Genomic DNA, 1,153,433 nt, shown 5'->3' with positions numbered 1-1,153,433 from the left:
TGTATCTAGTTTATGTAGTCGTGATTGGGAACCTATGATAAGTAGCTCTGTTTTATCTTCGTATAGGCACAGGCCATGGGTAGCCATCAAAGCCTGGATCTGGAGATAGATAGCGTTTAATATTTTTGAGTCTTTGTCGTAACAGCCAGTGAGGGTGATGAGGACTTGGGTGTCATCAGCGTAGTTGGTGTAGGTGACACCCAAGCCATTGAGATGGTCGAATAGAAGCCTCGTGAAAATATTATATAAGGTGGGAGGGACGCAGGAGTACTGAGGGACTCCGCAGGAAATTGGTACTGGATCAGCAGATGAGGTGGGAGAGAAGACCCTCATGGTCCTGTTGGCTAGAAAGGATTGAATCCAGGTAGCAGTGTTAGTAGAGAAAGCGGTTGCTGTGGTCAAATGTTTGGTAAGGATCTGGTGGTCAACCAGATCAAAAGAGGCTGAAAGGTCAAGCAGCAGTAGGATGGCAATGTGCAAAGGTATCCATAGTTCCACCACCTGCTTTGCAAGTGGATCGGGTAGTTTCTACAATACTTGTTGTCCTTCATGAACTAGCAAATGATACAGTACAGCCTTTTTTCTGTCAAGGATGTATGTTAGACCATATACATATACAAGAGCGCCCTGTGGCCTACGGGCATGTTGGCACTATATAAAAACCCATTTGAATAGAAAAGAACAGATAATACATGATATACCCTACTTTGCAAGCTTTCCATTCTACTGCTTGGTGAAAATGATGTGGGCACAGGATCTGGATACTGTGCATTTATGTTCAGGGTGGAAAATTGTCCAGTCCTGTCTAATTACATTTGTTATTTGCACACGGATTAGGTCTTTCAGTTACTTTTCTGTTAGTTATTATATGGCGCTTCTTGTATTTCCAGCTTCTTGAATCGTCCAACATAGGAAAGAAAATGTGTTTGAAATGTTAGTGTATTACAATGCGCATTCAGTGTGGCATGCCAAAGATCTAGCAAGGTCTCTGATATTCATTTAGATCATGAGCTATGTGCTCTGTGAGGGTGTTATAGTCTGTTGATATACAGAACTCCACTACTGTTTGTTGTAATGTGTGAGTGTCATAGTCAGCTGCTGGCCAACCAAGGGTGCCATTACAAGATGACGTGCGGCATGCTATGGAGCACAAGCACTAATTTGCTTGTTGAGCAAAAGTTGATGTCACCAGTTCAAGCCTCTTACTCAGCGCTGCTGTTACCTGCGTTCATGCTGTAGGGACAATCAGAATGCCACGGACGAAGGATCAGTATGAAGAGCAGCATCGGTTAGAGGTATATACCAGCAAATTCGCTCTACAGCATAGTGTTCTGGTGCAAATGGGTGGATTACTTACCAGTAATTTTCAGTAGTCTTAGTCCAACTCTTCTTCGTCACTGCACTTACTTGTGAGGTTGTCCATCTCTCCTCAGGAACTTCGCTTATATTTCTTTTTTTGCTTTTTCCCACCCCTGTGTAAAGCTTTAACCTCCCCCTGAACTGAAAGACCCCAGTTAAACATAACCAAGTCATTGCACCATTCAGCCATGTCGGGAGGGAGAGGTGGGATGTAAGTACTGTGACGATGAAGAGTCAGACTAGGCATAATGAAGATTACCGATAAGTAATCCTGTTGTTGGTAGTCTTGTTCAGAGATGAATTTCCATAGCATTTCGGTGCTGGACTGCCCATGTGGGCGGGACAAAGACTGATATGCAAATGGATATTTCCCATCTGTGAAAGGGCGTGTGCTGCAAACTCATTTCAGAACAGGTTATCATGCCATGTTCTTTCTGGAGAGGGGCACCTGCTACCTTTTTTGAAATATTTGCAAGGAACTTGGGGTTGGTTACCCTGAGTTACCTGGGGGCAACCAGACGTGGACTCCCTGGTCACTTTGCTCAGAGAGGCACAGCTTCACTTCACTGATGAGGCCCAACAAGGCTAAAACACGTGTATTGGGTTGCTGTTGGTACTCTTGTTCAGAGAGGAATTGCCAAAGCATTTCGGTGCTGGACTGCCCATGTGGGCGGGACAAAGACTGATATGCAAATGAATATTTCCCATCTGTGAAAGGTACAGTGAGCAAAAAGCGTGTGCTGCAAACTCTCATTTCAGAACAGGTTATCACGCCATGTTCTTTCTGGAGAGGCGCGCCTGCTACCTTTTTTGAAAACCTCCACATCCCTTATTCTCGTCCCACTGCTTACTTGTGAGGTTCACCAACATGATTTACAGAATGAGATCAAACAAACAGTGTACTGACGCCATGCGCACCCCAACACCATTTTATTGACAACATATTCGTTCCAGAACCTTGAGTTCAGAGAATACCTGCACTCAGGACCCTGTTCCAAAAGCACCCACCCCCTGCTTGTGTAAGTTTAAGCGATAGTGATTTAGGCAAGTATTTTGATTGGGCTACATGGCAGGCCTGCAAAAATCCTGAATGGACATAACCTGTGCCTCTGCACAGGCAGGAAGCAGCCATTGCTCTAGTGGACTTTCCTTGGACTCTAAGCAGAGAATCTTTACCTGAAGACTGGTATGCAATTGAGATAGCTCCTCTGAGCCATCAGCTGACTGTGGGGACTGTCGCCTTATACCCAGGCCACCCTGCTAAATGTTGCAAAGAAACGATCAGACTTTCATAAGGCTTGCAATGGCTCCAAATTGATCTGCACTGCCCTCCTAACATCCAGGTGTCCCCAACCCAATTCTTCCAACGAAGAAGCACCGGGAAAAAAAGATGGAAGAATGACCTCCTGAGAAATGTGAAACCTAGAAAACACCATAGTAGGAGATCCTTCTTTTGAATCACCAAATAGGCCAAGGGGTGTAGGTTAACGCACACATTTCTCCCAGCCTCCTTACCTTAGCTATGGCCATCAAATACACTGTCTTTAGGGATTGGAGTGTTATATGGATTTACTCCAACGCCTCAATGGAAGCCTACTGTAGAGACTTTAATACTGGGGGATGATCCCATTGAAGTAACCCTGAAGCGATCACTGGTCTAGTGAGGGAACAAGTTCTCAAGACATATCCACAATGGTATAGTTTGAAGAGCCCATTCCCTCTCACTCCCAATATGCTCTTATTGCTGCCCACTGGGCTATTTAAGGTAGAGACAGCAAGACCCAAATCAAAACCTTCCAGTAGGAATTGCAGGATGATATGGCCCATGCTATGGGCTGATAGAAATCCTTTCTTAGTACACCAACTCTGAAAAATACCCCAATGCAACTTACATGCATTTAAGGTTGGGGACCTCTTGTGCTTCTGAATCAATTCAGCTGGTCTCTGGGACAACCCCTGCTGCTGCAACCTCTACCACTCAATTTCCAAGCCCCCAAGCAAAAATACTCCTGCCCTCAGCCCAAAGGACAGGCCCTGGATATCTCAGAAAGAAAGCTGGTGCTACTGCGGTATCCAGCAGAAGAGGACAACAACCCCTACAGGACCAAAAGGGAACTACTAAGATAACAACCGTTTCCGATTGCCTGATTTTCATTAGCACCTTTGGGATAAGAGGAAGTGGAGGGAACACTTTCAGTAGGTCCTTTGGCCAAGGAATCGCAAGTGCATCTATCCCCCATGCTCCTTGGCAAGTAAAGCGTGCACAACACTTGGTCGTTTTCACATTCTGGGGCGAGGCAAAATGGTCAAGGTTGGGGATTCCCAACTTCCTCCATATGCTGAGGACCACCACCCCTTCAAGCTCCTACTCTGCTGACAGAAAGCCTGTCTGCCAATGATGCAAACTGTCTTGTGGAACAGAAGGTTCTCCTCTGCCCAATACCCCAAAGTATTTGCTAGAAGACCAGAGATCTGGAACCCCATTCCCTGCTGAGGTATGATAGAGCTGTGGTATTGTTGATCTGGAGCAATACTGCTATCCTCGCAAATTCAGAGAGAAGGCCCAGAGGTCTTGATGAGCAGCTGCCAGTTTCCCTCAATTGGAGGAATGAGATGACTCCCAAACCGACCATTCTTCCTGGTGAGATTGATTTCCTACCACCACTTCACAGCCTAAGCTGGTACCTGTGGCAAGAATGGTCCGTAAAGGCAGATTTAATGGAAAACCTCTTCCTGTGCCGCTGAAGCCACCATGGTAGATTCAATATCAAGGACGAGGACACATGGAGTCTTGCCTTGAAATTCTGGCACTCATCCTTCCACAATTCATGAAGATACCATAATAAGAGTATCATATGAATGTGAAACCAGAGGGCTAGAAACACATCCACGGCCATGTACCCCTGCACCCAAAGAAATTCCCTTCCTGACCTGTGGGAGGAGGCCAGGAGTGCCTGTAGTTCTTCCTGCAACCTCGTTTCCCTGACTTCTGGAAGCAAACCCTCCCCATCTGTGTCCACAACCAAGCCCCAATCAATTGGAGATCTTGTGAGGAGTCAACAAAGACTTGTCCCAGTTGATAAGGAAGCCTGTTTTCTCCAAGATCCTACAGGTCTGGTGAACATTATGGATCATGATGAAGACTTCATGAGCAATCTAGGTTGTGGAATACCTGAATTTCTTTCAAATCTAGATATGACGCTACTGGAGCCATGACATTAGTGAAGACCCTGGGTGTGGACTTCAGTCTGAATAGTGGTGCTTTGAAATGAAAGTGTTTTCTTTTCCCACTGAGACTCTTGGGTTTTGCTGATGTCTCTGCCAGAAGGAGTACACCCCTCTCTCCCTTGGGGACAAGTAGCTCTTCTCTTGATTTTGTTCCTGGGCAAAGAGGTCTAAATGATCCCTGAGGGGCAACAGATCGAGTAGACATCTATCTGGAATCCCCATCTTGTAATGTGTTTTACCCATGTATCCTCGGACAGCTGGAGTCACTCTTGCCAGAACAATCTCATGTGACCCCCACAACCCCCCACTGGCCTGTCTTCAAGACTTTTGTGGTGAAGGGGAATATCTATTTCCCATCTTGATCTCTCTCCTCAGGGATATCTGCCAGTGCTATAACCTGATGCCTGGGGTCTCCCGCCTCCTTTGGCCGATGAAAGGATCTGGTGTCTGGAGTCTGCCTTTTTCCTACGCTTCCATGCATGCGCAGCCTTAAATTATGAGGGTACCTTGTTCTACAAAGAATCCCCAAATAACACATGGTCCTCAAAGGATCTTCTGCTACAAGTCAGTGTGCCAGTCTGTTATGTGCAAGTGACTCCAGCCTGTAATGGTTGAGCCCATAGCCACTGCTGAGGCATTAAACCCCATTGTAAACTAGATCTGAGAGGAATCCCACCTATGTCCTAACAGACTGAAGGACTGGTGCCAGATCCATCCTTCATGTAGTGTCTTGGTTACAGACCTGAGGCTTCCCTGTGCACTTTCGACCATATAATTTGAATAAGTGTCTGCCCAGAAGGGCCAGATGTGCATCTTCATAAACTTTCTTGAATGTGCCATCCACATTTTGGTCCATAGCATTTCTAATGGCTTCCTTGCAGGCCACTGATGCCTGTAATGTGTGACCCTCCCATTGTATATTACCCCTTTAAGGGGTTGTTTCCCTCCCACGTGCATTGCCCCTTTAAGATGGGCCATGACCATGTGCAAGCTAATGAAAGGAGCCCCTTCAGGCACGTGCAGCAGAACGGCTGCAGACTCCAACTATGGAACTCCTGTGTCTGTCTCTTATTTTGGGCCCGCAGGCCTACATCGTGTGATCACGGTCCTGCGGCCCTGGCCTGCAGGTCCCACGCCGTGTGACGACAGCCTTGCAGGTCCCTGCTGGTCTAGGCCCCCCAGACAAGCCTGGTGCCCTGGGTCCAGCCCAGGCACCCACCATCCAGGATGTTCCATGAATCCACGGTCCCCACAGCCACCCAGGGCCCTTTCTGTTAGGGAGAATTCTCATAAATGTGCTGATTTCCCTTACCTTTTGAGACCCAAAGCAACGTTGCTGGATTTTTAGGACTTTAATTTTTACCTGAAAAGAGTGTGAGCTTTTTTCCCACTCTTTCGTGTATTTTGATGTGTGTTTTACTTTTGTGTTCTTTGGATATGGAGTTTTAGCCAAATCCATAGGCATCATCTTTTCTTGTGTGTCACACAACACCCTCAGTGCAGTGGCACAGGGATGTCTTTCAGACTTCCCAAGGTTTAAATACCTTCTCTGGGACTGACTATTGTCTCCCAATGAATGTAAAGTTAAATTGACTTTGCTAGTCTCTTTGAATTGCTATACCCAGCACACACTGCCTTACAACAGAGTGCTGGAGGGAATACCTAGTATTGCCTATGCCTAGAAAACTCATGTAGCAATCATATGCTACCCTTTCCTCTCAGAATGGCTGGTGGCAGTGGTATTACCATGATTTTCCCGACCGTGACCCGTTTAAACGCTCCGGTACGGAACCGGCCCCCTTTCAGGGCTGATTACGAGGTTCCCTTTGCGGGACCCGGATCAGACGTCTGGTAAAACCAGACATCTTTTCCGGGTCCCGCGAGAGGATGAGGGAGGTAACAACGGGACACTTGTAATGTACCCGTTGTTACCTCCATCGCCATTCCCATTAAGCCCTATGGGGGCTCAAATGGGAATGTGGAATGGTTCCTGCAAGGAGGAATTACCGGGTCTTCCTAAATCGGAATGACCCAGTTATTCCTCATTGCAGGAACCCGGTAATGGAGACCGGTTTGGAGGCAGCCATGGAGCCAATAGCTCCATGGCTACCTCCAAACTCGTAAGGAGGCCCTTTGTCTCACCGTGTCAAACCAGGTTTGGTCCCTTTGTTTGTGAGCCTTTGGCGGGCTTCAGGACTGAAGTCTGCCCTTGGCGTCTGAGTGTTTGGGGTGAGCAGAAAGTGAGGGGGGTGCCCAAAACACCCTGTGCTTAGTCTCCTAGGAGACCCAAATGCACTCTGGCCTGATTGGCTGGCTGACTGTCTGGCAAGGACAGCCATCCTGCTGGGTGAGTGACAGCTAGGCTGGAATGAATGGGAGCAAACTGTTTAAAAGCAGGTCTCTGGGACATGGAAGGCAAGTCGACCACTGGAACGAAAGAACCGAAGACGAGCTGAAGGAAGATGACTCCTACAACTCCTGGACCGTTGGTTTGCCTGGTGAAGCCCTTCGGCAGGTCCGAATTGCCTGAAACTCCCTCGACAGAGAAGCCCCTTCAAGGACTACTTCTTCCCTTGAGATGGTGGGAACATTTTCTTCAGAGTGCTGTTGAAAACCGGATAGCCAGTGAGAAGGATACCAGCTTGTGGACTTTAGGGCACTCATAACTTAGACCGATGTTTTGCCAAAGCTTGTGGATCCGTCCCCGTGCAGTGCAGGAACCTCCCAACATCCTCCCTCTTGTCCCCACGACTGAGGCCCAGGAACACCGAGATCTGCAGGAACTGCCAGGAACAACTGCCTCAGCTACAGCTTTTATTCATTAACAAGGTACTGTGCAAACGCGGTTGAGAACTCCTCTCTGCCGCGGTGAAAGTTTGTGAAACTTTCCCAACTTTGGAGTCTTGTTCGCTCCTAATCCGACCTATAACTCTTTTTCGTGCAAACTACTTCTAAGAACATTGGCAAAGAATTAACCGTTTACTACCAGAACTGTGTTATCCTATCCAAGACACTGGTCCATTGACTTTGGCCCAGGCCTATGGAATTGAACTGCCTCTTGTAGTGAATTGAAACTATTTGCCCTGTCTAAGAAAGTATTTGTGTTTGATTCTTATAACGTATGTCTTTTACTCCCATTTATAGTTACTGAAGTGTCATTTTGATCTCACCTCTGTAGTGGAGTGTATTATAGTGTGATATTGAGCTGCTTATTACTAGTGGAATGTTTCTAAGTGACTGTGTAAATAAATGTATAGTGTTTTACCAAGAAACCTTGAGTAAGTGTTTGTTTGAACTACTGTGATTGCAAGTCCTTTGTGTAACATCTTGTACTGCTCACATCACTCTTGTGATAAGCCTGGCTGCTTAGCCCTGCTAGCACAAAACTGTGTAGTACAGACTTATACCAAAGGTGAGATTGGGCTTACACCTGTAGTCTTAATTGTGTGTAGTGTTCCCAAAGAGTACTGCATGTCATTTTGCCTAACACTGCCCTGCAACAAGAAGTAAGTCCGGGTGACCCCGGCATCACGGCATGGTGCTGGGTCCCCCAGCACCAATGAGGCTAGCCGCGTGACCGCGGCCGGCCCCACAACATTGGCGACAAGTGAGGAGAGCTCTGTGATGCCTCCGCTCCATCCCTGTCCCTACGTGTGCCTTGTGTTCCCTCTCTGTGGGAGGCAAGAGGAAGGAGAGTGGAGGAGCGGCAGGCCACCGTGTGGGAAGTGAGGGATACACAAGCATGACTTTGCCCCGTCCGTGCTCCTCTTTAGAGAGGGTGCTTGTGCGGCCGGGATCAAAGCATGCTTGCAAATCCCCTCCCGGCGGCATTCCGCTGCAAGAAAGAGAACTGTACGCCCCTAAGAAATAATGATACTGCCCACCACGGCATTCCGCTGCAAGAAAAATAATTTTGCGCCCCCCAGGGGAGAAGTAATGAGCGGCCGCTGCCGCGAGGAATAAGCCTGGAAGTGTTTTTCTGCTGGAGAGTGGCATGCGGGTGACACGGATGGATGACAAGTGTGACAAGACAGGCAATACAGTAATGACAGTTGTAGGAATGAGGAGACTGACGACCAGGATGTGAGGTGGAAAAAACTTTGGCCACAAGCTTTATTTTAGTACCAGCCATGGTGCAAAAGAAAAACCAGCCATAACATCACATAAGGATAACAATGCTATATTTTGGAGACAGAGGGAACAGGTGAGCGGGGGGCCCTAATCCCAATTAGGGGCCCGCTCGAGGCTGATCCCCGCCGCCATTCAAATGAAAGCTTGTGACAATTGTTTGGCCCCAGCGTGTGAGCTGTGACATGTTCATAATTGCTTGTCTTTGGAGCAGGTTCATCCTGCTTTCTCTTGTCCTTTCCAAGTGAGGTGGGGAGGTGTGCGCTTGTGTGCCTTTCATTGCTGTCCAATCTGACCAGGTTTAGCACTTGCGCCCTCTCTTGCTCACAGGGTGATTTTCGCTGAAGTTATGGCTCTTGATCCGTATTTTTTGATAAAACAAAACCCCGCATTGTGAAGCCTTTCACTTGATTCTCCGCGGGATGTGTTCTTGGAGCCATTTTGATTTATTTGGTCATGTGTTTTGCACTTTTCCATGGATGGAGGCGTTTTAGCCTCTTGGTCCACTCTTTGGAGATGAATTTGGCACTTTCTCCACACATGATCCACTTGTTTTTGAGGCCCCCACGCTCCGTTTGCGGGCTAGTTGTTTCCTCAGGGGTGGGTTCTAGGAGCCTTACTAGGGTCTTCCCTGCTCCTGATCCACTTGTGCTACGAGACCCCTCAGCGCTTAAAGCTGCTTTTTTTTACAGCCGGGGTGGGTTCAAAGAGCCTTACTAGGTTTTTACCCTGCTCCCGATCCACTTGCGTTGTGAGACCCCCTCAGCGCTTAAGGCTGCCTGTTTTTACAGCTGGAATGGGTTCAAAAAGAGAGCCTTACTAGAATTTCCCTGCTCCCGATCCACTTGTGTTGTGAAACCCCTTCAGTACTTGTATTGTACTATTTCGCTACTGGGGTGGGTTCTAAGGGCTTAGCTGGGAACTTCCCCTGCCCACGATCCACTTGTGTACCCCAGTGCGCTTATCTTGCATAAAAAATGCGAGGGGGTGGGTTCCGGAGCCTTACTAGGAACTTACCCTGCTCCTGATCCACTTGTGGTGAGACCCCCCCTTCTGCATGCATGGAGGTGGATACTTGAGGCTTACTAGTACATGTTTCTGCTCAAGTTCCTCTCTCCTTTTCAGTTTTGTAATACCCCTAGAGCTCCCACCTGTATTGATGTTCTCTGGTGGATTCTGAGCGCCTGGGTCTTCTAGGAAAATACAGTTATAGAAGATTAACTAATAGACAAAAGACCCCCCGGTATTTTAAAAAAGGCCCCTCTTGGAGTTGAATTTTTATGTTTATTTTTAAAATGAGGCGTTTTAGCCTCCCTTAATGATATGCTTGTGTTCCATCTTCTACCTGACCCTCGCTATAGCTTTTCCTTACAGTTATTTGCAGGGTGGGAGGGATGGTTTTTTTAGACCTGCAGCCGTCCTGCTGCTGTTCGTGGCTGACGGGGGAGGAAGCATGAGAAGGGCCACCTTGCCCCCGCCAGATAAAGGCAAAATTCGGCCTGGGGGCAAGGCGGCCCTTTCTTTGAACTTCAAAAGGCCCCCGCTCAGCATCTGCAGGATGGGAAGGGGGGCCTTTGAAGTATGGAGGGCAAGGTGACGGGGGCAGCGACTACCGGTTGTCACCTGCCCCTCTCACCTCACCCTCCTGTCTTGGAGACGCGCTGTCTGGGTTCCCATTGTTAAGGGACCCAGCAGCCCGACCCCACCATGTGCATGCTAAGTGGGGCAGCGCCAAAAAGGCGCTGCCCCACCGGACTTCGCACAAATCCCCACCTCCCAGCTTACGGCCCCGGGCCTCCCATCCGGGTGGGCCCGGGTGTATAAGCCTGGAAGTGTTTTTGTGCTGGGGAGTGGCATGCGGGTGACACGGATGGATGACAAGTGTGACAAGACAGGCAATACAGTAATGGCAGTTGTAGGAATGAGGAGACTGACGACCAGGATGTGAGGTGGAAAAAACTTTGGCCACAAGCTTTATTTTAGTACCAGCCATGGTGCAAAAGAAAAACCAGCCATAACATCACATAAGGATAACAATACTATATTTTGGGGACAGAGGGAACAGGTGAGCGGGGGGCCCTAATCCCAATTAGGGGCCCGCTCGAGGCTGATCCCCGCCGCCACCCTGAGGGGATGCTGACCGGCGTCTCCCAGGTCCCCCCAAAATAAGAGATTGTGAATTAAGTACAGCCTCTGGCTGCTAGGGTCCAGAAAATATTCCTGGTGAAGGTGTCCATACCTTCAATGGACAGGTGAACCCCGTCACTGCAGAACATGGCCTGGTTGTGTACCGAGATCCCATGTTTAATAAATTTGAGGCCTGAGAAAAGGCAGAAATTGGCCACAGCTTTGTTCAGTTTGCGCCTAGAAATCTCCATGGCTTTGTTGCACTCTGTCCCATGCCAATGTTGGCGAGGGATGATTTCTGACATCATCACTTCTGTTCGAAGTCTTAGCATGTGTGCCAGGGATCTGAGGGAGGTGCAGATTTCAGCCAGGAGAAGCTTCCTGCCCAGCTGAGGCAAGTCATTGCCCCCGAGGTGTATGATGAGAAAATCGGGGGGAGGTGAGCAGGCCCCCAGTAGGCCAGCCAATTTGTCGTGTAGGTCTACCCAGCGCATGCCCGGCTTGCCCCACCAGTAGGTGATGGTGTCCTGGAAATGCATGCCGTCCTGGGTTTCCTCCAGCCATCTGCTGGCTCTGGTAATGAAAGAGTGGCCCACGATCCACGCCGTCTGGGACGGGGGGTAGTCTGTGGTTAGAGGAAAATGGGGGGGGGAGACGGAGGATACTATTAGATCAAGTCTTTTCTGATGTATCTTTTGTAAGCCCCCGATTTCCAACCCCCAATCCCTTTTATGGCTTTCTCTTGCAGCCCCCCCATCCAGGCTGAAGTGGCTGCTCCTATCCTGAAAGAGTGGGATCCAAACTCAGTAGGATTCCATCCTATAGCTATTATAGTCTTCTTGAGGACAGACCTCACCTGGAATCTACTGAGGGCAGACCCATTTTTGTGTGTGAATAATTGCCCCCCCCCGACTGGGGCACTTGTTCATGAATGCCCTGGTGGTGCAAATGGGGCAATATTCTGTTTCCTCAATGCAGTACAGGTTGATGATCCTCCCTTTTCCTAACTGATCAGTTTTGGACCTACACAGCTTCACAGCCATGGAATCCTTCCCCAGGTGGATGTCGCCTATATCCAGCCCTTCCTCTGATCCTGTGTTTTTGGAGGCTATCTCGCTGATCCTGAACGCCCCAAAGTAGTTTAGTGTGAAGGCAGCTCTAAATAGTGAGGTCTCGTAGGCATTGTTGCATACTGCAAGGGAGGGTGTCTAGCAGAATTTTTAATTTAGCAAAATTGAGGGGGCGCCTGGTGTCTGTCTTGACCCCTTCCATTTTGGACCAACCCTTGAGTGCATATCTGGTTAGTGCGCCGTGGGTGGGGTCGGTTGCCCCCGCTAATCTAGTGTAATATGAAACTGCTGCCAGATGGGATGAAGCCCATGCCTTCTTTTTGCTTTGTTTGAAAGCCCACTCCATAAAGTCATTGACATGGCACTCCTGTATATCCCTGATGTTGGTGACTTTTGTGATCCTTCCAAAATCAGTCAAGCACTTATTGTACATTTTGGCAGTTTTCTGTGCCAGTGCCTTTTTGGCCAGTTCCCCTAAGACACCTTTAGGCTCACCTGTAGGAGTGTGGTGCCGGGAAAGGCAACCCCTTTTGTCCGGGCCCGGGGGTGAGGGTAGAGCTGGGCGCGGGCATCTCAGGGAAGAGCTGTGACCGGCTGGCTGGCAGGGGCTGCCTTGGGTGTGTCCATGATGGCCCAAACCTCTTCTAGAACTGCTGTCCTCCTGGCTTCTGCCTGTGGGTTTAGTGCCTTGAAAGTGGAGAACTGAAAACGGGACAGAGCGTCAGCGGCCTTATGATCTTTGCCTGCAATGTGCCGCCCAATTATTACAATGTTATTTTCCAGGGTGACTTTCGTCATTTCTCTCAACACTTTTAGCACCAGAGGGCAGGAGGCAGCACCCTTGTTTAAAATGTGTACAACCGCCATGTTGTCTGACCATGTGACCAGTTCTGTGTTGGCCAACAAGTCCCCCCATAGGTAGAGTGCCAGCCATATGGGGAATATCTCTAGCAATGTGATGTTCCTGGTCCAGCCCCTCTGCTGCCAGCAGGGCGGCCAGCGGCCGGCGCACCACTTGTTACCAAAACATACCCCAAAGCCTCTGCTGCCAGCCGCATCCGTGAACAGGGACCTTTTGTCTGCCCCATTCATGGGTTTGCGCCATATCACTTGGCCATTGAAGTTGTTAAGAAATGCTTCCCACATGGCCAGGTCTTGTGTTATCTCCTTGCCCAATCTGATGTGGTGGTGTGGCTTTGTAACCCCCCTCATTTTTAGTTCCAGGCTCCTGTGAAAAACCCGGCCTTGGGGCATGATTCTGGTGGCAAAGTTCAGCTTCCCAGCAAGGGACTGTATTTCACGCAGCGTTGCCTTGTCCCTGCCTGTCATCTGCCTTATTGTCTGAAGAAGGTCCTCTATTTTGTCCCTGGGCAGGCGGCACTACCCCATGGAAGAGTCAACCTCTATTCCTAGAAATGACAGGGTGGTGGTGGGTCCTAAAGTTTTCTCGGTTGCCAGAGGAACCCCTAATTCCTGCATGGTTTCACTGAATGTTTTTAGGGATGAGCTGCATAGGAGAGACCCTGCTGGGCCAGTGAAGAAGAAATCATCCAAATAGTGTACCGTTCTGGCTCTGGGCATGGCCTGTTGGAACGCCCACTGTAAGAAAGAACTGAACTGTTCAAAATAGGCACACGCGATGGCGCAGCCCATGGGAAGGCATTTGTCAAAATAGAATTTATTGTCAAAATGGAAACACAGCCACTGGTAGGTGCTCTTGTGCACGGGCAGCAGCCTGAAAGCTGACTTAATGTCCGCTTTTGCCATGAGTGCGGGTCTACCTGACACTTTTACTAGGTCGACAGCATCTTGCACGCAGCTGTAAGAGACAGCGGCCTCCGTGGCAGGGATGCAGTCATTGAAAGAGCTACCGGGTGGGTGTGATAAATGATGGATCATCCTGAACTCCCCGGGCTCTTTTTTGGGCACAATGCCCAGGGGGGAGCATAAAAATTCAGTGAAGGGGGGGGGTGCTGGAAGGGGCCCTCAATCCTCCCTAGTTGTAGCTCTTTATCAATTGTTTTGCTTATTATGGTAGCTAGGGATGAGGCAGATTGTAGGTTCTTGGGTATGGTGGGAGATCCCTGGCCCTTGAATGGGATCCGGAAGCCATCTTTGAAACCCTGAGCCAGGGATGCTCTAGCTGCTGGGTCAGGGTAGTTCTCTAACATTTTTAGCACTTGGTCAATTTTTATTGGTGAGGCCCCTAATCTATAGCTAGTGCATGTTTTTGCCCTCAGTGACTTTTGGGCTGGGCCTGGAAGGAGAGGCTTTTGTGCAATTGCTGCTGCTGTGGCCACCACTGCATGTGCTGCATTGGTGCTTGTATCTGCACTCGGTGCCCTTGTTACATGACCCTCTGTTGAAGTACCAGCAGGACCCCGGAGTGCTTCCTTTGGCCCCCCCGTTGCTGCGGTTGCCAGACTGCCCCTGATTATGCCCTGTTTTTTGCCCCCCTGGGGGCGTTCTTCGAAAGGGGGGTTTGTTTTTGTTAGTATTTATACTGTCATGTTGAGGCCTGCGCTGGTTATGTTGCCTGTTTCTACCCCTTCTATTATACTGATGCTCATAGTCCTTGCTGCTTTGGGCGCTCTTAGCTGAGTTTTCTTTTAATACATGAAAAAGATACAATTTAGGGTCTTCCTCCTCCCAGCCCAGGTCAGGGAATCTCTGCATCTCCTTCCTGAACTCTCTATCATAGTTCAGCCAAGACTCCCCCCCCAAAGGTATTGTGAATCTCCAAAATTCTGTGGTGGTAGGCAATCAGTGCAGTGCCCTCTTCTGGGAATTTTTCTAGAATTATTGTGGATAGTATTTGAAAAGAGGCCTCCCAGTTCTGAATATTCTTCTCCAGTGTGGGCCTCTTTGCTCTCTCTTTTTCTTCCTCTTTCTTATCCCTTTTTGAAATGCCAAAACCTAATTCTTCATATTCCAATAGGCAGAAAATGTCAATAAATTGCTTTTTACAGATCTTTCTCTTAATTTTCCGCTCAATGTGCCATGCAATGGTCTTTTTTAGGCTTCTATTTACACTTTTGCCGGCAGTGCGCCTCTCATATTTAGTCATATGAGGGGTTGGAGACGGTACATCATTGCTAGGCCCAACCCATGCTTTAAGGTGGCCCTGGTCATCCTCGCCCCCAGATTCCGTCTCTGTGTCTGTGCTGTCACTCTCGCTGCTGGAGCTGCTCGAGTCATCCCTGTGCCTCCTCTTTTTCCCAGCACCCACACCCTTATGCCATTTTAAAAATTGTTCAAGCATAGGCCCCAAATCATTGCTTTTCACAGTACCCGATTTTGCTTTCCTTTTGGTGCCTGGGTGGGTGTCTGAAGAGGCGGGCATGCTGCGGACGTCAAGGCGCTGCTTCTTCCTAGCTGGTTGCTCCCTTTCTGCTGGCTCCTCATCGCCGTCGACCTCCTCTTTCAGGGCGCCTGCCTCATCCTCGTTGAGGCCGGTGGATGCGAGCTCTGCCATTCTTTCCTGCACCACGTCCATGCCATGGACGGCTTCCGCTGCTTTGGCCCATTCCAGGAGTAATGTTTCTTTCAGAGATAAGGCATTGGCCATCTCTTGCCTGTTTGGGTCTCTGCGTGCTGGTTCGTAATGGGTTGTCTTTGTGTTTCCCAACTTGCTGTGTGGGTCAGGGTCCTCTTCCCCCCCCCTCTTGTAGTTCCCAGGTAAAGTAAAATGCTGGGGCTCTGTGTTTGCCTCCTTCCAATGCAGGTCTGCCGAAATGTGTGCCTGGGAATTCCGGCTGTCCCCTGTCCAGCTGTTAAAGCCGGTGCTCTGTGTATTCCTGCTTCCCAGGCTGAAGACACAGAAAAGCACGGCCGCCGCAAATTCTGCTCTGCTCCTTAGCTGCACTTTGCTTGTGACCTTTGACTCGGTCAGGTTTGGAATGCTGTGGCCTGTCAGTGTCAGCCCACAGCCCCCCGCTGTATCCCCCCAGAAAGTATTTTTAATGTATCTTCGCCGTCGTGACACGATGTCAGATTAGGACAGGTCTCATACAGCAATTGTCCAGCTGTACCTTGTCCTATGTATGAGCAGCGTTGATTCCTCGCAAAACACTGCCAGCAGCCCTCCCAGTTGAACCAATCACCTGGCTGTAGCTGGGCTCTTCCCTTGAAGCAATTCGCATGAGTGCAACAGTGTAGCGCAGCGTTGGTTTCTTTACAAAATTCCACTTCGATGGGAGTTGCAGGAGGGGCTGGGGAGCCTGCAGCCTTCTCTCCTAAGAAAGCACAGCAGCAGTGTGCCTCTCTGTCTTGTTGAAGCCTGCGGGGCTGGGGAGGCCCACTCACCGACGGGTCTTCACTGCTAGAAATATGTCAATGTCCGCTTTTTCTGCGCAGCCAGGAAAAAATTGTCAGCTGGACCCAGCAAACGGTGCTCCTTCTTGTCCTGGTGCTCTGGGCAGACCTGCAGCCGTCCTGCTGCTGTTCGTGGCTGACGGGGAGGAAGCATGAGAAGGGCCACCTTGCCCCCGCCAGATAAAGGCAAAATTCGGCCTGGGGGCAAGGCAGCCCTTTCTTTGAACTTCAAAAGGCCCCCGCTCAGCATCCGCAGGATGGGAAGGGGGGCCTTTGAAGTATGGAGGGCAAGGTGACAGGGGGCAGCGACTACCGGTTGTCACCTGCCTCTCTCACCTCACCCTCCTGTCTTGGAGACGTGCTGTCTGGGTTCCCATTGTTAAGGGACCCAGCAGCCCGACCCCACCATGTGCATGCTAAGTGGGGCAGCGCCAAACAGGCGCTGCCCCACCGGACTTTGCACAAATCCCCCACCTCCCATCTTACGGCCCCAGGCCTCCCATCCGGGTGGGCCCGGGTGTATGAGGGACCTCCTGCCAGGGAGAGAGTGTCGTGCAGCCCCACCCCCGTGGCATTTTGCCGCAAGCAGAAGAGTCAAGCTGCCTCCCCCCACGGGGGAAGGCATGGAGCGGCCGCTGCCGCAAAAAAAAAGGAGAGTGGTGCTGCCCACCCGGAGAAAGAAGGGGCAGCCGATGCATGGAGGAGCTCTGCCTGTGATCCTCCCTGGCCGCAGCCCTCTGCAACGAGGGTGCTTGTGCGGCCAGGGAGGGAGTCAGCCTGCAACCCCCTGTGGCATCATCCGCTGTAGGGGGTGTGGAAAATGGTGCGGCAGCAGCCGCAAAGTAGTTAACCCCCACTGGGGAGGAGAGTCAAGACAGGCGAGGATCCAGCATGCAGGGTCGCCAAGAGAAGAGCAGGTGATCAATAGGTCGCGTCCAACATCATCTGCCGACAATATATGTCAGCTGTGCCCGGCGGTGAAGATAAAGAAATGCTCCGTCGGGAGCGTTGCTACAGTGCTCCAATAGGAGCAGATGGAAGACCCGCTGGGGCTCCCACTGTGAACCCGGCTCGGCGGTGAAACTAAGGAAGTGCTACGGTGCTCCAGAGAGAGCAGTGAAAAAGAAATGCATCCTCCCTGCTGTATCAGAAGCAAGTCAAGCAGAAGGCCCTCTGAAAAGCCTGAGCTGCGTGGCGGTGATAAAAGAAAAAAAGCATGTTCCATGCCGGGGCTGTTATAAAGGGAGCAGATGGCCCTAGCCCGGGCTGGAAAAGAATATACCCTAATGCCATATCATATCATATATCATAGCTCCAGGTTGGAGCAATGAAAATAAAGAGGGAGCCCCGAACAGCAAACCACTGGGCACCACTGGCAGTGTGCGTGCATGAGCCCGGTGGGAGCAGAGTAAAGAGGAAATTGAAGCGATCCATGCAGGTGCTCCCCACAGGTCCCCAGGAAGGGAGCATAAACCCCGGGAGACTTCTGAGGACTGACAATTTTACTGGGGCCAAAGGCAGGGAAGAAGAAAATTCTCCAAGACAGCACAGGCAAAGAATGTGCTCCTGAGTAAAGCTGTCAGTCCTTGGCGCGAACGGCAGTAAAACTGACAATTTTGCTCCATGTCGCCATGCGAGTGGCCCAATACTTGGCCATGGAGTCAACCTGCCTACCCAGTAAGCACACTGGAGCACCACAGTCAGTCTGTCTGCCCTGTAGGCGGACCCAACACTGAGCCACTACAGACGTGCAGCTGGCCCTACAAGTGTCCCTGTCTGCCATCAATAACACCCTGACTGCCTGTCAGTAATGTCACCCTGCAGAACATGCTACCGAAGGACCAGGCCAACGTGGGCTTGGGGGAGATACCTGCAGGCCCCCTGGGTTCAGCCAACAACTTGTGTCCGACCAAACCATCTTGTGCGCCCTCCTGCACCCCTGGAGGAAAGAGACACTCTTGACTGGGGGAACATCGCCGAGGAAGGGGGTGAGTTATGTCCTGTCACCCCGTGCCCTGTCAACATTATGTGGAGCAGCCTGTATGCCCTGTGATCTGCATCTCACTGCCCTGCCCATAACATCAAGGGACTATGCCGATGTGGCCCCTGGTACCCGACAGGTGCGGCTTTGCCGGCTGTTGAACTGTACCATCAATGGACCTGGACCCGGGGAAGTGACTCCTGAACGTACACGAATGGGAAGTGAACTGGTCTCCTGCAATCATTCAATTGCTTAAAGAGGACTCAGTAAACGTGTGTTGTTTGAAGCTGTGAACCTGCATAGCAGCTACATGCTTAAAGTAGTCTCAGTAAAGAACAATAATGTGAAGCTGTGATCCCACAGTTACTAGGTGTGCATATAGGGCCAGCCGGCAACCATACACCGTCCTTTTTCTTGCAGCCCTCGCCTGCAGGCCTCATGCAGTGTGACCATGGCCCTGCAGGTCCTTGCTGGTCTGGGCCCCCCCAGACCAGCCTGGTGCCCTGGGTCCAGCCAAGGCACCCACCATCCAGGATGCTCCATGCCCCCATGGTGCTCCAGCACCCAGGCTGTCCCCCAAAGCCACCAATGGCCCTGCCCTGCAACACGAAGTAAGTCCGGGTGACCTCAGCATCACAGTATGGTGCTGGGCCCACCCAGCACCAATGAGGCCGGCCGCGTAACCGCCGCCGGCCCCACAACAATGCCTACCAAACATGGGACATTGATAGAACAGTGAGGCAACACACACAGGACGAAAACGGGGACAAGGGGCGATCAAAACGATCCAACAAAAAAACACAAACGACAAAAAACATTGATTAAAGTAAAAGTGAAACATATTTCAATGACTTTCATTCTCAATGTTAAAAATTTAAGAAAAGGGGATGTTATTAGGGGGGACGCATCGGAAATGCTTTTCAATTATGACCTGCAGGAAGTGGACTGCAACAATGAAGAGAAAATAGCACCCAAAGAGTAATCAAAAAATGAAAACAAAAAGAAGGGAAGAAAGGTTGGCAGATGGAATAAGCATTGGTGTAGAAGAGAGGAACAGGTCTGAAAATAGGTAAGAGTACATTTTTGAATAATATTGATATGTGTAGATTTCCGAACAGGACTATACAATTGGAAAACCAAGCTGGGGTAGAGTTAGTCATATGCCAGGTGGGTCTGGCTCAGCAATGTATCTTTCTGACGGCTTTTAAATGGCAATTGGGCTTGGGGGTAATGTTTCATGGTGGGATTTAATTAAATATAGGTACCCCTGAAAACATGATTAAGATGGTGAAGTATCAGTAAACATATTCGGCGAGTTTGACTCTCATTTCATGCTTCTGGTTCAAATACATTGGTGAAGTTAATAATAATAATAATAAATAATAATAATAATTTAGCATATATATAGCGCTACGAACCCTCAGGTATCTGAGCGCTGCTTATTACCCACGGTGTGTGGTTGAAATAGATTACCTTAAAATATACCTGACGGTATATTGAAAAGGCTAATAAGACTTTCATCCTTCTCAGGGCGATAAAAAGCATCACAAAAGTGGGTAACACTAAATCAGGGTAGAACAGTTGTCCAACTGCAAGTCCAGTCTCTGTGGGCGATGAACTCTTAAGAGTGCCACCCACTTCACCCGAGATCAGGGGAGTTGCTAGGTCTGGAAAAGACCCGGGGCTAAGCTGATGTCGGAACTGTTGGGACTGGGGGCTAGCTAGTCTTTTGGCTGTAGCTCCTGAGATTCTACCCGGGGCTACAACCGAAAGATCAGGGGCTATAGCCCCCTAACCCCCCCCTAGCAACGCCCCTGCCCGAGATCCTATCTTGCCGTGCCTTGCGGGGGTGGGGAGCCATTACATTTACCATCCCCCTGCCCCACGTGTAAATCCTAAATCTAGAACTCTTTTCCGGATGTACCAAGGCCACTGAGCTTAAGTCTGTGCAAACGTATTGAACGCTTGCATGAAAAAGCAAACAGAACATTTGCCAACCAGATATATCAGGACGTGCTACTGAATGAATGGTGCTAAGCCTTTATGTCAATACCATAGCATATCATGAAATGACTCTGCCACTCGTTGGATTGTCTCGTTAGGAAGAAGCAGCTGAGACGAAAGAGGTACAAAGAGATAGGAGTATGGGGTGGACCACCCTGTAGACTCCACCTCCTAACAATCGGGCATTGGCAATGCCAACAGTTTGGGCTTTTTTGTAGGCACGGGAAACATACTTGCCTGGCACAGACGTAGTGGTATTGACTGGCAATTGATGGTAGCAGGTGCAACATGGTGAGAGTACCTGGGCATCTAACAGCAGTGCCCAGAAAAGGCTTAATACTAATACACAAGCCAGAACTGTTGGCTTTGCGAAGTCCTGTTTTTAACAGGACTTCAGCAAAGGACACACACAGTGCTGATAAAAAGAGTGGCTGAAAGCAGCCCTAGTTAAGACATTTTTATTACACAAGTAGCTGCGGGTTTAAAACTCCAATTAAGCCATTAACTCCCAGAAGACTGCTTTGAGAAAACATTGGCAGGCACTTCGAGCACAAAGTTTGAGGTAAAGCTTTATTAAAGTGAGCTCAAAGAGTTCCCAGGATGAGTTATTTTAGGCAGGGAGGAGCAGGAACTGGGTGGAAAATGGCCATATGGATTAGCATGGCCATGGGAAGTGAATGGGTGTGCAAAGAGGCAAGACACACATACAAGCTGTGTGTCCCTCACATGCAATTCCTCCCTATGTTTACTCCAATGCAATAGTTTGGGCGTATAGCTAATAGCCCAAACTAAACTAAAAACTACAGGCAAAAGAAGCCATTCTCTCAACCTAAAAACACTTATTTGGATTTCGGTCAAATGAAAAATTATGTTTTACAACATCAATTGCTTGAAAAAAATGACAGACCCCATTCCATCTTTAATTAATTTTAGAACAGATTTGAAAACATACTCCCCCCCCCAAAAAAAGGTCGAACTAAATCATCCCCGTTTTGAATGTTCCAAATGTTCGATTTTACAAGGCTTTACAAGTTTTTAACACGTCGATTTTGGGACGTTTTTCTTTTTAATCTTAGCATTGTGCAGAGCTCCTTTAATCATGCTTTGATAGGGTTCGTGCTTTACATTTTTTTTTAAATGAATACAGGTTTACAGCAATAGCACTCATTAGGTTTAATGTAGAGGCATCTCTCATAGTAGAACACACTACTCGAAAAATTGTATTCAACCACAACTTGAAAATAATACAAGATCACTTCTAGGACAAACTGTACACAGCACCGAAGTCATTCACATTGCATCCTATCAATGCACCCAAATAAGCATTTGTGCGACTAAAAGCCTTTTAAAAATCAAAATCGATGAGAACAGAACAGCAATATGGACTGCCAATTTAATTATGAAACGTTCAATGAGCACTGTGCACAGAAGCAGGAAGTAGATTTATGGAACTAGTGAGGAAGAAAGACTATTTTCAGCGCTTACCGCATTTTCACCGTTGCTATTTTGAATATAGGGACATTCAATCACTGTGGTGTTTTCACTGTAGCCGTTTTGATGATTTTTAAATGACCACAAGGCTGTCAGACCTATACTGCCCTGATGATTCCTGATAAGGGTGAAACTGGGTATGTATTTTCCCTGACAGCCTTGCAAAATGTTTTTCTTGGGTTGATTAAGCTATGTATAAAGTAGCACTGCCCTCTTACTCTTAGTCAAGGACAATTTACTTGAGAAAAGGTTTTCATTTAGGCTCATTTGCATACCCACAATGCCTTTCTGTTGTGGTTCAGAACTGGAGGTGAACTTCCAGCAATGGCTACTAAGTGCTTCTAAGTCGAACATGGCTCAAATGGACTTCCCTACTTTCACATTTCAGGTGAAAGGTTTTTTTCAAATCTTTTTGAAACCATCATAACTTTCTTGGAGTTGTGTGTGTGTATATGTGTTGTATGTAGAGGATTGGTGGGTGGCAGGGTGAGGGGTTATGTAACACCACATATTTTTTAAAAAAAACAGCTGTAGTGAAAATACCATGGTGAAAATGCCCACATTTAAAACAGCTGCAGTTAAAACATGTGAAACCAGTGCTGGTCAAAGGGCTGGCTCTTGCTGGTTCGGGATCCGGCTTCAGATGTCTTTTCAGATCTCGAACCCAGGCTGCCTCAGCCCTTTCAAGGCTTTACTGAGACTTGGATATCTAATCTGCTCTGTACTCCTTTGCCCAGCCATCATTTGTGCATTTGCAGTCAATATTTGCCTAGCCTGTTTCTTTTCTTCTGACCTGAAAGGATCACCACGGGAATCGATGGGCCATAACTTTCACTGGGGTAGGGGCCAGCACTGTTAAAAACAGGCTTTGTAAATGCTGGGCAAAGTATTGTTTTCCAAGTGTGCATCTTAGATTTTCATAGAAAAAAAACTAATTTCCAAAAACGAAAATGCAGCTTAACCTTGCATTCACTAGTTTTCTTTGAAATGTGTCTTTTTTTGTCAGACTACCACACAAATAACCTGTAATGTTTGTGCCCCTTCCTTTGTGCTTTATCTCACAATATAGTTATAAAGATGTCATACGCTGGTCAAACTGCTTACTCAGAAATAAATGCTTCTGTTGTGCTGACAGCAGTTATGACAAAGTAACTCACCGTAGTGGCTACCTTATTCCTAGTCCTCTTTCCTCCATACTTTTGGGACATTCCATCCATTGGGACATGACCAGAGCACTTTTTAGGCAACCTAAAATAAAGTTATTGTGCTTGTTTTATTTTTATCCGGACCCACCGCATGTGACCGTAGCCCCACCTTCCTGAACTCCGCCCTGCGCATCGCCCTTCAGTCCTTTTTTATCGCCAGGTCACGGACCATTTAATGAAACAGAAGATACTTATTAGAGGGGACAGCGATCGGGCATACGGAGGAAAGTGGTCTATGGACTAGGAGTAAGGTAGTCACTACAGTGAGTAGCTTTGTAATACTCCTACATCCCGTCCCCTTTCCTCCATACTTGTAGGAGATTCCCAAGCACTGACCAAAGAAAAACGGGAGTATGGAAATGTCCCTTTTTGGAACAAGTTCTTAAGAACTGTCGAGTCGAACCGGGCATCAGCCCGGGAGCTCAGGTCAAGACAATGATATCTGCAAAAAGCTGAAGGGGAAGCCCACGTAGCCGCCTTGGCTATGGAACCCCAAGGAACATATTTCTGGAAGGCAACAGCAGCCGCTTTGCCAGGGACCAAATGTGGATGAATGCCCTTTGGGAGATGAAGGCCTTGAAATGTGTAGGCCTCGGAGATACATGAAGCTATCCAATGTGAGATGGAGGCTTTCGAAGCAGGTTTCAATTTTGGGTCACCAAATGTAACAAAGAATTTTGAAGAACTTCTAAGTTTGCTTGTTCTGTCGAGGTAAAACTTCAGAGCTCATCTGACGTCTGGGTTTTGTAAAATCCTCTCTGCATCAGAGATTGGGATCAGAAAGAAAACCGGTAAGGATATTGACTGTTTTAAGTGGAAATAAGAGACAATTTTAGGAAGGAAAAGGACGAGTGCGAAGCACAACCTTATCCTTGTGGAATGTTAGGAACGGATGTTGGACAGAGAGAGCTTGATGCTCACTTATTCTTCTCACAGATGTTACCGCAATCAAGAAGGCCACTTTCCAAGAAAGGTACTTGAGCTTGGTAGTGGCCATAGGTTCAAGTGGCTTGTGGCCATAGGTTCAAGTGGCTTATGACACAAAGCGATGAGAACCACATTCAGATCCCATTTTGGATGAGGAGGCCTAAGCGAAAGAAAGAGAAGAAAACCTGTGAAATGTCTCATGATGACTGGGTTTGCCAGTGAAAAAGAGCAACTGTCTGTAGACAGATAAGCCGCAATGGCGGAAATGTATGTCATGCATGATAAGACATGGCTGCCTGAGGCTGCAAGGTCTGATAAAAAAGACAAGACACAGTCAAAAGAAGCTTGTCGGGGATCAATAGACATCAGTGACAAAAAAGAAGCCATTTGCTCTTGTACTCAGCCCTCGTAGAAGGCTTATGTACCACCTGAATTATGGTCATGTTATCCTCTGAAAGGTTAAACTGTGCTAAGGACCGGAACTCAGGTAACAGGCCGCCAAGCTGAAGGATTGTGGGGAGGGGTGCCACAAATGGTGATTGCTCTGGTGAAGGTGGTCGAGGATCTGCGGCAACCTGATCGGGTTGCACACCGACAGGTGCTGCAGCTAGGAAAACCAGAACCTAGCTACCCACCAAGGAGCACTGAAAACGAGAGTGTAGTTGGAAGCGCTCCTGAGTTTCCAGAGTGATCGATGAATCAGCCGTAAAGGCAGGAAAGTGTAGGCCTTCATGTTGTCCCAAGGGATCTCGAGAGCGTCCCCCATGGGAAACACTCTGGGACCGTCTCTGGAAGCATAAAGTGGAATTTTCCAGTTCGTTGAAGTTGCAAAGAGGTCCACCGCTTGAGAACCCCATTGCTGGAAGTGTCTGGTAAGGACTTGGCTGTTCATCTCCCACTCATAACTTGCAGCAGATTGGCGGCTCAGGGATTCTGCCACAACATTGAGATGACCCAGAATGTGCACTGCCTGAAGCTAGACATTGTGCTGGATCCCCCAATTCCAAATTGGGATAGCTAAATCCACTAGAGGAGGGGACCTAGTGCCCCCCTGCTTGTTGGTGTAGAACATCGCTAAAGAGTTAACTGTACAAATTCACACCACACTGTTGATAATAGAGGGCTGAAAAGCTTTCAGCGCTAGAAAGACTGCCAGAAGCTCTAGGTAATTGAAATGGGAGCGTCTGCCCTAGGGCGTCCATAGATCATACACCTCGAGGTGACGTAGGGTCGCGCCCCACCCTAAAAGGGAGGAGTCTGCTGTAACCGTGACTTGTGGGCAGGGCTCTTGGAAGGAGGTTCCCACCAAAAGGTTGCTGGCGGTGACCACCATTGAGAATCTGCTGTCATGGAGGATGGAACCAGAATCATTTTGGAGTCCAGGTCTATAGCTTGAGACCAGCTGTTCCGAAGAGCAAGCTGAGTGCACCACATTTTCAGTCTTGCAAGAGGTAGAGCTAACAAGCCATACAGCCCAGGAGTCTCTGGAACCACCAGGCTGACATGTGGGAAGACTGCAGGAAAATCTGGCAAGTGGTTGATAGTTCTGCTATTCTGTCTTCCATCAGGAACGCTCTGTGCACTTACAGTATCCCAATGGAAACCTAGAAAAACCGTGTCTTGAACAACCGTCATAGATGATTTCCGCCAGTTCACGGACAGCCTCAGTTGGAACAGGAGCTGGAGGAGTGACTGAAGATTGGCCATTGCAGTGCGTGGGCAAGGACTGCACAGAAGCCAATCGTCCAAATATGGATAAACATGAATTCCCTGCAGCCTGAGGAATGCTGCGATGACCGCCATCATCTTCCTAAAGACACGTGGTGCCGAGCTGTGACCAACCAGTAGCATTCGATACTGGAAGTGTTCCAGTCCCATGGAAAAACACAGGTATATTCGATGTGGGCTTCAGATCAGGATGTGCATGTAAGCGTCCTGAAGATCTACCACACTGAGTCAATCACCCTTCCAGAGAGAGGACCTTGTCTGGCTGGACGTAATCATCTTAAATTTCTCTTGGGTTAGGAAGAGATTGAAGGTCGAGGATAGTGTGCAGGCCAGCCTGGTTTCATTTAGGCACTGAAAACAGATGGGAGTAATAGCCCTCCCCTTGCTCCCACAAGGGAACAGGCTCCACTGCTCTGTTGCTGTACCTCGGCTCTGAGGGAGGGCGACCCAGTCTGCTGAAGAGGAGGGTAAGAGGGTGGGGTCTGAGGGAGGGGCCAGCAGAAGCCCACTCATGCGACAGAGAACACCCATAAGTCTTCTCTGATGGTCTGCCACGTCTCCAGATGAGATGATATTCGTCCTCTCACCAGAGTCTCGTGTGCCCGTTGGAAAACATCATTTAGCTGGTTTATCGGTGGGGAGACCACCTGTTGCTGAAGAGGAGGCTGTTGACAGAGAAAAACCGCCCACTTTGCTTTTGCTGTTTGCGGTGAGGCCCACCAGAGGGCACGTCTGCCCTGCATGCACAACGATCCTGGAACCATCTGAAACCTGATAAGGACCTTGTTTGGGTCCCCAACCTCGGAGTATAGGTTGCTTTAGCTGGGGCTTTGGCAAGGACAGAGAAAGATTTAACCGTATGTGTTCTTGCCTTTGTTTTTATGAGTTCCTCATCAGTGGAGGAGTGAAACAGTTCTTTACCTTCGAAGGGAAGATAAAGTACTTTGTCCTGAACCTCTTTTGAGAACTTCTTAGCATGCAGCCACGCTTGGCGGGAGATGTCTACTCCAACCATAAAGCCCAGAGCGGAAGTGTCGACATGATGGGCCTCCAGCAGGTCTTGAGCCAACACTTTGTCATCAGATAAGCCGTCTTTAAAATCGTCAAACATGTCAGGAGGAATACAGTCCTGAAACTCAGCAAGCTCGTTCCACGGCTTGGGATTTGCGGCTGATGGGATGACTTCAGTATTTGCCTGTCACAGCTGGAGATCCGAATTGAAAAATACTTTTTCACAGTGGCATCAAGAAGCTTGTCCTCCTTGGAAAGGACTTGAGAAGCTGCCGTAGAGGATGCAGAGGACGGCTAAGACTGGAGCGTAGCTGCTGCCACAACCATTGATGAGGAGTGGACATGCAGTCAAGGGTATGTCTTCAGATACGTTTACCTTGTAGTAAGCATCCATTTCCCTGTTCAGATGCTGTCCGGAAAAAGGTTTTTCCCAGACCCTCCGGGCTTCAGCTAGCACATCCATTTGAAGGTACATACATGTGTGCTCCTGTGTGGAAAGAGTAAAGGCTCCTAAAAGTACACCACCTTGTGGAGCCAGAGGCTTGGGTATAGAAATGTCTAGCAACACCATGATATCCACAACCCAGTCATGAAAAGCTCTGACAGAGTGGGGCGGGCCCTAGCTATCCTGGTCCGCTTGATCTTCATCCAATGCTGCGAGAACTGAAACTTGATCCGCAGCACATGGCACCTCAGACCCTGTGGGCAGACTTGACTTCGCAATGGGAGTCTTCGTTATAGCTGAAAATTGAGGCAGTGGTGCTAGTGGAGGAGAGGGCCCCATTGGAAGAGGAGGGGGCGACACTACCAGGACCTGCTAAGGAGTAGTCGGAGCAGGTTGTGGCTCGAGAGGCTTAGGATACATTTCTATGAAAAGTATGCCTTCATCAGGTCAGAGTACATAAGGGGCTGGTATTTGCCAAAAAACGCATCCTCAGAGGAAGGTGTAAGCACTGGAGTGGGTAGAGGCTGCTCTGATGGGGCATACCCCCAGGATTGCAAAGAGGCAGCCTGCCAGGATGGCCCTCCACCAGCTGGATCCACATAAACTAAAGGAGCAGACATAGGAGGCAGCGAGACTGTGTGGCAGCTGAAAACGAGCATGGCAATCCATTGGAGGGCGGAACAGATTCCTATTGTCCACATTGCGTGGAAAAGGCTGCTCTGCCCAAATCATGCCCCTCAGCATCAGCCTTTGAGAATGTTGGTGCGAGAGAGGTATTCAAAATGGCCACCTCAGACTGCATGGGTTGGGCTGCCATTTTGTTCCTGCCTGAGGTGAACTGCATCCCAGGTGCCAGTGAGGCCTTCGCCACCACAGGGGATTCAGATGACTTCTTTTCCATTTTAACCCGGTAACAGGGAACCTTGGCAGAGCCGGTGCTAGCAGATCTAGAGTACTTTTGAGAGCCCTTTGATTCTGCTGAATAATTAGCCCTTGTTGAGGGAACCTCAGCAGGGCCGGTACTGGAAGACTTAAGGCATTTGCCTTCCTTCTTTGTCCCCTCAGTAGTATCGGTTCGACCACAGGATTGTGTGTGGGAAGGCTTAGGGTCACCTGTTATGACTTGATGGTCGTGAAGATTATGGGGCCTCTGTCCACAAGTTCCACTCAGAAAGATACAAATAACTTCCTGACCGATCCTTGAGGCCACAGGTTTTTTGAGTGCCGAAGAACGCCCGGAACCAGGAACACCGATGATCCCTCGACCGCTGTAAAGCAAGCAATGGGTCAGTACAATGGGAAAACAATACACTGAAATGGCGAGATCACAAATATCAAGGGGCTTACCAAGGTGGGGTATGGGAAGAGCACAGAAGAAAATGGAGGTGTTCCGTGTGGTTGCAGAATATAGCAAGCTGTAGCGAGTAGGCGTAGATAGTTGTTGAGTTTGGCACTGCACAACCTGAATGGAAAGGGTAATCCGAAAACGGTCCGTTAAGAGTTCCAAGGTCAAAAGCCAGCCACGTTCGTCAAAACCAGGGGTAATCCAAAGGAGTCCAAAACACACTTCAAAAGGTCCTGAAACAGTAAAACAGTATCCGAGAGCTTGACAGAGGAATCCAAGAAGAACAGTCCGTAGTCCAGAATCGAGATGTGGAGACAGGAAGACGCCGAACAGTGTCTGATTGGGTCAGCTGTGAAGCACTGAATGAGCGTTCCCTCTCCAGTTTTGAAGGGGCCTAGGAGTGTCACATGACCCCATCACGTGACTGATGAAATAGCATGTTTCTGTGTCACATGACCCAAGATTTCAAAGACGCTGCCGGGTCTTCCTGGAGGCGTGATGAAGCAAAGAAAAAGGCTGGCGTCTCCGTCGACTATCTCCAAGACGCCAGGGCAGCTGCCAATGTCGCAATACGTGAGAATGACCATAACGCATTGGATACCCTCGTGTGTTCTTGTTGCATAACCGCTGCCGTGCTACTTGAGGGAGTGAGGACCTGAGGTTAGACGTGGAAGGCAAATCAGGACCCGAGAGGGAGGGCTTAGTGGCTGCATGGGTATTCGTGTGTGTAAGATGACCAGTGGATGGTGTAACAGAGCCCCCCCCCCCAAAGGCCCACAACCCCGTGGGCAAGCAGGAAAATCTCGATGAAACTGGGCCACCAAACGAGGGGCATGCACATCCCGGGCAGGAACCCAAGAGCGCTCCTCAGGACCGTAACCCAACCAATCCACGAGGTACTGGAGTTGACCCTTGAAGAGACGAGATCCCAGAATACCCCCAACTTCATAAACATCGGGGTCATCCAGTGACACAGGGGCAGGACGAGGGACCAGACGCGTAGGCATGGCTTCAGGAGGGAAGTATGAAAAACTGGATGGATCTTCCAAGCTAAAGGAAGAGATAGGCGGTAAGCCACCGGACTCAGGACACCAGACACCCGAAAAGGACCAACAAACTTAGGAAGAAATTTGCGACAGCCAGGCAAGTGTAGATAACGGGACGACAACCAAACTCGGTCCCCCACACAGTAAATAGGAGCAGCAACCAGTTTCCTATTGGCTGAAGCTTTCATGGCCAACTGAGCCTCCTATAGATGGGCAAGAGTCTGGGCATGAACTGTGGCTAAATCGCGAACACAAGATGAGGAAGCAGGAGCACAAGAAGATGCATAATCAGGAATGGGCAGTGTACGGGGATGTTGGCCATAGAGGGAGTAGAACAGGGAAAAGCCAGTAGAGGAGTGCAAGGAATTGTTATGGGCGAACTCAGCGAGGTGTAGCAAGTGTACCCATGATTCCTGATGTTGTAGTGAAAGACAGCGTAAATATTGCTCCATGGCCTGATTTACCCTTTCTGTCTGGCCGTCAGTTTCTGGATGGTAAGCAGAGGAAAATCATGCATCAATACCCAATAATTTGGTGAGCGCACGCCAGAAACGGGATGTGAATTGTGAACCTCTGTCAGGAACCAAGACCGTAGGAAGCCCAAACAAACAAAAAATGGACTTAAAAAACAGGGTTGCTAATGTAGGTGCAGAGGGTATACCAGAACAAGGAATAAAGCGAGCCATTTTAGCATAGGCGTCTACTACAACCCACACTGTATCATAACCCTGCGAACGAGGGAGATCAGTCACAAAATCCATTGTAAGGGTATGCCAGGGTCTGGGAGGAATCGGCAAAGGCTGTAAAAGACCCAAGGGGCGACCCCTACGGGACTTTCACTGGGCACACGCTGAGCATGTGTTGACGTAGTTCTCAACGTCGCGCTGCATCGAAGGCCACCAGCACCAATGTTTAAGTAGATCCAGAGTACGATGTTGTCCTGGGTGGCCATGGATGGCAGCATCATGAGACCATTCCATAGCTATATTTCGAGTGTCACTAGTGGGTAAGAACAATCTGTTGTGAACAAAAGGCAGACCATCATGAAAAACGATATCCCAATCTGCTAACTGTTGTGGATGTTGGGAAACCCATGTGCGTATGGCTGACAACAGAGGAGGCAAAGGAGTGCATAAGCATACTACATGCCAGTGGTCAAGCACCGTTTCTGGGAAGACCGAAAGCGACACCCCTCCAGGAGAGTGGGATAGAGCATCTGCTTTACCATGAGACAGACCAGGGCGGTGTTTTACAACAAAGTCATAGGCTGCAAAGAATAAGTGCCAGCGCAACTGATGACTGTTGACGCATTTGAGGGATGCGAGATCTTGCAAATTCCTATGATCAGTGAAAACCGTGACTTGGTGTTTAGCCCCCATCAAATGGTGCCTCCATACCTGAAATGCGTCTTTAATTGCCAGGAGCTCCTTTACGGTAACTGTATAATGGGACTCAGTAGATGTAAACTTGCATGAATGGTATGCTACAGGGTGTAAATGACAGAGGTTGGACAGGGTTGTGACAATACCGCTCCCAAAGCAAAGGATGATGCGTCTGCCTCAACAACGAATGGCAACTCTGGATCCAGGTGTTGTAGGATCGGGGCTGAGGTAAACGCAGATTTCAAGGACTCAAAAGCGGCCTGATGTTCGGGGGTCCAAATAAATGGAGCACGTGGACCGGTCAATTTGGTTAACGGTGCCACTATAGTAGAAAAACTAGGGATAAATCGCCGATAAAAATTGGCAAAGCCCAGGAAAGACTGTAAAGACTTCAAGTTTACCGGGACTGGCCATTCCAAAACGGCTCGTACTTTAGACTGGTTCATAGTTAATCCACCTGGTGAAATGTGGAAACCCAGAAATTCTACTTCTTTGGTATGAAACTGGCACTTCTCAGGTTTGGCAAATAGCGCATTCTTGCGCAAACGAGATAGGACTTCTTGGACGTGAAGGATATGTTCGTCTAAAGAGGAGGAAAAGATCAGAATGTCGTCCAAATAGACCACCACATAAATGTCCAGAATGTCCCCAAAAACCTCATTCATAAATCGCTGGAAGGTGGCATGGGCGTTGCACAACCCGAAGGGCATTACCTGGTATTCAAATAAACCCTGTCGGGTGCAAAACGCCGTCTTCCACTCATCCCCTTTGCGGACATGTATCAAATTGTATGCACCCCGGAGATCTAATTTGGTGTACATGGAGGCGTGTGTTAATCTATCCAGGAGTGGAGAGCTGAGGTGTATGGGATATCTATCCTTGATAGTGATGGCGTTCAAACGTCTGTAGTCTACACAGGGGCGAAGATCCCCCTCTTTCTTTGGAACGAAGAAGATAGGACATGCAGCAGGTGATGAGGAGGGCCGAATATGACCCAAACTTAATGTCTCCTGCAAGTATTCTTTCAAGGCTTTATCCTCTACTAGTGATAAAGAATAGATTTGGCCCTTGGGGATCTGAGCCTTGGGAACCAGATCTATGGGGCAATCGTAGGGTCTGTGTGGAGGTAGACTCTCTGCGGTGCCCTTGTCAAAGACTGACAAAAACTCGTGATATACCGGTGGTATGTTGGAAAAAACAGCACCAACCATGTGCGAAGTGGAAGAAGAGTGGTGTTCCTCAGTCCCGGAAAGAGTCAGATGTGCTACTGCACCCAGCGCTGCAGCAGGTGTATCGATTACCTCCTCTCTCTCGATAAGACAAAAATGTTGGCAAACTTCAGATTCAAAACAAACCTGGTCAGTACCCCAATTGATTAGTGGATTATGTTTTTTTAACCAAGGGATACCAAGAATGATATCAAACTGAGGGGTGGTTATGAAGTCAAAGACGAGTATTTCCCTATGTGTTTCCTGGATGACTACTTCCATGGGAGCAGTCTGTTGTCGAATAGGCCCAGAAGCAAGGGAAGTCCCATCCACAGCCTGTACAGGCTCGGGAAACTCCTTGGTGACTAGTGGTAGGTTGAAAGCATAAGCCATTTGTATGTCAATAAAGCATCCAGTGGCCCCGGAATCAATGATAATCTGAACAGGATGCATTGTGTCAGGAGTAGGCTTTAATAAGGCATGGACTGCGACTGGTCTAATAGGCCCAAATGCCGGAGGAGAAAGAGGGGGACTGTGGAGAACTCGTCCTGGCCCCCATATTCAGGGATGAGCAGTCGGAAAACCCTGATTCTTTTGCTTTGGACAGCGTGGACAATTCTTGACGTAATGTCCATTAAGTCCGCAATAAAAGCAATCGTTGTTGGTTCTCCGCCTTTCCCATTCCGTCATAGTTATAGGGCTACGTATTCCACCTACTTGCATGGGTTCACTGGCTACATCAGGAGGAACCGATAACTGGGTACCTGAGAATCTGACTTCTGCCTTGCGCTCGGTGCGTCGAGCGTCTAACTGGAGTGTTAGATCAACCAGATCAGAGTACTGAGTCGGAAGCAACGGCACTACTGCCAAAGCATCCTTAATGGAGCCGTTTAGACCTCTGTAAAATACTACAGCTTTTTTGTTTTCAGGCCAGGATGTTTCTGCCGCTAACTGGTTAAATTGTGTTATGTATTCTATAAGGGTGCTTTTCCGCTGAGAGAGATCAAGTAATTCTAAATCTCTGGATTGAGCTTTGTATCTGGTGTCAAAAACCTTAGACATTTCAGTCACTAGTAAGTCAAAGTCATAAAGGGCTGGATGATCATTTTCAAGTAATGGGTTGGCCCATGTGGCGGCAACGCCAGACAAATCGGAAAGCAAAAACGCAGCCTTGGCAGGTGCATCAGGGAACACTGAAGGTTGACAAAGGAAATGTAATTTACATTGATTCAAAAATGTACGGAATTTCCTGGGGTTTCCTTGGAATCTCTCAGGGGGTGCTAAAGGAAAAGGAGTGGGAGCAATTACTGGTGTGATAATGGAAGGGGCGGCAGAAGGACCAGGGGTTGGAGGTGTGGCGTCCCCAAATTCGGAATCAGGAGGTAGGGTATGGCGAGCACTCTGAAGGGAGTCAAGGCGGTGGTGTAACGCTGTGTTGGCTGCGGCCATATCGGCCCTCAAGGTAGTAACTGCTTGCAATAGAGCAGCCACCGGGTCCCCAGCGATGCCTCCATAATCTGAACGACCTGTTGGCTTCACAGTCTGTTATGACTTGATGGTCGTGAAGATTATGGGGCCTCTGTCCACAAGTTCCACTCAGAAAGATACAAATAACTTCCTGAGCGATCCTTGAGGCCACAGGTTTTTTGAGTGCCAAAGAACGCCCGGAACCACGAACACCGGTGACCCCTCGACCGCTGTAAAGCAAGCAATGGGTCAGTACAATGGGAAAACAATACACTGAAATGGCGAGATCACAAATATCAAGGGGCCTACCAAGGTGGGGTCTGGGAAGAGCACAGAAGAAAATGGAGGTGTTCCGTGTGGTTGCAGAATGTAGCAAGCTGTAGCGAGTAGGCGTAGATAAATGTTGAGTTTGGCACTGCAAAACCTGAATGGAAAGGGTAATCCGAAAACAGTCCGTTAAGAGTTCCAAGGTCAAAAGCCAGCCAAGTTCGTCAAAACCAGGGGTAATCCAAAGGAATCCAAAACACAGTTCAAAAGGTCCTGAAACAGTAAAACAGTATCCGAGAGCTTGACAGAGGAATCCAAGAAGAACAGTTAGTAGTCCAGAATCGAGATATGGAGACAGGAAGACGCCGAACAGTGCCTGATTGCGTCAGCTGTGAAGCACTGAATGAGCGTTCCCTCTCCAGTTTTGAAGGGGCCTAGGAGTGTCACATGACCCCATCGCGTGACTGATGAAATAGCACGTTTCTGTGTCACATGACCCAAGATTTCAAAGACGCTGCCGGGTCTTCCTGGAGGCGTGATGAAGCAAAGAAAAAGGCCAGCGTCTCCATCGACTATCTCCAAGACGCCAGGGCAGCTGCCAATGTTGCAATACGTGAGAATGACCATAACGCATTCGATACCCTCGTGTGTTCTTGTTGCATAGCCGCTGCCGTGCTACTTGAGGGAGTGAGGACCTGAGGTTAGAAGCCGAAGGCAAATCAGGACCTGAGAGGGAGGACTTAGTGGCTCCACGGGTATTCGTGTGTTGAAGATGACCAGTGGATTGGGTAACATCACCCCCCTGTAGCCAGGGCGCTCGGAGGGGGGCCCTCGATCTTGCTGGTTTTAAATATAGCCCCTAGTTGGGGATCCTCTGGGGTAACCTCAGTGCCTTTAGCCCCTATACAGGGAACCTCGAGAGGAGTCTCTGTACATTTAGTTTCAGACGTGGAAACCTCAGGAACTACCCCGGTGAAAACAGGAGCAAGAAGTGCTGGGATTAACTTAAGCCCCCGGATGGGGAACCTCGAATGAAGATCCGGTCCTGACAGCCCCCTTACAGGGTACCTCAGAGCAAGCTTTGGAGGCCATGTTAGATCCCTTTCCAGACACCTCAGAGAAAGCCCTGTTGCCAGAGCCACTTGCGCCCCTCCCGGAACCAGAAGATCCCAGGAAGGAGTCCCCTGACCAGGGTGTCCTAAAAAGGAAAGAACTTTGGGGACGCTTCCTTTTTACTGCTGTAAATGAGGAGGAGGAATCTGCTGGAACACCTCCTCCCACCTGACAAGTCGACGCTGGAGTGCACAGACGGAGAGGGAGTCGCAGTAGAATAAAGAGTCCCACCAGTGTTCTGGGCCGAAGCACTATAGACAGAATGGAGATTCACCCTCGCGAAATGATGTTCACATGAAGAACTGGACACGAATCCCAGATGCTGCAGCGTAGATGGAAGAAAGACGACCGTGGAAAAAGAGCAGGAATATGAAGGTCATGGGAACAAAAAGAAAACATTCCCTAAGATGCAAGTGCGTCTGAACCCGACCATGTGGAGAAAAGGACTGGGGGGATGTGCGGGCAGATCTCAGGAAGGCGGGGCTATGGTCACATGCAGTGGCCCTGTGTAAAAATAAAAGAAGGACAACACATTTATTTTTGAAGCTTAAAAGTGCTCCAGTGCAGTGCCGATGGACGGAATGTCGAAAAAGTATGGAGGAATGGGGATGGGACACAGGAGTATTAAACTTTGGGTTAATGGGTGCCAACTTTTCATTTTCACTACAGGGGCGGAAATGCCCACACCTATGCCCTGAATATAAGCAAGCAACCAGCCCAACCCATCCCCTGGCCAAACGCATTTTCTAGCACTTGTATTTTTTTAATAAAGAATTGCAAAAAGTCATATGATTAACAACCAGTTTTTAATACATGACATCTCAGCAAGGGTCACTCAACCTGCTGAGCTACCCTTGTGGCCTTTGACTGTAGGGTGTGTCTACGGATCCCTTAATTTTCGGAAAATCACTGCATTACCAACAGTATTTTGGGTGCACCACTGCTATGACAGTGATTTAAAGTGGAATTGATGTACAGTATGGAGTTTGGAAAGAAACAGCATGAAAGAAAGTGCCCCATTTTTAGACAATTATTTTGAACCTTTACTTTGAGCGGAGTTCAACTGCCATTTTCGCCTCATCGCAAATCTGTCCCCTCGGTCCCCACCCCCTCCTCCAAAGTCCACTCCCGCCCCGGCCCTTGTGAGATCCCCCTTTCCATGTTTTCCATTTCCACCAATGTGTGAAAGCCTTTGCAGTAGAGAAGATGGTAGCATATGTGTATTATTGAAATTGGAAATCTTCATTGGCTACCTTTACTTAAAGTGTATTCTGTATATGCCACGCAGTGAATGGAACAGTATTTAAACACTGACATGAAAAAATCATTACAATAACTGATTGTGTTATGGTTGTATTAGCCTTTAATTATGAGTTGGGTTAAACAATCCCAGGAATCACAGACCCACGAATCAATAAGCCATTTATAAAATGCCATATTGTTCCATGTACTTGAAGCTTTTGTGAAATAAGTGAGTTTACCTAATCTTGTCATGGCCTGAAGAATTAACAATGCTATTGAAGTAAGCGCTATGTTTTCAACTAATTTGTAATAACTGACATGCATTATAATGGCATGCAATCTTTTACCTGTAATCCTTAGAAGACCTCTTAGAGGACAAAGTAGTGAGAAACCCGAAACAATGTCCATACCCATTTCCCACCTCATTGCCCGATTGTACCACATCCGATTCAATCACCTCGGTCCCTTTTCATCATAAGATCGTGTCCAAAGATTGGCATTGCTGGAGGAGAACCAGGGCATGAATTTATGTGTTGAATCCGAATTTTCTAACTTGCCACAGGAGCTATAATTGGCTTAATTCTAATTGGAAGACCTGGTCGTCTGACTGTGGCCCTTGTATGTAGCCCAGCACCCAGCTATAAAGGAACCTGCACAATTTTCCAAGTCAGCCACAGTCGTGAAAAACACAGACATCATTACTATGCAAGCCTCTCCTTAGTTCCATGGGTTCATCTGTATTCCAGTAAGGTTTTTTCACCTATGGACAAGCAAAGATTGCTTGCGATACCAAGGGGATTGTATGAAATTACAGAGGGCAAAAAGACTGAAGCCCAAAAGTCCAACCCTTATTTGTATCTATATATATATATATATATATATATATATATATATATATATATATATATATATATATATATATATATATATATATATGGGGGGGGTAAAGTTCATAAAAATGTATAGGGGTAAGGTGGGGGTGGTGTGGGGGGGGGGTCTCCTCCCACATATATATATGCGAACAAATGGGAAATAAAAAAAACTGACTTTTGGGTCTCAGACCTTTGGATCCAGTCATTTCACGTAGATCGGATTCCAAGCATGGACTTAGGCACAGACCTTATTCACCACATTTACCTGCTGCTAAATAAAGCATCCAGGCATATCTTTGCTTTCAAACCTAATGATTCATTACTTCTGCCTTCGACTCCCTTAGTTGACTCTATATAGAACACAGAATTATCCTCAAGATGCATTGTATCAAGCACAAAAACCTCTTTCATAGTGGTCCCATCTACCTTTCCCCTAAGCACTATCAGATAAATCCCCCCAGGAACCAGAAAGCAGCGTCCTTACAGTTGTTGGCCAAGGATAAATTCGGAAGAAACCAACAAAGTGGGGCATATACCTCAGCGGCAACGTTCTCGCCTTGGAAGCGAGACGAGGCAGGGATTCCTAGGTCCGCTCTTAGAAACCTCTGGGTATTAAGCGCGTTATAAATAACCTATCATATCATATCCTCACAGCCTTCCCTTCTAAGCGTGGGGAACAAACTCCTAATGAACTTAAGATCTCTGACCCCCTATAGGAGATTTCACACACAATTGTAATCTTACCTCCTCTGTCTTGTATTTGGACGAATGTAACCCTACCTCAATATATTAGGCTAAGAAGATCTGACGTCTGCTCTGCCACTGGTCCCCTCACATAGCATTTGTTTCCTCCACCGCGGTCTACCGACTCCCTTTGCAAAGCCTGGTTGCCACCCGTAAATCCGCCCTTTTTTTATGATAGAAGGTTTCACCCCCTATCCTGCAGCAGGTTGTAACCAGTATTTCCTTCTTTTTCTGAGCCTCACCTTGCGCTCTGAAACGGATTACAGCAATTTGGCCCATTACAAAACTTTAAAAGAATAAATAACTAAGCATTAATTACAACAACCCTCTGTATCAATCAATGCCTTCAACCCCTTTCTCAACACCTGTAATGTCTTTGAAATGCAATAACTCTTGTATCTGTGTTATTTGTTATTGTGACGTTACAGTCAACCTCTGCAGTCTTTAATAGGTGTTTGAAGGCCACTTCCTAGTTACGGCGAAAGGCGAAAAGGGAGGAGGAGCAGAAACAATTTTTACAGCCTGCTTAATTACATTATACTATGCACACCATAAAAGCAAGAGAACAGAAAAAAATCTTTTAAAGCACTTTTGTTGCAGCAATTGAGCCAGGGATGCGTATACAGCACAGAGGGTGGGGATCATTATGAGGTAGGAGGTAACCATGCCGCTATCAGCGGCATGGCTACCCCCTTACCGGGTACCGGGTCCAGGTTCCTTGAATGAGGAATTACCGGTCCATTCCGACCTTGGAGGGCCCGGTAATTCCTCATTCATGGAACCCATCCCCATTCCCATTTGAGCCCCCATAGGGCTTAATGGGAATGGGGAGGATGCTAACAACGGGCCTGTTAATAATGGGCCGTTATTAGCATGCTGGTCTGCAAAAATACAGACTCGTAATAGGGCGGTAAGGGGTTGACGGCTCCAGCACCTTTACCGGTGCTATTAACCCCTTACTGCCAAGGTCGTAATGACCTCCGGTGTTACAGACCCTGAAGGAAGCAATCACCAGCACAGAGGAAAGGTAGATACACCAATGTTGTACAAATGCAGGAGGGTCTGTTAAAATGTTGTGAAATCAGAAGTTGATACGTACCATGCACCACCTGACCATCAATAAAGTACTGTCCTGGTGTGCTATTTTTATAATTATTATAAAACTATATATTCAGCGCAGACCTAACTTCTGGAAGCAATGAATAGCTTTACAAGTCATAGGGGAACGGACATGGTGAGGGAAGCAGAGCTACAAGGGAGCAGGGAACTAACAAAAGGGGAGGGAAAGGGCAGACAATTTAACAGCAAGGAATCTACAAGCAACCAGGGGAGTATACAGGGGAGGAGCGGATCACCCTGGTGGGGAAAAGAGAGTGTGTTAACCTAGGCAATAGGGAGGAGCCAGTCATTGAAGAGGAGGCCCTGGAGCTCCTTTCTCAAATGTAGAAGCGATGGCGCGTGTCAGGGGTTGATTGGGAGAAGGTTCCAGAGTATGGTGGTGCAGATAGAGAAGGCCTGTCTTCTTGTTCCTTTCATTCTGATCCAACGGAGTATGTTTGCCAGTAGACGTTTTCCAGGAATGCACATGGCTCCTTGAGCTGATTTATAAAATGGCCAATTTCTGGCAAACAAATGCACTGCCAGGAGCAGCTAGGATATGAACATAGGACCATGACTGCCGTGATAATGTAATGCAGACGAGGAGGGCACATATGAGGCATACACAATGAGACCTGGGACATAAGTAGGTCAACATATAAGGAAAATAGTGAGGGAGTGTAAAGAAAGAAACAAGTAACAAAGGGAATCTTAAAAGTTGGACAATCATTGTGCACAAAAAACAGTCAACATTTACCTTGAATAGAGTCCGTAAAGTGCACACTACAATTGGAGTGTGAGTGATGTTTGATGGACGAAAAGTTGGGAGAACGAATACAATCATGAGTAGAGCTATAGTCTCAGAAAAAACGATGGTCAACAGTCCACATTTGTGCATTCTGGCAGTTGAAATAACAGAGGTACGGGCTTTGAAGTGCACAAGCAAAAATGGAGTGAGAATGACACTCTGTCCTCCTGGGAGGTGCTCCACTAAAAGCGAACTAAAGACCTGCTCTTAAGGCCAGCTGGCCATAATTTCTCAGCTTACAGGTATTCCTTTGATGAGAATTTGAACAGCAGTAGCTCTAACTGGTGAATGGCACACCACTGTGACAAACCAGCAAGCAAGGGAGCTGGGTTTTGGCTTCATTTGCCTCCAGGTTTTCATACCCAAAGGTTTGCTTGTATACAAGACAGCTTCAGAAAGAGCATCTTTACCGCACCATTTGCATGGGTGAAGATAGAAACAAGGTACATAAACAATTTGGGGCACACGTTGTGCTACTAAGAGTATAGCACAGCCCCTTCCCAGTGGGGGCTTTTTCACCATTAGAACCTTGGGATAACATCTGGGGTACCAAGTGACATTTCTAAAGGGGGTAGGGAAAGCTACGGAGAGCATGCTACCTGCTTTTCACCACAGAAGGTAACATTACAATTAAGATGACCACCATTGACATGGTGGGCAAGGATCCCAGCATGAGCAGCCTCTTAATTTCTATGGGGATGGTGTGAGAGGCGGACAGAGAGGATATCGCAGGGGAGGAGGAAATGGCAACGAAAGCGAATCAGTGAGGTTGTCAATAATTTTCGAGCAATTGTGTTAGGGATGGGGAGGTCACAAGCTAGTAGTGTGAGGGGTATGGAGAGAAGGCACACGCAGCCGACAGCTTGCTCAGAATGAAGCCCTATACCAATAGGTAAAGCCCTTCATCGGGCAACCAGAATGACAGCTTGCACCTCCTCCGCTCTAATGCAAGTTTTGCCATTTCGTAATGTCCTACATAGGAGGTGGGTTAATTACCCAGCTTTACGTCACTGAAGGTATCGAACTCAGAATTATGAAAGTATGAGTCATGTCCTCTAAGGGTTCACACTTGCAGAATCAACGCAGTGAGTGCTGGAGTCAACACGTTTTCTAATTGGCATATAAACCCGCATTTCCTGTGAGTTTTAGTGTATGCCTGGGCTATGTGTCACGTTGTTGGCGGACATGTTTGTTTACTTTCTCTTCACGTTGTCAGTTTACTCTGCGCGTGGTTTTGGCACGCAGAGTTTGCCAGAACAATAATGGCAGGCTCCACCAGCATGGAGAGCGGGGTCTGTCTCTGAGGTGATTTCACCACAGGTCGGGCTTGAACCCCCCTGCTGGCGGAGAACATTGGGGAGTTCCCGGGGGAGATAAGAGCCCGAGGGTATCAGCTGAGGGAGAGCCATGAGAGATCAGCAGAGAAGGGAGCTCTGGTACGCCACAGAGGGCATCTGGGCCCTCTGTCAAGGAACGGCTTTCAACGGTAGCCTGTCCGCCTGTCGAGGCCAGCACTTCTCTCTCCCCCACCTGGGGTCGAGAGAGTGAGCCAGAGGTCGTGAGCTGTAAGGAGCCAGTGGCGTGGGTTTCATCCTGCCCACCACCGCTCACGGGGTCGTTTCTCACGCAAAGTAGTATAAGTCAGGTAGGACGGGGAAAGAGTGGAAAAGGGACCCAGTGCCCTGCATGTGCTGGCAGACGGCTAACAGGTGGGCAGTTGAAGGACCGGGAGGAAGGTTATATTCACTGCGCCTGTCCCAGGGACGCTGGGAGGCTGTACTCTAACCGCAGCTGCGCAGAGTGTGGGGGTTCAAGTAACTCGCCTAGCAGAGTGCCGAGGTGGGTTTTGGCCAACTATGGAGACACGGTGGGTAAGGCCCAGGGGAAAGGCCCCTCTTATATTCTGGAGGCCTGTTTGGCCCATATTGTATGTTTGAAATCGATCGGTTTCTCGCTGATATATACACACTGGAGAGGGGCAAGGATTTAACCAGCCCTGAGCCTGGCACTTCGCCAGCTCTGTAGAGAATCTGACAATTCCCACTGGGACCTATTCCGAGGGGACTCGCCTAGCGCATTGCTGAGGCATATTACGGCCCGTTAGTCTGACTGGGTGACTGGTGTAATATTGTATAAGTGTTGTACGTCCCAGTGGTAGTCTGCAGCTACCTGTAGTGAGGGGACGCTGGTTATATCAAGAGGATTATTTATTTACCAAATGTGAATGTGCATGTCCTCAGGGGATCCCACTGAGATATATGATTATTTACCAAATGTGAATGCGCACGTTCTCAGGTGACCCCACTGATATATATGATTATTTATTTACCAAATGTGAATGCGCACGTCATCAGGTGACCCCACTGATATATATGATTATTTATTTACCAAATGTGAATGCACATATTCTCTAGTGACCCCACTGATATATATGATTATTTATTTACCAAATGTGAATGGGCATGTTCTCAGGTGATTCCACCAATATATATATGATTATTTACCAAATGTGAATGCTCATATTCTGAGGTGATTCCGCTGATATATATGATTATTTATTTACCAAATGTGAATGTGCATGTTCTTAGGTGATTCCATTGATGCATATGATTTTTAATTTACCAAATGTGAATGCACACATTCTTTAGTGACCCCACTGATATATATGATTATTTATTTACCAAATGTGAATGTGCACGGTCTCAGGTGACCCCACTTATATATATGATTATTTACCAAAGGTGAATTCACATGTTCTCAGGTGACCCCAATGGTTTATATGATTATTTATTTACAAAATGTGAATGCGCATGTTCTCAGATGACCCCAATGATATATGATTATTTATTTACCAAATGTTAATGCGCACATTTTCAGGGAACCCCAACGATATATGATCATTTATTTACCAAATGTGAATGTGCACGTTCTCAGGTGATTCCTCCAATATATATGATTACTTACCAAATGTGAATGCTCACGTTCTCAGGTGATTCCACTGATATAAATGATTATTTATTTACCAAATTTGAATGCGTATGTTCTTAGGTGATTCCACTGATGCATATGATTATTTATTTACGAAATGTGAATGCGCACGTTCTCTAGTGACCCTACTGATTCATTTAATCAGTTATTTACAAAATGTGAATGAACTTGTCCTCTGGGGCCCCCACAGGACCTACTTCAATATTACTTCATCTAAAGTGTAATTAATGCTATGGAAAGTGATGGAATGAGAACTGTTAAGTAGTGGGTCTTTCATGTACTAGCAGAGAGCGCCTCTTCTAAGAGCACTGTTTGTTATGGTTCATGTGTACCAAGGAATGGGATGACAGATTGAAATTATACAAACGAAAGTGGTTCATGCTTGTTATAAGAAGCAAGGATTTGTCTGTTTATTTAACCAGGGGCACGTGTAACACTCACCTGGTATCCACAGGGACGCCTCTGGACTTTCTGCACCTTCCCAGGACTTCGTTCTGCAGGAATCAGTTCTAGAAGATAGGAGGGGGGGGGTTTAGCGACCTCTACTTCTCTCCCGTGGCCCACCTCCCAACTTTCCCTTGCGGTCTCCCCTTGGGGCATTGCTCACCTTGATTTTTGTAATGCCGCACTCTCTGTCCTGCCGTACTAGGCAGGGGTGCGTCATTGTAGGCTTGATCCGCCGAGTTAATTCACTGGCATTTTCCTGGAGTCCAGACCGGCTGCGACTCAGTCTTTCAGGTAAGTCTTTTTAGTGTTTTTTGAAATAAGTCTATATTGATGAATGTCCAAGTAACCTTCTCTTGTCTTGCAGAGGCTGATGGAAATTGCTGAGGCCGACAACTAAGTTCAAGAAGGTAAGGATGCGCTAGATGCAGCGCTGAAAGCGTCCTTGCAAGTTGACTGACCTGTGCTTTGTTTCTTTACAGGTCTCGGAGAAGTCCTGGAAGCGACGATGTATTGGGATAGAACGCCAAAGGTGATGTTCGGAATGGCGGAGGCCTTCCAGGCGAGATGGTAAGTAGCTTCTAATTCTTGCCTCTTTCGTCGTGAAGATGTAGCTGGGGACCGATGGAAAAGTCCTCAAAGGTTCCTACTGATGGAAAAGCTGGAGCTGAGCAGGTAAGGATGGCGATGTGCTTCCAAGTTGGTTGCCTGAGCAGGCCAGGATACAGAGCAGGACCCGGTGAACATCAGGCTGCAACAGCAGAATAACACGAAGCGCGTGCCTCGGGTCGGGCGTGGTTTAAATACCCGGCAGGTATCCCAGGTGCCTTTGGGGCGGACCCCGCCCTGAAGCTAGCCTGCTCGTTGCAGTTCCCCAATAATCCTTGTGGGGGCAGCCATGTTCACCCATTGTCCAATGGAAACCATACTTGCAAAGTGAAGCTGGTGCCAACGGCGCCAGGATTGCGACCAAGGCACCCGCAACGGGTTACTGTGGGTCTTTCTGGCCTTGGGACAGTACTGAGGCGGGGGCCATGGTGCCCAAGACCCATAGTCTGGGTTCGAGATCGTGACAGCAAGGGTATAATTGGCAGTCATCTGGGCTGACCGAATCTAGGCCCTCATGCGGGTCCATCCATCATCCCCGTCAGGAATTGGGTATGGGGCAAGGGAAAACGCCTAAAATGTAGAACAGAGGTTGTGAACTACATTTCCCAGAAGCAGGTGGGCCACTGTGTAGTTCAGTGAGCATGCACGTGGAGCAGCTGAAATCAATTAGGTGTGTTCTTAACTGCCAGCCGCCCATGCTCTTGTGCAGATAATTGGGAATGTGCAGCACGGCCGGTCTCGGCGTTGGAGGTGAGCATAACTGAAGATGATTGAAACGCCGGAGGAATTATCCGTCTTGAGGAAATTGGGCCGCAGCGGTGAGCAAGGACAGCATGGAGGCAGCTTTGCTATGTTCTTCAGGGTCTGGGTGTGCTTGAAAGGCACCTGGACGCTCAGATAAGTGGCAGCATATTGTATTTCCTTGTGGAGAGATGTATCAGTGCGGAAACTAAATGTTTGTTCTCCGCATGAACAGAGCCGTACTAGGGAAGTAAAGCCAAGTGGACATGCATATTATGCGTTCCTTTGTTACTCACAGCACGCCAGCCCACTAAGGGACAAAACAAGTTTCCGAGGTGTATGATTAAGGTTACGGACATGTTTACATTTGGTTGTTACTGGTGTAAACGCCCACAAGGTTAAAGCACGCCAGTAGCACTAGTAGAGAACATTCAGAACACGTTTATATTGGGGTATTGCATGCCAGATAGGAATCACTCCTTTAGACACGTGTGAGGAACACTGCTAAATGTGATATCTGTTTGTTGCTTTCGCTAGCCCAATGGACCATGAGTCTTGTGTTTTTTCATCCAAAGGAAAACCCCCTTGTTTGTGCCATGTCACTTGCACGCCAAAAACATGTCTTGCATTGTTGATGTCATCAGTGCTATGTTTGTGATTATGTTAAATCATGTATTATGTTAGCTAACACTTGTTCTATGTGCATTTATGTTGTGTTTGGGTACATTAGGTACATGCTGAAGGTACACGTTAGCAGAAAGTCAGGAGTGATATAGGTAGAAGTTTCAAGCATTTACAGGTAGGCTACGAGTATAGGTTTTCAGGAGGAATTGCATGTTATGGATATGTATGTTATTTCTCCTCCATCTTTTCTTTATCCGTCGACCCCCTTTCTCTAACTCTGCCTTCCCCCCATTGGCTGCCAGGTTGCTACCTTTGTTTTCACTATCCAAGCGCCCGTGCCAACCACGGTGGGAGGGTCGAATCTGTTCTGCTTCTGTGGTTCGAGAGAGGGTGTTGACACCCCTTCCCTCCTTTCACGTTTTGACAGAATTATCCGCCCCTAATTCGGTGTAATTGAACCACCCAGGGAAAATGGAGTTGAGTCTTCCCTCTTTAGCGGAAGTGCTAAAGGCTTTGCAAGATATTCAAGTTGAATTAGCACATGCCAGACAGGAATCAGGTACCCTTAAGGATCAGTTGCAAAGTTTAGTAGCGCAAGGTACCCCTTTGTAGGGTACTGGGTCATCTACAAGTATCTCAGCAGGAATGCCTTCCATAGTGATTGTGCAGCCCCCTAGTAGTATGCCACTAGCGGCACTGGAAAGATTTGCGGGCGATCCTAAAAAATACATGATGTTTTTGACGCAGTGTAGATTGCACTTTCTGTGTAAACCCACTGCTTTTGAGACAATACAGGCAAGGACAGCATTAATAATTTCATACTTAACGGGGGACGCAGCAGCTTGGGCGATGCCTCTGGTGCAAAAAGATGACCCTTTATTATACAATTGGGATGGGTTTTTGACAGAATTTGGAAGATTGTTTGATCGTAGGGAAGTTTCTTTGGCACAGGAAAAATAATTGTTGGCATTAGGACAAGGAACACGGATTTGGTATCATATGTGACTCAGTTTAATAGATTGACCAGATGTAGCAGCTTTTGTGCGATTAGAGTAGAGGGAGCAGGAGTGGAGAAGGAGAGCCTATGCAGATTGGAGGCGTGAGAGCTCCATTATCGGCAGTAGTGAAAGAACAACGCAAGGCTAATAATTTATGTTTGTATTGCGGACAACTTGGACATTATATTTGGACATGCCCAAACACCCTGAAGAAGCGAGCAGAAGGGGACAGGAGCAAGGAGGTGGGAAAAGGATTGGGCCAGCCTTAGGAGGAACTCAGATGTCAGGCCCAGCTGAAGGAAGGTTCGCCAGTTGAGTAGCAAATATGGCAGGAAATAGGAATTCACATTTCTACATTATGGTGACACTATTCTTTACGTGCACCAAACAGATGGCGTCAGCCATGGTGGACTCAGGGGCCACTGGGAATTTCATTGATATCCGTTTGGCCAAGAGGTTGTGTCTGCCATTGAGAGACAAATCACGGTGGAAGGGCTGCAGTCGGTAGATGGGTCACCCTTAATTTCCGGTCCATTTGTCTGCATACTCCCCCAATTCAAATGAGGTGTGGGTCAGGTCATGTGGAGGACATTGTGTTTGATATGATCGCGGCACTGCAGTTTGGGCTCATTTTAGGCATGCCTTGGTTAGTACATCACAATCCCACGATTGATTGGGTAACTCAGGAAGTACTGTTTCAAAGATCAGAGTGTATGAGTCATATCGAGGAAGAAATGGGTCCTGCTTTGTTCCTGGCAGATCAGACACCAGAATCTCAAGTGGTTGGAGCTGTGGGGTCAAGTATTCCAGAACAATATGGTGATTTTGCTAGTGTGTTTGACAGGGAGGAGCATACAATCGAGTGTGTTTGACAGGGGGGAGCATACAATCGATGCCTCCTCATCGATCGTATGATTGTGTGATTGAATTGGAACCTGGGTTAAATTACCTTGTAGCAGGATATATGCGCTCACTGAAAAGGAAAATCAACATTTACAAGAGTATGTGGATGATATGTTGGAAAAAGGTTTCATTAGACATTCCACTTCCCCAGTTTCGTCGCCCTTATTTTTTGTCCCAAAGAAGGAAGAAACGCTCAGAACTTGTATAGACTATCGGGCTTTGAACAAGGCGACAATGAAGAATAGGTATCCCTTGCCTTTAATTTCAGTATTATTGGATCAAGTAAAGTTTTCAGTATTATTGGATCAAGTGAAGACAGCAGTGGTGTATACTAAATTGGATCATTTGATTCGAGAAAAGGAAGGGGATGAATAGAAAACTGCTTTTAGGACTAAATTTGGATTATTTGAATATTTAGTTATGCCTTTTGGATTGTGTAACGGTCCTGCAGAGTTTCAGTATTTTATGCAGGAAGTGTTGAGTGAATTTTTGGATGCGTTTGTCATCGTATACATCGAGGACATCCTGATTTATTCTTCATTAGAAGATCAACATCTAGGGCATGTTAGAGCGGTCCTGCGAATGTTGTGAGATTATAAATTGTATGTGAAGTTGGAAAAATGTGCATTTCATACCAGTCAGGTGGAGTTTCTTGGGTTCATTTTGACTCCTACTGGTATAGTAATGGACAAGAAGAAAGTACAGACAGTCACTGAATGGCCAGCGCCCCAATGTATCAACGACATTCAGGGCGTCATTACGAGCATGGAGGAAATGAAAAAAGGAAGACGGAATGGTATTATCGGCATCGTTAACCGGTCCAGGCCCTTACGAGCTGACAACCCGGCAATACCGCCACCACCCATACCGTGCCCCTTCTCATCGGCATGCGCGTGTACACGCGCTGCTTCATGGCGGAAATACTGGGATGCCGCTAAAAGGAGGACATCACAAGTTACGCGGGCATGCACTTACCAGCATTCCAAAGGCGGTAATTAGGGCCTACACGACGGCAGCAATACAAGCATCGTGGACCACCCGTAAACAGCAACCTGCAGTGTAGGCAACTGCCACAGGTGCACACAATCACCATAGGTGGAGTCAATGGAGCCTATCCCAGTACAAAAGGAGTACACCCACACACCACAACCCTTCCTACACCAAAATGATCCCACTAGCTGTTGCAATCATGGGGCTGGAGGACATGCCTGTACTGCTACAACAGTAACAACAACAACAACTACTACAACAACAGGCAGCACAGAGTAGACGCAGGAGGAGAAGGAGGGTGAGACAGGCCCAGCAAGTCCCACCAGTGCAGCCAGTGGTACCACGTAGGCAGCTACCAATCCTTCGCATCAGAGCCAGTCTATTCAATCTAATCCATGAGCAGATCCACCCTGTACCCGTTGGACCGGGACACCATCACCACCATAGTGGACATGATACACAACAACATTGTCAGCCTGATAGAAATCTGCACCTCCATCCCCCCCTCTACTAAAGGTGGTGTCTGTGCTCCACTTCCTGGCCACAGGCACCTACCAGCACACAGTGGGTCTGCTGCATGTCATATCACAACCACTCTTTTCTCGCATGCTGACCCAGGTGCTTGATGCCCTCCTGAAGCAAACAAGCATCCACATTTCCCTACCACGGACTGGCCAGGAGCTCGCTGACACCAAATTAGGCTTCCGTGCACTGGCAGGCATGCCCAATTGCATCGGTGCCCTCGACTGCACCCATGTAGAATTGGTGGCCCTTCATGCCAATGAGGCGGTGTATCGCAATCAATACCACTCCATCAATGTGCAGATGGTATGTGACTCCAGCAAGAGCATCACACATTGTTGTGCCCGATATCCCGGATCTCCACATGATGCCATGGTGCTGCGTAACTCCACGCTACACCGCTACATGGTGCGACATGCTGGACGACATACCTGGCTGCTCGGTAAGTTGCCTGACTGGGCCATGGCAGTGCATTGGGGTTGTGAGTTGGGGGTGATGCATACTCCACCTGGGTGAGATTGGGGGGGGGGGAGAGGCATACTTCACCTGGCTGACGTAGGGGTGATGCATACTCCACCTGGCTGAGATCGGGGGGGATGCATACTCCACCTGGGTGAGATTGGGGGGATGCATACTCCACCTGGGTGAGATTGTGGGGGGGGGGGGTGCATACTCCACCTGGGTGAGATTGGGGGGATGCATACTCCACCTGGGTGAGAATGGGCGGTGAATGGACAGTGTACTTACAGCTATACACTGTTCGCCTGAATTTCCCAACCTGAACATGACACATCAATGCCATACATAACACCAATGCTGCACAGCGATGATAACATGCCAGACGCATTAGCAGGCCACCATGTGCATCTTAATACCAAATTGCTGCAGCCATGGCAGTGATTCCTAAAGGTGTCAGGTAACATTTTGACTCACACATACCTCATTGTGCTCCCATGCAGGTGATGGTGGCTATCCCTTGAATCCATGGCTACACACCCCTGTACGTAACCCGCAGAACAGGCACAAAGTGGAGTACAATCGGGTTCATACCCGTACCCGTGTTGTCATTGAGCAGACCTTTGGCCTGTTGAAGGCAGGGTTCCGCTGCCTCAGCAGGTCTGGTGGAGCACTTTATGGGCCTGTGAAGGTGGCAAAGATCACCATGGTGTATGTCATACTGCACAACATGTGCATCTGGAGAAACGTACCACTGCCACCTGACATTGACCTGCACGCACCAGGTGAGGATGATGATGGAGGAGAAGCAGCACCCCTGCCAGTTTGTGATGCACAAGATGGCCGTGCTGTGTGCCAATCACTGATTGCCGATTATTTCTGAATCACAGGGACGTTGATGTTTGTGTGTTAGTACTGCACTGGGCACTGGGATCGTGTGGACATGGACACAGGGTGTGTGGGGAGTTGGGAACTGTGCGCTGTCATGAATTAATTAAACACACACGAAATGAACAATGACCAGTCATGAAATGAATTTGCACACAACGGGTGTATTAGAAAAAATAACAATAGAGTGCATCATCCCTCCAACTCTCACAGGCCCCTCCCACTCCCAAAAATCCTGACACCCCATACCCCCACAAACACCCCTAACACCTCCCAATGAACATCTGCAACACCCCCCAATAAACACCCCCAAATACCACCAACCCTACCTCCCCCCTCAACCATTGTCATCCCACACAAGATGTGGGTGGACCGGCTATTTCCAGCCTCTTTTCGAGTCTGGGGGCGGCATGTCGGTGTGCCTTGTGCTGCGCCTCACCACCTGCACAGGGCTTGAGGGAGTTGAGCTGGCAGGTGTGGATGACGGGGTGGAGGTGGTTGGACGTGGCACTGCCGGTGCAGGTTGTTGCTGTTGAAAATGGTCCAGCACCCTGCTAAGGACCTGTGTCACCGCCCCTAGACTGTCACGGAGGAGTATTGCGCTCGTGTTGATGGCATTTACGGTAGCCGCATTTGCCTCCCTCATTTCTCGGCGTGTTTGCTCACCCTCGGCCACATATTGGCAGACCAGTACAATCATGGAGTCCTGACGGACCTCTACCCTGGTCAGGCGTGCCTCCATGTCAGTGGGGGATGTGGAGGTGGATGGTGCTGTGGCTGGGTGGACTATTACAGGGCTGCCCTCTGAGGTGCTGGATATATGCAGACTCCTCAGTATTTCCGCTGGTACCTGCATGGGGCATGCAGGTGTGCCCTGTGTGGAGTGGCAGGGGGTGGTCTGGGGGCTTGGTGTATGTGGACATTCCACATGGATGGTGTCATCACTGTCCTGGTATTCCTCCACTTGCACATCCTGGTCACTGAGGGGGCTGTGGCTGCTGCCTCACCTACCGAACTGGTGGCAGCGGACTGGGTACCGTCAGCCTCTCCCTCTGCAAATGTTCCCGACACTGTGTTTGCAGTCTTGTTGGCTGCTGTGATCTCCTGCTCAGCCAGCCTGCACTGGTGCCCTAGGTTGCACTCTGGCCCGCCGTGCTTCCCCGAAGGTGGAAGGCCCAGTGCCCTCTGGTCTGGCCCTGTGTGTAGATACCCTTGGGGCAGGGTCCTGCCCTTCACTTCCTGCATCAGTGCCTGTAGGGGAACAAGAGATGCAGGGCATCAGTGATGGTGTTACATGCAAGATGCATGACTTGGTGCTGTACAGTATTTCATTTCTCATGCATTGCATTCTTATAGGTGTGTCGCACAGGGTACCGTAAAGGGGGGGCATATTGGCATAGGCCGTGGCCTCTCCATTCAGTATTGATGGGTACCAGGTGGCATACCGTTGTATTGCGGTTTGTGTGATTTCTGACATGCGAATGGTCCCTGTGTGTTGGGTGTCTGTTGGTAATGGGATTGGCACACATCATGCCTTTCATTGTGCCAGGGTTTGGGCCTCCATCTGCACATGGATCTGTATATGTGTGTATAATGGGCCATGCATTGGCTTGGCTCACTTTCACATCTGTTGTACTATGTCATGGTTTGGCCTACTGGTGTTTGCGGGGTCACTCGCCTCCATCTCCCGATGTCACTGCAGCCGTCTCCATTTCACCAAAGCCCTCTATGTACTCCATATGCATGGTGGTGCTGCAGGTCTCTTCCCAGCGCATCAACTTTACTAGTGAGTGGGCACCCCCGCCTGTGTGCGATTAGATGCCAGGATATTACGGACCCAGAGACATAGGCCATCCCATCGCTTTTTACAGTCTTTGACCGTGCTGGGGGTGGTGCCAACTGCCGTCACCTTATGCGCGACCTCCTCCCATATTTCTTTTTTTCTTAGTTGGACTTTCCTTTTAAGGTTGTTTGCGAACACCTCATCTGCATGGGCTGCTAGAGTATCAGCCAGCATGTTGAGCTCCTTGTCGGAGAAGCGCTTCTTGTGCAGGCAGGGGGAAATCTTGCGGGTAGCCTTGGACATGCTGGATGGTATGGCCCTGCTCTCTACTCTGTAGCACTGCTGGATTGGGAGGATTGCAATGGATTGTGTTTTTGAAGATGGCCGCCGACGCATTTCCCTTTCCGACGCCATGATGTTACTTCCGGGTCCGGTATTATGAGCCCGGTGTTTGCATGGTGGTATTACCGGGTCGTTATTAAGGGTTTGCTCCTTGGCGCAGGCGGTATCGGCATGTTCTGTGATGGCACTTTCGGGGGGTTGGAAGGCCTTTACCGGCATGGCGGTGCGGCCATTACCGGCATGGGGGTTTGTGCGTGCTCGCGCACTCGTAATCTGCCGCTATTAGCGGCGTCAAGGGTGCACGGACACGCTATTACCACCATGCCGGTAATGACTCTGTTTTTACCTCCATGCTCGTAATGAGTCCCACTGTCTTTTTTGGGATTTACTAACTTTTATAGGCGATTTATTTCAAACTTTTCACAAATTGTTACCCCAATAACTAAGTTGTTAAGGAAATCAACTAGCTTTTGGTGGAATCAAGAAGCAGACAGGGCCTTTCAAGATTTGAAAGAAGCTTTCACATCAGCTCAGCCCCGGTATTGAGACATCCAGATCCTGTAAAACCTTTTCAACTAGAGACAGATGCATCAAATGTCACAGTAGGGGCTGTATTGTCCCAAAAAGATGAAGAGGGTGTTTGGCACCAAATAGCTTTCTATTCTCGTAAACTCACCAGTTGTGAACAAAACTACTCTATTACAGATAAAAGGCCTCATTACATGGAAGGCGGTAATGGTTAACGGCCACCGTTAATGGTAACGGTGACCGTTAACCATTACCGCCTTACTACGAGGTCCCTTAGCGGGTTGGTGCTTTAACGCCTGCTTTTTGCAGGCGTTAAAAACCATCCCGCTAAGGGACCTCGGAGCTAATTACGGCACCGCAAAATAGCGGTGCCGTAATTAGCGCCTTCCCCATTCCCATAGAGCCCTATGGGGCAGAAATGGGAATGGGGAAGGGCAATGGCGGAAGGGGGATTTACCGCCCCACCAACCTTGGAATGGGGCGGTAAATCCCCTTTCCACCAAGGCGGTGCCGGTATTTTACCGGCATGAGCCATGGCGCTAATAGCGCCATGGCTCACCGCCTTCCGTGTAATGAGGCCCAAAGAGTTGTTGGCCATTAAAGCGGCTTTCTTGGAATTGAGGGATTACTTGTTGGGGGCCAAACATCAGGTGATGGTAGTTACTGATCATAAGAACCTTCAGTACTTTAAAACAGCACATACGCTGAGCCTGAGGCAGTTACGTAGGTCTCAGTACTTTAATGAGTTTGACTTCTTGGTGACCTTTAAACCAGAAAAGTGAAATGGGAAAGTGCACACTTTGTCTAGACAGCAAAATTTAAAAAACACAGTTACAGAAGTGAAAACCATCATTCCAGGCGAGAAGGTGGTAGGAGCAGTTACTAAAAGACTGTTGAAACAGGTGAAGCAAGAGAGGAAGAAACGAGGGAGGTCAAAATGGGGGTGGAAGACCCCTTACAAACCTTTTTTGAGGGTCTTCCTTACTATGCAGGAAAGTTATATTTGCCTACTCAAGATTGTCATAACTCACCATTGGCTGGCCATTCTGGAAGTAAAAAGACACAAGACATGTTGGAGAGATATTTTTGGTGGCCCAGTTTGAGACAGGATACTATTAAATACATTCAGAGATGTGAAACCTGTGTACGCAGTAAGACTGACCATACATATGGTCTGGACTCATATTTCAATCGGCTTTATTACCGATTTGCCTCCTGATAAAGAGTATGACACTTTTTGGGTAGTGGTGGACTACTTGTCCAAACAAGCTCATTTTGTGCCTTGCTAGGAGTTCCAGGAGCGGGGAAATTGGCAGAATTATTTCTGCAACATGTGGTCAGATTACATGGTTTGCCTCGAAGCATTGTATCAGATGGAGGTCCCCAATTTACGTCTAAGTTTTTGCACGCCTTCTGTCAGATGTTAGGAATCAATTGCGTTCTATCTTCAAGCTATCACCCACAGTCTAATGGACAAACGGAGCATGAAAATCAGACTTTGGAACAGTATTTGGTTGCTACTTGACTGATGGCGTGGACTCATGGGTTCAAGCGTTGTGGTTAGCAGAATTTCTGTATAACAATACATAGCATGCCTCATTGGGTATGGCACCTAACGTATGCTTATATGGGCAGGTGAAAAATATGTTACCTGAGCAGTTACCTGAGATGGAAAAGATTCCTGTTCTTCAAGAGAGAAAACAGTTGCTTCTGACCATCAGACAGAAGGCACGAGCCAATCTAGAACAGGCCAAAGAGAATTACAAGAGACACGCGGACAACAAAAGGCATAAAGCCCCCCATTATAAGATGGGGGACAAAATATGATTATCCACACACAATTTGCCTTTCTTAGGACCATGTAAATTTGCCCCCAAGTTTATTGGACCATATGAAATTGCAAAATGTGTGTCTTCACTGGCTGTCAAATTACGACTACCTCCAACTTTAAAGATACATCCGGTATTCCATGTGTCTTTGCTTAAACCGGACACCAGCAATCGCCAAGGAAGGTCAGACGAAATATGAGGTGAAAAGTATTCTGGATTCAAGGCGGAGGAAGCAGGTGTTGTGGTATCTGATTCAATGAGCTGGTAATGGTCTTTAAGACTGTTCTTGGGAACCAGCCAGTTCTGTTCATGCACCTCGGTTGGTGAAACAATTTCATTTGCGCCATCCTGATAAAGCTAGTCCTGGGAGAGGAGGTACTGTCAGGAATTGGGTATGGGGCAAGAGAAGGCACCTAAAATGTAGAAAATAGGTTGTGAACTGCATTTCCCAGAAGCAGGTGGGCCACTGTGTAGTTCAGTGAGCGCACACGTGGAGGAGCTGAAATCAATTAGGTGTGTTCTTACCCACCGGCCACCTGTGCTCTGGTGCGGATAATTAAGAATGTGCAGCACTGGCTGTCACGGCGTTGGAGGTGAGCATAACTGAACACGATTGGAACACCGGAGGAATCATCCGTCTTGAGGAAATCTGGCCGCGGCGGTAAGCAAGGACAGCCCGGCGGCAGCTTTGCTATGTTCATCAGGGTCTGGGTGTGCTTGAGAGGCACCCGGACGCTCAGATAAGTGGCAGCCTATTGTATTTCCTTGTGGAGAGATGTATCAGTGAGGAAACTAAATGTTTGTTGTCCGAATGACCTGAGCCGTAATAAGGAAGTAAAGACAAGTGATCCTCCATATTATGCGTTTCTTTGTTACTCACAGCACGCCAGCCCACTAAGGGACAAAAAAAGTTTCTGAGGTGCATCATTAAGGTTATAGACATGTTTATATTTGGTTGTTACTGGTGCAAACGCCCACGAGGTTACAGCACGCCAGTAGCACTAGTAGAGAACATTCAGAACACGTTCATTGGGGTATTACATGTCGGATAGGAGTCACTTCTTTAGACACGTGTGAGGAGCACTGCTAAATGTGATATCTGTTTGTTGCTTGTGTTTTTTCATCCAAAGGGAAACCCCCTTGGTTGTGCCATGTCGCTTGCATGCCAAAAACATGTCTTGCATTGTTGATGTCATCAGTGCTATGTTTGTGATTATGTTACATCATGTATTACGTTAGCTAACACTTGTTCTATGTGTATTTATGTTGTGTTTGGGTACATTAGGTACATGCTGAAGGTACACATGTTAGCAGAAAGTCAGGAGTAATGGAGGTAGGAGTATCAAACATTTACAGGTAGGCTGGGAGTATAGGTTTTCTGGAGGAATTGCTTGTTATGGATATGTATGTTATTTCTGCTCCATCTTTCCTTTCTCCGTCCACCCCCTTTCCCTAACTCTGTCTTCTCCCCATTGGCTGCCACGTGGCTACCTATGTTTCCACTCTCCAGGCATCAGTGCCAACCACGGTGGGAGTGTCGAATCTGTTCTGCTTCAGTGGTTCAGGAGAGGGGGTTGACACCCCTTCCCTCCCTTCACGTTTTGACAATCCCCTTGTGTTTTTCATTATTTGCACATGTGTGCAGTAAGGTGTAGTCCTGTGCTCAGATCTCCTACAGGTTGTGGTTCATTCATTTGACAGAAAAAAGGGGAGAAACAACTTAAACTTTTCAAGGCACTGCTGAGATCCCAAGGGGGCTTTAGCACAGAGGTACTTTGATCAAAATCTTAGTGATTATTTACAGGTAGTCAAAAATGGTGCATGAATATGTGTTACAATGGATACGAGCTGAAGGGCTTAGCCCCGAGACCTGTTTCGATAGGTGAGGTCCCGTTACACATTATGACAGATGAAGTATTAGCCATGAGTGGTCCTCTAGAACCCATCACTGGTAAAGTGAAAAGTGTGGGCTGCATACCTGGGCCAGATAGCAAATGTTATATGCTATGTTATGGTGGAGTTAGTTTATCTTACAGGTAAAACCTTGCCCAAGGAAATCCAAGGCAGGGAACCTGTGGTTATGGAGTATGGGCCGACCTAGCTCAACTTATGCTACATGACTGGGAAGTGTCAGATCAAAAAAGAGGAGAGGAGTGAGAGGTATTGTGAGGACCGGCACTACAGACGGTACAGTCCCTGCACACATTGAGTCCTGATCTGACTTCCCTACAAGAGATGGGCGCACTGGAAGGAGCGTTTGGCACTACCAAGCCTAGGGAAGATCTGATGAGGAGGTTCCATGCTACTTCTCTTAAGCTGCTGGAGAACTTATCTAAGTTTTTGGTGAGGATTGAACAAATTTTGCGCATGGCGCAACATAGTGTATAGACTTCCCAATTGAACTGGTGTTGGTTGAAGCAGCTATTTAGGGGAGCTAAAGACGCTGCCATACCCATCCTCCAACTGAGACTGCATGAAAAACTGGATACATCTCCCTCCTATGAAGATCTCTTAAGGTCAATAAGAGCTCTGGAAGAAGAAACCGGCGACGTCAATGTTCAGAGTCACCCTGCAAGATCCCTGCACCGACCATGTAATTACTCAGCAGAAACAGAATGAGGAGCTGCAGCAACTGGTAAGGAAGCTTCAGACCCAGCTGCTACCCAGGGAAAATCAGAATGAAACAGCGAGGCAGAGACTTTTTTCCCTCATCATGTGAAAGAGTACACCAGATATGTAGACGAGCCCAAGAGCCTCGAGAATATTTCACCAATCATCTGCACATTTACCACCATGGAGATTTTGCCTTCAATGGGGTGACGACAGCCACTCAACTCGTCGGTGTGACCAAGACCAAGACTATGCCCGAGTAGCTGCTCGATTTACTGAACTGAAACCCACTCCAGCCCGATCATTGCTGGGAAATGCACAGGAGGTTGTAGTGGAGGAGCAGTTAGAACCTCGAACACAGGAGTAAGCTCCACTGCCAATAACTCCTGCATATCCAAAAGGACACAAAATCCTGACTTACTATCTATCAAGTACCGAATTAAGGCTCAGGAAGGTCCCACAGCTGACCATCTCCGTCTACCATGAGCTCTGTAACTCTAAGAAGATGTCACCAGCGACTCGCAACAGACTACAAACTCGTGCCCAGTCTCCAAAAGGCATTCCTGCGGGCCTAATTGGACCCCAGTTGAACTTGAGGGGTGAAGGACTACTGAGCTACTGGACAGTGGTTCACAGGTCACCATTGTCTATGAGCCTTATTAATGCCAACATATATCACATCTGCCCTTAGAATCACTGGAGGGGCTAAATCCGATGGGGGTCAGAGATGCAGCCTGCTGATATCTGGGGTACAACTGCGTGAAGATCCACCTAGATCAGCTGTATTCAAATTGAACTGTGGGGAGCGAACCCCCAGGGGTGCGCGGGTGCATCCCTGGGGCGCCCTGAGAGCTCAGCATGAAATATAAAAAATACAATTATTATTTAATTTTTTTTAGATTGGAATAAATTGGCAGCGGTGGCTCACATGGTCTGGCTGTTGCTACCGTACCGCCATAGTAAGAGTTGTGCTCACGGGTGCCTGACAGCCCATTAGGTCTGACCTGGCAGGCCGCGCGGCACCCACGAGCACAGCTCGTCGGATGCACCGGCACTGTTATTAACGGTGCCGGTGCATCCAAGCTCCCCATTCCCATTGAGCCCTATGGGGCTCAATGGGAATGGGGATCTACCGGTACCAGCACCTGCGAAAGGGCAATTATGAGGTCCGCCTAACTCGGCATGACCCAGTAATTGCCCATTCGCGGGTACCGGACCCGGATGCAACTCCGGCGGCACAGCTATCGCCAGGGTTGTAATGAGGCCCACTGTTTCACTAGTACCCAAGGGGGTGCTTTGTGTTAAAATGTAAGTACATTGTGATATATTCAACAACAATGGTCAAAATTACTAACTGCATAGTTAAGTAACTCAAACTGGTCCACATTGGCCAAAATGGTGGCCCATTTTGACTGGCCCACACTAGCATTTTACATTTTTGGTGCAGACATTGCCCTATAGGCCAGTCCGAGCCTGGCAGCTCATCCATAATGGCGAGGGGGCGCCCACCGAGTGGCCCCTCACCCATTGTGGAGGAGCTAAGGAGCCAGCCCAGTGAAAAAGTGAGCACTCCCTCAGCTTCTTTTTCCAGGTGATGGAGTGCTCCTGGGCTGGCTGAACTGTCAAAGGGAAACATTGTTTCCCTTTGACAGTTCAGTTTAGTTCCCCAGCCACACATGCTCACTGAGCAATGCAAGTGCTGGGGCATTTTGCTTTGCCAGCATTGCATAGCTCATTGGAAATGCTGGCTGGGGCACTGCATGTCTGTATGTCGAAGGGGGAGCTCCTGCGCCTCCTCGCACATACGGACAGAGCAGCCTGGAGCAGGGCGTTTCAGCACCCACACGCAGGCCAATGCAGAAGGTATGTTTATGGTCATTGTTTTTATTTAAACAGGTGTCTGGATGCGTGTATGCTTATGTTATGAGTGAGTGTATGTGATGGATGCTTGTGTGAATGATAAAGTGATTGCTGTATGAATCTGCAGCGCCTTGCATACACACATAATCATGTTGATTGTGTTAGGCCCAGTGGGGCCCAGGGGACATGGATAGTATCTTTTTACTGGATATCTATCATAGATGTCCAGTAAAAAATGTCATGCCTGCCCCCTGGGCCCCCCATTACCAACTGCAAACTGTTTGTCAATTTACCCATTTTTTTGCTAAAAATATGCTCTACAATGCAACATTTTAACCCATTATTTAAAAGAATTCACAGGGGAAACCCCCCCGAACCACCCTTTATTGGTTCAGACTCCCTCACTATGCTCGGTCGCTATGGCATTTTTTGGGGAAATAGGTATGCCCCTAAACTTTAAAAAATCACCGCCGCCACTGGCCCTCAGACTGTGTTGGGAACGGGATGGGGGGAACCCAGAGACAATGGTGGGAGCACAATGAGCGGGAACCATGGGATAGTGGTGGGAGCAGAGTGGGGAGAGCCCAGGGTGTGTGATGGGGTGGGGAGAGACCAGGGACTGGGTAGAAGTGGGATGAGGGAGCTCAGTGACTGTGATGGGTGCAGGTGACGGCGCGCAATACATACTGTACATTTGGCATTTCTGGGGGGTCCCGACCTGCCCAAAATTTGCTCAAGGGGGCCCGGTCAAAAATGTTTGAAGACCACTGACCTAGACCAAGAGGTGGCTGGAGTAAGCACCACTTTGACCGCCCTGGCATGAGTGTGCACCACCAAGAACCAGTATCCAGAGGTACCCCTGGTCATGGACACCAACTCTGCCCTGTTTAGTACTCTAGCCAGGATGTGTATGGAGATGGCTGGTCTGTAGTTCACACATTCTTTGAGGATGCACCCAACTTGCCAACAGCCCTACCTTCAGAAAAGCATGGAGAAGGTGGCGCAACCCGACGGGCACGTGGGAGACGTGACCACCACTAACCACAGTCAACTTGACATACTGCCTGGTCAGACAATCATGGTGCCATGCCAGGTACATCTCAAAGTTCAAAACTGTTACAGGAGATTACTGATGGAGGCTCCTGAAGGTGAATAACTGCCTGGAGGCCCGATGGTCCAACACAGGCTGATCAGTGATACCAGCCCAGGAGTGACCCATATTAGAGTCCCTATCACTAATGTCACTGATAAAACTGTGCATCTACCCGGAGGCCTGTCAATCGCACAGTTTCATATTGATGACTTGGTGGCACAGACGGCTGGAACCTGAAGCTCATATCCTCCCTTGGATGTGGGAACGATATACTTTTGGGACTCTCCATTGTCGGAACATGAAAAAAATTATCTACAAGACCAACTGGCCCTGAGGGCAGATGTATTTTCAACCAGCGACTGGGATTTGGGTGAAGCCAAGGGAGGGAAGCATTGCATCCGCCTGAACGATACCACCCCCTTTAGAAAAAGGTTGCGAAGGCTGGCACCTGCGGAAGTGGAGGATGTCTGGTGTCATCTTGAAGAATTGCTGCATGTAGGTATAATCCAGGAGTCGAGAAGCCCTTATGCCTCCCCCATAGTGGTGGCGCAAAAGAAGAACCAGGATGTGCTGCTGTGCATCGACTACCGGTGGCTAAACAGCAGAACCGTACCAGACTAATATACCACTCCCCGAGTGGATGAGGCCCTTGACTATCTGGTTGGGAAACAGTGGTTTTCTGTATTTGATCTCTGAAGTGGGTACTACCAGATCCTCATGTTACCTGAGGATAAGGAGAAGACGGCTTTCAACTGCCCATTAGGTTTCTACCAGTTTACTCGAATGCCACAGGGGATATCCGGAGCACTAGTCACATTTCAATACTTGATGGAATGAACGGTCGGGAACATGAACCTACTTGAGGTGCTGGTTTACCTAGACAATGTGATCGTGTTTGGAAGGACCCTGGAAGAACATCACCAAAGGTTACTGATGGTTTTGGATCGTCTCCAGTAGCAGGGACTGAAAGTATCCCTAGAAAAATGGCAGTTTTGCTGCACCAGTGTGAAGCATATTGGCCATGTGGTGTCTGCTGAAGGAGTGAGGGTGGACCCCGTCAAGATGGAAGCACTTGAAAATTGGCCCCGCCATCAGAACCTGCGAGAAATTAGAGGTTTCCTGGGATTCTGCAATTATTACCGAAGGTTCGTGCCAGGTTTCGCCAACATAGCTAGACCGCTCACAGACTTGACCAAGGGTTATCCAGCAGCACGAAGACAGGGGCTAGCAAGAAAAATCAGTCCAATCCCTGGTATCATCCTAAAGAGAACTTTGGCCTGCGATGGAGTGAGAAGTGTGAACAAGCCTTTACCCAGTTAAAAAAAACTCTTACCGAAGTGCCTGTACTGGCGTACACTGATCCCCACCTGCCCTACATCCTACATGTGGATGTCAGCTCTGATGGGCTGAGCACTGTACTCTTATCAAGAGCAACAGGGAACTGTCCAAGCTGTGGCGTTCGCCAACCGGTGGCTGAATCCCTCTGAATCGAACTACCCTGCACACAAGCTAGAGTTTTTGGTCCAGTGTGTGAAAAACTGCATGACTACCTTTACGGAACCACGTTCACAGTGAAAACAGACAACAATCCACTAACATACATCTTCAAGTCCGCCAAGTTGGACGCTACCATGGATCGATGGCAGCTTTGCCCATGTACAACTTCCAGTTGGAATATCGCCCTGGAGTCAACAACATAGAGGCGGATGCATTGTCCTGAAGAACCCCTACTGATGACAGCTCCGAGTCCATCCCTATCGAGATGGCGTCTGTGGCCGCAGTGAAAGCCATCGTCCAAAAAGGAACTTGTCAGACTGCGGAACCAGAATGTTTTAACTGCCTAGGAGGGACCAAAAAGGGGATTCCTATGAGCTATTGTGATGTAACCAGTCTAACGGCCCCAGAACTGCTGCACTTGAACCATTTGGAACTACGAGAAGTGCTGCAAAGCAAAGAGAACGGCGCTAGTGGGCCTCCGGAAAGCAGAAACATGCCCAATCACCAGATCTATTGCAAAGAATGGAAATCACTAGTGACGAAAGAAGGAGTACTGTACAAGGAGAGTCAAATCCAGGGGTGCCTTATACACCGGCTTGTGTTGCAATGCTCACTACGTCCATTGGCCCTGCGCGCTCTGCATAACCAGCATGGACACCTGCGAAGCGAACGGACATTGGAGTTGCTACAAAATCAATTTTACTGGCCTCACCTAGGCCCAGAAGTAGAAGAGTATTGCCATACATGTGCCAGATGCATCGCCTGAAAACCCTCAGTCATCCAGCGCAGCACTTCAACATCTGCAGAGCTCTGGATTCATGGACTTAGTTTGTGTGGTTTCCTGAGCCTTGAAACGGACCACAGAGGAATTCAGAACATCTTGGTAGTGACAGATCACTTCACTCGATATGCCCAAGCATATCCCACCAGAGATCAGAAGGCGATTATCATAGCAAAAGTACTCAGAGACAAATTCTTTGTGCATTACAGCTGGCCTGCTCGCCTACATTCCGATCAAGGAAGAGACTTTGAATCCAAACTCATCAAAGAACTCATGCAGTTGATTGGGGTAAAGAAAACCAGCCAAAACCTTACCACCCACAAGGGGATGCCCAAGCTGAACGTTTCAATTGTACATTGTTGGGTATGCTGGGGACACTGAGTGCCAAAGAGAAACTGAAGTGGAGCCAACATGTGTCCACTCTAGTTCATGCCTACAACTGAACCAGGAATAACAGCACCGGATTCACTCTGTATCAGCTAATGTTTGGCAGGGATTCCCGGCTACCCATAGACCTGTGTTTTGGGGTCTCCTCTGATGGGACAGGGGTAGACAATTACAGCATGTATGTGAGGGACCTTCAAGACCAATTGTCCCAAGCCTTCCAACTAGAGCAAGCCACTGCTGAAAAGAATGCGCAGCAGAACAAGAAGAGATAGGATGATACGGTCTGGTTCCACAATCTGCAACCTGGGGATAGGGTGCTCATCAGGAGTTTAGGGAAGAGAGGTCGAAACAAGCTGGGAGACCGCTGGGAATCGCAGCTCTATCTGATTGAGCAACAGCTGACAGGGTTACCCAGTGTTCAGACTGACACTGGAAGGCCCCCCGAGGGATGTGAAGACCCAGCACCGGAATCATCTCCTGCCCATAGGGGATGATGTAGAAATGGATCTGACTATGGCTGAAGTTCCTTTTTCCCCCAGTAAGAGGAGCACCAGAAGTCTTCCACCGGAGTCGGTCCACGGGGAAATCTCACAACCTGCAGGACCAAGTACTGTACCATCTGTAGCCTCCAAGTCAAGAGAGAAGAGAAATACAGAGGATCGAGATCCTCCAACCACTAAAGTAGCACAAAGGCCCTCTGACATTTTGTCTGATCCAGAGGATGAGGAGGGGGATGAAAGTGATGAAGGCTTAGCCATAAGCTACTGATATAGAAGGGAAAACCCAACTCCAGGTCCCGCAGAACAGTGTGGGACCCAAAGAGAGGTATCAGGGTTTGGAGGTTCCGCCACGTTCTTCACAACCCAAGAGGAAAACATGCCAAGACCAGACGCTGTGACTAGAGACGGACCGCCTGCATCCATAGACCCTCAAGAAACAGCGCATGAAGATCATTCAGAGGTCATTAATGAGCTACTGCGATCTCAACGAGAGGTCAGGCCAGTCAGAATATTGAGGGGACTGCCTGTTCACACGATTACATGTACAGATGTGTATAATAATGAACCAATGGATTGTTCTAAACAATGGTGAACTATGCCATTGTTATAGAATGAAAACTTTCATATTGTATTGTAAGCACTTCGGGAGCAGAGAAACCGTTAAGGACAAGGGTTTTTGAAGAAGGGGGTGAGTGCAATACTGCATTTCCTGTGGGTTTGTGGGTTTTAGTGTGTGCCTGGGCTATGTGTCATGTTGCTGGCAGGCATATTTGTTTACTTTCTCTTTGCGTTGTCCGTTTACTTTGCGCGTGGTTTTGGCACGCAGAGTTTGTCAGAACAATAATGTTAGGCTCCACCAACAGGAGCAGCGGGGTCTGTCTGTGAGGTGATTTCACCTCAGATCGGGCGCGAGTCCCCCTGCTGGTGGAGACCAGTGGATAGTTCCTCGGGGAGATAAGAGCCCGAGGGGATCGGCAGAGGGGGAGCGGCGAGAGAGACGAGCAGAGAAGGGGGCTCTGTTACACCCACGGAGGGCATCCTTACCCTCTGTTGTGTTAGGAACGGCCTCCACCAGTAGGCCGTCCACCGTCAAGGCCAGCACTACTCTCTCCCCCACCCCGAGTCTAGAGAGTGAGCCGGAGGTCGTGAGCTGTAAGGAGCACGTGGCATGGGTTTCATACTGCACGCCACCGCTCACGAGAGGGAGCGATAAATGGGTCTGTTCTCACGCTAAGTAGCATCAGTCAGGTAGGATGGGGAAAGAGTGGAAAGGGGACCCAGTGCCCTGTGTGTGCTGGCAGATGGCTGACACATGGGCAGTTGAAGGACCGGGTGGAAGGTTATATTCACCGTGCCTGTACCGGGGACGCTGGCAGGCTGTACTCTAACAGCAGCTCTGAGGAGTGTGGGAGTTCAAGTAACTCGCCTAGCGGAGTGCCGAGGTGGGTTTTGGCCAACTATGGAGACACGGTGGGGAAAGGTCCATCTTATATTCTGGACTCCTGTTTGGCCCATACTGTATGTTTGGAATCGATCCGTTTCTCGCTGATATATCCACACTGGAGAGGGGCAAGAATGCGCACGTCCTCAGGTGATCCCACTGAGATATAAGATTATTTATTTACCAAATGTAAATGCACACGTCTTCGGGGGATCCCACTGAGATATATGATTATTTACTTACCAAGTGCGAACGCGCACGTCCTCAGGTGACCCCACTACGATATATGATTATTTATTTGCCAAATGTGAATGCGCACAGTCTTTGATGACCAAAATGATATATATGATTATATATTTAGCAAATGTGAATGCGCACTTTCTCAGGTGACCCCAATTATATATATGATTATTTTATCAAGCGTCAATGCGCACGTCCTTAGGTGATCCCACTGAGTTATATGATTATTTACCAAATGTGAATGCGCACGTCCTCAGGTGATCCCACTGAGATATATGTTTATTTACCAAATGTGAATGCGCACGTTCTCAAGTGACCCCACTGAGATATATGATTATTTATTTACCAAATGTGAATGCACACGTTCTCTAGTGACCCTACTGATTCATTTAATGAGTTATTTACAAAATGTGAATGGACTTGTCCTCCCAGGCCCCCACAGGACCTATTTCAATATTACTTCAACTAAAGTGTAATTAATGCTAGGAAAAAGTGATGGAAAAAGATCTATGAAGTAGTGGGTCTTTCATGTACTAGCAGAGAGCGCCTCTGCTAGGAGCACTGTATGTTATGGTTCATGTGTACCAAGGAATGGGTTCACAGATTGAAATTATATAAACGAAAGTGGTTCACGCTTGTTATAAGAAGCAAGGCTTTGTCTGTTTATTTAACTAGGGGCATGGGTATAATTGTCAGTCATCTGGGATGACCGAAGCTAAGCCCTCATGAGGGTCCATCCATCATCCCCCTGGGTTTTCATTATTTGCACATGTGTGCAGTAAGGTGTTGTACTACTCTGCTCAGATCTCCTACAGGTTGCGGTTCACTCATTCTACAGAAAAAAGGGGAGAAACACCTTACCGGCATATCAAACAGTGAACTATCGTCAAACGCTTTCAGCGTGAGCAAGATCACATGATACTATCAGGGGTCAAATAGGATTGGATCTGAATGCAAGATATGAAGAATGCCTTTACGCTGAGTCTTGAGCTGAATACTGTCAACACTGGCTGCTTCAAAAGATGCTCAGCATAACTGAGTAGGGGAAACATATTTGCACCAAATCCAGTAAGGGAAGGTGCAAAACACAACATTGATACCATCCTTACTGAATTGTTGGTAAGTTGTAAACTGTGTTGAGGGGCGTGGCTTGGAAGCCATGTGAAAAGACGTGCCTGTACGGGAGCTCCCGCTGATCCGTACATAATCCGACTGATACCGCGCAAGGACCGCTGCGATTTGGCGAAGATTGTGAAGACTGTGTACATGAAGTTCGGCTGCACGCGAGGATACATTTTTACACGGGTTCGTATTGCGCACATGTACTTAGGAGCCGAGTGAAGCACTGGTGGCGAGACCTCGACGGACGACAAAATGGCCGCCGCCGCTTGACGAGGGGACAAAGGAGCGGTGGATCGGGACCACAGCATATGTGCGCCCTCTCGGCGGTACGAAGGGGGCAGCGCGACTCTGCCCATCTGGGGGGAGCGCCGGACAACAGCGGTGCCTGAGATTGTTGGGCGAGCTGGGACTCTCAACTGAGTTGTGGTGTATGGGCATAGTGCCTCCCTGCCTTGGACCGGAGCGTCAATGCGCACGTCCTGTCAGGACGCTCCTGACTGGAGATATGTCGAACAAGCTTCTGAGGGCGAAGAATAAACAGCCCACGCTCGACGAATACGCCAAGACGCCGCCCGGCCCGGAAGGAGCCAGGAGCAAGGATAAGGCTCAGACCAAGGAGATGGCCGCCGGTGGTGCGAACCAGGAGGTCCTCGCTGCGATCGCGGACCTGAAGGCGACATGGGAGACCAAGCTCCAACTTGCTGTGGCCGAATTGAAAACTGCGATGGAACTACAGGTTGGGGCGGTGCAGGAGGACGTGAACCTCCTGAGGCAGGATGTGCGAGCCCTGGCTGAGCGCACGGAAACTTTGGAAAAGGAGATGGGCCCTACTGTGGCGGACTGCACCGCACATAAGCGTGATATCCATGCCCTGGTGCAGCGGGTGGGCAACTTGGAAAGTAGGGCTGAAGAGGCGGAAGGACGTGCCCGGAGAAACAACGTTCGCATCGTGGGCCTGCCGGAGGGGGCTGAAGGCCAGAATCCCACGGAGTTTATTGAGAACTTGCTGCTGCAGGAGATCACTGGGGGAGCCCTGTCGCAGGGGTTTGCGGTGGAGAGGGCGCACAGGGCCTTGATCAGGAGACCACCGCCGGGGAACCCGCCTAGGCCTGTGATCGCCAAGATCCTCAATTATCGGGATCGGGAAAGGATCCTCGAACACTTTCCTAAGGGGGGCACCATACGGCAAGGAGAGGCGACCATTACTGCTTACCCCGATTACACCTTGCAAGTGCAGCGCAGTCGCATGAACTTTGGGGCGGTTAAGAGGCGATTGCGGGCAGCTGGGTACAAGTATATGTTGCTCTACCCGGCCAGACTGAAGGTTTTCTTCAAGACTAAGATGCTGTTCTTTGACACTCCGGAGGAGGCCATGGAATGGCTCGATGCACAAAACTGTCCTCAGGAGCCAGATGAGCGGACGGCGGGTGGAACGGGAAGAGATAAGTGACGCTGCGGGCCCGGTTGGGCTATGAACATTAGGACTGGAATATAGTCTGTGTGACTTTGTTATGGAAGTGTATGCGTTAGGACTTTGGAACATGGTCCGTGTGCGCGGATACGGAAGTGTGGGAGGGGAGCCTCCAGGGGCTGTTCTTTGTACCCCAGTTTGAGTTTAGGTTAGTCACTGTGTGTGGGGTGACACCCTGTCGGGTTCTCTACTTGGGTTCCAGAGAGAACCGAACACGGGGATGCCTGAGATCCAGGGATGGAGCTGGGCAGTTGGTTGGGTTAGGGGGGTGGGGTGGGTCAGTTTTTATATGAGCCTGGGAGAGAAACTGGAAATGGGGGTCTTTGAGGTGGGGGGGGGGGCGAGTAGACCTGGAAGGGAGGAGGGAGCTACTGATAAATCATGGGGGACCTTAGGATACTAACGTGGAACGTTAGAGGGCTTAACAGCTACCTTAAGCGTAACAAGGTCATGTTGTACCTAAAAAGGCAAAAGATAGATGTCGCCTTGTTACAGGAGACGCATCTGACACGGGATAAACTGGAACTGGTGGGAGGAAGTGGAGAGGGACAGTAGTTGGATCTACATATTCTGCCTATGCTAGAGGTGTGCTGGTTTGGGTTGCACCACATGTCCCGTTTAAGCTACTTGGGGAGGTTGTGGAGTCTGATGGGAGGCTGGTCATGGTAAGGGGGCTTGTGGAAAATAAAGTAGTGTGTATTATAAATACTTATGCTCCCAACCGTGACACGGCGACATACTTTAGGACACTGATCACTAGACTTGGTGAAGGGATGGGGGGTCCGGTAATTTGGGGTGGGGACTTTAATTGTGTACTAAACCCCAAGGAGGACAGGTCGGATGACAGGGTGGTCAGGCCCAGCCCGGCGGCTAGGGTACTGCAGGCGCTGCTGGTAGACCTTGGCCTGGCAGACGTGTGGAGGACGAGACACCCTGGCGTGAGGCAATATTCGCATTACTCGGCCCCGCACCAGCTACACACAAGGCTGGATTACTTTTTCGCCACTCCGGACGTTGTCGCGGAGTGTGACCAGATAGACTACAGGGCGAGAGTCCTTTCGGACCACTCGCCCCTGGTCATGCGATGGCAGCTTTGTCCCCCACGTGCGCGAATTCCAACATGGCGCCTTAAGGCGGAAGCGCTCAGGGATCCAGTCTTCAGAGAGGACATGAGGGAGGAGATAGTTGCTTACTTTGAGGCGAATACAGGTAGTGTCAAGTCGGCTGGTACTTTGTGGGAGGCCTTTAAGGTTGTAATGAGGGGGGTTGCCATTGCGAAATCCAAGGGATTAATGGGAGGAGTCCTGGCTGATCTGCGTAAATCCGAGATTGAGTTGGAGAAAGAGCTGGGGGAGGGTGGGATGGATACGGAGGAGGTCACTAATCTGCAGCAGAGGTGCGCAGAACACTGGGACAGGCTCTGTAATCTGAATTACAGGAAGTACATTGAGAGGTTGCATGTGGGGGGGGACAAGACGGGCAGGCTTCTTGCTTGGCTGTACAAGAGCGAGACCCCAAGATCCCCGATCCGATCAGTTATCACTGAAAAGGGCGTGGAGGAGGACACCCAGGAAGGGGTGAATGGGGCATTCGTGGAATATTATCAAGCATTATATGAGGATCGAGAAGGGGGAAGCCGGGAGGAGATAGAGGTAGTACTTGAAGACATAGGCCTGCCCAAGATAAGTGACGAAGAGCGAGAGGAGATGGATGCTCCGATCACTCTGGAGGAGCTGCAGGAGATTGTGCGGCAGCTACCCACTTGCAAGGCCCCAGGAGCGGATGGGTTCCCCAGTGAATTTTATTAAGTGTATGGAGAGGAGGTGCTCCCGCCCATGCTGGAGATGCTTAATGAAGCGTTCGAGGTGGGGCGGCTGCCGGAATCGCTCAGGGAGGCGATTATAGTACCGCTCCCCAAACCCAATAAACCGGGACATGATTGTGGCTCCTACCGGCCCCTGTCGATGCTGAACCAGGACAGCAAGATCCTAACAGCTGTCCTGGCGGCCAGAATGCGGAGGGTGATAGGCAAGCTGATCCATCCTGACCAGACGGGCTATGTCCCGAATCGGAATATTACTCGGAATCATAGACGCCTTCACAGGGTGGTTGAATGGGGGTGCAATGAGGACAGCGAAATGGCGATAGTGGCGTTGGACGCGGTTAAAGCGTTCGACTCTGTGCGATGGCCGTGGCTGCTGGCGGCTTTGGGGCGGTTTGGACTGGGACCAGGCTACATGAGGTGGGCCGAGCTATTATATAGTGCGCCTCTGGCTAGGGTCCGTACGGGCGCAGTGGTGTCAGAGAGCTGGCAGTTAGGTAGGGGCACTAGGCAGGGGTGTCCTTGGTCCCCAATGTTGTACATACTGGCCCTCAAGCCCTTAGCGATTTACCTCCGGCAGCAGTATGATCCGGTGGGCATAGAGGTGGGAGGGGAGTGCCATCTTATATCCCTGTATGCAGACGATATGCTGTTATACCTGAAACATCCGGAAGAGAATTTGCAGTTTATCTTGGAGGTACTGGAGAGGTACGCCTGGTTGTCCGGCATAGCGGTCAACCCTCAGAAATCCGCACTATTCCCGCTAGGCAGTTATGTGGGGATACCGGTGGAGAGGTTGCCAGTGCTGCGGATCCCGTGGGCGACGAGCTCCTTCCGGTACCTGGGCATTGACGTGTATCACACGACCGAGGAAGAACACAGGCATAATACTGAGCTAGCTGTGGGAAAGATTGAGAAGTGCATGAGGTTCTGGGAAAGATTGCCTTTAGCGATGATGGGTCGTGGAGCTATGCTTAAAATGGTGGTGCTGCCCAGGCTCCTGCATTACTTTAATAACATCCCGTATATGATACCTAGGAAGTTTTTTGCTAGGTTACATAGTGTATGTAGGAATTTCCTATGGCACGGCACGCGCAACAGGGTCGCATTGTGGAAATTGCAGAACTCTTATGAGAAAGGTGGCGCGAAGCTGCCGAACTTTGAGGCCTATTATATGGTGGCGCAACTGCAATATGTGGCCAGGTGGCTCTCGGATGAAGAGACCTCCGAACACAGGCTGCTAGGGAGAGACTGTTCCCCCTTCTATCTGCGGGAGGTGATCTGGGTGACCGGTTCATGGATGAGAGAGCGTCCTAAGATGCTAGCCCTTGGCAGGAACATATGGCAGCGCGCCTGTCGGATGATGGGTGACCCCTTGCCGTGTATGCCGCAGTTACCTCTGGTCGCCCTGGCGAAGGAAGACGGGCAGCTGAGAGCTATTCTCCGGACATACTGGGAGTCAGTGGGGTTGATCACTATGTGCGACATCTGGCAGGATGGGACCCTGATGGAGTTTGATGAACTGGAGGCAGGGTCGGGGCTACACAGGGGTCAATATGTAACATATCATAGGGTGGTCCGGGAGGTCCGGAGCACGTGGCCCGAAACTACCTTGGCCGATGAACCGGATGCCACGCTGGAAATAATGTATGACGCATCAGAGGGTGGGCACGAGGTCTCTAGGTTGTACGAGATGTTGATGACAAAGGTTGGGAAGGATTTGGGGCACCTGAGACTGGAATGGGAAGCGGAGATGGGGGCCTCGATGTCGGATGGGATGTGGGAGCGCGCCCTGGGGTACCACAAAAAGGTATCGAGGAACGCCAGGTTTAAGCAGATACAGCTCTATATTACGCACAGGGCATATATGACCCCCCTTAGAATTTCCAAATTTCTGGATAATGGGCGCCAGGCGTGCCCCAAGTGTAACGAAGAGAATGCGGACATGATACACATGTTCTGGGCGTGCCCAGTGATTGCAACCTACTGGGGTGAAGTGGCGCGGAGGCTGGCAGGGAGGGGTATCACACTTAAGGTGGATTCGGCTTGGGCCTGTCTGCTGGGAGGGTATCCCAGGGCGCGTAAGCTTCGACATGTTGAGAAACTTAAAGATCTGGCCTATGTGCTTGCCAAACGTAGGATAGCCATGGGTGGAAGAAATGTCATAAGCCGCGAGTGGAGGTCTGGTGGCGAGATCTCCAAAAATGGGCTGATGCCGAAACGACAGTGTGGCAGGGTGGCAGAGGAAGAGGAAGAAACAGGCTCTCTCACGGCATGGAAGTTATTGTTAGCTGAGCTGTTTGGTGCGGGGTCGGCCTCGGCTGGACTTGAGAGCGATGAGGCCCCACCGCATGGAACGGACACTGATGGCGGACACTCTACAGGCTCATAGGGGGGAGGGATGGGGACTGCAGTGCCTTATTTTTTGTTCGTTTGGTTTTGTTGTTTGAGGTGTTTTATTTATGTTTCGTTGTAATGTTGTTTGGTTGAGATAAAATAAAAATATATTTAAAAAAAAAAAAAAAGTTGTAAACTGTGTTCATGGTCATGCCACAATTGCAGATGATAACATCCAGGTCACATCTGCTTAACTACTAAAAACCGTTCAAGAGATTGTCTCATTGCAGAAAGAACGGTATGCAGACCTTTGGTGGTAAGTGGGAATTATGACTGTATGCTGTGAGAAACTGGAAGGTGTCTCACCCGCTAGTCCTCAGGGATCTGTCATCCAGGTGGCCAGGACACGGCCATCCCTTTTGGATCCAGTTCCTGGGGATGGACCAGTGAGGGAGGATCACCTGGATGAGGGGTCTTGGGGGAGTGGGAATGGGACACTGGATGGTGAGACGCGGTATCCCCTTCCTTATAACACCTTTACCCTATCCTCCCAAGGATATTTAGGAACTCAGAACACTTTCTCATGAACAGGCTGCTACAAGAGAAAACAGACTAACACCAGAGCTGTATACTTGACGTGCCCCAATACAATGGTCAGGCAAGGTCAGGCAATTACTGACAATCACACACACAACTGACTTCCATTAAGCTTCCCCACATGATAAAAGGGGGAGCACGAGAGCACACTCTGAGCAAGGCAAAGCATATGAGGAAACAGCTGTTCCAAGATGGCAGTTTAACAAGAGGAGAAAGACAGCGAAACAGAAGCGGATTGCAAGGAGGGAAGTTCCCTTGACCTTTTCGACAAGAAACCGTTGCTTTCAAGAGCCCTCATGATTGGAAAGTGTAAGACCAGGGAAACAGGCTGAAGAATCCTGCATTGTGTATCAGAGATACCCGGGGCCCTCCCGTGTCAAGAATCAAGGCAGGAAGAATTACCTGCTGTGGTACTTTCCTTGGCTCCAAGAAATAAGCACCGTCAGTGAAATCAACACAGCCCGTGAGTTGGGGAGACTGATAGAAGACCAGTATGTGTTGAAGCCAAGGTTGCACGTATGTATATTTGTATTCAGTTATTTATATAGCGCTCCTTCCCCATTTGTATGGCCTCACTGCACTTTGTATTTGGAACGCCCTCGGTGACCGTAGTCAATGTGTTGGAGGTTCTAAGAGTTTTAGATTAGAAGATGCATGTGTGCATTTTCACCGGACTAGGGTTTAGGTGGCTGGCTAGGCACGACTAAGCAGCCCAAAAATGTCAGGCATGTGGGAGGATGCTGTTGGTGGTTTGCGATAGAGGGCTATTGTTCAGAGAGTCGATGTGTGGCCAGCTATACAGAGTTCCTTTTGGTTGGTAGTCTCTGTATGCTAGTGGCAGAGGAGTTGAGGTATGTCAGGTGTTTCAGTCTGGATGGCTATATGCGATGCTAGACCACAAGAGCATAGCCATAGCAGCATTCTACAGTGCATGGATGCTTGGCTGTGCCTGCGGCCTGGGTCCACAGAGGTGGTGTGAGACAAAACGTACCAATGGCTTTGTAATTTTTCAACTGGAGCGGTCTTTGTCCAGTGAAGCAGCGAGGATGGCGTGGTCTCATTATTTGTGGTTTCTCTGGTGCGAGGGTCTGGGTGGTGAGGGCGGGTGAGTGTGTTGCGGTATGCCACAGCGAAGGCTGCTGGCTTCCCTGGTGTATGTGATTAGGTAAGGAATGTTGTTGTGCATCAGGTGAGCCACAGCAAATGCTGCCGGCCTCTGTGTTGTAGTTGGTTTGAGGGAGAGTTGGGTTCGGCAGTGTGGTTTCGAGGGGGGATGATTCGGGGAGTTAGTAAGGTAAGGGATGTTGTTGTGCGTGGGCTGACAGTGTGTCAGGTGAGCGGCTGCGAATGCTGCCAGCCTCTGTTTTGTAATTGGTCTAGGAGAATTTTGGGTTCGGCAGTGTGGTTTCAGGGGGATGGGTTCATGGGGATATTAAGGGAAGAGCCAGGATTTTAGGGCCTTTCTGAATTTCAGGTGATTCAGTGTTGTGAATGTGTAGGTGTAGGTAGTTCCAGATGATTGGCACTTGGACCGAGAAAGAGGATCCACCCAGCCTGGAGGTGTTGTGAGGTGGGACCACTAGGTGAAATGCTGTGCGGGATCTGAGATTTGTTGAGGGCTGGTAGGGAATGATTTTGTCCCAAAGGAATTCCGGTCCGGTGTTGTGGATGGCGTGGTGGGTGATGCAAATAGCTTTGAAAGTAGTGCGTTGACCAATCTGGAGCCAATGGAGGACTTTTAGTGTAGGGCTGATGTGTTCTCTGGCTGGTATGTTAATGAGCAGGTGTGCTGCCGTGTTTTGGATTCTTTGGAGTTTTTTTAGTTGAGATTCCGGAGCTCCTAGGTAGAGGCAGTTTGTGTAATCTAGGTCAGACAGGATGATGGAGTTGATGGCAGAAAAGCAGTGTTTTAGGTGAGGTAAGGGAAGATATGCCTGCAAATCCATAGATGGAAGAAAGAGGTTTTAGATATGGTAGTGGTGTGTTGGTTAAGGGATAGGTCTGAGTCCAGTGTGCTTCCTAGGTTTTTTACCACGTCGGAGATTGCTGGTGCTTATCCTAGGGGTCGAGGCCACGGAATTGTTTGGGGGAGGAGGGCTGTTTTTCCACAAACTAAGATTTCAGTTTTTCCAGGGTTGAGAATGAGGTGGTTGGTCATCCAGTGGTCAATATCCTAGAGGCATGATGACTGGTTCGGACTGCCAGAAGTTTGAGATTTGTGGATTTTGAGGATGATCTGGGTGACGTCTGCGTAGTTGTAGCAGGTAAGATTGTATGAGTGGATGATTGCAGGCAGGTGGTTTAGGTAGAAGTTGAAAATTAGGGGGGATAGGGATGCTCCTTGGGGGACACCTTTCTTTACTGGTCGTGATGTGGTTGTGAAATGGTGCAGGTGCATGATTTGTGATCGATTGGAGATGAAAGAGGAGATCCATGAGAGGGCTGCGTTTCTGATTCCTAGTGTTTGAAGCCTCTCTAGTAGGATGGTGTGATCAATTGTGTCGAAGGCTGCGGAGAGGTCCAGCGGGATGAGTACAGCGCAGCCTTCTGCGTCGGCTGTTCTTTTTAGGTCTTCCGAGATGTAGACGAGGGAAGTTCCCCTGAGTGGCCTGAAGCCTGACTGTGCAGGGTCTAAGAGGTTGTTGGCTTTGGCAAAATGGCCAAGCTGTTTGTAAGCCGCGCGGTAAATGAGTTTGGCGATGAAATGTGTTTTGGAGATAGTTCTGCGGTAGGAGTGGGTCGAGTGTCAGTTTTTTGAGGATGGTTTTGATGTAGGATGTTTTTAGGGCTTTCGGGAAAGATCCTGATGTGGGTGAGTTGTTGAGGATTGTGCGTGCAACACTACCTGTGCAGTACAAGGCTAGGATGGTTTTGAGGACTGAGGATGGGCATGGGTCCTCAGGAGAGCCTGAAGGGTGGCTATCTGCTACGAGCGAGAGACATTCTTGGTGTGTGATTGGCGAGAAAGAGTTGAGGATTTGTATCAGGTGGGGTTGAAGGTAGGTCGTTGGGTGGCGGGGGTAATTGTATTAATTTAGTGGTGACGGTGGAGTGGCTGTCATTGGCAGCATTGTGGAAATGCAGTGCTGAAGTGTCACTTAGGGCATGGGAGATTGGTGGGGGCTAGCTCGAGCATGCAGGGGATTTGAATTTGGCTATGATTCTATGTAGTTCCTTGCTTGGGTTTCGAGCATTTAGGATTCTGTTCCCATAGAATGCGTTCTTGCTTTGTATGTGCTGGTCGTTGTCGCTAGGGCAGTTTTGTTCTGGGCTGAAGGGTCGGCACTCCAGGTCCGTTCCAGATGGTGCTTGAGAATTTTGAGCGATTTGAGATTTGCGGTGAACCACTTGGATGTTGGTCCTGATCTCTCAGAGGTCTGTTTTGTTGGAATGGGGGGGTGCAAGGGTGTTTGTAAGCCAACGGTTGAAGGACTCGATCGCTGGTGGACCTTACTGGAGGTCAAGCGTATGAAGCGAGTTGAGGAGTGAGTGTGCTAGATCTGGGGTGATTACGACTTTGTTTTAAAGACACATGGTAAGCGGGGTGGTTGGCTGAGGTCCTATGTGGTCTTGAACGCCAGCCGCTGTTCTCAGCGGTATGGTAAAATAAATTGCTGAGGGATCAGTCCATGGTAGGGGGTGGGGGAGCGGGGTCGATATATAGTTGTGGTGCAGAAAATCGCATCTAGGGAGTGATCTCTCAAGTTGGTGGGTGTGGAGATGTAATGCGTCAGGCTGAGTAATTCTAGAATGTCTGTGAGGATCAGGTCATAGGGTTTGAGGGTGAGTCGAAATAGCCTAAGATGGTAAGTGTTGAATATATGATGAGGTCAGTGGCCAGTGCTTCACCAAGTGTGTCTGCAATGTTTTTGTTGTAGCCAGAGGTTCTATAGATGAATAGGAAACTGTGGGAGGTGGAGGGTGAGAGTTTCACTTTTACCACGAGAGATTCGTAGTCAGTGGTGTTGGTTGTGGTGTCCTTGATTATTAGCTGGAGTTGGTGTTTGTGCAGTATCGCGAGCTCCCCTCCCCTTTGTGATCTGTTTCGGACAATGGAGGTTGTGGCCAGGTGGGAAGGTCTTGTGTGCGATTGGCTCGTAGTCGTCTGAAAACCAGGTCTCAGTAATGAAATGGATGTCTGGGTTTTCATCTATGATGTCAGAGATGGGAAATTTATTTTTGGAAAGTGACCTGGCATTGATGGGGGTGCAGGATAATTGGTGGGTTGCCTTTGTGGGTGCTGGGCGGGTAGGATTATAGGGGATAGCAGGGGCCGAAGTGTGGGCGGGCAATGGGAAGAAAGGGGCATGGTGAGGGGTGGTGGTGGAGTGTGTAGAAATTGAGACATTGGGGGTGGGAGAAGGGAGCAAAAGGGCTAGGACTGGGTTGGGTGCTGGTGGGGAGGTGTGGGTCCTATTGAGTGGTGGCAGTGTGTGTGAGCTGGGTTGGAGGAAATGTGACGCAAGCAGGGGCATAGGGTGCCCTTGGTCTCAGCCTTTCATTGACTTTTGTATGGACCTAGGGGTGTGGGTGAGAGTGGAAGGGGCTGTGGAGCTTGGGGTTTTGGCAAGAGCTGCTCTTGCTGTGCTAAAGCTGGGGAAGTGCAAATTGGAGGTGCCGTGTTGTTTGGGGATCGTATGAATACGTGGTGTGTGTGAGTGGTTGGTGGCGGGGTTGGTGCATGTTGGTTGTATTATGTGGCTCGCTGATGCGTCCGGTATGTTCCGGGGAGCAATGTTCTCTGCTCCCTCTCTCCATCTTGACGATCTTAATTACGGAGAACGGGATCTACGGTGGGGGGATAGCGGGTCGCGCTGAGATGGATTTGTCTGGCGAGGAGGAGGAATAAAAGAGGTGTGGGGGTTTCAAGTTGAGGGAGTTGTGGGATGTATTGACCCACTCTGCTATGTAATGCAGCATCACCCTGCCAATTATGGGGAAAGAAACAGCAACAATGGCAGCAAAACCCTTGTGCGTGCCAAAAACCATCTGCTTCAGCACACAAAAAGGGGGATGCACAACATGCCACCCATGGTACATGTGCGGTGGAATAGAGCACAACCTGCAGAAATGTGCCAAAGGACTGCATGACCAGCAAACAGAGTGCAGAGAGAAAAGCAGCACTTTGCAAGCAAAACCCCAACATGTGCCTATAAATGACATTTAATTTGTTGCCAAAAAAATTCGAAAATGCCCATAACACAACACTTTTCAACATTCACAATCTTGCCTGGTGTTAAAATTCATGTATCAATTGAAACATTGTGAACATACAAAGTCCCAATGTGAAAAGCAAAACATTCTTCAGACAAACTGGATTGTCTGAAAACTGACAGCATAGGCCAAAATCTGGGTGCAGTACCTGGGGCTACCTGAATGGCAGCTGTCAGAGGAGTACTGAGGAAACTTTAAAAGGACCTAAAACTAAAAAGTCTGATGGCCTCCCTGAAACAAACACCAGACGTTTGTGGGAACTCTTGAAATTGAGTACAAAGGCTGAAAATGCAATGATAGTGGATGTTCCAGAAGCAGCATGGATAGAGTATTTCTCAACTCTCTACGAAGAACGAATAACAGTAATAAAGAAAACTCAACAACATTTGCCAAAGCAATGGAACATTAGATACGATATTGAAGACATTACCAACATAATAAAAAAACTAAATACATCAAGGGCACCGGGGCCAGATGGCCTGTCGAACGCAACATTAAAACAAAATCCAGAAGTTTGGGCACAATTCTGTGGTAAAATTATAGATCTGATTAACCGCACGAAAAAGGTCCCAGAGTCCTGGAAAATAGCAACACTAATCCCAATATACAAACAGGGATCATCAAAAGAACCAAAGAATTATCGACCACTGGCACTCCTGGATCCAATAGGGAACATTTTTGCTAACTTGATACTGACAAGATTAAACATTTGGGCAAAACAAGCAAAACATCAAGCGGTGCGCCAAACAGGATTTGTGCGCAATGTCGGAACAAACGTGAATCTCAGGATTCTAAATCTGATGAAACAAGAAGCAGAAAGAACAAAAACAAATACAATAGTAGCGTATGTCGACTAGAACCTTGCCTATGATAAAATCAATAGAGACCTGCTGTGGAAGAAACTAGAACAATGGAGATGCCCTAGTGACATCCTAGAACCTATTAAACTTTTGTATTCCAACACAAAAATACAAGTAAGAATGACAGCGGATGGAATAATAACAAAACAAACACCTGGCATGGTCTAAAGCAAGGGTGTCCGCTAGCAGCCACACTGTTCAGTTTGTTTACGTCGGATTTTGAAGAGGCTATAAATACACCAACCATCAACCCACCAAAATTAAATGCGACTGCAGTACCTTGTTTGATCTATGCAGACGATATCATTTTATTAGCAAAAACACTGTGCAGATTACAAAAAGCTCTTAACAAAACCTATGAATACATGGAACAAAATGAACTGACAAACACTAAGAAAACAAGAATCATGTACCTAACAAAGAAGAATTCAAATGGGAAAAAAACATTCCAATATTACCTCCAGGAAGAGAAACTGATCCAGGTTACAACTTATAAATATCTAGGGATATGGATCAACCAATCTCTGACAGAAGCACCATGGGCAGAACATCTAAAAGCAAAAACTAGAATATTAGCCAGACAAGGCCTGTCAATACATAAGAAATTCGGAAAATTTTCGCTTAAACCAGCGGTAACCTTTTATAAAGAAAAAGTGACAGCGATCCTTGCATACGGTGCAGAAACTATGATTAACCATGATAGAACCATATGGATGAAATTGGAAGCGATTTATTGGAGAAAAGTACTAAGTCTACCCCAGATCATGCCTATGATACGGATACGCTATGAATTGGGCCTCCAATCATTACAATCAATAATCGAATGGAAAATAATAGACTTCTACAGAAAAATGAACAGTGAAGAAAAGATACCGGCATTGGAAATCCTAAGAACTTCAAAAGTACACGTAAACAATGTTACATTGGACAAAAGGAAAGAAGCAGCCATGTGTATATGTAACAAAAAAGGAATCACACTGGAGACATTGACGAAAATGCCTCAAATCGCAAAAAAGAAGCTGAGTAGAACCGATTGGATTGAAACTCAAGTACAGAAAGATCAATATAAAATGACACTCAAATGCGAGGGAGAAGAAAGAGCACTTAACCAACTTCCAAATTACTTAAAATTATATCCGGATCGGAGAATTAGAGACATGTTCCTAAGATTCAGACTGGACCTACTGCCAACAAGAGAAGTACAGGGGAAATGGAGCCAATATAAAAGTGCAAATAGCGACTGCAGATTCTGCCAAACAAGAGGAAAAACCGAAACGCTCTATCACGTAATTATGGAATGCGAGGCACTAAATCAAAAGGGACTGCTCTTTAGCGCCAAATACTCGAGTGCCACAGTAAAAATGGAAAAAGAAGAAAGATGGAGTCACATCTTAATAGGAAATAATAGAAAGATGGTCACAACCATAGTTCACTTCTGGGAAAACATTACGCTGGACAATAGTAACAGTAATGAAGAAGGATAAAAGATAAATGATGTCTGCTGTTTGTTTGTGAAATTTTTTAAAAGGAGAATAATGTAAACTAAATGTGAATGATAAATGTAAGGTTTAAGATGTAAACCAAATGCATTTTAATAAGAAAAAAAAATAAAGTCTGCTGGATTAGCAAACATAAAAAGGATTGTTGCCAAAAAGGAATACAGATTTTAGTTGTGTTTTTCCCACAGATTTTAAGGCCAAGAAAGAAATGTATTTATGTTTGGTGTAACAAAATTGTTTTTTGCTGGGTTTAAGAAGTTAATTAGCCTGGCTGAAACTGAACTGCAAGAACTGGAAAAGCAGGTTTTCCTCCCAGAAGGAGGGCCTTCCTCTCAGCAGAAACTCACTGGGAGTTGTTAATGCCGGGTTAGAACAGAATATTGTCTACAGAAAGCGAAGAAACAATGACAAAGCTGCAGCCCAGGAAACTGGAAGTGTGAAGAGGGTTGTAAATGGCCTCTTGAAGGAACCAGCAAGGAGGGGGGATGCCCTGGACTGCAGGGAGACAAAAAGGGGCAGACCATCTGTTGCCAAACATGAACAAAGAACAATTTTTAAAAGACTCATAACCTGCTATTCACAATGGTGACAAATATAAAAAGGAAAGTGTTGTTAATTTAATTTCTGGCTGCACGTGTGAAGAGGCGGTAGAACTGTGTGACATGTTCTGGACAGGAATGGCAATATATGTGGCTTTAAGGAAAATGTATTACTGTTAGAATTGTGAAAATGTACACACATATCCCTATGTTAAACACGCATATTTGTGGAAATTTGCATACAATTTGGAAATTGTGTTCATGGCGAAAAGGGCAAAATTCTGTAGATAGTTGAGACAAGATCCCATCGCTGCAGGGTTTTGAGGAATAGCTGCTACGTAAAATATGGCATCTTTGTGCGTGATTTGTATAAAGGTGACCAATGTAGAAAGGTACATTTAGTATCAAATCCGATTTTGAGAACATTGCCTAAAGGGAGGTCTCTGAGGGTTGTAAAGCAAATCATAAAATGTGACATCATCTGGTCTTGATCCAATCACTCAAATTACAAGGCAGAGATGAAGTGTGGTCCTATCCCTGCTCACAGGGGCAAGCTTAGCTAAGCTGGCCCACACCCCCCTTTGTGATGTCATCCTATAGCATAAATAGAGACAGCTGAAAACACATAGGGACTCACTGATCCAGCCACTTTCCTGATTCCGGTGAAGCACTCTGATCCAGCATTCTACATCCAGCTTTAAATATTCTTCCAGATCCAGATGTCAAATCTCTTGCCAGCAATAGAGACTATTGATTTCCAGCAAGCCCCAAATCCTCAAATGTATTCTCTCCACTCAGTAAAGTGCTGTGTGGTGTGAGAAGGCCTTTTAAACCAGTATCTTGAAATCCTCTGGCTTGCCACCACTAGGCTTGCCTGAGGAACTCGCCATCCAGCTGATTCAAATATCCACAGACTAGGAGGGCAGATCCTGTGCAAATCGTGCAACCGGCATAGCTGATCCAGTACCGTGCCTGGAGGTGCTGTCTTTCCTAGACCAGGCCCAATCCTATGACCAGAACTGAAGGTCCATTTAAAAAAAACTTATCCTGTGAGTATTAATAGGAAGAACTGTGGCCCATGGTATATTTGCATTGTTTTATCCCCATTTAAAACCCGTCCTATCTTTCATTCAGAACCAGTAATGTTAGGAGTATCTTTGCATTGTCTTATCCCTATCTCAAACCCATCCTATCTTTCCTTCAGAACCAGTTTTGTTAGAACCATCTTTGCGTTGACCCTTTTCTCATCTGAAGAAGTCGAGTTTCCTTAGCAGGCGGGTCACCCTAATCAAGTGACTGTAAGATCCCTGTGTGGTATTCGCTTTTTCATAGTCATCCTCTAGTGTAAACAAACCCATTTGTCATTTTCAAAAGTGCATTTCTGTTTCCCATTCTCGCACCTATCTCGCAAAAACGACCTTCACTAAAACCTCTGTAACTCCCTCGGTTTTTGTGATGGAAACACAATTTCAACTCCTACTTGTACCTAACATCCATAGCTATCCAAAGAACCCCATAAATTTCAAAACAGTGCGATTCTCCCGTTATCGCGAATATCGCGCAATGAAAAGTTCGTTTGGGTGTGTGCCGGATTGAAATATCTTACAGATTTGAGACTCCTGTATAGTGGGAGAGGGGCCTAGATTTAACAGTACAGTAGGGTTCACACTATAAAAGGCAGAAATGGCCTAGGTTTAAGAGTACAGTGGGTTTCACTGTATAATAGGCACAAATGGCCTAGGTTTCATAGTGCAGTAGGTTTCCCAATATAATAGGCAGTGATGGAGATACCCCTAGATTTTAGAGTCCTGTATAGTGGGAGAGAGGCCTAGGTTTCGCAATACAGTAGGTTTCACAATATAATAGGCAGAAATGGCAGAGGTTTCACAGTGCAGTGGGTTTCAACAGTAAATAGGCAGAGATGGAGGACACACCCAGATTTGAGAGCGCTTTAAAGTGGAAGAGAGGCCTAGGTTTCACAATGCATTTTGGATACCAGAGAAAACACACCTAGATTTGTGGGTCCTGTATAGTGGGAGAGAGGCCTGGGTTTCACAATGCAGTTTGGGTACAGGAGAAACAGGTAGATTTGATAGTCCTGTATAGTGGGAGAGAGGCCTAGGTTTCACAATACAGTAGGGTTCACTATACAATAGGCAGAGATGGAGGCTACACCTAGATTTGAGAGTCCTGTATAGGGGAAGAGAGGCCTAGGTTTCGCAATGCACTTTGGGTACAGGAGAAAACACACCTAGATTTGAGAGTCATGTATAGTGGGAGAGAGGCCTAGGTTTTGTATAATATCTTTGTAATTTCTAAGTTGTAAATTGTTCATACCTTATCCGTTGATGCTGGTTGACGGCAGTCTGTTCCTCGTGTGTCATGTAAGGGTACTGCGGCCGGCTGCTACTGCTGGTTCGTGGGTCAGGTTGTGCCTTTGCAGTCACCTCATTGTTGGCTGTTGTGCGGGGTGGGGGGTTCTTGGAGTATGATACTCCGCACGGGGACTCATATGGGGGAACTGCTGATTCTTCTCTAGAGCTCATTGCGTTGAGCTAAAACTAGGTGAAGGGGCGCTGAGCGCTTGTTTCGCTGTTATGTGCCACTGAAAGAGGGGGTGGTTGTAGGTAGTATGGGCTTGGTATATGTTAGTGGCTGACCCCTGACCTCCCCTGCTGACACCTGCAGACACTATCTGGAGCCGCTACTGTGGGAGCCGCCCTTTGCCTTGGGCCCTTAGCCGCAGGGCTTTGCGGGCAGAGGGCTGCCCTGGGAAGGTGGGTTAAGAGCGGTGATCAACCAATCAGGATAAGCGGCGGGAGGGAGGAGGAAACCAGGTCCGGTCCGGAAGGGGAGAAGGAGGGAGCTATAAATTGTGCACAGAGAGCGCTTTTTACTAACTATTAGCCCACAAAAACTGGCTAAATAACAAAATCAGGGCCTCAGAGCAGGATGCTTACCTCGAGGAGGAAAGGACAGCAGCAGAGTGCCAGGGCTGCGATTGTGTGGTAGCCTAGGGCCTTGCACAACAATGTTCGCTCCAGGAGCCAATCAGGATAGGGGGCAGGAGGGAGGAGAAAACAAGGGCCGGGTCCAGAAGGGGAGAGGGAGGGAGCAATAAACCACATGCAGACAACGTCTTTTACTAACTATTAGCCCACAACAACTGGCTAAATGAGAAAATCAGGGCCTTGGAGCAGGGGTCTTACCTGGAGGAGGAAAGGACAGCAGGAGAGTGCCGGGGCTGCGATCGTGTGGGGGACTAGGCCTTGCACAACAATGTTCGCTTCAGGAGCCAATCAGGATGGGGGGGGCGTGAGGGAGGAGGAAACAAGGAAACAAAGAGCGCTTTTTACTAACTATTAGCCCACAAAAACTGGCTAAATAACAAAATCAGGGCCTCAGAGCAGGAGGCTTACCTCAAGGGGGAAAGGATAGCAGCAGAGTGCCGAGGCTGCGATCTTGTGGTGGCCTAGGGCCTTGCACAACAATGTTTGCGTCAGGAACCAATTAGGATAGGGGGGCAGGACATACGAGGAAACAAGGGCTGGGTCCGGAAGGGGAGAGGGAGCAATAAACCACATGCAGACAGCGCTTTTTACTAACTATTAGCCCAAAACAACTGGCTAAATGAGAAAATCAGGGCCTCGGAGCAGGATGCTTACCTGGAGGAGGAAAGGACAGCAGGAGAGTGCCGGGGCTGCAATCGTGTGGGGGACTAGGGCCTTGCACAACAATGTGCGCTCCAGGAGCCAATCAGGATGGGGGGGGAGGGAGGGAGGAGGAAACAAGGTCTGGAAGGGGAGAAGGAGGGAGCAATAAACCACGTGCAGAGAGCGCTTTTTACTAACTATTAGCCCACCAAAAATGGCTAAACGACAAAATCATGGCCTCTGAGCAGGATGCTTACCTCGAGGAGGAAAGGACAGCAGCAGAGTTCCCGGGCTGCGATCGTGTGGTCGCCTAGGGCCTTGCACAACAACGTTCGCTCCAGGAACCAATCAGGATAGTGGGGCATGAGGGGGAGGAAACAAAGGCCAGGTCCGGGAGGGGAGAAGGAGGGAGCAATAAACCAAGCACAGAGAGCGCTTTTAACTATTAGCCCACAAAAGCTGGCTAAATAACAAAATCAGGACCACAGAGAAGGGGGCTTACCTCGAAGAGGAAACTAACATTGTTTGAAATACCTGTGATAAAAGACGCAAGTGAAGTTGAACTGCTGATGAGTGGTTGAACTTTGAAACTAAGATACAATATCTTTGACAGAGTGGTCCGGCACCAATGGGTGCTCAATCAAAGGTCTCTGCAAGGTATCCAGCTGAAAAGTGAAATTGTTGTAGAGAATTGTGAATCGAAGTGGTCCTGCAACGGGTCAAACAAAAGCCTGCGCACAATCGAAAGTCTTCAATGTTGATACAGTAAAGAACATTTGTGGCAAAGTTGATCATGTTGGTGCAAGCCCGACAGAGGGAGATCAATTGAAAGCTGTTAAGTGGGTCTCAACCCGACGGAGGGGGATCCAGGGTGAAGCGAATATTGCCCGAGAAGGTTTTGTGTTGAAGTGGATCTGAGCCCGGCAGAGGGGACCGGGATGAAAAGAAAATCACCCGAGAATTTGTACGTGTGAAATCCTAAGAAGGTCGGTCTGAGAAAGGAACTTTGTTGTTTGTCTTGTTGCATCAAGGCCTCTGAAAAAGAGACTTTGAATGGCAAAGAGATTTTGGCACAGAAGGCCATGATGTTGAAGTTATGAACTGCACCCTCGTCCTAGAGAAAAAAGAGACTGTGCTAAGTTCAAATGTGCCTCCTTGTCCCGTGCTGAAAACGTGGGGAAGGGAAGCCAACGGCTTGAATATCGCTGACATACCATTTCTTTAACAATTTTCTTTTGGATAACATTGTTTCCCACACTAATTGTATTTAAAAGTAAGGATTGGCAATAGGTTTATTAGTATAGCCCCTTTTATTTTGACAAGACATCACTAGGACTGTGTTATTATTTGATGGTTGTAGCTTGCTCCCATCTTTAAATTTAGGTTTAGACAGGAGTTTTTTTAAACCCAATTGAAGTTCAATAAACACGCTTGAACTGTGATCACTTGTGTCTGTCTTACTGTTTGATGCCATGCCGTCCTTACAATGGGTGTTACCACCTATTACAGCACATGAGTACCACCCTTCAGGGAAAAATCAATACTATTAGGTTATCAACAGTGGTGAAATTGTCACCACTAATAAGAGCATCGTCTTCAATTATAACTCGGTTTTCATCAGTAACAAATGGTACAAAAATACATGCTGCCAGAAAACAGTGGAAATTACCAAAAGAGAAAACATCAGCCCTGGTTGTTCATCATTGATGGTCAACAAACGTGCAAGGAACAGAATATATTGCTGCTTTTTGAAAGTATGGTAACGAAAGCCTGAGGTGATCACAGCAGTCGTGCGCACTGCAATATCTCTTACTGCTAATTGTATTTACACATGGAACCTGGCAGTATTCAGCTGCATTTTGAATGAGGCGGTGCACTAAATGGAGGCATGAATGTGAGGTGTAACGCCATTATACATCCATTTAATGCAGCACCTCATTCTGGTGCACTGAGGAAATGGAGGAGAGGCACAGAGTGGAGATCTCCTCTGTTTTGTGAGTACGCCTTGCACACATGCATGAGATTTCCATGCAGGCATACAACAAATCGATTCCGCCTCAGTTTTGCACCTGGTCAAGACCGTAAGGATTCCACATAGATTCATTAGTAAACACTGCCTGCAAATCATGTGCTGCAGCGTTTATTCTTTCATGAGACTGTGTGGAAAATTGAAAGCGTAAACGCGAGCTTGTCTCGCTTTTACTCTCTCCGTCTCCACTCCGCCTGGTGGAGATTTTAAATTGCATGCAGGGGACATCACAGCATGTAAGCGCTAACATTGGTTGTCCCCTATACACAATTCACAATTGTTTTCAAATGACCCTGATTGTGTTTATATGCTAAATGTTTCATATAAGTAGAAGGAAATCATGTTATGCTATGTTAATAATCGTTCATACTGCACCAAATCACCACCCATGTACTCTCAAAGTGCCACGTCTAGTCTGGATGTGGCATATTGTACTCCTCCCTGGGGTACCCAGACTGTCGCCTGCATATGATGATGTAGTGGGGGTAAGAGGGTACAGATAAAACAAACAAGCTGTTCAAACCGAGGTGGAGTATGTTAAAGGTGTTAAAGGAAGAAGGACTATATTTGTGAGGGCTTGGGTGCAGTTGATCCAGCCCAAGTATATCATAGATCAGGGTTGCAGAAATCGGGGGGCGGGAGGGTAAATTCTAATTTGTCAGAAAGTGGAGGGAATTTTTATGTAAGAGTAGTTTCAGAGATTCAGAGAAATAAATGGGTTCTAGGTAGAGTGTGGTGGAGTGATGTACTTGATGTTTGCTCAAGTACACCCTGGAAACATAACAGCTTTTTGTGACCGAGAGTATGTTTCATTTTCCCCACAAAACGAACTCCAGAATAGTAACTCTGGGCCTGCCAAGCCTAGTAGCTAATGTGGACAGAGAGAAGGGGCGAGTAAAGAGAGAGGAAGGAGAGAGAAAAGAGAGAAGAGCCCTTCCACCTACTCTCTAGAACAATGTTCGGGAGGTTTTTGTGAATCTCTTTGGTGAGGGGGTGAAACGGACAAACCAGCTGTGTATGCACAGAGTGTAAGTCACTCCAATTCTCGATGGTAACGGGACCAAGCAGTCCGGCTTAATTCTTAGGAGGGGCGAGAACTGGTATCAACACTGTGGATATATAGAAAAACAGTAAAGCAGCTAAGCAAGACCCAACACACTCCTAAAGCCAGCCGAAAAAGATAGGTACAGGGAGGTCTAATACTAACCACTTTGTAAGGGTCACTAGTAATGAACATTAGCCAGTTAGCAAACAATAGCTCACAGAATAAATACAGGAATATATTAAAATACCAGCTAATAGACAGGGTCCTTTGTAGATCCCTCGCTGTATGTAACCTCGAGAACCAGTACAAAACAGACACATTTGTGCACAATGCTATCTACTTCAAGATGTTTATTGGCAGTAGACTGCTGCGATTTATCACATCAAGTTGCAGAGAAAATCACAGGTCTATCTGGAAAATATGAGGATTGCTCTACAAATTCCAGGATCTCAAGGGGACAAATGGACAATGACTGTTTACATGGCACTGTTAAGGAATTCTAACACTTCCAAAAATATGTTCTTAAGATTAACTGTAACAAACCCACTAAGTCTCTTGTGGTTTTGGTAAAAGGCAGCTCTGTATTACTTACAATCCAAAGATGCAGAGGCAGCAACAACCAACCAGAGAGGAGTCAAAGAAACCCCCCAGAAGAGCTGAGGCTCCAGATCCCACTACCAGTGGCCCAGAGAAGGGGGGCTGCAAAGGGGGACTACAGGTGGTAGACCGTTGGTTGCAGTCAGGGGTGGATATAAGACATTCTGAGATGTTTTCCAGCGCCCATGGATAACAGGGCCAGTGTTGTGTCCTCATCCATGTTAATGACCCTGTTTGAATGGGAGCTAAGTCCCATTTCTATTGTTGTTCTTTTGTTGTGGGCCGCGCCCCACGGTAGGCAGGAAGAGGCGGGGTCACCACCTCAGGCGCCAGTTTCGCGCCGATGATTAAAGAGATAAGAAGCTACTTGGCCGGCTCCCGTGTATTATTGTATCTGCGTCATTTGATCTGTTGTATTGATTTATTACTGCATGCGACTCCTGTCGGGACACATCAATGGCGACGAGGATCTTCAACTGAGTTATCACGCTCATCCGAACCCACTAGACCGTGCTACAGCGAGGTGCGAGGGCCGCATCCGCAACCACTGCACGGTGAACTTCAAGGACTTCAGCCACAGAGAAAATGCTCATTGCTATGCAAATGCTGCCAGAGAAACCGCTCCCCATAGACGACACAGGCCGCGCTGATCTCCAAGGAGAGGCCTACTCAGACAACATCGCGACACAGCCACCCACACGTGGTTACAACCATGTCGGAAGATACCACAGACAGCGGTACTCAAAGCCCCCAGACCAGCTCCACCCCAAGGCCCACCAGCAACAAAGAGGAAGGTACCTCCGAATCACTTCAATTGCAAGCCGTGCCACACTTCAACATGTCTGACACGAACAGCCTGGCTCCCAGATGGGCCAGATGGCTAAAAGAACTACAGATCTACATCGAGGAACATAGTCTAAGAGCCATCCTGCTGCATTCATTGGGCCCTACGGTACGTGACATAGTATTTGAAATGCCTGACTCTAGCACTGACTCCTTCCAAGGCATCATCGACTCATTGAATACATATTTCGCACCGTTAAGAAATGTCGACTATGAGAGACACATATTTCATACGACCATACAAGATAAAAGTGAAAGCATGGATAATTTTGTCATGAGATTGAGGAAAAGAGCCAAATACTGCGACTTTGACAGATACTCTACAGAGGAGGCCCTCAAATCGCAAGCCATTGCTGGGTGCGGATCCCCCGAATTTCGCAAGAAACTATTGCAGAAAAGGAGGACACTGGAAGAAATCCTACAAACAGCAAGGGCTGATGCTGCATTAATGCTACAAACTGAATCGTTAGGAAACATCACCATCACGCAAACAGCCAATGCAGACCAAGTATGTCCCATTCGCACTCAAGCCGACTCATCAGAACAAAAGAAATGCTACAGATGCGGTTTTCGATTTCCCCACACAGGACCATGTCCTGCAATAGGTCACCAATTCGACAAATGTGGGGGTCAGAACCATTTTCAGTCGGTGTGCAAAAATATAAAATTGTATCAGAGTGCTGAGCCTCACAGAGTCCTGGAGACAAGATGGCAGAAGGCCAAGGCGAGAAAGCCCACGCAAACACACAAGCCAGCCGTCTGCGACCAGCAGGAGGCGCTCACCCAGCTCGTCAAGGGAGCACGTGCCATCCACCCGGTGGCGCGAAGAAAGAAGGGACAAATCCAGCCATCGCAAAAGTAGACATCACTCTCAGCACCGCCAGCCAAGACAAAGGATCAGGTACCTGGAGGAATCGCCGCAAGAAAGGAGAACCGCCAGGTCATCATCTTCCAGTGGAGAGAGGAAACATGCATATGTCCATGCCATAGGAAACAACACGGCTGCTGAATATAGTCCAACACTGCTGCTGCAACTCAATGGACAAAATTTAGAATTCTTAATCGATACGGGGGCCACTGTGAATGTCATAAGCAACATAGTATACAAGACCCATGAACAGTGACAAAAGGCAGGGGTTTTGGCAGAAACAACACAGGGAGCAGGGGTGCAGAGGAGAGTTTAGGAATAGTGCCTAGTTAGTTCATGGTTCGAATCTCCAGCCAACATGAGAAGAGTCACAGGTGAAGTTGAAGTCCAGAAAACTTAATCCCAACAAAGAAGACCTCACTGAAGATGCCCCAAAAGGGGGGAGGACACTGCTGCATCAATGGAAGTGATGGAGTACTGAAGAGACTCAGACCATGGGTCCGAGGCAACTCAGGAGAGCAGAACGGGTCAGTCAAGACAGCAGGAACCATCCCTTGATGGCTAGCAGCTGCAGGAGGTAATTTAAACATCCAAGGAAAGAGCAAAGAATAGGCGAAGAAACAGCAATTCATCCAGAGTGCAGCCATAGCAGCAACACAGAGACACCTACCTTAAGTCCAGCAAAAGCTACAAGGAGCAGAAGTCTTCTAGAAGAACAGCAGCAAAGCAGGCATGGAGCTGCAAGCATATAACATCTGAGGGAAGTAAAAGGCTGTTTTAAAGGCCTACCCAAATCTGCCTGTGGTACGCAGCAGAAGGATGGCGGGTGTACCTACCACAGCAATCCCTGGCTCAGCAGTCCTTGACTTTTTCATCATCAATCAAATTTTCATCCCTCTAAAAGGACAGGCATAATCTCTACTGGTCTGAATGTCGCCTTCCCTGAGTGAACATGTGGGCAGATAACCCCAGGTTTAGCCTAGCCATAAAATACAGGATTGATGTGGGGGCCCAGTTTATCTGTAAGATGTATGTCCCTACAGAAGCAGAGGTAGTGCTGGGTATAGATGAGATGGAAAGGGGAGAGGATGGGTCAGGTCTTTGGGGGGAGGGCTAGGCCTCCCAATGGTCATTTAGAACCACTATGCTCGCTGGGGAAGCCACAGCCAGGAAAACACGTTTCATCTGCAGAAACTCTCAATCGTATACTACAGGAAGAGTTTGTGCAACACCCGACACAAGGTCCTAGCTAAACAGGCCTCATTTAATAATGATATGTGTAAAGACGCCGGTGGGGTGTGTCTCTACTTCTGCTCTCTATATGGTAGAGTAGAGGCACAGAGGACCCCAGCCGAGATTCTCTATTATTGGTACGTGGTCGAGCAATCAAGGCCTAGCTTCTCAGGAGGTGATGCGGGCTGGTTCTTAAGTACAGTGTAGTCCCCAAGCACCCACAAAGGAATGTCCACACACTGTATCGGTTACAACACAGTCTTTATATAATTAATATTCAAGGTGTATATACAATATCACACTTTGTACTCCGCAAAATCAGAAATGGTAAATATATACATTTCTAATGTAGTACTACTAACGTTATCCGATCTCAATAAAGTGCATACGGTCAGAATGACACACAGATCAAAATAAAGAGGAAACAAGCAGTAGAGAGAGGAAGGAAAGCCAGATGGTTGAGCAATTGGCAGAATACTGGCCCCGTCTACCTAGACACAGTTCTGTGTGGCGATCCCGCACCTGTGCAACCTTTAGAAGAAAGATACAAGCCCAGTCCATATATTGCTCACACTAGACCTTCCAATAGTTCTGCAACCCCAAAGTACCTTGGCGTTGTAGCGTTCCTAGTCGGGGAATCGATGGCCCTTCTGGAGTGCCCTCCTTTTAAGGCAGGAGTCACGGGTCGTCAAACGTCCGACAGAGAACAGGTTGAGCTACGACGGTGAAGTGGCCGCGTCGTTCCTAGCGGTGCTCGTTGACGGGGAAACGTAAACGTACTGCAAGGAAGAGGCGTGCGGGGCACCTCGGTGTCTATAGTTCTAGACCGCAAAGAGTTTGAAGAACTGTGGCCCAGCAAGGGCGTCGAGTCGTCGGCGTCTCTGTGGTCTTTTGGGTGGCGGGAAACCCACCGGCGGATGCTCCTCGGCGCGTCGACGGCAGGCCTTCTCCAGCAGGATACAGCGGCGATGATGCAGACGAGAGCATCCTTGCATCAATGAAGTTCTTAGGCAAACGGGAGCACGGCGGCTCCGGTCGTCGACAGTGGCGGACAACAGTCCGGGTGCTTCTCTTTGGAGTTCCGCATCAGTCCCGTATCGGGTCGGCAGCCTGTCGAAGATCTGTCTACCAGGGAGCTTTGGCAAAGGTCGCCTTACCAGGTCCTCTCTGGGTCAGTCCTTGGAGACACAGCAGCTTTCAGATTGTGAAGGAGAGCAACAGCAATTCTTCTCTTCGAGCAGGGCTTCAAGGTCAAGCGTCAGTTTCACTCCAGTTACTCTTCGTAGATTGGACTTCAGCTCTGAACACTTCCGAACATGATCCCTAGCAGTGGGAGGTCCCAGATATACTGTTGATCTCCCATTCATACCACTGGGTCACACTGAAGCATCCAATCACTCTGAAGGGCATTCATGCAGGCAGGCAACCAATCAGGAGCATAGTGCATCAGGCCATTCACTTCTCTCCAGACACTCACAACAAGTTATGTGTATTGGGGCAAGTACCGAGCCATTCAACACTTCATACTGCATTCAAACCGGTTTCGGGCAGGACTGTCTCAGTCATTGTGTCAACCACCAGATACTTTTTACCTTTTCGCGGAATGACAGCACCGGCTCATCCGTGGCGTTCAGGTGAAGGACAGCACACTGACTGGCTCCCTTCTGGAATCGATACAGGTTGCCATGGCGCTTGTTTACACGCCGGCGCGTCTCGTGTCAGCTGACACCTTGCAGGCGTAAGGAACGCGCACCTAAACCACCCCCCACCCCTGTACTTTAAAGCACCGCTACTCGTACAGCTCTCTGCTGCTAATTGTAGCGTTACTCTCCTTGCGGTTACGTTCCGTATTCCCTTTTGACATCCAGTCAGTGCTCTATTTTGATCTTCTGGTTCCCGACGCTTGGCTATTCTATTTGGACTGCATTTGGATACTCCTTTGGTTTTGGTTACGCCCGCTCCTTTACTGACCCGGACTCCTTCACAGACTGCCTGCCTTTTTCCTCAGTGACTTCCTGGTTCTACGGCCCACTAAGATAAAACCCTCTCTGCTGGATTCCACCGTTAGCCTTTACTTTTGAACTTGGTTGCTACATCCTTTGGGACTTCAACATTCTACAGTGAACTACTCACCAAGTGCATATTGACGCTTTCCGGTACATGCACCAACCCGTCACTAGTGCGACCCTCGTGCCGCCCGGTTTACTCTCCTGTACTAACCTTCCTTTTTTAATTTTATCCCTTTGTTGTTTCCCTCCATTTGGACTTCATTCTTGCCAGTTCTCCCTTCAGGTCTGTGCTTGAATTACTTACCCATTTATTTCTGGGGTGCTCTGGTTTATTACATTGACGTAGAGGGTAATAGTTTTTTTTCTTTTATAGGTCAATCCTATAGCAGATTCCACTCATCAAACCCCGCCTAGGTACTCCTTAGTACTATTGTTTTCTTGCATTCCTTCATACCTTGGCTCCTCTAACCATCTTTGTATTCCTTTGCAGCATTGGTTGGCGGTGTGTGTTCTCCCCGCTCTTTTAGTCGATTGGCAATTCTGCCTGTTCAGGTTGAAACAGCAGAGAGGCACATCGGAGAAGCGAGCCCCTCCTTGAGGAAGCCTGAATTTTAGAATTCAGGGGGTGCCGGGTTATTAGAGGCTGTCTTGTGAATATCTGTGGAAACTACTGTCTCCATGGTCACCTATCTACAGGCAGTGATCGATTACCGGAGCGGTGAGTAACAATACTAGACACCCACAACATAGAATGCGTATTCGTCACACACTCCATTCACCCAGGTCCCACCCACAGGCATACCCACAACATACAGTCGATGGGAAGGCTCCAGTCAGTCTGGTCAGCCCTTCCCCACACTACCATATATGGAACTTCCACCCAACAGCCAGTCAGGGGGAAGGCACAGAGTCAGGGCTTCCCGGGACTTCGGGAAAATCAAGGTAACAGGCGATGGAAGGCAAGAGGCCATGGGGGCCATTTTGTCTCCATCAGGAATCTACCGATTCCAATGACAGGGCCTGGGCATCCCAAAATGGAGGACGCTCAGGGCACCAGTCATTTCACCACGGAGCTGCCACCAGCCCGTACCCTGCTCTGTGGGCCACACACAGGTGCCCAAAAACATACACTAGGGGCACAGGGTTGCACCCCTACCCATGGGTGCCATAAGGGTATCCCATGGGTCTGTTCACCAAACCAAGAGAGAGGGCTGCACCACCAGGAGTCCCACATGAACTCCTGCGTAGAAAACACGACAGAACACGATAAAAAGCAGTAAAGTTCAAGGATACGGAGGCCCTGTCCCTCCGATGCATTTCCAGCAGCAGAATATGTCACAGGAAGAGGAGCTCAGACGACAGTGTGTTACTCTCCAGAATGAAGAGGCCTACTCTACCACCTTAACAACAAAGTTCAAGAAACGGGCTACGCTTGCTACCAAATGCTGGTGTCAGTGAAATACAGGATGGCGATCCTAGAACCAGCACACTCCCAACTCTAAGTATGGTAGCAAAGACTCAGGTCCATATGGAGAGGAAGGATAGCTCAGGGGCAACATGTTCATCTTGGAAACAAGACAACGGAGCGCAACACAGTTTCAAATCCCTAGCTCATGCTTAGAAACCACTTGCTGGTATTAAGAGCATTAGAAAAAGAACAGTTATAATAATATGCTTAGCCGTTTCATCTGGCACACTATGAGATCAAGCAGCATTGCTTATGTTACCCCCTGTGTTAGAAGACTTCCTGAGCAGAGGTTAGCTTTGTTTCGATTAGTTTGGAATTATTTCGACAACTGTCAAAAGCATAATGATGTATTATCCTGGTCTCAAAGGTAAGTATTCAGGATGCAGGCAGCACTTCAGACCAGGTAGGTACAAAAGGAACCCTGCTTTATTATGTCTTAGTTACAGATGCAGATCAGATGTAGGAGAGAGGTAACAAGCATCCTTCTAGTTCCTCTATCTCTCAGTCTCACAACCGTCACCTAAGGAACCCTAAGCAGACACCTACCTAGTTGCATTACACCATTCCAATACCTTCCATGCAGCCTCACAGCTCACTAACATACACAGATCACTACACATAACATCAAGCATAAACAACTCAGTGCATTGCATCCGTATTTATCAAAATAATATCATCAAATACATACATATCCATATATCAGAAGCAAAAATAAATGTACTGTACACATTGATTACATATATGGAGCATATGTAAAGTGTTTCAAAGCAACATATGTCAAGCAAATAACAATTATCACAAAACGTTTTTGAAAATGTTTATTGTTCTTGGTCAAGCACATGTGAACATGCTCAAACAGCATATTTACAATTGCAGTACATAACAACCTGCAGTGAAATAGAGCGGAGGATAGGGTATAATTGCCCTTATTCCTCTGCCATGATTTAGAAATCTTTCATGAATATCAATATATGCTGGTAATAAGAACAGGAAATGTTGAATAGATTCCGGGCGTTGTCTGCGTGTTCGTTAGTGATTGGTTTAATCAGGATTAGGTTGTAGGTAAAATGTCCAGTCTCAATTTTACCAAGAGACTTCTAATAAATTGGCAATGATCAAGATCAAGTTACTACTCAAAATAAGATTTTTTGAGAGACAAGTAGCTAAGTAACTACTTTGTGAGCCATTATAGAATCATTTTTCATGATGCCATGCAAAGTATTTTTCTTTGAACAATGAACTGGATCTCTTGTTTATGCTCTTCAAGTTATCCCACATCCCTGTCTCTCCAATTTCATACAAACTAGCCTTTACTGAACTAAGGAATATGAGATTACGAAGGTCAGAAAGTGCACTACTACAGGCTAGTAGGTTTCTTCATTGTACAATTTAAGCCAATATAGGACTGGCATTAACGCAATAAGCAGTTTTATTGGAGCCCAACCAGGCTCGTAGTGTACAGGAACATTTGGGGCAGAGAGGGGAAGTCCTAGTAATTGCTTAAAACAATATTTTCATTCATTGTCAGCAATTTGCAATTGGAATAACCCCAAATGTATGTGCCATAAGTGCATGCTTGTGTAGCTTTATCTTTATAAACTGATAAACCTGGGTTGATCAGTCTGCCCCCTTTTCACTTGAAAATCTCAATATTGCTCCAGCATTTTTTGTAAAGATTTGATTAGATTTTACACATTGGTTATGCCAAGTACTGTTACTATTGAGTCTCATGGTAATCAAAGAATGATATTTCATCAATTAGAAAGTCATTGATAAATACGTTGAAACGCTTACTTTGCTTCTTGTCCGCGCAACAGACCATAGAATTAGTCTTAATGTAATTGAGAATAAGGCTTTTATAATTGCATAAATCTGTAAAAAAATTGTTAATTGTTTATTAAGGCCCATTTTAGTTTATGAAACTAGAATTGCATCATCCATGAACAATAAGACGCCCAGAGGCTATTCGTTAAAAAAGCAAGCATCAGCCATCATGTTTAATATATCTATAGCAATGTAATTGATACACAAATTGATAGAACACACCCCTGCATTAAAACTTTTTAAATTGGAAAATCTTGTGTTTTTCCAGCCCATTATCCATGTCCGACCTTTGCCATGCTTTCTGTATGAAGAAGCATTAAAGCCTTTAACACATCAGAGGATAAACCAAGTTTAGCCAAAGAGCGCTACAGGCCGCTCCGATGGACTGAATCAAATGCTGATTTTAGGACAATAAGCAGAAATAAAGACTGATCTTTTTTAAAATGACAAAGTTAAAAATTTGAAGAAATGATCTAAATATCTGATATAATGTACCCACCTTTTTCTGAATACCAGGCTAGATAGTGGAAATGGTTTAATTAGTCCCCATCCATTCCTCCAGATGGTTAAGAGGACTTTCCGGGGGATTTCTTCTACTGTGTTCAGAAAGGTGATGGGGCAATAATTAGCAGATCTTGCCTTCTGCCTTTATTTTATAAAAGTGAATAATATCCACATGTTTCCATGAAGACAATATTTTATTAATAGCAACTATTACATTAAATAGTTCCATTAAATATGGAGTGCAAATAATAATAATGTAATTCGTGTCCTTCCCCAATTAGCGAATCAATACGGCCAATTTGACTTCAGTTAATGTAAATGTTAGGGACATTCTACCACTTTATTTTTCTGGGGAAGTAGGCACTTTCTTAAAATTCTCTCTATCTTCATGATACAAATTGGCAAAATATTTGTACCAGACAGAATCATGGATACAGCCTTGTATGGGGTGTAAGTTCCATTTATCCCTCTATTTACTAGTTCCCAGAATCCTTATGGGTCATTGTTCATAAATGTTAACTTTAGCTTTTCCCCAATTTGTGGCAGCATGGATCCTTTTTAGTTTGGGCTATTAGATGGCACTGTGATGCCACCTATAAGGCTGAAACTATTGCATTAGCGTACAGATATTGAGAAATCGCATACAAGGAGGAACACTAAGCTTGTATGCGTTGTTTGGTTGTTGGCACACCTATTGATTTCCCATGGCCTTGCTAATCCCTATGGCTATTCCGACCCAGTGCCTGCCCCCTCGCTGCCCAAAACACCTCCTCATGTGAACTCTTAGTCAAGCCTTACTCTCAAACTTTGCACTTGTAGTGCCTGCCATTGTTTTTTTCAAAGCAATGTTCTCCAAGTTAATGACTTAATTGGAGTTGTAAACCTGCTACTTTTGCAATAAAATGTCTTAACCAAATCTGCCTTCAGCCACTCCACTTATAAGCACTATGCATGTCCTTCACTGAAGTCTTGTTAAAAACAAGTATTGGCAAATCCAACCGTTCTGGCTTGTTTATAAGTATTAGGCATTTGCCAGGCACTGTTATTAGATTTCCAGGTAATCACACCATTTGCATCTATTACCATCAATAGCCTGTTAATACTCCTACAGCAGTGCCTGGTAAATGCCTACATAAACGCCCAAACTTGCCAATGCTTATTTATTTTCTTAATTATGAGATCTTTGTATTCGTCTCATACCATTTGTAACTCATTATTATCCCTCTTATCAGGTACCATAACCAGTCCCTTTACAGGGTAATTCATAGAAATTCGCACAAAAGTGGCGCACGCGGCTGGCGCACAGTGTCCCCGTGCGATACACTGCGCCAGCCGTGTGCGATAAAATCCTTTTCATCGCACAGCGTATTCATGGATTTTAGCCTCCAAAACCAGCTGTGGCGCAGAGTGGCGCAGCGACCCTGCAGCAGCGCCAGTTACGCCCCCAAGAACGCCCTCGCGCAAGGAAAAGCCTTAAAAATTCCCAAATCATCGCAAACCCTGGACCAGTTCACAGGGCTGCCAAACAGCAAACGGCAAGCGGGGAACATGTATTTCAGTGGTTCTCGGGAAGTTTCACACGCGATTGTTCTGGGTATGTGTACATCAGGGGTGCGCGGGAAGTAACACACGCGATTCCATCAGGGCACGTGTATTCCAGGGGTGCGCGGGAAGTGTCATATGCAAAAACAGCAGGGTACGTGCATTTCAGGGGTGCGCGAGAAGTATCACATGCGATTCCATCAGGGTATGTGTATTTCAGGGGTGCGCAGGAAGTATCACACGCGATTCCATCAGGGTACGTGTATTCCAGGGGTGCGCGGGAAGTATCACACGCAAAAGCAGCAGGGTACGTGTATTTCAGGGGTGCGCGGGACGTATCACACGCGATTCCATCAGGGTACGTGTATTCCAGGGGTGTGGGGGGAGCACTACACGTGAATTGCCCGTGTGGGTCCTCCCAGGTGTTCCCTCTACACCCTCCACGGCCCCTGAAGGCGGCCCACACCACAGGGGACTACCCTGCACATATCCCGCAGGCAGCCCATGCCCATGCCCCCCAGCCAACCCACATGTCACCTTGCACTACTGCCCACCAGCGCATGTCCCCCTGCACCCCCACCCCCCAGCAGCCAGGGGCACCCTCCACCAGGCCCCCCACTCATGTCCAACTCATGTCTCCCAGCACCCCCACCCCCCAGCAGTGCAGGGCACCCTCCACCAGGCCCCCACTCATGTCCCCCTGCACCCCCACCCACCAGCAGCCAGGGGCACCCTCCACCAGGCCCCCACTTATGTCGCCCTGCACCCCCACCCCCCAGCAGCCAGGGGCACCCTCCACCAGGCCCCCACTCATGTCCAACTCATGTCTCCCAGCACCCCCACTCCCCAGCAGTGCAGGGCACCCTCCACCAGGCCCCCACTCATGTCCCCCTGCACCCCCACCCACCAGCAGCCAGGGGCACCCTCCACCAGGCCCCCACTCATGTCCAACTCATGTCTCCCAGCACCCCCACCCCCCAGCAGTGCAGGGCACCCTCCACCAGGCCCCCACTCATGTCCCCCTGCACCCCCACCCACCAGCAGCCAGGGGCACCCGCCACCAGGCCCCCACTTATGTCCAACTCATGTCTCCCAGCACCCCCAGCAGCCAGGGGCACCCTCCACCAGGCCCCCACTCATGTCGCCCTGCACCCCCACCCCCCAGCAGCCAGGGGCACCCTCCACCAGGCCCTCACTCATGTCCAACTCATGTCTCCCAGCACCCCCACCCCCCAGCAGTGCAGGGCACCCTCCACCAGGCCCCTACTCATGTCCCCCTGCACCCCCACCCCTCAGCATCCAGGGGCACCCTCCACCAGGCCCCCACTCATGTCCAACTCATGTCTCCCAGCACCCCCACCCCCCAGCAGTGCAGGGCACCCTCCACCAGGCCCCCACTCATGTCCCCCTGCACCCCCACCCCCCAGCATCCAGGGGCACCCTCCACCAGGCCCCCACTCATGTCCAACTCATGTCTCCCAGCACCCCCACCCCCCCAGCAGTGCAGGGCACCCTCCACCAGGCCCCCACTCATGTCCCCCTGCACCCCCACCCACCAGCAGCCAGGTGCACCCTCCACCAGGCCCCCACTCATGTCCCCCTGCACCCCCACCCACCAGCAGCCAGGTGCACCCTCCACCAGGCCCCCACTCATGTCCCCCTGCACCCCCACCCCCCAGCAGCCAGGGGCACCCTCCACCAGGCCCCCACTCATGTCCCCCTGCACCCCCACCCCCCAGCAGCCAGGGGCACCCTCCACCAGGCCCCCACTCATGTGCAACTCATGTCTCCCAGCATCCCCACCCCCAGCAGTGCAGGGCACCCTCCACCAGGCCCCCACTCATGTCCCCATGCACCCCCACCCACCAGCAGCCAGTGGCACCTTCCACCAGGCCCCCACTCATGTCCAACTCATGTCTCCCAGCACCCCCAACCCCCCAGCAGTGCAGGGCACCCTCCACCAGGCCCCCACTCATGTCCCCCTGCACCCCCAGCAGCCAGGGGCACCCTCCACCAGGCCCCCACTCATGTCCAACTCATGTCTCCCAGCACCCCCACCCTCCAGCAGTGCAGGGCACCCTCCAACAGGCCCCCACTCATGTCCCCCTGCACCCCCACCCCCCAGCATCCAGGGGCACCCTCCACCAGGCCCCACTCATGTCCAACTCATGTCTCCATGCACCCCCACCCCCAGCAGCCAGGGGCACCCTCCACCAGGCCCCCACTCAGGTCAAACTCATGTCTCCCAGCACCCCCACCCGCCAGCAGTGCAGGGCACCTGCCAGAAGGCCCCCACACATGTCTCCCAGCCAACACGTCATCACAATCCAGATCCCAGGCTCCTATGCCCACCCAAAACACACCCCACGCCACCTCAGTCCAAAAACCCAACCAAGCTTTACATACATTCAAAATTGAAATACCATTACATGATGGATAACAAATAAGCAGTATGCGCATGAGTACAAGTCCGTCAGACCCACACAATGGCAACACATGACTGTGAAAACCCACATTGTGGCAGGCATGAAACCAATGAGAGAAGTCCACACATTGAAGTAAGAAACAAAAATGTATTACAGTGTAAATGAAGTGAATGAAATCAAAAGAAACAATGGCAACAAAAATCAAAATGCAGCATGTCCACCAAAATAATAAATAATGAAAATGGGAATCCAAAATAACCGTAATGAAATTGTGTCCAAAGTCACCGTCCAACAAAGCAAATACAAAAGGGAAAGTAAAGTGAGAATCCATTGCTCCATGATGAAAAAATAATAAAAGATGAAGGCCACAAATCCACTGTCAAACTATGTACAAAGAGCAAATCCATGGTCCATGATCCCAACGATGTAAATGAAACCTACAATAAAACCCACCTAACTAATAACTATATACAAAAAAGTGGGGCATAGTCCAAGCGCCCCAAATAAAAAAAAATAAATAAAACCTAACACTAATTAACGATATACAATGGCAGCGGGCTAGTCCAACGGCTCACTTCTGGATGTTGCGGGCCAGGGCATCATCGAACTCCTGCTCAATGTCCCGGAGGCAGTCCTGTTCCATGGCCCCGAGGGTCCGCAGGGACGAAGACATGTTCTCCTCCAACTCCCTGCGGATTGCCTCGAGGCACTCGGCCCGCCTAGGGGCCCTCCGCATGGAGTTCTCTGCCCTGACCATCGTGAGCCGTGCCTCTTCTGCCCGTTGTCGCTCCCCATCTATGGCGTGGCCCAACCGCTGCCACACGGAAGACACTTCCCGTCCTGGGTCCTCCTGCCCTCCGGCCGATGCCTGCCCCTCCGATGTCGAAGGCCCCGAGCCATCGTGGCTCCCACCTACAGCCTCCTGCTGCTGATGCTGCTGTCCATGTGCCCTGTCCGATGGTGCCTGCACATCCTCCTCCAGCTGGGGTGCAGTTGTTGATGTGGCCACCCCTGCTGGACGTCCGACTCCCGACTGTGGCAGGGATCTGTTGTCCACCAGCCTGGCCGCACGGTCAGAGGCAGCTCCACAGGGAACCCAGGTGATACATGTGTGGGAAGACGGCATGGACGACGACTGGGGCATAGAGGGTTCCGTTGAGGAGAGGGTCGGAACAAGGTCCAGGAAACGGAGGAATCCGGCCATGGTGAGCTGTCCCAGTGGGTCAACACGGTCAACGAGCCATGCGAGAAGACGTGCAGTCTCATCATGGAAAGACTGCAGGTCAGCTCGCATGGCCCGTTGACGCAACGCCACCCCACCCTGGACAGGCTCAACCTGTTGCAGGATAGCCACATCTGCAGGGATGTGAAGGCCAGTTGGTGTAAGCCAATCCCCTCTCTGAGAACGGGTCTGGAGGTAGCCATCCCTGCTGGTGCAAGATGATGCAGTGACAGGAGCAGGGACAGGATTGCACACAGGCACCTCCGCGGCGGCCTGTGCTGCCACCTGTCCCTGGTCCTGCACTGCACCACTAGCACCAGTGGAATCCCCACCTCCAGACCCCACCTCTGTTGCTTGCACGGCCTCCTCCTCCACCAAACCCCCCACTAACCTGGATGACTCTGTGCCATCTTCCTCCGTTGGGCCCTGTGGGGTCCCAGCTGCCCCTTCTGCTGCCGAGGAGTCCAACTCCAACCTCCGTCTCCTGGACCTCCCCTCGGCAGCTGCGGCCTCGGACGTGGCACCGGGCTCCTCACTCCCGACGAGATCACAACCTGGGAGGGGAGCCGGGCCTTGCGTCTCCGGCTGGTGGTGCGACCCCTGCCGCTGTGCTCCACAGCACCTTCTCCGCCCTCTTCATCAGTTGACGCTGCAGACAGGGAGAAATAAAACACAGGCATCAGGGCACTGTATAATGGACTCAAACACATGACAGTTTTACATGAGTGGCATTGACAAACCTCAGACATGCCATCACAATCCCCAACCCACATGTCATTTCAACTTGCACACATGAGCTATACCACAGCCATATCGCAACAGCCAGCACCATCCATACACATACAACAGCATGAGCAGGCAAAGGTGAGCCAGACATCACATGCGACACAGGGAGTGCACTACACATGCACACACACCACCACACTTGCATGCATGTGTACACCTCCGCCAACTGTCGCAGTGTTCAGCTCAGCATCCATGTCACACCTGCCAATCATTCTTCCACATCCTTTGCCATGCAAGCCTACACACACAAGCACCATCCATGTGTCACACATGAGAGCCCTCGCATATGTCAGCCTCACAGCCCTGTACCCCCCCCCATATTTGGCCACATAAAACCACATGTGCAACCTGCACACTCCTGCCACACCACCACACGCACAGCTTACAATCAGTATGCATGTACACTTACCGCTCGACTCCAGACGGGTCTGCCTCTCAAGGACCTGGACATGGAGTGCTGGGGATATGCGTTCCAGGACCCTCATCTGATCTTCCGACAAGTGGCCCTGGCGCCCCTTAGCATCTGCTGCTTTCAGGAGGCGCCGGGCCTCCTTGAGGGTCCTGGACCTGAAGTCCTCCCAGCGCTTCTTCACATGATGGAATAGTCGGACTGCCATCCCCTCCGCGTTGATGGCAGTCACGATGTCCGTCCAGATCCGAGTCCGTCCTTCCTCGTCGGCGCATAACCTTCCAAAGAGGGCATCATACTGCCCCAGGACATGCTCCACCAGGACACCAACTTCGGTGGTAGTGAAGCTGGTGCCCCTCTGCCTCTCTGGCAGGGGTTTGCCACTGGTGCCAGATGTTGCAGTGCCCGACATGGCAACCCCAGAGGCAGGAGTGGGTGGGCAACTGGGTCCTGGGGCTGGGCTGTGGAGCGATGGTATCCCAGTCGGGAGTCTTCGGTTCCAGCAGGGGTGGTCACAGCAACAGCACCCCTGGCTGATGTGCAGGCAGCAAATGGCAGGACACGTGGGCAGCAGGCAGTCAGGCAGCAGCAGATGGCAGGTGGGAGCGTGCTCGGGGCTCTGGGGGGCAGTAATTCGGCTTTCTGGGCAGGCGCGTGGTCTTCCTTGTGCTTACGTGTGGCCAGCTTCATACGGAGTGATTTGGCACGTGAAAATCCAGCACGTCTGCGTGTAATTCGAGGAAAGGCCCTTAGCGCATAAGCGCGTCAGCACACGTACGTTAATTCATTGGCCCAAAGGCCCCCAGGCGCGTCTATGACGTCACGTGCATGGCCGTAGAGAATGGCGCGTGTAAAAAAAAATACACGTCCAAGTGTCAAAGCGTGTAATTGGTGGAAATGGCCTCAGCGCGTATGCGCGTCTGTGACGTGTGTATAAAAGGTACGTGTAGAACACCATTTCCGTGTACGTGCTTTTCGTGGAGAGCGAGTGGGTGAAATCTGTACTTCTTGTCGGTTCACACGCGATTTACTTCACAGCGTTTCAAGTTCGTACTCCCTGTTACCTCTGACAGCTTTTTCTCTTTTCCTCTTTTTCCTGGGCCTGTTTCCTCAAACAGCGTTCCCTTCTACTGTTGTCCTGTCTCCTCAGACAGCATACAATTCTTCTTTTGGCGGGGGTGTTGCCAACGCGCACACGCGTGTCTTTTTCACGCTTTTTTTCCTGGTAGACGGTGAGTCGCGCACGTATTTAACATCTGTGCTTGCCCCGTGTGTCGCGTACCCCTTCAGAGGTCATTCTAGGCTGCGTGTGACACGCATACGTTCATTCTTGTGTTTCTGGGTGCCACAGCGTAGTGCAGGTTTATTTTTCCACACATGTGGTCTAGGAGGGGTTGCGTGCACCTTACTTCCCTTTTTTGGGGTGCCTGTGCGTTGCGCGACCCGTCATCTTTCCCCAGGGGTGACATACAGCCTTGCTAGAGCACTAGGGTACGATTACCATCTGGTACCCAACCCCTTTGACCCCCAATTGCCCAGGACAATAGTTCACAGCGACTCCCATACGCACAATAACATCAGTGCCATGGCTGGGAGGCGAACAAGTCATAAGGTTGGCAAAGGTGGCCGAGCCCCAAGTGGTGGCCGTGGTGGATCCGGTAGGGGACGTGGCCGTGACTTGCAGGGTGCCCCTAGTCCCCCATGTGTGGAGGACCAGTCAGGGACACCCATGCCCCCCCCCCCTGGTTGAGGGTAACGTGGCTGACACCATCCATGCTCAGCCCTTGTTGGACCAGCCCACTGTGGCACCAGACCTGGCACAGGGTGACTCCATGGCTGACTTCCAGGTCAGCAGGTCTAGGCCACGTGTGCCGGTGCACGTAGGTGTTATCAGGCCACGTGGATCAGGGGCAGCTAGGTCATCTGCTGCCCCGCGTAGGCAGGCTGGGGAGGCTGCAGGGGCAGCTGCGGCTCCATCCACCCCACCTCTCACACACCCAGCCAGGACAGTGTTGGTCCTAGTCCATCCTGCTGACATTCCCCCTGACACCATCACACTTGAGCTAATGCCTGCACCAACTCCCATGCTGAGTGTGCAATCCCACACTCCTAGTACTGAGTCCACCGGGTCTCCTGCCCCTAGTGTCCAGAGCGGCATAGGACACTCAGGATCCCCACCACCTTCCAAGCAGAAGAGGAAGAGTGCTCGTCCAGTAGAGGCTGATGCCCCAGACACGGCTACACAGTCCGGCCCGTCAAGGAAGCCCAGCTTCAATGAGGCCGAACTGAATGCACTTCTAGAGTATGTGTCCGAACATTACAGCAAAATGGTGATTGTTGCAGGATCCAAGACCACACCTGCACAACGTCTGGCACACTGGCAGACCATCGCGGACATCATAAGCGCCCTTGGAATCGTGAGGCGCACAGCTACTGAATGCTACAAGCGCTGGAATGACCTGAAGCGCAGGGCAAAGAATAAGCTGGCCTCAAGTCATGCCGCTGTCTAGTGACTGGAGGTGGGTCTCCAGCAGAGGACATAGAACACACTCCACATGAGCATGTTGCTGGGACCTACGTCACAGAGGAACAGATCCAAGGCGTGGGAGAACTGGCAGATTACGAGGCATCGTACGGTGAGTGTACATGCATGTGTGTGTCATCCATGTGCATGGTGTGTGTGTGAGGGCTTCTGTTTGGGTGCCAGGTGAGGGTGTGTGTGCCTGAGTGGTTTGCGTCACCCATGTGCCTCATCCAATACATTCTGCGCACCAGCATTTGGGTATAGCAGTATCCCTTCTGCCAACAGTAGACATCTAGCCCAACACCACGCCAGTTGCCCTTGAAGTGTCATCTTGCCACAACATTGTTGCTTATTTTTCTCTGTTTATTCAGGCAGATTGTTTGCATTCCACCACTTTTACTAGGCATTTCTCAGTCCTATTGTCACATGTCTGACATGGCTATGGTACAGTGGACTGACTTTGTTTCCTGGATATGATTTGTTTAGACATGTCCCTGTGCTATAGGACCATTTTGGACTGGCAGCTCCAGGTTAAACGTTTGAACAATTTCAATAAAAAAAGCAATTTCATGAGCAAACTAGACTGAATGAACAATTGGTGCCCTCCTCTCCCTCTTCACTTTATGGCTAGGGTACATGCCATCTGTGTGATGGCATGTGTATTTGACCTGCCAATCACAGGCCAATGTGTGATGACACTGCTAGGCAGCATGCAGCAAATGTGTTCATCTTCCATCTTGGTGTCATCAATGTGTGCCATCTGCCTCCCCTTCATACGCAGTGACGGTGCATGCATGGGAGGGTTTTAGTCATGTGGGACATGTGTCAATCAAGTTCTGTTGCTGTAGCTTCTCAGCCCTAATTGTGTGCCATAGTGCTAATGCCTGTTTCCATTTCTTTTCTTTTATGTCTTTGCAGGGGATGACGCACTTGATACTGCTGGGGTTGTGGAGATGGTGCAGACCCAGGAGGGGTCTCAGCGCCGACCGACCACCAGTGAGGGACGTGGTGTGGTGATGGGTGAGAACCCACAACTGCTGCAGGTCTTGCTCTCAAGGGGTGTCTCTGGGTGCACCTCCCCCGAGCTGTATTCAGGTGTCGATTCGGATGATGAGACCTATGTGCCGTCGCAGGCAAGTGTTCCTGGGAGGGATTCTGTTCTGTCCGACCCACCTGCACCAGGGGTAGAATCCTCAATGGGAATGTCAGTGTTGGCAGGTACGCCTTTGGTGGTTACGGATGCAGGGTCACACTCCGCAACATCTGATCCTGTTCCTGGGCCAGCAGATCAGAGGGGGAATGCAGTCCTGCAGCCTCAGGCAGTGCCGGCACAGCAAGGCGCAGTTCGCCTTGCCACAGACAGGTGTGGTGCCCGCCGACGTGGTGGCCGTACGCCACCTGGCAATACCGCATGGGAGCAATCCATATACGGTATGGCAACCCAACAGGCAGCATCATCAGAGATGATGGCTCAGGCCATGGATAGGGTGGCCACTTCCATTGTCCCCCCAGAAAGGCTGATGGAGCGACTTCAGCAGGCAACAGACTCCATCTGCCAGTCACACAGGGAGGACATGTTGGCGTCCGACAGGGAAAGGCGGGCGGCACTGGCGACTCTGCGGGAAGCCATTTCCATAGAGTCCCAGGGCCACAGGGAAGCCCTGAGGGTGGAACTCCGTCACCTCAGGACGACTCTTGTTGAGCTTGAGGCTTCAACAAACACAAGGACAGAACAGCAGCTGGAGCGTCTCACAAGTACGCTCTCAGCTGAGATGCAGGCAACTCGTGAAGAGGTCCGGTCATCCCGTGAGTTATTGCATGGGGACCTCCGCACGATTATCCTCCAGAACCAGACCTTCTAGACCTGCATGCTTGCTGCCATGGAGGACCAGACTAGGGCTTTGCGTGGGCTGCCTCCCATAGTGCCACCACCTCCTGAGGCAGCTGCAGAGTCTGGGGAGAGCGACAGCAGTGATTCTCTCACAATAGGGTAGCCGTGCAGGCCATGAGCCCATGGAGGTGTTTTTTTTTTTCCGCAAGATCCACACACGTGGGTTTTGGTGTGCACCCTGTCCTCGGACCTCCTGGGTGGCCTCCCCCACCCCCCCGGGCCCATTAATGGCCATTTTTGATTTTGGTTTTTTTTTGTCGATTTTTTGGACAGTGTGTTGCCTTGTGTGGCTCCCATGGGCATACGCTGTATTGTGGCTGGGCACATGTAGGCTTGTCCTGAATTTGGGTCAGATGCTTGGGTTTGTGTGACACACACACCCCTCCTGCTTCCCGTTTCCATGGGCTTGCAAAGGGTGTGCCCAAGTGACATTGACGAACACGGTGACGTTGGAATCCCATTTGATGTGTGGGCAGTCTGTAGTCAATACTGTGTATACATTCCTAGTGCATATTGTTGTTGTATTGTACACTGCATGGTGTATTGATATGTGCCTCTGCATCCATCTCATCCTCCTAATTTGCAGGTCCATTTCTCATGTCTTCACAAGGCGGTCTACTTTGGAACTGGAGTCCATGTTGTAAGCAGTGCACCTACACTCTTGCGTGGCGCTAACACTGTATACTTGGAAGTGTCCGAAGTGCTGGCATTATCAGGTAGTGAGGCTACCAATTTTTTTAAGTCTGTACTGTCATGTTTATGGTAGGTTGGAGGTTGTGTAGGTGATTGGTATTCTTGGTAAGTATTTGGTAATGTGTGTTGTTGGTCCTGCATTACTGTGAACATTTCATGTGTGGTCAGTTTCCATTAGGGACACAGTAGTTGGTGACACTTGGGTCATGTTGTGGGGATTAATTGTTTGCTCTCACATTGCATGACATGCCATGGTGTGTTGTGTGGCGGTGCCGGGGAGGGGTTGGGTGTGCTCATGTAGTATTTTGCAAGTGGGTATTCATTTCTGCTGCATGGAAGTGTGTCTTTTGATGACACTGCATTGGTGGTGTTTGTTTAGGTAGGGATGCACACATTGTGACACTTCCACATGAACAATCTCAGGCTGCTATGGTTCTGACAGTTGACTGTCCCTTTGTTCGTCAGAATTGTCAGGTCGAGTCATCATTGCTTATCAGATGGTATGTGCCAGGGCTGTGTGCACTCCACATGGGTGTGATTTCTATGTGAAGTAATTAGCCACCAGCTGCGCACAGGCTGCCTTTCCCCTCCCATGCGCAGCGGGCGTGCATATGGTTGGGGATGTGGGGGCACCACCATATCCACAGCCAGGCCCCGGCGTGTTGCAACATTGTGCAGGACACATGCTGCCACTATGATCTTGCACACTACTGGGGGCGCATATAACAGCTGCCCGCCAGAACGGTCAAGGGAGCAAAAGCGTGACTTGAGCACTACGAATGTGCGCCGCACTATGCCCCGGGTTGCAATATGGTCTGTGTTGTATCTTACCTCGGGAGGCGTGATGGGGTTCCGAATTGGCGTCATCATGTGGGTGCTCAGAGGGTAGGCACTGTCCCCTGGTGAGGAGGTGATGGGTATCATTAGTGGGGTAGTGACATAACTGCATCTGACATGCATGCATGTGCAGTGGCATTCATACTCACCAAGCAGCCATGTATCGCCATGCCGCCCAGCTTCTAGGTCCCAGCTTAGGATAGACATTCAGTAAATGAAGCTGTCGTGGGTGGACCCTGGATAGTTGGCATATACTGAGGTGATGATTCCCTTGGCATTACATACTACCTGCACGTTGATGGAATGCCAGTGCTTGCGGTTCCTATAGATGTGCTAAGATGCCCTGGGGGGACGTAATGCCACATGGGTGCAGTCAATGGCACCTAGCACTTTGGGGAATTGTGCCACACCGTAGAAATCCAGGGCGGCAGCCTGCCTTTCTGCAGGTGTCCTGGGCAGGTATATGTGCCTGCGGGCTGATGGGCGTGCAGTGATGATGTTCAAGACCTGGTGTAGGCAGCGTGACTGCGTGGCCTGTGACACTCCACCCACTATGGCACTTGTCCGCTGAAATGATCCAGTGGCCAAGAAGTGCAGTACATTAAGGACCTTCTCCAGGGGGCTGAGTGCTTGGGAGCACAGGGTGGGTGATGTGGGGTCATCCTCGCACTCACTCACCAGGTCCAGTATTATGTGAGGTGGAAACCTGTACCTCCCATACACCTGGTCATCAGGCATCCCAAAAAGGCTGGTTCTGGGTGTGAAAATTCGGGCCCTCACTATCCTCCTCCTCCTCCTTTGGTAACCCACGGCCACTGCTGCTAGGAACGGTATATTCATCCTGGCGTCTGAGCTTGTTTGTTGTTTGCGCGCACTTTTATGCTGCGCGGGTCGACGTACGCCTGCTTCCTGCTGGCGTACGTGTTTCCGGATTAGCACATTTTTTTGTACGCATGCCTTAACCCCGTTCAATTCCATGGATACATGTTGTTGGCGAGCGTGTAAAACTTCCCACGCACCCCTGTAATTCACGTACCCAAGCAAATCGCGTGTGAGAATTCCCGCTCACCCCTGCAATACACATACCCAAGCAAATCGCGTGCGAGAATTCCCGCGCACCCCTGTAATACACGTACCCAAGCAAATCGCGTGTGAGAATTCCCGCGCACCCCTGCAATACACGTACCCAAGCAAATCGCGTGTCAGAATTCCCGCGCACCCCTGTAATACACGTACCCAAGCAAATCGTGTGTGAGAATTCCCGCGAACCCCTGCAATACACGTACCCAGGCCAATTGCGTGTACGCGCACTTTCATCCAATTACACGCAATGATACTCTGACGTGCAGTGTTTCCACGTATGCTCTGTCATCACGTGCTATGAGGGAAACACCCGCGCGCGTCACGTCACAGACGTGCTTACGCGCTGAGGGCCTTTGGTCCAATGGAATCGCGTATGCATGCTGACACGCTTACGCGCTAAGGCCCTTAGCTCGAATTTCACCTTGACGTGCAGGATTTTCACGTGCCAATTCACTCCGTATCAAGCTGGCCACGCGTAAGCACACGGAAGACCACGCTCCTGCCCAGAAGGCCGAATTACTGCTCCCCAGAGCCCCGAGCAGCCTCCCACGAGCCATCTGCTGCTGCCTGCCTGCCTGCTGCCACCGTGCCCTGCCATTTTGTGCCTGCACATCTGCCATCTGCAGGGGTCCAGTTGCTGTGTCCACACCTGCTGGAACAGAAGACTCCCGACTGGTATACCATCGCTCCACAGCCCAGCCCCAGGACCAAGTTGCCCACCCACTCCTGCCTCTGGGGTTGCCATGTCGGGCACTGCAACATCTGGCACCAGTGGCAACCCCCGGCCAGAGAGGCAGAAGGGCACCAGCTTCAGTGCCACCGAAGTTGGTGTCCTGGTGGAGCAATTCCTGGGGCAGTATGATGCCCTCTTCGGATCGTCACGCGCCAACAAGGAAGAACGGGACAGGATCTGGGACGACTTGGTGGTTGCCATCAACGCGGAGGGGGTGGCAACCCGCAACATCCAGAAAGTCAAGAAGCGCTGGGAGGACTTGAGGTCCAGGACCCTCTTGAAGGCCCGGCGCCTCATGGAGGGGGGCCGGGGCCGCATGAGTACCATCCAGCTGAGGGTCCTGGAACGTGTAGACCCAGCGCTCCACGCCCAGATCCTTGCGAGGCAGACCCATCTGGAGTTGAGCGGTAAGTGGGCAAGCATTGCTGTGTGAGACAGGGCATGTTGCAGTGTGCTGGTTGTCTGATGCACGCCTGTATGTGTGACATAGGCCATGTACCCATGTATGTGCGCAGGGACATCATGGTCATGCATGTGAGACCAGTAATGTGTGTACCACACGGTTGGTGCATGTGTTTAAATGCAACATGGGGAGCCCTATGCGGATTGGACACATGAGAGCATGCCAGTCTCTGTTCCTGGACATGGGTGGGGGTGAGGGATGGGTGCTGATGCCATGTACATGTATGGTATCCATGTCTGTGTGTCTGACCTGCGTGTCTGTGACTTGTGAATGCCATGGATGCATGACACATGTCTGTGACAATGTACAGATTCACAGATGCAGCCTAGTTATCATTGTATCCACTGTGTCTGGGGTGTACAAGGCCAGATGGATGAAATTACGTTGATGTGTGTGCATGTGATAGGCATGACCCATGATGCATGTGAGTTCCATAACAACATTGTATGTTTGGAGAGTCCCTTGGACATGTATGCAAATGTCCACAGCATGTGCCATGCCTGTTACTGCGTGTGTTTTGCCTGCACTGACCCATGTGTTGTGGAGGGACATGATGGAAGTGATCTTTGACAGTGCCACTCATCTGCTATTGCTTCCTGTCTAGGGGACCATTGTACAGTACCCTGATGCTTGTGTTCTATGTCTCCCTCTACACAGCGGCAAGTGAAGAAGAGGGCGGAGACGACGCTGTGGAGCAAAGCAGCGGGGATGCCCCCACGGCTGCAGCGGAAGGGGTGGGTGAGCCCCCACAGGGGCTTGCAACGGCGGAAGATGGTGTGGAGCCATCCAGATTGGTGGTTTCCACAGAGGAGGAGGAGGCCGCTACTGAGGCGCACATGGGGTCTGGTGGGGGCATCCCTGCTGGTGCAAGTGGTGCAGTCCAGGGGCAGGGGCAGGAGGCAGCACAGGTTGCCGTGGAGGGGCCTGTGCATGTCACTATCCCTGACACTGTGACTGCACCACCATGCACCAGCAGGGATGCCCCACCCCAGGCCCGTCCGCAGGTAGGGGGGGATGTCCATGTCATCTGACTCCCCTCCACCTGCGGACGAAGGGGCCCGTGGCCGTATGGAGAAAGTCCTGATTGGTGTCGCGTTGCGCATGGGTGTCATTCGTGATGACGTGCATGCTTCCCGGGAGGAGCTTGCACGTCATCACGAAGAGCACCGTGCCAACGTGGCCCAGTTGGGATCGGCCGTGGTCGGGGGTTTCATACATGTGTCGACCAATCTGGCAGCCCTCTCCTCCTCTGTGGAGACTATACGCCAGTCGTTCTCCATGCCGTCTTCCGGCCCAGATGCCACCAGGGCCCCCTGTGGACCTGCCCTGACCAACGCAGCCAGCTTGGAGGGATCCCATCCCTGCCACAGTCGGGAGTCGGAGGTCCAGCAGGGGTGGACACCACAGCAACTGGACCCCAGCCGATGGAGGATGTGCCGGCATCATTGGGCAGGGCACGTGCACAACGGTGTTGGTGGATTCCATCAGACTGGATGCCGTTGTGCTGGCAGAGGCAGTTGCGTCGGAGGCAGCAGCGGAGTCAACGTGGGAGGCATCATGGCTCGGGGCAATCTACATCGGAGGGACAGGCATCGGCCAGAGGGCAGGAGGACCCAGGACGGGAAGTGTCTTCCGTGTGGCAGCGGTTGGACCAGCAGATAGGTGCGGAGCGGCGGCAGGCGGAAGAGGCGCGGCTCACGATGGTCAGGGCGGAGAACTCCATGCGGGGGGCCCTGAGGCGGGCCGAGTGCCTCGAGGGAATCCGCAGGGAGTTGGAGGAGGACATGTCGGCGTCCCTGCGGACCCTCGGGGCCATGGAACAGGACCGCCTCCGGGACATCGAACAGGAGTTCGATGATGCCCTGGCCCGGGACACCACGGAGTGAGCCGCTGGACTAGCCCGCCGCCTTTGTACATAGTTAATTAGTGTTAGGTTTTATTTCTTTTTTTAATTTAGGGCGCTTGGACTATGCCCCACTTTTTTGTATATAGTTATTAGTTAGGTGGGTTTTATTGTAGGTTTCATTTACATCGTTGGGATCATGGACCATGGATTTGCTCTTTGTACATAGTTTGACAGTGGATTTGTGACCTTCATCTTTTATTATTTTTTTTACCATGGAGCAATGGATTTTCACTTTACTTTCCCTTTGGATTTGCTTTGTTGGACAGTGACTTTGGATACAATTTCTTTACGGTTATTTTGGAGTCCCATTTTCGTTCTTTATTATTTTTGTGGACATGCTGCTTTTTGATATTTGTTGCCATTATTGTTTGTTTATGATTCATTCACTTCATTTACACTGTAATACATTTTTGTTTCTTACTTCAATGTGTGGACTTCTCTCATTGGTTTCATGCCTGTCAGAATGTCGCTTTTCACAGTCATGTGTTGCCATTGTGTGGATCTGACGGACTTGTACTCATGCGCATACTGCTTATTTGATATCTATCATGTAATGGGTATTTCCATTTTGAATGGATGTAAAGCTTGGTTGGGTGTTTGGACTGGGGTGGCGTGGGGTGTGTTTTGGGTGGGCATAGGAGCCTGGGATCTGGATTGTGATGACGTGTTGGCTGGGGGACATGTGTGGGGGCCTGCTGGCAGGTGCCCCTGACTGCTGGGGTTTGGGGGTGGTGGGAGACATGTGTGGGGACCTGGTGGAAGGTGCCCCTGGATGCTGATGGGTGGGGGTGCAGGGGGACATGAGTGGGGGCCTGGTGGAGGGTGCCCCTGACTGCTGGGGGGTGGGGGTGCAGGGGGACATGAGTTGGACATGAGTGGGGGCCTGGTGGAGGCTGCCCCTGGATGCTGGGGGGTGGGGGTGCAGGGGGACATGAGTTTGACATGAGTGGGGGCCTGGTGGAGGGTGCCCCCGACTGCTGGGGGGGTGGGGGTGCAGGGAGACATGAGTGGGGGCCTGGTGGAGGCTGCCCCTGGCTGCTGGGGGGTGGGGGTGGTGGGAGACATGTGTGTGGGCCTGATGGCAGGTTCCACTGACTGCTGGGGGTGGGGGTGGTGGGAGACATGTGTGGGGGCCTGGTGGAGGGTGCCCCTGGCTGCTGGTGGGTGGGGTTACAAGAGGACATGAGTGGGGGCCTGGTGGAGGGTGCCCCTGGCTGCTGGGGGGTGGGGATGCAGGGGGACATGAGTGGGGGCCTGGTGGAGGGTGCCCCTGACTGATGGGGGGTGGGGGTGGTGGGAGACATGTGTGGGGGCCTGGTGGAGGGTGGCCCTGGATGCTGGGGCGTGGGGGTGCAGGGGGACATGAGTGGGAGCCTGGTGGAGGGTGCCCCTGACTGCTGGGGGGTGGGGGTGCAGGGGGACATGAGTGGGGGCCTGGTGGAGGGTGCCCCTGTGTTAGGGAGAATTCTCAGTTTAGGCTGAATTTCCTAACCTAGTGATTCCCACGGCAGCTTTGCTGGATTTCTGGAGTTTGTTTTTTCCATCCTGCCAAGATTGAGACACTTTCTCCCACTCTTGGACATGAATGTGTGTAATTCCTTTAAATGTCAATGGCCCTCATTACGACCCTGGCGGAAAGCGAAAAACGATGGCGGAAATGCAATACCGCCATCGAATAGCGCTCGGTGCGACTATGACCCGTCACCGTAAAGTACGATGCCATTAGCGACACCGTAGTGAACGCCAACGCTAACTGCACCAAGTACGCGCGCGCGCGCCATGCCAAACCGTAATTAGCACCATGGCGCAAGGGTACGCGAATTCCGACCCTAGCGGACATGTACCTAACGCCATCAAGCACGGCGGAAAGTACCATTCCGCCATGGTGAGAAGTACGGCATCGCGAATCAACCGTAAACGGCCCCACTGAGTGCCTGTACACCGCTCCCTGGCCACATAGTACAACTCCCCGTAGGTGCAACGAAGTCACAATGCAACCAGTGAAATGTACAAGTCACCCATGCATGCCAACGAACAAAAGAATCACAAGAGGGGCCAATGGGAGCTGCAGGGCACAGATGGCACGAATACAGAAGCTATACCAATGGACATGACCTCAGTCTCCCACCAAGAAACGCACGCAAACACAGGCAGCATAATTCCGATAATCACATCATTCCACCAATCCACCTGGCTGACCGGCATCTGTTACACAAAACCTACCCCCCGCCCCTGAGCATGACATCATCCAAACAGTCATATTGGCAGCCCTCACCCCTGACCTCACTGGGCTTCGTAGGCAAACGCGCCCAGCACAGTACCACGCAACTATACTCCGAAGCTGGAACCCAATGCAGATCTCCTCACAATACATCGCTCCCCAAATAGGAATATGCCACATCACTTGCAAAGAAGAACGCTACACGGCCCATATCAGAATAGAAATTTAATGCACAACAGATTCACCAAGCCCATACAGCCATTAGGCCATGAACTCCAAAACACATTTCACCATTGTGGGCTGCATCCGCAAGAAATGACCAGCTACTTCCTGTGTGACGCCCTGTTCCCTCATGGTACACAGGGGCTACATTCCGTACGAAAAGGCAACATGGAAGCGCCTAGAACCGCAGGGCCGTCCCAATAGGGAGGCACTAGTCCAGCTGAAAGGCCGAAATGTTGCTCCGAGCCACTAGTACTGCGTAAGGGCATGTGGCCCATTGGCGATCGTCCCATAAGATCGTAATGCTGCTCCACTGATTAACACGAAGCAGCAGGTGTCGGGAGTAAAACCCATCTGCAGGAGTGGCATACAGATGGCAGTGGCAAAAGGGGAGGAGATACCTGTCAACCAAAAGAAAAGAAAAAGAAAAGAATGGCCATCAGAACTACATTCGAACAACTCACTTCAATGATCACACTAGATCCACAGCCATATGCATGCTAGCCCACTCCAAAGGATCATCACCACCCCAAAACCACTTGCGACTCATAACTATCCATATCGAGGTGAAAACACCATCACAAACGAGTGTACCTGTGCATGCGTCTGTGAAAACAGAATCCATCAGATGGGATTGGTAACGTGCATGGACACAAGTGTCTGAAGGCGCGTCGAGACAGGGAGGGCTCAACAAGGCCAGATAGACGATGGTCCCACTATGGCAGCCCTGCATCACATAGCGCAGGGGAGGCGGACAGATTCCAAGAAGCCCTGTACATGGCAAACACCGTATCAAATCATCTGCCCATGCATCCATTCATCATTCCCTCATCCCGTAATGATAACGCCTGTTTCCATACTCACATAACATGTGAGAATTCCATTGAGTCTGTGCGTTATGCAGCCTGCAAAATCCACTGTGCCCCAGCCCGTAATTCCAGTGTTGTGAAGTAACATGTATTTGGGAACGTCCGGCCTCATCATCCACTTCGCTATTGCGCATCCCAAACTATTCATATCAATCATTGCATCCTCGCCATGGCCCCTGTCCCAAGGACACTGAACAATAGAACGTTATATTTGCAGTCAGACCTGTGGGCATCTCCTCGCCGCTAGCTGAAGACCAAAAGCGCCACCCTTCGAATTCCTCATTTGCAACATCACGTCGAAAAGGCATCTGTGGCCGCTTGAAATCACAAATTAATCCATCTAGTGCGGCTGTGTGTGAAAATGGCAACTGCCTTCACCCACAAATGGGACGCCCCGCCCGTCGGTGCAACTCGGTACAGTGATGCATGAGGGCCCACCGTTACTCGAGTACTACGTTCCACTGACCCTTCACAAGTCTGTTCGCGACTGCAAAGAATGCATGTGAAACAATGGGACCATAGCCGAATGAACATATCAACCAATGTTACACGGCCATCGGGTACTAATACATGATTGTAATAGCAAGATGCCATTCCTCGAATTGCAGCGTTGTGTGCGGGACGTGCTCGCCCAAAGGGGAGAGCAGCTTGCACAGGTGGAATGAATCACCACAGGTGGAGGCCATACAGCCTGAAAACACATAAATTGCACGCCCAGTCTCCTCCCACAACAACTCCGAAATGCTACCGGCCGGACTCGCGATGTTGGCCCTGGGGGACCTGATAGCACTGCAAGTACTCCAACTCCAAGAAGAAGACGAACACCAACTACAACCGGCCGCACGGAGGAGACGCAGGAGGAGGAGGAGGGCAAGGCATGGCCAGCAAGGGCTGCCAGCACAGCCACTACCACCACGCAGGCAGCCCGCAATCCCACGCCTCCGAGCACATCCGTTCAACCTCACTGATGAGCAGATCCACACCCTCTACCGTTTGGACCGGGACACCATAGCCGCCATTGTGGACATGACACAGACTGACCTTGTCAGCATGATAGATAGCCCAACCGCCATCCCACCCCTACTGAAGGTGGTGTCTGTACTCCACTTCCTGGCCACAGGCACCTACCAGCACACAGTCGGACAGTTGCATGGCATTTCTCAGCCACTGTTCTCACGGACACTATTGCAAGTGCTCGATGCCCTCCTGCAGCACGCAGACGACTACATCTCTCTACCACGCTCGGAGCAGGAAATTACCAACACAAAAGTGGGATTCCATGCACTTGCCGGCATACCGGGTTGCATTGGTGCCATCGACTGCACCCATGTGGAATTGGTCGTCCCACATGCCATGGAGGCCCAGTACCGCAACCGAAAACAATTTCATTCACTGAATGTACAAATGGTGTGTGACTCCAACAGGATCATTACACATTGTTGTGCCCGATTCCCTGGATCAACCCATGATTCTATGGTCTTGAGGAACTCTACAATACCACGCTACATGGAGCGACACGCAGGGAACAGATCCTGGCTACTCGGTGAGTCTCTTTTCATGCATGATGATGTGGGGTATGTGATGCGGCAATGACCTGGCAGGAAGGGGGGGGTGCGTACGTAGCAATGGCATTCCACATAATTCGTTTATCGTCCACATACAGGTGATGCCGGATATCCACTGAAGAGATGGCTCCTCACACCAGTCCGGAACCCACGGGACCAGCATGAGGAGGACTACAACCATGCCCACTCACGTACCCGTGTAGTCATTGAACAGGCATTCGGCCTACTGAAGACCCGTTTCCGGTGCCTCAGCAGGTCTGGCGGGGCACTCCTGTACCGCCATGAGAAGGTTGCAAAGATGGTGATGGCATGTGTCATGCTCCACAACATGTGCGTACGTAGAAATGTGCCCATGCCCCCTGACGCAGAACTGCAAGCACCTGAAGATGGTCATGATGAGGGTGGGGATGTGGCAGCACCTCAAGGAGTCTGCGAGGCACAGGAGGGCCGTGAAATTCGTCAGCATCTCATAGATGCATGCTTCTAGCACTCACGCCTGGTGGCTGATACATGGACACGGGACTCGTGGCACTGTGTGTGTCTGGTACATGCACAATATGGACTGTACGCCTATGATGGCCTAGTACACAAAGATCATTGTCCACACATCTCATTGTTTGATCGTGCATTGTTTATGGCATATGTGATATCATGTGGAACACCCTATCGACCCGCCACCCAAGTGAGCCCAACACACCCCCTCCACCCTCCTACCTCCCCCCCGAACACCAGTGTCCAAAGATGCTCATTGTCAGTGGGCAGTCGCTATTGCAAGCCCCCTCTGCGGGTATCAGGGGCACCCCTGCCTGTGTAGAGCAGGTTCCTCCCAGATCTACGTTGGGGGCTGCCCTGGACGGAACTTGCAACGGATGATGTCTCTGCCTGCTCACGTCCATGCATGTCCCTAAGGGTTTGTGAGAGCTCAGTGAGCACACGGCGCACTGCGGCAAGTTCGGCACATACGTCTTTGGACGTCGCATGCAGTTCCCCCCTCAGGCTCTCGGTGCTTCTCTCCATTTGGACTCTCAGGCTCTCGGTGCTACTCTCCATTTGGACTCTCAGGCTCTCGGTGCTACTCTCGATTTGTGCCCTAAGTGTCTCAGTTGATGTTTCTATGTCTGCCTTAGTGCCCCCACATCCATCGGCATGGTCCTTGAGGAGCGTGGCCAGTTGCTGCTGTTGCACGATTAACTGGTCGAGGGACTGTTGCCTCTGCTGGGCCATGGCCATTTGCGGTGGTGTCACAGAGGGGCTGTTCGCCTCATGTTGCCCTGCCACAGGGCTTGTGGGGGATGGCCAGTCGTCGTCTTGTGGGTGCCCCTGCGTGGTATCCTCATGGTGTACGGGATGGAACAGACAGGGGGATTGGGACAGGTCATGGATGGATCTGACTTCGACATCCCCGTCTTCTGTGTCGGAGCATGCTGCCATTAATGGGGTGTCACCTATGGTGCTGCTGCCACCAGAGGCAGTACCTTCTGTGGCATCCATTGGGGGGACCTGTGGTGGTGCTGTTGTGGGCATGCTGGCTGCTGGGGTGCCTGTTGATGTTCCCTCCTGTGTGCTGCCACTTGATATGTGCTGCTGCCGTGTCTTGATGCGTGCAGCTGAGGTGGAGGGTCTTTGGCCGTCGGTCTTGGCCCTCTTTGCAGGTGTGCTGGTAGGGGTGTCCTGGAGCTCGTCGTTTGGATCGGACCCTGTGGTGGAGTAAAGGAGGGCGAGCGTTATTAATGGGTCTGTGGGAATTGGAATGGCAATGTATCACATGCATTGGGGTGGTACCTGAGGGTGATTTGGGTCGGGCCTTGGAGGTGCTTTCATTTGTGTGTGGAGTGAGGGTGCAGTTGTTTGGCAGCCTGCAGTTAGGGTGTGCCTGCTGCACGTGTAGTGGGTGTTATTGGGGTTTTTAATTATTTATGTATTTATTGTGGTTTTAAAGTGCGCTATCAGGCCAATGTGTGTGGACGTTCTCCTGGCCATGTGTTTCTGTTGCACTATGTGGGCACGTGGTACTTCACATGATTGTACATTGTGGTTTTGGCATTGTTTTATTTGGGCCACCTACCTGATTCTCCGGATGTCTGCACTCCTTTCTCCATCCCTCCGACTCCCTCTATGCTCTCCATTCCAATGGTGGAGGCACAGATTTCTTCCCAGGGGGTCAGCTTGATGGGTGATTCCGACCCTCCCCCGGTGGCTGTGGCAATGTTGCGGTTGGCAGAAAGTATGCTACGGACGCGTATCCGCAGGTCGTCCCACCGCTTCCTGCATTGCTGTGGGGTGTGGTCCCCACCGCACTTACCCGCTGTGCCACCAGGGCCCATATGGCCTTCTTGTTCGCAAGTGCCGTCCTGGTCATTTGCGTGGAGAAGACGGCGGCGGCATTCTCCTGGAGGGTCTCTGTTAGCACGGTGAGTTCCTCACGGGAGAAGTGGACCTGCCGCTTGCGGTCGCACGCTTTCTTCGCTACTTTTCCCATTTTTCTTGGTTTCACTAGGGTGGATGACGGGTTGGGATGTGTCTCAGGGTGGTGTTTTTAGTGGTTGTGTGTATTTTGTGGTTTTATAGGTGTACGGGGTGTTGTTTCCCGTTCCGGGCCCATGTTTTTACTTCCGTTTCCGTATATTTACGGTCGCCGTACTTTACGGTTGGCGCTCACTGCGGTGTCCGCTATGATGGGTGGCGGTATTGCACCTAGGGCGCCGTACGGCGGCGGTGTGGGCCGTTTTGGGGTCATTTCCGCCATCGCGGACTTTGCACTTCCGCCATGGCGTGGTGCTCGTGCCCGATGGGTCGGAATGGGTCGCACTTTGCTCCATCGTGCAATGGCGGAAACGCTATTTACGCTGTGGCGGTCCGGTCAGTCACTTTCCGCCAGGGTCGTAATGAGGGCCAATGTGTTCTATGGGCTATGGGGTCTTTTACTCCATAGGGTCTCATATGTTTTTCTATGTGTGCTACACCGCACCCTCCGTGCAGTAGCACTGGGGCGTCCTAGCGGACCTCCACCATAGACTCCATGCAGGGACACTGGGGCCAGCATAACTGTGGTGGATAAATCGTTTTTTCAGGCTGAGGATGTTGCTAAGGCACCCAAACGCCTCACCAAGTTAGCTGGAGGGCCTGTGCAGATGCTTCCCCAATTACCAGTTCTCATCCAGTGTAATGACATGACTGTGAAGATACCTGTCAGCATACAGAGTGAGGAACCAGGACGCGCACTGTTGGGTAACGATTTGAAAACTCTCGGAGTTGTATCGCATACTCCCAGACCTCCTAGTAAACGGTTACAGGAGCTAACCAGACCTGCAAGAGAGAGGACCATGCGTGGTACTCTCCCAGAGATGATGAAGAAAGAAATCACTCCTGCTCCACTGGAATTGTCGGCAGCTGTCTCGAAGAAATCAGAAGCGAAAGGGAAACCTAAGACTTCTACCCCGAAACCAGCAGCCAGCATTTCAGTGCAGCCAACAAGGACTTCCCCGCGGTTGTCCAAAGTTACACCCGTAACTCCACCTCCAGCTGAGGCTGAGAGGGAGGTACAACCCTGTGTGGTAGAATTAGACTATGACAAAGAGCTAATGGAAGGACAGGAACTCATTGGAGATCTAAATCCTGTTGACCATCCTGAGCTGCAGTCTTTACTGGAAGAAGGTGGACCCAGCAGGGCAGACTTCAGTAAGGGACAGAGGGAATGTCAAACTCTGATTGGTCTTCGCCACCAGGCAGAAGCTCAGGCTGAAGGGCAAGAGCCTGGGAAATACAGGTTGCACTGGGAAGATGGCCTCTTCTACAGTGAACCGACCGAGTCTGAACCTGGAGACTACAAGCGGCTTGTAGTACCCCAAGAGAACAGACCACAGTTCTTGCAGTTAGCCCACGAGATTCCTCTGGCTGGTCACTTGAGTTTCAAGAAGACTAAGGAAAGGCTCTCTCTCTACTTCTATTGGCCAAAGATGGGGGCCGAAGTAGAAAAACACTGCAGGAGCTGCCACACCTGCCAGACCTCTGGTAAGGTTGGCTCCAAGAATGTGGCACCTTTAGTGCCTCTCCCAGTTGTGGGAGTCCCTTTTGAGAGAGTAGGGATTGACATTGTTGGTCCCCTTGATCCTCCAACCTCCTCAGGCAACAGGTTTATACTTGTTGTAGTAGACCATGCTACTAGGTATCCTGCGGCAATTCCTATGAGGACTGTTACAGCTCCGGCTGTGGCTAAGGCCCTCCTTGGTATTTTTACTAGGGTCGGGTTTCCTAAGGAAGTGACAGGGGTCAAACTTTATGTCCCACTACATGAAAGCCATGTGGAAAACCTGTGGAGTTACTTACAAGTTCTCAACAGCTTACCACCCACAAATCAATGGGTTGGTAGAACGGTTCAACCGAACCATGAAGATCATGATAGGTGCTTTAGAGGAACCCCTTAAACGTAAGTGGGACCTTCTACTGCCATGCCTTCTATTTGCTTATAGAGAAGTCCCTCAGGAGGGAGTAGGTTACTCTCCCTTCGAGCTTCTCTATGGTCATCCCGTCAAAGGTCCATTGGCCCTGATTAAGGAGGGGTTGGAGAGTGCTCCTTCCCCCAAGCCAGTCAGAGTGACTGACTACGTGATAGGTCTCCAGAGGAGAATGTCGCACATGATGACAGAAGCAAGCGATAACTTGAAAGCTGGACAAGCATTGGTCAAGCACTGGCACGATCAAAAGGCTAACATGGTTGAGTTCGCTCAAGACCAGCTCGTTCTCGTTATGATCCCAACAAGGCAGAGGGCCTTGCAAGACAAATGGATGGGACCCTTCAGAGTTGTGGGTAAACTCGGAGCGGTCAACCATCTGGTGGACTTGGGCAATCCCAAGGAGGCTCCGACAGTCTTCCACACCAACCGACTCAAAGCGTATGTCTCCCGACCTGATGTATGAGCGTTGCTTCTAGCATCCTCCGAGGAAGAAGAGAGTGAAGCTCTTCCGGATCTCCTCAGAGGCTTACCTTTAGACGAAAAAATTGAAGGAGTAAATCTCTCCTCCAATCTGACACCCAAGCAACAAGAAGAGTGCAAATCTATGTTGAATCAGTTTGCCTCTCTGTTCTCGCTTTCGCCAGGCTTGACCCCTTGGGGCCAGCATGACATACTCACTGGTGACTGTCTGCCAGTCACAAGCAGAGGATACCGAATGTCAGAACACGTACGAACCCACATCAAAGGTGAGGTCAGCAAAATGCTCGATCTCGGGGTAATAGAGCCCTCTACTAGTCCATGGTCTAGCCCAGTTGTGTTAGTACCAAAGGCTGGATCTAAAGAGCTTAGATTATGCGTGGATTATAGAGCTCTTAACGCAGTCACCACGACTGATGCCCACCCTTTGCCAAGAACAGATGAGTTGGTGGATAAACTTGGCGCCGCCAAGTTCCTCAGCACATTTGACTTGACGTCAGGCTATTGGCAAATAGCCCTGACAGACCATGCCAAGGAGAAAACTGCATTTTCTACCCCCGTTGTCTTATACCAGTTCAAGGTAATGCCTTTCGGATTGAAGAAAGCACCTGCTACGTTTCAACGGATGGTAAACCAGGTTCTGAATGGGATGGAGGACTTCTGCATGGCATACTTGGATGACACAGCAGTGTTCAGCAATTCCTGGGAAGAGCATGTAACCCACCTGAGAGATGTTTTGCAGGCTCTTGGACGAGCCAATCTGACCATAAAGGCGAGTAAATGCCAAATTGGACAGAGTAAGGTAGTCTATCTTGGACATGAGGTAGGAGGTGGAGAAATAAGGCCTTTGCTCAGTAAGATTGAAGCTGTGCAAAATTGGACAACACCTACTACTCAAACCCAAGTGAGAGCCTTCCTAGGCCTCACTGGGTATTACAGGAATTTCATAGAGAACTATGGGACCATAGCTTCTCCACTGAATGTCACCTCCTCGCCCAAGTTTCCTAAAAAGGTTAGATGGAACGAGGAGTGCAAGCAGGCTTTTGAAAACCTGAAAAAGGCTCTTTGCCAAACCCCAGTACTCAGAGCTCCTGATTACCGTCAACACTTCATTGTGCAGACAGATGCTTCAAATGTAGGAATAGGTGCCGTACTCAGTCAACTGGATGGGAAATGAAGGGAGCACCCCATTTGCTTCATCAGCCGCAAGCTGAAGGATCCTGAAACAAGGTGGGCAACAATCGAAAGAGTGCTTTGCTATCGTGTGGGCTCTGAAGAAGTTTAGGCCGTACTTGAATGGTTCTACTTTTGTCATTCAGACTGACCACCCACCCTTGAGATGGTTAATGCAAATGAAAGGGGAAAACCCGAAACTATTGAGATGGTCGATCTGCCTACAAGGGTTTGATTTCACCATTTAGCACAGGTCAGGGTGTCACCACCAAAATGCTGATGGTCTCTCTAGGATGTATGTCATCGACCAGAGTTATGAGATTCATCCAGGAGTGGATTAAATCCTCCTGTCCCTTGGTCTGGGGGGGCGAGTGTTAGGGAGAATTCTCCGTTTAGGCTGAATTTCCTAACCTAGTGAGTCCCCCAGCAGCTTTGCTGGATTTCTGGAGTTTGTTTTTTCCATCCTGCCAAGAGTGAGACTCTTTTTCTCCCACTTTTGGGCATGAATGTGTGTAATTCCTTTAAATGTCAATGTGTTCTATGGGCTATGGGGTCTTTTACTCCATAGGGTCTCATATGTTTTTCTATGTGTGCTACACCGCACCCTCCGTGCAGTAGCACTGGGGCGTCCTAGCGGACCTCCATCATAGACTCCATACCCGGGGACTGACCACTGTCTCCCCGGGCATGTAAAGTCACCATTGGCTTTACTATACCTAAATTTACTAACAGAACTAGTACAAACCATCCTATTGTGGACGTACTAGTAGGGGTAATTCGATTACTCCTGGGTCTGTTATTCGAGGGGGCACTGCCCCGTCCCCCCTCGTCGAGTTTTGGCTGGTGGCAGTGGAAACTACTTGTTATATTCGACCCCGAATATAACCCTATGGGATTCGTCCCATTGTTGGAGATTAATACCTTTTTCCCGTTAATCTCTAACATACCACCGGTTTGCTATCTTAAATAAGTATCGGATGGTATTTTCTGCCAGAACTCGGTTTTTAAAATGGCGTCTGTGTTCGTCTCTGTGACTCCTAAACCAAAGGTTGAGCCCTTTGTTCCACTTTTGGCGGGCTCTGTACAGAGACCCTCCAAAGTGGTGCCATTCTGTCTGGGTTACCACAGGGGTGTGGGAGGTGGTTTAGGCACCCTGGACTGAGTTGCCTTGCCAACTCCAGTCGCACTCTGGTGTGATTGGCCCCAGTGGTGAGCCTCCCCGCTCACCACTTAGCGTGTTTTGATTGACAGCTAGGCTGAATGAATGGGGGTTTTCTGCATAAAAGCAGGGCTTTTGGTACTGGATCTTCAGAAGTCGCCACAGGACCTAAGAATCCGACGAGGGTAAAGCTGAGCTGACCTGCAACGACGACACCTCTGGTGGAGCCCTGCTGAACCAACTCACCAATTCCCGACGACAGAGGAGATCTCCCTGCCGGAGAGTCTCTTCCCCTGACTGGTGGGAACTACCAGTCACCTTTGCTTTTTCTTCGCTTCAGGACGCAGTGGTCGAATTGCCCATGCAGAGCACCCCGGCAACTGGATAGCCACTACCCCTGTACCGCGACCAAAAGGTGGTACCTTGTGACGGAGCACTCCGCGGCTGGTCTCTTCCCTGGTGGTGCAACGATCTTCCACTTTTCTTCGACGACGAGATCATCTCTTCTCTTGGCAAAGACCCGACGTGCATCCACCACCAGGAACAAATGCCCCCGCCGGAGCTGTCTCTCCACAAACAAGGTAGCGTGTCCGCCTGGCTTCCCTTTCTGCCGGATAGAGTGAGGTGTCTTAATCCTCGCCTTTCCATTGGGTCGCCTCCAAGCGTTCTTTAACTTTCTGTTTTGAACTGGTCCAAACTTTCCATAACAATTTGCGATAAAGACTCGAAGCGCATTTCCACTGAGACACTTTTGGGACATATCGCCTTGCCTCTCTCCGAGTGGGCCTGGCCTCTGAACTTTGTGATCTACAGTAGACCCTGCCTTACTTGCCTTGCATTTGTCCGAAAAGTATTGGTATCGAGTTGATTTCATAACCTGCCTTATTTTTCTCTCCCGTCCTAACGAATATTAGAGTGCCATCTAGGTTAAAGCATACACCTCTGTCTGCAAATAAGTGATGCCGGTGAACCTAGACTTGTGAACTATTGTTAGGGGGATTGATCTTTTTCTTCGTATAAGTTATTGTGATTGAAGTTGTTTGCCATATTAGTGCCAGAGTGTTTTCCATAGATGTGTTGTTATAAATAAATACCTTTATATCTTTACACCGAAGCCTTGTTCCGTGTTTGCTTGTTCTACTGTGTAGATTGCCCTATATTGTATACTCCACATACTGCCTAACTCTTCTTGAGGGAAGTCTGACTGCTCAACTACAGCTACCAAGTGAATCTGTGTGGTACAGACTGCTACCAAGTGGGTTTACTGCCAAACACCTGTAGTCCTAAATCTTTTGCAGTGGTCCCAGGGGGAACTGCACAGGTTTCCACCTAACACCCTGGATGCTGGTGGCTGGGGGTGCAGGGGGACATGAGTGGGGGCCTGGTGGAGGGTGCCCCTGGATGCTGGTGGGTGGGGGTGCAGGGGGACATGAGTGGGGGCCTGGTGGAGGGTGCCCCTGACTGCTGGGGGGTGGGGGTGCAGGGGGACATGAGTTGGACATGAGTGGCGGCCTGGTGGAGGCTGCCCCAGATTGCTGGGGGTGGTGGGAGACATGTGTGGGCCTGCTGGCAGGTGCCCCTGACTGCTGGGGGGTGGGGGTGGTGGGAGACATGTGTGGGGGTCTGGTGGAGGGTGCCCCTGGATGCTGGTGGGTGGGGGTGCAGGGGGACATGAGCGGGGGCCTGATGGAGGGTGCCCCTGGCTGCTGGGGGGTGGGGGTGCAGGGAGACATGTGTGGGGGCCTGGTGGAGGGTGCCCCTGACTGCTGGGGGGTGGGGGTGGTGGGAGACATGTGTGGGGGCCTGGAGGAGGGTGCCCCTGGCTGCTGGTGGGTGGGGGTGCAGTTGGACATGAGTGGGGGCCTGGTGGAGGGTGTCCTGACTGCTGGGGGGTGGGGATGCAGGGGGACATGAGTGGGGCCCTGGTGGAGGGTGCCCCTGGCTGCTGGGGGGTAGGGGTGCAGGGGGGACATGAGTGGGGGCCTGGTGGAGGGTGCCCCTGACTGCTGGTGGGTGGGGGTGCTGGGAGACATGCGTTGGTGATCAGTAGTGCAAGGTGACATGTGGGTTGGCTGGGGGGCATGGCCATGGTGGATGGGCTGCCTGCGGGACATGTGCAGGGGTGCAGGGTAGTCCCCTGTGGTGTGGGCTGCCTGCAGGAGCCGTGGAGGGTGTAGAGGGAACACCTGGGAGGACCCACATGGTCAATTCACGTGTAGTACTACCCGGCACCCCCGAAATACACGTACCCTGCTGAAATAGCGTGTGGAACTTCCCGCGCACCCCGGAATACACGTACCCTGCAGGATTAGTGTGTGGAACTTCCCGCGCACCCCGGAATACATGTACCCTGCAGGATTAGTGTGTGGAACTTCACGCGCACCCCGGAATCCACGTACCCTGCTGAAATCGCGTGTGGAACTTCCCGCGCACCCTGGTATACACGTACCCTGCAGAATTAGCGTGTGGAACTTCCTGCGCACCCCGGAATACACGTACCCAGGCCAATCGCTTGTGGGACTTCCCGCGCATCCCGGAATACACGGACCCAGGCAATTTGCATGTGGGACTTCCCGCGCATCCCGGAATACACGGACCCAGGCAATTTGCGTGTGCAATTTCCCACGCACCCGGAATACACGTACCCAGCTAATCGCATGTGGGACTTCCCGCACACCCCGGAATACACGTACCCAGGCAAATCGCGTGTGGGACTTTCCGCGCACCCCAGAATACACATACCCAGGCAAATCGCGTGTGGGACTTTCCGCGCAGCACAGAATACACGCACACGCTATTTTTCACACAGCGGGTGTCCGTGTTTGTCGCATACACCTTTGCACGTCATTTGTCTTAGAGGGCCACGGTATGTGACATTCATCATAGCTGTATATAGGTGCTTTTTGTTGGCACACATTTATTTCAGGGGCAGGGACACTACCGCCTGCTTTCTTGTGGCGGACGTGTTTGGGCCTGTGCGCTAGTTTGACCGTGCGCTGGTTTGCCCTATTGGATTCCATGAATACGTGTTGTAGGCGAGCGTGTGGGCGTTTCGCGCACTTGCCTCCTGTACTTCCCCCGTGACGCCCACATTTTGACGAGTTGTTCCCCATTCCGAGTGTTACGCCCTGTGTTCCGCATACTTTTGTTGTGTGTGCCGCGCTATGTGCGATGTCGCTGTGGCCGTGGCGCACGCCGTTAGATATCCTGTGCGCCGGCGTGCGCCACGCACTTTTTCAGTGCACATCCGATATTTTTCTCGCGCACGGCCTTCCATGAATCGATGTGCGCTGGTTTCCCTGCGATTTTCGCACTTGCACTGCGATTTTTGCACTTTTACTGCGAATCGCACGTTTTGGCACCTCTGCGCGGGAATTTTCGGCGCACATTAATTCCATGAATCGACACCTTAGTCTTTGTTTGCATAACCTGCATTCTTTGTAATACCAAGCCTCCCTATGAGTTATACAATTATTTATGTCTACTTGCTGCTTCGAGAATCAATTATGTATAGCAGAAGCTATATTGGATAAAGAATCGAGCATTAGTTGAGCATTTACCCAATAATGTGAGTACTAGAAGGGAGTACCTTTCTGTCCCATGTTAAAATTTGACAGGTGGTCCTCCCTCCTACTTCCCCATTTCCCGTTTTAGTCCTGCCTCTTTGATATAAATGTGATTGACCCACCAAAAATGTTGATATCAAATTTATTGACCCCACAAAAAATGTATACAAATTTGATAAGAAACCCAATACATTTGATATTAATTTAATGAACCCCAAAAAAGCTTTTTAGCAAACCCCCACATGTTGTATATGCACTGTATATAAAATTGGATATATATTCTATATACACAGGATAAAGAGATGTCATGCCACCCAAGACGTTTGATGGTGTCGAAAAAAGTAACTGTATACAGGTGAGATCGCTTTACCAAGCAGTAACATCACACTTTGATATAAATGTAATATAAATGTTATATATAGTATAAATAGATGCCATGAGGTCATCCCATACCTTTGATGGCAGCCAAAAATAACCCTATAATTTTGAATTTGCTTTATACATAAAGTGCGTTTACCTTACCGTGCAGCTGACCGGTGTTTCAGTGTTTCAGATGCACCCCAAGCTGTTTTCCAGGGCCCCAGCGCTGTTCGACGTCTACCACCCTTCAGCAGACAGATATAATTACAAATGACGGATCTCATCTGTTGTGGCCGCACAAGAAGCGTTTGCTTCTGCCATGAAGATAGCAGAGGACTGGGGTGGCTGTGGGGCGGTAATGGGGGTTTGCAATGAGAAGCTAAGGGTCAGCTGTGTAAACAGAGGCCTAGCCCAGAGATAGTCAATTTGCAGCCTCTTATGGTATTATGAAGGACAGGAGGCCAGATATTTTATAATCTATGTTGGCATTTCTGCATTCTGCAAATGTCAGCAAAGAAAGCACTTGGGCATTGATGAGAAGCGTGTATTTTGCAGAGTTAGCTCTGCTGCATGAGGATGACAGGATTCCAGCCATTGCAATGCGTAAACACTGGCGAAAAGAAATGCATACAAGGGGTGCTTATCTATAGAAACACTGAAACACTGGTCAGCTGCACGGACAATCTACAACAGTCACTTTGATCCTCCCAGAAAAGTCCCCCTTCACCAGCCCTTTTCCACCCACATTGTGTTAATTTAAAGAAACATGCATTGGCAACGGCAATAGTTTGGACTTGTGTGTAGGGCTGGTGAAGAAACTTTGCGTATAAAGCAAACTCAAATGCATAGTTGGTGTTAAAATGCCAGTGCATTCCTGCAAGGGCATGCATTGACAAAGCCAATAATTTACGCTTTTCTGTAGGTATGGTGAAGACACTTTACATAGAAAGCAAATTGAAAATGATGGGGTCATTTTTTGCCACCATCAAAGGTTGAGGTGTCCTCATGGCTTCTATTTATTCTATATATAAAAATGTACATTGCATGTATATCGAAGTTTGATGTTACTGCTTGAAAAAACAACCTCAACTATATATGGTTATTTTTGTCCGCCATCAAACATCTGGGTGTCATGAGTCATCTATGTATACTATATATATATAATTTATATCCAATGTTGTATAAAATGTATACATATAAAATGTGGGGGTCCGATTACATTTTTTTGGGGATCATGAATTTGATATCAAAATCATAAGGGTTCTGATCAAATGTATATCAACGATTTTGGGTGTCAATAAATGCGATATCAAAGATTTTGGGGGTCAATCATATTTATATCAATGGGGCGGGACTAAGACTGGAAATGGGGTGCGATCCACCTGTCCGCCAACCCCCCTTCGACTACTCATGTGACAATGTAATGTCTATGATTGGCAGTAGTGTCTCATAATTTTAGCAATATGGCATCCAGGCCTTATTTGCTCCATCTCACTGACCTTCGATTATTTGGATACTGGAGTGCAATATCATTTGCTGATTGCAAAGAAGGAGAACTAAGCAGATTAGGAATATTCAAAACAGTACTTGTAGAGTCATTGGAAGCTGACACAATTGTGTCATCTTGCAATCAATATGTTACGTGTTTAAACAGCACATAACACAATTGTATCAGCTTGCAGGATGCATTTTGAGAATAAGAAAACATGGTGCTTAGTGGCAACGTTTACCTAAAGCACTAAAGAAGTCCTAACTGCTTTTTATCATTAGCTGCAATTTTTAGCTACTCATTTTGCAAAAACAGTTCATTTGATGACTGACCATTTGATTGCCATAGAAGATATTTTTATTTTAGCACAAATGAATAAGCAAATAATGTTTTAGATATAAAACATGACAGATGTACTAGAACATTGCTGCACGCCGGGTATAGTATCTTCCTCTTTTTCTAGGCAGCCTGCAAAGCGATTTCAAAATAGCTTTTAGCAATGAGGATATCAGCTGTTCTATATAACTGATGCAGACCAAGCTCGTTCAGAGCAACACCCTCAAGCCCACAAAAAAAAGGAAACATGAAATCTCAAACAAAGTAGGAGCAAGTTGCAAAGCAGAAGTTAGCAAAATACCACCATGTTCAAGCAATTAAAACAGCATAGCTTTTATCTTATCAACAGGATGATGATCCTCGATGTTGTTCAAGACTTTTTTTAATTTTTAATTTTATTTAAGCATTTAGCGCAAATTAATACAACTTTTTTTGCTTTATCATTACAATTACCAATTCCCACATAGCCAAATGTCTTAAAATGATCATAAATCCATTCATTGTCCATTACCATTTTACCAATTTGTCCATCTCTGTGTTTCTAATCTGGCGACATGGATTCCTGTGTTAGGTTTGGCTATGTGTTCCAATGACAGTTGTAACCAGTGTTCGGATACGTATCATTTTGCCCAGATAATCTTTCTTGCATCGCTTCTAGGAATAATCCTAGACCTCTTACTGTTCGATTATTGATGTCAACATATAGGGCTTCCCACCACAGGTCAGAGTCCAGATCGCAAGACGCTGGCAATACTGGCTGAAGTAGCTTTTCTCTCTCCGTTTTTAGATTATTGCAAAACATGAGTAGGTGTTGTAGCGATTCTTCATGTTTATTGCATATTTCAGCAAGTGTCATCCGGAGTCAATCCATATTTACTTAATATTTGTTTTGTTCTTAAAACATTTAACCTGAAGCGTAGAATTGCGTCTCTGTGTTTGGGATTCGGGCTCTTCTTCAAGTACTTAGGGAGAATTTTTGGAAAGTTATCCAGTTAGCTTGATAATGTGTGTGATTTAGAATTTCTTCGAGTGTTTTTAGTTTGTGTCCAATCTGCTGACAGCAATGCTGTTTTTGCTCTTTTAGGATTATTGCATAATACTTCGACTTTGGTGCATAGATTCTCCAAGATTTCATTACACTTATTCCTTCATACGTTAAGGGGCCAGAAAGTGGATATCCCATTTTGAGATTTCATTATTTTGTATTGCAATGGGCAGTCTATTAGTTCCACTTTTCTGTATGGTGTTAAGGTTTAAAAACAGAATGGGGTTTGGACTAGTAGACAAAAGGATGGAACAAACCTAAAACCATTATTAAACACAATTTCAATAAAACATTGTGGCTCATTCATTATAAATCATTCACATTCATACTCTCATCAACACACTACACTATCACAATTGTTTTTTCAAAAAATGGTGTATACACAAGGAACAGTCATATCTGTTGAATCTTCAAACATTCAAAATTAATAAGGAGAACTCCCCATCAATTTTATTAAGGACAAAAAGAAATTGGCTTTTTTGTTTCTTATGGCCATAATCATTCGCTCCGAGTCTTGTTGGTACAGTTGCGCTCTGTGGGCCTTCACCCAATTACGATATTTTGTTAGCACTCTCTTTGAATATTTTCTCATTTGTCATCAAGTCTTGCTTTCTCGCTATTCGTAAGTCTTTACGTAGCTGTTTTTTCTTTTCAGCTAGTACTTGGTCATAGTGATGTAATCTTTTTATTTGGGCTTTTGTGCTTTTAATATCCGTTACTCTAAATATGCTTAAACATGATTCATAGTTGGTTTCTACAGTGCTAGAGTCGATCCAGGTTCTATTGACGCTTCCAACTGTGGGACTGTTTTAGTAGAAAGGCGCGGTCTATTGAATCCAATATTTGTGCAGACTTTATGAGGTCAATTAATTTCTTTTTGAAATGTTGACCCTCCTTGTGAATCTACAGGTTAAGATCAGTTGACTGTGATCACTCTTTGATGTGGGCATGATTTCCAAAGTTGTTATTTTTTGGAATGTGACAGAATCTACAAAAAAGTATTCTAAGGTCCCACATGCATTGTGAGAAGACCATGTTGAAGACCCTGACAGATGGCCTTCTACGTTTCCATTTACCATGTTCAAGTCTCTTATATTTCTTTCATTCAACCATTTTTTATCTTGAGCTTCTTTTTTTTATTTTTATGTATGTTTCCTTTGCTAATATTTGCCTTGAGGCAATCTATGTTCAGGTCTCCACAGACAAATGTCCTTGGATTTTTAAACTCTGCTCCAAGATCGTCTATGTGAGTCATGACCAAGGTCAGGAAGCATTCACCATCCTTTGCTTTACTGATCCAGTAAAGGTTAAAGAAGATCTGTGTTGTTTTGGTATTCGCAAGTGATTGATCTTCCTGCATTATCACTATTTGAATAAGAGGGCAAGGGGTTATGGTTCGTATGATTTTCCCGGCCAAGGTATTTTTTATGAGAGTGAGTAAGCCGGCCGATGGTCTCCCTAAGGAACCCTTATATGCTTTGGTTAGATAACAAGCATATCCATCCAAAATGGGCGTTGTTTGTAGCCAACATTCTTGTATACTAGACGTGGGCGTTGTTTGGTCGATCTTCTCGAACAAGTGTTTGAAGCCTCTGGAGTTTCGAAGAGGCAATCCGAAAAGATCTTTGTTCAGGTGGGCCACAGGTCTAATGCTTATTCTCACTTGCTAGGATCGTTGGTAACCAATCCCAAGAGGCTAAATCATCTATTTTGGTCGCTATATTTGAGTACTTGATGGTTTTTGCCCCTTCATTTTCTTCTTGATTGCCTTTTACAATGAGCTTTGGACCCGGTAATATTGTTGGTGAAAATCTTACGGGTTTAGAATTCATTTCCTCTTCATAATGATCAACTTTTGAGTGTTTTGTCGGAGTCCTTTCAGTCAATATTCCTTTAAACGGAACTGTTTCTTTGCTTTTAATCGGTTTGAGGTCAGCCTAGTATCCTTAGATCTTCCGTAGATTAGATTTATTAGGATCATGATTGCCATGGTTGCAAGATGTATGCATATTAAGTCGGTTTGTGCTTTAATTGGGAAGGCAACTATTTTAATATCTTTGGGCTCTTCGACTCGGAGTTGGGGCACAGAATGTAATAGCCTCATCAGATTGGCACGGTTCAGGATTAGGCCGTCCTTGACCTTCAATATACGTTCGAGCATCAGTTTATGCAGTTCAGTTATTTGGTTATCTGAGTTATGATTTGTACGATTGTTTTTGTGAAGATCGTTCTCCAGTTTGTTTACTCGCTTTTTGTTAATTATACTGTCTGATAGTGATCGATCATCATATCCAGCACTTGATGTTGTTTGATGAATGTTTTCTGACTGTTTGCCAGCAGTTCTCTTCTGGTTTGTAGAGTCACAAATTGTGTGATATTTCGGCAGGGAGAGTTTGTCACTGTTGAATCCGTTGTCGGTTGTCTTTCGTTGTTTAGTCCATCTTTCTCTATGTCAATCGAACTTTCATCCTCATAAGCCGATAGATCCAATAGCGGATCTTGTCTTTGTCAATCGGCGGTCTCATATCCATCCCATTTTCTGTCGATCTATTTGCAAACTTTCTTAAGTCCATGCAAGGATTGTGTTCCAATTCTGCCTCTTGGATCTCTAGGTATTTGTTCTGGCACTAGAGTGTGTGCTCCAATTGTTTTCAAATTTCATATAAAGTTTTGTGCTTCAATGTTGGTAGTTGGTTTTACTACAGGTACATTTTTGGGCTTTTTAAGTTAAGGATAAGCTACTTTTTTCCTGGCACCCAAATATTTTTCGGTTCGCTCACCATTCGCTTGGCTCTGTTTCGTGGTGTCGAATAGGTGAAACACTTCTTGTGATGATTTATTGAATTGTTTATGTTCAGCACCACTTGCACTTGGGTTTTCTTTAGCGCGGCATGGTTTTAGCAGAGGCATGGGTTGATGTAGAATACTTATTCCTAAGGACGTCTGTATCTGTTCTTGTGTAGATTGCGGATGATGTGATGTATTGAGTTCTGATGTTATCTGAGCCTTTGTTTGAGATGGCAGGAGCATTTTTTTGTTTGTTACTTGATTTACATTATGGTTTAGATGACGGTAGCTCTATAGACATTTCATTAGATATCTTGTTTATGTTAGTGAGGTTCTCAGGCATTATATAGGAATACTTGGTACACAATGAACTATTCCTATTTGTGTTGAACTCTAGGTTGGCAAAGTTCACTATGTTGCTGAAGCCTCTCAAAAATGCTCTTTTATCCTCATGGTCATCCTCCATTAAGTCAATTAATATCTTGAACATGACGTTTTCTGACTCCTTTTCTCTGGCTCTTTCTTTTGTCGCCTCAATATATGATTCAATATATATTAATTTTGACTGCATGAGAGCTAATAAGGTGGCCTGGTCCTTGTAGTTTTCATAGAGTGCCTCGTAAAGTTTCAGGAAAGGAGCCAATGTTACAGTTAATGTGGATCCCACCTCTGATTGGAGATTTGCCAGTTGTTCTACTATTGCTTGCGTCTGATTCTCTGTTTGTGTTTGCGGTAAGCCTGCCGTTGTGCTAATTGACTAGGTCTTTTGCATGGCCTTTTTTGTTTTTGGCTTTCTCAGGCGGACACTCTTTGAGTAGCTGAACTTTCAGAGTCGTTACTATTGGAAGTAAATATCGATTCGGACGCGTTGGGTTCAGGTAAGTCTTCCATTGCGGCTTTTGTAGGTGGTTGGTCTTGATTGTGTTGTACCACATAACTAATTTTGACCTGTATTGAGTTTTGAGCCTGGTGACTTTGGGAGACACTGGTTCTCACTTTTTTTTGTGGAACCGTTTGCATATCAGATTTATTTAGTTCTACTTCTATGATCGCTAGCTTCTCCCTTCGTCTATAAGGCGTGGAGGTTTTAGATAGACCGTTTGAGCTCAGAGACAAATCTCAATCCTGAGTTCTTGAAGTGTTGTTTATACAGCAGGACTCTTGCTGTATTAACACTTCTTTGTGTTTGACTTGTGTCATCAGGATTTGATTTCCATTTTGAGGACCTTGAGCAACTGTCTCTGGTAGAAGTCCAGGGGTTGCATCAGTGGTTCCATTGTCATAACAGGCATCTACTGGTCTTGCTATGTGTGCTAAAGCGCAACGACCAGATGCTTGTAAGAGTTCAGTGTCAGTTACCTCCCGCCATGAGTCATGATCAGCCTGAACCAACATTGTAACCTTGTGATTTAGCTTGTGTTGATCTGTGATTGGAATGGAATGCTCCTTGGGCTTAAAATGCCATCTTATGTTTTTTAAGTCGGAAAGTGATTTCGTCCGAAGTTTTTGCCTGGACCCATGTGTTTTTAGCTGACACACTGTAGAGTCCTTCAACACAATGGGGGTCATTACAAGGTTGGAGGTAGCCATGGTGGTATTAGCGCCATGGGTACCCCCTTACCGCATACCGGGTCCAGGTTCCCTGAATGGGGAATTACCGGGCCATTCCAACCTTGGAGGACCCGGTATTTCCCCATTCAGGGAACCCATACCCATTCGAGCCCCCATAGGGCTCAATGGGAATGGGGACCATACAAACAACGGGCCTGTTGTTAGCATGCTGGTCCTTTAGCGGCTCCCACTAAGGGCGTCTGGTAAAACCAGCCGCCCTTAGCGGGACCCACTAAAGGATCTCGTAATGCGACAGTAAGGGGTTAACGGCACCGGCACCTTTACCGATGCCGTTAACCCCTTACCTCCAACCTCGTAATGACCCGCAATATCTTTTGTCAGCATTTTGTTTTTTGTCGATAATAGAACGTTTTTTGTGTTTGGACTTGAGTGCTACACCAGTGCTTTGTCCACTGGTTTTACAGGGCTCTGGTGCGGGCACAGTTATTTCACCTTTGGTTGTTGAGTCAGCGTAGCCCTGCATGTTGTGTCTTGATGTTTGACATACTGGCGAGGACACAGAGGGCGGGGCGGGTTGGTCAGGCATCTCTTCTATGACACTGCCCGAGAAGTAGCCCAAAGCATTTATGTATATTGGAGAGTCTACGCGGAGGGCCTGCACATACTTCGGATTCGGTACCCAACACCTGCAACCTAGAGTCCGACGCCTCAGCGGGAAGCTGGATGGGGGCAAAGACTCACCTCTCACAGTTGGGTCCACACCAACCTCGAATGCTCTTTCCTTCAGCTCCCTGCAATGCTCGCAGGCTGATGTCCGAGGGCACCCCGCCCTATAGAGCCACCAGCACAGACTCAGCATCCTGCGCACGCGCAAGCTCCTCCACGAGTGGCAAACAGAGGCTCTGAGCAAGGAAAGTTGAGGGGGGTGCGGGAAGATTTTTTCCGTTGGGATTATGTTTACATTGCTCACCTGTTACTCGACAGTCAGTTGGATCTGTTGTGTTGTCTGGCTCGTCAAACTCCATAACTTGCTTGGTTGTTTCGCAGGACATCAATTGCGAAATATGAAGCAGGTGGCATTGTTCAGCAGAGCATGGGTGACGCTGTTAATAATTAATCTCAGTGCACATGGCGGACAGCTTGGTGCGGCTCCAAGTTCTAAGGGCGGGGTGGATTATGGCCGGGTCCATCACGACCCTCACCAAACCCTCAGCCAACACTTCACGGATGCTCCGCATCCTAGTGTGGGCTTATGAGCAGTCCTCCTTCAATAGAGCTGGTGAAAAGACTCAGCACCAGCAACACCAGCAAGATAGAGCAGGGTCTGTCTCCAAGTTCAGCAGCCAACACTCAGCCAACACTCCGTGGCATGAAAGATTCACATGTTCGAGAAATGAAAGGTTCACATGGAGCCAATGTGGTGACGTCAGAAAGGCTACATTTTGGGAAGTCACTGGTTTTTACACATATATTGTTCTATGCACAAAATGAGAAGCAATCCGAGACCGGTTTACAGATGCATGCAGCATAAGGTGGCTAATAAAATGAGCAGAAAAAACCTGTCCATGATAAGGTGTTAACATTACAAGTTAAAATGCCTTTTTTGGTGCTACACAGAATTTGAAGGCTTTTTTTATAATGTTTAACATACAAGTACCCCGAGAATGGGGATAATGTGCACACTTTTTTATCTTGAGGAATTATATGAAGATGTATGCAATCTCAGTGCTTGTGGCGGCTTGCATAACACATGCTTGCACTTGTTTATATCTGTGAAAGAAATCTTAGCAAATTCTCTCCTCGCAGGCATTTTGATTTTGTTAAAAGCAGTCAACAATTGACGTGTTGGAAACCCCATATTACATGTTCTTTCCCGTCGACCTGACTGTTATCTGAGGCACATAAGAGTGTACTGCTCATGCGCTGATACTGTGCTGATGCACAGAATAGACAAAGACCGCAGGGTCTTCATGGTCATATCACAGCCACTTAAGAAGCTGGCAACTCGGGGTAAGTGAAGAGACTGCCAGGTGGGGCCGTGTGTATACACTCAGGTAAAGCCGTCCCAGAGCGTGGGTGCCGAAGGGCATCAGGCCTTCTTAGAGTTTCTCTTAAATCCCAAGCAAAGCCCCCTGCGGTGCACTAATGCCTCTTCTATTAGATGCAGAGTTCTGAAATGTGTATGTGTTTACTAGGCTTTGTAACACACTACGGGATCTCAAAGCATGAGGTAGCAAATGTAATACAGCATGTTAGCACTATATAAACACAAAATCAAATAATTCCATATTTTGGAAATAGTCTTTTCCTTTAAGTTATCATGTGTGATTATTTGCCCCGCCAGCTGCAGTGTTTTTAATATAAAGGGCCCACATGATTTCTTCAGTCAAAGCATAGCACCACTTGTTGAAAAGAAGGAACAATTTGCATGAGTGGTGAATGTAGTAAAGAAGTCATGCTGCCTTAGGTGCCTGGGCTGACCCTGCACTGAAGCTCTTCGTTCTCATTTTGCCAGTCTGGAAGGTGTGTGACTCTATGTGGAACCCATTCTGATATGTTATTTGGGACATACTACATGTGCAGTGCTATTATGTTATGCTGGGCTACATTATCATTGGTTTTCTTTGCTATGCCAGGACATGTTTTTGCTGCTATGTGGCAGTGGAAAGCTATCCACACTATCTTCGCTTTGCTTTGCCATGCTTCAAAATGCTACAATTCCTTAGGTTTGGTATACTTTGCCATGTTTTGTCATGCTAGGCTGTGCCAGATTAATGCTGCTGGGACATATTATGTCATGTGGACCTGTTGGGATCTAGGGGTCGGATTCTCAACTATTTGCCCTGAAGCAAAGCAGAGATGACCGTGAACATTTTCTGTTTTGCAACTGTTATCTTAATTCTGATTCACCAAGACTTCAACTGGAGCAAATATGGAGTGGTCTAGAGAATCACTGAGCTGCCCATGTGCACATGTGATTCACAAAGATTTGCTAAAGGGCATTTCATAGATGTTCCACACATCTGCAGATGTGCTCTAGTCGTATGCTTTGTGACTCAGGTGTATGGTAACAGGTGCAAATCAGAGATTCTCATAGATTTGCACTGGATCAAATTAGTGAAAACAATGTGGATCGTGGCATTCCCAAATGCAGGGAATGTGAACTTGAAATTGTGCTTTTGATGTACACATTACTTTTGCTTTGAGGTGGTTGTTCCGACCCTCCGATCCCCACACACAGCTTTTTTTTTCTTCTTTTTTAAAAAAAAAATATTAGCACGTAGGCTTATTACAGACCTTATACAAGAAAATATTTCATTTTACGCGTTTATTAAACACCATAAAATGAAATTCATTAAACACTATAAAATTACAAAAATACAGTCAATTTTATAACACATCTTTCAGTGCATCAATTTTTAACAGTTCATCCCTATTATTCAAATCAATTAATCACCACTTGGTCCAGGTGTTTAAATTAAACTACAATATTAATAAGAATTTAAGACACACCATTCAATTTAATCAGTTTTAAAAACGAAATCACTCTAATAACGAGGTGGGCTGCCCTCTTAGAATATAAACCCAAAAGACGTCAGAGTTGAAGGAAGCAACATCCTGTTCTTATACATTAAACAATTCTAACCTTCTCATTTGAAAATATGGGTATTTTACTATTAGATGCTTTAACGTTTCTAAATTTTCATCACAGAAGTAACATGCTGCAGACTCTGATATACCTCTGATATGTAAAATCTCTTTTGCATGAACAAGATTAAAAACATTCTTTAAAAACTGCGTAAAACGGAGACGCAGATGGCCGCTGAGTTGGGAGCACCGTGGGAGCTGCTCCTCCGACCCCATGGACCTTAATGAGGACAATTTAACAGCCTGCAGCCCTCCCCAGGCAAAAAGATGGTGCGATTCCCATCAGGATCAACAATAGAGCAGGGTGCAGTCATCTCCGCAAAGCCCAGCAGTGAAAATAAGGCAACGTGAGACCAGCGGAGCAGACAGCGTGTGACTGGTAGAGCGGACCTCCAAAGGAGTAGGCGAGCTCCCGAAGCGAGACTTGGAGGGCATACCCAAGACCGGGGAAGCCAAGAATACTGGGGATCAGCGGGGGAAAGACACACCAGTGCGGAATAGGAACCCGCTCCCCCCCCCATAGAGAGAAGTGAGGAGCAGGCATATTGCGGAGGAGGGGCCTCTCCCCCAGTGTAAGCAGAGAGCGTCACGGCTGGATCAGGGGGGCGCAGCCAGGAGGAGGCAGGGACAGCCACAGATGACACACCAGATTGAAGGAGCAGAGCAGATGGGGGCCATCAAAAGAAGCAGGCTCCGAGCCATACGAGGAGGGGGCCGGTGCCGGAGAGCTCTGAAGCCAAAGGGTCAGGAAGAGATCCGCATTGACAGAGTGCACAGGGTCGGGCCCAGGAGAACGGAGTCTGGAGCCGATCCAAGGGATGTGCAGTGGCAGAAAAGCTACTCAAGTAACGTACAATGGGTCCGAGATTCTCTTGTTCCAAGACCTTGCGCAGGTAACTCTGATCAAGAGTAGTTGGATGGCCCCAATAGTGGGGGCACTGAAGGACAAGGACATAAAATATAGGTGGACTTTCCCATTCGGATTGATCTTTGAGTGGCAGGGGCAACAGAGGAGGATAGAAACCCTCGAGGAATGAGCAAGATTACTGGCATCGTTGAAGAGGTACCGACCCCGAGTGGACACGGTACCTCGACAAAGTAGTAATGGTCATCGGCCAAAGGCAGGAAAGGAAGGAGGGGAGGATACAAACCTTAACTAAAAGGGCCAAAGACCTGAGGGAGCCAAGGGTATCGCATCATTGCATGAAGAGCGATAACAGGGGTTGGGGGAAGCAAACCTAACCTTTAAGTGAGATGCCTGGGGAGGGCATTTAAGATTTAAGATGGGAGCATGACGAGGTGTGGGCGGGTGAGGAAAAGGAGGGGGTACATCTTGGTAAGGTATGGTGGGGATTGGAAGGGGCTAAATTCTTGAGAGGGAGGTTCAAGGGAGGCTAGAGGCCGGTTGAGCCCCCCCCGGCATCAGGGGGGGGGAAGCTGGGGGTGGGGAATGGGGAGGGAAGGAAGGGGTTTGGATGGGGGAGGCCCTAAACATAGCACAATGGTGCAACCAGAGGGATGACAGAGAGTTAGAGGAGGCTTAAGATCATCTCCATAAATTTAAACGGCTTAAACTCCCCAATGAAGAGGGGAAAACTGGAGAGACACTTACACCGGGAAAAAAAAGACATTCTAACCCTTCAGGAGACGCACATCCAACTTCGGGACAGGGACTGGGTGCCTGTACGGGGATTTCATCAGATAAACCAAGGGACTGATAAAGCTAAAAGAGGGGTGTCTTGATAGGTCTCTGGAATAACCTAGATTTAGTATTTAGGGGATGGAGAAGGACCCCCTGGGGAGGTATATAGCATTGAACCTGAAGACACAGGGTGAAAGTTATACTATAGCCACGGTATATGCCCCGAACCAAGGCCATGACCACTACCGTCAGGGGACCGTGAATAGACTGGTGAAATTTGCAAAGGGCCTGATCATACTAACTGGGGACTTCCATATTGCGTGGTATCCACACAAGGATTGGAGCAACAGGACGTATGGTGCACAGGGGGGACCTTCAAAGGAGTTAGTGGCGAAAATGAAACGGCTTGTGGTGGTGGATGTATGGAGAGAGAGAGGGGGACACAAGGAAGGATACACCTTCTACATGTACGTGCATTTCTCCTTGTCTAGGATAGACTACGCATGGGCGTCACTGGCTTTGCTAGGCCAGGTTTCCGGGATGGACGTGGGTCCCATGCCACTCTCGGACCATGCACCTATATCACTGTTGATCAGGAGGAAAGGGGGACCCAGTTACTGAAAGATCGAAGTGTGGGGCAGGAAATAAGGAAGGGTATAAAAGAATATTTTGGGGACAACAAGGAGGGGGACACCTCACAACAGATAAGGTGGGACGCATTCAAGGCAACCATCAGGGGTAAGATCATAGCGGTAAAGACAAAGAGGGACAGGGAGATGCAACACACAGAGCATGAGTTACTAGAAAGGCTGAAACTGATAATGGCACGAATGAGGGAGGGAGCAAGCAGACAAGCCAAGAGAGAGCATAGAGCCGTGCAGGGGCAGCTCGAGATGATCCAGGAACGGGCAGTAGAGAGGTCCATACTGGCTCTTATACAGCGGTACTATGTCAAGGCAAACAGGGCAGGCAGGTTACTGGCGAGGATGTTGAAAAGGGAGGAAAAGGCTAAGACCATCCTTTGGATTCAGACAGAAGGAGGGTTGAGCACAACTACGGACAATATAATCAAGGAATTTGTGAAATTTTACTCTAAATTGTACACATCAGAAGGGCGGCAGCAGAGGCGCAGGAGGAGTACCTAGCAAACAGTTGTCCCCTCGCACAAATTACCACTCAGGAGAGGAGGGAACTTGAGCAGGAGATAAAGGCAAAGGAGGTGAGGAGGGCTATTATCTCTGTACCATGAGCAAATCCCCAGGCCCAGATGGTTTCCAACAGAATTTTATAAGACTTTTAAGGAGATTTTGATACCACACATGGTAGCCCTTTATTATGCAATTGGGAGTTCAGAAGCCATTACATCATCGATGGAGGAATCATAAGTAGTCTTGCTCCCTATGCAGGGCAAGGATCCCTCGGCATGCGGCTCCTATAGACCAATCGCCCTCCTCAATGTGGATGCCAAGATCTATACCAAAACTTTGGCAACCTGCCTAGAAGATATTGTTCCCAGGTTGATCTCCCCAGACCAATCTGGATTTAATAAAAGGGAGTCAGACAGGCAACAACACTAGGAGGGTTACCCACCTCATAGACAAAGCTAATAGGAAGCAATAATCGGCCTTGCCGATTGCCCTAGATGCCGAAAAGGCATTCGACAGGGTCGAATTACAATTTCTGTTGCTCATACTGCAGAAGATGTGGCTTGGGCAGGGCTTACATCTTTCTATACCCTTGGCTATCAATGGCCAGCTCTGTCATGCTATCAAGATTAAACGGCGCGCGAAACAGGAATGCCCGCTATCACACCTGCTTTACGCACTCCACTTGGAGCCACTATTAGATGCTTTCAGGGCACAAAGCAAGATAAAGGGGAATTACTTGTGGGGGTACAGAACACAAAGTAGCCGCTTTTGTGGATGACATGCACCTTATTATACAAAAACATGAAAGATCTCTTAGAGCCTTGGATGGGGAATTAAAGGAATTTGGGGCAGTTGCAGGCCTAAAAACGAACACCCATAAATCAGAAATATTAAACTTGACTACTCTGTTGAATGGGGACATGGTGGTTAGAAAGGACTATCTGTATGGATGGGTGCAAAAAGGTTTCAAGTACTTGGAGGCGTACCTCACCAAGACTGTGGATCCAATGGCAGAAGCCAATTACCCACCACTTCTGGAGAGCATTAGAAACAAATATATAGACTGGGGACCTCTTAATGCTACCTGGCTAGGCAGAATCAATGTGCTTAAAATGGTGGTGCTACCCCAGCTGCTACACCACTTTATGACCCTTCTGATCCAGGTCCCCTGGACCTTCTTTCTAGCCCTACAAAAATACACGCAGGGTTGTGTGGAACCAAAAGAAACCTAGAGTGGCAAGGCAAGTTATGATGATGCCCAGAAACAGGGGGGTACTGGGGCTACTTGACTTCAGGGTCCATCACTTGGCTGCACAGTGGAGGGTTTTGAGGGACTGGCTAATGGACGACTGGGGAAAATTGTGAAGGGCAATGGACTAAGAGGCAGCAGGGGGTAATCTAATGGAGGTCTTATGGAAACCGAAGATAGACAAGCCGGCAGCTATGCACAGGTGCAGCATAGTGGCAGGAGGGGGGGGGTGGCATGGGATGACCAGACAGTCTTCTCGGTAGGCCCAGCTCCAAAGATCCTGGAGTTCAGATTTCAAAGGGTCTTTGTTCAGAGTTAAATGCACTTTTATGAGGAACTTGACCTTAAGGGTCATATCTGTTGGCTGTGTTAGCAACAATTCACCATTCATTTCATTTCTAGCTTTGTATTTCTTTCTATTTTACTAAACTTAAAGACGGTGGCCTTGGTGAACCCAGCCCCAAACGGTTGGGTCACAGTTCCAGATATCCAGCAACTCAGTGTAGGAAAACAACAGCGTCCAGTTACCTGCATGGTCATAAAGGAATAACATCCGTCCACTGCAATGCAATTAGACCCAAATGAATAGTCTGCTGCTACTGCACTGTCATAAGTGAAGACTCTTCTACCAATCCCGGCACACGCCCCCAGTTTTGTCACAGTTTATTATGCGGTCAAACTCAACTCAGGGAGCGCACAATAAAGCACTGTTCATTCAAGTTCACTTTGGCGAGGCCTCCAACCCGTCTCGCACCCAAACCCAACAAATACCCTGTCTCACCAATGGACTAGGAACCAGGCTGGCGTGTTATATATAAGAATACATATATTATAATTATAATATAATTATATATATATATATATATATATATATATATATATATATATATATATAAGAATATATATGAATAAAGGTTTGACAAACCGACTAACATCAGCCACCAATGCTGTGGCAACACCCAATATCACAACCATGAGTCTATTCTTCAAAAAACACAGATGAAATATTGAAATATGCAATCACAACTTAGAACAGATTTAATGTTGATTTAACCAGTGAAAGAGGTTCACAATACAATACAAAATCCACAGAAATGACTTAATTTTAAACAATACTTTCCTCTCAGAATCCCCCACCCTCCAGGCCTCAATTTAATGTGACCTCTTTGATTGAAAGATATGGTGCAAGGAGTATGAGCACGATTGAAAAATCATGTTGCTGCCGATTCAAAAAGGCGCTGTTTGGAAAAGGAATTCAACGGAAAACACCATTTGGGCTTATTATTTAAAAGGCAAGGTTGGGAAAAGGGAACTTGAATATAAAAAGGCAGGACTTCATAACTTCGGGTCAGAGAAAAATGGGAACCAAAAAGGGAAATTTCATTTTTGTACACACAGACAGATGAGTTGCAATACTTGGTCATTCTGATTTAAAAGGAATGGGGAATTTCGTTTTTCAACACACATACAGATGAGAACAATAGTTTGTAATTCTGATTGAACATGAATGAAGAATTTTGTGTTTGCACCCTCCACCCTGACTTGAAAGGTGGTGTTTTGTGGATTACATCCTTTTGGGATTATGGACGCCCCCGACCCCTTTCTATGATATGATATTTTATTTATATTGCGCTCGTACACAAGTGTTTCAGAGCATGACCAGGCAAAGGGAGGGGAACAAGGGAGAACAAAAAAACAAAACAGCGATTTTACTAGGCCCAGTGACATTAAAAAAGCGCAAGTGGATGGAATGGGGAAAAGGTGGGAGGTGCTTCGAGGGGGTGGGGGGAAGTGGAAAGTGTGGAACAGCGGAGAGAACAGAATAAATACTAAATAAAAAAAATAAAGGCAATAAACCATTGTAGTGCAACCAGCAAGTGGCGGGTGATAGATTAGTCAGATAAAGTATATCTGATAAGTGCAGAAGAGAAGTGGGAGGGGGACTGTACGAGTACAGATACAGAACCCCAGTGCAAGGGGCGGCCAAGAGGCAGTGCAGGAGGGTGGCAGGGTGAGCAGGTACCTGGACCAGTGTGACATACTTCTTGACTTCCACATAGAAATAGTTTTCTATGTAGAAGTCAAGGATTTCAGAAACAGTCAACCAAGTCTTTAGGGGCTATAGCAGCTCCAACACACTGGGCATGAGCTATTGTTAGTTTCGAATTCTAACAACCCCCACCCCATGATTTTCTATATGGGAATACATTGATTTACTTTAATTAAATGTGCTAAGGGTCTACACAGTTTCCCCCCTCCCCAAGTTTTAATGGAAAAGATTAAGGCTGGCTGCTCCCAACACAATGCAATTTCAACAGAGGGTGGTTTTCTATTTTTGACATTTTATTTTATTTCAAGTGCATTAGTTAATTGAAACCATTTAGCAGCAAAGCCAGAATATTTACAGTACATAAATAAAAGGCACTAGAAATTATAAAAAATATTTGCATTACTTATTTATACAAACAGCAATATTATTAAGGACATCTTCAGTGATAAAATACATTTGCATTTAGGTTATCAACCAAGAAGCAACTAACCTATACCAGATCCAAAATATTTCGCAATCAAAAACTGCCTGATCTTCATCCAATGCGCTATTTCAAGTCATATTTAATACAGTATAATTTTAAATCTCCTTCCATGTCATAAATGCTGCAGATGTTATAACAATGGATTCTGCCCCATAGATGGTAGCCCCAAATTGATCCTGAATGATGTCATCAATATTTGTAACAACGGCCGAATATCCCTTTATATATCGCTGTAATAATACTGTGCAAGCTGTGAGGAAATGGCGACAGGTCTCTATGTGGTTATCACACATACGACATATATCAGTGTTAATTTCCATTTTATTCCATTTATTAGTATATTCCATAGTAGGGAGAATGTTGAAGTGTAAATAAAGCGTAAAATGTTTAAGTTCTGGCTAACTCAGTTTCACCACATAACCACATGGTTTATTGAAGTCAAAACTCTGATGAGAATATTCTCTTAGTATGAAGGGTATCTACATTACAGGACTTATCCCAGAGTTTAACCTTCTTTTCTATTTTACTTTCATAATTCGGATCATTCTCAAATATATTGCCATCCAAACCCAGGGTCCTAATAAATGTTGCACTATGTTTGTGCTCAGTTACACATTGATTAGTTTCGTGTTCATCAAGCTTAGCACCCAGGTGCTTCAACATAGTATTAGAATTCTGATTTTTGGCAACATTTTTGAGTATAGTAGTGCTCATTGAGAAAACCATGTGGACCTAAGGGAATTCTGACCAAACTCTAAACCGAGTACCTCAACAGGCACAGATTGCGGTATATTAATTACTGCAAGTAATATTTTTGACTCAATATAATTGAGCCATGTCATTTGAGCCTCAGAAAGAACAACCATGGCATACAGCATGCCCGGGATTATGGCTGTACGATATATTTCAAGTTGTCCTTGTATGTTATATAGCCCATTGTGAATGATATACTGTCTGGGCGCCAGCCATTTATTCCATATTTTGCTTAACATAATCACCATAATATCATCTTGAAGGGTTACTGGTCATTGGAAATCCTAGGTAAACATACCCATTAACATTTTTCAGTGCCTGACCATTGAGTTTCAATACCTCCATGATGTTACGAGTCTCATTATTACCAAGACACATCGTTTTAGTTTTGATTGTATTAATCACCATGTCATTTTTATTAGCATATGTCATCACTGCAGTCATAGAACGCTAGAGTCCAATCTCTGTTTGATCAAACAGGATGATATCATAAGCATAACTAACAACAATAATGGGAGACCGTTGATTTTAGGTGGAAAATTGTGCATTTTAAGGATCTCTAGTTTCATGTTCTCCATAGATAAGTCCACAACCTTTTTTAAGGCCCCGTTTGATATTAAGACTATATTCCGGAAACATTTACATGTATCATAATCGATGTAAGTGAATATAATTGTTGAATAAAGAACAACAGAGAATTATCAATATCGATGGCAGCCAGTTTTTTCCATAATTTGGTTCTTGAAACCAGGTCAAAGGCCTTACTAAAATTTATATAGCAGCTGTAAAGTTTCGTCTTAAGCTCTTGTTTCGTTTGAGCAATAAGATACTGCAGCACTGATATGCTTGTGATGGTATTCTATCCTTTCCTAAATCCCATCTGTAGGGGGCTCAGTAGATGGTTTTCATTGACTCACCCAGTTATTTTTTTCAGAATATTCGCCGCAAAGATATTTTGGCTACAATCATTCATTGCTAGTAGTTGGTAATTATTCGAGTTTAACCTATCCCCCTTTATAAAAACAGGGACCAGAACTGATCTAAACCAGCTAACCGATAAATACCCATACTCAAAATTTGTTTGACTAGGTTATTAAGAATCTTTGCCCATGGTTGAGGATCTGCCTTAAGTACCACATTCGGGATATCATCTGGGCCTGGGGCTCGAGAGCTCTTTAGTTTAGTTATGATACCAATCACGCTGTGCTCATCTATATCCAAATTCGTTATATTCAGGTCATTCTGAAATTGGGTGCAATTTTCATCTGTTTCTCTTTCTTCATAGTATGTGGTAGCAATACAATTAAATTAAAAGTCTGACTCCATTATTGGATTAATTGGTTATTCATATCTTGGATAGTTCTATTTGGCCAGATCAACATCAAACACGTATTGTTAACTTCAATAGCAATTTCCTGGTGCTTATTTAAAAATATATCTTAACAATGTATTTCTCAGTTCAGAATGGCATGATCACAAAGAGTATTAAACTCTGTCTTACTGGCTGTGCACTTCAAAGACAAATTCTGGGAAACTAGCGCATGATCTAAATGTGATGTATGTACACCATTAGTCCAGGTTACAACTTGTTGCCCCTTATCAATCATATGATAGGGCACATCCACCAAATATGTAGTTTTCATGAAGCTGGGCCAAGGAATATATAAGGCACTTCCATTATTAATAACATTACTTATACTATTGGTGTTAAAATTGCCTGCAATCATAATAAGCCCCTGGGAAGATTTTACATGCCATTTAAGGATCATGTCCTCAATCTCGGTTTGAATTACTTTTGTAAAATGACCTCCCGGTGGATCATAAACATTTATTATCAAAATGTGCATCTCCCTAGAGTCTTTAATACTCAATATAGCTGCCACAACATATGGGCAGAGGTTAGTATCTCGAAATTGATTTAAATCAAACTAAGTCTTGCCCCAATTGCCAATCCCCCACTGGCCCTCCCTGTAGCCGAGGGTAAAGCGGGCCTATGAATAACATGAAACACGTCAATACAAAAAGGATAAGTACATCAAGTCTCCTGAAAGACAAAACCATCCACCCTAAGAATGGATTCCACACCTCCATGATGGATCAGAAAAGATTGGTACCTTCTGGTATTACACGCCATTCTATTAATCTGATATTTTCTGGTCCACCATCAATGTAATCCCTGTTGGATACATTCCGGTGCCCATGTATAGGTATCTTCAAATTGATTGTGCTTATCTTCACCAATAAAAGAATAAAGAGCTTCCTTGGCCGGGTTTAAATCCATGGATGATGAACTCAACTTATAGCCTGACTGAAGAGGCCCCGTTTTTTAGCTTTATGGCATATGCTCAAAGCAAGACCCAATTCTGCAAGCTTTACAACGTTTGCTCTAAGTAAAGCCACTGCCAAGTATGAGGAAAGTTGAATCAGAGCCCAATTTGTCCAACTTCTGACTCTAGGTAATTCAATCCAAAGAATATCTGATGTGTTTATATTACTCACATCAATAGTAGTTTTAGAGTTTTTAATAAGTGAGCTTATTTAGAAATGGGTTATTTTCCTGTGGGTTTGTTTCCGCCAATATTATCCATCGACTTAATTCATTATGAGTCTTTGTAGGAGAGTACTTATTTACGTTCATTTCACTATTATGTTGCGATCACATACCTTGAGGCTTTTTTGGTGAACTACTCAATGTAGGTTCCTCAGCTTGATTACTACGACCTGATTTTTTTGACCAGTAACAGTAATCGGAGTTTAGGCAGCAGCAGGCAGATTTTGAATTTAACGAGCTAAACACATAATTTGACACATTATTAGGCTATGTTGTGGGCAGCCTACTATGATTGGAGGTGGGCTGTCCTTTAAGTAAGACTTGTCGAACTGTCCCGCCTGCCCAGGTTTTTTGTTATCATCTTCGCTTTTCCATCAATCTGACCTCCGATGTAAGGAGGCAGTAATGCTTTAGGTTCCGGTGTTCTAGGAATGGGCCCACTTTCATCCTGCCGAGAAGGAATGGCCAATTTTACTTTGTTTGCTTTGTGAATGTTGTTTTCTGGCTGTTGCCTTATTATTTAAGGCAGATGCAGTTGAAATACATTCTTCCTCGTACTCCCATTTTCCTAAGGTATATGCCTCCTCCAGCGTATTATTTTGCCTTAATTAATATCTGTTCCTTGGCAAGATTAGCTGTCAGGAGTGCTAGCGTATCTATTTTTGCCACCAAGCTATCAAAGCCATTCTTAGTGCAAACAGCGTTATTTGTCGGAGTACTTTCTTCTTTAGCGTTATCTTCCTCTCCATCAGAGGACGTTGAGATTGTAGTATAATACTTATCAGGTATGGAAGCGATTGTCGTTAAGATCCGGTGTGTATGATAAATTCAGATCCAATATGTTGACGCTATCGTCATTAGCCGGTAAGACTCTCTCTCCCCTTAAGGAAGCTCGCTGAAAACCAATAACCAGATTTAGTAATTAATTGTTATTGTCAGTTGTTGATGTAGGTTGATTCAATCATTTGTTCCTTACTTGATGGTACATTCCAAGGGGTTTTAGATTTCTCAAAGAAACTTGTAATGAGTGGTTGAGGCTTGCCACAAGTGTATGATGAATTCATGCCCTTAATATTGAGGACTGCGTTTTCCAACGCCTCAAATTTGTTCTTATGATTTTCCTTCTGTCGCATTTCCGCACTGAGCAAAGAGACTTTTTTCATTTTCAGATTAGAACACAATGAAGGCAGAAAATTTTGACTTGCAATCTATCTTACCTACGTGTCCAGTTCACCGTCTCACCCAAACAGGTTAGGGGATGGATGAGAAGAGGCTTGCCCCAACTCGTTCAGGCAATTAAATGTTTTGTCAAATCCTAATGACATAAAAAACACATCTATCTGTGGGTCTTGAAGGATAAACCCTAGAGTGTGCTGCGTGTTATACAGGTGAATCACATTCTCGTTTATTCTTTTTCCCTGTATAAACCCTTTGAAGGTTAAAAAGGGTATGAACCCAACTTCGAGTTTATACACATAGGATTGTTCAGAGTACCAACTCAATCTGGTCAATCCGAAGGGTTTCTCTAACAAGTGGTGCTATCTTTATTGTTTTACCTCTGGGCATAAATAATGAGCCCTTTGTCAGAGGTCTATCTGGCCTACTGGTTTCAGTGGCTCTTCCAATGCACCACCTTTTTCAGGGCCTCAGCACCCCTGTGGGTGCCGACACGAAAGAGAGAAGAGGCTCAGCTCCAGCTGATCTCTTCACCCCAGTTGCAGTTTCTGCCGTGCCAGAAACTAGTGGGTTCCTCTCCTGAATTGCAGGGGTAACGAATTCCCCCACAGGTACCTTACTCTGTACTAGGCGAAATCTGCAATTAAAAAAAAAAAATTCTAGATTTAAAGACCTGCCGTTGCATGTGTGAAAAGGTTAGGGTATACCGCCATGTCCAATACCCACTAATAGTCCCCAAGTTTGTTTTACAAGACACTCGCTCCCCCTGCCAGAGCACTGACGCGCATGCTGACTCGCTGTTTTACGGTTTATGTAGACAAAGGGAGGTAGTGGATTGTAGATTCACTGATTTACTCCAGACATGAAAAGTCAATCTGGTGAGCATTTGCAGAGCATAGAATGCCGGCAAACAGCGTGGCACAAATACCAAGGGGAATTTAAGCAGCATACGATTCCGCTCGGCACACAAGACACTCCCTGACACCCCAGAGCATGGACGCGGGTGGTTTTCTATGGGGAATACATTTGAGTGAGATTTAATAAATTGTGCTGCGCGCCTATTGAGTTTCACCCCTCCTTGACACACCAATGGAAAGGGATAAGGGCAGGTGACCCCCCACACAATTGATGGCTTTGGGATATATGCAAACACTGAAAAGAGCAGGGTAACTCTAGCCTCTGGACCAGAGCAATCGGTTAACCACCACTACACGTCAAAACCGGTCGAGAGATCGCAATAATGTATGTCATTATGGGGACTAGTTATGAATTCCTCTTCCCCATTGGTTCTTAGCATGTTTTTTGTGTCTTTTAGTACTTTGGATGTATGCCACGGTATGATGAGTTGTGTGTGTATGAATGCACCATGTATGTTGAGTATGAGTGATGAAGTTTTAGCCGAATTTCGGCATATTGTTGCTGCTGTTTTTCTATGTTAAAATGATCAGTGTATAATCATTTTTTGTGATTCATTCACTAGTTTTCAATTTCTGTATAACTTTATATACATTTTGATACATTTTTTCTAAATATACTTTGCTCTGGACATATCTTTTTTGTTTTTTGGGATATATACATACATGGGTGGCTTTGGTCAGGGAAAACAGCAGGACTCCTCTGAGGATATCACAGGTCTGGTCAAGGGCTCTCAGTCAAGGATTTCGTCCTGCTCCCAGACTTCTTCTGCTCCTCTGGTCCAGGTAGCTTATTTATTTCCCAGCTGTCTCCAATCCTAGGATAGAGGCCTCTCTGCTGGTTGTTCCTCACAAAAGTCCAGCAGCAGCTCTCTCCCAAAATAATTTACACAAAAAACAATTCTGCAAACCCAGCCTTTTATAGCATGGATGATATTGTAGTATCATAATTCCTGTGGTCAAGATTTGATAGTTTGCTCCATTAATCTCCCCCCAATAAACCCCCCTACCTGCTGAGGTGAGAGATATGTATAATGTAGGCTGAAGGTGAGAATAGATACCTCATTTCAAATTGACAAGAATTCCTGCATCTTTTGTTCTGAAAAATCTCATACTGTAATAACTCCCATGGTCTTTCAAATAACCCCATGATGAGATATAACTATGGGTTCTATATTTTACGGCGAATCCGGCCATACAAATTTTACTTTGGCACGCCCTTCCTGAGCAGAGTTATCGGTTTTTGTGGTTTTCTGCTGCACCAAAATAACTAAAATTGGAACGTTTTCCCCATTTTAACTTTATTTTCATGATTTACTTCTGTGCCAACTCTCCCATTGCTCGGGTGTATGAAAATGGCAAAAATCATACTTTCCCACATAACTTAAATTATGTACATCACAAAAATGTCATTTTTACAGGGTCACAATGGGCTTTTTCTCCCGTTTAATTTTTAATTTGAACCCGGGGTGGGCTCCATCGAACACACATGGCTCCTTTTATTAAGGAAAAACTGTATTCAATGTTTAATCAACGGACGGGCATAACATGGCCTCATTAGATTTTATTTCATTTCTCTTAAGACATGTGACCAGCCATATGGTTTATTTGTGTTCATCGTAACATGTCCTTCTGCTGGGCTTCAAAGGACTTGCTCTTTGCTTCATGTACAGTTTAATGGGAAGCTTGACCACAAGATTACTTCTGCAGCACCTGTTATCAGCAAATAATTGATAACCAGACAGTCTTCTTGGTCGGCCCAGGTCCAAAAAACTTGGAGTTCCAATTTTAACTGGTCATATGCACTTTCTAGTTTTGAGTTGTTTTCTATTTTACTGAACTTACAGGCTGGTGGCCTTGGTGAACCTGTAATGCAGAGGACATGGAAGCTGTGGCACCTGTGGAGAAGGCAGACCAGAGTGATACAGAATCTTCTACAAGCTGTAACATCGGTCCAGTCCTCACCCAACATGGCTGCCGTGGATATATAAATGCACCGCACCGTTGGAATGGTGCGTTGTATCCATCATTTTTACAACTCGCTGCCTTGTACTAGCCATCTAGTTTGTATTCCTCTTGCTGGTTGTCTGCCCTTTGTCTGACCTTCTAGCGTTTCCGTTTACCTTGTTTACTTTTATCCGCCTCTTGGAACTAATACCGGTACTTTGTTTGCAGTCTTTCGCACCACGCCTTCTCTCACGTGTGCACAATCCTATCTTCCTCCTGTCTTTGAGGCTTTCCTCATTCCAATTCGCCTCTTGTTTTCAGGGTGGTTGGCTTTTGACTGCCTTTCGGACTCTTCATTTATGTCCGCGCCTGTGCACATCTGTTTATTCACTCTGACGTTCACTCTGTTCTTACTGCCTTTAATTAAGGCTTCTGTATTCATAATCTTACTGACATATCTTACCTGGTCAGGGGCTCTTCCTCTGCCGGGCTTCTATACTGCTTACTCTATAGCTCTTCCTCCTTATCCACTCCTGCTTCGGCTCCCTCCTTACTCAGTTGCATCGGGGCTGAGGAGTTTATCGCTGAGCCGAAGTACTACCCTAAAGGGGGACTTTCCTTGCTTATTCATCAGTGCCACCGACCGGAGACAGTGGACTGTTACCCTCATTCCGGATCACTGAGGAGGGCATCCACCACCACCGAGCATACCCAAACTACTCTATACCAGGCTTTGAGAAGAGACTTTGTAAACAGCAGACCAGGGTTTTTTGGTGCTTCACACTTTTCCCAAGGCTCAGGGCTGGCTTCCCTGGGTTCCCTTTGGCATAGGTTTACATCTCAGCCAAGGTGGCTTCCGGGGGAGCTAGACCCTATTTGCACAACAAACAAAAAAGAGAAGAGAAGCAAGGAAAAGAAGACCAAGGAAGGCAAGAAGTTTGTTTGTTTAGTATTTATTATGCGCGCCAGACCCAAGGGTATAAGGGCGCAAGAGCATAAGAAAACGTACAGCTTGGTGCAAAAGTTCCAAATTACAGAGTGTCAGTATTGAGCAAAGATTAAACAGTACAACAATTTAAATCAACAATATGGAAATAACAGTTGTAAGCAAGATCACAAATATATACAATAAGAACAGATTTGTGCATTCATTTGTCGTTTGTCTCTATTAACTAACTGATCACATTTTGCCTGAATTTAGTGAACGATTGTTCCATTCTCAGCGAGGTGGGTAACTCGTTCCACAATTGGGCTGCTTTGACAGGGAAGCTTGAGCATCCAATAGTGGAGAGTTTGAATCAGGGTACCTGGAGGCGATTAGTATTTGCTAGTCTAGTTAGTCTGGAAGATGCTGTTCTAGAGAATCTGTCTGCTAGGTATTGTGGGGCTTTGTTATTTAGACTTTTGTATGTGAGGGAAGCAGTTTTAAGTCTAATTTGTGCTTCCTTCTTGTTTCAGAGATATGTTCTCTCTTAGGGATATTCGGTGCATCTCGACGAGCATTATTTTGCTGTATCTGTATTTTATTGATAGTGGATTTGGTCACTCCAATGTAAAGGGCATTGTAGTAATCTAGTTTGGAGATAATCAAGGCTCTGGCTAAGGTCATGCAACTGTTCGAGGATAGGAATTGTTCACCTGCTCTAATAAGTTTGCATGTGTAAGCTGTTGATGAGGCTAGAGCATTTACCTGTTTGGTGAATGATAGAGTAGAGTCTAAGTATAGATCTAGCGTTTTTACTTCCTTAGTTACTTGAATAAGGTTCTCATCGATGAAGAAGGAAGAGTATGTTGAGAAGGGGTGTAGCACCCAAGATGAAAAGCTCTGTTCTATCATCATTCAGGCAGAGACCATGGGTGTCATGACCACCGGGTTTCCCCGCACAAAACCTACTAAAATGTCTTGGCGAACTGCATATAGATCCTGGGCTCTGGGAAGGTAGAACCTTGGCTATGTAGTTTTGACACTTCCTTATCCTGCAAACATGGCCCCCGGTGAAATTCCTGGTATGGGGGTTGTGCAGTCTAGTTGTTGTCACGCCTTCGGTATTTAAGCCCCTCCCCCTTAGCGTTCCGCGCCTGTTTGTTTTCAGAGGACGCTTACCGCGGATCCTGTCAAGATTCTCCTCAGAACCCCGTTCTTTCATAGTTCCTGTTACCTGCTTCCGATATTCCTGGCATTCTTCCCTTGCCCCTTACGCTCCTTGGTTTTGGTGTTCGTTACACGTTTGGGGGCTAATTTTTCTAATTGAAGTAAGTTAGCGGCAACGCTCAGCTGTGCTCGCGCCTTCCACCAGTATCTTTTCTGGTATGTTTATTGTGGTGGATAGTGCGCATTGCGCTTGAACAGTTCCAGTCAGGTGTCGAGTGTCGGGGCTCCGGCACTCGAAGCTTGTGTGAGGAGTCCGTCACGAGTGACACGCAAACGCTTGCCTCAGGTTTTTCCTGTTTCCGTCACGAGTGACACGCAAGCGCTTCCCTCAGGTTTTATTGTCATTAGCGCTCATTTACCTCAGGGTCCTGTTTCTATCAGTCCAAGGGTTTGGGAGTCACTCCAGTTTGATAGGTGGTATTATACTGTGGCTATTTTGGTTCCTTCCCGTGCCCTTTTGCTTCCCTCCAATCACCCTTCCGCAGTACCTTCCTAATAGCCACCCCTTCCATCTTCAGGACAAGCGCCCCTGCGCAGAAGCAGGATGGATAGCCCACAATATACTAATCAAAGGTAAGAGTAGGAAGAGATTGAAAAGGAAGATAGATTGGGAGATTAGTTAGTGCAAGTTACCTTTGGGAAGGTTACATTTATTTATGTTCTTGTGTTTCCTCATAGATGTCTAGTCTATTGGAGCTTAAGGTTTTGAGGAATAAAACTAAAGGTTAGAACAACGCTCTCAGAGAAGAAAGTTACATTCTAAGAGTGGTGTCCCCGCAGAGTCAGGTAAGCGTTACAATGGGTGGCCATCCATGCCTGAACGATGCTGTAGATTCTGTTCACCATTGCTAGATCCTCACTGTAGTCCCCGGTAAGTGGCAGGAGGATCTGGGTATCATCTGCATAATTAGTGTAGGTGATACCCAGATGGTCCAAGTCATCAAACAAGGGTTTATTGAAGATATTATATAATGTTGGTGAAACACAAGAGCCCTGTGGCACTCCACAAGTGATGGGGATAGGGTCAGCAGCTGCAGAAGGTAAGAAGACCCTCATTGTACGGTCATTGAGAAATGATGAATCCACGCTATTGCCTCACCGGAGAAGTGGGCTGCTGAATCTAAGTGGTTGCATAAGATTTTATGATCCACTAGGTCGAACGCCGCACATAAGTCTAGTAGGAGAAGTAATTCAGGTTTTCCATTGTCTTAGTTATCTATTTGGGCTTTGAGATCAATAAGTGCGGTTTCGGTTCCATGTAAGGGACGGAAGCCGGATTGACGGAAGCCTAATAGCTGGTTAGATTCTAGGAAGTTCTGGATTTGGATGTATGCTACCTTATCCAGAATCTTCAGCAAGAACGGCACAGTTGTATTCGGTCTGTAATTGGTAGGTATAGCCGGGTCTAAAATTTGCTTTTTTGAGGAGTGGGAGTACCCATGATTCCTCTAGGTTGCTAGGAACAGTGCTAGTGGTGAAGGAGGCTTGATCAGCTTAGTGATAAATGGAGCTAGATCCCTAGCAGAATATTTAATCAATTGTAATGGGCATAGATCACCTTTGCAATTGCAAGGTTTGAGTCCAAGTATTACTTTCTCAACCTCACTTATGGAGACTTTAGAGAAGTGAAATTGGGTGTGAGGTTTGGTTATAGAAGGTGCTGTAGTTTTAGGCGGTTGCTAATGACTCTTTCTTTAATTCTATTTTCTTTTGGAGGTTTAGGACTTTGTTCTCTAGTGCATGCTGGATTTCAGAACACCATGTTTTGTGTTATGGGGTTTTAAAGTTCTCTGAGTATGGAGAACAGCTCTTTCAAGCTAGAGTTTTGTTGAGCGATTCTATTTTTATAAGTCTCTTGTTTAGCTAAGAGGATCTCTTTCTTATATTGAGATGAAATGTTGATTAGTTTCAGTTTGTTTTCTGGAGTAGGGTGGAGTTTCCAAGTATTTTCACATTTTCTTTTTTCTAGTCTGAAGGTTTTTATGTGAGGGGTGAACCAGTTATTTAGATGATTGTGAGGTTTACTGTTTCTGAGTTTTAAAGGGGCGATGTTATCAAGAGTTTTGTTCATAATTTTGTTGTATTCTTCAACTAAGAGGTTAAGATCTAAATTAGCAGGTAAAGCATTGAGGGTAGGCAGAATACACAGTATTAATTTGTCTACTGTCATATTTATTTTTATTTTCTGGTCATATTTTTTTAATTTCTGGTAAGTATAGGTGGCGCAAGAGTTTTTGTGGGATGGGAGTTTTAGTATCTAATGTAAAGGATATCAGGTGGTGGTCTGTTCAGATTTGGGGTGAAATAGTTAGGGTAGAGATGTTGCAGTTATGGTCGGCAACCCAATCTAGAATTCTTCCTTTGTTGTGAGTTGGCTCATTCACTCTTTGGGTGAAGCCCAGTTCTGTCAGAATGTTAGATGCTGCTGTGGCTTGCTGGTCATTGATGTCATTGAAACCAATATTAAGGTCGCCAAGCAGTAATGTTTGGATGTATCTTAGGTTTTCTGAAAGAATAGTGGATAGGTCTTCTATGAAAGTCATGATGGGACCAGGGGGTCTATATATCAAGTGAATGTTCAATGTTTGAGAGTTGGCTGTGGGAATTTTAATGGACATTATTTCACAGGATTCAGCAACAGGTGAAGGAGATAGTCTCATGCCGAGCTCAGTTTTGGCAAGAATGGCTAGGCCGCCACCTCGAGCTTCACATCTATCCACTCTGAGGATAGTGTAGTTGTTTGTAAGGGCTAAGGATAGTGCTGGGCCTGATGTCTAATGGAGCCAAGATTCAGTATTAGCTAAGAAATCGTAATCCTCAGTGGATATGACTTCAGATATTTCTATAGCGTGGGCGACTAGTGATCTGGCATTTATTAAGGCGCCTTTAAGTTTAGGTATGGATTTGGCTGTAGGAGGTGGGCCTGTTGGGTGGCTAATAGTTCTACCTCTTTTTACCTGTGGGTTATTATGGGTATTGTGATTATAGTAGTTAGATTTAGGTGTAGGTTCGGGGGCAATTTTTGTTCAGAAGGTATTGGTCTCATATCTGGTAAGAGGATCAAAAATTCTGGGTAGTCGTGCCCATAGTCTAACATTTCTAAGAGCTATGTGGCAAGGTGTAGTGTGGTATGGCACAATATGTTGATGGCTGACTGGTTTAGGAGGTGGTAGGTGGTTTTTGATGGTGTTTGTTATACCTCGTGAGGAGGACATTGTATAGAGTATCACTAATGTGAGTAAGGTGCAAAAGTGTACTAGGTTGGACACTATCAGGTGCATGATGTGTTGTACAGTGGGTCTGTGTCTAAGTGAGTGGTCTGAATGAACTAAATGTGTTGGAAAAACAGAGTGGCAGACCTCAGATGTGTTAACACCCTGTTAAATTAAGCAGTTACTTTAATTAAGGCTATGGGCACACCTAGGTTCAAATCATATAATGCAGCAGAGTCCACAGTTGTCTAAGCCGTTACCAGAATGATTATCTAATCTTAAATTGTGTGCATACTTGGGTTCAAATTTCAGTAGGTATAGCCAGATTCACAGATGTGTCTATTTGTAGCAGTCACAGGTATAACAGCAGCCCTGAGCAGCTTACTAGTCTAACTGTAGGCACATCTAGTTTCGAGTTTCAGTACATGCAGCAGGACCAGAGTTGTATCTACACATGACAATCGTAGTTATAAGGCGTGCCCTAGGCATTGAGCTTTTAACAAGCTGTAGGCATACCTAGATTTGAATTTTGGTGAATGTAGCAGGAAACACAGTCACAGACAAGTAACATCACTCTATATGCATGCGTCCGAGTGTACAGGCAGAATCAGAAATACTGTACAAGGCCTGCATTCAAGGTTAGTCAGGAGGGCCTGGTCCCCTATACAGTGAGCAAGCACCAAGGTTAGCATGTGGGTCAAATTAGGGTGCACTACACATCAGGCCCAGGGTTTCAACCTGATAAATAAAGGTATAATTGATGTAAGTGGCAATAATATTGACCGATTTCAAACTTAGGGCTACATAAGTATGTTGAAAGGCAACAATAGCTGGCAGTTTCAGTAATAGGCAGAATCAGCTCATAGATGTCAATACTTTTCTATACGGCCGGGTATAAAGTGGGTATATCTGACTATGATGCAGTGTTAAAAGCATACAATATCAAATGAGATACAAAGCACTGCGAAGCAGACGTAATCAAGATGCAGTGTTGAAAGCACACAATATCAAATGAGATACAAAGCGCTGCGAGGCAGCCGTAATCAAGATACAGTTTTGAAAGCACACAATATCAAATGAGATACAAAGCGCTGCGAGGCAGCCGTAATCAAGGTGCAGTGTTGAAAGCACACAATATCAAATGAGATACAAAGCGCTGCGAGGCAGCAGTAATCAAGATGCAGTGTTGAAAACAAACAGCATAAAAATGGGATGCAAAGCGGTGCACGGCAGTGATGAGGCAGTAAGTTGGTGCAAGAACATACAACACAATGCTACAATAGTGATCCAAAGAGTCAGATGTAATTATGAGAGCGCATATGCTCATGGATGACCTTGATGCTGGAAATGCATCGGAGGGACAGGGCCTCCGTATCACTGTCCTTCGGTCGTGTTTTCCGCGCAGGAGTGCATGGGGGACTCCTGGCGGTGCAGCTCTCTCCTTTGGTTTTGCTGAACAGACCCATGGGATACCCTTATGGCACCCATGGGTAGGGGTGCAACCCTGTGCCCATAGTGTATGTTTTTGGGCACCTATGGGTGGCCCACAGAGCAGAGTACAGGCTGGTGGCAGCTCCGTGCTGAATTGACTGGTGCCCTGTGCATCCTCCATTTTGGGATGCCAGGCCCTGTCTTTGGAATCAGTAGATTCCTGATGGAGACAAGATGGCCCACGTCCTGGGAAGCCCTGACTCTGTCCCTTACCCCTGACTGGCTATTGGGTGGAAGTTCCATATATGGTAATGTGGGGAAGTGCTGACCACACTGGCTGGAGCATTCCCAACGACCGTATGTTGTGGGTATGCCTGTGGGTGGGACCTGGGTAAATGGAGTGTGTGACGAATACGCATTCTATGTTGTGGGTGTCTAGTATCTGGTGTTTGACACAATCACTGAGACAGCCCTGCCCAAAGCCGGTATGAATGCAGTGTGGAGTGTTGAATGGCTGGGTATTTGTCCCAATACACATAACTTGTTGTGAGTGTCTGGAGAGAAGTGAATGGCCTGAATGCACTATGCACCTGATTGAATGCCTGCCTGCATGAATGCCCTTCTGACCGATTGGTTGCCCGAGTGTGACCCAGCAGAATGAATGGGAGATCAACTAGTATATCTGGGGGCCTCTCACTGCTAGAATTCATGTTCAGAAGCTGAAGAGTAACTGTAGTGAAACTGAAGCTTAACCTTGAAGCCCTGCTGGAAGAGAAGAATTGCTGTTGCTCTCCTTCACAATCTGAAAGCTGCTGTGTCCCCAAGAATTGACCCAGAGAGGACCTGGTAAGGCGCACTCTTCCCGAGCTACGAGGGACCATCGTGCACCAGCTGATCTTTGCCAAAGCTCCCTGGTAGACAGACCTACGACAGGCTGCCGACCGGAGACAGGGACTGCCGCGGAATCCCAAAAATAAGCGCCCGGACTGTTGTCCGCTACTGTCGATGACCGCCGTCGCCGACCGGAGCTGCCATGCTCCCGTTTGCCTAAGAACTTCATTTGAGCCAAGGACGCTCTCGTCTGCATCGCCGCCCGATTTATCCCGCTGGAGAAGGCCCGACCGTCGACGTGCCGAGGAGCATCCGCCGGTGGGTTTCCCGCCACCTAAAGACCACAGAGATGCTGACGACACCCTTCCGGGGCCACAGTTCTTCAACATCTCTTTGTGGTCTAGAACTACCGTCACTGAGGTGCCCCACACACCTCTTCCTTGCAGGACGCCAATGCTCCGTCGTCGAAGAGCACCACTGGAAACGAAGCTGCCACTTCACTGCTGTAATTCACCCTGCTCTCTGTCGGACGTTCGACGACCCGTGACTCCTGCCTTAAAGGGAGGGCACTCAAGAAGGGCCGTCGATACCCCGACGACGAACGCTACAATTCCAGGTACATTGGGGCTGTAGAACTATTGTAGAGGGAAATAAGACTCATAGAACAATACATGGACTGGGCTTGTGATACATCTTTGCTTTACAGGTTGCCCAGATGGGGGGGGGGGGGGGTTTCTCCACTCACAATTGTACCTAGGTGGCAGGGGGCAATATTCTGCCAATTGATCAACCATCTTGCTTATCTTCCTCTCTCTACTGCTGGTTTCCTCTTTATTGATGTGTGACATTTTGACAGTATAGTTGATGCACTTTAATGAGATCTGATAATATTTGTGGTACCACTGTAGAACTGTATATATTTACCATTGTTGATTTTGAGCACAAAGTGAGTTATTGTGATAGTGTACATAACCTTCAATATTAATTATATAAAGACTGTGTTTAAACCAATACACTGTGTAGCCATTCCTTTGTGGGTGATTGGGGACTACACTGTACATAAGAACCAGCCTGCATCACCTCCTGAGAAGCTAGGCCTTGATTGCTCGACCACGATACCAATAATAGAGAATCTTGGCTGGGGTCCTCTGTGCCTCTCCTCTACCATATAGAGAGCGGAAGTACAGACACCCCCCTCCAGTCTTTGCAGTGAGCAGCTAAATTGATCATAAATTGCAGCGTGGCGTGTGGCGGGAGGGCAGAGTGCTCTTTGGGCAGCAGCTACTGGAGCACATTAACGTGTATGAGTCATCTGGCGATGAGATGGGCACAGCAGGGGAATGTCGGAGCATTGAGCCAAAAAGGGCTTACCTAGTAGAGCGTGTCCAAACAGGTACGTGGATCCACCTGGATGAGGGACGAACAGGCAGCGATCCTAGCCCTGGGCTCGGTCAGCTCTGGACAGGCTCGGGACAGGAAGTGCCTTACGGTGTGCGCCTTCGGGGGTGGGCCAGCTTGTTGCCTGCCGGCACAGGATTGGCAGGATAAGGAGCTGGTAGCCAATCACACGTGGGGGCTGATCCTAGCTAAATCCTGGAGCTAGTTAGAACAATAAGGCAAAGCAGAAAGCACTAGTGGCCATCTTGGAGCGGCAAGGCGTTGTGGCTTTCAATGGTGGTCCGGTTCAAGATGATCATAATTCGGATAAAAGCAGGTCAAAGCTGCAATCCGACTCAGTGCCGGATATCAGGATACACACGTCGGATTTGTAGTGCATAAAAAATGGATCTGTGTCGAAATGCACGTTCAGTGCAAGACCGGCTGCAATATATTGGGCCGAGTGCCCATGGCCCTACCTTGCATCCGGATGATGCCCAGGTCCTCCTGGTGGCAAAGGGACTGCTCCAGCAGTCGAAGGAGCTCCTGCTCCTCCAGCAGAGAGGCAATGTAGGCAAAGACACGGAGAAAGAAACTATCCGAGACCGGAGACAGCTCATCAGAAGAAAGAGGTGATGAGGAGGCTCGGGAGGGTACCCCAGAGTACGATAGTCACAACTGAACCCAGCCCCCAATGGTCGGGGTCACAATTCCAGATATCCAACAGCTCAGTGGAGGAAAACAACAGCAGCCTCAGCAATAAACTCCTCAGCCCCGATGCAACTGAGTAAGGAGGGAGCCGAAGCAGGAGTCGGGTAAGGAGGAAGAGCTACAGAGAAAGCAGTATAGAAGTCCGGCAGAGGAAGAGCTCCTGACCAGGAAGGATATGTCAGTAAGATTATGAATACAGAAGCCTGAATTAAAGGCAGTAAGAACAGAGTGAACATCAGAGTGAATAAAAAGAAGTGCACAGACGCAGACATAAATCAAGAGTCAAAAAGGCAGTCAAAAGCCGACCGCCCTGAAAACAAGAGGCAAATCGGAATGAGGAAAGCCTCAGAGACGGGAGGAAGATAGAAGGATTGCGCACACGTGAGAGAAGGCGTGGTGCGAAAGACTGCAAAGTACCGGTATGAGTTCCGAGAGGCGGATACAAGTAAACCAGGTAAACGGAAAAACTAGAAGGACAGACAAAGGGCAGACTGGCAGACAACCGGCAAGAATAATACAAACTAGACTGCAAGCTGAGAACTGTAGTACAAGGCAGCGAGTCCAAAAGTGACAGATACAACGCACCATTCCAACAACGCACCATTCCAACGGAGCGGTGCATTTATATATCCGCGGCAGCCATGTTGGGTGAGGACTGGACCGATGTTACAGCTTGTAGCAGATTCCATATCGCTCTGGTCTGCCTTCTCCACCGGTGCCACAGCTTCCATGTCCTCAGCATTACCGGTTCACCAAGGCCACCTGCATGGTCCTAAAGGAATAACATTTCCCATCGGCACTGTATGTTTCCCATGTTGCATTTCAGAATACATTTAGGCCCGATGTTCATACATCCAGTCTTTCCTTTACATAATATTAACAGAAATGAGTTCACTCTATCCTCACAGACAGGCCATAGTTACATCAGGGATCAGTATTCAAACCTACACCAACGAAATAGGCCTTTCTTTTTCCATGCTGTCATTTTATATGAAACCAGGTCTCTTCCCTGCTGATGAATGTAATCTGTCCTTCACTTAATTTCTGGATTGCAAATGCATCGTTTCTCCTTTTGAGCTTCCAATTTCACCACTATTTCTTTTCAGCCCATGTGCATTGCTGCAGTTTTTTAATCTGTCCATGTGTAAGGTATTTCTTTAATATTAAAGTTGAAATTACATGAGTATCCCTTCGGTATTGTCCACACATAGTCAATAGTTAACATAGGAAACCAGTGTTCACTTCTACCACAAGTAGGCCTCTGCTTTTAAATTAGGTAATTTTAATGTAGAAAGGTGTTTTTATTTGTGATGAATACAAAGTGCTTGGCTTCACTTTAGATGTCTGGATCACAGTATTGTGCTGTGTTGAAGTCAATGTAACCTGCTGCTATCTGTCACTGTAAGTAACATTTAGCTGTTCATATTTTTTCAGCCACAAGTCTTTTTGCCATCCATTGGGCACATCAAGCAATTTTAAGTTTTGAGGCACATTTTCCTTCACTTGAGTGCCTGTTCATTTTGGTAAAGTTGAAAGAGGCCCATTTCTGTTCATGTCCTAGGCCTTAAATCAGAAAATGAAGTGTGCTGGGATTGGCCTGCATTTTCCAATGGGTAGCACCAGTCAGCTTCACTCTTAATTACTTGCCTGAGCTGGTCCTCTTATTTATGACATTTAGGGGATATATTTAACCCCACATGGCAGCCACTTCCCATGTTCCTGATATTTTTTAACTGCCTCCTTAGAGTCTAAAAAATGTTCTCTTCGCTTCCTATCTTTATTCGATTTCATAAAAGACACATTTCTTTCTGATGACAATCCCCCCCTTTTTCCCCATAGACCTTCCCACCTTTAAGTTTTTCAAATGGTCCACAAAGTCTTTGGTACATGGACGAAGAACGAAGCCCAGCGAGTCCAAACTGCCTGCTTCTTCCATCAATATGGAGTAAACTGCTCTAGATGTAAATATTTATCATCCCAGTGTCTATCCTCTCTTCATCAAAAAACCTAACTTTATCTAAATCACTTGAAGAGAGCAGACATAAGTTTGGTATTTCTGCAAAAAGAGCCAGGACGTTGGATTGATTCAAAATTAACCCTTGAGAGTATTCCGGACCAAAATTACTTTCCAGTGTTAGAAATGGTGATCGACCACCCAACCCTAAAGGGCCCTAACAAACAATACGCCACTTCCCTTGGAACACTCCCCACATCAACACCAACATTCCCCGACTCCCCACACCTACTCATTCCACACAGCTTTGTCTGCACTTCCATGTCCTCCCTTATTGCACACGTACCTAACCCGGTGCCATCTGTGTGCTTCCTTTTAAATTCTCCCTTCCCCATTGCTTTCATTTTACCAAATTGCATGTTTTGGTTTTAAGGGAGTTTTGCTCATTTTATGTTTTGATGTATCGGTTCATTTATTTATTACACCCTACATTTTGTTTTTTGAGGCATGATGCCGGTTTTATTATACTTTCCGGTTATGTTATCTTATGTCACATTATATTAGCTCATGTTTTCTTAGGTTGTTTCACACTAGAGTCGTGGTGAGCTTAACAAAGCCAATAAGTGCTTTGAGGCAGCAAGAAGATCACAGTTAGCACTACAGAACATTAAATCGATAACATGAGTGGTGCTCAGTTCATAGAAAGGGACATAATCCTTAAAGTAGACCTTCAATTGTAAACTTCTATTGGGCTGAGGCTGGGCACTTTTAAAGTTAATCTGCATAATCCAGTTGTGTCTACCCATCTGAGCCTGGGCTGCAGTTTCCTTGTCTTGTTAAAAGAGGGGGGCTCTTAAATCAAACCAGGGTAACCCCGGTTTAAAGAGCCTGTTTGACTTAAGAGCCCCATGTTGCCCCTAAAAGCGCCCAGTTTTAGCCGAACAGGAATCGTACCTACCACACCACTATACCCATCCCCATAAAGTTCCTAGATGGCCTCTGGGAATCCCGGGAAGCGTAGGCCAAGGCTTTGATCGCAGAGGAGCCACGGCTTAACAATCACCATCACTTAGAATTTCCTGTTTCTCTCACGTTAACCATCTATAAAGCCTGACTGTTTCTTGCTGTCTGTGGCTTCTGTGAGTAAGTAGAGGAGCATCTGCTCTCATGTACCACTGGGCATGGTTCCCACAAATTCAGACTCTCAATGACACCCTGATATTGTGAAAGGCTTAAAAGGCTGAGAGCATTGCACACAAAGGGTGTCAGAATGCCACTATGTACAAATGGACAGACATGTGCCCATCTCTCAGTACCTACCCCCTTTGTCGCACATCCACATTAACATTTCACAGAGCCTATCAAACACAGCCTGGATAGGAAGCTAAGAGTATATCTTCCTCCTGTAGACGGGTATGTTGCTGTGATTTAATAGCCGACTTCCAAGTAAATCACTACATTGTCTCACATCACCTAACACTGATGAACGTCTCTCATCCATCATGAAGTTGCAAATCAGGTATGACTCTTGGAGGATTCAGTTTTCCCCTCCTCCTCCCTGCCTCGTCCCTTTTAGTTTGGGCTATTAGCGCCATTAATAAGCCAGAACTGTTGAATTAGAGTGCAGATAAGGAAGGATAGCATATGGGGAGGTACACAAAGCTTGTAGGCTTTGTTTGGTTATTTGCCCACCCATTGACTGCCCATGGCCATGCTAATCCCTATGGCCATTCCCGCCCAGTACCTTTTCCTCCAAGCCCAAAACATCTACTCTTTGGAACTCTATGAGCCAGATTTACTCAAGCCTTACCATCAAACTTTGCACTTAATTGGAGTTGTAAACTTGTGTAATAAAAATGTCTTAACCAGCTCCGTCTTCAGCCACTCGATTTATAAGCACTATGCATGTCCTTCAGTGAAGTCCTGTTAAAAACAAGCATTGGAAAAGCCAACAGTTTTGGCTTGTTAATAGGTATTAGACATTTGCCAGGCACTGCTATTATGCGCCCAGGTACTTGCACCATTTTGCAGCTGCTACCATCAGTGGCCAGTTAATATCACTAGTCAGTGCCTGGCAAGTGCCTTTCCCATGCCTACACAAAAGCCCAAATGGTTGCCCTTGTCAATGCTTGTTGCGTTGCCAGCGCCCATCTTTACACAGCCAACTCACATTTGATGGCAAGTGGCCTGCCACCCCTAGGTTATCCTCCACGTGCAACGAGAGGGAGGTTTAAACATGTTCTCCACATTTCAAAGGGAAGCTTCATCAAAACGCTGGTTCTCGTAGCACAGAATCACTGTACTAGGAAATGGCTCAGCTTCACTGGAGGGTTCTAATGAACATTCATTTGATCCAGTAACCAAGGCTAAACATGCCCCCATACTCTCACAACCAGACACCCTCCCCTTCAACGCCCCTTTATCGTTCCATTTGTTTGTCAGTCTCATTTCTATCTACCACAGTGTGGATGGGCGCCGCATCAAAGCTTTATAACATAATGTATGCAACTTATTATTTTTTAAAGCTCAATAACTTCTTTTTTTTAAAGTATTGTTGATGGATACTTTTTGCTGATGTGCACCTCAGAGGCCGAGAGTAGAAACTAGAAAACCAGAACTAAGAAATAGGTGTGCGGTACAAGTGCATAAAAGGCATCTGCCATTTAAAACATAAAGCATCAATGTAAATCCCCCACAAAAACTGAGATGGAAATGTCTCAACTCTCGTGTGCACTCTTCAGTATGTCATTTCTACACTGATGGACACGCACTGCTGTCTCCCTGTTAGAAGTTTGCAGGCGGTTGCAAACATCTTGTTCGAGCATATAGCTCGATTGCACAGCACTATAGCCTTCCGCTTCCCTGGATATGATAACGGTGAATTTTCGTCAGTATATCTGTGCAACCAAGAACTCGAAATATCCTAACAATCATGTTTAAATTTGGCAGCAATAAGAAATAAAATAAATAAATAATGTTCGCGTAGACAGCCACGCAGCAATGGCGTGGCGCTTTTTCCCTTGGCATGTGACGGGCGCGCGCCGGCTTTCACCCTACTGCAGCCACTGTGCTTTTGGGACTCTGCACGTGTTGCCAGCCCACGGCTCTAAACCTTACAAAGCTTCACTGGGGCCCCCTGGCCCCACTAGTACTTTCCTCAAAAACGAAAGTCTTGGACACTAAACATTTGTATTTTCTGGCCAACGACAAACCTTTCGTGAATTTGTCTAAATAATCACCAGCATGGTTTACCCTTCTTTCAGCTCTTTGGCACAGGCAAGTTAATAGCATGCTTTGGGTGTAAATGAAGTTCAGGGTGGCTCATGTTATTCAACCTGAACGATAAAACAAGGGGATGTCGCTCATTGGAATTTACATTAGGAAACATATTCTCTACTACATATGCCCAGGCAGCTGCCTCGATACACTAACTAATTTTCCTATGCTCCACTGTCATTCTTCCAACTCCATAATATGTATTGGTCGACCAGAACTTCAGGCGTACAAAACTATGCACATTGAAACTACTTGTGCCCTTAAAACGTGTTCACAATTTTAGTGAAAGGGGGGTGGGGGGCCAAGGGGGACAAACATCATTTTGGAACGTACCGCACATAGCTTCGACTAGCCCCCCCCCCCCCCCCCCCCCCCCCCTCCTCCAGGCGAGGCAGCGTGCGCTGAGTGTGGAGAGAGGCGCCGGCACTTACCCAAGTTATGCGGGTACTCACTCCCTCGGCGCCTCACTCTGAGACAATCAACGGCATTCCTGACCAGCCGGTGCTGTAAGCTGTGCCCCCGCCTGGATACGAGACTTGGCCCCGCGAGGGAGGCAGGTGCCTCGGCGGCTCCACGTCCTCTCTCTTAGCGCTCTCAGCAGGGGAGGAGGGCCTGGGCGTGGCGTCCTCCCTTACGGGCCGCGGCGTACAAGAGCCACCCCAGTCCTCAGCAGCTTACTCTCATACACCACCGTGTTTTGCGAAACTGCTTCTTGTTGCAGATGCTGGGACGAACCCATGGGTAGCGTATATTTTCCTCCAATTTCGTGTGCTTGTACGCACATAGATAATTGAAATTATAAATAAGAATAAAACATTGATACAATTTCGCTTAAAAGATAGTGGAATCCACGCCGCATTAACATTCATGACAATAACGCCACTAAAACAATGCTGGTGGCAGCTGGATAAAAGCCGAGGATACGGCCACTGGCACGAGAGCGACAAGAACCAGTGCTTCCAAATATACGAAGGTGCTCGATAAACGCAACATCCGCGTGTACACCACAACAACTCGGTTTAACACTACACAAAGAACATTATCTATTCAAAATGAACACTCTGAGCACATTCTGGTGCGCATCAGACGGCTCAGTGTTATTTGCACTGAGGGGGGTCCGCAAGATGAGCGCTTTACGTCCATGGAAGGTCGCTATCCTTTCCCTCTAACAAAGATTTGTGGGTAATATTTGTGCCTCAGACACGTTTCCAAAAACATTTTGGCCAAGTGCGCCCTCCTGTATGTGAGTGGTCTGGCGACGATTCCCTGAGCCGTCCCGTTTTTTGTCGCAAAACATCAACAAAATACGGATGCCTAAGTAAGTAGTATTTTTTTAAGCCACTGTAATAAACTCTAAATAACGTCACCAACGAAGTCTTGTTTCTTGGAGAGCTTTCAGACCAATGCTCTGCACTGATGGTTCCCCATTGCAGGCCGCCCTAACGTGCGGAACTAGCAGGGATTCACCTGCTGGCTCTGGGCCAGGGACCCGGGAGCGGGCCTGGGAGGACACCACGCCCACATCCCCGTGGAGCCCGCAAGACACCTGCTTGCCTCCCTCACGTAGCAAAGTCTCGCAGCCGAGCGGACCCTACAGGACTGCTACGGATCTCTCAGGACGGCAGCGTGTCCCGGTGAAACGGTTATCCCGGTTGTGTGCCTAGGGCGAGACAGAGACCTGCTGCACAACCACGGTAAGTGCCAAAGACGCTTCACACGCCAGAGCACACGCCGCTTCAGCTGCACTACGCTACAGGTGGCCTCCAATGAGGAGCGGGAGCAGCTCTAATTAGGGTCCCTTGTGTTGACATTAAAAATCCGGCCCAACGTCACGTTAACGGAAGGTCATATTGGAGAGGCTATAGCCAGAACGGTAAACCAGCCCAGAATGTGAGTTAAAAAAAACTGGATAACGCACCCAAACGAAGGCTTATTGGGAGCTATTGGCGTGTTGCCCCAACGTGGGAAGTTCCCGTGTTGGGACAGCGCGCCACTGTATGCAAGTAATAGGTATGTTTTCTGCAAGCAGGCAGTGGGACCAGATCTCCACTTGTGCGATATGCCCCAAACGCTTTAACACAACACGGGTCAGCAGATACTTTTAGTAGGGTTAAAGTAGGAACACACATTACATGACAGGTGGGAAAAGGATAGTACAGCGTTGAGGCACGTCTGCAAAAATCACCCGATTAATATGTATCAGCAAGATATTTACAACAACCTGTTTTTATTGGAGATTGACCGAACAATTCAGTGCGGATACTCACGCAGTGTAACAACAATGAACACAAAGAAATAGTCATGTCGGTATTTTAGACAGTCCTCACATACTGATCTTTGGATCATGAAATGAACCAATTCTGGATTTGAATTTGAGAGGGATACAGAGTCGACTGGGACAAAAAATTGGCCTGGCACCCAAGAAAAAGTGGCCCACCCCCGCCTCAGAAAAGTGGCCTAGCCCTCTCCTCACGACCCTTGACCCCTGAAGACATCACTGCAACTGATGTAATTTGACCCCACCTGAAAGTGACATCTCGGGAAGCGATGAAACACGACCTTTCACCCCTTGACAAAACGGGAAATGCCATCAAATAGCATTGTCCCTAAGTACACTATGATTTCACCAATGTAATGTACATTTCATACAAGAATGGATCACCATATGTATCATTAATATCTGTGTGTATAGATCCATATTGTCAAATTACATTGAATACAAGCAGACGTCCAAAGTCAAATGATAATGTTATTGTATAGCACTTACGATTAAGCTCTTTTTTTTATAGAACACAATGCACACAATATCACCCAACCTCTGTTGGTACTATTTTATCGACCTCAGAAGGATGAAAGGCTGATATGGCTTTGCTGGGATTCGAACCTGCAACCTGCAGATCACACACATCGCAGCAGCTAATGCTCAACTCACTGAGCTATCATATCAACTATAGTAAAATGAGCAATTACGCTGTAGTGGATACCATTGAACTGCTAACTGAGATTTAACTGCAGGTCTGGTGCAAAGTTGGCCGCATGCTGTCGCAAAATGTGAATGATGCATGCATCCTAATTTATGATGCACACATCATGCATGCAAATCAATCATCAAAGCAAAGTAATATGTGTTACCTTGCTTTGATGAATTATTCCGCTGCAAGTGCTTTTTGTTTGTTTCAACAACAAACAAAACATTTTTTTTTTTTTCAAAACCGGCCCAGGCATCGGCAGAAACTGGCCCCCAAGGACTACACATGATTTCGGCCCAGCCAGGGGCCGAGTGGCAGATGGGCCAATCCGATGGAGGGAGAGAGAGGGGTTTAGGTAAAAAAAGGTTATCAGGCCGTGTCGTTGTGTTCACATATCTGAAAAGAAGCATGAGCCTTGTTATATCAAACTATTTTTAGTGGTTTGGCTGCAGAACTTTCCATTAGGCACTTTTCAGTATCGGAGAATGAGTTGTGGATGAGACGTCAGCCATTGATTTGGACTATTCCTGAAGTGTGCATGTGGAACAGGAGAAAAATGAGGCGGGGAGGTGGGGGGTGTTTGAGTGATATGTGTGATTCTGGGGTTAGCCTATGGGACAAGATGAAGGGACTAACCAAGATTGCGAAACAGGATGCTTTTACTGGGGTTTTCGTACTTCTGATGATTTAAACGTGTTTGACCAAGATTTGGGGTTTCTTAGGAAATAATCCAATGAGGACCAAGTTCTGTTGTGCCGAAATAGTGAGGTGGAATCTCTAGATGGAGGTCCCCATTATGAGTCCGGGCCCTAATCAGCGGTAATGGCGCTATCGCCGTGTTGAACTGCACAATTTCCGCCATATTTCAATATGGTGGGTGTGTGCACAAGTCAACAGCGGTAACTGTAATGATCGGAATTACAACTGAAAACTGAGGAAACAGCGGTATTTCCGCCAATAATCAGTGGTGTTATTGTTTTTCCACGTACAGGGGAAATACCAAACCTCGAGAGTGTCTCCAATTCCCTCCCTACCTCTCCCCACACCCCTAGCCCTCTCGAGGTTTGGTATTTCCCCTGCACATCGTTAGAGCCCTCTTTGCATTTAGGGCTATTGAACGCCCTCACCCGGAGCCTTTTTTGGCCAGTTTCTAACGTTACCCTCTGGTCCACTCCAATATGGCCGCCGTTCTCCTGCCATTCTCGGCACCCAGTTTTGGGATCACCGACATAGTAGTAGGACTCACGGGGTTGCCTTGACTACCTGTCAGCATTGGCCGCTTCGTGCAGTCACTAGTTTCTCTTTGATGTTCGTATACGGAAGACCTGCATTCCGTTCACCCCTCCGCATAGGGTAAGTCACTCGTCAGGCGCCCAGCTCCGCGCATCCCCCCACTTTACCAGGTCCTTATTTGAGGTAGCGCGCACTATGTAACGTTGTGCACACCATTTCTGTCCCCTCTTTATAGTACGGACCGCGGAGATTTGCTCCCGCTTACTAACCCATGGACGCATTTAGGTAAAGTTATTTGCATTTTTTTCTTAATACTAGTCACCGCGGTTTTGCACGTTGCGGGTCTTTTTGCACTCCTCGACCAACATTTTACCGCACACAGACCTAGGGAGCCTCACCACGGAAACGCCCCCACTCGGTTTCCCTATACCCCTCTAGCTTGGGTCATCTGTTTGTATGGGCGGCAGTGCATTTTAGACCCGCGCACCTACGGTCAACCACTTACGTTTCCTGGTCCTCTCGATATTTTGGCGTAACACACTGCTATCGGTTCCTCCACCTACTATGGTGTGCATCTACCTTTTTATACCCACCTGGGTGTCACACTCCCGTTATCTGCTGTAATGTTGTATGTGCTAGTGGGCTGTTTTTTGTATCATCAACCGTAGTGTCTTCTACATTTTCCATAGGGTTGCGATGGTTGCCTCCCTACACCTACTAATCTAAGTAGAGAGCCCCCACTGGCACCATTATAGGTAATTATACCGCTATTTTGTTGCCTAGTTCATTTTTTGGACCTTCCTAAGTACATAGTTATTCAGTAATTAATTCTTTGATGTCTGTTGTTGTTTTTATCCTTTACAGGTGCTATGAGGCTTTAACTAATTTGTGAACTACCCCATTTGTAAAATAGGCTATACTGTATAATACTTACCTCCTGATGAATGTTCCACACTTTGTCTTATGGAACAGAAACATGTCGAGACACATCTCTGGACTGTAAACAGGGATTATATTTCATGACACATTGATCCATATGTGGATGGGTACCACACTTTCTGCTTGACAAGTACCCACAGTGGTCGTATTTTTCTGGTAACATTTCTGTAAAATGGCCATATAAGCCTGTTACGTATTCCCTATTGTTGTTTTTGCACATTGGAAGTTATATATATATATTGCTTGGACCAATCTATTTAATTGGATGTTTTAAACTTGACAATCTCTTCGTTATTATTAAAATTTGACACTATTTTTTAACTATATCTGGTCCCTCCTATTGTTTTGCTAAGAGTGTTAATGCAATGCACCTCCAGTACATGGTTTTTAACTTTGTCTCCTTATACATTGACTATTATCCTCCCGGATATACACAAAGCATACACTGCTAATTTTTATTAGACAGTAGTATACCGGGTTTCCTCCCCTTGTAAGTAGTTATTGTTTTTCCACCAGTGCAATTACCATCAGCAGAATTTCCACTGATGGAATTTTCGCTGGTGGAAATTCATTAAAAGGAAGCACGGCGATTCAAGCAGAGTCTTTGGAGTGGCTGGTGGCTGGAGTACTGTGCAGTAATTTTTCTGTGTCTACACCTTATGGGCGTTGCTCTGCTTAAGAACTGACTCGCACCGCGGAACGGTCGCTGAGTCAAGCAGAGTCTTTGGAGTGGCTGGTGGCTGGAGTACTGTGCAGTAACTTTTCCGTGTCTACACCTTATGGGGTTTGCTCTTCTTAAGAACTGACTCGCACCGCTGAGCGGTCGCGGAGTGAAGCAGAGTCTTTGGAGTGGCTGGTGGCTGGAGTACTGTGCAGTAACCTTTTCGTGTCTACACCTTGTGGGCGTTGCTCTGCTTAAGAACTGACTTGCACCAAGGAGCGGTCGCAGAGTCAAGCAGAATCTTTGGAGTCTCTGGATACTCTGAGCTCAGAGCCTAATCGGCGGTTATGTCTGCCCCTCGAGTCCACACAAAACCGCACGGTCCCTCTCAACTGACATCTGCCCCTACTCCATTAGACGCATGCTCACGTGCGTCAAGAACTGGAAGAAGAATCACGGAGCTCCACTGAAATGGAGGAAAACGCCAAGAGTGTGCTGCGAGCGCTAGCCTGTGGACAGTGCAGACATTGCACTGCGTCATCGCCTTCACAGGCAATTCAAGTAAGTCAATCTCGGCCCTCGAGCGCACCTCCCTGCGGCTGTCACAGGTCGTCCCAATGTATTGCCCCTCCGCTAGTCTCTTACGACAAGATCAGTAAGCCTGTTAACTCTGACACAAACAGCACAGCTGAAGTGGCCTCTTTCCCTTTTGCCGCTTACTCTGATGCCTTAACTGTGATGTCCGTGGGCACACTTCTTGACAATGTTTCATGCGGTCCGGTGAACACACAGGAGTGCAATGCACTGCCCAAAAATGCTACAAATACTGAGACCTTATATGTAGATGCCTTGTCACGACCAGTCTCTAAATGTATAAGCCTGAATCGGTTTTTTGGTGGACACACTTTGGAAATAATAAACGAAGAGAAACGGACGCACCAAATTCCTAAACTACGAGTCCTTGCATGGCGTGCTGGCAATTTCACGAATGTTGTTAACTCCATAACTTACAAAAAAATAATGACGAGTTTGTGATCATCGACCATTCTGTCTCTGAGCATACCTCTCAGGTCTCACTGTCTACTACAGTCCAGGACCTTTCAGCGGCCGCAGTGCCGTAAAAATCTGACACTTCCGCGAAAGTCTGTTTTGAACATTGTGACAACTATTCTCCCTCACTAAAAACAAACTTGTCTCTCACTCGGAGCACACACCAAGGCATCATCATGCTCCATGCTGAGCTCGAAATTGACGATGTCTTTCATGTACCTCTGTCTGACGCCTCCTACCTTCCCAAGCTTTCTGAAAACGACGTGCTGTCTACTGGACGTTCACTCCAATTACAAATCAGCTCATGTCACAAATCTAACCGTGAAAGAAGAAATTCACTTGATATAGTGAACAAACTCCTACTCGATTTATCTCATTGTAACAAAATAAATAAAATGGACAAAAACAAAGAGGCTTGTCTCGACGCAGAAAAAGTGGCTAACGAAAAATCAACCAAAATTCTTAAAAGCTGCCACCTCTGAAACACTGTCCAAAACAAGATGGAAAAGCGGCCCAAATAAACAAAGATGAGTTGATTTAAGCCCACCCCCCCCAATTGTCCTGCTCACAACAACGCTTGGGAAAACAATACATTTTGAAGGACTTGCGCATACAAAAGAACAGCCCATCGGACCCAGGGATAACTCATCTAGCTCGACAACATCCACCTCACCTGACTCTTCAATTATGGAGCGTAAATACCCTAAAATCCAAAAAACCAAGTTCAGCACTCGTATAAAGAATGTCAAACGAACAGATGATCTAATTAAAAAGAAGATGTCTACTCTGGCAATAACAATCTCGCCATTCATCAAATTATATGAACAAATAAATGATAACATCAAAGATCTAACAACATTGGTGGTCTTGCTGAATTCCAAAGTGGTAAACCTTGAAAGTGATAATACACTATTTAAATACACTTACCACGAAATGAATGCCAGGATCGAAAGCTCGTTGATCAGTTTAATGGACCAGAAAAGAAATTGCAGTGTGGAAAAAAAACTTTGTCGAAGTGGCAAAGAAGCTTTAGCACTGCTTAAAATGAAAGAGCACCCAGTGGGAAACATAAACAAACAGACCAGCCAAAAGTCGTCATCATTGCAAAATTAGAAAGACATGATGTCACAAGACGTCCTGACAATATCAATTGAAAACGAGCACAACCCGGAATTCCAAAATCAAAACGATGACGCCCGGGTCATAAGGACAACAAGTTGTGCCGTGGCATCTACAATGCAAACATCAAATGCATTGGTTACAGACCCTAATGAGCACCATGACTGGTTTAAAAAAAACAAATGAAAAAACTGTTACAGGAAAGAATCAAAGAGGACCCAGCACTGTTACCAACTCAGACGGAACTGGGAGATTCGAATCAGACTGGACAAGTCTTAAATATATTGGATAGTTCGATTGTAGTACCGGACACAACTGAAGCTCTAACCATGCAATCTTCATTTTCTAGCGCTGTTCAAAGCTTCAAGGGGACCACAAGCCTTGCCTTACTTGACCACCAACCAACAAACACCTCAGGAAACTCAGTGGGATGTAACAAAGCCAACATTGATGTTAATGGCATGTGCTCTACCAAGGGCAAAAAAAGACTGAACATTTCTCCATCTTTGACAAAAATGCTTCATCTTCAAAGCAACTCGTGACAAAAAAATTAGAACAAAAAAAACCAAAGAATGTCATGATCATGATCACTGCTTCCAAGGAGCCAGGACCAGCCCAACGTCCTTGGAAGCAGGCCCCTAATCCTAAGCCTAGGCACCAGCCGGTCCCTACTGGGACCTTTTGGACCTTGTCCTGGCGCCAGTGGCACCAGGCTCATCAAAGCCATCGGTCCCGGCACTGGAAGCGCCGGGCTCATACTATATGTGAAGATGCTTGGGTGGACTTACCTGCAGCAGACCATGCTGCTTACTTACCAGCTATGTAGGAATCCTCTGTAAGCCGGAACTATTTTCTTACCTGGGTGGGGCAAGCTCCACGCCCTGGATACAACACTGGAACTCTTCTGGAACAGGAACTCTTTTCTTACCTAGGCGGGGCCGTGGAGGAAGACGCCTCATCACTCCTAGGCTATTTAAACCACACCCGATTGATGAAGCGTGCTTCGCGTTATTCTGCATCTGCAGCAGAACGCTCACCGAGTCTGTTCCAGCTTTTCTTCTTCCGATCCTGTACCTGCAAGAACAATACTTACCATTCCAGTATCCAGTCTTCAGCAGCGCCTGTAAAAGACAAGAAACAACAGGTTAGCACGACAACTTCACATGCAACTCATTCCTTACCTGGTCCATCGGCAGCGACCATTGCACCTCCGCCTGGAAACAAAAGCATAGTTATTACTCACCGCCAATCCGCGAATTCCGCATGTTTTCAACACTGCAACCCAGCATCTGAAAGACAAAAGAAGAGACATTAGACAGGTATTTACTTACGCCCATCGCGCTCTCCACAATAGAGCGCCTGCAACTACTCCGGCGTTTTCATCACCTCTTCAGCACGAACTCACAGCTGTGAAGGAAAGAGACAGTTAAAGCGCTTGCATATACTCACGCATTTCCAAGCGCTTCTTTCCAAGGCTCTGGCTCCAGCTTTGGCTCTCTGCATACCATCTTCTAACGCTAGAGCCCTGCAAAACAAATAGAACACAGCATTATTCCGAGCCCTGTTTAATACTTACGTGTCCACGCACCTAAAGACTATATGGACTAAAAGGTGTCCGGAAACTCACCGCCCGTGCTGTTAACGGCGGTTGCGATCCTCTGATGTTAAGAGGCCTACGTTTCACCCAGTGAAGGAACTGGCAACGGCACCCTGCACCAGGCGCAGATGGAGGGCCCAGCATTCACCTATATAAGGTGACCACGTTTACCTGGGGGCTCTACGGAGAAGCTAGACGAGAGAGAGAGAGAGAAGGACACTCAATTGCCCAGATCTTTAACCCCATATATTCTTTCATCTGCAGAAATCTCACCCTTCGAGTTCGACACACAGTGCGAAGAGGCTCAGCCCCAGAAGCCAATCGAGTCCTGCACATCACTTTTCGAGTCACAGACTCCTTCCTGCCTAGACCAGCGCCTCCGTGGGAATCAGGTGAGCGTTACAGAACGTGAAGCCCACCACAAAACTCCTACCCAGGCGCAATGGAAACCTCGGACACAGACCAACTGGCCAGATTGCTTGGGGAACTAAGAGCAGAGGTACATGCAGCTCGTCAGGAAACAAACTCTTTGAGAAGAGAGCTGATAATATCCAAGGAGCGAACGGAAGACCTCGCTAGGCAATTACTACAAACACAGGCAGGACAGACTCCTTTGCCCGCTCCAGGAGTAAGTTACCCTTCGGCATCCTCAAATCCAGTGCAAATCAATCTACCCGGTAATGTGCCTTTGACTCCACCCGAACGCTTTTCTGGTGATCCAAAGAAATGTGCAGTGTTTATCAACCAGTGCCGCCTACACTTCTTATGTCGCCCAGCTGCCTTTCCAACAGACCAGACCAAGGTGGCTTTCGTGCTTTCTTATCTCAGTGGCAGTGCCGCAGATTGGTCAATCCCTTTGGTCACTCAGGATGATCCGGTCCTTCACGATTTTCAGGCCTTTCAGTTCAGCATGGAGAAACTGTTCGCAAGACATGCCCAGGGGCAGGCCTTGGACAATGAACTCCTTTCGTTACGACAGGGTAATCAAGACCTCTTGACTTATATTGCCTCATTCAATAGACTTATAGTGGAAACTCAATGGCCCGAGAATAAAGGAATAACGCTTTTCTACAGAGGCCTGCGTGGAGAGCTCAAGGATGTGTTAGCTCAAATTGTGAATCCTCCACAAGAATGCTCAGACTATATTGACTTAGTTGTCCAATTAGACCACCGATTACAGAACAGGAAGGCTGATCGTTCCAAATTTGATACCCGAGTATTTTCTAAACCACAGACCTCTACTAGGGGAGCCGACACCGTGGAACCCATGCAACTAGGGGGCATGAAAGGACATTTAACTCAAAAGGAGAGGGAAAGAAGAAGACAGCTGCAATTATGCCTCTATTGCGGGAACTCGGGGCACTTTCTTCAAGACTGCCCAGTGAAGCCAGCTAAGAAGGCTGTAGGAGCCGCAGATACCTCTACCCAAAATTCTGAGCAGGGAAACAACCTAGCCCGACAAGTGTAGAGGTCCTCTTGCCGAGCGTTAAAATCTGTCCCGTGACCTCGCATTTCGTGGTGCCTATGGTCCTCATTAGCCCAGAACGTCCGGATCGTTTGCATGCAATTGAAGCTTACATCGACAGCGGAGCAATCGGTAATTATGTGGACCGTGAAATGGTATCAAGGATGAATCTACCTCTTGTCCCTAAGGCAGTAAAAGACGTCATTACTACAGTAGATGGCACGGAGATAGCCTCCGGACCAGTAACGCATGCCACCCAAGAAGTGACGTTAGTGAGCCAAGATGGACACCGGGAGAAAATCGTGTTCGATGTAATCAAGGCCCCTCAGTTCCAGATCATTCTGGGAATTCCTTGGTTAGAGAAGCACAATCCTCAGATCGATTGGCGAGTAAAGACAGTTCAGTTTCCAGAATGTTTTACCACTTGTTATCCTCGGCCTGATGTTTCACTGGCAGCGATCTCTTCCGAGGTTCCCAAATTACCTCCCGAATACCAGGAATTCCAAGACGTCTTTCGGAAGGACCAAGCTAACACCCTGCCTCCTCATAGGTCCTACGACTGTCAAATAGACCTGATACCCGGAACAACTCCTCCTTGTAGTAGGATTTGTGCCCTCACCGAGCCAGAGAATCTTCACCTCAGACAATATCTGGACCAATACCTCGCTAACGGGTTTATCCGTCCTTCAAAATCTCCAGCTTCCTCTGCTTTGTTCTTCGTTCCGAAAAAGGAAGGAGACCTTAGGACTTGCATAGATTACCGCGCCCTGAATCAAATCACTGTTAAAAACAGATACCCGTTACCTTTGATCCCTGAACTCCTGGACCAAGTCAAAGACGCATGTATTTATACAAAGTTGGATCTCAGAGGAGCCTACCACTTGGTACGAATAAAAGAGGGCGATGAATGGAAGACGGCATTCCGCACCAAGTATGGGCTGTTCGAATATCAAGTGATGCCCTTTGGACTTTGTAACGCTCCTGCCGCTTTTCAGTATTTTATGAACGATGTCCTTAGAGAACTCATAGATGTGTGTGTTGTTGTCTACATTGATGACATCCTCGTCTATTCATCATCTGAAGAGGAACACCAGAGACACGTCAAAGAGGTTCTCGAGAGATTGCGTCAACATAACCTTTTTGCTAAGCTTGAAAAATGCGTTTTCAACGTAACTGAAGTTGAGTTCCTGGGATTCATATTGTCACCTGACAGAGTCCATATGGATTCAAAGAAAGTCGATGCAATAATTAAGTGGCCATCACCAACCTCTGTAAAAGGAGTTCAAAGCATGTTAGGCTTCGCTAACTTTTACCGCAGATTCATTCCTGAATTCTCTCGGATAGTCCAGCCCATCACCGCTCTGTTAAAGAAGAACAAACGTTTTGAGTGGTCTACGGAAGCAGAACAAGCTTTCCAGGACTTAAAAGCTAAATTCATTTCTGCACCTGTTCTAAAACATCCTCGTCCAAAACTCCCCTACATCGTGGAAACGGATGCTTCTAGTCTTGCTATGGGGGGCAGTTTTATCACAAAGAGATCCGGTCACACACCAATTACATCCTGTAGCCTTTTGGTCCCGCAAATTCTCGGCTCCCGAGATCAACTATTCAATTACAGACAAGGAACTTTTAGCCATCAGATCGGCCTTTAAAGCCTGGCGGCATTATCTTTTGGGAGCCAGACACACAGTCACCGTAATGACTGATCACCGCAATTTACAATATCTGAAGACAGCCAAAGCTCAGTCTTCCAGACAGCTTCGCTGGGCTCTGTTTCTGGCTGAGTTTGACTTTATAATTACTTATCGACCAGGCAGTAAAAACAGAAAAGCAGATGCTCTCTCCCGAATGGGAGTAGATGAACATTTGACCAATCCAGAACCAATACCCATAATCCCGGAACAAAGGATTTTGGGCTTGGTCAGCGCTCAATCCTTTGAAGACATCAAGACTACAGTCAAATCACTCCTAAATCCGGCCGATTTGCAGGACTGGCAATTAAAAGGAAAAGAATTCTCAGTGGATCAAGACCTACCATATTTCCGAGGACGATTGTACTTGCCCTGTGAGAAAATACAAAAACAAGTAATCTCCTGTTATCACGACTCTCTAATGGAGGGTCACCCTGGCATTACCAAAACCATGGAAAAGATCAAAAGACATTTCTGGTGGCCATCATGGAAGAAGGATATTAGAAACTTTGTAATCTCCTGCGGTGTGTGTGCCCAGAATAAAAGTCAGAAGGAGAAACCAGCCGGCCTATTACGCCCATTAGACATCCCTCCCTGTCCATGGCATACCCTGTCCATGGATTTCATCACAGACTTACCTCCATGCTCAGGGTATAATACCATTCTAGTAGTCGTGGATTTATTCTCCAAGATGGCTCACTTCATTCCCCTGAAGGGCCTACCTTCAGCTTCAGTATTGGCCCGAGAATTCTTAGAAAACATCGTTCGGTTACACGGTTTTCCCTCGGTTTTGGTCTCCGATAGGGGAAGTCAATTCATCTCCCACTTTTGGCGAAGTTTCTGTCGTCTAGCCCAAATTGATGTAAGACTTTCAACCAGTCACCATCCCCAAACTGACGGACAAACCGAGAGGACAAATCAGACTTTAGAGCAATATCTACGTTGCATGCTCCAACAAACTGAAAACCCTTGGAAGGATATTCTTTGGATCGCTGAATACGCTTACAACAATTCGACTCATTCTGGAACCGGGAAGACTCCCTTCTTCCGATTATACGGACACCATCCTAGAACCTCTAACCTGGATCCTCCCCAAGAATTCGAAACACCTGCGGTGGATTACTTGCACTCGGAGATCACTCGTGCTTTTAAGGAAGCCACTGCCCATCTGCAAAGAGCTAAAGCTCAATTCAAGAAAGGAGCAGATCGACACCGTAAAGAAGCCCCTCACTATGCAGTAGGAGACCAGGTCTGGTTATCCACTAAGCACCTGCCTCTAAAAGGACCCCGCACCTTCATCCCAAGATACCTTGGACCCTATCTCATCTCTGCCATAGTTAATCCGGTGGCTGTCAAATTGGAATTACCTGCGCATATGAAAATACATCCAGTCTTTCATGTCTCCTTATTAAAACCAGTACAACCAGAAACCCGATTGACTAAACTCCCAGAACCTGTTTTGGTAGAAGGAGAACTTGAATTCGAAGTAAAGAACATCCTAGACTCCAAAATCGCCAAATCTAAATTATATTACCTGATTGATTGGAAAGGATACGGCCCCCAGGAAAGATCTTGGGAACCCTCAGAATATGTCCACGCACCTCGTCTGGTCAAGAAATTCCATCTGAATCACCCCGACAAGCCAAAACCCCCGGAGAAGACACGCTTAGGAGGGGCCTTGAGGGGGGGTACTGTCATGATCACTGCTTCCAAGGAGCCAGGACCAGCCCAACGTCCTTGGAAGCAGGCCCCTAATCCTAAGCCTAGGCACCAGCCGGTCCCTACTGGGACCTTTTGGACCTTGTCCTGGCGCCAGTGGCACCAGGCTCATCAAAGCCATCGGTCCCGGCAATGGAAGCGCCGGGCTCATACTATATGTGAAGATGCTTGGGTGGACTTACCTGCAGCAGACCATGCTGCTTACTTACCAGCTACGTAGGAATCCTCTGTAAGCCGGAACTATTTTCTTACCTGGGTGGGGCAAGCTCCACGCCCTGGATACAACACTGGAACTCTTCTGGAACAGGAACTCTTTTCTTACCTAGGCGGGGCCGTGGAGGAAGACGCCTCATCACTCCTAGGCTATTTAAACCACACCTGATTGATGAAGCGTGCTTCGCGTTATTCTGCATCTGCAGCAGAACGCTCACCGAGTCTGTTCCAGCTTTTCTTCTTCCGATCCTGTACCTGCAAGAACAATACTTACCATTCCAGTATCCAGTCTTCAGCAGTGCCTGTAAAAGACAAGAAACAACAGGTTAGCACGACAACTTCACATGCAACTCATTCCTTACCTGGTCCATCGGCAGCGACCATTGCACCTCCGCCTGGAAACAAAAGCATAGTTATTACTCACCGGCAATCCGCGAATTCCGGATGTTTTCAACACTGCAACCCAGCATCTGAAAGACAAAAGAAGAGACATTAGACAGGTATTTACTTACGCCCATCGCGCTCTCCACAATAGAGCGCCTGCAACTACTCCGGCGTTTTCATCGCCTCTTCAGCACGAACTCACAGCTGTGAAGGAAAGAGACAGTTAAAGCGCTTGCATATACTCACGCATTTCCAAGCGCTTCTTTCCAAGGCTCTGGCTCCAGCTTTGGCTCTCTGCATACCATCTTCTAACGCTAGAGCCCTGCAAAACAAATAGAACACAGCATTATTCCGAGCCCTGTTTAATACTTACGTGTCCACGCACCTAAAGACTATATGGACTAAAAGGTGTCTGGAAACTCACCGCCCGTGCTGTTAACGGCGGTTGCGATCCTCTGATGTTAAGAGGCCTACGTTTCACCCAGTGAAGGAACTGGCAACGGCACCCTGCACCAGACGCAGATGGAGGGCCCAGCATTCACCTATATAAGGTGAGCACGTTTACCTGGGGGCTCTACGGAGAAGCTAGACGAGAGAGAGAGAGAGAGAGAAGGACACTCAATTGCCCAGATCTTTAACCCCATATATTCTTTCATCTGCAGAAATCTCACCCTTCGAGTTCGACACACAGTGCGAAGAGGCTCAGCCCCAGAAGCCAATCGAGTCCTGCACATCACTTTTCGAGTCAGACTCCTTCCTGCCTAGACCAGCGCCTCCGTGGGAATCAGGTGAGCGTTACAAGAATCAGTGCGCAAAAAATCGTCGGATGTGCAAAAGCTTGAGTAAATTCTTGCACAACATAAAAACGGTTAATCTTACGGTAAACATGAATGGTGTTGCCACAACAGAAAAACTAGTCAAGGATGCAAAACAGTTGGAAATCTGCCAAACCGTAAAGACGGCTAACTGCAAAGACTCTACAATTGACTTGATGAATATGTCCACATATGATGACGACTGCTTAGAGACTCGGGAGAAATTGTCTTTGGCCGAGACGACAAAAGTTGATCTAATAAACAAAAACTTGCCACCATCATCTTTAGACACCCAAAAAACGAGTGACCAAACTACAAAAACATCTTTAACTGAGTCTGAGATCCAGAATAATATATCAACACTAAAAGGGACAGCAACGTATCTACTTAATAACCCAAAAGCTGTCTCCATGGAAAGAATTTGTACTCTGGTTCAACCGACGTTTGATGCATCCAATACAGGGGTCAAACGCAACCAAAGTCCTGTGACTCTGATTGAAAGATCGAACAAGCTTGACCAACGGCACAGACTCTTGCATGAAGACATCTTATTGGAAATTCCAGCAATTGTGACAGATGCACAGACAATTTCTCAACTCCACCAGAAAGATCCCTAACGGACCAATCAGACAACCATAAAGTTGTCTCTGTGGGGAGAACTTGCACTTCGATCCAACCAGTGTCTTTAGCTCTCAACACAATGGCAAAACCTAATCCTACTTTCATGACCTTGAATGAGAGATGTAACAAACTTGACCAACATTTTGGATGCATACAACAGGACGCTTTAAGTGCACATATCATCGTGGTCTTTCCTAACATGGAAACAAGATCAACGCCACCTTGCACTACTAGACCTAAAGTTAATTTCCATCACTACTCGCAAAAGCCTTCCTCAAAGCACAACGCTGAAGTCCACACGGCAGGAAGTGACGGTCAAAACCATGAGCTTGTATATCTAAAAAAAGACCCAAGAAAATCAGATCTCAAATCACAATCAGCTTACATACTGGGTCTGGAACGCCTTGTGAGCAGTGACAGTCTCATCTTAAATCTACACAACATGCTATGTTTACTCCATCACATTCCCAGCCTCAGAACGATTGTATCAGACGATTTGAAAATCGTGGAATTTATTGGAAAAAACGAAAATGACAAAGTTATAATGCATCTAAATTCCAAAATCGTATACAACATACTGCTTGAAGCCACCGCAGTGTTACTATCACTGGGCATTGACATGTTCGAGATCAGTGATAACATCATCGGCTTGACAGATGGAAAACAACACCCCCATATTGTAAAAAGGGACCAGAGCCAGAGTCCTAAACTAGTCACACAAACGAGTCTCAAGTTTTCAACAATCTTAACACCAACCAAGCCTTTAGTGACAACAAAAAAACGTTATTGGCTGGTAACTGAGCCCAAAATCCCTACAAATGGCTGGATTAATAAACAACAAATCAAAATAATGGTTGGATGTGACACAAGATCTAGAGTCATTGCTCAAGATGTAGATACAACTGTGTGCACTGAACAAAAGACGGAAGACTGGCACTGGCTTGCTGAAGCACTAACAGCGAAAAATCCCAAAAACACTGTATTATAATGCAGAAGACTCCATGAGGAGTCTTTGCTCAAGTTTGGAACGTGGGACACAAGAGGCTTCAAGCACTTATTTCAAAATAATTGGCTGGGTGAGATCGATATAATGTGCTTGCAGGAAACTTGACTTCTGGAGCGGCCCTTGTCAGATGAATATGAGATTGCCTTTAATCCAGCGATAAGCAACCCCAAGGGCAGACCCATGACCGGACTCCTAACGCTTGTATGGAAAACATCAGGTTTTCGAATCATCAAATAAACAAATGCATCTCCATATATACAAATGTCTGAGATTTTCAATCCGACCCAAGGATCAATTGATATAATTAATCTATATTGGCATCATGTTGCAGCAGGCTCAACATCTTTTATAGATCAAGTTTCCCTCCTGATTGATAAAGCTATGAAGAATCAACTAAAGCTGGACTCATTGTTTGTGGCGACCTGAACATCAACTGTTTCAATTCAAAGAAAACCACTCTCGACAAGCTTGCGGACAGCTGGTTTCTTGAAATGAACTTGAGAAACATCTATATGCCAAATGGAAACATCAAAGGTGACATACCAGCTCAACATAGCCAATGCTCAGTCCTGGACTACATCTTTGTGTCGGCTAACTTACACAGACAAGTTGATAATATGAAAGTCCTTGATGGACTGCGTAGTGACCATAAGATGCTAAAGATGACTATGAAAGTTGCAGCAACACCAAAGACCACCTCAGGGCATTGGAATGTCAATGTAGAATTGAACAGAGTGAGACTTCATCCCACTGATACTGAAACAAATTATATCGAAAGACAATTCCATGCACAACATACTGAAATCAAATACGGATCCTTGCTAACCCAATACACTGAGAGGAAACAGGGCCTAAAACATCATAAATTCACATAAAAACATGTACTCGATCTTGAAATCTGTAGACGAAAGAGACTGATGCGCCAAGACTTAAGGAAGCTCCATGCTGATGATCCAGTTGAATGTAAAACCAAAAAAAACCTTGTGAAACAAAGGTATAAAAACTGGATCAAATCGCATCATGAGATCATGCTTCAAAATGATTCAGAACTTATGATGGAAAAATAAAAAAAACTAAAATTCACGCGATTTCTGGAATTTAATTAACAACGAAAGTGGAACACAAGTCGCACTTCAGACCAATACAGTATCTGAGTCCAATTGGAATAAACACTACAGCACAATATACAGCAAAAAAGGTCACTTTCCAGAACCTGAAATGACCTTCAATTAAAAAAAAGCAACATTCTAGAAACCTAAAAAATGTGAGCTCCTCAAGGGCACTGGGGCCTGATGGTCTGACACACTATACCCTCAAATAAAACCCTGAAGAATGGTCTGAAATATGCTTCACCCTATTTGACAGGATCAACTCAAAACGTGGATCACCGACGTCATGGAAAAGTGCAGTGATAGTGCCCATATTCAAAAGGAAACAGGGCAAATACTCACGATTATAGACAAATAGCACTTTTGGACGTCCTTGGGAAGGTGTATGCAACTATGCTACAAAAGAAACGATTCAACTGGATCTCTGAGTCAAAACATATAGACCTAAAACAAACTGGTTTTGTGAAGGGAGTCAGATGTGGGCTAAATTTGTTAATCCTAAATCTCCTAAAAATGGAGGCCATAAGATCTAAGGGCAAAGTGTTCTTGGCACTGATTGACTTCTCTCATGTTTTCGATAGCATAAATAGAGAAATTCTATGGACCAAAATGAAGAACTGGAAATGTCCACCTGATTTGTTGGTGGCCATTAAAGAATTACCAGAACAAATGTTAAGATTTGCCTAGATCAAACTGGCACATTGTCAGCGGCGATCTCTACATTTTTTGGCGTCAAACAAGGGTGCCCTTTGGCATTGATCATCTTCAATATGTTCACATCTGACATCGACTTTACCATCGAAAACGTGTGCTCATTTCCACCCAAAATACACGGAAGCCACGTGAGTTGGCTGTTATACGCTGATGACCTTATATTTCTAGACACCACTCCGATTGATCTTCAAGGTAAGCTTGGTGATGTAGAAACATATGCCAAAGACAACGGCCTCTGCTTCAATAAGAACAAGTGCGAGATCTTGGTTTTACACAATGTAAGAAACAAAACCAAAGGGAAACAACTCAAATGGCAACTAGGAATGGAAACTTTGAACATTGTGACCAACACTAGATATCTGGGGATGCAGATCAGTGCTCACATTGACGACAGTCCCTCGGTAGAGAAAGCCAAAATCAAGTGTACACAGCTAGCATGCCAGGCTGTCATTATTGACAAAAAATACAGAAAATTTTCACTGAAACCAGTAATAAACTTCTACAACCAAAAAGCAATCCTGGCCCTAATATTTTGGTGCTGAATATGCGTTGGGGTGCTCACATGAACTGTGGACAACCTTGGAAAACATATTCTGGACAAATGTTTTGAAAATTCCAAAAGGGACAGCTACAGTGTGTATACAATATGAGTTGGTTCTTCTCTCTCTTAACGCACAAATTTGTTGGAACACCCTTGCATTATACCGTAAAATCATAATGCAAGACACGGCCCCTTAGTTTTCAATCCTATATCAACCAAGAAATGGCAATCCAGAATCTTTACTATCGCAGTGGTCAAAACGGTGTGACAGCATACTGAATGAATTGGATACAGATTGTTTAACCTTACAAAATAATCCGGACTCAGTCAAAAACAAACTGTGGAGGCTTGACTAGATCACAACTGAAGAACAGAGATCGAGTCAAAGGCTGATGAAGGACGTCCCATGTGAAGCCAGAAGGTTCAACGAATGTCCAAACTTTGTTGAGCGCTTTCCAACTCCCCACCACAGATCCACATTCTTGTGTTTCCGACTAAATGGATTCAAAACCAAGGAAAGACTGAATACTTGGAGAAAAATCATAATCAAGACCTAAGTTGTAGATTCTGTTTCCAACACGAAGAAACCTTGAAACATCTGGTTTTGTTTTGCAATGCCATTCAAGCTCAAAGAACAAAACAATTGGTGTCAATCATTGAAAGTCAACAAACTCTCAGCAGTGAGGAATGGTGGCAAATGATGTTCTATGGACAAAATAAAAAACTAATTAATGCTTTAATGTTTTTTTTAGAGGATTTAAGAGAGCTTTTGTTTGTTACAAGTAGTGGACTTGAATGATCAATATACTTGGAGGGAGTCACTCTATCTTAATGAAACAAAAACTAAAAGGGTGGGCTCTCAGTTTCCTTTCTCAAATTTTTAGTTTTTAGTTTTTGTTTTGAAACAGGAAAAAGCTCAAATGAATTCTCAAGAATGCATGGCAGAAGTCCTTAGGTGGAAACATCATATGTTGGCCATTGAGTGTACCTCTCTCTTTTTCTTTTCTCATTTGTTCTTCTTGTGTATGTAAATGTTTTAAAGGTTTAATCAAACCAAAGAAAAAAAGAAAAAAAAAAGAATGCACAGCGGCAGCCATTTTGGAAAATACAATGCATCCAAAATCTTAACATAGGAGTGTGATCCCCAGACAATTGGAAACATGTCAGGAGGAAAGGGGAAAGCCAGAGTGCCCAATATGAGGCTGAGGAAGCCCAAATTCACTGAGCTCAAATTCTCTGAGCAGGAGCTAACTGTATTTGCCGAGCAGGTGGTGACCCACTCAGAGGAATAATTTGGGGCCCAAAACCGCAAGACAGGCCAAGAGTGCAAAAATGTGATATGGTCAGAGATCAGGGACATGGTGGTGGCCATAGGCCATGTCCAGTATGACTTGCAGGATTTGAAGAACAGATTGAATGACCTGAAGGCCAGGGTACGGAGCCCAATATACATCCACTGTAGGAAGACGGCTGCCACTGGTGGTGACACTGTAGAACCACTGCAGCTCACCCCCTGGAAGGACATGGTTAGTGGAATCCTCCACATGGTCGGCATCGAGGGCATGGGCATGGCAGAGATTGGAGCCAGCACCCAGGGGGAATCTGCTGAGTACCTGAATAAATATGGTCCCATAGATGGACAACCATGAAGGCACAAACAAACACACAGACTGCCATGCATGCATGTTACATCAACCTCAGGAATGCATTCACCATCCATACGAGGCAGCAGGCTACAATGACACGAGTCAGTGAAGCCATGACAGCCTTTACATGACACCCAGGCAGGATGGGGAGGGGAAGACGTAGCCAAGTATCACCATTGCACTGCAAGGTAGAAAGAACAATGCACATCCACTGTGCACATTACAGCCACCTCTTGCCCAACACATGTCACCCATGCACAGGCAACACAGACATCATAGAATCATTCACAAAGCCTGGTCCTTCAATGAAAATCAGTGAATGTGTGTGTCAGACGCACGTTCCCATCAACTGCACTTCTCAACAAAGCCACACATTCAAAAATGTGTGTCCGACATCATGTCCGCATGACTCACACACAACTAAATGCACAACAATCAGCTGACTGCACTACATGAAACCAAGCATCAATGGTCACGACGCACATGTGAACATGACAACCTGTAGGTCAATCTGTCACATGATTGCATGTCCAAAGCAAGCAAGGCACTCCACACCTGGTACATGGTCGCCCAGATCCAATGTATGCTACTTCCACACTGCCAGACACATGATGCATCCCCTCCCCCCCGGAGGCCCAACACACTGTGATGCCATTGTACAATTGATAATGAATGTACCTCAGCACCAATGTACTAAATCACATTTCATTGTCTCTCAACAGACACTCAAGACACCCAGGAAACATCTGAGGTGGCCTGACCATCCACAACACCAGCATCAACCGTTGTCACAAAGCCAACAGGCGTAGACAGTTTGGGGAGCGGGAGCTTGCCACCAAAGAAAAGGCCCCATGGAAGCGTGCCATCTACGGCCATGCCCTCTGTTGAGAAGGACACGGCCACAAGGCCTCCACAGGGCATAATTGTGGAAGCAGCGCCACCAGCAACAGGGCCAAACACCACTACAGCTTGGGTAACTGTGGGCTCATACATGAGCCAGAGAGGGGACGACAGCCTACAATGTCAACAGGCCACTGAAACCACTGCATGCGTGCTGTCTGAGTCAGCTTCCCCCACACCAAGCCAGCCACATTCACCCGTTTGCCATTTCTCCCCTGAATCTCCCCTCTCTGCAGCCTCTTGCCACTGCAGTCACCTCCTTCCCATCAGTCATTCCGCCGTGTTCTACATTACGAACATGAGTCATGTCATGATGACCATGGACGTACACAATCACCACAACAAGTGCTGGGCGCCACACTGCAGGCCGACAGGGATCGGCTAGACAGAATAGAACAGAGGCAGGCTGAGATGCACTTAATGGCGCAGGAAAATTGGAACATTCCCAGGCAATGCAGTATTACATACAGGGGGCATCAAGACGGTTGTCTAAATCTGTAGATCGTCTGTTCAGGAGCATGGCGCACAGCAATGCCAGCCAGTGACCCGTGAGCCAGAGGCTGAGGGAACTGGCAGAACAGTTATCGTCCTCCCATAAAGCCATGGTCAGGGCCATTCACCTCACCATGGAACATCTCCTGGGAAGCGTGCAATGGAGTTTGCTGTCCGCTACCCCTATGGAGGGGTCTTTGGAAAGCACCCCACCCAGGCGCACCCAGCACCGTACATAACATTTTTACAAGTCTGCGGACAAAGGGTAAAGGAGGAAGCGCTTTTGAGTGATGGCGTTTGGGAAGGGATGTGGGGCAGGTGATGGTGTTGAGGCTGGTGTGTGGGGTGGGATTTGGTGTTGGGGCTGGTGTGTGCGGTGGGTAATGGTGTTGGGTGGGTGATGGTGTTGGGTCTGGGGGTTACTTGTTCTGATCCTTAAACACTGTTGAATCATAATTATTTGAATGGTTTTTATTCCATTGTGTTTATATATGTGCATTCAATGCATGTATTGAGTGCAAGTCAGAAGAAATTGTCCCTGAGGCGCTGGTGGACCATTCGTGCCCTGTATTCACCTGCAATGTATTCCTCATCTGAGCCTAGGGGGATTGGTTCTCATCAGGAGGCATTTCTATGTTCTTTCATATGCACAGGTTGTGCAACATTGCGTATATGACTACTATTTTGCACCGTTTCTCAGGGCTGTACATGAGGGTACCGCCTGTGTGGTGAAGGCACCTGAAGCTGTCTTTCAGCAATCCAAATGTGCGATCAGTGCATGACCTGGTTCTCCTCTGGGCCGCATTATAGGCAATCTACTGTGGTGGACCAGGGTTCCTTACAGGAGTCATCAGCCATGGTAACTGTGGATAGCCAGCATCACCTGCAAAACATGAATAGACTGTGTGGGACATGGCGGTGTGCTTGCCGGGGAACAGTTATTTAGTCCTGATGTGATTTTCCCCAATGTGTAAAACTCAGTACATTGGTAGGGTGCACCTTGTATGCATTGCAGTGGACGTTAATTGGCCTACATGGTACACTTGCAGTCATTCACAACGTGGGAGTCATCAGTCGACATGTATTTGTCAATGCGATGTCATCGCCAATGCACTTATCACCAATGTATTTATTTTATTTTACTTATTACATCTGGTAATACGCCCAAACCCGGGGGTATCACAGCGTAGTTTACAACAATACTTTAAAACTTATTGTTTGCAGAGAGAACATAGTAATACAGATACATAGTACATCATAAACAGTATGATGCTATAATCAAGACTACTTTAAACTTATTGGTTGCAGAGAAAACATGGCAATAAGCAGCACATAGTGAAAACCTAGCATTGTGATGCAATGGTTCAGGAACCCATAGCTTGGAGGCTAAGCCATGGTGCAATGTGCATGCAAGGTTCGGTTGGAAAGTCAGATGTCGCAGTAGGCCAAGTACAGACCATGGCCATTTTTTCATGGGTTTGCATTCTGCTGCCTTGCATGCCAGGATGTCCTGTGTCATCACGAGTTCAGTCTGTCTACTCGGGTGGGTCAGTCATGGTTCTTTGCCTGTTCTGTACATTTCTTTTGTGGCTTCTTTGAAATTGTAGTTTTGTCATATTGCTACTCATTACGTACCCCATGTGGTTGACAGTGATGACTGATTAGGGTTGACTACTGCTTACCCACAAGACAGGTAAGCTGTCCTCTGTGTGTGTCTGTGTGCGCTGGTAGGGTGCTTTTCTTCAGTATCATAGCATTGTGTGTGGCACCAGGTTACTGAGCGTAGCAGTGGCTGATTGTGAGGTCCGCATCAAATGTCATTTGTACATTCATGGAATGGTACTGTTTCCTGTACCGGTATGCTTGTTCCATTTCCTAGGGGGGCATCAATGCCACATGTGTGCAATTCAATGGCTCTATGATTTGGGGGAAATGGCCAATAGTGCAGAAATGTACCTTTGATGCATGCACCTGTGCCTGGGTGATGGGCATGGAGATGTGCTGATGGGCATGCCTCATGAGCACATGCAGGTCTTGATCTAGCACCTCTGAGAAGTAAGCCTGGACATCCCTTTCAGTGCCCCAATAGTGTGCAGGAATCCGCCCATGGCACAGAAGTGTAGGACTGATGCAAGCTTCAGCGGGAGGCTGGCAGTTCTGATTGCAATGGCAATCTGGAGATCACCCTGGATCAGGGTGAGCAGAATTATGATGGTGGGATGGTCCAGACAGTAAAGGGCACCTAATTGGCTGTCAGTCAGTATCCATGGAGATAGGCGACATGTGGTATGGGTGCCCTAAAAAGCACACATCTCCTGGGCCTTTGTGGTGCCTATCTCCTTTCCTGCTGTGGTCATGCATGTTATTGTAGCTGGATGTATAGTGATAGGTTGTGAATCCCATAATCGAAGTCTGCTTGTGGCTGCAGGTTGCTTGGATGTATGTTTGCGGAAGGTGTGTCCCTTTTCTGCTCCTCCTGAGTGGATCTGGTGCACCTGTGCCTTGATTTCAGTCACCTGACTGCATTTACCTCCATTTTCTTGGTGAAGGTAACTGCGCTGTGTTTTTGACAGAATTTCCTCCAATTTTTTTGAGGTAATTCTGCTGATGTTGTACTTGCAATTATGCAGAATATTTTTCTTTTAGCTAATTCTGCCAATTATTCGAGGAATTCCCGGTGGAGGCAATTTCGCCAGAGGTTATTCCACTGGTGGAATTAACATCAATTTTTTTGGAAGACAGAATTTGGCATTGTGATAAAGTTGGCGGTAATGGATTTACCACCAATTTTACCACTTACCGCCATACTTGTAATGAGGCCCAGAGATCTTTCCAGTTTATGCAAAATGCATAAGGCATACCACCATCCATTAAAAGATGGGGGTCCTTTTGCTCAGTTACATTGTAATTTAGTGACAAGAATATTGTCTAAAAGACTTATTGGGATTGGTTAAATCGATATAGCACAAAGTGCTCTGAGTCAGTGCAATTGGAGGCAACTTGTGACTATTTCATGAGTGGGCCGTGAGAGATTGCTGGAGAACTGCTGACGGGCACACCAGTGTTCTCAAGAAGAAGGGACAGTGGCAGCTCGTAGAATTTTTTTAATTGCAGGGGTGCAAATATTGCCCACAAATATGCAGGAGCATTCAAGTGCAGTGAGGGAGACAAGAACAATCAATGTTGTAGGCGGTCCTCCCCCAAGAACATTTGAAAAAAATGGGTTAAAATGGTGCATTTTACAGCACACTTTTTTGAAAATTTGATGAAAAGCCAAACAGTTTGCAGTTGGTTTTAGAGGGTAACTCATGAAAAAATGCAATAGTTGCAAGTCACCAACAGTGCAAAGGAGTCTTTCCCCAACAGAACTTCATGATGCCTTTGCCCACAATATATGCCAGTACAAAAACATTTTGACACATTACCATGCTGGCTGCAACAATTATCCATTATTCCCATGTAAGAACATACTCAAGTTTGCTTTGCGTACAATGGCAGTAATGATACTATAAGAAAACTTGTCCACACTGATACTGACAATATATGGGAGCAGCTCCATGCAAAAACTCTGGTATTCTTTACCATTAGATATGCCATGCCACAATATGAAATCATGTCTAAATTGGCAGCACCAAAAAGCCTGTCTAAATCTTCATGCTTGCTTCATCATAAATTCTCAGCAAAAAATGTTGTGCCACAGTATGAGATAGCTAGACTAGCTGCACCAAAATCCCAGTCCAGCCCTGTAATAACACTTAATGTTTGCTTCAAAGGTAGACTGGCTGCCCCAAAAATGCAGGTCAAGCCGCATAATAACACTTACCATGCTTGCTTTATCAAAAAATGCTCAATACAAAATGTCATGCCACAGTTAGAAATGGATAAACTGGCTGCAATAAAATGCCAGTCTAGGGCGTGGACAGAAGCGCCACCAATGTGGCTGCTCTGTTAATGGCCTCCGTGTGAAGCCTGCCGTTTTTTGAAGAAATAGTGCTTCCAGCCTGATGCCGTGGAGCTAAATACTGAAGGAGCATGCTGACAGTCTTTTGAGGCACGAGGCAACTTGGAAGCCAGAGCAAATGCTGATACCCGCATTGTTACGGAGACCCGCACCCGCTTCCAATATGGTGCTGTGGAGTTGGTTAATGAGCTAGCCGAGTGCACACAGGGTCGACCGCGAGTGAAACCAAGCAATGGCAGCAGAGCGAGATGCCCCAACGCACAATGCGGGTCTGAATCATCCCGCACACCCCCACCGCTCCTAAGCTGCATTTCGTGGTCCGACCGATGAGCCTGTAGGGAGCGTCGGCACACTACGCCGAGGAGACTCTCTCCTCTCTCCCGGGTGAAGATGTCAGAAGCTTGCAGCAAGCATGCAGCAAGCATGGGAAGCATGGGGCTGGGGTTGCCTGGACTCTGTTCCTGCTCTCCTCCTTTGTTTCAGACATTCCGGCACCTTTGATCTGGTATTGAGCTGGCACCAGAGCACCACAGCTATAAGGGAAGTCAATGGCGAAACACCAGGCGCCTGGCAACCCACGGATTCTCTCCGAACCCGGCATGGTCTCCCCAAGATATCCGGCTGAGGGAGGAGAGCATGCCCCAAGATGCGGAACACAGACGCTTGAAGTGAAGCGGAGGCTTGCAGTGAGAGACGCTCTGACAGAGCAACCAGACAATGGTGAAGGTAGGACTGGCTCCTTCCCCTACCCCTCCGGAATACCAATGCTAAACAATGCCACCCAAGCACCTTAAAGCAGAGGGGGCTCCCTGACCAGTACACCCCATCGCCCTTCCATCCTGTTTCAGCAGAGACAGGATAGCACTTTCCCACCCACGGGCGTCCACTAGCCCAGTCTCCTCGGGGGAGGGATGCACCTGGACGGTTCACCCATAAGTCTCCCACGCAAGCAGTGTCTACCACTGGGGTACCCCCAGTGAAGCACATTACAAGGAAGCAGCAGCCCACGGGTCCTCCCCCTCTCTGCTACATTCTACCAGGAGATGTGGACTGAGGATAAGGCTACCCTTCTCACAAGTGGGGCATCAGAGCAAACAATCCCCTCCACTGTGTCGAAGCACCCCAATGCCCAAGTCAGGACATTGCAACTATGCTACTCCCGGGGGATAAAGGGAAGAAGCCAGAACTGGTAAAGTCTCCTTCGCCATGGGATCCTCCATAACCCTTGGCAACTAGCCACAAAGGAGGACATCCAGCCCTTTATGTTAGACATTAAATTGGAGTTTCACAGTTGTATGGCGGAATTATCAACCAAGTTGGAACACACTGACCAATGGCTGGTGGAGGTAGAACAAAGAGTGGGAGACTTAGAGGACCAAACTTGTGACCATGCAGCGACGCTACTGGAAGTACCATAGAATACAGGGACAAAATCCTGGAATTTAATCCAGAATACAAGTAAAATAGGGCCCGTAGAAACAACCTGAAGATTAGAGGGGTGCCGTTATCATTCCAAGACTGTGATCTGACGGAGTAAATAGGCGACCGGCTTCAATTCTTTTGCCACACATCGAAAAACCCATGCTGCTATTGGACAGCATGCACAGGTTGACACCCGCAGGGGGCTGAGAACGGATTTCACCCCCGACATGATTACGCATGTCTATTCCTTATTAATAAAACAAGAGATTCTGGCAGAGGGATGCACCCAAAATGAGCTGATGTTCCAGGACTCTTCTCTACAGATCTTTCAAGACCTTGTGACAGCCAAAATTCAGAAGCGCAGAGCACTCCGTCCCCTGACTCTTTCTGCGGGACCCGAAGATCAGGTAAATCTGGCTATTCCCCACCTCGGTGCAGTTCACCTTTAAAGGAGTATCCCAATCTATTTCTTGCCTGGAAGACGTGGAAGGAATCTTCCATACCTCCTCCCCGGACAAGAGGGAGGGCTCTGCACCGGGTTCCCTCCGGGGTACCGAAGATCTACAACCAAAGCTATGACGCGCTGCCTGGTCGAAGATCCAAAAAGGCCGCAACACAGTAAAGCCACCCCCTCAACCATGATTTGGGAAGTTATCTGTACTTTAGTGTCACTCCAATATTCTTTCAGCATCTACAGTCAGAACTTCAGGCACCATGAAGCCTTTGTTGAAAATTGAGCTTATGACAGGCTTCACACGCTCCACACCTAACCTCAAGGAGGATGTCATCTAAATCCCCTTGGGTTATGTTGTCATTGGTTTTTTGGCAGTTCAAATTTCTGGAGTTCACTGTTGGGACACCACTTTTGTTGTTTTTGGTTTGCTTGGTTAGGATCTCGGTTGGACCAGGACAGCAAAATACATCTTAGTTCGGATGCCAGCTGTATCCCACTCACCCCCCTCCTTGTTGTGGAGGAGGATACCCTGGCGGTTCCACACCAAAAGCTAAACTTTGTCTCACTAAATGTGAAAGGCTTGAACTCTCCAATAAAGCGGAAATATATTTTTTAATGGATAAAAGACCTAGATCTGTAACTTTTCTACAAGAAACCCATCTTCTCCCTGAAGACTTTAACCGCCTCAGGACCAGAGACTTTCCGAAGCAATTTCTGGCTTTCGGGGTTTCAAAACAGGGGGAACAGCAATTCTGTTGACAAAGGGTACCCGGTTTGAGGAGCAGGATACGATTCGAGACCCAGGTGGACGTTATGTTGTTAAAGGTATGCTTATGGGTCAACTATACTCCCTAATTTCAATCTACGTCCCGAACGGAGGACAGGAGCCCTTTCTTACGGGGCTGGAATCATCCCTGCTCACCTTTCTAGAGGGCCATATTGTCATTGGGGGTGACTTTAATGGGGTCCATGACTGAATCAAGGGCACAACGCATGCCCCTCCTCCAAAGATTTTAAAATCGCCCTGAGTATCATCCACTTGTTCAAGTCTCTGGGAGTAGTAGACGCCTGGAGGGCCTTAAATCTGAAAGAAAGAATAGATCTGATGTTGGTGTCACCCCAGCTGATGCCATTCATAGGTAAAGTGTTATTTGCCCTAAAGGTTCTCTCAAACCATGCCCCGTCGTTCTTCAGGTTAGGGCTTGGGATCCAGCCCCCCACCCAGACTGCAATGTCATCTATACGATCCAATCTTAAACAACATGGCCTTGAGGGATGGAGTAGTGTAGGCTATACGAGATTATTTTAGGGAGAACCCCACAGAATTAACTTCCCCGGCCATGACATGGGACACCATGAAATAAGTAATTAGGGGGATCTTAATAGCAAACACAGCGGCCTACTATAAACAAAAAAATAGACCCGGACCCAACTTGAATCTGAAATTGCAGAGATTGATAACAAATATAATAAGGGCTGGCACGCCAAACTCCACGCTGCCCTCTGCATCACCCGAAACAAACTAGAGGCCCTTTATGCGGAAGAGACGGCCCAGTCTCGTATATCTACTAAACAGGGATAATACGCCAAGGGCAACAAGGCCAACCGGGTCTTAGCAAGTAAGTTGGCACAATTCAAAAAATGTAACTTTGTTATTGGCCTTAAAAACAAAAGGCGGGTAACCCAATATGGGGAATGGGACAAATTACAGTTAGCGACGTCCCACCTACTGGAGACGATGTCGACAGAAGTCGGAGCACCCTCGGTCCAGAGACAGTACATCAAGGGGACGGCCTTTCCGGGCGTACCCAGGGAAGAGATAGAGACGTTAGAAGCCCCAATCCGGCAGAAAGAGCTCTGAAGACTAGAGACTTGGGCCCTGATGGTTTTTCACCTGTTTTATAAGCTCTTCAGTAGCCAACTACTCTCTCCTCCAGCAGCCCTCTTTAATTCCTTCAGAGAAGTGGGTACCGTGACTCCCTCCATGCAAACTTCTACCATGATTCTATTACCTAAGCCAGGCAATGACCTGAAGGAGTGTGCCTCTTATAGGCCAATTTCATTGTTGAACATTGAGGCCAGCATCTACTAGAAGGTACTGGCCAACCACCTAGCCCCTCCCATCCCATCGCTGATTAATCCAGATCAAACAGGCTTTATTTTGGGAAGGAAAACAGGCGACAACATCACGCACTCCCTGAACCTTATAGAGACCTCCTCCAGCAACAAAAATAAAATGGCCCTGCTAGCGCTTGACGCAATGAAGGTGTTTGATATGGTTGACTGGTCCTTTATGCTCCAAACATTAGAGGCCTTTCGATCTGGTCCCCAGTTCAAAAGAATGATTGCGGCTAACTAATCCGTCCTGAATACAATATTGCAGGTTAACAAGGAGAAATCGGCCCCGGCCCCCCACTCCTGTGGAACACGGCAGGGATGCCCCCCTACCCCTTCTTGTTTGCCCTAATTATGGAACCGCTGGCGCAACAAATACGTAACAATATAGCAATACATGGGGTCACAATCCAAGATTCTCCCCACAAGGCGTCCCTGTATGTAGATGACGTATTACTTTCCATCACTGGCATCCCGCCTTCCCTCCAAGCAGCCCTCCAGGAACTCCAACTCTTTGGCCAAGTATCAGGTTTTGAAATACATTTTGGTAAATCGGTAGCACTAGGTGTAGGGATATCTCCACAGGATGTTGCAGTTTTCCAATCCCTCTGCCCAAACCACTGGGATACCAAATATATTGAGTACTTGGGCGTCGGTCCAGCTCACAGCCTCTCCAAAGGACCTCTATACAGCCAACTTTACCCCCCCCCCCTGATTAAACTGCTAGAAAAAGACCTAGAGCAATGGGCCGAGCAAGAGAGCTCACTGATGGGCCGCATTACATCAGCCAAAATGAACCTACTCCCTCGCCTTCTCTACCTCTGCTCATCGCTCCCGGTCAAAACCCCAACAGCAGTACTGGACCGCTTGCAATGTAAACTTCTTAATTTTATATGATGGGGTAAAAAGCTGAGGATCCCCAAGAAGGTGATGTTGGATGGGGCTCAGCTGGGGGCACTGAGGGTTCCCGACCTACGCAACTATTTGGAGGCGGCACATTTGACACACTTGCTGACATGGATGTCTGCCTCTCCCCGCCACCGAAATGGGTTGAGATTGAACAGTCCAAACTCTCCCGCCCCCTCCTTTTTCTACCCTTCATTCCTCACGGGTTGCGGAAACATTGCCAAAACACCCTCTCTTCAACGAGAGCCACTCTGAAGGCTTGGGCCCGCAATCACCAGTCTTTGGCAACCCAGCCTTCTCACCGGGAATGCACCCGGAATCCTTTGGGAATTGGCATGGAGGAAGCCTACGAACCTTAAGCCAGCTTTTCGTTGAGGGCCAGCCTCACTCATTTGGGGACTGCAAACAGACATTTCATTTGCAAGAATCAGACAGGTTCTCTTATGTACAGCTACGCCATTGGATTACACATCCAGAAATAAGGCCAAAATCTACCCGGACCCCGTACCCACTAGAACTGACAATGTTGTAGGGCCTAGATTCGGGGGAGGTCTCTAAACTGTTGAGGTCTGACCTCCTGGCCCCCCACCCAGACTACATGAACCGCTGGGAAGCAGACCTAGGTCATCGCCTGGAGGACCAGGAGTGGTCAGAAATTTGTTCCAGGGGGCACTCTTCCTCCAGATGCATGACCAACAATGAATGTGCCTTGAAGCTTCTATTTCGCTGGTACTGCCCTCCAGAACAGATTCACCACTTTCAGGCGGTGACCCCCCCCCTCCTGCTGGCGCAACTGTGGGGCCTGAGGCTCTTATTACCATACGTGGTGGGACTGCCCCTGATTCAAGCCTACTGGATATCCATTGTGGGAACTGTAGAAGCAATCAGGGCAGCAATCTTTTATTGTGTTCTAAGACTCTGCTGCTGGGGGCCCAATGTGAAGACATATATCCCAAATCGGGGGCGCAAGCAAAACTTCTGATCCATTTAGTATTGGCTGCCCGGATCACAGTTGTCCGGAGATGGAAATCGACTGAGGGCCCAAACTCTCCTCTTTGGTGGATTAACATGTGGGATATTCTGGTGGCGGAGAAGGTGTCCGCACCTAAGGAGGGGGGGACTCTAAATAGCGTCCCAAAGCTGGGGCCACAGAGGTGGGGTGGCCTACGTGGAGGCCATGGAGGAGGATTTGTACAACATCTAGGTTGTGGGGTTATATGCCCCATCTGATGAAGTGTAATACTCAGGACAACTATTGTAACTAGAATGCAATGGTCTGTAAAGCATGTCTGTTGTTACCCTTTCTGCTCTAACCATTCAATAAAAATAAAAGTCTAAAGAAAATCCCAGTCTAGCTGCATAGTAACACTTATCTTGCTTGCTTTATCATAGATGCCCGCAAATACTTCCAAGCTTCCCCGGAGGCCCCTAAGGGCCTTGCACGCACACATAATCACATTCTTTATGAATGTGCTTATGAGTGCATGCGAGGAAACTCGGGTGGGGGGCAGTGGACAGCCATGGCATTTGGTACTGGGCATAGATTTCCAGTAAAAACTGCTGTGTCTGCCCCATGGGTCCCCCAGTGCCTTCCAAGGACACACAATCACCTTGCCATTATGTGTGCATGTGAGGAGTTGGGGGACGCAGGGGGTGGGCATGACCTTTTTGACTGGCATCTATGGTAGAATATACCCCATTACACATACAAACATGCAGTTCACCAGCCAGCATCCCCAATGGGTTATGCAAAGCTATGAAAGCAAAGTGCCCCGGCCTTGCACGTCCAATGGACATGTGCACTGGGAAACAAAAACTGTCAAAGGGAGTGTCTGCATTCTGTGCCCAGGACTATTGCTGAAGTCCACTTGGTATCGGACTCCAGTCACTCCTCTGAAATGAATTTATCGTCGGATATTGATAGGAGGGGTGGTTTGTATGTGGACAGCCTAACAAAGCAAAATAACAATTCTAATATGGGGCATCAACAAGTACCTTCAGGCTCTCTGCAAGATTGACTGTGTTCATTGTTTTGACCATTTAATGAGAGAAACACCTTCTCTATGATTCTCTAATCCAGCTTCTGACTTGTTGACGTCTCTCTGTCTCTCCCCCAATCTACAGCTTGTTACGAATTTGGGTTTATATTCTATATCAGCATTGAATTTTTTCTTAAGTATGTTAGTAAGGCTAGTTGACAATACTAATTATGATTTAAAAGATCATAAAGCACATTTAAACACAAATTCAAAAATGTTGCCCTGGAAACCTTTGAAGAGGTTGATCCACATACCATTAGACCTCCCCACACTGCCCACTGATTCTGAGGATGTTATTAAAGAGCCAAGTATAATTAATCCAGATCTGGTAATCGTGAACGTAGGGCAGAGTTTTGAGAACAAACATGGGCGTCATAAGCACCTTCAGTTAAAAAGCACAAAAACATTTAACAATCTTAGTCTCAACTAAGAAAAGAGGCATACGAATATTACCATAGAGCCTTAATTTGAATAAGACAAGTATTATATTATATTGGAGCTTGATGACTCATCATATCCTACTATGTAATAAAAGGCCAGCTGTAGGTTTGTTCGAAGCCATCTTGCCGGCTTTTGCCTGTTATCACCAATAGAGGTACCTGTTGCCTTACGCATACAACAATAAGACTTAAAGTTCATCTTCCAGGCAAACAAAGTGTGTATCATGTTGTAAAGTGTCTTTTGCTCTTGAGTGGAATTCTACCTCGTAGGATTCCACTCTTTCTCTGATGTCATGTTTACTTCTGTTCAGAGGGGAGATTCCATTAAGGGCCGTTAGAAGCTGTAGTGAAGAAGTGCTGTGTAGGCTGACTACTGCTGGCTCAGGCTGGTTACCAATAAAGGATTTTCACTCACCTGCAGTGTATGCCTCCTTATTACACTGGCGACGAGAGTAACCAGCCTCTGACCCACGTTGCCTTTGCAGCCGCCAGCAGTTGCCTACATTCCTCTTTTCGCCCTTGGGAGAGTGCCTGCTCCAGAGGAGGAGTAGGGGCCGTGTGGAGGTGAGCACTCCCGCCGACGCTGTCCACGTCGAGTACCGCCCGGAATCAGCGGGGAGCAGCAGCATTCCCAGCCCCTGACAGTTCGTCTGTAGGATGCAGCGCCTGTTGTCCTGTGGAAGGGAGGCCCTCCGCGCATGTCGGCACAAGGACAGCCGATGTACTTCCAGCCTGTGCTCCCCAGCCAGGGTTGAGCGTTGTGCCTCCTCGGACTCCAGGTGAGAGGGGAAGGGATCCCTGTTTTCCGGCGCGAGCGGGGCTGGGGGCCAGAGCGAGCCCGTACCTGCCGCCCCGTTCCGTACCTGCCGCCCCGTTCCCTTAGTGGATATCGACGCTGGCTGGAGGAGGGCGGGACTAAACACAAGACGCCTCCCTTCTCCTTCCTGCCTTGGGGGCGTTCCCTCCAGCCGCTCAGAGAGAGAATTAACCCTGTGAGGGTCTTCCAAGTGTTTTGTGACTGTATCCTGGCAACATCTCTGTCTTTGCTCAGGCACGTATTGTACAGTGACACTCAAGCATTGGTTGCTCTGCCAGGCACACGAGGAGGTTGCACAGAGGATACTAATTGATTACAAAGTTGTGCAGTGCATATTGGTTCATTACAAGCCTGTCTGACTTCCCCTTCTTTACATGCAGCACAATAATGCACGTCAGCCACCTGCATTCTTGGCCAGTCCGGGGGAGCCGCCTATCGTGTGGGACTTGTGGGTGGACACCTTCAAAGTGTACCTCAGAGCCGTGGGTGTTGCCAAATTCACGGATGATGAGAAGGAGGGGGCATTGCTCAATTGCTTGGGAACTGAGGGCCTCAGGTTATTCAGGCACCTACCCGGCTCGCTTATGAGACGGCTTTGGGCAAGTTGGAAGCGCGGTTTGGCAAGAGAGCCAATGTTGTTCTTGAGAGGTACCATTTCTTCTCGAGGGCTCAAGGTTCCAGTGGGTCAGAGGCTGGTTACTCTCGTCGCCAGTGTAATAAGGAGGCATACACTGCAGGTGAGTGAAGATCCTTTATTGGTAACCAGCCTGAGCCAGTACTAGTCAGCCTACACAGCACCTCTTCACTACAGCTTCTAACGGCCCTTAATGGAATCTCCCCTCTGAACAGAAGTAAACATGACATCAGAGAAAGAGTGGAACCCTACGAGGTAGAATTCCACTCAAGAGCAAAAGACACTTTACAACGTCTTTTGCTCTTGAGTGGATTTCTACCTCGTAGGGTTCCACTCTTTCTCTGATGTCATGTTTACTTCTGTTCAGAGGGGAGATTCCATTAAGGGCCGTTAGAAGCTGTAATGAAGAGGTGCTGTGTAGGCTGACTACTGCTGGCTCAGGCTGGTTACCAATAAAGGATCTTCACTCACCTACAGTGTATGCCTCCTTATTACATATCACAAAAAAACTTTTACAGTATACTTCAAGTTGCATACACTAAGAAAATATATACATTTAAAAAAAACATATAAACAGAAATTCATTTGATTAAGCCCTATTTCTCTAACAAAAAATATATTACTTATGAATTATGTAATTATTCATTGTAAAATTCCTTTTATGTATTATTATATCAATAATATTCATCATGTACATTTTAAACTTTATTTGACTTCAATTTAGTATATTTTATGATCTCATGTCTACTTCAAATCATGGTACATGTGAATTGTTATACTGAAACATCCCTTAACATTATATATCTGAGTCCAAAACCCGAATGTGGATTCCAACACAATGAGGAGCAGATGCAGCATTTGTACTTTTTTGTACTTTCAACAGATTCTGTGAGATTTTGTTTGAGGTTTCTACCACTCCACGTAAAAGATGCACGAGCCTTTCCAATTTATTTTTACCATTAACATAAATTACGTTGAAATACACCACTTAAGATATTTACACTCTGAACATTCCTTCCTTTAAGAACATTAGCCCCTGTACACAGGCTTTTGCACAAGTTAGAAGATACATCCAGAGTCCACTCGCAAGCTGGGAAGGGCAAAAAAAAATCTGCAGAAAAAGGCAAAGAATACAAATATGCATATGAAGACGTCCAATTTTAGTGCTCCATACCGTGATGATATCCTTCCTTATTTAACCAAAACTGTTGTGAATCATCAAGAAGTAGATGATGCCTTAACAGGAACCACTGAAATGAGTACCATGGAGCTGAAGGTATATGGTGAGGAGTCCACTGAGGCTCATAATTCGACCCTGAATGACTTTGCACTCTCAACAATTGACCAGTTAAAGAACCATTCCACCAAATTGACAGCGCAAAGAGATCTGCAGTTACACCTGATAACAAGAACTAAATCTAGAGCTGTACCTAATTCATTGCAACTACAGAATAGTTTTTTGTCTGGAATTTGTGTTACATTCAGTGGAACCATTTGCCCTCAATCTTAATAATATTCTTTCATTATTGCACAATATTACATGACTCAGAACTATTAATTCCAGTGATATTGATTTAGTTAAATTTGTGGATGAAAATGACTGATTTGGTAGTAATTTACATAACTCCCAGCATAGTATATGGTATGTTGATGTATGAAGTGAATGTATTCTTATCTATGGAATATGATCTTGTCTCTCCTTCTGGAGAGCAGGTGGGAAACTCCTCCAGGAATGGTTTGTTCTATAGTGAGGATATTGCAGGAAGAGGGGCATTATTAGCAGATTGTATATTTAAATGCACAGTGTGAGTTTGTGGCTCCTTTTAAGAGAACAGTGCATTTTGCTGACAAATAATTTCATCGCAGTTGCAAAAGGTCGATTTGGTAATGGTTACACTCAGTTCTCCAATCACATAAGGAGAAGGCGGTACATGAGAAACAAAGTCCTTAGTTATCCCTCTATAAAATGTATATCTTGGAACACTCGTTGTTGTAGCCACTTATTAAGGAGTAACTCTATTTCCCTTGATCTTTCGTGAATTTCATATCCAGGTCTCAAAGGGTGGCCATATGGGGGTCTTATAACAGGCATACAAAATATTATGGAGCTCAAAGTAGTTGCTGTTATGATGGAATCTCTGGCTTCTTCGTGATAAAAACTGACCAGGGAATATGATGGGTATTTTTCATCAAGTGACATGTTGCTAACAGCTATATGCTCAAATCCAGTTGTGACAACCAATGGGGAACTCTTTGATAGCTTATTTAATATCTGACTGGTGTGAATGCCATAACTCAAATAATGTGTTGATTGTGGTGCACTGTAATTGTCTATGTAATTAAATGGATGCCATGTATACTAAGAGGAACTCTGAGTAGACAGACAACAATATGTACACTTCCTCCAGTGGTATTAATTGGTTCCATCTAATTGGACACTGGGTCCTCATGAAATTGAATGGCAGTGTTCGGGGTAATGTTCCCTCCTGTCCTAATTCGCGGTGGGGGGGACACCTCTTCTATAATTGATTATGTAGTCACATCACAATCTCTTTTCAATCAATGATTTTGGTTTTAGATTTTGGATACTATGGCGAGTTACCATTTAGCACTCACCAATATTTTTGATAATTCCGTAACTTCGCTACAATAATCACTGGGGCCATCTTCAGTCTTACTGAATAATGCAACTAATCAACTAATGTGGAGGACAAGTATTGTAAATAAGTTTTTAATTCTTAACTTTTATCATTGTACAATTTTATTTTTAGCGTCCAGACAATTGCCTTTTTCACTTACATTTTACTTTTTGACACACACTACGGCAATAGGCAATCCTGATAAGACTAAACATTATGATTATTAGAATTGTTTTTTTATAACGCACTTGATACCAAAGAGGTTTCTAAGCATGGACCCAGGACTCGAACCTGTGTTGCTCTGTATCATCTTGTTTCCAAGATGAGCGCGTTGCCAATGAGCTATACTACCCGTGCGTACCACTATTCGTCTTATTCACATTTTATATTGAAAATTCAGGGAAAGAAACATGGCACAACTTGTACGAGCTTGGGAAATGTACATCAACTTCTGGAAGATCTTAACAGAAGACTCTAAAAGCAATATAAAAACTGAGTGAAGGAATATTAATATATCTGGAACAAGGTTAGCAAATTGTTGCTCTCAATTGTAATGAAAACAAACTATATAACCTTTGGAGCATTATGAATGGAGATCATGTATCGCAAGTGCACCTTCACCTGCATGCTTTACCTGAAGTCAGTTGGAGGGAATTCTATGAGACCCTTTACACCCTGCACCCAAACAATAAATATCAACTGGTAGACTTGGGTGCAAAGACATGGAAGGTGGAATTTAATTAAGATTACATTGTGGTTTTGATTGGCTAAGACAAGAGATCTGGGGGCAGCAGGAGCAGATAGACTCTCAAACGTAACTCTGAAAGGTGACCATTTGATTCAGGCTAAAATCCTAGCTATGCTGTTTAGAAGGATCTTATTCTTCAGAGGAGACACACCTTTGATATGGGAAACATCTTATAAGGTGCCTTACTTTAAGAAGGGAGACAGAATAAAGCCCTCCATGTATCGTCCCATTTCACTCCTAATGTGAGTAGTAAAATCTTATCTTTCACCACATTGAGGCATTTGGAAAAGTGGGCTTCTTTAGGTGAGAGGATCAATAGGCACCAACCCAGGTTTCAAAAAAGTGGGTGGCTAGCTATCAAACTAGGTTATTACTAATTCTATTGCAAGTAAACACCTGGCAGAGGGGTACACCTCTATGCGTTGCTTTATTGCCCATTCAATGGCTGTGTGAGTAGAGGCTAACAGTGGTATGATCGTGATTGGGGTTCTTCCAAAATGTATTCAGACATTTTAATCCATCTTCAAACTAACAACTCTGTTCAGATTAGACTCGATAGCAGGGGTGAAACCCATTCATAAAATTCAGGGTTATTGACAATAAAACTGTGTCACAGGTAGGTATGACAACGTGACATTGACAGGCCGATTCATGGAATAATTAGCGCGGCGCAAGTGGGCAAAAACGTGCGAATCGCAGTGGAATAGCGAAAATCGCAGTGAACGTGCGAAAATCGCACGAAAAGCAGCGCACGTCGATTCATGGAAGGCCGTGCGCGAGAAAACCAGCGGATGTGCGAAAAAAAAGTGCGCGGCGCACGTTGGCGCACGTTGGCGCACAGGCCATCTAACAGCGTGCGCCAGGTCACAGCGAAAATCGCACAGGCCACAGCGAAATTCGCACATAGCGCGGCGCACGCAATAAAAGTAGGCGGAACACGGGCGTAACACTCGGAATGGGGAACAACTTGCCAAAACGTGGGCGTCACGGGGGAAGTACAGGGCACAAGTGCGCGGAACGCCCACACGCTCGCCTACAACACGTATTCATGGAATAGAATAGGGGAAAAAAGCGCACGCTCAAACCAGCGCACAGGCACAAACACGACCGCCACAAGAAAGGAGGCGGTAGCGTCTCTGCGGCTGTAAGAAATGTGCGCCAAAAGGTGCGCCAACAAATAGCACCTATATACTGCCATGATGAATGTCCCATACTGTGGCCCTCCAGGAAAAATGACGTGCAAAGGGGTACCCACAAACACGGACACCCGCTGACAAAAAATACGTGTGCATGTATACAGGGGTGCGCGGGAAGTGTCACACGCGATTTGCAGGGTACGTGCATCACAGGGGTTCGCGTGAAGTTATTCACACGATCGGGCCTGGGGGAGCGGGCTACGTGTATTACAGGGGTTCGCGTGAAGTTCCTCACGCGATCGGGCCTGGGGGAGCGGGCTACGTGTATTACAGGGGTTCGCGTGAAGTTCCTCACGCGATCGGGCCTGGGGGAGCGGGCTACGTGTATTACAGGGGTTCGCGTGAAGTTCCTCACGCGATCGGGCCTGGGGGAGCGGGCTACGTGTATTTCAGGGGTTCGCGTGAAGTTCCACACGCGATCGGGCCTGGGGGAGCGGGCTACGTGTATTACAGGGGTTCGCGTGAAGTTCCACACGCGATCGGGCCTGGGGGAGTGGGCTACGTGTATTACAGGGGTTCGCGTGAAGTTCCTCACGCGATCGGGCCTGGGGGAGCGTGCTACGTGTATTTCAGGGGTTCGCGTGAAGTTTCACACGCGAATAGCCTGGGCGCGTGAATTTGAGGGGTGCGCGGGAAGTTCCACACGCGATCGGGCCTGGGGGAGCGGGCTACGTGTATTACAGGGGTTCGCGTGAAGTTCCTCACGCGATCGGGCCTGGGGGAGCGGGCTACGTGTATTTCAGGGGTTCGCGTGAAGTTTCACACGCGAATAGCCTGGGCGCGTGAATTTGAGGGGTGCGCGGGAAGTTCCTCACGCGATCGGGCCTGGGGGAGCGGGCTACGTGTATTACAGGGGTTCGCGGGAAGTTCCACACGCGAATAGCCTGGGCGCGTGTATTACAGGGGTTCGCGGGAAGTTCCACACGCGAATAGCCTGGGCGCGTGTATTTCAGGGGTTCGCGGGAAGTTCCACACGCGAATAGCCTGGGCGCGTGTATTTCAGGGGTGCGCGGGAAGTTCCACACGCGAATAGGCTGGGCGCGTGTATTTCAGGGGTGCGCGGGAAGTTCCACACGCGAATAGGCTGGGCGCGTGTATTTCAGGGGTTCGCGGGAAGTTCCACACGCGAATAGCCTGGGCGCGTGAATTTGAGGGGTGCGCGGGAAGTTCCACACGCGAATAGCCTGGGCGCGTGTATTTCAGGGGTGCGCGGGGAGTTCCACACGCGAATAGCCTGGGCCCGTGTATTTCAGGGGTGCGCGGGAAGTTCCACACGCGAATAGCCTGGGCGCGTGTATTTCAGGGGTGCGCGGGAAGTTTTACACGCGATCGGGCCTGGGGGAGCGGGCTACGTGTATTACAGGGGTTCGCGTGAAGTTCCTCACGCGATCGGGCCTGGGGGAGCGGGCTACGTGTATTTCAGGGGTTCGCGTGAAGTTTCACACGCGAATAGCCTGGGCGAGTGAATTTGAGGGGTGCGCGGGAAGTTCCTCACGCGATCGGGCCTGGGGGAGCGGGCTACGTGTATTACAGGGGTTCGCGGGAAGTTCCACACGCGAATAGCCTGGGCGCGTGTATTACAGGGGTTCGCGGGAAGTTCCACACGCGAATAGCCTGGGCGCGTGTATTTCAGGGGTTCGCGGGAAGTTCCACACGCGAATAGCCTGGGCGCGTGTATTTCAGGGGTGCGCGGGAAGTTCCACACGCGAATAGGCTGGGCGCGTGTATTTCAGGGGTGCGCGGGAAGTTCCACACGCGAATAGGCTGGGCGCGTGTATTTCAGGGGTTCGCGGGAAGTTCCACACGCGAATAGCCTGGGCGCGTGAATTTGAGGGGTGCGCGGGAAGTTCCACACGCGAATAGCCTGGGCGCGTGTATTTCAGGGGTGCGCGGGGAGTTCCACACGCGAATAGCCTGGGCCCGTGTATTTCAGGGGTGCGCGGGAAGTTCCACACGCGAATAGCCTGGGCGCGTGTATTTCAGGGGTGCGCGGGAAGTTTTACACGCGATCGGGCCTGGGGGAGCGGGCTACGTGTATTACAGGGGTTCGCGTGAAGTTCCTCACGCGATCGGGCCTGGGGGAGCGGGCTACGTGTATTTCAGGGGTTCGCGTGAAGTTTCACACGCGAATAGCCTGGGCGCGTGAATTTGAGGGGTGCGCGGGAAGTTCCTCACGCGATCGGGCCTGGGGGAGCGGGCTACGTGTATTACAGGGGTTCGCGGGAAGTTCCACACGCGAATAGCCTGGGCGCGTGTATTACAGGGGTTCGCGGGAAGTTCCACACGCGAATAGCCTGGGCGCGTGTATTTCAGGGGTTCGCGGGAAGTTCCACACGCGAATAGCCTGGGCGCGTGTATTTCAGGGGTGCGCGGGAAGTTCCACACGCGAATAGGCTGGGCGCGTGTATTTCAGGGGTGCGCGGGAAGTTCCACACGCGAATAGGCTGGGCGCGTGTATTTCAGGGGTTCGCGGGAAGTTCCACACGCGAATAGCCTGGGCGCGTGAATTTGAGGGGTGCGCGGGAAGTTCCACACGCGAATAGCCTGGGCGCGTGTATTTCAGGGGTGCGCGGGGAGTTCCACACGCGAATAGCCTGGGCCGGTGTATTTCAGGGGTGCGCGGGAAGTTCCACACGCGAATAGCCTGGGCGCGTGTATTTCAGGGGTGCGCGGGAAGTTTTACACGCGAATAGCCTGGGCGCGTGTATTTCAGGGGTGCGCGGGAAGTTTTACACGCGAATAGCCTGGGCGCGTGTATTTCAGGGGTGCGCGGGAAGTTTTACACGCGAATAGCCTGGGCGCGTGTATTTCAGGGGTGCGCGGGAAGTTTTACACGCGATTTCTGCACGGTACGTGTATTTCAGGGGTGCCGGGGAGTCCCACATGTGATTTGACAGTGTGGGTCCTCCCAGGTGTACCCTGTACACCCTCCACGGCCCCTGCAGGCAGCCCACACCACAGGGGACTACCCTGCATCCCTGGTCATGTCCCGCAGGCAGCCCACCCAACATGGGCATGCCCCCCAGCAAAGGCACATGTCTCCTTGAACACCAACACATGTCCCCTTGCACCCCCACCCCCCAGCACTGTGGGGCACCTGCCAGTAGGCCCCCACCCATGTCCAACTCATGTCTCCCACCACCCCCACCCCCCAGCACTGTGGGGCACCTGCCAGTAGGCCCCCACCCATGTCCAACTCATGTCTCCCACCACCCCCACCCCCCAGCACTGTCGGGCACCTGCCAGCAGGCCCCCACCCATGTCCAACTCATGTCTCCCACCACCCCCACCCCCCAGCCACCAGGGTCACCCTCCAACAGGGCCCCACTCATGTCTCCCACCACCCCCACCCCCCAGCACTGTGGGGCACCTGCCAGTAGGCCCCCACCCATGTCCAACTCATGTCTCCCACCACCCCCACCCCCCAGCACTGTGGGGCACCTGCCAGCAGGCCCCCACCCATGTCCAACTCATGTCTCCCACCACCCCCAACCCCCAGCACTGTGGGGCACCTGCCAGTAGGCCCCCACCCATGTCCAACTCATGTCTCCCACCACCCCCACCCCCCAGCACTGTGGGGCACCTGCCAGCAGGCCCCCACCCATGTCCAACTCATGTCTCCCACCACCCCCACCCCCCAGCACTGTGGGGCACCTGCCAGCAGGCCCCCACCCATGTCCAACTCATGTCTCCCACCACCCCCACCCCCCAGCCACCAGGGTCACCCTCCACCAGGGCCCCACTCATGTCTCCCACCACCCCCACCCCCCAGCACTGTGGGGCACCTGCCAGCAGGCCCCCACCCATGTCCAACTCATGTCTCCCACCACCCCCACCCCCCAGCACTGTGGGGCACCTGCCAGCAGTCCCCCACCCATGTCCAACTCATGTCTCCCACCACCCCCACCCCCCAGCACTGTGGGGCACCTGCCAGCAGGCCCCCACCCATGTCCAACTCATGTCTCCCACCACCCCCACACCCCAGCAGTGCAGGGTCACCCTCCACCAGGCCCCCACTCATGTCTGTCACCACCCCCACCCCCCAGCCACCAGGGTCACCCTCCACCAGGCCCCCACTCATGTCCCCTATCACCCCCACCCCCCAGCCACCAGGGTCACCCTCCACCAGGCCCCCACTCATGTCTCCCATCACCCCCACACCCCAGCAGTGCAGGGTCACCCTCCACCAGGCCCCCACTCATGTCTCCCACCACCCCCACCCCCCAGCAGTGCAGGGTCACCCTCCACCAGGCCCCCACTCATGTCCCCCTGCACCCCCACCCCCCTGCCACCATGTGCAGCCCCCACCAGGTCCTCACAATCCCCAATCATGTGCGTAATGGTCATCCTCCACAGCCAAAAAGACCTACCAAGTAACCCATTCACCCACATGGAAATGGAAATCACATGTTACACCCCCAATGTACATGAAGCAAATGAACCCATGTCCGTCACACACATATTTTCAAATTGAATGGGAAAACACACAACATGACATGCATGAAACCAATGAGATGAAACCACACAGTGAACAATGGAAAAAAAAATGTATTGAAAAAAATACAAATGCCAAAGAAAGAAAACTAACTACAATGTAAATGTGAAAAAATAAGCTGCATGTCCGCATAAAAACACAAAACTAGAAAATCAAATCCAAAAAATTATGTCCAAAGTGAAATGTAAAAACTCTCCATGCAACAAAGAACTATGTACAAAAATAACAAGGGTCCATCATCACAACTGAACTAAGGAAACCTCCTAAAAAACCTACCTAAATATCAACTATATACAAAAAGTGGAGCAGTGTCCGTCGACTCCAAATAATAATAAGAACGAAAGGAAACCTAAAACTAAAGAACTATATACAAAGGCGGCGGGCAAGTCCAGCGGCTCACTCTGTGGTGTTCCGGGCCAGGGCATCATCGAACTCCTGTTCGATGTCCCGGAGGCGGTCCAGTTCCATGGCCCCGAGGGTCCGCAGGGACGACGCCGTGTCCTCCTCCAACCCCCTGCGGATTGCCTCGAGGCACTCGGCCCGCCTCAGGGCCCTCCGCATGGAGTTCTCCGCCCTGACCATTGTGAGCCGCGCCTCTTCCGCCCGCCGCCGCTCCGCACCTATGGCGTGGCCCAACCGCTGCCACACGGAAGACACTCTCTGTCCTGGGTCCTCCTGCCCTCCGGCCGATGCCTGCCCCTCCGATGTCGAAGGCCCCGAGCCTTCATGGCTCCCACCATCTTGCTGCTGCTGCTGCTCTGCCTCTGCCCGTGCACTGCCTCCTGCTGCCTGCACATCCTCCGCCGGCTGGGGTGCACCTGTTGATGTGGCCACCCCTGCTGGACGTCCGACTCCCGACTGTGGCAGGGATGCCTCCTCCACCAGCCTGGCCGCACTGTCAGAGGCAGCTCCACAGGGCACCCAGGTGACTGATGGGTGGGAAGATGGCACAGAGGACGACTGGCGCGTAGGGGGTCCAGTTGAGGAGGGGGTCGGAGCAAGCCCCATCAGACAGCGGAATCCGGCCTGGGTGACCTGTCCCAGCAGGCTGACGTGGTCAACGAGCCATTCGAGATGACGTGCAGTCTCTCCATGAAAAGACTGCAGGTCACCTCGCATGGCCCGTTGACGCAACGCCACGCCAGCCAGGACAGGCTCAACCCGGTCCTGGATGGCCACGTCCGCAGGCAGAGGAAGGCCAGTTGACGTCAGCTCATCCCCTGCCTGAAAACGGGTCTGGACGTAGGCATCCCTGCTGGTGCAAGATGATGCAGGGACAGGATCGGGGACAGGATTGCACACAGGCACCTCCGCGGCCGCCTGTGCTGCCTCCTGTCCCTGGTCCTGCACTGCACCACTAGCACCAGTGGGATCCCCACCTCCAGACCCTGTCTCTGGTGCTTGCGCGGCCCCCTCCTCCACCAAACCCCCCACCAACCTGGATGACTCTGTGCCATCTTCCCCTGTTGGGCCCTGTGGGGTCCCAGCTGCCCCTTCTGCTGCCGAGGAGTCCAACTGCAACCTCCGCCTCTTGGACCTCCCCCCGGCAGCTGCGGCCTGGGACGGGGCACCGGACTCCTCACTCCCCGACGAGATGACAACACGGGAGGGGAGCCGGGCCTTGCGTCTCCGGCTGGCGGTCGGATCCCCGCCGCTGTGCTCCACAGCACCTTCTCCGCCCTCTTCATCAGTTGACGCTGCAGACAGGGAGAAACAAAACACAGGCATCAGGGCACTGTACAATGGACACATACACGCATGACAGTTGCACATGAGTGGCATTGGCAAACCTCAGACATGTCATCACAATCCCCAACACACATGTCATTGCAACTGGCACACATGAGCCATACCACAGCCATATCGCAACTGCCACCACCATCCCTACACATACAACAGCATCAGCAGCCAAAGGGGAGCCATACATCACATGCAACACAGGAAGTGCACCACACATGTACACACACCACCACACTTGCATGCATGTCTACACCTCTGCCAAGTGTCGCACTGTTCAGACGGGCATCCATGTCACATCTGCCAATCAGGCTTCCACATACCGCTGTCACATGCATCCATGTAGCATCACTGTTGCACCTTTGACAAATACACACACATGCACATGTACACAGTGCTCATACATGCAGCCGAAAACAACATACATGCCTGACATCACGGACATGTCTACTTACATACACATTCATCCAAACATGTGTGCACGCACAACTGCATTTGCCATGCAAGCCCACACACACAAGCACCATCCATGTCTCACACATTACAGCCCTCGCATGTGTCAGCCCCACGGCCCTGTACACCCCCACCCATACTCCACCCCATACAAACAGATGTGCAACCGGCACAATGGGGAATGATCACCACACGCCCTGCTCACAACCAGGATGCATGTACACTCACCGCTCGACTCCAGACGGCTCTGCTTCTCTAGGACCTGGACGTGGAGCGCTGGGGATATGCGTTCCAGGACCCCCATCTGTTCTTCCGACAAGTGGCCCCGGCGCCCCTTGGCATCCGCTGCCTTCAAGAGGCGCCGGGCCTTGTTCAGGGTCCTGGACCTGAAGTCCTCCCAGCGCTTCCTGACATGTTGTAAGTCCCGGACTGCCACCCCCTCCGCGTTGATGGCAGTCACGATGTCTGTCCAGATCCGAGTCCGTCCTTCCTTGTCGGCGCGGGAACTTCCAAAGAGGGCATCATACTGCCCCAGGACTTGCTCCACCAGGACACCAACTTCGGTGGCACTGAAGCTGGTGCCCCTCTGCCTCTCTGGCCGGGGGTTGTCAGTGGTCACAGATGGTGTTAGCCCCGACATGACAACCCCAGAGGCAGGAGTGGGTGGGCAACTGGGTCCTGGGGCTGGGCTGTGGAGCGATGGAATTCCAGTCGGGAGTCTTCTGTTCCAGCAGGGGTGGTCACAGCAACAGCACCCCTGGCTGATGTGCAGGCAGCAAATGGCAGTGCACGTGGGCAGCAGGCAGTCAGGCAGCAGCAGATAGCAGGTGGGAGCGTGCTCGGGGCTCTGGGGGGCAGTAATTCGGCCTTCTGGGCAGGAGCGTGGTCTCCCGTGTGCTCACGCGTGGCCAGCTTGGTACGGAGTGAATTGGCACGTGAAAATCCTGCACGTCAGCGTGAAAACCGAGGAAAGGCCCTTAGCGCGTAAGCGCGTCAGCACGCATACGCGATTCCATTGGACCAAAGGCCCTTAGCGCGTAAGCGCGTCTGTGACGTGACCCGCACGGGTGTTTCCCACACAGCACGTGATGACAGAGCACACGTGGAAAGACTGCACGTCAGAGTCTCATCGCGTGTAATTGGACAAAAGTGCGTGTACACGCGATTGGCCTATGTACGTGTATATGAGGTGTGCGCGGACACTTACACACGCAAGTACGTCAGCGCACCTGTATCCCGGTGTACGGCCATTTCCACCAATCACACGCAATGAGACTCTGACGTGCAGTCTTTCCACGTGTGCTCTGTCATCACGTGCTGTGTGGGAAACACCCGTGCGGGTCACGTCACAGACGCGCTTACGCGCTGAGGGCCTTTGGTCCAATGGAATCGCGTATGCGTGCTGACGCGCTTACGCGCTAAGGGCCTTTCCTCGGTTTTCACGCTGACGTGCAGGATTTTCACGTGCCAATTCACTCCGTACCAAGCTGGCCACGCGTGAGCACACGGGAGACCACGCTCCTGCCCAGAAGGCCGAATTACTGCCCCCCAGAGCCCCGAGCACGCTCCCACCTGCTATCTGCTGCTGCCTGACTGCCTGCTGCCCACGTGCACTGCCATTTGCTGCCTGCACATCAGCCAGGGGTGCTGTTGCTGTGACCACCCCTGCTGGAACAGAAGACTCCCGACTGGAATTCCATCGCTCCACAGCCCAGCCCCAGGACCCAGTTGCCCACCCACTCCTGCCTCTGGGGTTGTCATGTCGGGGCTAACACCATCTGTGACCACTGACAACCCCCGGCCAGAGAGGCAGAGGGGCACCAGCTTCAGTGCCACCGAAGTTGGTGTCCTGGTGGAGCAAGTCCTGGGGCAGTATGATGCCCTCTTTGGAAGTTCCCGCGCCGACAAGGAAGGACGGACTCGGATCTGGACAGACATCGTGACTGCCATCAACGCGGAGGGGGTGGCAGTCCGGGACTTACAACATGTCAGGAAGCGCTGGGAGGACTTCAGGTCCAGGACCCTGAACAAGGCCCGGCGCCTCTTGAAGGCAGCGGATGCCAAGGGGCGCCGGGGCCACTTGTCGGAAGAACAGATGGGGGTCCTGGAACGCATATCCCCAGCGCTCCACGTCCAGGTCCTAGAGAACGAGAGCCGTCTGAGTCGAGCGGTGAGTGTACATGCATCCTGGTTGTGAGCAGGGCGTGTGGTGATCATTCCCCATTGTGCCGGTTGCACATCTGTTTGTATGGGGTGGAGTATGGGTGGGGGTGTACAGGTCCGTGGGGCTGACACATGCGAGGGCTGTAATGTGTGAGACATGGATGGTGCTTGTGTGTGTGGGCTTGCATGGCAAATGCAGTTGTGCGTGCACACATGTTTGGATGAATGTTTATGTAAGTAGACATGTCCGTGATGTCAGGCATGTATGTTGTTTTCGGCTGCATGTATGAGCACTGTGTACATGTGCATGTGTGTGTATTTGTCAAAGGTGCAACAGTGATGCTACATGGATGCATGTGACAGCGGTATGTGGAAGCCTGATTGGCAGATGTGACATGGATGCCCGTCTGAACAGTGCGACACTTGGCAGAGGTGTAGACATGCATGCAAGTGTGGTGGTGTGTGTACATGTGTGGTGCACTTCCTGTGTTGCATGTGATGTATGGCTCCCCTTTGGCTGCTGATGCTGTTGTATGTGTAGGGATGGTGGTGGCAGTTGCGATATGGCTGTGGTATGGCTCATGTGTGCCAGTTGCAATGACATGTGTGTTGGGGATTGTGATGACATGTCTGAGGTTTGCCAATGCCACTCATGTGCAACTGTCATGCGTGTATGTGTCCATTGTACAGTGCCCTGATGCCTGTGTTTTGTTTCTCCCTGTCTGCAGCGTCAACTGATGAAGAGGGCGGAGAAGGTGCTGTGGAGCACAGCGGCGGGGATCCGACCGCCAGCCGGAGACGCAAGGCCCGGCTCCCCTCCCGTGTTGTCATCTCGTCGGGGAGTGAGGAGTCCGGTGCCGCGTCCCAGGCCGCAGCTGCCGGGGGGAGGTCCAAGAGGCGGAGGTTGCAGTTGGACTCCTCGGCAGCAGAAGGGGCAGCTGGGACCCCACAGGGCCCAACAGGGGAAGATGGCACAGAGTCATCCAGGTTGGTGGGGGGTTTGGTGGAGGAGGGGGCCGCGCAAGCACCAGAGACGGGGTCTGGAGGTGGGGATCCCACTGGTGCTAGTGGTGCAGTCCAGGACCAGGGACAGGAGGCAGCACAGGCGGCCGCGGAGGTGCCTGTGTGCAATCCTGTCCCCGATCCTGTCCCTGCATCATCTTGCACCAGCAGGGATGCCTACGTCCAGACCCGTTTTCAGGCAGGGGATGAGCTGACGTCAACTGGCCTTCCTCTGCCTGCGGACGTGGCTATCCAGGTCCGGGTTGAGCCTGTCCTGGCTGGTGTGGCGTTGCGTCAACGGGCCATGCGAGGTGACCTGCAGTCTTTTCATGGAGAGACTGCACGTCATCTCGAATCGCTCGTTGACCACGTCAGCCTGCTGGGACAGGTCACCCAGACCGGATTCCTCCGTCTGATGGGGCTTGTTCCGACCCCCTCCTCAACTGGACCCCCTACGCGCCAGTCGTCCTCTGTGCCATCTTCCCACCCATCAGTCACCTGGGTGCCCTGTGGAGCTGCCTCTGACAGTGCGGCCAGGCTGGTGGAGGAGGCATCCCTGCCACAGTCGGGAGTCGGACGTCCAGCAGGGGTGGCCACATCAACAACTGCACCCCAGCCGGCGGAGGATGTGCAGGCAGCAGGAGGCAGTGCACGGGCAGAGGCAGAGCAGCAGCAGCAGCAAGATGGTGGGAGCCATGAAGGCTCGGGGCCTTCGACATCGGAGGGGCAGGCATCGGCCGGAGGGCAGGAGGACCCAGGACAGAGAGTGTCTTCCGTGTGGCAGCGGTTGGGCCACGCCATAGGTGCGGAGCGGCGGCGGGCGGAAGAGGCGCGGCTCACAATGGTCAGGGCGGAGAACTCCATGCGGAGGGCCCTGAGGCGGGCCGAGTGCCTCGAGGCAATCCGCAGGGGGTTGGAGGAGGACACGGCGTCGTCCCTGCGGACCCTCGGGGCCATGGAACTGGACCGCCTCCGGGACATCGAACAGGAGTTCGATGATGCCCTGGCCCGGAACACCACAGAGTGAGCCGCTGGACTTGCCCGCCGCCTTTGTATATAGTTCTTTAGTTTTAGGTTTCCTTTCGTTCTTATTATTATTTGGAGTCGACGGACACTGCTCCACTTTTTGTATATAGTTGATATTTAGGTAGGTTTTTTAGGAGGTTTCCTTAGTTCAGTTGTGATGATGGACCCTTGTTATTTTTGTACATAGTTCTTTGTTGCATGGAGAGTTTTTACATTTCACTTTGGACATAATTTTTTGGATTTGATTTTCTAGTTTTGTGTTTTTATGCGGACATGCAGCTTATTTTTTCACATTTACATTGTAGTTAGTTTTCTTTCTTTGGCATTTGTATTTTTTTCAATACATTTTTTTTTCCATTGTTCACTGTGTGGTTTCATCTCATTGGTTTCATGCATGTCATGTTGTGTGTTTTCCCATTCAATTTGAAAATATGTGTGTGACGGACATGGGTTCATTTGCTTCATGTACATTGGGGGTGTAACATGTGATTTCCATTTCCATGTGGGTGAATGGGTTACTTGGTAGGTCTTTTTGGCTGTGGAGGATGACCATTACGCACATGATTGGGGATTGTGAGGACCTGGTGGGGGCTGCACATGGTGGCAGGGGGGTGGGGGTGATAGGGGACATGAGTGGGGGCCTGGTGGAGGGTGCCCCTGCACTGCTGGGGGGTGGGGGTGGTGGGAGACATGAGTGGGGGCCTGGTGGAGGGTGCCCCTGGTGGCTGGGGGGTGGGGGTGGTGGGAGACATGAGTGGGGGCCTGGTGGAGGGTGCCCCTGCACTGCTGGGGGGTGGGGGTGGTGGGAGACATGAGTGGGGGCCTGGTGGAGGGTGCCCCTGGTGGCTGGGGGGTGGGGGTGGTGGGAGACATGAGTGGGGGCCTGGTGGAGGGTGCCCCTGGTGGCGGGGGGGTGGGGGTGATAGGGGACATGAGTGGGGGCCTGGTGGAGGCTGCCCCTGCACTGCTGGGGGGTGGGGGTGGTGGGAGACATGAGTTGGACATGGGTGTGGGCCTACTGGCAGGTGCCCCACAGTGCTGGGGGGTGGGGGTGGTGGGGGACATGAGTTGGACATGGGTGGGGGCCTGCTGGCAGGTGCCCCACAGTGCTGCGGGGTGGGGGTGGTGGGAGACATGAGTGGGGCCCTGGTGGAGGGTGACCCTGCACTGCTGGGGGGTGGGGGTGGTGGGAGACATGAGTGGGGCCCTGGTGGAGGGTGACCCTGGTGGCTGGGGGGTGGGGGTGGTGGGAGACATGAGTGGGGGCCTGGTGGAGGGTGCCCCTGCACTGCTGGGGGGTGGGGGTGGTGGGAGACATGAGTGGGGGCCTGGTGGAGGCTGCCCCTGCACTGCTGGGGGGTGGGGGTGGTGGGAGACATGAGTGGGGGCCTGGTGGAGGGTGCCCCTGGTGGCTGGGGGGTGGGGGTGGTGGGAGACATGAGTGGGGGCCTGGTGGAGGGTGCCCCTGCACTGCTGGGGGGTGGGGGTGGTGGGAGACATGAGTGGGGGCCTGGTGGAGGGTGCCCCTGGTGGCGGGGGGTGGGGGTGATAGGGGACATGAGTGGGGGCCTGGTGGAGGCTGCCCCTGCACTGCTGGGGGGTGGGGGTGGTGGGAGACATGAGTGGGGGCCTGGTGGAGGCTGCCCCTGCACTGCTGGGGGGTGGGGGTGGTGGGAGACATGAGTGGGGGCCTGGTGGAGGGTGCCCCTGGTGGCGGGGGGGTGGGGGTGATAGGGGACATGAGTGGGGGCCTGGTGGAGGCTGCCCCTGCACTGCTGGGGGGTGGGGGTGGTGGGAGACATGAGTGGGGGCCTGGTGGAGGCTGCCCCTGCACTGCTGGGGGGTGGGGGTGGTGGGAGACATGAGTGGGGGTCTGGTGGAGGCTGCCCCTGCACTGCTGGGGGGTGGGGGTGGTGGGAGACATGAGTGGGGGCCTGGTGGAGGGTGACCCTGGTGGCGGGGGGGTGGGGGTGATAGGGGACATGAGTGGGGGCCTGGTGGAGGCTGCCCCTGCACTGCTGGGGTGTGGGGGTGGTGGGAGACATGAGTTGGACATGGGTGGGGGCCTGCTGGCAGGTGCCCCACAGTGCTGGGGGGTGGGGGTGGTGGGAGACATGAGTGGGGGCCTGGTGGAGGGTGCCCCTGGTGGCGGGGGGGTGGGGGTGATAGGGGACATGAGTGGGGGCCTGGTGGAGGCTGCCCCTGCACTGCTGGGGGGTGGGGGTGGTGGGAGACATGAGTGGGGGCCTGGTGGAGGGTGCCCCTGCACTGCTGGGGGGTGGGGGTGGTGGGAGACATGAGTGGGGGCCTGGTGGAGGGTGACCCTGGTGGCGGGGGGGTGGGGGTGATAGGGGACATGAGTGGGGGCCTGGTGGAGGGTGCCCCTGCACTGCTGGGGGGTGGGGGTGGTGGGAGACATGAGTGGGGGCCTGGTGGAGGGTGCCCCTGGTGGCTGGGGGGTGGGGGTGGTGGGAGACATGAGTGGGGGCCTGGTGGAGGGTGCCCCTGCACTGCTGGGGGGTGGGGGTGGTGGGAGACATGAGTGGGGGCCTGGTGGAGGGTGCCCCTGGTGGCTGGGGGGTGGGGGTGGTGGGAGACATGAGTGGGGGCCTGGTGGAGGGTGCCCCTGCACTGCTGGGGGGTGGGGGTGGTGGGAGACATGAGTGGGGGCCTGGTGGAGGGTGACCCTGGTGGCTGGGGGGTGGGGGTGGTGGGAGACATGAGTGGGGGCCTGGTGGAGGGTGCCCCTGCACTGCTGGGGGGTGGGGGTGCAGGGGGACATGAGCAGGTGTGCAGGGTAGTCCCCTGTTTTGTGGGCTGCCTGCAGGGGCTGTGGAGGGTGTACAGGGAACACCTGTGAGGACCCACCCAGCCTAATTGCGTGTGATAATTCCCGCACACCCCTGTAATACACGTACCAAGCCAAATCGCGTGTGATAATTCCCACGCACCCCTGTAATACACGTACCTGGCCAAATCGCATGTGAAACTTCCCGCGTACCCCTGTAATACACGTACCCTGGCCAATCGCGTGTTAAACTTCCCGCGTACCCCTGTAATACACGTACCCTGGCTAATCGCGTGTATAACTTCACGCGTACCCCTGTAATACACGTACCCTGGCCAATCGCGTGTTAAACTTCCCGCGTACCCCTGTAATACATGTACCCTGGCCAATCGCGTGTTAAACTTCCCGCGTACCCCTGTAATACACGTACCCTGGCTAATCGCGTGTTAAACTTCCCGCGTACCCCTGTAATACACTTACACTGGCTAATCGCGTGTTAAACTTCCCGCGTACCCCTGTGATACACGTACCCTGGCCAATCGCGTGTTAAACTTCCCGCGTACCCCTGTAATACACGTACCCTGGCCAATCGCGTGTTAAACTTCCCGCGTACCCCTGTAATACACGTACCCTGGCCAATCGCGTGTTAGACTTCCCGCGTACCCCTGTAATACACGTACCCTGCCTAATCGCGTGTATGACTTCACGTGTACCCCTGTAATACACTTACCCTGGCTAATCGCGTGTTAAACTTCCCGCGTACCCCTGTAATACACGTACCCTGGCCAATCGCGTGTTAAACTTCCCGCGTACCCCTGTAATACACATACCCTGGCCAATCGCGTGTTAAACTTCCCGCGTACCCCTGTAATACACGTACCCTGGCTAATCGCGTGTATGACTTCACGTGTACCCCTGTAATACACTTACCCTGGCTAATCGCGTGTATGACTTCACGTGTACCCCTGATATGCACGTTACCCGCTTTGCGTTCCTTGTTTGGCTGCCCTGTAAACTGGTCCAGGGTTAGCGCAGCCCTTTGCGATGATTTAGCGATTTTGCTGGCTTTTCCTTGCGCGAGGGCGTTCTTGGGGGCGTTACTGGCGCTGCTGCAGGGTCGCTGCGATACTCTGCGCCACGGCTGGTTTGGGAGCATGAAATCCATGAATACGCTGTGCGCGGAAATCGGTTTTAGCGCACGTGCCTGGCGCAGTCAATCGCACGCGGACACTCTGCGCCAGCCGCTTGCGACACTTTTCTGCGAAATTCTATGAATTACCCTCTTATTCTTTGATTTGGGGAAAACATTTAAGAAATAACCCTAACACTTCTATAGGGTTATAACATGGGTTATTACATGTGAGAATGTAATTTAATGAAATTGTTATGCACATAGATATTTTTAGCATGGGACATATAAACCTCAAAATGTATGTGTTCATGGTAAAATGGTTTTAATTGCTATTCTCTGCTTTAATTGTTACCCCGTTTCATTGTATAAAGTCTTAGATTGCACAAAACACAATATAATGAAAGAAAACAATGTTAAAAAGACATTTTACTCTGAACTGTAATTATCTTACAAAGAGTGAATCGTGAAAACTGGCCCCATTTTAAATGGTCTCCAGCAGGGAGATTCTTGGTGCCTCTCTCAGCAAACAAGCATTGGCGATGCCAACAGTTTGGGCTTTTGTGTAGGCATGGGAAACACACTTGCCAGGCACAACCGTAGAGGTATTAACTGTCCATTGATGGTGGCAGGTGCAAGTATCTGGGCATTGAATAACAGCGCACGGCAAATAACTAATACTTATGCACAAGCCAAAACTGTTGGCTTTGCCAATGTTTGTTTTTAACAGGAATTCAGCAAAGGACACACATAGTGCTCCTAAATCCATTGGCTGAAGGCAGACCTGGTAAGACATTTTTATTACACCAGTAGTAGGTTTACAACTCCAATTAAGTCATTAACTCTCAGAGGACTGCTTTAAAAAAACAGTGTCAGGCACTTCAGTGCAACGTTTGATGGTACAATTTGAATGAAGTGAGAAATGGGCAGCCCTTAGGAGGGCACATAACCAAACAACACCTACAGGCTGTGTATCCTTCCTCATATGCCATTCCTACCTATCTGTACTCTAATGCAGTAGTTTCGGTTTAGCGACATTTAATAGTCTAAACTGAACATTATTCTAATATCTGTCATTCCCTATCTGGGCAGTGTGAATGGTGTGGCCATATGCTGGCTGTAAAAAAATAGCCAGCATAAAAAAGTGAGGGGGTGAAAGGAGAGGGGATGGGTGGAGAGAAGGAGCACCATCCTTCTTTGTGCTGTGATAGTGCTGACAGGCACAAATAAATGATCAGTTACTTTCAGTCCTGAACTATGAAACTATTCCACCCTCAAAGACTACAGACATAGATCCGGAAATTCATGCCGGTTATGCACTCTGCCTCACGCAGCAAAAATATGCAACATGACTACATGTGCCAAAATGCACCTAGAGAGAAGGATTACCTGCAGATGAAATGGTGAACTTTTCCGTTTTCATTCTTACCCATGAGGCCAACCACCTGGACTTCCACCAATTGTTCGAGTATAAGAGAGAGACCTATAGAATCCTGCAGCTCATCAGCAAGCGCAGGGAGAAACTAGGCTTATTTCCACACAGTGGTGCAGACATGTTCGCAAAACGGGCATACTATAGTGTTCCTGTCCAAAACATGTGGCCTCTGAGCACAGAAACCTCAGGGATTTTATAGGGTTTCACACAACGAGCTTTAGACAGAAAAGTCTGTATGATCTATGTTTTCGATTACATTTACAATAGTCTCCACCCTTGTATAATTCCACTCATCCTACCTACTGTCCCTAAAAGCTCCTTTCCATTATGCACATTAAAGCATGATCCGGCAACTGGTGCCCACGTGGCTCTCATTCCAGTTCTCATGTAGAGTAGACTGCCCTCAAAATGACATTGAGCCAGAAAGTGGGTGTAACTTCTGCCTGGACTGAGTCTCAAACAACAGCTACACGTCCTCAAGGGTTCCTGGGTCAACCAATTAGCTTTCTCATTGCACCACCTCACTAAATACGACTGTGGACACCACGTGATCTTGTATCACGACTGCAGCTTTGCTCTGCGCATGGCTCGTGTATGCCCACAGCATGCAGAAATAAAAAACTTTCAGCTTTTGACAGTTCCCCTCTTTTGTGCTTTTTTAGCAATCTCCACAAGTTATTTTACTTTTCCATCCCTTGTGTTCTCTCACTACTTGGTTGTTATTTTACCCCCTACTACTGACTATCCAAGTTTATTAGTGTGTTCTGGTGTTTGTTTTTTTGTTGCACATAATTAATTTCATATACCATTGCATTTCAAATACTCAATTCATCCTATACCATTTCAAGCAACAGTAGCATTCGTTCATTGCGGATGTGAAGAGAGTTCTTGCGATTGTTGCAGAGGCAGCACCAGAAACAGAATGAGAAAATGAAAACAATAATTTTAATAGCAATGGGCAGGATTATCCATCTGTAGGAATTAGTATTTCTAAGCCAATTTGTTATGTGGCATAGCATATCAAATGTAGTACAAAGAATGATCGCTTGGTGAGCCAATTCAAAGGCATTCTTTTCTTGATTGAATGAAGCTTCTAAATATAACATTTTCTTAAATTAAACCGTTTTTAATATCAGAAAGTAATCTGCTTTATGAACGATAGGGGATCAGAGAAGCCCAACCAAAGATTACTTATAATGTAAGTGAAAGTCATAGCTTACTTCAGACCAATACACTTCCAAGCTCTCAGTCATGATAATTAAATAACATTTCACATTAAATTCAAGCTTGTGTTTAGGGTGCACGTAGCTAACATTTAAAAGAAAAATTAGAGCCCCATTTCGGCATAATTACCTTGGCAGTTCCTTACAGGGAAAATAGAGATTCGATAAATCTAAAGTGAGAGGTGCCATAATAATGACTCAAATCACCTTTCTTCAGCTACCACAAAAAGGGTGCACTACAGGGGCACCCGACATATGGCATGGATTTTGCCACACACCAGGAACATTCCTATGAACTACGTAGATGAAGATGTATTTTCAAGGCCCAAAGATTGGGTGGAACCAACTCAAATTGACAGAAAAGTATGCTAATAGCCTTTTTTTCTAAAATAGAACTGTCTGCAGTCCTCTAAAATAGTGTCTTCCTGCACTGAAAGAATGTACTGAAAGCCAAAGGACTGGAACCAGTGTTTGTTATTTGGAAAATATTGACAAACTCATGAAGAGAGCCCAATTATATCACTACATGTCCAATTTGAAAATCACGCCAGCAAATATAGTCTCTTGCAATGTCATCAACAACATATGATGTATTCCATTTTTCCAACAACATTCAAAATTAATTTGGCTCTCGTTTCAAGAATATATGTCAGAAAAATATTGTGCTACACTTGTAAATGCAAACTAGAAGCTTATTGTAAATACAAAAAGTGTTAAAGTTACATGTAAATGACTACTGTTGAGGGACTTTTTGGTTGGCACCCTTTTCCGATTGTACTTCGCGACCTGATTAGGTATATAGTTCAGAAATCTGAATATCCTTAATTAGAGTGGCTGCGTATTGGCTTATGTCGCATGGGTGTGAGTATCTACGGAGACTAAGAGACTCTCCACTACGTTGTAGAATCACAAAGAGATATGATGAGCTTACACCTTCAATGTGCCAAAAATTATGTCCATATCATTAGTAAGAACTTAAGGATTTCTCTTAATAAAAGTCTTCAATAGTATTTTTGAGGTGTTCAAGATTCCACCAAGGGCTACAAAAGCACACAATAATGACTTTCTTGAACACCTCAAAAATACTATTGAAGACTCTTATTAAGAGAAATCCTTAAATTCTTACTAATGCTATGAATGTAATTTTTGGCGCATTGAAGGTGTGAGCTCATCACATCTCTTTGAAGGTTACATGCAATACTTCATACAGGGAATACAATATTGTTTAAATCTGCATGCCCACGTATGCTATTATGATATGGATTGCCAATGTTAGATTTCTGTTGATCTTTCTGTTAGCCTCGTCACAAGCTGAGCTCATGCTCAACCCAAACGGTGCAGTGCTGAGTAGGGATATCACCGAAACATTGATTTACATTTGCAGATAAACAGACTCATGCATCTTATACCCAAGAAACACATTAATAACCCTATAACAAAGACTGTTTGTTCAGAGCCTCAGAGTAAAACATGTATTGGAATGCCTCCCACTCGCATTAACCTATCTCAATGGAAATCATCTTAAGGCAACATGTATTTAACAATCCAAGCGGGCCTCAAGGTCAGTCCTTAAACTGGTACAATTGAAACTAAATTCACATGGTTGGAGCTCTGTTTTCTAAACTCCCATTCTTCAAAAGAAGGCTATGGGACTTAAGATCTGAACTCTGAATAAGCCTTCCAATAAAATTCTCCATCTGTAGTTTAGTAAATGTGTTGCAAACAAAATAATCCCCTCTCAGGTTAACAGGTTTATCATTAACTGAAAGCCATTCCTGGACACTAGCTTTCCTAATTCAAGTAAATAAAACGAATTTCAAGTTGGCACCAGAAAACACATTTAAAAAGTATCTTTGATATAACTCCACAACAATATGACATGGAATTAAAAATAAAGGTATTCTGTAAACACAAGGGCCTCCTCTACAAAGTGAGACCAAATTTGACAAACTACTATTTCTTAAAAATTGATAAAATCCTACATATGTATTAATAGGTAAGCCATATTTCATTGCATACATTTATGAGATACATCCCTGTGTGCATGAGGGTAATTTGAACCCAGAAATATACAATTAATGGATGTGTTCTGTTGCTACGATGAGATGGAAGATAATATGATTTTTAATTGTAGTGCATGCAGCCCTCTCCCAGCCACCTTTTTAGAAATATGGTCAACCTATGAAAATTAAGGAGTGTCTTCGCTTGGTGTGTCTGCCTGTTAACCCACCCAATGAAAAGACTTGACCAAACAAAAAGTGTGATGACAGAGTCCTAATATATAAATAGTAACACTAGAGAGAGGTTGGAGTTTGAAAGCTACCAAAAGGGGAACCCCTGTTCCAAATGGATGAATGTTGATCTTGGATAACATCTGGACATGTAAGGGACCGTGTCCATGAGGGAGCCTGAAACAGATTTACCCGAGGCAGACCTGCTTTCGAAGAGAGAGACCAGAAGGGGTCAGCTGACTTCAAATTCCCTGATGGAATTATGCAAACTTGAGGGTCTTTACTGGTTCTGTGCCTTAAATAAGTATCCAAAGGTGAGTATAACAATCTCCCAAATGAAATTAGATATACCCTCTTGAACCATATTTCTGGTAGCTCCCAGGAGTGGATGGACTGGGAGTTTCTTCCACTAGGGGAGCACATTCCAAATATAATGCTTGAACATGAAAAGTGGCAACTGCACATTGCTTTCTCACTGTATTCAAAACCAGGCCAGATTTGTTTTGCATGGGAATATATATGTCATGATGCCTGCCCCTCATGTCCCCAGCCCTCCAAGAAGTCAGGCTGGAGCCAGGCCACGATCACCTACATGGCCCTTAAGGGCCTCTCCATCCCTCCAAAGACCCACTTGGAGTCAGACTTGGTGCTTGTGGCACCAGACTCACTCACTCCCATAGGATAACATTGGGGATTGAACTTGTAGTGCATTGATGGGGACAAGATGGATTCCCCCACATATTTTGGTTCCCAGAACTGCATGTGCAGTCTAGTCTTTTGGGTGTGGTTCAGCCCAGAGACACCTGGGATACCCAGAGACTATTTAAGCCACGCCCAGGCTGAGAAACATGCTTTGTGTTTTCTGCACCTGCAGCGTGACTCTTGTTCGGATCGGTCTCCAGTAGGCCTGCATCTTTCTTCTGCGCTCAGCTCCTGCAAGAACAAGAACACTGTTAGAAACAGCCTTACCTTGAGGCACTTCTGCCCATCATTCATAGCTCCTTCTGTTCTGCGGGCATCTTCGGCGGTGTCATTCCCATCCCGGCACGCCGCTTCCTAAGGAAAAGGAAAAAGAACAGAAAAAAAGGCATTAGTAAGCATTCAGCAAATCTTCGCTTATTTTTTAAGACTGTTCAAGCTTCAAACTCTTACCTGAATCCCAGCCGCTCTGGGGGAACTCTGTCTGCGGAACATCAATCCATCTGCAAGAGGGAAAAGACACTCCAGGTTAGTGTGGAAACATCTAGAGGCGCCACATACCGCGCTTACTCACCACATTTCTTCTTCATAACCGGCATCCATGCTGAAAACGTCGCGGCATCTAAAAGTCACAGAAAAATAACTCCGTACAATACAAATACGAAAGGGTCGCATCGCGCATCGCGCTCTCACTCACCTTCAGCGCTACTCATCTCAGCAGCATGTCGCCATCCCCGGAAGCCGGCCATCATCTAAGGAAGGAAAGGAACGAAGTTAGAGATCTGTTCAAAAGACTCATTATACTTACCTGTCGGACTCTTACCAGTGAAGTAACTAGACAGCAACGAGCCCGCACCAATCAACGCGCCCCTGTGCTGAAAGCAGGACGGAGAGCACACTTTCCATGAAAACAAGGTGAGCTTTGGATCAAAGGGAAGGGTTGGACCCTGGAGAAGAAGGGGTTCAAGCACACAGAGACAATAGGGAGTTTAACTCTACCAATCCTGTGTTTCAGGCCCAGTATCCAGTTGAGTAGACTCCAGGGAAGGGTTCGAGGTCGTAAGAGGTCAGAACAGGCTGAGTGACGTCCCCGTGGACACCAGGTGAGCGTTACAATATAGCATTTCTGCGTTGATAAATGTAAATCTAAAGCCAATTAAATGAAACTTTGCATGTTTTCACAGGTGTAGCCTGACACCGTATTTGTGTGTAAGGTTGCATATTTCGATAACTCCATGATTGATTGATAATTTGTGACAAGTGAAAAACATATACTTTTAAAAAGACATATTTGGAGATAAAAGGACCTCAATGGTGCCACTTCCATCCCATAAAATTAATGGCAAAGTAAATTTATAGTAATTCTTCACTCTTAACATCTCACAGTAGAAGGGAGGACCCTGTACAAGTGGGAACCAATCTGTGAAGTAAAGTGGGAAGGCATTTATTCCGTAATTAGAAAAGTATAAAAACATATTCCAGTCTTGATTGGGTGAACCCCTTCACTGTGCATTCTGAATTGGTAGGGCAGTCTAAGACTAAGGCAACAGATGTTGTTGCCTTATCTGTTCTTAATGGAGGCGAATCCCCGGGTCACACCTTATACAGATACTGATCTGAGTGGACCATTTTGTAATCAAGATGGACAAGCAGAGTGGATAGAAATAACCAAGTACAAGATAGGCAGAGAAAGAAACCAAAGAGTAGAAAGTGTAGACAGAGGCTCTAGACAGAAGCTATAGAAGTACTGCTTAGAAGGAACATGTGAATTGTGAAATAGAGGACATCATGGATCAAGAATCAGAACATGTATCAGGGGCTCATGGAAAGTTACCACACATAATCATGGACACCTAGTGCTCTAGGAATACCATGAAACATTAAAGCATTAGTCATAGAAAAGGCTGCAGGTCACTGCCAACTTAGTGAATAAATGGCCAGGAAACTCAGTGCACTAGTCATAGACGAGACAGGAGGCCGCTACCAACTCGGCGAATACGTACCTTTTTTAAAAAAAAAAAAAAATTATTGGTATATTCATACACACAAACAAACAGAACTTCACAAACCAAACATGCAGTGCATATATCAACTGCTCAGTTGTACATTGCTTAATTCTGGTCACTGCTCCCGTTGTCCCACCCCCCGTTACAAGCCTATTCTCCCCCACACTCTGTTCCTTCAACACGTGGCAGGGTCTCCTCCTCCGTGGGTTCCGTCAGATCTTGTGTTGATCCAAACAATTCCACTATCAATGATTTCCAGGCCATCAGGGTTTCCGCCTCCTCCTCCCCCCCACATTGCTTGCCTCCTGCCATACCATGGTTTCTGCATCTGCCCATTCCTGCAACTCTTTCCACCACACCTCCACCCGTGGTCTATGACATGTCTTCCATCCCATGGCAATTCTCCTTTTTGCGAGCACATATGCTAGATCCTTTAGTTTACTCACATGCTTCAGTTTCTGTGATCTGGGGTACCCCCCCAACAGACAGGCCCATACTGTATCTATCACAATCCTAACTCCCTTCTCCACAAGTTTTTGTGCTACTTCATACCAGAAACGATTAATGACCGGGCATTACAAAAACATATGTACCATGCTGGCCTGCTCTTCGTCACATTTGGGACATGCTTGCCGTCCTGCATTTTCAAACTTAGATATCCTTTGGGGTGTCATGTATGCCCTATGTGTTATATACAGTTGTATCTGTTTTAGTCTCGCGTTCCTCGACACCTTCTTGTGGTACCCCAGGGCATGTTCCCACATGCCGTCCTCCATTGGGGCTCCTACTTCTGCTTCCCAGTCTAGTCTCAATTGTATTAATTCCTTACCAATCTTGGACATCATCATCTCATACAGTCTAGAGATCTTGTGCCCCCCTTCCGTTATATCATATATTGTATCCATGATAGCATCTGGTTCTTCTTCTAGTACCGTCTCGGGTCATGTTCTCTTAATTCTCTGCGCCATTCTATGATACGTGATATACTGGCCCGTGTGTAACGCTGTTTCCTCCCCCAGCACTTCGAAATCCACAATATTCCCCTCCCGCCAGATATCCCCGATCGTGACCAACCCAACCGTCTCCCAGTGGTTCCTGATTATCATCCTAAGCTGCATTTCTCCCCCTGTCAGTGCAACTAGTGGTACCTGCGGGGAACATGGGAATGGGCACCACATCTTCCATCCAAGTATCATCATCTTGGGGCGCCCTTTCATTTCCATCTTGGGCAGCCAGATCATCTCTTTTAAATAATATGGAGCACAGTCTTGTCCGAACAACCTGGGGGTCATTTCATCTGAGAGCCATTTGGTGATATACTGCAGTTGGCTCGCTACATAGTAAACCTCGTAATTAGGCAATTTTATCCCCCCTTTCTCATAAAAGTTCTGTAGCTTCCATAGTGCCACTCTATTTCACGTGCCATGCCACAAGAACTCTCTGCACATACTTTTCACTTTGGTGAAGAACCGTTTGGGTATTAGGTATGGTATATTCCCAAAAAAGTGCAGGATCCTAGGTAGGACCACCATTTTTAGCATTGCCCCCCACCCCATCATTGCTAGGGGCAGCTTCGCCCAGAATCTCATGCAATTCTCAATTTTTTGAATGGCTACCTCAGTGTTATGCCTGTGTTCCTCTTCCACTGTGTGATACACGTCTTTCCCAAGGTAGCGAAAAGTTTTAACTGCCCACAATATCTGTAACCCCGGTAAACTTCCCATTGGAGTCCCTTTATAGCCGCCTAGCGGGAAAATACTTGATTTTTGAGGATTCACCGCTATACCAGACAACCCCGCATATCTCTCCATCACTTCCAAGATGTACTGAAGATTCTCCTCCGGGTGCTGCAAATACAGCAGCAAATCATTCGCATACAAGGAGATCAAGTGTCGCTCCCCTCCCACAGCAATGCCCACAATATCATATTGTTGTCTAAGATATATTGCTAGAGGTTCCAGGGATAATATGTAGAGCATCGGGGACCATGGACATCCTTGTCTGGTGCCTCTACGGAGTTGCCATCTTTCTGATCTCACTGTCCCCGTTTTAACTCTGGCCAATGGTTATCTGTATAGCATCTTCGCCCACTGCATATATCCAGGTCCCATCCCATACCCCGCCAGGGCCGCCATCAGCCATGGCCACTTAACCGAGTCGAAGGCTTTGACTGCGTCTAAGGACACAATTGCCATTTCGCCCTCGTTACTGTTCCCAAACTCGATAACCCACCGGAGTCGTCTATGATTATTAGTTATATTTCTATTCGGGACATAACCTGTCGGGGTGTATTAGTTTATTAATAACTCTCTGCAGTCTGTTTGCCAAAACAGCTGTCAATATCTTGCTGTCTTGGTTGAGCATCGACAAAGGTCTGTAGGAACCACAGCTATGCCCAGGCTTGTTGGGCTTGGGAAGCGGTATTATGATCGCTTCTGTAAGTGACTCTGGCAGCCTTCCCACCTCAAACGCTTCATTTAACATTTCTAGCATTGGGGGGAGCACCTCTTCTTTATATCATTTATAAAAATCACTTGGGAATCCATCAGCCCCCAGAGTCTTACAAGTGGGCAGCTGCCTCACCGCCTCTTCTAGCTCTTCCAAAGTAATCAGTGCATCCAGCTCCTCTCTCTCCTCAACACTTATCTTAGGCAATCCTATGTCCTCCAAAGTTTCTGTTATCATCGCAAGATTTTCTCCCCCCTCATCCCCATACAGCGACCTATAATATTCTGCAAACTCTTGATTGACTCCCTCTTGGGTATTAGCTACACTTCCGTCTTCTCTCGTTATTGTCCTAATCGTGGGTCTTGGGGTTTCGCTCTTATATAACTATGCCAAAAGCCTTCCTCTCTTGTCCCCTCCTGCATGTTGTCTGTATTTTTTATAGTTGAGGTTACACAGTCTCTCCCAGTGCCCCGTGCATTTCTGCTGCAGTGTAAGTATCAGCTCTGTGTCTTCCTTCGTGTTACTTACTCTCTTCAGTGCCTTTTCCAGATCCCTTTCTGCTTCTTGTAGGTCAGCCAAGATCCCACCTTGCAGGCCTTTAGATTTTGCAATGGCTATTCCTCTCATCACAACCTTGAAAGCTTCCCATAATGTACCTGCAGAGTCCGCACTGCCAGTATTAGTCTCAAAATAGTTAATAATCTCTTCTCTCATATCCTCCCTAAAAAGGGGGTCCCTGAGTGCCTCCGCTCGGAGGCGCCATGTCGGGATCCTTGCTCTCGGGGGGCTGTATTGCCATCCGAGGACTAGGGGCGAGTGGTCTGAAAGGACCCTCGCTTTATATTCCGACAGTGCTATCTCTCTCAGTTCCTCCGATGTGGCAAAGACATAGTCCAGCCTCGTATGCAACTGCTGCAGGGCGGAATAGTGCGAATATTGCATTTCTTGGGGGTGTCTCATCCTCCATACATCTTCCATACCAAAATCATCTAATAGTGTCTGTAGCACTTTAGCAGCTGGGGCAGGTCTATCCATCTTCCCATCTGATCTATCCATCCTAGGATTTAGTACACAGTTAAAGTCTCCCCCCCCCAGATCACCGCACTCCCCATGCACATGCTGAGATTAGTGAACAGCGTTCTGAAATTTGCCGCTGTATTTTGATTCGGGGCGTATGTATTTATAATGCTTATCTCCCTATTCTCTACCAATCCCCTTATTATGACCATCCTTCCGTCCGTCTCCGCTGTTTCCCGCAGCAGTTGAAATGGGACATGCGGCGCAACCCAGATAAGTACTCCCCTAGCATAAGCAGAGTATGGCGAGCCCGCCACAACCCCTTTCCATTTCTTCACAATCATCTCCATCTTTTCCCTTGTCAGGTGAGTCTCCTGCAACAGTGCAATGTCTATTTTTTGTCTACGCAGGTATAGCATAACCTTGTTTCTTTTTAAACAGCTATTCAACCCCCTGACATTGCACTTAATTATTCTAAGGTCCCCCATGGCCTATTAGAGTTCCTCCTCCCCCCCTACCGGTGCAGTCCAAATCGCACTTCATCTCAATGCATATAGGCTCGTTCCCCAAATCAAACTTCCCTTAACTACAAACACCTCAAACACCCCTTTTCCCATCCCTCCAACCTCCCTTCCCTTCCCCAACTTTACTCCCCCAAACTGTCGCCCAGCTCCATCCCTGGATCTCAGGCACCCCCGCATCTAGCTCTTTCTGGTGATAGCCTGTACTCGAAGCTCAGCAGGGTGAGGTCGCCCTAATTGCTATCGTGCTACTACTATTACTTGGGGGTAAGGTGCCAGTATCCTGCCACTCCTTTGCTACAATTCAACCACGCAATGCTAACCAATTTACTCATGTATTCAATACTCTATATTCCAGTCTGTTACTTATCAACCCAATCAGGAATGTCACAACCTGGCTTCAGCACTATGCCTCCGCACCCATCTATCAGTGTCTTATCAAGTCTCTACTGGGATACCCCGCAATGTAATAGGCCAGTATACATATAATATCCCAATCACTTATCGTGCTCTTCTTGGGCTCGCTCTGCTTCTCGTTCCGGGCAGCCCTGCAGGTCCAGCCTTGTAGCTGCTTCTGTCAAAAAAGAACATTTTACCTTTGTGCAATATTTTCAATCTTGCATTATTGCATGGGGAGGGGCTCCAGTCTTCGGTTTTCTCATTAGGGCTCTGTGCGCTCGTTCTACTGTGAATCCCTGAGAGAGTTTGTCGGCTCCTATTTCTTGAAGGATCATGTTCTCCACATAATCCGTGGGATCCTGGCCTTCTTCTCCCTCCGGCAGGCCCACCACACGAATGTTATTCCGTCGTGCTCTTCCTTCGGCTTCCTCCGCACGGTTCTCCAGGTTAGTCACTTGTTGCTTAAGTATGTCGACCTCCTTTGCATTGTCGGCGCTGGTGTCTGTGTTAGTTTTAACCACACTCTCCAGGTTGCTTGTTGTATCAGATTGACCTCAATCCCCACTGCGTCAATTTTAGCTTCCACTGAGGTTCGCAGATCCACCATTGCTATCCCCATGAGTCTCTTAGCTCAGTTATGGCAGTCAGTATCTGGTGATTTTCAGTCACCGGGGAACTTTACGTGGGTACATTTGCTCCACTGTGCACCGATGCCGCTGGAGACTGCTGCGTTTTAGCAAACGCTTCCATCGTGGGCTGCTTGCTTTTGTCCTTGACCACACTCCCTGTCATCTTACGATCTTGATCTGGTTTCCAAGAATATTTTGCCTGTGGTGCAGCAGTTTAACCCTCTATCTCGCCGTACCACCAGTGAGTCACTTTAGGCCAGGGCTGTCATCTTCAGTGTGCACGTGTGAATTCATATGCATTGAGCATTGTCTCCAGGTGGGTGTTACACTTCAGGCTTCCCTGCGGGCCTCCTTGCAGAATACAACTTCCTTGCAGGCTCCTCTATGGTCCAGGTACAAGCTATCATGGCGTCTGTACAAACGTCGAAGCACTCCGGGTCACCTGACACGTCTTGTACGTAGAAGACGTACAGCAAGCCACGCCCCTCTTACGACTATAAAACCACTTTCTTCCAAGGGGCTTGTTGCTGCTAATTAGCGTTACCAGCTACACGCGGTTTCGTCCGTTTCCTCTTCGTGTCTCCCTACACGATTCCTCATCTGAACTCCTGGTTTTGACCTTTGCCTGACTTTTGGATTGCCTCGTCTCATCCTTTGTTCCTGTCGTGCCCGTCTGGTTCTTGGACTCGGAACGCTACTGGATCCGGCTCGTGTCTTGCGGTTCTTATTCCTGGTTGCCGCTCTGCACACCAAATTGCTATCTACTATCCGGATCATCTCAACGGCTACTCAACTATACTCGTGTACTCAGGTACATACTTGATTGACAATCCTCATCTTTGCTATTTGTTACCTCCACGACTAGTTTGGATATTTGTCTTCTGTTGGATTCTGGGACATTGAGTGACTTTCCTGTGAGATTGCTCTTACGTGCATATAAACGCTTTCCTGCACTGCACCAACCCGGCACTAGTGCGTCCCTCGTGCCGTTCAGGGTTACTTTCCTATACTAACTTCCCTGTTTGTTATTTTCTCCTGTCGTTGTCTTCAGAATCCTGGACTCCTCTTCCTCCATTTATCCTTAACTCAGGTCAGTTGTTATCAATTCTATAGCTATAGTTGGAACCGATACTGACTTAGATCATTTCCACTCATTTGTGTTATTCTTTGTAGATCATCCCGGGGAAACTCCATTCCAATATCTATCTAGGTAGTTGTCCAATTACTTCAACTGTTCTTATCACTTGCATAATCTCAACACTGTCTAATATCTTTGTATTCCTTTGCAGCATTGGTATTGGCGGTGTGTGTTCTCCCCGCTCTTTTATTCAATTGACACCTCTGTCTGTCCCAATTGAAACAGCAGAGAGGTACATTGTGGAAAAGAGCCCCTCTTTGAGGAAGCCTGAGTCTTGTACTCAGGGGAGCTGGGATGGAAGGCTGAATATTGAATCTTATACCACCAACATCTCCAAGGTCATTTCTTCTGCATCTTCGGCCTATTTCGGAGTGGTGAGTAACAGTGGGTTATGTCCACCCACGTATTGAGTTGGCACTCTACCGGTCCCTTTGTTCTTTGCACAGCACGATTTGCCACGTATTACTTGTTTTAAGTGACCTTGGCTTGCTTAATGATGCTCCGCGAGTGGTTGCAGCCGTGGGCTCAGGGGGCTATCAGTGTTCTCTCAAGGCTTCACCACCTCTTACCAGCTCCCTTAATGATGCTCCACGAGTGGTTGCAGCCGTGGGCTCAGGGGGATATCAGTGTTCTCTCGAGGCTTCACCACCCCTTACCAGCTCTGCACCCCGCTATTATTCGGCGCGGGAACCTCTCCGCCTTAGTCAGTTCAGCCCAGTATTGGTTGTATGCAGCTAGGGGCGCCTCTTTGTAATGCCCGCGTTGTTGTGCACACGCTTGCGTGATGGTAGCGCTTCACTTCAATTATTTTAGCTTTTAATATGCCTCTTGTGCAGGAAATATTTCCAGCATTCTGTGCAGCTCCTCTTTTCTGTTCGGTCTAACGCCCGATAAATTGCTTGACTTAGCAAGCCTCAATACAGCAGTTTTTCTCGCACGGGTGCCCCCATGTATTAATGGAGCGCCCGACGCGCATAAATGGAACCTTCGTTTTGTGTCGGCATTGCTCCCGGCAGCTGTTCTTTACACAGGCCATCCGCCGCACCTCCGCTGTTGTTATGCGCCCCCAGCGCCTTCAACATATCTTTACACACGGGTGGCAGGAAGCCGCTCGCACAATGATCCCGTGTAACTGAGGGGGCCGCGCAGGCTCCAGACGCCGTTCCCCACCATTCTCAATGTGCGGCTCCCGCACTCAAAACATGGGTCCGTCCGCTGCTCTGTGCCCGACGCGGTCGCACGTGACCTTGCTGCCAATCGCCACTCACAGTTCTGAAAGCAAAGGTCCACGCGACCTCCTGGATAGTCTCCGCATTTGCCTCACGCTCGGGTCTTATTCAGCTGATCTTGCCATCGCGGCCGCTCGTTCTTTGTTAACCGCCATCTTGAATACTTTGTTCCAGTGATGCCGAAAGCTTCGGTGTCAATTTCACCTCTCAGTTTTTATAGTGGTGGCAGAGCATCTGTTCACACGCTTGTGTTTCCATTCTTGGAATAGGCTGTTCATTTTAAATGCATGTTCTTACGGATCGATGTCGGATCCCTGGAGCAGCTCTTTCAGGCATGTACTATTACATGGCTAGTTAGCCACGCCCCCCCTAGCGAATACGTACTTAATGAGACTCAGTGCACTAATCACAGACAAGACAAGGAATCACTGTAAACTTGGTGAATAGGTGGTTCATGAAACTAAGTACACTAAAGAGCATTTACCTAAACTAGAGACAGAAGTTTATAGCACAGGGGCAACGTGCTGGTCTTGTAAGCAAGACCATGGAGAGCAACAGAGCTTCAAATCCAGGATCCGTGCTTGGAAACCAAAATCAGGTATGGTATTAGGTGCGTTGTAAAAACCCAATTAAATAATGCATGGACAGCTTGGCCAGAAACAAGGGGAGTCTGTGAGCCGGAAGGGCGGGGGTTGCTCAGCGCAAAACAAGGATTTGAAGAAAGTTAGAAAGTCAGCAAAAATATTGTCAGAAAAAGTATTCGCTTTAACAGCAAACAGGACAGAATATGCAAAGCAGCTACAGCAGACAGGATTCATTAGCCAAAAGCAAGATAGCATGGAAAGGTTAAAACACTGCAAAAAGCAGGAACTCCCAGTAAAAGCAGTTGATGGAACACTTGGTACTCGAGTCAGTTTATGAAAGCCCTCCCAGCCCACAGACCAACATGGTGGAGCTGATTGCAATCTGAGGCAGCTGTGTCCAATCAAGCCCATTCCAGGCTTCAGTAGCTTGCAGCACTGGATTGTAATGAAGGCCTCTCCAGCTCTTCATAGCCTCACCTGCAGAAGCTGACAAGAGGCGAATGTCATCAGAGTCTGTCCAGCTCATGGCAGTTTGTTTCAAGTGAATATATTTAATATGCACTCTGCTTCTTGGACATCTACCACATGCATCAGCTGGATTAACCCAAAAAAATTGGAATGGGACATAAATTAGTTTGGTCGAAAACTACAGCAGTAAAAAAGGTAAATGAATCCCACGGCTGTTTGCACAGCAGTGCTGGGTAACCAGCAAGTAGATTCCTGACAGTAAAAGGGTCAACCAATTGACCTTGGCAAATGGCACATTGAGAAAGTAACACTGGGAGATGAGTCGGAGTGTAAACATTGTTTGGGGATGGCGGATGCAGGGGGATCAGCAGTGACTCTGGCGAGCCAAACTTGGTTTTGGATGCGGATGCAGAGTTTCATCAGTGTGGGGCGCAGGTGGGTATGGTTAGGAGTGGGAGTTACAAAAAGTTAATTTTAATGACAAGATGGGTTTTGTCAAAGTTGAAAAAGGTATAGCGAGTTGGGGGAGGAGAGGGATAATATTAGGAGATAAAGGGAGAGAAGCAAGTTTGTTAAGAAAAGATAGTATTAATGATAACGCAAAAGTAGAAATCATTAATTCAAGTGTGGCTTGCCCGTTACAGAGAGAATTGCTGGGAACAAGGTGAAGACCTGGGCACAACGTGAAGAACTGGAAATTGGGGTTAGATTATATTACCTAAATGTGAGTGGACTATATTCCCCTGGGAACAGGACTCTATTATTTAATTAATTACAGAGAATGTATACAGAAATGGTACTCATTCAGGAGACACATTTACTTAAAGGTGATACATAATGTTTGTTAGCCAAAACCTAAACTACAATATGCACCACATAACACACAGAAAAGAGAGTGGGAGTGGCCATATTGATAAAAAAATAATGTAGGAATCTAGGATGTATGTTAGAAAAGTAACTCAAGCAGTAGAGGGCCAGTATGTTAGGGTGGTGGGCAAGTTGGACGTAAAACCGATTACAATAATGTTATTTTGTGCCCCCAAAGAGGGTCAAGAAGCATTTCGTAGTGAATGCCTAAGGACCGTAGAATGTCAAGCCAAATGAGAGGTGTTCATGGCAGGGGACGGCAAACTGGTGGAGAACCCAGAACTAGATAGATCCAACACAGCAATTCTTAAAGCAACATGATCAATGTCACCTGCTTTGAGGGCCAGGTTTAGGGACTTGGGCTTGCTTGATGGCTGGAGATACAAGCACATGTCACACAAGCTTATTCCTTACACTCAGCAGCCCAGGACACATACTCCTGAATAAACTTAATCTACCTATACTTGGGTATTCTCAAACACCCTAAAGAAGCCATGCTGAGGAGAGTTACATAGTCAGGCCTTGAACACGTATTGATAGATATGGAGTGGGAGATGAGGAGGAGGGGAACAGCATGGTAGCGATTCGAAAACTACGTACTGAGAGGCACGCTAGTGAATGATATCGTAGATTTCATTACATCTTTTTTTTAAACTAACACTGAGAAAGAAACTTTACTAGCGGTAATGTGGGACGCTATGAAGGTGGTCATTGGGGACAAATTAATTCAAAAATCCAAAGCAAGGCACAAACTCCAGAGGCGTATTAGTTAGGTAAATTCTATATATGATCTGTTTTTCTTTGCTTGAAATTATCAGGAGTGGGGACTGACGGTTCCCTGGTAGGGTCAGACGAAGAAAAACTGCAGGCCTTAGCCAACTTCTATACATCGGTTTACGATGCTAAAAAAAAAGATAGATCTTGGACTGCAAAAACAGTATCTACATGAAATGAGTCATTAAGAGGATCAAGGTTATTAAGAGTCCTCGTCCAGATGGGCTCCCATCACATTTTTATAAGTGTTTTGCAAACCATCTAATCCCAAAATTGACAGAACTGTCCATTTATTTCTGTGAATCAGGTATGATCACAAAGTTCATGGAAAACGCTGACATTACTTTTTTAACCAAATAAGGCAAGTATCCAACATTGTGTTCCTCATACCGCCAAATAGCTTAAGTAAACTAAAATGCCAAAATCTATATTAGAATCTTGGCTAATCGACTGCAAACTGTTTTGGGGGAGCTGGTGGCTCTGGATCAGGTGGGCTTTGTCCCTGGGAGAAGTGTGGGAGACAATACCAGAAGTATACTGCAGATGACTGATACAGTGGGAAAGTTTAAGATTGGCACACTGCTCCTCGCACTGGATGCTGACAAAGCTTCTACAAAGAGGATTGGAACTTCAAATGAGTGGCAGTGGAGTTTTCTTGGAGAGATTTCCCCACTGCAGAGGGTAACCCAGGTGTGCCCACTCAACCCTCTCCTGTTTGCACTAATTATGGAGGCTTTTACTGAGCAGATCAGGAAGGCGGGAAACAATGGGCTAGGCAGGAGCACAATATCTGCTTATTTGCAGATGATTTGCTGACCACACGGACTAAACTGGGAGAATCAATCCAGGGAGCACTTAAAGCCATAGAGAGTTTCTCGAACGTGTCAGATCAAAGTTAACATGACAACATCTGAATTGCTTAATCTCACACTTTGGGAATTACAAAAAAGAAATTTGGGCAAAAAATGGCAATTTTAAATGGGAAAACAGCTCTCTTAAATATGTGGGGATACACTTCACAAGCCAAATATCCAGAATACACTAAGCAAATTATCCACACCTGAGGGGCCAAATAATCCAGGATCCAAATTAGATGGAAAAGGGTAGCTACATAGTGGGGAAGTACAATACCAATAATAAAAATGAATATTCTCCCCCGCCTGCTCTATCCCTTCCAGACACCACCAATAAAGATGGGCAAGAATGTATTAATGACCTGACAAAAAGAAATCTTGCTTAAGCCTTGGGAGGATGCGTGGTTCTGACCTAGAGATGTGCTGTAATGCAGCCCAGTTTAGGATGTTGGCAGAGTGGATACTCCCTGCCTCAGATAAACCCTGGTTGCTTTTGGAGTAGGCTCTAGCCGGAACTCACATCTAGAAACAACCCTGGAAAAGGCAGGGAGCCAGGCCGAACAGCCTATATATTAATAGGGTTATGAAATCTACATTGGGAATCTGGGATGATCTGATGCTGGCAAGGGGCCCTATCTCGTTCCTTTCTCTCTATTTACCCTGATCTTGGGAAATACTGCATTCTACCTGGGTTTAGAGGAAGGGATACATGCAAAATGGAAAGAAGGAGAATGCCAAAAAATAGGAGGCATTTTTTAGAAGAGTGAAATAATAGGCTTTATGGCTGTGAGGAGACTTTTTGGGCTAGATGAGACAGACAAAATGCAGTTTTTACAATTTAAGCACTGTGTGGTGCAGTGGGAAATCAGAGCAGGGTGAAGAGAAATCCACCCACTTTGAAAAGGTATTGCAGCAAACCTCAGAATCAAAAGGCAGGCAGATGCAAAACAGCATGGAAGGGAGACCTGAATAGGGAAATCAATGAGGAAACATGAGAGGACATTTGGAGAGGGGTGCACCAGTTTCGCAAAAGTCCTGGATGTTCAATATAAGTTAATATGTATGTGGTATCAAACCCTGCACAAGTTACACCAGCAACAACCCAACCAGACAAGAATATGCTGTAGACAATTTGGGGGGAGTGGACCCTATATCACACCTGGTGGGAAGGTCCTCCACTCCAGGGATTCTGACTGGAAGTCAGATCAAGTATAGTTGAAGTGACACAATTTAGTATAGGACATGATCCAATTAAACGGCTGTTAGGCTGGGATGGGAACCCAGATCATATAGCTACTCAAACACACAGGAGATTAACATCCAAATTACTTGTGCCTCCAAGATGGTGCATCCCTACGTTTTGGAGGAAATCATGCCCCCACGAAAGTGGCGTGGTGGACGAGAGTATGGCAATTACTCATAAGGGAAAAGATCACAGGAAATAACACTATGCAGCCAAAGATTGGACAAAATTGATGTGTTCCAACTGATTAAGAGCACTAGTATGGTTTAATTTGAAGACTGAGCTACTCCTGATATTTGTTTTGGTAAACTGCACATTGCGATTGATATATGGGATCTCGGTTATAAAGGCGCCCACACAGTGCAATGGATCTGCATTTATGATTGAATCGCGATACACCCTTGACAGCGGTCAATATGCTGATGATCTTCTGTGTTCTGATTTAATTGAAATAAGCTGGTAGAAAATAAAGAAATGTTTCTGAAAACAGGATTTTCTGACACTGGTCGAACTTCGATCTTATATCAGAAGTATAACCAGGCTAATTTAGTGATCTTTTACAGGAGCAAATCTTTATGGCTTGTTGAAGTAAAATGTAATGATTGTGAGAAATCACTCCTGGCAATGGTATGGACATTGAAAAACTACGGTCCATTGATCCATGAGGAAAATATAATAGTAGAGAACTCCCATCAGCCTCTACAATATTTGCAGAGTGACTGAACTCCGACTGGGAATGTCTCTAACTCAATGATTACTTCCTGAATTATTTCAATGCAGGGTTAACCTGTAGAAATCTAATATCGTCAAAATAAAAAGTCAATGCAGCACATGCTTTTTGACATTGGAAAATTGCTTGTGTGTTATAAAGAACAAAACATTTCTTATTTGAACTCATGGCTGGCAAGAAATTCAGACATGATTTATTGGTTGCCCGCTGGAATAATGGCAACCATAAGGAGCGTACCAGAAAAAATGGCAATAAGAATTAATGTGCCACTAGAATGAAGAAATTTGACGAACAGCAGAACGTAGCCCATATAAATTGTGTCAGGAGTATAATTGAATCAGATTTGCTGCACCATACAGTTTAATTATCAGAAATCATGTGCCATTTCTTGCCATCAATATTACATTGCCTGGAGAACAGAGTAGTGACTACAATAACTCATAACCATCCCTACAGCTAAGAGGCGCCTACTCAACACGCTTACCCTCTAAAATAGGCAAATACTTCCAGAAAAGATATAGGGAGTAAAACCGTCTAACAAAAAATAAGAAACAATGGACACAGAATCCTTCACCTTGTGACCTGATGTTTTCAGATCAGTGGTACCAGCAGAGCAGTGGAACAGAAAGGATTTCTAATAATGTTACTGCTTGATTTGAAATGTGGAAAAACATCTCTTAATAAGCCTGAAATATTAGGTGGAAAGAGGTTTGGATTACAGTTAAAATATGTTTCCACTCAGCTAAAATGGATTCTCATTGGCAATGTAAATTACTCTTTACTCCCTGAAAAATAATTTTAATCCAAAAATTGTGTAGCAAAATCTTAACTGAGCCCTTCTTGTAAATGTCATATGAAGTAAAATGATAGGGAGCACAGTCTCTAGCCTATCAATGTTTTGTCCACCCTTCCTCAAACCAGCACCAAACAAAAATAAGCAAATAAGAGACACAATTAGGGCACCTCTTTACAAACAATCATATGTTTGCCTTCTTAGATAATAGCAGCACCGCTCAGAGATGCAGCTGGTATATGATTGCCTTCTCTTGTACCTAGGGGTCCTTCTTCTGCAACTGACTGTTAACGGTAAACGAGATGGAGGGGATGCTAGAGGTTCTAAACAGAGAACATCTGCAACATTTCCCACCCCAATATTGTTGTGTGAGATTATCCAAGTGCTTAGTGAAGCCATTCATTTATAGGAGAGAGTTACTATAGCATCAATTAAAATATGCGCCCAATAGACCTCTGAACCGTTGGAAAGTATGTATTCTGCCCGAAGACATAGATATCTGAATATAAGTTGCTCCAATGATGTGTGAGTAGCTTCAGGATGAGCAAATAACATTGCAGTGTCAATCTCCTCTTATAGGGTAATGTTAGCACTGCTAAAAAAGCAGAGACTGAACATGCAAATTGCCTGGGCAAAATCCTTGCAGGGCACATTAATTGGTTTGTAAAGTCACCATAGCATAGTAGGATTAATGTAAAATGGACTAGACCACATGAGAAGATGGTAACTTTGTGCACTGCAAATGCTCAGGGCAGCTGTGTAAGCGCACAAGCACACAGCTGTTAAGATGGATTTCTGAACTCTGACCTGGTGGGCAGAGGTTCAGAAAGCCAGCCTAGTTTTTTGGAACAGGGGAACCTCTGGACAAGCCAGACCAATCAAGGTAGCTATGGCAGGCCGTCAAGACTAAGTCTCCAGAGGGGTGAGGGTGACTGAAAGACCTCAATGAGCACACAGAGCAAGGACACTTACAAATTACGCCCAGACAGGTGTATATCAGAAATATAAGTACATTACAAGGCCTTTGTAACTCAGACCATAGCCAAAGAATCACAGCAATACTAAGTAAACCAATACAACAATATCAATACAATATATAAACAAGACCAATGGGGTCAAAAGGGTTATTTGCACGAAATATGTCCACAACATAGATGGGGAGAAAACAGGCAGTGCAGATAGTCTTTGCCCCTTCGACATTGACAACACACCTATCTAGGCGGCAGTCCAAACCCTGAGAAGAGAGGAGACTTGTGCTCAATAGTACATGCAATGCAAGTGCACACAGTTGTTCCAATGGGCAAAACACGGTCTCTTCAGGGGGTCTCTAGCAGCTCAGGAAGGTGCATGAGGTGATGAAGTATAAGTTCCCACTATTCAGGGACGACCTCCACTTGAAGGCAGAGGCAGTTCCACAGTGTGGGATGGAGTCACTAGTTCGCACTAGCAGTGGAAAGGAGAGGGACCCTCAGGGGCCACTTGGCGTAAAAAGGGGCCCTGGTGCTAGGGGTCACTGGTTAGTGTTGGAAGTACTCACCGGTCCCAGGCACACTTGGACCCAAACTTTTTCAGTTTAGTACACTTCGCTTGCAGGTTCGAACATGACAAAAAGGATGTCTCTGCGGCTTTCTGTTCCGAAGATACAGTGATGATTCCCAAACGGGACAGTGGCGATTCTTCCGCTCCGGGTGGATGAATCGACCCAGTTTCACTGCAGCAGGCTTCAGGAGCAAGAGGGTCACAAATGCAGCGTACCTGCAAAGTTTGTTGCCACGGCAGGGCAACACGGTAACTGTGTATGCTCCAGTCCGGGCGCACTCGTCTCACTTCAGACCTGGGAATGCCAAGTGAACGAAATTCGGATTGAGGGTGCTGCAGACACAAAGCTAGCAGTATACCAAGTTTAGAAGGCCTCCTCGAAACGGCGAGGGTGAAAGAGCAAAACAACTGGTTAAGCTGGTCAGCCCACTGGTTGGCCCAGGGACACTTCCGAGAAAGCTTACTTGCAGGGTTTGATGAATGTGCCGAGAATAGTTGGTTCCACTATTCTAATGGGTCGAAGCATCTTCGCAGACCTTCTAGGATGACCAGATGCAGAGAGGTCCCACGAGAGGACAGCGGGCTCAGGGTGCCAAACCTTCCAGCGGTTCCTCGACTTGGCTTCTTAGTTTCAGGATACTTGGATCCTATCCTTCGTTCAGTGAGAACTCCAGAGAACAACCTGGTATGGGTGTTTTCATCCTCTTCTTATCCAAAGTGCCCTTCATGCCAAAACAGAGAGGGCCCAATGGGAGATCTGCTCACAAACACACACTCCATACGTGACCAATCATGGATCACGGTGCTCCCAGTCATTCACAGCACTCCAGACTCTGTGGCAACCAGGATGTGTATTGGGGACAGACACCCCAGCACACATCCTGGAGGCACACACACAAGGCATGCAGAAGCCCGCGAAAGCTTGGCGTTTCATGGGAAATTGCATGTCCAAATAAGGATTGACCCATGTCGACTCGACCTGGGGAACGCAAAGGGGCAAGATGGACAAAGGGCAGGTCAAAGAACCTTGTGGCATGGCCATTTTGGAGCCAAGCCACCTATTCGTGCCCAACAAGTTTAACACGGTTAACATGGCAGGAAAGGGTTAAAAATAATGTGAAAAGATAGCTGCCACCAGCCCTGTCCATGACACATCTGCACATCTCACAAAAAGTCCATTGGGAGTATCTAGGGCCTTTGGGAAATGACTACAGAGCCAATTACACTGTAGTGGAAGGTGCATTGTGTACTTGTTACATGTTGCAGAAAAGTTGCAACATTGGAAAAGGACTAAGGGAAACAAAGTCTCCCAGTACTGACTGTTTTAAGGGCATGTCAGTTTCCCCATCAAAATTGAGCTAAAGCCCAGAGGAGTGCAACTGAAGGCTGTGCTTCTCTGGCAAAGTCGGTCTATGGTGTCTAAACAGCAGCAAAAAGTTTGGGGGTGAACACATTGAGGGAAAATTACATACAATTATGAAATCTTTCCTAAGAACAGTTTACAGGGAACTTAGGCCACTGTCTTGACCTCGCCCTAAATTCTTCCTTCTATGCTTCTTTGATTTTACCTTCTTTCAGACAGCATGTACTTCAGCTCGGCTAATCTGATTTCTGCTCCTGTTGAACAATTTGGAAAATTAAATGTCACTTGAAAGTTCGATATTGTCAGAACAAAATGCATCGAACCGAGTTTGATGTTTAACACTGTCCATTTTTCCAGACCAGTCTCATATACACATTTTAATACTGTGGTGTCTGTCGTTGTATTATGATTGTTTTTTTTATTTTCAGCCTAGTAGCATGATAGGGCAATGCTCGCTAAATGATAGTCCATCTGTTTGTTGTTTTAAATGGAAACCTGTACTGACAGTGAATGTCATCATCTCCCATATAATAGTGCTTCATTGGCATTTCAGTTTGGCTTTCTTACGTATCATTAAAAAAAAATCAGCCTTCTGGCATTTCGCTTTCATTAAAAAGCTCACAAATTCCTGGTGCCATCATCGCTTCATAGCGATAAAGGTATGCGGTAAAACAGCTCACCTCTAAAAAGCATTTCCTTGCTGATCGTCATAATGCCATCTCACAACTCTTCTGTGTAGACGTCTTGTATCTTGAAAACAGGCTTGGACTGGTTATAAGGCAATAGGGCAATGATTGAACCAAAAATGCAAAATGCTAGTGTAGGGCCGTTTTCTTTTTGGGGTCAAAGTGGGCCACTTTTTTGCCCATGTGGGCCAGTCTGATAAGTTACTTCCCCATGTGGCTAGTAGTTTTGACCAGTGCTACTGAATACATATTCTTTAAAATCCACAATTTGCATCACATTTTACCAAAAACCTCCTGCTTAAGTTCTGCGGAAGCAGTCCATCACATTGCCATTTGCAATGGTGGGTCACTTTTTAATTGGTGCCCGGGACCATTTTAGGCCCAAGTCCGACCCTGCTTGGAAATATACATATTTTGAGCAGTGTTAGTTTGTGTTCTGTGTCAGTCTAGGCACGTCTATTTCCTGAACCTTTCTTGGTGCTTTAGTAGTTTAGAAGGCTTTACTTCATATTTCTATATGTTTCTTCTTAACCAATTCTGAATGAAGTGCTACCTTCGCGGTCGCTTCACGTTCATAATCTGCTGGTACCCACTGCCGCAAAGTATCTGGCCATAAATTCACTCATTCAAACTAGGGATGAATCCCAGAAAATATCTAATATCACACTCTGAAGAAGCAGTCCCAAAATGTCCTCCCTGTCAAACCACAATGGAGCATTTTCACAACCATGAGCGATTTCAGATCTGATAAAACGGATACAAAAAGCAATGGGACGCTTCAGGTTGTTTACAGGTTGGAGAACAATTACTCCATCAGTGTTTGATTTGCCAATAACAAAACATAGTATAATCAGGGGTCACACCCAGCTCAGTGGGTACCATCTGCACTGCTACTGTGTAATTGTATCCAGATGCAGAACGTGGCAGGTCTTCGTTTTGTGCTGGTTGTTGTTGATGTTTTCTGAAAATGGATAGAGACGCCCACAACCTGAAGGTACTCAGGCTGTGATAATGGATCTGATACATCATCATATGCCTAGGTTTGGGGTGCCAGTGAGTGTCAATAGTGATAGAGGCAAACGCTTCACGTGGAAACAAGTACATGAGCTTTGAAAATGATTGGAAATATAGCAGAAGCTCATGTCACAAAATAATGCACTTCAGATTACATAACTGAAACCTTTGCTTGGCATCTTTGGGCCCCTTTCCTGCCAAAGTGGTTGTATGCATGCATCATATTAGGGTGAAGCAACCAACGAGTTGCCTACATAATATATCGTTTTAAAACCCTACAGAAACTTAATGTCACCTAGATCTTTCTTCAAGGCTTGGACTTTCTGTGTACCCGTGTACCCCTGAGGTAAAAGGTACCATGTAACATGATGTCCAAAATGAATAATAGCAAATAAATACCTTCTTAGTTGGTGTATCAGGAATGAAAAGAAACCTGGACATAGATTGACAACTGTGAAATAAGTGGGCGTAGGCAGTATACACAGCAGTATGGTCACTGGATGGCAGACCACTGGAAAGTATGGCAAAACTACTGCTCTTCAATCTTGCACAAATCTATAAAAATTACAGCCAAGTTTCTTTATGGGTAGGATTGGTGTATTACATTTACTTTTGGTTGGCACAAATATTACTTAATCTATTTATTGATTTTATTACTACCAATATTCTAGCCTTTGTCTCTGGTTTTAAATGGTATTGCGTTTTCTGGAAAACAGCTTTGTGTTATTTGAATATGCACTTGTTCTAAGTTATGAATTAGCCCTACTTTGTTTGCATGCTACCACCATAATTCTTGGGGCACCTTTGACAACAATTGTTCTTAATCTCCTTGCTTTGTTTCTTCCACATTTCCCTTTTTCTCTTCATGCTCTGTTTGCAAGATAGCTACCACTTAATTCCCATTATCATTTGGGATGTCTAAAAACACTCTGTCCGGAGTAATGTATATAGGGTATCCTAACTTGCGCAATAGGTCAAGCCCTAGTAGAATTGCTAGCCTCAATGAACTCAAAAGAAATGTTTGCCTATCTGAAATGGGTCCAATTAACACTGTGTACGGTCTAGTTACTGGTTGAATCACTAGATTGTTTGAGATTCCTGCACCTTGTACTGTTTATGAAGACATTCGAATGTTCACAAAATCCTTTTTTTAAATTGTTGCTCGGTTTGCCCCTCCACAGTTATACACTTTGTCAATTAATTTCAGAATCCACACATGATTCCACCTGATTAATGGGTATTAAAGCTTGCATGGTGATGTCAGTTTCCCTTTGACATTCCTAGCCATTGTTTTGCTGTTTCTTTGGTACATTAAAGGGTTTATCATTCTTGTTTGGAAAGGGAAGGGTAGAGGGAACAACTGCTCTTGTGGATGCTTGGAGCTAAGTCTTCTTTGGGTAGTTAAACATCTATTGTCCTTCCTACTTTCAATAGTTACGCAATCCGTTACTAGTCACAATTCCATTTACATTACTTTGAGAGTCAGTGGCACCACTGCCATGACCCCTCCCCATGGTTAAGAGATATACCTTCTTTGCCTTTTGTGGTAACATGGGCCAAGGAAAGACTATGCTCTTAAGAGTGATGTGAAAGGGAACCTGTAGTGACCCAAACAACACAGCATCACAGTCCAAAATAAATAGAAAGTCCAATCAATGTTCTATAAAATTATATATATACTTTAATCAAACACACCATCTGATGTAGAACCAATAGAACATATTGTACAAAAACCCACCCCAATGGAAGAACAGAGAAGATATGTCAGCTTGGAGAATGCAGCACTCTGAACATAGTTCAACAGGTATAAGGTAATTCACTAGCAACAAAAAGCATATCTTGGTTGAAAACAGGAGTGATCAGGACCTAACCAGTCTCTAGGATCCAAATGAAACGAGGTGGCAGTTCAGAGTCCACAGTACCTGGATTCAGTTTTTGGTGGGCTGACGCAGTGGACCGTAAATGCAAGGTGATCATGCTGAGTTTGGGAACATTGGATTGTGTGGGCCCAAGCAGCAAACCTGCATCAAGTGGAGGAGAAAGCGGGTGCTCTGTGTGGTAGAAGGTCGTCTCTGAAGGATGCAGGTCGGGATGGTCTCAGGAACACTTCATAGTTGGCCAGGCCGACTCAGGCTTTGGCTGCTGGGAGGGGTTGATGAGTGACACTGCAGCAATTTGAGTCAGAGGGTGAAAGTCATCGAAGTGGCGATCTTAGATATGTTGATATGCGATCGAGGAGGCTGCAGTTCAAGAGCTAGCTGTGTTGAGCCATAGTTGTAAACCCTGGTTAGATTCAGCATGTGAATTTCCAGTGATTTGGATCAAGTCCTGGCACTCAGCAGTTGCTTCGGGCCAACAGGTGACAAGCTTTGCTAGGACATGATGCAGTGTTGAGCTGGTTAAAAGAGCAAACAAGTTTGAAGTGGTGGAGGAGCACAGCAACCAGTGCTGCTGACTTCCCTCTTGTTCCATTTACAGTGACATGGAGTGACCAGTTTGGTGCTGTGGAGCAGGGAGCTTCAGCTTTTCTGATCCCCTGGTTGCTGTGAGATCCACTCAAGGGCACTCGAGGATAGGACAGTTCCCGTTCAGGGTCTTCTCTCCAAGTTTAGGAGCTTCCAGTGCAGAGGGGTAAGTCTTGATCCACTGCAGAGGTCACCCTCGCCTCAGACTATGGGCTTTGGAAAGAACAAACATCCAAAAAGAAGTCCAGTGAGTTCCTCAGAGCAAATCTGCAGCATTAAAGGATCTGAGAGAATCTAAAGAAGGGGTGGGAATTTTAAAGGCAAATGTCCTCAGATTATTGGACTAAAGCTAGCCGGATTTGGGTTGTTTGACTATGGTAGAATGATTCACAGCAGAATTGACTGTAGTCATTTTTGCTGCGAATACGTTTTTACCGTGGCCAAACACACCAAACCCATGTCCCCCCAATTCACCAGTACATCCACAAACCCTCCCACCCCCTAATGACCTTTTCTCCGTCCGCAGCCTCTCCCGTACCCTGTAGTGTCAGTTCCGTCCCTCTAATGCGGGTCGGATCCAACGCTGCAGGGTCCCTTTTTATTATTTTTTTTTTCAGTCCCCCCCTCCAATATTGAGGAAGTGGGGGACACCCCCAAAACCCACAAAATGCTGAACATGGGGAGCAGGGGACACTCCAGCAAAACCCTGCTCTCCGTGTTCGGTATTTTGAAAAATTGATCGAATGGTACTGGCCGAATTTGGTCAAACGTACCATTCGATCAGTTTTTATTTTTTATTATCAACTTGGCTAATTCAGCTAGCCTGCTTTAGTGACCCAATCCCTGCTATTGAACGGAGTGGACTTTGCCCTTCTGATGTCACACCCAAAGTGCTTTGCTTCAGAGGAAGTGGAGGGGACAGGAAATAGAAAGAGGGACAATGAGAAAGAATCAAGATGGTGGAAGTCTCCTTCCATTGACCACAGCCCTCCTGCCTATTATAATCCTGCCCCTTCACCTTCTGTTTGAAACCTGAGGGCGTCCTCACATCTACTTCCCTTGGATCCTCTAAACAGGTGGTCAGTGATGGACCATCGCTGTTGGATCGTGACCCTGGTGGCAGAGAAGCGAGGGAGGATCACCTGGGTGGAGGGTTCATGGGAAGGGGGAGTGAAATGTTCCCAGGTGAGACGCTGTATATCCCTCTTCAATGCGATGATGAAACCCTAGTCCCAGAAGCTTTTGTGGTATATTGTTACCCCATTCCCTCCGGTCAGAATAACATCAGGAGAAAAGAGAAGCCTCGAAGACCCAGAAGGAGGCTGAGAAAGGATAGGGTGCCCTTGGGGAAACATGGTATCCCCCTTTCCCTAGTGACAACCAACTAAGAGCAATGAAGACTATGCTCTTTTACCACTCTAGTACTGGGAAGAGGAAGATGCCTGCTAGGAGTAGTTTAGGTCAGGCATTTCCCTTTAATGGGAGTGAGGCAGGGCTGAATAATCATTCACACCTGTATCCTGTCAAGGGGCTGCAGGTGTATAAATTGACCCCAACCCAGTGGCATAGGGAATCAACAGTAGAAGGACCAGAAGGCCGGTGAATGCAGCAGAGGACCGTTCAGCATGGCATAGGAGTGGGGACTCCCTGGAGTGGACCAGGAAAGGTGAAGGGAGCCATGCTGGAAGGCTGCCCTGTTCCTTTCTATGTAAAGTGCTCATTCCCCTGTGGTGAAGGACCACCCCAGGAGTGTGTGAGGGGCAGAAATTGGAGCCCCGGCAATAGAGGAAGAAGGCCGTGTGATCTGCGCTTCAGCCCAAGCATCCTAAGCGACTGGTGAGTTTTTTGGGCTTGAGAAACCTGGTGCGCTAGTGTGAACTGAAGCATTTTATGAAATACATTGTATCGGAGTGGTCGCGTAAGGCAGAAGGCACGTTTTCGAAAATCGCCAAACAGTGAACAGTTCAATTGAAGTTGAAATGTTTTTTATGCTTGTTAAGTATACAACAAAGGGGAATACTTTGTATCCGAGTGGACATGTGTGGCAAGGAACACGCTCTCGAAAGTCTCTGAACACCGAACTATCCAATTAAAGCAAAACAAGCCGTTATATTTGTCTACCATTAAACAAAAGGGGATATCTTCCATCAGAGTAGTTGCAAGTGATGAGAAGCACGTTTACGAAGGTTTCCACACGTTGAATCACATATTTAAAGTGAAATTAACAATTATTGAACTCCATATAAAGGGAAAATAAACCTTGAGCCAGAGGTTTAATTATTGAACACCAAATTGAATTAAGACTTTGTTGCCAAACAGAACCCAAAAAACGTTGAAACCAAAAGGTGACAAGAAAAGGCAGAAAAAGGACACTGCAGCCTGATACATAGAGACTATTTCAACCTGTGGAAACACTACAAAATCATTTAGACAATTTCAACCTGTGAGTAAAACCACATAATAATTTGAAATGTGCAGTTAATAACAATATTAACCAAATTGTGGAAGATAAAAAGACATTTTGTGTTTCTTTTGGAATTGTGTTTTGGAACTTGGGGGAAGGGAACCCTGAGTCATGATTAGAAGCCTTTCATTTCAAGGTCATTTTTGTGTGATTTGGAACTTGGAGATGCAAATCCTGAGTCCTAACCTGGGGAAGGAAACCCCAAGACCTGAAGATATGTCTTTGCATTCTAATACTAAATAAGGGAATTTTGAGACTTTACTTTGTTGAACCGTTTTATACTTGGGGAAGGGAGCTGAAAGGAACCTGCGAGCTGGAAGAAGCGCAGGATTTTGTGTTGAACACTGTTTTCTGTTGGTTGCTGAAAATCCCTACATGTTCTAAAGCTATAGTTGTGAGGGCAAGCATAGGTTTTGGACACAGACAGATTCCCAAGTTGAACTCTTTGACTTAGACTCTCCTTAGTTTTATTTAGGCAGGGAAATCCCACCTTAGAATAGAGAAAGTTAGGTATTTTTCCATCCTGACATTTAAGTTAATAAAAGTTAATTCTTTGAAATTGGAATCTGTTGTCTGGGTCCTTCTTCATGATGCCATCACACTTCTCACTGAGCAAAAAGGCCTTTAGAGATGCCGCACTCTAGTGTGACCCTACTCCTTTTGAATGACTCCTTTTGAACATGCGTGCCCCTTTAAGGCCCGGCCCCAGGACAGCTGCCTGCAATGCAGCTGTCTTGGACGGAGGGTGTAACCTGCTCTCACAAAGAGATCAAAGAGGAGATCTGGCCCTCCAGGTTCCTGTCCTGCCATTTGGCAGGCTACACCCGGCTGACCAGAATACACATCACCTTCCACAGCAGCGCTGACTCACAGGATCAGACACATGTGCGATATCGATTGCAATGTGGCGGGCGTGATCATAAGTAGTACCATGCATTATGCCTAAATTCAGGCATAACCTTATTTCAGAGATTATCCTGCCACCATCATGGTATGCTTAGAATCATCATAGTTTTGGTACAGGGGTGCATGTCCTAAGTGCAGAACCTACACGGTAGAGACATTTCTGTCACTGCCACTGTCAGTCGGGCATCTGCGACCTCTGACCCTGCTCTGTGCCAAAAGTAGAGCAGGTGCTGTGGATCAGGATACGGATGCAGCAGGACAAAGATACATACAATGTTTTTGGTATGGAGCTTGCGAAAGGGGAATCTGATCAGATGGCAATTCCTCATAGTGTGGCATGCAGTTGTACAGTTCCTCTACTGTAAAACATACGTGTCTGGGTATGAGATGGGCTTATGGTGGTCACACACACTACATGCCCCTCCAGGGCTTGAGCTTGAGGTTGCGCTTGCAGCATTCAGGGGTTGCATTCTTTGGGAAATGTGGGTTTCCGCTTGTGCCGATTTGTTGCATCGTATGTGCTTGCATGATACTTTTGGGTATGATTTAAGAAGGCAAATACCACTTGTCACAAGGCCAATGACTGAGCCCTCTTAAAGTAGGCTTGCTTTTCTCCTATCACCTGTGGACTGTTGCCCATAAAAGAGGGGTTCTTCCACTCCTTCTTTGATTCACCTTTGGACCATCCACTCGAAAGGAAGAATTCACGTGAACCTCTTTTGGGAAAGTTGTCATTCCAAAGCTCTCTGCCAGTGAGGTGAAGATTGAGTGTCCAAGGCAGTGGCAAGCTCTTCCCCCTAACCATCTCGAGGGTGCATTGGGGTTAACCTACAGCAGTAGCAAGATGTGCATCTCTGCCAGCTACACCTATACCCAGGACCTCACTGAAGGTGAAGACCTGCTGCAGGTGTTTGACAGCCTCCTACTTGTTTGGGATCACAGAAAAAAGGACCTATATCTCCCTGAGCCCCTGAATTGGGACTCATAGCAACCCGAGAGTCAGAACAGCCAGGACCCATGCCTTTTTTGCAGGCAGTCAAGCCATCTTTTCTACCTGTTTGAAAAATTCAAACCAACAGGACCCTCAGGATCTGCCCTGGACACTCGCTTAATCTTTGAGCCGCTATGTCGCACATTCAAACAGTTTTATTGCGGTACCTCACCAGCTCACCGTGTCATTGCACAGCTTAAATTAGAGGTTCATCGGTGGAATTGCTGGGTTTGAACTGCTTTTTGAACTGCCAGCCCCTTTCTCGCTGATCCATATCGATGGTTGAACCGACCCAGGTGGCCTAATCGAACCGCGATCCTTGAGCCTTGAGGGCTGCATCTAATTCCCCAGCACAAACTGCGCATCCAATCATCAGCATCTTCTCCATCAAACTGACTGTCGAACTGACCCTGTGGGCCCCCATCTGCACTTCTTTGAATGCTGCTTCGAATGGCAGAAAACCTCAGCTCGACCCCAGCTCGACACCTGCTCCATGTCTGGAACAATGCGACTGCTGCATTCAAGCCTGCTTCAAACTACACACAAAGTACCAAGGTGCCTGGTTCAATGCTGTCGAACGCCAAGAACAGTCGAAAGGTATTTTTGAATACTAACTACCCCCTGACTGGTTAGGCCACTTTTAATCCCTTGCTCACTCAAGCATATCTTTTTAAGAACATTGTGGTATTTGTTTGCCTTGCACCCCTGTTTCCTTACCTAGGGTACTGCATCTTTCTTTCTTTGCATATTAGGGATTCTTTACACTTGGGCTTTTTTTGTAGTGTATTTTATTTCGTTATTTTTGCATATGGTGTGTTTATTAAACGTGTATATATATAGTTATAGAACTTGGCATTCCTTTTATTTTGGGCTGTTGTACTCTGTTGTTTGGATTGATCACATTTAGACCCCTCTTAAGAGTATAACCTGCCCCCAGCCTATGTTGCCACAAAAAGCAAAGGAGGTATATCTCTTAACTGTTCCGGTTTCGCCTTTATGATTGGTATCACTCTTATTTTGTAGAACTGCGAAAGCTGAGTAGGCAGTGTAGCCATTACTCATCCTAGTACTGCACGGCAGAAGTGCTTTCATCATACTTTCCTCATCCCAGTCCTCGTCTCTCATCTGTGTCTCTTATCCCAGTCTCTCATTCTTGTCCTAGTCACCCATCCTCCTCCCTGTCTCTTAGCCTACCCCTCATTCTAAACCTTCATCCTAGTCTTTCTTGGTCTTGTTCCCTCCATTATTCTAGTTCTAAACCATCATCATAGACCCTTGCTCTAGTCCTAATCTAATTTTCTAGCATTAGTCCATCATCCCAGTCCTTCATCCTAGTCCCTCACCCTACTCCTCAGTCTTGATTATTTTCCTTCTTCATACTCTCTTGTCTCTTGTCACTCGTCTTAATCCTAGTCTCTCATCCATGTCTCTTTTTCTAGACCCTCGCCCTGCTCCGAGCCTCTTGTCCTAGTCCCATCCTATTCCCTCGTTCCAGTTTTATTCCCTTGTCATAGTCCATCATCCGAGTCCTAATCTTGTTCTGCTCACTCTTCCTTGCGCCTTGTGCTAAGCTATTGCCTAAGAAAGAGGAGGCAGTTGTTAAATTTAGGAGAAAGGCAGAATGTTGGCACATCCTTAGGAAAATCGGATAGAATGGTATCACATAGTAGGTTTGGGGGCACCATCGAGTGCTTCTGGATACAGCCCTTGGTTTTTCAGTTCCAAAAGATTTGTGGAAATGCAAGCAAGCTTGTAGTAAGTTTTGCTTGCAATTTCATCCGCAGTGTTCCAACATTGGCGCCGAAACTTAGGCTATAGTTATTGGATACGTCCAGGAAAGGGTGTCTTGAAGATATTTTGGATGATCAGGAATATTTATTTTGGCTTGAGGTCTTATGTAATTATGTCAGGAATTATTTATTTGTGTGACAAATAAAGGTATGCTCTAGTTTGTCTAGGCCAGTTAGCAGTCTGCCTCATCTTAGTCCGGTTAGCATTTGTGCTTGGTGGCATCCAAACAGTTGCAATGTTTTGTGCTTGGAGAAGCGTGAGTAGAACCAGATGAATATGCAGGGTCTGGGATATGTGGTTAGGAAGAAAGTAACATTGCAGGTGATTGTGTGAACAGATTAGGTAGATGGGCCTTTTTGAAGAGCGTTTATCTGCCTGGTGAAAAGCTCAGAAAGATCTAAATGCATGGATTTTGGAGAATTCCCTCCAAGCTCAAATAATATTCGACCTCTACATGGAACCCATAGGAGTACTACTGGCTAATTAGAGCATCACCATCGCCCAACATACTGGTAAAATAGGCTCTACCCAAGTCAGTGAATACCTCAGCAAAATTTGAATGGTTGTTTATTACCTAAAACGGATCCTATCTGTGTCTCCTTTGAGGGATTCATGCCCTTATTCTCCATTGTGCAAAGTCAGTATGTTTCTACCGTGATTCTGAGGGGGGATATTTTGTGAAAAATGCAATTTGCATGCATGTGACCAGCAACGTTAGCGCTGATCCTCTGTGTGCAGTCACCTTATTTTCATTCTGTACTAGGGTTGCACTTTTTAACTATCCTGGATAATGTGGAAAGGGAGATGGGGTTATTGACGGTGAATGTCTCAGCAGAGATGATTGAGGTTTCTTGGTAATGGTGATTACTCAGCAAGAGATATTAGGCTTGTTGATGAGCGTACAGCTCTGTTTGGTGCTGGGGAATAACAAGAAAAGGGAGAATGGCGTTGCTGTCTAGAGTGTCCAACATTTTTGCTTAGAAGCGGCAGTTGTGTTTGCTGCCGGTTATGATGTTGTAAAGGACAGAAGAAAAGGCAATTAGGGAGGCAGAGAGATTTTAGACCTTGCACCTGGTTGTGTTGTATTTGCACGGTGTGGGGAAGGTGGATGAGGTTGCTTATACCTGGAGGCAAGTGAGATTGGGATGGGCCTGGTACAACAATAGTGTAAATGGCTCTTACCTCTATAGCCCACTCTCCAAAATCCTAAGGGGTACTTGGGGTGTGCAGTGCGTTGGATGGATCTTGAAAAATGTAAGTACTAAGAGTTAGTTGGGAAATTGCACTGAACAATCTGAGCATGGGTTGTGAGTGAGGCCCACAGCTACGATCAAGTGGTGCAGCAACAAGGTGCTTAATGTGCTGCATGCTTATGTCATGCTGCTGCCATATGTGGCTATAGGCTACCATGCTGCTCCGGCATTGTTTTGTGTCTTGTGGGCATGCTGCCTGCTCCCTCAGTTTGGGACAGGAAGTGCCTGCTGCTGGTGTGAATGGAAGTGCTGTATTTGTTGTTTGGGATTGTCACAATTAAATAGAATAGAGGAATTAATCTGCTTGGTCCCAGTGGATGTGTGCTTGGTGCGGAGACCAGTCTTTTTATCACTCACTTTTTGTTAGAGCTTGTCACACTGCAATCATGCAATGTCTGTTGGTATCTGAATTGACTTCAGTGTAATCCATTGTTCTTTTTTTCTTTGTTTTCTCTAGGAGGGTGATACTTTAAAGATGTCAGAGGTCCAGGAACATAGCACAATCCTAATGACCGAACCAACTAAAAATCGCTTTCGTATCAAGAAAGAGCCTTCTTCTAGCATAAAGAAAATGAGCGGCGGAAGCACCCTCAGCTTTCACAACATCTGCTACAAAGTGAAGCTGAAGACTGGCTTTATGTGCCGCCCACAAATTGTTGACAAGAACATTTTGGTGGATGTCAAGTACGTATGCCATGATTTTTTTATTAACTGAATTGCATATAGTTTTGGGAAGTAACAAAACATTGTAGGGTACAGGAATAAGCAAACTTCGAACAAGCAGTGGCAAAAAACCAATCATTTTGACTTTTGTATAGGAACCTTTTAAGCATTTGTTGGGTATTACCATTGTATCTCTACCTACTCGCATCTTTTGGCAGGCGTTGGCAATGTATGTCCGAGTACTTGCAGCATTATCAGGTTTGGCCTTCAAATGCCCAGGTAGACAAATCATTGGCATGAATTGTCAAGAAATGCCCAGGTACTAGCAACATTTTTTTGTGTGTGTGTGTGTGTCGGTGTGAGCATGACGTGTGTGTGCCTGAGTGTGAACCTTTGTGTGTGTCAAACGTTACCTTTGCGGTGCTGTTTCTGTTGGGTTGCATCAATATTTGTTTGGGATGCCAAGCAATATGTTTTGCTATATGCCTGCACTGAGCTACATTATGAATGTGATGCCCGCTTTTGAAGTGCTACACTCGGTTACATTTGGTATTCTACACTGTGTCATGTTGTGCTATGGCATGCAATGATTTAAGCTGAAGAAACATGTTGTGTAATGTCTTGTTCGGCTGGGATCAATGTGTTATTTTCCCAAAGCTAAATGCACGTTAACGAGAATGTATCTGAGTGCTACTGTACTCATTCACTCCTTCAGGAGAGGGGACAGGGGAGATGAGGGTGGTTTCTTTTTATAATAGCTGGTTAGGTCATGCTATATTATGTTGAGACTTCATTACAATGTTATGCTTTAAATGTCTAATTCCCAAGCGTCTTTGACGCTACCATGAGACTAGAAATCTAATCTGTTAGCTAGACCACACACCTCTGTTTTGACCTAACTTTCACCTATTAACCAGACACAGTAAATGCAGCGAGAAGGCTAGTCAAAGGCTGGATTAGGTAAATGATCTCCCATTAGCGGCCAGCCTCAGCCTAAGAGGATTCCTGCTTCATACATCATTATAACGAGGAGGACTCGGGAACCTCCAGGAAGGCGGGACTGGGCCGTCTGCTTCAAAGAAGCTGTGTTTGAAATCCCCGCCTCAATTTAATGAGCCCATATTTCATTCCAGCTTTCCCATCTATAAAACCTGTCTGTTTGTGGCCATTTGGCACTCCCGGGAGTGAATAGAGGGGCCTTGCATGCTGTGTTTTCCTGGGCATTGTTTTACATGCCTTGGCTCACCATGACACTGTGGAAGGCTCAGACGTCTAACCACGGCTAAGTCATAGAGAGGATTACTGTTCTCAAGCACTGTGCGCACAAGCCTAGGGTTGTGGTAACAAAGACATAAATAAAGGCGGAAACAAAAGTGAGGGGTTTTTGCTCGCTTATCAGGGTGCTGTTACAACATTGCCAAATTCAGATTTATGTATTACAATGCCTGACGAATGTTGTTGGGAGCCCTAGGAAAGTAAGAAGAAGGGCTTTGCCCGCCTGTGTTTTCTTGGCCATGGCTTCAACATGCCCCAGCTAACCATGCAGTGAGTAGATTCCAGATGAACCCCCAGCGCAGCGAACATCTCTTCTCCAGCTCTCTCTCCTTTCAGTGCAGCGCCCCATAGAATACAGTTGAGTCCCGCGATTAATTTGGTTAAATTGTACTCATAGCTCTTCCACCTTTTCCTTTCATTCCTTCCTGAGCAATTTACCTATCTCTCGCCCCAATCCCAGCTATCGACTTTGACTTTGCTCCTCCCTACCACTACTCAATTTTCTGTCATGCTTGCCCTTTGCTTCTCTGACTGACAAAAAGCGCTTTGAAGCCATGAACTATAGAAGTGGGCGCCATACAAATGTAAGATAACACAACATAACATAGACTCTCACCTGGGCTTTCAAAAGCATAGCATCCCCTCTAAAAGCCTCCAGGAGATGATGCAAAGCCTTTGTTTTTAACTCTGTTTTGGAAATGCCACTAATCATTCCAGGATTCTCAAAATAAGGAGCCACAGCAGGGTGATTTAATAAAAACTTTGTGTGATTACCAACCCACTTTCCCATCTGTTGAAATAATATTGTCATTCAGATGTTTGGTTAGAGTATCTTGTTGACCGTCCCATAAAGCCTTCTAAACTCAGTTCTTAAACAGATGCTGTCCATCATGTATATAGAGGCTATTTCTGTGCTCGTGGAATAGACTTGGGTTGAAGAGGGAACAATTAATACGTGTGACAAAAAATGATTCCACTTTCTGAAGACAGTCCCACTGTCTCACGGTAACTTCTCGTAGCACCAGATTGCACACCCGTAGCTGCCATGCTATAGTATCCTGGTAAATCTAAAAATGCCACTAACTGCTTATCGCATTTTAAGAGTTGCTTAACATTATGGTCATCCCAGTTTAATTTACTATTGAATCTTAGCCCTACATCAGGGGTCTGCAACCTTTGGCTCTTCAGAAGTTTTGAACGACAACTCCAATAATCCCTAAATAGAATAGTCAAAAGCCCGATATCTTGGGTATTGTGGTTTGAAACATCTGGTGAGCCAAATGTCGCCGGCCCCTGCCCTAGGTAGTCAAAAAAGGAGCTGCATGGAAGAGTCGGGGCCATCCAATGCAATCTGAGGTGTTTTAACTGAGATTCGGGGGGCAGATATCACATGACATTTGTCCAAGTTGACCTGACCTTTAAACATCTAGCCTTCATATTTGCAGAATAGCCTTCAACCCACACCTGTAGAAATCTCGGAATCCTTGCAAGAGAACAGCATCCTCAGCATAGTGCGTCATCAGCATAGTGGAGGGCTGGCAGTTTCGTGGCCCCGCAATGAGGAACGTCACTTTCCAAACATTCCAAGTTGGATAAAAGACAATTAACAGAGAGGTTAAATAGAATTGGAGCAAAAACACAGCCCTGACCTGTTAATGTTAATTTGCTTGCTTATTTCATCACTTGGGCCATACTGGACCCAAACCAATGAGTTGTTATGTAATGCCTACAACATGAGGGTTTGGGTACCCCATCACATCAAGGGTTCCCCAAAGAAGTCTCCTGTCTACACAGTCAAAAGCAGAACTAAGATCCAAAAAACCACATAGACAGGGGACTTCAAGATGACAGTATACTCAGCTAAAACCAAATATATGTTGAGACACTGGTGTATGGTCCCCTTTCCCATACGAAAAGCCAACGGGGTATCACAGAGAATACTATTGTCTTCAAACCATTCCTCCAAATGATTCAAAATTAGTCCTGAAAATAGCTTTGAGATTCCATTCAATAACATTAATGAACAATAGGACGATGGAGTAGGCTTGCTACCCTTTGGTACAATCAGCCCAATTTCCATCTGGTTGGAATATAAAAAGTGGAAATAAAAATTCCATTAAAAACCTGTACTAGGATAGGACACCATTATTCACTGTGGGAAGAGAATAAGTCAATAGAGACGCTGTCTAAAGTGGGAGCTTTACAGGATTTCTTCCTTCTCAAAATAACAAGCTCTTCCAGAGAAAACAGGAGAGAGACGTGCTCCCTCAGCCTCATAAGGGCATATACATCTCTCCTCAGAGAGAGTGTCTTTAGAGTTATATAAAACAACAAAGTGTTTGACTCAGACCTCCTCTGAGATATGGCTGCAAAGGAGAATTTGAACCCAGTATCCAACCCTACACTAATTCTGGACACAAAATTCCAAAAGGTTTTTGAATCAGACATACCAACAGACTCGCATAGGGAGTTCCAATGTTTGTTGGCAAGCTCCAACCTTCTAACGGACAGATCAATTTAGAATTTGTGGTGCCTATGCTGAATTTAGTCCAAGTCAACTGAAGGTCGCGTTAAAGCCACTAGAAGATTTTTTGTGTTCAACTTATAGTCAGCTGATAGCCAAGACCACAACCTCTGATAGTTCTGCTGCCATCTTGCAAGGTGTATCTAAAAAATATGCATACAAATCATAGAAAATTCCTCAAAAGCGGATAGACTTGTCGGGGTATCTGACTCAGGATTCGTACAAGTCAGCACTATTGATCATGTAGCAACCAACACCTTAGAAGGCAGTAAGCTTCTATTGCAGGGGTTCCAGCGAAGCAGTCTTCTGGAGCCCCTGACAATTCATGCTGAATATTCGAGAGAAGCCCCAATCATTGTGTAACGAGAAGCGTAGGTGAGTAGTAAAGGATTGTGGTCAATTTCAGGCCTCCATAATACTGCAAAACCAAGGATAGATTCACACCATCTTATTGAGGCTAACACATAATTAATGATACTTAGGGACTGACCATTAACAAAGGTATCATTTCCAGCTGTGCCAGAGCAGGAAGCCCATTAACCGCTCTGCACAGGACTCTTGCATAAACATCGTAGATAAACAGTGATCATGCAGTTGAGGCCTAGAGGGGGACAGGTCTACTAGAAGCCACATTATTATAATCCTGACCTATATCTCCAGCCTCAATTAGTCAGCCAATTGCATCCAAAGACTTAAGACACGAAAAACGATTCCTAAGTGGAAACATATATTAATGCAGTGATTCCTTGAATTCTTTATTAAGAGTGCTGTAACTTTTTATTTTAAAACAGCAGTTTGGTTAAGAGGTTTCCTTTATTTTGTTTAGGCCCACATTACCAATGTAAAACTATCCCCATAGATTTAAAGTACTACATATGTATAAATATGAAATGCACTGAAAAAGGTTTAATTAGTGTAGTTAAGTCAAACCGATTTAACGCAACAAAGCCTTGAATTCAGTGGATGTGGGAAGTCATGACCAGCTTAACATGAGCACATACATATTATAAGGAATTGGGAGTCACAGTGACATACAAAATGGCATTAATAGGGGACAGAGCATTATGGGGGACATCAACTGGTACGCGCCGAGTTAAGCTGGTCATGACTTCTCACAGCCACTGAATTTCGAGGGTTTTGTTGCGTTAAATCTGCTCAACTTAACTACACTTTAACTAAAGTTTTTTCAGTGAATTTCAAGGGTTTTGCGATACCATCGTTTTTTTACAGGTCACTAGCTACGGCCTTAGGCCACGACCTTTGGCTGTGTCCACTGAGCATATTTGTCTTTCTTTTAGACCCAGTAGGTGGCCACGGGATTTGGCTGCGGCCACTAGACATGTCTTCCAGGCAGGGACATCATTTCACCAAAATACCAGGAGTACCGACGTGGCATCACATGCCCTTTGACCTCTGATGACATCCCAGGAAGTGATGTCATTTGACCCACCCCGAAGTGACTTCACGGGAAGCAATGGAACACACCCTTTCACCCCTTGACAATACAGGAAGTGGCATCACATAACATTGTTCCTAAATGCACTACAAACATGTGGTTACGATATCATTATAATATGATGTACATTTCATACAAGAATGGATCACCATATGTATCATTATATGCATCATTAATATCAGTGTGAATAGGCCCATACTACCAAATTACTGTGAATGCAAGCAGACGTCCAAGGTCAAATAATAATGATGTGTTATTATATAGCACTTGCGTTTAAGCACTTTCTCTAGAACAAATATACATGCAATATCACCCAACCTGTGTTGGTACTCATTTATCGACCTCAGAGAATGCAAGGCTGAGTTGAGTTGTCTAAGAACTGACTAACCCCCTGAAACGTGCCTGAAATAAACCTTTAATGAGTCCAGCAATTATTGTATAGAATTTTTTTTTGTTCCTTATTTAGGGTCACTGCTCAAAGTGTTACACTGCTTTTTAGGAGGCCTGAACAAGAAAGAGAGCCACTCCAGAAACAGACATTGCGCTAGCCACAGCCCAGGGGCTTATGTTGAAGAAAAAAACCCTTTTTCTAATTTAACTTTTTTTAGGGGTGGCAAGAGAGAACACTGGGGTAGCAAGGGAGACCTCTGCAACCCCTGGTAACCCCTAAATGACGTCCCTGCTTTCAGCCCAATAGCCAGTGAGCGCTGACTTTGTCCGGGCCCACTGTATCTTTTGAAACGCTAGCTTTGTTTCCTGCTCACTAGCTGTGGCCTTCACCCATGACCATTGGCCCCGGCCTTCGGCCGAGGCCCCTTTACATGTTGCCCCAATAACTTTCTTCTGGACCCACTAGCCATGGTCTTTGGCCATGCCCACTGCCCACAGCCTTTGGCTGTGGCCACTATACATATTGCTCCATCGGTTTCGTTTGGGCACAGTAGCCATGGCCTTCGGCCATGGCCCCTTGACATGTTGCCCACTAGGTGCAATGTTCCCTCTACATGTTCCACCAATATTTTTCTTTTTGACTCACTAGGTGGCCACAGCCAACTATACATGTCTTTCGGGACCACAAGCCAGGACCTATCTTTTAAAACTACCTTTCTTTCGCGCTCACTAGCCATGGCTTTCGCCTATGACCACTGGCTCTGGCAGTTGCCCCTTTACATGTTGCCCCAATAGCTTTCTTCCAGCCCCACTAGCCATGGCCTTCGGTTATGCTCAGGGCCCACGTCCTTTGGCCAAGGTCACTCTACATATTGCTCCAATAGAGTTTCTCAGAAGGCCCACTAGCTATGGCCTTTGGCCATGACTAGTGGCCCTGCCCTTCCGTGGATGTGGCCACACCACTAGGTTTCTTTTGTAAACACTAGCCATGGCCTTTGGCCTTGACTAGTGGCCCAGGCCTTCGGCGGCCATGGCCACACCACTAGGTTTCTTTTGTAAACACTAGCCATGGTCTTTGGCCTTGACTAGTGGCCCAGGCCTTCGGCGGCCATGGCCACACCACTAGGTTTCTTTTGGTCACACTAGCCATGGCCTTTCACTGTGGCCACTTGCCATATTGCACCATTCGGTTCCTTAAAGTAACCCAGTAGCCATAACCTTCAGCCACACCCATTACCACCTACCTCACTGTAGCTGTAAAATTCACCTTTTCTTGTCTCAATCTCAATTCTTTTATGCACTTTAAAACAAATAGAAATTTTCCCCATAACTGCGGTTATCAATGTACTACAGTTAAATGCAGTTATCCGTAAAAGCACAAAAATAACCACAGTTATCCGTCAAAAGGGTGCAAAATCCCAAACTATTCCCTGCTCTCCCAGGCACTCACCAAGTGCCACTCTCCTCGTGACATGCTCACCCAAACACCTTAAGTTCTTTTTCCCTCCCTACCCCTCTCCCATTGCCCCAACACTTATCCTTTCGTATGACGCACTTTCACTCTCGTATGACGCACTTTCACTCCGATCTATTTTTCTATCATAACCGCAGTTATTTTTGTATTTATTTATTTATTGTGCTTTTAGTTATAACGTGAATTTTACACAGTTCTTATTAGTAGGCAACAGACATGAAAGTGGCAGTACTTCATCATGAGACAGATAGTCAATCAAAGGATAGAAGAATAAATAAATTTGCATTTCATTGGTTCTATTCACAGGGAGATTTTTACAAGATTCAATTCACTGTGCAATTTCAAAAGCTCTGCTGACAAGAAGATTTCCTTACCAGCCGATAGCCTGTGCCAAAAGTCTGAGCCACCCTGTTTGGTGCACAAATCTCGCGAAATCTTTTTCTCTTATTGGGAGTGTGGCTGTGCAGGTTATTAAGAGATGTCTAATATCTTCAACATACCCTTCGCCACATAGATCGCATTTACCTTATGATGTAATTCATGCCATATTCTCATGGTTTTGTTTGTTTTCACTAAATTTAAATGAAACTGTAGGATTTCAGCAGGCCTTTGGGGATTAGGAAATCCTCTTAAATATGGAAGTACATATTTACTGATTTTTCACAAACACTGAATTTTTTGGCAGTTTGGAGGTCGCAGAAAAAAGCACTAGTTGTAATCCAATCGGTTCTTAACAGAGAGTGCTTTACTTCGTGTGGATTTTCAATCCCAGTGTCACTTTTTACCTCACAACTCTGTGAGATTTGGTCAGCGTCTCTTTTTAAAAGGGATAAGAACTCACTCTTATGTAAGATTGTGTGGTCTCTTATGTTCTCATACAAGGAGTGTTTGGAAGGATCTAACATGGATCTATATATGAGTAGTATCTTCCAATCAAACTGTGATTGGAGAGAGTATAAACCCAATTTGTATCTGAGACGTGCTATGGGAAGGGACATGGGAAAACATAGAGTTTTGTTTCATATTCGACTTTCAGTGGCCAGTTCAATTTGCGTGTGCTTGGATTAAGTTCCATGTCGTACAATATTGCTGGAATCACCTTCCCTTTGTAGAACTTTAGCAGTGGTAACAACGAGAATCTGCATAAAGCTTTCAGTAGTTTTGTTGACTTATGTATTGAATGACTTTTAGCTCCAGATCATCAGTCAGATCTTTCAGCGACTGTGTTGTTCTAAGATTGAAGCCATTTTTACAACTGGCAAAGTGCAATCTTTCATACACCAATTCAGGACTTTTTTACCTTTTGATTGTTGGCCAAAAATCATTATGTTCTATTTAGTAGGATTCATTATTAACTTGTTTTTCGTCTGCATATTTTTCCATAGCCTTTAGGAGATGTTGTAATCCAACAGCTGTGTGATCTATCAAGGCAACGTCATCTTCAAATGCTAGAAAGTGCACTGGGTTTTTGCATATACTGGGGAATGCAAGCACGTGTGCTAGTAGAAAGTCTGCCAAGTCTGCCAGAAAGAGATTGAAAAGGTATGCAGCTACAATACACCCTTGCCTTACCTCATTTTCAGTAGTTATTTCAGGAGAAAGGTCTTCTCTGAGATTTAATCTTCCTAATTTGGCCCACAATGTGGCTCCATTCACCAAATTGAAGGCCTTTGTGAGGTCATTCAAAGCAATGTATGTGGGGTTTAGTTTGGTGAGTACACCAAGACCTTTTAAATTATAAAGGATTAAGCCATTTGGAGAGACATTTCTGAAATCCAGTCTGTTGCTTAGCAAGAATCCTTCTGCTCTCGGCCCATTTCACTAGATCTTTAAGCACTAGGCCTGAGAAAATGCTGCTATCCCAATCTAGGAGGGCTATAGGACAATAGTTACTGGGGTCCGTTCTGTCTCTATTTTTATAAATGGGTATGACGATAGCTCACCTCCAAGATTCAGGCAATGATTTGCTTTTGACAGTGGTTGAAGTGTACTAAAAGACGTATTGGAACTATGTTCCCTACTTGCCTGCCTCCGTTCTCCAACAAACATATCACCACGCCCCTGCTACGCACAACACAAACCCCCAAACACATGCACCTGCTGCTTAAGCAAATGTTCAGTGCAGTGCACTGAAAGTGAAAGTTTCAACTTCTTCCTACACTTTTATTTTAAAATGAAACCATTCTGGAATGGTTTCTTTTTAAAATAAAAATATAGGAACAGTAAAAGTGTATTAAAAAATGTAGAGGAGCACTGCTCCTGCCCACTTCGACCACTGGCTTTTGATGATGTTTACAAAGAGGCTGCATAAGATGTTGGACCAGGTTGGTGTGTCTGATTTTAAGATCATGTTCATTTGACCATTTGGACCGGCCGCTCTACATCTCGATTACTCTATTTCCACTTTAGATATAGCAAGGGCCCAGTTAATTTTTTTGCCTGCTAGCTGTTAGGGCGAGTATTGAAGCGTTAGGGGTCTCTCGAAAATACTCTACCCATGAGAGGCAAGATTGTTGCATCCCTTGAGAGGAAGTTTGGCTGTTAATTATCAGCCAAAAGGTTCTTGACTTTGTCGGTAAGAGGGCTTGGAGAAAATTTGACCATCACAAATATTTCGTGTTAATCTCTGCAGCGTCGGTATCTATTGCTTAGTTCTTTTTTCCCCCTTTCATGTTTTTTTTGTCAAAACCTTTTTTAATTGCTCGTAGATTTTTATTGAGCTGGTTTTTATATAGGTTTCCTCATCAAAGTAATGTAGATTGGGCTTAGGTTTTTACGTTTTTTATGCTTGAGGGCAATCTAAGCCCCAGAGGAATTTGACATAGCTACCGGGAGCACATAGATGTTTTATTACGACTTCATGACCAAGTTCTACTATGTGACTTAATTTAGAGTTTCGTTTTTTTCCCTTGCTTTGTGAGGGTTACTACTCGGTGCCCTTGATTAGATACTTGGCGACAGGTTTCGTTGCTGGCATAGGCACTATACCCAACATTATATCCTTACACATGCTCCAGGCTGACTATGCCGCCAGGAAACAAAATTTGTATTTAGCTTTTGTGGACTTCAGAGTCGCTTTTGACTCAATAGATCGTCTGCTTTTGTACAACAAATTAGTTGAATATCAGTGTCCATCATCCTTAGTTTCTCTAATTGTTTTGCTTCATACTAATACATCAATGCAAGTTAGATTGTCCATGGCGGGTGCCCTCACGTCAACATTTTACACTCACAGAGGCCTCAAACAGGGCTGCATTCTAGCTTTGATAATAATCAATTTATTCATCTACGATCTTGGAATAATCCTGAATAACATCCAGAGCGATGCTCCCTCTTTGGGCTCTCATAAAATTGCATATTTACTTTATGCTGACGATCGTGTTCTTATTTCAAAAACTCCAATAGGTTTACAAAAAATATTAAATGGTCTAGATATCTATGTAAAGTATAATCAACTCGTGATTAACACAACTAAAACTCAAAAACTTCTCTTTAAAGCGTACCAGACTGTGAAGATTAAACCTTTTAGTTGGAGTATAGACAACGTAGTGTTAGACAATGTTGAACAATATAAATATCTGGGCCTATTCATTTCAACATCTGTTCCCAGTCTTGACCACGAACTAAATCTACGTGGTAAACTTCGTTCCTTAATTTCACAAGCAAAAATCCTGTTGGGTAAGTTTGGCAAATTTTCAATAAAACCTGTTCTCATTTTTTATCAGCAAAAAGTTATTCCAATGCTTACTTATGGAGCAGAATCTTTACCTATGAAAAATGTATCATTATGGAACAACTTGGAGGCCTCTTTTTGGAAACAAGTATTACATCTTCCGAACAGAACCCCTCTTCCTCTAATTCGGTTTGAGCTGGGGTCTGTATCGATGTTTTCATATGTCATTTGGAAATGTTGTGCCTTCCTGCGAAAATGCTTGCTATCTTTTACTCAGCCAGATATCCTTGGTAACGTGGCATTTATTGTCTCAGCAATTCGCTTTTACTAAGAGCTGGTGTAATTTTACTTTAGACGCTATGGCGGACGCATCAGTAGATCTTGACACATTGCTAATTCACCAAAACCGTGCCTAAATCAAAATTTTGCAATATGATTGGTGTAGCAATCAATCTAATTGTTTGCGATATAAGGACTTTGATCGCAGAACATTCGGCCACAAGCCCGATAGGAGCACTGCGGATTATTTACTAAAATTTCCATCATCCACCTTCCGTAATAAACTACTTCGTTTTCGATTAAATCTTTGGCCTACTTTAGATGTTCTAGCTAGAAGGAAATTAATTACACAAGAAGAAAATATTTGTCGCTTCTGCAGGATATCAAACCAAAGAGAAAATTAGAGCACTGTTTTGTCCATTGCTCTTACCTTATTCCCTTACGAACACTTCTTTTTGGTAAATTCTTTGATGACTTGAATAACTTTCCTGTAGTTGACATCTGGCCTCGACTATTTTCCTCACCTAGTCTAGCCATAAAAATCACAATTGTCCATTTTTTGGACACGATTTTTCCTCAAACCTCTTGCTAAATTATAAAACACAGTTAGGTCATACTTTTAACTGTTTTGACTGTTGATGTTGATGCTTGTATTCTGGGTAAAATGAATTGCATTTTCATATACTAGTACTGAATTGAGCTGGAATGTTTTTATCTTTTGTAATTTGAAAGGTTGATTTTCTCAACCAACCAAATTAAATTAAAAAAATATATATATACTTGGCGACAATTAGGATACACATTATTAATAAAAGAACTGCCAACCATAAAACCGGCCTGCAGAGATTTGTGATCGCTATGTTTAATATATACAGCATTAAACTGTTTACAATAATGATACAGTTCTGTCAAAACTATGATATAATCGATGGTAGAAGTGGCCTTTCCATTTGGCCATTGGAAGGCAGGGACGAAATCGCTGCTCACCATTAAGGATTATCATTTTCCAGTCGTAGAACCAAGTGTCCCACAATTCTCTGTTAGTCTTGTTTGTGTTTGATTTTGCTGTTTGTTAACAGAAGGGGAACAGTATGCATTAAAGTCACCTCCTATTATAATGAGATCATCGTCAGAGGAGATGTATATTTCCGTCAAGATTGTCGAGAGACCATCAAGGAATGGCAGGATGCTCTTGTTCGACAGGATCCAGTAGATATTAATTAAGATCAAACCTCTTGGGATTTCTAATTACGCATCTAACAACAAGGATTCCTGGAATATCACAAATTATGCAATTAATGTCCTGTCCTTTGCTGTTTCAAATGGCTATTAGCAAGTCCACGGAAGGTCTACCTCCATTCGGACATGTGGCGAGTTTACTTATCGTTGTAAATCCATCCAGTTGGACATTATGCATAAGCCACGTTCCTTGAAAAAGAATCAGGTCTTCATCTTTAAAGATCATTTTACTTATTACATTGTTCCTATGGGATGATGGACCTCTTGTGTTCCAGTTTAAGATTGAAAAGTGTCTCTCTTTTTTTGTTTTCCCTACAGCAAGCCTTCATTGGCATTAAGCCTTTGAAGCACTTCAGACAGAATATCTGGGAGACAAGTCCATAGCTTTGATTTCTCGCTTGACAATGTGGCAACTGTTATGTGTGTTTTTGGCTGTTGCATCGCAAGGGCTTTTTTGAGACCGCTGATCATATCGGGGGTAGTTATCAAACACTTCGATGTTCACATTTCTTAAGTCGTCAGCACACATTAATAGTGCATTCCTTCCTTCATTTGAATTCAAGATGGGTTCCACTATGTAAGTGCAGTTTTCATGCGGGAAGGAGATCTGATCAATATCTTTGCTTGAAAATAGACTTTTTGTGTAAGCCAGTCTATCGGAACAATGTAGTGCTATGTGTCCTTTGGTCTTAAGTGATTGTCTTAACTATAGTTTTGGAGCACCAAATAGTTTGATGGATCCAAGCGAATGGGCCGAAATCAGTCTTGAGGGGCTTGTTGACTGTCTTAAGGCCGGGTTTACTGAAGTTGATACTACAGATACCGTTGGAATTTGGTGGGACTTTGATTTAGATTTTTCAGTGTTTGCGATTTCCTCAATGCCTGAACGATTTGTTTTACAGAAAATTGGCTCAAGGCGCAATGTTTTTTGCGGGACTGTGGGTTCGACCGACCATTCCCCTGTCTGGCAACCGGTACTAGTTTTTGATTTTGGTTCAGTTTGTTAAGATGTAATTGCTTTCATTTCTAGGCACTCTGAAGGTTCATGTCCTTTTTTCTTTTTTTTTCTGTTGATGATTATTTTTGATGGATTGTTCCTCAGCCTTTTCTTGGTTTTGAACTGGTGACTCCAGTGTGTTTTTAATTTTTGCTGTGTTTTCTGTTGAAGGGGTGGGGTAGTGGACAGGCCTGTTGTTATCGGATCTATGTGCTCCGATTTGGACCAGTTCTTGTTCATCTACTATTTGGGCCAATCTCATGAACTCCTCCAATGCTGAAGCAGAAAGCGGTGTAACATCCCAATAGAAAGGTTTGTTCATGTCTACAACTGCATCTTCATGTACACTATTGTTAGATTTCTTTAGGTCTGTTAGTATGCATTTGACGTCCTTCCACATATAATCATTGAGTTCTTTCAGAGAATTCCTTTTTTAAGTCATTGAGCATTATTGTATGCTCTTTGCTGATTGGGTGCAGCAAATCAAGTGGATCTTTTACTTCAGTGCTGAGGGCTGTACTTAAACCTACCAAGGAGGGCTCACAGCTACCTACCTCCTTGGATAGTTTCATTAGGATGCCCGGGTGCATGTGTACTTCCTTTTTCAGAGAGTCGAACACATTATCAAGAGAGTTCAGTACAAAACATAGCGCCCTTAAGGTGGTTTCTTGGGGAAGATCCATTGTTGTTTTACATTGTGGAAGGGTATTACTCTGCTGTGATAGAGATGGTCTCTCTCTTATATTTGTACTCCCGCTAGAGGGGCCAAACTGGATATTTCATGGGGTCATCCGGTTGTGAAGAGCTTGACCACCATCAATTTGATCATGATGCCCCATGTATGGATTTCTGTGTGCTGCCTGGGGCCTATCGTCAAATACATTTCTCGCATGGGAGCTTCTAGTATAGCTCCATCACCAGTGGGGCATTGTTGCATTATTTCAGTTGCATCAGAAAGATTACTCAGTGTGTCAAGACTCTGCGATAACTGTTTAGGTCTTGCCAGATTGTGTAGATTCTGAGTTTTTGACCAGGTGCCTAGATGCAGGAGAAAGTTTGAACAAGGCTGGACTGTCGTCAACTAGAGCACAATCTTCATCCAGGACTGTTGAAATTGTCGGATGTGGGGCAGCGATGTAGCTGGTAGAGAAAAGAGATTTGACATTCTGCGTTGATTGCTTTGAATCTCACCAGAGGGGTCAAATTTGGGTGCTCTTAAATTGTCTTAGATGAAGGCACATCTTAGGTTGTACATGATTTATAGTGGGGAGGGGCTTAATCGGAATGTTAAGTACTGATCTGCAAGAGAACCTATTGCCGGCAATTTTCTTCTCTTGTCACTTTTAATGCGGTCCCACTCAAGATTTTAAAATTCACACATGTGTAATTTATTTTATGTGTTATCAGGAAGACTTTAAAAATATATTCAGTGAGTCATTTGTCACTTACCCAATAGAAAGGGTTTTACGAGACTGCTCCAGTTCGAATTTAGCTTGAGTGCTGCGCTCGTCAGGAGTTGTGCCGCCAGACGTGCAAGCTAAGCCTAGTTCGCAGAGAGCCCTCGGCTCTCCGGCAAACACAGCCAACACACTCGCAGCACTCTGCTGCACTTTGCTTTAGCTGGTGAATTTATTGCATGGTCCACCTTTACAAAGGCAATCGAGGAAAGACTCCACTCAGGTCTATGTTCAGTAGGGAAAAGAGAGCCTCCTTGCAGCCACAGCCAACACACTCGCAGCACTCCAATGTGCTTCGCTTTAGCTGGGAAATGTATTGCAGGGTCTGCCGTTACAAAGGCAATCGAGGAAAGACTCCACTCAGGTCCGTATTCAGCAGGGAAAAGAGAGCCTCCTTGCAGCCACAGCCAACCTACCTGCAGCACTCCACTGCACTTCGCTTTAGCTGGTGAATTTATTGCAGGGTCCGCCGTTACAAAGGCAATCGGGAAAGACTCTACTACGGTCCATATTCAGCATGGAAAAGAGAGCCTCGTTGCAGCCACAGCCAACACATTTGCAGCCTCTCTTGATGGTGAAGCCGAGGCTTAATTGCTGGCTCCATGGTGGGCGCACGGGCAGTGGGCAAAAGTACAGTAGATCCGGAAAATCTTTAGTGACTGCGACCAAGGCGATCCTTAGGAACAATCTATACACAGTGCACGGGCCACAGACCCCTGCTCCAATAGGCTAAACTCGAGAAGGATTTTGAAAGGGCGCCTTCAGTGGTTTAGTGGTATTCCGAACAGATAACCACAGTTATGCAAAGATTTTCGAGCTCTCAACTTCGCCCCCCACCCCCTCCAAATTACCCATTTTCACATGGTCCTCTTTCCACCTCCCCACCTCTAGCCTAATGCCATTTCATCCTTTTTCCTCCTCTAATTGGCGTTTTTTCCAATTTTTGTTTTCGGCTAATCCCTTTATACCGGTCATAATCACGGTTATCTCTTGCATCGAGCAAAACAAAATGGCAGCTTTTTCATTTCTGAAAAGACTCGCTGATGCATTGTGGGACACATATATAGCTATCATTTTGGGAGAAGGACCCCGACTTCTCCGTTCAAATATTTTAACAAATACTGGACAGAATAACTCCAGACCCCTCCCGGAAATATTATTAGTCTCTCCCAGTCTCTGCTGCAAAGCTCCAAGACGGATATAAAGGTTTTAAGAAGCAGGGGCATCCTGATCTCTGTCAAATATTTTAAAAACAACTGGATGGATTTACCCCAAACCAGTCAAGGAAATTAAGTTAATGCTTTGTGCCCAAATTGTTCTTATTGGTTTATAGTGAAAAGACCGAAGAAAAAAAAGGTCAAACCAAAAAATCTTAACAAAAAAAAATTGAATTTTATTTCAATACGTTTTTTTTTTCGAAATGGGGGATTCACCCCCCAACCCCCTTTTTCCTTTTTTTTTATTTTACCCCTTTTTTTTACTTACCTGACCCCAAAAATACATATAAATAAATAAATAAAAAATGCGATTTTTTTTTTTTTTTTTTTTTTTTTCTTTTGAGATTTTTTTTTCTCAATATTTTTGTTATTCGATATTTTTTTTCGGCCTTTTGACTGACCACCGTTCTTATTTGGTCCAAATCTGCAAAGCGGTTTTCACACTACAGCTGTTCAAAAAAATAAATGCGATTTAATGTAGCAATGTCCTCACTATTTTCCCTGTAGCCGCTTCCTCCTATGTGACCAGGAGACGGCAGCCGCTACCTGAGCCTGACCCTGAGTACTGCTATATGAGGGAGTACCACCTGGGGGAAACTACACCTTGGAGAAATTATGGGACATGGTTAGAGGAAACCACATACACCCCCCCCCCCCTTTCAGGGATGTGCCCTGTATTCCCAGACCTAAATGACATATTGTCATATCCGTCCCCAACATTTTTGCAGATCCACTTTAGTTTCCCCCAAGATCCCAACAGGGAACCAGCACAAACTATTGAAATGAAAAAGAGATCAGGAGCAGTAAAGATTACTCCCAATATAGTTCAGTGTTCACTTCTTCAATATTCAAGAGGAAAATCCACAGCCACTGACATGAGCAAGAGACTAGGAGTTCAAAAGATTACTCCTAATGAAGTTCAGCAGTTACTTCCTCAATGTCATTCAAAAGGTGGGACCATGGCCACTGACACGAGGAAGAACAGAGCAGTAATGATGATTTCTAAGACTGAGTATCAAACGCAAGGAGGTAATTGAGCCGTTCAGTTTAAATACAAGCCAAACCCAGCTGACAGTGGTGAATGTAATGAAAGTTGAGATAAGGAGAAGGAACGGAGGAAGTTGCAGACCCTGCCTGCCGGTTGGGCACACAGCTGAAAACCATGCGGATGGAAGACGCGTGGTCACAGACAGCAAAGGGGTTGAACTGACTTCAGAGAGAAAAGAAGGAGTTGCCAGCGGTTTACCGTGAGGAAAGTAAACACTGCAGGCACCGCAAACTGAAGAAACAGGAACATTAGCAAGTTTGCAGTTTACTGGGCGAACACCAAGTCAATACAGCAAAGTAAAAAAAGGCTGAGCTCCGCCAAAGGCAACTGGTAAGCCCAAGGGAAGTAAAAGGGTTACCAGGATGCTGGCCCACCAATGCCGTTAATTAGAAACAAATTGAAAAGAAAGTAATGAAAGCGAGGGGAAGCTTTTGACTAATGTGGAAAGTACATACATATGTGCAAAACACATGGAAAGTCATTAATCAAATGAAAGTATTTGTTAAACAAACTGTAAGCAGATCAATAAAGTCCTACCTGTAAAAGCAGGTATTTGTGTAGAAAAGTCCTGGCAGGAGAGTGTACCAGGTGAAGATAAGTTAAGTGTGTGAAGTATTGTGTGAACCATTGAATATAAAGCAATATAAATTGCCTGTAAAGTAGTAGAAGAGGAAGTTAAAGAAAAATAATAACATAGTGAAGTGTGAAATGTGAACTGTGAACAAAGTGCTTAAAAGAAAGAAAAGGTCCTAGGGAAGAAAGGTACTTTAGGGACTGGAAGTAAAGAGAAACCTTGGGGAAGGGAACCACTTCCTCAACCAACATGAATGCTCTGAGAGCAGAGAGAAATCCTCTTGGAACCTTGGTGATTATTTTTGGAGCTGGTTGTTTTAGGCAAAGAATGTAGAGAGTGAAGTTCTTCCTAGAACTGTAAACTTTGTCTCTGAAGAAACCCTTTTTGCTGGATTTTGAACCGGCCGAAGTGGGCACTTAGTGATTTAAAATATGCAGTGGGCACATCCTAATGCCATGATCAGTGGTGCTGAAAAATATACAGTGGACACGGCCGAAGACCGTGGCCACTGGCAATGGCAAAACACCATGGTCAGGGGTGCTGAAAAATATAGAGTGAGCATGGCCAAAGTCCGGGTCACTGGCCATGGCCCAAGGCCATGGCTAGTGCTGTGTCACTGATTTAAAATATGCTACAGTACCTGAAGGCTACTATTGATTGTATATACGCAAGACCATGGCTAGTGGCCAGGGAATGATTTAAAAAATATAGTGGGCACGTCCGAAGGCCATGGTTAGTGATTTAAAATATGCAGTGTGTACAGCTGAAGTTAGTGACTTTAAGAAAAGTAATGGTAAAGCTATGACATAACAAGACCCTTCAAATTCATCAGTGATGTCATCTGTGATATCATCATTGTGGTCAAAATCTGTCCAACAGGGGCACAAAGTTAAGGTGGTTTTTGCTGAATTTCATGGGCATTGTTGTGTTAAATTTTCTTGTGTTACAATGCATTGCTCATCTTAACGTCCCTGCAACTAATGTTTTTCCCTGATATCAATATATATACAACGGACGTGCAATACCAAACTTTAAACATTCAAATAAATTAGGCAACTCATTACAGCATATTAAAATGTTGATCTCTGTTGCACAACATAGAGGTATGCCTATCAACACAGTCCATTCATTCATCCACACCAAAAAGCGTGGAAAATCTTACCATTTCACACAGAGGACAAGAGAAACATGAAGCCAAAGGATAGCAAAGAGTGTCTGTGGTTTGGTTTTAGAAGGGGCGAGGGGGATGGTGCAGAGGAGTACAGGGAGTGGGGGGAGATACTGGGGGCAGGGCAGGGCAGGTACCGTTCTTAAGCACTAGCTTTGAGACTGTGACTACAAAAGGCTGCTCTATTTGTCATAACAGATACATATATATGCCGTTCACTATTCTGTCACTACTGTGGGATGGTGTCACAGATTAGGGACAATGTGCATGAGCTTTTTCAGTTTGGTGAATAAGGGAAGGGCAATGCACACAGAGATTGCATTTTGTACAGTGCCCTGGATCCAGACATGCTGGCCTATTAGGCACTAAGTTGCACAAAGCATGATTATCACAATTTAGATACAAAACATATATATATATATATATATATATATATATATATATATATATATATATATACACACACACATACATAATGGAAGAATATGTAAAGTGCATTGAAGTATAAACACGCAGTATGACATTCTGGGAGGTAACTCATGTTAAGAACTTATACTAATACTGCCTCTAAGGTATTACTTCTTTAAAAAATTCTTCCACATTATGAAAAATAAAATGAAACATTTTAATTACTGGGAAAACATAGAAAGAAGGGAATCAAGGAACTGGCATGCCTATCACTGGTTAGGCGGAATAGAAACCTACAAAACATTGTCCAAAACATAGGAAGCAGCGCAGGCATGGACACCCCCAAAAAGTAATTGATTTAGAGAAACAGGTGATTTTGAGAGACCACATACGTTTTTTGGCCTATACCATGAATTGTAACATTTGGGAATGTAAATGTCTTACAAATGGCTGCTTATACAAGTTAAGGTTTTAGGCATGCAATCCAAGTATATACAGTGTTAGGGTGAGTGCCAAGGTGAAAAGATCAGACACACACGGAACATGAGTTTAAGCTTATTTTATTAGGGATAGGAACAAGGTGTGGGTAGAATAAATAAAATGGAGGATAAATAAATCTAAAAGCAACGCCCTTTGATCCTGTGGAGGCAAATAGGAATAAATATTCTAACTGAAGGGTAGTGAATATGTCCCAAAATGTTCTGTGGCTAAGTGAAATTGTAATCTGAGTAAAGGTTTATGAGTTCATCTAACTAAACGTCCTTGTAGGGCGCTTTGCTAAAGGTGCTGCATTTTAGGGATGTTGCTTCCCACTTCTTGTTGGACGCTGCATGGTCTAAATGTCCTCGTGTTAAAAAAAGTCTATACTCTGGGATTCACATCTAGGTAATATTCCGGGTTGGATGATGAGTGAATGGAGTGACTGCTGGGTGGGTGTCCTGCAGATTTGGCTAGGGCTTGAGCAACCTTCCCGCGTCCCCTCCTGAGGCTTGGTTTGAGGCTTGGGTAGCATTCTCCATTAATTGCATGCCATTCCCTTCTGTATATTATGGGCCGAATACCCTGGGCTGTTTAGTTGTTGAAGGGCCATGAGCTGATTCTGCCAGAATCCATTTCTGTGCCTGTCCACTTTCCTCAGTTGTTTTTGCCTGGTTGTTCTTGTGGTGGATTTAGGTCCATTCCACCTAGCTGGATACATGTAGGTTCCTAATTAAGAAACTGGGTGGGGCCGTAAGATTATAAATTGATGCTGCCAGCATCTAACCAGGTTTCCATCAGTTCACTGGGTCCTTCTGGCTGGGACTCCAATCCCATGTCCTCCTCCTATGGGAAGGACTGCTGGGTTGCAGCTTCCCATGGACCTCCATCAGGCATTTTAGCTGTGCCTGGAAAATGCAACCAATTCTCCCTGCCAATAGTGGTGGACAAATTACGAATCATCAAAGTTAGAAATCCTGGGCTGCTGTTAAGGCCCAGGCCAACAACTGCACTGATTTTCTGCTGGTGAATGGTGGGCCATGGTGGAGTCATTAAGCCATAGTGTGCTTCTGGAATTGCCACCTTCAGGCTCATACCCTGTGGGCTCTGTTCAAAGGTAGCACCTCCAAATTAAAAGGTGAAAAAAGTGGCTGGCCCTCGCATTTGTGTGTGCCAGTATCGGGTTCTGGGATCTGGATGTCACCGAAGTAAACCATATGACTGACAAGCTCGCTTGACCTTATTGCTGGTTCTCTTGGCTAACAGAGATCTTCTCTGACATTCCCGCCTTCCTTTGGACTCTTGTTTTTTTGAAGTGGATTTTTCAGGATGGTTTGAGTCCCAGAGCTCACTTACTATTTTGTGTGATTGGGTGGGATGGGCAGATCCAACTCGTGAGTTCAAACTCGGGCCTGTCACCCTAGATTTGTGTCCCCCAATCAAGGGTATGTGTCTGTGCATGGGATGGTCTGCGTATCTGGGCTTCTGATTCCGCAATGATACAATCTGTCAGGATGAGCTGCGAGGTTGAAAGAATAGATACACATAGAAAAAGGGGCTAAGCTTAATTTATTAAGTAAAACTAACAATATATGGGTATAATAGATAACATGGAGGCAGACCAATATGAACAAAACTCCCCTTTGATGCTGGGGAAGCAAGAAAATAATGAAAATCATTCAATTGAAGAGTAGTAATGACACATTCCAAAAGTTCTGTGCTTCAGTGAAATTATAATCTGACAACACATGTGTGAGTTTGTTTAACTATATGTCCTTCTAGTACCCTTCCCTGGAACACTATGTTCCTGAACCCTGCTTCTTGAGGTGATGCCACCCTGCCCCAACGTCCTTGTCTCAACAAAAGTCTGTACTCTGGACTTCACATCTGAGTAATATTCCTGGGTAGGCGCCAGAGGCCAGAGTGCAATAGGACAGGTGGGTGGCCTGAGATAGGAGGAGAGCCTTTGCTAACCTACTTTAGCCTCCCAGGTTTCTCCAGTGCTTCTTCGCCCCACCCTTCATTGTCTCAGTCTTTGGGGTCCTCTTCTTTCATTTCCTCCCTGATTCATCCCTTTGGACCATAACTGTCTTTATACCTGTCTTCATCCCTTTGAGCCCCTCCATTCTTGGTACCCTCATTTCCAGCCCTCTCATGTTTTGCTTTCTGCCTGGTGCTTTGCACTATGTCTTCCCATGCCTTCACCTCCTCCTTGTGGGTTCAGTATCTTGAGACTTTCCTTAACCAAAATGGCTCCACTCTGGATACTAGGCCTTTCCTCCATCCCTCCTTTGCCCCAGTAAAGGTTTCCCATCACTTTGTCACCACATTCACCTACTCCACCTCCTTGTGTACAACCTCATTTGGAACATTTGCCACTTCCCCAACTACACCATCATCCTTCCCAGCTCTGCCTCTACCTCCCGAAGGAAAGTGACATTATTATACAAAGACACTCAACAAGATCTAATTAATAGGTTATTACTGTCTATTTCTACATTTAGTAAAGGTAATATGATTAAAATATAATAATGCTTGACATCATAAACTAAATTAGCAACAAACATTAAATGAACTTTTTAAATTGTATTTAAATGTACACTTTTACAAAAAGGCAAAATAATATTTTAAGTTGTAGCTGTGAAAAATATTGACTTGCTGTACTTTACTAATATTAATATTTGTATGTATCTTTTTATTTTACAGCAAACACATTTCCGGAAAATTAGAACAAGGCATGCAAACTCCTAAAACGCGCATGCACCTTCAGCACAATAGAATCCTAAAACAAATAGAAAAACAAACGGTTCTGTCAGCAGCATTTCATCAAAAGACAATAATGTGCCTCAGTACGAATTTGGTGGTGTGGGAAAAAAGTAATTCCATTACCTCTATTTTTCCCACACTGCCAAATTACACGTTTTAGCAGAATTACCACCGGTGAAATTATGAGTGGTAATTCCGCTGATTTTTGGAGGAAAAGTGGAGGATGTACCTCCAGCATGATGCTGTAGGTGAATTGTCCACTTGTCCTCCCAAAACCTGGTAGAATGACCACTCATAATTCCACCAATGGTGATTCCGCCAAAAATTCCCCAATGGAATCCTATGGACTCCAGAAAATGAGGATTTACACCACCTACCACCACTTGTAATCCTGTGGTAAATCCACAGGACCAAGTGGTGGTAACTGTAAATCCACTTGGTGGTATCTCAGAGGATTTACCTCAGAAATATCTCCAAACCCCATAATGAGGCCCATGATTACTGTTCTAAAAGAAAATAAAACCAAACAAAGTAGGCCTTCTACTAGTAATAAGTCCAGAACAATGGCATGTACTTTTCCTTATGAAACAAAGACATACAACCTACACGGATATGTGATTTAGAGCAATGAGGCAAACCATACATAATGCACTAATTACAAGAAGTGAAAAATGCAAAGGAAGACGTCACCATATAAAACAAAATAATGTAAAATTTAAAAGAAATAGTTCAAATATACTATTGATGTGTCAAAAAATGTTCGTACCTTAGTGAAGGCCATCAGAGAGCAATTAAAAAGGAAGATTTAAAATAGAAAAGTTCATTTAAAATATGCAAGATATGGATTCATATATCCTCTACAGAGCGGTACGTTGCAGAAGAAACTTCACAATTAAAAATGGCATCCGTAATGTTTTTATTTTTAAAGGTAATGCTTTTGAAATATTAAAGTGAAAAATCCATGAAATCTTACAAGTACAAGGATATGAACAAAGTAGCACTGAAAATATACTGAAACATACGGAAGCCTTTCACAAACCAGTAAAAAACATTACAAATTCAACATATGCCACTTTATAAAAATGTACAATTATTGTCAAAAAGGATCAATGGAAATATGTGCAATAGATTCATGGCTCATACCCCAATACACTAAATTAAAGCGACATCAAATTTCCTGTTGTTCTGTATACCCGTGTAAAAATACTTCCACCATACTCAAATGTTGTCTATATATATATATATAAATACACAGTGGAAAACGGGACAGAGTTAAGATGATATGAATAACTGCAACAAAACACATAAAATTCGGTTTGAGAAGTGATGACCATCTTAGCAAAGAGTCCCCTTTTGGAGATGTCACTAATGATGTTATTTTTGATGTCATTGTTGATTTCTTCTGTGATCTCTTATATGTGCTTATGGGCTGAGCAACTGGGGAGGGGGCCTCAGAGATAGGCGGTTTGATCAGAGGTGCCAAGCACTGGTTTCTTGTTGTGTGTGGTGTTAAAAGTATGATAAAAGGAGGAGGGCATGGTACTTAAGCAAGTGGGATGTTTGTGTGAATGTTGAAAATTGAGTGCTGATTCAGGTAACTCTGTCCATACGCCAGTTATGAGCATACTTTGTGCACCGTTTCATTAAGACTAGCTAGAGAGAGCTTCCACTCTCATAACAATAACTCAACACTGAAAGAAGAAGACCTGCAGATTCTGCAGACTGTTGTTAATAATGCAGTTTTTCATTGGTCGTAGACATGCAGCGGTTATGTATCATACGTGTTGTTCAGCTGGTGCACTATTATATTGTAAGCATATGGCAGTCATTCTTGGTGCATCACTATTGTAGCAAATTCTTGTGGAAACAGCAGTGCTTCAATTAAAGATAGTTACCGAAGGATACCTGGGCTGCTCTGAGCCACCTTTAGGTCCTATCAGTGCAACATATGTTGTTGCACAGCTCGTTTAGTATTAATTACCCCTCTTTTTATGTGAAAATTGCCATCAAGCCTGATTGCCCAATTTGCACTGCTCTCCTGACAATGCACGTTTAAAACAAAAAATGTCATAGGCCATCTCTTTCCGCTAGCTGTCAATTTAGTGCGGCTGCAGGTAAGGGATATGCCCCCTTTTCCATCCACCGACCATGGTCCGTTCCCAAACTTGTTTTACTTTAATGAAGACAATCACCTGAACAGATATACCTGTGCAATGCTGCAGCAGAAGCCCATCACAAAGGAATTGAGGATGGTCAAGTAGTCAGACGATTTATGGCCGTGTTGCCTGAATCAACACTCACTTAACTCCTTTTGCACCAACATCCCACTAGCTTAAGTACCATGCAATCCTCTTTTTATTTGTCAGTATTGATTTAGCCATACAAGGCGCAAAGAAAAAACGATCCTGATGAGGGAGAAACTTCTTGGCCTGTGGAATTGGGGAGGACAGCTGCTTAGATTTTGTTGGGTCTGTTAGCAGCATTTGACACAGAATACAATGAGATTTTGATCCACAAACTGGAGAAATCTCAGCTGGAACAAGGGAGTAGCATTGAAGTGCTTTTGCTCATTTTTGTGTGAAAAAAGTCCAGATTGTTCAACTAAACACCTATATCTTACCTAGTGCCAGGTTCCCATCCCAGTGGAGTTCCACAAGTACCAGATGTCACGTACCAGGTGACGGGGGCCTCCCACATTGATAGCACAGACGGGGAGGCGTGCTGGCCACCGTCTTACCAATCTGGACTCCAGAGGCATGACTAGCCTACGGATTCAAAACAGCCAGTGAGTCGGAGAAAGCTGATAGCAAACCACTGTGTGTTGAGCCGAAGGTTGCAAGTGGCAGCAGTAGATGAACGCAAGTATCTGAACAACGAACTTGTGTGTGTTTGTACTTTATGTGAAAGCCCAGAGAAGGGCCAGTTGCAGAGTGGTCAGGTGCCACAGGAGTTCCCCGAAGAAGGACTCTCGCTGGCCTGTTTGTGTTGAAAAACTGCACGTACCAGAGAGCCCTTGGTAACGGAGACGTGAGATGTCAGAATGGTCCTACAAAGATCATATCAATCCTTTGTACAATCGAAAGTCTCCGACCCACGACAGAGAGAAAGCTAGGGGAAGGGAACCCTGCTTTCTGATAAGATTGTGAACTCTGGAAAATGGCAAGTGTGGACCCGTCCGAGGGATGCGAAATAAAGCTAGGGGAATGAAACCCATGCATTTGAATGTAAGAAAATCATGAACTGTGTTTAAAGGGTACATGAACTGTATAAAAGAGAGGCCGCAGTGAACCGGACGGAGGGAGGCCCAAGCTGACAGGTTGAGATACAGCAAAGTAAACTGTGAACCGTGTGTTAGAACGGCTATCTGAACCCGACGGAGGAATGCAAAGGGGAGAGCTGACAAGAGTGAATCCCGTTCTTTGATAAAGCAAGTTGTACTGTGTATTTGACAAGAGTGACAAATTGAAATGTGTATCTGAGAAGGAGGATCCAAGCCTGAACGAGGGAGATCCTAGGGGCGAAGAGCAATCGCCCAAATTGCAAGCTGCAGTTGAAAGGCCGTAGTAAACCTGACGGAAGGAAGCCCAAGTTGCAAGGAGATCCGAGCCCGGCGGGGGCAGATCCTAAGGGCGAAGAGCAATCGCCCAGGTGCAAAACCACCAAAGGAATTTATGTTTGTTTGTTTGTCGTGACTCAAGAACCCTTCTAAGGCAAGAGACTTTGTCAGGAAAGAGAGTTAGCCTCTGAAGGTTTTTGATATCGTTGAACTAGAACTGTGAAATTCGTGCTAACGAGGCTCAAGAGTGTGCTGTGCTCAGAGGTCCCGACTTGTCCTGTGCTTAAAACGTAGGGAAGGGAAACCCAGCCATAGCATCCTACTTATCATTTTGGGAACCCTTCTTTCTTTTCTGGTGAACATTATCCCACACTCTTTTTGTAACTTAGTAGTAAGGATTGGCCATGTTTATTTTTAGTATAGGCTGTTTTTATTTCACAAGACGCCACTAGGACTGCATTATTATTATTTGATGGTCATAGCGTGCTCCCATCTTAACTTTAGGTTTAGATTAGGCATTTTTATCACCCTTGCATACAGTTTAATAAACACCCTTGAACTGTGATCAATTGTGTGTGTCTTTACTGTTGCCATCATGAGTTCCTTACAGATGCCACGAAAATGACATCCAAGAGAGCGGCGCAAAAGGCTGGAATGCTATGCAGGCTTGCGATTCTGCCTGTGTTGCTGGACCTCCGATTGGCCAGTGGCTCTTACAAGGTGCTGATGTACAATAGAGTCATAATCGGAGGGCAAAGCACGATATTGAGTATAGGGCTTGATTTTCCACTAGGTCTATGATGTACATACTGGATGGAACTATTAATCGTTGCTTTGCTCTAGCATCTAGTTAACTTTGTGTAGTCAGTCGGTAAGAGGAAAGACAAAGCTAGAGATTAAGCAGTGCAGATAGCATTGTAGCAGGCAGAGAAATGGGCAAACGAGTTGGAAAATTGTATCTTGATGACATCTGTCACTTTCAGGCAAAAAGATCTTGGAATTTGGGATCAGCTCATGGATTGAGCACCAGGTGCACAGATGTATTTAAATCAGAAAGTCAGAGAATTAGATTTCCATTTGGCTTTGTGATAATGTACATTTTCAAAGGTTTTTTCTGATGTTTATCCAATACGATGCACCTTACACTACGCAACTAAATATAGTTTGCACTTTGAGATTTAGATACACTAGCGTAAAGTGAACTTTAGTGAAAAACATGTAGACAAGGAGACATTTTTAAAATAATTAGGCGTATAACAATTAGCATTTTTATGGATGGAATTGCAGGATGGTCTTTAATAAAAAAAAGGACCACGTACTGGTCCTTTCAAAACAGAATCTAGTTAGCTTAATAAAGGTACAATCCTGATTACTGCTGGTTTGCAATTATTTAAAAAACAAACACCTTCTCCTGGCTAAAACTACCACACAGGTCGTTGGCAATTTTAAGAGCGGAGGAGAAAGTTACTGCTGCGTTCTCTGTTGACCCCATTTAACTTTCTATTTACAAAGGAAGCAGGGTGGCAGGGATCCGTGAGCGCAAGAGAAAAAGGGAGGGTGAGTTGCATATTCTTTGGACAGGTTAATTTAAATTCGCCAGCTCTGCCAAACAAGTTTGAGTCATTATCAAATCTCCAGAATTACATTGCAAATTGTGATGTGGCTGCGTATTTTATGCCTTGAAATATCTATTCTCTGTTCTGTTCTCTTTGAAAGGGTCATACCTATACATTTGGTTGGTCGAAGCAAGGGGCTGAGGGAGTTCCTCCCATTTCCAACTCCAGGGGTGCATTTCAGTTGCTCTTCTCCTGCGAGCGCTTTCATGCCTCTTGCAATCTTCAGGGAGGCTGTCTGTTCAGGTGTTGCTGATTAATATCAATTATGGCCTCAGGGAATTCTGGTAGCTGTAGTCCGTGCTGGTAGCCAGGAACCAACTCCCCTCCAATAGAACAATATAAATCCCACAGTGCGGGGAGGGGGGAAACTAACCGTTTGACTCTCCTAAATGGGGCATGGGTCGAGAGAGAGAGAGAGAGAGAGAGAGAGAGAGAGAGAGAGAGAGAAAAAAAAAAAAAAAGGACTGCTGGACCATGGAGCAACTGGCACAGCAAACCAGCAGTCCAGACACTCTTCACGCCATGCACATGTGTATGAGAATTAATCCTACCTTCGATGAGCTAGAAGAGTGGTCAATTCCAGTGTTCTCCATGATACACACAGAGACAGTCAGCTATAATACCAACTGGGACACTGATTGTGGTTTTAGCGGTCCGTCATTTCTAATTGTTGGTGGATCCATGTATGAGAAGGGTTGGCGAGGCTTAATACCCCTGTATGTCTTTGCTTGCATGGAATACCTCCCCTGGGGAAAAGAAAGCCTGTGGTTGGCCCTGGGAACCAATTGAGGAAAGAAAAACAGGAGGGGGCCGGAAGAGGATAAAAGGGGCCACAGAAAACGGGGAGGTAGGGGTTGTTTGTGTAAGGCCAAGAAAGGAAAAGGAGGGCCAAAAGAGCAAGCAGAGAACAGACGGTGCAGGGAAGCATGGACAGGTGTTTACAAGGTATCACTTGGGTGTGAGTGTGGGGCAAATAGAAGGCACGTAGGGGATGAATGTCGGTGACTGATTTGGTGAATAAGGGAGTGAAAGGAGAGTGATAGAGAGTAGGTGTGGGTGGAGCATAAAGTAGTTGTAGTGGATAGTGGTAGTAGTAGGAGTGGAGAGTAATAGAAAGCAGACGAGAGTAGATGTAAGAAAGAGACATGGGAAGAGTGAGAGAGGGGGAGTCTAAGGAGAGTGGGGGGAAGAAAGAGAGGAAAGTAGAAGAGAGAGAAAGGAAGGAGATATCATCAAGTTGATCAGTACAAGAGCATGTCAGGACAAGACTAAGAGCCCTGAATGTTTGAAGGCACCTTGTTATGTCTTGTGTTTCCCTACCTTGGTCCTGCATGAATGCTTGCTTGATAGAATGTCTGGTGGAATGAGTGCCTGTGAAATGTTATGGTGTGAATGCCCCTAAAGATTCTGTGTATGTCAGTTGAAGAGAGCATGGCCCAGAGTAAGGGGGCTCATGGCTGGTCTCCCTCTATGTAACTTACCTGTACCTGTTATCCAGAACCTGTACCTTGAAGTTAAGTAAAGGTCTTAACTGCAGACTGGCTCCTGACTCCTCTGTCCCAGAGCAGATCTGATCAATGGCGACGAGGAATTTGACGAACCCATGAACAAGGCCTACATGAAGAAAAGAAGGGAATGTGAGAGTAAGAAGCAGACAGCACATAGCAGAGGTACAGTGCTGTACCCAGAGGAAGAGGAGACATCCACCACCTCCCCTGGCCCCCAAGGTGAGCTGACCCCTACGCAAAGCGTAGCAGTTGGGCCAGGACCAGAGAGGGGCAGCTGGGGGCTGGAGCGCAGTTGTTTAAGGCAGCCATTGGACCTGGGAGAGACAAGTTAACAGTGGCTGCGTCAGTAGCGAATACCAGGCTGGGAGAGACGCATGTTAAAGGGGGCCACTGGGCCTGGTAGAATGACTTATGGTGGCCTCAGAGCCTGGGAGAGACACCTGTTGGCGGCTTGAAGCCTGTGAGTGAACAAGACTGGCAGCTCTTACAGCCTTGTAGTGAATGGCTGTCCCAATAAAAAGCCTGGGAGAGAGTTTAAAAGGCAGCGGCTGCAAGTGCCTGGTAAAGACTAAAGGCGGCTGGGACAGAACGAAACCCCAGCCTGGGAGAGTACAGTGGCAGTTCGGAGAGCCTACAGGAGAGTAATCCTACTTAATTGGTGGCTTCTTTTAACGTGGGAGAGACTTTCAAGATACAGTGACAGGGACCTTGTTCAGTCACTTTTCCCGATCAAAGTGCATGCTATGTGTGCTCTAGCAGCTTCTTAACCTGAGCATGGAGAGCTATGGAAATGTGGACTGCTCACTGTGAGTCCCTTGTTGCAGCACTGATCAGCGGCATTGTGGGCGGGACTCGGAGCAGCTGAATGTCCGGACTTTGCGTCTGTTGGGGGCAGTGCTGGTGCCTCGTACGGTGTGGGGGATCCATTGAAATGATGATGTGGTGGGGCTATTGAGCCGTGGTGCACAGTGCATCACCAAGGACGTGTAGCGGTTGCAGCAAAAAAGGGACCTTGCTGTGTGAGTGTTCACAGCGCTCATGGTGCGCGAGGGCTGAAGTTGTGGAATTTCTCGGCCTGAGCCCTGTCAGCACATGGGAGAGCAGCCAATGGCACAGTCTGCACTGGGCGATTTTCGGTTTTGATTTCTCTTTCAGGGTGCGATGCAGGGTGGGCACTGCCGGTAGCCGTACATCTTCTTTTTTTTTAAACACAGCTAGGTGCTGACATAGGCCACTATTACATGGGCAGCAATCAGGTACTGTACACTGCCAGTTTGTTTTGTGTGAAGACTGTTGCAACTAGATATTATTTCTTTGGGTATTGATAGTTTCTGGCAATCTATTCTGTTGATCACCTTCCGTTTAGTCTGTCGTGTGAGGCCTGTCATGAATTTAGTGCAGTTGTGTTCTGTGAAGTTTGCCTGTCATTTGATGCCTTTCATGAATTTAGTGCAGATGTGTTCTGTGTGGATGGCAGCTTTAAGTATACCTGACGTGTGGTACATGTGAGTCGTGGTACAGTGTCCATGTGGGGCTGTGACTGGTGGCTAAGGTTGATTTTTGGCTTTGTAGACCTGATGGAGTAATATATAGGACGTGCCACTGTTATGACCTTTGGGTGATATTTGGAATGAAAGTATTTAATGTTGTCAGGAAATTTAAATGTAATGTATGTTTATCTAACTAAAACTTGCCTCTACAGTACCATCAATGTTTAAGGATTGGTTTAGATAATGGCAATGTACTCGGGACTATTTCTCTGCTTGCCATGCCTTAAATGGTTAAATCCGCAAAATCTAGTGTGTTGAGGACGTTAGTGTGGTATGTATTGTGTTGTAACCTGAGCCTGCTGGCTTAGCAACCCACTAGTTTTAGGGTGTGATGGCCCTAGGTTTATGCCTGCGTTGGTGGTGCAGTGTCTGCTAGGGAGCCTGACCCGGCCACGGGACGTCCGGGATGTTGGACACCCACACTTGGGGGATGGGGTTCCTGGCTGTGCCACTAGGAGTTGGACACTGGTACCTCCCGATCAATTTGTGCACTGTAGTGGGTGACGGTGCCCTGTGCTTAGCTCTTCTTTTTGGGTTTTGTAGTAGTGGAAGGGTGTGATGTGCTGTAGTGCATCTGGGTGGTTGGTGGTAAAGATGCCTGTGGGTTCTGGCTTGAGATTTGGTGGCAATGTTAAGGTTTTGTTGTTTTAGGGCTGGGTCCCTTGTTAGGGCGTCTGTGGTTGGGCCTGCAACAGACTTGGAGGGCATTGTAGAGTTGATTGGCTTCACTGTATGTCGTTGAAGGGACGAAGTAGGTGGGAGCCTGGCTCCGTGTTCTTCTGAATGGAGTAAGTGGAAAATTGCTTTGAGTTTTGAGTTGGTGTTGCTTTGGTTGCATTGCCCCGTGGTTTTCTCTCCAGCTTCGTTCCGTACCGTGTTCCTTGGTTTCTGTTCAGGAGAAAGATGTGTTATGTCTTGTGTTTCCCTGCCTTTCTCCTGTATGAATGCTTGCTTGATAGATTGTGTGGGGGAATGGATGCCCGTGTAAGGTTGTGCCCCTGGAGATTCTGTGTATGTCAGTTGAAGAGAACCTGACCCAGAGTATGGGGGCTGGTGGATGTTCTCCCTCTATGCAACTTACCTCTACCTGTTATCCTGTACCTTGAACTTAAGTAAAGGTCTTACCTGCAGACTGGCCCATGACTCTTCTCACCCAGAGCAGATCATATCACACCTCTTCTTGTACCGATTGTAGTGAAGGATCTAAGTTCAATTTACCTAGATTGTTTCCAGATGGAGACAGATGGAAAGAGTGTTTGCTCTTAGGCCGTCATGACCAGCTAGTCAGTGGCTAGACAGTAGGGGTTACCGATGTCTAGTGACTATCCGGGGGTGAGGGGAGCCTGGGCTAGATAGGTGGCTGCTAGGGGGAGATGAGAGAGAGGGATGGCTCTTAAATCCCTTCTCAAATCCTTCAATAGAAACCCTTGAACTATCTTTGAGAAATGGTCTGTTCTTGAGGCCATCTGTGACACTTGTCTCTTGCCCCAGTCATCCATATCCCCACATTTAATTATCTCACCTTTCCACTATGATTACTCTTCCAGCAAAGCGGCATATTCACATCTTACTTTAAGTTAACAGGAACCTAGTTAGTGGAGGATTGTGGGACAGACACCATAGAACCTTTCACTCTCTTCTGGTCCCACTTGGTATCAGACCTGCGTCCTTAACTTTGGTGTCTCATGGTATCTCCTGCAAGCTATCATTCCCTTTCCCTCAAAGGCTTTCAAGTTACTGCAGTTGCCAATCAATTCCATAATGGGTATTTGCCAGTTGCTCGAAGGCAGCATCTGTGGTTACGGATGGATTTAGCGGTTGAGTAGGGGGTTTGCCAAGACATTTTCATGTACATACAGTGCATGCATACAGTGCAACATTAATAATTGATAAGTTGTAGACTACAGAATTCTTCTGAATGGGTGTTTTCTTTCCAGTTACTTTATGAGCACTACAACATTAAAAGTAGAATATCGTTGAGGGGATTGGTTATGGCATGCTGGACTGTGGGACACATGGCATCTATTGCGCAAAAGACATGATGAACAGATGGCTCACATAGGTAGATTTAGGGACACAGCATATTGGAATAAGTATGCTGCTGCTACTCTGTGTTATCAAGCTACGGTATTTGCAGAATGTTCCTTCTCCCTGAATAAGATTTTGTTTTGTTATATGTTTTTATTTATTTCAAATACACAAGGTTCAACATTAACTCATCCCCAACTCACCCCATCCTCCATCCCAAAGGAAATCTCTGCACTCTGTTCCTGTACGGGAGTCTGTAATGTCGTGAAAATGTCCAAAATTCTTAATTTATGCGGACACCATTGTTCCATATAGTCCGACTGGAGATATTCCAATACCTCTCCCCATTCTTTCATGAAGGATCCATTTGTGCCCTGTATATTATGAGTTAGTCTTTCCATTGCCAATAATATCCACACCTTTTGTAGCCAGCCAAACACCAGTGGTGGGTTCCGTTATTTCCAATTCTGGGCTATTGTAGCCCATGCCGCTATCACTACACCCATAAAGCTTCTCCATTGTGATTTTGAGAATTTCTTTGCGATCGGGTCCTTTATCCCACATAACCATATCCACTCCCCAGAAGGTCAACGTGTGGAAACATCCCCTGCATTTGTGTCTTTACTTCAGCCCAGAATCCCTGAATCCCTTTACAGTCCCACCATATATGTCTTCAGTTGCCCTCCCCCTGATAGCCTCTCCAACACATCTTGGATGTGTGTGAGTACATTGTGTTTAATCTCACTGGGGTATAGTGCCATTGGGTCACAATCTTTACCCACATTTCCTGCATTTGGACTGACCGAGTCAGTTTAGGAATGGCATTCCAAAACTCCTCCCACTGTGCTTTACTGGTGGGTTCCCCCAGGGTACGTTCCCATTTCAGCATGTGACTCCACCTAATTTCCTCTTTTTGTACATTGATACACTTGTACATTGATAAAAACCAGTTTCTTGGACTCGGAGTTGTTCATTGTAAATTTCTCAAATGGTGTGAGGTCCCTAGTGTCCGCTTGTTCAATAGTTGGTGTCGCTAGCCAGTGCCTAAGCTGTTCATATTTGTATCTGTCCGACTCTTTAAGGTTCAGCAGTCTTTTACAGGCCTCGAACGATCTGATTTCACGATCTTGAAACATTTCTCCTATTTTAGTACACCCTGCTGCTTCCCATTTGCAGTACACTCCTTTCTCCAACCCCGGGGGAAATTCTGGATTCCCAAACATGGATGTGAACGGGGCTTGCTCATCTGTTAAGGGAACCTTCTGCTGGTGCTCATGCCAGGCTTCCAGTGGAGCCCTCCGAACTTCACTAATACGAAGATTTGGATGCCTGTATTGTTTCCCTTTCCACAGCGTCTCTACCAGGGGGGATCTCGCCACCTCCCTGTCCTGCTCCGCCCATATCTTTTGGTGACCCCCCACCCATCCATTACTTTAATACCCACAGTTGCGCCGCATTATAGTATCTATAAAAGTGTGGGTAAGACATTCCCCCTTCCTGGATTGGGGCTGATAGTACTGATCTAGTTACCTTCGGGGGTTTATTTTTCCAAATGAATGAGGATATTATTTTTGTGAGCGTTCTAAAAAGGACTTGAGGATCTTTATTGGGATAGCCTGAAAGTAATAGACCAGCTTCGGTAGAAACGTCATCTTTACCGAAGTGATTCGTCCCCACCATGAGATTGCAAATGGGTTCCACCGCTCTGTCCCTCTTTAATTTTACCAGCAGTTTTGAATAGTTGTCCCCCGTATTGGTCTGCCCTGCCCGTGAGTATTATAAGTATTTTATCCACACATCTGCTATCTTTATCTTTGGGGCTGTCGTTTTACGTGTTATTTCCCCTCTATCCCCTACCAGGATTAGTATTTCCGATTTGTTTCTATTCATTTTCAGCCCGAATATTGCCCCAAATTTGTCTAGCTCTTGTATTCCTTCGTGGAGGGTGCCTGCCGGATCCGTAAGGGCTACCAGCATATCATCCGCATAAACCTCTACCTTGTGCTGCATGCCTGCCATTTTTTTGTTTTTTTGTTCCAGCAGCTTTTTTTTTTATGAAAACATCCTTACAACACTTACATTAAAAAGTTACATTTTAAAAACAAAATAACAATTCAATATAAAAAGAATCAGTTCAAACATTTAAAACACCAATAAAATAATTAAAAAGAAATTCTAAATAAACAATTCTCTTTAACGCAAGTGATTGCAATTTACGTACACTAGGGACTTCGTCACGTCTCCACAACTCGCTACTAGTTTTTTTTTCAAATAGAAATTCAAGATGAGCAAAAGCGTCAAAGCGTGGGTCTGTTACACATGTCAATTCAATCTATGGCTTCATTCGTTCCAAAATCGCTGTCTATAAATATATTAAAAAAAAAAAAAGAAACAGCGCAGTTAACAGAGGTTGCCTATATCCCCACTAGGCACTTCCTCACCTCTCCACAACTAACTACCGTTTTTTCAAATAGACATTCAAGAAAAGCAGAGACGTCAAAACCTGGGTCTATTACGCAGTTCAGTTCGACCTATGGCTTCATTCGTTTCAAATTGCTGTCTAGAATTCTCAAAAAATGAAACAGCACAATTAGCAGAGATTGCCTATATCCCCACATGCATTGTGTCCATAGTGGTTCTAGGTTTCAGCCATCTGTAAGATTCACATAAACTCCCATATATTTTTGCCTGTAGTTATCAAAGAGGGCACAATCTAAGACAAGATGTTTTAAAGTTTTGCTTACATTAAGTTTGCAGAATCTGCAACCATCCTTGTTTAGTGTCTCGGTAGGGTTTTGCCAATGTATCATGCGGGCACTAGTTGCCAAGAGGTTGAATTTAAAATGCATGTACATTGATCTAACCATGTGGCAAGGACACAGCCTAATATATGAGAGACAGGGTTTTTGGTTATGGCGAAAGTTTGCGTATTCTGTGTATGCTGTATAATTCCCAATCATATCACAAGTAATTGCCCAATCATATTGGTACAGTTTTGTTTTTACAATTTGGGGCCGCCTAACCAAATCTTCTGTCTGCATGGCAATCAATCCCAAATTCTGTTGACACAATTGGGCGGCTAGATGCAAAGATTTTGGAGTGCCATTCGTTAACATAATGCCCAAATCCTCATATAGTGAATTTGGTATTGGATTTAACATTTTTGCATAGTTGGAAAATCTACGCCATAAGCATTTTGATGCAAGAGAAGAGAGCCCTAGTTCATGGATGATAATGGAATTGGGCAAATAGTTGGGTAACTGCAACACCTTTTTCCATATCTTGCCTTGAATTGTGTTCAAGACAGGGCCAATTGCTAGATTACACAGATCCAATCCATAAAGAATAATTGCTTCCACCTTGAGAAGGTAGAACTCAATAAGTGGGATTAGAAAGAATCTGCAAACCTTCAGATAAATAAACTTCATCTGTGCAATCAATGGGGTAATTTTAATTGAAATTGCTGACTGTCATTTCGCTATAGAGTCAGTATTTGTCAGATTATAACCTATGTAAAACAACCCCAACGACCTTGGGATCACGGTTCCCTTGTTATGCCATCGGTAATGAATGATCTTTCTTTGGTTTGTAAAGACAAGAATATTTGATTTTGCTAGATTTATCGTCAAGTTATGATTGTCACAAAATTCAGCAAAGTGCAGCAATTTATTTTGAAGGCCAAATGGTGACCGGTCAAACAGGATCAGATCATCCACAAAGGCTAACGTTAATACGGAGGAAGCCAAGTTTGACCGGAAAGGAATTACAATTAGGCCATAGCTTGTCAATATCAGACAGATACAAGTGAAATCATATGGCTGCTAAGTTGCATCCTTGTTTGACTCCTATAAAGGTAGGTATTGGATCTGTTAAAAGCCCAGATTGATCTATTCCTACCCTGTTATTTGTATTAGTATGCAAAAGGGCAATCATGGCAATAAGATGTGCTGGAATTTGAAGGGTTTGCATTTTCCTCCATAAAATGTCTCTAATAACGCTATCAAAAGCTGATGAAAGGTCTAAGAGGGCCATATAAATTGGCCCATTCTCCACAGACGAGATACCCGAAGTAAGTGGCATTCATTTGGGTGCCCATTCCTTTCCTGAATCCAGTCTGGAATCGTGAGAGGATGCGCTGAGCTGCAATAAATTCATTTAGTTCTCTAAGGATTAGTGCAGCGAATATCTTAGCGGACACATATATCAGCGCAATGGGTCTGAAATTCCTTGGATCATTAAGCAAACCCTTTTTATGCAAAGGGATCACAGTCACGGATAACCAAGAGAGTGGCAGAGTTTTTATTCAAAATAAATACTCAAATCGACGTTTCAGGCAGGCTGCCCATAACTTTGGGTCGGTCATCTTTTAATACACAAGGCGGAATTCCGTCTGGACCAGCTGCTTTGGAAAGTTTCAGGTTCTTAATTTCCATCTCGATATCCACCTCTCCACAAGGACAGCTGGATGGTATGTCTGTCACAAAGGAATTGGTTTGCCTGATCACAAATTTCCACAGCAAAGCGTATTTATTTTTTAAAAAATTCAACCCGGACCTCACCACTCACAGCAGATTGCAATGCAGGGGGGGTGGGGGGCTTTCATTGCCGGATCTTTTAAAATCGCCCAAACTTCCTGGGTGTCTTTTGATATTAAGTCAGTAATTATTTTTTTATTGTTTTTGAGATAGTTGCCAAATTTAAAAATTTTAATGTCGTTTTTGTACTTAGTCAAGATAGCCTTTTCACCACTGTATGTTCACTTATCTTCTTAGTGTTCCTTAACAATGTACGAATCACAATGTTTTTTTGGCATTTCCTTCTGGCAATTGCTGCAATGAATATCCCAGAAGAATCATTATGTTGTTCATGAAATTTCTGGGCTGCTAAAAGCTCAAGATGCTCACGGATCATGGTTTCATTCAACAGGTCACATGACCTACATTCCCAATCAGACATCATACTAGGGTTGATTTCTACGATGTCCCGATTAACCAGGAAATTCAATTTCCTACACAGACCTGTATTCCACCTAATGGATAAAGCATACCTATCAATTTCTGCTAATGACAGTGATTTTAGTAGTTTGTACACTGGATACATAATCTCAATGGAACACTCCAACCGACAATGATCACTTAAATACATTTTCGATACAGTGCACAAAGAAGCCGTATTGGCCAAGCTACTTGAGAATGCAATATAGTCAATAGTCGAAGATTTCGTTCCCCAAGACCATGTGACAATTGATTCATGAGGGTTGAATGGCACAATTTGCATATCCCACTCTTCAAAATACTTGACCCATAACTTTCCTCTCTCATACGAGGCAGTGGCATACACATGCTTTTTTATTTCATACCGAGGGCTACTTGCCATTAGAGTAGAATTAAAATCACCTCCTAAAATAATTTGCACATTTGGTGTTTCAACAACAACGTCCATCAACAGATTATGTAGTCTGGCGATTATACCTTCAATGTGTATAGTGTTAGGATTCCAGTATAAGGAAATGATTCATAAATGAGCACTGTCTAGAGAGCATGGAGCTACTTCGATAGAAAGCAACTCGGGTGTTGAGTACACATACCGTACTTTATTACAATAAACATTCTTCACAAAGATGGCAAGTCCACCCGAAGGTCGCCCAAGACTGTCCCTCATGGCATGGTTAAAGAAGGAGCAATAACCTTCAAAGTGAATATCCAACATTGACATTGTTTCTTGCACCAGAATTATTGCAGGAAAATTATTCTGCAGCAGCTTGCTGAACCATAAGAAAAGATTTTTAAACCCACAACAATTCCATGAGTTTACCACAAACACATTATTTTATAATTTTTCCTTTCTTGGTATGTCATTCATTATTGATTTCATCAAGGGTTCGAACCAGGCAAGGCTTGATACAATTTCTGCTACTGATTTCGATTGAACTATTATTTTTTCATTCAAGATTGCCAACTGAGAGTCCCTTGAATCAGGGTTCAAGTCTTGTGAAGGCACTGGCGCTTGATACTCAATTAACCTTGTAGCCTCTTCCATTGAGTAACAGGCCAAGAACTTATATCTTAGCGGCTCAAAGTCTTTCTGATATTTCCAAATTAGTGAGGCAATAATTGTGGTTTGAAATTTGCAAATCATACGAAAATTGGGCGAGTGAGGAAGTCTGATCCAGTCTATATCCTCAGATACCAGATTACGCAGGGCCCGTATCTGGTGAAAGACTTTAATCAAGGAAGCACGATTTAGATTGGGTTTATCTATCTTTGACAGATCAACCATCCACCCCCATTACCAGTTTCATCTCAGGTGGTATATCCTTACAAGGTGTCTCTGAAGCCACACTAGGACCATCAACGTCAATTCTATCAATTGTAACTGTAATGGGTTTTGATAGATCTGGGCCAGACGTATACGGCTTTGGGTTTAACACTGAAGCAGCATGAGGGAGCCCATTTACTTTGGCCACCGACACTTCTTGCATTAAGTTGTTAGATGAACCCACTTCCCTCGAACCCACCCCAGCCTCGTTAGAGCCATTACTATTTATGATGACTCCCTCAGAATTATTCACGATATTTGATGTGTGCTGAGATAACAATGTCATTTTCTTGTCCATTTTCTCAAAGAACCTTTGCAGATGTGTTTGGATTAGAAAGGGAGAGCTTTGGGAGTTCTTTATCCAGGTTATGCACCTCCTCTACCATATCATGTAACTGCAGATTAGGCAGGCTAATGGAAGGTAAAGATGATAAGCCTTCATTATGAGGACATTTATTGACCTCCAAATGTGATTGGCTTTCAGTATTCAATTGAGTAAGGTCAATAATCATTTCTTCTGCAGATCTTGAAGCGGGGTTTTTGAAAAACGAATTCAGGCCACTGACTTCCGGGATCTGTGGAAGATTTTTTTTGTGTGTTTTTGATGAGCGCACTAGTTTGATTATTAGCATTTTAAGTATTTGCATGTGCCTGCCTGTTCAGTGCTCTCGCATGGAGTTTTTTTAGCTTTACGAGACATAAAGAACGTAGATTGTTGCGTTCCACTCTGTTCTGACAAGTCTTCAAGGGGTGGTTGTGTGCCCATGTGGGAAGCCACATTTAGATCAATCGGATAGTGAGGGCCGTCGGACTGTCCGGCATGTCATTAATAGCTGGATTCTTTATCACAGGACTTCGAATCTGTTCGCCTCGCAATATCTTGGGTGGGAACAAATTGGCAGCCACCAGAATGTTTTCTAAAACCAGTATTCGTTAATGCCGAAGTTTGGCAATTTCTATATCATCCGGGGCAGAGTCTTGACTGTACTTGTCAACTATAAAGACTTCTTGCTGCTTAGATTTGGCACATGTTTTTTGTAGTGGGGACTCTGGCACACATAATGAATCAGTTTGGGTGGCTTGTTTCCGAGTGGAACATGCAGGAGACGAATGTTGATTTTGTACTTTTTGATTCCCATTAAGGAGTTGGTCCACCCAGAATGTGTGGCATTTTTCCTGGGCCATAAGGACCCCTTCAATTCTAGATAACCTATTTGAGATTTCAGAATTAGAAGAACTTAACGCATGAATGGCACCATGGGTATATTCATGACCTTTATCCAACAAGTTCAGAATCCTAGTCAATACCGTGAAATTTTGGAGTTCTTGTTGGTTAAGCTCTACTAACATATCCTCAAGTTGATATAGTGGGAGCGATGAGTTGGGCAGGCGCGGGTGGTCAGAAATACCTTTATGTTGATGTAAATCAAATCCTAAAACAGGAGAATGCGCGTATAGTATGTCTCTCGGGTTACCCACAAGCTCATGTGCCGGAGAACTAGTCTTTTGCTTTGTCCCCTTTGCTGCTAAACTCATATCTTTTTTTCCTTTTTCTTTTAGCTGGTTCAAGTTCGCCGCAATTGCCGAATGAAAGTGTACCTGTTCCCTAAACCCATGAGAGCTTGTGGCAGGTGTTGATGGGCTGTTAGAAAGACGGGCTCTATGTAGCTTGGCAAGACAACTGGGGCCACTAGGGAAGTGTCTGATGGAGGGAGGATAGAAGCGTCGCCAACGGCACCCAGTAGAGAGTTGTCATTAATTGGCACGTTGCAGATTGGATAAGAAGGGTATAAATGGCCATCATTAACATCAAGACTGTTATCCTTTAGAGTGTCTAAATGAGCACTATATGATTCCACAACCTGGTTATGAGACCTGGTAGTGCTAGAGGCCAAGACCATACCATGGATCACAGTGGTCGGACCAGGTGAGCCACTACTCCCTGCTACGTTCTTCACACACCTCCCCTTTTTTTGTCTGATTTACAGACTCCTCTGATATGTCCTCATCCGACACATTCCCTTCAGGCATAGTGTTTGAAGAGCTGTTTAGACAGCGTTTCCCGCTCCTTAGATTTGTAACCATTCTTTTAAGCAAATGTAAAAATTAAGAACCACTATGTGTTATTTCTTCCTTTTTTTTTGTATATAATTAGCCTTGTAAACTCACGTTAACTGAGCACACAAGCAATATCAATTAAGTTCACGTTAACTGAGCACACTAGGAATATCAATTTGAGCAGATCAATGCGCCGACAACAGCCCTCTAATTGTAGATTCTATATTCAGTCAGCAATCAGCTTTTCCAGCCTGGCAACAGTTTATCCAAACACCAAACAAGATTCTCAACCCCAAACAGTACCTGTGTGTGACCTGAAAACCGGCATACCCGCACACACCGCCAAGCCGAACAGCCAAAGAACCAAGCCACTTGTTTCCACTTGGTGCACTAGTGGAGGCTGTTTTGAGAGGCTGCAGGGCTCAGAGGGGGCGGGGCAAAGCTCGCAGGGGCGCAAGGAAACTGAAGAGGAAAAAAGAAGAAACAGAAACGAACGTAAGACACAGCATAAAGTCCAGTGTTGACTGTGTGCTGACTGTGACTGATATCAAGTACTGAGGTATCATGATCGAATATATTTACATGAAGTCCGTGACGAGTGAAAGTCTGTGTTTCTGCTGTTAGAGTAGATTGCAAGCTTCTTCTTACAGACGACGGTCACAGGAATGCAGCAGAAGTACAGCGAAGCATAAAGCCCAGCCAAATAGCCAAGCCACTTCTTTCCACTTGGTGCGCCTGCCATTTCTATTCCAGTAAGGACTGATGACTCCCTGATTGTGATTAGGAGTGGTTAAAGAAGATGGCATACAAAAGGGGGGATAGTGGCCATCCTTGTTTCGTGCCCCTTGTTATCTCCACTTTGCCCGTGACTTCCCCATTTATGGCTATTCCAAGGATGGAGTGTTGTAGTTAGCCCTAATCATGTCCACGTATTGTTTCCCAAACCCCATATATTGTAGCATTCTGAACAGCAGTGCCCATTCCACCTGGTCAAATTCCTTTTCGGCATCCAATGATGATAATATTGCTGGGGTGTGTGAGATGCCGGTCTTCTCTATCAGGTGTATCAATCTCCTCAAATTAACAGTTTGTCGGCCGTGGATAAAACCTGATTGATCTGCATTTATCAGCTTGGGGAGTTGCGGTGATAGTCTTGCTGCTAGGATCTTTGTATATAGCTTCGAGTCGAGATTGATAAGGGCAACTGGGCAGTAGGACCCCCAGTTAGACAGGTCCTTTACTGCTTTGTGAAAGACTAAATCCTTGGCTTCATTCATGGAAAGTGTCACGTTCCCCACCTCCTTAAAAGAGTTGAACAACTTTGTTAAGAAAGGGATCAAAATGTCTGCATGTTTCTTATAAAAAGTGGCCGTAAACCCATCTGGGCCCGGTGCTTTGTTTAACGGAAGTCCTCTTATTGCTTTCTTCACTTCCTCTTTCCTAATTTCCTGGTCGAAGACCTCTCTTTCCTCCTCCATTATTTGTGGTAAGGTAATGGCTTTTAAGTATGCTTCTTGGTCTACACTAACAGGTCTACCGGTTGCGTACAGCGATTGGTAGTAGCCTTTGAAGACTTCTCCTATGGTGCTAGTGTGCATTAGTGTCTCTCCCTGTGCATTGCGCACATTCTTAATCGAGAGCGCTAGCTGTTTTGCCCATATTTGTCTAGCTAAGTATTTATTAGCCTTATTGGCCTTTCTATAGTACCAGTGCCTTAGGTGGAGAAGGCTCCGATCTGCTTGTTTAGTGCAGAGCACCTTTAATTGTCCCTGCACATGTCTCAAACCCTTCTTCATGCTTATTTTGGGATTCCTCATGAGATCCCTTTGTAAGTCTGGTATCTTCTGTTCCAGTTCTTTTTCCCATAGGTATCTCTGTTTATCTTTTGATGCTTTCAGGGCTATCATATGGCCTCGCAAGACGGCTTTGAAGGCCTCCCAAACTGTTCCCAACGAGCTATCCCTGTGTCATTGTGGGCAATGTACTCTTCTATCTTTTCCTGTATCTTTTCCGGTATAGTGTCTCATAGGATGGGGTCTAAGATTATTTCTTGGGGCAGCTTCCATCTCCACAGCCCTCTATTCCTCCCTGGCATTGTTATTTCCATCCATAGGGGGGAGTGATCCAATAGCGTAATTGGGCCGATTTCCATCCCCAGTAACCCCGCTGATACCCAAAAATAGTCTATCCTTGACATTGTGTTATGAACATGGGAGAAGTGAGTGTATTCCCTTTGTTGCCCCTTGAGTTTCCGCCACACAGCACACAACGCCATGTAGTCCATCTTTTGGCAGAGACCTTTATAGGGCACGCCCTGTCCCTGGTGTCCTCCTGAGCTCCTATCTGTTGTTGGATGCCATGCCAGGTTCAGATCCCTTTCCAGAATTATCTCCCCATTTGCGAATTCCTCCAGTTTCCCCAGGGTCTGCAGCAAAAAAACGTCCTGCCCTGTATTGGGTGCGTAAATTGATGCTAAAGTGAAACTAGTCCCGTCACCTGAGGCGTTGGCGAATACATATCGCCCCTGTTTGTCGACTAGTGTCTTCTGGACCTGTGTATCCCGTTCATCTCAAAACGCAATCATTACCGCTGCCTTTTTGTCTGGGGCGTTGGACTGCAGTACCTGTTTCTAGCCCCTTAACCGCAGTTTGGTTTTGTCCTGGGATCTAATATGAGTCTCTTGCATTAGTATAATATTACCCCGTTCCCTTCTTAGCAGGTTCTCCACTTTCTTTCTTTTAACGTGGGTGTATAGGCCCCTCACATTAAACATGAGGATTTTCAGCTTCCCCATGTCCCTTTAGCTCCCTAATGTCCACCTCCATTCCTTGCTCTGGTTTTCCACCCCCTCCCCTCCTCTCTTTTCTCCCCCCCCAAACAGAAAACTCCCCCAACGACCCAACAACTGTCCCGAGGAGGGCCCAGGGACCTAAGGTTGCTAGTTCGCTTGGCCCGTCGCTCCTGGCCCTCTGATTACTCAGGTGTAACCTCACGGGGAGTCCTAAACCCCACATTTACCTCTGGTTTGCTGGATTCCGGCGGTGAGGCCCCTCGCCAGCCCACACTCCCAATTGACCTTTGATTTGCTCATGTCACCATTCCTCTCCGGTCCTGTTCTTGCTTCCGCCTCGCCTTGTTCATTATACCCTTCCCCGTGGATGCAGATGTCTGGTTGTGATCAGCGCTTCCCTCCCCCTGTTTGTTTTTTCTTGTGCTGCACTGTTTTCCATTCCCATGGCTTCTTACAAAAGTCCTCCCTTGACTGAAGACTCCCTTCACCTCTATCCTCTTCCTGGATGTCCATCACCTGTAGTCCTTCCTCGCATGATGTTACCATGCGTTGCTTATCCTCCCAGGAGAAGAGCAGCCCAAAAGGGAAAGTCCCTTTATAACTTATTTTCCTCGTCACCAATTCCTTCATCACCGGGGCCATAGTCCTCCTTTTCTGCAGAGTCACCAAGGCTAGGTCTTGATAAAGTTGGATTTCCACCCCGTTCATCCTAATGTGGTCCATCGCTCTTGCCTTCCTTAGTATCTGTTCTTTCTGAGGGTATGAAGCTAGGGCCACCAGAACATCTCTGGGGCGTTCCCCCGGCTCCCCTGTCCTCGTTGGGCCCACCCGATGAACCCTGTCAATTTTAATGTCCTCAGCCTCCTCCGCTGCCAGAATATCTCCGAAGACATCTTGAACTGCTGTCTTGAGGTCCTTATCTTCCACCGTTTCCGCCATGTTTAGCCTCACCAGGTGGTCTTGCGTTTCACTGTTTTGCTGAGCTTCCTCCTCCAAATTTTGTACAATTCTTTCCAGCGTGTCCGTTCTTTCTTCCGGTTTGGATTCGTCTGTCCGGAGCTCCTGGACTGCTTGCTTCACATCTTCTCTCAGAGATGTGATTGGTCTTGTACCGTGGTCATACATTTGTCCTGGAGTTCCCTAAACCACACCTGAATGTCATTTTTCGAGGCCAGCAGAGATTCCTGTGGTATCGGATTGTGCCCCTCGGCATTTCCTCCATGGTTTTTCCTCTTGTGTTGACTGGGTTATCCGAGGTCCACATTTCTATCAGGTTCGAGTCCTGTCTAGCGGATTGAGTTTGTGCCTGGGGAGGCCCCACTTTCCCTTTTGCATTTGACATTTTTTTGCGTCCAAGGAGGTCCTCCGGTCCTTACAGGTGGGTTTACGATCCTTTCCCGGTGTGGGCCCTTTATACTATGCTCCCCCTTCCATTCTCTTCCGTGTAGGGGGCGTCCACTTGCATTGGTATCCGCCAGACGCCTGCCTTGGCCTGGGTCTTCAATTGGTAATGTTCTCATGCACCTCTGCTTGGGCGAGTCGCTGGCTTCTTTGCGGTCACTGGCCTCCGGGTGGTGCTTCCTTGCTGTATGCAGGTTTCTTCTCTTATAGGCTCTGTGCCGCATTCCTCTCTGCTGGTCCTGGTTGTCCAATTGTGATGGGGGTGTGTTGCTTGGAAATGGCCCTGTCTCCTACCTCAATTAGCCTCCTTGTCCTTTTTGGGTCTGCAGCGTTACATGTAGAGACTATTCGCCCCTCACTCCGCCGGTGCCATGCAATTTGGGGGTCTACCAATGGCCCGAACTTCTTGATTCTCCTGTCCCCCATCTCACTTTCCTGCGGTGATCTGGCTGGGGGGGCTTTCTCTGGGGTGTCCTCTTTCACTACTTCTGCCCCTGGGCGTCTTCTGATTGTGGGGGGCACCTACATTGGGTGAGCTGGGCCCCCACCTTGGGCTGAGTTATTGCCCCTTTCTTTCCAGTATGGGTGGCGGTGGACGAGGGGGTGTTGTTAATTTTCTGCCTCACCAATGAATTATGCAATTGTGCTATCCCCGGTGCTCCCCCCCTCTCACCTTCCTTCCAGCTTCTCCTAGTGCGCCATTGGGAGGTCTCTCCTTCTCCACGGTGCCAGGCAGAGCTGCGTCTCCGGCCCCTCGTATGGGGCGCCCTCGTGGAGCTCCTGGTCTTGGCAGTGGGTGTCCACCTCGCAGATGGTGCTCTGCTTTTTTCCTCCTCCTGGCCTCTGAAGTGTCACTGAGCCCGGGGACCGGCGCACCCTGCTCCCGCAGTATCCAGCTCTGTCGTCTGTATCTCGTATAATTCCCACTACCATTGGGCTTGGGGGCGCAGGACGCCTGGGGGCGTCGGGCAGTAAGGAAGCGCCTATGTCCCTCGTGGGGCCCTTTCTAAGTGCCTTCTCGGGGTAGTCTCCCGCAGTGTGGAGAATACCAGCTGGTTGGGGGTACCCCTCCTGGGAGGCGGTCCCCCACGCCTTCTCCTCTGGCGGAGTCTCTCCTTTCCACTCTCGGAGGTGTCCACAGTGCACTCCTCTCTGGCCATCAATCCGCTACTCGCCCCCCCCACTGGATGTCTGTGGTTCTCGTTGGAGGGGGCTACAGCCACCCCCCGGCTCCTCGAGTCCTTCGAACCCGCTTGACTCCACGGGTTCGAGCCTCTAACCGGCGCTGGTCTGGTTTGCGTGCTGAGTGCCTCCCGTTTTGTCCTGGGTTGGCGTTTCTACACGGGTAGTGCGTTCGTCTTATACCGCCACCTCACCTCCCTGCTTCGATGGCGTCTCCGAGGGATACTGGTACCGGGAGATGTAAAGTTTGCTCGCCTATCTTCCCAAATCCTATTTTTTGTGCTTTATTTTCGTGACCCGGCGGTAGAGACACCTACTTATGTCTCCTCGCCGCGGCCGCTGTCTTGGAATCCCCCCCCGTGAATAAGATTTTGGCTAGTGATGACACTGGACATAAAGCCTCTAAGACCTATCTTTTCAATATGATTAAAGAAAATACTTTAGATTTCTAAAAATCTTTAATACACAATAATACACAATTTGTGTAAATTTCTTATACCTTATATGTTTCATTACACTGCCTGTTACATATATTTTGTTTTTCCAATTTAAATTCATGTAGGGTTAAAGCCCAGGAATACATGTCCCAATGAAGGCAGCTAAGTCTTTTAATAATGAAATGCCAGAGGATATGTTTAGCTCGCATTGACCTTTCAACATAATCCTCGGGTTTAGAATTTGCAATATAATCTGCAGGTTTAGCCCCCCAATGCAATATTAAGAATTAGACTTTCTAATACAATCTTTAGGATTGTCCCTATTTTGCTTGACAACTCTTTGTTAGTTATGTCTTTTTGACCTTCTAATAAAATGTTCCAGAATATTTGTGTGTACTTGCATTGTTTCACGCTTATTTTATTCACTTTAATTTTTTGTTATTTTTATATTTCTCATTGATTCTGTGTTTTAACGTTTTTTATAAGGATGTTTGATTAACCTTATCCTTCTTTGACAATATGTGTTTTGAACAACCTTTCTGCCTTCTTGTTTACATTTTTATACAGTGATCAATGAATTCTAAGGATGATTATCTTTTTATGAGTTACTTCTGCAATTTCATGTTTAATCTTGATTATATTCATTCAAATTTAGCATGGAATGTCTAGCTGCCATACATTATTTATTATACCATAGAACATTTCAGCCAAGATTTTCAGAGTTTGCAACATTTATTCATGTATTAACGGAGTTACCCTTTGTTGCCTGGGCTTTCATTCCCTCATAGGTACAGGTAACTATGCACAATTTGGTGAAACGGTGTGGAATTCTATAGAGAAGATACCCAAAGCTACAAACGCACAAGCCCACACCCAAGTTTGCAGTTTTGTTGAAATCTGGGTAAAGGGGCGGGGAGTCCAGATGTCATGAAGCCAGTAGTGTCCGGAGGGCCCTAACAGGTGACTGTGCAGAATCTGGTGCAGATTGGTGAAACAGTCTGGAATTGTATAGGGAACATACACAAACCCACACATTTTCACTTTTATGTATATATAGATGATGAAATGCTTTTTGGCACCAATCTACATGCAATTGTATTAGGCTCACCACATACACTCTTTTATAACAATTGCCCAACATGAATAATTCTTTATTTTTAGCATTCACAGAATGACACAACCTGCCTCAGTCATCATACACATATACTAGTACAGCTTTTTGGTCACTACATTAATCAGGGATCTGTCCACTTTGGCTTTCCAGATTCTTTGGACAACGGCCCTAGAAAGTCTAGAAGATAGTGAGAGATCATGGGAGTTGTAGTCTAAAACATCTGGAGAGTCACTGGTTGAGAACCCCAATGTGTAAGACTGGGACCTCATTACGAGTTTGGCGGTGTGGCCAAAAATAGTGGTAATTCAGTGGTAACAGAGTTACCTCTGCATTACCTCCACATTACCTCACTGCCAAATGGGTTTGGAGGTAAAACAGAGGAAAAACCTCCAGCAGAATGCTTGAGGTAATTCCTCTGCTTTACAGGCCTCAAAAATTGACAAATCAATGGAATTACTGCCAGTGGTAATTATGTGAATTCCCCATAGAGCTTTATGGACTACAAGAAATGTGGACTAACACTGCCTACCATCACTTGTAATTCATCAGTAATTCCGCCGGACCAGGTGGCAGTAACGGTAAATCCGTTTGGTGGTATCTCTGTGGATTTACTGCTGAGATGCCACCAAACTTGTAATGAGGTCACGTGTGTGCATTCTGTATATTGCATACATCAAGTACATTGCATCCCTGGTCTCAGTCCTGGCCTCCATTTTAGGATTCCTAAGGCTAGATCTGCAAAATACAAAGTTATGTACACATAATTACTACGAGCGAGGGAAAAGGTGGAGGAGTACAGAGCCTCCGAGTGCAGGCCAAGGCGGGCGTGAAGGGGGTCTGAGGCCTGGCTCTTGCCTGGTCTTTGCCGCCTCACCCCCCAGAGAACAATCAGACATAGGTCCAGGAGTGCCCAGTGCCAAGGGGTGGCGTTTTGTGCATCTCGGGAGCTGTCGAGCAAGCAGTGAGCTGGGTCCCACCCTCTGCTTTTCCTTCCTGTTGCTGCCGCTGGACCTCTGGAGAGGGGGCTTCCCCAGTCCTGGAGGGGAGCCCCCGATCCCGGTCTAGAGGGAGGAGCTGATGCCTGACCGCCCACCTAAGTGCTATCCCCCAGTCCAGGTTGAGGCGCAGCGCTGGGGGGTGCCTGGGGAACCATTCTACTTTGAGACAAAAGCTTGTCAGATGAGTCGGGGAAAGTCGGAGTCGCAAACCTGCTTTGCAGCCGGCTGGGGCTACCTAACCACCCACCTATAGGTTTGCGATCACAACATTCCCCTCTACATGAACCGACAAGAGGGAAATGGGACACCGTGGGTTACCAGGGTGGACAGGGGGGTCATTGGTAGAGGGGCAAACTACCTCCGATTTATGGACTCGCAGGCCACACTTGAGCAATTTCAATTAATCCCGTCCCCTGGGAGTGCTAGTGGGCCCTCAAAGAAAGCCACCAACACAATGTCAGAAGAGGAAAGATCAATCGAGCAGGATATGGCAGCTCTGCTGGAGGAAATAAGGGGCTTGCGCGCTGACATTGGCTGGATGGCCTGGATAAAAAGATGGACAGTATGGAACAAATACTCCGCGGGTTAGAGGCTAACCAGTCCTATTCTGAGATCTTGGAGACACAATTTAATATGTGGATTTCTGAACTGGAAAGGAGGAGGGAGGAAGCAGCACTGAGGATGTATGATTTTGAAAATTGCAAGTGGCGCTCTAATCTTAGTTTTTTGGCTTCCCTGAAAGGGAGGGTGAGTCTCAGGCAGACATTATCAGGGAAATCAACAAGGTCATAAAGAAACTGTTTAATGAGGACAACACCACAGACTTTCCCATTGATATGGTGCACCGTGCAGGTGGGGGATCACAGTTCCCGTGTTCAATACTGGCCAAATTTCACTATCACTCCAAAAAACAATAGAGAATCCTTGAGAGAGCTAGAAAGGAGGCTCCAGTGGAGTGGGGAGAGGTGTGGATTACCATCTTTCATGACTTTCATGCTGGCTAGAAAATGCCTCTGTGGCCCTCTCACTATATGGCTCGCCTTCAAGGGGGTACGGTACAGATGGGGCCTCCCCTTCTCTCTGGCATTTGAACTTGAGGGATCCGAATATAAACTTGTGACAGAGGACGATATCAGTAGAATTTCCAGTGAGTTGTGTGGAGAGGAAGAGGAGGGACACCCCAGTCGGACGACAGAGGGAGTGGATGGTGCAGCTGCGAGCAGCAGGGTTCCGAAGGACAGACGGCTCATCAGAGGACTACGCAAATTCAAGAAACTGAACACCCCCTCTCCTAAACGAACCTGACATACCTCTTAAGTGTTCTCACTTGTTGAAAGGCCTGGGGTTCTGGAACCCGCCCACTTTCCCTTTTGTTGGAGACATCAAATGTAGGTGGCCAATGACTAAAGTGGCTGCAGGACATAAGTAAGGGATTTTGCTGGCAAATAGGACGGTAACAGTCGCTGAAGCTAGGGCCATTGAGTCAGTCCATTGGGCTCCCGATATTTCTAAGAAAAAAAGGGTGACAATAGTGGTGGCAAGCAAATTGGGGCTGGTAAGAGAGAGGATTCTGAGGGACCAGGAAGCCTGCTTCATTTTTATTAAGGCCAGGATAAAGGGGGTAAGAATTATGGTGGGGTCGGTGTACTGTCCTAACGAGGGCCAGGTGGCCTGCTGGGAGTCGGTATAGGAAAACCCCAAGTTATTTGCCCAGGGTTCCTTAGTGATAGGAGGGGGTTTTAATATTGTCCTCAATCATGTGAAGGACTGGAGGAGAATGAAGTCACTGTGGGTCCCACAGTCCCAAATTACACAGTCCCGTCAGTTTCAGCAAATCATTGTGGAACTGGGGATGGTGGACTCGCTTGTCCAGGTAGGAGATGGGGATCCGCCATCACTTACTATTCCCAGGTGGACGATTCTTACTCAATAATAGATTATATTCTTTTGGACAACAGCCTGTTAGCCAAGGTTACTGAATCTACCACAGAGCCCATAGCATGATATAATATGATGTGGCATTTATAACGTACCTATGCACCAGTGTCTCAAGGCGTGACGAGGCAAGAGATGGGGAACAGAAGGAGGACAGTGAAAACGATCTTATTAGGCCAGGTGAAATTAAGATTGCGCAAGTGCAGGGGAGCGGAGAGGAGAGAAGTGCAGGCGGTGGCAGTGCTTGCTGTACAAGGGATCAAAACAAGGTAGAGAGTGAGATAGAGGAAAGGAGGGACCCAAGTTGGACCTGAGAGGGTCAATCAGAGGAAAGAGGTCAGCCAGGCCAGTGCCTGATCGGTGACACCCATGTTATCACAGAGGCAATTGAGGATGGCATGGCTGACCGTGTGAAAGGCAGAAGAGAGATCAAGTAAAATGACGACAGAGAGGAGATTAGAGTCAAGGTTAGAGTGCAGGTCCGATCATGACCTGGTGAGGGTGACAGTGGGGCACGGGGTGGAGGAGGATAACAAAGGTAGATGGATATGCAATGACTTTGCTCCTTAAAGATAAGGAAATCTCCCAGGGTTTATTGTGTAGGATTAAAGAATATTTCTGGTTCAATGACAATGGGTTAGTGAGCATTTCTGATGCTGTGGGAGGCCCTAAAACTAACAATCAGATTAGAAATGTTTAGGTTAGGGGCCCAGAGGAAGAGGGAACCAATGGAGAAGGAGAGGGACCTGACAAGTAAGTTTGAGGCGCTAAAACCAGTTGGTGTAAATGATACTTGGCTCTCCCCGGCACTGTCGAGGAAGCTTAACCGATACAAATCCCAGCTAAAAGCTCTGTTGTTATACCAAACCAAAAAGAAACTCCTGTTCCTGAAACAAAAATACATGGAAAAGGGGGAAGAGCAGATAAAATCCTAGCCTGGAAGCTGCGACAAAAAGGAAAGGCGAGAAGGGTGGTAGCCTTACATATGGAAAATGGAGGAATGGTTCACTGTGACAAATTCATAGCGGAAGAATTTAGAAAACGCACGAGTACCTATATACAGCAGGATATCTTGGAGCTGGGTCACATATTGACCACTTCCTAGAAGCCCTACCAAAGCCCTATCTAAAGACATGATAGATTACCTGAAAGCCCAAATAACCATAGAGGAGGTCACTGCGACCATAGAGAATATGAAAGCAGGCACGCCACCAGGTGATTATGGCTTCACAGTCCAGTTTTTATAAAACCTTCCGCCCTACCTTGGCCTCATTCATGGTAAACATGTTTCACAATGTAAAAAGAGATTTGGGTGGGTAAAGGCTTGAATGTGCGCTATGCTCACTGAACTTAATTGGGTGCACTGAGCTGCGTGACACGTGTCTTTGTACCAGGTTCCCACCAATTACCCGGTAAATAATTGGAAAAGATAAAAACTACACACAGAAACGCGCTCTGCCCTGAATTAGTATCCTGTAAAATGATAAATTGGATCCATAAAATTGATAGTAGTGGTTCTTTTTAATAGAATGTCTCCACACAGAGTCAGCCGACACGTGTTTCGACCATAGGTCATCCTCAAGGCTGACATAGCAAAGATACATACAACATATCAATTCATATTACGTGGAGTGTGAGATAAACATTGTACACATGTTGCTATGTTATGAGCATGAGAATCAAACATTAAAAGTAAAAATAAAACACATTTTCAAAATCGCATACCCAAAATTGGTTAGGTTGATTGAAGAGGAGGGACAGGTCAGAAGCAAATAAGAAATAAAAAACATAGGAAAATTGATTATACAATCTAATCTGCACAATCCCTGCAGTGATTGGTTCCACATGTTTAACAATGTGCTGGAGGGAGGCGACCTTCCTGTTTCCTTACTGGGGCGCTGATAGTGGTGATTCCTAAAGAAGGTAAAGATCCAGCCCTCCCTCCTATAGGGCAATATCTCTACTCAATACGGATGTGAAATATTTAGCCAAGCTGTTGGGAAGTAGGTTAGAGTGATTGATGCAGTTCTTGGTACATGGGGACCAGGTAGGATTTATAAAGAGACATCTGTTAATATTTGAAAACAATCAATTTAATGCACTATTCCCAGGTGGATGACCTATATGCCTGCCTGGTCTCCATTGACTCGTAAAAAGCATTTGACAGGGTGGAATGGGGGTACACTGGGAAGGTCCTTCAGAGAATGGGCTTTGGGAGTAATTTCTGATGATGGATAACTGCAATGTATAGTGACCCGATGGCTATGCAGTCGGTTAACGGGCCGATCTCGCCATCATTCCATCATCCAAAAGGTACTAGACAGGGGTGTCCGATATCTCCCCTGCTATACGCAGTGTCCGTGGAGCCCCTTGCAATAGCAATAAGAGAAAATCCAGAGTTTAAGGGGATCAAATTCGGGAAGGTGGAATTTAAACTGTCCTTTATTGCAGATGACATTTTGAGTTATTTAGTAGATGCCCCCTGCATGCTCCCCGTTGTGCTGGCGCAGATAGAAATCTTTGGCCATTTCTAGGGCCTTAAAATTAATGTGGCTAAACTGAGTGTGCTCCTGTCCCAAGGATTGTGAAACCCAAGACTATTAAAGGTATGAAAGTTGAACCCGAAAAAAATCACGTATTTGGGAATTGCCTTGTCTAGACAACTTCACTCCTTAGTAGATCTCAATTACGGACCCATGATAAAGATGATTTGAATGTACCTCGCTCGATGGGCCACCTTGCCAATCTTGTGGTACGGCAGAACGACCTTGGTCAAGATGAACATTCTGCCTCGGCTATCTTTGTTTGGTGGGGAAAGCGTCCTAGAGTCAAGAGAATAATGTTGACACGCCAAAGGGAAATGGGAGCATTTGGTTTCCCCTGCTTCTATTACTATTACAAGGCTTCCCAACTACGAGTATTTTTACTTTGGGAAATACTGTACATATCTGGAGGATATGTTTACACACCTGAAAAAAGTTAGGGACCTGCTGTGGTCTCTGATAAAGTGGATTACGGATGAAGTTACGGGCATCCAACCATGGGGGTGCTATGATAAGTATGGAAGAAAGGGGGCATTACGATAGACTCTACTAGTGGCCTTCCTCGCTGAGTTCTCTTTGTGGTGCCTCCCTTGACCTGGGAACTAAAGGATTTAGACACTTGCAGCTATGGTCAGACAGAGGTTTGGAGAGGGTGGGGCAACAGTTTGTGGAGGGTAGGGTCTTGGACTTTGGGGTGGTGACTGATATTCTGGGGAAGAAACAATAAGTGTCTTTGAATACATATGATTTAAGGGTATACTATTGGATGCTAGATGGCGTGATTAAATCTTGCACCCCCATCACTCCCTTCGAATCTACCTTGAATGGTGCTGGCACTAGGAAGGGGATACTCTCCACGTTATACAAGGTCATGGTATCGGCAGGCTTATCAGGTAGACAAGGTTTTAAAGCTTATTGGGATAGACAGGGATGGAGGCATCTGAAGACATATGGCAGAGGTAAAAAAATAGTCCATAGGCACCCCTCTGCGAGAACCAACACGGCCCATTGACCTATTCTTTGGTACGGCACCCACTCGAGAGTCTGCAGCCACACTTTAGCTCACTGTACCTTTCACAGATGGGAAATAACCATTTGCATATCAGTCTTTGTCCCACCCACATTGGCAGTCCAGCACGAAATGCTATGGCAATTCCCTTCTGAACAAGAGAACCAACAGCAACCCCATACACGTGTTTCAGCCTTGTTGGGCCTCATCAGTGAGATGGAGCTGTGCCTCTCTGAGCACAGTGAGCAAGGGGTCCACGTCTGGATGACCCAAGGAAACATAGAGTGACTAAACCTAAGTCCCTTCAACCATCATAAAATAGTCTGTAGGTGCCCCTCTGCGAGAACAAACACAACCCATTGACCTGTTCTTTGGGAAGGTACCCACTCGAGAGTCTGCAGCCACACTTTAGCTCACTCTACCTTTCACAGATGGGAAATATCCATGTGCATATATCAGTCTTCTATGGACGTCTCTTTACCTCAGCAATGGAGCATAATTTCAAGATGCGACATGGATGCCACCTGGACCCACTTAAGCTATCTAAAATGTCTGTGGGTGTGTCCCCTCATTGCCCAAGAGAGTGCGGTTTGGTGGGTTAATAGTCCATATGTGGTGGAAATGCCCAAAGGAAAGGCATACTTTCTTGGTCTGATGTTTATTGATTTGATTCGAGCATTTGTGTCCTTGAAAAAGGTAATAAAAATGTAAGTTAAAAAAAAAAACTTGGATTTGTCAAGATGTCCGTGTAAATCAATAGATCACTGTACTGTGTCAAAAACCTACTTCCGTCCCTCACACTTTTAAAGAGGTAGTGTCTCTTCTTGGTCCAGAATAATGTCTCCCTTCTTCTGGACAGCATATCACAGTTCCAGTTGTTAGGGGGCATCTTTACCTGAAGGTATGACTCCCTTTCCCAGGTCTCAATCCTTTTTCCAAAACACAAAACAAAGTTCTAAGTTGTAATGCCAAAAAACAATAAAGTTCTTGTTCAAACCTCAACATTCCTTATTGCCCATAGTTACTACTTCACTATTGGGTTCCTTGAAAATGCCTCTCTTTTCCAAGTGTCTGGCTCTCATTGTTTTCCCACACAAAGATAGGGGGAATGACTCTCTTCCCCTGTCCTGCCTTGGCTTTGTTCTCAACTCTCTGTCACAGAATTCCCCCTTTCTCACCTGGGAGCGATCCTTGCAGGATTTCTTGGGTGGTGTCTTCTTACGCACGGACCTGGTCTTGTATAAACCCGCGCGAGCCTCTTCTGACTCCAGCGTGCGATCAGAGTTCCGGGATTCAGATACTCCGTGATCCAGGAACGAAGAAGGTGCGCACACGACGCACGAGTCCACGAAACAAGGAAGATGGAAGAGGGGTATGGGAATGGAATTAGGCGGTCCAGGAACAAGGATAACAGAGTAGCAAACTACAGAGCACACGTCTAGTCGCTGCTTGCAATAGCATTGAGACACGCGGGGCCTATTTGTAAAATACGCTACGTCTGACGTAAAGACAGAGGAAGGCGTTCCACGTTAGACGGCCATGTTGGAAGTATCAAGGAGTGCAAGCCCTGTTGTGATAAGGACCATGAAGTCCAAAAGGGGCGCATTCTGTGGGTCATGACACTCTCTTGGTTTTTACTTTCACAGATCACACTACCAGGGGGAATGTCTCCCTTCCCCTGGCCTTTCTCTGGCTCTCGTTTACATTTCACAATATCAGGGGGAATGTCTCCCTTCTCCTGCCTGTTCCCAGACTCTCTGTCACGGTTCACAATACCAGGGGGAATGTCTCCCTTCTCCTGGCCTTTCTCAGACTCTCCTTTACCTTTCACAATACCAGGGGAATGTCTCCCTTTCCCTGGCATTTCTCAGGCTTAGCAAGGCAGTTGTTGTGGGTTCCAGATCGAAGTTTCCTTAGGGGCTCGTTCTGGGCCGACCTGGTTCACGTCCCTGCCAGGTACTGCCACGAAGATGATAAGCAATGAGGATTTTCTCCTTCTTAGGTTGCAGGTCCCAGACATGACTTTTTGCACTGTATCTCATTCCCTTTGTGCATGGTTCACTATCCTGCCAGGTATTATAATGATTCCAGGTTCTCTGCTTTCTTATTTCTGGTTCCCAGACCCTAGTAACAGGGTTTACTTTGTTCCCCTCTAAGACTCGGGCAGCCCCTGTACCTTCTGGGTTGCTGCCCAATCTTCTCTGCAACTCTCAAGCTCTTCTGATGTCACAGGCGGCTTTCTTCATCTCCTGCTTTTGCGGAGCTCGCAGCCGCTCCGCAGCATTTCTTCTTGGGTGACTGTGTGTCTCTCAGCGACCGCATGGTTTGGCAGCCCCTCTTGCCCGGACCCCTGTCCTTCTTGCTATCCGTTCTGCCCTTGCACAGCAGACTGTGTAGTTACACCTGAATTCTCCCTCTCACGACCCGGTCAGCAGCTCACTCTCAGTCAGCAGGGACGTCCTCCTTGCTTGCGGTACCTCCAGTGAGGGTCTGACTCCCATCTGTGTCCTTCTTTACTTTTCATCCATAATGGATGCTGGAATCTAGGCTGCTCTTTCCATTTCCTTGGAGGGTCCGGCATTCCTCTGTGCCTTCTCCTCGTCTCAGTGTCTCCATTGGTGGTGTTAGTCCAGTCAGCCCTACTCTTCCTCGTCTCAGTAGGTGTACAGCTCTTAGTCTTGCAGACGTACATGGAGGTGTGTAACATGGAGGGGAGGTGTAAGGGATGTGGGGATGTTGGATGAGGTTTGTCATGCCGCCTTTCCATTAGATGTCCCCCCCCATGAGATCCTGCTGCTACCCCAGAGGGATTATCGGGTAGTAGACTCACCGCCCTGGCATCATGGGAAGGGGCTCCTCGTCGTGGAGAATGTGGTGACATCTAAGGATTTGTCACAGGCATTATATTGTTTTTAAATGCCAATTAATTATACTATGTTTACCTGAAATGTTGTGATTGTCATATATATATATATGTGTGTGTATCTTTTATGGCAGTTTCTGTGGAAAGAAGGAACCTTTGATTGATTGACTGATTAATTCTGTACTTAAAAGCCAGGCAATATTGTGATGTGCCACTGTTGCTCTCGGTATTGAACAACTTATTGGCCATGGAAGTAGATAACTTCTACAGGATCAATGCCCAATCATGCAACTCCACTTCGATTACCCACAGCTTGGAAAGCAACTGCGTCCCCAAAAGAACAAATGGACCCTGAATTCCAAAGTGCACTGTAAAAGCCAAGTCAGCAAAGGTGTCACATGAGAAAATGGTGCTCAGGACAGAACTGAGAAAGAAATGTACTGTCCAGCCAGCAAACTATTTCACTTTCGTCGTTCACTTGCTACAATAAGTTCTGTGTGCATTCTTTGTTCATTATATAATGCCACTGTTTGTCAAACCATGCACCACTGACAATGCCAGTTGCATAGCCCCCTCTACCGCTCAATGCCACGAGGTCATTGTCATTCCCCTCTCTCTCTCTCTCTCTCTCTCTCTCTCTGTCTCTCTCTTTCTCCTGTGACTTACTACAATGTGCTATTTTATGGGGTAATGGCTACATTATTTTAACATTATATTATAAAAAAATGTTTCATCGCAGAAGCCCATAGAGCAGAAGCCCAAGAGTCTGAGCCCATCGTCTGCATCATTCTGCTTGGAGGCATTGCACATGATGCAGTCTGCATTCATTATGTTATGTTACTGGGATTTACACTAGGGATCTGCCAACCAACCCCTACTGTGGTGAAGTCTTTGTCATCTGTCTGTCTCTCACTCTCTATTGTATGGCCCTCCTTACGAGTGTTCCAGTCCGGTAAAAATGCCCTAAAATATGTCGGTAACATCGGATCCGGCATTTTTACCGGACCGACACACTCCGAGTTCGCTGTGAACTACTGGCCTGACCTGCCCGGAGTTCAGGCCCCTACTGGCAAGGAATTGCCCCTGGGGTAAAAGGACAAACCCATCCCATTCTGTTGACAGCACCCGTAATTTCACTGATAACACCGGGATATCGGGCACCAGTAATGTTAAGGTGAGTTTGCAGGTAACCTGCCAGTACTACCTGCGAGTTACCGGCAAACTCGTAATGAGTGTCTGTCTTTCTCTCCACACCTCCCTCTCTGTAATGTATGCCTCAATTTCTCTCTACTGCTACTTACTGCAGTGTGTTCTACTATGAGGTGATGTGCAAAAATAATATGATGTAGTATATTACACGTTATATGAACAGATGTCCATCCAAAAGCCATGCAGTTGTTCGACATTGAGTCTTCTGCACAGCACCATACACTGGGACCACCCCAGAAGCAGGATATTGTCTGCACCATTCTGCTTGGAGGAATTCCACATTACACACTCTGCTTTCATTATGTTGTGTTATGTTACTTGGATGTGTACCATGCGCCTTACTTTTTCTTTCTCTGCTTGGTGCACTCTTTGTCATCTCTCTCACTCTCCCTCTCTTTGGTGCACTCTGGCATCCTTCTTTCTTCACTTTCTTCGTACTGCATGAGTTTTTACCTCTCTTCCCTTCAGTCTACTGTATCTCTACCTGTCTTTCTCTATGGAAGGTGCACTGTTTGACAGCCCTCTCTATTCTCTCTCATCCCCCTCTCTTGTGCTCTTGACTGTGTGATTCTTTGTCTCCACCATTTTCTCTCTACTGCATCACTCTTCCTCTTTTTCTAAGTGTGGTAGACATTCTGTCTCTCTATCTCTCTCAATGCATTGCCCTCTTTGTATCCCCTTTCCCTACTGCATGCCTCTCTCTCTCCATCTCTCTGTTTCTCTCTCTCTCTCTCTCTCTCTCTCTCTCTCGCTCTCTCTCTCATTCCCTCCCTCTCTGTCTCTCTCCCCCTCTCCCTCAATGGCTATATGGCCCTCTCTATCTCTGTGTGGTATACAATTTGTCATGTATCTCTCTCTCCCTCTCAGTGCACTCTTTGTACTACTCTCTCTTTTCCTCTCTCTGTACTGTATGTCTATATGTCTCCATTTTTCTGCTTTACTACTGTATCTTTATCTATGCGTGTTTACCTTTCTTTTGTAACTTACTGCACAGTGTTCTGTAGTACAATATCATAATGCAATGTTTCTTAACATAAGCACCCAAAAAAGCCCTGCCGTACAACGAGTTGCTAGACTGCCCCATAGAGTGAAAGGGTGCAGCAATCCAGGGTGGTCCCAACCTTCGAGAGGGCCAAGAACTGCATAGGCAAACAGGGCCAGGACTATATGGCGCCCAAGGCAACAGGTGCCGCCTGATGTTCGGTGGATCTTTTTTACATGTCGGTTCACAGGAGGCTTTTGCAGTATGGCATCTGAAGAGTACACAATTTCAGAGACATGTTGGTAGTGCTAGAGGGGATTAAAACTCTCATCCTTGTGCTTCAATGTGTAGAGAAGATCAAGAGGGTGAAGATGGAGCACCCATGCTTCTACTCCCGCCTTTTTGGCGCCTGCCTCCCACCGTTGTACCCCCAGCTTATCATCCACCCCCACCCTTGTATGTAAGTGGGCTGTGTTAAGATGCATGAGTAAGGTGAGGTATAGTCGGAGAGTGGAGTAAGTTAGAGGGGGAATTGGTGTGAAGCAGAGTGGGTGGGGGTGGTTCAGTCGGTTTGTGGGGCGAGATAGGCTGCATGAAGGAGGTGATGTAGATTTGAGTGTTGAATGAGGTGATGTACAGTGGATGGGGTTGAATGGTGTGAGGTAGAGTTTGCAGCATTAGAGTGGGGTGGGATGAGGTCAGCAGTCTGGGGAAGAGTGAAGGTAGAGAGAGGAAGAAGATAGGTTGGAGTAGAGTGGGGAGTGGTAGAGTGGGAAGGTCGATAGTGGGATCGGGTACTGCGGTTGGAGTCAGAGTGGGTATGGATACTGTAGGGGAGGCATGGTATCACACGTATGACACTGACACAACGGGTAAAACCTTTATTGAAATTGTTGGGGTTGGAGAAACTCCTACTTTGCCATATAACTAAGACAGGAGTAGTCTCAACCATCAAATAATAAATAATGCAGTCCTAGTAGAGTCTGTCAAATCAAAATGGCCTATGCTAACAAAACCTAATGCCTGTGCTATTACTTGTACAAAAAAGTGTAAAAAGGAGAAATGTGTGCAAATTGAAAAACCAGTGGTCAAATGAATAAATGTGGTTGAACCAGCTCACCTCCACACGTTAGACCTCACGGAGTAAGGCTGTCCCTGTAGGCAGGGTGACACACTCTGGCTCAGCTTCTAACACAATAAACAGTTCCAACAACACAATTGCAAAGGTGAGAAATGTGATCCCGCCCAACTCCTTCCAAATGGTGGCTAAAAAACTGGGGCATCCATCGAAATACCTGTTAAAATTCCTATATAGACAGGTTAAGACCAACTTCCTCACAGTAAGATTGAATCTGCTGCCTATTGGGGAGATCTTGGCCAAACGAAAACAAGAGGGAACGGCGCATACATTGTGTGAAATAAGTGTGCTTCCCTCAGAACAAACACTGAGACATCTGCTAATAGAGTGTGAAGGAACCTGGGATCTGAGATTGACCTTTTTTTTTAGAAAGCATGTAAGAAATGAGGAGGGGTTAATATCTGAATCCTTTTGGAATAGAATTATATCTGGTCACAAAACAACTCTGATATTTACAGTTGTATTCCTTCTAAACGAATGCAGGTTTGTGAATTAAGGCTCTGCCTAAATACTCAAGTCCCTTCTTCCTAAATGTGACTGTTGATTCGGGAATTGAAAGATAGTATGATCAAATGTAGTAACTGAATATGTTAAGATAAAATGTGATAGTAATGAAATTGTATATTGTTAATGTTAGATGAATTATTGAGTATGAATTTGAAGTTGTTTTTTAGTTTTTGTAAAGGTTTGAATAAAACCATATGCAAATAAAATAAAAAAAATACAAAAATAAAAAATAAATGAACAGTTCTAACATGTGGATCAAGGCCCTTCTGACCTTCCACATTTAAGTCTCTTTTCTTTGACTTCAAAAATAATGTTTCATCAAAACAGTTCACAAAGGTCCCCCCCCCACTCGGGCTCAGACCTTGCACCACACTGTTCTCGTAGGTCCCCCTCTCCCGGGCACAGACCTCTCAAAACAAAGTTCAACACGAACAAGCGAGGGGGCTCCCTTCCCCAAGCTTATATCACTTCTGGTCTCCCTCTGTTGGGCTTGGACCCCTTTCGGATGCAATTCAATACAAACCTGCAAGGTGGCTCCCTTCCCCAAGCTTCCAAACTTATCTCACTTCGGGTCTCCCTCTGTCAGGCTCGGACCCCTTTCGGATGTCAAAGACTTTCAAATATGCATGTTTTTCTTCACAGACACAGCAGGACCACTTCGATTAAATGTCCACAGTTCAGCTTTCACTGTCCCTCTTCTTTGGAAGTTAACTTCTTTATTTCTCTTTTGCGGTATATACGCTTTATCTCTTTAAACAATTCACTTTTCATTGAGACTTTCGAGTGGGCTAATTCCTTTCACCAGACCACTCCGTTACTTAGTATCGCTGTCTTCGGAGCTGCCTTTTACTTCAAAGTCCATTCATAGGTTTGCCTTTCCTCGCGTTTCACTCACACACCTGCAGCCTCCACTTGCGATACAATGTTTCTATCTCACTTTTAACACACGCCGGTCTATCAGGTCGCTTTGCCAACTCACCGGCTGTGTGCATTTCTTCTTGGTTTTTACGATTCACAATTCACGAGTCAAGGTTAGTACCACAGGCTTGACCTCGCCTCCCCAACTCTGCCGTTCACCCGTGAGGGTCGCTGGCATCCTTGGAACACAATGCAATCTTCACTTGTGGGATCTGGCTTTCTTCACATGTCTTCAGTGGTCTGTCGGAGGCAATGACCTCCTGTAAGGAACTCTGGGGTTTTCCAATATGCGGCCCCTGTCCCTTGGTCCGTTGTTCTGCTCCAGTAGGTTTGCCTGTGTCCCGAAAGCCCTGCTTGTAATCGTGTTCTGCCTTGCACAGATTGTGTATTCGGGTGCTGCCTTTTATTTGTGTGAGGAGAGCTAATTGGTATCAGGTATATGCACTTAGCATTGAGTGGCTGACTTTGCTTGACCCGTTTAATGGGACCTGTCCAGTACAATGTCTGCAACTAAATGTTGTTACTCTGTTACCCTCTTCCTCGGCCATTGTTTGTATAAAAAGGGAGTGGGGTTGGGACCTCGGAGCATCCTAAAACATAGGATGGGTTGGATAAATAAAATAGGGGGGAATACCACTTCTCACCATCAGCAGCCTTACCCGCACTCCCCGAAGACCCCTCACCCAGATGATCCTACCATACTTGTCCACCCCCAGGAACTGGATCCGAAAACGATGGCCATGTCCTAGCCACCTGGATGACAAGTCACAAGGACTAGCAGGTGAGACACCCTTGGGTTTCTCACCGTACTGAATCCTGAATCAGATAAAACATGCAAAGCTGGATGGCATGAATTGACATCACATCTTGCTCTTCCATAGACCGACAGAATTATTTAATTTATGAATGTTTGTTGGTAAGGTTTAGTAACACAATTCTAAATAAGGCATGGTTATAATGCATACCATTGAACACCCCAGTGGCATTCAAAACCTATATCGCAAGGTATATGGGTTAATGGATTTGTCAGCAAGTAGAAAGAACAGTTTTTTTACATAAATAAAGCATATGTTTATTAGTTGAGACTGATTTGTGCCTACAGCTGTGCATGTGTTTGCCTCTTCTTTGGCTTTTTCAAGGCTGGTACAAAGTAAGAAACCTTTGTAGCGCCTACAGAACGCCACCAATTTTTGAAAGAAGGATCCTCAAACATTGTGTTGCAGCCAGGCTAACCAGCAAACTAAACTATCATAATCTAATAAATATTGAAGAACCGTGAAATCCAACAAATCTGAATTCACATGACAACTTAATGACTTGATTAGATGAGATCACCATTAGTAAATCAACACAGCTTATATTGCTCATTTTCTACAAGAAATTATGCAACAATAGCATAAGGATAATACCAATTATTTAGGTTTTGGCTATATTTTAGTGAATATCAATTCAGGATGTTGATATTTTCAATGTTTCTTATTTTGTACAAGATGCCAAAAGTAAACTACAGAAAAAGGGAATGTGAGCCTAAAGTTACTACATTTTCATAGAAAAATCTGTGAAACACAATGTATGTTGATTCGCCATGCTTCGAGAGTTCTATACAAAGTTGTTGCAACTACTTTCAGATATATCTGTATTACTAACCATAGGGTCCAAAAAATATATACTATATCTGGGTGCTGCTCGATAATTGCAGGATACTGGACATTATGTGTTGGTTATAATGCTAGAGTGTCATATGTGACGAATCGGGAGTATTCGTCACTTCTCTCCAAGGGGGAGCCACCCCCTTTGAGGTAGCGAGGTGAGCCTACTCCGCAAGACCATACCTAGGGGTCTGGGCAAGTGGGACCTCATGGGTGTGACTCCCACTGAGGGAACAAGGACTACCATTCCCACAGTGAACTCCCTATGCAGGACACTTCATCTGCATATATGGGACTGCCTTCCGTTAAAAACACTGTGTCGTCCTTCTGTTTGGCTATAGGCAATGTAGAATCCAGCAAGCCGTCTGAAGGAAAAGAGACTACCCCTTTAAGAAGAAAATCATATGAAAGTGGGACGAGTAGACCAGAAGAGAGGAGAGAGAATGGTACGGAGGGGAAATGCACCTGATGTCAGAACGCAAAGCAGAGTTGAACCGCAGTACCCATGGAACTGCGAGAAACAGAGAACACCAGCACAGGCTCGTTGAAGCAGGCAATGGCAAAGCTGTTATCAGGACGGAGTTCGAAGAACCGTCCAACGTGGTGGCGTGACCATGCATGTACCATGGTGGACCAGGCGCCCGTCTAACACGCCAAAACCTGGACAAAATGGAGTGTTGACAGCTCCCATCAGTTGCTGAACTTGGCCAGCTGCAGAGATAACGTGACTGCTATGGTGTGAAGTTTGAAAGGAAGAAGCGAGAAAGCAAACCAACTTACCCGAGCGAGCGCTCAGCCCCGCAAGGTCACCCATGACAAACAAAGGTACAGGGGTGAAATGCAGAAGCGGGAGAGTGCCGGGGCAAGATGTAATAAAGAGAAGGGACTATGATTGCCATAAGGACGATAACAGAACATTGAACCAGTGTAACCTGATATCTGAGGAACTATTCAAAAACCTGAAGAATAGGAAAGATTGTGAATCAAAGAAGGGCAACAAAAATATCATGGGCAAGAGAGAGAAGGCCACAAGATAATTCCACAATAGATAATTGTTGCTAAGTGGGAAGACCACTTAATGAGAAACTGTCGAAAGTGTTATGAGCTAAGAGTGCAGTGTGAACCAAGCAAGTTGAGAAAGAGTGCATTTAAGAGACGCCAAGAGTGGGGAACTCTCAACCCTGATAACACAAGGGAACAACATAAATTAAAAGGAAGGTGTCTAAGAGATAATCTCAAAGTGAACAATGATAAGAGTCATATTGTCAGGAAGATAGGATATTTGAACGGTTTGGAGGAGCTACAACAGCTCATGAATAAAACATAAGAAAAGTATCAGAAGAAATTACCATAAGGAACGGATTTTCTAAAAGAGACATTTGCATATTGAAGATTGGTGTAGAACAAGAAAACCCAGAGATAAAGTCTAAAACCAAATGGCCAAAGGGAGACAGCCAAAAGAAAATCCTTTTGGCCACTTTTAGTTGTTAGTGGTAGGTTCAGATAGATTTAGGTTTGGACTGAGGACATTTTGGGTTTGTACTTTTTTAATGACAGACGAGCACCTTTAGTTTAATTTAGTTAGGTAGGGATTTCCGATATAGCGAAAGGGTTAAATAGGCCCTTTTCCTTATTATTTAAATAAAAGAACATCGGAATGTCCACTAACTGTTCGCCTCCTTCTTCCGACCCACCACTCATAATATCAGGGTTTTGAAGAATATGTGAGTGTGATTCTAGTAACTAACGGTGGTTATCAAAATTCCATTTAATGAATCAATTCCACTTACTTTACACAACCACATTTAGATGGTGACTAATTTTAGCCTCTTGCCCTCCCAAACAGCCTTCCACGCATTTCGATACACTTCAAGGAGATCACCCTTCAAGCATAACTTTTACACAGTCCCTTTAAAAAATGTTCAGGCCATTCTCTTCACTCCATCCCAGGTTACTTAATTTATACAATGCCTGGACTGTGAAATCTTATGCTGACAATCCTTCAAATTATGTTGCCAGTATCAGTATATTTTCATTTAGCATAATCCCAACTATTAGCAGATACATGTGATAAATCAAAAACATAAATATCCATAAAATATTCCATTTCCCATTGGTATGATAATACATTGAAAACTATGCAAGTGACATCCCAAGAGTGATGAAATATTGCTGAATTTGGATTTATTAAATGGAATGCCCAGCATCAAAAAGCTACCTCAATTTACTGCTTACCTCTGGGCTGATGTACTCCGGCATTGCAATTCCAGAACAGCAGGTGCAAAAAAAAAGTAGTCCATCATATGGGGTAAACCGTATGAGGAGGGGAAACACAAGGAGCATGAAAGTCTGCAGTTTAATTGTTTCATTGTCAAGATTATTAATTTTAAACATGCTGTTTTAGTTTTTGAGTGGAATTTTCTAAGAACATTTTTTTTGTTCTTTTCTCTTTCGTACTTATTGACCTTATTGATCATAATTGTCAATGGAATCACAAACTACTTATCTGACATTGATTGATATGCTATTGTCATTTTAATTCTAATTGATAAATTGTATACTGTCTTATTTTTGATATTGTAAGGTTGATTAAATTCAACTGATTCAATAAAAAAATAATTTTGTTTTCATTAAGTACCTTGTTAAGTACAGCCATCAAGCCTTGGTCCCTTAATTAGGTCTTTTGAAATGTCTAAGCAAGGGGAAATCAGAAATTGCCCATGTAATAATGTATGGACACATGTTATGTGTCCAAGGTAGGTAACCTGCACTCAGGAGGAGGTTATCAACATATCAAAGAGACACCCTTCCTCTACTGCAAGCCAAACCTAAAACTGGGAGATGAAAAATGTATTTTGTAATTTAAAATCATTTCCCATTTGGTCTAGGCTTTTTCCATAAATTCTGAGACTGCAGCGGCCTGCTGTGAATACAGCATTGTCTAACACATAATCTCTCCTCATACTCGCCTCATCTCTTGTCTGTATAGACCAACTTTTTAATATTAAAAGTGCTAATTGCAGTTTCCCAATCTTAGTTTGAATATCAGTGCTCTGACAACCAACCTAGATATACCTCGTAGCTGTCTATTCTTTTAAATTCTAAGGTACAGTTGACCCTGGGTTCTCCTGCAGCATTTTAAAACACAATGTTCAAGTATAAATGATTTGTATGCTGCCTTCACCAAATGTACTGTAACTGGCCTAATACTTTGTGAGTTTGCCCATGAGTATATTCCATACCCATTGCTTCAGCATATCCCCTACATGCTTATTCCCGTTTCGTATGAAAAAAGCACAAAAATCTACTGCACATTCGACATGTGTAAAAAAATAAAAACGAAGCCCAAAATGTCGAACGTGCAGGGGTTGTGAGGGTGTCCTCCCGCTCCTCTTATATGTCATTATGGGTTACGAGGTTGCAGGGGATGCCCTGCTTCCATGACATTGGTTACAATAAGAAAAAAACCAGAAAAAGAGACCCTACAGTGCCAGCTCCGACCCACGTTAGTGGGGGGAAACTGACGCCGCAGGGATAGAGGAGAGTCGCCAGCACACTTCTGTGTGTGCCGCCAAAAAAGTAAGTGGGGGAGAAGGGATAGGGGAATGCGGGATGCCGGGAAACTGATCTATGTGATCACTGTGCAGCGCAATTTTGGAAGTCGATATTTTTCGATTTGCAATTTCACGCTGCATAGTGATCACGTACATCCCTTATACCAAGGTAGATTTTCATTGATCCTTGCATAATGCTAAGGAGCTAGAACTCTAGGATCCAGTGGATCCTGGTAGAGCTCTACATGTACTTGAAACATGCTGGGGAAAATCTCACACTAAGGGCGTACTTCTTGTTTGATGCTCAGTGGAGGGCTTGGAAGAGCTGGGACCTTGTGGATCCCTGCGGAGCACTGCATGAGTTTAAAAGATACCTAGACAAAGCCCATGCAAGGGCGCACCTTCTGTTTAATGCTGTTTGGGGGGGTAGAGCTGTATCCCAGGTGTTCTATTTGTAGTACCACTGTGATACAGCACTAGCTAGCGCTGATATGTAAGCATTCCTTTGGACGCTGAGGTTCAATGGTCTTATTTTAACTTGATTGACGATATGGGGGCAGGGAATTCGAGACATGAGAGACCGGGCCTAAGTGTGCGAATAAGCATGCATATAAGACATTATTAGTTTCAACGTGATTCATCCCACCATAATCATTTGACTCTTTTGATGGTCTCCCTGATTGTGGTTTCTTGGCCTTGCCCTCCCAGTTCCACGGTAAGGAGTATATAAGGCTACGGGGTGGACACAGGCATCCCCTTTATCTGTCTGGCATACCTTACCCTACTCCTTAAGGTCGACAAAGTCATCTGTGCGGATTGTGGAAAGGACTGATACTTATCAGTAGGGTGCTCCCTTATAGGACAGTACAGTTAACGGTGCACCTCTATTGGACAGTACAAGAACCTAGTGCACCTCTCTAAGCTGGTCTCTCATTATGTTAAATATCTTTACTTCATCATTGATTCAGAACGGAGCGGAATTTCTGAACTCTTTGGGCCTCATTACGAGTGAGGCGGAATGGGTTAACGGGCTCCGCTAAAGGAGGCGGACCCGTTAAACCCGTTCCGCCTCATTAAAAGCTCCCTTCGCGGGACCCGGTCAGTAACACCTGGTCAAACCAGGCATGCTTACCGGGTCCCACGAGGGGAAGAGGGAGCAAACAACGGGGCCGCTCGTAATCGGCCCGTTGTTTGCACCCTCTCCCATTCCCATTGAGCCCTATGGGGGCTCAGATGGGAATGGCGAAGGTCCGGGCCCGGGTTCCTGGATGGAGGAATTACCGGGTCCTCCAAACTTGGAATCGCCCGGTAATTCCCCATTCTGGGAACCCGGACCCGATTTCAGCGGCAGCCATGCCGCGAGTAGCGGCATGGCTCCCGCCGAAGTCGTAATGAGGCCCTTAGTCTTTTTATTCATGAATTATTCTGTGAAGGATTTTACTATCTGATTTAATGTAAAGATTGTTATTTTAATATTTTTGAAATATTTATATATTTTACTTGCACTTTCAGCACTTTACACTTATTGTTATATCTAGAGCGATAAGGCATGTATCTTTCAATGTTACATGTATAGTGATGTTCTTTAAAATACCTAAACGGAAGGCTAATACCTATCTATCATTCGCCACAAACTTTTAAGAGATCAGCGGTGATAAGTAAGCTTATTTGAAAAGCAGGTGTTTTAATTAGTGAACTTGAGACATTGCTTACCTCGCTCGATTTGAGTGCTCCCGTTGGATAGACAGGTGCCATGTCTCTATAATTATGCCATGAAGGTTGATTTGGCTATTAATTAAATAGATGCAAATCATTCAAACCTGGTGCAGTCACTGTTAACACTTCTGGGAGCCACTAATAAAAAGATAATGGCTCACAAAACCGTGATCAAGTATACCCTGGATAGACATCTACATTGGCCTCACTGGCATCTCTTGGAGACTCTCTATTCCTATATTAGACACTAATAGAGAAATGAAGTTCAGAAAGTTGCCCAACATTTAAATATACAAGTAGAGGTAGACACCGACCTTGACACAAACATAGAGGGGAGTTCAACCGATAAACCAGAATCTGGAAATAATGAATGACGGGAAATGAAAACACAAAGCCTATATGATTTTACTCTCCATCTAATGCCCCAGTGGTCAATAGATTTACGGTTTTAGCCAGTATGGAAGATATTGAGGGGTAGCATTTACTAAGTGACAGTGGCATGTTGCACCTTTGACACAAAACAGAAACGGCAAGGATGGCTTAGTACAAACAGATGGAGAAGTATCAGAGACCGTTGTAGCTATACCACCATCAGTGATTAACAGTTACTTAACTCAGTCACTATACCTATTAATCACTGTAATAACTGTGAAAGATTGTGACTTCAGGTTGAACATTTAAAAAAGTTGGTCGAAAGTCTTCATGGAGACATGAATAAACTAAAGAAAGAATTTAAATCATGTGTGCACTCAGGAGAAACCAGACCTGATATGATATGGCATTTATAACGCGGCTATACAGAAGTGTTTCAACGTGCGACGAGGCAAGGTAAGGGAACCGAGGGAGGACAAAAGACAGCGATCTTGCTAGGCCTAGTGACATTGAGATCAAGCAAGTGCCGGGGAGAGCAGAGGGGAAAACTGCCAGGGGGAGGGGAGGATGGACAAGTGCGGTACAAGGGATCAAAAAATAAGGGTGTCCGGTCAAATGTTTGAATCAAAAGGATTGAATGACCTTTTGATCGACAGTAAAAGGACCAAAAAAAGGATCGCATTTTTTCTAATTTATTTATATATTTTTTTTAGTTTAGCATGTATAAAAAACTTTTTATAAAAGGAAAACAGGGGGGGGGCTGGGAGGGGAACCCCCCGATTAAAAAAATGTGATCCTTTTTTTCTGTCTTTTTACTGTCGAAAAAAGGCATTCGAGCAGCATTTTGTTTTAGAACATTTGACCTATAACCACAATAAGTAGTGCAGCCAACAGGTGGCAAGAACAAGGGTTAAAGTGCAGACAGCAAGTGTCAGATAAGTGCAGGTAAGGGTACTGTAGGATGACAGATACAGACCCAAGTGCAGGGGTTGCCAGGAGGCAGTGCGGGTGTGCAACTGGGTTGGGCAGGGACCTGGGCCCAAATGCAGAGGGTAGCCAGGTGACCAGTGCAGTATCAGAAAGGAGATCAGCAGAGGAGAGGAAAAGCAAAGGCAGAAGCAAAGAGGAAGGTCTTGAGGTGCTTCCAGAACCGGAGATGGTTCTGCTCAAGTTTGAGAGGCAGTGATGCTGTTCCAGAGGGAGGTGCCAGCCGAAGAGAGAGACCTGCCCCAACTTGTTGCTTGGAGAAGTGACTGAACCTCAAGGGGTTGGATGAGGAGGCGCGAAGAGCTTGAGTAGGAAGATATTTCTGAAGAGAGAGTTGGAGGTATTTCGGTCCGAGGCCCCAGATGACCTTGTGAACAATGCAGACGGTTTTGAACTTGATCCTTGCAGCCACTAGAAGAAAATGGAGAGATTTCAGGGCTGGAGAGATATGATCCCTGGGCTTGGGGCCAAGGACAAGTCTTGCAGTCCTGTTCTGTATGAGTTGTAGAGGGCAGAGAGTAGAGGCAGGCAGATTTAAAAAGAGGCCGTTGCAGTAGTCCAGCCTACAGAGAACCAGAGCTCTGGAGACAGTGAGCTTCTGGGGGAAAGTGAGGAAAGGAAGAATACCTCTGAGGAGATGCAGTTGGTAGTTTGACTTCTTAGAGACATCAGAGATGTGAGGAGAGAGGGAGAGTGTGGAGTTGAATGACCCTGAGGTTCTCAGCCTCACAGGTGGGAGCAGGAAGAGGGCCAAGGGAGGCCGGTCAGAGAGTGACAGGAAAGGAAGGTGCAGGTGTGCTGATGAGTAGGATATCTGTCATAATGGCATTAAGGCAGAGATCATTAGCGGCACACCACTCCTGGATTGCAGACAGACATTCCGGGATGAGAGAGGGAGAAGAGGTGGCAGAGAGGAGCCTGAAAACGAGTTGAGTGTCATCCGCATAGCACTGAAAGTTGGTGCAGAGAGCAGCAATGTGGTGGGCAAGAGGTGCCAGGTAGTGTTTGAACATCCAGGGAGCAAGGTTAGACCCCTGGGGAACCCTGCAGGTAGAGAGTGAGATAGAGGAGAGGAAGGACCCAAGTTGGACCTGGGAGGGTCGGTCCAAGAAGAAAGGGGTCAGCCAGGCCAGGGCCTGATCGGTGATACCCAGGTTATCACAGAGCCAGTTGAGCAGGTGTCAAAAAAATAAGAGTTTGAGTAAGATGAGGACAAAGGGTTGATTAGCATCAAGGTTAGAGAGCAGGTCTTCACAGATGATCAGGAGAGCAGTTTCGTGCTCGTGGCTGCTCTGAAGCCAGACTGATGGTTATGGAGACAACCAACAGATTCAGTGTGAAGATTAAGCTGGGGGATGGCCAGCTTTTCCTAGAGTTTTCCCAGGAAAAGAGTGATGGAGATCGAGCGATAGTTAGCCGGACAGGAGGGGTCGGCTGAGAGTTTCTTGAGAAGAGGGTGCTCAAGAGAGTGCTTCAGGGGGGAGTGGAAGGTCCCAGTGGCAGAAGACTGATTGCAGATGACGGCCAAGGCTGGAACAAGGGTGTCAATGTGGTCCTTGATGGTTTTTGGAAGAACAGGGAAGAACCTGTTTTGACCAGACTTTCATAGATTGGACTTATCTAGAAACCTTGTCAGGGGAGAACAGAGGTAAGGCAGAGAAGGGAGAAGGAGAGGTGGCCGAAGGGAGGTCAGAGGTAGAGGAGAGTGTAGAGGGTGGAGGACGAGAGGACGAGATGGTGGACAGGATGTGCTGGGTTTAGGTGATAGGAATGAAGGCTCTGTATTCAACCCAAACAAAAAGGATATTGACCAATGCAGGGAAGAATCCAGTGGGGCAATCTTAGACCAATCCACCGTAAAGACCAGGGTACGCGTAGAGGAAAAAAATAAACAATAAAGCTGGTCAATTGCATCCTTCGATCATGGCAGCAGTTACTGTGGCAATTGAAAATTATTTCCTCAACAGACCACCAGGTAGGTCCTGTAATATTGCTAGAAAAAAGGGTGAACATATTGTAGAAAGTACACATTTGAAAAATGGAGGCAGGGAAGTGAGATGTTTGCTGAAGATATTACAAGGATGCTAGTCAGTGACAAATGGATAAACAATAAACATGTAATCTATATGGTCAATGTCTGGAAATTGTCAGGAGGATCTAGGGAAGTAGAGTTCTCGTTGTTGAACAAATGAAAGTTGTTTCTCAACTGACTGCTCATGTTACGTCATACTTGGCGATGCTCAATCTGGTAACATCTGCAATGTACTTAAGAATAAATGGCTTGCTGAAGGCCTTTTGTCCGTTGGATACAGCATTACAACATGCACACCTGTGGGGTTTAATACTGAACAATGTGTGCTCATATTTACGTACCAGAATAACATTTGTGATGTTTGTGTGAGTCTTGATTCAGAATAAAATGATTGAAGACACGAGAGTGACAATGTATAAATGTTTTGTTTTGTTTTTTTCAGTGGGATTATGAGCCCTGGCCTCAACGCAATCTTGGGACCAACAGGCTGTGGCAAGTCTTCGTAAGTGAAAGAGTGCTTTTTTTCGTAATCTCTCCATCTGAGTTGGAAATGGGCAAAATGGGAAGCCACCACTGTTGTGGACATACTGTGAATAACTGAATAATGAAGATGGGTTAGGGGTGAACAAATAGGCTAACTGTGAACAAGGGCAGGTTTTCATCTAACCTATATAGGTTAGAGGAAATATATATATATATATATATATATATATATACATACACCTCATAGTGTCATGCAACCATAAAGGGCCAAAAATACTGATGAGTAAAATGGGTCTCATACGAGTTTGGTGGTAAAGCGGCAGTAAAACTGACGAATTAGCACAAAACTTTATTACTGTTACCGCCACTTGGTCCGGCGGATTTAGTGCTTGATTACAAGTGGTGGTAGGGCAATGTAATTCCCCATTTTTGGAGTTCATAGAACTCCATGGGGATTTCAGCAGCTTTGCGGGTGGCGATAATTCTGCCAACAGTATTTCTGCTGGTTTAGCGGATTTTTGGCAGTAAGGTGGAGGATTTACCTCCTGCTCCTGCTTTTTGGTGGATATCCTCCACCTTACCACCAAACTCGTAGTGCAATGGTGTTGTAATGTGCCGGCAATGGAATTACCACGGCATTACTACCGTTTTTACCCGCATTGCTGTACTTGTAATGAGGATTTTTTCATTGTTTTAGGCGTGTAATTAGAACCTAGCTAGCACATTATCAAGGGTTTACATTATGCCTACTTATCAAATTAATATAATTCTCATTTAGTGAAGGCTGAGAACTCAGAATACAGAAACTCAGTCACACTCTCTCTCACACTGATTCCCACACTATGTTTTACCCACATTCTCACACTCCTTCTCAGACTCACAATCTCACACTCACTTCAAGTTGGTACAGCAAATTATGTTTTCAATTATAACACAAATCATTGCTGCACCTGATAGAAGTAAACAGTCCTGTGGCTGGGATCCAAGCCCAGACCACATGGTTGTAAGGGCAAACTCTTAACCACAATCCCACATAAATCTTAGACAAGAAGCCATGTCTTTAGATTGGAATAATGAAGAGAGACAGAAAGGTGATAACTTTCATAAGATTTGTGTGCATCTTTAGAATTCAGCTTTAAAAACACATTCTAGTCTTAAGAAAGTTATAACACCACCATGTTTCTTTACAATTTATGATATGATATGATAGGATATGGAATTTATAACGCGCCTATACAGAAGTGTTTCTAATTATAAAGGCCCGACAAACAAGTCCTATATACCTTAATGTAATTAGAAATTCAGCTACAGAGGACATGTTTGCCATGTCCTATGAATTGAACTCTAAGAAAACACAGCAGTGTTATAACGTTCATAAGACTAATATGTGTCTTTAGAATTCAATGTGTTGGCGGTATTAACAGTCACACCACTCTGTACCTAACACTGCCAGAAAGCATGCTTGAAGGGGCAGGTGTTTAGGAATATTTGCACTAGATAAATTGGTTCTCTGGGCAATGTAATCTTGCTCAAATTAAATGCCTTGAAACTCTTATATTCCTATATTAGGTTTACAATTTTAACCAGGACATTACAGCAATTGCTTCGTGTTGGTAGAATCTCAAGCCTCTGAAAATAAGACTGGTGCATGATTTCCTTATATATTGGAAAAATATACCAATGCATGCTTTTTCTTTGTTGCCTATTTATGACGTTTTTTGTAGTCTCTCTTTTCCATTGTATTGCTATTCTGAAGTTATTCCTTTATTTTCACTTTATTATCTTTTTTTTTGGTTGACATTCACATTGTTTTGAATTTGAATTATCCCTCTAGTGTTACATTTTGAACCAGTGTGTGCTTTAATAAATCTGAAAATAAAAAAAAAATATAACAAAATACTTTTTGACAAACTTTATTTTCCTGATACAGATTAGTTTTACTACACCATATTGATCATTATTTCTAGGTTCCAACTAATGTAAATCCACCTAATATCTGATTATTTCAATTGTACAGTCACAAGGAAGAGAATTAGTAATTACATACTTTCTTATTTGAAGATTCTGTTTGTGAGAAAATATATGTATTAGGGCCTCATTATAAGTTAGCCAGCAATATAACGGTGCTGGTAAAACCGTACCCACACCGTTTTCTGGACCGGCTAACTTCAAGTTCTGTGGCCGTGTGGTGGTACAACCGCCAGGTCTGACCTGGCGGGCGTAACACCACACGGCCACAAATGGACGCGGAAACACTGGCACCATTACAACATGGTGCCGTGTTTCCACTTCCCCATTCCCTTGGAGTCCTATAGGACCTATAGGACTCCAAGGGAATGGGGATTTACAGAATGCCAGCTCAGGATTTACCGGATCACCGAGGCTGTAATGCCCCAGTAATTCCGACAAGTCCGGAGCCGATAAATCCCGACAGGTCCGGCGGCAGCCTGCCGGTTTTACCGGCACAGCTACCGCCGGACTCATAATGAGGCCCTTAGTCTCTGAAATTGAAATGCACTCACCTGAAAAAGACATGCACTGTGAGAATGAAGGCCAATGTTTCAAAATCACTAGTAGTGTACTCTGAAATCTTTACTTTTCATGTACATCCATTGTTGCCTTTCTCTTCTGTACCAATGATGGGATACATATTTCTTGCTCAGACTCCTACAGGCTATAAGTCACCTATCTATGAATAACAGATGTTCACTAATTTTTTAAGCTCTCTTCATCTCAAATAATATTTCTGAATCCAGAAGACCTCTGCATGAAGATTACATGTAAAAAGGTAGACAGGCATCCTGTTTTCTTTCGTTTCCAGTGATCCAGAATCTCTGTGGTATTGAGTCCTGTCTTGAAGGATGATCAGCCTTGCTTCAGTGAACTTGAAGTTGTGTAGAATGCACATCTTCTGGGAGTGAGTAACAATACTGCTCTTTTTGCTTGAAGAAATCAATCAATATTCTTCATACACATGAAATGAAGGAAGGGGTTTTCGAGTGAGCGTTATTGGATCAGTCCATGTATGCTCCTTGATTAATGGTCATGGTATTGCTGCAGAATCATCCATAGTGTGTGTTAACAGATTTTTCTCCATTCCACCTTTCCTCTCCATAAATGGCTCAGATTACCCGTTTCAAATTTGCCCTTCCTCCCACTGATTCCTCATTTTATAGATGCATTGCGCAGCACCAGTCGGGCCTCAGAATCTTTTTCGATCACTAGAAGGTGCAATGTGGTTCCATATTGCCGCTTATAACTCGAAATTGGGGGCTATTTTTGCACTGTCAGCACACTGCTTCAAAAGCCATTTCTTTAGCAAATGTATTACAGTGTCATTACTAATACATCAAAGGCCTCAGGTTTCACACCATGCAGGGATTGCAGGAGGCTAATGTCTGTGTCTGACTACAATGAAATGTGCCTCTGGTGCATTGGGGCAGATTATGATATTGAGGACTATGGCTGCAGCCAGTCCATGCACCAAGGCCCTCTGGGAGCATTTTGAAAAACTGTAAAACGTCCTCCAAAAGGGTAGGAAATAAACCCCTTTGAAGCCCCAGCTTCCGAGCCTTCTACAAAGGAGTCCTGTGTCACTGAGTACGAACCAGAGGAGTCCGCTTCTCTTGAGGAGAGAAACGAAAAAATAAACACTGCAAGAAATCCCCTTCTCCATGTACGCATTGCAGCACCACACTCCTTCCGCTTCTAGGAAAAGACATCCTATCTTGCGCTCAAAAGAGGTACCTTTCTCCGTGAGCTCCTTTGCTCTGGAGCAGTGGGAGGATTCAGTCTTAAGATACTAGACATCTTTGTCAAGGTACCCCTGCTTGCAGCGTTTGCTCCAGTGGTGGAGCTCACTGCTGTTTCTGAGACTGACTGAAGCACCTCTTTGCCCCACAACTGCATGCCTTCTGGCTGTGCACCAGTTCTGGAGACTTCTCCAATCCAGCACCACTCATATCCTGCAATCACTGAGGCCCTGCCTCAAGTTTACTTGGCTTCTGCGCTGAAACTTTGCTGGTCTTAAAATGGGTCAGATATTCAAAGAAGAGGGTGTGTATGTCCATTATGTTTTGGGCCCTATGGAACACATGGACACCAGGGTCGTGGTGGACTTTCTTGAGATTAATTACTTTGGCCTCAGACTTGCCTGATGCCAGACGGTTGGACACCTCACCTGAGCATGATTTATGCAAGCATCTGCTTTTGGAAAGTCCAATGTGTCCTTTTCAGATATCTAGCGGCAAGTCTATGGAGACTCTAGGGTTATCTGCTCCTTACACGACCCGTCCATTATCACCCCATTTATATTGTGGAACAAGGTCCTCCTAGAGAGACACTTCTTACATTCAATCATGCTGTTGTTAACCCTGTTCAGGCAGCATGGCTGGAGCCTGCTTTAGTTCTAGCTGTGAACAGGGACCTTGCTAAGCATAACGTTCCTACCCCCATCGATATGGGCTGACTTTCCATGCACCCCACCCCAGTGAGTTTGGTGGTCCAGGCATTCCTTATAGGTTCAGGCTGTGAATGTGGCTTGTACCCTGGCTAAATATTCCTTGCACAGGAAGTGCTGTTTTGCAGTTGGAGATGCAGACATCACTGCTGTTTTCTGGTGAAAATACTGGCGAGAGACTGTGGCGAGCGCTAACGTGAATTAGCCCCGCCCGCCCCATCAACTAAAGGATCGGCTGTGCACCCAGAAGTGCACAGGAAGTGCTGTTTTGCTGTTGGAGACGCTGTGGACATCACTGCTGTTTGCTGGTGGGAACACAGGCGAGAGACTGTGGCGAGCGCTAACATGGTTGGTGTCTTGTTCTTCGTTATCATTCTCCACAATACGCTCTTACCTGGACTTTAAAGTTTAAACTCGGACTGAACATACTCTCATATCTTTAATATCCTGTTTATCTTGTGACCAGAATTAGCCCTGCCCACCCTGTCCGCTATAGGATTGGCCACGCACACCTGAACGCACGCACCCAGAATTGCACATGGAAGTGCTGTTTGGTTATTCTGCTGCTGGTGTGGTGGTGAGAGGGAGAGGGGAAGAAATGGAGTGTTGATAAACTGGGATCTATCCTTTTAAAAATTCTATATTATGGATGTTATGACTATTGTGAATGTAACTAGAGTATCTCACGCAAATCGCTCCTGCCCGTTATTGGCTATTATTGGCTGAAAATGATCTGACTAGGAGCGGTTTTAAGTTGAGTTGCGACAGTCACTGTAACTGAAATTGAAGTTGAACATAGATCCATATGTAGCTCTATGATGGAAAATACATGTGACACTAACATGCCGATTCATGGAATAATTAGCACGGCGCAAGTGGCCAAAAACGTGCGATTCGCAGTGGAATAGCGAAAATCGCAGTGCAAGTGCGAAATTCGCACGAAAAGCAGCGCACATCGATTCATGGAAGGCCGTGCGCGAGAAAACCATCGGATGTGCGCTAAAAAAGTGCGCGGCGCACGTTGGCGCACAGGCCATCTAACGGCGTGCACCAGGTCACAGCCAAAATCGCACAGGCCACAGCGAAAATCGCACATAGCGCGGCGCACACAACAAAAGTAGGCGGAACACAGGGCGTAACACTCGGAATGGGGAACAACTTGCCAAAATGTGGGCGTCACGGGGGAAGTACAGGGTGCAAGAGCGCGGAACGCCCACACGCTCGCCTACAACACGTATTGATGGAATCGAATAGGGCAAAACAGCGCACGGTCAAACCAGCGCACAGGCACAAACACGACCGCCACAAGAAAGCAGGCGGTAGCGTCTCTGCGCCTGTAATAAATGTGCGCCAAAAGGTGCGCCAACAAATAGCACCTATATACAGCTATGATGAATGTCCTATACTGTGGCCCTCCAGGACAAATGACGTGCAAAGGGGTACCCACAAACACGGACACCCGCTGACTGAAAAATAACGTGTGCGTGTATTACGGGGTGCGCGGGAAGTTTCACACGCGATTTGCCAGGGTACGTGGATTTCAGGGGTGCGCGGGAAGTTCCACACGCGATTTGGCCGGGTACGTGCACGGGAATTTCCACACGCGATTTGGCTGGGTACGTGGATTTCAGGGGTGCGCGGGAAGTTTCACACGCGATTTGGCTGGGTACGTGGATTACAGGGATGCGTGGGAAGTTTCACACGCGATTTTGCAGGGTACGTGGATTTCAGGGGTGCGCGGGAAGTTCCACACGCGATTTGGCCGGGTACATGCACGGGAATTTCCACACGCGATTTGGCTGGGTACGTGGATTTCAGGGGTGCGCGGGAAGTTTCACACGCGATTAGGCAGGGTATGTGGATTTCAGGGGTGCGCAGGAAGTTCCACACGCGATTTGGCCGGGTACGTGCGTGGGAATTTCCACACGCGATTTGGCTGGGTACGTGTATTTCAGGGGTACGCGGGAAATTCTACACGCGATTTGGCTGGGTGCTCCCAGGTATTCCCTGTACACCCTCCATGGCCCCTGCAGGCAGCCGACACCACAGGGGACTACCCTGCACACCTGCTCATGTCACCCAGTGCCCCCACCCCCCAGCACTGTGGGGCACCCTCCACCAGGCCCCCACTCATGTCTCCCTGCACCCCCACCCCCCAGCAGTGGAGGGGCAGCCTCCACCAGGCCCCCACTCATGTCCCCTATCACCCCCACTCCTGAGCCACCATGGGCAGCCTCCACCAGGCCCCCACTCATGTCTCCCACCACCCCCACCCCCCAGCAGTGCAGGGGCAGCCTCCACCAGGCCCCCACTCATGTCTCCCTGCACCCCCACCCCCCAGCACTGTGGGGCGCCTGCCAGCAGGCCCCCACTCATGTCTCCCTGCACCCCCACCCCCCAGCCACCAGGGGCAGCCTCTACCAGGCACCCACTCATGTCTCCCTGCACCCCACCCCCCAGCACTGTGGGGCACCTGCCAGCAGGCCCCCACTCATGTCTCCCTGCACCCCCACCCCCCAGCACTGTGGGGCACCTGCCAGCAGGCCCCCACTCATGTCTCCCTGCACCCCCACCCCCCAGCACTGAGGGGCACCCTCCACCAGGCCCCCACTCATTCCTCCCTGCAGCCCCGCCCCCCAGGGGCAGCCTCCACCAGGCACCCACTCATGTCTCCCTGCACCCCCACCCCCCAGCACTGTGGGGCACCTGCCAGCAGGCCCCCACTCATGTCTCCCTGCACCCCACACCCCAGCACTGTGGGGCACCTGCCAGCAGGCCCCCACTCATGTCTCCCTGCACCCCCACCCCCCAGCACTGTGGGGCACCTGCCAGCAGGCCCCCACTCATGTCTCCCTGCACCCCCACCCCCCAGCACTGAGGGGCACCCTCCACCAGGCCCCCACTCATGTCTCCCACCCCCCACACCCCCAGCACTGAGGGGCAGCCTCCACCAGGCACCCACTCATGTCTCCCTGCACCCCACCCCCCAGCACTGTGGGGCACCTGCCAGCAGGTCCCCACTCATGTCTCCCTGCACCCCCACCCCCCAGCACTGTGGGGCACCTGCCAGCAGGCCCCCACTCATGTCTCCCTGCACCCCCACCCCCCAGCACTGTGGGGCACCTGCCAGCAGGCCCCCACTCATGTCTCCCACCCCCACCCCCCCAGCACTGAGGGGCAGCCTCCACCAGGCCCCCACTCATGTCCCCTATCACCCCCACCCCCAGCCTCCATGGGCAGCCTCCACCAGGCCCCCACTCATGTCTCCCTGCACCCCACCCCCCAGCACTGTGGGGCACCTGCCAGCAGGCCCCCACTCATGTCTTCGTGCACCCCCACCCCCAGCACTGAGGGGCACCCTCCACTAGGCCCCCACTCATGTCCCCCTGCACCCAGGTCCTCACAATCCCCAATCATGTGCGTTATGGTCAGCCTCCACAGCCAAAAGGCCCTACCAAGTAACCCATTCACCCACATGGAAATGGAAATTACATGTTACACCCCCAATGTTCATAAAGCAAATGAACCCATGTCCGTCACACACAATGGTTGCAATTGAATGGGAAAACACCCAACATGACATGCATGAAACCAATGAGATGATACCACACAGTGAAGTATGAAAACAAAATTGTATTAAAAAAAATTGAATGCAAATGAAATGAAATGAAACAAACTACAATGGCAATAAAAAAAAGATAAGCTGCATGTCCGTCAAAAAAAATTAAAACTACAAATCCAAATTCAAAAAAATGTTGTCCAAACTCACATTAAAAATAAAATCAATCCAAGAGAGAAAAATAAATGCAAAGACCATTGCTCCATGGTGAATAAATAAAACAATCCAATGAAGAACTATGTACAAAACATCCAAGGGTCCATGAGCCCAACTGAACAAAGGAAACCTACAAAAAACCCTAACTAAAATGCAACTATATACAAAAAGTGGAGCAGTGTCCGTCGACTCCAAATCATAAGAAGAAACAAAGGAAACCTAAAACTAAAGAACTATATACAAAGGCGACGGGCAAGTCCAGCGGCTCACTCCGTGGTGTTCCGGGCCAGGGCATCATCAAACTCCTCTTCGATGTCCCGGAGGCGGTCCTGTTCCATGGCCCCGAGGGTCCGCAGGGACGACGCCATCTGCTCCTCCAACCCCCTGCGGATTGCCTCAAGGCACTCGGCCCGCCTCAGGGCCCTCCGCATGGAGTTCTCTGCCCTGACCATCGTGAGCCGCGCCTCTTCGCACCTATCTGCTGGCCCAACCGCAGCCACACGGAAGATACTTCCCATCCTGGGTCCTCCTGCCCTCCAGCCGATGCCTGCCCCTCCGATGTTGAGGGCCCCAAGCCATGATGCCTCCCACGTTGACTCTGCTGCTGCCTCCGACGCAACCGCCTCTGCCAGCACGACGGCATCCAGGCTGATGGAATCCACCGACGCCGTTGTGCATGTGCCCTGCCTGATGATGCCGGCACATCCTCCATCTGCTGGGGTACAGTTGCTGTGGTGTCCACCCCTGCTGGACCTCTGACTCCCGACTGTGGCAGGGATGGGATCCCCACCGAGCTGGCTGCATTGGTCAGGGCAGGTCCACAGGGGGCCCTGGTGGCATCTGGGCCGGAAGACGGCAAGGAGAACGACCGGCGTATAGCCTCCACAGAGGAGGAGAGGGCCGCCAGATTGGCCGACACATGCAGGAAACCCCCGAACATGGAAGATCCCAATTGGGCCACGTCGGCACGGTGCTCTTCGTGATGACGTGCGTGCTCCTCCCGGGAAGCACGCACGTCATCACAAATTGCACCCGCGCGCATCGCGACCCCAATCAGGACCTTCTCCATACGGCCACGGGTCCCCTCGTCCACAGGTGGAGGGGAGTCAGGTGACATGGACATCCCCTCTACCTGCGGACGAGCCTGGGACGGGGCATCCCTGCTGGTGCATGGTGGTGCACTCACAGGGTCGGGGGCAGCGACATGCACAGGCCCCTCCACGGTGACCTGTGCTGCCTCCTGCCCCTGCCCCTGCCCCTGGACTGCACCACTTGCACCAGCAGGGATGCCCCCACCAGGCCCCATGTGCGCCTCAGTGGCGGCCTCCTCCTCCTCTGTGGAAACCACCAACCTGGATGGCTCTTCACCGTCTTCCGCCGTAGCAGGCCCCTGTGGGGGCTCACCCACCCCTTCCGCTGCAGCCGTGGGGGCATCCCCGCCGCCTTGCTCCACAGCGCCGTCTCCGCCCTCTTCTTCACTAGCCGCTGCGTAGAGGGAGACATAGAACACAAGCATCAGGGTACTGTACAATGGTCCCCTAGACAGGAAGCAATAGCAGATGAGTACCACTGTCAAAGTACACTTCCATCATGTCCCTCCACAACACATGGGTCAGTCCAGGCAAAACACACACAGTAACAGGCATGGTGCATGCCATGGACATTTCCATACATGTCCAATGGACTCTTGAAACATACAATGATATGGAACTCACATGCATCATGGGTCATGCCTATCACATGCACACACTTCACCTCAGTCACATCCATCTGGCCTCATACACCCCAAACACAGCGGATACAAGGATAACTAGGCTGCATCAGTGAATCTGTGCATTGTCACAGACATGTGTCATGCATCCATGGCATTCACAAGTCACAGACACGCAGGTCAGGCACACAGACATGGCTACCATATATGTACCTGGCATCAGCACCCATCCCTCACCCCCACCCATGTCCAGGAACAGTGACTGGCATGCTCTCATGTGTAAAATCTGCATAGGGCTCCCCATGTCGCATTTAAACACATGCAACGACCATGTGGTTCACATCACTGGTCGCACATGCATTACCATGATGTCCCTGCACACATACATGCGTACATGGCCTATGTCACACATACAGGCAAGTATCAGACAACCAGCACACCGCAACATGCCCTGTCTCACACAGTAATGCTTGGCCACTTACCGCTCAACTCCAGACGGGTCTCCCTCTCAAGGATCTGGGCGTGGAGCGCTGGGCGTACGCGTTCCAGGACCCTCATCTGGATGGAACTCATGCCGCCCCGGCCCCCCTCCACGAGGCGCCGGGCCTTCACGAGGGTCCTGGACCTCAAGTCCTCCCAGCGCTTCTTGATCTTCTGGACGTTGCGGGTTGCCACCCCCTCCGCGTTGATGGCAACCACACAGTCGGCCCAGATCCTCTCACGTCCTTCCTTGCTGGCGCGGGACGATCCAAAGAGGGCATCATACTGCCCCAGGACATGCTCCACCAGGACACCAACTTCGGTGGCAGTGAAGCTGGTGCCCCTCTGCCCCTCTGGCCTGGGGTTGCCACTGGTGCCAGATGTCGAAGTGCCCGACATGGCAACCCCAGAGGCAGGAGTGGGTGGGCAACTGGGTCCTGGGGCTGGGCTGTGGAGCGATGTTATCCCAGTCGGGAGTCTTCTGTTCCAGCAGGGGTGGACACAGCAACTGGACCCCTGCAGATGGCTGATGTGCAGGCACCAAATGGCAGGGCACGGTGGCAGCAGGCAGGCAGGCAGCAGCAGATGGCACGTGGGAGGCTGCTCGGGGCACTGGGGGGCAGTAATTCGGCCTTCTGGGCAGTTCGTGGTCTTCCGTGTATTTTCGCGTGGCCAGCTTGATACGGAGTGATTTGGCACGTGAAAATCCTGCACGTCAGCGTGAAATTCGAGGAAAGGCCCTTAGCGCGTAAGCGCGTCAGCACGCATACGCAATTCTTTTGGACCAAAGGCCCTCAGCGCGTAAGTGCGTCTGTGACGTGACCCGCACGGGTGTTTCCCTCATAGCACGTGATGACGGAGCACACGTAGAAAGACTGCACGTCAGAGTGTCATCGCGTGTAATTGGACAAAAGTGCGCGTACACGCGATTGGCCTATGTACGTGTATTTCAGGAGTGCGCGGGCACTTACACACGCGAGTACATCAGCGCACGTGTATTCCGAGATGCGCGGGAATTTCCACACGCTATTGACCTGGTTACGTGGATTTCAGGGGTGCGCGGGAAGTTTCACACGCTCGCCTACAACACGCGCAAAGAAACACGTACGCCAGTAGGAAACAGGCATACATCGACCCGCGACGCATACATTTCCGCGCAAAAAACTAACAAGCTCAGACGCCAGGATGAATATACCGTTCCTAGCAGCAGTGGCCGTGGGCTATCAAAGGAGGAGGAGGAGGAGGAGGAGGAGGATAGTCAGGGCCAGAATTTTCACACCCAGAACCAGCCTTTTTGGGATGCCTGATGACCAGGTGTATGGGAGGTACAGGTTTCCACCACACATAATACTGGACCTGGTGAGTGAGTGGGAGGATGACCTCACATCACCCACGCTGTGCTCCCAAGCACTCAGCCCCCTGGAGAAGGTCCTCAATGTACTGCACTTCTTAGCCACTGGATCATTTCAGCGGACAAGTGCCATAGTGGGTGGGGTGTCACAGGCCACGCAGTCACGCTGCCTACACCAGGTCTTGAACATCATCACTGCACGCCCATCAGTCCGCAGGCACATATACCTGCCCAGAACACCTGCAGAAAGGCATGCTGCCGCCCTGGATTTTTACGGTGTGGCACGATTCCCCAAAGTGCTAGGTGCCATCCACTGCACCCATGTGGCTCTACGTCCCCCCAGGGCATCTGAGCACATCTATAGGAACCGCAAGCACTGGCATTCCATCAACGTGCAGGTAGTATGTAATGCCAAGGGAATCATCACCTCAGTATATGCCAACTATCCCATGTCCACCCACGACAGCTTCATTTACCGAATGTCCACCCTAAGCCGGGACCTAGAAGCTGGGCGGCATGGCGATACATGGCTGCTTGGTGAGTATGAATGCCACTGCACATGCATGCATGTCAGATACTGAGCAAGGTCACAACCCCACCAATGATACCCATCACCACCTCCACAGGGGACAGTGCCTACCCTCTCAGCCCCCACATGATGACGCCAATTCGGAACCCCACCACGCCACCCGAGGTAAGATATAACACAGCCCACATTGCAACCCGGGGCATAGTGGAGCGCACATTCGGAGTGCTTAAGTCACGCTTTCGCTCCCTTGACCGTTCTGGCGGGCAGCTGTTATATGCTCCCCCAGAAGTGTGCAGGATCATAGTGGCAGCATGTGTCCTGCACAACGTTGCAACATGCCGGGGCCTGGCCGTGGACATGGTGGTGCCCCCACATCCCCAACCACATGCACGCCCGCTGCGCATGGGAGGGGAAAGGGCGGGGGGGAGGCAGCCCGTACACAGCTAGTGGCTAATTACTTCACATAGAAATCACACCCCTGTGGAGTGCACACTGCCCTGGGACATACCATCTGACAATCAATGATGACTCAACCTGACAATGATCCTGAATGTCTGGAGAATCAACCGTCAAAACCATATCAGCCTGAGATTGTTCACCTGGAAGTGTTACAATGTGTGCATCCCTACCTACACAGGCACCACCAATGCAGTTTCGTGAAAAAACACATTCATGCAGCTAAAATGAATACCCACTTGCAAAATGCAACATGAGGACAGTGCCATGTCACCCAACCCATCCACAGCACCGCCACATGACACACCATGCCATGTCATGCTATGTGCGGGTAAACAAAGTAATCCCCACAACATGACACAAGTGTCACAAAGTACCTAATTGAAACTCGCGACACCTGAAATGCTCACAGTAATGCAGGACCAACAACACACTTGAGCAGGTATTTAGCAATAACACTTATCAGCTACTTTAACATGACATTACGTATGTAAGAAATTAGTAGTCTCACCACCTGGAAATGCCTGCACTCCCACCACTTCCAACTGTACAGTGTTGCCGCCATGTAGAGTTGTAGGTGCACTGCTGCCAACATGGACTCCATCTCCAAAGTAGAGGGCCTTGTGTAGACATGAGGAAAGGACCTGCAAATTAGGAGGTAGACATGGATGATGAGTTACACATCTATGCCACATGCAGTGTACAACACAACAGCAATATGCACTAGGAATGTATACACAGTATTGACTAGACTACCCACACATGTAGTGGGAGTCCAACGTCACCGTGTAAGTCAATGTCACTTGGGGACACCCTTTGCAAGCCCATGGAAACGGGAAGCAGGAGGGGTGTGTGTCTCACAAACCCAAGCATCTAACCCAAAATCAGGACAAGCCTGCACGTGCCCAGCCACAATACAGCGGATGCCCACGGGAGCCACACAAGGCAACACACTGTAATAAAAAAAATGAATTTTTTTAAAAAAAAATCAAAAATGGCCATGAATGGACCACGGGGGGTGGGGGAGGCCACCCAGGAGGTCCGAGGTCAGGATGCACACCAGAACCCACCTGTGTGGATTCTGGGAAAGAAAACACCTCCATGGGCTCGTGGCCGACACGGCTACCCTATTGTGAGAAAATCACTGTGGTTGCTCTCCTCAGACTCTGCAGCTGCATCAGGAGGTGGTGGCACTATGGGAGGCAGCCCACGCAAAGCCCTAGTCTGCTCCTCCATGGCAGCAAGCATGCGAGTGTGGAAGGTCTGGTTCTGGAGGATAATCGTGCGGAGGTCCCCATGCAACAACTCATATGGGATGACCGGACCTCCGCCTGAGTTGCCTGCATCTCAGCTGAGAGCGTACGTGTGAGACGCTCCAGCTGCTCTTCTGTCCTTCTGTGTGTTGAAGCCTCAAGCTCAAAAAGGGTCGTCCTGATCTGACTGAGTTCCACCCTCAGGGCTTCCCTGTGGCCCTGGGACTCTATGGAAAGGGCATCCTGCAGAGTCGCCAGTGCCGCCCGCCTGTCCCTGTTGGACGCCAACATGTCCTCCCTGTGTGACTGGCAGATGGAGTCTGTTGCCTGCTGCAGTCGCTCCATCAGCCTTTCTGGGGGGACAATGGAAGTGGCCACCCTATCCATGGCCTGAGCCATCATCTCTGATGATGCTGCCTGTTGGGTAGCCATACCGTATATGGTTTGCTCCCATGCGGTATTGCCAGGTGGCTTATGGCCACCACGTCGGCGGGCACCACACCTGTCTGGGGCAAGGCGAACTGCGCCTTGCTGTGCCGGCACTGCCTGAGGCTGCAGGACTGCATTCCCCCTCTGATCTGCTGGCCCAGGAACAGGATCAGATGTTGCGGATTGTGACCCTGCATCCGTAACCACCAAAGGCGGACCTGCCAACACTGACATCCCCATTGAGGTACTACCCCTGGTGCAGGTGTGTCGGACAGAAGAGAATCCCTCCCAGGAACACTCACCTGCGATGCCACATAGGTCTCATCATCCGAATCGACACCTGAATACAGCTCGGGGGAGGTGCAGCCAGAGACACCACTTGAGAGCACGACCTGCAGCAGTTGTGGGTTTTCACCCACCACCACACCACGTCCCTCACTGGTGGTCGGTCGGGCCTGAGACCCCTCCTGGGTCTGCACCATCTCCACAACCCCAGCTGTATCAAGTGCGTCATCCCCTGCAAAGACATGAAAGAAAAGAAATGGAAACAGGCATTAGCACTATGGCACACAATTAGGACTGAGAAGCAACAGAACCAGTACTTGATTGACACATGTCCCACATGACTAAAACCCTCCCATGCATGCACCCTCACTGCGTATGAAGGGGAGGCAAATGGCACACATTGATGACACCAAGATGGAAAATCAACACATTTGCTGCATGCTGCCTAGCAGTGGCATCACACATTGGCCTGTGATTGCCAGGTGAAATACACATGCCATCACACAGATGGCATGTACCATTGCTATTGAGTGAAGATGGAGAGGAGGGCAGCCCTTATTCATTCAGTCCAGTTCCCTCGTGTAATAGCTTTTCTAATTCAAACAGGTCTGATTTTTCACCTGGAGCTGCCAGTCTAAAATGGTCCGATTGCACAGGGACATGTCTAAACAAATGATATCCAGGTAACAAAGTCACTCCACTTTACCATAGCCATGTCAGACATGTGACTAGAGGACTGAGAAATGCCTAGTAAAAGTGGTGGAATGCAAACAATCTGCCTGAATGAACAGAGAAAAATAAGCAACAATGTTGTGGCAAGGTGACACTTCAAGGGCAACTGGCGTGCTGTTGGGCTAGATGTCTACTGTTGGCAGAAGGGATACTGCTATGGCCAAATGCTGCTGCGCAGAATGTATTGGATGAAGCACATGGGTGACCCAAACAACTCAGGCGAACACACCCTCACCTGGCACACAAACAGAAGCCCTCACACACACACCATGCACATGGATGACACACACATGCATGTGCACTCACTGGACAATGCCTCATAATCTGGCAGATCTCCCACGCCTTGGATCTGTTCCTCCGTGACGTAGGTCCCAGCGACTGACTCATGTGGAGTGAGTTCCATGTCTTCTACTGGAGACCCACCTCCAGTCACTAGAGTTGCGGCATGACTTGAGGCCAGCTTATTCTTTGCCCTGCGCTTTAGGTCATTCCAGCGCTTATAGCAATCATTGGCTGTGCGCCTCACGATTCCAAGGGCACTTACGATGTCCGCAACGGTCTGCCAGTGTGCCTGGCGTTGTGCAAGTGTGGTCTTGGATCCTGCAACAATGACCATTTCGTTATCATGTGCGGACACATACTCGACAAGTGCATTCAGTTCGGCATCCGTGAAGCTGGGCTTCCTCGACGGGCCGGACTGTGTAGCCGTGTCTGGGGCATCAGCCTGTGCCGGACGAGCACTCTTCCTCTTCCGCTTGCAAGGTGGTGGGGATCCTGAGTGTCCTATGCCGCTCTGAACACTAGGGGCAGGAGCCCTGGTGGACTCTGTATCAGGAGTGTGGGATTGCACACTCAGCATGGGAGTTGGTGCAGGCATTGGCTCAAGTGTAATGGTGTCAGGGAGAATGTCAGCAGGATGGACTAGGACCGACACTGTCCTCGCTGGGTGTGTGAGAGCTGGGGTGGATGGAGCCGCAGCTGCCCCTGCAGCCTCTCCACCCTGCCTACTTGGGGCAGCAGATGACCTTGCTGCCCCTGATCCACGTGGCCTGATGACATCAACGTGCACCAGCGCACGTGTCATAGGCCTGCTGACCTGGAAGTCAGCCATGGAGTCAGCCAGGTCTGGTGCCACAATGGGCTGGTCCAACAAGGGCTGAGCATGGATGGTGTCAGCCACATCACCCTCAACCGGGGGGGCGGGGGGGATTACGGGTGCCCTTGACTGGTCCTCCACACATGGGGGGACAGGGTCACCCTGCAAGTATTGACCACGTCCCCTACCGTATCCACCACGGCCACCACTTGTGGCTCGTCCTCCTTTGCCACCCTTACGGATTCCTCGCCTCCCAACCATGGCACTGATGTTAATGTGTGTAAGGGAGTGGCTGTAAACTATTGTTCTGGGCAATTGGGGGTCAAAGGGGTTGGGTACCAGATGGAAATCGTACCCTAGTGCTCTAGCAAGGCTGAATGTGACCCCTGGGGAAAGATGACGGGTCACGCAATGCACAGGAAGCCCAAAAAAGGGAGATAACGTGCACGCAACCCCTCCTAGACCACGTGTGCGGAAAAATAAACCTGCACTACGCTGTGGCACCCAGTAACACAAGAATGAACGTATGCGTGTCACACGCAGCCTAGAATGACCTCTGAAGGGGTAGGCTACACACGGGGCAAGCACAGATGTTAGATACGTGCGTGACTCACCGTCTGCCAGGAAAAAGAGCGTGAAAAAGAAGCGTGTGTGCGCGTTGGCAACACCCCTGCCAAAAGAAGAATTGTACGCTGTCTGAGGAGACAGGACAACAGTAGAAGGGAACGCTGTTTGAGGGAACAGGCCCAGGAAAACCAGAAAAAGAGAAAAAAGAGAAAAAGCTGTCAGAGGTAACAAGGAGTACGAACTTGAAACGCCGTGAAGTAAATCGCATGTGAAACGACAAGAAGTACAGATTTCACCCAGTCGCTCTCCACGAAAAGCACGTACAAGGAAATGGTGTTCTACACGTACCTTTTATGCAGGCCCACACATCCAGCGTCACTTCCGCGTGTACGCGCTAGGGCCATTTCCACCAATTACACGCTTTGTCACTTCCGTGTGTACGCGCTAAGGCCATTTCCACCAATTACACGCTTTGACACACGGACGTGTCTTTCATTTTTTTAACACGCAACATTTCAAACGTGTGCCATATTCACGTGCACGTGACTTCATAGACGCGCATACGCTGGTGGCCTTGGGGCCAATGAATGTACAGACGTGTGCTGACACGCTTACGCGCTAAGGGCCTTTCCTCGAATTACACGCAGATGTGCTGGATTTTCACGTGCAAAATCACTCTGTATCAAGCTGGCCACGCGTTCACACACGGAAGACCACGCTCCTGCCCAGAAGGCCGAATTACTGCCCCCCAGAGCCCTGAGCACGCTCCCACCTGCCATCTGCTGCTGCCTGACTGCCTGCTGCCCACGTGCCCTGACATTTGCTGCCTGCACATCAGCCAGGGGTGCTGTTGCTGTGACCACCCCTGCTGGAACCGAAGACTCCCGACTGCTTTTCCATCGCCCCACAGCCCAGCCCCAGGACCCAGTTGCCCACCCACTCCTGCCTCTGGGGTTGCCATGTCGGGCACTGCAACATCTGGCACCAGTGGCAACCCCCGGCCAAGGAGGCAGAGGGGCACTAGCTTCACTGCCACCGAAGTTGGTGTCCTGGTGGAGCATGTCCTGGGGCAGTATGATGCCCTCTTCGGAAGGTTGCGCGCCGACAAGGAAGGACGGACTCGGATCTGGATGGACATCATGACTGCCATCAACGCGGAGGAGGTGGCAGTCCGCGACTACGAACGTGTCAGGAAGCGCTGGGAGGACTTCAGGTCCAGGACCCTCAACAAGGCCCGGCGCCTCCTGAAGGCAGCGGATGCTAAGGGGCGCCGGGGCCACTTGTCGGAAGATCAGATGAGGGTCCTGGAACGCATATCCCCAGCGCTCCACGTCCAGGTCCTTGAGAGGCAGACCCGTCTGGAGTCGAGCGGTAAGTGTACATGCATACTGATTGTAAGCTGTGCGTGTGGTGGTGTGCCAGGAGTGTGCAGGTTGAACATGTATTTTTATGTGGGCAAGTAGGGGGGGGTTGTACAGGGCCGTGAGGGTGACGCATGCGAGGGGTCTCATGTGTGACACATTGATGGTGCTTGTGTGTGTGGGCTTGCATGGCACAGGATGTGGAGGAATGATTGTTAGGTGTGACATGGATGTCGATCGGAACACTGCGACAGTTGGCGGAGGTGTACACATGCATGCAAGTTTGGTGGTGTGTGTGCATGTGTAGTGTACTACCTATGTTGCATGTGATGTGTGGATGACCTTTGGCTGCTCATGCTGTTGTATGTGAATGGATGGTGCTGGCTGTTGCAATATGGCTGTGGTATGGCTCATGTGTGCAAGTTGAAATGACATGTGTTTTGGGGATTGTGATGCCATGTCTGAGGTTTACCAATGCCACTCATTTATAACTGTCATGTGTGTATGAGTCCATTGTACAGTGGGATGCCTGTGTTTTCTTTCTCCCTGTCTCCAGCGTCAACTGATGAAGAGGGCGGAGAAGGTGCTGTGGAGCACAGCGGCAGGGGTCGCACCACCAGCCGGAGACGCAAGGCCCGGATCCCCTCCCAGGTTCTGATATCGGCGGGGAGTGAGGAGTCCGGTGCCGTGTCCCAGGCCGCAGCTGCCGAGGGGAGGTCCAAGAGGCGGAGGTTGGAGTTGGACTCCTCGACAGCAGAAGGGGCAGCTGTGACCCCACAGGGCCCAACGGAGGAAGATGGCACGGAGTCATCCAGGTTGGTGGGGGGTTTGGAGGAGGAGGAGGCCGTGCAAGCGACAGAGGCAGGGTCTGGAGGTGGGGATTCCACTGGTGATAGTGGTGCAGTGCAGGATCAGGGACAGGAGGCAGCACAGGCCGCCGCGGAGGTGCCTGTGTGCAATCCTGTCCCTGCTCCTGTGATTGCATCATCTTGCACCAGCGGGGATGCCTACCTCCAGACCCGTTCTCAGGGAGGGGATTGGCTTACAACACCTGGCCTTCCTCTCCCTGCGGATGTGGCTATCCTGCACCAGGTTGAGCCTGTCCAGGGTGGGGTGGCGTTGCGTCAACGGGCCATGCGAGCTGACCTGCAGTCTTTTCATGATGAGTCTGCACGTCTTCTCGCATGGCTCGTTGACCGCGTTGACCCACTGGGACAGCTCACCAGGGCTGGATTCCTCTGTTTCCTGGACCTTGTTCCGACCCCCTCCTCCACAGAACCCCCTACGCCCCAGTCGTCCTCCATGCCATCTTCCCACCCATGTGTCACCTGTGGCACCCAGTAACACAACAATGAACGTATGCGTGTCACACGCAGCCTAGAATGACCTCTGAAGGGGTAGGCTACACACTGGGCAAGCACAGATGTTAAATACGTGCGTGACTCACCGTCTGCCAGGAAAAAGAGCGTGAAAAAGAAGCGCCTGTGCGCGTTGGCAACACCCCCGCCAAAAGAAGAATTGTACGCTGTCTGAGGAGACAAGACAACAGTAGAAGGGAACGCTGTTTGAGGGAACAGGCCCAGGAAAACCAGAAAAAGAGAAAAAAGAGAAAAAGCTGTCAGAGGTAATAGGGAGTACGAACTTGAAACGCCGTGAAGTAAATCGCGTGTGAAACGACAAGAAGTACAGATTTCACCCACTCGCTCTCCACGAAAAGCACGTACAAGGAAATGGTGTTCTACACGTACCTTTTATGCAGGCCCACACGTCCAGCGTCACTTCCGCGTGTACGCGCTAGGGCCATTTCCACCAATTACACACTTTGTCACTTCCGCGTGTACGCGCTAAGGCCATTTCCACCAATTGCACGCTTTGACACTCGGACGTGTCTTTCATTTTTTTAACACGGAACATTTCAAACGTGTGCCATATTCAACGTGCACGTGACTTCATAGACGCGCATACGCTGGTGGCCTTTGGGCCAATGAATGTACAGACGTGTGCTGACGCGCTTACGCGCTAAGGGCCTTTCCTCGAATTACACGCAGACGTGCTGGATTTTCACGTGCAAAATCACTCCGTATCAAGCTGGCCACGCGTTCACACACGGAAGACCACGCTCCTGCCCAGAAGGCCGAATTACTGCCCCCCAGAGCCCTGAGCACGCTCCCACCTGCCATCTGCTGCTGCCTGACTGCCTGCTGCCCACGTGCCCTGACATTTGCTGCCTGCACATCAGCCAGGGGTGCTGTTGCTGTGACCACCCCTGCTGGAACCGAAGACTCCCGACTGCTTTTCCATCGCCCCACAGCCCAGCCCCAGGACCCAGTTGCCCACCCACTCCTGCCTCTGGGGTTGCCATGTCGGGCACTGCAACATCTGGCACCAGTGGCAACCCCCGACCAAGGAGGCAGAGGGGCACTAGCTTCACTGCCACCGAAGTTGGTGTCCTGGTGGAGCATGTCCTGGGGCAGTATGATGCCCTCTTCGGAAGGTTGCGCGCCGACAAGGAAGGACGGACTCGGATCTGGATGGACATCGTGACTGCCATCAACGCGGAGGAGGTGGCAGTCCACGACTACGAACGTGTCAGGAAGCGCTGGGAGGACTTCAGGTCCAGGACCCTCAACAAGGCCCGGCGCCTCCTGAAGGCAGCGGATGCTAAGGGGCGCCGGGGCCACTTGTCGGAAGATCAGATGAGGGTCCTGGAACGCATATCCCCAGCGCTCCAAGTCCAGGTCCTTGAGAGGCAGACCCGTCTGGAGTCGAGCGGTAAGTGTACATGCATACTGATTGTAAGCTGTGCGTGTGGTGGTGTGCCAGGAGTGTGCAGGTTGAACATGTATTTTTATGTGGGAAAGTAGGGGGGGGGTTGTACAGGGCCGTGAGGGTGACACATGCGAGGGGTCTCATGTGTGACACATGGATGGTGCTTGTGTGTGTGGGCTTGCATGGTACAGGATGTGGAGGAATGATTGTCAGGTGTGACATGGATGTCGATCGGAACACTGCGACAGTTGCCGGAGGTGTACATAGGCATGCAAGTTTGGTGGTGTGTGTGCATGTGTAGTGTACTCCCTATGTTGCATGTGATGTGTGGATGACCTTTGGCTGCTCATGCTGTTGTATGTGAATGGATGGTGCTGGCTGTTGCAATATGGCTGTGGTATGGCTCATGTGTGCAAGTTGAAATGACGTGTGTTGGGGATTGTGATGCCATGTCTGAGGTTTACCAATGCCACTCATGTATAACTGTCATGTGTGTATGAGTCCATTGTACAGTGCCCTGATGCCTGTGTTTTCTTTCTCCCTGTCTGCAGCGTCAACTGATGAAGAGGGCGGAGAAGGTGCTGTGGAGCACAGCGGCAGGGGTCGAACCACCAGCCGGAGACGCAAGGCCCGGATCCCCTCCCAGGTTCTGATCTCGTCGGGGAGTGAGGAGTCCGGTGCCGTGTCCTAGGCCGCAGCTGCCGAGGGGAGGTCCAAGAGGCAGAGGTTGGAGTTGGACTCCTCGGCAGCAGAAGGGGCAGCTGGGACCCCACAGGGCCCAACGGAGGAAGATGGCACGGAGTCATCCAGGTTGGTGGGGGGTTTGGAGGAGGAGGAGGCCGTGCAAGTGACAGAGGCGGGGTCTGGAGGTGGGGATTCCACTGGTGATAGTGGTGCAGTGCAGGATCAGGGACAGGAGGCAGCACAGGCCGCCGCGGAGGTGCCTGTGTGCAATCCTGTCCCTGCCCCTGTCACTGCATCATCTTGCACCAGCGGGGAGGCCTACCTCCAGACCCGTTCTCAGGGAGGGGATTGGTTTACAACACCTGGCCTTCCTCTCCCTGCGGATGTGGCTATCCTGCACCAGGTTGAGCCTGTCCAGGGTGGGGTGGCGTTGCGTCAACAGGCCATGCCAGCTGACCTGCAGTCTTTTCATGATGAGTCTGCACGTCTTCTCGCATGGCTCGTTGACCGCGTTGACCCACTGGGACAGCTCACCAGGGCTGGATTCCTCCGTTTCCTGGACCTTTTTCCGACCCCCTCCTCCACAGAACCCCCTATGCCCCAGTCGTCCTCCATGCCATCTTCCCACCCATGTGTCACCTGGGTGCCCTGTGGAGCTGCCTCCGACCGTGCGGCCAGGCTGGTGGACAACAGATCCCTGCCACAGTCGGGAGTCGGACGTCCAGCAGGGGTGGCCACATCAACGACTGCACCCCAGCTGGAGGAGGATGTGCAGGCACCATCGGACAGGGCACATGGACAGCAGCAGCTGCAGCAGCAGGAGGCTGTCGGTGGGAGCCACGATAGCTCGGGGCCTTCAACATCAGAGGGGCAGGCATCGGCCGGAGGGCAGGAGGACCCTGGACGGGAAGTGTCTTCCATGTGGCAGCGGTTGGGCCACGCCATAGATGCGGAGCGGCGGCGGGCGGAAGAGGCGCGGCTCACGATGGTCAGGGCGGAGAACTCCATGCGGAGGGCCCTGAGGCGGGCCGAGTGCCTCGAGGCAATCCGCAGGGAGTTGGAGGTGAACATGTCGGCGTCCCTGCGGACCCTCGGGGCCATGGAACAGGACCGCCTCCGGGACATAGACGAGGAGTTCGATGATGCCCTGGCCCGGAACACCACTGAGTGAGCCCCTGGACTGGCCCGCCGCCATTGTATATAGTTATTTGGTGATAGGTTTCCGTTATTGTTTATTTTTATTTGGAGTCGACGGACACTGCTCCACCTTTTGTATATAGTTCCATTTTAGGTAGTTTTTTTTGTAGGTTTCATTTCTTCTGTTGGGATGGGTGGTCAGTCAAAATCTCGAAAACAAAATCTCGAATGACAAAAAGCCCGAAACAAAAATCTCGAAAAAAAAAAAAATTGAATTTTTTATTTATTTATTTATATATGTTTTTGGGGTCAGGTAAGTAAAAAAAAGGGGTAAAATAAAAAAAAAATGAAAAAAAGGAGGGTTGGGGGGGAACCCCCCCATTTTGGAAAAAAAACACATTGAAAAAAAAATTCGATATTTTTTTTTCGGCCTTTTGTATTCGAGATTTTTGTTTTCGAGATTTTTTGATTCGGGATTATCACTATGAACCGTTGGGATGATGGACCCTGAATACTTTGTACATAGTTGGACTTTGCATTTGGATATTTTTTTTACTATGAATATTTTTTTCCATGGAGCAATGGTTTTCTATTTCTTTTTTCCCTTCATTTCCTTTTTATGGACTTGAACTTTGGAAGACATTTTTTTGGATTATCATTTATTGATTTTAATTTGAAAAGGGACAGCCAGCTTAATTTTTTTTTTTTTACTTGTGTATTTTGTTTAATTTTGATTGCCATTACTGTTGTTTTTAATACATTATTTTGATTTTTTCATTCTTCAATGTGCGGTTTCATCTCATTGTTTTCATGCATGTCATGATATGGGTTTTCAGGTTCACTTGCAACCATTGTGTGTGTGTGAGACACATGTGTTCATTTACATTGTTTCCATTGGAGTAGTATCATGGGCGCATGTAATACTTGGTTGTGTCTTTGGGCTGTGGTGGCTGGCCATGAGGCCCATGCTTGAGGATTGTCAGGGCCTGTGGGCAGGGGGACATGAGTGGGGGCCTGGTGGAGGCTGCCCCTGCACTGCTGGGGGTGGGGGTGATAGGGGACATGAGTGGGGGCCTGGTGGAGGGTGCCCCACACTGCTGGGGGGGTGGGGGGTGGGAGACATGAGTGGGGGCCTGGTGGAGCCTGCCCCTGCACTGCTGGGGGGTGGGGGTGGTGGTAGACATGGGTGGGAGCCTGGTGGGGGCTGCCCATGGTGGCTGGGGGGTGGGGGTGGTGGGAGACATGAGTGGGGGCCTGGTGGAGGCTGCCCCACAGTGCTGGGGGGTGGGGTGGGTGGGAGACATGGGTGGGAGCCTGGTGGAGGCTGCCCCTGCACTGCTGGGGGTGGGGGTGGTGGTAGACATGGGTGGGAGCCTGGTGGAGGGTGCCCCACAGTGCTGGGGGGTGGGGTGGGTGGGAGACATGAGTGGGGGCCTGGTGGAGGGTGCCCCACAGTGCTGGGGGATGGGGTGGGTGGGAGACATGAGTGGGGGCCTGGTGGAGGCTGCCCCTGCACTGCTGGGGGTGGGGGTGATAGGGGACATGAGTGGGGGCCTGGTGGAGGGTGCCCCACACTGCTGGGGGGGTGGGGGGTGGGAGACATGAGTGGGGGCCTGGTGGAGGCTGCCCCTGCACTGCTGGGGGGTGGGGGGGTGGTAGACATGGGTGGGAGCCTGGTGGGGGCTGCCCATGGTGGCTGGGGGGTGGGGGTGGTGGGAGACATGAGTGGGGGCCTGGTGGAGGCTGCCCCACCGTGCTGGGGGGTGGCGTGGGTGGGAGACATGGGTGGGAGCCTGGTTGAGGCTGCCCCTGCACTGCTGGGGGGTGGGGGTGGTGGTAGACATGGGTGGGAGCCTGGTGGAGGGTGCCCCACAGTGCTGGGGGGTGGGGTGGGTGGGAGACATGAGTGGGGGCCTGGTGGAGGCTGCCCCTGCACTGCTGGGGGACGGGGGTGGTGGTAGACATGGGTGGGAGCCTGGTGGAGGGTGCCCCATACTGCTGGAGGGGAGTGGGGGGTGGGAGACATGAGCAGGTGTGCAGGGTAGTCCCCTGTTTTGTGGGCTGCCTGCAGGGTCCGTGGAGGGTGTACAGGGAACACCTGTGAGGACCCACCCAGCCTAATCGCGTGTGTAACTTCCCGCGCACCCCTGTAATACACGTACCCAGCCAAATCGCGTGTGATAATTCCCGCGCACCCCTGTAATACACGTACCCAGCCAAATCGCGTGTGGTAATTCCCGCGCACCCCTGTAATACACGTACCCAGCCAAATTGCGTGCGATGATTCCCGCGTACCCCTGTAATACACGTACCCTGGCTAATCGCGTGTAAAACTACACGCGTACCCCTGTAATACACGTACCCAGCCAAATCGCGTGTGATAATTCCCATGCACCCCTGTAATACACGTACCCAGCCAAATCGCGTGTGATAATTCCCGCGCACCCCTGTAATACACGTACCCAGCCAAATCGCGTGTGATAATTCCCGCGCACCCCTGTAATACACGTACCCAGCCAAATCGCGTGTGATAATTCCCGCGTACCCCTGTAATACACGTACCCTGGCTAATCGCGTGTAAAACTTCACGCGTACCCTGTAATACACGTACCCAGCCAAATCGCGTGTGATAATTCCCGCGTACCCCTGTAATACACGTACCCTGGCTAATCGCGTGTAAAACTTCACGCGTACCCCTGTAATACACGTACCCTGGCTAATCGCGTGTAAAACTTCCTGCGTACCCCTGATATAAACGTTACCCGCTTTGCGTTCCTTGTTTGGCAGCCCTGTAAACTGGTCCAGGGTTAGCGCAGCCCTTTGCGATGATTTAGCGATTTTGATGGCTTTTCCTTGCGCGAGGGTGTTCTTGGGGGCGTTACTGGCGCTGCTGCAGGATCGCTGCGATACTTTGCGCCACAACTGGTTTGGGAGCCTAAAATCCATGAATACGCTGTGCGCGGAAATCGGTTTTAGCGCACGCGCCTGGCGCAGACAATCGCACGCGGACACTCTGCGCCAGCCGCTTGCGACACTTTTCTGCGAAATTCTATGAATTACCCTGTTAATACAGTCACTATTGGCGCATACAATAATTATAGCCGTCCTATCACACATCCGCTGAGCTTTAGTTGAACTACAGCTGAACATAAGCTGTGCCGAGGTGTGGAGCGTGCTAGCCGGAGGGCTGTGGGTTGAGCTGTGCTATGGGGTAGTGTGGGGCAATGAGTAGAAATCCTCACAAACATCAGTCGGCAAATATATCTGGGTAACATATATCCCAGGAGTGAGAAAGTGAGTTAAAAAGAAACAGAACCTGGTCCAAGAATGGTGACTGAGGCAGCAGGTGAAAGAACCACTGTAACCCCTAATCCCATTCCCAATGACGCAAATGATGGCATTAATTATGTTCTCACAGAGAGCCCTGCTTCTTTCGAACAAGCCGCTGCTGAATGTTCCAACAAGTAGGCAAATAAAGCAAATGTACTGACTGGTGCACAGTTACTATCGCCAGTGAGGGCTTATCCCCGCCTAGGGAAACCAGACGTGCATATCCAAAACCATAGCTAAAAGTAGCTTTTGTTGTAACAACAGGAGTGAGAGTAGGAGCAGGAGTGGGAAAACAATTGCAATTATGACAAATTACTACCCTAAGAAGAGACCTCTTAACATGGGGAATGAGAATGACACTAGTGTTACCACTGACACTATCGCTTCCATTGAAGTCATAGATAACACAGTAGAATCAAGCGCGAGTGCACCAATCAAACTCATAGACAAAGTGGCAGCGGTGCAAGAGATAATGTGAGCTTAACGAATTACTGCCATGCCTGGCTACGAAATTAATGGAGACTGTGTTTAGCCCAACCATAAACACTAATGAATCATATGAAAGTGGTGCCTCTCGAGGCCAACAAACGGCCAACTATCCAGTTGATGTAATCGGCACACAAGCACAAATATGTGTGCCCCCAGTTGTGACCATTCTTTCACCCAAATCTATTTTACCTATCTCTAGCTCCCCACGGTCTGTAGATATATTTAATGGGGTGGAAGATTTAACAGAAGATGATTATAATATAGAACACAAAAGTGCAGCCAAGTGCCAATTATAGAGAAGACAATATGTGAAGAAATGAGTTTGGCAGAGAAATCTAAAGTAACATTCCAAACCCAAGAAATGACTACTATACATGAGAAATATGTAGACAATCTAGATGATTGCAACATCATCACGGCGAGCATATCATCCTCTGGGATTGTAACGCTCACCTGGTATCCATGGGGACGTCACTCAGCCTGTTCTCACCTCTTACGACCTCGAACCCTTCCCTGGAGGCTATTCAACTGGAGACTGGGCCTTGTTTTCTTGGATAGTGTGCTCTCCGTCCTGCTTTCAGCGCACGGGCGCCTTGATTGATGCGGGCTCGTTGCTGCCTAGTTACTTCACTGGCAAGAGTCCGACAGGTAAGTATAATGAGTCTTTTGAACAGTTCTCTAACTTCGTTCCTTTCCTTCCTTAGATGATGGCCGGCGTCCGGGGATGGCGGCGTGCTGTTGAGATGAGTAGCGCTGAAGGTGAGTGAGAGCGCAATGCGCGATGCACCCCTTTCGTATTTGTATTGAACTGAGTTTGTTTCCTGTGTCTTTTAGGTACCGCAACGTTTTCAGCGTGGATGCCGGTTATGAAGAAGAAATGCGGTGAGTAAGCGCGGTATGCGGCGCCTCTAGATGTTTCCACGCTAACCTGGAGTGTCTTTTCCCTCTTGCAGATGGATGAGAAGTTCCGGAGACAGAGTTCCCCCAGAGCGGCTGGGATTCAGGTAAGCGTTTGAAGCTCGTACAGTATTTAAAAACAAGCGAAGATTTGTAGAATGCTTACTAATACCTTTTTTCTGTTCGTTTCCCTTTTCTTTAGGAAGCGGCGTGCCGGGATGGGAATGACACCGCTGAAGATGCCCGCAGAACAGAAGGAGCGATGAATGATGGACAGAAGCGCCGCAAGGTAAGGCTGTTCCTAACGGTGTTCTTGTTCTTTCAGGAGCTGATCGCAGAAGAAAGATGCAGGCCTACTGGAGACCGATCCGAACACGTTGAGTGTCACGCTGCAGGTGCAGAAAACACAAAGCATGTTTCTCAGCCTGGGCGTGGCTTAAATAGTCTCTGGGTATCCCAGGTGTCTCTGGGCTGAACCACACCCAAAAGACTAGACTGCACATGCAGTTCTGGGAACCGAAATATGTGGGGGCATCCATCTTGTCCCCATCAATGCACTACAAGTCCAATCCCCAATGTTATCCTATGGGAGTGAGTGAGTCTGGTGCCACAAGTGCCAAGTCTGACTCCAAGTGGGTCTTTGGAGGGATGGAGAGGCTCTTGAGGGCCATCTAGGTGATCGTGGCCTGGCTCCAGCCTGACATCTTGGAGGGCTGGGGACATGAGGGGCAGGAATCATGACAGCACTCCCCCCCCAAGGCCCCTCTCAAGGTGGCTCTTCTGTCTGGTCCTGGTTTGGTTGGATGATTTTGATGAAATCGTCTAAGCAAGCAAGGTGCATGGATGTACTCACAAGGCTCCCATGTCCTGTCTTGTGGACCATACCCCTTCCAGTCTACTAAGTAGTAAAATTTGGATCTGACGTACTTTGAATCTAGGATGTCCTTGACTTCGAATTCTGGCTCCCCGGCGACTACTACTGGCTGCGGTGGCGCTGCTACCCGGGTCCCAGGTTGAACAGGTTTAAGGAGAGACACGTGGAAAACAGGATGAATCTGCATGTTTGACGGCAAAGCTAGTCTGACCGCCACAGGATTTATCACAGTGCTGACGGTGAATGGACCCAGGTATCTTGGACGGAAAGTTCGGGTTCCTTTAATGGACACGTGTTTAGACGCCAGCCAGACTTTGTCTCCCACTTGGTAGTTGGGGGCATTTGCTCGGTGTTGATCAGCAAACTTCTTTTGGCGATTCTTAGCTTGAAGCAGGTGTTCAGCTGCCCTTTTAAAGGTTTGAGAAATGGTCGTGTGCAAGGTTTTGACTGCTGGCATTTCCAGGGTTGTAGGAACGTCCTACTCAGAAGTACGTGGGTGCCTGCCATACATGGTATAAAAGGGTGTCTGCCCAGTGCTGGTGTGTAGGGAATTATTATAAGCATATTCAGCTATCCATAATAGGTCGAACCAGCTTCCTTCAGCTTGGTGTAACATGCAACGCAGATACTGCTTGAGCGTCTGATTTGTCCTCTCAGTTTGACCATCCGTTTGGGGATGGTGACTGGTGGATATCCGGATGTCGATCTGGGCCATAGAGCAGCATTTTCTCCAGAAGTTAGATACAAATTGTGTACCTCGGTCTGAGACCAAAACTGAAGGAAACCCATGGAGCCGTACGATGCCTTCAAGAAATACCTTTGCCAGAGGGTAAGCATTTGGGAGCCCCTTAAGAGGAATGAAATGTGCCATTTTTGAAAATAGGTCCACGACCCCAAGAATAGTGTTAAACCGTTGACTGGGTGGTAAGTCAGTAATAAAATCGAGGGACAACGTGTGCCAGGGTGCTGGTGGGATTTCCAATGGTTGTAATAGCCCAGCCGGTTTCTGCTTGGATGACTTATTTTGAGCACACACTCCACAAGGTGGGCTGAATTGGATAATGTCTTTACGCCATGTGGGCCACCAATAATTTCGTTTTACCTTGGCTAGGGTTTTAGCGATTCCGGGGTGGCCCTTGATCAAGGAATCATGATAACCGGACATGACTTGTTCTCTTAGTTCTTGGTTTGGTAAGAATAAACGATTCCTGAAGTAGGGCAACTGATCATTTATCATGTAATTTTCTCCTTGTGCACTCCACGCTTGTAATTGCTCTGGACTCATCAGGTTTTGGATTTCTTCATGTAATTCTTTCTGAGTTATGGTTGCTGTGATTCCTAGGAGCATGTCACTCGGGATGATTGCTGTTGGGTCAGGGGTCTGATACCCTTTCTCTTCCACCCCCATATGGGAAAGGGCATCGGCCTTTCCGTTTTTCAACCCTGGTCGTAATGTAATCACGTAGTCATATTAAGCAAAAAAAAGAGCCCATGGTAGTTGTCGTGAGGATTGGGCCTTTGCCGTTTTTAGGTTTTAGGTACTGGAGGTTCCGATGGTCAGTTATTACGGTGATTGTGTGTCTGGTGCCCAAGAGGTAGTGCCGCCATGCCTTAAAGGCTGACTTAATGGCCAGGAGTTCTTTGTCTGTGATAGCGTAATTGAGTTCAGGGGGTGTGAATTTACGCGACCAGAAGGCAACAGGGTGTAACTGGCCCGTTTCGGGGTCCTTTTGTGAGAGGACGGCTCCCATAGCCATGCTTGAGGTGTCCGTTTCCACCAGGTGGGAGATCAGGGCGAGGGTGACGTAAGATTGGGGCAGATGTGAATCTTGCTTTGAGTTCCTGGAAAGCCTCCTCGGCTTCTGTTGTCCACTGGAACTTTTTGTTGCTTTTCCTTAGTAATGACGTAATGGGATGCACGATTTGCAAAAATCCTGGGATGAACCGGCGGTAGAAGTTTGCACAACCCAGCATACTTTGAACCACCTTGAATGAATTTGGGGATGGCCAGTTCAGGATATCATCTACCTTGTGTACATCGATTCGGATTCCATTCGGATTCCATTCGGGCTGAGAATAAACCCCAGCAATTCCACCTCAGAGACGTTGAATTAGCACTTTTCGAGCTTGGCGTAGAGCTGGTGTTGACAGAGTTTCTCCAATACGGATCGGACATGTTTAACGTGGTCCTGCTTTGATGCAGAATATACTAGGATATCGCCGATGTACACTAGAGCACAGCCATCAATCAATTCCCGTAGGACATCGTTCATGAAGTATTGAAATGCAGCAGGCGTGTTGCAAAGGCCAAAGGGCAATACTTGATATTCGTACAAGCCGTATTTGGTGCGAAAAGCGGTTTTCCATTCATCCCCCTGTTTTACGCGAACAAGGTGATATGCCCCCCTCAGGTCTAGTTTTGTGTAGATTTGGGCATCTTTGACTTGATCAAGAAACTCAGGGGTCAGTGGCAGGGGGGAGCAGTTTTTTACGGTAATCTGGTTCAGTGCGCGATAGTCGATGTACGTTCTCAAGTCCCCCTCCTTTTTTGGTACGAAGAATAGAGGACTGGCTGCTGGAGACTTCGAGGGACGAATGAACCCGTTGGCCAGGTATTGGTCAAGATAAGCCTTCCGGTGCTGGTTCCGTGAGTGCGTAAATTCACCCACAAGGGATTTGTGCGCCGGTTATCAGGTCAATTTGGCAATTGTATGGTCCATGCGGTGGCAGGGTATTAGCCTGTTCTTTCTGAAAGACATCTTGAAAGTCCTGGTATTCACATGGTAGGGTGCCGATTTCCACAGTCACAAGCATGGAGGTTCTGGTGTCTATTGGTTGTTTCTCTTGGCGATAACATGTGTGGGCGTGTGTCTCGGGAAAGGCCAATTCTTTTGCTCGCCAATCGATTCGAGGATTGTGAGCTACCAACCATGGCATTCCCAAAATCAACCGGAACTGTGGTGCCTTAATGAGGGTTAAAACGATAGATTCTTGGTGTCCATCCTGGCACAGAAGGGTTAAAGCTGCAGTGCATTGGGATACTGGACCAGAAGCTATTTCCGTGCCGTCGACAGTGCTAACAGTGTTGGTGGTTAATTTAGGGCGTAACGGAAGCCCCATCTTTGCTGCAAGATCCTGGTCGATGTAATTCCCAATGGCTCCACAGTCTATGTACGCTCTTACTGCATGCATCCGAGATGGTTGTTGGTGATAGATCAAAACCAAAGATAGTGCAAAATGGGAGGTCTGTAGTTTACTTTCTTCGCTCGACAAGTGGACCCCTACACTTGCCGTGCTGGGGAGTTTTCCGATTCCTTGATGATATCTTCCTTGTCCGTGGCCCCTACCGTCCTCCACGGTGGCTTCATAGGGCACTCTTTAAGGAAATGACCTGACCTTCCGCAGTACAGACATAACTGCTGCTGTCTCCTTTTATCCCTTTCCGCTTTAGTCAAGGGGGATCTGACCCCCCCTGATTTGCATTGGTTCTCCTGAACCTTCCATTGTTCGGGCAGTATTGTCCTTTGAACGCACATACATAGGGCGAAGGTCCGGTCTGGTTTGATCTGCTCTTCGGTCCTGCAACCTATGATCCAGTTGAACAACAAGGTCAATGAATTCTGAGCAGTCTTTCGGGGGTTCACTACTTGTGCGAGAACATCCTTGAGCTCCCCCCGCAATTCCCGATGAAATAACGTGGTTGTCTTCTCCACTGGCCATTCTGCTTCAACTACGAGTCTATTGAATGTGGCTATGTATGTTAATAGGTCTTGATTCCCTTGGCGTAGGGACAGAAGTTCGTTGTCTAATGCCTGCCCATGAGTACGACGGGCAAAGAGCTTTTCCATCTCCTGCTGAAAGCCCCTGAAGTCATGCAGCAAAGGATTGTCTTGGGCCACAAAGGGTACAGACCAGTCCGCGGCGCTACCACTCAGGTAGGATAGCACAAAAGTGACCCGTGATTGGTCATTCGGAAAGACCCCTGGCCTACAAAGGAAGTGCAGGCGGCACTGGTTCATGAACGTTGCAAACCTCTTGGGATCCCCCGTAAATCGTTCGGGCGGGGCCAAGGGAACTGCCCCAGTAAGGGTTATCTGAACGGAATTGGCTGATGGTGCTGGCATCGAGGTCACGCTTCCCGGCAATGGTGCATGCCATGTTGTTACTGGAGAAGTTGCCGGCTTAAATCATCAGTGCGTTCTTTGGCTACTATCAGCTCTCTCCTCAGGGTGTTGGTCTCCTGCGTGGCCGCATGTACTTCGGAACGTAGCTGCCCCAACATGTGGGCTAACTGGTCGGTGTCTGATGTTTCCATGACACCCAGGTGGATTTTGATGTGAGGCTTTGTGTTCTGTAACGCTCACCTGGTATCCACGGGGATGTCACTCAGCCTGTTCTGACCCCTTACGACCTCAAACCCTTCCCTGGAGGCTATTCGACTGGAGACTGGGCCTTGTTTTCTTGGATAGTGTGCTCTCCGTCCTGCTTTCAGCGCAGGGGCGCGTTAATTGATGCAGGCTTGTTGCTGCCTAGTTACTTCACTGGCAAGAGTCCGACAGGTAAGTATAATGAGTCTTTTGAACAGTTATCTAACTTCGTTCCTTTCCTTCCTTAGATGATGGCCGGCGTCCGGGGATGGCAGCGTGCTGCTGAGATGAGTAGCGCTGAAGGTGAGTCAGAGCGCGATGCGCGATGCACCCCTTTCGTCTTTGTATTGAACTGAGTTCTTTTCCTGTGTCTTTTAGGTGCCACAACGTTTTCAGCGTGGATGCCGGTTATGAAGAAGAAATGCGGTGAGCAAGCGCTGTATGCAGCGCCTCTAGATGTTTCCACGCTAACCTGGAGTGTCTTTTCCCTCTTGCAGATGGATGAGAAGTTCCGGAGACAGAGTTCCCCCAGAGCGGCTGGGATTCAGGTAAGCGTTTTAAGCTCGTACAGTATTTAAAAACAAGCGAATATTTGCAGAATGCTTACTAATGCCTTTTTTCTGTTTGTTTCCCTTTTCCTTAGGAAGTGGCGTGCCAGGATGGGAATGACACCGCTGAAGATGCCCTCAGAACAGAAGGAGCGATGAATGATGGGCAGAAGCGCTGCAAGGTAAGGCTGTTCCTAACAGTGTTCTTGTTCTTGCAGGAGCTGAGCGCAGAAGAAAGATGCAGGCCTACCTGAGACCGATCCAAACACGGCGAGCGTCACGCTGCAGGTGCAGAAAACACAAAGCATGTTTCTCAGCCTGGGCATGACTTAAATAGTCTCTGGGTATCCCAGGTGTCTCTGGGCTGAACCACACCCAAAAGACTAGACTGCACATGCAGTTCTGGGAACCGAAATATGTGGGGGCATCCATCTTGTCCCCATCAATGCACTACAAGTCCAATCCCCAATGTTATCCTACGGGAGTGAGTGAGTCTGGTGCCACAAGCACCAAGTCTGATTCCAAGTGGGTCTTGGGAGGGATGGAGAGGCCCTTGAGGGCCATGTAGGTGATCGTGGCCTGGCTCCAGCCTGACATCTTGGAGGGCTGGGGACATGAGGGGCAGGAATCATGACAGGGATGTTTGAAATAGTGGAAAATCTGTTGTCAAACCTAAACATAAAATGTGAAAGACTAGAAAAAAAATGTGATATTCATTCATTATTAAGCCATAAGAAGCGTGTATAAAGATAACTCTACAAACTCTGAAGAGTGTGAAAATATACCCGACACACAAGAACTAAGAAGCCAAGTAGAATCCCAAAGCAAGCTGAAAAGTGTAAAAAAGATCAACACACCCAAATTAGCAGCCAAACCAAATAACATAGCAGGAGAAAGTAGGGATGCTAATGAGATAGCTGAAACTAATATATTACAAATACTCCCTATGTTATCAAAAAGAAAAGGATACCCAACATTGAAAAATAAAAAGCAAGTAATAGCACAAACAGTAATGTATACATCTAAAGGACAGTTGAAATGGGTGAATGAATGTATTAATATTGAAGAAGCAAATACACTTATGATCACACAAGAGACAGAGAGCACAAAACCCGATGAAGCCATTGCACTTCAGGTTCACAGTCCACATGTTAAGAAGCAATGTCAGATTCTAGATATAGCACAAGAGGATCAGCAGGAAGGAGACACTAATAACACTCATAAATCTAATCTAAATTGATCTAAATTGAGAGTTATTTTGTCATAATGATATATATACGTAAATATGTTTGTAATCTCATGAGTGAGTCGCAAGAGCAACACAACACAAATCTTACTTGCAGTGCCTTTGACAGTGAAAAAGAGACAAATAAGAACCTAGACAAACAGAACACTATAGGAGGTGATAGTGATCAGGAAGCTAAAAAGAGAGGGCAACAAGAAAAGGAATCTCAAAATGTAAATAATACATTGGAGCAAAAGACCAAAATTCCCATTAGATCAGCAGAAATAATAACTGGTCCTGATAACACAAATAAAAATGTGTCCACTACTGCCCAACGCACAATCTGCGCTCATGGACAGCTGGCCTTCTGGTGATCCCCACCTATAGGCATGCTAGGATGAGGGGGCCGAGCATTCTCGGTGGCAGCCGCCCGATGGTGGAATGGACATTAAAACAGATTGCTGATCCTTTTGAATTTAGACATCCCTGAAAACATTTCTATTTTAGAGCAGAATGATGTGGTCTGTATTGTGGTTTCCCAGTGCCAAGATGCCTTGTGGCGGTAGTGCACTCTATAAATCCCTATAGGATAACAACACATTGAAAGATCCTCAGACAGACATCCACTCAGGAAAAATAAGACCACTACAGATAAAATCAGTTTCTGGAATCTATAGACATCCACTGCTAAATAGAATGACTGTGTTACGAATATTGCATGAGATAGTACCACTCTGAATAATAACGTCAGAAGAGAGCCTCATTGTTGATCAACTAGAAGACAAAACTAATGTGACGTCCAATATCTGACCCAAATCTCTGTCTAGCATGGCTTATACATTCCAATATGAAGACAAACTATTCAAATTGGGATATTGCTGCAAAGAAATTGAAATGGAAAAAGTCAACTAACCCTATTGCAAGCAACAGGCGAATACAATGGCAGCTCATGCAGGTACAACAGTGCTAACTGGTAGTGGCATTCCGTTTAAGATACTGCAGACACTGATGACGAAAGTAACAACACTTCCCAATTAAGCAACAAAGGTAGTCCAGTACGATAAAGAGCAGGACATAGCGGGATACTGGCAATGGTTACCCACATTTTTCAAGGCCCACTTTGCAGAAATATCTTGATAACATTAGTGTTCTGTGTTCTTGGAGCACCAGAGGCTTTGCCTATCTATCATCTGATGATGGGCTCTTAGCCAACATAAATCTGTTTAAAATAGTTGCCATACAAGAGGCATGGATTACTGAACAGTGCGAGATAGATGGTTGTAGCACAATTTAGGTACTGGCAACCAAGGGTCCAGTGGGAAGACCACGTGGTGGACGTACTGGTGACAGTCTGCCATCCCTGGCGCCTGTCGTTGATATTGTCTATATCCATGATACAAGCAGTAATAATAAACTGTAACCTACAAGGGCATGATCAGTTTTTGCTTGTCAATGTCTATGACCCACCTAACACTGTGGCAACTAAAACACAATAGAATGTGTGAGAAGAATCCTGTAATATGCCAGTATTTGTACTCAGGGATTTTAATGCCAGAATGAACGCACCAATAGACTGTACATTCACGCAGAGTGAAGTAATAATACGAAAAAGAATACACAAGGCAGAAGTTGCCTTGAGCATTTTAGCATCTTTAATCTCTCCATGCTCAACGACAACTCTGAGAGTGACTCATAAAAAGCTTATGCCAGAATTAGCGAAAAAAGTGCCTCAACAATTGATTACGCGTTCGTTAACGAGGCAGGAATAAAGATTGTACAAATATGGTCATACATCATCACGAATAAAGTGATAATCTCCTGCTGTGTGTATTGCTGAATGCCTGTGAGACCCTGCATGAAGTTGAACTGAATGGTGAAATCTATCTTAACCCGAGCAGTAACCGCATATGCTGGAACCCAGTAAATCTAGAGAAAGCACAGGTTGTAGCAGAAAAAAGCATCCTTGGCTTTACTAATCAATGGCTGTCCACAGCTGAAACTAAGGGTGTATCCATGCTAATAGACTTTATTAAAGTGACTGAATCTATTCCAGCTTTACGACTGAACGAGCGTTGGAACAGACCCCTCCATTACAGTCGACAGTATGATTGAAATATCGAAATTGCAACAAATAAAACATTACGGGAGGATATCGCTCAAGTAATTAAAAATGAGATGGACAATACATCAAAGAGAGACAGTCCAAAAAAGATCACGAATCTTAAAATTGAATATGGTAGTTGGATGCACAGACATAAAGCAAAAACCAAGTGCAAACTATGGATGCAGCTTGCACATCATGCTAGGTCAAATAATAACACTACAAACTCGACCACATTGAGCGGGGCAGCAAAGAAAAACGTACCGATAAATAGTGTACCTGAAAAGAGTTGGCGTTGTCATATCAAGAATAAACTGGGGGGCTACACTACCTAGAAACAAATCTTACACTGAAAGCAAAGCTAGATGGGTCTGTAAATCTTCCATCAATGACATTTCATTGATGATAGCAAAACTACCTACATCTCGTGCAATAGGCCCCGATGGCACATGTAATGCCCTACTCCAGCTTTCCCACAGTATCTGGGCCAACGCTCTCCATCCTCTGTTCAGAGAAATATGATCTATTTGAAAAATCCCGGCCTCTTGGAAGGAGAGTACCATCCTCTCAGGGTATAAAAAAGGCTGTTGGAAACTTCCAACTAACTATCGTAGGCTGGCCATGCTTGATATCCCGTCGAAATTGTTTGCACGCATGCTGCTAAATGAATTGAATCAGTGGATAATTGACAACCAGATCTTGCCTCCAAACCAGACTGGCTTTCGGGCAAATCTAGTAGCAACCATAATCAATTTTGCCTGACCTCAGCCATTGAATATGCTTGGTATAGGCGCCAACTTCCTGTGTATGGAGCCTTAATTGATTTTAGCGCAGCTTTTAACACGGGCATGAGCAATAGATTATGGAACAAATTAGTTGCATGCAATATTCCTCGTGGCCTGTTAAACATGTTTTGACTGCTCTATACTGAAAATAAAGTCAGAGTGAGAGTAAACAGTGAGGGCCAAGTGTCTGACTGTTTTCCTACCGAGCGTGGAGTAAAACAAGGTTGTATTTTAGCTGCCACCCTGTTTACAGGCCGATTCATGTAATTCCTCACAAAAGTGACGCACGCGGCTGGCGCACAGCGTGCCCGAACGAATGTCTGCGCCAGCCGCATGCGATAAAATCAATTTCCGCGCACAGCGTATTCATGGATTCTCACCTCCAAAAGCAGACGTGGCGCAGAGTGGCGCAGCGAGCCTGCAGCAGCGCCAGTTACGCCCCCAAGAACGCCTTCGCGCAAGGAAAAGCCATCAAGATCGCAAAACCATCACCAAGGGCTGCGCCAACCCTGGACCAGTTCACCGGACTGGCAAACAGCAAATGCAAAGCGGGGAACGTGTATTACGGGTTTCGGGAACACGAGTGCGCGAGAAGTTTCACACGCGATCGGGCCTGGGGGAGCGTGTGCGTGTATTTCAGGGGTGCGTGAGAAGTTCCACACGCGAATGCGCTGGGTACGTGTATTTCAGGGGTGCGCGAGAAGTCTCACACGCGATCGGGCCTGGGGGAGCGTGTGCGTGTATTCCAGGGGTGCGTGCGAAGTTTCACACGCAATTGGGCTGGGTACGTGTATTTCAGGGGTGCGCGGGAAGTTTTACACGCGATTGGGCTGGGTGCGGGTATTTCAGGGGTGCGCGAGAAGTTGTACACGCGATTGGGCTGGGTATGTGTATTTCAGGGGTGCACGAGAAGTTCCACACGCGATCGGGCCTGGGGGAGCGTGTGCGTGTATTTCAGGGGTGCGTGAGAAGTTTCACACGCGATTGGGCTGGGTACGTGTATTTCAGGGGTGCGCGGGAAGTTTTACACGCGATTGGGCTGGGTACGTGTACTTCAGGGCTGCGCGAGAAGTTCCACACGCGATCGGGCCGGGGGGAGCATGTGCGTGTATTTCAGGGGTGCGTGAGAAGTTTCACATGCGATTGGGCTGGGTACGTGTTTTTTTCAGGGGTGCGCGGGAAGTTTTACACGCGATTGGGCTGGGTGCGGGTTTTTCAGGGGTGCGCGAGAAGTTGTACACGTGATTGGGCAGGGTACGTGTATTACAGGGGAGCGTGAGAAGTTTCACACGTGATTGGGCTGGGTACGTGTATTTCAGGGGTGCGCGAGAAGTTCCACACGCGATCGGGCCTGGGGGAGCGTGTGCCTGTATTTCAGGGGTGCGCGGGAAGTTTTACACGCAATTGGGCTGGGTACGTGTATTTCAGGGGTGCGCGGGAAGTTTTACACGCTATTGGGCTGGGTACGTGTATTTCAGGGGTGCGCAAGAAGTTTCACACGCGATTGGGCTGGGTACGTGTATTTCAGGGGTGCGTGGGAAGTTTCACACGCGATTGGGCTGGGTACGTGTATTTCAGAGGTGCGCGGGGAGTTTCACATGCGATTGGGCTGGGTGCGGGTATTTCAGGGGTGCACGAGAAGTTTCACACACGATTGGGCTGGGTACGTGTATTTCAGGGGTGCGTGGGAAGTTTTACACGCGATTGGGCTGGGTACGTGTATTTCAGGGTTGCGCGAGAAGTTCCACACGCGATCGGGCCTGGGGGAGCGTGTGCGTGTATTTCAGGGGTGCGTGAGAGGTTTCACACGCGATTGGGCTGGGTACGTGTATTTCAGGGGTGCGCAGGAAGTTTTACACGCGATTGGGCTGGGTACGCGTATTTCAGGGGTGCGCGAGAAGTTTCACATGCGATTGGGCTGGGTACGTGTATTTCAGGGGTGCGCGGGAAGTTTCACATGCGATTGGGCTGGGTACGTGTATTCCAGGGGTGCGCGGGAAGTTTTACACGCTCGCCTACAACACGTATTCATGGAATCGAACGTGGCCAATCCGGAAACACGTACGCCAGCAGGAAGTAGGCGTACGTCCACCCGCACAGCATAAAAGTGCACGCAAACAACAAACAAGCTCAGACGCCAGGATGAACATACCGTTCCTAGCAGCAGTGGCCGTGGGATACCGCAGGAGGAGGAGGAGGATAGTCAGGGCCAGAATTTTTACACCCAGAACCAGCCTTTTTGGGATGCCTGATGACCATGTGTATGGGAGGTACAGGTTTCCACCTCACATAATACTCGACCTGGTCAGTGAGTGGGAGGATGACCTCACATCAACCACCCTGTGCTCCCAAGCACTCAGCCCCCTGGAGAAGTTCCTCAATGTACTGCACTTCTTGGCCACTGGATCATTTCAGCGGACAAGTGCCATAGTGGGGGGGGGGTGTCACAGGCCACGCAGTCACGCTGCCTACACCAGGTCTTGGCTATCATCATTGCACGCCCATCAGTCCGCAGGCACATATACCTGCCCAGAACACCTGCAGAAAGGCAGGCTGTCGCCCAGGATTTCTACAGGGTGGCACAATTCCCCAAAGTGCTAGGTGCCATTGATTGCACCCATGTGGCTCTACGTCCCCCCAGGGCAACTGAGCACATCTATTGAAACTGCAAGCACTGGCATTCCATCAACGTCCAGGTAGTATGTGATGCCAAGGGAATCATCACCTCAGTATACGCCAACTATCCAGGCTCCACCCACGACAGTTTCATCTACAGAATGTTTACCCTAAACCGGGACATAGAAGCTGGGCGGCATGGCGATACATGGCTGCTCGGTGAGTATAAATGCCACTGCGCATGCATGCAGGCCGGATACCAAGTAATGTCACAACCCCACTAATGATACCCATCACCACCTCCCCAGGGGACAGTGCCTACCCTCTCAGCACCCACATGATGACGCCAATTCAGAACCCCACCACGCCACCCCAGGTAAGATACAACACAGCACACATTGCAACCCGGGGCATCGTGGAATGCACATTCGGAGTGCTCAAGTCACGCTTCCGCTCCCTTGACCGTTCTGACGGGCAGCTGTTATACGCTCCCCCAGTAGTGTGCAGGATCATAGTGGCAGCATGTGTCCTGCACAACGTTGCAACACGCCGGGGCCTGGCCATGGACATGGTGGTGCCCCCACATCCCCAACCACATGCATGCCTGCTGCGCATGGGAGGGGAAAGGGCACGGGGTCAGGCAGCCCGTACGCAGCTCGTGGATAATTACTTCACATAAAATCACACCCCTGTGGAGTGCACACAGCCCTGGCACATACCAGCTGACAATCAATGATGATTGTAACTGACAATTATGATGTGTCAATGGACAGTCAACTGTCACAACCATACCAGCCTGAGATTGTACATCTGGAAGTGTTCCATTGTGTGCTTCCCTACCTACACAAACACCACCAATGCTGTGTTCAAAAGACACACTTCTATGCTGCTTAAATCATTACCCCCTTGCAAGTTACAACATGACAACAGTGCCATGTCACCCAACCCCTCCCCAGCACCGCCACCCAACACACCATGGCATGACATGCCATGTGAGAGCAAACAAAGTCATCCCCCAAACATGACACGTGTCACAAAGTAAAGTGTCCCTAATGGAAACTGGCCACACACAATATGCCCACATAAATGTAGAAATAACAACACACATGACCAAATACTTACCACAATACAATCGACATAGCATAAACATGACAGTACTAAGGTAAAGGATACGTAGTCTTACAACATGAGAATGCCAGCACATCCACCACCTCCAACTGCACATCTGGAAGTCCACTGCTCACAACATAAGCTCCATCTCCAAAGTGGACGGCCTTGTGAAGACATGAGGAATGAACCTGCAAATTAGGAGGGAGACATGGATGCACAGCACACATCAATACACCATGAAGTGCACAATACAACAACAATATGCACTAGGAATGTATACACAGCATTGACTACAGACTGCCCACACATGTCGTGGGAGTCCAACGTCACTGTGTAAGTTACTGTCACTTGGGCACACCCTTTGCAAGCACATGCAAACTTAAAGCATAAGGGGTGTGTGTCTCACGAACCCAAGCATCTAACCCAAACTCAGGACAAGCCCGCATGTGCCCAGCCGGAATACAGTGGATGCCCACGGGAGCCACACAAGGCAACACACTGCAACAAAAAATCAAAAATCAAAAATGGCCATGTGTGGGTCGGGGGGGGTGGGGGAGGCCACCCAGGAGGTCCGAGGACAGGGTGCCCACCAACAGCCACCTGTGTGAATGTTGGGGAAAAAAAACACCTCCATGGGCTCATGGCCTGCACGGCTACTAAATTGTGGGAGATTCACTGCTGGATTCGCTCTCCTCAACCTCTGCTGCTGCTGCCACAGGAGGTGGTGGTGCTATGGGAGGCAGCCCACGCAAAACCCTTGTTTGGTCCTCCATGGCAGCAAGCATGCAGGGATGGAAGGCCTCGTTCTGGAGGGATATGGTGCGGAGATCCCCATGCAACACCCGACGTGTTGCCCGGACCTCCGCCCGAGTTGCCCGGGCCTCCGCCCGAGTTGCCTGCATCTCTGCTGAGAGCGTACGGGTGACGCGCTCCAGCAGCTGTTCCGTCCTGGTGACAGTGGAAGCCTCAAGGTCCACAAGAGTCTGCCTGAGGTGCCGGACCTCTCCCCTCAGGGCTTCCCTCTGACCCGGGCATCTAGAGAAATTGATTCCCTCACATTGTCCAGGGCCGCCTGTCTGTCCCTGTTGGACGCCAACATGTCCTCCCTGACTGATTGGCAAATTGAGTCTGTTGCCTGCTGTAGTAGCTCCATCTGCCTTTCTGGGGGGACAATGGAAGTGGCCACCCTCTGCATGGCTTGAGCAATCATTTTTGATGATGCTGCCTGTTGGTTGGCCATACCGTATATGGATTGCTCCCATGCGGTATTGCCCGGTGGTGGAGGGCCACCGCGTTGGCGGGCACCACACCTGTCTGGGGCAAGGCGAACTGCGCCTTGCTGTGTCGGCACTGCCTGAGGCTGCAGGACTGCATTTCCCCTCTGATCTGCTGGCCCAGGAACAGGATCAGATGTTGCTCGAGTGTGGCCCTGCATCCGTAACCACCACAGGCGCACCTACCAACACTGACATCCCCATAGTGGGCTCTACCCCTGGTGCAGGTGGGTCGGACAGAACAGTATCCCTTCCATGAACACATGCCTGTGAATCCACATAGGTCTCATCCGAATCAACACCTGAAAAGAGTTCTGGGGAGGTGCAGCCAGGGACACCCCTGGACAGTATGGCCTGCAGCAAGAGAGGGTTCTCCCCCACCACCAAACCACGTCCCCCACTGGTGCCTGGTCGTGCTTCAGATCCCTACTGGGCCTGCACCATCTTCTCACCCTCAACAGAATCAAGTGTGTCATCCTCTGCAAAAACATGAAAGACAAAAAATGGAAACAGGCGTTAGCACCATGGCACCCAATTAGGCCAGACAAGCTACAGTACCAGTACTTGATTTACACATGTCCCACATGACTATAACCCTCCCATGCATGCACTGTCCATGAGTTGGAAGGGGAGGAAAATGTCAGACACTGATGACACCAAGATGGAAGAGCAACACATTAGCTGCATGCTGGCTAGCAGTGCCATCACACATTGGCCTGGGAGTGGCATGTCCAATACACATACATGACACATGCCATCACACAGATGGCATGTACCATAGGCATGTCATATATGTGACAATAGGGCAGAGCGATGCGCAGTAGAACCGGGTGAATTTCTACAATCAGCCTGAATGAACACAGCTAAATATGGAACAATGTTGTTGCAAGATCCACTTCAAGGGCAACTGGCGCGATGTAGTGCAAAATGCCTACTGTGGGCAGAAGGGATTCTGTAATACCCAAATCCCGGGGCGCCGAATGCATTGGATGAAGCACATGGGTGGCCCAAAACACTCAGGCACACACACCCAGACCTGGCACTCAACCAGAACCCCTCCCACAAACAACATACACATGGATCACACACACATCATGTGCACTCACCGGACAATGCCTCGTAATCTGGCAGTTCTCCCACACCTTGGATCTGCTCCTCTGTGACGTAGGTCCCAGCAACATGCTCATGTGTGAGTTCAATGGCCTCTTGTGGAGACCCACCTCCAGTCACCAGAGTTGCGGCATGACTTGAGGCCAGCTTTTTCTTTGCCCTACGCTTAAGGTCGTTCCAGCGCTTGTAGCACTCAACAGCTGTGCGCCTCACAAACCCAAGGGCACTTATGCTGTCCGCGATGGACTGCCAGTGTGCCTGACGTCGAGCAGGTGTGATCCTACACCCTGAAGTGACCAACATTTCGGCATCATGTTTGGACACATACTGCACAAGTGCATCCAGTTCGGCATCATTGAAGCTAGGCTTCCTTGGCGTGCCGGACCGTGTAACCGTGTCGGGGTCATCAGCCTGTACTGGACGAGCACTCTTCCTCTTTCTTTTTGTGGGTGGTGGAGATCCGGAGTGCCCTACGCCGCTCTGGACACTAGAGGCAGGAGCACCGGTGGACTGTGTAGTAGTAGTGTGCGATGGCACACTGACCACATGACTTTCTGCAGGCATTAGCTGAAGTGTGATGATGGCAGGGGGAACCTCAGTTTGATGTACTGGGACCAACACTGTCCTGGCTGGGAGAGTCAGAGCTGGGGTGGACGGAGCTGCAGCTGCCCCTGCAGCCTCCCCACCCCGCCTACTCGGGGCCGCAGATGACATGGCTGCCCCTGTACCACGTGGCCTGGTGACACTGGCTTGCGCCGCCACCCATGGCCTAGACTTGGCGACCTGGAAGTCAGCCTGGGAGTCACCCTGTGCTAGGTCAGGTGCCACAACGGGCCGGTCCAACAAGGGCTGAGCAGGGATGGTGTCAGCCACGTTTCCCTCAACCATGGGGGGGATGTGTGTCCCTGACTAGTCCTCCACATGTGGGGGGCTAGGGGTAGTCTGCAAATCCTGGCCACGTCCCCTACCGTGCCCACCACGCCCACCTCTTGAGGCTCGGCCACCTTTGCCACCCTTACCGCTTGCTTGCCTCCCAGCCATGGCACTGATGGAGTTGTGCATATGGGAGTTGCAGTAAACAATTGTCCTGGGCAATTGGGGGTTAAAGGGGTAGGGTACTAGATGGAATTCGTACCCAAGTGCTCTAGCAAGGCTGTATGGAACCCCTGGGGAAAGATGACGGGTCAAGGAACCCGCACTACACTGTGGCACCCAGAAACACAAAAATGAACGTATGCGTGTCACACGCAGCCTACAATGACCTCTGAAGGGGTACGCTACACACGGGGCTAGCACAGTTGGTAAATACGTGCGCGACTCACCATCTGCCTGGGAAAAGAGCGTGAAAAATAAGCGCGTGTGTGCATTGGCAACACCCCCGCCAAAAGAAGATTTGTACACTGTCTGAGGAGACAGGACAAATGGAGAAGTCAACGCTGTTTGAGGAAACAGGTCGAAGAGAAAATCAGAAAAATACTGACAGTGGTAACAGGGAGTACGAACTAGAAACGCTGTGAAGTAAATCGCGTGTGAACCGACAAGAAGTACAGATTTCACCCACTCACTCTCCACCAGAGAAGCACGTACAAGGAAATGACATACTACACGTACCTTTTAAACCGCACCACACGTCCAACGTCACTTCCGCGTATACGCACTGAGGCCCTATCCTCCAATTACGCAGGCTGACACTCGGACGTGCAGTTTTTGGTCTTGTAACATTCCCCCGGGTACAGGGAAACGCCCACGCGTGTCACGACACAGACGCGCCTGCGCTGTCAGGGCCTTTGGTCCAATGGAATCGCGTACACAGGCCAATCACGTGTGGAACTTCTCGCGCACCTCTGAAATACACACGCCCAGGCCAATCGCGTGTGAAACTTCTCGCGCACCTCTGAAATACATGCACACGCTCCCCCAGGCCCGATCGCATGTGGAACTTCTCATGCACCCCTGAAATACACGGACACGCTCCCCCAGGCCGGATCACGTGTGGAACTTCTCGCACACCCCTGAAATACACGCACACGCTGCTCCCCCAGGCCCAATCGCGTGTGAAACTTCTCGCTCACCTCTGAAATACATGCGCCCAGGCCAATCGAAACTTCTCGCGCACTTCTGAAATACACGCGCCCATGCCAATCGCGTGTGGGACTTCTCGCGCACCCCTGAAATACACCACCCAGGCCATTCGCGTGTGAAACTTTTCGCGCACCCCTGAAATACACGCGCCCAGGCCAATCGCGTGTGAAACTTCTCGCCCACCTCTGAAATACACGCGCCCAGGCCAATCGCGTGTGGGACTTCTTGCGCACCCCTGAAATACACGCACCCAGGCCATTTGCGTGTGAAACTTCTTGCGCACCCCTGAAATACACGCGCCCAGGCCAATCGCGTGTGGAACTTCTCACGCACCCCTGAAATACACGCACCCAGGCCATTCGCGTGTAAAACTTCGCGCGCACCCCTGGAATACACGCACACGCTCCCCCAGGCCCGATCGCGTGTGGAACTTCTCGCGCACCTCTGAAATACACGCACACGCTCCCCCAGGCCCGGTCGCGTGTGGAACTTCTCGCGCACCCCTGAAATACACGCACCCAACACAATCGCGTATGGACCTTTGGCGCACATTTTTTTCCTGCGCAGGGACGCTACCGCCTGGTTTCGTGTGGCGGACATGTATGGGCCTGTGCGCGTCTTTGGCCATGCGCTGTTTTTCCCTATTCCATTCCATGAATACGTGTTGTAGGCGAGCGTGTGGGCGTTCCGCGCACTTGCCTCCTGTACTTCCCCCGTGACGCCCACATTTTCACGAGTTGTTCCCCATTCTGCGTGTAACGCCCCGTGTTACGCCTACTTTTGTTATGTGCGCCGCGCTATGTGCGAATTCGCTGTGGCCTTATCGCACGGCGTTCGATGACCTGTGCGCCAGCGTGCGCCAGCGTGCGCCGCGCACTTTTTCATCGCACATCCCACATTTTGCGCATGCACAGACCTCCATGAATAGATGTGCGCTGTTTTCTATGCGATAATCGCACTTGCACTGCGATTTTCACTATTTCACTGCGATTTGCACGTTTTCGCACGCGTGCGCCGTTTTTTCAGCGCACATTCATTCCATGAATCTGCCTGTTAATCTCTATCTGGACGATTTAGCAGAAGTACTGAAACCTGTAGAAGCGTGTGCAGTGAAATTCAGAACACATAAATATAGCTGGTTAGGTTATGCGGACAACCTCCTACTTCTGGACTACACACCTAAATGGCTACAACTGCTATTAGTTGCCCTGGAGAGTACTCCAGAAAAAATGGTCTGTCCATAAACATTAAAAAAACAAGATAGTGTCATTCTGAGGATAAAGTGAAGGCCAAACTAAAAGCAAGGGCTAAATGGAAACTTTATGAAAAAGTGATTGAATGTGGATAATGTTATAAATACTTAAGAGTATTGATTGACAATAAGTTGAGGTGGTCACAACAAAAGACAGCGAACAAGGCAAACTGCATGCAAATTGCATATGCCTTGAGTAACTTTATAGGAAAACGGAGACAGTTCTATCAAAACCATTCTTTTACTCTACTCCTCCAAAAACGTCACCTGTATGATCTATGCAATAGAAGTGTGTGGACTCAAATTTCGGTCTGGACTAATTAAACTAGAGGCTAAAATCTTGCATCTACTATTCAGAATGCCTAAATCGTTGTCTATTGAGTACTTTGAAAGTAACCGGAGTAATTGACAACAAAATTGTTATGGGTATATAAACAACTGCAGCAGCTTGAAAATGGAACAATAATGGGGGGATTAATGACAACCCTCAGGGCAATAGACACTTACAAATAATGTGGAACACTTGGTCAGCTCCATGTAACCAATAGTAGCTGGATGGAAAAGTGTGCTGCAGCTGTAACTGCCTGCACCCAGATAATGTTAAAAAAACAGTACAAAATAAAAAATAGAAAGTTTGCACCAAGAAAAAGCTTTAATTAAAGTAGCAAGTAATGACAATAGTGGCCCCTTTATCAAATATTGGATGGCTAGAACTAAAAAAACAGATTATATTGATGCACACCCTAACAATAACACTGTGCGCAATTACATGCTACTCAAATTTAATCACTCGCCGTTTCTTAAAATAGTGGGCATAAAGATGGGCATACAACATGAGGAGCGATACTGCAGTCTGTGTGGTCAGAATGCTATTGAAACTGCTGAACACATCATGTGTGATTCTAACAGTCTAAGGGCCTCATCACGAGTTGGGCAGTATTACCGGCAGTATTACCGCTGGGATACCGCCAGGGCTAATAGCGTTACATCCAAACCCCCCCCCCCAGCGCTATTAGTGCCGGATCACTGGTTTGGTGGAACGGGAATTCCCCACTGGCCAATGGGGAATTTTTTCAGCACGACTACTGTCGGTGGTATTACTGTGCAGTAATGGCACCAAAAACCAGTACATTTGCGGCGGATTCACACCCAGCTCAGAGCTGGGGGTCAATCCTGCCAAACCTGCGATTTAGCGGACCCTTAAATGCGGCAGTAATAGCGTTACCGCCGCATTTAAGGGTTACCATCAAACTCGTGATGACCCCGTAAATGTGTTAAGAGCGAACTATATCAAGCTTATTCCAACTTGCTGCATGATGTCTTTATTGTGGGCCTAATTAATGGAAGGAAATGACGCAAATTTAACACATCAAATGTTGACATTTTATGTAAAATGTATGAATATTTTAGAAGAATTAACTAGTGATTAATGTGAATTTGTTTTAGCGAACAGGTTGTAATTGTATCCATATGTTCTGTAATGTTGGAGGTTTTTGTAACTGTTCTTCAACCTGATGAATGTTTTAAACATGTCTGTGAAGGCATGTTTTATACAAAGTCAATGATGGCTATATGTATAATAAAAGTGTATATATATATATATATATATATATATATATATATATATATATATATATATATATATATATATATATATATATATATATATATATAAAATCCTTGTTGTGCGCCTTCTTGGAGGCACCTGAGAATGTGCATGTTACTGAGATCAAGGAAGGTTTTATCTCTATGGTGGAAGGTGGCAAGAAAATAACATGTTAGATTTTGCCCTCAGGCCTGGACATGGTGAACTGTGTGGACCATTCCAATAGCAAAGCCACAGTCCTCAAGAGACACCCTTGGCTGAGAAGGACAGAATGCATCTTAAAGATTCAGACAAAGCTCCTGGATATGCAGTTTACAGTGACAAACTGTTTGGATCTGAGGTAGATTAGTCATTGGTAAAACGTAATGCTTCCATTCCAAGGACACAGCAAAAATCCCTTGGCTTGGCCATCTAGCAGCCATTTTTCCCTCTTAAATCTATATATCTATCTATCTATTGTAATTTTTATATAGTGCCAAATCACCCATAGGCCTCAAAGCGCTCATATGAACAAAACAAACATGAAACAGATACCTTAAGCAAGAAAAGAGCCACAGGGACTGTTAAATTTCTCCTTCATCGAACAGATGTGATTTCAGCAGTTTCTTAAAAATGTCTAGAGACACGCTGTTTTTAATCTGATGGGGCGCAGAATACCAGATCATTGTAGCCCAGTGCGCAAAATTAGTGCCCCCTACTCTTTCCAAAAATGTTCGTGGTTGTTGAGGGTCATGTCTATCATTAGATTGAAGATTTCTTCCTGCAGGTGCTTCAGTTAGTTTTTTAGCAAGATAGATAGGAGCGGTACTGTGAAAACAGAATCAAAATATCGAGGCTGAGTACCCCAAAAGGAAATGCACTGAACACGGGTTACAAAGGAACATACAAAGTACTTTATTTTATACTGAATCCAGTTACAAAAACAGAGCAAAATCAGATAGCTATCGGCCCTCAGTACAACACAAAGAACTCCAGCGTGGTTCAGTGTGTTCAGTGAGAGACGTTGTACATTAGAATGCATTCGCTTTTTATACACTTGGTGGGCGTGATGTCCAGCCCCACTTCGGGTTAATATTCCTTTTAATACATCATCGATATAGGGTTCGTGCCAAGTCTCAAATAACCGCATATAACTGGTTTGCCTTTAATACATGTATCAACATACCTATGCAATAACTGTGTATTCTAAGATTTTCCATGCAGGCCTTCTTAAACATTAATACAATGTAGTTTAAACAGATGTTCTTCGTTTAGTATTTGAATACATTGTCTCAACATATGCTCGTGGATTAGTTTCTTTGCACGAGTAATCCTTCTACACATAGGTCAACAAAGGACAAGGTCTCAGTTCACAACCTCAACAAGTGGCCTGCAGGCAAGTTACACATTAGCTATGTACAGAGGTCAAGACGGCCATGTTGTATTCTGGAATGACATCGTCCACCATTTTAACTCACAGGGTGACTTTTACACAACGAATCATAAAATGGCGGTTTGACCTAAGATGGCGGCTTACATGGATTTAAGGTCAGGACCTTGCAACACGGATTTCTTTTGCAAGCGACTTTCGAGCAGCTTGGCGTAGGCCAATATAAATATATTTATTACAATAGGAGGCAAGATATACTTTCTCTTTCGACAAACCCTCCTTTTGGCCTATGCCAAGTGCTAAAAACTACTTTGGATCTCCTTGCAAATAACTCCATGCATCATCGCCCATGCACCCTAAATCACTATCGGAAATATCTATTGCCATTAGGTCATTTGCTAAAATATCCTTCAACACATATTCTTTGGAAGTTTTATCTGGGGCATACACTTTATGTCCTATCGAACCTATCGCTTGTGCGCAACATCCCCCTAGCAGCAAACACATACCAGGTAGACACTGAATACAGCAACAAAGATACAACAGGATTCCCAAAATAATTAGTAAGACCGAAAGTACCTTCCAACCCCAAGATCGCAGGAAGTCCCAGAACCAAGCGCTTAGATCCTAGTTTCCCTCGGGAACATGCACTTCGGAACTAAGGACGTGCAGATTCTGTATTGCCTTGAAGATAGTTGGGGAGGAATCTGGACGAAAACACAACAAGCGGACCCCACTAATTTGCACACTCCACCACGCTCAGCTAAAATGACATCTAATGCCATTCGGTTTTGAAGTGCTACTAATCTTATTGCCTTTTGTTCTAACGTCATATTATAGAGTATGTCCGTGGTCCGGTTGATGGTTCTCTCCAGTACTCTCGGTAGTTTTCTGATATCTTCTGAATTCGCTATCTGCCCCCAAAATGGCACGACTGATTTAGCTATATCTCCCAAGATTTGTGCTGGGGTGTCACCATTCTCATCCCACCGTGGACAAGCCTTTGAAACTTCTTTTGTACTAGCTATAAACACCCCAGGTAACAGGATCCCTGAAATAACAGGTTCCCTTCCAATCCCTGGGCAACCATGGGAATGCTACATTACCACAGACAAAATAGACCGGTTCGCCTACATCCAAAGGTCTGTTCTCCCCAGTCAAATTTGCAACATTGGCACAACCTAGAATTTTTCCCATTGACTGGGTTCCATTCCTCTGTATGCAAAAAGAAACTGAATTGGGGCTATGGTTAACAGTGTAAGAAGGAGGCATGGCGTCCTTATTGCCTATTGGAGCCATTTTAAAGGAAATCAAAGATTGGAAAGGACTAGACAGTTTATCAGAAGGCCTAATAGAAGGAACATTCAGTTTACTCCTATTTGCAAAAAGCGAGCATCCCAGGGGAGTCAAAACACGTTTCTCAAAACTATTCAAATTGGTGCCATCAAAGTTCCCTGAGATGCTATCATTCCATCGGCCAAAAAACAGTGCTCTAAGAGAAGCATAGCAAGCAGTTGTCAACGGTAAAGGATGAATATACCAACCTAGCCCCTTATCCCCGTGTTGCGGTAAATGTGAGCAGACCCAACAGTTAGATTTATTAAAAATGGCATGTGTAGCATTCATGATAAGCAGTAAAGTGTTATTGTGGTACCGTTGTCTGTGCTGGGAATCCCGAGGGGATAAAGTATGCAAATGTACAAAGGGAGTAGGAACAAAGGGCGCACTTTCAGTAGGCAACAAAAGTTCTAAAGAATGAGTTTCCTCGAGGTACCACAATCCTAAGGCAGTGACTATTAAAAAGCAAAATATCGTTATAAGATACAGCAATACGTTTTCGGGGCCCAGGCATTTTGTCCATTGTCCCGGTTGGCCACCCCCTTATTTACAAGTCCCATACGAGCGGTAGTGGTTGCGGGCATCGTAGTCTTCAAACTGACACTCCTCCCGGTCGAGCGACTTCTTAGTCCTTTCACTACCCTAGCCAACAGAATCCCCTTTCTCAAATTTGGACAAAAAGCAAGCCCTCGATGACTTTTTTCCTTCTCCGAATGCACAGCCGAACCGTGCCGTAAGTCTATCAGATGCACAGCAAAACCGTGCCGTAAGTCTGTCAGATGCACAGCAAAACCGTGCCGTAAGTCTGTCAGATGCACAGCAAAACCGTGCCGTAAGTCTATCAGATGCACAGCAAAACCCTGCCGTAAGTCTATCTTCGTGGTCGTAGATTATATCATACTTTTCCTGGTACTGATTGATCCGGAAACAATATGTCGTCACTTCCTGCTGGAAGCAACGTGTCGGAGGCAAGTGAAGGGGCTGAATTCGAAATAGCAGTTTCCGGGTGCAGAATTTGTGGAGAGTGCGGAGACAAAATGGCAGCTTCCCCAAGCCTCCCGGGCTCAGAGAGATTCTCTGACACACTCTCAATGCTGCTTACTGCTTTGGGATCATTGGTTGCAGTGTCAGCGAAGGGTTCTGTTTCTTCTGTAATGTGTGGCACAGGGTGAGGATGTTTCTTGATGTGGGACGCGTGGATCCAGTTCTTTCGCCCAGCAACCCGCACCGCTATCTGGGTGAACAACAGGACTTGGAATGGGCCACGCCAACGAGGTGCGAGGCAGCAGGTGCGCTCAAACAATTTGACGAGCACCCAACTCCCAGGCCGTATGCCGGGGCCCGGGCCCTCGTATCGCACAGGTAAAGCTTCTCGTACCTGGTGATGAATCAAATACAGGTTTTTAGTCAATTGGCTACAATAATCTGAAAGTAGTACATTATCAACATTTGTTTAACGAGTTACATTTAGGAAGGTTCCAAATATTGGCAGGTCTCCCCATTACCACCTCAAATGGAGAGAGCCCAGTCTTAGTTTGAGGGGTTGTGCGCATATATAACAAAACGAATTGTAAGTCGTCCGGCCATTTTAGTTTGGTGTGTCAGCATGGATATCCTGTACAGACCCAACACCCTCATCTAGTGCATAAGCATCTACGGATTCCCTTGAAACATACATCTCAGTAAGGAGATCGGTAGCAGTTTGCCTAGGTATCTGATCAGCGAAAGCATTCCCTTTCCCTATATCATCTGTAATCTTTCGATGTGTTGCACATTTCATAACTGCTAACTGAGTAGGGAGCTCAAGCGCTGAGAGTAGTTGTACTATTAGGAGAGCCATGTTGAATTGTGGTGCCATGCGAAGTTAGGAACCCTCTCTCTGATCCATCTCCCAAAGTTGTGGACCACTCCAAAGGCATACTGACTATCAGTATATATATTTACTGCAAGCCCTTCGGAAAGTTCACAAGCTCGGGTCAATGCTATAATCTCTGCGGCCTGCGCAGAATTATGCGTGATTCTCTTAGTTTCCACAACCGTGCTCAATGTAGTGATCACATAAGCAGCTGTGGATGTACCATCCGGATGTTTGAAGCAGGAGCCGTCACAAAACAGCTCTCCTTGCGGATTATCCAAGGGAGTATCTTTCAAATCAATTCTACCCTTTGTCTCTTGTTCGGTCGTATACAAACAATCATGAGCCACTTCATCGCCGCAAGTAGCATCTTGCGGGAAAGGTAGGAGTTCAGCCGGATTAAGGACACAACACCTCTTAATTTGAATGTGAGGAGCAATTCATATCTTGTCAACTGTGCAGAAGTGAGGTGTTGCGTTTGAGTTCGGTTCAGTAGAACATCTACAGAGTGAGGCACCATCAGGGTTAGATCATGGCCTAGGACCATTCCCTCACTCTGTTTTACAGACGCGGCAGCAGCAGCAACAGCGCACAAATATCTTGGCAAAGCGCATGCTACAGGATCAAGGGCGGAAGAAAAGTAACCGCACGGCCTATTCTTCCCTCCATGTTCCTGCGTTAATACAGCCAAAGCACATCCATCACATTCATGCACAAACAACACAAAGGCCTTTCATAGTTTGGTGTGCCCAAAACTGGTGCAGAGCATAATGCAGTCTTAAGCAAGTCAAATGACTGCTGGGGTACCGCGTTCTATGGCAATGGCGAAGAAATGCCCTTCTTCGTCAAAGCCAACATCGGTTTGATCACTAGTGAGAAATTCGGGATCTACAACCTACAGTAAGAAGCCATACCTATCAAGGCTCTAACTTCCTTCTGTGTATTTGGGACAGACATGCCAGAAATGTGTTTTATTCTTTCAGGTGTCAATCTTCTTCCCTCCTTTGACAGGAGATAGCCTAAATAGGTGACCTCCTGACAAGAATATTGACATTTTTTAAGCGAAGCTTTGTGACCATGCTTAGCTAGATGAATAAGTAATGACACAGTGCCCTCCTTACAGGCACTCTCAGAGTCAGCAGCTAGAAGCAAATCATCAACGTACTGAAGCAAGGTACAGGTAGAGGGCAATTCAAGGGTATCAAGTTGTTCTTTCAAAGCCCTACTATAAATGCTAGGACTCTGTGTACCCTTGAGGTGCACGAGTAAATGTAAACGAGCGTCCCCCTAAGGTGAACGCAAACAAATTTCTACTATCCTTGTGTATAGGAATACTAAAGAATGCATTCTTTAAGTCCACAACACTAAAGTAAGTAGCTGTAGCTGGAATTATGGTTAGGATTGTCGTTAATCGGGCACAATTGGAAATTGTGGTGCCACAACTTTATTAATGGCACGTAAATCAATTATGAAACGGAATGGAATAACATTATCGCCTTTCTTGTACACGGGCAAAATCGGACTGTTACACAAACTTCCTTAAATTTCTTCAATCACCCCACGATGCACAAAATCGGAAACAATACATTTCAAAGCTTGCTCGCCCTCAACCGAAATCTTATACTGGGGAATGCGTGGCAGCTCAATTCCATGTTTCAAGACTATTTTGACAGGCTCAATCTGTAAAACACTGACATCATTGTCGACAGCCCATAAACTCTCTGGTCCATCAATGAATTCTGGAGGCAAAGGTCTAGTCAAGAATTGCGAGGCAGAAAATTGCTGTGGTGAAATCGTCAAGCGCACTCCATCGGAAGAACAATAAATAACTGCATTTAATTCTTTTAACAGATTCAACCCCAGCAAGTTCTCTCCGCAATCCGAAGTCAACAGAAATGGACAATGGTCCGTAAAGGGACCCAAAGAAATAGGTACTGGCATAGAAACCGGACAAACAACTGGTGTACCAGAAAACCTTACAGAAACATTGGTTTGCCCTGACAGTAAAATGTTTGGAACCCGCGAATGATCAATGGAACACTTCTGTGCTCCAGTGTCTATCAAAAACTGATGTTTCCTATTTCCCACCACCATTTCAATGTAGGGACCTTTCTGATTGACAGGAATAGGTGTAGATTCCAAACCCTGCTCCGGGCAATCCTAACGAAACAGAATATCATCAAAAGGAAGTTCTTCAGATAAATATGCAGCGGCAGGATGATCAAATATGTCCCTGGTGTCCACACTCAGAGTCTGATTGTCCTGTGAAAAAGGTTGCTGAGGGTCCTGTGTAAACTGACCTCTACCAGGGCCCCCTACGCCCAGGCGACCTCTGGATCGCCTACCCATATTACCAAATGTATTATTTGACCTTTGTTGAACGACAGGGCATTGTGCTCGCCAATGACCCTCTCGACGACAATAAGCGCACTGGTTAATGTTCACAGGACCCAAGGGCGCATTCCCCTGCGGGACATACTGACCTCTAACCTGAGAACTACCCCCTCTGGGGCCCCTAACAATTTGCTGCAATAGTACTTTAGTTTTTAAGTCACCTTTCCGTTTTTCAATCCTATCTTTTTCATTATTGACACGGTTCTCGTAGTACTGAGCCATGTGCAGTACTTCTGATTGTGATTTCGCTTGCCAAGCGCTCGCAGAAGAGATCATTTGTGACTGGATGTAAAGCAGCAATCCACGTACAAATATGTCCAGAAATAATCTTTTCCCAGACTCTGTGCCTAAGTCTTGTCCACTGAAATCCGAGAATACCTGTTTGAACCGATTAAAGAACTCGGTAGCACCCTCAGACTTTCCTTGGACACAGGCCGTAAGCTTGTCCCAAATAATTCTCTTTTCGGGAATTATGGTTTTTAATTTAGCAACGATTCTATCAGGCAGAGTTAATATCACCTGAGGTGGTCTTTCGCCAGCTGGCCTTTCCCCATCGAGTCTAGTTATATTCACCCCTGTATCTCCCAACCCGGGTACGTCGTCAATAGTTCTAACTTGTTTCCATAAATCTACGGGCAGGAGTACAGGAAACAACAAATCAATGTCACCCAAGGTGAACACTGAGGACTGCAAAATGGATTCTATCTCTTTATAGAACCCTGTTGGATTTTTCCTAATATCAGGAATAGATTGCCTAATAGTATTCACTTCCTGTCTTGCGAACGGGACGTGAACGAACTGCGATACATAATGTGCGGGAATGTTCACAGCGACTATATTATGTGCAGGATCAGCTGCAACCTCAACTTTCGGGACAAATGTCGGAGGAACCTCTCTCATAGGCAACTGAGAAGTAGGTGACTCCGAACGCTTACTAAGCAACAGAGCCAAGTCGAGCGCTAAAGCATTCGAAGAAGTGTCAAGTGAAAAAGCTCTCTTATAAATGCTCAATAACTCTGTGGGACAACTAATCTTCCTTTTTACACACTGATCCTGCAGGTACTCTACCATTACCTGTATCACTTTCCTCTGAATTTCTAGCGTGTATTGACTATATGGGTCATATACCTCAACTGGAGTTATCGATATGTCTGAAATCCATCTAATCGCATCTTTCTTACAAATTCGGATTTCCTCCGATATCGGTTTACGACACGGAAGGAACCGTTTCTGTACATACATATTTTCCTCTTCGTAATCCTCATTCTGTAACTTTTCTAACTCCTTTCTATACCCAAACAACCGCTCGACATGCTCATTTACCTTCTCCACAGTGTCTCTAGACAGCGCTAGAGTATTCAGATCCCTTAACCCTTGCGGAAAATCCGCATTATTTAATCTTCCCCACATTATACATAACTGAATCCCTAAACCTTCAATAAAAACATTTTTCTCAGGAAAATTATCCGTATTACAAAGTGTGGCAAAAACGCTAGCTTGATCATCCTTCTCCATACAATGCTTAGCCCATGCAATTAACTCACGTTTCTTCTCCGGTGGTACGGTATTGCGAGTGACAACCTTTGCTCCTGACCTCGATCGATTACAAGCAGCTCAGGACCACTTGGGAGAGAGGGAGCAGGCATATTTGATGGAGGTATTATAACTGGTGCGATAAAAAGAGGTGGGGGAGCTAGAGGAAGGGGAACATTAGGCGGAGCAAGAACAACGGGAACAACAGGTGGAGCAGGAATAACAGGAGGAAGAGGCAAAACAGCAGGAAGAGGAACATACGGAGGTGGCGCAGAGGCACCAGGCCTTCGTTCATTCAATATTTTGTCTATAAAATAATCAGAAATATGAAGATCTTTAGAAGGATAGATTTTCTGAATACCGAGTGAAAAAACCCTATCCATATTTTTAGTCGCCTCAGACTGTTTGTCCTGATCATATAACAACGCTTTTTCAGCGATCGTTTTAAGACGGAGTGCATGTTTCTCTCTACTTTTAAGTTGTTGCAACGCTTCTTTTTTCCAATTCTGCAAAACATGAAATGCTGCAGGTCTAGCCTTTTTTTAATAGAATTGACTCTAAATACTTAATACGAGGGATTTCAAAGCTACCATTGATTGGCCACTGAAGTTTGGAGGCATGACTGGTTTGTCTGTGCCAAATGCCATTAAATACTATACTTCCAATGCCATGCTTACAGTACATAGTACACGCCGGCGACCCCTCCTGTGGTGCGGGACAGCTAAATTCCAAAGATTGTCTATCACTGCGGAATAATGCCCTAAAGCAGGTAGACAATTTCCCAGGCATATCTCAAATTCTTGGTGTTACCTGGTCAATAATTGTGTCTGCAGATACAATGCACCAAAATTCAAATTGTCAGGGTTAAATTAAGAATCGGGTCACGACTCACCTGACCAAACCTAAGGCGGTCCGATCGGATTTCTAAGAATCTTACCTAACTAATCTTACCTCGTGTATGGTGATTTCGGCAAATCTGCCCGCCTCGATAAGTGGACCCTCGTCAAGATGCCGTCTCGGACCACACGCTTATCGTCCAAGGATCGGGTCATGCAGCGCTGCTGAGGTGTCGCGTCTCGTCCAGGGGCCCCTTATGTCACACCTTTCTATCCCGGTCCGATAGCATGCGTCAACCTTCAACAATCCGGCATCAATCTTGAGGGTCCCTATTTGGGCGCAAACTGTGAAAGCCGAATCAAAATATCGAGGCTGAGTACCGCAAAAGGAAATACACCGAACACGGGTTACAAAGGAACATACAAAGTACTTTATTTTATACTGAATCCAGCTACACAAACAGAGCAAAATCAGACAGCTATCGGCCCTCAGTACAACACAACGAACTCCAGCGTGGTTCAGTGTGTTCAGTGAGAGACGTTGTACATTCGAATGCATTCGCTTTTTATACATTTGGTGGGCACGATGTCCAGCCCCACTTCGGGTTAATATTCCTTTTAATACATCATCGATCTAGGGTTCGTGCCAAGTCTCAAACAACCACATATAACTGGTGTGCCTTTAATACATGTATCAACAAACCTATGCAATAACTGAGTATTCTAAGATTTTCCATGCAGGCCTTCTTAAACATTAAAACAATGTAGTTTAAACAGATGTTCTTCGTTTAGTATTTGAATACATTATCTCATCATATGCTCGTGGATTAGTTTCTTTGCACGAGTAATCCTTCTACACATAGGTCAACAAAGGACAAGGTCTCAGTTCACGACCTCAACAAGTGGCCTGCAGGCAAGTTACACATTAGCTATGTACAGAGGTCAAGACGGCCATGTTGTATTCTGGAATGACATCGTCCACCATTTTAACTCACAGGGTGACTTTTACACAACGAATCCTAAAATGGCGGTTTGACCTAAGATGGCGGCTTACATGGATCTAAGGTCAGGAGCTTGCAACACGGATTTCTTTTGCAAGCGACTTTCGAGCAGCTTGGCGTAGGCCAATATAAATATATTTATTACAATAGGAGGCACGATATACTTTCTCTTTCGGCAGTGCCAGCTAGGCATTTGAAGACAATAACAGAGCATTTGAATTTTATCCGCTGTTGGACTGCCAGCCAATAAAGTTTTCTTCTGGCTGCTGAGATTTTATCCCGTCGGTTCAGTCCAAAGACAGCCCTAACCATACCATTCTGTATGGTTTCCAGTTTAGTAAAGTTACCCCTTGAAGTACCCATCAAGAAACTGTTACAGAAGTCCCGTTTCACGTTAATTATGGCTCCCGCAATCAGAGCCAGGTTTTGCTCCGTTAGGTAAGGTCAAATTTGCCATGTTAGGTTAGTGTAAAATGCACATGTAGATTTTAATGCCGGATAAATAGGCTGTGAATTTCAGTCCTTTCCCCATTTTGCCAACAAAGGCAGGATCCAGGCACCCATCAACAAACCGATCCAGCAGCTCTCCCCCACTATGGAAGAGACAGGGGTGCTCTGCCTCTAAAGCCACGTCATCCACCCCTAGCCCAAACACCTCTTTGTTCTAGGCTTGTCCACTCTTCTATGATTGGGGGAAACTGTCCATGTACTTCAAGGAGCGGCAACACTCCACTTCCAAGCTTAGGCATTATTGGTCATGTAGCAGGGTTTCTGCCCCCCTTTACTCCGCCATTACCATGGCCAGTCACCTTCCCATATTGTCTTCCATTGCAGGAAATACACCAACACCTGGTGAAGGACCCAATAGTGTGTATGTCCACCTCAAAGATGGAGACAAGTTGGTATTCCTGTTACCTATTTGTGCGGTAGAAAGATTATGGTTTGCCTCCAATAATGTATTTCCAGTTTATAAACTTGTACATGGGCAACGACAAATTCAAGATGGTCCCCTTCCCCAGAACTTTCAGGCCCTTGAACATCGGGACTAGGCGGTGCCAATGGACCTCCAGGATGCTTACTTCCATGTGCCTATTCATCCATAGCAAAGAACATGGCTGAGGTTCATGGTTAGGAGCACCTATTGGTAGTTTGTTTCCTGCCAAATAGCCTTTCTTCAGTCCTGAAGGTTGCCACTGAGCTATCAGCTCTGGTGGCCAATTGTCTCATAAGAGACAGGATTCATGTCTTTCCCTTCCTGGATGAGTGGCTTATTCAGGCTTGCTCCCAGAGCTGTCCGACCCGTACTGCATTTTCCATTTGGTGCACAGATTGGCTGTCTCCCTCACAAAGAATCCCAGGATGTGCCCTCTCAGTTGGTCTACCTCATCTGGGTGGTTCTGGACATGTGCTCCAGTAGGGCTCTTCCTCCTGAAAATTGTGTGCAGAACAACATGCTATGAATAAGTTTCCAAACCCACATTTGGGGCCAGTCCTTTAAACTTCAGCACTAGGTGGTGTCAGGGGACCTTCCGGATGTTTACTTCCATGTGCCTATCCATTAAATGCACAGGAAGTATCTGAGGTTCACGGTTGAGGAAACCTACTACCAGTTTGCTGTCATTTGGCTTTTCCTTAGCCTCAAAGGCCATCACCCAGTGGTTGGATGTCTCATATAAGTGATAGGATTCACGCCTTTCCCTACCTGGATCACTGGCTCATTGATACTTGCCAGAGCTTGTGATGTCCTATCTGTACCATGCTTACTTTCTGCTGCACAGTTTTAGGTGCTGCACCCTCAAATTCAAGTCCCAGGCCATGCCCACGCAGTCACTCCGGTTCATCAGGGTGGTTCTGGGAACATACTCCAGTATGTTTGTTCTTCCCAAAGACTCCTCCCAAAGACTATAGGTGTCATCACAAGTTGGGCGGCATCCCGGCAGTAAATCCACTCGGTTACCACACAATGGAAACTGGCGTTACTGCAACTCAGTACGGTGCAATTAGCACCAGATCCCGAGATGCTGCAAATGCTGTTACTCCCCATGCTTACCAGAGTCCATAGGACTCTATGGGGCAGCATCGTGCAATGACATTGTGCCACGGTAGTTGCACTGAAAACGGAAAGTGGCCAGATGTGCCTCCAGCTCAAAAGCTGGAAGTAAATCTCCAACTTTCTGGCCAAACTCGGGATTGGGCGGAGTGGTAATGCGCCGGTAATATAATTACCGCCGCATATTTACCGCTCTGCACTACTGTGATGAAGCCCTATGTGGTGAACATCCTACAGATGAAACAAGTTTACAATCTCAGAGATGGGACCTGACCTTAATCTTTCAGCATTTTTTGGTGTTGATGTCCACCTGCAGTTTTGTGATGCCAGAGGCTTAGTTGCCAATGAGGTTGCTCCAGTGGCTGTTTCGATATCAATGGTCTCAGTTTCAGGGTGTCATGATGGACCTATTATAGGTCTCGAACAATGTGTGAAAGGACCTCTTTTGGTGGGCTCATAGAGACAAAATTCTGAGGGCAAAGGTTATTCGGCAAACTTAGCTTCACATTGACAATTATCATGGATAGCTCTCTGAAGGACGATTTGATAGTGAGCAGACTATGGTCCTCGCTGAGGTGGAGGAACATTTAAACCTCCTGGAACAATGGGCAATCAGGCTTTCCTTACATCTACATGTTCCAACATTGTCCAGTGTGATGAAACCAATGTTATCACTCCCTTTCCTGTAGTAACCTCCTCCCATGTGGCCACGGGACGGCAGTCACTACCTGATCCTGAAGCTGGAGGCAGCTACATGAGTGAGGATCACGTGGGGGGAGACATGGTATCTCCCTTTCCCCTTGCAGGATGAACCTCCCATTTGTAACATTTCAATGGCCTATTGTAATTCCTCCCCGGCTCCCTCTATGGAGAGTGTTGAATCCCTCTTGTTCCAACCTGCAGACCAACTCTCAAACATAAACTTCCCTTGTGAATCTACTAAAATCCTCTGCCATGACTCCCCATGTCAATTCTCCATGACTGACTTGCCATCAAAACCTATTAGAAACATGTATCCAACGTTTTCATAAGTTGCCACAAATGGACTACTGTTCCCAGAAACCACTTAACACTGCGACAAATAAGAGGAGAGTAGTAATGCAGAGCAAGAGAAGCCCAGAGCACAGGCAGCACTCTCGTTGTTGGGAGCACGCACCTGTGCTTGGGACATTTAAATCAGGACCCTCAGAAACTAAGGGAGACTGCTGGTGGGAGCGGGCCACTCCTCTCTGTGTGACCAACGGGCTGAAAGAAGGACGGTGGTGCCAACCGGCTGAGGTGCTGAGAAATAAAAGGCTGAGTGAAGAAGACTACACATGAATGCCAGAAGCCAGTGCAGGGCTCCTGGGCATTTTCCAGTGTTGGAAAGCCACAGTACACCTACCGGAGACCCTTGCGAAGGAGAGAAGCCCAGCTGGAACCTCAAAAGCAGGGACGCGGAAAGGCAGTGGTTGCGAGGAAGAAAGAACCCGAAGATTCTTACCGGCCAGCCACGAGAAGGAAAAGGAAGGCCACGAACAGCCGGTGAGTCCATACTGGGGACGAAGGGAACACTGGGTCGTATTGGCGAGCATGCCAAATGCGAATAGTTCTATATAGCAAAACAGAGAGACAAAGAGAGCCATTTATAACATCAGAGAGGGAGAAAGCAAAAGTGAATCTCCTAAAGAATGGAGTCTTTGAAATTTGCAGGTCTGTATTGCATATGCATATAAGAAACCACAACAAGGCAGAAGTTAACGGACAGAGTAAACTAGCCAATAAGGGCAAGGTGGTGAATCACCAAGAGTGGAAGTGTGAGTAAAACACTAACAAGTCTGAGAACCTCAGAATCTTGGTACTTGGATCAATTTAAAGCAGCTAGATTGAAAGTAAGAAAGGCTGAACGCAAATGGCGCAAGTGCTATGACCCCCTTTTGAGGGAACTTTATAAGATATGCCTTGCTGCCTATCATGCAGATATAAAAGCAGCAAAAACATTGGAGCTGCCTTATGTAAACCTAAAGTACTGTTCTCTGTTGTCAACTCTCTTTCTTCATCAGACACGCTTACAGCGAAGGTTAGACCCACGCAAGAATTATGTGACGATTTCTCTCAATTCTTTATAAATAAGAAAGGAGATATCCGTCGAAAAATCGCAAATGCTGCAGCCAACCCTCTAAGTAACATAAACTGCCTCTCTCAGCCTACAAGCACAGCTGAGCTCTTAGTATGGTCCTCCTTCCCCATGTTTTTAGAGGCTACTGTTCTAGCAGCAATTCAAAAGAGTAAATCTTGCTCCCCTTCGGATGCCATTGCTATAGATATTATGAAACGTATGGCTCCAGATCTTTTGACAATATTCACAGCAGCAGTGAATAATTCATGTCAATCCAGACTGGTCCTGCTTGAACTAAAATCTGCACAACTTGTTCCTCTTTTTAAAAAACCATCACTCGATCCTACTGTTCTGGATAGCTTTCACCCATCTTTCTTCTTCCCTTCCTTTCTAAACTACTTGAATCTTTTGTATCACCTCTTCTTTCCTCATTTCTTGAATCTTCCCATCTCCTCGATCCTGCGCAGGCCGGCCGGCTTTTGGCCCGGCAGAGGCATGGAGAGTGTACTGGTCTCTGTCCAGGATGACATGACCAGGCTGGTAGACTCAGTGGGTCGGTGCCCTGATACTGTTAGATCTATCAGCGGCAATCAACACTGTAGACCACCTCATCCTGTTGTTTCGAGTGGCCCAGATAGGTCTATCCAGCCAGGTACTAGCCTGGTTCACCTCGTTCCTGGCAGATCATACCCAGACGTTCTCCTTGCCACCTTTTCTATCTTCCCCATACCTTCTCAGCTGTGGAGTCCCGCAGGGGTCGTCTTTGTCTCCAATTCTATTCAACATCTATATTTGGGCACTTGTGTGTCTCATCCGCTCCTACGGCGTCAGCTGTTACTCTTATGCTGACGATACTCAGATCCTGATCCGTTTAGATCATGATTAGGCTGAGATGTCGTCATGCCTGCGTGGATGCCTGGCTGCCGTGGGAGAATGGATGAACCATACGTGGCTCAAATTGAACAGAGACAAGACTGAGGTTCTGGTGGTTGGGTGTCCCCTTGACCCCTCACTTTGGATCTCTTCCTTCTGGCCCACGTCCCTGGGTGTCCTCCCTTCCCCGGTGAGTAAAGTAAAGAACCTGGGTGTAGTTCTCTCGGCCTCTCTGTCTATGGCTAATCAAGTGGCAACCGTGTGCCAAAACGGGGCATTTCCAGTTGAAGATCTTGATGTGGTGGTGGCGGCGCTGATACTATCACGGTTGGACTACTGCAATTCTTTGTATCTAGCCCATCCAAAGTGGCTTATCCAGAGACTGAACTGCTTGCAGAACCTGGCAGCTCGGATAGCAACTGGCACCCCTTATGGAGCCCACATATCCCCAGTCCTGCGATCACTACACTGGCTGCCTGTGAACCAGCACATAAGGTTTGATGCCTTGTGTATAGTTTACCAAGCTACACATGATCTAGGTGCTGAATTTTTACAGGCTAAATTCTCACGGCATTATCCTAACCGCCAACTCTGCTTGGCTTCGGCTGACTTGCTTATTGTGCCCTCCTATCGCCGCATGAGGATTGGAGGTAGAGCTTTCTCCATATTCGCGGCAAGACTATGGAACCAGCTGCCGGCTTCTATAAAGAAACTTTCAAACCACATGGCCTTTTTAGTCAGTTTGTTTCCTTCAGTGGATCTCTACATGGGATGTCCTTTCCACGCTCCAACGCCAAGATACCTTTCGGTGAATGCTGCGCTTTAGAAATCCCACAATCAAATCAAATCAAGTCAGTATACAATGGACCTAATGAATTTGGCAATGAGGCTGTGTGAAGAATGTGAAGAATTATCAAGCGTGGAAGCGTGGGGAAAGTCACACAAGTGGAAAGCCCTGGCAGGAGATTATACCAGGAAATCACAGGCGTATGTTTGCAAGAAGCCCTGGAACGAAAGTATACTAGTCAATTACATGTGTGTGAATACAAGAAGCCCTGACAGGAGAGTGTACCAAGCAATTACAAGTGTGTGAATTACAAGAAGCCCTGGCAGGAGTGTATTCCAGGCAATTAAAACTGTGTGAATAAATACAAGACAGCAAAGAAACTGTGGCAGGAGAGCAGACCAGACATTCTAACAAACCAAAGACCAAACAAAGTTGTGTATTATTTTGGCATTGATCAAGAGGAAAGACAAGAAATGTTCTTTGTAAGAAAACATTAAAAAGAATCCAGGGTAAGGGAGACACCCTCTGTAGTAAGGATTTATAGCTTTAAGAGACTTTTTGTTGTACTTACATATTTCTTTGCCATTTGAACATTTCTAGAACACTGAAGGACAAAGACAGTATCCTTTTGACTTTAAAATTCATTTCTTTAGAAAATGAGGGTCAGAATAGTACTTCGGACACAGGGTGGTTTTGTTTTGACATTCTGACACTGGCAGATTGTTTGTTTTGAGTTCAGGTTCGGAACTACCTCAAGTGCAGGGACAGCAAGGCATTTTCCCAACCCCTTTTTATTTATCAATAAAAGTCTTTAGCCAAAACCATGTCTAACTTGTGCCTGAGTTTCATTCCTGGCCCCTCACACATGGTGTCAGGTTGGGATCGGTCTCAGTTTACACAAACTTGGGGATCCTCAAGTTTGAAAAACGTAGCAACCGTGCTTCTGACCCATCAATAGCTACAGAACATTCCATCAGCCCAGCAAATCTTCAAACACATCATCCCATTTTTCTCAAGAGTTGTGTTCCCGAAGGAAATTCTAACCAACCATGGAACTACCTTCATGAGTCGATTCATGTCAGAAGAGAAGGACATTTTGCATATACAAACACTCAGAACCTCCATTTGTCACCCACAGACTGACAGATTGTTGGAATGATTCAATAAAACTCTAAAACACATGCTGAAGAAGAAGTTGAGGCCGATGGTAACAATTAGGATGTCATGACACCTTGGCCCCTTTTTTCCATCCAGAAAAACGCACATTCGTCTACAGGATTCTCACCCTTTGAACTATTATATGGTAGAGAACCACAGGATGTCCTTGAAATGTTATGGGAAACTTGGGAGGAATGGAAGAAAACCAATTTGCCTCTTTCTCAAACAGCCCAACTATTAAAAGAGCACATGGCTACAGTTAAAACAATACTTCAAACTCACATGGCAGAGGCACAGGAAAATCAGAAAACCCACCATGATAAGAAAGCCTTGCTCAGATCTTTTTCAATTAAACAAAAGGTCCTTAAGCTCCTTCCATCTTCACAAAATATACTGTTGTCTAAATGGCATGGTCCTTATGAATTGATAGAGCAAACAGAGCCTTGTGATTACCGGCTGTCCTGTCAGGAATGCCCAGAGGAAGACTCCCCATTATCCCACACGTAAAGTTACAAAGTTCACATTACGCCAATACCAGCGCAAAGCTACGGCATTCACGTTACCATGGCGTCTCTGGCTGCCGCTCCACAAACAACACTATCGCGCTTCATGGGGGAGGAGTCACGCGCTCGTACGGCCACCCTTTAAAACACTTCAGGGTGACTGCACTCGCCGCTTCTGATTGTTTCAATCTTAGCGTTAGCCAGTTTGCCCCTAACCTCTTGTTCTTGTTTTGGTTCTATTGTCCTTGCCCGCCTCCTTGACCTGCCCTACCTTGCTCCCCCTCCTTCCCTATCCTCCAAGTATCCTCGATTTCCCTAAGTGGTAACCTCCTGCATTGCAGACTCTGAACGCTAACCGACCTGCATCTGCCCGCTGATTTGGATACTTCATTGCTCGCACGTTGCCGACTCAGAACACCACCTCACCTGTTACTGCCTATTGACTCTGTTCTTTGTCGACCACACATCATTACCTCAGACTCCATTCTACGCTGCAACCGGAAATACAGCGGTGTGAAAGCTTTCTGGTACAGAATCTGGAGAGAGCCTGCATTGCCCAATACTCTGCGTCTGGACTAGAGACTTCCTCTTGGCGCTTAACTTCATAAGGCGTCTTCATTTCGGCAGGAAAGGTATGGACTAGAGACTGCCTTTTGTGCTGGTTAGGCGTCCTCGTGCCATCGGGTTGGGTAGATTGGGTATTGCAGAGCTCCTCCATCACGCCTCACCGGAGAGCTGTTGGTAAGTCTTCACCCATTCAGTTTATGTCCTTTTGGTGTACACTCATGTTCTTTCTTAGCCACTTTAAGTCCAGACCTTGATTGTATTTTGGTTCTCTTCTTGTAAAGTTGCATTTGTGAAGTTGTGTCTGAGACCGACCCCTGAGGTCCATTCGGGGGCCTCCCCATCTGTCTTCCACTGGGTATCCTGGACTACCTTTCGACTCCTGGTTTTCGGCGGCTGCAGCGATCCTGCCTTTCGGCTGACTGCTATCTTTGTAGTTTTCCTTTTAGAATACAAAGAGAGACGTTGGCAGGGAGAATTCTACGGCTACACGTCCAGAGTTCCCTGGCACCGGATTGGCAAACGTGATAGTCCTAGCCGGACTGAAGAATCATGACCCATATCTATCGCATACATCTCCTCAAGGAGTGGAGAGAAGATCCTGCTGAGAATACTAAAGTATTGTTAATGAGTTTATTGGCCAAAGAATCAAATCATAACAGCTTGATTCCTTCCGACTTGCCTCAGAACCTTGAAAGATGAGCTGCTAGTTATACTTGCTAAAGCAATTCCCCAATGTTTTCAAAGCTGAGCCAGGAAGGGTTAAGGAGATGTTTCATTACATCCGCACACCCCCAGGAAAGGTGATTGATTTAAATGACACCGGGTACCCGAGTCTAGAAAGGAAATGGTCATAGAAGAGGTGGAAAACTTGCTGAGATCTAATATCATTGAGCCATCTCAGAGCCCTTGGTCCTCTCCAATCGTACTTGTTGCCAAGCCAACCGGCACCTTTGTTTCCAAACCACCACATTATGAGTCTGCTTGCAGGGATCGTAGCACCCGGCGGCTCTGACCCTACCTGGCGCATAAGCCTCGGTAGGCAGTGTCGTCACAGAAGCACCATTAGCAACGGTATTAGTACCTCTGTCTCCCACTCCCATAGAGTCCTGTGGGACACCACAGGAATGGGGAGTTACTGAATCTGCCGCCTGACTTCCCGCTTCGCCAGGACTTGGAAAGTCCCAGGGGCACTGGGAAGTCAGGTGGCAGATTCAGTGTTTCGGGGTCGGCGGCAACCCACCGGCGGGTTACTGCCGACCTCTTAATGAGGCCCATTGACTTGGAGAGGTTAGCACACCAGTAGCAACAAAGGAATGAATGAATTAATGTTTTTTCATTTATAATGCACCTATGCATGAGTGTTAAAAGATGCAAAGGGACCCACCAGGGCCAAGGTGGAGGAGATGCGTTGGAAGGAGGGCACTTATTCCCAGAGTCAAACCATTGCCCTTGGCATTGACAATGCACAGTTGATGACATTGTATCACCTCAACCGTTAGCCATTGCAGACCTTGTCAACCTTATTCAGCCTAACATTGAGACTACCATCAATATACAAACAACCATACCACTGCTGCTGAATCTGGTATAAGTCCTGCACTTCTGTGTCACAGGATCATATCCACACAACATCCATATGCTGCCTGGTATGTCACAACCAACATTTTAAAAAGTGCTGGCGCACGTGCTGGGTGCAATAATGAATCATGTGCACCAGCACATCTCTCTGCCCAACACCCCTGCTGGGGTGCATGCCACGAAGGCCAGATGATAAGCCACTGCCCACTTCCCAAGCATAATAGCTCTGCACTGCACACATGTGGCATTGGTGGCACCACAGATATCAGAGCATGTGTTTTCGAAATAGGAAACAGTACCCTACCCTGAAGGTGCAATGTGACCATAGTACTACAGAGCAGCAACTTGCCAGGATACATGGAGACCCACAGAGGAGAGAACACTTGGATCCTGGGTATGCATCCACAAAGGTGAATGTGGAAGTGAAGGGGGTGGGGATATCCACTATGCACATGTAGCACAAAGTATCCTGTGGCATGATCCACATGGCCTCACAAACACCCCATGTCATGCCCCCTCCACACTAAAGCAACTGGGCTGAAGGGAACACAAGTGTCAGAATGAATAGGACACCATAACTGAGTGTGCATTTCAGTGGTGGAGAGCCCCCACTACTGTGCCTCCGATTTGATGCCGGGCCCAGGTGGCCACTCATGGAAGAAGAAAGGAAAGCACTCACCATTCCCTGTCATCACACAACTGTCCAGACAGATACAAAACACCAATTAAACACACTGCCACAAGCACACATCAAATACACTACAATGACCAAGGAAAAGGCAGACAAGAAAATGCAAAGCAACCATTGGGATGTGCAGGGGCAATAGCGGAAGGCAGATTGTGGGGTGCATACATATGAAGCAGAGCAGGAGGGGCACATTTCATCATGCATTGTCAAATGCAAAGGAAACTCACACCGATAGCACTAGAGTGCACTCAAATAACTGCATGGAAGTGAAAAGCATGTATCACTTAGTCATGACAGGGAAGTACAACCATTGCAAGTGAAACAGTCACAATCCATTTGCAGGTGACACTGCCTCCCACAACTAGCATTGCTCATGACTCTAACAAGGAACCCTGGAGTGCCACATGAAATTGCCTACAAAGAGGCACCCACAAGCACCATGGTATGCACAGAATGCACATTTGGAGTCTTGAAAGGAAGATTCGGGTGCATCCACCGGACTGAAAGGCCACTTATGTACACTCCAGAGAAGGTTGGGAAGATAGTCCTTGTGTTTGTGATGCTGCATAGTATGTACACCAGGAGAAATGTACCTTTGCTTGCTCAGGGGGAAGTGGCAAAGGCAGACTCAAAGGAGGATGGTGACGAGGAAATGGGCTGCCAGACCAGCACCAGCTGGCCATGCAAAAGGAAAGGTGGGCGCATGCAGCAACAATAATTGATGGACAATTTTTTCTGACATAAAATATACACACTTCACAATGTACATAGATAAATTCTAGTAAATATATGACACAGCCCAAAAAACTACCAGAACTTTACTTGTGATGCAAACTCTATTTATTAAGTATGTGGAACCCATGTCCAGCCGTGACTCTCACTCCCCAACATTCATGTCCTACTTCCCCCCCCCTCCCCAACACCCATGTCCTCCCTCCACCCTCACTCACAACTCAGTGTCCACAGACAGGTGTGTTACTTCTTGCCGCACTTCCCTGGACCAGATGGAGACTTAGGTGTATGCGTGGCAGTGCCTTGAGACCTGTGTTTTGGACTGGCTGCAAGGGAACCCTCTTTGGCGTGGATGAAGTGGAGCTAATGGAATAAAGCTCACGGATGTGCAGCAGAGCATGTTGCATTGATTTGTTGCCTGCAGAAAGGCTTTCAGTAAGTTCTCACACTCTCTGGCTAACCACAGTATTTGAAGATGTTGGTTTCCGTGAGGTGGCTGCAGTGGAGGCCAAGTTCCCTTTTCATCCTGTGAGGTGCACCCTCCACTACTTGCTGCATTGCTTGGGTATGCTGCAGTTATAGATCTGTGAGCTCCTCAATTCTTGGCTGCCACTTCCCCATCCTTGTGAGCCTTTCCCCATACGGCTGTCAGGGTTTCTTGGGGCAGCTGATCTAGTGGGTGGATAGGGGAGTGTGCATCACACAGGGTGTTTATCCCACTTACATCATCCCCATCAGCTGCAGACTCTTCAGACTCTGTGCCTATATCTGTGTCTATATCGGGCTGCCACAGTGGACCCCGAGCAGATGCGGAGCATAGAAAAGCAGAGGTGGGGGTTCAATGCTGGGAAGGATGTTGGGTGCAGGAATGTAGTCCGCTCAGGATGCAACCATACAGTGTGCTGGTAATGACAATAGTGACTGGGGCAGTCTCCTGGGTGCCTGTGGCTTGACCAGCAGTGGTGTTAGTTTGGAAAACAAAATCCCTACCATCGTCTTGCCCCCCCTCCCCGGGCAACCATGCACCGGTCTTAGACAATCTTAGACAATCTTCCAGGGGGGTGTGTGGATTCCTACACCCCCCCTGCTCTCGTATCTCAGGCCCTGTGTGCACTCTGTTACTCCTAACCTACTTCTAACAACATACACCTATCTTACTCCTATGGACACAAAACACAAGACACACAGAAAACACATGAATCGATTCAATTATAACAATGGAATACATTTATTTATGCATAGCAAAGCATAATGCAGACAATGCTAAAACTCTAGCCAATATCGAATTTGCACCTTTTATGCTTCTGGTGCACATCTACCATGCATTAACTATAAGCCTTTCAGGTTCCTAATGCAAGCCTGTGATGCAAGCCTGTGATTCTAATGTAGTCTAATGCAAGCCTGTGATTCTAATGCAAGCTAAATGCAAGCGTCAAACATCCAGCAATCCTCTCCTTCATACAGAATCGAACCTCTCCAATCCAATCCACACCATGCTTCACACTCACTCTCTTAAGACAATCCCCGTCTGACTCCCCTTTCCCAAACTCAAAGCTCTTTGTGTGAGTGTCTGACCAAAAACTAGATGGTGTCACATTCTAATCATGGGCCTAATTCTAGGCGGGTGGACAGGGATGCCCGTCCCCCCAACCTCCATGGCACACCATTCTGTTCCCACTCATTTGGCTTGGGCACCTCCCCTTCAGATGCCATGTCCTCCCCAAACCCATCAACAAAGCCACCCACTGGTTGTAATCAATCAGTTTGTCTGCGCCATGAACCATACTTCCCATTTGCTTGTGCATCTCTCTGTCTCCAGCTCTGTCTGTCAGGTCTCTCCTCTATGCACAACTCTGCAATCAGCCAGTCAGTGGCAGGCCCCTCAAGATCTGGTCACTGCCAAGCTCTGCCAAACTCTGCCAAGCCATCAGATTCTGCTGCACCAAGACATCTCTCCCTCATTCTCAGGACTGCACCTCCATCCAAAACTCCATCAGCAACTAGCTTGAACGAACTCCATCTGTATCTAACCCCATTCTCCAATAGCGACTACCAGCAACTACCAAGAACTACAGCAACTCTATCCCCTTCAGCTTCTGGTTATACTTTACAATGACACACTCATTCCCATGGTTACTTTAAACATTCTCAACTAAGAATGTCTCTTCAGCATTCTATATTCAGGCAGTGCCTGTCAGTCTCTGTTATGTTCTGTCTCATGTTCTGGTCACTACGTGTTCTGTGTCAAAGTGACATAGGACATCATATCTCTGGCTTGGCCTTCCGCGTGCGGTGCCTGCTAAACACCATCTAATTCCCTCCATTTCTCCATTCACTCCACTGTTGGCATCACAAAATCCCTCTCTCTGTCAGAGAATAGGCCATCTCTCCTCATGCAAAAAGCACTTCTCCCATCTCCCCATGTCACTCCCTCCATGGCCCCAACCTTTGCTGTCTCCGCGGCACACCAGCCATGTCATGCTGATTAGCCTCCTTCGCTCTCCCCACTCGGACAAGGGTTCGTGTTATCTGTCTGCCAAGCAAATGTTTATGAATTCCTTCTTTCACTGTACCATAACATCTCCCCGCACAGATCCCAGTGGCGCTTCTGTGTCTCCATCAGAAATGGCTTCTAAGGCCAGCCAAATACTTTCTCTATTCTCGAATATAGTGCCTAACACATTCAAACAATACCAAGCACTATCCCCAAAGCATAATGCAAATTCTAATTGCACACTCTACATACATACATGTGTGTCAAACATATCTCTAAATGTGTAACTACAAAGCATAACAATGTGTCATTCTAAATGGCTCTACGTGGGATGTTCAGGTACGACAGTGTGTCATTTCCAGGCCTCATTCGTTCTCTCTAGTGCAAACAATACTTCTCTCTCAACCTAAGCGCTACATAGATGCATAATACATATCATCTCTACATGTCAGGATGCAAATATACTGTGTCTCTAAAGCACTACATGGCACTTCAAATACATGATATGATATGATATGATAGGTTATTTATAACGCGCTTAATACCCAGAGGTTTCTAAGCGCGGACCCAGGGATCGAACCTGTGTTGCTCCGTGTCATCTTGTTTCCAAGTCGAGCACGCTGCCGCTGAGCTATCCTCCTGGGACATCAGTGCAAGTGTCATTCTATTGCAAACTCTAGTGTCTAGCATGTTTCTCTCCCAATGGCAAGCGCTATAATGCAAACATATCATTCTAAAAGCATCTCTTATTGTCATATATGGCAATATCATAACTAGCAAACCCTTCATACAATAGGGCCTATTTCTCTCTTCAAATGCATAAGGCAAATGGCTAATGCATAGAAAAGTGGCAGTCTAATATGTGGATAATATAATGATGCTACTTCAGCAATGTATAATGGATAGCTAAATCAGGATGCAATGATGTATAACTAAACATGATGCAATCATTCCTAAAGGGATAATACTGGGTAACAATGAGTAATGGTTCCCTAATGATGGGTACCAATGGGTAATGGTTCTGTAACAAAGAGTACTGATTCTCTTATGATTCTCTTATGATTCTCTAATGATAACAAACCAGGCATCCTTATTTTATCATGTTCCACAGTGGTGGTTGTGGGTAAGTTCGCTGGAGCTGTAGGCATGGTGACCGATGTTTTAGCATGAACAGCTGTAATGGTGAATGAAGGCTTAATGGCTGGTGTCTTTTCTGGGTTGCCAGACTTTGTGCAGTATGGGGTGAAGGCACACTTTTCCCTGCAGTTTTATGGTGCGCCTCAGTTGCGGCCTCAGTTGGTGAAGGTCCAGCTGTACTGAACCTTGCGTCATCTGCCTGGCTGCTTTGGGAGCCTGTGGTTGGATAAAGGAGCTGTGCTCAGAGACATTCCAGGCAGTTGTTTCCATTCTTTTTGACCATTCGTTGTAGTGGCTCTTCCACATTCATCTGGTATTGGCTGTCTGTGATTGAATACACATGATGGCCCACTTGTCATTGAGACAGGGTTGCTAGACTACCTGAGACGTCCACAGAAAAGCTGTCTGGTTGCCTTTTAAGCACTTTGATGATGTCAGTGTCACATACTTAATATGCCGACCTACGATATTGGTTGGGTCAAACATGCTTTGGGTTCATGTGCCCTCCATGGACAAGGCCTAGGGGCAGCAAAGGCTCACGTGATTGAATGGAACAACATTCATTTAGGGGCATTCAATTCATCACTGTCAGGTTGAACTGGTCCTTGTGCAATGTCAGGTACTCACTATGTGATTTCCCCATAAAATTTGCATCAATCGCCCTTCCATTTTTGCCATACTGTCGTTTTTCAGCAGTATGGCTATCAATCCTGGTTGACATGACTGCCACTAAAAATGGGCCACATATTCTCCAAATTTAGGGTAGCTGCATGTCAGTGTTTCTAGCTATTTCATGGCCCAGGTCACTGCATCAGTGTTTCGGGAGTGCTTTCCTGTGAGGGAATCCAAGCCCCAGTGTTTCGGCAGGATTTCTACATTGCGGTGCAGGGTATACCACTGATTTCCGTGGTGTGATTTCATTATACAATTTATGGTGATGCCGACTCTATTGCCATTTCCACCCACCCTACCATATTGGGGAAACCACTTTGTTTTATCTGCTGTGTGGCCTACAGCTGCACACATGACACTCATGCGTTTTGTTATCATATGTACCCTACATCCTTATTTGTACTCACCTGGGTCAACTTCACTCCTTCCTCTTTTGTGCAAATTCCTATGCCAACCATATCTAGGATACTGGACACTTTCTCCTCCCGGGGTGTGAGGTGTATTGACACCAAGCCTCATCCTTCTGGGACCATGGCTTTCTCCCGGTCTCATTGCATCTTTCCTGTGTGTATGGGGTCTGGATGCCTACAGGAAGTGGGTGATTTTAACTGGATTGTGTTTTTAAAGATGGCCACCGCTGATCTTATTGTTTGCGAACTGATGCTATTTCTGCCCAGCGGCAATTCTGTATGTGGAATGACTGTTCGGTAATTCCTTCAATTATCTGGCGGTAATGGTAATCCCACTGAAAGATGGCAGATTTGCCATTCAAAATGTATTTTCATCAGTAATTCTACTGGACAGAATTGCCATTACCGCTGATGGGTTCTGCTTTTTCCCGACAACCTCTTATGTGGCGGTAATTACGCCGGACACCATGGTGGTGACATGAATTCCATCTGGCAGAATTACTGCCAAAAATACCGCCAACTTCTGATGAGGGCCTACGCCATTTTTTGATTACCAAAATGATGTCATTATTTGGCTTTAAGTTAAATAATCATGCAAAATGCTGCAAGGTACAAATGACATTGGGATTAATTCCAACCAAGACAGTACCTCTGTAACATTGTTGTTACCCTGAATCTTAGGTTGCAGTACAGGTTCCCTACATGTATAGGACCTTGTGTCCATTATGACAATGGTTCCAGAATTGCCTGCTTCCTAAAAATGATCTGATGATCTTGTTCAAACATTTCTAATGCTTTGGCTTTTTGCTTACTCTTATATTGGCGCTATATTTTTAAATGTGTTTTCTCTAAGTATGCTTATCTAGGATCCTGCAACTGATGTAAATGTATGGTTGCTTTTGCAAGCGTGTCAATGAGATATCTTGATTTATTTGTGGAGTGTGTTAGGACAGATTTTCTTTTTGCAACTTTCCCTCCATAGTGTTCTTTGGAACTCCATTCTTTTTGTTTAGTTTTTGATCGGGTCCTGAATTTGTGAAGCAAAGTATATCCTTCAGCTACACTCCCCCTGCATTTTGATCATTGTTATGGGGAAATTGACTAGTCCTTCGGACTTTCAGTACTGGGAAACTTTGTTTCCCTTTTGAATGATTGTACTTTATAACATTGCAATGGGGATACTTTTGTATCACCCTAGCTTTTTAAACATGGGATTTCTGGTTACCTTTATATGGGCCTAAGGACAAGCCGGTGGCAGCAGTTACATTTCTACCGGTTTTGCATTATTATTGGTGTGCACATTACGTTTACCGTGTATGGCTACTAAAAGTGGCTAGTTCCCTAAATTGTCAGTGCCACGAGATTTTCACTTGTTCTTTGCCCATATTGTAGTTTGGCCCTCTTCCTGCCTTGCAAGATCAGGAAATCCTTTTTAGATTCATACACTCACCCAGGTAAGCTGCTGCTTTCGCTGGCTAGTCCGCCTTTGTGAGTGTGTGGCCCAGGAAGGGAGGCAGTGACTGTCTAGTCCCAGGCTACTTCACTGGTGCCAGAAAGTCTGCTATTGGGGTGGATGTGAAATTAGTAGTTGTCCCTGATTGTACAACTACTAGCTGTTTGAATGCTACATATCCTTACCATTGGTATCCATCTCAGAGTTTGGATAAGAGGAGGACTCCTGCAGCCATTCTTCAGATCTTTGTTGGATCCAAGAATGCTTAGAAGAAGGGCAGCCCATTTATGACCCAAAGAGGACTCCAGCATTGTCGAAGCATCCTCGCCAGCGAAGGCCTGCTCATATGCCAGAATTCCAAAGATCTTCTTGTTCAGGCCTTGGACTAGTGGTACCAACTATTCCTGATGCTTTCTTGAGGATCCAGCCCTTCAGAGCCTTTGTGTCCCTGAACTGCCTGCTGGTCTGACCAGCTCTCCTATGGCCTACCTCACCAGAACCGTCACAGTTTCACGGTCTATTCCAACATTTGGTCGTCGCAAGCTTGTTCCACAAATCACCTTCTCTGCAAATGTCAGCTTTATATGTTCAGTTGAACTTCTCCTGGAGAAGCTTGTGTGACCGCGACTGGAAGGGTGCCTGTCGTCACCTGCAAACGGTGATCGTCGCTGGAACTCATCTTCCTCCATTCCATGAAGTGTGCTGAAGAGGTCTGCATTGTTGGAATCTGCATTTCTTTATCGACAGGGTTTGCATGTTGCAATTGCACCTGACTGGAGAATTCTCGAACCGGCAACCCCTGGATACCTCTCACCCAAACAAAGGATGGAAGACTGCACTCTCCTCGACCACCAGACAATCCATCACAATGTCTGGGAACATCAGTGTCAGGGGGGTAAGTAAGCATACCTGTGCTGTTCCCCCTTGTCCTCCATAGGATAACATTGGGACCAAGTCCCTTTGTCTCCTATATCCCTTTTATTCACCTTTGGTCGTCGAACCTGGGTTGTGTATCCAGCCCCTGGGTTAGCCTTGGGTCTGGAAGAAAGAAGAGAACTTGCCTATCTTCTGATACATAGTGATTGAACTTTTAAATAGTTGGAAATGAATTACCAGCACAAGCCCATTGCATGCTTTGAGAGAACTCATATCTTTGAGAAACCGTTTGATGGAACCTGCGAGTTTTGGGCACTAGGCCCCATACAACTTAAGGCTGGACTTCTCAAGAAAGGACTATTGTACGTGTGACTGGTTCCCATAATTTTACTGCATCTTAATTACTTACCTGCTCTCTCTGGTAAAGTTATTTGATGATGCATAGAAAGTGAACTTCCTGGCGATTGTATAGATTTGTATTGTAAGGTGTTGCGTGATAATACTACCTGTTAATTTCATTTTTCAGTGTGTTCTAAAATAGCTTTATTTTTATAATTAACTGTCTAAGCTGAATTATTGTGTGCCATTCTGTGTGGACTCATTGAGGCCCCTTGACCATGCACACACTCTAATCAGACTAAACCTTGACTTCTCTCCATTGATACCTTGATAGGGTTTTGGCTAAACTCTCATAGCTCCCTGTGAACTTAGATTTCAAATTTAGGAAGCTGTCGACGCATTATTGTTCTTCTAATTCATACTTAAACTCTTCCACATTTGGTGTCTGTTTTTTTGAGTAATGTTTCAGTGTCTGACACGGCCCTAACTTACAGTGGGGTGGCTGCTGGAGTAAACTTGCTCTTTTCATATTTTATTTGCTAGCATTGATTTTCCTGTAAATTGAGCTTTCAAATCACTTTAAACAAATCAATATGCAAATTTAGAATTTAATGAATGTGATATTAATGATACAGTGTTCAGAATTTGCACAAACCTCCCACAGGCCCACATTGTGCGATTGCTACAGGAAAGACATTGTAACCCCATACAAAATATACTGATTTTTCAGGTAATACTGGTTACTATTCAACTTATATTCTCGTCATATTTTATGATTTCAGTTCCATGATATATGCCACCAGAGTTGTTAAGTAATTTGCAAATATTTTAGAATACAAATAAAGTGTTCTAAAGATTTCTCTCATCTTAAGAATGTATGCTTTATCTTTGAAAGCATTTTCAAATAAAGGTGTTAGTGTTATCACTGAACTGATGACATCATTGAAACTGGAAACATTAAACTTCTTTCTCCCATTCTCCAGATTGTTGGATGTCCTAGCTGCCAGGAAAGATCCTCATGGTCTGTCTGGTGAAGTGCTTATAGATGGTGTTCCTCAGCCTCCCAACTTCAAGTGCATCTCTGGTTATGTTGTACAGGTCAGTCATTCTTTATGTATCTACATTACCATCTACCTCGTCTTCTGATCTGTATATGTGATTGTTCCACTGATTAGCCTATTGCCCACTTGCTTTTAGATTTTCCCATGTTTGTGTCTTAAATGTTATAGTTGTATACAACCATTCAATTTCTATATTTTAAGTTGAAACATATTCCATGATTCTATTAAAATGTTTTATATAATGTAATAGGTGATGTGTGGAATCCTTACTCATACATTGCCCTATTTGGAAATTAAGTCATATCTCTTCAAACCAAAGGTCTAATTTGATAGCATTCCTCTAATGAAAGTGTACAAAGAGCAACATTTGTAAGTTATAAAATACAATCTGAATGCATGAAATAATGTGTCATTTTAATAGTATGATTCTTCACGACATGTCACTTCACTCAAACAAGTTGATCTTAGGACAAATTCACAAGTCAGCATCATGGTAAATCGGCATTCTTTCAAACGCAACTCCTCCAAAATACCCCAACCCGGCATGCAAGCAAAACATTCAATGGTGGCATGAGCACATGTAAATTCCACACCAGACTACTGTAACCCACTTCAAGTGAATCTCACTACGTATTGAATCAAAATACAGGAAAATGTCCAGAACACCATAGATAGGCTAATGTCTAGCTCAAGGAAAGGCTAACCAGTCACCAACACACTCAAAAATACACATTGGTCCCTGGTGTGGGCCAGGAATTCCTTCAAAACCTTTGTATGCAAATGCCTAGAATGCACTGCACCATACTATCTACAAGAATACAAATCACCTAATAACAACCCAACAGATAACCTGCACCTTTTAGTCCCCAAAAATGTCATGCAAGATGATTCACTGCATTATCTCGCCACATCGAAAATCACCACATCAAAGATAAAATGAGACCCTGCCCCAACATGATGTTTTCATTGCAAATGTCAAGATATATGTTTTCAACAGCCGGGAGGAACCTATGTTATGCAATGAGTTCTCTACAATTGAATATAAATATAAGAATGTTAACTTACTGAGCCAAAGTCATATTGCGAACCATCCCCAAATTGAATGGTAGCTAACTACTTGATACCCATGGACCAGTGTTCAGGGAACAGTCAATGTGTTGACCGGAAAGGTGAGCTTCATATCTCTCCTTCCAATATAATTATTTTTGGTTTCTGAGTGAAGACTGTGCTGCTTTATGACAACAAGGTGCCCTGTAAGTCTGCTCCATAGGTCTTGTGGAAAACCTTAGGGTCTTTCCCTCCCTACTCCCAGGGGATCTTCTACACAGGTGGCCAGGGAAGGGCCATCGCTATTGGATCCCGACCCTGGGGGTTGACGAGCGAGGGAGTATCACGTGGGTGGAGGGTCCTTTGGGATTGGGCAGGGATTTGCCTGTCCCCTTTTCGCTTTCACAAAACCTCCCCGCTCTGCTAAAACACAGCAAAATCCAACAGAGGAACTTTTTCATGTCTATCAATGTCCCATTAATAAGGACAGGCAAGGTCAGACACTGAATACAGAGCGTGCACACCTGAGGCATGTTAGCCAACCACTGGTGTATAAAAGGAGTGAGCCAGAAAAACAAGAGGAGCAAGCTGGAGCCCGAGGAGGTCCACAAGTCAGAGTACGAGAGCTCAGGCAAACTGGGACCCCCAGAGAACCTGAAACCTGCTGGGAGAGAATGGAGGGCCGAGACACTGAGAGCCTAAAGTGTAAAAGGGCTAACGAAAGCGTGGAGAGGGAGCCGTGTCTCCATGGAGCCAGAGGGTGTTAAGTGCAAAGCTGCTCTCCAGAGTAAAGTCAGTGCAATGGTGTTCATTTTCCTGGGCCAGAGAAGCCGCCCAGGAGAGTTGGAGGGGCTGGCCAGGAGCCCTTGGTCTTCAATCGATGAGAGCACAACAGTGACATTAAAGAAATCACAACGGGTAACTTTTACAGTGAAAGCCGAGGAATGCATACTGAATGCCAAGTTGCTCAAGACTTGGGGAAGGGAGCTGCGGACCAACTTCAATACTTTCCTGACCTTTGCTTTGAAGCACCCTTTTTATTTAGTCAAATCCCATACACATTATTGTATTAGAGAGTGTGAGGGCAAGCATAGGTTTAACACAGACACTTGTTTTGACTACTTGACTGACTTTGGATTTATACCTTTGGTTGATGGTTGAGACTACTCCCATTATAGACGTAGGGCAAGTTAGGCAGCCTCCAAACCCCTTTCTTTACCAAATAAAGGTTTTCATAAACTTGAATCATTGTGTCTGTGTTTCTCTCATGATATCATGACTGTCCCACAGTGTACACAATGTTCTAGATTTGGTAGGTAGAGATTTCTTTTTTTAAATGTAATCAGAAATGTGGCTACCAGAGTAGTGTAAGGAATACTGCGTAGGCATCTGCCCTTTAATCCTTATTGAGCAAAAGGAATGACTTGAGTGTATATTATCCAGAAAATATTCAACGCATGTCAGGCAAACTTTGGCAGTTTTCGCGAAGGACATAGTGAATGAACTGCATATGTGCAGAGAGGAGCCCTCTTTTGTTCCATCACCCCCACACATACTCAAGGTCAGGAAGCAGGGGCTCCTGAAAACTGTTGTAGGGAAAGAGTTTGGAGATAGGGACATGGCAGGTGATGTGACGAGAGCTTGTATAGGGCTAAGGCGGAGACTGGACTTTTTACTGTCTCATGAGTTCTTCCTCAGCTAGAGATGATTGTACAGAGCCATGCCTCTCCCTTTATCTCCTTTACTTGAGGAAAAGGAATGTGGCTGATCCCCACAGAGCCTTGGATGTGACCGAAGATCAGCGGGTATCAATCAGACGCTGTTCATTTGGAACACGGGGGACAGACAGGTAGGGAGGAATGGGTGTCCCGTACGACTGCCCAGCTGCAAGGCAAAAAGAAGTATTCAATTAAACAGCAGCAATACAGGCATAGAACTAGATAAGCACCAAGCCCTTACAAATGCATGTATCCTAGAAGCATGTCTCAGAGATGTTTATGTTTATTACTTGATAATGCGCACAAAACCCAGGGATAGGAGATGAAGAACAGATGGCAATTACCCTTCATTGTGAGAACCTCCCGAATATCCTCATGGCCACAGTGCAGAACAACATGGGGCGGGAGGGGCAGGGGTGGGGGTGAAGATATTGTTCCCTTAGTTTATAAGGAAACGCGGGTAACAGTCTTATTAAAAATCCATTGAGTCAGTCGGTAATAAATGCACAAGTCGGAATTCGGGAGTGTCCACAAGGTCCGGGTATAGAGATCCAAATTCCGTAACTAGTTCAAGCGGTGAACAAATTCCATACACAATAGTTCATTATTAAGATCTTGTAATGCCAAAAACACGGGGAAAATGACTGGAGGGTTAGGGAACTGAATGGACAGAGTTCTGGGGAATGAAAACTGGGAACACTGGAGATGCAGGGGGAGATGAGGCATGAAGACAAGTCTTACCTCAAGGGTTATAGCATTGTGAACACTAAATGCATGGACACGTTGAAGGGGGAGTGGCCATAGCAATGAAGAAACATTTAACATTTCCCATGCTGCTTATTATGCCTATATGAATATGCAATGCTATGTTACCTACTTCTTTAGAGAGTGACAAAAGCCCCTGTTGAGTCCTCATGAGGCTGTTCTGTGCTTTAATCAGTAAATGGAAGAACATAGTTAACAAGGAAAACAGTTGGGTTGAAGAAACTTTTAACAGGGCCAAAGCAATGTCGATTGATTGAGGAGCACAGACTTCAAGCATGCCATGGGGTGTCCGGGTGTTATAATGCATGTGTTACTTTTGTGAATGCAGCCAGCATGAAGCCTCCAATCCAGATGAGAGTAACAAAACCTCTTAATCCCATAACGGTTTTAGGGTATGGAGCGGTTGCACTGGTCAGACTGGTCTATTCCTGAAGTCCCATGTTTTTTATTGGATTGCTCACTGCTTGTGATGTCTAGGTGGATGGTGCACCGCCTAGAAGCCTCCAACCATGCCCAAGATAGGCCTCAGTGCTTCCAAGAGGACCCCTGCTCTATGGAAATCTCTGCCTGTGCCAAACAGGGTCTCCTTCAAACTACTGCCTTTGGTGCTACAAATACTGCCCTCTCATGGCAAAGAAGGTCCTTAAGTTCACTCCCTTGACTTTGTCTTGTACAGGCTGTGATGCGTCAGGGACTTGCTGATCCTTCACCAACCTATGAAGTGGCATGTAAAGGGCATCAACAGATAAATTGTCAAGATATATGATTAACGTCTTTTATTAGAAGAAAAAAGGGTTTAGATTCACCTGATTTCAGGGGTGAGATTTTGAATGAAAAATGCTACTTGATCAGGCTTTTCTCAGTGCCGTGGTACTCAGTCCTGTCTTCTCCCCTTAAATAAAGCAAAGAGAGATGTGGACAGTAGAAGCACACCCTATTAGAAGAATTTAAGTGAAGTCATAGAAGTATACGGAATAGTTAGATAGTTCAAAAATAGATTTGAGGTGCAGAGGACAGAAATGCAACCTTGACACCTAGGTTGTGCAAAATACAGAAAAATAAACAAGTTCCCAAATTTGGGAACTCGCGTCCCCTGCACACTTTCATATGTGTGGAATAGCAGACCAACAATTCATAGCTTGAAATATCAGTATTTCTGGTGAGTATTTATATTATATTTATTGAGAGAGAGAACATTTTGAAAAAATGGTCATTCAGTCAAATTATGTCACAAGAACAAGACTTCATTTTATTCATGATGGTGAAGCTGTAGAAGGCCCAACACGTTTCGAGTGAAAACACACTCTTCATCAGGGGCAATTCAAATTCTGCAAAAGATTTATATACAATATTTACAAAGAAAAGTCGTAAAACATAATTATTTAAATCAACACATGATTTGATAAAAGCACTCTCCGACAAGAACCATTCTCCAAATCATCAGTCAGAGATAGGATCTCTTGATGTACTAAACCAAATCTCCCATTGATATTGTGGGTAACTTATGCACACACTCAAGTACAGTAAGGGCGATTTATATAACTGGAGTGAGACGTGGTTTACATCTTGTCCATAGTCACTTGATAAAGGGTGTCTCAGAGGTAAGAATTTCAAAGTGGCAGCCTTAGGGTTAGATTGACCATTTCAGATTTTAGTATCTAGAAAATAAAGCAGATAGAGTAATCTCATAAGTCTAACCTTGTGATTTTTTGTAATATACGATGCTTCTGAGTTCATAAGTGGTGAATCATTCGCCAGATAATGGACCCCGCTCATACGGGGAAATGGAACAATTCTAAGCTAGAGGAAAAGAATTATATCTGTTCTATCCATAAACACGCCAATAGAAGAAAAACAATTCTCACAAGGGTCAGGAAAAATATCCATATGAAACCTCACAATAGCCCTCTAAAATCTTATTCCAAAGTTGTGTTGAGGTAAAACGATTAACATCCTGAAAGAACTTAGACAAATACAGTTGCCTTTTGTCCACTAAAAAAGTACACTCAGTAGTCAGATGCCTAAGGGTTTCTACAATTGTGCTAAATTTTTAAATATATATTCTCTCGGCAACCTCTGGAGATACTGGGGGTCATTCCGAGTCCTTACCGGTGCAGTTAACCCTATACCGCCAGGGTCGGAATGACCCCGATTTTTGCAAGGACCCAAGACCTCCATCGTAGGAAATAGAATGAGTTTTGCACGCATATAGCGCGTCCTATATCTAACAGGAAACTCTACCAGATATAATTGAACAAACATCCATGGTTTTTCAATTTCACTGATCTGTGAATACAATTTGAGATTTTTCGTAGTATCACTGTTGATAATCCAGTCCATATTGTCTAGCTTTCTCTTTACTTTATCCAGAAAAGTACACAATATCTCCTTTCTGTTCCTTTATGATGGATAGTATTCAAGCTGTAACTTTTCTGCCTTTTTCCTCTCCTCCCTGGAACCTTTTATGTGTTGATCATCAGAACGTTGGTATTTTCCCATCTCTTTTTAATATTTACCTATTCCTAGCGTGGCTCATGCATGTACATAGTTGCTTTTTTACTTTTATTTTCGCAGGGGCGATACTCAGCCTGGACAAGGATCTGAGTGCTAATACATCTAATTTCACTGAGTGTCTGCATTGTTGGATGCTGGAGAACGGACCATAACTGAACACCTCCAAAACTGAGGTGATGATTGCATGTGGGATCATAGTCTCAGGAGTCCCAATTTCTGGTCCTGTGAGATGGTGCCTTGGGTTATGTTTTGATTATGAACTACTCTCACCTGCCTGGTCAAGGCTGTCACAAGCATCTGCTTCTCTTACTTTAAAACTCTTAAAAGGTGCTCCCTTCACTTGTTGTCAATTGTTGCCCAGAAGTAGCCTCAGTAGTCGTCCCTACTCATGTGGATTATGGAATCCCCCCTTATTTGGGATTTTCTCACTTTCTTTCTTGCTGTCTGCAAATAATTTAACATTCAGTAGGTCATATTCCTTTAGGAGCCTGTTCTTGCAATAATATGGCTTATATGCTCTCCACCGTTTCTTTATTTCCTATTCATTATAGGATCTCCATTATGATCCTTTGTATTGTGTATTGATTCTACTGTGGAACTGATCCCTCTTTTTAAGATAACAAACCAGTCCCTATTTCACTGGGTATACCTTAAATTTGTCCAATGCTGACCTTCTTTCAATTCCCTATTATCACCACGCTGATTGCATTGGCTGGTTGTTCATTGTCTTGGCGCCTGCTCTGTGGAATGAATACCATTTACCCCTTCAAAGTAAGGCGAATTACGGCTTTCCATTGTTGCCTCAAGACCTGTTTATTCCCACGCTAAAACCACCAAACATTGGTATTCCCAGTGAGCATCATGCTGCCAATATAGAAGAAGCACTCTTTAAAACCCCATATTCAGTCCAATCCAGCATATTTAAATAAGAATGGTCAATCACCCCTTTCGCACCCAATACTTTCCCACATTTCATCTCCCTTAAGGTGGGGGTGGGAAGTGTGGAATTCATTGTAAACTATATCCCCCATACTGCGGTGTCATATAGCACACAATCACAGTTGTGTCCACTTCTAATACTTTGGGTGCCTCACAGGAAGACAGTACCCTAGAGTAAAGGAAACATCAGCAATGGCATGGAATGGAGCCTGCTGAGATTTAGCATAGACACACTGAGGGAGGCAGAGCCACAGGGGAATGCAAAGCGAGAGGTAAATGGAAGGGTTGGTGGCACCGGGAGAGGATTGTGTAAACTAGTTTGTGGATTGACAGTGATTGTATGCTGACAAAATCAACCGGCTGTGAGACCTACACTTGCTTTACGTGATTTCCAATATGATTAAATGTGGGAGTAGAGGTCCTGTAGTACGAGTGGAAATGAGTCGGGGATGCATCAAGGGCGAGGCAGCTAAAACCAAAAAAAGCATGGCCGGTTCAGGCGATTAGTTCCAAAATTCCACATCTAGATACTGCTGTGTACAGTATCAAGTGCAAATGCAGCCTACAAATAACGATATACAAAATCCGATCCAGGGTCATAAAATAATTAATCAATTATTATTTTCTGGCAAACTCAACTGAAGCTCCCGAGCTGAGGCGTGCACATCACAACCAATCTCATAATAGTAGAACCCCATTCCCCTTACAGAACTGGGAACTGGAGGCTATTGCAGACAACTAGAGCAACATGGCCTATGGGCCAGCTGTACAAACTCCATTGTCTCTTTCTCCATGCTCTAGTTAGATAGTTTCCCACGGTATGCACCACTAAACTTTCAACTGTCAAAGACCATATATTCAGAGTCTGTACTGTAGCTCTAATATTCTTGGCTAGAAATAAACGGTTTAATATATTGTTTCCGAATATTCAGAAACAGGGGACAAATTAGTCAAAATTAATCAAGCATTCTCTTTGTGTTAAACAGTGATGACATGTTGGTGTGTGACTACTATGCCATTTATTACAGACAGTGGCCAATGGAAGAATACCCAGTCTCATCTTAATGCACAGAACTCTCATGGTTAATGTTTGTATGGATTTGGGGTTGGTTTACCATGGATGTCTGCATGGGAAATGTGCGAACAATTTTGTGTAACGTACATTTCTCATTCAGTCATTTCCGTCGCAAACATTTCTGTCGCGGTAAAACAACCCCAAATCCTATCCCAGTAAACTGGAAAACTCAATTGTAAAATTCATCCTTCAAGTGGGCAATCCACAGGAAGGAATGCCTCCATTTTGGGCCAAGACATCCACGTGGGCTTCTCTGAATTTTACTAGCTTTGGTGTGGTCCAAACCCTGATCCAAAAGAACACACTGGTCTAGATTTATAGAGAGACCCAATCCTCATCATGTTTGTTTCTAAGAAGACGGGATGGCTTGGGCACAGTGTGCTAACCACAATTTGGTCTTCAGTTTTTCACAATGTCAATATTTCTGTAATCATTTGCACCCCAGTCCTACACTGATGGAGCAATGTACAATGGAGCTTCAAAGGGGAAGACCTGTCACAGTATCACTGTGTGGCGTACGAACGTGCATTCTTCTGTGTGGGAGCAGGAACAGTCACTAGAGGAATGGACCTAATTTGTGTGCATTGGACCGTCAAGCCACACCACCTGAAGCCACCCGCTTCCGACAGAAAGAATACATTGCGTTTGAAAGTAGCAAAATTAATAACAGTAAATGTAATGGTCTTGGAGACTGAAACCTTCAAAACCTTTATTTAGAATCAATGTCCAACTGTAAATTGAATAATGTAAAGAAAGCCCAACATGACATGTTTTGACCATAGAATGTGCTAATTAGTTCTCGCATGTTACCTCAGGAATAACATTCAGATGTGGTCTATAGATTGGCATCCTAAACAAAAACAGAAAATCAATATTTTAAACCAAGAGAGAAACACATGTTGAAGCAACTCTCTCAAGGTTCAAAAAGGTCAAGCAATAGATCTATTGTCCTCCTCACAGGATTACCATATATTCCTAAATTAATTTACAAAGAATTAATCAATAGAATCAGAAATTAATTAGTGACAGACTTATAGACAACTAGTACCTGCTAAGAAAGGTGTCTGAAACAATGTGAGAAACAAGCACGGAATTAATCAATAGAGTAGTAATTATACTCTCCTCTGTATAGAAATTTGAGAGGATGTATTTATGTATTACTCTAGGTGAAAACCTTGAAATGAAATGGAGACATATCAATGTACACATTTTGCAAAAAAACTCTCCCTGGGCAATATTGAAATGATCAAGAAATTATAATGTGTAAAGGAAGTGCTTCGAGTGTTGCTGTCTTACTGGATGGTCGTCTCCACCACCCCTAGGAAAAGTGTTTCTGCCACTCTAAAACAGCAGGGCTTAAAAGCCACCCCACTCCGCTGAGCAAAGTATGAGAAAGTGTTTCAAGTGTTCCGAAGTGGGCGGAAGAGTCAGCTGCTGTACTCAGAGTTCGCTGTCTAGGACACAGTGTCGAGTGCTTGCTATTCCCGCTGACCAGCAAGTTGGCATCCACACTGCCTTCATCGTGAAGCCATTTGAAGTAGCGGTGTGAGTGCAAGCATTAAAGCATTCCATTAAAGCATTCCATTCAAGGTAACACATATTTTTCCCTACGGGAGTGTCCTTATTTTGGGAATTACGATTATTCGACTTAACATCCTATAGGACGGCCTCAGTCCGTTCATGTTTACTTGCTTGCACAATGGCTCTGGTTGTTATTTTGGTTACTCTGTATCCATAAGTACGCGTTGTATCCTGTTGTCACTCCCTGCCACCTTGATTTACTACTTTGTGTGGAGTTCGATATCTGGAGTAGACCTGATTTGTGGCATCTTAAGTTGTACTGGTGGATCATCACTGGAAATGGGGCAGTGCACCCTGGACAACGTTGGGTGCATAGAGAGTTACGCATCTGTGATGGGGAACCAATAGCGGCCAATACGGAACAAAACAGGAGGGAGGGGGGTAAGTCTATTATCATACCGGACCATTTAATGACAAGTTTAAGAGACACGCGGTAACAAGTAAAAACCCAGACTACATGCCCCAGAATGCCCCACCAATCAACTATCACACCGGACAATACAAATTTAAGAGACACGAGAGAAAAGACACAAACTACATATCCCAGAATGCCCCAGTGGATACATAATCAAAACAAAAGCCAGAATATGGGAATAGAAATCAGACAAGGAAGACGAAAAACCACGTTTCTATAAAAATGGGGTTCCGGGCAGGCGGGGATTAAATACAAGGCTAGCTCCGTGAAGTTGATGCTGGGAGGAGGTGAATTAGCCTCAGGTGTAAGGAGCCCAGGGCTGGGAACGCCAAACGCTAATTGCTGTGGAGGAGACTCACCGGGGTTAAAAGCATCAGAAAACAGCTCAACTTGTGTCTCGTTTTGCAGGAGTGGAAGGAGGCTGACAGAGTGGACTCTGAATGGTACGAGAACAGTACCCCATATCGGTGGGCGTATTAGAGGGAAAAGGAAGTCTCACCGGAGTGTACCATACCGGACCTGTAGTCAAATCCGACTGCACAGCGGATGAAGACGCCTGAGTCCCAACGGCGGGAAAAGGAAAGTTTGTTTATTTACTGAATTCCAGCCAGAAGCCAGTGTGGAACGGTTCGCTCCGAGAACCTGCAGCAGAGCTTGAACAAGAAGGCTCTGAACGATTCAGGAGTGTTGAGTAAAAACGCTCGAGTCTGAATATTGCTGTCTCAAACAAAGAAAGGCTGCCATTCCTGTGTTCTCCACGTTTTGAACTGCATTCATTTGTGGACAAGCAATATTGCAACCCTTGAGTTTGTCTTTTGAACATCCTGGAAGCCCCTTTAATTTGTTTTTTTTGCTATGAACTTTAAGTGAAGTTAATTGGCTAAGGAGAAGATTGGTTGCACCCAACCATTTAACCCTTGGTGAGCTGTAAGAATAAAATACTATTGGTTAACTTACCTTCTTGTCTCTGGCTCACTACTTTACAGCATCAAAGTGGGAGTGTGGTTGCCTCTTTTCCAACAGTTATATAGCATCATACCATAGCCATATTTTGTGTTTTGTATAAACTAATTTGCGGGAGTGTGGTTACTACGGTAGCATAGCCTGCTTTATTGGATCCTATTAAGTTTGTGACTTTGTTACTTTATATCAGACAATGCATCTTCCAAGTGGGTCTAAGCAAACTCTACCTTCTCCAAAATTGCCGGTCAATCCGGCTCTGATTACAGATGAGGAAATGTTGAAGGCTGGAGGCTCTATCCTTCTTCCCTTTTTCTCCTGTAACGGCTTCTGGTCAATTAATGGTGTGTGATGCTGCCAATTGCCCGGATCTGTCTGTCAGAACTGATATTTCACCTTTTACTACCTTTCAAGTGGTTGATCTTGTGAAAGGTGGTGAGTCAGCCCCTACACAAGATAGCTTTCCTCACTCCACTCGCAAATGTAAAATAACAGCATTTTATTCTGTGACAGAAAGATCTTATTTACAACCAGTCAAATTGGTAACTTTGCTTGCCTGTCCTGTCACTGATGAAAGTTCCAACATTATATCTAGAAATTCAAATGATTCAACAAATATGCCGAACACTCCTCTGACACTGTCCCCAGATTTGCAGCATATTCCTGCCTCATTGCTGTCATGTTTTTAATTCAACTCCTTATTTTGTGCCTTCTTGAAGACTTTCTGCAGCTTTCCAAAACCTTAAGGGAAAGGTGGACTTGTCAATGTGTGAAACTTTGCGGGAAATTAATCAAATCTTATGTGTGCTTGTTACTTTATATGAGGGTCTTAAAACTGAAACAAAATCATATTCAGTACTTTTAGAACCTTTATTGTTTAATTTGGACAATGCTAAACTTCATAATGTGTCTCATTCCTTTCTGCCTACTTATGGAAATAATCATGCAGAGCAGAGAGGAGCTGAGATGTCTACAAATAATCAGATGGGAATCTCCCGATAAGCTATCTTCAGTTAATGCTGTCGTTCAGGGCTAAGTCTCGGATTTATCCCTCAGTAATAAATTGTCTCCTATTGAGCAACAACTTTTACCCTGCAGCACTATCTCTGCAGTGTCGAATGTATTGGTCGGTTCATCGCTATCAGGTAAACCGACAAATACGGTTGTCAATGATTTATCCCCTCCTGTGGTGGATTTGACTGCCACTCCTGGCTTAATTAAATTGGTGGAGGATGTGGATAAATGCACATTGGACTTTTTTTATACACCAAATGATTCAGTTATAAATTTGGATAATCCATACGGAAGTGTAACATAGTTACCTCTAAAGACGAGCAATTCGAAAGCAGGTTAAAAAAACTAAAAATGCACCTTATACTAAAAAGAACAGGCAGATTGCAAAATCTTTTCTCCATTCTTTGGTAAATAATGCTTTAGTTGAAGATCAACTAAAAAAATCTATGCCCACTGTACTTAGTGCTTTTAGGCGGTGGGCGGTCTGGGGTCACAGGTGTCAAAAGCAAATCCTGTGAGTAGTCCTAGCTATCCCACATCATGGATTCTCCACCTTTACATGGAACATCTGGGACAATGGTTAACATCATGGGTAATACCCATAAATCTGTAACACTAGGATCCCCAACCCAGTTGTAACAGTTGGGTCAAGGGTTGAATTGTTGATTTCTGACTCATTGGTTTTAGTGGATTCATCGGTATGAAATCAGACTCCAGTGAGTGATCACCCCCAACTAGAAACAAAGAAGGTTTCCTTTTCTAGTGTTGCATCGGTCCCCCAGTTTCAGGGAACTAAAGAGGTATCCCTAATGGTCCTACATCCCCAAGATTTGAGTGCCACAAAGCTATCAGGGGCAGGGTGTTTAGCAGATCTTATTTAGACCCAATCTGAGTCAATTTTACAGAAAGCTTTTCATGGTAGCTGTACTGACTATGAGCATGGGTCTTTTCCTAAACGAGTAGCTGGGGTATGATCCTATCTGATATGTCCAATTCGACCACATGTGAATGTGTATGGAGAGCGGACGAGTGCGAAATGCAGATGAGTGCGAAATGCAGATGAGTGTGAAGAGCGGATGAGTGTGAAGAGCGGATGAGTGTGAAGAGCGGATGAGTGTGGAGAGCGGATGAGTGTGGAGAGTGAATGTGTATGGAGAGCGATGAGTGCGAAATGCGGATGAGTGCGAAATACAGATGAGTGTGAAGAGCGGATGAGTGTGAAGAGCGGATGAGTGTGGAGAGCTGATGAGTGTGGAGAGCGGACGAATTTCAGAATTGCAAGACGTCCGTATTATGCCTTGGAATGCATGGATCCTTTAAAAGAGCATACCTCATATCACACCCCACGCTTACTCTCTCCTTACACCACCACTCAACTAGAACACAGAGATACTATGACACCATTCGGTATAACTGTTCTCATATCAACATCTACCGCTCACTCCCCATCACTCTAAGTAATCATTGCTTGTCTTGCACCCCCAGCCAGGCGTTCTCCTCAGGCCTAACGCTGCCACTCTCAGTCTGGATAATTACGGCCAGATCGAACACATACTCCTGACCAATCAGCCACCTCACCTACCGCAAGGAAGCAGCTACCACAGGAATTTCGCACCAGCTGCACACATATCAGATGCGCACACGCACCTTTGGACTCTCTCTTGTCCCTCTACTGACCAGAACTTCGGTCCCCAAGGGCGTTCAACTACCAGCGCCTTCAGACCATACCAATGGTATATAAGGCGCTATATAAGTGCAAAATAACATAACATAACATAACATTAAATGATTGGATGACTCAGTGTCATGATGCCTACCCCCGGGGACCCAGACCACGTCCAGCAACCCCCGGAAGCAAGCATCAAGTTATCCTAAGCAAGCCCAACAAACCCTGCTAGGGGCTATTTGGGTCCAGTCCTGGTGCCAGGCTCATATGGAGAGTGAGTCCTGGCGCCATATGCGCCAGGCTCATAGAGTAAAACTTACCTGATGCAGACCATACTGCAAACTTACCTGATGCAGATCATGCTGCAAGACCTCCAAGCCAAAAGAGGCTTGGAAGGGACTACTTTACTTAGGGGCTATTTTTTACTCGGGCGGGGCTGGGGAGGAATACCTACCTGGGACTACTTTGGAGGCTATTTAAACCACGCCCGAAGAGCAGCACACGCTTCTCGTTATTCTGCATCCAGCAGCGTAACGCTCACTGTGCCTGCAAGTCTGCATCAAGCCTTCTGCCACGCCTGCCTCGAGTTTGGAGCACCTAGAAAAAGGGAGAAAGAAGGAGAAAAGGTTAGAACAAGAGCAATACCTTTAATCCTTACCTGAATTCCCGATCCATCGCGCCTTCGAGCTGGAAGAAAGAAGTTGTTTTATGCGCGTCTCTTCGCCTGCTGCAGTGCCGCGCTGAACTCACCGGCCTTTGCAGCATCTTCACATTCCACCCCATCCTCCTGCATGTTCCCGCCGGACTCCGGCACCTAAGGAGAAGACAAGAACAGCAAGGTGAGCTAAGGGAATAGACAGAGGATTATTAGTTACCCCCCCCCATAGACTTACCTGATTTTACCACCGGGGGTACTATTCCTTTTCACGGGTTGGCGTAGCTTCCACTGCATCTTCGCCGAACCCCGGCCCCTAAGGGGAAACAAAAGGACAGCAAGGTGAAACAAAGGGACTAAACAGGGGAATCCCTCTCACCACAATAGACTTACCTGATTTTACCGTCGGAGGTATTATTCCCCAGGATTTCATACTTTCTCTCTGCGCCTGAATAAGGGCGAAAGCAACAGGTTACATATTGACTTTATTTTATCGAACTGTGTTGGAAAATACAAATCCTTACCAGAATACTACCGGTTGCCACGAGGAACTCTTCATTAGGGTCAAGCTGCAACCTGCAAGGAATCGCACAAGAGTGAAAGTCAGGCATTTGAACTCTTACGAACTTTATACTTGCGGCGTATTATCGGGAATCTCGGAGTCAATATTGTTCTGAAACTCACCAATTCCTTCGAGCCAGTGAAGCAACTGGTTATCAATGCGCCCCTGCACTCAATGCAGGATGGAGAGCTCATCTTTTCAAACCATCAGGTGAGACTATAAGAGGGGACATCAAAGGCGATCTGTGGGGAGAACCGCGGGGGTGGGGGGATTTACGTTCAACTCCACGGGTGGTTAATTCCCTTTCTCCATTTGCAGAAGAATATTCCTACGGGCCAAGCAAACGAAGCTAGGTGGGCCAGTCCAGTCCGTCATCTCCGCCCTACGCGTCACATTGGTGGAGACCGCAGCTGTCCAGTTCCGATCGACGCCTCTGTGGGAGCCAGGTGAGCATAACAGAACGCAAAGCCTACCCACAAATTCCCACCCGGGCGTTATGGATACCTCAGAGACTGACCAATTGGCCCAATTACTAGGGGAACTGAGGGCTGAAGTGCATTCCGCCCGTCAAGATGCCAATGCTCTTAGGAGAGAACTGATTTTGTCAAAGGAACATACTGATGACCTTGCTAGGCAACTATTGCAAAGCCAGGCTGGACAAGCACCCCTACCTGGTTCCGGGGAAGATCCAGCTCCTGTGTTATCGAGTAACCCTGTGCAAATAAATCTACCAGGAAATATTCCATTAGCTCCACCCGAACGCTTTGCCGGAGATCCCAAAAGGTTCGGCGTGTTTATGAAGCAATGCCGCTTACACTTTTTATGCAGACCTGGAGCTTTCCCAAATGATCAAGCCAAGGTAGCCTTTGTATTGTCATATCTCAGCGGCAGTGCAGCTGATTGGTCAATTCCACTAGTTACTCAGGATGACTCAATTCTTCGGGATTTTCAGAGCTTTCAAACGAGCATGGAAAGACTATTTGCCCGGCACTCCCAAGGACAGGCCCTGGATAATGAAATTTTGTCCCTACGACTGGGTAACCAGGACCTTCTATCCTACATTGCAACCTTTAAGAGTTTGATAGTGGAAACTGGATGGCCTGAGGTAAAACGAATCACGTTATTTCATCAAGGGCTTCATGGAGAACTCAAGGATGTCTTGGCTCAAGTCGTGAACCCACCTCAAGACTGCGCTGAATATATAGACTTAGTGGTCCAGTTAGATCACAGACTTCAGAACAGAAAGGCTGATCGAGCCAAGTTTGAGAATCGGGTGTTGGTCAAAACCCATGCTAACCCTAAAGGAGCAGATGCTTCAGAACCCATGCAAATCGGAGGGGTTAAAGGATCCTTAACCCAGAAGGAAAGAGAAAGGAGACGGCAAATGCAATTGTGTCTATATTGTGGAACTTCTGGGTATTTTCTACAGGATTGCCCTGTAAAACCACCCAAGAAGGTGGTAGGAGCTGCTGATAAAAGCCATGTGGAGTCAGACTCGGGAAACGACCACGCCCGACAAGCGTAGCGGTCCGCTTGTCGAGCTTGGAGAAGGATACTCAGACCTTGCATTTCATCATACCAATGGTCCTCGTAGATCCAGGGCAGCCATCGCGTATGCATGCAGTAAGGGCATACATTAATAGCGGGGCCAAAGGAAACTATGTGGACTATGAATTGGCTTATAGGATGAATCTACCTCTCTGCCGAAAAACCACCTCAGATGTCATCACCACAGTCGATGGAACTGAAATTGCCTCTGGGCCTGTAACGCATTCCACCACAGAGATGACACTATTGGGTCAGGATGGGCATCGAGAGACTATTGTGTTTGATCTAATGAAAGCCCCACAGTTCCAAATAATACTGGGGATACCTTGGTTGGAAACATATAATCCTTGTATTTATTGGCGAGAGAAGAGAATAAACTTCCCGGATTGTGCACAAACCTGTTACCCAAAGAAAAGTCAGAACGCAGGCCTGGCCACAGTAACCACAGCAGTCATGCAACTACCTCCAGAATACCAAGAATTCCAAGATGTCTTCCAAAAAGAACAGGCAAACATCTTACCTCCTCACAGATCGTACGATTGTCAAATCGATCTCATGCCCGGTGCACAACCCCCTTGTAGCAGGATCTATGATCTATGCCCTTACGGAACCTGAGAACCTTCACCTACGACAATACTTAGACCAGTACCTTGCCAATGGCTTTATTCGCCCATCCAAGTCCCCTGCATCTTCAGCTTTGTTCTTCGTGCCCAAAAAGGAAGGTGACCTCAGAACGTGCATAGACTACCGCGCATTGAACCAGATAACTGTTAAGAACCGATACCCATTGCCTCAGATCCCTGAACTACTAGACCAAGTGAAGGACACTTGTATATACACTAAATTAGATCTCCGGGGGGCATACCATCTGGTACGTGTAAAAGAAGGCGACGAATGGAAGACTGTTTTCCGCACTAAGTATGGGTTATTCGAATACCAGGTGATGCCTTTTGGGTTGTGCAATGCACCAGTAGCCTTCCAATACTTCATGAACGATGTCCTTTGTGAACTCATTGACGTTTGTGTTGTCGTATATATCGATGATATTCTAGTATACTCCTCTTCAGAATCTGACCATGTGAAGCACGTCCGAGCAGTCCTTGAGAAATTGCGCCAGCACAAACTATATGTAAAACTGGAAAAATGCGTTTTTCAGGCCCCAGAAGTTGAATACCTTGGGTTTATCCTGACCCCAAAGGGAGTCCGAATGGACTCACGAAAGGTGGACGCAATCCTTAAGTGGCCATCACCAAGTTCAGTTAAAGGAGTACAAAGCATGCTCGGCTTTGCCAATTTCTACCGCAGATTCATCCCGGATTTTTCCCATGTTGTACATCCCATCACAGCACTCTTGCGAAAAAATAAACGCTTTATGTGGACTGAAGAAGCTGAAAATGCCTTCGAAATTCACGTCTACACCTGTATTAAAGCACCCGCGCCCTGAACTTCCATACATAGTGGAAACCGATACATCCAGTCTAGCCATGGGAGCTGTCTTGTCTCAAAAGGACCCTGAAACTGGCCAGCTTCATCCAGTAGCATTTTGGTCCAGAAAGTTCTCGGCACCTGAGTTAAACTATGCGGTTACCGACAAGGAGTTATTAGCCATTAAATCTGCCTTCAAGGCTTGGCGGCACCATCTTCTCGGTGCCAGGCATACCATTACTGTGATCACCGATCACCGGAACTTACAGTATTTAAAGACAGCCAAGGCCAAATCGTCACGTCAACTCTGATGGTGTCATAAAGCACCAAAGTATTGACTGAAAAGGATACGGTACTCAAAAGGATACAGATGGTAGGGTCTTCCGGATCCCTGTTCACACGATTTGATAGTTTTGAAGTCAAGTTTAGACCTTCCAAATGATACGACTCTCTGACTGATGAAACAGGCAGAGAGATGGATCACTGGAAAGGGCGTGGGTAAAGTATAGGAAGTCAGCCTAGAACAAAATAAAGTATCATAAGAAACTGCCCCAAATCGACTCTCTATGATAGAACAGTATTTGGCATTAATTCACACACTGACCTTATGACTGGTGTAGAAGAATCCAGCAGAAGTCTCTTGAGGAAAATCCGGAATTGGAACAAACGACAAGGAAGGGAAGATTAGTAAGGGAGACTTATCCCGAACGGCACGAGGCTCACGCTAGATACCGGGTTGCTGCACCACAGGATAGCGTCCAAAGTACTGTTCACTGTCACCTTCCAACAGTCCTTGAAAAGCTTCCTTCCCACGTAGAGAAAAGTATAGAAATGAATAAATCCACCTGTTAATCTAACAGATGCAGGAGTCGGAAATAGCGCCCTTTTGTGGAATAAACAAAGTACACGCGGTTCTGAACAGCCGCGAAGAAAATAGTGTGCGCGTGTGGAATTACACGCGAATAGGATTCACGCAATCCAGGCCAGCCGTGCTTGAAGACAGCGTGCGCTTGTGGAATTACACGCAAACAGGATTCACGCAGCCCAGGCCAGCCGCGCTTGAAGACAATGTGTGCGTGTGGAATTACACGCGAACAGGATTCACGCAGTCCAGGCCAGCCGCGCTTGAAGACAACGTGCGCTTGTGGATTTGCACGCTGACAGGATACACGCAGCCCAGGACAGCCGCATTTGAAGACAACGTGCACGTGTGGAATTACACGCGAACAGGATTCACGCAGTCCAGGTCCGCCGCTCTTGAAGACAACGTGCGCGTGTGGATTTGCATGCTAACAGGATACACGCAGCCCAGGACAGCCGCGTTTGAAGACAACGTGCGCGTGTGGAATTACACGCGAACAAACAGTTCCAGGAATCAGCGTGTGGCGGAAAACACACAATAGAAGGCCCAAGAAGCAGCTGAGGAAAACTGCAAGGACGCAGATCGGAGGTTTAGCTACACAACGCCAAATGATTCGATCAGAAGCAGCGAGTGAAGTTTCCACGCTACTTATATACGTAATGCCGTAGCTCACGTGACGAAGCAGAATTCACGTGAATTTAGCGACGTGAAAAGTGCAGACGTCGCTTTCCCGGCAATGAATCGAACAACCGCCATTTGGAATAGAACGGTCTAGCTGTTCTATGAGCGTAAGAGGTAGAACTACGTCCAGAATGCATGACAGATGGGCATTGTTCTTTGCCGAGTTTGATTTCGTAATAACCTATCGACCAGGTTGTAAGAATGGTAAAGCAGACGCCTTATCCCGAATAGGGATGGGAGAGGCAGAAGTGAACCCAGAACCAGTACTTTTAATTTCCGAACAAAGAATTCTTGGCATGACTACTCTACAGACACTAGAGGACATTCAGGTAAAGATCCAGCAACTCTTTGATCCTACAGCCCTGCAAGACTGGGTAAAAAAAGGCCCGGACTACTCAGTCACCAATGATCTGCCTTATTACCAAGGGCGGCTATTTCTGCCACACAAGGAACTACAAGAGCTAGTCATTTCCCGTTATCATGAGACCCTAATGGAGGGGCACCCAGGTATTGCAAAAACTGAAGCTAAAATTAAAAGACAATTCTGGATGCCCACCTAGCGAAAGGATATTAAATCATTTGTGATGTCTTGTGGCATTTGCGCCCAAAACAAAAGTCAAAAGAAAAAACCAGCTGGACTCTTACAACCTTTAGACATTCCGCCTACACCATGGCACACCTTATCGTTAGACTTTATTACTGATCTACCCCCATGCAATGGATTTAACACCATTCCAGTTATTGTGGATCTTTTTTCCAAGATGGCCCACTTTATTCCTTTAAAGGGATTACCTTCAGCTTTAATCCTGGCCAAGGAGTTTCTCGAAAACATTGTTGGCATACACGGATTTCCGTCCATATTGGTCTCTGACCGGGGCAGTCAATTCATTTCACATTTTTGGAAAAAATGCTGTCAATTGGCGCAAATCGATGTGAGGTTATCGACCAGTCACCACCCCCAGAACGATGGTCAAACGAAGAGGACCAACCAGACTCTCGAACAATACCTGCGTTGTATGTTACATCAGACTGAGAGTTATTGGAAAGACATTCTCTGGATCGCCGAATATGCATACAATAATTCAGTACACTCTGGAACTGGACAAAGCCCCTTTTATACCTCATATGGGCACCATCCTCGAACCTCAGACCTTGACTCATGCCAACACTTAGAAATGCCCGCAGTGGACCATCTGCACGCTACGATTACACAAGCCTTTAAGGAAGCAACTACACATTTAAAACAGGCGAAAGAGAAATACAAGAAAGATGCTGATCGGCATAGAAGTGATACTCCACAATACCAGATAGGGGACCAAGTATGGTTAGCCACAAAACATATACCTCTAAAGGGAACATGGACCTTTAACCCCAGATATTTGGGACCTTACTCTATTAAGGCCATTATCAACCCGGTGGCTGTCAAGTTGGACTTACCTGCTAATATGCGAATTCACCCCGTCTTTCATGTGTCACTTTTGAAGCCAGTGCAACCTGTGACAAGACTAATCAAGCCACCAGACCCTATCCTTGGAGACAGAGAACCTGAATTTGAAGTTATGAACATCCTGGACTCCAAGCTGATAAAGTCAAAATTCTTTTATTTAATCGACTGGAAAGGTTACGGACCACAGGAAAGGTCATGGGAACCTAGTGACCATGTTCATGCACCCCGATTGGTGAAAAAATTCCACCGAAATTTCCCAGACAAACCGAAACCACAGGGAAGAACGACTTTAGGACGGGCCTTGGGGGCGAGTGCTGTCATGATGCCTACCCCCGGGGACCCAGACCACGTCCAGCAACCCCGGAAGCAGGCATCAAATTATCCTAAGCAAGCCCAACAACCCCTGCTAGGGGCTATTTGGGTCCAGTCCTGACGCCTATGGCGCCAGGCTCATATGGAGAGTCAGTCCTGGCGCTATGCGCTAGGCTCATAGAGTAAAACTTACCTGATGCAGACCATGCTGCAAGAGCTCCAATCCAAAAGAGGCTTGGAAGGGACTACTTTACTTAGGGGCTATTTTTTACTCGGGCGAGGCTAGGGAGGAATACTTACCTGGGACTACTTTGGAGGCTATTTAAACCACGCCCGAAGAGCAGCACACGCTTCGCGTTATTCTGCATCCAGCAGCGTAACGCTCACCGTGCCTGCAAGTCTGCATCCAGCCTTCTGCCACGCCCGCCTCGAGTTTGGAGCTCCTAGAAAAAGGGAGAAAGAAGGAGAAAAGGTTAGAACAAGAGCAATAACTTTAATCCTTACCTGAATTCCCGATCCATCGCGTCTTCGAGCTGGAAGAAAGAAGCTATTTTAGGCGCGTCTCTTCGCCTGCTGCAGTGCCGCGCTGAACTCACCGGCCTTCGCAGCATCTTCACATTCCACCGCATCCTCCTGCATGTTCCCGCCGCACTCCGGCACCTAAGGAGAAGACAAGAACAGCAAGGTGAGCTAAGGGAATAGACAGAGGATTATTAGTTACCCCCCCATAGACTTACCTGTTTTTACCACTGGGGGTACTATTCCTCTTCACGGGTCGGCACAGCTTCCACTGCATCTTCGCCGAACCCTGGCCCCTAAGTGGAAACAAAAGGACAGCAAGGTGAAACAAAGGGACTAACCAGGGGAACCCCCCTCACCACAATAGACTTACCTGATTTTACCACCAGAGGTATTATAAGGGAGAAAGCAACAGGTTACATATTGACTTTATTTTATCGAACTGTGTTGGAAAATACAAATCCTTACCAGAATACTACCGGTTGCCACGAGGAACTCTTCATTAGGGTCAAGCTGCAACCTGCAAGGAATCGGACAAGAGTGAAAGTCAGGCATTTGAACTCTTACGAACTTTATACTTACGGCGTCTTGCCGGGAATCTCGGAGTCAATATTGTTCTGGAACTCACCAATTCCTTTGAGCCAGTGAAGCAACTGGTTATCAACGCACCCCTGCGTTCAATGCAGGATGGAGAGCTCATATTTTCAAACCATCAGGTGAGACTATCAGAGGGGACATCAAAGGCGATCTGTGGGGAGAACCGCGGGGGTGGGGGCATTTACGCTCAAGTCCACGGATGGTTAATTCCCTTTCTCCATTTGCAGAAGAATATTCCTACGGGCCAAGCAAGCGAAGCTAGGTGGGCCAGTCCAGTCTGTCATCTCGGCCCTACGCGTCACATTGGTGGAGACCGCAGCTGTCCAGTTCCGATCGATGCCTCTGTGGGAACCAGGTGAGCGTAACACTCACTCACTTCTTCCTTCAGACTCAGGTGTTAACACATTAATTATTAAACAAATGGTTTCACAAAGGAATATAATTCCTGTATCTCCTAAATGACCCATATACCTATCACGTGATCAGTTTCCAGAGCCAACTCTCGACTATAATAAAGCTAGGCACAACCCTGGATCTTACCATGCTATGCCTAATACAGAATATAGTATACTCAGGGATGATACAGGTCGGGAATATGTGGAAGTCATGCATAATGATTTAAAGTCAAGATCGACCTCCTTTCTTCCTTGTGAGCATTTGAATTGTTTTCCCTTGGTAAAACAAAAAGATCCTCTTGGAATCTCTCAGCTGTTATTGGAAAGTGTCCTTCCAGAGAATAAGAATATTAATATTAATTGCATTAAAATCTTGTGACTGTTCCGCTCAATTCCTTCACTCAACGCAATTGTTAGTGGGGATATTGATTGAGTGAATTTCCACGATCATTATAGAACTTATCGTGCAATTTTATACATTAAATCTGACATCGTCAATGGGCTATTAATTAATGAATTAAAGGTGATAGGGACAGTGGGCTTTGATGTTTCTCACTACAATATTAATAGGTATAATGGTGGCCAGCAAATAAGGAGAGATTCAATGGACAATCGCCATGGAAGATCATAGTTTCTCTTTGAAGAGATAGTGATGCCCAACACCCTCACCAGATTGCAAGGACTTTGGCTGCAGGCAATGGTCATCAACAGGACTGGTCTTGGTTGTCAGAGTCGCTCCTCTCTGAAAGGTCACAATCTAATCCCCAGTTTCCCTAAAATCCAACCTCCTGACTTAACTTTTCATGTCATGGAATACACAGGGTCACTCTGCACTGTTGTCTAATTATTTAGTTGGTCAATTGTTAAAAAAACATCATATTATTGCACTGCAAGAGACTTGGCTGATGTTATGTCCAGCATTTGAGGGTTACTTTTCATCTTTTCAATCAGATAAATAACAGAATTTGGGTAGTCCCTTTGGTGGATTGGTTACTTTGGTATATTCTACTAGGTACATGGATATGGTTTCAGCCTTGGATATTTTGATTGGCCTTTTAGGAACACACATCAGGCTGCTTCGTGCGATCCCCACTGACTTCTTAATTTTCAATATTGATTGGCATTCAGTTACATGTAAATTATAATCTTTTCTCGATATGTTAATGGTTCAAGCAAATGACTGGCAAGTGAAGTATTCTAGTGATCAGATTATTGTCCTAGGGGACTTAAAAGCTTGCTGTCTTTCAATACAACCGATGATCAACCTCCTTTGTCTAGGGCATGGGAAGAAACAATATGGTCAAGCTTGTTTGAACTCTATGGAAGGTATTGGTTTGATAATGTTAAATGGCTTCATTAAATGTGACACCCCAGGTAGTTATTCCTGCACGAACAGAACCTTGCAATCAACCTTAGACTACATATTTACCAGCACCGACCTGTTAGACAGATGTCTCCATCGCTCTAATGTTTCTAATGATTGTAGTGATTACAGTTAACTTACAAAAGTATTTTGTTTCAATGAACTCTATCCAGAACAAGTCTTATCTTTTCCCCTTTCTTAAGAGTGAATTCTGCATTGGAATGGGGCCACCATCTGTAAAGTTAATGAGAATGCTTCAAACTGTTTAAAATTCTTCCAATATTCCACTTTTATTGTAGACAAATCTGATGATTTTTTTGGGTGACATTCTCTCCATTAGTCTTGGTAAGATCCATGGATGGGTTGGAATTTCGTCAAAGCATCACCATGTCTTTGATCCGAACGTGGTTAGTCAAAAAAAGGTGATGCGCTCTAAACTTGGAAACATAAGATCAGACAACTCTTTGTATATGGAGGAAAACATCACTTACCGAATCCCTGTCATTGTAAATAACCAGAAAATTTGAGACCACCTTCACAGCGGTAGTGCAGGAAGTGCTATAAGATCGGGAATACTTCCCAAGAATGGAGAACATTGGGTAAAGAGGAGATAGATTGCATTCACGGCCATGTTAAAAATATATTTTTACAACAATTCCCATTGCCATCTTGGGAAAATATTTTCATCTGAGAGTACCCATGATCCCCAATCCTCCATCCCAACTAGTAATGGGACTGAACTAGCACAATGCCATAAGTGGGTCACCAAGATGGCACAGAAAAAGAGTAGAAAGAAAACATCTGCACCTTGGGACAGCGCATGTCATCATTTCTTGGAAGGTCTGGTTCTCAACAAAGGAGAAGGTCAGCAGATTGACAGCAAGTGTCTTTGCTGTCAGACCCTCTAATTGCTGGGTCCCTCACTATGTATTTTTCTTAAAAGTCCCCCCTTTCCAATGTCCTGGAAGCGCGGTACACGCCCCAACTCCTGTTCCCATTATATCAAGCAAGTGGAGCGGGGGACACCCCGGCAACCCCGTTCCCCTTCTTCACTATAATGGAACCATATCCCCCATTTGACCGAAATGTTGGTTGTACGATCATTTCGTACAGCCTAAATTCGGCTTAATGAGCCATACAGTCAAAATAATCCGGTCAAACTGGACAATACCGTTTAAGGGGGATCCGGTTACATGGTCCGCCAGAGTCCTTGTGTACATCTTATGTTATTCCTGTGTTTAAGAGGGGTATGAAGACCGATCCGTAGAACTATCACCCTAATGCTATCATGGATGCTGATAGTAAGGTATTCGCATCGCTCCTATTATCTCATCTCGAGACCTGGGCTCACAGTGCAGGTAGGCTTAAAAAACACAAACAGGGTTTAGGAAGGGTCATAGCACCACCCTCAATGGGTTTGTTATAAAGTGCCTGCAAGAGCTAGCTTGGTCCAAAAAATATCCATCTGTATACGTAGCCTCTATAGACCTCTCAGCTGCTTTTGACTGTGTGAGTTGCTATCACTTATGGTCTAAGCTGGCAAGGTGGGGAATTCTTGATGTTCTCTTAAGATTAATTATTGGTCTGCATGAGAATCCAGGTTGAATAAAGAGGGTTATTTGTCCTGCAAAATTGAAATCAGGCCGGGCCTGAGGCAGAGCTGCATTTTGGCTCCCTGCCTCTTTAACCTTTATGTCTCTGACACCGGTGAATATGTGAATCCAGTATCCTTTGTTCTACCAAAATTGGGTTTGACAAATTTTATTTGGCCCACCTACGCCGATAATTTTGAATTATTCTATTGTACCCCAGTTGGTCTCCAGTGACTCCTTGTTGCATTCTCCGATTTTGCTAAGGAGCATGCACTGAGAATTAATACTGGGAAAAGGAAGATTATGTAATTCTTAGTGAGTAGGAAGAAGTCTTTATTTAGGTGGGGTTTAGAGGAAGATTCTTTGACGGAGGTGGATAATTTAACCTATCTGGGATTTCCCATATGTAGCCAACCTCAGAAAGTTGCTATTGCTAATGCGATGACTCATAAAGCGCAAACTCTTTTGAGTCAAATGATCAAAATAAATCTGAAGTATGAAAGATTTTCATTGAAACCCGTTTTGAACTTCTGTAAGGGTAAAGTAAATCTGAAGCTAATTTATGTGTGGAATTATTGCACCGATGGGCACTTGATCAGCTTAATAAATTGGAGGCTCGGATCTGATGAAAGGTTCTGAGAGTGCCTAGTGCAGTCCCTTTGACTGACATTCAATACGGATTAGGTCTCAAATCATTACAAGTAAGAGCAAAATGGAGGTTATCAACCCTCTGTCATAGTGTACTTTACCCTGTGGAAAACATTCTTTATTAAGATCTGGAATCTACTTTGAATACTAATAATGTCATAATTATAAATACGTTTAGAGAACAGTGTGATCGTTTGCTCATGGATATTGGAAAAAGCTAATTGAATCTTTGTGAACAATCGGGAGTGGTTAAATCTACATTATATCAGGCCAACTGGTGCAATACTATATATGCATTCCAGGAGTACTCTTCCTTATCCCACATTAGCCATGAACACAGACAATTTGGAGTTGTTGCACCTTATTTCAATATTTTCCCCAATCGCTTCTCCCGTGAGGAGTTTTTAAGGTTCATGTGGTATTTGTTTCCTACTAGAGTAATCCTTTTGAGGTGTAAGTTGATACCTCAGGACGAATCATTCTGTAAATTTTGCAAGGAAAAACCTGAATTGGAAACAATGAAACAGCTGGTGGTTCACTGTAAAGCACTACCAGCACTTCATATTCTGTTTTTTAAAAACCCGATCCATAGGGAAAAGTTTGATTGTGAGTCTCTTTGGTTGAGATGGATGGGTAGTTTGCCTAGATCAGTCTGGATAAGCAGTCTAAGGATTTGTGAGAAGTTTAAACCATGCCACCCCAGGTGACTGTAATGTCAAGGGAAAGATAGTGTACCACTGATTTTTAAAAATGTATTGTGACTGGTATGTTTTATGGGAGTTTTTTCCTTCCTATCTTTTTTCTTTTCCTTCTATTTCTCCTAATGTTTTTACTGTTTTGGTTTGGTGATGTTTCATCTGCAATGTGTATCAGAAATGTCATTGTATATTTATGAATGATGTTGATGAATGTAATGAAGTTTGTATATTGGGTATTGTAAAGGTTTAAATGTTTTAACCACATACAATTTAAAAACAATGTTTTCATCTTCCCAAACTTGCACAGAAAAGAGCAGTTTATTCAGCAGACTTCCACTCTAATGTATTGTGCCCCGTCTCTTACTTCCCCCAGAGTGATGTCACTGAATTTCGATACAGATGCACCCAAGGCAATGCCCTCCATTATGGCAGTTTGGAAGCCAGGGTCACTTAGACCATAGAGCTAGTAATGCTACAGTATATAATGGTCTACCAATGGGGGAAACATTGGTGTAACCTCTTGTGGTCAGTATTAGCTGTGTCCTCTTGATGTTACTTGGTGTTTCCAAATGTGGCAGTGCTATGCAGTGGATAAATAAGTCCCATGATCAAAAAAAGATGACATAGATGATTAAAAAAAAGCCAAACGTATTAGAATTCCTATGAAACACTGGGCACAAAGAGTGTATTCCTGTTTGTGCAAAACCCCTGAATGATAGAGCAGCCCGCCTACCTTACACTTTCAAAGAAGATGCATAGTTTATTTAACCTCCATTAAGTGCTGAACGCCAAAACACATTGCTGAAGAGAAAGGGCCCTGTCCCTGTTACAAAGAGCCATCTGTGTGTGAATTTCGATGCAGGCCACGCATGGCAGACTCTGGCCTGCTGTTTTGAGAAAGGTTGCTCAAAGTTGAGATCTGAAAATCTGTCTGGTGGTCTGGCACCTGTGTCAAAATCCTTTGTTTAGAGTTGGGGGTTGGATTTCACTGCCATCTCTGTGAGGTAGGGTCTTAGAAGAGGCAATCAGAGGATCTGTCATGCTTCTCAGTCCGTCACCAGCCATAAAAAAGCCACCCAATCAGTCAACACTAAGGGATTCCGAAACAGGATAGAACAGGACCCTGGAAGATTGAGTAAACAAAAGGTTTAATAGTTGTAGTAGATACTTTATTTCGACCATAGCCATTACGAATCCTAAATACACAGTACAGCAAGGCCATTGTGTGGACCCTGAGGGGAGTATGACCTTAGAAGGCCGTGTGACGAAGCCTTGGATGTCGCCACTTCTCCCCATGAGGGAACCCCTTCCCATGAGGCCAGGGAGGTGAGGCCACTCACTGATAGTCCCCCTGGGGGTGGTATTCAGCAGAGGATTTCTTGGGGCGCGACTCCCCATCTAGGGACAAAGACAAACATCGAACTGAAATGTGGTATACAGCCCTTTATCACCTCCACTCACCTCCTACACATCCTCCTATCCCTTCACTCAACCCTCTGTACCTCACAATTCCATTTGTTTCTGGAGTATTAATTACCTGGAAGATACTGGGTCTAGGAAGAATAGGGTTGACCTTAGGAAGATCTCCCTAGAAGATACTGGGATGAGGAAGACCAGGGGTGATTATAGAAAGATCTCCCTGGAAGGTACTGCAACGAGGAGGACATGCAGAGCAGTGAAGGGTCCTCAAGAGAACGTACACACACGTTCTAGTCGTTTTGATAATTCAAACATAAAAACCAAAGAAGGACTGACCTTTGGAAGAAGCCCTCCACGGAAGAACCAACAGAGCACCGGGAAGAAGCCAGCGAGTGCGACAGGAACGAGGGAACCGAGACGTCCCTGTTTGATCAGTGAAGAGGAGCAGGACAGAAACCTTGACAGGAGAAGATCCAGGCGCGAGAAAAACCTTGTTGGTGTGCGCACCCCATAGCATGCTGTGGGAACACTACAGCCCACAGAAGCCAAGGGAAGACCGAAGCCAAAGCTCAGAGAGCCCCACACCAACCAGAGGAAGCCAGCAAGAACCCTAAAGGTATCTGGGTTGCTGGGAAGGTTGTCAAGGGCACAAGGGAGCTGTGGAAAACTCCAAAGGTACCAAGCTGAGGTGAGGAGGAAAACCCTAGGGAAGAAACCCAAATGCAGGTCTGGGACCCGCACTTAAAAAGCAAGAAGATTTATCCAAGTCATCTTCTTCATGGCACTACTGGCAGGAGAGTGAACCAGGTCTGCCAAAACCCAGAGGAACTTTTATGAGTCCTCTTCTTCAAGGCAGTACCTGTCAGGAAAGTAAGCCAGGTCTGCCAGAGCAGGAGAAAGGCCAAGGGAAGGGAGGCATTACCCGGCAGTTGTGAATTGTAATAAGAAGCCTGATAAAGGCCAGGGGAAGGGAGGCATTCACCCTATGATTGTAAATTGTAACAAGAAGCCTGAGAAGGGCAAGGGAGGCATTCCCTGGGTAGTTGTAAATTGTAATCAGAAGCCTAAGAAAGGTCAGGGTCAGGGGAAGGGAGACATTCCCCTATGGTTGCAAACTGTAGCAAAAAGTCTGAGAAGGACGACGGGATGGTAGGCATTCCACCCAGCCGTTGTGAAGTGGACTAAGAAGCTTGAGAAAGACCAGTGGAAGCGAGGCATTCCCTCTGGTGTTGTAAACTGTGAAAGTAAGATCCAAGAAAGTCTGAGAACAGAGCTAAGGAAGGCCGGGGAAATTGAGTTATTCCCCTGACATTGTAAAAACGCAAAGCCAAGTGAAGAGACAGACTAGGGGAAGGGAGTCACTCCTCCTGGCTGTGTGTGGAGGAAAATACAGAGAGCCAGACACCTGGAGAAGGGGGTCATTATCTTGGAAATTGAGTTTACAAGATACCTGGAGAACGGATTCATTCCCCAGCAACCCAGTATTGAAAAGTAATTATGGGCAATAAGGGATGTCAATGTTTAAACTGGAACTTTACCTTTTCTGAACTGAACTGAGAACTTTGCTACTTGTTCGACGTTGCAACCTGGAAAATTGTTGAGTAGCTCAAAAAAGGATTGAGATCTGAGGAAGGATGCCATTCCCTCAGGTAAAAGCTCCACCTATGATTGGAACGGTAATCCATAGTCCAGAAGATGGGACCGTTTATTTACAAGTGCAAGGGATAGAAGCAGGGTTTTGACACAGGATGGCAGACTCTTTATTTACACACACATCCTGACTGAATCCTTCGTATTTTAGTTGAGATAGGGAGAGGTAAGTTTTCTCTTTATTTTCTCATTCAATAAACGTTCATTCCAACAAACATGCCATCTGTTTGTCAGTCTCTTCCTTCTGCACCCTCACAGTAGAAATCCACCCAGTTCCTCCCTAGAAGGAATGTGTCAAAGAAGGTCACTCCCCCAAAAGACTTGTTACTCAGACATTGGGCCTCATTACAGGTCTGCCGGTCCGGAACTAAGGGTGCTGGTAGCAATGAACTGGGCACCCATTCTGGACTGGCAGACTACAACTGTGCCAGCGGGGGCCTCTGCGCCCCGCAGGTTCTGACCTGCCCGGTGCACCAGCCCTGGTAGGCACAGTTGTCACAAAAGCACCGGCACCATTAGCAACAATACCAGTGCTTCCGTGTCTCCGCTCCCATAGAGTCCTATTGGACTCTATGGGAATGGGTAACAACATTTTCTGCCGCCTGAGATCCTGGGCCGCCGGGACTTGTAATGTCCCAGTGGGGTGTCCAGTCATTTGGTCGACTACAAACTGGTCGACTGCAATTTGGTCGACGTCATTTGGTCGAAAACCAAATGGTCGAATTTTTTTTTTTTATTTATATATGTGTTTTGTGGGTTTTCGTGTAGAAAAAAAAAAAAGAAAAAAAAGGGGAGTGCGGGGGGGGGGGGGACCCCCCCAAAAAAACCCAAAAAAGGGGTAAAAATAGAAAAAATTCGACCATTTGGTTTTCGACCAAATTGATTCGACCAGTTGTCCAGTCGACCAATTGTTTTCGACCAAATGACTGGCAACCCCCAGTGGCACTGAGATCTCAGGCAGCGGAAACAGAGTTATGGGGTTGGCAGCGGTGGGTTACTGCCGACTTCGTAATGAGTCCCATTTACCCATGTTACAAAGTTAGAATAATCAGACCTCTAATGTCTATGGCTTTACCTCTGAGTCCATGGATGTCTATGGATTTTGTAATTTGACGGACACAAACTAACGTTGGAGGCTTTGCAAGCTGCACACCAACCAACATCCAAGACCTTCTCCTGGATGATGTCTGTAAACCAGATTCTTGTCCAAGATAGTATTTCCATGGGACCCACTTGGAAAGTAGCGAGCCCAGGGTGCCATGGATTTCTGCCAACTGGCATTCAGCATTGGTTCTGTGTGAGGATTTGTCTGGCAGCAGAGACACTTATGCCCAAACTTGTGAGCATGGAGATGGGATACTCAAGGACTCCAGCAGTAGTTTCCAATTGACAAACATGCCAGCAAGAGTTCGGGTTACAGTCTGCTGCTTCTTGCACAGCTACTGAAACAAAAGGAAAACAACTGTCATGACCAATTTGAATTTTAAGGACTGATCCATGTGCTCTGCTCAGGAGGAAGTACACCAGAGGGCAGTTGCTCCTGGCAAGTGGGTATGCATAAGTGTTACGTGTGTTGTAGTGCATAATGAGTTTGCATTTATTGTCAGAGTTACAGAGATCTGGTAATCAATGTGGTAAGGAGGTTTTAGATTAATGCAAAGAGAAGGGCAAGCAAGAAGAGAAACGAGTAGCAGTCTGAGGAGGATGGAGAGAAGGAGGAGAGAGGGAGTGCAGAGGAGGTTGGAAGTGTCAGAGGAGAGCACAGCGCAAAGAGGAGGAGGATGGGAGAGAAAGGAGTAAGTACAAATAGAGGAGGCTGGAGAGAAGTTGCTCTGGAGGAGAAGCAAGAGGAGACAGGGTGTCGATGGTGCAGAGCAATACCCATGGAGGTTGTGTAGAACAACCAACTGCAGAGGAGGACTGAGGAAATTAAGAAATGACAAGGAGGATGGTGCAAAGGGAGCCTGGATGCCAAGAGGGGAGGTGAAGAAGGCCTGATCATCGTGAGGTGTGGAGGAGGAGACAGGAGAAGGTCGAACAGCAGAGGAGAGGGCAAAGAGCAAGTGACATAAGAAAAGAGACACCCAACTGGCAGGGCACATATCACTTGTGGCAAAGTTCCCAGCCACTCAGCCACGAAGGGTTGATGGTGGGAATACCAAGTGGATTGAGAACCATAGCAAGCCATGTGATGCTGAGGTGAGGGTTGGAATGGGAAGGATTCTCTGGCTAACCCCTTCGATTATTACCACAGGCATCCGTGGATCTCTTAAGGAGGACATGTTTCTTTATGGGATGATGAAGTTAGTAACAGTAGAAATGGTATTGTGATACAAGAGTGTTGTTCACTACTCTTAAGAGGTTTGCCCCCCCAACAATCATATCAGCTAGTTTAAAGCATCATTTACTAGGCACATGTATCTGTCACTGCTCCCATCATGTTGCAGAAGCTGCAGGGCTTTCCAAGAGTTGAAGGGATCACCAAAGAAAGGTCCATGTGTAGATGAATCACAGTTCGAAAACTGCCAGTCAGTGCTAATGTGCGAGTCGAGTGTGAAAACCTAGATGGTGAACAAGCATCTTCTAGGTTCAGTCTGCGCATCCGCATGACCATGTGCTTCTCAGAGATCATGCTAACGTTTTGTCTGCAAGTCACAAATTGCTTTCAATAAATATTATTTACCGTCTAGAGCACCCAGTATCCAGGAGGAATTGTGAACTCCAACCCCAAAATCAATTGCTAAAATTGTAGGTAATGACCTATTAGAAAATGGGTACTTGCATTGGAGGATCCGTTACACCAAGTATTCCTTTTTCAAGACGTATGCTAATTGCATTTTGTTTACCACTTTAGCTAGTTCCCTGGAGCAGCACACACTAAAGCCTTCCCAATCCCATGCTCTTCTGGAAGGGACGCGGGGGGGCAAGTTCTTCTGCCATGGTTAGTCAGGCCCCTTCTGACTCGTCAGTTCTGATCGTTTGCACTTGTACCAACCCAGCCTGCTCTGAAGGTCAGACTCATAGGTGTAGCTAGAATTTAGCAAGGCGACAGTCAGTATCTGTGCTTACATACAAAAATGTCTTGTGTGCCTGCTGCCTGGTGTGTTGTAACCTGGCCTGCCTCCAGCCAGAACTGATACATAGTAAAAGAAAATAGATGCACCCCTTCCTTAGCACATGGCAGAATGAATATTGATGTGTGGAAGAAGAGTCTGTTTATACCAGATATTAGTACATTTTAGGAAGTAGCTTTTATTTTCAATTGTATTCCTTCCTAGACCATCAATGTGTTGGTTGGATGTTGACTGTCACACTCAATACATTAATCGGCACACAGTTGTTTCTTGAATAACGGCGGCTGCTCCGCTAGTAAACCTGTAACCAACTTTACAACCTGCCAAAAACAAATATAATTCTCATATTCCTCAATGGTATTAAATATACCTTTAAAACATTTACTTATTGGTGGTATCCTAGTACCAATGTAGTGTGTCATTCTCAAATGGATTTACAACATGCTCCTCCATGCATATCTGTACATTTTTAGAAAAACCTCTCTACATTACTCTTGCCCCTGTGCCAACATGTGTTTAACCCATGCTCTCAGTCTTTGTCAAGGCTGGGCCAATGACCATGTGTGTCCTATATTATATTTGTACCATCAATAAATGTGAACCATTCCCTGCAAAGAATGACAAATAATTTGATGTTAGAGGGAGGCATATTGCAAGAAAAGTAGAACATATAATTGGTAGACTCAATACTACTGGACCAGAAAACCATGTCTGTGCTGTGTTCATACACACGTGAATATCAATGTTTAATTGTTTAGTGAAAAGGTCCCTTCACCTTACATGCCCCTGTGATCCTGAATATAGAATTAAGTGTTGGTCCGTTAAGTCTGCACCGCGTCACCACATTGTGCACACCCATGCTCCCATGCATTTATTGAAATTGTTAGCTCACCCAAGTGTATAACTAAATTTATAAGAATATGCTTTTCTAATTACGATCAGACTTATCCTTTCACCTTATATAATTTAAGTTGAGGAATCCCTCTTAGTCGTGTAGGACTAGATATGAAACACTCCTCGAAACACTTCCAAGCAAAATCCAGCCAAAATATGACATAAACTATGGCATCGCAAACCTGGTACTGTTTATTTTGTATGTATTTGTATTTATTAGGTTTATATATTGAGCTACAGTGGCATGCAAGGCCACAGCAGGCTACGATATAGGCACCACAAAGGCAAAGGAGACGTGTTGCGGAGGAAACATGTACCTCGTGTCTGTCCTTTCCACTGGTCACTCACTGACGAACAATTAGTCACATACTATCACCAGAGCTAGCACACCATTGCATACCTGCTGACCCTGATTCAAGGAGACCTTCAGAGCGCCATCTCTGTCAAAATTACCATACCACCCCCGCTGAAGCTAGTTTCCGTCTTCCACTTCTGTGTAACAGGTGCATTCCAACACACTGTTGGGGTGCTGCATGACATGTCCCAGCCACCATTCTCCAAAGTGCTGGAGCAAGTGTTGGATGCACTCATGCACCATGTCCATCACATTTCCCTGCTCACCACCCAGGCCCAGGTATCTGCTGTAAACACATGGTTCTACACCATCACCCAGTCCCCCAATGTAATATCAGCACATGTCTGTACACATATGGCATTGGTGGCCTTTGGGCAGGTATATCCGAACCAGATGCATTATAATTCCTTGAACATTCATGTGACATGTGATGCAGTTCTCACCATCAGCCGCTGCTTTGCCAGATTTCCAGGTTCCACCTATGATGCCATGGTCCTCAGGAACAACCCCCTCCCAGCTGACATGATCACACACTTAGAACAGCGTAACTGGCTTTTGAGTAAGTAGTCAAACTGACAGTTAATCAAAACAGAGGCACACATGGAGACAGGTACGAGAACACATGTGATCAAACTACAAATCCCATAATGCCTAGTCCAATAGGCATGAAATAGAATGTGGCCTATTATCCACCTTCAAGGGCTCAGTAGAGCCCTTGAACATGTCGGAAGTGGCTGCGTGTTAGTTTGGATCTCGAGTTGCAGTGCAGTGCAGCTTGACACGTCTCCTGTGCGTTCCTTGTGCCTTTCCTCTGCCCCGACGGACTGTTGGTTGCAGTTTTGTGGTGTTTCGGTGCTCCTACTCGTGCTCCCGCCGTACCCGCTGCACCTTCTAAGCGTTGGAGGTGGAGGTGAGGTGGGGGCGAGGGCCGCAGCGTACTACCACTGACAGGGGACTCAGATTCAAGTCTGCGCTCATGCATGTGCTGTGCATGTTCCAGGACTGTGACCAGTGATCAGCTTGGCACTGCCTGAGGTGTTGTGCCGCTACGGAGCTGTGTAGCTGCCAAGGTAGTGGTGGTGGCTTAGATCTAAGGTGGGACAGTATACCGCATAATAAGTACCGTCCCGGCTAGTAGGATGTACATAACACACTGCATGTTATATAGCAGGGGTACTTGTATAGGAGTAGTTGCTCCCGATCTAGCTGGGACCTCTGAATCATGTGTTAGTGTGTCATTGCGTCGAAAACTTGCTGAAAGCGCTGGAAAGCGAAAGGATTCTCCAGCTGGGAGAAGTTGGGACTGAGACGGATTGTCATGTCAAGTAACGAGCGGTAAGGATAACCAAACATTTAAATCTACAATCCTTGGCTTTCTATCTGGCGCAGGAGACGGTGCAACAAAGCTCTAACATACAGATCCTCCCCCCTCATTGGGTAATCGACCTGTTACTTTGGGTGAACAGCGATTACCCTGTCCTTGGACTTGGAAATTGCCTTTAAATGGAGGGGGTGTTGTGCTTGTGTCTGGTGCTGTGCGCTGCACTTTTTCAGAGCCCTCAAGCTTCACTATCTTAGGTTCCTCTACCTGTACCTATGGGGCATAGAGGTGTGGCTTGAGGTCTGATTGGAGGCTTGTAAACAGGGTGACTGTTGGGCATATATGCCCTTTGAGCCCCGTATCGGCATCTAAACTCTTTTCATTCCTCCTTCAGACCGTAGGGCAAAAGAAGGAGCATAATTGTCTGCCTGTCTGCTACAGATGAAATAGAGACACTTTGGGCAAAGGCCAATTAAGGTTTTAGAGTGTCGAAATTGCGAAACGGAAGTTAAAAATTACAGCAAAGGGGCGCATTGTCTTGCAAGAACTCCAAGAGCTGGAACAGTTATGCGACTTTCAGAATTCGCACACAAACACCAGTATCATCCAGAGTTTGCCACAACTAACTGAACAAACAAATCTGGCAATGAATGTGGCTTCTGAGGTGAATGACCCTAGTCTATTGAATCTGGGGAGACCCCTGCAATGACAAATGAAGGGATCAAGCCAGCTGGGGAAGTTTCGGGTGGAGCAGAAGCCAAGCCGAACTTGTTTTCAAACTCTATTATAGAGGAAACTGACCCTAGTGAGGGGACTTATGGCTCACCTACGGTATGGACGGATATGGGGGCTTCAAACAACATCAAAGCCCTGATGTGCCTGGACAAGATACCACTACCCACAGTAAATCGTGAAATGTTTGTGACCCCTACCACCACACAAGAAGGGGTATATGCTGAGTGTGAGCAAGGAACATACTGCCGTTCAATCTGGACTAATCTCATCGAATTGGGGCAAATGGTCTGGATCTCACAGCCAGTCTCAGCATTTTTAAACTAAAACACAGAGTCTATGCTGAACCCGTCATTCAAGAAGCTATGCAATGACATGGAAGGAATCAAAACGCGGTGCCATCAAAAGACTGGCTTTTCCAATGACACAGGAACTCAAAGAATTGGAAAAAGCTATAATTACGGTCTTAGCCCACTGAACAGCTCCCTAATAGAGCACCAGGTACGACGGGAATCTGGTCCATTCCAGACCGCTCCTCTATATAATAATTATTATACCCCTTAGAATCTAACAGACTAAGAGACTGAAATGTTATGCCGTCAGTCGAAACATTGGTCCCTGCATTAATATCTGCATTGCATTTGGTTCTGGGATCGTTGCTAAGGCTTTACGACAACGTTAAAGAGTTGGTTCAAGCTAATGCCACAAAGCTAGATTCCCTTGTCCAGGGCTTAAATAAAATACTTGCGAATTCCTGGGAACATCAGTATCTTTGCAAGGTACCACATGGTCACTCTCATATTGAAGGAGGAGCGGGAGTCATGACACAAACACCCACGAGACTCATCACTTAGAGGAGACTCAGGTGACGAGGAAGCCAGAGAAAGAACATGGTGGACTCCCCCAACACCTCCCTTGGTGACACCAGACAGTCCTTCGCCACTAGTGGACATATTACTTAGAGAACTGGAAAAAGGTCCAGAGGACCCATGCCTGGTGTCTGAAATCGATGTCATCTATGACTCTCGAGAAGAAGAGTCAGGTCACGAGGGATGGGTAAGGGTAAAAAGACAAAAAAGAAAAGGAAAACCACAAATGGAAAAAAAAACCTGCCAGTGCAAAACAGTAACAAGAGTAGTAATTCCAGACAGTTCATCCTCCATGCCCTGACAGGGGAGACATCAGACTCTACCGAAACTAAAATCAAGTCGAACAGGCTCCAAAAAGGGAGCTGCTAAAAATTAAAAGCAACCTAAAATCACTGGATTTTTGGGAACCCCTGAGATGGTCCTTGTACCTCAGGAAACATCTAATGCCAGTGTCCTCCTAGAAAAAGAGACATCTGAACTCCCGCCTATGGTTGGGCCACCTAGAGTGGAACCTTGTCAGGTTACAGTGGAAGAGCAGGTGGTCATTGAACCACAGAAAGTTGATACAGACTCCTTTCATGGCACCATAATGAGCTGGAAGTTCAACATTCAAATTTGTGGGCCTGTCTACTTAAATAGAGGCCAAATAATAAAAAGCTTCCAAGAAATTCCACAATTTAGGGCCCTGAGATCGGAGGACATATTGAAGGTGGGATTCCCAAAAAGGATGCAAAAACATTGGTCTGCTTCTATGCCTCCAACCTTATAGCACAGATTGTCTGGAACAATCGGGAAAATCTTAACTCCATTGGCTACCAATTAGGCCAATTAAATATGCTGCAGGACATCGAGGTCTTTCTTTCTCTCCCACAGCCTCAATTGGTGACAGAAAATAGAACAAACAGTAAATCTGAATAATCTGGAAAAAGGACTTTGAAGAATGGACCTGGCTGTAGACTGTGCTGGAAATGTTCAAAAATATAAAGGCAAAGTCTTTGAGGGAAGGCCTTCAACATTAACCACATGGAACATTTGCAGATATCTTAGGTTGAGGGGAATGGTTGCCTCAGAACTAAAGAGGACAGCAGTGCTACTGCTACAGGAGACTATGGTGGCTACTCCTTTTGAACTGGAAGGATGTCACACTTACAATAAAGTGGCCATTAGGGGTCAACAAGGAAGACCTCCAGGAGGCCTGGCAATCACAATTGATCTTAATTGCGACTGCATACATCATGAAATAGAGGTGAACTCTAAGGACCTTATGGCTGTGAATCTCTTCCTGCCCACTATAAATGCAAATCTGCAAATTGTAAACCTCTACTTTAACCATTCAAACACCAAAATAATAGACCTCACAGAGGAGTGAGATCTCTTGCTTATGGATTGGTCTGGCAGGGAAGATAAGGAACTCATTTCACTGGGGGGGGGATTGGAATTCTGCTTCTGTATTGCCTTACCGTACAGGGGACTGGAGAACACTGTGAGTCCCCATACCCATTCTGTACGTCAGTGAGTGGCATGGAATCATTACTAGAGTAATGGGACTTTTCGGGTATGTTTGCCAGGGGACCAAGAAGTGAAGGATTTCTATACGTGGTCTCAGGGGGAGAAAAGGTAATGGATTGACCATTTTTTTGTCTCTGAAGATCTGGCTCACCTCTGTCACCCATTGGAAAGGGGGGGCAGTCATGGTAGCGATTATTTTCCGATTAGCCTGGCAATTCATCTTCCACTTACTACCCATTATATTCAACACAAAACAGCATTTATTTTACAAGAAAGAGGGGGGTGTACGGTAAAGTGGAATGCCAGAGCCTACAGGAGTTTTAATGTCATATGGGAGAAGGAAATAATAAAATTGGAGCTGGGAGGACAGAGGTTATCGGTCAACAATAATACCCATACCCTTCTGGACTGTTTAAAGTCCTTTACCAATAGGCGCCAAATTAGTGGAGGAAAACATCACAATCATCCCTTCGACTTAAAAGTAAAATTGGCGAAACAGGCAAAGAGAGAAGCCATCAGAACTTCACTCAAAATAGCATCCAATAAATCCGCCTGTAGAGCATATATACGAAAAGAATAGTGGCCCATTACAAAACAATATTCAGACAACCTGGCCAGGAAAGGCTAATTGAACAAAACCAGACAATGATCAAGACCCTTATCCAGAAGGACACTGTCAATTTCTGGAAAATTATGGGGGGCGTCACGAAAGGTGTGCACAATTCCCTGGAGTCAACTAACAAGGTGACAGAAGAGAACCTAAAAACTTCACACAGATAGCATTGCTGGATTCTTCCAGCAAGATTCTCTGAACCCTTCTGTTTAAGTTTACGGGACTCCTAACATGTAAGGGTCTGTACTCAGAGTTTCATATAGGGTTTTGAACTGGCATGGGAACTTCCTTGAATGCCTTTGTTATATCACATCTGTTAGCAGCTGTCAAGCACACCGAGGTAGGGACTGTCTTTATGGCATTGATGGACATGTCCAGTGTCTTTGACACAGTAAGTAGAGAAGGCTTTGGAAAAAACTCTTGGGCATGAATCTCCCCATAACGCTGGTGCAGTTGTTTGCTCTGCTGCACACGGACACAACTATCAGGGTGAGGTTGACTGGGGAGGGAGCCATGCTGGACCCTATTGCTACGCACGTTGGTTTGCGGCAGGGGTGTGTGATTGCCCCCACCCTTTTCAATCTCTTCCTTGCTGACCTACATTGTGTCTGAGAGGGGGGCACTACCAATCCTGCCAAGCTGGGCTAAGTGTGACTAGACTGCATTGTCTTTGCAGATCTGACACCTATGGGGCTCCAGAGGAAATTTACTCTGTTCTTTGAATATCTTTCTAGTGTGGAGGCTACTTTGATTAATGGTCTGGACCACTGCCTTTTTGAGTTGGGGGATTTCCTTAATTCCATCCAGGGAACACTCTTAAAAGAAAACATTGGGGCTGTCCACCTCTATCCCGAATGCAGTGATAAGGCAAGAGTTTGGGCTGATCTCATTGGGTACAAGAGATAAATGGAGGAAAATGGCAGAATACGCTAAACTACTAAATCTACCAGCTATGTCTCTCTATCAGAATTGGTGGGGAACAAAAGAGAATCTGGGCCTCCATCACCAAATTCAAGGAACAGATGAGTGAATTACTTACTTTGATAGGGTCATCTAAAGAAGAGCTCTCATATAACCTGACTGCCGTTAAGAACAAGCTACCTAAATAAGACTGGGTGATCTCCTGAAATCAGGTGGGAACATGCAGGATGTATGCTGAAAACAGTACATTTCTCACTAAAAGAGAGGAACTCCCCAGGTATGTTCATATATTTCCCTGTCCAAAAAATAGGATAATCTACCTATGCTTTAGGCTTAATCATATCCCTACTCTGGAAAGGACGAGTATGTAGGGACTGGATTCTAGCAACCAGGACTGTAGATTTTGTAAAAACATGGCTATCAAAGAAACCATTAAGCATCTGGTGGCTGACTGCCTGGCATTGCAAAAGGAAAGGGAAAGACACTTGGGAACGGAAATTGTTAATGAATTCACCTGGTCCAGTTTGATGGTTGGCCGGGGGCAGTTCCTGATTTTGGCTTTATTTTGCTTCCTTTCCCTGATACTGAAAGAAATATCAGTTCTATGATGGTGGGTAAAGAGTGTTCATTTTTTTCCCTCAGTCTCCATGTACCAATGTTTTTCATATGTTGATGTGATATGTTTTCATGAGATTTCATTTAAGTAGGAAAATCATCTTTTTAATTTTTGTATGAAAAAATGTTGATTTTATATTTTTCTGTGATCCGTTTGATGTGTTTTTTCCGTATAAAGTGAAAGGTTTACACATTTTTTTGTTTTAACCAAAACACTTGATAAAAAATAAAATTACCCACCTTCCTCTGAGCACAGTGTGACTTGACTGAAACATAAAGTACGCTATACTGGTATGCATGAAAGCAGGCACACGATTCTTTGCATCAATCAAGGTCCCTGTCAAATCCTACTAACCATTCCCATCCAATGCACAGGGATAGGCCTGAAAAAAGTGCAGCCCCATTGCCATAGAATCACTTTTATGGGTGATGCCCAAACAGATGTAAACTGTTGTAGCTTGGATTCTTGTTGCAGTCTGCATAGATGGCGTTGAAAACAAAACCGTCCTGTGCTCAAAGTACTGTTCGGTCCATCATATTCTGAAAAAATTAATTCTAAAGTGAGAAGGACAATATCTATGTCGTTGAATGTTTTGTAAATGTTCAAAAGAAAGGAAGTGTATATAACTTCCACAAAAATAAATCTCTAAATAATAGTTATCCTTGCTCCAGAGGGTTATTCCCTTCCCCTGGATTCATCGTTGCTTTCTTGGGTTCCAAATAATAATTCCTAATGTTCCCTTGGGCCAGCAACAAAAGTAATCTGTGCGCAATTTCTGAAATGTCTTTAAGGATGGTTTTCTTTCCCCTGGGTTTCTCTCACCCTTGGCAACAACAACTTTACCATATTCGAAAGGAGTTTCTATTTAAAAAAAAAGAACAGACGAGCTTTAGAGGGTTTAATCCCAGAGGGTAGTTGGTTCTCCTTCCCAGACTTATGTTCTTCTTTGCTTGTATGATGCGGCCTCTGAAGAGTCCTGATGTCACCTTCCCAAGACTTCGCCTCACTGTTGTTCACCTACCATCACAGATGATTTACAGAACTTTTGGTCCTTTTTGCTTTCATGCATTTACTATATCTAATATTATTTATTATTTTTTTTTAATGTGATACAGTTTTTAAAACAAAAACTTTACATATAAATCAACAGAATAATATTTTCTTCTTATAATTTAAACAGCAGTTCAATATTTAAAAGTGGAAAAACACTTAAAATCATATTCAGTTTAATATCTAATATGTTCTTCTGTTTGGTTTTAGACTCCTCAGTCTTTTAAACCAACACAGCCTGTTGATAATTTCTTGTATATTATTCACTTCCCATTTGCTTAGTGGATTTCCCTACCCGTATTTTTTCTTTACCCACTGTGGTTGGGATACCTTGTAAATTCTTCTGCCAGGATGTTCATCCCAAGTCTCTTAAACCTCTTTATACAGTTTGTTTGTTCTGTGCTGCCAGGATTATTGTTCCAAATTTCTTAAACCAACACTGCCTGCAGGCTATTTCTTGTATCGTATTCAATTCTGACTTGCCTGGTGTATTTCCCTAGCAGGACATCCTTTACACATTTGCTACTGCCAGGTATACTCTCCTGCCAGGCTTTCTGGTTTCACACTGTTAGAATTGCCTGGTATACTCTCCTGCTAGGGCTTCTTGAATACACACACTTTTAATTGCCTGGTGTACTCTCTTGCCAGGACATTCTGTAATCTTGTACTTGTAAACTGCCTGTTATACTCTACAGCCACGGCTTTTCAAGTTTGAGCTCCTGACCGTACGTCCACCTCTGATGGGTCTGCCTCTTAGCCTTCTTGGCTAATACATTTGGTTTCTTATATATGGGCACTTTAGTATCTTTAGAAAACTGTTCTTTCCGTCTTTCTCTTTCCGGTTTCATAAACCATTCCTTTTCTCTATTGGCTTCACTATTTGCAATTATATCAGTTTGGCTTAGCCACCAAAATGCCCCAGGGTTCCCTCTGTCCCTTTGTGGATCATGGGTTAGCTTCTTGATGGCGTTTGTTGTTGCTTCTATGGTCTGCCGTTGAGTGTCTCCTGCTGCTTTCTGCTTCGTGACCATTTAGTGCCAGTTTCCTGCTTCCTGAGGCTTTCGTTGAACTCATCTGCTTTGCATGGGATTCCGGTGAGCAACGCGCTGTTTTCCGATGCCGGCAGATGTTCTGCTGGCTTCTGGTGTTCTTGCCGTGTATCACCAGCTTCCAGCAGCCTTCCAGCAGCCTTCTCCATTTAGGATCTTGAGCTGCTTGGCTCCACAGACTTCCTTTTGCCCAGAGAGCAGCAACCTGCTTCTGCCAACAGCCTCTCTTCTGTGTTTTTTGCTTCCGTGACTTAAAGGTCCCGCGCAGAGGTGGGTGCTCGCTGCCACTAGAGCGCTGCCTGTGCTCATGGATTCCCATGCTCTGCATTATTCTGCTATCCTTCTTCATCCCAGTGTTGTGGGAATTGTGGGTATAGTAGTCCCTTCCTGAAAACAGTGTATGAATGTTTGCAATGGGTTTTAAGGGCAAACTAGGTTTCGAAGAAGAATATGTGAGATTGGGAAAAGTGACTTTCACAATTTTACAGGGCCAGTTAGATTCTGAGAGTTGGCCTTTGGAATGTAACAACAGATTCTTACTATTTTCCATGGGTGGAAAAGGGGAGCTATTACAATAGTCTATTAGGGCATGGGGAGTCAGAGATGTATATTCAGAAGGTAAAGGGGGCTACCAAGTCTCACCCAATGATAGAACCACCTTCCCCCGGAGGCCATCTCCTCCCACATGATTATCCCTCATATAATCGCCCCCCATAGTCGGGGTCAGGTAGCGGCTGCTGTCCCTTGGCCACATGAGAGGAAGTTACCAGCGGGAAAGAATTGAGAATACCATCAGATTCATCACACTACCTACAAGAAGAGAGTGTCCAGGTGTCTTTTTAACCCACATTGTTATTTCATTTGATACAAGGTGGTTGGAGGTGGTACAGAGGAGCAGCTGTGGAGGAGGTGGCAGGGGGACAGTCACTGCCCTCCATGACACACATCCTTGGTGCCAGTTGGGACAGGACCAGACAGAACTGTCCTGTGGTACCTGCAGTCTGGCTGGTGCAGGTACAGGGTCCGAAAGGATGGAAGGGGCTGGTTGGTGACATGGACCCAGTTCAAGGAATGGTCCCTGAGCTAGCGAGTCGACTGAGCCAGCGAGTCCACAGAGCCATCGGTTATTGCGGGACAGAAGCCAGCAGAAGGCAGGGATCAGTCGGGGAACGGTCCCTGGAATGCTTGCGGGGCAGGTGGCGCAGGCATGCCAGACAGGCGAGTGATGGCAAGAACGGCAGGAAGTAGCACTATACGGTGGTTTCGGCTCTCTATCTGTGTTGTGGCAGCAGGCAAAGTCAGAGGGGGAGCAGAGTCTTCGGCAGGCCAAGGACGGATGAGGGGGACATCCTCACCAAGTGAGACACGAAGGTCTGTGTGCCTGTGTTTATGGACAGAGAACGCAATCCTTTCCATCTCGTGTCTGAGGAAGAAATGGTGACATCAAAGGGGACTGGGGAGGGATGCAGCCACATCGCGTAGAACATAACGTTGTGTTTGTGGAGCATGGTCTTGCATTCTGTTGTGCTGTGAGGGGCAGGTAAGCCCAAGGAGCGTTGCACAGCAAGGAGCGGAGAGCTGCTGGAAATCTATACGATCTGCTGCTTGCGGTTGGTGCCGCAGGAGAGGTAAATAACGGCGAAGGTGATCAGTGGCTAAAAGTGAATGGAGGACAATGGTGCAATCGTACAGGCAAGTTTCCAATATTTGCGGGTAATATTTGGAAGGAAACTAATTAGCAGTCAGCATCTGTGCTAGGTGTGAGTGGGTTTCAAGAAACTTGCCGCAAATTGATCATGGCCTTTGGGCCTGGTTTGTGTACCCTTCGAGATTTGGCAAGTGTGACAATGGATAGCTGCTTAACTGTGTTGGGTGAGGCAGGTCTTTTATTCTGCGGTTTTATGTTGTGACCTCAGAGGTTAGGAAGATGTTAGGAGGGTGGTAATGGGATGATGTTTAGGTATTTGTGTTGTGGCCTTTTTGCTCAGATAGGATTAGTCATGTCTTGGGTGGGGCCAGTTAGTTTTGGCAATGTGGACATGGGCTTGTGGGGTGCACAAAGCATGTGATTGTATTGTTCTTTTTTATTGAAACTCTGACATGTCGGTGTGGGGGAAGTGTATTTTCTTTTCTTGTCCCCCATTGGAGGAAATTGGACTTGTCGGTGCAGGATGGTAACTGAGAATGTTAATGTGCCGTTAACGTTTTTTCGGTATCTGTGGGTACATCATATGTACTAATTTCATCTGTTTGTGAGTCATACCCCTGTTTGGTTTCATGGTTTTATTTTCTAGATTCTGTGTGGTTTTGTTGTATATTGTTTGCGAAGTATGCCTGATTATGTGCGGATGGGTTATTTTGGCTGGACTATGTGAGGTGCGGGTGGGTGTTGGGGGGCTGTGAGTTACAGCTGTGGAGTTTGCATGGTGTTGTTGGGGGCTGTAAGTTACAGCTGTGGAGTTTGCACAGTGTGTGTTGGGAGGCTGTTGGTTACAGCTGCAGAGTTTGCATGGTGTATGTTGGGGGCTGTTGGTTGCAGCTGTGGAGTTTTTTGGACCATGCAAGGTGGTAACAGTATGGTGTGTGTTTGGTGTTTTAGCTTGACTGTTGGTTACAGTCAGGCATTTTTGGTTCCACTGTTGCTTACAGTTGCGGATTCCAAGGCTCTGTGGAGGTGCTTTGCATATTTTCTCAGTTGTTGGTTACAGTTGCGATGGTTAGGCCATGTGTAGGGGCATGATGACGTGTTCCATCTATGTTGTTGTAGTTACAGTTTGGCGCAGTTCAACTGTGGGTGCAGTATGGTGTGGCTCAACTGCAGAGAACAGTATGACTCAGTCCTATTGTTGGATACAGAATGGCGTTGTCCCATTTTTGGGTTACAGTTTGTCATTGTCTAACTGTTGTGCTAATCTGTGGTGTTTTATTAAAATGCTGCAGGAGGGAGATTAGTCTAAGGGTTCGTGTCCTCCATAATGCTTCTAGGTGCTAGGAACGTGGTATTTCTGTTTCTGTTGTAGTGTGGAGGGCTAGTATTGTAGCTAGGAATTTGGGGTGTGATACTGGTGTAGTCTTTCCTTTTGTTTGTTGTGCCAATTGACGGAGGGAGTGATGTTGTAGCTTAAATTCTGGTTGCATGCTGCATGTATGGCAAGGTTAGCATAATGTTGTGAGATCACCTTGGAGTGTTGGGTAAGTGACTGTGCAAGGGCTCCAAAAGTGTCCGATGGAAGTAAAGGCTGGCTGGTCCGGATGTGCCAGTGTTTGTCTGTCCTACATCCTATTGGCATAGTACTCACCTGGAGGAGACACAGATACATAAACCTACCTACAGGAAGAGATTGTCCAGGTGTCTTCTTAACTCACATGGTTATTTCATAAACACATTAATGATGATGCAGACTACTCTGTACTCTTCTGCCTGGGTCAATTCAAAGCCACATACCCACAAGTGATGTAAGGGTTGTCATCCAAAAACACATATCAGCACACAAAGGCCATTGGAACACTAGCAATAATAACAAGCACTTTGACAACCAACAGTCACATTCAACACTGTCCTTTCGACATGCTGTAGGTGACTCAGGTTATCAGCAGTTACCATGGTTAATGACACCCGTGAGGAACCCTGGTACAGTTCAGGAGGTAGCCTATAATGAGACCCACAAGAGGAACAGAACATGTATTGAGTGCATATTTGGATTGCAGGAAGGAAGGTTTGGGTGCCTCTACCAGACAGTTGGGGCACTCATGTGAAGGCCAGTAGGGAAAATTGCTGTCATATGTGCAATGCTGCACAACATGTGTATACAGTGGAATATTCCAATGCCTCCAGATGAGAACAAACCACTCCTTGGCTCTGATGATGAAGAAGGTGCAGGTGACAACAGGGCACCTCAGGATGGATGTGAGGAAGTTAGGGAAGGATGTATTGAGCGCCAGGACCTAATGGACAACTATTTTTGATCACACATATATGCACCTGACACTGCACTGTTACTAAATGTGCATGTATCACTGAAATTAAATGAGCACTGGATTCAATGGCTGTATTCTTAACTGATTGAACATGTACAAACCTCTATCCTCCCGACCCCCTCATCTTCAACACCCTACCCTAACCACACCCTCATCACCAACATCCTCCCCACAACCTCATCCCCAACACCCTTCACTACTCACACCCTCATCCCCAACACCCTCTCCTCCCAAAACCTCATCTACAACACTCTTCCCTGCCCACATCCCCATTTCCAACACCCTACCCTCCATACACCTTCATGCCAACATAATACCCTAACCACGCTGTGGTATGCAGTCCGTTGCATGGAAGTGTCTACTTCCTTCTTTTGACACTTTTATGATTTGGAGTGGTGGGACGAGTTATGCACTGGAGAGAGTGCCTTGTTGATATGTTTACCACAGATCCCACTGTCGGGGTGGTTACATTGACCTAGCTGTTTCACCAACCGGATATGATGCAGGGTGAGAGTAATAACCCATGAAACATTCTCATTAGTAGCAGACATGTTCTCTGGAAACTCGCAATCCTTTTGGCTTATCAGTGTAATGCTGGCTGTGCCATTTGCTTAACAGCCACGCAAACGTCCTAAAGCAGCAGCAACCACCCTGCATGGCATCTCACACTGCCTGGGAGGGGCCTAGTTGTTTCTGGGCAATGCGTTCCATCTGCTTCGGCTGTTGTGCCATCTGTGTGAGCCTCTCCCAGATTGCATCCATGGTGTGTTGCCAAGCTCGGCTAAGAGGCTCAAGGAGGTGCCTACTCACAGATCCAGAGGTCTGTGCACCTTCTGCATCCTCATCCTATAGATGCGTGCTTCAATGTGGCAGCTGCAGTCGTTTGGCCAGTGGTGCCCAACACAGGTGCTGCAAAGTGGCCAGATGAGGCGCTGGTGTGCTACATAGTGAGTTGGAAAACAGGCTCACTTGTGTCAGAGGTGGTATTGGTGGTTTAAACTCCTGAATAGGTTCAAACAGTGGTGGGAGGTGGCTGAGTGGAGGTGCTTCTGCATGATGCCCTATAACCACTGTAGTTGCCACAACTGTTGAAGTTATACTGGTTGCCCCAGAGGTGACTGCAGTGGTGTTCTCCGAGAGCGAGGTTCTTGAGGTGTCCTTGTGGCCACACCTACTTGGCCTCGTGGATGCTGCACCACATGACAGTGCAGCATGTTCTGGTGCCATAGTGGCACTTGCAGGATCAGAAGTCGCAGATGTGATGGGCCCTTCCATGGCCTCCTGGCTGTCTTGTGTGCCTGTTGGGAGACATGGGACAAGGCATGATTACCCAAGTAGTAATGTGGACTTGTGTGCGTTGATGCAGTTTAGTTGTCAGCTACATAATGTTTATGGTGGGCAGGGTCCCAAAGTCCCAAATGGGGCAGGGGCTTGTCAGAATGGCTGCCAGTGTCACAGGTGACTGACTAGATGATTGTTTCTGATATGAAGTGTTTAGTCTGTGTATCTTGGCAGACCTGTTGTCTTAAAGACTTTTAAGGTGTGCAAGCTCAGGTGTGCCTATGTACAACTGGGCCTGTGTTGTTTTTGAAATGAGTTGTCCTCTAACCTGAGAGGTGCACTTCTACCCGTCATGGTGTGACGCCAACATCTGGGATCGCAGTATACATACAGCGGCTTGTTGCTAATGCTATATACTGTACATGTTATCTGTGGGTCCAGGCAACCAGTATTGGCTGGATGTGTGCTATGCATTTTCTTGGTGAGTGCTCTTTGACAGACATGCATTGTGGATGGTGCCTACTGCCAACAGTGATTGGTGATGTACTTTGTTTGTCACTGTCACTCCAGGATATTTGCTGTTGACGTTTTCTGATGAATGTCCTATATTAAGGGCCTCCTTCATGTCTATGGTGGGCCTTTTTGAGAGTAATCACTTGTCATGCCTCCTTATACATTGTTTATTGGTGTTGGATGTTTTCATTGTGCTTGTGAATGTGCCTGCCCCATGCCCTGCAGGGTGACTGCAAGCATGAAGGATGACATTCAACTATGTTTGGTGGGAAATGGCCCATGGACCAATCATGTACTCACTAAGGCGTTGCTGGCTGCCAGCTACTCTGCTGCTTCTTCGCCTTCCTGGCCCACTATTTACAGTATTCTGCTAGCAGTCTCATCACGAGGTGTAAGTTGCAGTGGCTTCACTGTCCCTCCTACTATGGCTGCTGTCTCCTGCGGTGGCTGGTTACTAGGGTGCAGACCCTGGCTTTCATGTCATTTCACCTTTTCCTAAGGTCCTTGCAGTCCTGTGGCACGGTCCCCGCGGCTGCCACCTTGTCCCGAATCGTGCTCCATATAGCGTGTTTCCTCTAGTGGGTGGTCTCCTGGTTTTGTGACCCATATAGCTAATCTGCATGGGCAACCACCTGCTCAGCAAGCACAGTGAGCTCTACCTCTGTGAATTCTGCCTTTCAAAGCCACATTTCAGGCCCCTTACCTTTTCCTTTGCCTCCTGACATCTTTTTGCAGGGTTTCAGCTTCGGATGGCACTTCCAAAATGGTTATTTTTGGTGGATTCTATTTTTAAAGATGGCTGATGATGGACTTCTCGTTTGCACTACACCATACCAGGGTACCTGAAAATGCTATGATGATCAGGAAAAGCACTATGCACAACACATACTTTTCATAGTCTCACCATATTAAGAGCTCATAACAAAATGTTATAACATAGGAACCAAATTCCTTTATCTTACAAATGAGTATGGGGACAGGAAGTGCATAAACAGCAGTACAATTTATTTCATACACAGTATATCCTAATTATTATCATACAAGAAGTCGAGGCACATAAATTATAGCGACATCATATACATATAACAACATAATATACATCAGAAAGTGCCAGTGCGCTACATAATGATCTAAAGAGAGTGTAACAATAGTGGTGTAGGTGCAATCAAAACATGGCACCCTCCCACCCTAAGGGTACATGCCTCGACCACATTCCAACTAGTATGCAACAAGTCATACATTTTTAGACAATTAATAGTAGATATGACAAACACAACATGGCATTCCGGGCATGAGTCCATAAGATCAAACTCAACTATTATGGCTCCAGTGGTGCCCACTAGTTTCAATGACTCCTTGATATGGTCGTCTTCCTCAGGGCCAATACAATCCACACTACAAATACAAAGGTGATCCTAAGTTGAAACACCATAGAACACTAATTACTATAAAGAATGTCCCCATCCCTGCACCAATACTCAAATGATTCAAAATATATATATATATATATCTACACTTAAGGTATGTGGATGACCAATTGCCTCTCCCCTAGCCTGTTCTATGCTTCATAATTGCTGGAACACAAAGCACAGTACATGGGTCAATTAATATCCCATGTTTACATTTGGCTGTGGGCTAAAAAGGTCCACCAATATACATTATATTATTACTCAACACACTAATAGTTCCATTACACTGCACTGCACTGCCTCTTAGGAAGTGGCTCACCCTACTCCTGATTATACCTTTCTGAAGGTGATATTCCTTGCATCAAATTTAATGTGGGTTCTCCAGCAGTCCAAATAAACGCTATCAGCATGCCCAGAAGTTGCATGTATTACTCCCACTCTAGCTGTGGGGGAACACAGAAAGATACATTGTTTTACACCTACTGTTGTATATATAGCACCAAAGTGTTTAAACTGCCTATTCAATCCAACCATACCTTATTCCGCTATATGCGGTCATAATAATATCCACCTTTGATAATTTGCCATAGATTCTAAGACCAGCAGTATCCCTTGTCCGTAAAAACAGATTGCAAGCCGGCTCTGTCAAAAAGGCAGACAAAAACCCACTAAGTGCTCAGTAGAGCGTTCTACTGCAAACTGTCAATCGAATTGCATTCATTCACTCCCCTGTACGCTCGCGCTTCAGCAGGAACAATGCTGCTCTCTCTATCTATGAAAACCCATTGAGTGGAAAAACACTGTCCCTTCTCACCAGCATATAATAAGGCTGCAAGGTCATCGCGGGTGCTAAACATCGGGTTAGGGCTACATTAAACAAGGAACCAGGAGTTCCGTACTGTGTCCACCATCTCAGTGTGTGAATATAGGCACTTTTTCATGTTAATAACGAATGCACGACTTAGTGGCTTTTTGCCTGTCTTTTTTGACAGAACCGGCTTGCAATCTGTATTTACCGACAAGGGATACTGCCAGTCTTTGAGTTATGGCAAAGGATCAAATATGGATACTATTATCACCATGAACAGTGCAATAAGGTATGGTTGGATTGAAGTTTAAACACTTTGGTGCTACAACCTATCTTTCTGTGTTCCCCCAGAGCGGGAGTGGGAGTAATACACACATCTACTGGGCATGCTGACAGCATTTATTTAGTCTGCTGGAGAACCCAAATAAAATTTGATGTGAGAATTACAAACTCCAGAAAGGTAATCACCTACGGACTGCAAGCCAACGACGCTGGAGCAGAGTGAACACTCAACTCCAGCGTTGCAGCCGTGCATTGACTAAGAGATTAGCTAAAAGAAAAGAAACCCCTGAATGGAGAATTGCGAAAGGGAGTTGCTGTGCATGTCTCGAAAGAGTACGAGACTAAATCACCCTGTCCTGATGAAGGCCGCTCCAACAAGAGCCCTATGCAGCAGCTCACAAGGCCAAAACACCATTGTGTTGACAACCTGTCAAAACAGTAGTGTAACATACAAAACACTGCTCAATCAGCCAAGTTAAAAAGGCAGATAGATTTAGATAGCCCTAGAAGAGTGATAGGGCCTACAATTTATGAATAACCAAAACTGTGAATCAGAAACTAAATGCACATATTATGTACTGCACATTCACGCCTCTGTAACTTTTAATGGGTTATTGATTTATGTGATTTTTTTTTTATTCTTTTGAAACTTGATCTGTATGAAATAAATAATATCATTACTTGTATAGGAATCGTTTGGTAATTTCACCAATTTTCCAGCAATAAAGGTAATTCCACCAAACATTGTAGAAAATGTATTACTGTATGATGGTTTGTTTTTGACAGTAATTCCAACGCGATGGTTGGTGCGTACACCTGTCCACTCATAATGCGGCGGTAATGGCACCTGACACCATGGCGGTAATGGCAATTTGTCTGGCAGAATTACCAACGGATTTATCAGCCAATTTTTAATGCAGGCCTATATCTCCTACATCATTACATTCCCTTGTGGCATTTACAGCAAAGCCTGTTAAATCCACAGGTACCTGGGCCTATCTTCAAAAAGAGCTCAGGCTGAAAATATCACTCCAATTCACACAAAAGCACCGGCCTGGTTCACATTTGAGAGATGATGTGTCGGAAGAGAACATTATTCAAAAATATAGTACTTAGGACTTAGGTATAGGATGCCAACATTCATGCTGGAGATGCTTAACCAATAAATGATGGACATCTTTAAGTACTGAATCATATGATCCATAGTGTGATGCCATGTCTTCTTCTTTGAGAGGTTGCGGTGAGACATAGAAAGAAACTGATGTTTGATCTGAAGATGTTGGTATTAATTTAAATTCTTATTTTAAGTAAATACATGTAATTAATTGAAATTAATTGTGCATGTTGTGTATTTGTGTATGCTTTATTTTGAACCAATATCACAATAAAAATAAATTAATATTACACAAAAATGCCAACATATTTTTTTCAATTGTCTTCTGCACTGTGACGATCTCTGTTACATAAAAAAATGCAAACTGCCGAAAACGCCAGTGAGATGCATGTTCCTCTTTTTCTTCCAAGGATGATATTGTGATGGGGACCTTAACTGTGAGAGAAAATCTGGAGTTCTCAGCAGCACTTCGACTTCCGGGGTCCGTTCCACCGAGGGAGAAAGATGAACGAATCAACCAGATCATAAAAGAGCTGGGTTTAACCAAAGTAGAAAATTCCAAGGTAATGAACAGCTTTCTTCAGGGACTTAACTTCGTCCTAGAAAATGTTACTTAATACCGAATCATTACATGAGTAGCTATTAGGGCCTAAGGATACTTATAAATGCTGGTTTCACCTGCTATGACATCACAGCAGTGAAATATGAGTGTACTGGTGCACCCTCCCACCATGGTAATACAGATTTGTGTCTAATTCCCCAGGTCTCTGGTGGTGTGGAGAGGGAAGGAGCGGGGTAGCTTTTTTGTGTTTTTATTTTATTGATTTAGTTGAACAAAATCAACCTTTCAATAGTTACATATACATGATATTTCATTTTCACAATGATTCCATTAAGTATGCCTACTTCAAAATAATTTGATGGAAGAAACATAATAAAAAAGGATAAACGAATAAACAAGTACAGTGATTAGAAATATCAAAAGACAAGTTAATCACAAGGGAATCATACCATTGGTGATAGTATAGGAAGAAAGAGGATGGTGGAAGGAACACAGTTATTTATTTTTGGCTCTGGTTTTCTATGCATGTCCTCCTGTGCCTCCCATATCCGCACCCTCCACTGTTGGTCCATTGGGACACTGTAGAGAGCGGGAAAGAGATGCTGATGGAGACATGCACAACATACAATTGAAGGTTGGTACCTATGAACACTGGCATTCATTTGACCTCATTCTTCTCAATGATATTACAAGCAGCTCCATCTCATTCTCCATCCGATTTCACTTGGACAGCTTGGTGAAATATATTTTTTGGTTGCTGATTGACACCTTTCAACAATTCTATATATTCTGGTCACACCGATACATAATTCATTTTTACAAATGTCTTCCTGAGATGAGACGAAAAAAAAGCCAGTTTTAGTGAACACAGACCCATTGAGATTTCAGTCAAGTTAAAATTTTAAGAAAGTTGGCAAACATCTCAGGGTTTGGGAATATTTGTAGGGTAGACGATGAATGACCATGGCAGCTGATTACTCGAGTGTTCGGAGCAGTCAAACTATGTCTGTGCAGGGGTGCCAGGTATACACGTAGATAATTGAATTGCCCTTTATCTGACAGCTGGCAACACGTTTGTCAGGGAAACCTTTGTATCCATTATGCAGAGCCCTTTGTTAGGTACAGTCATGCGATGCATCTGCCATTGGTGTGCTGGCAAGAAGTATTGGCGTGGATTTTGTAATATCCTTTTATTACTAGATAATTGACACTTTTCTAGAGAGATAAAAATAAATAATGCGATAAAACTCATTTTGGTGGTTTCTGCATTTTCAGCAGCTGCAATCGACAGAAGCAGAAATGGCACTGCCCTTGTATTAAGCCTTTTACTGCCTGCACTTAGTGATTTCCAGTGAAAACTAAGACATACATATATATTTGCTAAGGGGTGTGAATGGTTAATTTCTGAAAATGTACCAACAGGCTGCCATGATTGCCGCCAGTTTCAGTTTAGGGGTGTATATGTCTGACTCAGCAATTTCTGCAGTGATTGAGTTTCTTGCATTCAATCTTTAGAAATCATTTAATTTTGAGCTCTGTCTACGAAATTCTGAAGGTTTAACTTGGGATGAAAATTGAGAAACTGCTGAATGTTCACTGCGTGCTGCAGTGGTGCCAGAATTGTGTGAGAAATTGGGGGTCATTAGGTGTAAACCGGTCCAGGTAAAATGCTGGTAAAATGGCCAGTACTACTGGCTCTGCCATTTTTCCCAGGCTGGCATACTCTGAGTCTGCTGGTAGGGGCCATGAACTACTGGCACGGCCTGCAGGGCGTACAGGCCCCTACCTGCAGAGAATTCACTGAATCACCGGCACTGTTAGCAATAGTCCTGGTGATTCAGTAGTTCCCAACCCATGGAGTCCTATCCATGGAATAGGAACTTACCGCTGTTGCCCGCCCCTGTAATATCCCAGTAACAATGGTATATCGGGTGCCGGTAACGGTAAGACAAGTCTGCCGGTAACTCGTCATTAGCACCGGTGGATTACCGGGATACTCGTAATGAGGCCCATTGTACAGACATCTTTGTGTAAACTTCACGTAGCAGGAGCTCACCACAACTGTGACTGCATGTAGGTATAACTGGTTTAGAAAGAATTTGATTGCGTTTAGACTGCTACAGAGACGAGCTTGGTTAGTGCAGGTAAGGCAGAGAAGACCTGTGTCAATGGCATCATCGTGCACAAGCACTAACATTCTTGTGAGCTGCTAATCTGCAATGTGATGGCAGAGGCCCTTCTTGAGAGTTGGGCACAGTGGGGTGCTCTGTACAAGCAGGGCCTGATACTGAGGTTGTGGTAAATGTCACGCAGCAATACGGCGCCCCTACCCAACACATATACCCAGATACTCATCCCCATCACCGGTGGCTACATCACTAATTCTAAAGCACTCAACAATGTCTACCTTGCCATCCAGGCCAGGATGGCTCATCATGGGCTTTGCCTTAATGATGAAAAAACTGAGATAATCATCCTTGGGTCACACACTAAACTCACTAAACTTGACTCTGCCTATAAAACCTTCTCTATTGATGGGAACACCATCAAAGTGTCCAATGGTACGAAAACACTTGGCATTTACCTGGACTCTACACTCTCCCTAACTAGACAAACGAATGCTGTTGTTTCTGCTTCTGCATACATATGCAAACTGATCACCGCCTGTAGACCCTTCCTAACCACTGACAACTGCATTATCCTTGCGAGAAGCATCATTATGGCCAAAATTGATTATTGTAATGCACTGTACTTAGGAACTAGCCAAAGAAATATCAATAAGTTACAAGTCTCACAGACCAATGCTATTAGGGTAGCCCTTAACCTTCCTAGGAGGCTCCACATCTCTGATACAAGACGCAACCTACATTGGTTGCCTGTCACGCACCGAATCTCTCTCAAAACGCTTGCGCTAACGCACAAGGCTCAGAACAATTCAGCTCCCGGCTACCTATCCAATCGCTTCTCACGACACACGGCTAATAGACCGTTGAGGTCTGCCCACTCCAACACACTTACAGTGCCTAGGTATAAGCTTCAGATGGCAGGGGGATCAAGTTTCCCTGTCCTTGCGACCAAACTTTGGAACACATTACCCGCGGCACTCCGATCTAACCCTACTTCCTATCCTTCAAGAACAAAACCAAACTATGGCTCCACGAAATGGACGCCTCTACCTTCACCGCCTAACTAAGTCAGCTAGGTAGGATGTATGTATCGACACAATCACTGCTGTTTCACCTGTTTTGTAACTTCATTCGACGTAACTTGCTGATTGTACTGTTTGTAACTATTTGCTTACCACCATTGGATCACTTGTTATTCGCCAAGAAAAGCTCTTTTGATTTTTCCGACTTAGGAAATGCTTTACTCATGCATGTAAGCATCTCCTTAAATTTTGCGCCCAGATTCCCCGGGGAAAGGTGCACAATATAAATAAAATAAATACAAATACAAATCCTCTCACCTAGCTTGAGTGCGATGCGAGGAGTGGAGGAGAGATGTCGTGACAGTAGGCAAGAAAGTTAAAGTAAAATGCATGCAGATGAAGCGCTGCAACATTACCGCACGCGGATCACCTCTAAGCACAAATGCGAAATACAACGATATCTTTCTATATTACCAAAAGTGTGTCCTCCTGCAACACTTTTAACATCGAAATATGGCACCCCCACATCAAAAGCACACAGGGTATAGCCCTAACATGCATCTGGGTTACAATAACGTTCATTACAGTCATGGTTTCTGCACATTCCTGTATATACAGCTGTGCTTCCTAGCAGTTTTATTATTTGTATGTAATATTATTAGCATTTTGTAAGAAGCTTGAAAGGAGATCTGCTTCAGGGCGGCTCATGTTGCCATCTAGTGGTCAATTTATGAATTAATTTTGAAACCATGTAAACAGAAAAGTTCTATTTCTGAACGGATATTGAACACTTCAGGATGATGCCCTGCCTTTGTTTTCCCGACTAGTGATGCCTGGTACCTGATTCAAAAGTCTTTGTAAAAATATAAATGTGTTGCTCCAAGCAGGAACAGCACATTTCAGATTTCTTAAAAGCACCATATTCTGAAAAAGAAAGAATGTGGTGTACTGACATGAAAGCCTCAGCCTTTACATATCCCTGATTTACGGGCTGACAACAGCCCTAGCCACCATCCCCAATGCAGGGCAGGCACTACAAGGGGATTCTCATAGTAAAGCTCGGGTTGGGCGGATTTCAAATATGGCACCTGTGAGGTGTCGTTCACATATACTGTGAAGTTTTTGTTGTTGTAATGAAGGCATTTCTCAGTATGCAGCAACACTTTTCTCATTTACTGAAAGCTCATTCATACTTTCATAAATAAGAGAAGTGTCAGAAAAGCTCGCAGTATGGTGCATACGCTGGCCCTGCAAAGACAGATTGTATCCGCTTTTTTAAATTATTTTTTTTATAACAAATTTAAGTAAACCACAGTATAGCAAACATAACCACAATTCAGATGGTCAGCACTAACCATCTACTGCAAGGCTGCCAATTCCGTCCAACGTAATAAAAAACAACAGTACATACAAGCCAAACGGGAAAGGAAAGCTAGAACAAGAAATACAATAAAAAATAAAAAATAAAAGTGACACGGGGTAGGTTCACCGTAACAAAGGGTCACATCCCAATCAGCATAGTCCCACGGGGGTTTCTGATCTGAGATACCGCATACAATTCTCATAAGGTTTACTTGGTTCAACCAATTGCATTCCTGACATCTCAGCGCTGCATGAGCATCTCCCATAAACTCCCTCTAGACACTGTTGTAACTTCATCCCTCCCGCTCCTTGTCACCCCACCTTCCCTAGTGCCCTCTCCAATGGGAGACAAAAAATAAAAACATGGAAAAAACCCACAAATATTAACCAAAAACCTGAAAAACCAACAAACCTCTCATTGACCCCCCCCCCCCGCAAACCCCTGTTGATCCCCACCCTTAATCCCAAAGGCATTTGACTCGTCCCTCCTGCCAACCCGGAGCTTGAGTCAAATCACCAGAGCTCCCACCTCCCCCTTCGCTTCACGTACTTCCAACCCTTACACAAACATTACTACCTCATCCAACCAGTCTCAGACCCACCACTCCCTTACTCAACCAGAATCTCATTACCCAACCAATCCCACATTGACGATGAACACTCCAAGTTTAATGGCAGGCAACAGCTGCTGAACTGTATGTGGGGATCATGGCTTTCAGCACCAAGTCATAAAGAACCCTCACTGTCGCTTCTTCGGGGAGAGAGTATTCAAATTCTTGAACTTTCTGGCCCCCTCTGCCGTTCTTAGTCCGTCTCTCCTCTCCCGGTCCTGAGCTCCATCTCTTCGCCCTGGTTCCTTGTCACAACCACGATTGGACCCAGCAATTGACCCTCTCAATATCATCCTCTGTCGTCAAGAGTACTGTGTACCTTCCCTCTCAAATACAATGGAGAATGGATAGCCCCAGCGGTAGCCTGCACCATGCCTCTGCAACCATTGTGCAGTGCTCTGCTTTCGTCGGGCAAGCATGTACACCATCGATCCTAAAAGATGGAGACTTTGGAAGTCACATGACCATAGGACTTTGGTTTGTTCCAGATCTTTAGCTACTCAGGATAATAGTGGCATTGCAATAGGACTGACCTTGGGCTGTTTCCACGTCTTCCAACTCTCTAGGCCAGGTCGATGGTCACTTCAATCCCACCTTCCTCCATGAATAAGATACCAAAAACATCCAACTGGGTTTCCAGTACATCCACTGATGTCTGGATGGCCGACAGACCCACCAACCTCCTCCATGTTTTTCATCTTCTTATCCATCCCATACAACCTGGACCAAAGATTAGCGCGAATGAAGATTACCCCTGCTAGCTGCCCAGGGAGTATTAATTCTATTAAAGACTAGGAGGCGAGCATTGTGCTTCAAATTTCTTTATTACCACTCCTCAGCAGTTTCAACAAACTATAACAAAACTAACAATTTCTGAAAATGTCCAAAAGGTGACTTTTCTTCCTTAGAACTACAACTCCCATAGTCCTTGTAGTCCATCTCCACACCAGCTCAGCTATGACCACTTCCTGTCCCTGAGCTTCTTCTCTCTTTTACGTGCTCTGAACTGTCACTCAAATTCCACAACTCTGTCTCGCCAACAGCGCAAAGACTTCTTCCACTCAAAACTGGGCGCCAATACTTCTCTGGCTATCTGCTCGAATCCTGTCGACTAGCCTCCTCCCTCAATTATTCTTCTGCTCCTCTCCTAGGGAAGATACAAGCAGAACATCAGGGTGGTGTTCATGTATTGTTATCATTTCATCAAACACAATCATCAGCAATACATGCATGGGCGGGATATTAATGCTCACCTCCTAGTCTTTAATAGAATTAATATAATAGAATTAATACTCCCTGCGGAGCTAGCAGGGGTAATCTTCTTTCTATGACAAGAATGGAGGATAGCATTATGCTTTTTCAAAGCTTCCTCAATACCGTAACGGCTAGACTTGGCTTAAAGTAAAACTCTTTAAAAGTATGATCACTAGCCCAATCTGCTGCTAAGATAATCTCTTGCAATGATGCTCCTGTCATAAAGGCTTTAGAAGCCATAGCTCCCCTTACAGAGTGAGCTCCATACTTGCTGAAATCAATGCATGCTGATTGCATCACTTCCTTGATCCATATAGCAATAGTCGCTGTTGTCGGCTTTCTACGCGCTATGAGTAATTGGGTAGTACCCGTAGTTTTGTTCTCTGCTTCCCTGGTCTCATACTCCTTAATGCAGCTCGCAACACACCACTTGGTATTACTTGGGAAATACGGATAATGCACCGTCAAGGTCCCAGTCTTAGTCCTTTTCGCTACCGAAAAGGTTACTCCTTCCGGCCCGAAGGATTTCCTACTACTCTCCAGCGCTCTGATATCTGATACTCGCTTACAGGATTCGAGGCAAAGTAGCATTTCCAACTTGCCCGATAGCTTCTTAACGGACAGGTATCTGTTTGTTGGCCAGCTCTCCAACAGCAGCAGAACCGTTGTCACGTCCACATTGATTTCTATCTAGGCTCTGGTGGTACTTTAAACCTAGTTCCTCTAATGAGCCTCACTACTGCCGGGTGTTCCCCCGCAGGCACTCCTTCGATCGGTAGGTGCCCTGCTGAGATCGCCGATCTGTACACTCGTAGGGTACCAAAAGCTTTTCCGTCCTGTAGTAGCTGCGCTAGAAAATTCAATATGGCTACTACAGGGGCAGAAATGGGATGAAGACTTCTCCCTTCACCTTTCTGCTTTCTTCTGGCCTACGCGCATGCGCAGTGTTCGCGGGTGTATTCTTTCCAGTACGGAGATTATCAGATTCAACTTCTCCAATCCGCGCACAGTTCTTAGCCTATCCAATAAATCCGGCTAACTCTGTAGATTCTGTCTACATTTGTTTCCATCAAGCAATTATTATTTCTAGACACCTCCAGTTCTAGTATAGACCCCTTAAGGTTTTGTGACAAGTTGGGACACAGGCCGAAGCCCCACTTTGCGGACATTCTACTTAATTTACTTGTTGAATACAGCAGTTTATGCATATAAGTATGGTTACATCTGCATCCGGATGAAGACGTTGTTAAAATCAACACTCCACGTCGAAACCGGTTGAGAAAAATGAAAACCAAAGGGATGTGATCCTTGTACTTTTCTGTTGTGATCCACCTTTGCGATAGATTGTGTTTTATTGATTTCTATTGCTTTCTTCATTAAGACTAAAATAATGAGTCTAGTTGTGGGGAGAACTCATGAATTTTTCTCCTCAATTATTTACAGTTTCCTTTTTTTCTTTTAGAAATTATTGTTTGGATGATTGCCACTGATTGTTGAGTTTTGTTTGAATGTTGCACTATGAATGGTAAGTGTGGTTGACTTTTTTTAGCCATTTTTAGGCAAATTATTGCTGTCCTGCCATGTTTTGTAATTATGTTTAATAGCTTGTGATTGATTCACTATTTCTGTAATTTGTGTATCAGCTAAAAATACATTTTGATACGTCATTATAGGAACATCCTCCATAGGCTAGAGTTCTCCTGCTCCTTTCAGTTTTTGTATGACTTCTCCCTTTACACCAATTAGTCCACTTGGCCCAAGTCGTGTTGTAGTTCCTCCTAGTTGAAGGAGCCCATGATTGTGCGATGAGCTCTGCAGCTTGCCCCGAAATGCCTGGCAGCGCCCAAAACGTCTCCTGATGTCCTGCACATGATGAGCGGGAGTGTCCCTCTCACTCTCAAAGGATGACACAACCCAGCTGGGTCCGTGAGCAGTTGGTCCCCTTCTGGAAGTACTCTTGGCAGGTCTACTGCGAGCTCCATCAGAGTCGGGAACCATACTTGTGACTTCCATAGTGGCGCTACTAAAATTAACTCTGCTCTCTCCCTCCGAGAACTTCGCTACAACTCTGCTCAGCATCATGAAGGGAGGAAAGGCGTAGTGGAGGCCGCTCAACCAGTTCTGTAGGAACACTTCTGTTCCTCAAGCCCCTGGATCAAGCCTCCAGCTGAAGTAGTCAGCTGTCTGCGCATTGAGGCGAGACGCAAAGAGATCCATGTGCACTGGACCCCACCTCCGATCAAGCATCTGAAACACTGTCGGATCCAGCTTCCAGTTGCTGGATTCTGTAAGGTACTGCGAGTTCCAGTCGGCCTCCACGTTCAGTGCTCCGGGTAGATACTCCGCTGTCACTGATGCCCCTGACTGAAGGCAACAATGCCAAAAGTCCTTTACCAGCTCGGTCAGCATTCTGTACCTCATACCTCCTAGGTGATTTATGTCTTGAACTGCAGAGATGTTGTCCATCTTCAGCAGGACGCATGACTTCACCTTGTCTCTTGTGAACGCTTTGATGCGAAGGATCCGCAAAAAGCTCTAGGCAGTTTATGTGAAGGCAAAGCTCCTCTTCGCTCCACTTGCCGCCTGTCTGCAGATTTCCGCATCTTGATCCCCAGCCTAGACGGCTGGCGTCCGACTCTATGATCAGGTATGGCCGATCTCCAAAAATGGCACGCCCATTCAACGCATCCATATTCTGCAACCACCATTCCAGCTCTGTGATGGACTCTGGGTCTAACGGTACTAGCTGATGATACTTCAAGCCTTGCTGCAAGTGCTTTATCTTCAACCTCTGCAACGCTCGATAATGCAAAGGACCTGGAAATATGGCCCGAATAAAGGCTGCTAACAGTCCTACTATTCTCGCTAGAACTCTGAGGGAAACCACCTGATCTCTCAGGCATCCTCTGATCTCCCTCTTGATATATCGTATCTTCTGGGCCGGGACCTCCAGATTTGCTCTCTTGGTGTCCAGGACGAATCCCAGAAAATCTAATCTCTGTGCGGCTTGGTGTCTGATTTTTCCACATTCACTAGGAAACCCAAGGACAAGAGCAGGTCTTGCACACATCTCGTCTGGTATACTGGCGCTTCCCGGTCTTCCGCCAGGAGCAATAGATTGTCCAGATATATGATCAATCTAATACCTGTCTCTCATATCGCTGCCGCCACTGGCGTCATCAACTTGGTGAAAGTCCACTGCGCTGACGCAAGCCCAAACGGAATCGTCTTCAATTGCCAGAATTGCTTGCTCCAGCGAAAAGCCAGAAACGTCCTGAAGCTCTCCTGCACTGGCACCGTCAGGTAGTCATCCTTCCGATCCAGTCTTATCAGCCAGTGCCCCTTTCTCAGGGAGTCCCTGAGCTGGTGAATGACTTCCATCTTGAGTTGATGGTATAAGATCCAACTGTTCAGTTCTTTGAGATTTATCACTGGGCGGACCTTTTCTTTTCTGTGCACTAGAAACATGTTGCGTATAAAGCTTGGGGATTCTGGGCACATCTCTATGGCTTATTTCTGTACTAGTAGTGACAGCTCGTGGTCTAGGCACTCCTGCGTTGTGTGTGACAGGCGTTGCTGGTGAGGCCGGTGCGACTGCACTGGTGGGTCTATAAACTTTAGCTGCAGGCCTCTTACGGTTTACAAAATCCAGGCATCGCTGGAAAGCGCGCACCAATTTGGCCAGAACATACTGGTCCTCCCCCCACAGGAGGGTATGACATAGCTCTCACCTGGAGTAAAACCTTGGCCTCGGCCAGAACCTCTTCCTCTGCAACCTCTGGCTAAACGTCCCCTGGCTGGGTAGAAGGCATCCTGCTGTCTGTTTTCCCAGTATTGCGCTCTGGGATGGGGGGGTTTTCTCCCTCGTTTATTTCGACCTGCCGCACAACCCCTGAAGCGGCCGGTCCTGGCAAAAACTCTGTACGGGAATATTTTCCAAATGGAGGCTTGTGCTTTCTCCAATGATGTGTAGGTGCCGACAAACCGGCCCATCTTCTTCCCAAAAGTCTCTCTGAAAAGGAGCCCTTGTGCTGTCTCTCCTGCTTCGTAAGACACGAGGTCGCTCAGCTTCGGGTCGATTTTGAGCAGCAGACCTCTCCTCCTCTCCGAGGCAATAGCGCAGTTTGCATTCCCCAGGAGGCAGATAGCCCTTTGGGCCCAGCCTGCTAAGGCATTGGGGTCCACTTCTTCCCCTGTATCTTTAGCTCTCTCCGCAAGATCCATAATTTTTGTGAGGGGCCCTGCCAAATCCAGCACTTTCTTCTGACAACTCTTCCAAGATCTGTCGATACCCTTGCGGGGGTCCTTACTAGTCTTGGATACAAATGTCAGCATTTTAGGATCCAGCTCAGGGGTCTCCGCTACCTTTCCGGGAAGGTCTGGTTGCAGCCATTCTGCGTGTAGGAGCTGTCTAACTTCCTTGTCTAGGGCCTTCCTTAGCCTCACCGTCACATACTACGCAACTCTGGGGGACAGTTGCCAGTCTGAGGATCTTGGGTTTTGGATGCTATCTGGGTTGAACATGTCCTACTGATCCTCTTCGATATGTTTCTCCTGGTGGGCTCTCTTTCCCCTGCTGGTCTTAGCCCAATCTTCTTCTACAGTCTCCTCACCCTCATGCGAGGAGAGGTCTCCCTCTGCTGGCTCTTCTTCCGAGCCTCGGTCATCTTCTCCACAATTCTCCTCCCCTGGAGTGGGGGTTGTGAGGTCTGGCAGTGCCTGGCGCTGCAGTAGGCTTCTTTGAGCTTTGCGAAGGCGTCGGCAACCTCCGGGGCCTTCTCTTTTGCCCCATCCGCTGGGCTCTAGGGGTCACAAGAGGATTTCCTCTTTTGGGCCTGAGTACTCCCCTTACACCCTATCTCTGAGGGTTCCGTGGGCGTGCGTACAGTCTCTATGGTGCTACATTTGGGCTGGTTCAGCATTGCCTCTAGCATCTTCAGTCTTTCTTGCAGGGGTCTCACCCTTTGGGCCACTGCATCGACCAGCGAATTTCCTAGCACCTCCTTAAAACTGGCAGCGAGATTTAAGGATTGCTCCTCCTCGCTCCAATAGAACCCCGACATGCTTAGGCACTTGCTGTGTGCCTGGTATCTGTGATGGTGTCTGGGCACGCCCACGCTGCTTGGTCTGGTACCTGTATACTCTTTATTCTTTAATCATTATTTTCTTTATTTTTATTTATTATTATTATTTTTTATTTTGGTATACTTGTGGCTGCACCGGACTGCTGTCTTTTCACTACCAAAATCAGGATGTATGTACTTAGTATGCCTCTCAATCTAGGCTTCGTGTGCTTAGGAGGCCAAAATGTGTCTTGTTCATGGAAGGAGGGAAGAATCCTTCCTCGCCGGCCGCTCCGCTTCTCAGGAGCTTCTTTTATTATGTACTGCACTGCGGTGTTGTAACGGTGAGCAATTCAGTCCTTTTCAAGCTCTTCAGCAGAGCGTAGCAATCACCGCCGGGCCCGGCTTCTTTACATCGCTGTGTCGCATACAAAATGTGACTACGGCTCTGAAGAGGCTCCGTCCCTGCCTCCCCAAGGGTGGGGGCCGGAGTACTTTTCCCTCGTGAAGCGGAAGCTTTCTTGCTACGTGGCTCTGAAGAGGCTCCGGCTCCGCCTCCCCAAGGGTGGGGGCCGGAGCACTCTTCCCTCATGAAGTTGAGGCTTCTCTGATACGTGCTGAGGTCTGCGGCGGCTCCTGACCCCTAGTGTGCAGGTAATCAGGCACGGGGCCGCTCGACGCAGACAATAGTTTACAAAAGTAAAACACTAAAATACTTACTTGCTCGGAGCACGGGTCCGGACTCGCCACTGTTTTATCTAATAAAGTTACCGACGGCGCGCCGTCATTCCTACACGCCTTTGCATATCCTAAATATATATACAATGCGCACTGCGCTACGCTAGCAACCCTGCTTATGACTCTGCATAGCTTTTCTTCTCTAACTACTCCAACAGAATGTCCTTTAAGATCATATCATGAAGAGGTGACAAAATGTGTACTTATCTGCTTGAAGAGCAGTAAAAGAAGAGGAGGAGCTCAGGGACAGGAAGTGGTCATAGCTGAGCTGGTGTGGAGATGGACTACAGGGACTATGGGAGTTGTCGTTCTAAGGCAGAAAAGTCACCTTTTGGACATTTTCAGAAGTTGTTAGTTTTGTTATAGTTTGTTGAAACTGCTGATGAGTAGTAATAAGATAAAGCATAATGCTCACCTCCAGTCTTGTCATAGAATTCCCTTCAGTTCCTCCATAATAGACAAGATGTCACACTTGTGTTGGCCTGTGGGGGTTTTGACGGCCTCCACATTCCCAACAACACACCCCTGCATGCTTGCCTCTGAAATTGTTGAAAATAACTTTTCCAACTCATCTGAGCTTTCCACAGGCCCCACCACCCTCCAGAGGCCCCGCGCATCACCAGAACAAAATGCCCAGTCAGCCAATAGGGAAGCAGCTGAGCCCGCAAGTGGGGAAGGGAGGAAGATTAGGGGCGAGAAGGGGCGAAAGGCAGACTGTGTATGGAGAGATTAAAAGAAGGATCCATTGATACACTGGTTCCGTCCCTCCTTGTATGCCTGAGAGTTCCAGTGAATAGCAGTGAGTCTGTAAGGCTTTCCCCCCACCAGAGCAGGACAGAACAAGGACCTATGTCTTCATGAATAGGGACGCCATTCCTGTTGTAGACAATTGCCTTCCCTCTCAATCACCCCTTTTCTTTGGACGATGCAATACACACACAACACAGCGCTTCTGCACTGCAGCCCGCTATTATAGGTAAGAGAGAGCGCCACTTTTCGATGTGTGGGGTGCAATTATTCCAGTTTATTCGGACTGTTGCCCATTTCCTGAGTACTTGCTCATGGCAAATGATAAGATAATTTATTTTGTTTTAAGTTACAGCCTGGTATTCAGCCAATTAGTGCTTTAGAGATGAATACAATTCTTTCAGCCATTCTTTGCTTACGGCCTCTTTGCTGTGTATACACGGCACGTTTGCTTCATTGCCATTATTGCAATTGACATAGTTATACAGTCAGTCCGCTTCTGGCTTCCATGGTTAGTATGTTTTTATTAGTATATTTCATCAATTCTTTACATTAGCAAGCGTTGGTTTATATATCCCAAAACACTCTACAGCAGAGAGCCAGACCTATACAGTGAACCGGATCCTGAAAGAGCTGACCAAAGGGCAAACCAGACCATTGCTCAGAATGAAATACAGAAAGAAAGAAACACCCTGAGAGAGAGACAGAGCCATATCTATCCTGTGGGGCAGAAGCAGGTGGTGAGGGAAGGCTAGAGTGGGAGATTCAGAGCCTGCACAGGATATCTGAAAGCCTGCTGAGGGCTCCATCACAGACCATAGCAAGAGACAGATAATAGAGAAGACCTTGGTCAAGGAGGGTAACCCAGGGCTGCTCGGGTCAACAACACAATCTGACAGCTGGGCTATGCTATGCAATGGGGAAGAAATACGTGCATCAAAGGTATTACTACTGGCCCCCCTGTGACCATCAAAAGAGAAGATCTGAGCCAAAAATAGATCATATGCAAAAAGGGGGAAATACTTGCAGGTAGGTGTGTGTCAAAGGAATTGCATTTAGCCGAAGTGAGTGATCCATGGGTAGAGGGTGAGATTATGTGGGCCAGACCTATCCCCTAAAGTAGGGGCCGGGGTGAGGGGGGGGAGTACTTGCTGGAAAGCATATCAAGAAGTGCTCTGGGCATTATATCTCTAGGTTGCAAAAACGCAAACGTGGCACTAAATTCCTTGGAACAAGATTGTCCAGATGGAAATATGGTGCTAGATCCCTAGGTTGCCAGGAGGCAAGCAGGACACTCTATCATTATGACTTAGAGAGACAATAAACAAGCTGTGCACTACATCAGAGAGACTGGGAAATCAAGAGGCGTGAAGGTTGCTATATCCCTGCGACTGTGAGATCAAGAAGCTAGCTGCTTGGTATCACGCGCAAAGTGTACGTTTTAGCCAAGAGCGCAATTGGGACCCCGCACCACATATATGTATCCACCCTATCTGGTTACTTGTAAATAAAGGTACTGTGGTTCCTGTGTGTTCTGTTTGGCCTTGGTCACACTTCACTTATTTGATTCTCGACCTTCATAGACTGTGGATTGTGATTGCTGATTATATTCTATGCCTTCTTTACAATGAATGCAGCAACAGGTATATCCCGCTGCATTCCCAGACACCAAAGGGATGACATTCATGGGTGGAGAGTTCATTGGTTTAGTTTACAGTTTCTTAGACCAATTCCTGTTTTTAGATGCAAATTCCTATTGCAAATATCAGGTAATACATGTGCTTTACTGCGAGACAGTACTGCTTAATGTTTGCAACATGTTCAATGAAATATGTGAAACATAATTGTTTAATGCACCCATCTTTTCAAATAATTATGAGGGAAATTCCTCTTGACATGTATCTTTTGTTATTGAATTGACTGTAAGTGTTTTATTACAGGTCGCCGCCCTATAGTTTAAGGTGAGTCAGACTCACATAGGAAACCAGAAAAAATAAATTGCTAATTACTTTTGACCCGTGCAACAGATTTGTCTGACATTCTGAAGACATTCTGGGGATGCACGGGCCCGTGCAGACTGCACAGTTTGGGAATGTTTTGTTAAAAAATGAAAAGGATATTAAGAAAACATTTTTTTTTTAAAGTTGCGGCCTAGTCCTCATTCATTTTCCTACAGAGAAAAGAGGCCAATTTTTGCTCCACTGCACAGCTCGGACCACTGGACGGATTTGGACCGGGTCCAAAACAACTTGGGCACAAAGTGCTGACTCACGATCCATGTGTGGTTTGGTGTTATTCTGTGCAGTAGTTTGTTTAATACTAAATGGAGAAGGAGGTGCCCCTTTCTCCAAAATAGTAGCTAAGGATGTCATCTGTGAATTCAACATTGTGGTCATAGGCTTCAAAACGGGGCGTGAAGTTAAGGTAGCTTTAGCTGAATTCCAGTTGCATTAAGTTCTTGGATTAACGACCCTGCAACTAAAAAAATTTCCATGAAAATATCTATATATTTATGTAAAACATGTATCAGAAAATGTTTCTTTACACATGGTGCACCACTTTTAGTATTAGAGGCATGCTACTGCCTAACATTTGCAGGGGTGATTTCTTAAGCTCAAAGTAATTCCCTTGGGGTTTGCTTCTTTTCAACAGTTGTACTATGGTGTACCCCAAGTCAAATTATTTTAGTGAATAGAAACCTGAGAAATACATTTGGCTGTGTTTGCCATTTGTGTTTTCAGCGACCGTTCATGTTCCTCTTGCTTAGGGTTTGAAAAAAATCAAAATATTATCAATTATTGTTGGAATCCTTTGGACTGGACACACCACATATCCATACACATCATGCTCAACCACATACCTCTCTGTATTTCCCTGTGCAAGGGATGTGAGGTATAGTCTCCTCGCCACCTATGGGTATCCCAAATACACACAGAGAAACAGAGGCAGAGGAATGGTGAAACTTTCTTTATTCTCCTTTACGTCAATCTGTCCCAGGCTTTAGAAACCCCTCCTCTTCCTCTTTCCTTTCCCCTGGTGTTCCCTCCCTGCTGTTCTTAAGGTAGTACTTCAGTTAAGGTCGTCTTTCCTGGGGCTTCATATACAACACTCGCCATCATGAGCTGCATCATGGATGCAAGTTTCAAAACAGTCAACCAAGCCCTACTCTTCTCCCACCTGAAAGATGGCATCCCCCTACTCACTGAAGTCCCAGATGCCACCTTAGCCTCCCGGAAAGCTGCCCAACAAACTGAGGCACACCTAATCACAGGACTTAAACACATCAATGACATATCCCCCATCCACAAGGATCCACGCTGATTAACCTTTCAAGCATGCATTATGTTCATGACAACCGGCATCACCTACAAAGCAACCACAAGCAAATAATCACTTTATCTGGATACCAAACTTACCATACCCGAGGGCCAGCATACCAATAGAAGCCAAAACATCACCAGACTGGAAAAAAAAGTACTGTAATAGGGAACAAAACAGGAAACAGACCTCCCCCTGCTATGCACCCTATTTCTAGAACAGGTTCTAAATGCAGGTAAGACAGGCTCCATCCTTAACTTCAGTATGGACCTTAAGACCATACTCTTAAAAAGAAAATGTTGCCATTTGCTGCTCACCCCACTGCTTCTCCACCTTGGGAGCTCCCCCTTCTCCTGCTCCCCATACCCATCCCAGCTCCTTTACTACCCCGCTCCCTGTTTATAACTCCCTGATTACAGTGCTCTGTGGCTTTCTATGTATGATTGTGCTTTAGGAATCCCATACATACTTTACATACATGCATGCATATATACATTCATACAATCCTATGGAATGTGTTAAGAAATCCTGCTTAGGACGAACACACAATATACATTGTGCCTCATCAGTAAATAACAATGTATATATCATGTTTGCACTGGACAGTGGTCCATAATTTATTCTAAATTAATAATTCAACAATTTGTGACATAAATTGTAGAAAGGTGCACCATTTTGTTTGGTATGATTATGGCATAACTGCCCAGAATCATTACGCCCCTTTTAAAAATTAATAGGATTTCTTTCTTGAGTGAATGACATCATTTTAATGTGCTGGCAGGGAAAAGAAAAACATATTTCATTGGAAATTCAGTGAATCATGATCACTATGGGAACGTGCACGTTTCTTGTATATTTCATCAGTGAAAAGATGGTTTTATTTTAAAAAAGAGTATATATTAGTATCATTTATTTACTGATTGATTTGAAATTGTTATGAATTTGAAGATGTCCTTTTTAGAGCACTTGGACATATTTGTATTATCAAGATAGTATGGTAACGGGTGAATTGAAGACTTTTAATTGTTTTTTCTTGTAATGTGAATAAAATAGTCTCTATCTGCAAGGACCGCAATTAAGATACAAAGAAAGAGAAAACGGCTTTTTTTTCGTTCACTAGGTGGGCACTGCGTTTCTCCGAGGCGTGTCTGGAGGAGAGCGGAAGAGAACAAGCATTGGGATGGAGCTCATAACTGACCCTTCCATCTTGTTCTTAGATGAGCCAACCACTGGGTTGGACGCCAGCACCTCTAACGCTGTCCTGCTCCTGCTGAAAAGGTAACACAAATGAGACAAACTTGCTTACGGTAGCCAGGTGGTTTCAATCTGCAGGGAGACTTTTATGCTGCTTACTGCTTAGGGCTGAGCTCATCGATCCATTTAAGCTTTATAACCTGAGGAGGCGGGGCATTACCGATGAGGTAATATCCCTGTTCGGCCGTTAGAAACCTGAGTGAAGCAGTAATGCCCCTCCCCCTGAGAGCTATATTGGTATTAGTACATGTTGTACCGGGGTAAAAATAGTGTATTTTTGTGTGTCAAAGATGTGCCGTAACACTACTGTTCCCAGCACTGGCAGGGAAGAAGGAAACACAAGTTAAATTGGGAGGGGATGGGGGGACTAAATATGTGGAAACGGTAGTGGGGATGGGGATGCAGGGTGTAGGAGAGTGCACTTACCTGATAGCCGGCGAGGGAAGATGGTGGCCTCAGGCTCTGTGGAGACTCCAAACGGGGTCTATACCGTGTGGTAAAGGCCCCGTTCTGAGGTTCCTCATTGGCTGAGAGGCCACCACACCCCCCTCATGAAGTACTATGAAATTGTAAAATGCTGTTAGGTTTTCAAGATATCTACAATGAGTGTGTTTGGCAACACATTACATATAATGATTGTTAATTGTGGTAAGGCCGCGTAGTGACACATGCAACACCAGACAAGTGTGGTTTAAAAAAAAAAGTTTGTATCCAGTATTCTGTTAGGGATAGGATTGGTCCAAATGCCTATAGGAACTAGGGCAACAACTAAAAATAATAAGGATGGTTCTAAATTAATGTCAGGGATGGGCGATGCAAAGCAGCCTTTCTCCAGTTACTCCACAACTTTGAGGATGAGTGTAAATAATAAACATCTGAACCTAATCTTATTAGTCCTTTACCAGTCCGACACAGCCTAATCTACAAAGCAATCTAAAGAAGTCAACAGAAAGTTCAAGGAATGGTGGACAAAATAGTTAATAAATTCTATTCTCAAATGTCCAACCTTAGTCTTACAGAGCAATAATAAAAATGTTCCTGTGGGAGAGCTCTTCTGAGGGTTACTCACAGTCTAGACCCTTTCCCAGTCAGCCTGCTTTCATCTGCCTCTCAAGACCTCTCCCAAGCTTTGATTTCTCAAATGTATTTTCTAGGTCTTCACTCCAGCCTTGTAGCATTCACTTCTCGGTCACTTCCTGACCGTGGGTTTCTGAGCATTACTTTAGGACTCTCCGGGACGTTATGTTTCTCAGCCTTCCATTCACTTTTTCCTCAACCTTAGGTTTATCACAATTCACTTGAGACCTCTCCCCGACCATGGTTTCTCAGCATTAACTTCAGTTCTCTCACAGACAATGCATTTCTCAACATTCGCTTCAAGTCTCCCCCAGAGCTTAGGTGTCTATGCGTACACTTCAAGTCTCTCCCAGACCTTGGGTTTCTAAGCATTCACTTTCGGTCACTCCCAGACCTTTCACATTAAGATCGGCGGGTATCTCCTGCACCTCCGTCAATGGTCCTTTTCATGCAGCCTTATGGCACTCTCCTGACAGGGCTATATTCTCTAGTAAGAGTTTAGGAAACCATGGTCCTTTATAATCACTTCTGGTTTCACTTTATGGCTTGAGGACCCTCCTCTAGGGTCATCCCCTTATTTAGCTACCTCCTCCCAAAAAATAGTAGTTTCCGTGTATTTCTAGGGATTCAGGGGGAGCTCTCTGGTTTTCTTCTGGTCTTCTGTCTCATTCTTGTGTTCTTGTGTCTGTCCACTCTGTCTCATTTTTAGTTCTTTAGGTTTCCGAGGATTTGTCTCATCCTGTGGGATTGGCTAGGGCCACAGTGTTCTTGTTTCAGGATGTTGGACTGGTTCCAAGATTGTGTTCTCCCTAACACATTTTCACATCTTTTGGATTAAGGATTTCTGCATGGTCTAATGAGGTGATTTCTCTCACCGTTTTGGTCTCCATCTTTACATGTGGCTTTTAGCATCACCACTATCTATAAATCTTCCTGGTAGTGGAGCATGAAGGACAGGTGATGAACTGGTTAATCACCTGCGCTGGGCTTAGATTTAGTCTAATGGTATTGTGTTTGCTATGCATGCTGCATGTGCCTACTCCACCCGAAATGCCCCAAAAGGGAAAATGGGGTAAAGAAAGACCAGAGGAAACTTTGCGCATGCAGTGTTTTTCAAAAACGTTTACAATGTTTTTTTCACCAATTGGTGCAAGTACATTCCACATTTTCAATTGCATTATGCCATCTGGTTAGCAGTGGCGGCTGGTGAGTTTGAAAGTTGGTGGGGCGTAAAATTTCCAGGGCGAATTTAGTAGCGAGCACGCGCAGCGTGCGAGCCCACTCCCCCCGCGAAAATTTTGGAAAAATGGCCTACAAAATGTGCAATTTACTGTCCAAAAAACCCACCGAAATATGAAAAAAAGCATTCGGTTTTACATATTAATGGTGGTACACTATTCTTACGTGTGCAAGTGTGATGGTGTATTTTACAGCAGCTTGTATTGAGAATAGCTGGTACTATGGTGTATGCATAAAGAAATTCATTATATAGTCAGTAATGATAGAAACATGTTTGTCATGCTGTTACTGGCATTCACATGCACTCATCCTCTTACTAAGGTGGGATTTTAGGCATTTTCTGAAAGGGGGAAAGGAAGCTAAAATATTACTTTAGTTTGTAACCACTTAATTAATGCGACAGGTAAGTCTCATAACCTTTGTATTGTAACACATGTACTACTAGTGTTACAGCCACACTTCCATTAGACAACCCACTTACCAGTCACATGTGTCTTTGTATTTCTTTAACTTTAGAATGTATTTGTTTATTTAGACGTTTTTTTTCATGCACACAACTTATAACTTGCGATTGCTTTAGACTGCTTAGTATGAAGTTAAAGTGATGGGAAGCACCAGGTGCAACTGTGACAAGCTTACGTGCCTGAAGAGCCACAGTTTAAAAAATAATAATAATAATGTTTTGCTGTGCTCTGGTTCTCTCTCATTCCTGACGTGACATCCCGTGAACCTGGAGGAAGAAGTGGTTGTACTGTTTGGAGTATTGGAGATGCTACAGTTAAAGCTTACTAGTACTCGGTTTTTCTATCATACCCTGCTAGCTTGCGGGCTAGCGCCTCCTGTGCTTCCCCCCACCACTACTCAACGGACACCTACAACACTTCGGACATGATGTCACTCAGGAAAATGTATGTTCATATGTATGTTCCTTAAATGAACACATTGTCAGCAGGCCCTGCATGTTGAATCCTATTTATGTATGTCCCCTTGTTAATGTTCCTGGTCTATGTTCCTAGTTTGATCCAAACCCCACCATCGCCATGCGTATCGATGGCCCACGTATTCCTGCACATTATAAAGGGACCCTCATCCAGGACTGCATCTGTCATGACCACTCTAGTACAGCTTCTGGCACAGCTTGGCCGAACTTCTCTGTACTGGCCAAGCCTGCTTCACTCCCATGCCTAACATTACAACAGCTGCTGGCCTGCTCTTGTGATCTCCCCCAGACCGATGACCATTGCTACATCTCTTGTTTGTTTTTCTTTTATATAGTGCTTCATACCGGATTCCTCCCGCTTGTAAGAGCTGTAATAGGTGTTATTATTAACCCATTTTTAAAGTCCTTCCTCTTGCCAACCCACCTTTTCTGTTCCATGGTATACCCAAAGTATTGGCAATTATTAGAGTGGATGACTATGCATTCCCAGTTCTGTGATTCGGTGTGTGTGAGTGCAAATAATGAGGCTAGGAGTGGGAGTGTGGGGGAAGAATGAGGATGTCCAAAACGAAAGTTGTACTGCGGATTCAGTGTGATTATTGTAAGGTACCATACTATTCCCAGTCATTTTGGGGTTCGTATTCTATGTGGCGTAGACTAAAAAGCGTGCGAAAAACGCATGCATACAAATTGAACACATCCTTTTTATCTCTACATAGTCATGGCGGGGAGGGGGCATGAGACATAATTGAGATTGCCATAAACCCCCCATCCTCTTTGTCATACACATGCTCAAGCATTTACGCCAGCATGACATGTACAAGCTGGCGCAAATGCTTTGTATTCCCCTGGAACCGGCCTGCTGGTCGTGTGAAATCAGAAGTATTCCAAAGGAATCAATTTTAAACGCTGCCTAGCATGCGTAAATGGCAGGTGCATTTGTGCAATTTGTACTACGAAGTGCGAAAACAAAGGCGTACACGCAATTACACCTTTTTTGGACTGTGTAGTGCGAATGACTAACTGCATGGAGAACCAGTTTGCACAGAAGTGCAAATGTAACAGATCCTCTCAGTTCAATGTATGCATTGGAATAAAATGACCTGCCCATCGTCTGAACGACCGAACTGACTGGTGCAGACGGCAGAAGGCATGAGCTCACACTCTGCCGCACATTTACTGGTGGTTGACTTTACTTTGCAAATTGAATGTTGTGCCTTCGATGGGTGAACCAAGCAACCCTGCAAAAGCAGACTGGCAGTGCCTCGAGTTCTGCAGAACTTCTGCTCACGTTTTAGGCCATCTGCTGCTCTACACTCTCGGGTAATTTCTGATGAGAGCACTAATGTCGCTGGGGATCGAATGAGTGGCGTTAAGCATGGCGTCATTGTAAAAGTGGCGCGGGCCCGGCAGTACCAATATTTGTATGCGGCCTTCCTGGCATGCGGCCTTCCTGGCATTCGGCCTGCTGACGTGCCCTGCTGCCGGAGCAGGAAGCGCTGTCTTGCCTAATTGCACTGCACTCCGTGCTAATGACGAGAGCGCATAAGCTGGCATTCGGGATGACCTTGAGGCTGCGTGCCGCCGCCACATGCACCCCCGGCACTTCTAAAGAACCTAAGAGCATCCAGTACTTGAGGAGCCAAGGTATAGGGCCATGCTCGGGATCTAAGCAACAGCACAAGAAAAATATCTTGTGCATGTGTAATGTAACTCACCAGCGATTTATGCTAGTCATCGTCACATCCCCCCACAGAGCTCTAACCACCCAATCAGCTTCATAGTGACCCCAATGCAGCTATTCTTTAGAAACGACTCCAGGGTGCATTCATACCCTCCAGCCATGGATACACACACCACGAAAGGTTCATTGGTGTTCAAGCTCTGATGAATGAAGCAAAACGGGGGGGGGCTGTTTCCCATGCACTGTACAACAAAGAACCTTAAATGCCTGCCCCCTCCCCAACCCCCCCTGGAAGCCCTCCTGAAAACGCTGCTCCCTTGAAAGCTACACCCACTGGGAGCAAGGCGTGGGCACGGTTTCAATATCCATTGTTATAACAAGTGAGGATTCATACGGGGCATAACATATCCGAACCAGAGTGGGGGTGTCCCATAAATCAAATGCTGCGGAACGGTACGTTAATACTTCAGAGAGTTTGACAGCAAACCCAAACTTTAACGCTCAATACCAGAGCATGCATGAAACTGTCCCAGACGGATAAAATGCCATTCGTGAATGTGGCCTAATTTTCTATGATGCCCTGCAGCACCCCCCACCTTCGAGCTTTTCAATCCCCCGCGACGTTGCATTGCATTCTGGGATATGCAGTTTAACTGCAATGCTGTCCCTCGTGTCCTCCCCCCACAACTGCTACCCCCTTGGTGCTCACCCCAGAGCACTGACTACCCATCCTGTAGAGCCCTTCTAATGAATAATGGTTGTAAAATAATGGAAATCAAAATCACCTTCTATTCAAAATAACCACATCCACGAGCGCATTGCGTTCACTTGCATCTCCAGCGGTAACCGCAGTGTCTTGGTACGTGAAGCAACAAATAAAGCGGACGTGCGCCCTCCTCATATGAAGTGCAAATATTGAACCCCACCAAATACCTTTTCCCAACTACCTGTGGCCCAAGCCCCCACCTCGCCTTTATCTTGCAGGGGCAAGGTTGCCCTACTCATTTTTTCTCCACTCTATCTGACGGCGACAGCAGCAAGGACAGCTGCACGAAGTTGGAAGCAGGACAACACGGAGCAGCCGCGGTCCGCGACCATGCACGCCTGCCAGTGCCTGCCCTGGGCCTTGCGCACCGGTCCGGCTGGCATGGCCCAAGGCAAGGCCCTTGGGGCACGGACCGGGGACGGGTTAAAACAAATAGGCCCAGGCGGCCCTCGCCTTGGTGGTAGCGGGCCGCCCGCTACCACCAAGGCTCACAGCTCGGCAGCAACACTGAACGACGTGTAGGCCAAGGCCTACACGTCGTTCAGTGTTGACTGGGCCTGGGCCGTGGTGGACCACATAGTTTGGGCCCGGGGAGGGGAGTGTAAGTAACACTCCCCAGTCCCCGGTCCCAAACAGAGAAGAATAAAAGTTAAACAAACATGGGGATGGCCGGATCATGGGGTACTTACCACGGCGCCGCTGCAGCAGCACTCGTGTTTGGTGTGTTGTTCACTCCTCTCACTCGATGTCGGAGAAAAAGAAACAGTCAACAGACGTGTGAAGGCGGCGCAGGCGCACGTACACACCCTGCGCCGCCAGTGAGTCATCATAGATACAGTAATGTCATTGGCTGTTTGCCAGCCAATGACATTACTGTATCCATGGCAGGGGAGGGAATCAGAATTTAAGTGCGCTGTTTGCGCACATTTTATACTGGCGGGGCCACCCCTGAAGCGCCCCGCCAGGCTTCCAATTAAAGGGGCTACGTAGAGTGCGTGGGGCTAGGAGCTCCACGCACTCTACTATAGAAAAAAATAAACTAAATTGGGACGCGCCCCGCTGTTAAACCGGGCCCCCGCCTGTTACACGATTACCTTGCCACAGCGCCCCCGCGCTGTTGGCAAAGGAAATGCAGACATTTTCTAAGCTAAAAGAGATTCAATCGGAGAAGTTCTCTGATTGAATCTCTTTTAGCTTCCTCTTTCTTTTCTGGGGGGGGCGGCGCCCGGCCGCCCCGTGATAGCAGCCGCCACTGCTGGTTAGTTATGCCTGTGCTTCTTACGGGTCATATTTTACAATAAATCAGCAACATTAAAGGACAAAACAGCCAACACGTGTTTTGACTCAAGGAAGGGTCTTTGTCAAGGCGAAGGGGTGTGGACTTTGAGGCCTACTAGTTGAAACGATCCTGGGTTGAGGGACCACTTGTAAAGTAAGAAATTTGTTACGCACAATGGTCTGAAAGTCGGTAGTTGCTAAGGAGTGTTGGGAGGGTGCTGCAGGTGCAGCAATTCTTATTAAGTCACCATTTGGTTGGCAGATTATTTAAAAATCCAAGGCCGTCTGCGTATTGGGCAGACGTGAAATCAGTAGATTGCTGTGTCAGGTGAGCATCTGTGCAGGAGCTGATTCTCTGCGGTATGCAGTTAGATCTACTGGCATCCACTAGATCCACTGGCATAACTAGCCTCTGGTCTTTCTTCCTGATAGTGTTTAGGTGCGTGCGGCAGCCTGTGCCACGGGCACTGGAAAGCAACCCTCGGCTTCACCATATAACCACAGAATTCATGGTTAGTCCTCACTGGGTAAGTTCAGGAACTTCTTTTCTTCCATGCTGTGTTTAATGGATGTGGTTGTCTGCCAGAGTCTAGCAGGTACACTGCTCTCAATTGTGTTCAACAGGCAGGATATTCCAGCATCCATTCAGCGCAATGCAGGCTATCATGTGACTGGCTCTTAGTTCTCTTTAACACCATGCACGCCCCGCTGAGCATAGGTCCAGGACTGGGCAGCGGATAGCCTAGGCGCATGCACAATACTGTAAATGGTGTTGGCGACACACTCTTTGAATTATGGAGTGAGTGACAACCACTTGGTCCACAATGCAAATCTTTACAGTAGTCACTCAGCAGAGCCATTGGTTGTTGAAAATTTAAGAGGTTGCTCCAGATCGCTCTCCTGTGTACCATCCGCCCTTTTGCCTTAAATATATGAGTGTTTTATGTGTATGGTTCCTAGCATTTCTTCAGCATTTAAAAAAAAAAGGAAGCAAGATCTTGGCTACCCCAGATCTTTTGGCCTTTTGGTCTCATTGAACCATGGGGCCAGGGTAGATAGCTCATTTATAAAGCATTGGTCTCTGACATGTGGGCAGTCATCACTGCGCAAGTTTGAATTCAATGACAGGGCCAATTTAGCCTTTCATTCTTCAGAGGCAGATAAACTGAGTACCATAAAATAGGTCATATCAACAACTGTTAATATTGTGCTTTGAAGTGGGAGGATTCCACTGTCAATTGCTATTTAAAAACAAGATATTATTATTATTATTATTATTATTATTATTATTATTATTATTATTATTATTATTATTATTATTATTATATATTTTTTAGATTTATAAGAGCCTACATCTGAATTACCTCTACCAAACTGTCTAATTCTGGAAGTAATTTAGATGAACCAGTTAACAAAACAAAAAGCATTTCCAAGTTATCTAGTCCATGTACTGGCAGCACCATTAGGATACTTGTTTTTTTTTAAACTCTTTATTGATTTTTATAACATATAACACACAATCATCAACAAACATCACACTGTAACTGGCACCACATGGTGGGATCCGCACAATGTTGTCTGTCTTCTTAGCGTGCTGGCTTGGCGATCTCCTTCCCCATCCCCAATGTTTAACCTTTTATCATCCATGTCTTTTAAATCAGGCCCCATCCTACTTGGCCACGGCCTCTGGCTTCCCCTCCCGCTGAAAGCCCTCACCCCCATTGCTGCCTGTAGTTCAATCTTCGTCCGGCCCACTGGGGCCGGTTGTGCCATGCCCTTCTGTGCTTTCAATCAGGTCTTGTATGAGGGAGTTCCATGCAAGCAACTTGGCCTTGCTTTCTCCCTCTCCCCTCTACATCGCTCTGGTCCACACTGATGTTTCCGCTATCATCCATTTCTTCAGGTCTGCCCACCACGTTTCTATTAATGGGCCTGTAATTGTGTTCCATGCCATCGCTATGCGGTGCTTCGGCAGTATGCACATTAGGTCTTTCATTTTTCCGATATGCGCCTTCTGTTTGCTGCCCCTCGGGAACAGCCCCAGTAAGTAAGATTCCAGCGACCACGCCTGCATTTGGATCCATCCTGCCGCCGCCCTGTTTTTTACAGTGTGCCAAAAATAATTATCACCGGGAAGGACCAGTACAAATGTAGCATAACCGCCTTTTCTGCCGAGCAGCCTGGGCAGTTACGGGTTTGTTTGTTTCCCATGTTTGACATTCTCTTGGGTGTGAGGTATGCCCTGTGTATGAGGTAAAGCTGCATTTGCTTAAATCTCGCATTCCTGGAGACATTCTTGGCATACCGAGGTGTCCTGCGCCACTCCTCATTGCTCTTGCTTGCAGCTCCCTCTCATTGTTGCTGCCCTGGAGCCGTTCGTAGAGTCTGGATACCGTGTGTCCTCCCTCCGACACATCGTACCACACATCCAGCTCCCCCTCGTTGTTTCCCCCCCTCAGGTAATCCCCTCCACCTCTTTTTGATCTTCCGGACCATACTGTTGTACACCAGAATCTGTCCTGTGTATGTACTGCTCTTCCATTAAAGTCGGAAAGTCTTCTGATTGTCCATGTTTCCATAGATCTCCAATCTGGGCCACTCCCTTATCCTCCCACTTTGCACAATAAGTTGTCAGGGATACTGTGCGGGTGTCGACTAATCCTGCGAGGGGAATTTGTCCTGGGTAGGGGTCCCGTATTCCTTGAATTTTCCATGCTCTCCTCCATAGGGTCAGGCCCAGTTTAACCATGTTGGGGAGTGGCTTGACTAGAGTTTTGTCTATCCATAAGAGTTCCCTCAGGTAGTAGTGTTGTATTGCCGGCAGAAAAAGTAGTGTGTCTATGAATGTGTCATCCCCCAGCCATTTTACCACAAATTGGAGTTGACCCGCCAGGTTGTAGCGTTCAAAGTCTGGTAGCCTGAACCCGCCCCATTCGTAATCCCTCTGTAGTGTGTTCAGCTATCCTGTTCCTCCATCCGCCCTACAGGAATTCCCTTGCCATTGTGTGGAGTTGTCTAAAGAAGGGCCCAGGAACATTGTATGGGATATTAGTAAAGTAATATAGTAGGCGGGGCAGAACCGTCATCTTCAACACGGCCACTCCTCCTATCATCCCCAGTGGGAGCGACTTCCAGAACTTCATTGCTTTCCCTATCTTGGCTAGGGCCGCCTGTGTATTAGCTGTATGCGTCGCTATGGTGTTGTGGTGCATGTCCACTCCTAGATAGCGGAAGGTGACTGGTGTCCATGTGAGTCCTAGATTTGGCAACTGGTCAGGGATAGCCCTCCTCAATTCCGCTAGGCGGATAAGTGAAGATTTCTCCTTGTTAATTGTGATTCCCGACAGTCTGCCAAATGCCGGCAGGGCTTCTCGTAGATCTGGCAAGTTTACCCTCGGGTTCCCAAAATAAAGGCGCCTGTCATCTGCGGATATCGAGATTCGGTGTACCACCCCATCCATCTCTATTGCAGCATCCTTGTACTCTGCTCTGAGGAAAGCCGCAAATGGGTTCAGTGCCAATATGTATAGCATCGGGGATAGTGGGCATCCCTGCTTTGTGCTCCTGCCAATTTTCCACCCCTCCGAAATGTGTCTACCTTTTTCACCCTTGCTCTAGGATCCCTATAAAGGAGCCTTATCCAACGGAGGTATCCCTCCCCTATCCCAAAGTGGGCGAGCGCTCCCAGGAGCCAGTCCCAATTCACAGAATCAATTGCCTTGATAGCGTCAAGTGACGCAACCGCGTATTCTCTCTGTTCTTGATTTGTGCTATCTACTACATGATGAAATCTACGCAAATTCCATGTCGTGTTCCTCCCTGGTACATATCCTGTTTGGTCTGGGTGCACCAGCGTACCTATGACTCGCTTGAGTCAATTTGCTAGGGCTGCGGTCAGGATTTTGGGGTTCTGGGTGATCAGGGAGATTAGTCTATAGGAGCCACACTCTAAGGGGGGGGATTTGCCTGGTTTTAGTGTGGGTATTATAGCTGATTCTGATAGGCTCTCCAGTGACCTTTCTCTCTCGTACACCTCCTCATACACCTCTAGCAGTCGCGGAGCCTGGGTGTCTTTGTATGTTTTATAAAATTCCCAAGGTAACCCATCGGGGCTCAGGGATTTGCCTGTTGGGAAGTCGGCTATTACGGCCATCAACTCTTCCACCTTGAGGGGTTTATCCACTTTCTGCACCTGCTCTTCCGTTAGCTTGGGGAGGTTAATGTCCCCCAGGGCCTTGGTTATATCTTTGTTAGGGAGAATTCTCAATATGTGCTAATTTCCCTTACCTTTTGAGACCCCAGCAACGTTGCTGGATTTCTAGGATTTGATTTTTTTACCTGGGAAGAGTGTGAGCATTTTTTTCCCACTCTTCCATGCATTTCGATGTGTGTTTTACTTTTGTGTTCTTTGGTTATGGAGTTTTAAAAATTCCATAGGCATCATATTTTTCTGTGTGTCACACAGCACCTTCAGTGCAGTGGCACAGGGATGTCTTTCAGACTTCCCAACGTCTAAATACCTTCTCTGGGACTGACTACTGTCGCGCAGAGCATGTAAAGTTAAATTGACTTTACTAATCTCTTTAAATTTACTGACACAGCACACCCTATCTTCATATAGAGTGCTGAGGTGTTGCCTAGCTTACCCGGAGTCAAACAGGGTCGGACTGGGATAAGAAATAGGCCCGGTCACCCAAAAAAAAGTGGCCCACCCCTTGCCTCACGACCCTTGACCTCTGATGACCTCACCAGAAGTGATGTCATTTGACCCCACCCCAAAGTGACATCCGGGAAGCGATAAAACACAAACTTTCACCCCTTGACAAAACAGGAAGTGCCATCAAATAGCATTGTTCCTAAGTACACTAAATTACTGTGAATCCTAGCAGACGTCCAAGGCCAAATGATAATATCTCATTGTATAGCACTTACGCTTAAGCTCTTTTTTATAGAACAAATATGCATAGAATATCTCCCAATCTGTGTTGGTATCCCCATAAGAAGGGTGACATCCGACCCTGGAGTCAAAACACTCATGTAACAGTCAAATGTTACCCTTTCCTACTTTAAATGGCTAGTGGCAGTGGTTTAGATCAAACTACCATGATATTCCCAGACCGCTAACAACGGTAGCTAAAGATCGGGTCAGCCATGTTTTTCAATATGGCGCCCAAGACATATCTGTAAAAACAGACTCCGGTCGACTTTTTTCGACATTTCTTTTAGGAAAGGTCGTTCTTGTGTTCGTCTCTGCGCCAGTGGTGGGCGGGAGCGGTCGGGAGCGGTGCTCCTCTACTTCTTTTTTATCAAGTTTTACTGTTCCTATACTTTCATTTGAAAAAGAAACTGTTCCAGGATGGTTTCGTTTTAAAATAAAAGTGTAGGAAGAAGTTGAAACTTGCACTTACAGTGCACAGCACTGAACGTTCCTATAAACAGCAGGTGCATGTGTTTTGGAGTTTATATTGTGCGTGGGAGGGGCGTGGCGTTTGGGTTTGTGGTGAGCAGTGCAGGCCAGTAGGGAACATAGATCCACTACTTCTTTTCGTACACTTCGACCACTGCTCTGCGCGCCAAACCAGGTTTGGTCCCTTTGTTCATTGGCCTTTGACGGGCTTCAGTTCTGGAGCCCTCCTCTGGTGCCTGAGTGTCTGGCGTGGACAGGATGTGAGGGAGGTGCCTGAAACTCTGTGTGCTTAGTCTCCTAGGAGACCTGAATGCACTCTGGCATAATTGGCCGGCTGGCTGTCTGGCAAAAACAGCCACCCTGCTGTGTGAGTGACAGCCAGGCTGGAATGAATGGGGGAAAACTGTTTAAAAGCAGGTCTCTGGGACTTGGAAAGCAGAGTCGACCACTGAAACGAAAGAACCGAAAATGAGCTGAAGGAAGAGGACTGCTGCAACTCCTGGATGACTGCTGAAGCCCTGCTGCAGGTCCGAATTGCCTGAAACTCCATTGACAGAGAAGCCCTTCCGTTGAGTTTGGTGGGAACAACCAACTCGTAAGCCACCTGGACACTGTCCCCACCTGGTTGAATTTTCATCAGAGTGCTGTTGAAACTGGATATCCAGAGGGAAGGAAACCAGCTCGTGGACTTTAAGGCACTCAAACCTTAAACCAACGTCTTGCTAAAGCTTTTTGCCTCATACCTGGGCAGTGCAGGAACCTCCCGACGTCGTCCTTCTTGTCCCATGACTGAAGTTCAGGAACAGCGCGATCTGCTCGAACTGCCAGGAACAACTGCCTCAGCTACAGCTCTTCTTCATTAACAAGGCACTGTGCAAACGCCGTCGGAAATCTTTTCAGCCATCACAAAAGTTAATGGAAACTTTCTCTATTTCGAAGGCTTGTCCTTCCCTAAACATTTGTCAAACTTTTCGCATAGCCAAATTCTTCTCATCTCTGTGGCAAAGACTTAATCGTTATCTACCAGAACTGTGCTATCCTATACAAAGACTCTGAACCATTGTCTTTGGCCCAGTCCTATTGAGAATAATTGCTGGTTGTAGTTACTGAAACCATTTGCCCTGTCTACGAATGTATTTGGGTTATCTATTCTTATAACCTTGTCTTTTACGCTTTTATTAAGTATCAAAAGTGCCATTTTGCTCCAACTTCAGGGGAGCCAAACTTGTTAATTTACTTACCGGTTGTCCATTTGTGGTTTATTGTTGTGTGATATTGAGCTGCTCTTGCTAGTGTAATGTTTTCCAACTGACTGAGTAAATAAATGTATATTCTTTTACCAAGAAACCGTAAGTGTATATTTGAATCACTGTATTAGTTGGTCCTTTGTGTAACTTGTTCTGCTGCTCACTAAACTCTTGAGATAAGTCTGGCTGATCAGCCACTGCTACCACATAACTGTGTAGTACAGGCATGTACCAAATGTGAAATTGTACTGACACTTGTAGTCTTAATTGCATGTAGTGTTCCCAAAGTGTACTCCATGTGATTCTGCCTAACACTGGTGGCAGCGGTGGGATAAAGTATACTTGTTACATTTAGAGTGCTACTTTTACCTTTATTCAAATAACCCTCACAAGGCTAAGCAAGACTAGAAAAGCAATTGTTTTATCATGACTGATATGGAAAGCTACAGACAGGAGACCCTAGTCACTTTAACAGTTGATCAATTGAGAGATATGTGTAAAGCTAGGAATCTCTCTGTAAAAGGCAAAAAGGTTAAATTGATAAAAAAAGTTGTTAGAATACCAAAATCTGAGGAATGGATCTGAAACCCCCACACCTGCAGCAAATGTGGAAAATGTTGATGAGGATGATAAAATGTCAGAGACCAGCTCTAATATTGTGGATGAGTTAGATGAGGCAGAAGAGTCTCACAATGTAGGCCGTGTTTTACCTCTACCTGCTCATAGGCCTCAACCTTTGACCATAGAGACCCCATCCTTTCCCAACCTAAGTCCTGAATTTCTCTCACTTGAAAGGATGAGACTCGAGTTCAAATTTAAGATAATCCAAGCTCAAACTGAAAGCAAAAATCAAGAACTTAAACTCAGAGAAATAGAGTTGAATCATGCACTTGAAATGTAAAAGTTGTCTCTTGAAACAGGTTCTCTCCCAGAGTCCTCTAGGCCTTCCAGTCCTAAGAGGCCTGGCATGCCTAAACATGCAGTAAGTATTTATGAGGTTAAGCTTGATATTTTGGATTGGTTGGCTGCTTTTGAATATAACCATGGGATTCAAGACATTACATAGAATCAGTTGATTCCTTGGCTTTTTTCTAGGCTACCCCCTGTTGCAGCTGATGTGGTAATGGAGTTGGGGGATATAGACGGAAAGGAGTATGAAACTGTGAAGCTAGCTTTGATAGCTAGATTTGGGAAGACACCTTCTCAGTATCGTGAGAGGTTTATAACCCTCAAAAGCATGATGGTACCCCTTGGGCTAGCAGAGTGACTGAATGTTTGAAAAACTTAGATGGATGGGTTAAGGGTTACAGAGTTAACACTTGTGAAGGTATGAGAAATCTGTTTAAGTTGGAGTCTATTTATGATGCCTGCTCTCCTGAGCTGAGACAGCACTTGGCTGACTCTAAGGAAATTGATCTAAAGAAGTTAGCAATGACTGCTGACTTGTGGGTTGCCAACAGGGCTACTCACAAGGTTTCTAGGGCAACTCAGAAGAAGGAGGAGGGAAAGCAGCACAAGAAAGACTACAAAGAGAATTCTAACACTTCCACTCCAAAAGAGGGCCCCAAATATAGCAAGGGTAAGCCCCAAGGGAAACAGAATCAGCCTAGTGTACCCCCTGGTGACAAATCAGAAGTCGGTCAGAACAATCCCCATTCATAAAGACATTTGGTAAATGTTATTCATGTGGGTCAAGTGACCATGTGAAAGGGGATCCCAGATCTAAGGACATCCCCAAGAGGACTTTCCAAAGTCACACCTGTGACTCCTCCACCAGCTGAGGCTGAGTGTGTGGAACAAACTTGTGTGGTTGAATCAGCTGCTGAGGAATCAGATCTTGAAGAAGACCTTGCTCCTGTTGGAGATCTGGATCCTGCAGACCATCCTGAGCTGCAGTCTTTGTAGGGCAGACTTCAGCAGAGGTCAAAGAGAGTGTCCTATTCTTGAAGGTCTTCACCAACAGGCAGCTTCCCAGCTGGATGGGCAACAGCCAGGAAAAAAAAAGAAAATTAGGCATTTATATAGCGCTACGAACCCTCAGGTATCTGAGCACTGCTTATTATTACCCACGGTGTGTGGTGCTCATTTATCGACCTCGGAAGGATGAAAGGCTGAGTTTGGCCCCGCCGGGATTCAAACCTGCATTAGCAGGCTCTGCACGATGCCAAAGCGAGCGCTCTACTCGCTGTGCCACTTGACCGGCTGGTTGTACTGGGAGGATGGCCTCTTCTACAGTGAACATACTGAGTCTATCCCAGGGGACTACAGAAGACTTGTAGTGCCTCTTGAAAGCAGACTCCTTTTCCTACAGTTAGCCCATGAGATACCTTTGGCTGGTCACTTAAGTTTTAAGAAGACCAAGGAAAGGCTCTCTTTATATTTCTACTGGCCTAAGTTGGGGTCTGGTGTAGATAAGTACTGTAGTAGTTGTCACACTTGCCAAATCTCTGGCAAGAGTGGAGCCAAGAATGTGGCACCCTTTTGAGAGGGTAGGAATCGACATTGTTGGTCCCTTAGACCCTCCAACATCTTCAGGAAACAGGTTTGTCTTGGTTGTAGTAGAACATGCTGCTAGGTATCCTGAAGCCATACCTATGAGAACTGTTACAGCTCAGGCCGTTGCTAAGGCCCTACTTGGTATCTTTACCAGGGTAGGTTTTCCAAAGGAAGTTATCTCTGAGAGGGGATCCAATTTTATGTCCCACTACATGCAGGCCATGGGGAAAACTGTGGAGTAGCTTACAAGTTCTCAACTGCCTACCATCCTCAGACAAATGGATTGGTAGAGAGGTTCAACAATACAATGAAGAGCATGATAGGTGCTTTAGAGGAACCTCCTAGAAGAAAGTGGGACCTTCCACTGCCATGCCTTCTATTTGCTTATAGAGAAGTCCCTCAGGAGGGAGTTGCATTTAGTCCTTTTGAACTTCTTTATGGCCAGCCAGTTAGAGGCCCCTTGGTCCTAATTAAGGAGGGGTTGGAGAGTGCCCCTCCCCCCAAGCCAGTGAGAGTCACGGACTATGTGATAGGAGAATGGCACACATGATGCCAGAAGCATCAGATAACTTGAAAGCAGGTCAGGCTCTAGTGAAGAATTGGCATGACCAGAAGGCCAACATGGGTGAGTTTTCTCAAGACCTCAAGACCAGCTAGTTCTAGTTATCGTACCTACAAGGCAGAGGGCCTTACAGGACAAATGGATAGGACCCTTCAAGATTGTGGGTAAACTTGGAGAGGTCAACTATCTGGTGGACTTAGGCAATCGTAAGGAGGCTCCCAGAGTCTTTCACACCAATCGTCTATAAGCTTATGTCTCAAGACCAGAAGTGGGAGCTTTGCTTCTATCTTCAGCTCAAGAAGAGGAGGAGAGTGAACCTCTACCTGACCTACTCAGAGGCCAGCCTTTAGATGAGAAAATAGAAGGAGTTAATCTCTCTTCTAATTTGACACCTGAACAACAGGAGGAGTGCAAGTTTCTGTTAAATCAGTTTGCCTCCCTGTTTTCACTATCATCAGGCTTGACCCCTTGGGGCCAGCATGATATTCAAACTGGTGACTGTTTACCTGTTAAAAGCAGAGGTTACAGAATGTCAGATCATGTAAGATCCCACATAAAGGAGGTGGTCAACAAGATGCTTGATCTCGGGGTAATAGAGTGTCATGATCCCTGCTTCCAAGGGGTCAGGACTTGCCCCACGACCTTGGAAGCAGGCCCATAACTCTGATCCCAGGAACCAGCCAGTCCCTATTGGGACCTTTTGGACCTTGTCCTGGCGCCAGTGGCGTCAGGCTCATGAAGGTGACTGGTCCCGGCACAGGAAGCGCCGGGCTCATATTAGATAAGAGTGCTTGGTGGACCTACCTGTAGCAGACCATGCTGCTTACTTACCAGCTAGCTGGTCTCCTGATCCTTCTCTGCCTGGGACTACTTTTTCTGTCTGGGTGGAGCAGGAGCCACTCCCTGGAAGCAGAACACAGGAACTCTTCTAGAAATCTGGAACTCTTTTTCTTACCTGGGTGGGGCCGTGGAAGAAGACGCCTAAGCACTACAGAAGGCTATTTAAACCACACCCGATTGGTTTCACGTGCTTCGCGTTATTCTGCATCTGCAGCAGGACGCTCACCGTGTCAGCTCCAGGAAACCTCCAGCTCCAGATCCTGTGAACACGAAATCACCTGCTGGGATCCAACCTTCAGTCTTCTTCAGTCTTCAGCAGCTCCTGCAAAAACAAAGGCACAGGTTAGGCTAAAGCAAAGGCAGCGCATCTACTTACCTAATCCAACGGCAGCATACAAGGCGCCTTTTTCAGCCTTTCTCTTCCGGCATCCGACATCTGCAAAGAGAAAGAACATCGGTCAGTAATATTTAACTACAAAGTCTGCTTACCTGTGTTACGCCCGTTCCAACTCAGCTCGCGCTGCATTCCGGCACCTGCAAGACAAGATACATCGGTTCGTAACGCTTAGTTACAAGACTGCTTACCTGTGTTACGTTTGCTTCCAATCTGTTCGCGCTGCACCTCGGCACCTGCAAAGACAAAAGAGACATTACGGTGCATTCTACAGCGCTAGTGCAGTCTTTCTACTTACGTGCCATTAGAAGGATAATCTTCACCGCCACAGCATCTGAAATGGAAAAGACATAGACTTTAAAGACTTAAGACTTTTGAAAGAGAAGAGAACAATCTAAAAGGAACTTAAATACTTACAATGCACGCCTGTGCAATAACGGCGTCTTCGCTCTCAGCTAACCCTCTGCTATCAAGAGGCAGAGCTCGCATCCAGTGAAGCAACTGGACCCAGCGCCCCTGCACAAGACACAGGATGGAGAGCCCGGCATTTACCTATCTAAGGTAAGCGCAAGTATCAACCCAGTTCCACGGGGAAAGAAAGGGCGAGAGGGGCTAGGAACTTTCCCAACCTTCCAATCACTAATACGTTGGTTTACCCTTGCAGACACCTCACTCTTCAGCTTAAACTTTCGGTGAGAAGGGGGCCCTGTCCGGGAGCAAAACAAACCCTGCGCCTAACACTGAAGACGGTATCCCCACCAGATCAAGGCCTGCGCCTCCGAGGGAACCAGGTGAGCGTTACAGAACGCGAAGCCTTACCACATAATTCCCGCCCAGGCGCAATGGAAACCTCAGACACAGACCAATTGGCCCATTTACTCGGGGAGTTGAGGGCGGAAGTACACGCCGCACGTCAGGAAACAAATGCCCAAGGAGGGAGTTAGTGGTCTCCAAGGAGCGAACAGACGATTTGGCTAGGCAATTGCTGCAAGCCCAAGCTGGACAAACTCCTCTACCCACCCCTAGTGGGGGCCACGCTCCTACAGCTTCCTCAAATCCGGTGCAAATCAATCTACCAGGAAATATACCTTTGGCTCCGCCCGAACGCTTTTCAGGTGATCCGAAAAGGTTTGCTGTGTTCATCAATCAATGTCGCTTGCACTTTTTGTGCAGACCCGCCGCTTTTCCAACGGACCAGGCTAAAGTGGCCTTCGTGCTCTCTTATCTCAGTGGCAGTGCCGCAGATTGGTCTGTTCCTTTAGTGTCTCAAGATGACCCCATTCTCCATAACTTCCAGAACTTCCAAGCCAGTATGGAGAAACTGTTCGCAAGGCACTATCAGGGACAGGCCTTGGACAATGAACTTCTTTCACTACGACAGGGCAATCAAGATCTTCTGACTTATATTGCATCATTTAACATTTAAGTGGTGGAAACCGGATGGCCGGAGGATAAGAGGATCACACTGTTTCACAGAGGTCTGCGTGGGGAATTAAAAGACGTTCTGGCTCAAGTGGTAAATCCTCCACAAGACTGTTCCGAATATATCGATCTGGTAGTGCAATTGGATCATCGACTACAGGATCGGAAAGCCGATCGATCCAGATTTGAAACCCGACTTTTTCCAAGGCCACAAAGTTCCACGAAAGGAACTGATTCTGTGGAACCCATGCAAATAGGGGTTGTTAAAGGACCTTTAACCCAAAAGGAGAGGGAAAGGAGGAGACAACTGCAATTATGCCTCTATTGCGGAAACTCAGGGCACTTTCTTCGAGATTGTCCAGTGAAGCCCAAGAAGAAGATAGTAGGGGCGTCTGATAAAGGTACCGAGAATTCTGAGCCGGGAAACAACCTCGCCCGGCAAGTGTAGAGGTCCGCTTGCCGAGCGTTAAAACCAGTTCTTTGACCTCGAATTTCATCATGCCCATGGTCCTCGTGAGTCCAGAGCAACCTAATTGTATGCATGCCATTAAAGCATACATTGATAGTGGCGCAATCGGGAATTACTTGGACTGTGAACTGGCCGCCAGGATGAATCTATCTCTTTGTCCAAAGACGGTGAAAGACGTCATCACCACCGTGGATGGGACGGAAATAGCTTCCGGACCTGTAACTCACACCACCATGGAAGTAACGTTAGTAAGCCAAGATGGGCATCAAGAGAAGATCATGTTTGATGTGATCAAGGCCCCGCAGTTTCAAGTCATCTTGGGAGTTCCTTGGTTGGAGAAACACAATCCTCAAATTGATTGGCGAGCAAAGACAATCCGGTTTCCAGAATGCGCTTCTACCTGTTACCCTCAGCCCTCCACCAAACTAGCTGCAACTATTTCTGAGAGTCCACAACCGCCTCCTGAATACCAGGAATTCCAAGATGTCTTTCGGAAAGACCAAGCTAATTCTTTGCCTCCCCACAGATCATACGACTGTCAGATAGACCTGATTCCCGGATCCACTCCTCCGTGCAGTCGGATTTATGCCCTCACTGAACCTGAAAATCTCCACCTAAGGCAGTATTTGGACCAGTACCTGGCTAATGGATTCATCCGTCCTTCGAAGTCCCCGGCCTCCTCAGCTCTGTTCTTCGTGCCAAAAAAGGAGGGAGACTTAAGAACGTGTATAGACTACCGTGCCCTGAACCAGATTACAATTAAGAACAGGTATCCATTGCCATTGATCCCAGAACTACTTGACCAAGTCAAAAACGCCTGTATATACACTAAGTTGGACCTCAGAGGAGCCTACCATTTGGTGCGAATAAAGGAGGGCGATGAATGGAAGACGGCCTTTCGTACCAAGTATGGACTGTTCGAGTATCAAGTGATGCCCTTCGGGTTGTGTAACGCACCGGCCGCATTCCAGTTCTTTATGAATGACGTGCTCCGTGAACTCATTGATGTGTGTGTAGTTGTTTACATTGACGATATTCTGGTTTATTCGTCCTCTGAGGCAGAACTCCGAAAACATGTCACCGCGGTACTGGAGAGGCTCCGAAAACACAAACTTTGCAAAATTAGAGAAGTGCGTCTTTCATGTCACTGAGGTCGAATTTTTGGGATTTATTTTGTCGCCTGACGGAGTTCACATGGACTTTAGGAAAGTAGACGCAATCATCAAGTGGCCCTCACCAACATCTGTAAAAGGGGTTCAAAGTATGTTGGGCTTCGCCAACTTCTATCGTAGATTTATTCCAGACTTCTCTCGGGTATTCCAACCCATTACAGCTCTCCTCAGAAAAAACAAACGTTTTGAATGGTCTACCGAGGCAGAACAAGCCTTTCAGGAGCTAAAGACTAAATTTACCTCAGCCCCGATTTTAAAACATCCCCGCCCGGAACTACCTTACATCGTCGAGACCGATGCCTCCAGCCTCGCTATGGGAGCAGTGCTTTCACAGAGAGACCCAGAAACCAACCAGTTACACCCCGCAGCGTTTTGGTCTCGCAAATTCTCGGCCCCAGAAATCAACTACACCATTACTGATAAGGAACTTTTGGCTATTAAGTCCGCCTTTAAGGCCTAGCGGCATTATCTCCTAGGAGCCCGACACACTGTCACCGTCATTACTGACCATCGTAACCTACAGTATCTTAAATCAGCCAAAGCCCAATCCTCCAGACAACTTCGCTGGGCATTATTTTTTGCCGAATTTGATTTTATAATCACCTACCGACCAGGCAATAAGAATGGTAAAGCGGATGCCCTCTCTCGAATTGGAGTAGATGAACACATGGTTAACCCTGAGCCCGTACCTATTATTCCTGAACAAAGAAACCTGGGTCTGATCGGCATGCAATCCATTGAAGAAATTGAAGCCCAGGTTAAACAACTTGTAACTCCAGCAGACATACAAAAATGGCATCTTCAGGGGGAAGACTTCACAGTAAAGAACGACTTATTGTACTTCAAGGAACGACTTTATCTACCCTGTACTAGCTTACAAAATCAAGTCATCTCTTGTTATCACGACTCCTTAATGGAAGGACACCCGAGTATGGCCAAGACCTCGGAAAAGGTCAAGCGTCACTTCTGGTGGCCATCTTGGAGAAAGGACATCAGAAACTTTGTCATGTCCTGTGGAGTGTGCGCCCAAAACAAGAGTCCTAAGGAGAAACCAGCAGGCCTCTTACAACCAATTGACATCCCACCTCGTCCCTGGCATACCCTCTCCATGGACTTTATCACCGACTTACCTCCCTGTTCCGGATACAATACAATCCTGGTAATCGTAGACTTATTCTCAAAAATGGCACATTTCATCCCACTAAAGGGTTTACCGTCAGCAGCAATCCTGGCTCGAGAATTTCTTGAAAACATCGTTCGGTTGCACGGCTTTCCTTCAATTTTAATCTCGGACAGAGGAAGTCAATTCATCTCCCACTTCTGGCGGAGTTGCTGTCGGTTGGCTCAAATTGATGTGAGACTTTCAACCAGTCACCACCCACAAACCGACGGTCAGACCGAAAGGACCAATCAGACTTTGGAACAGTACCTACCCTGCATGCTGCAACAGACAGAAGGAACTTGGAAGGACATCCTTTGGATAGCCGAGCACGCTTACAATCACTCAGTCCTCTCTGGAACCGGAAAGACCCCGTTTTTTCTTTTGTATGGTAACCATCCTCGAACCTCTAACCTGGATCCACCTCAGGATCTTGGAACACCAGCAGTTGACCACCTACATTCAACCATCACCCAAGCCTTCAAGGAAGCTACTACCCACCTTCAAAGGGCCAAGGAACAATACAAGAAAGGAGCAGATCAACATCGGAAGGAAGCCCCTCAATACCAAATAGGAGATCAAGTCTGGTTATCCACCAAACATTTACCCCTAAAGGGACCACGCACTTTTAACCCAAGATACCTGGGACCCTACTCTATCACTGCCATAATAAATCCAGTAGCGGTCAAGTTGGATTTACCCCCTCGTATGAAAATGCACCCAGTCTTTCATGTTTCACTACTAAAACCTGTTCAACCAGAAACCCGATTGACTAAATCTCCTGAACCTATCCTAGTTGACGGAGAACTCGAGTTTGAAATCAAAAATATCCTGGATTCCAAGATCTCCAAATCGAAACTACACTACCTGATTGACTGGAAAGGCTACGGCCCCCAAGAAAGATCTTGGGAACTTGCAGAACATGTACATGCACCTCGACTAATCAAGAAATTTCATCGGACATTTCCTAACAAACCAAGACCTCCGGAGAAGTCAACCTTGGGAGGGGCCTTAAGGGGGGGTGCTGTCATGATCCCTGCTTCCAAGGGGTCAGGACTTGCCCCACGACCTTGGAAGCAGGCCCATAACTCTGATCCCAGGAACCAGCCAGTCCCTATTGGGACCTTTTGGACCTTGTCCTGGCGCCAGTGGCGTCAGGCTCATGAAGGTGACTGGTCCCGGCACAGGAAGGGCCGGGCTCATATTAGATAAGAGTGCTTGGTGGACCTACCTGTAGCAGACCATGCTGCTTACTTACCGGCTAGCTGGTCTCCTGATCCTTCTCTGCCTGGGACTACTTTTTCTGTCTGGGTGGAGCAGGAGCCACTCCCTGGAAGCAGAACACAGGAACTCTTCTAGAAATCTGGAACTCTTTTTCTTACCTGGGTGGGGCCGTGGAAGAAGACGCCTAAGCACTACAGAAGGCTATTTAAACCACACCCGATTGGTTTCACGTGCTTCGCGTTATTCTGCATCTGCAGCAGGACGCTCACCGTGTCAGCTCCAGGAAACCTCCAGCTCCAGATCCTGTGAACACGAAATCACCTGCTGGGATCCAACCTTCAGTCTTCTTCAGTCTTCAGTCTACAAATGTATTTTGGCTGTCTATTCTTATAACCTTGTCTTTTAACCACTGTATTAAGTATCTGAAGTGCCATTTTGCTCCCACTTCACAGGAGCCAAACTTGTTCATTTACTTACCAGTTGTCTATTTGTGGTTTATTAGTGTGTGATATTGAGCTGCTCTTGCTAGTGTAATGTTTTCCAACTGACTGAGTAAATACATGTATATTCTTTTATCAAGAAACCTTGAGTAAGTGTATGTTTGAATCACTGTATTTGTTGGTCCTTTTGTAACTTGTTCTACTGCTTACTAAACTATTGAGATATGTCTGCCTGCTCAGCTACTGCTACCACATAACTGTGTAGTACAGGCTTGTACCAAAGGTGAAATTGTACTGACACTTGTAGTCTTAATTGCATGTAGTGTTTCCAAAGGGTAGTGCATGTGATTCTGCCTGATAATCTTCCGCCTCTGCTTCCTGTTTCCTGGAGTACAGTCTTTCATAGAACCGTGAAAATACTCCATTTATCCCTTCCTGGGTCCTCACTTCCTCTCCCTGCTCATCTTTAATTGCGTTTACGGGTTTGTGTCTGCTCTCCTGCCTGGTGAGCCAGGCTAAGAGCCTACTTGGCTTATCCCCTTCTGCGTGTAGTCTCTGTGTCTACTTCCCATAGTCTAGTCTTCCCAGTTTTTACCAAATGGCACCACATTGCATTCGCAACACAATGAGTTCCCCCAGTTCTTCTCCATTCATGCCCGCCGGTGCCTGCACCCATTCTATCTCCCTTTCGGTTTTCCCTAGCACAGCCAAAATGGTCCTCCTGAGTCCTCCTGTCTTCCCTATAGCCGCTCCCATGGACACCACCTTAAAGGCTTCCCAGACCATTCCAATACTATCCACGCTCCCCACATTATTGTCAAAATAGTCGTCTATGGTCTCTCTAATGTATCCTTGGAAGGCCCCATCCATTAGTGCATCTGTCCTCGGTCTCCAAGTCGGTATGGGGGCCCCTCTATGTATGCATGTTCGTGTTGCTACCAGCGGGGCATGGTCGGACAGCATTCTTGCCTTGATATGTATCCCTGTGAATTCCCAGAGAGACTCCCTGCCCGTGAATAAGTAGCCTACGTGGGTGTATGTTCCGTGTGGGGCGCTATAGTGTGTGTATCCCCTGGTATTGGCATGTACCTTCCTCCAGATGTCTTCCAGGTCCAGCTGGTTTAGAGTCTTCTGTAGAGCCCTAGCTGACAGAGCTGGCTTTCTCTGTTTGTCGTCAGATCGGTCCACTTGCGGGTTCAGCGTGCAGTTGTAGTCTCCTGCCCAGATGAATGATGCTTCTCTGTATGGGGCTAGTCGGGGTGTAATTGTCCTAAAGAACTCTGTCGCATCATGGTTAGGATTGTATGTGTTTATCAGGCAAACCTGTTTGTTCTCCAACATTGCATGTACAATCACCATTCTGCCCTCTGACTCCCTCTCTTGAGTTATCAGTTTAAAGGGCACTCCCAGGGCTATCCATGTCAGAACTCCCCTGGTGTAATTCGAGTAAGTTGAGCTGTACATTTACCGGCCCATTTCTTGACAATCTTTGTTTGCCTTTCGGCCGTCAGATGCATTTCTTGCAGCATAGCAATTTGTACTTTTGCCCTGTTTAGCCATTCCTAGACCCTCAGTCTCTTGACACAGGCATTTAGTCCTCTGACATTCCAGGTAGCTATGACAGGTTTTTCTTGACCCATTTGGTTGCAGTGTCCCGCAGCCCGTGTATTCCCAAAGGCCTGCATGTTGTCTTGTGTCTGATGACGGGCATTCTCATTCTGTCCTTTGCTGGTTTCCCCTGTATGGGGTGGTTCTGGCCCTTTCCTTCCGTATTGGGTCATGCTGGTGCAGATTCTTTGTGCAGTCCAGAACCTCTATCATTTGGGATTGGGAGGTTGTGATATTCGCTGCGTTGCTTTGCACGTGTTGTTCCACCGTTGTCACCCTCTCCGCAAGGTTCCTTGTGTCTTGCCTGTGGAGCCCCACATCTACGATCACCTCATCCAGCTTGCACTCTGTTGATGCTTTGAAGGCCGCTATGGCTGCCAGTATGGGGCCCTCCTGTCCATTCGTCAACTGCTTGGAGTTGACTGTGCTCATGCCGGCCTCTGGCGTCTCAGGCTGAGGCTCCTCATTCTTCTGGGCGAAGGCCTCCATGCTGGCTTGCCTCCCCTTGCCGCCTCTCTGTTTGTCTGGCATGCTAGCACCAGTGGGCCTTGTGCGTCTGTGTTGGGGGCCCAGCTTCTTTCTGTTGCGCTAGGCGCTGTTGTTTGCGGCTGACCATCTCTTGCTCAGTTCTCTGTGTCCGCCTCCTGCTCCTAGCTGGCGCCGGGGATTCGTGTTGGCTTCACCTGGGGGCCACTGCCATAGGTTCTCAATATTCTCCATGGGTGTGCTGTTTCCTCCCTGTTGGGTTACAGGGTTCTCCTTTGTCCCTGTTATCTGTTCTGGAGGTCGCCGAATTGCAGTGAGCGCCAGCATTTATCGTAGGGAATGCACCCAGTGGCTACTTCCCTTGTGTAGGTGCCTCACCTCCTTCGTTGCGGGCCATCTCTGGACCAGCTCTGTTTGTAGTGAGGTAGCACAGCAATCCGCTGCTTGTGACTGTCCTCTTGTGCCCATGCACTTGTGAGTCAGGGTCCCCCTCTGTGGCGACTGATTTACTTGTGTCGAGCCCCAGTTTCCTCTGGTCCTACACTGGGAGCTGCAGTGATGGTGCGTGCTGGCGCTTTGCGAAATGTGGTGTGCCCAATTGCTGCTTTGCATGTTTGCCAGACTGCACGCTCTATGTTGTTTTCCGTGTCTGGACAGGCCCTCACTGCGTCTGGGCCGCACTGTATTCACCTAGTTTGCATTTGTCTCTTTATGTCCTTGGTTTTAGGAGTCGAGACCCCCCTCTGCGGTGGGTGTCCACCATTTTCTATGTCAATGAACAGTATCCTCCCTTGTGCTGGGTAATTTTAGTTGGACTGTGCCCCCACACGTGCAAGGCTATATTACGTTGCGGGTCGGCAGTCCCATGCCCTCCCTTCCTTGTGCGGCCTCGTCTCCTGCTCCTTATGCGTGTGCCGTTTCAGGGCTGCCTCTGGGTACATCAAGGTTGTCTGTGCTCGCCCTGGTTAAAATTGATTCTCGTGTCCAAGCCTGTTATTGCCAGTGCCCCTTCTCTGAGGTGAGTGAATGCAATGCTATACGTCCATGGACGGTGGCCGCCAACGTATGTGAGTTGTTTCAATACGGGGATGGTAGACCTTACCCTCCACTGCGGGTCACCCGCAATGTGTCGGCTACCAATGGCGGTTGTGCCCCCTTTGCTTGTCCTCGCTGTTCTGCCTTTTCCTTGTTTTACCCTCGGGGTGTGTCCGTTGCAGTCCTGGTCAGGCCCCTGCAGTGGCAGGTGACCGTGGTCTTATGGCCGATGGACTGTGCCCTCCCACGTGCAGGGTTCTGTTGTAAGATGATCCAAGCATTCTCTGCCTAGCGCTTTGGGCTGCCCTTTGTCTGGCAGCCAGCTTGATGAGAAAGTCCCAGCACTCACTGATTCACCCGCGGATCAGATCACATTAGTGTTCCCGCTGGTTCGGGCTGAGGACCCCTTCCTGGCTGATGGCCGTGGTGCTGCAGGTTTCTTGCGCAGGCTGCCTGCCTGTTGGCGGCTGCTGATAGCGAATGTGCTCTTCTGTGTCTTCAATATATCAGAAATGTGTGTCATTTCTGGGCCGCACAGCTATTGTAAATATGATGTATTTACAAAGACAAAATAATGGCACGATAATAGCCACTATGCAGTTACCTTCATATCCCTCTTCCATGACACAGTACCCCAATAGTAGCCTCTTGCATTCCTATACCCTGCCTCTTCCTCATACCACTATCCCATTATTAATATGTTACATTAACCCTCATCCCGGTAACCCATTAGTAATATATTACATTATCATAACCGCCCTCTTCCTCATCACAGTACTCCAAAACAAAATACTCTGGAGATCATTTTATATAATATCAACATCGTAATTAGACAGCAGGTATCTGATTCATTTCCACTCAGGCATAGCCAGGTCCCAGTAGCCACATTTTGGTAATTCGCATGGTGGAGTGCATATATGCAGGGAAAAAGGCGGCGAACATGTGGGTACATCACCTTTTTCATGCACATTTTCACTCTGTTGTGCAAATGAGTATATGCTGCTTACCATGCTCGCATTGACAGGCATGGGTTGCAATTACAATGAAACGCTGCCTGCCAATACGAGCATAGGTGAGAATTTGATGAGAATATGTGTCTTCCTGAATCCGACTGATGGTCAGGTTAGCTTGAGATTTCGATTGCTTGTAAGAGTCAAAGGGTGTCAACGGTATATATGCTCAGAACCATTGATCGGTAAGATTGAGAAGAACCTATAAAATGTGAGTTTTTAACCTCACTCAAGTACCATTGGGCTTACTGTCTGCATGCAATCGAAATGTCAAACTAATCTGACTATCAGTCGGATTGGGGAAGTCACATATTCTCATGAAATCACAGGATCAATGGGAACCCTGATAAGCTTATTTGACTTGAAAAAGACCTGTGTATAGGTCGAAACACTTGTTGGCTGGGACTTTGTTGGAATTCGGAAATATTAAATAGGCTATAGCTTTGTTGAAATTCTGATATAATGTCTGTGGCAACTTGTGTTCTGCTGAATGCTGTCATACCCCTAGCACAGAAACATACTTTAATAAGGAAACATACAGTTCGAAGTGGACAGGAGCGATTGGGAGCGGTGCTCTTTACTTTTTTTATAGCATTTTACTCTTCCTATACTTTTATCTTAAAAAGAAACCATTGGTTTCGTTTTAAAATAAAAGTGTAAGAAGTCGTTGAAACTTGCACTTTCAGTGCACTGAACGTTCCCTTAAACAGCAGGTGTATGTGTTTGGGGGGGTGTATTGTGCATACGAGGGGCGTGGTGATGGGGTTTGCAGGGAGCGGGGGCAGGCCAGTAGGGAACATAGTTCTACTACTTCTTTTTGTACACTTCGACCAAAATAATTCCAATTCCCATAGATACATATGGAAGAGGCTATGAAATAGAAGCGGGAAATATCATATAAAATATTCCCAAACAAATATCCAACCAAACCTTCCTTATGTCCAAACAGTTAACTTCATCTACAAATGGTTGTGCAGCTCACTATGGAGTATGCAGCAACAGTATTTCAAATGTTAATGACACTTTTTTAAATTCTTTTTATTGTTTTTTAAGGCAATTATATGAACTTTTTCCCCCTACTCGCATGCCCTCCCCCCGTCCCTCCAGCCCTCCATACACCCAAGCTCCGAATACTGTGCATAACTAGAGTATTACATATGAATTGACTTCTTTCTACGTAATGTTCAAGATTTTCAGATTATGGGGGCACCATTGCGGGACATAGTCCCCTCTATGGAAGTCCAGTATCTAGCCGCAATGGTTACTGGATGTGTCCCTTTCTCCTTGGATTCCGTATGTTACCCATTCCATTGCAACAATGTTCCATACTTTATGAAGCCAGTCAGTGTTTATTGCTGGGGGGGTGGGGCTTCTGATTCCATTTCCTAGTGATTACAAGCCAGGCTGCTATCACTAGCATCATGAAGGCTTTCCGTAGGGGTTTGGTGGGGATTTGCAAATCAGGGACCATTATCCCACAGAACCATTCTTTATGGGTGATCTGCTGAGAGCCCTTAATCATCTGGTGAATCTGGTTGTTGCTCACCTCTCCCACAAATGAGCTCTAGCGCTGGACAGTCACACCAAACGTGTCTCCAGTCCCCTTTCCCTGAGCACCCTCTCCAACATTCTTGGGTTGTGCCCGGGTACATACTATGTATTTTTCCCACTGTATAGTGCCTTTGCAACATAACCTTGTACCATATTTCTCTGGTCTGTATAGATCTCGTAAGCTTAGTATTGTTGGCTCATAGGTGCTCCCAATGTGATCCTGGTATTGTATCCACCAATCTCTTCTCCCATCTTTCCATGAATGGCCACTTAGGATCTTTTCCCTCCCCCATCAGGATTGAATACAAGTCTGAGATTAGTTGTTTATCCCCCAAATGCGTCGTTATGAATTTCTTGAATGGTGTGAGAATTCTTGCAGTCGCCGTTTTGATATTGGCCTGCATCAGCCAGTGTTGTGTTTGGTAATATTGCAGCCCATCCCTTTCCATCAAGTCCAGGTTAGCCTTACACTCCTCAAATGTCATAACTCCCCCCGCATCCCTCATGTCTCCTACTTTTGTACATCCCTCAGCCCTCCATCTGCGGAACATCCCCTGTTTCATCCCGGGGGAGAATTGTGGAATATTAAAGAGCAGGGTGAAGGGAGATGGTTGTGACGAAAGGTGCCCTTTCGATAATAGTCGATCCCAAATGTTGCACGTAGCCGATAATATCTGACTGCCCGACACTGAGGGTGTCGATCCTGCTTCTCTAGCCATAAAAGCCCTGCGAGTGGCGTGGCTGCCACTGTGCAATCCCTACTTGCCCATTGCATAGTTCTGTCTATCGAGAGCCAGTCCCTTATTACCCTGTTTGGGGACCATCATGGTTTCCATAGCCAGTCTTGGTTTCTTATTTTGCCAGATGTATTGCAATATGATTCTATCTAGCGATTTGGAGAACGTCTTTGGTATTGCTATGGAGAGCGCTTGGAGGGGGTAAAGCAATTTTGGATGTACGATCATTTTGATTGTAGCTATTCTCCCTAGGCAAGAGATTCGTAAGGTGATCCATGTATTGAGGTCCACCTTTATTTTAGTTAGGAGTGCCTGGTCATTTTCTTCATGTAGTTTGGAGATTAGCGGTGTCAGTTTTATACCGAGGAAGGTGATGGTGCCCTTTGCCACATTGAATGGCCCTGCGCTGTGCACTCCCGTATTCAAGTAGTTGGGGGGGTCCCAGCAACATGAGCTCCAACTTAGATTGGTTAATCTTCAGCTCGGATACCTTTTCCGCCTCTTCTAGCACCTGAACCAGGACCAAAAGAGAGGTGTCGAATTCCGTCAGGGTCAGCAGCATGTCATCAGCGAAGGCCACTACTTTATGTTCCTCCCCCCAAATCTTAATCCGTGAACCTATGGGTTACTTCTAATTGTAGCCAACAGTGGTTCTATGTAAATAGCATACAGTAAGGGTGACAGCGGGCATCCCTGTCTCGTGCCTCGTGTGATGGGGACCTTATTTACCAAGCGAGAGTTAATTGAGAGCCTCATTGAGGGGTCTGCGTAGTTCGCCTCCACCATCCGTATGTACTTCAGTCCTAGACCCAACTCGTGCAAAGCCTCTATCAAGAACACCCTACTACCTGGTCAAAGGCCTTTTTGGCATCAAGTGCTAGTAGGAGCAACCGTTTGCGCATCATTCCCACCTTCTCCATCAGGTGTACCACTCGTCTGATGCTGTCCCAAGTGTGATGTCCCTTTATAAAGCCTGATTGGTCCATACCTATCACCACCAGTAGGAGGAGGCAGGAGTCTAGCCACAAGTACCCCCGTGTAGATCTTAGCATCCAGGTGCAGGAGAGCTATGGGGTGGTATGAGCTGCATGCCGTCAAATCTTACTTGGGCTTAGGGAATACCACTACTTTCAGCTCCGTCATAGACAGTGTCACTATTCCCCCCCCCCCGCCATATAGAATTGAAGAGTTTTGCCAGTCTAGGACTCAATTTTTGTGCGTATTTCTGATAGAAGCTTGCCGGCAATCCACCCGGTCCCAGAGCTTTATTGCAGGGAAGGTCTTTTATTACTGCCTCCACCTCCTCCTTAGTTATATTCTCTTCTAGATGCTCACTATCATAGGGAGTGATTTTGTGCAGGTGGAGGTTGTTGAAGTATTCTTTCAAGGTGGTACGATCAGGGTTGTCAGAGGAGTACAACATCCCTTAAGATGTCTCAAAAGAGCTTATAATTGTCTCTGTGTCCTTTGCTGTCGACCTGTCTGGCTGCCTAACACCCGCTTTAGTGCGTTTTGCTTCCACCTTCCGCACTTGTCTCGCTAATAGTCTCCCGCTTTATTGACGCCGACATAATATCATTGGCATATGGACAAAAGGGCCTTTTCTGAGTTATCGGGCCTTAGCAGCTCAAACTGACTTCTAATCGCCTTCAGCTTCTTCATGGCAGCTTTGGTCTTGTTCCTCATCACCTCTAGCATTGCCTCCTTTAGTTGAGGCTCTTATTCCTCCTCCATACCTTTTCTCAGCTTACGTTTCTGGGCCTGGAGCGCAATAGCTTCCCTCTCATTGCTACCTTAATGGCGTCCGAGATCCCTTCTTGTGTGGCCTCCTCATTATCATTGATTCGAAGGTACTCCTCTATTGTTTACCCTATGATGTCAGCCATCGCCCTATCCTCTAATATTCCCCGGGGAATAGCCAAGACCATAGTCCCCTGTGCTGGTTCGGTCTTGTCACTTTCACCGTTATCGGTGCATGGTCGGATAGCACTATGGCCCCTACCTGAATATCCTCAACCTCCCCCAGAAATGTTGGTGTTTGGTGTCATCCACACGTAGTCTATTCTGGACATTGTTTGGTGAACATGTGAAAAACAATTACACCCTTTTTCTGATCCCTTTCTATGTTGCCATGTGTCCTTTAGAGTGGGATTATCAAAGGCTTCTCTCAGGTTCTGGGAAGCTGGTCAATCCCCCTCGGTTCTGCCCGCACTTCTATCTCTTTCAGTATCCCATGATATATTTAGGTCCCCTGCTAGAACAATATCCCCTACTGCAAACTTTTCTAGCTTCTGTAAGGTGTCCCGGAGAAACCTTTCTTGCCCCACATTAGGGGAGTATACCAAGGCTAGGGTCATTGATCTGTTATCTATCGGTATTCTTAAAAAGACATATCGCCCCTGTGGGTCTTTCATAATCTGCTGCACCTCAGTTTGTAGTGTATCTGTAAGCCCTATCATTACCCCTGCCATTTGCCCTATGGCGTTCGCCTGGTGTAATTGCGTGAAGTGGTAGAAATGTGGGATTGATTTGTGTGCTCTTTTTATGTGTGTTTTTTGTAACATTACAATGTCGGCCTTCATGCGTTTCACCTGCCCTTATACCTTTTTGAGTTTAACCGGGGAGTTCAACCCCCTAACATTAAAGGACAGTGTATTGTATCCCATCGTTCCTTGTGTATTTGTAGCATGTGTAGTTTCCCTGGATCTTCCCCATGATACTATTTACTCTACCACCTCTGGTGTATGGATATCCCCCCCCTATAACTTCCCAACCCTCTCCCCCAGAGGCCCCCTCCCTCCTCCCTTCTCTTGCCCTCCCCTATCCCCCCCTTGCAAATCCCTCAACCCCAGTCAGGGCCAGGGGTCCAAACCCCCCCCAGAATCTAATCTGGAGTATCGGACCTAGTATAACCCCGGGCTTACCCCTTCAAAGTGTGAACTACACTCTTCTAGTGATTCCATAAAACAGTCAACCATGTTCCTCTGGCTCAGCCCGGAGTTGTTTGTTATCCACTCCCAAGTGAGTTGCTGCTATGTTTCTTATCCTCCCAGCCTTATTTCCTTGTGTTGTTCTCTTCGTCATAGATGGAGGAACTGGGCTGCAGCTCGGTTCAGTCTGGGAGGGCTGATGTCCCTTTCTTGCCTTGGGGCTCCTGAGGTCTTCTTTCTATACTGGTTCTCCTTCTGCTACTACTGGACCCTTCCCAGGTATTTGAGTGCTTTGACGGTGCGGTTGTAGGGCTTTGAGTCATTTGATCTTCGCCCTCTTCCATATTCCGAACTGACAGCCCCTCTTCACACAAGTTCACCCTCTGTTGTCGGCCCTCCCACCTGAAGAGGAGCACAAATGGACAAGTCCACTTATATGATTATATGATATTTGTTTAGCCTTGAGTGCTGTTGTCACTGGTTGCATCTCTCTTCATTTTTGTAAGGTGGACTTTGCTAGATCTTGGTAGAGCGGAACAGGGGCGCCATTCACTGTAATCTCTGAATTGGATCTGGCCGCCCTCAATATGTTTTCCTTTACAGCGTAGGATGTTAATGCAACCAGGACATCACAAGGCCTCAGGCCTGGCCCCACTCTTTGTACGCGGTCCATTAGAATGTCCTCCAGACGCATGTCCGTCAGTAGGTTCCCGAAGCATTGCTGCATTGTGCTTTTCAGGTCTCCCTCTCGAGTAGCCTCGCTGAGGCCCTTCACTCAGATATTAGATCTTCTAGAGTGATTTTCCACGTCCTCCACCTGTATCTCCAAGTTGTGTGTCGCCTTGGTCACCTGTTTCAAAAGTTCACTACTCTGTCTAACCTCTTAGACGATGTTCGCAAGACCCTGTTCCGTCCCATCGACTCTGGCTCCCAGGTCATTGATCTTGTGACGCACGTCTTGTAGGGAGCTATGCAGGTCCTCTTGCATCTTTGTAAGCTAGTCTTGAAAGGAGTTTACCATTCTTTCTTCAATGCCCTTCAGGCATTCCATTAGGTCTTCTTTGTTCAAGGCCATGATGTGGTGGTCTTCTCCCTTGTTATCTGCCCTTGGGGAGGCTCCTGTGTTTCTTTGGCCCCAGCAGCGTTTTAGTTGTCCCACTTGAGGACCACTGGTCCCTTTGCTTTTCATTTATGGAATTTGGCTGCACGTCCCTGGCATTTGGCAGGTTTTTACCCCCTTCCCCTCCTTCCTGCTTTGTTGCTTGGAGCACGGCACTTAGGGTTAGTCCTCTTACTTTGGCCGTTTCCCTGCTGGGCCCTACACAACTTCTGAACAGGGATGGGACTTACTAAGCTTCCCTCAAGGAGTCGTGTGGGTGGTCTGGGTCCTCTCTTCTGTTGTTAATGCCCCAACTTCCTTCTCCTTTGGTTGTCCTTTGATGAGTAGAACTTGTTGGTGGGGAGATGCTAACTGCTTCCTTGAGTCCTTAGAGCATTTTCTGGCCAGGGGTCTCCTGTGAATATGTTCCTTTCCCTTCTCATCTATTACTCAGTCTGTACTGATTGATCAGGGAGGGGGTGATTTAGGACATTGCGAGCGCATTGGTTCTTGGTGGCGCTTTCATAGGGGGGCCTCCTTGTCCCCCACACCTTCTGGAACTTTCACTATACCTGGGTGGAACTGATGGCCTCTCCACTGCTCCCCTGGTGTGTCGCTCTCACTGTGTGCCTCCTCTCCTGTGCCAGAGATTGTTTTCACCTTGCGTGGGCCCAGGTTTGCGTACTAGTTGTCCCTCTTCCCCAGGCTGCTCTGCTGAGCCATGGGACGGCCCTCTTCCCCGGGCTGCCCTCTGTGCCCCAGAGTGGTTCCGCCTCCATCCCATCCTAACGAAGCAGGGGGGCCCCAGTGGCCTGATTTTGTCTGTGTATCGCCAGCCGGTACCCTGCACCTCCTCCTCCTCCTGGCGTTTCCTGCACCGACAGCGCTCTGTGCCTGTGAGTACAGGGGGTAGATTGTGATCTGGATTACCCCGCGAGTGAGCTCCGGCTCACTCACTGTTCTTCTCTCCTACACACAACCTCCAATGGATGCACCGGGGGCGGGTCCAGTTGACGCCAAGTGTTTCGCTGGGAATCTTCCACGTGGGTGGTCAGCTCCGTTTGTGTACGTGTCCCTCCTTCTGTCTCAAAGTACACATTGCCCATTCAGCAGCACATTCCCTGTGCCAGCTTTAACCCCATACACAGAGTATATTGCGATTCAATCATCATCTCAAACCACACATTGACCCTTACAACAGGCCAGGCACACTGCCCATGTCAATCCCACATATCATCCCTCACGGCCAGTGGCCAGATTATTTGTGGCACAGTCTGGCCTCTGCACATCGCCAAAGGCCAACAGCCCAATTCACCCATAGACCAACTATTATCATTTCAAAGTACACATTGACCGTTTCAACAGGCGGGGCCCACTGGGCACCCCACTAATCATCATCGCAATGTACACATTGGCCATTGCAACAGAGCGGGCCCACCGGCTTCAGTGTAAAACCACTTATCATCTCAAAGTACACATTGTGCCTTGCAAAAGACCAGGCCCTTTGCGATACTCAATCCCATGAATCATGACTTCATAGAAACGGCCAGTATTGACATTGTTTGTGGCATGGTCAGCACAGCCCAACAGCTCAACACACCCACAACCCAACAGACCAACTTATTGCCCCCTTCCAGTAGGCTGAAAAATATAGCCACTGGTTAAGTGCAAAAGGCAACTTTACACCCTGTCAACATGGCCGCCCCAAAATATATAAATCAATATACATGATCAATCATGGCCATGGCCACTGGCCAGATTGTTTGGAGCATGGTCAAAGGCCACGCCACAAAAAATCTAGCCATTGGCCATGATCACAGCCCAATTTAATCTAACTAGAATTTATACCGATAGACCAGCACCCCTTCAACAAACCCACTCACGTTTCCCTATCTGAACCCATCGCATGTTTGGGATCAGAATCTACCATAGATCATGTGATGGTGTCTGCAGAAAGCAAAATAACCCTCTGACATATTATGATGTCCGAGCGCATCAAACCGAGACCACGATCACTGCAGAAAACCTTAAGCTCTTATTCTGCCAAAAACACATGTTCTACTCCTTTGTACCAACCCCTGGAGACCCTCTGCTTTCCACTTTTTTTAAAAAAAAAAACACTAATGGGATTAACACAAAATTTGTAAAAAGCATGCTTTTAGGACCAGGCCGCAGCTACTTTTAAACGTTTGGTGCAAAACCATCCAATGGTTCGGGCTGTAGCCACAAGCCCAATTGTTTGCCCATTCACATCTATCTGGAATTTGCAAATTTTGGGATCCCCCTACAACTTTGCCCACCTTGACGAAACTATACCATACTTTGCAAAACAATGTTGTGTCATCTATATATTCCTTTTGCAATGTTTTGTGCAGGTTCGTCGAACAGTGCCAATGTTATAAGCCTCCCAAGAACAAAACAAAACTGCTCTTCCTATGGGAAAGCCAACATAACTATAACTACAGGATCTCTCTCGCTGACCCTGTAATGTGTGTGCATAAGTGTGTGTATATATGTATATATATTCAGTGAAAACACATTCGTTCAAGGTAAAATTGAAAGGGCCATCCACTGCTAAGGCTAACACCCAGGATATCAAAGATGACATCACAAATGGCATCACGGATGACATCACATATGACATTGCTACTCTGTAACAATCCTAAAGGAAGGTCCTTAGAAGGAGTCCTGTTTATAGTGTTAATAGCAACATATGAAGGGTGATCAGAAGGCCTCTAATGAACTATACCATGTATCACAATATGTACTTCTTGAAACAGAAACTTTCAACTGAAGTTTTGTTGTTAATAGAGAAGTCTAATAATACATAAAGAGAGAACAATGACCACAGCATGGACCATAGGAGTAAAATATTCTTAATCTGGTATGTTTGGCTAATATAACCATAAGTCAAAGCCTATCCGAATCTTGACTAATGTTCAACTTGCAGTCAATAGCTAACTGTACAAGAATTTCTATACACATATGTTAGTATAGAGAATATATGTAGAGCATCAATGCATACAAATCTCAGGCTCACACAGGAAAACTCTAGTAAGGCGGAAACAAATACTATGACCAGAAAGAGTCCATCATCATGTCTAAAAATTATATTATCTGTCTGAGGCCTGGTTATTGTTACATGTATGTGCACCATGAACTCACGCCAAACCACAAGGAAAGTACAGTGAGAACATGGCGCAAGGTTAAGGTCTACATATTGTGACAATCCTTCAGATTGTGTTAATTCTACCCAGGGAGGAGCCCCCTTTTCCCCAGAGAGGTGAGGCCATTAATCAATAGTCCCCCTAGCGGTGGTAACATGCACAGAGGATCTCATGCAGAGGGACTCCTCTCCTTGGGATAAAGAGGCTATTGGGAAACATGGCCCCTTTAAACCCTAATCCCACAGGCTGATGTTAAGGCCCGAATCTTCTACACATAAGCTCACATCCGAAACTATGTGTTATTGTAATATATCAAGCCACCTTGATGTCATAGGTACCAGGATGAAGAACAGCTTGAGAATGCTACAATCAAGCGGGAGAAATGCTCCATCAGCTGCTGTCAATTGGACTGATATTAGCGCTGGGGCCATCCCCGTTATTGAAACTGAACAGCAAAGAAGGACTGGGTTCTTTGTTGTCTTCTGACCCATCCAGCAGTGGTCTGTACAGTTCTGGTATGCTGAGAAATGTTGTTCTTCCAGAAGGAGAACCCGGTGAACGAGGTGGCTGCATCCGGAGACTGTAGTAAGGCACATCTCCAAAGTTGAAGAGACAAAAGGATGGACGCCTGAGAAGCATCTTACGAATCGGCAGGGAACTGGCACACTCGAGACTGTAAGCCATGAAGAAGCAGACGTAGTAGTGAATCACTTTGCAGCACAATTCCCTGGCCAGTTCCACAAGAGTGTGGTGCTGGAGAGTTGAGAGGGACTCAGGGAGCATCTTCGTCTTCCCAGTGGGGCAGGAAAAAGAAAGACAAATGTGTGGAAACTTCCTTAAAGGAATCACAAGTTTGCTGAAAACTATAAGGAACATTGGGGAACCAGCTAGGAGAAGGGAGTCATTCTCGTAGCCCCATGAGGATCCTGTAGACTGTAGAACTGTTTTTTTTCTGTATTAGGAAAAGCCCGAAACTTTAATGGAACTTTTGCTTTGAGAAGACTTGGCTTTTTTGGGACACTTTAAATCCAGGAGAAAGGAGTCATCCTCTTGGATCACGATTATAACCCAAACTTTATTATTCTTTATTGTAGTGACAGGGATGGCATAGGAGCTTTTTGACTGGGATGGTGCCTTTTTGATTTGGACTCTCACCGGCTTCCTGATGAGCACACGAGTTTCTTTAGTTTAGTTAGGGAAACCCTATTTGAGTTAAGGACAGATAGGTTTATCTTTATTTTGAATAAACGTTCATAGCAATCGTCATGACACCACTTGGTCAGTCTTTCATTCCTTGTCGCCACAATATAGAGCCCCTTTAGAGTATGTGTATCATATTTTTAATGCACAATGACCAGATCAAGACCTCTGCTTAAAATTCTTACGCCAGTGAACAAAAAACAACTTGCCAGAATATGTAATGTCATCATTGATGTCATTGATGATGCCATTTGTGATGTCATCTGTGATGTTCTGGGTTTTAGTCTTAGCAGTGCATGGCGGTGGTACTTTATAGTTTACCATAACTGTCATAATTTCAAAAGTGTAGTAAATTAACAGTACCTTTGCATTTGTTTTATAGACAAGCAGTATGTAATTGTAATAAGTGCGTAAAATGTTTTATAACTAAATATAAACCTGATATATTAAAATAGAAATGTCAAGGACTCTGGAATGGCTAAAGCTATATTTTCCAAAATGCTGAGGAGCAATTTACTAAAGGTAAATTATTTAATATATTTTAAACACAATTCAAATTCTGTTACATATAGATACATTATTAAACTCTATCACACATCTCTCATACTTCACAATGTAGAACAAGAAGAAGAAGAAAAAAACTAATCATTAGGAAAAGAAAGAAGAAAACTTTGGAAATAGATTAGATAACATTAAAAGACAGATGAAGAAATTATATATAGAGATTACAAATCAACTTCTACATATGTACAAAATCATTTCATTCAAAAAATAGATTTTCATTGCCTTACCTGTGACCCTTTCCCCCATCAATCACCCCTCGATTCCAAGAAGATATTAGCGATCAGCGTTTTGATGGGATTTATATCCCTAATTCACTCAATAATGGCTGTATATCGACCCCAAGGACCCTTGTTTGTATTTCCCATTGTTATTCTCCCGCTCTATCATAAAGTATATTTTGTGATTAAGTGTTAATTTCCTTTCTTTAAATGCCAATTTGAATTCCGTGGAACATATTCATGTTGGTGTCCGCAACCTCAACCTCACATTACAGTGATGTCACTTGGTTGGCTGACTTTTGTGAACAGGCCGCCATGTCTGCAGTGACAGTGACACACTTTTTATTAGTTTGCAAACCTCACAGCACGGTTGCGGTCTTGACAGCAGGCTCCAGTGACTTCATCCAGCTGCACCGATGTTTGCAACCAATGTTCATGTCCACAACAACGTGGCTCACTTTGGATTCGTTTGCAAGCATCAGCGCTAGCAGTGGCAGCCGCAGCGCACCTGTATGATATCACCTGGGTGCACTAACATTCGCGTCTGCCGTGACGTGGTCGCGGATAGCCATGATTGTCATGATGTGACCACACCCATGTGGCATAATGGCATGTCTGCGGTCGATGTCCGTGATTCACGCACATCTTGAAATCCAATTTGTGCCCACCCAAGTTGAAACGTTACCCTTCCACAACTTGTACTAACATTCTTTGTTGTTCTCTGAACTTTTTACAACTTGTAATGCCCTTTTTTGCCCTCCAAAGGTCATGGACAGGAGGACTGCTTCTCCAAGGGGACCTATCCATTTCCTTTAGTCATTCTCTATATGGCAGGCCTTTTTAGAGGACCAACCTTGGGAGCTGCAATATGGGAGCTGAACATTCTTGAAAATGGCATCAGTCATGGCCATTCCTCCACCTGTGAGGCCACCACCACAACCACCTAGAGGACCTGGACAAGGGAACAGGGGCACTGCAGCAGATGAGCTGCAGGAGGAAGAGGAGGATGATGATGCAGTAGAAGAGGTACCTTCTACATCTGTTGGCCAGAGGGAGTACTGGGTGTGGAGGTTTTTCACCACTGTTGGGGAGTGCCGATGGCTCAGTCAGCCCGTGTGCGCCACACAGAGTGTGGAGCCACGCTCAGTCACGGCCAGAAGGGGTAGTACTCCTTCAGCACCACCTCTGTGTGCTGCCACACCCAGACTTTCCACCCGACTGCCCTTAGAAAGACAGTTCCTTTCACGCGATGTAGAGGCAGCACATTGACTGCGCCCTCATCTTCCACTCCTGCCACCACTCATTCCACCTCAGTGGGGAACAGGATTCCCACTGCTGTTTCACAGGCCATACAGGAGGCAGTTGGCCCATACCTTCAAGGGTCAACTGTCTTATCTGTGTACTGGGATGCACTCATCTGCAGGGGATCAATTCAGGAGCTCCTTTAAAGCTGCTGTTAAGGCCCATGAAAAGTATTGCCCCCTACTTTAGTTTTTTTACAAGTACTCGACATCTTCCCTTGTCTACCTGTCCCGTCTTATAGTGGTGGGTGCCCCTCCCCTCTCCCACCCTCCATCCTTTCCTCCCTCTCTCTGCCAGAAGAACAAAACATCTTTAAAAAATAGGTTCCATGGGAAACCACCTTTCAAAGTCTGAAAATAGAATATAAAAAAATGTGCATTATATATTCCTATGAACTTCATCTACTTTATATTAATGCAGGAAGCAGGTGGACTCCATAAGAATCTCCAGCATGTCTATCGCATTAAAATACATGCCGCTGCAAAATACTGGCACATTTGTATAGCAGAGAGGAAAAAAAGGTGACAGAAATAATGTTCTGTTCCACATCTCTATTCTGTCGTACAAACAATTAAAAATACCGTGTGAAGTGAATACAACGTGTTAAAGCCTCACTGAAGGCTTTTTCACCTTCCATTCACGTTACACCACCAAACACCTTCAGCTCCCTTGCTGTTTCTTCTCCCTTGATATCCGCGGACGGGAGAATATGTCCGTGGGCTAGACAACCAAAAAACTGAGAATGGAAGCTGTATGAAATGTACTCTTTATTTTTGTACTTTTTAATGTTGGCTCTTAAAAGAGCCTTTATGTTCTTGGAAGACTGTGATCTTAATATGTATACGCACAATGTGTACTGATTCATTTATTTTTTAATACATTCTCTTCTTCCAATTTCATTTCTTTCACATAAACTGTTTCATGCATTCCGAATAGTAAAAAGAAAATGGTAATTTCTAACACTTGTTAGATCTACTCCCTCTTTTCTGAAAATGTTCCCTCCATCCTGTCATATATTATAATTTTCAAAAGATAACATTCCAAAATCTTGCAGAAATGCATTTACAAGTTTATTGATATTCCGTCTTACTTTCCTTATTTGTGGACAAAACACTTTGGATCTTTCCCACACTTGTCTCTGACTAATTAGTGGGGGAAAAAAACATTGTGGAAAATGTTCCATCAAACTTTTGAACGTGTCTTTCATGGCAAACTGCTAAGATACACCAGTTACATACCCTGAGCTATCATCTCACAATGTACAAAAATCATTTTTGGATGTTTCAAATGAACCATATCTTGGGTAATAGTTGACTCCATCTCATGTCACAAACTCTATACCATACCTCCTTCAAATTTTCTAATCCAAGATTATGTGATCTGCTAAACTGCCCTGCATATATCTGCATCCAATTCACCCACACATCTCCTATAATCCAAAGTCTTCTTGCCGAGATCCATGTTTTCAGCAATTCAAACAAGAAATTAAGCACTTGCTGCCTTATTGGCCTCTACAGTGTAAGTCTTCCTCCACAAATTGAAGACCTGATTGCTAGAACCTCCTGATGTACGCTGAAATCCACGGTTTCCGCGGTCTCTGCAGTTGTCTTTTCCTGCAGCCCATGATAAAATAGCCCAGATGACACGTGTGATCTGTCCTCAAACAGTCTTGTATGTCTGCGGATGTCAGGGCACAGGGCAGCACTTCTTCCCTTTTTACCCTGAACTCTGAAACACTCCTTGATTGCCTACATTCAAACAGGGACGTCATTTAGGGGTCTCCAGAGGTCGCAAATGCGACCTTTGAGGTCTCCCTTGCGACCTCTAAAAAAAAATATATATATATATATATATATATTTGTTTTTCTCTTTTTTTGTAATGCAAGCTCCTGAGCTGTGGCTCTTTACTTCTGGGGTGACTGGCTTTCTTGTCAGACCCCTTTAAACAAAAGAAGAAAAATAAGAACAGGAGTGCCACAAGTCTAACACTTTCAGCACTGACCCTAAATAAGAAAGAATAGGAATACCAGATAATGTGTCTTTCTGGAATTCTATACAGTAACTGCTAGACTCATTAAAGGTTTATTGCAGGCACACTTCACGGGGTGAGTCACTGAGTTAGTCTGTTCTTAAACGCCTCAACTCAGCCTCTCATCCTTCTCAGGTTGATAAATGAGAACCAACACAGGTTGGGTGATATTGGGTGTATATTTTTTTCTATATAAAGCGCTTAAGCGTAAGTGCTATATAATAACACATCATTACCATTTGGTCATGGACGTCTGCTTGCATTCACAGTAATTTGGTAACATGGGCCTATACACACTGATCTTAACGATACATATGGTGATCCATTCTTGTATGAAATGTACATCACATTATAGTGATCTCGTAACCATATTTTTCGGAGTATACAATGCTATGTGATGCCACTTCCCGGTTTGCCAAGGGGTGAAAGGTCGTGTTCCATCGCTTCCCGTGATATCACTTCGGGGTGGGGTCAAATGACTGTGATGTCATCAGGGGTCAAGGGTCGTGTGATGTCACTTCCGCTACCCCTGGCATTTTGGTGAAATGACGTCCCTGCATTCAAACTGCCACACACCCATCCGCCAATCACATCCAACAACTCTACATCTAACCCTCTCACCTACGTTCAACAGTCCAGATGAATCCTTCAACTCTGAGAGTGCATTTATGCTGTGATGCTGTGATTCTGAGCCTCCTCTAGCACAACCTATTGTGTAAACATTTACAGATTTCTATTTCCAGACTCAACAGGATCTACATTCCACAATCTACATCTAAGAAGACATACTACTGATATGCTTTGATTTTAAAAAGTGCTATTTTATACCAGCTTTTTAATAATATAACTTGAAGAATAACTGATCTTCTGACCTGCAAAACATACTTCACTGCAGCACCCATCCAAACACTTGCTTTTAAAAGTATTTCTCCATACATAGTGACTCACATGTGCTACTAATAGCACCCACCAATTGTATAACCCATTCCAATCTGTAAGTTCTTATCCAATCCTGTTTGTTTCTTTTACATTCTTGGACTTGTACTTCTGTGTGTTACCAACTGTGCAATTCTATAATTAAAACCACCTCTATTATTATCAAACTACAATACAACAAATAGTAGCACCTTCTTTTAAAGAAATGACCACCCTTCTGTCAAAACCATAGCAGACCTTTATATTACACAGCCTTACCTTTAGCTTCACTTCAACTGCAACTGCTTTTCTATACTGCAAAACATGCTTCACTTCTGGACCGATTCCAATTGCTCATTACTGATTTTAAAACTACTTTGCCTTCCGTAGTGGATGCAATGTCATACTACTTATAGCAAGGAACAATTCTAGAATTTAAAAAACCTTAATTATCAACCCACAGCACAACAAATAATGACATATTTTCCTGTCAAACTATATCACTTACCCTTGCCTTTAACTTCCCATCAACTGCAAGCGGTTGTCTATGCTGCAAAACATGCTCCAGTGCAGCAGCCATCACAAGACTTTATTAGTGCTTTTCAAATTATTTCTGCTTCCATAGTGAATACCATGTCCTATTTCTTATAACAGGGCACAATGTTCACACTTCCCAAATATGTTTCTTTTATATGTACAGAAACAGAAAAATTACCAAAGAAACCTTCAGCCTGTGCGCACCACCTTTTATCCTGACAGGGAGAGTTAACAAGTGGCAGATGTCTATAGTTAGGATTACATGCCTCACTCAGCCTGGTCTCACTAAAGGAACAGAGCCATTGCAAGTCAGTAGAGGTAATCTTCCTGACCTCATTCCTCATCTTCCTCGGCTCAGTAGCGTTGTCAATGTGAAGTGGGGAGGAATTATGGGAGCTGTAGTTTCCCATAAAATAAGCAGGGCTAGGGGTTAGATAGGTTGTGGAAAAAAGGGGGGTACCATGTCTCACCATCAGTTGCTTCTCCCCCACTCCCTGAGGAACGCCTACCCAGGTGATGCTCCTTCGCTTGTCCACCCCCAGGGTCGGGATCCAAAACGATGGCCTTTCCCTGGCCACCTGAATACTGGATCCCCAGGCACTAGGTTGCGAAACACTCTTGGGTTTTTCACAGAAGGCAACATCATATACAAAGCACAACAGTCACCACTAGCAACAGTATTGATCCTCCTAAAAAAACTAAAAAAAGAAAAGTAACTAAATAGGTAGTGAACACTTTACAACTGAAAATGAACCCTCAAACTATATCTAGAAATGTCAATGTAGCCACAGTAAAACATTCCAAAAAATCTAATTTACAAAAATATTTCTGGCACAGAGTTTTTTAGCAATCTCAAAAAGCATCTGAAAAGTCACGTTCCTCACTTAAAAGTTACCAAAGAAACCTGATACTTGAAGCTCTGATTGACTGCGCATTCAAACTAAAAAGAACGTTCTTTATATTAGTTTTAAACAGAATGAAACCACTAACTAAATGAATTTAAAAACTTCTAAACATGTGCATTTTGAACATAGATAACTTTTCTAACTTCTGTACAGGTGAATGGTTTCACACCAGTAGCACAGAACCATATTACAATAAAGAAGCATATAAACAATAATAAACCAACCAAATTGCCATAGAGTTTAATGGAAGAGGCTATAAAATAGTAGCAGAAACCATTATGGGAAAAGAAACCGTAATGGAAAAATCTTCCCAAACAAACCTTCAACCAAATGTCCCTCATGTCCACACAATTTATCCAGTGTACAAATAGATGTGCAGCTCAATATGCAATGTGTGCCAACAGTTGTTGAAATGTTTACGACAATTCCTCAATCACTATGTTAAAATAAAAGACAAAAGTAGTATCAACATTTTACAAAACATGGACTCCTGCCCAGTGTGCTTCCACCCTGGACTATGAGGACATTCATTAGCCTGCATTTCAGGAACTGCGTGTAAAAGTACCTTCCATCATATTAAAGGTGTCTAGTCAAATGGTCGACAGACAAATGGTCGATAGACAATTGGTCGACACAATTTGGTCGACAGGACAAATGATCACATTTTTTTTAGTTATATATATTTTTTTAGGTTTTCGTTTAGGGAAAAAAGTGGTTTTTAGCAAATAAAAGAGGGTTGGGGGGACCCCCCCCAAAAAAAAAATTTGAAAAAACAAAAAAAAAAAATTCGATCATTTGACCTGTCGACCTTTTGGTGTCGACCATTTGTCCTGTCCAACATTTAGATTTGACCTACAACCCATATTAAAATGTTAGCAACACACCATTTGACTATGCAAAACCTTCTGCATAGATTGTACCATTCTAAAAGTCCCGCTCTAGAATCAGAAAAACTCAATCACAATCTCCTGAATGGAACAACCAAAGAACTCCTCCGACAAATAGAACATATAAAAATTAAATTATCGGAATTAGAAAACACAGTTAACTTACAAAACATTAACCAACAACTTTGTAACACTAACCCTATTGCATACACATTCAAAAATGAAATAGCAAAGTTTGAAAACACATCTGCTGAAAATCCAGACAAACTACGTGTTTGTTGTCACAGAACTTTCTATAAGAAAAGTACCAAAATAGTTATTTCCTACAATATAGAAGATGAGGAATAACAATGGCTCCAATTAGCCCTTTATCGTTGGGTACACTTTCTAATTCAGCTGTAGCACAGGATGATATTATTCACACCTTTTAAGTTCAATTATACAACATTAAGATATTATTCAGTTTCCAAGTTCAACTACACCACAGGATGATATTATTCACACTTTCTAGGTTCAGTTATATCGCAGTTAGGGTCACTTTCTAATTCATCTATAGCACAGGATGATATTATTCATACCTTCTAAGTTCAATTATACCACAGGTAGATATTATTCACACTTTCAAAGTTCAGCTATTCCACGGGATGATATTATTCACACCACCTAACTATACAACAGGGTGAGGTTATTCACACCTTCTGAGTTCAACTATACCATAGGATATTATTCAAACTTTCTACAGTTACGCTATTAGGCACATTTTTAAATTCAACTAAACCACAGTTATGCTATTAGGCACACGTTCTAAATTCAATTAAAACCACAGTTACGCTATTAGGCAGACTTTCTAGGTTCAACTAAACCACAGTTACGCTATCAGGCACACTCTCTAAATTCAACTTTGGCACAGTGAGGTTATTAGGCACACTTTCTAAATTCAACTAAGCCACAGTTCTAACCAAAACTTTATTTTAGACAGTACTTTTTGAACGTCCCTGCCTCCTAGAAAAACTACATTTAAATATTTTCTGGACATCTCTGCCTCCTAGATAAACTACATCAGGTAATTTAGTTCTTTTCATACCAAAGCTACTAATTCTCTCCCTTTTCAATACCTCTTCGCATTTATTCTACTGTATGGCCACCCTGCTGGAACCTAATTTGTTTACAATAAACATATTCAGTTGTGTCTATATTTTTAGGTACTAAATACATTTGCTTGTCTCGTTTTGCCTGCCCTTCTGTCTTCTGGGCTTTCTTTTTTTTCCATTTACAAAAATTGTATATCCCTTCAGGGGAAATACTTATCTTTTCTCCTACATCGACATTCTCAGATGTGGAGACGCTTAAAACATTCAAACAATATATTGTTACAACAATAAAAAAAGGTACGACGTCGTCTTCTCCATCTCCTAGGCGCATCCGTAGCAGAAGAGGACGTCATTTGCAGGGATCCCTGTTCTCTGTTGAGAATCGAAATAGAAACAAAAGTCATTTGGATGCTGGCAAGGAGGTCAAGTTACTTCCTAAACTAGATTCTGTCTCCTTGCTGCTAACAATTTTTTTTGTCTGGATTCACTTCTATCTTTTTTCAGCCCATTTGACTCACAGGCTTTCCCTGACTCGTTGGTGCACAAAACAATTACTTCTCATGAACCCTGTATGATGATAGGGCTTAATACTTAAGTTTTCTGCTTTGCTGCATGTGCTTCCTGTTAATCTGTAAATACTTCCTGCTCAGCTATAAATGCTTCTTGCTCAGCTGTAAATGCTTCCTGCTGCCTTTCTTCGCCAACTTTCTTCCAATCGTGTTGGACCATGATCATTTTCATCTGTGCTTTGTTTTCATCCTGTTGAGACAAATAAAATGTTTTGCCGCACACTATCTCCTCCTTACCCCACTATACTAATCGAGTCTACCCCTGTTTTTCTAGACTATGGCACCAATTCCTACTATGTGCCTTCATATTGTAACATACAACACTCATCGTTTGCCTTCCGTAACATTTTTTTATACCTGTTTAAACTCTACCCTTGTTGGGATTCTGCCAACCATTCAAATGTACAAAAGGGTACCCACCGTCCATTCAGCGTCTTCTATGTCTTGCGTTGTCTGATGTGGCCATGCTTTCATCTATATGCTATTCTTATTTACACCTGATTGCACCTATCTTGGGAAACAATGGCTACATAATTTAAGACACTGGGCCTCATTACGTGTACCCCGGTAAAAACGGGGTCATTACCGGCATGGCGGAACGAGCGGGTCTGTGCTCGTATGACCCCGCTAATAGCGGGTGATTACGAGTGTGCGAGCACGCGCAAACGCCCATTCCGGTAATGGCCATACCGGCATGCCGCTAAAGTCCCTCCAACCCCCAGATAGCGTCATAACGGGACCTGCCGATACCGCCACCGCCTAGGAGGAACCCCTAAATACCGATCCGGTAATACCACCATGCTAATACCGGGCCTGTAAAACCAGACCCGGAAATAACGTCATCATGTCGGAACGGGTAATTGGCCGGTGGCCATCTTTAAAAACACAATCCATTGCAATCCTCACAAACCACCAGTCGAATCCTGTTGTGCTCTGTGGAAATACCCTAAGGATGTCCAAGGCCACCCGGAAGACCACCCCCCAGCAGCGGAAACAGTGTTTCTCAGACGCAGAGCTAAACATGTTGGCAGACACTCTCGCTGCACATGCAGACATCATTAAAGCAAATGACATGAAGCGTGAGGCCCAGCTCAAAAAAAAGGAAATCTGGCAGGAGGTTGCCCGGAAGGTGTCGGCTGCGGGGACCACCCCACGCACTGTCCGTGACTGCCGCAAGAGGTGGGACGACCTCCGCTTGAGGGTGAGAAACATCATGTCAAGCAACAGGAAGGCGGCCATGGCAACAGGCGGGGATCCCCACTCACCTGCAAAGCTGATGCCCTGGGAGGAGACTGCGAGCAGCTTCATTGACCCTGAGTCAACTGAAGGATTCGGAGAGATGGAGATGGGTGTGGCATCATCCCCAGAAGGAGGTGAGTGACCCTGCACATCCCAGTAGGGGAAACCATTACGTAGCACAAGTGATGTGGAGGAGAGACTAGGCAAGGCAATGCTTGTCCCTACACCCACATCAACATATCCAAGTCCAGATTGTGGGCCAAACCCTGCCACACAGAAACGCATGCTGAGTGACAATCCCATCACCAACACACAGCCAACACACCTGGACCGTGCCCATGTAACACATCACACAAACCCCAAATCAACGGCATGCCACCTGCCATGCATTGAATGCCAACATGCCCCCTCAGAACACCAACCGTGACACACCTGTAAGACATGAATGCCTGTATGTATGAATATCGAACAGCACAATTGTTTGCCTCTGGCATGTGACACCATCACTGATGACGTGCATCTCTTCTGCCCCCAGGCACCGATGAGGAAGATGCCAGTCAGGAGAAGACCGCAAGGGCATCCACATCACACCATAGGAAAAAGGCGCCCGCCACCACCACCCCCCAGCCAGACAAGCAGCCCACACCCACAAGCAGTGTGCCTGACCAGGTGGAAAGACAGCCACCTACACCTGCTGCCAGTGTGCCAGTCACTATCAGGAACTGCAGCACACACCCACACCAGTTGGAGGGGGGTCACTTCCTGCGTCACCCACCACTGAGGATGTCTCGGATGCCAATGTGGAGATCGAGGGAGTCACAGTAGTGACTTCTACATCCCACCCCAATCCCCCTGCCCACCCCCCCATATGGAGCCCTCAACCACCTACAGCAGTGATGATCCCTGCCTCCGTGACTCTGACCTGAGGGATTTGGACTTGTGCCCCTTTGAGGAGGACAGCACCCAGGATGTAGGCCCTGTGCATGCACCATCCAGCACTCCAGCTCCCAGCACTCCAGCTCCCTGCACTCCAGCTCCCCCCAACACCCTGGAGTCACGCCTGTCGAGGGTCGAGGCCCGACAGAAGGCAATGCTGGATCTCCTGCGGCAGTATATAGCCGATGGGCAGGACACAAATAGGGGTATTGCAACAGCCGTTGCGGGGACCACAGCGGCCATCGCAGTGAACACAGCCACCGTGAATGCGTCGGCTGTGCTCATGAGGGACTGTCTGGGGGCAGTAACCCAAGTCCTCACATCCATCCTGCTCCATATGCAGCGGCCACGCCTTGGAGCAGGTGTGGAACCTGCCTCGAACACATCCACAGCCAAAACACCTGCATCCTCAGTCCCCGAAAGCCCTGTGCGGCTGACCCGGAGGAGTGTACGGCGTCAGAGATGCCACCCCCGGACAACAAAAAGTCCAGGAAGTAGAGTGCCCAGACAATGGGAGTGGGACACATGGTTGTGGGTGAAGGGAACCATTTCAAAGAGTACAATTGTTTTTTTTGGGGGTTTGTTGGGTGGGATTGGGAGTGGACTGGGTTTTTTTGGGGGTTGTTGGGTGGGATTGGGAGTGCACTGGGGTTTTTTGGGGTTTGTTGGGTGCGATTGGGAGTGGACTGGGGTTTTATGGGGTTTGTTGGGTGGGATTGGGAGTGCACTGGGGTTTGGGGGGAGTGATTACATTTTGTCTCTGTTAGACAAAATACACCCGTTGTGTGCAAAAAAAATTAAATGGCTGGACATTGTTCATTTTGTGCATGTCCATTTAATGTGTGACGGTGTTCAGTGGCCAACTTCCAACAATCCCAGTGTGCATGTCCACATGGACCCAGTGTGTCAGTGACACATGTCCATCATTGTCCCTGTGGGTCAAAAGTATTCGTGAATCAGTGCTATTTGGTCTGGACATGCTCATGTCCCTCTACGTATGCAAGATTGTTACGTTGATGCATACTATACTGTTATGAGGCGTGGTAGTCTGGATGGCGTTAAATAGATGATGCAGGGTGTATTGATGCATGCTGAGGCGGATGTGCTGTGGATGTACAACAATGTTTAGCCTCCCCTTCATGCTGTGTATTATACACAGTGCATGGTCACACTAGCCACATTGGCACAGTTGCAATCCTATTCAGTCATGCATTGCTTGTCATACCCATGGTGGACTGGTCGTGCCTCTTACTTGTTGTCATTGATATGCATAAATGGTAAAATTGTGCGCCAGTGATGTGTCATGCTCTGTTTGGGAGGTTCAGGTCAGGAGTGTTTAGCTCTGCATGCATTCTACAATCACCGACTTATCCCACCCAGGTGGAGAATGCACCCCCCCCTTTCCCACCCAGGTGCAGTATGCATCACTCCCTCTTTCCCACCCAGGTTGGTTATGCATCCCTACACATCAGTGCCCGAAAGCACTGCCATGGGCCAGTTGGGTAACTCACCAAGCAGCCAGGCACGTGGTCCAGCATGTCGCTCCATGTGACGGGGTAGTGTGGAGTTGCGCAGCACCATGGCATCATGTGTTGATCCGGGAAATCGGGCACAGCAATGTGTGATGATCTTTCTGGAGTCACATACCATCTGCACATTGATGGAGAGGTATTGCTTGTGATTGCGGTACACCGCCTCTATGGCATGGGGGACTACCAATTCAACATGGGTGCAGTCCAGGGCACCAACACAATTGGGCATGCCTTCCAGTGCATGGCAAGCTACTTTGGTGTTGGCTATCTCCTGGGCAGTCCGTGGTAGGGATATGTGGGTGCTTGCGTGCTTCAGGAGGGCATCCAGCACTTAGTTCAACATGCGTGAAATATGTGGTTGTGAAATGCCATGCAGCTGCCCCACTGTGTGTTGATGGGTGCCTGTGGCCAGGAAGTGGAGCACGGACACCACCTTTAGTAGCGGGGGAATGGCAGTGCATATTTCTATGAGGCTGGCAATGTCATTGTGTATCATGTCCACTATGGTGGTGATGGTGTCCCGGTCCAACCGGTACAGGGTGCGCATTTCCTCAGGGGTTAGGTTGAATGGCCTGGGTCTGATGCGAGGGATTGGTGGCTGCCTACGAGGCACTGCTGGCTGCGCTGGTGGTAATTGCTGGGCCTGTCTCACCCTCCTCCTTCTCCTCCTGCGTCTCCTCTGTGCTGCCTGTTGTTGCTGCTGTTGTTGTTGATGTAGTTGGTGTTGTTTTTGTAGTTGTTGCAGTATTGGCATGTCCTCCAGTGCCATGATTGCAACAGCTAGTGGTAGCATTTTGGTGTTGGAAGGGTTGTGGTGTGTGGGTGTGCTCATTTTATGCTGGCCCAGCCTCCATTGAGTCCATCTGTGGTGTTTGTGTGCACCTGTGGCAGTTAGCTTGATTGCTGATTGCTGTTTGCGGATGGTCTGCCATGCCGGTATGGCCGGCATCGTTCCGCCCATGATTACCGGCTTCTGGATGCCGGTATTTGCATGTCTGCGTGGTTTGGGATGTCCTCCTATTACCGGCATGCCGGTATTTGCTCCCGGAAGGGTTCTTGTATGTGCCCATGCCGCTATTAGAGGCACCGTTATTTAGGGTGCTGCTAATAGCGGGTTGCTGGGTCATAATACACCAGAGCGGTAAGCGATGACAGTAATCCTTTACCGGCATCGTTTTTCCATTACCTCCAACCTCGTAATGAGGCCCACTTTGTCTCAGGCTGCCTCTTTTTCTGTTACTCACCTGGGTCCTTTTATTTCTAATAATGATCAACAGTATGTCAACACCCTGTGGTATGAACCAGTACCTACCCCTTTTTTCTCTTCTCCCTATTCATAAACACCTCTGTCATAATATACTGTCTATTCCCCTATTAAGGCCATGCAGACATTCCTCCTATGTTCACGCAGGGTCCATGATTTTCATCTGTAACATGAACCAACATTGTTACAGGCACTCAAAAAATTGTAACTTACTTACCCTTTGTGTGTTCTCTTTGAATTGGTTCCATACAAAATTGTCCTTGTCTGGTTAACCCAATTTTGGTCAACCATCCCTTTTTTGTTCTCCGTTACTCCATAATTCTTTTTTATTACTCTGAGCAACTTTTCCAATGTTGGACTTTAACCCTCACTGATGCTATTTGTTTTTTCAATTTAAAATGTTAACTTCTTTTTATGCTCCCCTTTTGATTTACGATCCATTCCTTCATTTATCCAATCAGTTCTTAATTTATTTTATATTTATTTATTTATGTCATCCAAATGACTCCAATTCCTTAGACTGAGCTCTTTATTCTTATACTGTTTAAGGTAAACTATTTATTTTTATCTTCTCTTAATTCATTTTTCTGGACTTATGCCAAAAGGCCCAAAGTCCACCTACCTTTATCGACACTCTCTCCAATTTTCTTTAATTTATACTGGATGCTGCTACATTATTGTTAGATGTACTAAAATGTTTCCTTCTCTATCCTTTTAATGTGTGATGTTCCTAAGGAAAACACCACTTCATACTCCATTAAACCCTATCTAGATATATTGCTATGCATGACGTTACTTAACCTAGACTTTTTTAGGAGAACTATTACTGTCCTCCATGATCCATTATTATTATTCCGTCCTTGATCAATTGCCATATTTCCTTACTCTATGGCTGTTTCTAATTCTGTGAAGGTCATCTGTTCCCCCCCTTCTTGTTCATAAATATCTGTGGTCTGACACTAAATTCACCAAATACTCTCACCACTTTTTTACTAGGTCACACAGCGATACTACTGTGCTTTTGCTACAACAATAAAAACTCTGGTTTCTACCAGAAATGTCTAATCTGGCCTTTTGCCTTACACATGACACTATGGACGCACCCATATTCAAATGGTGCTTTCCCAAAACAAAACAAACTCTCCCTTAATCACCTAAATAACATCATCATGTTTAGGTTTTTATCATCCAATCCTTTCCTCAAACACTGGCAAGTGCCTGTTGCAGATATACCAAAAATTCATCATAAAACCGTCTCCTCCAGAGACTGCTAGTTCCTCACTAGACAAAACCCTATATTTATAGTCTTCTATAAACATCCTCAGTCTTCTAATATTCATTCACCACCTTTCTGTCTTTGATGCATGGAAATACAGTCCCAATGTCTACCACTACAACATAAATTGTTCTCCCTCTGCTATATTAATTCTCGCCACTCCTTGAGTCCTAGTGCCACTAACAATTCTGAATGCATCAAGTCACCTTGTGAGACTGTCCCACTGTGAATGCATGCATACCCTTGTCCTTATGGAAAGATTTCTCCCTTTTTTTAAACCGACACTTTGGCTTTTGCGTGTCACTGTTTATTCCGTGTTTGCACATTGCTGAGCCTGCATGTGGGCTCACTTACTTGCCCTCTGTAGTAAATCTTTTTTGCACCTTACCTAAGCTGCTGTACCTGCTGCACTCCCAGCGCTCATGTCTGATGCAATGGGGGTCATTACAAGTTTGCCGGTCCAGGAACTACGGTACCAGTAAGCTTGCCGGTACTGTAGTTCCCGGACCAGCAAACTATGAGTTCTGCTCGCGGGTGCCATTATGTCCGCCAGGTCTGTCCTGGCGGCCATACTGGCACCCGCAAGCAGAGCACGTCAAATGCACCGGCACCATTTTTAATGGTGCCGGTGCATCCGACCTCCCCATTCCCATTGAGTCCTATGGGGCTCAAATGGGAATGGGGAGCATTTCATTCCGGCGCCTGCGAATGGGCAATTACTGGGTCTGGCAGGGCCATAATGACCCGGTAATTGCCAATTCGGGGGCGCCTGAATTTTTCAGAAGGTTACTGGCAAGGCTACAGCCAAACTTATAATGAGGCCCAATGTCTGATCCTGGGCAAAAAAACCTTCCTTGATTTGTGAGCTATACACTAGGGGGTGTGCTGTCCCCGCTCTTGAAAATTGCCCATTTCTGCATCAATCCTCACCTCCTACACATGCGTGCAAGGTGCTCTAACATACCTCATGTCCAAGCTGCAGGAAGTCTCATAATTTGCCCCTCCTGAATGTTTTGACTATCATTCAATGTGCTTTGAAACCCACCTTGGTTACTCTGAAAATATCCCTACTTATTCTGGATGCCTCTGTCTTGGAAGCCTCCCCTACCTTGTGGTACGAATCCATTACTACCTTGAAAAAGCTACCTTTGGTTCTTCACCTGCGGCATGCTTTCTGCTTTACAGTGAACCAAATCTGTCTCTACTAGTCAACATTGCCCCTTCAATGGCGTACTTGGATAATTTATTTTGCACTGACTTTGCCTCTTCGCTTTTCCTAGTATCGTCTTTATTGCGATTCTTTTCTTGCAAGAGTCTGCAATAGTGTGCGATGGTCAGCTGAATTTCTGACCACAGTTTTGCCTCCATACCCACTAACTTCTTGAGCTGTTTCTGTACCGGGTCTGGCAGCTCTTGGCATAGTATATGATAGAACACAGGTATCGATATTCCCAAGCTTCGCGTGTCTCCAAGGCCCACTGCTCTTGGAAATTCTGAATTTAAACAAGCAGGTCTTCCCCTTCCTACATCTTTTCCGCCATTATAGCTCCCATATCGGACGTGTCTGGATGCAGTACACTAAGCGCTTTCCAGACTGCCGCTCTACAGTTATTGAATGGTGCTCCGTCATGAGCAGTGTTAACCGTAATAACTCCAGCATACCCTGCTCTAGACCAAACTTCATCAGCTCTCTCTTCAAGGATGGCAATCAGGAGACCTTTAATGTCCCCTATAGCCAGTGTATTTCCTCCTGTCATCTTTTCTAATTCATGTATCCATTTCCCAGTGCCAAAAATTGGACTCGGGATTTTACACCTTAAATTATCCTTACCCATCTGGGGTCAAGGCATATATTATGGCCTGTCTCCTCTCTTTCTTTAACAAAAGAAACTTGTGAAATCCCAAACTCACATTCACCTCATCTCCCATCGTCAGTCTGTTTATAGCAAGGACAATGGCAATGCACCACCTTCTTCCTGGCAGCAACCTTAGCCTGTTCACAAAATGTGGCGAGTTCCTTCTCTGATCATGGGACTGCAAACATCCCTCAGGTCTACACACATTACCTACCTCTTCCCCACGGAAAGTTGCTCTGTTCTAGTCTGACATAGCCTGTCCCCAAATCATGTGTTTATTCCTCTTTCAATTTCTATTTTACATCAACCTACCCATAGACAAGGCTCTCATGCTTGAGGCAAAACAAACCTCTCATTTTTATTTTATTCTGCATTGGTGCAAGCTGTTGATTCCAAACGCTGCCAGCGATGCACTCACTTGTCTGTGATTTGTAATTTTTCCCCATTACTCCTAAATATTTTCTCTGTTTGATCAACTTTGACCTTCGCAAGCTTTTCTTCGAGCCAGCACAGAATGTGCCGATATCTGCCACATTCTTTTCCTGTGACCTCATTGCTTACGATGGCAGTGAAGTATAATTCCTGTTCTTCATTCTCGCTTGCGTACTGCAAGAATCTCAGTATTTCTAAATATAAATATGCAAATCTGTGCCCTTCTAGTCTTCCAAAAAAAGACCAGCTGTTCTTTATGTCACCTATCATTTTAACTTGTAAATGATATTCTATGTATTTGTTTGTGTGTGCTTGCAAGTGTGCATGCGTATTCTTAAATACAGTGTCCATGGTGTACAGATTACTTTACATTTCCATAAAACCAGGTGTACCTTTGTACATGTGTCTGCATGTGTGCGTGTGTGTGTGTGTGTGTGTGTGTTCCTGCTCATGTAAGTGCATCTTCATGGATACCTGCATATGTCGGTACAGCTTGCTAGCACTTTCTTCAATGATTTACCGCTTCTTTTTAAACTGCATTTTTATATTTTTTCAAATGTGTCATGTTAGCTCAGAAATGTCTGTCAAATACTGTTTTTTCCCATTTATTTCTGTCATTTCCCACAACTTATTTACTGTGCCTGCTCAAGCACTATCCACTAGCACATTGGTATCTTTGTGCCTTGTTTTGCATACAAAAACACAATTTGAATCTCAGCTACACCTCTCTCAAATTGTGTACTCCTGTGCACCTTTTCTCTGATTTCATTTCCAAATTTCTATGAAATTCTCAGACAAAATATATATCACTGGGACCATCTCTTCCTTTCTTGCCATCTGTCTACTGTGCAAATTTATTTGATGCATTTTTTAACCTCACATGCATGCTACCATTGTAGTGCAATATTTCTCTATTCTCAACTCCTTAGTTATGGTGCACATAAAAAAAACATGTAATTTAAAAGGATAACATGCCTCCTTCTCTTCTCATTGCAGTGCATAGCACCAAATAACCTATAGATATTTCTCACAATGCATTTATCAAAAGGCATTCATTGGCAGCTAGCTTTGACATGACCAAAGCACTGCTTTTACAATGAAAACACAGTCCATGCAAAAAATATTCACACAACCATGAGACTTCAATCATGATTTCACCACATGATCAATCAACCTTTTATAATTCAAAAACAGCTTCTGTGATTCTTAAACAATATGTCAGTGTGGTTTTCCCAGACTCCACACATGGCTTTTAACTTCAACTATTCACTTCTCCTGAATCTAAAAACATCAATTTGTTAACTTGCTCCGTTCACAAACACAAGCTTTCTTACATCTGTTTTTCATCATTTACTCATTGCCAGGTTTTTCACACATACTGCCTGAAAAATGCATTCTACTCAAAAAGACTGCTTCTGCGAACATAAATGAGCTGCGTCAGCTGTAACCAAACACTGTCCTTTCGTAGTGCGTGCGGTCTTATCTTGGCAAACTGTCAAGCTACGTACTTCCAAAGATAAATCTCCTTTTCTGCACAAGAGCTACTTCTCAAGCCTTGTGCGTGTCTCAACTCCTATTCTTTAATTCAAGCACAATTACAGCTCTCTCTTCTGTGAATTACACAGCCTAAATTAAAGCACTATTTCTCACATTTTTGTCAGTTCTTATCTTTCCTTCGTTTCTAACAAAATCAGTGCTGTTTTCTGTCGTATGGGGTTCATTAGGTAGATTAACCTGTCTAGTTTTGACAAATGCAAGAATTAACTCTTTATTTACTGGATTTTGGTTTTTATAAGGGTTCAAAGTGAAACATTTTTTCCAACCTTTCCTTCATTTTTTCACTAAATATTGTATTTTTCAAACTTTTAAACAACGTGCCCCTATATACTTCTGTCCATAGCATATATTTATCTCATATTTTCTCCATAATTAAACATTACATTTCTGGCTTGGTGCCAATTTTTCCTTAAACTCAATAAAACACATTCTCATTTTAAACTCAGTAAAATGCATTCTCTGTAATTGCACAATATACAACACAGAATATAACACATAACACAAAACAGACAAACAAACAGACTCGACCGGTCACATATATATATCTCTTATCTCTTACAATCTTTTCTCTAAGACTCGTTTTGCCCTCTAAATCAATACTCTGCGGTGTTTAAATCAACCTCTTTAAGTTACGTCTTTAACCGAACTCATCATCTACTGCTTCCGCTATGGGATTTTAGGTTAAGATTTCTTCTGTTATGTTCTTTAAAATGCAGGCACAGGGCGTATTCTATTATCGTGGCGCTCTCCTCACGATACCTCTTAATTGCTCGGCCTCTCACAAGTCAATTGCTAAATAACTCCTTAACACTCAACATCTTGAGTTAATTCCCATCCTCTGTTATTTCTTCAAAACTGCTTATAATACACTTTAATAAGAGCGATCTTTCCCCCAAAAGAATTTGAAGAGGGGGTTCCCCACAAGTGATTAAATTTGCTTCTTGAAGACCCTTAAATGTATCCCAAACAAAGTATTCTAAGAGGGGTCTGCAAGTTCTTTCAAAGTTTTTTCTAAAAAACTTTAAAACTGATCAAGAATATTTTTTTCTAAAATACGTCTCCCATAAGTGGATAAATGAATCATTTATTACATTATTTTTCTGAAAATGCCTGAAAAAAACCCAACTTAAATATTTTTTTGGGGAAGATTTCCAAAAATAACTTTGAAATAATTTTTCTTGGAAGACGGCCAAAATAATTGCCTTCTCCAACCCCCAGGTGCCAAGGCCCTCTCCCATGCTATCAGGCCTGCATGTCCCTTATCTTTTATTGATGTTCGGGGGCAACTGCAGTTTGCCCCCCCCCCCACCTCTCTTCCTCTCTCTCCCTCTTTCAGGCCGCATAACATGCTTTACTTTGTCTTCAAGGGTCTTTTTTCTTGAGGCATCCTAAGACTCCTGACAGCTAGCTCTCCAAATGTAAATGAGGGTGCCGTCATCCCCACACCGGGCATTGGCATCTCTGGGCAGGGAAGGCACTCTGGAATAAAGCAGGACACTCAGACTGGTTTCCAAAAGACATCAAGTTTTATTTTCCTCCAGGCAGGACACATCATAGAAGCTTACACTACATCTCTGTGCCTGTGCTACAATTCTGTGCATTTCCTATCTTATATACACTCTAGGAAGTTGAGGTAATGGCCTGATCAGAAGTACAACACCCTTTCTACCTATGATTCGTTGACATATAATGGCATGATCAATGTACAACCTCTCTTCTTGCTTGTATTTTGTTGGCCTATCAGTCACTCAGAACTAGTCTAAACAGGTTTTATTCACTCATCCTCCCCACCAGTGTCCTCTGCATGAACTTTTATTTAAAAAAAGTCTGTCCATTGAGGTCATCATGAGTTAGCAAAAACTCAACCATTTTGTATGCTCAAGCATCAATCTCAGAGTACATGACTTTGTCCTAAACCCAAAATGGCTGACTAATTTCAAAATGCCCGACCAACCTATTATTACCCATAACTTCAGGTCTCCTTAGTTTTAAACCTAGATTCTTTGGTAATGTATCATAACATGTACTACCTGACACATTCTCTACTGCACATGACATTCTGACCCCACAATAAATCATCCTTCAAAGCACTTTCCTATAAGGCATTGCAATTCTGATTTCTACAACATTTAGAGTCATTGATCACACCAACAAGTTATCCTCATTCGGTTTGAGGGGGAGTGGGTCTATCTCCATTACATTCAATTTGAGGGTGAAGGGGTGCACGTCCCCATACAGTGGATGTGTGAAAGCTGCAGAGCAGGTGCTCACGCGTGTATGTAAGAATAGGAAGGGCTCATGTTACTGTCCCCTCCTTACTACACGGACCCTTTTGGGGTGGTTTGGGCCTCCCCTTAAACCTCCTCTCTGTCTCCCATCCAGTAGCTGGGGTCGGGCCTTGGGCCCTTTGAGCTTCCCACTGTGGGTCCACAAGGTCAGGCAGGGGTAACAGAATATACTTGGGAAAAGGTACCATTTATGGTAATTGTTTTGATTTCAGTATGAACTAAACATTGACACAGTAGTAACATGTTCTAGCTGTTCGTGATGTATTTCTTTGTTTGCTTTTAGGATGTCTCACCAAGGAAAGACCATCATCTTCTCGATTCATCAGCCTCGGTACTCCATCTTCAAGTTGTTTGATAGCTTGACATTGTTGGCTAGTGGAAGAATGATGTACCATGGAAAATCCCAAGAAGCATTATCATACTTTCAATCAATTGGTATGTTTACTTTGATGGATAAGACAAGATTGTATGGGTAGCATTGTACTCCGAATGGAATACCCCACTTTAATCTATCAGAGATGCATAGTTTGTCTAATTAACTACATAATTAAACAGTACATTTTCTATAGGTAAAATATTTAACAATTAACTTTGAAATCTGCCTTGTGTCTACTCGTTCTGTGGGTTCATCTAGTAGACAAGCCTTCAGCATGATCACTACCCCTATGTAAACCTTTCCTTAAGAACCACAGAAAAATAAAGCAGAAGTGTAGTAGCTGTAGAACTTACTTCTGAATTATTGGCCCTATTCCTATGGAGGAAATGGTCACATTAGTTTACATAGCTATAGGTGCATTGTAAAATATTTAATGCCAATCCATACCCATTATGTATCCGTTGAAGGCAATATTTTTCATCGAGAAAGAGATAGAATACACCATCAACCATCTGGTGGGTTTAAAAAAGCATGACAAATCCCATCTACCTTTGAAATGTGAGCATAGAATCGGTCTTTTCGGCTAACAAACCACAGCACCACCCCTTAATCACCCCTGGAAGTTCACCTCCAAATTAGAACCACTGAGCAATATTTTGTGGTTATGCAAATTGAGCATGCCTTTGGCTCTGGAAAATTGTCAGTCTTATAGGTCAGCTCTTAAGGATACTAATAACCACATACTTGTTCCACTCTCATTAGGGATCATCACAGTGGTTTAGGGTGACACTTTTGTGATTGGAGCAATGGTTTATGTTAAGCAAACAGCATAAATGTTACGGAGGGTTTAAAAAGCATCTCAAAACCCTGTCTCCCTGAAATTTGAGAGTACAATAGGCAATTTCAGCTAACAAGCATCCTTGGGAGCTTTCCTTCTTGGGTTGATAAAGTTAGCATTCACCTGTGCTTACCAATAAGACAAAGACACTTTCAGCACAAAACATGCTGTTGGGCTAATTTACACCCTCGCAATGCACTGCTCAGTGGGTCAGAACTGGAGGTGAACTTCCAGTGATGACTGCTGGGTGCCATTCTGGCACATGTACATGCTAGCTGAAATGGCCTATTCTACTCGCATATATATGTCTAGATAGAGCTATATAAGTATATATACATATGTAGTCAGACATGTGTAGGCGACATGTACATTTGTAAATATGTGTTTCATGGATCCTTGCATGTTTGATTTCTCAGCTAGGTCAGAACTAGAAAAGGTATTAAGACATAGCTTTGAATAGTCATCCAACCACACCAAATTATTTAATCTGTCATCTGAAACCCTTTTGCTTCTGTTGAATCTTACATTATTACTTTTGCAGGTTATTGTAGTAGTGAAGTGTAGTAATAAGAGTCATATACTGGAACAAGAGACATGCAGCAGAGTGAGAGGGATTCTATATTCTAGAGGTGGGACGGTTAGATGAACGGTTGTTGAAGGTGAAGGTTGGACAGCAAAGTGGCAGAGAAGTGTATGCAGGGTCATTACATGTGCTTTTAACTAATACAAGGAAGTTAAGTTACCTTACCTGGGTGCTTCAATACTTCAATTGGTGACGTAGTGAGTAGGTTTGAATGACCATGATGCCTGAGCAGACTGTCACAGATTCCGATTCTGGCCCTGGCGATGACCGGGTGGAAGGAGATGAGCACTGAGTAAACCGAACTACGGCGTAAGAAAGTACAAATCCAACAAGGTATTAGCGAGCTTCGGCAGACAGAGGACTCAGTGCTAGGCCACTGTCGTTAACGAGCATCATGCGATGTGCAGTGTTAGAGGAAAGCATCCTTCGGTGAGGAGATACATGCTGCTGACAACCTGATGGGTACATGAGAAAAATGTACGATACAACTTAACATTAGGTGCTCACTGTAGGAGAAAAAAATCAAAACACAAACCACATTGGAGAAAAGCACCCCAGTTTGCCATTGTTGGACTCTCAGGAGACAACAGTATGGTAACCCATGAATGCAATCAATAAGAGATCAGGAGGAGCAAAGGAAATAAGTGAGACATTAGAAATAAGCGACTGAAGTAAGAATAATAAATACAAAGCCATTTGGGCATTTCAAAGAACAAGGGCATTTCAAAGAAGTCAAATGCAAGGGATCACAGTTCTGTCGTAAATCTCCCCCGTCTCACCTGTGATCGGGATCTCCCTTGTTCGGCCGCAGGACTCTTCCTGTGGATCGTTCGGGTCTTGAATAGGCTCGCCCAAGCCTCGTCAGTTTGCAGGACGCGTTCAGAGTTCCGGGAAGTTCGTGGTTCCAGGGTATCCAGGATAGCGATGAACGAGTAAGTAGGGGGGGAAATCCAGGAACAGGATAAAAGGCAAGGAAGGAAGTAAGAGGATCAAAGGGAACTAAAGTAGAGAGTAAGCACACGTCGAGTCACTACTGAAGATAGCGTTGAGACGTGCGGACCCAGAGGGGCGTGACCAATTTATAGTACGTGCCACGACGTGAAAGCTAGTACGTAGCTTGGTACGGCCATGTTGGGAGGAACAAGGAGTACAAGCCCTTCGTGACAATGACCATGAGGTCCAGAAGGGGCAATTTCGCCGGGTCATGACAGCATGCCCCCTCTGAAGACTGGTTCCTCCAGGCTTGCCTGGGTGAATAAGATGGAATCTTCTGAGCAAACGAGGGGTCTTTAAATTAGAAACTGGTTCCCATGTTCTCTCGCTAGGGGGGGTAGCCTTTCCACTCAACCAGATATTGTAGTCGACCCCTCGTATACCTGGAATCACATATCCTGGACACCTCATATTCCAACTGGTCGACCACAACAACAGGTGTGGGTTTGAAGGGTTTTCGAGTACAACTAACGTAGGGTTTCAACAGAGAAGTATGGAAGACTGGATGTATCTTCTTCCAGGAATCCGGGAGCTTAAGTCGGAAGGAGACAGGATTGATGATGTCCTTTATAGAAAATGGACCATAATAGCGAGGAGCTAATTTGTTTGGTCGTAGATGTCGAGGTAACATTTTTGACGCTAACCAGACTTGATCGCCAACTGAATAGGAAGGTGATGGTCTTCTCTTAGAGTCCGCATATCTTTTGGTTCGAGTCTGGGCCTGTTCTAACTGATCCTTTGCGTCTCTTTGTAAGTCGATTAGCGTCTGAATCCAAGAGTCAAGGGTAGGTACCGGAGTAGATTCTGGAAGAACTGATGGTAAAACAGACGGATGATAACCTTGACTGCAATAGAAAGGGCTGATCTTGAGAGCTGAATGATCTGAGTTATTGTAGGAGAATTCGGCTAAAGGTATGAGGAGAGACCAATCGTCTTGAACCTTGGTGGCAAAACAATGAAGATATTGTTCCAGGATTTGATTTACTCGTTCCGTTGCCCCATTGGTTTGTGGATGATAGCCTGAAGAAAGGGCACGTTGGATTCTTAGAACACGACAGAGATGTTTCCAGAATTGTGAAATATACTGAGGTCCCCGATCCGAAATAATCTTGGAAGGAAGGCCATGAAGACGAAAAATATGTTCCAGGAAAATTCCAGCAAGTTCTGAGGAAGATGGTATTTTATACAATGGTGTAAAATGAGCTAGATGAGTGAACAAGTCAATGGTTACCATGATGGTTGTATATCCTCGGGAAGGTGGTAATTCAACAATGAAGTCAGTGGCAATAACTTCCCAGGGTCTGGTTGGCAACGTAGGTTGTAGAAGCAGACCCGGCGGCCTCTGATTATCGTATTTGTTCTGACTACAAATAGCACAGGTCTTGATGTATTGAACTACACTGGACTTCATCCCTGGCTACCAGAATTGTCTTTGTATAAGACGGAAGGTGTTGGTTACTCCTCGATGGCCGGAGTGAAGAGTATCATGGCATAGATTCATTACCTTCTGTTGAAGTTCTTTTGTCGGAATGACCACTGAATTGTTCTTGAATAAATATCTTTCCTTGATTGTCAGACGCCAGGGATTCTTCTTCGATATGTCCTTCCAGAGTTCAGATAATTGAGTCTGTGCTCTGATTTCTTCCAGGAGATTGATCGCTTGAGCTACAAAGATTGTGGGTGGAAACATTTTAGGATAGATCTTATCTTCCAAGGGAACGTAGTCGGGACGCCGTGAAAGGGCATCGGCAATCAAGTTTTGCGATCCAGGAACATGTGAAATTTGAAATTGATATTGAGCAAAGAAGTAGGCCCATCGAGCTTGTCTACTGTTCCTGCACTCCATGGATTGTAGGACCTGAAGATTTCCATGATCAGTAAGGACTTGAACTGGATATTTAGCACCCAGGAGTAAATGTCTCCATTCAGTGAAGGCATGGCGAATAGCCAATTACTCCTTCTCCAGAACTGAGTAGTGAGTCTCGCTGGTGGTCAGGGTCCGTGAGAGATAAGCAATGGGATGTTCCAACTTATCATCGGATTCTTGTTTTAAAACTGCTCCAATGGCGTAATTGGAGGCATCAGTTTCCACTAGAAAAGGACGATTTATGTCAGGTTGGGCCAGGATGGGGGCCTGAGTGAATTCTTCTTTCAAGCGTTGGAATGCCTTGTCTTGTGGTATAGACCAGTTAAATGGAACGTCTTTCTTCAGGAGATTAACAATGGGTTGAACAATCTCGGAGAAGGTGGGAATGAATTTCCGGTAGAAGTTGGCAAGCCCCAGGAAGGATTGTATTTGCTTAACAGATGTTGGGGCGGGCCAAGCCAGTATGGCCTTCACCTTTGAAGGGTCCATACTAATTCCTTCTGAACTAAGGACAAATCCCAGATAGTGAACTGATGTAACATGAAACAAAAATTTTTTCTGGTTTGGCTAAGAGTTGATTTTCACGGAGACGTTGAAGTACTGCTTTTACATGTTCTTCATGTTTCAAGGAGTCCTTGGAGAAGATCAATATGTCATCCAAGTAGGCGATAACATTGAGAAATAACATGTCAGAGAACACCCTATCCATAAAACGCTGGAAGACTGCAGGAGAATTAGTCAGACCAAAGGGCATGACTAGGTATTCAAAGTGACCAAAGGGTGTTCTAAAGGCTGTTATCCATTCGTCTCCTTCCCGGATACGGATCAAATGGTAAGCACCTCAGAGATCCAGTTTCGTAAATATCACTGCACCTCTCACAGCTTCAAGGATATCCGAGATCAGGGGTAGTGGGTATCTGTCTTTCAGGGTGTATTGATTTAGGCCCCGATAGTCCAGGCAAGGTCTGAGCTCTTTGGTATCCTTTTTTGGAACGAAGAACAATGAAGCACCAGCTGGTGATTTTGAAGGTCTTATGGTGCCGTTCTCAAGATTAGTGTCTAGGTATTCCTGGAGGGCTCTCTTTTCGGGTTCTGAAAGGATAAACATCCTGCCAAAGGGAATCACTGCTGAGGGTTCAGTATCTATGGCACAGTCTTCGGGTCTATGTGGAGGTAAGGCTTGAACAATGGCAGTAGAGAATACATCAGCATACCCTTGATAGATCTCTGGAACTTGTACAATATTGGAAACCATGAGTGGTGTCTCTGGACACCTTGGTAGACTTATAGGAGCTGTGACGGAGGTATCCAGGTTTAAACAATGGTTCATACAGAACTCCGAGCCCAGGAATAAGGATCCGGCCGTCCAGTTAATATATGGATTGTGCCTTTGTAACCAGGGCATGCCCAGAACCAAGGGGTAATGGGCTGATTTTATAATGTCAAACACAATCCTTTCTTGATGATGATTTATGGAAAGATGGATTTCCTTTGTTTGCAGACTTATGGGTCCTGAGGAAAGAGGTCTTCCGTCAATTGCTTCCACTGGCTGTGAAAAAATTCTTGCTTCATATGGAATGTTATGACTTCTGACCCAATCTTGATCAATGAAGACTCCCATTGCTCCGCAATCCACCAAGGCCAGTATGGGGTAGACCTTTCTTGGATGGCGATAAAAAGGCCTGTAATATCACCAATTTGTTTTGTCCTGGAGAGTTCAAGGATGGAATTGATGTGGAGCAAACATCGCTCTCCCGAAACCTTGCTCCATTTAGGATCGGGAGCTGGCGTTCCCCGAGCGTCGGGGAGGAGCCAGAGGACACTCTTTAACTAGATGTTTATCTGAGGCACAATACATGCATAAACCAGTGTGTATCCTTCTTAACCTTTCCTGCGGGGAAATTGGTCCACGAAAGGCTCCAAGTTGCATGGGTTCAGAATCAGTGCGCGGATTCTTGGCAGATTCTGTCCTTGTAGTATTCTCTGGGGAGTTTCTTTGAATTGAGACTTTATTCTTTCTCTTTTCGGCCTTTCTTTCTTGGATTCTGAAGTCTATTTGCATAGACAAGTCCAGGAGGGCCTGGAATGAACTAGGACGTGCCACCCTGGCTAATTCGTCCTTAATCTCTTCATTTAGACCTCTGCGAAACAAGGTAAAACTGGCTTCCAGGGGCCAGTCCGCCTCTTTGGCTAGCTGTTTGAATCTGGTAACATAGGTCAACATGTCTTGGGATCCTTGTTGGAAGTCAAGTAGCTTCTCTTGAGCACCGTGGACCAGCTCTGGACGTTCGAACATGGTCTTGAGTTCCGCGATGAACCCTTCATAATCATCCAGGAGAGCATCCCTTGAATTGAGTAAAGGAGTGGCCCATGTAAGGGCATTACCGGAAAGATGCGATATTATGAAGCCCACCTTAGCCCTAGGAGTTGAGAAATAGTAGGGCTTGAAGGTAAAATGTACCAAACAAGAATCCAGGAATCCACGTAAGGTTTTTGTTGAACCGTCGTATTTATCAACCACTCCTCCCAATAGTACGCTGTCCTTGTTCGCAGAGTCACGTGACAAGACAAGCTGTCTTAGCGCCGCATTCTCGGCTTTTAAATTCTGCATCTCTGTGGAAAGTTCTTGCATTCCGCGCATCAGGTCCTGAATAGCATTCTCCATGGTAGGATCCGTATTGATCATTTGACGTCTCAAACTGTCGTAAATCTCCCCCGTCTCACCTGTGATCGGGATCTCCCTTGTTCGGCCGCAGGACTCTTCCTGTGGATCGTTCGGGTCTTGAATAGGCTCGCCCGAGCCTCGTCAGGTTGCAGGACGCGTTCAGAGTTCCGGGAAGTTCGTGGTTCCAGGGTATCCAGGATAGCGATGAACGAGTAAGTAGGGGGGAAAATCCAGGAACAGGATAAAAGGCAAGGAAGGAAGTAAGAGGATCAAAGGGAACTAAAGTAGAGAGTAAGCACATGTCGAGTCACTACCGAAGGTAGCGTTGAGACGCGCGGACCCGCAGTGGCGTGACCAAGTTATAGTACGTGCCACGACGTGAAAGCTAGTGCATAGCACGTAGCTTGGTACGGCCATGTTTGGAGGAACAAGGAGTACAAGCCCTTCGTGACAATGACCATGAGGTCCAGAAGGGGCAATTTCGCCGGGTCATGACAAGTTCATCCCCTGCAGCCATGTTTGGCAGTACAAGGAGATCCACGTATTTCATGTTTAGAATGGAAAGGATATTGGGCAAATTATATTAACCAGAAAAACCAACGGGGAATGGGAGCTTTACAGTTATTTTCAGGGACTTATGCCCAAGCGATATTCTGTAACACGAAAAAACAGGTGGTAGCGCAGTCAAACCTAAGTGCTAGTGCTAGGTTTAATCGAGCGGAAGTGTTTTTTTAAAAACATTACTGAAATTGTTTCAAGGCAAGGAGGACACTGACATACATACATGTTTTCCTACCTTTATAAATACTGTTGTGACCACTCCCTCTCATCTATAAGGTCACTCACATTGACCTACTAAGTCCATGGTATATACACAACCTGGTCCAAATTAATGTCTTGCTAAAGTAATTGAGGTGAGACCGTTCTAAAACATACTTTTGTTTGGAAACATAATACACTTGGCTAACTGAGTATAAGCCACTTAATGTATGCAGATAAACCTTGCACTACATAAAGAAAAGGGTCCTGAAGAAGGTGGCAACAACACACCCCGCAAGAACCACAGGGAGTCTTAGTAACCATCATGTCTACCCACCTGGTTCAATCTTCATAGTACCTTAGAACTACTTTGTAGCTATACATATACTTTCAACTGGGCTTAGAGCCCATCAGTACGGGCTAATAAGGTTGTTGTTGCCAATTACTGACTGGCTACCTCTATCCCTTTTTTTCACATTTTAATGATGTGAAGCTTTACAAGCTGGTCATTCTGTCCTCATTACAACCTATTGTGAGAATTGTAAAACCTGGGCTGTATGATGCCAAACTACTGAAAATATTATAAACTATTTAAGAGATACGTCTGTACCATTTGTATTCTATCCACTGATATACAGGCGGCACACCAGCACACACTAGGGATACCTTGTACGACAGGCAGGCACTGATAGAACTTTCTCGGTCCTTTTGTCTTTCGTGTTAAGACAAGCCCAGGTATAAGCACAATATCCTTTGATGACCTATTCAGTTATCATCTTTTCAGACCTTTAGCAGGATGGAATCAGCATTTTTACCTTTTAACACATGACGGTATACAAGCACCACTTACACTCGATTAAGCTTAGCACTTTGGTTTGACTGCCCCACCCCCTCTTTTTTCATGTTACAAATTAAATGAACACCATAGACAATGAGAAGTTAATGACTGCCAAGAAAATGAAATTATTATTACACTCCTTTGGTCCAGAGACGCAACACATTTTCAGGGAAATACCACCCCATAGAGATGGTGAAGGCGAAGGTAGGAATGAGTATGAAAGAAAATACAGCAATTGGTCCTTTAATATTTCCCAAAAACCATCATTGCAGTAAACATATATTATTACTATTGCTGGAAGCAAGAGCTGGAGGAAAGGGTACAAGAAAATGTGACGAATATGTGAGTGTATTTAAGAAATGAGAATTGACATGAAATTTTGGCAGAGGTGTGACACAGGATGAATTAAAAGTAATGACATAATAATTCTAACAAATAGCAATGTGATACAGGAGAGGCTTTGGGTGAGTGGAAACTCTACCCAGGAAGAGACAAAAGTGATAGTGAAGAAGGTGGAACATACCACACTGTGTTCTAATGCAATAAAGGAGAAGAAGTCTACATTGCTAAAAGCAACAATAAAACAAAACGAATCAAAGGAAAGTGTGACCAAAGGAAAAAGGAAAGCAATGAAAGTGAGAGAGGAATAGAGAAACAATCAGAAACAAGAATATGGATATGCCAAAAGTTCAAAGGAGCAAATGCTTCCATTGTCACAGGTTGGGGAATTACACTAGTTCTAGGAGATGCCCTGCTTGGAACCATAAATGTTCATTATGCAGAATTACAGGACATTTTGTGGATGTGTTTAGGAGCAGAGTGAAGTGTGTGCAAGGAACGAAGGAAGAGGGACCTGACGTGGAAGTTGTGACAGTTGGCACGGGCAAGTGGAAGAAAGCCTCCATGTTTATGTTTAAAGAAGGTGAAGTTAACACAGAACATATGGTAGATTGATTCAGGATTGCCATACACCATCGTTAACAAAGGTAGATGGATGGAAATGGGCAAGCAGGATTGGAGTGCAAACTTATGAAAGTCGGACATCAAGAATCCAGGAGCCTGAGAAGGTTTCATGATCATGATGGTAGGATATAAAAGTGCCCTTATATAATTCAAAGGAAGGCCTGGTGTCACAAGTCTCTCCCCTTCTCACCTGTTTTAGTTGTTTGCGTGCAACCTTCTGTGGCGTCTTCTTTCGCACGGTCCGGGATTTGTATCAACCCGTGTGCTGGTCTTCGGAGTCCAACGTGAGGATGACAATCCAACTCTAGGATACGTTCAGAGGTCCAGGACGGAGACCAGGAAGGAACGATGTCCGAGCTCGGAGACTCGGAACGCCGTGACCCGAGCGCGTGCGAAAATCCAGGAAGTTCGAAGGTAAGTTTGAGGAAAGGAAGGAAGGGGGATTCAAGGAACTGGGAACCAGGATACAGAAGAAAGCCCAGAGCGAACTCCATCAACACACGTCCAACTACAGCAAGCGGTAGCATTGAGACACACAGCGCCGCGTGGGCGTGTCTGTTTTGTAGAACGTAGAGCGTGGAGCACAGAGACTGGCAAGCAGCGTTCTGTATCATGCGGCCATGTTGGAAGGATCACTGCATTCAATCCCCTATGGGTCAGGGACCACGAAGTCCAGAAAGGACGCAGGCAACGGTTCATGACAGCTGGCAGTAATCAAGGTGCATGTAGCAAAACTATTTGTGAATGCGTTAGGATGCAAAGACCAGGCCAAATTAGGGAGTGTGGGAAGTGATGAACCAGTTTCAGTACTGATAGAAAGGGAAAATAGCAAAATAGGAATATAAGCAGGAAGATAAAAAGTTTATTTCAAAGTGTGTTGAAGGAATGGATTGGGAAGTTGAATGTTATAGTCTCAAGATAATCCTTAAACAAGGGAATTAACCTGTGTTGCATCCAATGAGACACATTCCTATTGAATTGAGAGAAGAAGCAAAAAAGGAAGTGGAGAGATTTCTCAAGGAAGATATAATAGAAAAAGTGAAAGTGACAAGTGGGTGTTCCCAATTGTGGTGGCTCACAAGTCAAATGGTAAGATATGGGTATGCCGAGACTTGATGGACTTGAATAAAAACATTGTAGGGGAAAAATATCCACTTGCAGTGATTTCTGAAATGTTGAACCTGATTGGAGAAGCTGATGTATTCTCGACAATCGACCTGTCAGTGCCGTATCATCAAATCCCATTGCTGAAAGAGTCAAGAAAATACAGTACATTCATCACTCCATTTAGGCTCTACTGCTACTCAATTATGCCATTTGGATTGGCGTCTGTGACTGCAGTGTTCCAATGAATAATGCCCCATATGTTATGCGGTACTGATGGTGTCAAAGTATTCCAAGATGATATGTTAGTATATTGTCAAGGTAAAGAACTGCACAGTGCAAGGCTGAGTAAAGTGTTAAAGAAGCTGGAAGAAAAAACGAGTGATCCACAAGGAAGAGGTGAATTATCTAGGACATACATTGTCAAGGAGAGGATACAGACCAAAGGAAGTTGTTATGAAGGCAGTCAAGGAGGCACCATCACTGAGGAATAAAGATGAGTTACACTCGTTCTAGGCCTGGCAGTTTTACAATAAATTTGTAAAGGTGGTTCTCCGAGATCACGCATCAATTGAGGGAGTTGATGAAAAGACATGTGAAATTTGAGTGGAATGAAAGTTGCAAACAATCTATGAAAGAGGTACAAAGAGGCATATGTGAATCCTGAGTCTTGTGAAGATTCTTACCAGGAAGGAAATCTGTAATCACAGTGGATGCAAAATCCCGGAGAGGGGTGGGGGAGGGGGCTGCAGGGCGGTCGTGCGGACCGAAATAGAGGGTGACTGGAAGAGAATTATATATTTTGCCTCGAGGGCAGTCGCTGACATTGATGCATGTTTTTCTGTTATATAAAGGGAGTTATTACTGTGCTGTTAAAGGTGCAACATTCCTGTTAGTATGTTTGGGGAGAAGAATTTGTCGTGAAGTTCTCACAGTTCAAGGGATATGGAAGGCCACTTCTAGGATTGTGAGGTTAGGGTTCAGACTACACAATCGTCAGGGAGTGTATTTACCTTGGAAAATGAAGGATGTGGCAAATTTTCCTTCAAGAATTCCATTACTGACACAAGAGATTAACCATAAATTAGGGGGGAAAGATGGCAGGAATAATGGAGGACCAAGCGTGCACACTAAATGCAAGCAATAGTGGATATTGGGATGAGCAAAGAAAAGGTGACGTCATCCTTAAGACTTGCAGAATGGGTCAAGAAGGGAGGACCAGAGAATAGTTAACTAAACAAGGCTTATACAGGGTACTATAAAGTTAAGAAAGGACTAACAACAGAAGAGAACTGGTTAATGAGAGGGTGTAACGTATACCCCCAATATCAGTTATTGAACAAATTGGGCAGCTCGCTCACAAAGGACACCCACTGGTTACTATAACCAAAAGAAAGGTGAGAAAGAATTACTGGTGACCAGGGACGGATTTCCTAGTACACGAGCAGCAAGGAATGGTGGACCATGTACAAATTATGACAAGAATCTCTCCACCTGAAAGTTACCTTTATGCCCACTTCCTGTACGCAAGGGTCCATGAATGAAGTTAGGAATATACATTTTGGATCCATATCAGTGTTTGAGTAATTTTTGCAAATATTTAGTGGTGCTCACTGATACATTTTCCAGATGGCCAGAGGTTGCTGATATTGATAAGGTAATCTCAATTAACATAGTAATGTTTCTACAAAAACATTGGTCCTCATTTTGAGTGTGCCGGTCCGGTAACAATGGTGCCAGTAACTGGCACCGTTGTTACCGGACTGGCACACTACGACTCTGCAGGCGGGTGCCATCCCAGCCTGCTCGGATCTGACCTGGTGGGCGGAACGGCAACCGCCTGCAGAGTTTCACGGAAGCACCGGCACCATTATTAACGGTGCCAGTGCTTCCGTGATCCCCATTCCCATTGAGTCCTACGGGACTCAAATGGGAATGGGGATTAACAATTTACTGGCGCCTGACTTCCCGGAATGCTGGGGTCGTAATCCCCTGCTTATTCCGGCAAGTCAGGCGCTGATAAATATTGCAAGCCCAGCGGCAACCCACCGGCAGCCTCGGCAGGGTTAACCCTGGACTTGTAAAGAGGCCCATTGTCTAGGGGGAAGGGAGTCCAGAATCATTTTTGCCTGATAATGGAACACAATTAGTAGCAAATAAAGTTAGACTATTTTATGAACAGTTAGGGCTTCATTGTAAATTCACTTTGGTATTTAACATTGAGGCTGATGATATGGTGGAGAGAATCAATCGAGTGATTGGAGATTGTATTCAACAAGCCTTTGCGCATGAGATGGCCATAGGAAGAGCACTGAGTGAAATGGTGTGTACTATGCATGTAATGCTACATAGCATAAAAGGGATTTCGCCTTTCAGACTGATGAGGGGCATTAAACCGAATTGTAAGTTCTAGCAATTGTGGCTGCTGGAGAGAGGAGGAATAAGAAAACATGATGACGGCTTTGTGGTAGTTAATATACTTGCAGCTCAGAGGAAATATAAAGAGTACCATGACAAGAAGTTTCCTCTCAACAAGAGAGGAAATGCCTTAAAAGTTAAGGTAGGAGTCCATGTCCGAGTGAAATGAGGAAGACAAGGAATGAGGGGCATGTCCAAATACTACGACCCTATGAGAGTAGATAAACCTTTCAAAAATGTCACTAGGGTGAAGCATGGGATTGTGTGAAATTTAAATCTCATTGTTGTATGTGATAAGGTGAGAGAGGTAGGCAACACACAAAAGGAGAATGTTGCAGAACAAAGAGTGTTGGACTACTGTTTTGATATCTGAACAGGAGGTGAAGGAGTAAGGAATGTGAATGGAAGGAGTGTAGGGGGAGTAGGAATTCCGGTCAGAGAAGTGTATATGAGACATGAAAGAAACTGCTTGCACAAATGAATATTGGGTCAGAGTGAGGGGTGTGATAGGATGAGCCTGAGGGCAGGGAAAATACCTGAGAAGTTTAGAGATGAGTAAATGTATACATAGAAAGTTGGACCAGCCTTGAGTAAAGCGCTTCCAAGAAATGTGTAGAGCTATAAGTACCTTCTTAATCGCAACCTTGTGTTCTCCATTAAGAATTACATTTCGTTTTTTTCTCTTTCTTTGACTCTTTCAATGGATTGTTCTATTATTATGTAATATTATAGTATAGTAGTGAAGTATAGTAGAATGAGTCTCATAGACTGGCACCTGAGACATGCAGCAGAGTCCCAAGGATTCTAGATTCTAGAAGCAGGGCGGTTGGATGAAGGGCTGGAGCTGAGAGAGGAGGAAGGAGGACAGCAAAGTGCAGAGAGATGTATGCAGGGTCATTACATGTTGTACTTGGAACAAATACAAGGAAGCTAAGCCTCATGCCTGAATATTTCAGTTACATTTCTTGCTTGTTTCGGCAGGGTATATCTGTGAGTCACATAATAATCCTGGTGACTTTTTTCTGGATATCATCAACGGCGACTCAACGGCTGTGGCATTTAATACATCAGAGGATGTTAATTTAGGTGCGTAAACATTTATTATTTGTACCCGGTTTCATATAAAAAATGTAATAGTTTGGTGCACAGTAGGAGAATGACAACTACTTGCACGGTGACACTCTATTAATGTACCATTGCAAGGGGGTATTTATCAATATACCTGCTGTTTCATGCAAGAAAAACCTGTGCCCAGCCTTACTCATAGATTTGTGCTGGGGCAAATCAGGACATCGCCATGAGCATCTCATATTGTCACATACTTTCTTATATCTGGTTCACAAAGCCTAAAACTCGAGAAATTTAGGAGATGCTTGGATCGTAGTGTAGAGTTCAGTCACTGATTGTGGGCACGGACTGACTTGGTGCCTTTAACCTTTTTTAGGTCAGATTTGACACCCTTGCAGTCAAAAACATGGCTAAAGAACTCCAGTGCTGCTGTGAAATATTTGCATTTGTCACCGTGGAGCATGAGCTTGCACTCCTGGATGCGCTGGAATACAACGCATAACCTTTGGAGATGTTCAACTTCTGTGGCTGAGTATACCAGAATTTCATTATTGAGGTTGAGGAAAACTTCCTGGCCAGCGAACGTGCTCTGTATCACATTTTGGAAGACCTAAGCAGCGGACAAGTTGCCAAAATTCACTTTTTTGTAGCATCTAAGTCTGATGTGTGTAGTGATGGCCCTTGCATGTTTCTCAAGTTTGGTGCTAATGAGATTTAAGGAAGAGCTTGGAAAAGAATTTGGCTTCAGTTAAGTCTGCTAATTTATCATCAGTAGGAAGGGTGAGGTAATGTTCCCTCTTGATGGCTTTGTTGGGAAGTCGCATGTCAACGCAGATGCAGACCTGTTCATATTCCTTGGCGTTTTCATGCAAGCACCATCCGAGACACCCAGATGATTGTACCAGAGACCTTGTAAATAATGCCAGCCTCTTCAAGTTTGCTGCACTATTCTTAAACTTTCTGGTACATTTGAAATGTGATCCACCAATTGCAAAGACAGATGAGTTGGACCCAGGAGTTGTTACATTTTACAGGTTTACTTCTCAGTCAGCCTATGCCTGAGAATCATGACTTGAATTTATCTAAGAGGGCTTCTATGTTTGAGGAGTGTAGGTGCAAGGTGAAGTAAATCAAGTCCACAGCAGGGGCGTTGCTAGGGGGGGGCTAAGCGGGCTATAGCCCCTGATCTTTTGGTTGTAGCCCCAGATAGAATCTCAGGAGCTACAGCCAAAAGACTAGCTAGCCCCCAGTCCCAACAGTTCCGACATCAGCTTAGCCCCAGGTCTTTTCCAGACCTAGCAACTCCCCTGGTCCACAGCATCAACAACTAAGCAGTGTATCTGAGCCAACGTCTGCAACAAATAAATCCCCTTTTGGATGTACTGAATTGGCAATGCAAAATGGCTGGAACAAACACCCCTTTTAGTGGATTGCAGATCTTGTTGCCACATTCAAAATATGTACGTCAGTGCTCTGTAGGCATGGGCCTACATAGATGGGGCACAATTCTAGCACCAGTATCAAGTTGGCAGAGACTGCTGCATTTATAACTGCTGAAACTCATAGCCCATTTACATGAACTCTGAACGTAGGCATTTTCAGGGTAATTCATAGAAATTCGCACAAAAGTGGCGCACGCGGCTGGCGCACAGCGTGCCCGTGCGAATGTCTGCGCCAGCCGCGTGCGCTAAAATCGATTTCCGCGCACAGCGTATTCATGGATTTTCGCATCCAAAACCAGCCGTGGCGCAGCGACCCTGCAGCAGCGCCAGTTACGCCCCCAAGAACGCCCTCGCGCAAGAAAAAGCCTTCAAAATCCCCAAATAATGGCAAAGGGCTGTGCTAACCCTGGACCAGTTCACAGGGCTGGCAAACAGCAAACGCCAAGCGGGGAACGTGTATTTCAGTGGTTCGCGGGAAGTTACACACACGATTGTCCTGTGTATGTGTGCATCAGGGGTGCGCGGGAAGTATCACACGCAAAAGCCGCAGGGTACGTGTATCTCAGGGGTGCGCGGGAAGTATCACACGCGATTCCATCAGGGTACGTGTATTCCAGGGGTGCGCGGGAAGTATCACACGCAAAAACAGCAGGGTACGTGTATTTCAGGGGTGCGTGGGAAGTATCACACGCAAAAGCAGCAGGGGCCTACCCTGCACATGTCCTGCAGGCACCCCATCCACCATGGCCATGCCCCCCAGCCAACCCACATGTCACCTTGCACTACTGCCCACCAACGCATGTCCCCCTGCACCCCCAGCCACCAGGGGCAGACTCCACCAGGCCCCCACTCATGCCCCCTATCACCCCCACCCCCCAGCAGTGCAGGGGCAGCCTCCACCAGGCCCCCACTCATGCCCCCTATCACCCCCAGCCCCCAGCAGTGCAGGGGCAGCCTTCACCAGGCCCCCACTCATGTCTCCCATCACCCCCACCCCCAGCAGTGCAGGGGCAGCCTCCACCAGGCCCCCACTCATGTCCCCAAGCCAACATGTCACCACAATGTAGATCCCTGGCCCTTATGGTCAGCCTCCAAATGCCAAACATCCACCCACTTAGAAATGGCAAAAACATGATAGAAGCCCAATTGCAAGTTTGGAAATGAACACATGTCCCTCACATACACCCAATGGGTGTCAGTGAATGTCAAAACCCATATCATGATATGCATGAAACCAATGAGATGATACTACACATTGAACTTTGAATAAAAAAATGTATTAAAAGCAACATAAATTGAATCAAAAATAAACAAACAATAATAGAAATTAACCAGCAGGTCCGTGAAATAATGCAAAACCACAAATCATAATGCAAAGGAAAGGTGTCCAAAGTCACAGTCCACAAAAGTAAATCCAATGGAAAATTAAAATCGAAAACCATTGCTCCATGGCGAAATCGTAATAAAAATTGAAAATCCAAAAGTCAACTATGTACAGATAAACAATCCAGGGTCCATGATCCCAACCGAAGAAATGAAAACTATTTAATAACACTACCTAAAAAAAATAACTATATACAAACATGTGGCCCATTGTCCAAAAGGTCAAAAAAAATTGCTAAACCAAAGGAAACCTAACACTAACTATAGAACTATTTACAAGGGCAGCGTGCTAGTCCTACGGCTCACTTTGGGATGTTCCGGGCCAGGGCATCACCAAACTCCTGCTCAATGTCCCGGAGGCGCTCCTCCTCCATGGCCCCGAGGGTCCGCAGGGCCGTCCACATGTTCCCCCCACAAACTCTCTGCAGATTGCCTCGAGGCACTCAGCACGCCTCTGGGCCCTCCGCATGGAGTTCTCCGCCCTGACCATCATGAACCGTGCCTCTTCCGCCCGATGCCGCTCCGCATCTATGGCGTGGCCCAACCGCTGCCACACGGAAGACACTTCCCGTCCTGGGTCCTCCTGCCCTCCGGCCGATGCCTGCCCCTCCAGTGTGGAAGGCCCCGAGCCATCATGGCTCCCACCACGTTGCTGCTGCTGCGCCTCTGCCCGTGCACTGCCTCCTGCTGCCTGCACATCCTCCGCTGGCTGGGGTGCAGTCGTTGATGTGGCCACCCCTGCTGGACGTCCGACTTCAGACTGTGGCAGGGATGCCTCCTCCACCAGCCTGGCTGCACTGTCAGAGGCAGCTCCACAGGGCACCCAGGTGACTGATGGGTGGGAAGATGGCACGGAGGACGACTGGCGCATAGGGGGTTCAGTTGAGGAGGGGGTCGTAGTAAGCCCCATCAAACGGAGGAATCCGGCCTGGGTGACCTGTTCCAGTAGGCCGACGCGGTCAACGAGCCATTCGAGAAGACGTGCAGTCTCCTCATGAAAAGACTGCAGGTCACCTCTCATGGCCCGTTGACGCAACGCCACACCAGTCAGGACAGGCTCAACCCGGACCCGGATAGCCACGTCTGCAGGCAGAGGAAGGCCAGTTGTCGTGAGCTCATCCCCTGCCTGAAAACGGGTCTGGACGTAGGCATCCCTGCTGGTGCAAGATGATGCAGTGACAGGATCAGGGACAGGATTGCACACAGGCACCTCCGCGGCGACCTGTGCTGCCGCCTGTCCCTGGTCCTGCACTGCACCACTAGCACCAGTGGAATCCCCACCTCCAGACCCCGTCTCTGTTGCTTGCACGGCCTTCTCCTCCACCAAACCCCCCACCAACCTGGATGACTCCGTGCCATCTTCCCCCGTTGGGCCCTGTGGGGTCCCAGCTGCCCCTTCTGCTGCCGAGGAGTCCAACTCCGACCTCCGCCTCTTGGACCTCCCCCCGGCAGCTGCGGCCTGGGACGCGGCACCGGACTCCTCACTCCCCGACGAGATCACAACCTGGGAGGGGAGCCGGGCCTTGCGTCTCCGGCTGGCGGTGCGATCCCCGCCGCTGTGCTCCACAGCACCTTCTCCGCCCTCTTCATCAGTTGACGCTGCAGACAGGGAGAAATAAAACACAGGCATCAGGGCACTGTACAATGGACACATACACACATGACAGTTGCACATGAGTTGCATTGGCAAACCTCAGACATGGCATCACACATGTCATTTCAACTTGCACACATGAGCCATACCACAGCCACATCGCAACTGCCAGCACCATCCATACACATACAACAGCATTGGCAGGCAAAGGTGAGCCAGACATCACATGCAACACAGGGGGTGCACTACACATGCATGCACACCACCACACTTGCATGCATGTGTACACCTCAGCCAACTGTCGCAGTGTTCCGATGGGCATCCATATCACATCTGCCAATCAGGCTTCCACATCCCGCTGTCACATGCATCCATGTTGCATCACTGTTGCACCCTTGTCAAATACACACACATGCACATGTACACAGTGCTGATACATGCAGCAGAAAACAACATACATGCGTGACATCACGAACATGCCCACTTACAAACACATTCATCCAAACATGTGTGCCCACACAACTGCATTTGGCATGCAAGCCTACACACACAAGCACCATCCATGTCTCACACATGACAGCCCTCGCATGTGTTAGCCTCACGGTCCTGTACACCCCCACCCATACTCGGCCCCATACAAACAGATGTGCAACCGGCACACTACTGGCACATCACCACACGCACAGCTTACAATCATGATGCATGTACACTTACCGCTCGACTCCAGACGGGTCTGCCTCTCAAGGACCTGGACGTGGAGCGCTGGGGATATGCGTTCCAGGACCCTCATCTGATCTTCCGACAAGTGGCCCCAGCGCCCCTTAGCATCCGCTGCCTTCAAGAGGCGCTGGGCCTTGTTCAGAGTCCTGGACCTGAAGTCCTCCCAGCGCTTCTTGACATGTTGGAAGTCGCGGACTGCCACCCCCTCCGCGTTGATGGCAGTCACGATGTCCGTTCAGATCCGAGTCCGTCCTTCCTTGTCGGCACGCACACTTCCGTAGAGGGCATCATACTGCCCCAGGACTTGCTCCACCAGGACACCAACTTCCCTGGCACTGAAGCTGGTGCCCCTCTGCCTCTCTGGCCGGGGGTTGTCAGTGATGCCAGATGTTGCAGTGCCCGACATGACAACCCCAGAGGCAGGAGTGGGAGGGCAACTGGGTCCTGGGGCTGGGCTGTGGAGCGATGGAATCCCAGTCGGGAGTCTTCGGTTCCAGCAGAGGTGGTCACAGCAACAGCACCCCTGGCTGATGTGCAGGCAGCAAATGGCAGGGCAGCAGGCAGTCAGGCAGCAGCAGATGGCAGGTGGGAGCGTGCTCGGGGCTCTAGGGAGCAGTATTTCGGCCTTGTGGGCAGGAGCGTGGTCTTCCGTGTGCTTACGCGTGGCCAGCTTGATACGGAGTGATTTGGCAAGTGAAAATCCTGCACGTCTGCGTGTAAATCGAGGAAAGGCCCTTAGCGCGTATGCACGTCAGCACGCATATGCGATTTCATTGGACCAAAGGCCCTTAGCGCATAAGCGCGTCTGTGACGTGACGCGCGCTGGTGTTTCCCTCATTACACGTGATGACAGAGCACACGTGGATTTCCACCAATCGCTCAGACGTGCAGTTTTACCACGTGTGCTTGCATATGCGATTTCATTGGCCCAAAGGCCACCATGCGCAGCTGTGACGTCACGCGCATGGCCGTAGAGAATGGCACGTGTAAAAAAAAGAGATACACGTCCGAGTGTCAAAGCGCGTAATTGGTGGAAATGGCCTCATCGCTTATGCGCGTCTGTGACGTGTGTATAAAAGGTACGTTTAGAACGCCATTTCCTTGTACGTGCTTTTCGTGGAGAGCGAGTGGGTGAAATCTGTACTTCTTGTCGGTTCACACGCGATTTACTTCACAGCGTTTCCAGTTCGTACTTCCTTTTACCTCTGACAGCTTTTTCTCTTTTCCTCTTTTTCCTGGGCCTGTTTCCTCAAACAGCGTTCCCTTCTACTGTTGTCCTGTCTCCTCAGACAGCGTACAATTCTTCTTTTGGCGGGGGTGTTGCCAACGCGCGCATATCTTTCACGATTTTGTTCCTGGCAGACGGTGAGTCGCGCACTTATTTAACATCTGTGCTTGCCCCGTGTGTCGCGTACCCCTTCAGAGGTCATTCTAGGCTGCGTGTGACACGCATACGTTCATTCTTGTGTTTCTGGGTGCCACAGCATAGTGCAGGTTTATTTTTCCACGCACGTGGTCTAGGAGGGGTTGCGTGCACCTTACTTCCCTTTTTTGGGGTGCCTGTGCGTTGCGTGACCCGTCATCTTTCCCCAGGGGTGACATACAGCCTTGCTAGAGCACTAGGGTACGATTACCATCTGGTACCCAACCCCTTTGACCCCCAATTGCCCAGGACAATAGTTCACATCGACTCCCATACGCACAATAACATCAGTGCCATGGCTGGGAGGCGACCAAGCCGTAAGGGTGGCAAAGGTGGCCGAGCCCCAAGTGGTGGCCGTGGTGGATCTGGTAGGGGACGTGGCCGTGACTTGCAGGGTGCCCCTAGCCCCCCATGTGTGGAGGAGCAGTCAGGGACACCCATGCCCCCCCCCTGGTTGAGGTTAAGGTGGCTGACACCATCCATGCTCAGCCCTTGTTGGACCAGCCCACTGTGGAACCAGACCTGGCACAGGGTGACTCCATGGCTGACTTCCAGGTCAGCAGGTCTAGGCCACGTGCGCCAGTGAACGTTGGTGTCATCAGGCCACGTGGATCAGGGGCAGCTAGGTCATCTGCTGCCCCGCATAGGCAGGCTGGGGAGGCTGCAGGGGCAGCTGCGGCTCCATTCACCCCACCTCTCACACACCCAGCCAGGACAGAGTCGGTCCAAGTCCATCATGCTGACATTCCCCCTGACACCATCACACTTGAGCTAATGCCTGCACCAACTCCCATGCTGAGTGTGCAATCACACGCTCCTGCCCCTAGTGTCCAGAGCGGCGTAGGACACCCAGGATCCCCACCACCTTCCAAGTGGAAGAGGAAGAGTGCTCGTCCAGTAGAGGCTGATGCCCCAGACTCGGCTACACAGTCCGGCCCGTCAAGGAAGCCCAGCTTCAATGAGGCCGAACTGAATGCACTTGTAGAGTATGTGTCCGCACATGACCGCGAAATGGTGATTGTTGCAGGATCCAAGACCACACCTGCACAACGTCAGGCACACTGGCAGACCATTGCGGACATCATAAGTGCCCTTGGAATCGTGAGGCGCACAGCTAATGAATGCTACAAGCGCTGGAATGACCTGAAGCGCAGGGCAAAGAATAAGCTGGCCTCAAGTCATGCCCCAACTCTAGTGACTGGAGGTGGGTCTCCAGCGGACGACATAGAACTCACTCCACATGAGCAGGTTGCTGGGACCTACGTCACAGAGGAACAGATCCAAGGCGTGGGCGAACTGGAAGATTACGAGGCATTGTCCGGTGAGTGCACATGCATGTGTGTCATCCATGTGCATGGTGTGTGTGGGAGGGCTTCTGTTTGGGTGCCAGGTGAGGGTGTGTGTGCCTGAGTGGTTTGGGTCACCCATGTGCCTCTTCCTATACATTCTTGGCACCAGCATTTGGGTATAGCAGCATCTCTTCTGCCAACATTAGACATCCAGCCCAACACCACGCCAGTTGCCCTTGGAGTGTCATCTTGCCACAACATTGTTGCTTATTTACCTCTGTTTATTCAGGCAGATTGTTTGCATACCACCACTTTTACTCGGGATTTGTCAGTCCTATTGTCACATGTCTGACATGGCTATGGTACAGTGGACTGGCTTAGTTTCCTGGACATGATTAGTTTAGACATGTCCCTGTGCTATAGGACCATTTTGGACTGGCAGCTGCAGGTTAAACATTTGAACCATTTCAATGAAAAAATCAATTACATGAGCAAACTGGACTGAATGAACAATTGGTGACCTCCTCTCCCTCTTCACTTCATGGCTAGGGTACATGCCATCTGTGTGATGGCATGTGTATTTGACCTGCCAATCACTGGCCAATGTGTGATGCCACTGCTAGGCAGCATGCAGCAAATGTGTTCATCTTCCATCTTGGTGTCATCAATGTGTGCCATCTGCCTCCCCTTCACACGCAGTGACGGTGCATGCATGGGAGGGTTTTAGTCATGTGGAACATGTGTCAATCAAGTACTGTTTCTGTAGCCTCTCAGCCCTAATTGTGTGCCATAGTGCTAATGCCTGTTTCCATTTGTTTCCTTTTATGTCTTTGCAGGGGATGACGCACTTGATACTGCTGGGGTTGTGGAGATGGTGCAGACCCAGGGGGGGTCTGAGGGCCGACCGACCACCAGTGAGGGACGTGGTGTGGTGGTGGGTGAGAACCCACAACTGCTGCAGGTCGTGCTCTCAAGGGGTGTCTCTGGCTGCACCTTCCCCGAGCTGTATTCAGGTGTCGATTTGGATGATGAGACCTATGTGCCGTCGCAGGTGAGTGTTCCTGGGAGGGATTCTGTTCTGTCCGACCCACCTGCACCAGGGTTAGAACCCTCAATGGGGATGTCAGTGTTGGCAGGTACGCCTTTGGTGGTTACGGATGCAGGGTCACACTCCGCGACATCTGATCCTGTTCCTGGCCCAGCAGATCAGAGGGGGAATGCAGTCCTGCAGCCTCAGGCAGTGCCGGCACAGCAAGGCGCAGTTCGCCTTGCCCCAGACAGGTGTGGTGCCCGCCGACGTGGTGGCCGTACACCACCTGGCAATACCGCATGGGAGCAATCCATATACGGTATGGCAACCCAACAGGCAGCATCATCAGAGATGATGGCTCAGGCCATGGATAGGGTGGCCACTTCCATTGTCCCCCCCGAAAGGCTGATGGAGCGACTACAGCAGGCAACCGACTCCATCTGCCAGTCACACAAGGAGGACATGTTGGCGTCTGACAGGGACAGGCGGGCGGCACTGGCGACTCTGCAGGAAGCCATTTCCATAGAGTCCCAGGGCCACAGGGAAGCCCTGATGGTGGAACTCCTTCACCTCAGGACGACTCTTGTTGAGCTTGAGGCTTCAACAAACAGAAGGACAGAATAGCAGCTGGAGCGTCTCACACGTACGCTCTCAGCTGAGATGCAGGCAACTAGGGCGGAGGTCCGGGCATCCCATGAGTTGTTGCATGGGGACCTCCGCACACTTATCCTCCAGAATGAGACCTACCACACCCGCATGCTTGCAGCCATGGAGGAACAGACTAGGGCTTTGCGTGGGCTGCCTCCCATAGTGCCACCACCTCCTGATGCATCTGCAGAGGGTGAGGAGAGCGACAGCAGTGATACTCCCACAATAGGGTAGCCGTGTAGGCCATGAGTCCATGGAGGTGTTTTTTTTCCCGCAAGATCCATACAGGTGGTTTTTGGTGTGCATCCTGTCCTCGGACCTCCTGGGTGGCCTCCCCCACCCCCCCCCCCAGGCCCATTGATGGCCATTTTATTAAATTTATTTTTATTTTTATTTATTTATTTTTGGGGACAGTGTGTTGCCTTGTGTGGCTCCCCTGGGCATACGCTGCATTGTGGCTGGGCACATGCAGGCTTGTCATGAATTTGGTTCAGATGCTTGGGATTTTGTGTCACACACCCCTCCTGCTTCCCGTTTCCTTGGGCTTGCAAAGGGTGTGCCCAAGTGACATTGACGTACATGGTGACATTGGACTCCCATGAGCTGAGTGGGCAGTCTGTAGTCAATACTGTGTATACATTCATAGTGCATATTGTTGTTGTATTGTACACTGCATGGTGTATTGATATGTGCCTCTGCATCCATCTCATCCTCCTAATTTGCAGGTCCATTCCTCATGTCTTCACAATGTGGTCCACCTTGGAACTGGAGTCCATGTTGTAAGCAGTGCACCTACACTCTTGCGTGGCGCTAACACTGTATACTTGGAAGTGTTCAGAGGGCTGGCATCATCAGGTAGTGAGGCTAGCAAATTTTTAAGTCTGTAATGTCAGGTTTAAGGTAGGTTGGAGGTTGTGTAGGTGATTGGTATTCTTGGTAAGTATTTGGTAATGTGTGTTGTAGGTCCTGCATTACTGTGAGCATTTCATGTGTGGACATGTTTCCATTAGGGACACTGTAGCTGGTGACACTTGGGGCATGTTGTGGGGAATAATTTCTTTCCTCTCACATTGCATGACATGCCATGGTGTGTTGTGTGGCCGTGCCGGGGAGGGGTTGGGTGACATGGCACTGTTTTCATGTAGTATTTTGCGAGTGGGTATTCATTTCTGCAGCATGGAAGTGTCTTTTGATGACACTGCATTGGTGGTGTTTGTGTAGGTAGGGATGCACACATTTTGACACTTCCACATGAACAATCTCAGGCTGCTATGGTTCTGACAGTTGACTGTCCCTTTGTTCGTCTTAATTGTCAGGTCGAGTCATCATTGCTTATCAGATGGTATGTGCCAGGGCTGTGTGCACTCCACTGGGGTGTGATTTCTATGTGAAGTAATTAGCCACCAGCTGCGTACGGGCTGCCTCACCCCGTGCCCTCTCCCCTCACATGCGCAGCGGGCGTGCATGTGGTTGGGGATGTGGGCGCACCACCATGGCCACAGCCAGGCCCCGGCGTGTTGCAACATTGTGCAGGACACATGCTGCCACTATGATCCTGCACACTACTGGGGGCGCATATAACTGCTGCCCGCCAGAACGGTCAAGGGAGCGAAAGCGTGACTTGAGCACTCCGAATGTGCGCTCCACTATGCCCCGGGTTGCAATATGGGCTGTGTTGTATCTTACCTCTGGAGGCGTGATGGGGTTCCAAATTGTCGTCATCATGTGGGTGCTCAGAGGGTAGGCACTGTCCCCTGGTGAGGAGGTGATGGGTATCATTAGTGGGGTAGTGACATAACTCTGCATCTGACATGCATGCATGTGCAGTGGCATTCATACTCACCAAGCAGCCATGTATCGCCATGCCGCCCAGCTTCTAGGTCCCGGCTTAGGGTAGACATTCGGTAAATGAAGCTGTCGTGGGTGGACCCTGGATAGTTGGCATATACAGAGGTGATGATTCCCTTAGCATTACATACTACCTGCACGTTGATGGAATGCCAGTGCTTGCGGTTCCTATAGATGTGCTCAGATGCCCTGGGGGGACGTAGTGCCACATGGGTGCAGTCAATGGCACCTAGCACTTTTGGGAATTGTGCCACACCGTAGAAATCGAGGGTGGCAGCCTGCCTTTCTGCAGGTGTCCTGGGCAGGTATATGTGCCTACGGACTGATGGGCGTGCAGTGATTATGTTCAAGACCTGGTGTAGGCAGCGTGACTGCGTGGCCTGTGACACCCCACCCACTATGGCAGTTGTCCGCTGAAATGATCCTGTGGCCAAGAAGTGCAGTACATTGAGGACCTTCTCCAGGGGGCTGAGTGCTTGGGAGCACAGGGTGGGTGATGTGAGGTCATCCTCCCACTCACTGACCAGGTCCAGTATTATGTGTGGTGGAAACCTGTACCTCCCATACACCTGGTCATCGGGCATCCCAAAAAGGCTGGTTCTGGGAGTGAAAATTCTGGCCCTCACTATCCTCCTCCTCCTCCTTTGGTAACCCACGGCCACTGCTGCTAGGAACGGTATATTCATCCTGGCGTATGAGCTTGTTTATTGTTTGCGCGCACTTTTATGCTGCGCGGGGCGGCATACGCCTGCTTCATGCTGGCGTACGTGTTTCAGGATTGGACCATTTATTTTTCGGCACGTCGTAGGCGAACGTGTGAATCTTCCCACCCACCCCAGGAATACACGTAGCACGCTCTCCCAGGCCCAGTCGCGAGTAAATATTCCCGCCCACCCTTGGAATACACGTACCCCACTCTCACAGGCCCAGTCGCATGTGGAAGTTCACGCGCACCCCGAAGTACACGTACCCAGGCCAATCGCGTGTGGAACCTCCCGCGCACCCCGAAGTACACGTACCCAGGCCAATCGCGTGTGGAACCTCCCGCGCACCCCGAAGTACACGTACCCAGGCAAATCGCGTGTGGAACTTCCCGCGCTCCCCGAAGTACACGTACCCAGGCCAATCGCGTGTGGAACCCCCCGCGCACCCCGTAGTACACGTACCCAGGCCAATCGCGTGTGGAACTTCCCGCGCACCCCGAAGTACACGTACCCAGGCCAATCGCGTGTGGAACCTCCCGCGCACCCCGTAGTACACATACCCAGGCCATTCGCGTGTGGAACTTCCCGCGCACCCCGAAGTACACGTACCCAGGCCAGTCGCGTGTGGAACCTCCCGCGCACCCTGTAGTACACGTACCCAGGCCAATCGCGTGTGGAACTTCCCGCGCACCCCGAAGTACACGTACCCAGGCAAATCGCACGGCTGGGGGGTGGGGGTGATGGGAGACATGAGTGGGGGCCTGGTGAAGGCTGCCCCTGGTGGCTGGGGGGTGGGGGTGCAGGGGGACATGTGTGGGAGCCTGGTGGAGGTGGCCCCTGGTGGCTGGGGGGGTGGGGGTGCAGGGGGACATGAGTTGGACATGAGTGGGGGCCTGGTGGAGGCTGCCCCTGCACTGCTGGGGGGTGGGGGTGATGGGAGACATGAGTGGGGGCCTGGTGTAGGCTGCCCCTGCACTGCTGGGCGGTGGGGTGATGGGAGACATGAGTGGGGGCCTGGTGGAGGCTGCCCCTGCACTGCTGGGGGGTGAGGGTGATGGGAGACATGTGTGGGAGCCTGGTGGAGGCTGCCCCTGCTCTGCTGGGGGGTGGGGGTGATGGGAGACATGAGTGGGGGCCTGGTGGAGGCTGCCCCTGGTGGCGGGGGGGTGGTGGTAGACCTGGGTGGGGGCCTGGTGGAGGCTGCCCCTGCACTGCTGGGGGGTGGGGGCGATGGGAGACATGAGTGGGGGCCTGGTGGAGGCTGCCCCTGGTGGCTGGGGGTGGTGGTAGACATAGGTGGGGCCTGGTGGAGGCTGCCCCTGCACTGCTGGGGGGTGGGGGTGATGGGAGACATGAGTGGGGGCCTGGTGGAGGCTGCCCCTGGTGGCTGGGGGGTGGGGGTGCAGGGGGACATGTGTGGGAGCCTGGTGGAGGCTGCCCCTGCACTGCTGGGGGGTGGGGGTGATGGGAGACATGTGTGGGAGCCTGGTGGAGGCTGCCCCTGCACTGCTGGGGGGTGTGGGTGATGGGAGACATGAGTGGGGGCCTGGTGGAGGCTGCCCCTGGAGGCTGGGGGGTGGGGGTGGGGGTAGACATGGTTGGGAGCCTGGTGGAGGCTGCCCCTGCACTGCTGGGGGGTGGGGTGATGGGAGACATGAGTGGGGGCCTGGTGGAGGCTGCCCCTGCACTGCTGGGGGGTGGGGGTGATGGGAGACATGAGTGGGGGCCTGGTGGAGGCTGCCCCTGGTGGCTGGGGGGTGGGGGTGCAGGGGAACATGTGTGGGAGCCTGGTGGAGGCTGCCCCGGCACGGCTGGGTGGTGGGGGTGATGGGAGACATGAGTGGGGGCCTGGTGGAGGCTGCCCCTGGTGGCTGGGGGGTGGGGGTACAGGGGGACATGTGTGGGAGCCTGGTGGAGGCTGCCCCTGCACTGCTGGGGGGTGGGGGTGCAGGGAGACATGAGTGGGGGCCTGGTGGAGGCTGCCCCTGGTGGCTGGGGGGTGGGGGTGGTGGTAGACATGGGTGGGGGCCTGGTGGAGGCTGCCCCTGGTGGCTGGGGGGTGGGGGTGCTGGTAGACATGGGTGGGGGCCTGGTGGAGGCTGCCCCTGGTGGCTGGGGGGGTGGGGGTGGTGGTAGACATGGGTGGGGGCCTGGTGGAGGCTGCCCCTGCACTGCTGGGGGGTGGGGGTGATGGGAGACATGAGTGGGGGCCTGTGTCACGGTTCAACCGTGGAAGATATGGAATAAATGGCGGCTTCATTAGGCCACCGCGAAATCAGCAGCAGCATACTAGTGTTCAACGTGCATTTGTTTACATAGGCTGACACGCCCCCTTACCAGACGCGCTGCTCCTCTTTCGAACTGCCCGCGTCGGACCGCCCAGTGCTTCCTCCGTGCGGTTTTTTCTCCGCCCCTACTCTTTGTGCCCTCTTGCCCAACCCTACATCTTTTCTTGCCTGTTTTTGTTTTTTCCCCGTTCCGGTCAAGAATATTTATTCTATTTTTTTTTTCTTCTTACGGTCGCGCCCTTCCGCGTACCGTGTTTGCCTCTCCTTCTCTCTTTCCCCTCTCGCTGATTGCCTGCTTCGTACGCCAGCGTTTCCTTCCTCCTTCTTTCCGTGCTTTCAGGTGTCTATTTCCCTTCTGTTCTTCTTTTCTTTACTTCCTCCACTCTTGCACCTTGCTGGTTTGCCTTCTGATACAGTCTTCCTTACTCTACTTTCCTTCCTATCGTCCACCTTTTCTGTCAGCCCTCGCTCCTTTCGAGTTACCCATATTTTACCTGCATAGGTGGCTGTCCTGTCGTCCTGGTTGGAACCTACCTTCAGAACCTATTGGACTCCGTGCTCTCTGGATGGTGCCTCTTCCTGGAGCCACAGTCATTACGCCATTACGCCGTAGCTGTCCTGGGTCCCACTGCATACTCCAGTTAAGGATTTGGACCTTTCTTCCGAAGCAAGACCTGCATCTGCATGCTGATTCCGCTCAGGGTTTTTTGCGCCTTATCAGGCTTTTTCCCTGAATTTGGGGGCGAGCTCCCTTGGGTCCGCCTGACGATTCTCAAATCATTGTCAAGGTGGCCTCAGGTGGAGAGGGTCCTTTTCTCTACGAAAGAAGGAAGGGAAAGAAGGCAGAGAGGAGTGAAGAGAATCCTAAGGTACGCAGAAAAGAAAGAAGGAGAGACAGAGACTCTACCATAATTCTTACACCGGAGGTCACAGGTGAGGAGACACAGGGGGAGGCTTCTGCAGACTCTGATAGCTTGCAGCGCCACTTAAAACCCATGGCGTCTCTTGAATAATTCCAAGAGATGGTCAACGCCATCCAAGGTCTTCAGGCAGAAGTCCAGAATCTACGCGCCGAGAATCAAACCCTAAAACAACAGATAGCCGTCAGGGAAGAGACTCGTGGCGATCTGCCCCCCCTCGTGTTTTCATTTGGGAAGTATGAAGGGGATCCCAAGACTCTGAAGGAGTTCTTGGATGCTTGCACAGTGTATTTCACCTTCCGCCCCAAGGCTTATGAATCTGACCGATCCAAGGTGGGGTTCATAGTCACTAACTTGACTGGAAATGCCCTGGCTTGGGCTACTCCTTTAATTACTCAAGAAGACCCAGCCATTAATGACTATTCCCAGTTTACTCAACTTTTAAGGTCCAGGTTCGGACGAGCAGAAGTCCAGTACTCTGCCTATGAGGCCCTACTTGATATCAGACAGGGGTCACAGGATGTCCAAACTTATGCCTCCTCATTCAGCAGATTGGCCACTGAAGCAGCCTGGCCAGATTCGGCTCAACAGACCCTATTTCACCGCGGTTTACATGAAGAATTGAAGGATGAACTAGCAAGAATGGCCCGACCTGATTCCTTCAGAGACTTGGTTACGCTTACCCTTCAGTTAGAATACCGCCTGCAGGAGCGAAGACAGGAAAGACGAAGGACCAAGATTCCTTTTCCCTCCAGAATGTCACCTATGAGCCCTCCTAGGAAGACTCAACCAGAAGAACCCATGCAAATAGGGGCCGCAAGAGGTCCTTTAACTCCGGATGAATGACAACGTCGTAAGAATCTGGGACTCTGCATGTACTGCGGATCCTCTAAACACCTGCTTCGAAATTGTCCCGAAGTTCCGCCCAGACGGTCGGGAAACGGATCTCCCTGTTCCTGAGCAGGGAAAGGATCCGGGCTGGAAGGACTAGTCCCTGCCGATGTAGCCAAGAGGACGTACCTACTGACGACCATCGCCTAATGGTTTTTTCGATCACTTTGATCTTTGGAGCCGACCCTCCGATTGAGACACTCGCCATGCTAGACTGCGGAGCTGCCGGTAACTTTATGGACACTCATTGGGCTTTGGAACACCAAATTCCTCTGCTGCTCAAGGAAAACCCCATCCCTGTTGAAGGGGTTGATGGCAAACCGCTATCCTCTGGACCCGTCTCCCAAGAGACCGATATAGGTCAGATGTCTCTTTTGCAACATCAAGAACAACTCTCTTTCGACATCATCAGGGCAGCACATTTTCCCGTCATATTGGGAGTCCCGTGGTTACGTCGCCACAATCCTCAGATTGATTGGTCTGCTAATACCATCCAATTCGCTTCCACCTATTGTACGCAGCATTGTCTCCACTTGGCTCACCCAGCTTCTACAGCTAGTCTCTCAATACCCGTATCAACCTCAGTGGTGCAGTCGATTCCCCCTTATTACCATCAGTTTTTAGACATTTTTGAAGACAGATTACCTCGCTCCTTGCCTCCTCACCGGTCAGAAGACTGCAACATTGATCTGAGACCGGGAACTTCAGTACCGTTTGGCCGTATGTATCCAATGTCTCTCCCAGAAAGAAGAGCGCTCAGGGAGTATCTCGATGCCAATCTGCAGAATGGACTTATTCAAGAATCTCACTCCTCGGCGGGGGCTTCCATGTTTTTTATACCCAAGAAGGGAACCACTGATTTGAGGCCTTGCATTGACTACCGTGGTCTCAATAGTATGACCATCCGAGACCGCTATCCCATGCCCTTAATAAAGGAGGTGTTGGAAGCGGTTAAGGGAGCCAAGATCTTTACTAAACTTGATCTACGTGGGGCATATCATCTGTTGAGAATCCGAGAGGGCGACGAATGGAAGACGGCCTTCCGCACTCCACTAGGGCGTTTCGAGTATAGAGTGATGCCCTTTGGTTTGGTTAATGCCCCAGCTATATTTCAACGTTTTGTTGACAAGATATTCTCAGACTTGCTGTTTTCGTCGGTAGTGGTATACTTGGACGATATTTTGATCTTCTCCTCCACTCCAGCTGAACACAGAAGACATGTCACGGAAGTATTACAAAGATTAAGGGACCATCAGTTGCTGGTGAAACCCGAGAAGTGTGTCTTCGAAGTGTCTTCCATCTCTTATTTGGGCTTTATCCTCTCCCGGGAAGGGGTACAGATGGATCCAGAAAAGGTTAAGGCAGTGCTGCAATGGCCTATTCCAAAGACCGTGAAGGACATCCAACAGTTCTTAGGTCTCGCTAACTTTTATAGAAGATTTATTTCCAACTTCTCCGAAAAGGTACTACCCATTACTCAGTTGCTAAAGAAGGGAAGAAGGTTTGAATGGGATCAGGCGGCTGATCAAGTCTTTCAACAGCTCAAGGTATCTTTTACCACAGCTCCAATTTTGATCCAACCTAATCAATCCTTACCATTTATTGTTGAGACTGATGCCTCCGGAAGAGCAATAGGAGCTGCACTGTTACAAGATGGCGAGGAGCATCCAGTGGCGTACTACTCCCGAACTCTCACTCCTAGTGAAGTAAATTATTCTGTGTTAGAGAAAGAGCTTTTGGCCATTCGTCAAGCTTGCATTGAATGGAGACACCTGCTTCAAGGATCCACCTATCCCTTTCAAGTACGCACGGACCATCGTAATTTAAGAGTGCTGCAACAGATGGAGTGTCGCAATTCTAGACATGCTCGTTGGGCTTATTTTTTTTCGCAATATGATTTTGAAATCACTTAACTGCCTGGGAAAGAGAACGTATTGGCTGACGCATTATCCCGAAGTCTTGAAGGAGAAGATAAGGCTAGGGGTCAGCCGAAGGTAGACCATATCTTATCAGGAAAGAGATTCATTGGAGTTATTAATTCCTTTTTGCAGGAAGTGGAACAAGCCTCTAAGGTAACAACTGATCCAATTTTACGACGAACTGACCTGGAAAGGAGAGGACCGTTCTACTTTTTCCAGGGTAGGCTGTACCTACCCGCAAAGGACCTGCAGGTACAATCAATGTCTTGGTGTCACGATCTGCCATCTGCGGGACACAAGGGCCGTACCGCTACCTTACACCTTTTGTCTAGGCAATTCTGGTGGCCTAACATGCATCAGGATGCTAAGGAATACGTGGCTAGTTGCCCAGTATGTGCTTCCAATAAATATTCAGTATCCAAGCCTTTAGGCCTACTTCAACAAGAACAGTTACCATCCCAGCCCTGGGAACTTATCTCGACAGACTTTATAGTTGATTTACCACCATCTTCTGGCTATACCACGATTATGGTCACAGTGGACTCTTTAAGTAAGTTGGCACACTTTTCCCCGCTCTCAAGCCTTCCTTCAGCTCCTGAAGCAGCGGCTGTCTTCTTGAAGGATGTTGTCAGACTGCATGGTTTACCCAGGGGTATCATTTCTGACAGAGGGACTCAGTTTACCTCAAGATTTTGGTCTGCAATGTGTAAATCATTGGGCATTAAGCGCGCCCTCTCCTCGGGCTACCACCCCCAGAGCAACGGCCTTACTGAATGACTTAATGCCACCTTAGAACAGTACCTCCGCTGCTTTTGTAGCCAAGAACAAGAGAGATGGGCGTCATTCCTCTCTATGGCTGAGTTTGCATATAATAACTCAAGACATTCCGCTACTGGGGTTAGCCCATTTCTGTTCACCTATGGGTATCATCCCAGACACATTCCTTTCTTTGGATTGCCTACAACCACCGTACCCTCTGTAGATACACACTTGGAAGACCTACGATGCATACAGAGAGATGCCAAGGTACAACTAGAAGCCAGCAGATCTCAATATAAGAAACAGGCAGATAGCAAGAGGTTACCTAACCCCGGCTGGTCTCCAGGTACCAAGGTGTGGTTGTCCACTAAGTTTCTTCCAAGGTGGACACATGCTGGGAAATTCACTGCCCAGTACATAGGTCTGTATCTCATTGAATCCCAAGCCAATCCTGTGGCCTTTCGTTTAAGGTTACCTCCCAGTCTCAAGAGGATACATCCTGTATTTCACACCTCGTTATTAAAAGCATTCAAACCAGACACTTACGGCCGCAAGAAGGTTCGACCTCTAACCCTCAAGAACCCGCCTCCAGATGAATACGAGGTGGAAAGACTTGGGGACTCCCGATACAGGCATGGAACCCTCCAATATCTGGTGCATTGGAAAGGTTATCCCGTGGAGGAACGCATGTGGGAACCCAGAAGGCATATTCACGCCCCCAGGTTACTCGGGCGTTTTCATTGCCTCCACCCGGGTAAACCCGGTGGAAGTTTGCTGTCACGGTTCAACCGTGGAAGATATGGAATAAATGGCGGCTTCATTAGGCCACCGCGGAATCAGCAGCAGCATACTAGTGTTCAACGTGCATTTGTTTACATAGGCTGACACGCCCCCTTACCAGACGCGCTGCTCCTCTTTCGAACTGCCCGCGTCGGACCGCCAAGTGCTTCCTCCGTGCGGTTTTTTCTCCGCCCCTACTCTTTGTGCCCTCTTGACCAACCCTACATCATTTCTTGCCTGTTTTTGTTTTTTCCCTGTTCCGGTCAAGAATATTTATTCTAATTTTTTTTTCTTCTTACGGTCGCGCCCTTCCGCGTACCGTGTTTGCCTCTCCTTCTCTCTTTCTCCTCTCGCTGATTGCCTGCTTCGCACGCCAGCGTTTCCTTCCTCCTTCTTTCCGTGCTTTCAGGTGTCTATTTCCCTTCTGTTCTTCTTTTCTTTACTTCCTCCACTCTTGCACCTTGCTGGTTTGCCTTCTGATACTGTCTTCCTTATCCTACTTTCCTTCCTATCGTCCACTTTTTCTGTCAGCCCTCACTCCTTTCGAGTTACCCATATCTTACCTGCATAGGTGGCTGTCCTGTCATCCTGGTTGGAACCTACCTTCAGAACCTATTGGACTCCGTGCTCTCTGGATGGTGCCTCTTCCTGGAGCCACAGTCATTACGCCATTACGCCGTAGCTGTCCTGGGTCCCACTGCATACTCCAGTTAAGGATTTGGACCTTTCTTCCGAAGCAAGACCTGCATCTGCATGCTGATTCCGCTCAGGGTTTTTTGCGCCTTATCATGCTTTTTCCCTGAATTTGGGGTCGAGCTCCCTTGGGTCCGCCTGACGATTCTCAAATCATTGTCAAGGTGGCCTCAGGTGGAGAGTGTCCTTTTCTCTACGAAAGAAGGAAGGGAAAGAAGGCGGAGAGGAGTGAAGAGAATCCTAAGGTACGCAGAAAAGAAAGAAGGAGAGACAGAGACTCTACCATAATTCTTACACCGGAGGTCACAAGTGAGGAGACACAGGGGGAGGCTTCTGCAGACTCTGATAGCCTGGTGGAGGCTGCCCCTGGTGGCTGGGGGGTGAGGGTGCAGGGGGACATGTGTTGGAGCCTGGTGGAGGCTGCCCCTGCACTGCTGGGGGGTGGGGGTGATGGGAGACATGAGTGGGGGCCTGGTGGAGGCTGCCCCTGCACTGCTGGGGGCTGGGGGTGCAGGGGGACATGGGTGGGAGCCTGGTGGAGGCTGTCCATGCACTGCTGGGGGATGGGGGTGATGGGAGACATGTGTTGGTGATCAGAAGTGCAAGGTGACATGTGGGTTGGCTGGTGGGCATGGGCATGGCCATGGTGGATGTGTTGCCTGTGGGACATGAGCAGGGGTGCAGGGTAGTACCCTGTGGTGTGGGCTGCCTGCAGGGGCCGTGGAGGGTGTAGAGGGAACACCTGGGAGGACCCACATGGCCAAATCATGTGTAGCATTCCCCGGCACCACCGAAATACACGTACCCTGCTGAAATCGCATGTGAATCTTTCTGCGCACCTCGGAATAAACGTACCCAGGCCAATCGCGTGTGGATCTTCCCGCGCACCCCGAAGTACACGTACCCAGGCCAATCGCGTGTGGAACTTCCCGCGCACCCCGAAGTACACCTACCCAGGCCAATCGCGTGTGGAACTTCCCGCGCACCCCGTAGTACACGTACCCAGGCTAATCACGTGTGGAACTTCCCGCGCACCCCGAAGTACACGTACCCAGGCCAATCGCATGTGGAACTTCCCGCGCACCCAGGAACACACGCACACGCTATTTTTCACACAGCGGGTGTCCGTGTTTGTCGGTGCCCCTTTGCACCTCATTTGTCCTAAAGGGCCACTGTATGGCCCATTCATCATGGCTGTATATGGGTGCTTTTTGTTAGCGCACATTTTGGCGCACATTTTTTTCAGTCGCAGGGGCACTACCGCCTGCTTTCTTGTGACGTACTTGTTTGGCCCTGTGCGCGTCTTTGACCGTGCACTGGTTTGCCCTATTCGATTCCATGAATACGGGTTGTAGGCGAGCGTGTGGGCGTTCCGCGCACTTGCCTCCTGTACTTCCCCCGTGACGACCATATTTTCACGCGTTGTTCCCCATTCCGAGTGTTACGCCCGTGTTCCACCTACTTTTATGATGTGCGCCGCGCTATGTGCGATTTCGCAGTGGCCGTGGCGCACGCTGTTGGATGACCTGTGCGCCGGCGTGCGCGGCACACATTTTTTGCGCACAGCCAATGTTTTTCTCGCGCACGGACTTCCATGAATCGATGTGCGCTGGTTTCCCTGCGATTTTCGCACTTGCACTGCGATTTTCGCACTTTTACTGCGGGAATTTCCGGCGCACATTATTTCCATGAATCAACCCCTTTGTCTTTCCACTTCGAGGCTTGTGATGTGCTTCATACACAAAGAAGACCACATCATTGCTGGTGACTTTTATATCTTCTGATGTATTGCCTGCCATCTGTGAGGTTCCATCATTGAAACTGTTGTTTTCCTGCCAATCGGCTTATAACCAATGTGTTTCGATCAGCAGACTTTGGAAAAATAATCTACATCATTGCAGTTTCTGCACATGTATCCTCATGCAGGGCAGTCTTTGAAATTGCATGTGCCCCATCCATAGTGTGAGTACACTTTCTTGGTGTGAAACAGTCTTCTGGTTTTGTGCATGTGGCTGGCTTGTTTGCTTGGAAAGCCTTAGAGTGTTCTGAGATCTTAGGTCCATGGATTGCTTGAACTCTTTTGCTCTGAGGCTTTTCCAGATCCTTGTACATGGCCAATGCATGGGAATCAGGCACTTCATGTTTGAGCACCATTTCCAGTATTCTTTGTAATGAGATGCAGGGTTCGCCTAGTATGTTGAAATGTGGTCATTTGCATCACAAGGGGAATGCATCTAGGGATTCTATGGGTCTTTTGTGCCACTTGAGTAGATTGACTCTTTTATAATCTATGTTGATTTAATCATATGCTGCAACAGTATTGGCAAGCGCATTTGTTAGGCAGAATTAGTACCCTTTGGGAACACCACACACAATTAAGGCTACTAGTGGCAGCACAAATTCACCTTTGGTACAAGCCTGTACTACACAGTAAAAGTGGTAGCAATGGCTGAGCAGCCAGACTTATCTCAAGAGCAAGTGAACAGTCTAAATAGTTACACAAAGGACAGCAATTACTATGATTCAGGCAAACACTGACTCAATTTTTATGAGTAAAAGAATATATTTTTATTTACACATCAGTTGTATAACATTTCACTAAAGTAAAGCAGTTTAAAAATCACACTCTTAATACACCACACCACTCCCAATAGTTTCCAGACAAGTTAAGCTCACTAAATGAAGTGGGAGAAAAATGTCACTCTGTTAATTAAAAAGAGAGGGGAAACTCAAAGTTAGGTAGAAACTGAGCAGCACCAACAGGTAAGTATGCAAGGCAATCTAGAAGGAGGAACTACAGTGATGGAATCAAATCAAATAGGCTTAGCCAAAGTCAATAGGACAAAGGTCTTTTGCTCAAGATCACACAGTTCAGGGTACTTCGTGGTTAAGTCTTTGCCAAGAGTTCCCGACGAAGTTGCTCAGCAGAAAAGTTTGTTTAAAGAGAAGAGAAGGACAAGCCCTCGGTTTGGAGAAAGATTTCAAACACTTTCACCGTGGCTGAACGAAACGAACAACATGATTTGCAAAGAACAACCAGATTTGCACAGTAGCTTTAAATGGAGAAGAAGCTGTAGCTGAGGCGCACGTTCCTGGTAGTTCCTGCAGGCTCACGGTTCCTGAAGCGACTGTCAGACTGACACGAAGTAGAAAGACTGGAGGGTCCTGCACTACCCAGGGAAGACACCAGCAGCAGAGCAAAGCAACAAATAAAAGGTGCGCTCCTTAAAACACAAGCAGGGTCCGACCTTCATGGCTATCTGGCCCACTGTAGCTCTGTACAGCACATTCGACCAGAGGACCGAGTCCTGGTTTGCAGTTTGGGTGAACTGGTTGGTCCCACCAGCTCAGAGGAAGAAGATTCCTGGACGATCTTCTCTGTCGTTGGAGTTCGAGAATTCGGACCTGCAGCAGGCTTTCACTGGGCGGTTCAGTCCTGGTAGGGGTCCTCTTCCGTCAGCTCCTCATCGGTTCTTTCGTTCCAGTGGCGACTCTGTCTTTCCAGACCCAGAGACCTGCTTTTTATGCAGTTTTCCCCCATTCACACAGCCTAGCTGTCAATCACACAGCAGAGTGGCTGTCCCGCCAAGACAGTCACCACAGCCAATCATGGCAGAGTGTGACATGGGTCTCCAAGGAGACCCTGTGCAGGAAGTCCTAAACCCCTCCCTCACATCCTGTCCTCCCCAGACATACAGGCGCCGAAAGAGGGCTTCTGCGTAGAAGCCCGTGAAAAGACGGTTAACAAAGGAACCAAACCTGGTTTGGCACGCAGAGAAAAACACGAGAAAGACATTTTCAAAATGAAATGGTGACTAAACCCAGCCGGAACAATATTAAAAACAATATGGTCAAGCGGGTTTAAGTTCGAGGCTACCAAGATAGTCTAAAACAATACCAAGTTTATTTAAGATAACCGCGGTAGGAAAAATAGGGTAGTTACCACTGCCACCAGCCAAGTCTTGATGAAAAGGGAGCAAAACAAAACTCCAAGAGACACATACAACAAGGGATAAATATTAACCCTTTCCAGTACTCCATGGAAAATGGTATGTACTGGGTCTGTGGTTTTAAAAGAGTAATAAAGTCAATGGCAACTTTACATGTTCTGGGAGACAGTAGTCAGTCCCAGAAAATGAACTCTGAGTTGGGAAGTCTAAAAGACAACCCTGTTTCACTGCACTGAAGGTGCTGTGTAACACACAATAAAAAGATGGTGCCTGTGGAGTAGGTGAGACTCCACAGTCTATGAGCACAAAAATGTTAAACACACACAGCAAAACACATGTAAGAGTGGGAAAAAAGGGCTCACACTCTTACCCGGTGAACAAAATCAACCCTATAAATCCAGCAAAGCTTCTGAGAGACTCAGTAGGTAAGGCAAATTAGCCATTCTTGAGAATTCTCCCTAACACTCGCCCCTTACCCCCAGACTAAGGGACAGGAGGAGACTCCTGGATGAATCTCTACCTCTAGTCGGTTAAAAACATCCAAGAGAGACCATCAGCATTTTGGTGATGACATCCTGCTCTGTGCTCAATGGTGAAATCAAACCCTTGCAGGCAGATTGACCATCTCAGAAGTTTTGGGTTCTCCCCTTTCATTTGCATTAACCATCTCAAGGGTTGGTGGTCTGTCTGAATCACAAAAGTATATCCATACAAGTATGGTCTAAACTTCTTCAAAGACCACACAATGGCAAAACATTGACGCTCTATGGTTACCCACCTTGTTTCTGGTTCCTTCAGTTTCCTACTGATGAAGCAAATGGGGTGCTCTCTACCTTTCTCATCCAGTTGACTAAAGACTCCACCTATACCTGTATTGGAGGCATCTGTCTGCACAATGAAGGGTTGGTGATAATCAGGAGCTCTTAGGACTGGATCTTGACAAAGGGCTTTCTTCAGGTTTTCAAAGGCGTGAGTGCACTCCTCATTCCAGTTAACCTTTTAGTGAATTTTGGAGAGGAGATCACATTTAAGGGAGAAGCTATGGTCCCATAGTTCTCTATGAAATTCCTGTAGTACCCTGTGAGAACTAGGAAAGCTCTCACTTGGGTTTGAGTAGTAGGGGTGGCTCAGTTTTGCACAGCTTGTAGTTTGCTGGGCAATGGCCTTATTTCACCTCCTCCTACCTCATGACCAAGGTAGACCACTTTTCTCTGACCAATTTGACATTTGCTTGCCTGTATGGTCAGATGGGCCTCCTCAAGAGCCTGCAAAACAAATCCTAAGTGATCAATATGTTCTTTCCATGTAGGGCTGAACTCTACAATATCATCCAAGTATGCCATCCAGAAGTCCTCCATCCCATTCAGAACTTGATTGACCATTCTTTGGAATGTAGAAGGTGCATTGTTAATCCAAAAGGCATAACCTTAAACTGGTAGATGGGGTAGAGAATGCAGTTTTCTCCTTGGCATGGTTTGGCAGGGCTATTTGCCAATAGCCTGAGGTTAGGTCAAATGTACTGAGGTACTTGGCTGAACCAAGTCTATCCACCAGCTCATCTGTCCTTGGCAAAGAATGGGCATCAGTCTTTGGGACTGCATTTAGAGCTCTATAGTCCACGCATAATCTCAACTCCTTGGATGCTGCTTTTGGTACTAGAACACTGGACTAGACCATGGACTTGTAGAGGGCTCTAAAACCCTGAGATAAAGCATCTTGTTGACCTCTCCTTTCATGTGGGATCTCACATGTTCTGACATTCTGTAACCTCTGCTTTTCACAGGTAAACAGTCACCAGTGAGAATATCATGCTGGCCCCAAGGGGTCAAGCCTGGTGATAGTGAAAACTGGAAGGCAAACTGATTTAACAGAATTTTGCACTCCTCCTGTTGCTCAGATGTCAGCTGAGAAAAGAGATTGACTTCTTCTATTTTTTCATCTAAAGTTTGGCCTCTGAGGATGTCAGGTAGAGGTTCACTCTCCTCCTCCTCTTGAGCTGAAGCTAGCAGCAAAGCTCCCACTTCTGGTCTCAAGACATATGCCTTCAAATGGTTGGTGTGAAAGACTCTGGGAGCCTCCTTGGGTCTGCCTAAATCCACCAAATAGTTCACCTCTCCAAGTTTGCCCACAAACTTGAAGGGTCCTATCCATTTCTCCTGCAAGGCCCTCTGCCTTGTTGGCACCATAACTAATACAAGCTGGTCTTGAGTTAACTCAACCATGCTGGTCTTCTGGTCATGCCAATGTTTGACCAGAGCCAGACATGCTTTCAAGTTATCACTAGCTTCTGCCATCATGTGTGATATTCTCCTCCGGAGACCTATCACATAGTCAGTCACTCTGACTGGCTTGGGGGAAGGAGCACTCTCCAACCCCTCCTTAATCAGGGCCAATGGACCTCTGACTGGATGGCATAGAGAAGCTCAAAGGGACTGTAACCAACTCCCTCCTGAGGGACTTCTCTATAAGAAAGAGAAGGCGTGGCAGTTGAAGGTCCCACTTTCTTTTAAGGGGTTCCTCTAAAGCACCTATCATGCTCTTCATAGTACGATTAAACCTCTCTACCAGTCCATTTGTCTGTGGATGGTAGGCTGTAGAGAACTTGTAAGTGACACCGCAGTTTTTTCCACATGGCTTGCATGTAGTGGGACATAAAATTGGATCCCCTGTCGGATATCACTTCCTTAGGAAACCCTACTCTGGTAAAAATAGCAAGTAGAGCCTTAGCCACAGCCTGAGCCATAACAGTTCTCATAGGTTTGGCTTCTGTGTATCTTGTAGCATGGTCTACTACAACCAGGATAAACCTGTTCCCTGAAGATGTGGGAGGGTCAAGGGGACCAACAATGTCAATTCCCACCCTCTCAAAAGGAACTCCCACCACTGGGAGCCATTCTTGGCTCCACTCCTGCCAGAGGTTTGGCAAGTGCGACAGCTCATACAGAATTTGTCAACTGTTGAACCATCTTAGGCCAGTAGAAATATAAGGAGAGCCTTTCCTTGGTCTTTTTGAAACTCAAGTGACCAGCCAAAGGTATCTCATGGGCCAACTGTAGGAACTGCAGTCTGTTGGCAAGGGGCATTACAATTCTTTTGCAGTCCCCAGGGAAAGACTCAGTCGGTTCACTGTAGAAGAGGCCATCTTCCCAGCTTAACCTATGCTTTCCAACTTCTTGCCCATCAAGTTGGTTAGCAGACTGTTGTCGAAGACCTTCAAGAGTAGGACACTCTCTCTGTCCTCTGCTGAAGTCTTCCCTGTTGGGTCCACCTTCTGCCAGTAAAGACTGCAGCTCAGGATGGTCAACAGTGTCAAGATCTCCAACTAAGACAGTGTCTTCTTCCAGATCTGATTCTTCAGAAACTGGCTCAACCACACAAGGTTGCACCTCACACTCTGCCTCAGCAGGTGGCGAGTCACATGTGTGACTTTGGACAATCTTGGGGATGTCCATGTTGGAAGCACAGGGGTTCTGTCTTGGGTTCCCCCTTTGCCTCATTCTTTCTAGAAATAGCAGTGAGCAATTCATGTGGAGTGGGAGTGATAGTTTCCCGGTATCAATTCCTCTGGAGAGCCTCTCAAGGTCCTCTCCTTTGCAGGCCTAGTGAGCTCCTGTATCCTCTTACTGGGAGGCCTGGGGGTGCTTGACACAACTCCAAGAGTTTTCATGTCATTACCCAACAGGACTCTCCCAGGCACTTCACTCTGCACACTAACTGGTATTTTGACCGTCATATCATTAAACTGGATGAGAGCTGGTAACTGGGGAAGCATTTGCACAGGGCCTCCAGCTAACTTGGTGAGGCGTTTGGGTGCCTTAGCAACATCCTCCAGTGTCTCTGATGGCAGGAGTCTCCTGACCATTCAGAAGAACACTATCTTTATAATACTCTTTAGTATTATCTTGGATGGAATTATAGACACCTAAATTCTGTTGTTCCCACAAGCCCAGGGACACTAAGGAAACTCTAGCTGAGGCTTTCATGTGTTCATCAGCCAGTAGGTGAAAGTTTCCACTTGCCATAGGTAATTCTTCCTCTGGGGAGAAGGTTAAGGAGACAGTGTGGAACCCTGAAGGTTTAACCTTACATCTGGGATCCCCTTTCACATAGTCAGTTGATCCACAAACATAACATTTCCCAAATGTCTTGATGAATGGGGGTTTGTTCTGACCTCCATCTGGTTTGGGTCCAGATGGTACACTAGCTTGATTTGGTTTCCCTTGTGGTCTACCCTTATGTTGCTGTTTGTGGCCCTCTTTTAGGTGGGAGGTATTAGAATTTGCCTTGTTATCCTTCTTTGGCTGCTTTCCCTCATCCTTCTTCTGAGTTGCCCCAGAATCCTTGTGAGTAGCCCTGCAAGTCAGCAGCCTTAGCTAACGTCTTTGGATCTATCTCCTTAGAATCAGCCAAGTGCTGTCTGAGCTCAGGGGAGCAGGCATCATAAATTGAGTCCAACATAACACGATTTCTCATACCTTCACAAGTGTTTACTCTGTAACCCTTAACACAACCATCTAAGCTTTTCAATCATTCACATACCCAGGTAGCCTTAGGGGTACCATCATGCTTTTTGAGGGTCATAAACCTCTTAACGCAATGGAAAAGGGTCTTCTCAAATCTAGCAATTAAAGCTAGCTTTACACACTCATAATCCATCCTATCCACCTCACCCAACTCCATTACAACATCAGATGCAACAGTGGGTAGCCTAGAGAAGAGCCAGGGAAGCAACTGATTCCCTGTGAGACCTTGAATCCCATGGTTATATTCAAACATTGCCAACCAATACAAAATATCAAGTTTAACCTTATACACACCCACAATTTCTTATCTCATACGGGGTCTCTTAGGACTGGAAGACCTAGAAGACTCTGGGAGAGAAGCATTTTCAAGAGACAACCTTTTCATTTCTAGTTCATGATTCAACTCCATTTCTCTGAGCTTAAGTTCTTGGTGCTTTTGTTCAGTTTGAGCATTTAAACGTTTGAATTCCAGTTCTAGCCTCATTTTCTCTAGAGCAATGAATTCAGGACTGAGTGTAGGAAACTAACTGATAAGGTGGACAAAGGTTGGGGTTGCTGAGCAGACAAGGGAGCAGTGAGGCCTACATTTGGGGACACATCTACTTCCGGTAACTCATCAATAATAGACACATTATCATCCTCATTATTTTCCACATTTGCTGGAGAGTCAGGCATTTTAGACCCACTCCCCAGACTTTGGTTCTTTAAGAACCTTTCAATCAATTCACACTTTTTGCCTTTGGCAGAGAGATTCCTTTCTCTACACAGATTTTTTAAACAATCCACAGTGTAACTAAGGAGGGTCTCCTGACTGCAGCTTTCCATATCAGACATGATGAATATTGCTTTTTAGTAATGTTAGCCTTGTGGTTCATTGATTCAAGGTAATAGCAGCACTCTAAGTGTAATTACTATACTTGATCCTCACTGCTGTACACCAGTGTTAGGCAGAATTATATACAGTACCCTTTGGGAACACCACACACAATTAAGACTACAAGTGGCAGCAGAAATTAACCTTTGGTACATGCCTGTACTACAGAGTAAACGGGAATTATCCCTAACAGCATTAAAAAGAGAATGTAGGTGATCACCAATAAGATGCAAGTGTAGACTGCATTACCTCTAGTTTGGTCTCCCTCATAGCTTTAGAACAGTTGTTGCGATGGCCTAACTAACAAACCCATCATACGCTTTGGGAGGGTGTATTGGTGAACATAATAAAAGTCAGCAACAGAAGCAGTCCTGAATTGAAGGTGCTTTCATAGGGCATGGGCCGCCGAAGGGATTGCGCTAGAGTTCTGGGCAAACATCTAGATGAGTAGCAGGCTTTCGCAGGCAGCAGGTTGTGTTCCTAACATCAGGGAATAGGGCCTTTGAGGGGAACAGCTAGGAGCACCAGATATAGGCTCATGAAACAGTATAGGCATTGTTAAAAAGATGGGAATTATGTCCTTGGTTTGCAGCAAGCGCCCTGATATGTGGCAGAGTCACTTTAAGCTTTGTTTCCTGCTTGTATGTTTCACTTTGTTTTTCACAGAAAGTTGGTTATCATTTGGGGAGCCACCTTGTTGACAGCTCTGATGCTGGTTTGGTACTGACTGTGCTTCATTGGTTGTGCTGTAATATACTAAATTAATAGGCGAGAGATGTGTTGTGAGATTTGACAAGAATGCATGACTTAATCAAGCACCATACGTGAGTGTGCAAGGTCTACAGTGTTTTATCTGAGGCTAATTACAAAACTAGGACTAGAAAGCAAACTGAAATGGCTGTCAGGGTAAACCGGGCTCTCCTGGTAACTCACAGTTGCTTGACCTTTTACCACTTGCGAATGGAGGAGAGGGTTGCTCCCTTTAACCAGGTCAGACCACTGGAATGATGCAGGCCAACAGTTGGCTTCCTGCTTGATGGATGTTTCACACTCGAGAGAGATATAGAGAGCGACAGAGAGACAGAGACACAGAGATAGAGAGAGAGGTAGATGCTATTCTGTCTTCATGGGATGAGCTCTAGGCCTTTCTGGGACTCAGGTTCATAGCTTCCGCACCCCCAGTACCCTCACTCTCTTCCTTCTCACTGTCTCGCCACATGCTCATTCCTAAGGCCTCCTTTCCTTTCAATCTGTCTCCTCTTTCCTGGCACTTTACCTAGACCTCCTCTGTGGTTTGCCACAAGCTAGTCAATAGCTGCCATGTGATAGCTATCAGAGGGTGGTGCTGAAAAAAGTGCTCCACCTTTTGTGAAATAAGCCTCATTCAAAAGGCTGATCTACGTAACAACAGAGATAGGCTAAGAAAAACTGCTGAAGTTTTTCCAAACTGGATGTGTGAGAAAATGTGTATTCCAGGAGGACTCCAGGCCAGCTACAGGCAATCAGCATTGAGGGGTGTGCTGGTCATGTGGCCAGGCCCTACCACTTAGCTGCTCAACCCACCATCAGCTTTCCCGCCTTCAAAGAGGCTGTTAAAGGACTCTCAGCCAACTTCAGGCACACAGCACTGAAGATGCTCCTGGCCTCCTGACCGGTCCTATCTTCTGCTTCCCCGCCCATCACCAGTTTTCCTGCCTTCCAGACGGCTACTTAAGGACTGGAGGCCAGCTCCAAGCAGATAGCATTGAGGAGGCTGCTGTTTATGTGGTGTGCCCCGCCCACTAGCTATTTCACTGGTCCCCCGTAGGCATCCTCTTCACTGGCATTTTCAGCAAAGGTTTTATAAAAACAAGTACCTCACCTGTTTGTTCCTGTTCTGGACGGATAGGGCCAAGGGTCATGCCAATTATTCAGCATTTAATCTACAAAGTAGTTGCTACACAATTACTTGCCAGAAGAAATCACCATGTCTCCTCCCGCCATAGCTCATCCCCACTCTCACTAGGGTTTAAAACGGCCAAGTGCCCTGGGCAGCCCCGAAAAGCTACCGTAGCGAACCTCATCAATATTGATCTTACCATCCAAGATCACACTCACAAGCCCCCTCAGTGCTTGCTTTTCAATCACTTACAGTGCAGGTCTCGCTGTCCTCATCTTGTGCAACAATCATGCCGCCCTCTTTATCACTGAAAAATAGTTTACTCCATACATCCCTCATGTTTTCAACATCCTAATGCAACCAACTTGCTGACCGGACAGGTGGCAGTGTGGCAGTCGTCCACAGGAGCGATTGGCTGTACTCGATCTCCCTCTCTCAAAAAAAGCTTATTGGAATCATTAACCTGCCGGGTTTTCTTAAGCTTACAAGGGATCCATCACATTCCACCTCATCTATAGACCACCTCATAGAAGCAACTCTTTCATTGATGACATTGCCAGCTTACTCTTTGCTGCCAAATTAGCACCCACTAATAATGTCTTTTTCATAGATTTTAACATCTCAGAGTCTCACGCCGACAACCACAGGCAAAGCACACTTTTCACACTGACCAGTTCCATGGACCTTAAGCAAGTTGTGCTCCTCCCCCTGGTACAACAAAGGCAACAACATAGGCCTAGTCTTTACATCATCATCCCTCATCTGTACAGACCCTATCCTACTCGACTGGTCTGACCACGCCACAATCCCTCTCATGATCACCCACTCGACCAAGGTCTGCAAGGGTCTGACTAAACACCCCTTCACTCAGCACCGATCAATAAAAACCTTCCTGGTCAATTAAATAGAACCAAAGTTTTCAGAACTCCCTACCACAGGGAATTCCTCGGTGGATACTCATGCCCCCCCAAAAAACCAACCGCACTAAGACCAAATGGTCCACCTCTTGTTACATCCCCAAGCACGCCTCTAACAAATGCTCAATGAAAGCCCTAAAGGAAGGTGGTGCTGTTTGAGATCTCGCAAACCTTAAATCTCTATGCGGCAACTATCGGATTCTGATCACCAAGACGAAAGCTGCTTACTACCCCACAACTATTGTGGCAGCCTCTAAGAGAAGGAAAGTCCTCTTAGAAGTAATACAGCATTGTCCCAAACCCTCACCCAAGCCTAATGTGCCAGCAACTTAGGAAAAAATTCTATGGAATCAAAAAAGTTCTCATTGAAAGAATTAAAAATAATTCGACAATCAACCTCCCACTGTGTTAATTCCCTCCCCCCCTTCAATTCCCCTATGCCTGGCATGCAAACTGCCCCTCCGGACCAAATTCCATTCTCTCCCTCCCTCAGACCTCCTAAAAATGCTCACTTCTCTCGGGGTCTGGTGGGGGTGCAATGGTTGTGTGATAATAAGTGTCCACCTCATCCCCAGTGTGGTATATAGCAACCATGTGATATTGGGACCATCGCTTTCCCCTGTTTGTATTTGCGCTTCCTCTGTATCATGAGGCACCTTTTTTACATTTCTATTCCCAATCGTCACCATCATCATTGCACTATTAAGTACTGCTTTTGCGCAGCATCAGAGACCCAACTGGAAAACACAAAATATTAGCAGGATGAACACGATGATGGGGATCAGCATCTTCACAGTTGTTCCAAGCATTGAGGGCACCCGCTGTCATGACCCTTGCCCCAGGCCCTCATGGCAAGTCAGCCTTCCAGTTAGGGTCAGGTCAAAGGCCTTAAAACCTCATCCAAGACTCTCTTGGAGTCAGCCCTGGCGCCTTTGGATCATGAAGACCAACATTAGAATGGGACTAACTACTTGGGACTATTTAACTTGGGAGGGTTCAGCCAACATGGAGGCACGCACATAGCTCAGTTACAAAGAACTGAGCTATGCGGTCTAGTCTTTTGGGTGTGGCAGGCCTGGGACTACTTTACCTGGACTACTTTGGGTATGGCAGGCCTGGGACTATTTTACCTGGACTACTTTACCTGAGACTATTTAAACCACACCCAAACAGCAGAACATGCTTTGCGTTATTCTGCTGTGGGCAGCGTACCGCTCACCATGTCCAGTTCTTTGATGCCAGCTTACCTGAAACCAAGGACCTGCAGAGAGAGAAAGAACACTACGAAACTTACCTGGAACAGTATCATGTCTTCAATCCATTGCTGACTTCAGGTCCACTCACCTGAAGGTACAAACTCCATCATCCTGCACCGCATGCATCCTGGAATACCATAACCTGGAAAGAGGAGAAAGAAAGACAGTATTAGTAAGCGTTTACTCACGTTTCCTCCCGAATGAAGAAAGCCACACCATTCTTACCTGGGTAGTCATCGCCTGGTCAGTATCATTGCTGGAACATACTGCGCTTGGCGAGGAACATCGCAACCTACATGCAGTATTAGTGGTGGCAGACATTATAGGTTGTTGAATGTCCATTGGGGAAACATTTGTTTTTACATGCACTTGTTCATACACCATTGTTCGATAAAAGGACCCTATTTCCGTATCCGGAGCAGGGGTGGACAAGTCATTAGATGTTGAGGTCGTCATCATATTAGGTTGTGAGGTGATTTGGTTGACTGTAAACATTGTGGAGGGTGGTATCATGGCATTTGGTACATCAGATATACTTACGGTCACATTGTTAGCTAATATAAGAACATCTGGGGTTATTTTTGTTGCATTTGTATGCAGGCTTTTAATGGCACTTTGCTATTCTACATCCATTTGATCTCCTTCCCCTTCTTTAATATGGGACCCCAGATAAAAATACACTCCCCAATAAACCCCCAAAATAAACATTAGTATCGTAAAAAGTATAGCACTAAAGTGCAATCCACTGGAATAACTACTTTCCCTGTTGTGTCTTCTCCCCAATAGATCAGTGGGTGATTGGGTACAACCGCATTTAATCCATAGCTCTTGTTCTGCTGTTGGTGCTCTGCTTGGCAGCTCTATTACTTGTGCAACAGGTAGGGTATAATAAGCGTCTGCTGTGGGTGCTTCTCCCATACTCATTATAATGCATTCTGTGCTCAGGGGTGCTGAATCAGAATAGATTGTGTTGGAGCATCCTTTTGCCGTGTGAAGTGCTTCAATCAGTGCTATAAGTTCTGCTGCTTGTGCAGAGTAGTGCCTTGGCAGGCATTTTTTTTTTTTTTAACTGCTTTTATTCGCATTTTCTTAATGTAACAAACGGGCCCATTATAGATACAGATTGAACACCTTCATCTGACCCTTGAGCCCAACCCCTTCCTCCCTCCATCCCCACACCCCAACTTCATCCCTCCCCCCAATTGGATTGTCCAGTCAGAACTTTAACCGTGGGAGCTTCCATAAATCCTCTTTTTCCCGGTGCCTGGGAGCTGAAATGTTTGTTGACATCTTCGTCGGCTTTATGCTCGGGTTGCACTCATCTTATTCCTATTGCTATCTATCTGAACAGTGTCGTTGGGCGAGGTCAATTCCAGCATCATTGCACCTATAGAAGGGGATAAAATGTGGTAGCCATTAATAGAATTTTAGATGGGACCTAGAACAGAGGGAGAGCGAGAGGAAGAGAGAGAGGGAAAGGGGGAGGGAGAGGGAGAGGGAGAGGGAGAGGGAGAGGGAGAGAGAGAGAGAGAGATACAACATTTCATAGTTTTACCATTTGTTTTTTTCTCTCTTAAAACATATTTCTGGTAACAGTGAGCACACCACTCATTTTCATCTCTTAAGGGACAGTGGCAGTTGTTTGCCTTTCAATTTGAGTGCTTGGGGTCCCGTTACCATGTGCTTTCCTGAAGTCTGAGAGATGGATCCAGACATTTTACCTTTTCAGCTAGCGTAGTGCAGTATATTACTTCATACGGACCATGGAACCTTGGGGAGCTCCATTTTCGGACAAAGTTTCGGACATATAACAATTCTCCTGTCATTAAAGGGCGTATGATGCTGTTTCCTGTTGACGCTTCTGTGGTTGTTTCACCCTCTGCGGTGAATGGGGTTGCACATTTTTTGATATGTACTTTATTGCACAGGTGAGTTGTGTGAGATACTCCTTAACTCTTCTCTGAGTACAGCTGCTTTTCTATGAGCATCAGTGTCCCTTCCCACTGATGACAATGGCGTTTGCATGCGTCGACCAGTTACTATTTCATGGGGGGACAGGTGGTGGTCCTTGCTAGACTGTGTGCGCAATTGGAACAGCGCCAGGGGCAGGCAATACCCCCAATTTTTCTTTAGGGGAGTTACACAATTTGGATAGCCTACTCTTGAGTAGGCTGTTTATTTTCTCGACCACCCCATTTGCTTGTGGGTGGTAAATCGAGCACATTTTGTATTTTATACCTAACATTGATGTGACCTCTTTGAATAATGTATTAAAGAAATGTGTTCCATTATCTGACCCTATGACCTCACATACCCCCAACGGGGGAATACCTCTCTTACTAAGAATTTGGCAGCACACTTCGTGTCAGGGTGGGCACAGTGCCCTGCTTCCACCCATCGAGAGAAAGGCCACACCACCACAATCATGTATCTGGCCCTGTTACATCTCTCTCCCATGTCTGCGTAGTCGATGTGCAGCTCATGAAAGGGAACCACAGGGTGGGGCAGAGTGCCCTGCAGAGTTCTTAGTGTCATTCCTGTGCTGAACACTTGACACATGGTGCACTGCACTTCCATTTTGTTAAGATATTCTTGAAGGTTCGCGATGTGTTGTTTCGAACTCCGTGCTGGAAATTGCAGCTGTTCAAATGTGATGTACAGTAATTCCACTGGAATAACTACTTTCCCTGTTGTGTCTTCTCCCCAATAGATCAGTGGGTGATTGGGTACAACCGCATTTAATCCATAGCTCTTGTTCTGCTGTTGGTGCTCTGCTTGGCAGCTCTATTACTTGTGCAACAGGTAGGGTATAATAAGCGTCTGCTGTGGGTGCTTCTCCCATACTCATTATAATGCATTCTGTGCTCAGGGGTACTGGAAGGTACGCTGCTTCTTTTGCTGCCGCGTAGGAGCCTGTGTTCCCCACAGATATCTCGTCTGTATTCTGTGTGTGTGCTTGGCATTTTACTATGGCCACTATAGAGGGTTCTGCGAGGGCTTCAATCAATTTATTCAGTAATTCTGCATATTGAACCGGGGACCCATCAGCCCTCATAACTCACCTCCTCCTCCATCTGGATAGCCCAGCGTGTACCGTTGTGGTTACATATGCTGAATCAGAATAGATTGTGTTGGAGCATCCTTTTGCCGTGTGAAGTGCTTCAATCAGTGCTATAAGTTCTGCTGCTTGTGCAGAGTAGTGCCTTGGCAGGCATTTTTTTTTTTTTTAACTTTGCTTTTATTCGCATTTTCTTAATGTAACAAACGGGCCCATTATAGATACAGATTGAACACCTTCATCTGACCCTTGAGCCCAACCCCTTCCTCCCTCCATCCCCACACCCCAACTCCATCCCTCCCCCCAATTGGATTGTCCAGTCAGAACTTTAACCGTGGGAGCTTCCATAAGTCCTCTTTTTCCCGGTGCCTGGGAGCTGAAATGTTTGTTGACATCTTCGTCGGCTTTGTTGCGTCTGCTGTCCCCCGGGCCGTAGGTCGCCCAATTTACATTAGATACCTCACATTCCCCTTCCCACCCTTCCCGTACCGGAGCATCCCCATGGTGTCAATGAACCTCCCATCCCCATGACTGTCGCACACCGTACCAATTCGCTTGGAATGTACCGGAATCATTGTTAACCATAGGAGTCAGTTTGTCTACGAGGAACATGTTCTTGAATTTTTTCTGCCAATCGTTTTTGGAAGGGGTCGCCGGGCTCTTCTATTTCTGCACCAGGGCCACCCTACCCGCCCTCAACATTGTTTCCCACATTCATGGGTACCTGTGTATTTCCGCTTCCTCCGGGGGGAGGCCCAACAGCATCGTCAGCAGATTTTGTGGAAGTAATTCTTCAGTGACCTCCGCGATCCATCCCCTTACATTCTCCCCAAACTTCTGGACTTTTGGCCAGTACCACCACATGTGGCCCCTTGTTCCCACCTGGCCACATCCCCTTGGACATCTAGGTGACACTCCTGGGAACATCTTTGACAGTTTCAATGGGTCCCTCTGCCACCCCTGCAGGATCTTAAAATTGGGCTCCATACCTGATGTAAATAAGTTCCCGTGGAATGCTATTTTGAATATCCTTGACCATGCGTCCTCCGAGAGGGCCTCCCCTGCTAACTCATTCCAGAACGTGCGGAATCCCCTCCTCACCGCTAAGTTGTTGGTGTTCAATATTTTGTACATCTTGGACACTGTCCCATTCCTTGTTGTCGCCGTGTCCAGTAATTTTTCAAAGGGAGTCAACTGCCTCTCAGGTTTTGACCCCATTACTGATCGCAGAGAATGCCCTTCAGTCGAAGGTATTTGTCACGCCTGTGCCACTCCTGCCTACATTGGCAACCATCATGGACGATATGGTACTCGTTTATCTTCATAATACTTTTTGAACAACCTCTATTCACATTTTGGTCATTAATTTCCATTTGTACGACATTGGTACTTTTCTATTCAATTCAGCAAACTACATGTACCATAATGCACCTTGCTTCAGCTATCAATTCCTGGCCATTCACATCCGTCTGTATTGGAACCACAATCCCCAGAAGCCCTAGCAATCAGTGCTGCTTCCACCATCTCAGGACCAGAAAGGGAGGAGGCAGATTATCTTCAGGTGTGCTGCTCTAGGTGCTGCCAATTAGCCTGCCTCAGCACAGGGCAGGGCTGTATTTAAGCAGCTACCTGCAGGAGCTCAGTCTCTTGCATCAAGAGTCCTCCCAGCCCCTTTTTGCCTTGTGACTCGAATTTGTATGCTGTTCCTGTTGCTGCATTTTCCTGCTTTTGATCCAGTGCTCTTTCTGGGCTCCCTGCCTTGCAGCCTGCTACATCCTGCTGCCTACAGCCCTAGTCTTCTGGGCTCCATGCCTCACAGCCCTGCTCCTCTGGGCTCCCTGCCTTGCAGCCTGTTACACTCCGCTGCCTACAGCCATAGCCTTCCGGGCTTCCTGCCTCGCTGCCCTGCTCCTCTGGGCACCCTGCCTTGCAGCCTGCAATCTTCCGCTGCCTATAGCCCGGGTCCTCTGGGCTCCCTGCCTTGCAGCCTGCTACTCTCTTCTGCTTTCAGCCCTGACCCTCTGGTCTCTCTGCCTCAACACCCTGTTCCTTTGGGTTCGCTCCTTGCTGCCCTACTCCTCTGGGCTCTCTGTCTGTCCCCTACTATAGCTCTCAGTCCTTCTCCTCTAGACTCTCTGCTTTGCAGCCTACTACAGTCCTCTGCAATCCACTACAGTTTTTCTGCACCTTGTGCCATCCGGTACTGCAGCCCTGCTTCCTTGTTTGCAGCCCCCCTATTTCCTGACTGCTGCTCCCTTGCTCTCTTCCTTGTTTTGCAACCCCTTGTTCTTGATCCCTGTCCTTCTCTTCCTTGAATCCTCTGTCCTCCCCTTTAGTTTACCCATTTCTATTGTACTGTTTTTTTCCTTCATTCCCTTCTGCTAGATTTCTCTTAGACTTTCTTTTCCCTTGTTATTTCTGTTCTTGTCTCTCTTGTGTCTTATGTTGATCCTTTGTACAGAGCTTGACTCTTGGTTTCCGGCAGGCAACCTCTACCCCTTCCCTTGTCGTGTTTTCTGTGCTACAGACACCCACAGCTGTTGTTCCCAGTCATGAGCAGACAGAGTGGGCCCCTGTAATAGTAATCTAAGCAGAAGGCTGGAGTTTCCAAAGGTCTGTGGAACACTCTTTTCCATTTCTGCATACACTCCAAGAGGGAATCCAGTTTGTTTGTATCTTTGTATTGTCCTGCCCCTTTCTGTTCACAACTACAGTTGCCTACATTTCTCTCTTGAAGAGTTTCCTGCTGTGTGTGTACTTATCTGTCACATTACATCAGCACAGCCACCCAAACCCTACCTGAGGGGCCCTGTGCCACTCTTGACTGAGTGCCATCCTTGACAGTATTCGAAAATGGAGAGTGACCACCGCCCAAGAGCCTCCCTCATTTCCTCATACGCGAGGAACTTTCCCTCTCTAAACATCTGCCCCGCCCATTCCATTCCCATGTCCGACCAGGATTGGGCGTTCCGGAACCCCCTACTTCCAAGTTTGAGAGGGTGACTCCAGAGTGAGGTCATCGGGGAGGTCCATGAAGTAAGGTGAGCAGTCGGGGGCCCCTCTTTCCAAATCACCCAGAGTACTCCCAAGGTTGGATGGGCTTTCAACCTACTCGGGATGAACTTGGTTGGAATCCACAGGAGGTCACATACCTTAAGAGGGTGGGCGTCCATATCTTCTAGGTATTCTAGGTAGGTTATTAGGTTCCCATCCCCTCTTTCATATGTTCCAGAAGGACGCGCAACTGGGCGGCTCGGTAGTAGAGAAGAAAATCCGGTAACCCAAAACCCCCCTCCTCCCTAGGTAGAGTTAGAGTAGCCCTCCCGATCCTCTGGGTTTTCCCTTGCCATATGAACTCTTGCATTGCTTTCTGTAGATCCCTAAAGGTTTGGTCAGGGACACTGGTTAGGAGTGCTGTAAAGAGGTACAGCAGCCTCGGCAGGATATTCATCTTTACAGCCGTCATGCGACCATACCAAGACAGGATCATCCCACCCCATCTCCTCAGATCCGATGTAATCCCTACCATTGTGGGGCGATAGTTGGTTAGGGCTAGCTTTGAAAGGTCTCTGGTGAGGAGAACGCCTAGGTATCGAATGGAGTCTTTCCCTACTACAATCCCCTTGTACCTGTCCAAGGGTTCCAGTCTCGGGTCCCGAGCCCTCATGGGGAGTATTACTGACTTTGACGTGTTAATTTTCAACCCTGAAAATTGCCCAAAGGTGGTCATCAAGGACAGGATAGGGGGGAGGGGAGAGCTGGGCTCCACCAGGTTTGCCAGAATGTCATCTGTGAACAGGGAGAGCTTGAACTCCACATCACCTCTTTTAATTCCTTTGATATCCGGATGGGCTCTCACCGCTATAGCAAGGGGTTCCATCATGAGGACATATATGAAAGGGGAGAGTGGGCATCCCTGCCTTGTCCCCCGCGAAAGGGAGAATGATTCTGATAACACTCCATTCACTTGTACCCTCACCATTAGGGCTCTATATAATGCGGTCACCCAGTTCCTGATGTGTACCCCGAAACCCATTTTTTGGAGGAGGAGTTCCATATATCTCTATTCGACCCTGTCGAAAGCTTTCTCTGAGTCTAAAGAAAGCAAGCTCGCCTCAAGGTCTGATTCTTGGGCATAATAGATCAGATCTATCGTCTTTCGGATATTGTCCGAGCCTTGCCTTTCCCTTATGAAGCCCACCTGATCCCCGTGGACCAGCCTTGGCATTATCTCTTCCATCCACCTCCCCACCACCTTGGCCAGGATCTTTACATCTATGTTAAGAAATTATATTGGGCGGTAGGAGACGCATTCCGTCGGGTCTTCTTGGGCAACACCACTATTATAGCCCCCATCATGGATTCTGGCAGGATTCCCCCCTCCAGCACTGCGGTAAACACCCTCACTAAGTGCGGGGCTAGGGTGGAGCGGAACCTTTTGTACAGTGAAGCAAACCTCACCAGGAGATGTCCCCACTTTCATCCCACTGATCACTTGCGCTACCTCATCTTCTGTCACAGGTCCCTCCATACCCTCCCGCATTTCATTTGTCAGGGCCGGAACCTGAATGGAGTTCAAAAACCCCCTCAATCTGGACATCCTCCCCTTTGTATTCAGTTGAATAAAACTTTTCATAGTATCGACGGAAGGCCCCTCCTATGTTTGGACTATCATAACCCAATGACCCCCATTCATTTCTCACCGCCTTCACCATTCTACTTCTCTGGACCTCCCTCAGCTTCCAAGCTAAAATCCTATCCGCTCTATCCCCCTTCTCACAATATTTTTGTTTTACCAGCTGTAGACTCCTCTCTGTTTTATGTAGCAGGAGGTCTTTCAACTGGAGCCTGTAGTCTTCCAGGGTGGCCACTCGCTCCCGCTCTACGGACTCATCTGGGGGACCCCACAGCTGGAGTTGGGGCTATTTTCTCTCTCAGAGACCTCTCCTGGGCTTCCCTCTCCCTTTTTTTCTGGGCTCCCATTTTAATGAGGACTCCTCGTATGGTCGTGTTGAAGGCGTCCCACAGTATGTGCGTGCCAACCTTGCCATTGTCGTTTAGTTCAAAATATTCCACTATGGCATCTAACACCTCCTGTGCCAGGTGGTCATCCTTCAACATGGAGTCATTACATTTTCAATGCTCTCTGCGGTCTCCCCACCATTCCTCCGCTATGGTGACACGGACCATATCATGGTCGGACCAGGGGACAGGGTCGACCCTGTGGCCAATGACATATGGGCGCAGGAGCTCATCGACTAGGATGTAATCTATTCTAGAATACGATGCATGGATTGCGGAGTAGTATGTGAATGAGGGATCTCCAGTCCTGGGGCTCAGGATTGTGTCCACCAGGCTCAGTTCCGCATTATCTGGGGTCCCAAACGTTTCCTATCAGTGGCTGGGTCCAAAACCATGTTAAAATCCCCCCACCCCCACCACCACTGTGCCTTGAACAAATAATTTTAGCCTGTCTCTCATTTGTACCCAGAATTGTACTTGGCCTTCATTTGGTCTGTACACCACAGCGTGAGTTAGAGGGGAGCCCTGTAGGGTACCCCTCACCAACAGATATCGTCCGTTCGGATCCTGCAGTATGGCCTCTTTGTCAAAGACCACGCCCCTTGCCATTAAAATGGCCACCCCCCTTTTTTTTGTCTTGTGCGATGCACAGAATACCTCTCCGATTCCTCCCCCCTGCATTTTTGGTTCCTTCCCCCGTGCCCAGTGTGTCTCTTGTAGAAAGAGTAAGTCAAGTTTAGCCCTTCTAAATTCCCTACAGACCAAGTACCTCTTGGTAGGGGTGTTCAGACCCCGCACATTAAGGGAACCCACTCCCAGTGCAGGCAGACTTTCAGCCATTATCTAGGTTGCCTTTTCTCTCGGTCAGCATCCTCACAGCACCACCCCCTTCCAGCTCTTTGACTTTTACTATGTTCCCTCTCACCCCCCCAGGGTGGGCATTAAACTTTTCCCCAACTGCCCCCCGTTCCCAACCCCAAATTTAACAACCCCAACTTTCCCCTTTCCCCCCTCTCCCCTCCCCAGCGTCCAGCCAAATAGTTCCACCATTGCTGGCACTTGGCCGGACCACCAGCCTGCCCACCTCTGCTAGTCTATCATTGAAGTGTTCTCCCCTTTGAGCCCCCCCCCCCATCATGTTGCCCCCTCAGTAACCCCCTTATACTTGCTGTTCAGGGGGACCCTGTTTGTGGTTGGACCCCAGGATCTTCAACTCCCACTCCCTTATAGGTCGGGTTGGCCCGCTCCTCATCCTACAGGGTTGTTTCGCTCTCTGTCCTTCGTTGGTGACGGTGTGTTCAATTTTTTTAATTTTCTTGAGCTTGTCTCCCTTCTCCTGTCTCCCGGTGGCCCGAGTCCGCCTGCACCTTCCACAGCCATCCCTGTAGGTCCGCTGACCCATATATTCAAAAGCAAGGGAGAAGGGGTAGCCCCATCTGTAGCGCACTCCCTTCTACTTTAGCAGCTGCATTAGGGGGCGGCACATTCTGCGTTTGGCCAGTGTATACGAAGTGAGATCTTGGAAAATTGACACCTGAGCGTTGTTATATGTGATCTCCTGAGCCTTCCTGGCCTCCTCCAGAACCTTCGCCTTTTCTGTGTAGTAATGGAACTGGACCAAGATAGACCGGGGGCCCCCGCTCTTCCCCCCCGCTCTGTGCACCCGGTCGAGCGTTGGTTCTGTTGTCATCTCATCCGCAAAAAGGAGGGTGATAATTTCTCTCACCACCTGGACTATATCTCTCTCTGTTTCTCCCTCCGTCTCAGGGACCCCAAAAAATCTGAGGTTATTCCTCCTTTCCCTGTTTTCAAAATCGTCCATTTGCCTGGCCCTTTCCTCATCCCTCTTCTCCAGGGCCGAAAGCCTCATGCCTATTTGTATCTCTTGGATCGCTGATGATGATTGGTTGGTCTCTAGCTGTAACAGCCTTTCCTCAACCTTGTCCACCCTTTCATCATTTTTTTCAAATTTCTGGGCAATGTCCAATCGCATGTCCCTAATTTCTTGCAGGATTGAGGCGAAGCCCTTTTGCATTGCTGTGGTGGACTGTGACTGGGCCTCTGACTGGGCCATTCCACTATCTCGGTCCAGGCCGCTGTTATTGCTTCTTACCTCCTGGTAGAGGTATTCTTGAAGGGTTTTCTGCCAGCTCATCTGGTCGCCCCGTGCGCCCCACCGTGGGATCCGCCGCCATCCAGGGGGGGATCGGGGTGTCCCTCCCAGGCCCCGTTTTATGTTTTCTCGACGGATCTATCCAGAGGAGTACGGGGGTACCGGGTTGGGGTTTACCCCCTTTTATTTTTGTCTTTTCCGCTTCGGAATGACCACCTCTGGGCGGGCACATGCCCCACCAACATCGGGCGGGGGCCTCACACCCTGTCTGTTCTCCCTGTGTCTATCAAGATCCTCTTTGCACTCCTGAGGGGAGGTGGTATGATCGATGGGGTCCGTGGAGGCAGTACCACGGGGCGTTCACTCAAGGGGGGGTCCAACGGCCGTGCCTCCCAGTCCTCTCCAGATGTCAATGCTCCCCACTTGATTGCTGTTAGGTGGGCACACGTCCTGGGGTCGGGTCCAGGGGCCACCACCTACGTGGAGTCTGGACACAGGGTCCCTGCCCCTCCACTTTTTTCCACCCGTCGATTGCGGTCCTCTCATCACGCCAAGTACCCCACGGGGAGGGTGGGCTGCGACCCTGTTGACCGAGTTGCCGTGATTCAGGCCCTCCTGTTCTGCTCGGGTCACTAATCGCTCTGGGTGTCCTTTATTGGGGACGTACTAATGTTGGGAATAATAGTTGTTCCCCCACCCAATCCGGGCCGAGGTACGCCTTAATGGGCTTGCGCGCCTAGGCCCGCAGTTCCTCTGTTCTTTAGGCCTGGTGAGATTTTATGTGCTAGGGCCCCGGCACTCCCACTGCTTGTTCCCGTGTCCCAGCACAGGGACTAAGCATCCTCGTCAACGTCGGGCCTGAGCCTCTGGAGCGGCTTTCCCCCACGGGGGGGCTCTCACCTTACTCTGACGTTGCCCTCCAGCGTTGTGGGCTTTGGCGACTGATCTCCCCTTAATCCTCCAGCACCCACAAGATGAGGGCTTGGGAGGAGGGATGGCTTCGCTGGCGGGATCTCCCGGCCCCGGCATCCAACGGCTCCTCCCGTAACACTGCGGCCACTCTGGTCTCTCACTGCTCCTCTCCTGAGGCAAAGGGTCCCCTATTCTGTCTCACAGGGGTCCTCAAACATTGCTCTTTCAATCGGGGGGCCCCTGGGGGTTCACCGCCTAGTCAGACTGATGTAATCCCGCTAGGGGGTTTCCGGGGGGGGGTTCAATCCCCTATTTCAGCCCAGCTTCAGCGGGAGCTCGGAACTCAGGCTGCCATAGCCTGTGCCCCCCCTGGTGGCCTCTCGGCAGGCATTTTTTAATCGGTATTTCATATTCTCCTTCTTCCATCCTCACTACGGCAGCCCCTACATGTTTTTCACCCTTTTCTTTGTCAATGGATGCTTAGCCGTCAACGAAGAATGCTTCTCCCTCCTCCAGGGCATATTCTCTGGCTTTTGGAATGTCATCCCCCTCTCCCTCGTGTGTTGAACAGTCATGCTCTTGCATATCTTGTACAGTGCATGGTTCTGTAAGGAATGTGGCAGGGTTTACTGTCTTACACCTTACCACGTGGATATGTGTGCTGGACAGGATCATTTCGTACACTGATGCTCTTTTTGTATTGAGGGTGGATTTCGATCGCTCCAGTATTGCAAACAGTGAGTGTTCAACGTACAAAGTGACGGAGCACCCCATGACAATAGTTGAGCTTTTTTCAATGGCAAAGGCGGCCACGGCAAGGGCCTGTTCGCACGCAAATTGACCATGCATCACTGAATCGAGTGTACCATTATTACAGGCAAGTGGCTTGTGTCCCATCAAACTCTTTTGTGTCAAAACAGCTGTCATGAGGGTCCGATTAGAGTGTGAAAAGAGATAAAATTCCTGGTCATAGTTGGGGTCGCTAATAGTGGGGCTGTTGAAATTAAACTCTTTAAATCATTGAACGCTGTGATCATTTCTGCGGTCCATGTAATGCATGTCTTTTCTTTCTGGGTTTCCTTCAAGCCTTTCAGAAGAGGCCTTGTGTATGCTGCATAATCTAGGAACCATCCCTGCAATAATTCCAGAGTCCTAGAAACCTTTGCATTTCTTTTACTGTGTTCGGTTTGGCAGTGGCTCGTACTGTGCTGCCCTGTCAGGAATTATTCTTTTGCCATCTTTTGAAACTAGTTGGCCCAAGTACATGACCTCTACCAAACAGTACTGGAGTTTGTTCTTGTTTGTCCACCTTGTACCCTTTCTGTGCTAGGAGTTGGAGCAGGACAATGGAATCTCTTCAACAGCTTTCTTCATTCTCACTACAGACCAGCAGGTTATCTACGTACTGAATGATTGTGCTAGGAATCTGAATGTTGCCAAGATCTTCATGCAATATCCTATTGAATATGCTGGGACGTTCACAGTTCCCTTGGGGCAAGCAACATTGTTCATATCTCCTCCCCCCTAGAGTAAAGGCTGCGAGATACTGTGATTCGGGGTAGAGGGGCACTGAAAAGAATGTGTTTTTCAAATCCACTACGGTGAAGTGAGTTGCTTGCTTTGGGATGCTACCCAAAATGGAGGCAGGATTAGGAACAAGAGGGAACTCCTTCTGGACAATATCATTAAGGGGTCGAAGGTCCTGGATCATACGCCAACTCCCCCTTCGCTTTCTTAATGGGGTACAAAGCCGTGTTGCATGGGGAGGGAGAGGGGACAATTATGCCTTTCTCTAGGAGCGCTCGCAGTGTATATTGTATCCCTTTCTGAGCCTCTCTAGACAGGTGGCATTGCTTCACTCTGGGCAGCATCGCTCCAGGCTTGTTATCTTTACCGAGGTCACTTCTCTTAGCAACCCCATATCATGGGGGTTGGTGGTCCACAGATGGGGCGGGACCTGCTGCATGTCTGTTTCATAAAAAGATGGTGGTCTGCTGACGATAGCCATGAGGGGACTTGGCACTTTTCTGTACTGCATCATAATATCACAAGTAAGACTGATTTCTAATACAATCTCTCTGTCATTGTTGTCGTCAGCGAACAACTCTTTATCAGTTAATTTGTGCAATGGTATATTGGGGTCAATGCACAACACTGTGCGCAACTCGCATCCATGAATGTCAGTACCAATTAAACAATTCCTTTAGCAGATACTTGCACCCCTTCTAGATCTAGGGACAGGATGGTAGCTGCAACCATATTGAGCATTAATACAGGGCAAAAAAACAAAATCAGATGGTAATGTCGATTCCATCCTGGTGAGTTCAGGTACTGCCCTTGCTAACACTTAAATTCCATATACAAACATATCAGGTTTTACTGGTATCCCTCTCACCTTTATTTCAATGGCCACAGCATGTATGATCAGCATTGCCTAAGGGAGCACATGCCGGGGTTGGAGCAAACAATGCCTCTTTCAGTGAACTATATGGTCATGTTTCATTTGCTCAGCAAGTCTCTTCCCAGTAAATTGATGGGGGAACTTTAGTAGTAGAGTAGAGGTGCTCGCACTACCTTTTCATATCTTCTGTATAAGGAACCGTGACCACAACACTAAAGAATCCCTGCGCATCGAGAGTTTGGCCAGATATATGACTTTTCCGCCCCGAGTCCACCATGAAGATTAACTGTTTTTTTTCCTATCTGCGCCCACACCAGTGGTTCCTCTTCTGGGTGCAAGGTAGTAGATAGTACTGGACACGCAAGTGCTCTCTGTGGGCTGTCCTAGTCAGGATAGGTGTCCGTCCCTGGGCAAGAAAAGGGGTCTCCCCCTAGTACACAAGCCCTTTGGTATGGCGCTGGTGCGCCGTTCGGGGCATTGGTAAATGGGTTGTTTTGTCTCATTACTTGTTGGGTGGGGCGATTGCCTCATATGAGGGGAGTGATGGAGTGTTCTATAACCAAGCACTGGAGGAGGCGAGTAAGAATACTATAGAGCTGTTTCATTTGCTCCCTGTACTGGTCCCTGTGGGCTTCCCGGGTGGGGGTTCCCATAGTGTTGCTGGTAGTTATAGGGTTGGTTGTATTGGTAGCTCCCTCACTGCTGCAGCATTCTCGTGCAAAGTGCTCCCAATTGCCGCATGACCAGCACTGCCTTTGGCTCCCTCCTCTGGGACGTTGTCCTCCTCCCCTCTGTCCCCAGGAGCCAATTCGTCCTCTTGCCGGTCTTCCTTGCCACTGTGGTCCCATATACTGTTGATCTCCTCCCCACTGTTCCTGCCTATTGTCTGTCCACACTGCAGCCATCCTTACCTGTGTTGCGACAGAGACATCCCCCTCCTCTCCCGTCTTCTCAGGGGCCAGTGCTGCTGTTAAGGCAGCCACATTCACTAGTTTTGTTTGTACGAGTTTTGCTTCCTCCGCTGACCTTCCTTGAATAGTTTCCTTTTCTCTCTCTCTGATCCTCCTACAATGATGCACTATTATGCATTGTAACGTGGGCCATCCTTTTGCTTCTATCCTTGCTATCTTGTCAAGGGCCTTCTGTACTTCCTTTGGCAGTCCTCGCTTTCTTATGAAATAAAATAGGGAGGTGGATTGGTCCCACGCAGTGCCCGTCTCTGAATGCCACATCTCTTGGAACCGAAGATTGAACTGGGCAGCATCTTCCTTATCCCCCATGGTGCATTGCATTATGGAGTGTAAATTGGGGGGTATCTGGGAAGGCCCTCCGCATTGCATCCCACACTTGCGCTTGAACATTATTAAATGATGCCCCATCATGCGTGTCGTTACTTATAGTCACCCCTGGGTAACCCGCCTTCACCCACACAGCCTCCGCCTGGTCTCCTACGGCAGAGTCCAATACACTTTTTATATCTCCTATTGCGAAAGGCACTCCTGCTGTTTCCTTTTCAAAGGCCTAGATCAAAGTTCCTGTGCCTGCCGTAAGCGGGGGGAGGGATTTAAGGAGTTTTTTTTATCCATTTGTGCCCAATGGACGTAATGGGGCTGCCTAGCTCCCTTGTGGATGAGAGGCATCTGTAGTTTTGATTACACCTTCCCACCTTTTACTCCTGTTCCTTTCTTTTCTGCTAAGGCCATCCTCTCAAGTCTGTTTCTCAACCTCCCTTCATGTATCCTCCACCCTGGGGGTGGCCCACTGTACTTGTCGCACTCCTCCTACCGCACCCTCCTCTACTTCATCAAAATCACTCCAGTACTCTTTGTCCCTTACCAACCCCATTTTCTCATATCCAAAACTATCAGTTTCCCCTTCCCATTCTACCTGCACGGCCCGTATGGGCAGGCTGTCAATCCTGAAGAGAAAATCCCCTGATTTCCATTCGTATTCCTGTGGGGAAGGGTTGGCACTTGGGGCTCGGGGCCCATTTTCTGGTCCTCTCCCTGCCTCGCATGCTGCTCGTAACCGAGCCAATTCTGTGCGGATGGAAGCAGCCCTCCAGATAAGGTGCGTATTGTGCCTTTTTACGTATGCACTTATAGCAAATACGGATGATTTCATTTTCTACTGCGTACAGTGTTCGCTGTATTTATTCATTAAAAAAAACAATGGGCCTCATTACAAGTATGTAGGTAGACAAGCCGCGTTTAGCGGCATGGCTATCCCCATACCGGGTACCGGGTCCGGGTTCCTGGAATGAGGAATTACCAGGCCATTCCAACCTTGGAGGGCCCGGTAATTCCCTTTCCAGGAACCCGGACCCAGCACATCCCCATTCCCATTTGAGCCCCCATAGGGCTCAATGGGAATAGGGAGGATGCTAACAACAGGGCCGTTAATTACGGGCCTGTTGTTAGCATCCTGGTCTGCTAGCAGGTCCCGCTAAGGACGCCTGGTTTTACCAGACGTCCTTTGCAGGACCCGCGAGCAGACCTCGTAATGAGGCGGTAAGGGGTTAATGGCGCCGGAAGTTCTACTGGTGCTGTTAAACCTCTACCGCCTTCCTTGTAATGAGGCCCAATGTTTCCACCACTAGATGGCACTGTAGCACAAGCAAACTCTTGACTTGAGGCAGACAGACCCTTCTCTCTCTGAGACATGTATCCAGGTTTCAACCCACCCCCTCATCCCTGGGCGACATTTCCAGAAACACACATGTCCTCCACAGCTGCGTCTTTTCAATTGAAGAGGAAGAGTAAGCTGAGAGAGGAGGCCACAAATGCCACAGGAGTGGTAACACCAGCCTGGTGAGCATCCCGCCCTTCTGCTGCTGGTGCTTTGAAATTGTGTTTTTATTTTCTCTCTGACAGCCTGAAACATGCAAAATTAAATCAGACAGCAGCAGGCCTACTGCTTTCTGATCTAATCTCGCAGGGTCCGAGCTGTCACAGTGAAAATAAAAACGCAGATAAGACATTTGAAAGGATCAGGAACATGCTTCTGTTTGCATTTTCTTCTTCCGAGGCAAATCTACTATCTGCTCGGGTCGGATGATCAAGTAACTGCCCGTTTCCCAGAGTCACAGCCCCCCTGAGACACACAAGCTGCGTCCCTGGTGAACTCGACAACACAGTGTTGTCGACACAGCCTGTGTGTCTCAGGGGGGCTGTGACTCTGGGAAAGGCATCTTTGCCATCAGCCGCATAGCCTTTCTTATGCATGATGGTAACTTTCGAACTAAAAGACAAGTCCCCTTGCAAATCTGTGACAGTTCAAGCGAGCAACACAATAAAGCATGCACCCTTTGAAAATGTGTTCATACCCATAACGTCTAATAGCTTCATATGCTAAAAAGTAAAGTTTGCTTTAAAGTCCTTAGTTGAATGTTCTTAAACCATAAATAACACGCTGGGGGTTTGTGACGAATCTCCAAACCTAAGTGAGTTTATGGCACAACTTATTTTTGTGTGTGTTTTAAAGCGCTGAAAATAGAGTGGGTAAATCAGGATCTTTTGCCTTTTGCATCCTGTAGTTTTCCATTCAGGATTTGGAAAATAAAGGTACAGTGATATTATTTTGGCCCAACATGCTGCTATAAAGATTACATATTGTCATGATGCTTTACTATGCAATTTGTGTATTTTGCAAGTAAATTCTATAGGACAGTATTATTGTAGGTCTTGACACCCAAAACTTAAATATGTGTTCCAAGTAAAGCATGGAAGAAGGTGGCCGTGCCCAAATTGAAAGAGTGGGTTAAAATCCCTGCTTCGCTGTTTAGTGTAAATGTGTGATCCTGGGCAAATAATGTAATCTCACCCTGACTTCAACAGCAAAAATTGGAGTGCTTATAAATGATTACGTTTACACCTTTACAATAGGACAGTTTTAATAAGTGTAGGGACACATGGTGTACCCTGGTGCTCCTCTGCTAGTAGCTTCAATACTGCCACATAGAATTGCATTGCTGCTGCACTGGCCCTCCCCCAGTCTCATAACACTGGATTTGACAGGCAGGCATAGTCTCACCAGCCAGTCAGTCAGTGCACCAGAGATTCTAGTATAGTGGACTTTGGTAGAACCAACATTACATGTTCTCCCCTGTTACTCCCAGCCACTGCAGTTGCTTGGGACATCCAGAGTACTGCCCCACACTCTGCAATGTCCTGTTATGCTATGATATTGAATCTTTCATTGCACACCATCTGCCATTTTCACACTTTCTAGGACCTTCAGGATCTGCAAGAAGTGGGTGTGTCAGAGTTAAAGGATAGAGTTAACTGATTGTTACATTGAAGCTGCACTAGAATAGTCTAATTACAATGAGTAATGAAGTTAGATGCCCCTAGACAAGTAAGTTTCCCACCCCTCCAATGTCTCTGAGGTTAATGCCTCTCCCAACATTTGAAGGGATAGCCCCGCCTAAATGTTAGCCTAGGTGCACCCCTGGATGTGCACACTTGCATTTTGTTAGTCAGAGAGGTGTGGGAAGCCTTTCCCCGAAACTGGCAATGTTAAAGTTTTACTATGTTTGTTTAGAAAAAAGTACTTGAACAAACACAGTAAAACCTTAAAGCTGCTACTTTGAAGAAAGACTTCATCACCTCTCTGCATGTTGCGTTTTAAAATATACTATTCGATAGTTGGTCTCCAGACCATGGTGGTAGGAGGGTAGATCAGTAGGGGCGGAGCCTTCAAGTGTGCCCTGCCTATTTTATGAAGTGGCTCCTGTCGATCCTGTCTCTCCCTTCTGGCTTGCATTGTGCACTTCGTTGACGGCCAACCCATGTTTCTGTGACCTGAGCCCTGGGGGTTTAATTGCTGGGCCCCACACCCATCACTTGGGGCCCTGTGCTGATTTCCTGGCATTTCTTTTCCTTTCTAGCTGCTGCACCATTCCCACTCCCCCCTTCTCGTTCACTTGTTCCAGGTTGATTATTTCATTCCCTCTGTTTACCACTCTGAGGCCCCCCTCTCCCTTGTTCGTGACCTGGGGGGTGTACTTTGGCTGGGCAGGTATTATTAAAGTGCTTAGAAGTAGGTGGAATCTGGCATGAAGCACTAGCTAAAATGGTGGCGAAGTGTGTTGAAGGCCTTTAATAGCCAAAAAGAAGGCAGCACAGAGAGCACACTCCCAAACGAAACCTGGAAGGTAGGCAGTGACCACACCAGTAACAAACATTACCAAGCTTGGGGTAAAGTATACACAATTCATCCAAGTAGTCTGTTCTTCACTAGATTACCATTTTCAGGAGTGAGTTAGTGTCGTCCTTCCCCCAAGTTAGCTAAATTGTGTGTGCCTCTGTAGCTTGCTACATTTATTGATTAATGCAGTCTTGTGGGTCCCGGTCACCTTTTGTGAACAGTCATAGATTTGGATGGAGTTGAGGCCTAAATGAAGAAAACAATTCCTCTGGTCACTGCACATTATACCAAAGTTTCCTGATCTTCATTGGTATATGGTCAATAAGCAGCAAAACCGGAGCATCAGAGACCCTGCAGGACCAACCAGTACTCGGACTACAAAGAGCTGAACTAAAAGTGGGGAGGCAGGCAAAGAAGAGCTATCCCAGCCCATGTACTTAGAACTTCCAAGTACACGGGAAAGGAATCCAGCTATTTGCAGAGATTAATGTCTACACACTTGGCACTAATCTTCCTATCTGGTTGGCATTTCAAGAGCATTACCAGGAGGGGTCTTTATTACATTATGGACAGTACGCTGTAGCCAGTTTCAAAAGCTCAAGTGCAGCTATGCTAAGTTTTAAACAACTTTATGTTCAATTGCATAACTAATATAAAATGAAAGGTCATGTCAGGAAGGGTGGGCAAAGTCGTTCATGCTGTTTTCTAGGTAAGAACAAGGTACCTGGCAGTAGCAGAATTCTAGGGAGAAGCAAGAAAAGAAACGCAGAGGGAGGTCAGCTGAAATGGCTACAACGAGAACACTGCTAGATTTCTTTGCGCCTAGTACAAAAAAAGCCCAGGAAGATCCTGTACTTTTTTGTGGAGCAATTGTACATGACATTATTGGGAACATAGTTGACAAAGTTGAGAAAGTTGAGCTGCAGAAAAAAAACATACAGCAGAAAATGTTAAAGATAGCACTTTTGCTGAATGGCAAGGCAGGTGTCCATGGTTATAAACACAAATGTATGGTCAAGGCAATAGGAGACTTCTACGTAAAGTAAGAGTTCCAAAGATCATCAAACTGCTGAACGGAAAATTGCATACCTCGTGATGTCCAACATCGATTCAGAATGTTTAGGTAGTAGTGGCATTGAGCAAAATGTCAGCATTGTTGTAGAAAAGAATGACAAAAGATTGTTCAGTACAGTATTTTATGCAGCAAAAGAGGAATTGCCATCCGAAAAAAGAAAATAGTTTACTTGAACTTCAAGAGTTAATACTGTACACAGTAAAGATTACAAAAATGTAAACTGGGCGTCAGTGAAGGATGTACAAAGTAGCATTGCATCTGTGATGGAAAAACAACTATTTAAGCAACTAAAGCAATCACCTGTGTTTGGTACTATGATAGATGAAAGTCAGGATCTTAGTGTTCAAAAGATACTGGCTATTTGTGTCCGGTACCTTGATAGTACAGGAGCACCAATTACTCAATTCTTTTGTAATTTACACATTGACGAAGGCAAAGCAAGCACAATTGTAGCATGGGTGACAGAAAAAATGAAGAGCATGGTCTTGATATGGGAAAGCTTGGATCTCTTGGAACTGATGGTGCTGCAGTTATGTTGACAGGGATGGGTGTGCAAATTTGGGCCAAATACTCACAATTCCTTACACAAACACATTGTCTTGCACACAGACTCAGTCTAGCATGCACAGACTCTATGAAGAAAATAACAGTCCTCGACAAATTTACATCCCGGTTTAATTCTTTATATGCCCTATTTCATACTTCTGCAGTAAGAACAGCAAGACTTGAGATGGTGCAATAAGTAATGGACGATCCTGTTTTAAAAATTAAAGAGACACACTTGGTTAGGTGGCTTAGTATGAGAAAAGCGGTTGAAGCAGTACACAGAAGCAACCCTTCAATTGTAGTTTCTCTATCTGAACTTGCTGCTGATGTGAACACGACTGCATCTTCACTGCACAAATACTTTAGCATCTACAAGTCAGCAATTATTATTGCATTTATGTTAGATGTGAATAACGTTGTGGGAATATTTAGCCGGGAATTGCAGAAACAGACTTTACTATTTACTGAAATTCAGCCATTGGTAGATGCTACTTAATCGTTACTCAAAGAGGATGGGGATAATTTAGGCATCTTGAGAGTATCCTTGGGGTCGCTTGACACAGAGGGCAAATGTATCTCACTAAAAGGTGTAATACTCTCTTACAGTTCTCTTTCTGATGTGGAGTTTAACTTATCAAGAGAACAATATGTCACAAATCTAAAATAAAACATTGAGAAGAGATTTCAAAAGGAGGATAATGTCATGTTTACTCATTTGGGTAACGTGTTACAACCAGCAACAGTTCTAGACAATAGTGAGTCAGAAACCGGGGAGGCACTCAATGGCATATGCACATTTTACGGACAAGTAAAAAATCAGTATGACAGCAAAGACCTGCATGTTGAGGAAAATGAAATAGCTTCTTTATTAGATGGCAAAACTTTACAGAAAAATAGAATGGCCTCTGTTGCATGGTATGATTAAGGGGAGCTATATGGGTTGCAGTATGACAAAAATCTGCAGGCGTGTTGCTAGTCTACATGGTGATTTGATGTCAAATATTGCAAAAGCGTGCAAAATTGCTTTATGTCTGTGTGTAAGCAGTGTAGAATGCGAGCGTGCATTTAGCAGACAAAACAGGATTAAAACAAATTTCAGATGCTCCCTTAAAAGTGAAACCATAGACACTTTGATGGAAATAGTTATTTTAGGACCATCCCTTAGGGACTTTGACCCAACTACTGCAATAAAACTATGGCATGCAAGGAAGAAAAGACGTCCAGTCAGGCTTTCACAGCCATACAGGCCCAGACAAAAAAATTAACTGAATTCCTGTTGGTTTTCTTCACCTTGGTACTTTGTTTCTGCTGTGATGCTTTGAAAAGCATGATATACATTTGATGGGTGTGTATTAGCAATGACAAAGCAAGCCCAGAGACTTGCATATTCAATCCTCTCAAGCATGGTTGGAGCTAAAGAGGAGACTTTATTTGCCAGAGACTAAACTTCACCCCCGAACAGGGCAGTCATGTACTGTACAGCCATGAGTGTTAATGTATGCAGATGTTTCCAACAATTATATAAGCTTGTCTTTTGAAATGTAGACTGAACCGTCTACCTCCATTCTCCATGTGTCAATCACACACACCTAGAATCAGCATGCTTTTAAGTGTATCAAGCTGTTTTTCCATGTTTTAGTGCGTGATGGTTTAATGTGTGGCTCAGTTTACCTTGCTCTGGGCTACCAACTAAGCCAGTAAAAGTTGATTCTGGCTATCGATTAATGTGTGGAATGCTTGGTGGTCAGGACAGATTACCTTGGCTCTACATAAAGGTAACACATTTGTGAAGCGTTGCATGTTATTTTCGGAATTTGTGAAGTCGGTTTTAAATTATAGGAAAGCAGACCACATGGAATCTTCCCAATGAGACCAACAACCCATGGAACATGTTATAGAAATAGATGTTGATGTTATATAGTTCTTAAATTCTAGTCTAGCACTGTTTTGTTGACTGCTTCACTTCTTTCAAACTATGTAAGCAAGTTCTGTACTGTAACACTTACTTACTCACACTCCCTCTGCAGGCAATATATTAGTCTCAATCTATAGTAGTTCTTAACAGAGTTTCTAGGCTCCAGAATTTAGAAAATGAAGCTGCGTATGTAGCAGGTGCTAACAAGTTATTCTATGTCAGCCATTCAACTTTGACCTACAACTAGTAGGTTTTAGGCTTAGTTGAAAATGGCGTCTGGACCTAAAGCAGCTGAAATCCTACCGCATGGGTATAGCTACATATTAGTCTAATTCTATACAGTATAGCGTACTTAGATGCACCCAGGAAGTGGGTGCGGCTCCCCTCTTATCTTCGGTTGGAGTTTTTTCACTCGGGCTGCATTCAGGGGGGTGGGGTAGGATCATTTCCTTCCCAACACTATCTCATTCGCCCTGGCTTACTGGCTCCATTGAAACATTCTGGATGCAGTCTGAATTAATTCATAATACCCACCACATCCAGATTTATAAATGCCTTTTATATATTTTTCAGCGTGCATGCATGTTTCATAAATATCATCACCCCTTTACAGTCCGATCTTCAGGACAGGCCCCTTCTTTGCATGCGAATTAAAAAAACTCCCCACCTGTCAGTTTCTAAGTATTTTATAGAACACTGTGCGTGAATTGCATTTATGTTTCATGTGGTGATTTTATCATTTCATCTTTCTTCGTGTGTGCAAATCTAACATGTATCAACTTTAAACAGAAAGTAACAAAAAGTTAACATGTACCATTCACATTTAACTACACTGGATACATATAAAACGTCAACATCGCCCCCAGTTCGCTGCACCCCCAGTCACAAATATGGCATGCACAACATGAACCCCTCTTTATCGTTGGAACCTTTACTGATCACCTTAACATTTTATGTTACGGCTCATTTTTGTCCATATGTATGGTAGGGAGGAGGGGCGGAACGCTGCTTGTGCTTCCCCTGCCTCCCTTCCTCTCTGCCATACATATGCCCCGGCATTTGCGCTGGCGTGCATTTTCCTGCCGGTGCAAGTGCTGGGGATGCCTGTGGAGATGCTCGCATGGTAGGCAGCATTAACGCATTTGCACAGCATAGTGGAAATGTGCAAGGCAAAAGGCGATGTACACGCGTGTATGCTACCTTTTGCCCTGCACATTTGCGCTCTGCCGTACAAATGACCAACATTTTGAAGCGGGAGCCTTCTATGCGTATGACTACAAGTAACCACTCCCTGCTGCTAAATTACAATTTGGAGCTAAATGAGCTCCCTAGTCTTTTGATGGCACTATCTGGAAATGCAGTATGTAACTTGCCTTTGATGGCTAAGCCTGCCAGACCTGTGAGAACCTGAGCCTATCATTGCAGTAACACTTACATGATTTGAGGAGCAAAGCCTATCATAATAATATCTGACAGTCACAAATAAGGAATGCCTGGCAAATGCCTTCACTATGCACATACAAAAGCCAAAACTATTTGCTTGTCATATTTGTGGTAACAATGTTTTAGACGGGTTTGAGCTTGGCAATCATTGTAATGCATCATGTCCATGAACAGTTGCAACAGATTTATCATGCATGCTATTCCAAGGAAAAAGCACTCCCTCTAACCTGCCAGGTTTCTGTGACTCTTTTCTTTTCTTCGACCACCTAAAGATGCCATTGAAGTTCAAGAAGGTGACACCCGAACGGTTGTTGAGAAATTATCAGAGCAATACACCAGCACTACACGTTTTCAAGAAACCAAAGCCAAATTGGAAAAGATGTCAACTGGGAAAAAAGTGAAGACCAATATTTTTACCAGACAGATAACGTACAACACATCATTCTTTCATCAGGTGATGTGGGTGTCCAAGCGCACAATCAAAAATCTGTTGGGGAACCTTCAATCCTCAGTGGCTCAGGTAACATTACTAAGTCTTTTAGCAGAATACACTGAAATTGATCTGTTCATGTACTTCCTTTACGCAGATTTCATCCATCCAGCACCACAGTTTGATTTGTACGGACGGACTTCTACAACACTTTGCAAATGTGTCATTTGTGTAAGTTCAACATTGCCATAGCTTAGAAGAAGAGAAGCACAGAGAAGAATAAGAAGAATGCCACACAGCATGGAGTTAAAAAAAGGGGTGGGCCCTGTTAATGGAAAGTGTAGTTGTGTAGACTAAGATTGTAAGGAGTATTTTAGTAATAGGTGCCAAAGGACGCTAGTCTAAAAAAGAAGGATGTGGATTCACAGGTGGTTCCCTACTTTGGTTGTGTGCTGCTTTTGCCATCCTGCTGGTCTTTAAATAGCACAACATTGTTGATTGTACTGGAATAAGGGGCACTTCATAAAATGATACAGGCTCGGAATACAAAGGTAAATTTGCCACACTCATTCTAATTGCACATCAACCTACATGCAAGTGCCCTTATGCACAGAAGAGACTTGTGTGTTGGAGGATTGCTCGGCTGTTGTCTTTCCTTGAACATACCTTAGCAAAAAACACTTAGCATTCCCATCACAATAATCATATTTCTCCCCACCTTCCAGCAAATCTGCTACAAAAAATCACGTCTTCCTTCTCGTACCTCTTTAAGCATCACCGCCTCGTCCAATCTCTTTATATTTTCATCTCGTATGAAGGATTTCCCAAAATGGTCTTCTCTCTCCTCTGTCTTTAAGCCGGAGTCCTTCTCCCAGAGAGTCAATCCACACCACAGAGTTTGCCCTGTCATTCCACCCCTCTCGTCCAATGCAATGTAATTTGTCATTTGTAAAGCGCCTTTTCCCAGGAGTATGGTCTCTGCGTGCTGTTGGTGACCTACCTAGGGGGACCAAAGTCCAAGGTATGGGAAATATGTCTGAAGATTTTAGAATGCATGTGTGCATTTTAGCCAATATGAAGGTGGGTAGGTGTGACCAAGTCCCTGTTAGCTACACCTGTAGAGCTGGCATGTGGATAGGGGCTGTGAGATAGTCTGGCGAATATGAGAGATCAAGCGACTCGTTATGTGTCCAGCTGGACCGAATCTTTGACACGGGGATAGCTGCATTCCTATTCAGAAGTGTTGTGCGATGTGTCTTAAAGTAGTGTATGATAGCAGATGCGTGCAAGTGGGTGGTCGTGATTTCGGCTATCTTCCATAAGCATGGAGTGTGATACGCATCTGTGTGTCCTGGCTGGTTTCTTGGTTTTGTAGATTCTGTCCTGGGGTCTACTGGAGTTTCAATTTCTCAGCTGTTCACTACATTTCATGCCAGGTTCATTGCTGCTGTGGCCTACCTGAGAGGATGCTAAATAACCCATATTTCGGAGGCTTGGAAGGCGAAGGATGAACCCCCTATTGTTGTCAATTTGAAGGGATGGATCACAAGGAGGAGTGCAGTGCCTGATTGCAAGTTTCTATTGGGTTGGTAATAGATGAGTTTCTGTTGAAGGTATTCTGGGCCTGTCTTGTGGAGGGCACAGTGTGTGATGCACATGGCTTTGAAAGTGGCTTGTCGCCCAACAGGGTACCAGTGGAGGACACAAAGGGCGGGTGTGATGTGCTCTCCGGGGCTACAGGCCAGGAGGAGCCTAGCTGTAGTGTTTTGGACCCATTGGAGCTTTCTGAGTTAATATGCGGGGGCGCCCAGGTAAAGTGAATTAGCCTAGTGTAGGCCTCTTCAGACAGTAGAGGAGACCTTTATATCGCATAGAGCCCCTTGGGGAAGTTGGCATAAGTGACAAGCTATACATGCTTTATTTGATAAAAGGGCACCTTGTTGTTTCTTTAAACATCAGTTCCCTCCCACCGCAGTATCTGACTTTCCAAAAATGATGTCTTAACAACTTTTTTTACACTCCTCTCTTCTTTCTATATTTACATTTAATTGTCATCAGAATTCTCTGCTGTTTTTCCAACCAATCTATGGGAACATTTTCCCCTTTTACCCACCCTCTAGTTTCTCTTTTTGTCAGATCCTTTTTTAGGGTGACTAGATAAAAAAGTCCTACTTCTATGTTTCTTATCTGTTGCAGGGTGTGTGTTCCAGGCACACTTCTCTCATTGGAGGGGAGCGACCAGGGAGGAGAAGGGTGAGGAAATGAGGGCGTGAAAAGCCTTCACAAATAGGAAGAGTCGCGCCAGACCCCGATATCTGAATCGGATCCGTCAAAAATCAGGAACGCAGCCACCCGCCCATTCAATCCCGGGACAGGGTTCATTAAATTAAAAAAGTCTCGGAACCCCGGGACACAGGGTGATTTCCCCAGACTGTCCCAGAAAAAACTCATAGGAACCCTCCCTAGATGGTGTTCCTCTGTCCCTGAAACATCCAACCATTTACAGGAATATTTCACAAACTCATCCATCTCATCAATAATCTTGATTTTTGTTTTAAACTTTATTTGTAGTTGCTTGACATAACAGCAGACATGGATGAACAGTTAATTACACATTGCTCAGCGCAGTCATAAAGCATAGGTAAGTAGTACATTATTTATTTAGCCCCTGTGGGGGGTTTCGGCTAAGTAGTTAGGCATATAGATGATCATGCCTCATCCTTAAATCAACATTTCCGGATGCTTGGCCGCCAGTTTTAAGTAAATAGGAACAGAAGGGGGACCATATATCAGCAGGTTTGCAGGTGGGTGGTTGCATGGTGGCCCAGCGCCCCTCAGTGTCCGAGGCCCAAGTGACAGCGTGAAGTCATTGGTCTATAGTAGTGAAAAAAGTTCTCATCTACAGCAACAACATACAGCGTACAGCCAGAATCATACACATCCCGCCCAGTTTCCTATACCCTCGTCGGAGTCCAACAAACTCATGAAACAGGCATGTACTCGGCTCAGGCACCAATGAATAATCCAGTATCTCAGACACAGCCACGCAGACACTCTCCCAGAACAGCACAAGCCTCAGGCACAACCAGAGCATATGGAAGTACCCAGCCATGTCAGCCCGACATCTAGTACATAGTGGAGAGCGATCATGTGACATCAGGTGCAGTCTAGGATGGGTAGAGCGGTACCTGTGTAGGACCTTAAATTGGATAAATCAGAGTCTGGAGTTAAATGACACTGCTTGTGTAAATAGGCACATGGGTTCCCAAGTGTTGTCAGTGATATCCACTCCTAGGTCTCTGCTCCAAGCTTCCCGAAGTTTGTGCAACGGACCGGCCCTGTAGCAAGTCGTACATTCTCGATGTCTACCGATGGCCAGTGACCCCTCCAGAATTAGGGTCAAGAATGTATCATCTGGAGGCAGTGAGAGAAACTCATCCCATCTGGTCCTAAGTGCTTGACACAGACCAGTATTGTGCAGCCACCCGGAGGAACGAGCCCCCAGGGTCCTGGGTATGTCCCCCCCTTCAATTAAGAAGCTCAACACATAGACGTCCCGCAAGCTAACAAATCTGTTCTCAGCCCAGCTGTGTGCGGCTGCTTTGCTATCGAGGGTGTCCCCGGCAGGCAATTCCACAGGGGGAGGTCTCTGTGGAACGGGTAAGGCTTCTCGACAAGCCTACAGATTTTTCCCCATACAAGTACCGTGGCAGCGACTTGGTCCATGACCTCAAGAGTGCGGATCAATGGGGGCAGTATCAGGGATATCACATCTCGGGTCCCGGCCGCCTGTCGCTCCAGCTTAACATGTGGGAGCAGACTGTCTACGTGAAACCAGTACGCTGCATATTGTGCATGAGCCATGATCCATCACCACTCAAAGTTGGGGACGCCCAGTCCCCTTTGTCCATATGGTCGCGCCAGCCTATCCCATTTCAGCCGTACGGCTCCAGCATGCCATAGAAAGCCATTGTTCACACTGTTCAGTTTCACAAACAGATTGGCACCTAGCCATAGCGGGACATTCAGAAACTTGTACAGAAGCGGTGGGAGTACCACCATTTTCAGAAGGGCAACCTGGCCTGCAGTTGTAATCGGTAATCTCGACCAGCTGTCTAGTTTCCGGAGCAGGGTGTCAGGCACACCCCGCAATTATGATCGTATAGCAGAGATTTGTGCCGTGTGACGGTGACACCCAAGTATTTGATCTCCATCAGGGACCATGCAAACCCCGTGAGTGCCTGTGGTGCTACAGTGTCATCGGTACCCGGGCACAGCTTGGATTTAGTGCAGTTGACCTTGAGTCCCAACAGTGCCCCAAACAGGTGAACATCACGCATGATCGGGGACAGGTCCACTGCAGGGTCGCGGACACATAGCAATGCGTCATCTGCGTGTAGTGACACAATTTCTGGGGCACCCGCTAGTTGAACTCCCCTGCCTGCATGTCGTTGTCGAATCCGTTCGGCCAGGGGCTCCATAACCACAGCAAACATCAAGTGAGAGAATGGGCAGCCCTGTCTGGTCCCCCTGGTATTATCAAACAGAGCGGACTGCAGGTCGCTCGTACAGGCTCTTGCCATAGGAAGTGTATAAAGCAGCTTCACCCATGAGATGAAATGGGGACCAAAGTTACTTTTCTCAAGTACAGCCCACAGGAAACTCCAAGACACAGAGTCAAGGGCCTTTTGGATGTCCAGTGCCGCTGCCACTGCCTGTGCCTCTGGGTCTACACGTGTCAAGATGTTGAACAGTCACCGTAAGTTGAGTGCTGTAGACTGTCCCAGAACACATCCTGACTGGTCCGGTTGGAAAATATGGGTCATGTAGGGAGTGAGGCGGAGTGCTAATACCTTAGCAGATATTTTCACATCACTATTTATCAGTGAGAGGGGGCGGTAAAAACCACACTGTGTGGGTGGTTTGTCTGGTTTGAGCAGCACTGTTATGACTGCTTCTCGCAGCATAGGAGGGCAGACCACCAGCGCACAAGACTCGTCCCTTACGGATACCAATCGAGGAGGCAGTCAGCTCTTAAAGCACTTATAGATATCCATGGTTAGGCCATCAGATCCCAGAGCCTTGCCCGATGGAAGAGCTTCAATAGCAAGCAGTATGTGCTCTCAGGGCATGGGCCTGTACAGTGCTTCCCTGGCTTCATCAGAAAGCACCGAGAGTGGAAGATCCTCAAGAAATGCCTCCACCTCGGATATAGGTGCTTCGTCCCTGTTGGCATATAGCGATGTGTAAAATGAGCGGAACACCTCGTTAACCGCAGACGCTGTGTGTATCAGCGATCCATGGCAGTCTTCCACAGATGAGATATGATAAACACCGTTCTCCTGGCGTACCAGTCTGGCAAGACGTCTGCCAGGTTGTTCGCTTCACTGTACTGTCACACAGTCCACAGGTCATCCAGGTACTTGCACTCGCGGTCAGCATATTTCCTAAAGTTGTTTAGCGCGCCCCCGATCTCACCTTGTTTGGTTGTGGAGGGGGACAACGCATATTGCGTCTCCAGATGGGCAAGCAGAGTTTCACATTCAAAGATATCACAGCAGATAGTCTTAATAATACTGGCCTCTTTGGAGAGGGACATGCCTCGAATGCATACTTTAAAGCGTCCTAGAGTGCCAGTATTAAGTTCAAAGTATTCATCAATACATGACCCCATCTTGGATTCAAAGAACGGGTCCAGTAATGCCTGTGGCTTGAGCCGCCAAGGGCGCAGTGCCGCAATCACTTTATTCCATATTAATGACACAGTTATTAGAGAATGATCAGAATATGTCCTAGGCAATATGGCTGCGGCCTCTACTTGACCAAAGAGGACATCAGAAACCAGCCACCTTTCAATTTGCAAGTGTAAATCATGTAATGAAGAACAGAAAGCGTATTCCCGGGACTGAGGGTGCAGCAGCCTCCAAACGTCCAAAACCTGGAGCCTGGTCTGCTCCTCAAGAATCACCTTAGCAGCTCTGGACAATTGTCGGGCTCTGGATCCTCTCTTGTCCTTGGCAACATCTATTATAGGATGGGTATCAGGGGGTATTGTGTTAGTGTATAAGCTATCTGTATCTAGAAATCAGGATCGTACACATTGGGACCACAGTCATTGACCAGAAACACCTCCCGCTCCATCAGTATCCCATATAACATGACGTATCTATATGGGTCTATATGTGCAGCTTTATGCGTGTATCTAACCGACTTATGAAGATGGGTCATTACTCCGCTCTGGGTGGAGTAAGTGGTGTAGTTCCACTGTGTTCCCCAATTCCTGGCAAACTAGTTGCAGCCCATTGCCACTGAATGCGTCTCGTGTAGAAACAGGACTTGGGCCTTGTGCCGCTAAACATACAGCTGAAGTTTGCACATCTTCACCGGATTAGCAAGCCCCCTAGTATTCCAGCTCATGCATAACAGCCCTTCACCCCCCATCTAGCCAATACATAAAAACATTCAGCAGCCCAGGCTGGGACGAGAGCATTTCCCTCAGCAGCGTCAATATCACAGGATTTGGTCCACATCTCACCACTACATGTAAGTAAAAAAGTTTTTTGGAACCCCTTATCTGTCCCACCCACCCCCTCCCCCACCCCTCTCCCAATCAGAGGAGTGAAACCCTCCAACCCCAATCATTACAAAAACCATAGCGACTATACATGTGGAGTGCACAGCAGAGGCAGCCCGGCTTCAACATCACTGAGCGTAACAAGGATACACAATCAGGTGTACAGAACCAATTAACTTTGTAAGATCGCAGAGGCAGCAGAGGACCCTATGAGGATCCCAACCATTTGAGTCAACATTTTGAATCAATATATTGACCGTGCCCACCAGGGGCACAGCGGGCGCACTCTAAATCAACCATGTCAGTTTTACTGTATCTACCCTGGGAAGTGTTCCTCTATAAATGTTATAGCTTCTACAGGGATAGTACAAAAGTAATCCCTCTCAGAGTGTTCGATCCAGGGTTTAGCAGGATACAGCATGGCGTACTTGACACCCAAGTAATGCAGCCTTTTCTTGACAGATAGGAAGGATTTTGGTTCCTGCTGCACAGTGATTGGGAAAATCGGGGTAGAGGTGGATTCTGGTGGAGCCCAGCAGTAGCTCTCCCATGGCCCTGGTGGTGCGCAGCAGAGCATTCCTTCACGGTAGTTCAGGACACCTGCTATAATTGGACGGGAGGGCTCCGGGCTTGGGTTTCACCGCCAGGGAGGGGTGTGACCGCTCAATCGCAAATTGTGTAGAAAGTTTAGGGCTATCTAGAAGAGACAGTAGGGTGCAATCTAGGAATTCATAGGTTCATTGGTGTTGTTTTATGGCACCCCTATTATATGTAAGTTATTACGCCATGATCGGGACTCCAAGTCTTTGTTCTTCCTGACCATGGATTGCACCTGTCAGGATAATTTATTGACCTCTGTTCTGAGCGCTGTGACGCTATCTTCCGTTGAGCTAACCCTAGTTTCCACCTCCGAAACACCGCTGTCACTTTTTAAATACGAGCCTTGATGGAACTGATAGTGCCACTCATATTGTCTAGTTTAGTGTGCGATGTAGCGAACCCTTCATGCATTTACTGCATCATGTGTTGTAGCTCTATGGGCTCACCAGATGTAGATAGGTCGCCGTCCGTCGCCACCGTCGCCTCAGGGACCTTGGGTGCCGCGTTAGTCAACATATTGATGGAGCTTTGTCGTCATGGCAGCACCACGTTAGTTGCACAGGGTAGCAGGTCTCAATGGGGCACCCAGCAAGGGGGCAGTGGCATCAGTAAATTCAGTGGACTACGCCTAAGCGATCCTTCCGGTGTGTAATGGGCCTCTGAGTACAGGGGTGAAACTCCTCACCCAGGCTGATGGCAGCGGGGCAGCACCAGGCAGACTCTCGCAGGTGGTTCCTCGCAGCAGGTGTATGGGGGTCAGGGGATTCCCACCACAAGGCCACAATGGTGTGGCAGAAACCAGTTTCTATTTATGTTCCGGCTAGTGCAGGACACATAGGCCAGGCTGCCATACGCACTGCGTGGGGGGGAGCGGGGTAGAGTGCAGAGTTATTGGTGGTAAATATGGTCTCCTCCCCCACTCACCGCACCATCAGCTGATAGGGAGCCCAGGCCGACACCCCCACCAGCAGGACGGGTCAGATCCTCACGGTGCCTCAGCTCAGAAGAGCCACACAGCAGCAACCAGCCATCTCAGCACTGTAGGGGGGGGTTCAACGCCGCCTCCAGGCCACGCGCCCCAGATTGACCCAAAGGTACTGCTGCAGGTCACCTTCTCTCGGTATATACTCAGGGTAAGCCTATGAAGCCACCCGCCAAGGAGTGTATTGCAGGTGGCGGGATTGTCTGCAATGGAGGCCACCCCCGTGTAGCACATACCACCCGCCTCCGGGACTCGGCTCCTCACTGCAGGAGTTAGGGTTCAGTCGGGTGCAGAGCACACAAGTCTCTTACCTGAAGTGCTCTAGCCGACAGCGATGAGCGCAGCCGGTGTAGCCACTGCAGGCGGCCGGGGGTCGGAGTGCGAGGCGCCTGGCTTGGCAGTCTCCCACACAGCCGCCCAATAAACACCAGTGCAGCCGGCGCAGCAGGCCCCAAGCTCCGGCACTGGGGTACGTTAAGCGCACAAAGTTCGCTGGTGGTTGGCCAGTAGTCTCAGCAACCAGTGGAGCTGGGTACACAAAGCACTGTACAACCCAAGTAGCAGAATGCGCCATGGAAAGCAGCTGTGTTGAGGAGCTTGCATCTCAGGCAGCCATCCTTGTTTGCGTGCAACAGCGCCCCCCATAATATTGATTAAATACATTTCATTCCAAACACCATCTTGCTGAAAATACACTGCCTCTACAAACAAATCAACTCATTTTTAAACACCCAATATTCATGTTCATATAAAATCCGGACACCTCTATATTCAACTCTTTCCAAACTCTGTCTACCACCACTGATTTGTTTCCCTCACTTCAAACACTTCTAGGCAACAGCTGCAACAAATCCTTTTCACGCAGTTGGATTGTTGGTACATTTGCCATGTTCCTCACCCTCTCCATCTCAAACTGTACTGGCCACTGTTAGCACCATCTCACCCCACCCCGGTTCAGGCCATAGCATTTCCACATCAAAGCACAAGATCTACTCCATCTGTCTTCTTTATCACCTGATTCACTGACCACTCGACATTTGAAAGGCCTAAAATCCACATCTCTTTCTTCACTGCCTTTTCTTCTGGCATCACCACTAAAACAGATACACACATTTCAAATTCAACAGCCGTGCAATTTAGGTAATTACCGAATTTGACACAAATATCATTGACACATCTCAGACATTCACCTTCTCAACCACTGAAAAGGTTGGGAAGGTGCAGGTCTGAGGGGTACCAGGGATAGCATTTCTCTAGTCCCAAACCCAACTTAATAACGGGCAGTGCAAAAGGAGTAGGTTCATAGGACAGGAAAACTCCTCCTCTGGATCCTAATGGAAACTACACTAAGGAAAATCAAGAAATAGTCATAGGCACCCCTCTGCAAGAACAAACACGATAAATGACTTGTTTTTTGGGATGGTACCCACTCGAGAGTCCGCAACCACAATTTAGCTCACTGTACCTTTCACAGAAGGGAAATAACAATTTTCATATCAGTCTTCGTTCCACCCACATGGGCAGTCCAGCACCGAAATGCTGTGGCAATTTTCTTCTGAACAAGAGTACCAACAGCAACCCCAGACATGTGTTTCAGCCTTGTTGGGCCTCATCACTGAGGTGGAACTGTGCCTCTCCGAGCACAGTGAGCAAGGGGTCCACATCTGGATAACCCTAGGTAACATTCATGGACCAAAAGTAACCCTGGGTAACTGTTGTTCTGCATTTCTTTGCCTTTTCCACACACGTCTGAGGAGACCCCTCTTGAGGTTCTACAGGACTTAATGTGGTGCTGCATTCTGGGCTAGACTTAGGTATGGCTCAGATGGGATGTCTCACAAGGTAAAACAGTTATTGACCAGATGCATTCAAGGCTGGCTCCCTTCCTACTTTGCCCTTATCTCCCTGTCTTAGTGTCTTGGCTCTAGAATCCCCAAACCCAGCCTCACTTTCCACCCTGCTGTTCTTTGGTGGGTTATCCAGGGAATTCTCCCTTTACAGCCCCCAGGCCTAGAATCACCAAACTTGTAGGGGCACCGAGCCTTGTTTACTAAAAGGTATGTTCCATCATTTTTTGTTATAGGGTGTGTCTGTACCAACCAGGGATTTGTAATGCCAAAGGAACAACAGAGAAACACACACTATTTTCTCCTCCTTTTGTTATAGTGATTTTAAAAAATAGTAGTTTATTCGTGAACCTTGTAGATACTTCCTACTTTGCTGTTCAGTGAAAACTCCAGACATTTCTTATAGAAAAATGTCAATTTTAATGTTTGTTGTTTGCCCAACACATATACATTATTTCTGATGCGTACATTATAGAAAACAAAATACATACCTTCATACATGTTAAGTGCAAAACAGGGGGTTAGTAAAAGTGCTTATTCTTACAGTACAATCAATTTTCATGGCTTGCTATCACAAGACTCTACAGGGAGTATGATATATCACAACACTTAGTAATTTTCTTGACATGAGGTGTAATTATTTATATTGGTATAGTGGAGTTTAACAAAACACTCTCATTTCCTAGTCATTCCATTCTTTGTATAATATCATATCTTTTAACTTCCCTCGTGATCAAATATTTCCTCATATCTCTCTGTTTCTGTGACCAAATTTCAAAAACATCAATCGGATAATAAACGATGCCAGCATTAATGCGTTTCGGCCCTTCTTAAAAATTCTGTTCATCCACCACGGTTTTTGTAGATAGATAATTCGGCCTTCATAAGGACAGTAGTTGATTCTCGAAAATTCATGAACCAATGATCTAGCTCATGGGCTACTTCATTATGTCTCTACAAAATATTAAAAAAACAAGAATCGGTTGTAGAGTCACTCTGGTTATATTACACCATGCCAAACGGCAGTCACAAGATTAACACTAACCTTATTCTCTAATAAGGGGAGTTTGGCTAGTCTTTATAGCGGATTCTTATTGCAAACTCCGTAAGGCGAAAGATAGACTTTTTTTTTTTACTACTTATAGCATATTACTGATCACCGAAATGTTCTGTAAGAGAATTATGTGTTTTCAATAAAATTACCTTTTTGCTTTGCTTGCTTCCAAAGCCTTTTACCGGCAGCATTTGATAGTCACACTGCTTCAGGTTTTCAAATGGAACCCATTCACGCACTTCGTCACCTACTTAGCATAAATTAGTATATATCTGTTTTAAAATGCGGGTGTGTGTTTCATGTTGTTTTATTTTCTCTGTCTTAATTCACTCAACGCAACCTAATTCCAAAAATGATCCAGGCGTGCATGCTTTAGTTAAAAACTCTACACTAGTTGCAATCTTACTGTAAGCCTCATCTTCTATTTTGTAACATCACATCGCCCATTCTGTTCATTAACCTGCTTTTCACCTCCATTCTAACGCCCCTAACATAGCGCTACATCTTGATTCCCCATCTGTGTTGTGTGGGGTCCACTGTGAGCTGATATGTTACTTCCTCACAAGTGACTGTGTCTATCCCAAGGTCCCAAACATAGCGCTGTTGGAAAATCACTTCTGTGCTGGATGCGCTGGACACGAGGATGCCAAAAACCTCAGCTATTTGTGTCAATACTAGTGCACCAATCCGTCATCTAAACTTTCTAATATGCAGTGTATCTGCTGTTAGGCTAATGCATATTCCTTTTCCAAGTTTTGTGCAAAGACACCCCGGGTATACCTGTTATATACATTTTTTATGCGGAAGCTATTCGCTTTTAACCGTCAAATGTTAATTAATACTTTATCGCGTAACAGAGACCTTCAAACTGAGTCTAGCATTGGCCCCAATAGTCCGCCTGATATTCTACGTGTCTCTTCTTTTTCCAAAGCATCGCAATGTATTGGTCAATTGTAATGTGTTCATGAATCAGTCCTCTGACATTTATAATACGTACACAGTTGGCCAGCTCTCTCAGAGCATAATCCAGCACCGTGGCCTCTCCTCTTGATTTTGTTGTTTCTGGTCACAAGGTGACCATGTTTAAAGAACTTCAGTGACATGCTGCCTACTGCTTGGCTATGCAGACTGCCATCTTAGAAAGGGGTGCCAAACAGCGCTTACAAATTTGCATCCATACCCGATTATTCATTTTTCTCGAATTCTCACTGTGAACTAATAGTTTCCCTTGTAGTTTTTGTCTTTTGTACTGCCAACATGAATTATCATATGCCACCTTGTATCTTGCAACTTCAATGAAAGTGTCCTCAATATTGTTTTGGCCAACCAGCCTCCATTTCAACGTACCCAACTACCCACCTTTCACCTTGAGGGAAAATCTTGAGAGGTTGTCACATCTTTCCCCTATTCCTTTGCTCCACTTTATTCTCAATATAGCTTAGGCCCATTGTCTCTGTTCTCAGAAAACAGCACATTGTACAGTTTCTTTTCTAGGAAACAGAGCATGCTGCATAATTTGACACATTGTACTTAGAACAACACAACCTGTGTCTTTCCCCAGTAACAATACATGTTTGTGGGGCATTAACTGCTGTTGCTTGAAGGAGGACTTTGAATTGTCATGAGCTCTAAGAGGCTGAGCCAGGTAGGCCTAACATTCTGGTCTCAAAAGTTCCTCCTTTGACGGCATCTGGCATCACATACAAGCTTCCTACTATAGTCACAGAAGAGTTTCCTGTGGGCCCCTTGAAAGCCAAAAAGAACATTAACAGTTGCAGGGACCGTTAGACCAAAGTATGATAGCTCAGCATGACCGCAACAAACATCCAAGATTTTCTGTGCGGTTCCATGTCATTTTGCCGACACCCGTTTTTACGATGGGTGTTTACCGCAGGAGTTTTCCCGAAAAAACACACTGGGAGATTTCAACATCTGGTTCGAAGAAGAAAACATCGATTCACCCAAATCTCTAACAAATCAGCTAGAAATTATGCATCTACAACAATTGGTGAATGGAGCAACACACAAATCAGGCCACACCCTAGATGCAATCTTCTGAAACAAAAACCTGATCAAAACTGCACCCCTAATGCAAATCCTCTGGGCTGACCACCTCATAATACCCTTCATGATCCACCTGCCAAAGTGAATACTAACCAACCTCCCAAAAAATCCTCAAATTAAAAGAAAAACTGGAAATCCATCAACATTGCGAATCTAAGCACCAGATTGGAAACCACAACACCACCAATCACTGTCTGTCTTAGACTCATCCAGCATAGAAGAAAGAACTAAGACAATCAAAAAATGTATCACAAAAACCCTCAATGACTTTGCACCAGAAAAAACATTCACACTGTCATTAAAGAAATCAATGGTGAGATGGTTCACATCTGACTTCTGAGCACTGAAGAACAACAAAAGAAAACTGGAACAAGAATGGAGAAAAAACTATGATCACCAGAAAAAATTAAATGCTAAAGACCAATAAACCATACAAAGCTGAAATACGTAAAGCAAAAAAGACATACAACAAACAGATCACAAATTTAAGCAACACCCAGAAACTGTCAGAATGTACCAAAGTATTAACTGAAAAGGATACAATACTCAAAAGGATACAGGAGGTAGGGTCTTCCGGATCCCTGTTCACACGATTTGATAGTCGTGAAGTCAATTGAAGACCTTCCAAATGATACAACCCTCTGGCTGATAAAACAGGCAGAGCGATGGATCACTGGAAAGGGCGTGGGTAAGGTATAGAAAGCCAGCCTAGGACAAATTAAAGTATCATGAATAACTGCTCCAACCTGAGTATGATGAATTAGATAATGACAGGAATGTTCACACTGACCTTTAGATTTGGGTAGAATAATCCAGAAGTCTCTTGATGGATTTGAATGAAGAACAAACGACAAGGAAGGGAAAATTAGTAAGGGAGACTTATCCCGAACGGAACGAGGCTCACGCTAGATACGGGTTGAATTCACCACAGGATAGCGTCCAAAGTTCAGTTCAATGTCACCTTCCAATAATCCTTGAAAGGCTTCCTTCCCACTATAGGGATCAATCCTTCTGTTAATTCCACAGATGCAGGAGTTAGAAGTACACGCGGTTATAAACAGCCGCGAAGAAAACAACGTTTGAAGACAACGTGCGCGTGTGGATTTTACACGCGGGCAGGATTCGCGCAGTCTGGGCCAGCCGCGTGTGAAGACAACGTGCGCGTGTGGATTTACACGCGGGCAGGATTTATGCAGTCTTGGCCAGCCGCACTTGAAGACAGAGAGCGCGTGTGGATTTTACACGCGGGCAGGATTCACGCAGCCTTGGCCAGCCGCACTTGAAGACAGAGAGCGCGTGTGGATTTTACACGCGGGCAGGATTTACGCAGCCTTGGCCAGCCGCACTTGAAGACAGAGAGCGCGTGTGGATTTTACACGCGGGCAGGATTCACGCAGCCTTGGCCAGCCGCACTTGAAGACAGAGAGCGCGTGTGGATTTTACACGCGGGCAGGATTTACGCAGCCTTGGCCAGCCGCACTTGAAGACAGAGAGCGCGTGTGGATTTACACGCGGGCGGTGTTCCCGCAGTCCGGAACAGCCGCGTTTAGAGACAGCGTGCGCGTGTGGAATTACACGCGGGCAGGATTTACGCAGTCCGGGCCAGCCGCGTTTAAGACAGAGTGTACGTGTGGATGTACACGCGGGCAGGATTCCCGCAGTCCGGACCAGCCACGCTTGAAGACAGAGAACGCGTGTGAATTATCACGCGAAGGAATAGCTCCAGGAATCAGCGTGTGGCGGAACACACGCTATTGAAGGCCCAAAAGTAGCTGTAGAAATATGCCAGGATGCAGATCAGAGGTTCAGCTACACAACGCCAATAGATTCGATCAGAAGCAGCGAGTGAGGTTTCTACGCTGCTTAAATACGTAATACCGTAGTTCACGTGACGAAGCAAAAGTCACGTGAAGTTAGCGACGTGAAAAGTGCAAACGTCGTTTTCCCGGTAACGTATCGAATAACCTCCATTTGGAGTAGAACGGTCTAGCTGTTCTACGAGCGTAGCATTCAGCATGCATGACAGTGCCATCCCCCAAAGGGACAACCTCTCCCCTTCTTGTGTGAAAGCGCTTCAATAGAGCAGGAGCATGAATATTAGAAAGAGGTTCCCAGGACCTATCTTCGGGACCATAGCCCTTCCAATCCACCAGATAATATGGTCTACCAGAACGTAGTTTCATATCCAGTATGTCTTGTACCTCGTATTCATCAGAACCCCGCACAGAAATAGCAACAGGCCGTACAGGCAGTCTAGTAGCTTCAGAGAATGGCTTAATGAGTGACACGTGGAATACAGGATGCACCCGCCATCGTTGTGGCAAAGCCAGACGTACAGCAGCAGGATTAAGAACTTGGAGCACTACATACGGACCGATGTATTTAGGCAACAATTTCTTTTTGCCTGGAATTCTTAAGTTCTTAGTGGATAGCCAGACTTTCATACCAGCCTTATAGACAGGTGCGGATACTCTATGAGCATCGGCATAGAACTTGTCATGTCGTTTAGCCTGCTCCAATTGCTGCTTCACCTTTCTTTGTAATCTCTTCAGATCACGAAAAGTACGGCCTGCGGCAGGCGTGTCCAAGGATAGACCGGAATCCAGAGGTATTGATCGGGGGTGTTGTCCATAGAGAGCATAGAACGGTGAAGTGCCTATGGCACTATGATAAGAGTTGTTATAGGCGAATTCAGCCGCCGGCAGTACCGTGAGCCAATCCGATTGGTATTGCAAACACAGACACCGCAGATATTGTTCCATAGTACAATTGACCCTTTCAGTCTGTCCGTCGGTTTGAGGATGATAAGCACTGGACATTCTATCATCAATCAGTAATGCAGATGTTAATGCTCTCCAAAAGCGTGACGCAAACTGTGAGCCCCTGTCAGTAATGATTACTGATGGTAGACCAAAGAAACGAAATATATGTTGGATGAATAGTTCAGCCAGAACAGCAGCAGTTGGTAAACCAATACAGGGAATAAAAAGAGCCAATTTAGTGAAATAATCCACTACGACCCATATGGTATCATATCCCTGATTTGGGGGGAGTTCTACCACAAAGTCCATAGATATCATGTCCCATGGTTTGTTAGGGACAGGTAGGGACTGGAGTAAGCCCACTGGTTTACCAGGAGTATTTTTACATTGGATACATCCAGAACAAGAAGATACATAGTTTATAACATCTTTTGCCATGGATGGCCACCAGCACCACCTTTTGAGCAGATCCAGTGTTTTCTTCCGTCCAGGATGGGCTGCAATCAAGGAATCATGATTCCATTTGAGGGCTTTATTCCGCATTGAAGGAGTTGGTAGATAAAGTACTCCTTGTGTGAATGGTAAACCGTTATGTACGTCCAGATTCATATCCTGGACTACTTGTGGATGAATTTTTACCCACTCTTGTACTTCGGTTTTTAGGGATGGTTGAACCGAACAACTACATATTACATGATCTGCCAACAGCTGAATCTGTACTTGTTTTTCTTCCTGCGCCTCTTCACTCATACGGGACAAAGCGTCCGACTTAACATGTTCTCGGGCAGGACGATAGGTGACCTGGAAATCGTATTGGGCAAAAAAGACATGCCATCTGGCCTGACGGGCCGTAAGGCATTTCATGGATTTGAATGCTTGGAGATTTCTGTGGTCAGAGTACACCAACACCTGTTGTTTGGCCCCAAGAAGATGATGACGCCATTCTCGGAAAGCATCTTTGATAGCCAGTAGTTCCCGCTCAGTGACGGTGTAGTTCCGTTCAAATGAGGTGAGTTTGCGAGAGAAGAAAGCCACTGGGTGTTCTTCCTTGGTTTCTGTGCAAACTTGTGAGAGTACTGCACCAATAGCGACACTGGATGCATCCGCTTCAACGACAAACTGGCGATCAGGATCCGGATGTTGAAGCACGGGTGCAGTGGTAAATGCTTCCTTCAGCTTTTCGAATGCTGCTTGGGCATGTTGGTTCCAACAGAAAGGAACTTTAGAACTAGTTAAAGCCGTCAAAGGAGCTACTGTTTTGGAAAAGGAATGGATAAATCTGCGATAGAAATTCGCAAAGCCTAAGAAGGACTGTAGTGACTTGACATTATGCGGAATCGGCCAATTCAAGACGGCCTTTACCTTGGAACGACTCATTCGAGCACCTAGATTGGTAATGTCGTAACCAAGGAATTCCACTTCCTGTGAATGAAAGACACATTTTTCGGCTTTCACATAAAGATGGTTCTCCCTGAGTCTTTGTAGGACTGTAGAAACATGTCTGACGTGTTCCGATAAAGATGATGAGTAGATCAGAATGTCATCCAGATAGATAACCACAAATTGGTCCATTATGTCTCTGAATATATCATTCATGAAGAATTGAAATGTGGCGGGAGCATTGCACAGACCAAAAGGCATCACCAAATATTCGTAAAGACCATACCGTGTCTTAAAAGCGGTCTTCCATTCGTCGCCTTCACGAATGCGAACCAAATTGTATGCACCTCGCAAGTCCAATTTGGTGAAATAACTGGAAGTGCCTAATTGATCCAATAGAACGTTTATTAGTGGTAAGGGGTATTGGTTTTTGATGGTGATATCATTAAGTGCCCTGTAATCAATGCATGGTCTGAGATCTCCCTCTTTCTTAGGAACAAAGAATAGAGGAGATGCAGCAGGTGATTGTGAGGGCCGTATAAAGCCCATTGCTAGCGCTTTATCAATGTATTCTTTTAACACAACATCTTCTTTAGGTGTTAGTGAATAAACACGGCCTGTAGGAATTTTGGCACCAGGAATCAATTCGATAGGACAGTCGTACTGTCGATGAGGAGGTAATTGTTCTGCCTGGCCTTTATCAAAGACATCAGCATAATCAGCGTATTCGCATGGTATGATATTGTCGCATTGATGTACGACGCTGATAGTTGAATCCTCCACCATAGAGGCCAATATGTGTTGTTTATTTGACACCTCCTGACTGGTAAAGCAATGTTCATTGCAATGAATCGAAGGATATTGGAGCGATCCCGAAACCCAGTCAACAGCAGGATTGTGAAGGGTTAACCATGCAAGACCAAGTATGATCTCGTACTGTGGAGCAGCAATAACATCGAAGATGATTTCTTCTGAATGATTATTTGATAACGTCATCTGAACAGGTACCGTCTCCTGGGTTACCATACCAGAAGTCAAAACAGATCCGTCCACGGTGTTCACCGTTTCAGGTCTTTTTTTGTTTACAAGGGGTAAGGAACAGTTCTTGGCATAAGTGATGTCTATGTAATTGCTGGTGGCTCCAGAATCAACCATGGCCTTGGAAACCACTTCTCGCTCATCACAACGTAACGTCACCTGAACTATTACAGGTGCATGTTTAGGAATGGTACTGGAGTCCGATGAAACACTCGACATAGGGACTCCTGCTATTGTCGAGTTTTGGCGTTTCCCGCACGCTTGATGGGTCTTTTAGGACATGTTGCCAATAAATGCTCGGAAGAACCACAGTACATACATAAGTGGTTTTTTCTTCGGTTCTCCCGTTCTGCATTGGACAATCGGCCTCTCACGGCGCCAATCTGCATGGGTTCAGGGTCGTTAGAGATGACTGCTGGTGTCTCTGACCGCCCCGAGACTGGCATGAAGGGCTTTTTCTCCCCCTTTCGAGCATTCCTTTGGGCGTCGATTTGTAGAACCAAATCGAGCAACTCAGGAAAACCCGTAGGAACCACAGGAACTGTAGATAAGGGATCTTTCAGTTCTTCAGAAAGACCCTTGTAGAAAACAGCCGTTTTCTTGCTGTCAGGCCATTGGGTTTCCGCCGTCAGTTGATTGAACCGGGCAACGTAAGACATAAGGGGTTGGTTGCCCTGTTGTAGGTTAAGCAACTCTAAATCTGTGGCTTGAGTAGAGTAACGCATGTCAAAGACTTTACTCATAGCAGTCAAGAGATCGTCACAATCGTACAACAAAGGGCTATTTGTTTCCAACAAAGGGTTAGCCCAAGCAGCAGCTGTGCCCCCTAAATGGGAAAGCACGAAGGCTGCTTTTGTGGTTAGATCAGGAAAAGATGTAGGACGGCAAAGAAAATGGAGTCGGCACTGATTTACAAAGGTTCTATAGGTTTTGGGATCACCCGTGAACCGTTCCGGAGGGGCCAAGGGAAACTGAGTGGGCATAACCACATTAATAGTTTCCTGTGGGGGTGCCGTAGTCCCAGATCCAGATGCAGTAGCCATCGGCGCCTGTGCTCCCTGAGGACTACCATGTAGGGCGTCTTGCATAACGTCCATACGGTGCCGTAACATGTCCTGTGCTGTAACCATTTCATTTCTCAAATCGCTGATCAACTGTGTCAAAACAGCTAAAGGATCCGTACGCTCCATGGCTTCTGATTCTGTCAGAATGTACCAAAGTATTAACTGAAAAGGATACAATACTCAAAAGGATACAGGAGGTAGGGTCTTCCGGATCCCTGTTCACACGATTTGATAGTCGTGAAGTCAATTGAAGACCTTCCAAATGATACAACCCTCTGGCTGATAAAACAGGCAGAGCGATGGATCACTGGAAAGGGCGTGGGTAAGGTATAGAAAGCCAGCCTAGGACAAATTAAAGTATCATGAATAACTGCTCCAACCTGAGTATGATGAAATAGATAATGACAGGAATGTTCACACTGACCTTTAGATTTGGGTAGAATAATCCAGAAGTCTCTTGATGGATTTGAATGAAGAACAAACGACAAGGAAGGGAAAATTAGTAAGGGAGACTTATCCCGAACGGAACGAGGCTCACGCTAGATACGGGTTGAATTCACCACAGGATAGCGTCCAAAGTTCAGTTCAATGTCACCTTCCAATAATCCTTGAAAGGCTTCCTTCCCACTATAGGGATCAATCCTTCTGTTAATTCCACAGATGCAGGAGTTAGAAGTACACGCGGTTATAAACAGCCGCGAAGAAAACAACGTTTGAAGACAACGTGCGCGTGTGGATTTTACACGCGGGCAGGATTCGCGCAGTCTGGGCCAGCCGCGTGTGAAGACAACGTGCGCGTGTGGATTTACACGCGGGCAGGATTTATGCAGTCTTGGCCAGCCACACTTGAAGACAGAGAGCGCGTGTGGATTTTACACGTGGGCAGGATTCACGCAGCCTTGGCCAGCCGCACTTGAAGACAGAGAGCGCGTGTGGATTTTACACGCGGGCAGGATTTACGCAGCCTTGGCCAGCCGCACTTGAAGACAGAGAGCGCGTGTGGATTTTACACGCGGGCAGGATTCACGCAGCCTTGGCCAGCCGCACTTGAAGACAGAGAGCGCGTGTGGATTTACACGCGGGCGGTGTTCCCGCAGTCCGGAACAGCCGCGTTTAGAGACAGCGTGCGCGTGTGGAATTACACGCGGGCAGGATTTACGCAGTCCGGGCCAGCCGCGTTTAAGACAGAGTGTACGTGTGGATGTACACGCGGGCAGGATTCCCGCAGTCCGGACCAGCCACGCTTGAAGACAGAGAACGCGTGTGAATTATCACGCGAAGGAATAACTCCAGGAATCAGCGTGTGGCGGAACACACGCTATTGAAGGCCCAAAAGTAGCTGTAGAAATATGCCAGGATGCAGATCAGAGGTTCAGCTACACAACGCCAATAGATTCGATCAGAAGCAGCGAGTGAAGTTTCTACGCTGCTTAAATACGTAATACCGTAGTTCACGTGACGAAGCAAAAGTCACGTGAAGTTAGCGACGTGAAAAGTGCAAACGTCGTTTTCCCGGTAACCTATCGAATAACCTCCATTTGGAGTAGAACGGTCTAGCTGTTCTACGAGCGTAGCGTCCAGCATGCATGACAGAAACAGATGTTCAACATCACCAACAGGATAAGAAACCAAACAGCATGAAGGACACAACAATGCCATCAAATAAATTATGCAATGACCTTGCAGACCACTTCAAAAACAAAATCACAAAGATCCAGCAAGTCATTATTAGAATGCCTAAAAAAACACCAGCAACCCCCTTAACCAACCAATCTACAAGACTAAACCACTTGCCACCAATTTCTACAGAACAATTCAACAGCCTAGTGAGCAAAAGCAAGAGAGCCGGCTTTCCAGCAGACCCCTGCCCACCAGACATAAACAAGACTATCCTCACCCAGAAAACACCTGCAGAATATTTCCTCAACCTCTTCAACCACTCACTAGCAACAGGAACAGAGCCACAAACCTTCAAATCGGCATGCATCAAGCTACTCCTTAAAGACCCATTGGGAAACACTGAAGACTGTTGGGTATTTTTGTGGAGATTTGGGGCCTGATGGTATCTTCTTACCGCCGAAAAATAATTTAGCAACAATCACTCCTTGTATTCAGATTGGGCCATGTACAACAATAATACAGTGGACATGCATTATTTCAGCACACAGACATGCGTGGTTGGTATGCATAATTCCCTTGTTTTATTTGTGCCCCCAATATCCAGAACCCCTTATTGTGGTTTAGATTTTTCGTGTAATCACTAGAGAGACCTCAGGCTTGCATTTCAGGAACACCACATTTTCATTTTTAGTGTGCCACCATGGGCAATTTCTCTCTGTTTTATCTACGGCAGCGAGCTATCATGTGGTATTTTCACTATCTTATATACGGAAGTGAACTATGTCCCGGGCCACCCTTTTTGCCGACTCATAGACCTCCGGCAGACTACAACACACACAGTTAGTTATAATTGCTCATACTGAATTACATTGTGCACACGGCTGCAGCCAAATCTTATGTTTAGCTACCTTGAAAATGACAATTGCACTGTCTAAACATCTCCCCGCATCATCAGCACTGTATTGGTAAATATAAAACACACCACCCGTCTGCTTTCAAATATTTTTGTGTATTATAAAAGTTGCATTTAAACACGATCTCACTATTTACAGAAATAAATGAAATAGCACAGTAACAGCATTATCTGTGATACACTGAAAAGAGAGTGGCGGAGACAAGAACTCAATTTGCAACATTAAACACGTGAGTAAAGCACAGGAATCTCCTTTCCTACACTGACTGAATATTCTCGTACACACTCAGCCCCCACACCTCAGCGAGATAATTACCAGGCTTATTCAGCATGTTCTTTGGCTGTTCGCCTTCTGGAGGGGTTCACCCAGCAAGGACAAGCATCTGCCGTCACTCGAACTGGGACTTGTTGACTGGAAAAGCCAGTCTCTGCAGCCAAGTTGAATCTGCTTTAGGAATCAGGCCTCCCCAGCTGTCAACCCCGTCCTTCTTCGAGCTGTGTCAAGATGTCTCTCCCTTTCGTCCCCCAGATTCTGCAGCAAAGCACTAGTCACAGCCTCCAACATGATGCTTGATGTGACGTGCTCCAATCAGAATCAATCATGTTCTATCCTCCTACTTTTAACAATGGTTCTTCTTGTACAGTTGCAACTGTAACAAGCTGATTTCCTGCTTATTCGAAGTCTTTGCTTCCTGCAGTTACTGTGGACAGAGCACAGGAAGGCAAAGAAAAAAAAGAAAACTTGAATGTGTGTTTAAAACTGATTTTCAGAGTCTGCCTCTTTTTGCAGTGAAGACACATTCTTTTATTAATGAGTTATAATTATTAGTCTTGTTAGTGATATTAGTTTGTTAATTACCAAATGTGTCTCTTGCAACATAGGCATTTCAGGTGAGAAATGGTGTGCATTTTGAAGGTACAGATGTGTGCTTTTAACTGTGAAAAATGTATTTGCATTTTATATGTAAAAATCGTTTTTGACTGAATAACCTGCCCTTACTTATATGTCCATGTTACACTGGCAACCCATAGCTTGAAACAACTGCATCATACCAATGCACCAAACCCATGCAGTGGCGCTGCACTTAAAAAAAAACATGCTATACATTGATCCTGTGGAGTGGTGCTGTACTCTGTGCTCCCAAAACACGCTAAACTCTCCTACATATACCCCTTTTTTTTTAGAACTTGGCTACGATCCAAGCCAATTTCTAAAAACAAGTTTGCCCCCCCATCCTTCTTTTAAAATGCATGTGTATTGGGATATCTTTCTCTTCCTGACGTAGCTACCAGAATCAGCAACATTTTTATTTTTACTGATAGCACAATCAACCATCCACCCATGATTAGCACCAGGACAGCCAAACCCACTATTGAGCGTTCCCCCCAGGTTCCCCAACTAAATCTTTCCACTTCTATTATCCCCAGATTACTAACTGTAATATTGTTTTTTCTCAAATTCATTTTTATAACATGTCTTTCTTTGTGATTCAATAAATATTACACATCCGGATCTATTGGAAAAGTGTCCCTTTGAAAAAAAGCGATATTTTCCACTTGGCTTTCCCAAATATCGTGTGTTACATGAAACAGTGTTAATCCTCCAATTGACACAATTGTATCCTTTGGAACCTGTAAATAAAAAACATTACATTTCACCTGTTTAACCACGTATGTTCCATGGTTCAAATGTACTACTGACATGTTCTTTAAGCAGGTGCTGACCAACCATTTACGTCTGACCATCTTAACCTGTGCCAGTTCTTCACTCCCCATATTGCTAATAATCACTTCACATCCTTCTGATATACTTGGGTCAGATTTCAAACCACAAATAGCATCTGTGGCATCAGGAACAAACTGTTTACCTGGACACATATAATTTTGTTCTTTAAATTTGACACATGTTTCCAGGTTTGGTATTAAGTAAACGTCAGGTTCCCATGACTGAAATGCCACCACTTCTGGAGTCTTAATACATTTGTCCTCTTGACAAAATCCCACTTAGTGTACCCACTTCGTTTGATAAATAAGTTCAGCAGCTACATATGGGATGCATAGCAAAAATCCAATTTCTAGTCTTTCCAAGTCCACATGTAATGGCATTGCATTACCCATTTCAAATGCAATTTTTACCTGTACCACATCAAATGCAGTTTGAACTTCTCTCATATAATTCGTTAATAGTCTATCAACAGGACTCATTATGTTCAATATTTCATTTAAAGTTCTGTCATGCTTAATAATTAGCTTCGTTGCCCGTTGCATCACACCCGCTTGTTCATTTAGAATGATTGCAGTTTCATTTATGAATCTTACTTGTTCATCCAGTCCCCCTCTAATCCCATCTAATGTTTTTTTGTATTATTTCTAGGTCAATACTCAGTTGTTGCGCTTTAGTACTCAGTGTTCCTACCGAAATAGCGTTGGCTGTTGATATTGTGGTACCTATTATGGCTCCAACTATAGACATTACCAATGATATCGCGAGCATCACCGCACCTCTCGTTCCTCTCCTCTTCTTAATGTCTGCTGAATTCACAAATGTTTTCTCCAATTGCATCAATATATCTCTTATCGACTGCTTAGCGTCCTCTTTTCTTATTTCCAGCCACTCTTTAGTCTGTTCAATTTTAATTCCGGTATTGTTCAAATGTTTTTCAATCAAAATCTCAGGATTCAATGGTATGTAGATATTTTGTAAAATCATCCTTCTATCACTCACGATGAATCCTGGTGCCTCTTCCACCGCGATACCAGATGCTGGTCCAAGTTCATTGACCACCTGTGCTTCTGAATTCTTGAAGATCCCTCCGAATATCATCACCATTAAACATATTGTTGGTGTCATCTTTAATGCTGATCGCTTTGCAGCCTTGGTCTTCACCCCCCTTCGTGGCTTTCCCGGAATCCGTCCACGTGGGCTCCAGGACTCCATCGTCTCCCGTGGCCTCTGATCCTGGAACCTCCGATCAAATAATGTTAATTTTCTAAATCAAAATAGAAAAGAAACAGATTAAGTATATAGCACAATACTAACCACCCTTTTGCCAAAAAAAAAACATTTTTTTTTCTGAAATTAAACACAGGTTAAAAAGAAAATAAGCATACATGAAACAATATTTTAAATTCAATGCATTTTCATTCTGCACACCGACCATGAGCTTCCATTATATTTATTTTTTACTTTTTATATTATTTATTTATTTACATATATTACAGTGTTTATGTGCCATTATAATAATCAACTTTTTACCTTCTCTGTCACTGCCTCCTGATTGTACCCATTTATCTTATCTTTTTGTGTTCAAGTGACTTTCTGTTGTATCAGTGGGCAGCAGCCCCAGGGCTTTCTGTGTCTACATGCTCAAGCCGCCTGATCTCGTATCTGGGATGGCATGGCTTGATCTGATTTACGTGGACAAACTGCTCTATTGCCGTTTCACCTTCATTTTTCAAAATTTTATAAACCACAGGAGAGACCTTATCTATAATTCGAAATGGCCCATGCCAGGCTGCTAGAAATTTAGAATGTTTCTGTTTACTTTTTCCAAAATGAAACTTGTACACCTGATCCCCAACACTGAATTCTCTCACTGATGATCTTTTATCATAGTATGTTTTAGCACTGTCAGCAGCCCTTTCCAGATTTCTCTGCACAAAAGCAAATGCATGTTGCAAATGCTTCCTCAGTTCATCAATGTACTCATGAACTGTGGATGCACTCACAAGTGTCTGCTCATGTGTTCTGTATAGTAGGGTTTGTGGTAACACCATTTTCCTACCCGTCAAGACCTCATGGGGGCTAACACCTGTTGCTTTGGCAGGAGTTGATCTGATTGCCATCAAAACCAACGGTAAACGTAAATCCCAGCTGGAACCTGCTTCTGCCACAAATTTCTTTAAAATATCCACAACAGACCTATTGCTCCGTTCAACTCCACCTGAAGAGGCTGCCCGATATGCGATATGTAGTTTCCTTTTCACACCCAGTATTTGCCATACCTTACTCATTAGGGTACTTGTGAAATGACTTCCTCTGTCTGACTCAATTCTTTGTGGCAACCCAAACCTTGAGAACACATGGTTCACCAGCAATGTGGCTGCTGTTTGCGCACTACAATCTGGTGCAGGAATACATTCAATCCACTTCGACATCAAACATATCACACTTAAAATGTAACGGTGCCCTCTGCTCGACCTTTTTAACGGGCCTACATAGTCTATTTGCACATCTGACCATGGGAGAGTTAGGCCTCTTTTCATCAATGGTGCTCTATGCATTGGTGAAGCAGGTTTAAATTGGGCGCATACTAGACATCCTCTAGTATATAATTCCACATCTTGGGACATATGTGGCCAGTAAGCATAATCTTTCAGTATTTCCAATGTTTTTGTGAACCTCTGTGGCCTGCAGTTATTGCATCATGTGCATGTTGTAGCATTAGCCCTCTGAATGAAAGGGGTACCACCCACTGTATCTGTCCTGTTATGGACTCTCTAATCATGAGTACATCTTGTAATCTAATTCGTCTTTTATTCTTTAATAGTACCCTCAACTCTTCTTTTCCCATACAATCATTTTCTGTTAAAGGGTTTTGTTCAGGATCTATCAAATGATTATAATAGATTCCCAAAATTCGATCATTCTTTTGTGCCTCAATCAAATCTTGGTCTGGTGTGTCATGGCCCCATTGCACCACTGGTTGATCTACCTCCTTTGGTGCTTTAGAACGTGTTACTGCATCAATCTTTATTTCACCCAGTAAATCATCAATAGGTAGCAATTCTCCCATCATAGCCCCAATTTTGGCCAGGTGGTCTGCCTTATCATTTCCCTCCTTATCATCTCCTGGTGTTTTTAAATGCCCACAAATTTTTCTCCAGTATATTGTTAGATCATTCTCTGACACCAATTTGTCTATGGCTTGTATCATTTTTCCATGTTTAAGTGGCTTTTTGTTGTATGTAATCATTCCTCTTGCTTTCCAGCCAGGTAAATATTCCACAAAACTATTCCGTGCATAGTCAGAATCAGTCACCAGGACAATTTCACTGAACTTTCTATCAACTGCAGTAGTAATTGCTTCATAAATGGCTGCCAATTCCGCCACTTGACTGCTCCTAGCTCCAATCCTCATCCCTATACTGGGGACTCCTTCACATTTCAACCAGACATTTCCTATTCCTGACACTAATTGTTTATTACTGTCATTTTCAATGTGAAAAGCACAACCATCCACATATACAGTTGGCAAATCCTTGCATGTTTTTTCATCAAAAGCTTTGTGTGGTGATTGTTCAAATTCCTGCCAATTAGGTTCCACTTCCATTTCATTTGATATTGGTTCAGCTGCGCAGTCATGTAAGTCAGCTAACCCTTGAGCAATTGGGCTCTTTTTATTTTGTCCATATCTCACTTCTACAGGAAAACCTTGTAATGCCAGCGTCCATGAAGTGATTCTGGACTGCGCTAGATTACCTGACCTAATTCTTTTACTCTCTAAAAACTGCAAAGGTTGATGATTTGTTTCAATAATCACCTTTTCTCCCTGAACAATGGGGCGGAAATGTTGTAGCGCCCACACAGTGGTTAATAGGGCCTTTTCACATTCATTAAATTTCATTTCAACTTGGGAAAATGCCTTACTTGCATAGGCAATTGTTTTGTGATTCAAATCATGTTTTTGTGATACCACTGCTGACATACAATGTTCAGAAAAACCTATTTCTATAAGGAAATCCCTACCTTTTATGGGATATGCTAAAAATGTTGCCTTTACCAGACATTCCTTCAGTTTAGCCACTGCCTCAGACTGCTCTTTTTCCCATTTCCAGGGAGTATTCAGTTTAAGCAGTTTAGTCAATGGTTGAGTGATTTCAGCATAATTTTCAATGAATTTTCTGTTATACCCTGTCATTCCTAACAAACTTTTTACTCCCTTCACATTCTTAGGATCCTTTAATCTTTGTATGGCCTCTGTCTTCTTCTTTTGTGGATTTAGCCCATGTTCAGTCACTTCATGTCCTAGAAAGTTCACTTTTTTCTTGCACCATTGTGCTTTTTGCAAAGATACTTTGGCGCCTGCTTTCTGCAATTGGCCAAGCACATGTCTTATTTCATCAAAATGGCTTTTCAGGCCTTCATTTTTTATCAAGACATCATCCACGTAAACTATGGTTCCTCTTTCCGCTGCATCAGGCATGGCCTTTCTCAAAAATATGCAAAATTCACTCCCACTATTGATGTACCCGAACGGCGTTCTAAGCCAGGCGTATTGAGTCCTGTCAAATGTAAAGGAAAATAAATTCTGTATCTCCTCTGCCAATGGCACGCACCAATATCCAGAGGTGAGATCTAATGTGGTAAACACTTTTGAACCATGTATCTGAGCTAAGCTCTGATCAATGAATGGCAATGGCCATCTGGACACTGGTACTCTTTTATTTAACTCTCTCAAGTCTGCACATAGCCGCCATTGACCATTTGGCTTTAACACACCTAAAATAGGTGTATTGGATGTGCTATGAATGGACCTGATGATTCCCCGCGATTCCAAATTTTTAATAATCTCTGTCAATGATTCTAAACGTGCCAGCGGTAGTCTATACTGGCGTACAAACACTGGACTTCTGCTACACCCTTCTGGTAGTGTGGCCACATGTAAATCAGTTAAACCACAATCATGAGCATCTTTTGCAAATACATCCTTAAACTCCAATAAATATCTCCCTCAGATTGTTTCTATCCTCATTGCCGCCACACACATCTGCTAAGGAGATCTGCTCTTCTACCATTTTGGAAAATTCTGGAAAATCTTCTGGTAAGGGAATCTCAGCGCTTTCCTCTAACTGTGTGGCTGTGTCTTTTTGTAAAGCTGCCACTTTTAAATATTTTGGCATATCAGCTTCCACTTCAATGGGCTGATTTTCTGTTTCATTTCCATTTAAATTAAATATTATGCAATCCTCTTGATGGCAGCACACTGTCTCATTTGAATCATAAGGATACACAGAATTAATTTTAAATATTCCTTTGGGCTGAGAGTCCAGGTGTTCTGGCAACTCACCCTTGGCATCTACATACTTTTCAGGGATATTTCCAATCACCATGTTATTTAAATCTGCCGTATAATGTTATTTTTGTATGGCCACTCCTAATGGGGAGTTTTCCTTTAAATGAATATCCTGACAACCTTTATTATTTACCATAATTTTTACAGATCCTTCACCAATATCTACCAATGGAATGTATTCATAATCCAGGCCTTGCTGTTTTATGGATTCATTCAGGCATACAAATGCATCAGAGTCTTTCATCTGCTGTCCATTTTTGCATTTCAGTGTTATTGCAAACTGTTTTGTAAATGCAGGAATAATAGTATCTTTCCTCATTTGTAATTCGATTGCATAAGGAACCAGTTGTGCACAATGATAAGCCCTTCTTTTGTCTTCAAATTCAGGTGCCGGGCCACCTAGGCGTGACCATATTTTTTGATTAAGGAAATCTAACACCATACACATTCTGTGCATGATGTCATTGTGCATGTAAAATTCATTTTGTGCTCCACTCACTATCCATACATTATGGTAAATTGTTTTCTGCCCAATGCTAATATTAAGCATGCATCTGCCTGCAATTCGGTTTTCAAAGTCTGGACTATCCAACCCAGAAACATATTGGTTTTTAATCCTAAATTTCGGGATTTCCTCCCTCTCCATTATTTTTTGCAACAATTTCTCATTAATGAAGCTCCTCTCCTGTTCAAGCGCTAAAGTGGCTTTTATTGTTTTAAAACAGTCATTTATACCAACATGAACCCATGGTTGCTCATCTTCCATGTGTATTTCAGCAAGAGTGGTAATGTGTTTTTCTGGATCTGTTTTAGAAGCAATATTCTGTTTGATTGTTTTCTCTTTTAAATAAAAACGTAATGTGTGCTCATCTATGGCAGTCTGCCAATTTTTCCTTGGGTCCAAGTAGATTTGTACAGGTAGTCCTTCATTATCGCTCTGCATTTTGTCTTGACACATTAATATAACAGTGACACTAGGTATGCAACTATTCTGGAGAAATACCTCCACAGCATCATTTGTTTTGGCAACGGTGTGACATTCATTTATGTTGCTGTTTTGTGATTTTAGTTTCTTAGGCCTCAATGGTTTTTTGGTTAAGGACCACAGCACCCCATTCACCCCATCTATGAGAGGAGACAATCTTTTCAGGCAATCTGTCCCCATCAAAAATGGAATTTCACAAATAGATGTGATCAATACCTCTTGTTTCATTCTGTGCTTTCCTATTTTTATGTCAACCTCAGTTACACCTATGATGGGCACCTCCTCCCCATTAAAGTTATGCACTGGACCTTGATTTTCCTTCACCGTGATCTCACTCTGTGGGGGTCTCCCTTCATTGATACTCTTTACCAGCTCCTTGGACATAATTGTGGCCTGTGCGCCAGTGTCAATCATAGCAAATGTGTGGCATTTTTCTTCTACAGTGATGGGTGCATAATATCTGTCCTCAACTTCCTCTAATACACATAGGAAGTGTGAATTCTTACTGATTTCAGGGCTCACCTTTCTCAGGCCTTTTTCACTTTTGGCTAAGCACATTGGTAAATGGAAAGCCATTTTCCCTCCTTTTTACCCATTTCTGCGTGAGAGACTTTATTCATTTCTCCATGATCAGAGGTTTTTTGGAGTGTGGCCACTGTTCGCCCATCCATCTGGGTAACATCAGAGACCACATTACAACCTTCCAACTGAACATGTGTAACAACATCATTCAGCAATTTGTCATTGTTTAATTCTGTGCATTTGTGATCATTTAGTGTGATACCAGCTCTTTCAGCCTCTTCAAAAATATGTGGCTCAAAGAATTCTTCAGGTGATTGACCCGTACCCTCCTTTTGAGTATTTCCTTTTTCTACCTGTGTTTGGTCATTGTTTTCCTTGCCCAGGGAAGGAGCCATAGCATTCCCACTTACTCCCTGTTCACTGGTATTCCTCATGCATGAGTCATTTTTCTTAAATCTGTCTCTTTGTTCTTTTGGAATTCCAGGTGTTTCTTTTTTGTTTGCACAAATCTTCAATGTTTGATTTAGTTCTAGGTTAAACCGTACCTCTTTTTTAGAAGTATTTGCATTTTCTGTTACATGTTCACTTATTGGTGCTTTCACTTTTAAATCATTAGGCATCTCAGAGTCATTATGCAAAATTACATCAGGGCAATCTGTCTTTTTGGCACTGCAGGTGTCATAAGTACTTATTCACTTCTCAGAAGCCCCAGGGTCATTGCTAGGGCCATCAGCCCCCTCTTTAGATGGTTGTTTTTGTGCTGTATAGAGCTTTCCTATTTGCTCAGCTAACATTTTGACTTGGGCCTCAAGGCACTGGAACCTTTCCATCTCTCTAGAATCCTCTTTCTGGCCTAGGTCGATATTGGTTGTTTTCCCCCTGATTGGATCGATTCTGAAACCTCTCAGGTGATTGATGTCTGTTGGGATGGTTTCTGAACTCTTGATTCATTTGTGGAGGGGAGCGGGGTGCACCCATCCTTTGATTATAGTCCCCTGGTGGGGAATCATTGTACTGACGTGGATTGTAGTTCATGTTTTGCCTCATGTCCTGTCTCTCAGATTGTGGGTACTGGCCCCTATGTTGATTTCCATTATTAGTAAATCGATCCACATATCGGGGTCTATCCTGATTACCATATATCATGGTGTTGGGATCAAATCTGCTCTGTGTCCCCAATGACTGGTAGGGACCATCATTTCTTTGATCTTGATTTTGTCTCTAGTTATTGTTCATACCTGCCATATCAGGCCGATATCCTACCCGGGGTCTGTCCCCTAAATACCTAGGGCTGATGTAGCTCTCCCTATTACTAGGATCATGTGATTGGAACATTGGTACAGGAAATGGCGATCTTTGTTGATTACCCCTTTGTTCAGGTGTCACATTATTTTTACCTTGGCTTTGAGCAGACTCAAGGGACATTTTGGCTGACCTGATTTCCATTACTGTGGCTGAGGGTTCTTTAGATTTAGGTCTAGTATATTTCATTTTATCACTTTCTCTACCCTGACAATAGAGTACCTCGTATAGTTTTGTGCTTTTATGTACAATCCATTCAAGGGACTTGTCACGGTCAAATTCACGGAGCAATTGGGATATGATGTCTTTCTGTAGCCCATAGAAGTATGCAGTTTTAAACTCATTGGAATTTGGGTCAAAAGATACATCAAAGCGAGAAAATGCTCTTTTAAAGTCTTGTAAAAATTGGCGAGGGGATGTATTCGGTCCAGCAGTGATTGTGTAAGCGACTTTCTTTGCCTCCTGCAATGACTGAAAAGGAGAAAAATGACGCCTAATTTCTTTTTCAAACTCCACCCAGGTCATATTCTGCTGTTCATTTAATCCCCTTATGATGCTGGCCGTCGGGGCATCTAAAGTTAAATGAAAATATTGTCTGTACTGTTCCTTAGGTATCTGGAGTGCTTAATTAGTTATAATTGCTCATACTGAATTACATTGTGCACACGGCTGCAGCCAAATCTTATGTTTAGCTACCTTGAAAATGACAATTGTACTGTCTATACATCTCCCCACATCATCAGCACTGTATTGGTAAATATAAAACACACCACCCGTCTGCTTTCAAATATTTATGTGTATTATAAAAGTTGCATTTAAACACGATCTCACTCTTTACAGAAATAAATGAAATAGCACAGTAACAGCATTATCTGTGATACACTGAAAAGAGAGTGGCGGAGACAAGAACTCAATTTGTAACATTAAACACGTGAGTAAAGCACAGGAATCTCCTTTCCTACACTGACTGAATATTCTCGTACATACTCAGCCCCCACACCTCAGCGAGATAATTACCAGGCTTATTCAGCATGTAACTTCTTTGGCTGTTCGCCTTCTGGAGGGGTTCTCCCAGCAAGGACAATCATCTGCCGTCACTCGAACTGGGACTTGTTGACTGGAAAAGCCAGTCTCTGCCGCCAAGTTGAATCTGCTTTAGGAATCAGGCCTCCCCAGCTGTCAACCCCGTCCTTCTTCGAGCTGTGTCAAGATGTCTCTCCTTTTCGTCCCCCAGATTCTGCAGCAAAGCACTAGTCACAGCCTCCAACATGATGCTTGATGTGACGTGCTCCAATCAGAATCAATCATGTTCTATCCTCCTACTTTTAACAATGGTTCTTCTTGTACAGTTGCAACTGTAACAAGCTGATTTCCTGCTTATTCGAAGTCTTTGCTTCCTGCAGTTACTGAGGACAGAGCACAGGAAGGCAAAGAAAAAAAAAAACTTGAATGTGTGTTTAAAACTGATTTTCAGAGTCTGCCTCTTTTTGCAGTGAAGACACATTCTTTTATTAATGAGTTATAATTATTAGTCTTGTTAGTGATATTAGTTTGTTAATTACCAAATGTGTCTCTTGCAACTTAGGCATTTCAGGTGAGAAATGGTGTGCATTTTGAAGGTACAGATGTGTGCTTTTAACTGTGAAAAATGTATTTGCATTTTATATGTAAAAATCGTTTTTGACTGAATAACCTGCCCTTACTTATATGTCCATGTTACACTGGCAACCCATAGCTTGAAACAACTGCATCATACCAATGCACCAAACCCATGCAGTGGCGCTGCACTTAAAAAAAAAAACATGCTATACATTGATCCTGTGGAGTGGTGCTGTACTCTGTGCTCCCAAAACACGCTAAACACTCCTACAAGACCTAACCAACTACCGACCAAACTCAAACATCCCATACCTGGTGAAATCCCTAGAAAACTATGTATACAAGCAAGTCCAGGAGCATGTAAAAAAATATTGGATACTGGGCCAGGCACAAGTCAGCTTCAGACCCATGAGAGATCTACTGAACTGGAAAACCAACCATAACCATCCAAATTGGTCAAGAATTGCTGAATATGAATGGACGACGACTTAACACTTGAACCGCAAGTCAATGCAGTAGTAAAGAAACGCTTCTTCCACATACACACAATCAAGCGGATACTTCCCTTTGTTACCTTCCCACATAGGATTTGGTTGAGGAGGTGCACTCTCTGCTCATATTTTCCTTGAATTAATCCAAATATTTTTCTTATGTTGCTTTAGGGTCTTAGGTGCAATCTGTTAAGTCTGTGCTACCAGACTGGAAAACTGAACAAATTGTGAAGGTCAACCATTATAAACGGAAGACATAATAGATGCACTCTTTTGTGCTGGATTACAACAGCCAAACCGTATGAATCAACTTAACGTGTACATAGAACATTTGCCGTCATATCTCTCATCATGTCAAGAATAGAATACGCGAACAGCATCTATCTTGGAATGCCAGACTAACTTATTAAACAACTACAATTAATGTAGAATGCAGCAGCAAGACTTCTCCTTAGACTCACTAAGAGAGAACATATCAGACCAGCACTGAGAATCCTAAATTGGTTACCGGTCAAAAACACATTTTCTTCAAAGAACTCTCCATTACATGCAGGGAAATCCACGGCCAAGTAGCAGAATTCATACAGGGAAATAAAACGAACACTAAGGTCCAGCAACGACATCCGACTATAACCTAAACAATCAAAAGGACATTTGGGGGAACTGCATTCTCTTCTATCGCTCCCAAAGGAAAAACGAACAACAGAAGATCTCCTAAAGTTCAGAAAACTGTTAAAAACATGGTTCTTTAACTCACCGAGCTAAATAGGAAATACCATCTAAGGGAAACGGCCAACACATCACAAAGAAACAACAAAAACAACAGAAACCTGATGAACAGGAACAGGGCTACCAACAGATCATCAAAGCTCTCTTGCGCTTTCCCCTCTCAACCCCACAAAGCCCTCCCTACCTACCCTTCCTTCTCATATCCGCCAGAAAACCTGAAGACCATGAAAATGGCAGCTATGTGCAGTACACAATAACATAACATGTCAGCGGGAGTCCAAATATGTGAATACTTTTAGCATTTTCTTTAACACAGTTATAGAATCTCCATGTTGGCATGGGTAGGATTCCACCCATCCTGTGAACATATCTGAATACAAGGATGTACGTGAAAATTGTACACTTGGGCAATGGGGTGAAGTCCAACTGAACATCGACAAAGAGGCCCCATGGTTTTTTGTGAGTTCCCTTTTCAGTTTTTATACGTTGACCTATATATAAGAGAAATTTGGAACAAATGGAAAGTGATTTCCTTCTGACACCATCCTTCCTTTTGAGGTGTGAGCAACGGAGTGCATCACTCTCACAAGGTAGGCTAGGATCGATGTTGGCACAATGGTTCAGCCATCAGTGCCGCACCTCAGGTGACTGGAACATTGAATACAACCCTTCTTGGCCACAATTGTTGAGGGCAGCATCTTAGACGTCTCGTAAGTGGGAAAGAGAGCCAAAGAGATTATTGAAATCTAGAACAAAAATAGAATTTAGATACTTATGGGGCCATAATTATCAGAATTATCGAGGTATTACAGGTGGTCAGAAGGGTGGTAAAGCCCTATTTCATGGAGTTCCGCAGGACTCCATGGAGGGATTGCCGGTATTACCTGTGCCGGTAATACCATCAGTTTTATGCGGTGGGGGCCTGATTTACCTCCAGCTATTGGCCCGATGTAAATCAGACCTAACCCCACCGGGAAACCTGTAGTTTGGTGGTGCAGGAAAAGTGGAGGTAACTGAATTACCCACACTTTTACCAGCACTTTTCCTGAACCTGTAATGACCGTCTTAATCAGGAGCTGAAAGGGGCACTTGTCTGTCAAAATGGTCTACCATAACGTTTCCTGTAGTGTGTCATCTAAATTGGTCTGGAGCGCTTTAGATTAGTAACAGTGATTGCAGGAGGCAGTTACAACGTCTTCATCAAAGCATTTACATAAAGATCATTAGTAATGAGGATACCCTGGGAGTAGGAAAACGGCAAAGGCTTTTGCTTTGGTGGTCTTCTTCAAAGAATCAGATAGATGTAATTCTTTATCTCTAATCCTTACAGAATTCCCAAAATGTTGTTTTTGTTGTGCTGATCCTGCAATTCCAAATCCATCAGATTATCTTCATAAAAGGTCTGCTTTTTTACTCGATGGCTGGAACCCTCTTACTGTGCATTAACTTCATCTTCCAATTGGGAAATCCTAAATTCTGTGTCATCCAGCCTTTTGAAAATAGAGGGTAAGTTACATCTTTTATATTAGTCCTAATAGATGAAACCTCTTTAGCCATGTTCCGATTTAAATCATAACATTTCCTTAGTTGTAGTTTCCTTATCTTCCATGAGTGATTCATTGATCTGTATGATATGTCATCATCAGAGTGTCTGTGATTTGCTTTTATTTAATTTTATATGTTTATTTTCTGCCGTGGTGTGTGCCATCATGCCAACCTGACAGTCCTTTCTTTCAAATGGCAAAATCTGTGAGTTTGGCACTTTTTATGTTATTACCCACTTAGTTGACAAAACATGTAGAACAGGCGCTTAATCTTAGTCTTCACATTCGTATCATCTTCTTTAGAGCCAATCTGAATGAAGATTCTTCTTGTAGTGAAAGCCAAGCTTTTCCACTTTTTAAAAGCTATCTTTTTTTATGATACAAATATAATATAAGATTTATCTCTGGAGAATAGCTCAGCAGCAATGTGCTCGCCTTGGAAGCAAGACGACACGGAGCAACACAGATTCGATCCCCAAGTCCGCGCTTAGAAACCTCTGGGTATTAAGCGCATTATAAATAACTTATCATATCATACATAAATGAGATCCATCCATGATGGCTGGCGAGGCCTCAACACTGCCATTTTGGTCAACTCGCTGCAATGTTGCTCAAGTGCCTGTTGATTAAACACAAAAATATTCTGGCACAGATATATGGCCTAATATAGTGGTACAATAGTTCTTTAGTGCTTATTTAACTATCATACCGGAGAGACAATCAGTTATGCTTTCCAGTGTTGCTACGAATTTCCATTACCAGCAGTCTTCCCTTCCACTGGTGCAGCAAGCAAGCTCTGCATTATGAAAGCTGCAGTGGTGACCTCCTCTAAGTGATGTCTCACATACCTCTGCTCCGCTCCTCCATTCCACAATTGGGCACAGTCCCCAGTCAAAGGGCCTCATTACGACCCGGGAGGTAAGGGATTACCGGCACCAGTAAGGGCACCGGTACCAGTAATCCCTTACCGCCCTACTACGAGTTCCCTTTGCGGGTCCTCCCATAACGCCTGGTTTTACCAGACGTTAAAGACAGGACCCGCAAAGGGACCTTAGAGCTAAGAACGGTACTGCAATTTGCGATTCCGTTAATAGCGCCTTCCCCATTCCCATTGAGCCCTATTGGGGCTCAAATGGGAATGGGGAAGGGCCCTGGTGAATGGGGAATTACCGCCCCCGCCAACCTTGGAATGGGGCAGTAATAGCTCCATTCACCAGGGCGGAGTCGGTAAGGGTTTGGAGGCAGCCATGGCGCTAATAGCGCCAGGGTTACCTCCAAACTCGTAATGAGGCCCAAAGAGTCAGATCTCAAAACACATGTCAAATGAGGGGGATGGAGACAGAAAATCAAGGCAAATGGCAAATATTTGTTTACCGTGTTCCTGCAGGGGTCAGAGCTATAACGATGACATGATTCACTCTGAGTCACGGGAGCATCCAAAGACAACAGCTATCTTTGCTGCGGCTCAACATTGCACTCAGATTTTTCAACAATTATAGCAGCAAGGGTGAGGTGATGAACTCATCATTGTATTGTGTGGCAGACAACTAAACAAGAGGATGGTTAAGTAGGAAATAAACAATGTTAAATACACTGACCTGATATTAGACACAGAGTTTAGAGCATTAAGTACCCCAGGAATAATTTTCTGGTGTGCTGGTAGGGCCCAGGTTTTTTTCAGGCCATGCTTCCTTGACCTAATGAGACTGGCCAAAATGAATGTAGAACACCAAAGCATCAGTTAGGGATTTTCACTTGCATGCCGGTCTCCAGAAGGATCCTCTCATATTCTGTGACCTCATAGTCACATGCAGCAAATTGTATGTAGCCCTGAGACCATGGAATTTGACAAGTCAATATCAGGGTTGCTGAAGAAAGGATGGTGAAACTTAGACCCAATACTCTCTGAACATTGCATGTTGGCACTTTGCCTGGCTGGCACTCTAAACTTAAATGAGTGCATAGATTCACTACTGTGGTTATACTTAGAGGTGCAACTAGAATTACACACACTGGGCATACTTAGATATACACTTGAATGTAATACAGCAGCTATACTTGAATATGTTGCTAAATGTAATACAGTGGCTATACTCTAATATGCACCTGGATTCAGTACACTGGATTTACTCTAATTGGCAGCTAAATTCAGTACAATGGCTAGACTGTAATATGCACCTAGAATTAAATATACTGGCTACACTCTAATATGCAACTCAATATAATTCACTTGTTATACTTTAATATGCAGCTACGTAAAATGCAGTGGATACACTCTACTATGCAGCTAAATGTAATGCAGTGGCTATACTCTATGCACCCAGATTCAATACAGCGGCTATACTCTAGTATGCGCCTATATTCAATACAGTTGCTACACTCGAATTAGCACCTAGATTCAATAAAGTGGCTATACTCTAATATGCACCTTTAATCAATACCCTGGCTATACTCTAAGATGCATCTAGATTCAATAAAGTGTCTATACTCTAGTATGCACCTAGATTCAATACAGAGGCTATTCTCTAGTATGCACCTGGATTAAATATGCAGGCTAAGCTCTAATATGCAGCTAGAATCTATACAGTGGTGTTAGTAGTACGGCTGGAATCTCCAGATGACAGGGTGAAATGTTGCTGTGGTGGTGGAACGTTAGGTTATGGGAGTTCTGAAAAGGACAGTTGGAGAGGTACCTTGCCAAGAGGGAGGTTGTCTGTCATGTTATCTTGTGAAGACAAATAAAAGTTAAAAGTAGATCAACTCAGCAGCTGCCTCATGATTGATTTCGACTTGTAACAAATGGCAATGAGCGTCTTGGGTGGCGACTTCCCGTGGCTGTGCAGCAGCACTGGCGAACGGGGGGGTACCCTGGAGAGCGGTCCCGAGGTTTCATCAGACTCAAGTGCTGGAGGGACGGAGGTATAGCGGATGGCAAAGAGACCTGGACCGGTGATGCATGAACTTGGTGAGCCTGGTGCTGGGAGCCGCTAGCAGACTGCAAGGGCAAACAGCGTTCATTGCAGCAGTGGGCCGAGAGGACCTTAGAGGAAGGCACCTAGCAGCCATCTCAGAGAATTTTCAAGGAGGTTGAATGAAGAAGGAATATTGCTCTTTGGTGACACTTCTTCGTCCAAGTATGTACAGCACCTTTGCAGTTCCAGTGCAAGAAGCTGGAGGGAGGGAGGAGGGAGATTGCTCAGTGCTGACTCTTCCTCGTCCAAGTGTTGATCAAGAGTAGAACAGTGATAGCATGGATTTAGGGACTGAACAAGTAATTGTTAAGGGAAGAGAGTGACACCAAGTCCTCCACCGGTAACAGGGATTCCAAATATTCGTGTTGACAGCCACAGCCTGAGTGAAGTTGGCAAATGTGCATGGGTCACCGTTGTTCCTATTGTCACCTGGAGAGCCCAGTGTTAGGTGCGCAGATTTGAAAGAGGGTTTTCTAAAGTATGGTCTGGCTGTTTTTGGCCAAATTTCTCCAATAAAAGGAAGGAGGAACTGTTGTTTAATTGTTTGGGTGCTGCTCTACAGGAGGTGCTAAAAAGACTGCCAGAGCTAGTAGGGTTAGGTGATGTAGGTTGATTTGAGGTGAGCATCGCAAAGATGGACAAGCACTATGAGGTTAAGGAGGACAGGATTCTAGCTAGATACCACATCGCCACCACAGAGCAAAAAACTGGTGAATTCATTGAGGAATTTTTGACAGCACTGAGGAAACTGGCGATAAAATATCACTTCACACACTGTCAAGAGAGATCAGTTGATGATCAAATGCATGAATGAAAAGATAAGAGAAAAACTGTGAATAGAAAAATACCTGACACTAGATGGGGCGATTAAAATTGCAAACAGCGTAGAACACATGTAGATGCGCATTAAAAAATTCTGCTGGGAGAAGAGTGTGGAGGGGTACAAGGTGGTTGTTGAAGAGGGGTCTGCCAACAAAACAGGGAAACAGGTCACTCCCTGACATTGTTCTGGTGGAAGAAAGAGTGATCAGGGAGTGAAGGAGAGCGTCAAAGAAAGCAGTGGCAGAGGTGGATTGTCCATGCCGCATGGATGGAGTGTACCAGCCAGGTCAGGGCGCAGGAATAATTTTGTGAGGAAGTGCTATCCTTGTGGGAGTGAAAATCACCCTCCATATGATAAGGAATGTGTGCCGATACACGTTGTATGTAGTGGATGTGGTCGGAAGGGGGATCTCGCCCGTTGTCGCAGAAATGTTGGGGGTACTCCCGGACAGATATGAGAAATGTATGAGGAGGAGGACTCTTCTGTCGAAGAGTAGATGGGAAGGGCAATTGTCTCATCGGTACATGCAGTAGTAGGTAGACTGAAGAGAAAGAAACAACACGCTTTGGTTTCAGTGAATGACATTCAAGTGCCAATGTTAAATGATAGCGGGGCAGACTATACCCTAAATAGTTTGCATTGTTGAAGGATAAGTTCAATTGCTGTACTTTGGCAGAGCCCAGAATAAGAGCAAATGCATATGGAGATGTTCTGATTCTGATTGACATTATTGGTCAATTCGAGGCAGTGTTGCAGAGGGAGGAGAGCCCAGGCCATATTGTATGTTTCTAGAGAGGGGGCAAACTGCTTTCCTGCGATGATCAGGATGAACTTGCTACATGGTTAGATCCACGATATCCTGAGCAGGTGCTAACAACACAAAACACAAGGATCTGACAAAGCTGCTAGTGTCAAGCCGGAGAACATCAAGGATGTCTACATGGTTTCCTGATGTATTTGAAAATAAATTGGGATGTCTGAAGGGATTTGTTCATTGAATCAAATAAAAGCATTATGCAGTTCCAATCTCAGTAAAGGTTCAAGGGATACCGCTGGTTTTGAGAAAGGAAGTGGAGGTGGAGCTAAAGAGGATGGAGTCTGAAGGAGTGATCAAGGGTATATATGCCTCAGAATAGGTCAGCTCAATTGTTGTGGTGGAGAAAGTGGGACTTTGAGGTTGTGCATTGACTTTAGGTGCCTTAACGCGAATGTAGTGGCAGAAAAGTTTCCAATTCCAAGGAGTGATGATCTATTGGTAAAGGTATCAGAAGCACATGTGTTTTCGGTGCTGGACTTGAAAGCAGAGTACCATCAAGTAGAACATCACATGAATTTGATGGATTTGGCAGCTTTCATCAAACTGTTTGGGTTATTTAGATTCAAAAGGAAGCTATTTGGACTTGCAGCAAGTGTTTTTCAGATAACTATGCATACATTGTTGGGAGATGAGAATGGTGCAATCAGGATGATGTGTTGGTATGTGGTGTGATGGTGGATGAGCATGATGAGAGATTGAGGAGAGTGTTGGAGATTTTGAAGGAGGCAGGTCTGACTATTACCTTTGAGAAATGGAAAATCAGATATGACAAAGTTACATACCTGGGTCACAAAATCACCAGGCAAGCTATTAGAGCAAAACATGATGCTTTGGAGGCGATCAGGCACATGCCGGAGCCAAAGAACATGAATGAGGTGGCAGCTTTCCTTGGCTTGGTGGAGTTTTACAGTACATTTGTAAAAGGGCTTGCAGACAAGACCAAAATTATGCAGAAGTTGACGAGAAAGGGAGTGGTATTTCGGTCAGATGAGGTATGTGGAAAGTGATTTGTGGATGTGAAACAGTGTGTGAAAAGGCTCCAGTATTAACAGCCTTTATGGGAAGGAGGAAGACATAAGTGTACACAGATGCGAGTGATGCAGGCTTGCGAGCTGCCCTAATGCAGCAGGAAGGATGAGAGCTGTGCACAATTGCAGTTGCTTCAAGAATACTTAAAGAAGCGGAAAATAGGTATTCTGTGGTGGAGCATGTGTGGGGGCACTGAATACATTTAAGACATACTTGTGGGGAAGAGAATTCAATGTCAGGAGGATCATAAACATCTGGTGACCATTTTCAAAAAAGGTGGTTTGGAAGGTGTTTCTAGGAGAAAAATGAAGTGGGTAAGCAGCATGCACGGATTACAGGTTGTGGTGGAACATGTACAAAGAAAAGACAATGCAGTTACAGCTGCATTGTCCACAGCAGCAGTTACTTCAGTAATTGAAGATGAAGAGGAGGTTTTTGAATTTAAGAAAAGGGAAGGAATTTTGCAGGTTCAGGAGTGTGTCAATCACAGAGAGTGGGATGAGGCATCTTTGCAAAATGTTGTGTATCAAACAGTTGTGGAATTGTTGCTTATGAATTGGAGTTGGAATGTGGAAAATGAGGAAGTGAAAATCTACAGGAGGGTTTGTGATGAATTGTGTTTGACTGGTGGATATTTATGAAGGGGTCACCGTCTGGTTGTTCCGACTGAGATGAGGGAGATGGTGATGAAGTTGTGTCACAAAGGGCACTTAGGTGCTAATAGGAGAAAAGTCAGTGAATTCATGGAGCGTGTGATGGGAGATACAGGTCTATCGGTTTTTATACGTCTGATGAAAGTTCATGAGGTGCCTAAGGTACCATGGGATGAGATAGCTTTAGACCTGTTGGGGCCATTCATCATATGTGGTACAAGAGATACATAGTGGTGATGGATTTACTGTCAAAATGGCCTGAGGTTTGTGTGTTGAAGGAAGTGAGTTCAAGGAGGATTGTTTGGTTTTTAGAACCATTATTCTGGAGAGAAGGCTTTCCACAGAAATGCTTGTCTGACAACGGACCACAGCTGATTTCCAGAGAGTATAAGGAATTTCTGGAAAGCTATGGAATAAAACAAGTCACCACAGCCTTGTACCATCCCCAATGGAATGGTTGCGTGGAGAGATTTAACCGCACATTAATAGATGATATAAGAATAGTGGTTGCCACTTGTGGTGACTTAATCAGGGCGGTAAAAGAGAGGGTATTCTAATACAGATTGGCTCCCATACAGTGACTGGAGTATCACCATTTGAGTTGCTGAGAGACAGAAAACCTAATTCGCACTTGTGTCCTGGATGGATGGGAAGGTCGAGGTTGATGGCGTTGATTTGGACAGAGTCTCCGAAGCAGGCGTATGTTAGTCCTGGTGATAAAATCAAACTCAAGTTGCCAGGTAAAGTGAAGAAGGGTGAATTGAGATTTTCTTAAGAAATGGAGATTACAGAAGATTTGGGTGCTTCCATTATGGTCAGAGGTGGAGGTATTTGGAGCAAAGAAAGGATGGTGATGGTGAAGAAGAGATGTGTTGGTAGTGTGAGGGGTCAGAAATGAAAGCCGGACACAAAGTTGTCATGTTTTTTGTTAAATGCTTGTATTTAACTTAAACGGGTTGGGAATATGCCTCTCTTACCCTGCTCTAAAGAGGAGTTTCCCTACCTAAAAACAAAAACTAAGGAACTGTCTATGTCAGGATGTTCAAAATCAAAAGTCATCCTTGTGTCCAAACATTCTATCATGACCTTCGCACTACAAACAAAATAATAAAATGAGAAGTGGAAATGTCTTGAACCTGGTATTGACAAAAGGTGTTCATAAAATAAAAATAGAATAGCTCCAACGTAAATGTTCTCCAAGATGAAATGACCTTGGTTCCAGAGGGGGATTCCCCTCCCCGGATTCTTCAATGGTATAACAATTTCTCTTGGTCTAACAGTTCTTTGTGCCTTTATTGGCCCACAACAATCCTATTAGGTAAAAAGCTCTTCAGACTTGTAAGTCTTTCTTTAACACAAGTTCATTCTTTGTTCAACAATACAATGTTCTTTCTTGACACTCTCTGCAGTGTAAGGAACTCATGGTGGCAACAGTAAAGACAGACAAAAGTGAACACAATTCAAGGGTGTGTATTAGACTGCAAAGGTAGGTTGGAAAAACGTCTAATCTAAACCTAAATCTAAGATGGGAGCAAGCTTCAACCATCAAATAATAATAAGGCAGTCCTAGTGGTGTCTTGTCAAATGAAAGGGCCTATACTAAGAAAAACGTGTTGCCAATTCTTACGCTAAATACAAAATAAGTGTGGGATAATGTTCTTACGAAAGATGGAAGTGTTAATAAATAATAAGTCAGGATGCGGTACTTGGGATCTCCCTTCCTCAGGTTTTAGCACGGGACAAGGTGGGACTTTGGAGCACTGCATACGCTTGAGCTTTCCCAGCACAAGCTAACAGTTCTGGTTTCAGAAATCAGGGCTTTCGGTGGTAAGTCTCTTTTCCAACAAAAAGTCTCTTACTGCCGTGGGCCTGATGTATTCAAATTATAAACAAAGAGTTCCTTTTCACATATACATTGGGTGATGTCTTTCATCTCCGGATCCCCCTCTTCCGGGCGTAGATCCCTAAAAAGTTATTTAAACATATCAGGACCTCTAATAGTTATGTTCCCTTGCTTTTGAGGGCCTGTCAAATTCTAAGCATCAAAACAAAAGTTCAACAAAAAGTTCTTCCCTTTATTTGGGTGATAGTTCCTCAACACTGGATTCCCCCTCTTCCGGACTCAGACCCCTCTCAAATATCACTTTGCTTTGTCAGGTTCATAATGGCATGATTTCAAAGGATTCCCCTCTCGTGTGTTGCTTTGTTGCACTCACGGGTCGGTGGGTGTTGGCTTTTCACCCTTGTATCCTCCTCTTCCGGGCTCAGATCAGATCGATCGCCTCCCTCGATCGGGTTCACTATGGCTTTCAATGCAACTTATTTGGTGACTTTCACAAATCTTAATGTTTTTTTGTACAGTTCACCGTGGGTATCCCTCAACTGGGTTCACTCTTGTCAACACACTGTTTTTCGGGACTTAGATTTTGCCCCATCTTTATCGGCATCCCTCGTTCGGGTTCCCGCTTGCCAATTGGTCAATCATGCCTTTTTCCATTCAACTCTTAGCATGCGGGGTTCACTTCCCTTAGCTTCACAATCATCTGTCGGTCAAAGACTTTCGACTGTACATAGGATTTTACTTTATCCCTGTATGTCCACTGTGACCCACTTCTCACCTTTTCCAAGGCCTTCTGGTTATGGGTATACTTTCAATCGCCTGATATACTCTTGCCAGGTCTTTTTGTTCATTACAGTACCTCTTTACATCCAAAACTGCATATACCTTTCCTGGTTCGGTATATCTATCTGTTTCAAAGTTTTTTTTTAACTTTCCCACATCTGCATTCCAGGCACTCATATGTTATTGGGTTTTGGATTTGTACTCTGCCCTTATGACCCACAAGCGGTCTGCTTATTGTTTCGATCTCTGCAGCTGCACAACATTCCAATGGCCTTTGGCGTGGTCGCCGAAAAACCCCAGGGTCCCTACTTTGCTTGGCCCGACTCGCCGGCTCTGTGTAGCGTCTTTGGTCCCTTTCACGCTTACACGGCATAGCTCTGCCACTTGCATCCCACTCAGGGCTGTTCTGTCACACCTCTAGATTCTCTCACGTCTCTGCTCCTGCACACCTGCTTTCCTTAAGTTACCGGTAAGGAAACCGCTGCTTCTCTGAGCTGCCAAGTGCACAGGACTCCTCTGGTCGTCGCTCCTGGAGTCTCCATGGCACATCCTGCTTGCGCAACGTTACATTTCTTCTCCGATGTCTATTATTTAAATACCTTCTATATAGAAAAGTGTAGGAAACTTTATTGTACAAGCAATCACACGCGGTGTATCTTTAGGCAGGTCAGGACACATCACCTTGTGTGCGATATATAAACAATTTTCTAGGCGCTTAATACACAACACAAATACACATCAATATGCACACATGCATATATATATATATATATATTACACGGCCACGCTAGTTATGGTTAAGTTGCTGTTTCCATAGGAAGAGCACTTTTTGGGCAGCTTATAACTTCGCTGCCCCTCGACTAATCCTCACCAAACTTTGCAGAAGAATTATATGGGCCGCTTTGAATTTTTCTGCAAAGTTTGGTGAGGATTCGTCCGGGGGGGGGGGGAGGAATTTATAGGGGGGTCCCAAAACTTCTTTTTTTCCCATAGACTGAATATTTGTTCAGGCGGTAGTTGTTAATGATGTATTTCCTATGCCCGCCTTGTTCGGGATGTTTGTAAGTACAGAAAATGAGGGGTCTCACAAGGGTAGTATTTCAGTCCGTGCTGTGCGCAGGCAACTTGAAACTGTTCTAAGGACACGCGTGGTGTTAGCGAACATTGAAATTGAGTACATGCTGTAATTAAATATTTTTTTTCTATGGGTGTGCTATTGATTTGTACACCTCCATGGGTGTGACATGCTGCGGTGGTTGTGGCCAGGGCCTAGAGTCTTGGATGCATGGCCGTAGGCCATACTTCCAAGACTGTAGGCCCTGCCCACAACCACCGCAGCATGTCACACCCATGTGTACACCTGTAGTATTGCTTATCCATCAGATGGTTGTGGGGAGTGCGTGGAGTCTTGGGTGGATGGCGGAAGGCCATGCACCCAAGAACAAACTTATAAGCACTGGAGGTATAAGCCACTGTACACCCATACATTGTAATATCTATGAACATACAGCTAGGAGTCTAGCTTGTGGCCACATCCACTGCAGCATACCACACCTATAGATACACCCGTAGTATAGCACATCACTCAGGTGGCCACGAAGGCCATGCACCCAAGAACAAAGTTATAACCTCTTAACTTATAAGCTAACATGGGTTTTATATAGTGCGGTGGTTGTGGGCAGGACGTAGACTTTTGGGTGCATGGCTGCTGGATGTATGCCATATACCCAAGCGTGTACACCCTGCCCACAACCACTGCAGCATATCACATTCATACATCACACCTATACAATCGATTATGTATCTGGTAGGTGTGGTCAGGGCCTATAGTCGTGGGTCGAAATTGAGTACATGCTACAGTTACAATGTTTCATTCTATGGGTGTGCTACTGATTTATAAGCGACCATGGGTGTAATAGTCTGTGGGTGGTTGTGGCCAGGGCCTAGAGTCTTGGGTGCATGGCCGTAGGCCATAGGCCATACTTCCAAGACTCTAGGCCCTGGCCACAACCACCGCAGCATGTCACAGCCATGGATACAACTGTAGTATTCTTTGTCGATCAGATGGTTGTGGGGAGTGTGTAGAGTCTTGGCTGCATGGCCAAAGGCCATGCACTCAAGAACAAAGTTATAAGCACTAGAGTTATAAGCCACTTCACACCCATACATTGAAATATGTATGGACATACACCTAAGACTTTAGGCCCTGGCCATAACCACTGCAGCATATCACAGCTATAGATACACCCGTAGTATTGAACATCACTCAGGTGGCTGTGGGGAGGGCCTGCAGTCCTCCAACAGCACATGTATACGTAGTATAGTTACAAGCCACAATGGGTGTGATATGGTGTGGTAGTTGTGGCCAGGATGTAGAGTCTTAAGGCCATGCACCCAAGAACAAAGTTATAAGCACTGCAGTTATAAGCCACTATGGATTTTATATACTGCTTACCCATACATTGAAAAATCTATGGCCTTACCCTCAAAACTGTAGCCTGTGGCCACAACTACTGCAGAATATTACAGGTATAGGTACACTCGTACTATCAAACTTCATTCAGGTGGTTGTGGGGAGGGCCTAGCTTTTTGGGTGCATGGCCGAAGGCCATGCTCCCAAAACCAATGTTATACGTAGTGAAATTAGAAGCCACAATGGGTGCAAGACTGAAGTCATAAGCAGTGAGGTTATAAGTGAACATGGGTGTCCTGTGGTGCAGTGGTTGTGTGCACAACCTAGCGTCTTGGGAGCATGGCTGCAGACCATGCACCCAAAAGGAAACTTAAAAGTAGTGAAATTACAAGCACCATGGTTTTCATATGCTGTGATGGTTGTGGGTAACACCTATAGTCTTGGTTGCTTGGCCATAGGGTGTAGGTGGTAGGTTATACATCGAAGACGCTAGGCCCAGGCTATAGCCACTGCACCATATTACTGCCATAGATTAGATGTGTACATTCGAATATGTAGGACATGACTGTAATTATACTTACTGTTTACTTTGTTCAGAATCCATATATGTCTTACATGACTTTATTACTTGGCGGAAATGTCCTTTTTTAATTTATGTGATAAAAGAAAAAAGAATGTTAGTGTTTTCATTTTTTGTTGACCCTCATATTTAGTTTACAAACCAGTGTACTGTGCATTTTGCTCAGTTTCTGTGTTTGTTTTTCAAATCCTTGGGTCTGAGGGAAAAAAAATCCTTGTCGAATTAAAAAAGACCTTTGTTTGCCATGCTGCAAACTATTTCTTTGTTTTCTTTGAGTGTGTCCTTGTTCTTTCTGATTAATGTTATGTCTGTTGCCTTGTTGGAGATTTTTAACAACAGTTAGATACCTGTTGGCGTATTGTAACTGTTTATAGTCTTTTACTTGATTTTTTGGTAATGTTGAAGTACACATTAGTTATTAAATTTTGGCTTTAAGAAGATTAAATTTGCATTTGTAAGATTAGCTGGCAATCTCTGCTTTAGGGTAATAGTGCTATCATTACGTTCCAACCATCCACATTTGTTTTTAATGTATGCAGTGTAGTGACCTGCATTGGTTGTAGCTCCTGCATGATAGATTATACCTGAAGGTTTTCTTTCCAATTGACACTTGACCATGTGTGAATCCAGTCGGCTTGCAGTTGTTTTTGGTACCATCTGTATTATAACGTAGAAGCATAAGTATTATGTAGTTACTATGTGTTTGTATCAGTAAGGTGGAGCGATTGTCTGAATTGCACATAGTACATAATCTGCCATGGTTTGCATTCTGTACAAGTTGCTGAAATGGAATGGATTCACAATTAGGTATGGATACATACACAAATCGCTCATTTGGGATTTGTTCCTGTATCACTTTGTTACAGAGTGTGCATGTATGTTTCCACATGTATGAAATCTGGAAGATTTCATTTATAGGTATGCTTTTGTTTTCCAGTACTTGTAGTAAGTACATTAGACATTCTTGTGGATCTTCTTCTGAGTTTATAGTGAATCTCACCATTCCAGCACAGTAGTCCAATTTTTGTCTTATTCCGTGAACACTGTACGTGCTGTCAGGATTATTTGTTGCGTTTCTTTGAAGAACTAACATTTGCAAACTCAATTGGTCTTTACTGTGTAAGTAAATATTGTTAACAATTGGTGGCAATTGAAATAGAATATTCATTGCTACATTTGCATAGCAACTTACACCAGTTTCGTTTGAAAATTTGAATGGACCAGATAGTTCTGTATCTCAGTGCTTTTTTCAGAGTTTCTGTTCCTTCTTTGTAGAAGTACCTGGTTTACTTTCCCTAATAGGTTCTTCTTTGCTTGTGGTAATTGATGAAGTTTTCTCTTCTTTTGTTTTCTTTGAAGGATTTGCCATCAGATTCTGTTGCATTTCTGTTTCAGTTAGTTTTCTTTTACCAGGTTTTACTTTTTCTGGAACAGGATGTTGTTTCAGATGGGGGTGTACAGTGAACGCAGTCAATTGTATTCTCCAGTGCAAGGAATATCAGCGTTCAGTTTACTTGCATCAAAGTTGATTAGAAATAGACTGTGAAGTGTACGTAAGCGTGATAGTGCTACGTAGCTCATGCCTTCTTTAAAGACTGTGTTTCCTATATCTATTAATGCTTTGTCTAGGATAAGACCTTGGGATTTATGAATGGTGACTGCATATGCAAGAGTTAGAGAAAATTGTTCTCTACGTATATGCATGTCTTTGAAGAGAAGGAATCGAGCAGTTGAGCGCCCTATCCTTTTCACTGCTGAAAGTTTTTATAGCGAATATTGATATACTGAATGTTGTTGTCATGTGGGTATGTTTGAAAGCCAATAACTGTACCCAGTGCCCCATTAACTAGCCCTTGTACCACCTCAAGGTTACGTTTAAGCATTACTCTACAATTCAAGGATAATTTTCATATTTTTTCCAACCCAGCTATGTTGGAGATGGAATTTTCTAAGCTATTTAGTCTTGTTGTGGCTTTCTCACACATGGATAGTGTCATACCATGTACGTCTAGTTTGTCTGTGGCGCAAATTTCCTTTATTGGTTGCATTTCTTTATTTAACATTGTTTCATTGAATTTGAAACAGCTTGCAATAGTTGGCATTAAGGCCATACAATTTACATTTTTGTGCGCTAATTGTTCCATAACATCAGTAGCACATGCATTATCACCATAAAGTGCATGAATGTGCCGGTCTTCCAATATTACTTGTGCCTCTTGAGATAGTACACCAACTCTAATACTTTTTAAGATGTTGGCATAAGTGAGATCTGCAGATTGCCGCATGTTTTCTGTTAATTCTCTATATTGGAAACGTTGCCAAAGGTTGACATTTCCTATGCTGCCAACAGTTTTACGGCAGAGTCTGTGTCCTAAGGTTTTAAAAATAGGTTCACCTTTCACTGGTGTCAATTGTAGAAGATCTCCTAAAACAATAATGTGTTTCCCTGCAAAGAGTTCTTTGTAGTTTGTTTTAAGTACTTCTTGCAATCTGAGGTGAATCAAAGCCAACATTAGGTTGGAGACCATGCTCACTTCATCTATTAGTAGCATTTTCATTTGTTTTAATACTGTGCGTAGTTCCATTGCAGCTTCTGCAGAAAGTTTGTAATCGTCTAATTTGTTTTGGTGTTCTACTGGAAGGAGTAGTAATCGGTGTAAAGTGACACCGCCTATGTTGTAGGCAGCTAAACCTGTGGGGGCAGTTACAACAGCTGACAGTTTGTTGTTTGTCAATTGTTGAAGGAACTTGCTGATGATTTTGATTAAGAATGTTTTTCCTGACCCAGCTTCACCACTGACGTACAACAGTATAGGTTTGTAATTTTGGCAGGTACATTCTTTATTTTCATGTTGTACACCATGTGCAATTTGTTTTGTTACGTCTTCAAAAATGGTGCGCTGATCTTTGTTAAGTTTTGCTTGTTGTACAGTTAAGTTTTCTATATCTTCTTGATAGTGACACATGGTGTTTTCCACTTCTGTCATAGGTAATTCTGCCTCATTTGCTATTAGTGGCGGTCCTAGTGGGTCTTGGCTTCCTGTTACAGAAGGTAGACTAATGTCGGAAGAGTCCTTATCTAGTTGGGCCTGAAGTTCTTCTTCGTGTTGCTGTTCTTTGTGCAACATTGTTTTGTAGTGCATAAAGTTCACATCGGTGATAGCGCTTTAATTTGCTTTGAAAGCATCTTCATAGCAGTCATAGTTGTCTAGTATATCTTCTTTTCTCCATGGTTTAAAAAGTTTTAGCAGAGACATGTAATATAGTTCTTTCTGTTGAGGAGTTTTTAATGACAATTTGACATGATTGATTAAGCTTTGTTTGGTAAGTTTCACTAAGCTGCCTTTACAATCTGTCACTCTATATCTACATTTGCTTTCATTGGGTTTTATATTATTTTGTATGCAAAGTTTTGAGCTATGTAGTATAGACACATGCTTTCCAAAGTGCTACTCCTGTTCGGATAGTATGTGTCGAGTAAATTGTTTTTTAAAATGTCTTGGCTGTTGGGATCATTTCTGGCAATTATTTTCTATGTACACATATGATTTCAGAACTCTTTTTCTAGATTTAGCAGGACCAAGACTTAGCCATACTATGTGGTCTGATTTTCCATACAAAGCAGTACCGGTTAAATGATCTGCCGCTTCATAGGCGCCACATTCTCTATGAGAGAGCATTTTTATGCCTAGGCTGTACCATTTCTGGAATAGTGTTTTGTCTGATGATAGCTCATCCCAGAGGTCTTGAAGCTCTGTTTTTTCTGCTTTTGTTAAGTAGGCTGTAACATATTGTGCAACAGCAGTGGAATTGTCTGCAATATACTGCACATCTATGTTTGCATTCCATAAGAGGGCAATGATTGCATTGTAATCATTGATATATTTTGATTCTTCTGTTCTTTTTATGTAATACGTGTTCTTAGGTGATTTACCTTTAACACTATGTCGAACTGAAGACATGACATTTTTCACTTCACCTGTTTCTGTAACTGGTCTAGGGAAACCAAAGCAGAATTTGGTGTAGTATTTCCCTTTGTTTTTGTATTTGCGGCGACAATATTTGCCACATTTGTGTCTTTGAAATTGTAAAATCTGCCCATGCAGGTCACTATGTGTCCGCTGTGAAGGGATTTCACAACTGACATATTTTTGGATGAACTGCAAAACCGTGGCATCACTGTCTGTTAGGTAAGATTTCCACGTAGCTGGTAAATCTTCCTTTCCTGGTTCAACTCCAGAACTTTTTGCTTTTCGAGTGGGATATTTTTCATTAATACCTCAGTGAGTGGGAACATTTTTCCACACTCACCTAATCTTTAACTCTTTTTATGGGTGTCATTTTTAAGACTCTCCATAGTGTCTTTTTAAAGTTATCATGTCTAACAACTTATTGGCAATACGTGCCTGTTGTTGCTGGGTTGCCCTAGAGGCTCCCCATTTAACTTTCTTTTGCTAACCTTGAGTGAACTAGAGTTCCCAAGGGTAGAAACGATCTTTGGATCCCTTTTGCATTTTATTCTCTGAAACCAGCACACCCCACCTTATGTGGAGTGCTGGGGAGTTTCAATGTATCCCCTTTCACATCAAAACTAACAATTCTGTTACAGTGACAAGCTTACCTTTAATGGCTGGTGGTAGTGATACCTTTTACTAATTTGGTGCACCTTTACCGCAGGCTGTAATCACAGCTGCAGTAAAGGCACCTAAGGGTGCTCATTTTAGCAAAATGGCCCCCGTCTTCTTTTTCTAGCATTTTAGTGTTTCTTGACGTTTCTTGTTCCTTCCCCTGACATCCAGGGCAGGAAATTCCTTTGTTTGAGTTTTGTCTTTGGCGGGAGTCCCCTGGACACCCCGCCCAGGCTCCAGTCAGTCTGTAAAGACAGGAAGTGGGGGGAGGAGTCCTAAACCTCCCCTTCCTTTGTCTTACGCCTTCCTTCAACTGGGACAAATCCCAGTGGGGGGCTGGCTGTCCTGATCGGACAGCCAAATGCCCCTTTCTTGTAAAATGCGGGGAGTGAATGCAGAGGTTGTGCTGTAGTTCCTGATAAATACTGGAAACCTGGGAGCTGAAGTCATGTCGACCACTGGAACAGAAAACTAAAGAGGATGACGAAGGAAAAGTGGCAGGAATGATTTCCAGCCACCGGAGAGCCTGCTGTGTAACCGGAGCCTGCTGCAGCCCTTCCTTCCAATCAACCTGGGATCTCTGAAAATGACAACCCGAACCCAGAGCCTAGTGAGACTCACTAGACTCAAGAGGACCTGTATTTTGAGCCATCCCACGGGTTGCTGTGAACTTGCATTCTTGCAATACCCCAATACCCTGGGACCTCCAGCCACTGTGCGGTGCAAGGTCTTCTGAATTCCAAATCTCACTGAAACTTTGTGGGCATCCTGGTGTATCTCCAGAGACACGAATCAAGTCTGAAGATTCCCTTCACAAGAGTGCTGGCCCTTTGTAAGGATGAGAATTCAACCGCGATTTTCTGTCTTCTTCTGTGCTCCTTGAAAAGGTGTCAAATCTGCAGAACCGCATTCAGCCACAAGAGAAATCTTGCCTAGAGCCTTCTTCATCGATCCCTCCTGCAAAGTCCCTTCTGAGGTCTTGTGTTCCGTCTCCAGGACAAGGAATCCACTGACTGGGTATTGGGCTGCAGTCCCTGAAGTTCTCCTGCTGCAATCTTTTCTTCATTGCTGAGGTACTGTGTTGGCTTGGGTATATACTTACCTTAAGCCTGTTGGGATTTCTGTGTGATCCTGGGGTGTTTTCTGTGATTGGGAGGTCCCTCGTCCAGTACACCCAGTCCCACTACTAGAACCCTGCTGGGGTGTCTTCTGTGAAGCCCCTGGACCCTCTTCTAACCCTAGAAGTAAAGTATTCACTTGTTTGCCATTTTACCTAAGGAAACTCTGACTTTTGCTACTAAAGAACTTATTCTAACACTGGCTGTTGGTCACTAGTCCTAGTGACCCCCCGACCCCTTCTGCCACTGAGAACACTCATGCTCTAAGGGAAAGACTTTGAAGGGATTGGGACTTCAGCCTAGAAAAGAAATCAAGTGTTTTACTTACTTGTAAAGAGTTGGTGGGTAACTGTAAATCTAAGAGTGACCAGTTACCAAAGTTCTTACTGATCATGAATGTGTGATGCACTATTCTTAAAAGTATGGTTAACATATTTTCTTCCTTAGCCACTGTTTTACCAGTCTAAAAGAAAGTAGATGTAAAGGTATTTTACTCTCCTGTGATTAGGTTGTGCCTCTTTACAAAAGTAATGTGTTGGTTTCACCAGATTATTCCTGTAGGGTAATTGTATGAGTGTCCTCCAACTGTTGGTATCACCAGGTTAGTCCTGTTAGGATAAATGTATGAGTGTCCCCCAACTGGGTCTTGCTTCCCCTGACTTGCTGCTAGCCTGTCCTTAATAAGTCTACATTAGGTTGTTGCATACCTAGAATAACTATTCAGTATAGTGTGACATTGGGTTTTACTTTCCCATTCATTGTGAAGTTAAAGTATGTGGGTTTTACTTACCTTGTGTTAGCTGTGTGCCATCCAAAACAAGTTACCAGAGTTATTGCTTACCTCAATCTGGGGTTCCCTGATTTCCAAAGCATCTGTAATTGTACATTACATCCTTAGGTTTTACTCACCTGGTATAACTGTGTGTTATGACAAAAGTAGTTATAGGTTTTTACTGCACTTAGAATAGGTGTTTCACTATTCACCAAAAGTATACTGTCCATTTGACTGTCTATGTGATGTGTTCCAAGAGTCACTGTACAACTGGAAGGGCCTACTGTCCTTGTATTACCAAAAGTAATCTAAAAGTAACCATTGGTCTTTTACTCCCAAAGAATAGGCTTGACCTATACTAAATGTGTATAACAAGGTTTTGACTTCCCTAGAACTACTGTTAGGTGTTCTAAATAAGGTCTATACTTGGGTCTGTGTATTTTCAAGTATAGTGTTGTGTTCTATATTGCGGTCTCATATAATGTGTTAGTACTTACTTAACCCCTAGATTTATCTGGGCCTACCTGTATTTAAATAAATCCTTTATTTTTACAGTACATAGTGTTTCAGTGTTTCTTTGGATCATTTGTATTACAATTTCACTTGTACTGTATCTACTGCCCTCTCTCCCTGGCTGCTCTGCCTACGCTACCATGTACTCAGGTGGTACAGTCTTATACATAGAGTGGAGTCTTGTACTGCCTCAGTTGAATGGTTTTGAAGAAGTTGGTAGTACTTCAGAAAAACTATCCTAACACTGTTGTGACCAAATTTAGGTGCACCTTTGATCCATAAAAGCATGTGAATATCTGGTGCTCCTCCCGCTTGGTATTCTTTTCTCCAAAAGAAGTGTTGCACTTCTCCTAGGGGAGGAAAGGTTTTATTGCAAATAAAGTGTAGCATAGCAAAGAAACGATGATGGAAATATCTTGACACATTAACTGGATCTAGGCAGCAAAGTTCTCCAGGTGTTAATATATCTATGTTGGTTTTGTTGTTGTTTGATATGCGTAGGAACTCATGTAAATCTTCCCATGCATATTCTGAACAACTTAGTGTAACAAACCAAGTCGGTGGTCCAAGGTTTCTGATCATACAACGTATGTCTCTGCTGTGCCGTCGGAACCAGTATTCTTTTGTACTATGCATGTTTGCAAACAGAATTGTTATACTTGCTTGAAAAACCTCGTCTTTTTCTTGTACTTTTTGTATTAATTGCATAGCTGACATATTTTGAAAGTGGGTTCCAGATTTCAAAATGTGTGCAATTCCGTAACATAGGGTTGCTAGTTCACTTTCAAAGAGTAGGTGGAATATGTATTCCCAGATCTTGCAAATACATTCGTATTGAGCGGTATTCTGAAGCCGTAATCTGAGTGGGTCTATCATCGTATCTTCCACCTTTGCCAGTAGGAAATAGCAGTGGAAAAGCACGTGCTTCTATACTTTTTTCCAATATGCTCATTGGTGACCCTTTGGTTTGTCTCATTTGGTAAGTTTCTAGTGCATCATCTATGCTTTCAGTGGAATGCAATGGATGAATTGTGTAATGGTCCAAAAGAGTGAATACTGCAGCAGGATCCAGAAGTTCAAATTGTCCAGTTTCAAATGACTCTAGAATTATTTCACTTGTTTCCCTTAAGCTTTCTTCAATATTTATTTCCTTGTAGTATTCGTTATTGTCTTTTAGATATTGCAAGGCTTATCTAACTTCATGTAAGTCCACGAGTTGTTGCCAAATCCTTTTGTCTTTTGTTGGTACACCATTTACTAAGACAATTAAAGAATGCTCTATTGGAAATTACACTCCTAGAGTGTGCACATTTTCTGTCAGATCTAATGGCGAATAAACTACTTTGCCACAAATGCCTTTCACCAATTCAGAGGGAGTTAATGTTACTGTTTTTGGTTGAAGGCGTATAATTGCTTGAAATGGATGAACTGTTTGAATTATGTTGCTCTCATACAAATTGAGTTGTTGTAAGGTTTTTGGTAGTTGGAACAATTCGAAATTATTTATGATAGCAGATGAAGGAGTTTGGTTGTTGTCCAGTTTTGTACTGCAGTAACTGCAACATATTAGGGGTTCACTTATTTGGTATTTGTTTTCTGCTAAAAGGTAGAGAGCTAATTCAAACCATTTGGAATCTTCATTGTCTTCTATTTTGTATGCTATGTCTATATTTTTTGTGTATCTTTTGTAAAACGTTCTGTGGCAACACACACACACATGGTTTGGTACTTCAGCCAATGTACTTTTAAACTTTGGTATTTCCTTTTTGTATGTGTGTAATAGAAGGTTGCTATGTGCAGAATTGATGCTAGTTTGTTAAAAAACTATTGCATTTTGTAAGTGGCTTTCACTTCCAAAATATTTTCTCTGGATACGGTTGATTTCTTCTTGTAGGTATTTGGGTGTACCATGCAGAAGAGTGTTATTTAAATTGGCTAAATCTGAAGCTGGACTTTTAGCACAGTGGCCCTCATTACGACCCTGGCGGAAAGTGACTGACCGGACCGCCACAGCGTAAATAGCGTTTCCGCCATTGCACGATGGAGCAAAGTGCGGCCCATTCCGACCCATCGGGCACGAGCACCACGGCATGGCGGAAGTGCAAAGTCCGCGATGGCGGAAATGACCCCAAAACGGCCCACACCGCCGCCGTACGGCGCCCTAGGTGCAATACCGCCACCCATCTTAGCGGACACCGCAGTGAGCGCCAACCGGAAAGTACGGTGACCGTAAATATACGGAAACGGAAGTAAAAACATGGGCCCGGAACGGGAAACAACACGCCGTACACCTATAAAACCACAAAATCCACACAACCACTAAAAACACTACCCTGAGACACATCCCAACCCGTCATCCACCCTAGTGAAACCAAGAAAAATGGGAAAAGTAGCGAAGAAAGCGTGCGACCGCAAGCGGCAGGTCCACTTCTCCCGTGAGGAACTCACCGTGCTTACAGAGACCCTCCAGGAGAATGCCGCCGCCGTCTTCTCCACGCAAATGACCAGGACGGCACTTGCGAACAAGAAGGCCATATGGGCCCTGGTGGCACAGCGGGTAAGTGCGGTGGGGACCGCACCCCGCAACCCACAGCAATGCAGAAAGCGATGGGACGACCTGCGGATACGCGTCCGTAGCATACTTTCTGCCAACCGCAACATTGCCACAGCCACCGGGGGAGGATCGGAATCACCCATCAAGTTGACCCCCTGGGAAGAAATCTGTGCCTCCACCATTGGAATGGAGAGCATAGAGGGAGTCGGAGGGATGGAGAAAGGAGTGCAGACATCCGGAGAATCCGGTAGGTGGCCCAAATAAAACCATGCCAAATCCACAATGTCCAATCATGTGAATCACATGTGTCCACATAGCGCAACAGCAACACATGGCCAGGAGAACGTCCACACACATTGGCCTGATAGCGCACTTTAAAACTCACAATAAATACATAAATAATTAAAAACCCCAAAAACACCCACTACACGTGCAGCAGGCACACCCTAACTGCAGGCTGCCAAACAACTGCACCCTCACTCCACACACAAATGAAAGCACCTCCAAGGCCCCGACCCAAATCACCCTCAGGTACCACCCCAATGCATGTGATACATTGCCATTCCAATTCCCACAGACCCATTAATAACGCTTGCCCTCCTTTACTCCACCACATGGTCCGATCCAAACGACGAGCTTCAGGACACCCCTACCAGCACACCTGCAAAGAGGGCCAAGACCAACGGCCAAAGACCCTCCACCTCAGCTGCACGCATCAAGACACGGCAGCAGCACAAATCAAGTGGCAGCACAGAGGAGGGAACATCAACAGGCACCCCAGCAGCCAGCATGCCCACAACAGCAGCACCACAGGTCCCCCCAATGGATGCCACAGAAGGCACTGCCTCTGGTGGCAGCAGCACCATAGGTGACACCCCATTAATGGCAGCATGCTCCGACACAGAAGACGGGGATGTCGAAGTCAGATCCATCCATGACCTGTCCCAATCCCCCTGTCTGTTCCATCCCGTACACCATGAGGATACCACGCAGGGGCACCCACAAGACGACGACTGGCCATCCCCCACAAGCCCTGTGGCAGGGCAACATGAGGCGAACAGCCACTCTGTGACACCACCGCAAATGGCCATGGCCCAGCAGAGGCAACAGTCCCTCGACCAGTTAATCGTGCAACAGCAGCAACTGGCCACGCTCCTCAAGGACCATGCCGATGAATGTGGGGGCACTAAGGCAGACATAGAAACATCAACTGAGACACTTAGGGCAGAAATGGAGAGAAGTACAGAGACACTAAGGGCACAAATGGAGAGTAGCACCGAGTGCCTGAGGGTACAAATGGAGAGTAGCACCGAGAGCCTGAGAGTCCAAATGGAGAGAAGCACCGAGAGCCTGAGGGGGGAACTGCATGCGACGTCCAAAGACGTATGTGCCGAACTTGCCGCAGTGCGCCGTGTGCTCACTGAGCTCTCACAAACCCTTAGGGACATGCATGGACGTGAGCAGGCAGAGACATCATCCGTTGCAAGTTCCGTCCAGGGCAGCCCCCAACGTAGATCTGGGAGGAACCTGCGCTCCACAGGCAGGGGTGCCCCTGATACCCGCAGAGGGGGCTTGCAATAGCGACTGCCCACTGACAATGAGCATCTTTGGACACTGGTGTTCGGGGGGGAGGTAGGAGGGTGGAGGGGGTGTGTTGGGCTCACTTGGGTGGCGGGTCGATAGGGTGTTCAACATGATATCACATATGCCATAAACAATGCACGATCAACCAATGAAATGTGTGGACAATGATCTTTGTGTACTAGGCCATCATAGGCGTACAGTCCATATTGTGCATGTACCAGACACACACAGTGCCACGAGTCCCGTGTCCATGTATCAGCCACCAGGCGTGAGTGCTAGAAGCATGCATCAATGAGATGCTGACGAATGTCACGGCCCTCCTGTGCCTCGCGGACTCCTTGAGGTGCTGCCACATCCCCACCCTCATCATGACCATCTTCAGGTGCTTGCAGTTCTGCGTCAGGGGGCATGGGCACATTTCTACGTACGCACATGTTGTGTAGCATGACACATGCCATCACCATCTTTGCAACCTTCTCATGGCGGTACAGGAGTGCCCCGCCAGACCTGCTGAGGCACCGGAAACGAGTCTTCAGTAGGCCGAATGCCTGTTCAATGACTACACGGGTACGTGAGTGGGCATGGTTGTAGTCCTCCTCATGCTGGTCCCGTGGGTTCCGGACTGGTGTGAGGAGCCATCTCTTCAGTGGATATCCGGCATCACCTGTATGTGGACGATAAACGAATTATGTGGAATGCCATTGCTACGTATGCACCCCCCCCCTTCCTGCCAGGTCATTGCCGCATCACATACCCCACATCATCATGCATGAAATGAGACTCACCGAGTAGCCAGGATCTGTACCCTGCGTGTCGCTCCATGTAGCGTGGTATTGTTGAGTTCCTCAAGACCATAGAATCATGGGTTGATCCAGGGAATCGGGCACAACAATGTGTAATGATCCTGTTGGAGTCACACACCATTTGTACATTCAGAGAATGAAATTGTTTTCGGTTGCGGTACTGGGCCTCCATGGCATGTGGGACGACCAATTCCACATGGGTGCAGTCGATGGCACCAAGGCAACCCGGTATGCCGCCAAGTGCATGGAATCCCACTTTTGTGTTGGTAATTTCCTGCTCTGAGCGTGGTAGAGAGATGTAGTCGTCTGCGTGCTGCAGGAGGGCATCGAGCACTTGCAATAGTGTCCGTGAGAACAGTGGCTGAGAAATGCCATGCAACTGTCCGACTGTGTGCTGGTAGGTGCCTGTGGCCAGGAAGTGGAGTACAGACACCACCTTCAGTAGGGGTGGGATGGCGGTTGGGCTATCTATCATGCTGACAAGGTCAGCCTGTGTCATGTCCACAATGGCGGCTATGGTGTCCCGGTCCAAACGGTAGAGGGTGTGGATCTGCTCATCAGTGAGGTTGAACGGATGTGCTCGGAGGCGTGGGATTGCGGGCTGCCTGCGTGGTGGTAGTGGCTGTGCTGGCGGCCCTTGCTGGCCCTGCCTTGCCCTCCTCCTCCTCCTGCGTCTCCTCCGTGCAGCCGGTTGTAGTTGGTGTTCGTCTTCTTCTTGGAGTTGGAGTACTTGCAGTGCTATCAGGTCCCCCAGGGCCAACATCGCGAGTCCTGCCGGTAGCATTTCGGAGTGGGTGTGGTTGTGGGAGGAGACTGGGTGTGCAATGTATGTGTTTTCAGGCTGTATGGCCTCCACCTGTGGTGATTCATTCCACCTGTGCAAGCTGCTCTCCCCTTTGGCCGAGCACGTCCCGCACACAACGCTGCAATTCGAGGAATGGCATCTTGCTATTACAATCATGTATTTGTACCCGATGGCCGTGTAACATTGGTTGATATGTTCATTCGGCTATGGTCCCATTGTTTCACATACAATCTTTGCAGTCGCGAACAGACTTGTGAAGGGTCAGTGGAACGTAGTACTCGAGTAACGGTGGACCCTCATGCATCACTGTACCGAGTTGCAACGACGGGCGGGGCGTCCCATTTGTGAGTGAAGGCAGTTGCCATTTTCACACACAGCCGCACTAGATGGATTAATTTGTGATTTCAAGCGGCCACAGATGCCTTTTCGACGTGATGTTGCAAATGAGGAATTCGAAGGGCGGCGCTTTCGGTTATCAGCTAGCGGCGAGGAGATGCCCACAGGTCTGACTGCAAATATAACGTTCTATTGTTCAATGTCCTTGGGACAGGGGCCATGGCGAGGATGCAATGATTGATATGAATAGTTTGGGATGCGCAATAGCGAAGTGGACGATGAGGCCGGACGTTCCCAAATACATGTTACTTCACAACACTGGAATTACGGGCTGGGGCACAGTGGATTTTGCAGGCTGCATAACGCACAGACTCAATGGAATTCTCACATGTTATGTGAGTATGGAAACAGGCGTTATCATTACGGGATGAGGGAATGATGAATGGATGCATGGACAGATGATTTGATACAGTGTTTGCCATGTACAGGGCTTCTTGGAATCTGTCCGCCTCCCCTGCGCTATGTGATGCAGGGCTGCCATAGTGGGACCATCGTCTATCTGGCCTTGTTGAGCCCTCCCTGTCTCGACGCGCCCTCAGACACTTGTGTCCATGCACGTTACCAATCCCATCTGATGGATTCTGTTTTCACAGACGCATGCACAGGTACACTCGTTTGTGATGGTGTTTACACCTCGATATAGATAGTTATGAGTCGCAAGTGGTTTTGGGGTGGTGATGATCCTTTGGAGTGGGCTAGCATGCATATGGCTGTGGATTTAGTGTGATCATTGAAGTGAGTTGTTCGAATGTAGTTCTGATGGCCATTCTGTTCTTTTTCTTTTCTTTTGGTTGACAGGTATCTCCTCCCCTTTTGCCACTGCCATCTGTATGCCACTCCTGCAGATGGCTTTTACTCCCGACACCTGCTGCTTCGTGTTAATCAGTGGAGCAGCATTACGATCTTATGGGACGATCGCCAATGGGCCACATGCCCTTACGCAGTACTAGTGGCTCGGAGCAACATTTCGGCCTTTCAGCTGGACTAGTGCCTCCCCATTGGGACGGCCCTGCGGTTCTGTGCGCTTCCATGTTGCCTTTTCGTACGAGAATGTGGCCCTGTGTACCATGAAGGAACAGGGCGTCACACAAGAAGTAGCTGGTCATTTCTTGCGGATGCAGCCCACAATGGTGAAATGTGTTTTGGAGTTCATGGCCTAATGGCTGTATGGGCTTGGTGAATTTGTTGTGCATTAAATTTCTATTCTGATATGGGCCGTGTAGCGTTCTTCTTTGCAAGTGATGTGGCATATTCCTATTTGGGGAGCGATGTATTGTGAGGAGATCTGCATTGGGTTCCAGCTTCGGAGTATAGTTGCGTGGTACTTTGCTGGGCGCGTTTTCCTACGAAGCCCAGTGAGGTCAGGGATGAGGGCTGCCAATATGACTGTTTGAATGATGTCATGCTCAGGGGCGGGGGATTAGGTTTTGTGTAACAGATGCCAGTCAGCCAGGTGGACTGGTGGAATGATGTGATTTTCGGAATATTGCTGGTCACAGGTGCCTGTGTTTGCGTGCGTTTCTTGGTGGGGGACTGAGGTCATGTCCATTGGAATGGCTTCTGTATTCGTGCCATCTGTGCCCTGCAGCTCCCATTGGCCCCTCTTGAGATTCTTTTGTTCGTTGGCATGCATGGGTGACTTGTACATTTCACTGGTTGCATTGTGACTTCATTGCACCTACGGGGAGTTGTACTATGTGGCCAGGGAGCGGTGTACAGGCACTCAGTGGGGCCGTTTACGGTTGATTCGCGATGCCGTACTTCTCACCATGGCGGAATGGTACTTTCCGCCGTGCTTGATGGCGTTAGGTACATGTCCGCTAGGGTCGGAATTTGCGTACCCTTGCGCCATGGTGGTATTTACGGTTTGGCATGGCGCGCGCGCGCGTACTTGGTGCAGTTAGCGTTGGCGTTCACTACGGTGTCGCTAATGGCATCGTACTTTGCGGTGACGGGTCATAGTCGCACCGAGCGCTATTCGATGGCGGTATTGCATTTCCGCCATCGTTTTTCGATTTCCGCCAGGGTCGTAATGAGGGCCAGTATATTTAATACACTAGATTTCTTACATTTGAATGATGTATTGATATCCTTTTGATATCATGGAAGGTGCTTTTGCAAATAGGTCCTGAAATGCAGGCTAATGAATGTCCTTGTAGTCCTGTGTATTTGCGCACTGGATAGATATTCATATTTTGCAGCACTTTCATTTTTATGTTGTCTTTACTTTCACATACTGATTGAGGAACTGACGTAAAGATTTGAAAGATTTGTTAGGAATGGCACACATTGACGTGCACGGCCATTTGTATTCTGGACGGTCTGGTTCAGTCAAATCGAGAGGTAATTCTGAGTTTTCAGGGGATTAGTTTTTAAGCAGTGTGTCTTGTTCCATGATGGTATTATTGATTTTTTCATACCCTCGTCCACTGCTATGGATGGCAATTGTGTTTGTTTGATTTTGTTTGTATGCTTCTTCATTAAAATATGGTTCTGTGGTTGTTGTGTGACTCCATTCACCTCCACAAATATGTAAGAAGTTATTTTTGTTGACATTCCGTTTATTGATAAGTTTCTTTTGTAGTTTGGTACTTAGTTTTGTTAGTGGTTTCATCCTATTTAACACTAATATAAATAACTTCTTTTGAGAAGGATTGCACTGTCCACGAGAGCTTGCAGGATTAATTTTCTACGGTAGGTTTTAAGGGTTGAGGATGATTTCAGTCCTCTTCTTATTAGATTCTGAAGGACTCTGTTGCAAAACATTTGTGCTAAAATACTTTTTTTACTATGGGTTCTTGTTACTATATCAGGATTAATAGGAGCATTGTTAGCAGTACTGGTAGCCGATTATTTGTGAAGAGTTTTGTGTTTCGTGCCACATTTTGATGGAGGTGGTAAAGTTTCGGTAGTTGAATTTGTTTCGCTAATTGACTGTATTAGCTGTTTTGTCCCAACGTTCTCGACAAACTCTGCTACAGATGGATGCTTAGTTTGGACTCTTATTTTTATTTGCTCTATTTCTGCGTTCCTTTTTATGGACTTGCTTTTTGGTAGGCATTCTTTGGGGTCTGTTGAAAAAAAGAAGGCATGGTTTGGTCTGTTGTACAATGTATGTGTGCTGTGTGTATGCGTGCATGAGTTTGATGGGGAAGCTCTTAGTGGTTGTGTGTGAATGTGCATTGGCCTCTTACAATGATTTGGGAAGGCTATTTATCTGTTTGTATACTACTATAATGTGCTTCAGATGAGAGTACAAAGTGAGCTAGTGGTGAGGAGAAGCATTAATAGTAAATGTAATGGTATAAAATTGAAACAGCTATTTGTTTTCTAGTACTAACATTCTAAGGCTTCTGTGTGTTATTTGAGTTCCAAAAACACAGGGATTTGTGAGCCATTCTGCCTATTATTCTTTGTTTAATAAATGGGGATTTGTGGGTAGAAAGGTTCAGAAATCAATGTTTGTTTTGGTGCGCAAATTAAATAAATAACCCACACAGTCTTGTTGAGGAATAGTTAGAATATATAGGTAGTACTGTACTTACTTTTTTTTGCGGAATGACCAGGTTTCTTCGGATTTGTCATTTGCAGTGTAGATGCTGTTGATTTTCAGGAGAGTAGTCTTCACTGCGATTGTAAAAAGAAGAAGTTAGTAACTTTGTGTGTTCAAAGCAGTGATGTTACTGTACACATTAAGTTTGCATCTTTCATCGGAGTATTCTCCTTTGATATTTCAACACAGTGCCTGTGTGCATTTCACTTCACTATGTGCTGCCTTTGTATGTTATTTGCAGTATGTTAGTTGCACATGAATCAGAAATGAGTACAATTTTTAGGTTATAAAATTGCCTTGTTTTTTTTAAGCTGTGTCATCCATAGCAGAGAGGTTTGTAAGTGATAGGTCATTATAGTAGATGGGGAAAAATGTCACTACTTTCATATTATAAGTACGAATCCGAAAAATCGGGAGACCCTCAGAGGGATATGTCACCACAGCAATCGGGCGCATTTATTTTTCTCATACGATCGCATTGGAAGTAGCATTAATGTAGGGAGTATACAGTAAAAAATGGTGACATTATCTAATGGAAAATTGAGTTTCGCGCTAAATAGGGAGGGTTGTAATGTATGTATAGGTTATGCGGGAGACAGTAAATAGTAGTGCGGTTTGTCAATGTAAAATCAGTCATCTTGCACTTAAAGGGGGATTGTTGGTATGTATTGGCTATGCAGATTTAGTGGCATTCATTTGTTTAAATGAAATCATAAGGATTGCACATGTTCTCTGATTAAAATATGCATACCTGTACTTTATACTCATGCATGTGCGCATGCATGGAGCTGTACGTAGAAATCCGCGAAACTTGCACAGTAGTTTTCGAAGTAGGTGCTTTGCAATGATATGCAACTTGCATTCAGAGTGATCAATAGTGCATTTGAAGTGCGAAATTTTAATGACGGAGTTAGAAGTAGAGATGTTGAATGTGATTGGTGGATGGTTTTGTGACGCTTAGCTGTGTCCAATGGGGGAATGGAGTCGCGAGTGATGTGGAAAGGGTAGACTGGCTAAGAGTTACGTGCCGCAAGTAGACAAAGCTTGTCCGCGGGTAGGGCGTGTCACATACAGGGTTCTTCAGCAAATCCAGCATGGAAAGGGGACTGTAGGCATCAGCCAATCAGATGTTCACATTGTTCTTTTGTGTTGAAAGACGGTGCGTATACTGAAGATGGCAGAGGTGGAAAGGGTCAAGGTTTTGGTGCTTGGAGATATTTTTGTCCATGGTTTACAGCACTATGCCGAAAGTAGACATGTGGCACACAATTTCGATGTGTGTGAGAGGAGTGGAGGTGGTGTGGAGCGCCGAGACTGATCGCAATGTTGCAGCAATTGTGCAAGTTTGCAGAGAATTGCCTAGGATGACCACTCCCCATGTGGTATTTTTGCACTACGGTGCTTGCCATTTGGGCTATGTGAGTTCACGTACTTTGTTGGAAGATTTGGAACAGTTGGTTCAAGCAGTCATAAACATCTTTCCAACTGCGAAAGTAATTTTTCTGGGTTACTCGCTAGAGGAAAATGGGCCAACAGTTCTGTTTTCTGTCCTGATCAAAGTATTGGGAGGTGTAACATCAATCACGGCATGCGTGCCTTCATGTTACGAGCTGGTATGTTTTCCTGCAGCCACGAGAACATTGTTCCCAGTAATGCGGCTTATTTTGAAGCAGATGGTGTTGCGTTATGTTCTTTGGGAAATGCCATGTTCTTTTGGAATGTAAGGCTTGCTTTGGAGAAGGTTCAGTAATGGTTGTAGGAGTAAAGTAAGAAGCAAAAATATAAAGAAAATACAAAATAAATGGTGCCTGTCGGGCATCTGCCTAAAAAAAATGGCTCTTTTCAGAGCCCACCTTAAAGGGGCAAAGGGGTATAATATTTAAATGTACAGTAGTTACGCTCTGATCCTCTACGTGTCCGCGAACATGGCAGTAGTTTGCAGGCAGCGTGTATTACCAATGGGGATTCTGGGGTGGAGACACATGCAAATGAGAATGTGCGAAGGTAGGGATTGGTCAATAAAGTTCAGTGGGTGTATTCTGAACAGAGAGATTTAGTGAGAACGTCTTTTTCCTGAGAGGAGAACAGACAGCTATGGCTCTGTGTGCTGGAAAACAGATTATCTGGATTTTGGGAGACTCATGGATACATTGGCTGAAGGTGCATGCAGAACGTTGTGGTATATCTTCAGATCTTGGATTTCCTCATGTGGAAGTGCACTGGCATGGCGTGCGTGGAATGAGGTGGCTGGACTTGGTACCTCTCTGTGCTACTTTCCAGACAGAGCGTCATCCTGATATACTTATCATTCATTGCGGAGGAAACAGTTTAGGCCATGTCTCTGGAATTGCTTTGCAATTTACAATGAAGGAAGGAAATGCGAAGGTCATGGACATGTTTCCAAATTGCCAAATAGTTTTTCCCGTATTGCACAAAGACAAATATGGCTGCGTTCTTCTGCATTTTGTCCACAAATAGAGAAAGCGAGTCGCAATGTCAATAAGGCTGTTTGTGCCTTTCTAAGAGGTGTTGGCATGTCCTCATTCCACAATGAAAATATTTTGTTTCACAGCACTTTCAGAGTCCATCTCACATATGCTGGCAATCAGATTTTTCTTCTCAATGTACAAAATGCATTGCAACCTTTTTTGGATTCATAGTCACCTATTTGGCAATCCGTTTTTTCCAATGTACAGTTTTTGAAACACACAAAACACCACCGAAAGGCACTTTTCAGAGCCACCACTTACTCCCAGCGAAAAGTGCATTGATTTTGCTCCGCTTGCAACCTCATTTTTGTGCGTCCTACGACTGACTGTGGACTTTTTGAAAAATGCGCAGGGGCCTACAACGGTCACTTGATAGTTCTATTGTTAAACTGAGAAAGGCGGCTCTTAAAAGAGCCTTTTTTGTAATTTTGGTTGTTCTCCAGTTTACTGCTTTTGAGCACACGACACACTAGGAGAGGAGGGCAAAGGAGGGTAAGGAAGGGACACCAACCACGGGGATAAGAAAGGGCAGGTGGAGAGATAAAGATGTAGGGTTTGGCTTTACTTAGGTAGGGAGCAGTTCTTCTGGTGCTCTGTGACCGTAGCCTCAAAAGCACTTCGAAGACTCTCCCCCCTGCAGAGTGCTGCATCGCAGTACATACACAATATTGTGACCCTCGAAAGGTAAGGGTCAACAGCATTGCGAATGGCTTGTGAGGCAGCTGGAGGGATGCGCTCCCCCCACAGCAGTGTCTCTTGTGGTGAAAGGATCGGACACGGAGGATGCTGTGGAGGAACTCAATCTACTGCATTCTTCACATGGCACCACCTTGCGAATTTCCGCACTGTGGAACGAAGTTAGGTGTCGCTTCATGGTTGTCGTACCAAAGCTGTACGTACCAGGTCTCCCATGACTCAGCACCAACTTGCACTGGTTACACCCGACCAGGTTCGCACATGCTTTTGGTACGTTCCCAAAAACGGAAAACAACCGCCACACCCACGGCTCCCGGTGAGTGCTTGTAGTGCGGAGTTTCTCCACCTCATTCTCTTCTTCCTCTTCTTCGTCGATCTCTACATCCTCATGTGTATTTTCCCCCTGCAGGCCCTTGGGGAGGTGGTGGCGGTGGAGGGTTTGGGGGTGGTGCTGAGGCTAATGAAGCAACAGTAGCCATGGATGCCATAAGGATTAGTTGCCCAATGGTCGCTACAGCAGTAAAGGCAACACAACTCAATCTGCTATAGCCAGAAGCACAATGAAGATGAGCTCAGGGGTGTGGCCATTTATAGGGGTGGAGGGGTGCGGCTCATGACCATATTGATCACTCAAAGGCGTTGCAAAAATTCTAAACAATACGTTCAAAGGTAGAGCCATTGTATGGCACATGTGAAATGGTGATTTTATACTGTAAAATAATTTGCCATGTTTTTAGAAGTACTTTTGGAATGCTGCGGAAGCAGACAAAGTGCGCAAATTAGTCCACACGCTCAGCGTGGGTGCGGTCACATGATGACGTCCTGAACACATCCGCGAGGGAAATGGGTGTCTGCTGGACAGCAAATGCAGAGTAACGGACGTGCGCATGCGTGCAAGTGTTCTGCGGACAGTGTTCGGGTCCTAAAACTAATTAAAAGTGTGATACAAGTGAGATGGACACTTAGGGACAGGCATGATGTTTGCAGTACTTATGGGTGTAGTGTACATGTGCGTACATGATCTGCTGACTGTACGGCCAGGTACAGTGTCCTTAGGACACCTCCATTTTGTTTGACTACGAACATGCCGGCCACCGCGCCTGTTCTACGGACGGTTCCATCTTGGCTGTGGACGGCATGGACAGGTATAGTGTCCTTAGGACACTCCCATTTTACTAATTTGCAAACATCCCAGACACCTGGTGTGTTCTAAGAACATGTTTTATCTCGTTTGTGAGCGGTACAGAGAGGTATAATGTCCTTAGGATGCCCCATTCTGTTCATATACGCACAACTTGAACAGATGGTGCGTTCTAAGATCAGTTTCATCTTGGTTGCCATTGGTACGGGTAGGTGTATTGCTGTTAGAACATCCATATTCTATTGCTTACGGCTAGGTCAAACAGACATTTTAATTCTTTTAAAAAAAATGTTTTTGCCTCAAACCCTTCTACTACAACTAACATAAAAAAACTTTTAATACACACACACACACATCAATCAACAGAAATACAGGGGGAAGCAGATACTGAAACAAATATATTTTTTTTTTAAATCTGTTTTTATTGTTTACATTGTGCAAATAACATGGTTACATACCAAAACAAAGTGCAGTTACAACCGCCCCACCCTCCCTCCCCCCAATCCCAACTGTCCGGACCCAAACGTGATGCACCACAAGTTCAGCTTTGTGATTGTTGTGAGTCAATTGTGTCGTTGCCAGAGGAGCTTTCTGCATTGGGGTTGAACAATGTAACAGTTAGCTCCACCCATTGCAGGAGGTCGTCTGAGGTGTCCTGTCTTTGTTGGCGCTGGGCCATCTCCCAAGCCGCAGTTTCGGCATTCGTCCATTTGCGAAGGTCTTCCCACCATGTTAGCAGGCAGGGGGCCTGCGGGCGCTTCCAGTTCATGGCAATGCGTCTCTTTGCCAGCATATACATTAGGTCTTTTAGTTTATTGAGTGGTCTGTTTTTCTTACTTCTGGGGTATCTACCAAGGATACATGCTTGTGGCGTGTGGACCTCCAGGGTGATGTTCGCCTCGGCCACCTTAGTTTTTACCTGGGCCCAGAAGGACAGTATGGCGGGGCATCCCCAGAACATGTGTGTCATCACTGCGTGGGATTCGTTGCATTTAGGGCATCCCGTACTCACGGCTCCACTAAATCTGGAAATGATGTCTGGCGTGAGATACGCTCTGTTCGTAATGTAAAATTGGATGAGTTGGAACCTGGCGTTCCTGGATACCTTCTTGTGGTATACCATTATGGCCTCCCATTCTTTGTCTTCAAACTGCGATCCAAGTTCCTGTTCCCACATTTCCTTACACTTAAGGCTTTGCTGGGTGACGCTGTCTAGCAATGTGTCATATATTCTGGAGGTCTCGTGGCCTCCCTCCGCCGCCCCGAGCAGGCTCTCTATGTTTTCGTGTCCGGTGTCCAAGTTCTCCATCGTGGGCCAGCGAGCTGCTAGTCTCTTGATCACTGCATTGTGTAGTAAGAACTGTCCGGTGTGGATTCCAGAGACTTCGTGTAGCTCTGTGAAATTTAAGATTCCTTGGTCGTCCACCAGGTCGCCCAGGGTGGCAATGCCGCAAGGTTCCCAAGTGTCTCTTATTATCCTTTGGCTTCCCGGTCTGTTAGTCATGATGGCGGTTATTGGGATCTGTGGAGAGTAGGGGTCCGGGAGCAATGCGGCCCTGCAGGCCCTTCTCCATATCTGGATACCCAGGAGGATCAGGTACGAGTGGGGTTGTTTGGTTCTGGGTTCAGACCATAGCAGATCCCTGAGGAGCAGTTGCGTGACTCCTGGTTGCAGCAGGCGAGTGTCTGTAGTGGCCTCGTCGGCCATCCATTGTATCACATGCTTCAATTGTCCAGCAAGGTAATACAGTTCGAAGTTAGGTACCCTGAGGCCCCCCCTGTCATACGGTCTCTGCATCGTTTCCAGGGCGACTCTGCGCCTTCCATCTTGCCACAAAAGCGTCCTGCACAGCCTATGTAGTTCAGTGAAGAATCGTCGTGGTATGTTATATGGTACGTTGGTGAAGAAGTATAGGAGTCTGGGCAACGCTACCATTTTTAGTAGGCCCACTCTGCCCGCCACCGACAGTGGTAGCTTGCTCCAGAATTCCATTGATCTTGCCAGACCTTCCTTTGCCCTTACTGTATTCAGCACGTGCTCTGTCTTGGGGTCTCTGTGCACCTCAATGCCCAGGTACTTAAAGGAGGAGGGTTCCCATTTCAGGGCTAGTTTGGGAAGCTTATCGGTCGCTACTCCGCTCAAGGCGGCTAGGGGGAACAGGCAGGATTTATTATGATTGATCTGGATCCCCGTGTATCTGTGGAACCTGTCTAAGGTTTCTAGTATGTAGGGCAGCATGTGTGTAGGGTTGGTTAGGTAGAGGAGCATATCGTCGGCGTACATAGAAATCACATGGTTCACCCCGTCTACCATTATGCCCCCATCTCCATATTCTTGTCTCAGGTATGCTGCCACTGGCTCTATAGCCATGATATACAGCATGGGTGATAGGGGGGCAACCCTGCCTAGTTCCTCGAGAAAGCTCCCATTTGTGTGAGAAGGTGTTGTTGGTGCGTACTCTGGCCTCCGGGTTGGTGTAGAGGAGTGTGACCCACTTAATGTAGCTAGGCCCTAACCCCAGCTTGGACATGGTAGCCAGGAGCCATTTCCAGCGCACTGAGTCGAACGCTTTGGAGGCGTCCAAGGACGCCACTGCGCATTGCGTCCGTCTGCCTTTGGTGCTGTAGATGACATGGTGCAGTCTGCGTAGGTTTTCTGTGATGGTTCTGCCGGGCACATATGCCGTCTGGTCTTGGTGGATCAGTGTCGGGATGACTCTACGTAACCTCATGGCCAGGATTGCAGCGAGAACCTTACTATCTGTGTTTAATAAGGACAGGGGCCTATATGAGCCGCACTCTGCGCCGTCTTTGTCGGGTTTTAAGAGTGGTATAATGGTCGCCTCCCTCATGGTGCTAGGTAGTTGACCTGTATCGTATGCCTCATTGAAGACTTGAGAGAGCAGCGGGGCCAGTTCGTCTTCATAGGCCTTGTAGAACTCGCCTGGGAGTCCATCCGGGCCCGGTGCCTTCCCAGAGGGAAGCGTTCTAATGACCACTGCGACCTCTTCAGGGGTTATTTACTGAAACAAATATAGGGGAATTAGAGTTCAACGCCAGTTGGTTGTGAGGGGATGATTTGTGAGGGGATGAAGGGATGGAGGGATGGATGTTTCATCAAAAGTTTTATTTTCTTCTTGAAGGTTTGGGGATGGTTCACTGGGAAATGGAGAGGGGGGCAGGTACAGGTGGGACAGTGATATCGTATTTTTCCTCTCACATATTCCTCCACAAATTCCCTTAAACTGTTAAAATTGTAATTTAGTGTATCCATTTTCAATTCTATCCTTTTCAGCCTGTCTTCCTCTGTGTCCTTTTTTGGCGTTTCTTCTTCTTTTACCTGCTCTGTTAAAAATAAATGATTATATATGTTAAATGCCCCTAAAATACTGACCATTAATTTGCTTATGCAGAATACTTTGTACCATTATTATCGCTATCTTCCGACATTTCCCCATGCGGAAAATTCTCCTCCAGCCACTCCAAAGTACTGCACATTTCTGTATCAAAACAACAGAAAGAAATTATTTTTTCTATCCCTCATACAAAAAATGTACACACACATATAAGAAACATGAAGTTCACTTACTATTTTGTTGCAATTTGTCATTGTACTGTGTGCGTCTACTGTCGCTCCTGGCTGCACAGTTTCTGTGAGGTAATTACGTTGGAGGCATACCTTTTTTTGTTATGGTATAATCCATTTCATTCTACATGGTCATTAAATGCATTGTTATTGTTTCAGACGTTTAGGTTTACCTATTTACTTATTAGTACTTATAATGTCTTTATGTGTCCTTTTTCAAAGTTGTACATTTTTTGTATAATACAATAGTACAATTTCTGATACCCCCTGACTGTTTGGGTACTGTTGACCTCGTCCGTGCCCGTCCGCAGACAGGCGCTCAGTCCGTGCTTTTCAAATATCATTAGCGAGGGGGTTCAGTAAGTTCTATGTTACATGTACATAAAGTAAGGAAATTATACTACATATCTCCCAAAATCACATGATGAAAGTGTATATTTAGCAAAAAAAAACTTTATTAACAAGATGTTATGATTAAGTTCCTCTTCAAAAAACCTGTGAAAGTCAGTAAAAAAAAACTTTGTTAAAGGTGCGTTATGGTTAAGTTGCCCTACTAAAAACCCATAAAATTCACTAAAAGAAACTTTAAGGGGACATTATGGTTAAGTTGCACTACTAAAAACCTGTGCAATTCACTAAAAAAACTTTACACACGTGACATTATGGTTCAAAGTAAAACTGAAAACCCCCTGAAATTTGCCAGTTATGGTAGGCTAAGCAACCATAACTCGCGCCACCACCATGCACTGCTAAGACTAACACCCAGGACATCAAAGTTGACATGACAAATATTTTTTAGTTAATTGCACAGGTTTTTACTAGTGTAACTTAACCATAACGTCCCCTAAACAAAGTTTTGTTTAGTGAATATATATATATATATATATATATATAGACAGATTCATGAGTATCTGTGAGTTTTCCATGAGCCTAAAATAACAATATTCAATTAGAAGGAGGAGACTGCAGACAAGCAATAAAACAGATTGTATGTAAAGTGCATGCCGACAATAGCTTCTCAGAAGCATCCATTAAGCTTCCACATAACGTGAACATACAAGTCCATTTCTTTTGTTTGGGACCAGTTCACAGGAAGGGGTTATGATGTGGCTGTCCAGATCCGCACTTTAGTTTTTTACTATTGATTATCTTGACATATGCGCCACATAACGAGCCACTTTTTTGAGGCGTGATTTTGAGTATCATGATTGTCAGTATTGTGGAGTCATCCCGGGACGTCAAACAGTGCCAACTTCATAAAACTGTGCCATCGTGACAACACGTTTATTTTGGAGCTATTGCAATGTGGGTGGTTGCTATAACAAGATTGCCACTGGTGAGTAGATGGGCTTGGTTTCTTTTTTTAAATCCACAATACGTTTCACAAGAAGGGATACATACTTTTGACTACACTAGGGATATAACACTTTCATTCCCTACTTAGGTATTCGTTATACACTTGACTTAAGGAATTTCCAGCATCGTGTTTATAAGATGGATGCTTTGGACATTATCAGCACTTCCACCTCCATTTTGGAGCGAACTAAGGAATTAAATTATTTATTCTGTGGATGTTCCTGATGCAGTACGAGTAAATGGCCGAAATGCATTGGACACAGAATTTATAAATACCTGGTCTTTGCCTCTTCTGTTCAAGATTCAAGACTGATTCCTCAGACTTTTTGTTAATTTAAACCTATGTGTTCGAAGGATTATTAACGATTGTTAATTTAACATTTGCATGACATTGTGACATTGATTAATAGTAGCAGCTTTGTCTGCAGTGGGCGAAGTGGCATCAAGGGGTGCATCCCTGGTTTCTGTCTTAGAGCGCCTCTTCTCTGCCACACCGGCTTATGCCCTCGGCGCCCACATGCTTTTGCGGGAGATGCAACATATTCTGCTGAACGGACCCTTATAGTATGGTTGCCATTTTTAAATGTCCCGCACACAGTTGCTTTTATCAAAAAACTAGCACGCTCATTGGGCTTGAGGCTCCTGCTGCCTTGCATCAATTCCTTTATCTCTCTCGTCTCAGTATTTAGGTATTTGTGGGAATTGGAGTCCATTGATGTCAAGTGATGACTTAGGTAGATGTGAGAATTGGAGTCCATTGATGTCACTTGTTGCATAGTATTTGTAGAATCTCTTGCAATAATTCCATATGAGAATTCAGTTCTATATGAAGGGGGATGCAAACTGAAAACGGTTTTCCTCAAGCTTTTATTCTTCAGGTCATAGAAGGGAGTTTGGCTTAAAAGGTGTTGGGAAAAGGTTTTATTTTCCCTAAAGGGGGTGTGGGGGGTCAGACGTATGGCAATAGGCCATTAGGGTATTTGGTATCAGGGAGTCTTTCTCATGGGCAAATGGAGAATACTGCACCTCATCCAATGAAGCCATGGGAGGAGGTCACCACCGGGGAATCCGTGATTACTCCATCACAGTAGCGTGCATTGGAAGGAAGGGTAGTGATAGGAGAGTGGCTGGAATCTCCAGATGACAGGATGGAATGTTGCCGGTGGAACATTAGGTTGTGGGAGTTCTGAAAAGAACAGTTGGAGAAGTACTTTGCCAAGAGGGAGGTTGTCTCTCGTATTATCTTGTGAAGACAAATAAAAGTTAAAAGTAGATCAACACACCAGCTGCCTCGTGGTTGATTTTGACTTGTAACAAGTGACTATACTCTAACATGCTCCTAAATTCAATACACAGGCTAAACTCTGATAGTTTTGCATTTATATAGCGCTTCGAACCCTGAGGCATCTGAGCGCTGCTCATTATTACCCACGGTGTGTGGTGCTCATTTATCGACCTTGGAAGGATGAAAGGCTGAGGTTGGCCCGGCTCTGCACGGATGTCAAAATGAGTGCTTTTTTCGCTGTGCTATCTGACCGGCTAGATATGCATCCAAAATCAATACAGTGGCTATACTCTAATAAGCGGCTAAAGTGCGTACAGTGGATACACTCTAGTATGCACCTAGATTCAATACACATGCTAAACTCTAATAAGCAGCTAAAATCAGTACAATGGCTATACTCTAATATGCACCTAGGTTCAATGACCTGGCTTTACTCTAGTAGGCACGAAGATTCAATACAGTGGCTATACCCTAGAAGAATCTAGATACAGTACACTGGCTATACTCTTGTATGCAGCTATATCAATATAGTGCCTATACTTAAATTGCAGGGCAAATTAAAACACAGAGGCTATACTTAAATGGGCATATGGATTCAATATTGTGGCTATACTCAGGGTGCAGCTTAAATTACACACACTGGCTATACTTAGATATGCATTTGAATACAGCGGCTATACTCAAATATGTTGCTAAATTTAATACAGTGGCTATAGTCTAGTATTCACCTAGATTCAATACACAGGCTAAACTCTAATAAGCAGCCACAATCAGAAAGGCAGTGGTTATATGATTCGATATGATAGGTTATTTATAACGCACTTAATACCCAGAGGTTTCTAAGCGCGGACCCGGGGATCGAACCTGTGGTGCTCCATGTTGTCCTGCTTTCAAGGCGAGCACGTTGCCCCTGAGCTATCCTCCCAAGCATGAAAAAACGCACTAAAGGGAAATCACGAGTCACAAATATAGCACAGGCTATGCAACCGAATGGTTGTGTCTTACCTGAAAGTTGCTGTAGACAGTATTTGGGGGCCTGTTTGGGGCACTCTGGGTGAATAGGGAAACAGGCGATGGAAGTGTCCTAGGGAGGTGCCCTTTGCCATGGCCCTTAGCTGGCTGCCCAGGCATGTCTCTAAAGGTGAGTGGTTCCGGACACGGACCAATCCACACGAGTGTGGGAGGGCAGGGGGAGTGGGCAGAGGCAGAAACTGGGCTAGGCCAGCGAGCACACAAAGAAAAGCAGGGACGCCCTGAGAAAGCAGAAAAGACAGAGAAACCGCACAACAATTAAATGAAACTTGCCCAGGAAGGAAGAGCTAAGTTCGCAGCTACAATGAAATGGGTACTACAAGCCCAATGCACCGAGGACTCCGATGCTAAGTATGGTTCTGTTCATGTTTCCCTTGACACAGACCAATCCACATGAGTCTGGAAGGGCAGCCTAGCCCAGAGACTGAAACTGGGCTAGGACAATGAGCGCACAAAGAATAGCCGGGAATCCCTGAGAATGCAGAAAAGCCAGAGAACCTGCACAACAATTAAATTAAACTTACCCAGGAAAGAAGGTATCCTGTCATAATGTCATCTGGGAAATGGCCACCAGGGGCAACATGTCCTCATATTTGCACTCCAAAGAAAATCAAGCACTTTCCCCAAATATTCTACAACTGGAGTATATAATAGAAAATTATACCTGTCCTACAATATGTGGGGGAAAGCTTTTAGGGGTGCAGGAAACAAAGTCGCCCACACAGTGACATTTTCCAGGCTGCATTATCACATGGAACCGGAAAGAAGTGCTACGTTCGTAGCTGCAGTGAAAATCGTCATTTCTGTGAGCCCAGACCAGCTATGTGATGGCATTGTGTATTCATGGCGGGCAGGCTGCCTTCACATCAGCAAGTAAGACAATAGGCAGGATGCTGCTCTCATTTTATCCCCTGACTGGAAGGGTAACACCTCCCCTCAGCAACTGAAGCACTGAACAGGAGAGCCCTGTGAACCTTGTTTCAAAGAGACACTCTTTTAACAAAGGCCAGCCTCACACAAGGGTGTTGCACACCAAAGTGTCTTTGAAGTCTGCTGTCTTGGGAAAGGGACAGAGTTAGGTTATCCAGAGTGGACCCGATAAGGAGGTCGACATCTTGCTTTTCTGTGTGCTTTCTTTCCTTCCAGTCCTTTCTATTTGTTGTGGAGCAAGGCACTCTGGGTAGGATACAAAAAGGCAAGTGTTACTTGTTACAGAGACATGGATTGTACCCCTTGCAACAGTGTTGCCTTTGTCCAGTCCCCAGTGACAATTGGCCTTTTTGAGGAAGGGGACCTCCTCTCCTTCTTTGATTCATCTGTGGAACATTGGGGGTGACTGCTGTTTGGACCAAGGCTTGCCTCTCTGCTAGAGGCACTGGAAACAGGCTCCTCACTGGCGGTGAAGGACCTCAGTAGATGCCAGCCAAGCTCCCTGGAGTTGGGAGTACAAATCTAAAGGACTTGCCTTTTCCTGGAGCCACTGGCTTGGAATTCCAAGCAACCAAAAATCCCATGAGCAACTAGAATCCTGTTCAGAAAGCTTTGAAACAGGGACGTCGTTTCACCAAAATGCCAGGGGTAGCGGAAGTGACATCACACGACCCTTGACCCCCTGATGACATCACAGGAAGTGATGTAATTTGACCCCACCCCGAAGTGATATCGTGGGAAGTGATGGCACACGACCTTTCAACCATTGACAAAACAGGAAGTGGCATCACATAGCATTGTACACTTCGAAACATATGGTTACGTTATCCCTATAATGTGATGTACATTTCATACAAGAATGGATTGCCATATGTATTGTTAAGTTCAGTGTGTATAGGCCCATATTACCAAATTACTGTGAATACAAGCAGATGTCCATGACCAAATGATAATGATGTGTTATGATATAGCACTTGAGTTTAAGCGCTTTATAAAGAAAAAATATACACGCAATATCACCCAACCTGTGTTGGTACTCATTTATCAACCTCAGAAGGATGAAAGGCTGAGTTGGAGCGTTTAAGAAAAGACTAATCAGTGACTCAACAACCTGAAGTGTGCTTGAAATAAACCTCTAATGAGTCTAGTAATTATTGTATAGAATTCCAGAAAGACACATTATTTGGTATTCCTATTCTTTCTGATTTAGGGTTGGTGCTGAAAGTGTTAGACTTGTGCCACTCAGGTTCTTATTTTTCTTTTTTTTTAAGGGGCCTGCACAAGAAAGTCAGCCACTCCAGAACCAAAAAGCCATGGTGGTGGCCACAACGCAGGAGTTTGCAACATATTTTTATTTTTATTTTTTATTTTAGAGGTCGCAAGGTAGACCTCAGAGGTTGCAGTTGCGACCTCTGGTGACCCCTAAATGACGTCCCTGCTTTGAAATGCATTTGAACCATGCACAATGTTTTTCAAGCTGAAAGGACCCATGTTGTTGTAATTGGCACTCTTTGAATCTTCTAACTGCTCTCCTCCATCTTCAACCATCTCGACACGGTCTAGCACTAGAAGTGCTCTTCACCGACTTGGCTCGAACATCAGCTCACCAATGCGGAAGCCTTCAACTTGAGATAACTTGAGCACTTCAATGAACCAACAGGACCTCGACTACACCTAGCTCGAAGATCAATTTGAACCTCTGGAAACCATCCTTTCCGGTGCCAACTTGACCCAGCAGTAACATCATCTTGAACTGACTCGACCACCCGATTGAACACCAACTTGAACGGCATAGAGCCCAGTCTTGCTCACCGACATGAGTCTGAATCACTGCCTGGATCAACGCGGCTTTACCCATCCCGAAACAGATTCAACAGCAAGGAAAGCACCAAGAAGCCCTGTTCATCACTGCCTCTGACCGTGAACGGGGTAATGTCAATAGGTCCTGTCCCCATGTCCACTTTTGGGACTACAGTGACTTATAAGTCCCCTTTCCAATCCTGTTCTTAAAATACATTTCCTTTTTGAACACTGACATTGCTGCAATTCATTGCCTGTTCACTCTTGCTCAATTATCCAGAGTGGTCTTCTATATTGGTTCTCTATTGTCTGTGTTCTCTAAAAGGGGTGTGGTGTTACTTGTATTTTGGTGTGAGTTATTTACATTTTTCATTGTGACCAAGCGGCGAGGCAAGCCGCGAAACGCGTTAACGTTCCCAACGCGCACAGACACTTTGGGAGAGCCAAATTTTGATGGCCTTTTAATTTTTGTGCCACTTTGTAAGGCATCAATAAAGATTATTATTATTCTTGAACGTTGGTGTCCGGACTTCGCAAATTTTTGTGATGTGAAGAGTGCTACTCACCCTGCCTGATGTGATCAGTGCTTTGAAGATGAAGTTATTAAGAAAGATAAAACAAAACACTGTTTTGGCCTGGTCCCCTTTAATTTTCCCCAAAGAGGAAAAGTCACATTTTTGCTCAAGTGCAATGCCAAACCCGCTGGAAGGAACTGGACCCGGTACAAAACAACTTGGGCACGAAGTGTTGACTCAATTTCCGGGAAGTGGCTGGGGTAGTTGCATATAGTAGTTTTTAAAACATTTGAAGGAGAAGGGGGTACCACTTTCTTCCAAAATTATAGCTATATCTCCCATGGGGCATTGCAGCAGAGAGGCTGGCAGATTAAAAAAAATGATAAAGCAGTTATTTTTTCCCAACATTCTATTGCTAATAACTTTTGACTTGCTTGATGACTTTGGATGACATTTTCAAAACAGAACGTTTTTCAAGGCCTCCCTCAAACTGCAAATTATGGGAACAATACTTTATGAAAATGAAAAAGTTAGTAAGAAAACAAAACACCACAGTTTTGACAGTTTTCAGCCCATTCTTTTTACCATAGAGAAAAAGTGTCATTTTTTTAACAGCCGAAGCATGAAAACCACTGGGCAGATTTGGACCAAATAAGAAACATCTTGGGCAAAAAGCGTTGATTTAAATATCTTGACTGGTGGGGTAAATCCACCCAGTAGTTTTTAAAATATTTGACAGAGAAGGGGGTGCCCCCTGCTCTTTAAAATCTTAATATCGGCCTTGGTGCTTTTTAAAGCTGAGAGGCTGAGCAAAGCTAATCATTTTTGACTTGCTAGATGAATTTGGATGACATTTTCCAAACAAACAGTTCATCAAGAGCCCAACTAAGCTGGTAATTTTGGGAACATTGTGTTGGAAAGTGAAAAAGTTATTATGAAAACATAGAAACTCTGTTTTCGGCCTACTTGCATTCATTTCCCCATAGAGTAAAGGTGCAGTTTTTGAACAGCCGTAGTGTGAAAACCGCTTGGCAGATTTGGACTAAATAACAATTTGCGGGTACCCAGTCAATTTACCGAAAACATTTCAGAGTGGTACATTTTATTGCGAACAATAATACCGAAAAACACCAAAAATATTAAATAAATATATATAGGTTAGTGGGGTAAGAGGTTAAAATGGGTCTGGATGGGGTTGGCTTGGCGTTATAAGGAAAACAAATCAGGGGGGCGTGGAGGCTGAGCAGTGTTTTTCAGTATTTTGGTCGCAATGAAATGTACCACTATGAATTTTATATCGGTCAAATCACATATAACCAATTGACTTATTTTCCTTGACTGGTTTGAGGTAAATCCATCCAGTAGTTTTTTAAATATTCAACAGTGAGCATTGTGCCCTCTGTGCCTTAAAACCTTTATATCGGTATTGGTGCTTTGCAAGAGTGAGGCTAATAACTTTTGACTTGCTGGAGGGATTTGGATGAATTTGTCTAAACCAAGGGATTGTCAAGGCCCCCTGGTCCCAAGCCGGTCATATTTGAAACAATTTGTCACAAAATGAAAAAGTTATTATGAATGGTGTGACCCGTGTATAAGGGCCATGGCGTGTATAGTGGCCACAGCCAAAGGCCGTGGGTGCCAACTTGTGGGTCCGAAAGAAACATATTGGGGGAACATATACAGTGGACACACCGAAGGCTGTGGCCATGGCTAGTGGCCTGGTCGTGTTTTAAAATATACAGTGGGGATGGCCAAAGGCTGTGTGCACTGGCCAGGGCCGAAGGGCCCTGTTTAGTGCGTCCAAAAGACGTTTACCTAGTGGATGTAAAAGACACATATTGAGGGAATATATACAATTGGCATGGCCGTAGGCCATGGTTAGTGGCCCATAAAAAACGATGGTATAACAAAACCCTTGAAATTCACAGAAAACACTTTAGTTAAAGTGCAGTTAAGTTGACCATATTTAACGCAACAAAACCCTTGAAATTTAGTGGATGTGGGAAGTCCTGACCAGCTTAACTCTGCGTGTTCCCGTTGCAAAGCACATGAGCACATACATGTTATAAGAGCAGGGATTCACAATGACATACAAAATGGCATTACAGGGAACATAGCATTATGAGGGATATTCAAGGGTTTTGTTGCGTTAAATCTGGACTTAACTGCACTTTAACAAATGTATTTTCTGTGACTTTCTATATAAATATATATGATAAAGCCTTGACTGAACATTGTTTTATTTTGAGCCTTTGTACTATTGATATTTGTGTTGCTACTGTGATCATGTGACACCACTCCTGAGAGTATAAACTGCTATCAACCTACATTACCCCAAAAGGGGAAAGAGGTATTCCCGTTGACTATGTCTGTTTTACAGATATTGGAATCATTCCATGGGCATGCGCTGGGATTTGCAAAATAAATGTTATCACATAATGATACTGATCCGCATGTATAAGAAGTAAATATCAGTGTTTATTCCACAGTCATATAAAGCAACTATTCCGGAAAGTGTTTCGACCAAATTGGGCTTTTTTTAAGGCAAAATATTTGATCCAATATGCACATGTGTCTTGGTCAAATGGGCCAGATGGGTATCACATTTTTTAGCTGTAGGGTTGCAGAAATCTTGCACATTAGTCATTTCGGGTCTGTCCAGTGCATGACCCTGCCATCGTCTGGCCTGACATACGGATCAGTATCGTTATGTGATGACATTTATTTTGCAAATCCCAGCGCATGCCCATGGAATGATTCCAATATCTGTAAAACAGACATAGTCAACGGGAATACCTCTTTCTAGACAGGGATAGCGTAGGGTTCCATGGTCTGCAGCTGACAACAGACCTGAGACATCATTTCTACCACAAGCCACAGTGCCCTTATACCTGGTTTCCCGGAACACATATAGCTTTTATGTCTGTTTTACCTTTACAATTTGGATCACTGCTGGTTTAGTATTAGTGTGGGGCTAAGCAGGCAGTGTAGCAGCTACTCACCACGGTACTCCTGTAGAGCAAGAGTAATTTCCTCTCACTGGGGTCTTCCTTGCATGATCTGCATCATGTTGCCTCAGATGCGCCTCTCTGTGTACGTTTTCTATTTGCAGATTGCAGCATTCTCTAATTTTGTCAATAAAGAGTTGCAAAGTATTGTTTGGTGGGTGGAGACCACAGTTGATGATAATGGTAGTTTATGTTCTGACATAGCAATGAAATCATACTCAATTAATCAACCTTGCGATGATGAAAGTCTGAGTCAGCCCTGTCATGTGAATCAAACAGGCGAAGTGCTGGATGGCTCCATACCTGAGGTGCACCCTTAACTCTTGAGCTAGCCACGCATTCACAATAAATGCAAAGTTAATTTCTCCAAAAAGCCCATCATCAGATCTTCAGGAAAAAGTACAGTCACTTTGTGAATAGGAAGTACGAGGACATTCATTATTTCATCAATTATTTTGGCATTCCAACTATCCTACAATCCTCATGCCCTGAAGGCTTCCCCCATTGCAGTTCATGCTGTGCATTAGGCTCTCCAAAATGTCGAATGTAGCCTTGCGCCACACCTCATTATTTACACACAAGGACATCACATGAAATGACCCACCTTTGACCCAGATAATATCACTGAACATGAAATCATTAAACTGGGCAAAGTGTTTTTGCCCTATAAAGAAACCAGTGCATTTTGAGCATATTTCCCTCTCCTGACCCACAAAATGGGCATTTGCCTCCAAAACATTTTCCAAAGACATGTGCAGCACTGTTTTAAGCTTACATTGTTCATAGGTTCTGCGTAAGGAGCTCCCTGTTAGGCCATCTATGAGAATGATTACAGGATTGACTGCCCACCTAGTTCAAGGTCTGTTGTTTGAGATGATGTAAAAATTCCTCCACCTGTACTATAGGGATAACACGGACTCTTCCTGTAACAAAGCATATAATACATTCAATGACTCATGCACTTCGATATACATATCAAAATCAATTAACTATGATCTATGTAATCCATTAAATTACGATTGTATTCATTCTTGTATGTAAACTCTGTTTATTCTTCTTAAGAGACTTGTTCCTTTAATTCACATTAAACATAGTGGGGTAATTCTAGGCCTTTGTGGAATAGCACTGTGTACAGATGTGATCTTGTGGAGCGTGTGCCATGTGAGCTATTGGTTGCTAAAAGAAAGTAGTACTTTGGTGTGAGAATGCGTGCAAGTTGAGTAAGATTAAGGGAGAGGTTAGGGTAGTGTGGCTGAGAGTGGTTGAGAAGGTGGCTGAGAGTGTACAAGGAAGGTGATTGTGGAGAAGGTGTTGGGTGAGAAGAGTGTAGTATTGGGGGGTGCTAGTAGAGTGTTAGTAGTGAGTATGGTATTAGCCTATTTGTTCATTTGTAATCTATCGAATGGTACATTTGACCGAATTCGGCTAGTACCATTCGATCGATTATAAAACATACCGAACATGTGGAGCGGGGGTGCTCAGCTCGCCATATTTGGTATTTTCGACTTTGGGGGATGCAGTGTGTCCCCTGCTTCCTCAACATGGGAGGCAGGGGACTGAAAAGAAAATAAACCAAAGGGAAAAAAAGAAAAAGCAACCCTACCGCGGCAGATCTGACCCACGTTAGAAGGACAGATCTGATACCACAGGGTTGCAGAGGACCTAGAGGTTGAGCAAGCATGAAAGTAGGGTGGTGGTGGGCACATTTGGGTTGAATGCGAAGAGGGATTGGGCTTGTTTCTTGGTCTGGTAATTGTTCGAATGCAAACAGATTTATTTGGAACAGTTCACTGCAAACAATTATCAGACGAACAAACAACCCCAAACCGTAGGTGGGGTAGGAGAGTGTAGTAGTGAGTAGGGGAGGAGAGTGTAGTAGTGAGTAGGGGAGGAGAGTGCAGTAGTGAGTAGGGGAGGAGAGTGTAGTAGAGAGTGGAAGGGGGGTAGTTGGTAGTGGGAGAGAGGGAGTAGTGGATAATAAGATCAGCGGGTTGAGGTAAAGAGTAGGGAGAGAGATGGAGTGAGAGGCATTAGTGGGACAGGAGAGGGAGTGAGAGGGAGCTAGAGCAGAGACAGAGAGGAAAAAGCAGGGTAGACAGTAGGAGAAAGAGAAAGGAGACAGAAGGAAGACTACGGCAAGGAGTATAAGTTTGTGAGAAAACAGGGCAAGTAGAGCATGGATATTTGAACAGCACTATACCCAATTGTAATTACCATTCTGATTTCCTATGGGAACCCTGGATAGAATTCAGATAGATTGTTCCAGCGGGAGACACAGAGAGATGGAGATTGCGACTAGAAAAGCAGAATCTAGACAATAGGGGTCACAGATCTCTAGTGAAATCTTGTGGTTTGGGGGTGCCTGGGCTAGGGATGGAGAAGCCCACTGAAGAAGCAAAGGGACAGCCTTTACTGAGTTCCTTTGCAGAATCGTCAATTAAAACCCTTGAATCCTCTTTGCGACTTGGGGTGTTCGTGTGACAGTGGTGGGTGAGGTGGCAATTATCCATAGCAGGGAGGAATGAAATGGCATTGCTAGCCTATATCAGGAGGTATAGATGAGACCCCAATCTGAAGGTATTCATTCCATGGTGGAACGAGTGAGCAATGTACATGAGGTTGAAGAGGTGCAGGCTCAGAGGAGTAGTAAAGAGGTACAGAAGAGGGAAGAAGTCAGAATCTCAGAGGGAGGAGGTGATGATGTCCTCTTGATGTTGATGTCATTTGTGTATACTGGGGCCGGCAAGTCCAACTGTCTGAGAGGTGAAGAGAAACTCCAGCTGCACTGGCAGCTCAATAAGGTGACACAGAAGTGTCTGCAGGAACCGTGGGCAGGGGAGGAGGTGGTCGTTACCTACCTAAACCAGGAGACCAACTGGCAGACTAGCAATGAGGAACAACAAGAGAAAGTGATTGCCGGAATGTCACCCCAATTACATGTGAACTGTATGAAAAGGCCTCCCAGGTGCACACTTTTTTGGTTTATCGTTCCTTTTAGTTTAACAACACGACTCCAGATGCAGATTCTGTAAAAGGAGAGAGACACTGAGTTTGTTAGATCAGAGGAGGAGAGGACAAGTGATCCTAACTTTTTCAAGAAAACTTGCTTTTCTTTTTTTTGATGTGTGCTGCAAACTTTTGTGAAAGTAGTAATTTGAAGGTTTTCTCTGGAAGACAGATGGGCTCTCCCAAATGAAGGGGATTCGTTTGTGAGCTATCTAAAAGAGGTGTATGCACTATTTGTTTGAAGTTTTCACTAAATTAAAGAATAAACAGCCTCATTACGAGTTAGGCAGTAAATGGTAAAATTGGCGGTAACTGAGTTAATGCAATTTTACCGCTACGCCAAATTATGAGGCTGGGTTTTGAGTTGAGGATATACCTCCAGGAATATCCTGGAGGTAAATCTTCCCACTCAACGCAGATAAATCAGCAGAATTGGTGGTATTACTGCGGCAGTAATTTCGCAAAAAAATCCCCATGGGTCCAATGGACTCAAAATAAATCTGGAATTACACTGCCACCACCACTTGTAATAAGGCAGAAATTCCGCCAGACCAAGTGGCGGTAACAGTAATTCCTTAGGGAAATTTTTTGGCAGATTTATTGCCAGATTTCTGCCTAAATTGTAATGAGGCCCAAGGTACCTTAGAACCCTGCACCCAGCTTGGTTTGGCCCATAGATCCATGTATGCGAACTGAGGTCCCACACATGATCCATGTTTATTGTTACCAGTAATGCTCATCCCCAGTGTATCAATGAAAATATTACATATTTTTGTGTTTTTTGTATAGCTGTGACATTCTTCCTTCCAGCTGATTGTGAAATATTTACGGCTCTACACCATAGAACAATGCTATTTAAAAGCAACATCACACAGGTGCAGTAAAATGAGAACGCATCAGAGCAACCCTAGGTTTTGCTAGAGGCCTTGGTTCAGTAGTAAGGCACTGAGCGGACCCAAGCCTCAAATGCCCTGCACTCTGGAGCAGAGGCCATGGGCATCCCGATAATCCTGATGAAACTCTCAAGTGGAGGGTGGAATTCCATTTTTAATTTCCCAACTGAGTCCTGTGCCTGCTCTCCGGGGAATCCGTTTTACCCTGTCACCCCTGTTATTGGAGTTAGGCTGGAATTGTGACAACAGAGTCCCAGTTTAACCAGTGCTGGGATTTTTGGGGAGTCATTTGCATAAACCACCCATTCCACCAAAGTGTGCATAAGGGATGAGGTCAGAATTGCTGTGGAAGCTGCTCTTTAGAAGGCTTGCATAGATATGAAGTCCTCTGGTGTAAGGCATAAGTAGAAAGAACGAAGTATTAGCTTCCATTGCAGACATAAACAGAGGATGCACACATTAGTGACTGCAAAATGTGCAATTTGCCACATTGTGTGCTAAGCTGCTGGGGGCAACCAAGCCGTGGTTAGTCAACATTTGCAGGTATATACATTGGCATCAAGCTCTTCCATTGAACTGCACACCATTAAAATGTTAAATATATTATTCTATTGCTTCTTTATATATTTTGTGGAATGGTAAGGGTTCTTGTAGAGCGCCCTTCCGCCAAAAATGTTGGTATACTTGCGAGAGGCCCTGCAAGCAAAAAGGGTAGTGCTAGTAGGATACCAGGTTTCAGCAGGAGCGGAAAGCTGTGGTGTTGATGATAGCAGGACAATGGCACCTGCTACCTGTGTGCTGATGTGGACTCTACTGTGCCAGGTAGGGGTGGTACCCTGGGGTATTTAAGCTGTAAAGGGCAGTTCCAGGAGTCGGAGGCTAGTTGTGGATGCATTAGAGCAGAATGTGGTGTTGTTGGGGAAAAAAATAGTAGGTATCAGCTTGTTCACGGCTCGACCTTACAGGTCTTCTGATGGGATGTTGATGTGGTGTAAAAGTTGAAAGATTTAGCAGTGAGTATTTCGTGAGGCAGGAGTAGGTAGGGGTGATTGATTAGTGAGTTCTTCAGGGGCCTCCTTGGCAAGCCTGCTATGATTCAGGGAAAGTGGACTGATGTAGAGTGTAAAAAAGAGGTGATGTGTATCTGAGCAAATAACTCTGGGTGGGTTTGGTTTCCTAGATTAGTTGTTTGTGCATCCAATTCACTCATCTGAACCACCATGTTTTGATTTTCTTTCTCAACATCAGGTGGTTCGTGACCATGTGAAGATATTTGCTTAGGTAGTTCCCCTTTTGGCATATGCAAGCGTGTTCTAGGCTCTCGTTTGCTTAGGAAAAGTGGCACTGATGGGAGGAAGTCGTCATGTTGCTAACGCTCTTGCCTGCTTCAAAGCGTGTGTGAAACTTTAAGGAGGATATTCACCTTAACTAACTGAGTTGGGACAGGTTGACCTCTCTGATAACACTGACTTATTTGAAAAAGCTCAGCTGGTGTCAAAGGCTGATATAATGAGGCTTTGTTCTCTGCTAGCAGGATGAATTCAATATGCGACTTGACCTGTTGCGACCACTACTTATTTTTTATATTTGTATTTATTTATTTAAGGGTATTTATAATGCGCCTATACACAATGTGTTTCGAGGAGCAACAAGACAAGAGGGTGGGGGAACAGGGAGGACAAAACAAAAATGATCCTCCTAGGCCATGTGACATTTGCAACATGCAAGGGTAATAAGAGAAGTGCAGTGGAGAGGAGACGGTGGAGCGCCAGTCCGGACAGAAGGATCTGTGAAAAAAAGTGAGTGCAAGGGAAGGCCAGGTGGACAGTGCAGGGGAAAGCAGAGAGTGCATGGGAAGGAAAGTCTGTGAGCTAAGTGCGAGGTAATGGGCTGGGAGGTCTACAAGGGGGCAGGCCCAGCCAGTCAAGTGCAGGGACAGGGGCCAGGAAGGGCAAGTGCAGGTTAAGGGGGGACCCGGGGAGACAAAGTGCAGGGGTAGACTGGAATGGGGAGGCCTGGTGCCCTGAAGATCCTGAAGGAACCAGGCAGCCAGTCAAGAAGCAGACAGGCCCATTAGCAGGGGAGGTGGAGAGGGAAGGAAGAAGAGAAGACAAAGGTCTTCCATTGTAAAGTATGTGTTCTGTTGGGTATAAGAGGCTAGGGCACAGGGGAAGAGGGCACTTCTGGACCTGAGTCTTTTGTTGCAGTTGAGTCTGTGCTGTCACTGCTTTCTACTAATCAAGTGTTCACCAGTCCACTGGAGTTGTAAGTGATCATTTTCACTTGACAAGATTGGTGCCATGACTCGGATTCCCGCTGCTCTTTGCGGTCAGGTACAAGAGTCGCTGGGCGCACTTCCAGGTGCTCCTAATGGGCTCAGGATAGACAATGTAGTCAGTGAGGAGAAATGGCCAGAGAGCCTGAAGACTCAAGGATGGCGGATGCAGCAGATTCAGAAGAAAGAGCAAACCAAAAACCTTGGATTGATGAAGGCAGGTAATTTTGTCAATGTATTGTCATATCTTGTATTGTGGTGTCTTAAACGAGGGGGGGGCAGTGTTTGTCTCTGAAATTCGAAAAACTCAAACTGAAATCTGAAGTTGGAACCTGTTTTGGTTATCCAACGTTAAAGGAGGAACAGTACCCTGCCTATCGAACGTATTATCTGAATCAGGAAATAATTAATTTGGTTGGCCGCTGCAGTGTAAAAGCGGCGCATTCATGCTTCCTTCTGATATGAAGAGAAATTAGACTGTTTTGTCGGTCACGGTAGTGTAGTATCCATTAGGGTTGAGGAAGAATGTGACCTGTATGAGTGAAAAAGAAAATATTTTGTATTAGAGCCCTATGATTGTCTTGTCTTAAATCTGTGGCTTGTTATGTGAAGCATTAAATATGTATCTTAGGTTTCAATCCCCCTTTATATTTGCCACTCTTCTCTATCCTCGTACAGGAGCTGCTATGGGCTTTGTTTATACCAAATATATGTTTTGTCTTTGACTCTTACCCATTTGTGTCTCTGAAAAGCTGAATACTGCTCTGCAATGTGGGTAGTGTAATGGGGGATATAGGCTATGAACCAGCAGTCATCTGAATCTGACAAACACCTGCGGGTGTTTCTGAAATGTGTGTACTGGTGGAGGAACGGAGGCTGGGGATGATACATGAGTCTCTGAATAGACGCAGGAGAACGGTTACACTGATGAGCTATACCTGCTCCACCAGCCACGGGACACAATAGTCTTGATGCAGAAGGAGTTAGGAACAGACCTGTATCCGCTTCCACTAAAGGAAGTCCAGCATCCTTCATGTTTACTCCCTACTCACCAAAAGCATGTAAGTAACAATGGCACGCATATTCACAGAGAGTCACTGAGGCACATTTGGTTTCGACAGGGTACCAAACTTACGTAAGGTATTAGTGAAGAAAGGTGAACATGTACACCAACACAAATGAGATAGTTATCTCAACTGGTATACCAAAACTACTAAGAGACAGACTGAATCTAAGACACTCAAAAAAAGCTCAAGGAGCAAGTAACATTTTTGAAAACCGAGCAGTCAAACCTGCAGGTGCCACAACCATAAAACTGTGTACAAGCGATTATGTCGTGTACTCCAAGGGGAGCCGCTGTTAAAGGAAAGTACCGAAGATATTTCGGACACAATTTGGATATTCTTAATGAAACACTCAACCAATGACTGGCTAGCCCAGACTATAGTCAACCGCCAATGTACAATCAGTCTAACCCAAACGTATCATCAGTCTAACCCAATATTTTCTATGGTCGGTCCATTTACTCCCGTAAAACAAGCTCAGATTTCTAAACTCCTTTCATTGTCATCGGGCACATTTTAAGGGTTTCTTAGTACAACACCTAGTACCAGTACTGGTGTAATAATGCTCAGATAGCTCCTGGAAAGTGCATGCCCCATGGAGCACTACTGATTTGTTTAACATTGTCTTTAAACTTAACAAAAACCCTGTTGCACCAAGAATAAACTAATGCCCACATCATTGAACTGACAATAAATCACCATTTATTTAAATGTGTTTGCATTTGTGATTTTTCCATGAATATGAGATATCTTCACTCTAAATTGTCCTTATTTAGCACCTATATCACAATATATCGTGTATACAAAAATACAATACGTGCCAATGCAACAATGCCTATATTTAATCCCCATTCGCAACACTTATTGAACAATATTTGGTGTACCTTTTGACTACATTAAATGCCTTTGAATTCCATATTTCGTATCAATAGAAAAATTCCTATGTTTTTAAATCCACATTATCAACACCTATTGAACAGTATTTGGTATCCATCTTAATACATTAAGCTCCATTGAATGCCAACACGTGCTTTGCTTAGAGATCACAGAACATCTCATCTGTAAGACCGGGTCCCGATCTAATTACGGTAAACCTTGCAAATGATATGGGATAAATGGTTAATGCTGAGCAAGTCAAAATTACCTTGAATCCTGTCAAGCCCTTGCCATATGTACTTCAGTATCCCATTTCCAGACAGGTTGATGAAGGCATTCGTCCTATGATATAATCCCTTCTTCAGTAGGGTACTATTGTACCAACCCTCAGCCCCTGTAATACTTCTATGTTGCCTACTAATATGTGCAGTTAATGCAGCAGTGCTACTAGCTTTTCCGGTTGTTCCCAATACAGCTACAATGTTGTCATGCATTCCACGCTGTAAGGGTGTCGAAGAAGGAAGCTGACACAAAGGTATCATGTTTGTTGCTAAAGACTTTTATTAACGTGAAACAAACCTCTAAGAAGGGTTTCCCTGCCTCAAACTAAATCTCAAGGAATTGTCAGACTGTCTGTTCAAATGAAAATTCATCATCCTCTGTCAGAACCTACTTCTATCCCTTAGACTACAACTAAAACTAATATTGTCCAAAAAAGGTTCCTTCTCCAGGAGAGTGACTCACTTCTCCTGGTATATGGGTAGCGTTCCCCCAATGTTTTCTTGCAAAAACAATACAAGGGGGACAGACTCTGTTCCCCTGGCTTGCAGCAATCGCATAAAATGCTCTCTCCCCAGGAGAATGACTCCCTTCGCCTGGTATACAGATGACGTTCCCAAAATGTCCTCTTGAACACAAACATCAGGGGGAATGACTCCCTTCCCCTGGTTGGTAACTCCAGCACTTTGTACAGACCACTTTTGATACCAGGATTATAGCTCAATTCTCCTGGCATCGATCAGCACTCTCCAAAACAAGGGGGAATGACTCCCTTCCCCTGACGCCTCTTCAGTATACTTGAATGACTTTGATTTTCCCACCAGGAGAATGACTCCCTTGTCCTGGTGGTCTTTTCTCATTTGGGTTTTGCCTTGGCACTCTTTCACAGAATCAACAAAGTCACTTGTATCGGGGGTCCCAGACACTCTCTGGTGGTCAGTGGCTTTATCTCTACCACTGATTTGGTGGGGGATGTCTGTCAAGATCTCAAGCTGGTTACTCTGTCCCCAGGCACAGAACCTTGAAGGGAAGGCTGTTCTCACTTGAGTTTTACTGGTCCCCCGAATTTCTCTGTACCCATCAAACCAGCAGAACTTCAAGTCTCTTCCCCAGCAGTGGGCACTTGTATTATAGGAACCACGGGTCGTTGTTTATGAGAACCAGTACATGACAGCATTATCTGTCCACTAATTCCAGTGTAGTGATTAACAATGTCACATTTGCCTTTTAACAGAATTTTTCATTTTTCTGAGCAGGGTATGCCAAGTATTCCGGAACTTATTTCATCTGTGGGGACAAAGCTTACCTCTAGTTTACCATGCATTGGGAGGCAGTTGCTCTATGGGGTATATATTTCCTGCAGTGCGTCACACCCATATTTTTCCCACCCAGTCATGTTCTAAGAGAAGCACTGCCTGGAAAACTTTATGGGAGGGATAGGATATGTGATACCAGCCCTAGCAATCAAGATGAACAGAGACCGGTTGGCCCAGGAGTTCCGATTGGTGCAAATACTACTGCATACACCTGCACTATTGTCTCACGAGCAGGTAGCCATTCAAGCTATGGTGCTCCAGAATCGTATGGCTTTAGACATCTTGTTGGCCTAAGAAGGCAGAGTTTGTGCAGTTGTGAAAAGTGAGTGCTATACTTTCATACCAGAGAATGCAAGTAATATTACTGACATCATTACCCATAATTTAGCATACTGTGAACATTCTCCACACAAATGTTATTTTATGCTATGTTATTTGGCATTTATATAGCGCTCTAAATGTCATTGGTATCATCGCAAAGTGCTGGTAGGTTGAACGCCCTCGGGGACCGCAGTCCAGGTCAGTAGAGACAGAAGGTGTCGTAGGGTATGATATGATATGATATTTGTAAGGCGCCTATACACAAGTGAGCGTATGCACCAATTATGTGTGCAGCTGATGTAATTGCCAGATGGTAGCTGCATCCTAACTTTAGGTGCGGTGGTGAAGATATCAGTTGAATATGTGCAGTCTGGTGGGTGGACACACAGGCTGGGTTCTGGCTGCGTTATGCCTGTAAGACGCTTATGTGGGCAACTAGGCCCGATTGTCATGGGATAGCTGCGTTTTTTTAGAGTGATGAGGTATTTCATGGGGTAATGTTCGCATGTGAACAGCTAGGCCGAATTTATCAGGAGAATAGCTGCATTCTAATTGTGTGATGGTGTAGAGTAGAGAGTAAGCATAATGCTATGGGATGGGAGTGTTTGTGTGGGTTTATGAACCAATGCAGCAGGAGCAATTTCTAGGTTGAAGTTACTGATATTTGTTCTTCTATCCCAGTGTGGCACTTGCTGACATTTACCATCCTGTCTAGATGTGAAGCAAGCCCATGTTCACAATTCTAACTAGGTTTGGCATTACCAACCTTCACAATTATGTGTTGGTCTGGTGCAGGCTAATGTTCACAATTCTAACCAAGTGTGGCATTGTTAACAATCACAATCCTATCTCGATGCGACGCAGGCTAATATTCACAATTCTAACTAAGTGTGGCATTGCTAACATTCACAATCCTGTCTTGGTCTGGGGTGGGTTAATGTTCACAACTCTAATGAAGTGTGACATTGCCAACAATCACAATCCCATCCAGAGGAGATGCAGGCTAATGTCCACAATTCTAAGTAGTTGAGGGATTGTTAACATTCACAATCCTGTCTGGGTCTGGCGCAGGCTAATGTTCACCATTTTACCTGAGTGAGGAATTGCTAACATTCACAATCCTATCTAGATGCGACACAGGCTCATGTTCATAATTCTAACTAAGTGTGGCATTGCTAACAATCACACTTCAGAGGTAAGGTAATGTTGAGTGGCAGGGTTTTCCAAAGTAGAGTAATTTCTCTACTCCCCACCCATGCCACACTTAGTTTGATGGTTGCTGCTGGTCGCTGGCTTCCCCTGCGGACACCTGCAGACACGATCTGGAGCCGCCATAGTGGGAGCCGCCCTTTGCCTTGGGGTCCTTAGCCCCAAAGGTTGCACGGGCAGAGGGCTGCCCTGGGAAGGTCATTTATGAACACAGTGAAGAGCCTATCACGGGCGGAGGGCGGGATGGGAAGCGGGGAAAGCATGAGGAATTTGGGGGAGATGCAGGTGCGGGGCGGCTTGAGAAAAATTTCTTTTTAACAAAATGGTGCAAATGGAGGTCGGGGTAGACCACTCACCTGCCAGGGGTCAGAAAATGGTGGTGAGAGCACACAACACGGGTCGCTAGACCCAAGCAGGAACCTAGGGTTAGCCTATCACGGGCGGTTGGCGTGATGGGAGGCAGGGGAAAGCATGAGGCATTCGGGGGTGATGCGGACGCGGGGGAGAGGCTGGAAAAACATTTGTCTTTTAACAAAATGAGCCACATGCAGGTCCGGGCACACCACTCAACTGCCAGGGCTCAGGAAATGGTGGTTCGAGCCCACAACATGGGTCGCTAGACCCAAGCAGGAACTAGGGTTAGGCTATCACGGGCGGTGGGCAGGACGGGAGGCTGGGGAAAGCATCAGGCATTCAGGGAGATGCAGGCGTGGGGAGGGGGGGTCTGGAGATTTTTTTTTATTTTTTTTACAAAATCGGCCAAATGGAGATTGGTGCACACCACTCACCTGCCAGGGGTTAGGAAATTGCAGTGAGAGCCCACAACACGGGTCGCTAGACCCAAGCAGGAACTAGGGTTAGCCTGGGGTCATGGGTGGTATGGGAGGTGGGGGAAAGCATGAGGCATTTGGGGGAGATGCGGGCGCAGGGGGGGCTGGAGCAACTTTTTATTTTAACAAAATGGGCCAAATGGACTCGGGGCACACCACTCCACTGCCAGGGTCAGGAAAATCTAGAGACTTTGGGGACATCTGGGTAGGATTGTCAAATCTTGCATATAGCAGTGGTTATAATTCTAAGTCTATCCTGTCTATCGATGGTCTGCAATTGCCTCTATTAGCAGTTATGCAATACCTGCTCTGAAGTTTTGTAGATGGCACAGATGCTATAGTGTCATGTTACTGAAGATGTACTATGTTATGATATGCCGAAATGTGATGTTTGTTCCCCCAGAGATGTTTATAATGGTACCAGAGAGAAAGTCTCATAGGAATGTAGAAGAAAAATGGGAAATGAAAATCCTATGTACTCCCGTGGCCTGCTACTGCAATATTATGTCTAATAGGCCCTTTAACCTGCCATAATTAACCACTGTTTCTTGCTTATGAGCGGTAAAGACTGTAGGATGTAGTGTACATGTTTAAGCATGTTGGAATGCTTGTCTTCTCATCTTGCTTCTGACGTGTTTCCCCCGTTTGCATATACAAGGGTGTTCTCCCCTTTCGCTTTCTTAGGAAAAGCGGCACTGAGTGGAGCAAATCGTCCTATTGCTAACGCTCTCGCCTGCTTCAAAGCATGCGTGAATATTTAAGGAGGATATTCTATGACAAGACTGGAGGCAAGCATTATGCTTCATCTTCATTTATTTCTACTCTTCAGCAGTTCAACAAAACATATATAAAACAATGAAAAGTGTAGAACAGCACTTTTCTCTTTTCAAAACTACAATATCCATGAGTCTCTGTAGTCCATGCCCTTTCCACCAGTCACAACCCACTTCCTGTGCTTGGGCTCCTCCTCTTCTTTTATTGCTCTTCAAGCAGATAAGTACCATTTCTTCCCTCTCCGCATGTCAAGGTTGGAATGACTGGGTTTGAGTGGAAGATTAAGATAATGCCTCGCACAGTATGTGTGTGAAAGAGAAGATTCGTTTATGTAGCATATAAAAAAAAAAGAAATATAATAATTTCTGTAATAATTTATCCAGAGTGTAATAGGCGCGTAGTCTAGTAACACGGACGCGTGCTCTTGTGAGATTGAGTGTTTTATCGTAGCTACGCGTCGGAGTAGATTCCGCGAAGTTTTCGTAAGGGAGAGATTTCGTTCGCAAGGCTGACGGCCCCGTGTCGTAAAACCGGCACTCCAGGGATTTAGTCATCCTCGCGAAGACACGCAGTGCCGGCCGCGTGGGCATCCGCAAGCCGACCCCCACCCTTGGGGAGGCAGAGCCAGCGCCCACGAGGCTCAGAGCGCGGCCGGAGAGCTCGCGAGCAGGCAGCCCCCGCCCACGGGTGGGCGGAGCTACCGCAAACCGTGTGTAGGCTCTACACTCCGAAGCGTTAGCCCCCACCACGGGTGGGAGGAGTTAGGCGCGTTACGCGTGCATCAAGACGCCACATTTGTGCGACGTGAGAGTTTTCCTTACACACCAGCAGCAGAGCGCTCGGAAGAGTGAATAGCTTACATTTGCTTGATCAAGGCCCTGATACCAGAGATCTTACAATCGTGAGCGCCGTTGCTCCAGGAGAGCATATTAGGAGACTGCAGGTCCACGTGGAGAGAGCTGCTGAGCTAAGACACTGCAGATCCCTATACTGTTACTCAACAGAAGATTGGCGCCTTAGAGACAAAGGCTTACTAGAGCCTCAGTGCTAAGGACATAGGTGCAGCCACTAAAAAAATAAATACAAAAAAGAACAGAGTTAAGAAGTAAAAAGGACTTTTACTGACTCGGATTTATCAATCAGGAGCAGTGGGCGTGCTAAGAGACCTGTCTCAGGTATATTAGGCACACAGCACTTCAGAAAATGTCAGAGTTCGAGTGGAGCAAGGAGGAGCAGTCGGAGGACCTCGCTGCCAGCTTTAAGCAAGTGCTGGGGAGCTCTCTGGTTGATGCAGTGGCAGAGGGCGTCAGGCCCCTACATGAGAGGCTGGAGACACTGGAGGTTATGTTTTCGCAGCCCAGTAGCAGCACCAAGGACTGGATGCGCACACCCACAGACCCCTTAAAAGGGGAACTCAAGGGGAGTAAAACAGCCCTCAAGAGGAAAGTCTCGGACGACCCCCAGGGTGCTTTGGAAGGGGCGGCGAATAGGGCCCCAGAGGTGCCCGACGCGTTTGCTAAGCTGAAGGAAGCTTATCTGCAACGGCAGGCGGTGCCGAACCTCATGACCCCCTCTCCAGGGGATGAAAATACAGGAGATGACCCCGGCTCGGAAGATGAGCAGGCTGACGACCAGACTTCGCAGGAAGACGAAGAGGTTGAGGAAGAAGACTGGGCAAGAGAGCACGGAAGGAGAATCACCTTCTGGAACCTCAGGATCATATGTTTGACCCGGAGAGCATCCGGAATCCGAGGTCCACCGAATGGCAGCCATCCCCCCGAGTGGCACAGTATATGACAGCTAGACTACACAAACCTTTGGACAAGGAGGTGAGAAAACGACTGCGAGCAGAATGCCTGCGTCCAGATCTCCCGGGGAAAGTAGCGGAAGCCCCAGAGCTCGATCCGAAGATGCTGACCTTCGTGTCCAAAACCAATAAAGACCCCTGTAAGGGTATCGATAGGTCCTGGAAATGTTGCCAGGAAAAGGTTTTAGATTTGGCAGGCCCTCTCGCGAAAATCATGGACCTCGCAAAGAGAGCTAGGGACACAGGAGAAGAAGTGGACCCCGAAGCTCTCGCGGGATGGGCCCAGAGAGCAGTATGTCTTCTTGGGAACGCCAATTGCGCCATCGCTTCGGAGAGGAGGAAGGGCCTTTTGCTCAAGATAGATTCAAAACTTAGTGACCTCTCCTCATATGAAGCGGGAGAAGGAGCCCAGGGCCTCCTGTTCGGAAAGACCTTTGGGAAGGAGATGGGCCGGTTTGTCGGGACATACGCTTCCCTCGAAAAGGCGCAGGCATCGGTTCGGAAAATATTCCCAAGTAGAGTTTTTGGAGGGACCGGCCGCTCCAGAGGTCGTGCAGCCGGTCGCAGTCAAGGAGGCAGAAGACCTCAGAACCCCAGAGTGCAATACTGGGAGAACAAGAGCCAGGATACATTCTTTCCGTCCAGAGGGAGATTCCCGAGAGGCCGCAGATCCAGGGGATCAGGACGAGGTCAAGGATTTACGCCAGGTGAGAGCGATTCAGTATCCCCCCGTAGGTGGGAGGACGCGCATGTTTTTAGAGAATTGGCGCGAGCTTTCAAGCGATTCCTGGATATTGCAGACCGTCAGAGGGCTGCAGCCTGATTTCATAGAGAGACCAATTCAGCAGAGCAGACCACAGAGTCAGAGGCTAGCGCAATCAGAACAAGCATGCTTAGACAGCGAGATAGCGCAGCTTGCTCGCAAACAGGCGATAGAGAGATGCGAGACAGCCCCCATATTTGTAAGCAATATGTTCCTAGTGCACAGGAAGGAAAAGGTGCGTCCAGTCATAAATCTCAAAGAGCTGAACGGATGGATAGTATACCGCCACTTCAAAATGGAGGGCATACATCAGCTCAGGGACTCTTTAAGAGAAGGAGACTGGCTAACGCGTTTAGATCTGAAGGACGCCTACCTCACAGTCCCGGTCCTCAGAGAGTACAGACCATACCTAGCTTTCCGCTGGCGAGGACAATTCTGGCAATTCAAGACAATGCCATTCGGGCTTGCTTCAGCACCCTTGGCATTCACGAAGCTGATGAAGCCAGTAGCGGCGGCAATCAGAGAGAAGGGCGTCAGACTGATCATCTATCTGGACGACCTCTTACTCCTGGCAGAAGATCGAGAGGTGTTAGTATACCAAACGAGATGGGTACACAAACTTTTAGTCTCACTAGGATTTCTGGTGAACACAGAGAAGTTAGATACCATTCCAGCACAGAGATTAGACTTTCTGGGGTTCGTACTAGACACAAAGAAAGCGACTCTGGAGCTGCCAGCTCGAAAGCTCAAAGATATAAAGAGAGAGATCAGGTTATGTTTAGAGAGACAACGAATATCCCTCAGGTCATTAGCGAGGATAGTTGGGCTGTTAGCAGCATCTATTCAGGCCATATTCCCAGGGCCCCTGCACTACCGGGCTTTACAGAGGTTGAAGATAAAACATCTACAACAGGGTCTGAAGTATCACCAACAGATGCCTCTAGATCAGGACTCCATTACAGAACTAGAGTGGTGGTTAAAGAATATGGAAGCTTGGAATGGGCGAGCCATATTCAGAGACAAGCCAGATCTGATAATAGAATCGGATGCCAGCCGGAAGGGCTGGGGAGCCAGATGTGGGACCCTACAGACCGGAGGCAAGTGGAGCGAAGAGGAGCTCCGTCTCCACATAAACTGTCTAGAGCTCCTGGCAGGATCATTCGCAATCAAAGCCTTCACAAGAGAAAGGGTGAAATCTTGTGTACTGCTAAAGATGGACAGCATATCAGCAGTAAGGTACATAAACCACCTAGGCGGTACAAGGTCCAAGATGCTAGCAGAGCTAGCAAAGGACTTCTGGCACTTTTGCCTGCAGACAGAAACGTCAGGGACTGCAGAGTACCTACCAGGCTCGCTGAATGTGGTAGCAGACTGGAACTCTCGTTACCTGATGGACTCCAGCGATTCGAAGCTGGATCCAGCAGTGTTTAAGAAGCTGGATAGGAGATGGGGACCGTTACATATGGACCTCTTCGCCTCTCGGCTCAACACACAGACGAGCCTCTATTTCAGCTGGAGGCTGGACCCGGGAGCACAAGGAACGGATGCTTTCCTGCAGGAATGGGCAGGAGGCCCGCATTACGTTTTCCCTCCCTTCGCAATGTTGAGCAGAGCGCTAGCGAAGTGTTGGAGGGAGAAAGCGGAACTGGTATTAGTAGCACCTTTGTGGAAGTCACAAGTATGGTTTCCAACACTAATGGAACTAGTAGCGGACGTTCCCAGAGTCCTCCCCGAAGGAGAGCGACTGCTCACGGACCCAATTGGGTCGTGTCATCCTCTGAGAGTGAGAGGGAGACTCCCGCTAGTCGCGTGCAGGATATCAGGAGACGCTGGGCGCTGCCAGGAATTAGGAGGAGCTACGACGCAGCTTGGGCAAAGTGGACAAGCTGGTGCAAGAACAGAAGTGTTCATCCCGTTTCAGCACCTGTAGTGGAAATACTGAATTTCCTGGCGCACTTATTGCAGAACGGGAAAGCTTTCCGGACAATAGGAGTATACAGATCAGCCATATCAGCAGGGCATATGCCAGTAGAAGGGGTACCGGCAGGGGAGCATCCCGCGGTAGTGAGGCTCATTAGAGGAGCGAGATTCAGAGTGCCGCCAGGGCCAAAATATAGTACAACATGGGACGTGACGACGGTATTGCGATTATTATCAGATTGGCCATCAGATAAATACCTTTCTCTTAAACAGCTATCAGGTAAACTAGCTATGTTATTATGTCTGATTTCATGCAAACGAGTGTCAGACGTTAGAGCGCTAGAAATTAACAGACGGTCCTTCGGTCCGGAAGGAGTCACATTCTCCATAGCAAGGAGAACCAAGACAGGCACCTCCACAGTGCATTATCCGTATTTTCCGAACAATTCGAAATGGTGCGTTGCACGGTGTATTAAAGAATACGAGAATAGAACAGCAGAGAATAGAGCAGTGAATACTACTCAGTTATTAATAGCGCGCAGGAAGCCTTACCACACAGTGGCATCAGCTACCATAGCTAGATGGGTCAAAGAGGTCATGCAGGCAGCAGGTGTGAATGTGGACACGTATGGAGCTCATTCAGTGAGAGGAGCAATGGCATCGTCAGCCGCAAGAGTGGGAGTGCCTTTGAGTGAATTAATGCTAGCAGCAGACTGGTCAAGAGATCGTACTTTTAAAGAGTTTTACTTTAAGCCAGCAGAGAGTTTGGCTGGTGCGGTGCTGGGGAAGCTTTGAACAAGCATAATGCTCGCCTCCAGTCTTGTCATAGAATGAAGATTACCCCTGCTAGCTGCGCAGGGAGTATTAATTTTATTAAAGACTAAGGAGGCGAGCATTAAATTCCCACCCGAGTACTGTAATGTATATAAATGTTGATGCATTATATGAGTGAGGACATTACATACACACCACCCTAAGATCTCTTATTATGTCTTCATAGGGGAAGATCAGAAGAACAGCTGAAGGCAGTGTCGTAGCGGAAGGTATCAAGAGTCCGGGAGAGCACCGGCAGTTGAGTTTAAAGTTCGGAAGACCCTCCGCACCGTTGGCGAGGATCAGTTAAAGAACATGAGTAACTGTCAGAGCGAGTAAAAGCAGAGGAGGAGCCCAAGCACAGGAAGTGGGTTGTGACTGGTGGAAAGGGCATGGACTACAGAGACTCTTGGATATTGTAGTTTTGAAAAGAGAAAAGTGCTGTTCTACACGTTTCATGGTTTTATATATGTTTTGTTGAACTGCTGAAGAGTAGAAATAAATGAAGATGAAGCATAATGCTCGCCTCCTTAGTCTTTAATAGAATTAATATTCCCTGCGCAGCTAGCAGGGGTAATCTTCATTCACCTTGACTGAGTTGCGACAGGTTGACCTCTCTGATAACACTGGCATACATGAAAGAGCGTAGCTGGTGCCAAAGGCTGATATAATGAGGTGCAGTGTCCTATTAGCATTGAGATGATCCTCACTCGCCAGCAGCGACCAGTTGCAATTGAAGGTGCTTTGAGTAAATGACCTTCTGACGTGCTCAAGAAACGCTGTATACGGTGTTCCTGCATGCTAACGTGGAATTATGCATCACCGATTGCTTAGCAATGAAACAACAGCTTAAATTAATGCACTCCAGCCTTTTCCTTGACACGCTGCAGTGTCGGCTAGCATTAGGTGTCTGTTCTCAGCCCTACGTTTATTTGGGACCGTGCGCAGTCAGTGCCCTGGGGCCTATGCAATGCTTCCCCTGCAATCATAACACGGACTAGGCAAGACTTACTAGCACTGGCTCCTCTAGCCACAGTACTGCCAAAAATTAGTTGCCCGGTAGTCTCATTAAAACAAGCAGTTCCCAATACTTTGAAAGGGCTACTTTTAAACGCTCACTCCTTGGCCGCACATGCAGCGTTCTGCCACAATCTTCTCTGTGACTTGGCTCCGGAGGTACTCTGCATTACAGAAACCTGGTTGAGAGATACTTTGTGTCTGTCTGTAGTTCAGCTGTTACTGGAATTGTATAACATCATTCGGTTAGACTGGGTGTCAGCTCACCTGGGCGGGAGGTATTACGGTCATTTTTCAAACTATACTAGATGTTACCAGCGTACCAGTAATTCACTCTATTAAGATGGAAGCTCTTTTAATTAAAATGTCTACCTCAGCTTCCTTAACTCTTCATATCATAGTGGTGTACTCTCTTTTGTGATCAGTTTTTAGAATTTGCTGCCGATGTAGAACTGAAATTTCTGCATTTAATAATTGTAGGTGATTTTACTCTTCAATTTAATGCTCCACCACTATCTCCATAAAACAATTTTTTGAAGACATGAACAATCTGTGCTTGGGTCAATTGATAACTGACCCTACTCACTCACTTGCCAACACGCTTGATATCGTTTTTGCTAATGATTCCCTGGTGTCTACTTTTGTGCCTTTTCCCATTTTATGGTCTGATCATATGGTTGTCCCTTTTTTAATACAGGCTAACATTCCTCATACCAGCTCTGAATATAAATACCGGCTGCAGCGCAGCTGGCATAAAACCTCGAATGTAGATATTATCTCAAACCTTCAGGCTCAGTTTTCCACCTCTGATAGTACACACTTTTCTATTCTGACCCAAGTTTTTAGCTCAGTGGCCAACACTCTGGCCCCACTTACATTGCATAAAGTGGAGAGGCATCCCTCCCAGCCCTCGTTCACTGACGAATTGAAGGCACTACAACTTTTGACACGTCAAGCCGAGTGGAAATGGCAGCTCTTGTACTCCCCTTGTGATAAAATCGGCTTCTCACAGGCGTCTAATTCATATCATCTAGCAATTAATTTGGCAAAATGGGTCTCTTATACTCAGACGGTGGAAAAATCTCTCATACGGCTAAGAGAGCTGTTTTCACTGGTACGGTCATTGTCTTCTCGACCAGATACTACATCTAATGCAAACCACTCTCAAACTTTCTGTGCTTATTTAGCTTGCTTTTTCACCACTAAGGTCAATAATATACTGAACCAGGTATGTTTATACAATCCCTGTGCTGATACTAGGGATGCCACTGTTCTTGCCCCCACATCTGAACATAAATGGTATATGAACATTAATGGTCTACTTTTCCCACCTTCTCTATAGAGGATGTTTAGGAGGCTATTATGTTATGACTTAAACCCGCCTCATCCTCAGACGTGATTCCCCTCAGAATCTTTAAGGACATCACACCGCATATTTCTAGTTGGATTACGGAAGCAGTCAATGACTCTTGCTATTCAGGTTCCATTCCCATCAAACTCAAACAGTCAATAGTTAGTCCACTCCTGAAAAAACCATCTCTGGATCCTTCTGTACCTGCCAATTACCATCCTATTTCACTTCTTCTTTTTTTATGAAGCTACTGGAATCTTTGGTTTCCCCCGCCTTACGTCTTTTCTTTAACACTCTCTTTTCTTCAACCCGTTCCAATCGGGTGTTTATCCTGGTCGTGGAATGGAGAGTGTGTTGGTCTCTGTCCATGATGACCCGTCACTGGTGGCTGACCACGGGGGGGCTGCTTGCCCTGTTTTAATGAGATCTATCAGCGGCATTCGACACAGTTCACCATCATATGTTGCTAGACCACCTCTCCCTGGCTGGCCTCTTGGGTCAGGTTTTCTCTTGGTTCACCTCTTTTTTGATGGCCCATATCCAGACACTAACCCTCTCCTCCGATGCTACTTCTTTATTTTGTGGGATTCCCTCAGGGCTCCACTTGTCCCCAGCAATATTCAACATCTATATCCAGCCTCTTGTCTTGCTCATCTGCTCCCACGGCTTCCGGCGCTACTCCTATGCTGATGATACTCAAATCATCGTCCGGCGGGACTCTACCGAGCCGGCCATAGCATCTCAGTTTAGGGGCTGCCTTGCGGTGGTGGGTAGGTGGATGGGTGACAACTGGCTGAAGCTTAACGTGGACAAGACGGAGGTCTTGGTGGTTTACCCCCTGCATGGCCCTAATTCTGCTCCTCCTTCTTCTACACCAGTCTGGTCCTCAGATTTCTGGCCTGCTGAGCTTGGTGCTTGCCCAACACCTGTGCTGCAGGTAAAGAATCTGGGTTTCATGTTCTCTTCTTCGCTGTCAACTTTTGCTCAGGTAGGCACAATCTGTAAGACTGTTTTTTTTTCTACTTAAAGTCCTGCGCAAAGTTCTACCTTTTCTTCCAGCCCAAGTTAGGCCTGTGGTGATGGCCTCTTTGGTTCTTAGTCGTTTGGACTACTGCAACTCTCTCTTTCTTGCACAGCCTCTATATCTATTTCGTCGATTACAGCTTATTCAGAATCATGCTGCTCTGATCTGCACAGGCACAACATATGGTTCACATATTTCACTGGTTCTCTGCTCGCTTCACTGGTTACCAGTACTACAGCGAGTTCAGTTTAAATCACTTACCATGGTTCATCAAGGCTTCTATCGCCTGAGAGCAGAATATCTGCAAGAGAAATTCTGGCCCTACCTACTGGCTGAGGCGCTTCGTTCCAAGGTCACATGCCTCCTACCGGTCCCTCGTTTCTGCTTTGAGCGAGTGGGGGGGGACGATCTTTTTCAGTGGCGGCTGCCAAATTATGGAATTCTTTTCCATTTACCATCCAATCCACAAGTAACCATCTTGCCTTCTGGCGCGCGCTGAAAGCCTACCTGTTCTAATTGCTGTGTCTTTCAGCCTCAAAAACCCTGCTGTATTTTCTTTTAACGCCAAGATGCCTCAGTGAACGTGCACTTTATAAATAATAAATAACATAACGATGGTGTGACAAGGTAGCCCATGTTCTAGAACTGTTAGAAATATAGAGGAGGTTAACATATAGAGGAAGTTTCACAAGTATCCTCAAGTCCAGTTGCCTAGGCTTATCTTACATACTCGAGCTGATCAATACTCCCAAATAAACCATCTCTTTCACCAAAGGAAGTTCGACTTGGTTCAAAGTCAATTTAAGGAATATTTATGACTTCCTCTGTTTTGTTCCAAGATCATGAGGATGAAATAGTCTGCGCAGAGAGACTACGCCAAAGGGAATCCATTAATTTTTGGTAGAAAGGCCATAGCATCATTTAGGCTTTCATGCAGGTCAGAGAGGAAGAGATTAAAGAGTGTAGGCGCTAGGGTGCAGCCTTTTTTTTTTAGCTCTCTCTGTGTCGGAATCTCCCTTGATAGCAAACCAATCCAAGCTCAATCTTATCTGGACTTTCATGTCTGTGTAGTGTGGTTTTATTGCTTCCAATAGGTCTGACGAGCAGTTCCACTTGGACAGTTTTTCCCAGAGCTGTTGTGTTTCCACACTGTCAAAGGCCTATTTGCGGTCAATGAAGGCCATGTATATTTTATTTTTAGTTTTTATTGCCTCCATTTTCAAGAGGTTGACCAGGAATACATTCAGATTAGTTCGTACCACCTTAGTAAAGCCTGATTGCCGATGGTCACGTCTTTTTGTCTCAAGTGCCCATACCTGAAGATGTTTTAATAATATTGCTGCAAAGTGTTTCCCCATAATGTCCAACAATGCAATCAGGCAATCATATTTTGGGTCAGTCCTGGTTCCTTTTTTATGAATTGGTACAATAATTGCCTTTTTCCACAACTCTGGGATCTGACCTCTTTCCAGGGCATCCTTAAACCGTCGCAGGATAAATGGGATCCATGCCGCTTGATCAGATTTAATGGCTCTGTTAGTCACACCATCAGATTCGTCCCTTTCCCTTTTTATTAACTCCTCCAGGTCCGACTCATCCAAGGATATGTGCCAATTTCCCCCTTTTGTGGATGTAAAATCCTGATTCGGTAATTCTCTTGGTCCAAATATGTCCTGATAGAAGAGGACCCATTTTTCTTCTGTTACTGCATTTGTCAGGATTGCATCATGTGGTGTTGTCCCATTTATCAGCTGCACATGCCCTAATGTTTTTCAAGGCCATTTTTCTAAGCATTCCCTCTGCTTTTGTTGGACTTTATGGGCAATTAACTAATTCTTATATGTTAGTTTTTTTTATCTTTCTTTGCTTCAGTGTTTGTTGGTGTATTTGAGGAGCCAATTTTCCGAAGATTGGATCTTAATATAGCCTTTCTATCGCTGGTCTCATATCTAGTTTGCTCCTCGTGTGGTTCTTGGAGTTTTCTAAGCAGCTTATTTTACTGACTTCCTTAGTTACGGGGTAATTATCCGAGGATTATCGTTCCTTACAGCCCTTTGTCATGTCGTCTCCAAAGGACAGCTTTGTTTTTGTCCAGGTGCTCAAGTCAGATGATCTCCGTTCTGTTTACTCTGATAGTAAATTCCTTCCAGCCCTTGGGATTAAAGCTGTTTCCCATAGTGGTGTTTTTACTCAGTTAGAGCATAAATTATGTTATGTTATGTTATGTTAAAGGATATTCCATCCGTGCACTATCACTACCGGAGTGGTCCCCTGGTGCTCTGGTGGGTCTGAAAGGTAAGTGGGTGGGGTCAGTTAGTAGGGTGTAGCGGGATAAAGGTAGGGTGATATTTGTGATGTCCTGTTGGCAGCTTCAGTTCAGTTAGTACTGTTCGCCGAGCATGGATGCGGTTTACGGATCTGTTGGCTGCCATGTGCTGTTGTGAGGGACTATGTGTGGTTTCTTTGTTGTTGCAATGTAGTGAAGTGCTTGCTGTTTGTGTCGTGGAAGTGGTTGTATTTGTTGAGGGTTTGAGAGGTGTGTGCAGAGAGTTGACGTTTTAGCAGATAGGGTAGGGAGGTTACCTCGTAATTTCGGGGATCTGCGCTGGGGCATATCTCTGTCTTGGGCCTTTCTGTCTGCTGGAGCGTTCTTCTGTGGTTCATTCGCCAGGTTCTGTACAATGCAGTGGCATATCTATGTGGTTGTCTAGTGATCTGTGGGCGGGACGGAGGTGAGGGCCTCCACCGCCAAGGGTTGAGATTGCTGTGGTTGTGGATTGCTCTTTGGTTGTAATGGGCTCTGTCTGGCATCACATCCCTAACCTCTGAGGGCACACCTGCCTCCCTGTGAATTCTAAGCGGTCCTGTCCTGTCGGGTGCTAGTTAATGATTAATGCTCCTTGGTCTCCAGCTATGGTCCGTGTCTCTTGGGCTTTATTTCCTAGCGAAGGGGTTTGGATTGGGCGCAGTCAATTCTTTTTTTTTTATAGATGATTTCCATTCACCCCCTGCTTTAGTTACTTATCAATTGCATTCCGCTTTTCTTCCATTGTTAAGAACAAAGCTGATAAATCTTTCAATTTCATCCTCTTCATACATCAGGTCTCTAGTCTCAGGAGATTTCTCAAGAGGCATTCTGTGTTAATGTTTGGTTATTCCCCAGACCATCCCTGGTATCTTCAATCGAGTATGTTGACAAATTAATTAAGTCACCCTCCTCATTGGCGACTTGGCCCTCCTGTGTTTCCCGGACTTCTGCACTCTCAGCTGAAACACTTCCCAAGTCCAAGAAATCCTGAAAATCCATAGTTTCTAATTGTTTCTTTCTTCTTAGTTGTTAAAGCAGGGTTTATGCTTTTCAGAGGATATGAACTATTTTGCAAAAAGGCACATGTTTCATTGGATTTGGGCTTTCTAGGATGCAAGCAGTTTAAGTTTATATTTGTTTGTTTAAGGTCCTTTGTTGCATGTCTAGAGCACTTTTTCTCTTATTTCTGGAACACCAGATAGGAGTTTATCGCTTTTGTTTCAGCCGCGAGCTCACTCCTCTCAGTTGTTATCATCTGCTGCTTTTCCTGGTCTTTTTGAGTTTTCTGATTCAGTATAGGATCTTTCTTGGGGACCGCACAGACTATCATGATCGACCTTTCCAAGGCCACAAGATCCTTTCTGGTCACCAATTCCTTTTGAGTGGAGCTAATCAAGGAGGATTTCCAAGTGTTGTATTAATGTGACGCATACTGGTGCTTCTCCTTTTAAGGTCTCAATATTCATGAATGACGAGCTTGACTGTTGCTTAACTTTTTTCCTTCTTTCACGAGTATGCTCACCATCCTTCAATATTTCCAGCAGTGTTCTTAGTAAAACATTTCTATCAGCGTTCTCTGCATTTATAGTTTCTTGGAACTTATTTTGTAGTGTGAGGGAGCTAGCTGCTTTCTGGCCAACTCTTGGTTGGAGTGAAGAGATGAATGATTACACGAAAATTAACTTGGAGTGAATCATTGTCAGTGAGGTAGCCCGGTCTTCATAATTCTCACTGATCACCTCATACAGCTTTAGGAAAGGGGCCACAGAAATATTTAAATCCGCCATCATGTTACAGTGCATCTGAAATGGAGTTATATTTAGTGATTTTCTGCTATAATTTTGATTTAGTGGGGAGAAAACAGAATCTTCCAAGCTAGATGGTGATGAGATGGAGACCGCATGCTTTTTGACTTTTCGCTTGGTTGGGCGTTTCTTCTGATCGACCTTGGATCATAGGAGTGACACCACAGTTAATAATATTGCTTCTTGTGATTTTTCCTTCGTTTCTCCATTGTTCTTTTTTACTTCTATTTCCTCCCCTTCTGTACCAGAAGTTCCCGTACGGTCAAGCAGGACCCTTGATGTTAATTGCTCATTGTTTTTTTTCCTTTACTTCCTTTTCTTTGAGCTTATATTTGCTTATATTGCTAGTGAAAAAGGAGTGTATTGCTAGACAAGAGGCCCGTTTCAATGAGGGAGATGTCACATTTCCCAATGTTTTTTCCCCCTGCTGTTATATGCTCCTTATTTATCTCTGAGGAAACAGTCTTTTCATTCTGAGAATGTTGGGTTTGTTTTAGTACCTGCGCACTGTCTTTTAAGTTATCCTCAGTTCCCCTGGCGTTTTTTTGCTTGTCCAGTAGCGCAGCTTTGTCTCGCACCTCTGTATCCCTCCACACTTTAAGGCCTCTCAAGACCTCTGTGTTACTAGCAAAAGTTCCACTTGGTGCGCTTCCCCTTCCACCATTGCAAGATCAATGCCCAGAATTATGAGTTTGTGGGCTGTGGATAAACAGGGCTCACCAGTAATTTTTAAAATTCCGTTTTTTTGGCTTTTAAAGTTTTACATAAGTCTGCGGATTCCATGCCTTTCCCAGAGTCACCCTGCCAGCTTGCTGCATCCTTTGCCAGCAGGTCCCTTTCCTGTGGGATCTTGGTTTACCTGTTTCAATTCCACAGGCAAACTATAACAGTAAGTGGTGGTGGCCCTTGAAGCCCTGACAGTGTATTTTGCCACTCACTGGAGACACATTATGTACAGAAGCATAATTATAAGGGATTTCTGATTACTTTTAAATATTTTTCACCATATCTACTTATGGGGTGATGTTCTTTCAAGTCAGAGTTCGTTAATGTGTTTAGACGCCCACGATCCAGGTGCCAAAGGAGCTCCTGAAGGCACTTTGCAGCGTCCAAACAAGATGTGTAAACTCGGCTCCTTCTCTTCAATGGGCGGTTATTCCTCTCAGGCTGCAACACGGTGAGCGGCAATGTTCCACAGGGCAGGCGAAATCCTGCAGCGAAATCCCACAGCAGCCCCCAGCCACCCAACACCAAACACTCTGTTCACACACTGCACACGCTCCACTACGAACTGAGGTTTTATGCAGAAAGATGCTGCCTCCAATGGAAAGTATAAAGTAGAGAAAGACTTGTGCAGTCTGTCCCAGTCTGTCCCCTGCACCTAACAATTTGTCCACACTCCATCACCTCTTTTGTTTTGCTATAGTCACCCCGAGTGGGACGGGTGTGCCCAGATGTGGGTCCCGTGCCTGCTGGGCCTAGAGACCCAGACTAATCCTAACTGATGAGGCCCAACGAGGCTGAAACATGTTTGGGGATGCTTGAGGTCTCTTAAAGAAGGGATGTGACCAAGCGGTGGGGGCTGGACTGCTCCTTTGGGACCAAGCCGATTTGCATATGGTCTTTCCCCCTTTATAATCGCTTCGTAGGTGAAGAACGATGGTCTAGAGGGTTGCCCAGAGCAATACCACAGGTTAGGATTAATTCTAAACCTTCCAACCATCACCTCTTTTCTTTTGCTAGAAGGGTCTAGTGCCACAGATTTTGGCTGAACAAGCACGCTAATCCAGAGCATATCATCTCCAATAACATTTCTTTCTTCTCCTGGTGAGCACCAGTGCTGTGGAAGGGGTGGAAAATGTCATTTGGACATTACGCTGCTGCAGTTTGTGGATAAAAAATCTCTACTGATACATTGCTTGGGTACTGCCGGTCAAGACACATTTGATAAACTTCCTGACCTCTTTCCTGCGGAATCAGACAACTTAAATGATTTTGAAAAGTGCATTGCAAAAATGGACACACACTATGAAACTAAACTAAGTGTCATCCTTGAGAGATACAAATTTGGGAAAGAACAGAACGAGACGAGGAATCTGTTCAACAATTAATTGCTGCCCAAAGAGGACTCTAGCATTGAGATAAAGATACATAGGGCCTCATTATGACCCTGGCGGTCTGTGTTTAACGGCGCCCCGGTAGAGCTGCCGGCGCCGTTAAACCCATACCGCCACATTACAAGGTCCCCTCGCGGGACCCGCTCAGGACGTCTGGTCAGACCAGATGTCCTTTGCAGGTCCCACGAGGGGCCCAGCATGCTAACAACGGGCCCGTCATTAACGGGCCCGTTGTTAGCATGTTCCCAATTCCCATTGAGCCCTATGAGGGCTCAAATGGGGATGGTCCAGGTTCCCTGAATCGGAAAATACCGGGCCCTCCAAAGTCGAAATGGCCCGGTATTTCCCCATTCAGGGAACCCAGACCCGTAATGAGGCCCATAGTTTTGGTTAAGTTCACCCTGTGAGCTTGTAGCAAACAGCATTTTCAAGGCATCTTGGTGACTGAATTTGGTATTGTTTGATTTTGGCATTTCAAAGAGAAATTGTGCATCATGTGGGGGCATCATGAACGGAGCAGTTATAGGTTGTTGATGATTTGAAAAGTGTTTTACTTTCAGCACCTGCTCACAATAGAAGTGTGAATTGTGAATTATACGCTGTGAAGGGATTGATCAAGATGTGTCTCATTGTTATGTTAAAGGAGTGAGCTGAGAGATTGCTATATTTTTATAATAAAAATGTATCCCTACATATGAGTAGCCATTGCATCCATTTGACTCTATATTCATTTTGGGAAATGTTATGACAGTATGCTATGCCATTCATTCTGTTTTAACTTCTGTTTTGCTTGCTCTTAAACATGCACATGTACTTATGAGGTATCACTTTAACGTTCCTTAGACACACTTTACAGGCCCCATTTACAGTTGAGTCAATGTGCTTATATAGTGGGGGGAAAGAGGGGCGCTTACAATTGAGTTCCATGAGATAAAACTAACAATTCACAAACCCATATTTCCTCTACATCTCTTAATCATATGTAACTTTGTTACAGGCACAGAAATGGATGTGCACTTTGACATGGTGGAGACGTCTACCCAGTATCTACGTCACACCCCTGTGCTACTTCTCGCATTTGTAGGGTGCTAGGTTTTGCCTGCTCAATCACAGGTGGGGAATCTCCCCTTAGGAAATAGCATTTGCTAGCTAGCCAGGTAATCCAAGAGAAAACATGACCGGCTGCAAAGAAGGACAGGTGCAGTTGAAGGAAACTGTGTAGTACAATATATTGCAATGTATCGTCTGAGAGTGCAGTCACTGTACAGCTCAGGGTTCCTGTATGGGCACTCTCTGTGTTACATTATTATCTTCAGATAAGGTTATAACACTTGTGTTGCTTATGTAGGGCTTTCTGCCACAGTAAGGCCCACCTCACAGCACCGAGAGTGACTAGTGAGAGGTTGTTTTTGAGGATGCAGGCTAGCAAGTAAGCACTAGTACAGCCGACGACACTTGAGGGCCCCTGGACCATGAATGTCAAGTTCTATAGTAGGGATAGTACAGTGGGTGACCCGGAAAACACCTCCATATTATGGTTGCATTTTTTATATATTTAGGTTATCTTCTGGGAATATAGTACAGACCCTGCTGCCCAAGCTGTTTCTGAGGTCTGCAACCAACCTATGGGAATTCCTGGGAGGTTTTGGAGCCTGGGTCCATCTAAAGAAGTTGCTTGGCTCCACTGGAAATATTCTGCGTATACACACGCCTTTCCAACAACTCCCCAGAGCTTCCGGCAACTGTTTAGCATATCAGGTGGTAGTTGTGCGAATGAACCTAGATACTGCAGTATGTGGCAAGCTGGTGTAAGAATTACAGGTTATTGTGCTCTGCTGCAGTCAGTGTGGTCTTAATCCTCCCTAATTGCTGAGGCTGATGCTTCCCTTTTGTCAGACACACCATTTTCTTGTTGTGCGAAGTTCCCACACCCTCCACTGCAAATGCCGTTGCATCTCAGTGAACATGCCAAATCTCTGCACCACATTCAAGAGACCCAATATTCCTTCAGGCAGAGGCTTCTGCCTTTTCATAAGTGAATCATTTCAGCATCAGGCCAATGGATGATCCTGCCCCAAAGAGGCTGCAGTTGATTCTAGATCCAGCATAAATTGCATTACAGTTGAAGGACACAGTTAAAATAAGCCCATTAATTAATTAATGACAATGCAGCATACTAAACTGAAGGATGTACCACTTGTCTCATTACTTGATGACACTTGCCTGTTATGAAGTAAAAAGGAGTGGATCCACGCACAAAGCCTTTGCCACCACCTATGTTGCATTGAGGTCCGAAACGCAGTAGGAAAACTCAGAATGCTTAGGTATTACTATTCATTAACATTAGGCACCAAAACAACACTTGGACACTATTTTCATTAGTGTACGTTTTATTTGACACACATTCTTTTTTTAAATAGTATAGTCAGTTTTTCTAGAACAAGGCACAAATGTCCAGTCTAGTTGATCGCACTTCACACATATTCTTTTGGGTAAACCATTAAATATAAACATATCTATGTACACTCGAACATTTCAATCCACCAAGTGAATTGACGATTAAATGCATCAAAGGAAAGCACACTTCCTTTTACTTGTACAATCTCCAGCATGGTGATGAAGAATAACAATGGTGCAGCAAGGCTGGATCGCTAAACTGAGAATACTTTTTAAACTGCTAGCAATTGGATTTTGGACTTGGTTGAGCAAGTCTGATTCCTTGGTGAGAACCCCTAATCCTGTTTGTCCAAAAGAATTTGATCTCCATGGGAGACCCCTCTTTGGCCTATTGGTGTGCAAGAATCAGATCTAAATAGGAGATCCATTTCGGAGTGTAGCAACACATTGGAACATTCTGGGTAGAGGCAAATGATCCCTAGATCAGAGTTTGGACTTTCTGCTAAATCAGTCTGTCTTTGTGTAGGTACAATAGAACACACGCGTCAGAAATGAATTGATTGTTCAACAAGCTTCATTAGCTTGGCCAGGATGAGTGAGATACACAGCTAGAGGTTCTATGCATTTACATCTAAAACACAACAAAGATAACTTGGCCAAAAAAGTGCTAGTCTGGTTTTCTCAAAATGGTGCAAAATACTTTTTTCTCAGGGGACCATGGGTTCCTCTAGTATTTCTTAATCTAATATACAGTTTCAAAGATATAGGAACATAGTAAAAATACTTGTATGCTTTTCACACATTACAGGCTCTCATCAGGTTACATAGACATGAGGGGATTTAATTACCTTGCAATGATACTAAACAAGACTGGGCCTGACTGCCAACCATGCTGTCACAGGCATTAAAGCCCATCTACACGAATCCAGCATGGGCAAACAGCTAAAACTATTGGTGTGGAACTCGAGGGGGAGCACGTCATTTCTAACTGTAGAATATTTGAGAAATTGGATTAAATCTCATGATGTGTTCCTTTTTCAAGAAACATGGCTCACCTCGGATTTCTATATCAGTGGTTGCGCTACTTCTGTAAGTCACACTACACAATGTTCCTAAGGGTGCCCTTAGGTGGGATTAATAAAAGGAGTTAGAAATTGCTTTTCAGCTCAAAGATTTAAGGATGATATTTCTGGAAAATGTATTCAGGCTGTATCTATAGATTTTAGAGGGAATGAGAACAGTGAAACTAAAATTCTATTGGTAAACATTTATGTTGCGAAGGGTGGGAATAAGAAAGATAAGCTGTTATCAACATTACACAAGATATCAGAGACGTTGGTGGACCTGTATCCAATTGCACCTAAATATGTGGCAGGGATTTAATTTCCAGATGTCCTCCGGAATATTCATCAGTAGATACAGAGTACCCAACCCAGATAAGAATGAAAATCCATCAGCAATCCAAAAAAAAATGGAGCAGTCTTAAAAGACGTTCTTGGGCTGAATTCTTCAGACTGGGGGTTAGTGATGTTAAATGGGTGTACACAAAAGGATATTTTAGGTGGGTTTACTAGATATGATGACATTTGAGGTCAATGATAGATTATATATTTCTGTCACATACTCATTTCGAGAAGGCGTTATCTCTGCACATGCAACCAACCGCACTAAGTGATCACGCATTTCTATCCCTAGAAATCCGAAAAGAATGGGCTCATTCTGAAGTCCTAATGGCCATTGAAGATGTGGAAGCAAATGTCCAAGGAAGTAGGATTAATTGGTTTTATGAAAATATACAATCATTTAACTACTTAATGAATCTTTATGACAATTAAATACATACACTTACAGAGAGTACCGTTAAAGATATGCAAAATATCGACTTTTTATGAGGGAAAGGAGTGCAGTAATAAGAGTGCTTATTGCAACACATTAAAAAAAATAAACATTATTCATGGGGGAAAAAGAAAGGTAGTATCCAATTATAGTGGAGATGAGAAAAAAAGGATTTGAAGAGTCCTGTGTATAGCAGGGAATGCACATAGTTATAGGACTAGTAAGCAAAAAATACAAAAGAATTAGAAGAATCGGATTTATTTATTCATTGTTTTCTTGTTAGGTGCTTATACAGCAAGCAAAATAATATTTCACAGTGCCCACAGGGTGAGTGGAGGGAACACGGGAATGAAATCAATTACAAAACACAAAATTTAATAAGAGCAGTGGAGGGAAAAGGGACAAAAGGCCGAACCTACTATGACTTGTGAGTATTCAGAATGTACAAGTGAAGCAAGGAAGAGGGCAGAGGAGGTAAGTGCTGGGGAGTCTGAGCTCAAGAGTGAGCCACAGATGAAGTGCTTGGGTTGATGAGTGCTACATGGCCTGGAGCCATGTTAGGTGTAAGTGCGAACCTCTAGGGCAGAGGAAGTGCCAAAGCAAGTGCTGAGGGTAGAAAGGAGCTGGGCCGATTGGCTGTAGGAAGTCAGGGGCCCCGTGGATGCATAAAGGCCCCGGACACCAATAGCAGCAACTGTGGGGGTAGCAGAGGAGAGAAGAAGGGAAGGAGCAGGTAAAGAGGAAAGTCTTGAGCTTCTGGAATTTAAGAAAGTACTGCTCAAGGCCCAGAGGCAAGGGGAGGCTGTTCCTTGGAGGGAGCCATCTGAGGAATGCGATCGACCACCGACCCTCTTTTTAGCAAACTGCTTTATACACAAAGAGTTGGTGCCAGAGGAACATAGTGGTCTAGAGGGAGAGCATTTAGTGAGATAAAGTTGAAGATAGTGTGGTCCCCGGGCCCAGACAGCTTTGTGGATGATGCAGAGGGATTTTAATTTAATCCGTGCAGCAAAAAGGAGCTTGTGAAGACTTTTATGGGCACGAGAGATGTGGTCCGTGGTCTTGAGGATAAGTCTCACTGCCCGATTCTGGATTAGCTGGAGGGGTCGCAGAGTGGAAGAAGGTAGATTCAGGAGGGGGATATTGAAATAGTCAAGCCTAGAGAGAACCAGGGCACGGGTAATATTGTGCCTCTGGGGCAAAGTGAGAAATGAGTGAATTCCTTTGAGAAGGAAGAGCTGAAACTGGGACTTCTTGGCTATGTCCTGAGCGTGAGGGAGGAGGGAGAGAGAGGAGTCAAAGATGCCTCCAAGGTTTCAGAAGAAGGATCAGGGGGAGAGCCCAAGGAGGAAGGCCAGATTGAAGGCAAGAAGGAGGGAACAGGAGACCCCATGGGAAGGATCTCAGTTTTACAGCCGTTGAGGCAGAGATCGTTGGTAGTGCACCAGTACTGGATGGCAGAAAGGCAGTCAGGGATGATGGAGGATGCAAGAGGGTCAGCAGGAAGTTTGAAAAAGAGCTGTGTGTCAACTGTGTAACACTGGAAGTTGGAGAAGGAGGAGATGAGGCGTGCAAGCTGAAATAGGTAGATGTTAAAGAGCCAAGGGGAGAGGCTAGAACGCTGGGGGACACCACAGATGTAGAAGGAAGTAGGAGAGCAGATGCTGCCCAGGATGAATTGGGAAGAGCGGTCAGTTAGGCAGGATGTCAGCCAGTCCAGTGCCCATTCCAAGATACAAAGGGTATCGTGGAGCCTTTGTATGAGGATGGAATGGTTGACTGTGTCAAAAGCAGAAGAGAGATCGTGAAGGTTAAGGACAGCTGGGAGTTGGAGTCCAAGGATGCGAGCAGTTCTTCACGGGTGTCCAGGACAGCAGTTTCCGGTCCTCTGGATGCTCGGAATCCAGATTGATGGTTGTGGAGACCACCAACAAGTTCGATGTGTGAGTTGAGTTGGGGCAATGCCGGCTTCTTCATCAGTTTCCTCAGGAAAGGGGAGGTAGGGTCTGCTGAAGAATTTTTCAGGAGTGGGCGCACAAGAAGTGCTTAAGGGAGGAGGGGAAAGATCTAGTGACAAAAGAATGATTTCAGAAATCAGCGAGTGCGGGTGGTAGAGAGCCATTATAAATATGCAAAAAGGCAGGAAGTGAATGAAGAACTAAGTTCCCTAACAAGGAAAGATGCCCATACATTCTGTAGTACTAGCCGTTTCCGGTGTAACAAACACCATTCTAGCAGATCTTAAAGGTCAATATCGGTCGGTAATTCATAGGGTCACTGTTACGCTCACCTGGCATCCACAGGGACGAAAATACAGGAGGACTGTGTTCAAGGCTGACCGACCGGGGTAAGTATCCTCCCTCCATCCCCGTATGATTTCAGCCCCTCTGGGGCCCTCTCCTCACCTTGTAGTAGAGTTAGGCGTGCTCTCTGTCCTGCCTTCTTTGCAGGGGCGCGTTGTCTTTCATGGGCGTGTGCAGTCCAGTTACTTCACTGATGCCGGCCCGTTTGATATTGTTTAGGTAGGTCTTATTGCTGTTCTTTAGTTTTGTTGCTATCCTGTATGCCTTTCTTTGTTTAAAATGTCTTTTTTTCTCCCTTAGGTATGCTGAGCTTCAGCGTGGCGAACTGGCTTGGTTGAGCCCCGCTGGTAAATGATGGCCTATTAAGAGCGCTATGATGCGGTAAGTAAGCACTATGCACAGCGCTGCAAAGTCTTGCCTTTGCTAACCTGTGTTTTCCTTCCTTGTAGGTTGCAGTGTTTTTCAGCGCGAGTGGAATATCCGGAGTGGTGCAAGCCGAGAGGCGACCAGCCAGGTAAGCCTTTTGGGCAGTTCGTAACTTGCAAATGTCTCTACTGCTTTCTTTAATGTTGCCTCTATCTTCCTCTTTCAGGTCGTTCTGTCCAGGAGGCGTGCAAATTCGAGGAAGCTGTTCTCAGTAGCTGCGAGTGGCTAAAGATGAAGACTGCAGGTAAGCTGCTGCAGCTAATGATGTTCCTTTTGTCTCCTTGCAGGTTCTGCATCTCCAAGGTTCGAGGGAATAGCTGGACACAGTGAGTGTCACATTGCGAACTGCAAAGTAACGCGAAGCGTGTTGTCTTGCTCGGGTGTGGTGTAAATAGCCCCAACAAAATAGTCCAGGTAAAGTAGTCCCTAGGCTACCACACCCAAAACACTAGACCGCATAGCTTGGTTCCCTGGAACCAAGCTATGTGGAAGCCTCCATGTTGGCTGACAACACATTAAGTAGTTTCCAAGCACATGTTTTTCATGGTGTATGAGCCTGGCGCCATAGGCGCCAGGAGTGGCCCCAAGAGAGTTTTGGAAAAGGATGCCAGGTTCTAGAGGCCCGAGTCCTGACTCCACCTGGCCAATGGGTTTGCCAGAGGGGGTTTTGGGTGAGGGTCGTGACAGTCACATCTGTCCCCCTTCTTAAATATCGGAATTACCACTGATTTTTTTCAGGAAGGGGGCATAGATCACGTGACTTATTTGAAAAGGCTAAATGTATAGGTAACTGTCTTCTTTTTAATTTGAAAGGCACATTTGTATCAGATGGAATGAGATGTATGTGCGGTATAAGAACAGTATCTAAGTTCCAGCGATTACATGGACCTCTATGATATGTCTTTATAGGCACGTAATTGTCAACCTTCTTCCATTCCATCGTGAAGGCATAAGATTGCGCAGTAGCATAATTACAGCACCAACTTTCAGTTTTAGCTCGTGAGGAGGCATTCGTCATACAGCATTTTGCTCTTTAAAGACTGCAGTGTTGAGCCGCTAACTGTTCATTGGCACTGGTACTGCTGTGCCCTGTGTGAAGAGAAGTGGGGGTGGAAAGAAGTACTTGAAATGATTGTGAATGTTTGCAGTAGTGGAAGGTGAAGGGGACCACGCTGAACCATGCTCATTCTGTTTGTTAAAATGATAGCTGTTGTTGCAGTGGAAGGGCACACAGAGCACTTTGCCATTTGGACAGCAGAGGGCCACCTAACACTGATGAATTGCATCAGCTGAGTATGGAAACATACCTAAGTGTTTTTTATATATATAGATAATATATCCTAAGGTTATTTTAAGAGGGGTACAACAAGTAATGCCTATAACTGAAAAGGTTTGGTGCAAAGATAAAACAACAACTTTTGAATCAACTTTATGTTATAGTTATATAAACCCTCATATGTATCCCATTCAAAAATTGGAAACAATTAAAGTAAGCTGCAAAGACATTGAAATCACCATACAAAGTAGGAAACATTCTTGTGCCCCTGGCCTTGATGGCCTGCCAATCAAATTATTTAAAATGCATCCAGAAAGTTGGGCTATTCATCTGTGCCCAATGTGTAATTAATTTAAGAGAGCTCAGTAGGTTGCACGCTCACTGCTGAGATCTGTGTCTGATATGCAGGTCTCGGGTTCGAATCCCGGCAAGGCCAAATCAAGGTCGATAAATGAGTGCCAACTTCAGTTGGGTCATATCGTATGTAAATATGTTCTCTGTAAAGCGCTTTGGCGAAAGCTCTTTATAAAATAACATCATTATCATTTATAAGCACTGGACGGATTCCACCCAATTGACAATTAGCCATAATAATTCCAATTCAAAAGAAGCACACATATTATAAAAAATACATGCAGAGTTGGGCACAGAAGTGGAATATATTTAAACCTTGCCAGGTTGGTTTTGGGGAAAACTGTGCTAGAACCCATAACATGATGATATTACATTCTATCTGTCAAACAGCATTCATGTAAGATTAACCTCCCATATTTGTTGCCTATATAGACCAATGGGCGGCCTTTGATGGGGTTTGCCGTGAGTGCCTATGACGATATGTGGCTTTAAGAAGATGGACACAAAATATTAAATTGTGCCAGGGGTCTATGTGAAGACAACAGGGTAAAAGTAAGCCTTGGTCAAGCAGGAGTCTACACTAGAGAGATTTCAACGCAACAATGTATTTAGCAAGGCTGTATACTAACACTGTTCTCATTTAACATTGATTTATCAAATTTAGTAACATACTTACAAATGGCAAACTTGCTGTCACCTTAATTGGGAAAAACACATATTTCATGGCTTGTGTATAATAATGAAGTCATTCTGTTATACCATACAGAATGAGGTCTACAGGCAGCATTGAATGCATTAGTACCAATCTCTAATGATTAACATCTTTCCAATAACCATGCAAAATCAAAACATATGAAAACACGCCACAACAAAATCATGAGAAGTGTTGCACAGAATATACTTGGGGGTGACATTAAAAAATAAAGAATCAGAATGAAAGCTGATGGAGAGCCGATTAATAAGTGGAGAGATTGTGGCCTTTCGGCTGAGATATTTATTGAAGAAATAGGGAGATCTTTCATTCCATTCACCAAGAATTTTGTATAGAAAGTTTATAACAGTGGTATTATATGGTCTGGAGGTAATATCTTTAAGAATGAATAAATGGTTAAATAGGTTAGAAGGAAAGTTCAGGTGCCCTTTAAATATTGAGCACTAAAGGTGGTCCTCTGCCCCTGAATCAGGGGCGTTGCTAGGGGGGGCTGAGGGGGCGATAGCCCCGGATCTTTTGGCTGTAGCCCGGGATAGAAGTTCAGGAGCTACAGCCAAAAGACTAGCTAGCCCCGAGTCCTGACAGCCTGGACATTAGCTTAGCCCCGGATCTTTTCCAGACCTAGCAACTCCCCTGCCCTGAATAGGTGTAAATTTGGTTTTTATCTCATTAATAATGGAATTAAACACTAGAAAAGGTAAATTCTTTCTGAAAATTATGCTCTCACCAACTAACAATTTAATAGAACACTGAAAGAGGCATGTACGTAGCTTTTACAGAGAAATTGGGACATTGAAAGAGTTGCAACTTTTGTATATAGATTGCCCTAAGCTAAAGGACGTGCAAGTAAAAACATTTGTAGGGTTTATTTAAAGTACAGAGGCAGTGGTAACCTAGGCGTTATGCGCCCGCTCTTTCAATGGTCACCAAATAAGCCTAATCTGCAGCAACTATAAACTATTGGTGTTCAAGCAAGAAGTAAATACAATTTACAGAACTTTTCTTTTTTTTGTTAACAATTTGTGAAAGACATAAAACATATTACAGCAGTCATGAATGTAGATTCTTAAAAGTGATTGGTTGGTATAAAAACATCAAAAAAACAACACAGCACCTACCCAACTCTCCTTCTCTTCCCCCTATCTCAAATCCTTCCCTATTTATGGCCCTTACTCCAAGTACAAATCTGAGAACATGCACAAGATGTTATGGAAAATCACACTTTTCTCCTGTTGTTTCATTATCTCTCTTTCAGTATTGGATAGCTTATACATTTCTTGAAACCTTATTGCTCTAGAAGGATGCTTGGAAGATTTCCAATACCTTAAAATAGTCTTTTTCACTAGTAACGCAGCTCTTAATGGCAGTTTCTTTCTGCAGGGTCAAGTCATCCAAAATCACATCTACTTCCTTTTCATTGATTTATTAAGAATAATGTTTTTTTATCTTTCTGTTTTTTGTGTTTCTTCCTTTTCCTTCTAAATTATGTATCTTAATAAACTATGTAACAAATATGAATATTAAACAGAAAAATGCTGGGACTAGGGTATACAGTTTTAATTTAAACTATATATGCACTTTACATTTTAAAAAGAGTTTCAAATATTTAACTGGCGAGCACACCTCTTGGTTGCGCTATCTCTTGGATTCACAGTCTTGGGTATATAGAACCAAGTTTGTTTCTTAACTTTACCTACTACCTACCAGTATTCACCCCCTTGACTTATAGAATGTGTGAGGATTAGATATTCTGACCCTCCAGCTGCTGGTTGCTCTCCTGGGCTGGTAAGAAATACCTTTAGGTACACTTTCTTAAAGTATTTCTTCCCCTTCAATTAGTTCGTTTTTTTGGATTCTGTTATTGTAACTAGAAAGTCACATGTCACCCTCTTGGACTTTGGTCTCTTTATGAATAGTGGGAGCTCTTCGGGTCTCTCTCCCAATGTGGTCTTCCACATGCTTTGAGATATATCCATCAGTAGGATCTTGACTCTCCTCCCTCTGCCTCCAGCTATGTATACCAGTCTATGCCACTACCTGCAGAGTCTTACAAAATGTTATAATGTTCATGGTTACTCTGGTTAACCAATAAGGTGTCTGATTAGTGTTCACTTCATTCCCTTCCCCTTTTGTGTTGTGATTGGTTATGCATGTGCCTTCCCCTACTGGGGTTTATCAGATGTGCATGCCTGTGTCTTGCCCTCTGGTACCTGACGTGATCCTTGCATGTCTGGTGGCAGGTAAGGGTTAGGAAACCCCATCTGCTATTTTGGAGTCCGGCAGAAGTGATTGATCAACTGAGGTTTGGCCATGGGCCGGTTCACACTGGACCGCACTGCTGTCAAAGTCTGGGGAAGGTGTTCTCTTTCCAAGCTCTCCAGAAGGAACCACAAAAAGGACCCGGATCCTGGGTTGTCATGTTACATTTCCTGCTTATACTCTCAGCCCTTTGCAAGATTGCAACGTATCCAGAACAGGACTGCTAGACTTGTCCTTGGTCTCAAGCCCTGGGATCGTATATCTCCAGCCCTGAAATCTCTCAATTTGCTCCCAGTGGCTGCAAGGATTAACTTCAAGACCCTTTGCATTGTACAAAAGGCTTTCTGGGGCCTGGGTACACAATACCTTCAGCTCTCCCTCAGGAAATACCTTCCCTCCCGAGCTCTTCGCTCCTCTACCTCTAACTCCCTAAGGGTCAATTGTTTTTCTAAGAAATGAGCTGGGGGTAGATCTCTTTCTTATGCTGGGGCTTCCCTCTGAAACAGCCTCCCTGCCACTGTTAAACTTGAGGAGAATCCTCTCTGGTTCTGGAAGCACATCAAGACCTTCCTCTTTGCTTCTGCCTTCTCTCCTCCTCTCCCCTGCTGATCTGTTCTGTCTCGGCATTGTGCACCTGGTCACCTTCTGACTCTCGTACCCAGGTACCTGCTTACCCTGCCACCCACCCGCCCTGCCTCCTGGTAATCCCTTGCACTGGGGTCTGTACCTGTAACCCTACAGGCCCCCCACCTGTTTTCTGCACTTAGCTTGCACACCCTATCTGCTGCCTTATACCTAGCAATTGCCACTTGCTGACTGCACTACCACTGCTTATTGCTCTTATTTATTTATGTTTTATTTATTTATTTTCTCCTTGCTCAGCACTTTTCCTCCCCCCATGCACTTTCCCCTTCTTCCCCTCCCATGCACTTGCAGGTTCTCAATGTCACTGGGCCTAGTAAGATTGTTGTCTCTGTTCTCCCTTGTTCCCCTCCCTTGCCTTGTCGCGCTCTGAAACATTTGTGTACGAACGCAATATAAATAAAATATCAATATTAATATCAATATCTGATAACAGCAGAAACTTCTTCAGTCATCGTCTCTAACAAATAGTCTCCTTCTTCAATTACTCAGTTATCATCCATTGTATATATGCTCTCTCACTTGCACCAATCTTCCTGACAACCACCAGTCAATTCAGACAATTTTGGAGCAATAAGCAGCTACCGACTGGATGCCTAAGCGCAACACACTCCCACCCCTCTCTCCACCTTGCTGAAAACACCCAGAACTACTAGAGCAGCGAGAGTCCCGACTATGGGGCTCATTATGAGCGTGCCAGTCCGTTAAAAGGTGCCAGTAACAAAGCTTACTGGCACCTTTTCCGGACTGGCATACTGCGAGTCTGCCAGTAGGGGCAGTGAACTACCGGCAGGGCTAACCTGCCGTTAGTTCAGGCCCCTACCGGCAGATAATTCACTGAAACATTGGCACCGTTAACAACGGTGCAGGTGCTTCAGTGGTTCCCATCCCATGGAGTCCTATGGGATGGGACCTATGGGACTCCAATGGGAATTGTTCCGCTGCTGCCCATAATATCCTGATAATACCGGAATATCAGGCAGCAGAAACAGTAAGCTGAGGTTGCCTGTAAGGTGGCTTACCGGCAACCTTGTAATGAGGCCCTATGTCTTGCTCTTGCTACCTAACAACCCAGCCCAAGATGCAAAGTCCTCTGTGTTACAAGGTTGCAATGTTTCTTTATTGTCAATGAGTTTCTCCATAATTCAAACTGAATCCAATTATAATTGTGTTTTCCCAATGGGACAGCATGTCCATTTCTTTTCTATACCCACCCTTAACCCACGTTAGTATCATCTCAGTGCTAATGATGTGTGTACAGACCTGGTGCTCCTCCATGTTTTTTAATCATCCTGAACAAAACAGTCAACCTGGGGCATTGTGTCCTTGTAACCTAATACCTTTTCTGACGTAGTAGAAGGCACTTTTATGAGTACACAATGCCTACATATTACTTACATTTCACACATAGCGTGAAAATAAAGTTTGTAATATACTACACATGCAGAATCTTGGACACAATCTGTTGGGCTGAATTTTGTTTTCTTGCTGTAATGCCGTGGTGGTCTTCCACACTCGAGATGTGTTGTTAAGATTGAGGAATAATGTACACGGAGCCTGGGTACGCAAAAAGAGCTGGTTTATTGAGCTCAAAGGTATGACAACCCCCAGCCAGTGAGACAGCCATCAACTGATCCAGTCTGGAACTGCCCATCTGTCAGAGTTCTCATTCCACAACTTGAGACCCATCATAAGATGCACGGCAACAGTAGCTATGATACAGTAAACACTGGAGTAACTATGTACATGTAGACCAAGGCAGCCACATAGTCCAAGGCAGCAACCTAGGTAACCTCCTTTCCTTTGTATTCTACAAATCATTTTTAAAAAAACAAAATAAACACCCAGGGCGAGGCACGAACCTCACACTTCATCCTCTAGATTTGAACCAAAATTATTCATCCTAAGAACAGCCACCCTTTCTTTGTTCCACACACCTCCTCCCAAATCCTTGACCACTTCTTTGGGTTCTGAGTACAAGGCAGAACCCTTCCGTACTTTAATAGGTAACTTCACTTTTATCCAGTCACTTTCTTTTACTTTGAAGCTCCTACAACAATTTCTCTGATCATACCATGCCTTGGCCTTGACACCACTCAGGTGTATCTTCTCTCTCAAGCATTCAATATCCACTCTCACACAACTCGATTTCTCCATCCACCCAGGACACAGGTGCGAGTTGGGTTTTCTCCCTCATAAAACCTCGAACGGTGACACTCCGGTAACACTGTGGGCTGCTAATCTATACTGAAAGGTTATTTCTGTCACAGTGCATACCCAATCCCCACTTGTGGCCACTGCTATTCTGATGGCCTCCATCAGTGTCCTATTAAAGCGTTCTACACACCCATTACTCTGGGCGTAGTATAAAGTGGTGGTGACCTGTTCCACACCATATTTTTCCAAGAAATCCCTGAACTTCCTGGAGACTAACTGCGATCTGTTGTCCGAGAGACACTTCTTAGGGAAACCTTCCCTCCAAAATAATTGTTTCAAAAAACAAATAATACTGCTACTTGAAATGTCTTTCAAAATACATACCTCAGGCCATTTTGACAGAAAATCTACTACAACTAAATGATAAACATCTTTGCCCCCCCCCCCCCTGATGTTAAACGGACCCAAAAGATCTAACACCACTTCATCCCACAGTATTCTGGGAGATTTCCTCACTACCATCGGGACTTTCTGCACAATAAGTCCCGTAACACCCTCTACACACCCCATACACATCATTACTTGCTCTTCCACATCCTTGTCTACACTAGGCCACCAAACCTCCGATCTCACAAGTCCTTTCGTCCTGGCAACCCTCAATTGTCCAACATGTGCCAAGTCCACTTCTGCTTTTATCATCTTGGATGGCACCACCAACTGATGTCCTCTACACAAATAATTCCTCTACACCCAGTGCTAATTTTTTGCCCTGCCCTACCCTTCCATGACAGATTCTTTCTTCTTGATGTCATTCCCACTAACCATTGTCAACACCCTTTGATATAAGACATCTTCCAGACACACCGCATCCCATTCATCTTTCTTTAAACTGCTGTGCACCTGAAAAATCTCCCCTACTTCATCCTCTTCCTGAATCAACTGCTCTGTTCACCTTCCCCTGCTCCACCGATCTAGACAAAGCATCTGCCACAACATTATTTTCACCACGCACATAAACTATGGAAAACTGTAACCCTTGTATTGCACTTACCCACTTTATGATGCGCCTAGAGACTACTTCCAGTCCCCCCTTATAGAAAATACTAACCAACGGTTTGTGATCCATACAGGTGATGAATTATCTTCCCCACAAATACCTCTATAATTGTTCCATACCCCACACACAGGCTAAAGCCTCCTTTTTCACGACAGAATATCTACATTCTGCATCTTTCAAAGATCTAGACGCAAATGCCACTGTGTGTAATCCTAAATTGTCCTCTTGCATCAATACGGCACCTAAGCCATACTCACTGGCGTCCACAAATAACAAAGTCTGTTTGTCTTCCTCAAAAACCTTTAATATGGTAGCATTAGATACCGCTCTCTTGATATCCTCAAATTCTGAATTGCACTTCTCATCCCAACTGAAAATCACACCTTTACGGGTGAGCCTGCTCATGCTCCTAACTTTATCTGAGAGCCCTTTTATAAACTTTCCATGCATTTCTACCAAGCCTAAAAATGACAGCACATCACCCTTGCATTTGGGCACCCTCATACATCTTATCGCTTCTACACCATCTTCTTTGGATTTCACACCCTCACCCGAGACTTCATGACCAAGGCAGACAACTTTGTCAGCCTTGAATGTGCATTTTTCCATGGCTATTGTCAATCCTGCTTCCCTCAGAATTATCATCACCCTTTTTAGTCTCTCATCATGCTCAACTTCATTGCGCCCACACACCAACACGTCATCCTGATAGCACATCACTCCACACTCACCCCCCAGCAATTTTTACATAATGCTTTGGAAAACACTTGCTGCAGAAACTAGTCCAAATGGCAACCTTTTGCACCTAAATAGACCTATTGGGTTGATGAAGGCTTTAAGATCTCTTGACTCCTCGTGCAATTCAATTTGGTGGTCAGCTGATTTAAGATCTAAAATTTAAAACACTTTCGCTCCAGACACTCCTACAATCAAGTCATCGATCCTCGGTAACGGAAACGTGTCCACTATCACCATGCTATTCACATCTGTTAGGTCAATACACAATCTCATTGACCCATTAGATTTTTTTACAACAACAATTGGACTGACCCATTCTGAAGTTTGTTTCCTCTCAATGACTCATCACTCTCCATTTTCTTCAGCTCACTCTCCACTTCCTTCCGTAATACCAAAGGTATATTGCGCAGTTTTGCTACTTTAGTCTCTGCTCCGTTCCTCAATCAGATTTTATGTACAAAACCCCTCAAACAACCGAGAGCCCTCTGTTCACTTCCACACTTCCCATTGTCATGTTTTACCTCGGCCTCCTTCACTGTCAACACCTGATCTGGATGACTAGCATCCAATTTAATCTTTAGCTCTGGCTGATCGCTCCGGGAGAGAAGTTCACCACCTCTGTTTGCTACATATATGGTGCCTGTGGACTTACTCCCTTTGAACTGCAACTCTCCTTTAAAGCTTCCTAAAATCTCAATAGGTACATCTCCATAAGCATTTGCTCTTACCCATCCTCCCATAGCTTGCAGCACTGAAATTTCTCTTTCCACAACTGCACACTGATCAAGGTGTAGTCCGCACCACTATCAATCAACATTGACACAGGCACACCTCGAATCGTCACCACGGCATAAGGCTTGTGCCTCCTCACCTTTCCATCAACGGCATTCACAGAGTTCACTAGCTCCCTCCCAACCTCCTAAAAATCATCATCATCGTAACTCGCACTAATCGCATGAGCCGGACCAGCTCCAAAGTAGAAATTTCTACAGCATCGAGCAAGGTGCCCCTTTCTGCCACTCTCATGACACACTATGTGCACAGCTAAACACTCTTTGTCAAATTCCAGGTGTGAGATACTCCCACCGCTTAAAATATCTTCTACCAGATCCACCTATGACATCTCTTGAATACCACACATCTCCTGAGGGAACCTTCGCTTCCTTTGAGGAAACCCACTGGCGACCAGCAACTCTGTTACTGGTGAATTTGCTCTCATTGCGATCTTCTCCCTTCTTGTCAGGTTTTTCAGTTTTCCTCAATATGCCACTGGTAAATTGTTTTTGTACAGATTTTGAAACTTTGTGTATGACCCCTGCTTCCACCTTTTTTTTTTGTCAGACCCATGTTCACTACCCCTATCTAGCTGGAGGGATTTAATGCACCTTTCTGTGTGTTCCACAGTTTTCTCCATTTCCACGGCCCTATCTAACGTGGGGTTGTGTTCCTTCCACAACTCCTTCCTGATATTATCATTAGTAAATGTTATCATTAGCTGACTCTCTTGTGTTCATCATGACAATGCGTGAATCTAAATTTCACCGCTATGCCTCAGAGCGGTTATGAACTTGTCTATACTTTCACCAGGTTTCTGCTCCATGGTGGCAAACTAGTATCTTTCCAAAATGATGTTCTCTTCCACCTGGTAATGTTTATCCAGTTTTGCCAATGTTCTCTCATATGGACCAGCATCACCCATATCGCTCGGTTCTGGCAATTTCCTTAGCACATCCTGTCCAGCCGGCCCTATGCAATGGAACAACAAGGCTTGCTTCCTTTTGGTGGAGTAATTCGCTCCAAACATGGTTAGGGTGTACTTGACAAACCCTTCCCTCCAGTCTGACCCTAGGCTTGCCAAGAAAAATACTGGAGCAGGAACGTTCGCCATCTTCCTTGTTGAAATTACAATTCACGATTTGGCACACTTCCCCAAAATGAATGGCGAACAGCAGGTACTGATTTGCTACTACAAGCACACAGCAAAAAAGTCTGAGGCAGAACCTGGATTCAATGTCATGCACTCTACTCCATGGTCGGCGGCCTAGACATGGCAGACACACATCATTTGCTTAGAGCCTGCATCCACAGGTCTGCCCAGAAGTCAGTGATCAGCAGCTTAGGCACGGCAGGCACACATCTTTTGCCCCACTCACCGGTTGTCGTAATGCTGGTAACAAGACAAACCAACTTGTCACCAAATGTTCTTTAATGTTACCTGCGCCGGTATTTGCTCCCCAATCCATACAGCAAAGTGAGGGAAAAGAGGCAGGCGTGCAGCCGGTCACCACAAGGAATCCTTCAAAGGTTTGCTGTGACACCCAGGGCAATGGCTGTGACGCTGCGCATGCTGCAAGGTACTTTCCTCTTCCTGCAAAGCCATGGGCACTCCTGTTCACGGCTTCTCTCTTCCACCGAGGCTGCACGCACTGCCATTCTCGGGCCCTCTGGAGATGCTTGGGTTGCCTGGGAAACTCCTCTCACTGGCGCCTTCAAAATAATACAAGGTGAGGCCCCTGACCAATGTGTTCAGCAAATGTCACTGGGCAAATTAACATCCGCTCTCGAAAGCGAGTCAAAACACGTCGCCCGGCAAACAAATATCCACACTCCAAAGCAGGTCAAAACACCTCTGGTCTGCGTCTGCTTCACTCGTAGGCACTCCTGCTGGCCTTCAATAGATCTTGAATGTCCACAATTTCCACAAATGCCAAAGTACGTGGCTAAGCAAGCCAACGCATGAGTCTGCCTCTGCACTTGAAAGCAGGCCGACTCGCAAGCACTCCTCTGGTCTTGCGATTTAAATCGCACTGCTCCCGCTGGGCCCCTCGAGGCCGCCACACCAGTCTCAGCTCCACACAGGGCCGCCGGGGGTTGTCATCCACGCTGCATCCTCGTCTCCAATTTGTTAAAATTGAGGAATAATGTACACGGACCCCGAGTACACAAGAAGAGCTGGTTTATTGAGCTAAAAGGTATGACAACCCCCAGCCAGGGAGACGGCCATCAACTGATCCAGCCTGGAACTCCACATCTGTCAGAGTTCTCATTCCACAACTTGAGGCCCATCATAAGATGCATGCTAATAGTAACTATGATACAGTAAACACTGGAGTAACAATTTATATGTAGTCCAAGGCAGCCACATAGTCCAAGGCAGCAACCTAGGTAACCACTTCTAACAAGATGAAGAGTGCTTTGTTTTTTTTTTTAAAATCTATAATTGAGTTGAATTCATATTTTCTCTGTTGATAGAATAATATGTTGATCAAACAGACATATGTTTGCTGCACATTGATACATTTTCAAGCCTGAGATTTGAGTTGTAGCAAAAGTCATATATTCTTATGTATATTAGGGCTCCCTGGGTAGTGGATATAATAATAGTAGGTCTTTATTTCAAATATCGCAAATTGTGTTCTTTGCACAGTCTTTATACTGTATAAAACGAAAGAGGAGATAGGGTTGTCTTGGGCTAGTTGCATTTGGCGTTACATTCTTTTGGAAAAATGTGCAGGAGTCTTTTATTGTGGTTGGTTACTTTTTATTTAATAGTATTTCTATTTATGTTCCACAATCCAGTTTCTAATGTAGAACACTAATTCCTCTATTTGACACAAGTATTTCACAAATAGAACACAAATTCCTCAACGCATGTTCCACTGTCAAATCACAGTTTCATTAGGAGAAGACAAAATGTTTTGTGAAGACCACCATTCTCATACATGGCTATATTTCATGGTGTAGATCGTAAGCAGAGACAATCTAACAAATAGTTGCAAATTATCCTGGTGCAGGCAGATGTGGGCAGAAAGAGGGTCGCTAGCGGATGGTGAATTAAAGTGACCGCCAGTAAGGTAGGTACAACTTTTTCTTCTAAGCCCCAATTCCAGGCACTGGCTGGGTGTCCACTCTTTGCTGTGTTATTTTGATTTATACCATGCACTGCTACCACCCAAGGGCAGTCTCCAGGTGCTCATGTGGCTTTGCAAGAGAAGAGAGCAGGGTATATTAGTGAGGCTAGGATAGGTTCAGAACCAGGAGGAACTGTTGTCTGTGTGCGTTGTCTTGCGTGTGGGAGTTGGTTCAATTCAAGAGAACACGCTTGCTGTAACCAAATGGGAAGGACACAGTGCCTCGGATGTGTGCTAGTGTTTGTGTTGTGTGTATGGGCCATATGAGTTTAGAGTGGGGTTGTAGTCATGCACACTTGTTAGTTGTATCCATAAGGGGGTCTAGAGTTGTGCATGACTGTTAGGGGTTTTATTGTGTCGTGTTGGTGTACATTTGTGCAGTGTCGGTGGATTTGTTGACCATGTGCAAGAGTTTGTTCCTCTAAGGTTACTTCCAAAGTCTCTGAGAGTTGGTTGAGTGTGAGGATTAGATTAGTATGTCTGTGTGTAGTGTGGCTAGCCCCAAGTCATGTCTATTGGCTTTGGTTATGTTGGAGGAGCAGGAAGGTGGAATCGGTTAGTACATCAGCTAGTTTTACAGTGCATCTTTGGTTGCCGCCCGATGGTGCCCTCCCACATTCTTGTTTGCGGTCCATTGTCCAGCTCCGCCTTCCTTCCAAGCATGAAGGTTGACTTCTCCTACGAGTTTGAGGGTAGGGGTTGGTTGTTCCTATTTACTCGGCAAGAATTAGTCAGGGCAGTTGCGTTTTGGCCTGTTGTGCGGTTGGCTGCTACATTGGTGCAGAACGGGTATTATAATACATTTGAGGATGTGGTGATCTACCGAGCGACCCTAGTTATGTGGATCAGCATTTGTTAGGGGTGATGCTTTGATTTAATGCGTTACCTGTTTCTGCTTTCCTGGGTGCATGACTTGCATGTGGAATGTCTTTCCCTGGGTCTGTCTGTTGATTGGACAGGCTACTCTTTGCAGATCACTCTAGTTGTGGGCATGATTGGTGGAAGCGAAGGAGAGTTGTGGGGTATTCTGGTCCTCTTTGGTTTTGCCACTGTTATCTTTGACTGTGTCCCTTAGAGTGTTTCTTTTGGTCTGCAATGTTTATTTTGTGTGGCTTTTGTTGTCCTTTAGTGCGTGTCATTGGGGTCATTACGAGAACGGAGGTAACCATGCCGCTATTAGCGGCATGGCTACCCCTTTACCGGGTACCGGGTCCGGGTTCCTTGAATGAGGAATTACCGGGCCATTCCGACCTTGGAGGGCCCGGTAATTCCTCATTCAAAGAACCTGGACCCGGTACATCCCCATTCCCATTCAAGCCCCATAGGGCTCAATGGTAATGGGGATGAAGCTAACAACGGGCCTGTTAATAACGGGTCTGTTGTTAGAATGCTGCTCTGCTCGTGGGACCGGCTAAGGATGCCTGGTAAATCCAGGCGTCCTTAGCGGGTTCCCGCAAGCAGACCTCGTAATGGGGCGATAAGGGGTTGACAGTTCTGGCACCTTTACCGGTGCAGTTAACCCCTTACCGCCTATCTTGTAATGACCCCCATTGTCTTCTGAATAACCAGGTTTTTAGTTGTTTCCTGAAGAGAATGTGGTCTTCTGCGGTTTTGATTTCTTTGGGCATGGTGTTCCATAGGTTAGCAATTAAGAGTGAGAATGCTGTCCTCCAAATTACCTCTTTTCGTATTGTTTTGTCTCTACTTGTAGGTCGTCACTTGATCTTAGGTCCCATCTTGCCTGAAAGAATTTGGCTCCTTGCTTTCTGCAGGTGAGATCATGATTTCCGTTTTGGACTGGCTCAGTTTCAGGTTGTTTGTTGTCATCCAGCTGTAGATATCTGTGAGACAGTTGTTGAGGCCGTTTGGTTCCTGGGTTGTGATCATCTTCACAATCAGTTGTGTGTCATCTGAGTAGTTGTAGGCGCTTAGTCCGTGGGTTCGAGTGATTTTCCTCCAGGGGGGACATGTAGATGTTGAAAAGCAAGGGGGAGAGGCTGGATCCATGTCGAACTCCACAGATGTTTTGGTGTTTGAGGTGAAAGGTGGTAAGTAGGTTCTATCAGTTCAATTTGTGAGGAACGAGGCAGGCAACTTTAGTGCGGATTCCCGTATGCCACATTCCACCAGTCTTTTTATTAGTGTTGTGTGGCTAATTGTGTTGAATGCCGCAGATATGTCAAATAGTATGAGGGCAGATTGGGTGCCATTCTCTACGTTTATTTTCAGGTCTCCCCATATTGATAGGAGTTCTGATTCTGTTCCTCTCATTGATCTGAAGCCAACTTGCGAGTGGTCGAGTATTCCATTTGTTTCAATGTATTTAAGTAGGATTTTGTATACAAGGTTATCCAAGATCTTTGCTGGGTAGGACAAGTTAGATATGGGTATGTAGTTGCTTGGGTCTTCTGCACCTGGTTCTTCTGTATTTCTGATTACTTTTTTACCAGTGGTTTGATGTATGCTGATTTGAAGGAGGTTGATACGATTCCTGTTTTAAGTGATAGGTTCATTAGGTTCCAGAAGTATGCCACTGCGGTTTTGTGGTTGAGGATTTCTTTGAAGATGTCCAGGGGGCAAGGTCACTTGGAGATCTTGCAAGGTTGGTGCCCTTGATAAGTGTGGTGAAGATTTCTTTGATAATTGGTTTGAGGCGGTTGAGTCTTGCTTGTGTTTCGCCCGTTGTCTGTGGTTCAACAGCTATCGTTGTATTAGCACGATTTGTGTTGATGGTCTGTTGGTTTGTTTCTATTTTTGATCTTAAGTGGTTGGTGATGCTGTTGCATAGTGCTTGTGTCAGGATGACGACTTTCTTGCAGGACAACTTTTTTTATTTCTTTGATGATTCGGAAGAGTCCTTTTTGTGGGTTGGTTGCCGATTCGATTCTTGTAACATTTTTTTCTTTGCTTTGAGTACTGTTGATTTTATAGTCTGAGATGTCTTTGGTATTTTATTTTGTCCTGTCGTTGTACTATTCTCTCCATATTTTTTCCATTTTGCATTTTTATTTTTGTTCTTTTAGCTCTTCTGTGATCCATTTTGGTGCGAGTGTTTTGGGAGTTTGCTACGAACGGTTTTGTTGGTGCAAAGCGGTCCCTGGCCTCAGTAATCCAGATGCTGAGGTTGTTATCTGCCATGTCTGGGGTTGTTTCAGTTGGCTCTTTAGTGTTAGATTGGGTCAATTGTAGCAGATTTGTTAAGGACTCCAGGTGTATGCTCTTCCAGGTTCTTTTCTTGACGGCTTGGTGTATTTCCTTCCCGGCTGGTAAACGGGTTTGTGGTTTGATGTAGAATGGTATCAGGTAGTGGTCGCTCCATACCATCGGTGTGGGTGGCGCGGATGTGCATAGTCCTTTTCTGCAGAAGATTGCATCCAAGTTTTGTCAGGTGTTGTGGGTGGATCCATTTACTATTTGCTTGAATTGTGGCGTTTCCAGGAGTGCACAGAGTGAGTTTGCTGAGGTTTTGTTTTATTTGTCAAACCAGTTGTTGAAGTCTCCCATGGGACACAAAAAGCACCTAAATACAATATTGTGCAAACGCAACTCTTGAAGCACAAACCATGCAGCACAGCCATTTCTTGTAATGACCCCCATTGTCTTCTGAATAACCAGGTTTTTAGTTGTTTCCTGAAGAGAATGTGGTCTTCTGCGGTTTTGATTTCTTTGGGCATGGTGTTCCATAGGTTAGCAATTAAGAGTGAGAATGCTGTCCTCCAAATTACCTCTTTTCGTATTGTTTTGTCTCTACTTGTAGGTCGTCACTTGATCTTAGGTCCCATCTTGCCTGAAAGAATTTGGCTCCTTGCTTTCTGCAGGTGAGATCATTATTTCCGTTTTGGACTGGCTCAGTTTCAGGTTGTTTGTTGTCATCCAGTTGTAGATATCTGTGAGACAGTTGTTGAGGCTGTTTGGTTCCTGGGTTGTGATCATCTTCACAATCAGTTGTGTGTCATCTGAGTAGTTGTAGGCGCTTAGTCCGTGGGTTCGAATGATTTTCCTCCAGGGGGGACATGTAGATGTTGAAAAGCAAGGGGGAGAGGCTGGATCCATGTCGAACTCCACAGATGTTTTGGTGTTTGAGGTGAAAGGTGGTAAGTAGGTTCTATCAGTTCAATTTGTGAGGAACGAGGTAGGCAACTTTAGTGCGGATTCCCGTATGCCACATTCCACCAGTCTTTTTATTAGTGTTGTGTGGCTAATTGTGTTGAATGCCGCAGATATATTCAAATAGTATGAGGGCAGATTGGGTGCCATTCTCTACGTTTATTTTCAGGTCTCCCCATATTGATAGGAGTTCTGATTCTGTTCCTCTCATTGATCTGAAGCCAACTTGCGAGTGGTCGAGTATTCCATTTGTTTCAATGTATTTAAGTAGGATTTTGTATACAAGGTTATCCAAGATCTTTGCTGGGTAGGACAAGTTAGATATGGGTATGTAGTTGCTTGGGTCTTCTGCACCTGGTTCTTCTGTATTTCTGATTACTTTTTTACCAGTGGTTTGATGTATGCTGATTTGAAGGAGGTTGATACGATTCCTGTTTTAAGTGATAGGTTCATTAGGTTCCAGAAGTATGCCACTGCGGTTTTGTGGTTGAGGATTTCTTTGAAGATGTCCAGGGGGCAAGGTCACTTGGAGATCTTGCAAGGTTGGTGCCCTTGATAAGTGTGGTGAAGATTTCTTTGATAATTGGTCTGAGGCGGTTGAGTCTTGCTTGTGTTTCGCCCGTTGTCTGTGGTTCAACAGCTATCGTTGTATTAGCACGATTTGTGTTGATGGTCTGTTGGTTTGTTTCTATTTTTGATCTTAAGTGGTTGGTGATGCTGTTGCATAGTGCTTGTGTCAGGATGACGACTTTCTTGCAGGACAACTTTTTTTATTTCTTTGATGATTCGGAAGAGTCCTTTTTGTGGGTTGGTTGCCGATTCGATTCTTGTAACATTTTTTTCTTTGCTTTGAGTACTGTTGATTTTATAGTCTGAGATGTCTTTGGTATTTTATTTTGTCCTGTCGTTGTACTATTCTCTCCATATTTTTTCCATTTTGCATTTTTATTTTTGTTCTTTTAGCTCTTCTGTGATCCATTTTGGTGCGAGTGTTTTGGGAGTTTGCTACGAACGGTTTTGTTGGTGCAAAGCGGTCCATGGCCTCAGTAATCCAGATGCTGAGGTTGTTATCTGCCATGTCTGGGGTTGTTTCAGTTGGCTCTTTAGTGTTAGATTGGGTCAATTGTAGCAGATTTGTTAAGGACTCCAGGTGTATGCTCTTCCAGGTTCTTTTCTTGACGGCTTGGTGTATTTCCTTCCCGGCTGGTAAACGGGTTTGTGGTTTGATGTAGAATGTTATCAGGTAGTGGTCGCTCCATACCATCGGTGTGGGTGGCGCGGATGTGCATAGTCCTTTTCTGCAGAAGATTGCATCCAAGTTTTGTCAGGTGTTGTGGGTGGATCCATTTACTATTTGCTTGAATTGTGGCGTTTCCAGGAGTGCACAGAGTGAGTTTGCTGAGGTTTTGTTTTATTTTTCAAACCAGTTGTTGAAGTCTCCCATGGGACACAAAAAGCACCTAAATACAATATTGTGCAAACGCAACTCTTGAAGCACAAACCATGCAGCACAGCCATTTCTTTGCTTCTTCTCCTATACACTTGTGTACTCTTACGTCCCGTCCCCTTTCCTCCATACTGCATGGGCGTCCCTTCCAAGGGACGGGAGACAGATGCCCTCATTTCGAGTATGGTGGTAGTCATGGTGCTATTTGCGCCATGACTACCTCCCATACCGGTAGCGACTCCGGTTTGGTTCAATGGGGACTTACTGGCCTAGTCTGACCTTTGCGGGACCGGTAAATCCCCATTGAAAAAACCATTCCCCATTCTCATTGAGCCCCCAAAGGGCTCAATGGGAATGGGGAAGGAGCCAATAACGGTTCCGCAAATTGCGGTACCGTTATTAGCTTCAAGGTCCCTTAAAGGGTCCCTTCCATAATGCCTGGTCAGACCAGGCGTTAAAGGAGGGACCCTCTAAGGGACCTCGTAGTAGGGCGCTAAGGGATTACTGGCACCGGTCTCCTTAACTGTGTCCGGTATCCCTTAAAACCCTACTCGGAATGAGGCCCAGAATCTTTTTCACCAGAAAAAAACTTCTTCCCCTTTAAATTTAGAGATACGCAGGGGTGTGGCCCCAGGAGCATGCGCTTCCGTCACTCCGCCCTCCGGCACCACACCTCAGTCCCCTTTTCCGCGTCAACGGGAACAGGCCGAATTCACCAGCGCTCCTGGATTTGGCTTTGGCCATGTAATTCCCCGAATGGATACTTCTTCTCTTTGACTTTTTTGTCATTTATATCATTCAGGTACTCATTCCTCAGGTGTCACACTCCTCCCCGGCGCATGTCGACTTCCACAGGGTTCAGCAGGTGTCCATCCTGTGATGGGCTCTTCCCAACTTCAAACCCCCACGCCCTCTGCCTATGTTGCCTTGGCCCAGAGTACGGTTGGCAAGCTTGTACAGCGTGCAACGCCCTGTCATCAAGTTCGCTGAAGAACAGACTAGCCAGGTGGAGGGAGCTCTTGCAGAACTCGCCTCCAGAGGACCTCAAGAACTCCATGAAACATAGAGCCAGGCCCAAGGTAGGGTCTCTAATTTCCATCGCACCCCGCAAGGGAGACTCCTTCCCAAGGACTCGCCCGCACGGGAGGGACCACTCAGGTCCTTGTACCAGCATGTGCACTGAGGCTGCTCCAGCTACCGGCCTACTGGCCGAGGGATCCGCGGATCCTCCCGGTGACAGTGTTGAGGGACCGGAAGGTTCTTTGACCGGGTCTCTACCCGAGGGGCACTGCCCTTTAACCAGCATTATGTCCAAGGGGCCATGTCCTAGTACCGGCAATATGGCCGAGGGGGCGCCTAAATGCAGCTATGCTGGCCCACGGGTCGAGGGTGTCACACCTACGGGGTCTAGGCCCGAGGAGCAGGGTAGGCCTTGGATGAGGCTGGGCCCAGCGATCCGAGCAACACGACACAGGCAGGTGGCAGGTAGCTCAACAAAATGGCCACCGCGCAGGACATTGGCACCCATCCTAGAGTTTGGGGAAGAATGAGTGTTAAGGTGGGACTGGCCTCAACCAGGTAAGTGGCCTACAGCCTATCCTTCATTTGCGCAGGGCAGCTTCCCACTGCGTCCGTACAGGCAGGGTATGCAGCGGCTCCAGCAGCCTCCCGCTACCCCATCTGTATCCCCTACCACTCCTCCGACCTGTGAAGACAGGTTCTTTGAGAGGTTCCTCGGGCTCATGAAGTCCCCGAGGATGGTGGTTATCCTCAGGGATGCCATCAGAGACGTGCTCCTTCCGATGCTACCGGCATCAAAGGCTCCTCTGCTGGCGCCCCTGGCCCGGCGCAGCCTCTGCATCCGGCTCCCCTGCCGATTCCTCAGGCAGTTCCGTACCAGCCCCCGGCTCCCGCTACTCCTCCACCTACGCATGATCCTCCTGACCCACAGGATACGTATGAGGAGGAGGATCCTGACACGCCATCCTCAGACAGGGCCTTCCATGAACGTCTTGCAGGGCTGGCAGAATATCTGGGCCTACCTCAACCCGAGGTCGAACAACCGGTGGAGTGGGTGCTTGCTCAAGTCCTTACGCAACGCCCATTGGCCAAAACAGGAATTCCACTGCAGACCGATGTAGTCTCCCTGGCCAAGAAGGGCTGGATGAAGCCCCACTCTGTCCAGCTGGTCAATGGATGCCTGGACGCCATGTACAGGCAGATGGAGGGGAATACACAATTGCTATCGGCCCATCCTCAGCCACACTCCTCGGTGATCGCTGCGGCATCACTATACTCCAAGCCTCAGTCATCCTCAGCCTCCTCCTCGGTGATGCTGCTAGACAAGGAGGAGAAGATCTTGGAGGCGTACGGGAAGAAGCTCTATTCCAACGCGTCCTTGTATCTTCGTCAGGCCAACGCCAATGCCATGCTGGCTGCCGCTAACCAAAGGTTATGGCGGGAAATTGCAGACTTCCTCCCGGAACTCCCTACGCAGAGCCAATCACGTTTCAAGGCAGGACTGGCTGAGGCCAAGCTGGTGGCGCAGGACCTCATGGGATGCACCGTGGCCCATATTCCCACCTCTGGAGTGCCATCTGTATCGCCACGGACATGAGAAGGACAGCCTGGCTCCGAGCAGCGAAAATCAACCCGGACGCCCAGGTACGCATATTAGACCTGCTGTTCGAGGGGAGAACCTTTTCCACTCCACCACGGACGTAGACCTGGACAAAAGAAAAACAGCTCACAAACGGCCAAGTCTTCATCCATATTGACAAAGACCATGCCCAAATCGTACACCCAGTCACAGCACAGCTTCGACAAGGGGCGTACGTACGGAGGGTTCCACGGCTTCCAGGAAAGGAGATCCAGGCAGCCTGACCGCTCGCTGACTCCAAATCGGCGCAAGCAACAAAAATGGGGGGGGAGTAAGGGCTTTTTCCAGTCCCCCTCCTCCGCAACAGCCTCCGAGCGAAAGAAGGCATGACACACCCCTTTGGGTCCATGTGTCTCCAGTGGGGGGCAGGCTTGCTCTCCATGCACATGTCTGGTGCCAGAATTTCACTGACCCCTGGATCCTCTCTGTAGTATCCAAAGGGTACCTCCTACCCATCCCAGCCTCTCCTCCCTCCTCCCCCCCACTCCCTCAAGTTTGGACAGCAACTCTTCTGGCAGAGTTCCGGTCGCTCATAGAGAGCCAGGAAGTGGAGGAAGTCCCAGCCTCCCAGCGAGGCGTGGGCTTTTACTGCAAGATTTTCGCCATTCAGAAGAAGAACCAGGCGGGCCTGAGAGTTATGCTGGACCTTTCCACCCTCAACCTCTCCTTAACTCTACAAAAATTCAAGATGGTTACGCCAGCTTTTATAGCAGAGACATTGTGCAAGGGAGAATGGATGTGCTCTCTGGATCTGAAGGACCCGTACCTACATGTCCCGATTTGGCAGCCCCATCGTTCTTTCCTACGGTTCAGGATCATGGGCTACCATTTCCAATACAAGGTCCCTCCTTTTGGCCTCAACTCAGCCCCCAGGGTCTTTACCAGACTCATGAATACAGTGGCTGCCCTCCTCAGAGCGCAGGGACTCCAGATCTACCCATACCTTGACGACTGGCTCATCAGGGCTCCATCTCCGGAAGCGGTTCACCCCTCTTCCCGTGCCCTTTTGAACACCCTGCATGATCTGGGCTTTTCACTCAATCTCAAGAAGTCGCAGCTGCAGCCCACGCAGACTCTGACATTCTTGGGCCTCATCTGGGACACGTGCTCCGAGAAAGTATTTCCGTCGGAGGACAAGATCTCAGCCATCAAGAGGGCCACCACCCTCTTCCTCAGCTGAGAGGTGACCTCGGCATGGTGGTACCAGCATCTCCTGGGTCTCTTGGTGGCGGTCCTATTAGCCGTCCCACACATGAGACTGAGGATGAGGAGGATTCAGCTGCACTTCGCGGCCTCATGGAACCAGGAGTGGGGCTCTCAATCTGAGATGATAAACGTTCCTCCATCTCTCCACCCGTACCTAACATGGTGGTCCAGGGACTGCAACCTACGGACTGGCAAGCCCTTTCGCCTCCCACCCTGCAGGCCACCATCACCACCAACTCCTCGCTCCAGGGCTGGGAAGCCACCCTGGACGAGCTCTCGGTCCACGCCATCTGGACTCGACAGGAGCAGGAATACCACATCAATTGGTTAGAGCTGAACGCCATCTGGCTAGCCCTCAGAGCATTCCGCCCACTTCTCAGGGGCAAGGTTGTCCTTATCCAGACAGACAACTCGACCAGTATCTACTATGTCAACAAGCAGGGAGGCACCAGATCCCCTCCTCTTTGCAGACTGGCAATCAGCATGTGGGAGTGGGCCCTGGAAAATTACATCAACCTCACGGCAGTCCACCTCTGGGGGCAATCCAACCTGGAGGCGGACAGGCTCAGCAGGTTGGGAGCAGACAATTATGAGTGGCAGCTAAACGACCTCGTTATTCAGGAGATCTTCAACAGGGCGGGTCATCCCCAGGTGGATCTCTTTGCCACCTGGCACAACAAGAAGTGACTTCAGTTCACCTCCTGGCAGGGAGAGGGCCCCGGCTCCCCGGGCGACACATTGCAGATACAGTGGAACGGCATGACGGCTTATGCCTTCCTGCCCACTCTGCTGATCCACAGAGTGTTTTGCAAGATCAAGGAGTCTCGCCTGGTCAACATCATTCTAATAGCTCCATGGTGGCCAGTCAGGCCATGGTTTTCGGAGCTGCTCAGCCTCTCGGGGATGCCTCCGATTCACCTATCGACGGGCCAGCACATCTTCTGGTGCAGCAAGGGGGCATGGTCATCCACCCTGCGCCACAGAAACTAGCACTCACAGCGTGGTGCCTGAGCAGGTAACGCTACGGCACCTCAGCCTCTCCCAGGCTAATCTGGAAATCATACAGGGCGCAAGGAGCAAGGCTACCATGGCCCAGTATAAAAGTAAATTGACCAGGTTTTGCCACTGGGCAGACTCCAAAGAAATCGACCCCTTGGCATGTACTTTGGCAATGTGCTCTCCTTCTCGGCGCACCTTGCCCACTCTGGAATGCAGGTGGACACCTGCCGTACGTACCTCGCAGACATCAGGGCTTACAGGAACTCAGAGGAGGGGATCTTTTCCTCCAATCCTATTGTCAAGAAACATTTAACGGCGCTCCCAATGCTCTACCCGTCCATCAAGAGGCTGCACCCCGTGTGGGACATTTACATAGTCTTGGGCGCCCTGGCGCACAAACCGTTTGACCCAGTGGTGTCCGTAGACATCAGGCTGGTCACCATCAAGATGGCCTTACTAGCCGGCCTCACCTCGGCTCGTAGAGTCAGAGAAATCCAGGCGCTGCTCGCCTCTGAACCATATACTACCTTTCACAGGGACAAAGTAGTCCTTCGGACACACCCAGGATTTCTGCCCAAGGTGCAGTCTGCTTTCCACTTGAACAAGGAAATAGTCCTTCCTACGTTCTTTGCCGATCCTAAGGACGAAGCACAGAGAGTGCTGCACTGCCCAAATGTCAGGCCTGCTTTGAAATTCTACCTTGACAGGACCAAGGGCTTTCGCAAATCAGACACCCTGTTTGTCACTTTCGGAGGCTCAAGAACAGGCTATCAGGCCTCCAAGTCCTCCATATACTGCTCAATGCTCTCGGCCATCAAAGTAGCGTACGAGGCCTAGCACAAGCCACTTCCGGCCAACATGCATGCCTACGCAGTCAGGGCCAAGGCAACAGCCATCGCATTCCAGCGCCATGTCCCTTGGCAAGTCATAAGCAGGACGGCCACTTGGGCCGCTCCCTCGGCTTTCTGCAAGCATTACTATTTGGATGCCGGCTCTGGATCTGATGCAGCTTTCGGACAGGTGGTTCTTAGGAACCTATTTGCTTAAGGAGGGTCTCCTCTCCACCCTGGGGCTACATTCAGTTGTAATCGCGCATGCAGTATGGAGGAAAGGGGACGGGACTTAAGAGTAATTATAAGTTACTCACTGTAGTTACTAACGTACTCTTAGTCCTTAGTCCCCTTTCCTCCATACGTCCCACCACCCTCCCCCTAATAATACCGGTGTCATTAGGCAATGTTAATTCTATTGTCAACACGTCAATGGGGACTGAGGTGTGGCGCCAGAGGGCGGAGTCAGGGCAGCGCATGCTCCCGGGGCCGCACCCCCGCGCACCTCTAAATTTAAAGGGGAAGAAGGTTTTTTCTGGTGAAAAAGGTTCCGCCTCCCATACCTTGGAAGGGATGCCCATGCAGTATGGAGGAAAGGGGACTAAGGACTAAAAGTATGTTAGTCACTACAGTGAGTAACTTATAATTACTGGATGTACCCCACCCATGTGAAAACATGCTCATTGGTCAAAGGCTGCAGGCCTTCCTCTTGTTTTTTCGACTGGTTACATTAAACAAGGGTGACAGTTAAAGGCTGCTTGCCATGATGGTTGCATGATGCACGGTGTGTTTTTTATACATGTCCTAAATACAGCCTAGTGGCTCTATATTGAATGCATTACAAATGATGCGTTATTATATTTCATTATGAAAATCATTATTAAACATGTAGAATTTTTTTAAAAAGGCATTGAAAGAGTGGCACATTTGATTTCCAGCCAATCAAAAGACCTGCCCTATTTAAAATCCTTTACAAGTTCCTTGGAACACCTCTAGTGGAAATTATATTAAGGTTACCATACAAAAAAAGGAACACCCTGAAATTTAACAGTCTTGGCTAGTTACTCAAACTAAATCCCCACATGCACTGCTCATGATCTCTCAACCATGACATCACAGATGCCCTCATTAAAGGCGTGACTGATGACTTAACAAATGAGAACACCTGTGGTATCACTGATGACCATTCACATAAGCGACCACCTCCCTCCATCGTGTTCTGAATCCCGCACTAACAACCAGTAGCTCATTCACTGATCCATTGAATCGCTTGTCCATTCAATGATGAGGAGAATTAGGGTTTTCATATTTTCATGATAAATATCTTGATAACTATAGGGAAACATAAGTTACTACTAAACTAACATCCACAATATTAGCACAGACCATAGTTTACTTGTGCAGATCATGCCTCTGCTAGTAAATTACAACTGCACTTTTGACACGTAAAGCCGGGACCGACAGTAATTTACATTCCTTAAGTACATCCCTTACCTACAACAATCAAAAGTGTATGCAGAGGAATGCTCACACGGAGTGTAATTGGTAGTGGACCTCTGTGCAGTTTGCATGATGAATAAAATGATCCGATCTGAACATAGGGGATGAGCCATCTTAGTTGTTAGGGGGCACTGGAGGAGGGCTTCTCTCTTTATGCATCTGTTTGTGTTCTTGTAAGAGTGTAAAGGTTGTAATGTACCGCATCAATGGGTTGTCAGTGCAGTTGGCCAGGAAAAAAGGCTGACAGGTTTATGATATGATCATGGCATCACTTCTTAATGGGCAGGGATTGGGGAAATAGTAGGCTGGATTTCTCAGCTGCTTGTGACATTTCATTAAGGAGTGGCACTTCTAGAAGGATATTAGATCAGGTGTTAACCACTTGATATTCACATGTAGCCTGTGAGAAAATTGCAAGTGCAAATTTCATCAACGTTGACTCCACTCATTAATTAAGATGTCAAGAAATTGAGAACCATTCAATTATTTAATAATAACATTTATTATTACATTGCTTAGGAGAAAGCATTATGAATCGCTATAGAAAACCTGATATTATTTGGTGTAGTAGCAGGCTGTTTAGTGTAGGCTGTTTGGCGTTTCCTGAATGTGAGATGATTTATAGATTCTGTGCTAAAAAGGAAAGCGAATATTCTTAAAAACTTTATGGGAATTGTGATTTTTTTTATACATTGTTAACTGAGATATAGATTGTGTACATTATTTGGAAAAAAGTGGTCTGAAGAAAACTGTAGTACAACATCAAAATATTCAACTGCCTTTATTTAATATCAAAACTTCATTTTTCTAGCTGCTTTTCGCAGCGATACAGGCATTATGTGCTGGCGCCATTTTCTTTGGGATAAAGAGTGATCTACAGGGTGGCATTCAAAACAGGTAAGTCAATACAATTCTACACTTGCCACATGTATTCAAATGCAGGAGTTGCATAAAGCTACATCCACAACAGAAATCCTGTTTTATAAACTATAAGTCATGTACATTTAACTGCGTCACTTCTTAATCTTCAAAGATCAGTTTTCAATACACATATACATTCAGTGTTTCATTGACATCCAAATACATCCTATGAACTTTTGAACTATGTAGCTGGACAATGGTCCACCATAAAAAAGCACAACGATTTTACTCCCAATAGCCATCATACAACAATTACCCATCACCATGGAAACGTTGTGTTTGGAACACGCAGGGACTTACTCATTTATTTGCAGTAGACTCTGTAGACCTGTTCGACATCTTATGCTTCCAAGAAACATGGCTTTGACATCAGCCATTGTGTGATGGATACCAAGTATTCCTTAATCCTTCAATGACCCGATCTATGGGCTGTCCCTCTGTGGGACTATTGACATTTATTAAATCGGGAATAATCTTACAATGGAGGAACATCTAACCCTGAATCCCTTTATACAGATCACGATCATCTCGACTTGCAAGAAAGCTATTCTTCCTACCCAAATGCTGGTCATCTGCAACCTATATTGGAGTCCGACAGGGATAAAAGAGAGTATCTTCATCAACATTCTCCTCATCGCTATTGATGAATTACAAATTAAATACTGAGAGCAAATTTCGTTATCTGTTGTGATTTGAATATCCATTTACTCAACATAGTGGGAACTAGGATTGCAAAGGTAACTTATCTACCACAGCTAAATTATGGATGGAAGAACTTAAAATGCGGGATATACACCTACTCAATGGCCAGTTGAAAGGTGACATACCTCCACATCATACCTGGCAGAGAGGCAACTTGTGCGTCTATTCGGATTACTTTTTTGTGTCAGCACCATTGATGGAGGAATTGGACTGAATGCAGATCAGATGTACGACTAAGAGTGATCACATGATATTATCATTGTCCTGGAAAACAGCACAACAAAAAGATCTCTGCTGCCCTTACCTTCTCTGTCCTTAAATCCTGGCAACAATCAACTTCAAATAAGCACAGAAAATGTCTCAAACTTCAATACTCAGTTCCTTATCAGCACACAAGAAAGAGAAAACTGCCTAGATTTTGATTGGTTATTACTTTCCTTTAGACTTACATCCCAGAAGCCTAGAACAACTACTCCCAATTAAAACCACACATATCATCAAGAACTTGTGAAAAAAAGAAAAAGCAAACGCTATGCTTTGAGGAAGTTAAAGCATTTACCAACAGAGGAACGTTTAAGACTCCAAAAGATAATCAATCAAAACTATAGAAATTGGCTAGTGATGTCGAGAGCCCATCGCTTACAAGTAGATGCTGAAGCGATGCTATCTGTGTTGGCAAATCACAATACCTGAAACATATGGTCTCACCTAAATAACCATAAGAACCCAGAATTGAGACTGATATTAGATGTTTCGGAAGAACAGTGGATTGCACATTTTACATCCTTGTATGCTCCCCCTCTTGAGTGCGATCTTGGGGTAAAGCTGTTGGCTGCAAAGATGTTGAACGGCGCACATGGTAGCGACTGTATGGGATCTTCATTGGGAGAAGTATGAGATGCTAGCGCAAATAAAACTACTAAGCAATTCACGGGCCCCTGTGCCGAATGTCCTTTCGAATACAAGCCTCAAATCCAATCCAGAGGCTTGGGCGGATTTACGTAGATACATTTTTGAAATGATAATTAAGAACCAGCAAGTCCCTGACACGTGGAAAAAAGCGGTTCTCATCCCGATCTATAAACAAGGAGATAGATTGGCGCCAACAAACTATAGGCCGATAGCCCTGTTAGATCCCCTAGGAAAACTATTTTCTACCATGCTCCTCAGCCGACATACCACCTGGGCTACATTAACCAATAGAAGCGTCCCATGACAAACAGGGTTCGTAAAAGGTGTTGGGACCTACTAGTTTTGAACATCTTGAAGCTTGAGGCCATAATATCGAAAACTAAACTATATGTGTTGTACATAGACCTAAAACAAGCTTTCGACTTGGTCCATAGAGACAAATTGTGGGGAAAACTGCATAGATGGCAATGTCCAACAGATATTATAGATATTATAGATGCCATCCGTGCCTGCTATCATAACACCTCTCTCCAGGTGAGATTATTGACTAAAGGAGCAGTTGCAGTGCCAATTGATACCTGGCGGCAACTCTGTTTAATTTGTACATCTCTGACCTTCCCTTCCATTTTCTCAAGAGGGAGTAAGAGCCCATCCTCCAAACTTGAACGATGCACCGTTACCATGGCTAATATACGCCAGATGACCTGATCATCCTTGATAAAATCCAGACCGGGGCTACAATGTAGACTTGATTGTTTATATGAATTTGTGAAAGCTAACAATTTGGAGATCAATACTACTAAATGCCAGAGTATGGGCCTCATTACCAATTGCCCGGCATGGACACAACGGTGGCGGTAAACCCGCCGCCACCGTTGTTTCCATGCCGGGCGATCACAACTCCTGTAGGCGGGAGGTGATGTTCCCGCCAGGTCTGACCTGGCGGGTTTAACACCGCCCGCCTGCAGGCGGACGAGGAAACACCGGCAGCATTACGAGATAGGACTCAACGGGAATGGAGATTAACACCATTCCGCCTCCGTGATTCCCGGGAAACCGGGGTTGTAATGCCCCGGTAATTCCTGGAATCACAGAGGCGGAATTGTAATACGAGTGCGGCGGTAACCAGGCGGTTTTACCGCTGCGGTTACCAACAAACTCGTAATGAGGCCCTATGATTTTCAGAGATAACTAAGGAAGAAGATGTAAAAAACTGTACATTTTTCTCCAGTCAATTAAACTTACCAAGGTGCATACCTATAAATACCTTGGAGTATGGCTGAACTCGAGCATAAGCAAGCGACATTGGGTAAAGGCGTTAAAAAGAAAAGTAGATTCACTGGCAAGAAAAGGTACATTTCTTCACAAAAAATATGGCAAAGTTTCATTATAGCTGTTAGTATTATTTTACCGCCAAAAGGTAACACCAATACTAACGTATGGAGGGGAAGCAACCCAAAATCTCCCATGGCAGACCTGGGATATACTTGTAGGGTGCTTTTGGAGAAAAGTGCATGTCTCTACCTCGCTCATTCCCAATGTTGACAATATGATTTGAGGTGGCTATGCAATCGCTACATTCCATAGTACTATGGAAATCCCTGGACCTATGTCGTAAAACACTAACTGAAGATTGTTCACCACCAATCGAAATTTTAAGATGCAAACCAAATGCTGGGCATAACTGCCTCCTCAACAAATGGATATAGAATTGCAATCAATCGTTGAAGGTCTTGAATACCAATATAGAAACAATGAAAAATAATCCGTTGGCAGTCAAAAAGAGAATACAGACTCAACACTGGATTAATATACAAGAATCAAAAGTGCTCTGCACAGATGTCAAAGCGAGCGCTCTACTCGCTGTGCTATCGGACCAGCTGATAGGTGTCAATTCTGCTTGCAGAAGACAAGTCAACTATTTTTGCAGTTTTATCATTCTGGAACGCTATATTAACTTCAGATGTGTGGAACATGATTCCTGAATATCGGAACACTATTCTAGTTTGACTCATTACAGTTAGAAATGTTTTTAAACCAACCAGATGTATAGGACAAAAATGTAGATCTAATCTGATATGAAATAGATCAATGAAATGGATCAATGAAAACATTTGTAAAAAAAACTAACTCATTTAAAAAAACTAACTCATTTAAAAAGAAAATACTATTTAATTAAGATACACTTTTACCCTTCTTTAACACATTATGGGAATGTTATCTCAGAACCAAGAGCTGTTGCTGTGTGAAATATTGTGATGTTGTAGTCACAGTTATTGAATCTGGGCATTACTATTTGGCAGGGAAAAATCCGATGGAACATTGGAAACAGCTGATTGTCCGGGGAAAGCAAAAAATATCTTGGTATATCTAGCAATTGCTCAGTGTTGTGGGTTGTCAGAAAGCATTCATAAAGTCATACATTTCAATGTGTGGCATGGTGAGTTGCTTGGTATTAATGATTGCTATTGTACGAAATTTCAGACAGCTACTGAGTACTGAATCGGGGATCGAACCCGTCTTGTTCCCAAAGTGAGTAGGTTGCCCATATGCGTTCTCCCGGCCTTCTGCAATGTCGTTGTAGCTTCCTGACACGGGGGAGCAATCAGTGGGCCACTGTGTGTTCCTCTGTAGCTATGTATTTACTGCCCAGTGTCACCTCTTGACTGTCTGTTGAATGTCTACTCTGGAATGGCTAATGGGTGTTTTGTATAAGTTTTCATGTGACACCAAAGATGATCTATGCCCATAAAAGCTCTGTAAACAGAAAAGTGGTTCTCTCAAGGTCAAGTGTTTCCTTTCACTTGCTTTCCTTTTCTTGCTTCAATGCTTCCCATAAACAACAGCAACGTTGAAGTTTGCAGTCACGTGACCGGTGAGTGGCCCACACCAATCCTCCTACCCTGTTTAAGGGAGAAAGCATAAACTCCTGACCCCAGATTCAGCTACACCCTCCCCACTTCATGGTACTTCATGTTGAAGCTGAAGTGAGCCTAGCTATGGGCAGCACAACAGCCTGCTGATTGTAGTCCCCAGTCATGTGATTAGTGTATTGGGCCACAGTGACCACCACCCCAACCCACCCTGCCTAATTGAACTAGCTTTCACTCCTGTGTTGTCCCTAGACCCAGCTACAACCCTGTGCACAAAGTCCCAGCTTGGAGTTGAAGGAAGCCGATTTTTCGACTGCACGGCAGACATATCAGCGAGCCTTCTGATTGGAGGTTCCAATCACTTGACTGTCATATCACACAACAGCGACCCTCCTGACCTGCCTAAAAAGGACCGTCCTGCTCTCTTGAGTCAGGCACATCCCCCTGCACAACGCTCCTGCTTGGTGCTGAAGGGAGCCTGTCCTTGGGCTGCACAGTAGCCATTTTAAAATTAAGCATCCTGGTGATTGGAGATCCCAATTATGTGCCATCCCTCATCGTTGAACCACTAGGTGTCTTTTCACAGATTGTCCTTGGCTTAGTGAAGCAGACATCTATCACATTTGCTGTTTTGCCTGTAAGGTCCTACGGCCACAGCCGCTGCTCCTACTGCTCCCCCACTCACCTAACAAAGTAAGCACTGCTGCCATGCACTCTGTAGTCATATCCTCACTTTAACTGCCTCCCTCCATAACCCTACCAACCTACATCCTTATGATACTTCTGCCCATCTTGCTCATTCTTTTGACTTTTCCCGCTTTTTGTATCTTTTGAGGCCTCCACCTACCCCAGAAAACTTCCTGCTTCCCAGCCGCTCTCCTCCACCCTCTCTGGCCATGCCCATCGTCTCTACATCTTTTAAATAGTGCCCTGGCTGGTCCTCTCATAAGCACCCTACCTGCTCCAACATCATCTGATCCAATTATCTCTCTCTGCAGACTCACTCCATCTCTCTCTCCACCCACTCTCTCTGTAACTAAACTCACTTTGGGCCACTGGCATAGACATTCCTTCTCTAAAAGAAAAGTCCTGTCTCACTGACTTCTTTGACGCATATCACCGCAAAATCTCTGTGCTGGCCGTTACCAAAATGTGGTGTCCTCCTATCCACAATGCCACATTGGTAGGCCTCCACAAAAGACATCTGCACCTTCTCCCGACCCTGAGACAAAAAAAGGCAACTATGTTAGTTTATTTATCAGCATTCCTACCCACACTCACAGCAACTTGCTCGATCCCATTTTCCCATGTTCCTCACTTGACTCCACTGCTCTCTCTGTAAATACTTTACCCTCTGACCACTGATTCATCTACTTCACTACCTCCATTCTCTCTCCACTTTTGCTATCCCCGCACTTACCCAAAGAAAATCCAAGCATGACTCCATGGTCACAAATCCTGACCAAGTTAGGGTCTCTCTCCAAGCATTCATTTCCACCACTTGGTCACTATGTCAAACAACCCCCTGCTGAGTTCAACAATTTCCTGGCTACCCATTTTGGCTATAACTATCCAACCCACTCCTTCATCCCCTTAAACTCCTGCCCTCAACCGTAGATCTCCACAGCCATCTAACAGCTACGGTCAACTATGTGACTCACCTTACAATACTGTTGAAAAGCTCACTGCCCTACTCTCATAACTACAAGGAATATCTCCTTGCCCTTATCACTGTTCTTGGCTGTGCCAAATCTTACTACTACATTGATGTTATATCCTCTCTCTGCTCTAGCCATTGTAAAATATCCATGATCATGTAGGCCATGCTTAGACCTTGTAAACTTTGCTCCACAACCATCCCCTTCTCCACTAATTACTTTGCCACCTATATCACTTGTGAAATCACTAACATATGGGACACGCTGAACACCATTCTAGCCTTTCCCCTTCCCTGTCCCCTTCCACTTCTCTCCAGCACCCTCTACTCCTACTCTCTCTATAGCTCAAACCTCTCCCACCTCAAACATCTGAGTTTGTACCCATCCTTCACTCCAGCGACCCATTATGTGCTCCAATGCATTCATTTTCACCCAAACAATCAAAGAGTATGCACCTGCCACCTGCTCTCCTCTCACCTCCCTTTTCAATCACTGTGTATTAACTGACATCTTCCCAGCCTTCTCTAAGAATAACCAGGTTCATACCATTCTTAAGAAAAAACTTCTGTTCACTCTTACAACACTACTCTAAAACCATTGAGAGAGTTGTCATGATTGTTCCACTTGAACACTAGAAGGCACCCTCTGCATACTAGCTTCGGCTTGCAATCCATTTTCACAATTTATACTCATCTATATTTATACAGATGTTTGACTTGTCCCATTGGAAAGTATGGGGACCTCCCTTTATGATTGCACAAATGACATGACCCATAATGCACCTTTTCATTCCTATTTGGAAACCTCGCTGTTATGATATAAGAGCTTGAGAACTACAATCCTCAGAAGTCAGATGAACCTGCTTTACTTTCACTTTCCCAGATTTAGAGTGGGAGGGGGGTGAGTACCTTCTGGTGTGGGGCTCCAGGTGCCGGACATGAGCCTGCTTCGGTGTAGGGTGCTTCATTACTTAACCCCTTAAGTGCCAAGGACGAGCCATCTCGTCCTTGGCACTGGGGAGGTAATCCGAAGGACGAGATACCTCGTCCTTGGCACTTAAAGGGTTAAGCAGCTGACTGAAGGAGCACATATTGCTTGCGTTGAGTGTTTCAAGACCCTCTTACTTTGAACTGAGGGTTACTGCTTATCCCTGTTGATGTTCAATGGTGCCTGCCAGAATCTGTTTCTGCTCCAGTGCCCTTGTTGTGTGCCTGAATCCCTGTGCTCTCTGTCTGCAGCCTAGTGCCGGGCTGACTGCAGTTCTCCAGCTCCTCTTCTTGCGGCTGTCTCTGCTCCCCTGCCTACAGTCCTTTGATGTCTGCAGCGTTTGCTCTTTGCTTACAGTTCCCTTGTTCCTTACCTGGAGTCTCTTGCTATGTGTCCTCAATTTCCTTGATTCCAGTTCATAGTTTCCTTGAATTTAGCTCAGAGTTTTAATCAGTTGTTTCTCTGTAGTTTCATTGATCCTAGTCTATGGATTAGTCTCTTTTGTTTCTTGATTCCAGTTCATAGTTTATAGTCTCCAGTTCATTCCTCAATTCTCTTCTTAGTCTGAAATTCTCTTTTTGTTTTCCATCTTGAACCTCATGTACTTACACTTTCTGTTCTTTCCCCGAATATTTCTGTGAAGGTATATTTTTATTGTTATTGTCCTCACTTGTGCTTATCAAATTAAAGTAATTTGTCCATAAATTGGCTGCTCGGGTTTCCAATGGGCAATCTCTGTTCCATTCCTCTGTTTTGTCACTGTATTGTCCATTGTGCCATATTTGTTAACAGTGTGCTGGTTCCTTTTCCAGGAGCTAGTCACTCTTCTGTTCCTTCCATACAGGCTACTGTCTTGTTCGAACCCTGAGGTCCAACACAAAAGTCCACTCCTGCTACTCCATTCATTAATATTCAGAGTGAGTTTCTGTAATAGTAACTTACTCCCTGTTCTTTTCTCTTCACTGCCTTGTTTCTGTTCTACACGTACAGCCTTTCCTCTTGTGTGGGCAGGACCCTCTTCCTTATTATCTTTTGGACACATTTCTCTTTTGAGCTTTGGAGTACTTGGGATACCAGTCCCACCTTAAGTCTCAGACAGTTGTTTTTAACTTCTTTCTCAGCGACTTTGTTGTAAATACTCTAGATTTCACAAAAGCTAGACAGAAACAGTTCTCACCCCTTCTTCAAACTCTCCAAGACGCAGGTTTCAAGGAGAGTGTACTCAATGGTTTGCCTCATGTCTCCTTGACCACTCCTTTCATATCCTGTGGAACACTAACACCTCTTACCCCACCACTGTTTCAGTAGGAGTCCCACAAGTATCAGTCCTGGGTCCACTCCTTTTACCTCTATATATCTCAACCTGGTTAAACTTATCTCTTCCTCTGGCTTCTCTTACTATATCTTTACAGAATATCTTCTTTTATTTCCTCTCCTCTATCCCCGACATCCCAGAGCACACTAAAAAACTGCCACTCCACCATCTGTCACTCAGTGGCAAATTGATGCCTGATGCTAACTTCCTCTAAGACAGAAGCCATATTTCACCCAGTCTCCAGTGCCAACCCCACACTCCAATTCCCAAGATATGTTTCTTTTTGACTTCCTGGCACCATTACCTGAGGCAAACTAAATCACTTCCTGAGTGCCACTGCCAAGGCAACCAAGATCAACTTTCTAAATTTCAAGAAATCCTCCTGCATCTCATCCACCACTCTGCCAAAACTTTAATTTCCACCATGGTCCTCAATAGACTGGATTGCTGTTCCAGCCAGCGCTTAGGCCTCTCCCACTACTCATTTTCTCCCCTCAACAAAGTATACAGTTTTTCCACAAGCTCCCTCCACAACCTGTCCAGATCTTCTCCCACCTCAGCTTACGTTAGAATGCCAGTTGGCTCTTATTGCAAAATCTCTTGCTCAAGTTTCTACTCTCTGCCTTCAAATCCATCCGTTCATGGCCAAGCCCCTCACTTACCATCTGATTGTTCATGATTTTTCTCTCCTTCGTGGGCTGCACCTCTCAACAGCCTCACTGTGCCTTGTCCTCCCTATGTTGCCTACTGCTTGAACTAGTGTTCTCTACTGTACCCTTATTACTGAAATGTTCTCGCCCGACAGCAAAACAATTCACTCAGTTGAAATATATAAGACAAGGTATGTTGTGGTTAAGTTTCACTAATGAAAACCTATGAAATTCAATGAAAAGTCTTTGTTAAAGGGACATTATGGTTACAAATAAAACCAAAAAAACTCACAAATTTACCAGTTATGGTAAGCTAAGCAATCATAACTCGCGTCACCACTGTGCACTGCTAAGACTAGCACTCAGCACATCAAAGATGACATCACTTCACTTTCTATGGCGGCCTGCAGGAGGCGAAGAGTAGGAGCGAATACGGCGGCGGCACCTCCCGCCGCCGAAATAAGTTAAGTAGGGGGTGGGTAGGAAGATGGCAGTGGGGTGAGCCAGCCATCAGGCAGCTTGGAACACGGGCTTGTAACGGTGGTTCAAGCTTGCGTTCCTAGCCACCTGATTGGTTGGCTCCCACACCCAGAATGCTAATGTGCAATTGTATACTGGAGACAAATATAAAATGACAAACAATTTTCTGTCCCAAATACTTTTCTCTAGCATACAATAAGGACCATAATAGATGGACCTTTATAACTATTCACGGTCTCCATAGTCCCCTTTCTACGCAATTAATCATTAAAACACCCAGATGGCATGTGCACACTATTGCACAGGGCAGCCCTTCTATCCTTTTAATTTTTATATTTGTAACACTCCCTCAATGCCTGCTTTCAAACAGACACACATCCATCCAGCAATTGCTTCCAAAAACTGTACATATAACCCTATGACCATATTAAGCTTCCACACACCAACTGCCACTTAACAATCTTTTACAAATCTTTTGTATCTGCATTTCCCTTACTTATACAAATACATTGTACACAATGCTCCTTTAAATGCACATATGCAGTGTGCAGTGAGAGAAGTGCGTAAATAGAAGAGGCAGTACGGATGGACAAGTGCTCAGAAGAACCCAGGAAGCAAATGCCAAGGTATGCCAAGGTGGGATGCTACTGGGTAACTACTGGAGCAGAGGAGCCCCAAGGGTGGGATGCATCTTAGCCTAACATCCATTTAACAAAGTTTTTTATGTCAATTTATTAGGTTTTTATAAGTGACTATGTTTCGTGGTGATACATCACTATATATAAATTATTAATAATTCCTCTTTTCATATATCTGTAAAAACTATAAACCTCCTTTAAGACACACATTTTTTGCAACACATACTTATGTGTGTCGTTATAAGCAGTAAATGCTGGGAATGGAAATCATTGTTCAATTGCTACGGCATAAGGCTCCACCATGACCGCAGCCGAACCAAACCAAGCCACCACTATTATTCACTCTACCTATACTGCATCCTAGCTCAGTGTCCACTAAACCAATGGCCAGTGCTCATGGCTTGTAACCATTGCCAGTCTCCAAATCCAGGGGTCATTGGCTTCGGCCATGACGCATTCCCCAATGAGGAAATCGGAGTACACATTTGCGTTTGCCGAGGGCCAGGCCCACTATTCAGACACCAAAAGTATATTACTAGTTTTTCTACTTACATTCTTACACTTTTCAAAAAATAACACATAAGATAAGACATATTTCCAAAAACATGCTTGCAGGTCCTTGCTAATGCTCATCGCAAAAGTTTGTTGTAATCTAGTCCACCACTTCAGGCTGTAACCGCAAGTAGAAGATTTGTTCCCATTAAAACCTACCGATTCGGCCTTGCTGTATGCCCCAATAAGCAAATTACAGTACACATTTCTCCTTGCTCATGGCCAGGCCCATTACCCAAAAAACAATGTTATATCACTGTATTGTGTACTTACATTGTACACTTTAAAAAAAACAAAAAAATACAGGACATATTTACAAAACCATGCTTTCCAGTTCTTGCTGACCCTCTCGTGCATATTTGCTGCAATCCCATCCAGCACTTCAACCTGTACCCACAAGCACATTTTTTTTTCCCTTTCAAACCTATTCCAATTTTCGTCCGGGTCATGGCCTTATTTTTCCAATGTCACAGCCTATACCTCAAGTCACCAGTGGTGCATCACTATTTTTTCTGCCTGCATTATGACACTTTTCAAAAAATAAAACACAAACACATTTGCAAAACCATGCTTTCAGGGCCTTGACACCAAATGTATATGTTACTCACCGGATGGGAAGTATACCAAATCGGTGGCCGGAAGGCACAGGACTGAACTATTGATTGAAGCGCTAGGTCGGGGCCTCCAACCTAGCCTCCTCTCTGTGAGGGCACAAGACCTTTTTAATGATATGACTCTCTGCTGGGTAGGACCAGGCAGAGAAACTGATCGCTCAAAAGGGCGGGGAGGACACGCCGCCAAGAACCCAGCTGTAAAGGAAAAACAAGAGGTGAGCAATTGGGAATTAAGAAAGATTCCTTTCCCTCGATACTACTTTCTAGTAGTACCTGAACTATGCCCTCCCCTTGTTTCAAGGCAACCGGAACCACCTACAAGTAAGAGAGGAGAATGTAACCTATCCTGACTATAGTTGTCAATTAGCTAAGGAGAATGGATAATCATACAAAAGAAAACCCTTACCACTGATGTGCTGTTGAATCTGTAATGTCCAAAGAGTACATGAAAACGGAAGTGCAAAATAACAAATGGGAAGGTTAGTTAGGGAAACTGAACCCGGGCGGAACGAGGGCCGCACTAGAGTCGGGTAGGTGCACTATCCGCAAAGCGTCCCTGTGCACTACTGAAGAATGTCCAATGGAAGTCTGATTGTGGAAAGAGGATGGTAACAGCAACAATAAAGGACACAATTGAGTTGGAGTGTTGCAGGTGATATAGTTCAGCGGCAAGGTACAATGAGTACAGGAGATGTGCTTGTTAGCAAGTGGTGAAAAGAAGAGTCTTACCGATGCCGTGATCACAAGGTTCCAAAAGGGGCAGGCACAAGTAGTCCGTGAATGAGGAAACAGGTCTGGTACACGGGTAAGTAATTTTCCAAAAGCGGCAGGCAAAAGCAGTCCATGAAAGAAGAAACAGGTCTGGTACACGGGTAAGTAGTTTTCCAAAAGCGGCAGGCAAAAGCAGTCCGTGAAAGAGGAAACAGGTCTGGTACACGGGTAAGTAGTTTTCCAAAAGCGGCAGGCAAAAGTAGTCCGTGAAAGAGGAAACAGGTCTGGTACACGGGTAAGTAGTTTTCCAAAAGCGGCAGGCAAAAGCAGTCCGTGAAAGAGGAAACCGGTCTGGTACACGGGTAATTAAAGTAGGATTGAAGACGGAACTTCTAAATACCGGGATGCAACTTTAATCAGAAGCAGCGTTTCGCCCGGTTCCGAGGTTTAAATCGGGAAGGAGAAGGCAGAACCGGACGAAACCGAGGCTCACGCATCATCGCCTCTGAGCTGACAGCGGGAGGCGGAAAGCTGGGAATTGTAGTCCAAACTTGCCGCAGAGTGCTGCGGAGTGAGCCGAAGCCACTATTTTCCAGGGCAGTTGCCAGTGGGCGTAGAATGGGTTTGCAATATGACGCATACCCTTACGGAGGGCAATAACCTTCCTTCGGGCCTGCCGAGGCGTAACAGTATATCACTAGCTTTTCTACTTACATTCTTATACTTTCAAAAAGTAAAACACAAGACATATTTCCAAATGCATGCTTTCAGGTCCTTGCTAATGCTCGTCATGCAAGTTTGTTGTAATCTAGTCCACCATTTCAGGCTGTAACCGCAGGCAGAATATTTTTTCCCATTCAAACCTACCACTTTGGCCATGCCGCATGCCCAAATAAGCAAATGACAGTACACATTTTTCCATGCTGACGGCTAGGCCCATTGCCCAATGTTAGAAAGCTGAAGGTGTCTCACCCGCTAGTGCCTGGGATCTGTCATCCAGGTGGCCATGACACGGTCATCGCTTTTGGATCCAGTTCCTGGGGGTGGACCAGTGCGCGAGGATCACCTGGGTGTGAGGGTCTTTGGGCAGTGTGATACCCGATGGCGAGACATGGTATCCCCTTCCCTGTAACACCTTTACCCCATCCTACCAGGTAGGATACTTAGGAGTTCAACCCCACCCCCTTTCACAACACAAACACTTTCTCATGGACAGCTCCCTATGAGAGAAAACGGACTGTATACCTGACATGTCCCAATACGATAGTCATGCATGTTCAGGCAATTACTGACCATCACACAGACCTCACTTCCATCACATTTCCCCACGCGGATAAAAGGCGGCACACAAGAGCACACTCTGAGCGAGGCAAAGCCCACAAGGAAACATGGCAGTTTAACATGAGGCAAAAGACAGCAAAACAGAAGGGGATTGCAAGGAGGGAAATGCCCTTGACTTTTTTGACAAGGAATTGTTACTTTCGCAAAACTTCCAGAACAGAAAGCGTAAGACCAGGAAACCAGGCTGATGAATCCTGCATTGTGTGTCGCAGGTATGCAAGCCACTCCCGCTTTCATAATCAAGGCGGGGAGAATCGCCTGCTACATGGTACTCTCCTTGACCCTTACAACAAAGCAGCACCAGTGAAATCAACACAGCCGGTGAGTCGGGGAGGCTGATACCAGACCGGTCTGTGTTGAAGCCAAGGTGGCAAGCAGCAACATTGTATGGTGAATGCTGAAGCAAACAGTGTATGAAGCACATATGATAACCAATGCAAGTAAAATTGACCAACGGAGCAGTGATTGAACTTTGAATCCGAGATATGATACTTTAGACAGAGTGGTCCGGAACAGTGTGCGTGCTCATTCAAAGGTCTCTGTAAGGTGTCCAACTGAGAGGTGGCAAAAGCGAAAGAGTGACAAAGGATTGTGAATCGAAGTGGTCCTACAACGGGTCAAGCAAAATCCTGTGCACAATAGAAAGTCTTTGATGTTAATAGAGTAAAGAAAGATGATGATAAAGTAAATAAAGTTGGTCAGTGGGAGATCAGCTGTGAACCTTTGGGTAAAGCAAGTTTGTGTTAAAGTAAATTGAAATTGGTCCAAGCTGGGCATAGGGAGATGATTGAACATTGTGTTGAAATGGATCTCAGCCCGGCGGAGGGGGATCCGGGGTGAATCGTGAATCACCCTAGAAATTGGATACATGAAAATCCTGCGAACATTGTGCTAGAGGAGCTGAGCCCAGCTGAGAGGGATCCAAGGTGAATAGTGAATCACCTGAGAAATTGAGTGTGTGTGGAATCCTGAAAGAAAAATAACTTATTGTTTGTCGCATCAGGCCCTCTAAAAGAAGAGACTTTAAAAGGCAAAGAGACTTGGCACGGAAGGCCCTGATGCTAATGTTTGAACTGCACCCTCGTGCTAGAGAAGCCAGAGACTGTGCTAAGCTCCAATGCGTCACCTTGTCCTTTGCTGAAAACGTGGGGAAGGGAGGCCAACGGCCTGAATATCCTGACTTTTCATTTCTTTGACACTTCTTTCTTTTACATAACATTGTTTCCTACACTATTTGTAGTTAGAGGTAAGGATTGGCAATAGTTTATTTTAGTATAGACACTTTTATTTTGACAAGACACCAATAGGACTGCATTATTATTATTTGATGGTCATAGCTTGCTCCCATCTGTAGATTTAGGATTACACCCTTGAACTGTGGTCACTTTTGTCGGTCTTACTGTTGATTCCATGCCTTCCTTACACCAGACACCAATGTTATATCACTATGTTATGTACTTACATTTTACACTTAAAAACAACACAGCACATATTTGCAAAACCTTGCTTTCCAGTTCTTCCTGACACTCCTTGTGCATACTTGCTGAAATCCTATCCAGCACTTCAACCTGTACCCACAAGCACATTTTCTTTTCCCTTTTAATCCTATCCCAATTTCGGAAAATAATTACCACATAGCCAGTCCCTGGTAGCCATGCCCAATTTAACCACATTGCTGGTCCATCGTGGCCATGGGCAGTAGCCAGATTGTCTGAGTCATGGCCTTAGTCCATGAACCGGACAATCTGGCCACTGTCCATGGCCACAGGCTATTCCTCAGTCACCAAAGGTATATCACTATTGTTTGTACCTACATTATTACACTTTTCAAAAAATGAAGCACAGACACATTTGCCAACCCATGCTTGCAGGTGATTGCCAATGCTCCTTACACAAGTTTGCTGCAAATCTGCTCATGTTTTATTTTTTCAAAAGCGTCAAGTGTTCATGGACATGGGCTGCAGTCTGTGAATCCAACATGCGGGCATTTCCGAAAATCTGACGCACCTCACACTTTTCACCATCCAATCAGCGGGTGCGTCAGATGTCTACGGACATCACGCCGCCCACTGGACCAAACGGAGGTCCGTCTGCGGACCAAACAGGTAAGTCTGTTGACCTAGTTTTTGGTTAGGCTGTGGGCGTGAGCAAATCTTTTTTCCATTATGTCTATGGGAAAAACCCATACATTTTGGGACCTCCCCAATAATTTTTCCCCCCCTTAACAAAATCTCCCCAACCTTTGAAGAATCAATCTGACGGAACATATACTTTTGTTTGCAAAGTTTCATAAGGATTCGTCCAGTGGGGCTAAGTTATAAGCGCTTCCCAAAAGTGCTCTTACTTTGGGTTGAGCAATTTAACCATAACTACAGGGCCACTAGCGCAAGCTGTGTAAAACATATATATGTGTGCTTGCATGGGTGTGTGTGTGTGTGCATGCGTGCATGCAAACATGCATTCATGTAATTACTAGACCATGTTTTAAATATATGTTTCGAATACATTTTGTCCTCCCATGTATTCTTCATCTTAGATATATATCCTTACCTTCAGCTTTGCTGCTTTGGAAAAATCTTTCTCTCTCCTCCAGAGGGCGCTCCACTCGAGGCTGCAGCGTCGATGTCCCTCAGCGGCATTCGTCGAGCGTCGAGGTCATCCTGCTGTATAAATGCCTCGAGCCGCGCCCATTGGCCTCAGTTGCGTTTTTCCGTTAGCTTCGCTTCGGATCGAGAAAACGGTGCTTCAGTTCGTAGAAATGTCATCTTCATCTAATCCTTCTACGCCGAAGAATGGATTAAAAAAATGCCAGAAATGTGAGAGGAAGATGTCGCTGACTGATCCCCATCGGAATTGCCTCTGGTGCCTCGGTTCCAACCACCGCATAGACGAGTGTGGTTCCTGTCAATCGATGACCTACAAGGCCTTAAAGGAACGGAGAGGTAAACTGGCGGTGCAGGAGGAGGACTTGAAGTTTTCGTCGAGGGGGAGAAAAGACTCGGCTGAGTCACAATCTAGGTCGTGGAGTAGATCCAGGAAGTCCTCTTCTTCTTCCTCAAAAAAGGCAAAGAAAAGACGAGACCGGTCGTCTGAGGAAGTTATTACATGTCCGTCAAAACATGATTCCCCAAGTAAGTGGGAAGCCTTCTGAACATCTATGCTGAAGATTTTTGTGAATGAGGCCCAGACCCCCTCAAAAAAGTCTAGCAAAGGCCATGCCCCTGCTCATACAAAAAGTGAGAGGGGAAGATCTAAGACAAGAAAATCCTACAAAAAATCATTGAGGGTGTCGTCCAGGGACTCTTCCCTGACGCCTCATAAAAAACAGATACCAGTGCAAAAATCAGGGGTAGAATTAAAAAAAATGGTGTCAGACAATCATACGCCATCAAAACCCTCTTCGAAAACTTCCTCGAAGCCTCTATCGAAGGGTGTCGACAAACCATCCCAAAAAGGTTACGTCGAGTGCACAGTCAGCGGTGTCAAAGGCTCCTTTGACAGTTTTGACGGTGTTGACGATTCCTTCAACGGGGTCGACAATTCCTTCGAAGGTGTCGAGGATTACCTTGACGATATTGAAGTTGATGACGACAATGTCGACGCCATTGAAGCTTTTGTCGACGTCTTTGTTCATTCCTGTTACAAAATCGACATCTGTGTCGAAGCATATGCCACCTGAGAAATGGTCCCGAAAGATTTTTACGTCAGGGAGCATGGCTTTAAAATCTACAAATGTAACTTGCACCCTTGCTAGATTGACATACACCCTTTGGGACTGTATGACAGCGGCCGCTGAACACATCCGTGAAGGTGAGAAACGGGAAGGGTTCCTGTCCACAGTTAGGGATGGAAACGAGGCTTCGGGGGAATGCCTTCAATCAGGTTTGAACACTGCTGACAGTATCAGTAGGTCCATGGCGTCTAGTACGGTACTACACAGGTTTGCATGGCTGAGGAAGTCAGGTTTTACACCGGATGTGCAATTAAGGCTTCTCAATATACCATTTGACGGCTCGAGGTTGTTTGGCAGCAAGTCGGATGAAAGTTTGGAGACGCTGCAGACCTCCAAAGCAGCAGCAAAATCACTCAGTGCTGCTATACGACAACCTCAACAACCCCCCTACACAGGCCCATCTTCCTGGAGGGGTTGTCCCTTTCGATTTTATTCCTCATTTGGAAAAGGAAGGGGACAGGCCAGTCAAAGAGGACAAAGGAAATTTCCTCGGGGGCCACGGAAATGTGCTAGATCTGCCCCAGCAACGGCAACTGTCCCTTCAGCCACTGGTGCAGCTGCCACAAAGCCACTCTGAGGTTTTGACCCACAAGACCCTGGTGGGAGACAGGATCTCACAGCATCTGGAAGAATGGTGGTGTATTACTTCAGATGCTTGGGCACTGGAAATAGTATCCCAAGGTTACTGCCTTCCTTTTCAAAAGAAACCTCAGAATCACCCACCGGGATACAACTCTGCCAAACATCCAGACCCGCTCCTGTTGCAGGAAGTCATAACCCTGCTACAGAAAGATGCAATAGAACATGTACCTGTAGCAGAAAGGAACAAGGGTTGGTATTCCCCATATTTCCTCATACCAAAAAAGGACGGAGGATTGAGACCCATCTTGGACTTGAGAAACTTGAACAAGTTCCTCAGGAAGGACACGTTCAAGATGGTCACACTTTCAGATCCTTCAGGCTCTCCAACTGTCATTGGTCCTCAGCATGCTTACTTTCATGTGCCAATACATCTCAAACACAGGAAGGACCTGAGGTTCGCGATTGGCAATTCTCCCTATCAGTTTCGAGTTCTGCCTTTCGGGTTGACGTTCGCCCCAAGAGTTTTCACCAAGTTGATGGCGGTGGTGGCAGCGAGTCTCAGGGGAGGTGGAATTCACGTCTACCCCTACCTGGATAATTGAATGATCAGGGCACGTTCTCCCAAACAAGACCAGGAGAATCTATCCAAGACCTGCCACTTCCTCAACAGACTAAGCTTTTCTCTGAACTTAAAGTCAAACATGATACCATCACAGAAACTCCAGTTTATCGGAGCAATCCTGGATACTTGCTCGAGCAAAGCCTCGCCTCCCGAAGAGAGAGCTCACCACATTCTGCAGATGGTAACAAAATTCCAGAATGCCCAGCATCTACCGGCCTTCGATTTTCTCAGGTTGCTCGGTCTTATGGCATCCTGCATTTTTCTGGTGCCTAAAGCCAGATTGAGGATGAGATCCCTTCAATGGGCCCTCGGGACTTAATGGTCCCAATTTTCAGGGGAAATGTCTGATCTTTTGCAAGTTCCAGCCAGAGTAGCACAGGATCTTCGATGGTGGGCTTGCAGAGAACATATCCTCAAGGGAGAATCTTTTTGGCAACCATGGCCGGAGAAAACGGTAGTGACGGACGCCTCACTCACAGGGTGGGGAGCTCACACCAATGAGTTGACAATCAGCGGTCGTTTGTCTCCATCGGGGTCCAAACTACACATCAACCTATTAGAGCTGAGGGCAATCAGATTTGCTCTGAAGGCCTTACTGCTCTCTGTATGAGGAAATAATGTCCTGATAATGAAGGACAATACGGTGGCCATATACTACCTCAACAAGAGAGGAGGAGTAGGGTCACGGCCACTGTGCAGAGAAGCAATGCAGCTCTTGTTCTGGGCAATACAGGAAGGGATCTCTCTATCGGCTGTTCATCTATCCGAAGAGCAAAACACAGCGGTGGATGCTCTGAGCAGGTAGATCAGTCTCCCACAAGTGGGAACTAGCTCAGGAAGTCCTTCAAGAGATCTTCACCCTTTAGGGAACCCTTTAAGGGGATCTGTTCACGGCCAGTGTCAACAGGAAGTGCAAACAGTACTACTCAAGGGAATTTCCTCTGAGAGGAGCTCTAGGAGACGCGTTCGGGTTGCACTGGGAATTTCCACTCCTGTACGCGTTTCCTCCAGTCCCTGTGATCCCTCAAGTAATCAGAGGGTAAGGAGGTTCAGCAAAACCATGATCCTAATTGCCCCCGATTGGGCCAGGAGAATGTGGTACCCGGACCTTCTGAACATGTCCATCTGCCCTCCAATACTTCTTCCACAAAGAGAGGATCTTCTCTCGCAAGTGGAATGTCACCTTCTCCATCCAGAGGTCAAGACACTCACCCTTCACGCATGGCTTCTGAGAGGCTGAGATACAAGGATTGGGACCTTTCCGGATGACGTCATGGAGATTTTGCTTTCGGCCAGAAGACCAGCAACTAAATCTCTGTACCTGTGTTGTTGGAACAAGTTCAGTAACTGGTGCAGAGATAGGAATGTGGACCGTTTTCAGTGTAATATTACCACAATATTGTCTTTTCTGCTATGCTTGGCTAATCTGGGGCTCCAGGCTGGAACGATAAAGGGTTATTTAGAGGCGCTATCTATTTTTAAGCACTCCTCGGAGGAAGAGCCTTACTTCAAAATACCTTTGATTACACAATTCTTAAAAGGTCTTAATGTGTTTCCTCCAATACCTTTTCAAGTACCTGTGTGGGACTTACACTTAGTACTAAAGTTCCTCACATGCATCCCATTTGAGCCTTTACATTCTTGTCCGTTAAGGCTCCTTACTTTAAAAACTATACTTTTAGTGGCAATTACATCAGCCCGCAGGGTGAGTTGCAGGCACTTTCTAGCAGGCCTCCTCACACCATCTTTTATAAAGATAAGGTTGTTCTTAGGGTCAAAAAACATTTTTTGTCAAAAATTGTCTCAGATTTTCAACTGTCACAGAAAATAACACTGCCTGCTTTTTACCCTCCCCCTCATGTGAGTAAGGAGGAGGAAAAGCTACATAGATTAGACCCTAGGAGGGCTCTTAGTTTCTATATTTCAAGATTGGCAAGATTACGTCAGTGTGACCAACTCTTTGTGGGATACACTGGTCAAAAATTAGGGCTGGCAGTGACTAAGCAAACATTATCTAGATGGATAATTTTGGCTATAACGGAATGTTATAGATGCGCTGGGAAAGATTTGCCAGATGGGCTGAGGGCTCATTCAACCAGGGGCATGGCGACTTCAACAGCACTTCAAAGGGGTGTCCCTGTGCAAGATATTTGCGCAGCAGCCACCTAGTCATCCATGCACACATTTATAAAACACTATGCCCTAGATTCGACTTCTTCACAGGGAGGTCTCTTAGGTAAATCAGTACTTCATTCTATACATGACTAATATCTCTGTACTCCTGCCTTCAATACAAAACGGCTTTGGGAGTCTATCTAAGATGAGGTATACGTGGGAGGACACAATCCATTCGAAGAACAAGTTACTTACCAACTGTAACGTTCTTTCGATTGGCTGTTCCTCCCACGTATTCCTCCTCCACCCTCCCTGCCTACCCCACAGTACAGCCTTCGTGGTTTACACTCAAAATTCCTTTAAGGCTTGGGTCAAAAGAGGCATGCCATAAACTACAATCCATTGGCTACAATATACGAAAAAAGAGAACTGAGGCCAACAGGCACGGCTCGAGGCATTTATACAGCAGGATGACGGATGCCGCCGAGGGACATCGATGCTGCAGCCTTGAGTGGAGCGCCCTCTGGTGGAGAGAGAACATTTTTTCCAAAGCAGCAAAGCTGAAGGTAAGGATATATATCTAAGATGAGGAATACGTGGGAGGAACAGCCAATCGAAAGAACGTTACAGTTGGTAAGTAACTTGTTCATCTCGGTCACCAAGTTTGCCCTTTGCATGTCCCAATGAATTAGGCCTGCATTACCCAGCTTACTTCCACAAGTAATCATTGAAACTGTGCTGCCTCTACTTTCTGTTTTATGCTCTAGGTACGCCACTTCTGTAAAAGTATCTGGTACAATCAGCAAATTAATACATGTACACATATTGTAAAGTCAGAAGCTCTGGCAAGCGTGTTACACTCTATGATTATCATGTTGAAATCCATTATGTATATAAGACCACAGAAGGGGAAAAATAACAGACATTTTGCTAGGGGGTTCAGGAGGAATAGGGTCCCTGACTGGTAGGTTGTTGCCCCAGTCCTCATACACACGCAGGTGTTGTGTGGCTCAATGATTGGCCTTGGAGTACAAGAGACCTGTATATAATAGATATACATTTTTCTTTATTTTTGGGTATTTGGTTAATATCATAGTTAGACAATTAATTACACATAAAATATAAAAATAAAGTATTCCAATAAAAAAGCCATCCAATTACAGTGATCCCACAATATACCTCTGTTACAAAGCATCAATTAAATAGTATATCCAGTAAGATCAGTTCATCAATAAAACTGTTGTTAAAATAGCAATACCTTGTCTTTCCACAAGTACCAATTTCTTAAAAACGTATTTTAAGAATCTTACCAAAGTAGCAATTAAAGAAATGTGTGTGCCATTCATTAACCTTTCCCACACATTCTCCGCAATTACAGAGGATAACGAGTGCACAAAAGACCCCAAGAACTTTGTCCTCTGTGATCTTAATGAGGGGCATTCTATTACACCATGCTAGATAGTCTCTAAACAGATTGTATCACATAATGTGCATGTTCTCATTTCTTTTATAATTCCCAGTTTCTGTCCCATTACCTCTAGAGTTGGCAAACAAATGAATCGGAATTTCATGTACCGTAATGTCCTGAGAGGGACATTTTTCACATATGGTCTAATTTCCATTTAAGTTGAGTACCAGAAGGACACTTCTTTGTATAATCTGAATCCCATCAGATCGTTACTATTGTCTGAGTTGTCCCAACTTTGTATTTTCTTTTTAATTAACCACTTTGAAGCGTTGGGAACAAGTCCCATCACTTGCACATGTCCTTCACATCTTTTACTTAAATTCACCATAAATGCATTTGTTTTTGTTCTTATCATCTCACCCATAATGAGGTATAAACCGGGGCTCAACTTATCCAACAGTTTTAAGTACAGTCCCATACACCTGTTTATGTACAGGGACCACAACTGCTGGAACCCCAGTTCTAATCTATTAATGCTGTTAGGTACTGACTTTGCATTATTCTGCCCTCCAGAATGTCACAGTATTTTCCATTAGTAAAGGGTACCAATTTCACCCCATATAAGACATTGCAGACACCTTGGCATGATCAAATTCAGAAGTGAGAATGCACCTAGTTTGCTTATTATTACCTTCATCAAGGATATACATGCTCTGGCTTTTGTAGCCATGTTTTCTTTGTATCTCACTACTTTTCTCTTATCAGAAAAGATTAATCCGAAATAAATAATGTGTTCACCCTCCTTCAACTTTTTAAATATTTATGATCCAAAGGTTGCCCTACTTCTTGTTGTTTATTATCCCCCTCACATTTACCTGCATTGTGTTCATAATGTAATTTGGTTTTCTCTTTTCTTTTATGTATGACCATAATTCGCTTCAACAATTGGTGACATACACCTTGTGTTTTCTCTGACTCATGTTGGAATGTTAATAAACCAATTATGCTTGTCACCATAATGGTTCAACTATGTCTAGTGCCCTGTTTTGAAAAAGACAGCCAGGGTCGCAAAACGTGTCAACTTATTGGGCACATTGATCATTAAATGCACTCATAAAAACACACAACGTTGCCATTCCTAGTTTAGATATGATTTAAGAAACAGGTGAAGTAATCCTCAAAGGGTCACTTTCAGGACCTCTGTTACAACATGTCCTGACAAGATCTACAGGGAACCGGATTCCACGCTGCTATGCCACTGACACAACTGGGTCCACATGCTCCATTCAAAACCAGGACAGACAGCCCTTGCACTCATTCAGAGGAGGCAACAGCATATTCAGGTAGAAGTCTTCCAGAACCTACAGCACTGGCTGCTCCATTTCCTCTCATACTTCCTTGTCCAGGCAGTAGCAGCACTCCACCAAATATTCCACACAAACAGGTCAATGAGGATTAATGCAGTCCCAGCCTTCAATGTCCAGGCAAGCTTGACTCTTTTCCAATCCACCTCTCCACACAGCATTCATGTGGGTGGTCAGATCAGGAAGCACACAAGTCAAAGGCATGCCATTACTTCCGACAACTAGTGGATAGACATAGTTTGGAAGGGACATAGGCTGGAGTTTAAATCAAGGCTTCCACAATCTCCACGCAATCAGCAATTGGCTCAACTGCAGCAGGAATTTCTGAAATATATCAGGAAAGGGACTGTGTGAATTATGCCCAATCACCACAGAGTGCAAGGATTGTACTCATGAAACATTTTATGGTAAAGGCAAACGACAGAGAATGGCACCCCTTATTGGATTTGCGCCATCTCAACACATTCATCCATTGTCTCTACTTAAAAAGGTCCACATTCCAGCAATTTATACCTCAGATAGACAAAGGAGAATTCCTGGCCTGGTGTACCTGGAGTATGCCTACTATCATATCCCAAACCACCAGATGCGCAGGCACAACTTTAGGTTCATGGTAGAAAATCAACATTATCCGTACTGCGTTCTACTCTTCGGGTTCCGATCCACACACAGAATTTTCCCAAAATACCTAGCATCAGTAGCCGCACATCTGACTGAGGCTTTCCATCAACATTTCAAAGTCCGCTCTCTTGCAAGCTTAAGCTGCCAACTTCCTTGGGGCAGAATTTGATACATCCACATCTGTGTTCAGACCATCATTGAAAAGGGTCCAAGAAAAAGTTCACTGTCCAGGATTTAAAATCTCTCCTCGGCAAGATGTCCTCCTGTTTTTCTCTTATGTGTGATTGAAGTTTCGCCTGCGCCTGGTGCAGGAGTAGATAGATGTGCAATGGGCAGGCTCAGATTGGGTCATAAATGTGTTTCGGGCACAAATGAAAATGTGTCCCATCGTTGCAAATGGTAATTCATTCCTTTTTTGACAGACTCTTTAGTAGTACCCAAGGGGGGGGGGGCTTGATCAAATGTGATGCAAATTGCGCATTTTAAGGAATTATTCAGTAACACTGGTCCACATGGGCAAAAAAAGCAGCCCACTTTAACACGAAAAACGGGCCCACACTTTCATTTTGTGTTTTTTGTTCGGGCATTGTCCTATTGCCATATGGGCATTCCAAGCCTGGCAATGGGTGCAAACTGCAGGCACCTGGGATGAGCACATGGCACATCAATGTTCAGGATCTGAGGGCAATTCACTGGGCCCTCAGGTCTTTTCTTCTGGTGTTCAGGGGTTGCCCAGTGAATGTACAGATTACAACGGCCAGGCATTACACAAACAAACAGCGCAGCACCAAAATCGTCCATGATATCCAAAGAGGCCCTGTGCAGGTGGGAATGGTTCCTGATACACAACATCCTGATCAGCGCATACCCCTAGTTACAGAAAGAGAATGAGATCACAGACTGCCCCAGAGCAGAAAACAAGATGTTACACAAGTGAGAATTTGATGATGCCCAGCTTTAAAAGGTGTCCTGAGCTTTCAGTGGATCAAACATGGAACTCGTTGCAACCAGAGAAAACACCAAGTGTTGACATTTCACAAGAAAAGTATGAGAGCCGTAATTTCTGGGGGATGAATTTATGATTACATGGACTGGGTAGTTCCTATATGCCTTACCGCCTTTTGCTCTAGTACCCAGAGTGCTTGGGCGGGAGGGGGGCCAGGTAACACACCTGTAAGATGATACTAGTAGCACTGACTTGGGTAAAAAAGAAATGGTACCCCATTTTGAAGAATATGTCCATGGCAGGGAAGGTGAGGAAATGAAGAATGCCTCTGAGGAGGTTGAGCTGGAAGTGGAACTTTTTTGTAAGATCCATGATGTGAGGGGTGAAGAAGAGAGTGGAATCGATGATGACTCCAAGGTTTTTGGACTCACAGGATGGTGAGGGTAGAGTGCCCAGAGAGGGTGGCATTAAGACAGAGATTGTTAGCTTCACACCATGCCTGAATGGTGGACAGATAGTGAGGGATCAGAGAGGAGGAAGAGCAGTTAGTAGACAGAGGTTTGAAGGAAAGCTGTGTGCCATCGGCATAAAACTGGAAATGAGATGAGAAGGTGAGCAAGAGGGGAAAGAGAAATTGAAGATCAATGGCGATAGGATAGAGCCCTGGGGACGCCAGAGGTAGAGAGTGAGGTGGTGGAGGAGAAAGGCCCAGTTGCAGTGGAGAATGCCGGTTAGTGAGAAAAGAGGTCAGCCAATCCAATTCCCTGTCACTGATGGCTCTGGTGTCACAGAGCTGTTTTATGAGGATGGAATGGTTGACCGTGTCAAAGGCAGAGAAGAGATGAAGGGGAATGAGAACAGCAGCAGAGTTGGAGTCGGGATTTCCGAGCATGGTTTCATGGGTGTTCAGTACAGCAGTTTCCATGCCTCTGGATGCCCGGAATCCAGATTGATGGTCAAGAAGGCAACCAACAAGGCAAGTATGGAGGGTCAGTTGAGGGAGGGCCAGTTTCTCTGAGAGTTTACCCAGGAAGGGGGTGGCAATAGGGCGATAATTAGCCAGGCAGGAGGGTTCAGCAGACGGCTTTTTTAAGAGAGGGTGCACAAAGGAGTGCTTGAGGGATAGAGGAAACAGCAGCAAGGTGGTGGTTGCAGAAGTCAGCAAGTGCAGGGGTGAGAGAGGAGATGTTGTCCTTAATGGTCCTGGAAGAGAACAAGAGCATCTGTGTGTAGAACACCTTCATAGAGTGGACAACTTTAGAGACCTCATCCAATGCTATGGGCAGGAAGGAGGAGAGTGAGAGGGTGGAAAGAGGGGGGCCAAAAGAGGCAGGGGAGCAGGCACAGGAGTCAAGATGGGGGTGGAGGAGATTGAGGACAAGATGTCCTAGGTTTTTTATGTGAAATGGGAGGCCGAAGGGGAGGGGAGAGGAGAGGGAGAGGGAAGGGAAGGGAGATATTGCTTTTGGAGCAGGCAGCAGGCCAGCTTGTCAGAGGGTAAGCCCAAGGTCTGCCATTCCCATTCAGTGACTCTGCACTTGCGTTTCAGAGATGCTAGATCAGAGTTGTACTATCCACCTATGTTGACCCGGTGGCAGGCCTGCTGGTGAACAGGGTCCTTACCCCGAAGATTGGCCTAGGGAGGGGGATGAGACAGGGGTGCCCCCTATCACCCTTTCATTTTGCAATGGCGATGGAGCCCCTGGAAGCACGCATAAGAGCCAACATGCAAATTGCAGGCACCAAATTTGGGGAATCCCAGCATAAGACTTCTCTATGTTGAGGATGAGCTCTGACTTTATGGGATGGTTTCGGGTTTTAAAATAAGCTGTTCTAAGTCTGAGATACTGGGGTTCAATATTCCACGCCACCCTCCCACCCCTCCCCTCCTTAAGGGGTGAGCTGGAACAGAAATGTCCATGCGCCTGGGCTTGCAAATCGCTGAGATATTTGGGGAATAATAACCCATGTAATGTGGATCACCTATACAGCCTTAACTAGCCTGACCTTGTGAGCAGTGTTAAAAAGGATCTGGATCATTGCCACTCCCTGCACTTGTCCAGGTTCAGGAAAATGGCCATTATTAAGATGAAATTTCTCCCAAGATATTTATGTCTTTTCCAATCTTTCTCTGTCCCTGACCGTAGGCACATGTTGAGTGATTGGGATACCCGGCTTCTGCAATTCTTGTGGAATGGGGGCTGCCCCAGGGTAAATAAGCACACTCTGAACAAACCTAATCCCCTGGGAAGTCTATCTTTTCCCAAGCTTTTTAACTATTACCAGGTGGCACAGGTTATACCGTTGGTCGACTGGGTACAGAGGGACTGTGGGAAGATCTGGGCGGCTATGGAGCAGGTGGTGGCAGGTGGCGGGACGCCACCTGTGGACCGAACTGTGGCTCCCAAGATGGGGGAGAGGTCAAGGGCTTTCCGTTAACCCCATCACTAGGGCCTCTCTCAAGGTGTGGGATACAGTTAGCTAAATCGGACAGGGCGTTATCCTTCCCATCACCCTTCACCCCGCTAATCCATAATAACAACTTCTCCCCTAGTAAACTGGATGAATTCTTCACCATCTGGTTGGGCTATGCAAAGTGGGAGATCTCTTTACGAAGCGGAGAATTAGAACATTTGAAGAGTGCAAAAATGCAATGAGGCTCACAGAGAGCGACCGCTTTCAATATCTGCAGGCTAGGCATTGGGCACTCCACCCCTCCGTTATAGGGATGGCCACCAGGGAGCTAACCCCCTTGGAGTTGATCTTCCAGGAACTAGCAATGGTGAAGGGGTTGATGTGCAGGATCTATAGGGCAATTAACACACTACAAACTGATCGTAGATCCTACTCTGCTGGCTGGGAGAGGGAGCTGAGAAGAGAGCAGGGTTGGATTGGCCCTTCAGCCTTTCGGCCCGTGGCTGGGCCGAAATCGTCCCTGGAGTGTGTGGGCTGGTTTCTGGCCATGCCTGGGCCGGTTTGGAAAAAAGAAATTGAAAAAGATATATATATATATTTTTAAAGCCTTTCATCCTTCTTAGGTCGATAAATGAGTACCAACACAGGTTGGGTGATATTGTATGCATATTTGTTCTAAAAAAAGAGCTTAAGAGTAAGTGCTATACAATAACTTATCATTTGGCCTTGGACGTCTGGTTGGATTCACAGTAATTTTGTGTACTTAGGTACAATACTATTTGATGCCACTTCCTGTTTTGTCAAGGGGTGCAAGGTTGTGTTTCATTGCTTCCCGGGATGTCACTTTGGGGTGGGGTCAAATGACAATCACTTCCGGTGATGTCATCAGAGATCAAGGGTCGTGTGGCGAGGGGTGGGCCACTTTTTTGAGGCGAGGGATGTGCCAGTTTTTTTTGGGGGGTGACGGGGCCTATTTCTTGTCCCAGTCCGACCTTGGAAGAGAGATTCCCCGGAGGACTGGGATAGGATATATTGAGGGACCTACACTACACTGAGCCCACATCGGGCAGAAACACAAGCCAAAATACTGCCAAGATGGTAAAGAACCCCTTCCTGTCTGCATCAGTTGCAACCTAGCAACTCAGAGCTGTGCAGGAGGGGATGCAGGATGGATGGAACCCTGTTGCACATCTTGTGGGGCTGTCATGAACAAGACGTTTGGTTGAAGAACAGGTCCAAACTGAAGGAAACATTTGGGCTAAAGATCTCAGAAGACGCCCTACTTTGTATCCTGGGCCTTTATGACCCTCTAAAGTGGCTGTGTACAACAATGGAACTCATGTTGATGGCACATTTACTACTGACAGCCAAGCTATCCATCCTTCATTTCTGGAGTAGACGTGAATCAGCCTCTACAAAGATATGGTTGGAGAAAGTTTGGAACCTCCCTGCCATGGAAAAGCATACCACTAATATGAGGAATTTTGTCCTGACATTTACGGCCGTCTAGGCAGCATTTATGAATTATGTGCAAAAGGACATTAATCCCCTGATGTGCCCAACAAGACTGAGAGTTATTTACTTGTTTGAGCTGCCCTAGACTGTAATACCCAATCTCTTTTGGTTCAAGCGCTTCCTCGACAATGGGTTGATTCGGGAGGATAGCTCAGTGGCAACGTGCTCGCCTTGGAAGCAAGATGGCACGGAGCAACGCAGCTTCGATCCGTGCTTAGAAACCTCTGGTTATTAAGCGCATTATAAATAACCCATCATATCATATCATAACATTCTATATTTTTATACCTTAGGGTACTCCAGGGGTAGAGGGGATTGGAGGGGGGGAACGGGAGATGCTGTTTCATAAAGATATGGTAAACCTTATTGTTGAATGCCGGACTGCTGTGGTGGTGGCTGAAATTTCTTTTAAAAAGTTACCTTTAATTTAAAAAAGGCCTTCCTGTGCTTTGTGTCTGCGTGTGAATGAATGCATACATGCTTTATTTCAGTTAAGAAAAAACCCATAAAAAGCAAGTTACAGATAAAAAGATTACAATGTTACAATAAAATACAGCAGTAAAATGTAAAGGTAAATTACAGATTTCATAGTCATGTGGTATAGATAATAACCAGAACATTGCATGTAAAAACATCATTATTCCACAAAAGCAAAAGTGATATCAATGATCATTTACAACATTTTTCTGGCAATTCCAGTCTCTCAGTAGATAATGGGAGATCACAAAAACTGTAGGCATACATTTGGGGTTTTGCAAAGCTCCAAAGCCCCTCCTAATTTATTGATATTGTTTGCCTTTAGTATTGGGACAAGCCACCTACTTGTGAGTTGGCTCAGGACCGGGCAGAAAAAGAAGAAGTGAGGTTCATCCTCCTGCGCAGCTCCACACATCAGGCAACACTTGCTTGTGTTGACCAATTTCTAATTGTTCATTTAGAGGTAGTATACCCAAGCGCAGCATTTATTGGTTGCATCCAGGAGAGATGCTGCTTGCAGCCTAGTGCCAATTCTGATGTATTTTTCAAAAGTGCTCTTGCGGTTAATTTTGTGCAAGAAATCTGTTAAAGCCCACTACCCCAAAAAAACCTAAGCTTTTCTAAATTAGTCTATACCATTAATTCCAGATTGGACCAGAAAGAATCTAAACTGATCATTACCAAGACATTTTTGACGTGCTGCAGCCATGCCCAAGGTAAACAGAATTATTTTCGAGAACACCCATCAATGTCCCCTTATAAGACCATTAATTCTTTGTTAGACCAAATCTTGACCCAGAATAAAAGTGGCTTCAAATGTTCATGGTAGTCTATTCTAAACTGTTCTAATTCCAGCTTCACAGCTATGCCCAGGATACTCATTAGTACACCCAGTCATTTAAAAAAAAAAACGTACTTTCCCAAACCTTTATTTTTGTTATTTTACAGAACCCCCATTTTATTTAGCCGCATACAACACAGTTGATGGTGTTTGGGCCCTGTTGACTTCTAGGGTTGAATCGATTATTGAGTCCCCAAATTTGTGGGAAAAATTCAGAAGTGCCTGTTCATAGTCAGTGAGCACTTCTGAGTATGGGCATTCCATTCCCCATATTTATTGAACCATACTCCCAGGTAATCATAGAAAGCTACATTTTCTATGTTTACTCCAGTTAGCTCAAGGTTGATACAGGAAGGTATTTTCTTTTTATTCCTTCTGTGGCATGTCATGATCTTTGTTTTTGTTGCATTGATGACTAGTTTCAAATTATTGCTTAGGGATGTGAATTCGGCAAAGCCCTTTTTTAGTCCTGCGGTGTTGTCGATAACAAAACAGCATCAGATGCAAACAGTAAAATATTCCTGTGTTCCTTATTTATCAGGGGCGGACTGGTCTGCATTTGCAAGAGGGATTTAGTGAGGCCATTGATCAATAATGTAAATAAGTACGGGACTATTCCGCACCCTTGCCTTAACCACCTTCTGACCACAAGAGACGCTGTCAATTCTCTTTTATTTCTCCCTGTTTGCCCCATCTGTCAATTCTCTTTAATTTCTCCCTGTTGGCCCCCATCTATCAATAGTAGTGTTGTTAGTGTGCCGTGCCTTAATACAATTGGTCAACTGGTGCGTCAGTCGGAGGTCATACAAAGACGACCACAGCAGCCTTTGGTCAACATTATCGAAGGCCACCTTGAAGCCAAAAAAGACCAAATGCACATGCATATCCTTTTGTACGCTACATTTAGGCATAATTAAAAAGAGTCCAAAAGCCGGCTTTATGGTGCCCACCCCTTACAGAACCCAGCCTGTACATGATGCAAAAGATTCTGTTCTTCAATAAGGTTAAGTAGATGATTAGCCAGAACCTTTGCATATACCTTACTAAGCCCATCTAACAGGGAAATAGGTCCATAATTTGATGGGTTTTTACTATTACCTTCTTAATTATGGGCACTATTACTGCTGAGCACCAAGTAATGGCGGTTCTTAGTATCTGTATCAGATTAAAAAACTCAACTAAAACAGGTGCCCAGAAGTCTGTTTCTGATTTGAAATGTGCAATGTATTGATATATACTCTGCAAGTGAGTTGATTTAATGCAATCCTATTGTCCTACCTGTACAAATCCACTACTCGCATAACGACATGACATGAAGATGCGGAGTTCCACAGTTTAGCGTTACGGTGCCTACAACAAAAGTGTTCCTGCAATACTGCTGAGCGAACTTGTGTTAATAAGCTTGGATTTGTTTAACCACTATCTTTCAAAAGGGGAATTGAAGCATGGCCAACTCCCAATTAGACAAAGAAGCTACACGAAGGGCACAAGCCCTAACTTTATTCAATGAGTCATTACAAACAAATAAAAAAGCAGCATTGGGGGCAGCAGAGCCAAAAAATGACAGTGAAATTGGGCTGTTAAAGGAACTAGAAAAGCTACAATGCAAAGAAACCAGCAAATGTTGGGAGGAGCATTCCCTTAAAAATTATATAGAAGTAGGCAGGATTCCACAATGTCTGCGGATCCTTACAATTCCATCCTTCGAGGAAAAAGATCCCTTGATGCTACAAGAGTGGAGCGATGTCACTAATGGATGTTCCAAAACTTTTCTACACCTACTGATAAAATATGCTGGCAGTGACTGAATGTCTCTATTGGAAAAAATATCCGAGGTGGAGAATAAATTGAAAAAAACACCAGAACCTGAAGAAGGGAAAACGTTAAAAACTACTATGGAAAGAAACTTGTCTGAGTATGAAGAAGAAATCAAACAAAGAAAACAAAGAAAATTCCTAAGAGATAAAGAGGATTATGAGAAAGGAAGAGTATACACATTTGCTCAGAGATTTGACCAGCTAACGCAAGCAGTAGCCAAAGCGCTACCCCCAATCATTGGGGAAACTGAAGCAAGCACCAGTGAAATTTCATCACCATCTGAGTCTGACTTGACAGGAAGTGACACAGAAGAACCAAACATTTGTCTACATTTTTTAGACAAAATGCGCTTGCTATGCCAGGATGGCAGAAAAAACAAGCAAGCAAGAGATGGAACTCAAAATCGGGGTAGAGGGCGAGGAGGCCGAAAGCAACGAGGCGGGGGCAGAGGAGCAGGAAATGCAATGAACAATACCCCGGCCAGATCTCTGCGCTCTGGCAAATGATTGAGACGTGTGAGGAGGAAGAAGGCAGCTTTAAGATAATCAATCTTTCAGAACATCATTTAACTGCCGACCAGAAGAAAATACTAAGCCTGGGTCTGAACTACTGCCCCACTGCTGGTAACGATTATGCACAGACCAGAATTGACTTCGATCACTTCGTCGGAAAAGTTTCTCTGAAGATATGTTTTATGTTTTGAGACTAATACTCACAGCCAACGTAAGAAAGAGGTAAAAATAGGAAAGGCAGACATCACCATTAAAGAACTCGATATACTAAAAGATCTAATGGAACTGGAAAAGGGCATGGATGTGGATGAGGAGTCAGACCCTGACAGTCTGACCGAATCGGGTATAACCACAGACTGGATGGCCAAAAGCAGGCTCAAACAAAAATCCAGGTTCATCCAACAACCATTTTGGATAGCCACATCGAAGTATTCCAGAGTCTGGTAATAGAGGGCCTAAAAAGCATGTGCAGGAAACAAAACAACAGAATTCCCACAGATAATATGGCAATTCGGTATAGAAAAGCACTGAAAGAACTTTGTGAGTTGAAAAACTGCATCATCAAACCCTCAGATAAGGGGAGCAATATAGTGTTATAAAGAAAGACCGAATACATCAAAGAAGCTTACAAGCAGTTGAATGATAAAAGCTGCTACACAAAGATGCTTAATAGTCCTGTGAAGGAGTTGGAATACAAGTTGCAACTTTTTCTCCAGAAATGGGAACAAAAAGGGTTACTATCTGATCCATAACCCCAACTATATACTTTCTCCTGAAGGTACATACAAACCTCAAAAGTCCACCAGGGAGACCAATTGTGTGCCTAATAGGCTTAGCACTGGAGAATATGTCGAAGTACATAGACGAAGCACTATTCCTGTCCGTATTGACACTACCATCGTACATTAAAGATACCACCAACTTCCTGTTCCATATTGAAGGTATACCTTGGGGAAAAAGAATATCTGATGGCAACGATGGATTTGGTTTCTCTTTACACCTCGATTGGACATAAGTATGATAAAACGGCTTGCAAACACTACCTGGATACTAAATCTCTCAATTATCTGGAGCACAGAAAAATGGTGATGGAAATGATCGAGATATGTCTAACGAACAATGTTTTCCTCTTTAACGAAGAGTACTTCAAACAGGTACAGGGAACCGCGATGGGGATGACCTTTGCCTCATTGTATGCAAACCTGACAATGGACGCATGGGAGGAATTGGAGGTGTGGACAGATGGAAATCAAGAACAAACAAAAAATGTAGCACTTTGGCTAAGGTACATAGATGACCTGTTTATAATCTGGAAGGGGACGGAAAAGGCGTGGTTGGAGTTTGTTAAGAAATTGAACTCCAATTACAACAACCTACGTTTCACAGAAACCCACAGCCGGGTGTTGATTACATTTCTGGATGTAAACATACGGATTGTGAATGACACAATAACCGGTGAATTACACAGAAAAAACGCAGGCTCCAACACACCACTACACCACAACAAGTGGGCATCCACAAAAATCTAATATGGAGTGTATCGTATGGAGAATTTGTCAGATTGAGCAGAAACAACACGACTCTCGAAACCTACGATAAAGAAAGTAGAACAATAGCAGTTGGTTTCCACAGACAAATGTACCCCAAGAAGGTTATTGAGCAAGATTACTGGACAGACAAACCCTCCCATCAGGAACTCGGAACAAAGTGATTTCCAAGACTGATTCAGACAGTACCCGTCTGATTTTAACTTTTGACAACCAAGCCAAAACCATCAGAAGAAACGTACAAAAGCCCTGGAGTATTCTGTTGGCTGACCCGGATCTGTCCAAAAGGCTAAAAAACTATCCTGACATCAGCTTCAGAAGAAATCGATCTTTCAAAGATACATTAAAGTTTTATGCCCAAAGAAAATGAAGTGAACGAAACCAGTTGGCTCACTACAGACAAGATGGGTTTTTCAAATGCACTTGGTGCAATATTTGCAAATTACTGTGGAACATACAAACACCCAGTCACAGGATTGACCGTTAGCATAGCAGAAAGAATCACCTGTGAGACAGACCATGTGGTGTATGTCCTAACGTGGGTGTGCCACAAATGGTACATAGGAAGCTCCAAGTGCAAATTAAAAACCAGAATACAACAACATGTTCGAGCCATTCAACAAAGAGATACAAACTACCCTATGGCTAAACATTTTACAGAATGCCATAACAACAAAATGGACAGTTTTGGATTTTTTGGTATCCATAAAATAGAAACGGGTGCAAGGGGAGGAGATAAGGATCTCTTACTGATACAAAAAGAGACTTGTTGCATCCTCGATTTGGAGAGTAAACAACCAAATGGGCATAATATTGATGAAGAGTTTCTTGGGACAATAATTGTATTTGATCAAAGACACAGTATGGGCAATGATTGGAAGGGCAGTGATCCTGGGTAAAACTGATGCCCCACAGTCTTTGACTAGTGTTTTCCAGCGCTGCTTTAAAATGAAAATTAAGTAGAGACCCAGGATATGTTTGGAAAAAAAGTTTGTAATGCAATTGATTATGTTTTTATCTATTTTGTATATATTAATGTTTTTTATTGGTGGTGGTTTCTATTCCACACTGTTCAATGAATTAATTGATTCAGTTTTGCAGCAGTAATTAAGTGGGGCCTGAGGAGTGAACCATGGATACAGAGGCTGCCAATGCACGATGCACTTTATGAACTAGTGAATATGGACTGTAGACAAGTATTTTATTAAGCTTTTGTGCTCATATGGTATGGTATATAACATAGGAAGTGGAGGATAGGAGGATAGAAAAAGCATGGTGCACTTTACGATTGTCTGCCATCGTGGTGTTGATATAGATTGTTTGTGCAAGTTTCTTAATGTAGCGAATGCACGATGCACCTTACGAGTCAATGAGTCTGACCTAAATTCCTATGTACTTCAATGCACGAGGCACTTTATGTAAAAAAGGCAGCTGATACACAACGCACTTTATGTGCCAATAAGGTAGACTTGAATATGCATGCACTTTAATGCACGTTGCACTTTAGGAGTACACAGGGCTGACCCTAATATGCACTCACTCTATACAATACAACTCCCAGAGAGAGACACAACAGGCAGTCAATCTATTCTACGATTTCTATACAAAGCCACACCATCTACATATACTGTTGTAATCGGCCCCCAAATGGTTGACATACGGAGTACCATTTGAACGCCGACACACGCTGCATTGTAAGTAAGATATATAAGCAGAGAATTCAGTGGCTATGCGTACATAACAAGCACCATGCATTCTATCAATGTTCTGTTATGGGGCGCTGAAACATTTTATATGTATCAAGATCCCATAGCCTTCGCACTACACACCTTATGAGTCTGGTATGCAGCTACGATATACATTAAGTTGATAATATTTTAAATGTAGCTAATGCATTATGCACCTTATGAATCTTGATATGCAGCCATGACGCATATTAAGTGTATTAACATCTGCAAGGTGGCAAATGCACCATGTACTTCATAGTCCTCAATAGCTGATACATAGATTTATGCACTATGCATTTTACATCTTTCAAAATAACAGCCATCCTATGCATTGCCTGCCGGGTTAAGAGCGCAATCATTTTGAAACACGCACAATGTTGTAATGAGTTCAGAAATGCAATGTGGCTTCTTGGCAGTTGTAATTACTTAGTATTTTACTGTGTCGAGATTAACAGGAAGCTAATGTACTTTGGAATTGTAAAACAGTCCAAGCACTCACATGGAGATACACGATTGTAATGGTATTTCATCCATAAAATTAGCCAGTCAGAGTGTAATTGGCCTTTAAACTTACTAAGAAAGTAGGAATTTTCACTGCATCGAAACTCGCATTGGAAAAAGCCAATTATACATGTTCAGATTGCAAGCATGCACAAACTTAAAGTACTGAAGACAATGTTTTGGCAGCTCCAAGATTAGCTTTTACAACTTAACAATTAGGCTGAGAAACCAGGTCAAAAAACCATTAAGATAAGGCAGTTTACTTCTGATGCATTAACTAATATGTCATAATGGCTCAGTGTTAAGATGTCTGACAAGGATGACTATGTTCAAGACCTACCTGAAAATGTGGTCCTTTTTTTACCTCTAAACCCCACTCTCTACTACTTTTAAATATGTTGCAAAAACAAGGCTGTGTTGTGAACAACCGGCAAGCCGCGGCGAAACATGTTACTGCCTAGGCAAATTGAGTTGCCACACTTTTGGGAGGATTACAACTTTGTCATTTTATGGATGCCGTGATTTTTCCTAATTTTTTGAGGCAATTAAAGAAATAATGGTATGAAAACAAAACGAATCTGGGCTATATATATATATACGTCAGGCACCCATGTGAGGCCAATTTCAGGCTAAGATTATATGCTTAGCGCGTTGCAACCAAGTCGGGAAACCTAATTTCCTTTGTTGTTAATTTCATCCGTTAGCTACCAATGAATGCTCCTTTAAGAGGATGAAATTAAGATAGGAAACAAAGGAAATTCTTGCGAGATAAAGTGGACTATGCCACTGGCAGAAGATGTACCTTTGCAAGAAAATATGATGCTATTAGAAAAGAGATAATCAAAAAACGATACCAGCATCCAATGTTCAAAATGTAGACTCAGAAATTGAAAGCAGTGCCGGTTCCTCAACGGACACGTCCGTCTCTAGCAACAACAACGACGTCCCTTTAAAACTCAATTTATTAGAGGAGATGAGGTTGCTACACCAAGTAGGCAAAACATTGCAGGGAAGAAATCAGAACAGCAACAAACAAAATCCCATGATCCAAGCAAGAGGAAGAACAGACAGGGATGCAGAGGACAAAAGAAAGGCTAGAAAGAGAAGACAATGAGAATCTACAGCAAAGCAGCTGCCCGTCTGTGATTTTCATACCATCTGAGCGGCTTCACCTACTGCTTGCAAAATATTGGAAGTCGCGTAGGCTGATCTACAATCACGCTGCCTGAGTCGGAAACCCCGGACAGTGTATGAGCCTCTCACACTACCCCGTCTTTCGCCTCAAGTAAAACTACGAACAAGTGTCTTTGACACTCATTGAAGAATGTATATAACAGACGCTGCGCACAAATATATCCATAGGCCCGGTGTTACAAGACTGCCTGCTCAGGCCAAGCACGCTTAAGTTGCCAGATATATGCTTAAACATATATGCATCAGGAGTCTATTCACTGCAACATCAGTGATTATAACACTGTATCCCACATCGAAACCATTACATTTGTTTAAATAAAAAGCATAAAAAAGGGCCACAAAGCATATACAAGGTGGTCAGACAAAGTCCATTCAGCAACAAATGTTTACACTGGAGAAATTACACAAAAAGAAAACTAATAAGTGGTCGAGATCAAGTAACTACAGAACTACATTGATAACCAACCGATTCCAAGAGTTCTGAGAATTTTGACTATCCCCACTTTTGAAGACCCTTTCCCTGAGATGCTGCAAGAGTAGAGGGAAGCTACCAATGAATGCTCCTTTAAGATGTTGGCCACATTGGTGAAATATGCCAAAAGTGATAGGCTGAAGGCACTGAAGGACATTGAGGAATTAGAAGAAGTTGTCTACATCGGAGCAGAATCCAAGACCGCTAAAGATCTTAAAGTCCAGATGGATAAGTATATCAGTAAATACGAGGATGAAATTAAGATAGGAAACAAAGGAACTTCTTGCGAGACAAAGTGGACTATGCCACTGGCAGAAGATATACCTTTGCAAGAAAATATGATGCTATTAGAAAAGAGATAAAAAATCAAAAAACGATACCAGCATCCAATGTTCAAAATGTAGACTCAGAAATTGAAAGCAGTGCTGGTTCCTCAACGGACACGTCCGTCTCTAGCAACAACAACGACGTCCCTTTAAAACTCAATTTATTAGAGGAGATGAGGTTGCTACACCAAGTAGGCAAAACATTGCAGGGAAGAAATCAGAACAGGAACAAACAAAATCCCATGATCCAAGCAAGAGGAAGAACAGACAGGGAAGCAGAGGACAAAAGAAAGGCTAGAAAGAGAAGACAATCGGGAGGCCATCAGACTCGCTCTGCCAGAAACAAGAAACAATAATATCGGATCAAACACTTCAAGTAGTAAACTTATCAGACAGAATTTTGACAGAAACAGAGAAAATGGTACTTGGGAAAGGTTTGTCCTTTTATTTAACATCTAAATTTGATTATGCACAATCCAGGATCGACTTAGACTGTTTCATTAGAAAAATAAGACTATCCAAATATTTTGCCCATTCAAATATTTCTGAATCAAGGAATGGCAATGCAAATGAAACTCTGTCGAAGTTAACAATTGGAGAACTACCAACACCGAATCTATCCTTGAATCTCTGTACAATGACAATGGGAAGGAAGCCCATCTAAATTTGTCCAGAATGAGTGGAATCTACAGCTGCCCAGCAATATTTCCACCTCCATGAAAGCCCCGAGTGAATTAAGATGAAAATCAAAATGCATTCCACTAGCACAAAATACACCACACATCGATCCTTTTGAGGATCTTATCATTGAAGATCTCAAACAGTTAGCCTCAAAATCCTCCAAGTCTAATTACAACTTGACTCCAGATAAGCGAATGGCCATCAAAGGCCTGCAAATGGACACATCGTTAGTAATAAAATCTTCTTATAAAAGAGGAAATGTGGTGGTTCTCAATGACAGGGATTACAAAAGTGAAGCTACATGCTAGCTAAGGGATGTGCATAGTTATCAAAGACTGCCCAGCGATCCATATCCTATTTACAAAATTGAATATGATTCCGAATTACAAAATTGGTATGGAGCAGACTTACTGACCTGGCAAGAGAAAAGATACTTGACCAAAGACTTCCCCATATTACCCATCATACATTTCATACCCAAGATTCATAATTCGACTATGAAACCACCTGGTAATCCGATCGTAGCCTCCACACACTCTCTACTCGAGATCACCTCTAAATAGCTGGATACATTTCTCTTTCCATTCATAGAAACGTTACCATCTTATACGAAGGATACAACAGATTTTCTGCAGCAAGTGGACCAAATACCATGGAAGTCAAACTACTTATTAGTCACGCTCGATGTGGATTCTCTTTAAACCTGCAATTACCCATGAAGAAGGCATAGAAGCAAAAGATACCTGTCTAACAAGTCACTCAGTTTCAGAGAACATTCTCTGATGCTGCTTGACATGTTGTCTTTTTGTCTTGTTCACAATTCCTTCATGTTCGATGGCCAATATTATAACCAAACCTGTGGAATGGCCATGGGCAAAGCAGTAGCCCCGGCTTATGCAAACCTGTATATGGGAGCCTAGGAAGAAAGCCTTTTTTCTGAGGAAAGCATGGAAATTCATACCAGCAATGTGGTATTGTGGCGTTGTTACATCGACAATCTTTTTGTCCTCTGGGAAGGCACAGAAACAGAATGAGTGAGATTTCTTCAAAATCATAAACACACGGAACACCTGTCTGAAATTTACTCAACTTCATGATCGTACTGAAATGGTGTTCCTGGACATCAAAGTTAAAATCGTGAATGAAATAATCACCACAGAAGTCCACCACAAACTAACAAGCAAAAACTCAGTTCTGCATGCTTCCAGTGCCCATCGCATCAATCTGAAAAATAGCATTCCATATGGTGAATTTTTGCGGATGAAACACAATTGCAGTGAAGCATCCACATATCAACAAAATGCAAAAACAACTGCCACAAGATTTCAAGCCAGAGGCCACCAACGTTCGATCATAAACTAAGCTTATGATCAATGTACGAAACAAACCAGAGAGGAAATCTTTCTTAAAGCCAATAAACTAATTCGGAATCAGAAAAGCAAATCGAAAGTATTAGATTTATTACCACCGTCAACATTGGTGCAAAGGACATCAGGAAAATGTGGCCAAACATTGGTCACTATTGCTAAGAGATCCACATATCAGACAATCTATTCAAGCAAATGCCAGTGTTACTTTCAGGAAGGCTAAATCTATACAGTCGGGGTTATCACCTAGTCTTTTCCAAATTAAAATCACTCATCGCATGTCCAATTGGCTCACCAATACACAAAGATTTTCAGAAATGTGCCAAGTGTAAATCGTTCAAACACGGCCTAAATACCAAACATCCACGAACTGGGGAAGGCATTGAAATTACATAACACATTTTGTGTTCCACCAAATTTGTAATATATGTGATTAAATGCAGCTGTAACCTGTGGTATATAGAGAGTACCACATTTGAAGTTAAGGTTCGCATACTCCAACATCTGAGAGCCATTAATAACCATGACCCAAAATATCCTCTCGCAAAACACTTCGACGACAAACATGCAGGGGACATCTCTTCCATCCAATACTTTGGTATTGACCTAGTACCTGAGCATCCAAGAGGAGGAGATCGAGAGCAAAGATTGAGGCAACTAGAGAGCAGATATATCATTGACTATAATAAAGCAACCCTGGGAGGACACAACAAAGACAGGGAACTCTATACCTTCGGGGGCACTGAAACATTTCAAAGTATTCGTTTTCAGTTTAGATATATATGAATTATGCCTCAACGTTTTCCATCTATTCCACCTCTGTGTCTTGAAGACAAGCATTGCTTTGTGCCCCCAATGATCATAATACTTTTAAACTTTTTATGTTCACGCATTATAGACATACGATGCAGTGTTATCTAGATTCACTAAATTTCCATTCTTTCATTACAGCCGAACTTCTATTTTTGTTCGCTTTATTGTTTTAACCGAGGGTTTCATATTACTGTTAAGGCCTGTATACTATTCTCGTTTTGAACATAGAGCATGTTATGTATAGTCATGGCATAGATATCATGCAACATTTCGGACATGTAGCCAGTGTTGGCCAAAGATATTTTGTTTCTTTTGGCATCCTATGCTCGTGCTGGTAGATTACTTAGACACTGACTTATGCGCACTATGTATCCATGTGACTCAAGATTGTGCATCTTACAGTGTTATTTTTTGGCTAGAGATCCAGAGGTTCCAAAATTATGTTTGGTAGCTAACGTAGGCACTATACACTTTATACATCTTATATCCTCAACTGCAGATATAACATCATGCATTTATAGCTAGGCATTGTTTTGCTTAAAATGTACTATACATATCATGGTGACAATCGCCATAAATCAGCTCATCTTATGCTATCCAATATTACACCATGACTTTATTTTATTGTATTAATAATTTTAAGCATCACATTATGCACTTTAAGATATAGTTATATGACATTCATAGGTGAAATTACATAAATCTAATGCACTATGCATTTACCTAATACCTTGCTGTACGATCAAGACTCCTTCGTATACACAGATATATACACAGACATACAGCATCATGCACTTTATAATGCAATAAGTTGCACACTAAACGGTTCTCCATGTATCTGCCAGTAATGTCCAATGTAGCACTACGCACTTTACAACGCTCTATGTCGCATATCAGGCACCTTCTTATAATCCGGTGTCAAATATATAATGTAGCATTATGCACTTTATTTCGCCTCATGTTGCACAGCAGGAGTCCTCTCCATATATTTTTGAGAAATGTTCAATGCAGCACTATGCACTTTATAAACTTTTCATGTTACAAGTCATACTAGGCATTCTTTTATAATTCTGTGTGAAATATTCAATGTAGCACTATGCACTTTACAGCGCGCCATGTTATACGCTAGAAGGTCGGTGTGTTAAGTTTCGTTGAACGCATATTCCTGCGCTAAATGCCCAATAAAGTACTATGCACTTTACTTCGTTCTTTACTGTACACTAGGCACTTGCTGACATTTATGCAAATTACTGCATGCATCACTATGTACCTCTTAGCGCTTCATGTTGAATATTGGGTGTATTTTCAAAGTTCAGTGTGTTTAGCTTCTTTTAACTCAATGCGTTCTAATACACTGTATACTTTATGTAATTACTGTATGTTCAGTAATGCCATAAATGAGTCCAGGATACACTAAAGTACTTCTGTGGCCATGGTATACACTGGCAATATGTGCAGACACTTGCCGCTTTAAAAAAACATGTATACAAATTAGGTATATACATCAAAAGCCACCAAAATACTAATCGAGACTCTCATGATAAACGGGATAGCTGAATACACCCAACATGGCGGCTACATTCGGCAGTGTATTAGAAGCTAGCAACTGCTCTAGTGTTTGAAACTGACAAAGGTGCTCTAAACAGGTTGTATCCTTTAAATATCTGAAACCCTCAAACCACAACAATCTGATGAATCCTGCCAGGGTGAAACGCGTAGTTGTTTGTTTTTCTCTGTTTTCTTTGTCCATCATGTGCTGAATAAAGGACGCTTAACAGAGACTTTCTGGATTTCAATGAGCCTTTTTTGATATTTATGGAGGAGTGCCACTGTGTGCTGATGAACTTCAGTGACTTTTTCCAATATATATATATATATATATATATGTGTATATATATATATATATATATATAGAGAGAGAGAGGGAGAGGGAGAGGAAGAGTACTGGGTATTTCCAGTATGACGACAGGGAATAATTGAAGCATATGAATCTATGAAAAATACCAACGTTTGGGAACTGCAGTTACAGGTAAGTAACTCATTCTTCTGGAACACAGTTATTTCTATGGGTATTATTAAACATGCACCCACAGATAAAAAATCATGCCATCCATGCACAATCGAACCCCGGCTGTAAAAGGACTTGTGTAGAAGGATGCTTCTGCATCTTGACATCACAATCTCCAGCTCCATATATAGCACATGAGTAGTTGATCACATTGTCAAGGCAATCACACAGAAACAATATGCTTGTGCAGCCGAAATTGCCCTTCAACCACGGTGAATTATAAAGACACTGGATAATGTTTTGCAGTTGGTGCGATTGCATCAAAATCAATCACCTGTACTCAAGATTCGGGACACTACAAGACTAAGGATAATATTTATATCAGCACTTTGAAAGGCTGCCTAGTGGTCATGTCACTTGAAGTAAATGTAAATAATCATGTATACATGACATGGGAAAAGCAGCTGTAGAGGAGCAAAGTCCAGCACAGTAGGTGTAGTTTGGCGGTCCATATGTTCTGTAGAGAGTTTGGAAATAAAGTAATTTTCCCCACTCTGGAGGTTTATAAGGGCAAATCCAGGCAAACCTCACTTCATAGGGCAGAGTTATGGAGATATTCGAGCGCAGAAGCTGGAGTCTTCTGAGAATGGTTTCTTGAAAAAGATTGAATCTCATCTTACACATGGAGTTGAATTTGGATGGAATAGACTCAGTTATTACAATTAAACCAATATTTTATTTGGTTCAGTTATGGGTTAACACCTATTTGAGTAATTATAGACACCGTTTCTGATCTAGTGAACCAAGTGAGAGCAAACTCACTCCTTTCATTCAAACATATAACAAAGATAATCGATACTTTAGATTTGAGTGATTTGTAGGATAACGCTAGTTACATAGAGCGAGCATCAAAGGCAAAGACTCAAAGTGCCCAAATATGCAAATGTCACCCCATAGAAGGAGTAATTTAGGATGAAACTACTGTTTAGTACAGGTTACACCGGGCTCTAACAGATATCTCCACTTGGTGGAACCCTTTCTCGCACATTCTTTGTTTTTTAGTTCAAATTAGGGATACTCCCTTTGGCATCTTTCACAAGAGCTGGGACTAGCGCCTTGCAAGTCGCTGCCCACATTGTATGGTGATAGATTAGACAATAAAGCAAGTTTGTTTTGCTGCCCTTTATATGCGGACTTAAAAAGGAACATATTGAAGCCTTTTTAAAACCAACCTGAACCAACCTGAGGGATGCTGATTTAATCGTAACTTGAACAATTGGCCGCATCTGGCCATTGATGTTGCACATTTTTTATATCAAGCGTGACACCACAGGAGCAAATGGACTCCAGTTCTCTGATTAACCTATTATGATGGATGGTTGTGTTTAAATCCAGGGGTAATGCTGTTGTATTTCTTATGCATGTTATAATTCTTAATTAGTGTATAAACCAGTTATTAATGATTCTGTGGTAACTGTTAACGTACTGCAGTGTCTAGGTTTTAAATGTTTTAAGCTAAGAATTGTATTGATGAACTGTTTTTATTTAGTTGTACTACAATAGTCAAATAAAAGCGTATGATGATGATGAAGATAATCATTAATACTGCACCACCTACCACCTGTGAGGGATCAGAAATGAAAGCAGGAAACAAAGTTGCCATGTTTTGGTTAAAGGCTTTAATGAAATTAATTGGGTTGGAAAAATACCTCTCTGTCCCGCACTATGAGCCGTTTCCCTACATATAACCAAAAACTAAGGAACTATCTGTGTCAGGATGTCAGAAATCAAAAGCCGTCCTTGTGTCCAAATATTCTATCCTGACCATCACACTACAAGCAAAATAAGAAAGTGTGTCTTTCACCTGATGCTCGCAAAAAAAGCGCTCATACATAAAAGAGCACAACTCTAATGTAAATGTTCTCAAAGACAAACAGGCCTTGGTTCCAGTGGGCTTCCCTTCCCCTGGACTCTGCAACGGTGTAACAATGACTCTTGGACTAACAGTTCTTTTTGTCTTTCTGGGCCCACAACAATTCTGTTAGGTATACAGCTGTTTAGTTTTTCAGCAGAAGTTCCTTCTTTTGTTCAACAAATAATGCAACCTTGTCTTGTTCTTTCTCATAGGTTTGCAACTTGCCTGTTATACTCCCTTGCTAGGACTCTTCATGCATTTACAATTTCTGCTATACTCTCCCGCCAGGCCTTCTCATATATTTGCAACTTCCTCGCCTACTCTCCTGCCAGGATGCCTCTTGCCCTCACAACTGCCTTGTGTACTCTCCTGCCAGGACTATTTAGATTCTTGCTGCTTCCTGGTATACTTTCCTGCCAGAATTTCTCTTACACTCACAACTGCCTGGGTTATGCTTGCAGGATTTCTCTTTTGCTTTCAACTTCCCGGCATAAGCTTGCCAGGATTTCCTCATATGTAGTAGTCTCTCTTTACAACCAAGTAGCAAATACCCTTCTTGTCGTGGTATATCTAATTTTTCTCCTTCAATCTTCCCCCACATTTACATTCATATCTTATTGGGGTTCGATTTGGCACTATGCCCTTCTTGTTGTAGTTCACTTTCTGTAACTTTACTAGATTCAAAGTCTGTTTGGTGCAATTACTGAAACACCCTGGGGTCCTCCCTAGATCTGTGTGGCATCTTCAGTCTTATGCGCGCTTATGCAGCATTCCCGGCCCATTTGCATTCCCGAGCTGCACCTGTTGCTGCTTCGGTAACCATTTTAAAAGTCTCGCACACAGGTGTTTGAATCCAACAACTAGCACACTCATTATACCTGTTGCGCTGCATCAATTTGTTCATCCTCCTCATCTCAGTACTCGGGTGGATGGGGGAATTGAAGTCCATTGATGGTTTCTGATTTAGGTGGTTGAGGGGATTGAAGTCCATTAAGGGTTTCTGAAGTTTGGCATTTGGGAACTCATTCTCACTAATTACACATGACAAATCAATTCCATAGAGAGGAGAATTGGAGCATGAAGTTTAAAGAAATTGCAGGCTGGTCTAGATGATGGCGGCAAAAATATGGTTTACTTTTCCAAAAGGGAGAACAGATATATGGCAATGGGCCATTAGTGTGTTGGGTATCAAGGGGTCTTCCTATTGGGAAAGTGGGGGACACTGTGTCTCACCCGATGAAGTCATGATATCTCCCCTCAGGTTGTCTCCCCCCTTGTGATCCTTCCTCATACAGCCACATAGGAGGAGGTCACCACCGGGAAACCAGTGGTGAATCCATCAGATTAATCACATACCATAGCAGTTTCTCAGTGCAGAGGTTTGTTCCTAATGCGTACTGAGCTCACACCTTGAGCCAGAGGAAGTGAGAAAGAAAATGAGGATAGGAAAGAGAGTGGAGGGTAGGGAAGAGAGTGGACAGGTAAAAGGAAGAGAAGGTAGCAAAGAGAGATCAAGAAGCTGGTGGATGTGGTATTTTGTGCTTGAATGTGTAGGAATTCATAGTCATTTGAGCATGGGGTATTGGGGAATATGTAGGGTGAAAAGTGAGGAACCCATAGTAGGTTTGTGTTTTCGGAATCTGTGAGAGTATCTTTAAGGTACAAGGAGGGTGTTTGTGGAATGGGTGATGAGCTTGACGTGACCTGAATCATCCTTTGAAGTTTTGAAGCCATTTGTTAGGACCAGCATCAGTTCTTGGTCGATCTGGCATAAATGGAGACACAGACATCTTTATGGTATATTAGGTCATCCAAGATGGCCGCAGCTTGGGTCTCACGATAGTCCTTCTAACAGTCAATGGCGCTCGGAATTCCGGTGAATCACTCACAGAATCAGTTTATATGAACCACAATGGTAAGATAACTGAGTAGCTTCTTTCTTCTGAATCCATGACGCAGTTTGTTACCTTCCTTCTTGCTCTGTGCTGGCCTTACCTGCTCCTGCTCCTCCTCTCCTTGCTGCTCGGCTTTGTTTGTTTCCTCATTGTCCCCAGCTCTCTGAGCATTCTGTCTGTCTGGTTCTCGGTCTTGGGCTGCTTCTCTGCCTCCCTTCTGGGGGCTCCCCTTCTTCTGCTCCTGCCATATCCTGAGGGATCCCTCTTTCGCCGCTGCACGGCTGTCATTCCTTTCAGGGATTTCTATTGGGGCTTCCTGTTTAATTCCCCCTTTTTGCTGCTCCACGGCTGCTGATCCTCCCAGGGGATTCTATTGGAGCTTCCTGCATTTGTTCTATGTACCTCATCTTGGGCGCCGACCATCGAGGAACCACTTTTTTACTTGGACTGTGGGCTTTTCTCCTTCACAGGTTTTTTTTCCATTTTGGGGGCTTGGCCCTTACAGCTCCCATTGTCGCCCTTGTTACAGCAGGGCTCATTGAGAGCTGTGAGGGACGGTCCTGCTTCTGCTATCTGCCGATCCAAGGACTTCACTACATAGGGCTAACAGGTCAGTTTTTCTATTAAAACCACGAGGCCTGATACCATTATTGTGTGCAATTGTTTGTTTTGTCACCAGAACAATAGGACTGTCCACTTATGTGACTTCCATGGCCTATGCGGTCTATCATAGCTTAATCAAGAGTTTTCTCTGGAAGTAGGAGTCAGACAATATGAAAACAGGCACATTTGGTGAGGAAAATCCTATCACTAGTTCAGTGATGACTGGAGGGTTAATAACCGGTAAATGCAATAATCTGTCATGCAAATGCCACATCACCCTGTACTCAAAGGGACGTAATTTAGGGCAATCCATATGATTAAGGCATTAACATTAATATTTCTGGAGCAAGTATTGAGCACATACCCGTCAAGGCAAGTTTAGGAACTGGTGTTGTTATGCCATCCGGTCTGAAAAGCTAGGCTATTGATTTACAATAGAATAACACAGAACTTTTGGCATGATATTAGTATAACACTAATTGTAGTGGGAAAAGTGCCAATTTGCCATCTCAGTGTGACCAGTATCGTAACTACTTATCTAGTTAACTGCAATACTCTTTTGTGTGTGTCACACACATTACAGTGTTTAGGATCAGAGCCAATTTGGAAGCTAATGGAGATTAGTATATTGTGAGTGATACAAGGAGTAAACTCACTTACTGTGGACCACGTTGGGAGTCTTAAATAAAGGTAGAGTACAATTACATTGGAAAACATAACACTTATTATCCTCTGCAATTATGTGCTCTTGTAGGCTTTTAATTGAGAATGTGAAAAAAGTCTCTTTCGTCCTGGCTCTGCCTCCTTCCCTACTGGTTGGGAACACCTTCATCCACAGGCGGGCTGGAAAAGCTTGCTACAGAAGATAGCTTTCTCTTTAAGAAGTTTTGAAGGAGTGAGGCCTACGTCACGAGTGCGTCCCTCTGCGCACCAGGCCCAAACCTTACCCCCACATCACCAATGTTCCACAGCCAGTTCCTCTTTTTACGCTTACTGGGCGTGTCAGAATTTTTTTTTACTCCCTCCTTTTCAGGGCGTATCCTTTTGCTGTCCATCACTTTTTTCTTAGTGATTGGTTTTTCATTTTTTATTTTTGAATTTGCAGTGCCTCCCTCTACGCATGCCATATGCGACCGGGTTCAAGCAGTGCATCTGTTGCCGGAAGCATTTCTCTGCGGCAAATCCCCATTATGCCTGCACCCAATGTTTGGGTATACATCACCTGGTGAGTACCTGTGTCTTTTAATGTGGGATTCACCTGAGGTCTCTGAGGAATCGTCTTCTCTCCATGTCACAGCTGGGACCAATACCGAAGACGACCGAAGACTGCATTCAGAACTGGAAAGGGGCAGACATCGGTAAGAGGGGGACTGTACCTCTAGGTGAGGTATTACTTTCGGCACCAGCCTTCGGTACCCAGGGGAAGACTGCCTCCTCAGTTCCTGAGTCTTCATGGAAACCTAGCCTATTCACTGCAAAGTACATCTGGATGGGAAAGCACTAGTACCTCCTGGTGGGAAAGTGTTAGTACCTCCAGGTGGGAAAAAGTCTGAGAAGACCCAGCCAGTTATTACCCCAGACAAAATAACGATGGTACTGGGAAAACCCTCTATTGCCTAGGTAAGCCGAACATGCAAGGGTTTGTGCAAAGAGGCCTGCGCCTCTGGGTTTGAGTCGGTCCATTCCGATTCCCCTGTGGCGGATAAAGCCAAGTCTGCTTCCGTATGTAAAACGTCTGGGGCCTTCGGTACCGGAAGACAAAGTTTACCCTCTACTACCGCAGTGGAGCTTTCAAGCTCCTCGGTACTGAGGAAATCACATAAGCACTTTCATTCGAGATCTAGTTCAGTACTGAATTCTCCAAAAAAGCGCAAATGGAATAATCTCCTGTGGCATCTGTCTCAGACTCGGTACCAGGGAGTTCGAACGATAATTGTACTCCAATTTCTGACTCGGAAGACTTTGATGCTTCCAAATTTTTTACTGTTCCACCGGAACAATTATTCAGCACTCCTGTTCACCTCACATTTTGCCACAATTTTCTCCTCAGTCATAGGACAATTTGGGTCAACCTACTCGGGTACCAACACAACCTGGACCTCTGCTGGTTCTAACCAAAATCCAGGTTCCTAGACCCATGGTTTCTAACATCTACAATCCTAACCAACTGTCTAACAAGGCTGACTCTTCTACTTCTCCTTTCAGACTAGAAGACCCTCAACCTAGCCCTTCCCAAGTGGCGAACGACATTACCAATACTGTGCTGGGAGCCATGCTTTCTAAGCCCTTCCTAGAAGTTCTGGCTCAACGCATTAAAGACAAAATGTCACCTATTGTACCTCAGAGATCAGTACCCTTCGATCCTATTCCTGAGCCAATCGCGGTATCAGTGGACAACAAGGACTCTGCTCCTCCAACCAAGAAACAGAAAATGTCCAAGGACTCTGACTCAGATGACAACACCACTCAGTCACCATCTAAGGTTTTTTATGACATCGTCACTAAAGCCATGCAGGCACTAGAAATCCTTCCTAAGGATAAACATGAAACGGCTGGGGTTTTTGGTAAACTGCCATCTCAGCATTCAAAAATCCCACTTCCCATGGATTTGTCTGTTCTAGACCAAGCTCTAGCTCATTGGGGTAAGCCGCATTCCGATCAATACATCTCCAAGGCCCTAGATAACAAATACAAGATGCCTAAGGATGAGCCCTTCATACTCATGGGCAATCGTTCAGCTCAATCTGCAGTAGTTTCAGCTGAATTAGGCACAAAGGGCAAAGGCCCTTCTCCATCTCCAGATTCAGTTCTGGATAAAAATGCAAAAGCATGGGAGACTCAATGTAAGAAGTCTTATACTAACTCTACCTTACAACTCAGGCAGGTTAACAATGCTACAGTTTTGGCAGGATTTAATATCCTTAATTGGGAGAATCTTGAACGCTTTACTGACATGGCGGCAGGAGGCAGCAGACAAGTTTTCTGTTTGGATTTCAGAGGCTAGAGAGGTGGCTATCCAGCAGCCTCAAATTGTTAAAGACCTCACTGACATAACAGCAAGAGTGGTCACTAGTGAAGTCTGGCACGCATATTTGACAGCCTCTTCTCTTCACCAAGATATCCAGGAGAAAGTGCTCGACCTTCCATTTGATGGCAAAACGCTGTTCGGTCCATCCACAGATGAGGTCCTTCAGAAATGTAAGGCCAGTGTCACAGCCGCTAAAACCATTAGCTCAATTATGATAAAACAGTCATATCACCAAAACTTTAAATCATTCAAACCATATCCTCAAGGAAACAGTGGTTCTCCCACTTCTGCTAAGTCTTATTACTCTTCTAAAAAGAGAAGATATAGACCCAAGTATAAGTTGGGACCTTCCCCTTCCTCAAGTTCTGCTCAAGAGCAAAAGAAGTCTATTTGACTCCCTTTCGGGCATGTACAAACCTTCCACTCCTACTATCATCAAGGAGCATACATCCCAGGTAGCAGGAAGGCTTTCAAATTTCCTCCCCTTTTGGAAAACCATTACTCAAGAAGAATGGGTTGTGAATATTATTCAACATGGTTACTGACTTGCCCTTCTGGCTATTCCACCATCCTCTCCGCCGGAGCTCCAAAATCCTCCCCGGAGCTCCTGGAAGAGATCCAAAAACTCCTTTCCTTGGGTGCGATAGATTGGTTTCTCAAGAGGAAGTAGGCTGGGATTTACTCCCGTTACTTTCTGATCCCAAAGAAAGTAGGCGAGATCCGTCCTGGACCTTTCAGACCTCAACCATTTTCTTTCAATCAAAACCTTCCACATGGTGACCATTCCTCAAAACCTGGGTTCTCTTCATCCAAACGATTGGATGGCACCTGTACACCTACAGGATGCTTATTTTCACATCCCCATCTACAAACAGCACCATCAGTTCCTGGGATTCAACATAGGAAGGTCTCATTACCAGTTCACATGTCTTCCCTTCGGGCTAAATTCGGCTCCCAGAGTTTTCACAAACATTCATGGGTCAGTGGCAGCCTATCTTCGGTTAAGGGCAGTACGTCTATACCCTTACCTTGACGACTGGCTTCTCAAAGCCCACTCTCCAGAGGAATTGCTTCAGAAGTTGCCACTAACATGCCACACTCTTTTCAACCTGGGATTTTCCATAAATGTGACAAAATCCCGGCTCAATGCTTCACAAAGGATCCAATTCCTAGGAACCATTTTAGATACTACTCTACAAAGAGCCTTCCCACCCCTGGAAAGCATTGAAGCTATTCAACAAACCATCCTAAAGTTCAATACACACCGGAATCTGGTAGCTTAATGATTTCAAAGGCTCTTGGGCCTTATGGCCTCTTGCATTATCCTAGTTCCCTTTACAAGGCTCCATATAAGAACGGTCCAGAGGCATCTTGCTTGCACCTGGAACCAGCTGTTGCATTCCCAGGAAATGAAGATTCTCATTCCAAAATAAGTTCAGGACTCACTTCTCTGGTGCAACTCCCTAGAGAACCTGTTAATCGGGTTTCCTTTTCAGCCTTCTCCTCAGCAAATGGTGATAACAACAGACTCTTCAGAGTACGGTAGGGGAGCCCATTGTCAAAGTCTAACAGCTCACGGTCTTTGGTCCTCTCAGGAAAAGAAGGACCACATAAATGTCCTAGAACTAAGAGCCATATTTTTCGCTCTAAAATCATTTCTTCCATCACTTCAAGCAAAGGTGGTCAAAATTCTAACAGACAATTCCACTGCAATGTTTTATATCAACAAGCATGGGGGTACTCGTTCCCTTCCCCTGTGTCACCTAGCAGAGAAGGTTTGGTATTGTGCCATTCAGAATCACATTTCCTTGTTGGTGCCCCATCTGGAGGGAAAAAAGAACGTTCTAGCAGACAAACTTAGCAGGTTACAGTCTGCTCTGCACTAGTGGGAGCTGAAACTGTCAGTAGCAAACATGATATTTCAGAAGTGGGGCCATCCATCAGTAGACCGCTTTGCCAACTAGCACAACTCTCTATATCCTCAGTTTGCATCAAGGCATGGTCAGGGTCTTCAATCCCTGGGAGATGTGGTACATCTGGATTGGTTGAACCTAACACTTTATGTGTTTCCACTTCTCCCATTGATTCACAAAATATTACTCAAATTCAAAATGTCACAGCATCTGACAATGATTCTAATAGCCCCATTCTGGCTTTGCCAGATTTGGTTTCCAGACCTTCTTGAGTTAGCAGGGACTTTCAAATTAGATCTCCTATCATCATGAGATCTTTTGACTCAACATAAAGGGCAGGTCCTCCCCCCCCCCTTCTTAATTGCTGAACTTGAAGGCTTGGTTCCTGAAAACCATCCTTTTCCCACTTACATTTGTCAGAGCAAAATATAACCATCATGTCAGCTTCTAGAAAAGCTTCTACTAAGAAACAATATTGTAACAAATGGTTACGTTTTTGTCACTGTGCTTTGGAGCAAGACCTAAATCCTCTAAAGGCTTCTATTGATAATGTCATGTCTTCATGTCTTATCTAGTTTCCACTGGTATCAAAGTAGACACCTATCAGCTATTGGTGCTTACCTGAATAGAGAACATAAGTCGTTCTCTCTTTCCAAGAAAGCCATTAAAAGGCACTTTGAGGGCCTTCTGCCCTTTCATCCTCCTATTCGTGAACCTCCACCTCAGCGGGATCTCAACGTGGTCTTATCAGTCCTAATGCAAAAACCATTTGAGCCTATGGCTTCATATGAATTAGAATTTCTAGCTTGGAAAATTGCAATCTTAGTAGTCATTACTTCGGCTAGAAGGATTGGAGAGCTCCAGGCTCTCTCCTCAAAGGAACCATATATAGGGTCCCATAAGGACAAAGTTGTCCTTCGTATGGTCCCATTCTTTCTACCCAAGGTGGTTTCCGAATTTCATTTAAATCAGCAAATATGTCTTCCATTTTTCTTCCTAGACTGCATACCTCTGCTGCCGAAAAGACTCTACATAATCTAGATGTTGTAAGAACTTTCAAATTCTATCTAGAAAGGACCAAACCATTTAGAAAAGCAGACCAGCTCTTCATTACATATGGGGGGTCCTTCTCCTTGCAATAAGGCAGCTAAAACTTCCATCGCTAGATGGGTTGTCTCCTGTATCTTCAAGGCTTATGATATGAAAGGACTCACGACTACGCAGAGACTTCAGGGTCATTCCACTGGAGCCAAGGCTGCATCTGTAGCCTTTACCAGGCATGTTCCCATTGTAGACCTCTGTAAAGCGGCTAGGCTACCCTGCTTGATTTTTGCAAGCACTATGCTTGATACATCTTCTAGAAATTATGCAAAATTCGGCCAAGAGGTGCTCCACAACTCTCTTGGCCTAAATGCAGTATCTGCTGTCTCATCCACCCTTATTTATTCTAAGGCTTTTTAGTCTGGTCCCAACCAGCTCGGAAGGAGGGAGAGCCAGGATGAAAGAGAAACACTATTACTCCCCACGGCACTGGGCTATGTTCCCTGGTACTATGTTCCCAGAGAAAGATATCCATCCTTCCACTGCATCAATATGTCAAGCGAGGCAGGCGGAGGAGAGCAGGTATGATACCCTTAATAGCGTAATAACTTGCAACACTTCACTTCCATCTCGCTCGATCACTCCAGTGACCCTCATGTTAACATTTTCTCACCTCTTTTGCCATCTTATCATGCTGTTCAGGAACACTCAGCCTGATCCTGGAATCCACTTTCCCCTTCCGACTAATTACAGACTGACGGTAGCTCTACATAGACTTGTGAAATTGACACTAGCATGGATGTGCTTGTGCACAAGGATTCCAGGATGCACCACTAGGCGGTAGGGTCAAGCCACTCAAATCCTACAGGAGCAGAGCAAAGAAACAATCAAAAGGAGAAGAGAAAAACACTGCCCCACTCAGACAAAAGCCCTAATACACAGTGAGCCAAATCCCTCAAACCACCTCCACACTGAAGACTCAATCCAGTTATCTAATTCCACCAGTTCCAACCCAAGAGCCCCTCTCACACAGCAACCCAGGCAGCAAGGCAAGGAGTTCTTGGTAAGCCATCTTCATTCTCCTTCCCCTATCAATCCACAGATCTTGCCACACTGGTTGTCTCCTATGGTCCCATCTCCTCATGTTTCCACTGGGCTGCCCGCTTTATCCAGGGTTTGTTCCTCACCTTGAAATATACAGAGATTTTGCAACCCTCTCTACCGGTTGTGGGTATTTCCCCATGATACCCAATCACTTGCTTACTCTTGTACCTTCTGAATCACCCTTTCCATTTTGCCAGGCTTTACACTGTCCCATGACTCAGTTGTTCTTCTCTGTACATCCACCCCTTCAATACTACTCCACTGCCTGCACCTTCTGCTCTCTGTCCTCCCAATACTACCCACTTTTCCTGCATTTGCCTGCACATGGTTCCACTGATCTCCCCACGGGTATCACTCTGTTATGTCCAGTTAGGTATGTGGATGTTGGATGTTTACTCCCTTCCTTGGGAGTTACAGGAAGAAGGATGGCCACCTCATATCCAGCTACCATTTCTCTGTTTCCAATCGTCCTTCTCTCCATCTCTCAATTGCCACTCTACTTCTGGAATCCCCCATGAGCTGCAGGGTAGTGGCTAGTCTCTGCCCCCTAAACCCTGCAATTCGCCCTTTCCAAAAGAGGCCCTCTTGTCTCAGAGACAGGCTGTCACTAGGATCTACAGATTGTTTTGTTGTCCCTCTGACTCTAGCCCTTCTAAGTCTTCTTGATCTTGTGCTCAATGTCTGTGATGATCTCCAGGCTAGAGGTGAAGAGCTTCACCATGTGGACCACCAGGACATGGTCCCTTTTCAGCCACTGCCCGCACCTGACAGATGGTCATAGAAGGTACTGGCTCTCTGATACCAGGCGCAATCCTGGCTTCAGCTTAGTCAGCAAGTGGTGCCAGGCATTAGCAATTCTTGCACATCTACTGGGAAGTTATGTTTTCATTTCACAATTTTTTTTAACTTCTTTGGGACCTTGAATTAATTTTGACTTATTTGATGGAAAATCGATTTGAGACTGTACACTCTTGCCTTTCAACAATTTTGCTGTATTTTGGTAAATCCATTTTTATAGCCTGTTTACCCCAGTTTGCTGTGTTAACGAACTGCGTAAATGAAAATTACTCATGCTTACAGCACAGGGATTCTTGATTCTATTAAAGACACAGAGGCAAGCATTATGCTTCAACTTCTTTATTGCTTCCCTTCAGCAGCTTCTTTTAAAACTTATATATATTTTATAAATATTTAATGGGAGAGATCACTACGGAACTATATCGTAAACCAACTAGTTCAAACTCCCCGCTTTTCACAAGTAGCAACCATCCGCCGAAGTTAAAGTGGAGCATACTTTATGGAGAGTTTGTCAGAATAAGGCGGAACTGCACCAAACTGGAAAGTTTCAACAGAGAATGCAGAATCACAGCCCAGAACATTCTTCATCGAAGGTATCCCAAGGCGATCCTTGAATGAGCCAACATAAAAGCATGGGAGCGGAATAGAAATCTTCTCTTACATGCCAATGCCAAATCATAAAACACCCAGGACGAGGATACGATAAGACTAATTCTTACATATGGTGCCCATTACAGTGTTATCCGCCTTCAAAGACCTTCTAGTCTCCAGCTATATGCCACCAGAACGATCCAGGGGACAGGAAACTTGGTTGGATCAGTAACCCACAGGTTTCTACAAATGCACCAAATACAAGGCCTGTCAGTTTGCACAAAACAAAATGAATTTCATACACCCGGCCCTTTAGAAGAAGGTGCAGATTCTGTCCAGAATATCCTGCAATAACGGCTTTGTAGTGTATCCACATGCTCCTGCAACATTTGGTTCATTGGTAGTACGATTGGCAAACTCAAATTGTGGATTCTCCAACACATGAGAGCGAGTAAAAACTGTGATCCTGCATACCGTTAGGCTCTACATTTCAGAGATGAACAAAGTTTTAGGTTTTTTGTGATACACAGCATTCAGAGACCATGTAGAGGAGGTAATCGTGAACTCATGCTGCGGCAATTGGAGAAAAGATTTATCGTGGACCTGGAAACGAAGAAACCCATAGGACAAAATCTCGACAAAGAACTTTATACATTCCTTGGAACATAATGATCAGGCTCAGGCCTTTTCATGTCATCTGGTTGGCGGATTTTGTTTCATCATCTAATGATTTATAGTTTGCTACTCTATTACTCAATTATTTAATTTATTGACTCAGGTTTTATCTTATGTTAACTGTTAATTTTTAATTTTGCATTTTTTGAATTCTTTTGCTTTTTCCTGTTTTTGTATATTCTCTGGACTGATTTCCCATAGGAATTACACAAAGTATTGCTTTGGTTTTGCCATCATTCCATCTGGCTTGCATGTCTCTAGAGTTGGAGTTTACCATTTTTCTAGTTCAAATGTATCCCCTTTTCTATTCCCCTGCATCACAACTGCCATTTAGGCTGCTAACATTTGTTTCCTATGATATGTTCAGTCCAGTTCCAGAAGGACATATTTAGTTGCCCCCCTTTCTCATCTCACCTTCTTGGCTGATCCTGTGTGGTTGATTTAATGCAGTCATCAGGCAGAATTTGGGAGTGCCATGTTTCTATGTGCCCATTTTTCTATTCTTGTGTTGTCTTATAGCACTCTATAAACAACTGCACTCACCACTTTCGATAAGGGCAAGTTGCAACATCAGATCATGCCCTAATGTCATTTAGATCTGACTCCATCTTTAGCTGCTTGTAATTACTAATACATAGATATAGCACTTTAAGATATAGGTCAGGCACTACAATGGATAGTTCACACCTGGTTTGGTTAGACTCCATTACAGTTGAGGATAGGGGAAAGTATGCATGACGTGGTAATATATTGAAATTTCATGTAGGATCTGGCACTTGAACTTGCTGTGCAAATGTTCCCACTGTGTGCTTTTACAAAAACAATCAAAGAGTGCTTCTAAAATTAAAATATGTGGTTTGCAATTGTTATGCAAGTGGGCATTAAACGAGAACTTTGAAAGCACACACCATTGTAAGGAACTGTCATTTGATGTCAGGACATGGGACAACTGAGAGTATGATTATTGATTAGGTTATGCATAGTAGGTGGCAGGCACCCTGTTCACCTACATGCAATCTATGTACTTGCAATGCTTTGGTAACATACATGCAGTTTTCATTTTCTGTGTGCATTACAAAACATATGCATACCTGCAGTGTGTGTTGCTGGATGTAGATGTGGATGAATCTGGAAGTAGAAATCTTGGAGCGTTTTGCAGTACATTTGGATGCAGGTGCTTGGGAATCACAGGAGGCTTGTTCTCTGCGGGTTGAACAATACATCTGCAGTGTTGAACTGAGATGATAGAGTTAGATGTAGAGATCTTGGATGTGATTGGTGGATGGATGTGTGCTGCTTAACAGTAGCCAATGAGGGAGTGCTGCAAAGAGTGAAGTGGAAAGGGAAGAAGGGCTTCCCCTGTTTTACGAGATCCACGGACACCGCCGTAGTCCGCAGATCACACATGCTGCATCCGGAGCTTGTCAGCATGCTTGGTATGGAAATGGGAGGGTCCTATGGGGATTATCCAATCATGTGTTAAGGGTGTGCTTTACAGGAAGGGAGGGTTATACTTTTTTCCATTGCTGTGTTGGTTGTATGGTGAAGATGGCAGGATATTGTGTCTGGGTACTTGGTGATATGTCTGTTACTGATCTGGAAAAGTATTCAAAATCCAGAGGTGTTTCTGCAGATTTTGGGTATTCAGGCATGTAGGTTTTGTGGTGGAGTGTGCCTGGATGCAATTTGGAGGAACTGGTTTCTCTTTGTAGAAACTGGGCTACTTTTGGTAGTGCAGACATCGTGTTGGTGCACTGTGGAGGAGAATATTTGGGGTGCATCAGTGCCCCAAGTTTGATTCCTGTTTTGAAGTCCTTCGTGGAGAGAGTAATGCAAATCTTTCCATGTGCAAAGGTGGTGTTTTGGGAAATATTACCAAGATCACTATGGAATCAACCAAATGTGTTGAATCCCCATGCGTTTATTGACATGCAAAGGTTGCATGTCATAAAGGCATGGGTGTAGTTATGCAGCATGTGAATATGTTTTTTTTTCAATGACAAACTTGACTGCCTCGATGTGCAGTTTCTTTTATGCTGATGGAGATTCGTTGTCCATTTTTGGGAATGCTCATTTGTCCATTGTGTAGACAACAGTCTAGGATATGTTACTGCAATCTCATTGCAGTGTGCGATGAAGGAGGCACTTAGGAAAGCCATGGACATGTTTCCAAACTCCTGAGTAATTTTCTCCCGCATTGCCCAGAGACAGATGTGGCTGCGCTCTTCTTCATTTGGTCCGCAAATGGTGAAAGCGAGGAGCAATATGAACAATGCTGTTTGTGCCTTTTTGAGAGATGTTGGCCACAAGCAGGCTCCCACCAGAACCCTGCGGGCCTTAAAACCACTGAAAAAGGGCTCCTGGAGCCAGTCCTGGCTCCTTTGGCACCAGGCTCATATGTAGGAAGGAAGGGATGCTCAAACTAGGTTCCATTTATGTACATGGGCCTTTAAATCCAACATGGAAGCACCCACACAGTCTAGTTCTAAAAACCAAGCCATGCGGTCTAGTGTTTTGGGTGTGGCAGGCCTGGAACTACTTTCCCTGGTACTACTTTACCTTGCTGTTACCGTATTGGTTGAGGAAGATGATGTGGCGGAAGACAGCCTACTACTTGCTAAGAAAGGAACAATCTTTCTGAGAGCATTGCAGTGGTTGTATGTATTTGGTGTGGTAGCGCATGGAGGTGGTCCCGTGGGAGTAATGTACAGGTAGTCCGCAACTGAGTACAAAGTTACTCTCAGAGCATTTCACTTTTGTAGCTTTAGCCTTTGGTACATTCCCAACAGTGGTAAATAATCTCTGGGTGCTAGACGTAGGCACTTCCTCTACCTCATCTTCTTGGTTCTCTTCACTGTCTTTGGAAATGCTGTGCTTTTTTTGTTGCGTGGGTCCTCCAGCCGGGGGTGGTGGTGGCTCTTGGGGAGGAGGGATGGTAACAGCTGATGCCATTGTTAAGATAAATAGCAGTTTTGCAACTATTCTTCCAGGTATGTGCTTTGTACTAGATTGTTAATGGATAAAAGCATAGGTGTAGGAGCTGTGCAAGGGTACATTTTGAGCTTGAAAGTTCCCAGATCAGTAGAAAATGCAGTTCCGAACTGTCCTCGAAGCAAGGACCCGAACACAAAGTGCAAACGCGGTCATGGACACGTCATCATGACGCGTGCAAGAGCATGGTCACTTGGCACTGTCCAGAAGGTCTGCGATGACATCAGACATTCGCGGACGTCGACAGAAGCAAAACAGAGGAAAAGGTATAATAGTGTTTAAAATGATGCTAGAAGGTTTTAAGGTGAAACTTTGTAAATTGGACACAAATGTTGCTATAATGGGGTAAGTATGATATTAGTAAGATGTAGGAAAATAGCATGCACTGGTAAAAACCCATGAAATACTCTGAAAGAAACTTTGTTAAGGAGACATTATGGTTAAGTTGCACTAATAAAGACCTATGAAATTCAATGAAAAAACTTTGTCAAAGGGATGTCATGGTTACAAGTAAAACTGAAAACCCCCAGAAATGTGCCCGTTATGGTAAGCTAAGCAACCATAACTCACGCCACTACTGTGCACTGCTAAGACTAATACCCAGGACATCAAAGATGACATCACAAATGTACCCACTGCGGGAACCGGAGGGATTTTTCTCCCTCTCCAGAGTAAATGTTTTGAATAATGGGTTAAAATGGTGTATTACACAGCACTTTCTGGGAAAAGTTGGGAAAAAGGCCAACAATCAGTTTTGAGGGTGTAGGGTAAATCATGAAAAAAGTACAATAGATGCAAGTTACCAAAATGCACAAGGCATTTTCCAATGCATTATCATACCGGTCCCTGCAATATATGCCTGTATAAAAAACATTTGTTTGCTGGCTGTGTCCACACATTTCCATGCTGGCTCCACCAACAGTATTCCCAAATAAGACCATACTTATGTTTGCTTCAAGCCATTTTTCTATAGTGTCATTACTGGCACTGGACACAAAACTAGCTCTGCCAATATATGCCAGTACTACTATGTAAGTACATACTCCCATTATTTGCCCATTAAAAGTGACATGTCACAGTAGGAAAACCTGTGCAAACTGGTTCCAATGTAAGCCAGTATACACCCACAAGAAACATCCATACTTTACTTGTCCATATGCATATATATATATATATATACATATATATATATATATATATATATATTGGCGCTTGCCGCAATCTATTCACTATAAAGCTAGCCTCAAGATTACTTTGTCTGCTTGCATTTATTTTGCATCTGTACACGTGTAACATAGCTTGATGTCTTTATCTGTTTCTGTGGCATAACCTTCTTCACCTTGATCCCAAGATGTTACTTAGCCTTGATACTTTCTTGATGCCTTATAGAATATCTGCATTCTTAGGTATGTCAGTTGAGCTCTGTGTGACGTTTACTTTGATGATGGTTGGTGACGTCACCATTCTTCCTTACCATTTATTTGCTCTGCTTCTTCAGGAATCTCATTTAAATAACCATCATATTTCCTCGTATGCAGGTATGGTTTCCTCAATGGGAATCTTGCCTCTAGGATTCCTTTTGGCCTTTGTCATTTCAAATGCTGCGTGGATGTCACATACTCTGGTTTCCAACATACAGGCAATAGGAGCAGAGCGGTTAAGGTGCGGTGGGGGTTCTCGGCCGCTACACGGCCGAGTAATACATGTCATGCCACAGTAAGCAATGGCTGGACTAACTGCACCAAAATTCCAGTCTAGCCAGGGAATGCCACACATGAACTTGCGTTTGCCCAAAAATACCAGTAAAACATGCAGTCAATAAAGGATGTGGCAAAAATGCTCCAAGGATCCCCAGTCTCCCAGGGCCTTACACACACACGCATGCATCCCCTTTCACTCACCGGTCACTCACCCATATATCTCCTATCGCACTCACTCACACTGGATTCACCACACAAGAACACATCAAACCCCACCAAGAACATTCAAACACACACAACCACATGCATGCTCATTCACCCACCTGTCACTCACTCACACCTTCTCTTACATACATGCACTCAATGCATTCTCTACACAGGCACACACCCACCCACCCAGAACATTCAAAAACACACCATCACATTCATACTCATTCACCCAACACTCACACCTTTTATTAGACCCACTCATTGCATTCTCTACACAGGCACATACCCACCCACCCAGAACACTCAAAAACACACATCATATCACTTCTCATTCACCAACCATTCACATACATACATCCGACACGCACTTCATACATGCAAAACACATCATATTACAAAAAAAAAACTTTCTTACCTTTTACTTGCAGCTTCGGTCCGCCCTTCCCGGCCCCCTCTGCTCCTCTGTGCTGTTCACAAACAGTAACCAGGAAGCTGCGAGAGCTCCTGTATAAGAGCTGCAAGGAAGCCGAGGGAGAAGTGGTTGGAACTGGACGTGTTATGTGACATCTGCCACATGTCACAGTCAGCTCCAACCCCTACTAAGTGGCTCCCAGGCCCAGTCCTCAACTTGATGGGTGAGGACTGGGCCAGACCTAGTGTGGTGGGGTGATGCGGAAGGGCCCGCTACACCAGGAGCACCTGTTTTTCTTTTGCTAAAAACAATAAAAACATTGGGTTCGCTAAGGAATCCCCAGGTGTTGCAACTGTGGCCCCCAGGAGTCACAGTTGCAACCCCTGGCAACCCCCAAATGATGTCCGTGACGGACTTGTAGAACTGCGACGATGGCACACCAAATTAACTCCACAAAACACTGCCTCTCATCAACTTCATCATTCGCCCGATCACTTCTGGGGTACCTCGGGTGCTACTTACCTCTTCTACGGTTATGCGATTCAACTATTCTTCTGCCCATCTCCTGAAGAAAAAGAGGTAGATGTTAGGTGTGGAAATATGCAGCCTTATATCATCATCGTACATTCACATATACCATACAATGAATCCTAGTATACCCACTGCGTATATTGGGGGGATAATGCTCACCTCTGTGTTTTGATATAATCAAGACTCCCTGTACTGTAAGCCTGGGTAATGTTCATTCTATGTCAAGCATTATTCTTATTCAAAGCTCCTCATAACTCTTGCCGCCACTGAGGAAATAGACTTAAAATTAAAGGTCTTAAATGTTGACTCAGTAGACAAATCAGCTGACTTAAAATGTCCTGCAAAGACACACCCACTGCAAATGCTTTGTAAGCAATCTTCTCCTCTGACAGAATGAGCACCAAATGCTGCCAAATCAGTGCCTGCCAATGCCATTATTTATCTCACCCCTCTAGCTTTTGTTGCTGCTGCGACTGCATGAAATGACTCGCTATTCACTATTAATAGCTGCTGCACCCGCTGAGGCCTCACACTTGCTGTTGCTTTTTCATAATCCTTCATGCACTTCGCCACGCACAGCTTAGCCTTGCTAGGGAAATAGGGGTAAGAAATTACAAGCAAATTGAACTCGGTGTGCATTGCTATGTTAAACGCTATTCCATCTGGATAGAACACTTTTCTATCTATCTCCAGAGCTTTAAACATCAGAGACTCTCCTACAAGATATTAGTCAGAGCAGCATTGCTATTTTACCGGAAGGTTTTGTAACGAGAGCCGTTAGTTAACCGGCCATTGCATAATTTGCTTGTGCACAACGTTCACATCCCACAATGTAGAGCACTTTGGCATGGGAGGTTCATGAAACTTCACTCTTAAGAGAAACTGCACTACTTCTGGATGCTCTCCGACCGGAAAACAACCGTCCACCTGCTCATGCCCTGCTGAAATGGCTGACCTATACACGCCAATCATATGGAATGCTCATCCTGCCTACGACTGGAGCACTAGAAAATTAAGTACTTGAACTATTGGGGCAGAAACGGGATGAACACTTTGTTCACCTTAGCAAGTATTCCATCTGTGCCATGCAGTGAAATAGCTCCCAAGTGTCGAAGGAGCCCAAGATTCTTTGATGAACTAAACAGCTTCACTCGAAGGTCCTGGCAAATTCCATCTTTCCTTGAATTCCTGCAAGCTATCAGATCGAGGTTCCCTGCTTCCACTAGAGGGTGATTGTGCCTCCCTGGGTTTGTCCGCAGATCCAGCTGACACAGAATTGTCCTCAGAAACTCCTGATGCAAGTTCCATCAGAACTGGAAATCACCCCTGCGATTGCCATGCACGTGCCTATACTACCACATCCACTTATTTCCTGTAGATTTTTGCTAATGCTCGTGCTAACATTATGAATGTTGGGAAGGCATACTGGACTACCCATGCCAAGCTCTGCAGGAAGGCATCCGTACCAAGCACTCCCGGGTGCAGCCTCCAGCTGAAGTACCTGGGAATTTGCAAGTTAGACCTGGATGAAAAAAGGTCTATATCCATGGAAACCTATCTCTGTTGCAATTCTGCAAACACTGCTCTATGTTATTTCCAGTTGCTGTTATCTTGCAGATACTGGGTATTCCAATCCGCAACCATGTTCTTTTCTCAAATAAGATATTCTGCTGCCACTGTAATCTTCTTCTCTAAACAGTAGTTTCAGAAATCTTTTTCCAACTCCTCTAGCATTTTGGACCGTGTTCCACCTAGGCGGTTGAAGTAGCTCACCGCTGATATATTGGCCATTCTGAGAAGTATGCAGCAGTGTGCCTTGTCTTTGGCAAATGTCCTCACAGCAAAGGAACCTGCTAGCAGCTCTAAACAATTGATGTGGTGGTCCAGTTCAGCTTGTGACCATTTGCCGCGTGTCTCCAGCGGACCACATCTCGCACCCCAACCGTACCTGCTTGCTGCTGAATCTATTACTAGCTCTGGTATGTCTCCAAAGATGCCTCGGATGTTCCAAGCTCTCATGTTCTGCAGCCATCATTGTAACTCTGATCTTCTGTATTCGTCTAGGAGCACTAAGTGATGGTATTTTACCCTGCCCTGAAGGTGCTTGATCTTCAGTCTCTGTAGAGCTCTCAGTGAAGCGGTCCCGGAAAGATTGCCTGTATAGAGACAGCCAGAAGTCCTACTACTCTGGACAGATTCCAAACCAAGATACTCATCTTCTTGAGGGCCACTCTCAGCTCCTTCTTTATCACTCTCAATTTCTGAGCTGGTAATTCCAATGTCGCTTTCCTGGTGTTTATCACGGAACCCAGGAACTCCATGTGTCTGCCCGCTCTAGCTCTGATTTATCTCGAATTGACTAGTAACCCCAGGGATGATAGGAATGCACTCACCCATTGAACTTGTTCAAGTAGTGCCGCTTTGTCTTGTGCCAGAATAAGTATGTCGTCTAGATAGACTCTTATCCTCACTCATCTCTTTCTTATCGCTGTGGCTAACAGCTTCATTAGCTTGGTGATGGTCCTAGGGGTTGACGATAGTCAGAAAGGCAGGCTTCTGAATTTCATTAGAAGCGCATGGAAGTGACAGTGTTCTGTGCAGTGAGGATTGTCAGGTAGGTTTTTGAAAAAAACAGATGTTGCAGCCAATGTCGGCTTGAGTTCCTATCTAGAGCGAAGCCTTTGTGCTTCTCTGGTTCCTTTCTCAGATGGCCAAGGGTCTGCACCAGGGGTGCCTGTATTGTGGCTGCAGCAATATATGTACAATTCCGAGAAATAAAGTTGGTACCCTTTAGTGCGCTCCTTGGGAAGAATTACTCAATCACTTGGTTATGTTAATTCCAATTTGTTTATTCAGTATAGGTTTCCCCATGACTTTAGCCACGGTTCCTCAGGGGAGATTCTAAAGTACAAAAAAGAACCCAAGTTCATACATTCTATGTATATAAACAGAGACTTAAGTGCATTAAACCTCTAGTTTCATAACCACTTCTATCTGAGAAGAGGACATACACTCAACCTTGTCATGTTTCTCATAATTCTGATTCAGTATTGATTGGTATTCAATTTTCTCTCTCATCGGCTCTCTATTTGTCTTCCCTTTGTTCTTTTTCCCTTTTTTCTTTTTTTCTTTTTTTCCCTATAAGAAAAATGCACAAAGCTCATATGCTTTGGTTCACATTCTAATACTGGCTATTAATGTGTTATATTTCTGAACAGCAAAGCAGTCTTTGCTGTCCTATACAGTGTGCTGTGTCCTTCCTAGCCTATATAGAATGGCATTTTAGTATTGGTCCATTATTACTAGTATAAATTCTGCATTTGCATTGGTATTCAGTTTGATTGAATTTATGCACCCTCTATGAGGTAGCCCTTTACATTTCTAGAGAAAATTATTTTAAATTGCTATAGAGTTTACCTTGTGTGTAGATTCTTGTGGATTCAAAGATGTTCCTTTCTCTCGGTACGATTGCCTCTGTGCATCCGTGGTTCCCGGATGCATCTTACCTCAATTCTGCTTCTGTTTATATATCGCGGAGCACGTCGCGTGATGACGTCATCGCGTAATGTGCCGCGATGACGTCATACGCGTCAAAAAACGTGCGGCGGCCATCTTGGATTTGTTTTTTGTGAAAAAAATAAAAATTTTGTGTTTCTATGTTGTAGCCTTCATTTTTGTACAAATAATTTTCAGGTTGCATTGCTATTTTGCAAAAGAATGGATTTATTTTCAAAGAACCCCTAAGCTAACACTAATGTCTTCTTTAATTTAATTGTGTCTCTAAATGTTGTTGTATCTATGCTTATGTGATGGCATCAACACGTTGGATCCAGCTTTCCATTTACTATATTTCAGTGTATGTGGTATAGAGTATATAGGCTCTATGTATAAATGAACAACAAGTTGCTTATACATGCTTTCGGTGGTAGACAGAGAGGTACTTAGGATGATGCACATAAACAATCAATAGTGTTTTTATAACCAGTTTGCCATCTCTGGATCTGTGTTTAGACCAGTTTGGCATGTATCCATTATACAAATCCATTTTGACTCCATTCTCCTTAATATAAGTTCTCTGTCTCCTCCTCTTTCAGGTTGCTCGATTTTTTCCAGTCCAATGATTTTGATGTCCTTGATGTCTGATTGTTGGTGTTCTTTTGCAAAGTGTATGGCCATTGGGTACCTTGCATCCCCGTTCTTGATTGCTCTAAGATGTTCCAATATCCGTATTCTGATTTCTCTTATCGTGCTCCCGATGTATTTCTTGTTGCAAATGCATTGTATAGCATAAATTACATATTGACTTCTGCAGTTTATAAATTGTTTGATGTCAATCATTTTTCCAGTGGGTAATTTAATTTGTTTGATTCCATTTATCATGTGTGAACAAATTGAACATTTGCTGCATTTGTAGGATCCTGTTGGTGCCGGCACTTTCAAAAAACTACTCAAGGAGTCCTTTACTGGGTTCCTTAGATGACTCGGACTTAATTTCTTTTTCAGAGTTGGAGCTTTTCTAAATACCATTGATGGTTTTTCTTCAATAATGGTGCTGAGTGTATCATCTGTGAATAGAATGTTCCAATGTTTATTCAAAGTTTTCTTTAAGTTGTATATTTCACTACTGAATGTTGTAATGAAATGGGTTTTCATTTCTTTATTCTTTACTTTTCGTTTTTCAATTAATAGGCTGGTTCTTGTTACTTTTTCTGCTTTCTGAATTGCATGGTTAAGAGAGTCTTCTTTATATCCTCTCTGTATAAAGTTTTCTTTTAGATCTGTTAGATGTTTTTGGTACCTGGTATCCAAGCTGCAATTGCGTTTTATTCTAAGTATTTCTCCATATGGGATGTTCTTTATGGTGTGTTTTGGATGGTTGCTTTGTGCATGTAGCTTGTTGTTGACTGCTGTGGGTTTGATATACAAGTCTGTTAGTATCTTGTCACCATCTGTGTACAGTTGTAGATCTAAAAATTCTATTTCTTCTGAGCTGATTTTTTCTGTGAATTTGATATTATGATTATTGTCATTAAGATAGGCAATATATTTCAGGAGGCTTGTTTTGTTTCCATGCCATATCACAAGGATATCGTCAATGTAACGACCCCAGTAGACAATTTTATTTTCTATGAATGCCTCATGTTGCCAGGCATGGATTAGTTCAAAATGGCCCATAAATAAATTTGCATATGGTGGGGCAAATTTCGCCCCCATGGCAGTTCCTTGTTCCTGCTTATATAGGACTTGATTAAACCAAAAAATGTTGTTTGACAGAACGAAGTTTAGCTTCTCTAGAATCATATTATTCTGATTAAGAAATGAAATAGACCTTGTTTTCAAGAAGAATTCCGTTGTTTCCATTCCTTTTGTGTGTTGGATGCTGGTGTAAAGTGACACCACATCAAACGTCACAAATAAATATTCTGCTTCCCACGGTATACACTCCATTTGTTGTATCACGTGTTTCGTGTCTCGTAAATAAGATGCTAGCCCTGTTGTTAGGGGCTGTAGATATAAGTCTATATATTCTGAGATTCTTTCTGTTAAAGAACCTATCCCATTAATGATGGGTCTACATGGTGGAAACGTCTTGTACTTTTTATGTATTTTTGGAAGGAAATATATTATTGGCATGACAGGTTTGTCTATTACCAAATACTTTGTTTCTTCTTCCGTCAGTAGGCCCATTTCTTCCCAATGTTTTGCCATTTGATTCCATTGAGCTTGTAGGTCTCTAATTGGGTTTTTTTGTAGTATTGAGTAACATTTAGTGTCCTTTAGTTGTCTGGTTCCTTCTGTTATGTAATCGTGTTTCTTCATAAGCACAATGTTCCCTCCTTTATCAGCTGACTTCACAACTATTTCCTCATTTTTGGAGAGTGTATCTATTGCCTTTTTCTCAGCTTTCGTTAAATTGTATTTGATATTGGTTTGCTTGTTTTCAAGGTATTTTTTTCGTAAATCATTGCTTACAGCTTTTTGAAAAAGATCTATGGCATTATTTTCCATTAAATTGGGTATGAATTTCGATTTAGATCTTAAATGTGTTTCCTCAGTCTGGAACGGATCTATATTTTGTTCCGCCATGAAGGAATCCAATGAGAAATCCGTTTCTGTTAAATTCATTATGTTTACTGATCCTTCTGCTAGTTCCACAGTGAGGGGTGAAATGTCTTGGATATTGCGTTCTTTGAGTTTCATAGGTGATTCTGTGAAATATTTTCTAAGTTTTAGTTTCCGACAAAATTTAAAAAGGTCTACTTGTGTTTGGAAGTAATCCGTCCTATTGGCTGGACAGAAATTCAGTCCTCTATTAAGTGCTGTCTTGAGAGATTCATCAATATTTAGATTGGAAAGGTTTAGGACTAGATTTCCTGGTTCCCTCTGGTTTCTCTGTTCCTGGATCTCGTTAGCATTCCTCTTTGTCCTATACCTGTGTTTATTCGATCCTCCTCTCTTTCCCCTCTTGCTTTTGTGGAACCTATTGTAGTATTTCCGCCTACGTTTAGATTTAGAGATGGTTTCGGGAACATTGTTCGTTGAGTATATGGTCGATTTGTTGATTTGTGTCTCCGAAATTCTTCCAAAAAAGACGAGGGGCCTAGCAAGTCTTTTGATGTACTTGGTTTGGAACTACTTTCTTTTTCTGATTCGCTGTTCGTTTCAGTTTCTGACGATTCTGTTGGTGTGGTAATATTATCTGTACTTGTTTTTGTTTTAAATTTAGTGTTTCCTTTAGTGTCATATTTTCTCTGATAAGTGTAAATTCTGCCAATTTTGTAGTCTATTTCATCCCTTATGAAGGTTTTCTGTTTTTTGTTCTTGATCTCTTCAGTAAATTTGTTAAGATATTCATCTAGTATTTGGTAGTTTTTAAATGTCAGCTCTGGTAAATTCAATTTTTCTATTGTTTCTTTAAGTTCCTCGATTTCCTTTAATGTTTTTTCATGGATCAGGGCAGAATAATTAATAATCCTTATCATCAAACCTTTTGAGATTTCTGTTAAATAGTCCTCCCAGTCCTTTAGTGCTTCTGTGTCCTCTTCTTCAAATGATGGGAAGATGCAAACTCTTAATCCACGAGGTAACCTCCCTACCTCCATGTACATCTTCATTGTTTTAATCTCCCACCATTTGGACAGTTCTTTCTTTGATGCTGCTTCCAATCTTTCGAAAAGATGTCTTAATGAAGTTGATGTTTGGGATGCCATAACTACTCCTGTTTGTCTATGCCTTAAGAAAAGCTCGTCAGCTTCTGCATCCCTTTTGTCGAATATGTCTGTCATTTTGAAGTTGTGCACAGGTTCTGCTCGAATGGAAGCCTTTAGATTTATATTTTTGAAAAAAACAGATGTTGCAGCCAATGTCGGCTTGAGTTCCTATCTAGAGCGAAGCCTTTGTGCCTCTCTGGTTCCTTTCTCAGATGGCCAAGGGTCTGCACCAGGGGTGCCTGTATTGTGGCTGCAGCAATATATGTACAATTCCGAGAAATAAAGTTGGTACCCTTTAGTGCGCTCCTTGGGAAGAATTACTCAATCACTTGGTTATGTTAATTCCAATTTGTTTATTCAGTATAGGTTCTGGATACTCCATACACTTAAAGTTTCAATAAACAAACTTTGTCTCCCAAATTGTCTCCCAACACGTGTTTCCCCATGACTTTAGCCACGGTTCCTCAGGGGAGATTCTAAAGTAAAAAAAAGAACCCAAGTTCATACATTCTATGTATATAAACAGAGACTTAAGTGCATTAAACCTCTAGTTTCATAACCACTTCTATCTGAGAAGAGGACATACACTCAACCTTGTCATGTTTCTCATAATTCTGATTCAGTATTGATTGGTATTCAATTTTCTCTCTCATCGGCTCTCTATTTGTCTTCCTTTTGTTCTTTTTCCCTTTTTTCTTTTTTTCTGTTTTTCTTTTTTTCCCTATAAGAAAAATGCACAAAGCTCATATGCTTTGGTTCACATTCTAATACTGGCTATTAATGTGTTATATTTCTGAACAGCAAAGCAGTCTTTGCTGTCCTATACAGTGTGCTGTGTCCTTCCTAGCCTATATAGAATGGCATTTTAGTATTGGTCCATTATTACTAGTATAAATTCTGCATTTGCATTGGTATTCAGTTTGATTGAATTTATGCACCCTCTATGAGGTAGCCCTTTACATTTCTAGAGAAAATTATTTTAAATTGCTATAGAGTTTACCTTGTGTGTAGATTCTTGTGGATTCAAAGATGTTCCTTTCTCTCGGTACGATTGCCTCTGTGCATCCGTGGTTCCCGGATGAATCTTACCTCAATTCTGCTTCTGTTTATATATCGCGGAGCACGTCGCGTGATGACGTCATCGCGTAATGTGCCGCGATGACGTCATACGCGTCAAAAAACGTGCGGCGACCATCTTGGATTTGTTTTTTGTGAAAAAAATAAAAATTTTGTGTTTCTATGTTGTAGCCTTCATTTTTGTACAAATAATTTTCAGGTTGCATTGCTATTTTGCAAAAGAATGGATTTATTTTCAAAGAACCCCTAAGCTAACACTAATGTCTTCTTTAATTTAATTGTGTCTCTAAATGTTGTTGTATCTATGCGTATGTGATGGCATCAACACGTTGGATCCAGCTTTCCATTTACTATATTTCAGTGTATGTGGTATAGAGTATATAGGCTCTATGTATAAATGAACAACAAGTTGCTTATACATGCTTTCAGTGGTAGACAGAGAGGTACTTAGGATGATGCACATAAACAATCAATAGTGTTTTTATAACCAGTTTGCCATCTCTGGATCTGTGTTTAGACCAGTTTGGCATGTATCCATTATACAAATCCATTTTGACTCTATTCTCCTTAATATAAGTTCTCTGTCTCCTCCTCTTTCAGGTTGCTCGATTTTTTCCAGTCCAATGATTTTGATGTCCTTGATGTCTGATTGTTGGTGTTCTTTTGCAAAGTGTATGGCCATTGGGTACCTTGCATCCCCGTTCTTGATTGCTCTAAGATGTTCCAATATCCGTATTCTGATTTCTCTTATCGTGCTCCCGATGTATTTCTTGTTGCAAATGCATTGTATAGCATAGATTACATATTGACTTCTGCAGTTTATAAATTGTTTGATGTCAATCATTTTTCCAGTGGGTAATTTAATTTGTTTGATTCCATTTATCATGTGTGAACAAATTGAACATTTGCTGCATTTGTAGGATCCTGTTGGTGCCGGCACTTTCAAAAAACTACTCAAGGAGTCCTTTACTGGGTTCCTTAGATGACTCGGACTTAATTTCTTTTTCAGAGTTGGAGCTTTTCTAAATACCATTGATGGTTTTTCTTCAATAATGGTGCTGAGTGTATCATCTGTGAATAGAATGTTCCAATGTTTATTCAAAGTTTTCTTTATGTTGTATATTTCACTACTGAATGTTGTAATGAAATGGGTTTTCATTTCTTTATTCTTTACTTTTCGTTTTTCAATTAATAGGCTGGTTCTTGTTACTTTTTCTGCTTTCTGAATTGCATGGTTAAGAGAGTCTTCTTTATATCCTCTCTGTATAAAGTTTTCTTTTAGATCTGTTAGATGTTTTTTGTACCTGGTATCCAAGCTGCAATTGCGTTTTATTCTAAGTATTTCTCCATATGGGATGTTCTTTATGGTGTGTTTTGGATGGTTGCTTTGTGCATGTAGCTTGTTGTTGACTGCTGTGGGTTTGATATACAAGTCTGTTAGTATCTTGTCACCATCTGTGTACAGTTGTAGATCTAAAAATTCTATTTCTTCTGAGCTGATTTTTTCTGTGAATTTGATATTATGATTATTGTCATTAAGATAGGCAATATATTTCAGGAGGCTTGTTTTGTTTCCATGCCATATCACAAGGATATCGTCTATGTAACGACCCCAGTAGACAATTTTATTTTCTATGAATGCCTCATGTTGCCAGGCATGGATTAGTTCAAAATGGCCCATAAATAAATTCGCATATGATGGGGGAAATTTCGCCCCTATGGCAGTTCCTTGTTCCTGCTTATATAGGACTTGATTAAACAAAAAAATGTTGTTTGACAGAACGAAGTTTAGCATCTCTAGAATCATATTATTCTGATTAAGAAATGAAATAGACCTTGTTTTCAAGAAGAATTCCGTTGTTTCCATTCCTTTTGTGTGTTGGATGCTGGTGTAAAGTGACACCACATCCAACGTCACAAATAAATATTCTGCTTCCCACGGTATACACTCCATTTGTTGTATCACGTGTTTCGTGTCTCGTAAATAAGAAGCTAGCCCTGTTGTTAGGGGCTGTAGATATAAGTCTATATATTCTGAGATTCTTTCTGTTAAAGAACCTATCCCATTAATGATGGGTCTACATGGTGGAAACGTCTTGTACTTTTTATGTATTTTTGGAAGGAAATATATTATTGGCATGACAGGTTTGTCTATTACCAAATACTTTGTTTCTTCTTCCGTCAGTAGGCCCATTTCTTCCCAATGTTTTGCCATTTGATTCCATTGAGCTTGTAGGTCTCTAATTGGGTTTTTTCGTAGTATTGAGTAACATTTAGTGTCCTTTAGTTGTCTGGTTCCTTCTGCTATGTAATCTTGTTTCTTCATAAGCACAATGTTCCCTCCTTTATCAGCTGACTTCACAACTATTTCCTCATTTTTGGAGAGTGTATCTATTGCCTTTTTCTCAGCTTTCGTTAAATTGTATTTGATGTTGGTTTGCTTGTTTTCAAGGTATTTTTTTCGTAAATCATTGCTTACAGCTTTTTGAAAAAGATCTATGGCATTATTTTCCATTAAATTGGGTATGAATTTCGATTTAGATCTTAAATGTGTTTCCTCAGTCTGGAACGGATCTATATTTTGTTCCGCCATGAAGGAATCCAATGAGAAATCCGTTTCTGTTAAATTCATTATGTTTACTGATCCTTCTGCTAGTTCCACAGTGAGGGGTGAAATGTCTTGGATATTGCGTTCTTTGAGTTTCATAGGTGATTCTGTGAAATATTTTCTAAGTTTTAGTTTCCGACAAAATTTAAAAAGGTCTTGTGCGACGTGCTCCGCGATATATAAACAGAAGCAGAATTGAGGTAAGATGCATCCGGGAACCACGGATGCACAGAGGCAATCGTACCGAGAGAAAGGAACATCTTTGAATCCACAAGAATCTACACACAAGGTAAACTCTATAGCAATTTAAAATAATTTTCTCTAGAAATGTAAAGGGCTACCTCATAGAGGGTGCATAAATTCAATCAAACTGAATACCAATGCAAATGCAGAATTTATACTAGTAATAATGGACCAATACTAAAATGCCATTCTATATAGGCTAGGAAGGACACAGCACACTGTATAGGACAGCAAAGACTGCTTTGCTGTTCAGAAATATAACACATTAATAGCCAGTATTAGAATGTGAACCAAAGCATATGAGCTTTGTGCATTTTTCTTATAGGGAAAAAAAGAAAAAAAGAAAAAAGTGAAAAAGAACAAAAGGAAGACAAATAGAGAGCCGATGAGAGAGAAAATTGAATATCAATCAATACTGAATCAGAATTATGAGAAACATGACAAGGGTGAGTGTATATCCTCTTCTCAGATAGAAGTGGTTATGAAAATAGAGGTTTAATGCACTTAAGTCTCTGTTTATATACATAGAATGTATGAACTTGGGTTCTTTTTTTTACTTTAGAATCTCCCCTGAGGAACCGTGGCTAAAGTCATGGGGAAACACGTGTTGGGAGACAATTTGGGAGACAAAGTTTGTTTATTGAAACTTTAAGTGTATGGAGTATCCAGAAGCTATACTGAATAAACAAATTGGAATTAACATAACCAAGTGATTGAGTAATTCTTCCCAAGGAGCGCACTAAAGGGTACCAACTTTATTTCTCGGAATTGTCAGGTAGGTATCCTAGGTTTATTACCGGCCTTGTTTTGCACTTGTTGTGTACTAGGAACATATTGATGTAAAACCCTGTTGTCTATGGGTCTGCTCCCTCTATGGCTTCTTTCCCTCTGAGAAGTTCTAACTCTGCGTTGAGCATCTACTCCTCCTCTGCGCTTTATGCAGGAGGTGTGAGACTTAGGCGTGGCTCAGTGCACTGATGAACTCTAACTTGAAAATAGCATCTTCCTCTATCGGCTCTTGAACTCCTCCATCTTCTTCAGAAGAATGTGTCCTGTTGCCTTGTTTCCCAGTATCGCACCCTGTGTCCTCGAGGTCTTATCAGTGAGTTGAACCAAACCGTCAAGCGACCTGTTTCAGCCGGTCCCGGCAAAAACTCTATTCAGAAATATTTTTCAAATTGATGACTGCTTTTTCCAGCACAGTGTATGTACCAATGATTTTTTTCATTTCTTTGGCAAAGGCCTGTCCAAAACGTAGGGCCAATGCTGATTTGCCTTCTTCATATGAGGCTAGGTCGCCTAATTTGTTGTCTATTTTCAGTAACAGAATATGCCTTCTCTCTGAAAATAGGGCACAATTTACATTACCCAGGAGACACACTGCTCTCTGGGCCCAACTGGCAAGACTCTGAGCGTCTACTGGTTCACCTGTGTCTCTCGACCTTTCTACCAGGTCCATAATCTTTGCGATAAGCTCCTCTAGATACAATAGTTTATCTTGACATCCTCTCCATACCTTGTTAAATGTCTTTGGAGGCTTTTGTCACAAAAGGGATCATACGTGGGTCTAGTTCTGATGTGTCAGTAACTGTGCCTGAGAGGTCTGGTTACAAGGATTCTGCTCTCATGCGGAACGTTGCTTTCTTCTCTAGGGGCATACATATTTTCGGCACTATGTACTGCGCTACCATGGGGCAATTTATGTCTGGAGCAGTGTGCTTGGGATGCCGAATGGCTCTGGATCAAACATGTCGGTGATCTACTTGCCCCTTCTTGCTCTGTATACCTTTCCCCTTTGCAGTTGTTCTTGACCTGTTTGGCGGGACTCTCGTCCACAAGGTCATTGTCAGACATTAGTGTCTGCATTCCCTGTGTTTTGTGCAGTGGGGAAAAGGGTAAGAGGCTGGGCACTGCCGCCTTTTGTGAGGATGCGTTTTAAGCTTACGAAAAGGGTTGGCTGCCTCTATAAGCTGTTTTTCTTCCCCATCTATGTAACCGGGGGGAGTAAAAGAGTCCTTCCACTTCTGAGTCTGTTCTCTCCCCTGTGTATCAACCCCCTTTTTTGGGGTGTCTCGCAGATTTCCCTTCACCTGGACTGTCTGCGCTACTCTTCCTTTTTCGTTCCACAGCCACTTCAGTGCTCTTTTTTCCTTGCAGGGTTTCTATGATTTTGAGTCTGTCCTGTAAAGGATTAACACCCTGGGATACTGCCACTACCAGGGAATATCCTAGAACCTTTTAGAACTTAAAGAAAGGTCCCAGTCTTCTTCAGGCATGCCCTCTTACTGGCTGCCTTCACTCCAGTCATAATGATCTTCGTCTATATCCATTTTGCGTGCACTGTGGCTTGTAGTTTGCCCTTGGCCTGAACAGAGCAGGCTGTTATATACGTTTTCAACAATCCGTTTTATGAGGGAGACTCGTTTCCTCTTAATTGGCGTTCAATCATCACTTCCCATATCTGAATAAGACTGCTTTGACAAACTGTATGTACTTTTCTTTAATTATTTTAGTGAACAGGACTCGTTTTCACTGAAGTCGCGTGTTTTCCTGGTCGGGTTGTCTGCTCGCGTCAGTGCGAGCGCCCTCCGACGTATTAAAGGGCCCGAGTGGGTCTCCTGATGTGAGCCTGTTTGCTCAAACACCCGAATTGCAAGCCCAATTTGTTTCTATCACGTTGGCGTCCCACTTGTAATTGCTATGCGGCCGAGTCTGCTTTAACGTCTGAGCTTTTAAGCTCCGAGCTCTTCACTCACGCCCTGACAGCGCTTGTGCTCAGTCACAGCACATTAAAATTTGCGCTCCCCGAGCTCAAACAAAGCTCATTGTGTCTTCATAAGACGCTTTATGATACCAATGCTTAATACGTTATCCTGTACTATCGAATTCTGCAGTTATACAGTTAAATTCTGCATTCGCACAGTTGTTTTGCACTCGCATGTAAAAGGGGAACTTATCTGCTTAAAGAGCAGCAAAAGAAGAGGAAGGGACCCAGGGCATTTTAAGCACTTTTGGAGCCCTGGCCACGGACATCTTTGGGGCCCCCTTCCACCAAACCAAAGGAATTAAGGGATCAAGAATACTGGTTGCACCCCCCCCCACCCACCCGTCACGCTCACAAGCTATAGGGCGTGTTTACTCCCTTTAAGTCCCCTTGCCCTCTTCATTCTTGCTCTAATCAGAATGATAAACAAGTAGCATTTGAAGACCAACATTAGCAGTCTAAAAAGGGGTTACTGTTCTAGTACATACAGGATACTTTTTTTTATCAATACCATCCCGGAAGGTAGATGTAGTATTAATGTGCAGGACCGTATGTAAAAGGTACATGTAACCCATAATAGACAGAGAACTCACATTAGCTGCCTCACAGAATGCAAAAGTGCTCATGCATGGATAAAGACCACCAATTGGAAGGAAAGAGAACGCTACACTGCAGCATGGATAGTGGAGGCAGATTAGAAGCTACCAGGAAGTTGTCTTTATCCAGACAGACTGAGATTCGAAGTGGAATATGGTTTTCAAATAGTGTTGACATTAGATATCAAAGGAACAAATTCCTGTGGTGTGCGACATAAATATGCTTACTATTAAAACAGTGAAACCATGAATAAGGTTTTTATGAAGATCATACCATGAGAAGGAAATCACTCGTAAGGGCTGACAATTTTGAAAGGTTTAGGGACTGGCGATATTGAGAGGTTAGGCAATACAAGATTAAATGAGATGCCCAGGATCACACATTGGTTAAAGGGTGAAGCGGTGAAGCTCGGATTTGTGCCAACACTTTCTTTTCCAGCTCTTCCCATGAACTAAAAGAATCTCATTTTATTAACAAAACGGACTTAGAAAGTACACAAATCACATTACCATTTTTAAACAAAATAATATAGAAGGGCGTTATGCAAAACTGGAATGATTCTAGCTTCATTCTCTCCATCAAGGAAAGTATATAAAAACCAGCATACCAATCAATGTGATTTAACAAATTTAATCTGTGTTTGTCTTTTGTTTTTTAAAGCTTTAAATACTTCCAAAACAATGGCTTGTGACATTTTCATTTATAAACGTTCATAAAAACCTTAGACGTTTAACAAAAAGCAAACCGTTTTTTATGTCAAACAAGCAGACCTTAAAATATGCTTGCCTGAGGCCTGCAACATACGGTCCGCTCTCTTCTGTCTACCAACCCTTCCACCCAAATGGCCTACATAAGAAGTAAGATCAAGTAATGGGCTAAATGATACCAGCAGCATGCAAGAAGGCAAACCTCACCGAAGACAGCACAGTAAGGAAAGATTTATTAGATGATTTGACCAGGATCACTCTATCATTTGCTGGCATATCCAGTATACAAACATGAGCACTGTCATTACATAGTCTTGAATTTGGATACTTATTCACCTCTTGGACTAACAGTTTATGCCATCTTTCAAGACGATTGCCTAGGTTTTAGAACATCCCACAAACAATTTCTAGACCTTCACCATACAGATGATATGTTAGTTTTTATAGCAATCCCTATCTGGTACAGGTACATTGCTGATAATAGCAAATGTTGTTCTACAATACCAAGTACATATGCAGTCAGGTTTATAGACTTCAGACATAGGAAAGGCTCAGCCAGCCTTGCTGTAATGTGATATTCTAATTTTGCATATGAACACATATCTCGGCAATGGGTGCTTCACACACTGAGCTAACTTCTGAACCATTGTGTCACTTATTTGATCAATATGCATTTCACCATTGCCTATTGCGCATGATTAACATAATTCCCACAGGAAGGAAAGAATGCTAGACAGTTGTGCCATAAGGAAGACACAAACGACGTATACCACAGTGAACACAGAAAGCAATACATGATGAATTGATCAAGGCAGAATGCACTTGCCAAAACAGAAAGGCAATGGGTTTAGAGCCTCAGCAGCACCCCTTCAAATTTCCTGACGTGTGCTATTTAAGAATGGTGAACAATGGAATCTTACTTCTTCAGATCAGCTAGCCTTCTGGGGCCCCCTCCAAGGTGGGGCCCTGGGCAAGTGCCCTGTTTGCCCTCCCATAAAAACGTCTCTGAAGGGACCCCAAGCAGGATGTGACATGCTGGGGAAGACAGAGTCAGGATTGGTGGACACTAAATGATACAGGAAACTACTCAAGAGAGTGGACTCGTGGGCATTTGTAGTCCCATATCTTGAGGTTTACAATTTTACAGTTATATTTAAAAATAAACAATATATAAAATAAGCTATTAATGAGCATCAATAAAGAAGTTGGAGCATAATGATTGCCTCCAGTCTTGACATAGAATTTGCAGTTAGTATGACGTATGCAACTTTATATGGTAGAAGTTTTTCCAACACAGTATTTTTAGGTTTTGGAAATAAGGTGGCAACAGCCACCTATAAAGACTAACCTAAGGACATGGTAAAAACAGAGATAGGGAACATTGGATATGAGGAGGGACACACCGCCTGCAAATGTTTGGTCATTTGTCCTCTCTGTCAACCTCCATTGCCATCCTAAGGCCTATTTGACTTCCCTCCCTATCCCTGTCACTCCTCACTCAAACTACGCCCATTGCTTACTCTTTTACTATGTTGACAATCAGCTGCATCGTTCCAAGGCATATCAGAAAGCCTGTGATGTGCTGATGATTGACACTAGAGATAATAGAAAACTGAAATATGACCTCACAGGGGACAGTCACTGAATCCCCTCTTTGAGGTCCCTGCAGATCACCACCCATACTTGGAATCTGCAGTGACAGGCAAAGCCCTGTTTGTCCATTTGCTTCCCAGAATTATTTTTTAGCCCGTCTGTCAACTGTGTAAATTACAGAGGGAGCCTTGAGCTGATTCAATTTCTATCACATACTCACACACTGCTTCCACACCGCTCCCACTTAAAAACACACACACACACACACACACACTGACTCCACCCTTACTCCACCCTTACTGAATGTGCTCTCCGTCTCTCCCACACACACACACACTACACTGCCTCCCACACACAATGGCACATGATACCACTGCAAACAATGCCCACACACACAGCCACCACACATGCACTGCCCCCACAAACTGACCACACACACTGCCCACACATGCTTTCCACACACGCACTGGCAGTGCACACTCTCACTGCCCACACACACTAACAATGCCCCCACAAAAACTGCCCTCCACATGCACACTCCCCTACACACACACAATGCCCTCCAAACACTGACCCTTTCCACACACATATTGCCCCCACACATCTACCCACTGCATACATGGCAACCCTCCCGATTTAAGCGGGAGACTCACGATTTTTCAGTTAAAAATTAATAGTGCTATGTTTTACTGTCTCCTGCCTAAAATAATTAAAACATCAGTGCAATCATATGGTAAAAATACACTCTCCCGATTTCTTTGGCTATATCTCCATCTCAGGGGCTCCAGAATGCTGACATGTCTGCCACTGCACCCACACATCTACCCAGTACCCTCTCCACACTCATCCCACGCGTGCAATGCCACCACATGCTGCTCATCGATACTCACTCCCACGCAAAACATGTACTTTACTTTATTTTTTGTACAGTTCTAGAAACAGGCCCATAGGCAAAAGAGCGCTGACAAAGCATACATCACAAAAAATCTAAACCTAACGAGTTATGAGCATCCGGGGTGGAGGGGGGAGGAGGGGGGATTAAAAAGTCAAGGGATCAATGAAACACGAAAATTCACCAATACATAGACGCCACACACGTTGCTGTCCACACACTCTGTAAACTGCTCCATGCACATAATGCCCCCACATACAACATCCACAGACTGCCCTTATACACAAATCCTACCCTCACGTACACTGCCCATGACACATGATGCACACACAAATCCCCACAACACATACTGCCTGCAGAAACAGTGCCACCACAAACACATGTTCTGCCTTGCCACACACTATCTGACCTGCGCACACACTTCCACTTCCCCATACAGACTGCCAGTCCTGCACAGACACACTTCCACACACTTCCCCTCACATGCACTGCACTGCTACACAAAGACCCTCACACACATACTAACCTCCACACACACTGCCCCATACACACACATTACCTGAAAACACTTTTATCAATCCACCCTCTTACAAACACATGTACACCCACTACCCTCCAACACGAACACTGCCCATACCACACACAATGTCCCCCCACTGACACTGTTCTGCCCCACACAATGCTTCAAAAATACTATCTACACACATTGACCCACTACTTTGCCACACCACACATGCCTACACTGCCCCCAAAGCACACTACCCTGCACACACACAATGTACCACACACATACACATACATCCTGTCCCCATAAATGTCCTCTCTCCTCTCACACACAGGCCTCTAGACACTGCTTCCACACACTTGCCATGCATTGCCCCAAACATGTAAACCCACTGCCCATACACATATTACATCTTCTCCGACACAGAACTCTCAACACACATAGCCCCACACTGCCACTCACATACAGCACCACCATGCAGACTTTCCCCCACACACATTTGCAAGTATTACACACACACACGCATTCCCCACACAAAATAACAGCCCCCACATATGCACTGCCCAAACACACTTCTGCCCCCCACACGCACTTCCTCTACACACACTAGCGTTGGCTCCACACACACACATACCTTCTCTACAAATCTGCACCAACTTCACCATGTACACACTGCCCCATACATAAATTGCCACAAACGTACACTGACCTCACAGATATACTTACCTCATACATTCACACAGACTGCCTCCACAGACACACGCTGTGCCATCACAATCATTGACCCCACAAACTTCCCACACACTTTCTACTCACACACACTGCCTCCACACACACCCAGTGCACAGACATACTAGCACTGTCACCACACTACACCCACCCACACACGTCTCCCCCACACACACATACCCCACAAATACACTGCCTCACACATACACACTATACCCCCACACACAAAGATTGCCCTACACATGTACTGCCCCCACAATCACAGTTCGTTTACACATTGCCCTCCGCCACTGCCACCCAAATCCCCCCAACTCACACACACATTGGCTTCACATGCACACACACTTCCCACATATAGCACACATGCGTGTATTTTGCCACACACACTAACACTACCTACCGATACAGACAGTACCCACACACATGCACACTCACACAATGGCCCCCCACAAACGCACTGCACACAGAAACACAGTGCACATGGGCCTACAGGGAACGTCATGCCGATGGTATGTGTACCTGGACATTTGAAGTCAATCCCTGGTGATGATGCACACATGTGGCTAATTGCTGTCAAACAGTGCAAGTAGCTGAGCATATAATGGTAATATCTGACACATGATTTTTAAAGTGCCTAGTCAAAAGCCAAAACTGTTGGCTTTGCCAATGCTTGATTCTACATTTGATGGCCTACCAAGTATAGCATTAGTTAGAGGGAAGGCAACTATTAGCAGAACATGGTACTGAAACAGTTTTTCATCAAGCAGATTCTTTTGTGGGTAGATTGAGCACAGCGTTTTTTTTTTTTTTTATAAATGAGCCCACAGGCTGATGCCTGGTTTTCTATATGACAGATCTGCCAGAATGTGTGTATCCTGTACGGCTCTGTTGCTGCGGTTATCTGATCATGTGATAGGACAGTCCCCAACATGGCCCCCTAGTAACTGCTGCTCATCACTACTTTTGGACATTCATGCTCAAACAAGATTAGGACAGATTTGGGATCTTTCCTGTGGAGTCTTGGACCCCAACCAGGTTTTTCTGGACTCTCTTCAGCCCACTATTTATTTTTATGAGTTATTTTAAGGTGTGTGAATTTTCCTCTTTCGGTAGCTTGTTTTTGGTATTAGTGTGGTCCCTGGTGTTTGCAATGCTCAAAGATGAGAACCTCACTCAATGAGATGACTCAATATATTATGCAAGGTGCATAGGTAACTGCAAACAATGGCCATAGCAGTGGTGAGAAAGTACTGAAATCACAAAGTGTGATGGCTCTGCACCAGCTTGACAGTACAACTGATGAAGACCCAGGACGCTTCTCTCAAAGTACATATATCTCAGTGTGAATGTGTAGAGTTTCTACATTTGTGACCAAAGCTGGTGCTGATGCCTCCAGTCATTGTTATCACTGAACAATTTCTTGTGTATGTCTATATTCAATTGTAAATCTGGAAATGGTAAAAGGCAAATATGTTTAGGGTCTGTTGTTAACGAAACCTGAGCTCATTTATGATCATATTGAAAGATACACGCTTTGTTGTCTATTCTCCACAGGTTTGGTGCGTTGCATTTCCTAGTTATCCAACAGTGCTTCAACAGCATTCCAGCGTTCCAGCTGTTCATTGTGGAAAAGAAGATGTTTATGTAAGTAGATGTTATAGAGAGAAAGATATGTCTGCAGCAGTTTTGGACTACAACTCCCATGACTATTGTGGGAGGCCTCATGGGAATTGTAGTCCAAAAACCTCTGTGGAGCCAAAGGTTGCAGACCCCCCTGTTCACCAGGATCATTGCAAAGTTACCTAGACATAAGCATGAGATATGTCCCCGATTTGGATCTTACTTTCTGTTTAAACTGTATATGCACTCTAAGTGCAAGCCCTGAAGCAATTGTGTCTTCGGAGTATAAGTGGAAGTTATGATGAGGGGTTGTATGTGGACAAGGCAAATGGCCCCTTCAGAAATTGCAAATACTGTGGTTATTGTACATAGATGATTAATATGCTCTACTTTCATCCCAACCATTTGGGAATTCCTGCTCTGTAAACAGAGCCAGTATGATTCTCCAAAAGAAAGCACTTGGTTTAAATTCTGGGTACCTTCCCCATTCTTCCACTTGAGGGATATCCTTCCAAAAGGAGCAAGATCAAATAATTTTCCCCAATAAAAGCCCTGTATGCCTTTAGTGAAAGCATTAGGCAGAAGGGCATCTATTTCTCTTTGATGGGTGCCCGATACTTGTCTAGACCACACCAACAAAGAGGATAGGCACACAGGACTGTGTACATTTATTTATTTATATGCATTTTTAAGCGCTCACACAGCCCGGGGGCATCGAGGCGCTTTTACAGGAATAGGTCTCTTTGTTGCGTGTTTATAACGCACTTAATACCCAGTGGTTACTACGTGCGGACCCAGGGATCGAACCTGTGTTGCTTCGTGTTGTCTTGTTTCCAAGGCGAGCACGTTGCCACTGGGCAATCCTCCCATGGCACACGTACATATTAAGGAAAGAGGTTGGAGATGTAAAGATTTTAGCATATTTATTTAGCTGCTTTTTATTCAGTTTTGTATTATTCACGTTTGTATTAATACTAGATGTATTTGTGACTGTTATACTGGTATGTACACACAGAGCTTGTAAAGTAATATAGTATCATGTCTATGAGATTTGTACTTTTGTATGTTTTTACTCTTTTATGGCAATATTGCCGAAATAAAGTGATTTGGTTTGGATTTGAATTTGAAATGTGCACACTGCACTGGACTCGGTCCCATCTGCACAAGCCCTCCGGCTTCGCTCATCTTTACATAAGCGCGACTGGATGCCTATGCAGAGGGCAGGCCATTTCTTTTTTTCTTTTCCTCTCCTTTTCTTTTTGGTCCAAGTTGTTTGCCTCCAACTGCAGAAGTTCACAGCCTTTGCCCCTATGACCTTTTACTTTCTTCATATCCTGCCAGGGCAAGTTCCCGGCTGCAGACCCTCATTCACCTTGCTTTGCGTGTAAGGGCCCCAGCTATGAGTGAAACCTATGCTCACTTTCTTCTAGAGTACTCGCCAACCTATAGCAGCACTGAGTGGAGATTTTTTACCTTCCTTCTCTGACTGAATTCCTTACGGTTGGAATAAAGTAGGAGATGGGGGTGTGGCTGGGGGATGCATCCACAATGTTGTCTTCTTGAGTGCCTCCAAAGCCCAATAAAGTGGCATCTTGATGCACCCATACAAACTGTTGCTGGAAATGGGTTCAACAGTATGGTGCTCTCCCTGTATCGATTTGAGCGGGCAGGAGTCATACAACCCCACCTCACTGGAGGCCGAAGTGGTCCCCTTGGGAGTAAAAAATACAAAATGGAGGCTGCAACATAGAGACGTTGCTCCGGGCCTCAGTGGAGAAACGTTGAACCCGAAGAACTCAAGGAAACTCATGGAAGAAGCATGATGAAGGTGAGAACCAGCAAGCTGCAGTGAGTGGATGGGTGGATACAGTATAATTGCTGCTTCCTGGGTTTCCAGGCACACCTATGCTAATGTGACTAGTTAACCTTGCAGTGAGCGAGGACTGGCGAGACCCTACTGCTGCTGTAGACAGATGCAGTGACTAATGCCAAACCCTAGTGTGGCAGATCCTGGTGCTCAGAGCTGGGGATGCACATTAGAAATCCAGGCGAGACATACTAGACAACTGAAAAATACAACCATTGCCCATAAGGTCCTGTCTGTTAGTAAGGCATAAAGATTGCTCCTCTATGCAACCACTGGGAATCTGGTTCAAACATAAGGGCCTCCTAAACTTTGGGCGTTTACACCAACGTAGTACTGTCTGAACTGCCTATATCTTTCTGGGTCCATCATGAGAAGCTCACATCATAGCAAAGCAAACAAAACAAGAAAAACAGTGACATTGCAACAATGCTTTTAGGGCAAGACATATCAAAGAAGACAGAAATAACAGCGGTAATGGTGCATGGGAAGTGTGCCCCAAAGAGGGATTCAGTTTTCCTGCTATGAAGCTGGACTTGCAAAATCTATACAGAGAGATTGGAAGAGAAATACCCAGCACCACGGCTGAGACCTCACAAAAAATGTTGGTGTTAGACAAACGTATAAATGAAGCTGAGAACCGCATTGTAGAAGTTGAAACTGCGGCTACTACCCAGCATATGAAACAGCGCAATGCAACCACTGTATCAAGGTTCTGGAATGACATTATGTAACCTTGCATAAAAAACAGAAAGCTATTGGAAATTGATCTAGGAAAAAGTATATACATATATATATATATATATATATATATATTATTATATTATTATATATATATATATAGAAAGGAGAAAGGAAAAATGAACCGCACTCTCCGCGGCCGATTAAATGGAGAAAAAAGGCACAGCTCACAGCAAAATGTAGGTCTGAAAGTTATTTAATGTGTCATACAAAACAAGACATCAATAAAAGATACGGCTGGAAGGCAGTAGAAAAAACAGAGGCAGGATGCCCGTAAGCGCGACTCACACACAACGCGTTTCACACTCAACTGAGTGCTTGATCACGTGAAGAAACAAAGCACCTGGGCACATTAGTAGTTGGACAAATGCAGTCCTTTTGCAATTTCGATGGAACTCAATGGGTGCTTGGGAAGATGGAATGGGCGGCGGGCATGATGGAATGAAAAGGCATGAATGGCCGGCAATGTAGATAAATGAGCACGGTGGTGGAAAAAGCACTGGAAACCAGTTAAGACAAAGTGTAATATATACATATTACACGGCCACGCTAGTGGCCGTGTAGTTATGGTTAAGTTGCTGTTTACATAGGAAGAGCACTTTTTGGGCGGCTTATAACTTCGCTCCCCCTGGACAAATCTTCACCAAACTTTGCAAAAAAAAGTAAATGGCCCACTCTTGCAAAGCCTGGTGAGGTTTGTTCCAGGGAGAGAAAAGTTATAGGGGGGGTCCCAAAACATCTTTTTTCCCATAGACATAATGGGAAAAAACTTTGCGCACGTCTACAGCCCAAACCGCCGAACGGATGTTCGCCAAATTTGTGGCAGGAGTGGCGACTTAGTCCAGAAAGCGTGCTTTTGTTAATTTGGTGTAAATCCGTCAAGTAGTTTTTTTTAAAATGACCGAAACATAAAGCAAAAAAATTAGTGATATCTATGTCCGCTCCGCGGTCACACTTCCCTGTTCGCTCCACGGACAAGATACCGATTGGCTAAGGGGCTGGCGTCATGACCACGGACACGCAACATCTCTGCCGATTGGCTGCAGTGAGATGTGTTCTGCGTCAGATTGTTTGGATGCGCTCGACATCTTCGATCCGCCGACAGCGCAGCGGCGACTACCGGCAACATGCTATTTCGAAAAGTATTTCGCTGAGTCATAGTGCTTCGGGAGGTTCACACAGTAAGAGATGGGTGAACAACTGTATTTGTTCAGGCGGTAGGTGTTAACGATGCATTCTCTATGCCTGCCTTGTTCGGAATGTTTGTGCGTACAGAAGTTGAGGGGTTTAATAAGGGTAGTATTTCAGTCCGTGCTGTGCACAGGCACCTTGAAACTGTTCTAAGGACACGCGTGGTGTTAGTGAACATTGAAATTGAGTACATGTTGCTATTATATTATTTTTTCCATTGGGTGTGCTATTGATTAGTACGCCGCCATCAGTGTGACATGCTGCGGTGGTTGTGGCCAGGGCCTAGAGTCTTGGATGCATGGCTGTAGGCCGAAGGCCATACTTCCAAGACTGTAGGCCCTGGCCACAACCACCGCAGCATGTCGCACCCATGGATACACCTGTAGTATTGATTATCAATTAGATGGTTGTGGGGAGTGTGTACAGTCTTGGGTGCATGCCATGCACCCAAGAACAAAGTTCTAAGCACTGGAGGTATAAGCCACTGCACACCCATACATTGTAATATCTCTGGACATACAGCTAGGAGTCTAGCTTCTGACCAGAACCACTGAAGCATACCACGCCTATCTAAGCCAGGTATCTTCGGCGGTCATGAGGATGTTAACCCAATGTATTTGGGTTCAGGAGGGGTTGATTATTTTGATGACCAGAATCGTCTTTTTCAACTGGTTCAAGGCCTCCAGGATGCCAGCGGCCTGGACAACTCTGCAGACCTTGAATTTTAGCAGTCCCAGCCCTACCTTCATAATAATTCTAAATTCAGGGCTCTGCTAGAAATAATTGTTGACACCTTGGGATTGCACTCATCGGTGGCGCCTGTAGAAGGTTATGACCTACCAACATTTTGGATGAAGGCCTTACCACACAATGTAATATGCCTTTAAACCCTGCCATTGCCGATGCTTTAGCAATTATGTGGCAAAACCCTTGTTCCAGTCCTCCCACCAGATCCACCATTTCCAGCAAATACAGGCCGGCTAGAGGAGACCCTTCATACCTCTCCTCTCACCCTTCCCCGGAGGGGCTTGTTATACAGACTGCTATGGTCTCTTCTAGACCTGCATCTTCTACATCCACTCTGCCTCCTGCCAGGAAAGCAAAAAAAGCAGATGCCTTAGCGAAGAAGGCATTCACTTCAGGTAGCATAGCCCTAAAAGTAACAAATGTGGAAAGCAGTTTTGCCAAGTACTCCTTCTGTCTATGGTCAGCAGTTGAAAATGTTGCTCAGTGTGCCCCAGAAAGAGAAATTCACAAGGGCTTCCTACAGTTAGTGGAGGATGGGAACGAGGTGGCCAGACAGTCGCTGTGAACGGGTCTGGACATCGCCGACTGTGTAGGTCAATAAATGGCATCAGCTATAACACTAAGAAAGCAGGCCTACTTAAAAACCTCTTTTCATGCCCTTCGAGGGCAACCTTATTTTCGGCCAGAAAGCTGATGATTCCTTAGAGAAGTTCAGGAATCCAAAATCGCTGCAAAATCCTCAGGCCTAGATGCGCAGCTGGCCAAAACTGCATTTAGCTTCACCTCTAGGGCACAGGGCTATAGGAGATATGCTCCTTACAGTACGAGAGTTCATCTCCCACCGGCCAGGCAAGGGCAGAAGTGTTTCTCGTGCTCTGGAAGGGGCAGAGGGACTTCTAGAGGTCAACAGGCAGCATCAGCGGCGGGGGCGACCCAGCCTCCGAAACTGCTTTGATTTTCCCCCCTCACAGTCGACCGGTTGGAGGACGCTTGACTGAACATTAGCTTCATTGGCATCGAATTACTTCCAATGCCTGGGCTCTACAGCCCATTCAGTGGGGTTATTGTCTGCCATTTGTAAGAAAACCACTGGACAGACCGCCCAACCTCCAATCCAACCCGGGACAGGGGCTCCAAGAAGAACTCAGAGCCCTGTTACTGAAAGGTGCCATGGAAGATGTACCGCCCGAGCAGAGAGAATCAGGTTGGTATTCCCTGTATTTCCTTGTATTCAAGAAGGGAGGAGGTCTATGTCCCAGTCTGGAACACAGGGCCTTGAACAAGTTCTTGAGGAAAGACAAATTCAGGATGGTGACGTTGAGAGAGATTCTTCATGCTCTCGAACTACAGAACTGGCTAGTGTCGATAGGCCTACAGGATGCTTATTTCCATGTGCCAAACCATCGAAAGCACAGAATGTTCCTAAGGCTCACCATAGGAGATATGCACTATCATTTCAAGGTGCCTCCCTATGGGCTAACCTCCGCCCCAAGGGTCTTCACCAAGATCATGGTGGTAGTTGCGACTCACATCAGGAGATCCGGGGTCCATGTATTTCCATATCCGGACGACTGGCTGATCCGAGGGAAGTCTGGAGTGCAGGTCTTGTCCCATTAAGAGGACACCTACTTGCTGCTACACAAGCTTGGCTTCTCCCTAAACTTAAAGAAGTCCTATATGACACAAGTCCAGCGGCTCCAATTCATTGGAGGAGTCCTAAGCACCTGGGTGGGGAAGGCCCTCCCTTCCGAGGAGAAGGCTTGACACAGAGGGTCGACTTGTTCCGGAACCATGCCACTCTACTAGCGGCTTCCTTCATCTGCCTCATGGCCTCCTGCATTTTTCTAGTGCCAGAGGCCAGGTTGCGCATGAGATCCCTGCAATGGCTACTGGGGGATCAGTGGTCTCTGTACTTTGGTTCTCTCTCGGATCTCCTCAGGGTGTCTGCATCAGTGTCAACGACCTGTCCTGGTGGGCAGACTGCAATAGTGTTTTGGTGGGGGAAACCTTCTGGCCTCCTTGACCGCAGACCAGAGTGGTCATGGATGCTTTTCTGAAGGGTTGGGGTGCTCATTGCAAGAATTTGCAGGTGAGCAGCCTCTGGTCAACGACGGAAGCCAGGTGGCACATCAATAGGCTGTAGTTGCGCGCTATCAGGCTATCCCTGAAAGCATTTGCCCCGTCTCTGCAGGGGAAACATGTCCTCGTTCTGATGGACAACACAGTGGCAATGCACTCAACAAGCAAGGGGGTGTGCACTCCCACCCCCTGTGCACGGAGGCAATGATGCTTTGGTCTGCACAACAGGATGTCGGTCTTGACAGTTTATCTGGCGGGCACAGAGAAAAACTTGGCGGATGATCTGTGCAGGCATAGTGTTAGGGAGAATTCTCATAAATGGTTAATTTCCCTTACCTACTGAGTCCCTCAGCAGCTTTGCTGGATTCCTAGGATGTTTTTTTTTCACCTGGTAAGAGTATGAGCCTTTTTTCCCACTCTTACATGTGTTTTGATATGTGTATTTCTACTTTTTGTGTGATCTTGGGCACTGGAGCCTGACCTACTCCATGGCACCATATTCTTCCATGTGTGTTACCGACGGATGGACCGACTGAGGATTGGTCACTTGTAGATCTGTATACTAGTGTACAACTATATAGGATTCACCATTGATATTGTGAGGAACATTGTTGCCCACCTAGATGTAAATGTACACTACTCTACTAACATTCACCACTCTGTCCTGCTTTATTTGGTGTTACAGAGCTTCCAAATTGGGAAAACAATTTGTTAAACAATCTGTCAAACCGTCTTTGTAACTAAAACAAGTGTTACCCTGTTGTTGCTGGTAAAATAATCTTACCATGAAAATGATGATGCTATAAGTAATTTTTCTTTTTGGTTTGAGACTGATGCTCTACTATTGCCTTGAAAAATTCTTTTGTTTTTCTATTATATCAGAACACTGCATTTCTGTTTTTGTTGTTTTGTTAAAGAAAATTGAGTGCAATAAAATTTAAATGAACTGCACCATATAAAAACTGGTTTCTTGTAATAGAACTTGCCTATACAATATAAAGTATATTGTCTTTTAGACTTCCCATCGACTCCATGTTCTGGGGCTGACTACTGTCTCCCAGAAAAGATAAAGTTACCATTAACTTTATTTAGTCACTTTTACCACAGACCCAGTACACCCCATCTTACATGGAGTATTGGAAAGGGTTAAATCTTATCCCTTTTTGTCTGTGCCTCTTGGAGCATTGTTTCACTCCCTTTACATCAAGACTTGGCTGGTGGCAGTGGTATCTACCCTATTTTTTATACCGCGGTTATATTAAATAACCATGGTATTGTTTTAGTCTATCATAGTAGCCTCAAACATAAATCCGCTTGACCATATATACTTTATTACGTTTCCGGCTGGGTATATTCACCATTTATTTTTGTAAATGTCTTTCTCGTGTTTTTCTCTGCACGCCAAACCAGGTTTGGTCCCTTTGTTCATCGCCTTTTTGCGGGCTTCCACACAGAAGCCCTCCTTTAGGCGCCTGAGAGTCTGGGAAGGCATGATGTGAGGGAGGGGTTTTAGGGCCCCTGCCATGGGTTCCCTTGGTAACCCAAGTCGCACTCCTGTTTGATTGGCTGGGTGACTGTCCTTGCCAGGACATCCACTCTGCTGTGTGATTGACAGCCAGGCTGTATGAATGGGGGAAAAGGGCATAAAAAGCAGGTCTCTGGGACTGGAAGAGCAGAGTCACCACTGGAGCGAAAGAACCAACGAGGAACTTACGGAAGAGGATCCCTACAATGGCTGAACCGCCAGGTGAAGCCCTGCTGCAGGTCTGAATCTTCAGAATCCGACGACAGAGAAGATCCTCCAGGAAACTTCTTCCCTTGAGCTGGTGGGACCAACTAGTTTGCCCAAACTGCAAGCCAGGACCCCTCCTCTGGTCGAATTTGCTGTAAAGAGCTACAGTGGGCCAAATAGCCAGGAAGGTCGGACCCTGCTTGGGTTTTAAGGAGCGCACCTTTTATTTGTTGCTTTGCTCTGCTGCTGGTTTCTTCACTGGGTAGTGCAGGACCCTCCAGTCTTCCTACTTCTGATCAGTCCAACAGTCGCTTCAGGAACCGTGAGCCTGCAGGAACTACCAGGAACATCTGCCTCAGCTACAGCTCCCTTTCCGTTTTAAGGTACTGTGCAAATCCGGTTGTTCGTTTCGTTCAGCCGCGGTGAAAGTGTTTGAAATCTTTCTCCAATCCGAGAGCTTGTCCTTCTCTTCTCTTTGAACTACCTTTTCTACCAGCCAACATCGTCCGGAAACCGTGCCACGAACTTTACCGCAAACTACCCTGAACTGTATTATCTTGAGTAAAAGACTTTTGACCTATTGACTTTGGCCCTAAGCCTTTTCTATCTGATTTTATCATTGTAGTTCCTCTTGTTCGATTGCCCTGAGTACTTACCTGTTGGTGTGATTCAATTTCAGTTAACCTTGTCTTTCCCTCCCTTTTTAATTGCTGGAGTGCCATTTTGCTCCCACTTCATTTTGTGATCTTGTTTGGAACTTATTGGGAGTTGTGTGGTGTTAAGAGTGTGATTTTTAGACTGCTTATAATAGTGTAATGTTATACAACTGAAAAGTGAAATAAATGTATATTCTTTTACTTGAAAGCCTTGAGTCATTGTTTGCCTGAATCATAGTAATTGCTGTCCTTTTTGTAACTATTTGATACTGCTCACTTACTCTTGAGCAACTGCTCCACTACTGCTACCACTTTAACTGTGTAGTACAGGCTTGTACCAAAGGTGAAATTGTATTGTCACGTGTAGTCTTAATTGTGTGTGGTGTTCCCAAAGGGTACTGCATGTAATTCTTCCTAACACAGAGCACGGTCTCGCATGAGTGTGAAGTGTGCCATGAAGTCCTAGAGGGGGTCTTCACTCTGTGGGGTATCCCAGCAGTGGATCTGTTCACAACGGGGTCTAACAGGAAATGCACACAGTTTTGCTTGTGGAAATTCCCAGCGAACGGTGCACTGGTGGACGCGTTTCTGGTGGATTGGACCTTCGCTCTCCTTTACGCGTTCCCTCCGATTCCCATCATTCCATGGGTTCTCCGGAGGTTGAAGAGGTTTCAAGTGACCATGAACTTGATCACCCCGGACTGCGCAAGGAGAACGTGGTACTCCGGCTTCTTGGATCTGTCCATCTTTCCACCTCACCGGTTGCCTCGATATCCGGATCTTCTAACCCAGTCGGAAGGTTGGATACTCCACCCGACCCCACAATTCCTCAACCTACATGTGTGGCTCTTGAGAGGATGAGATATGAAGTCCTAGAGGAGGTCTTTGCTCTCTCGGGTATCCCGGCAGTGGATCTGTTCACAACGAAGTCCAACAGGAAATGCAAACAGTTTTGCTTGAGGAAATTCCCAGTGAACAGTTTCCGCCAACTTCCTTTGTTGTCCCGGATTGGGACCTTAATCTGGTTTTGACATTTCTGATGGTGGCTCCCTTTGAGCCTATGCACGCTTGTACCATATGGCTTCTCTCTTTGAAAACAGCCTTCTTGGTGGCTATTACATCCGCTAGGCGGGTTAGTGAACTACAGGCCTTATGCTGTAGGCCACCCTTCCTATGTTTTTTTCCAGGAGAAAATTTCACTGAGGGCAAGGCCTGGATTCCTCCCCAAGGTTGTCTCAGAATTTCACTTGTAGCAATCCATTGACCTTCTGGTCTTCTACCCTCCTCTGCACCCTTCTAAGCGGGAGGAACTGTTACATCGCCTAGACCAGAAGAGGGCGTTGTTATTATATCACCAGAGTTATTATATCACCAGGACAGCTGATTTCAGGAGAGCTGACCAGCTTTTTGTGGCCTTTTCCTTAGCCCGTAAGGGCCTGCCCATAACCAAGCAGACCTTTCTTCCGATGAATAGTTTTCTGCATAGATGAATGCTACCAGTCTGCTGGCAAGGAATTACCAGCAAGCATCAAGGCCCATTTGACAAGGGGAGTCTCAGCATCAACCGCATTGCAGAGAGGAGTGTGTGGGAGCGAGGGGCCATGAGGCCCCTCGCGTCCTCTACTTCTCAGTACAAAACTAGGTCCAAGTGCCTCCAGTAGTGGGTTCGCCCCTTGCCCTTATGCAATGTTAACTTTGGTTGACTTTTGCATAGATGGGACCACTGAGCAGGACACAGGGCATCCATTTTTGTACCCCCTTTCGACTCCATCTTGGTGACTAGGCCTCACTGCGATAGTACAAAAACGCTTCTCTTCCCTCGCAGCAGCACGGCCAGGCGCGCAGCCTCATTCTCACTCTGACTGGAAATCTTTGTGTGTCCATTCTCACGCTAAAACAGGAGATGCTTGCAACACAATAATAAATGTAACACATCGCTCTTCCTCTGAGATCACTGTCCTGCCTGTGAACCAGCATGAGCTAAGCACATAGCTCGTCGATCTCCACAAACGTGTCGTTGCCCCTCCCGCACCCTCGCCCGTGGAACTTACTGCCATTGTGACCCTGTGTCCCTGCAAGATATTCCTTTCATGTGCCAGAACACTGACCTTGCCATGATGCCCACCCAGCAGATCCCCAACTAACATTAGACCCCTGCTGCAATATATCGTTGCCTACCACTAACAAATGCCACATACCAGAGATTCTTATGTGTACGGACCTTAACTTCAACCAGTGTATTATAGAGGTCAAGACCCTTAACCTAAGACTTGTATAATCCTATGTTATTGATAGTATAGATATATGTGTGATGTTTATAGAGACATGATAAACTACTGAAGGTCTTTGAACAACTCTTATTTAGTGCATGCATTTTTTGAGAATATATTATGTTAGCTTAGATAGTGACCAGCCTGCCTCCCAGCGACCTGACCTTCACCCATGCGGAGCACAGATGACTGGCGTCAATCCTCCAGCCAACCAAGCGACCAACCCGGATGAAGAGATGCCACCCCACCTGAGACATCGAGTGAACTGACCAATCCGGGACCAACGTAGCATCCTATGTTAGTTGCGTCATTTACCCTATAAAACGTAATGTAATGATAACTTGTGCAGAGTGCTCTCAGATATCTCTTGAATATTATTCATCAGATAAAACCTTTTCTTGAACTCTCGCAGCCTGCTTTCTTTGCCTTATTCCCCGTCAGGGGTGTGTTTGTTTTATTCTTTTGCACTTCAAAGACGGGGAGGACACAAACATTTGGTGACCCCCTGCGAGGTGATTTGGAGAGGTGCCTCGAGGCCTACACCATGCAGCGAGATCCGGGACGCCCCCCAGCAAAACCATCGCCTCTGCGGCCGACCAGCCTGTGCGCACTACAAGAAAGGGTGAACGGTTCCCGGTTGACGAATACCCGACTGAAAAGCTGCTTGCCGAGGCGGGCCACGGCTTGGTTGGGGTGCGGTCCTGACTGGGGTCAGACCGAGAACAGTGACCCTCAGATTACCTGACCGAACATGTGGTTGCCGGTTGCAAAGGTTTCCAAGGAAAGGTAAAAGGGGGAAAGTACGGGAACAAGGGAACAGGTGATAGTGGGTTAAAGACAAGAGCAGGGAATGTGTGAGTGATGTTGAGGCTTTTCGGATCTGTCCTTTATATTAGATTTTGTGAAAAAGTGAGAAGAAGAGGAGACGAGGTATCCTAGCCCGAACGGGGTAGAAGGCGGCGCCGCGTAGCCTTGTCTCGTCCAGTGCAGCTAAATAAGTGAAGATAAAGAGAAAATAGTAGGGGTCTTGTATATTGAGTAGACTCGGAGTAGTTATTTAGAATATTCTTTTTCCGTGTAAGCAAGAATTCTTTGGGAACAAGTAAGAGGGTTTAAGAGGTGGGGAGTGAATGAGAAGAGTAGGTAGAACGGGGAAAGGGAAGAGGTGTTCAGTAACGGGAGCAAAAGAGAAATAAAAGCACGCAGGTAGTGCATGTGCATGTTATGTGTTATATGTTTTTGCTTTTTGTCTATTTTGTGTCGCATATGCTGAAATATTGTAAGTGACTTGTTGGTAAAAAGTAATACATGCTAAAAGTGAACTATTGAAGTTAGAAATGCAATAGGTACAAAGGTAACATTGAACATTGGTACACAATAATTGCTAATAATTGAGAAACACTTGACATTGCTGATCTGTATAATGGGACAAGTGGTTGGAGGGGGGCGATTAGAAGGGAGGCTCAGGTGCAAGTACACGTACAAGTGAAGGGAGAAACATCGTCATGGGAGGGATAACACCACTAGCTCATATTTGTCAACACCTCCCGCTATATAGTGAGAGAATACAAAAATACCACGATCAGTGGGTGACAGAGATAAAAGGGGACAGCGTGACACCAATTTGGCCAGAGGACGGGTCGTTCGACAAACGGGTGTTAGATTTAGTGTCTACGCACTTATTGGGGAGGTATAAGGGAAAACAGTTGCAGAACAGAAGGGAAGTGCTAGATCTGTGGCGAATGTTTGAGGAAATAGCCCCCACAGTAGAGGTAAGTACAGGGAAGGCAATTGAAAAGGAGAAAACGCTGGAAGAGGTAAGCGGAACACCGAAGGGTGAGTGCACAACGACCACAGCTGAGAACGACACAACCAAAATATACCCCTTAATGACAAGGCCAGCAGTAGGATATAGCGAGCCTCTGTACATACCACCATGTCCCACCTCCACTCCCTCTAACGGAGCAATAGCCACCGCACCACCGCCATATGACAAAGGAGGCCTGTATGGCCCAACAAGCGCGCCCTCTGTAAATTTAGCGCGATTAACCGGAGATTTAGACAGCCAGCTAGTGCATGCACAGATAGAAATAACACGATTACGAGCACTGTGTGACAGAGGCCAAATGCTACCGGGAGGAGGGGAAGTACTACCCTTGACTATGGCAGATCTCACCCCCCGCTAAGTGCAGCAGGGGAGTTTGCGCCAACCACATCAGAACCAGCGCAGTCGGTATTGTCCCAGGGAACCCCCACATCACAAGGGCGAGAAAAAGAATGGCGATCAGGAGAGTTCCTGTTCCATCTGAATGACAAACCAGTGAGAATTATACACCCAGCCACCCCAGAAAGCCAGCGCAGAGAAGGACAAGAGGAGGATGGTGAGCATGAAGAGGAAGTAGAGGAGTTGTGGAGCGACCTAGACGAATACGAGGAAGGAGTGGCAGCAGTAGGATCCCCACTGCCACATCATTTTGATGACATGGATCCACGATCATCCCCACAATGGCAGGGTAGATTAAGGCAGCGAGTAGGGAACATGTTGGTGAGTAAGATAAAGAAAAGGACGGCAAGTAAAATAGGAAAGAAACCTAAGTTACAGATTCCGCTGATACATAAGGGAGCAGGTAGGCCACACTACATTCCATGGGGCCAAATGGATAAAAACAACCTGTTGAAGCTCCTCCCCCCACTTGCGGGAGGGGCAGGGAAATGGATACATGCATTTGAGGAAAACACGGCAGGAGTACCATTAGTGATAGGTGATGTAAAGAGTTTGCTAGTGTCCGCTGTTGGTGATCAGGCAGACGCTGTGTGGGAAAAAGCAGGGTTCCCAGGAGTGACAATGAGCTGTGACCGCCACAATGGATCGCCATTCAACAATGTTCGAGCGCAAGTATGGGACGCATTGCGGCGCACGTTTCCAGACATTCCAGATTTACATTTAGTGATGCAAGGTACAATGGAGGAGAATTAGGATCCTACGCAATTCATACGGCGAGTGCAAGATTTGTGGAGAAGTGAAACTGGCATGGCGTGGAATCAATCCACTGCCCTGTTCTACTTTATTATCAAAAAAGGGCTCCCGAAGGAGGTATAGAAGGCCTTGGATAAAATAGCTGGGATAGAAGCCAAGAGTTGGCCAGAAATTCAGACTATAATTGTACACCACCGTAGGAGGATCAAAGAGAGAGAAAAAGAGATAGCACACAAAAGGTTGGCAGACGAAGCGAAACTAGTGCAGAACAAATTGGTGAAGGTCGCCGCCATAAACGCCAGCATAACCGCTGATAGAGAAAATGAGGGGGTGCGAAAGTGTGGGAAACAGACCAGTTGGAATAGCAGCTCTGTGGGCTGCAGGAGAACAAGGACAGTTGAACGGAGAAGAACCACAGAGAGGACCGCAGTCGCAAGAAAGACCAAGCAGAGGAAGAGGTGGGTACCGTGGCCAGAGAGGTGCGTTCGGAGGTATGGGGAACAGAGGTTTTGGTGGGCAAGGAATGAGAGGGGGATAGCAAGGGTCATGTTGGAATTGCGGAAGATGGGGACACTATTCAAGAGATTGCAGAATGCGGCCGTCGGGGTACTTTCATGGGCAACCACCCATGGACAATGACCAGGTATGGGATTGCCCACACCCAGGTAGCCCCTACGGACTACTAATGGGGAGTGGAAGACCACAGGACCAGTGTTATAATGAACCCCAAATGCAACAAAGACTGCCACCCCCACAGCCACATCACAGTGCATCCCATCCCATGGCATGAAAAAACACTTTAGGAAACGCCAGTAATAGCAGCTTTACAACGGCTGCAAACAGTGCACCAGCACCATTCCGTGGTGTAACAGTAGTTGAAGATAATGTCTTTTCAGTGCCAGGACAAGCAAGCTACGCAGATTAGGACAGCCCACAGGGAGCACTTGCGTGTCCAGTCCTATCCACCACCCTACGTGCAGAAGAGGAACCACTAGTGGGGGCAGAGATAGGAAATAAGTAGTTTATCTTTATGGTAGACTCAGGAGCAGAACAATCATGTCTTATGGAAGGGCGGTTTCCGCTCTCAGGCAGGAATTTGGAAACGCAGGGGTTCTCTGGGGCTATTTTAAAAGTTCCTTACACGAAAGATCTAGATATAACGGTGGGGGGAAAAACAGTGCGCGCACCCTTACTGTACCACGAAGACACGCCAATCAACTTGCTGGGAAGAGATTTGCTAAGCAAATTGAACATGACCATTTCATTTACAGAGCGGGGAATAGTGTGTTCCACCCCAGGAGTGTGCCCAGTACGAGCAATGTTGATGATCAGTACAATGATGAATGAAGTTGAAGTGCGAGGGATACCCATGGATATAGACATGTTTATTTATGGCATCAATGTGTTAGCCAGAGTAGTGCCTGAAATAACAAGAAAAGAGTGGAGGACACCATCAGACTTTATATTCCGCCCAGTCACATGTGTAGATGTCGTGCCAGGCACGATAATGTCCATAGACATTTAGGCAGTTCAGGTATCAAGTAAACGTATTGTGGTCATAGGCTTGGACACGCATGGGTGCGAGTGGAGAACTGTGCTATGCATAGATCCCAACATAATGCTCAGAGACATAACCGATGAAGAATTATTCACTGATAACGAAGACAACAGAGAAATAATAATGGAAATAAGTATACCATGTGACATTATGATCCAGTACAGAGAGGTACAGAACCCGCTTATGGCCAGTGTTAGTGCCCCACCAACAATATTTGAGATAGACATGGCAAAGGTGGCGCCAGAAATTTGGACTACAGGCCCCCATGATGCAGGGTTACTGCATGAAGTGACACCCACAAAGATAAAACTCAAACCAGGTGCCATACCGCCGAGAGTGAAACAATACCCAATATCCAGAGAAGCAGAAGAAGGAATTAGGGAAACAATAAATGCACTGCTGAGCCAAGGTATCATAGTGCCGTCAAACTCCCCATGTAATATGGCAATCTTCCCGATCAAAAAAGCAAAAGGAGGGGCGTGGAGGATGATCCAAGATCTCCGCCCACTCAATGACGTCATCCAAAAAAGAATTCCCGTTAGTGCCTAACCCGGCATCAATACTGTGCAGTATACCCAAAGAATCGACATGTTTCACTGTGATTGACTTGAAGAATGCTTTCTTCTCTATACCACTTGCTCCAGGATCACTGTACCTCACAGCATTCACACCGGGAAACAACAGATATGAGCATCGCAGACTTCCACAGGGGTACTGTGAAAGCCCCAGCTATTTAACAGGGTACTACGTGAAGATATTGGGAACATAAATGTAGAGAGCACCATTATACAATACGTAGACGATGTACTCGTCTGCAGCAAAACAGAGGAAAAGTGCAGGGAAGACTCCATAACACAACTAAACGTGTTAGCTGCAAAGGCGTACAAGCTGGATAAAGGGAAATTACAATACTGCCTTGCTGAAGTTGTATACCTCGGACAGTTGATATCGAAAGACGAGAAACGAATACTCCAAGACAGAGCAGCTACTCTACGTAACATAATCATACCAAAAACAGTGAAGGACATGCAAAAATGTCTTGGCATATGTAACTATTGCCGAGCATGGATCCTTGATTACGCAGCATACACATGTCCATTACTGCAAGCACTAAAAGAAGCGCAGAAGAGCAGAGCCCCAATAAAATGGACACATGACATGATGACCCAATACTTTAGACTAAAAGACCTCATTGCAGATGATCCAGTCCTCGTGAGCCCAGATTATGAGAGGGAATTTTTCCTGTTCTCATGCTGCAATGGAACACTGATGACAGCAGTCCTGACACAAAAAACATCATTAGGCCACAAACCATTGGCCTATTACAGTGGAACACTAGACGCGGTGATGCAAGGTCACTTCACATGCAAACAGGCCCTCTCAGCTGCAGCCTTCGCCATTGAAAAGAGTGCCACAATTGTGATGGGATGTTCAGTAACACTATATGCCGAACATTCATTATTTGCAATTCTCGAGCGGTCAAAATCGACACTGATGACACAAAGAGCAACAGCATATGAAATAATAATTTCAAGCCCCGATGTACATGTAGTTAGGTGTAAAACGGTAAACCCAGCAACGTTCATAACGTACGCATGCACAATGGAGGACATGCAGGAACATGACTGTGCAACGTATGAGGGGGAGGGTGACGATATTCCCAAAGCAAATGAAAACGCCCTGAAGGAAGGAGAAATATACTTCATCGATGGCTCAGCATCAATAAATCCGGAAACAGCGGAAAAACATGTAGGGATGGCAGTAGTACGAATGGAAGAGGATAGCTATGAAACAATCGTCCAAAAGCATCTCCCGTCCCATTACTCCGCACAAGCAGCGGAACTAACTGCATTAATTGAAGCTTTATGCACAGCCAAAGGATGCATAGTTATGATATATTCAGATTCAGCATATGCAACTACCACTGTTCATTCAGGACTATCGTGCTGGCGTAGGAGAGGGTGCAGACGAGCAGATGGCTTGCCAGTACAGCACGCTGCCCTATTGAATGAATTGATAGATGCATTAGCGGAGCCATCGGTAGTGGCAGTGGTAAAATGCCAGGCCCATACCAACAATACAGATGCAATCACTTTGGGGAACGCGGCAGCCGACGCAGCAGCGAAGGAGACCTCATACTTCAATACAGCACCAGCAACAGAATGCATTGTGAAGGCAACCACTGTAGAGCCACTAGAAGAAGCTTATAGCAACACACCCAGAGCACAGCTAATAGAGCTACAGAGGAGAGCACCACCAGAGGAGCAAGAGTTGTGGAGCAAACGAGGGTGCAAACAATCAGCCACAGACCTCATATGGAGACAGGAGACAACAGGAAAGGTAGTGATGCCGGTGGAATTGCTAGAAGTAGCATTCCAACAGCTACACTTCCCAGCCCATGTAGCGAAACAACACATCGCAGCAGACATTCAGGAACATTGGTTTGTCCCCCACTTACAGGAGCATTTGTCAAAGTTTGTCATAGAGTGTACGACATGTCAAACATACAATTCAGGGATGACACTGAGGACAATGCGAGGAACCTTGCCACGACCAGTAGGGCCATTTAGAGAACTCCATATTGATTACGCTGACATGGGGGAGAGATGTAACGGAGCAAGATATCTAATTGTGGTGGTATGTCCCTTCTCAAGGTGGGTGGAGGCGGGTCCTTGTCCCCACCCAGACGCAAAATTTGCGGCGGAATTTCTAGTACGAGAAGTGTTTTCCCGGTGGGGAATGTGTGATGTGATACGGTCAGACAATGGCACACACTTTGTGAATGACCTCTTCAAGGAAGTGACGACACTCTTGGGGGTAAAGCACAAACTGTGTTCCATTTGACATCCAATGGCCAATGGGGTGGTGGAGAAGATCAACGTCCTGCTCAAGAGCAAATTATCAAAGTTGTGCAACACGCTAAAAAAGAACTGGGTATATTGCCTGCCCCTAGCACTGTTCCAACTCAGAACGCAACCATGCAAGGACCACCATCTCAGCCCCCATGAAATTTTGACTGGGGGGGCAAATACACACACCGCTCTCCCCGATTAGGAGAGCGTCAGACGCACACAGGGCTGCAACAGTGCTGGGGGAAGAATTTAGGGAATATTTAAATCAGCTGACGCCAAATAGCACCACCATTCACTGAAAATGTGGCAACTGATACTACCACACCAGCTACAGACAGCCCCAGCGGGCCACTGATGCCAGGGTCACAGGTGTACGTCTGAAGATTTGTGAGGAGATGGAATTCACCCAGGTTTCATGGCCCCTACGAGGTCATATATAGTACACCGACTGCAGTCAAGGTGAAGGGACTGAAATATTGGGTGCACCTCTCAGATGTGAGGAGGGCACGCGATAGTACACTCCCTCAGATCAAACAAGAATGTGTAACTGGTACTACAAACGAGGTTGAAAAACAATGATAATGTGATTAATGAAGAAGGAACATGAAAGGATATTATGCCCTCTGGTTTGCTCTGAGTATAGTACCAGGCCATGAAAACATTTGGTGACCCCCTGCGAGGTGATTTGGAGAGGTGCCTCGAGGCCTACACCATGCAGCGAGATCCGGGACGCCCCCCAGCAAAACCATCGCCTCCGCGGCCGACCAGCCTGTGCGCACTACAAGAAAGGGTCAAGGGTTCCCGGTTGACGAATACCCGACTGAAAAGCTGCTTGCCGAGGCGGGCCACGGCTTGGTTGGGGTGCGGACCTGACTGGGGTCAGACCAAGAACGGTGACCCTCGGATTACCTGACCGAACATGTGGTTGCCGGTTGCAAAGGTTTCCAAGGAAAGGTAAAAGGGGGAAAGTACGGGAACAAGGGAACAGGTGATAGTGGGTTAAAGACAAGAGCAGGGAATGTGTGAGTGATGTTGAGGCTTTTCGGATCTGTCCTTTATATTAGGTTTTGTGAAAAAGTGAGAAGAAGAGGAGAAGAGGTATCCTAGCCCGAACGGGGTAGAAGGCGGCGCCGCGTAGCCTTGTCTCGTCCAGTGCAGATAAATAAGTGAAGATAAAGAGAAAATAGTAGGGGTCTTGTATATTGAGTAGACTCGGAGTAGTTATTTAGAATATTCTTTTTCCGTGTAAGCAAGAATTCTTTGGGAACAAGTAAGAGGGTTTAAGAGGTGGGGAGTGAATGAGAAGAGTAGGTAGAACGGGGAAAGGGGAGAGGTGTTCAGTAACGGGAGCAAAAGAGAAATAAAAGCACGCAGGTAGTGCATGTGCATGTTATGTGTTATATGTTTTTGCTTTTTGTCTATTTTGTGTCGCATATGCTGAAATATTGTAAGTGATTTGTTGGTAAAAAGTAATACATGCTAAAAGTGAACTATTGAAGTTAGAAATGCAATAGGTACAAAGGTAACATTGAACATTGGTACACAATAATTGCTAATAATTGAGAAACACTTGACATTGCTGATCTGTATAATGGGACGAGTGGTTGGAGGGGGGCGATTAGAAGGGAGGCTCAGGTGCAAGTACACGTACAAGTGAAGGGAGAAACATCGTCATGGGAGGGATAACACCACCAGCTCATATTTGTCAACACCTCCTGCTGTATAGTGAGAGAATACAAAAATACCACGATCAGTGGGTGACAGAGATAAAAGGGGAGAGCGTGACACCAATTTGGCCAGAGGGCGGGTCATTCGACAAACGGGTGTTAGATTTAGTGTCCACGCACTTATTGGGGAGGTATAAGGGAAAACAGTTGCAGAACAGAAGGGAAGTGCTAGATCTGTGGCGAATGTTTGAGGAAATAGCCCCCACAGTAGAGGTAAGTACAGGGAAGGCAATTGAAAAGGAGAAAACGCTGGAAGAGGTAAGCGGAACACCAAAGGGTGAGTGCACAACGACCACAGCTGAGAACGACACAACCAAAATATACCCCTTAATGACAAGGCCACAGTAGGATATAGCGAGCCTCTGTACATACCACCATGTCCCACCCCCACTCCCTCTAACGGAGCAATAGCCACCGCACCACCGCCATATGACAAAGGAGGCCTGTATGGCCCAACGAGCGCGCCCTCTGTAAATTTAGCGCGATTAACCGGAGATCTAGACAGCCAGCTAGTGCATGCACAGATAGAAATAACACGATTACGAGCACTGTGTGACAGAGGCCAAATGCTACCGGGAGGAGGGGAAGTACTACCCTTGACTATGGCAGATCTCACCCCCCGCTAAGTGCAGCAGGGGAGTTAGCGCCAACCACATCAGAACCAGCGCAGTCGGTATTGTCCCAGGGAACAACCACATCACAAGGGCGAGAAAAAGAATGGCGATCAGGAGAGTTCCTGTTCCATCTGAATGACAAACCAGTGAGAATTATACACCCAGCCACCCCAGAAAGCCAGCGCGGAGAAGGACAAGAGGAGGATGGTGAGCATGAAGAGGAAGTAGAGGAATTGTGGAGAGACCTAGACGAATACGAGGAAGGAGTGGCAGCAGTAGGATCCCCACTGCCACATCATTTTGATGACATGGATCCACGATCATCCCCACAATGGCAGGGTAGATTAAGGCAGCGAGTAGGGAACATGTTGGTGAGTAAGATAAAGAAAAGGACGGTAAGTAAAATAGGAAAGAAACCTAAGTTACAGATTCCGCTGATACATAAGGGAGCAGGTAGGCCACACTACATTCCATGGGGCCAAATGGATAAAAACAACCTGTTGAAGCTCCTCCCCCCACTTGCGGGAGGGGCAGGGAAATGGATACATGCATTTGAGGAAAACACGGCAGGAGTACCATTAGTGATAGGTGATGTAAAGAGTTTGCTAGTGTCTGCTGTTGGTGATCAGGCAGACGCTGTGTGGGAAAAAGCAGGGTTCCCAGGAGTGACAATGAGCTGTGACCGCCACAATGGATCGCCATTCAACAATGTTCGAGCGCAGGTATGGGACGCATTGCGGCGCACGTTTCCAGACATTCCAGATTTACATTTAGTGATGCAAGGTACAATGGAGGAGAATTAGGATCCTACGCAATTCATACGGCGAGTGCAAGATTTGTGGAGAAGTGAAACTGGCATGGCGTGGAATTAATCCACTGCCCTGTTCTACTTTATTATCAAAAAAGGGCTCCCGAAGGAGGTACAGAAGGCCTTGGATAAAATAGCTGGGATAGAAGCCAAGAGTTGGCCAGAAATTCAGAGTATAATTGTACACCACTGTAGGAGGATCAAAGAGAGAGAAAAAGAGATAGCACACAAAAGGTTGGCAGACGAAGCGAAACTAGTGCAGAACAAATTGGTGAAGGTCGCCGCCATAAACGCCAGCATAACCGCTGATAGAGAAAATGAGGGGGGGGCGAAAGTGTGGGAAACAGACCAGTTGGAATAGCAGCGCTGTGGGCTGCAGGAGAACAAGGACAGTTGAACGGAGAAGAACCACAGAGAGGACCGCAGTCGCAAGGAAGACCAAGCAGAGGAAGAGGTGGGTACCGTGGCCATAGAGGCGGGTTCGGAGGTATGGGGAACAGAGGTTTTGGTGGGCAAGGAATGAGAGGGGGATAGCAAGGGTCATGTTGGAATTGCGGAAGATGGGGACACTATTCAAGAGATTGCAGAATGCGGCCGTCGGGGTACTTTCATGGGCAACCACCCATGGACAATGAACAGGTATGGGATTGCCCACACCCAGGTAGCCCCTACGGACTACTAATGGGGAGTGGAAGACCACAGGACCAGTGTTATAATGAACCCCAAATGCAACAAAGACTGCCACCCCCACAGCCACATCACAGTGCATCCCATCCCATGGCACGAAAAAACACTTTAGGAAACGCCAGTAATAACAGCTTTACAACGGCTGCAAACAGTGCACCAGCACCATTCCGTGGTGTAACAGTAGTTGGAGATAATGTCTTTTCAGTGCCAGGACAAGCAAGGTACGCAGATTAGGACAGCCCACAGGGAGCACTTGCGTGTCCAGTCCTATCCACCACCCTACGTGCAGAAGAGGAACCACTAGTGGGGGCAGGGATAGGAAATAAGTAGTTTATCTTTATGGTAGACTCAGGAGCAGAAAAATCATGTCTTATGGAAGGGCGGTTTCCGCTCTCAGGCAGGAATTTGGAAACGCAGGGGTTCTCTGGGGCTATTTTAAAAGTTCCTTACACGAAAGATCTAGATATAACGGTGGGGGGAAAAACAGTGCGCGCACCCTTACTGTACCACAAAGACACGCCAATCAACTTGCTGGGAAGAGATTTGCTAAGCAAATTGAACATGACCATTTCATTTACAGAGCGGGGAATAGTGTGTTCCACCCCAGGAGTGTGCCCAGTACGAGCAATGTTGATGATCAGTACAATGATGAATGAAGTTGAAGTGCGAGGGATACCCATGGATATAGACATGTTTATTTATGGCATCAATGTGTTAGCCAGAGTAGTGCCTGAAATAACAAGAAAAGAGTGGAGGACACCATCAGACTTTATATTTCGCCCAGTCACATGTGTAGATGTCGTGCCAGGCACGATAATGTCCATAGACATTTAGGCAGTTCAGGTATCGAGTAAACGTATTGTGGTCATAGGCTTGGACACGCATGGGTGCGAGTGGAGAACTGTGCTATGCATAGATCCCAACATAATGCTCAGAGACATAACCGATGAAGAATTATTCACTGATAACGAAGACGACAGAGAAATAATAATGGAAATTAGTATACCATGTGACATTATGATCCAGTACAGAGAGGTACAGAACCCGCTTATGGCCAGTGTTAGTGCCCCACCAACAATATTTTAGATAGACATGGCAAAGGTGGCGCCAGAAATTTGGACTACAGGCCCCCATGATGCCGGGTTACTGCATGAAGTGACACCCACAAAGATAAAACTCAAACCAGGTGCCATACCGCCGAGAGTGAAACAATACCCAATATCCAGAGAAGCAGAAGAAGGAATTAGGGAAACAATAAATGCACTGCTGAGCCAAGGTATCATAGTGCCGTCAAACTCCCCATGTAATATGGCAATCTTCCCGATCAAAAAAGCAAAAGGAGGGGCGTGGAGGATGATCCAAGATCTCCGCCCACTCAATGACGTCATCCAAAAAAGAATTCCCGTTAGTGCCTAACCCGGCATCAATACTGTGCAGTATACCCAAAGAATCGACATGTTTCACTGTGGTTGACTTGAAGAATGCTTTCTTCTCTATACCACTTGATCCAGGATCACTGTACCTCACAGCATTCACACCGGGAAACAACAGATATGAGCATCGCAGACTTCCACAGGGGTACTGCGAAAGCCCCAGCATTTTTAACAGGGTACTACGTGAAGATATTGGGAACATGAATGTAGAGAGCACCATTATACAATACGTAGACGATGTACTCGTCTGCAGCAAAACAGAGGAAAAGTGCAGGGAAGACTCCATAAAACAACTAAACGTGTTAGCTGCAAAGGCGTACAAGGTGGATAAAGGGAAATTACAATACTGCCTTGCTGAAGTTGTATACCTCGGACAGTTGATATCGAAAGACGAGAAACGAATACTCCAAGACAGAGCAGCTACTCTACGTAACATAATCATACCAAAAACAGTGAAGGACATGCAAAAATGTCTTGGCATATGTAACTATTGCCGAGCATGGATCCTTGATTACGCAGCATACACATGTCCATTACTGCAAGCACTAAAAGAAGCGCAGAAGAGCAGAGCCCCAATAAAATGGACACATGACATGATGACCCAATACTTTAGACTAAAAGACCTCATTGCAAATGATCCAGTCCTCGCGAACCCAGATTATGAGAGGGAATTTTTCCTGTTCTCATACTGCAATGGAACACTGATGACAGCAGTCCTGACACAAAAAACATCATTAGGCCACAAACCATTGGCCTATTACAGTGGAACACTAGACGCGGTGATGCAAGGTCACTTCACATGCAAACAGGCCCTCTCAGCTGCAGCCTTCGCCATTGAAAAGAGTGCCACAATTGTGATGGGATGTTCAGTAACACTATATGCCGAACATTCATTATTTGCAATTCTCGAGCGGTCAAAATCGACACTGATGATACAAAGAGCAACAGCATATGAAATAATAATTTCAAGCCCCGATGTACATGTAGTTAGGTGTAAAACGGTAAACCCAGCAACGTTCATAACGTAGGCATGCACAATGGAGGACATGCAGGAACATGACTGTGCAACGTATGAGGGGGAGGGTGACGATATTCCCAAAGCAAATGAAAACGCCCTGAAGGAAGGAGAAATATACTTCATCGATGGCTCAGCATTAATAAATCCGGAAACAGCGGAAAAACATGTAGGGATGGCAGTAGTACGAATGAAAGAGGATAGCTATGAAACAATCGTCCAAAAGCATCTCCCGTCCCATTACTCAGCACAAGCAGCGGAACTAACTGCATTAATTAAAGCTTTACGCACAGCCAAAGGATCCATAGTTATGATCTATTCAGATTCAGCATATGCAACTACCACTGTTCATTCAGGACTATCGTGCTGGCGTAGGAGAGGGTGCAGACGAGCAGATGGCTTGCCAGTACAGCACGCTGCCCTATTGAATGAATTGATAGATGCATTAGCGGAGCCATCGGTAGTGGCAGTGGTAAAATGCCAGGCCCATACCAACAATACAGATGCAATCACTTTGGGGAACGCGGCAGCCGACGCAGCAGCGAAGGAGGCCTCATACTTCAATACAGCACCAGCAACAGAATGCATTGTGAAGGCAACCACTGTAGAGCCACTAGAAGAAGCTTATAGCAACACACCCAGAGCACAGCTAATAGAGCTACATAGGAGAGCACCACCAGAGGAGCAAGAGTTGTGGAGCAAACGAGGGTGCAAACAATCAGCCACAGACCTCATATGGAGACAGGAGACAACAGGAAAGGTAGTGATGCCGGTGGAATTGCTAGAAGTAGCATTCCAACAGCTACACTTCCCAGCCCATGTAGCGAAACAACACATCGCAGCAGACATTCAGGAACATTGGTTTGTCCCCCACTTACAGGAGCATTTGTCAAAGTTTGTCATAGAGTGTACGACATGTCAAACATACAATTCAGGGATGACACTGAGGACAATGCGAGGAACCTTGCCACGACCAGTAGGGCCATTTAGAGAACTCCATATTGATTACGCTGACATGGGGGAGAGATGTAACGGAGCAAGATATCTAATTGTGGTGGTGTGTCCCTTCTCAAGGTGGGTGGAGGCGGGTCCTTGTCCCCACCCAGATGCGAAATTTGCGGCGGAATTTCTAGTACGAGAAGTGTTTTCCCGGTGGGGAATGTGTGATGTGATACGGTCAGACAATGGCACACACTTTGTGAATGACCTCTTCAAGGAAGTGACGACACTCTTGGGGGTAAAGCACAAACTGTGTTCCATTTGACATCCAATGGCCAATGGGGTGGTGGAGAAGATCAACGTCCTGCTCAAGAGCAAATTATCAAAGTTGTGCAACACGCTAAAAAAGAACTGGGTATATTGCCTGCCCCTAGCACTGTTCCAACTCAGAACGCAACCATGCAAGGACCACCATCTCAGCCCCCATGAAATTTTGACTGGGGGGGCAAATACACACACCGCTCTCCCCGATTAGGAGAGCGTCAGACGCACACAGGGCTGCAACAGTGCTGGGGGAAGAATTTAGGGAATATTTAAATCAGCTGACGGGTGCATTTCGCAGCATAGCACGCCAAATAGCACCACCATTCACTGAAAATGTGGCAACTGATACTACCACACCAGCTACAGACAGCCCCAGCGGGCCACTGATGCCAGGGTCACAGGTGTACGTCTGAAGATTTGTGAGGAGATGGAATTCACCCAGGTTTCATGGCCCCTACGAGGTCATATATAGTACACCGACTGCAGTCAAGGTGAAGGGACTGAAATATTGGGTGCACCTCTCAGATGTGAGGAGGGCACGCGATAGTACACTCCCTCAGATCAAACAAGAATGTGGAACTGGTACTACAAACGAGGTTGAAAAACAATGATAATGTGATTAATGAAGAAGGAACATGAAAGGATATTATGCCCTCTGGTTTGCTCTGCCATATCGTCGTATCAATTTCCTTTTACTGCCTTTTATCTCTCTCTCTCTCTCTCTCGCTCTCTCTCTCTCTCTCTCGATCGATAGAAATGCCTAAGACCAAAGGACATAATTGAAACAAAGAGCTGAGAAAGGTATATAAAAATGAAATAACAAAATGGAAGTAATGAATGAATATGAAATGTAAATATATAAATGGATGTACATAATATGATGACTTAACAACTTTGTATCACCCCTCCAGGTGACAAATGGCCCAACGAAGTACAATCGTGGCGAGTGCAATTATGTTAGATAGTCATAGGGATGCCATCAGGGCAAAAAGGTTTAGTATTGTTGAATGTGTTTTGAAATGTGCTACGATTTTGTTTTCAGTGATGTTGTTTTTCATGGCTTGGTACTATACTCTCTTATCTCTGGTTAATGATTTGCACAAAGGGGGAGAGGGGCTAATATGATACAAGAAGGTTCCACACTAATATGGACTGGAGTAAAGACAATGTGGGGAGAAACTTATAACATTGGTATTAACGGTACAAATGTAACCTAACCTTCAGATCACGCCATTGCAGATCCAACAATTGTTTCATTGTTACATCTTGGCATAAATATGAGTAATGATTATGAATCAAATGAATATGATGGCGACTATTATTGGCCGAAAGACTTAGCTAATACAAGTACAGATATACAGGTAGCTATGGAACCTCCCTCATATTATGCTGCAACGACTAGTGAATATACACATGCCATGTTCAACAGCAGCGACACGACTTGGGCTGGAATGTTTCCAATATATTACCAAAGAGTGAAAAGCCACAAGGAGGGAAGGAGAAGGAAAAGGGGGGCGGGAGGGAAAAGATACATTTATCATGACCTGGTGTTAGATGAAATAGAAGACCCCCGCCACCCTGACCAATCTAATAAATGGTACTCAGACATGAGTAAAGCAAAGCAAGCAACAAATGAAAGCGGCTATGTCTGTTCACTCATTCCTCATGCATCCGGGACACCAGAAATGTTGATACCCCAGGAAGTGCCCTTGTCGAAGGCTCAGTGTTTAATTCATTTAGTTCTGTGTAGGATAAAAAAACACCTTCCAGGCACACACTGTCAGCCAAAAAAGAATGGAGAGTGAGAAAACCTGCACGAGTCGGCGTCAAGGAGTGATATGCCTCAAAGAGCCATTTCCTGTCATAAAGGGGACGAGGTATGCAGAGAACAAATGGCACGATTAAACTATTGAGTGCAGAGCAGAAGCACTCCGGGGGCTGGCCGAAGATGCATTCCAATGGATAAAAGGAGTGTTCACACCTATCTAGTCACAGCATGTTGCTAAGCTAACATGGATTACAGCGCTGGAAAAGCCAATAAAAACGCAAAAAGAAACACAGCACGAACCATGCTTCCGTGGAGAAGGAAAGGTGAACATGGGGGAAGCAAGAAAATGCAACAAGACAGTAATAATACCAGACATGGAAAAAGGCACAGCAGCCCTCATGGACATGTACTGGGTTTGCGGCAAGCAAGCATATCTGCATACCTGCATCTACCCGCATCCTGGAAGGGTACTTGCGCCTTAGCCACTCTCCATACAGCACTGATGGTAATACCAGAAAGCCAAATCCACGGGGCAGCAGGGGATTCGGCTGGCAGGTCGGCAGCAGGAGATTCGGCTGACAAATCGGCAGCAGGGCAATCGGCTGGTCCATCGGCAGCGCCCCAACGAGAAAACACAGAACTTCCAGTTTACGAACTATTGTCCGAATACGAGCTGAAAACAAAGTTGTCACGAAGTAAAAGATCATCCAACTACATTTTGTCCGAATCATCAAAACTCCTTGCTGAGATCCTGCAAAAATACAAACTTTTCTCATCTGCAGAGACATTTTTTGCATCACTCCTAACACCAGGGCTCCAAGCGTTGCAAATAGCACACTGGGTGCTCATCCAACTGGCCAACGACACTGAAGAAGGATTCAACGTTATAAAAATAGAGCTCTGCACCCTACGCCTAATGACAATGCAATGTTCTAGATCTCCTCACGGCGATGGACGGTGGTGTTGCACATTCAGGCCATCAGAAGATGCAGATAACGGGACACTCTCACATATGATAACAGCAGTCCACAATCTAGGAGAGAAGATGAGAAAAGAGCGCAAAGCGGAAGAAAGTACATGGTTTGACAACTTGTTCAGCTGGATACCATCATGGGTAAATGTGATGATGAAAATACTAGCTCCTATCATCGTCTTTGTGTTACTATTCTCCTGCGTGTGCCAACTGGGACTCCGGTGTTGTGCAAAAAGTATGCCTACCTCGACTATGATGATGGTAGCAATGGGCCGACCGACAATGGTAGCAACTAAGATAGATGCCCAAATACAAACAGGGGAACATAACCCTCCAAAGTACAGGAGGACTGCCATCTACAGGCATATGGGGACAGGGTCGATAATTTGTACCACACCACAATCAAGGAACCAACAGAATTGCAATGGTATAATGAGGTATGGGTGGATCTAGATGGGGATGGTGGGATGTACTTAACATGCACTCCAGATGAATATGCAAGAAGAGGGAATAGCTTGAGAAGTGTATGCAGAGCATGGATGCCAATAAAGGGTTCCCCAGCCTGGTAAGAAGCAGTCGCTGAAGCTGAGTACTACCGAAGGGAGAATGAAAAGAATAAAGTGTCATCATTTGTTACTTTAGATGTAACAAGAGGGGGAAATGTGTGGGAGCGAGGGGCCATCAGGAGAGCTGACCAGCTCTTTGTGGCCTTTTCCTTAGCCCGTAAGAGCCTGCCCATAACCAAGCAGACTTTATCCCGATGAATAGTTTTCTGCATAGATGAATGCTACCAGTCTGCTGGGAAGGAATTACCAGCAAGCATCAAGGCCCATTTGACAAGGGGAGTCTCAGTATCAACCGCATTGCAGAGAGAAGTGTGTTGGAGCGAGGGGCCATAAGGCCCATCGCGTCCTCTAATTCTCAGTACAAAACTCGGACCAAGTGCCTCCAGTAGTGGGTTCGCCCCTTGCCCTTATGCGATGTTAACTTTGGTTGACTTTCGCGTGGATGGGACCACTGAGCAGGACACGGGGCATCCATTTTTGTACCCCTTTTTGACTCCATCTTGGTGACTAGGCCTCACTGCGATAGTGCAAAAATGCTTCTCTTGGATTGGCCACCAGGGGGCGCACGGAGAATGCCGTACCCCGTTTGAGCTCGCCCCTCTATGGTCCTTAATACGGTCTGAGCCCCCACTTTGAGGACCCCCCCATGGATGAGAATCGATACGGAGCCTGGTGAAGGTCCCCCCCCTCCTGTGGCAAATATTCAGAGAAAAACGGAAGGGTCTTCACCCACAACCGACCACCTGAAGCCGACCTCCCTCCCTTCGAGGAAATCGAAAGCAGCGAGCCCGACGCGGGCCCGCCTGACTGAAGCCCCAGAAGTTCCTGGCCACGCGACAGGCGCGGCCTCGCGCGCCGAAGTACTGCAGGCGTGCAGAGTGAGTCTTGTGTCACCCGTGCCCTCCACCCGGATCGACATCGCTGCCCAACGAGAGACACCCTTGAACGCTGCCGGAGCCTGGAGGACTGCCTGCTGTGGGCCCTGCCCTGCGTGAGCGCGGCCCGTGGGGAGAGGTGAGATCCGGGTCCCACGGAAGGACATCCCCCGAACATCGTTCCGCATCGGGACTCGCGGGCGGAGCCCTGGGAGAAGCTGTCGGGCCCGAGCCTCACTGCGTGCATCCCGTGATCCACCACCAATACGTGCGGGATCCTGCAGGGCCCCATGCCCTAACACGGGAAGTCTGGAGAGATGCCCGTCACCTTCCATGACTGACACAGCAGGAACTAACACCAAACTGACCTCCAGCCCTACGAACTGCTGTGTGCTCGGCTCTCGCCTGCCCCCCGAGACCTGCGTACAGGCCACAAAATACCGGAACTCTACCTGGTACCCCTGGGCCCCTTCGACCTCCGCTGTCTCCTCGTCCAGGGCAGTGATCCCAGCCTAACGACTGCGCTGCTCGCTGCGCGGCCTGAGGGGTGGGCCCCCAACTCCTGGGGCATGTGCCCTCCTCAGCCGCACTACATACTCCGGGCCTTCCAACACTAGCGGGGGAAATACAGTCCTCCCAGTCGGACTCTCCTCAATTCATACCACAGGGCCCTGAGTGCTGCCTCCTCAACGCATAGGAAATTTGGCATCTCAAAGATTGGACTTCCACGTCCCGGAGCAAGGTGGCTTCATGCCCCACACATAAGGTACAGAAACAGAGTCGCTGACGCATTGTACCCCCAGGATTCACATTGTGGGGCAGAACCTCACCCGTCCCTCTTCCAGGCCTGGTGCTAGCTGAGTCCCGCTTCGCGGTCTGTTGGCGCACTTCGAACCTATGGACATAAAACTGAAACTGGCCAAATTCAAATTCATTCAGCCTTCTGGTGCACCCCACTCCCCCGATCCCTCCGTCATGGCGTCCAAGAACGCAGAAGAAGCTTTGACAAAGGGAGATATCGCTGACCTCCTCTCAGAAATGAAAGGGATGAGGGCGGACATTGGGAATAAAATTGATAAGATCACAAACAGAATCGACAAAATGGAGGAGAGACTCGAGGAGGTCGAACACAACCAATCCTCTTTAAGCACGTTTGAAATGCAATTCGACCACCGCCTTGCGGAAATTGACAGTAAGGAAGAAGAACTCCGGTTAAAAGTTGATGATTTGGAAAATAGAGAACGCCGGAACAATATACGCGTTTTCGGCATTCCTGAACTTGAAGGTGAAACGGGAACGCACCTAAAAAAATCGTTGCATGACATCCTGAAACTACTTTTTGGAGACGAGGGAATAGATGAACCGAAAATCGATCGAATTCATAGAGCGGGGGGCAAACCAGGTGGCCCGAAATCGGTCTTGGCCCGGTTCCACAATTACGCGGACAGGGCTCGGATCCTAGAGAAGGCCAGACTTGCACCACAGATCTCCCTGGGAGGGTCACCCATTGTCATCTTTCAAGACCTGTCTTCCCTTACACTGGCATTGCGAAGAAAGTGCCTACCGATTACGAAACTTCTCAAGGACAAAGGTATCAGATATCGATGGGGTTATCCATTCTCCCTCTCTTTCGACTGGGAGGGTACAGGAATGAAGCTGACCTCCGAAAAAGACATCGCCAATACCATTACAGATCTACTAAGCCCCCAGACGAATGGAGCCCACGCATTAACACAGAAAAACGCTGAGGGCTCATGGCAAATTAAAGGCCCTCGAAGAAGACGGATGCAGGGCTCCAGGAAATTCCAGAGAATTAACGCTTCTTCAGATATGGAACATTAACTCTTCTGCCGTCACGACTGCCCACCCTATTGTGACATTTCATCGGAGAAGAAACAGTGGGTGAAGAGTAAACTGCAACGAACACCGAGCCGAATTCATGCATGAACCATGTGAAATAAGGTACAGGCCGGGTCTGAGGGGGGGGAAATGTTTTTGAACTCGACCACACCTGGACGGGGAGCTACCGTTGAATCAGTCTTGGCTGATACTATGGAAAGCCTCATGCTTCCGGGTCTCGTGTGACACAAATTGGGGCTCAACAGTTAAAGTTAAGTGACGTTTTATTGACTAGTGGACCGAATGTTGTGCGGTTCACACTGGTGGTTCGACTTCGGTCTGGTGATCTTAACCCGACTGAATCGGACGCCGCAGATGAAGATGGGTGCGGGTGGCCTCACATTGGGCTGCCCTGTCCCTGGAGGGTGGGGGGAGGGATGGGAGAGAAATGTTGCAATTTTGTGGAATTTATGTTCACAACACGGGGCTGAACTGCAAAATGTGATGGATCTAATCCAACTTTTCCTTAATGGCAAAGGACAAACAATGAACTTATGGACAAAAGAACTAGAAGCGGCAGCACGACAGGTACAGAGACCAACAATATCAACTCTAAACACCCTCAATGACAAACACACTTAACACTGGTTGTTTACGCATATGCACACTTAACGTTAAAGGCCTAAACTCCCCCATGAAGCGCTCCCTTGTGGCCAGAGAATTTAAGCGCTCTAAAATTGATGTTCTTTTCATCCAAGAGACACACTATCTCAGGGGCACGGAAAGGACAATCCCGAGCAGAACTGTTGGTTTTTCTCTGTGGAGCTCTGGATTATCCAAAAAGGCAGGGGTGGGGATACTGATACGGAAAGGCCTTCGTATGTCGACTCTCAGCACGTGGGTCGACGTGGAAGGAAGGACAGCAGTTATAACAGGGACCATACAGGACACCCCCGTCACCCTGGCCACGGTCTACGCCCGAACCAGGGACAGAAAAGATTCCTCCACAAGGCGGTTGAAAAAGTGTTCCAAATGGCACGGGGACACACGGTCCTGGGAGGTGATTTCAATTCGTGGATGGACAGCTCGGTAGACAGACAAAGTAAGACCAACACATCCAAGCCATCCCACACGAACGACGCAGCAGAAGTAAAGGCAGCCCTCTCAATGTTTGGTCTAACAGATAGCTGGCGTCACCTCCATCCCATAGATCTTGGCTTCACCTTCCGTTCTGCTCCGCATGAAACTCTCACACGAATCGACTTTTTATTCTTGTCTGAAGGCCTCTGCGGGAAACCACTGTTGCAAACATACACCCGATCTCATGGTCGGACCATGATATGGTGACGGCAGAAATATACTGGGCAAGCCACACAAAACGAACCACAAAGTGGAGATGCAACGACTCTTTGTGGAAGGACACAGTGTTTAGAGATGACTTTGAGAACGAAATCAAACAATATTTTATGTTAAATGACACAGGGGAGATCTCAAAGACCACAGTGTGGGAAGCAGCCAAAGCCACCTGGAGGGGCATCCTCATCAGAGAAGGCGCCCGCAAAAAGAGAGAACGATCCTTAATTGAGAAGAATATTAGAGAGAAACTATATCTGGCTGAGAAACAAGCCCAATCAAAGCCGCTTGAATGAACAAAACACATCAACGAAGCCAGGGAACTTAAAGAAGAACTCAAAGTTTTGAAAATTGGCAAAATAACACAAACCCTAAAACACCTAAAGCAAAAATTCTTCGAAAAAGGCGACAAGGCGGATGCCCTCCTCGCGGCAAGGCTGTGCACACAGAGAGCCCAGAGATGGGTGGATACCATAGAAAGGACAGACGGTACACTCCTGGATACTACAGAAACATCTCCCCAGGGGATTCAAGAAGCCTTTGCCTTCTTCTATGAAGATCTATACATGAGTGACCCGCCCTCCCCACCAAATGCCATAGAGACATATCTCAAAAATGTAAAACTACCTTCACTAACAACCGCAGAATCCGAGGCGCTCGATGTCCCCGTCAGTGAGGAAGAAGTTGCTGATGCGATTAAGCGGCTCAAAACAGGCAAGTCCCCCGGAGATGACAGATTCACCCCAGGTTTCTATAAATTGTTTTCCACATATATTGTCCCATTCCTAACAGCTCTTTTCAACGATATCCTTGATACAGGCAAAGCACCTCCCTCCTTTGAACAAGCCCTCCTCACTGTCATTCCGAAAGAAGGCAAAGACCCAAAATTCTGTGGATCGTACCGCCCCATATCACTTCTTAACATTGACGCCAAAATTTACGCAAGAGTAATAGCAGCCCGTATAGAAGTCCACTTACCGCGACTGGTGAACCCGGACCAGGTTGGTTTTACATTAGGAAGACAAGGTGCTGACACAATGAGGAAAACGCTACACTTGATTCACGAAGCTCAAAATATGCCAGCAGACCCGACCCTTCTCTCCTTGGACGCTGAGAAAGCTTTTGACAGGGTCGATTGGGACTTCCTGGAAAGGGTTCTCGTCGAGGTCGGCTTTGGCCCCAAGCTACGCCTAGCCATAAAGGCACTCTACACGTCCCCGAGAACATCAGTCTCAGTCAACGATGGCTATTCTAGATGGTTCCCCCTGGAGAGAGGAACAAAACAGGGATGCCCGCTATCTGCCATCCTGTTTGTCCTGTCGCTTGAGCCTCTTGCGCAGAGACTGAGAGCAGACCCCGGAGTCCGAGGGATCAGGGTCGGGGACAAGGAATACAAGCTTGGCATCTACGCCGATGACATATTGCTACATCTTACTCACCCGCTTGAATCGATTACAACGGCTCAGAACATCATTGAAGAATATGGCCAGATGGCGGGCCTGAAGATCAACACTAGCAAATCCATCCTCCTTCCGCTCGACAAGAACAAAGACTCCGAAGTGGAGAGATTCCCTCCATTGGGAATGAAAGTCAGCCTGACCACCCTGCGATATTTGGGCATCAACTTGACACGTGACTTGAACACCTTATACAATGCCAACTTCCCTCCTATGCTATTGACACTCCGAAGTGACATGGCAAAATGGACCAAACTTACAATCTCATGGATGGGGCGCCTAAATGCCATCAAAATGGTGATCCTACCCAAAATTCTGTACCTGTTCCAGATGCTCCCCATAAAAATACCCAAGGAATTCTTTTCTGAATTGACGAAGTCCATGATGACCTTCCTATGGCAAGGCAAAAAACCAAGAGTCCAGAAATCCCTTCTGTACCTCAAGAAGGACGATGCGGGAGTGGTTCTCCCCAATCTCGAAGCGTACTACAAAGCGACCCAGCTGCGAATATTGCTCCCACATTTGAGACAGCAAGCAAACTTACACTGGATAGACTTGGACAACTTCCACGTCCGCCCGTACACTGTTGGTGAATGGCTATGGGTCCCTGGACCCCGGCTGCGACACAGCATCCGGAACCATCCCATACTCGGAACCATTTGGGCAATTTGGAAACTGGACAGCTCCATGAAGAGAATCACAACCTGGCCTTCCCCTCTGGGACACATATGGGTCCCAGGGATTTGTGACGATATATCTGAACCACTGAGCTACCAGTCCTGGTACGAAGCTGGTCTGGAACGAGCGGGGCAACTGTGGAGAAACAAGTCCTTCATATCCATACAGGAGCTCGAAGACGCACTCAACATAGGCCCCTTGTCTGTCTTCCAATACCTAAAGCTAAAAGGGGTGATGTCTCGAGAAAAATGGAAAGATCAACTACAGAGGGACCTTACACCCTTTGAAAAAATACTGGACACCTTCGTAGGCACCAGAGGCTTGATAATCTCTATGTATACCGCTCTGATATCAACGGATCCAACTCCCTCTACCAAACTGCGGGAAAAATGGGAATCCGACTTATGTGGACCTCTCCAAGATGAGATGTGGCTACGCATATGCAGACAAACGGCCAAAGTGTCAATATCATGCCAATACAAGCTCCACGCAATCAAGCTCCTGCACAGGTGGCAGTACGACCCCCTACGCCTGGCGAAAATGTACCATGGAACAAATCCACATTGCTGGAGGGGTTGTGGACAAGAAGCGAACTACTGGCATATGTGGTGGGGCCTTTTGGAACGAGGTTCTCAGTTGGATCAAGGATCTTGATCAAGAGGAAAGGGAGAAAGGCCCCCTATTAATCCTCTTCGGCCTTTTTCAAGAAGAAGACACAATCTTAAAAGCTCCCAAGATGGTCATAGGCCTCCTGATGGCCGCAAGAGCCTGCCTCACAATGACCTGGAAGAGACCATCCCTCCCCTCTAAGGAGGAATGGGTGACCGTCGCCCGAACCATCTTCAGAATGGAGGTACTGACCGCTGCTCTACATGGAAAAGGTGCTTCTGCCGAAACGGAATGGGCAGAGTTCCGTGCAAAATACGCGTCATAAGAAAATTTGGGCATAATGCGATAATACCATCACAACAATCCACTCTCCGCTTGTCACTGTCCAAAGGTCTCAAAGTTCTCGGTCTGTCGTGCATAATCCTGCCATATAAATGCTAGAAAGAAAAGTCACAATGAATCTAGAATGCTGCCTCTGCTCTCATGATGGGCACGAACCGAATGGGAAGGGGGTACAGGAGATACGTAAAATGTTTTTCTAAAGTCAACATGATGTATGTTGCACTCGTATGTTGCTCTTATTACAATTACCTACAAGTTATTACCTTTCGCTTCTGCTCACATGTAGAATTGTAAAACTTTTTGTTGCAAAACCAATAACAATTGAAATTTAAAAAAAAAATGCTTCTCTTCCCTTTTCTCGCAGCAGCACGGCCAGGCGCGCAGGGCACAGGGCCCCCACCCTCGTTCACACTCTGACTGGAAAACTTTGCGGGTCCATTCTCACGCTGAAACAGGAGATGCTTGCAACACAATAATAAATGTAACACATCGCTCTTCCTCTGAGATCACTGTCCTGCATGTGAACCAGCATGAGCTAAGCACATAGCTTGTCCATCTCCACAAACGTGTCGTTGCCCCTCCCGCACCCTCGCCCGTGGAAACCTACTGCCATTGTGACCCTGTGTCCCTGCAAGATATTCCTTTCATGTGCCAGACCACTGACCATGCCATGATGCCCACCCAGCAGATCCCCAACTAACATTAGACGCCTGATGCAATATATCGTTGCCTACCACTAACAAATGCCACATACCAGAGATTCTTATGTGGACGGACCTTAACTTCAATCAGTGGATTCTAGCGGTCAAGAACCTTAACCTAAGACTTGTATAATCCTATGTTATTGATAGTATAGATATATGTGTGACGTTTATAGAGACATGATAAACTGCTGAAGGTCTTTGAACAACTCTTATTTAGTGCATGCATTTTTTGAGAATATATTATATTAGCGTAGATAGTGACCACCCTGCCTCCGAGCGACCTGACCTTCACCCATGCGGAGCACAGATGACTGACGTCAATCCTCCCGCCAACCAAGTGACCAACCCAGATGAAGAGATGCCACCCCACCTGAGACATCGAGTGAACTGACCAATCCAGGACCAATGTAGTATCCAATGTTAGTTGTGTCATTTACCCTATAAAACGTAATGTAATGATAACTTGTGCAGAGTGCTCTCAGATATCTCTTGAATATTATTCAACAGATAAAACCTTTTCTTGAACTCTCGCAGCCTGCTCTCTTTGCCTTATTCCCCATCAGGGGTGTGTTTGTTTTATTCTTTTGCACATCAAAGACGGGGAGGGCACCAACAGGAGTCCCTGTCCAGGGAATTTGTCACGCTGCGACATGGTCATTCCTGCATACCTTCGCAAAGCACTACAGTCTGGATGTGGCTCGTACTACTGATGTGTGTTTTGGCAGGGCAGTGCTTCAAAATGTCTTGATATAACTTTCTGCCCGCCTCCTTCATTTACTGCTTTGGGAGTCTATCAGATGAGGAATCTGCGAGAGAAAGGCAACCCATTGAAGGAGAAATACTTACCGTAATGTTCTTTCTATGGATTCTTCTCCCACAGATTCCTCATCTCCTCTCCCATCCATCCCAGCTCAGAAAGTCGGTGGTTGGCGGCATCTTCTCTTTCACGTTGACTTGGTGATGGCCCTCTGTGTCCGTTTGCTGTCTTCCTGCCACAGTTTTTAAAAACAAAGACTTTTCTAACGCTACTTGTAGTGTTTGTTCAATAGTTCCTCCTTCAGAGGTCTATAGTTACTTCTTTTTTAAGGGCTCATTAGCCTGTTTGTTCTTTCTGTTTTCCTATGCAGCATGTGGTGCTCAGGAAGAAAGGGGGGAACGTAGGTTGGGGCGTAGTGATGTGGTATTTATACGATGCCTGATGTCACGTCCGGAGCCAATGACAGACGCTGAGCAAGACAGATCGACGGTCAACGGCCGGGTCGAGGTCCACTACGTCCCCTGCCGAACATTTTCCGAAACAGCGAAGCTGGAGGAAACATCTATCAGATGGGGAATCTGCGGGAGAAGTATCCATAGAAAGAACATTATGGTAAGTAATTTCTCCATTTGAGTAGTACCTATCAGCAAACCATCCTGGTGAAAGCCTTGCAGGGTTTGTTCATTTTACGATAAGCGTGGCATTCCCGCTGCCTAAGGTATCCCACAAACAGATGTATTGAACTTCTATGAGCGCCACAGTCCATTGTCATTCCAGATGTACAGGTTTGGCCAACTTCACGGTGACATTGGATATTTTGTTCTTTGGGAATGTATCTGTGGAGGCGTTGCAGCAGAGCATAATGTAAGAAGATATAGGCTCTGTAACTTCCCCCCTGTACAACTGGCCTCTAGAGAGCTTCTTTTCACCCAACGGTTGAATTTCACAGGCCACCGTAGCCATTTCACTAGATATTGTTTCCTAGACCCTTTTCCTTTACGAGCTATGATTTATTGTATTCTATAAACTCAGTGTATGTCTTTGCTGATTTTCTGCATCTCCTCCTTATAAAAAAAACACCTCGAACAGCTTCCCCAAGGTAATCGATCAGTCTGAACATATAAAGACCTTTCTGGAGAGCCACTCCATATATGATAAAGAACTTGTTGCTGTATTTCTGCTCATACCCCTTTGTAAAGACTGCCTTGAGTTTTGAGATACGTACATGATCACTCTTTTTAAGGGGAGTTCTTGCCTCTTTTCAAAAAGTCATTTAATATAAAGGTTTTTCCAGACCTCCAGGGAATTCTGAGGTATTACAGTTACGGGGGTAGTTTTAATATATCTATGACTTGTGTTGTTATACACAGCTCTTGTAGCAGGACAATACAGTTCACAATTTCTCTGGGTCTCTTGGGGTTCCCTTCCCCAAGCTCTGATCCCTATGGTTCCAAAACATAGAGTGCCAGTTCCTTGTAGGCCTCTCAGGGTTCCCATCCCCAAGTTTAGGCATCTCTCTTTTCAACAATGTCTCTCACAGTTCCTTTTATGCCTCTCAGGGTTCCCTTCCCCAAGTCTAGGTCTCTCTCTTTTCAATAATGTCTCTCACAGTTTATTTTGAGCCTCTCAGGTTTCCCCTCCCAAGCTCGGGCCTCTCTGGCTCAAAATGATTCACACTTTCTTACTTTATAACTCAAAGGACGATTCACAGTTCCTTTCAGGCCTCTCAGGGTCCCTTCGCAAGCCTCAGCCTTTCTTCCTACAACAATGTTTTTCACAGTTCCCATTGGGCCTCTCAGGATTCCCTTCCCCAAGCCTAGGCCCCTCTTGCCTCAAAAAGTTCACTTAACAGTTTGCAACAACAAACCCCAAAATTTCACCTTGTCAGGATGTACGTCTCAAAGCGCAGTTCTTTCTGGTGAGGTTGCAACAGCCTTCCCTTCACTTTGGACGATTTTGCTCCCACTTCACTCTCAGTATAGCTCCCCTTTTTTCACCTTCTGTCAAGTGGCGCTGTACATCTTCTTTGGTCAACACCGGGACAGTATCAGTGACTTTCGAGAACTCAGGGCTTTTGCTCCTCTCCATGCATGACCATTAGGATTCCTGGCCTCTCTTCTTACATTCTATTATTGTCTATTTATTGTCTCGGGAGGATAGCTCAGCGGCAACGTGCTTGCCTTGGAAGCAAGTCGACACGGAGCAACACAGGTCAATCCCCGGGTCCACGTTTAGAAACCTCTGGGTATTAAGCGCGTTATAAATAACCAATCATATCATATCACTCTTTGTTTTCCTTCTGGCAAGTTTTGCCTCTCCATGCCTCTTGCACACTTTTCTGGCACCTTCCGCCTTTCTGTGCATCTTGCACACTTCCTTTCCCATAGAAAGAACATTACGGTAAGTAATTTCTCCATTTGAGTAGTACCCCTAAGCAAACCATCCCGGTGAAAGCCTTGCAATGTTTGTTCATTTTATGATAAACGCGCCTAATGTATCCCACAAACAGATCTATTGAACTTCTAGGAGCACCACAGTCCACTGTCATTCCAAATGTACAGGTTTAGCCAACTTCACAGTGACGTTGGATATTTTGTTCTCTGACAATGCATCTGTGGAGGCGTTGCAGCAGAGCATAATGTAAGAAGGTATAGGCTCCATGACTTTACCCCTATAGAACTTGCCTCTAGTGAGCTGCCTTTCACCCAAAGGTTGAATTTCACTGGCCACTGCAGCCATTTCTCTAGATATTGTTTCCTAGACTCTTGTCTTTTACTAGCTATGACTTTTTCTATTCTATAAACTCTGTGGGTCTTCGCTGACCTTCTGGATATCCTCCTTTAAAAAAAACAGCTTGTACAGCTTCCCCAAAGTCATCGATCAGTCTGAATATATATAAAGACCTTTCTGGAGAGCCACTCCACATATGATAAAGATCTTGTTGCTGTAGTTCTGCAAAGACGGCGTTGAGTTTCGAGATACGTACATGATCGCTCTTTTTAAGGGGAGTCTTGCCTCTTTTTCAAAAAGTCTTTTAGCATTAAGGTTGTTCCAGACCTCTAGGGAATTCTGGGTGTTACAGTTATGGGGTAGTTTTAATAGATCAATGATTTGCTTTGTTATGCACATTTATGCATGCGGGTAACACATCCACATATCTATGGGTGTTTTTAGCCTATGTCAGGCAGGTATGGTATAAACGGAATGACAGACTCAAAAGTAACAGTTTGAAAACTTGTTTTTATAAAACATTGTAGAGTCGGTGTAATGCCTAACTGGCCCTACCTCTAATGGGGTTGTTCCCTCAACTGATGCGTCTAAGGGACGTTGATGTCCGTAAGTCCAAAACCAAAGTCTGTCTATGTCTTGCCCTCACTCTTAAAACAAATGTTATATAAGGTCTTCTTAAAGGAATATGGTGGTTCAAAATGAAATATAAGCTAAGTGTAACCCTCACCTGGTATCCACGGGGACGTCACTCAGCCTGTTCTGACCTCTTACGACCTCAAACCCTTCCTTGGAGGCTATTCGACTGGAGACTGGGCCTGAAACACAGGATTGGTAGAGTTTAACTCCCTATTGTCTCTGTGTGCTTGAACCCCTTCTTCCCCAGGGTCCAACCCTTCCCTTTGATCCACAGCTCCCCTTGTTTTCTTTGATAGTGTGCTCTCCGTCCTGCTTACAGCGCAGGGGTGCGTTGATTGATGCGGGCTTGTTGCTGCCTAGTAACTTCACTGGCGAGAGTCCGAATGGTAAGTCTTTTGAACAGTTCTCTAACTTCGTTCCTTTCCTTCCTTAGATGATGGCCGGCGTCCGGGGATGGCGGCCTGCTGCTGAGATGAGTAGCGCTGAAGGTGAGTGAGAACGCGATGCGCGATGCACCCCTTTCGTATTTGTATTGAACTGAGTTCTTTTCCTGTGTCTTTTAGGTGCCGCGCCATTTTCAGCGTGGATGCCGTTTATGAAGAACAAAATCGGTGAGTAAGCGCGGTTTGTAGCGTCTCTAGATGTTTCCACAATAACCTGGAGTGTCTTTTCCCTCTTGCAGATGGATGAGAAGTTCCGGAGACAAAGTTCCCCCAGAGCGGCTGGGATTCAGGTAAGCGTTTGGAGCTCGTACAGTATTTAAAAATAAGCGAAGATTTGCAGAATGCTTACTAATGCCTTTTTTCTGTTCTTTTCCCTTTTCCTTAGGAAGCGGCGTGCCGGGATGGGAATGACACCGCCGAAGATGCCCGCAGAACAGAAGGAGCGATGAATGATGGGCAGAAGCGCCGCAAGGTAAGGCTGTTCCTAACAGTGTTCTTGCAGGAGCTGAGCGCAGAAGAAAGAAGCAGGCCTACTGGAGACCGCTACGAACACGGTGAGTGTCAGGCTGCAGGTGCAGAAAACACAAAGCATGTTTCTCAGCCTGGGCGTGGCTTAAATAGTCTCTGGGTATCCCAGGTGTCTCTGGGCTGAACCACACCCAAAAGACTAGACTGCACATGCAGTTCTGGGAACCAAAATATGTGGGGGCATCCATCTTGTCCCCATCAATGCACTACAAGTCCAATCCCCAATGTTATCCTATGGGAGTGAGTGAGTCTGGTGCCACAAGCGCCAAGTCTGACTTCAAGTGGGTCTTTGGATGGATGAAGAGGCCCTTGAGGGCCATGTAGGTGATCGTGGCCAGGCTCCAGCCTGACATGTTGGAGGGCTGGGGACATGAGGGGCAGGAATCATGACACTAAGGCTGGTTTCAAGTAGCCTTACTGTCAGGTTTAGTTCTGCCAGTTTAAACATATTTCAACGCAAAAAGGGGTGCCCTTGGGATCTTCCAGGTAGAGCTCTTGTAGCAGGAAAATATAGTTCACAATATCTCTGGGTCTCTTGGTGTTCCCTCCCCCAACCTCTGATCCCTATGTTTCCAAAACAAGAGTGACAGTTCCTTGTAGACCTCTCAGGGTTCCCTTCCCCAAGTCTAGGCATCTCTCTTTTCAACAATGTCTCTCACAGTTCCTTTTAAGCCTCTCAGCGTTCCCTTCCACAAGTCTAGGTCTCTCTCTTTTCAATAATGTCTCTCACAGTTTCTTTTGGGCCTCTCAGGGTTCGCCTCCCAAGCTTGGGCCTCTCTGGCTCAAAATGAGTCACACTTTCTTAATTTATAACTCAAACGAAGATTCACAGTTCCTTTCAGGCCTCTCAGTGTCCCTTCACCAGCCTCGGCCTTTCTTCCTACAACAATGTTTTTCACAGTTTCCTTTGGGCCTCTCAAGATTCCCTTCCCCAGGCCAAGGCCCCTCTTGCCCCAAAATGTTCATTTAAAAGTTTGCAAACAAAAAACACAAAAAATTCACCTTTTTCCACCTTCTGTCAAGTGGCGCGGTACACCAACTTCGGTCAACACAGCGACGGTATCAGAGACTTTTCGAAAACTCAGGGCTTTTGCTCCTCCCTATGCTCCTCCCCATGCACGACCACTCTGATTCATGGCCTCTCTCCTTACATTTTGTGTTTTCCTTCTGGCACCTTTTGCATCACCATGCCTCTTACACACTTTTCTGGCACCTTCTGCCTTTCTGTGCCTCTTGCACTTTTCCTTTATGTTCGCTTCATGCTGCTCGCACCTTTCTCACTTTTCCTTCCTTCTTTTGGGTCGCTCGCACCCTCCCTTTCCTTTCTGTCCTTCACAACTTACTGTTTCTGCTTTCGAGCCGCTCGCACACCTTCTTTCTCCTACTTTCTCTTGTATTTCAATTATCCTGCTGATTGCATCTTCTGCTGCTACTGCTCCCGCTGTTACCACCCGCACCCTACTGAGTTTCTCTCTCTCTCTCTTTCTCATGAAACTCACTGAGTAGCACAGAATATTGTGTGTCGATATCAGGGTCTCACCACCTGCCCCTCAGATACCCGTGGGACCTGCAAACATCCCAGGGGAATGAGCACTGGCCTGGATACAGCCAACAGGTCCCAGATTTCCCCAAACTGGCTCCATGGAGATACGGCTCCCTCACCACACTGCAACCCCTCTGACACACAAGGTCAACGTCCTTGCATCCGGTTCTCCTACAGATCCTCCGGCTGCCACCTCCTGTTCCCTGGCTTCCACAATCCATCCAGCAACGCCAGCTCACTCATTTACTCTGGCAGAACTCCACCTTTTGTACCTTTGCTGAGGGTCAATTTAGGCCTGGTGTGTATGGTTAGTGTCAAGTGCCTGACCCTGCCTGGCTCTATGAAGGGGACATGCTAGTGACAGAATGTAGGCATCTCCATTCATCCTCCACTTCACGGTACTTTTCACACGGGTAATTTCTCTAACTCTCTGTTGCCTCTTGTCCTAGTACATGTCGGAAATGGGCAGGGGGAAACAGGACAAGATGCAAACTGATATTTATAGGCTGAATAATCATAGGGTGCTTGAAAGAGGGGAGAGGGGAATCTGCAGGTCCTGTTTTATATAACTGGGGTGATTTCCCCTTTATTAGGTTACTCCCTACCCCTGGTACCTTGCCATGAAAGTACTGGTCTTGACAACACACCCTATGGTCTGAAATGGGGGAAGGTAATTAGGTGTTGAGGTCAAAGCCATGCTGTTGTCTCACCTGACCCTCCTCCCTGCCTGCTTCTGTTCTGGTATGATATTTCCACCTCCCTCTTGGATCAGGGACAGTGGGACCTGCATATCCCATTAAGTCCTCAGCAAATTCTTCCTCCACGCCTATCATGCTGCTGGGATACCGCATCTCACCAGGGGTTTTCCCATGGGCACAACCCCAGACTCCCCTACCCATGTGATCCTCCCTCACCCGTTCACCTGCAGGGTTGGGATCCAAGAGTGATGGCCCTCCCCAGGCCACCTGAATAGAGGACTCTCTGGGTCTACATGGTAGAATACCACATGTTTCTCATACCATGAAGAAATTCCAGATCCATGTTTTAAAATTTCACATCAAATGTTCTACAATGGAGGCTTTAACTTCAGAATGTGTTATGAAATGGTGCACTCCCTTGTTGTTTAGGAAGCATCTAGAGCGGTTTATTTAGAAACGCCTTACCAGCATCTGTCTGTAGGTTAACAGGTACTCACTCACTGTTAAATGTGCATTTAAAAGCAGCAGCTACACTGGGTCTCCTCTTGTTTTTTAAAGCCTCAACATAAGCGTATTTTGATAGGACATAGATGACGGGCAGAATATATCTAAAGCCATCATTGTCTCCTTGGAGCTGGCTCATATCGACGAGATCAGACTGCCATTTTTGATCAATATCAGATACTAGATTCATTGTAATATATTTTGGACAGCTTTACTCGGGACATGTTCACCCCCATAGCCGTTGGACATAAAGACACAACTACATTTTACAAACAACAGATGTTTATTCACATTTACAGCATCAGATTTGTATTCAGATTTGCAACATCAGATTAGTATTCACATTTAATATCTGGGTTTGTTTTCTGCTGTACAGCTATCAGTCCTGCTACAAATTCTGCAGTATGCTCAATTACTTCATATGCACTCTGCTGTTCAGTGCATCGATAAGCAAACATACACATCATAGCAGTGGCCGATAGAAATTCATAAAGCTCTCTATCAAACAGCCAGTATCCTTCAATGGCTAGGAAAGGATGTTGCATGCTGTACACCTCCAGCTTCAATGAAAGTTCCAGAGGTAGCCTTACATTGTTGAAACCCCTTTTGTAGCGATGTCCATTTTAGGGTGGCGTCTGTTTAAACATTTGTTTGTGATACATAGAAAATTGTTACATTCACGTTTGTATGTCTGCGGTGGTGTTTGCAGATAGCACAACATCCTTAGGGTTTACTGCCTACATGCTCTTTCAGTAAAAGCAGCATTGATTGCTGTATACATCCAGTGGCATGTTTCACATTAAACTGGCAGCTTCTCAGCAGGTGTTTATTTTTTATTTCCTACAAATAAGCGTAAATATATGTAAATTATCTACATTCTAAATCTTCATAGATCACTTTACGAGGCACCATGTAGATTTCTTTGTTGTAATGGCCTAAATATACCCCAATTTGCAAACAGTTTTCTCAATTATACTTCTAACACACAGAAAACGTCCCTGTTTAAACTGCTACATTTTCAAAAGGGGCTTATAAGCCATTTGTATAGCCCATAGTGTGTTAGACACGCATTGTTACACTCCTTTCCCAACCCATAGCTAGGTTGACTGCTGCATTAGAAATCATTTTTACAAGCTGTTTAGGGCTTAAACTGTAACATATTTATGAGCCTACTGCTGTGTTAGGCACATTTTAGCGCCCATCGCACCATTTGTAAAAGTGTTGTTTTAAATGTTTTCGCCGCTATGGCGTGAAGCCCTGAATGGTTGTGACTCCATCGTCTTTAATACTATCGGTCTCCATTATCGAGATACATTGCTTACTCTGTCTATTATTGATATTCCCCAGGTTTTCAATTTGATTTGAGCAGCAAACACAGTAAATACTGACAGCGTCTGGCACTCCTCCTTGCCGTCCATTTTATCAGATAGAGGTTGTAGGCAAAAACAGAAACGCATGGTTTTAACGCTGGGTTAAGCGTCACACCCGTAAAAAGGTACAAAGGTTTGCTTTAAAAATATACCCATCGGCAAGCATGACGTCTGATATAGAGTATCCATGTCCTTCTGTATTCTCCAAATGTTGATGGGGTTGGGGTTACTCATCCCCACTTCAGCTCGGTCATTCTGCAGGATCATAGACTTGCATCCATAGTCTTCATACTCCATTTCAGCATGCTGCATATCTAAACATGATAGTGCCGGCTTTAGGCCCATTTGCTGTTTGAGAACAAGGGTGTCAGCACCGTTATCTATTTGCAAATTAGCCAAATATTTGGCTGCACTCGCCTGAGCATTTTGAATGACATCTCCAACAGACCGGCCCATGACAGTGTTGAGGAGAGGTGGCTGACTGCCCACAGAAAGTGTAGACATGTTCGCACTGAGCTCCTGATCTTCATGGTCTGCAATCAAATCCTGTGAGTCATACATTGCATCAAGACTGTTGTATCTTCTCATAAGGCAATAAGGTAAATAACTATCATTGGGATCACTGGTACTGCCGGAGGCTGTTTTCCCTCCATCGTAACTGTAGCTGTTCAAAATCACAGTTTCCCTGACACTACATTGATGGCCCGTAGAAGCCTGAAGAGCGCATTTGTTTTTGAGGCCTACAATAACAGCTATATATCCATATTGTGAGAACTCACCCCTAATAGCGTCATAGCCTTAGCACCACACATAGACACATGACTATTTAGCACACAGACCCAGTCAAACTATTGCGTTGCCATCAAAGTTGTATTTTTTATATCAAACTCATTAGATTTCTTATTGAATTTGTATACAATTCATACAACATTTTTCTGGGGTCATTACATTTATTGGAGTTCAATTACATTTATAGGTGTTCGGATAAATCTAAACCAAATTTGTATATAAACTACAGTGGGGTTCTTATTGAATTTATATAAATTCATATATATATATATATATATATATATATATATAACATTTTTGGTGGTCATCACATTTGTTGGGGTTCAGTCAAATGTATAGGGGTTCTGGTAAATCTATAGCAAATGTTTATCCATCTTCTATTCCCCATTTCCTCTGCACTAATGTTGCTCTCTGGAACGCTAGGTCCCTCACAATAAATCGCATTCTATTATTGATATGTTTCTGCGCTTCAATTTACATTTTATGTGTATTATGGGGACCTGGCACTCTTCTTTCAATACTGCCATTCCTTCTTTCTTTATGTCTGACTCTGCCTTCACACATACGCCTCTTCTTTCAGCCATGGTGGAGGCACCGGTATCCTTAACCAGCCTTCTATCTTTCATTCTTTTTCTCTTTACCTTCATACCTTTTGATCTTGTGCTGTGACTTTTGTTTTAATGTATTGTCCTCCCAGTCCTCTTACCACTTTTAGTGACGTTATTGATAAATTACTCATTGCTGTTTTAACCTGCTCTAATTCTTTTATATTGCTAGGTGATTTTAATCTTCACCTATCCTCGACTCATGCATCTATTCCGTTCTTAGCTATTCTTGACTCTTACTGTCTTTCTGCTCTTTCTAATCCTTCATCTCATGTTTCTGGCTCTTGTCTGGATCTTATATTTACTTCATCTTTGTCCACTTCTCTAGTGTCTGTTCATTCAGTCTATTCTTCTGACAATCATCTGTTTTTCTTTTCTGTTTTCTCTCCTATCCCATCTACTTCTTCTTCCTCTGTTCGTACTTCCTCTTATTTCCGTCGCAATCTTCATGCTTTTAATGTTCCCTTGTTTTTATCTTCCTGTTTCTCCTGTCTTCCAGCTCATTCAGCTTTTTGCTCTTTCTATAGATGAGGCCGCTTCAGTCTTCTGCTCTTCTCTCTCTTCCTCTCTATGTTTATGTTTATTAAGGTTATATAGCGCTTTAATCCAAATCGCTTTACAGTATAACAACAAAGTACAAAAATGAAAGAAGCATATTTACAAACATGAATCAAAGCAGTGATACAGTATGTAGAACAATTTACTTAAAAGGAGGGGAAGGGGGGAGTGGAGGTAAGTAAGGAAGGTTTCAATGTCTGATTTGAGGTCAGCGGGAGCGGAAGGAAGGGGGATGTAGGGAGGGGAAGGGAAGGGGGAGCCCCCTGGTGGCCTCCTGCACCCCCTTGGTGGTTTCAATATCTGATTTGAGGTCAGTGGGAGGAGGGGGAAGGAGGGTGGGGATGGGAATGGGGGACAGGGTGTTTGGGGGGAGAGGTAGGGAAGGAGAGTGAGGGGAGGGAGTGGAGAAGAAGGGCTTTCAGAGAGGAGCAGAAGGATGAGTAAGTAGGGGTGGAGTGGATAGAAAGAGGTACGGAGTTCCAATGAAGGGGGGCCAAGAGTTGAAAGGAGCGGAAGCGTGAGGCCGCACATGGGGAAAGAGGTACAGTGAGAAGGTAGAGATCAGCTGAGCAGAGAGAGCGGGGGAGAATCGAATAAGAGGAGGGAAGAGAGATGGGGGGGCGAGATCATGGAGAAATTTGTCGACAAGACAGAGGAATTGAAATTTTAGTTTTGAGAGGAAGGGAAGCCAGGCAAGTTGAGAGAGTGAGGTAGAAATAAAATCTCAAGGGCCAAGAAGACATAGAGTATGGCTAGAGGAGTGGTAGATGGATTTTAGGGGAGTCAGGTGAGAGACAGGGAGTCCAAAGAGGAGAGAGGAGCAGTAGAAGAGGAGGGAGAAAATAAGGGAGGAGATCAAAAGTTTTGAAGCGTGGAAGGTGAGAGAGGAGCAGATCTTGCGGATGTTGAAGAGGTGGTGCCGACAGGCACGAGAGCTGAGAGAGATGTGGTTGGAGAAGGAGAGGGAGGAGTCAATGTGGAGGCCAAGATTGCGGGCATGGGTGGAGATGGGGAGATTGGAAGGGGGAAAGTGGATGAAAGGAGGGAGTAAGGGGAAAGAGTGTTAAGAGGGATGAACTATATCCCGCTTCCCCATTTTCTTCCTCTTTGAAGCTCCCTCAGCCCTGGCTTACTCTCTTGCTTCGCTCAATGCAAAAAGCCCTTCATTGTCTCGAGAGGCATTGGTATAAGTCTTGTTCTGATGCTGATTGAGTACTGTTTTCTTCTTACCACACTCTCTGATGACTCACTCCTCTCTTCTAGCCGCTCCTATTTGTCTGATATCTTGCAAGCCAATCTTCTCATCCTCGACGTCTCTTCCAAACACTTTTTCATCTTCTTCCCCCCTCCAGACCATTCTCTTCAGTCGACTTTAACTGCACTTGATTTCTCCACTTACTTTACTTCTAAGGTACATATTCTTTGTGAAGCTATTGCTGTTACTCCTTCTCATGTTTTACCTTCTTCTTCATCATCTATTATTATTTCTTTGTTTTTACCTGTTACTAATTCTGATATTTCAATGCTTCTTTAGCTGGCTCACCCTATGCTTCACCTAATGATCCTATACCATGCGTTCTTATTTCACAAATCTATCCTTCCCTTAAATCTTATCTCACTAGTCTCTTTAATATCTGTCTTGTCACTTCTACTTTTCCTCAGCCTTGAAAACATGCTGTCATATTTCCTATTCTGAATTTATTTTTCTTAAGATCCATCTTTACTATCTAACTTTCATCCTATTTCTTCTTCTTCCTTATCTCTTTAAGCTCTCAGAAGGTCTTGTTTACTCTCAGGTTTCGTCAGTTTTTCTGTTTGTGACTCACTGCTCGCTACTCTAACACTCTTCTAGTCTTATACTATTAGACCTTTCCGCTGCTTTTGACACAGTGGACCACATATTACTTCTTTAGTCTCTTTCTTCTTTTAGTTTCTCTGAGTGTGTATTATCTTGGTTTCCGTCTTATTTATCTAAGCATACTTATTCGGTCTCATGGACTGGAACCTGCTCTGATGTCTCTCTGCTTTCTTGCAGTGTTCCTCGGGGCTCAGTTCTTCGTCCTTTTCTCTTATTTCATTATGCTTCCCCTATTGCGTCTATCATTTCTTCTTTTGGGTTATCTCATCTCTTCTATGCTGATGACACCCACCTGTTCTTGTCTTTTTCTTTCTTTAATCCTACTATTCATACAGACCTCTCAGCCTGTCTTTCTGCTATTCAGACTTGGAAGTCTGATCATTTTCTTGTTTTTCTCATCTCGTCCCTCTAAAGTCTATAATTGTTCAATTCGTCTTCTCTATTTGTTTTCCCTTTGCAATTCTTTTTCCTCCTCTTTATCTTCTCTTGCCAGGTTATCTTTCCATTTGCAACTTAAATTCAACTTTCTCTGTATTGTATTCAAATTCTTCATGCCCTTGCGATGATCTATCTTGCGTCCCTTATCTCCTTTCATGTTCCCCCTCAGGTTTTTCATTCTCAATCTCTGTTTGTTACCTGTTCTTTGTCCCCCTTGTGCGCAATCACATTTTTGTTCTTTTTTCTCTGCTTGCTCCCTTTCACTGGAACATTCTTACCCTGCTTTTCATACTGCTTTGAAAACATTTCTACTGAAGTCTTAGTTTACCTGCACTATTTTGCTATTGAATTCCTCGTTTATTTTGTATTTCTTTGATCATGTTTCAAACCCATCTGTACTGTAAAGTGGTTTTGTACCGTGCCTTGGCATGAGGCGCTATATAAATAAAAAAAGAATACAAATACACGACAGCAGGGACCTTACCCAGTTTATATAAAATGGATATAAAACATGTTTGGGGGCATTACATTTATTGGGATTTAATCAAATGTATAGGGGTTCCGGTGTGCTACAGGGGCATGGCCACCTGACACCTGAAACGCTTGATGAAAGGTATCCCACTCTACTACTTTTCCTAGAACATTGTGCTTTTCTGAGCACTGGATTTTAATTAAAATAATTGTATTCACTCTTCACATGTAGTTTCTCCTGCTTGTTTCCTCTCTTGCCTGACCTTAATAAAGCAGGCCGACTTTCTTTGATGATTTGAGTGGCACTGATAAATTCTTCCTTTACATTTGCATAATATTTTTATTTACAATGACTGGATAACATATGTTTGTTTCAAACAGTATTCATTTGTGCTGTCTGCCTAACCGATCTCTCTGCATGTTGACAAACTGTCTTGAATGCGGCCCGAGTTACCAAATGGGAGGCATCTTATTCAGATGTTTGTATACCCCTTTTCCCTGAGTCCTGGGCTTAATGCACTGAACTTTTAAATGTCTCCGGATCTGGAGTTCTGGGGAAGGGCAGATGCCCTCACAGTGTTTGTGATATCATTTTATTGTTGAAAGTAGATGTGTACTTCATATGTGTCTAGATGCTCTACATATTAAATACAATACTATTGCCAGAGCCGGTGCAAAGATTTCAGTTTCCCCCCTCCCACATGAATGAATTCAAGCTTCATATTTTTAGGGCCAAAATGGTGCCTCCTCTCCCAGCCTGGTGTCTCTCTCCTGGTGATGATATAGGGGGCTGCTTGTAATTGTCATGTCATAACAGCAACCTTGAGTAATGGAGTCTAGGTATTTTGCCACTGAATATATATATATATTGTTTTCGTTTTAAGATTTCCATGAGCATGCAAGCAGTACATTGTTATGACCAAGAAACCAAGTGAAATTCACAAAATGCATGGTGTCAAAACTGGGCGAGATTCTGTTAGCGGCCCAGATTCATAGCCACAAGGTAGGCCAACATGCTGATTTCACTCAGTGGTTTCCTGGAAACTCATCAACTCCCTGTCTTAGGGTCCTGGTTCTACAACCTACCAACCCACTCTTACTCTGCTCCACAACCTATCGCCACCTGCTGGTATCTAAGAGAACATCTCCTAGTACCTCTCATCACTACTTTCATGAATCACCTTCACCTCCTCACTGATCCACCACATGCTCCTTCCTCCACACCTCATAGGCTCACCCTTCTCAGAAACACGGCTCTGCATTATAACCGCTAATATATTGTATCAAGGCTCCAGGTGGCGATTCCCTGCTTCCCGACCAGGGCACGGTATCAGGACTATCAGGCTGCTCAATAGGATTGGCTAATAGGTCAGCAATATCTTCCTCTTCACTTAAATAACAGAGACCTCCCGATTCTCCCTCCTCCTCCTCACCTGATGAGGTTGAATAGTCCAACCTCTTCCTTTGGTTGTGTCGAGCGCTGGGCTTCTTTTTCTTGAGCAGATAGGGTCTGCCTCGAAAGGAAGCCACCGTGACTCTAGGTCTAGAAATGCACAGTGGCTCCCCTCCATGACAGCCAGTAATGTTGCCAGGGGAAAAAGCCTTCGGACACAAAAAAACCCTCGGTTCGGTGGAGAGAACTGAAGTAGCCGAAATAGCTGTTGATGAATTGGTTGGGATGGCAGGAGTAAACACGGCTGAAGATGTAGAACTGGCGAATGAAAGTACCAAATGCAGGATGGAAGGTCCTCAGGATGAAGCGGCACTAAAAACATCTCTCCTGGAGGAAGTCAGGCGGAAGAGACCACGTAAGTCATCCAAAAACAAGGGCAGGTGAGAAATCCAGGAAGGATGGTAACGGGGGAAGAGAAAGAAAAAAGAATGCAACAGGCAAGCGAGAGAAGGCTGATGTGAAGGTTGGAAGGGGTGAAGCCAGGAAGCAGAGGGAGAGAGCGAGCGAGCTGGAATAAGCGGGCGGAAAAAAAACACCGTCGGGAGGAATACAAAACGGAGCGCACGCAACGAAGAAAAATCACAGTTGCAACGCGCCGAGCCGCCGAGTGCCGAATGGTAAATACACTCGGCGGCGGCCATGTTGGAAGAAAAACTAGACCGTCAACCACGTTGACAAGGAAACATGGCGGCACAGTCTAATGGCGTCTTTGTTTCCACCTCCTCCTCACACGCCAGTCGCCCTCGGTTGTGACAGTATGCCCCTTCCGAAGGCCTTTTCCTCCCGGCTTTCCTGGATGAAGTCTGTGGAACTTGAGTAACAAACGGTGTGCACGAACGTGAGTATGAGGTTCCAGGTATCCTCTGATGAAGGGTATCCTTTCCAGTGAATTAGATACTCAAGGCGGCCTCTGTGGTACCGGGAGTCTCAGATTTATGAGACTTCGTATTCATCAGAGGCCGGAGTGGGCAAGATCCATAGTTTGGGAGTAACTTGGTTCCGGGTATCTGGTAGGAAAGGGCATAGGAGTGAGGAATGAAATACCGGATGAACCCGCCTAAGAGTCTTTGGCATTTTTAGACGATAGGCAACGGGATTGATCCTTGACAGTATTTCACAAGGTCTGATGTACCGGGGAGATAGTTTGGATGGACGGACCCAATGAGGCAAAAACTTTGTGGACAGCATGACCTTAGTGTCCTTATCCCAAGCAGGTACTTGTTTCCGATGTTTATCTGATTGCTCCTTGTAGCGCCTGTTTGCCTCTTGTAGACTGTGTCGGGCAGTGCCATGGGCTTCCTTGAGTTGCTCGAGTGTAGTCTCTAATGACTGGATATTTGTTTCTCCCCAAAAGGTAGGTACGATGGATTGAGGCTGGAACCCGTAGGTACAATAAAAAGGGCTAATACCAATGGCTGTATGCACTGCGTTATTGTATGCAAACTCTGCGGTGGGGAGCAGGGCTACCCAGTTATCCTGTTGCTGGTTGACAAAGCACCTCAAATATTGTTCCAAGGTTCCGTTTAGCCTTTTGGTCTGGCTGTTGGTTTGGGGTGGAATCCCGAAGAAAGAGCCCTCTCAATACCCAGTAGGTTACACAAGGCCGCCCAAAACTTGGAGGTGTATTAACTTCCGCGATCCGATACAATGTTCTGGGGAAGACCGTGCAGCCTGAAGATATCCTTCAGAAAGACTTTGGCCATGATGGAGGCTGACGGTATCTTGGACAGTGGGGAGAAATGCGCAAGCCTGGAGTAAGAGTCCACGGTTACCATGATACAAGTGCAACCTTGAGAAATAGGTAGTTCAACAATGAAGTCTGTTGAGATGTACTTCCAGGGACCCGGAGGGATCTGTTCTTGTTGTAACAACCCCAAAGGCCTTAGAGTAGAATGCTTGGTCTGTAAACACACTAGACATGACTGTACGTAGGCCTGGGTATCAGCCTTCATGTTGGGCCAATGAAAAGATCTTTGAAGCAATTCCAGGGTACCTCGTACGCCTCGATGTCCGGCAGTCTTAGTGTCATGACACCACCGAAGGACTCGTAGTCTAAGTCTTTGAGATGGAACGAACAATCTTCTGCTGATGAAGTACAGGCCGTCTCTTGTATCGACTGGCAGATTCCCAAGGCCTAGGGTTGACTCATCCGGAGAAGCTTCTCTTACTTCTTGCAAAAAGGAGGTCACTGCAGTAATGATCCGAGTATGGGGAAACATCATTTCCTTCTTGTAGGTCGGGTTAGTGTCGTCTCTGCGGGACAAAGCATCAGCGATCGGGTTTTGGGAGCCCGGAATATATGTTGTGGAAAAATTAAATTGAGCAAAGAAATGCGCCCATCTGGCTTGTCGGGTGTTATAACATTCTTGTTGTTTGAGTATTTGGAAATTCTTATGGTCAGTCCGTATTTGAAAAGGATGCAGACTCCCCTGGAGTAAATGCCTCCACTCTAGGCAAGCCAGTTTCATAGCAAGAAGTTCTCGTTCTATGACGGAGTAATTTTGTTGGCTTGGGCTCAAGGTCTTTGAAAAATAGGCTACTGGATGTTCCTGGCCTTGGTCAGATTGATGGAGAACGGCACCCACCGCCGCAGCTGAAGCATCAATTTCCAGGATAGAGGGTGTTGTTGATCAGGCTGTTTCAAAATGGGGGCTGTGCAGAATCTCCGCTTTAAACTGAGAAAGCTGTGATCAGCTTCCTTGGACCAGGTGCAAGGACTGGAAGACTTCTTTAGCAAAGAGGTTATTGGAAGTGTAAGTTGAGAAAATTCTGGAATAAACTTCCAATAAAAATTTGCCAGTCCAAGGAACCGTTGAATCCCTTTGACGGATGAGGGCAGCGGCCAGGCTAAAATGGCATCTACCTTTTTTGGGTCCGTGGTAATCCCTTGCTCAGACAGGATAAACCCCAAGTAGGATAAGGAGGACTGAGCGAATGCACATTTCTCCAGTTTCACCAGAAGATGATGCTGCTGCAGTCTGCGTAGAACCTCCTTGACATGTAGTGTATGTTCCTCCTGGTTGCGGGAATAAACCAGTATATCATCTTAGTAGACCACTGTGTTTTGACCCAATAAATCCGAGAACAAACGGTCCATAAATCTTTGGAAAATCGAGGGTTCGTTGACTAGGCCAAATGGCATCACCTGGTATTCAAACAGACCGTAGGGAGTGCGAAAGGCCGTCTTCCATTCATCCCCTGTTCTGATACGGAGTAGATGATAGGCATTCCGTAGGTCGTGTTTAGTGAACACCACTGAGCCCTGAACTGTTTCCAATATTTCTGAGATGATGGGCATGGGGTAGCGATCCTTGATGGTCACTTTGTTTAATCCTCTATAGTCGATACAAGGCCTCAATTCTTTGGTATCCCGTTTGGGTATGAAAAACAATGAGGCCCCTGCAGTTGACATGGAAGGTCAGATCAGTCCGTTAGAGAGGTTGTCATCGAGGTAGCTCCGGAGTACCGCCTTTTCTGACATAGAGAGGGGATACATCCTACCAAAGGGAACCAAGGCCTGAGGGACAAGGTCTATACAGCAGTCCTCGGGTCTATGCGGAGGGAGTCTAATGGGTATCTGTTCCTGGAAGACCTCAGAGAACTCAGAAAAACACCCCGGAATACAATGAATAGAACTCCTTTCAGCCGCACATACGGTTTTGACAGTTTCGAACAAAGGCTCAGGTAGGCACTCTCCTTGGCAGTATTTGGAGTTAAAACTCAATAGATTGTCCGTCCAGTCTACAGTGGGGTTGTGCTTACGGAGCCAACCGATCCCCAATATGACCGGAAAATGGGCTGCGCGGATTATGTCAAACTTTATCAGCTCTGAGTGTTGCTGTATGGATACCTTAACTTCTTCCGTGGTATGGGTTATGAGTCCGGAACATAAAGGAGTTCCGTCTACTCCCTCTACCTTTTGATCTTCCTTTTTGGCAATCCTGAGCAGACCCAACTTATCCGCCCATAAGGTGTCCAGGAAATGGCCTGCTGCTCCACAGTCCAGCAGTGCCTGAGTGTCAACTTCTTTTCCTCGGAATCGAAGTTTGATAGCTATTACCATCAAGCGCAAATCTTCAGCCGACTTGGTGGAGGTTACAGAGAGGGTGGTGTAGGAATAAGGGAATGCCCCTCGATAGTCCGTCCTACCAACTACCGAGGACGTTTGTTTCCCGACCTCCTTGGGGGCACATCTGGACAATCTCTCAATAGGTGAGTGGCCGATCCACAATACATACAAAGACTTCCTTCACATCTCCTCTTTTTCTCTTCAGCAGTCAATGGGGCTCTGGTAGTCTCTATTTGCATGGGTTCATCTCGGGCAGTGCGTGTAACAGGTGAGGAGGCTGAAGTGTGTGTCTCCGAAAATGGGGTAGAACTTCAAGTCTTTTTCTTTTCGTTCTTCCGTTCTGTCAGGTGGAAATCAATTCGTAGGACAGCCATTAGGAGATCCGAGAGGATTCATGAAGAGGGATCCAGGCAAGTTCATCCTTTAATTCTTCCCGCAAGCCCCTACGGAAAATAGTGTACTGGGCCTGTTCTTGCCAGCCAGCCTCCCCGGCCAGTTTCTTGAAGGTGGAAATGTAGGAAAGTAGGTCAGAGCTTCCTTGGCACACATCTAGTAAGTCCTTGCTGGCTAAATGTGCGCATTCTGTCCGAAGAAAGGTTTGTTTTAGAAGATCCTTAAATGCAGCGTATTCTTGTAGAACAGGGTCGGACAGGGATACCAATGGAGTTGCCCATGCCAAGGCATTCCCCGTCATATGGGTTATCATAAAACCCACCTTGGCATGATCAGTGGAAAAGGCGTTTTGTCTGAATGTGAAGTGTATATTACAGGCTTCCAAAAATTCCTTCACCTTCCTTTCTGAGCCGTTGAACTTCCCTGACACCAGGGGTAGAGGGGGTTACTCTAACGCCTGTTGTTCCCTGGCGGCTACTCTTTGCTGGAGGGCCACGTTGTCGGTCTTGAGTGCCTGAACTTCCGCATTGAGGTTCTGGACCGCTGCCACCAGCTCTTGCAGCTGTTGTGGCGTTGCCATATCTTCACCTTGGCGTTGCAAGCTATCAGGCCTATCAGGCTGCTCAATAGGATTGGCTAATGAGTCAACAATATCTTCCTCTTCACTTAAATAACGGAGATTTCCCGATTTCCCCCCCCTCCTCCTCCTCACCTGATGAGGTTGAATAGTCCAACTTCTTCCTTCGGGTGTGTCGAGCGTTGGGCTTCTTTTTCTTGAGCAGATAGGGTCTCCCTAGAAAGGAAGCCACCGTGACTCCAGGTCTAGAAATCCACAGTGGCTCCCCTCCGTAACAGCCAGTAACGTTGCAAGGGGAAAAAGCCTTTGGGCACAAAAAACCCCCTCGGTTCGTTGGAGAGAACTGAAGATAGCCGGAATAGCTGTTGATGAATTGGCTGGGATGGCAGGAGTAAACACGGCTGAAGATGTAGAACTGGCGAATGAAAGTACCAAATGCAGGATGGAAGGTCCTCAGGATAAAGAGGCACTAAAAATGTCTCTCCTGGAGGAAGTCAGGCGGAAGAGACCACGTAAGTCGTCCAAAAACAAGGGCAGGTGAGAAATCCAGGAGGGATGGTAACGGGGGAAGAGAAAGAAAAAAGAATGCAACAGGCAAGCGAGAGAAGGCTGATGCGAAGGTTGGAAGGGGGCGAAGCCAGGAAGCAGAGGGAGAGAGAGAGCGAGTTGGAATAAGCAGGCGGAAAAAAAATACCGCCGGGAGGAATACAAAACGGAGCGCACGCAACGAAGAAATATCACAGTTGCAACGCGCCGAGCCGCCGAGTGCCGAATGGTAAATACACTCGGCCGCAGCCATGTTGGAAGAAAAACTAGACCGTCAACCACGTTGACAAGGAAACGTGGCGGCACAGTCTGATGGCGTCCTTTTTTCCACCTCCTCCACACATGCCAGTCGCCCGCGGTTGTGACACACGGTGGGGCTGGCTAGTGGATCCTTCCCCAGCTGCTCCCAAGCCAAGTATTGTGCTGAAGGAGGGTAGAACTAGCTCCCCTTGTCCACCCCAGCCATCACCCCACGGGGCAGGCTATTGACATTGTTACATTATCTGAATAGTCAGTTGGTTGATTCAAACTGTACTTCGAATGGATTGTGTCCTCCAACGTATTCCTCATCTTTGACATGTAATATCCAGCTTTGGCTGCTTCGGAAAAACATTTCGGCAGAAGGCGCCCTGCGTCGATGGCGTCAAGTTGATGTCCCTCGAAGGCCTCCGTTGAGGGTGACGACATCAGATGTTATAAGTAGCATGCACGGCTCCTGTTGGCATCAGTTCAGTTTTTCCGGAAACGTGTTTGCTTCGTGAAACTCGGCGTGCCTCGTACTTCTGAAGTACTGTGAATTGCTGATCTTCGGCAATGTCTTTGTCTTCAACCACGACTCCTCCTCGTTCCGGGTTTGAAAAGTGTAAGGAGTGCGACTCCAAGATGTCGATAACGGACCCGCATCGAGTCTGTCTGTGGTGCCTGGGCGAGGGCCACGAGACGGATACTTCGTCCAATTGTCAGGCCATGACAGAGAAGGGCTTGCGGGAACAAAAGGGAAAATTACAGGTAGGCAAGGTGTCCATGCCCTGTAAATCCCGACCAGCTGCGGCTTCGACCGACGAATCGACGGGCGACTCGCCTCATCGGAAGAAGTCCAAGCGCTCACCGTCTCGTAGTGGTTCCCGCCACTCTTGGTCCTCATCGAACTGAAGGCACCGCCGGTCGCCTTCCTCATATTCTTCTTCAGGCAGTACCCCCGAGAGGGTGACATGCGCCCCCGAGACATTGACACTGGCCAAGTGGGAAGCTTTCTGGATGGAGATGCTTAAGATCTGGAGAGACAGGGCAAGGCTCCATCCACGCCTTCCGTAGAAGCTGGCAAGGAGCTGTCTCGCCCTGATATTCGTGCACCCTCAAAGCCCAGCTACTCTGTGTGATTCCCATCGAGAGCCCTCGAGGTCTCGAGACAAGGGGTCGAAAGAATACTACAACTGGAGAGAGAGGTCATGGTCTCCGACTTTGTTGAGGCTGCTTCGACACCTGTCAGGCCTTCAGCGCCGTTGTCGACGCCAAAGCCGACGACACCGGTGGGGCGGAGTTTACCGGCTCAGCCTGTTGACCCTCCTAGAAAGACTTTGGCTAAGTCTCAGTCGACGCCTTCGATGCATTCCAAGCCTCTGGCCTCCATCCCAGACCTATATTTGAGGAGGAGGAATGTTTGGATGAGGATGTGGAGGTACCCTTTGGGCTCCAGTATGGCACACATAATGTGCTGGATTGCCTCATATCAGAAGAGAGCAGGATGCAGGACTTGTGTGATACTTTACATAATGAAAGTGGGATTGATACCTCTCCTGAGCTAGAGTTCGGCAAGCCAGACCCTGGGAAGCATGCGGAATCATCGTATAGGCATCTTATCTCTAAGGTGGTGGAGTACTTGGGCTGGTCCAGACCGCCAGCGCCTTATGATCAAGATGATCTTACAGATCTTGTGTTACCATTACGTGTGGCTCTACAAAAAAGGGTTGCCAGGAAGGAATTGGGAGACCCCGGAAACTAATCCGGTAGTGGACAAGTCTCTAACAAGAAAATACTGCCCCTCCCGTAGTGACCCCGGCTATCTGTCACAACACCACACTCCTAAGAGTTTGGTGGTCCAGGCATCTATGGCTACCTCGAGGCAGGCCGCGTACCCCACCATCCCTCCTGATAGGGACAATAAGCGGGTAGATGCATGGATGCGGAAGGTATTTTCGGCTGTGGGTATGGCATTGAAATCAGCCAAATCCACCTGTGCACTTGCAAAATGTTTGTACACTATGTGGGAGTGCATCACCATGGAGGTGGAGCACATTCCAGAAGGGGAAGAGAGGCATGGCTTCCTGGCTCTTGTTAAGGATGGCAAGGAGGCCATGTGTGAGTCCCTCCACCCTGGATTGGATTCTACGGGTAGCATCAGCAGATCCATGGCCATGAGCACTGCTATACGCAGGTTTGCGTGGTTGCGCAAGTCAGGTTTTGCACCTGATGTGCAGGCTCATCTTCTCAACATGCCATTTGACGGGTCTCATATTTTTGGCAGCAAGACTGACAAGAGCCTTGAGAAATTGCAGACTTCAAAGGTGGTGACCAAGTCTTTAAGTTCCGCCGTTAGGCAACCTCAGCCTTTTCATGCTAGTAGACAACCATGGAGGGGTAGATCCTTTTATTATTACTCCTCATTTGGAAAGGAGAGAGGAATGGCCAGTCAAAGAGGCCATCGTAAATTCCCTCGTGGTGGACGAGGTAGTGGTGCCAAGCCAGCTCAAGCAGCAGCCTCTGTGCCATCTGCCTCTGCAACAGCCGCTTCAAAACTGCTCTGAAGGCTTCAATCACGATTCTCCATTGGGGTGGAATCTGTCTCAGCATCTCGAAGAATGGCGAGCCATTAATTTGGATGCTTGGGCCCTGGAAACTGTAGCCCATGGCTAGTGCCTTCCCTTTATCAAAAAGCCTCAGACCAATCCACCGGGGAAACACTCTTTGATGATTCCAGATCTGCTCCTTGTGCAGGAGATCCCTGCTAGAGAAAGGCGCTGTAGAACCAGTGCCTGTAGCGGAGAGGAACAAGGGTTGGTATTCCCCTTTTTTTTTATTCCCAAAAAGGACTGAGACACATCTTGGACTTGAGATACTTGAACAAGTTCCTCAGGAAAGACAAATTCAAGATGGTTACTCTTCAGGCCCTCCAACTCCAGGATTAGTTGGTGTCATTGGACCTTCAGGATGCTTATTTTCATGTGCCAATCCATCTCAAGCACAGAAAATACCTTTTCGCTGTTGGCGGCTCGCACTGTCAGTTTTGAGTCCTGCCATTCGGGTTGACCTCCACCCCAAGGGTCTTCACCAAGCTGATGGTGGTGGTGGCGGCACATCTCAGGAAAGGGGGGATTCACATCTACCCATACCTGGACGATTGGCTCTTCAGGGCGCGTTCTCCCGAACAAGCCCGGCATCATCTCAACATTATTGCCACTCTCTTCAACGACTGCGCTTCTCCCTCAATTTCAAGAAGTCCCATATGAAACCTTCCTAACAGCTCCAGTACATCAGGAAAGTGCTCGACTCCCAAGGTGAGGGCTCAAGACATTCTCCAGATGGTTACGAAATTCCAGCATGCCCAGAATCTTCCTGCCTTTGAGGTTCTTGAGGTTGCTCGGCCTCATGGCTTCCTGCATTTTCCTGGTACCAGAGGCCCGCTTCAATGGGCTTTCCGATCGCAATGGTCCCAGTTCTCGGGACAGATGTCGGACTGCCTCCAGATTCTGACCAGTGTCTCACGGGATCTGCTGTGGTGGGCCTGCGAGGAAAATGTTCTGAAAGGCGAACACTTTTGGCAAACATGGCCGGAGATCACTGTAGTAACGGACGTCTCACTCACGGGTTGGGGAGATCACGCCAACGACTTGACTGTCAGTGGTCGTTGGTCTCCATCGAGGTCCAAACTACACATCAATCATTTGGAGCTGAGAGCAATCAGACTTGCACTGAAGGCTTTTCTGCCATCTGTACGAGTGTCAGGGATGGCACTCTATTAAGAGTGGCACAGGACACCCAGAAAGGGTTTGGGTGGTTGTGCCAAATAAAGTGTACAGATAAGAACACACACAGCGGAAAGGAAAGAGAACGAAGAGTAAGCAAGAGTAGCAAGGGAAAAGATACAGAATGAATACCCTCTTGGGGTGTATGCAGATATAGGAAAAGAGTATTCCACGAACCTTGGAAATACTCTAGCCTTCTGCACAGTTTGCTATAACAGAGGCCCACGCTGTTTGCTCATGACTTGGAACAGCAGCTCTGGGTGTCTGTAATGTAGAAACAGGACAAGGGAAGGGGCAGAGGTTGACTGATGGGAACCAACAGACAAGCTCTGTACAAAAGGGTCTACAAACAGTACAAGAGAAGATACTACAGACAAATCCAGGAAAGGAGGTGATAGCAAACTAGCAGAAGGAAATGAAAGGAAAGTCGTGTAACAGGATAGGATAGCAGAGGACAGTAAGGAACAAGGTTGAGAGCTCAGAGGAGCAGGAAAGCAATGAGTAAGCCCACAGGAGTAGGACTGTAAGGTAGAACGCCCAGAGGAAAAAGGGCTTAGGGCAGCAGAGTAAAGCATACTGCACGGCAAGGATCCCGTAAGGGCCGGGCAGTAAGGAGTGAACCCTGAGAGACAGGGCCGCTGAACGTAGAAGGTAGCAGAGGACTGTAGAGGCAGCTAGCGGAAAAGGTAGGTAGTAGGCAGCGGAGCGTGATAAGCTGCAAGTAGGAAGGCCCAGAGGACAAGGGCTGTAGGTAGTCAGAGTGAGGTAGGCTGCAGAGCAGGGAGCCCCAGAGGACAAGGGCTAAGGCAGCCGGAGTGAGGCAGGCTGCAGAGCAGGGGGCCCAGAAGACAAGGGCTGAAGGCAGCCGGAGTGAGGCAGGCTGCAGGGCAGGGAGCCCAGAGGACAAGGGCTGAGGCTGGGAAGCAGCAGAGCGTGATCAGCTGCAATGTAGAGGGCCCACAGGGCAAGGGCGGAGGCTGGAAGGCAGCAGAGCGTGATCGGCTGCAATGTGGAGAGTCCGGCAAGGCAAGGGCGGAGGCTGGAAGGCAGCAGAGCGTGATCGGCTGCAATGTGGAGAGCCCGGCAGGGCAAGGGCGGAGGCTGGAAGGCAGCAGAGCGTGATCGGCTGCAATGTGGAGAGCCCGGCAGGGCAAGGGCGGAGGCTGGAAGGCAGCAGAGCGTGATCGGCTGCAATGAGGAGAGCCCGGCAGGGCAAGGGCGTAGGCTGGAAGGCAGCAGAGCGTGATCAGCTGCAGTGTGGAGAGCCCAGCAGGGCAATGGCGGAGGCTGGAAGGCAGCAGAGCGTGATCAGCTGCAGTGTGGAGAGCCCAGAGGAGCAGGGCTGTGAGGCAGGGAGCCTGGAAGGCTATGGCTGAAGGCAGCAGGGTGGAGCAAGCAACAAGGCAGGGTCCAAGCAGGAGTGAAGGTAAGCAGCATACAAGATCCGTAGGAAGATGCAAAAGGTGGAGGAAGGACTCTCAGATGCAAGAGGCTGAGCCACTGCAGGCAGCAGCCTTTATACTACCTAGCCAAGCTCAGGGGCAGGCTAATTGGTTGCACCTGGCGAAGCACACCTGCAGGCAATCGGCCACCTCCCTTTCTGTTCCTGGGCTGGTGGAAGCAGCGCAAGTCTCTAGGGCTTCTGGGGGGTGTAGTTCCTTTGATAACCAATAGGAACAGCCAGGAATCGATGCTTGTAGCCAGGTGCATTATGGTATGCGTAGTTTGTTGGAAATAATCATTAAGCAGCAAAGTCTCGCAAATGGGAAATAAAGTTCCCAAAGTAAATATAGATGGATCCAAGAGTCTGTTGTAAATAAATGATAAACATATAGTCCAAATTGAGCGTAAATGGATGCGCCCATGGCGCAGGCATGACAACGAGAAAAGAATGTCCTGATAATGACGGACAATGCAGTGGCCATGCACTACCTCAACAAGAGGGGAGGCATAGGGTCGCTACCACTGTGCAAAGAGGCAATGCAGCTCTGGAATTGGGCTATTCAAGAAGGAATGTCCCTATAGGCGGTTCACCTGGCCAGGGAAGAGAACACGGCTGCGGACGCTCTGAGCAGGCAGAGCACAGTCTCCCACGAGTGGGAATTAGCTCAGGAAGTCCTTCAAGAGATCTTTGCCCTTTTGGGGAAACCCTGATGTGGATCTGTTCGCGGCCGGTGTCAACCGGAAGTGCGAACTGTACTGCTCAAGGGAATTTCCTCCGAGAGGAGCTCTAGGAGACGCGTTTGTGGTGGAATGGGAGTTTCCACTCCTGTATGCGTTTCCTCCAGTCCCCGTCATTCCTCAAGTAATCAATAGGTTGAGGAGGTTCGGAAATGGCATGATCCTCATTGCCCTGGACTGGGCCAGGAGAATCTGGTACCCGGACCTTCTGGATATGTCCATCTGTCCTCCGATACGTCTTCTGCTAAGCGAGGATCTTCTCTCGCGAGAGGAGGGTCGAGTTCTCCATCCAGAGGTCGATACTCTCAACCTTCACGCTTAGTTTCTGAATGGTTGAGGTACAAGGATTGGGACCTTCTGGATGACGTGATGGAGGTGTTGCTTTTGGCTAGGAGGCCAGCAACAAAGTCTCTGTATCGTTGCCATTGGAATATGTTTTGTGACTGGTGCAGAGACCGGAATGTTGATCTTTTCATTGTACAACACTGGATGGTCTATCCTTTCTGCTTTCCTTGGCACATAAAGGTTTACAAGTTTGTACCATTAAGGGTTACCTGACAGCACTATCCATTTTTAAGCGCTCATCAGAGGAATGTTCCTATTTTAAGATCCCTTTAGTCACTCAGTTTCTGAATTGCTCACAAATGTGTTCCCACCTTCTACATTCCAGGTTCCGGTATGGGACCTCAACTTGGGGGTGCTCCTTTTGAACCATTGCACTCATGCCCTTTAAGGTTGTTGACCTTCCTGTTGGTTTCTCTTACATCTGCAAGAAGAGTGAGCGAGTTGCAAGTGCTTTCTTCCAAGCCACCCTTTACTATATTCCACAAGGACAGGGTTGTATTGAGGGTGAAGCCCTCCTTTTTGCCTAAGATTGTTTTGGAGTTCCACCTGTGGCAAAATATTGTGCTACCAGCATTCTATCCTCCTCTGCATCCTAGTAAGAATGAGGAAAGACTACATCGGTTGTACCCTAGGAGGACGTTAAACTTATATGTGTTCAGGATGTCCAAATTGAGAGTGGATGACCAACTCTTTGTAGGGTATGCGGGACACAGGCTAGGCCAGGCTGTTTCCAAATAGACCTTATCTAGGTGGATCATCCTAGCTATTTCTGAATGCTACTGGCTGGCAGGCAACGAACATCCTGAGGGTGTGCGTGCTCATTCTGCCAGAGGCATAGCCACTTCGTCTGCCCTGTAGAGAGGTGTCCCTATTAAAAACATCTGTGATGCTGCAACGTGGTCATCCATACACACGTTCACCAAGCATTACTCTTTGGATACTTCTCACGCTCAGGATGTTGCTTTTGGCAAGGCAGTCCTTTATTCTGCCCTTTAAAATTTCTGCATGTCTAAATTCTCACCCGCCTCCTATAATGGATTCTGCTTTGGGAGTCTGTCAAGGATGAGGAAAACTTTGGAGGACACAATCCATTAGAAGAATAAGTTACTTACCCCTGGTAACGTTCTTTCGACTGGATGTTCCTCCAACATATTCCTCATCGCCCTCCCAGCCTATCCCTCCTTTGAATTTTCCATGCTATTTCAGCTTTTGTTCCCACAAGGATGTGTACTGTCCTGCCCGTGTTTCTGGGCAACTCTGAGAAGAGGGCGGAAAACAGTACTGAGTCCAAAGGGCGCCGTGCGTGCTACTTATTACATCTGGTGACATCACCCTTGACGGAGACCTTCGGGGGACATCGACTCAATGCAATCGCCGCAGGGCGCCCTCTGCCGAAATTATTTTCCAAAGCAGCCGAAGCTGAACATTACATGTCAAAGATGAGGAATACGTTGGAGTAACATCCAGTCGAAAGAACGTTACCAGGGGTAAGTAACATGTTCATCTCTCCAACTATGCTGAGACATTCTTCAGAATGTTTATTCTGTGGTGTCCCTATTTGTTAACTTACTGTGATCTTTATTCTTCAAATATGTTATGTTATCCGGTTAATGTGTTTATAGTGACAGAGAGAGATTCAGAGGTATTAAAGTGCTGTTGTATATCAGAGGCTTCTGGGCTAGTTTTAGTTGCAGGTGGGTGACCCAACAGTGGCAAGTGGAACTTTGAATAGTAAGGGAAGGAATTCTACAACATAATAAGACATCTTGGAAGTGTGCTGCACTGTTTAAACTTTTAAGTAAATAAGTAATTCATTGTTTTCTGTTTCATTTTAGTCATGAGTACATCACTGGATATTACAGAGTTTCTGCATATTTCTTCTCCAAATTATTGTCTGACTTAATTCCCTTAAGAGCTTTGACCAGCATCATCTTCACGGCTATAGCTTATTTCATGATTGGTAAGTCATTCAAGTGCACCCATTGTATACCTAAGAACCTGCTTCCTCACGGTCATACTCTAAGCATTGTTTATTTAATGTTGCCCGATATCTCCTGCCGTTGGCCTCATGTGTAGAATTGGAAGATAATTCTGAAACACACTTTTTCTTCCAAACAAAAATGATATGTTTATTTAGAATAGTATGTTCTGGATTTTTCACATGCCCCATTTGTTGGGAACTGTTGTAGGAATGGAAGGAATGTGACCCGCTGTTAATCTTTAGAAGCTGCTATGCTGGTTCCGATATTTCTTTTCCTGAGCAATCCATCCATGATTTAGCTCTTCCTCCAACCCATTTAGTCAATTTCTTCATTGTATTTAACCCAGTGACAAAGATGTAATCCATTGGATTCTACAGATGCGGTGGTCTGCAATGTGTGGCTCTCCTGATGTTTTAAACTGCAATTTGCATGATCTCTCATCATTGACTGTGATAGATTGGAGTTGTAGTACAAAACATCTGGAGAACCTAAGGAACCTGTGGAAAAATGAGGCTGCAGCTCTTTTACTCAACTCAGGTTTTCTTGATAGAAATGTGTTGCTTTTGTTCCACTAGTTTTCTTTTCAACCGATTAGAATAAAACCTTAATTTCCTCAATGGCAGCTGGCCGGGTTATTTAAATCCTGAAGGTTGACAGACAATTTAGGCATATCATTTAATCAATGTACTCTGTTCACAGGGCAAATTTAGGTCGACACTACTCTATCAAATACATGGCATGCCCGATTTGCTAGGAAGTTGTTCCGTCCTTTGTAGCCCTGCTCACTGAACGAACGAAGATTGTGATATTTCAGTTGAGCTCTGTTGTCAATGTCAGTGCAATGGTTTTCCACAGTAGTCTCTGATCTCCCAACCACAAGCCTGAGGCCACTTTGGAGAACATGTATGTGTTGCAAATGCTGTACCCAAAAGTAAGCCGCAGGCAAATACGGAGGTGTTGTCTAGTTCCAAATTTCTATTCGGCTATGTTGCCTGGCTGTCTTCAGGGTGAAAACGTTTCCCAAATCTGACCAAACCTCTGGAATAATCATCCCCTAATCTTTGTCTTGCCTCCAACCTCCTCTTACAGAAAAACTCATCCCTTTTCCTATTAAACAACAATTCTAACCTCCTAACCCCAACCGCTCCATTCCAAGGGTCTCTTCTGGACCCCAAGCACCCGGTTTATTGGATATTGATTTGATCAGAGATGACCCAAGCAGTTTATATATTGATTCTCCCCCTGGATTAACGTTTGTCTTATCCCATTTCTGGTTTATGTAACATGTATTACCCACCATCAAACACTCATTTGCTCATTACTGACTGCTGGACTGCTACAGTATGGCACCGAGTACTTTTGTCACTGTTGTAAATGTGGCTGGTGGAAACATTGTGTAAAAAAAATATTGTTCTGTACCTTTGCTGAATATATGCTGGCATATTGTGTAATGTATACTTTACCCATCTATGTTAGCCCTATGCTGTTATATTGTCCAACATTGCCCATGCCTCTCTTGTTTAATTTACACCCCCCATCCATTGTATTGTATTTTATTTTGGGCTTTATATAGCTTAAGCTTAGTTAAGAAGTAACAGAGCATTGCGCATGCAGTTGAGTGTTACATATGAGGTGAGAAGGGTGGGTTACAATATGTGTTGTTTTTTTAATCACCAGGAATTAAATCTGAAAAAAATTGATACGAGGGGATTGGGTCCTCCGACGTATTCCATATCTATGACAGGTAATGTCCACAGCTGTGCTGCTTCGGAAAATCTTTAACGTCTGCGTCCTTCGTCGATGCGCCGTCCCCGAGGACCTCCTCCGACGGCCGATGTCACCCGATGTGATAAGTAGGACGCACGACGCCCATAGCCTCAGTTACGTTTTTTCCGCGAACGTGTTTGCTTCGTGAATCTCGGTACGCCTCGACTCGTTGGAGTTTGCTGTTTCAATTCTCGGTTCGTTGAACCTGTCGGTTTGTTGTGTAGACCTGTTCGTGGCGATGTCTTTCTCGTCTTCAACCCCGCGTCCGGGCTTCAAGAACTGTGGGGACTGTGGGTCCAAGAAGTCGGTCACGGACTCGCACGACGCCTGCCTCTGGTGCCTCGGTGAGGCCCACGATACGGACGACTGTCGACTGCCAGTTGCTCACGGCAAAGGCCTTGCAGAACGCAAGAAGAAGCTGTCAGTAGGCCGGGTGTCTAAGCCCTGGAAGTCGAGGTCTGCGGGGCTTTCGACGGATGACTCGAGGGCGACTCTCCGCATCATCGTTGGAAGTCCAGTAGGTCTCCTTCCAGGAGTCAGTCTCGCCACTCCTCCGCCTCTTCGAGGCATTCCAGGAAGCGCCAGCATAGGTCGCCTTCCCCGTCCTCTTCCGAGGACTCCGCCCGTCGGCGGGTCGCTTATCCCTCCATGCAAGCGACACCGGAGGAATGGGCTTCCTTCGGGAAGCAGATGCTAGCGATTCTGGAATCGCAGGGCACCGGTCCGTCCGTGCCTCCGAGTGGGGTCGGTCGGCACCGGTCGAGAGACACCGCTCGTACGCCTTTGGGCTCGAGGGTTCGGCACGGCTCACGGGAGAGGTCCCGCTCGGACAAGGGTAGCCGTTCTCGCCATGCCCGTGCCAGGTCCCGGTCCTCGACGTGCTCGAGACCGTGTGATCCTGTGCCATCTTCGAAGAAGACGTTGACGCCTGTGGCGCCGAGGTCAACGACGATTTCTCTCGAGGCTCCGCCTCCGAAGGGGTCGTCGATGCCGTCGGTGCCTAGGTTGTCGAGAGACACGCTCGGTGCTCCGGCTTCGAGGACTGTGTCGACGCCGCCGATGCTGGCGGCGCTGCAGCTAACGTCGAGTCCGATTCGCTCGACGTCGATGCCTTTTCTGTCGACGCCGGCGCCGACTCGTTCGGCACCCTCGGCGCCTTTTCTGTCGACTCCGCCGCCACCTTGTTCAGCACCCTCGACGCCTTTCAGGGCGGTGGTGTCGGAGGGGCCCCGTGGCATGGGGTTTGCCCCTAGAAAGGCTAAGGCTAAGGTCCGGCACTGCTTTGGTCCGCAGAGGTCTTCCTCTCCCCGCCTGGAGTACATTTCAGAGGGTGATGAAGGCTTTGATGAGGGCCTGGTTCCGGTTCCGGTTCCAGATGACCTTATCTCGGGCCATAGCCAGTTTGATGACCTGCGGCAGTCGCTGCATGATGCCAGTGGACTGGACACCTCTCCGGAGGTGGAATTTTGTAGGCCGGAGCCTGCCTCTCATGCCGATTCTTCATATCGGCGCCTTATGTCTCGGGTTACCGAGTACTTGGGTTGGTCAGCTCCCCCAGGGGAGTTCGTTCAGGATGATCTCACGTACATCCTTGATCTTGGTCCACCCACTGACCCGGTTTTGCCTTTTCATATGGCTCTGCAGAGAAGGGTGGCAGTGGCTTGGACTGCTCCGGAGAGTCTCCCGGCAGTGGGCAAGTCTTTGTCGCGAAAATACCGTCCAGCCAGTAGCGACCCCTGCTACTTGTCTAGGCACCCCACCCCGGAGAGTTTGGTGGTGCAGGCGGCTACGGCCCCGGCAAAGCAGGCGTCGTATCCTACCATCCCTCCGGATAGGGACAACAAACGTTTTGACGGCTGGGCGAAGAAAGTGTTTTCTTCGGGGGTATGGCGCTTCAGGCGGCCAACTCCATATGTGCCTTGTCTCGTTTCACACACACTCTGTGGAACTGTGTTGCATTAGCGGCTGATCGTATTCCCGAAGGGGACAAACGGGATGGTTTCCTTGCTATGGTTCAGGATGGCAAGGATGCTATGTGTGAGGCCGTTCAGTCGGGTTTGGACTTAGCGGATTGTGTCAGCCGGTCCATGGTGGCGAGCACCGTAATGCGCAGGTATGCGGGGTTGCAGAAGTTTGGGTTCGCTCCTGATGTGCAGTCCCGGCTCCTCAACATGCCTTTTGACAGTGAACACCTTTTTGGCAGCAACGCTGACGAGAGCCTTGAAAGGTTGCAGACCTCCAAAGCTGCAGCGAAGTCGTTGGGCGCTGCAGTTCGCCAACCTCCGCCTTTTCGTCCTAGGGGACAGCAATGGCGGGGAGGTTCCTTTCGCTGTTACTCGTCCTTCAGTAAAGCGAGGGGAGCTAGCAGTCAGAGAGGCCATCGTAGGAGTGCCAGAGGTGGAAACAAAGGTACTCGAGGTGCCAAGGCCGCTAGGGCAGTTGCCTCTTTGCCCTCAGGCAACGCCGCAGCCGCTACCACTCAGTCATGAGGCCAGGTCCCATGGTTCGCCGGTTGGGGGGAAGGCTGGCGCAGCATCTTGTAGAGTGGCAAGCCATTACTTCGGATGTGTGGGTTCCGGAGATCATAACCCACGGCTACTGTCTTCCTTTTCGGCAGAGGCCTCACGACAATCCACCAGGGAACCTCTCTTTGAAGAGTCCGGATCCGGTCCTTGCGCAGGAAATTCAAGCCCTGCTGGAGAAAGGCGCCATAGAACTGGTGCCTGTAGCGGAAAGGAACAAGGGATGGTATTCCCCTTATTTTTTGATTTCGAAGAAAGACGGGGGATTGAGACCCATCATGGACTTGCGCGGTTTGTACAAGCTCCTCCGGAAGGACAAGTTCAAGATGGTAACTCTTTCTCAAGTCCTCCAGGCCCTTCAACTTCAGGTCTGGTTGGTGTCTCTCGACCTCAAGGATGCTTACTTCCATGTGCCGATCCATCCCAAGCACAAGAAGTACCTGAGGTTCGCGGTTGGCGACTCGCACTTTCAGTTTCGGGTCCTGCCGTTCGGATTGACCTCCGCCCGAGGGTTTTCACCAAGCTCATGGTGGTGGTGGCAGCGCATCTCAGGAAAGGGGGGATTCATGTCTACCCCTACCTGGACGATTGGTTGATCAGGGGGAGCTCTCCCGTGCAAGTCCTGGATCATCTATCCGTCACCTGCCACTCCCTTCACAAGCTGGGCTTCTCCCTCAATTTAAAGAAGTCCCATTTGACACCAACGCAGCGGCTCCAGTACATCGGAGCAGTGCTCGACACGTCCCTGGGGCAGTGTTTTCCTCCTCAGGTGAGGGCTCTTCACATTCAGCAGATGGTGCACAAGTTTCAGCTTGCCCAGAATCTCGCAGCGTCCGAATTCTTGAGACTGCTCGGCCTCATGGCATCCTGCATTCTTCTGGTGCCAGAGGCTCGTCTGCAGATGAGATCTTTGCAGTGGGCACTCAAGCTCCAGTGGTCTCAGTACTCCGGCAGGCTGTCGGACCCTGTTCAGGTGCCGCCCTCGGTGGCCCGGGACCTTCTGTGGTGGGCCGTCGAGGGCAATCTGATGAAGGGGGCCCCATTATTGCCGCCCTGGCCGGAGGTGACGATCGTGACGGACGCATCCCTCACGGGATGGGGAGCTCATGCCAACGAGTTGACAGTCAGCGGTCGTTGGTCTCCGTCAGAGTCCAGACTCCATATCAATCTGTTGGAGCTGAGGGTCGTCAGGCTAGCCCTGAAGGCTTTTCTGCCGACTGTGCGCAGAAAGAGTGTCCTGATTCTAACGGACAACACGGTGGCCATGCACTACCTCAATAAAAAGGGGGGGGGGCAGGGTCACTTTCACTGTGCAGGGAGGCGATGCAGCTCGAGTTCTGGGCCATCCAGAAGGAAGTTTTCGATCTCGGCGGTTCATCTGGCCGGAGACGACAACGAGACGGCGGACGCTCTGAGCAGGCAGAGCACGATCTCTCACGAGTGGGAGCTGGCTCAGGAGATTCTCCTGGAGATCTTCGCCCTTTGGGGGACCCCTCAAGTGGATCTCTTTGCCTCCAGTGTCAACCGGAAGTGCGAAAGGTTTTGCTCGCAGGAATTTCCTCCAAAAGGAGCCTTAGGAGTCGCGTTCGTGGTGGAGTGGTCGTTTCCACTGCTGTACGCGTTTCCTCCAGTCACCGTCATCCCGCAAGTGCTGCGGAGGTTACGGAGGTTCGGTTCCCGGATGATCCTCATTGCTCCGGCGTGGGCCCGGAGGACGTGGTACCCAGACCTTCTAGACTTGTCCATCTGCCCTCCACGTCGTCTTCCCTACCGAGACGATCTGCTCTCACGGGAGGGGGGTCAGGTTCTCCATCCAGAGGTCAGATCCCTCAATCTTCACGCTTGGCTTCTGAAAGGTTGAGGTATAAGGATTGGGACCTCCCTGAAGACGTGATGGAGGTGTTGCTCTCGGCCAGGCGGCCGGCAACTAAGTCTCTGTACCGTTGCCGTTGGAGAAAGTTCTGCGACTGGTGCAGGGTTCAGAATGTGGATCCTTTTGAATGTGACATTCCCATGGTTCTGTCTTTTTTGCTTTCTTTGGCCCACAGGGGCTTGCAAGTGGGGACCATTAAAGGTTACCTGGCAGCGCTGTCCATATTTAAGCGCTCGTCTGAAGAGTGTTCCTATTTCACAATTCCTTTAATTTCGCAGTTTCTGAAAGGGCTCACTAATGTGTTCCCTCCATCACCTTTTCTGGTGCCAGGCTGGGATTTGAACCTTGTTCTTAAGTTTCTTATGGGTGCTCCCTTTGAGCCTTTACATTCTTGCCCCTTGAGGCTGTTAACTCTGAAAACTGTGTTTTTGGTTGCGGTTACTTCCGCTCGCAGAGTGAGTGAGTTACAGGCACTTTCAGTTAAGCCAACCTTCACTGTGTTTCACAAGGACAGGGTTGTCCTTAGAGTTCGTCCTTCTTTGCTTCCGAAGGTGGTTTCGGAATTTCATTTGAGCCAGAAGGTTGTTCTTCCGGCGTTCTATCCTCCTTCACATCCTGGTAAGGAAGAGGAGAGGTTCCATAGGCTTGATCCTAGGAGAGCGTTGAGCTTTTATATCTCGCGGGTCAGAGTGGACAATAAACTTTTCATTGGTTACGCTGGAAAGCGTTTGGGACAAGCTGTGACGAAACAGACTTTGTCTCGTTGGATTATTTTAGCTATCTCCGAGTGTTACCGCTTGGCGGGTAAGGACCCTCCGGCTGGCTTGCGGGCCCATTCTACCAGAGGAGTGGCTGCGTCTACTGCCCTGCAGAGGGGAGTTCCTATTCGTCACATCTGTGATGCAGCCACCTGGGCTTCAGTACATACTTTTGTACGGCACTATTCCCTTGATTCCATCAGAGGGCAAGATCTGGCCTTTGGCAAGGCAGTTCTTTATTCCGCAATTTGATTGGGCATGCTAAATTTGTATTCTAAATTCTTTCCCACCTCCTTGCTTGGTACTGCTTTGGGAGTCTGTCATAGATATGGAATATGTCGGAGGACCCAATCCCCTCGAAGAACAAGTTACTTTCTTACCTGGTAACGTTCTTTCGATGGGATGGTCGGACGACGTATTCCATATCGCTCCCTCCCTGCCTTCCTCGCTGCAGAATTTCTTTTGCGATTGCAGCTTGCGTTCCACAAGGCCTTGTGTGCCTGACTGGCAGAAAACTGGTGGCACACGTTCTGGGAAAAAACTATAACTGAGGCTATGGGCGTTGTGCGTCCTACTTATCACATCGGGTGACGTCGGCCGTCGGAGGAGGTCCTCGGGGACGGTGCATCGATGTCATCGACGCAGGACGCAGACGCCAAAGATTTTCCGAAGCAGCACAGCTGTGGACATTACCTGTCATAGATATGGAATACGTCGTCGGGCCATCCCATCGAAAGAACGTTACCAGGTAAGAAAGTAACTTGTTCTTTTGGAGCATAGAGATTAAACCACAGAAAGATATGTATACCAAAGGTGAACTAGAGATCACTTTTCCAGAAAGGTTTACACACACACACGACTGACCACTGTGACATGTGTACCAGGGTGAAAGCAATGAGCTCTATTGTACTGCTTGCCGGGGGATAACACCTCCTGTTGAAACTTAGTATGCCCTCGTTCATGCCTGGATCCCTAAAATCAATTCTGATAAAGTCGTGGGCATTTCCCCCTTGCTGACTAATCCTGGTACAGCTTATAATTTGCTCCTGGGTTGCAAATAGACATCCCCTCGCTGCCCGGTTCCAATAGATGCATATGTTTAAGAGGGCGTTGCTGGGTTCATGATGACATGGGGCCAGTTTGGGGACCTCATGCAAATATATTGGCCTCTCTGCCGGGGATGCTGTTAGTTTTGGCAATGGAGGCAAATGGGACATAACCCAACCTACTTTTTTTTGGCTTATCAGATATAGTATTCGCACATGGTGCCCTGTTCACCTTTGAGTCAGGATTCTGCATCCGTGGGGAGAGGGCAAAACATTTTGTGCTCCAACCGGGGTCACAGCCATTTAATTCTATTTTAGACTGTGTCCCGTCACCCACTAAAACAGTTGTAGGGTTGATTCTTGCTTCTATCTCGTTGAAAAGTCCCCTCGCGCACTGGATGGCACTAATGTTAATGTTTACAGGGCAGGTTTCAGGGAAGGTTAATCCAACTTCTGCCAGTTTGTCTGAGTCTCCCTTTTTCCTCCCTCTTGGCTATACAATGACCCCTCTTTGCCCACTCCCTTACCAACCACTTTGACCAGAGATAAAACTGGATTTTTTAATATCAAAGGTTCAGCTAGCACAGTGCTACAATAGCTTTCTTTAGTTGCTAGGCTGACCTCATTGGACTGATTGGCAGTGGGCTTTGCCCCTTCCTCAAAGGGGGGGTAATGAGCTAGGTGTTCCACTATCTGTCAAAATATTACTAAATTCCCCTGTTGGTTTGACCCGCATACACTGTGCCACATTTCCCCTATTTTGGATCTGTGAATTTGCTCTGCCCATGACTCTTTATGCGCCGCATGCGGGCAAAAAGTAGACTTAATGGGCCGTGAGGGCTCATCGGATATGACCACCTTGAGTAGCGTTGTAGTCCATCTCTCCCTCACCCTCTTGGTACATCATTTTCAGTGAGGAGCAGATGGCAATGACTCGGGGATAAAACATCAGGAGCTGCGATGGTCACAAAGGTGGCAGTCGAGGTGGAGGTCCCAATATCGTGGACATGAGGGTCATGGACAGTAACTCCGCCTGCATGCGCACTCAGATGGACTCCAGAAATAGTTGCAGGCAGCACAGAAACCAAACCTCCGTTGTGCGGATGTGTGGCCTTTTCACTTTTGGTGGGGGCCTCAATGTTATGCATGTCATTCCCCCGACCCATGGGTCCAAACTAACTGGGGCACCAAATGATCCCAGCAACTTGTGGATCTCAGTCTCACTGATATGAGAATGGGCTTCCTCTAGGGGCCTTGCAGGATTCGCTGGTCTGGTCTCTGTGGCACTTGTTGAGGCCTTTGAGTCTGCCGTTCGGATTTTCGTTTTCATAACCAAGATTTTCTGCTGAGTTATGAGTGCATGCACAGATGCAAATATAGCTTGCAGGTCTGGGTGACGAGGGGTGGTATGGTTGTTGGGCTGGCCATGGATTGAATTGGCGATATTTACACAGCTTAGCAAAAGGTTCTTTTTTTAAATGTTTTTAAAGTGTAATGAGCGCCGCTACCCCCAAGTGCGGTAGCCTTCTCCACGGCTCTGCTTTTCTTTGTTGATGGTCAGCTCTACCCATCCCCTCACTTTAGTTCTCACATTATCTGCTGGTTTACTTGGCTTTGCGCGATCGCAGTTGCCCCATCCTTTTGACTTCAGTTTGCGGGCCTCCAGGCTTTCACAGCCAGCACGGGACATTGAGTTGCTTCCCGTCAGAGAGCTGGACAAATCTTCAGGTGACACATGACATCTGCCTGCCGGACACCGCAGGCCCACACACCTGCGCCCTTAATACCTGCTTTACCTCATGGGGGATTCCAACAGTTTTAAATATTCGGGAGGGGTAGGGGCTCCAAAATGAGGCAGCAATCAGCAGTCAGAACAAGGGGCACAGCCCCCTCAACAGGCACAAAACCCCATTCCCTTAACCACTGCAGGCCTTTCCCCTGCAGGGGATTCAAACAGTTTTGAATGTTCAGGAGGGGGTGGGGCTCCAAAATGCAGTGGCAGTCAGCGGTCAGAACAGGGGTACAGCTCCCCAGCAGACGCTACCACCCGCACCCTTAATCTTGCCCTCGCATGGGGATTCAAACAGTTTTAAATATTCGTTAGGGGGCGCGGCTCCAAAATGCAGTGGCAGTCAGCGGTCAGAACAGGGGCACAGCTCCCCCAAAACAACTCCACCCTTAACCCCTACTGACATTTCCCTCGTGGGCTATTCCAACAGTTTTGAATGTTCGTGAGGGGCCGGGGCTCCAAAATGCAGCAGCAATACCTAATCTCCCACACTAGCGTGAGATGGGGGTTTAGATTCTGTTAAAGACAAGGAGGCGAATATTATGCATTAGCTTTCTTTACTCTGACATACACAGCAGCAAAGAAATAAAACATTTTTATAAAACCTCTGAAAAATGTTTGTAACACAACTTCAACAAATACATTTATAAATGTCTGATTCCAAAATGGCGGACAGGTCATGCCCCTTTGGTAGCCAATGGGCATGCAGCCCAGTCCATAAATGTCCCTTTCTCCAATAACAAATCCTCTTTCTGATGCTGTCCTTTAAGATAATTCACTGAAGCCATCCTTCACACGATTCCCAGAACTAAGAATCCATGTACCAGGCGAACTTGAACCTTCTCCATAAAACCAGAGCCGATCTCCTTAAAGCAGGGCTTCTCACCCGAAATCTGAAACAACCAGAACACAATTAGGGCGGGTGGGAGGGATAATATTCGCCTCCTTGTCTTTAATAGAATCTAAACCCCCATCTCACACTAGTGTGGGGGATTAGTTATTCTATGGCAAGACAAGAGGCTCCTATTATGCAAGTTCAAAGCCCTTGCAGAACATTAACCGCTACGTGAGCAATGCGTTTATGATAAAACGTTTTGAAAGTTGACTCTCTTGACCAATCAGCTGCTTTAAGGATCTGTTCTAGGCTGCCGCCCAAAAAGGCGGCCTTAGAGGCCATAGCACCCCTAACAGAATAGGGACCAAAAGAGGAAGTGTCAACACCCGCCTCCCGCATAACCCACTTAATCCATTTGGCTAAAGTGGAAGGGGATACCGGTTTATTTGGTTTCCTATAGGAAATCAACAGCTGAGAGGTATTAGGAGGTCGCAGATTTTCAGTTTTTAACTCAAAACATTTTAAACATGCTATAACACACAATTTATGTTTTCAGGGAAGGCAGGATAAGAAATCGAGGAAGTCATACACTTTCTTCTTCTTGAAATAAAAAAGGTAACTCCCTGCGGGGTAAACATTTTGTTATCCACATCTAAAGCTCTGATATCGGACACTCTTTTAATAGACACCATGCACAGCAGCATTGCTAATTTGGAAAAAAGTTGTTGCAAAGACAGATCTTCGTTAGGGGGCCAGGCTCCAAAGAGATCTTATACTAAATTAACATCCCAAAGAACTGAATATTTAGGCTTTGGAGGGATTTTAATACAAATAGACTTGAGAGCTCTACGTACCAAGAAGTGTCTACCCACTGGTTCCCCTTTAACCAACAGATGACCTGCAGAGATAGCGGACATGAAGCCATTAATGGTCCTGCAAGCTTTACCTTCTTTAAATAAACCTACTAAGAAATTAAATACTTCTACAGGAGGGGTAGAAATGGGATTGAGGTGCCTAACCACACACCAGCTAGACCAGCGGTTCCACGCTGAAGAGTATCCCACTTTGGTAGAGGGGGCGCTAGAGTCTCTGATGACTGACATAGAGTCCTTGCAAAGGCCTTGGAAGCACCAGGAAGCGCTGAAATCTTCCACGCTATAAGGGAGAGGTGCCCCTGAAGGACCAACTCGTGAGGAAAACCCCCCGGGTTCGTTAGTAACTGAGGATGACAGGGAAGAAGACGGGGAATGTCTACTGAGAGCTCTAGGAGCGCCGGAAACCATATCTGGTTAGAATCACTAACATGACCTCCTGCCTGTGTACTTGTACCAATACTCTGGCTATCATTGCAAAGGGAGGGAAGGCATACAGCCTCTGACCTGACCAGTCCTGAAGAAAAGCATCGGTAGCTAGAGCGCCAGGATCTAGTCTCCAAATGAAGAATCTGGGCACCTGACAGTTTAGCATCGAGGCAAACATATCTACTGTAAACGGACCCCAAAGGTATTCTATCTTGGCAAAGAGGTCCCTGTGTAACATCCAGTCGCTCTTGTCTTGGAGGTGTCTGGAGTTCCAATCCGCTACCTCGTTGCTGATGCCCGGAAGGTACTCTGCCCTCAACACAATATTGCGGTCCAGACAGAAATGCCAAAACTGCTTCGCCAGATCCGCTAGGACCTTGGACCTGGTTCCTCCCAGTCGATTGACATATCTCACTGACTGCTGAGACATTGTCCATGCGTAGGAGCACACAACAATTCCCCTGATCTTTGAGGAAACTGGGGACTGCAAAAGAACCCGCTAACAATTCCAGGCAATTGATATGGAGATACCTCTCTTCCTCTGACCATTTTCCCCCCGTGGAGACCTGACCTAGCCTGGCTCCCCAACCTGCTCTGCTAGCATCGGACTCCAGAACTACATCCGGGGAGGGACCAAAAATCGCTTTTCCATTCCAGGCCTCCATGTGTCTGAACCACCAAAGGAGTTCCAACCTGGCCTCCGGGGACAGCTCCACCATCTGAGAGTAAGAGAGACATCTGCGCAGATGTCGAGCCTTCAGACGCTGCAGTGCCCTGTAATGAAGAGGGGCTGGGAAAATTGCTTGAATGGACGCAGACAACATCCCCACTATCCTGGCTAATAACCTGAGAGAGATTTTGTCCCTTCTGAGGATACCCCGGATCTCTTTCTTTATCTTGGACAGCCTGCTGTCTGGGAGGAGAAGGATGCAATCTTTTGAATCTATATCGAAGCCTAGAAACTGGATACATTGCGTAGGCTGCATTATGGATTTTTTGGCATTTATCACAAACCCCAGACTCTGAAGAAGAGTTACCGAAAACTCCAGATGAGAGAGCAAAACTTGAGAGTTCTGGGCCAACAGGAGCATGTCGTCCAGATAAACAATTATCCTTATCCCCTTGGACCTGAGAAGAGCCATCACAGGCCTCATCAGCTTGGTGAAGCACCATGGGGCCGAGGACAGGCCGAACGGGAGGGATGCAAATTGCCAAATCCGACCCCCCCACTGGAACTGGAGGAACTCTTGGTGTGGAGGGAACACGGGAACCACTAAATAAGCGTCCTTGAGGTCCAGCTTGACCATCCAATCCTCCGGAAGGAGGGTGTCCCTGAGAATGTGAATTCCTTCCATCTTGAAGTGGTGGTAAACCACAAAGGAATTGAGGGCTTTTAGATTTATCACTGGCCGGAACCCTTGATCCGGTTTTGGGACTAGAAATATGGTTCTCAGAAACAGGGATGCCCTGTAAGAGGCTGGTACCACCGCTCCCTTGGAGATGAGGTCCTTGACCTCCACATCTATCAGTGACTGCTTTACACTGTCCAGAACCAAAGGGGCGGGTATTGACAACTGGCAAGGAGGGGAATAGAACTCTACGTGATAACCTTGGACTGTCTGCAACACCCAGGAGTCCGATGTGAGGGATTTCCACTGTGGGAGAAACTTGGCCAGCCTGCTTCCTATACCTTTGGGGGAAGAAATATTTAACACTCGAGAAAATACCTGATGCACCTCTGGACCTCCTGGTACCTCTGCCACTACGTCCTCTCCAACCCAAATTCTGTTGCGGGAAGAATTGGGTATATGCACCTCGAGCAGAGGATGAATTCTGGGCGCCTCGTGAGGCAAACTGACGGGGGCGGGATGGCCCTGGGAAAAGCGGCCAGAAGAGCGGGCTCTGCCTCGTCCGGCCCTGGGGAAAACCTTTTGGGTGAAAACTTTCTTTATATTGGCCTTATCCAAGGCCGTAAACGTATGGACATACGCAGACAAAACTTTGAGGAAACTCTCACCAAACAAAGTTCCCTGAGCGGAAGAGCCCGCTTCCCTCTCTGACATATCCGCCAGCTTGGAGTCCAGCCTCATTATCAGAGACTTGCGCCTCTCCTTTGACATAGCCGCATTGGCATTGCCGAGCAGGCAGACAGTTCTCTGAATCCAACCTCGCAACATATGTACATCGACGGGGGAATTGGAGGCCGCCGCCTCCTCAGCCATTTCAAAAATCTGAGTCACACGACCCAAAACATCTAAGAGCTTGTCCTGGCAGCCGTGCCAGGCCTTGTCCACCCCCTTCCTTGGATCTTTGCCTTTCTGAGTCAAGAACACTGCCATGGGCTGATCAATCTCAGGAGTACACGCTACCTTGTCCTGCAGGCTTCGGATCTTAACTTGCTCCTGTCCCCTTTAGGCAGTGGGCGCCTGATCCAGTACTCTAGGAACGAGGCAATCTCTGGAGAGGGTTGCCACTCTGTTGATCTGGGATGTGAAATGAGGGCCGGGTCAAAAAAGGGAACCCCATTAATGTCCAATAGAGGACCTTCCTGTGTGGGAACGGGAGCAACATTCCTCTTACGCCTCTTAGGGGGCGAATCAGAGTCCTCAGAAGAGTCAGAGGAAGAGACAGGAATAGGGATATCTGTGCGGGAAGCTGTGCATAAGAAGGCCAAGGAGTTGAGGAAAAGGGCTGAAACTCATCCCGCTCGCGCTTTTGGGCTCTACTAGGGGAAGACTCAGGGGAAGTGACTGGGCGAGGACTGAGTTGTCCTGAAATATGCTTCACTTTTCTAGTACACTTTTTCGGGGCTTGGGGCTCTTCAGAGGGGCCAGCACCTTGAGGAGGGTGAAAATCCGCTATGCGGTGAATTAGCCGGTCAAATGGTGAAGCCAGTGTATTATTAAGGCCAGATAAGGCTGAATCAATGGATGACTGGATAGCCTGCTCCACTGTAGGCTGTAGATTCGCCTGCCCTCCCCCCCATTAAGTGTTTTCTTGGAAGGGCGCATCTGTGTAATGGCATCCGTTAAATTAGGGGCAACATTATTACTTCCCATGCCAGACTTATCCTTCATTGGTCACCACAGAAGTGTAAAAAACTTCCAATCAAGGCAGCCGAGCAGGCTGTGTCCACAAGCACCCAAATTAGCCGAGCAGGCTTAAACAATAAAAGCGTACACCCCACAGGGTGAGAAACTGGTGACAGCCGAGCAGGCTAAATACACCCGAGCAGGGTGAAGGAGTGGGTACAGCCGAGCAGGCTGAGCACAAAAGGAGCACAAAAGGAAATAAAAGGAAACAGAATAAAATGAAACTTAACCCACTCCTTTTAGGTGCAATGAAAATAGTGGAATGCTCCTGCACCTTCACACACCAAGGCACAAACAGGCAGGTCTAGCCTAAGGGCCTCCAATGATAAGAGCAGCTCATAGAAACAAAAACACACTTCGTGTGAAAGAAATGCCCGTAATTGCAAATGCTGTGACCCGTGTCTGGAAGAAACAATGCTTCAGTAAACAAACAGCAAGCGTCACGGGCCGTCTGCCAGAAAGAGCGCGAAGCTCTGGAAGGCCCGGCTATGCAACCAAACCCCCACTCATGAGGAGAAATTCACACATGCGCCGCTGCCTGGTTCCTGGTAGGCAAGCGGCTAACCACTTGTAACAAATAGAACGGCGCGAACGCCCAGTTCAAAGTAAAGGCAATGAAATAATTCGATTAGCAGGCGCCCGCTCCACACGGAGCGGCGTCACAATGTAACACTTCTGACCTGAGGACAGCGCTCGAATGAACGCAATTTATAAGGAAAGAAAAATGAAATGACAATTTCAACCAATGATACAAAACAACTCAATATGAAATGAAGTAACGCCAATTAACACTCTAAAGTCTATAGAATGCACAGTAAGGCACGAGCTAAAGATAATAATTTAGCTGTGTCAGTCAGCAGCAAAGAAAGAGGGTTTGTTATTGGAGAAAGGGACATTTATGGACTGGGCTGCATGCCCATTGGCTACCAAAGGGGCATGACCTGTCCGCCATTTTGGAATGGGACATTTATAAATGTATTTGTTGAAGTTGTGTTACAAAACATTTTCAGAAGTTTTATAAAAATGTTTTATTTCTTTGCTGCTGTGTATGTCAGAGTAAAGAAAGCTAATGCATAGTAGGAGCCTCCTGTCTTGCCATAGAATCAGCGGTCAGAACAGGGGCAAAGCTCCCCCAGCAGGTGCAAACATCTGCACCCTTAACCCCTGCGCAGCCTTAACCCCTGCGCAGAGCTGGCCTTATGAGGGGGCAGGCCGGACGACCGCACGGGGTGCCATTACCAACCCCCGCACCTCCCTCCGCCACGCCAGGTCGGGCGAGTCTTTTAAGGGTTCCCCGAGCTGGCGTAGTGAGAAAAGGTGGAGCAGGCGCCCCTTTGTTATTAAATGCTCATTTAATAACAATAGGGTGCTGGTGATGAGCATCAACACCCTATTCACATGATGATTACCTCCCTGCTCCTACATGGGAGCCAGGAGGTTTTCATTGGAATAGAGCGCTCCTGCATTATCATGCATGAGCGTCCTATTCCAGTGATTACCCGCCTGCAAGGCGCCGTAGCAGGGAGGGACAAAACAAATGTGGCACTCCTGCCCCCCCACCCCTGCCTCTCCCCTGTCGACCAGGGGTGCGCGGGAGGGGAGGGGCCCAATTCACCCAGGGCACTGCTGCCTCTAAGGCCGGCCCTGCCCCTGAGGGCTTCACTCTCACAGGGGATTTCAACCGTTTTGAATGTTCAGGAGGGGGATGGGGCTCCAAAATACAGCAGCAATCAGCGGTCAGAATAGGGGCACAGCACCCCCAGCACAAGCAAACACCCACGCCTTTAACCCCCATTAAATAACAGAAGAATAGAATGTTTAACACTAGGAATAATGCATGATCACACAATGTCTGTTGGGTGCAACTCGACACTTAGGGTGTTGATCACAGTATTTGGTTAAATATTAAATGAACACTAAATGATGCTATTGGCATCTATGTGTGCAGGATATGCACTGCTCAGGAACGGACATGGGAGTCAATGAGATGTTAAGTAATTGAATATGTTTGTTATGAGTATCATATTGGCAAAGTGCTCAAGATTCCTGGAAACCGCCTGGCCTCCCTGACTTTGCCTGGACTTTTGCTGGTCCCGCCCCCTAACAAGGAAGTGCATATAATCTACTTCCCGCACGCACTTGCGCGCGCGCATCAAGTACGCGCTATAATTAGCGTTGTTTGCTGCCCAGTTACGCTGCCGTACGTAAACAAGATTCCTGGAAACCGCCTGGCCTGCCTGACTTTGCCTGGACTTTTGGTATTTCTTTACTTGCCCTCATTACTGTTGTCATACACTCTAATATAAGTATATATTACTTATATATGTCCCTTTTTTCCAATATTTCAGCTGGTCCCGCCCCCTAACACAGGAAGTGCATATAATCTACTTGCTGCATGCATTTGCGTGCGCGCATTAAGTATGCGCTATAAGTAGCGCTGTTTGCTGTCCAGTTACGCTGCCCTACGTGCTCAAGATTCCTGGAAACCGCTTGGCCTGCCTGACTTTGCCTGGACTTTTGGTATTTCTTTACTTGCCCTCATTACTGTTGTCATACACTCTAATATAAGTATATATTACTTATATATGTCCCTTTTTTCCATTATTTCAGCTGGTCCCGCCCCCTAACACAGGAAGTGCATATAATCTACTTCCCGCGCGCATTAAGTACGTGCTATAAATAGCGCTGTTTGCTGTTATCTGGCAGCTGGTTGCTAGCTGCTTTAAGTAAATAATTTTTGCTTGTTGCTTGACGGGCCATACTCTTACTTAGACATTTTTTTGTTGATTCTGCTACTTAGCCAAGTGCTGTCAAATTACTTAGTGCATACATTGGTTTTATGTTCAGTGTGCTTATAATCATCAAATTCAAACGCACTAACTAATTTGCACTAAAATTCCCTTTTTTGGATCAACGACGTTGATCTCCTGCTAATATTAACATGGCGAGTGGACTAAGAAGCGCTAAGGGCAACTTGATTACCCCCTTTCCGCTCTCTTCTAGTAACATTGACTCGCTTGTATGTCATGGGAAAACCTCATACATCGAATCGACTGCCCCTGAAGCTCATGCCGTGACTTCTGTCAAAGAAGAGTTGCCCATGCCCTGTCGTGCTTCACATGCTGCCCAAATACATGTGCAGAGAAATTCCCCAATCTCTAATCACATTCCATCCCTCTCACCCTCCGCGCCTTCTGCCTCTCCCTCCTGTATTAGCCCCGAGGTGCGCAAAGTCATAGATGATTTCAGAAGTTGCTCTGAATCACCCCTGGTCTTTGAAACCGACAAAAAGCAATTCGATTTAACTATGGAGAAAATGGAGGCGCTTGATCAGGCCGTCTGCCGCTCTATTGACACCTTGACACCAATAGTATTTAACTCAGTAAAAAAGCGCATGTCCTTTCATTCGCACTTGCCGAACTATTCTAAAAGTCTTTTGGACATGAGCACTGAAATTGTTGATGATATAAACAAAGAGCCACCTCCATCTCAAACCACCTTAACTCCGGAACCTGTGGTAATACACAATCAATCCTCTAACCTATCACCATCTCCTGATGAGAGTCCTATCCAACATTCCCCGGTTCCTTTCCGGTGATCATCCGGATCCTAGACCTCCTCGACAAAGGCCACGACTTGACCCATCTCGAATTGAAGGAGATTAAATCAATGCTCTTACTGTTGTCCTCAAAGATGGATCGCATTGAAGGGTTTATTATGGCAGCAGAAACACTAAAAAACCTCAAAGTAGCCCCAACTTCAAATCACTCACTTGCGACCAATCCAATCTTGAAAAATAAAAATACTCACTGCTGTCTAGAACGAACCTCCACACCTCCTTCAATCTCTTTGGAAGTTTCACCAAACCCCCCTGTATGTATTTGTCAAAATGCTCCAACTGAGCTAAAAACAGCCATAGAAAAAATGAATACCATCATAGCGCTATATACCCCAAAATTCACTCAGCCTAAAGACGACTCCGATAGTCCAACTGAGCTGCTCAAAGTACTCGAACAAATGCAGCCGGACTCTCGAGACCATCTTTCAATAGAGAGGACTACTGGCTTTATGTCTCGGAGAGCTAAAAAACTTCATCAAAGAGCTGTTAAAAGGTATGCTAAAAGAAGAAAGGACGCCCTGACCAAAGGTTCCAGTACCCAAATTGTAGCATTTAGGGGTTCTTAATATATGTAGAGACCAGGCTGGAGGCAGATATATATATAAAAGAAGTTAGCTTTATTGAGTTACAGGGAAGTTATGGAAAGAGGGTAGGAGCGCAAGGTAGAAACATCTTTATCCATCTCTCGCCCATCCTGTGTGTCCTAACTGTCTCCACTAGAACCTTGATGTAGTAAATGTTCCAGTCACCAGGCAACATTCCACTGCTTGCATCTGTGCACCAATACAAGCAGCATGCTACACAAATTGACCCAACTAATCAATCATTACCCATTACTACTGAAACAACAGATGAAGACCACATTGATCTTCAACAACTTTCAAAAGAAAGCCAAGAAGCCTTAATTCTGCCCACTAAACCTAATTCGAAACCACCTAACAAAGCAACAAATACCCCAAAAATGCCTATCTCGTTTGTCAATGCAAATTCTCCCAAGGAAATCATATCTGTCAACTCCGACAACAAAGAAGCACCTATATATCTTAAAGAGACCAACAATGTGCCAATAACAACCAAACAAAGAAATAAAAAAGACAATGTGATAACAAAAAACTTATCCATGTGTATGGAGTCCCAGAACGAGCAGGCTCCGACACAATTGACGGGAGTTAAATCGAATTTGGTCAATTACTTTCCAATATGTGGCAGAATTCGTACTACCCATCATGATGATACTCTGCCCTTAGATCCTCCCATCACTACAATGTCCAAAATCTATAGTGAAGCCTGCACAAAAGTTCTTAATTCCGTTCCAATTTCTACTCGAATTACAGACCTCAATAATATCATTGGTCCTATGACAGTAGTAAATGGACGGGACATCGATCCACCTGCAGCAGTATTGCCAGTGGTTCAACTACCATCTTCACATCTGAAAAATTCGGACCCGAGTACTACTAATGTATTATCATCCTCTACCACCAAGTCCTTAATTGAACCTAACTGTCCTACTATCAATAGTGATAAAACGGACCCTCCAAGTATAGTCCGACCAGAGATAGTAGTTAACGGACGAGGTAAAGTAACATCTCTTACAATACTAGCACTCACAGAATCCCTTTCCTTGCCTACAACCAATCAGAACCTGCCTAGTGCGCCACCATCCCCCGATCACAATTGCACATTGGTGCATGGCCCTGCGCTACATAGATCTATCTTAGAAGCTCACACCTCCATAATGCTAACTCATCACGATATTTTAGACATTCTGAGGAAAGAACTTTACGAGAGATCCAGCAAAGCCAGCCTGGACAATGAACTGTCAAGTCCAAACCCGATCAGTTCGAACAATCATGTCCCCCCTCCTGATAACACCTCTGACCTTCACATAAAATCGTTCAATCGACCCCCTGATAAGATCCAACACATCACCATGGAAAAACACCATCTAATAGGGTTCGAAGGAAAGCGCGAATTACTTGGGATAAATCGCATTAATCGAGCTTTTCTTCTAATACTCTTCAGTCGAATCCCCCAATTACGGATGTTTAAATCAGAGGATATCCTGAGAGTATCATTATCTACAGAAAACAACTACCGTGCTGTGTGTTACTTGTCCTCTGAAGCTGTCATGAAATACCTATGGTTCAACAGGGAAGGTATAAAAGAAGAAGGCCTTGTCCTAAGCACAATGGAAAATGAACAAGAAGCAATGAAATTCATTGAGTATAAATGCCCTCAGGCTTCTATTCCTGAATCACGATCTGCTCTGCTACCTAAAACTAATGAGGATGCAAATGCAGCCATCAACGAACTACCAAATAAAGCGGGTATTTCTCATCATCTCCCATGGCTAGCCCCAATGCTCAACTCCCTTTTCAAATCCCAGGAACCACATTCTACATCGTAGCTGCCCACAAAAACTTTCCTAACTTTTCTATCTTGGAATTCATGCGGCTATCACAATCTTATGAAATGGCACTCAACGATAGATTGTGATAACCGGCCATGAATATTAATGATACAAGAAACCATGAAAACCATTGCTTTTTCATTACCTGACTATACAACGCACTGCTTACCGGCCACACGATTTTCTGCTGGTCGCCCCTCTGGAGGCATCTTGATAGCAGTAGAAAATGCCCTAATGTTTAGTTCCAATATTGTTTGGACAACAATAATTTTTAAAGGCAGAGTCGGCTGTTCCTGTTTATCGGTGGAAGGTACACTGACCTCCAAAACTCCATGACAAAGCTGTGTGGCCGCATCAAAATTTTGCGCCTTCCCATTTAGTTGTAAGTCAGTATTCCCTTTTTTCCCCATTCCCTTTTTTCCCCTGACTGATATCCATTCCTGCCTCTTCCCTGCCCCCACATGCTTTATTAATTGTGGGAACACCGATCCCCAGACGCTTTTCCATACAATCCCCTTTTTGCTCCCACTTACAGCCTTCTGAACCCCCTCACCCATCATTTCTCCACACATCTTATCCGTTTGTTGACTCATACTCAGACTCTGCGTGTCATTCTTTATCCTTGTGATATCCTCTCCTTCAATTGTAACCAGATTTGATGTCTCTTCCCCACAAGAAACCTTTTGCACATTTTTCCCTTTACCCCACATATCTGCCATATACAGTTTCCTCGTAAAAGGTCTAGATGACGTATTTCTTTCTCTCTCTGCTTTTTTGTTTTCTTCTGCTGATTAATTTTAGCAAGGTTACTTGTGGTTTACCGGCCCTCTCCCCTCCCCATAGCGACTTAAAACTCTTGTCGATTTCTCTCTCCCTTCCTAGTTCTTCGAAGACAAGCAAGTCCCCATGTGTCAATGATGCACTTGTTCCTGTCCCTTTCACTGCTGAGATTACTGTGAGTTCATCCTCTATATTCGCAACAATCTGATCCAAAATACTCTCTTGCACCCTTAGTCCCTCACCCCTCGTTACTTTGTTTGTCAATCTGCGGCCTTCTTTTAACATTCTCAGCTTGCGCAAGGTGCCCCCCCCAGTTCTTCCACTTTATAGTTAATGTCCGATAGCATCAGAGTGTCTGCTTTTACTTCTGACCAAATGTTATCATACAGTTTCACAAACGAGCTAAGGACTACTTTGAAGGCTGAAACTGTCGGGTGAGTCAGTCGAATTCTTTCATTCACTTTTCTCAGTGGATGATGTACATCTGATCCGTCTAGCTCGTCCAGTGTAGTGTCATATGCCAAGTAGACTTCAAATGAGCTTCTTTCTAATCTCAAGGGATAAAGGATTTTTTTCGGAGCCCACTTATGCATGTTGCCTTTCACATTCTATTACAGGTTCTTCTAGGGATACATGGATAGATTCTTATGCTTTCAGAAAGGTTGATATTCTATTAATATTTTTTAATTGTGTTTTAGTTTGACATACCAAAAAAAAACCAAAGAAAATGTTCACATATAAAACAACCTGAATGCATTCAATATCATCAATGATCCTAACTTAAAGTAATTTAAATAACATCATGTCCACATATGACAAACACTTTCAGTACACCCTATTATGAAGAAACTATTAAAATTCATATAACTTGCTCAAAAATCTAGCGATATTACAATTATAATTAAAAGTGTCTGGCACCCCTCCATGAGGCGATTCCATTATTGATCTAAAACAACTGCTTCTGAATTATTCATGTATGTATCGAATAACAGCATTCTCGGATACCTTAACACTCTAAAATCAAATGTCTCATTGACTCTAGATGTTATTGCAGAGCATACACAAGCAATCTTTAATTTTGATCCTTTGTCCTATAACCTCTAGGGAGGGTACAAGATTAAAATAAAATCTGATGTATAGGTCTATGTTCTTAGTGCAAGGATATTTGATTAAGTACTGAGTAAGACAACCCCTTTTTTGTTTGAATTGTGCGTGCTTTGTGAATGGGACATTTGATTACAAATTATCATTAATCTTTCTACAATTTTAGTCAAACAGTTTTCACTTTATATAATTTGATTCTCAAATACTTCCTTCTTTTTTACCCAAGCTCTATGAGGAGAACAATAATTTTACTACAGTAATCATCGATTACATTTTCCATCATAATCATTTTGAAAATCACTGAATAGTGAATTCCTAGTGGGATCCATGATTTTAGTGAAGAACTGCAATTTTTACCAGCAATGTCAGCACAAGCTCATGACGCAGAGTAGCTATCAGTAGCAAGGTTACTAGAAACATTGCAGTTTTCAAAATACATTTCTCCAACAAGTGGAAAAATGTCCAGTTTTTATAGGATTTTATTTCAAGTCCAGAGGTTAGAATCTAATTAATGGAATACGAGAGAATTTGCAATATTTAAGGTTTAATCTCTTAAATTGAGCTATTAATGATTTGATTTTAATGCTAAAGTTACTTAAGATGTTTCCTTCTGAAGTAGAATTGGATAGAATTAAACCCAGGTAAGCTAGATCTTCTGAGCTAAAAATTAGCTCATTACCTACAAACCAACAATATTTATTTGATTTATTTCTGCATAATAAAGATTCAATCTTTTGACTGGACAGGTTTATAGCTAAATCGTTATCACTTGTTCATTTTGAAAATGCATCTAACTTGTGTTGTTGGCCAATAACAGTAGCATCAAAGTAAGTAATTGTCATCCTTGTACACCGCCCAGTTCAACCTACAACGCCCCATCTTAATTGGGTTATGATAAATATCTTTTCAGATATCTTCAATATCCAAAAGGCATAGGTTGAGCACAGTAGGTGCCAAAACATACCCTTGATAGAACAACATTAATAGAAAAAGATAGATCTCCTTCCCTATTGCGTCTAATTTGTATGATGTTCTGGTCATGCAATAGCATTAGTAACTTCAGTAAGCCTTCTGTAATATTCCACATTTTTTATTTATTCCGGAGTAAACGTTTTTCCACCCTGTCGAAAGTGAAGACAAATCACTGCTAGCCATATAGATTTGCTTATTCTTAGAGACAAGACTTTTTCTGTAAAATTGCTAGCATCATGCCAGTTAAAGTGGTGCCAAGATGTTTCCTAAACCCAATTTGAGATTTAGAAATCTTACAAATGTTGTCTGCCCAAACTCCCACCTCTTTTATAGCGATAGGTTGCAGGCTTCCTGCCATATTCCTTTTTGTAGATAAGCAATAACGTAGGCATTTGACCAAGTGGAAGGCACTATCAAGGCATTTACAATATTAATAAACAGAGACTGTATGTCTGAGGCCCAAGATTCAGGATCATTTTTGTAAATATTGTTAGGTAGGCCACCTGGGCCAGCAGCTTTGTAGCTCTTAGACTTCACTATGATATCTTGAATATTCTTCTGAGAAAACTCTAACTCCTAAGTCTCGAAGATTGCCACATTAACATATGAGACTACAAAATGGGACTAGAGCTGTTATGCATTTCACTAAAATGTGTGACCTATGTTTCCTCCAAAATTGGATTGACACTCTATCTTGTTGCCCTTTCCATTATTGGCCAAATTCCAAAATTAAGCTTCGGATTTCATACAAAGCCTTTTTAACATATGTTGGATACCCTGGATGTACATGTAATGTTCATCATTGTTGGCCCATGTTTGGATCTTTGTTTCACTATTCGTGTAAATGACTGTAAGATTACATGATCCTTCCATTACACCCTAGACAATTTTCTAATTTCCCTTCTCAATTTGTTCTATTTAGTGGCCACTTTATTACCATAAGTATGGAGATGTACTATGTTTTTATACACTAGCAGCTACTTTGGAAGTGCATCAAATAACTCTGTAATCACTTCATTAAAAGAACTAGATTTATAAGTACTTTATTTTCTCCGTTTGGATAATTACAACATTTAGCTAGGAACAAACATTAAAGGATATTGAGGTTCTTTTAGTGCCAATTGATCTTATTACCCCAATGTTCTGGTAGGCCAGATGAAAGGCTCTTTCATAACAAAGCGTTGGAATTTGCACTTTAACTGTTAGACTGATCGCTACAAACAGCTGTAATAGTATATGAAATCTGATAGATTAGTTAGCATTGAAGGAGATGAGTAAATGTAGTAAATTGAATACCAACTCTTCCCCCTTCTCCAACTGGGTTCTGAATCTAGTTTGCCATTTTGTTGATTTCCAATTCTGGTGGAGCCTCAGGTGTTCTTAAGACTTACCAGCGCACACCTCTTTCTAAAGCTTTTTTGTTTTGGATACTAATCCAGACATCCCCTCACCCATACAGTAAATTATCTGCTAGCTCACATTGCTATTAAAATTTACTGCAATGATGACATGTTTCTCAGCATACCAGTCTACTATGATCCCACTTAATACATTAAATAGGGAATCCCTGGAAAGAGCTGAACGGTTCCAGTAAATGTTATTCAGTAACAATTCCTCATGACCTGTTGCCACCCCCTCCACATTTTGACCGCTAATATTCCATCACACCCTGTTCTAATGATATGGGTACACATACCAAAGGACCTGTCCTATACAATTATAAGCACACCCCTAGAGCACCCTGTAGTACCTCGCTTCACAAGTATTTTAACACATAAATGTCTATCCAAGTCAAAGGCACTGGTAAACCATGTTTCTTGCATACAAATCAGAGCAAAATTAGGCAACTTTGGGAATTAATCCTTTTTTGATATTAAATGGCTACTCCTTTACTATTCAAAGACATCAGATGACATCTTTTTGTGCTACAATTGGGTCAAAGCATGCTCTGTTATCCTTGAGGAGGATAAAGCGGCTGAAAGTCTGTGTATGCTGGACTAGCGGTTGTTATTGTGCACATCCCACCTGGCTCTAAGTTTCTAGTTAAAGAGAGAAACTACATCTTTTTTAGAGGGGTATTTGAAGCGGCCAGGTCAGATAAAGATTTTATTAGTTCCAGGCGAATACTTACTTTCTCAGGGCACAGCTATGAATCGATATGCATTTGTCTAAATGAATGAAGGTGGTGCCAAATTAGTTATGATGCTATGAGAGATTGGAAATGGACAGCCACTGAGTCCAGACAATTCTCTTTAAAAACAACCACCTTCATGTCCTTAGACATAATTAATTCCAGTGCAGATATGTCCAGAAATAATAACAACTATTTTAATCTATTTAGGAGCTGAAATCTTGGCTACCAAGTACAGCTTTGAAATCCACCACTCTTGAATTATCCAAGCCTGATCTGTTATTTCCAATGGATCTTCCTGTGGCTTTGTCTTGCTGGAGCCATATTGTGCTGTTTCTTCACCATGTGTGTGGGAGTGATGTTAAATTGGCAGGCTGACCCATGAGGTTTAACCGACTCCCCATGCATACTTGTGATGTTTTGGTTAATCAAAGTGAAGGGCATAAAGACGTCTCCTATATCTTTTTGAATCAACATCTCCTTTTTTTCTTGTTTCCTCAACCTTTTTTTTTTCATCGTTCTATTGAACGAAGCCATTACACTTTCTTGTTGGCCCGCCCCTTGAATTACTCTCATAAACATCCTAGATGACTGCTTTTTGTTTAACTTCTCCGATTTTCTTTTCTTCGTTTTCTTTTCTTTGGGCTTCTGGGACACTTTCCTTCTTAGTTTCCTGATGAGCCTCTCTATCTGGATTACCTTGCTAGATGTTGCTGTTGTTGCACTTTCCAGTGATCAGGGCAGTAAAACCGGAGGAATACTCTTTGCGTGGGCTTTGCCACTCAGGTATAGATGTTCTAGGTAATGATCCCTCTGAGTGTGCTTTAGTATTTCATGGTGTGTTCTTATTCAAAATGGTTGATGCCCCAAAGACATATTTTTCTTCCTTCTTTTCTGTCTGCCCTCAAACCTTTCTGCCCCTCATAACCGATTACTTTTCCTTCCTGGGCCCTTTGAGTGAAATTTCAAATCATCCTGTGATTGTTCATCAAAGAAGAAATCACTTCCTATACTTTTATTTGGTGCAGATGGAACAGGAGCGTTCAGATTTCAGAGCTCATCTTTCATATATAAACTGGAACAAAGACATAGGAAGGAGGAATCGAGGGGAGAGAGTTGAGTATACGTCAGCTTGTGAAGTGCACCAGGAAAGACTGATGGGTGAACATCACAAATCACAGACCCTGAATACACAAAGCGCTATACAAGTCCTGCTTACTTTTTGCCCGTGCTTAACATTAGCACAGAGGAATCAAAGCAAGGCCTTACCTGTTTGATTCCTGAGCCAGCAAATTCCTTATCTGCAGCAGCCCCAGAGTTGAGGATCAGCAAACTTCATGGGCTGCACCATCAAACCTTAAAGAGAAAAGACAACAGTACATATAATAGTCCTTTGAAATCTTGTGCAACATACTATGACCTCTTTTGCATGGAATACAAGTAACCTGACTAACACATTTTGAACATGAATTGAACTAGAGAGATTTAACATCATTCATATCTGATTGTGACTAACCTGACAAAGTTGTTACTACCAAACTGCTTAGAAAAAGAAAAAAAAAATCAACATATGGAGGCTTGTCTGTAAAGTGCACAGTTGAGTGACTTAACTCCCCTCCTAAAGGAAGGAAAAAGCAACCATCACAAGAGTGTAGCAACTTTACCTACAACCTTCCACAAGAGTGGAGTAACTCTGCTTGGAAATCCCTATAGACTCTGAAGTGGAAATCCCTAAGGTAAACAGGGTAACGGAGATGGAAGGTTTGGGACAAGCACATAGCCAAAGCACACAGTTCCCTCATATCTACATGTATCAAGAAGGTACAGACACAGTGGTGTGACTTCAAGTGCACCCACTACCCAAACTCCTTTGAGCACCTGCGTGGAGCACACTGGGTTCTAGTGTATTACAGGCAGTCTTGCTTAGGTGCATCGGATGCAATAATCGTTACTGTACCTATCCTGAAATCCTTGCTCTGCTCCCTGAGAGCTTTGGCCTCTGACGAGTTATAGTGTTACACAAGGGTAGGCTGATATGAAGCATATCACTCAGCAGGCAATCCTTTCAATCGGCTAGCCGCTTCCATGCAGGAGAGCGGGGTTCTGCCCACATGTACAGTGTGACTGTTAAAAGTTCAGCAGTGAAAGGGGCCTTTGCTACAGTCGAATTCTCTCACCTCATTACAGTGGTGTCAGTGTTCTCTGGTTCCACCATCTTATGTGGAGAGTCGTCCATGCTCTGCCTTGAGGGGCACCATACTGGGACTACTAGGCTCACGGTAGAACCTGCAGGCCCTTCTTGGTTCAGCATACGAACGGCATGGCAAGGGTCTCCACGATCGGTAGGTATGCCTGAGAATTCTGCATACTGCTCCACGCTACACCACCTGTGTCTCATGGCAGACACCATCTTACAAGCAGGGAGTTCATGCGTAAGTTGTGTTGCCAAGCCTGAATCTTCACCGTGGAGCTTCCTGCATAGCACCACTCGATCCACTGGAGCGGTATGTACATGGGGGCCTCCATTGTCATGTTCTGACAATTCAATGAATATTAAAGGGGCTCTGTTCTCTGCAAGCTCTAGGTCCCAGGAAGACCTTAAGGTTCTTGTACACACGGTTCCTTTGCTCATCTAGGCCCCCTGTTTGGACCAGTTGTAAGGCATGCCCAATAAAGAATTGTACTCTCATTAAGTTTCTGTCTGGGTTGGTGTGTTTTTCCCTGTAACCTCAGGACAAGTTGTGTCTGAAGTGGGATAGCTACCTTATCCATTGATGAAAGCCCATTGTGACGGAGAAACCTCTGATCAAGTGTTATGCATATAGAAAACTGGGCCACATAGCACGGACATGTTTGACAATTTTATCAGCAAAAGCCATCTACACAAGCTATTGTGTCATGGAAAAAAACAACCAGAGGCCACCAAGAGTGGTGGTTAGATCCTGAGTACCGAGAGACAAACACCACAGAAGAACCAAAAATATTGGCCTTGAGTAAACTAGGATGAAGCTATTATCTTTAAATTCAACACAAGGGTTAGGAAATGTTGGCTTTAGTAAATGCCAGACCATCATTCATTCTCATGTGGTCATACTGGAACAATCAAAATATCCGTTGGCTGGTCCAGGATATGTGTCTCCATGGATACAGAGAGATATATGCTAAGATCAAAATATCCTTTTTAGTAAGGAACTGACCATATGAAGTAGAGATTGCTGTACTCCCTGGGCTACCAGAGAAAGTAATTTTGTGCATGTACTTGTTGCATTTGAAAGCATGGTTCCCGGAGGCACAAGTGTAAGAAACCACAAGCAAGACAGAAGACATGATAGGCTGGATGGAACAACCAATCAAGGAGTGGCCCTGGGTCTTCCTCGAAGGGAAGATTCCCAAACCTCTTGAGAAAGCCCACCTCACATCTAGGCTCATGCCTTAATCTTCCGGCATCTAGTGGGGTGAACATGTGCTCTGGCAGCCTTCCTGATCTAGTGAGTGATGGTCTTGAGGGAGGTATAGGGAGGATCCTTATACTTAGCTCCTACCACCAGGTCGGGGATATTCACATGGAGATCTCCTCTAAGCCTTTTGGCCCAGGTAACATATGACTGCTAGGCACAAAGACTCTACATGCCTACTTGATGGTATTGTTCAAATGGATAAGTCATTCAGCATTGATAATGCCACTTGAAGAGTGCGCCTCCTGCCCCAAAACTGGTCCATAAATATTATACACTGTAATAAAACTGGCAATGTCATGACTCCTTTCGAGGAGAAAGTCTCTCCTCTTGTTACCAGGGAAAGGCCGAAGCTACCTGACCTCAACCCTGGGGGTGGCTCTCTGAGGGAGGACCACATGGAGGGAGACGTCCCTCGTGGGGGTGAAAGGACATCATCGGATGGGACATGGTATCCCTCTTTCGCCTTTAATACTAACTATTTCCCATTATGCTCTAACCACAATTCTGCTTCCCCTTTTAAAACTCCTAGTATGTTTTATTCTGGAATGAGGGAACCCTGTATAGGAAAAGGCACCCATCCATCCCTGAAAAGCCTAAACTAATGAGATCTGAAACTACTTAAATATCCCAAAACTTGAAAGAGAGCATTACGAACTTTAGTAAAAGGGGGTCAGTGACCCAATATTGGACAAATATAATATTTTAGATAAAAGAAAGAATCATTAGTGAGGACAAAAGCCCTGACAGGTTAGTGAACCAGGCAAACAGTGAAACTGGACTCACACACAAAGCAGTAAGAAAGAAAGCAAATTAGCATTTATGAAACTGATATCCTGACAGGAGAGTAAACCAGGAGTGAGAAAGAAAGTGAACTTGCATTTATCAAACAGTGATATCTGGGCGGGAGAGTAAACCAGGAGTAAGAAAGAAATTGAACTTGCATTTATGAAACAGCAATATCCTGCCAGGAGGTTAAACCAGGAGTGAGAAATAAAGCAGAGTTGAACCATGTGAAATAGCAACATCCTGACCAGAGAGTACACCAGGAGTGGAAAGCAAAGTAAACTTTGAAACGTAAAATTGTAAACAAGTTTTGAAGGGAGGAAGCATACCCCTTTTTGGAAGATAAATGACAAAGTTATAAATATCCGGCGAAAGGAATATACCAAGAGTATCAAGAGGAACTCTTTTAACCCAATGGAAATACAGAGTTTGAGAAAGTGATGTGAACCACTGTTGGGTGACATTTTGATTACCAGAAGAAATCTAGGGGAAGGGAAAACCCCTTTCCTGGTGGAACTTTGTTATTCTTTTCCTTTTTACACATTAAACCTCTTTGCGTTTTGGAACTTGGAAGAAAAGCTACAAGTGATAGCTTGTGTGAATCCCCTGGTGCACATTATATTGAGTTTAGAGTCTAAGGGTCAGTTTAGGGTTTGGACCCAGGACGGAGTATGATATTTTGGCTAACATTCTGACACAGACGTTCCTTAGTTTTGCTGAGGCAGGGAAACACCTCTTAGAGTTGTCAATATATAGGATTCCACCCAACCCTCTTATTATTTTGAAAGTAAAAGTCTATAGCCAACACTTAACATGCCAACTTAACATGCCACTGTGTCTGAGTCTTTTGGCCTCATCACGAGTTGGGCGGTAACACCGGCGCTAATAGCGCCAGCGTTATCTGCCCTACCGCCAAACCCACCGGCGCTTTGGAAATCCCCAATCCCCATTGGGCTCAATGGGGAAATTTCACGCTCTTACCGCTGGCGGATTTCCCGCAGGCAGTATGAGCACGAAATTTCGGCGCATTTCCCCCCAGCTAACAGCTGGGGGGAAAAACGTCAAAGCCATGATTTGGCAAACCCTTAAATCCGGCGGTAACAGCGCTACCGCCGGATTTAAGGGTTACCCCCAAACTCGTGATGAAGCCCTTACTCTTGAACCCTTACAACACTTTTGCAGGCCTTAGCTTAGATAGGCCCAAGTGCGGGCCAGGCTAGAGTGTAAAATTACTGAGCAAGATCAGAAAGATGTGGGTGTTTAGAGCAGAAGATAGTGACAGGAGTTTGGAGCTAGTTGGAGGAGTTGGCAACATTTTGGAGAGAGGGCAGTGAGTCGAGAAGACTGGAGACCAGTGAGGGAGAAGGAGATGGAGGAAGTGGAAACTGGGAGTGGTGATAGGAGGATGTCAGGAGGAGATAATAAGGAGAAGGTGGTAGGAGAATGACAGGAGGATTTGAGAGATGAATATCAGAAAGTGGTGGTTGGAGAGTATGAGGAGAAGATGGCTGACAAACTCAAGGAGGTTGTTGGAGAGTGTCAAGAGGAGGTCATAAACCAGCATCAGGGCGTGGTTGGAGAGTATCAGGATGTTGAACAAGATGCAGCTTGTAAGCTGATACACGAAAATTCGGCAGTGGCTGGTGAGTATCAAAAAGATATGGCAGGAGAACAGAATCACTGGAGGTGGTAAGCAAACACCAAGAGGTGGTTATAGAGAATCGGGAGGAGCTGGTAGACATACAGAAGGTGTTTGAAGAACAGAGTATTTGAGGGCACAGTTGGCCCAAAGCAAGGCATATGGGCAAAACCCTGATAAGTAAATGTTGAGCCTAAGGTGGGTGGAAGAATACGCATGTGGGGGACATTGTGTATGTGCAGGAGAAGATAAAGTGTATACATTGTTTGTGTGCTGGATAAGATGAGGTTAACTTGGGTGACAGTGAGGGTGGAGAGCAGGTCCCTAAGTCAAGGAGCTGATTGTGCCATCTGGTCCAACCTAATAAAGACTTAGGAAAACCTACTGTGTGGTTCCCCAGTCTCTCTTTGAATATCTTGCAAGGTGTCAGCAGAAGGGTCCAGGAGAGAAAGGGCACAGGAAGCCCAGGGAATCAGCATGTTGGAACACTTTTTTGGCTGAAGAAAAAAAAGCAGGAAGCAAAAGCCCTTGAACCTGAAGCTGAAGGCAAAGGAGGAAATAGGGCGTGGGAAACCCTAGGATCCTAGCTTGAGACGGTAGGGAATTATGTGAAACAGTTTGTGCCCAAGGCTGAGACTAGTGCAGAACACCTTGAGAGAAAATGGGTGCGTGAAACCCTGACTGTAACGCTCACCTGATTCCCGTAGAGGCGCCGGTCTTGACTGGGCGTATACCGTATCTTCAAAGGTGATGTGCAACACACGGCGGGCTCTTTGGGCTGGACCTCTGTGCACTGTATGTCTGACTTGAAGGGTAAGATGTCTTAGGTAAGTGAACGCCGTGCTCTCCATCTGCCTTGGGGCAGGGTGCTGTAACCAGTTTCTTCACTGGATAAGGGGAGCAGGCCTCTTGACTTCAGAGGACTGCTGTCCGTCGTTTACTGCACGAACGGTAAGTTTCGAGTAACTCTAATGTCTTTAAAGTCTTTAGTAATGATGTTTCTTGTTTTGCAGGGTTCCGGCGATGGCGGATGACGGGCTGAAGTGAGTTGAAGATGGAGCCCGTGTGATGAATAGAAGCGCCTGGAAGCACGTAAGTAAGCGCTTGTTGCCTGCTTCACGATGCGCTCTAACTGTCTTTTTATTTTGCAGGTACAAGTTCGGAGCGGCTGCAGGGTGCCGGAATACCCACTGGGTTAGATGTGGAAAGGAGTAATGGCACGTGAGTATTAAAGTTCCCCAATGTCTTTAAACGCACCTTGTTTTGTCTTTCAGATGCGGGATGCAGCGCCGAAGGCCTCCGGAGCGTGCGAAGAGTTGGTAAGCTTTTGTCTTTCAGATGCCGGAATGCAGTGTGAAGACCTCCGGAGCGCACGAAGAGTAGGTAAGCCTTTGTCTTTCAGGTGCCGGAATGCACCGCGAGGCGTTGGTGACAGCCGATGGACCAGGTAAGTGAAGAGCTGTCACTGAAGACCGTAATGCTAACCTGTTCTTTCTTGTCTTTATAGGTGTTGCTGAAGACTGGATTCAGGATGGTAAGCCTTTTTTCCTTAGGCCCAGGATCAGATGCTGAAGACACGAGGAGCGTTCTGCTGCAGAGGATGCAGAATAACGCAAAGCAAGATTCATCCATCGGGTGTGGTTTAAATAGCCTCCTGTAGTGCTTAGTGTCTCCTTCCACAGCCATGCCTAGGTAAGAAAAGAGTTCCTGCTTTCCAGAAGAGTTCCAGTGTTCTGAATCTAGGGAGTGGCTCCTGCCCCACCCAACAGGAAAAGTAGTTCCAAACAGAAGAGGATCAGAGGCTCAACTGGCAGGCAAGTAAGCAGCATGGTCTGCTGCAGGTAAGTCCACCCAAGCATTATGAGCCCGGCGCTTCCAGCGCTGGGACTGGGCATATTTATGAGCCTGGTGCCACTGGCGCCAGGACTGGGTCCAAAAGGTCCCAATTGGGACTGGTTGGCACTCGGAACCTGGGTTATGGATCTGCTTCCAAGGGAGTTGGGAAAACCCTGACCTTTTGGAAGCAGAGATCATGACAGTACCCCCCCTCAAGGCCCCTCCCAAACCGGGCTCCTCTGGGGGTTTTGGCTTGTCAGGAAATGTTCGGTGAAATCTTTTGATTAGGCGAGGAGCGTGGACATATTCAGCAGGTTCCCAGGATCTCTCTTGGGGGCCGTAGCCTTTCCAGTCAATTAGGTAAAATAGTTTAGATTTGGAGATCTTGGAGTCCAGAATGCTTTTGACTTCAAACTCGAGTTCTCCATCAACTAGGATAGGTTTTGGAGATTTAGTTAGTCGGGTTTGAGGTTGCACGGGTTTTAATAGAGAGACGTGGAAGACCGGATGTATCTTCATGTGCGGGGGCAAGTCCAACTTGACCGCTACTGGGTTTACTATGGTAGTGATGGAATAGGGACCAAGGTATCTTGGGTTGAATGTGCGTGGCCCTTTTAGAGGTAGATATTTGGTGGATAACCAGACTTGATCCCCTACTTGATATTGAGGGGCTTCCTTCCGATGTTGATCTGCTCCTTTCTTGTATTGTTCTTTAGCCCTTTGAAGGTGAGAAACAGCTTCCTTAAAGGCTTGGGTGATTGTAGAATGCAGGTAGTCTACTGCTGGTGTTTTAAGATCTTGGAGGGGATCCAACTCCGAGGTTCGAGGGTGACTGCCGTACAAAAGAAAAAACGGGGTTTTCCCAGTTCCCGAATGGACAGAGTTATTGTAGGCATATTCGGCTATCCAAAGGATGTCTTTCCAAGTTTTTTCAGTTTGTTGCAGCATGCAGCGTAAATACTGTTCCAGAGTTAGATTGGTCCTCTCGGTTTGTCCGTCGGTCTGAGGGTGGTGACTGGTCGATAGTCTCACATCAATTTGAGTCGACCGACAGCAACTTCGCCAAAAATGAGAAATAAATTGACTACCTCGATCCGAAATTAGAACCGAAGGAAAACCGTGCAGTCGGACGATGTTTTCGAGAAATTCTCGGGCCAGAGTTGCTGCTGTTGGCAAGCCTTTGAGCGGAATGAAATGCGCCATCTTGGAGAATAAGTCCACGATTACTAGAATCGTATTGTATCCGGAGCATGGAGGTAGATCGGTGATGAAGTCCATAGAAAGCGTATGCCAAGGGCGAGGTGGGATGTCAATAGGGCTTAAGAGGCCTGCTGGTCTTTCCTTTTGACTCTTGTTTTGGGCGCATACTCCACAGGACATTATAAAGTCTCTGATATCTTTTTTCCAAGACGGCCACCAGAAGTAGCGCTTGATCTTTTCTGAGGTCTTGGCCATACCGGGATGTCCTTCCATTAAAGAATCGTGATAACAAGAGATTACTTTTTTCTGTAAATCTGTGCTGGGTAGGTATAATCGTTCTTGGAAATACAATAAGTTGTCCTTTACTGCAAAGTCCTTTCCCTGCAGATGCCAATTCTGTATGTCTGCTGGAGTTACAAGTTGCCTGGCTTTATCCTTAACTTCCTCTATGGATTCTGTGGCGATTACACCCAGAATTCTTTGTTCGGGAATGATTGGTACAGATTTAGGGTTGATCAAGTGTTCTTCCACTCCCATCCGGGAAAGGGCATCAGCTTTACCGTTCTTTGTACCAGGTCGATAGGTAATTATGAAGTCAAACTCGGCAAAGAATAATGCCCAACGGAGTTGTCTAGAGGATTGGGCTTTTGCAGTTTTCAAATATTGCAGGTTTCGGCGATCCGTAATCACAGTAACGGTGTGTCGGGCCCCCAGCAGATAATGCCGCCAAGCCTTAAAGGCAGGCTTGATAGCCAGAAGTTCCTTGTCAGTAATCGTGTAATTGATTTCAGGAGGCGAGAATTTGCGGGACCAAAATGCCATGGGATGCAACTGATTGGTTACCGGGTCCTTTTGTGATAGAACTGCCCCCATGGCAAGGCTTGAAGCTTCAGTTTCCACGATGTAGGGGAGTTCGGGGCGAGGGTGTTTTAAGATTGGTGCAGAGATAAATTTAGTCTTCAAATCCTGGAAAGCTTGTTCCGCCTCGGTAGACCATTCAAAACGTTTGTTTTTCTTTAACAAGGCAGTGATGGGCTGGACTATTCGAGAGAATTCGGGGATAAACCTGCGGTAAAAGTTAGCGAAGCCTAACATGCTTTGCACACCTTTTTACGGAGGATGGTGATGGCCATTTGAGAACTGCATCGACCTTCTTTGAATCCATACGCACTCCGCCAGGTGATAATATGAATCCCAAGAATTCAACTTCAGGCACGTTGAAAACACATTTTTCCAACTTAGCGAAAAGTTTGTGTTGACGCAATCTTTCCAGGACTATTTTCACGTGTTTCCGATGTTCAGATTCCGATGAAGAATAAACGAGGATGTCGTCAATGTAAACAACAACACACACATCTATGAGCTCTCTGAGGACATCGTTCATATAATATTGAAAGGCGGCCGGGGCATTGCAAAGTCCGAAGGGCATGACCTGATATTCAAATAGCCCATACTTGGTGCGGAAGGCCGTCTTCCATTCATCGCCCTCTTTTACTCGTACCAAGTGGTAAGCTCCTCTAAGATCCAGCTTTGTATATATGCATGCTTTTCTGACTTGGTCCAGGAGTTCAGGGATCAAAGGTAACGGATATCTATTCTTAACGGTGATCTGGTTCAGGGAGCGATAATCTATACAAGTTCTAAGGTCTCCTTCCTTTTTTGGAACGAAGAACAAAGCTGAAGAAGCAGGGGACTTGGAAGGACGAATAAACCCATTTGCCAGGTATTGATCCAGGTATTGTCGAAGGTGAAGGTTCTCAGGCTCGGTGAGGGCATAAATTCTACTACAAGGAGGAGTAGATCCAGGTATCAGGTCTATCTGGCAGTCATAAGACCTATGAGGAGGTAGAGAGTTAGCCTGATCCTTCCGGAAAACATCTTGGTATTCTAGGTATTCGGGAGGTAATTGGGGAGTCTCTGAAGAAATTGCTGCCAGTGCAACACCAGGTGGAGGGTGACAAGTAGAGACACATTCTGGAAACTGGACCGTTCTTGCTCGCCAATCGATCAGAGGATTGTGTTTCTCTAACCAAGGTATTCCTAGAATAATCTGAAACTGAGGGGCCTTGATCACATCGAACACGATCTTCTCATGGTGTCCATCTTGACTTACTAGCGTGACCTCTTGAGTGGTATGCGTTACTGGCCCGGAGGCTATCTCCGTACCATCCACCGTAGTAATGACGTCCTTTACAGCCTTGGGACAAAAAGTTAGATTCATCCTCAAAACCATTTCATGATCCACATAATTGCCGATGGCACCGCTGTCGACGTAAGCTTCAATTGCATGTAATCGATCCGGATTATCAGGGCTAATGAGGACCATAGGTATCACGAAATGCGAGGTCACGGAACTGGTTTTCACGCTCGGCAAGAGGACCTCTATTCTTGTCGGGCGAGGTCGTTTCCCTGCTCAGAGTTTGTAACTTTGGTAACTACAGCTCCTACTGCCTTCTTGGCAGGTTTCACCGGACAGTCTCGAAGAAAGTGCCCTGAGTTTCCGCAATAGAGGCATAATTGCAACTGTTTTCTCCTTTCCTGCTCCTTTTGTGTTAGAGGACCTTTCAGACCCCCTATTTGCATGGGTTCCCCGGAGTCTACTCCTTTGGAAGGAGTTGGCGGTTTGGAAAATACTCGAGCATCAAACTTGGAACGATCGGCCTTCCTGTTCTGCAGTCTGTGATCTATTTGAACGACTAAGTCTATATAGTCCGAACAATCTTGTGGGGGATTCACTACTTGGGCTAACACATCTTTGAGCTCTCCACGTAGACCTCTATAAAGCAGCGTAATCCTTTTGTCCTCAGGCCATTGAGTTTCCACTATTAGTCTGTTGAAAGACGCAATATAAGCCAAAGGTCTTGATTACCTTGTCGCAACGAAAGAAGCTCATTGTCCAAGGCCTGCCCCTGTGAATGTCTTGCGAACAGTTTTTCCATACTGAGCTGAAAAGCTTGAAAATCATGGAGGACCGGATCATCTTGATTTACTAGAGGGATCGACCAGTCTGCCGCATTGCCACTAAGGTACGAAAGCACGAAAGCTACTTTAGCTTGATCAGTTGGAAAGGCTGCTGGCCGGCATAAGAAATGCACTGATTAATAAATACTGCAAACCTCTTTGGGTCACCAGAAAATCGTTTGGGCGGAGCCAGAGGTACATTCCCAGGTAGGTTGATCTGCACTGGATTCATAGAGGATGTAGAAGGAAGATTTCCCCCAGGTGCGGGTAACGGGGTCTGTCCGGCTTGTGACTGTAGCAATTGTCTAGCGAGATCATCTGTTCACTCCTTGGAAATAATCAGTTCCCTTCTTAGAGCGTTCGTTTCCTGACGGGCTGCATGCACTTCTGCCCTTAGTTCCCCAAGTAACTGGGCTAGCTGGTCGGTATCCGAGGTTTCCATAGCGCCTGGACGGGAGTTTTGTGGTAGGCTTTGCGTTCTGTAACGCTCACCTGATTCCCGTAGAGGCGCTGGTCTTGACTGGGCGTATACCGTATCTTCAAAGGTGATGTGCAACACACGGCTGGCTCTTTGGGCTGGACCTCTGTGCACTGTATGTCTGACTTGAAGGGTAAGATGTCTTAGGTAAGTGAACGCCGTGCTCTCCATTTGCCTTGGGGCAGGGTGCTGTAACCAGTTTCTTCACTGGATAAGGGGAGCAGGCCTCTTGACTTCAGAGGACTGCTGTCCGTCGTTTACTGCACGAACGGTAAGTTTCGAGTAACTCTAATGTCTTTAAAGTCTTTAGTAATGATGTTTCTTGTTTTGCAGGGTTCCGGCGATGGCGGATGACGGGCTGAAGTGAGTTGAAGATGGAGCCCGTGTGATGAATAGAAGCGCCTGGAAGCACGTAAGTAAGCGCTTGTTGCCTGCTTCACGATGCGCTCTAACTGTCTTTTTATTTTGCAGGTACAAGTTCGGAGCGGCTGCAGGGTGCCGGAATACCCACTGGGTTAGATGTGGAAAGGAGTAATGGCACGTGAGTATTAAAGTTCCCCAATGTCTTTAAACGCACCTTGTTTTGTCTTTCAGATGCGGGATGCAGCGCCGAAGGCCTCCGGAGCGTGCGAAGAGTTGGTGAGCTTTTGTCTTTCAGATGCCGGAATGCAGTGTGAAGACCTCCGGCGCGCACGAAGAGTAGGTAAGCCTTTGTCTTTTCGGTGCCGGAATGCACCGCGAGGCGTTGGTGACAGCCGATGGACCAGGTAAGTGAAGAGCTGTCACTGAAGACCGTAATGCTAACCTGTTCTTTCTTGTCTTTATAGGTGTTGCTGAAGACTGGATTCAGGATGGTAAGCCTTTTTTCCTTAGGCCCAGGATCAGATGCTAAAGACACGATGAGCGTTCTGCTGCAGAGGATGCAGAATAACGCAAAGCAAGATTCATCCATCGGGTGTGGTTTAAATAGCCTCCTGTAGTGCTTAGGGGTCTCCTTCCACAGCCACGCCTAGGTAAGAAAAGAGTTCCTGCTTTCCAGAAGAGTTCCAGTGTTCTGAATCTAGGGAGTGGCTCCTGCCCCACCCAACAGGAAAAGTAGTTCCAAACAGAAGAGGATCAGAGGCTCAACTGGCAGGCAAGTAAGCAGCATGGTCTGCTGCAGGTAAGTCCACCCAAGCATTATGAGCCCGGCGCTTCCAGCGCTGGGACTGGGCATATTTATGAGCCTGGTGCCACTGGCGCCAGGACTGGGTCCAAAAGGTCCCAATTGGGACTGGTTGGCACTCGGAACCTGGGTTATGGATCTGCTTCCAAGGGAGTTGGGAAAACCCTGACCTTTTGGAAGCAGAGATCATGACACTGACATCTAAGATTGCCAGTACACAGAGACCTTTGAGTAGGAAGAAACCAGGGAAGGAAGATGTTGTCCTCCTCTACCTTGCGGCAAGGCAAAAAGGTCAAAGGAGGTTCAGAGATGGAGGTTTTAAATTTGCTTATCTTTTCACCCTGTCAATTTGGCCCAGTCGCAAGACATTACAAATAAAGAAATCTAATTCTCAGATCGTTTCTGTCTGGACATGACAGCCAACTATAAACATAAGAAACACAGAAAAGGCAGAAAAACTAAATAAATACATACATTACAAGCTCTGATTCTATTCCACATTTAAGTGCCCAGAGGTAATTAATCCATTTAAATTCATGTTTACAATTCAGCATTTTAGCTTAGTTAGCTTCTACATGTGATTATCTCATCATGCTAGGCATTGCCACATATCTGGTCTCATATGGATAAATCGTCCCCATCCTAAGAGAATTACACTGGCTACCCATTCCACCCACAATATTTTTCAAAAGTACATAAGTCACATGAAAGGCTTCTAATGCCTAAACACACAACCTGTGGGGACAGGCTCTTATAGAAGCCAAAACATCAGCCTAAGCTTTCATGAAAGGGCAAACAAGGAACAGGCCTTTTCCTGCTATGCCCCAGCCTGGAACGCCATCCAAATCACAATCAGGACCACTTCAAAGCTCCTGCAGTTGAGAAAGGAACTTAGACTCTGTGTTTCAGACAATACCAAGGGATCTCTAAGGATCTAATATTCCTAGATATATACCACCCCTTTGGTATGGACTATCCAAGATACTGTAACATGTGACCCCCCTTTCACTGACCTCGCTTAACCCCAAAGTACAGTGCTCAGTTACTTCCTTACTAGGTTTGCCAAACCAAATTGCAAAAAAGTGCATTGTGTAAAGCAGCAGGGTCTCTGTCATCACACATACATGTTTACTTATATCGGTCTAAACCTTACCTATACTGTCAATATGCGATTGTTGGCAAGGACATTGCAAAACATGCACAACATAGGTAGATAGTGTGAGAAACCGAAGGTGTCTCACCCGCTAGTCTCTGGGGATCTGTCATCCCGGTGGCCAGGACATGGCCATCGGTTTTGGGTCCAGTTTCTGGGGGTGGACCAGTGCAGGAGGAGAACCTGGACGAGGGGTCTTCGGGGAGTGGAAGTGGGACACCAAAGGGTGAGACACGGTGTCGCCTTCCTCATGACACCTTTCCCCCATCCTTCCAGACAGGATACATGGGAACTCAACCCCCGCCCCTTTCCCGACACAACACTTAAACATTTTCTCATGGACAGCCCATTGTGAGCGACAACGGACTAACACCAGAGCCATATACCTGACATGTCCCAACACCATGATCCAGCAAGGTCAGGCAATTATGGATCATTGAACACACCTGAATTCCATAACACTTCCCCACACGGATAAAAGGCAGAGCACGCAAGCACACTCTGAGCAAGACAAAACACATGAGGAGGCAGCAGTTCATAATGGCAGTTTAATACAAGGAGAAAGACGGCCAGACAAGAGAGGGGCACATGGATGCAAGTACCCTTGAACTCTAAAGACTGTTGCTTTTGTGAACCTTAGAATGTAAGAAACCGAAGACCAGTAACGAAGGCTGATCAAACCTGTGCAGTGTGTCAGGGGTACCCAGGGCTCTCCAGCATCGATAACACAGGTGGGGAAGAGCGATTGCAGCCATGGTACTTTCCTTGGCTCCTACAACAAAGCAGTGTCAGAAAACGCAGCACAGCCGGTGAGTCAGAGGGACTGATACCGAACCAGCTTGTGTTCTGAACCAAGGTTGCAAGCAGCAACATTGTATAAAGAGAACAGTGTGAGGCATTGGTGATTAGCAACGCAAATGTAATTGGAAACAACAAGAGTAATTTCACTTTGGGAGGTCAAGTTAAGATACCATCTTCAGAGTGGTCCCGTGTCATGTGGGCGCTCATTCAAAAGTCTCTGTTTGGTATCCAGCTGATGCTGAGTGAATTAAAAGGAAGATTGAGATTGAAGTGCTCATCTAGTGGGTCAAGCTAAATTTTGTGCACATTCTAAAGTCTTTGATCATTTAAAGTACATCACCATTGTTCCGAGCCCAGCTGAGGGAGACTAATTGAGCAGGATCTGAGCCCAACAGAGGGGGATACAACCTGAAACCTTTGAGTTGAACTTTTGCTTTGAAAGGATCTGAACCCAGCTGAGTGGGATCCAGGTTGAATACCTGAAGTGTGCACATGCGAAATACTGAAGGGGAAAGAACATTTCCTTATTGTTTTGTGCAGCAGGCCCTCTGACTCAAGAGACTTGCAAGAAGTACCGAGACTTGAATTCAGAAGGTTTTGAATTGTGAAAATTGAACTGCATCCTCGTGCCCCAGAAGCCAGAGTGCATGCTTTTCTCGAGTGACCCGACTTGTCCCGTGCTGAAAACATGGGGAAGGGAGGCCAACGGCCCGAGCATCCTGACATATCACTTTGGGAACACTTCTTTCTTTTTCATGAACATTACTCCTAATGTTTTGTAAATTAGTGGTAAGGGTTGGTAATAGGTTTTTTAGTATGGCCCTTTTTATTTGACAAGACTCCACTTGGACTGTGTTATTATTATTTGATGGTCGTAGCTTGCTCCCATCTGTAGATTTAGGTTTAGATAGCTGTTTATCACCCCCTTGTGAAAATTCAATAAACACCCTTGAACTGTGGGCACTTGTTTCTGTCTTACTATTACCACCATGCGCTCCTTACAATAGTCCGTTAATAATACTGGTGATAGTGTAGGCTTTGAAGTCAAGATATGACAATGGCTTGGTTTTATCCATAACATATTAGCAAATTTTACATTTGTAACATTTAAAGAAACTTTTTGAATGTTTCTTTGATGTTGATTGTGCACTAGACCTCAAAAGAGGTGGTAACAGAATGTTGAACTTGCATGAGCATGATCTAAGTGGACTCAATTAAGAGCATAAAATGCATGTTTGTTTAATTTTTTGCTTTGTCTTGTTACTCGCTGCCCTTATTACTTATTTTCTTGTGGTTTCTTACATGATGTGTTTTGAACACATGCTCTCGTTCAAACTTCATTCCATCTGCTGACCACCTTAATTTGATCTTCTTTAAGCCGGTCCAATAGCACAGCGAGTAGAGCACTCGCTTTGACATCTGTGCAGAGCCTGCTGACGCAGGTTCGAATCCCGGCAGGGTCAAACTCAGCCTTTCATCCTTCCGAGGTTGATAACCAAGCACCACACACCGTGGCCAAAATGAAGCAGCGCTGAGATACCTGAGGGTTCGTAGCAATATATAAATGCTAAATTATTATTATTCATCCTACTTCCTTGCTACTTAGCCTCTATTTTATTTCTCACAGTATTTCTCTATGCATGTTTTTTTCCATCACACAATTGTGAATAATATGTACTTTTTGGTTTTGTACTATATCATGGAACTATCATGGTTCAATGCCATTTAGCATTTTTTCCATGTCTATGCCATTATTTGCTTTGGTTTCATATTTTATCATGTTGTTATTTTGGCCCTGTTATGGAGATTTTCTACAAGTCCTCTGGTGATTACTATTGAAGAACAACCTATAGTCCTAAGCAGGGTTTTCCTTGAACTGGTGCTGACTCTCACAATGGTAGCTGTGAAAGAGCAGTCTGGCTTGACTCTTAGTGGTGTGTGGGCTGGTTATAGAATACCACCTATAGACACACACAACCCCATGCATGCACAGGTTGTGCTTCAGAAATATCTATACACACAGGTATTTACTTTAAGGTGTGTGCAGTAAATTGACATTAAGATTCCTGCTTAACCATTTCCACAAGTATTCTAGTTTATAGTTAAGTACATTATTTAGATACTTATAGCCAGAATGAAAGGTTTTGAAAAGGTTGACCCCAGAAATGAATGGGACAAAGTTAGTAGGCAGACCCATGAAATAGTAGATGGCCACATACACATATCCAGGGTCCAGTGGCAATATTAGATAAGGGCCCGCCTAGCAGCAAAAATGGAGGACCCCGCCAGAGGAGTTCCAAGCCCATGTTTGATGTCCAAAGGCGTTTAAAGGAAGATTGCCAAAAAGACGTAAGAATTCAAGTGCATTGTAAATTGTGATTAGGGATCCCAGAACGAGGAACGCAGGCACAGCAGTCAGACGCAGAGGATCCAGACCAGTAAACGGATGGAAGTCACAAGACCCAGAGGATGTGGATCAGGCTGTTGGAAGAGGCAGAGGAAGTCCAGGATGCATTGGTGCATGGGTTGGTTTGTGTCTTAGTTTATTTTTGTTTGGCACACCGGTTGCTGTAGCTAGGTCTAGAAGCAATGTGCCCAGGGATGGCTGGTGGAAGATATCATTGTCAGCAACAATAGAGGATCCCTTTAGGGTGACTCATGAAGTGCTGAACTTGACAATAGCAGTGAGAAAGCACATTGGTGTCTCTTTAGAAAATGCCAGATGATGTTCCGGCCAGAACAAACCGCTGCAAATCAGGATGAAGGAAAGGACGCCACAGGTAGTTCCCTCAAGGAAGGACTCCTACTGAGGATCAGGCCAGGATGTGCCTCAATAGGATAGGTTGCTGTGAACAGCAGGTAGGTGTTTGGGTTTCACCAGACAGCAGCGGCTCACACTTTTGTCCCAGAGGCGTACATGGTGCAAGAGCTTCTTGGCGGTGCACACATAGCTGCAGAGAAAGAGGATCCAAATGTTCCAGCCTGATCAGAAGGATGAAGAGCTTGAGGCAGAATTCCCTTGGACAAAAGAGTGGCAGAGTTTTGCCTCAGAAACTTCTGGTGTCAGCAGCACAACTTCAGCTGGAAGTCTCCAGTGATCTATTTGCCCCTTCACCTAATACTGACATAATTCCAGGTAAGCCATTGTGAATGACTTGGTATCTACCCAGTTCCACACACACCCACACACACACACTTACCTAAGCTCCTCAAATCTTCAACCAGCATGAAAAAGTTGGCCCTGTGAAATAAAAGGTCTTGGGTTCTGGAGGTGAAAGTTTGGCACCTTCTTCCTTTCTGCTACATTATGTGGGGGGCTGCTGTTCCCTATGGATAGGTTGATGCTTGCTAAGCACTCAGTAAAATAATGCAATATTATGTCAGGATTCTATTAGTAACAGCAGGTCGGTTAACATAAATAATGTGTATTAGTGGGTGGTGCAGCATTTAATTATTTAAATTTGTATTATGTCTTTATTGTCAGAAGTAAACCCTCAGATAATCCGAACTGCCTGTTGTGAATATATTATCAACTGAAATTTCATCTTTACACTAACATTATGAAAACAAAGGCTGTTGAAATTCTAGGGTATGTGTAAAACCAAGAACACGCCAGAACAGTACCTTAATATATAAAAACGCAGAATAACTTGCCTGAAAATGATGGAAACACACATGAAGAACATTTTGGAAATGACAAAGGTGAAACAATGTGCTATCATTAACCTAGTACTGCCCAAAATCTACATTTCATCACAAAGAAGTACCCGGAATGGGCCGGAACGGTACCCTAATATATGAAAAGACAGCAAAATTCACCTGAAAATGGTGCAAACACACATAAATCGCATAGAAATGAGAAAGGTACAACAATATTCTGTCATTAACCCCGTTACCGGACAACATCACCATGTTAACACAAAAAAGTACCCGGAATGGGCCGGAACACTACCATAATATATAAAGAGGCAGCAAAACCCATTTGAAAATTCATGCATGAAGAATATTTTGGAAATGAGAAAGGTTTAACATGGTGCTGTTAATAACCATTACTGCCCAAAATCTACATTTTATCACAAGAAAGAACCTAAAACAGGCCAGAATGGTACCATAATAAATAAAAGGGAAGTGAAACACAACTGAAAATACTGCAAACATTTTGGAAATGTAGAAGGTTGACCCACATGCAAGACATGCGCTCCAGGCCTGGGCCAGCACCCCCCCCCCGCCAGCCTTCCTGGAGCTCTAGCTGAGCCTTGTTAGAGCTCTTCTCTCAGGGTTAGAACTTTTCCCTCTCAGGAGGCATGGGAACCCCGCCTGGGCTCCATGGCACCATCGCTGAGCTTGGGCCCAGTCAACCCACGTGCAAGACTGGAACCCCAGGCCAGGGGCAGCACCCCTGCCCGTCCGCGGGGTCTGGCTGGGCTGCGTTTGAGCTTTTCCCTCCAGGGATGGACGGGGACCACATTGCAGCTCCCCGAAACCACTACTGGGCTTGGGGACAGTCGATCCACATGCAAGACTGACACTCCAGACCGGGGGTAGAACCCCCCAGCCATCCCTGAGCTCTGAATAATGGTTATAGGGTCCACGCTGCAATTAGAATGATTCATCAATTTGACCAAGCTGAAAGCAGTCACTTCATGTCTCAGACTGGAGTGTTTTATTCAAGCAAAATCAGAAAAGCACATAATTAGAAAAAAGTTTGAAGCTACAAATTATTACAATACATCAAAGCCCTCAGAAAAGCCCAAGGGTCACTCTTTCAAGAACATAAACATGATTTAAAAATGGGTATAATTGGTGAAAGAGCGGGGGGAACAGGAAAAGAATCCTGAATGTATGTGAAAAGAGAAAGTGGAATCAGCAAAAGTGTTTGTAGATAGAGACAGGGACCACATCCTAATCTCTGTAAAGAGGGTAAACAAAATCCAATTTCAATCATCAATATTTGCTTTAAAGTGATCTAAAACCATACGAAGTGCCTTTAAACATAAAACATGTTATGGGTAAGTAAATATCCATGTGCAGGTCTGTCTGCCTACGTATATGTACACATCATAATTTCATTGGAGTGCCTCTATGGGTTTGTGAGGCACTTGTACATGTTTCGGTATCTTGCCACCTGCTAGGCAAATAGTAAAGCCTTCCTCGGGGCAAATTTGAACCAGACCCTAGGAGGAAGCAGACAAAGATACCAGTCAGGACGCGTGAGTGCATTCGGGTCCTTGAGCTCTGGCCCAGCCGTGCTAGAGTTTTTCCTTCCATGTTAGAGCTTTCCCTCCTGGGAGAGATGGGGACCCTGCCAGGGCCCGCTCCCCGCAACCGTAGCTGGCTTGGGGACTTGGTCACACATGGATGACATTGACCTGAGGACTGGGACTAATCCACGAATGCCATGGAACTCAGCAATGGCCTCTATAAGCGCCTCTACCTCTGTGGAGGAAATGGGCCCACTGAGGGTATCCTTTGACACCGGCATCCCATTTTGGAATTGACCGCACACAGCTGGCATTACCCCAAGGCTGGGGAGAGCACCACGGCTGCCCTGGAGCTCGAGTTGGGCCACGTTAAGAGCCTCTACCCGTGCCGAGGTACGTGTGCTAATTTTATTACTTGCACTTATCTCCGTACTGGTAATGAGGCCGGGTGATCCTCATTGCGAGTTTGGCAGAATTTCCGTTTGGCGGTTTACCGTTACTGCCATGGCATCCTGCAGTATCTCTACTGAAAATGTAACCAGAGAAGGGCCAGAATTTCTGTTTCCGATGTTCATTTATGTGTTTGGTGGAAGTGCCTCCCCTAGGAATAGCCCTCTGAAATAGCGTCACTGGGGTCAGGACTTAAGGCACAACCTCTGTGCACTAAGTCGCAGAATCTCTTCCCTGCATCGGTCTTTGTGCGGAGGAGGTGTCTGCCACCTGAGCCACAGAGCTGCCCCACAGGAAGACACTTCCACGTTGACTATTAAGCCCCCACAAAGAAGGGGCATATAGAAGCCGACCAGAGACAAATGTAGGAGTCAGCCGGGCCAGCCACAACCCAGGACATCTGTTGTGGCTGCCACCGGCCATTTGGCCAGCTGGCCCCCGACCATATGTCCCGGTGGCTGTTGGGCCGTGCCCTCCCTAACGCCACCGTTCAGGGGCCGGCACTTAAGGTATCACCTGTGCGCACTGGGGTGGGGGCTTAAACTGCCACCTCTCTTCCCTTCCTCCCAAGGGCTGGGTCGAGACACTCTGCCTGCTGCCAGCTGGGCCAAGGCCATCTGCTCTGCTAGGCTGACTGGAAAGGAAGAAGAGCGCTCCCCGCCCAGTCTGCACCCCTGCGGGTGCATCCAGGGTGGATGGGAGTTTCCCATGTGCCCCACGGCACAGCATGATGAAGGATGGAGACCCTTCTGGTACCAATGCAGCGCTTTTGAGAAAAGCTTGGTTCAGAGGATGACTTTCAATAGATCACAGCAAGGTAGCTGCTCTGCTACTTACAAAACCCTGACCCGTAATCAGGTTGTCTACAAATGATTTAGCACCAGGTTCCCCACGAGCATGCGGTGCACTACGGGCAAGATGGTGGACGCCTTCTGTCCACACTCGAGTCCCAAGGTGAGTGGCTCTGCACACAGGCCCAGAGGCTGACTATCCTAGGCCAACCAAAGGTCCACAACACTGCAGTATCGTTACAGTTGAGGGTGGAGTCAGACTCAGAGGCGTTCAGTCATAATCCCACAGATGGTAGCTTTCCCTCATTACTCCTCAGCCAAGCACATAAACCACATGTCTGAACCTGCGGTCCCTCTCGTACTGAGCAGGATAACTATTGCAACGACATATCATGAGGGTAAAACTAACCTGTCTAAACGCAGCTCACGTTTCCTATCAGTCAATTAACAATCCAACGCTTGGTGATTTCTGCTTCACACTGAGAGGAAGAGCCGACGTTGAAGGATCAAAAAGCGACATTGCTATGAACGCTTCACCACTATAAAGCAGTTATCCCTGTGGTAACTTTTCTGACACCTCCTGCTTGAAACCCAAAAATTGAGATAAAGCGAGCTTTTTGCTCTTTCCGCTCCACATGAGGATTCTGTCCTTCATGAGCTTGTTTTAGGACACCTGTGTTATCGTTTGACAGGTGTACCGCCCCTGTCAAACTCCTCACCTGCCACTGTCCCTGAAGCGGGTCGCACCCGGCGAGCAACAGGCGCTTGTAACCAGAAAAGACAGCCCCACAGCGCTCGCCCACCACCTCACCAGGTAAGTGAAAAAACAATGAGTAGTGGTATTTCACCAGCAGCCTCTCATGTCACCTCTCATGTCTCTTTTAAGTGCCAGACTACAGTTAAGCTCAGCATGGTCTTATTTCCCCACTGATTCTTCCAAGCCCATTCCCTTGGCTGTGGTTTCGCTATATAGTAGGCAGGGACAGTGGAAATCTCATTCATCATTCACGCGCATCATTAATTAGATGACAATGCATTTGGCTACCTTCTCATCGTTACTCCCACTGTTTACCTGCACTTCATTGAAGTTCTTTACTTTGATATTTAGAGTGCTCGTTAGAAATCACATCACATCAACACCCACTGCGGGCTTTTTCATGCTTTGTTTTATTTAAACTGTCATATTCCCCTGGTCTGCACCAATTCTAAGTCAGCTGCTAGGCATCGTCCAAGGCACAAAGTGGGGCCGCAACCCTGGGAAGGTAACGGAGAGAAGCGACCACCAAAGCTTGGTTCAATCCCCAGGAAGGGCCCGGATTGCATCAAGAGTTTTCCCCAGCACATGCCCAGGCCCACTTCGTGCCCCAGCCCGACCGACCCAGGCCTTAGAGCCAATCCTTATTTTGAAGTTATGGATCTGACTTGCTGGCTTCCCTTACCTACATTGTTTCAACATGCCAGAGGCTGTTCACCTTGGAGAGCTGTTAACAACAAAAAAAGAACTCTTCCCCGGGACTCCTGCCAGCTTCTCCGGTTTCGTGATCGTTTGCGCTACTGCACTGGACACCACAAGGGCACCCATCTCCCCCACTTAAAGTTCGGGGATCTGAACCCGATTCCCTTTCGATCGGCTGAGGGCTGTGGAGGCCACCACCTGTCCCTTCCAAAGGGCAAGCGCCCATCTCTTATGACCGACTGACCCATGTTTAACTGCTGTTCACATGAACCCTTCTCCACTTCGACCTTCAAAGTTCTTGTTTGAATATTTGCTACTACCACCAAGACCTGCATCTGCGGCAGCTCCACCCAGGCCCTCACCCCGCGCTTCGTACACATCGTGATGGCTCTCCTTGTTGTCCTGGCTTAACTTCCGTGGCTCTCCGCACCAGCGATGGCCTGGTGTGGGCCTGACGCTCCATCCATTTTCAGGGCTAGTTGATTCGGCAGGTGAGTTGTTACACGCTCCTTAGTGGATTCCAACTGCCATGGCCACCGTACGGCTGTCTACATTAACCAACACATTTTCTCGGGTCTGATGAGCGTCGACATTGGCCGCCTTAACCCGGCATTCGGTTCATCCTGCAGCACCATTTCTGCTTACCAAAACTGGCCCACTGGGCCTTGCATTCGATGCCAGGCAGCGAGCCGGGCTTCTTACCCATTTAAAGTTTGAGAATAGGTTGAGATAGTTTCGGCCCCAAGACATCTAATCATTAGCTTTACCAGATTAAACTGGGGTTGCCAAACGCCAGCTATCCTCAGAGAAAATTCAGAGCGAACCAGCTACTAGATGGTTCGATTATTCGTTCGCCCTTATACCTAGGTCAGATGACCGATTTGCACGTCAGGACCACAAGGCACCTCCACCAGAGTTTCCTCGGGCTTCGCCCTGCCCAGGCATTGTTCACCATCTTTCAGGTACTATCACACACGCTCATGCTCCACCTCCATGACAGAGCCGGGGTTGAGATGGGTTAGTGGTGCGCCCACCGTGCCTCTGCCACGGGATCCCAACTCAGACGGCACATGCTGGCCCTCACCTTCCTTGCACCACTGGGTTTCGAATGGCCTTCCGACTCGCTCACGCATTAGACTCCTTGGTCCATGTTTCAAGACCAGTCAGGTGAGTAACCGACATCACCGCAGACCCCTGGCACCCTTTGTGGGCCTCCCCGCCCTGTAAACCAACACGGTTGGGGTGAACTGAGGACAGTTGCCCCAGTCGATATTCACACCGGGAGCAGGGGGCCCTGTTCCCCGTCAGCACCCTGGCAAGCCTCGAAAGAGGCTGCGATGGTTGCTGGAGCAGGACTTCAGCCCCGCGGACACAGCAAAACTGCTGCCAGGGGGCTGTAACACTCTCCGCCGGAGCAGAGAGCCACCTGCACCCCAGGGCCTTCTGAGCCAACCCAGAGCCAGTCACAGTGCACCACCACTGAGGAAATGCAGCTTGCAGGGACTGGGTGGGCCTGGGCAGTCGTCCCGTAAGGGGATCTGCCATTGCGGGCTGCCGACCTGCCCGCCATGTTGAATCCTCTGGGCGGACTGCACAGACCCCACCCATTTACCTCTCTAACTCTCTTGAAAGTTCTTTTAAATTTTCCTTACGGTCCTTGTTGGCTATTGGTTTTGCGCCTCTATATAGCCTTAGATGGAGTTTACCACCCTCTTTGGGCTGCATTCCCAAGCAACCTGACTCCGAGAAGACCCGATCCTGGTGCGCCTGGGGTCACTACCGGCCTAACACAGTCCGTGGGGTGAGCCTCGATCAGAAGGACTTGGGCCCACTGAGCGACACCAGGGAGTCGGCCTTCTGTATGCCATAGTTCCCACACGTGCCGCTGGATGGGGATTCGGCGCTAGGCGGGGATTCAGTGTTAGACTCTTCCCTCTTCACTCGCTGTTACTGAGGGAATCCTGCTTAATTTCTTTTCCTCCGCTTAGCAATATGCTTAGATTCAGCAGTTTACCACGTCTGATCTGAGGTCGAAGTCGGGGAGCCGAAGCTCGGGGCGGCCGGCCTTGGTTCCAGGGCTGTATGGGGGTTGCCCCAGCCACACGCCTCCGGCACGGCTGAGTGTGCACTGTCCCAATCTGCAGCCGAAGCCTACCTGGGGGAGGTTGTCTGCCGGATTCAGTCACGAGGCCTGCGCTCCTGGCCCGTCCCACAAAGGCAGCAGTGCGACACCACAGACACCGATACGTGGCATGGCCAGCTGCCCTGGGTTAGGGAAAGGTGCACCTTTTCTTTTTAGGTCTGCCACCACCACCACCACCAACACTGTGGCCTCCGGTGCCTGGCCCTCTTGAACCACAAGAGGTGGGGAAACGGGGAGGCCAGGATGGATCAGCAACAAGCCTGTGCGCCAGGTTCAGGGATTCTGCGATGGTGCTAATTGGGGTCTGACGGTTGCCAGTCAAAGGATCGAATCTAAAGGGTCGACAGGTCAAAGGATCGATACCAAAGGGTCGATAGGTCAAAGGATCAAATTTTGTATTTATTTTTTTCACATTTTTTTTATTTTTTTGGGGGGGTCCCCGAACCCCTTTTTTTTTTTGCTAAAAACCACTTTTTTTCCCTAAACAAAAACCTAAAAAAATATATATAATTTAAAAAAAAATTCGATCCTTTGACCTGTCGACCCTTTGGTGTCGATCCTTTGACCTGTCGACCCTTTAGATTCGATCCTTTGACTAGACACCGGGGTCTGACCTTGGAGGGATGATGGGAATGGGGTCCCTGCGACAACCCCAGCCACACCCCGGGGAGATTCCCCGGGGCAAGTGACCTTCAAGTGACCCTCAGGCATGCGTAGCCCCGGGAGGAACCCGGGGCCGCAAGGTGCATTCAAAGTGCTAGCTGAGTTCTTCATCGATGGGCGAGCCGAGTGATCCATCGCCAAGAGTCACCATCAACTTCTTTTCCAGATGTCGGCCCGAACCTGCCGGTGCAGGAGAGGCTGGGGGAGGCAGCGCCACCTGTCCTGCCAGCGCGCCCTCTAGCTTCTCCACTTGGGAGGCGGCCAAGACCATTGTGGTTTTAAAAAGAAAACATTGCAGGTGCTTAGCCTGGGAAGCCAACCCGCCATATGCAGCAGCACGGTGAGGCTTCCCTCGGTGACAGAGATAGGTCTCTCCACCACCGGCCCACCCAGCCAATCCATCCATCCTTCCTCCGACCATGACCTCCTCCTCCCCTTTTCGGGGGATGGAGTGGAGGGCTAGAGACAGCATGGCTAAGGAGTCAGGTGGGACTGCTAGAGTCATCAATCCCCAGCCCGGGCTTCAGGTACCTGGGCATAAGGGAAGGTCACCTGCTGTGCCTGGCCATCACACACCCACAGCAGTGGCTGAAACCTTGAGGCCTGCCCATCGAGTAGGCCCGGCTGCACCATGGGTCAGAGTTTGCTGCGCATGCCAGGCCCTTGTCTTTCTGGAGAGGCGTCCTTCAAGAACAGCCAGGTTTCCCTTGGCTCCCAGCTGCCCCCACTCAGGACTTCCCTTCTGACTGGGGTGCACCCACCAAGACTTGCCCGCTGGCCGGTCTGCGAGATGAGCGTGCCCAGCAGGCACGGCAGCTCAGGGGCCGGCTCGGTGAGCAGAGGAGGCCACTCCGGTGCGTGGCTGGGGATGCCCCCCCTTGGACGGTTAAGCCAAATCTGCTGGATGTCCCCATCTGTTTGCTGGGTCGTGGATCCGCGCTCTGATGGAAGGGATCCTGCTGCCTGACACCTGGTATCCTGCATACCCCAGCTGAGGGGAGCTGTGGGTGTCAGCATCTGGGACGCAACCGAGGTTGGGCCAGCGGCTCTCCACTCCTGCTTCTCCACCATTAATGATCCGTCCGCAGGTTCACCTATGGAAACCTTGTTACGACTTTTACTTCCTCTAGATAGTCATGTTTTGTCATCTTCTCGGTGCTCTGCCAGGCCCATTGCTGACCATGGTGGGGCTTATGCGAGAACCTCACTAAACCATCCAATCGGTAGTAGTGATGGGCCATGTGTACGAAGGGCAAGGACTTAATGCAAGCTTTTGAAACACACTTAATGGGAATTCCTCGTTGATGGGAAATAATTGCAATCCCTATCAAAAATGGGGTTCAGCGGGTTACCTGCACCGGTCGGCGAAGGGTAGACAAATGATGATCCTTACAGTGTAGTGCACGGACAGCCCCAGACATCTAAGGGCATCACATACCTGTTATTGCTCAACCTCATGAGACTGAACGCCACTTGTCCCTCTAAGAAGTTGAACGCTGACAGCTGGTGGTCGCATAACTAGTTTGCCCTCGTTATCCCATGGACGCCTGGTGTAGACAACCTACAGCGACTGACAAGGTAAGAATGGTGTGGGCAAGGAGTACAGCTAATACTGTACTCCAGTGAAGCCCCACAAGACCTATGACTTAATATCATATATCTACCTGCATTTAACCTAAATGTGTAAGCTAGCAATATTTTGCATTTAGCCTAACTGTGTAAGTTAAACATATGTTTCTTCTAAATAACCGTACTAAAAACTATCAAATTCTGCATACTCTTCTGCAAACTCTGAACTGGACACAACCATACCTCTACTGCACCACAAACCGCACGCACTTCACAACACTCAACCCAACATGAAACCAAACCATGCACAATCACACCTAAACACCACATGACGGCTACCAACTAAAAACACTCCATCAGTCTCTGACCGGTTTCTCCGAACTAAAGTTGCCAACAGCACATCACAGCTCTCTTGCTCTTTTCCTTCTCAATCCCACTAACAACACCCTCAGCCCTCCTTCCATTGCAGATCCACCAGTGCACCAAGATACCACACAAGTTGCAACAGTGCGTGGTACAAGACCCCATGACATTACATCATTTGCCAGTTTTGGTATCAAATGCCCAGATTCTTTCACCATATGCTCAGACACTTCTGTGATAAGAGTGTGCTCTTCTACCATACAGCATACCCTCATACCCTTAACTGCCAAGTTCTACTCCATATATCCAGGTACTGGCAGATACATCACTATAGACTATGTTGGTGAATAGTGGGTTCATGAAAAGCATCGCTTCACCTTACTCATTTCTAAAATGTTCTTCATGTGTGTTTGCATCATTTTCATGTGGGTTTTACTGCCGTTTTTTATATCGGGGTACCGTTCTGGTACTTCATTGTGATAAAATGACATTTTTGGGCAGTAATGGGTTAAAACACCACATTGGTTCACCTTTTACATTTCCAAAAAGTTCTTCATGCGTGTCTACATAATTTTCAGGTGAGTTTCGCTGAGTTTGAATTTATCATGGTACTGTTCTGGGGAATTTCTGATGTTAAAAGGCAGGTTTTAGGCATTAATTGGTTAATGCCAGCACTTTGTTTAAACTTCCTCATTTCCAAAATGTTCTTCATGCATGTTTGCAGCATTATCAGTTGAGTTTCACTTCCTTTTCATTTGTAAGGGTACCGTTCCGGCCTGTTCCAGGGTACTTTTTCGTGTTAAAATGTAGATTTTGGTCAGTAACGGGTTAATGACAGCACATTGTTGTACCTTTCTGATTTCCCAAAGTTCCTTCATGTGTGTTTGCATTATTTTCCAGTGAGTTTTGCTGCCTTTTTATAAGTTATTCTACCATTCCATGTACTATTTTGTGATACAATGACGATTTTAGGCAGTAATGGGTTAATGAAAGCACATTGTTCAACCTTCATCACTTCCAAAATGTTCTTCATGCATGTTTGCATAATTTTCAGCTGGGTTTTGCTACCTTTTCATATATTATGGTACTGTTCTGGCGGATTTTGGGTACTTTTACGTGTTAAAATGTAGATTTTGGGCAGTAATGGTTAATCGCAGCATATTGTTGTACCTTTCTCATTTCCAAAATGTTCTTTATGTGTATTTGCATCTTTTTCAGTTGAGTTTCACTGCCTTTTCATATTTTAGGGTACCGTTGCAGCCTGATCCGGGTACATTTTTGTGACAAAATGTAGATTTTGGGCAGTAATGGGTTAAAGACAGCATATTGGTTCACCTTCCTCAAAAAGGTCTCCTTCTGTGTTTGCATCATTTTCATGTGTGTTTTGCTGCCTTTTATATATTATGGTATCGTTCTGGCCTGTTCCGGTAATGTTTTGTGTTAAAATGTAGATTTTGGGCAGTAATGGGTTAAAGACAGCATATGGTTTCACCTTCTTCATTTTCAAAGTGTCTCTTTCTGTGTTGGCATCATTTTCATGGGCGCTTTGCTGCCTTTTATATGTTATGGTACCGTTCCAGCCTGTTACGATAATATTTTGCGTTAAAATGTAGAATTTGGGCAGTAATGCGTTAATGACAGCACATTGTTCAATCATCCCAATTTCTAAAATGTTCTTCATTAATGTTTGCAGCATTTTTTAGGTGAGTTTTGCTGCCGTTTTATAAATGAGGGTACCGTTCCGGCCCGTTTCCAGGATACTTTTTTGTTTTAAAATGTAGATTTTGGGCTGTAACGGGTTAATGACACCACATTGTTTCACCTTTCTCATTTCCAAAAGAAATGTTCTCCATGTGTGTTCGCATCATTTTCAGTTGAATTTTGCTGCCTTTTCCAATATTAGGGTACTGTTATAACCCATCCAATTTACTTTTTTGTGATAAAATGTAGATTTTGAAAAAAGATAAGCTCCCTATTAGGGAACTCCCGTCCCCTGCACACTATCAAATGCTAAGGCAGCCAAACATTTTCAGGTAATGATTTTATACATTGTAAAAAGTTCTTTTGAAGGTTGTATTCGTAGCACACATTTATGAAAAAGCGCATGAGTGGTAAGAAAAAGGTATCTGATTTAGTGCAGAATATATTTATTATTTACAAGAGGGTAATATTCCCAACGCGTTTCGAGATGTGCTCTCTTCTTCAGGGGCCAATACAATTTCGGATTTTTTCAATCTAATCAAAAAACAATCAAACATGTATGTGATTAGAAATCAACTGATTTGAAGAGTATACATATCAACATTCAATAATGGCAGAAATCAAGATATTTAGCAAAATTTCCCAATTTCCCACAGGCATTTTGAATAGACAATCATAAGTTTGGAGAAACGGTCATTCATGGAATCATCATGATATAACAGATAATATCTTAAGAGGTTGTTGATTCATAAAGCTAAAGGTGATTAAGGAATACATATATTAGTTTCGCAAAAGGAAGGACAATGTCATTCTTACCCTGTTTGTGTCTAAAGGATACACATAGTAAAGAGTGGCATGTGTATTCATCCACAATAGTGGCGGCTTGGATCTACCAAAGAAAGTTAAAGATCCACATCAGGGATGTTACAGTATTTTAGGTAAAGAACATATTTATAAGTAAAGGAAAAAGAACCTACCACGCATCCCATTGTGATTGCTAGTGAACCTACATGAAGCAAAATCTTGGGTCCACAAATACAGATTTTTCTGATAAGCACCTCTGCTCCTGTGCTGGTAGGTTATTTTTCCTTTACTTATAAATATGTTCTTTACCTAAAATACTGTAACATCCCTGATCTGGATCCTTTAACTTTCCATGCCAGATCCAAGTCGCCACTATTGTGGATGAATACACATGCCACTCTTTACTATGTGTATCCTTTAGACACACAAAGGGTAAGAATGACATTATCCTTCCTTTTGCAAAACTAATATATCTATTCCTTAATCACCTTTAGTTTTATGAATCAACAACCTCTTAAGATACTATCTCTTATATCATGATGATCCCATGAATTACTCTTCTACGCCCAAAAAGTAGTACCTACAATAACGTTTGGTGCAGAGGCTGGATGGAACATCCCCGAATGTATCTGGCACTTGCTGGAGGGCCTCTTCTGGCGCCAAGTGTTGAACTTACCTAGACACGTCTCAATGGCAGCTTTGAGGCATGAACTATCACTGAACTCGCTCCAGTCTAAAGTAACATGGAAATCTCTCACGACGAGGAGGAAAATGCATCTGACTCTTCCAACTCCTGCATACGAGATCTTCAATTTGAGAAACACAAATCAAACGACCTAACTAAAAGAATGGGATTTAAAGCTAAATGAAATCTTGGCAGCAGCAGATATTAATGAACTGGAACTACAGATGACACCTCATATTGCAAAAAAAGTTTGAACAATGGAGCTGGATTACTAACAAGGAGACACGAGACAATCTCAAATCATTGTCGAACATAGAGTCCAGCGAAAACAAACTAAACTCACCACCAAGATTCATGACACAACGTCCCTCAAAGTACTACCGTACTCAATTCCTGAGATTGAAACTAAATGCGTTAGACACAAAAGAAACGTTATGGCAAAGAAAAGACAAAACTACAGATGACAACAAATGTAGGTTATGTAAGCTTGAGTTTGAAACCAACAAACATTTGATAACTGAATGCACAGGAACCATTATCCAATGCAAAATACATCTTGACACCTTTGACCCCCTGAATAATGACATGGAAGTGTGGTGTAAACTGCTTTTATTGGGTCAAAAAGTCAAACTAGTCTATGCGACAATAGACTACATGGACATGTTGTTGAAATGGAATGGAATGAAACGACTAAACAACCTTGTTAAACTAAAGCAGCAATGGACACGACGTAGCAATGGAGAATTTGAAGTTGTAACAAAAGTTTAATGTTATTTTATATTAAACTGTAGTTTTACAATTAAAAAAAATAAAAAATAATTACCTGAAAATGTTTGACTGCCTTAGCCTTTGATAGTGTGCAGGGGACGGGAGTTCCCTAATAGAGAACTTATCTTTTTTCTATTCATTATACAGCCCATATGCCAGGGTTGCACTTCGTCTCCCCTGCACCTTAAAATCTCTAAGTAATTCTTTGAACCTATTCTATATAACAGTGAACAAAGATTGTGGATTCGCAACTAAGTACCTGTGCGCTATTTATCACTTATTGAATTTAGACAAAATGAAATACAAATATGGGGGTGTATGCAGCAGTCCAACTCCTGCCAACCGATCCACACAGGTTGGTACTAGAACAATGTTTAAGTGAAATACCACACTAAATTAAAATACCACACTTTGATTGTAGTTGTTTATCTTAATGGTGTAAATGCGCAATTCCACCCCTCTTTTCACTTAAACATTATTCTATATAACATATTACACTCAAGCTACAAATGGTGTGCAAGTGATAGAGATTTCCCTTTCTTTATCCAAAATGTAGATTTTGGGCAGTAACAGGTTAATGACAGCATATTGTATCTTTCTCATTTCCAAATGCTCTTCACCCCCTCACAGTTCTGCCTGAACTTGGAGGAGCTGGAGCAGTGGCCACATGGAGCGGCCCCCAGAAAAACCGCGTCCCGCAATGATTAGCCTGCCGGATTTTGCATTTTAAGAATATCCGCTGCACAAAGCTGATATTTGGCACATAAATATCCGTGCATGCGCCTGGCACCAACTGCGACTCATGATCAGTCGCCACTACGCTCGGATTGCAGCTGGAGTCTCGACATATTTTCTCCATTAGTCACCAGAAGGAGATTCTTCACTTAAATATGGCCGCCTGTGTTGCTGCCTTGCCACCCAGAAGCCTCCCATCCTGCTGAGGCAGGCCCCCTGTCCTCTGACCATATCCATTGGCTGCAAGCCTCTTTTTTACCAGCCTATCATGAGCCGTCAGGCTCAAGCCGGCCCACACGAATGCTCGCACAAAGGCTCACGCCCCTGTCGTGAGCCTGTCTGGAGCCAGTTTCCAGCGACTAATACACCTTCGTGGAAATAACTATCCGGTAAGACTTATTTTCCAACTACAGTTTGCTCTACCTCGCCAATTGCCCTACTAACAATGTACTCAATGATAATAATGGTATCATATTATAGCCACCCCATTCTGTGAACGGCCCCTAGACCCCCTGCGAGTATTCGGCACGTTTTTGCTTGCAAACGCCTGTTATCATACTGCCTGGCTCCACTATCCATGTGCGTGCCACCTCACGGCCAACTACCACAATCTGAATCTATCCATCGTGTCTGTGACTACAGCGATTACATTGCGTTAAGACCCTAATCTACCAGTGGCACTCAACAAGGACCCACCTCCACACAGATGTCTGATTTTGCCTGTGCTACAGGTGAGCTGATTTCACGTTACTCTGCAAAGGGGTTTAGTTTCTCTATGCAAGCTGTTTTTAACTATCCCTGCAAAGGTGCTAGTAGTCTCTCCATGCAAAGCTGATCTAGCTTTTCCACGCAATGCTGATCCTAGTCACTCCTTTGAAAATCGTTGTTAGTTATTTTATGCAAAGTTGTTCCTAGGCATTCCATTCAATGTTGATTCTAGGCACCCCATGCAATGTTGATTCTAGGCACCCCATGCAATGCTGATTCTAGGCACTCCATGCAATGCTGATTCTATACCTTCCATGTAAAGTTGATTCTAGGCACTACATGTAAAGTTGATTCTAGGCCTTCCATGTAAAGTTGATTCTAGGCATTCCATGCAAAGTCGATTTTAGACACGCCATGCAATGTTGATTCTAGGCCTTCCATGTAAAGTTGATTCTAGGCACTCCATGTAAGTTGAATCTAGGCATAACATGCAAAGTCGATTTTAGGCATTCCATGTAAAGTTGATTCTAGGCCTTCCATGTAAAGTTGATTCTAGGCACTCTATGCAAAATTAATTACAAGTTGACTTCCTCCTTGGTATAAGTGATTTTTAGTTACTCCATGGACAGTTGAGATTAGCTCTCCCTGCAAACTCGCTTTTAGCCAGCTACTCTGCATAAAGTGTTCCTAAACCTTGGGCATTAACTGCCGCACTATGCACCCTTGCACCGCTCTACGGGTAGCTGCAGCTTTGCTCCTCATACACCTAACACTGGCAACCATGAACCAAACTAAACATGCACCATGCCCCACCATAACCAGAAATAATAGACTTCGGGCTAGACTCTCCCCCCTACACAAGCCTAAGCCACCCAACAAAATATACCTTAATTGACATATCTGCTGTAAAAATGTACCTAGAAACTGGCCACAAACTAAGTCACAAATAGCCGCCACAGCTACATTGAATGAGCATACCCCATTATCGATGAACTCTGAACACCTACCCAAAACTACTACTGTATTAGGAGCTCTAATTAATGCCAGATCTGCTGTGGCCCATGCCACGGATATAGCAGATATCCTAACTGTAGATAATCTTGATTTCCTAGCAGTGACAGAAACTTGGCTTCATGATGCAGCAGGGCCAGTACTGTCATTGGCTATACCAAAAGAATATCAAATCCTAAGAATTGACAGACCTAACGGGTCTAGACGAGGTGGACTAACCATCATTGCTAAACCTAATCTAGAATTAAGACTTTCCTCGCTCCCGCCACTAAAATCCTGTGAAATACTATCAGCCAAATTGACTATATCTCCATGTCGCACCCTGTCTATTTACCTCATGTATAGGCCCCCAGGTCCCCTAGGCTCGTTCGAGGAGGATATCTCCAGCTTACTAGCCAGCAATACTAAAGAATCTTCTCAAATAATGCTCCTAGGTGACATCAGTTTAGGACTAAATGACCCTGATGATAAACAAGCCCAAGCAATAGCTTCCATGCTCAACGAACATGGGCTATCCCAAGAAGTCTTCGCCCCTACCCACAACGAAAGTAGGACCTTAGACTGGGTAGCCACCTCAAATTGCCCAACCAAGATTACTAAAATTACACCTCTACCCTGGTCCGACCATTCCATGATTGCTTTCAATCTTACACTTAAGAAAGAAGCAAACAAAGACAAAATAATGGCACCCCCGCTCCCTACCAGATCAAGGAAAAATATCATGACTAATAACATCCTACCTGGTCTCCTCCCTGTGATTAATGCCTTACCAAGTAATGCCGACCCAGACACGATAGTAAACCTCTATAATGAGACTATGGGCCTCATTACGACCCAGGCGGAAAACCATGGTGCTAATAGCACCATGGTCCATGCCGGTAACTTACCGACTCCGCCATGGAGAAATGGGGAATTACCATCCCATTACAAGGTTGGCGGGTGGTAATTCCCCCTTCCTCCATGGCCCTTCCCCATTCCCATTTTTGCCCCATAAGGCTCAATGGGAATGGGGAAGGCGCTAAGTACGGTACCGCAAATTGCGGTACCGTACTTAGCACCAAGGTCCCTTTGCGGGTCCCTACTTTAATGGCTGGTGTAGACCAGCCATTAAGGTCGGGTCCCATAAAGGGACCTCGTAATCAGGCGCTAATGGGTTAACGGCGCCGCAGCCTTTTACGGCGCCGTTAACCCATTAGCGCCAGGGTCGTAATGAGGCACTATGACTAAAATCCTAGATTCCATTGCCCCACTCAAGAATTGCAAAAGCATACAACAGGCTCACCTGAACACATGGTTCACTCCTTACTTAAAAGAACTTAGATTGGAAAAAAGGAAGTTAGAAACCATATGGCAGCATACATCCACAGAAGAAAACAAAGTAAAATTCAAACTCCTGGCCACTAAATACAAAAACAAAATTATTCAATCCAAAAAAGAAATCTATAATCAAAGAATCTCCAAAGCAGGCTCCAACACCAAGGAACTATTTGCTATCCTATGCAAATTAGAATCCCCCATACCTCCTCTGGATAACTTACCCAAAGATAAACAGTGGTGTACCAACATCCAAAACGCGTTAGCAAATAAAATAAAAACAATACAAACTAAAATTGATTTAAAAAAAGCTTCGCTTATAATAACAGAAACCCCTACCGCCGAGTAGCAAACAACCTAACCTAGAACCTTTTAAATTCTCTAAAATTTCAGTCCTCGAAACAGAAAAAAATCATTGCCTTACTAAAACCATCTAACTGCAAAGGTGACATCTGTCCCGCACAAGTAATCAAGGATGCAGCTAGAGAACTAGACCCTTCCATCTCTAAACTCATTAATGCCTTATTTACATCCAATTCCAACCCATGTAGTCTTAAAGATTCCTAGGTACTACCCCTACTCAAAAAACAAACCTTGGACCCTTCCACACCCACAAATTATAGACCAATCACGACTGTCCCTTTTCTCTTGAAGATAATTGACAAAGTGGCCTATTTACAAATTCAAAAATACCTTGAGACCAACCAACTATTAGGCCCACGACAATCTGGGTTCAGACCCCAGCACGGCACGGAGACAGCCTTAATAGACCTCAAAGCCCAAATTGATGAACTTAATGATAAAGGAAACACAGCAATGCTGCTCCTCCTTGACCTGTCGGCTGCCTTTGATCTGGTGGATCATGCAGTTTTATGCAAACACCTTGCAACGGCAGCCCACTTCTCAAGTGAAGCTATAGCTTGGGTCTGATCATTTCTTGACAAACGAAGCACGAGAGTCTTCTCCACGGCAGCGTCCGCAGACCCGATGTTAACTACATGCGGGGTCCCCCAAGGATCATGCGTCTCACCCACTATGTATAACATCTAAGCTAAGCCTTTATTGGACAAGCTGGGTGTCACCTACACTAATAATGCTAATGACACTTATCCCCCTTACGGGCAATTTCACGTCAGATACAGCCTTAGTGAATGAGATTTGCTCCCTCATTCAGGCATGGATGGCCACCCACGGCCTCTGCCTGAATGACGATAAAACGGAGATCTTGATCCTTGGCTCAGCTAACAACCTAAAAAAACTTAACGACAACTATAGTGCCTTTAACATCGATGGCAATATAATCAAAGTTGCCAAAGAAGTAAAGACACTAGGGATTTACCTAGATTCCACATTATCCCTAAGAAAACAAGTAAACTCCCTGGCCTCATCCACTGCCTACACAGGCAAACTTATCAAAGCCTACAGACCACTCCTCTCACCAGCCAGGTGTATTATCCTAGCCAATGCCTTGATCCTTTCCAAATTAAGATTACTGCAACGCTGTCTTCCCAGGTGTCAACAAATACATCACCAATAAACTACAAACGCTGCAAAATAACACGCTAAGAACAGCGCTGAACCTCCCCTCCAGAGAGCATGTATCTCTTACGAGAATAAACTAAAACTGGCTAAAAATTACTGATCGGATTCTATTCAAAATGGTCACTGTTACTTTCAAATGTCTAAACAATTCTGCCCCGCCATACCTAACGGAAAGAATCACTAGGAAATCATCCTCACAACCAGCCAGATTAGCCAACTCCTTCTGTCTTCAAATTCCCAGATTTTGCCTAAAAAAACAGGTGGAAATAGCTTCCCTGTAAAAGCAGCCCAGCACTGGAACGCTTTGCCAGTTGAGTTAAGAAGGGAGCAATCTTACCACAGCTTTAGGCGCAACACCCGCTCTTGGCTACGACTCAATGATCTCTAACCTTTTGCCCACTTGTTTGCCTCTTTTTCTCCATCCTCTCTGGCCACAATGCTCTAGCAACTGCTAGCACACTGTGCTCATGTATATATCTGTACCCTGTAAATTGTAATTATATATATGTATACCTGTATATGCTTTATATATGTCAAATGTAACTAAGCTACAAGTAACCTTGACACGCTGTGCGCCCAGCTACCTAAGGGTTTGGGCGCCCTACAAATAAATAAACAAACAACCAAACGTGCGTTTGCATCATTTACAGGTGAGTTTTGCTGTGTTTTTGTATATTAAGGTACCGTTTCGGCCTGTTCCGACCCGTTCTGGGTTTTACAATTCTGCTTCACAAAAAGGGCGAAAAAAATCGAATTTGTTTTGAAAACCGTTTGCAAGACATTTCAGCTGTCAGTATGTTTACAAATATCTAGTTCTCATTCTTTCTAACAGTGAACTGCACAAGTCACTTTCTTGCAAAGTATATTAAGATTGTGATTAGTCTTTTTTTCCCCTGAACAGGTTTTAAGGCCACTGTGGGATCTTTCTTCATCATGATGCTTACACTCAGCATGGTCTCGCTCACAGCCGCTGCCATGGGACTTGCCATTGCCACAGGACAGGATGTGGTTTCGTTCGTGAACTTTCTGATGAGCGTTTGCTTTAACATCATGCTCGTGAGTTGCTGACTAACTTAACTCTATGTATTTCATTTGTTTCTGTCTTTCTCAAAATGATTCATCAGTCGCTGACAGGTTTTACCACACGGCTGCAGGTATAACCCAGCTGTTTGCTATTTCCTCTCCAATTCTGTTCTCTGATTGTATTCTTCCCTTAGCGCAGGGGTGTTGCTAGGTCTAGAAAAGACCCGGGGCTGCGCTAATGTCAGACCTGTCTGGACTGGGGACTAGCTAGCCCTTTGTTTGTAGCTCCTGAGATTCTATCCGGGGCTACAACCAAAAGACCAGGGTCTTTAGCCGCCTTAGCCACCCCCTAGCAAGGCCTCTGCCTTAGCGTCCCCAACACAAATGCCCAACATATGACCCATGAAAAGCTGTGTACATGGTGGTCTTGAGTTAGGTGACAAACAATTAGGATATAACAATGAAAGCTTACTGTAACACGTTATAATAAAGACAACATGCAATCCTTTAGAAAAAAGCGAACACATGTATTTTCTGATTACCTTTCACCTTTCACATCCTCGCTTCGTACCAGGAACACCTTCAGGTGACTCAACTTGCAGAGAGGTGGTATAAAAGTCATTTCATTCATTCATCCATCCATCTGTTCATTTATTGGTCACCATTGTGAGACAGATGGAATGTTAGTAACTTACGAGTGCTTCTAAGTACTGCAGTGTCTTTGACCCCGTGATGTCTCTTAGGGGACTACGAAGGAAATGTGCAGAAGGCAGCTGGAGATGGGAGGCTTGAATGGATTTGAACCACATAACCGTCTCGAAGTGGCTCCTGGCCTTATCTGCTCCAAACTCGATTATTGCAACTCCCTGCTCAGTGGCAGCTCCTCCAAAAACTTAAGCAAACTTCAAACTATACAAAACAGCGCACTATGAGCAGCACTAAACATCGGGAGGCATGGCCACATCACAGAAGCCAGAAAATCTGCCCATTGGCTCCCGGTAAAGGACAGAATTACCTTCAAAATTCTCGCCATCACACATCGCTGCATTTTCAATGAGACCCCCCTTTCTCTACCTGGCAGCAAGATTCAAAAGACATGCTCCAGCAAGACCCCTGCGAGCAACCCACAAACTCTGCCTCTCCACCCCCAGATTTAACCTCAAGTGAGCAGGTGGCTCCAGCTTCCCGTGCCAGGCCTCCACTCTCTGGAAGGATCTCCCCACACATCTGCGAGAGGAACCATCATACAATATCTTTAGAAGAAAGCTCAAAACACACCTCTTCAATTGGAACACTGCTTCCTACCTGTGATAACCTTCCCCTCCTGTTTTAAAATTAGTGTTTTCTCTTGATTGTAACCAGCGCCCAGATGCCCACAGGCTTGGTGCACATTATACATGTCAAATAATAAATAAATAATGAGGCATGAACAGCAGGAACTGGTGAACACTGCGAGCCAAGTCGCATCATGGGCATTGGTGGGTGTGGTTTTTGAAAGGTTTTCTGGGCACAAGTAGAACGCTTATGGCTTTTTCACAGGGTTGGTTGGAAAGCTTAATGAAGGAGAAATGAGTGTTGATATCTGCAATGTTGCAGTTAGATGTGGATTAAAACACTTATTCTGTTCAAAGCACTTCAAACCAGTAACACTTGGTTGTGATAAGATCTACAAAAACATGTTATTATTAGTATCTTGCAGATGTGAAGTAGATTGCATGTAGCAGAGTTGGCAAGACAAATAATACATGTGGAGAGCTGTGCTTCACTGTCAAAACCATCTAAATGAAGTCAGAAGGTGAAATGAGACTGGAGCCTGGGAAACAAATGGTATATGGAATGGCATTCCGTCCAATGGAGGAAGGAAATTATTTGGTACTGTCAAGAATGAACATTAAATAATGCATTATCATGCATTATCATGCAGCGTCAGACTGAAGAAAGTTGATTACACACCTAATGGCTTGATCTGGGAATGAGAAAAGGTGTATGTTGTATGTAAAGCAGTGGTAAAAGATGATGTAGGAGAAGATGATGGCTTTGAGCTGAGGCTTTGTAGAGCTAAAAGAGGTAGATAAAAGATAGAACCTTGAGGCTGGCAGTAAGGTGAGCCCTGAGCTGCGAGATGGTACTTCACTCTCTTCTGTGGCTTCAGGAGAGTGTCAGTTCACAAGCTCCACCCATACCAATGAGAAAACTCAGGTTACACAAGTGGGTGGCCGCTGTGATGAATCCAGTGGAATCATCATAGATTCTCTGATGGGGATCTCCTCCCATGTGGCCAGTGGAATGCAGCCACTACCTAATCCTGACCCTGGGGAAGGTATCATGAGGGAGGACCACATGGGAGGCGACGACTGCTGCAGAGATGTTAGGACTTCATTGGATGAAGTACAGTATTCCCTCCTTTGCAATAAAGAAGACCATTTGACATCTAACGCATTAATGGCATATTGTGATTTAACTGTCCCCTTGTTAGAGGAAATCAAGAAACTTTGCTTCACAGTATTCAAGTCAGGCCCCCACCTTTAACCCAAACCCCCATAACTCCTTCTGTTTCTAATATGCCTTATTGTAAACAACCAAAGAAAAACCATTTGACCATTTGATAAGTAGAAGCCCAATGACATTCATGGTCTCCAACTCCCATAATCATTTAGGTATTGAGCCGAGGAGAAGGACGAGAGAGTTTGTTCAAAGTGACCAATGCCCAAAGTACAATGTGCAGGCTATTTGTTTTTCAAAGCCTGCATTGCACTGGACATTTAAAGATGGCGTCTGCACTACGAAGTCGAGTAGTGCAGGAGAAGACTGAACACTCCAGGCGCAGCCTTGTGAATGCAAGACACACAGAAAAGGGTACCGGGACTGAAGGAGGGACGCCGCAGACGAGCAGGGAAAGCCACAGAGATGCGAGGAGCTGCACAGAAGCTCCTGGGTGTCAGGCTGCTCGTGGAAGCAGTGTTCATCCATCCAGAATGAGAGAGGAAGCCTGCGTGTAACAGTGAAATTGCACAGAATGCTGGAGAGACATCTGCTGACTCTAGTGTTGAAAGGGAACAAAGCAACTGTTCCACAGAGGCGCAGGCAGAATCGGAGATGCAGGAAAAGACCAGTAAGTTGACCCAAAGCAATTGGGCACCCGGGGCGATCTGACAAGCGCGCCATCCCGCATTTGATAAATATGAGGTTGTTAATGATGAAAAGAGCATAAGAAGAATATTTGAATGCAGTCAAGACAAAGTATTATCGCAACACCTAATAAGAATAATGTTTGTATGCAGACAAGACACAGTGCCAAGAGTAACCCCAACCCAATACAGCGTTGTGAGATGGCAGTGTGGGGCAGATGTTTGGCAAGTGCTACCATAGGCAAATATACCAAGTACCTCACAGTAAAGGCTTTTTTGTATAACCAAGGAACCGTGAATCAATTAAGAAAAGTCCTGGCAGGCAAGTACACCAGGCAATTGAAGCTATGTAAAGAATCCTGGCAGGAGAGTATCCCAGGGGGTCTGAAAGGAACTATAAAGGAAATCCTGGCAAGCAATAGAGGTAATTGAAATTGATTAAAGGAAATATAAAAGAAACCCTGACAAGCGAGTATACCAGGTGGATGAGACTGAATGAAGATTCTTGGCAGGAGAGTACACCAGGTAATCTGCATAGACTGTTGCAAAACGTGTGAGTTAAACAAGAATTTTGTGAATCCAGTGAAGGAACAAATCTTACGGAAAGACTGTTGCAAAACTTGTGTTTTAAACAAGAACTTCATGAGTCCAGTGAAGGACAAAAGGAACTGTTAACTAAAGTGGAACTTTTGCCATCCTATTCATGAAACAAGTTGAAGGAAACCACCCCCTGGATCCAAGGTTATTTACTTTGTAGAACATTTTTATTCGAGTAATTATGACATTTTTGGTTTTGAACACTTTTTGCCAACACCAAGAAAAAGACATTTACTTGCACCCTTTGTTGTTTTATTTTAGTGTGAGGGTCAGGATAGGACATTTTGGACATATGGACGACTTTTCAGTTGCTGACTTCCTCAAATAGATTGATCCTTAGTTTTGATTTTTAGGTAGGGAAATTCCTCTTTGAATAGGGCCAGTTAGGCAGTTTCCCAACTCATATTTGTTTCAATAAATGTCTTGAGAATATGAATACCTTGTATCCGTCCCTCATTTCTGACTCCTCACACTGCCCACAGAACCAACAAACCATCACCGATCTTTGCAAAGACTGGCTAATTACAAGGGTGTCTCTTAGGAAATGAGGGAATACAAGTCATCTTGTTTCTGCCTATCACAGCAATGGTTAATATTTACTCAGAACCTTCCATCCATCACTCTTCAGTTTTGCAAGTATTTAGTAAGGCAATATTGCAAGATACCATCATGGAAATCCCTACTGTGCAAGCGGCAGCATATTCGCTTGTTTATGCTTAAGCCATTTGCCGATCTGCAATGAAAGCAAGGGAAAGTTCAAAGATTCGTCTTATCCTGTAAACAGTGGACTGCTCTGATATACTCTTGCAAATTGCAAACCGTCTATTTGCTCTCTGTGATAATTTAGTTAAAGGTAAACCCGTGCCTCATCCTTTGCTTTGGCTAAATTGAAACAAAATGATTGCTGGAGCCCAATATTCCAACATGGAGCACTCTCCTCTTTTCTTCGGGTGTCCTATTTTAAGCCATGAATGTGCGGTAGCATGAGATACGTGTTCGCTCATGCCAAGCATGGGTCCAAGCTACAGTAAGCCTACTCTCTGCACATCATTTGTAGCAACGCCGCACAAAGTCTTTATGCCACTTGCTTGGTCACAAGCCAGTAGATCGGTTCTTGCCCACTGTGTATATGAATTACTCCAGAAAAAAGTGCTTTATCAGAAAGGACAGAACGATAAGGTGGAAATCCTGCAAAGGACCATGCCCTGTGGTGTGCCTTGGGTAATATGGACTTGGTATCAGAAGGTAGTACTATAATCTGGAGGCTCTCAATACTAGTGTGAAGTCTGAATGCCATCTTCCAGGCACATCCTCTGGTTTTTCTTTTTTTTTCTTTTTAAACATTTTATTGTAATTTTAACATAAATGACAGAAATAAGAACAAATGGTACTTTCCAATTGGAACCTCAAGCACGTACTGAGAATAGCTTGTCTATATGGTATAACACCATCAGCAAAAATATGTTTTCTTAGTTGCCAGAAGGTGTGTGCACAAATGTTCTGTTCTTAAAGCCTTTGGTAATAAAAAAAAAAAGGCCCTCACCACCCTGTGTTCATATTAGACACGGGTACGATTGCTCATAAAAGATCATAAGGTTTTGCCCCTGCATCACTGTCAGTTAATTGACAAGTTAAGAGGCTGTGTTGTTCCTCTAAAGGGGTCAATCAAATTTGAGGAACAGGACCCAGTAGTTCTCAAGAATGGCAAGGATCCAGCTACATACACATTTGAAAACTGTGTAAGATGCACACAAAGCAGAAGACGATTGCTACTCTTAAGTCAGTGCCCTCTAAGGTCATGATCTCCCTCCTGGCAAGATGTCTGCTGAGTTGTCCGTCTAAATGGCTTTGATTGCAGCAGAAACCTGACACACGGGCTCATGCTTTTTCCAATGGAACTGTCTCCTTATGAACCCTTCATCTTTCTATTACAGTAGCTGCCAAACAGTCTTGAAATACGAGCTCCATTTCTAGTGAGTCGGATGGAGAAAAGGAAACTAGCAGGACAACTCAGTGAGGTAATCACCCAGCCCAGGCTTTTGTGTTCAGCCTGCAAGACACCATTCAAATCTTAGCAGGCTAACCCAGCCATTCATCCTTCCTGGGTTGATATATTGAGTGCCATAACATTGCCTAATATTAACAACTATCCTTACAGAACTTAGAAGAGGGAGGAATCCAGAATGAAATGCTATTTAAAAATGTGATTTTTTTTATTATTGTAAGAATAGAATTACATAATGTATCCTACTGTATCCTACTGTTCTTCCATCTTTGATTGGGGCATGTAGATACAAATGTATTGTGTGATGGCACCTTCACAAAAAGGTGTAGATATAAACATGGATTAATTCAAAGGGAATGTCCACCTTCCTTTTGGAATTGTACTAGTTCTTATTGGTAAAAAAAAAAAAGCCTTAGTAATAAACACGAAAAATGAAATGACACTAAAAGGTGGGGTCAGGTACGTAGGGTTAGGGTGTGTAATTGTATGTTTGATTTTGTGGGTGTGTGTGTGCAAGCATGTTGCCGTTCACCATTGTTATAATCACTGCTTATCTGAAAAGAAAGAAAGGGCCTGCTTACAGATCTCTGACTCTACAGAAGGGGATGCAAGCTTCAGATATCATGGGGAAGAAGAATTCCCTAACTGGAAGCACAGTCCTGAGCCAAGCAATTGCGAATGCAGTCTTTACATATGGAAAGTGATGGAGCGAGATTCATTTTCATTTTATACAATTTGTATTGTGCTCATGAAGCCCTCTGTCATCTCAGTCATGCTGTCTTTCTCCTTGAAAAAGGCCACGAGGAGTTTGTTTCATCCTTGGAGAGGTCAAGGAAGTTGGAGATGCAGGTACTCCTGAGTAAGCATATCAGAGACAAAATGAAAAGGGCTATAGATTAGAGCATATTTGATGTAAGCCATACACCATTTGTTACCTCACCTTTGTTTTGATGGAACAAAGCTATTCCCTAAAATAACTAATGAGGTCCTCCAACCGACCAAAGCAGATGTTGCTGTGGGCAAGACTCTCAGCATGTCTTACTTTCCATGCACTTGGGTTTTCCCCTTGGTCTGTCATTGAATATATATTCTTAAATTAATTTGGATTCAGCAAAAAGAGTGTATACAACTCTAATTCAAGAGTCACCTCAGACCTAGTAGTTGGCATGTGCTCCCATAGTAATAGAACCTGTTTGTCTAATACGAAGGGTGCACAGCTATTACACGTTCTGCTATAAATAATTAATGAAGACGTTTTTTAGGCAATGGAACCCATCTTTTCTCCACACAGAAACATCTTCTTCCACCATTTACATGACTTTTCTCAAGGAAGGTAAGAAAGCTCTTTCACATTGTCCAGAGCACATCCCATACATGACAGTCCTATTCTTGTATATGTCCAGATGACAAACCCAAACCACAATCTTGGCAGAGACTCTGGAGGATTTTATGTGTCCAGTAATTTTGTACTCCACATACTTCTGGATCCCATTTTAGCAAGATAATCTAACTAAGATGTGTGGAAGGAGTGACAACATTAGTAAGACACTATTTATTTATTTTTGCATTTTCAAAGCGCTCAAACAGCCCACGGGCATCAGGGTGCTGTTACAGGAACATGTTGCTTATTTATAACGCGCTTAATACCCAGAGGTTTCTAAGCCAGACCCAGGATTCGAACCTGTATTGCTTCGTGTCGTCTTGTTTCCAAGGCGAGTATGTTGCCATACGGGACTCACTCGTATGTGCCAAAAAAGGGTACAGCTTAACACCTGTGTGGATAATTGACTGAACTGAGCTTTTACTGTTTAGCAGAACCGCCCTGCCTCCAGACTCAATTTGACACAAGTTCTGTCATGTGGTAAAAAGGTTGGATATCTTCAGCAGTCTTCTGAGAGGCAGTGATGTTTGCCGTGGATTATGGACTTTCCTTTGTTACGGAGTATCCTAGCTAACAATGACCTGCCACGTATTTCCAGGTTTTGGGGGAATAGTCTGTGAAGAGTTACACAGCACCCACATTCTTCCAAATTGAGCTTGGGACACCAGTTACGGGACCATCCATGTACCCTTACCATTTTGTGTAGCTGCAAACTCCCTAAGGTATGCCATATCGAATGCAACACTTAGCGTCATCGATCACAAAGGACAATGCTATGAGAGGGAATGACCACACACTTACAGGCACATGCCAGAATTAATACACCCAGGTACACTTGTTGCAGCTTGCTCACAAATAAAAACCAGAGTACGGTCCTACCGTTCCAACAGTCCTGAAACACAACAAGGAGGGCTCCCCCAACTGGATACCATGTAATAGAAGACATAAATAACACTAACATTCCCGAAAGAAGTCTAACAAGTGAGAAAAGTAAAGAATGCATTGCTATCACATTTTATTTCCCCTCCCACCAGTAAACCAAGGTCATTGGTTCTTGGTAGAGAGGATTGAGAGATGGCCATCCAAGCCTTATTTTCACTGAGCTGCAATCCTTATAAAAGGGCCTTTAATTATAATCTTAATTTCCTGAAAAGTAACAGCACCATTTTGATATTTCCATTGAAATGCTATTTCGTACACCAATCAATCTATTGCTCACTCCCATTCCCCTTGTCCTAACACCATGACAACGTTTCTTTCCCTTCTCTTCTAAATCCTTGTATATTTTCCTATGTTCTTACTGGAACACTCAGTTCCTTAACATTACCTCTGTCGATGGTCATCCTCTCCCCTTCACTTTCCTAAGGATAGTGTGGTGGAGAGCACAGTGCACAGACTGAAGAGACTGGGCTGTGCAACCTTTCTTCTGGCACAAAAGAAAGCTCAGCAGTCACCTTGACCCTTGAAGGCTAGAACCTGAACCTCCACTCTTCTGCGATCCTGTACCACTTGAAATGGTGGGACTGGAAATGTTTTGGGAAAGTTATCAGAAGCAAACACTGGCTGGGTGAGAGAACCTGAAACATAATTTCTACTGACAGTTCAAGACATACTGTCACTGGATCGGCTAGATATTCCACTTCATAAGGCCCTGTAATGTTGGCTGGAACATGGACTCACATGAAGATTCAGAGTGAACAGCCAAACCATGACTACTAATTGATATACATAAATGTCATTAGGATGATGATCTGCACTGGACATCATATCCCTTTTTGAGAATTTCCAGATTCTGTTGAGCTGCTGCCGATGTCTATTACAAATGAGTCAACAATTCCTTGACATCAGGGTACAGGAAGAACTTTCGGCAGTAAAAGGGGCAATAATCATTTATTTATAATGCGCTGAAGCCCGTAGGCATCAGGGCGCACCAACATTGACACAAGTGAGACAGACACAAAGCAGACAAGACACCAAGAGCTCCAGCAGGATTAAGAGCCGGAAGGGATTTATTCAAAGAGGAAAGTTTTCAGTTTACAACGAAAGCTGAGATGGTTTTCCTCAAGTCCCAAATTAGAAGGAAGTGAGTTCCACATTTTAGCTGCCACGTCTGGAAAGGACTTACCTAGGCCATTGGTCCCATTGAAACATAATGATCTTACTAACCCCATCTCGGAGGAGAGCAGAGATCTAATTGGGACATAGGGAAGAATCATGGATTTAATTTAAGCAGGGGAGATGGCATAAAGACAGTTGTGTACCACTATCACTGCTTTGAAGGATGGGAAGCCAGTGGAGTTCTTGCCTAATCTTAGAGATGTAGTCCTACTTCTATTTGCTTTTGACAATTCTAACTGCGACATTCTGGGAAATGTGAAGTTTAGACAGGCATTTCTTATTAGATCCGATTAAAAGTGAGTTACAATAATCTAGTTTAGACAAGATTATGGCCCTGGCAATAGAGCCTCCGTTTTTCTCAGATAGGAAGGACCGGGTCTTCCTCAGGAGTTGGCGATAGTATAAGCAGTTTTTAGACACTCGGTTTACGTGAAGGTTCACAGAAACAGATGAATCCAGGTACGTGCCAAGCGTTTTGACCCTTTCGACAATTGTCATGGTGAAAAGATTGAAGTTTGGGGTCCAATTTAGCTTTAATTTGGGGTAAACAAAGACCAATAACTCTGTTTAGTTGCTATTAAGGCACATCCAATTGATGTTCATCCAATACTAAATACTAAATTGAAGCATAGATGTACCCTAGATGGTTCGAGTACAAAGAGACATCACCCGGGAGTTCCAACACCAATTGGGTGTCATCTGCGTAATTATTAATGTAGACACAAATCATGGATTGTGAGGTCAATAGTCGTAACCTGTGCCTCTAGTGCAAGGCCCGTTTATTTTTCACTGTATCCTGACTGGTTTACTGTCCTCTTCCTTAGAGAAATCTGCATCTAAGGCTTTATTGTAGATGAAAATCCTGAAGGTGCCCTAAGAGGTCTTAGTCTCCTTAAGGTAAGAGTGTACCAAAGGCACAATGCTCCCTGTGTGGGTCCCCTTGCACAGCTGGTTGGTGGTCACTGTGGTGGATTGACATAACACATGACTTGAAAAGTAAAAATTAAAGTTCAGTTATTTACAATAAGTAGGTGGTTGGGATATGGGGGTTATGTTGTGGTGAAAAACGTGTATACTGCCCACATTGCCACCCTATTGGTCTTACAGCACTAAGGGTTGTCCAGATAGTTCCATATTATGTCCCCACCAGGGGTAACCAGGCCATGGTCTGCGAAGCAAAGGAAAAAGGCAAAGAGGTGAGATAAAAGGTGCAGTGGACGAAGACTAGAAATGAGCAGACAAACAATTGGAAAGGCACAAGGCACTAAAGGGAGAGGATGTCTTATTCTGGTCATAGGGTTGCATGTGTAACTTGTGGCAAGTATTACATGGATGCGGAATATGAAAAGTGGGAATAAACATTAACCGCAATACTGAAAATGTTCAGTGAAGTAATGCTCTAGTACTTTGTGGCATTACTCGAGAATTAGTCAGCCCATGGCTCCGAGATGGACTAAAAATGAGCTCAAGCTTATCCTTGAAGTATGGAGGTCTCTTCACCAGATGTAATTTTGAAATACACTCACCAACTGAATAATCTGGGTGCACAGAGCCGACTGACATATGTGGCAGAAACAAAAGCTGGGTGTGTACAGCTCAATGTGGGAAGCACAAAAGGGAATAAAAGAAGTGGAAGAGACAATCTGGATCCTTCAAGATCCATACTTACTTGCCCACTTAAGTGAGAAATGTGATTAAGCAATCGCTGCTAGGTTTTATGGAACAATGATGAAGTAACTGCGAGTAGGAATTAATAACATACTAAGGTGTACTCCTCTACATCAGGCAAGTGGAATCCTGAAAACCTCATCCTTAATGTCGTATATCTAAAGTTGGTCTCCAATTACACAGTTTGCCAAAGGAAACATTAAGAAAACCTAATGGAATCCAATACAATGGCATGTAATATGTTCTTTTATGTCAGGGATTTGTATAGTGTGCCAATTCACCAATCTGGTGATCTCAAAGCTCCAAGACACATCTGGAATTTGGCGTATTGTGCCCCTGGGCTACCCAGAGAGTCTGCTGAGGAATCAAAAAGGCATAGGTGAAGCAGCAGGGGAAAGATAGTTGAGGTAAAACAAATAGTGGATTCAAACAGGGGTTACATGAAGAAAGAACATGTTTGGATCACTGGGGTGCATGTTGATGCAGCCAAAGTAGATCTTGGACCAGAGTTACAGATATGTGGCTATTGATTGATTGATTGATATTTTATTTCTATCGCGCTCGTACACAAGTGTTTCAGAGCACGAATGATGGTGAAGGGAATATTTATGTAAGAGTAGTTTCAAAGAGAGATGTAAGTATTATTAAAAGTAGTTTATATCTGTGTGATGAGCCCAAGTTTTGTTCACGCAGAACATTGAAGTGTGTCGACTTTTATTGCCTATGTGTAGGTTTAAATTCACCTACAAAACAAATTCTGGGATTGACAGGCCAAGCATAAACTTTGTAAAAGGTGAATGTGGAGGGAGACAAAGCGAATTCCATGTCAATTATCAAATCAAAAGGGTTGTTCCATATCAATTTTCTGGTCTTCTCTTTGAAGTGGCAGTGTGGCACCCTTTTAAATTGTAATTGATTATTTATAACACACTTAATACACCAAGGATTCTAAGTGTGGAACCAGGGATCGAACCTTTGTTGCTATGCGTCTTTTTGTTTCCAAGGCGAGCGCGTTGCCCCTGAGCTATCCTCCCAGAAAAAAATGGCCTGGTGATATTTTATTTCGCTCAGGTATTATGAGGATGAGTGGCCTTCATTCCACAACACCGGGATTTCATTGTTAGCCTGTTTTTTGTGAAGAAGTGTGAAGCCGGACCCTTCTTGTAGGAAAGGGGGACAACATAAGGCGCCTGGGTTCCACCACCTACACAGATCACCTTCGCAGGAAAGATTTGACAAGGCATTAGCAAAACGTAGTCCCGGCTCAGAACGTCATGCTTCCATGCATGCGCAATGGCCCACACAGAACGAACTCCAAAATGGTGCACATGGCTTATGAAGCCAAGGTCCAGCCAAAACGAGTTACCTGCACCTTACTATGTGTCACAACAAGCATTAAACACAAACCAATCACATACAAGAAACACTGACAACACGCAGCTGCCAACCATTTCCCAATGCCTGGCTTTATTGGATGGGCAACCAAAATATAAAAAGGGCAATGTGCAGGCAGATGGTGTAAGTCGTTGGAGGCAGAAGATGGTACAGTGCAAAGATTAGCGGTGGGCCAGAGAAGAGGTCTTGTGTGTGAGAGAAAAAGATGATTGGAGAGAGGAAGGAGCTAAGAAGGTGGCAAGGTCGAGGTAAAGCAAGAGCATTAGGCAAGAGTGGTGGAGCGGTGTACATCAAAGTGAGTACGAGGTTGGAGCAAGTTTGGAGGAGCAGCTGGACCCCAATACCATCTGTGAAATAGAGTGGGGGTTGGAGAAAAAGGAGAATGTATTAGAGGGGGTAGGAGGGGTGTTGAAGGAGAAGGAGGAGAGAGACCTGAGTACCAGCTGGAGAGGGGGAGGGTTGATGAGGTGGATGAGAAGGATGAAGAAAGCGTAGTGCAGGAGTCAGGAAAGACCTGAAGATCATAAGTATTAATAACAAGGGAATGGAGGACAGTGGAAGAGGAGACTAACAACGGGGGAGGAAAGGGAAGCAGGAAAAAGCAAGAGGTGAATCCCAATGTCAACTGGGATCCAATTGGGAAGGGTGGAGATAAGAGCAAGTGTTGCAGCCCCAATTACACAGAGCTGTTGAAAGCGAAACGTAGACAAATAGGACAGGCCTAAAGCCCAATAGTATGAGCATGTTGTGAGGTGTGAAGGAGAAGAGATAATTGGTGGGCTGGGAAGGCAGGGCCCTTGGAGGGGGAGGTGCCTGAAGCCCAAACCCCTTACCCGAGGGGAGTCCAAAGGTGAGCCACACTTGTAAGAGCTGAATCCTTCTTTCTGCAGCTTTTCAAGGTGTAGTAAAATGTAGGCTGAGAGAAGCTGGGAGAGAAGCTTACCTCCCTTTACCTACTCAACCACCAAGCGGTTTGTCAAGGAGATCGAGGAAGTTTGGAGAACCCCTGAAAGACTGTGAATTTCATGGGAACACCTTGAGGTTTGCACAGACTATTGAATTTTGAGAGCAAAGATAATCTTCAGAGACATTTTGTTGAATTGATTTAAGGTTACATTTTGGCTTTGAGAATATAATCTGTGAAACTAGAGTTCTGTCTCTCGCCTCTGTGGGTCCCATATGGCTTCTTGACCTTGAGTACAAACAATGCACAAGAAAAGGTTCAGGATGAAAGGGTCGAATGAAATTGCTTTGGATGCAATAGTTTGAACCAAAAGGACCGAAAACAAAAAAGTTGAATGCACCTTTTTTTTTTTGGGGGCGGGGGGTTCCCCCCCGAACCCACATTTTTGTCCTATACGAAAGCCACAAAAAAAAATACATTTAAAAAAGGGCATTCGACCTTTTTTTTTTTGGCCCTTTTGTTTCGAAACTATTGTATTTCAAAACAATGTATTCGACCCTTTGACCGGACACCACAAGAGAATAGGAGGACAAACAGACTTCTATGTACTCCCAACACCACAAATGGCCAGGTTCTATAGGCAATAAAGCTGTCTGGAACTATAAAAGCTTTTAAACAAGGGGAAGTTTTGAACATTATAATAATAATAATAAGTATAATTGGTTATATATAATGTGCTTAATACCTGTAGGTTTCTAAGCGTGTACCTGGGGTTTGAACCTGTGTTGCTCCGCATGGTCTTGCTTTCAAGGCAAGTGCGTTGCCCCTGAGCTATCCTCCCGAGACTCTGTGTCTACTATACTGCACTATATATTCTACACTCTACCCCGATGTGAAATACTATGCTTTCTTAGGTTTGGTATGCTGCACTATGCTATGTTGTATCATTTTGAGCTTCTGTGACATGTTGTGCAAGGTTGGCCTGTTAGGATCTATGTGTTTTGTTCCTATTGGTACGATCATTCAGTATGATCGTTGGGATTGATCCTTAGTCAGCCATTATTTCTCGCTCTGCACCAGCTTTGGTCACTTTACATGTGGGTCTCTTGATATCTGGAGATATATATGTCTCTATCATCTTGTGCACCTCCTACGATCAGCACATTATTTTTTAACAACAACAATAGCTCAGACATCTCTCTGTCTTCATTTATCTCTTAAGACTCCTCCACAGGATTGACTTTGGGCTTCCTCCTTTGTTTTATATATTTATTCAACAGGCAATACCTTGTAAAATGTGACATCATTACACATTTTCAGCTTGTCATTCCAATTGCCGGGCACACTATTGAAGAAGCAACAAGATGTGGATCTCCATACCTGAAGGATTGTGTTTGCTTATCTAATTTCTGTGTTGCACCCGTAAGGTACACATGATCACATATCCCTTGTTGAGCGTGAGCTAATTTCTTCCTGGCCACTGTTGGCAATCTTTATAACTTCCTCTAGTGTAGGCTCAGATTATTGCCATAGTCTCTCTCTCTAACTTGGTCGTCACTCATATGCACCATCAATTAATCTCTTAACACTTCTTCCAAGAAAGTACCAAAATTACATCCAGTTGCTATGGTCCTCAACACTGTCAAAACCTTAATGCTTTCTTCTGGTAACTGAGCCCTAGTTAAACATTGTGTTTCTCCAATATTACACTTTACTTTGGTTGAAAACTTTTTTCCATACTTGATACTAGTTCTTCATACACATTCATGTCCACTCCCTCGCCTATCAACATAGGTCATAGATTGCTACATACTTCTTGTCCCTAATACAGTACATTAATAGGTAATTCCGTACACATTGTACTAATTCACAAATTAAATGTTTATTATCTTTTCATGCCCATAGCCCATGCTCATACCCGACATGTGTTTCGACCAAGGCTGATTACTGATCTGTTATTCTTAAAGTATCAACATATGTTCACAATTAGGTTTCCATACATTAAAAAAATAATATACATGTGAATACAATAGTTGGGAGAGAGAAAAAAAGCAAACTAAAACATAGGAAAATAATGAACATTTAAATTCAAAATACTGAACATCAAATATTAATCATATTTCTTGTATAAGAGTCTTACATGCATCATGACCCTTTACTATTGACATCTCCTGTAACTATCACATCCTTGTTGGCTGTGTTGTAAATCGGGTGAAGCACCCAAAATCCTAGAATTTCAAATTACCAGAAAAATACTGGACATGTTGTAACAATATAATCTTAAGGCAATGAACCCATACAGTGTGCACTAGTAACCCTTTTTAACAGTGTTATTTAGCAGAAATTAATTACATGTATATAATTATAATTATACATGCATGGGAATGCGCACATATGTATATAAATGAGTGCTGCAGTGTCCCTGCTTCTCTCTATTAATTATGAATGAATATATTTTTATTAGTCCAAGTGGATAACCTACATGTTGTCTGGGGTAAGATAAAAATAAAGGAGACTCACCAAATGTTGTGCTTCAAGTAATGCTGTAAGTCCAAATAAACAAAGTATTATTAGTCCATTGATAGTCCCTCATATTTTGTTAGTCCCTAAACTCATAGGATGCATGATTGCAACTTACCCAATATTAAATAAGGTGACAATCACTGTTACTTTATGTGTACAATTGGACTATTTATCAAAGCATATTTAGGTTGCTGTAAAGAATATCAACAATTTGTTTCAGTTTGGGGCTCCGTGTAAATCCTATTTTGCTGCATCCCCATCCTTTATTAGCATGCACGTCCCATAAGCTTACCTCTAAGTAGCCTGTGTGCATTAAATTATGCTAGCTTTGCCTGAATAATGTCTTCTTCATCTGTACAAATTGCCCATTCCTGCAAGAGGCAGGAATACTAAATAAATATATATAGGTGGCCTTGTGACTACACATAAATGATTTACCATTCAAATATCTGCTTCATGATATGCCATTGATCCTTTGTATCTTGCGGAGGCTTATGTTGTATTAGAATAAAAGCCGCCCAACAATTTGGTATCAAACCTCCCCTTTTGCCAATAACCTGTTATAAAATCCACTTTTATACTGTCTCCTTAATGACAGCAAAACATTGGATATTGATTATGAGTACAAGAAGTACACTAACTCAATATTGTAGGTGTCCTTACCTTAAATGGACAGATTTGATGTTCTGGAAGGAGTCATCCCTGGTGACCCGTGTGAATGGTGAATGCAGGCGCCATCTTAGATCACTATTAATGGAAATTAGCATGTGACGTCAAGGGGTCACGCATTACCAAAACAAAAACAAACGCATGCGCCATAGTTGCTTAAAGTGCACGTATATGTTCGCTTGTTGAAGCATAACATTGTCAAAATCTTTCTTTCCGAGTCCTGTAACATAATAGGATATCAGAAATAAGAGAGAGAAAGTAGTACTTGCAAATAACGTTACATTGTGAATGGCCAATGACCATTTGTATGGTTACTGTACACTGTTTAATGGTTACACTTGCAAAAAGAACTTGTGATGACTCGGGTCCCTTGTGGTGCCTGAACATTACTAGTTTCTAATGAAAATAAAGTAATTACCAGCTATTGATGATCTGTCTAGCCCTATATAGTTCATCCTTGTGCAGTCAAACCTAACTTCCCTCCCAAATCTAGAATAGGTGCAAGCTTTACTACTTTCCAATTAGAATTTGTTGTAAATCAGTAAAACATTTTTTTTATTGTTCAGCATTTCGGGTGCTTCATCTCTTTACAAACATCATATTCTTTGTTGATTGCATCACATTAGCGCACACTCTTACATCATTACAACATGCTTACAATAGTGAAATAAATTAGATTTACAGTACAATATGTGGCCAGAAACACTGATCTCTCTTGTTGCAAGTTATTACAAATTATGTATGAATCCTCATAGAGGCAAGGGTCAATCAATAGCGACTTCCAATTAGCATTTCAAAAAGAGAGTTCTCTGGACATCCTCTATTGCCCATCATAATGAGTGTTACTAAATGCACCCCCTCAGTTAAAAACCTTTACAAGAACACAATCATTTCATGTTCAGAATTGAGTACTTCTTGTAAAACTGCGTGGCCAGCATGTGCATTTTGCTTCCATTTTTCTCAGAATAAGTCTTAAATCTCCCCCACGTTTGCCACATTTTGCTTTCCTCAGACCAATGAATTTCAAATCATTTTTGTTTTGCATCTGATGGCATTCCTGCGAATGGTGAGCCAATGGTAACCTGGGATTTTGATTGTTAAGACTTGCAAAAATGTTCCTGAATGCGAACTCTTAGTTGTCTGATGGTACTGACAATATATAATGTATTGCACACACATATTATGGCATCTAGTAAATATGTCATTCTGCAATTAATGAAATCCTTGATTGATATTTCCATATATTTTTTATAGACATATTTATAACAGTCCCTATGTGCATACTCAGGGCACGTAACTGTGCCCTAGTATAAACATTGTGTTTCTCCAGTATTACACTTTTCTTTGGTTGAAACCTTTTCTCCATGCGTAATACTAGTTCTTCATACAGATTTATGTTTACTCCCTCACCCATCAATATAGGTGATCGATTGCTATATATTTCTTGTCCCTCTGATCCTAGGGCATGTAGGAAAAGTGTTTTTTTCCTTCTTGCTGAAAATGTATTACAGTATATCGCTTCCAAATAGGCGTCCAACTTACCTGGTTTAGATAACAGGTGCCATTGTATTTTGGGGTTTCTTCATAGCATGTGAACATTGCTTTATTTCTGTTTGTGTTTTTTTTCTTCTTGTGCAATTTTGCTACCAGTGGTGATGTCTGGCCGCACTTTTTACCCAACACTGTTCATTCAACTCGCTACGCTGTTGCTGTTCATAAGCGTTGCTTGTCTCAGAGCAACTTGCTCCTTTCCAATATGCAACGTGCAACGTAGTTCAGTACTTTCCTCTATTGCCCCATAGGTTGTTCTTTTTCTCTGTGTAGACGAGTCATTGTGCACACAATCTCTCATGCTCGCTGCTTTATGTTCGTTCAGCGGCTTCAATTCAATTAATTACTTGTGTAAAACATAACATCTTTGTGACACACTTGCATGTGAAGACTTTGATTTGTTCTACTCTCTAGAGTCCTGTCAAGTCGGCGCCCCATGGTATAGCAGATGCACCAGGGTGCAGCACTCCTTCAGTTGGAGATACAGAGGAGCTTGTCGCCAAAATGTTGTATGCAGAACAACCCATATTTTCTTTTTATTGAGCATCTCCCTCTGCTGCCATCTCCCTCTAGTCTCTCTCAATTGTTGACATTCTCATCTCATCACATTCCAGAACCTTTGCTTGTGCATGCTGACATTCTACGACTTACTCAGATCACAAAAGCATCTTATCTCTTAGGCAGGCGCAAAGCCATCCAGATGGGCAACTACAGTGAAGACCACTGCCCAGTCACCTGTAGAGTCCTATAAAGCTCAATACTCTCTGAGGGATCAGAAATGTGAGGCGGAAAACTTTTAGATGATTTCTCAAATTGTGCCATTTTATTAAAGTTTATGTTTTAACAAACACCTCACCATCCTTACCCCGTTGAGGATTTCCCTGCCTATCAAAACTAAAGGAAAACACTCTAACACTGGATATCTGACCCTCACACTTAAATATAAATACACAAGAAAATATATGGCAATTAATAACAACTCTTAACACTGGTATTTCCAATCGTCACCGTCTTTCTTTGTCACCTGGGAGAACTCCCCTTGCCCAGGTTTCAAGTTAGGTTTTAGTTCCAAAGTTCAACAAAAAGAAACAAGAAAATCTGAGTTTGCAACACAGTCCCAATTCAGTTCTTGTCTCCTTCGCTTTGTCAAAAGAAAGTTCAGTTTCTCCAATATTTAACCAACAGAACAACTTTTTCTCCTTCTTTAAGTAATGATTTCCACTTAATGAAACAGCAACAACATTGTTTTGGTTCACAATGTTTTGCAACAACTTATAAATGTCAGAAAAAGAAATACAGTTCTGTGTCAATGTAACTACCTCTGGCAAGATAAAAGAATCACAGCTTCTTGACAGCACTTTTTAAGTTTCTTTATAGCATTAGGAATCACTTTGTCAGGATGACTTTACAGCCCCCGCTGCTTCCACCTGGACCACTCTCATACCAGGTTAACTTCTACAAGGACTCACCATGCAGGTCTACTCTGCCCCATAGTATTCCACATTTAACTGGGCTTCTGAAGTTTCAATTCTACTGACAACCAAACGTCTTATCACAATTTTATCAGTTTGCAACTTTGTGACCTTTATCAGCTTCTCAGAAAAGACAATTTACGCATCACTGCACCTCAACACCTTCAGGTAGGCAAGGCACTCTTCCTCTGAATATTCACCATTCATAAGGGCAGCATCATTGCCACTGTTGTCTTTCTGCCAAATCCACAACCAATATTGCCCCTAAGTATCTGACTCTTCTTTCCTTCTCTATGGCTTTGGTAATGTGAACTTTATAAATATTTATGGAACAGGCTCCACCTTTTTATAACCTTGCATTCGTCCTTGTGCTCTCTGTTCCTCAAAGTAGTTTACGGCTATGTCTGATGTTAGTCTTTTTTGGCTGAGGATGTTACTCGCACAACTCTTGGCTTGGGCAATGATGCCTTTAGGTCAAATGCAATGCTCACACCATTCTTGACTTTAGGAAAGTGCTCATTTTGCTCTAAGCTTGGGCAATGAGCGTTCCTCTATTGTCTTAGGCAATGCTTGTTCCACTAGTAGTTCGCAATTCAATATTTAGTCACTTGAATTCAGTGATACATCAACTTCAACCACTTCACAATGCACTCTTCGGATAACCTTTTCTTCAAAGATACTTTTTAAGCATATGCATTCAGTCTGTCATCTGTTTTCAGAAGTGTAAGATTCAATTAACGTGGTTTCACTCTTACGTGAATGTTATAGGAAGAGTTCACTCATATGCGAGTGGTACTTTTACAACTTCCCATTGTTCAAAAATCAACGGTCAAGGTTTTCTTGCTTTTACTCGTACACAAGTGATTCTACTTTGCTACAGTTGCCTGCCTTTGTTCGCGCAAGGGTTAAGAATGCTTGGTCACACTCACCGGCTTCTGTATTGTCCCCTTCATGATTTGCAGGACTTGGACTGTTTTAGGCTCCATTTTGACACACACCCTGTGAAGGTGTACACACCCACTATGCATTCACAGAGCTTATCTCTCTCCTGGAACCTTCAGCTGCACGCCAGCTGTCCCCAGCACGCTTCGGGCTGTGCAATCTCTGCAATTAGGTTCACACAGGGGAAAGCAGTATTCCTTCACGCCTTCCGCTGCACAACCTCTGCACTTTAGATTTTGGATAAACAGGACTCTCTCAGGACAGGTAGTTGAAATCTGCTTGGAAACATTTGCAGTGTTGCTTCTGTTCATTTCTGTCTGGATCACCAAAACTGTGCTCTGCTGCTACTTCTGCAACCACTGATTCACAGTTCAATCTCCATCTCCATCTACATCTAATGGCCTGCCCTTGAGTGGGCCTTTTAAACCTCTCTGCTTCCCTCAAGACCTGTAGGTTATTAGGCTTAACAGGATGATTACTACGATAGCATTCCTCTTCAGCCCTCATCCTCATTCCAGTACTTAGGGGATTATGGGACTCGTAGTTCCAACAAACACAATTAGGTCTTTTTATAAAATTCTTATTTTTAAACGTATGTCTACTGTTCATAAATGCATTTAATGAATAATCATTATGGTTTGTTTGAAAAGAGGAAGGCAATTTGTTTAAGCCATTATTTATAGGTTTCCTCTTCCTATACCTTTGGGAGTAAAGGTGATTTTTATCCTTAGTGGTTTCAAATGGTCTTTACATCCTTGTAGTATTAAAGGTGTCACATCAGCTTTGCCTACATCCACAGGTTTACTATGTGCTTCAAATACATCATAACAACAATAGGCAATTACCTGTCCTGGTCCCTTTAAAAAGATCTTCTTTTTTAAGGATAAATAATGTGTCTCATCGCACAGGATCGCCCCACTACCCTGGGCCTCGTTTCCTCCAAGGTGATTCTCCCACAGTACAACTCCCCCAAGATCAGGATCAGGAAGTGTCCGCCTTTCCCTGGCCACTTGGAAGGAGACTTTGGTAGAGGTTTAGTGAGGGATCTGCAGGATTCATCACATCATTCTGTTGACCTTTACTGATGCATGGAACCCTTGGGATCACTTCTCAAAGACCGCAACATCTCTGTCCGCAAACAAATGGTTGGTAATGTGTGGTACCCAATTATACCTACAATTTAGTGGTACTCAAGATATCTCACACCTCAGGAATTGCCTTGCCTCCATTCAAGCCTATATGGCAAGCAAATTCCTGAAGCTCAATACCACAAAGACGGAATGTGTCCTATTCATCTTATCAGGGTGCCGTTCAAGGGTGGCTAAATGACTTACAGCTTAAGGGCTTTACACCTCACCTGGCCCAGACTGCCAAATCACTTATTTTCACTTAATTTCACTATGAACAGCACACACTCCTGCTGACAGCGGGTCAACTAAAAGGTCAAAACTGGCTGGTTCCAGCTTACCCTCCTCTTAAAGATAAAACCCATTATAAATGTATTGTTGTGTTGACGGAAACTCTGCAGCCTCATGTTCTTCATACAGGTTGCTTATTGTGTTCCTCTGGTTACTGGGTACTGTTTGTAGGTCCAGTACAACTGATAGGTACGACATAGATAGACAAACATGGGAAGAACACCCTGGGCACACCATCTCATCCATCTCCCAGCAACACTATCAGCATTCCACCCAGCCTTATGCAAGCTTGTCATACATTCCACCAGCACACATTCACTGGATGCAACACCTACACACATGGGGAACACACAAACACCCATATAAGAGGACCATATGCAACACATCTCTCCTTTCCATACATAAATACAGGGAACAAGGTCTGCTGGAGTGTGTTGAAGTGTTTGCTCTATACCTTTAGTGAGTGCAGGACAGCGATGTGTGTATGTTCTGACTGACTGCTTTTTACAGTTTTTAGTTGTTTAGCATTGCCTGCACCTCATGTAGGGTCTTGATAAGTTTTACAGGTTTTGGAGAGCATTTGAAAAACATTTGGGAGCGATCGGGGACTAGATTCCCCATAATCTGCAGTAGTTTGTGCTACTATTTATAAGTTCAAGGGCGTGTCTGCGCAGGCACAACATCAAGGCATTGCTGGTTGGTGCTAGTTCATGCAAGGTTTGAGCAGACTGTGAATAGGTCAGTTTATTCATCTTTTTGTTATTGCTGTCTTAGTTTAATTGCACAATGAATGATGCATGCAAGGATCATCTTGCTTGGTGTAAATCAATTTTAGCAAATTATCTTGATTTAGCATGGCTTCTGTGTTAACGAAGTGTCATCGAAAGTGCGTAGCCCTATGGATGGGCACTGTTGGCTGGATGCGTCTGATAACGAAATTGTTATATGTAGATCAGTTTTACCATTTGTTGCTAATAATGATGGGGGTGTTTCACCTGTAATTACACCCTGTTGTACTCCTGGTGAAACCTCTTGCCACTCGCTACCTCTGGTGTGAATGAATTGTCTGGTAATGTGCACTTGGTCAGTCAATCAACGTTTATTCAGTATATACCATTAACATCCATCATAAAAACAAATAAATACTATCAAATTACACTTATAAATACTGTCCTATCAAACAAAAAACTTTACATATGCCCCCAAAGATTCTTACACATACGATACAATATCCAACATAAAATTCTCATCTGTCGAGTGCATTATTAAAAACATAGCCACCTCACAGTTTCTAACATTATTCTCTATAAAAAGTGGCCTTAAGCACTTCCTTCTTGGTCCAAATATTAAATTTACATATCAACAGGAAATGTAAACATTTCCTTTCCACACCCAACCATCGGGTCCTGGTACACACCGGGAAGACATTTAACCTGTTCATTAAAATAATTCTACTGCACTCATGAGAGTTTACCTTTATAATACAATTTTGGGGGGTCCTTACAGCACAGCTCTCCCTATACACTTTTATTGACGGGAGCCTTAACATATGCTCCTGAGTATAATCCCATTCCTCTTGATCAGTACATTCTAAAATCTGCCTTCTCCCTTGCCCTTTTGAAAATAGGCGTAAATGCTCTATATTACACAACTCCCATGTCTGCCAGAGAGCCATTGATATTTTCCCTTTACAGTACAGCTTAATTTTTCCATTAACACATTCTTTATATTGGGGTTCATAAAAGCATCAAGATGCACTTTCAGGAAGAACTGAACAAATTGACTAAGAGCCTTTCATCCCATGCTAAGCAACCCCAGCTCGTGTCGCAGTGCATACTCAGAGGTTGCTGGGGAAAGCTCCACCAGCTTTCTCAGGAAAACATTCTGCGCCACGTCCAATTTTACACAAGCAGAAAAACCCCACAGCTCACTTCCATACATTGTAGGCATATTTGTCTTGAGGTTCAGCACTTCTACACACCTATCTAACCTTTTCCCCCCATACAAATGATAACACCTTTGTAGGCCTCCTTTGGCTTACTTCCATCTGATAAGCTGCCTGATTTACATGGATGGACCATCGTCCTTCCTTCACGAAGATGACCCTAAGATACCTATATGATGGTACCACTTCTATTCTTTCTTGATTAACACACCACCTGCCCCGCAATTTACTTCTACCGAACACTACAATCATAGTATTAGATACGTTCAGTGTCAGCATGAGAGACAGATGTGATACTTAATGATAATCAGCCTGGGGAGTTCGTGCTCATTTATAAGTCGGTTGAATGTTCCCAACCTAATTAAGCACCCTGGGATGCCAATTCGGTATCCCGGGGTGCTGAGAGCATTCATTCAAACAAAAGACTCACTAAAGATGGCTGGCATGGATCAGGAAGATGGGGCTCTGTAACGCCCCTCTTACATTTCCATGGTGGCCAAAGAAGACGCAGAGACGAGGCCGCAGCAGAAGTGGCTGGTGCTGCCGCTGGCTTGAATCAGGTTAGTGGGGATGGTGGGTTTAAAATAATAAAATAATAAAGAGAAGGGAATGGAGGGTGGGGGGGAGATGTTGTGCAGGGTAAAAAGCCAGCAGGTTGCTTGGAACGTGGGGCTTGGATCAGTAGATTCAGCCCGCTTTCCGAGCAACCTGATTGTTTGCTCACTCCTCCTCGGTGCTAATAGTCCTTCCAACCCTTATTAGCAGTGTGTACCTTAATATCCGCTCCTTAACTAAGCATGCAGTTGACATATCCAATCTTATTCTGGAGAATAATATTGACATGCTGTATTCTCTGAAACCTGGATCTCTGGTACCTTTGGCTGTGGAAGTGCACTGTGAAGTGTACTGTTTTGCTGTGGGCTGTGAGGAGACTCTGCGGTGGCAAGAAACGCAGTGGAAATAGCCTGAAGTTTGCTGGCCACTCCCCTTTTACCCAGCTACCCCATATCAATCAGGCGCACGTGCATCCGTGGAAGTGCACTGTAAAGTGTACTGTTTTGTTGTTTGCTGGATTGGGCCATCACCAGTTTTAGTATTTCATGCTCTGCCCGTGGATTTCTGATGCAGTATATCTGATAAATGTAAGAAGTCTCCGTCTACGATGGTTATGCAAACTCGATCGAATTACAGTCATTACACATCTAGCAGGTAAAGCGGTTATCCGTGTGCAAAACAATTCTGTGTGTTTAGTCTTGAGCACTATTTGGCTGCTACTCTCATCAAGAGTAAGCTGTAGTGTGAACAGTGAGTTGAGCGATTACAAACGGAAACGTTAACTCGCATTCAAAATAATATTTAAGAGGCAATTTGATCTACAGAACACACGTTCCATTTACAGGAAACTGAAATAAGTAAAATGGTAATTGACGTTCCATCCGTCGTTGTGGTTATGAGCGAGCGTGTTGATTGTGGAATCGTCACCATGTCTGGCGAAATTAGAAATGAATATGATTCACGACCGAAACGTCCCAGCCACGCGTGTGCGTGCAAAACCATACACCACAAACAAGGCTTGCTCAATGACATGAGATTGGCAAAAATTAAGAACTTTTTTTCAACAAAAGATAAGGTTTGTCAGGCTGTGAAGCCTCGGGCTATGTTGTAGCCCGCCCACATTGTTGTGTGGGAGTCCGCCGTTGCAGACTGTTTGGGGGAAGGAAGTGACATTGCGGGATAGGGAGGGGCTGGTGGGGATGCCGGCAGTTAGAATTGGTATTCAATAAAGAATACATGTTGGAGTTGAAACTCTGTCTCCCATGTAGTTATTGCGGGCATGTATGCGGCGTGATGGAGGCCCATCCACTCCCCTACATTGGCGACGAGAGGAGACGCACAACGCGCTTGCCGAGGGCTGCCACCGGGCAGTGCTGCGCATTGGCGCCCCTCATCCGCACCGGTCCACGTGCGATACCGCGTCAAGCTGACAGCGCCACATACTCCAGGCCATAGTCCCGCCCGCAGCTCATGAGAGAGCGCCGGCGACACTCCCAGCAGAGCTGGGGGAGAGAGAGAGCTCCGCCGGGAGAAGGAGAACAATTGAAGAAGGCTGTGTTGAGAACCGGCCTGTGGCGAAAGTCGCTACCCCGCCCTGCCCCTCCCCCACCCACACGAGGAGAAGCACGGGAGAGGAGGCAGAAGGAGGGAAAACAGCAGAAACTTGTGAGTTCAACCACGAAAACCCATCCAAGGCAACAAATGAGTGCCCTACCCACATGGAAGGCTTTCAAGAAAGATACAAGGCAGTAGAATAGTCCTGCCTGCTTGAAAACGTATGGACAATTAAAAGAAAGCAGTCAAGATTAAAAACTGTCCAGGATTCCCACATCCTACCCACACAGGAGGAAGAAGAGCATACCCCCAAACAGACCACGAGGCACGCCATTTGAGCCTCACCATGACAGACAACACCTCATCGACAGCTCCCACCGCCTCATCATCGGCACCCACAGCTGCACAGGCGGAAATGGAGCTCAAACACCAACGGCAGGAGGGACTGCACAGGTGATGCACATGTCCAACCCATTTGACGTGCGAGATACTACAAATCTAGGACCCAGGTGGGCCACATGGCTTCGAGACTTTAAATTCTACACGGGAGCAGTGGGCCTTGCGGAGGATGACAGGCTCAAATATACTCTATCCATGGCTATAGCACCAGCTGTAAGAGACATTGCTGGTGAAATGATCAACTGGGACACAGCAACATACGAAGAGGTACATCGCAAACTGTCAGAGTACTTAGCTCCACATACCAATGCCGATTATGCCGATTATGAGCGCCATATTTTTCACTCCATCCGGCAAGAAAAAGGCGAGTCGTTAGACAACTATGTAATGCGCCTGCGCATCAAACAAAAGTACTGTGAATTTCACCGCTACTCAAACGAGGAAGCCTTAAGGTCACAGGTAATAGCCGGCTGCTAATCTGAAGCCTTCAACTGCTTCAAAAACAATGGAAACAACGCTGGAAGAAATCTTGGCCCTAGCCAGAATGGAAGCCGCTGTCGAGTCACAACTAGACAACCTAGGAAAAATAAACATACAACAACTCACGACCACCGCAGACACCGTCAACAGGCTAGACTCATCCACAAATCAAGCAGGAGGGCGTTCAGAGGCCACATGCTACAGGTGTGGTTATGAATACCGGCACACAGGGGACTGCCCTGCTATAGGACAACCATGTGCCGCCTGCGGAGGCATTGACCACATCCGTGCGTTGTGCAAATACGCTCCCCCAGCCGGAGCTAGCAGACAAAGAACCCAAGAACGCCGTAGGACGACCCACCACAGTCCAATGAGCAACAGGACCAACTGGGACCACAAATCCTCACGAAGAGAGAAGGACCACAGAAATGCACATCCCAGGGAGGACAGGCGATCACAAGAAGGGGGGAGGCACAGCCGGAGTAGGCGATTCGTCCGATACATAGAAATGCGCTTGCCGTCCAGCAGTGAGACCCTATCGTCAGAGGACGACCAAAGAAAAAATTGGTACATGTGGGCTCTCAACAATGCAACGGCCAGGGGCGTGGCCAGCAGGCGTAGGATGCAGACGTGATCCCTCGCTGCTCCCGGCCGCCAGCCCAATCCTACATTCATCCTGCCGCCAAAAATAGAAAATTAAAACCTTGAAACTCCATATAGACGTCGGAACTACTGCCGCTTCGATTCGGAGCATCGCGGACTCGAATCGGTGCGGGCTTCACGAGATACAGCCCCCAGCACACACTCAGCCGTGGAACCGCAACCTGCAATCCAAGATGGCCGCCTGAAGACAACGGAGACAGAGGCTGAGAATCCCTATAACCACAGCCGTCTTGAAGGAACCGCGAAGCGCGCGCAGTCACCCACCCGCTGGCTGCGAGGAAAGAAGCGACCGTCCGGTGCCATCGCACACCCGCCCTCCCGCCTGCAGAGCCGCGCCGGCTGAAAGACGCGACGACCGGTGCTCCCGCGCGCGCGCTCTGCGGGGAGACCCAGCCGCTGCACTCAGGATCCGGACGGCTGCTAGCGTGATACGCTACCCGGAGCGCAGGGGGGAGCCGGTGGAGACCCACACCCCCACCTCATCTGAAGAGGACTCACCTTGCCCCCCCCCCCGGAATCGCCGGCGATATCCAACACAAAGGCGCCCTCCCCAGCTGCAACACCGGGGGAAGAAGAATAGAGGCGAACACCGATCCTCACCTCCTGGCCCGTAATACGCGCACGGCCCAGAGCGGGCCCACCAATCCACGAAGAAGGCTGCCGGTGCAACCCGCTGACCTGCACCACGAGTGGAAGAGAATACGGAGTGCTCCGACAGCGCCCCCTGATCATCTCCCCGGTCGCTCGCTGGCGACCCGGGATAGCGGTAAGGAGAGGGGGAGACAGGGGATTGGACCCCGGCATCCTGGGTGACATTTCCTGGCCATATATGCGAACATACCACGCGCTGTGCATGAACCCAGCCTCCAACATATGCGTGGCACCTACCAAGCGCAGTTTCCAACCCTGGAGGGATACCCCCTGCTGTTTGAACTGACACAACACGAAGAGGGACTTCAAGCCCCCCCCTGGCCACACATAAAAGGATGCTGAACAAACCACGCTGCACCTGCTGGGCTACGTATGCCCACTATCCTAGATCCCCTGGGCCTAAACAGAACCGCTTTCGTCCACCCGCCAAGCTCACCCTTGGAATCGGCCGGTGCCACCCCCCCTCTGCGCATCTAAAGCGCATCCACATACCATCACGAGCGTTACTTTGCCAGGCACTCACACGGCCGCGGTGCACAGAACTTCGGTCCCACAACCGGACCCACCGATGGAGTCTCCCCCGACACGCACTCAGATGCAAGCGCATGGCCTGTAGATACTCCTCCTGCCAGGGATTGTGGGGAGCGGCCATACCCGAATCTCCTTTTCCCCCCCAATAACAACACTCGCCTCCCTGCCCTCCATAGGGCCCCTTCCTCCAAACGAACCCGCACCGCCACCTCACCAACATCCCTGCAATGGGGAAAGATAAGCCCAGGAAGACCTCCACACAAAGCAGGATTGAACAATATGCAACAACGCCACTCTCTCGCTAGCCGGAAAGGCCAACACAACAAGATTTGGACCGCACGGAAGATAATATCTCCCTCAGGGACATCATGGGTGCTATTGCCAGTTCTAGAACCTCCATGGAGAAAAAGATGGATAGCATAGGTGCGGACGTATCCTTGTTGAGACATGATCTCCAGAAACTGACCTCACGTACCGGGGAGGCGGAGATGCGGATCTCCGAAACTGAGGACAACCTTCGCGGCGTGAACCGACAGATGTCTGGCATGGTGGCACGCATAAAGCTCCTGGAAGCAAGAGCAGATGAAAGTGAGGGCAGATCAAGACGGAATAACGTCCGCATACTGGGTCTTCCAGAAAAAGCTGAAGGAGATTGCATGGAACTATTCCTTGAGGGCTGGCTCGCGGATATATATGACGTACAGTCCTTCTCCAAATTCTTCTCCATCCACCGCATTCCCGCCGGCAAGATCATGCCAGGAGCACCTCCACGTACAGTCATTGCAAGGTTCCTAAACTATAGAGATAGAGACACAGTACTGCAACTGGCGAGATCTAAAGGAACTATTACGTACAACGGGTCAAGAATCGCGTTTTTCCCTGACTTCACCAGAGAAGTACAGAAAGCGCGTCAATCATTTGATCTCCTCAAAAAACGCCTGCAATCAATGGGAGTTAAATATGGGCTAATATTCCCCGCCCAGCTTAAAATATTTCACAAGAACACTACAGTCCACTTCACTGATCCTAAGGAGGCGTGGAGCTGGGCTGAAAGGCATATAGATGGCGACTGGAGCGCTGACGGAAGGCGAAGAGGAGAGCGGAACAGACCCCGCCCTGACCCACCACCTGAGCAGGAACCACAGCAACAACAACAAAACGGAATCCTACAACACGCGGAAGACTAGCAGACATTTCCAATATCTCGGATATCCAGACCACTACTAACATACCGCAAAGGTGCTGTACTGTACACCGCAAACGCGACGTTGACGGCAACTCCGGCTGGCGGCCGCCCAAACAGCGCCCCCCCATCCCGCCCCCTGGACACTAAGTGAAATCGGAACGCCGTATAGCGGAGTCCCACCACCCCGCCTTGTGTTCCCCCCTGAGACGCAACATCTAGCACAGCCGCACTGCGAAAACGGATTGTCTCGGGGCAGGCGGATGTAGATAACAGTTAAATCGTTCAGAAGTTAACAATGGGTCGACAGATGCTTCAGTTGTGGGTGGAGTATAGGGAGGGGGGAGTTGGGGATGTTACATCTATTCAATGTTTATCATACAGAGGCACGACGAGTACGATATACGGACCAAATATCACGGAACTATTGCATATGCATCCAAGGAAATGCAACTGTGTAAGCAGATCCCGTACTGACAATGGCAGCTGAGTATACTTCGACCCAAAGCAAGCTTAAACTCCTAGCATGGAATGCGAACGGACTGGGTGCCAGCATCAAAAGGCGACTAGTCCTGCAGCACCTAAATAGACACTCCCCAGACATAGCCATGCTGACCAAAACACATCTAGCCGGAAACATATGCAAATTCTTCCAAAGATCAAACTACCGTACTGCGATACACGCAGGCTTCTCTATGGGAGCGAGGGGAGTCCTCATACTAATCCACAAGAGACTTCCGCTGGTGATCACGAACGTTCTTCAGGACAAAGGAGACCGATATGCATACATTCAGGCAATACTATGGAACCAAACACTGGCACTCATGGCAGTGTACTCCCCACCAGCCCTCCTCAACGACCTGCTAAACGAAATTACCCCCATCCTAGCAACAACAAATGCAGACACTACGGTGATAGGAGGAGACTTTAATGAGGTCATGGACTATACGCTTGATCGCACGCACCTGAGAGCCAGAAACCCCGCCACTACGACTAAACTGGCCTCCTTTGTGTCGGCAATGGGCCTCTGTGACGCGTGGAGAGTTCTTCATGCTCAGACTCGACAATATTCCTTCCACTCGGGAGCCCACGCCTCGATGTCCAGGATAGATTATTTCTTCCTCCCACACCAAAGTAGTCACCAAATAAGTAATACATCCTTCCTTCCCCGAGGAATCTCTGACCATTCTCCACTGCTACTAGAACTGGAAACAGCTAGACCACGACCGCCCCCCTTATGGCGTTTAAATTCCTACTACTTGGGATTCCCTGAATTTCAGGAGCTGATAGAGACCGCCACCTCCGATTACTTTGACCTTAACACAGATTCGACTGATAACCCCAACACACTGTGGGAGGCGTACAAGCCAGTTCTGCGCGGAGTAATTATATCATGGACGTCCCATAAGAAGAGGATGCATCGCGAAAAAGTCATGGAAGCTGAAACTGAAGTCATGTCCAAGGAACTGGAACACATTGCCAGTGACACCCCGGAGTCAAATAGAGCCTTACTAATGGCACAGAAGAAGTTGCATAATCTATCCTTAGACTGTGCCAAGAAAGCACACGCTGCAATGAAGGCACGTGTATATGAAACGGGAGACAAAGCAGGTAAACTGCTCGCATGGCTGGAAAAACGAGACGAGGGTCAATCAAAGGTCAAATGTATCAGAACCCTAAACGCAAACCTAATCCACGTCGATGCAGACATCGCTGAACGCTTTGCCGAGTTCTATGAGAATCTCTACAAACCCCCCGCCAACGCTATAGACAGTACCATACTAACTGACATTGTCCTCCCAACAATCACCACAGACCAGATCACCGCTCTAGACAGCAAAATTACTACCACTGAGATAGCAACGGCCATTGGACAACTCCAGGCCGGTAAGACCCCAGGCCCGAATGGGTTCCCAATAGACCTCTGGAAAAAGCTACACCACCTGGACATACCCGCACACCTGCTCAATGTGTTCGAGCACTCTCTAAATCAAGGCGAGCTCCCACCTGATCTCCGCAAAGCCACCATAATAGTAATTCCCAAAAAGGGTAAACCCCCTGAAGAATGCACATCCTATCGACCCATATCCCTCATTAACAGCGAAGCCAAAATATTGGCTAAGGTTCTTGCCAATAGATTACAACTAGTCATCACGTCCCTGATCCACCCGGACCAATGTGGCTTTATGCCCCAGAGGTCGACCAGAATGAATATTCGCAGATTGCATCTAGCACTAGAGAGAGCCCCGGCCCTGCAGCAATCGCTGGCTCTACTGGCCATAGACTTTGAGAAAGCATTTGACTCTGTTCATTGGGAGGCGCTATGGGCCATAATGCGCAGGATGCACTTTGGAGAACCATTCATAAAATGGGTACAACTACTGTACAATAACCCAGTAGCCGAGGTTAAAATAAATGGGTGGCCATCGCGTACCATCCGACTAGGGAAGGGAACCCGGCAAGGTTGCCCACTCTCGGCAATGGTGTTCGCACTGATAATAGAGCCACTGGCAGTCCTCCTGAGGGACACTTCCACATGGACTGGCTTAAGGTGGGGCCCGAACTGCGAAGATAGAGTATCCCTCTATGCAGATGATCTCCTAGTATACTTGGGTGACCCAGCATCGTCATGCCCTGTAGTCACGCAAATCCTAATAGAGTACGGATCCTTTAGTGGACTCAAAGTAAACTGGCCCAAATCTGTGCTGTTCCCAGTTAAAGGGATAGACTGCATTCCAACATCGGGCTCCTCATACAAAGTTGAAACCAATCAGTTTCGATACCTAGGCATTCAAATTACCAACGAGCTAAATAGCTACGTAAGACAAAATTTATACCCGCTTATCAAAAGATACCAGCAGGACGTAGCCCACTGGCAAGTACTTCCGCTGACACTGTTAGGCAGAGCAGCACTCTTTAAGATGCTGACCTTGCCCCGTTTTCTATACATTCTCCAGAATGCCCCCCTCCATATCCCCGCTGTAGAATTCCACAGTATAAATAGCACAACACGTACGCTCCTATGGGGAGGGAAGCGCCCGAGAATTGCCCTTCAAACTCTCCAACGCTCAGTCTGGGAGGGGGGAATAGGACTCCCGAACATCCAGATCTATTATTGGGCAGCCCAGATGGCAACAGTCAATGATATCCTACATGGAGACCCGAGCATCCCTCACATAAGAGCCGAACTAGCGGCAAGACACGGTATGTCCCCACTCGAAAGCCTCTACTGTACACAGACCCGCCCGCCTGAACGCACGATAGCAGTACACACAGCCTTGGTGTGGAAAGAAATACATAAACACTTAGGCTGGGATAACAAAATTACCCCAGTCCAACCCATATGGAACAATGCTCACCTCCCGAATCTTGCCAACCTCCCGAAATGGCCAACCTGGGCTGCAGCTAACATACAGACGATTCAGCAGATAGTAGTGAACGACCAGCTGATGCAGTTCCCTGAGCTTGCTGCAGCACATGGCTTGCCAGAGACTGAACGGTATCACCACGGACAACTACAGCATGCACTTACCGTACACAGGGCCCAACTCGTAGACATGCCGGAATGCACACCTATGGAAAGGAACATAGTAATGGATAAGGTAAACAACAAGGTCACATCCACTATGTACAATGCTATTTCCTCATTTGGCGCGAAAGAACTGCTGACCTTGAAGACGAAATGGGAAAATGATATTGGCCCCATAATACCTGAAGACTGGATTGAAATCCTGATGTATCCTAGAGAATGTGCAATTTCGGCACGAATTCGGCTGGTGCAATTTAAGATACTACATAGGATATACTATCCCCGTATAACCCTGTACAACTGGGGCAAATCGACCGACCCCAAATGCCTACGCTGCAAACAAGAAGAAGGATCCTTTTACCACATCCTTTGGCAGTGTGCACGTATACAACGCTTCTGGCATAAATGTAGCGCGAGGCTTTCCAGGGTCCTTTGCCGCCCAGTCCCGACGGATCCTAAACTCCTGCTCCTGGGCATTGCAGACACTCTTGAACTGTCAAGATTCGAAAAGCTACTTGTCTCAACTTCCACAGGAATTGCGAAAAGGAACATTGCCCAATTGTGGGGTTCAGAAAATACCCCGAAATACGATCAGTGGACATCGGACGTGGATGCAGCCATATTAATGGAACGCCGAGTCTACCAAGCTAGAGGCTGCCCAGACAAAGCAGATAAGATTTGGGGTAGGTGGGAACAGACATTATAAATCTGATGTAACATTGGCGGTATGCATTGGCACGAAGTCCTCCAGAGACCATATCTGCCAACATCACTCTTTGGGATGCTTGTGAATCGTAATCATCCATAAACTACCTGCTGCCTCACCTGCTCATATACCTCGCATTACGTGTCTCGTTGCGATTGCATATATTTTAAGCATACTCATTCGTGCTACTCTGCCAACTGTATGTAAAGTTTTATGGTTTTGTTGGTAACTTGTCGTTTATTGCACAAAATGTAATAAAATTTGATATTAAAAAAAAAAAAAACAATGCAACGGCCACCCAACATAGACCGATCCTCACGCTGCAAGTTAATGACACTCCAATAGAGTTCCTAATCGACACAGGGGCTACAGTGAACATTATCAGCCAACAAGCATATCATTCGCTATCTCGTCAACCAAAAATACGCAAGGCCACGGTGGACATATACCCATACTGTGCAAACACACCACTGCTGTGCAAGGGCGCTATCACAGCATGGTGCGCAAACAAGTCTCATGCGGCGAAAATTCCCCTACACATCCTGAACACGGAGGGAAACAGCGGATGCATCCTAAGATTCCAAACTGCAGTCGACATGGGCCTCGTGCATATCCTGTACCAGATAATGGTCCACAAATACATCGCTACACCCAAGGCCACACACGAAGCATTCCCGAAACTGTTTAAAGAGCTAGGCAAGCTGAAAAACAGGAAGGTCCACCTCCACATCAACCCGGACGTGCCCCCGGTGGCGCAACACTACAGGGGCATGCCAGTTAACATACAGAAGCAAGTAGAGGAGGAACTGGACAAATTGATAAAGCTGTATGTCATCGAGCCAGTTCAGGGGCCCACACCCTGGGTGTCACCAATCGTCCCGGTCCCCAAGGAATCCCCTGACGGTTCCATACGCTTATGCGTGGACATGACGAGAGCCAGCATTGCCATCGAAAGGGAGAGACACCAAGCACCAAGGATCACTGACATGATCCACCTCCTCCATGGAGCAAAGGTCTTTTCCAAGCTAGACCTAGCAAAGGGGTATCACCAGATCGAAATAAGCCCAGAATCCAGATACATCACAACCTTCGTAACGCATGTACGTTTATTTCAGTTCAAAAGACTCAGTTTCGGAATATCGTCGGCTGCGGAGATCTTTCAGGAAGAGATCCACAAAGTCATCCGTCGCATACCGAACTGTCTAAATTACTCGGACGACGTGCTGGTATTCGGTAAAACCAAAGAACAACATCACACAGCCTTGCACCGTGTGTGTAGCACCATGGAATCGAAAAGACAAGTGCGAGTTCGGCAAGGGCTCACTACGATTTTTTTGGCCACATCTTTTCGGACCAGGGCATGCGGACAGACCAAGACAAGGTTGCGGCACTCAACATGGCCCTGCCCCCGCAAACACCTCAGAGCTACGCTCTTTTCTATGACTTGCAAGTTATTGCTCGAGATACCTCAAGGACTATGCGACGGTGAGCAACCCACTACAACTGCTCACACGCAAAGAACAGCCATTCACTTGGTCAAGTGAGTGCCAACATGCGTTCGAATCCATCAGAAACTCAATCTCGAAGGCAGAACACATGGCATACTTTGACGCCCGAAGGGACACGGAGGTTATTGTCGATGCCAGCCCAGTGGGACTGGGCGCCATTCTATCCCAAAAAGACCCTGAGGACCAGGCTAAAGTATTCATCGTAGCCTACGCCAGCAGAATCCTCACCTCCACAGAACAGGCCTACTCCAAGGCCGAGAAGGAAAGCCTAGCAGTGGTATGGACCTGCAAATATTTCCACCTATTCTTATACAGAAAGGAGTTTTGTTCGGCATTGCTGTGCATTAGCACAACAACTATTTCACTTATGATGAATATGCCGAATACTGAAAATGTGGTGGGGAAAGATTCAACGAGTGAGAATCAGATGAAATCACCAGTAAGCAGTGTGGGAAATCTACTTGAACAAATAACGCAACATGATATGGGAGAAAATAAATCTAACTCACAATTAGTAGATGTGATGCAAGGTGATTTGAGGCATGTAGCTGAAAAATGTGTTAAATCACAACTCTGTGCGCATAAGACTCCTGAAACCACTCACAATGAGGGAAATGAGGGGTGGGGGGCAAGACCTGGAATAGAGCTGGATTCACGGGAGATACACGAGGGTGATGAAGAATAGTTGAACAAAGAGAATGGGAGTGAGAAGGGTATTGTTAGCTCCTTTGACACTCTAGATGTGATTGAAATAAGTAATCAAGACTCTTTCTCACAGACTAATGTAGTACCTACTAGCAGAATTGAAGTTGATCCGGAAACCGGTCAGCTGATAGCAATTGAGGCTAAAATTGATGAATGTACACCATTGTGCATAAATCAAACAGCTGACATAGAATCCAGTGCACTTACTGAACTCGTTCTGGAGTCACAAATGAATGAAAATACCTCTATAGTATGCATTCCAATTCAATGTTTGAGGGGCTGGTAAATCTGTTAGCGACATTGGTAGATAAATGTGAAAACATTGAACGCAAACTAGACGTTCACCCCATATTCCTTCACAAAAATATTAACAAAGGGAGAAAAACAATAAAAGACAGCAGTACTGACACTTAATCACCCACGCTTGATAAATACGACTCTTGAATCCATTGAGGACATCCAAATAGAAATACTACAAGATACACAAGTAGATAACTATAATATCATTGAGAGTGACATTAAACCACAGGAAAAAGGAAAAGAGGACCTAGTCCAAGAGCAGACAATGAAAAAGAGTAAGAACAAAACAAAGTCTACTACTAAGGGCAATACAAAAACAAAAAAAGAAATGAAATGAAATTCTCAAGCAGCGATGTACACTGACGAAAGACTCAAAAAAAGAAAGAATGGATGTATTATGCACTCTCAAGTGGGGACATCCATCATAGGAGAAACTGAAATACAACCTACCCCTGCCAACTGCCATAATAGTGTGAAAGACATTAACACTCCAGTAATAGACATAAATAGCATGGTAAAGGAACATGTCACTGTAGTGCATGCTCCTCCTGTACCTATCGAAAATCTCAAAGATAATAATTAAGCAAAAAAGACTAATGATATAGGTGATTATATGGCTGATTTAAAGAAAACAGATCATGCTGAATCACTTCACTTCCAATGCGTCAAAAGGGAAGGATACTTGCTATGAAACATAGGAAGAAAGCTAAGAAAAACGTTTGTATCGCTGACAGCATACTTGCCGATATACAAAGTATTTTTCTGGTAACATTGGAAAATGATGTGGCAAGTGAACACAACACATATCAAGAAATAGCAGATTGCCCTAATGCTTCTAAACAACAAGACAGGACACATAATGAATTGTCTAAAAATAAGATACGGGCCTTACAATTACAAGTAAGTGATACAAATAATAATAGCATACTGCTGAACAGAAAACACATTCTTGATTTATGCCAACAAATAATACCTCTCAGAATGATCACCTCAAAAGATCTACGGATTGTTGATCAATTTGTTGGGATGAGTAGTGTAACTACTAAAATATGCTGTACAAATGAAGTGATCTTAGACTACATACTCCAGTATGGCATGGAATTTAGAAAACTAGGATATTCATGTCAGGAGAGATTTATGAATATAAACACACAGGAGTCGTATAGTATCAAAAATCCCAGTACGACACCACAGCAAAGAGCTAAGGAAATACCAGGGAAAAATAAGATTCTGATAGATGCTAATAGCGGCTCAAATGTGGCAAAGATAACAGAAAAGACTCAACAAGTAGACACTCCCTCAGAATCGCTCGATGGCTATTGGCAATGGCTCCCTGTTGCCTTTAAAGACCAATTCAACAAGCAGTCTCGAAAACATTAATGTGGTAATATCCTGGAATACAAGAGGAAATTCCCATTACACATCAGATGAAGGAATATTAGCAAATATGCAACTATTTTTTGTGGTGGCAATGCAAGAAACATGGATGCATGAAGACTGTGATACTGATGGGCATTGCACCATTCAAAGACATGCAAAGAAAGGGCCTTTGGGGCATCCTAAGGGAGGTCCCTTGACATCTATACATCATCCATGGACAGGAGTTGATACCAGATGGTCTACAGATATGGTATTAGTGGTAATAATTCAATTTCAGAACTCTACACCTTCACCAATTCTCGTGATCAACATATATAACCCTCATAATGGTACTTTTAATAAGATTATACTCAAACTGTTTGGAAAATCTTACAAGAGTGTGACCATAAATATCTGATTATTTTACTAGGAGACTTTAATGCTGTACTTGCAGAATCTTTAAGTTATCAAGAGGTTGACTGTAAATCAGGACCATACAAATTTCATACTGCTAACAGATATGGAAAGGGTTGGAATGAGTTGATTTGTACCTTTAGTTTAAAGGTGCTGAATGGCAATAGTCTAAGCGACCAAATAAGAAACCCTACAAGAATTGTCAGACTGATTATGTCTACCATTGATTATACCATAATTAATGAATTGGCAGAAGACATTGTCTGTGATATGACTGTAGGTAGTTGTGAAGAAAGTGACCACCTCCCCCTATATCTGATACTAACAATGGTATGACAGACAAAAATGAATATGTTTTAGCTGGAAACATCATGATAAATAATTCTGGGAATAGTATAATATGGAACCCAACCATTTTACCAAAAGGTAATCAAATAGTTGAAGTAGTACTCACCAACTTTATTAATACGTTCCAAGAAGTGACTGACACTAGAGCGGTAATGATGTTAGATGACTTTGAATATGCAACAGATGCAATAAAACATGTCTCTGCGCATAAACGCAAATATATTTCCACATGTGAAAGATTGAATAGTATTCATCAGAATAAGCCTAAATATGACAACAATGTCCATAATGCTAGGAAACTCTTATGCAAAAAGATAAGCTCAATTATAAACACTAAGCAGTGTGATGTACATGGGAAAATTAGAACTGCTAAATACGAATACAGGAAATGGCTTTGGTGGCTCAAAACTGAGAAGGCTAATGCAATTTGGCAAACTTTGGCCCAACTATCTAGATCAAATAATACTCAGGGTATATGGACGGTAGTTAATCAATCGAAAAAGAAAGCACTTTCAGTTAACTGTGTAGGGGAGCATGAGTGGGCAGTTCATGTTGGCAAAACGTTGGGAGCTGTGAATCCTGCTGACGAAATATCTGAAATAATGGTAAATGAATGGAAATGAAGTCTATATTTTGCAGATATTAAAGAGCTGATTTTGTCTCTATCCTCTTCCTGTGCAATGGGACCAGATTGCACGTGTAATGCTTTCTTGAAATTATCCCCGGACAAATAGGCTAATGCTCTATATTTATTGTTTGGATGGATAGTTAAACATAACAAGGTACCCAAAACATGGCAGGAAAGTTCCATATTGCCAATATATAAAAAAGATGGCGTAAAAGATCAAGGAATGTACTGAATTATATGATATGATATGGCATTTGTAACGCGCCTATACACAAGTGTTTCGAGGCGCGAGAATGTTAGCAATGCTGGACATTCCAGCAACATTCTTTGCTAAAATACTACATATGGAACTCATCCAATGGATTAATGAATGTCCTGGTTTGCCACCAAATCAATCAGGATTTCGGGCTAAATCATCCACCTTTCACAATGTTACTATATGACATCAGCCATAGAATATACATGGGCGAGACGACAGCTACCTTTATATGTTTTTTTTATAGCTGTTTCTGCCGCATTCCATACGATTCTGAAAAATAAACTCTGGAACAAGTTGAAGCACTGGAATATTCCACCTGGGGTGTTGTCAATTATCTGGCTATTGTATTCGAATACATCTGTAAAAGAGAGGCTAGATAGTGAGGGTAAAGTGTCTGACCAAATTCCAACATATTGAGGAGTTAAGCAGGGTTTCAATTTAGCTGCAACCTTGTTCAACTTATATTTAGCGGACTTACCTGAGACTTTCAATGCAATGATGTCGAATGGCCTTAAAATTGACCTTCTTGAGGTGAGTTGGCTAGGCTATGCAGACGATCTCCTGTTGTTTGACTATACACTGTGTGGTCTCCAACTTAAATTATTGGCACTATTAACATTTGCCGCCAATAATGGGCTCAAAATCAAACTCATTAAGACAAAGGTGATAGTCTTTTCAGGTAAATCGATCCGCTTAGCGTGAAAAAATAGGAGATGGACAATTGATGGTCAGACGATTGAAGGTGTAGAAAGTTATAGATATCTCAGAGTGATCATAGATCAGAATCTATCTGGCAACAGCAGTGGATGGATGCAAAATCTAAATCCATGAATATCACCATGATGCTAAGCTATTTTATTGGAAAACAGGCAGAGATTTCCACAAAGACGATAATGCTGCTTTATGAGACGAAAATAGTATCATGTCTTTTGTATGGTGCGGAGATCTGGGGGATAAAACTAATGGGTGAAATAAATAGATTTGAAGGGAAAATCCTAAAAATCTTTCTTCGCATGCCCAGTGCACAACGTAGCGAACACATTCTTTTAGAATGCAACCAGATGCGGATTAGTGATGTGATTGAATATAGATCTGCTATGTTATATATAAAGTTGTGTATTTTAGATAATGGCACGTTGATGGTTGATATGATCAAAGCAATAAACACAATTGAGAATTATAAGTTACTTAATACACTTGGGTCTATGAAATCCATATATCACAAATGGGCGAAAGAGAATGCAAATAGTTGGTCATTATATTCAACAGCTAAACTAAAACATGTGCTGAACAATGTTATACATGAATTTGGGCACGAGAGAGATACGATACAGTTAGCCTCGAAATGCAATAGTGGGATGTTTGTACAACAAAGAGAAAATAATCTGCGGATCCCGACACATTTGACTGCATACCCTGAGGCTAAAATAATCCGACGCTATCTTATTTTTAAATTCAACATGTCTGAATGTCTAGAAATTATGGGGACTAGGTATGGCATTTTGCGATAGAATAGATGGTGTCGATTATGTGGGACCCTTAACATTGAAACTGCGAAACATCTTGTTTGTGTTTGCGAAAGCCTAAATGTTATTAGATTAAAATATGTCAAAGCATATGACAACACCTGTGACTTAAAACATGTGAATGAGATATGGGCAAAACTCCTACAGGGCCATGATCTTAATATTATTTATCATATGATGCATTTTTATGAGTACTGTTTGACTTTTCTTAAACAACTATGTAGGGATTTTTTTTATTGAGTTTTAGCTTTTGTAATTGAGTAAGTGAATTTTATCTAGTGTATTTTATCCTGGATTTTAACTTTTTTATGATATACTTATTCATATCTGTTGTTGTTGATGATAAATTGATGATGTTATATGCAAAGCCAAATATGGCAAAATGCATATTAATTAAATAAATAAATACATAGATACCTTTGGCACTGGTCTAGCCTTAACTGTTCCCGCTGTCTTAGCTGTTACCACTGTGAGGGAGCACAAGTTGTGCCATGAGCAGGCTCCTACCAGAACCCTGAGGGCCTTAAAACCACTGCAAAAGGGCTCCTGGAGACAGTCCTGGCGCCTTTGGCACCAGGCTCATATGTAGGAAGGAAGGGCTGTTCATACTAGGCCGCATTTATGAACATGGGCCTTTAAATCCAACATGGAAGCACCCACACAGCCTAGTTCTAAGACCCAAGCCATGCGGTCTAGTATTTTGGGTGTGGCAGGCCTGGAACTACTTTCCCTGGTACTACTTCACCTGGGCTATATAAACCACACCCTGACTGCAGAACACACTTTGCGTTATTCTGCAACCAGCAGCGTGCCGCTCACCATGTCTAGCTCCTGGTCTTCAGCATCTTCCTGTAGTCCTACAAGAACAAGATTATTCTGTCTTACCTGAGAAAACACCATCCAGCACTCAGCATCTCAACCGGGCTGCAATCTGTGGAAACCGAGAGAAGAAGAAACATCACTCACCTGTGAGTACTAGCTTTAGGACTTCCGGCGAATCGCTACCACAGCTGCTGCTCGAACATTGCGACCTTCAATAACGAGAAAAGGAAAAACAATATTAGAACGCACGCGCTTCCAAAACATCGAATTCCATCAGTCTTACCTGAATTCCATCGCACTACGCCGCGCTTCCATCCGGATCACCACAGCACCATCTGCAAAGGGAAAAGAGGCATATTCAGGTTTGCTTTCAATATTAAACAAACGCACAGCACTGTACTTACCTTAATGGATTCCGGGGGCCTGTTTTTCTTTTTTACGCTCTCACCCACTCGCACCACCACAGCGGCCTGTGAGGAGAAGAAGAAGAAAACACAGGTTAGCTAAAAGACAATAAAGGTGCTGTGCTTCGCGCTTCTCTTACCTAGAAACATGCCTCTCCATCCGGCATGTCAGCATCACGACCTTCGCACCTGAAAAGAAGGAGATAAAGACATTAACGAATTCCCACCATAAACAGAACAAAGACTTACAATTAACAAACCTACCTGCCTCCCAGCAGATTCGGGGGTCACAGCAGGAAGGCGTACTGCACCAGTGAAGCAACTCTGGCAGCTCGCCAACAAACATCATGCACCCCTGCACAAGAAACGCAGGACGGATAGCTCACCCTACAAATAACTAAGGTGAGAAAATAACCCAGTGGGAAGGGAATCGGTCACAGGGAGGTGGGAGATTCACCCATTAGAGACAGTTATCACAAATCCTCCCTTCTGTAATTGCAGATTCATTATTCAGCACTGGGCAACTACGCATCCAGGGTTCAGATCTCAGAGCCTTCCAGACGCCCCCGGGGATATCAAGTGAGCGTAACACCCGAAGGGTATCATATTATATGCAGGAACAGGACAACTAGTATGGGAGGCTGGGTAGCAGTAATATTTTTCTCCTCTCTAAACAGACCAAGCAAAACTGAAAGAGCCAAAAGGGGTTGAGTTGTTGTTAGTTAAACTACTGATTAATCCCTGCACCACTTTCAATCTCATTGTGCTATATAAACCCCTTCACAATTTGCCTGACTTTGAGGAACAGTTTTCCTCAATGCTCTAATCTTTCATTAAACCTTCCTTCGAGACTGTTATTGTTGGAGATTTTAAGCTGTGTTTCGGAGACCAACACTATCATCTATCCCTCGAACTTAGACAATCTGTGCTTTGAACAGGTTATTATAGAGTCCACTTATATGGGAGGCCACATACTCGACTGGTTGTGTGCTGCTGGTATTCCAGGGGTTCAACCTGAGGTTGAGGAATGCCCGCTGATCACTGAGGAATGCCCACTGATCACTTTTTTATTTACTTTGCCCTTTCTGTACTTGACCTTCAATCTAGATCATATCTACCTAGACTAACAATAGTTAAACCCAGCCTGGGGAAGATTACGGCTTCCACTCTTGAGCCTTTTCTGGAATCCTTTTTAATGTACCTCTGAACACTTCTCTTGATGAATTTGCCGCTTGCCATCATCAAAAGGTCTCAGAATAGGAGGTCTTGGAAGTCCTTCACTCTTAAATCTACATGATGTCTGGGTGACCCATGCCTTGCCAAACTTTATTAAAAAAAACGTGTGCAACGACCCTGGCTCCTGTGATCATGGATTTTGTTAATGCCTCTTTTTACACTGCACATGTTCCAGTATCCATTAGGCAAGCATGGATAATGCCACTGCTTAAAAAACAATCTTTCGATCCAGACATAGCAACTAATTATTGCATAATCACCAATGTGACCTTTTTATTGAAAATGCTCGATAGATTTGCATACATACAACTCCAGGCGCATCCGGAGTACTATAATCTTCTGGGCTCTCGTCATTTAGGTTTTAGAGCCCATCGCAGTACAGAATCTGCCTTGTTAGATCTAAAGACCAGCCTCCTCTCTAACATGGATAATGGACAAGCCTTGCTGTTGCTACTACTGCATCTTTCAGCTGCGTTTGACCTTGTTGATTTTAATGTTCTTTTTAACAGAGTTCAAATTGAGGCATTTTTATCTGTACCTGTGGCACACTGGATTTGATCCTTTTTATAGAACAGATCAAACTTGGTTTTTAGCAACCTTGCGACTGCCCCACCATGTGACCTCATGCAGGGGGTTTCACAGGGCTCTTGTCTCTCCCCAACCCTGTTTAATCTTTCTATGAAACCTCTGTTTGAGTTGTTCAATGGCAAGGATATCTTATTTACTGATTATACTGGTGACACCCACATTGTCGACTATACAGTTGATTCTGAAAAAATCAACATGATCTTTTTTTCTTGTACAGGTTTGGATGGCCCAGAATGGGTCAGCGCTTAATGAGGCAAGGCAGAACTTCCCTTGTTGGAACAGAGCGAAAGCTTAACAAACTGCTGCCATCAAATAAACACTTTTCCTTTGCTGGCTGTCTAATTGATGTACTCCCCAAAGTCAAAACTCTTGGTGTGTATTTTGATTCTACACTATCCATGAAAGGCCACGTGAACTATACATTCTCCTCTTCAGCCTATTATTTGAGGCTATTGAGCCGGATTTGGCCTTTTATTGTGGAAAACAATTGTGCCACGCTGGCCCAGGCCATCGTCGGAGCCAGAATTTTGTATTGTGGCAGCGTTTCTCAAGACAACCTATCCAAATACAAGTTGTACAGAGTAATGCTGTAAGGATAGTAGCTCGTCTGAAATGGTGAGTCCATGTTACTTAGGCCAGAAAGGCATTTCACTGGCTCACAGGGAGGGAGTGTCATAAGTTTAGATTTCTCACCATTGGACATAAACCATTGTTTGGCCAGAGCCAAGTTTACTTGAAGCAGCGACTTGTTTGGATTGTACCTTCTCAGGCTCTTGGATCGAGCCAAAGCAATCTGCTACATGTTCCGCGGTATGTAACCTCGAGAGCACCGGAAAGCGCACTTTTAATTATCTAGTTCCCCATGATTGGAATAATTTGCCTCCTACTCTGAGTTGAGAGCCATTGCTTACATCTTTTAAGAAAGCACTGAAAACCTTCTGTTTCACCTAACTTGGCTGTTTTAGTTTTTATCTGCCTTCTCCTGTTCTGCCCATTTTAGCTGCTCTAATTCCCCTTGGGTTTTACTGTTTTATTTTCCCTACCTGTTTTTAGTGTTGCTTTTTATTTTATTTTTATTCTTTATGCTCAACCAATTGAGTTAGTTTTTTATTGAGTCCCTCTACCCGTGCTGACGTCGTTTGTTTGCTTGTCTGTCCTGTTTGGTAAACTTTTATTGTTGCACCCATTTGCCTGCGCGCCTAAGGCAATTTCCAATTAATTAAATGAATAAATGATTTAAATAAACACCTCCCCTTCACACTATGTACACAGACACCCAGGTTTAGATTCACATGCACTAATCCTGGAACCCGTCAGGAATCAGACAGACACGTGATTCGATACTTCTCTAAGGTATGACATACAGTTGTGAGGATCCTTGCACAGAAGCTTGAATGCAAGTGACACACAATACGTTGAACTATGCAAAGGCAATTAATATGAATAACTCACTGCTATAACTATGAACACTGCTTATGAAATAGGGTGAAATATAAAGTCAAAAATCACAGACCCTCTAACTAGTCATAGTACATTTTCTTGGTTGGTCATGAGGTACACATTGGGCCTCATTACGACCCTGGCGGTAGGGGGTTAACGGTGCTGGTAGAGCTGCCGGTGCCATTAACCCCCTACTGCCTCATTACAAGGTCTGCTTGCGGGTCCGGCTAAGGATGCCTGGGCCTGTTGTTAGCACCCTCCCCATTCCCATTGAACCCTATGGGGACTCAAATGGGAATGGGATGTACTGGGTCCGGGTTCTCTGAATGGGGAAATACCGGGCCCTCCAAGGTCAGAATGGCTTGGTATTTCCCCATTCAGGGAACCCGGACCCGGTATGGGGGTAGCCATGCCGCCAAAAGCGGCATGGCTACTCCCATAGTCGTAATGAGGACCATTGAGTGGAACAGCGCTTTTGGATTGACAGCACTCTTGGGGCCTGTGTTTCTTTTCTTCACAAAATACTGTTCAAGCTAGGCTCATACCTTCCAAAAGAACAGAGTGGCATAGCATAAGCATAACTTGGTGACTGGACATCACCTTTTCTTAGAGTGCCAAGGACGAGTATGCTTGTCCTTTTCCCATAGACTTGCATAATAGCCTGGCACTTAAGGGGGTTTTAAAGAGAAACACAAAGGGCCTCATCACAAGTTGGCCGGTAACGCCGGTGCTAAAAGCGCCGGCTTTATTAGCCCTACCGCCAAACCCACCGGCGCTATTAGCGCCGGATCACGGGTTTGGCAGAACGGGAATTGCCCAATCCCCATTGAGCCCGTTCGGGAATTCCCCATTCCCCACTGGGCTCAATGAGGAAATTTTGCGCTTTTACCGCCGGTAGATTTTCCGCTGGCTGTAAAGGCACCAAAAATCGGCAAATTCTCAGCGGATTTCCCCCCAGCTCAGAGCTGGGGGAAAATCAGCCGAAGCCGTGATTTGGCGGACCCTTAAATGCGGCGGTAACAGCTCTACCGCCGCATTTAAAGACTGCAGCCAAACTCGTGAGGAGGACCAAAGTGTAAAAACACTCACCCCATTTCCCTCGTGAAAGAAGCAGGAAGCAATTCAAAGTTTATTGCATCACAAATTAGTCTGCATTTCAATTTCCTAGGAAAAAGTTATTGGTTTCAATACCCGTAAATCTTGCACTTATTTTTATTGCAAAACACTAATGGCTAGTACTCCAAGAATGCGGAATTGTTCATATCGAACTATACCACTGAATTTAAAAACAAATACTGTGCCTGAGTAATAGGATCGCCTTAATACTTGAAGTTAACAATATGAACAGATTCTATCTTGTGGATCATGTTTTTATTTATAGCTGTGCTTCTTGTTACAGCCAGCATGTGTTTCACACCCTGCAGCACTCTTTATCAAGGCAGTGTGATGATCGATCATGCCAGATGTTAGTTCTCTTTCATCCACACCCTAAATAGGCACCAGTGTCCTCATCGTGGCCCGTAAAATTTCCTAAATTTCCATAAAGTGTCTATCAATAAAGATTCATGTGGCCCCACAACTGATGGGAGCCATAGTTTCCAAAACATTCCTAGAAATATGCTCAAAAATACAAACAAACATAGGTACAGACTAAAATGATCAAAAGGTAAAAGGTGCATGTAGAGGTAAGCCTACAGTTTACCCCCAGCTATTGGTGAGGTTTGGAATATTCTGACTCCTTCTATGAAACCCTTTTTGGGTGGGTGTAATCAGCCTGTGTACTAGAGCAACAATATTATCCTAGATTAAAACTCCAGTGCTGTTCTTGTTCTTCATTAATAAGAGGGACATTCAAGCCTTCTCTCTTGCATTGGTTCCCTTCAAGAAGCTTAAAGAGAATTGCCTTCCATAGAGGAAGGTGTTGTTACGCTCACCTGGCTCCCACAGGGGCGTCGGTCGGACCCGGACAGCTGAGGTCTCCACCCACGTGATGCGTAGTGCAGCGATGACTGACTGGATCTGCCCTCCTAATCTTGTCTGCTTAACCCGTAGAAATATTCTCCTGCAAGTGGAGAGATGGATTTAGCCACTTGTGGATTCAAGTGATGGCACCCCCACAGTCCTCCCCAACTAATCACCTCCGAAATGCCCTCACAGCAATCTCACCTTATATTCTTGAAAGATGAGCTCTCCATCCTGCGTGGATTTGCAGGGGCGCGTCGCTTCCAGTTACTTGACTGGTTTGAAGGCTCGGGAGAGTTCCGGAGAGTATTGACTCTGAGTTTCCTGGTGAGGACCAGTAAGTATTAAGTTCATAGAGTTCAATCAGTCCGATGTTCACTCTTGTTCCCCCCTTCCTTTCTTGTCTTGCAGCTGGCTCGTGAAAAGATGCTCTTGTGGCAGCTGGTGGCGCTCAGGTAAGAGTCTGTATTACCCGGCGCTGTCCGGTAAATGTTGCACGTGGAAAACGTGTTGTTTTGTCTCTCTTTACAGATGCGGCACGTGAAAATATGGAGAGTCACAAAAGGATGCCTCCGGTGGTAAATCAGGTAAGTCTATGGTGGTAAGAATTATATTGGTTGGTTCCCTCGGCTCACCTTGTGGTTTTCTTTTGTCTCCTAGGTGCCGAAGTTCGGCGAAGAAATGATGGAGGCAGTGCCGACCCGAAGGATGCTGTGAAGACTGGCGAGTATGGCGCGGCGCTGCAGCTGGAGGTGCGGCGCGTGCAGAAATGATGTTCTTTACAGGTCCGGAAACGAGATGGATCCAGAATCAGGTGTGGAATAGAAATAAGTTCGTTTTCTAACCTTGTCCCTTTCTTTCCTCTTTGTTCTAGAAGCTCCGGATTCGAGGCGGGCGTGGCAGAAGACCGGATGCAGGCTGCAGGCACGGTGAGCGTTACGCTGCTGGATGCAGAATAACGTAAAGCGTGTGTTGCTGGTCGGGCGTGGTTTAAATAGCCTCAAAATTAGTCCCCGGTAAGAAGTCCCTAGAACCACACCCGAGTAAAAAATAGTCCCTGTAGAAAAATAGTCCCTTTCAGGCTTCATGTTGGATTGGAGTCATTTGCAGCATGGTCTGCCTGAGGTAAGTAATGACTATGAGCCTGGCGCCTTAGGCGCCAGGACTGATTTCTACTATGAGCCTGGCGCCTAAGGCACCAGGACTGAACCCAGATAGCCCCTAGCCGTGGCTGCTGAGGTTCTACTAAATGTCTAGATGCCTGCTCCCGGGGCTGATGGGCTTGGTCCGGATGCCTGGGGGTAGGCATCATGACAGTTGTAGGTACCCGGCCCCACTCATCTCATGTTTAAAATCTTCCTTCTGCATATATTTGGTCAGTTTTGGAAACCCTCTCCACTACACCACCAATGGTCATCAAAAGTGGGATGTTTGAGCCACACAGTGCTTATGACTTGATTTGTGTTGAGGCGCTACAGATTATACACAAAGGGTGGACTCGTATACCCTGTTAAATGTTAATGTGTTAGCTCTTAGTGGATTGTCAATGATACCAACCATCAACCATACATTTGAACATGCAATAAACCTTGCATGATCTTCTAGCATGAGGTCCTGGCAGGAAATACGAGGAAATATGTGTGCCGAATCAAAAACTCCATTCTGCGATTCTGGTTTATAATAGGTAACAGGTCCTTTTGTATTCATTGCAATGCAACAAAATAATCCAACAGAGTATACCCGTCAGGGAAAACAGATCCCCGGACATATAAAACAGACCTCTTGTAGTCTTTGTCATAATGAACAGGGAATAGTAAGATAATAGCTCTCATGGCCTTATAGAAAGCAACATTTAATAAACACAGTGATGTTCCTCGTGTATACACCCGTTCGTCACCAGATCCTGCTACCTCTTCATTCTCCATGTATACATCCTCACTCCAGCTAATCACATGTCATGAGTCCTTCTGCACTCCTCTCTCAGTAGCGCCTTGTTAGCACTGCCGCTTTTCTGCTCGCAATGCCTTAAGTCCTTTCACGCTTTCCTACTGCGCCAACAAACATGGCTACATTTCTAACGCCTTATTATATGGCAATTCATGCCAGAGAATGGCTCCCTCTAGGTAATGGTATGTTGGCTCAGTGGGTAAACATAATGGGTTGCTAGGTTGTTACAGGGCATTTACCCCACATTTAAGACATTATCCGTGGAGACAAACATAACATTTTTATTTCAGTCGGCAATGACCACTGACTGCTGTTCTGTAAAGCCTATTGGGCATATTTTATTTTATTTCATTTCTGTCACCCAGGAATCTAAAATGTTGGACTACAGAAATCAGGTGAGGATTCACATGTTCCATGAATGGCACACATTTCGCTTCAGGATAGCTGCAGTGCTGGATTCCAGCACCAGCCCGATAAGGCGATAGGGAAACAAAACAAGAATTACAATTTACACAGAACAGAGGCATATGCTGTGGCCTCCTGGCAAATGCTAATGCGAGGAACGGTTCTACCACTCCCTCAGTTCTGCAACATGTAACGGTACTCCAAACTGCATACAATGTGACAGAACATACAAACGGATTAACTTTCTTTAGGTCTAACAAGTAGGATTTGCAAAAAGACGTTTTACACTTTTACCACGTTTTAATTTCCACTTCCGTAAGGCGCTTTATAAATCAATAAATACAATACAATAATTGCCTCCATGACACATAAAGGGTCATTAACTTGTCCGTGGGGGAACAGGGTCCCCTCCCAGGAGTGTGGTGAGTGTTGTGTTCTGCACTGCAATGGCTGAACGGCCTGGTCACATTTCTCACACACAGCTCATTTTTAATAACATCACTGGAGCCATGGGTTCACCAACCTTCCTCTTTCTTCCCTTAAGGTCGTGCCTGGTAAAGGTAGCCCCTTCTGTTTTCGCCATATCACCTCACCCGTACTTATCATCCATCTATCGCCTTTCCGTTCAGCTCAAGCCTAGTGCGGAGTTGTCTGGTGGTGCTGATGACGTCCCTTGTCACCCAGAGCTTCTTCTTTAATGCCATCCTATCTCATCTGCAGTTTGCCCCCAGAGTTCATAGGGGTACCCTGGGTGGTCTCCATCTAGCAGGTCTTCCCTTCTGTGTTCCCACCTCTGAAGGCCTCTTTGCTCTGCCTCTCTTGATGTGAGGACCCTGTTGTTAGGCAGAATCATATGCAGTACCCTTTGAGGAACACCACACACAATTCAGACTACAAGTGACAGTACAATTTCACCTTTGGTACAAGCCTGTACTAATCAGTAAAGTGGTAGTGATGGCTGAGCAGCCAGACTTATCTAAAGAGTAAAGTGAGCAGTACAAGAGGTTACAAAAAGGACAACAATTACTATGGTTCAAATAAACACTGATTCAAGGTTTCCGAGTAAAAGAATATACATTTATTTACACTATCACTTATAAAACAGTTCACTCTTATAAAGCAGCAGAAAATCACAGTCTTAATATACTACAATATCACCCAATCAATTCTGCACAAGTTAAGATCAAAATGAAGTGTGAGCAAAATGGCACTCCAGCAATTTAAAAGGGAGAAAAGACAAGGTTATTCAAAATCAACAACACCAACAAGTTATAGGCAGGGCAATCTAGAAAAGGCTACTACAACTAAGATTCAAGTCAATAGGTCTGGGCCAATGTTAATGGTTCAGAGTCTTTGCAGAGGATGACACAGTTCAGATTAGTTCGCAGTTGAGTCTTTGCCAAGAGTTCAAAACGAAGTTGGTCGGAAGGAAAAGTTATTTAAAGGAGAAGAGAAGGACAAGCCTTCAGAGAGACGAAAGATTTGAAGCACTTTCACCGTGGTCGGACAAAAAGAACGACTGAGTTTGCACAGTACCTTAAAAGAAGAAGAATGCTGTAGCTGAGGCAGTTGTTCCTGGCAGTTCCTGCAGGCTCGCGGTTCCTGAAGCTTCAGTCGTGATGACAAGAAGGAGGACGGCTGGAGGGTCCTGCTCTGCCCAGGGAAGAAGCCAGCAGCGGAGAAAAACGACAGATAAAGGTGCACTCCTTAAAACCCAAACTGGTTCTCTTCCCACTGGCTATCCGATCTACTGCAGCGATGCACAGAAAATTCGACCAGGATGAGGACTGGTGTCTGGTGTTTGGTGAGCTGGTTGTTCCCACCAAGCTCAAGGGAAGAAGATTCCTTGCAGATCTCTGTCGAAGTTTCAGGCGATTCGGACCTGCAGCAGGGCTTCACCGGGTGTCCAGTAATTGCAGCAGTCGTCTTCCTTCAGCTTCTCGTTGGTCCTCTCGTTCCAGTGGCGACTTTGCCTTCCAGTCCCAGAGACTGGCTTTTTACACACCAAAACCCCCATTCACACAGCCTGGCTGTCAATCACACAGCAGAGTGGCTGTCCTGGCAGGGCAGCCCCCTAGCCAATCAAACAAGAGTGTGACTTGGGTCTCCAAGGAGACCCTGTGCAGTGGGCATCAAACGCTACCCTCACATCCTGCCCACCAAGACACTCAGGCGACTTAGGAGGGCTTCTGTGCAGAAGCCCACCAAAGGACGGCGAACAAAGGAAACAAACCTGGTTTGGTGCGCAGAGTAAAACACTAGAAAGACCTTTACAAAAAGGTATGGCAAAAGAATTCGACCGGAACCAAGTTAAATTAAATGTGGATTAGCGGGTTTGAGTTTGAGGCTACCACCATAGCCTCTAACGGTACCAAGGCTATTTTCATAGTCCGCAGTAGTATAAAAATGGTAGATACCACTGCCACCAGCCAAATCTTAGAGAAAGGGGAATATAACAATGGTCCATGAGAATCAGACAAAAGGGGATAACTATTTACCCCTCCAGTACTCTATTGGAAGATACGGTGTACTGGGTCTGTAAATTAAAAAATACTAGTAAAATCAATTGCAACTTTACATGTTCTGGCAGACAGTAGTCAGACAGTAGTCAGTCCCAGAAAATTGAGTTTAAAGTGGGAAGTCTGAAAAGACACACCTGTGTCTCTGCACTAAAGGTTCTGGGTGACACACAGTAAAAAGATGATGCCTATGGAGAGGGTGAAACTCCATAGTCTATGAGCAGAAAAATGTACAACACACAGCAAAGCCCATGTAAGAGTGGGTAAAAAGGCTCACACACTCACCAGGTAAAAATATTAAACCCTAGAAATCCAGCAAAGCTGCAGAGGGACTCAAAAGGGAAGGGAAATTAGCCATTCTGGAGAATTCTCCCTAACACCTGTTTCTCCTTTGGTGGAAAGGGGATCCCTTCTCTGCACAACAGCTCAAAGGGATGGCTTCTCCCACATTTGGCAGAGCAGTGCACTATTGCCAGGGATGGTCCACTGTGGGGGAATTGCATTCCACACCTGTAGCACATACTTTCTTCTCCACCTGGCTGCAGGGTGGGATATCGCAATGCTCTCTCGAGCTCCGGTTGTCCTCGTGGCTTGTCTGAAGTGCATGTATGACAGCTACCTGCCCTTTCTTCTTCGGCTTCGCCATCTCTGTTGCTTGATTGTCGACCCTTTCATGGAAGTTTGCCAGCTCCAGGACCTCTGCAAGCGAGAGGGGCTCCTTCAGAAGATGTTTACGAAATATGGGTGATTTGCACCCTTCGACTACACGAAGACGTATTGCCTCCTTGTCGGTGAAGTTTGCAAAGATACAGTGCACACTCATCTTTTGTAATCTGATACAAGTTCTCCTATTGTTTCCAGAGGTAGCTGTTGGCATTTGTTAAACAGGCACCTTTCAAAGTCCTTATTCGGTTTAGTCAGCATCTTCCCTTTGAGTGCAGTGATGGCCGTCGCGTACACCACTCTCTCTTGTGGTGGGATCGTCTTGAGAATCCCCATGACCTCATGCACGCAGTGTATGTGAATACCCACAGCAGTGTTGTCAGATCATCCTCCCCCAATGCTTTCATGTAGTCGGTGAATTCCTCCAGCAACTCTTCCCATTTGGGCCCCTGTTCCTGTTGTGGCTGCAGTTGGAATGGCTGCAGTCATCTAAGAAATGCCGCTTTTGTGGTACTTGCCGCTGCCCATTCTTGGGGATCCCTGTTGTTCCCTGATTCCGTGCCGTTGCTCTACACAGCGTCCTCACAGTTGCTTCCCTTCTTTGGCTCTCAGTCAGCCCCGAGCTATCTCAGTTAGTTCCTCCCCCTGGTCACAGAATTACATCAGATGGGCAACCGTGCCCTCCAATCCACAGTGCTTCCTTTTCCCAGCTACAGCAGATTTCTGCTCTTCCTCCCCTTGGTGGAGTTCCCACCTGTGGTAGATTTCCCTCGGTGGATTGCCGTACTTCCAGTGGGCAGACTGGCCTTTCTATTGGGTGGATTGCCCTCTACTCCAGATACGGTGGACAGCCATCTATGTGTTGGGTCGGATGGCCCTCTCCTCCTGTTGCGGTGGACTGCCATCTATGTGTCGGGTGGATTGCTCTCTTCTCCAGATGCGGCAGTCTGTTGTCTATGTGCTGGGGTGGATGGCCCTCTCCTCCTTTTATGACAGAATGTGATCTATATGTCAGGCAGATTGCCCTCTTCTCCAGATGCGGCAAACTGCCATCTGTGCTGGGGCGGACGGCCCTCTCCTCCTGTTGCAGCAGTCTGTCATCTATGTATCAGCGGATTGCCCTCTCCTCCAGATGCGGCGTACTGCCGTCTATGTGGTGGGGCGGAATGCCCTCACAACCTGTTTATGTGCCCTGGATCGGCTTTCTGCATAGGGCAGACTGCCCTCCTTCCTTCCTTGTGACCTGGACCGGCTACTGTAACTAGGCGGACTGCCTTCCTTATTTCCTTGTTGCCTGGATCAGCATCCTCCGCTGGTGTAGATTGCCCTACTTTCTCCTTGAGGCCGGGATGAGCCTCCGCGTGGGGGCGGAGAGCCCTACCTTCATGGGCATATTGCCCTTCTTCCTCCTCATGGCTAGGATCAGCCACAGCGTGGGGGCAGAGCACCCTTTCCTCATGAGCGGATTGCCCTTCCTCTGCCTTTGAGCTGAACACCCTCCTGCATCAGACGCGGAAGTGGCAGACTGCTGTCATCATTGATAGGTGGATTGCCTTCTCCCTTCCTTCACGGCGTGGCGCTTTCCCTGCAGCGGATGTCCTATTGTGGAGAAGGGACACCTGCAGGTTTGCTGTTTAGGGCCTCTCACTTCCTTTTCTACGCGGCGGAGTGCCGACATTGAGCTGCTGGATGCAGGTAGGACGCATCTGTCCCTCGAGCATGGGGAATGTTTCCCTTTGTCATCAGTTGTTGCAATCAGCACTACAGCGGCTCCACCAACCCTGGTCACATTTCCCACAAACAGCTCATTTCCAATAACATCACTGGTGCCATGGGTTCACCAACCTTCCTCTTTATTCCCCTGTTACATTATCCACTTTCCCGAGGTCTACTACCCTCATCTCTTGCTCCCCCCTCCCTTCGGGTCCTTGGCACTTCCTCTCTTCCCTTAAGGTTGTGCCTGGTAAAGGTAGCCCGTTCTGATTTCGCCGTAACAGTGAGGGAGTTTGGGAGGAGTGGGGACAGTCCCTGAAACCCACTTGCATGCCTGGAATGCTAATGTTGGTATCACCATCTGTTATACAATGCCTCCCATTACTTCTAGCCAGAATTCTCTTTTGTCTTTTTCAGGACAAATCCCAGAGAACACCTGGGCACAACAGAGAGAGCCTAGACTGGAACCAGGGGGATGGAATCAAGAACAGAATTAGAATGCAGTGGGATTGTTCATGCCAAAATTAGATGAGACTCACAGTACCCAACCTACAAACCCCAGATGGATCCTGGGCGAATGATGGGGCAGCACAAACAGCTGGAACCGAGAAGAGACTGCAGGGGAACAGTAGAGACACAGAAATCCTCTTCAAACCAAAGTGGCAACAAAATACACCAGCACTTGAAGGAAGCCACTTGAAAAACAAGCATCCTGAAACCTGGCTGATTCCCTGCAAACAGAGACTGGAAAGTGGGTGGGAATCATAGTATTTTTTACAACATTTTTGTTTTAATTAAACGGTTGGAGCATAGAAAAATCCACATATAACATGATACAAGACACATTGCATAATCAATCTAACATTCAGCCTGAGGCATATTGTATACATTTAACTGGATGGCCAGAATGCCAATGAACGTAATCTCCCCCAATACCCCTCATAGCTCGTATAGTTAGTTTACCCTTGGGGTACAAAAGTTACTTCTTTTTACCTGGGTACAGATAGAGTCTTGTTAGGCGGTATTTTCAGGGTCAATGCTGGGGACCTGAGATTGTAGTTCAGTAGGGGGGACCATATAGACAGAAATTGGTGGATCTTTCCCTCTTTTGGTGCTGTGACCGTGTCTGCCACCAGCACATCCCATACCTTGATCCACCACAATGAGAGGTTTGGACCCTCATTTGACTCCCAGCAGCGGGCAATTGTGATGCGTGCCGCCAGCAACAAATGTGTCAATAGTTTCGCCCGAACTCCTGATTTAGGGTACACCTCCTCGTGTGGGGCCCCTTAAAGCACAGTTTTAGGGCACAAGGGGAGCTTGCTGCCAGTTATGGCTTCTATGGTCATCACAATGGATTCCCGGAAGGAGTGAATCAGGGGGCAATCCAACCACATGTGGAAGTAAGAGCCTCTTGCCCCACAGTTTCACCAGCAAGAGGGGAATCGAAGCCTGGAAGTGATGTATCTGTTCTGGGGGTTAATGCCAGCGAAACAAAAGTTTCAAGGCACCTTCTTTGTTGGTCACACATCTGGAGGAAGAGTGTCCCCTGGCCCAAATGTCCAACCATTCCTGATCTTCCATTTGGAGGCCCAAATCCATCTGCCACTGTCTCATGTAGTCAGGCCGGGAGGTCAGCAGATCTTCCCTCTGGAGTTTATATAATTTAGAGACCCCGCTCACCCCTGGGCCCTCCAAGGCTGTTAACTCAAGAGGATTCAAAGTACGAGTCGCCTTTTGCCTAGTTTATGGGTGTGTGATCCAGTGGCGTAATTGGGCATATGAGAACCTGTCTGTTTCCGAGAGGTGAAACGCCTTTTTCCATTCTTCGAATGAGTGAGGTTGGCCTGCTCCGAATAGCTGTGATAGTGTTTGAAGATCCCCCCACCTCCAGTTTATTAATGCTTCCACTCGCATCACTGGTGAAAAGGCAGAGTTACCGTAGATTGGGGATAGTGGCCCTATGCCCCTAGTAATCTTTTTCTGTTTTAGTGCCTCATCCCAGAACGTCAGGATAACCTTTGTGGATGAGAGGAGGTACTGCCATTATTTTCGCATTGCGTGGGAGATAAAGGGTAGAACACGAAGGGGGAGAGTGAGCTTAGGCTGTTTGATCTCAACCCATTTAGACTGGGGGAGATGGACATCCACGTCAGCAGGTGCAAAATCTGTGCCAACTCTGAATACCTATGTAAATCGGGTACCCACAAATCCCCCAGCTGGGAACCGTCCAACATCACCCTTCTGGGCATCCTGGATTTTTTACCTCTCCATATAAAACCCAACAGTTTACGTTTGAGCTGGTCCAATGCTTTTTTCAGTATTTCTACCGGGAGGGAAGAACATAAATAGAGGAGACGAGGGAGTAGGTTCACTTTCGCTGCTGTGATTCGGCCCATCAGTGAAATCTCCTGGCTAGACCATCTCTCCAAGTCCCCTTCCAGCATTTTAATGAGGGGGGAAGTTAGCCATAAAAGCTCTCTCAGGGAAGCCGTACGCCACACCCCTAGGTATTCGAAAGATTTGATGTCCCATTGAATTGGGCAGAGAGATTTAAGGGAATTGATGTCCTGTGGAGACAATTCCCCCCCCAAGGCCACTGACTTCCCATAATCTTTTTCTCGAAGCCCGCTACGTGGCCAAAGACCCGGAGTTCTTGCAAGGCGGTTTGGAGGGAAGGCCGAATATTAGTGCTGGAAGCAACACATCATCGGCATAAAGAGACACCTTGTGGGGGGAGTTCTAAACCTTGACCCCTCCGATTGCTGCAATACTGCATATATGCTGAGCCAGTGGTTCCATGATTAAAGCGAACAAGAGGGGGGAAAGAGGGCAGCCCTGTCGCGTTCCACAAGTGAGGGGTATCAGAGATGATAGTTCCTGGTTAACCCGGAGTAAAGTGTTCGGGGAAGAATAATTAGTTGCGATTATCCTTCTAAATTGGGGTCCAAAACAAAAGGCCTCTAAGGTTAGGTGCATAAAGGACCAGTCGACCTTGTCAAACGCATTAGTACCGTCTAGGGCTAGGAGGGCTAATTTCCTTTTCATCATGGCAGAGGTCTCTCAGTTTTAGGGCACATGTAATATTATGCCTGTCTTCCTTCCCAGTACAAAACCTGTTTGGTCTGCATTGATCAGTGTGGGGAGTAGCGGGGCTAGGCTGTCTGCTAGTACGATCGAGTTAATATTTGTGTCAATATTTAGTAGGGAAATTGACCTATAAGAGGCGCATTCTCTCGGATCCTTATCAGGCTTTATCAATAATATTGTGGTGGAGGATTGAATGGAGGGGTCACACTACCCGCTTCTCCAAAAGAGTTAAAGAGGGCTGTTAAAGGAGGGAGCAGTTGGCTACTAAAGAGTTTATAAAATTTGGCAAAAATCCATCTGGGCCGGGGGCTCTGGACGAGATCTGATTACCGTCTCCACTTCTTCCTGCTGAATTGGGACCGACCAACGACTAGGTCCCTTTTCTCTAGGAGCCAGCAATAAATTAACCCAGTTTCAGAAAGAAATAATGCCTTTTCTCTGACATTGGTTTTGACTCCACACATTCCATATAGGTGTTTGCCTTGTGTTTAAATAATATACTATGTTTCTTTGCATTCGTTGCACGCTTAGGCAAACCACCAATGATTGTGCATCTGTTTGTTTTGTTTGTTAATTTTTCTTAAGCATTTGCCATTCTTTCTTTGTTGCATCTGTTTAATAAGATGAATGTGATTTGATCCACATGTACACCAGAAAACGAAAAAGTTTCATGTTAAACCTAAATGCAGAAAATTCTCTCTGCATTTACTAACACTGGCTAAATAAACAGCTACAGTGCACCCTTCAAGGGCTCATTTGCTCATCTTTTTGAATATGTATGACAGTTAGCTTAATGAAATAGCTTTTGCCATATTAAGCATGCTGAATACCATAGACTTTACTAAAATATATATGTAAAGAGACTTAACGTAAGTGGCAGGACACCTTCCCTCTTGTTTCAAGAATTGGGACCTCCAGCGCCTCCCTCTCCTCGCGGGATAGGCCAGGCAAGGAAGCTTCCTCAATATATTGTCTTTGGGCCGGTGCCGACATCGTCTCCTGCAGGTGAGTTATTGATAATTGCTAGGAGTCAGTTGGCCTTATTGCCTTTGTCATGGTACTTGAGGAGAACCATCTCCGGTTCCGGAAGCACCTCAAAACCTTCCTCTTTGCTTCTGCTTTCTCTCTCCCTCTCCCCTGCTAATTCTTCACTAAATTCTGCACTGAATCTGAAACTTGGCCACTCTCACCGACCTCGGTCCTGGGCCCAGCCACTCTCCACTTGCACTGCCTCCCTGGCAACCCCTGCACTGCGGGACTGTTCTCTGTATCCCTACAGCCCCCCCTTCCCAGCACTTCTCTGCACTTACCTTGCACTTGCCACCAGCTGGCCCTATTTATTATTTATCTATTTATTTCTATTCTACTTACCTTGTACTGCACTTTTCCCTTCCCCCTACCCCTGCACTTGCGCGGTCTGAATGACACCTGGCCTAGTAGGATCGTTGTCTGTCCTCCCCCTGTTCCCCCCTCCCTGCCTCGTCGCGCCTTGAAACACTTGTGTATAGGCGCGTTACAAATGCCATATCATATCATATAGTATCCCTGCTTAATAGACATCAGAGACTGGGCCGTCTCTTCAGCATATAGTGCCTCAAGTTTGTTTCAGGCAATGCGAAGGGCTGAATGGAGTTTAGGGGACCAGGCCTTTTGTATTTACCCTCAATCTCTAGGATTTCTCATTCAAGATGGGCACAGGTTTGTTTTTTCCGTTTGTGATAGGCCTCTATGTGGGCTATTTGAATTCCCCTGATAACTGCTTTCATGGAGTCCCATGTCATGGCATGAAAGGTCAGTTCAGTAGGGTTCTCCTGAAAATAGTCCCTAATTGCTTTCACCACCTCGTCCCTCTGGGCCATATTGTTGAAGATTGGGTCGTATAGGCGCCATTGTGGTCTGGTAGGCAGGGCTGGATCCCAGGTCCTAACCTGCAGAAGTACCGGGGCATGGTCTGAGAGAACCCCGTAGAGGCTATAGCCACCCTACCAATAAAAGGCATGAGCTGGGGAGATGCCAGGTCTATACAGGAGGAGGAATGGTGAACCTGTGAGCAAAAAGTGAAGTCCCTTTTTTCCGGTTGCAGTACTCTCCAGACATCAACCACTCCCAGGAATTTAAACAAATGGAGAATACTCAGGGTGATTTTGAAATCTTTTGTGGCGGGGGCATGCATTTTGTCCCGTTAGGATCAGGGACCCCATTAAACTCCCCTGCCAATAACGATCTGGCCCTCTAGAAAGGGGAGGAGGGACAATTCTAGATCTCCAAAGAAGTGATCTTGTCCTTCATTCGGGGCATACATCGAGATTAGAGAATATAGTTGACCTCAGAGCATACCTTCCACTCCAATATAGCAGCCTGGTGTCCAATTCTTTGAACTGGATACCCCTCACCAGAAGGATCGCTGCCCCCTCCCAATTTTGGAGCCCCCCAGAGGCCACGGATTGCTTAAGAAAGTCTGTAGTCCACAGGTGGGTGTAGTCTACCGGAAGAAGATGGGTTTCTTGTAGGAAGGTCACTATACCCTCCAGGTCCCTCAGTCGCTTCAGAATAGATTTCCGTTTTAGCGGAGAGTTCAGACCCTTCATATTTAGTGAGGCAAAGTTCATATTCTGGTGAGGTATTGGTAGGCTTTCCTGTTCCATAGCGGGGGTGGGGGCGTGACAGATAGGTGGAATTCAGCCGCCATCCAACATGCGAATTATATCTATCTCTCGCTCCAAAGATCGTTTTAACTTAAGGAACACTGGACATTCAACGGTAGAGTCTGAACAGTGAACTCCAAAACTTTAAGTTGCAAAGAACCTTCGGCAAACACCCCAAGGGACTTCAGGTGACATCCTCCTTGAGGTCGGTCGTGGGCAGCATGGAGCCCACCTTAAGCATTGCATTAGCCGGCATTTCCCTGGTGCCATTTGCTGGTGCATTAAGAGCTGGGAAAAAATGGATGGGTCCCTTTAGCAACCACAGGGAAAGCTTTCCTGGGTTACAACCTTTCTGGACCTTTGACCAGGCGGAGCGTCATAGTTTTGGTTGGGGGCCTTCGGCTTCCTCAAGCACACCAGGCGGGGAGCCCACTCCTATATCTGTGGAAGGGGAATTCAGGATTTCCCTTGCATCTTCAAGGCATGAAATCTATCGGGATACCCCTCTATATTTGAACTAAATGGAGGTGGCGAACAGCCAACGGTACCTGATCTTCTGGTCCTGCAAGAACAGAGTTAGAGGCTGAAGTGCTCTGCATTTCTCAATCGTAGCTGTCGCCAGTTCTTGGAAAATATATAGGGGAGAACCCTGAAAGGTCAGCTCATCCTGGGTGTGACCCACCGCCAGGATCTCTTATTAATGTAGCAGTGGAATCAAGTGATTACATCCAGCAGGAATTCCGACTCCAAGCCCCTGCAAGTATGCAATCTGTGAGTGTGATCTAGTAACAGTAGGGGTTTATCGATATGAGGGAGGAGAGACGGAAACAGATCCCCTATGTACTCCCATCAGGTCACAGTCCTGGACTGATGAGGGGACTCCTCTAATCCAGAGGTTATTTCTTCGAGCCCGGTTCTCCATGTCCTCTTGTTTGTATTAGAGGATCTCGTCTCTGTCTTCCAAGCTACAGATTTTCTGTTGGTCCTCCAGCAGGGTAGATGCCTGGTCCTGGGATTGCTCTTCCACATCTCCCAGTCTTTGTTCCAGTTCCATCACCCTTTGAGCTGTGTGCTCTAGTTTTGTTGTTAATTCAGCCATGCAACTGCGAAACTCTGTCTTAATGTCAAGCATGAAAGACTGAATGTCCTCCTTGGTGGCTAATTGCCCCCAGGGGCCCACCAGAGCCCGGGGCGGAGACTTCGCCAGCTCAGGCTTTTTCCCTTTCTCCGAAGGAAGTAACATCAAAGAATATCCATGTTTTTCTGAGTCTTAGGCTGCTTAGACATAGTGCTGTTATGTGGGATCCTACCTTGCTAGGGTACTCTCAGTCTCCGAGTTGTTGGGCTCCTCTGGCAGACTACCCCCTATCAGGAGCCTCAGAGGGGTGGGGGTCACCCTGTCCTCACCTGGACCCGTGGTTGAATGGCTTCTAAGCACTGCCCAATATGGGCACCGCTGGGGGCTGCCGCCAGGCACTTATGGCGGAATCTCCCTGTAGGCCTCCACATGGGCTTTCAATACTTCTAATGCCAGGGTCCCCTGGGCTGAGATGACGTCAGTGGAGGAAGGGAATCCCAAGCCCACCGTGTCAGGAATTGAGAAACAGAAAGCGCTAGATTTCACAGGCCCCTGAAAGCAGCAAAGCGATGCAACGGGATAGTGGGGCTCCGGTGGAGCCGTTGATACTGTCTTCATCCATGGATATCCAGGAGGGTTCCCCCCTTGTGTGCACTATGTGTCCCTACCGGAGAAGACGTTTTGTGTCTAGGGGAGGAAGCGAGCCTCCCGTCAGGCGCCACAGAGTCATTAGAAGATGGTCCAATGTGGAGAGGGCCTGCAGGTCGCTCTAATCCTTCATGCATGGTTTCTCTGTGCTTCTGCAAGACTCTTATAACGGGAAGACGCAAGAGCAAAGCTGTGGGCCACTGGGGTCCCAGAGAGGGTGGGTGGGGGAAGCATGGAAGGAGCTGAGGCTGCCATCCCAAGCTGACGTGGATCTGAAAAACCTCCACTGGACATGCAATGGCAGAGCCCTCCGGAGGCAGTATCACGCACTGCGGTGCGTTGGTCTGTTGGGAAGGGGGTCGAGCGGGATGGTCCGTGTGTCACTGCAAAGGGGCCCCACTGGCCCGCTGCAAGTCTGCTTGTCCCTCGACCTCCCTCAGCTCCTGGGTGTCCCTGCAGGGCAATGCAGGTGGCACTGCAGCGCCATTTCAGGAGTATGATGAATTTAACGCTGGATCAAGGGCCTCGGAGGTCGCTCCCTTCCCCGGGCCGCATTATGCCCCAAACTCTACCAAGACACGCCCCCAGTATTCAGTGTCTCATTGCTGGGTACCCGCTCCACGGGACCAATCAGGAAACATTATTTTTCTGCTATCTCAACAGGCTTCATGTGGAGGCCATAAACAGAACAGCTACATGAGTGGCACTGCTGGCCATTCCCCATTAGAATCATAGTGGTTTTTAAAGCCATGCACCTATTTAACCCAGCCCCTGGGGAAAAGAAAGGCACAAATTGGCCCACGGAGTCCGGTGAGCGCTAGAACCAATAGAGGACAGATTGTGGGTTGCAGGGGTGAGGTCAGGAGGTAGACTGAGAGACCAGGCAAAGGTCAGACGGTGGAGCAGAGTGCTGAAGAATTGGTGGCAGAGTTGGAGCAGAGAACAGGTGAGGTATTGATTGTGAGAGTGGTACCATTTGTATGCAGTGTAGTGTGAGGAGTTTTGTGTGTGTGTGTGTGTGTGTGTGTGTGTGTGTGTTTGTGTGAGAGAGAGTATAAGGTGAGTGAGAAAGAGAAAGAAAGGTAGATAGAGAGGGAGAAGTGTAGGGGGAATTAGAGAGAGACAGTGTGAAAGTGATATTGAGAGTGCATGGTTGCAGGGTGTGGAGAGAGTGCAAGGTGGAAGTAGCGGTAAACACGGAGTGAAGCAGGAGTGGGAGATATTTGGGAGTGATAGGCAGAGAATGTGTTAAGGTTAGGACATAGAGGCATAGATAGGAGAGAGGTGCGGTGAGGGGTGTGCAGATGAGAGGGGTAAGAAGATGGGTGTAAAGAGTGGTAAGATGAAAGGTGAGACAAGAGGAGAAGGGGAAAGAAGAAGAGTGTGGACATTGGAGGCTCACAAGTAGAGAGAGGATAGGAAGAAGGCTGGATGGGTGTGCTAGAAGGTGGAGAAGGGAAGGTGGAGCATGGGGTTAGTAGAGAAAGTCACCATATTCTTGGATGTTGAGCAGGGCACCATATCCCAGATTAGGGAAGGATTAAAAAGATCAGGGAAAATAAAAAAAGGGGAGTGCATGCATGAGAGAATTGTCCAGGGTGTCTTATGCTGAAAACATGTAATAATATAGGTATCTATCAGTTGTGGTATGTACCTTCTCTAGGAGGATAGAGGCATTTCCGTGTACACACCCTGTAGTCACTTGCACAGCACATTTTTAAGCGAGGTGTTCCTGAGGATAGAGGCAGGTCCGTGTACACACCCTGTAGTCACTTGCACAGCACATTTTTAAGCGAGGTGTTCCTGAGGAGGTGCTAAGATCCGATAATGGGCCGTATTTTGTCAATGAGCTATTTGAGCAAATAGGGCTTCTACCCAACATAAAGCACACGCTTTCTTCCGCAAGTGAACTGGATATGTGAGAGACTCAACGGCCTCCTCAAGGAAAGGACTGCCAAGATCAAATTGACTTTGAAAAAGGGATGGCTGTATTACCTACCCCTAGCCTTATATGCCCTTCGGAATCAGCAGGATCAGACCACCACCTCACCCCTCACAAGCTAGTTAGAGGGCATTGAATGAGAACACCCCTTTCACCTCCGTCTAGGAGTAGAAGTGATTCCCAGAGCGTAGCTAAAACTTTAGGTGATTATTAGACATGTATGACCTCTAATATTTCTTTAGTTTCAGATCAGGTCAAGCGCTGGGGGGGTGGTCTAAGAACACAGAAGAAGATAATTTGGCAACCAATCCAAGCAAACTATTACCATCACCTAGGCTATATGTTGGGGACCTAGTGTTAATTACACATTTTACCAGGAAATGGTATGAGCCATGTTTTCATGGCCCTTTTATTATCGAAGAAGTTTCCCATTTTTCTGCCAAGGTACAAGGAATAAGAGCTTGGCTGCACCTGGGTGATGTGAAGATTTATAAAGGCGAGACCTTCCCTCCCACCGTTGCTGATCCAGAAGCAAGACAAGAAGAAGAATTTCAGCATGTGCAGACCCCATCGATGACCAAGAAGAAGGACGATAAAACGACGAGTGATTAATACATACTTTATTTGGACTGGAATTCAATAAGACACTCCTTATAGATATTCTAGCAGAGAGTGAAAAGACTTCCAGAGAATTCCAGGAATTTTTAAATGATCTTTTAGAAATACATATTGAAGCAGAAAATAATGCATCAGAGTTATGCCTAAACGTCAGTCTTGATCAGAAATTGGAAACGAGATCAGTATCTAGATTCATTTTGTGGAGAATATTTGTTTTAAGTGATCAAACATATGGTACCTGCCAATAGTGATGTTCATCAGCTTGTGTTTGCTGTGTTTGTGTTTATACTTCAGTCGTGCACTACTGTTGTTAGAAGAGACATTAATATTCACACTTTCTTGCAGGATCCTAAAAATGTTCCAGTGATAAGAAGACTCCTTATTGCTATAATTCAATACATTTTACAGTTGAAAATATAAAAAAAAACGTTATGATTGTATTAAAAATGAATAATGATGAGAGTGGCATGGTGATAGCGAATGAACACATTCAACAAGTATTAGGGTGGTGTGAGAGATGGATACCCAGATTCTTATGTAATATATACGCTTGCATAATTGTTCTCATTGTCTTTCTGTTGCTCATCTTTCACAGTCTCTATCATCTTAGTACTTCCGCTTAAGGAGAAGTCCCTATGGTTCTGGTTCTCCCTACTGTGAAAACGACTTTTGACCTACTCTGTGATTTCTATACAGATTTTGGGAGACACAAAAGAGGTGCAGAGCAAGATGGTGAAGGGATAAATAGCTATCTAGATAACACAACTCATCTGGGGAATACCATGTGGTACCAACACATGAGAAAAGTGGGGGTGAAAGCATCTAAGGAGAGTTGCTACGTCTGCTCTTTCATACCCTATGCAATGAATACAGTACAAACTTTCATTGCCAGAGAGGTTCCAGAGCATGATGCAAAGTGCCTCAGTCATCTTGCAACATGCACAACTCAAGGACAATTTCAAGGAAGCTGGGCGACCTTCGATGGATATTGAAATGGTTATTTCCATACCAGGATGACTAAATCGAAATGCTACAAATGCAAAAGGAGCCTGGATGGAAGAGCAAGATACTTGTGTATCCTGCTGCAGGACAGGATGAAGAAGTAATCATTGAAAAAACAAAGAGAATGTATTGCCCTGATGTGACAGAAATAGCCATATCACCTGGATGTTGGGAACAGACTCAATTATTGATCTATGGACGAGTGAATTCCAAGAAGGGATGGGAAGAAGGAATGATGTCCTGTGCAAGAGTTGCAGAAGGTGAATGATGGGTGTTTAAAGTCATGGGGCCAAACACTCCAAACTACTGACATGGGTAGAAGACGAATCAGGGCCAGTAGTTGTAATCCTGTTGGTTAATGCAACACTGTGCTTCCGAAGACACAGAAAGAATCATGTGGGATATAACAAAGAATGCAAAACCACAATTGACGCTCCTACAATGGGAGAAGGGACAGCCATCCTATGGACCGATATTGGGCTTATGTTCTTTGGTACTCATCCAGGTTCCAGCATTAGTGATTCCTCAAAGTGACCTGAACATTGGTGAATTTCCAAAAGTGGATGCCCATTTGAGAAAAACAAGATCACTTGAACTTCTCCGTCGGCCAAAAAGATAGAATTATTTCTCAGCCAAATCAATAACAGCATATAACTCCATTCCTGAGTAACACCGCTTGTTCAGCAAGACTGTCACAATATTGACGACTATATACATGCCTGGGATCCAAACAGAGCAAACACCAAGTGGCTATAGATCACCATATGGGAGCTTCTACAGACAATCAATGCTACCATAAAGGGATCTAACACTATTAAGGTAGAGCAGAGGGCCATACGATTGATGAGCCTCTAGAACTGATATGTCCTTGATATGATCACAGCAATGGAAGGAGGAGTTTGCGCCAAAATCAGGACCATCATGTTGCACATTCATACCTTATCATGATGAACAAAATGGGACCTTGACAGAGGCCATAACATTGTTGACAGACCTGCATAACAAGATGGAAGATGAGACAGATGACATTGAAGATGGCAGTTGGTTTGCCTCCCTGTTATCGTGGATTCTGCAGTGGTTTGCAAATATATTCAAAATTCTTGGAGTGATATTAGTGTTGGTGATGTTTGGATTCTGTATAATCAGGATAGCAATTGCCCATTGCAAGAAAACGGCAAAAAGGTGGTAGGAATGAAGATCATGATTGATGTCAAACCTGAAAATAATGCCAAGGAGCTGACTGATGAAGTTGTCAGAAAATATATAAAGGCTAGCATTGTAGTACCAGAGGGAACAAAGTTCCAGTATCCAAACAATCATAAGAAGTACGTGGGACGATGGGTCTATTGTAACCCAAATGGGCCATGTAACTACATGACCTGGAGTGTAGATGAACATGTCAAATCAGCTGGCACCATGAGGGGATTGATGAAGATATGGAAACCAAAGAAACACTTCTTCAAGAAAGAATATCAGGATGTGGAAACAATTAAGGAGGTGGTCGAGGATTTGACCAGAGGGGGGAATGTAGAGGAGCAGCTGCATGCCTCTGCAGGAAATCCCGCCCCCCTAACGCCTATATGATGGAAGCCTGAGATTGTGCCGTGTTTGAAACCAGCAGTTGTGCCAATACCGCAGCATATATTCAAAAGAAGGTAGCTATTGAGAAAACCCTATCGAATGTATTCCCGAAGGGACGATAATCTAAGGGAGGAACTCCCTTAGATTATCGTCCCCTCAGGAAAAGAGTATGAAAGAGTAAAGAAAAAAGTCGGTGATGTCATAAGAGAGTATGAACGACGTCTCAGGATATTTGCTGAAGAGGATGTATGGATCCTACAGAATCTAATGACGAAGTAAAGAGTCAAGTTAACTTTTAAATATGAAAAAGAAGATTACATGTGCACGAAGTACTGAGGAGAATCAACCGTTCAATAATTGTACAGACGCTGAAACACAGGTAGACTAAGTCATCATAGAAGCTGGCTATATTTAGTGAAAAGAAAACAGGCATAGCCGCCACTGTACAGGAGCTGGACATTGGTATCATGAATTTTAGGAAGCTAGGACCCATGAAGAAGAAAGGGAGAATTGGGTCACAGCAGGAATATGCTGAAATTGTGGAGCTGCATGGGGAGGTTGTCTGGCCTGGATTTCAAGAGGGATGGGGAATGCTACCACCTCCTCCCACAAAATTCATGACACGGAAGAAGGCCAGGAAACACCGCAATCACCCATTCTATTTTGGACCGATTCCCAGTAGTCCAATGATTGACAAGTATGTCGAGAGAAACCACCTCAGCTAGCCTTACGCCCTTAACCAGCCCTACAGACCAGGTGCAGTACGAGTTTAACCCAGCGTGGATGAGGAGCATCATGTTGTAACCAAAGGCACCTCAATTGACAGTCTTGATTGAAGCACCAAGAAGCCATGTTGCTGATGGTGATAGAGACACCACAGCATAGTAGCGTTAGACATGAAACACATGTGCCATCTGCACTCCGGGACACAAATACGCACTCTAATACATGAAGAACACGAGTGTACAGTTCTATAGTTAGAAGACAGACACATATACATACTGTCATTGCTTTTATTATTTTTGCCATTAGCCAAATGCAGCAACGCAGAAGCTGCAAGAAAAGATCCTGAGCAAAGCTTGCAGATGCTAACATGTGAATAACCCTATGGAACTGCAGGAGCACCTATGGGACCTGACAGAACCAAGTGTGACTAACCTATGGAGAATGTAATATAGCACGAACATTGTAGAACCCCGCATTATAATGGTTTAGGAAAATTGCAGCAGGCCACAGGCCTCTCAGGAAGAGCCGAGCTGAGCTGAATTCAGGTTGGACAAGAGCAGGACATGTGGGACAGGACCTGCTGCCAAGGCCACAAAATTCCATTTCCTAGACGACAAAGGCACCAGCTGCAGTAAAGAAGAATAATTCCTCATAATTCAGAGCTGCACAGCTCAAATTCATGGCCTCTGAGCACGTGACCCGGCCGAGGCAGACAATAGAAAGCGACCAGTGCTGGAAAAGAGAGCCGAACTCAGGCTACCAAAGAGAGGACTGTAACAAATATGCTACAATATGAGACAAGTGTTGCACCGAGCAAAAGAGCACTAAGGTGGTACACAGAAGTTACAATACACACACATAGTCATTCTTATTACCTTGAAGAGGTCCACAGAGAGCTGAGAATCTTTACAGATCCCGGGCCTGGGCACGTCAGCTCTAGCCAACCACAGTTCAGTATCCTAGGGGTGGGTAACAGAGGGGCAGAACCAATGGTAAGCCATCCACACTACACCATTGTTATAGATAGTGACTTGGGGATGGACCAGGCCATCCCATGACATGCAAGGGCCAGTAGAATAACAAATATAGTGTCCACTATAGGTAGTAGCCTACTCAACACCCAATTAGGAGGGCTGATAGATTTTTGGAGAAAGGCCCAGATACTGACGGAGTAGCGATATAATTTTGCAGAAAAACTGGCCTGTGAGCCAGGAAAAGTTGAGTTGCGCATGAATTCTTCCTGTTCCTGTGCTGATCCCTGTTGGTTTTGTCTGTAATAAACTGCAGTTTGAACTTGCCGTTGACTGAGTCCTCTGTTTATCCTGTGGAAGGTGTTGGGCCTTCCGAGAGTCTGTAAACTGCTAGTGGTTCTCTGGCTACCTCGGAGTTTGTCCCAACAGAGTCAAGACTGAAGCAGCATGGTCGACTATCTATTCTGAAAAGGAGTGAACATGCGAAGGATGAATCATCCCTTGTTAAGTTTCAGAGAAAGAACACCAAGAGTGCCACGTTTCATTTATTTAGAGCATGTAAGACCTGCAAAATGGACCAAATTGTGGTCTCCTGTCACGTGAGCCAAGGATGAAAATAGAGTCAAACTTGGAGTCCCAGAACACGATAGTGAATGCCTGCACTAAAGACCAATGAGAAACCACTTAACTAATGGTTTTAAAGATTACGGCCCTCATTACGACCTTGGCGGAGAACCATGGTGCTATTAGCACCATGGTCCATGGCGCTAAGTTGCCAACTCCGCCATGGTGGTTGGCGGACTTACCGCCCCATTCCGACCTTGGCGGGGCGGTAAGTCCCCAATCCCCATTTACCCTTCCCCATTCCCATTTTTGCCCCATAGGGCATAATGGGAGTGGGGAAGGCGTTAATTACGCCACCGTAAATTACGGTGGCGTAATTAACAACAAGGTGCCTTAGCGCCATGGATTTTAACGCCTGCAAAAAGCAGGCGTTAAAATCACCATGGCGCTACGGGAACTCGTACTCAGGCGGTAAGGGTCGGCGAAGTTTACGCCGGCGTAAACCCCTTACCGCCTGGGTCGTAATGAGGGCCTACATGTTTTAGAGGTAGGCATGTATTGCCCACCTGACAGTGGGCAGCCAATCTCAATCCTAGTTCCAATGTAATGTGTACTTAGTTGATCCTCTGAAGCTTATCCCGATCCCCAGTAGTTTGTTTATTATTTGCCACATAGAATGACGTCACCTCTGACGTATTTTTAGTATAAAGCCTATGTTGTGTGAAACAGTCATTGGGCCTCATTAGGAGGCAGGCAGCCACGTAATGAACGGTGCCGGTACAGGACCGGCACCGTTCATAGTGGGCTGCCCTATTACGAGGACTGCTGCGGACCCACTAAGTAACGCCTGGTCAGACCAGGGGTCCTTAGCGGGTCCCGCTAGCAGTCCAGGATGCTAACAATGGGCCCGTCATTAACGGGCCCATTGTTAGCATCCTCCCCATTCCCATTGAGCCCTATCAGGGCTCAAATGGGAATGGGGATGTACCGGTTCCAGGTCCCGCGAAAGGGATTTGTCGGGCCCTCCAAGGTCGGAATGGCCCGGTAAATCCCCTTTTACGGGACCAGGTCCTGGAACCCGGTATGGAGGTAGCCATGCCGCTTTTAGTGGCATGGCTACCTCCATACTCGTAATGAGGCCCATTGAGAGAAATCGAGCGTACGTCCGTTGATTTTCGTTGTAACTCCCTGTTTTAGATAATTGTTAATAAAACAATACTTTGCCATCTTCCTGAGTTGGTTTGTTTATTTGGACTTGCAGTTATTCGGTGAACCCATCCATTAAATGCACGTTCCTACAGGGCCATAAGCTCAATGTTTGGCCATCCAGTTGGTAATGTGGAAGAGACAGATTTGGAGGGTGTGGAGTTCTGATGGGGATGAGATTTGGAAGTATGTTTGCCTGTCATTTGCATATTGGTGGAAATGGGATTTGTGTTTGTGAAGGGTACTTTAACCCTGGGCCGATGAAGACCCCAATGATCAAAAAGAACAATAAATGTCCTTTCCATGCCAAAGCCCCTCAACCCAGAGGTGAAGTCACTGGTGAGGAAGACTTGAGAATCCAGCAAAGAAGATTTCGGCATCTTAGCATGCAAAAGGACGCAGCAACCTGCGAGAAAATGATCCAAGCAAAGGGATAACAGATGGGGACAACCCAGGATGGTCCAAGGTGCAGATGAGGTGTGGTTGTTGTGTCCCACTATCCTTCCAAGTGATAGCAGTGACCATCACCCAGAAGACCGACCCTGTCAGAAAAGGGCAGGAAGCAGAAGTAAAATGGCCTGTAGACAGTCCCTACACAGAAGGCCTTCCTCAACATATACGTGGAGTCCACAGGAGCTTACAGAAAGCCTGGGATGTACTTGAAGCAGCAGAAATCCTAAACCAGTGCTTTGCCTGGAGCACTCTGTCCAGCTAGTATGGCCACACAAGGGCCTAAAAATGCACCAACGGTGGGAAATGGTAGGAAATGGTAGGAAATCCAAGTAAACCACCACTTCCAAAAACTAGCAGTAAGAGAGCAAGGAGCTACATGGTCTCCTCTTAAGCACATCCACTGAGAGGGATTGGCGAAGGCCGGCCCACCAATCAAAAGATGGGGCTAGGGACAAGGGTGCCAGATTGGCCAATCAGTCTGTTTGGCCCTTGGAACAGCAACTCCTCCCAAATCATGCACATAGGATGTGAGCGGAACAGCCTAATGATTTATACTGGTCTAAACCAGCAAAACACCAACTTGGAGGCTGCCCTGTGGGTTCAAAAAGAGCCAACATGGGCAGAACTGACATTTTACGCCTCTTTTGTGGTTTGCTATAATAAATTGAGCGCTAAAAAACAAAATGGCTAAGAGAAGGAATTACAAAATATATTGGTATCCCGGTACCAACAAGGTAAATTGGGCTCACAATGCATTACAATGCCTTACATTTCTGGTGAAAACAATAGTAAATTACAGAATCCACTAGCCTACTCTCTAAAGCCAATGTGGGTGTTATAATCCAGGGATGTGTGCTGACCCGACCTTATTTGATTAATATATTTCCAACATTGGAGATACCCTCGACAAAATACATTAATTTACAGTTCATTTGGGTCACTTTCATCTGTCATGGCTTGCTTACGAGGATTACATCATCCAATCGATAATTGAGAGTATTTGCAGATTATGAAAGAAATCCTAATTTAGCTATCAATTTAAAAATACAGTTTTAGATTTTTTCTTAGAAAATATGGGTGCTGATGCACTCATAGTCAATGATTCTATGAGAGTAAAAAGTGATCTATTATAAATGGATTGGAGTGACACAAGTAATAGGACTAGGAAGAACTATATATAAAGAGAAACCTATTTGTGGGTTACATAAGAGACTGAATCAAGCGGAGACCCTAAAAGATTTGATATTGAATTGTCAGGAGACCAAGTTCTTACGTGTCAGGTTCTTTAGCAAATGTGCAAATAGCTGGGCATATTCATCTACAGAATTGTTATGGTGGAAGAGCAAACTTTGCTCAATTTTTTACTTACGTGTAAGAACTCGTTTCTGGGAAATGGTAAAATTCATGTAATGTATTTTCTTTGTGCAAAGGAAGTTTCATTTTATGTGAATAGCATGAGATGGGATATGTATTGCTATTTGGAAAGGGACTTTATTATTTGAGATCTTGCAAAGACTGAATGCAAATAGATATTTATCCACTGTGAAGGGTGCAGTGAGTTAAAACGTGGTTGTAGATCCTCCTGAGTGGAAGAAATTCCATTGAACAGGGTTTTTGACCCATGTTCGTTCTCAGTAGAGTGGCTCCCACACTCCTTTGTAACTTCTAGAAACTTGAGTTTCACCCTAGGTAACCCAGGGTAATCCAGACGTGGACCCCTTGCTCACTGTCACCTCACTGATGAGGGCCGACTAGGCCGAAACACATATCTTGGGTTGCTGATGATACTCTTGTTCAGAGGAGATTTGCCTAGCATTTCGGTGCTAGACTGCCCTTGTGGGTGGTACAAAGACTGATATGCAAATGGATATTTCTCCTCTGTGAAGGGTGCAGTGAGCTAAAACGTGGTTGTAGACCCTCATGAATAGAAGAAATTCCATATAACAAGGTATTTGACCCATATTCGTTCTCAGTGAAGGTGCTGCCACCCTCCTTCGTAACTTCGTATTACAGTGACATTGTAACCATATTTCTCGTAGTGTAATTAAGAACAAATGGTCAGGCATTTATCCAACCTTTTGAGTTCGTAAAATGGTATCTTTTGAAAAACCTCCTCAAAGTTGTCTGCCTCACATTTCTGCTACTCACATATGGTGACAGCCGTGGGATTGGAATCAGTTGATACAAACTGGGGATCCAGCATGCATGTAGTATATTCTAGCCCCACATTTGTTATATCTGGGAATGAGTGGACCAAAAAAACTTCCCCCAGTGGAGGGTCCAGTCCCATAACATTTGTAACAGAGGAGAGATCTAAGCAGGTCAATTTTTCTACCAGTGGGCTGGAAACTCTACAAAGAAATCATATGGCCCTTACTTATTTACCTTCTAGGATGGGGTCACTTTTCAGCTGCTAACCAACCAGGCCATTCTCCCCACTAGGAAACAGGTGGAGGGTAACACTTATAACCTTTTCTTTCCCCAGCTTTACGAAATACCCAGTGGGGACAAAATAATCGTCTCCCTAAAGCTTAAGGTAGAAGTTCCATCCAGCTCAGTTGTCTATATTCTGCCCCTGGGCGGAAATAGAAGAAAAGGGAGGTTAAAGGTGTTGCCTCTTCTGTTGGGTGGAAAAGAAATAAAGATAGCCCTTTTTAATTTGTCGTACAAACCAATACAAATTAAGAGGGGCGAGCTGGTAGGACATTTGGTACATGAAACCACATGGCAATGTTTGCCCCAGTCTGACATTAGGCAGGGAGATGAAGGGGACCTGGGAAAGCAACTTGGTGGGAAGTGGGACCCAGACATTCTTTCACATGACTCGAAGTGAGAGGCAGAGAAAAACCCAGACTCTTGTTACGAACAGACCAAGTCAAGACTACTAAGGGAAGAAAGCAATAATATAGGGGATCCCTCTTCCAGGGAAAATAGGAAAATTGTAATACTCCTGAGACTGAGATCAACCCCTTATATTCTTCAGAGTATGGTAGAACAGGGTAGAACATATAAACATTTAGCAGAGGTCACGTTAGCCGGGTGACCCATTAAAGGGAGATTACAGCTTTCCTGATTCTGTACTACCTAAAATAGTTTCCTGATCCTCAGAGACATAGTACAGTACTGTGATGTTTCTTAGCCCCAAAATGATATAGGCATTACTTCAGAAAATACCCTCTACAATATATAAGGGTACCTGGTAAAGTCTTGACCACCCAGGTGATAACAATGAAACGAAATAACAGCAGATCAAGACCTACAGTAATAGACAGAACTGATCACACTCCACTTATAATCATGCATCTCAATAGGTACACATTAATCACATTGATTTCCTTTTTTAATTTACACCAATATGCAATACAACATTTTAAAAGACATTTGAAATGCAATGAATGTGACTCACTTACACACACATTTCTCCGAGCACATACACTCCACTCAGGTCATGCATATCCACTTACAAACAACAGTATTTGTGGCCAATTGTAGTCAGTCCTTCACTGATGACTGATCCAAACAATAACCAAGGTCCAGAGCTTAATTTTTCATTATTTTTTAATGTATTGCATTAAAATGTACAACCTTTTTTTTAGCATTGTTTTACAGAATAATACTCAAAATCAAAAAGCAATAAAATTAGATCATTCAACAGGTAAACAGATAAGCAGTGCCCAAGGATACTAAAAGAAAAATACTCATTTAAAGAAAAGAAAAAAAGAAGAATTAAAAGAAAAGAAAGAAACTCAATCAGAACAAATCAAAATCAAGTTCACCTAACACCTAACAGGACCTGTCTCAAAAGGAATTTTAGCAAGAAATTGAACAAGTGCAATTACTTTTTTAGTTTTATGTCCCTGTATTAACAGGTTCCACCAAACTAAGGAGTCTGAGGTTATAAATTCAGAAAAAAGAGATCTAAAACACTTAGTACGTAGCTCTCTCAGGCCCGAGCACACCATCACAATATCAACTAAGGTTTCAATCTTGGTCGCGTTGCTGCAGAACCGACAGTGGTTTTCTTTAGACAAACCCCGCATTGCCTGAATCTCATTTGTTGGACAGAGATTCAGGCAAGCTCACAAAAACTGGTCTCGGATTCTTTTATCCAGAAATTGTTTCAGATAAGTGCAAACCATGTTCAATTTACGACCTTCTGATGGCAAATGGTCTACTGAACGGTAGCCATTAGCAAGTTCCAGAGTTTTGATCCAGTCGTGAGTCTTCATTTTTAGTTTTACTCATGTAGGGTTTGTCACCAACTGTTCCAGACAACTTCCAATTTCTTCCAGGCATGTCGTCATGTCCGAACACCAGCCCTGCAAAAGTAGATTGTCATCCTGCATAATTTCGTTATATATCATTTCCAAGACCGGTGGTCTAGGAGTAGACCAATATTTACCAAAGAGGGCCATTCTATACCTGGTCACAGTACACCTCAAAGATGAAAGTCCCAACTCTCTTTGCAGGATGGCAATCAGAGTAGATTGTGGGACACTGAACACTCTCTTCCAAAAGACCCCCCTCAAGGCGGGTCCACAGGGGCTCTGAAATGTTAAACATTGCATCTGTTCCATAAGCTACAGCTGGTATAACTTTGGCTTTGTAAAATCGTATAGCCGGAAGAATAGAAAAGCACTCACATTTTCTATTTATCGCACATGCCTGGCTAGTTAGTGTTTTCATCTTTTCAAAAAGATGAGTTAACATGGGAACTTCTGATCTTAGGTTGCTTAGCCAGATACCTAGGTATTTGAAAGATTCTACATGTTCAATCTTCTCACCACCGATATGCCATGTGAAACCGAAAGGCTTCCGGAATTTCTTCCAAGAAAAAATTAAAGAGGGCCGGGGCCATTGGGCATCCCCCATTTCACACCTTTCAGATTTTTGATTTGTTTAGACAGAATCCCAGATTGGCTTAATCTCCCTCTCAGTGAGGTTTCGGAATGCATGGCCTTAATTGGTTGGGAAATTGCCACAGGGCAGTTCTTCTTCATTTTTGACCAGAGTAGACCTCTGTCTACCTGGTCAAATGCCTGGACTAAATCCACAGAGACCATATAGATCTTTGTTTTCCATCTCTGTGAGATTTCCTTCAGGATTTCTAGCAGAAGAATGTTGACAGCAGTGCCCAATCCCTTCACAAAACTGGTTTGAAAAGGGTCATAGCTATCAATGGCCCGGCACTAGCCCGGAAAGTTGTCCAAAATTATCATGCCATACAGTTTACCAATGATGTTGAGGAGAGCGATGGGCCGATAGTTCTTTGGATCATTCCGATCACCTTTTTTTATGAATTGGGACCACTATCGCTCTCCTCCAGGGATAGGCACTTGATGACATGCAAATTAACAAGGGGGGTCCTGGGAGTCCCTCTGCCAGACATTAGTCCAGATCCACCCTACTGATGAGGTCCAACCAGACCGAAACACGTGTCTGGGGTTTCTGTTGGTACTCTTGTTCAGAGGAGAATTGCCTAGCATTTCGGTGCTGGACTGCCCCTGGGCAGGACAAAGACTGATATGTTTGGGATATTTCTCCTCTGTTAAAGATAGTGAGCTAAAGACTCTGGGTAAGTCTCTCGTAACCAGGACTAATGTCTAGCAGAGGGACTCCCAGGAACCCCCTTGTTAATTAGCATTTTTTTACTTGATGACATGCAGCAATTTTTTAAACAGAATAGCTATAGAGATAGCCCAGTCTTCTGGATACTCTTTCAGCATTGAGTTTGTTACCCCGTCAGGGCCCGGTGCTCGAGAGACCTTTAACCTCTTGATTCGATCGACAATCTCGTTGGTGTTGGTGTTTGTGACCCATAGACCGGTATTCTAAGGATAGTCCTCATCTGCCCCTATGGCCAGGGTCGAAGTATAAAGTCTATCAAAGTGATCGGTCCAGATCTCCTCACTTATGGAGTTAGAATGATCCACCTTCAAAGAGGACTCATCCATCTTAATCAGCGACCAAAATTCCTGCGGGTCCTTTTTTTTTTAGCAACTCGCATCAGTTTTTGAACTAGTCTTCTCTTGGCCACAAGAGCTGGGTCGAAAGCTTGTTTGCAGTTCTTGGCTGAAAATCCTTTGGTTTGAGGATGATAGCTAAACTCCACCAACAATGGGGAGTATTCAACCATGGATTCGATTTTCCCAAAATGTAAGGTTAGGACGCTGATTTTATCAGATGACAATCTAAGACATCGTCCCTTATTACATTAATCAACCATTATGGGCCTATAATCCTGGACAGCAGAGCCAGATGCTCTCCATTCTAACTGGAGGAGATGATGGTCACTATGAGATGTTTTAATCACACGAAAGCTGTTCACCAAGGGGAGAAAGTTGGCAGACACATAGATGTAATCCAGTGTTGAAGTAGAACCCGTATTTTCGCATGTCGGCTGAGCAGGACAATCACCTGTGCTGTTGCCATTAAGAAGTTGCATGGCTCTGGAGTCCATAAGTGAGTTACACATATCCCGTCTCGCGTGCCGTGGATCGTCATAGTTCCATGTTTGGTCCTGTCTAGTTTGCACTAAGTCGGGAATATTAAGGTCACCACAGATGATGATATAGGTCGACTGCTGGATGATATATGCGTCGTCCAAATGTGTGGTGACCTGGGCTATGAATGATTCATTTGAGATCAGTGCTGGGTTCCAGTACACATTTATGATTGAGATTTTACTACATTTTTCAGCTCCAACCATGGATGGGTCATACTCCCATTCAATCACAGCCTCTTGTATGAGGAGGTTCGAGGAAAGTGTCTTCAGGAGATTCAGATGGCTGCTCAATTTCATTGCTGTAAGGAGGTCTGCCGATGGGCGTCACAAAACCATCCAAAATTGGCAACTTCCTCAACCACGTCTCCTGTAGACTGATCAAGTCGTACTCTCCCAAGTTGGTTTCACGAGGTCTTGTCAAGTGGGCGAACCCCCTGGTGTTCCAGGAGGCCAGTTTCAGACAGGCTGATTGAGCTGAAGAATAAACGACAAGGAGTTCCTGTCGTTGATTTGTAATTTCACGGCTGGGTTGCTAAGATGAAGAGTGAGGCCCCAAGGCATTCGCCAACCAAGACCAATCTGATGTTAAAAGGTTAGGTCTTTTTGTGGGTTATTTTGGGGTGACATTGCCCACTTGACAAGTAGAGGAATTTGCCTGGAAGGTGACATTTATTTTCAGTTCAGGACCTGAGGGGACACTTCCCACGTTCAGAGGGTCCTGGTATAAAGGTGAGATCTGAGAGCCAGCTAGCCCTATATCCCCCTGGGGTTGGATTGAGCCATTACAAAGGACAGGTGTGGAAACAGGTACACATTGTGGTTGTTGTGAGAAGGTCTCATCCACCGCATTAGGGCATAACAAATCAAACCCCAGCAGTAGCAAACTTTCTATTGAGTCTAACAGCATATTTTTAACTACTGGTGACGAGATGTGGAGAAACACAGAGTCCAGGGGTTTGTCGTCATGAAATTAAATAAATTGGAAATCAGATGAGCGTAACTGACGCAGGTTCAGTATAGAGTGGAATAATTCTAGAACCACTCGCCGGTTTAATGTGAGTCTGTTGCTGTGATCCACTACTCTCTCCAATTTCAGATAGCAGGTCAAAGGGTTAACAGGCTTTGATCTTACTCATGTATAGTCCGGGTGATTCCCTATGGTGTCATCACGTCTCTCATAATCCGACATGCTTTGGCGTTCATCATGATAATCCAAACTTTTGAAATGGGAAACTCGCTAGTTTGTGGTTGCGTTGTCTTTTGCAGCAGCTAGATCCTTTTTTCTGAACCGTTTCCTTTTTTCGTCCATAGACAGAAACAAGGGAGAGGCCGGCTGCTTCAGACAAACTGCAGGAGAAGCCACACTAACTCCAGTGTTGGTAGGTTGGGACTCTAAAATCCCTTCATCATCTTGGCTAACTGTTGTTTCCTCAATCGAGTAGGTTGAGAATTCCAGCAATGCTTGCATTGTTGGGCTCAACATGTTCTTGCAGGAGGGAGCGATTGCAACAAGCCCCTGTGTGTCCACCGTCTTGTCCGGGACACCCACTATCATCCTGCCTCTTAGGTTTAAGGAGGCCTTTCTTGGAGCAGGTTTAGAAGCTCCCCCTCCCTCGTTGTGATGCTGGTGTAAAACCTTTTTCTAGACCGGGAAGGATTCTTTGTTCTTATTTTTCTCCATCTTCTTTGATACCCCCCTTTTTTGATTGAAGAAAGTATGAAAGGCCTGGTTCTCACTTGCCCCTTCTTCCTCCACTATAATGCTTTGTAGCACTGGATCAGTGGAGGTACAATGCCCACTTACTGAGTTATGTGAAACCATTAGGCCATCTTGCATGTTTTTTACTAAGCCTAAGGGATCTTCATTGTCCTTCGTCAGGTCAACTGGGAGGGATAAGTTCGTAGTCTGAACAGACTTGGTGCAGGTAGGGCTTGTCGCATGATTTTGTTGAGAGGCTGTGCTGTTAGAAACCCCTGAACTACTAAGGCTCAATCCTCAGGCCTCCTTACCTGTGACAAATGAATGAGTCATAGCAAGAAGGGTAGTGTGGCCCTTTAAAGTGTTGTTCATTTGTTCATATAATTTAGTAAATGGGGCTAGGGCTATAGTAAGAGTCGACATGATAGAATAAATATCAAATTTGTCTTTTCGAATAAGTGGGTTGGCTTGAAGTGGCTCAGGGGGCTGAGCAGCTTCAGGTCCACATAGATTAGTTTGCTCAGGTGTAGGTAAAGGTAGGTGAAGCACTACAACCACTGAGTTGCCGGAGGGGTCTCCTCTTCACCGGGCCACAACACATCTTGGTTTGCTGAACCACCAAGCAGAGCCGACCCCAATCCCTTTGTTTCTAGAATGTAGGTGCTCTTTAATGGTACCACCAGAGGGGGGCAGGCCACGTCTGACAAACCAGTCCCAATAGCCTTTACAAGATGTTGCAGGGGGTCCCGCCCTTTTGACAAGCCTGTTAAGGATTCCTATGCCAAGGACTCAGACTCCAGAACCAGACAGTCATTTCCTGGGACAAGCATCGACTCAGGTTCCAAACACTTGGAAATACATTTCGAGTGGCCAACAAAAGGCCAGCGTTAAACTCTCTTTGTGGAAGTGAAGATGATGTTTGCTTGAGCTTAGAGCCCACATTTGTGGCCTTAAAGTTAAAAGGAATGGTCACAGTTGGCCTTGAGGAGTTGTCCTTGTCGAGACTCTGCAAGTCTTTAGGAGGCCAGCCCCAGGATCCAACACCTTCTAGGATGTCCGCATCTGACACATCACCAGTATTGAGACCAGGCACGGGGCGGTGCAGTTTTTTTAAAAACATAGATGGAACTGTTGGACTCGTCGTTAAGCCCCACTTGTGCAGTCTGTGGTAAATGCAGGGCCTGTATGCCAGTTTAGATGTTCTGGTCGAAGAAATCAAACGGCCTGACACTGTATCTCCGGGCCCCTTGCGGGTGTTGGCCCCCAGATTCGTAGGCAAAGAGATTGAGGGTTCCCTGGTTAGAGCAGAGGGATCCTCAAGCCCACTTCTCAGAGGTGATCGAGCTACTACCCTTAGAGCCGTGGGGTCCGCTACAAGTATTCCCAGCTTAGGCGGGGAAGTGAGTGGATTGGCGTCAGACACTGCCAAAGTCAAAGCCAAGTCAGAGCTCACCACTGCATGACACAAACTCTCCGTCAATAGTTGAGGGTGCGGAGACCCCTCGTTGGCAACATCCGATAGCAAGTGTAGCTGTGCCTCGATCATAAGAAGCCCTCCAGGTGCAGGTACCAACGCCACACTTGCCCCCCCTTCCAGCAATATGTCGGCCTCCTGTGGCGTTGGTACTTCCTTTACGGTCTCCTCTTGCCCACAAGTAGGCGGGAAAAAAATGCCCCTTATCGGGTTGGCAATCAAGTTGGCAGATGGATGATGTACCGTCAGCCTATGTAAAGGTACAGCAACAGCTGCCGAATTTGAAACTGTTGCATGCAGGGTGTTAATAGCGTCCAGTTCAGAAGGAAGCAAGAGAGATCGAGTCGGGGCCCCTGTATCCCAAAGGGCATCTCGTGACGACTGTGCTGAAAATGTATCTGGAGTTTTTTTGCTGCCAGAGATGGTCGAGCACCCCATGATCCGCATTGGGCTGGGCTGAGGGGCTAAAGTAGAGCCAGTTTGCGTAAAGACAATGTTTTTACTCACTACCAGTTCTTCGGAGTCGCCTTCCGAGCGGTCTGGTTAAAACCTAGATGTTGGTTGCTGCATTTGTAGACAGATCCTTTGGTCGCATGAAGACCGGTGCTTTGGACTCCTAAGGAGCATTGTCTCACCCATCGGCCACCAGATACCAGACACTATACTGCACTCTGCTACGCTTCGCTTCTGGCTGTGGTTTTGGAAGCGAGCGTAAGCAGGAGGCGGAGCATCAACAGTTGACAGGACAAACAGACTCAGCAAATCTCAGCGAGTCTGTCTCAGCGGGTCTCAGCTGGCCTGTTAAACACAGAAAGGCAGCCAAAAAGGCCTCATTCCTTGAAGATAAGGATAGCAGGTAGCAGCAAAGTACACCAAGTCATGTTCCTTCCAGCACACCAGACACTCTACTGCACTCCGCTACGCTTTGCTTCCGGCTGTGGTTTTGGAAGTGGGTGTAATCAGGAGGTGGAGCGTCAAGAGTTGACAGGACGGACAGACTCAGTGAGTCTCCGCGAGTCTCAACGGGTCTCAGCGGGTCTGTTAAACAGAGAAAGGCAGCCAAAAAGTCCTTGTTCATTGAAAATAAGGATAACAGGTAGCAGCAAAGTACACCAAGTCCTGTTCCTTCCAGCACACCAGACACTCTACTGCACTCCCTTAGCTTACTAGTTGAGACAGAGACAATTACGAGTACAATATGATCTAAGGAGTGGGGCATATTAAGTTACCCACTTGTGTCCTGAAGAAGGCCGGAGCAGCAATGGGCCGCAGTTGAGGGCTCATATATTCTGGCTGAAACATGTGTCGACGACTATATGTTGTGAAGAAATAGACACATTGGGGGTCATTACGAGGTTGGAGGAAACCATGGCGCTATTAGCGCCATGGCTGCCTCCAAACCCATGCCGACTCCGTCCTGGTGAATGGAGCTATTACCGCCCCATTCCAAGGTTGGCGGGCGCGGTAATTCCCCATTCACCAGGGCCATTCCCCATTCCAATTTGAGCCCCCATAGGGCTCAATGGGAATGGGGAAGGCGCTAATAATGGTACCGCTAATTGCGGTACCGTTATTAGCTCCAAAGTCCCTTTGCGGGTCCTGTCCTTAACGCCTGGTAAAACCAGGCGTTAAGGGAGGGACCCGCAAAGGGACTTCGGAATAGGGCGGTAAGGGATTACCGGCACCGGTGCCCTTGCCGGTAACAGTAATCCCTTACCGCCCGGGTCGTAATGAGGCCCAATGTAAAATAATTAGGTGCATTATAATGAGTCAACTATATTGTTGGTCTGTAGGCCTTATGTATGTAAAGGGCTTGTATATACTGTTGGTAGCAACTGAGGATGTGGTTGTAAGTGGATGTTGATGACCTGAGTGGTGTGTATGTGCCTGTAGAAATGTGTGTGTAAGTGAGTGGCATTCATTGCATTTCAAATGTCTTTTTAAATTGTGTTCAGACAATACCCTCCATGACAAAGAGAGGACCCTCAAAGTAGAAGGAGAAGATGTAGAGACTCCTTTGACAGAAGAGGAAAGTGAAGATGGACTTGATCCCTCATGGTAGGAGTTCGAATTTCCTGTCAGATACCGACCCATAAAACAGGAGTGTTTTTCTTGTCGGAAACTGGGTCATCTCACAAAACATTGCCTATTGAATAAACTAGAAAACTCTAACTTACCATCAGAGCAGAAATTAGAGCAGGAGCACAAACCAAACCTGGATCACATATACCAACATTGTGTATACCCATTCTAGTGAAATTACCACTGCGTCTCATTTTCAAAAGACCAATTCTGTTTAATAAACGGATGTGATGTTTTGTACCAGAGATAAGAATAATTACCGAGGCCCAGTGATAATTCAAGGGAAAACAATCTGGGCTCAGATAGATACATGGAGCAGAGGTTCTGTGGTACAAGCTGCCATTCTTCTATCACATTGGGAAAGCATAGGTCAAAAGGTTGTGTTCATGGACAGGCAGGAGGACATCCATTGATATTACCATTCTGGGGCAAACCATGTCAGAATTAGTGACAGTAATACCTAATCTTCCTATCCCAATGATCTTAGGTAGTGACAGTCACAATTTTTATGAATGGGTTTTTCGAGTGGCACAGATAGAATTAAAGCCAATTAAAGATTTTGACCAACAAACTGAAAAAATATCTTCTTTGGATTCTCCCAAACATTCTTGGGTCCAAAAAGAAACATTCTCAGAGAATCCAATAAGGGACTGGAAAGGATGTGAACCTGCTAAAAATGCAGGATAGGCTGATGGCTTCGAAGGGGGAAAAGAACCTGGACTGGGAGGTCAGGTCTTTAGGGGAAGGGTATAGGAGGAATCCTGTAGAGTCCTCACAAAAAAACTACCTAAAGCCTCCTGCCAGGTGGACAGGGAAAGGCAACACTTCCTGATCCTGACACTGGGGGCGGGGTTGAGCCGGAAGGATCACCTGGGAGGAGAAAGGCCCCAGGGAAATAGGGGGACTTTGTGGGATTTGACACAGTATTTCCCTTCGTCAAGGAAGGGAATATCCTTAACGCCGGAATATGTAATGGCTTGTTGTCAGCAAGAACCTTTATTTTCTCAATATGACTGTCGGACTGGGGGTGAAGACAGTGATATTCATCCAGGTACAGAAGTTATGAAAAATCCTTATAAGGTAATTGACATTTATAGAAATGAAAGCTCTTACGAGTCCCAGATAAATAAGGAAGGGAACGCTTTATGTGTTACCAATTTAAACCGTAAGAACCCAATTTTTCTCTAAAACCACATATTTCACTCAATCTTTATGGAGCTCCTTTGGAAAATATGTATGAGGAGAGTAATAAACTTAATAATGCTAATTTCACTGAAAAAAAATAATTCTATGTTGGGAACTTCAAGTCTCATAATTCCCAGAGTACTGGGATGAGGAAGAGGACTGCAGAGGTATGGGACTGCCAGTTGCAATAAATTAAGGAAAATGACCCACACCTGAGGATGACTAGGATGCATAAAAAGCCCTCTCAGGTGCAGGCATCGAGAGAGAGCAGTACTAGAAGGTGGAGTAGCTTTTCCAACTCCATGTGGCAGCAAAAGGCAGACGTTAGCAGAGATGCTGGGACCACAGCAGGGGGTAATTGGAATGCTGGTTCTGAGAGGGTCTCCCAGGCAAGAGTTTGCAGCTGCAGAGGTCGCTCAATGGAGAGCGTACCTTTTTGCAGATTTTCCCACCGTCAAAAAAGCACTGGTGGCAGAGGAGCTCTGAGTAGCTCCAGAAGTCAGGAGAGGTCCGAAATTGACAGAAGCGGGCAGCGGGAAGCCATGACGAGGAGGTTGACGGTCCACACAGGGGAATCAAAGCAGTCGACCTGGAGGTAGCGAGGTGAGCGGACACGCACGCCAGACCTGGTGAGTTCACTGTTAGATTGTGACCCTGGAGCCCTCGGTGACCACCCGCTAGCCTAATACAGGGATATTAGTCTCAGAACTGAGATAAACTGTTACCGTAGATTTCTTTGAAAACCATTTCACCTAATGAGATTTCACCGAAAATGGTCAGGGAAATGGTATATGTGTAATGCATAATATGTTGGGTGTAGGGTAAGGGTATAAGTTAGGGTAGGGAGGGGAGCGAGAAACAGCGGGGGTCACGCCCTGCATTGTAAAAAAAAGTTGAAAAACTTAAAAGAAGATTTTGTTTTTTGGTGAAATGTATTCTGTGAAATCTCCATTAGGTGAAATGTCTTCAAAGAAATCACATACATCCAGATAAACAAAGTAGCGCTGCAGAGGACAAAGTCTTTTGAATACCGAACTAATGAGAAACCGATACATTTTGCTTTTGTGAACCAAGCTGATGCAGAAAGGCACAGAGGGCAGAACAAGAACTTATCATACCAAAGGGGTGTGATTATGACATTGTGGGGCCTAATAAAAGGCAACAACAAAAGAGGGCAATATCCATAAAAGCAAAGATAAACCATAATTTCCCAAACCAAAAGAAAAACATACCTAAACAATTACTAAAGAAACAGAATTGCCCAAGCCAGAAAAAGTCAATTGAGAATGTTAGCAAAGGTTACAACTGTTGCCCATAAGAAAAGGAAGTTCAAAAGAAAATGGTTGAAACTCACATTGCCAAAGTCAAAGAATTGTGTAAGTGAAACAGAATTCTTATCGGCAGTTGGTTGATGCTAAAGGGGAGGAACAAGATTGGCAGTACGGATGCCACTCTGAGAAAAGACATTCAGATGGAGAGAAACATAACCCGCAGATGTGTGGTGAAGGCACAGGTGCAACAAATAGCACTAGTGTAGTTCTTGTTTCCCTTGAAGAGTTTACTATATCATGTTGTGGAGCAAAAGATATTGCTAATCTTGTTAAACTTAACCTTTACCACAGAAGTACTTACAAGTAGATGTTTATTCTGGCCTGGTAGGAGAGTACACCAGATCAGAGCATATTGCAATATTTTGATCTGTGCTGGCAGGAGAGTGCACCAGAACAGAGAACTGTTTTGTCATAGGCCTGGCAGGTGAGTGGACCAGCTGGAAGTCATTTGAAGTACTGTGGTGTGGGTTAAGTATCTTGAAGAAGTTGGTGAAGAAGTTGAAGCAGCACTAAAGAGTTTTGTGGATTTTTGCAGAATCATATTAAAAAATTATTATTGCTGAAGAAAGTATTGTATGAACTGCTTCAGATGTCGTTATACTTTCAAATAAGTGTTTTTGAACTGATGGAGAAATATCTTGACAAAAACTTTATCTTCAATAAGTTGAAGAAACCACTAAGTGTTGCTGGAGCAAGTTTGGTGTGAACTGCTGCAGAAGTATTTATTATTGTCAATCAAGTGGTTTTTTGAACTGATGCATACATATTCTGACAAAGACCTTTTTGTTGAAACCAATTAACTAGTTAACTATTTTATATTGATGAAAAGAGGTTTTTCAAGATCTTTGTCACAAGTACTTTGTTTAACACTCGCAAACAGTTGGTTGAAGACAAATTTTGAACTTTTGTGTTATCAAGTTGGAACAAATAGAACTGAAGTGGAACTTTGTTACACAACATGATTTCCTTCATTTTTATTTGGAACTATTGAACAAAATCCTGCTTGCATCTGGGGAAGGGGAATTCACCCAGACTAGAAGGAGAACCACTGGTTATTATGTGAATGTAACTGTTTTATTAGTTGCTTCTTGAGCTGATATATATTACTGTTTTAAGTTCTTGCTTCTTTAAGTGTGAGCAACAGAGAACATTTTGTAGAGTATTTTCTTTAGTTCATGTTAGGCAGAGAAAACCTCATCAGAGTAGGGACAGTGAGGCGGGTATCCAACCTTTTTGAGTGAATAAAATTGCATCTTTTGGAAAACCTTCACAAAGTTGGCTGCCTCACATTTCTGACCCCTCAAAGGTTTCATATACATATTGAATTTCAGAGGGGACAAAGAGGAGCCTTGGGGTTCTCCATAGGGTACTGGAATAGAATCAAATACATTTTTACACATTGCCAGCGATTGCTCAGAAAAAACTGGAACTACTTCAAAGCATGTTCAGATGCTCCTTCAGCCATAGACAATCTAATAAGCATAAGATCTAAATCTAGTGTATCAAATGCTGATGATAAATCGAACATAATTAACAGCGTTAACTCAACTTTGTCTGAATTTCTTTATTGTCCATACCGAAATCAGCAAGATTTCTGTTCAATGAAGTGGCCGAAAGCCTGACTGGAAGGTGTCCAAAACTTGTCCATTCTTCACATGAGCTTAGAGTTGAAGATGCACTACTTTTTCCAGTATGTTTGCTAGCACCCAGCAACAGTCCGATCATTTTGTAGACAATTTGAGTCTAAGGAATTTTTTTAAGCAAAGGAGTATCCATTGATAACTTTAACTCTGATGGCAGCAGGCCTTGTTCAAACAAAAGATTGACAAATGTTGTTATAAATGGTAGAACATGTGTGGTCTGATTCCTAGCAAAGCATGCTGGAATAGTATCAAATATATGTGTTGTGGATTTCAGGGTCTTCAAAAGCATAAGGATAGTGTCAGCAGTAGCCAAAGAGAAATGAAGTGATTCCTCTGCAGAGGGTATGATACCAGTAAGAGGTTCTCTCTGGCTAGGTGAAAGACAAATCTTGCCTTGAATGATTTTAATCTTGTCCATAAAATAATTGTTACATCTACTAGCTAGATCATATGATGGGGATAGGCTGGAAACACCACATGACGGATTTAAGAATTTGGTAATAACAGACAGCAGTTTCTTGGGTTTATTCGCTGTGACTGCTATATCTTTCTGCAGGAATCTAGATTTAGCCTCAAAGATAGCCTTTGATATTCTTTGAAGATATGTCTCTCTTCCAAGTCATTCCCAAGCAAAAATTAGTCGGGCCATTTTCTTGGCTACTATCTGATGGGAATTTCCAACAGTAGGGATTCTCTTAAGAATGGGCAATAGAAAACTTAGTGGCCTGCAAAAGACTATTTACTAGGCCCTCTCGCCCAAACAAAGCAGTGTCTCCAATTCCACTTGTGAGCTGTGCCCCCATTATGATGTAATGGGCATACACTGAGTATTGGGAATAACTACACCTTCTTTTCTGGGACGTAACACCACATTCCTACATTACCACGATCTGAAGAATGTTCTGGGATGTCTACTCAAGGTAAAGTCTCCCAGAGGCCATGCGCATGGCACTCACCTGAGCACTGGTTTTAGGGCAGACAGGGAGACCACTGGGAAGATCAGCTTTTGCACAGTGCCAGCAAATTCCTGGGAGTCTGGCAACAGCTGAAGAAACACCACTTACCTTTGAGGAATTAGTGCCATCCTTCTTTTTGAACCTACCCACAAGGGGGTTACCCACCTCTACTTTGTGGACCTGTAAGGAGGGAGAATTTTGACCAGACCTACCTGCCCTTGTGGTTGACTCTACTCATCGTTGGTATATCCCTTGGATCAATGACCTTGTGATCAGGGGGACACAACTCAGGGGAACAAGCATTCATAATGTGCTCCAAGAATAATCATGCCTTCCAAAAATGTACCTTATAGCAATTTACCCAACTATATATGTTTTTAAGGGAGTCATTTACCCATGAAACCCATTGAACATCATCCTTATTCTTGTGCTACCTTAAACTCAACAGATTCTGAGCAGGAGTCTTACTGAATTTTGGCACAGGAGGAACTTTCACACTCCCATACTTCATTCTTTTGCACCCAATTCCAAATTAGCAGCAAATGCACTGTGGGGCAGATGGGAGAGAAGGAATGTAATCTTTCTGTCATCAGACAAACATTGCATTCCTCAAGCTAACTCAGAACTACTGAGTCACTCGAAAATACCATGCTTTTCACATATATACTAAATATGTGGTTAGGGAACATAGACTGATGGAGAGACTGAGAATGACCGGTTCCATGTGATAATGTCCCCACAAAAATGTCGGCATGCAAAATAAATTCACTGGAAAATTGCACTTTTTTGCAGAGAAATTATATATTTTTTTCATGGGGAGCAGGGGACACCCCTGCAACCCATGCTCCCCCTGTCCCTATATATCTATGGTGACCTATATAATGTCACCACAAACCTATCCCTGCCACATTATGTGCGGCGACCATATATATATAGGGACATTATTACCTGATACCGAATGACCCTAGGGCCCTGAAGTAAAACTACTGGTTTGGGATTTCCCCAACTTCAAAGCTCATGCTTATGAGTTTGGATTTTCCCCTGATTAAAGCATTCTGCTTCTTTCTCTATGGCAGCCAATTCTCCCTCTAATCTCATAAAATGGAACTCTACCTCATACTTCTTTATGACCAGCTCATACATTTTGTATTCAGTCTCCAGTTGGATCTGTTTTAGCTCAAAAGCCAAGGCTCTAATTCTGAGTTCACCTTTATCTCGTGTGAAAGGGGACCCATCAGTATGGACAGGATCCATAGTGGGAGAAGGAAAGGAAATCTCTTGTGCCTCAGAAACAGTCTTTTCTGATTAGTCCACCTGAATAATTTCGATGGCATCTGCTTGGATACCTATAGTTGTGAGACCTCTGGCAGTACAAGCAAATGTTCATTTCTCACCATTCATCTTGTGCAGAGTCCCACTACTAAGGAATTCCACCCTGAGGACATGAGCAGGTGAGTAAACCTCTTGTCCACCCACAAAAAGGAGGAAGAAAGCAGGCTTTACTAAAGGGATGAGTAACCACATGGAATGGTACCAGACTTTGTAATGTTTCCTGGTACCCCAGGGATCAAGTGGCCAACCATTCCGGTTGGCCCTTAGAACTGCAATGCAGCCCATACCACTCCCATAGGTTGTAAGAGGAACACATCTGGGACTTAGACTCGTCTAAACCAGTAAAAACCAATCTGAAGGCTTCCACATGTGCCCACAAAGAGTCCACCAGTGGAGAGCGGCCCATTTTAATCCTAGTTTATGGTTCCCTAGAGCAAGGTAAACACTGTATACAAAATGGCTGAGAGCAGGACTTAAAACATACATTGGTACTCCAATCACTACCAAAAAGGTACATTGGGCTACTGCAAGGGAGGCATGGTATCACAAGTATGACACTGACACAAGAGATACAAGTTTCAAAACTGTGAATCAATTTTCAGGGTTTGGAAAAACTCCTGCTTTGCCCTATAGCTATGATGTGAGTAGTCTCTATCATCAAATAATAAAGAAACACAGTCCTAGTCAGTCTTAGTCAAATCAAAATGTCCTATACTAACAAAACCTAATGCCTGACCTATCTCTTATATAAAAAGTGTGTAATGGGGAATATGTATGCAAAGGAAAATCAGTTTTATAACATAAAGGATCAAGATGGCTGAGTTAGCTCTCCTCCCCATGTTGGACAGCACGAAGTAAGGCAGCCCCTGCAGACAGGATGACATACTATGGCTTAGGTTCTCAAAACAAAGGCAGTTCAAAACATGGAACGAGGCCTGCCTGATCTTTCACGTTTAGGTAATGTATTCCAGCCTTCTAAAAGTGATTTCACGGTTCAACAAAAAGTTCACGTAGGTCTCCCTCCATTGGGCTGGACCTCTCAAAGCTTTAACAGTTCACATAGGTCTCCCTCTGCCGGGCTCTGACCTCTCAATCAACAGGTACCTGATTCAATGCAAATCTCCCTCAGCCGGGCTCAGACCTCACAATCACAGCACTTACTGGGGTTCCCTTCCCCAAGCTTAATTCACATTCGTTTAGGGGTTCCCTTCCCCTAATTTATCACACTTTCAATCTCCCTGAGTCGGACTCAGACCTTTCACTGATTCCGAAGACTCTCGAATGTGCAAGGCTTTTCCATAAACCTTTGCAGGACCACTTCGACTTTCCCTTCAGCTCACACTTTTGTGTTATTTGCCCCAGTATTTCTTGGTCTTAGTAGTTCGGCACCATTAGCACAAATGTTCATAGACATCTTTATCTTAAAGTAATCACCTTTTAACTTCCCCTTTCGCCAGGGTTAATCTTGACCATTGTGCATTTGAGAGTTCATTCATGTTGCTGTTTTATTACAAGATATCATATACCTCTCAGAGACTTTCAAGTGGGCTGCTTCCTTTCACCAGACCACTTTGCTACACTGTATCACTGGTTTCACAGTTATCAGTAATTTAAAGTTCACCACAGGTCTGCCTTCCTTCTCGTCTCATCCACATGCGTGCATCCTTCAATTGTTAGATGTACTGTTGCAACAGCAGGAGGGTCGCTGGTGTCCTGGAAACACAATGCAGTCTTCTTCTTTGGGATGTGGCCTTCTCCTCGTATCTTTCACGGCTCTTCGGAGACTTCGACCTCCTGCAAGGATCTCCTGGGTTTCTCTACCCTTTGCTCCCGTCCCTCTGTTGGACGCTGTGCTCCAGTAGGTTCACCTCCGCCCTGGAAGTTCTGCTCCTTCTTGTGTTCCACCTTGCTCAGAGTGTGTCTCTATTTTCCGCCTTTTATCCGTGTGCGGAAAGCTAATTGGTATGAGATGTATGTGATTGAAATCAAGTGCCTGACTTTGCCTGACCCGATTAGTGGGATGTGTTCAATGAGTTATGTAAGGGTTAACCTCTTTACTCTCAGTCACCCTCTTCCTCTGCCCAATGTTTGTGCAGAATGGTAGAGGGAGTCAGAAGATTGGAACATCCTAGGGGTACGGGAAAGGGGGGAATACCACGTCTCACCATCGGCTGCCTCACCCCCACTCCCCGAAGACCCCTCACCCGCCTGGGGTCCTCTGGGATTGGGGGTGGACCGCACTGGTCCACCCCCAGGGTCTGGATCCTAAGGCAATGGCTGTGCCCTGGCCACCGGGGAGAGAGATCCCCAGGGAATAATATGTGAAACACCTTTGGTTTCTCACACTGCCAACTCAGTAATATTGCTTTCTCCCAAAAGTAAATTACAGCTGCCACCATCATACTCCCTGAAGCCAATGTAGGGTTGCATAATCACCACAGTGCACAAATGGGGTGCTTAAAAAGGCCCCCTGGCATTATTGGCAACCCAGGACTATATATTCTAAATAAGTCAAAAAGAGTTGCAATCCCATGGGGATGTCAAGAGAAGTCCCTATTGCCACCAACAATAGGGCAGATATTAATCATCCAAAATGGGGAAGCAACAAAGCATTGAGTGGCCCTAAAATTCTGCCTTAACGCCTACGTTCACCTATATACAGCCAATGTTGGACTTTCTATAAGTTGACTTGGCACCACCTAGTTAGCCTCTGTATGCTTCAAGAGTGAAAGTTAATTATCATCATCTGGCATTGGCAATGATGCCCTGCAAACTTCAATGGCATGCTTGAGCACATCTCGAGTCCATCAAATAACCGTACTATGGCTATAGTACTACAAAATCAATCTTCAAGAACCTCTCTTAATGGAAATTGACTTGCCATAATGCATGTCTCTTTTCTCTCTTTTTCTGAACCACATTTTTCTAATTTAATACCAATAATTGCACATGCACCCTTTCCCACCACACCCGTCATACCTCTCTTATTCTCCTTTCCGTTCAAACTTCCCCTCTCTTTCGTCTGTTCCTTTTTCCACAAAGACGATAGTCTGGCGTGTGGGGGGTGGGGGGGCAAATCACCAATATCCAGACAAGCCTTGTTGTGGGACACCACTACATTCGTGATGGGCGCAGTACAAACAAATATTAACGTAACATAGATGAATGCCTATCTTATGCTAGTGTGCACGTCCGCCATTAGCCCTTACCCCATCGCAGTAGCCTTTGTTTTCCTAGTCCTTAAACTGTCTACATTCACAAGGATCTGCCATCCATTTTCCCCTCAGAGTTTCAGCCAGGTGAAAATAACCCCATTGTAGCCGATTCTCAAAGAAGGCAAAAATAAGACATATGCTGTATTTGGGGTGAAAAGTACATTTCATGATTGAATCAAATGACTTATTTGAGCACCTTTGCTATTATTGCAGTAAGGTGCTCTTGTATAGACGCATTTTACATTTTACCTGCGAGGCATTGCCTCAATCAACAGTCACAATAGTTGCAGAGTTTCAGAAATGTTTATTATAATACAAAGGCAAAACAGGTGATGGCTGGAAGGTTTAGATTAAATCTTTACCCCTTTTGGGATAGGACCAAGCCTCATTTACATGGTTTTTCGACCTTCTGTAATGGCTTGACAGAATGAAAAACGATGGTCTGGAGGGTTGCCCAGACCTGTGCCCGTGATTAATTCAAAACCTTCTAGCCATCACCTTTCTGTTTTGCTAAAGTCACCCCGAGTGGGACGGGTAGGCCCATTCGTGGGTCTCAAGTCTGCCAGGCCTAGAGAGCCAAGCTACTCCTCACTGATGACGCCCAACAAGGCTGAAACATGTTTGGGGATGCTTGTGGTCTTGTGCAGAAGGGTTGTGACCTAGCAGTTCGGACTGGACTGCCCCTTTTGGGGTAGGACCAAGCATGTTTTGCATATGTTTTTTTTCCCTTCTGTAATGGCTTGGCAAGCTGAAAACCGATGGTCTGGAGGGTTGCCCAGAGCTGTGACCGTGGCTATGATTAATTCAAAACCTTCCAGCCATCACCTTTCTGTTTTGCTAAAGTCACCCCAAGTGGGACAGGTATGCCCAGACATGGATCCCGTGACTGTTGGGCCTAGAGACCCAAGCTACTCCTCTCTGATGAGCCCCAACAAGGCTGAAACATGTCTGGGGATGCTTGTGGTCTCATGCAGAAGGGATGTGACCAAGCAGTTCGGGCTGGACTGCCCCTTTTGGTAATGGCTGCATATGGTTTTTCCCCTTCTGTAATGGCTTGGCAGACTGAAACCGATGGCCTGGAGGGTTGCCCAGAGCTGTGCCCGTGGTTATGATTAATTCAAAACCTTCCAGCCATCACATTTTTGTTTTGCTATTATAATACAAAAACATAGTATTAACCTTTTCTAGGGGATTGGGTCCTCCGACGTATTCCATATCTATGACAGGTAATGTCCACAGCTGTGCTGCTTCGGAAAATCTTTGGCGTCTGCCTCCTGCGTCGATGACGTCGATGCGCCGTCCCCGAGGACCTCCTCCGACGGCCGACGTCACCCGATGTGATAAGTAGGACGCACGACGCCCATAGCCTCAGTTCTGTTTTTTCCGCGAACGTGTTCGCTTCGTGAATCTCGGTACGCCTCGACTCGTTGGAGTTTGCTGTTTTCAATTCTCGGTTTGTTGAACCTGTTCGGTTTGTGTGATGACCTGTTCGTGGCGATGTCTTTCTCATCTTCAACCCCGCGTCCGGGCTTCAAGAACTGCGGGGACCATGGGTCCAAGATGTCGGTCACAGACTCGCACGACGCCTGCCTCTGGTGCCTCGGGGAGGCCACCGATACGGATGACTGTGTCGACTGCCAGTCGCTCACGGCAAAGGCCTTGCGGGAATGCAAGAAGAAGCTGTCGGTAGGCCGGGTGTCTAAGCCCCGGAAGTCGAGGTCTGCGGGGCTTTCGACGGATGACTCGAGGGGCGACTCTCCGCGTCATTGTCGGAAGTCCAGTGGGTCTCCTTCCAGGAGTCGGTCTCGCCACTCCTCTGCCTCTTCGAGGCATTCCCGGAAGCGCCGGCATAGGTCGCCTTCCCCGTCCTCTTCCGAGGACTCCGCCCGTCGGCGGGTCGCTTATCCCTCCATGCAAGCGACACCGGAGGAATGGGCTTCCTTCGGGAAGCAGATGCTAGCGATTCTTGAATCGCAGGGCACCGGTCCGTCCGCGCCTCTGAGTGGGGTCGGTCGGCACCGGTCGAGAGACACCGCTCATACGCCTTTGGGCTCGGGTGGTCGGCACGCCTCGTGGGAGAGGTCCCACTCGGACAAGGGTAGCCGTTCTCGCCATGCCCGTTCCAGGTCCAGGTCCTCGACGCGCTCGAGACTGCGTGATCCAGTACAGTCTTCGAAGAAAACGTCGACGCCTGTGGCGCTGAGGTCGTCGACGATTTCTCTCGAGGCTCCGCCTCCGAGGGGGTCGTCGACGCCGTCGGCGCCTAGCTCGTTGAGAGACACGCTCGGAGCTCCGGCTTCGAGGCCTGTGTCGACGCCGCCGATGCTGGCGGTGCTGTAGCTGACGTTGACGCCGATTCGGTCGTCGGCGACGCCTTTTCTGTCGACGCCGGTGCCGACTCGTTCGGCGCCCTCGATGCCTTTCGAGGCGGTGGTGTCGGAGGGGCCCCGTGGCATGGGGTTTGCCCCTAGAAAGGCTCTGGCTAAGGTCAGGCACTGCTTTGGTCCCCAGAGGTCTTCCTCTCCCCGCCTGGAGTACATTTCAGAGGGTGATGAAGGCTCTGATGGCGGCTTGGTTCCGGGTACGGTTCCCGATGAACTTATCTCGGGCCATAGCCTGTTTGATGATCTGCGGCAGTCGCTGCATGATGCCAGTGGACTGGACACCTCTCCGGAGGTGGAATTTTGTAGGCCGGAGCCTGGCACTCATGCCGATTCTTCATATCGGCGCCTTATGTCTCGGGTCACCGAGTACTTGGGTTGGTCAGCTCCCCCAGGGGAGTTCGTTCAGGATGATCTCACGGACATCCTTGATCTCGGTCCCCCCACTGACCCGGTTTTGTCTTTTCATATGGCTCTGCAGAGAAGGGTGGCGGCAGCTTGGACTGCTCCGGACAGTCTCCCGGCAGTGGGCAAGTCTTTGTCGCAAAAATACCGTCCAGCCAGTAGCGACCCCTGCTACTTGTCTAGGCACCCCACTCCGGAGAGTTTGGTGGTGCAGGCGGCTACGGCCCCGGCAAAGCAGGCGTCGTATCCTACCATCCCTCCGGATAGGGACGACAAATGTTTTGAAGGCTGGGCGAAGAAAGTGTTTTCTTCGGGGGGTATGGCGCTTCAGGCGGCCAACTCCATATGTGCCTTGTCTCATTTCACACACACTCTGTGGAACTGTGTTGCATTAGCGGCTGAACATATTCCCGAAGGGGACGAATGGGATGGTTTCCTTGCTATGGTTCAGGATGGCAAGGATGCCATGTGTGAGGCCGTTCAGTCGGGTTTGGACTTGGCGGATTGTGTCAGCCGGTCCATGGCGGCGAGCACCGTAATGCACAGGTTTGCGTGGTTGCGGAAGTCTGGGTTCGCTCCTGAGGTGCAGTCCCGGCTCCTCAACATGCCCTTTGACGGTGAACACCTTTTTGGCGGCAAGGCTGACGAGAGCCTTGAGAGGTTGCAGACCTCCAAAGCGGCAGCGAAATCGTTGGGCGCTGCAGTTCGCCAACCTCTGCCTTTTCGTCCTAGGGGACAGCAATGGAGGGGAGGTTCCTTTCGCTATTACTCGTCCTTCAGTAAAGCGAGGGGAGCTAGCAGTCATAGAGACCATCGTAAGAGTGCCAGAGGTGGAAATAAAGGTACCCGAGGTGCCAAGGCCGCTCGGGCAGTTGCCTCTTTGCCCTCAGGCAACGCCGCAGCCGCTACCCCTCAGTCATGAGGCCAGGTCCAATGGTTCGCAGGTTGGGGGAAGGCTGGCGCAGCATCTTGTAGAGTGGCAAGCCATTACTTTGGATGTGTGGGTTCTGGAGATCATAACCCACGGCTACTGTCTTCCTTTTCGGCAGAGGCCTCACGACAATCCACCAGGGAGCCTCTCTTTAGGAGTCAAATCCGCTCCTTGCGCAGGAAATTCAAGCCCTGCTGGAGAAAGGCGCCATAGAACTGGTGCCTGTAGCGGAGAGGAACAAGGGATGGTATTCCCCTTATTTTTTGATATCGAAGAAAGACGGGGGATTGAGACCCATCATGGACTTGCGCGGTTTGAACAAACTCCTCAGGAAGGACAAGTTCAAGATGGTGACTCTTTCTCAAGTCCTCCAGGCCCTTCAACTTCAGGACTGGTTGGTGTCTCTCGACCTCAAGGATGCTTACTTCCATGTGCCGATCCATCCCAAGCACAAGAAGTACCTGAGGTTTGCGGTTGGCGACTCGCACTTTCAGTTTCGGGTCCTGCCATTCGGATTGACCTCCTCCCCGAGGATTTTCACCAAGCTCATGGTGGTGGTGGCAGCGCATTTCAGGAAAGGGGGGATTCACATCTACCCCTACCTGGACGATTGGTTGATCAGGGGGAGCTCTCCCGAGCAAGTCCTGGATCATCTGTCCGTCACCTGCCACTCCCTTCACAGGCTGGGCTTCTCCCTCAATTTAAAGAAGTCCCATTTGACACCAACGCAGCGGCTCCAGTACATCGGAGCAGTGCTCGACACGTCCCTGGGGCAGTGTTTTCCTCCTCAGGTGAGGGCTCTTCACATTCAGCAGATGGTGCACAAGTTTCATTTTGCCCAGTATCTCCCAGCGTCCGAGTTCTTGAGACTGCTCGGCCTCATGGCATCCTGCATTCTTCTGGTGCCAGAGGCTCGTCTGCGTATGAGCTCAAGCTCCAGTGGTCTCAGTCCTCCGGCAGGCTGTCGGACCCTGTTCAGGTGCTGCCCTCGGTGGCCCGGGACCTTCTGTGGTAGGCCGTCGAGGGCAATCTGATGAAGGGGGCCCCATTTTGGCTGCCCTGGCCGGAGGTGACGATTGTGACGGACGCATCTCTCACGGGATGGGGAGCTCATGCCAACGAGTTGACAGTCAGCGGTTGTTGGTCTCCGTCGGAGTCCAGACTCCATATCAATCTGTTGGAGCTGAGGGCCGTCAGGCTAGCCCTGAAGGCTTTTATGACGACTGTGCGTGGAAAGAGTGCCCTGATTCTAACGGACAACACGGTGGCCATGCACTACCTCAACAAAAAGGGGGGGGGGCAGGGTCACTTCCGCTGTGCAGGGAGGCGATGCAGCTCGAATTATGGGCCATCCAGCAGGAAGTTTCGATCTCGGCTGTTCATCTGGCTGGAGACGACAACGAGACGGCGGACGCTCTGAGCAGGCAGAGTTCGATCTCTCACGAGTGGGAGCTGGCTCAGGAGATTCTCCTGGTGATCTTCGCCCTTTGGGGGACCCCTCAAGTGGATCTCTTTGCCTCCAGTGTCAACCGGAAGTGGGAAAGGTTTTGCTCGTGGGAATTTCCTCCAAAAGGAGCCTTAGGAGACGCGTTCGTGGTGGAGTGGTCATTCCCACTGCTGTACGCGTTTCCTCCAGTCCCCATCATCCCGCAAGTGCTGCGGAGGTTACGGAGGTTCGGTTCCCTGATGATCCTCATTGCACCGGCGTGGCCCGGAGGACGTGGTACCCGGACCGTCTAGACTTGTCCATCTGCCCTCCACGTCATCTTCCCTACCGAGACAATCTGCTCTCACGGGAGGGGGGTCAGGTTCTCCATCCTGAGGTCAGATCGCTCAATCTTCACGCTTGGCTTCTGAAAGGTTGAGGTATAAGGATTGGGACCTCCCTGAAGACGTGATGGAGGTGTTGCTCTCGGCCAGGTGGCCGGCAACTAAGTCTCTGTACCGTTGCCGTTGGAGAAAGTTCTGCGACTGGTGCAGAGTTCAGAATGTGGATCCTTTTGAATGTGACATTCCCATGGTTCAGTCTTTTTTGCTTTCTTTGGCCCACAGGGGCTTGCAAGTGGGGACCATTAAAGGTTACCTGGCGGCGCTGTCCATATTTAAGCGCTCGTCTGAAGAGTGTTCCTATTTTAAAATTCCTTTAATTTCGCAGTTTTTGAAAGGGCTCACTAATGTGTTCCCTCCGTCACCTTTTCTGGTGCCAGGTTGGGATTTGAACCTTGTTTTTAAGTTTCTTATGGGTGCTCCGTTTGAGCCTTTACATTCTTGCCCTTTGAGGCTGTTAACTCTGAAAACTGTGTTTTTGGTTGCGGTTACTTGCGCTCGCAGAGTGAGTGAGTTACAGGTACTTTCAGTTAAGCCACCCTTCACTGTGTTTCATAAGGACAGGGTTGTCCTTAGAGTTCGTCCTTCTTTTCTTCCGAAGGTGGTTTCGGAATTTCATTTGAGCCAGAAGGTTGTTCTTCCGGTGTTCTATCCTCCTCCACATCCTGGTAAGGAAGAGGAGAGGCTCCATAGGCTTGATCCTAGGAGAGCGTTGAACTTTTATATTTCGCGCATGTCCCGGGTCAGAGTGGACGATCAACTTTTCATTGGTTACGCTGGAAAGCTTTTGGGACAAGCTGTGACGAAACAGACTTTGTCTCGTTGGATTATTTTAGCTATCACCGAGTGTTACCGCTTGGCGGGTAAGGATCCTCCGGCTGGCTTGCGGGCCCATTCTACCAGGGGAGAGCCTGCGTCTACTGCTCTGCAGAGGGGAGTTCCTCTTCATCACATCTGTGATGCAGCCACCTGGGCTTTAGTACATACTCTTGTACGTCACTTCTCCCTCGATTCCATCAGAGGGCAAGATCTGGCCTTTGGCAAGGCAGTTCTCTATTCCGCAATTTGATTGGGTATGCTAAATTTGTATTTTAAATTCTTTCCCACCTCCTTGCTTGGTACTGCTTTGGGAGTCTGTCATAGATATGGAATACGTCGGAGGACCCAATCCCCTCAAAGAACAAGTTACTTTCTTACTTGGTAACGTTCTTTCGATGGGATGGTCCGACGACGTATTCCATATCGCTCCCTCCCTGCCTTCCCCGCTGCAGAATTTATTTTGCGATTGCAGCTTGCGTTCCGCAAGGCCTTGCGTGTCTGACTGGCAGAAAACTGGTGGCACACGTTCTGGGAAAAAACTATAACTGAGGCTATGGGCGTTGTGCGTCCTACTTATTACATCGGGTGACGTCGGCCGTCGGAGGAGGTCCTCGGGAACGGCGCATCAACGTCATCGATGCAGCACGCAGACTCCAAAGATTTTCCGAAGCAGCACAGCTGTGGACATTACCTGTCATAGATATGGAATACGTCGTCGGACCATCCCATCGAAAGAACGCTACCAGGTAAGAAAGTAACTTGTTCTTTGCTCACACTCTGAAACACATTTCTTATGGAATGCTGCTATTTGTGTAGAAATGTACAGATGTTTTGTGACATGTCCATTGTTACATTCTGTTTAATACCTTGGAAACCTGTCTGGGAAGCATACGAATAAGTGCATCACTTGGGAACACATTTTTCCCTAATCTAGGACTCTATATATGTATGGTGACATGCCAAATGCAAGTGGTCAAAAGCACAGGAAACCTTAGGTATATTTTCATCCATTTTCATTAACTCAATTTTTCCAATTTCAAATAAATCTAGATAATTTGCACCTGTTTTTTGTTTAATACTGTCCTTCTTTTATGTCGTTGCTTTGTGCATGTCATACAAAGGAAGCTGTGATTGCTCAACATTTCTTTTTTTATCCTCCTTTCAGATTTTTACAGGTCTGCTGGTTAATTTAACAACTGTTGCAGAGTGGCTAAAATGGTTGAAATACTTCAGCATCTCGCAATATGGCCTGACAGTAAGTGATGCATTTTACCCTGAATGATGTGGGCGTTGTTGTTCATTTAATCAGTCACAATTATCAAATGAACTACTATTAATTCAAAGGCATTTCATTGCCCATGCCTTCATGTCCAATCCTAGCTTTTCAAGACACCACCCACGCTGTAGCCGGCATTGGAGCAAGGTGTTTTCTGCGCATCCGTGAACAGTACCTAAAGACAGACTCGATTTTTTTTAAAACACATTCCTTTTATTGACAAATTGAACATGATAAACAGAACCCTCATAAAATGTGCCATTGAGTACACATCAGAACACAATAGTCATGCCCAGGAAACATACTTAGAGCATCTGGAGGGAACTCTCTATCCTCAGTAAAACCTCCACGTCCTCACATTTTCAAAGTTATGTTATTCATTTATAGCATCACATCAGTTAATAATAACAACAGTTACAAATCTAAACATTCTAGTTCTCTGCTATAACATCCTGTCTTGCAACAAGGTAATTACGATACAGTGTCCAAATGTCCTTTGAGTGTCGTAGATAGAGTCAACGTCCCAGTATACTGCTCCTCGTGGCATAATAGTAAGCTACATCCGGTATCAGAAACTTCACTGTAGGTTACCCGCCTCTTCACCATATCTGAGCTATACATTCACGAGTTAGAACAAATAACAATCCAGCCAACCTGCGCACATGATGGAGTACATTCTTGGTGTAACCCAATAGTCCAATTGGTTCCGGGTGTATGGTCTCTTTCAGTAGTTTGCTTGTTGTACAAAAAATGTGTTGCCAGAATTTTAGTTTCCTGGGGCATCCCCAGGCCAAATGAGAAATGTCTAACCAAAAAAGGGATGGGTGGAAGGTTTTGAATAAATCTCAACCACTGGCACTGCTCTGCACAACCTTCGACACCACCGTTTTTTAGCCCGTCTGCACGATTGCAAAAGGGGTCCAGCCCTATGCAAATCAGTCAGTTACTGCCACCACTGGGAGCAGCGCAGCCGGAACTGCTAGGCCAAGTCCCATCTGCACGGAAACACAAGTAACCGTAGATCGGCCCTGTTGGGTCTCATCTGTGAAGTGCAGCTTAGTTCCCTATGGCGCAGAGAGCAAGTGACCCACGTCTGGTCATACCTTCTCTCACACAGGGAGACAAACTATAATCAGGAAAGTGATAGATGGAAGGTTTTGAATACATTTGAAATAAAAGCAAGCACTATTCTGGGCAACCTTCCACAACACCGTTTTTTACCCGTCTGCATCATTGAAAAGGGGTCCAGACAACAGTCTACATGTTCCTAATAACATCTTCTGCATTCATGATCCTTCTCTGTATATATTTTATGCAGTTTACACAATGAAAAACAAAACTTATGTACACATTTGAAATGTATCAACTTATAGTTCGAATTAAGTGAGATAGTCCTTTTTTTGCACATATACATTGACTTTGTTCATCAGTTATTCATAATTTGAGCCAAAACTCCCATTTTCCCCATATCCTATTATCATCTGGCATCTTTTGATTAATGAACTCCTTACACATATTCCAAACTAACTCTCCTTTCAAGTCTCATGTAAAAACTGAAAAATACTTGGTTGAATGATGTCACAAGTGTTCCACAAAACACTGATGCCCTGGTGGGTGGTAAACATTCCCCCAGACTGCACCCCTATGAACAGAATCAACAAGTCACTGTTGAGAGGAGGAGTCTGGAGGATTCTGGTGAAAAGGTAGGGGTGTATTGCACGGCTCTCCCAGGCTGAAAGGAAACAGAGAACACAATGGTTATATGAAGACAATCCTACCTCCTCACTCCCTCATTCCCCTTTAACCTTTATCCTATCTTAGAGAGGTTGTTGAGAAACAGGAATCCTAGGTGTGTAGGCCTTCCACCAGAGGTGCCTGAGGTCATAGGCCAGGTACAAATCTGCTTACTAGGTGTAGATGATGGGACCTTTGATGGGACAAAAGTAAAGAGACTGCAGGTACCTGACACAGGCAAAAGAAGGATGGTAGAAAAGGGACGATGCAGGGAAACAAAACCTCAGAGTCCAGAACACAAATCCAGCAAAGCAATCCAAGGGGAAAAATTCACACCAGTAAATCTATAAAGAAAAACAAGGGCGATCCAGGCAAAAAGCCACAAAACTTCAGAAGGGAAAATGCAAAACCAGTGCCAAGAGGGTATCCAGAGATTTTTTACAAGGTATCCAAAAATCAAGACAAGCCGTGATCCAGAGGGAAATCTGATTAACTTGCACCATGGAGTCAAAAAGCCAAGGAAGAATACAATAACAATGGGGTGATGTCACGGCCGCTCTGGATGCCAGGACTTGTGGTCTCTTCATTGTGCGCGGTCCCGTATTCTCCAGGGGATCTGCCACCTCTGTTGCCAGTGGCACCTACTGAGAAGTCGTGGCCGTGACAAATGGGAAACATTGACAATCCATTTTTAAGCAAGTTGTGCAGTCTACACTACAGAAATATATGCAAAGGGAAGGAGCTTCCTTTCATTTTAAACTCATTTAATGAGAGGAGTTGCCCATTTGCACCAGAGATGTGCGCCTTCTGCTCTAGATCCCTTACCCAAATCGGATCCTGGAGTAGGTATGGTGCCAGCTTCTAGGATGTAGGCCGGGCTTCCCAGTCAGGGATGTCCATTGAGCACATCACCTGGGCCTGATTGGATACTGTAATAGGGCCTATTTCTGAACTCCCCTCTACTATTTTGAGCCCCTCATCCCCTAGCACCCATCAACCGGAGGGTCCGCCTACTCAACCTTGCCTCCAACTCTGTGGAACTCTCTCCCCCGTCACATTCGACACACGCAAGACTACATGGCCTTCCGTAAAGCTCTAAAAACTTCTCTTTTTCCGTAAACCATGATTAGGACTGTCTAAGGCCACCAAACCTCACCAAACTATAGAATCATGAGTTCAATGACATTAAATTGGAAAGTAATTACACCCGGCCAACAAGTGTTCCTATGGATACCGAGAGAATGACCACAGAAAGAAACCAATAAGACATTAAGGCGGATTTAGGAACTGCCAGGCCACAGTTGGCAGCCTTAGTGTCCCACAGACTCTAAGATATGCATCTGCCAACTTCCAACTTCCTGATACTACTAGACATGTCTAGCAGCCTCTCATGCCATCAAGTTGATCATACCCGTTCACTCCCTACCTTGTCTGACTACACACCTAAGATACAAACACTCCCAAGGCACCAAAACAACCGGGCTCTACAATGCCTCTGTACAGTGTGTCCTTTAACACCACTGCCTCGGTAGGGCTACGTTACTGCAAAATATATCCTTGCATATATCCAATATCCTGCCTAGACCTTCCTTGTAACCCACCATAAAGTTCAACCTTAGACCCAGAAAATGAGCTCCCGGACATATAAGGCCGAGCCTAAGAGCAATGACCCTCTGACCGGCAAATCATATCTTACTCCGGTCTGACCTGTAAATCTACCTCAAAATACAGCTACCACGTAACATGAAGATGATCACTGCCAGCTCATCCAGACCCAGAAAGTCACCAGGAAACAGGAACAGAAAGTACATCATACACTTCAGACACTCACCTCTCCTACCTCTATGCTCACTCTCCACTTTACACCAACACAAAAAAAAAATAGCACAGCTATTCCGCTCTATCAATTTCGGCTTAGCTGCACACACACAAACAATTTCTTCATGAAAACCTCAACAACCTGATAGAACGCAGCTAGAACCCACAAAAAAAATCAGCCAAGCTGCACCCATAAACGTCCTACACATGCCTAATGCCGCCAGGATGCAGTCTCGGAGACCAACCACCTGATTGCACACATTCAACTGATCTCTCACTACCATCACACCTAGTGTTAGGATGTAGCCACCATTACGCAAATCCCACCGGCTGCACACATATTAAGTGCACCCAAGCACTGTATTCTACCCTACTGTCTCGACTGATCTGGATTACGGTCCCCAAGGGCGTTCAACCTACGAGCGCCTTGAAATCATACCAACGATATAATGGGCACTATGTAAATGCCAAATAACATAACATAACATTTGTAAATAACTCTCCCAACAATTATATATGAAATTTACGCATAGTTTTTATGTAATCCTTTTTAGCATCAACATCCTACCATAACTCATTTGTTACAGGGAGAAGTGGGGAATATCTTTCAACTACCACACATATCATTGCTAATGCCCTCCAAGCACAACGAATGCTTGCCACCACATTCACCTCTTCTCGAGTTTGTTTCATCTCACCTATTTTATCTAATTAGATTAATGTAGTAGCTGCTATGGCCCTTTCGATTTGTACGTGTGGTCTAACCTCGGAAGTGGTATACCAAACGATAACTAATCAGGTTGCGACACACAAGATAGTAGATTTCCATGCCTGGTAAGGCCATATCTCCTTTTTAAACTGGTGCTACAAGTCTGTCCCAACAGATCAGAGATATTTTACAAGACCACACAAATTCTAGGAGGCCACTTTTCAATGTTTAAAAAACGTCTGCGTCAGAACAATGAGTACGTTGAGGATTGGTGGATGCAGAAAACTAGGGAGCACTACCATCTTAATAACTGAGATTCTTCCGCACATCAGACGTGGCAGCTTTCTCCAAATTTCACGTTTTGATTAAGGGCATTTATGGTGGTATCCAATCATTCTATCGAAAGGAAAGAACGTAGTTGGTGAAAATATTTGTTTGTCCAACTATTCAGCACTTTCTCTGCCTTTTCTAGGACTCGAGTTGGATCAGATAGACAAGTGATTGAACTTTTCGATAAACTGGTCCAAAGTATACAACCAAGCGTGGTTAGTTCTAAACCCATTATTTAGGAGGGTGCCATGAAGAGGGAGAAATGTTTTGATGGTGTATGCTATGAAGCTAAAAAAGCCCTGACAACCAACATTAAGTCGAATCAGGGGTTAGATAGGGCCCATCTACGAGCACTAAGGCACAATACATTTATAGTGTAGAATAAGAAAAAGGATTTCCTGCTGAACAAATGGGGGGAAATGCTGAATGCTATTAAGCAAAGGGATTCCGCAGGCTTCTGTAAAACAGTCACACATAAAGATCTAAAAGGCGATACTGCAATATACGGCTGCATAACCCCGGACTCACGGTAGGGTCATTTTGAGGCACTGTAGAGAGAGCACGAAGGCAGGAAGATTTATTGCCCAACTGATGAAGTGATAGTTGGGTGTTCAACCCAATACCTCCAGTTTTCCCAAAGGATGTAGAGGATGCCATTAAGTCTCAGACGGATTTGAAGGAGGCCAGCCCGGATAGAATCCTGGAGGATTTATTCAAAGGGGAACGAAGAATGTGGGGGCCAATCCTACAGAGGATCTTTAATGTTCTGCTAAAGATCAATGAGGTCCCTATCTCCTGGCAGACGGAAGATCTAGTGCCTATATATAAAAAAAAGGGGGAGTGCCCTGAAAACTACCGCCCGATATCTCTGCTGGACAGCTCTGGGAAGATCTATGCAAAAGCAACTTCTGCAACATATACAGGCCTGGGTTGATTCTGAAGGCTTATTTAGTCATATGCAGGTGGGATTCCAATCCGGGTTGTGCATGCTGGACCAGGGATGTTGCTTGCACCTGATTGTGCAAAACTATACAGTATTGATGAAGGCAAGGGTTTATTTAGCCTTTGTCAATTTTAAAACTGCCTTTGATATTCCCCAGGATGTTACCATGGCAGGTGTTGACATCCAAGAACATCCCCCATAAATTCCTGCAACCACTTCAACACCTATACTGTAATAACAAAGTAGTTTAATGCTGGAGTCTAGCAAGGGATGTAGCTAGACCACTGGATGTTGCTAGAGTGGTCATACAAGGCTGTCTTCTGACCCCTCCACTTTTCTGTATTTACATCAACTGCATTATTAAGGAACTTGCTATATCGGCCCAGATACACCTCGCCTTGGGGACGACAGGATCCCGGCGCCGTTTTACACAGATGATGCCGTACTCCTTTCGACAACTCTGGGAGGTTTATGCGCATCTCTTCAGTGTTTTGAAGAGAAATGCATAGAGTTGGGTCTAGAAATCAAATTCATTGGCTTGCCCATGTTAAACAGTGTTTAATTTCGTTGAGCATGAGGCATTACTGGGATGACCCGCAGGCGATCACAAGGGAGGCCAAGCCAAGGCTAAAATTGGCTGCTAATTACTACAACAGGGTACATTTGCAGAATTGTTGTCAGTTTCTGTCTCTGGGCCCAGATTCTTGAGGCACAAGTGTGATTTTGGAAACAAGGGCTATCTTGACATCTTAAATCCCCCATATGCGCTTGATCTGTTCGTAGAGTTCATTTTAGGCTGTTTAAAAGTTCGTAAATTTACACAGGACTGGGTGTATGTGTCGATATGTCCTATTTGCAGGGCCGAGGAAGAGTCCACACTGCATTTTATGTTTCTGTGTGATGGTCTGAGAAGCTTGAGGATCAGGTATCTAAAGCCATTGCTCATATTTTACGGGATTCATACACTGAATGAGGCCATGTCCTTCTGCAAGTCAACGCACAACTGGGATGTCGTTTATTTTGTGTCAAAATACATCCATTGTGCCTGTCTAAGGAGACCCCCTTTGGCCAAGCCATAAGCAGTCACTAGCTTATACAGCTATTGTTTATGACTGTCTTATAAGCATTTTAATAGGGCAATTGGCTTTGGAAATTGTCATTTTAGTTAGTAACTGTATTGTATGGAATTTGAACAATGGCTATGACTGAGAACATCTGTCAACTTATGTGTGATTTGGGTGTGTTATTATCTGTATATCATGTTTATTTATGGGGTATGCCCAAGAAGGTATCCCTAGGCACACATTGTGTATGTTTTACTTAAGATATGGCCATTTTGCAAGGGTTTTGGATGGATTAATAACACTTTAAAGTGCTAATAACCACGCGCTGGAAATTCTACAATGAGATTGTTTATATTGGTTTGTTTTTTGTGCATATTGTAAATTGCCTAAAGACTTATAGTCGAATAAAGGATTACACCACCACCATATAATTATACCAGTCACAGAATATTTTGAGATTGCTGATAAGAAGAACAACAAAAATATTGTTGGCCCCAACAATGTTTTTTCTGGGTAAGTAATGACCGGGAAACATTTAGGGCTATAAGGCAGTTATTCCGCTATATAATGTCTACGTTTTTCGATATTCATACCTCCAAAAGTTTTGCTAGAGAAATCCTTGTTTGTCATTGAACGTCTACACTCCTGTTGTGAGTGGGAATAAAACAGATTTGGAAGTATTTGTTTGCAATCTGGAAAATTGACCAAACCAATTAATTTCCAATATTATTGGTGCCAAGTTTTCTTTGGAATTCTTAATGAAAAGCATCATTTCATCAGCATAAAGAGAGACAACTGTCCTATGGGTGAACTTCTGTATACCTCTATGTAAAGGCTTCCCTCTAAAACGTACCGCTAGAGGACCCAATGCTATAGCATATAGCAATGATGAGTGGTAGCCCTGTCATGTAATTCTCTGTAAGTTTAGCGTTTCGGTCATATTACCATTTATTAGGAGAACGTGCTGTAGGATTAGTATATAGCAGATGGGCAATCGCTACAAACATGGGTCTGATTCCCCATTTTACTTAGGATGGCATACATAAAGGGCCATTCGATAGAATCAAAGGCCTTCTCCACACCCAACAGTACTGCTACTACAGGAATTTCTGGTTTCAGCAGGCGCAGCAGCCCAAAAATTAATCTGGTGTTGTACTATATTGATCTGTCTGGGATAAACACTGTTGGATCTGGCATGACACAGGAGTTAATTGTTCATGTTTATAAGTCAAATGGATCTATATGATGAATAATGGGTTCAGCCTTTGTCGAGTTTCAGTAGGATGGTTATTATTGCCTCTTGTTGTATCTGGCAGAGTTCCTCTTTATAAACCATCTTGATAATCCTGAAGGAGATAAGGAATAATTGTATGGCCGAAAACATTATAGAATTTGACAAACAGGCCATCTGTACTGGGAGCTTTCCGTCCTTGAAATTTCCCAATTGCAAATTCTATTGCTTCAGTTGTAAGGGGATTGTTGAAAGCTTCTCTCTGGTCATCACTTAAAAGATCAAGCCTGTCTAATATAAAAAAAAAATTCCTGACAATGATTCCTCGAAAACTGCATAGTCTAACGTTTTGAATAAAATCTAACCAGAATCTTTTCAATACTTGGATCTTCATAATGAGAATTAAACCTCCTCATTGGACAACTTGGAAATTAGGGTGGTTTGTCAGCTGGATTGTAGCCAAGTCGGTCTTCATCCCTTCCCATAGTGTTGTGCTGACCTTGATCTCCTTAAACATCAAACCCTTTTATTTGATTTGCTATTTCCAAAAACCTCCCTAAAGCGTCATGTATTAAAAATATAGTGTAAGTCTCTTCTACTGAATACTTTTGATACAATTCCTTTAACTTTTCTTTATTTATGTCCAGGTCTGATCTAACACATGGGAGGACCTAGGCTTTCTTCGAGATACAAACCCCTCATTTAAAACATTTAAATCCTTCCCATAGCATTGCGTAAGACCCAGCTGAGCCATCATTAATTTAAAAAAATTCAGATATATCTTTCAGTACTTCATTTCTGAAGCTGTCGTCTAGGAGTGCATCTGCTTTAAATTGACACCTAGAAGTGTTATATCGATCCATGGGAATTGCTATTTCGACTATGGCTGGGGTATGGTCCAATAAGGTATGCACAAATATGCCACTTTGCGCCGATAATTTTTCTGAGAGAATGAAAAGGTCTAGTCTGGATTCAGGGTCATGGACTGGTGAATAAAACATTAAGGGGCCGATTCATGTAACAAATGTGCGCTGAAAATCCCAGCGCAAGCAGGCGCAAGGAGGCGCAAGCGTGAGAAAGCAAGCACACGCGCACGCGTGCGATTCAAGGAAGGTGCTGCGCTACTTTCCCACTAGTTGTGCGCCAAATCCGTGCATGGCGCACGCTGGCGCACACGTCTCCAAACAGCGTGCGCTAAGCGCACAGCGAAAGCGCACATAGCGCAGTGCACACAACAAAAGTAGGCGGAACAGGGGGCGTAACACGCGGAATCGGGAATAATGCGTGAAAAAGAAGGCATAACGGGGGAAGTACTGCTGGGAAGTACACGGAACGCCCACATGCACGCGAACCACACGTATTCATGGAATAGAATAGGGCAAACCTGCTCACGGGCAAAGACACGCACAGGCCTAAACACGTCTGCCACACGAAGGCAGGCGGTAGCATCCCTGCGCATTACAAAAGTGTGCACAAATAAAAAGCACGCATATACTGAGTGGGGTACGTTTATTCCTGGGTTCGTGTGAAGTTTTACATGCAAAAGGGCCCTGTGCAGTGGGGCACGTGTATTTTGGGGGGGTGCGGGAAGTTTCACACGCGAAAGTGCCCTGTGCGAGTGGGGTACGTGCATTTCGGGTGTGCGCGGGAAGTTTCACACGCGATTTCAGCAGGGTATGTGTATTTTAGGGGTGCACAGGAAGTTTCACACGCGAAAGTGCCCTGTGCGAGTGGGGTACGTGTATTTCGGGTGTGCGCGGGAAGTTTCACACGCGAAAGTGTCCTGTGCGAGTGGGGTACGTGTATTTCGGGGGTGCGTGGGAAGTTTCACACGCAATTTCAGCAGGGTACATATATTTCAGGGGGTGCGTGGGAAGTTTCACACGCGATTTCAGCAGGGTATGTGTATTTCGGGGGTGCGCAGGAAGTTTCACACGTGATTTAAGCAGGGTACGTGTATTTCAGGGGGTGCGCGGGAAGTTTCACACGCGATTTCAGCAGGGTACATGTATTTCAGGGGGTGCGCGGGAAGTTTCACACGCGATTTCAACATGGTACGTGTATTTCGGGGGTGCGCAGGAAGTTTCACACGCGATTTCAGCAGGGTACATGTATTTCAGGGGGTGCGCGGGAAGTTTCACACGCAATTTCAGCATGGTACGTATATTTCAGAGGTGCGCGGGAAGTTTTACACGCGAAAGGGCAACGCCCATGCGCGATACGTCACAGACGCGCTTACGCGCTAAGGGCCTTTGGTCCAATGAAATCGCGTACGTGTGCTTACGCGCTTAGGCGCTAAGGGCCTTTCCTCGAATTACACGCTGACGTGCAATTTGTTCACGTGCCAAATCACTCCGTATCAAGCTGGCCACGCGAAAACACACGGAAGACCATGCTCTGGCCCTGAAGGCCATTTTCCTGCCCCCCAGAGCCCCGAGCACGCTCCCACCTGCCATCTGCTGCTGCCTGACTGCCTGCTGCCCACGTGCCCTGCTATTTGGTGCCTGCACATCAGCCATCTGCAGGGGTCCAGTGGCTGTGTCCACCCCTGCTGGAACAGAAGACTCCCGACTGGGATACCATCGCTCCACAGCCCAGCCCCAGGACCCAGTTGCCCACCCACACCTGCCTCGGGGGTCGCCATGTCGGGGCAAACACCATCTGAGACCACTGGCAAGCCCCAGCCAGAGGGGCAGAGGGCCACCAGCTTCAGTCAGAAGGAAGTTGGTGTCCTGGTGGAGCATGTCCTGGGGCATTATGATGCCCTCTTCGGAACATCACGCGCCAACAAGGAAGGACGGGATAGGATCTGGGACGACTTTGAAGTTGCCATCAACGCGGAGGGGGTGGCAACCCGCAACATCAAGCAAATCAAGAAGCGCTGGGAGGACTTGAGGTCCAGGACCCTCGTAAAGGCCCGGCACCTCTTGGAGGGGGGCCGGGGCAGCATGAGTACCATCCAGATGAGGGACCTGGAACGCGTAGCCCCAGCGCTCCATGCCCAGATCCTTCAGAGGCAGATCCATCTGGAGTTGAGCGGTAAGTGGCCAAGCATTGCTGTGTGAGACAGGGCATGTTGCAGGGTGCTGGTTGTCTGATACTTGCCTGTATGTCTGACATAGGCCATGTACGTATGTGTGTGTGCAGGGACATCATGGTCATGCATGTGAGACCAGTAATGTGTGAACCACATGGTAGGTGCATGTGTTACAATGCAACATGAGGAGCAGGAAGCGGAATGCACACGTTAATGCATGCCTGTCTCTGTTATTGGACATGGATGGGGTGTGAGAGATGGGTGTTGCAGTCATAGACATGTATGGTGTCCATGTCTGTGTGTCTGACTTGCGTGTCTGTGACTTGTAAATGCCATGGATGCATGACACATGTCTGTGACAATGTTCAGATTCACTGATGCAGCCTACTCATCCTTGTATCCACTGTGTCTGGGGTGTACAAAGCCAGATGGATGAAACTACAGTGAAGTGTGTGTATGTGATAGGCATGACCCATGATGCATGTGAGTTTCAAACCAGCATTGTATGTTTCAAGAGTCATTGTACATATATGCTAATGTCCATTGCATGCGCCATGCCTGTTACTGCATGTGTTTTGCCTGCACTGACCCATGTGTTGTGGAGGGACAAGATAGAAGTGATGTTTGACAGTGCCACTCATCTGCTATTGCTTCCTGTCTAGGGGACCATTGTACAGTACCCTGATGCTTGTGTTCTATGTCTCCCTCTACACAGCGGCAAGTGATGAAGAGGGCGGAGACGGCGCTGTGGAGCAAAGCCCCCACCGGCCGGCGACGCAAGGCCCAGTCACCCTCCCAGAATTTACCATCGTCTGGGACCGAGGGGCCTGGTGCTGCGTCTGCCACTACGGCTGCAGTGGAAGGGGTGGGTGAGCCCACACAGGGGCTTGCAACGGCGGAAGACGGTGTGGAGCCATCCAGGTTGGTGGTTTCCACAGAGGAGGAGGAGGCCACTACTGAGCCGCACATGGGGCCTCGTGGGGGTGGTACCACTGGTGCAAGTGGGGCAGTCCAGGAGCAGGGGCAGGAGGCAGCACAGGTCGCCATGGAGGGGCCTGTGCATGTCACTGTCCCTGACACTGTGACTGCACCACCATGCACCAGCAGGGATGCCCCATCCCAGGCCCGTCCGCAGGTAGGGGGGATGTCCATGTCATCTGACACTCCTCTACCTGCAGACGAAGGGACCCCTGGCCGTATGGAGAAGGTCCTGATTGGTGTCGCATGCGTGACATTCGTGATGACGTGCGTGCTTCCCGGGGGGAGCACGCACGTCATCACAAAGAGCAGCGTGCCGACGTGGCCCAGTTGGGAGTGTCCATGGTTGGGGGTTTTGTACATGTGTCGGCCACTCTGGCGGCCCTCACCTCCTCTGTGGAGACTATGCGCCAGTCATTCTCCATGCCGTCTTCGGCCCAGATGCCACCAGGGCCCCCTGTGGACCTGCCCTGACCAACGCAGCCATCTCGGTGGGGATCCCATCCCTGCCACAGTCGGGAGTCGGAGGTCCAGCTGGGGTGGACACCACAGCAACTGGACCCCAGCAGATGGAGGATGTGCCGGCATCATCGGGCAGGGCACGTGCACGACGGCGTCGGTGGATTCCATCAGCCTGGATGCCGTCGTGCTGGCAGAGGCAGTTGCGTCGGAAGCAGCGGCAGGCTCAGAGTGGGAGGCATCATGACTCGGGGCCATCTACATCAGAGGGGCAGGCATCGGCCGGAGGGCAGGAGGACCCTGGAATGGGAGTGTCTTCCGTGTGGCAGGGGTTGGGCCAGCAGATAGGTGCGGAGCGGCGGCGGGCGGAGGAGGCACGGCTCACAATCGTCAGGGTGGAGAACTCCATGCGCAGGGCGCTGAGGCGGGCTGAGTGCCTCGAGGGAATTCGCAGGGAGTTGGAGGTGGACATCGGGTTATCCCTGCGACACCTCGGGGCCAGAGAACACGCCCGCCTCCAAGACATTGAACAGGAGTTCGATGATGCCCTGGCCCATGACATCAACAAGTGAGCCATTGGACTTGCCCGCCGCCATTGTATATAGTTCATTAGTGTTAAGTTTCATTTCTTTTTTTTTTCATTTGGGGCGCATGGACTATGCCCCACATTTTTGTATATAGTTAGTAATTAGGTAGGTTTCATTGTAGGTTTAATTTATGTCGTTGGGCTCATGGACCCTGGATTTGCTATTTGTACATAGTTTTACAGTGGATTTTTCCCCTTAATCTTTTTTTTTCTTCACCATGGAGCAATGGATATTACGCTTTTCTTTCCCTTTGGATTTGCTTTCTTGGACGGTGACTTCGGACACATTTTCATTTGGATTATTTTGGATTAGCATTTTATTTATTTATCATTTTTTGGGACATACTGCATTTTGATTATTATTGGCATTATTGTGTGTTTTGATTTCATTTCCTTCATTTTGACTTGAATACATTTTTGTTTCTTACTTCAATATGTGATCTTCTCTCATTGGTTTCATGCATGTCACAATGTGGGTTTTCTCAGTCATGTGTTGCCATTGTGTGGGTCAGACAGACTTGTACTCATGCGCATACTGCTTATTTGTGATCTATCATGTAATGGGGATTTCAATTTGGAGTGAATGTAAAGCTTGGTTGGGTGTTTGGACTGGGGTGGCATGGGGTGGGATTTGGGTGGCCATAAGAGCCAGGGATCTAGATTGTGATGACGTGTTGGCTGGGGGACATGTGTCGGGGCCTGCTGGCAGGTGCCTGTCAATGCTGGGGTGATGGGGGTGCTGGGGGACATGTGTCGGGGCCTGCTGGCAGGTGCCTGTCAATGCTGCGGGACTGGGGGTGCTGGGGGACATGTGTCGGGGCCTGCTGGCAGGTGCCTGTCAATGCTGCGGGGGTGGGGGTGCTGGGGGACATGACCAGGGGTGCAGGGTAGTCCCCTGTGGTGTGTGCTGCCTGCAGGGGCCATGGAGAGGGTAGAGGGGGACACCTGGGAGGACCCACACTGCGAATTCACGTGTAGGACTCCCCGCGCACCCCCAAAATATGTATTCCCTGCTCTGACAGCAAAATCCCGTGTGAAACTTCCCGCGCACCCCTGAAATACACATACCCTGCTGAAATTGCGTGTAAAACTTCCCGCGCACCCCTAAAATACACGTACCCTGCTGAAATTGCGCGTGAAACTTCCCGCGCACCCCTGAAATACAAGTACCCTGCTGAAATCGCGTGTAAAACTTCCCGCGCACCCCTGAAATACATGTACCCTGCTGAAATCGCGTGTAAAACTTCCTGCGCACCCCTAAAATACACATACCCTGCTGAAATTGCATGTGAAACTTCCCGCGCACCCCTGAAATACACGTACCCAGGCCAATCGCGTGTAAAACTTCCCGCGCACCCCTGAAATACACATACCCAGGCCAATTGCGTGTAAAACTTCCCGCGCACCCCCAAAATACACATACCCCACTCGCACAGGCCCTTTCGCGTGTGAAACTTCCCGCAAACCCCAGTAATACACGTACGCCACTCGCACAGGGCCAATCGCGTGTGAAACTTCCCGCGAACCCCAGTAATACACGTACCCCACTCGCACAGTCCCTTCGCATGTGAAACTTCCCGCGCACCCCTGAAATACAGGTACCCCACTCGCAGAGGGCAAATCGCGTGTGAAACTTCCCGCGAACCCCAGTAATACACGTACCCCACTCGCACAGGGCCAATCGCGTGTGAAACTTCCCACGAACCCCAGTAATACACGTTCCCTGCTTGCCGTGCTGGTACAGGGTTAGCGCAGCCCTTTGCGCTGGATTGGGGATTTTGAAGGCTTTTCACTGCGCGAGGGGCGTTCTTGGGGGCGTAACTGGTACTGCTGCAGGGTCGCTGCGCCACTATGCGCCACGGCTGGTTTTGGTAGCTAAAATCCATGAATACGCTATGCGCGGAAATGGATTTTAGCGCACGCAGCTGGCGCAGAGATTCGCACGCGCACACTGTGCGCCAACCGCGTGCGCCACTTGTGTGCTAAATTCTATGAATTACCCCCTGACTCTTTTGCGCCGGGATTATGTAACCTTCAAGCATCTGCTAATTTAAAAAACTCACACATTTATCAGAGCTTTTGTGCTGCTCTGTATGTCCTGCCATTCCCCCTATTGTTTTATCAAGGGCAGTATTAACAATGGTATTGAAGTCTGCTCCCCTGATTATTTTCGACTCAATACATTTTTTGACGATTATTCCCAACCGATTCAAAATAGTCAGGGAGTCAAAATTCAGTGCATAACTATTAGAAAGCGTGACTGCGTTCCTTTTATATTTGCCTGATACTGTCAATGTTCTACCTTTTGTATCCTGAAGCATTTTCTGCCGCCTTAAACCCAAGGAGTGATTAATTACTCCTCTAGCATAAGAACAACAGGATTCAAAATACCTATGTCAGCCCGGATTAATAGAAAGCCTGCCTCTGTTTCTTTCTGAGGTGTGTTGCTTGAAAGAACACAACTTTGGCTTTGTGCAGTTCCAAATTTTCCTTGCTTTTATGGGATGTGTGAGCCCACCTGCATTCCATCTAATTATTTTAATTTCAGAGTTTGTGCTCTTACCCCTGCTATCATCTACATTGTGGAGGAACTATATTTTCCAAAATTACAGACATCTTCCCGTGGGGTGATTCCCTCCCTCCATCCCATTCTTCTCCTTTAACTACATGCAATGAACCGTTACCACCAGATGAACTCATCATTGCCAATGTTTTCATATTTATATCCAATATTCCTCTTTACTAAATAACTTAAACCTCTACAACATTAATACCCCATGAACCACCTCCCTCACCCGCACGGATAACCCCCAACAATCATTGGGACCCCTTAAAACTATCACTTCATTATAAGAACAGTGGACTACACTGGGTTGCGCCAGGTTCCCCCACAGCAACCCTAACAGCAAGACACAGAAATCAAGAATCATCCACCTAACAGATCAGTGTGTCTGCCAAAACAAACCAAATCACTTCCCAGCAATAGACAAATTAGTTGTTTCATTATTTTTCACTTATTGGGGGAAATCCCCCCTCCTGTAGCCCCGACTGCTCTCTATGTCTTCCTGGTCCTTCTGGTGTTCCATTGAGGAATTCATTTGCAGCATATGGTTTTGAAAAAAAGTGTGTCTTTCCTTTGAAAGTTAGTATTAACCTTGCTGAGAACATCATAAAATATTTGATTTGTTTCTGGTCCTTCTGGTGTTCCATTGAGGAATACATATGCAGCATATTGTTTTGAAAAAAAGTGTGTCTTTTCTTTGACAGTTAGTCTTAACCTTACTGACAACATCATAAAATATTGGATTTGTTTAAGCTGTAGCGTCTTCTTCACTCCATGAAAGGATTTCTGGGCCGCTTGCAAAGTGGTTGTGAAATCTCGAAAAAAGGCAATAGAATCCTTTTTGTACAATAGAGTGCCTTTCTCTCATGTTCTACGTAGATTGGCATCTCGGTTAAATATCCTCACAATGATACGGCGTGGTAGTCTTCCTGTTATTGGTTTCACTGTTGGAGATTGGTAAGCTATTCGTACTATAAAAACTGATGACAGTTTCAATATGTCTAGCACTTTGGCTACCAAAGACACAACAAATATATTTATATTACCCATGGGGAAAGATTAAGATACCCAAAGTATAGAGGATATTGCATTTAAAACACCCTTTTAAGTCTTAAATATTTGCTTCTATTATTTTAAGTATTTTAGCCATCTGCTTGACCTCCCTCTTCGAGGTCTCAGACATGTCTTCAACTTGAGAGACCATGCTTTCTAGTTCTCCAATCCTAGTACCATGCCCATCAGTTTGCGACTGCAGAAGTTCAACTTTACAAGTCAGACTAATTTGCTATCAATATTGTTTATTCTTGCTTTTAAATCCATGAACATTTCTTATATGCTCAGTTCTTATCCTCTGTCTGTTTGACTTTTTGCATTATCTTGGCGTAAACCTTGACGACCTTCTGGTATTCCATGGCTTCCAGACTGACACTCACTGTGTTTTTTATGTAGATCTGGAAAGGATACCTTAGCTTGATCTTTGTCCGACGTACCCATTTTTTAGAACACTTTCAATTATGAATAAGGCAATTGTTTCGGGAGGTGTCTTGTGTTAGTTATTTGCAGTGACTTTTAAAATCCTTATTTATGCAGATGTACCACATATTCAATTATATATACAAATGGTACTAATTTCTACAATGTTTGTAGTATGATAACAATGGTATAGGGGCCATTCACAATTATATCCTGCTGTTGTCTTGAAGATCACTCACTCTCATTATACTGTGTGCTCTCCTGATGTGCCATGGCTACAGGTAACTTTTGTAGTTAATGTGGCCTTTTGTGAATATCCACCAAAATTCTTACCTGCAGAAGCACACCAATGCAGCCTCAAGGCAGGGGGGCAGAGGGAAAGAGATGTGGCCAGCCATGCAGACCAGGCCAATCCACCCACCCACACCCATTCAACTTCAATTCTTATACAACTGGAGTTCTCCTCCAGCTGGCCGCACTGGACAATGTAGGGTGCATCAATGGGAGCCTCGGCTGTGGATGCACCTCGGGTCAGTTCAGCTATGGTTTGCACCCCATCAGGTTCTGGTTCCATTCAACCATAGTTCTGGCCACTTCTCCAATCTGTTTCTTCCTGTTGGAGCTAGGTCGCAGCACCTGTTCCCTTACCTTGCACGCCACTCTCAGAACCCTCTCCATAGGCCGCAGCAGAGCAAGCGCCCCTTCAGGTTAGCCACAAATCCTTACACCCGTTCAAAACTCCAGTGCAGTGCCTTGCTGGGTTGTGGTATACTTAAATTACACTTTATCCCCAAGGAGCTGCTGGAAGTAACAGGATTAATGTAATCTGCCACAGGGTTATCAAGGGCCCTATAGAAAGGTGACCCTTTTGCTTTGGGCTCTCTAGCACACCAATTGAATTCTTTTTTAAGAGGTATTTTCATGCAGAAAGTCAAGTGCCCTCTGAGCCAATGCCCCATCAGTCAGAAGAAAGGTCATTGTGTCATTAATTTTGTCATGTAACCACACTCATGGAACCAGGGGAGAATTTAAATATAAGGGAAGTAGATGTCATTAGAAGGTGGTGGAGTCTGGAGAAAGTCGGACACAGTCTAGCTGTGGGTGGACAGAGAGGAAGCTATAGTTAAAGGGCAGTGTTTGTGGACCTGAACAAGAACGTATGGAGGCTCTTACATGTTGTGAATGAAGCAGTGAGTATTAGCAAAAATGTGATAGGTCCCGCTAGAACAGTGGCAAGATGGGAAGCTGACTGCTGGAGTCCAGGGCGAGAAGTAGGAGTGTGAGATGCACCCCATTGCAAACTCACAGACACTATGGAGAAGAGAGAGATTGAACAAAGTTGAGAAGCTAAGAGATGGAGATGGTGAAAGCAGGCCTGGTGAAACAAGGAGCACAGAGGCAAAGCTGACCTATGAAAAAGGAGAAGAACAGTCCCTTGTAAATAACAGAATAACCTTAAGCAAGAGATTTAAAAATGTTTGCCATGTCCAGGCTAACCTGCAAAATACGCGCAACCTGTGCAACGATTCTCCAGGTCTTGTCTCTTCTCCCCAGCACGGAGCCCTTTCCTATGAGGCTAAGGAGGTGAGGCTGCTACCCAATAATCCCCCAAGGGGTGGGAATATGTGGGAGGATCTCTTAGGGACTCACCTCCTGTGGATAAGGAAATCCACCTGCGGATAAGCCTCGCTAAAACCATGTCACATAACCCTCTACCTTCATGGACACCCTTTTCTTCCAACATTGATAGTGAAAGCATGTATTATTGTAAGGTTATGACTGTCAAAAATTCAAAACATACTGAGACGAAGAGGAGCATAAGAAGCAAATAGAGTAACCATATGCAAAAACCATTCGAGTACTGTGACAAGTTGGCCCCAAAGGAAACCCAATGATTACTCCATGAAATTAGCATTTCAGTGTTCTGCGGGGAGGACCCAATACAGCAAGATAAAAGCAGAAGAATGACTAACTGAAAGGAAGCAGGAAGAAGAAGAAGTGGAAGTGAAGCCAAGATTTCTCATTGCAAAAGCCAGCAAGCAGCACACAAGTCCTGCCTGGTAGATTCAAACCGGGAGGACCATATGTGGAGAAGCTGTTCCTCCAGGTGAAGGGTGAAGAGAGTGGGACACTACCAGAACATTTCAGGAGCTGGCTCACCCAAAGGAAAAGGCAATCAAGGTGGTGCATGACCACAGGAAGGTGGACCATGAGGTCTGGAAACAGTGCGAGCCACCAGCTGCAGTCTGCTGCAGAGCCGCGCAGGTGTCGGATATTGCAGAAGAAGGAACCCGCGACCACAGGAAGAACCGGAGCTATGTGCCGACAGAGAACAACGTAATGGGAACGGTGGGAAGACCATGAGGGGTCCTGGAAGCCAAAGCCAGAGTGCATCAGGAATATCTGGAGTCATCTCCCTCATAGCAGTGGTCAGTCCAATGCCACTGCTCAAGCATTGTGCATTGGGAGTCATCTCCCTCGCCACAGTGGTCAGTCCAATACCACTGCTCAAGCATTGTGCATCAGGAGTCCACTCCCTCGTTTCAGTGGTTAGTCCAATACCACTGCTCAAGGAGAGTGCTTTGGAAGTCATGCTCTCTGCTGAAGCAGAGTGTGAAAGGAATCATATCCCTTGTCGCAGTGGTCAGCCAAGCACCACTGCCCAAGCAGAGTGTGTCAAGAGCCATCTCCCTCATCAGGGTGGTAACTGGAAGCCACAAAATGCTATGAGTTTTCCTACTTCCTGGAATGAGTTGAAGAGACTAATCTAAGGTTTCTACAAAAATGCTTAAAAAACACTGTGGAGAACCTTTATAGAAGGACCAGGAGTAGGGAGTTATTCTCCTGGCCCCTTCTTATATGACATTGAAGAAATGTCTTCTGCTAGAAGATACCAGGAGACAAGTCGTTCTCCTGGTGAATGAAAACACAAACTTCGCTATAGTGAATGACGTATGTTTAAAGTGTCAGGTTTAGATTAGTTGGTTTCTGATGGAGGACAAGTTAATATGAATTTACAGCCCACAAAATGACCCCTCTCTTTCAGTGTCTTTCTTCTCACACTGGACAAAAGCTTGTATTGATAACATATTTAAAGCATATGCTTGGTCCAATGACATCATTTTAAGAAGCCACCACATTAGAAGGAAGTTGTGTCCAAATTATCCAGGATAAAGTCAGTCATTTTAGCTAGAAATGTCATTGATCCTGTTCACTGAATACACACTATTGTTGATGTAAGGTAATGGACTTCCAACAAATGGTTCAATAAAACATGTCTACACATAACAATATATCTTATCTTATAAAGCCCACCTTAAGGTGTTACTTTGACATGGCTTTGGAAATGTCACGTTATTTTAATCTTTTTTTATATATTGCACCGTCCCCATCATAGTGTTCCAACAATGATGAATAAGGTCCAGATAGTTCTGTACTGTGCCCCGGCCAGGTGTATCCAGACCTCAATCTTTATAAGAATTAAAAATGTTATCAGAGGAGAGGGAGAATGATGGGGAAGCAGAGTAAACCCAATATAAACGTTTTCTGTAGCTTAGAGAGGGGGTGGAAGACAGCAATGGAGATTGTGATCCTTTGCATACCTGTAGTGTCCTTGAAAAGTGATCAGATTGAATTGAAATTATTGTTTATTTATATAGCACCTATACACAATGTGTTTCAATCATAGAAAATGTGATCAGCATACCACTGATCAGGAAAAGGGATAAGGCAAAATGCTGCTAGGAGCAAGCGTAAAATCTGTGATGGCTATTTTGAGTACTTTAGAGAAGTACTGAAGTTTGACAGCAAGCATTTAAAGGATGGGCTTGAGTTGTGTTCCAGCATGCTATTGAAGTATGAAGGCTTGTTTGTCTGTTAGGTGTTACCAAAAACCTTCAGTCCCAAGACAGAGAAATGTGGGATTACCCGCCTAGTTATCACTATTTGTATTTATATTTATTTGAAGAACAGTGATGTCAATTTTGATCAGCCATGACCTACAATAGCACATTTACAGGTGGCGGAAGAATTCCCACAAAGGGTACCTGTGACAATAGCAGAAAGGTGAGAACAAGTAATGAGCCAGTTTATGAGGGTGTAAAACATGAGGACATATAGCAGGGACAAAACAAAACAAACAGAAACAAAATGTATATATAAAAAAGCAAGTGACATACAAAAATAATATTAACCTAGGCTGGCAAGTTCTTCAAACTAAAGTGGAGTATTAATTAAGTATTTAAGATTATATTATTAAGCATCCCTAGAAGTAGTGGGGACAGGTAGGGAGGATGGGCGAGAGGGTAGGCAGAGTTTCCTCTTTACTGAAGTTCAAGCCAAGCTTTTAAGAGATCCACAGTCGGGCTGGCTTTGATTGATATAGGCAGCGGGTTCCAATGGAACAGGATGAGTAGGGAGAAAGAGTGGAAGCGAGAGGGGGCACAAGGAGGTTATGGGACAGTGAAGTTGAGTGCAGAGGAGGATCAGAGGGAACAAGAAGGAGAGTAAACTGAGATACAATCAGACAGGTAGTGCAGAGTAAGACCATGGATAGCTTTGTAGACTAGGACAAGGAACTTGAAAAGAATGTGTATGTGCATGGAAAGCCAAACAGCATGCTATCACTGCGTAGAAGTGGGGGTTGATCTAGGTAGGTTGTAAAGACTGCAGGTAGCTAATATGAGGACTTTGTCTAGAGAGAGGAGTACAGAGTAAGGCCAAGTAGTAAGGTTGAGTAGTAGTCCAGTTTGCTGAGCACAAGAGTGAAAATTAGAGTTTTTGTAGAGTGGTTAGTAAGAAAAGGAGGAATTTTCTGGATTTTGAGGAGGTTAATACAAGCAGCAGATGTAGTGGTAGCTCTGAATTGTTGCAGTCGTAGGTCGCTAATAAAGAGGACTGCGATATTGTAAGCTTGGGGAGAGGGAGCAAGAAGGTCAGGCATGAAAGAGATAGGAGAGAGGATGGGAGGCATAGCATTGGAAGCTGGTGGAAAGATGACTTCCATTTTTGAAGAGTTCTGAATGAGGCAGCAAAGAGTCCTCCAGTGACGAATTGCAGTGAGCCAGTTTGCAATCTGTACAGACATGGCTGGGGTGAAGAAGGGAAAAGAGAAAAATATTCGAATGTCAACAGCAAAAAGGTGATAGTGAAAGCCAAATGATGATATCAGTCTTTCTAGGGCAGAGGTATAGAGGATAAAGAGCTGAGGTCCGAGGATTGATCATTTGTGGATGCCAACAGGGAGCGGGCTGAAGTCAGAGGTTTGCAAGTTCCAAGATATTTTAAAGAATCGACCTTCCAGATAGGAGGCAATGCAGGCAAGAGCAGATCTGTGAAACCCAATGTCATGGAGAGTGAGGAGGAGAAAGTAGGAGTGATCGAGAGTGTCAAAAGCAACAGAAAGGTCAAAAAAGATGATTATAGAAGAGAGTTTAGAGTGGTGAGCTTTAGAGAGAAAGTTGGAGACATGCATGAGTGCAGTCTCGGTGGAGTGTGTACTCGAGAACACAGATTGAAGTGGCTCTCCAAGGCCATTATCCCCAAGGTACTTAGTGATCCGAACAAAGACCACCCGCTCAATGACTTTCAAATAATGGGGTTGGATAGAAACTGGGTGATAGTTTGCTGGGATGTTTGTGTCAGCAGAGGTCTTTTCAGTAGGAGTAAGACAGTTGCAGATTTGAAGGTGGCAGGGAAGAGTACAGCTGAACTAGAGAGTAAACAAGTTCAGAGAGCTTTGGGCAAGTGAGTGAGACTACATTTTTGACCACTTGGGGAGCAAAAGGGTTGATAGGAGAACTGTGAAGGATGTGTGCTAATTCAATACGAAAGGTAGGGGAGAAGCAGTTGCGCGCACAAGAGGTAGCAGTGAAATGCGGCGGATGGAGGGGTGGGGAGGGAGACAGAGGAGGGCTGTAAGCCAAATGCTAAAGATATTAGAGGGAAAGTAGTGAGCAAAGTCATTAGCAGAAATGGAGGAGGCAACGGATATTGGCATGGGAGGGGTGAGCCAAGATTGAAGGAAAGATTAATGTTTGAGGGGGTGATTGTGAAGGGAGGAGATTAGGTTTGTGAAGTAGGAGGATTTGGCAGAGTTCAGTGCAGAGGTTAGGACATCAAGGCAATCATTGTAGGCTAGGAGTAAGGAATGTGTCCTTAATTTGCACCAGCATCAAAGGTCACAGCACGTGTTTGTTTTGCAGTTCTCAATTTTAGATGCGATCCAAGGACGGGGATGGGAAGGTGTGAATGTGCGAGCAGGATATGAAAGGGGCCCCTAGGGGACCCTGACGTCTATGGAAACAAGGCGGGTCACCAGACACGATAGAGACGCCAGACATGAGGTTGTATTCCCAAAGCTAGGGTTTTATTGCAAAGCAAAAGTCTCAGTTGGCCAACTCGGTCTCACGCCCCGCAACATGTATCTCTAGACCTCGAGGAACGCAAAAGAGTGAATTACGTACATCAGTTACATACATACAAAATGCATATCAAACAATCAGCTATGACATGTTTAACACCCCCCTTTATTGGGTTTCTTTGAACTTGGTGTGATGATGGACATCTCCGACGACTATGACACCTTCAAACATCTATTCTAGTAACAATTTGCAATTTGTGAGTGCGAAGGCATCTTTCGGTTATTGAATAGAACACGGCACTTCTGTTCTTGGAAGCGAACTACATACGGGGGGAGTTGCATTCCGGACCTTGCTATCTATCAGGTGATATTCGCGTCCTGGGAGCCGACATGCTCTAGCGGGCTCAGCAAAGGGGGGCCGTTAGAAAAGCATAATTCAAGCCTTTAGCGGTATTATTCTAACATATTCTACCATATAACGAGACTGGCTGGCAGCTGTGAAATGATTAAATGCCCTGCAGCTCTGCTTCAAGGCTACATTAAGGAGGGAGCCGGGAATTCTTCCTGGCGCTGCCTACGTTTGTGTTTCAGCAAACTCTTGTTATCCTCACGGCCCTGCGGCCTTGTCCTTTTCACATACAGACAACAATGTTCCACAGTCGAGCAGTGTAAGCGGAAAATATACTGCGAAGCAATAGGAACAGAAAGCAATGAGCAATGGTTAGAAAACAAAATGGCGATTCTTGTTACATCAAAATGGTCGTTCATTGGCAAACTCGAAAACCTATATTCTGTCGTATCGTGCATGAGACGGTTGGCCCACGGCCACCAAAATGCATTTGCGGTCTCAAAGTAGAGGTATCCGTATTTCTAGACTGACAGATAGTGTTGGACAAATGGAGTAATAAATGCATAGTGAAAGCCACAGAAAGCACTGTCAATGGAAGAGGCATGAATAAGGGAAAGATAAAAGGAGAGAGGTCCTCATATTATCACGGTAGTGGTCGAGAGAGATTTCCACTTAGTCATTGAAGAGGGGAGAGGAGGAATAGAAAGTGGAGGGACTGCAATGTTAAAGTGAATAATGGAGTGATCAAGGGAGAGGGGTCAATAGAGAGGCCAGTGGAAGAGAGTGAATTAAAGAGAAAGACCAGGTCAAAAAAGTTCCCACCAGAGTAGGTGGGCTGGTTGCGGAGGGAGTAGAGGAGTGTTCAGATAGAAGGGATTTAAGTTCAAGGCAGGTGGCTGCAGAGGACCTGGGATGGGTAAAGTCCCCCAACATGACAATAGGGATGTTAGTAGGAAGTGACTCTGTGATAGCAAGAAATAAAAGTTGAAAAGGTTAAGAGGAGGGTTAAGAGTCAAAGTTGGCAGTGATGTAAGAAGTCTTGTTGTAGAGGGAAGGTGCATTCCCGAGGCTAAATGAAAGAGTGGAAGGAGGTGGGGGAGAGGAGCAGGTGTTCTGCGGTAGACGAGGGGGAGAGATGAGGTAGGAGATCCGGGGACCACAGAAGTGTCTTATTTGAGGAGTGCAGGTGCAGAGGGCAAGGAGGACGATGGGGAGGCCAGATACTGATGGCAGCGGTTGCACCAAGTTGAGGTTGAAGGCTATGAAAGAAGAGAAGGAGAAGAGTGAGTACAAGGAGGAATGGAGTGAAATCAAGATGCATGATGAAGGGTAGAAGAAATAGACAAGTGAATGAAGAAATGGTGCAGCACAAGAGAGAGGAATGGTACGTACATACGTACATACGCAGAAAGGGAATGGGTGGATGGCTGGCTGAGAAGAAGCAGCTGTAAATTCTGTATTCAGTAGAATTTGCCTATTGGTAACCAAATGACAGTTAACAGACTCAAAACAGCAATGTTCCTTGGTCCTTGTACATAAAAGAAGCTCTGTGGTGTGGTGAATGGACAGCCAATTGATTTGAGGGATCTCTTTGCATGGATGCAAACGTAAAGAAAAGGGTGAGCTTGGTAAAGTGCTGGCTTGAGTGTTCTGGCCCTAACCCCTTTTCAGGGCCAACATTCCCAAACTGGGAGCTGCTTTTGGCTCTGTAGATGCCCTTGCTGGGTGCCCTGGAGACTGAATAAGGAAATCAGTGTGTGACATGTTTATCTGGGAGCCAGTCACAGTGCTCTAGATGGCTTCCATACTTGCAGGCAGTACTGTGTGTTGTAGGCACAGCGAGCATCGTTTTGTACGCAGGGTCCTCAAATGATGCAAAGGGTCCCCTCGCAAAGCAGGATGTGACCATGGAAAAGGCAAAAAAGTAGTGACAGATCCATGAGTGCACTCTGTGAAAGTTGAGTGATGCAGACACGACAGGGAGTGTGGACTGTCCCTCAGAGTGCCATATCTGCAGTGCCATGTGATGGGGTACGGGCATGATAGGATTGGAATGGTGACATTTACCGTGTGATCAAAGAGGCCAAAAACCATCAAAATTGTCAAAATGTTGTTTCCAGAGAATTGAAGCTAGTTCCAAATGGTGCAATGACATATGTGTTGCCATGTCGATACCTTTTGATTTCCAGGTCATTTTCGTGTCTGCCTCCCAAGACGTAAGACCTTTAAAAGGGTGTTATTGGTCAGGAATGATACTTTGTACACGGTTCATATCCTATCCTGAACCAAACTTACACTGTCTGTAGAGAACTCTACTTTAGCAAGCTGAAAGTGTTTTCCTGCATCAAGAAACACTCTGCGTTACCCATAAGTTTCCCTTTAATATCTTGGTATAGTTTTCTTGCCATGTCTTTGTACACCATATGTACTTGGGCTTTTTTCAAAGTCCTCAATTGTAATCTGTTGCTCCAGGGATAGAATGTTGCATTCATCCAACATGCACAGTCCACCTTTTAGTGCAACATCCTTTTAAGAAGTCCCCTGTCTTTGTTTTGGGGTAATGCATTGAGTGGCAAAGGCATCCAGGTTAAAACACTCCCAGCGTTATGCTGGTCCCAGAGGTTGCTTGGGGGATGGTGGGATCTGGTGGTCAGACCCAACCACTCAGCGTTGATCTGGAAGGGAATCATGAAAGCATGATTTGCAATTCACTGTCCCTTTAAGAGACTCACTCATGCCCAACATGCAAAAACGTGCTGCTGTATGCTCTAAGAATAGCAGGCCTTCACATAAAGATACATTGCAAGAGAGAGCTTCGGTCCTAATGTATCCTTTGACACCTCGAATGCACTTTTGTGCGAATCTGGCAGCACAGCACAAGCACCATAGTCCACTGAAGAAAACAAACAATTTCAAAGCTGACTGTTCACTGGTTTGCATGTTACAAATGCCAAATCCAAAGTGGTGGCTGGAAGTGGACCTGCAAAGGACCTGCGCCTTACACCACTACAACATGTAAAACTATAATAGATAACCAGTCATGCTCACACACCAATTATGACTCACCCTCAATGGCACAAGAGGAAAATGGTCGGGGTGAGGAGCTATGTCCTGATAAAAGCAGTAGGCTGCTCAGTCACTTGGAGAAGGAGCAGGAGGACATTTGGTGATGGTTAAGGAAGAAAGTAGGTGGAGACTGAGAGAGAGGTGTGGTTGAAGGAGGCTAGGTAGAAGCTTCTAGAATACCTGGAGAAGAAAGGTGAAAGGATTGTAAAGGTGGCAAGAAGGTTCTTTGGCAAAAGAATGGAGGGAGGGAAAAGAACAAAGAGAAAATGAGAGGAGGAGATACATCAGTAGGAGAAGTGAGGATGGAGAGAGGAGGAAAGGGAACATCAAGCCGAGTGAAGAGGAGGAACAGCGAGTGGAAGAAAGGAGGAAAGGCTTGGTGAGGTGGTTGCCAGTGACGTCAAGTGAAGTGGGGGAGTGAGGGTTGCAGAGACACTGGAGTCTGATGCTGGAAATGCATTGGAGGGACAGGGCCTCCGTATCCTCGTCCTTTACTGCCTTTTATTGTGTGTTCTGTTGTGTTTTCCATGCAGGAGTTCATGTGGGACGGTGCAGCTCTCTCTTTTGGTTTTGGTGAACAGATCCATGGGATACCATTATGGCACCCATGGGTGGGGGTACAACCCTGTGCCCCTAGTGTATGTGTTTGGGCACCTGTGTGTGGCCCACAGAGAAGGGTATGGGCTGGTGGCAGCTCCGTGCTGAATTGCCTGGTGCCCTAAGTGTCCTCCATTTTGGGATGCCCAGGCCCTGTCATTGGAATTGGTAGATTCCTGATGGAGGCAAGACGGCCCCGGTGGCCTCTTGCCTTCCATCGCCTGTTACCTTGATCTTCCCGACGTCCCGGGAAGCCCTGACTCTGTCCCTTCCCCCTGACTGGCTGTTGGGTGGAAGCTCCATATATGGTAGTGTGGGGGAAGTGCTGACCAGACTGGCTAGAGCCTTCCCAACGACCGTATGTTGTGGGTACGCCTGTGGGTGGGACCTGGGTGAATGGAGTGTGTGACGAATATGCACCTCTTGTTGTGGATGTCTGGTATCTAGTGTTTGACACAATGACTGAGATAGCCCTGCCCGAAACCGGTATGAGTGCAGTGTGTAGTGTTGAATGGCGTGGTACTTGTCCGAATCCACATTCTGTGTTATGAGTGTTTGGATGGAGAAGAAGGGCCTGAATGCACCGTATGCCTGATTGGCTGACAGACTGCTGAATGCCCTTCGTAGTGATTGGATGCTCAAGAGTGACCCAGCGGAATGAATGGGAGATTAACAGTATATCTGGGGACCTCTCACTGCTAGGAATCGTGTTCAGAAGTTTTCAGCTGAAGTCCAACCTACGAAGAGTAACTTGAGTGAAACTGAAGCTTGACCTTGAAGCCCTGCTGGAAGAGAAGACCTGCTGTTGCTCTTCTTCATCAATCTGAAAGGTGCTTTGTCTCCAAGGACTGACCCGGAGAGGACCTGGTAAGACACCCTCTTCCCAAGCTACGAGGGACCATCGTGCACCAGCTGATCTTTGCCAAAGCTCCCTGGTAGACAGACCTTCAGCATGCTGCCGACCCGAGACGGGGACTGCCGCGGAATCCCAAGGAGAAGCGCCCGGACTGTTGTCCGCCACTGTCGACAACCGCTGTCGCTGACCGGAGCCGCCGTGCTCCCGTTGCCTAAGAACTCTTGATTCCAGGATGCTCTCGTCTGCATCATCGCCCGTCTGATCCCGCTGGAGAAGGCCAGGCCGTCGACACACCGAGGAGCATCCCCCGGTGGGCTTCCCGCCACCCAAAGACCACAGAGACGCCGATGACTCAACGCCCTTGGTGGGCCTTGCTGGGCCACAGTTCTTCAAACTCTTTGCGATCCAGAACTATCGACATCGAGGTTGTCACAATCACACTAACTGGAAGGAAGAGAGATCGACACTCTCCCCTGAACCACGGAAGCCGAATGAACTTGACCCTCCCACCGTGGTTGGCACAGGCGCCTGAGTTAGGAAACAGGTTGCCACATGGCAGCCAATGGGGGGAAGAGGGGTTAGGGAGAGGTTGTGGATAGGGAGGGGAATTTAGGAACACAGGAAAGAGGATAAGGAAACTCCTAAGGTGGATGGGACTGGGGTAACACCAGGAAAAAACCCTACTCTAACTCACATAGAATGAACAGAAATATCACCTGCACTATTAACATATACCTGATTCCTGAATAGCACACCTTAATACGTGTACTGTACCCTGCTCTGAAATATCATTTTCATACAACACATAAGCAAGCAATATGACCACACATAAGGGAAAGCTTCCCAAAATGATTAGACAATACACATGGCCCTTCGGGCAGCGTTAGCAACATACAACATAAATGCATTTCCTTTAGTTCATGGCACTAGTGAAATGTCGTTGTCCATATGCAGTACTTCCTGCATTAACCCACACAAGATTGGCAAAGTTCTTGAATTATACGAGTAACCAACACACTTTAGTTTTTGCACACCGATTGAATTCAAAGAGATTAGGGCGTTACTTATCTCAGGTCTGGGTAGCACGCAGGACTTCCCAGACAAATATTGAAACAGCGATAAATCATTCTAAGCAGTTCAGGAAATATATTGCCCCCACAAGTATTTATCTTGAGTCTGGGGAGCCCCGTGGGACTTCCCAGACGAAGAACAGCAAGCGTTGTCTCTGCCGGCTACTCAGCGCCCCTCCTGCTCCTATCGCACCGTGAACGCGTGCGATCAAATGTTTCTCCCATGCATCTTGTTTCGTCGCACGCGGACGCCTTCCTCCTGTTGCCGAACGCGGCAGCCTGCCTCCTGCTCCAAATCAACAATAAACCACACCTGCCCACCGCCGTTGCCTGCCTTTAAGCTGCCTTGATTCTTGATGCAGTACAGCTGGCAAGGCGCGCACAGGCCAAACTACAAAATAACACAAAGGATGCTGGGAACTGAAGTTTCCTTGTCCTTCCAGCACATAATGTCTCAATAGGCGTATTTTAGCACTCCACGCCTGTGCCAACCCTGATTCCTGACAGAGGTGCCCCATACGCCTCTTCCTTGCAGGACGTTTACTCTTCCCCGTCGACGAGCACCGCTAGGAACGAAGCTGCCACTTCACCATCAAAGCTCACCCTGTTCTCCGTCAGATGTTCAACGACACGTGACTCCTGCCTTAAAGGGAGGACACTCAAGAAAGGCTGTCGATTCCCCGACGAGGAACGCTACAACGCCAGGTACTTTGGGGTTGCAGAACTATTGGGAAGTCTCTTGTGAACCATATATGGACTGGGCTTGTGATATCTTTATTCTACAAGTTGCCCAGGTGGGGGGATCTCCACACAGAACTGTGTCTAGGTATCGGGGCCAATATTCTGCCTATTGTTCTACCAAACTGCTTTCCTCTTATATCTATTGTTGGTTTCCTTTCCGAACTGATTTGTGTGACATTTAACCGTACAGTTGATGCACTTTAAAGAGATCTAATAGTAATTGTGGTACCACGTAGAAACTGTATATTTGCCATTATAGATAACCGAGTACAAAGTGAGTTACCGTGATATTGTACATAACCATTAGAATATTAATTATATAAAGACTGTGTTTTAACTAATACAGTGTGCGGACATTCCTTTGTTGGTGCTTGGGGACTACACTGTACTTAAGAACCAGCCTGCATCACCTCCTGAGAAGCTAGGCCTTGATTGCTCGTCCATTGCTAACGTAATAGAGAATCTTGTCAGGGGTCCTCTGTGCCTATCCTCTACCATATAGAGAGCGGACGTACAGAACCCCCTCCGGTGTCTTTACATCTATGCAGAAAAAAGAGGAGGTTGGATCGAAATAAAGAGGAATGGGGGAGAAATCGGGTGGTCAAGATTGTAGGCGCCCTCAAGGGGTGAGATGAGCTGACAAGTGACCCTAAGGGGACCCAGGAAGTGAAGGAAGGTTGGGAAAAAGGGCCCAGTGAACCATAATAGCCACTTGAGGTTATTGAGAAGGAGAACATTGGAGATAACCCCGGGTGGAGCGAGTTGGTAGAGAGGTGAGAAGGATAAGCCATTGAGCCATTGAGCTAATTAAGCAAGAGGACTATCAGAAAAAGAAGTTTGGAAGAGAGGGTGTAACAGGCCCTGAGGCCCTGAGGAGATAGAGGTGACTGGGATTTGTGTGGTGAGCCTTGAGCCTGAGATCACAAGAATAGTGATAAGAGAAGAGAGGGACTTTGCCATCATCCCTTAGGTAAATAAATATGACAAATTGGTGAGGAGGAGTCTAGAAGTCAGCTAGTCGGTCACTAGAATCAAGACCCTTAGACAGGGACATGGTGGTAGCATTAACTGCACAATATAATAAGTAGCTCCGTTGAAGCTTCATTTCCTTACTCTGTTTTGTGTGTTATAGTGTTTCTCTGATAACAGAAAGGACACATACCCGCTGTTTGAGGTAATGTGTATTTGAGTAAAATCCCTGTGTGTTAGTTGGTAAGGAGCAACACACCACTCCTCTCTGCAGCAAGTCATTCACTGTCCGCTCATTCTTCATCAGACATTAGTCTTATCTTCCATTGTCAAATAGCTGACTCTCTATTGTCACAGTCTTTTATTGTGCTTCTCTCTCTCTCTCTGTCTCTCATTATATGGGTTTCTCTTCTATTGGTATGCAAGTCTTTCCCCAGATACAACTTCCTGTGGCTTCTCCCACCACCATCCCCTTATGCCTCTTGGGTCTCACATTGTTTCCATGAAGTAAATTACTACGTGGTCATTTACTTCATTGAAATTACTTCAGCAGTTTACTTTGACATGTATTTTTTATGGGTCAAAGGGGCAGTGGGCAGGGGTTTGGGATAAGGGTTATAGTGAAGGGGGGGTTGTGGGTGTCCCCCCATAAAGAAATACATTTTGAAGTAAACTGTCAAAGTCATTTTACTAAGTAAATTACCACAAAGTAATTCACTTTGTGGAAATTACACAAAACTGCCGCTGGAACTAGATACAGCTTGTCTCCCCATAACCTTCTTCAGTTTGTATCGCAGCCCCTCCCACTAGCCTTCTTCTATATTTGGCCCACTCATGTTTACCTTTTACGCCTGCTCTTTTGGAAAACTAATTTCCTCCTTTGGCTTTAACTATCACCTCTTTGCTGCTAATACTCCGATCCTCTCTTCTTCTTCACACCTGCAGTCTCTGAATGCATAGCTAACTGCCTAACCACCATTTGACAGATGCTCAAATCTTCAAACATGGAAGTTATCTTAGTCACAGCCTTCAATACCAACCCCAATCTTTCTTCTCCTATCTTTTCCCCTCATCCTCAACCCCTCACTGATTGCTTGTAACCTTGGGGTTCTTTTTGCTAGTTGCTCGTAACACTTCCAGTTCATCATTGCCACTGCCACTGCAGCCAGCCCCAACCTCCTAAACATTGAGAAAATACTCCTAAACCTCATACATCAGTCAGAAAAACTCTAATCTCTACTTTAGTTGTCAGCAAGCTGGACTACCCTGCAAGTCTTGTTCATGGTCTTCCCCTTTGCTCTATGTCTTCCTTCAACAAAGTTCCCTACTTTGCACCAAGCCCCTCTTCAACCTTGCCAGATATTCCCCTACTTCTTCTCACTTTGCCCAAGCTGGATGGCCCCCTATGGAAAATCTTCTTCGCTTTATGTTCCTTCTACTTCTCTTTGAATCCACCCATGGTCTTTTCCCCATTATCTAGCTGACTTTATCTCCTCACCCCTCTGTAACTGCTCAGTCCCCAGCCTGCCCTGTGCCTCCTCCGGCTCTCACTCACGCTGCCTACTCGCCCCGGTTATCAGTGAGAGCCCAACAGTGAAACACTTCAATTCAAGAATAAGGCTTCATCTTTTAATGAAGGGAGGAGCCATCTTACCCACCCACCTTCACATTCTCACTGACTGGCCAACCCACCTCTCAATTTTGGCTGTCTGGACTACTCTCTGTAAATTGTAATGGTGTAAATACTATCCTCAGACTGTTAATATTATAATATTTATGTGTTGTTTCTACCATCCTGTCGTTGGTATATGTTAAAACTATTATCCTTTCTTCAACTGGTCCAACTCATATCCAACATTTGCTCTTTGTAAATGCCCATTAACCTATCACTTCCTCTCATTTTTGTTATTGTTCACTTTGAAAGTCGCTTCTGTTTGAAATAACACTCTTGATCTTTAATAAATACAATAGAATCCTCCCCTTTACATCTCCGTCCACCAGAAAGTGCGTTATAAAGTCCTCCATGTTCAGCTTCCCCTGTGCACCCTCTATTATGCCATGTATCCTTTAGTTAATGCACAGCTAAGCAGATGTTAAGGTTGTTGTAAACATTTTCATCCTTTTCTTGAGTGGTATGGCAGTAGCCCGCTAATTAATTTTGTATTCCACCCACAACACTCTTTTGTACCCTTTTTTTGTTATTCCTTCCGACCCTTTCCGTATCTCTGGTTGGATCAGGGGTCTTGCCACATTCAGTACCCAATGTCGTTCAATAAGCATGTCTTCCTATCTTCGCTAGACTTGAGTAGGACCTCCATTTAATATTGACCCAGATTTCCCAGTGTCTCTGTAGTATCCCTGGTTCATCTGTCTCATTCTTGCGCATTCTGTATGGCCCTATTTCTGTTTGTCAATCATTTGTTGACTTACCTGCGCCTTGTGTGGTGGTGTAGCACTCGTGTACAGATAATATTGCCTGCCTCTGCATCCTACAGCAGGTGACCTCACCCCTTAATGGTCTTGCTAGTGTAGAGTTCTCTTGGTGTCAGCTTTGTGTGGGTTTAATTTAATTATATCATATAGTTCCCTCCCCCTGATGCTTTAAACCTCCTGGGTTTCTGATTGTAATGGGTCAACCTCCTGCCATCTGGGTGGGCAGACATCCATCCTGTGCCTAATGATTGTTCGTTACGATGATCTCTTCTCTAGTGGTCATGCTCTAGGTTGTGTTTGGAAATACATGCATCATACATACATTGTTTAGTTGCTAGGCCTCATGTGGTTGGTACCTTATATGTTCCTGTTTTCTCTCCTCCAGCCAAGTCAAGGCATGTGTTGTAACTGGAAATTACAAGAATCTTGAGTCCTGGGTCTCAATCATTCAATCCTCTGATGCACCAGAAGTTCAGTGGTCCAGCTCCCGCTCTAGTATGTAGTCAATAATCCTATAACATTATCATTGGAGGTCATTCTTCTATTTTGAGTGTGTGTGCAAAAATGTCTGCAACTTCATTCCCATTTCTCCTCTCCGTCCGGAAGCCCCAGCTGAATATGTGTGGGGGCCCATTTCAAATGATGGTCAGGGGCCCCCTGCTTAGAGCATAAACAGTCTGAGGCACCCGAGGAATGCATACAATGGGTTCCATGTGAAAATATCACCGCAAAAATATCGCCATACAAAATTTTTGCCATATTTTTGCAGCGATATTACCCCATGGAACCTGCGGGGGACACCCCCGCAACCCCCATATATTTTAAAAGGGAGCGTGGGACACCCCCGCAACCCCCCCATCCATTTACCCCATAAATTATCCCCACCAAAAATATCGCCTATGGCCGTTCCCGACGACCATATGTACGGCGATATTTTTGGTGGCGATAATATTACCTGACACCATACAATGGTGACTTAAACACTAAATTCCCATAGAAGAGCTATAAACTCCATTGTTAGAAGGCAATGCAGTGATAAAACTTCTGTATATCCCGTGGGAAGTGACAACTGGAAGGGGTACATAAAACGCAGCTTGTAATGTGAGTGCTACAAACCGCCCCAGAATGAAAATAGAGAAATAAATATATTGCTGACTGGCAACATGGAGGCAGTTTCTGGTGACCCTCCTGAGGTTCAAGGACTCTTTAATTTGAAAGGCCCTGACACCGTCCCTGCTGTCTGGAAACCGTCAGCCTCTGTTTGGGTGTTTCAGCTCTCTGCATTCAGAGGCAGTTTCTGGACGTTGGATGATTTTCCTGTTTTGACGGTTAATAGAAGGCATCATTTCATTAACTCTGGAATATATTTAAAGTAATGGTCTGTCATTTTACAATAATTTTCTAGTATTTCTCTCATTGAGATAGATGCCAGACAATGTTGAATTGTACGTGAGATTGTTGGATCATATAACTGTGAGTTTACTGATGTCTTGATCTTCTGGTGGCAAATATACTGACCATTCATTCTCACACAGCAATCCTGAGGGGGTCAACTCTTTCATACAGTTTGTTATCTGGATTGGCTATGCTAAAAAGATGCACCTTGCTGCCATTTTCAGGGAGGTCAGCAGTCATCCAGTTCTCTAATAAAGCAGTGCTACAGTCTCTGAGATGATTTTACAACACTTCTAGGATCTACGACTGAGTCTGCTCTAGTAAATACCAAAGGTAAATATCAGAGGACCACTTCAGCAAGTCAACTTGTCCTACATGACTTATTTTACACAATGATTGGTATTTTTGTTTCAGGGAATGCATGCAGGTTGCCAAATTCAACTTCTAATTCTGGTTTTGAATTGTTATAGTAAAATGAATATGCTACCATGCTTGACTGATTACATTAATTTGTTTCTTTTCCGGCAAGGCTCTTCAGGTGAATGAATTCACTGGAATGATATTTTGCAACAGCCTTACCATCAACAGCACTAGTACAAGTATCATCCTGGGAGGTGAACATGGAAATTGCAGTGCAGATAGCCAAAACAATGGGTGTGTATTTTTGACACTGAATCTATTGTCTCCGTATTTAAGTTTGCAATGTCCAATGGCAGTGTTCTACTGTTTTGTAGACCTATCTGCAGTAGCACTATTCACAAACATTACAAGGTTAGCAGTGCCACAAGGAAGTGTAAATCAGAACAGGCCTGGTACTGGCAGCATCAATCCAAGCTTCTGTCGCACCCAATAATTTTGCTGTGTTATGATAGGCCTGAGTACACCAATAAAGAGAAACACTCAATAACCGAGCAACTCTAAGTGCATGAGAAAACCCAGCTTTTTTCAGATACAAGCGTCCGGGAGAAGGTACAAAAGACAATCTCAAAATGGCATTAGAAACAGCAAGGTTTTGAATTACAAAAAGTCACAACTGATGTCATGGTTAGTAATCATCATTAAAAACTATTTGCTTATTCAGTTTGTTAGTGGTGCATAGAACATATAGTAATCTATATGTAAAACTTCTACTATTGGTTCTTTCACAAATAATAACTCCTCTTAGGTTCATACTTCTAAAAATTATACATTCCAATCTAACTTGCCATTGGTTGGCATTCTACTACACTAGTCGATAAGGTGAAGAGGGTACTGATTGGTTAATTGTTTGATCACCCAGCCTTGGGCTTGTTATGTAGTGCCAAGGTACGTGTTGGAGAAAGGAGAGATAGGCGAACCACTGTGAGCGGCCCTTGAAAGTTACTCCCATCTTGTTCCTTTGCCTAGCTTCTCGCTTCCAGACATGCACGTGGCCTTGACATGCCATCCCCCTTCCTAGAGACACAATTAGCCTAGCACGTCAGCTATCTGTTTGGGCCTAAAATAAATGGTCACTGTTCCAACCACATGATGATGGGCCACTGTGCTAAAACCAATTTTCGCTCATTAGTTGGATACATGTATGTATGTATGTATGTATATATGTGTGTATATGTGTATATATATATATATATATATGTTTGTGTGTGTGTGCCTTTATTTGGTGGCCACTTGCGGCACTATATGTAAATTTGTTATGGGATATTGGCACAGCAACTACTGGCATTCAGAGATGTGTCTGTTTTCTCACTGCTGCCCATAGAAACAAATTAACGTAATAATTGCACGCTGTGCCCTAGGAAACGTTATCTGGTGCGGTTTCAACTCTTAGGCAGAACTGCTTTTTGCACACTGACCTTGGTATCTGGGCTACCTTCTGAGCATTGCGCGGCCTGGAACTTTGTGCAAAGCTATAATATTTTAGAATTGAGGCCTTGCAGGAGTCTGCATACTACTTATGTAACCCTGCCTGGGTATTCTTCAACCTTTCCCTACTTCTGTGAATGCACACTACTTGTTGCCCTACTTGTGTCGCACAACCTATTCTACTCTTCATGGCGGCTGTATGACCATTAGTGTTTTATTGACTGTTTATAGAGTGGTTCTCAGCTTGCACTTCCGTTCATGGTCGGGAACGGGTGGGGCCGTGGCCAGACCCGGTTAAACTCTCTTTTTTTTCGCCATCACAACTTATTTCACTTTCTGAATGCTATACCCTTCTGCTGTGACATAATGGAAGATGATGTGGCATTCAAATTCACTCTCTACTCCATGCAGGGCTGGCCCATGGGTACAGCACAGGGGTGGAAAAGGGATGCAGGTGGTCGTAAAATGCATACAATTACAGAGGTGTAGCTTTCAACTACATGGTGTATTATAGCTCTGAGTGACGTCATAGACAACTGGTGCTTCCCTCTCATTGTCAATCAGTTTTCACTATGTGGAATAGCTACTCCGATATCATATATATATATATATATATATATATATATATATATATATATATATATATATATATATATATATATATATATATATATATATATATATTGAAAAAAGAGGAGAGGGGCGCACTCCAGTTCCCTGCACAGTAAGCCTTCTCAGCTACAGGTGTTCTCCTCCGACCGGTTTCTGTGCCAATACACGTCATCAGGGAGGCTGTCTTAACTTGCAGCTCACAGCAAGTGCAGGTGTTAACACTTAGTGATGATTCTGCTGCAAGGACTTCTGGTAGCTGTAGTCATCAGGTTTGCAAGGAACAAACTCACACCCAATCCCATAAATGGGGAAAGGGGGGGAGTAGCCTACAGTGAGGCACTCCAAAGTTGGGCATATATTACCCCGGTGCAGCACCCTATAAGATTTCTGAAGATTCCACCCTTCAGAAAACTTGCAAATGTGTTGAAAAAAGAGGAGAGGGGCGCACTCCAGTTCCCTGCACAGTAAGCCTTCTCAGCTACAGGTGTTCTCCTCCGACCGGTTTCTGTGCCAATACACGTCATCAGGGAGGCTGTCTTAACTTGCAGCTCACAGCAAGTGCAGGTGTTAACACTTAGTGATGATTCTGCTGCAAGGACTTCTGGTAGCTGTAGTCATCAGGTTTGCAAGGAACAAACTCACACCCAATCCCATAAATGGGGAAAGGGGGGGAGTACCCTACAGTGAGACACTCCAAAGTTGGGCATATATTACCCCGGTGCAGCACCCTATAAGATTTCTGAAGATTCCACCCTTCAGAAAACTTGCAAATGTGTTGAAAAAAGAGGAGAGGGGTGCACTCCAGTTCCCTGCACAGTAAGCCTTCTCAGCTACAGGTGTTCTCCTCCGACCGGTTTCTGTGCCAATACACGTCATCAGGGAGGCTGTCTTAACTTGCAGCTCACAGCAAGTGCAGGTGTTAACACTTAGTGATGATTCTGCTGCAAGGACTTCTGGTAGCTGTAGTCATCAGGTTTGCAAGGAACAAACTCACACCCAATCCCATAAATGGGGAAAGGGGGGGAGTAGCCTACAGTGAGGCACTCCAAAGTTGGGCATATATTACCCCGGTGCAGCACCCTATAAGATTTCTGAAGATTCCACCCTTCAGAAAACTTGCAAATGTGTTGAAAAAAGAGGAGAGGGGCGCACTCCAGTTCCCTGCACAGTAAGCCTTCTCAGCTACAGGTGTTCTCCTCCGACCAGTTTCTGTGCCAATACACGTCATCAGGGAGGCTGTCTTAACTTGCAGCTCACAGCAAGTGCAGGTGTTAACACTTAGTGATGATTCTGCTGCAAGGACTTCTGGTAGCTGTAGTCATCAGGTTTGCAAGGAACAAACTCACACCCAATCCCATAAATGGGGAAAGGGGGGGAGTAGCCTACAGTGAGGCACTCCAAAGTTGGGCATATATTACCCCGGTGCAGCACCCTATAAGATTTCTGAAGATTCCACCCTTCAGAAAACTTGCAAATGTGTTGAAAAAAGAGGAGAGGGGCGCACTCCAGTTCCCTGCACAGTAAGCCTTCTCAGCTACAGGTGTTCTCCTCCGACCGGTTTCTGTGCCAATACACGTCATCAGGGAGGCTGTCTTAACTTGCAGCTCACAGCAAGTGCAGGTGTTAACACTTAGTGATGATTCTGCTGCAAGGACTTCTGGTAGCTGTAGTCATCAGGTTTGCAAGGAACAAACTCACACCCAATCCCATAAATGGGGAAAGGGGGGGAGTAGCCTACAGTGAGGCACTCCAAAGTTGGGCATACAAATTAAGTACAGTATTAAGGTAAGGAATGGTGATGCACTCAGCACCAGTAGATCAATTAGAAACACTACAAATATGAAATTGTGGCTGATGACTTTAATTCAGTTGCGAACAGCCGACACATGTTTCGACACGCTGGTCCTTTTCAAGGTGAAGGATTGATCCTGAGATTTTCTGCAACGCTTGCTTTAACAAGCAATATAATGACACTGGCCAATGGGGCATACATTTGTCTCTCTAAACCGCATCAATCATACTCTTCATGTGTGGTTTATACATGACGGACTGTCATGGCCATCAAGTGAAAATTTCATACTATTCCTTGCCTTGAAAATGACCGGCGTGTCGAAACACGCGTTGGCTGTTCGCAACTGAATTAAAGTCATCAACCACAATTTCATATTTTTAGTGACTCTAAATGATCTACTGGTGCTGAGAGCATCACCAACCCTTACCTTAATACTGTACTTAATTTGTGCCAACCTGGGTGGATAGGTTGGTGGGATTTGAGTGTTTGCTGCCAGCACACATTTTTTTTTATTTGATATGGTTGAATTCAATCAACCTTTCAAAAATAGATACAAAACTTACATAAATCACTTTCATTTACAGTAAGCAAAACCAAAATCAACACATTTCATGTAAAATTTTGCTACTTAATTACTCACTTATAAAACTCCTTAAACACTTACAAAATAAGAAAGAAAAATTTGAAAAAAGGAGGATTCTCATTAACTTACATTTCATTCGATTCAAGGCACATTTCACGTTATCAAAGTTAAAAAGAAGAACATATACAAAACAAAAACCACTCAATTTGAGGTAAGAAATAATTACGACCATTTGATAGGCACCCTATATTGTCAACATACACATTTTGTCCTACTGGTCTTTATTCAAAAGTGCATTCTAATAATATATTTACACTAGTTTTCTTTTTTATTTTCTTCCTCCAAATTGAGGCCAGTTAAAAAGTTAATAGCTGCTATTTAAATTGCCATATTTTGCACCCTAACAATGCTGCGCAACATTCAGATTGAGGTATATTTCCCAGATATTGACAATGTCTGGTAAACGCTATTTGTCTTTGGGTTTTTAGTAGGCTACCCTCTGTAAACAGGTGAACAAGAGTCTCACGCATATTATTGTCTTTACAAAAACGGCATACATTTTGTTGAGGACTCACTACATCACGTCTTGCTTTTATATCCCGTGTTATCCACAGGTTAAAGCGAAGTCGAAGTATTTCACTTTGATATTTTGGGGAAGGTGAGCGTATCAAATACATTGGCAAGATGCTTAGTTTTTTCGGTGGAAATCGTACAGCATCACCATCGCGATACATTAGACTTAATTCGCAGGTGTTAATCCAGTCAGTTTGGTACATTTTAGACTTGGCTTTGTCAGGATTAAACAACAGCAAGTTAATGGTAATTTCTGCTTTTGTTAGTATCGAATACACTTTATCTAACCAGTTAGAAATGTAATTAGATTGTTTTGTTGAAAAGAGATACTGCGAGAGAGTTTTAAGCAGTGAATTATCGTTCGTGGACAGTAAACATTTTCTGAAAAGCGAGCACATACGCCAGCTATATTGGGCTTCGAGAGAGAGTAGACCAAGTTCATATCTCATCCACGGTATCGGAGTGCATTGAGGAAGGTGGAGTATTGTGTGCCAAAATTTTGCTTCCGATTGAGTACATTTAAGTGTCGAATCTATGGGAAAAGTTTCAAGTCCATATAGTAGAATAGGGACAATTTTTTTTGTCCAAAAATGCCATGCCGGTATGACTGAGAACTTTCCGTATTTGTGCATGATAATACAGGCCTGTGAGATGGCAGATACCAACTTGGACTCCACCCCCTCGATCTGCCCATGTGCTCCTCAATGTCCTTCGAAGATTGTGCCCAAATAACAATAATTTGGGACCACACCACTTGGAGTTACACCAATGGTCCAAGTAAATGTCAAAGGCCCAGAATGTTTTGGAGAGTATTGTACGATCTGGGTTTTAGTCGGGTTGATGGATAATTCATTAAGTTTTACATATTCTTGGAACACACCAAATAACCTTTGTAGTCCAACCTGGGTCCTTGAAACGAGGACCAGGTCGTCAGCGTACATAAGTGATTGTACTTGCTGGTCGTTCAGTTTGGAAGAGTCTGATATGACTTGTGCCAATGATGTTTTCACATCGTGTATATAGTAATTAAACACAGCCGATGCTAACGAGCATCCCTGTTTTATTCCCCGATATGTGGGGATTTTTTCTGATAGAAGACCATCTAAAGTAATGCGAATTTCAATAGATGTGGCATGATGTAGTGAGTGAATAATATCAAATAATGTTGTCGGGCATTTGTCTCTTACAAGCTTCTGTAATAATAAAAGGCGACTCACAGAATCAAAGGCTGCGCTTAAATCAATGAAAGCAAAAAAAACGTGTTGCTTGCTCTCATGGCATTGAGCCTTTATAGCATTCAGAGTCAGAAGGTTGATATTAGTACCCATGCCAACCATGAAGCCTGCCTGATTTGAATCTCGCTGGTTGTTGATTCCTGTCCAGCAGTTAAATTTACAAAGTACCAGTTCAGTAAAAATTTTCCCTGGGGCATCTAATAACGCGATGGGTCGATAATTCGCCGGGACAGACCAATCACCCTTTTTAAATATTGGGATTATTATTGAAGACATCCGTGAAGGTGGAATGAGATGAGTGTTTAGAATGTCCCGGAAAATTATAAAAAGAATGTGTGCCCATCTATATGGATGTTTTTAAACATATAGTTTGATAGTCCATCTGGAACCTCAGCTCTCGAGGAGCTTGACTTCTTGATAATGTCGTAAATTGCTTCTTCTGAGGCTTCAAATTCCCAAGTCGATGTTGACAACGATTGATGTTTGAAATGTGCATATTGGGGGTCAGCGTACAGGGTTGAAAAATGCTTGACCCACAATTGCTCAGCTAGTCCATTTAATTGTGCATCTGCTTGATGGTAGCAGGTATGATTGTTCAAAAGAGGCCACATTCCGGCTGAGTTTTTATATCGCATGGCATAAGCCATTGCTTCACTATCTTGCTGAAATAGTATACACTTCTGCCTACAGACCCAGTTCTTATATTTACATTTGGCTGACTTTAATGCTTGCCACTTGTTGACAGAGTCAGAAAGTAAAATTTGCTTTTTTATCATTCTGTACTCTGCCTTCCTTTTGGAAACAATAGCATCGAAGACGTGGGGATGTTTAACTACATTAGACTGGGGAATAGCTACCGTCTGGGCGAACGAATACAAAAAATCTGTATATTCGTTAACACCATAGCAAGAGGAATCAACCACAATTAGATGCTCAAACTGATTCAAAGTGCTCGCAGTCCATTTCAGGCGAGTGCAATAGTATTAACTCTCAAATTGCTGGAACTATATACATTTCTACGTGTTGACGTAAGATTTAGCTTGAGCTGGAGGATCAACATACAGTGGTCACTATTTGGGTGGTCTTTAACATTAAGTTGCTCAGTATGTTGGAATAATTTAGAGTCAACATATATATAGTCAATAATACTATTCGCCTGCCCGCGGTGCCATGTATAATTTGGCGGGACATCCCCTTGTAGTGATCCATTTACCATATGGTAATTACGTTCATGCATGATCGACAACCTTTTGCGGACCCCTTGATTTTGTGGTCCCACCTTCCAGCAATTTAGATTTAAATCACCTAATACAATGGTGTATGTCACCAATGTATCCAATGAAATAATGTGGAACATGTCAAGAAGGCCAGCAAAAAAGGTTTCTTCAGACATGCTGACCGGGTTGCGATATATTGACTAGAGCAAAAACCGTTTCATTGTTGGAAATTCGAACTAGCTGTATGTGTGCTCCAACAGAGGCCCATGGAACAATTGAGAAGCCATCTGTGATGTTGACAGCCACAAGGAGGCCTGATGAAGGTCTGCCTCTAGTCGGGATTGCTGGGATCAGAGCCAATTTGTAATTGTCCCATAAAGGGGGTTTAATAAGCCAGATTTCCTGCAACGCTAAATTATGATGGAGAACAGATTTTTCTCTAAAAGACGCGGTTAAATTCTTATGCCCCCTTGAATTCCAACTTACAACATTCATTATGCTTGTATTATCACGTTGTAATGGTTATTGCCGACTAGCTATACCAATAACTTTTGGGTGATCAATAGCGCACAGATATCCAGCCTCAAATCCATGAGTCAATCCAATTAACCTCATACATACCCACAATGTATTTAGGCATGCGGGGTCTCTTAGGAATGGAAGACCTAGAAGACTCTGGGAGGGAAGCATTTTCCAAAGACAACTTTTTCATTTCGAAGGCATGGTTCATCTCCATTTCTCTGAGCTTAAGTTCTTTGCTTTTGTTCAGTTTGAGCATTTAAATGTTTAAATTCCAATTCAAGACTCATCTTTTCTAGAGCAATGAGTTCAGGACTGAGTGTAGGACCTGTAGGGGTCCCAGTGGACAAAGGTTGAAGTTTCTGAGCAGGTAAAGGAGCACTGAGACCTACATTGTGGGACACACCTGTTTCATCTAGCTCATCAATAACAGACACATTATCCTCATCATTTTCCAAATTTTCTGAGCGGTCAGGTATTTCAGACCCACCCTCCAGACTTTGTTTTTCTAACAACCTTTCAATCAATTCAGACCTTTTGCCTTTAACAGAGAGATTCCCTTCTCTACACAGATTTTTCAGATAATCCACAGTGTAACTAAAGAGGGTCTCCTGACTGTAGCTTTCCATATCAGACATGATTAATATTGCTTTTTAGTGATGTTTAGCTTTGTGGTTAGTTGATCTAAGGTAATAGCAGCACTCTAAGTGTAATCACTATACTTGATCCTCACCGCTGTACACCAGTGTTAGGCAGAATTATATGCAGTACCCTTTGGGAACACCACACACAATTAGGACTACAAGTGACCGTACAAATTCATCTGTGGTACAAGCCTGTACTACACCGTAAAGTGGTAGCGATGGCTGAGCAGCCAGACTTATCTCAGGAGTAAAGGGAGAAGTATGAATAGTTACACAAAGGACAGCAATTACTATGATTCAAACAAACACTGACTCAAGGTTTCTGAGTAAAAGAATATACATTTATTTACACATCAGTTATTAAACATTTCACTATTATCAAGCAGTTAAAAAATCATGTTTCTAATACACTACACCACACCCCATAGATTCTGGACAAGTTAGGCTCAAAATGAAATGTGAGCAAAATGGCACTCCAGTAATTTAAAAGGGAGGGAAAGACAAAGTTAGACAGAAATTGAGCAGCACCAACAAGTAAGTAAGCAGGGCAATCTAGAAAAAGGAACTACAGTGAGGAAATCAAATTCAAGGGGCCTGGCCCAAAGTCCAGCCCCAGAGACCTGCTTTTATGCAGTTTTCCCCCATTCACACAGCCTGGCTATCACTCACACAGCAGAGCCAATCATATCAGAGTGCGACATGGGTCTCCAAGGAGACCCTGTGCAGGGAGTCCTAAACCCCTCCCTCGCATCCTGTTCCCATCAGACATACAGGCGCTTAAGGAGGACTTCTGTACAGAAGCCAGCTAAAGGACGGCAAACAAAGGAACCAAACCTGGTTTGGCACGCAGAGTAAAACACGAGAAAGACTTTTGTGAAAAGAAATGGCGAATAAACCCAGCCGGAATGAATGAAAACATATATGGTCCAGTGGGTTTAAGTTCAAGGCTACCAGGATAGCCTAAAACAATACCAGGGCTATTTAAGATAACCGCGGTAGGAAAAATAGGGTAGTAACCACTGCCACCCGCCCAGTCTTAATGAAAAGGGAACGAAACAATGTTCCAAGCGAAACAGACAAAAAGGGCTAAGTATTAACCCTTTCCAGAACTCGCTGTAAGATAGTTTGTACTGGGTCTGTGAGTTTTAAAAGATACTAATAAAGTCAATGGCAACTTTACATGTTCAGGGAGACAGTAGTCAATCCCAGAAAATGGAGTCTTCATTGGGATGTCTAAAAGACAACCCTGGGTCAATGCACTTAAGGTGCTGTGTAACACACAGTGATAAGATGATACCTATGGAGTAGGTGAGGCTCCACAGTCTATGAACACAAAAAATGTTAAACACACACAGCAAAAACACATGTATGAGTGGGAGAAAAAGGCTCACACTCTTACCAGGTGAAAAAATAAATCCTAGAAATCCAGCAAAGCTGCCGAGGGACTTAATAGGTAAGGGAAATTAGCCGTTCTGGAGAATTCTCCCTAACAATCAGCATGGTGGGGGCCCAGTGTGTGCCTGTGACAGTGCAGTCCTGCTCTCAAATTAAACTATATCCAGGCCAATATTACCATCGTTTTCCAGTCCTTCAAATTCAGCTCAAAAATGGTCAGCGGGGCTTCTGCCAGAAATATTCAGCTCATGCTTTCTCAAATTAAAAAAAAAAAACATACATCAATTGGCTATCTGCCAGGCGTCTTAACCAGTGTTCCATGAGCAGATTCAGAGGTGTTGCTGAGGGGGGCTGGAGGGGCTATAGCCCCGGGTCTTTTGGTTGTAGCCCCGAATATAAGCTCAGGGGCTACATCCAAAAAGGTTAGTTAGCCCAGAGTCCTCACATTAGCATAGCCCCAGATCTTTTCCAGCCCTAGCAACACCCCAGAAGATTTCAGGCCATCTGCAACCTCTGGCGACCAAAAAATGACGTTGATGATCAGAAATAGTTCCATTTTCACACAGTAACAGACAATAACACCTTGACGAATTGCTGTCAGGCAGAGAACAGATACGCATGTTGGAGGAAAGGATGAAGTATGCACGTGTTGCTGGGGAGCACAGCAGGGTGGATCAGTTTGGGCAAGGAAGAGAGGCACACCAGATTGTGAAGGGTCTGTGCTCTGTGCTGTGACCCCAGTTTCGGCAATAAAGAAAGCAAGTCAAATCACTTCACAGCCTACGCGAAGGCCTGGCAGCACGGTATGGAGCTCCTGCTTGGAACATTATTATTTAACAAGCCCCAATCGGTTTATATGGCGGACAGAGTCGATAATAACAATGGTAAGTTAGTGTATGCCAAAAGCGTTGCCAGTTTGCATACCAACGAGACAAACTGATTCCCAACACCTCTTCTCACTGTCTCTTCACTGTGGCAATGATGTTGGCCACATTTGGTGATGAAAGTGCCACCAAAATGCCCCCAAAGCAAGAACAAGTGAACACACTTTCATGAATCCAAAGTATATTTCTGAGATATGGAGAGAAACAAAGATCCATTTTCTAATCTCGGTTTTTGAATGCATGTTTTTAATTAAAAAAATCTGACCGTATTATTTATAAGGGAATCAATACATCAGAGGAATTGCTGTAATGCTTTGCTTGATTTTCATGATGAAATATGTTGGTAGATGACATAAAATACAAGGTCGCCTATACTGTTGCCGAGTCACAAGAAAACTGGGTCATAAGGAAAATGGGGTGGCAAGTGGACTTGGACAGTGCCTTTAAAACATTTGTTGACCAATGAACTACCGTTTTTGTTATTCATTTAGTCTACTGATGCGCAAATTATAAATTTTATTGACTTTACAAATGTTTAATTTGTTTTTCTTACTGATGTTCTGCTGATTAAATCAAACGTTTTCGAAAATGTGATCGTTGGTAAGAAACCTACCATATTCAAAATTGAAAAATATATCATAAAAATAGACTCTGGCATAAGTGATTTTTTAAAATAGAAATTCTTGCCAATGTACCTGCTCGTAAGAGCACCAGCCTTCTCGCCATTTTTGGATGGGTGGTAAGCTTTGATTACCCCCACACTAACCCAGCCTGCCTGCATGCACAAACCCCGTCCCTTCAAACTCTGTTTAATCCCCTCCTGGTCGTTCTGTTCCTGCCCCTCCTTCACTCTTCAGCTCTTATGTTCACGTTTTCCTCTTCCTCTGCAGACTGAGGTGCGACAACCCTAGTCAGGGCACATTATGCAACGTTTTGGATACAATTTGGCACTTTGGGTGACTGGCACAGAATAAAAACTACTTACATAAAACATGCTTCCTTTAATTAAAAGCAGAGATTGCACACATCCTGAGGTAAAGGGATCTAAATGGCCTGTCATGTGTAAAAATCAGCCTCAGGAACTTTTATGTACATATTTGTAAAGGGAAAAGCAAAATTACCATCCCAGAATTCCAAGTGCTGATATCTGAAAAGTTAGAGTAGCGGGCACTACTGCAGCGGCCTCTTCTACTGCTCCTCCTTACTCTTTGGACTACCTACTTCTCATCTCGCCCTTCTCAAATCTGTCTACCATTCTGCTGTCCGTACCCTCTGTCTTCTTACCTCCCGTGACTCCATCTCTACTTCCCTCTCCTCCCTTGGCTGGCTTCCATTTCACTCCCAACTTAAATTTCACTTTCTCTGCCTTGTCTTTAAATCGCTTCATGGTCTTGCTCCCCCTCATCTCTCCTCCCTCCTCTCTTTCTACACCCCCTCCCGCTCCCTTCGATCAGCTGACCACTTCCTTCTCACTGTACCTCCATCCCTTTGTGCCCCCTCCCGTTTCCGTTCCTTCCAGCTCCTAGCCCCCCTGCACTGGAACTCCCTACCTCTCTCGAACCACTCTATCCCTACCTTCTTCTCATTCCGCACCTCCTTTAAATCTCTCCTTCTCCCTTTCCCGCCTTGAAGCTCCTTCCCCCTTCTTGCTTCCCCTCCTTCCCTTATCTATTCCCTTTGATTATCTCCCTCCCCTCCCCTACAACTCCACTCTCACCCTTTCCCCTTCCCTCCTCCTTCTCCTCCTCACCCCTCCCTCACAGTCCCACTGCACTACTCTCCCTATTCCCTACAGTTTAATTGCTCTTCTTACTGTTTTGTTGACTGATTCATATTGTGATTTGCTTCTACCGTTATATTGTTTTATGTATTAAGTTGTTCAATTGTGCAGCACTTTGGTGTAAAGCGCTATATAAACAAATAAATACAAATACTGCAAATCATATGTTGACAGGTTCTTTCTGTGTTGCTCTCTAGGTGCAAAACAGGGGAAGAGCATTTGGCAGAACAGGGCATTGAAGCTACTGAATGGGCCCTGTGGCAAAACCATGTGGCCCTGGCGTGTATGATGTTGATATTTCTTACAATTTCCTACATAAAGTTGCTCCTGATGAAGAAGTTCACTTAAGGACACGGATGGGACTCATTTTGTTATCTACTTAAAACTGTACATTTCATTTTGCGAAATATATGTGAAAAGTATGTCAGTGTTTTCCTTCAGCCTGAAACACAATGCAGCCTAATTTGCAATCATGATTTAAAAGATGTTGATGGTGTCTAACTTCAGTCGTTTTTATGATACATACAATAACACAGTTCCCCAAGAAATTGTGTTTTCCACTTACCATACCGCATATTCTAAAGAAAAAGCTCATTTAATTTTGTACTTAGCTCTACAATAAGAATGGGACTCAATTAATTTCAAAGTAAAGCTCTTATGACTGGTATACACTAAATATACCAAGATTCAAATTTGTGATTCGAAATTTCCTGGAAAATGCTTTAAAAAAATGTTTTCGATGTGCCAATGAGTCACTATTAGATTAAAAATGCTTTTCAAATTACTTGTTGTTTGTCAGCCTTAGTTTATTAGAGAAACTTATCTTGAGGTTGTTCGTGGGCGGTAACATTGCCATCATACTTTCTTCTAATGTAGGTTCCTTACTGAATGCAGATAATTTACTTATCTATGTTATCGGCCCTCAATTGCTGACCCTAAAGCTTTTGAAACACAAATTGTCAAAGACAGGAGTATTGAATTTCTCTAAGCATTGAAAACAAGGTCTGCGAGAAGTTGACAGAAAGAATGTAGTGAGATTTAATGAAACAAGGGCCAGGAGTGATGGAAAATTTGGAGCTCGCTTGATAGTGATGCACCTGTGAAGCGTAGGTTTGTGAGTAACTTTCAGCTCCTTTCCCAATATCAAAGATCAGGGTGCTGGACCGAGTTGCAGATCAATACTCGGTGAGCTAGTAAATTCTACACCGTTATCATAGCTTAGTGGCTTAATGCAAAGGTCTATGTGTGCAGAGAGCTTTGTCCGGTGCCTACCATACCGTTGGTGTTCTACTGAAGCTGGGTAAAAAAAAAATTGTCATGTATCCTAAACAAACACCATGCCTCCCCACAATTACAGCCTCACCTTGGATCTGTGAAAGGGCTGTGCATCGGAAGGGCCCCATTGTAGCCTGCAGCATCAACTGTAAGACTGCTTTCATTCTGGTTACTTGTGAACATGGCAGCCCTCGCAGGAAAAGATTGAGATGCAGTGCAGGTCTTGGATGAAACAACTTCTGCAGCATTTTATGTGTATAGATTTTTGTGTAGGTTATGTCATACTTGTGATCGTGCGTTAAAAATAAAATCATCCTTCGAACCTGTATGCGAGCAACTGGATATTGGAAATAGTTATCTAAAATCTATACAGGAGTAACTATCATTTGGGTGAAAGCATGTGTCATGATGCCTACCCCCGCGCATCCGGATCAAGCCCATCAGCCCCGAGAGCAGGCATCCAGACTTTTACAAAAACCCCAGCAGCCCCAGCTAGGGGCTCTTTGGGTTCAGTCCTTGCGCCGTAGACACAAGGCTCATAATAAAAATCAGTCCTGGTGCCATAGGCGCCAGGCTCATAGACATTACTTACTCATGCAGACCATGCTGCAAATAAATCCAAGCCAACGTGAGGCCTGGATGGGACTATTTTACTACAGGGACTATTTTTTACTCGGGTGTGGTCCTGGGGAACTTCTTTCCTGGGACTACTTTGGAGGCTATTTAAACCACGCCCGAACAGCAGCACATGCTTTGTGTTATTCTGCATCCAGCAGCGTGACTCTCACCGTGCCTGCAGCCAGCATCCAGTCTTCTGCCATGCCTGCGTGCCTGCAGCCAGCATCCAGTCTTCTGCCACGCCCGCCTCGAATCCGGAGCTCCTCGAATAAAGAGGAAGAAAAGGACAAGGTAAGAAAACGAACTTATTTCAAATTCCTCACCTGATTCCGGATCCATTTCATCTCTCGACCTGGAAAGTACATCAGTCCTGCACGCGTCGCTTCGCCAGCTCCAGCACGGCGCCATACTCACCAGTTCTCACAGCATCTTTCGATCCGGCACTGTCTCCATCATTTCTTCGCCGTACTCCGGCACCTAGGGGCACAAGAATAACAAGGTGAGCCAAGGGAATCAACAAATACCTCTTACCACCATAGACTTACCTGATTTACCACCGGCGGTATTCTTCTCCATATATTCATATGCAGCATCTGTAAAGAGGGAGAAAAACAACACGTGCATGCAATAGTTACCGGACAACGTTGGGTAACACAGACTCTTACCTGAACGCCAGCAGCAGCTACGAGACCTTCTTCTCACGAACTCAGTTGCAACTTAAGGAAGGAAGGGGACAAGAGTGAACATCGGGCACATTGAACTCTTTGAACTTGATACTTACCAATCCCGCCTGGGACTTCAGAGTCAATGCTTACTGGAACTCTCCCAAAGCCTTCAAACCAGTGAAGTAACTGGTATCTACTCGCCCCTGCAAGACACGCAGGATGGAGAGCTCATCTTTTACAAACATAAGGTGAGGTTACTAAGGGGATATCGGAGGTGATTAGTGGGGGAGAGCGAGAACAGTTGGGAGGCCATCACTAAAACCCACAGGTGGCTAATCCATGTCTCCACTTGCAGGAAAATACTTCTTCGGGTCCAGCAGACAAGACTAGGCGGGCCAGTCCAGACAGTCATCTCTGCACTACGCATCACGTTGACGGAGACCGCAGCTGTCCGGGTCCGATCGACACCCCTGTGGGGTCCAGTTGAGCGTAACAGAACACAAAGCCTTTCTAAAAATACCCACCCAGGTGTTATGGAAACCTCGGAAACCGACCAACTAGCCCAATTATTGTGGGAATTTAGGGAGGAAGTACATGCTGCTCACCAAGAGACTAATGCCCTCAGGAGAGAATTGATTGTCTCAAAGGAGCGCAATGATGATCTGGCTAGGCAACTATTGCAAAACCAAGCTGGGCAAACGCCCCTACCTGGATATGGGGGAAAACCAACCCCCGTTTCATCAAGCAATCCTGTGCAAGTGGTTTTACCAGGAAATATTCCGTTAGCTCCACCCGAACGCTTTGCTGGGGACCCCAAAAGGTTCGCCGTGTTTATGAACCAATGCCGCTTGCACTTTTTATGCAGACCGGGAGCCTTTCCAAATGACCAAGCCAAAGTAGCCTTTGTATTGTCATATCTTAGTGGCAGCGCAGCGGATTGGTCCATTCCGTTAGTCAACCAGGATGATCCTCTTCTCCGGGATTTTCAGAGTTTTCAAAGGAGCATGGAAATACTATTCGCCAGACACTCACAGGGTCAAGCCCTGGACAATGAACTTTTATCCTCACGACAGGGTAACCAGGATCTGCTAACCTATACTGCAACCTTCAATAGGTTGGTGGTGGAAACCGGGTGGCCGGAGGAAAAACCAATTACATTGTTTCATCGTGGACTTCGGGGAGAACTCAAAGACGTCTTGGCTCAAGTTGTGAACCCACCTCAGAATTGCACAGAATTTATAGACTTAGTGGTCCAGCTAGACCACCGACTTCAGAACCGAAAGACTGATCGAGCTAAGTTCGAGAATCGGGTATTGGTTAAACCCAACATTGCCCCCAAAGGAACAGATGCATCTGAACCTATGCAGATCGGGGGGTTAAAGGACCCTTAACTCAAAAGGAAAAAGAAAGAAGACGACAGATGCAGTTGTGTCTGTAGTGTGGAACCTCAGGACATTTTCTGCAGGATTGCCCTACAAAACCACCCAAGAAGGTGGTAGGAGTTGCTGGTAAAAGCCACATAGAGCCTGATTCGGGAAACGACCACGCCCGACAAGCGTAGAGGTCCTCTTCCCGAGCTTAAAGAAGGACACTCAGACCTCGCATCTGATCATCCCAATGGTTCTACTTGATCCCAGGCAGCCATCAGTATGCACACAGTAAGGGCATACATAGATAGCGGGGCCGTAGGAAACTATATGGACACGAATTGGTGTCAAGGATGAATCTACCTCTTTGCAAAAAGACCACTTCGGATGTCATCACCACAGTTGATGGAACTGAGATTGCCTCAGGGCCTGTAACTCATTCCACTACAGAGATGACACTGTTGAGTCAAGATGGGCATCGAGAGACTATTGTGTTTGATCTAATCAAAGCCCCACAGTTCCAGATAATACTGGGGATGCCATGGTTGGAAACACATAATCCTTGTATAGAATGGCGAGAGAAGAGAATAACCTTCCTGGATTGTGCACACACCTGTTACCCAGAGAAAACTTTGAACAAAGGCCTGGCTACAGTCGTTAACCCAATCGTGCAGTTACCTCAGGAATACAAAGAATTTCAGGATGTTTTTCAAAAAGAACAGGCCAATACATTACCTCCTCACAGATCATCTGATTGTCAAATCCACCTCCTACCCTGTGCACAACCCCCATGCAGTAGAATCTACGGCCTCACAGAACCTGAAAATCTTCACCTACGGCAATACTTGGACCAATACCTTGCTAATGGCTTTATTCGTCCTTCCAAGTCTCCTGCATCCTCAGCTTTATTCTTCGTGCCAAAAAAGGAAGGTGACCTTAGAACGTGCATAGATTACCGCGCATTAAATCAGATTACGGTAAAAAACCGATACCCATTGTCTCTGATCCCCGAATTACTAGACCAAGTAAAGGATGCTTGTATCTACACTAAATTAGATCTCTGAGGGGCATATCATCTGGTACGTGTCAAGAAAGGCGACGAATGGAAGACTGCCTTTCGCACCAAGTACGGATTATTCGAATATCAGGTGATGCCCTTCGGGTTGTGCAATGCACCAGCAGCCTTCCAGTATTTTATGAACGATGTCCTTTGTGAACTCATTGACGTCTGTGTTGTCGTATACATAGATGATATTCTAGTGTACTCCTCCTCAGAATCAGACCATGTTAAGCACGTGTGTGCAGTCCTTGAGAAACTACGACAGCACAAGTTATATGCAAAATTGGAAAAATGTGTTTTTCATGTTATGGAAGTTGAATTTCTTGGATTTATCCTGACTCCAAAGGGAGTCTGAATGGACTCTCGAAAGGTGGACGCAATTCTCAAGTGGCCATCACCCAGTTCAGTCAAAGGGGTACAAAGCATGCTCGGATTTGCTAATTTCTACCGCAGATTCATTCCGGACTTCTCCCATGTTGTACACCCCATCACAGCACTTTTGCGAAAAAACAAACGCTTCTTGTGGACCGAAGAGGCTGAAAAGGCCTTCCAAGACCTGAAAGCGAAATTCACATCAGCACCTGTCTTAAAGCATCCACGCCCTGAGCTTCCATACATAGTAGAAACTGATGCATCCAGTTTAGCCATGGGAGCTGTCCTGTCCCAGAAGAATCCTGAAACCGGTCAACTTCACCCAGTAGCGTTTTGGTCCAGAAAGTTCTCAGCACCTGAGTTAAACTATGCGATTACCAATAAAGAGCTATTAACTATAAAATCCACCTTTAAGGCTTGGCGGCACTACCTTCTTGGTACCAGGCATACCATTACCGTAATCACTGATCACCGGAACCTGCAGTATTTAAAAACAGCCAAAGCCCAATCATCGCGACAACTTCGATGGGCATTGTTCTTTGGCGAATTCGATTTCGTGATCACTTATCGACCAGGCCCCAAAAATGGCAAAGCAGATGCATTATCCCGAATAGGGATGGGAGAAGCATATGCAAACCCGGAACCGGTGCCAATAATTCCCGAGCAAAGAATTCTTGGCATAACTGCTCAACAGACACTAGAAGATATTCATTCAAAAATCCAACAACTATTCGATCCAGCAACCCTGCAGGACTGGGTAAAGAAAGGCCCGGACTACTCAGTCGTCAATGACCTACCTTACTATCAAGGACGACTATTTCTACCACACAAGGAAATACAAGAACTAGTCATCTCCAATTACCATGACACCCCGATGGAAGGGCACCCAGGTATCGCAAAAACTGAAGCGAAAATTAAGAGACAGTTCTGGTGGCCCACTTGGCGAAAAGACGTAAAGTCATTGGTGATGTCTTGTGGCATTTGCGCCCAAAACAAAAGCCAGAAGAAAAAACCTGCTGGCCTTTTACAACCTTTGGATATTCCACCTACACCATGGCACACCTTGTCTTTAGACTTTATTACAGATCTACCTCCATGTAATGGATTTAACACCATCCTAGTTATTGTCGATCTTTTTTCCAAGATGGCCCACTTTATTCCTTTAAAAGGATTACCTTCCGCTTCAATTTTGGCCAAGGAGTTCCTCGAAAACATTGTTCGAATACACAGATTTCCTTCCGTATTCGTCTCTGACCGAGGCAGTCAATTAATTTCACAATTTTGGAAGAAATGTTGTCAATTGGCGCAAATCGACGTGAGGTTATCAACCAGTCACCATCCCCAGAACGATGGTCAGACGGAGAGGACCAACCCGACCCTTGAACAGTACCTACGTTGCATGCTGCACCAGACCGAAAGCAATTGGAAGGATATTTTATGGATTTCCGAATATGCATACAATAACTCAGTACATTCTGGAACCGGACAAAGCCCCTTCTATACAATATACGGACATCACCCTCGAACCTCAGATCTGGATTCGCCTCAGCACTTAGAAATGCCTGCAGTTAGTCATTTACATGGACTATTACTCAAGCCTTTAAGGAGACAACAGAACATTTGAAACAAGCGAAAGAGAAATATAAGAAAAATGCTGATCAACATAGAAGCGATGCTCCACGATATCAGATTGGGGATCAAGTTTGGCTGGCTACAAAACACATACCTCTAAAAGGAACTCAGACTTTTAATCCTAGGTATTTGGGACCTTACACTATTAAGGCCATTATCAACCCGGTGGCCGTCAAGTTGGAATTACCCTCTAATATGCGGATCCATCCTGTCTTTCATGTTTCACTTCTGAAACCAGTTCAACCCGGGACAAGACTTGCCAAACCACCTGACCCCATCCTAATAGATGGAGAACCTGAATTCGAGGTAAAGAATATCCTGGACTCTAAGTTGGTTAAATCAAGACTTTTTTATTTAATCGACTGGAAAGGTTACAGACCACAGGAAAGGTCATGGGAGCCTAGTGACCATGTTCATGCACTTCGGTTGGTGAAAAAATTCCATCGGAACTTCCCAGACAAACCAGGGCCAAGGGGAAGAACAACTTTAGGAGGGGCCTTGGGGGGGAGTGCTGTCATGATGCCTACCCCCGGGCATCCAGATCAAGCCCATCAGCCCTGGGAGCAGGCATCCAGACTTTTACAAAAACCCCAGCAGCCCCAGCTAGGGGCTGTCTGGGTTCAGTCCTGGCGCCGTAGGCACCAGGCTCATAATAAATATCAGTCCTGGCGCCATAGGTGCCAGGCTCATAGACATTACTTACCTCATGCAGACCATGCTGCAAATAAATCCAAGCCAACGTGAGGCCTCGATGGGGCTATTTTACTACAGGGACTATTTTTTACTCGGGTGTGGTCCTGGGGAACTTCTTTCCTGGGACTACTTTGGAGGCTATTTAAACCACGCCCGAGCAGCAGCACATGCTTCGTGTTATTCTGCATCCAGCAGCGTGACTCTCACCGTGCCTGCAGCCAGCATCCAGTCTTCTGCCACGCCCGCCTCGAATCCGGAGCTCCCAGAATAAAGAGGAAGAAAAGGACAAGGTTAGAAAACAAACATTTCAAATTCCTCACCTGATTCCGGATCCATTTCATCTCCCGACCTGGAAAGTACATCAGTCCTGCACGCGTCGCTTCGCCAGCTCCAGCACGGCGCCATACTCACCAGTTCTCACAGCATCTTTCGATCCGGCACTGTCTCCATCATTTCTTCGCCGTACTCCGGCACCTAAGGGCACAGGAATAACAAGGTGAGCCAAGGGAATCAACAAATACCTCTTACCACCATAGACTTACCTGATTTACCACTGGCGGTATTCTTCTCCATATCTTCATATGCCGCATCTGTAAAGAGGGAGAAAAACAACACGTTAACGCATGCAATAGTTACCGGACAGCGTTGGGTAACACAGACTCTTACCTGAACGCCAGCAGCAGCTACGAGACCTTCTTCTCACGAACTCAGTTGCAACTTAAGGAAGGAAGGGGACAAGAGTGAACATCGGGCACATTGAACTCTTTGAACTTGATACTTACCAATCCCGCCTGGGACTTCAGAGTCAATGGTTACCGGAACTCTCCCAACGCCTTCAAACCAGTGAAGTAACTGGTATCTACGCACCCCTGCAAGACACGCAGGATGGAGAGCTCATCTTTTACAAACATAAGGTGAGGTTACTAAGGAGATATCGCAGGTGATTAGTGGGGGAGAGCGAGAACAGTTGGGAGGCCATCACTAAAACCCACAGGTGGCTAATTCCTGTCTCCACTTGCAGGAAAATACTTCTTCGAGTCCAGCAGACGGAGACCGCAGCTGTCCGGTTCGGATCGACACCCGAGTGGGGTCCAGGTGAGCATAACAGCATGAGACTGAAGATGCTGATTACGGAACAGGTGGGCTATCTCAAGTGGCTTCATGTCAGAATCTACTAGTGTATGGCATTTGCTTTGTGTGTTACTATATATAGAGTACGTGAACATTCTTTGTTGCAGTAATAAAAATCTATAAAATTTAGAGAAAAAACGATGTTAAAGGAACGTTATGGTTACAAGTGAAATCAAAAACCCAAGAAAACCAAAAGTTCTGCTATGCAATGCAACCATAACTTGTGCCACCGCCATGCATTGCTAAGACGAACACCCAGGACATAATTGATGACATCACTGATGACATCACATATACAGACGGTTATTTATGTTCAGTGACAGTGCACATTTTAAGCAGAGTACGTGATCTGGTCATACTGCATTCAAAACATGATACACATACTCCAAAAGTGCTGTATATTTAGACCTTGGTCTTCTGCTCTGTTCTAAAGGTACTTTCCTTAGGGTCGGCCAGAGACCTCAAGGAACAGATGCTCGCCATATGTTTTTTATTTTTACCAACACGAGTGTAGTAATTCTTGTATGTTAATTCCAAGTTTAACATTAGTAAATGTTCTGTTAGGCTTGGATTTATGATTCTACTGGTCAATATTACCAGATTAAAAATGCTCTATTTCAAAGGTCCATAATGCAGCCATTGTCTATATGTATTTATTTTTATATTGCTGAATTAACAGCAACACTTCAATAGAACGTTTATGTTGCAAAATTTACATTTTGTGATATATGCAGTAGTTCATGAGAGGTCTCCCAATCAACCTTCATATGTCGCTAGTAACATTCTAAACAATACCCTTTGCAGGAACTTTCCAGTGGAAATATGCCATTTGTGATGTCATCTTTGATGTCCTGGGTGTTAGTCTTATCAGTGCATAGTGGTGGCGCAAGTTATGGTAGCATGCCATAACTGGCAATTTTCTTGTGTTTTTTGATTTTGCTTGTAACCATAAAGTCCCTTTAATTAAGTTTTTCTCTGAATTTGATAGGTTTTTATTAGTGCAATTTAACCATAACATCCCTTTAACAAAGTATTTCACAGAATTGTATAGGTTTTTACCAGTGTCCCCTAATTTACTAGAAGTTCCTTATATCTATTTTCAATGGTTACACCTAAAAATAATATGGTTATAGAGGGGCGTGGCTTGGAGCCATGGCAGTCGGCTCGGCGAGAGCTCCAAGCAGAGGCCACGCATCCACCTAAAATGCGGCAGTGATATTGTCTAATGCATACCCAGAGGCGAATGGAGCGACTGCCCCTGGGGGGTAGGGAGTAAGTTGAGTGACTTTGAGATGCCGTCGGAGCGGGAACCTGGAGGATTCCCACTCGAGAAACCAACAGCTGGAGCTGAAGATGGCGGCCGCAGCTACCCATCGGTATCCCCTGTGAGCTTGAAGGAACCCACCCAGCGCGGCGGAGCGGGACAAAGCCCTCCCAGCTCCTCCAAGGGGGGGGCCAACATACCATGACCCCAACCTGGGGGACTGCAATACCCACAAGGGGCTGGGGTCTTGCCCCGCTGGGACGCAAGAAGCGGGCCGCCTACCCGGAGCAGCAAACGGCGAAGCAACTGGCGGGAACACGCCTGAGACCACAGCGGAGCAGCAACCTTCCCCCCACGTCTCGCCCTTTCCTACCAGCCCAGTAACAACAGCCGTCTGTCGGCCGAAGAGGCCCCTCAGTCCCGCAGCACCCGAGAGTTGTGCACGCTCATAGAGGAAGGAGAGCTTGGTGACTGGCGGTCAGCACCTAGAACACTTGCCACGGGTCTCCCGTGACCCCATATACTGCCACCCAGTAACCCATCGACAGAGTGAGGCTGCTCACCACCCGGACTGGCAAGCTGCGTGAAGCAGCTGGGAACCTACCCGGGATAGCCGCACAGCGGCACCCCTCGCCCCTGCTCACTCTGACGGCCCGGTACACATAACGACTCAGGGAGAGGTGCCGGCACAGCCCATGGACCGGGGCAAGGGGGATCCTCCCACGACCTTGCCAGCCACCTCTGACACAGCAACAGCGGCCGACAGCAGACCGCGGGGGCTCCACTGCTCCACTGGACCCACTTCAAAGGAAGCTGTGGGACGCAGCAGGCCTCCAGCGGTGCACAGAACTTTGCCTCGGGTCCATCCGACCCCACACACCACAGCCCAGCGACCCCTCAGCGGCCCACCAGTTAAGACCATCCGGGGAGCTCCCTGTTGCCACAGGGGTTCCCCGGGCTACTCAGCAACCTCCACCTGGAATCCGGGAGCCTGACAGGAGGTAAGGCGGCACCTGCCACACTCCCCGCACCCCCAGTGTTTCCCATCAGCGCGGTCCCAGCACCCAAGAAGACAAAGCAGACAGACATCTCCACACTACTTCTGACCCAAGCAACTGACAAAAATAGAAAGGGGGAAGGCACTGAAACCACGTCCCTAGAGCCTCACGCAGCGATGGAACCCGGTACCCCGGCACAGGCGGCCATGAAATCGGACCTGCAGGACCCACTGGCAGCGCTTACGAAGGAGTACCAGAAGGGCACAGTTGAGGTTAAAAGCAAGATCGCTACACTGGACAAGCGGGTGGGGAAAATCGAGGAGCGAACAGCAGAGGTAGAGGACACTCTGTGCCAACAAAGCCACAAAATTAAGATGGGCGCAAATAGAATCACAGCACTTGAAGCCAGATGTGACCCCCTGGAGCTCAAACAAGAGGACACCGAAAACAGGGCCCGGTGTAACAACATACACCTCTGGGGAATCCCAGTATCCATCCCGGATGAGAACACTATGTCAATGACCTCTTCCGCTTCATCCTGACGCTCCCCAACACAGCCCCGCTCGAACTCAACAGGGCCATTGAACAAGAACAACGCCAAGCACGACCACCCTATCGGACGTCCTAGCAAGGATTCATTTTTATAAAGTAAAAGAAGAAATAATGCGCAAAGCTAGAATCTCCCTCCGAAAACTCTTCAGGGACGGCTCCATCTCTCTATACCAAGACCTCTCAGCCATTACGTTACTGAAAAGGAAAGCCTTGCAGCCAGTCACAGAATGGCTCAGGGAGAGAAAGATACCTTACCGCTGGGGGTACCCCACCTCTCTGTCCTTCACCTGGGAAGACAAAGTCTGTTTCATCCGCACCCTAAAGTAAGCAGAGAACCTACTGAACCCGGAAGCGGATGAAACAGACCCAGAGACGGATGCACCCGCCAGACATCCTCCCTCCCAGGAGCGCAGTCACTCCTGGACGAAAGTGGAAAGAAGCTGTAGGCTTAGGGGCCCAGCGGCTAAAAACAAAAGGAATGGCAAAACCTAATCAACACTTGCTACAGTCCAGCGGACCTCACAAAGTCTAACAGGGTCTCACAACGGAAGACCTGAGCCACACTCCCATGGCCCGGTGCTAGAGCACAACTGACTCCAATCGCCAGAACATTAAGTATCACTGAATATCAACACAGGCTTAACGGCCGCTACAGCGGTGGAATGCGTTGGCCTCGCCAGATGCCCCATTAGTTGAAGGCAGGCCCTGGCAACCTGTTTTTGTTTTATCAGCTGCGGGGGGGGTGAGGGGGGCGGCGAATGGGAAGAGACGGTAATCAAACCACTTCACAGGATCAAACCAACCAACGCATATGGTGGCCCCATGGGGCCAAGCTGGGCTGGGCAACCTCAAGAAGCGACAAACACAGCCCACCAAGATGGCAAACGACAATAAGGAACTCAACATGATCACATGGAATGTCCAAGGCCTAAACTGGCACAGAAAATGAAAGTCAGTGGAGCACCGGCTGTCCCAGCTCGACGCAGAAATTGTGTGTCTACAGGAAACCCACCTGCTGTCACCCGATGAGAAGCGACTCAACCTCTGACGCTACGCCAAGAAGTACTATGCCTCCTCGAGCCAGAAGAAAGGTGGAGTCGCTGTCCTGCTCAGCCGAGCAGTACCCATAATGCATGTCACATTTAAGCATGACTAGGGAGGCAGATACCTACTGCTTAAAGGTCTCATAATAGAACTTCCAATCACTATTGCATCAATATACTGCCCGAACGAGGCCCAGGAGCACTTTCTGTGTAAGATCAACCCGACATTAACCTAATTCGCGGAAGGAAAGCTCTTGATCGGAGGTGACTTCAACCTCTCTCCGGATCCCAGTGTCGACAAAACTCTGCCACCCACCAAATCGGACTTCGCACAAGCCCTGGGACTAGCGGTGTTCCTAAGGGAAACAGAAATGGTTGATGCGTGGAGACTGGCGAATGACAGTGCTTGAGATTACACCTTCTTCTCGCACGTCCATATAGGGTTCTCGAGGATAGATCTGCTACTGGTGTCCAGCACACTGTTCCCATGCATCGAGGACATTCGGATCGGCTTGACAGTGATCTCTGACCATGCCCCAGTAATAGCCCAATTACAAACAACGGGCCTACCAGCACCCCCACAGAGGTCATGGAAGTTGCAGGACTATATCCTCTTAGACGTGGCATCAAACAGGGAACTGTCGGAGGCCCTAACAAACTACTTTGCGGAAAACACAGCAAGGGAGTCCTCCGAGGCCATAGTGTGGGATGCTATGAAGCCAGTGATCCGGGTCATTGCCATCGTGTGCACAGCGGCACACAAATGCAGACACCAACTCCGGCTCTCCGAATTAGAGGCCGATGTAGCAAAAAAAGAAGCACTCTATAAAAGGCGTCAGCCGGTGAAAGTGTGGAGAGACCTCAGAAAAGCAAAAGCTGCCCTTGAGATGCACCTGGCAGACTGCACGGCCCGAGCCTTGATGTACACGAAACAGTACTATTATCTCAACAGCAACAAGGCTAACCGCCTGCTAGTGCACAAACTCAACACACTGCACTCCAGGAACAACATCCTAGTCTTGCGGCATTGTGAGGGCAGGCCTTGCTGCACAGAGGCTGGGAAACTGACCATCATGACCGAACACCACAGAAGTGTAATGTCAGGGCACCCCATGGACAAGGAATTGCATATCCGCTATCTCCGCCTAATCCAAAGGCCTCCTCCGCATCCGCAGCTAGACTTACTGGAACTCCCAATCTCCACCGAGGAAGTGACCGAAGTCATCTGCTCAATGAAAAACACGGCCCGGGCCTGGAAAATCACTGAAGCACTTTGGGGTCGGCCGAACTTTCAGAAGTGGACACTGACTAATTACCAACACCCCACCACAACACTCAGGATAAATGGCAGCAACTCTCCCAGGATCGCGATAACCAGGGGCATGCGACAGGGCACGCAACAGGGCTACCCCCTGTCCCCTCTCATCTTAGCGCTATCCATGGAACCATTCGCTTCCAGAGTTCGCCGGAACCCGCAGATCCACGGCCTTGTGGTCAAGGAGGAAACCTACAAAGCCGCCTCATATGCAAATGATGTGCTGCTGACATTGACTCATCTGGAAACCTCGCTCAGAGCACTGTGGGAGGAACTAGACAGTTTCAAAGCAGCATCAGGCTTCACCATCAATCTCTCGAAATCGACAGCTTTGGACGTCAACATCCCAAGGGCCACGGTGGAATCCTTAGCAGCCAGCTTCCCCATCCCATGGGCGAGAACCCACCTCGACTACCTGGGCATTCGGCTCCCCAGAAACAAAGAGCAGACCTACAAAGCAAACTTCCCGGCCCTGTTCAAGGAATTGCAAGCAGATCTGTCCCGCTGGCAAAGGCAGGAGATATCCTGGACAGGGAAGATCACGGCAGTCAAGATGAACCTGGTGCCCAGACTGCTGTTCCATTGCCAAGCTCTCCCAGTGCCGATACCCAAGAAAGCCAAACAGAAACTACAAGCGCACATTCCGAAATTCGTCGTTCACCTCTCCAAGTTTGACCACAACCTTGAAGGGTCCTATCCATTTGTCCTGCAAGGCCCTCTGCCTTGTTGGCACCATAACTAGTACAAGCTGGTCTTGTGTAACCTCAACCATGCTGACCAGAGCCTGATTTGCTTTTAAGTTATCAATTGCTTCTGCCATCATGTGTGACATTCTCCTCTGGAGACCCATCACATGGTCAGTCACTCTGACTGGCTTGGGGGAAGGAGCATTCTCCAACCCCTCCTTAATCAGGGCTAAGGGGCCTCTGACTGGATGGCCATAGAGGCGTTCAAAGGGATTGTAACCAACTCCCTCCTGAGGGACTTCCCTATAAGCAAAGAGAAGGCATGGTAGTAGAAGGTCCCACTTTCTTTTAAGGGGTTCCTCTAAAGCACCTATCATGCTCTTCATAGTTTGATTAAACCTCTCTACCAGTCCATTTGTCTGTGGATGGTAGGCTCTAGAGAACTTGTAAGTGACACCACAGTTCTTCCACGTGGCTTGTCTGTAGTGGGACATAAAATTGGATCCCCTGTCAGATATCACTTCCTTAGGAAACACTACTCTGGTAAAAATACCAAGTAGAGCCTTAGCCACAGCCTGAGCTGTAACATTCCTCTTAGGTATTGCTTGTGGTTATCTTGTAGCATGATCTACTTCAACCAAGATAAACCTGTTCCCTGAAGAGGTGGGAGGGTCAAGGGTACAAACAATGTCGATGCCCACCCTCTCAAAAGGAACTCCCACCACTGGGAGAGGCAACCAGGGGTGCCACATTCTTGGCTCCACTCTTGCCAGAGGCTTTGCAAGTGTGAAAGCTCCTACAGAATTTGCCAACTTCTGAACCCATTTTAGGCCAGTAGAAGTATAGGGAGAGCCTTTCCTTGGTCTTTTTGAAACTCAAATGACCAGCCAAAGGTATCTCATGGGCCAACTTTATGAACTGGAGTCTGTTTGCTAGTTGCACTACAATTCTTCTGCAGTCCCCAGGGATAGACTCAGTCGGTTCACTGTAGAAGTGGTCATCTTCCCAGCTCAACCTATGCTTTCCAACTTCTTGCCCATCAAGTTGAGAAGCAGCCTTTTGTTGAAGACCTTCGAGAGTAGGGCACTCTCTTTTGTCCTCTGCTGAAGTCTGCCCTGTTGGGTCCACCTACTGCCAGTAAAGACTGCAGTTCAGGAGGGTCAACAAGGTCAAGATCTCCAACCAAAACAGTGTCGTCCTCCAGATTTGACTCTTCAGAAACTGGATCAACCACACAGGGTTGTACCTCACACTCTGCCTCAGCAGGTGGAGAAATCACAGGTGTGACTTTGGACAATCTTGGGGAAGTCCTTGTTGGTAGCACAGGGGTGCTATTTGCCTTTTTCTTGGAGGTCTTGGTTTTCCCCTTTGCCTCTTTCTTTCCAGAAATAGCAGTAAGCAACTCCTGTGGAGTGGGAGTGATAGCTTCCTCTATCTCCTCCTCTGGAGAGCCTCTTAAGGTCCTCTCCTCGCAGGCCTAGTGAGCTCCTGTTTCCTTTTACTGGGAGGCCTGGGGTATTAGACACAACTCCAAGAGTTTTCAGGTCATTACCCAACAGGACTCTCCCAGGCACTTCACTCTGCATACTAACAAGTATCTTGGCAGTCATATCATTACACTGGATGAGAGCTGTTAACGGGGGAAGCATTTGCAGAGGGCCTCCAGTTAACGTGGTGAGGCGTTTCGGTGCCTTAGCAACATCCTCCACCTTGAAAAACGATTCATCCACCACAGTTATGCTGGCCCCAGTGTCTCTGATGGCAGGAGTCTCCTGGCCATTCACAAGAACACTATCTTTATAATACTCTTTAGTGTTATCCAGGATGGAATTATAGACATCTAAATTCTGTTGTTCCCACAAGCCCAGGGACACTAAAGAAACACTAGCTGAGACTCTCATGGGTTCATCAGCCAGTAGGTGAAAGTTTCCACTTGCCATAGGCACTTCTTCCTCTGGGGAGAAGGCTAAGGAGACAGTGTGGACCCCTGAAGGTTTACCCTTACATCTGGGATCCCCTTTCACATGGTGAGTTGACACACAAACATAACATTTCCCAAATGTCTTGATGAATGGGGGTTTGTTCTGACCTCCATCTGGTTTGGGTCCAGATGGTGCACTAGCCTGATTTGGTTTCCCTTGTGGTTTACCATTATGTTGCTGTTTGTGGCCCTCTTTTGGATTGGAGGTATTTGAATTCTCCCTGTTATCTTTCTTTGGCTGCTTTCCCTCATCCTTCTTCTGAGTTGCCCCAGAATCCTTGTGAGTAGCCTTGTTGGCAACCCGAAAGTCAGCCGCCTTAGCTACTTTCTCTGGATCTATCTCCATATAATCAGCCAAGTGCTGTCTGAGCTCAGGAGAGCAGGCATCATAAATTGACTCCAACATAACAAGATTTCTCATACCTTCACAAGTGTTTACTCTGTAACCCTTAACCCAACCATCTACGTTTTTCAAACATTCACATACTCAGGTAGCCCAAGGGGTACCATCATGCTTGCTTTCTGAGGGTCCTAAACCTCTTAAAGTACTGGGAAGGGGTCTTCCCAAATCTAGCAATTAAAGCTAGCTTCACACACTCATAATCCATTCTATCCACCTCCCCCAACTCCATCACAGCATTAGATGCAACAGTGGGTAGCCTAGAGAAGAGCCAAGGAAGCAACTGATTCCCTGTAATGTCTTGAATCCCATGGTTATATTCAAACATTGCCAACCAATCCAAAATATCAAGCTTAACCTCATACATACAGTATTAAGGTAAGGAATGGTGAAGCGCTCAGCACCACTGGATCAATTAGTCACTACAAATATGAAATTGTGGCTGATGACTTTAATTCAGTTGCGAACAGCCGACACGTGTTTCAACACGCTGGTCGTTTTCAAGGTGAGGGATTGATCCCGAGATTTTCTGCAACGCTCGATTTAACGAGCAATATAATACACTGGCCAATGGGGCATACATTTGACTCTCTAAGCCTCATCAATCATAATCTTCATGTGTGGTGCTGCTAATTTATACATGACCAACTGTCAGGGCCATCAAGTGAAAATTCCATACTATTCTTCGCCTGAAAATGACCAGCGTGTCGAAACACGCGTCGGCTGTTCGCAACTGAATTAAAGTCATCAGCCACAATTTCATATTTGTAGTGACTCTAATTGATCTAATGGTGCTGAGCACATCACCATCCCTTACCTTAATACTGTACTTAATTTCTGCCAACCTGGGTGAATAGGTTGGTGGGATTTGAGTGATTGCTGCCAGCACACATTCAACTATTTTAATTTAGCTATACCAATAACTTTTGGGTGATCAATAGCGCACAGATATCCAGCCTCAAATCCATGAGTTTATCCAGTTAACCTTATACATACCCACAATTTCTTTAGGCATATGGGGTCTCTTAGGACTGGAAGACCTAGAAGACTCTGAGAGGGAAGCATTTTCCAAAGACAACTTTTTCATTTCTAAGGCATGGTTCATCTCCATTTCTCTGAGCTTAAGTTCTTGATTCTTTTGTTCAGTTTGAGCATTTAAATGTTTAAATTCCAATTCAAGCCTCATCGTTTCTAGAGCAATGAGTTCAGGACTGAGTGTAGGACCTGTAGGGGTCCCAGTGAGCAAAGGTTGAAGTTGCTGAGCAGGTAAAGGAGCAGTGAGGCCTGCATTGTTTGACACACCTGTTTCATCTAACTCATCAATAATGAACACGTTATCATCCTCATCATTTTCCACATTTGCTGAGGGGTCAGGTATTTCAGACCCACCCTCCAAACTTTGTTTCTCTAACAACCTTTCAATAAATTCAGACTTTTTGCCTTTAACAGAGAGATTCCTTTCTCTACACATACTTTTCAGATAATCCACAGTGTAACTAAGGAGGGGTCTCCTCACTGTAGCATTCCATATCAGACATGATGATTGATATTGCTTTTTAGTGATGTTTAGCCTTGTGGTTAGTTGATCCAAGGTAACAGCAGCACTCTAAGTGTAATCACTATACTTGATCCTCACTGATGTACACCAGTGTTAGGCAGAATTATATGCAGTACCCTTTGGGAACAACACACACAGTTAGGACTACAAGTGACCGTCCAAATTCACCTTTGGTACAAGCCTGTACTACACCGTAAAGTGGTAGCGATGGCTGAGCAGGAAGCAAATTTGAGTGGGCACCACAGGGTTATCGAATCTTCGTGGCGTTCTCAAAGGTCTCTGGTATAATGAGTCTTTTTTAGGAAGTTAGGTTCTATGTACAGGAGCTGGCTGAAAAAGGCCTGGAGACACCCAAACCCAGAAAAACAGCAAGAGAAAAAGATTAGGTGAAAACCCAATCATACAGCCGCTCTCTGAAATCCCAAACTGGGTTTTGTGTTAGTTGTAATTTTACTATGTCCAATTACTGCGATCCAATCTTGGAAAAAATTCGAAAGTCAAATATATAGTGGTTTTTCAATGTTGGTTTTATCCATCAAGTAGAACATTTTTAAAGAAAGAAGTGACAAGTCGCCACTAATAATGTTCTTCGTGGGGAAGAGATTGCCATAAATCACTCTATCCGTAGACTTATATTGTGCCAATGCATTTCGGAATACAACAAATTCCTTCATCAGGGCAAGTCTAAAACATAACATTTAAATGCAATTGTGCCAACCATCCCATGGTTAATATCCATATAAAATAAATCCCATATTTAGAACAACGTAAGTATATAAACATCAACATGAACAGTCATCATCCAAATTGTTGAAAAAATATGAAGGTAAATTCATACCCGACAATGTAATGAGCAGCCAGACTTATCTCAGGAGTAAAGGGAGCAGTATGGATAGTTACACAAAGGACAGCAATTACTATGATTCAAACAAACACTGACTCAAGGTTTCTGAGTAAAAGAATATACATTTATTTACACATCAGTTATTAAACATTTCACTATTATCAAGCAGTTGAAAAATCACGTTTCTAATACACTACACCACATCCCATAGATTATGGACAAGTTAGGCTCAAAATGAAGTGTGAGCAAAATGGCACTCCAGTAATTTAAAAGGGAGGGAAAGACAAAGTTAGACAAAAGTTGAGTAGCACCAACAATTAAGTAAGAAGGGCAATCTAGAAAAAAGAACTACAGTGAGGAAATCAAATTCAAGGGGCCTGGCCCAAAGTCCAGCCCCAGAGACCTGCTTTTTATGCAGTTTTCCCCCATTCACACAGCCTGGCTGTCCATTACACAACAGAGTGGCTGTCCCGCCGGGACAGTCTCCACAGCCAATTATATCAGAGTGTGACATGGGTCTCCAAGGAGACCCTGTGCAGGGAGTCCTAAAACCCTCCCTCACATCATGTTCCCCTCAGACATACAGGCGCCTAAGGAGGGCTTCTGTGCAGATTCCCGCAAAAGGACGGCAAACAAAGGAACCAAACCTGGTTTGGCACGCAGAGTAAAACCCGAGAAAGACTTTTGTGAAAAGAAATGGTGAATAAACCCAGCCGGACCATATAAAAACCTATATGGTCATATATGGTACCAAGATAGCCTAAAACAATACCAGGGCTATTTAAGATAAACGCAGTAGGAAAAATAGGGTAGTAACCACTGCCACCAGCTAAGTCTTAATGAAAAGGGAATGAAAGAATGTTCCAAGAGAAACAGACGAAAAGGGATACGTATTAACCCTTTGCAGAACTCTCTGTAAGATAGTTTGTACTGGGTCTATGAGTTTTAAAAGAGACTAATAAAGTCAATGGCAACTGTACATGTTCAGGGAGACAGTAGTCAGTCCCAGAAAATGGAGTCTTCGTTGGGAAGTCTAAAATACAACCCTATGTCAATGCACTGAAGGTGCTGTGTAACACACAGTGAAAGGTTGATGCCTATGGAGTAGGTTAGGCTCCACAGTCTATGAACACAAAAAACGTTAAAGACACACAGCAAAACACATGTAAGAGTGGGAGAAAAAGGATCACACTCTTACCAGGTGAAAAAATAAATCCTAGAAATCCAGCAAAGCTGCTGAAGGACTCAATAGGTAATGGAAATTAGCCATTCTGGAGAATTCTCCCTAACAATCAGCATGGTGGGGGCCCAGTGTGTGCCCGTGACAGTGCAGTCCTGCTCTCAAAATAAACTATATCCATGCACATATTACCATCCTTTTCCAGTCTCCTTCAAATTCAGCTCAAAAATGGTCAGCGGGGCTTCTGCCAGAAATATTCGGCTCATGCTTTCTCAAATAAAAAAAAAAAACATACATCAATTGGCTATCTGCCAGGCGTCTTAAGCAGTGTTCCATGAGCAGATTCAGAGGTGTTGCTGAGGGGGGCTGGAGGGGCTATAGCCCTGGGTCTTTTGGTTGTAGCCCCGAATATAAACTCAGGGGCTACATCCAAAAAGGTTAGTTAGCCCCGAGTCCTCACATTAGCGTAGCCCCAGATCTCTTCCAGCCCTAGCAACACCCCAGAAGACTTCAGGCCATCTGCAACCTCTGGCGACCACAAAATGACGTTGATGATCAGAAATAGTTCCATTTTCACACAGTAACAGACAATAACACCTTGACGAATTGCTGTCAGGCAGAGAACAGATACGCATGTTGGAGGAAAGGATGAAGTATGCACGTATTGCTGGGGAGCCCAGCAGGGTGGATCAGTTTGGGCAGGGAAGAGAGGCACACCAGATGGTTTAAAGGGACTGTGCTCTGTGCTGTGACCCCAGTCAATAAAGGAAGCAAGTCAAATCACTTCACAGCCTACGCGAAGGCCTGGCAGCACGGTATGGAGCTCCTGCTTGGAACATTATTATTTAACAAGCCCCAATCGGTTTATATGGCGGACAGAGTCGATAATAACAATGGTAATTTAGTGTATGCCAAAAGCGTTGCCAGTTTGCATACCAACGAGACAAACTGATTCCCTACACCCCTTCTCACTGTCTCTTCACTGTGGCAATGATGTTGGCCACATTTGGTGATGAAAGTGCCCCCAAAATGCCCCCAAAGCAAGAACAAGTGAACACACTTTCATGAATCCAAAGTATATTTCTGAGATATGGAGAGAAACAAAGATCCATTTTCTAATCTCGGTTTTTGAATGCATGTTTTTAATTAAAAAAAATCTGACCATATTATTTATAAGGGAATCAATACATCAGAGGAATTGCTGTAATGCTTTGCTTGATTTTCATGTTGAAATATGTTGGTAGATGACATAAAATACAAGGTCGCCTATACTGTTGCCGGGTCACAAGAAAATTGGGTCATAAGGAAAATGGGGTAGCAAGTGGACTTGGACAGTGCCTTTAAAACATTTGTTGACCAATGAACTACCGTTTTTGTTATTCATTTAGTCTACTGATGCGCAAATTATAAATATAATTGACTTTACAAATGTTTAATTTGTTTTTCTTACTGATGTTCTGCTGATTAAATCAAACGTTTTCGAAACTGTGATCGTTGGTAAGAAACCCACCATATTCAAAATTAAAAACTATATCATAAAAATAGACTCTGGGATAAGTGATTTTTTTAAATAGACATTCTTGCCAATGCACCTGCTCGTAAGAGCACCAGCCGTCTCGCCATTTTGGATGGGTGGTAAGCTTTGATTACCCCCACACTAACCCAGCCTGCATGCATGAACAAACCCCGTCCCTTCAAACTCTGTTTAATCCCCTCCTGGTAGTTCTGTTCCCACCCCTCCTTCACTCTTCAACTCTTCTGTTCACCTTTTCCTCTTCCTCTGCAGACTAAGGTGCGACAACCCTAGTCAGGGAACATTATGCAACGTTTTGGATACAATTTGGCACTTTGGGTGACTGGCACAGAATAAAAACTACTGACATAAAATATGCTTCCTTTAATTAAAAGCAGAGAGTGCACACATCCTGAGGTAAAGGGGTCTAAATGGCCTGTCATGTGTGAAAATCAACTTCGGGAACATTTATGTACATATTTGTAAAGGGAAAAGCAAAATTACCATCCCAGAATTCCAAGTGCTGATCTCTGAAAAGTCAGGACGCGCTAAAAGTGTCACACCTGAATGGGGTTCTCCTGGTGGAGATGCAAGCATTGGCCAGAATTAGAGCGGCGGGCACTACTGCAAATCATATTTTGACAGGTTCTTTCTGTGTTGCTTTCTAGGTGCAAAACAGGGGAAGAGCATTTGGCAGAACAGGGCATTGAAGCTACTGAATGGGCCCTGTGGCAAAACCATGTGGCTCTGGCGTGTATGATGTTGATATTTCTTACAATTTCCAATTTGAAGTTGCTCCTGATGAAGAAGTTCACTTAAGGACATGGATGGGACTAATTTTGTTATCTACTTAAAACTGTACATTTCATTTTATGACATATATGTAAAAAGTATGTCAGTGTTTTCCTTCAGCCTAAAACACAATGCAGCTTAATTTGTAATCATGATTTAAAAGATTTTGATGTTGTCTAACTTCAGTCGTTTTTATGATACATACAATAACACAGTTCCCCAAGAAATTGTGTTTTCCACTTACCATACCACATATTCTAAAAACAAAGCTCATTTAATTTTGTACTTAGCTCTACAATAAGAATGGGACTCAATTAACTTAAAAGTAAAGCTCTTACGACTGGTATACACTAAATATAACAAGATTTAAATTTGTGATTCGAAATTTCCTGGAAAATGATTTTTAAAAATGTTTTCGATGTGCCAATGAGTCACTATTATATTAAAAATGCTTTTCAAATTACCTGTTGTTTGTCAGCCTCAGTTTATTAGAGAAACTTATCTTGAGGTTGTTCGTGGGCGGTAACATTGCCATCATACTTTCTTCTAATGTAGGTTCCTTATTGAATGCAGATCATTTACTTATCTATGTTATCGGCCCTCAATTGCTGACCCTAAAGCTTTTGAAACACAAATTGTCAAAGACAGGAGTATTGAATTTCTCTAAGCATTGAAAACAAGGTCTGCGAGAAGCTGACAGAAAGAATGCAGTGAGATTTAATGAAACAACGGCCAGGAGTGATGGGCAATGTGGAGCTCGCTTGATAGTGATGTACCTGTGAAGCATAGGTTTGTGAGTAACTTGAAGCTCCATTCCCAATATCAAAGATCAGGGTGCTGGACCGAGTTGTAGATCCATACTCGGTGAGCTAGTAAATTCTACACCGTTATCATAGCTTAGTGGCTTAATGCAAAGGTCTATGTGTGCAGAGAGCTTGTCCGGTGCCTACCATACCTTTGGTGTTCTACTGAAGCTGAGTAATAAAAAATGGTCATGTATCTTAAACAAACACCATGCCTCCCCACAATTACAGCCTCACCTTGGATCTGTGAAAGGGCTGTGCATTGCGAGGGCCCTATTGTAGCCTGCAGCATAAACTGTCAGACTGCTTTTATCCTGGTTACTTGTGAACATGGCAGCCCTCGCAGGAAAATATTGAGATCCAGTGCAGGTCTTGGATGAAACAACTTCTGCAGCATTTTACGTGCATAGATTTTTGTGTAGGTTATGTCATACTTGCGATCGTGTGTTAAAAATAAAATCATCCTTCGAACCTTTGTTATACCAATGTACAAATTTCTGTATGCGAGCAACTGGATATTGGAAATAGTTATCTTAAATCTATACTGGGGTAACTATAATTTGGGTGAAAGCATGAGACTGAAGATGCTGATTACGGAACAGGTGGGATATCTCAAGTGGCTTCATGTCAGAATCTACTAGTGTATGGCATTTGCTTTGTGTGTTACTATATATAGAGTACGTGCACATTCTTTGTTTCAGTAATAAAAACCTAAAAAAATCAGAGAAAAAACGTTGTTAAAGGGACGTTATGGTTACAAGTAAAATCAAAAACCTAAGAAAATCTCCAGTTCTGGTATGCAATGCAACCATAACTTGCACCACACCCAGGACATTATTGATGACATCACTGATGACATCACATATCCAGAACGGTTATTTATGTTCAGTGACAGTGCACATTTTAAGCAGAGTACGTGATCTGCTCTGTTCTAAAGGTACTTTCCTTAGGGTCTGGCCAGAGCTCATGCTGCACATACATAGGGGAAATAAGCAGACCCCAGAAAGAAATCCACCCAGCACGGCGGAGTGGGACAGTGCCCTCCCATCTCCACCAAGGGGAGGCCAACATACCATGACCCCAACCCGGGGGACTGCAATACCCACAAGGGGCTGGGGTCTTCCCCCGCTGGAACGCAAGAAACGGGCCGTCCACCCGGAGCAGCAAACGGCGAAACAACTGGCGGGAACCCACCTGAGACCACCGCGGAGCAGCAACCTTCCCACCACGTCTCGCCCATTCCCACCAGCCCAGCAACAACAGCCGTCTGTTGGCCAAAGAGGCCCCTCAGTCCCGCAGCACCCCAGAGTTGTGCACGCTCATAGAGGAAGGAGAGCTTGGTGACTGGCGGTCAGCACCTAGAACACTTGCCACGGGTCTCCCCTGACCCCACATACTGCCACCCAGTAACCCATCGACAGAGCAAGGCTGCTCACCACCCGGACTGGCAAGCTGCGGGAAGCGGCTGGGAACCTGCCTGGGATCGCCGCGCAGTGGCACCCCTCACCCCCGCTCACTCCGGCCCGGTACACATCACGACACAGGGTGAGGTGTCGGCACAGCCCGTGGACCGGGGCAAGGGGGATCCTCCCACGCCTTGCCAGCCACCTCTGACACAGCAACAGCGACCGACTGCAGACCGCGGGGGCTCCACTGCGACCCACAACTGGATCCACTTCAATGGAAGCTGTGGGATGCAGCAGGCCTCCAGCGGTGCACAGAACTTTGCTGCAGGTCCCCCCGACCCCACACACCGCAGCCCAGTGACCCCTCAGTGGCCCAACAGTTAAGACCATCCGGGGAGCTCCCCGTTGCCACAGGGGTTCCCCGGCGTACTCAGAAACCTCCACCTGGAATCCGAGAGCCTGACAGGAGGTAAGGCAGCATCTGCCACACCCCCCCAGTGTTTCCCGTCAGCGCGGCCCCAGCACCCAAGAAGACAAAGCAGACAGACATCTCCACGCTGCTTCTGACCCAAGCAACAGACAAAACTAGAAAGGAGGAAGGCACTGAAACCACATCCCTAGAGCCTCACGCAGCGATGGAACCCAGTACCCCGGCACGAAATTGGACCTGCAGGACCTACTGGCAGCGCTTACGAAGGAGTACCAGAAGGGCACAGAGGAGGTTAAAAGCAAGATCGCTACACTGGACAAGCAGGTGGGGGAAATCGAGGAGCGAACAGCAGAGGTGGAGGACACTCTGTGCGAACAAAGCCACGAAATTGAGACCGGCACAAATAGAATCAAAGCACTTCAAGGCAGATGTGACGCCCTGGATCTCAAACAAGAGGACACCGAAAACACGGCCCGGCGTAACAACATATGCCTCTGGGGAATCCCAGTATCCATCCCGGATGAGGACTTGGAACACTATGTCAATGACCTCTTCCGCTTCATCCTGACGCTCCCCAAGACGGCCCCACTCGAACTCGACAGGGTCCATAGAACAAGAACAAGACCAAGCATGACCACCCCACCGGACGTCCTAGCAAGGATTCATTTTTATAAAGTAAAAGAGGAAATAATGCGCAAAGCTAGAAGCTCCCCCCGAATACTCTTCAGGGACGCCTCCATCTCTCTATACCAAGACCTCCCAGCCATTACGTTACTGAAAAGGAAAGCTTTGAAGCCAGTCACAGAATGGCTCAGGGAGAGAAAGATACCTTACCGCTGGGGGTGCCCCACCTCTCTGTCCTTCACCTGGGAAGACAAAGTCTGTTTCATCCGCACCCTAAAGTAAGCAGAGAACCTACTGAAACCGGAAGTGGACGAAACAGACCCAGAGACGGATGCACCCGCCAGACATCCTCCCTCACAGGAGCGCAGTCACTCCTGGACAAAAGTGGATAGAAGCTGTAGGCTTAGGGGCCCAGCAGCTAAAAACAAAAGGAATGGCAAAACCTAATCAACACTTGCTACAGTCCAGCAGACCTCACAAAGTCTAACAGGGTCTCACAACCGAAGATCTGAGCCGCACTGAATATCAACACAGGCTTAACGGCCGCTACAGCGGTGGAACGCGTTGGCCTCGCCATATGCCCCATTGGTTGAAGGCAGGCCCTGGTAACCTGGTTTTGTTTTTTCAGCTGCGGGGGGGGGGGGCGAGTGGGAAGAGACCGGAATTAAACCACTTCACAGGGAATAAACCAACCAACACATATGGTGGCCCCATGGGGCCAAGCTGGGCTGGGCAACCTGAAGAAGTGACAAACACAGCCCACCAAGATGGCAAACGACTCTAAGGAACTCACCATGTTCACATGGAATGTCCAAGGCCTAAACTCCCACAGAAAACGAAAGTCAGTGGAGCACTGGCTGTCCCAGCTCGACGCAGAAATCGTGTGTCTACAGGAAACCCACCTGCTGCCACCTGATGAGAAGCGACTCAACCTCCGACGCTACCCCAAGAAGTAGTATGCCTCCTCGGGCCAGAAGAAAGGTGGAGTCGCTGTCCTGCTCAGCCGAGCAGTACACATAACGCAGGTCACAGTTAAGCAGGACCCGGGAGGCAGATACCTACTGCTTAAAGGTCTCATATTACAACTTCCAATCACTATCGCAGCAATATACTGCCCGAACGAGGCCCAGGAGCACTTTCTGTGTAAGATCATCCCGACAAAAACCTCATTTGCGGAAGGAAAGCTCTTGATCGGAGGTGACTTCAACCTCTCTCCGGATCCCAGTGTCGACAAAAATCTGCCACCCACCAAATCGGACTTCGCACAAGCCCTGGGACTAGCGGTGTTCCTAAGGGAAACAGAAATGGTTGATGCGTGGAGACTGGAGAATGACAGTGCTTGAGATTACACCTTCTTCTCGCACGTCCATATAGGGTTCTCGAGGATAGATCTGCTACTGGTGTCCAGCACACTGTTCCCATGCATCGAGGACATTCGGATCGGCTTGAGAGTGATCTCCGACCATGCCCCAGTAATAGTCTGATTACAAACAACGGACCTACCAGCGCCCCCACAGAGGTCATGGAAGTTGCAGGACTATATCCTCTTAGACGTGGCATCAAACAGGGAACTGTCCAAGGCCCTAACAAACTACTTTGCGGAAAACACAGCAAGGGAGTCCTCCGAGGCCATAGTTGGGATGCTATGAAGCCAGTGATCCGGGTCATTGCCATCGAGTGCACAGCGGCACACAAACACAGACACCAACTCCGGCTCTCTGAATTAGAGGCAGAGGTAGCGAAAAAAGAAGCACTCTATAAAAGGTGACAGTCGGTGAAAGTGTGGAGAGACGTCAGAAAAGCAAAAGCTGCCCTCGAGATGCACCTGGCAGACTGCCCGGCCCGAGCCTTGATGTACACGAAACAGTACTATTATCTCAACAGCAACAAGGCCAACCGACTGCTAGTGCACAAACTCAACACACTGCACTCCAGGAACAACATCCTAGTCCTGCGGGATCGTGAAGGCAGGCCTTGCTGCACAGAGGCTGGGAAACTGACCATCATGACTGAACACCACAGAAGTGTAATGTCAGGGCACCCCACGGACAAGGAATCGCATATCTGCTATCTCTGCCAAATCCAAAGGCCTCCTCCGCATCCGCAGCTAGACTCACTGGAACTCCCAATCTCCACCGAGGAAGTGACCGAAGTCATCCGCTCAATGAAAAACACGGCCCGGGCTCTGATGCTTCCCGGCGTCATTCTACAAAAAATATGTCCAAGCCCCAGCCCCCGCCCCCATCTGGCTTCGTTCTACAATCTCTTCCTGGTGTCGGGCCGCACTACCCACTCGATGGAGGACTCGCTCACAATCCTGATACTGAAACCGGGGAAAAACCCAGAGCTGTGCTCGTCATACAGACCCATTGCGCTGATGATCGTGGACGCGAAAATCTTCTCAAAGCTTCTGGCACGCAGACTTGCAGGCATCCTGCTGGACCTGATCCACCCTGACCAAACGGGATTCATCCCAGGCCATAGCACCCTACATAACACGAGACGCACACTAAACATCATTGAAACAGCAAACAGAACGGAGAAGGCATGGCGATCCTGTCACTTGACGCGCACAAAGCCTTCGATATGCTCGACTGGGGCTACATGGAAGAAACACTGAAGCACTTTGGGGTCGGGCCAAAATTTCAGAAGTGAACACTGGCTAATTACCAACACCCCACCACAACGCTCAGGATAAATGGCAGCAACTCTCCCAGGATCGCGATAACCAGGGGCACGCGACAGGGCTACCCCCTGTCCCCTCTCATGTTTGCGCTATCCATGGAACCATTCGCTTCCAGAGTTCGCCGGAACCCACCGATCCATGGCCTTGTGGTCAAGGAGGAAACCTACAAAGCTGCCTTATATGCGGATGACGTGCTGCTGACATTGACTCATCCGGAAACCTCACTCAGAGCACTGTGGGAGGAACTAGACAGTTTCAAAGCAGCATCAGGCTTCACCATCAATCTCTCGAAATCGACAAATTTGGACGTCAACATCCCAAGGGCCACGGTGGAATCCTTAGCAGCCAGCTTCCCCATCCCATGGGCCAGAACCCACCTCGACTACCTGGGCATTCGGCTCCCCAGAAACAAAGAGCAGGCCTACAAAGCAAACTTCCCAGCCCTGTTCAAAGAATTGCAAGCAGATCTGTCCCGCTGGCAAAGGCAGGAGATATCCTGGACAGGGAAGATCACAGCAGTCAAGATGAACCTGGTGCCCAGACTGCTGTTCCATTGCCAAGCTCTCCCAGTGTCGATCCCCAAGAAAGCCAAACAGAAACTGCAAGCGCACATTCTGAAATTCGTTTGGGGGGGAAAGCCACGCATCATGAGGAGGGTCATGCTCCGTAGCCCTGGAATTGGGGGCCTGGGAGTCCCGGAGGTGGACAGATACAGCCTGGCAGCTCAGCTCTCAGCAGCATTCACATGGCAAACAGACACCAACAAACCCCGCTGGCTGAAGCTGGAGGAAGACTGGAGCCGATACCCATTGGACGACCTCCCGCACATCACTTGGCCCAGAAACCCTACGAACACCGCCCCCCTCATGGCGACCAGGAACACGGTGGAGTGCCGGAAGAGGGCAGCCCGGAAATGGAGCTGCAGGAACACGGTCTGGTCCCTGGTCTGGGAGAACCCCGACTTCATCCCAGGGCTGGAGCTGAACAACTTCAACAGGTGGAAAGTGGGCGGGCTGAAGTGTATTGCGGACTTCTTCATGGATGGTACCCTACTCGCGTTCGAGGATTGCAAGTGGAAGTTTTGTGTGCCGGAGATCGAAAGGTTCCGCTACTCCCAGCTTCGACACTGGTTATCCCATGAACCGATGAGAACGCACGGAAGCAGAGACCTCACGGCATTGGAGCGCATACTGATGGCGACCCCACCCAAAGGGAAAATCTCAACCTTGTACAGACTGCTGGATAAGGGGGCCCCGACTCGAAAGAGCCCTACACGGCGTGATGGGAGCGAGACATAGGCAGAGAACTAGACGAGGAAACCTGAAACCCCATCTGGATGAGAGCCCACAAGAGTTCCAAATGCATCACAAACAAGGAAGGAGCAATCAAGGTCTGCTATAGATGGTATTTGACCCCGGAGATCCTACACAAGTGTAACCCCGACATCCCACCACAATGCTGGAGAGGCTGCGCAGACACAGGGACGTTGTTCCATCTCCTATGGACATGTTCGAAATTGGCCTGTGTCTGGAGAGAGATCCTGGAACAGATCAAACTAATCACCGGCCTATCGATACCTTGGGACCTGGGCATATTTCTACTGGGCGACACTGGAGGCGGTCAATTCCTGATGTCCGGCTGACTGGCAGACCTCTGCACACACCTGTTTCCAGCTGCAAAAATCTCAATATCAAGACTGTGGAAACACCCCGAGGGCCCGGCGACCCCCATGTGGTGGGTTAAGTGCTGGGATATCGCAGCAGCTGAAAAGATCACTGACATCCATTTTGGGAACAGGAGTAAGTTTCACAGCATCTGGGACCCTTTCTTAGACTATGCTCAACAGTTCCCCAGTGTGGCAGGCAGCCACCGTCCCTCTGCTGGATGGCGAAAGCGGATTAAGACCATCTGTGCCCCCACCGGGTAGGCCCAGGCAGCTCTCTACAAGGTCACTATTGGCCAAAGCAACGCACTGCCCTTAACAGTTGCCCCTGACTGGGGTCTGAACCACAGGCGCCTGACCCACCGAGGCTCCTAAGGACAGCTCCCAATGTTCCCCAACCTTAGACTGAAGCAGCCCTCCCTCCCTTGATCCCCTGAACATTTCCCCACGGATACCTGTTACCTCCTCGGGAGTTAGGTTTTGTATTTTGTCTGTTATAACCTTAACGCACCATCACTTGAAGAATGTACACAGCAATTTATTTGTTTGCAAAATGCCAATAAAAAGTCTTGTTGAAAAAAAATAATAATAACATGATTATAAACTACAAGCCCCAAACGGTTGGTCCATGAGAGGCGACGTAGAGTTTGTAGAGGAATTGATAAAAATATCCTCGCCCTCCCGCGCTGCAGGACCTGACGGTTTGAACAACTGTATGTTTAAGTTACACCAAAAGCAATGGGCGATCCTTCCAACACCATGGCGCATCTCATTGATCGTTCCGATCTTTAAAAAGGGGGACCGATCAGCCGCAATTATCATCCCATCGCGCTACTTGATGCGGTTTTTATGAGATTGGTGCTGAGAGACTTTAATATATGGACTCAGGCTCATCAACACACGACCCGAATCAAATGGGTTTTGAGGCTGTAATGGGGACATTGGTTAACTTGCTCATTCTTAATGCTCTTGAAGCTCAAGCACATGCTTCAAAACAATCAATATTTTTCGCATTTGTTGATCTGCATTCTGCGTTTGACTCAGTTTCTAGAGTCAAACTAATCTCCAAGTTACTAAAGGCCCACTGTCCTCCTACTTTATGTGACATTATATATTGTCTACATTCTGAAACATCAATCCAGATATGATTGACAATATCAGGTCTTCTGTCCTCATCTATTCCTCCAGCTAGAGGGCTGAAGCAGGCGTCTATCCTCGCTTCGGCTCTCTTCAATTTCTTTATCCATGACATAAAGCAAGCATTTGCGAACATTTGTTCGAATTCCCCAAAAATGAATAACATTCCAATCAAAGCATTATGGTATGCGGACGACCTTGTCCTAGTTTCAAAAACTCCAATGAGATTGCAAAATTTGCTGACGGCATTAACCTTATATCTTGAGCAGAATGATCTCATAATCAATCTTAAGAAAATGCAGATTGTAGTATATATCCCTGTAAACTCGAGTAGGATGAACTGGAATGTTAAGAAGGTCCCCTTGGAGGTCGACTCTCAATATATGTATTTGGGTATGATGATTGATGCCATGCCACACTTGGATATACAGATGGTGTTAATAAAACGTAAATTGGCTACAGCTATATCACAGACCAAGCTGTTACTTTATAAATATGGAAAGTTTTCCATCAATCTGGTGTTAATGTATTGGAACTAAAAAATCATCCCTATGTTACTCTATGGAATGGAGACTAAACAAATAATACAGCCAGATTGGTTCAATAAATTGGAGACAAAATTCTGGAGACAAGTTCTTCAACTGCCACAATATTGCCCAGGACCTTGGCTGCGATATGAGCTGGGGCTTATGGCTTATTTCGCTCACAGCACTATATAATTGGCGACTACGCGCACTGTTTCGAAAATGTTTGATTTCAACTGATGTCAATATCATCCTTAGAACTCTGTCAATGTACATGTTTGCCTCTCAACACTCCTTCTTGCAAATATGGACCAAGCATATTTTCCGCATCTTAGCTAACGACATGTGTCCGTGGACATTCTCATCATGGATTCCGACAGAACGAAAAACAAAATTTATATGTTGGACTGGATTGAGACCAGAAACCGGTGTCTCAACTATAAACATTTTAATAATCTTTGTTTCGGCGAGAA

The 1,153,433-nt window shown here is 46.0% G+C and overlaps 1 protein-coding gene across 1 annotated transcript; it reads left to right on the top strand.

The window, feature by feature from the left end:
- The first annotated feature begins 259,797 nt into the window (after positions 1 to 259,797).
- LOC138515171 (broad substrate specificity ATP-binding cassette transporter ABCG2-like) lies at positions 259,798 to 1,121,456 on the top strand. Its single transcript, XM_069630157.1, has 16 exons — positions 259,798 to 260,006; positions 332,821 to 332,880; positions 411,326 to 411,440; positions 464,269 to 464,421; positions 481,782 to 481,939; positions 542,235 to 542,386; positions 556,337 to 556,441; positions 614,059 to 614,306; positions 758,232 to 758,317; positions 841,267 to 841,356; positions 908,060 to 908,184; positions 972,488 to 972,642; positions 1,072,797 to 1,072,886; positions 1,108,199 to 1,108,268; positions 1,119,880 to 1,119,898; positions 1,120,946 to 1,121,456. Exons 1-16 carry the CDS (start codon positions 259,798 to 259,800, stop codon positions 1,121,094 to 1,121,096), a joined length of 1,986 nt encoding a protein of 661 aa, XP_069486258.1. The 3' UTR covers positions 1,121,097 to 1,121,456.
- Positions 1,121,457 to 1,153,433: the final 31,977 nt, after the last annotated feature.

Source organism: Ambystoma mexicanum, chromosome 6q (assembly GCF_040938575.1).
Source record: "Ambystoma mexicanum isolate Mex_15411 chromosome 6q, UKY_AmexF1_1, whole genome shotgun sequence".
NCBI lineage: Eukaryota > Metazoa > Chordata > Amphibia > Caudata > Ambystomatidae > Ambystoma > Ambystoma mexicanum.
Note: the sequence above shows the minus strand (reverse complement) of the source record. Positions and strands in the feature narration are given on the sequence as shown.

Bases quoted from the DNA above. Each gene is read 5' to 3' on its own strand.
- LOC138515171 (XM_069630157.1), top strand. From the start codon at position 259,798: ATGTCAGAGGTCCAGGAACATAGCACAATCCTAATGACCGAACCAACT. The intron at 481,940-542,234 runs GTAACACAAATG...GTTTGCTTTTAG, and splicing joins GTCCTGCTCCTGCTGAAAAG to GATGTCTCACCAAGGAAAGA. The intron at 542,387-556,336 runs GTATGTTTACTT...TTGTTTCGGCAG, and splicing joins ATCATACTTTCAATCAATTG to GGTATATCTGTGAGTCACAT.